This window comes from Neoarius graeffei, chromosome 16, assembly GCF_027579695.1.
Source record: "Neoarius graeffei isolate fNeoGra1 chromosome 16, fNeoGra1.pri, whole genome shotgun sequence".
NCBI lineage: Eukaryota > Metazoa > Chordata > Actinopteri > Siluriformes > Ariidae > Neoarius > Neoarius graeffei.
This window is the reverse complement of record NC_083584.1, coordinates 64,563,756-65,717,188: the sequence shown is the minus strand read 5'-3', so window position 1 is coordinate 65,717,188 and position 1,153,433 is coordinate 64,563,756. Positions and strand designations below refer to the sequence as shown.

At 42.5% G+C, this 1,153,433-nt stretch overlaps 5 protein-coding genes and 1 non-coding gene across 6 annotated transcripts; 1 reads left to right on the top strand and 5 right to left on the bottom strand.

Annotated features, from left to right (window-relative positions):
• Positions 1-138,069: 138,069 nt before the first annotated feature.
• On the bottom strand, positions 138,070-138,142 carry trnak-uuu (transfer RNA lysine (anticodon UUU)). Its single transcript has one exon. It is a non-coding gene; the product is annotated as a tRNA-Lys (tRNA).
• Positions 138,143-444,065: 305,923 nt separating this feature from the next.
• lsamp (limbic system associated membrane protein) lies at positions 444,066-994,185 on the top strand. Its single transcript, XM_060943389.1, has 7 exons — positions 444,066-444,584; positions 821,582-821,814; positions 919,814-919,939; positions 976,683-976,823; positions 984,145-984,265; positions 988,408-988,556; positions 991,072-994,185. Exons 1-7 carry the CDS (start codon positions 444,424-444,426, stop codon positions 991,167-991,169), a joined length of 1,029 nt encoding a protein of 342 aa, XP_060799372.1. The 5' UTR covers positions 444,066-444,423; the 3' UTR covers positions 991,170-994,185.
• Positions 994,186-1,003,735: 9,550 nt separating this feature from the next.
• Positions 1,003,736-1,022,854, bottom strand: gap43 (growth associated protein 43). Its single transcript, XM_060942220.1, has 3 exons — positions 1,022,818-1,022,854; positions 1,007,836-1,008,388; positions 1,003,736-1,003,896 (listed from the first exon to the last, which is right to left on the bottom strand). Exons 1-3 carry the CDS (start codon positions 1,022,845-1,022,847, stop codon positions 1,003,817-1,003,819), a joined length of 663 nt encoding a protein of 220 aa, XP_060798203.1. The 5' UTR covers positions 1,022,848-1,022,854; the 3' UTR covers positions 1,003,736-1,003,816.
• Positions 1,022,855-1,055,077: 32,223 nt separating this feature from the next.
• Positions 1,055,078-1,055,978, bottom strand: LOC132900180 (E3 SUMO-protein ligase ZBED1-like). Its single transcript, XM_060942219.1, has 2 exons — positions 1,055,861-1,055,978; positions 1,055,078-1,055,637 (listed from the first exon to the last, which is right to left on the bottom strand). Exons 1-2 carry the CDS (start codon positions 1,055,892-1,055,894, stop codon positions 1,055,246-1,055,248), a joined length of 426 nt encoding a protein of 141 aa, XP_060798202.1. The 5' UTR covers positions 1,055,895-1,055,978; the 3' UTR covers positions 1,055,078-1,055,245.
• An 89-nt stretch (positions 1,055,979-1,056,067) lies between these two features.
• LOC132900275 (E3 SUMO-protein ligase ZBED1-like) lies at positions 1,056,068-1,057,519 on the bottom strand. Its single transcript, XM_060942280.1, has one exon. The coding sequence runs from the start codon at positions 1,057,517-1,057,519 to the stop codon at positions 1,056,068-1,056,070; it is 1,452 nt and encodes a 483-aa protein (XP_060798263.1).
• Positions 1,057,520-1,091,095: 33,576 nt separating this feature from the next.
• On the bottom strand, positions 1,091,096-1,129,812 carry mpzl3 (myelin protein zero-like 3). The gene is made up of 6 exons (XM_060942218.1): positions 1,129,626-1,129,812; positions 1,108,866-1,109,038; positions 1,103,060-1,103,270; positions 1,097,771-1,097,957; positions 1,095,612-1,095,681; positions 1,091,096-1,093,879 (listed from the first exon to the last, which is right to left on the bottom strand). The coding sequence occupies exons 1-6, from the start codon at positions 1,129,798-1,129,800 to the stop codon at positions 1,093,808-1,093,810; spliced, it is 888 nt and encodes a 295-aa protein (XP_060798201.1). The 5' UTR covers positions 1,129,801-1,129,812; the 3' UTR covers positions 1,091,096-1,093,807.
• Between the last annotated feature and the right edge of the window lie 23,621 nt (positions 1,129,813-1,153,433).

Below are 1,153,433 nucleotides of genomic sequence, written 5' to 3'. Positions count from 1 at the left end.
GACAGTTCGTATGGGTGGGTGGAGCACAGAAGGACGGCAGGCCAGAACTGAGTTCACAAAACTCTTTTTTATTGTGACACTTTTCAGCATACACTCTCCCAGACACTCAGACACACGCACACACATTAGTCGTCTGGTTGGGGAGAGAGCTCCCTCTGCTCTCACTCTCTCTCCTTAAATAGGGCACGGTCACTGGGGAAGACACACAAACACATTAATTAACATCAGGTGTAGTGATTCTGCCACTTACCTTCCCTGACTCCGCCCTCCGGTCACAGACCGATGCTTGACCACGCCCCCACTGCCACATCTATCAACATTCAATGGATATGAGCAATCACATGCTCTAATTGGCTAATCTACTACTAGGCTATCAGATCATATAGGAAATAAAGGATTTTCGCAGTGCTTATTTACAAAATTTACCTTTTTACTTTTTACAAAAACTGTGGTATGTGTGTGAGAGGTATTGATAGCTAACCTGAAAGGTCTCATGAACCAAACTCAGATACAGGATTGACAAGGATAATCCAAAAGAGTGATCAGGGAATGGGAAGTGAATATTCATATCAGACAAAGAAAGGGTGGGCAACATAGTAACAAAGATATTGGCAAGACTTCACAAAGATACTGTGTTTTTATATAAATGTCCATCAGGAAGTGAACCAAGATGTGGGCAGCTGAACTAGAATCCTGAGAGTGTCATGTATAATGTATATTATTCTATCCACATTGACTGGATATGAGCAATCGTGTGCTCTGATTGGCTACTCTACTACTAGGCTATCAGCTCATATACCATGAGTAGAAAAAAACAAAATGGCGGAGCATGTTGCTGAACCAACCGAGGATGAAATAAAAACTCTACTTGAAAACAAATCCCCCAAAAGTAAAAAAAAAAAAAAAAAAAAGCAACAAAATATGGAATGAAAGTATTTGATGGTAAGAACATATCTTTTTTTATTTTTCAAGAATTATTATCATAGCATTTTTCACAAATTGCTACTTAAAAATAAAAATGTTCTGTTTCTCAAAATCCAGTGAATGTGGATAGAATAAAACAGTTATTCCACTCAATCTGATTGTACATGGCTTATAGACAACTCGGTGCTACGTGCCTTGTCGGCTATCAGCTCATGTACGACTCGATTTCATGGAATAGCTGTTTTATATATATATATATTATAATGTGTGTGTGCATCATTTATTAATTTTGATGTCTTCAGTATTTTTCTGCAATGTCCAAAATAGTCAAAATACAGGAAAAAAAAGAGATATGTATGAATGAGTAGGTGTGTCCAAAATATTGACTGGTACTGTACATCTGGCATCTTGTAATATACATTATCATCATTGGCTGAACAAGAATACATCAATGATATGTATTGTTTTTGAAGTCAGAGACAAGACTAAAACTGAAAGCGAAACAGAAACATATCATGATCTTCATCTTCATGGAGGAAATGTGACATATTCATTATAGACTTGAGGAACATTAAGAGTAGACAACATTTAGGATATTTTGTATAAAAAATGTCTAATTTTCAGTGACAAAGGTTTTCTGTAATTAGAAATCTATTGATAGAGGATACTGATGGTATGATCTGACATCCAGACCACATATTATCAGAGAGTCTTCCATCACATTCAGCTAATAAATTCCAAAATCCTAAATATTTTATTTGAATCATCTTGTACAATGTGACAAAAGACTGCCAAAAGTCTCAAACCAGCTTCAACATGATTGTAATATATTACTATAAGTCAGATTTACTAAGAGTGTTATATATTTGTCTTCAGAACGTTATGTCAGCGAGAACTTGGCAGGTCTTTTAATTCTCTAGACGGCATTGTTTTTCGTTTGTCAGAGAGCGTGATAGTAAAATGCTTTTTGTGTTGGGATGCTTTATGTGAAAAATTTCCTCTTGAATGCATAAGTATTTAATGTCACATATAAAAGCACCCTGGCAGTGTGGTTATTTTCCTGCTCTGATGTAATTTGCGCTTTGCAGTCCCAAGCAGTTTAGCAGCAGTGCTTGATGGTTTAATTAAACTTCCCACTGACTTTTTTGTACTTACTTTCTTAAATTATATACTTCAGTCCAATTTGTAGTTGTTGGACTGCAGCCAAGTAACTATAATCTCATGGAGATTCTCTGAATCTAGAATATGAGTGCATAATAATGAGTCTGTGCTCTTAATGCAGTTTGTGCTGATCAGGAAACAATATCAGCATACCAATAATTTCACATCAGTTAACTATTAGGTTTCAGTTGTCCATCATATTGTCCACATTTTCAGTGTAATAAACCCCTTACTTTTATAGAAATCGAATCAGGATCAGATTTAAGAATTGAGCAGTGCTTTTGTAGAAAAGAGCGTTAACAACTGGCACAAATGGAATCTTGAAACACATTCTCACTCTGTCTGATTCTCTTGTGTCAGTCCATTTGCAATTCATGAGTACTTATTTACACACTGCTGCCAGCTTGTGTGCAAATGGATTGGAAGGTGAAATTCACTTCTCGTGCTCACCTTGTCTCAAGTACACCAAAGCGTTGATGCTCACTTTCATGTTGCAATGATTTCCAAGCAGTTTGCATCAGGGCTTTGAACCGGAATTTTTTTCCTATTGGTTCGTTCCGAACAGAAACGGAATTTTAATGTTTCCGGTTTTGGGTTCCACCATTAAATAGACGTTCCCGAACCGGTTAGAACAAAAAAATTTCGTTCCCGGAACGGTTAATTACGTTCCCTGTCAGCTGTTTAACAAATGGCTATAAAATTATGTCTCTGTCTCATCCAGCTTAAGCCAAATGTAGGCTAATTCTATTACAACCTTCATTAAATAAGACAAGAAATAATTCAAAACTATTATTATTTCAAATGTTGGTGATTTGGATTCTCAGTGTCTTCCCATCTACACAAACAGAAAAAGTGCCAAAAATGAAAGAGAATTCGTTTAGTGTGTTACCAAAGGCTAGTCAGGCCCTATAGAGGGCTACCGCATGACGTCACCGCGCCGCGAGATTTTGTTAGGCGCCATATTGGAAGTACACATCTATGCAAGTACATACATACATAAAACAAACTACACCTGAAATGTAGCCAGGGCCGGTTCTGCCCTAATCTGGACCCGGGTGCAACATCGCGCAACCCCCACCCCCCCCAAAAAAAACACCAGTCTAAATCAGGACAACCATCACATAACTATAACTATAAACATTTTAGATCAACTATTTTAACTAAATGGGCTATAATAAATAAGCCTGCAGGCAGCCACGGCGGGCTGCCTCAGAAAAGTAACCATTCAATGACAACTGAAAGCCTGCAGCCACGGCGGGCTGCCTCAGAAAAGTAACCATTTGTCCTACCTTAAAACTCGTTTTGCATTTTCTGCCTCCTTTTTGTATTTTCGACCCTCCGTTTATTTTCTTTCCTTTTCCGAAAACCCGATTTGTGTCCAGACATTTTGTTCTGCTACCAACGAACTAACTCGTCAGGTCTCGGCTCTCGAGCCCGCGATGATTCCCGTGGGAGGGGCAACAATTGATACATTTTTACAAACAGCCAATAGGGAGGTTGCATCGTTCAGGCTCTTCTTTGCTCAGACACTCAGTAATTCACCTAGTATTCACTAGTAGTCCACCTTCCCGCTCTCTCCATTCAATCAGCGAACGTCACACAGGAAGTGAACCCCAGCGGGTCATAGAAACTTCCGCAGGAGAAGAATGACTATTTGTAGGCTACAGAAACTTTGAGGAACGAAATAAAAACCGGTATTAACCGGTTACCATTATTTTTAATAAGCGTTTCTGTTCCGGAACATAAAAAATAATAAAGTTTCTGGTTTCGTTTCTGTTCCATGTGAAATAGAAAAAGTTCCCGGTTTTCGTTTTCGTTCCTTGAACCGGTTCAAAGCCCTGGTTTGCATGCAACTGTTTGGGCGGTAGCACTGTCGCCTCACAGCAAGAAGGCTCTGGGTTTGAGCCCAGTAGCCGACAGGGGCCTTTCTGTGTGGGGTTTGTGTGTTCTCCCCATGTCTGCATGGGTTTCCTCCGGGTGCTCCGGTTTCCCCACAGTCCAAAAACATGCAGGTTAGGCTAATTGGTGGCTCTAAATTGACCATAGGTGTGAATGTGAGTGTGAATGGTTGTTTGTCTCAATGTGTCAGCCCTGTGATGATCTGGAGACTTGTCCAGGGTGTACCCCACCTCTCACCCATAGTCAGCTGGGATAGGCTCCAGCTTGCTCCTGACCTGGCACAAGATAAGCGGTTACAGATAATGGATGGATGGATGGATATTTGGGTGGTCTTTGTTTGCTCAAGAATTTGGCGAGGTATACTTTCATAGACAGTTTGTTTCACCACTGGAAGTCTTGCAAATATTTTTACTTGGGGGGGAAAAACAACACTATGGTTGGTTAACTACCAGTTCGACTACAGTGCTGTTGAATTTTCTAATCAGATTGCTCATAAGGTCTTGATTCATTTTCAATAAAGTTCTCATCTGTTCATTCTACAGTAACAGCTTATTTATTGGGACTTGAAGCTTCTCATTTACATGAAATGCTGTCTTTTACTCGGTCTCGATCTCAGACATAGAGAACTCTGGATTTCATTTCAAGACTGGTCAAGACCACAAATGTAAGGATTTCTCTAAATTGCCTCCACACTGTCTGATTTATTTGTTAAGATCGTCGCTATGATTGGATGTACATTTGGGCCCCTGTTTCAAATGTAACCAATAACGTGACTCATTGCTAACTTGAAATTTTCATTACTATTAATGGCTGTCACCCCTCCCCCGCCCCATTCACACCCACTGCTCTAGTTCTGGTCTTGACTCAGGCTACATCCACACAACAACGGCAACGAGATTTAAAAAATATATATATCGCGTCCACATGGGCAACGGATCAGTAAAATATCAGGTACATATGGCAACGCAACGCTTGCTGAAAACGATGCAATACACATGCCACACCTCTAGGTGCGCTGTAAGACGGTCCCATCGGAGACACCACAACAATAGAAGAAGTAAGGACGCATGCGCATAAACTATTATGCGCGAGACTTCATATTAGCCACAAAGTCAGAAAAATCTGTTCGTAAAATTACGTTATAATGACCAAATACAATGAAAAGTATTTTTCCAGTCTCACCTGTGAAAGGTAATCCCATGTGATCTCGTTTGGATGGCAAACCTGTTGGTACAGTTAAACGCAGCACATGAATGAGGCATCTTTATTCTCCGCTTTGCCCCATCCAATATGGCGGCGAGGATGACGTATGATTCTACGCGGAAGGCGGCGTCTTTAATGGTCTGGAATAAATTGAATGCTACACGTTGATGGATTAATTTGTTTTTCTATGCCCTTTTTGAGGAATGTATTGTAGGACTTAAACCAACATCTGAAGAGGTGAGATCGCTCCTTTTTTTCCCTATTTTTGCTGGCGGGATTGACTCTGCCCTAAGGGTTATTCTCTCTCTCTCTCTCTCTCTCTCTCTCTCTCTCTCTCTCTCACTTTGCACCATTACACAATAAATATTTTGTAAGCACGTTTCATGAACCAAGTTATAGGATTTGTTGACAACTCGCATCGAGTTCGTTACACTTCTACCCAGCGTGAAGCACATGTGGTTGTGACATCATCGTAAACAAATCCATTCTACTCATCCAGACGACTTCGCAATGGCGCCGTTGCCAGATTTTTCCACTCTGGAACGCGTTCTCAAAAGATTTCGTTTTGGGGCACCCAAAACGCCGGTGCCGTGTGGACACCAGGCCGAAACGCTAAACAATTTTATCAGATTCACCTGAATCCGTTGCCGTGTGGACAGGGCCTCAGTCTCACCCTGCCTTGGTCTCAGCCTTGACTTGATCTCGAACCCTCAAAATCTTGGTCTTGCCTTGGTCTCGATACACTCTGGTCTTGGTCATGACTTGGTCTCGGTTTAGGTGGTCTTGACTACAACACTAGTTTTATTTAATTATTAAGATTATTAACTGGTGATATTGTAATAAAACATAACAGGAACTAGTTTCAGGGACATTCTACAACCTAAACAGGAAAAATGTGTATTTAATAAATTAAAAAAACATTGCAATCCAAGGCAAATTCATGTGTTTTCAGAGGAATTAAACATCCGAATTTTTTAAAAATAATAAAATAATCAACTTTGGAGTGGTACCAGTAATTCTGTGTCATCAAACCACCCTGTTCTTGATTATTTTCTTATCACAGTTTGTGTAGTATGCCAAAAACTAGGAAGTGGTACAACTTGCCAACACCAAGGCAAAGTAAACCAAAGGAACAACATAAGATAAAACCTTGTTTTAATCACCAGTTTGTGTTTCACTCTTTTAAGTTCATGTGCAAATTCCGAGTTTTGACCTCCTAACCCTCTTAGTTCACTCTATGGGCCTGTAAATTGTTCCCGACTCTAGGCAATGATGTTTGGCCTTTTTTTATTCTAATAATGAAAAATGAGAGCCCAATTTGACATTCACCTTCATGAAAATCTCTTTGTGTCAATCCGAGTGTGCAAAAGCACCCAGTATTTGCCAAATGATTAAATTCCCTGCCCTCTAAGTCAATCTCTTCAACAAAGAGCATGTCATTAAACTCACACAAGGCATCATATCTCTCACAGAGAGAAGGAGTGAAGCAGTAATGAATAGGGATGAAGGAACGATGGGATGTACTCAAGACTAAGGGCCTCTGCATGCTCTTGCGACAAGCCTTTCACAGATAGCTTTTCGCAGACAGTTGTAATTTATCGTTGAGCGGGGAGTAATAGGCGTGCGCGATGTTATTCACCACCACAACGCAAGGGGGCACGAAGTCGCGAAATCGCTAGGAGTAGTTGGTGGGTGTGGTTAGTGGAGTGTTTATCCTCCGGTTACTTATAATGACTAGAACTGGAGTCGTATAGATGTACGTACTTCCTCACTTCCTCGATCAACCGCTCTTCGTGCTGCTCCATCTTCGCTCGTGTTTTTAAAAATGGCGGTAGTGAAAACAAACCAAACCGGGAAAGTAGGAAAGCGGAAGTGCGTGTACAGTAGATGTAGAGTGGACCAATCAGAGCCCTCTTGTCTGCGACGCTGTCTGCGAGGCTTCTGTGGTGGTCACAATTTTTGTGAGGTGCGCGCAGAGCGTCTGCGAAGGGGGGGGCTATGCAGACGCCATCTGCAATACCATCTGCGAGGACTGTGTTGTCAGCATAAATTGGCCTTAATGTCTGTAACTGCCAAAGAGCAATGCAGCCTTCCAGAATGAGGATCCAGTATTAGTTTACAAAGCACAGTGGACTCAGAGGAGCAGGGTAAACTAAAGTCAGTACACAATAAGGCAGAGCAAACTTCACAAAAGGCTAATCCAAGAACAGGCCAAGAGGACTGAGGGAATGAGTCAGGAAAAGAATATCGGCAGGCAGACGTATAGCACTCAGAACATCGCATTCACAATCGAGAAATAGGCAAGACTTTGCAAAGAAAGAATTTCTGTGTTGTTGTTTTTTAATGGAAAGTTAGCACCTTGATGTCACTTTCCTTGAAGTGTACCCGGGTACGTAAGTGTTTCTTAAATTCCACTCCCCGTGTTCTCAAAGGAGTTCCTCAGTTATTTTTGTTGTCCTTTAAAGTTAAATACAATTCTTGCACCATGGCGGTGAGTTCCACTGTGAAAGAGCCCACTGACAGCTGAGCCATGTACATCATGACCCAAAAACACTTGGCTTTCAATTTAAAGTGGTGCATACCAGACTCACTTTCTGACTGAGCTGAACATGGCAGTGCAGCTTCCAATTCATTATCATCAAGCTATAAAGAAGATGTTGATGGAGATGAGCTTCCACGTTATGTGCTCACCATTTCAGAATCAATGATTTCAGGTGTAGTGCAATATGATTGATCTTGCATATTTATTGCACTGATTTATTTCAATTTTGCCCCAATAGCTGAAGCGTAAGTTCCTACCAAGCTTCCTTGTAACTTGCTCTGCAGCGGAAAGGGTTCTCAAGGACTGATTTTATGATGCAAGTCTGAATTAGACACATAGGTGCTGTAAGTGAGCAGCAATCTAGGCATGCAGCACATTTGTTGTCTCTGGAGTCAAACTTTTAAGTGCTTGCCTTTAAGCTCTGCCAGTCAGTGCTACTAGGTGCAGTTATCTCCATCCAGCCATAGCCACTCAAGGCAGACTTCTTCTGGGTACATGAGTTTGGGATTATTGTTTTGGGAGCTCTCCAAGGCACTGAAGCGGCTAGCTCTGGTGGTGGCTTAATGCCAGTGGTACTCCAGGTGAGATGGTATCCTACAACAGATCCCAGACACATGTAGTCCTTTAACCATGATCACTTCAATTTTTTTTTTTTGTCGAGAATAGCGTTGTATATTTAGGTTTAGGGTGCAGTGAGTAAACTTTTAACACATCTAATCATGAGGAATCCTTTTATAATATGCCACCAAGTCCTTGAATAATTCAGGTTACCATCTGTTTGTCTCTATCAGGCTCACAGGAGGCCGTAGTTAGCACGGGTTCATTCAGCTAAGACATACTGACCCAAATATAAATGGAAGAAAAGATCAATTTATATACTTTTCAGAGCATAACATCCAGCCGAGTCGAGGAGCAGAGATACAGAATGTTATAGAGGAAAATAAATCAAGAAGGAGAAATATTAACTGCAGACTTGAAACCCAGGGGAATTTTCTTGCACACTGTGACAAAGTCAAGTCAAAGTTAGATGACAGTGATCAGGCGCGAGAGATTTTGTCAGCACTCCATCATTCAGTTATCACATAGGGTTTTACTATGACTGATGAGTTTGGCTCCAGACCACTTGAGAAGGTCCTGTCAATCACCCACCCTTGCATTCTGAGAAAAATATGATTATAGAAATGGTAAGTTTATAATTAGTGTTCCTCAAAGTGTCCATTTTGATATTCCCACCTTGCATTGCGTTAACATAATTGAGGGTAGGGAGGATCATTTTATAAAAAAAAAAAAGAAAGTCATTTAAGAGGTTATTAAAGCCAAATAGGAAGCAACTGTGGGTGGCATGGTGGTGTAGTGGTTAGCACTGGCGCCTCACAGCAAGAAGGTTCTGGGTTCAAGCCCAGTGGCCGACAGGGGTCTTTCTGTGTGGAGTTTGCATGTTCTCCCTGTGTCTGCATGGGTTTCCTCTGGGTGCTCCAGTTTCCCCCATAGTCCAAAGGCATGCAGGTTAGGCTAATTGGTGGCTCTAAATTGACTGTAGGTGTGAATGGTTGTGTGTCTCTATGTGTCAGCCCTGTGATGACCTGGTGACTTGTCCAGGGTGTACCCCGCCTCTCACCCATAGTCAGCTGGAATAGGCTCCAGCTTGCTTGTGACCCTGTACGGGATAAGCAGCTACAGATAATGGATTGAAGACTGATGCCCTTAGGAAGAACTGAAAACACTTTATACTATAGCACTATTAAAGATCTCAACTATAATTGCTTAGAAGGTGTTTATCCTGTGATGAATAGATCTATAGGATCATCGTGGTGGTCTTAACTGTTTGAAGGAGCCAGGACAGAATTTGAACTCAGACATCACAAATAATAAGCCTTTTCATTACACTGTGGTTCCCTGTGGAGGCCAGATGGCCTCAGTATGTATGTGTGTGTGTATAAGAGCTAGTCAAGCAGTGCAACATTTAAAACTGTTCTAAATGTTATTTCCTATACTTATATTATAGTTATGATATCATCTCATTGTTCGGCATGAAACATGGATGAGAATACAGTAGTATCGAGCATGCCCAGAGAAATATTGAAATTAAGCATAGTTCATGATCACCTGACAGAAGATGCTGCCACAATTTAGAAACCTACTACAGCACCGGATAACTAGGTTTGGTATTTCTCCATGACTCTAGCTCTGTTCTCTGCCTCAGCATCTTATCAGCTCACTGTCAGCATGTTTTGTTGTTTTGTTGAGTCATGTTCTCAATGCACTGCGATTGATTGACGACCTGTCCATGATGAACCCCATCTCTTGCCTGAAGTCAGCTGGGATTGGCTCCAGCTTCCCCCACAACCATGACAGATAAGCAGTATAGATAATGGATGGATGGATGTTCTCAATGCAGTTCAGTGGCACTACGTTTTGATTGGAAGTAGTCCTGGACGAGTTATTTGATTCATTTGATTCCTTTGATTATTCTCTGGGTTTGCTCTGTAACGTGTGCTCCACTTGGTGCACCATCTTCTGAAACTGGAAATTGAGAAGCAATGAAGTGTTTGTGGTTGTCATTTTGTTCTGACTTGTCTCTTTTTCTCTTCACAGGTAAGAGAGAGAATCTGATCCATGAGGAGCTGTGGTTCATATATCAACCACAGATTCAGGACAATATGCAGTAAGACCAGTCAGGACTCTTTGCCATGCTATTGGTTATCCAGTTTTGTGCTAAAGGGTTATTGGGTCTTTTGTTTGATTTATTGGGTTTGGTGCTAAAGTTATTGGGATTATTGAGGCTTGTGCTATGGGTTCTCAGAGCTCATCCTGTGGTTACTGAGCCTTGTGCTATGGGTTATTATGTCTTATTATAAGGATAATGGGTCTTGTTTTTGGGGTTATTGGTTCTTGTACTAGGGGTTACTGTGCTATAGGTATTGTGTATTGTGCTAGGGTTTGGTGGGTCATGTGCTATGGGTGTTGGGCCTTGTGCTTGGGGATGGTGGGTCTTGTGCTCGGGTTTGATGGGTCATGTGCTATGGGTATTGTGTATTGTGCTAGGATTTGGTGGGTCATGTCCTATAGTTATTGGGCCTTGTGTTAGGGTTTGATGAGTCATGTGCTATGGGTATTGGGCCTTGTGTTAGGGTTTGATGAGTCATGTGCTGTGGGTATCGGGCCTTGTGTTACGGTTGGATGGGTCATGTGCTATGGGTATTGTGTATTGTGCTCAGGGTTGGTGGGTCATGTGCTATGGGTATTGGGTCTTGTGCTCAGGGTTGGTGGGTCATGTGCTATGGATATTGGGTCTTGTGCTTGGGGTTGATGGGTCATGTGCTATGGGTATTGTGTATTGTGCAAGGGTTTGATGGGTCATGTGCTATGGGTATTGGGTCTTCTGTTATGGTTTTTGGTCCTGTGATAGTAGTAAAAAGTCAAGCCAACGAGACTTAACCATATCATGAACACATCACAGCACTTGCGATGTTGTTTATTAGTGTAATGTTACCCTTAGCACTAATCACAATTCTAGCTGCCACATAAAGCATTAGAAGCGATGATGGCTTAGGTCACATGTTTTATAACACATTTTATAATAGACATTACTGCACGGATCATTATTGGCTTGCTGTTCCCCATTTTTGTGCAAAGTAGTCTACAATCTGTCATTCATTTCCTATTTTGGGTCAATAAAAATGGAGTGTTGCCATGATAGCATGCTTTGATCATATCAGGAATCTTGATTTAGAGCTGTGGGTTAAGCAAAAAAACAAACAAAAAAACAAACAAACAAAAACAAACAAACAACACTTAGAGGCAGCTTCTAGTCAGTCAGAGTATGTTACAATAAGTCTTACTGTATGACAGTTTTCATTAATTACATCTTATAAAAATCCGTGATAGTGAAAAGATAATCTTGTATCACTTGACAGAAAGTGTCTTGACATGATAGAAATTTATGATTCGATGGTGTTACCGTCTGGTGGCATGGTGGTGTAGTGGTTCACACTGTTGCCTCACAGCAAGAAGGTTCTGGATTCGAGTCCAGCAGCCAACGGGGTGCTTTCTGTGCAGAGTTTGCATGTTCTCCCTGTGTCTGTGTGGGTTTCCTTTGGGTGCTCTGGTTTCCCCCACAGTCCAAAGATATCCAGGTTAGGCTAATTGGTGGCTCTAAATTATCCATAGGTGTGAGTGTGAATTGTTGAGAGGAGAAAACCTCTATAATAATCCAGTAGAAGGCAACAGGAAACCACTACTGTAATGTTCCCTAGAAACTTTGATGGCTGAAGCCATCAGACCAGCCATGTCACTGTAATGATATGCCAAAATGGATGGATGATGTTAGCTGCAACAGTTTTCTTGACAAGTTATAAGTACTATATACACTGATCAGCAATAACATTATGACCACTGAGAGGTGAAGTAAATAACACTATCTCATTACAATGGCACCCGTCAAGCAGTGGGATATAATACCTAGGTCACAACCGGACGTATGATTTTTTTGGCCGTGTGATTTTTGGCGTTTCCCAAATCGCTGCGGTTTTTTTTGTTCGTGGAGAAAGAAGCACGTTGGCCGTAAGTTTGTCTTGCAACCTGAAAAAAACATAAGCGCCCGTAGAGTTTGTTTGACATGACAAAGAACTTCTGCGGCCGGTCTGCGGCCAGTCTACGGCTCGAAAATCAGCACGTCACACGCGCGCCCTCCGTGCGTTTCACGCGCGCCCTCCGTGCATTTCTTGCGTTTTTTGCACGTAGACTGGCCGTAGGAGCACGTACGGCCGGTTGTGACCTAGGCTTTAGGCAGCAAGAGAACACTCCGTTCTTGAAGTTGATGTGTTAGAAACAGGAACTGTAGCACAAACTGCTGAAAAAGTGAATGGTGACACCTTTCTGTTTTAACCAGCATTAACTTTTTCAGCAGTTTGCGCTACAGTAGCTCTTCTGGGGGATTGGATCGTATGGGCTAGCCTTTGTGCCCCATCAATTAATGAGTCTTTGACACCCATGACCCTGTCACTGGTTCACCAGTTGTCCTTTAGATCCTTGGACCACTTTTGTTCGGTACTAACCACTGCATACCGGGAACACCCCACAAGATGTGCCATGGAGATGCTCAGACCCAGTCATCTCGCCATCACAATTTGGCTCTTGCCAAAGTCACTGTTACAAACAGATGTAGCAGTGTAACATCTATGACAAAAGTCACAGGGCTCATTTAAGTCTAGAGGTATTTTATTGTCAAATAATAACAAAACAAACCAAGGAACAACCAACAAAGAATTAAACTACATACAAAAGGGGAAACCAACCACAAAAGAGAAACAAGCAGGCATCAAATGGGTGTGGAACCAACCCCCGAGGAGAGAGAGAGTCTTTAGGCTCCCACCCTAACATTTATAGAGGAGACATCATTGGCTCCACACCAACCACCTGTAAAACAATTAAGTGCAGCAACCATACAAAAAAAGTACTGGGGGCCCCTAGTGGTAGGAGGACATAACAGTCACTCAGATCCTTACGCTTGCCCTTTTTCCTGCGTTCAACACATCAGCTTTGAGAACTGAGTGTCTGCCAAATATATCCCACCACTTGCCAGGTGCCACTGTAATGAGATAATCAATGTTGTTCACTTCACCTGTCAGTGGCCATAATTTTACAGCTGATTGGTGTGTATTCAGACTGTCCTGATTGCTTTTGTCAATTTTGTTGAAGGAGGTTCTGTTTTCACTTGTTTGTTTGTTTGTTTGTTTGTTTGTTCCAAACCTAACTCAAAAAGTAATGAACGGATTTTGATGAAATTTGGTGTACAGCTTTAGTATTATCCTACAATCAAGTGATTTCATTTTGATGTTGATAATATGTGGCTTGGTGGAGGTATGCGCTCTACCAAGTGCCCTTCTAGTAGTTTTTAATATTCCTGTAGGAATCTAGAACAGTGACTTAACACATGGATTCTCAAAGTGTTCATGCATGCATGACAGCACAAAGTAAAGTCTTGGTAAAGCTAGAAAAGAAAGAAAATGACATGGATTTCGGGTGGTGAAAAATGGGTAATAACAGCAGGGGAGAATAATGCTCAGCGCAGACAGTAATGGCATGGTTCAATTTCAAAGCCAGGCACAATACTCACAGTCTGTGGTCCATAATGCACCTGTTTCCATTTGTACTGAAGTGCTTTACATTTATAGTCAAAATTAACTAACCATTTGATGCTCAGTAAGCTTGTTTCTACTGGTGACTGTACCTGGTTCCACAGAGAGACCTGCCAATATGAATAAAAGAAGGACGAGAAGGATTCATTAGGAGCTAATGTGAAGTGAACATTGCTTAAACTGCAAGGAAAGTCCGCATCAATATTCATGAGATGAGGCAGTCAATCTGCTTGAAAACCAGCATGAATATTAATGAGGGGGATTTTTGCTTGTTACAGATGAAACCACTGGTGCTACTGATTCCCTGAAACAAATATTCATTTAGATTACTTTTGCTTTATTTATATTTAGACATGTCTTTCTTTCCATTTGGGGAACAAACATGACATTCGAAGATCAAGATGAAGATGATGGAAAATGTTACACATCCAAGCAAGTTCAAACATGCAGCTAGGACACAAAGCTTGATATTTTTGCCATCACTCGCTATTTGAATGCTGTTTATTTCCTCACACACACCTTGATGTGATCAGACTTATTGGATCGACCACATTTCACATTAAATTAAACCTGAACTCTACTATTTGGGGCCCCTGAACACCTGAATATTTCCTGAAAACTTCCAAATCCATAAGAATTCATAGTGGTGTTGAAACTTGGAGAAACTCTGTGCCTGAGAGAGAGAGAGAGAGAGAGAGAGAGAGAGCAGATCAGGCTCTTGAGTAAAATTTCTCTAGTTTTACAGCAAATCCACGCATGATGGTCACAGATATTGACTGGTTTATGATGTTCAGACTCAGTCTAAGCCAAGTGGTTCCATCAGTAGGATTATATTTTTGTATTTGTGGGTGGTGGTGGTTCTTTTTCATTGCTGCTCAAGGCTGATTGTTGAAAGTGAAGAAAACCACAAAAAATCCCCTGTGGTGCTTCTGCGAGACTGAATCTATTTTGCAGGAGCAGCTGTTCAATAAAACATGGGCGCGCGCTTGGCTTGGCTTGGCTTGGCTAGCCAAGGGCATGTGCTCTAATGCTATGCAGAAAGCAGATTCACGCCAGCTCAGATGTTAACAGAGGTGAAGAGTATGGAAGAATCACAAAATCGGATATACGCAAAAGTGATTACAAGATGGATGTACAGTTTAAAACTTGGAAATTTAGTCAATCTGAAGAAACGATGCCAAGGGCACTTGGTTGTTTAGCTGGTACAGTTCTGCCATGGAGGCCAGAATGTTGAGAGTTCACATCTCAGCAGCACTGGTGGACTATTGAGAGAGGCCCTTTGCTGGAATTGGATTTTGACTCGCTTGGAAACATCTGAAGGAGTAAACAAAGGAAAATGTAAATGAAAAATCAACAAAATTGCATTGATTTCAGCTCTCCAATGAAAGTGTGAATATTTTTTAATCAATCAATCAATCAATCAATCAATCAATCAATCAATCAATCAATCAATATCATGTCATTATCTTCAAAATACAGTGAAGTTTATCTACAGTGAAAACCAAACTGATGGCAGTAAATTGTAAGGACAGACAGCCAATAACAGTGATGGAGAACCCCATATAAGAGGATATAAGGGGAATAAAACCCTCCAGGCCATGCTGTTCCAGGACAATGATCAACTCTGGGGTGAGAACAGTAACCCCACTCCAAATCATGGTTTATTCCTTACTTAATATTCAATCCTCTTCAGTAGAAAATCAGTATTTCCAGCCGATCCACCATTTCATCTCCACAATAAAGCTGTGAGATGAATTGAGTTTGAAGTATAGCGGCTCCTCCATAGAATATCAATGACCTGAAATGTCAGCTATTTCAGCTTTAATATCAGCATTAGAGCAGTGTTAAAGCTGAAACACAGTATAATACATTGCAGGACCTTCTTTTAAGATGGTTAGGGCAAGATAAATGAAAATTTCCCAGCAAGATGTCATATCTTAATTTCTCATTCTGGCTCAGGAGCTGGGGATTGGTTTCCTTTCATGTTCCTAAAGAAAGGAAGGTGCTATGCATTGTAGCGTTGTAGCTTTGTGTGTGATCTATGGTGAATTCACATTTAAATTGTGTGAAAGGCTGCTTAGCATTCAGCCTGCTGGAGCTGCAGAAGAATAGATCACAGCCATTTGATGTCATTTCGCTTATCTAGCTGAAATCAGGCACTGCCCAGAGAAAGCCGGAGCTTTGAAGAGGAAATAAAAGATTTTCGCAGTGCTTATTAACAAAATTTACCTTTTTACTTTTTACAAAAACTGCAGTATGCGTGCATGTGAGAGGTATTGGTAGCTAATCTGAAAGGTCTCATGAGCTCAACTCAAATACAGGATTGACAAGGATAATCCAAAAGAGTGATCAGGGAACGGGAAGTGAATAATTATATCAGACAAAGAAAGGGTGGGCAACATAATAACAAAGATGTTGGCAAGACTTCACAAAGATACTGTGCTTTTATAGAAATGTCCATCAGGAAGTGAACCGAGATGTGGGCATGTATAATGCATATTCTATCCAGATTCACTGGATATGAGAAATCGTGCGCTCTGATTGGCTACTCTACTACTAGGCTATCAGCTCATATATCGTGAGTAGAGAAAAACAAAATGGCGGAGTGTGTTACTGAACCAACTGAGGACAAAATAAAAACTACTCTAAAACAAAACCTGAAAAAATACAAAAAAGCGACAAAATATGGAATTAAAGTATTTGATGGTAAGAATGTATCTTTTTTTTATTTTTCAATAATTATTATTATTATCACATTTTTCACAAATTGCTCCTGTCATTTTGCTGGTTTGTTTACATTCTAAACAGAAATTATTTTGTCGGACATTTCGTACAAAGTTTTTATTGATCGAATTTGCAAAAAATAAAAATGCTCTGTTTCTTAAAATCCAGTGAATGTGGATAGAATCAGTGGCTTATAGCCAACTCAGTGCTACGTGTCTCGTCAGCTATCAGCTCATGCATGACTCGATTTTGTGGAATAACTGTGAAATGTATAATGAAGCTGGAATAAATGTGCAATATATTCAATTCTAATATCGAATTCAATTTCGCAAATATTTTTGCGAACATAATCCTAATTTTTGCGATTAATCCACTAACTTTGATATACACCACCAGTGTGTTTTACATTCTTAACATGAGCTGACATCAATAAAACCTTTTTTTTCCCTTAATGTTTTATTTCTATTATAGCTAAGTAGCTACATTCAACTGAAAACAATATTTTCCAAAGTTGTACCAATGGCATGTGTGCTAATTATAAAGGATAAGGTTATGTGTAGATTATGGATGAAGTTAGCATTTGTAGCTTTTTGTGCTACAACTTGAAACCAAAACCATCCATTTCATTCTAATTTATGCACGTCTTTTTCAGTCTGTAATCCTGGAGGCGTTTTCAATGTTCATCTGCACGGCGCTAAGAATTTAGGAAACTTTGAGAATCCTGCGAGACAAGAAAGCCGCAACACGTTAATCAAATGTAGTGCCGTTTCCAGAAAAATCTTTGATGCTTGCTGGCTGTTTGCAAGTTTAATGACCTTATAGGAGCAGTCCATCCACATAGATGAGCACTGAGATAAAGAGCGCATGCTGAAAGCACAGAGATAAGCGAGGCATCATTGTGGGATGATCCCAGCCCCAGTGCGGCTGTATAATTTGAGCTGACTTCTCGTTTTAGCCAAAGGCCAGAGCGGAAGAGCAAACTTTAATGGGTTTAAAAGCCCAGTCTGATAATATTTGCTACTAATGAAATATATTAAAGACTTCAAGCTGGAAGCATGAACAGTACTAGTATATCTCAAAGCCTGCTGCTCTGAACAATTGCTATTTATAAATCATATCTTCTTTTTCATTCTTCCAGTGCAAATTTACACGAAAAGGACTGGATCTAGGGGTGGCACGGTGGTGTAGTGGTTAGCGCTGTCGCCTCACAGCAAGAATGTCCGGGTTCGAGCCCCGTGGCCGGCGAGGGCCTTTCTGTGCGGAGTTTGCATGTTCTCCCCGTGTCCGCGTGGGTTTCCTCCGGGTGCTCCGGTTTCCCCCACAGTCCAAAGACATGCAGGTTAGGCTAACTGGTGACTCTAATGCCGCTTTTCCACTACCAACGCGGCTGAGTTGGGCTGAGCTGTGCCGTGCTGAGTCGAACTGAGTGGGGCTGTTGGAGTTGCATTTCGACTACAACCACGCTGAACCGTGCTGGCTGGAAGTGGGTGGACACATTGGGTGGAGTTAGCGAAAGTGGGTGGACGTCAGGTGATGTCGTTAGGCGGCGCAAACAGTGACATCAGTGAACTTTTAAGCGGTAGTCTCACGACCCGGAGAGTAAACAATAAACATGGAGGACATGGAGTCGTTAGTGTTGCTGGTCTTGGTGCTGTGGCTTGTTGTCACCGACAACGCCAACAGATACTGGCAAGAGCGTATAGATGAGGCGAGGCGCATAAGGCTTCATAATTCTCGTAATTCGTAATTCTCCTTCTTCCGGGTTTACGGTGTTTACAGATCCCAGCGTGCTCGCGGGGCGTGTGTGGGCATGTGAAGACACTCCTCCTCACCAATCAGTGCACAGGGGAGTGTCTGCTCACGCCCCCAGCCTCACTCAGCTCGGTTTGGCTCGCTTCAGCCCCACTCCAAAACCGTGCAAGTTTTGGGGGCTGAGCAGGGCTGAAGCGAGTAGAGTCGTGCTGCTCTTCGGTAGTCGAAACACGAGCCGTGTCGGGCTGAAGTGAGCTGAAAAAGGGTAGTGGAAAAGGGCCATAAATTGACCGTAGGTGTGAATGTGAGTGTGAATGGTTGTCTGTGTCTATGTGTCAGCCCTGTGATGACCTGGCGACTTGTCCAGGGTGTACCCCGCCTTTCGCCCGTAGTCAGCTGGGATAGGCTCCAGCTTGCCTGCGACCCTGTAGAAGGATAAAGCGGCTAGAGATAATGAGATGAGGACTGGATCTAGCTTCCTGATGCATCGTGTATCTGTTTTGGACCAAAATCTGTCCCCGTGCTCAATTTGGTTCAAAGTCTTGTCCAGGGCAGAGCTAGAAATAATCCTGATCATTGATTGGTCAAATACAGTTGTCACAGAATTTTCCAGATTAATAACGACGAATTATGTATTCATTTGCATATTACTGCATGTTATTATTATTTAGTTCTTTTCATGTTTATTGCTTCTATAATGTAAGTAAGAACAAGAACTAACTTGTTTCACAGACATGACAGGAATCTCATCTCATCTCATCTCTAGCCGCTTTATCCTATTCTACAGGGTCGCAGGAGCCTATCCCAGCTGACTACGGGCGAAAGGCGGGGTACACCCTGGACAAGTCACCAGGTCATCACAGGCACATAGACATAGACAACCATTCACACTCACACCCACGGTCAAACTCCACACAGAAAGGCCCTCGCTGGCCACGGGGCTCGAACCCAGAACCTTCTTGCTGTGAGGCGACAGCGCTAACTACTACACCACCGTGCCACCCTTGAGTTATAACTAACCATGAGTTATTTTTAGAGCCATTATAGAGCCAGTCTAATTACGTTGTCTTTTGCTGAGGCTTGTTTGGGTAGATATACACAGGATCTACTCTCTTTCTTATCACTGATTAGGCTTCACTGGATTTTATGGGATGAGAGAAAGTTTCCGTAGAACTGCATGGTCTTTACATTAGCATTTAAGAAACTCGCTGCACAAGCTTAATTAATATGTAGCACTCATTTTTATGCTAATGCTTGAAAAGATTTATACCAGGCATTAGCGTGAGTTATAACTATGCATCCATCATCCATAACCGCTTATCCTGTGTAGGGTCGCGGGCAAGCTGGAGCCTATCCCAGCTGACTATGGGCAAGAGGCAAGGTACAAGTTGCCAGATCATCGCAGGGCTGACAGATAGAGACAAACAACCATTCACACTCACTTTAGAGCCACCAATTAGCCTAACCTACATGTCTTTGGGGGAAACCAAAGGAAACCCACACTGACACGGGGAGAACAGGCAAACTCCACACAGAAAGGCCCCCATCAGCCATTGGGCTCGAACCCAAAACCTTCTTGCTGTGAGGTGACAGTGCTAACCACTTACACCACTGTGCCACCCTTGAGTTATAACTAAACATGAGTTATTTTTAGTTTTTTATTTCTCCCTGGTGTTCCTTAGTGGTTTTTATTTGACATTTGGAAAGATCAAATCAAAGTCCTACTAGCATGCTACAATATATTGGCAGCACGTAACGGATGAAGGAGCCATTCAAACAGACAACCTTTTGGCTTCCAAAGCTGCACGTTGGTCAATAACTCCTCAACAAGGGACCTGATTTTACACAGTCATATTTTTTTTAATAATTGGCTGTGGTAAGCTTGTAGTTTAGGGTCAGCTCTGAGCAATTCATCCCCTACTGAGCTCAACAATTGGTTGGCTCTCGTCTAGTCCAGTGAACAGCAGGCCTGCTTGGAAGCAACCCATGCTGAGTATTTTTGGTTGGAATAACAACCCAAGTAGAGTCTGCACTAAGAACAGCTTTCATTCCCTTTATGGCATATCTTTGCAAAACAAAAGAAAATGGTTTATTCTTCTTATATCCAACTTTCTCCTGGAACCATATGCCATACTTTTTATCCATTCATAGTTAAGTTCAACGATAATGAATTCGACCAAATGCATTAACGTAAACTTGTGATTTCCAGCTGCATTACTGTGTGTTAGAGTTCCTGCTGTTCTAGAAAAAGCATCAACACCTTATCGTATATTTCAGATTTTTCAATATGACCATCTATTGTTTAAGACATGAAAAAACAGAAATCTGTAATGTACATAAGTATTCACCCCCTCCCAAAGTCAATACTTTGTAGAGCCACCTTTTGCTGCAATTACAGCTGCAAGTCTCTTGGGGTATGTCTCTATTAGCTGAGGACATCTAGCCACTGGGATTTTTTGCCCATTCCTCAAGGGAAAACTGCTCCAACTCCTTCAAGTTAGATGGGTTGCGTTGGTGTACAGCAATCTTCAAGTTATGCCACAGAATCTCAATTGGATTGAGGTCTGAGGGTTTTTTAGGCCATTCCAAGACATTTAAGGGTTTCCCTTTAAACCACTCCAATGTAGCTTTAGCAGTCTGTTTAGGGTCATAGTCCTGCTGGAACGTGAACCTTCATCCCAGTCTCAAACCTCTGGCTGTCTCAAACAGGTTTTCCTCCAGAATTTCCCTGTATTTAGTGCCATCCATCTTTCCTTCAGTCCTGACCAGCTTTCCTGTCCCTGCAGATGAAAAATATCCCCACAGCATGATGCTGTCACCACCATGTTTCACTATAGGAATGGTGTTCTCAGGGTGTTGGGTTTGTGCCACACATGGCGTTTCCCATGATGGCAAGAAAGTTCAATTTTAGTCTCATTTGATCAGAGAATCTTCTTCCATGTGTTTGAGGAGTCTGCCACATGCTGTTGGCCAAACTCCAAATGGGTTTTCTTAAGCAATGACTTTTTTTTTCTGCCCACTCTTCCATAAAGCCCCACTCTGTGGAGTGTACAGATTAAAGTGGTCCTATGGACAGATTCTCCCATCTCCGCTGTGGATCTTTGCAGCTCCTTCAGTGTTATCTTTGGTGTCTTTGTTGCATCTCTAATTAACGCCCTCCTTGCCCGGTCTGTGAGTTTTGGTGGGCGACCTTCTCTTGTCAGGTTTATAGTGGTGACATATTCTTTCCATTTTGCTAAAATGGATTTAATGGTGCTCTGTGGAATATTCAAAGTTTGGGATATTTTTTATAACCCAACCCTGATCTATACTTCTCCACAACTTTGTCTCTGACCTGTTTGGAGGCTCCTTGGTTTTCATGTTGCTTGCTTAGTAGTGTTGCAGAGTCAGGGTCCTTCCAGAACAGGCTGATTTATACAGACATCATGTGACAGATCATGTGACACTGATTGCACACAGGTGGATCTTAATCAACTAATTATGTGACTTATGAAGTGAATTGGTTGCAGCAGCTCTTATTTAGGGGTTTCATACGAAAGGGGGTGAATACCTATGCACACTCCAGATTTCTGTTTTTTCATCTTAATTATTGTTTGTGTCACAATAAAACAACAATGTGCACCTTTAAAGCGGTCGGCATGTTGTGTAAATCAAATGGTGCTCACCCTCCAACAATCCATTTTAATTCCAGCTTGTAATGCGACAAAAGAGGACAAACACAAAGGGGGATGAATACTTTTGCAAGACACTACCGGTATGTATTTTTGACGCACTGCAATTCTGTCACTGATCACCTTTCAAGAAACACACACATATTGCTTGTTGTGATGTATTTATTCAAAATGTCATGGCTTATATTTGGGTGTTTTTTCAGTGTCTTCAGATATCTGATATTACTTTTAGATCTCGTGCATTTTTTTCCCCCAGCTCAGGTTTAAACCGATCCATGCTTGTGCATTAATATCCCTATCAAAATGTCAGAGGAAGCAAGAAGGGGGATTTATTTTTCAATGAATGTCTGTGTTTTAGGTCAAACTCTTTCATTTTTTTCAACCCTTCTGTTGACATTTGTATGGTTTTCTTTTCTTCCCAGTTCATGCTGGTGATTTGATGTCCGGTTGCTGTGTTGACTGGTTTGCTATGACACTGATTGTTTGTTCCATGATTCCACTTTGATCTGGAGTTTTAAGTGTGTTATAGCCGTGCTTTTGATCAGCTGATCTTCTGTTACACTACAGAAGGCAATAATAGGAATGCTGGTGGATATTGGAGTCAAAATAAGAAGAAATATTTGAACACAAGGTTTTCAAATTGATTTGGGCTTGTTTCTACCAAATGTGCTGTTCTTGTACATGCTTCGCTCATAGCATTTGATCTCTGGCGCAGTTTCGGTGAATAGGATTTTAACCTGGTGAATACTGAATGCTGTGAGGTTGAATATAAAAGGCCAAAGATTTTTGGACATTTCTATACCTCGTGAGATACACAGAGATCTGAGCTGTATTCAGCGTTAACCCCTTCAGACCTGATTTTTTTTCAACTGAGCAAAACATTTTTTTCATAGCTGATTTTTACTCTTCTTCAATGTAGAAATGAAGTCTGAATATTTTTTTGCCAACTCGTATTTTTATTCTTTTTTTTTCTTCATGTCCATTACAATGGACACCAGGCCTAAATGAACATAAAATATCAAGAAACCTTCAGAATAAATTGCCATATTATTTTCGTAATCATGTCATCAAGTGATCAGGTTACATCCACACGACAAGGGCAACGAGATGTTATTTAAAAATATATCGCGTCCAAATGGGCAACAATCAGTAAAATATCAGGTCCATATGGCAACGCAACGCTTACTGAAAACGATGCAATACACATGCCACACCTCTAGGGGCGCTGTAAGACGGTCCCTTCGGAGACACCAGAACAATAGAAGAAGTAAGGACGCATGCGCATAAACTATTATGCGCGAGACTTCATATTAGCCACAAAGTCAGGAAAATCTGTTCGTAAAATTACATTATAATGACCAAATACAATGAAAAGTATTTTTCCAGTCTCACCTGTGAAAGGTAATCCCATGTGATCTCGTTTGGACGGTAAACCTGTTGGTACAGTTAAACGCAGCTAATCTTTATTCTCCGCTTTGACCTATCCAATATGGCGGCGAGGATGACGTATGATTCTACGCGGAAGGCGGCGTCTTTAATGGTCCGGAATAAATTGAATGCTACACGTTGATGGATTAATTTGTTGTTTCTCACCTGTGAAAGGTAATCCTATATGATCTCGTTTGGAGGGTAAACCTGTTGGTACAGTTAAACACAGCACATGAATCTTTATTCTCCGCTTTGACCTATCCAATATGGCGACGAGGATGACGTATGATTCTACGCGGAAGGCGGCGTCTTTAATGGTCCGGAATAAATTAAATGATACACGTTGATGGATTAATTTGCTCTTCTACGCCCTTTTTGAGGAATGTATTGTAGGACTTAAACCCACATCTGAAGAGGTGAGATCGCTCCTTTTTTTTTCCCTATTTTTGCTGGCGGGATTGACTCTGCCCTAAGGGCAGAGTCTCTCTCTCTCTTTCTCTCTCTCTCTCTCTCTCTCTCTCACTTTGCACCATTACACAATAAATATTCACAGTGAAAATATTTTGTAAGCGCGTTTCATGAACCAAGTTATAGGATTTGTTGACAACTCGCATCGAGTTCGTTACACTTCTACCCGGCGTGAAGCACTCACAGTCATGTGGTTGTGACGTCATCGTAAACAAATCCGTTCTACTCATCCAAACGACTTCACAACGGCAACGTTGCCAGATCTTTCCACTCTGGAACCCGTTCTCAAAAAGATTGCGTTTTGGGCACCCAAAACGCCAGTGCCGTGTGGACGCCAGGCCTAAACGATAAGCAATTGTATCGGAGTCACCTGAATCTGTTGCCGTGTGGACAGGGCCTCAGATATGAACTAAAGATTTTGAAAAGGATGTGTGTGTTTGTGATCATTCATGAACTCATTTTTGATGAGCTGCTTTGAAACAATTTCGGTTTGGTACAAAGCACAGGTGAATGTTGCATTTGTCACAAAAGATGTGCTTCTTTTTTTTTTTTCCCCTATACAATATAGCCTCTTGTATCTGGTAGCTTGTGTCTTGTCATCATAATTTGGCGTGTAGTCCACCATGTCAAACTGTACTTCTGGTTGGGGCCTTATCCTTGACTTGCAAGTGACGTCAAAGTAAAATAGAAACCTGGATGTCGGCCATGCTGGTGGAGATACAAATGCAGGGTCAAGCGACATTCCATACAAAGCATAGTCACGCATGCATGACTCTCTTTGTTTTTCCACTGCTTTAAGCGTTCTTTTAGCTCTGCCATATCTTTGTGCTGTATATGGTTGTGGTCACAACAGTACTCATGACCGTGGCACATTCCAATTTTTTCGAATTCCGTCTGTGATTTGGAAAGAGGGCGAGGAAACTCTGAGGCTTAGTAAGGAGAGGAGACGAGCACGGCTGAACAACATCGGCAGGGCTGATCGAACAGAGGCTAAAACCAAAACAGCTTGTGTTTGCAGTAATCATTTTATCTCAGGTGAAATTCAAAAGCTTTCTCGATAATATCATGGAAGAATTTTATTTCGTGTTGCTAGAATTTTGCTATAAAATGAGCGTTCTCTTGTTGTGGTTCACTCAGCCGTTGTTATAATCTTAACACGTGTATTACCATTTCGCTTCGAGGAGCGCCAGCAAAATTATATGATAGAAACAATCCAGACTGGACACCCACTCAGAACATGGGCTATGTTTCATCCAAGGTCGGACTTGATTCTTCAGCAGCCAAACCAGATAGAACGCGATATCTGGGTACTCAACGGTCGGTAGAAGCGTCTTATCTTCAGAAAAGTCTGACTTTTTAAAATAATATGGGTCAAAACCACACATATCTTTCTTCACTTGATTGTTCAAATAGTGGTAATACTGAGAAAATTCAGCAGTGTTTACTTACACGCTTTCAGCAGCTGCCACCCTAGTTGCTTTGTATATCCACCATCATGGCAGATGCTCATGATGTAGCACATTTTGATTACGTGGTTGCAAGTCATCTATATCCTGAGCTTGTTTTGGTTGATGGATGTGAACTGGCTCAGGAGACATGCTAGGCCTTCCGAGTTTCACCCCTAGTGGTTTTTCCACTCTCACAAGATATTTGATCACATTCATTTTGAAATGAAGGAGATCCAGGATGGTAGTGAATGGCCTACAATGCTATTTATTAGTTTCTTCCTTCCTGGTGACTGTTAGATCCTCATGCTTCTCTGTCACTACACTGTCTTCTACCTCAACCTCAACTGCTACCTCAAATTCTTCTGGCATGTGTGGAACCTCTCCATTGTCGTTGTCCCTCTCTGAAGCCAATAAGACATCCATCCATCCATCCATTATCTGTAACTGCTTATCCTGTGCAGGGTCACAGGCAAGCTGGAGCCTATCCCAGCTGACTATGGATGAAAGGCAGGGTACACCCTGGACAAGTCACCAGATCATTACAGGGCTGACACATAGAGACAAACAACCATTCACACTCACATTCACACCTACGCTCAATTTAGAGCCACCAGTTAGCCTAACCTGCATGTCTTTGGACTGTGGAGGAAACTGGAGCACCCGGAGGAAACCCACACAGACACGGGGAGAACATGCAAACTCCACACAGAAAGACCTTCATCGGCTGCTGGGCTTGAACCCAGGACCTTCTTGCTGTGAGGCAACAGTGCTACACCACCATGCTCATCTCATCTCATCTCATCTCATTATCTCTAGCCGCTTTATCCTGTTCTACAGGGTCGCAGGCGAGCTGGAGCCTATCCCAGCTGACTACGGGCGAAAGGCGGGGTACACCCTGGACAAGTCGCCAGGTCATCACAGGGCTGACACATAGACACAGACAACCATTCACACTCACATTCACACCTACGGTCAATTTAGAGTCACCAGTTAACCTAACCTGCATGTCTTTGGACTGTGGGGGAAACCGGAGCACCCGGAGGAAACCCACGCGGACACGGGGAGAACATGCAAACTCCGCACAGAAAGGCCCTCGCCAGCCACGGGGCTCGAACCCGGACCTTCTTGCTGTGAGGAGACAGCGCTAACCACTACACCACCATGCCGCCCCAATAAAACATCTTTTACTCAATTTACTACCTTACTCCTGGTCTCATCTGCCTCATTTCCTGAATCCAAGCAGTCAATATTAGATAGTTCTCCATTTATCAGAAGTTCAAGAAAGTCTGTAACTTTATACTCTAAAAGTAAAGTACATTATTAAAAAATAATAATTTGATGATGATTACCATATTGTCAAACCACATATTAGCTCTGAACTGCTTATAGAAATTCACAACCTTGTGTGCTAACACTAAATCATCAAGCACCTGCTGTTGTGTTTCAGGACCGGCTGTCGATTCCGATGGATATTTAAAAAATCCTGTGCTTTACAGCTTTGAAATATCTCATCTCATCTCATCTCATCATCTCTAGCCACTTTATCCTTCTACAGGGTCGCAGGCAAGCTGGAGCCTATCCCAGCTGACTACGGGCGAAAGGCGGGGTACACCCTGGACAAGTCGCCAGGTCATCACAGGGCTGACACATAGACACAGACAACCATTCACACTCACACCTACGGTCAATTTAGAGTCACCAGTTAACCTAACCTGCATGTCTTTGGACTGTGGGGGAAACCGGAGCACCCGGAGGAAACCCACGCGGACACGGGGAGAACATGCAAACTCCACACAGAAAGGCCCTCGCCGGCCCCAGGGCTCGAACCCAGGACCTTCTTGCTGTGAGGTGACAGCGCTAACCACTACACCACCGTGCTGCCCGCTTTGAAATATATTCAAATTAACTTTAAGTACTGTCACTTGATCAGATTAAGATTATATTTAGTGCTAGCACAGACATAAATTAATATTTGAAAAGTGAGAAAGGTGCTTGCTCCTACTCCTGTCCACATGGTGAGACATGCTTGTCTTGTGTGATGGCTGAAACTTTCTGAGAGCAAGTTACAGGTCATGACTTCTTTGTGATTGGAAAATCAGGAACCAATCGGTAACTAAGCATTATTCAAATTAGGGGGAAGAAAACATGCATTTTTATTGGTTGAAATCAAAGAAGATTTCATGACCATTCCAGTGAACGCAGGGTCTGAAGTAATGCACGTGTACTTTATCCATTTCACAGCTATTTCCTTCATTGGTCCGTATTTTCTATCCCTGATGATTTTTGTTTATTTATTTATTGGGGGGGGGGGTGTTAAAGATGAGTGCTTGTGTTTAAAGCCAGCAGTTGAGGTTATGTTGGAGACATCTACTGAAGTATCGTAACAGGCAGTGGCTAGACTTTGCTTCGGCTAGTCTAGAATGGAGAAGTACAGTGCCTCCTTCCCTCCACTAGCCTGAGGGTACACTTTGTGCAAGTGTTAGTCCATCCCTGCCCCCCTTGTGCCAGGGTAATGGCCTAGGTTTATACATCCTTTGGCGGACCTGTATCATCAACACAGCGACTTCTCCAACACCTGGCAGTTCTACTTGTCAACTTGGCAGTAGTTCTAGCAATAAGGCATTGGTATGTCATCTGGGTAATGAGGGCCTATTAGCCCAGTAAGGCAACCTCCTAGTGCTAGTGACATGAACAAAACACTACCTGGGTTGGAGAGCCCATTAGCCCTGCAAGCCTATCTCCTAGTGATGGTGTCACAAATAAAAACACCCTCTTCCAGTTTGCCCTAAGCCAGCATGGAAAAGTAGGTGGATGAAACTAATATGAAAGATGCTTAACCATAGGTTACTGAAGTAAAACTGTGATTTCCATTTCAAGGATTTTAATAACAACTGAAGCAGCTGCGTAACCTGACTCTGAGTACAAGAAACTTTCCCCCATGTAAATCCGAAGAATACATTTAATCAACCAGTCATTTCCTTTCCTATGTGTCAGCGCATACTTCCTGATGGTTTTGCCCGCTCTCCCACCTGTGTTAATATAATATGCAGGTATAAATCACCCTGCAGATTGCATTAACATAAGGCTCATTTGTTAAATAGATTGGTTTCAGCAGGACAAGTGGGCTACGTTCATTCCTCTATGGAGAAATTCAGCTGCTCCTGAGGCTGTTTAAGTGGCTCCAGTGTAGCAAAATCCATCATCATGGATTTGATGACGGAGCAAAGTAGGAAAATGGCAAAGTCTTCCAACTGTATAGAAAAGCATTTGAACATGAATGTATGTTAGCATACAACATCATATCATTACTCAATACATATATGAATAAAAATCATGATGTCAATCAGGACTTGACCTGAAGTGCATTTGACAGGTTTATATCAATTAACCTTATGTACAGTCACCGGCTACTTTATTAGGAACACCCCGCCGTCCACCTGCTGTTTGATGCAGTTCTCTAATCAGCCGATCCCTTGACAGCAGCACAATGCATCAAATCATGCAGATACAAATCAAGAGCTTCAGTTCAGGCATGTGCACACATAGGGCTTTAGGGGTGCTTGAGCCCCTGCCCTTTTTGCCTCGAATTAAATGTTGCCCTTTTAAAATAATAATCTCATCTCATCTCATTATCTCTAGCCGCTTTATCCTTCTACAGGGTCGCAGGCAAGCTGGAGCCTATCCCAGCTGACTACGGGTGAAAGGCGGGGTACACCCTGGACAAGTCGCCAGGTCATCACAGGGCTGACACATAGACACAGACAACCATTCACACTCACACCTACGCTCAATTTAGAGTCACCAGTTAACCTAACCTGCATGTCTTTGGACTGTGGGGGAAACCGGAGCACCCGGAGGAAACCCACGCGGACACGGGGAGAACATGCAAACATGCAAACTCCGCACAGAAAGGCCCTCGCCGGCCCCGGGGCTCGAACCCAGGACCTTTTTACTGTGAGGCGACAGCGCTAACCACTACACCACCGTGCCGCCCTTAAAATAATAATAATCCTAAGAATAAATAATACAGTCCTGTTAGAAGTTTAAAACAACGGCGGTACAAAAACTCCACGGCAATCTACCAATGTTCTTGTAATACGGGGTGGTTGTGTGCGTTGAGCTGCCGCTTCTCTGTCCATTGCTGCTCCGCTCGAGTGCGGCCAGAGAGAGGGGGCACGCAGACGGGAGTGAGAGGGAAGAAGCCGCTGTGCTGCCACAATGATAACAGAGGAGACGCGACAGTGAGGCAGCTTGAACATGTGAGTTATGGTCTAACAGTTCGCCCTTTCAAACTGTATGTACATGACATTTGGGCATTTGTAGGGCTACTGACATTTGTGCGAGTAATTTAAGTCTCTGTAGTTTAATAATCTGCTTGTTAACTGACGTGACCTGACCTGTTAAGGCCTCTGCATGCTCTTGCGACAAGGCTTTCGCAGATAGCTTTTCGCAGACAGTTGTAATTTATCGTTGAGCGGGGAGTAATAGGCATGCGTGATGTTATTCACCGCCACAACGCAAGGGGGCGCGAAGTCGCTAGGAGTAGTTGGTGGGTGTGGTTAGTGGAGTGTTTATCCTCCGGTTACTTATAATGACTAGAACTTTTTTTTTTTTATAATGACTAGAACTGGAGTCGTATAGATGTACGTACTTCCTCACTTCCTCAATCAACCGCTCTTCGTGCTGCTCCATCTTCGCTCGTGTTTTTAAAAATGCCGGTCGTGAAAACAAACCAAACCGGGAAAGTAGGGAAGCGGAAGTGCGTGTACGGCGGATGTAGAGTGGACCAATCAGAGCCCTCTTGTCTGCGACGCTGTCTGCGAGGCTTCTGCGGTGGTCACAATTTTTGGGAGGTGCGCGCAGAGCGTCTGCGAAGGTGGGGGGGCTACGCAGACACTGTCTGCGACGTTATCTGCGAGGACTGGATTGTCAGCATAAATTGGCCTTTACTGTTCACAATCGATTGCCTCGGCCGTGCTTCGGTGTACATGCAAGTATCATATATCGTCGGGAAGCTTACATTCTCCTCTTGTGTATATATAACTAGTCGTCGACCTCTTCCACAACGTGTTCAAATCAAATGTGGGTTATGTTTCAGAAAAATACAAAAACAAAAGCTTGTGAAAAATGTACTCAGAAGCCTATGCAAAGAAGAGAGGCTCTCTGATCTCCTTCTCCTCTCGATTGAAAAAGACATACCCATAAATCACAATGAGGTCATTAATATCTACAGGGACATGGCCCCCAGAAGGTTACTGCTTTAAGGCCCCTGGAATGTTAGGTGGTGTTTACATTAGACCGTATCAGCGAATCATCAGATTAACGTTTTTAAAACGATTAGCATGCACACAGCAACGCCAATACACGATTCGCGTGCACACAGCAACACCAATACACGGATACGCTCAGCTCCGCAGGCTCCAAATCACTCCGCCCTGAACAGCGAGTGCCCTCTGGAGGGTGCGCACTCCGGCCATACCTGTCAACCCTCCCGTTTTTCCCGGGAAATCCCTTATTTTGACTTATTTCCCGCTGTCTTCCCGTTTTTTTATTTTCCCCAAAATATCCCGTATTTTCACATTATATAAAAGTCGGTAGGTCCAGAATTCATGATGCGCCTCTGACAGGAGTTTACAGCAGGAAGTCGGGCCATGAATTCACGTCCCCGCCCTCTCCAGTACAGCAGGTGGCAGTCTAGTAATTACACATTGATTTTAATTGCATGTCTGTGAAGAAGACTGTCAGAACCATAGCGCTAGTCTGACCCAGAGATTTACATAGAAGACTAGATTCCTCACCGCGTATTCCAGAACGTCCACACAGGGCGGCCATCTTACCACAGACAAGGGGGATGAAGACTTACGCAAGCACAGCCCAGCACTCACATTATGATTTACAGGAAATCAAAGTACTGACTTTGATGACAAGCTGATGTGTGTGTCTGTTTTAACTGTAGATGTTTATATCAGTATGTTTAGTTTTATTTTAACTGCACATTGGAGCCTAGTCAAATGAAATTTCAATCTTCTGTGCTAACATATATTGACTTTGACATGATAATCAGCTTTGAATGTTCTTTTTATAAATGTAAAGATATCTTTTTATCCTTGGAAGTATAACCACATGTGATTAATTAAATGCTTTTTTTTGTCACAAACTACCGTGAGGCGCTGTCACTGTTTTATACTATTACTGACTCGGGCAGTGCATTTGTTATTATGCTATGATGTGAGTTTACATTTGTTATTATGCTATGATGTGAGTTTACATTTGTTATTATGCTATGATGTGAGTGCATTAGGTTTTTGAGGTGGATGAAGTATTTCTGAAGTTTCAGAAGTGAGTAAGCTGTTTATTTAACTTTAGCTTCCCCTACGGCCCTATCACATGTAAAAATATTTTCACTAAAAATTGGAAATAAATTGTATGGTTATTTGTCCTAAGGCCGCAGTTATCCATAAGTATGCAGTGTTAGGCTTCTGACAGCAGAGGAATTTCAGCATGCATCCTGTCTTACAGTCTGTAGTATACTGAAATATTTTCGCCAAGCTATGCGTATTTTTTTAAACCATAAAATGATTATTCATCATTAATATCATAAATACATACTTCCGTTTGTTTGTTTTATATAACAAACCAAACCGTTTGAATATCAATTGAAATTTGAGGAAGTTACGGTCATCTGAAAAGTACATATCACTACCAACACAATGTAATGGATAAGCCAGCTAGCTGTCTGAGGTAAGATGGCCGCCATGTGCGGACGTTCGACTTCGTTGACGGGCAACGGGGACGAGGCATCTAGTCTTCTATGCATATCTATGGTCTGACCAAGGTCACTGCTCGGAACTTCTCACAAAACTAAAAGATGGTCGTAATTCTTTCCTCAGGGAGCGAGTTTCAGTAGACGGCGAGACTAGAGACATGAATAAAGAAAGGAGCGAGGCAAAACCAAAAAAGGTGTATTGCCGCTACTTGCCCAAATGGCAGGACGAATTTAATTTTGTGAAGAAAAGTCAGTTCGATTACCGACTTTCTGAAATTTTCGGAAAGTTCGACTTTCCAAAATTTTCCCTTATTTTGAGTTAAAATCTGGGAAATATCCCTTTTTTCAAACCTTAAAGTTGACAGGTATGACTCCGGCCCTGCGCAGCTCACAGAGCGCGCGAGTGAAGCGCACGAGCAGTGATTCGGGACAAATAGCAGGAAGTGAAAGTCCACGCCGTTTTTCAGCAGTCGCGTCACATGACCAACGTGGCATGACCAACGCCAGCGAATCAGGAAGGTGGATGTCACAGTGACGTTGTCCAATGACGACGTCAGCTAGAGCTCAGCACAGCGTATCCTCGTTCCTCAATGTTTACACAGCACCGGGTCAGATACGTAATGGATTGAATACGTGGGCCCTGGCGGATTCAAGTTGTTCCGCCTGTGGAGTCGTTTCCCGGCATTTTAATGTGAACGGACAGTGCATCCGCGACAAAAACGGTACGGATACGGTCTAATGTAAACACCACCTTAGGCTTCTACCTTATGAGAGGAAGGACTGATTTTTATCATTTTGTCCATTAGGCTATTTACTTATTTGTTCAAAGTTCAGGTTTCACTGTTCAATGTTAAATCTTTAACAATAAAAAAGCCCAATAATGCACCAGTGTTATTGCTTTGCATGTCTTCCAAGCCTATGATAATGTGAGTGACAATTTTGCTGACACAAAAGAAATGGCAATTGCATATCACTTTCACCAACACAGGACACATAGCTAAGTACTTACCTTCCTATTAGTACATTAATTTTAATTCAACATTTCCATATTTTGGAAAGGACCGGGAAAAAAAAAATCATGCACTTGCTGCCCTTTTTCTGACTTTGAGCCCCTGCCCCTCTATAATCCTGTGCACATCCCTGCTTCAGTTAATGTTCACAATGTTTAAACATCAGAATGGGAAAAATTGTGACCTCAAAGTGTGACTTTCATTTCACTGTGCCATGGGTGTTTGTTTGAGCCAGATGGACTGGTTTGAGTATTTCAGAAACTGCTGATCTCCTGGGGTTTTCACACACAACAGTCTCTAGGGTTTACACAGAATGGTGCGAAAAACAAACAAAAAAAAACATTGAGTGAATGAGGAACAGTTCTGTGGGTAGAAACAAACGCCTTGTTGATAAGAGAGGGTCAGACGAAAATGGCCAGATTGGTTTGAGATTTTTTGCCAGGAAGGATATAGTAACTCATATAATCACTCTTTACAACCGCGGTGAACAGAAAAGCATCTCAGCATGCAACAGCAGAAGGACACATTGGGTTCCACTCCTGCAGCCAAGAACAGGGATCTTAGAATCAACAGCAAGTTCCTATTAAAGTGGCCACTGAGTGTATGTCATATTGATACAGACAGAAAAACAATCAGATCATATAATATCATTCTTATGACTCGACTTCAAATATAATTTTTAACGTTGACGGCTCAGAATTAAAGCTGCTGATCATAAAACTCCAGCATACTCTCTTTTTTTAATGTATACATGTTTCCGATTAATAAATGTTAAATATTAAAAAATAAAAATCCTGTGTTTGTCATTATAAAATTGAACAAATTAGCTGCAGAAATGTGGATGAATTCTGCTAAATTTAATAAATTTAAAGCTAGACGGCCTTTCCGTTTCATAAAATCGGTGAAATTTAGTTCCCTCTGAAATTTCATCATGATGATATATGTTTATTTCTGTAATATTTCACAAAATATCAGGCCATTCTGTGGCTGGGAAGTTATTTCATTTGAGGGAATTAAAGCAAATAATGTGCATGAAATTGCTCACTTCATGCAGTCAAGCAGACAGAGTAAGTCCGTGTGCGCATGCGCAGGTTTACCTTCTTCTTCTTTTGGGTTTTACAGCAGCTGGCATCCACAGTGTTGTCTTACTGCCATCTACAGGTTTACTTTGAGCGTGCACTGACAGTTCCATCATTCTGTCGCGAAACGAACAGCTGATCACACCGAGGTGCTCGCTGAGCGCCGATATTTATTAGTTTGGTCCTGCGTTTCCTTTCCTTCACAACATAATGTCTTTTCTTCTTGCTTTCCGTTACTGTAGTCGGTCTTTCACAGTTCATTCGCACACTCACGTCCTCCATTCTTCTCTCCTGTTTCAAATTTGTATCCCACAATGCCTTGCGCGAACGGGGAAAGCCCACCACGTGATGCATGATGTAGTATCTTGAATTGGGTCATGGTGAAGCAGGAAAAAATAATGGAGAATTTAGGGCCACGTGGAAATAAATTCATTAATTGTTTTATTTAAAAAAAAACTAATAAAATCGGAAGTCTGTGATTTGAATTCAGTAGCTTTCAGTCCAGTAAACAAAAATAATTAGGTGTCAGGAAAATTCTTTTTATGACCTACACTTGAAAAATCTGAAAGGCAGTCTACCTAAGTGCATGAAATCTTAGGAAAAGGTGCAAACACTAACCCCGCCCCTTTTATTATGTATTTTTGTAGCTATGAATAGCTAGGAATTTGCAAGAGTCAGTCACACAGTATCTTGTCACATGACTCTAAATAGATGTAGAATTGAAGTAAGCTTGGTCAGGTTGTCTTTCACATTGTAGGGTTTCTTCTTATGAGGACATATAGAATTGGCAAATATTACTATATATATATATATATATATATATATATATATATATATATATATATATTTTATAGCTATGAGTTAGCAAAAGTGCAAGAGTGAAAGCAGGGAAATCTTGTTACCTGGTTAAATTAATGTGGAAATAATACCATAAAGTCTTCTCCATTTTGTTTCTGTTACTCAATAACTGCTATTTCCCACACATACATGAAAAACATACATCACAGTATTAACCTGCCCAAAACTGACACACAATTTGTCGAATTCCGCATGAGATTTTGAACAATTGTGTCTGCTTTCAATAAAATTAAGTTGCAGTTAAAGCTTCAGCTTATGTTTCGGATTTGGGGAACCCATCCCGAGGAGGAATTCCGAGTTGAGTGTGGTGTTTTCTTTGGTTTCTCTCGGTCTGAGGTTGGAAATGATAAGCCATGACCTCACGTTGAATGTAGCACTATCACCACTAGCTCCGCCCACTCAAACTCAGCTCACCTATTTGTAACTTTTCATAAGAGTTTTCTTACGATGCAAAAAGCCCTCATGGACACACTTCTCAATTTCACATCGTCTCATTATGCATTTATATCAGCTTTACTTTCATCTTCCAAAAGTGAAGAAAAAAAAACTTTTTATCTTCTCACTTTGACAATGGCTCTCTTTTAAATAGAAAAAAAAAACCTTGATATATGAAAGACAGAAATATTTGTGATCACAGCTTCAAACAGTTCTTATGAAACTGATTACATCTTTTTCAGAAAAAAATGTTTATATTTCATTTCATCTCTCTGTAACTCTCCGAGGATAAACAGCTTTGATGTGTAAACTCCTCTGAGCAAAGTAAAGTCATTTCCCAAATTTCCAAAGCTCTGAAGGTTCAACTCCAGATCCAGGATAGACTTCGGATCCCCCACAACCCTGTCATGCATAGTCCTTTGAAAGGTCACAGTCATCCTGAGCAGAATTTGATCATTTTCGATGAATAACTTTGCACTTCCTTTCGACTTGACTTTAAAAAGAAAATTAAATGCATGCAATTTTCTGCAGAAGTTAAATTTAAGCAGTTTTTCTCGAATATTTAAACATAAATGTTTGCACAATAATCACAATGGATTGTTTACTCAGGAGCTATATTAGACGATAAGAAGCACGTTTTCAGGCAGCTAAACATAGCTAATCAACTATATTTAAATCAAGGGGAAAATTGTGTACACTTAATTTTTGGCAAATTTGTTCCATGAACTTTTCAAAGATTTTGGCCTGTTTGAATTTGTTTTTTTTAATTCATGAACATCTTCCTGTTATTATTTATCACCTCAAAAGTGGAGCTCATCTACAATGTCTTGCAAAAGTATTCATCCCCTTTGGTGTTTGTCCTATTTTATTGCATTACAATTTGGAATTAAAATGGATTTTTGGGGAGTTAGCACCATTTGATATACACAACATTCTTACCACTTTAAAGGTGAAAATTGTTGTTTTATTGTCACACAAACAATAATTAAGATGAAAAAACAGAAATCTGGAGTGTCCGTAGTAGGTGTGTAACAATTCGTTTTAACAACGATTCGATTCGAATCACAATTCGTGGTTGCCGATACGATTCAAGGACGATTTTGGTTCCTTTAGAACAATACGATCCGAAACGATTCAGTGACTTGAAATCAATTCAGTAACTTTTTAGCCAAAAATTAAACCAGTTTGACTGAAATAAATACCTGGATACTGGACAGTGCAGGTGAAGTTTTCTAGATTCCTGTTGTTTCTTGAAAGGGAATCAGGTATCATTATGGATATAAACAAACAAGTAAACAACAATTAGTGGCAAATGCATTGACGTTTTATTTGAATTAAGTGCAACCAACACTTTAGGTTGAAAAAATAATAATAATAATACTTCTAAAACTTCTGCTTTTGTTTTTCCAATACAAAAATATTACAATATTATATATATCAAAAATAAAGTGCAACCAATTTTTTTAGGTTGAACTAATAACAATAGGTTTATCTGTTGTTTTTTTAACATAGAAAAATTTCCCGCTCGCCAGCTTCTCCTCTACTATCCGCCATCATGCTATGTTTTGATTTGTGCTGCTGCTGGCACGTGACGATGATGGCAGACTGAATCGGGTAATGTTTAACGCCTTTATCATTAAAAGTGCTAAAAAAACCACATCAGTATAAAGTCTGACGTGATTAAATCCAATGCGTTATTTCCTAGTATCGATACAATCGATTGATTACCTTTTAAAATGATATTAGATCGATGTATGTCATCCGGAAGGCCAACTTGCTGAGCACAGATCGTTGTAGTTGGATCGTAGGAAAATAAATCGATTCATCGATGTAGTGGATGAATCGTTACACCCCTTGTCAGTAGGTATCCCCCCCAAGTCAATACTTTGTAGAGCCACCTTTTGCTGCAATTACAGCTGCAAGTCTCTTGGGGTATGTCTCTATTAGCTTAGCACATCTAGCCACTGGGATTTTTTGCCCATTCCTCAAGGCAAAACTGCTCCAACTCCTTCAAGTTAGATGGGTTGTGTTGGTGCACAGCAATCTTCAAGTTATGCCACAGATTCTCAATTGGATTGAGGTCTGGGCTTTGACTAGGTCATTCCAAGACATTTAAATGTTTCCCTTTAAACCACTCCAGTGTAGCTTTAGCAGTATGTTTAGGGTCATTGTCCTGCTGGAACATGAACCTTCATCCCAGTCTCAAACCTCTTGCTGACTCAAACAGGTTTTCCTCTAGAATTTCCCTGTATTTAGTGCCATCCATCTTTCCTTCAGTTCTGACCAGCTTTCCTGTCCCTGCAGATGAAAAATATCCCCACAGCATGATGTTGCCACCACCGTGCTTCATTGTAGGAATGGTGTTCTCAGGGTGTTGGGTTTGCACCATACATGGCATTTTCCATGATGAGCAAAAAGTCCAATTTTACTCTCATCTGACCAGAGAATCTTCTTCCATATATTTGGGGAGTCTGCCACATGCTGTTGGGCAAACTCCAAACGTGTTTTCTTCAGCAATCACTTTTTTCTGGCCACTCTTCCATAAAGCCCCACTCTGTGGAGTGTATGGCTTAAAGTGATCCTATGGACAGATATTCCCATCTCCGCTGTGGATCTTTGCAGTCCCTTCAGTGTTATCTTTGGTGTCTTTAATGCATCTCTGATTAATGCCCTCCTTGCCCAGTCTGTGAGTTTTGGTGGGTGGCCTTCTCTTGTCAGGTTTGTAGTGGTGCCATATTCTTTCCATTTTGCTATAATGGATTTAATGGTGCTCCCTGGGATATTCAAAGTTACAGAAGGGTGGCACGGTGGTGTAGTGGTTAGCACTGTTGCCTCACAGCAAGAAGGTTCTGGGTTCAAGCCCAATGGTTGATGAGGGCCTTTCTGTGCCGAGTTTGCGTGTTCTCCCTGTGTCTGTGTGGGTTTCCTCTGGGTGCTCCAGTTTCCCCCACAGTCCAAAGACATGCAGGTTAGGCTAATTCGTGGCTCTAAATTGACTGTAGGTGTGAATGTGAGTGCAAATTGTTGTTGGTCTCTATGTGTCAGTCCTGTGATTATCTGGCAACTTGTCCAGGGTGTACCCTGCCTCTTGCCCATAGTCAGCTGGGATAGGCTCCAGTTTGCCTGTGACCCTGCACAGGATAAGTGGTTATGGATAATGGATGGACATAATGTTTCAGATTACACTAAGAAACATTTATGCTTGCTTGAATTCTTATGAATTTGTAAAATCAGGAATGTTTCTAGTATCCTTGAATTATGTAGAATGCTAAGTAGACATCTTTATTCTAAGATTCTGATTTTAAAACTCATTACCTCCACCAGCTTTGTTTGAGGAGGTTATGTTTTCATTTGTTTGTCTGTTTGTTCCCAACGTAAGTCAAAATGTAGTGAATGGGTTTTGATGAAATTTGGAGGGAAGGTGAGCCATAAGCCAAGGAACAATTGAGTCAATTTTGATGCAAATCCCGATATGTTTACGGAGCCAGGATTTTTTTTTTGTCTGTTCCCAATGTAACTCAAAAACTAGTGTACAGATTTAGATGAAATTTGGTGGAGAGCTTTTGTATTATCCTCGGTTCAAGTGATTTGATTTTGATGTTGATAATGTGTGGCTTGGTGGAGGTTATGTGCTCTACCAAGTGCCCTTCTAGTTGACATTTGTATTTATCTACAAAGACAAACTAGTTTTAGTGTCTGGGTAAATATTTCTTTATAACCCAGCAATAGAATGTGACAAAGAGCAATAAAAACCTAGAAAATGACATACTGGAACATAGATTATACCTCATACTTAATGCTTTCAGGAATATAATCACATTTCTGTCAAGTGCATCACTGATCCTGACATGTACAGTCTTCCGAAATTGACTTTTAACAAGGTTTGTTCTAATTTATGGGATATCTTGGAGATTTGAATGAAATAGGTATCATGGCACCGGTGGAGCAGCAGCCTGTTACACACAGCGCAGTCCATTTGTTTTAATGTGTTTTTCGAGTGAGTATCTTAGCTTGTGCTCTTTTTTTATCCGTTTTACCATTTTATTGTTTAAGCGCTTTGTTTTAAGATGAAGTTTTTTTGTGCTTTTAATGCACGCTCTCCTTGCACAACTTCTCCACGTGGAGCCTACAACTCAGCCGGCTATTGTCTACCTCAGACATGAACTGCTGGCGCTAGCATCGGTGGCTAAAGTTGTGGGTACAAGACACAATATTCCAGCGGAATTACTCCAGAGGAGATGTCAGGGGATGAGAGCTGGAATTAAAAGAAACAGAAAGCAGAGGGAGACCACATGGAGGAGGACATTCAGACTTGTTCTTCCATCGATTATCATGGGAAACGTCCGTTCTCTAAATAACAAGTTTGAGGAATTGGAGTCTCTTGTCAGGAGCCAGAAAGTGTACCAGGAGTGTAGCCTTCTGTGTTTTTGTGAAACATGGCTTAAGGACTCTGTCCCGGACTCCATCAATGGCTTCAGGACTATCCGTGCAGACAGGGACATTACAGCAACCGGTAAGCGCAAAGGCAGAGGACTTGCTGTGTATATAAACAACAAATGGTGTCATCGGAATCATGTGACCATTAAGGAACAAACATGCAATAAGGACATTGAACTCCTGGCAGTAAGGTTAAGACCATACTACATGCCAAGAGAGAAGACGAAACCTTTATTTGTCACATGCACACTTCAAGCACAGTGAGATTCATCCTCTGCATTTAACCCATCTGTAGCAGTGAACACACGTGCACACACACACAGAGCAGTGGGCGGCCATACTACAGCGCCTGGGAAGCAGTCAGGGGTTAGGTACCTTGCTCAAGGGCACCTCAGCCCAAGGCTGCTCCATGTTAACCTAACTGCATGTCTTTGAACTGTGGGGGAAACCGGAGCACCCAGAGGAAACCCACGCAGACACGGGGAGAACATGCAAACTTCACACAGAAAGGCCCCCACTGGCTGTTGGGCTCGAACCCAGAACCTTCTTGCTGTGAGGTGACAGTGCTAACCACTACACCACCGTGCCACCAAAGATATCATTCCCCGACCAGGAATCGAATCCGGGCCGTGGGGGTGAGAGTGCTGAATCCTAACCACTAGACCACCAGGAGAGCTTACTACGGTTATCGCCATTGTTGTTTACATCCCTCTATCTGCCCATGCAGAGACAGCCTGTGACATGACACACACTACCATCGTGAGACTTCAAGCAAAATACCTGGACTCTTTCATGTTTTTATCAGGTGATTTTAACCACGTCTCCCTATCCAACACACTCCCTACATTTAAACAGTATGTTGACTGTACCACCAGTGAAGATAAAACATTTGATCTGTTTTATGCAAATGTTAAAGATGCTTACAATTGCTCTGCCCTGCCGCCTCTTGGACGATCAGACCATAGTCTAATCTATCTTTCCCCCACTTACACCCCTGTTGTAAAGAGAATGCCTGTCACTATCAAAACTGTGAACTGCTGGTCTGATGAATCCACCAAATCTCTGCAGTGCTGCTTAGAAACAATCAACAGGGATGGTTTCTGTTGCCCCTTTTCCACCAAATCAGTTCCAGGGCTGGTTCGGGGCCAGTGCTTAGTTTGGAACTGGGTTTTCTGTTTCCACTGACAAAAAACTGGCTCTGGGGCCAGAAAAAACAGTTCCAGGCTAGCACCAGCTCTTTGCTGGGCCAGAGGAAAGAACCGCTTACATCACCGGGGGGGCGGAGTTGTTAAGACCAACAACAATAGCAAGACTGCCAAAGCCGATATAACACTGGCTAACGTTAGCTCATAACAAAGGCTTACATAACCATCTCACATTCAGTGTAAGTAAGAGTCAAAACGTTATTAGGTTATTATCTGTCTCCTAGAACGCAATCGCCGTCCACTCAAAACCTGTCGATCAACACAAACATATTGGATCTGCCGTTTTCTAATCCCAATGAAGCACCGTAAAGCCAGAAGCAGCAGCTGTACAAATGCGAAGTCATCCATTATTATTGTTGTTGTTGCTTTGATGTTCGCGCCAAGGTTTATGCAAACACAGCGACGTAACTGACGTATACAGTGACGTAATGACGTGGCTCCCCTTAGCACCCCGAGCTATGGAAAAGCAAACTGGTTCTCAGCTGGCTCGCAAGTTGAACGAGTTGTGAACCAGCACCAGCACTGGCCCCGAACCAGCCCTGGAACTGATTTGGTGGAAAAGGGGTATGCGTGTCCTTTGGTGATGATATTGATGGACTGACTGACTGCCTTACTGAGTACATCAAGTTTTACACTGATGTCAGTTATCCCAACAATAAACCTTGGGTAACCAGCAATCTAAACACACTGCTTAACCTAAAGAAAAAGGCTTTCAGGGAAGGTAACAAGATTAAAGCTAAGGAAATAAAAAAGGATCTGAAGGTGAAAATTAAGGAGGGGAAACAGGCCTACAGTCAGTGACTGGAACTACAGCTGCAGCATGAAGGGGTGAAGCAGGTCTGGTCTGGAATGAGAAAAATCACTGGTCTCAAGCGGAAGGGGAGACTGCTGCCTGATGGAGATTGTGACCTTGCCGATGACCTAAATTTTTTTTTAACAGATTTGACTGTCCTGCTCCCTCTTTTCCCTCTCCTAACACTCCCTCCCCCTTCCTCCACTTCCCTCCTACCCCGCCATCAATTGCCCCCTCTTCCCCTTCCTCCTATCCCACCACCAGCTGCCCCCTCCTCTCCCCTCCTCTCCTCCCCTCCCACCTCACCACCAGCTGCATCCCTAATAGTCCACCCATTCCAGGTTAAGAGGAAGCTGGACAGACTGAAGCAGGGGAAAGCGGCTGGGCCTGATGGGATAAGCCCCAGACTTTTAAAATCCTGCTCCACTCAGCTGTGTGAAATCTTTGCTTACTTGTTCAACCTGAGTTTGCAGCAGCAGAGGATTCCCACCATGTGGAAGACATGTCTGGTCCCTGTTCCCAAAAATAAACATCCGACTGGCCCTGAGGACTATAGACCCATCGCTCTAACTTCTCACATCATGAAAACATTTGAGAAACTGGTTCTGTCCCACATCAGGCCCAAAGTAAAAACATTCACCGATCCCTTACAGTTCGCTTACCAACCCAGCATCGGTGTTGATGATGCCCTCATTTACTAGCCTGGGCCCGCCCATCCTAAGCGTGACGCAACACAAGGGCCTGTTGCGAGCTTAGTCTGGCCAGGCAAGCTATCTCCAGCTCTTCCAAGCTCCGGAAAAATCGGGAGCCAATCAACTTTGAGCATCTCCAACGGCCCTGGGTAGAGGCATGTTCAAGGCAGTGACATAGTAGAACTGCGACCGGAAGCCATAGATTGTTTACAGAATCATGCTGTATTGAAAGCATTCAACGGGAAGTTCTCATTGAAAACGGAGCAAAGAGCAGCCCTGGAAGTATTTATTGAAAGGAAGGACGTTTTCGCCTTGCTCCTGACCGGCTTCGGTAAGAGTTTAATCTACCAGTTAGCCCCGCTAGTAGCCAAATCAATGGGGCTCAGCGAGAATCCTATCGTCGCGTCACATATGTCAGAGGAAAGAGTGATGTGACTGGTTTAAGCTTCGTCACAGCCTTTTCTGGCTTCGACCAGTAGCAAACTGAGGCATTTCAGGGAGGCGGGTCAACCACGGGCTCTGGGAAACGGTTGGGCTGGATATCTTGGCCAGACCAATAGCTCGTAGAGCTTTGAAGTCGCGTCAGCCAGACTACTCATTTACATGCTTCAGAGGGTCTACGCTCATCTCGACATGTCAGATGCAGCTGTAAGAATAATGTTTTTTGATTTCTCAAGTGCTTTCATGCTAAATGCTATAGGAAGTCTTTCTTGCCAGCCACCATCAAGCTCTTCAATGTGCAATAAACTCCAGCACTTTAGCATTCCAGCACTTAATACCCCAGATTTTACTCTAGTGTTAATAGTTTATTTATTGTATTTATGGTTAGAATTCTTATTTTTAGCTTAATTTTTAAATTCTGTACTTTTAAATTTTAGTATTTCTATAAGTTTGTGAACTTTGTTATGTAGATAGATCTGGGGTTTTTTTAAATTATTTTTATTTATTTATTCTTGTCTAAGTATGGTTGATGAATGAATCCTGAGTATGGTGGATGCTGCTGTAACTTGTAATTTCCTACAAAGGATCATTAAAGAATCTATCTATCTATCTATCTATCTATCTATCTATCTATCTATCTATCTATCTATCTATCTATCTATCTATCTATCCAAAGAGAGAGTCACCGTTCTGAGTCCTGTAGGAGAATGTTCTGGCATGCTGGCTAGTTTGAGGAAGTTTTAATTGGTTAATTTGGGAATTGTCATGTCACTACATTGAGATCACACCGGCTTTCTCAGAGAAACACCAGGATGGAGCTTAGAAATGAGTCCACAGTTGTGGCACCATGTCGATCTTGTAACCCTGAAAAATAATTTTCATTTTTTAAAATAACTCTTTTAAAAATAAATTTTCAACATTGAAATGAATAAAATGCATTAAAAATGTCTTCTCAGTCTATCTCGGCTGAAAATCGCATTTCTTTCTTTTACAAGGTTTTTATGCTTTTTTTTTGCTCTTAAATGAATAAGAAACTACACTGAAAGTAACAGCTTCAGAGGTTTATTGCACAGAATTAGCAACTACACACACTATAATTGACTCTCATGTTTACCTCCAATCTTCTCCTTTTTGCTTAAGCATTGCTGCTACATTTCTTCTTTGACTGCTTGATTTTGTTTCACGTGCACAATCCAATCTCTCCGCCTCGTCTCCTCTTTCGGAAAAAGCCAACCCTCTGGCTTCATGCATACAATCCACTCTCTCCGCCTTGTCTCCTCTTTCGGAAAAAGCCAACCCACTCGCTCCGCCTTTTCTCCTTTTTTGGAAAAGCCAACCATATCGCTCCACCTCTTCTCCTTTTCGGAAAAAGCCAACCCTCTCGCTCTGCCTCTTCTCTTCTTTTGGAAAAAGCCAACTCACTCGCTCCACTTCTCCTTTTTCGGAAAAAGCCAATCCTCTCGCTCCGCCTCTTCTCCTCTTCTTGAAAAAGCCAATCCACTCTCTCCGCCTCTTCTCCTCTGTCGAAAAAAGGTAAAAAACTCTTCCTGAACCAGTCCTGTTGTTACAGTTCACTGCACAACAATAAGGCAAGGTTTTTCTTTGGAAATTCCCAAACGCACGTCTGCACTCAAGCCGAATGGCAATGTAAGTAAATGGAAGTGGACTCAACTCAAGCGGTTTGTTTGTCTTGAATGACGTCACACGCCGAGTGGTCACGAAAATTGCCGAACAGAAATTCGCCATGATCCGCACTAACTTATTTTAATTATTACTTATTAACAATACTTCTTGGGACCAGAAGAAAATTACAGAGGGTTTTTTAACATATAAAGTTTCAAATGTGCATAAATTGAAAACCGTTGCATTTGAGCTTTAAGAATGGGACAAAATAACACCTGAAACACTTCATCACTTGGTGTCTTCAGTCCCTAAACATCTTTTAAGTGTTGTGAGAAGGAATGGAAACATTATAAAGTGGTAAATGCTTTACTGTCCCAACTTTTGGTTGTTGTTATTGTTGTTGTTGCAAGAATCAAAAGTGAAGTAAGTGTTTATTTGGAAAAAAAAGAATAAAATTTCTGAGGTGAAAGTTGTGCTGGGCGGCACAGTGGTGTAGTGGTTAGCACTGTCACCTCACAGCAAGAAGGTCTGGGTTCGAGCCCCGGGGCCGGCGAGGGCCTTTCTGTGCGGAGTTTGCATGTTCTCCCCGTGTCTGCGTGGGTTTCCTCCGGGTGCTCCGGTTTCCCCCACAGTCCAAAGACATGCAGGTTAGGTTAACTGGTGACTCTAAATTGACCGTAGGTGTGAATGTGAGTGTGAATGGTTGTCTGTGTCTATGTGTCAGCCCTGTGATGACCTGGCGACTTGTCCAGGGTGTACCCCGCCTTTCACCCGTAGTCAGCTGGGATAGGCTCCAGCTTGCCTGCGACCCTGTAGAAGGATAAAGCGGCTAGAGATAATGAGAATGAGATGAGAGAAAGTTGTGCTTATGTGTTTAATTTAGTTGTCCAACTGAACAGAATATGGGCTTAATTCCAGGATTAAAGTAGGAACACATCACTTATTACACCATGGAGCTGGATTGTGAACTCCAGAACAGCATGCTGAATTGTCGCTACACAGCTCCTCCATTAGAGACACCCCAGAGTTCTATGGGCGTCATGATCAATTTGCTGCGGGAGCCACAGGTAGTGATTTGAAAAGAGAGAGAGTTATAAAGAGGAACAGACTTCAGCACAGTGTGGGGTGGATGGATAATGGGTTGCTATAGTTACAATGTCTGTAAAACTCCCCGTGGTACATTTCTCATCTTTAGGGAGCTCCCTGAAGATGTGGATAGCTGGAGAGGATGAGCAGACAACTGAGGAGATTTTCTGTTATAGTGGGTTTGTTCTACTGCTCTAACACTGGCTTCAGGCAAGCACCTCACATCAGAGGTTGGGGTTTTTTTTGGTTGGTTGGTTTGTTTTTTTTTACCCAAAATAAAATCTGTGGTGCAAATAAGGAAATCAGTGAATCTGTGAATCAATGAGTCAATTTAAAAACAAACAAATAAATAGTGATAGATAAATAAATGAATACATACATACATACATACATACATACATACATACAGTGGGGCAAAAAAGTATTTAGTCAGTCACCAATTGTGCAAGTTCTCCCACTTAAAAAGATGAGAGAGGCCTGTAATTTTCATCATAGGTATACCTCAACTATGAAAGACAAAATGAGAAAAAAAAAATCCAGAAAATCACATTGTCTGATTTTTAAAGAATTTATTTGCAAATTATGGTGGAAAATAAGTATTTGGTCAATAACAAAAGTTCATCTCAATACTTTGTTATATACCCTTTGTTGGCAATGACAGAGGTCAAACATTTTCTGTAAGTCTTCACAAGGTTTTCACACACTGTTGCTGGTATTTTGGCCCATTCCTCCATGCAGATCTCCTCTAGAGCAGTGATGTTTTGGGGCTGTCGCTGGGCAACATGGACTTTCAACTCCCTCCAAAGGTTTTCTATGGGGTTGAGATCTGGAGACTGGCTAGGCCACTCCAGGACCTTGAAATGCTTCTTACGAAGCCATTCCTTCGTTGCCCGGGCGGTGTGTTTGGGATCACTGTCATGCTGAAAGACCCAGCCATGTTTCATCTTCAATGCCCTTGCTGATGGAAGGAGGTTTTCACTCAAAATCTCATGATACATGGCCCCATTCATTCTTTCCTTTACACGGATCAGTTGTCCTGGTCCCTTTGCAGAAAAACAGCCCCAAAGCATGATGTTTCCACCCCCATGCTTCACAGTAGGTACGGTGTGCTTTGGATGCAACTCAGCATTCTTTCTCCTCCAAACACAAGTTGAGTTTTTACCAAAAAGTTCTATTTTGGTTTAATCTGACCATATGACATTCTCCCAATCCTCTTCTGGATCATCCAAATGCTCTCTAGCAAACTTCAGACGGGCCTGAACATGTACTGGCTTAAGCAGGGGGACACGTCTGGCACTGCAGGATTTGAGTCCCTGGCGGCGTAGTGTGTTACTGATGGTAGCCTTTGTTACTTTGGTCCCAGCTCTCTGCAGGTCATTCACTAGGTCCCCCTGTGTGGTTCTGGGATTTTTGCTCACCGTTCTTGTGATCATTTTGACCCCATGGGGTTAGATCTTGCATGAAGCCCCAGATCGAGGGAGATTATCAGTGGTCTTGTATGTCATCAATTTTCTAATAATTGCTCCCACAGTTGATTTCTTCACACCAAGCTGCTTACCTCTTGCAGATTCAGTCTTCCCAGCCTGGTGCAGGTCTACAATTTTGTTTCTGGTGTCCTTTGACAGCTCTTTGGTCTTGGTCATAGTGGAGTTTGGAGTGTGACTGTTTGAGGTTGTGGACAGGTGTCTTTTATACTGATAACGAGTTCAAACAGGTGCCATTAATACAGGTAACGAGTGGAGGACAGAGGAGCCTCTTAAAGAAGAAGTTACAGGTCTGTGAGAGCCAGAAATCTTGCTTGTTTGTAAGTGACCAAATACTTATTTTACCGAGGAATTTACCAAGTAATTCATTAAAAATCCTACAATGTGATTTCCTGGATTCTTTCCCCCATTCTGTCTCTCATAGTTGAAGTGTACCTATGATTTTCAGGCCTCTCTCATTTTTTTAAGTGGGAGAACTTGCACAATTGGTGACTGACTAAATAATTTTTTGCCCCACTGTACATACATAAAACATAATAAAGACATGACAAAAATTACAAGTATAGAAAGAAGGGAAAACAAATGTGTCAGTATCAGTGAGGGAGGTGTGACCTATGTGTTTTTCTCAGTGAAGGAGGTGTGGCCTTAGTGTGTATTTCTCAGTGAAGGAGGCATGGCGGGGCGGCACGGTGGCGTAGTGGTTAGCACTGCCGCCTCACAGCAAGAAGGTCCGGGTTCGAGCCCCGTGGCCGGCGAGGGCCTTTCTGTGCGGAGTTTGCATGTTCTCCCCGTGTCCGCGTGGGTTTCCTCCGGGTGCTCCGGTTTCCCCCACAGTCCAAAGACATGCAGGTTAGGTTAACTGGTGACTCTAAATTGACCATAGGTGTGAATGTGAATGGTTGTCTGTGTCTATGTGTCAGCCCTGTGATGACCTGGCGACTTGTCCAGGGTGTACCCCGCCTTTCGCCCGTAGTCAGCTGGGATAGGCTCCAGCTTGCCTGTGACCCTGTAGAACAGGATAAAGCGGCTAGAGATAATGAGATGAGATGAGGAGGCATGGCCTCTATATCTGTCACTGTTAGTGAAGGAGGTGTGGCCTTTGTGTCAGTATCAGAAAAGGAGGTGTAGCCTTTGTGTTTTTTCAGTGAAGGAGGTGTGGCTTTAGTGTGTGTTTCTCAGTGAAGGAGGCATGGCCTCTGTGTGTATATCTCAGTGAAGGAGGCATGACCTCTGTGTCTGTCACAGTCAGTGAACGAGGTGTGGCCTTTGTGTCAGTATCAGAAAAGGAGGTGTGGCCTTTGTGGTTTTTCAGTGAAGGAGGTGTTGCCTGTGTATGTTTTTGTCAGTGAAGGAGGCGTGACCTTTGTGTGTATTTCTCAGTGAAAGAGGTGTGGCTTCTGTGTCAGTCATTATCTGTGAAGGAGGTGTAGCTTTTGTGCCAGTATCAGAAAAGGAGGTGTGGCCTTCATGTTTTTTCAGTGAAGGAGGTGTTGCCTGTGTATGTTTTTCTAAGTGAGGGAGGCGTGGCCTCTGTGTCTGTCACCATCACTGAAGGAGGTGTGGCCTTTGTGCCAGTATCAGAAAAGGAGGTGTGGCCTTCATGTTGTTTTTTTTCAGTGAAGGAGTTGTTGCCTCTGTGTGTGTCAATATCAGTGAAGGAGGCGTGGCCTTTGTGTTTTTTTTTCAATGAAGGAGTTGTGGCCTCTGTGTGTGTCAGTATCAGTGAAGGAGGCGTGGCCTTTGTGTTTTTTTTTTCTCAGTGAAGGAGGTGTGGCTTCTGTGTTTGTCAGTATCAGTGAAGGAGGTGTGGTCTTTGTGTTTTTGTTTTTTTTTCAGTGAAGGAGTTGTGGCCTTTGTGTGTGTCAGTATGAGTGAAGGAGGTGTGGCCTTTGTGTGTTTTTTTTTCAGTGAAGGAGGTATGGCCTTTGTATGTGTCAGTATGAGTGAAGGAGGTGTGGCCTTTGTGTGTTTTTTTTTTTTTTCAGTGAAGGAGGTGTGGCCTCTGTGTCAGTATCAGTGAAGGAGGTGTGGCCTGTGAATGTTTTTCTCAGTGAAGGAGGTGTGGCTTCTGTGTTTGTCAGTATCAGTGAAGGAGGCATGGCTTTTGTGTTTTTTTTTTTCAGTGAAGGAGTTGTGGCCTCTGTGTGTGGTGTGTCAGTATGAGTGAAGGAGGTGTGGCCTTTGTGTTTTTTTTTTCAGTGAAGGAGGTGTGGTCTTTGTGTTTGTCAGTATCAGAGAAGGAGGCATGGCCTTTGTGTTTTTTCAGTGAAGAAGGTGTGGCCTCTGTGTTTGTCAGTATCAGAGAAGGATGCATGGCCTTTTGGCCCTTTTCCACTACCCTTTTCCAGCTCACTTCAGCCCGACACGGCTCGCATTTCGACTACCTCAGAGCAGCACGACTCAGCTCGCTTCAGCCCTACTCAGCACCCAAAACTCGCACGGTTTTGGAGTGGGGCTGAAGCGAGCCAAACCGAGCCGAGTGAGGCTAGGGGCGTGAGGAGACACTCCCCTGTGCACTGATTGGTGAGGAGGAGTGTCCTCACATGCCCACACACGCCCCGCGAGCACGCTGGGATCTGTAAACACCGTAAACCCAGAAGAAGAAGAATTACGAATTACGAGAATTTCTGAAGCCTTATGTGCCTCGCCTCATCTATACGCTCTTGCCAGTATCTGTTGCCGTTGTCGGTGACAACAAGCCACAGCACCAAGACCAGCAACACTAACGACTCCATGTCCTCCATGTTTATTGTTTACTATCCGGGTCGTGAGACTACCGCTTAAAAGATCACTGATGTCACTGTTTGCGCCGCCTAACGACATCACGTGACGTCCACCCACTTTCACTAACTCCACCCAATGTGTCCACCCACTTCCAGCCAGCACGGTTCAGCGCGGTTGTAGTCGAAATGCAACTCCAACAGCCCCACTCAGCTCGACTCAGCCCAACTCAGCCGCGTTGGTAGTGGAAAAGCGGCATAAGTGTGGGTTTTTTTTTTTTCAGTGAAGGAGGTGTGGCCTCTGTGTTTGTCAGTATCAGTGAAGGAGGTGTGGCCTCTGTGTTTTTTTTTTTTCAGTGAAGGAGGCATGGCCTTTGTGGGTTTTTTTTCAGTGAAGGGGTGTGGTCTCTGTGTTTGTCTGTATCACTGAATGAGGCGTGGCCTTTGTGTTTTTTCAGTGAAGGAGGTGTGGCCTCTGTATGTGTCAGTATCAGTTAAGGAGGTGTGGCCTTTGTGTTTTTTTTTTCAATGAAGGAGTTGTGGCCTCTGTGTGTGTCAGTATCAGTGAAGGAGGCGTGGCCTTTGTGTTTTTTTTTTTCTCAGTGAAGGAGGTGTGGCTTCTGTGTTTGTCAGTATCAGTGAAGGAGGTGTGGTATTTGTGTTTTTGTTTTTTTTTCAGTGAAGGAGTTGTGGCCTTTGTGTGTGTCAGTATGAGTGAAGGAGGTGTGGCCTTTGTGTGTTTTTTTTTCAGTGAAGGAGGTGTGGCCTTTGTATGTGTCAGTATGAGTGAAGGAGGTGTGGCCTTTGTGTGTTTTTTTTTCCAGTGAAGGAGGTGTGGCCTCTGTGTCAGTATCAGTGAAGGAGGTGTGGCCTGTGAATGTTTTTCTCAGTGAAGGAGGTGTGGCTTCTGTTTTTGTCAGTATCAGTGAAGGAGGCATGGCTTTTGTGTTTTTTTTTTTTTTTTTCAGTGAAGGAGTTGTGGCCTCTGTGTGTGGTGTGTCAGTATGAGTGAAGGAGGTGTGGCCTTTGTGTTTTTTTTTCAGTGAAGGAGGTGTGGTCTTTGTGTTTGTCAGTATCAGAGAAGGAGGCATGGCCTTTGTGTTTTTCAGTGAAGAAGGTGTGGCCTCTGTGTTTGTCAGTATCAGAGAAGGAGGCATGGCCTTTTGGCCCTTTTCCACTACCCTTTTCCAGCTCACTTCAGCCCGACACGGCTCGCATTTCGACTACCTCAGAACAGCATGACTCAGCTCGCTTCAGCCCTACTCAGCACCCAAAACTCGCACGGTTTTGGAGTGGGGCTGAAGCGAGCCAAACCGAGCCGAGTGAGGCTAGGGGCGTGAGGAGACACTCCCCTGTGCACTGATTGGTGAGGAGGAGTGTCCTCACATGCCCACACACGCCCCGCGAGCACGCTGGGATCTGTAAACACCGTAAACCCAGAAGAAGAAGAATTACGAATTACGAGAATTTCTGAAGCCTTATGTGCCTCGCCTCATCTATACGCTCTTGCCAGTATCTGTCCGCGTTGTCGGTGACAACAAGCCACAGCACCAAGACCAGCAACACTAACGACTCCATGTCCTCCATGTTTATTGTTTACTATCCGGGTCGTGAGACTACCGCTTAAAAGATCACTGATGTCACTGTTTGCGCCGCCTAACGACATCACGTGACGTCCACCCACTTTCACTAACTCCACCCAATGTGTCCACCCACTTCCAGCCAGCACGGTTCAGCGCGGTTGTAGTCGAAATGCAACTCCAACAGCCCCACTCAGCTCGACTCAGCCCAACTCAGCCGCGTTGGTAGTGGAAAAGCGGCATAAGTGTGGGGTTTTTTTTTTCAGTGAAGGAGGTGTGGCCTCTGTGTTTGTCAGTATCAGTGAAGGAGGTGTGGCCTCTGTGGTTTTTTTTTTTCAGTGAAGGAGGCATGGCCTTTGTGGGTTTTTTTTCAGTGAAGGGGTGTGGTCTCTGTGTTTGTCTGTATCACTGAATGAGGCGTGGCCTTTGTGTTTTTTCAGTGAAGGAGGTGTGGCCTCTGTATGTGTCAGTATCAGTTAAGGAGGTGTGGCCTCTGTGTTTGTTAGTGTCAGTGAAGGAGGTGTGGCCTTTGTGGGGTTTTTTTCAGTGAATGAGGTGTGGCCTCTGTGTTTGTTAGTATCAGTGAAGGAGGTGTGGCCTCTGTGTTTGTTAGTATCAGTGAAGGAGGTGTGGCCTCTGTGTTTGTTAGTATCAGTGAATAAGGTGTGGCCTCTGTGTTTGTTATTATCAGTGAAGGAGGTGTGGCCTCTGTGTTTGTTAGTATCAGTGAAGGAGGTGTGGCCTCTGTGTTTGTTAGTATCAGTGAATAAGGTGTGGCCTCTGTGTTTGTTATTATCAGTGAAGGAGGTGTGGCCTGTGTGTTTGTTAGTATCAGTGAAGGAGGTGTGGCCTCTGTGTTTGTTAGTATCAGTGAATAAGGTGTGGCCTCTGTGTTTGTTATTATCAGTGAAGGAGGTGTGGCCTGTGTGTTTGTTAGTATCAGTGAAGGAGGTGTGGCCTCTGTGTTTGTTAGTGTCAGTGAAGGAGGTGTGGCCTTTGTGGGGTTTTTTTCAGTGAATGAGGTGTGGCCTCTGTGTTTGTTAGTATCAGTGAAGGAGGTGTGGCCTCTGTGTTTGTTAGTATCAGTGAAGGAGGTGTGGCCTCTGTGTTTGTTAGTATCAGTGAATAAGGTGTGGCCTCTGTGTTTGTTATTATCAGTGAAGGAGGTGTGGCCTCTGTGTTTGTTAGTATCAGTGAAGGAGGTGTGGCCTCTGTGTTTGTTAGTATCAGTGAATAAGGTGTGGCCTCTGTGTTTGTTATTATCAGTGAAGGAGGTGTGGCCTGTGTGTTTGTTAGTATCAGTGAAGGAGGTGTGGCCTCTGTGTTTGTTAGTATCAGTGAATAAGGTGTGGCCTCTGTGTTTGTTATTATCAGTGAAGGAGGTGTGGCCTGTGTGTTTGTTAGTATCAGTGAAGGAGGTGTGGCCTCTGTGTTTGTTAGTGTCAGTGAAGGAGGTGTGGCCTTTGTGGGGTTTTTTTCAGTGAATGAGGTGTGGCCTCTGTGTTTGTTAGTATCAGTGAAGGAGGTGTGGCCTCTGTGTTTGTTAGTATCAGTGAAGGAGGTGTGGCCTCTGTGTTTGTTAGTATCAGTGAATAAGGTGTGGCCTCTGTGTTTGTTATTATCAGTGAAGGAGGTGTGGCCTCTGTGTTTGTTAGTATCAGTGAAGGAGGTGTGGCCTCTGTGTTTGTTAGTATCAGTGAATAAGGTGTGGCCTCTGTGTTTGTTATTATCAGTGAAGGAGGTGTGGCCTGTGTGTTTGTTAGTATCAGTGAAGGAGGTGTGGCCTCTGTGTTTGTTAGTATCAGTGAATAAGGTGTGGCCTCTGTGTTTGTTATTATCAGTGAAGGAGGTGTGGCCTGTGTGTTTGTTAGTATCAGTGAATGAGGTGTGGCCTCTGTGTTTGTTAGTATCAGTGAAGGAGGTGTGGCCTCTGTGTTTGTTAGTATCAGTGAAGGAGGTGTGGCCTCTGTGTTTGTTAGTATCAGTGAATAAGGTGTGGCCTCTGTGTTTGTTATTATCAGTGAAGGAGGTGTGGCCTCTGTGTTTGTTAGTATCAGTGAAGGAGGTGTGGCCTCTGTGTTTGTTAGTATCAGTGAATAAGGTGTGGCCTCTGTGTTTGTTATTATCAGTGAAGGAGGTGTGGCCTGTGTGTTTGTTAGTATCAGTGAAGGAGGTGTGGCCTCTGTGTTTGTTAGTATCAGTGAAGGAGGTGTAGCCTTTGTGTTTTTTTTTTTTTTTAGTGAAGAAGGCGTGGCCTCTGTGTTTTTTTTCAGTGAATGAGGTGTGGCCTCTGTTTGTTAGTATCAGTGAAGGAGGTGTGGCCTTTGTGGGTTTTTTTTTTCAGTGAAGAAGGTGTGGCCTCTGTTTTTTTCAGTGAATGAGGTATGGCTTCTGTGTTTGTCAGTATCAGTGAAGGAGGTGTGGCCTTTGTGTTTTTTCAGTGAAGGAGGCAAGGCTTTTGTGTGTATTTCTCGGTAAAGGAGGTGTGGCCTTTGTGTGTATTTCTCAGTGAAGGAGGCGTGGCATCTCTTTGTCAATCTCAGTGAAAAAGTAAATGAACTCTAAATGTTATTTTCTGTGTAAATGTGTTTTGACCTCACATTATTGATCAGTGTGTATGATTTTGCCTCAGATGGAGAAAAACCCTCAGGATAATCTTATAAAATGATAAAGAGCATTCAAAGAAGTTGTTAAATTCTCTGTCATGTGTTTCTGCCTTCATTCTTCATATTCATCTCACCAGAGCATCCTCACACTCCTTCTTTTCCTTTGTCTTCTGTCATAGTTAACAAGCAGCCCAAACCCCTCTCCTGGTGTGTCTGAGAGAGAGAGAGAGAGAATGAAAGAATGAGCTACAGTACATTGTGCTGTCAGACTCCTTCTTGACTCTCAGTCTCTTCAGTCTTTTCAGTTCTCCAGTCTAATGCAAGTTACACACTTACATTCTCATCCACGCCACCTCGTGTCTCTGTGCACGAGGGAAAGAGAAACGAACATGTGGACATGACTGGCAGAATAGCGAGGACCTAGTTGTTGATTCATACAGACCCCTTACAGCTCAGCTACACAGGAGAACACGAATATGACCTGAAGAACTGAGGGCTATTGATGGTTCTTGCATGGCAAACATATTTATTATCTATTTAAATAAATAAATAAATAAATAAATAGAAAGGCACTTTTCCCCCCTCAATCACATGCTCTCTGCCTGTGTCTCTGCCCTGCTGTATTGCTTTGTGGTTCTCTGAAAATGCATTTTCTTCATGAAGATGGATGATTTGATTTCTTTTCTTGTTGCTTGTAAAAACCAGGACTCCTCATGACCTGACATTTTAATAATAGTAATACGAAGGGTGATTGGTTACGAGCAAGTACTTTATTTCTGCTGTGTGTGCTTTTGGTCATTCGTGGAAGTGCGAAACAAAGACCTGGAAATGCTACGTCTCTGAGTTCAGTTTTTGACATGCCTTCTTTCAAATATTTTATTATGACCATAATGTGAGTATTTTCCTGTAAAATATATAGAGTTTTTGTTCAATTTCAATATTTTTCCAAGTTTTTTTTTCCTTGTAAATTTGTGACTTTTTAATTTCAGAATTTCTGAGGGTTTTTTTCCCTCGTAAATGTGTGGCTTTATTTCTCATAAATTTGTGACTTTTTAACCGCAGAATTTCTGATTTTTTCTTGTAAATTTGTGATTTTTTTTTTAAATCTCAGAATTTCAGATTTATTTCTCGTAAATTTGTAATTTTGTTTCTCACAAATTTGTGACTTTTTAATCTCAGAATTTCATATTTATTTGTCATAAATTTGTGATTTTTTTTATCTCAGAATATGTGGCTTTGTTTATCATAAATTTATGACTTTTTAATCTTGGAATTTCAGATTTATTTCTTGTAAATCTGCAACTTTTTAATCTCAGAATTTCTGACTTTTTCATGTAAATATGTGACTTTTTAACTTAGGAATTTCTGAGTTTTTTATTCTCGTAAATTTGTGACTTTGTTCCTCATAAATTTGTAACTTTTTAATCTCAGAATTTCTGTTTTTTCCTTGTAAATTTGTGCCTTTTTAATTACAGAATTTCTGAGGGTTTTTTTTCCCTCGTAAATGTATGGTTTTATTTCTCATAAATTTGTGACTTTTTAATATCAGAATTTCTGCGTTCTTTCTTGTAATTTTTTTACTTTTTAATCTCAGAATTTCAGATTTATTTCTTTTAAATCTGTGACTTTTTATTCACAGAATTTCTGAGTTTTTTTCTTGTAAATTTGTGACTTTTTAACTTAGGAATTTCTGAGTTTTTATTTCTTGTAACTTTGTGACTTTTGTTTCTCATAAATGTATGACTTTATAATCACAGAAAATACCCAAGTTTTTTTTTTTTTTTCTCGGAATGTTACCATGGATTATAGGGAATATCACCATTGTATTTTTTTTAACCTAATACACCATAAGATTGTTTCCAATCTTCCCTTCCTTTCACTTTTCATTTCTTTTCTTTCCCCCCTCACTTACATTATCTTCTGTTCTTTTCCCTTTTATTTTCATCCCTTTCATTTCTTTTTCTTTTCCACCATACCATTTACATTTATTCTCTCATCTTTTCATTTCTTTTCTTCTGTTTGTTGTTTTTCATTTTCTTCCATTCCCTTTTTCTTCCCATCCCTTTTCTTTCCTTCCTTTTGCTGTTCTTTTTTCTTTTATAATATGAGACATAAGTATGAGGAGTGTCTTCTGAACACAATGCTGAACATTTAAAGATGCCATACAATGGAAAACTGTAATTTCTTTGGCGTTGTTGAAAAAGGAGAGTTTGGTCCATGGAACTGACATACCATGAACCTCAAACACTGACTACGTTTACATGCACATCCAAATCGAGCTGCTGTCGGTAATCGAGCTGAAGGTCCCAGCAGGGTGCCAGAGAAATCCAATCCTACATGCACACAACTGAAATCGGGCTATTGTGTGAGGTGCATTGTGCACCCGAGCCACAGGTGGCGCTACACGCCCCATCGTATTGGTACACTTCCGGTTGTCTTCATGAAGAAGAGCTATTCAAGAGTGTAAACAAAGTTATCAGTTCCGTGTTCTCCATTGCGCGTTTTTCTCCCGTCCATGAATTTTAATATATTCAACTCCTTAAGCTGAATGAGCATGAACTCTGTCTCCTCATTGCTCCAGAAGTGTACGTTTCTGCTTGCCTGTGGCAGTGGGGGCGTGGTCAAGCGCCGGTCTGTGACAGGAGGGTGGAGCCAGGGAAGGTGAGTGGCAGAATAACTACACCTGACGGTAATTAACCTGTGTTTGTGTGTCTTCCCAGTAACCGCGCCCTATTTAAGGAGGCAGAGGGAGAGCAGAGGGGAGAGCTCATCCCGGGACTAGAACACAGCGCGCGCGCGCGCGCGTGTGTGTTTTTCTCTCAAGAATAAAAGTAGGCTGTTAAACTGAAAAGTCTGACAATAAAAAGTCTATTAGTACCAGAAGCTTTGTCCTGCTGTCCTCTGTGCTCCACCCACACTTCAGAGAGCTCTACATCCACATTTTCTCTTCTTCGTTTGTTCCTCCTGACCTCTTCTGCTGCTCGCTACTACTGTTGTCATGCCGACCGAGGCTGTTGTGTTTCCCACTTGTGGTCTCGTCACTCGTCACTTCCGGAAGTAGCTCGACAACTAGCTCGATAGGGTATACATGCACAAAGTAGCTCGTCAGAAATCGCATAAACTAGGTCGTGTAGCTCGATTCCGAGAAATCAAGTTCGGTTCAATTTCAGCCGAATTAAGGTGTATACATGGCATTTTGAACTTCGATTTCAGTCGAGCAACGGCAGAAATTCGATTCTCTCTATGTGCATGTAAACGTAGTGACTGTTGTCTCTGCTTTCAAATGCAAATCCTGCTGATGTAAAAGAGGGCAGTAAAACAGGCCAATTCCAAAATCCTTGATAACTGGGTTGTAACAGTTGAGACTCATTAATATTTACAGTACACACCCAAAATTTGCATAAATTAGTCCACATTCAACAGCCTGAAGGCTGTGTTACCGTGGACTTGCAGAGCTGAAACTTCAACAGTTCGGCAGCTATTTGTGAAGAATGAAACAATCATTGCACAAATACAATGAGATTAAGTGTGGTTGGTGCACCAGTCACTGCTGTCCCTACTCTTACCAGAGTCCTTTATTTGATCTGCATGGTGCACGTTCCGGTTCGTTAGCTCCACAGCCACTTCGGGAACCAGCACCCTGAGCCACCTGTCTGTAAAAATCAGCACACAGCAGTCCCTCAGAGACCTCCGTATGTTAAGCCACAGCCTTACTTCGTCCATCTTGTTAGTGAACGACTGGACATTTATGAAGAAAACACTTGCCAAAGACGGTCAGTATGGAGCACTCCATAGCCTCGACAGCACCCTCACAGGTCATCCACGCTTTTGCTTTCTCTCACGGCGCCACCTTTGTCTCCTTCTAGCCGGTGTGGTGATCCACAGAGCTGCTGGTGTGCTGTTATCTCTTTCAGGATGCTCTCGAACTTGCTAAAAATGCATTGTTCACAACTTCACCTGGCAATTAAACTAAGCATTAAATGAGCATAAAGATAAGTAAATGGTATAAATAGCATCAGCGCAGATGGAGAGCGCAGAGCCACTACGTCTGGACACACCACCGCCATCTGTCTGAACATAAACTACATTGTCAAAAGGCATGGTTGATATTCATCTTTAACAGAATCCCTGACAACATTAATTCAGAACACATAAGTAGCCATGCTGTGTAACTGTATCCACTTTTTTGACAGTTGAAGCATGAATAGCCTGTGAATAGCCTGTGCTGTCATATACACAGATCAGCCATAACATTAAAATCACTGACAGGTGAAGTGAATAACATTGATTATCTCATTACAGTGGCACCTGTCAAGGGGTGGGATAATTACACAGCAAGAGAACAGTCAGTTCTTGAAGTTGATGTATGGAGCACTTGCATGTGACGTCACAGCCGATCCAGATTGTGACAGACGCCATCTTGTCGGTCAAACGCCATATTCTGCCTTCTACTTCTACCTTTTCTTCTGGAAAACCCTACTATATACAATTCTACTACAACGGCTGCGGCTACAAGCTCTCCCTACCTGTGCACGTTTTTTTATGTTTTTTGTGTGTATTTTTGCGTGTTGTTCGTCTGTACCGGACTTCAATATCCACTACGACCGTATGGACTTACTGGACATTGGTTTCCAGCAGAAAATGACGGTTTGTAGTGATTTCCATCGCATGCACAACATTCCGGACGAGATAGCGAGACCAGCGGGGTCTCCGTGGATTGTTATCGGAAGCAAAGCGAAGGAGGCGGCGTCGGGAGCGGAAGCAAAAGCGAGGCTGCAGAGCCGGCCTGTTGACTAAGCTCAGAAAACAGCCACTCAAATCTCCACTGCTAAGCCTCTACCTCTCCAATGCCAGATCCATGGTAAACAAGACGGACGATTTGGAATTACAGCTGGAATTACTTTATTCTATTCTATAATCGGCTGGTCAGTGCTATACTAGATACTGATATAAATAGTATTAGTACTCAATACTTAAGTGACTTACCCATCCAATGAGGATTGTTATTTTCTTGTTTACAAGATGCCACATCTGAGTCGCTGACAAATCCTGAATTTCTGTAAAGATAACTGTCCAGAGATTTATAAGCACGCAGTGCTTCACCACTGAACAGCGAGGGAAAGTTGATGAGGTAATTATACACGTGTGGGTATTCCACTGGCAGTTCAATATCCACTGACACGGTCGTGAAAACTACGTCCAGTAAGCCATAAGGGTCACTAATCTGTAGATCGTTTATTTTAGACATATATCTAGTTATCTGTTCATTAGAAAAATGAGCCGTGTAGTCCGTCGGTTGAAAATGATCCATTCTGTAGACAAGTGCAGCAGTATTCAGCTGTGTTTTTTACCGACAAGATGGCGGCTGTGTACTTTCCGGTCACGTGACTGCAAGATCTCTATTGGAAGCAGGAAAAATGGGCAAGTGTAAGGATCTGAGCGACCTTGACAAGGGCCTTTTTTGTGATGGCTAGATAACTGGGTCTGAGCATCTCCAAAATGGCACATCTTGTGAAGTATTCCTGGTATGCAGTGGTTAGTACCTACTAAAAGTGGTCCAAGGATCTAAAGTACAACCGGTGAACCGATGACAGGGTCATGGGTATCAAAGGCTCATTGATTCACATGGGGCATGAAGGCTGGTCCACATGGCCCAATCCCACAGAAGAGCTACTGAAGCACAAACTGCTGAAAAAGTTAATGCTGGCTAAAACAGAAAGGTGTCAGCATTCACTTTTTCAGCAGTTTGTACTACAGAAGGTCTTCTGTAGGATTGGACCATATGTTCTAACCTTCATGCCCCATGTGAATCAACAGTGGTTTTAATTTCATGGCTGATTGGTTTATATCTACAGTGCCTTGAAAAAGTATTCATACCCCTTGAACTTTTTCACATTTTTCCACCTTACAACCACGAACTTAAAAGTTTTTTTTTATTGAGATTTTATGTGATAGACCAACACAGATTAACACATAATTGTGAAGTGAAACGAAAATGATAAATGGTCTTCAAAATTTTAAACAAATAAAAATCTGAAAAATGTAATGTGCATTAGTATTCAGCCCTGCTGCATCAGTACTTTGTAGAGCCACCTTTTGCTGCAATTACAGCTGCAAGTCTTTTGTGGTATGTCTCCCAGCTTTACACATCTAGACACTGAAATTTTTGCCCATTCTTCTTTGCAAAATAGCTCAAGCTCAGCCAGATTGGATGGAGAGCGTCTGTGAACAGCAATTTTCAAGTCTTGCCACAGATGCTCAATGGGATTTAGGTCTGGACTTTGACTGGGCCATTCTAACATATGAATATTCTTTGATCTAAACCATTCCATTGTAGCTCTGGCTGTATGTTTAGGGTCATTGTCTTGCTGGAAGGTGAATCTCCTTCCCAGTCTCAAGTCTTTTGCAGCCTCCAACAGGTTTTCTTCCAGGATTGCCCTGTATTTAGCTCCATCCATTTTCCCATCAACTCTGACCAGCTTCCCTGTCCCTGCTGAAGAAAAGCATCCCCATAGCATGATGCTGCCACCACCATGTTTTACAGTGGGGATGGTGTATGCAGGGTGATGAGCAGTGTTAGTTTTCCGCCACACATAGCGCTTTGCATTTAGGCCAAAAAGTTCAACTTTGGTCTCATCTGACCAAAGCACCTTCTTCCACATGTTTGCTGTGTCCCCTACATGACTTCTGGCAAACTGCAAACAGGACTTCTTATGCCTGTCTTTCAACAATGGGCTTCTTCTCACCACTCTTCCAAAAAGGCCAGATTTGTAGAGTGTACGACTTATAGTTGTCCTGTGCACAGATTCTCCCACCTGAGCTGTGGATTTCTGCAGCTCCTCCAGAGTGATCATGGGCCTCGTGGCTGCTTCTCTGACCAGTGCTCTCCTTGCTCGCTCTGTCAGTTTAGGTGGACGGCCATGTCTTGGTAGGTTTGCAGTTGTGCCATACTTTTTCCATTTTTGAATGATGGATTGAACAGTGCTTCTTGAGATGTTCAGAGCTTGGGATATTTTTTTATAACCTAACCCTGCTTTAAACTTCTCCAGAACTTTATCCCTGACCTGTCTGGTGAGTTCTTTGGTCTTCATGATGCTGTTTGTTCTTCAGTGTTCTCTAACAAACCACTGAGGCCTTCACAGAACAAGTGTATTTATGCTGAGAGTAAATTACACACAGTAGGACTCTATTAACTAATTAGATGACTTCTGAAGGCAATTGATTGCACTGGATTGTATTTAGAGGTATCAGAGTACAGGGGGCTGAATACTAATGCACACCACATTTTTCAGATTTTTATTTGTTTAAAATTTAGAAGACCATTTATCATTTTCGTTTCACTTCACAATTATGTGCTACTCTGTGTTGGTCTATCACATAAAATCTCAATAAAAAACTTTTAAGTTCATGGTTGTAAGGTGGAAAAATGTGAAAAAGTTCAAGGGGTATGAATACTTTTGCAAGGCACTGTACAGTCTAAGATGCATCTTTGTTGATCCCTTTGTCAAGTAAACCTCTAATTTACATTTCATCATCAACTCAGAAGCTGACTAGTTCTTTTGCTTTGAGAGATATCCATGATAACTTGCTATATCAGAAAATATCTGGCAATCTGTGCCATCTCGATGTCTGAGCCATTACGCTGCAAACCAGCCAATCAGATCAGAGCTCATCAACATATTAATGAGCCCACCGAAGAAAGGGAAGACAAAAAAGGGAACACAGTGGGTGTGTGAAACCACATTTGGGCATTTTTCACCTGAAACAAAGTCATATACGGTACCTTCTAGAAAACCATTTAAAAGTGTATAAATGCATTATTTTATTGCTTTAAGCATCTGCAACACTGAATTACTGCCAGGACGATTGGAAAGTATAAGTAAGTTGCAGGAGGAAAAAAAATCTTTCCAGTGAACTGCAATAAAAACCATAACCAGGCATCATGGAGCTTGATGCATTCACTGTGCCGATTGTCAATGCATCATCATCATCATCATCATCAGTTTGACTGTCAGAAAGAAGAGAGCGTTGCTATGATCCTGAGGTTAAACAGCAGCTCGGAACATCATTCCAGAAGGCCAAAGGTCTTGTTTTTTTTGTTTTTGTTTGTTTTTATACTCAGCGTAGGAGGTTGATTTGAGTTCCTGCATTTATTTCCTGCAGCAGGCTGTAATTCAGCTCACCAGCATTGTATCATTGATAGCCAAGAAATCGTGAGAAAACTTATGGGCATTACTATCACTCTGGCAAAGATTTTAAATTTACACTGCATCCTTTTTTCTTTTCTTTTTTTTATACAGTTTGGTCAGAAGTTTACATACACTCATTATGGGCATGAATGTCATGGTTATTTTGGGCTGTTAATGATTTCCTTTGAACTATTCTTTTTCCAGGATGGAATGATTGTACAGCATACATCTTTAATGACTTCAAAAAACAAGAATTGAATGCACAAGTTTGAATTTATTTTGGATTTTCTCTAATCCACACAGGCTCAAAATTATACATACAGGCTCAAATATATACATACACCCCACGAATATTTGGTTAAATATCCCTTAGAAAGTTGCACCTTGACCAGACACTTTGGGTAGCCATCAACAAGTTTCTGGCATAATTCTGGCTGGATATTTGACCGCTCTTCTTGGTAGAATTGGTAGAGTTCATTTAAATTGGTTGATTCCTGGCAAGGACCTGGCTTTTAAGAGTAGTCCACAAATTTTCAATAGGGTTAAGGTCGGGGCTTTGAGAAGGCCATTCCAGAAGCTTAATATTAGCCTGCTTTATCCATTCCAAAACCAGTTTTGATGTGTGTTTGGGATCATTGTTCTGTTGGAACACCCAATTGTGTCCAAATTTCAACCATCTAGCTGGTGATTTGAGGTGAAGTTGAAGAGTTTGGAGGTAGTCCTCCTTCATTATTCCATCCACTTTGTGCAATGCACCAGTACCACTGGCAGCAAAACAGCCCCAGAGCATGATGCTACCACCACCATGCTTGACAGTTGGTACAGTGTTCTTAGGTTTGAAAGCCTCAACTTTACTCCTCCAAACATACTTCTTGTCATTGTGGCCAAATAGCTCAATATTTGTCTCGTCTGACCATAAAACTTTTCTCCAGAAGGCATTTGGCTTGTCCATGTGGGCAGCTGCAAATTTCAGTCAAGCTTGAAGGTGTCAATTTTGGAGCAGGGGCTTCTTTCTTGGTTGGCACCCTCTCAGTCCATGATGATGTAAAACTTGCTTTGCTGTGGACAGTGATGCTGGTGTTCCAGCAGTTTCCAGTTCATGGCAGGGTTGAGCCTTGGTGGTTCCTGGGTTGTTCCTGAACATCTTAACCAATTTCCTCTCATCTGAGGGTGACAGTTTGGGTCTTCTTCCAGACCTTGCCAAAGTGGTGACACACCTGAATAACTTGTACTTACGTACAATTGTTTGAACTGATGATCTTGGAATCTGCAGTTGTTTAGAAATGCAGTTGTTTAGAGACCTTCCCAACTTGTGTAAATCTACAGTTCTCCTTCTTAGATCTTCACTGAGTTCCTTGGACTTTCCCATGGTTCTGAGTATTGGTCAGTCCAATGAGTGCTGTCAAACAAATCCTTTTTATGCTGGCAAAGAGAAACTACCAGTTGTAGTCAGTCATGATCACAAATGAGAAGTTAGGAGGCCTTGGCCTTGTCAAGTTAAAATCCAAAATAAATTCAAACTTGTGCACTCAATTCTTGTTTTTTGAAGTAATTAAAGATGTATTCTGTACAATCATTCCATCCATCCATCCATCCATCCATCCATCCATCCATCCATTTTCTGCCACTTATCCTCATCCGGGTTGTGGGGGTAGCAGCCTAAGCAGAGCAGCCCAGACTTCCCTCTCCCCAGCCACCTCCACCAGATCTTCTGGGGGAATACCAAGGCATTCCCAGGCCAACTGAGAGATGTAATCTCTCCAGTGTGTCCTGGGTCTGCCCTGGGGCCTCCTCCCAGTGGGGCATGCCGAGAGAACCTCCTCTGGGAAGCGTCCAGGGGGCATCTTAACAAGGTGCCCAAACCACCTCAGCTGACTCCTTTCGGTGTGGAGGAGCAGTAGTTCTACTCCTAGTCTCTCCCGAATGACCAAGCTTCTCACCCTGTCTCTAAGGGAGAGCCCAGCCACCTTGTGGAGAAAACTCATTTCTGACCGCTTGTATCCATGATCTCATTCTTTCGGTCACTATCCACAGTTAGTGACCATAGGTGAGGGTGGGAACGTAGATGGACCAATAAATTGAGAGCTTTGCCTTTTGGCTCAGCTCTCTCTTTACCACAACAGACCGGTTTAATACCTGCATCACTGCTGACACTGCCCCGATTCATCTGTCCAACTCCTGCTCCCCCCTACCCTCACTTGTGAACAAGTACCCGAGATACTTAAACTCCACCACTTGAGGTAGCAATTGCCCCTTGACCTGAAGTAGGCACTCCACCCATTTCTGACTGAGCGCCATGGCTATGGACTTGGAGGTGCTGATCCTTATCCCAGCCGCTTCACACTCGGATGCAAACTGTCCCAGCGCATGCTGTAGGTCACAGATTGATGAAGCCAACAGGACCACATCATCTGCAAAAAGCAGAGACACGATCCTGATGCCACCAAACTGGACACCCTCCACCCCTTGGCTGCACCTAGAAATTCTGTCCATAAAAGTTATGAACAGAACCGGTGACAAAGGGCAGACCTGGCAGAGTCCCACATGCACCGGGAACAAGTCCGACTTACTGCCAGCAATGCAAACCAAACTCCTGCTCCAGTCATACAGGGTCCGCAGCAGTGGGCTCTGAACCCCATACTCCTGAAGCACCCCCCACAGGGTACCCTGAGGGACATGGTTGTAAGCTTTCTCTAGGTCTACAAAACACATGTAGACTGGTTGAGCAAACTCCCATGCACCCTCCAGTACCAATGCAAGGGTAAAGAGCTGGTCCAGTGTTCCATGACCAGGATGAAAACCGCATTGTTCCTCCTGAATCTGAGGTTCAACTATTGACTGGACTCTCCTCTCCAGCACCCCAGCATAGGGTTTCCTGGGGAGGCTGAGAAGTGTGATCCCCCTATAGTTAGGACACACTCTCCGGTCCTCCTTTTTAAAAAGGAGGACCACCACCCCAGTCTGCCAATCCACTGTCCCCGACCTCCATGCAATGTTGAAGAGGTGTGTCAGCCAAGACAGCCCAACAACATCCAGCGCCTTCAGCAACTCAGGACTAATCTCATCCATGCCTGGAGCCCGGCCACCGAGGAGCTTCTTAACCACCTCGGCAACCTCAGCCCCTATGATGGGTGAGTCCTCCTAGGCACCCTCAGACTCTGCATCCTCCTAAGACAACATGAAGGTGGGATTGAGGAGAGCCTTGAAGTATTCCTTCCACCACCGGACGATGTCCCCAGTTGAGGTCAACAGCATTCCACCCTGGTAAAATTATTCCACCATGGAAAAAGAACAGTTCAAGGAAATCATTAACAGCCTAAAATTACCATGACATTCATGACCATGATTAGTGTATATAAACTTCTGACCAAAACTGTATATATATATATATATATATATATATATATATATATATATATATATATATATATGTGTGTGTGTGTGTGTGTGTGTCAGATAACGGAATCCAGGGACACATGTCCGCCCGGGGGCATTTTGAGTTATTGACAGATTCAGAAAGTACAGTTTCTAAGCTTTCCAATGATGCCTTCCATGTGGAGATCTGACAATATTTGAAGAATATGTGGCCTTTTGAAAGTGTATACCTCTTAAAACAGGACAGGGAGAAAATCGCCCTCAAAGTTTTCCATCTCAGCTACTCTGGGTGCAGGGCGGGCACATAATGGTGCTCATTTGCATGACATTAAGGAAAGCCCTACCCCCTACTAGCTAGCACGATGCTACTTTCATGTAAACAAAGATCACCACGTCAATTTTCCTTCCATGCAAAGTATGCCCAAAACAATTATGAAGTACAAAAATAAGTCCTAAAGTATACTTTAACGTTTTGTGGTTGAAAAATTACTCACACCGTCAGAAAGAAAGATAGCATGATGATAACACAACTAACACAATGCTAGTTTCATGTAACCAAACCACAACACTCTCCGTTACATGCAAAAATAACAAAATACTCACACCGTAAGAAAGAAAGATAGCACGATGACAACACAACTAACACAACGCTAGTTTCATGTACCCAAACCACAACACTCTCTGTTACATGCAAAAATAACCACACAACCTTAGATTAATAAACTTACCCCATCAGAAAGAGAAACGTCGCCTTGCACACACCAATGCCTCCGATGGAATAATGTAATCCTAGAACACTTCCTTTTGGTTGCGTTTTTTTTGCTAGAAATGGTTATCTCCGATGTAAATACTGTGTGTCTGTTTGCTTCGCGGTGTTTCAGCTCCTCTGCGCTCTGTTTAGCTTGCTCATTCCATAGTGAAATTACATGCCTGTATGCAGCTAAGTAGCCACGAGCTCAGCTCGTATCATACAGCTGATTGGCGAAAAAAAAAAAAAACCAAAAGACTTAAATCATCATGTGAATGGCCCATATGGTAATTTACCCACACCCCCCAGCAGGCTACAGTCCTGACAAAAACGAGACAATTTGCAACAAAAAATGTATGCTTTTCCAACAAAACAATCTATTATCTGAAATACTGATTGCATTCTTCAAGATCTCAACTTGCACATTATGGAAAAAAAACGAAAATCACAAATTTCGAAAAAAAATGCTTCTTTTGCGATTATCTCGGATTCGTTTCGGCCGACATGTGTCCCTGGATTCGGAGAGGCGTCATATATATATATATATATATATATATATATATATATATATATATATATATATATAAACATATATATAAACCACTGATCCCTGATCATTTGTGCTAGTCACATATTCAAAAAAATGTTCAGGTTATTCTGGACTTAAATGAATATTTAACCCTTTTTTTTTTTTAATTTACACTTGGATGCATGGTGTGTTCATGTCACCTGTTTTGGGTTTGGTTTGAGAAATTGAGGCTAGCTTCAGCTAGGAACCCAAATGTTGCGGCTTTTGTTGTTATTGTCAATGATGATAGAAAAAAAAAGAAAACAACTCATAAGAGTAGGGTTACTGTTTAATCTTAATTTTAACAAAACTGAATTTCCGTAATAAGCCCGTGCATGTTGTGAAGAGGAAGCCTCCATTTTTGGCACGTTACTCAGGTGTAGACTAAAACAAACAAGTTAATGATTTCATTTCCCATGCGCCATTCCTAATGCGCATAAATGACCTGATTGATGAACTGAGTGTGAATGTTAAACAATTAGCGCTGTTTATAAAGTAGTGCAGGGACCAAAACGAACAGAAATCTCCCCCGTGAGGTTTCTTGGAGTTAATTATAATCCATGCTCACGTTCATGCTGCGGGCTAAACATTTGCCTCACAGCCATGAGGGCTAATTAAAAAATATTCAAATGTACTTTCCCCTGATTTCACATTTCTAAAGCTAGTTGCTAGCCAAGCCCTTGACGTCATCTTCTTAGGAACTAACTTCAGAGAAAGGCTTCAGAATTGCAATTCTCAGGACCAGACTCATTAATATGGAAGAACCGATTTGTGATAATGAAGAGAAATTTCCTTTCTTTTGTGTTTTTCGAAATGTGCAAGTTTCCTGAAAGCATGCTCATGGCCAGTTTATAAGCTCACCCAAAGCTAATCTGCCTACATGAAAACTATACAGAGCTTTCTTTGAATTCATGAGAGAGAATGAGTGAAGGGGCGGCACGGTGGTGTAGTGGTTAGCGCTATCGCCTCACAGCAAGAAGGTCCTGGGTTCGAGCCCTGGGGCCGGCGAGGGCCTTTCTGTGTGGAGTTTGCATGTTGTCCCCGTGTCCGCGTGGGTTTCCTCCGGGTGCTCCGGTTTCCCCCACAGTCCAAAGACATGCAGGTTAGGTTAACTGGTGACTCTAAATTGACCGTAGGTGTGAATGTGAGTGTGAATGGTTGTCTGTGTCTATGTGTCGGCCCTGTGATGACCTGGCGACTTGTCCAGGGTGTACCCCGCCTCTCGCCCGTAGTCAGCTGGGATAGGCTCCAGCTCGCCTGCGACCCTGTAGAAGGATAAAGTGGCTAGAGATAATGAGATGAGATGAGAATGACTTAAAATGACTCACATTGGTGTATTCAGGGGTTGATTATTTTCCTGATATATATGTATATTTAGTCCTTGCCTAAAAGCAGAGCTCCTGATGGGTTTATGAGCGAAATATTTTCAAGAGCACAAAATCATCCTGAATAGAATAATAATATTATAGCACCATGAACGAACCATTGAATTGTGTCGTATTGTGTCATGCATTTCACGTCAATAAATTGCTGCATTGTCTTGTGACAGTGAGACCAATAATGAGATCCACATCGCAGTTACGATACATATTTATTCCTTTCTTTGATGCTGCATGCCATGCGCCAGAAACAACGCCATGACATTTATTATGGCGTGACTCTGCTGGGTGCCTGGTGGACAGTGTGAGTCACTCTACATCAGTACTATAGAGTTACCATCCAATATCAAACTTGATATGTCAAAGAGTTGTCTGGTTACATCTCTGACATCCACACACATTTGCACATGCAGCACCATTAGGACCAATTACCATGCACCTGTTCCTGATTAGAATGCAATTACAATCACAACTCTCAGTAACACGCAGACTTTGCAAAGTATACGCTCTGTAACTCCATGTCTGACATTACCAAGCCTTGTATTTTGTATTGATTTTCTGGTTTTGACCTTATTTGTGTTTTTGGACTGTGAGTATTGAATTCCCTCTGATATCCTGTCTGTGCCTCACTCGACTCTGCCTTTGTCTCTGTTTTGGATCTATTTGCTTGCATGCTTTCAGTAAAGCTCTTCCTGCACTTACATCCATCATGACAGAAACTGTCAACTGTCTAACAAGCGAGTGGACGAATATAACTGTTTTAACTAATTGTATATGAAACTGTCTTGAATATTTTCCATAAAAATGTGTTAGTAAATAATCCCTCATTATTTTTTAAAGAAAATTAAGAATAAGTGTTGGATAAAAAAACATCTATCTTATGGAAATAAATATATAAATGTCATTGTCCGGTGCTCAGGTGTTCATGAGAAACGTTGCCTTGCACTTACGATCAGGTTCCCTGTGGTGGTACATGTATGTCATTCTTAGAGACATCGTACAGTTGCAAAATCCATCAAAAATCAGGTTGATACATTACCATATTCTCTTACGTATGGAGCTCTGCTCCTCTACAACAGCACATCATGAAGTGTAAGTGTCTGTGCCAAGTGCAAGTGTTTTGCATCGGTGCGTGACACTTTATATTTATAGGGATATGGTTTCCTTGCTCGAAAATGAAGCACAATGGATATACTCAGGGAAATTTATCAGGGCAATGTGGCTCAAGAAAAATGAAAATCTGATGGATTTTTATTATTATTATTATTTTTTTTCTTAAAAAAAATAAATTTGCCTTGGGCTAAAATGGTTGAATAAAAGCTCTGATAGTAGTTGACAGGGTTAGGACCTGAAGAATGGAGCAATTGTGGTGATTCTCAGCAAGGGAGATTTAACAGGGCCAGAGTCTCCATTCTGCCAAAGCTGATTTGTTAATGATGCAGAAATATGAAGTTTCTTTACGGCATGAGGGAGTGAGAAGAGAATTACAGGAAGTGAGTGTGGCTCAGTGTGGAAAGGACCATGAAAAACAAAAACGATAAAAGTCAATGCAGTATTAGGAATTCTACATTCTGGATTTCCTCATGTTCAATCAATAAAGTTTGGATTTGCAGAAGAGTTGGTTGTGTAGAAATTAGCATTTTCCATTCTGATCACAGGTGGTGTAGTGGTTAGCACTGTTGCCTCACAGCAAGAAGGTTCTGGGTTTGAGCCCAGTGGCTGATGGGGGCCTTTCTGTGTCTGCATGGGTTTCCTACAGGTGCTCTGGTTTCCCTCCAAGACATGCAGGTTAGGCTAATTGGTGGCTCTAACTTGACCATAGGTGTGAATGGTTGTTTGTCTCTATTGCCGCTTTTCCACTACCAACATGGCTGAGTTGGGCTGAGCCGTGCCGTGCTGAGTCGGGCTGAGCCGTGCCGTGCTGAGTTGGGCTGAGTCGAGCTGAGTGGGGCTGTTGGAGTTGCATTTCGACTACAACCGCGCTGAACCATGCTGGCTGGAAGTGGGTGGACACATTGGGTGGAGTTAGCGAAAGTGGGTGGACGTCACGTGATGTCGTTAGGCGGCGCAAACAGTGACATCAGTGACCTTTTAAGCGGTAGTCTCACGACCCGGATAGTAAACAATAAACATGGAGGACATGGAGTCGTTAGTGTTGCTGGTCTTGGTGCTGTGGCTTGTTGTCACCGACAACGCCAACAGATACTGGCAAGAGCGTATAGATGAGGCGAGGCGCATAAGGCTTCAGAAATTCTCGTAATTCGTAATTCTTCTTCTGGGTTTACGGTGTTTACAGATCCCAGCGTGCTCGCGGGGCGTGTGTGGGCGTGTGAGGACACTTCTCCTCACCAATCAGTGCACAGGGGAGTGTCTGCTCACGCCCCCAGCCTCACTCGGCTCGGTTTGGCTCGCTTCAGCCCCACTCCAAAACCGTGCGAGTTTTGGGTGCTAAGCAGGGCTGAAGCGAGCTGAGTCGTGCTGCTCTGAGGTAGTCGAAACGCGAGCCGTGTCGGGCTGAAGTGAGCTGAAGCGAGCTGAAGTGAGCTGAAAAAGGGTAGTGGAAAAGGGCCATATGTGTCAGCCCTGTGATGACCTGACGACTTGTCCAGGGTGTACCCTGCCTCTCGCCCATAGTCAGCTGTGATAGGCTCCAGCTTGTCTGTAACCCTGTACAGGATAAGTGGCTACAGATAATGGATGGATGGATGGCATTCTGGTTACATGTTTCCTGCATCCTTTCCCGTTCTTTCAAATCTTTCAAGCAAATCTGAAGAAAGCATAGTTTTTGCCTCATAAAGGAGAAAACTATGACCAGTCACTGACCAGTCAAAGATTTTGTTACACACAGAGATCCTTGTGTCTCTGGGGATGAAGGGATCCGTAGCTAGGAAATGAGCTTCTCCACAGGAGCCAAAGGAATTCTATGGGTTTTTTGAGATAACACCATCAATCAATACATACCAACAGCTAAATTAGTTATCAAGCATGGCGGCATGGTGGTGTAGTGGTTAGCACTGTTGCCTCACAGCAAGAAGGTTCTGGGTTTGAGCCCAGTGGCTGACCGGGACCTTTCTGTGTGGAGTTTGCATGTTCTCCCCGTGTCTGCATGGGCTTCCTCCAGGTGCTCGGGTTTCCCCCACAGTCCAAAGACATGCGGTTAGGTTAACATGGGATGGCCCCGGGTGCGCCCAAAAGTGGTGGTGCGCACGTATGCAGTGGCTTTGCCCTCCTATGATGAACTAAAAATTTTGTTGTACATTTGTGCAGTGACATTAAAGGCATTCTATTCTATTCTAAGCAAAACAAAGAGAATATACCAGTACACTGGACATACTTCAACTTAAAGCGGCCATTAAAAATATCCTTTTCAATACACATGAATGAAAACAGCCATGCAGTATACTGTACGTAAGTCTGTCATGGAAAACGTTTTCTTTATTCCTTGTATTTTATAACTTGTATATTATAACTTTCCTTTTTAGAGTAGTTCCCTGAACAGTCAATCTTAAAGAAGATACGCAGAGCTTTTATTTTTAAATACATTTCTGAGTGGATAGTATCTCCATCCTTGACTATTGTATGTGGCATAAATGGGAATAAAAAAATATATATTTCTGAGAGTTAAAATCAACCGCAGGGCGTCACGGTGGTGTAGTGGTTAGCGCTGTCGCCTCACAGCAAGAAGGTCCGGGTTCGAGCCCTGTGGCCGGCGAGGGCCTTTCTGTGTGGAGTTTGCATGTTCTCCCCGTGTCCGCGTGGGTTTCCTCCGGGTGCTCCGGTTTCCCCCACAGTCCAAAGACATGCAGGTTAGGTTAACTGGTGACTCTAAATTGACCGTAGGTGTGAATGTGAGTGTGAATGGTTGTCTGTGTCTATGTGTCAGCCCTGTGATGACCTGGCGACTTGTCCAGGGTGTACCCCGCCTTTCGCCCGTAGTCAGCTGGGATAGGCTCCAGCTTGCCTGCGACCCTGTAGAAGGATAAAGCGGCTAGAGATAATGAGATGAGATGAAAATCAACCGCAAAGTTGGCATTCGAGCTGCCCCGCTGAGCCAGCCAGCCCTGAGTGCGTGACATCACAGCGGGAACCGGTTTTAAGGCCGAGGCCTTTTACAGCTATAGACCAAAGTCATATAAATAAAGATTTATGGTGAAAGTAAGAAATCCCGTTACCGACTTGCTCAACTGAGACTGATTTGACTTCACTGACTGTGGGTTGACTTTCATTAAAACAGGATAGGTGTTATAACTTATGCAACATACATGTACATGCATGCATTTTCACTGATAAAATGTAAAAGGCTAACTAAATAATCAGATGAACTGAGACAATCACATTCCGAAGCAAATTAAATAATCTTATACTGCTAACTTAAACACACAATACAAGTTACATGTATTAATCTAAATGCAGGTAAACAACGTGTTTTTTTTTATCCAAATGAGAGTCAGAGCTTATCCGTCTGTGTTCTCGCTCCTTGAAGGCCGATATTGTAGCCGATTGTTTTTGAAACAATCTGACTTTCAGTTGTTCGTTCAGTTCTCCGTTCATTCACTTCTTCCACGTAAGGGCGAAATGGCAGCAATATCCAGGTTAGAAATCAGATGGCTGCTCCACTCATTCACTTTTCTTCATACTGTGTATTCCGCCATTACTGCTGGGCTCAGGCAATTATTAAAACCTGGGACAGAACGGGATGTCACCGGTTTTAGCAACAACTGCGGGGAGGTCACTGCCTGAGTGATATGTCCCGTCCTGTTCCGTCCCGGGTTTTGGCAACAACCCTGGGCTCACTCCGGGAGGACTGGTGCAACTGAACTCACTTTCCTTTAAAAATAAATAAATAAATAAATACTTTTTCTTCTTGTTTTCTTTTCCTTTAATTGCTGGTACTGCACCCTCTTCCAATACAGGTTTATAGCCAACACTCCTCAACAGATCAGAGGTTTCGTACGAGTCTTCAGTAAAATGTGCAGAGCAGAGGAGAGACCACTTCATAGGCACCCAATGTTCCCATGAACTTCTCACAAAACACGTCCAAATCTTTGCAGTTTGAACATTCTTGGGCCATGAATGCAACATAAATCCACCTTCTGTTGTGTTGCTGTACCGGCCAGCAACACATCTACGTGGCATGGCGATAAATTAGCTCAAAATGGAGGATCAGAGTTGCAGTTAGCTCTGTGTTTTAGTATAGCAGAAATGGCGATGAGACCGATAGACTTCCTGTTACGGACGTCAAGGTCATTCACTCAGACCGCTACCTATATAAATCACTTTAATCGTAAAAATTACAATATTAGATTTATTGTTAATGCTTAAAACTATTCCTGTGCCATTCTTGAGGTCTCAAGGCATTTACAAACGAAAGTGAGGCCATGGTTCTGTGTATATGCTTTAAGGTTGTACTGTTAAAGGAATGGGGTATCACAAATTGTACTCAACAGGAAAAAATAAATAATAAACTCTGATTCATATTTTGGCTCATGGGCAGGAAGCAGATGGCTGCACATGAACATGAAGATGAGGCTGAGAATTCTCCACAGCATGGCGTAGATCAAACAGTTTTCCAACTAGTCAGAGAACGATGCGAAGACAAAGAGGTGATTCCCAAGATAGTGAATTCCAGTGCCAAAGATGTTCGAATTGGCTTCTTGCCAGTACATGTTTCGATTGTGGGAGCATGGAGTGAAACCAGAACAGATGTCGCAGCTGTAGATAAATCCTTTAGGCGTTTTGACATTTCAGCCCACATGCAGGATTGATTCTGGACTCATTTCAGGATGGGGTCTGTAACCAAAGGTTTGCTTTTGTGCTGAAGAATTCCTTCTGCAAAATGATGTCCATTTCAGTGCTCTTTGGATGCATGGCATGTCATCATGCAGGAGTATCTGGGGGAAAGGCATGGCCTAATGCTTGGAGAAGTATCTTTGGGACCAGAAGGTTGCTGATTTGATTCCCTGGACCAGGGAATCAAATGTTTGAAGTGCCCTTTTGCAAGGCACCTAACCCCCCCATGCTCTGGGTATATTATATGTCACTTTGGATAAGAGCATGTGCTCAATGCCTGGAATGTAATGTAATCTGCAGATGTTCTTGCATAAAATGATTTTGTAGGACAAGCACTTCGGCAAACATTTGCATCACAGTTGTGAGCATGTTACAAAGTCCTATGGAAGTTTGATTTTAAATCACATTAAGTGTCTAGCTCCTCTGCTGATTATAACAACCATTCCCCCACCATCACCAAACTCGAAACAGGAAATATGTAACTGACAAATTGAACTAGTCACCTTACTCAGAATGCATCACTGAGAGCAGATATATAGCATCCACACTGTATATCCAGCCCCAGATCACTGTTTTCAAGTGGACCATGGATCGGTTCTCTGGATCACCTCACCATATGTCTCAAACTCTCAGAGGAAATGGTACAGAGTCTGGAAAATATGAAACTCTTAACAGCTGTTCAGTTTTCACCCTGAAGGAACCCTGAAAGTTTAAAACGGAGAGTTTTACTATCAGGGGGTGGCATGGTGGTGTAGTGATTAGCACTGGTTGCCTCACAGCAAGAACGCTCTGGGTTCAAGCTCAGTGGCTGATGGGGGCCTTTCTGTGTGGAGTTTGCATGTTCTCCCCATATCTGCGTGGGTTTCCTCCAGGTGTTCCGGTTTCCCCCACAGTCCAAAGACATGCAGGTTAGGTTAGTTGGTGACTCTAAATTGACCGTAGGTATGCATGTGAGTGTGAATGGTTGTTTGTGTCTATGTGTCAGCCCTGCGATGATCTGGTGACTTGTCCAGGGTGTACCCCGCCTTTCGCCCATAGTCAGCTGGGATAGGCTCCAGCTTGCCCGCGACCCTGCATAAGTGGTTACGGATAATGGATGGAGGTTGCTCTGACCTTTTTTATAAGTGCTTGTTGCAGGGGGTGTGGCCATTCAAATTGTGCATAATCCTTAGTAGGTCACATGATGATACTGTGCTAGGAACTAAATCACTTACATAAAACCCAAGAAATGTTCGTGTTTATTTATGTACACGTCATCTACATACAGTATTCTGCAAATAGTTATGTGTTTTAAATTCAGGCTTGGTTTCGACTTTGGCTTCATTTCAAAGGCGATGGAAAAGAGGGAGCATTTCCTAGAGTGTCTTTCTAGTGAAAAAAAGTGCAAAACCTATTTTCCCATGGGATGTAATGCAATCATTTCCAAAATGTCAAATCAGATGAAATATATATTACTTGAGGTTTTTCGAATGGTCATTTTTTTAGAAGTTAAAATACAGTGTAATGTTTCCGGACACGGATTCGGGCATGACTCTGATCTGTTCAAAATCTGCAAAATCTGTTGTAGCATTTATAATGCCTATGAATAAAATAATGGCTTCGATTTACTCATGGTGTAATCATAGTGAACTCGTGGTTGCAGACAAAAGTTGCAAGGTAACTTGCTTAACTAGTTCAGGTATTTTATGACTCCAATAAAGCAGTAAGAGAAAATGTTGACATATGCAATGTCTAACCATGATGATGAACTTGGGTTTTTGTAGTACATTTCATGTTTCACATTTCAGGAATCACCATAATGATAGCCAAGTGGTTTTGCATCAGGGTGATTCCACCGAATCGGTACATTTTCAACGTAGGAAATTTTAAATTTAAAATCCTTTTTTTTTCACTTTTTAAAATATCAGCAGAAAGAAGACATCTTAAAGTGACAAATGACATGGGGCCATCTCAGGTTATCCATTTTATTTATTTTATGAGACATTCTCTACTTCAATTTATGATTCATTCGTCAACCCTGTTATGGACAAAATGGTTAATGTTCCAAATATTTAGAAGTAATATTGTGTAACAGTTTACACATGGGGGGCGGCACGGTGGTGTAGTGGTTAGCGCTGTCGCCTCACAGCAAGAAGGTCCGGGTTCGAGCCCCGTGGCCGGTGAGGGCCTTTCTGTGTGGAGTTTGCATGTTCTCCCCATGTCCGCGTGGGTTTCCTCCGGGTGCTCCGGTTTCCCCCACAGTCCAAAGACATGCAGGTTAGGTTAACTGGTGACTCTAAATTGAGCGTAGGTGTGAATGTGAGTGTGAATGGTTGTCTGTGAATGTGTGTCAGCCCTGTGATGACCTGGCGACTTGTCCAGGGTGTACCCCGCCTTTCGCCCGTAGTCAGCTGGGATAGGCTCCAGCTTGCCTGCGACCCTGTAGAAGGATAAAGTGGCTTGAGATAATGAGATGAGATGAGTTTACACATGAATGAGCAGTAAATCAGTCCCTCTTTTCATTGTGATTTTTTTCAGATCATAAATATATTTTTAGACATTAATGTTTATCTTTCAAATGAACATGTAAATCTAGATCGTAAAAGTAGACCTCATTTTAATATATATATATATATATATATATATATATATATATATATATATTAGTATTTTTATGAGAATGGTATTGGATAAAAAACATTTTCCAAACAGTTATCTAATGTTAATTGGAATGGTAATATCTGGGTTGCCATTCTAATTGTAGTTTTTTACATTTTCATGAAATTAATGATGGCGACAGGACTGACATATAAGTAACAGGTACTGCAATTATTGTTGTTTTATTATATTTTAATAGTAACAGAACAGTTATAGAATCATTGACTTTTCAAACTTAGAAAAATGGATCACAATGAATTTGATCAAGAAACAAAGCTTAGCGGCTGACAAAAGAGAAATGAATATGAATATGATTTTGTAAGAGCATTACTGCATTTGTTGTTTTATAATTTCACAGTAATAAAGCAGTAACAGTTATTGAAACTGTATTGTAAACAAGAAACAGAACTTAGCTGTTGACACACACGCGCACACTTTTCATACACACACTTTACTTTGTAAGATCCAGCCATATTTCTCTTTGGATTGCCACATGCTGACTAGTGATTGGTAGTGGGGCTGGGATGAAGCGGAGTACAACCCCGATTCCAAAAAAGTTGGGACAAAGTGCAAATTGTAAATAAAAACAGAATGAAATGATGTGGAAGTTTCAAAATTCCATATTTTATTCAGAATAGAACATAGATGACATATCAAATGTTTAAACTGAGAAAATGTATCATTTAAAGAGAAAAATTAGGTGATTTTAAATTTCATGACAACAACACATCTCAAAAAGGTTGGGACAAGGCCATGTTTCCCACTGTGAGACATCCCCTTTTCTCTTTACAACAGTCTGTAAACGTCTGGGGACTGAGGAGACAAGTTGCTCAAGTTTAGGGATAGGAATGTTAACCCATTCTTGTCTAATGTAGGATTCTAGTTGCTCAACTGTCTTAGGTCTTTTTTTGTCGTATCTTCCGTTTTATGATGCGCCAAATGTTTTCTATGGGTGAAAGATCTGGACTGCAGGCTGGCCAGTTCAGTACCCGGACCCTTCTTCTACGCAGCCATGATGCTGTAATTGATGCAGTATGTGGTTTGGCATTGTCATGTTGGAAAATGCAAGGTCTTCCCTGAAAGAGACGTCGTCTGGATGGGAGCATATGTTGCTCTAGAACCTGGATATACCTTTCAGCATTGATGGTGTCTTTCCAGATGTGTAAGCTGCCCATGCCACACACACTAATGTAACCCCATACCATCAGAGATTCAGGCTTCTGAACTGAGCGCTGATAACGACTTGGGTCGTCCTTCTCCTCTTTAGTCCGAATGACACGGCGTCCCTGATTTCCATAAAGAACTTCACATTTTGATTCGTCTGACCACAGAACAGTTTTCCACTTTGCCACAGTCCATTTTAAATGAGCCTTGGCCCAGAGAAGACGTCTGCGCTTCTGGATCATGTTTAGATACGGCTTCTTTTTTGAACTATAGAGTTTTAGCTGGCGATGGCGGATGGCACGGTGAATTGTGTTCACAGATAATGTTCTCTGGAAATATTCCTGAGCCCATTTTGTGATTTCCAATACAGAAGCATGCCTGTATGTGATGCAGTGCCGTCTAAGGGCCTGAAGATCACGGGCACCCAGTATGGTTTTCCGGCCTTGACCCTTACACACAGAGATTCTTCCAGATTCTCTGAATCTTTTGATGATATTATGCACTGTAGATGATGATATGTTCAAACTCTTTGCAATTTTACACTGTCGAACTCCTTTCTGATATTGCTCCACTATTTGTCGGCGCAGAATTAGGAGGATTGGTGATCCTCTTCCCATCTTTACTTCTGAGAGCCGCTGCCACTCCAAGATGCTCTTTTTATACCCAGTCATGTTAATGACCTATTGCCAATTGACCTAATGAGTTGCAATTTGGTCCTCCAGCTGTTCCTTTTTTGTATCTTTAACTTTTCCAGCCTCTTATTGCCCCTGTCCCAACTTTTTTGAGATTTGTTGCTGTCATGTCATTTTAAATGAGCCAATATTTGGCATGAAATTTCAAAATGTCTCACTTTCGATATTTGATATGTTGTTGTAGCGCGGACAATGCGTGGGTGGAGCACAGAGGACGGCAGGACAACGTTTGGAGGTAGTAACAGCGTATTTTATTCATAAACTTTTCAGTCTAAAAAGAACTCGCAGCACACAGACACACTCTCAGCCTCCACTCCCGGGTCGCGCTCCCTCTGCTCTCTCTCAGCCTCTTAAAATAGGGAGCGGTTTACTGGGAAAACACACACAAAACACAGGTTAATTACCGTCAGGTGTAGCGAATCTGCCACTCACCTTCCCCGGCTCCACCCTCCTGTCACAGACCGATGCTTGACCACGCCCCCGCTGCCACATACCCCCACCGCCCGACTCAGGCCGGGCGCCCGTCCGGCCCGCAGCCGACTCCCCCCCCCCTTGACGGGAGAGGAAGTCCGCCACGACCATCTGCGCCCCCGGCCTGTGGACCACCTTGAAGTTGAAGGGTTGGAGTGCCAGATACCAACGGGTGATCCGCGCGTTGGCATCCTTCATGCGGTGGAGCCACTGGAGGGGCGCGTGGTCCGAACAGAGGGTGAAAGAGCGCCCCAGCAGGTAGTAACGGAGGGCGAGGACCGCCCACTTGATCGCCAGGCACTCCTTCTCAATGGTGCTGTAGCGCCCCTCACGCACTGACAGCTTGCGGCTGATGTATAGGACTGGGCGGTCCTCCCCCTCCACCTGCTGGGACAAAACGGCCCCCAGCCCTCTGTCCGACGCATCCGTCTGCAACAAAAAAGGGAGAGAGAAGTCAGGGGAGTGTAAGAGTGGCCCCCCACACAGTGCAGCCTTTACCTCAGAGAAAGCCCGCTGGCACTGCTCCGTCCACTGGACCGGATCTGGTGCCCCCTTTTTAGTGAGGTCAGTCAGCGGGCTGGTGACGTCCGAATAATTAGGTATAAACCTACGATAGTAGCCAGCCAGCCCCAGGAACTGTCTCACCCCCTTTTTGGTCTTGGGCCTCGGGCAGGCCGCAATCGCTGCAGTCTTATTAATTTGGGGACGCACCTGCCCGTTGCCCAAGTGGAAGCCCAGATACCGTACTTCCACCCGCCCAATCGCACACTTCTTCGGGTTGGCAGTGAGTCCCGCCCGCCTCAGCGACCTAAGGACGGCCCTCAGGTGTTGCAGGTGCCGCTGCCAGTCATTGCTATAAATGATGATGTCGTCTAGGTACGCGGCCGCATAGGTGGCGTGCGGCCGGAGGACCCGGTCCATCAGCCGCTGAAACGTAGCGGGCGCCCCAAACAGCCCAAATGGAAGTGTGACGAACTGGTGTAAGCCGAACGGTGTGGAAAAGGCCGTTTTCTCTCGGGATAATGGAGTCAAGGGGATCTGCCAATATCCCTTCGTCAAATCCAGTGTCGAGTAAAAGCGAGCCGTGCCTAGTCGATCGAGCAGCTCATCAATACGAGGCATTGGGTATGCGTCGAATTTAGACACTGCGTTGACTTTTCTATAGTCCACACAGAACCGGACCGACCCGTCGGCCTTGGGAACCAAGACCACTGGGCTGCTCCAGTCACTGTGGGACTCCTCGACGATGCCCATTTCGAGCATGGCCTGAAGTTCTTCCCGAACCACCTTTTTTTTGTGTTCGGGTAGTCTATAAGGGCGGCTACGCACTACCACCCCCGGGGGCGTCTCTATGTGGTGTTCTATGAGGTTCGTGCGACCGGGCAGGGGCGAGAACACATCCGAAAACTCGGCCTGCAACTGGGCGACCTCCGCGAGTTGGGTCGGGGAGAGGTGGTCTCCACAGGGGACCGGAGAGGTACGTGATGCCAATGACCCTTTGGGGACCTCCGGCCCCAGCTCCGCCTTCTCCGGAACTACCGACACCAACGCCACGGGGACCTCCTCATTCCAGAGTTTCAGCAGATTGAGGTGGTAGATCTGTAGCGCCCCCTCCCTGTCCGTTCGCCTAACCTCGTAGTCGACGTCCCCGACTCGCCGTGTGACCTCAAAGGGTCCTTGCCACTTGGCGATTAATTTGGAGCTCGACGTGGGCAACAGGACGAGTACCTTCTCTCCCGGAGTGAACTCTCTAAGGCGCGTGCCCTTGTTGTACAGGCGGACTTGCCGTTCCTGGGCCTGCCGCAAATTCTCCTGAGTTAGGTGGGTGAGCGTGTGGAGTTTTGCGCGCAGATCCATAACGTACTGAATTTCGTTTTTGCTCTGTGAAGGTCCCTCCTCCCAATTTTCCCGCAGTACATCTAAGATGCCGCGCGGCTTACGCCCGTATAATAATTCAAACGGGGAAAACCCCGTGGAGGCTTGGGGGACCTCTCGCACTGCAAACAACAAGGGTTCGAGCCACTTATCCCAGTTACGTGCGTCCTCACTTACGAATTTTTTAATAATATTCTTGAGGGTGCGATTGAACCGTTCAACTAAACCGTCCGTCTGTGGGTGATAAACGCTGGTGCGGATCGGCTTAATACCTAGTAGCCCATACAGTTCGCTCAGTGTTCGTGACATAAACGAGGTGCCTTGGTCAGTCAGAATCTCTTTCGGGATTCCAACCCGGGAGATGACGTGGAAGAGGGCCTCTGCAATACTGCGTGCTGAGATATTGCGAAGAGGCACCGCTTCCGGGTATCGCGTTGCATAGTCCACCAGGACTAATATAAAGCGGTACCCTCGTGTTGACCGATCTAATGGCCCAACGAGATCCATCCCAATTCTTTCGAACGGGGTCTCGATTAATGGTAGGGGGCGCAAGGGCGCTTTTGGAATGGCCGCTGGATTTACTAACTGGCATTCGCGGCACGCCGTACACCACTTACGGACGTCGCCGCGAATCCCCGGCCAATAGAATCGGGCCATTATCCGGGCGAGTGTCTTATCCTGCCCGAGGTGTCCAGCCATGGGATTAAAGTGGGCCGCCTGGAATACCAATTCCCGGCGGCTCTTTGGAATTAATAACTGGGTGACTCGCTCTTTCGTCTGAGTGTCCTGCGTCACTCGATATAATCTATCCTTCAAAATGGAAAAATAGGGGAAGGACGGGGTGGCGTTCGGCTGGAGCGTTTGACCATCGATTACTCTCACTTGGTCAAACGCGTGTCGCAGAGTCTCGTCTCGCGATTGTTCCAGTGGGAAATCCACGAGGGATTCCCCAATAGAAAGAGGAGGGGCCGGCGGCTCCTCCCCCTGTCGCGGAGGTGACGTAGACGGCTCTGCGACCGCCGCTCCAGCCAAAGCGACACCGGGACCCTCCCCCATCAACCGGCAGGACCCACTCTTTACTAGGCGTGCCATTAAACCCCGAAATCCCGGCCAATCGGTCCCCAAGATCAAAGAGTGGGTAAGGCGAGGATTAACCGCCGCCTTCACTATAGATTTTTCCCCTCTAAAATATATGTGGACTGACACCAACGGGTAGCTGTGAATATCCCCGTGCACACACAACACCTTCACCCCTTGTGCTCCCCCCAATGCCTCGTCTTGCACCAGGCTTTGGCGGATCGAGGTCTGATTGCAGCCTGAATCCACCAACGCCTGATATGTAGCCCCTTGTACACTTACCGGTATGCGATACGCTCCGGCCCGATCGAGGGCAGCCTCTGGCGCGTCGGGGATCCGCACCACCGCCCCCACCTCCATCGCTGCACATTGTTGCTGCAGGTGGCCCGGTTCCCCGCAGCGCCAGCAAACCGGCCCGGGCCTCCCCTCTGCAACTGTGTTCTGGGGCTCACTCACCTGAGGGGGGGGAGAGACAGACACAGAAGGGAGAAACGGGAGGGCACCACGGGTGCGGCGGGCCGGCTGGGGTGGGGCCGGCCCCCGCCTCCGTGGTGGGGGAATGGGGCGAGGACGGGACACGGGAGGAGGGGGGGAAGACAGAGAGAGAGAAGAGGAGACAGAAGACGATGTCATCCGTTGTCCTGCCGCCGGTACAGCCGCCAGATGATCCTCCGCCAGTCCTACGGCCTGATCCAGCGACGCCGGGCGGTGGCACTGGACCCACTCCGCGGTTCCGGCTGGTAAGCGGGCAACGAACTGTTCCAGCGCCACCTGGTCGATGATTCCCTCGGCGTCGCAATCTTCGGCCCTCAGCCACCGCCAGCAGGCGTCCCGGAGCTGCTGGCCAAACGCGAACGGGCTGCCGGCTTCCTCCATCCGCAGCGCGCGGAAGCGCTGGCGCTGCTGCTCCGGCGTGCGCCCCACGCGCTGGAGGACGGCCCGGCGAAGGTCAGCGTAGGCCAGCCGGCGGTCGGCGGGGAGCTGTAATGCGGCCAGCTGCGCCTCTCCAGTCAGGAGGGGGAGGAGGCGCGCCGCGCGCTGCTCCATCGGCCACCCCGAGGCTTCGGCGACCTGCTCGAACAAGGTGATGAAAGCCTCGGGGTCATCCTGCGGGCCCATCTTGGTCACAGTGAGGGGAGACGGGCCCGCGGCCGGGGCGCTGGTGGACCCCGCCGACGCGAGGAGCCGCCGGAACGCCTCTCGATCTTCCTGTTGAGCCAGCACCAGGGCTTCGAAGCGGCGCTCCTGCTCCGTTCGGAGCGTGACGAGTGCCTGGTGCTGGCTCTGCTGAGCCGTGGCGAGGGCGTGGACCAAGTCCGCGAACGGGGAGGATTCCATGGAGCTGTAGCACTGGTGCTCCACCTTTTCCCGGGTTTTGGCACCACTGTAGCGCGGACAATGCGTGGGTGGAGCACAGAGGACGGCAGGACAACGTTTGGAGGTAGTAACAGCGTATTTTATTCATAAACTTTTCAGTCTAAAAAGAACTCGCAGCACACAGACACACTCTCAGCCTCCACTCCCGGGTCGCGCTCCCTCTGCTCTCTCTCAGCCTCTTAAAATAGGGAGCGGTTTACTGGGAAAACACACACAAAACACAGGTTAATTACCGTCAGGTGTAGCGAATCTGCCACTCACCTTCCCCGGCTCCACCCTCCTGTCACAGACCGATGCTTGACCACGCCCCCGCTGCCACAGTTGTCTATGTTCTATTGTGAATACAATATCAGTTTTTGAGATTTGTAAATTATTGCATTCCGTTTTTATTTACAATTTGTACTTTGTCCCAACTTTTTTGGAATCGGGGTTGTACATCATCATAGAGGTAGCAGAGGACATCGTCATGAATGGGCCAAAAGAATTTGTTTGGACCTCCGCTGTGCATACACTTGACCTGGATGTCAGTGTCATCTGTTGCAATGACAATGCCTGGGTAAATATCCTTGTCGTATCTGACGACGCACCATTTCCCAATCATGTCTGCACTGTGCCAATCAATCTCAGTAGATTTGCTCGGAGTTGGGTCAGACAGAAAGTTGAAGACCTTTGACCCAGGGCCCTTCTCTCTGGATCCTGGTCTCTGCATGCGCGATAGCGCCTTTGCTTTTCGGCTGCACTTAATGGCATACTACCATCTGTAAAGTGTCTAAAAGCATAAATATTTATCAAAACATTTACATTATTATTATAGTAAGACAGCAGGATTAATAGTCTCTTCATACAGTAAATATTAGAAGCATACTAGGAAATGAGGCTATAGTGAATGCCCACAATGCAAAATATGAGTATCAACACAATGATGCACACAACATCAATTCTTAACATTTTAAAAAAAATGATCTAAATAAACTTTTAAAAACTGTGTGTGAGGGAAAGCTAGTTAATGTCATCCCTGTTACCGTAGGATTTAAAAATTTTACTCTGGGAAAGTAACAGGAATGATAGTAACAGGGTTGATGATTTCAGGCTAATTTGCCCCTAGCTAGCTAATGTTCAAGGTCACAAGAGCAGACGTCATACAGTTTAAAAGGATATAACTTGTAAATTTGGTAAATATTAATATATAACAAATATTTTTTAAGTAATGGGTTACAAAGTGGTAACAGGAATGATGCTGTATGATGTACCCACCCCCAACAGTCTTATGAAATACCAAAATTTCACACTAAAGAAGACTGAAACTTACCTCTGTTTCACGTGGTGAAATCCTCTTCCTGTGAGTGATGTATCTTCCTGGAAATGATGTAACTACTGGAATGTACCATTATTTTACAGGGTTTTATTTATGTCAGTAACAGGGTTGAGTTGAAATCAGGGGACACTGATAAAATCAGGGCTTTGAACCAGAATTTTTTTCCTATTGGTACGTTCCGAACAGAAACGGAATTTTAACGTTTCCGGTTTTGGGTTCCACCATTAAATAGACGTTCCCGAACCGGTTAGAACAAAAAATTTTAGTTCCCGGAACGGTTAATTACGTTCCCTGTCAGCTGTTTAACAAATGGCTATAAAGTTATGTCTCTGTCTCATCCAGCTTAAGCCAAATGTAGGCTAATTCTATTACAACCTTCATTAAATAAGACAAGAAATAATTCAAAACAATTATTATTTCAAATGTTGGCGATTTGGATTCTCAGTATGTCTTCCCATCTACACAAACAGAAAAAGTGCCAAAAATGAAAGATAATTCGTTTAGTGTGTTACCAAAGGCTAGTCAGGCCCTATAGAGGGCTACCGCATGACGTCACCGCGCCGCGAGATTTTGTTAGGCGCCATATTGGAAGACCAAGTACACATCTATGCAAGTACATACATACATAAAACAAACTACACCTGAAATGTAGCCAGGGCTGGTTCTGTCCTAATCTGGACCCGGGTGCAACATCGCGCAACCCCCCCCCCCCCCCCCCCAAAAAAAAAAAAAAACACCAGTCTAAATCAGGACAACCATCACATAACTATAACTATAAACATTTTAGATCAACTATTTTAACTACCGTATTTTCTGGACTATAAGCCGCTACTTTTTTCCTAGGTTTTGAACCATGCGGCTTATACAAAGGTGCGGCTATTCTGTGGATTTTTCTTCCACCGCTAGGGGCGCTCTAACCGGAAGTAGAATCAAAAATAAGATAGACGAAAAATCAATGCAAAGAAGAATTAGCAGATCTTTAGCAGATAGAACACGCACGACAAATTACTAACTGGTAATTATTTTCAAATCCAGCGAAGATGATTAAAGTGACTTGTGGTTTCAAACACAGGAGAAATGAAGGTAAATAAATACCGGTTATTTTCTCTTGGTTCTGTTCCGTTTTAATCAGCAAAGTTGCTGCCGTGTTAAAAGGCACTGTTCGGAAAGAATCTGTTCAGGTACATACATGTACATTTACAGTACAAAATCGTTCTGTACATGCAGTAAATATCTAATTTTTCAACATAGATATCTGCGGCTTATAGCCCGGTGCGGCTTGTATATCTTTTTTTAAATTTTTTTTAAAAAATAGAGCGGATGCGGCTTATATACAGGTGCGCTCTATAGTCCAGAAAATACGGTAAATGGGCTATAATAAATAAGCCTGCAGGCAGCCACGGCGGGCTGCCTCAGAAAAGTAACCATTCAATGACACAACTGAAAGCCTGCAGCCACGGCGGGCTGCCTTAAAAAGTAACCATTTGTCCTACCTTAAAACTCGTTTTGCATTTTCTGCCTCCTTTTTGTATTTTCGACCCTCCGTTTATTTTCTTTCCTTTTCTGAAAACCCAATTTGTGTCCAGACATTTTGTTCTGCTACCAACGAACTAACTCGTCAGGTCTCGTCTCTCGAGCCCGCGATGATTCCCGTGGGAGGGGCAACAACTGATACATTTTTACAAACAGCCAATAGGGAGGTTGCATCGTTCAGGCTCTTCTTTGCTCAGACACTCAGTAATGGAGACGTGATAGTAGTCCACCTTCCCGCTCTCTCCATTCAGTCAGCGACCGTCACACAGGAAGTGAACCCCAGCGGGTCATAGAAACTTGCGCAGGAGAAGAATGGCTTTTTTATTTGTAGGCTACGGAAACTTTGAGGAACGAAATAAAAACCGGTATTAACCGGTTACCATTATTTTTAATAAGCGTTTCTGTTCCGGAACATAAAAAATAATAAAGTTTCTGGTTTCGTTTCTGTTCCATGTGAAATAGAAAAAGTTCCCGGTTTTCGTTTTCGTTCCTTGAACCGGTTCAAAGCCCTGGATAAAATTATTTAAATTTTGTACAGATTGCATGCATGCATGCTTAAAGCATTGCTTAACAGTTAAATTACTTCTAGAACAATATAGAAATGTAAATATTATATAATTTTCCCAGAAATTAACAATTTAAAAGACCCCTTGAAAGATAAGTTTTATTGTGAGGGACAGGCCAAAATTCCCACCTTGTCAACAAAAATACAAATTTAACACTAGAAAATAATAATCAATTACTTTAATTTTAAGTTCAGGCTGGTGACAAAAGATGTGTTAATGTTGAGCTTTAAAATTATGCATGTATTTTTTATTGTAATGATTTTATGGCTGGGCGGCACGGTAGTGTAGTGGTTAGCGCTGTCGCCTCACAGCAAGAAGGTCCTGGGTTTGAACCCCGGGTCCGGCGAGGGCCTTTCTGTGTGGAGTTTGCATGTTCTCCCCGTGTCCGCGTGGGTTTGCTCCGGTTTCCCCCACAGTCCAAAGACATGCAGGTTAGGTTAACTGGTGACTCTAAATTGAGCGTAGGTGTGAATGTGAGTGTGAATGGTTGTCTGTGTCGCCCTGCGATGACCTGGCGACTTGTCCAGGGTGTACCCCGCCTTTCGCCCGTAGTCAGCTGGGATAGGCTCCAGCTTGCCTGCGACCCTGTAGAACAGGATAAAGCGGCTAGAGATAATGAGATGAGATGAGATTTTATGGCTGTTTACATCTGTGATCCAGAGCGTTATGCTTTACTGCAGTACAGCTTGGTATAGCAGCCTCTCTGTCAAGGATAAAGCTAAACTCCAGCATCAAATAAAAATATGCTCTAAGATCATTGGGCAGCCCATAGCACACCTATTTCAGGAAGCTCACAATAAGAGTATGCTCAGACTGGCCACATGCATCTCCACTGATGCTACGCACATCTTACACCAAGAATATCAATTATTACCTTCAAATAGGCGCTTCAGAGTTCCCTTCTTCAACCGTAATAGACTTAAACATTCTTTTATACACCAATCAATTCTTTTACTGAATCTGCAGCATGCACCAGCGAGCGTTTAATCCAATGTATTACACATGGTGAAAATTTCCCTCATGTTATGTATGGCTGTTTTTATGTATGTCTGTATGAAGGTTTGTGTCCTCCGTCTTGCCTTTACCCCTGACTCTGGTGGTGGGTTATTGTATTGTTACTGTGATGTTATATGTGTGTGTTGTCCTCAAGCGAGTCTTGTTCAGGGATGCAAACCAAATTTCAGTGTAAACTGACAATAAAGTATTATCGTATCGTATCGTATCGTTTATTTCTCTGGGACGCAAAATGTACCGATTCGGTGGAATGACCCATCAACATCTATCTTACTAACTATTAAATATGGACTTTGTGTTGATGGGAAATTAAAAAAAGTCTGACTTTCTGCACAAATACTAGACAATGAAACTTGTTGAGTGGACTTTATGCACACACTCCTATCAATCTGAGCAGCAGCGTCTGCATATTCATGATGCGCGTAGTTACCTGAACCCATGATATTTTCTATTTCGATTTCTGAGTCATACACTTTCAGGATCTGTCATGCATGTAATTGTAAATTGTGAAGCTGGTAGACAGGGAAGGAAAAAAAAAAGCCAAGATAATTTTCTCCACATTATTTGGAAGCTGCTGAACGCTTTCTGTCTCTGATGGAATAAAACTCATCAGGCGAAGGAAATACCTGTCAGCACAAACGGAGACACCAGATGGGCTGCATGACAGATTGAATGAATGAGCTTTCCTAATGGATCCCTTTATTTTCTTCTCAGAGGAAAAGCTAAAGAGGGATTGGGGTGAAAGGTAAGGAGGACAGCGAGGTATGATGAAGTAGCTTTTCCCACCATGATGTTGATTATTTTCCGATAATAATGTCAAAGTGTTGTATTACTTTTCTTACACAGCAATTTGATGATGATTACAAGAAACGGCTTGAGAGTGGATTTGTTTCTGTATGACGCACCTCTGGGGGCGGGATGAGAGCATTTCATTGGACAGACACAACATCCTAGAAATGACGAAATATGCAATTAAAAAAAAAAAAAAATCTCCAACACAGGTACAGCCCTGAAACACAAATTTCAATCTCAGGGGCACTTTATTTTGGGATAACATTAGTAATAACTATAAAACAAAATCATATCACCACTTCTCATGTGTTATCATTAAAGCCGACAGTTAACATGTTTGTGTGAGTGGGTGGCTTCACCTCTGCCCTTAATTTATATTCTTTCATGCATTTCTCAGTTGTTGGCCTGCAGCCATACCCTTTCCTCGTTTCTCTCTTTAAAAAAAAGAAAGAATTTCAGACTGCATTTACAACGAGTGCCAGAAATGAGTGAATTATGATGATTATTAACTCTAATGCTGTTACAGAAAGATGCGGACTTCCAGCAGAAGCACTCGGTTTATCATTGTCGGATTTGTACAGCATGGTGTTGAAATATTTAAGCATTATGCCGCTTTTCCACTACAAACGCGGCTGAGCCGTGCCGTGCTGAGTCGAGCTGAGTCGGGCTGAGCGGGGCTGTTGGAGTTGCATTTCAACTACAACCGCGCTGAACCGTGCTGGCTGGAAGTGGGTGGACACATTGGGTGGAGTTAGCGAAAGTGGGTGGACGTCACGTGATGTCGTTAAGCAGCGCAAACAGTGACATCAGTGACAGTGGCGGAACAAGTCAGAGCCGGGCCGGGGGCGGGGCAAATGACCGGGCCCTTTATTAAAGCTTATCATAACATCATTTTAGGCTACAAAATGTCCGCAACTGCGGTGTTTACCAATTTCAACACTACCGGGTGCAACTATGTTATTTAGTACATCAAGTCCTTCAAACGAACATGTAACTCAGAAACAAAAAACATTAGGATACTGTACATGGCTCATAATAAAACATCAATAGCCTATACTGCGCACATTATTTGAAGGGCATACGAATGAGCGCTCAGAGGTTGCAACGGTGACAGGAAGAGTCAGAAATAAAAGGAGGGCGGTGCAAACCTCACTGAATGCACTGTGTTTACCAATTTCAACACTACCGGGTGCAACTATGTTATTTTGTACATTAAGTCCTTCAAACGAACATGTAACTCAGAAACAAAAAAACATTAGGCGACATACTGTACATGGCTCATAATAAAACATCAATAGCCTACTGCGCGCATTATTTGAAGGGCATACGACGAGCCTTGCGCTCCGCGAACTCGTCCACGATGCTCTGTATGTCACTGATTCAGTGAGCTTTTAAGCGGTAGTCTCACGACCCGAATAGTAAACAATAAACATGGAGGACATGGAGTCGTTAGTGTTGCTGGTCTTGGTGCTGTGGCTTGTTGTCACCGACAACGCGGACAGATACTGGCAAGAGCGTATAGATGAGGCGAGGCACATAAGGCTTCAGAAATTCTTGTAATTCGTAATTATTCTCCTTCCGGGTTTGCGGTGTTTACAGATCCCAGCGCGCTCGCGGGGCGTGTGTGGGCATGTGAGGACACTCCTCCTCACCAATCAGTGCACAGGGGAGTGTCTGCTCACGCCCCCAGCCCCACTCGGCTCGGTTTGGCTCGCTTCAGCCCCACTCCAAAACCGTGCGAGTTTTAGGGGCTAAGCAGGGCTGAAGCGAGCTGAGTCGTGCTGTTCTTTGATAGTCGAAACGCGAGCCGTGTCGGGCTGAAGCGAGCTGAAGCGAGCTGAAAAAGGGTAGTGGAAAAGGGCCATTATTCTAAGTTTTCTTCTCAAGCCTTTCCTGGAAAAGAACTCACACATGGCACTCCAGTAGGAATGACCCTATCTTCTCCCATCATCTTTAGTTTATCTTACCTGCAATTCAGGGCCTTAGCCAGCTTTGCTAAAAAATAAATAGAGAAATAAAGAATAATCTTGTAATCACTCAGTGAAAGAGCAAACCGAAGACAGTTTTTCTCATCTGTGATCCAAATATCAAGTTTATACACCACGTACTGTTGAAGGAGGATTTGAAAAAAAATAAAAAAGGCGCTTAATTTCTAAGGAAATATACCTAATCTTGATAATTAGTTATTATCCATATCAATTTGTTCATGCTAATTTGTGCAGCCATGTTAAGAAAGTGCCCGAAACCCAGAGTCAAGTTGATTCCAAGGTCCATGTTGGATGTAGTTCCCTATTTTACTGAGCACCCTTTTTTTTTTAGTTCTTCTGATTTTGACCTCTGCTATCTCTTGGATTATGATAACGTGTTTTCATGTGTTTCCTGCGGTGTGTGCGTGTTCACCGAGCCCAGACGTGGACTTGGGGATTTGAGCAGAGGAAGCGTGCACTTTCTGACCTCTCTAAATAACCTCCCGTTTGCATGGTTTTGAGATCAGATCGAGTCAAAGCTTTTTCGTGATTTATTTATTTTCTTGTTGGTTCTGTAAAAGATAAAACTATGATGAACGTCCAGATTACAGATGCATGGCGTATTCGGGGTTAAACCTACGATACTAACAACATGTGTGATAGTATTTACTGTTTATTCGTCAACAATAATCAATCCTGAGACAAAAAAAAAATAGGTACCCTATGAGTACGTGGCTCATCTCATCTCCTCATCTCATTATCTCTAGCCGCTTCATCTTGTTCTACAGGGTCGCAGGCAAGCTGGAGCCTATCCCAGCTGACTACGGGTGAAAGGCGGGGTACACCCTGGACAAGTCGCCAGGTCATCACAGGGCTGACACATAGACACAGACAACCATTCACACTCACATTCACACCTACGCTCAATTTAGAGTCACCAGTTAACCTAACCTGCATGTCTTTGGACTGTGGGGGAAACCGGAGCACCCGGAGGAAACCCATGCGGACACGGGGAGAACATGCAAACTCCGCACAGAAAGGCCCTCGCCGGCCACGGGGCTCGAACCCGGACCTTCTTGCTGTGAGGCGACAGCGCTAACCACTACACCACCGTGCCGCCCGAGTACGTGGCTACTGCTTATAAATAAAATAGGTTTCTGATCCCATGTCCATACAGTAAGTATTGCATATACTGTATACATGCTATCAGTTATATTCGCCTCATCTCTCGCATCACCAAGCTGTGAGCAGCATCAGGGCTTGGAGTATTTTGGTTACCAGTTTTGCTTACTGTGTTTTGTTCAAAATACAGGTAGTCGTCGACTTACGACCTATGCAACTTACGACCGATCGACTTTACGACCGTCTGGTTATGACTGGCAACTGTTTCCCAGCTGAGCTAGCTGAGCGTATGACAGTTTCCACCCCAGCTCCCAGCAGCGCCTCTCGCCATGTACAACAGTTTCCGCCCCAGCTCCAGGCACATGCGCAGTCTCTCTCGCGCTCCCTCGCGCACTCCGTCATACAGTTTCCGCCCCAGCTCCAGGCACATGCGCAGTCTCTCTCGCGCTCCCTCGCGCACTCCATCATACAGTTTCTGCCCCAGCTCCTGGTTTATGAAACGAGCAAATGCTCCCGCCAACCCAAGCGCTGCAACAGCTGATGATGATGTAGACGACCCACAGCCAAGCACCAGTGATGCCAGCGGTCACTAAGTTTTGTGTTTTGCTATGTTTTACGTTTGTATTTTGGTATGTTTCAAACTAAAATGTTTTCTATTTTTCACACCTGTGTTTCGTATTTTTTGTTTTGCACATATTAAACGAATTGTACTGTACGCAGTGTAGTATGCAGTGTTTGACTTAAACCAAATAATGAGCCAAGGTAATGAAATAAGAAAATGTTGATAAAATAAGATGATTACAATATCATTACACATCACAATATACTTACGTTCATTTAACATAGGCCGACTTACGACCAGATCGGTTTACGACCGGTCAGTTGTAACCAAACGCAGTCGTAAGTCGACGACTACCTGTAGATCTGTGAACTAGATCTATTTTTAAAATCATAAGAAAGCGCTTGTTCATGAATTGTCTTAGAAGCATTATTTAGTACTAATGAGCACATTTTGTTTCACAAGTGTAGTATAAATACTCGTCTCGTCTTCTTCCACTTTATCCGGGACCCGGTCGTGGAGGCAGCAGTCTAAGCATGGAAGCCCAAACTTCCCTTTCCCCAGACACCTCGGCCAGCTCCTCGGGAAGAACACCGAGGCGTTCCCAGGCCAGCCGAGAGACATAGTCCCTCCAGCGTGTCCTGGGTCTTCCCCGGGGCCTCCTCCCGGGGGTATAAATACTCTAAAATAAAAAAATTAAAGTGAATAGAAGAAGTTTGATATTGGCTTCTCAATCTATCTGCCAAAAAGCTAAAAAAAACCTTCCAAAACCTTTCATTTGACCTGTCAGAAGGACCAAACAAAAGCTGTGATAATCAAAAGGTAAATTTTCTTAAAATAAACACCACTTACTCAATATCGAATCAGTAGCCTTGGTGAACCACGAGGTGAATTTCGTTTATCTTTTTATCTGCCAATTATCTTCTGATACTACAAAGTTATAACGAGGTTTCTTTGGTTTCGTTTCTGGTTCTGATTGGTTCCAAAGTTCATCAAGATGCAGAACGGGTAATCGAACTTGATCAGGATAAGTGCTGATTGGTTATCTCATCTCATCTCATTATCTGTAGCCGCTTTATCCTTCTACAGGGTCGCAGGCAAGCTGGAGCCTATCCCAGCTGACTACGGGCGAAAGGCGGGGTACACCCTGGACAAGTCGCCAGGTCATCACAGGGCTGACACATAGACACAGACAACCATTCACACTCACATTCACACCTACGCTCAATTTAGAGTCACCAGTTAACCTAACCTGCATGTCTTTGGACTGTGGGGGAAACCGGAGCACCCGGAGGAAACCCATGCGGACACGGGGAGAACATGCAAACTCCGCACAGAAAGGCCCTCGCCGGCCCCGGGGCTCGAACCCAGGACCTTCTTGCTGTGAGGCGACAGTGCTAACCACTACACCACCGTGCCGCCTACCAACAAATCCAAATTACAAATTCTTTGACAAAATACTGACACTATTGCACCACAAACTGGTGTAGACTGGACCGTCCTGAAGTTCTTTCCCATGGTGTTTCAAATCTCTGACAATGGAGATTCATCTCATCTCATTATCTCTAGCCGCTTTATCCTGTTCTACAGGGTCGCAGGCAAGCTGGAGCCTATCCCAGCTGACTACGGGCGAAAGGCGGGGTACACCCTGGACAAGTCGCCAGGTCATCACAGGGCTGACACATAGACACAGACAACCATTCACACTCACATTCACACCTACGGTCAATTTAGAGTCACCAGTTAACCTAACCTGCATGTCTTTGGACTGTGGGGGAAACCGGAGCACCCGGAGGAAACCCACGCGGACACGGGGAGAACATGCAAACTCCGCACAGAAAGGCCCTCGCCGGCCACGGGGCTCAAACCCGGACCTTCTTGCTGTGAGGCGATAGCACTAACCACTACACCACCGTGCCGCCCACAATGGAGACTCCTTCTATAAATGTTATACCATAAACATCTCCTTACAACAAACCATGTCAATGATTACACATATTTGTTCATCTGTTTATGCAGTGTGTAATCTATTTAATATGTCTTTACTTATTACTTTCAATAGTCAATGATATTCAAAGCATCTTCCTGGCAAGAAATAGTTGTAAATGATGGCAAAAGTGTGGAACTTGGAATTATTAACTTTGTTGATCATTTTCTGAAAACTTACCACGGAGCAAAACGATTTCTGGAAGTCTGCAACTTAGAGGGAAGGAGGCGGAGCTCAGCTTCAGCAGGCTCTGGCCCAAATTAATCCCTAATCATAACCTTTTAGTAATAATTAAATCAAAGTCTATAATTCTCCATAGTGTTCTGGGACGTCATACTAGAATGAATTGAGCCATTGAAATAACGTGTGTGCGTTGTATTCACAAGTGTGTTGAGTGAAAATGAAAGCTTTTAATTATAGTGGTTAATGCACCCTTGTGTAGAACACGTTCCTCATCATTTCCTTGTAGGGTTACAAATCGATGAGTGATTCAGTGTACAAAGTCACAGCTATGATGACGTGTGAATTGCAGATGATTTACATGCTGAGGAGAAGTCCTGCATCTCAGGGCTCTGATTAGCCCATTAGGCTGTTTATCTGAGTCTGCAGAATTCTGTTGCTCCTAATGAGAAAGTCGGGGCGGCACGGTGGTGTAGTGGTTAGCACTGTCACCTCACAGCAAGAAGGTCCTGGGTTTGAGCCCAGCGGCCGGCGAGGGCCTTTCTTTGTGGGGTTTGCATGTTCTCCCCGTGTCCATGGGGTTTCTTCCGGGTGCTCCAGTTTCCCCCACAGTCCAAAGGCATGCAGGTTAGGTTAACTGGTGGCTCTAAACAAGGCTGAAACGCCAATGTGTGAACGAAGCATTACAACCGTGGGAGCAGAAAAGCATCTCAGCATGCAACAGCAGAAGATCACTTTGGGTTCCACTCCTGCAGCCAAGAACAGGAATCTTAGAATCAAGAATAAGTTCATATTAAAGTGGCTGATGAGTGTGTGATGGTTTGGTGTTTGTGTACTTTTTGGCCATATAGTGTGTTTATCTACTGTATGCAAAAAACGAAGAAACTGCAAGACAAACAAATTATGTTTTGTTTTTTTTTAATGGATGATTATTATTATTATTTTTTTTTTAATTGTTCTTTCATTCATTCCTAAAATGGCGACTAACTTTTGGAATTACAGGATAACTTGAATAAATAACACTCGAACACTAGAAAGGTTTAGACTTACAGTTATAGTCAGAAGTTTACATACATGACATTAATGTTGTCTTTTTGTTTTTTTTTTAACTGCTCTTTCTCCATGATGGAATGATTGCACAGCATACAACTCATCTCATCTCATCTCATTATCTCTAGCTGCTTTATCCTTCTACAGGGTTGCAGGCAAGCTGGAGCCTATCCCAGCTGACTACGGGCGAAAGGCGGGGTACACCCTGGACAAGTCGCCAGGTCATCACAGGGCTGACACATAGACACAGACAACCATTCACACTCACATTCACACCTACGGTCAATTTAGAGTCACCAGTTAACCTAACCTGCATGTCTTTGGACTGTGGGGGAAACCGGAGCACCCGGAGGAAACCCACGCGGACACGGGGAGAACATGCAAACTCCACACAGAAAGGCCCTCGCCGGCCACGGGGCTCGAACCCAGGACCTTCTTGCTGTGAGGCGACAGCGCTAACCACTACACCACCGTGCCGCCCCAGCATACAACTTTCTTAGAAAAAAAAGAATTTGGTGCACAAGTTTTCATTTACTTTGGGCTTCCTTAAATCAACACAGGGTCAGCATTGTACATACAGGGTCACAGATTTATATACACCCACTTACTTATTAATTCAGTGGTGCTGAAAGTTCCAAAATGTCTTGAAACTTGCCAAGGCCTCTTAACATTCTGTTACTGATGATGATTGACTACAGCTTTTAGTGTCTCTGTGCACAACATATAAAGGATTTGTTTGACAAAATTCATTGGCTTGACCAACACAGTATGATGGGAAAGGCCAAGGAGCTCAGTGCAGATCTGAAAAAGAGGGTCATAAAATGTGTTTGGACGATCAGGAGCATCCCAGGAACCACCAGGGCACAGGCCTGCCATGAACTGGAAGGTGCTGGAACACTATACACTCAAACACGTTGTACATTGCCATGACCTGTCCAAGAAATAAGTCCCTGCTTCAAAATCGACACCTTCAAGCTTGAATAAGTTTGCAGCTGTTCACATGGACAAAGAAAAAGCCTTCTGGAGGAATGTTTTTTGGTCAGATGAGACAAAGATTGAGTTGTTTGGCCACAATGACCAGAGGTACCGAGGAACACTGTACTAAATGTTAATTATGGTGGTAGTAGCATCATTAAGCCCTGGAGCTGTTTTGCTGCCATTGGAACTGGTACACTGTACAAAGTGGATGGAATAATGAAAACCTTCAGAATTTTTCAGCATAATCTCCATCTATCAGAATCTTGGACACAATTGGGTGCTCCAACAGGACCATGACCCCAAACACATATCAAAGCTAGTTGTGGAGGTTAAAGCAGACTAATGTTAAGCTTAAAACAAGTCCTGACCTCAACCCTATTGAAAATATGTGGACTGTGTTTAAAAGTCAGGTCTTTGCCATGAAACACACAAATATAATTGAACTCTACCAATTCTGGCAAGAAAAGCGGGCAAATATCCAACTGGAATTCTGCCAGAAGCTCGTTGATGGCACCCAAAAGCATCTGGTCAAGGTGAAACTTGTTAAGGGGCATTTATCCAAATATTAGGTGTGCTGTATGTATATTTTTGACCCTGTTTTGATTTCAGAAAACCCAGAATAAAATTGTAGGTTAAATGCATCTCATGTTTTTGACAATTCTTTTACGTGTTGAGTTTGTAGTGCAGTGTGTATGCAGTGTATTATACATGCAAAAGAAAACTGCAGCTCACACATGTACAATGTCATCTCAAGAAAATGGACAAATCTTTAGGGACTCATATAAAGATGTGATTTGAAACATTTTTATGGTGCACATTTTAAAAACACCTCAAAGACAAAAGCATCCATTTTTACGTCTCAGGCCTCAAGGCCCATCGATTTGCCATTTTTTGTTATCATTCCATGGTTCAGTGCAAAAAAAAGAGAGAATTTTATGGCTGGGGATCAAAATGCCTGAGGATATAAAATGCTGAATGGAAACTCTATCCTGCTTCAAGTCACAAAGGGGTGACAGTACAGTGGATTTGGTGCATCACTAGTCAGTACAGAGGTGTTTCACTCGGAGTGGAGTTCATCCTGTTGGTACAGAAATCACCATGATGCCCAACAACCAACATGAAAAACTGATTACAATACAAGTTAATATAGTAGAAATGCTGCCTACATGGTGCTGTCACCCTGAGAACACCATCCACACAGTCAGTACGTTTACATGCACATCCAAATCGAGCTACTGTCGGTAATCGAGCTAAGGGTCCCAGCAGGGGTGCCAGAGAAATCCAATCCTACATGCAACTGTGAAATCGAGCTATTGTGTAAGGTGCATTGTGCACCCGAGCCGCAGGTGGCGCTACATGCCCCATCGTGTTGGTACACTTCCGGTTGTCGTCATGAAGAAGAGCTATAGTGTTGCCAGATACTGCTGACGTTTTCCAGCCCAAAACATGTTCAAATCCTCCAAAATGCACTTAAAATCTGGCAACACTGGCAGTTCCGTGTTCAAGCTGTTAGGCTTGCTCTAACAGACTGTATGGCTACAAACTGTCCTGCGCAGACCACTGTTTTGTAAGACAACTTATTTTGCACAATTGTATATTTTTCTAAAGTCCATGTTTTGCTTACAATTTAACTTATGTCTTAATAAACACACAGAAAGTTCAATTGTTTTGTTTTTATTGACATTCTTCAGATGTTGGACACACACACACACACACACACACACACACACACACACACATACAATGACTTGTTTATGTACACAATTCACAGCTATGCAACAGCTGTACAGATGTATTTGGTGATACAGTAAGTGAGCTAAATTTTAACAGTGCAAACAATGCCACAAAAAGAAAAGATTCATGCCGTTGTCATGATTCGTTGTCATGCCGACCGAGGCTGTTGTGTTTCCCGCTTGTGGTCTCGTCACTCGTCACTTCCGGAAGGGGCAGTAAGTAGCTCGACTACTAGCTCGATAGGGTATACATGCACTAAGTAGCTCGGCAGAAATCGCATAATCTAGGTCGTGTAGCTCGATTACGAGAAATCTAGTTCGGTTCAATTTCAGCCGAATTAAGGTGTATACATGGCATTTTGAACTTCGATTTCAGTCGAGCAACGGCAGAAATTCGATTCTCTCTATGTGCATGTAAACGCACTGACTGACACATGGTGGTGGTAGCATCTTGTCAAGTGTTATGGAGAAGGCTAGCACTTTGTTCTGATATTCAATTTTTGTCTTTATCCATGTAAGACATATCTGAGCAGCTTTTGAGGACTGAACTGATTGAAAATGTTTTCCATTTCCTGAGTGGAAGGATTTTACTTTTTTTTTGTTGTTTTATTCTGAGATTTATGACTGTCAGGCCTGCTGAACCTGGCATGTTGATTTATTATAGCACCAGGGAAAGGGGTGTCATATTTAGAGAAGTGTTGGCAGAGAAGTGATGGCAAAACTGACAGAGTTTATATATTGTATAGTGTAATAAAACAAACAGCATCGTGAGAGGTGTCGGTAAAACTGGCTGGGGAACATGGTGCTGTCTTTCTGAGGATTTATGAGATCTCTTTTAGAATCCAAGGTCTCGCTTTGTAAAGAAAAAAATAAATTCATGTGTTGACTGGATGTAGTTATATGATGTTAAAATATCAGTGTTGGACAGGTTTTCTATTGAACGCAGCCTGGAAAACCTAATTACACACACACACACACACACACACACACACACGACAGTAAGATAGAATAAATATACAAGGGGAATTAATCCACTCTGCTGTTCTGGTGTTTACGAGAAAAATCTTTGCACAATCAGTTTTTACACTCTAATAATAGCTCCTCAGAGGACAGCATTGATGAATTGCCAATTTTGATTGGACAAAAGTTGTTGATTCATTATCTATAACAGCCAAGAAGCCTTTGTCATATGTACACTCAAGCACAGACACAGTGAAATTTAACCTCTGCATTTAACCCTTCTGAAGCATACGCAAGCAAGCAATGAGCACATATATACCCAGAGCAATGGGCCACTATGCTACAGCACCCGGGGAGTAGTTGGGGGTCAGGTGCCTTGCTCAAGGGCACTTCAGCCCAACCTCAGCCCATGGCTGCCCAATGTTAATCTAACCACATGTCTTTGGACTGTAGGGGAAACCAGAGCACCCAGAAGAACCCCACACAGACACGGGGAGAACATGCAAACTCTACACAGAAAGGCCCCCATTGGCCACTGGGCTTGAACCCAGAACCTTCTTGCTGTGAGGAGACAGTGCTAACCACTACACCACTGTGCTGCCCTTAACAGCAATTAAAAGCTTAACTAGAAGGGCACTTGATAGAGTGCATACCTCCGCCAAGCCACATATTCAGATTTGTATCAAAATCCAATCAATTGTGACTTGGCCCATGGCCCACCTTTCCTCAAAGCGTCATCAAAATCCATGCATTGCTTTTTGAGTCACTTTGGGAACAAGCAAACAAACAGAGGCGAAAATATAACCTCCTCCAACAAAGTTGGTGGAGGTAATAGCGGAGCTCTCTGCATTGGCCTGATTTTTGATGGCTTTTGTGACTGTACAACATCCGTACATTTGTACGGACAACGTATGTGTAGCACCACAGGGAACCTGATCGTGAGGCAACATTTCAAACACTTGACCACCAGGCAATGAAATGTGTATCTTTATTTACATGAGACAGACAGGTTTTTATCCAGTGCTTATTTTTAATTTGCTTTTAATTTTTCCATATAGTGGGCAACATATCTTCGCATTGTCTTTTTTTTTAACCTGAAAATGTCTTACTCTGCACACTCATGCAAACATAATTACTGTATTATAACAATTATGAGCATCTTTCTGTTAGGGCTGGTGGAGGTATGGTGAAGTTAGGATCCAGAAACAGAACGCAGACAGTAATCCAATAAGTAAGATGATTTAATACAGGGAAGAAAGGGTGTGGCAAAAGATAAACAGGACAAAAAACAAATAGCAAAAATAGTCCGGGCAAAATGAGAACAAACAACTTGACAAAAACATGACAGGCAAAGACAAAAACACTAGCACAAAAAAAACATAAACAAGAAAAAGACCCTTAGTGCAAGAAACCATGAACCAGAAATAACCCTTAGTACAAAAAAACAAGAACCAGAAAACCACTAGTGCAAAAACCATGGACAAGACAAAATAGCTAGAGAAAAAAACCATGAGGAGCAAGAGAGGCACAGAAACAGCTAGAGACGCAAACAAGACGTTCTGGCAAAACAAAGTCTGAGAACGGCCTTTAAATAAGCAGCAGTGAAAACCAGGAAGTGAGTTCAGGGGAGAAGGAATTCCTGTCCCAGGTCTGGATCGGCGCTGGCATGAGAGATCCGTAATCTCCGGAGTGGATGTCCGGGGCAGAGTGTGACACGTTCCTTATGCCGCTTTTCCACTACCAACGCGGCTGAGTTGGGCTGAGCCGTGCCGTGCTGAGTCGAGCTGAGTTGGGCTGAGTCGAGCTGAGCGGGGCTGTTGGAGTTGCATTTCGACTACAACCGTGCTGAACCGTGCTGGCTGGAAGTGGGTGGACACATTGGGTGGAGTTAGCGAAAGTGGGTGGACGTCACGTGATGTCGTTAGGCGGCGCAAACAGTGACATCAGTGATCTTTTAAGCGGTAGTCTCACGACCTGGAGAGTAAACAATAAACATGGAGTCGTTAGTGTTGCTGGTCTTGGTGCTGTGGCTTGTTGTCACTGACAACGCCAACAGATACTGGCAAGAGCATATAGATGAGGCGAGGCGCATAAGGCTTCAGAAATTCTCGTAATTCTTCTTCTTCCGGGTTTACGGTGTTTACAGATCCCAGCGTGCTCGCGGGGCGTGTGTGGGCATGTGAGGACACTCCTCCTCACCAATCAGTGCACAGGGGAGTGTCTGCTCACGCCCCCAGCCCCACTCGGCTCGGTTTGCTCGCTTCAGCCCCACTCCAAAACCGTGCGAGTTTTGGGTGCTGAGTAGGGCTGAAGCGAGCTGAGTCGTGCTGCTCTGAGGTAGTCGAAACACGAGCCGTGTCGGGCTGAAGTGAGCTGAAAAAGGGTAGTGGAAAAGGGCCATTAGTTGTAGATAATCTCAAACTACCGCAGATCGATATTGATTCATTCTTATGTTTGATAATATTCGATCGTAACTATACAGTAATAATGTAAAGTGAAAGCACCAGTTCACTGCTGTCCACCAGGTACCCAGCAGAGTCGCACCATAATAAATGCCATGGTGTTGTTTCTGGTGCATGACGTGTGGTGTCAAAGAAAGGAATAAATATGTATTCGTACCTGCGATAAGTATCTCATTATTGGTCTCACTGTCACAAGACAATGCAGCAATTTATTGACGTGAAATACACAATGCTACACAATTCCATGGTTCATTCATGATGCTCATCTCATCTCATTATCTGTAGCCGCTTTATCCTTCTACAGGGTCGCAGGCAAGCTGGAGCCTATCCCAGCTGACTACGGGTGAAAGGCGGGGTACACCCTGGACAAGTCGCCAGGTCATCACAGGGCTGACACATAGACACAGACAACCATTCACACTCACATTCACACCTACGGTCAATTTAGAGTCACCAGTTAACCTAACCTGCATGTCTTTGGACTGTGGGGGAAACCGGAGCAAACCCATGCAGACATGGGGACAACATGCAAACTCTGCACAGAAAGGCCCTCGCTGGCCACGGGGCTCAAACCCGGACCTTCTTGCTGTGAGGCGACAGCACTAACCACTACACCACTGTGCCGCCCTGGTTGATTTTGTGCTCTTGTAAATATTTTGCTCATAAAGGAGCTCCACTTTTAGACAGTGACTAAATATTTATATTAATAATGCACTTGTTTCACAGTTTTGGAAGGAGTCTCCACTGTCAGGTGTAACTTTAAGTTTTCAGCACTATGTTTTATGCTGTGTTGCTTCTTGGTCACATGACAAGCTTTTTTTGGTTGATTGGTTGGTTGTTGTTTTTTTTTCTAATTAACCTTACAGCTTCACCTCTGAGTCTTACAAAGTACTGAAACTGGAGATTCATTCCATAAATATTCATAAACCATTATTAATTCCTCACTTTACCCTAACAATTATCGATATCATTATTATTTACAGCAGATGTGCATTGGGCTACAATCCAAAGTCAGTGTCTATCCTTACAAAGTGAATACTATTAACATTAACTTTCACACCACTTTTGACTTGAAACACTTCTAATCTAATGAAGCAAAAGCTTGTAAAAGTTTGAATGATTTCCTTCTTGCCTTTTGTTTTTGTGTATTTGCAGTGAGTAATCATCAACATTAAGTAAATTGATTATAGTCCTGCTGCCTCTTTGGGATGGATGCAGATGGAAAAAGCAATATATATCGTCTGAATTTTATTGTAGCTATAAAACAACGACTGCAAAATCAAGAGATTGTGCATGAGCTAATCTATAAACAATGAAAAATTTAGAATGGTTAATGGTCGTGCAGTTTGTATGAGTTGATTCCAGGGCTTTGAACCAGAATTTTTTTCCTATTGGTTCATTCCGAACAGAAACGGAATTTTAACGTTTCCGGTTTTGGGTTCCACCATTAAATAGACGTTCCCGAACCGGTTAGAACAAAAAAATTTCGTTCCCGGAACGGTTAATTACGTTCCCTGTCAGCTGTTTAACAAATGGCTATAAAATTATGTCTCTGTCTCATCCAGCTTAAGCCAAATGTAGGCTAATTCTATTACAACCTTCATTAAATAAGACAAGAAATAATTCAAAACAATTATTATTTCAAATGTTGGCGATTTGGATTCTCAGTATGTCTTCCCATCTACACAAACAGAAAAAGTGCCAAAAATGAAAGATAATTCGTTTAGTGTGTTACCAAAGGCTAGTCAGGCCCTATAGAGGGCTACCGCATGACGTCACCGCGCCGCGAGATTTTGTTAGGCGCCATATTGGAAGACCAAGTACATATCTATGCAAGTACATACATACATAAAACAAACTACACCTGAAATGTAGCCAGGGCCGGTTCTGCCCTAATCTGGACTCTGGTGCAACATCGCGCAACCCCCCCCCCCCCCCCCCCCAAAAAAAAAAAAAAAAAAACACCAGTCTAAATCAGGACAACCATCACATAACTATAACTATAAACATTTTATATCAACTATTTTAACTAAATGGGCTATAATAAATAAGCCTGCAGGCAGCCACGGCGGGCTGCCTCAGAAAAGTAACCATTCAATGACGCAACTGAAAGCCTGCAGCCACGGCGGGCTGCCTCAGAAAAGTAACCATTTGTCCTACCTTAAAACTCGTTTTGCATTTTCAGCCTCCTTTTTTGTATTTTCAACCCTCCGTTTATTTTCTTTCCTTTTCTGAAAACCCGATTTGTGTCCAGACATTTTGTTCTGCTACCAACGATCTAACTCGTCAGGTCTCGTCTCTCGAGCCCGCGATGATTCCCGTGGGAAGGGCAACAACTGATACATTTTTACAAACAGCCAATAGGGAGGTTGCAACGTTCAGGCTCTTCTTTGCTCAGACACTCAGTAATGCACTTACTCACTTTATCACGTGGAGACGTGATAGCAGTCCACCTTCCCGCTCTCTCCATTCAGTCAGCGAATGTCACACAGGAAGTGAACCCCAGCGGGTCATAGAAACTTGCGCAGGAGAAGAATGGCTTTTTAATTTGTAGGCTACGGAAACTTTGAGGAATGAAATAAAAACCGGTATTAACCGGTTACCATTATTTTTAATAAGCGTTTCTGTTCCGGAACATAAAAAATAATAAAGTTTCTGGTTTCGTTTCTGTTCCATGTGAAATAGAAAAAGTTCCCGATTTTCGTTTTCGTTCCTTGAACCGGTTCAAAGCCCTGGTTGATTCATAATAAATTCAAGAACATCTGTTTCGCTTGTGTGAATTCCTGTAGTTTTTCCATAATTATGAAATCCATTATGTAGAAGAGCAGCTATTACCCTGACACTACAACAAGAAAGCATGTGATTGAGTCTTGAGACTTGAGACTTCGTGCTGATATGCCCTAAACTCTTCTTGAAGGTGTCGAGAAGATTCTCGGCCATCTTGAAAATCTTGTCGAAAGTCACCCCAGGACTCCTTTCTGCCTGTTTATGTATAAATCTGAGGACCAGAGGGCTACAAAGACCAGCTGCCACTGGAGCTCCTTGATACATATGTATTAGCAGATTCGGATGATGTGCTTTTGGCACTTTGAATTTTCAGAGTTACTGGAAATAGGAATTTTTGGATGGTTTGGTGATTTTATTTTTTTTAATAAGACTATCAGTCTGAGTATAGAAATGCAAATAAATGCTAAACAGTGTCTTGTAAAAGTATTCATCCCCTTTGGTGTTTGTCCTGTTTTGTTGCGATACAAGCTGGTATTAAAATGATTGATTGGAAGGTTAGCACCATTTGATTTAAACAACATGCCTACCACTTTAAAGGTGGAAATTGTTAAGATAAAAAAAACAGAAATCTGGAGTGTGCATAGGTATTCACCCCCTTTCGTATGAAACCCCTAAATAAGAGCTGGTCCAAACAATTCACTTCATAAGTCACAAAATTAGTTGATTAAGATCCACCTGTGTGCAATCAGAGTGTCACATGATGTCTGAAGAAATCAACCTGTTCTGGAAGGACCCTGACTCTGCAACACTACTAAGCAAGGAAGATAAAAACCAAGGAGCCTCCAAACAGGTCAGAGACAAAGTTGTAGAGAAGTATAGATCAGGGTTGGGTTATAAAAAAAAATAGTATCCCAAACTTTGAATATCCCACAGAGCACCATTAAATCCATTCTAGCAAAATGGAAAGAATATGGCACCACTACAAACCTGACAAGAGAAGGCCCCGCCCACCAAAACTCACAGACCGGGCAAGGAGGGCATTAATCAGAGATGCAACAAAGACACCAAAGATAACACTGAAGGAGCTGCAAAGATCCACAGCGGAGATAGGAATATTTGTTCATAGGACCACTTTAAGCCATACACTCCACAGAGTGGGTGGGGCTTTATGGAAGAGTGGCCAGGAAAAAAGCCATTACTGAAGAAAACACGTCTGGAGTTTGCCCAACAGCATGTGTCAGACTCCCCAAACACATGGAAGAAGATTCTCTGGTCAGGTGAGACTAAAGTTGATCTTTTTGGCCATCATGGGAAACGCCATGTGTGGCGCAAACCCAACACCCTGAGGATACCATTCCTACAGTGAAGCATGGTGGTGGCAGCATCATGCTGTGGGGATGTTTTTCATCTGTAGGGACAGGAAAGCTAGTCAGGACTGAGGGAAAGATGGATGGCACTAAATACAGGGCAATTCTGGAGGAAAACCTGTTTGAGTCAGCCAGAGGTTTGGGACTGGGATGAAGGTTCATGTTCCAGCAGGACATTGACCCTAAATATCCTGCTAAAGCTATACTGGAGTGGTTTAAATGTCATTGAAATGTCTTGGAATGGCCTAATCAAAGCCCAGACCTCAATCCATTTGAGAACCTGTGGCATAACTTGAAGATTGTTGTACACCAACGCAACCTATCTAACTTGAAGGAGTTGGAGCAGTTTTGCCTTGAGGAATGGGCAAAAATCCCAGTGGCTAGATGCACTAAGCTGATAGAGACATACACCAAGAGACTTGCAGTTGTAATTGCAGCAAAAGGTGGCTCTACAATGTAATGTCTTTTGGGGGGTGAATACCTATGCACACTCCAGATTTCTGTTTTTTTCTTCTTAATTATTGTTTGTGTCACAATAAAAAAAAAAAAAAACAATTTGCACCTTTAAAGTGGTAGGCATGTTGTGTAAATCAAATGTTGCTAACCCTCGAAAAATCCTTTTTAATTCCAGCCTGTAATGCGACAAAACAGGACAAACATGTCTTCATGAACATTGTTTTTAGATATCTGAGTGGAAACCATAATCAGTAGTCTGCTTATCAAGTACTTAACCTACACTGAGAAAGATTAAGTTTAATTCTGAGTCTCTATGCTTATATTGGATATTTGTAACACCTCTAATAGCTTGGAACATGGCAATGCGTCCTTTGTGCTTTGTGAATTCATATCCTGCCATGAACATGTACCTGCAGCATGGATTAATGGGTATGAGTATCATCCTCCAAGGCTGAGATGGCTCTGAAGTGCCTCTGCAAATCTTACGGCTCTTGAGTGCCCCACATCAGCACATTAATGATGGAACCAGTGACTGGAAGGATGCACTTTCAGTTGGAGAGTTTGATTTCAGTCTGTTCCACTGAGTATCTTTCAGAAATGCGATCAGTATCTCGTCATCCTCTCGACTACTGACTCAAATCCTTGCCTTTATTTTTTTCTAAGGAACTTGTATGACCTTTTATTGATTGCACAAAATTCATTAGAGATAAATCTTAACATGCATCTATTAATATTGACTTTAGCTACATTTCTGGTCCTCCCAACTGTAACACATGTAAAGCAATTTCTAACCCTTCCTCTGACATAATTAGTATTTCTCCAGAGCAGCAACAGCGGGTCGTCTTTAGCTGAATTATAATAAACCTCTCTGTGATCTACTGTTTATTCATGTGGTATCTGCATATCATTCGAGCTTGGTGAGGCCCTCGGAGCCACAATAAACACATTTGTTATTTGAGACATAAGCTCATTGTCAGTCTGATTGTTCTGTAGAGAAACTGTCAGCTGGTGTTTGTGCTTCTTTTTCAGACACACCTCAAAAGTTAGCTTGTATGAAAGGTTATGGCATTGATAGGAAATGCAACAAAATGTTTGGTTTTTTAAACACCTGAATGTGGCTTGCCTGTTCTTTTCTTGAGAATATCCATCCATCCATCCATCCATCCATCCATCCATCCATCCATCCATTATCTATGGACCCTTTTCACGTGACGTCACGACAAACGCGGCCGCCATTTTGGACGTGTACTACCAGTAGTTTACCACAGCCAGCATTGAGGAACGGCAGCAAAGAAAGTGTTTATTTTCAGCAAGACTTCCATCATGCCACTATATTGTTGTGCACCTGGATGTAGTAACCATCAACAAACAAGGCAAGGGTTATCATTTTATCGGATCCCGACGGAGAAGATGGATAGCAGCCATAAACAGATTGGCAGCCCTCGGCATACCAGCGCTTGTGCAGTGACCACTTTGTTGGAGGTAAGACGAATAAAATTAGCCAGAAAAGGCATTACATTGGTGTTAACATTCTGTGGCGGCGAGTGTGTAACCAAATAGGCTAAAATAACCCATTGTAACCTCTTTGTTCTTCTGTAGTAGCTATTAGCTAACGACATTAGCTAGCATTGTGTTCCTTTGCTGTTGGTAGACTGTAGGACAGATCAGAGGCAGTGTCCTACAAACAGCGCTTAATTTGAGGGGGAGCAAGCCGGAGCGCGCTCCGGAACCTCGGGCGTTGGCTCCGGCAGCTATTTACACTGGATCCAGTGATCCGACACCTCTCTTGACTATGTAACAAAAAAAAAAACAAAAAAAACGATTGTCTTTAGGCTTGCCATCCTTCCACTTGCGAGTGGTAAGTGATCTGCGCTGGGATCACACACACAGCGGCTCAGTCCCGAATCGTGGCTCGTGCACTTCACTCGCGCGCTGTGTGAGCTGTGCAGGGCCGGAGTGCGCACCCTCCAGAGGGCACTCGCTGTTCAGGGTGGAGTGATTTGGAGCGCAGGATGCCTGCGGAGCCGAGCGTATCCGTGTATTGGTGTTGCTGTGTGCAGACGAATCGTGTATTGGTGTTGCTGTGTGCACACTAATCGCTTTTAAAAACGTTAATCTGATGATCCGCTGATACGGTCTAATGTAAACATGGGCTAAGTGTTCAAAACAAGAGGAACATGTATTTGTCTCTTAAATCCAGGCCGTTCCCTGTAATCTCTAACAACGGTTGGAGAAAGTAATGGCAAATAGTGAGTGCACAAACCATAGAAGGTAAACTGTACACAGCGCCAGGGCAGTGTGATGGTATGTCTACTTTTAGATTGTGTTAGCTTATCAATGAACACACTCGTCACTCGACGAGTTTCACGTCTTTACGACGGATACTTAAAAGTGTGTTAGGTATTATTGTTGCAGTCTAAGCAGTCATTGTAGCAGCGAGATGAGCGAGAACCGAAAGGGTCTGTGCCATAAACCGTTATTTCTGTACGGCGTTGCTAATGTGTCGTTACTGTTGTTATTTCTCCCTCTGCTCGCCCTGTAAATGCCCTACGTCGCTGGATAGCGAAGGTGTTTTCTGCATCTCGCTCCTTTTTCTTGTATGTTCTCTGTTTGTTGCCTTCCTCGCATTCAAACCAATTCGAGCCGAAGTCCGCTACATGTCCAAAATGGTGGTCGCGTTTACGAAGGTCACGTGACTGAAAAGGGTCTATAGCACTTATCTGTCAGGGTAGTGGGGGAGCTGGAGCCTTGTGCGAGGCAAGGTCCACCCTGGGAATTGCCAATCAATTGCAGGGCTAACACAGAGACAAACACCCATTCACATTCATATTCACACCAGTGGGCAATTTAGAGTTGACCAAATCAACGTCTTTGGATTGTTGTAAGAAACCAGAGCGCCTGAAGGAAACTCAGGCCCTGTCCACACGGCAATGGATTCAGGTGAATCCGATACAATTGTTTATCGTTTCGGCCTGGCGTCCACACGGCACCGGCGTTTTGGGTGCCCCAAAACACAGTCTTTTGAGAACGGGTTCCAGAGTGGAAAGATCTGGCAACGTTGCCGTTGCGAAGTCGTCTGGATGAGTAGAACAGATTTGTTTACGATGACGTCACAACCATATGTGCTTCACGCCGGGTAGAAGTCTAACGAACTCGATGTGAGTTGTCAAGAAATCCTATAACTTGGTTCATGAAACACGCTTACAGAATATTTTCACTGTGAATATTTATTGTGTAATGGTGCAAAGTGAGAGAGAGAGAGAGAGAGAGTGAGAGAGAGAGAGAGAGAGAGAATAGCCCTTAGGCAGAGTCAATCCTGCCAGCAAAAATGGGGAAAAAAAGGAGCGATCTCACCTCTTCAGATGTTGGTTTAAGTCCTACAATACATTCCTCAAAAAGGGCGTAGAAGAACAAATTAGTCCATCAACGTGTAGAATTCAATTTATTCCGGACCATTAAAGATGCCGCCTTCTGCGTAGAATCATACGTCATCCTCGCCGCCATATTGGATACGTCAAAGCGGAGAATAAAGATGCCTCATTCATGTGCTGCGTTTAACTGTACCAACAGGTTTACCGTCCAAACGAGATCACATGGGATTACCTTTCACAGGTGAGACTGGAAAAATACTTTTCATTGTATTTGGTCATTATAATGTAATTTTACGAACAGATTTTTCTGACTTTGTGGCTAATATGAAGTCTCACGCATAATAGTTTATGCGCATGCGTCCTTACTTCTTCTATTGTTCTGGTGTCTCCGAAGGGACCGTCTTACAGCGCCCCTAGAGGTGTGGCATGTGTATTGCATCGTTTTCAGCAAGCGTTGCGTTGCCATATGGACCTGATATTTTACTGATCGTTGCCCATTTGGACGCGATATTTTTTTAAATAACATCTCGTTGCCGTTGTCGTGTGGATGTAGCCTCATACAGACACAGAGACCATGCAGACTCCATACAGAAAGGCCCCAGCTGACAAGAGGTTCAGGCGCTGTTTACACATACCCGGGTATTTTTAAAAACGCAGACCTTTGCCTTCATTTGTGCCTTTCGTTTATACACAAATGGAGTTTTTTTCTCTGAAAACGATTCTTTCTAAAAACCCCGGCAAAAGTGGAGATTTTTTGAAAACTCCGTTTTGTGTTTGTGTGTAAAGAGACCAAAACGGAGTTTTAGGCAATCTTCGCGCCACAAAAGAGCGACCATTGTACATATGACAAGCATGGAAACACTCAGAGTAGCAGCATTTCTGTTATTAAGAGCTATATTCACCTGTTTGCTTTTGAGAATAAAGCTCATAAAGCTCATTGACCAGCAGAGACGCATTAGGGCTCGGAGGGCAGCAATTGCAGAGCTTCTGGTGACCAAAAGAGCCTGACCGTACCACCGCCAGCGTCGGCGATTTTGGGTTCGACCTGGACGGACTGCTATCTGGTGGGAGAATTTCGAGACTGGCGTTGTCGTCCTGGAGGAATGGCAGGAAAATTTCAGAATGTCGCGATCCTCACTCCTGTCACTCGCAGAGTTGGTACGTCCGTACATACAGGGTGAGTGTACTCACATGCGCGCTTCTGTCGATGTCGTCAAAAAAGTTGCCTGCACACTCTGGCGTAGTTTAACAGCTCTTGACAGCGTATTAATGCGGATCAATATAAACGTAATTAAAAAAAAATGCAGCTGTGTGCACGAAGTTATTTTGGAAAATGGAGTTTAGAAAATATGCGTTTTTAAAAATACCTGGGTATGTGTAAACAGCACCTCAAACTCAGAACCTTGTTGCATTGAAGCAACAGTGCTAAGCATTGTCAGTCTGATTGTTCTGTAGAGAAACTGTCAGCTGGTGTTTGTGCTTCTTTTTCAGACACACCTCAAAAGTTAGCTTGTATGAAAGGTTATGGCATTGATAGGAAATGCAACAAAATGTTTGGTTTTTTAATCACCTGAATGTGGTGAGGAGTCTCCCGTCACCAGCCTGAATGATTACCGTCCTGTGGCCCTCACTCCGGTAATCATGAAATGCTTCGAGAGACTAGTTCTTCAGCACATCAAGGACCACCTCCCCCCAGACTTCGACCCCTACCAGTTCACATATTGTGCGAACAGATCCACAGAGGACGCCATCGCCGTAGCTCTACACTCTGTGCTGAACCACCTGGAGCAGCAGCAGAGCTACGTCCGCATACTCTTTGTGGATTACAGTTCAGCTTTCAACACAATAATCCCATGCATCCTCATCAGTAAACTGGACACTCTCAGCCTCCCCCCTCTCACATGTGCCTGGATAAAGGACTTTCTTACCAACCGGCCCCAGACTGTGAGACTTGGACCCCACTTCTCCTCCATCCACACGTTGAGCACCGGCTCTCCACAGGGCTATGTGCTGAGCCCCCTCCTGTACTGCCTCTACACCCACGACTGTAGTTCGACCCACAACAACAACAACCTCATCGTCAAGTTTGCTGATGACACCACAGTGGTTGGACTCATCTCAAAGGGAGATGAGGCAGCCTACAGAGAGGAGGTCCTGAAGTTGGCAGCCTGGTGTTCAGAGAATAACCTCGCTCTGAACACCAAGAAAACCAAAGAGCTCATTGTTGACTTCAGGAAGCACAACACCGACCTAGCCCCCCTTTACATCAACAACGAGTACGTGGAGAGGGTCCACACCTTCCGGTTTCTCGGCGTCCTCACCTCCGCCGACATCTCCTGGTCAGCAAACATTACAGCAGTCATTAAGAAGGCTCAGCAGCGGCTACATTTCCTGAGAGTCCTCAGGAAGCACAACCTTATCTCCAACCTGCTGCTGACCTTCTACCGCTCATCCATCGAGAGCCTGCTGACGTACTATATCACAGTATGGTACGGCAGCTGCACTGCTGTAGACAGGGAGAGGCTCCAGAGAGTAGTAAAGGCAGCACAGAAGATCATTGGCTGCCCTCTCCCCTCCCTGATGGACATTTACACCTCCCGCTGCCTTAGCAGAGCTAAGAACATTATCAAGGACAGCTCCCACCCTGGCTTTTTTTTTATGACTCAAATTTTTATTTTCATTATAGAACAATACAGAACACAATGCAGTGCCAGTGGGATACATGATCTTAAAAATAATATTCAAATATCTTCGACATCAAAGTTTCCAGTGGTGCCTCTGTTTTAAGATTTGTATTCGGTCCATTTTTCACATTTCTTATCAAATTTTGTTTGCTGGAGTCTCAATATACATGTGAGTCTTTCCATTTTGAGTATCTCATCGACTGTGCCCAGCCAGTTCCTCCGAGTGGGAGGGTCCTCTCTATGCCATTTCCTGGTGATTTTGCCTTCTTGGCCGCAGCCAGCAGAATTTGTACTAAATATCCATCTTCATGTTGTACGGTGTCCTTTGTCAGATTACACAGGTATAGTATCTCGCATGACTTTGGTAGCTCATATCCCAAAATTGTTTTAATGCCCACCCACACATCATTCCAATAATCAATCATTTTATTACATTCCCAAAATATATGACTGTGACCTGCATTCTGCTCCCCACACTGTCTCCAGCATGTTTGTTGTGTATTTGAAAATTTGCTCTTTGTTTTGGGAGTGATAAAGAATCTAATCACATTTTTCCAGCAAAATTCTTTCCACATCCTGGAGCTGGTGGTGGTTCACTGTACATCACATATGTTAAACCAGTCCTCTTCAGATATATTTTACTTTCTTTTATCCATCTGTCTCTTATATACAGTGTAGAAGTTTATCTGTTTTTCTGTATTCCCTGGTATAGTGTTGAAACCACTTTCACAACACTGTTTCTATAGACCCTTTTCAGTCACGTGACCTTCGTAAACGCAACCACCATTTTGAACATGTAGCGGACTTCGGCTCGAATTGGTTTGAATGCGAGGAAGGCGACAAACGGAGAACATACAAGAAAAAGGAGCGAGATGCAGAAAACACCTTCGCTATCCAGCAACGTAGGGCATTTACAGGGCGAGCAGAGGGAGAAATAACAACAGTAATGACACATTAGCAATGCCGTACAGAAATAACGGTTTATGGCACAGACCCTTTCGGTTCTCGCTCATCTATCTGCTACAATGACTGCTTAGACTGCAACAATAATACCTAACACACATTTAAGTATCCGTCGTAAAGATGTGAAACTCGTCGAGTGACGAGTGTGTTCATTGATAAGCTAACACAATCTAAAAGTAGACATACCATCACACTGCCCTGGCGCTGTGTACAGTTTACCTTCTATGGTTTGTGCACTCACTATTTGCCATTACTTTCTCCAACCGTTGCTACAGATTACAGGGAACGGCCTGGATTTAAGAGACAAATACATGTTCCTCTTGTTTTGAACACTTATTTGTAGGCAGTGCTTAATTTGTAAAGTGGGAGGTCCCGGAGCGCAGAGGATGAGCGGCTCCGGTGCGGAAAAAAGAGGGGGGAGGGGGGCGCGGCGCTGCGCTTCTGGGCATGTTTTGTAATAACACTGCAAATTAAGTTCATCTGCAGATATTTTGTGGATGTCGTTTCATGAGAGAAATCACCAACAAGACAGATATCAAAATCAGACATTAACACTAAATAAACTTGCATTTTTTTATTTAATTATTTGGGTTGGGTTTTTTTTTTTGTTACATAGTCAAAAGAGGTGTCGGATCACCGGATCCAGTGTAAATAGCTGCCAGAGCCAACGCCCGAGGTTCCGGAGCGCGCTCCGGCTTGCTCCCCCTCAAATTAAGCGCTGTTTGTAGGACACTGCCTCTGATCTGTCCTACAGTCTACCAACAGCAAAGGAACACAACGCTAGCTAATGTCGTTAGCTAATAGCTACTACAGAAGAACAAAAGAGGTTACAATGGGTTATTTTAGCCTATTTGGTTACACACTCGCCGCCACAGAATGTTAACAGCAATGTAATGCCTTTTCTGGCTAATTTTATTCGTCTTACCTCCAACAAAGTGGTCACTGCACAAGCGCTGGTATGCCGAGGGCTGCCAATCTTTCCTGTTTATGGCCGCTATCCATCTTCTCCGTCGGGATCTGATAAAATGATAACCCTTGCCTTGTTTGTTGATAGTTACTACATCCAGGTGCACAACAATATAGTGGCATGATGGAAGTCTTGCTGAAAATAAACACTTTCTTTGCTGCCGTTCCTCAATGCTGGCTGTGGTAAACTACCGGTAGTACATGTCCAAAATGGCGGCCGCGTTTGTCGTGACGTCACGTGAAAAGGGTCTATATGCCTTACACATTGTTATTGGTACTTGATTCAACTCCTGGGGAAGATCTGGCTTCATTTCCTTCTCAAAGAAGTCTCTAACTTGATAATATCTAACCTGGTCACAATCTTCCAGTCTAAATTCCTCTTCAGTTTTTGAAAGCATTTAACTTTGCCCTGATCAATTATTGTGCATATTGCTGTAATTCCCTTATTTATCCATTGTTCGTAATTGCTTTCCATTGCCCTGGTTTAAATTTAGGATCACAGGTCAACCAGCTCAGAATTTTTATTTCCCTTTCTAAATTGTATTTCCGAACCACTGTAAACCAGATTTCCAGAGTGAATCTAGTAATTGGATCAAGCATAGCCTTATATTTTTTAAACATGTCCCTGTTAGCAATCATACTCTGAATATGGTATCCCTCTCTTTTTAATTCAATATCTTTCCACCTTGCGGTATACTCAGGGTCACACCAATACACCAAAGGTCGAATCTGTGCAGCATAATAATATTCTAAAAGGTTTGGTAGAGCAAACCCACCTCTGTCCTTGGGAATCTGAAGAGTTGTAAATTTTATCCTTGGCCTTTGTCCCCCCCAAATGAAACATGAGATTTTTTATTCCATTCTTTGAATTGTGATGTGGGGATTTCTATTGGTAATGATTGAAATAAATATAAGATTCGTGGTAAGACATTCATTTTTATGATTTCTATTCTGGAACTAAAATCCAATGTTAGTGTCGACCATATATTTTTGAATTTCTTGATTTAGAGTCCCATAATTAATTTTGTACAGTTGTGTTAAGTTTCTACTAATAATTACACCTAGATATTTTATTGTTTTCGCTTTCCACTTGAATTTATATGTTTGTTGAATGGCTAGGGGTGGGGTATAGTTTATGGGTAGCACCTGTGTTTTGGTCACATTAAGTTTATAACCTGACAAGTAATGAAATGAATCCAGTCTTTCCATAAGTCTTGGAAGACAGACATCCGGTTGTTTTAGACTAATCATAACATCATCTGCAAATAGCCGATTTTATGTTCTGTACCCTTTACTTCTATCCCTGCTATATGTCTGTGAAGATTCTCAGTCATCCAGGTCAGGGTAAACTGTGAGTGGTAAAAGAGAGCAACTGGACTTGCTTGAAGATTCTTGAAGACGTTTCACCTCTCATCCGAAAGGCTTCTTCAGTTCTGTCTGACTGGTAGGGAGCGTCAGGTATTTATCCTCTCATGGATGAAAAGCTCATCTAAGGTGTCATTGATGCCCCTTTTCCACCAAAGCAGTTCCAGGGCTGGTTCGGGGCCAGTGCTTAGTTTGGAACCGGGTTTTCTGTTTCCACTGACAAAGAACTGGCTCTGGGGCCAGAAAAAAATGGTTCCAGGCTAACACCAACTCTCTGCTGGGCCAGAGGAAAGAACCACTTATGTCAGCGGGGGGGCAGAGTTGTTAAGATCAACAACAATAACAAGACCGCGAAAGATCGCCATTTTTAAGCGACGAGAAGCAGCAGCTGTACAAACGCGAAGTCATCCATTATTATTATTATTGTTGTTGTTGCTGCTGCTTCCGTGTTGTTTTTGCTTCGATATTCGCGCCAAGGTTTATGCAAACGTAGCGACGTAACTGACGTATACAGCGACGTAATGACGTATACAGCGACGTAATGACGTATACAGCGACGTAATGACGTGTCTCCTCTTAGCACCGTGAGCTATGGAAAAGCAAACTGGTTCTCAGCTGGCTCGCAAGTTGAACGAGTTGTGAACCAGCACCAGCACTGGCCCTGAACCAGCCCTGGAACTGATTTGGTGGAAAAGGGGTATGAGTCATCCTGTTGGTGTGGGTCACTGGGGGCTGGTTGTGAATGGCCTCGAGAGTCGTTAGGATGATCAATGGATTGCCCGTTAGGGTGATCAATGGAATGCTGATTCTCTCTGTCCTCCTGTGAGTCACTGAAAACAGCTGGATGTTTCCGAACCACTATAAACCAGATTAAACTAATGTGATTAATTCACATTAGACAAGACAGAAGCCTGAGCATTGAGGTCTACCGGAAACCCACACACACAGACCAGTACCTACTCTTCGACTCTCACCACCCACTGGAACACAAATTGGGGGTCATTAGGACCTTGCAACACAGTACTCAGAATATCCCTACAACGGTAGAGGGAAAAGAGAAGGAGCAGAATCGCATCAAGAAAGCACTTCAGAACTGCGGGTATCCCAACTGGTCTTTCCTCAAGAGCAGAAAAAGGAACATAACAGACAAGGAGGATAACAGGAACAAACACAAGAACATTGTCATTCCCTACATTTCTGGACTATCTGAGAAACTCAGGAGGATCTTCTGCAAACACAACATTCAGGTACATTTCAGACCCAGTAACACTCTGAAGCAGAAACTGGTCCATCCTAAGGACAGAATACCCAGACACAAACAGGACAACGTAGTGTATGCAATTCAGTGCAGTGAGGAATGCACAGACTCGTATATTGGGGAAATAAAACAACCGCTTCACAGGCGCATGGCTCAACACAGGAGAGCCAGTTCCTCAGGCCAGGACTCTGCTGTCTACCTTCATCTGAACAACAAAGGACACTCATTTCAGGATTGCAACGTACGCATTTTAGCCAGAGAGGATCGTTGGTATGAGCGAGGAGTTAAAGAAGCCATTTTTGTCAACCTGGAACGGCCATCACTGAACAGAGGTGGGGGTCTAAGACATCATTTATCAGCCACCTACAATGCAGTCCTTGGCACGCTTCCCAGACAACTGAATGCACACCAAAACCCAGCTGTTTTCAGTCACTACGTTTACATGCACATAGAGAGAATCGAATTTCTGCCGTTGCTCGACTGAAATCGAAGTTCAAAATGCCATGTATACACCTTAATTCGGCTGAAATTGAACCGAACTTGATTTCTCGGAATCGAGCTACATGACCTAGTTTATGCGATTTCTGCCGAGCTACTTTGTGCATGTATACCCTATCGAGCTAGTTGTCGAGCTACTTCCGGAAGTGACGAGACCACAAGCGGGAAACACAACAGCCTCGGTCGGCATGACAACAGTAGTAGCGAGCAGCAGAAGAGGTCAGGAGGAACAAACGAAGAAGAGAAAATGGCGATGTAGAGCTCTCTGAAGTGTGGGTGGAGCACAGAGGACGGCAGGACAAAGCTTCTGGTACTAATAGGCTTTTTATTGTCAGACTTTTCAGTTTAACAGCCTACTTTTATTCTTGAGAGAAAAAAAAAAAAACACACACATACACGCGCGCGCTGTGTTCTAGTCCCGGGATGAGCTCTCCCCTCTGCTCTCCCTCTGCCTCCTTAAATAGGGCGCGGTTACTGGGAAGACACACAAACACAGGTTAATTACCGTCAGGTGAAGTGATTCTGCCACTCACCTTCCCTGGCTCCGCCCTCCTGTCACAGACCGGCGCTTGACCATGCCCCCACTGCCACAGGCAAGCAGAAACGTGCACTTCTGGAGCAATGAGGAGACAGAGTTCATGCTCATTCAGCTTAAGGAGTTGAATATATTAAAATTCATGGACGGGAGAAAAAAAACGCGCAATGGAGAACACGGAACTGATAACTTTGTTTACACTCTTGAATAGCTCTTCTTCATGAAGACAACCGGAAGTGTACCAACACGATGGGGCGTGTTGCGCCACCTGTGGCTCGGGTGCACAATGTACCTCACACAATAGCCCGATTTCATTGTGTGCATGTAGGATTGGATTTCTCTGGCACCCTGCTGGGACCTTCAGCTCGATTACCGACAGCAGCTCGATTTGGATGTGCATGTAAACGTAGTCAGTGTCTCACAGGAGGACAGAGAGAATCAGCATTCCATTGATCATCCTAACGGGCAATCCACTGATCACCCTAACGACTCTCGAGGTCGTTCACAACCAGCCCCCAGTGACCCACACCAACAGGATGACTCAATGACACCTTAGATGAGCTTTTCATCCATGAGAGGATAAATACCTGATACTCCCTACCAGTCAGACAGAACTGAAGAAGCCTTTCGGATGAGAGGTGAAACGTCTTCAAGAATCTTCAAGCAAGTCCAGTTGCTCTCTTTTACCACTCACAATCCCTGCTATACCTTCATCTTCTCTTTATTGCCTGGGCCAAAGGCTCTATGAAAATTGCAAAGAGAGTTGGTGATAAACAACAGCCCTGTCTAGTAGATCTTTCCAATTTAAACCAGTCAGTGAGACTGCCATTTATTTTAATTCTAGCTTTTGGGTCTTGATAAAGTGTTTTAATTATGTTTACTGAGTCCGTATTGAAACCGAATCTTTCTAAACTAAGATATAAAAATTTCCAACTGACGCTATCGAAAGCTTTTTCTGCATCTAAGCTGAGCAGCAGTGCACTTTCTCCCCTTTTTGTAACTTCCTCAATTATGTGTAAAGTCCTCCTTATATTATCTTGTGTTTGGCGCCCCTTAATAAAGCCACATTGATCTTCATTAATTAGTTCTGTCATGAATGTTTCAAGTCTCTTAGCTAGGATGGTTGTATATATCTTATAGTCACAATTTAATATTGATATTGGCCTATAATTTTCACAGAATTCTTTATCTTTCCCCTCCTTGGGAAGAACCGTGATTATGGCTTCCCTCCAAGAGGGAGGAATCTTGCCTTTTTTTAAGGTTTCGTTAAATGCTGCTAATAACATTGGACCCAATTCCTTTTTAAACATTTTGTACCATTCGGCTGGGAATCCGTCACTCCCTGGGGCTTTATTTGATTTTAATTTATTAATGGATTCTTCCAGTTCCTTTGCTGTGATATATGAACTTATACATTCGTTCTGTTTCTCTCCTATTGTTGGTAGATCTAATAAACCCAAAAAGTTTCTTATTAATTCTTCGTCTGCCAAATGGGGTTGTGTATATAGCTTTTTATAATACTTTTCAAAAGCTTTTTCTATTTTTCCTGGTTCAAGTTCTAGTGAATTGGTTGTGGGATCTCTGATTTTATGGATTGTGTTCATGAGTTGCTGTTTCCTTATTCGCCTAGCTAGTAATTTTGTAGCTTTGGGGCCTGATTCATAATAAGTCTGCTTCAGAAGTCTAGATTTCTTCTCCACTTTGTCTCCAAGTATCTCATTCACTTCTGTCCTCATCTCATCTCATTATCTCTAGCCGCTTCATCCTTCTACAGGGTCGCAGGCAAGCTGGAGCCTATCCCAGCTGACTACGGGCGAAAGGCGGGGTACACCCTGGACAAGTCGCCAGGTCATCACAGACAACCATTCACACTCACATTCACACCTACGCTCAATTTAGAGTCACCACTTAACCTAACCTGCATGTCTTTGGACTGTGGGGGAAACCGAAGCACCCGGAGGAAACCCACGCAGACACGGGGAGAACATGCAAACTCCACACAGAAAGGCCCTTGCCGGCCCCAGGGCTCGAACCCCGGACCTTCTTGCTGTGAGGTGACAGCGCTAACCACTACACCACCGTGCCGCCCACTTCTGTCCTCACTTCCTTAATTCATTGAATTACACCTACGTCTTTTGAGACTTTATGTTGTTGCTCCAATTTTTTAAGTTCTTCAATCTTCATCAGATATAATTTCAGTCTAGCTTTCTTATTGTATAGACCGACTAGTGGCCTAGTGGTAGCGTGTCCGCCTCTCGATCGGGAGATCGTGAGTTCTATTCACGGTCGGGTCATACCAAAGACCATCACAAAAAATGGTACCTACTGCCATCTGGCAAGGCACGCTGCAATACAGATGTGCCTGGGGAGTTAAACTCTCGTGGTTACCAGAGGACTAGCCCCCCACTGTAACCCTAGCTATGTAATAGGCGAGAGGCCGAGGGCTATGGAAACGGAGATCGGCGCCGCCCGATGCGCCACATACAGGTTGGGCCTGGTTAGTACTTGAGTGGGAGACTGCATAGGAATACCAGGTACTGTAAGGCGTGGGAAGGACTTTGACTTTCTTATTGTATGCTGCTCGAGATATTAGTTTTCCCCGCATGACTGCTTTCATAGCATCCCAAAGAGTAGTGAAATCTACCTCCCCATTGTCGTTCTCTTCCCTGAATGTATTTATTTCTGCTTTGATCTCTTCAACAAATTCTGGACTATTTAGTACACCAACATTCATTCTCCATGCTGTATTCCTTTTCCTGCTGTTCATATTTAGTTTCAAGTGGAGAATACAATGATCCGACAAGTCTGCTACTCCGATCTTACACGCTTCTATCCTAAATTTATCTGCTATATTCATGAAGAAATAATCTATTCTAGTATAGACTGAGTGAGGAGCTGAATAGAATGTGAAGTCTCTTTCAAATGGATGTATTTCTCTCCAGACATCAATAAATCCCAGCTCTGTTAATACAGTATTTAAGTATCGAGTCACTTGGGTTTTGCTGCTTTTCTTTGCACTTGTCGTGTCCAAGTCTTGATTCAGCGTAATGTTAAAATCCCCTCCACATATCAGTATCCCTTCTATTTCTTGAACAACAACTTCAAAGAAACTCTTGAAAAAACTCTTAACACTGTCCGGGGGTGCATAGACATTGACAAGTGTAACTAATTGATTATCAATTTTCCCTTTAACCAGAATGTATCTTCCCTCTTTATCCTTCATTTCCTTTAAGGTCTCAAATTTTACTGCTTTTGAAATTAAAATCATTATCCCCCTTTTCTTCCCTTTTTTATAAGAGCTATAGTATGTATTTTTAAATCCCAATTTTTTATATTTTTCGTGCTCCTGATCCGACAAATGTGTTTCTTGTAGAAAACTAATCTGTGATCTTTCTTTTTTTAATTTTGCTATGACCTTCCCCCTTTTTATTGGATCATTTAACCCATTCACATTCAAAGACACCACTTTAAGTTGACTATGTTGCATCTCCTCCTTTCTTTAGATTTTCTCTTTCTTTCCCACTGACACCTGTAACTCGAACAACAATATGAACTCTAACTCCAGAACGTTGTTTCCGATAACACCGGGCTTCTTTAATCATGCCCGCATCCCTGTTGGAAGGAGAGGGGAAGGTTCCCCAGTAATGGTGGGGCCCCTCACTAGAGGTAGATAGAGGTCCTGCATAAAGACCCCCTTGCCTTCTAGTAGTGTCCAACATTTCTCTACATTCCTACTCCATCAATCTGATTAAAACATATGAAAAGCCTATTTGTGTGAGGCAAGCCTTAGCCTAGTATACAGACTGTGTATTTAACAATAAGTAAATGAATAAACAAATATAATCTCCTGGGGTATTCCAATGTCTTAGTCTCTTTTTTTCCCCCAAACCCTGATATTGCCCTTAAAGTATGCTACCATAAAGCCTTCCTCTGTAATTATGAACGAACATGTATACAGTGGTGCTTGAAAGTTTGTGAACCCTTTGGAATTTTCTATATTTCTGCATAAATATGGCCTAAAACATCATCAGATTTTCACATGAGTCCTAAAAGTAGATAAATAGAACCCAGTTCAACAAACGAGACAAAAATATTATACTTGGTCATTTATTTATTGAGGAAAATGATCCAATATTGCATATCTGTGAGTGGCAAAAGTATGTGAACCTTTGCTTTCAGTATCTGGTGTGACCCCCTTGTGCAGCAATAACTGCAGCTAAACGTTTCCGGTAACTGTTGATCAGTCCTGCACACCGGCTTGGAGGAATTTTAGCCCATTCCTCCATACAGAACAGCTTCAACTCTGGGATGTTGGTGGGTTTCCTCACATGAACTGCTCGCTTCAGGTCCTTCCACAACATTTCCATTGGATTAAGGTCAGAACTTTGACTTGGCCATTCCAAAACATTAACTTTATTCTTCTTTAACCATTCTTTGGTAGAACAACTTGTGTGCTTAGGGTCGTTGTCTTGCTGCATGACCCACCTTCTCTTGAGATTCAGTTCATGGACAGATGTCCTGACATTTTCCTTTAGAATTTGCTGGTGTAATTCAGAATTCATTGTTCCATCAATGATGGCAAGCCGTCCTGGCCCAGATGCAGCAAAACAGGCCCAAACCATGATACTACCACCACCATGTTTCACAGATGGGATAAGGTTCTTATGCTGGAATGCAGTGTTTTCCTTTCTCCAAACATAACGCTTCTCATTTAAACCAAAAAGTTCTATTTTGGTCTCATCCGTCCACAAAACATTTTTCCAATAGCCTTCTGGCTTGCCCACCTGATCTTTAGCAAACTGCAGATGAGCAGCAATGTTCTTTTTGGAGATCAGTGGCTTTCTCCTTGCAACCCTGCCATGCACACCATTGTTGTTCAGTGTTCTCCTGATGGTGGACTCATGAACATTAACATTAGCCAATGTGAGAGAGGCCTTCAGTTGCTCAGAAGTTACCCTGGGGTCCTTTGTGACCTCGCCAACTATTACACACCTTGCTCTTGGAGTGATCTTTGTTGGTCGACCACTCCTGGAGAGGGTAACAATGATCTTGAATTTCCTCCATTTGTACACAATCTGTCTGACTGTGGATTGGTGGAGTCCAAACTCTTTAGAGATGGTTTTGTAACCTTTTCCAGCCTGATGAGCATCAACAACGCTTTTTCTGAGGTCCTCAGAAATCTCCTTTGTTCGTGCCATGATGCACTTCCACAAACATGTGTTGTGAAGATCAGACTTTGATAGATCCCTGTTCTTTAAATAAAACAGGGTGCCCACTCACACCTGATTGTCATCCCATTGATTGAAAACACCTGACTCTAATTTCACCTTCAAATTAACTGCTAATCCTAGAGGTTCACATACTTTTGCCACTCACAGGATATGTAATATTGGATCATTTTCCTCAATAAATAAATTACCAAGTATAATATTTTTGTCTCATTTGTTTAACTGGGTTCTCTTTTTCTACTTTTAGGACTTGTGTAAAAATCTGATGATGTTTTACGTCATATTTATGCAGAAATATAGAAAATTCTAAAGGGTTCACAAACTTTCAAGCACCACTGTAAGTGAATATAAAAGCCAGCACTAAATGTAATTAAAAAAAATTAATAAAGCCTTTTCCCTCCCCTCTTCTGTTTCTTATACTTTACTATGGTCTGTTCATTAACATGTCTTACTATACATTTATACCGTGATTCATACTCATTTTAAGGTGAAACCTTATTCACGTCTGCATGTCCCCTTTCAATCAGATGTTTTCTCCATCCTCGGCACTCCGAAACCCCTGCAGCTTCCTTCTCGCGCAATGAGTTAATCCTCCGTGCGCCCGTGGTTCACCGACATGTTGCCACTGCGACGCCACCTGTATCCACTCCATCGTGCGCCCCTCGTCCGCTTCCTTCACCTGTACACCCATTCCCCGTTTCCTCATCTCTTTCGCTGCCTCTTGTGTGCTGCTGTAGAGCCGAGGTCCGTCGGTCCAGTGGATTCTGATACTGGTCAGGGGCGTTTGGAACTGGATGCCTTTAGCCTTGAGAGTCTTTTTGATCTCCATATAGGCTCTGCGCTTCTGTACCACCTTGGTCGCGTAATCGTTGTCAAAGAACAGGGGTGTGTTGCCAAGTTTAATCCACTTTTCCCAGGCTTTCTTTAATATCATCTCCTTTGTATCAAACCAGAGAAAGTTTATGATTATGGACCTCGGAGTCTCACCGGGACCGGGTCTCCTCGCTGCTGCTCGGTGCGCTCGTTGAATCAGCAGGTTAGTCCCCTCCGGCAGAGAAAGCTCTCTATGTAGTAACTCCTCAACAAAGCGGGTGACCGAGTCCCCCTCCAAGCCCTCCGGGACCCCAAATATCCGCACGTTGTTCCTCCTGGACCTTCCTTCGAGGTTGGTTAGCTTTTCTTTTAGCCTTCTCTGCTCGCGAAGGGCCATCAGCAATGCACCTTTAGCTTCCATGTTGAACATCTCAAGTTCCTCGATGTGTGTTTGTGCCTCATTAAGACTTTTCTTCTGGTCCCGTAGTTCATCACTGTTTGCCTTCACCCTACTGTTGATGTCTTCCTTAAAATTGGCAAACTTCTGTTTAAAACTCATGTCGAGGGCTGTTATGTCGTTTTTCATTTCCTCTTTAAGTTCGCGGATTTCTTTACTGATGTCAGTCAAATATTTGTATAGTGCTGGCATGTTGTCTTTGGCTAGTGCCTTGCCGCCATTACCCCCTGCTTCACTGCTTGCCTCCATTATGAATCCTTGCTTCTTTTCCTGTGTTTTCAGATTTTTTCGGCTTTTCTGACGGGTTCCCCCAGTCATCCCTGTACCATCTATTTGAATTCGGTTTGTAGTTAGTTGAGGGGGGAGAGTTAATTGTCCTCGACTGGTGGGAGCTACGAACTATGCTGCCATTCCCTGCATCGCTCAACCGGAAACCCTCCCACCCTGGCTTTGATCTGTTTGACCTGGTGCCCTCAGGGAGGCGCTACAGGTGCATCAGGACAAAAACAAATAGATTCAAAAACAGCTTCTTTCCAAAATCCATAACCGCCCTGAACTCGGATATGCTCTGACGTTATAGTCTAACCCCCCTGTGCAATACTTCATAATGTGCAATATTTTATTTTACAATGTGACTCTCTTCGTGCAATAATTTATAATGTACAATACTCTCTCTGTGCAATACTTTATAATGTGCAATACCTCACTCCATAATGTGAAACGCAACACATACACCTCAGGACTGTGCACCTTACACACAACACATACGTACACCTCAGGACTGTGCACCTTACCTTACCTTGCAATACTTCGTAATGTGTAATATTTTATAATGTGACTCTCTTCGTGCAATAATTTATAATGTGCAATACCTCACTCCATAATGTGAAACACAACACACACACCTCAGGACTGTGCACCTTACCTTACCCCCTTACAACCTTTTTTTCCCCCCTTCTCTACACGCTGTTTGCACTGTTATTGGAGTTGCTTTTAATTTCATTGTACATGTGTATAGTGACAATAAAGGCATTCTATTCTATTCTATTCTATTCTATTCTATTCTATTCTAACCAATACACCACCATTCCACCCTGGTGGGACAGCAGGTAACATTTGCTTCTCACAGCTCCTGGGTCCCCTGTTCAAGCCTTACCTCGGATTACAGTCTCGCTGTGTTGTGCATGTACTCCCAGTGGGTTTCCTCTGAGTTCTCTGGTTTCCTCCCACCTCCTAAAACCATGCTGTTAGATAGATGGGCTACCCTCAGTTGCCCTAAGATGTGAAGGAACTGGATGTGTGCATGGTACCAAACATCCAAGGTGTATTCCTGCTTCATAGCCAGTGCTCCCAAGTTGGACCCCAGATCCACCAGGATCCTAAAGATGACCGAGTCATTTAAAAGGATATTACCCAGGGCTCGACATTAGCACTTGCCCAATGGCCCGCCGGTGTTTTTTACGTCTTTCGGGCCAGTTCTCGGGTTACATATCAAATTTATCAGTTTATTCACATGATTTCTGAAGCAGCTGACTCGACATATTGTTTTGATGAATAGCCAGATGTTTCTATTAGGAAAGAGCGATGTGTGCATGTGCAATATTCCACTTGCGAAATCGGCCAATACTGCTTCGTGTATTTGAGCTGAAAAGTAAACGGTTGTTTATGATTGGTTTTAATTGAGTCATACACGTGGATTTGTTGACATTTCTGTTGGTGACATTATTCAACTGTATATTTACATTGAGTATGTGGTCATTTCCAAATCTTTGAATTGTTGTCGATAGCGTTCGTTATATAGCCGAGCGTGTGCTGGGCTTGGAATGTGCGCCTGCATGCATGTGGATTGACAGGGAGTGAGGTAGGAGTGGGGAAAGTTATCTAGGAAATACCAAGCTGTATTAATTAACTAATTAGTAATGGGAGTTTAGGAATTTGAAACAGGGCTCTATAATTTAGATATAAATTATGGATTATTTGAAATTATATTTTTTTTACCATTAAATACCATACAGGAGCCACAATGAATAATTAGACAACAGCAGTTAGTCAGTGGAGGATATATATTCAAAATTAATAATTTAAAAATGAAAATATATATAATTTTAATTTTCTGGTTTTCAATTTCTCAAAATAAATTAATGATTGATGGAGTCCAATTGATGGAGCAGAACTCAAGGGTTGATAGATGAAGATGAATAGAAACTTTATTTGTATCCATTCATCTGTGAGTCAATAGAGGTGTGGAGGTTTTCATAAGATATATTATCTTGTCATTTGATAACTAGATTTCAGTGTAGAATAATCAGTGATTTACAGTATTAATCAGTCAATTTTGTTATCAGTTGTTTTTATTTGTAGCATTGTTATTTGTTTCTCTTGTCCAAACTAGTGATCTCAAGTCATAAATTTTATGATAATATTACTTTTTGTGATATTTGTTACTGAACTGCAGAGTACTGATCTGTGTATATATAATGGTTAGTGTTTCTGGATCTCATAGTATAGTTATTTTGTTCTTAATTTTATGTTCATAATGTCTATTCTATTGGGATATATTGCTTCTGAATTTCAGCATAATAATTGGTGAATTATGGTATCAATCAGTCTGTTTTACTATATTTTTGAACTTTTGCCTCAGTATATCAAGTATTGATTACTTTTGATTCATAGATATTATGCATATGTTGTGAATTCGGAAACAAATGCTATAAAAATTGGGTTACAAATAGTTTGTGGGGGTTTTTTTTCTCAAATATTTCTTCGGACAAGTCAACTTCACATTCGGACAAGTAAATTTCCTTTCAACTTGCCCGACAGGACAAGCGGTTTCAAAAGTTAACGTAGAGCCCTGGCATTTTAGGCCAAGTTTACATTAGACCGTATCTGTCTCATTTTCTTCGCGGATGCACTGTCTGTTTACATTAAAACGCCTGGAAACGCCGGGAAACAGGAATCCGCCAGCGTCCACGTATTCAATCCAGATCGTGTCTGGTCCGGTGCTGTGTAAACATTGAGAATACGCGTATACGCTGTGCTGAGCTCTAGCTGGCGTCGTCATTGGACAACGTCACTGTGACATCCATCTTCCTGATTCGCTGGCGTTGGTCATGTGACGCAACTGCTGAAAAACGGCGCGGACTTCTGCCTTGTATCACCTTTCATTAAAGAGTATAAAGGTATGAAAATACTGCAAATACTGATGCAAATACTGCCCATTGTGTAGTTATGATTGTCTTTAGGCTTGCCATCCTTCCACTTGCAAGTGGTAAGTGACGCGCATGCCCGATATGCACTGGGATCACACACACAGCGGCTCAGTCCCGAATCACTGCTCGTGCGCTTCACTCGCGCGCTCTGTGAGCTGCGCAGGGCCGGAGTGCGCACCCTCCAGAGGGCACTCGCTGTTCAGGGCGGAGTGATTTGGAGCGCAGGATGCCTGCGGAGCCGAGCGTATCCGTGTATTGGCGTTGCTGTGTGCACGCGAATCGTGTATTGGCGTTGCTGTGTGCACACTAATCGTTTTAAAAATGTTAATCTGATGATCTGCTGATACGGTCTAATGTAAACCCCACCTGTGTGGAAGAGGAAAGCTATTGCACTAAACTATAAACCTTAAATTGACTTTATTGCTATTTCAGTGCAGTGCACATTTTCAGAAGCAAAAACATTTTATATATTTATTTCAATTCGATTTGACTGGTTTTGAGTCCATTGCTGGTAATTTGGACTGAGTTACTGTCTTTTGTCAGTATTGTTTTCAGGTACAAAATCAAAATATAAGTTGTGATAATCTTGAGAAGGCTCTTTTTAATTTTAGGGGGCGGTCATTATTTATGGGGAGGGGGGGCTATGAATTTATGGGGGGGTCATGAAAAAGTGACACTACTTTGTACGGAGATGAGGAGATTATTGCCTCCTACAATGATGTGGCTTGGGGATATTCTGCAAAAATTTTCAGCCTCGCTGCGCTCGGCAACAACATGTTCCCCTAAACTCTGCTTTTCTAGCCAAAAATCAATGACATAGTGTATTATTATGAACTGTATGAAATGTGGTGGCCTGAATGCGGGTACCGCACACATTCGGGCCACCACATTTTCCATTTGGGCCAGTAACTTTTCAATTCCACTGGCCCAATGGGCCACCAGTGGTAAATGCTTAATGTCTAGGCCTGTTACCAATCTGATCCAATGCAAAGTTTGAAGGAATCATCATTCTTTTTCTTTTCATAGAAATAAAGCTGCAACCTTTACAACTTATTTATTCCAATTTGCACTAACCAATTTGTATATCGCTTTGTACAAATCAGGTTGTGCAAATTCTTCGAAATCTGTCCTGTTTATGGCCTTAATGAGCTCTTTTTAGATGGTGTTGCCACCGAATCCTCCATCATCCCTCACATTTCACAGAGCTTATGCTGCATTCAGTACAAACAACACTACTGTTCCCTTTTTCTAACACCCAAATGCACCATACCAGCCATAAACAGTCTTCTAACAGGATAATTAGCACCATTTCCTGCTGCCCATAGAGATTCTGCTCACAAACACACATCATGTGAGCTGCGTTATTTCCAGATCTGGTCCTAGTTATTCCAGGGATCTCTGGAGACTTTACATGCCATAATTAATTCCTGACCCTGGGTAAATTTGTTGTCGTATCTGTCTGATCCTCTGACTCACTATACTGAGGAATAGAGTGGATGATCAGTTAAGATAAATCTTAACTTACTGAACAATACCTGATCCTGATTGATCTTATTAGAATGGCTTATTTGTTTATTGGTACAGTAGATTACATTACATTAATGGCATTTAACAGGCACTCTTATTCAGAGCAATGTTACAGTCGAGTCACTAAACCTCGAGTCCGAATCCAGTCTCGAGTCCCCAGTGTTTGATTCCGAGTCAAGTTCAAGTCATGAAAAAAAATTCGAGTTGAGTCCGAGTTGAGTCCACTACTGATCCAAGTTGAGTCAGACACAAGCCCCACTATGAAAAGAGCAAATAAAATGAGAGAGGGTTAACACTAGCTAGTTCATCAGTCAGCAAGCAAGCCCTTTATCAGCAGAACAATGAACATAGCATGTCACTTACTTCTCTGGGTGGAGTCTTGCCAAATGACGATTGAAGTTCAAGGTTGTCCCCATTGTCTCCTTGATAGTTCTTCTACATATGGAACACATAGCAGTGTATTTTTTCCCCACTGCATGAGAAGTCTGTATAAGCAAAGCGGACAATCCTACGGGCGTTCTCTCCAGGCATTTTAGCGCCGTTAACGTTAGTTTGTTCCTGAACATGACGTATGAACAGGTGAATAATAATAATAATAATAATAATAATACATTTCTGGGCAGCACGGTGGTGTAGTGGTTAGCGCTGTCGCCTCACAGCAAAAAGGTCCTGGGTTCGAGCCCCGGGGCCGGCGAGGGCCTTTCTGTGTGGAGTTTGCATGTTCTCCCCGTGTCCGTGTGGGTTTCCTCCGGGTGCTCCGGTTTCCCCCACAGTCCAAAGACATGCAGGTTAGGTTAACTGGTGACTCTAAATTGACCGTAGGTGTGAATGTGAGTGTGAATGGTTGTCTGTGTCTATGTGTCAGCCCTGTGATGACCTGGCGACTTGTCCAGGGTGTACCCCGCCTTTCGCCCGTAGTCAGCTGGGATAGGCTCCAGCTTGCCTGCGACCCTGTAGAAGGATAAAGCGGCTAGAGATAATGAGATGAGATATATTTCTAGAGCACATTCCATGTAAATCTCAATGCTCTTACAAAATAGAGATAATATGATATGTAAAAAATGTCATATTAAAATACATATTCACTGTATCTAAAAATATCGATCAATGTTGAATGGTTATCTTTGAATAAGCAAGTAAGTTTTTAGTTTTTTCTTAAAGGTTTCACAGGAGGGTGCGTCACGTATCTCCAATGGAATAGCATTCCACAGTCTGGGGGCACAAGTAGAAAATGCTCGTGCTCCATAGCTGTTGGTCTTGAATTGAGGACTTGACAAGTGCAGATGATCCTTGCTTAAATGCATCATTCCTCTTGGTTGGTGGAGCCTCAAGAGATCACTTAGGTACTTCGGTGCAGAGCCACTGACAGTCTTGTAAGTCACCAGAAGTACTTTGAAGATAATACGCTTGTGAATAGGGAGCCAGTGAAGATCATGGAGAACAGGAGTAATGTGGCCAGATTTCCTCGTCATGGTTAGAATACATGCAGCAAAGTTCTGGATGCATTGGAGTTTGTTGATTTGTTTGTTGGGAAGGCCACAGAGCAGACTGTTACAGTAATCAAGTTTAGAAGTTACAAATGCATGGATAAGTTTTTCAGCATTGCGCTGGTCCAAAAACTTTCTAATAGTGCCAATGCATCTAAGGGCAAATGAAGCAGACTTGCATATACTGTTTATTTGAGATACCATAATGAAGTTGTTGTCAAACATTACACCAAGATCATGCACTTCAGAAGTCATCTTGATCTTTGTTCCGTTCATCACAGTTGACTCGATTTAATGATTTTTTAGGTGATGAGAAGTGCACAACTTCTCATCTCATCTCATCATCTCTAGCCGCTTTATCCTGTTCTACAGGGTCGCAGGCAAGCTGGAGCCTATCCCAGCTGACTATGGGCGAAAGGCGGGGTACACCCTGGACAAGTCGCCAGGTCATCACAGGGCTGACACATAGACACAGACAACCATTCACACTCACACCTACGCTCAATTTAGAGTCACCAGTTAACCTAACCTGCATGTCTTTGGACTGTGGGGGAAACCGGAGCACCCGGAGGAAACCCACGCGGACACGGGGAGAACATGCAAACTCCGCACAGAAAGGCCCTCGCCGGCCATGGGGCTCGAACCCAGACCTTCTTGCTGTGAGGCGACAGCACTAACCACTACACCACCGTGCCGCCCAAGTGCACAACTTCAGTCTTAAAACTGTTACAAACTAGTTTGTTATTAAACATCCAGTTAGCGACATCCTGAATGCAACATTCCAGTTTGCCAATGCAAGGTAGATGGTTGGACCTTTTCACCACAAGATAAATTTGGGTGTCATCAGCATATAACATTGGCTGTAGACCATGTGCACAAATTATATCCTCAATAGGTGCAGCATACAAGGGAAATAGCAAAGGACCCAGAACGGAACCTTGAGGGACACCATACTCTAACACAAATAGCTCAGATTTGGAGTTATTGATCACTGTTAATTAAGAGTGCATAAGCACTCTTATGAAGTGAATTGTTTGGAGCAGCAATTATTTAGGGGTTTCATACGAAAGGGGGTGAATACCTATGCACACTCCAGATTTCTGTTTATTTTTTTTCATCTTAATTACTGTTTGTGTTACAATAAGGCAACAATTTCCACCTTTAAAGTGGTAGGCATGTTGTTTAAATCAAATGGTGCTAACCTTCCAAACAACCATTTTTATTCCATCTTGTCTTGCAACAAAACAAGAAAACACCAAGGGGGATGAATACTTTTGCAAGCCACTGTATGGCATGTTATAAAAATAAAGAAAAACAATCCGAGTCCTTGTCTCCAATTTACGAGTCCGAATGCAGCTAATGCATGAGTCCGAGTCCAAGACCGAGTCATCAGTGCTCAAGTTCAAGTCAAGTCACAAGTCCTTAAAGCAGATATGCAGAACCTTTATTTTTAAATACATTTCTGAGTGGATAGTATCTCCATCCTTGACTCTTGTATGCTGCATAAATGGGAATAAAAATAAATATATTTGAGAGTTAAAATCAACCGCAAAGTTGGCATTCGAGCTGCCCCGTTGAGCCAGCCAGCCCTGAGTGCATGACGTCACAGCAGTAACCGGTTTTAAGGCCGAGGCCTTTTACAGCTATAGACCAAAGTCATATAAATAAAAATTTATGGTGAAAGTAAGAAATACCGTTACCGACTTGCTCAACTAAGACTGATTTGACTTCATTGATTGTGGGTTGACTTTCATTAAAACAGGATAGGTGTTATAACTTATGCAACATACATGTACATGCATGCATTTTCACTGATAAAACGTAAAAGGCTAATTAAATAATCAGATGAACTGAGACAATCACATTCTGAAGCAAATTAAATAATCTTATACAGTAACTTACACTACGTTCACACTGCAGGCTGAAGTGACTCAAATCCGATCTTTTCACCCATATGTGACCTGTATCCGATCTTTTATTGACAATATGAACGACACAGATCCGATTTTTTCTAATCCGACCCAGGCCGTTTGGATATGTGGTCCTAATTCCGATTCCTATCCGATCTTTTCATATGCGACTTCAGTCTGAACCGCCAGGTCGCATTCATCCGACTTACACGTCATCAACAAGCCACAAACGTCACTATTCTGTGCTGAAGTAGGCGGCGGGTCTCTCAAAAAAAGTTACAACAACATGGCTTTGATGTTCCTTTGAACGGAGGTTGCAGTCACTACCCCGCAGAACGCCTGAGCCAGAACCCTTGCCCTCTTCCTTCTCAACCTCCTCCTTAACATCAGGCTATTGTGCATGTTCTGGCTCCGTCGCAACAACAACTGCATCATCGCCAGGTACTCCATGCTGGCTACTGTCATACACAGGAAACTTTAGGTTACTTCCGTAAACACTGGCCATGCTCACTGCGTGTGACGTCGTCGTATCCTGCAATGCGCATGCGGAACACTTTTAGGTCGCTTTTCGTTCATAGTGAGGATCACATACAAGTCGCATATATTTGTTAATGTGAACGACCTCACAAAAAAATCGGATTTCACAAAAAAATCGGAATTGAGCATTAAGCCTTGCAGTGTGAACGTAGTGTTAAACACACAATACAAGTTACATGTATTAATCTAAATGCAGGTAAACTACATGTTTTTTTTTATCCAAATGAGAGTCGGAGCTTACCCGTCTGTGTTCTCGCTTCTTGAAGGCCGATATTGTGGCCGATTGTTTTTGAAACAATCTGACTTTCAGTTGTTCGTTCAGTTCTCCGTTCATTCACTTCTTCCACGTAAGGGCGAGATGGCAGCAATATCCAGGTTAGAAATCAGATGGCTGCTCCACTCATTCACTTTTCTTCATGCTGTGTATTCTGCCATTACTGCTGGGCTCAGGCAATTACTAAAACCCAGGACGGAACGGGATGTCACTGGTTTAAGCAACAACTGCGGGGAGGTCACTGCCTGAGCGATATGTCCCATCCCATCACGGGTTTTAGCAACAACCCTGGGCTCACTCCAGGAGGACTGGTGCAACTGAACTCACTTTCCTTTTAAAAAAAATAAAATAAATAAATAAATAAATACTTTCCTTTTCTCGTAGTTTTCTTTAATTGTTGGTACTGCACCCTCTTTCAATACAGGCTTATAGCCAACGCTCCTCAACAGATCAGAGGTTTCGTCCGAGTCTTCAGTAAAATGTGCAGAGCAGAGGAGAGACCACTTCGTAGGCGCCCAATGTGCCCGTGAACTTCTCGCAAAACGCATCCAAATCTTTGCAGTTTGAACATTCTTGGGCCATGAATGCAACGCAAATCCAGCTTCTGTCATGTTGCTGCACCGGCATCTACGTGGCATGGCAATAAATTGGCTCAAAATGGAGGATCGGCATTGCAGTCAGTTCTGTGTTTTAGTATAGCAGAAATGGTGATGAGACTGATAGACTTCCTGTTGTGATGTTACGGACATCAAGGTCATTCACTCAGACCGCTACCTATATAAATCAATTTAATTGTAAAAATTACTATATTAGATTTATTGTTCAGGGTTTTTTCTAGAAAAATTTAGTATGAGGGTGCTCACCATGGTGAGGGAGCGAGGGGGGGGAGATGGTGCCGGTTGTCCCCCCCCCGCCGTGCAAAGCCTTTGAAAAATGCTCCAATGGTACATTCTGAGGCTATCTGAGAGGGAAATTGTAACAAATTGTCTGTCAACATTGAAAAAGAAAGAAGTAATCTTCTTCTGCCCCGGACAGTCTTTGGCTTTCTTCCGCTTCGTGCCGTGGGATGACATCTTTAAATGCCCAAGTGTCAACAAAAACAACTCGCGAACTACTTCTGTCAAAAGCTCCTGTGCCGGTGGGTGAAAGGTCATTCAGTCTCGAGAAATCTCGCTCTACAAGTCAGCTGACCTTGTATGTAACCCATGTCAAATCTCGCGAGAGCAGCCGCGACAAGTAAACAACTAAACAACATGGCGCCTCAGTCTGGAAAACGCCAATTCGGATTGTTTTTGCACCGTCTGGCGGTGTATCTACTATGATTGGAATATTTTTGGAGCAATTATAATGTATTTGATGATCAGACACATTGTCACGTAGTGTTGCTGGGATGTTTTCACGGAGTCGGTAAGGGGGCGCACGCCGAGAGTAAGAGGGCGCAGCGCCCCTGTTCCCCCGTTTAGACGAAAGCCTGTTGTTAATGCTTAAAACTGTGCCATTCTTGAGGTCTCAAGGCATTTATAAACGAAAGTGAGGCCATGGCTCTGTGTATATGCTTTAAAGTGCATATCCTGGACCAATTTCATTTTTTTTATATGAAAGTATGTCCCTTTACTTTACACACTCGTCCAGAAGGGTAATTTTGCACAAGGCCATCTGTCTACAGCAGAAAAAAAAATAAAATAACAAAACGCGTCTGGAAAAATCCCAAGGGAGTCTGGAGCCAGATTCGTGATGTCACCTGTGGATCTGCCAGCTGGCTGAGAGAGCTTGCACAGTTTTAGTGCACAGCCTGTGTAGACCAAGTTTAGCAGCTAGCGATTTTGCATTGAAATATGGAATTGTCACCTTCAGCTTCTAAACCCATGGTTTCATGTATCAATGCTCATCTATCTATTGTTACATAAATCATATTTTTTTCTAATTATTATTATGTATTTATATATTTCTTCATTTAGAAGAGTACTGGCTACTGTAGGATAAAGATTTCACAAGCTACACACATGGAATCGGCTAAGCAGGGTTGTAGATACATTTAATATGTGTTTGACGGGTCCCAAGATCTCAAGCCCTGACACGCAGATCCCTTGATACATGTGAAGTAAAATGTAAAGAAAATGTGACCTTGGGCGCTGTGTGAGACGGCTGCCTCTCCAGTAGCTCTGTAGTTTTTAGCTCTTTAAACCTCTTTTTTCCACCTTTTTACTTTTCTGCTCTTCTTATGAAGACATAGTGTGTCTTTCTTCATATCCCATGGATATTTTTAACTTTAACACACAACCAGGAGCCAGTTTTCACGCTTATTCGAGAGAGGAGTTGCTGGCCCTGAAAACAATGGGACGAGCCGGGATACAACACCCGATCCCGGCCGAGCTGAGGAGGAAACCCGAGGGCTGCAAAGCTAGAGCTAAGCTAAAGGCTAGGCTAGCAGACAACTGGTGGCGCTACAAACCATCCATTCCTCCGTTATCATGGAGAATATGAACTTGCTGCTGAATAAGGTCGACGAGCTATCCGCACTGAACAACCAGCGGATTTACCGGGAGAGCAGCTTATTTATTTTTAAGGAGACATGGCTAACACACCTTGTACCGGATGCTAATGTGGAGCTGCGGGGATTCACTGCTGTGAGAGCCGACAGAGACACTATAGCATGCAGGAAAGGCAAAGGTGGGGGACTCATCATTTACGTGAACAACCGCTGGTGTAACCCGGGACATTTCTCTGTAAAGACAGTCTTATGTTGCCCGGACTTGGAGCTGCTAGCATCAACATCTGTATTTACATCCCTCCGAGGGCAGACGCAGCCGCTGCATGTGAGGGGATTCACTCTGTCACAGCAAGGCTGCAGACACAGCACCCTCAGGCATTTATCATCATTTCTGGGGACTTTAAACATGCTACTTTGGACTCTACTTTGGCTGCTTTTTACCAGGCTGTGGACTGTATCTTTTTAATTTCCCTGAGGGAACCCTCCCAAAGGGATCAATAAAGTTCTATCTAATCTAATCTAAGTAAGTGTATTATCGCCAAGCGCTTTCATGTTGTTTACTTTTGTGTGTGTCAATAAATAACATTATCCGTGTACCACACAAACACAGGAACACCTAATTTAGAGTATAGTCTCTCTTATTTCTTACCCTGGCAACAGTCAACTTGTGAATCACTGATTTTGTTAGTCTTTTTCTCGGCTCTGCTTTGGTCCTCGGCTTCCGGGAGCCTCGCATGAAGCGCTCCCATTTCTCTCTCATTGTCCGGTCTTTTGGGGAACAATGAGTACTAATCCCATCAAGATTGGTGTTGCTACACCGTCCTATGATACATCTGTTAACCATTTTAATAATTACGTGATGACGTTGAAGAAATTTGCAGAAAACCACCAGGTCGTTTTCTCATAAACAAACCAGCGCTGACGTAGGATTCAGAGGGAGGAGTCCCGCACATGACATCACGAAAATCAATGTTTGCCTGGAAATCCAAATGGCAAGTTTTTTCAGGCGGACCAATTCGCCTCAAATGGCTTGATTTCGACTGAATTTTTCTGGTATTGCGCAAGGTAAAAAAATTGCACAAAATGCAAAATGTGACAGATATTTGACCAAAGTTTAATATAAAATACGAGAATTACACTGATCTTGCTCCTGAATTTACCCGTGATATGCACTTTAAAATTAGGGGATGAGGGGGGTTAGATGCCTTGCTCAAGGGCACTTCAGCCATTGCTGCTGATCCAAGGAATCAAACCTTAGGCTGCTGGGCCATAGAAGGTTCACGCTGCACGCTGCATGCTGCACGCTACACGCTACACGTTCACGTGAAGAACCGGACCCTGGGCCATTAAACTTCATGCTTGGATGTTCACGTGTTGCGTCTGTTCTACTTTGACCGAGTAACCAACAATATGGACTCTTCGGATGACGACGATTGCCTCATTCTGCTTTTACTGAGACAGAGGAAGAGAAAAAGGAACAGAATTTGGAGCCGAGAACACTTCCTTCTGAGAGAAACCCGTGGTGAATTTCACCGAACATTCTATAATCTGCTTGACAATCCCGATGAAGAACTATTTTTCAATTATACCATTCAATTATATTTTTTCTGAAGTTTTCCCCTGAAAGCATAGAGTTATCTCCCTAGACCCGTTCTGATTGGCTGGCGCGGCGGTGACCGCATGCATTGACTGGAATTTCCATCTTCACGCCTAGAAAAAAGTGTGCATGTTCATTTCACGCTTCACGCGTGAAGTGTGCAGCGTGCAGCGTGCAACGTGAACGCCGTTCTATGGCCCAGAGCAAGTCATGCTACGTTTGTCCACTTTTCTTTACACGCGTGTAGCGTGTAGTGTGCAGCATGCAGCGTGAACCTTCTATGGCCCAGCTGCCTTATGGTCTCAAAGCTTACTTCTCTTACATGCACACTTCAAACACAGTGAAATTCATCCTCTGCATTTAACCCATCTGAAGCAGTGGGCAGCCACACCAGAGCACCTGGGGAGCAGTCAGGGGTTTGGTACCTTGCTCAAGGGCACCTCAGGAACCACATCAACCTAACTACATGTCCTTGGATTGTGGGGGAAACCCATGGGGAGAACATGCAAACTCCACACAGAAAGGCCAGCCGCTAGGTTCAAACCCAGAACCTTCTTGCTGCAAGGCGACCATGCTAACCACTACACCACCGTGCCACCCTATAAGGACATATTCACCTGAACAGGGACTTGAACCCTGGACCCTCAGATTAAAAGTCTGACGCTCTACCGACTGAGCTATCCAGGCTCAGTTTAAGTATAGATATAAGTATGCAGCTAACATAGCAGAATGCAGACTGATTGGACTGGGAATTTTGGAGATTTCATTCACCAGTTACTTATTAAACAAATTTGTAATGTTAAGTAGACAATTCAAAGAGAGTACTGAGGATGTCGAGATGTGGCTTTGCCTCATGAACAGCAGCATGATATTGTCTTTGACTAGACATCTATCTTCTTGACTTTATCAGGTACACACTGTTTACTAATCAGTTGAAAAGCAATGCTGTAGTCATATACAGTGCCTTACAAAAGTATTCATACCCCTTGAACTTTTTCACATTTTTCCACCTTACAACCACGAACTTAAAAGTTTTTTATTGAGATTTTATGTGATAGACCAACACAGAGTAGCACATAATTGTGAAGTGAAACGAAAATGATAAATGGTCTTCAAAATTTTAAACAAATAAATATCTGAAAAATGTGGTGTGCATTAGTATTCAGCCCCCCTGCGTCAATACTTTGTAGAGCCACCTTTTGCTGCAATTACAGCTGCAAGTCTTTTGTGGTATGTCTCTACCAGCTTTGCACATCTAAACACTGAAATTTTTGCCCATTCTTCTTTGCAAAATAGCTCAAGCTCAGCCAGATTGGATGGAGAGCGTCTGTGAACAGCAATTTTCAAGTCTTGCCACAGATGCTCAATGGGATTTAGGTCTGGACTTTGACTGGGCCATTCTAACACATGAATATTCTTTGATCTAAACCATTCCATTGTAGCTCTGGCTGTATGTTTAGGGTCATTGTCTTGCTGGAAGGTGAATCTCCTTCCCAGTCTCAAGTCTTTTGCAGCCTCCAACAGGTTTTCTTCCAGGATTGCCCTGTATTTAGCTCCATCCATCTTCCCATCAACTCTGACCAGCTTCCCTGTCCCTGCTGAAGAAAAGCATCCCCATAGCATGATGCTGCCACCACCATGTTTCACAGTGGGGATGGTGTGTGCAGGGTGATGAGCAGTGTTAGTTTTCCGCCACACATAGCGCTTTGCATTTAGGCCAAAAAGTTCAACTTTGGTCTCATCTGACCAAAGCACCTTCTTCCACATGTTTGCTGTGTCCCCTACATGGCTTCTTATGCCTGTCTTTCAACAATGGGTTTCTTCTTGCCACTCTTCCAAAAAGGCCAGATTTGTGGAGTGTACGACTTATAGTTGTCCTGTGCACAGATTCTCCCACCTGAGCTGTGGATTTCTGCAGCTCCTCCAGAGTGATCATGGGCCTCTTGGCTGCTTCTCTGACCAGTGCGCTCCTTGCTCGCTCTGTCAGTTTAGGTGGACGGCCATGTCTTGGTAGGTTTGCAGTTGTGCCATACTTTTTCCATTTTTGAATGATGGATTGAACAGTGCTTCTTGAGATGTTCAGAGCTTGGGATATTTTTTTATAACCTAACCCTGCTTTAAACTTCTCCAGAACTTTATCCCTGACCTGTCTGGTGAGTTCTTTGGTCTTCATGATGCTGTTTGTTCTTCAGTGTTCTCTAACAAACCACTGAGGCCTTCACAGAACAAGTGTATTTATGCTGAGAGTAAATTACACACAGTAGGACTCTATTAACTAATTAGATGACTTCTGAAGGCAATTGATTGCACTGGATTGTATTTAGAGGTATCAGAGTACAGGGGGCTGAATACTAATGCACACCACATTTTTCAGATTTTTATTTGTTTAAAATTCTGAAGACCATTTATCATTTTCGTTTCACTTCAGAATTATGTGCTACTCTGTGTTGGTCTATCACAAAATCTCAATAAAAAACTTTTAAGTTCGTGGTTGTAAGGTGGAAAAATGTGAAAAAGTTCAAGGGGTATGAATACTTTTGCAAGGCACTGTACGTATTGGACTATGTATATCCATTTTTAAAGAGAATGAAGTAATGAATTAAACCTCCAACCAGCTGACCATCACACCCATCTGTGCTTGTTGAACATCTGTGCTCATTCCAGATTTATTCCCCTTTGTTGTTATAATAACCCCACTCTCTTCCTTCAACTTTGGCAGGGTTATGATGGATCCAGAATCTATCCCAGGAAAACTGGGTGGGAGGATATCAGTGCATTACATCGATATAATTCACACAGTTGGACAGTATTTAGATAACCCCTTGAGTTTATGGGTTCTCTACAGCTGCACCGTTTTCCTGTTTTGTTTAGTCTGATGAATACCTTGTTCTCTGACTCGTAATGACCTTTCAGATAGAAACACTGACATTATGTAGGCGGAATCGCATTATTAATTTCTCTAGCTTTAGGTAAATATTCTCCTCCTTGGTTGGACCGTGACCTTCTTCAACATTATCTACACTAAAACTTTAGCAAAAAACACACTTTTCTACAATTGCTTTATTTTCACATGATCTTTATTTCTTCTTCCACAATTAATTTATTTTCATGTGATTTTACATGATTCCACATTTATTTCTACATTTGATTTTTTTTACCATTATTTTCACATTATTTTTTCACATCATTCATTTATTTCCTCATATGATCTTTTTTTTAAAACAAATTAGTCATTTATTTTCATATGATTTTCCCCTTACAATTTTCAAATACTTTCAAAGTTTTTACATACCGTATAATTCAATTAAGGAGTCTTGCCTAGCTTCTGAAGGACCCGATTTAGAAGGACCTGTCCTTCTACACTGAGGCACTACCATAACATACACAATTATTTTTTTTTTTAAACAGATGACTTATTTCATTTCCAGCTGTTTGTTTTATTTCATGTTCAAGTATTATGGTCATCTGATTTTATGATTCATTTCTTTCATGCATGCTTTGTGTGTTTTATTGTATTTTATCTTATTCACGTGTGCAGTTTTCAGAGCATAACATGGTAAGATCTAAATCCAACTGTTCATCACATAACAACATATGAAGTGTACACAGTTCTTCCTGAATGGTCATTTTTAGTCTCGCTTATTAACCACTAATGCAGCTAATAAACCAAGATCTCGTTGAAGTCAGTCTGCAGACTCACTAATCATATTGTCGTGTTTGAGAGCATGAACTTGAAACATTCTGGATGATGGCTTGAGTGTGTGCTGAGAACTGCACATTCAATTTCAGGCTGATGTGTTCCAGGAAAGTGGACATTTATGTTGGCCTGCTCCATTACTGAACCCACTGGCTGAAGATACACATCATAAAAATCAGAGTTTCCATCTGCTGTAGAAAATATCCACACAGTATCATCATTCAGTGCACGATGTACCTGATGGAGGCTTCTTTTTTTTTTGTAAGCACACAAAATTTATGGAATGTATTTTACTTTAATGCAGAAGAGGCACCACAGAGTGTGCTGTTTATTATTATTATTATTATTATTATTATTATTAATTTTTATTACAGTAAAAATGGTCCTCCATCTGCTTTCACAACTATATTATGAAGTGTGTGAGTGTTTCTCTTAGTCTTGCTTATTCAGATATCTGTTTTCAGTTTTATGGACATTCTGCATGCATTTATGGAATTCAGTTTATTGCATTCGCAAAGCAATTTAAAAAAACAAAAAATTATAGCCATGGTTGATAAAATGCTGGCACAGTCAAGACTTTCACAGACATTTTTTACTTATTTATCATATCAACTAAAACAAATAATATAGTCTCTAACATTAGAAAGGGATCTTTCTTGGAAAAAGAGGGCGTTTTACTGCACTATTAGAAAATAAAATTTAATATAGCCACAAGCAGCGATGAGGGGCCCAAGCACTTCGGATTCCGCAATCTGTCACATGTGGTCATCATACAATGCACACACACCTGAGATGTGCAACAATGACCTGGGTATCTGATGTGTGCACCACCAGTGATGAGTTTTTAGGCAATGGAGTCATTACTGTCCGAGTCAAAATGGTGGCGCTATACCAGAGGGTCACTTTGGGCATGTGGATATCATCAGAATCATCATATCCTATAGCCTGTGAAGTTTGAGCCATATCAGACAATGCATGGTGAATGTACAACACACTTCCGGTTTGCGTGGAGTGACATTAATTTATTGTTTCACCATTTCAGCATCTTGAAAGATATAACAAATCCCGTCATAGTTTAAAATCAGCAACATTTCAACAACACGTATTCCAAATATGGCATGAATCCAACAAACCACCTTGGAAGAGAATGTTAAAATGTAACACGTGTCAAAATGCACAAAACCAAAAATAACACACTTCCTCTTGACAATGGCTAATACAATGTACAGTGGTGCTTGAAAGTTTGTGAACCCTTTAGAATTTTCTATATTTCTGCATAAATATGACCGAAAGCATCATCAGATTTTCACACAAGTCCTAAAAGTAGATAAAGAAAACCCAGTTAAACAAATGAGACAAAATTATTATACTTGGTCATTTATTTATTGAGAAAAATGATCCAATATTACATATCTCTGAGAGGCAAAAGTATGTGAACCTCTAGGATTAGCAGTTAATTCGAAGGTGAAATTAGAGTCAGGTGTTTTCAATCAATGGGATGACAATCAGGTGTGAGTGGGCACCCTGTTTTATTTAAAGAACAGGGATCTATCAAAGTCTGAGCTTCAGAACACACGTTTGTGGAAGTGTATCATGGCATGAACAAAGAAGATTTCTGAGGACCTCAGAAAAAGCGTTGTTGATGCTGATCAGGCTGGAAAAGGTTACAAAACCATCTCTAAAGAGTTTGGACTCCACCAATCCACAGTCAGACAGATTGTGTACAAATGGAGAAAATTCAATACCATTGTTACCCTCCCCAGGAGTGGTCGACCAACAAAGATCACTCCAAGAGCAAAGCGTGTGATAGTCAGTGAGGTCACAAAGGACCCCAGGGTAACTTCTAAGCAACTGAAGGCCTCTCTCACATTGGCTAATGCTAATGTTCATGAGTCCACCATCAGGAGAACACTGAACAACAATGGTGTGCATGACAGGGTTGCAAGGAGAAAGCCACTGCTCTCCAAAAAGAACATTGCTGCTCATCTGTAGTTTGCTAAAGATCACGTGGACAAGCCAGAAGGCTATTGGAAAAATGTTTTGTGGATGGATGAGACCAAAATAGAACTTTTTGGTTTAAATGAGAAGGGTTATGTTTGGAGAAAGGAATACACTGCATTCCAGCATAAGAACCTTATCCCATCTGTGAAACATGGTGGTGGTAGTATCATGGTTTGGGCCTGTTTTGCTGCATCTGGGCCAGGACGGCTTGCCATCATTGATGGATCGATGAATTCTCAATTATACCAGCGAATTCTAAAGGAAAATGTCAGGACATCTGTCCGTGAACTGAATCTCAAGAGAAGGTGGGTCATGCAGCAAGACAACGACCCTAAGCACACAAGTCGTTCTATCAAAGAATGGTTAAAGAAGAATAAAGTTAATGTTTTGGAATGGCCAAGTCAAAGTCCTGACCTTAATCCAACCAAAATGTTGTGGAAGGACCTGAAGCGAGCAGTTCATGTGAGGAAACCCACCAACATCCCAGAGTTGAAGCTGTTCTGTACGGAGGAACGGGCTAAAATTCCTCTAAGCCAGTGTGCAGGACTGATCAACAGTTACCGGAAACGTTTAGTTGCAGTTATTGCTGCACAAAGGGGTCACACCAGATACTGAAAGCAAAGGTTCACATACTTTTGCCACTCACAGATATGTAATATTGGATCATTTTCCTCAATAAATAAATGACCAAGTATAATATTTTTGTCTCATTTGTTTAACTGGGTTCTCTTTATCTACTTTTAGGACTTGTGTGAAAATCTGATGTTGTTTTAGGTCATATTTATGCAGAAATATAGAAAATTCTAAAGGGTTCACAAACTTTCAAGCACCACTGTACATTACAAATTTTGTTCATCCTGGGGCACCCCCCACACCTACCAAATTTGACATGGATATGTGAAACTATATACCAGGCAGAAGTCTCAATAACGTGGGGGCGTTATGGAGTCCTCCAGACACACCCGGGGCCAAGAGTCTGGCTACATCCACACGACAACGGCAACGAGATTTTTTTTTTTAAATATCGCGTCCACATGGGCAACGGATCAGTAAAATATCAGGTTCATATGGCAACGCAACGCTTGCTGAAAACGATGCAATACACATGCCACACCTCTACGTGCACTGTAAGACGGTCCCATCGGAGACACCAGAACAATAGAAGTAGACGCATGCACATAACTGTGCATGCGCACAGTGACTATCACTTTCACTGTCACACACACACACTTTCTCACTCCCTATCCTATGGATATAGTCCCTTTAAATCACGTGCTCGTTTTTTGAATGGATACACGGAAAGAGGAATGAACGGGGGTAGATGGAAGCCGGTACGCCAACATTCTGATATCCTCCAGAATTATTTAATGGTCCAGAATAAATTGAATGCTACACGTTGATGGATTACTTTGTTCTTCTACGCCCTTTTTGAGGAATGTATTGTCGTACTTAAACCAACATCTGAAGAGGTGAGATTGCTCCTTTTTTTCCCTATTTTTGCTGGCAGGATTGACTCTGCCCTAAGGGCTATTCTCTCACTCTCTCTCACTCTCTCTCTCTCACTTTGCACCCTTACACAATAAATATTCACAGTGAAAATATTTTGTAAGCGCATTTCATGAACCAAGTTATAGGATTTGTTGACAACTCGCATTGAGTTCGTTACACTTCTACCCGGCGTGAAGCACATGTGGTTGTGACGTCATCGTAAACAAATCCGTTCTACTCATCCAGACGACTTCGCAACGGCTCCATTGCCAGATTTTTTCACTCTGGAACCCGTTCTCAAAAGATTTCGTTTTGGGGCACCCAAAACGCTGGTGCCGTGTGGACGCCAGGCCAAAACGATAAAAATTTTATCAGATTCACCTGAATCCGTTGCCGTGTGGACAGGGCCTCTATCCCTGAGTAGCAGTGGCCAGGACTGATGTGTGTACCAAATTTCATGAATTTTCGCCCATGGGAACCACCTCAAAAATGGCCAAGTGTTTATGAAAAAAAATAGATGAAGAAGAATCCTTAGGAAAACAATAGGGCCTTGCACCTCCAGTGCTCAGCCCCTAATTATACTGATATACAACACTGAATACACACACACACACACTTGAGCAAAGCACCTAACCCCCAACTCTCCAGGCTGCTCTGGGTATATTGTACATTGCTGAGATTTAGCAGATGCTCTTATCCAGAGTGACATACAACATACCCAGAGCAGCCTGGGGACCAGTTGGGGCTTAAGTGCCTTGCTCAAGGGCACTTCAGCCATTCCTGTTGGTCCAGGGAATTGAACCAGTGACCTTTGGGTCCCAAAAGCTGTGTCTCTAACCATTAGGTTACCACAAAATAGGCTCAATGGTCTCATTATTGTTTTATAATCATTTCAACTGTATGGTTCTACTGGGGATTGAACCCAGGACCTTGTGCATGTACAACAGACATGATGACTACTACACTATGGAGCAATCATATATCAGAGTTTCTGTGAGAAGAAGTACTTTTTCCTCATTAAACGGGAATTGCCATAAAAGCAGACATGATGGAAATCAATCTTCTTTTTGCATGCTCACATTTTCAATTACAGCTCTGAAAAATTGAATAATTTTGTCTTATTTTTGAGGTCTAATACCATCACTTTTCTTCTGCTCCATAAATTTGAAAAATAACTTTGACTTGATGATTTCCATCCAAAAGAAATAATAACCAGCAATAAGCTGCGAAGAAGCCTAACCCTAAAGCAATGAGTGAAGATAGAACATGAACCAAGGTTATTTTAACTCTCTATAGGAAGTTGTGGCTGATAAACAGTTTGTTAAAACATTCTAACTTGATGCATCCACCATGAATAACTTCACAAATGTTACATTTCTGTCATTACTATTCACATGATGATGGTGATTGAGCTCCATCTGCAAATCTTTGACTTTCTTTCAGAAATGAATTCATACTGATATGTCTTCATGGAGAACAACTGGATTCAGAGTGTTCTTTATCATCAACTTTTCTGCATTGAGTCAATATTTCAGTTAACCTTTTGAAAAAAACCTTCAAGTTTTTCTTTACTTTTGAAATAAATAAAGAGACATCTGGACTTTGAGAAGCTCAGATTTGTGTTTTTGGGAAAGCCTTATTGGTAGAAAGTAGAATTCCTTCATGAAGCAAGAATGCAAAACTGTTTATTTTTCTGATGATGTTCTTAGTCTCTCCCACATTAGGGAGAAAAGGTTAAAATTTAGAACCCTAAAGTGTTTTTTGGTTTGTCCCATTGTGAAAATGTATAGGTTCTATATAACAAAGGTTTCATATAGAAGACATTTAGGAAGCTAGAAGAACTCCTGATGAATAATTTGTTTTCGGAGCATATACTATACTTGACAACCCCCAGAGAGTGAAAGGCAGTAGAGTGATGCACTCCTACCTTTTTAGGGCAGTCTGGGGGTATGATCACCTGGAAATTTTGAATAAAACAGTATAAAATGGTGCATTCTCCTGCATTCTGAGTGCCATATTTGGAGAAAACTGATCGAGAAATCGGACCAATGTACTTCACAAAATGCTGCTTCACACCTCACCTCGATGTTTTGATGCTGGATGATTCGACAATCAAGTTGCCTTGAACATGTTGTCATAGCTAATCTTTTTTTTTCTTTGGAGTTTTCATTGTTCGTGATCACCAGAGCATGTTTGGTTTTTACAAACACTCGTACGATTTGTTGGAACATGTGACCTCATTGTCCTTTGGCTAGAACCATAACAGAACCAATGGAATGGTGCATTGGAATGCAATTTAGATTCAACATCTTGATCGTGCCATTCCATTGGCTCTCGGCTTCACATATTATGACTATTTGACGTTACATATTTGTATCCCCTGTGCTGAAAACAGCTGAAGTGAGATCAGAAGAGCAAATCCAACACTTTTCACTGATTATTTTGTCACATGGTAGATTTTAGAACTAAAAGCAGTAGGTGGTATTCACCTGTCAAAAGTCGTAGACTACTGCATGAATTGGTACAGTTGACGAGTATGCATATACATATTGGGTATTCCATAATTATGTTAAATACACTCTTAAGAGGAAAAAGTTCAGTCTTGTCCCCTTATAGTACATAGATTTCATGGAAGCCAGTTGGTTAGTTATGGCTGGGTTCTTGCCCGAACTGATAATCACATCATCAGTTTTTCCCTGGCTAATTAGACACAAGGTACGCCACCACTCTTACAGGAGCAGTTGGGGGTTAGGCACCTTGCTCAAGGGCACTTGAGCCAGTCCAGTGATCTTTTGGTCCCAAAGCTGTTTTTCTAACCATTTGGCCATGGCTTCACCCTTGGCCATGGCCATACTGCTCTGACAATGGAAGCTAGAACATTAAAAAAAAATGTTCAGATGTTCCATAGTAACTACACTATTGCAGGGAACACTTTCGGATCCTTTGGTTTGTCCCGATTGGGAAACCCTGAAAGGTTCTATGTGGAAATGAATTCATTTAGTAAGCTTGAACACCTGAGGAAGTGTCTATTAGTAATTACACTCTTCGGAAAAGGTAAACTCTCGAACCAGGCTTGTAGTACTCGAGGCTGATTCGTGCCCTAATTTTAAGGAGTTGTGACTTGACTTGGACTTGAGCACTGATGACTCAGACTTGGACTTGGACTCAGACTCATGCATTAACTGCATTAGGATTTGTAAATTGGAGACAAAGACTGATTTTTTATTTATTTTTTGTAACAAGCCATAATAATTTGGCATAAGGTATTTATATCTACATTAATTTTTGTACTAATTTCGTGCAAGAGTGTCACACCTGCATGCCTGGACGCATGCATCAATAAACTCATAGGCATGCTCTGGACAGCGTGTATGCCAAACAGACTCTTGTGCACGCACTGTAAATGACTCGCACCAACACAGGATTAAAGTGCAATCAGCACGCCTGTATAAAAACTGTGAAAACACACTTACTTTGTGAAGTATTGAGTTGCATTGCTGACACATTACTGAGCCTTATTGCCTTGTTTGATTTCCTGATCCCTGATTTCCTGTTTCTCATCTTTGATTCTGCCGAGCCTATGATAGCCTGTTTGTGCCTTGCTCGACCTATTGCCTGTTTCACCATTTTATGAGTTTGCCTGCCATTCTGGATTGTTTACCTGTCTTCACTTGTGTTAATAAACACACCTTCTGCTCTTACATCCGTCTCCCAACCATCTCTGACAGAATACTTTGCAATCCCTGACAAAGAGAATGCATGTTCACCTGTTGATACGGCATGTTCAGGAATAAACTAATGTTAATGGCACTAAAACAGCCACGGTCAAATGGTGTGGTTGGAGTCTTGTTCTCAGACTCGACTTGGATCAATAGTGGACTCAGACTCAACTCAATTTTTTTTAAATGACTCGAACTTGAACACTGGGGACTTGAGACTGGACTCGGACTTGAGGTTTAGTGACTTGACTACGACACTGTCTAGAACCCTAAAATCTGCTTTGGTTTGTTCCTTTGGAAAACCCTTATAGGTTCAATGTCGGTTTCATGGAAGCTAAAGTTCAAGAACAAAACATCTGGGGAACTCTTTTATAAGATCAGGTTCTATCTTAAAATATAAAGTGATTGGAAAGAGCCAATCAATGACATCATGTCTGCACCCTCATACACTGTTTATAGCCAAAGATATCCCATTTGTATTAAAGATGACCCATTGTCTGTGTACTATAGTGTAAAATAAAATGGTTTAGCCTTGAATTGTCCAGCCCACCCATCTGTCATCTTTCTCTTGCAGTGAATAGATGGAGGTTCCAAGCTCTAAATGAATCTTTTGGTTAAAATAGTGAAGTGGAGAGTGCTGGAAATTCACTCACATTAGGAGAACAAGAGGTTTTGACATTCATTAATATATCCAGTAGGTTAAGCTGGTCAAGTGTGCATTAGTCCAGGGCATGGAAATCAAATAACTTCAATGGCCAGAGTTTTGTTTCCAGTGATACAATTTGGGTGAAGGTGTTAAATTGTTAGTAATTCTACTGGAATTGTATGTATTATTGATGTGACTGAAGAAACCTAGCCAGAATGGTTCGCGGGGTGTCTGGTTAAGATTAGATGTGTGTATTCAGTATTCAGACTGGAATCCTGTTGTACACAAGAAAAAAAAAGCCACATGACTTTCATGCGTGTATGACCATGCTGTCAGATATGAAACTTGCTTGGCAAGCAAAGACCATTTTCATTAACTGTGTGATGTGTTTACAGTATTCGTTCATTCGTCTTTAATTTAAATCAGCCATTTATAACGTTGGACACCTTTGCCCAAAGTTATAAGAAAGTTAGATAGTTTAGAGTCTTGCTCAAGGCAACAGTTTAGAAGGATCAGGATTCACACTCACAACCTTTTGATCAGTCCAGAACCCGAACCACTAAGCCACTGTTATTTTGGGAAATGGAACATGTTCGAAAATATCTCCAGGAGATACAAACAAAAATGATAACTGTGCATACAGGAAACATACACATCTCTATTTGAGAGCAATAATGAACTGGGATGATGTAGCTGAGTTTGAGGAACTGTTACACCATGTTGAGTTTTCTACTGCTGGGGTTTGAACACAATACAAATATTTGGAGTACTAAAGACATACAGACGTACTGTAGATGCAGATAGTGGCACTGCATTTACCCCTATAATGTACTAGTTCATATTTCAAATCGTGTCCTCTTGTTGTACTCCATCTTCCATGGCCTTCCAAAGGTGCATAAATGTAAAAAGAAAGTTGGCTGTTTTTATTCTGATGCTTATTTCTTTCTCTCTCCACAGGTAAGTGTGCAGATTTTGAGTGAGAGTCAACCTGACCCACAGCAGACAAATGGCTCATGTGTGCTTCAGCTGAAATACAGTAAGATTAACGTGGACTCTTTCTCATGTTCTTTTTTGCCCCCTGTCTATCTCTATCAGTCTTCTCATTATGCCTTGCAAGAGAGTGCAATTATCTGTAATTATGGGTTATTAGATTGAGCTCGTGAGTGGAAAATCAGCTTCAAGAATCAATTTCCATGGGAAGTAGGGTATTTAGCACGATTGAGTTTTTGCATTCTGTATATTCAGCAGTCACTCGAAGACATTCAGAGTGTATCATGTTTTATCTTGTGTACTTTTTGAGTCATAAGTCAATCAGTGGATAAGTTATACGTAGGATGGTAATGAATCGAAATCCAGCAACATCTTGCTCGAGAACCTGTATTCATTTCCCATGACATTGTGATACCTGTGAAAGTAGGAGGAGCTTGTTGGAACTTGGGCAGTAGGGACTAGTGATTGTGTGCTCTCAAAATGTACAAAACAGGTATATCGTATTTAAAATAATGTTGCTTGTCTTTCCTGCTACTTCTGAACAAGACATGGGGTGCCAAAATTTTAAAACGTAACAGAAAGACAATTATTTTTGAATGCTTTATCAAATTTTGTCAGATGATGACTATGGAAACTTGATGGCGATTTTCAGCCAAAGATTTTGAGTACATTCCAAATAAATACAGTTAACTCATATTAACTAAATGCTAATGAAGACAAATGCACACTGATTGACTTTATTTCACGTAAACAAACTCAAAACCTTCTCCAAAGCAACGCTGCAGGAAATTTATCAAGACAAAGCATTGCTAATGTGAAACGAACGGAAGGGGGCGGAGCTTCTAGGGATGTCCATTAATACCGGAGAGTTCAAAACGCCGACAAAACTGTCAATCATTCCAGATTCATCTGTTTTTATTTTTTTTTTTTTGGGGGGGGGGGGGGGGGAGCTGGTGTGTTTTTGAGTGATAAATCATAGCAGGGTACTCTGATGTTAAAATTCAGAGCTCCTATTTAAAAAAGAGTTTAATGGATGGTAGCTATGAATGTGCAATTTCTTTATATTAATAGCAGTTTTGTAGCCATATTAGTCTGCATTAGAGTTGTGCAATATTAATTTTCCACCATTAAAGAGTAGTGAAGGGTGGACCAGTGGTGCGATCATCAGGAATCATACAGTATTTTCCTAAACGTCACTGGATATCATGCCAGTGTATTATCATGTTGGAATGATAAAATTGTTTTAAGCCTCATCAGAATCTAAATATTTATTGCATCTTTAATTCATGATATAATCCACCAGCTAGGATCCATCCTTACACATGTTTCAGTCTTTTGGCTCATACCTTGATTTTTGTCTATTCCTATGACTGACTTCCATGCTCATTACTGGTGTAGAAATACAGGACATGGTATTGTGCAACGCCTCCTTTGATACACAGCAGGTTGTGTGAATTTCTTGTCAAGAAAACACAGCTGAAAGGATATGAAATAGCTTTTGGCTTGAGTGAAATGCATTATAGCAGCAGGGCTGGAAGGATATTCCAAGTGTATGCTTTATACCACATACACGTATACCATTTGGATACAAAACGCACCTGTTCTGTCAATCCATGGAGTGAATTAACAGCATGTTGAGTCTGTTAAATGGATTGGGTGATTCGACAGATGTGGTGCTACGATGTAGAAAGCTCTTCTAACTTGTAAAAAAAAATCATTTTTCATTGCGGAATCTAATTCAAGAAGAAAGTTTAAAGAAGGGCACTCGGTAGAGTGTATACCTCACCAAGCCACATATTATCAACATCAAAATCAAATCAGTTGAACCTAGGATAATACTAAAGCTGTACATCAAATTTCATCCAAATCCATTCACAACTTTTTGAGTTACATTGGGAACAGACGAAAAAAATCCTGGATCCTAGTACATATCTGGAACCTGGATCCACATACATATCCAAACTTGTGTCAAAATCTAAGCAATCATTCTTTGGTCCATGGCTCACCTTTCCACCAAATTTCATCAAAATCCATTCACTACTTTTTCAGTTACATTGGGAACAGTCAAACAAACAAATGGAGGCGAAAACATAACCTCTTCCAACACAGTTGGTGGAGGTAACAACAAGGAATCAACAATCATTTTCCAAAAACACTATCAAACAAGTGTTGCCAGGCAAAACAAACCTCGCCCGGTAGCACTTATGATGAATATGAAGGAAGATATCGCAAAAAAAAAAAAAAAGGTACCCTATGGGTACATGTGGCTACTGCTTATAAATAAAACTGTTTTCTGATACCATGTCCATACAGTAAATATAGCATATATATATTTTTGTGGCTACTGCCTCATAGAGTAAATATAGCATATATATATTTATAGACACAAAAATTAACTATTTAAAAATCACAGAAGTAAAATATACCAAGTGTCTGTACTTTATATTATTCTACTCTTACCTCTTACAGTTTTCAAAACTGAAACCTCCAAACCGAGGCTGACATACACACGCTGTCGCCATGACCAAAACTCTTATTTCCCAGAAATGGCCTGGTGCTAAAGCTCAGTGGAACACACTTTCCCTCTATAATAAGCATAAACATGTCTGAAAGCGGGCGGCACGGTGGTGTAGTGGTTAGCGCTGTCGCCTCACAGCAAGAAGGTCCTGGGTTCGAGCCCCGGGGCCGGCGAGGGCCTTTCTGTGCGGAGTTTGCATGTTCTCCCCGTGTCCGCGTGGGTTTCCTCCGGGTGCTCCGGTTTCCCCCACAGTCCAAAGACATGCAGGTTAGGTTAACTGGTGACTCTAAATTGACCGTAGGTGTGAATGGTTGTCTGTGTCTATGTGTCAGCCCTGTGATGACCTGGCGACTTGTCCAGGGTGTACCCCGCCTTTCGCCCGTAGTCAGCTGGGATAGGCTCCAGCTTGCCTGTGACCCTGTAGAACAGGATAAAGTGGCTAGAGATAATGAGATGAGATGTCTGAAAGTGATTTCTTTAGTCTATCCATCCATCCATTATCTGTAGCCATTTATCCTGTTCTACAGGGTCGTAGGCAAGCTGAAGCCTATCCCGGCTGACTATGGGCAAGAGGTGGGGTACACCCTGGACAAGTCGGCAGGTTATTGTAGGGCTAACACCTAGACACAAACAACCATTCACACTCACGGTCAATTTAGAGCCACCAATTAGCCTAATCTGCATGCCTTTGGACTGTGGGGGAAACTGGAGCGCCCAGAGGAAACCCATGCGGACACGGGGAGAGCATCCAAACTCCACACAGAAAGGACCTCGTCAGTAACTGGGCTCAAACCCAGGACCTTCTTGCTGTGAGGCGACAATGCTAACCACTACACCACTGTGCCACCCCATTTCTTTAGTCTAGTCCATTTATTTTGAATGGTGAACCGAATTGTATACACTCACTGGCCATTTTAATCATAACACGTGTATGCACATGCGTAGTGCACGACTGTTACACTCTTACATTCTTACAGCATGATGACATAGTGGCCAGCACCTGTATATGAGGCAGTAGCCACAACAAAAACGATTTTGACCTTTTTGGTGACCTTGACCGGATGACCCTCAAAATGTTGGCGGTTCTATTTGAGACCAATGCCCATCTTAAACTCCAAGATTTTTTGTTTTTCATTTCCAGTTGAGAATACACCGTGCACATTCTGGCTGCCGCTTGTCACCGGAGCTTTGTATTTTTATTTTATTTTCTCTTTTGGGTTTTTTTTTGTGTTTGTGTAATTTGATGTTTGTTTTTGTTTGAATGTCTGCCAGTTGTGGTGTAGCTCCGGACCTAGTTTTGGGTGTTAGTTCCCTCCAGGCCTTGGTTCACCATGGGTGATGCCTGTGCTCCTAGTTATGGACTGCTGTGAGCTTGTTGCTCATTTTAACATCATGGTTGTCCAGTGCTCTGTGCAGCAATGCTTTAGTGCTTGCCGTGATATTCTGAGTGATGTTGCTCGGTGGCGTCGCGGCGGATGTACAGGCAGTTTGGGACATATCAGCGCTCGGCGTGGTGGTGCGTCTGTGCTCGCTTTGTGGATCCATGGCATGGTGTTCTGGGTGGTGTTGCCTGGTGCCATCGCGGCGACTGTGCTGGAGGTGTGGGACTTGTTTTTGTGCGCCTTTTGGTGGGACTGTGGCTGGTGCACCACTGGAATGACATCTTGACCTTTACTTGGTGGACTTTTTTTTCCCTATAATTGTAAAGCGACCTTGGGTTTTGAGAAAGGCACTATATAAATTGAAATTATTATTATTATATATATATTACAGATCGCAGCAGCAAAATTTACTGGTAAAACCTGTTGTTAACCCTTTGATGCAAAACATATGCACACCCCTTCTAATGCACAACGTGGGTCAAAAATGACCCGCATTCATTTCCCAGGTTATTTCATGCTGACTGAGTTTTTCTTTGCTCTATCTTTTGAAATCAATTTATTTTATGATTGAATATTCCAAGTATTCTTTAAATATCTTGTTTTTAATTACCACAAATCATTAATTTAATTTTTTCTTTCCTACTTTATGAACAAAAATACTTTTTATATTACTACACATGGGTCATCCAAGTGTGATTTAAAATTAAATGTCTTAATACTATAATAATAATTTGTTTCAAGTAATTACTTTAGCAGTGAATGGGGCCAGTTATTTATTTATTAACTATGTAGTTAGCTAAGCCAACTACAATAAAATTAGCTAACTAAAGTAGAATATGTCAACAGCTCGGTAGCTAATAGTAATTACTTGTAACTTTCTGACAAGTAATCTACTCACTCTCAAGGTAACCGAAACTTAATCAATTTTTTTCTAAGGTAATGTTAGAACAATTGAAAAACATTACTTCCATGTATTAGATGGGCAAAGGGCGCTGTGCTGAGCTGTGAAATGTCTGACACAAGCACAATTCACAGTTCCCACCAAACGCTGGAGTAAATGCATGCGGGTCGGGTCTGACCCATGTGTGTAAACTTGATGTAGAATTACAAAAACTGTGCTTGTTCATAACTTAAGAAAGGAAAAATAAAAATGATGATTTGTGCTAAACAAAAACAAGATATTTACTGCATATTTGGAAAAGTAAATGACAAAATGAATTTATTTCAAAAGTATATCATAGAAACACTCAGCCATACATGAAATAACCTGGAAAATGAATGCAGGTCATTTTTGACCCATGTTGTGCATTAGAAGGGTAGTGATACAAAAAGGGTTTTTATTCAAAAAGTAAGAAAGGAAAAAATAAAATAAGGATGTATGATGATCAAAAACAAGTTAATTGAGGAATACCTTGAATACTGAATGATGGAATTAATTTATTGCAAAGATATAGAAGATAAAAACTCAGCCGGGTCACTTTTGACCCATGTTTTGCATCAAAGGGTTAAAACAAAGTGTGGTGAAGCAGCTTTTAGCTACTATGCAGTACAGCTATGGAACCAACTCCCTTGACCATGATTCTAGTCTCACAATTTGTCTTCGTTACTGTTTGTTCTCCGCCCTCGTCTGCAATTACATCTGTAAGTGCCTGCACCTTGAAAAGGATACTTTGCCTAAAATGAATGTAGCCGAGGAGGCGAAACAGACCGCACTGAATGCTCAGGGGCATTTTTTGGAAGAACATCAACAGATGCTTGCGGACCTCAACACATGAATGGCACAGCACAGGCCCTCCTTCCATGCCCTGAGACATCTCCCAGCTCTGTGATCCAGCTCCCTGTCCTAGAGAGATTCGCTGGTGATGCTCGCGCCTGTAAAGGTTTTCTGCTTCAGTGCTCTATGTATTTCTCCACCAGACCTAATCTCTCAGATGAACATAAAATTGCAAAGTTTCTCTCATTTCTCACTGGTAAGGCGCTACAGTATGCAAGCGCCATGTGGATCAAAACCACTCACTGCTGCAGAGAGAAATTATGATGTCAGGAACCGTGAACTATGAGCCATCAAGCTTGCTCTTGAGGACTGGAGGCACTGGCTAGAGAGAGCCACTCATCCCTTCATAATCCTCACAGACCACAAGAACCTGGAGTATCTTAAGATGGCTAAAAGATGAAACCCAATCCAAGCTAGATGGACACCCTATTTCACACATTTTAACTTCACCATCTTGTTTCATCCAGGCTCTAAGAACACAAAAGCAGATGCCCTGTCCTGCACCTTCTTCCCAGATCATCAAGATCCTGCCATCTGCTGTCATGCTCCACCCCGGACATCAGGTCCAGAGCTTGCGTGTCTCCCACGTCAATGCCGATCCGGATCCAGGACGAGAATTTCATCCTGCCTGCTTCCCTGTTCAGTGAGCGCTCACCTGAATTCAGTTCCTGGTTTTCACCGCTGCCTTTATAAACACCATTCTCAGAAAGAGACTTTGCCAGAACGTCTCATTTGTTTACTCTACCCGTTTCTGTGCCTTGTATGCTTTTCATGGTTTTTCTCTGTAGCGTTTTTCTGTTTCATGAATTTTGCACTAACATTTTTCTTGTTCATGGTTTTTTGCACTAGCGTTTTTCTTGTCCTTGCCTGCCTCATTTTTTGTCAAGTTTTTGCCTCCTTTTTTACCTGGACTATTTTTGCTATTGTTTCATCATCTAGTTTGTTTACCTTTTTGCCACTCCCTTTCCCTGGATTAAACCCACCTTATTTATTGGATTACTGTCTGTGTATGTGTTCTGCTTCTGGATCCAAACTTCACCACACCTCCAGCACCCATAACATCCACCCAGTTCTCCCCTCCAAATTCTTCTTGCAGTCCATTATGTGGGACTTAGATCAGGAAATAAGGAGGTGGACAACCCAGGACACTTCCAGTCAGTCTTCCACCAGGTCTTCTCTACATACCCAAGCATCTTCAAGGGTGACTCATCACTTGGGCACACACATCTCCCACCACAGGACATCCTGGCAGCCATTGGACTCATCAGATGCTTAGGAACAAGTACTGGTGGGAGAGCGTGCTCAGGGAGATCAACCAGTTCATCACATCATGCTCCGAGTGTGCACAAGCAAAGCTTCCACGAACTCCTCCAGCGGGTAAGCTTTGTCCACTTCCAGTAGCTCAGAGGCCTTGGTCACACATAGTAATTGAATATATCACTGACTTACCACCATCTCAGGGCAATACCACCATCATGGTAATAGTGGACAGGTTCTCCAAGGCACTGAAACTCTTCCCACTTCCAGGCATCCCCATAGCATTCCAGACAGCAGAACAATTGTTCCAACAGGTGTTGAGATACTATGGTATCCCTGAGGACATAGTCAGCAACAGAGGTCCCCAGTTTATCTCATGCTTATGTACTTGCTTCATGGAATGACTCGGTGTTTCTGTAAGTTTCATGTCAGGTTACCATCCCCAATCGAATGGCCAAATGGAATGGGCCAACCAGGAAATCAGATGCTTCTTATGGATTTTCTGTATGAGAAACCAGGGGGACTGGTCTCACTTCATCCTATGGGCCAAGTATGCACAGAACTCACTTAAGCACTCAGCAACTCAAGTAACCCTCTTTCAGTGCATATTCGGCTACCAACTACCACTGTTCCCCTGGGACGACTCACCAGTCCAAGTCCAAGCTGTGGAGGACTGGTTTTCTCGCAGCCAGGCCATCTGGGTGGAGGTTCACCAGCGTATTGAAATTGTCAATGCCAAGTACAAGGAAAACGCTGACAAGTATAGAAGTAGCAACCAAGAGTGCTCACCAGGTGACGAAGTGTGGGTTTCAACCAAGAAACTCAGAGAACCCAACACGTGCCGAAAACTGCAAGCAATGTACATTGGTCCGTTCAAGGTACTTCGATGCATAAATGAAGTTTCATACAGGTTAGAACTCCCCCCTCACAGCCGAATATCCCCTACATTTCATGTCTCCTGTCTAAAACCTGCCATTCCAGGTCCGCTTGCCAAAAACTCCCCAGTTCAAGCACATCCAGCACTAAGCCTTGAAGGTGAACCCATCTACCAAGTCAACAGGTTACTTGACTCCAGATGCAGAGGAGGTCAGGTTGAGTACCTGGTAGACTGGGAGGGCTATGGGCCTGAGGAACGAAGCTGGGTGGCAGCCAAGGACATCTTGGACCCTTTATTAAAGCAGGAATTCCATGTTCAACACCTAGACAAATCTGCACTTAGGGGGAGAGGGTGCCCAAGGAAGAATGTAGCTCCCAGAGGGAGCTCCTTGGGGGGGATTTGTCAGTATTAGTATTGAGAACAACAACGCTGAACAAACTACAAACGTGGCCGCCCAAGACTACAATGCCCATGAGCCACAGCGCCCCCTGTCACCGAAGTATTGAACACAACTGAAGTTCATCATCGATCAGCACTATGCTACTTCAACCCCTCTCTCACAAACACTCACTGCAAAGTATCGTTCTGCGTTCTCCAGTGCACACCGAGCCTTATCCTTCCGACTGCCTATTGTTATTCTGATTCTCACTATCCTTCTTTGTTTATTCTTCCTGCCTTGTCTATGTTGTCCTGTTTGGTGATTGACCAACACTCACCTGCCCTTGACCATGATTCTAGTCTCATGATTTGGCTTCGTTACTGTTTGTTCTCTGCTCTCCTCTGCAATGACATCTGTAAGTGCCTGCACCGTGATAATACTGAAATAAAATTAACACAAACAAAAGTAAGCTCTGATGGAGGAGATTTGCAGAGAGACATGAAATCAAATAATTAACCTCAAATACCAGAATGACCTTTTTAATTAGTGCCTGCTGTGTGAGACTATCCTCTAAAGAAAATTTGCCCTCATCAGAGTCTCTGACATCAAGGATTATGGCTTTGTTTCTTCACAGAGACAGCGCGTCCTGATTAAAATGTTTATCCATGGATTGTGTGTGAATCATGAGATTTAAGCACTTTTATGTTGACTTCTGAGAGGATCAAGAGTAGAAGTTGGGACTTGTGAAAGTTTTATTCACTGGTCAGAAGTATAGTGTCAGGATAGATAGATGTTCACAAAGTGTGTGTAGAAATCACAAAAATGACTCGAGCATGAAGAACAGAGTTTGTGCTGATTAATTTGCTACTTAATAATGATATGTCTAAATAACTACATAAAAAAAAGGGGGAACCATCAGGGTCTTCTCGGCGTTCAGAGAAGGCCCAAACATATCAGCATTTCAAATGCTATATTTAATTTCTTTGATCCTTTAATGGGTGGCACGGTGGTGTAGTGGTTAGCGCTGTCGCCTCACAGCAAGAAGGTTCGGGTTTGAGCCCCGTGGACGACGAGGGCCTTTCTGTGCGGAGTTTGCATGTTGTCCACGTGGGTGTGCTCCAGTTTCCCCCACAGTCCAAAGACATGCAGGTTAGGTTAACTGGTGACTCTAATACCCTGTCCACACTAGGGATTTTGTACCGATACGATACTACTTTCGTAGCGCAACACCTGTCCACACTAGCACCTATACCAGTACTGTAGCAGTATAACTGTATTGGTACGAAACCCACAAATGTATGGGTTTCGTACCGGTACAGTATCGGTACTGCAGCGCTTCGCTGTAGTGTGGACAGATGAAGCGGTTCTGTATCGATACAAATATAATGCGCATGCGCAAAGTCACACACCTCAATCGATGTCTTCGCTGAATAAAATAGTGAAGAACGGAGATTCGTTTTCTTTGTTTCTTTCTCAACTGCCTCACGCATTTTATACAATTCAACTGAATAAGTGACCACCAGAAATACAGACTGTACATTGACAACAAAAAGCACACACACGTTGTTTCATCCACCATATTCTCGGAAGGAAGTTACTCGGTAACCACAGAAACATTTCGCGCAAACATTTCTCGCTAGTGTGAACAGATGCATTAAACTGTACCGGTATACTTTGTATCGATACAGTTATACCACTATCGCACTGGTATTGAGGTATTTCACCTGACGTCACAGGGTCACGTGACGCCCCGGTGTCCGCCATTTTGGACGGCAAGCTAGCTAATGTCAACAACAGTAGCTAGTATGTTACTGTAGCAATGTTTACGTTCAGTCATTTGGATGACTGTTAAAACCTTTCAGTCTCAAGTTTTTCCTTTACTGGATTTACTAGTTTACTGAGCCAGCCAGCCCTGGAGCGCTAGCTAGCCAGCCAGCCAGCCCCAGAGCCTGCTAACCTCAATTTTTGCAAATGCCTCTCCCTCTGCTCGCCCTGTAAATGCCCTACGTCGCTGGATAGTGAAGGTGTTTTCTGCATCTCGCTCCTTTTTCTTTTATGTTTTTCGTTTGTCGCCTTCCTCGCATTCAAACTGATTCGAGCCGTGCCGTCCAAAATGGCAGCATCACATGACTTGGTCACGTGAGTGAAATACCTCAATATATGTGAACACAGCATAAATTGACCATGAGTGTGAATGGTTGTCTGTGTCTATGTGTCAGCCCTGTGATGACCTGGCGACTTGTCCAGGGTGTACCCCGCCTTTCACCCGTAGTCAGCTGGGATAGGCTCCAGCTTGCCTGCGACCCTGTAGAACAGGATAAAGCGGCTACAGATAATGAGATTCTTTAATTTATTTTATAATTTCATTATAATTATTCTCTTCTAATCCTAATTTGGCCTCATTTTCTATCAAATTTGCTTCAGAAATGAAAGGGTTACTGTCCTGAAAACATTAAAATTGAATTATCCAATTAGATTTTTTTGTTTGTTGTCTCTAGGCTGAGAAGAGTTTAGAGCTGGCTCACTCATTGGTTAGAACTTCATTGCCAGGACAGAAGGCCATGGCAGTGTGTGTTTTATGTAGGAAGTGACAGATGACTTAACCAATCAGATTTTGATTTATAGTAGGAGGGACCAAAAATGTCTCACCCTCACCCTCTCAAAGGCCAACATGAGCTTAACTGCGAGTCAGTACTGTCAGCCTTCCAGCTGGTGTAGTGTTCATCATTAGTGTTAGCGAATGCTAATCAAGCGGTCAATCCAGTGCTATCAAGAGCAAGTAGCACAGGCTAATGACCAAGAAACTAAGGTGGGGTTTACATTAGACCGTATCAGCGGATCATCAGATTAACGTTTTTAAAAACGATTAGCGTGCACACAGCAACGCCAATACACGATTCGCGTGTACACAGCAACGCCAATACACGGATACGCTAATCACATGACTAATTCGGCACGTAAGTTGAGAAATGTGTCAGTGCGGCTCATCGCTTCCTCCTCAGAGGCTGCGCTCCAAATCACTCCGCCCTGAACAGCGAGTGCCCTCTGGAGGTGCGCACTCCGGCCCTGCGCAGCTCACAGAGCGCGCGAGTGAAGCGCATGAGCAGTGATTCGGGACTGAGCCGCTGTGCGCAAGTCACTTACCACTTGCAAGTAGAAGGATGGTAAGCCTAAAGACAATCATAACTACACAATGGGCAGTATTTGCATCAGTATTTGCAGTATTTTCATACTTTTATACTCTTTAATGAAAGGTGATACAAGGCGGAAGTCCGCGCCGTTTTTCAGCAGTCGCGTCACATGACCAACACCAGCGAATCAGGAAGGTGGATGTCACAGTGACGTTGTCCAATGACGACGCCAGCTAGAGCTCAGCACAGCGTATCCGCGTATTCTCAATGTTTACACAGCACCGGACCAGACACGAACTGGACTGAATACGTGGACCCTGGCGGATTCCCGTTTCCAGGCGTTTCCAGGCGTTTTAATGTAAACGGACAGTGCATCCGCGAAGAAAACGAGACAGATACGGTCTAATGTAAACTTGGCCTAAAATTTCTGTCTCCAGACTTTTCTTCCACGCACATGAAGCAATGTCATAATTTCATATGAATAAAGTTTTGGGTTTTTTGGGAACTTCCCCAAATCCCTCTCTTGTAAAATATGTTAATTTATTGTGTTCCGTTAATGGTTCCACTATTGTTTCTGATGGGGCGTTAATTAGTGCAACACACCTGTGGATATTATGGTTCTTGGGCTGTCTGGAAAGGGGAAAGCTGGCTTTGTGAATCCTGCATGGACAATATTCATTAATACAGGTTTTTTTTTCCCCCAGGATATGATGTTTATTCTTTGATGTAAGAATGTTTTGACACACATCCGCTGTTTGTATTTGATCAAATATGTAAATTAGAGCCGTAAAATTCGGTGTGAAAAGTGGAGTGTTTATCTGAGTAGCCATTTGGCTGGGTGCTAATTAGTGTATTATGTTAAGTAGGGATGCCAGAATTCTTTCCCCATCTCCGTGTGTTGATAGCCCTGTCATTCATTGTTTTCCAGAATAAATGCTGACAGATTGACTCTTCACTGCTGAAAAACGGCGTGGACTTCCGCCTTGTATCACCTTTCATTAAAGAGTATAAAAGTATGTGATGCTCCAGAAACATTACCCACACAGGGACTTTTAGTTATTATTAGAGTCACTGACTGGTTATAGTCAGTGACACACACTCGCCCCAGTATGTTTCACTCAGCCCATGTTTACATTAGACCGTATCAGCGGATCATCAGATTAACGTTTTTAAAACGATTTGCGTGCACACAGCAACGCCAATACACGGATACGCTCGGCTCCGCAGGCATCCTGCGCTCCAAATCACTCCGCCCTGAACAGCGAGTGCCCTCTGGAGGGTGCGCACTCCCGCCCTGCGCAGCTCACACAGCGCACGAGTGAAGTGCACAAGCTGTGATTCGGGACTGAGCCGCTGTGTGTGTGATCCCAGCGCAGATCACTCACCACTTGCAAGTGGAAGGATGGCAAGCCTAAAGACAATCATAACTACACAATGGGCAGTATTTGCATCAGTATTTGCAGTATTTTCATACTTTTATACTCTTTAATGAAAGGTGATACAAGGCGGAAGTCCACGCCGTTTTTCAGCAGTCGCGTCACATGACCAACGCCAGCGAATCAGGAAGGTGGATGTCACAGTGACGTTGTCCAATGAGACGCCAGCTAGAGCTCAGCACAGCGTATCCGCGTATTCTCAATGTTTACACAGCACCGGACCAGACACGATCTGGATTGAATACGTGGACGCTGGCGGATTCCCGTTTCCCGGCGTTTCCAGGCGTTTTAATGTAAACAGACAGTGCATCCGCGAAGAAAACGAGACAGATACGGTCTAATGTAAACGTAGCCTCAGACTTAAGTATTAATTTCCCTCTGTAATTTAGTTAGCTACTTTTAAAATCAGCATCGACAGCTGCATACAATGGAACGACCTGGCACCCTGCCGCTCATCCCTTGCAAAATCCTTTGCCCTGTTGCTTTTCTGGTGTCTGGCAAAGTTTTAGCTGAGCTCAAGTCCCAGCTGTAATAGTAACTTATTTTACAAATAAGTAGATTAAAACTTGAAACACTTTAAGACAATTTCTACAGCTCTATCCTTTGCCTCAATTTTGCAGCTCACGTCAACAAATTGTGATTCACTTCCTGAAAGTGTGTCATTTCAGAATCACTTTCTCACTTGGGGAAATAAAAGCATCTTGTTCAGATGCTCCCGGAACATGGTGGGTTTATTGTATTTCACAGTTATGGAAAACATACCAGAGTGTCATCCATATGGATTAAATGCTGTACACATGTACACTACCGTTCAAAAGTTTGGGGTCACCCAGACAATTTTGTGTTTCCCATGAAAAGTCACACTTTTATTTACTACCATAAGTTGTAAAATTAATAGAAAATATAGTCAAGACATTTTTCTGGCCATTTTGAGCATTTAATCGACCCCACAAATGTGATGCTCCAGAAACTCAACCTGCTCAAAGGAAGGTCAGTTTTATAGCTTCTCTATAGCCTTCTCTAGCTATATACCTTCTGAGGCAATGAGCAAACACATTGTACCATTAGAACACTGGAACACTAGTTGCTGGAAATGGGCCTCTATACACCTATGTACAGTGGTGCTTGAAATTTTGTGAACCCTTTAGAATTTTCTATATTTCTGCATAAATATGACCTAAAACATCATCAGATTTTCACACAAGTCCTAAAAGTAGATAAAGAGAACCCAGTTAAACAAATGAGACAAAAATATTATACTTGGTCATTTATTTATTGAGGAAAATGATCCAATATTACATATCTGTGAGTGGCAAAAGTATGTGAATCTTTGCTTTCAGTATCTGGTGTGACCCCCTTGTGAGGCAATAACTGTAACTAAACGTTTGCAGTAACTGTTGATCAGTCCTGCACACCAGCTTGGAGGAATTTTAGCCCGTTCCTCCGTACAGAACAGCTTCAACTCTGGGATGTTGGTGGGTTTCCTCACTTGAACTGCTCACTTCAGGCCCTTCCACAACATTTCCATTGGATTAAGGTCAGGACTTTGACTTGGCCATTCCAAAACATTAACTTTATTCTTCTTTAACCATTCTTTGGTAGAATGACTTGTGTGCTTAGGGTCGTTGTCTTGCTGCATGACCCACCTTCTCTTGAGATTCAGTTCACGGACAGATGTCCTGACATTTTCCTTTAGAATTCGCTGGTATAATTGAGAATTCATCGATCCATCAATGATGGCAAGCCGTCCTGGCCCAGATGCAGCAAAACAGGCCCAAACCATGATACTACCGCCACCATGTTTCACAGATGGGATAAGGTTCTTATGCTGGAATGCAATGTTTTCCTTTCTCCAAACATAACACTTCTCATTTAAACCAAAAAGTTGTATTTTGGTCTCATCCGTCCACAAAACATTTTTCCAATAGCCCTCTGGCTTGTCTACATGATCTTTAGCAAACTGCAGATGAGCAGCAATGTTCTTTTTGGAGAGCAGTGGCTTTCTCCTTGCAACCCTGCCATGCACACCATTGTTGTTCAGTGTTTTCCTGATGGTGGACTCATGAGCATTAACATTAGCCAATGTGAGAGAGGCCTTCAGTTGCTTAGGTGGGGTTTACATTAGACCGTATCAGCGGATCATCAGATTAACGTTTTTAAAACGATTAGTGTGCACACAGCAACGCCAATACACGATTCGCGTGCACACAGCAACGCCAATACACGGATACGCTCGGCTCCGCAGGCATCCTGCGCTCCAAATCACTCCGCCGTGAACAGTGAGTGCCCTCTGGAGGGTGCGCACTCCGGCCCTCCGCAGCTCACAGAGCGCGCGAGTGGAGCGCACAAGCAGTGATTTGGGACTGAGCCGCTGTGTGTGTGATCTCAGTGCATATCAGGCATGTGCGTCACTTACCACTTGCAAGTGGAAGGATGGCAAGCCTAAAGACAATCATAACTACACAATGGGCAGTATTTGCATCAGTATTTGCAGTATTTTCATACTTTTATACTCTTTAATGAAAGGTGATACAAGGCGGAAGTCCGCGCCGTTTTTCAGCAGTCGCGTCAAATGACCAACGCCAGCGAATCAGGAAGGTGGATGTCACAGTGACGTTGTCCAATGACGACGCCAGCTAGAACTCAGCACATCGTATCCGCGTATTCTCAATGTTTACACAGCACCGGACCAGACACGATCTGGATTGAATACGTGGACCCTGGCGGATTCCCGTTTCCCGGCGTTTACAGGCGTTTTAATGTAAACGGACAGTGCATCCGCGAAGAAAACGAGACAGATACGGTCTAATGCAGGGGTGCCAGGGTGAAATTGGTAAGGGGGCCAGATTTTTTTCAAGTGGGACCTTGGGGGCCGAATTACACTTTTGGCCTGAAAAGACCAGACACTAACTCAACAAAAGGACATAATTTTATATGATTTTTGAAGGCCTATATGCCCAAAAGGAATTGTAAAGCTATAGCCTCAAAATGAGGCGCACAATAACATGGCAGACAAAAGCAATTTACCCTCTGAAAATGTAACAGTCTAAGCATGCAAGTAGCCTACATTTATAAAAAACAATGCTACAGAAATGGACTAAGACACAAATAACACAAGTGTAAACTGTAAATGACTTAGATCAGATTTATTGATCTTGCACATCAAAAAGATAATGCATAGGCCTAATTAGGCCAATTAAAACGATTGGCAAGTAGGCCTAAACGAGTCAAAAGAAAGAAGTGCCAGGGTAAATAATTCCACCAATAGGTCAAGTGACTAAATATCCAGTAGCATTAGTTTAAAAGAGCCAAATATGACTGAACATACCAATAAAAACAAACTACAGATGGCACATTAACTTTGCTGGTCAAGTCCCACATATATTTCCACACACCCATCCTGTTTATTCCCCCTCAAGCACACAGCACAAGGTTACATGGGGGAGAAATACCAGCTACATTTTACATGTGGAAGCCAGAAGTCTTTTACTTTTTACCAGCTTGTCGACATTGGGGGACAGACTCTGGGCAGTTGCTATTTTCATGACATCGTTGAGATGTCCATGGGTCAGACGACTACGCAGTTTCGATTTATTAATATTCATTACTGAAAATGCCTGTTCACATAAATATGTTGTCCCGAACATACAGAGTATTTTACCGGCAAAGGCCGTGATAATTGGGTACTCTGGTGGCAATGACTGATAGAAAGATTGGATTCCAACAGATGCGTATTTATCCTTGACGAATGCACCCTCCGAAAATGGCTTGGACACTTTTGCGATCTCCCACGCGATGATGTAGCTCGCCTTCACTGCCCCAACATGAAATAAAATGTACAACAAAGATATTGAGACACCCCTCTTTGAAAACAGCCGCATTTAACATTAAAGGAGAACTGAAGATGATGTATGATATTAAAACGAACCTTCATGTGTCTCTCGAGACTTTGAGAAAGCTGCTTGCTGTTTTTGAAGGTTTGAGGCAAGCTCATTTAGCTTTTCAGTCCTGCGTTGCCCGGTGAATTGGCTGTATTTGTCGGCGTGGGTCTCGTAATGTCTTTTGACATTGTATTCCTTCGGTACAGCCACTTGTTGCGAACAAATCAGACAAACAGGTTTTCCCCCTGCTTCCCAGAAAAAGTATTTCTCTCTCCATTTTTCTTGAAAGATGCGACCCTCAGAATCAACTTTTCTCTTTTTAGACTGTTGTTGCTTGTGAACGAGCAGCAACTAGCCTACTCTACATTAAATCCGGGTCATTGCACCTGCGCGTGCTGCAGCAAGCAGAGAGCAGCTAAAAACGAACCGATGGATTACACGAAAATGGAATCAAATTGAAACATTAGATTTAAAATCATTATGAAAAAAACCCCCACAACATTCGATTTTTATTAATTTATTATTTAAAAAAAAAAAGTCTCATGAACCACCGGGCCGGATGTGATGACCAATCGGGCCGTATCCGGCCCGCGGGCCATTACCATGGCACCCCAGGTCTAATGTAAACTTGGCCTTAGAAGTTACCCTGGGGTCCTTTGTGACCTCGCCGACTATTACACGCCTTGCTCTTGTGGCCCTTTTCCACTACCCTTTTTCAGCTCGCTTCAGCTCACTTCAGCCCGACACGGCTCGCGTTTCGACTACCAAAAAACAGCACAACTCACCTCGCTTCAGCCCTGCTTAGCCCCTAAAACTCGCACGGTTTTGGAGTGGGGCTGAAGCGAGCCAAAGCGAGCCGAGTGAGGCTGGGGGCGTGAGCAGACACTCCCCTGTGCACTGATTGGTGAGGAGGCGTGTCCTCAAATGCCCACACACGCCCCGCGAGCACGCTGGGATCTGTAAACACCGTAAACCCGGAAGGAGAAGAATTACGAGAATTTCTGAAGCCTTATGCGCTTCGCCTCATCTATACGCTCTTGCCAGTGTCTGTTGGCGTTGTCGGTGACAACAAGCCACAGCACCAAGACCAGCAACACTAACGACTCCATGTCCTCCATGTTTATTGTTTACTATTCGGGTCGTGAGACTACCGCTTAAAAGATCACTGATGTCACTGTTTGCGCTGCTTAAAGACATCACGTGACGTCCACCCACTTTCGCTAACTCCACCCAATGTGTCCACCCACTTCCAGCCAGCACGGTTCAGCACGGTTGTAGTCGAAATGCAACTCCAACAGCCCCGCTCAGCCCGACTCAGCACGGCACGGCTCAGCCCGACTCAGCTGCGTTTGTAGTGGAAAAGCGGCATTGGAGTGATCTTTGTTGGTCGCCCACTCCTGGGAAGGTAACAATGGTTTTGAATTGCCTCAATTTGTACACAGTCTGTCTGACTGTGGATTGGTGGAGTCCAAACTCTTTAGAGATGGTTTTGTAACCTTTTCCAGCCTGATGAGCATCAACAACGCTTTTTCTGAGGTCCTCAGAAATCTCCTTTGTTCGTGCCATGATGCACTTCCACAAACATGTGTTGTGAAGATCAGACTTTGATAGATCCCTGTTCTTTAAATAAAACAGGGTGCCCACTCACACCTGATTGCCATCCCATTGATTGAAAACACCTGACTCTAATTTCACCTTCAAATTAACTACTAATCCTAGAGGTTCACATACTTTTGCCACTCACAGATATGTAACATTGGATCATTTTCCTCAATAAATAAATGACCAAGTATAATATTTTTTTTATCTCACTTGTTTAACTGGGTTCTCTTTATCTACTTTTAGGACTTGTGTGAAAATCTGATGATGTTTTAGGTCATATTTATGCAGAAATATAGAAAATTCTAAAGGGTTCACAAACTTTCAAGCACCACTGTAGATATTGCACCAAAAACCAGACATTTGCAGCTAGAATAGTCATTTAGCACATTAGCAATGTATAGAGTGGATTTCTGATTAGTTTAAAGTGATCTTCATTGAAAAGAACAGTGCTTTTCTTTCAAAAATAAGGACATTTCAAAGTGACCCCAAACTTTTGAACAGTAGTGTAAGCACTTTTGTAAAGTGATGTCTAGAGACACATACAATACACAACTCATTCCAGGCAAAACACAAACTGACATCTCTGATCAGGATTTTCCTGCTTTTTTTCTAAAGAGGGCAGGAAATTCTCTGTAGTAACTCTGTGAAATTTTAAACATCTGATGTTGATTTCCAGCCTTTCAGGAGCAGTCAGCTCTGAAAGTGGTTCTTTGGATGGTTAATAGGTTTTGGATGGCTAGCTCTTTAAAAGGAAACTTTACTGAATTCATATTTTTGAATAGTTCTGAATTCATGAATTTTTCTCCATTGATATCTCTGTTTGGTCAGATACGCTTGTATTTTAGAACCATGGTGTGCGAGTTTCATATGATGCCATATTACAGCTATTGTAGGTCTAAAAAAATGGAGGTAATATTGCGAGGAAAAAAAAAAATCTGAGATTAAAGTCTTAAGTGTACAGTGTCTTGCAAAAGTATTCATCCCCCTTGGTGTTTGTCCTGTTTTGTTGCATTACAAGACAGAATTAAAATGGATTTTTGGAGGGTTAGCACCATTTCATTTACACGACATGCCTACAGCTTTAAAGGTGCAAATTGCTGTTTTATTGTGACACAAACAATAATTAAGATGAAAAAACGGAAATCTGGAGTGTGCATAAGTATTCACCCCCTTTCGTATGAAACCCCTCAATAAGAGCTGCTCCAACCAATTCACTTCATAAGTCACACAATTAGTTGATTAAGATCCACCTGTGTGCAATCAAAGTGTCACATGATCTGTCACATGATGTCTGTATAAATCAGCCTGTTCTGGAAGGACCCTGACTCTGCAACACTACTAAACAAACAACATGAAAACCAAGGAGCCTCCAAACAGGTCAGAGACAAAGTTGTGGAGAAGTATAGATCAGGGTTGGGTTATAAAAAATATCCCAAACTTTGAATATTCCACAGAGCACCATTAAATCCATTACAGCAAAATGGAAAGAATATGGCACCACTACAAACCTGACAAGAGAAGGCCGCCCACCAAAACTCACAGACCAGGTAAGGATGCAACAAAGACACAAAGATAACACTGAAGGAGTTGCAAAGACCTACGTACAGTGGAGATGGGAGCATCTGTCCATAGGACCACTTTAAGTTGTACAATCCACAGAGCGGGGCTTTATGGAAGATTGGTCAGAAAAAAAGGCATTGCTTTTTTCTGGCAACACCAACAACACCAAGGGGGATGAATACTTTTGCAAGACACTGTATGAGAAGAAACTCGATATTCTTTGAGATTAAAAGGTCACAAATTTGCAAGAAAAAAAAGACCTCAGAAATTACGAAATTTGAAAAGTCACTCATTTATAAGAAAAAAAAACTTGGAATCATAGTTTTTTTTTTTTTTCATCAAGGAATCACATTGCTTCACTTTGCAAGGTTGGATCAAAGTCATCACAACACAGACGCCACAGCTGAGCCAAGATTTCTAGGAAATGCAGTCTTTCCTCCAATGTGAAAGAATGAAGCACAAAGAGATTTTTCAACTACACTTTCCAGAATGCACTGCAGCCAGGAAGAATGTGCTTTTTTTCCCTTGTAAATGTATGACTTTAATCTTAGAAATTATGTTGTTGTTGTAATTGCTATTTTTCCCTGGGAATATTACCCCCTCCCATAGCTTGTTTTTTCCCCCTACAATAGCTTTAATAAGCCATTGTAATTCCATGAGTTGAGTTAAATCGAAAACATTTTTCTCCTGTAGCCCTGTGATGACCTGGCGACTTCTCCAGGGTGTACCCTGCCTCTCGCCCATAGTCAGCTGGGATAGGCTCCAGCTTGCCTGCGACCCTGTACAGGATAAGCGGCTACAGATAATGGATGGATTTATCTACTGTCTTCTGTCTCCATGTGTTCGTATTTTCTTGTCTTTTAATTTATCCATCAATGTTGAGCACCATTTCCCAACAATATAACATACCTACCTGAAGGGCTGAAACAAAACTCATAAACACCACAAGATGAAAATGAAAGATTTATCTTGACTTTGTACCAACTATTAAGGATACATTGAGTTTAAATGTTTAATTAGATTGAAAAATTCACACACACACCATATGTCTCTGCCATAATTTATTAGCCTTCCCATTGCATTTCTGATGATGATGATGATGATTTTGCGCTCATCCAAGATGAAACACGCTCATCCAAAGGTCTGCCAAGAAAGAGCACTGTGTGGTAAACGCCAACTTAGGCTAAAATTAAAAAACAAAAAATCAATTTCACGTTCTTTGTTTTATCATCAGTCGCTCGAGGCAGCTTCAGGCAAATGAGAAATTTGGCACGAAGACATGAGAAAGAAACCATTCACTTATTCATGATGGAGATGAACTGGGTGATGGTTATGAAGTTGCATCATTGTGAAGAACTGAGTATGAAATCACATCAACATTAGAAGGACATTATCAATGGAAAAAGTTGTTTATTTTTTCCCATCATGGTGAACGAGCACAGGTAGCTGTTCTGTATAAACAAAACCTTTCACTTGTGCCTGATGGAAAGTTACAGCTTTATGCTTACACTTCAAAAAAACTTGGCCATATAAACAATCTCATCTCATCTCATTATCTGTAGCCGCTTTATCCTGTTCTACAGGGTCGCAGGCAAGCTGGAGCCTATCCCAGCTGACTACGGGCGAAAGGCGGGGTACACCCTGGACAAGTCGCCAGGTCATCACAGGGCTGACACATAGGTGGGGTTTACATTAGACCGTATCAGCGGATCATCAGATTAACGTTTTTAAAACGATTAGTGTGCACACAGCAACACCAATACACGGATACGCTCGGCTCCGCAGGCATCCTGCGCTCCAAATCACTCCGCCCTGAACAGCGAGTGCCCTCTGGAGGGTGCGCACTCCGGCCCTGCGCGGCTCACAGAGCGCGCGAGTGAAGCGCACGAGCAGTGATTCGGGACTGAGCCGCTGTGTGTGTGATCTCAGTGCATGTCGGGCATGCGCGTCACTTACCACTTGCAAGTGGAAGGATGGCAAGCCTAAAGACAATCATAACTACACAATGGGCAGTATTTGCATCAGTATTTGCAGTATTTTCATACTTTTATACTCTTTAATGAAAGGTGATACAAGGCGGAAGTCCGCGCCGTTTTTCAGCAGTCGCGTCACATGACCAATGCCAGCGAATCAGGAAGGTGGATGTCACAGTGACGTTGTCCAATGACGACGCCAGCTAGAGCTCAGCACAGCGTATCCGCGTATTCTCAATGTTTACACAGCACCGGACCAGACACGATCTGGAATGAATACGTGGACCCTGGTGGATTCCCGTTTCCAGGCGTTTTAATGTAAACGGACAGTGCATCCGCGAAGAAAACAAGACAGATACGGTCTAATGTAAACTTGGCCTTAGACACAGACAACCATTCACACCTACGGTCAATTTAGAGCCATGCCCACAAGTAACACAAAAATTTCTACGAGAGACAATCCTGCAACTGGATCACAGACTCATATGAATGCAGAATAAATCGGAGAATAAGTGTAACAGCTCTGTAAATGGGTTCTACTTAAAGGCTCGCTGTATTATATATTATGAACACGCTTCACTACTATGTTGATCTACAAATCTGACCCATCAATCAGACTGCCTCCTCCAGCTCTGCTCAAATGGACGACTGGTTTAATGACCCGGATGACTGACAGTCAGAAATGACATTCTGATGCCATGCTGATTAAGACCCCATCAATCCAAAAGGAAATAAACCACTACCTATGGACTATCCCTGATTACAGCCACTTAGGTCAAGCGGCTCGGTGTCATGCTTGGCTCCTGGACAGCTTTCTTTCATCTTGAGATGATTTATTTCACTTGGTGTCGAGGTTGACAGGTGACTACCACCACAATGTGCTTTATAGACTCTGTTTTGCAGAACTGTCAGCTGCTAGTTCTTGCTCAGATCCTACACAAATAAAGTGTAAACTAGTGTTGGAGTCAAGACCACCTAAACCAAGATCAGAAACAAGACCAAGACTTTGTGGGGTTGAGATCAAGTCAAGACCATGACCAAGGCAGGGTGAGACCGAGTCAAGGCTAGAACCAGATCAGTGGGTGTGAAGGGGCGGAGGAGGGGTGATGGCCATTAACAGGATGAAAACTTTTAAGTTAGTGATGAGTAATGTTATTGGTTGCATTTGAAGCAGGAAGTTTTACATTCAATCACAGTAACGATGTTAACAAATAAACCAGGCAATGCACAAGCAATTTAGTGAAATCCCCCCAGGTGTGGTCTTCACTGGTCTTGAAATAAAATCCCGAGTCCTCTATGTCTGAGACCGAGACAAAACCGAGACCTTCAAAAAGTGGTCTTGAGACCGGTCTCCAGTACTACAACACTAGCATAAACTCCTTTGTCCTGAAGATGTCAGAAAATTTTTTTCCATCCATCCATCATCCATAACCACTTGTCCTGTGCAGGGTCATGGGCAAGCTGGAGCCTATCCCCACTGACTATGGGCAAGTCACCAGGTCATCGCAGGGCTGACACATAGAGACAAACAACCATCCACACTTACATTCACACCTACAGTGGTATGCAAAAGTTTGGGTACCCCTGGTCAAAATTGCTGTTACCATGAACAGTTAAGCAAGTTGAAGATGAAATGATCTCCAAAAGGCATAAAGTTAAAGATGACTCATTCCCTTAATATTTTAAGCAAAAACAATTTTTTTATTTTCATCTTTTACATTTTCTAAATGACAAAAAAGGAAAAGGACCTGAAGCAAAAGTTTGGGCACCCTGCATGGTTAGTACCTGGTAACACCCCCTTTGGCAAGTATCACAGCTTGTAAACACTTTTTGTAGCCAGCTAATAATCTTTCAGTTCTTACCTGGGGGATTTTCACACATCCGTCCTTGCAAAAGGCTTCCAGTTCTACAAGTTTCTTGGGCTGTCTTGCATGCACTGCTCTTTTGAGAGCTATCCACAGATTTTCAATGATGTTTAGGTCAGGGGACTGTGAGGGCCAGGGCAAAACCTTCAGCTTGTGCCTCTTGAGGTATTCCATTATAGATTTTAAGGTGTGTTTTGGATAATCATCTTATTGTAGAATAGAATATAGAATAGAATGCCTTTATTGTCACTATACACATGTACAATGAGATTAAAGCATCTCCAATAACAGTGCAAAACAGCGTGTAGAACCCATCCTCTTTTTAACTTCAACTTTTTTACAGATGGTGTGATGTTTGCTTCCAGAATTTGCTGGTATTTATTCGAATCCATGCTTCCCTCGACCAATGAAATGTGCCCTGTGCCACTGGCTGCAACACAACCCAAAGCATGATCGATCCACACCCATGCTTCAGAGTTGGAGAGGTGTTCTTTTCCTGGAATTTGGCCCCCTTTTTTCTCCAAACATACCTTTGCACATTGTGGCCAAAAAGTTCTATTTTAATTTCATCAGTCCACAGGACTTGTTTCCAAAATGCATCAGGCTTATTTAGATGTTCATTTGCAAACTTCAGATGCTGAATTTTGTGGCTAGGACGCAGGAAAGGTTTTCTTCTGATGACTCTCCCATGAAGGTCATATTTGTTCAGGTGTTGCTGCATAGTAGAACAGTGCACCACCACTCCAGGGTCTGCTCAATCTTTCTGAAGGTCTCTTGTAGTCAAACAGGGGTTTTTATTTGCCTTTCTAGCAATCCAACGAGCAGTTCTTTCAGAAAGGTTTCTTCATCTCCCAGACCTCACCTTGATCTCCACTGTTTCTGTTAACTGCCATTTCTTAGGCCAAGTTTACATTAGACCGTATCTGTCTCGTTTTCTTCGCGGATGCACTGTCCGTTTACATTAAAACGCTGGGAAACGGGAATCCGCCAGGGTCCACGTATTCAATCCAAATCGTGTCTGGTCCGGTGCTGTGTAAACATTGAGAATACGCGGATACGCTGTGCTGAGCTCTAGCTGGCGTCGTCATTGGACAACGTCACTGTGACATCCACCTTCCTGATTCGCTGGCGTTGGTAATGTGACGCGACTGCTGAAAAACGGCGCGGACTTCCGCCTTGTATCACCTTTCATTAAAGAGTATAAAAGTATGAAAATACTGCAAATACTGATGCAAATACTGCCCATTGAGTAGTTATGATTGGCTTTAGGCTTGCCATCCTTCCACTTGCAAGTGGTAAGTGACGCGCATGCCCGACATGCACTGAGATCACACACACAGCGGCTCAGTCCCAAATCACTGCTCGTGCACTTCACTCGCGCGCTCTGTGAGCTGCACAGGGCCGGAGTGCGCACCCTCCAGAGGGCACTCGCTGTTCAGGGCGGAGTGATTTGGAGCGCAGGATGCCTGCGGAGCCGAGCGTATCCGTGTATTGGCGTTGCTATGTGCACGCGAATCGTGTATTGGCGTTGCTGTGTGCACACTAATCGTTTTAAAAACGTTAATCTGATGATCCGCTGATACGGTCTAATGTAAACCCCACCTTAATAACATTACAATCTGAGGAAACGGCTACCTGAAAACACTTTGCTACGTTCTTGTAGCCTTCTCCTGCTTTGTGAGCATCGATTATTTTATTATTCAGAATGCGAGCGAGTTGCTTAGAGGAGCCCATGGCTGTTGATTTTAGGTACAAGTTTGAGGAGTCAGAGAATTTATACAGCTTTGAAATCTGCATCATCTGACCTTTCCTAACGAAGAATTTGAACAAGCCACAGCTCAATAAGCTAATTAAGGTCTGGAACCTTGGTAAAAGTTACCTGAGAACTCAAATGTATCGGGGTGCCCAAACTTTCGCATGGTGTTCCTTTTCTTTTTTCACTCTCCAATTGTACAAAACAAAAATTATACACAAATCTTGCAGAAAATTCTGAAAAGAAATGTGTCGTCTTTACCTTTATGCCTTTTGGTGATCAGTTCATCTTCTGCTCACTTAACTATTCATAGTAACAGACATTTTCAGCAAGGGCACCCAAACTATTGCATGCCACTGTACAATTAATTTATGGCCCTTTTCCACTACCCTTTTTCAGCTCACTTCAGCTCGCTTCAGCTCACTTCAGCCCGACACGGCTCGCGTTTCGACTACCAAAGAACAGCACAACTCGGCTCGCTTCAGCCTTGCTTAGCCCCCAAAACTCGCACGGTTTTGGAGTGGGGCTGAAGCGAGCCAAAGCGAGCTGAGTGAGGCTGGGGGCGTGAGCAGACACTCCCCTGTTTACTGATTGGTGAGGAGGCATGTCCTCACATGCCCACACACGCCCCGCGAGCACGCTGGGATCTGTAAACACCATAAACCCGGAAGAAGAAGAATTACGAATTACGAGAATTTCTGAAGCCTTATGCGCCTCGCCTCATCTATACGCTCTTGCCAGTATCTGTTGGCGTTGTCGGTGACAACAAGCCACAGCACCAAGACCAGCAACACTAACGACTCCATGTCCTCCATGTTTATTGTTTACTATTCGGGTCGTGAGACAACCGCTTAAAAGCTCACTGATGTCACTGTTTGCGCTGCTTAACGACATCACGTGACGTCCACCCACTTTCGCTAACTCCACCCAATGTGTCCACCCACTTCCAGCCAGCATGGTTCAGCGCGGTTGTAGTCGAAATGCAACTCCAACAGCCCCACTCAGCTCGACTCAGCACGGCACGGCTCAGCCCGACTCAGCCGCATTTGTAGTGGAAAAGCGGCATTAGAGCCGCCAGTTAACCTAATCTGCATGTCTTTGGACTGTGGGGGAAACCAGAGCACCTGGAGGAAACCCATGCAGACACGGGGAGAACATGCAAACTCCACACAGAAAGGCCCCATCAGCCACTGGGCTCAAACCCAGAACCTTCTTGCTGTGAGGCAACAGCGCTAACCATGACACCACTGTACCACTCAGAAAAGTTATTTCTTTACCTCTAAGTGTTCAAAAAGTGTTACCACTGGAGACTCCTCCCATCAATGTTAAAGTTTTTTTTAAATTGGGTTATGTGTACAAGTCAGTGTGAATGAACTGTTACTATAGAAACAATAACATATTAGTCAATATGAGCGAATCAATCAGAATCCAGAACTCAACAGCGCTGTGGTGTCGGGAGTGCATTCAATGTATTAAACATTCCAAGCAGGTTGTCAAAGGCTGAATGAAATTACAGCCCAACAAGACAATGATATAGTGTGGGCTGAAGAGTGAATAGAGCTATTTTTCAGGAATGTGTGCATTTATTTTAAATGAACATGAACACACTCTTCATTCTTCCCTCAAACCAAAATCTCCTCCTAGCACCTTCAGAGAAGGGGGGGGGGATTCTGGTTTCCAGGTGATGTAATCTCCGTAATATAGAAAACATCATGACAGATCTGGTTCGAAAGTGCAATGCCAATGACGTCAGGAGATTTCATCCCAGGATTAACATTAAAACAGCGTTCAATGTGATGTATAGTTTAATAAACGAGTGAATGGCATTCTCAGGAAGACAGATACCATCTTTCCAGCTACCTCAAGAACCTGACAGGGAACTTCTTTTCTCATTCACAAACCCAATCAGCATTCAGTTCAAACCAAATTTGATGTTCTGCATCATTGGGGTTTGTCTTTATTTGCCACAATCCTGCCCGTGCTAAATTCCCATCCACATGTTTGAAAGTCTGCTGAGTGAAGCCGAAGTGACTGACATTCCAAAGCCATTATATTTCTCCAACTGAAATTAAGAAGTGATGCAACCTAGCCCTGGAGGGTGAAGAAGAATTTTCACACAGTGAGCATAACCAAGGAGGCTTCACAGGGTATTTTACTTGACAGTGCTTTTGAATTCTTGATTCTGGTTAGTCGGAAGGTTTTGGTTCATTTCCTACAAAAGCAAGGTTTTTACTGTATATTATGATTATGCTGCACTCCTTTTACCTTGGAAGTTGAAAGTCAGAGCTGGGAATGATGTTACACTTGTACATTTCAGTATAACAAGCCAGAAAACCAATACCAGCAATTAGCAATACCGGTTGATAATAATGCATTATGGAGTATTTTGCACAAACAAACATTGTAGCAACACAGAGAAGTTGGACAGTCCTGTATGTACGACTGAGTTAATGAGACACTAATAAGCCAGAAGTGCTAATAAACAGTATCTTACTACAGCTTTCATGACTGTTGATGCGTAGAGTAGCCATCAAATGGCCCTTTTCCACTACCCTTTTTCAGCTCACTTCAGCTCACTTCAGCTCACTTCAGCCCGACACGGCTCGCGTTTCGACTACCAAAGAACAGCACGACTCGGCTCGCTTCAGCCCTGCTTAGCCCCTAAAACTCGCACCGTTTTGGAGTGGGGCTGAAGTGAGCCAAACCGAGCCGAGTGAGGCTAGGGGCGTGAGGAGACGCTCCCCTGTGCACTGATTGGTGAGGAGGAATGTCCTCACATGCCCACACACGCCCCGCGAGCACGCTGGGATCTGTAAACATCGTAAACCCGGAAGAAGAATAATTACTTATTACGAGAATTTCTGAAGCCTTATGCGCCTCACCTCATCTATACGCTCTTGCCAGTATCTGTTGGCGTTGTCGGTGACAACAAGCCACAGCACCAAGACCAGCAACACTAACGACTCCATGTTTATTGTTTACTATCCGGGTCGTGAGACTACCGCTTAAAAGATCACTGATGTCACTGTTTGCGCCGCCTAACGACATCACGTGACGTCCACCCACTTTCGCTAACTCCACCCAATGTGTCCACCCACTTCCAGCCAGCACGGTTCAGCGCGGTTGTAGTCGAAATGCAACTCCAACAGCCCCGCTCAGCTCGACTCAGCCCGACTCAGCACGGCACGGCTCAGCCCGACTCAGCCGCGTTGGTAGTGGAAAAGCGGCATTAGATTTTGAAGTTGGGGGTTGATGAGTTCGTACGACTTTCTGAGTCAGAAATTGAACTTCAGAGGGAGTTCCAGTTGACATTCCTGAGTGGGTACAAATGGAACGCACCAGTAATTCACTTATTCTAATGCAGAATAATACGTAACTGCTCATTCACAAACTTGGACTGCAAAAACATTTTGAAGAATTCGAAGAACTTGTAGAATTGATATGAAGGAAATGTTTGTTGAACATTTATGGAACATATTCCAACCTGGTTTGAATGAGTAATTATTATTATTATTATTATTATTATTATTATTATTATAATACCATTTCCACTTCAGTGAAAATGGGATCTTGAAATTGCTTAGGTTTGTGTACACGTCGTAGCAGTAGTTAGACAAGGGTCATTTCTTGCTCAGTTTTCAAGCTATCCGAATGAAACTTGGTGTGCATATAGGTAGTGATCATCTGTGATCTCCATATCATGTATGATGTCACATGATGTCATGACATCATTTTATGATGTCTTTTTTTTTTCAGGAATGGCTATGAATGGGACCACCTGGTACAGTACCAGGACAAGCTAAACAAAATTATTTCATGCCATCTTCCATGGCCCTTATACCTTCATACTTTTTTGCACTCATTTGACCTCTGACCTTGACCCTTTGCCAGAATTAGGTCAAAGGTCACTTATGCGTTAAATCGCTACTCCTCCCTCATTTTCCCATGAATTTTCACCAAATGGGGTATGGAGAACCTATTTGGGGGCTTCAAAATAGTTTGCATCGGTTAAGCAATTTGACCTTTTTTCACTGAGTGACGTGACCTTGAACTTGTCAATTAGGTGACTCTATAGCAAAAAGTCAGAATTTTGCTTATTTTTCATGGTCTTTGAGCTAGCCTCGCTCCTTTGCCATAGAAAAATATGTTTTAATGAATGTTTATAGTTTTGACCAATTGAACTTTGCCTAGGGTGACCACCTGTCCCGCATAGCGCGTGCGCGTACAGCATTTGAAGCCGAATTTATGCGTCCCGCAAATTCAGAACGTGTCCCGCATAATCGATGCTTGCTGAGGGGGATGTCGCTCTCCCCGGGCCACCCAGGCAGCCAAACGAATATTACTTGACATTTCAGCACACCACTATAGACTGTAGAACAAAACCACACACACACACCCCTCACAACTGACTGGTTGTTGTCAACTTTTTGTTGTTGCCATGACACCGCACTCACGTGCACAGACAGTGACGAGGGACGCAGGTTAAAAAAATGGAGAAAGGTACCGGGGAGATGGCAGGAGGCACCGCCACCTCCAGTTAAAAAGAGAAGGTGTATGTACAGGAAAGAGTGGGAAAATGAATATTTGTGGCTGAAGGGTTGAGGGGGATACCGAGAGGGCTTTTTGTGACCTTTGCAAAACATCTTTCTCAATCGGACATGGCGGGGAATACGATGTGAAACGACACAGGCTCGCGGAGACTCACAAGAAACGTGTGCAACAGAAAGAAACGTCTAAATCTATGGATGCTTTCCTCTGACCTAAAAACGACTCTCTAGCTGACAAAGTGACTGCGGCAGAGGTGACGAGTGTGTATCACACTGTCCAACACGCAATATCATATCGGGCAGGAGATTGTGGCACAGAGCTGTGGTTGTGAGTTAAGAGACTTTTTTTCTACTGTTTCTGTGGTGCTGAGCCACTACAATTCCTGTTAATCCACTGAAAACTAAATGGAAACTTGTCTCTATTCCTGCTGTACTGATGCACTGCAAAGCCTCAGACTCAATATTATATTATGATTGATTTAAAGTGAATAAATTGTAATGGAAAATAAATAAAATTGAGTAGCTTCAGTAAATCATGTGTGTCTGTCAAGTCATTGAATGGTCAAAATATTATGAATGTTTATTTAAAAAAAAAACACATTTGGTGGCCTGTTCATGACCATACATCACCAATAACAGCAGAATATGGTATTATTGATATACCATGTAAGGTAGTATGTGCTAGAAATGGGTAAACCACTATCTGCGAGTCTTCCAGCAGCCGGCGCGGCACAGTGGGGGCGGCGTCCCACATTGTCCCTCAAAAACATACCCCTTGTCCCCCCTTGGGCTTATGAGCAGGTGGTCACCCTAACTTTGACCTAGGTCAATATTAGGTCACATATTTTCAATGGCCTATATCTCAAAAACAGAGCAAGATAAGGCCATAGTTACTATTAATCATGAATGGGAAGCCATATAAGGGCTTTCATTTGGGAACATTGGTTTTGCCCTGGAGTGACCTTGACAGGTCAGATCAATGATCTGCATATTTTTCACTGGCCTGCATCAAGAAATTGGTGAAAGATAGGACCTTAGTTAATGTTATTTACCATGGAAGTATTATATCCTTTTCCATTTGTCATCAGATTCTAGACGTGTGGCCTCATTTCTCTCAGTTCTATGACCTTGACCTTTGTCCCAAGGCCTCAGGTGTGGAAATGGGATACCACTGTGCCCTTGGCACAGTACCTTTAGTTATTATTATTTACTTATAATTATGTATTAAAATGCAATATTTAAACAGTTTATCTACTTCTTGTATTTTTATTGAAGTATTATCTGTACTAATTAAAAAAACTGATCAAAAATAATGGAACAAATTTTTTTATTTAAATTTCTGTCAGCCTTCTTTTAGTGTATTTTTACTAGAAAAATGAGTTAATGTAATGAGAAAGGTGATGCAAACTACAGTAGAGTAGCAGATATTGTTCCAGACTGAATTCTACATGATTTTTTTTTTTAATGGAACAAATTTTCTTAAACAGTTCCTCATATTTGACTTCCCTGCTTATCTTGCCTGACTGATCTTTCTGCAAACATCATGTCCCCGTTTCAGCTCCCACTGTAAGAGGAGGAGAAATTCCTGCTAGAATCTACTGCACCACTCAGAAACCCTTCACATCAAGTGTGTTAGCCAAAGCCCCATGGACAGAGTCCTGACCCCAGCGACTCAGAGTTCCCGCCGGACATACCATCTGTTTAAATATAGAACAGAAGTGAGGGTGAGCAGTGACAGGACGTAGCACTCTGACCAGGAAGCACGAACTGTATTCTCTAGCTGTAGAGCATGTAGACCATGATCATACCTTAATTAAAATGAATATATGTGTGCATAAATTGAATTTATGAAAGTTAAGAAAGTTTCCTTATCTCTTTCAAAAAAGTGTTCCAAGTAGAAGGATGTTGAAAAGAACAAATCTTTCACTCTCCAGAGAACATTTAATGTTCCAATTTCCAAACAGAACCTCTTTTAGGAAGCTAAGAAGAACCCCTTGGTGAAAAAAGGAACCCTTTTCCAAAAAGTACATGTAGAACCCTACAACACAAGGTTTCCTTCATCAGTGAAGGTTCCAAGAAAAAAAAATTACAAGTGCAAGACCATGTAACGATCCATAGAATGATTAATAGGCTCTTTTATTACTATGAGCCCATGTAGAACCCTTAGGGGACTAGAGAATGTTCCTCGTTCCAAGAAGATCCCCTTTTAGGAAGCAAAGAATGGTTAGCTATCCAAATAACTCCTTGAAGAATCACAGATAGCCTAAGAACCTTTAATGATCTACAGAAAACCCCTGAAGGCCATGTTGTTCTCTAAGATCACCTCTAGAACCCTACAAAGGAGGTTTTCCCATTTAAGTTCCTTTGAAGAAGGTAAGAATCTGTAACTGCTAAAAAAAAAAATAAGAGAATGTTCCAAAGTTATAAGTTGATTCACTTTTAGGAAGCCAGGAACCTTTTAGGCTACGTTCGAAATGGAAGGTTGCTGCCTTGTGTCTCAGAAGGCAGGACTTGCAACTGAAGGCATCTTCTAAGGACGTTTGCTTGGAATGATCTTTTAGGATAGCATTTATGGTAACGTAGCCCTGTGATGACCTGGCGACTTGTCCAGGGTGTACCCCGCCTTTCGCCCGTAGTCAGCTGGGATAGGCTCCAGCTCGCCTGCGACGCTGTAGAACAGGATAAAGCGGCTACAGATAATGAGATGAGATGAGATTTATGGTAACGTGTCATCAGGGCCGTAGCCAGGATTTTTCAAATACCGAGGTCAAGCATGGCTGACAGCACCGAAGCCCCCCACCACCACCACACACACACACACCCCACCACCACCACCGGCACAACTTAAATAAATAAATAACAAAGCAAGGATAGATTTGGGGGTGGACACATTTATTTTAACAATTCTAAAACTGTGGCACATTAACTGTGGTGTCTTATCTGGCATAAAAGTAGAAAGGTAGTGAACTCTTGAGCTGAGTATACATACCTAAAGTACCAGTTACCTAAAGTATTGGCATTATTTACATTGCAGCATACACGTGACAGAAAGGGTGTGAACTGCTGAATTGTAAGCTTTAGTATTACACCTTATAATAATAGTGTGTGTGAGTGTGTGTGAGAGAGAGAGAGAGAGAGAGAGAGAGTAATGCCGCTTTTCCGCTACAAACGCGGCTGAGCCGTGCCGTGCTGAGTCGGGCTGAGTCGGGCTGAGTGGGGCTGTTGGAGTTGCATTTCGACTACAACCGCGCTGAACCGTGCTGGCTGGAAGTGGGTGGACACATTGGGTGGAGTTAGCGAAAGTGGGTGGACGTCACGTGATGTCGTTAAGCAGCACAAACAGTGACATCAGTGAGCTTTTAAGCGGTAGTCTCACGACCCGGATAGTAAACAATAAACATGGAGGACATGGAGTCGTTAGTGTTGCTGGTCTTGGTGCTGTGGCTTGTTGTCACCGACAACGCCAACAGATACTGGCAAGAGTGTATAGATGAGGCGAGGCGCATAAGGCTTCATAATTCTCGTAATTCTCCTTCTTCCGGGTTTACGGTGTTCACAGATCCCAGCGTGCTCGCGGGGCATGTGTGGGCATGTGAGGACACTCCTCCTCACCAATCAGTGCACAGGGGAGTGTCTCCTCACACCCCTAGCCCCACTCGGCTCGGTTTGGCTCGCTTCAGCCCCACTCCAAAACGGTGCGAGTTTTAGGGGCTAAGCAGGGCTGAAGCGAGCCGAGTCGTGCTGTTCTTTGGTAGTCGAAACGCAAGCCGTGTCGGGCTGAAGTGAGCTGAAGCGAGCTGAAGTGAGCTGAAAAAGGGTAGTGGAAAAGGGCCATTTGTGTGTTGTGTGTGGAGTTTGTGTGTTATTTGTGGGTGTCTGTATGTGTAGAGACATTCTGAGCAGTAATGTAAAGGCATCAGTCTATCTGGCTGTCTTGAATTGAGATCCATTTACATGCATTCTCTGAAACAGAGTGTTCTCACCATTGCCTGTAATGTAAGTTTGGCTCACAACACATTTACTTTAACAATTCTAAAACTGTGCCATCATAACTGTGGAGTTTTGTCTGACATAAAAGTCAAAACTGAACTGAACTGAGTGTATTGCTCAGCTACCTGAAGTATTGGCATTATTTACATTTCATTATCTTAAATTATATTAGAATGTAGAGCTATTAGTTCTGTGTGAAGACTATGTATTAGTGAGAGTGTATTATTTGTGTATATGTGTGTGTGTCTGTATTCGTGTGTCTGTGTGCGAGTGAGTGAGTGAGTGAGTGAGTGAGTAAGAGAGAGAGAGTTATGTGTGCTCTATAATGCGATGTGACTATTAGCCTACGTTAGGTTAGGTAGGCATATGTGATAGAGCGTAGACTACACCCTGCCTGTTTTATCCAAAACCCAACTTCCCCGGCCGACACTAGTATAGGCTACGTCGCGTGACGCTGCGTTAGACACGGCAACGATAGAGATAGAGGCTGAGAGATTTCAGATGACATTAGACAAATGTGAATTTTATTGGGGGGAAATACAGATGACATATGGATTTGGACACTGCGTTTTACATTGATCACTGCTCGAATTCAGCATAGACCAATTTTAAATTTCTGAAAAAAATACCGAGGACATGACCTCGGTGTCCTCAATGATAGTTACGGCCATGCATGTGATGTGAGCATGCCATGTAACTAAACCAACGAGTTAGCTAGTTGGTTAACAGATCCCGAAACAAATCATATCAACAATGTATTTAATTCTGGGGTTATAAGATAGTACATTATTATGTTTATTTCTTGGTAGTTTTTCAAAAATCTCACCAAAAAAGACCCTTTTTTGTAGATACGAAATCACTTTCCTGTGAAGTTCACACCACCATCTTTTTTTTAGTTTTCCCATTGCTTGAGGGACCTTCCATATAGATTTATGGGTAATAGACATCATCAAGGATACATTGATGTTGCCTTTAGCTGGGGGCAGTTTGAAAGCATCTTAGAAGACAGGAAATGAGAGTTCGATCAATTTCAAATGGTCCTTGATGCCTCGCTGTGTTGTTAGACATCCTCCTGAGATAGCCTTTTCCCCGTTTTGAACCCCTTGAAGAAGAGTGTAAGGAGAACCCTATGATAGAAAGTTTTTTTCTTCAAGAGGGCTATAAATGAAACCTCTTTATCTTGTTAAGAACCGTTAACATTCCAAAGAGTACTTGTAACCATTTTTTTTCTAAGAGCACCTATAGAACTGTACAATATAGGAAAATAATCAATAATGAAGCATAGCTACTGTTATCAACTGAAACTTGATTATTTTCCTCGAACAGCACTCTATAAGGAAGTGTGTTATTCCTTGACCAGTCATATTTTAATAAGTTCATAAAGAACATAGAATGGGCAGCAAGGTGGCACAGTGGTTAGCAAGAAGGTTCCGGGTTCCGGGCTGTGTGGAGTTTGCATGTTCTCCCCGTATCTGTGTGGGTTTCCTCCAGGTCCTCCAGTTTCCCCCACAGTCCAAAGATATGCAGATGAGGTAAAATACCCAGCCACTGGGGTTGTACAAGCCAGTGCATACTTAGCCTATGTTTACATTAGACCGTAATTAAGTGCGCACTATAATGACAGGTGTACTAACACCTTCTGCGCGCTTCGGCAGCACATTGATATCTGAGCTCCGTATCAATGCGCTGCCGAAGTGCGCAGAAGGTGTTAGTACGCCTGTCATTATAGTGCGCACCTTCCATAGCATAGAAAATCGCCATGTTTCAATTTGTGTAACTGAACTTGTTTCATGTCACTAGTCATATAAACCTATGTAAACAGGAAAAACGCGGAAGAGTTTGGTCGCATCTAACTACAGCCCCAAAAAATACCATTGGCCATACTGAGCCTAGCTACATTGCTAACAGGAGTGACAGCGCGTCTGACTGACTGGGAGGTCGCGCAAAGCTCGGAGAGGTACGGAGCAGCTCGTCTCAATTCAGATAAGAGCATATTTCATTATGGAAGTATGGTGGACTGTTCCTTTAAGGTCGGTCCGTATGGTGAAATACCGTGACCTCGGCCCTGAATACTGACCTCGGCCCAGAGGCCTCGGTCAGTACTTTCAAGACCTCGGTCACGATATTTCACGATACGGACCTCCCAGCTGGTCAATAACATATATGTATCTTTTCCACTGCTACGATATACAGTATATCATTTAATATATCCCTTCCTCACTGTGGCAGGTAATGCACATAGCATTTGGTTTAGATTGAAAGTACTCTCTTTAATCATTGCTTTGAGCTCTCTATCTATCTATCTATCTATCTATCTATCTATCTATCTATCTATCTATCTATCTCTCAAATCTCTCTCAAATATCTATCTATCTATCTATCTATCTATCTATCTATCTATCTATCTATCTATCTATCTATCTATCTGTCACTCTCTCTCAAATATCTATCTATCTATCTATCTATCTATCTATCTATCTATCTATCTATCTATCTATCTATCTATCTGTCACTCTCTCTCAAATATCTATCTATCTATCTATCTATCTATCTATCTATCTATCTATCTATCTATCTATCTATCTATCTATCTATCTATCTATCTATCTATCACTCTCTCTCAAATATCTATCTATCTATCTATCTATCTATCTATCTATCTATCTATCTATCTATCTATCTATCTATCTGTCACTCTCTCTCAAATATCTATCTATCTATCTATCTATCTATCTATCTATCTATCTATCTATCTATCTATCTATCTGTCTGTCTGTCTGTCTGTCTGTCTGTCTGTCTGTTAAATCTCTCTCTCTCTCTCCCTCTGTTTATTTAGTCTGTGTCTCTTGAAATGATGTATAAAATAAGCCCGTCTTTCTCCCACTGAGTGTAGAGTAAATGTGATGATGTAATTTTATCCTCAGCCATTGTTTTATACACAACAGGACATGACATGCTTTTACACACTGTCTATTTAGCGGTGGCTCAGTCTGTCTGTTTGTGTTTTGTTTTTTTAATTCTTGTTTGGGTTTTTTTCCTCTGTGGGTGTTTGTTTTTACAGATTTAATGTTTGTTACGTCCTTGTACACACATCGGTGTGACATTGCGTGAACAAGGGAGCTGTTTATTCAGTTGTCGCTGAAATTTTGAGTATTCATGGTTAGAAATATATATATATATATATAATTTTTTTTTTAATTGAAGTTCAATTGAACTTGCCCTGCCCTCACTGCATACACCAGGTTGATGCATGTTCTGGCCAGCTGCCATTTTAAAAAATTGTACTGATCCTGTCATTACAATTTCATGTTTGTTAGGAAAGCAAACATTACAAGAATTAAAAATCATTCGTGATTTGATAGAATACTAGAATAGTATTGTTGTTGTTCTTGCTGATGATATTTTTTGTGAGACATAGAAAACTGCTTTTTTTTAATAAAACAAATGACTTACAGTGCATCAATAAGCCATAAGCATGTTTATTAACTCATATTCAGTCCATAATAGCTGTTGAACAATTTTCTGAATAATTAACCGCATGGTTAAATACGTTTATATTTATATTATACTTTAAGGTTCAGTAACATGACAAGAACAAGAACTAACTTGTTCCGCAGACGTTCCACAACATTGAATGTAACTATCAAATTTTACAAATTGGCAAAATGTGCTGTAAAAGGAAATAATCAGGGTGTAAAACAAAAATGAGAGACCATTAACATTCACTCCATGCATAATTAAAAATAAAACCCTGTTATAGATATTCATAATCAGCTGAAGGTCAAAAATATTTATTGGCACACCAATAAACCACCAAGAACATTTTAATTAAGGTAGTATTAGTTGGTATTGCTCACTGCGGACTGACTGTTACAAATAAATAAGTAATACTTTGCCAAGTTGATTCATTTAAACAGAAAACATAAGCATTATTTAATTTCCATTACTCGTGGGTTAAGGCTGTGTTAATTAGTGCTGTAAATAATAATATTTTATGCCACAAAACAATGAAAGAATAAATTAGTTACAGGAATCTTTCTTTCAATAAGTTTTCCTTGTTATTTTTCCACTGCATCTGAAGTGATTAAGACTCTGCTAACATCAAGACAATGGTAAATGCAATATCAAGGTGACATCATAATGAAAAGGAATTCATGCCACAGGGATTTAACATTCAGAGGAGCTGGATTTTATTTGGAAAAAATGGAAGAAATATACATTCATTGGCCACTTTAATAGGAACTTGTTGTTGATTCTAAGATCCCTGTTCTTGGCTGTAGGAGTGGAACCCAATGCGTTGTTCTGCTGTTGCATGCTGAGATGCTTTTCTGCTCACCACGGCTGTAAAGAATGATGATATGAGTTATTATATCCTTCCTGGCAAAAAAGCTCAAACCAATCTGTCCATTTTTCTCTGACCTCTCTTATCAACAAGGTGTTTGTTTCCACCCACAGAACTGTCGCTCGCTCACTCACTTGATGTTTTTTTGTTTTTTCGCACCATTCTGTGTAAACTCTAGAGACTGTTGGGTGTGAAAACTCCAGGAGATCAGCAGTTTCTGAAATATTCAAACCAGTCCATCTGGCTCAAACCAACACCCATGCCACAGTGAAAGAAAGTCACACTTTGAGATCACAATTTTTCCCATTCTGATGTTTGAACATTGTGAACATGAACTGAAGCTCTTGATTTGTATCTGCATGATTTGATGCATCGTGCTGCTGTCAAGGGATCGGCTGATTAAGTCAAGTCAAGTTTATTTGTAAAGTGTTTTTAAGAATAGACATTGTCGCAAAGCAGCTTTACAGAATTTTAATGACTTTAAACATGAGCTAATTTTATTCCTAATCTATCCCCAATGAGCAAGCCTGTGGCAATGGTGACAAGGAAAAACTCCCTCAACCAACATGAGGAAGAAACCTCGAGAAGAACAAGACTCAAAAGGGAACCCATCCTCATTTGGGTCATAACAGATAGTGTGATAATAACATTTTTAACAAGTCTGTTTTGATGTTATAAACTGTTCATTGATGGAAATTTGAGTGCAAAACTCTTCGTGACAACTACAGTCCTAAAGTTAGCAAATCAGCTGTAGTCCTCAGGTACAGTGGTGCTTGAAAGTTTGTGAACCCTTTAGAATTTTCTATATTTCTGCATAAATATGACCTAAAACAACATCAGATTTTCACACAAGTTCTAAAAGTAGATAAAGAAAACCCAGTTAAACAAATGAGACAAAAATATTATACTTGGTCATTTATTTATTGAGGAAAATGATCCAATATTACATATCTGTCAGTGGCAAAAGTATGTGACCCTTTGCTTTCAGTATCTGGTGTGACCCCCTTGTGCAGCAATAACTACAACTAAACGTTTCCGGTAACTGTTGATCAGTCCTGCACACTGGCTTGGAGTAATTTTAGCCCGTTCCTCCATACAGAACAGCTTCAACTCTGGGGTGTTGGTGGGTTTCCTCACATGAACTGCTCGCTTCAGGTCCTTCCACAACATTTCCATTGGATTAAGATCAGGACTTTGACTTGGCCATTCCAAAACATTAACTTTATTCTTCTTTAACCATTCTTTGGTAGAACAACTTGTGTGCTTAGGGTTGTTGTCTTGCTGCATGACCCACCTTCTCTTGGGATTCAGTTCATGGACAGATGTCCTGACATTTTCCTTTAGAATTCGCTGGTATAATTCAGAATTCATTGTTCCATCAATGATGGCAAGCCGTCCTGGCCCAGATGCAGCAAAACAGGCCCAAACCATGATACTACCACCACCATGTTTCACAGATGGGATAAGGTTCTTATGCTGGAATGCAGTGTTTTCCTTTCTCCAAACATAACACTTCTCATTTAAACCAAAAAGTTCTATTTTGGTCTCATCTGTCCACAAAACATTTTTCCAATAGCCTTCTGGCTTGTCCATGTGATCTTTAGCAAACTGCAGACGAGCAGCAATGTTCTTTTTGGAGAGCAGTGGCTTTCTCCTTGCAACGCTGCCAAGCACACCATTGTTGTTCAGTGTTCTCCTGATGGTGGCCTCATGAACATTAACGTTAGCCAATGTGAGAGAGGCCTTCAGTTGCTTAGAAGTTACCCTGGGGTCCTTTGTGACCTTGCCAACTATTACACGCCTTGCTCTTGGAGTGATCTTTGTTGGTCGACCACTCCTGGGGAGGGTAACGATGGTCTTGAATTTCCTCCATTTGTACACAATCTGTCTGACTGTGGATTGGTGGAGTCCAAACTCTTTAGAGATGGTTTTGTAACCTTTTCCAGCCTGATGAGCATCAACAACGCTTTTTCTGAGGTCCTCAGAAATCTCCTTTGTTCGTGCCATGATACACTTCCACAAGCATGTGTTGTGAAGATCAGACTTTGATAGATCCCTGTTCTTTAAATAAAACAGGGTGCCCACTCACACCTGATTGTCATCCCATTGATTGAAAACACCTGACTCTAATTTCACCTTCAAATTAACCGCTAATCCTAGAGGTTCACATACTTTTGCCACTCACAAATATGTAATATTGGATCATTTTCCTCAATAAATAAATGACCAAGTATTATATTTTTGTCTCATTTGTTTAACTGGGTTCTCTTTATCTACTTTTAGGACTTGTGTGAAAATCTGATGATGTTTTAGGTCATATTTATGCAGAAATATAGAAAATTCTAAAGGGTTCACAAACTTTCAAGCACCACTGTATAAAAGCGCTACTGTAAGTATCCAGAGCGTCTTCCAAGTGCGACTGATTAGATAACTGCATCAAACAGCAGGTGGATGTAAGGGTAAGTTCCTAATAAAGTGGTCAGTGAGTGTATGTTGGAGCATTAAGAATTCCCCATTACTGGAACTATATCCACTGTACATAAAACAGCAGGTGGATGGGTGTACCTAAGTACCTAATAAAGTTGCTGGTGAATGTGTGTGTGTGTGTGTATATACACACACACACACACTTATATATCAGGCATGAGAGGATTTAGGGAGTATATGTTCAAGACGTGGTGCTGAGATGAGATTTTTCTCCTTAAAGCACAAAAATACTGGGTGGACTTTATTATGATATTAAGGAACCCTCAATAGAAGCTTTTCTTTTCAAAGAGGAGGTCGCTTTTCGAAAGTTCGAAGCCTGTAGAACTCTACAACAGCAGCTTTCCTTTTTAAAGCTGGTTCTAAGTTCCCTTTAAGGAAGCCAAGAGCTCTTAAAGATCCAAACAACTCTATTCTCAGAGTGCCTGGAGAACCCTGCAACTGAAAGTGTTCTTTTATCCCAGTAGAACCCAATAGAAATCTTTTTGAAAACCAACAACCTTTAACTATCCAAAGAACTCCTTTAGTGGCTCGTTTTTGTTCTCAGAATATCTGTAGAACCCTAAAATATACAGTTTCTTCGTTTCTTTTTCAAAGAGGGTTCCCAGTAGAACCCTATAGAAATCCAACAACCTTCAACAACCCCAAAACCCTAGAAGAACCACCTTTTTTTATAAACATGCCTGCAGAACCATACAACTGGAAGGTTCCTTTTGTCATCGAAAGCTTCAAGTAAAATCCCTTTTCGAAAGGGAAGCACATTCAACCCTTCAAATAAAACGTCAGGAACACCTTTTTCCCCCCAAGAGCATTCGGAGGATTTCTATTTCAGGCTTTCCAAGCAGGAGCCCTTTAGAAAGATACGAATACTAGGCTATTCAAACAACCATTGAAAAATCTGGTTCTGAGCATGTATAGAGAATCTTCAAATAGGGATTTTCCATTTAACAGCTTTCTAAATCTAAGGATATTGAACGATTTAAATAATGTTTAAGGACTCATCTCATCTCATTATCTCTAGCCGCTTTATCCTGTACAGGGTTGCAGGCAAGCTGGAGCCTATCCCAGCTGACTATGGGCGAAAGGCGGGGTACACCCTGGACAAGTCGCCAGGTCATCACAGGGCTGACACATAGACACAGACAACCATTCACACTCACACCTACGGTCAATTTAGAGTCACCAGTTAACCTAACCTGCATGTCTTTGGACTGTGGGGGAAACCGGAGCACCCGGAGGAAACCCACACGGACACGGGGAGAACATGCAAACTCTGCACAGAAAGGCCCTCGCCGGCCACGGGGCTCGAACCCGGACCTTCTTGCTGTGAGGCGACAGCGCTAACCACTACACCACCGTGCCGCCCTGTTTAAGGACTATTACTATTAATATTATTATGTAATGTGATGGACCAGTGGAAACCAACGTTTATTTTCCTCTCCTTGTGTTTTTTTTTAAATACATTTTTAAACACAGTAGTCTGTATGTGGTCATGGAAAGTTGTTCCACCTTGTATTTTTTTTTCAAACAGTTTAATTGTCAGAGTAGCTGGAACATGACAAGATAATTACAGCACTCTTCAGCAGTTGCCCTGGACAGTTACACCTCGTATTGTAAAAGGTCAGCCTGTCTGTGTAGGCAGTTATATATAAGGAGAGTGAAGCTTATTTTATACCAGAAGCACTAAACCTGCTGCTTGTGTAATGATGGAGGTCCATTTGTGGTATAATCTGATGTTAATCAGTGGAGCTGGACACAGGAATTATGGACAAACTAACAGTTTATTCTGTTTTTGCAATTGGCCGTGTGAGTGTCATGCCCATAGGCAAATGTCACATTTTAAAGCACCTTCACACCTTCATTTTATGACAAATAAGCCCTTACATCAGGGGCAAATATTTCATTTTATCAAAAACCAACAGTCTCAGCTAAAATTCTCTCTCTCTCTCTCTCTCTCTCTCTCGCTCTCTCAAACACACACACACACACACACACACAATATGACTGTGCATCCGTTCAGTGAAGTTGGGATTGGGTTTATTAACCAGTGGGGTGGTCTATTCACCATTGGACTGGTTTTATTATACACTGGAATAGTTTGTTAATCAGCGGCTTGGTCTGAGTAACCACTGGACGTTTTTTTTAAAGTGCCATATAATGGAAATCTGGGCGGCACGGTGGTGTAGTGGTTCGCACTGTCGCCTCACAGCAAGAAGGTCCGGGTTCGAGCCCCGGGGCCGGCAAGGGCCTTTCTGTGTGGAGTTTGCATGTTCTCCCCGTGTCCGCGTGGGTTTCCTCCGGGTGCTCCGGTTTCCCCCACAGTCCAAAGACATGCAGGTTAGGTTAACTGGCGACTCTAAATTGACCGTAGGTGTGAATGTGAGTGTGAATGGTTGTCTGTGTCTATGTGTCAGCCCTGTGATGACCTGGCGACTTGTCCAGGGTGTACCCCGCCTTTCGCCCATAGTCAGCTGGGATAGGCTCCAGCTTGCCTGCGACCCTGTAGAAGGATAAAGCGGCTAGAGATAATGAGATGAGATGAGATAATGAAAATCTCTATTTACCTTTGTATGGTTGAAAAAGAAGAATTCAGTGCATGGAACTGACAGACTGTGAACCTCAAACACTGATGTCTCCTCTTCAAATCATGCATATGCAAAAGAGGGCAGTAAAATGGACCAATTCCAAAATTCTGGAGTTTTCCATTACCATAGGACTAGTTTATTAACCAAAGTCTCGCGATTACCAGAGGACCAGCCCTCCACTGTAACCCTAGCTATGTAATAGGTGAGAGACTGAGGGCTATAGAAACGGAGATTGGTGCCACCTGATGCATCTTGTGGCATGGGAAGGACTTTGATTTTTGAGTTTGATTAACCATAGGATTGGTTTATTCGCCATTGGACTGGTTTTATTATACACTGGAATAGTTTGTTAATCGGTGGATTGGTTTGAGTAACCACTGGACTTTTTTTTTAAAGGTGCCATAGAATGGAACTCTCTATTTGCCTTGGCATATTTGAAAAAGAAAAATTAAGTGCATGGAACTGACATAATGTGAACCTCAAACCTTTTTCTCCACTTCAAAATCCTCTTCAACTCATGCATGTGCAAAAGACGGAGGAAAAATGGACCAATTCTAAAATCCTGGACTGGTTTATTCACCATTGGACTGGTCTATTAATCACTAGACTGGTTTTATTATACACTGAAATAGTTTGTTAAAAAATGAATTGGTTTTAGTAACCACTGGGCTTTTTTTAAATTTTTTTTAAGGGTGCCATAAAATGGAAATCTCTAGTTAATTTCTCATAGTTGAAAAAGAATTCAGTGCATGGAACTGACAGACTGTGAACCCCGAACACTGATGTCTCCTCATCAAATCATGCATATGCAAAACAGGGCAGTAAAACAGACCGATTCCAAAATCCTGGAGTGTTTCATAACCATTGGACTGGTTTTATTTTACATTGGATTAGTTTGTTAATCAGTGGATTGGTGTGAGTAACCGCTGGACTGTTTTTAAAGGTGCCATAGAATGGAAAACTCTATTTACCTTGGCATGGTTGTAAAAGAAGAATTCAGTGCATGGAACTGACAATGTGAACCTCAAACCCTTTTCTCCACATTGAAATCCTCTTCAAATCATTTAAATGCACAAGATGGAGGAAAAACAGACCACTTCTAAAATCCTGAAGTGTTTCGTAACGGTCCAGACTCAATATTCATGCCCCATATGTCCACTTCTGGCATCAGTTGCTGCTGAGCCAGTTGCACCATCCTAAATTTCCTTTGAGATCAATAAAGTATCTATCTATCTATCTATCTATCTATCTATCTATCTATCTATCTATCTATCTATCTATCTATCTATCTATCTATCTATCATGGACCTGCATAGCTGAAACCTCAACAGTTCTGCAGGTATAGACCCCTTCGCAGTAAACGTCATTCATACGTAAGAGGAAATTGTGTGCGCAGCCTGGACCCAAAAAAGACTCAGCGACGGTAGAGACGAGAAGAAATATTTGGAAGAAATGCCTAGTTGTTGTGTTGTCGGGTGTCAGAATCGTAGCAGTGATGGGGTTAAAATGTACAGAATTCCAGCAGGATCTCACCCATTCCAAAAAAATCACCGACGTCTATGGCTACAAGCCATCAAACGTGTAGACTGGGATGAAAGCACCATCAAAAATGCTCGGGTTTGCAGCGCCCACTTCATCACAGGTAAGATCAGGCTATTTATTAAATCTTTCTTTTTTATTCTTTCTAGTCTTTGTTTACTGATGTAGCAAAATACTTTGGTAGCGTTTGTCTGATTAGCTGGGTCATAGTTACACAGTGTAATGAATATTGTTAGCATGTTAGCTTAGCTTTGCATGCAGTTTTGTTTGTAGGAGAGCTCTCGCTTGACTCAAGCAGTCCAGATTTTGTGCCATCATTATTTGTGTATGCCGAAAATCACAATTTTAAAGCAAGGATGGAAAGGTAAAATTGTGTGCCCTCACTCTAAATGCCAACTTACGCTGACTGCTCTAACCTAGCTCCCGCCCCGTTCAGTTTCATTTCTGCTCTCTGCCTCTCGCTTTTTACGCAGCTCTGATTTCTCTTAGCTGCACTCTTTACACTATCATTCCTTTCATGCCATTACCTCCTGCAAATTGCTGTTTAGTGTTGGGATTTGCTGTTGTAGCTAAAGCCACATTGCCATCACATCACTGGCATAATTTGATTAAAACAAAATGAATATGAATGTCCCATTGTTAATCAAGTTGTAGTCTCGCTGTAACCAGAATGTTGATGGCAGGCTACTTTTGTAAATAGTTTTTTTTTTTTTGAGTTTGACATTTTTTGTAAATAGTATGACTGCCTTCAGGTATCAGAGGAAAACTTACTAACATCGTCCGTCCACTCTTTAATTAAATGCGGATCCGGTAGGCGATGTCCACTTGTTAGAGTTAACTTATTTATGTAGCATTCTCGATCTTGTAACGACAATTGTTTGGCATAATCTGACAGCTCATAATGCCGGTCTATGGGCAGCGCCATTGTTTCTGGGTCCAGGCTGCGCGCGCATCCTGGCAACGGTTGGTTTGTTTACAAACATGCGAAGGGGTCTATAGTGAAGAACCAAACAACAAGAAAATCACCGGGTGATTCTCCAGCCGTACCTCCCTGGAACAAAGCGGCAGTGGGACAGAGAGTTAATTGAAAACGAAAACTTATCAATGTGCCCATGTGCTTGTAATGTGAACGTAGCCATAATTAGCTAACAACTTTAATTTACTTTGTGGTGTTATTGAGATCAAAATCACATTACTAGTATGTGTAACACGAGCCACTTGCAAGCTCCAACAGTATGACGACCGAGCTTATGTACACAGGATCATTTCATTTTCCTACCTGTGTCCCATTTAAAGGAATTGGTTGTGTTGTTGTCATATGAATCTACTGCCATGCTTCTGAGTGGCACTTCCAGGTCATGTTTCCAGACTGCATTTCCCAGAGCACACTGCGGCCTGTGGACACGGATGATCCCTGCCCTAGTTGCAAACCAGCCAATCAGACCAGAGCTCACCAAAATATTAATGAGCCCACCAAAAAGGGGATGTAGGGCTGTAAATGTACATTTTTCACCCCGATCAGAGTCACAGACATTCTAATTAGACAGAGAACAATTTAAAATACTGAATAAATGCCTTTTATGGGGCGTAATGGTGGTGTAGTGGTTAGCGCTGTCGCCTCACAGCAAGAAGGTTCTGGGTTCAAGCCCAGCGACCGATGGGGGCTTTTCTGTGTGGAGTTTGCATGTTCTCCTTGTGGGTTTCCTCTGGGTGCTCTGGTTTCCCCCACAGTCCAAAGACATGCAGGTTAGGTTAACTGGTGACTCTAAATTGACTGTAGGGGTGAGTGTGAATGGTTGTTTGTCTCTATGTGTCAGCCTGGTGATGATCTGGCGACTTGTCCAGGGTGTACCCCACCTCTCACCTATAGTCAGCTGGGATAGGCTCCAGCTTGCTTGCGACCCTGTAGAACAGGATAAGCGGCTACAGATAATGGATTTTATTAACCAGGGGAAATGTTTATTACCCACTGGACCGAATTTATTACACAGTAAACTAGTTTTATTAACAATGGCATGGAGAGTTTTTGGAACCATTTAAAAGATAACAAGAGTGCTCTGAGAGCACAATATCCCCTGCTGGCAACTATGCCATAACTCTGGTAAAATGCGATTGCCTTGAATGAAATTGCAATATGCGTATTACCGGCATATAATAAAGAATCCTGTCAAGTTTCATGAAATTCCTTCAAAAATTGTGAGAGGAGTTGATTTCAGAAGGTGAGTACCCTTCCTGGGGCGGCACAGTGGTGGAGTGGTTAGCACTGTTGCCTCACAGCAAGAAGGTCCTGGGTTCAAGCCCAGCCTTTCTGTGTGGAGTTTGCATGTCCTCCCCGTGTCTGCATGGGTTTCCACTGGGTGCTCCGGTTTCCCCCACAGTCCAAAGACATGCAGGTTAAATTAACTGGTGTCTCGAAATTGACCGTAGGTGTGAATGTGAGTGTGAATGGTTGTTTGTCTCTGTGTCAGCCCTGTGATAATCTGCCGACTTGTCCGGGATGTACCCCGCCTCTCGCCTATAGTCAGCTGGGATAGGCTCCAGCTTGCTTGCGACCCTGTAGAACAGGATAAGCGGCTACAGATAATGGATGGATGGATGGAAGTACCCTTCCCGGGATGGATGGACAGACGGACATCGCTATGACATAATCCCCCTTCAGGCCTTCCGGTCAGCGGGGCATAAAAATTGTGAGGGAAGTTGATTTCAGAAAGCAAGCACACCTTGATGAAATTTCCAAAGTACAAGTTTGTTAATAATCAAGGGCATAACTCTGGTAAAATTTGCCCAAATTAAATGAAATTTCAATCTGCGTATAACTGTCATATAACAAAGCCTTTTACCAAGTTTGGTGAAATTCCTCCACAAATTGTGAGAGGAGTTGACTTCAGAAGAACGTACACCCTCATGAAGTTGTCAAAGTACAAGTTATTTCATCAAGGGTCAAAACTCCGTTAAAATTTTCACAAACGAAATTAAATCGCAATATGCATTTTACCATCATATAACAAGGCCTTTTGCCAAGTTTCAAGAAATTCATCCAAAAATTGTGAGACAAGTTGATTTCAGAAGGTGAACACCCTTCCTAGGATGGACAGATGGACATCGCCACGGCATAATCCGCCTTCGGGCCTTTCAGCCAGCGGGGGATAAAAACTACGTTTGCAGAAATATCCATAGATTGTACATGTGGTGGGGCTTTCGAATACAACAGAAGAGTAGATTCACTTGTCTAGCAAGCTTAACTTGGACGTTCAGAAGCGCCATCTTTTTATTTATGTCTGACCTGGCTCATTTTGCATTGGGAGCGGCACATAGAGAGAATAAACAGCTTGAAATATTTTCTTCCACTGTGTGTCAAGCTGATTAGTGCTAAGGAGTGAATGAGAGGCCCAGCAATCTTGCAGTTAGCAGGAGTTATATGTTATATGGTGACGTATTTTAAACGCTTATGGCTGAAATCGATCTGCTTTAGACATCTATTGTGCTGCATTCACACTAGGTGTTGTTTAATGTGTTGTCCTCCAGGAAGTGGCTGCTGGAATTTAAAAAGCTTGTCCAAAAGATGAAAAAATGGCAACTTTTCTTAAAAGTACAGAGTGATATCAAGATCAACCACTTTTTTTTTTCTTAAAGCGAGACGACTTTTCGATTTCATAAAATCAGTGAAATTTAGTTCCCTCTGAAATTTGGTCATTGTGATATATGTTATTTTCTGAGATATTACAGAAATAATCAGGCCATTCTGTGGCTAGGAAGTTATTTAATTTGAGGGGATTCTCGAACAAATAATATGCATGAAATCACTCGCTTCGTGCAGTCAAGCAGACAGAGGAAGTCCGTGCGCACATGTGCAGGTTTACCTTTGACCGTGCACTGACAGTTCCATCATTCTGTCGCTAAACGAAAAGTTGATCACACCAAGGTGCTCGCTGACCGCCGATATTTATGAGTTTGGTCCTGCGTTTCCTTTCCTTCGCAATATAATGTCTTTTCTTCTCGCTTTCCATTACTGAAGTCGGTCTTTCACGTTTCATTCGCACACTCACATCCTCCATTTTTCTCTCCTGTTTCAAATTTGTATCCCACAATGCTTGGCGCGAACAGGGAAAGCCCACCACGTGATGTATGATGTAGTATCTTGTATTGGGTCATGGTGAAGCAGGAAAAAATATTAAATGTTCTGTAAAAAAAAAAAAAAACTAATAAAATTGGAAGTCTGTGTTTCAAATTCAGTCGCTTTTGGTCCACTAAACAAAAATAATTGGGTGTCGGGGAAAATTCTTTTTATGACCGACACTTGAAAAATCTGAAAGGCGGTCTAGCTTTAACCAATCAGGTCTGAATTTGGTAAGCAAGTCAGAAAAACAAACATGGAAGTCAAAGTGCTGGTGAAAGATGATCTCTGAGCGAGTACGAAGAGATTTCTGACAAGAGTGGAAAATACTTCATTCACATTCCAATGTTAAAAATCTCATCTCATCTCGTTATCTGTAGCCGCTTTATCCTGTTCTACAGGGTCGCAGGCAAGCTGGAGCCTATCCCAGCTGACTACGGGCGAAAGGCGGGGTACACCCTGGACAAGTCGCCAGGTCATCACAGGGCTGACACATAGACACAGACAACCATTCACACTCACATTCACACCTACGCTCAATTTAGAGTCACCAGTTAACCTAACCTGCATGTCTTTGGACTGTGGGGGAAACCGGAGCACCCGGAGGAAACCCACGCGGACACGGGGAGAACATGCAAACTCCGCACAGAAAGGCCCTCGCCAGCCACGGGGCTCGAACCCGGACCTTCTTGCTGTGAGGCGACAGCGCTAACCACTACACCACCGTGCCACCACAATGTTAAAAATGTGCCAAGTATTTGGAGTTTTTCAGACATTTACTGGTCCACAATTTGACATCTCGCTTTTAACTGTGACTGCAGTCATTACACAAGCACCTCAAATCGTCTCTCGATTTTCTGCCTCTAAACCTACACTAAAGCCAACTAACCTCTGATAATAAATCTAACCTCAAAATTATATATTTTTTATTTTTATTTATGCCTTTTGTATTTTATTCCTGGACGTGACAACTCATCAGCAGTTCTCTCTATAAAGGAGTTTTCTCTCTTGAAGGCAGAATCTCAAGCATCATCAGTGTCATTAAGACTCAGAGGCACAGTCACTGCTGCATTCTGGGTAACGTGGTGTGTTGGTTCACTCAGTGGACTCAGTCACAGTAATGGAGAGAGTATACCGGATACATGACCGAGATGCCACAAAGTAAATAGTAACGATGAAGGAATGATGAATGACATAAACATGAGCATTGGTATATGTTCACACATATCGATCACCCATTAAATAATACCTCTCAAGCACACCACATTACAGAATCCGATCCAAGAGACCAAATATGTTTCATGTTTCCAGGCTTGTACCGCCCCCTAGTGGAGTCTTCCATTCGTGGCATCACTTTTATCTCATCCTGGAGGATTTCAAGTGTGTGTTCTACTGTATATTGCTTTTATAACTGACACAAGAATAGATCCTGATTATTATTTACATGTTTTGCAAAATTAGCTGAATCTGTTTTGATCATATTCTTTTTTAATAGTTCATGTTTTTTTAAATGTTTACATACCAAAACTTCTTATTTTGAATAATTATGAAGATATTAAAAGTTACAAAAAAAGTAAGGCCTCCGTCACACTTATTCGGAATTAGTAGGAATCAAGCAGAACCAGCCGGAATGAAAAATGTTTAAAAATTCATGCCACATTCGGGCGGGAATTTCAAACTGACCAACATTCTTACAGCTTTGTAAGAATGCCGTTCGAATACTTAGAATGTGCTTCGAATCCGCCTCAAAAGATTCTTGCACATTCCGGGTGTATTAGCTTTCGAATGGAGTTCAAATGTAGTTGGAACACAGTACGAATACCTAGAATGCTGTTAGAATGCAGTAAGAATATTAAGAATGCACTTCGAATGCCGTACGAGTGCGGTTCAATTGCTGCCTGAATACCGCCCAAAGTCTGGTTGTAAGGTGCCTTGAATGCTGTATGAATTCACCTAAAATGCAGTCAGAATGCTCCCGGAATAGCCGCCGAAGATGTTTCGAACGTCTAAGAATTCAAAGAGAATGCAGCTCGAATACTTAGAATGTACTTCGAATATCCTGGAACATACAAAGAATTTCCATTCTGACGGTATTCCGACTCATTCGAGCCACACTCGGGACATTCTGGCAGGATTTGAAGTAGCTTGCCATTTCTATTTTTCCCTCGAATGTGATCAGAATGTTTCGAATGCTGTTGGAATGCCGTAAGAATATTTAGAATGCAGTCAGAATGCAGTTAGAATACACTTCGAATGCCGTTCGATATTTGTCCTCTTCGAATGCATCTCGAATGTTTTGAGCATGAGCAAAACATTTGGGCCGGCCACAAGAATGGGCCCGAATGTTTGGAATGCACTCAGAATGCAGTCAGAATTTTTAGAATGCACTTCGAATATCCCGGAATATACGAAGAATTTTCATTCCGACGGCATTCCGGCTCATTCCGCCTCTAGCATGACTACCCTATTAAGGAATAACACAGTGACCGAAAACACACCAAAACTACTTATATACCTATTCCTAGTTGCTTGGCGTTGCGCCAGAGCGCTGTCATTGTCTGGATTCTGATTGGTCAAAAGGTGTTGATTGATTTTCTATAAATCAGAAGTTTATATTAATGCATTCAGTCAAAAACATGAAGATTTCTATAGGAAGAACTTACACAGGGTGGACGCTCCACATAAAGGGGGTAAAAAAAATGTGCATAATTGTTGTAAGTGATGTTGTGAGATTTGCTGGATGGAGATGTTTAGTTAACATTTGTGGAAGGAGCCTGAAGTGTCAGTACCTTGTAACATCTTTAGCTGTAATAATGCAAGTGAAGTACTGGAATTAACTTGTTTCACGGACATTACACAACATTAAATGGAATGATCTTTCATTCATTAAAGTTGTAATCTCATCTCATCTCATTATCTCTAGCCGCTTTATCCTGTTCTACAGGGTCGCAGGCAAGCTGGAGCCTATCCCAGCTGACTACGGGCGAAAGGCGGGGTACACCCTGGACAAGTCGCCAGGTCATCACAGGGCTGACACATAGACACAGACAACCATTCACACTCACATCTACGGTCAATTTAGAGTCGCCAGTTAACCTAACCTGCATGTCTTTGGACTGTGGGGGAAACCGGAGCACCCGGAGGAAACCCACGCGGACACGGGGAGAACATGCAAACTCCGCACAGAAAGGCCCTCGCCGGCCACGGGGCTCGAACCCAGGACCTTCTTGCTGTGAGGCGACAGCGCTAACCACTACACCACCGTGCCGCCCACACATATATATATATATATATACTGGGTGCGATTTGCTGGGGGGGATGGTGGGGATCATCTCCCCCCTCTGGTTTTTATCTCTGCTGAAAAAAATCCTCGGGTACAACCCCGTCAATAAAACAAACAAACCAAAAAAAAAAGTTGACATGACAGGCATGTTGTGACACAGTTTTCTATGGTCTACATTGCACTCACTTTCAAAATGACCCGAAGTGGCAGCTTTGATGTTCACGAACGTCCCCAGCAAATAGATACATTGTAGATAATAACAATATCTTTGTGTTCTATGCAGGGATGCAAACAGCGCGCCTTTAGGCGGATGCCGCCTTTTTCACGGCCGATTTTTTTTTTTTAGGGGGGGCGTTGGAGTGTCTGATTATAATTTCAAAGTAAATTCTGTATTAAAATTACTAAATAAGCAAATCCGTTACAGTCCATGAAACAGGAAGTATAAGGATGAGGAAAAAAAACAGCTTAAATCGGAAAGCTGCGCACAATGTGAACTGCGCCATCAGAGCAAACTGTTCATTTAGTATTCATGTATTTTAGTGATTTTCGAGTCACTGTCCATTTAATCCGGAGGGAGAGAAACATCACAGCAACGCGACAAGCAATGCGAACTTTGTTGTGTGTTAGTGTTCGTGTATTTAGTCAGAGAGATAGGAAGATGAATTTACTATCTCTGGTTTAGTGTTCATTTTCATTTAGTGTTATTCATTTGATATCATCGGATGTTATTGAGCTGTTAGCCTATTGTTACCTTAATTTTGTGATGTTTCATGATTAAAAAAAAAATCCCCCCTTCTGGTTTTTTGACAAATCGCACCCTGTATATATATATATATATATATATATATATATATATCAGGGATTCTTGAGATGAGGGACAAAACCTGTCCGGGAGATAAAACTCATTGTAATGATTAAAATGTGTTTAGAAAATATCAAATAACTTGATTAAACAATAAAACAACAACATATATATACTACAAAATGTTAATTAATGTTTTTTTACACATATATTGTATTTTAAATAGCCTAGTGTGCTGCCTGAACCTAAAAATACCCATGTCTGAAAGCACGTTTCATGACTTCACAATACTTAAATAATTGTTTAAAGTACATTAAAACAAACAAAATTGCTACTGTGATCATGTATTTTAAATGAATATTCAACCTGTGTAGGAACCAACCATTTAAAAAATATATTTATGTACTTTTTACGGGATTGAAATTGTGTCCGGACTTTCTGTCAACACCATAAGATTTTTCTAAAAACGCAAAAAATCAGGCATTATAGTGGCCAACTCACATTCTAAGGACCCCTTTTCTGCTCCCTGTGTGGTGGACATGCCATGAGGGCTCTGCTCTGGTAAGTTAATATTTCACATATTTGTCTTAAATTATCTTCTTTTACAAAACCACCTATGTCACAACCATAGAGTGTCAACACCATGGTCGATAAAATTCAAGGTTTATGTGATTTTATTCAGAAATAAAAGTTTAATCTAACTTTATTTTGGAGGCCATAAGCAGCTGGTGAAAAACAAGATGGCTCCTGCAAAGAAAACACGTTATGATGAAAAGTTGAAGATTTCGTCAACTCCGTAAGACTCCATCAGACGTCAACTCCATAAGAAAATTTGTCTTATGGAGTTGACCACTTAACTTATGGTGTTGACAAATGGGACTTGAATGTATTATTTACCCATTTAATTAAATTTTATACATTGACATTGTAGTTTTATTATTTTATATTTTAATAACATACATTCATTCAATATGAAATACACAGAAGATAATTATTTCTTTTGTAATACTGAATTCAGTCTGTATGTACTGTGTGTGCGCGCGCGTGCGTGCGTGTGTGTGTGTTCATTATGTGAGAAATAAGTAAGTTACAATACAATACACGTTATGTTTTCCATTTAAGGTGCTTAAATAACGAAGAGCTTTTGTATTATTTGAACAATCATATTTGTTGAATATGGTATAATTATTATTATGCTGATTTCAATCTGCCTATTATAAGGAAAGTAAGTCAAGTAAACACATGTATACATGTACATGTTTTGAGTCTCTCTCTCTCCCTCTCCCCCTCTCTCTCTCTATATATATATAGAGATGTTTACATTCAAAGGCTGAATTACTGAATGTTCTGAATGTTCTTTGTCCATGATCCACATATTTGATGAGATGGACTGTTCAAGAGATTAGAAAAGTCTACTGCCCAGTTACTGTTTTTAAAGTGGGTGTGAGTGCAAAAAAAATGAGTTTTTGAAGTTCAATGGTCATGGTAAATGAAGTTATACCCTGTTCTCTTCTAATCCGTCAACACCGTAAGATGTGTGTCAACTCCGTCAACAGCTCATCAACTCCATAAGATGAGTTTTCTTTTCATTTTTGTTTTTAAAAGGAGATTTTATTATATTGTCTCAGATTATCTCAATAAAAACACTGCATTTCCTAAATGAATTTGTAATTTTTATATAGCTGAATACCATTGTCTGTTTTTTAGATTAAAAACTAAATGTGAAAATGTATATTTCCCCACTAATAATAAGCGATAGCTCCATAATTTATTTATTTTAAGTAATCGTAGTAGTTTGAAAATGTGGATAGATCAGCACAGATTAAAATTATCTCTAATATTCAAAAGAACTGCAATAATTTTATTCAAAATACATATTTTCTAGGTTTCTGTGTGTCTTATGGTGTTGACAAAATTCCATGCTTGTCCAGCAATCATGACAAAAATGTTAAAAATGTTAAACCTGGGAGATTGTATTTTGACAGCATTAAAAGGCCAACATCTGGGGCAACTATGATATATAAATATATTTTGGAAAAATCAACATTTTATTTTTAGAAATTAAAAACCCATTTTATCCCTTGTCTCAAGAATCCCTGATATATAAAATGTTATTACACGGTTGCGTGAAGATATGAAGTTCATCTTCACGTGGTTAATGTACATAATTATGAGTGAGAGAAGCAAACAAGTGAAAATGTTTTCAACCCGAGAAGATAAACTTCACATCTTCATGCCACCGTGTAATGTTCTTTATATTATATGGACACATCCACAGGAAAAAAAAACCCACAGGTTAATCAAAATAATTTTAATTTTGAACCGGTTTTCCATTTTGATGACATGCATCCAGTCAGTGGGAAAACACTGGGAGTGATGTTATCTGAGTGAAATATCAGGAATTATTCCTCATACAGGCCACTTTTTCCATGGAATAAAAACATGTGTTCAATTCCCTTCCAGTGGGTTTATTGATGGCATGCAATCTTATCATATCGCTTATCATCCATGTATTACACCACTCTCCCCAGTGGAGAATGGGCATGCAATATTGTTATAATATTGCATGTTGTCAAGACAACACGACATCACACGCGAAGATCCAATGACAAAACTTTTCTGCTGTGCATGTGCACAGTCATTTCTTTGTCGGCCGGGAGAGAGAGAAGACGAGGTTAATTCAGTGCTCGGATTAAGCACTAAATAAATAAACTGAAATTAAAGACATGCTGAACACCTGAAAGGCTACCAAAACTTCATTATGTATTCTTCACGCATATTTACAAGAGAAAAACATACCAATGGACATTGAAAAACTGGAAAAGAGATACGTCGGAGATGTATTACTTCCGTGCTAGTGAGTGACTGTGACAGTTTGTACACAAACATGGCTGCGAGGTTTCTTTCGCTAAAAGCCGAAGATTTAAAGAGAAAGACGCACTGGACACCTGAAAGGCTACCAAAACTTCACTGGATATTCTTCACACATATTTACAAGAGAAAAACATACCGATGGACATTGAAAAACTGGAAAAGAGAGCAACAGTGGAAATACTGTCAAAGTTCAACTTGGAGGTGAGGAAAAGTGACAGAGACTTTTACAAGAGGACTTCACTCGTGGACTTCACTCAGCAAAGCCCTTTTGTTTTGAACAACTGCTGTGTAACAATTAACTACGAACTAAAGTAACTGTGAACTTGAACCGTCAACATGGATATCGTTTGGATATAAGTTGTGTTGTTGTTCAGGCTTTTTGGACTCGGACCATTTTTATTGTGAGAACTTTGACTTTGTACAGTACATTGGATTGACAGAACTTTGAATTACATTCGATCAGAATCAGCATTCAATATTGGTAAGTTACCCCCTGTTCTTAACTTTTTGTAAAATCTATAATTGTTCCATCGAATATGTATGTATGTATAATAATAATAATAATAATAATAATAATAATAATAATAACATTGGCTGGCTTTTTTCATGGCCTATCAGAGATATTCCATTCAGCTACTTGTCTTCGATTCGTTCAGTATGATGCTAGCTGAATGGAATATATCTGAAATACCACTCAAAGCCAGTCAATATTATTTAAATATGTTACTCAGATCCGTGATGTATTTTGTACTAAAAATGTGAGTTTTTCAACATGAGAAGATAAACTTCATATCTTCAAGCCATCGTGTGACTTTCTTTTTATTATATCGACATATGCACAAACGGAAAGTTCCCAAATTTATCAAAACAATTCATCGATTTCCTCACAAGTGACAGACAGAGATTTATGTCACCGTTTTGGTTCTCGATGTTCCTGATGTTGCGGATTTATAATCTACAGTGGTGCTTGAAAGTTTGTGAACCCTTTAGAATTTTCTATATTTCTGCATAAATAAGACATAAAACATCATCAGATTTTCACACAAGTCCTAAAAGTAGATAAAGAGAACCCAGTTAAACAAATGAGAGAAAAATATTATACTTGGACATTTATTTATTGAGGAAAATGATCCAATGTTACATATCTGTGAGTGGCAAAAGTATGTGAACCTCTAGGATTAGTAGTTAATTTGAAGGTGAAATTAGAGTCAGGTGTTTTCAATCAATGGGATGACAATCAGGTGTGAGTGGGCACCCTGTTTTATTTAAAGAACAGGGATCTATCAAAGTCTGATCTTCACAACACATGTTTGTGGAAGTGTATCATTGCACGAACAAAGGAGATTTCTGAGGACCTCAGAAAAAGCATTGTTGATGCTCATCAGGCTGGAAAAGGTTACAAAACCATCTCTAAAGAGTTTGGACACCACCAATCCACAGTCAGACAGATTGTGTACAAATGGAGGAAATTCAAGACCATTGTTACCCTCCCCAGGAGTGGTCAACCAACAAAGATCACTCCAAGAGCAAGGCGTGTAATAGTCGGTGAGGTCACAAAGGACCCCAGGGTAACTTCTAAGCAACTGAAGGCCTCTCTCACATTGGCTAATGTTAATGTTCATGAGTCCACCACCAGGAGAACACTGAACAACAATGGTGTGCGTGGCAGGGTTGCAAGGAGAAAGCCACTGATCTCCAAAAAGAACACTGCTGCTTGTCTGCAGTTTGCTAAAGATCATGTGGGCAAGCCAGAAGGCTATTGGAAAAATGTTTTCTGGACAGATGAGACCAAAATAGAACTTTTTGGTTTAAATGAGAAGTGTTATGTTTGGAGAAAGGAAAACACTGCATTCCAGCATAAGAACCTTATCCCATCTGTGAAACATGGTGGTGGTAGTATCATGGTTTGGGCCTGTTTTGCTGCATCTGGGTCAGGACGGCTTGCCATCATTGATGGAACAATGAATTCTGAATTATAGCAGTGAATTCTAAAGGAAAACGTCAGGACATCTGTCCATGAACTGAATCTCAAGAGAAGGTGGGTCATGCAGCAAGAATGACCCTAAGCACACAAGTCGTTCTACCAAAGAATGGTTAAAGAAGAATAAAGTTAATGTTTTGGAATGGCCAAGTCAAAGTCCTGACCTTAATCCAATCGAAATGTTGTGGAAGGACCTGAAGCGAGCAGTTCATGTGAGGAAACCCACCAACATCCCAGAGTTGAAGTGCTTCTGTATGGAGGAATGGGCTAAAAATTTTTCCAAGCTGGTGTGCAGGACTGATCAACAGTTACTGAAAACGTTTAGTTACAGTTATTGCTGCACAAGGGGGTCACAACAGATACTGAAAGCAAAGGTTCACATACTTTATCACTCCCAGATATGTAATATGGGATCATTTTCCTCAACAAATAAATGGCCAAGTATAACATTTTTGTCTCATTTGTTTAACTGGGTTCTCTTTATCTATTTTTAAGACTTGTGTGAAAATCTCTTTTTCCCTTCAAGCTCTGGTCCTCCACCAGAGGTCTGGGAGTTTCAGGGTTCTGTGCAGTATCTTAGCTGTTCCTAGGACTGCACTTTTCTGGACAGAGATCTTGGATGTTGTTCCTGGGAGCTGTTGGAGCCCCTCTTCTTTCAGCCCTCCATATTTGTCAAACTTCTCAAGTTCTTCTTTCCTGATGTTAGTGTCACTTGGTATTGCCAAATCTATCACCACCGCCTTGTTGTCCCATTTATCCACCACTGCCATGTCTGTTTGGTTAGCCATTACCAGCCTGTCTGTCTGTATCTGGAAGTCCCACAGGATCTTAGCTTGGTCATTCTCAACCACCTTCAGAGGTGTGTCCCACTTTGACCTTGGGACTTCCAGTACATACACGGTACAGATGTTTCAATACACTATACCAGCCACTTGGTTATGGTGTTCCATGTACCGTATGCATTCCTGCTAGCATCTTATACCCTGCTGTTATGTGCTGGATTGTCTCAGGGGCATCTTTGCATAGTCTGCACCTGGGGTCCTGCCTTGTGTGGTAGACCCTGGCCTCTATTGATCTTGTGCTTAGGGCCTGTTCCTGTGCAGCTATGATTAGTGCCTCTGTGCCATCTTCCAGTCCAGCTTTATCCAGCCACTGATAGGATTTTTCAATATCAGCCATTTCTTCTATCTGCCTGTGGTACATCCTGTGCAGTGGCTTGGCTTTCCATGATGGTTCCTCTTGCACTTCCTTCTTGGGTTTCTGCTGCCTGAGGTATTCACTAAGCATGTCATCATTCGGGGCCGTCTCCTTGATGTACTCGTGGATCTTTGTTGTTTCATCTGAATGACATCCGATGTTGTTGCTGTAGATCCTGGTGGTATGGATCAGCAAGTCAGTGTCTCACTCAGACCTGGCATACAGCTTAATGTCATCCATGTAGAGGAGGTGGCTGATGGTTGTTCCATTTCACAATCTGTATCCATAGCTACTCTTGGTGATGATCTGGCTGAGGGAGTTCAGTCCTATGCAGAACAGCAGTGGAGACAGGGCATCTCCTTGGTATATGCCGCACTTGATGGTGATCTGTGTTATTGGTTTGAAGTTGGCCTCTAGGGTTGTTTTCCACAGCCTCTTTGAGTTCTTGATGAAAGTTCTGAGAGTCCTGTTGATGTTGTACAGTTTCAAGCATTCCAGGCTCCATATGTGGGGCATCAAGTCATTAGCTTTCTTGTAGTCAATCCAGGTGGTGCACAGATTGGCATGTCTGGTTCTACAGTCTTGAGCTACTGCACTGTCTACCAGTCGCTGATGTTGTGCTCCTCTGGTGTTCCTACCAGTTCTTTTCTCGGCTTTGCTCATGTATTGAGTCATGTGCCTACTCATCATCTCCACTATGATGCCTGACAGGAGCTTCCATGTTGTGCAGAGGTAGGGTATTGGGCAGTAGTTGGATGGGACTGCTCCCTTCTGTGGGTCCTTCAGGATCAGGACTGTCCGACCTTCAGGCAGCCATCTTGGGTGAGTCCCATCCATGAGTTGCTGGTTCAGCTGTGCTGCCAAGTGCTCATATAGTGAGGTTAGCTTCTTTAGCAAGTAGGCATGAACCATATCCAGGCCTGGTGCTGTCCAGATCTTCATTTTCAAGACTCTTACGTGGATGTCTCTCAGGTCTATTAGCCACTGAGCACTGGCATTATGTGATTTTTCATTCTCCCATATCTCTTTCTATTATTGTTTGGTCTCCAGCCTTGGTGGATCTGGAACCATGCTGTTATTACCCTGCCACTGGGTGAACATACACCCTTGATGGTTGAGTGGAGAACATCCTGTTTATTCTCCTGGCTTCAGCTTTGCTTCTGTACCTCCTTAGACAGGTAGCCAGGGCTGTGAGTCTTAAAAATTTACTGGTGGATAGCTCAGTTGATAGCATCACTGACTTAATGCACTGTAGTGCAAGAGGCCATGGGCATCATGCCCCAGATGAGGCTGCTCCAGTGAGGGCCCTTAATGCTACCTGTCTACCTCATAAAAAATGAGAGACAAAAAAAAAAAAAACCCAAGAGTCATGCTGGCTTGGACGTTGCCTGGTGAAACAAGGTCAACATCAGGTGTTAAGGAACCAAGGCAGTCTGATGAGAAATGTTCTCCTGGAACAAGAACAAGAGCAAGAGGTGAGAACACTGGACTATTAGAATGCTACTATTCAAGTATCCCCAGAGAGAGGTGTTACACAAGAAGGATGTGAGACATATATACACACATACAGTGGTGCTTGAAAGTCTGTGAACCCTTTAGAATTTCCTATATTTCTGCATAAATATGACCTAAAACAACATCAGATTTTCACAAGTCCTAAAAGTAGATAAAGAGAACCCAGTTAAACAAAGGAGATAAAAATATTATACTTGGTCATTTATTTATTGAGGAAAATTATCCAATAATACATATCTGTGAGGGCGGCACGGTGGTGTAGTGGTTAGCGCTGTCACCTCACAGCAAGAAGGTCCTGGGTTCGAGCCCCATGGCCGGCAAGGGCCTTTCTGTGTGGAGTTTGCATGTTCTCCCCGTGTCCACGTGGGTTTCCTCCGGGTGCTCCGGTTTCCCCCACAGTCCAAAGACATGTAGGTTAGGCTAACTGGTGACTCTAAATTGACCGTGAGTGTGAATGGTTGTCTGTGTCTATGTGATGACCTGGCGACTTGTCCAGGGTGTACCCGCCTTTCGCCCGTAGTCAGCTGGGATAGGCTCCAGCTTGCCTGCGACCCTGTAGAACAGGATAAAGCAGCTAGAGATAATGAGAATGAGACATATCTGTGAGTGGCAAAAGTATGTGAACCTTTGCTTTCAGTATCTGGTGTGACCCCCTTGTGCAGCAATAATTGCAACTAAACATTTCCGGTAACTGTTGATCAGTCCTGCACACCAGCCTGGAGGAACTTTAGCCCATTCCTCCATACAGAACAGCTTCAACTCTGGGCTGTTGGTGGGTTTCCTCACATGAACTGCTCGCTTCAGGTCCTTTCACAACATTTCGATTGGATTAAGGTCAGGACTTTGACTTGGCCATTCCAAAACATTAACTTTATTCTTCTTTAACCATTCTTTGGTAGAACGACTTGTGTGCTTAGGGTCGTTGTATTGCTGCATGACCCACCTTCTCTTGAGATTCAGTTCATGGACAGATGTCCTGACATTTTCCTTTAGAATTTGCTGGTATAATTCAGAATTCATTGTTCCATCAATGATGGCAAGCCATCCTGGCCCAGACGCAGCAAAACAGGCCCAAACCATGATACTACCACCACCATGTTTCACAGATGGGATAAGGTTCTTATGCTGGAATGCAGTGTTTTCCTTTCTCCAAACATAACACTTCTCATTTAAACCAAAAAGTTCTATTTTGGTCTCATCCATCCACAAAACATTTTTTCAATAGCCTTCTGGCTTGTGCACATGATCTTTAGCAAACTTCAGACAAGCAGCAATGTTCTTTTTGGAGAGCAGTGGCTTTCTCCTTGCAACCCTGCCATGCACACCATTATTGTTCAGTGTTCTACTGATGGTGGACTCATGAACATTAACATTAGCCAATGTGAGAGAGGCCTTCAGTTGCTTAGAAGTTACCCTGGGATCCTTTGTGACCTTGCCAACTATTACACGCCTTGCTCTTGGAGTGATCTTTGTTGGTTGACCACTCCTGGGGAGGGTAACAATGATCTTGAATTTCCTCCATTTGTACACAATCTGTCTGACTGTGGATTGGTGGAGTCCAAACTCTTTAGAGATGGTTTTGTAACCTTTTCCAGCCTGATGAGCATCAACAATGCTTTTTCTGAGGTCCTCAGAAATCTCCTTTGTTCGTGCAATGATACACTTCCACAAACATGTGTTGTGAAGATCAGACATTGATAAATCCCTGCTCTTTAAATAAAACAGGGTGCCCACTCACACCTGATTGTCATCCCATTGACTGAAAACACCTGACTCTAATTTCACCTTCAAATTAACTACTAATCCTAGAGGTTCACATACTTTTGCCACTCACAGATATGTAACATTGGATCATTTTCCTCAATAAATAAATGTCCAAGTATAATATCTTTGTCTCATTTGTTTAACTGGGTTCTCTTTATCTACGTTTAGGACTTGTGTGAAAATCTGATGATGTTTTAGGTCATGTTTATGCAGAAATATAGAAAATTCTAAAGGGTTCACAAACTTTCAAGCACCACTGTATGTATATATATGGTTTTATTTGTAATTGTCCACACTATAGTGTTTTCCATTTTCTCCTATATTATATTTATCATCAGCTATGTTTGAGCATAAAATGTGATTTGAACCAATCACATTGTAAAACATCGCCCCCTCATGGTGATTGTTTGGACTATTTGATTTGGTGATTCAGCTTTCCATATTAATCAATATGTCACGATTCACCCAATTCACAATTTGATTTGATTCACAATATTAGGTTCATAATTCAATTTTCCCAAGAAATGTTTTGGAAAAAAAGAAAAAAAAATGTATTCCCCCAAAAAAGCAACATTTATTTTCCTATTCTTTACCAACTTAAATATTTATTACATTAAATAAAAAAAACCCTGCACATTTTGTTTCATTTTCTTAAGAACCAACAATAATTATTTACCCACATTTGTAAAGGTTGGAGAAAAATATAATAGCCTATTAACGAAAATATTTATTGTATTAAAAATGAAAAAAAGTTAAAACCAAATGCGCCTTTTCTTAATAAACACTTATAAATATTTATACTTCCTCCATTTGCTTTTCTTTTCTTTATCTTTCAGCAGTCTGTAAAAAGAGAGCCCCAATTTGTTGTTAAATCTATTTCTACACTCAATCACACAGCAGCTCTCTCATTTTAAATCTGCTGTGTGTGTGCGCGTGTTTGTTTTCTGTAGCATTTGTGCTGTGTTACTTCCACCTAGAGTGAAGTCACATGCATTCCCACTATTGTGCATTATTACAACGCAATTATAGCTCCAATTAAGAATAAACAGACATCGTCCCAACTGTCAAACCAGCTACAATGATCTTTCTTTTGTACTTACAATCCTCACCACTGTTGGAAATATGAGAGACTTGGGTTAGAACAGATTATGTTTACACTCTGCCTTGACATCTCATGTGTGCTCATTCATTTCACAGGCTACTTTTATCACATGGGTTCATAAAAAAGCCTCATCCAAAGCCACATACTCACACTGTAGACCCCACTTAAAGATGTTCCATTTGATGATCATAAAATATTAATGCGGACTACAACCTGAGCACAAGTGAAGGCTTTATGCTTTTCCAAAATGGCTTTTCTTCAGTTGGAAAGCAACAGCTGTGTCCTTTTCCAGACAAGAACAATGTTTGTTATGGGACAAGGGAAGTGTGTGTTATGTCTGCTTACCTTCAGCTGTCTTTCTTTCTTAAATGCTGTGTCAAGTGACACTAACACATTGCCGTGTCAGGTTATGATGGTGTCTTTTGTATAAAATGTAATATAATATGTGGAAAATTCAGACCCAGGGTCTCTCTCTCTCACATACACACACACACACACACACTTTGCTAGCTGACCACCACAACTGTGGCAAAACTACCAGTCATTATCTCATTATCTGTAGCCGCTTTATCCTTCTACAGGGTCGCAGGCAAGCTGGAGCCTATCCCAGCTGACTACGGGCGAAAGGCGGGGTACACCCTGGACAAGTCGCCAGGTCATCACAGGGCCGACACATAGACACAAACAACCATTCACACTCACATTCACACCTACGGTCAATTTAGAGTCACCAGTTAACCTAACCTGCATGTCTTTGGACTGTGGGGGAAACCGGAGCACCCGGAGGAAACCCACGCGGACACGGGGAGAACATGCAAACTCCACACAGAAAGGCCCTCGCCGGCCACGGGGCTCGAACCCAGGACCTTCTTGCTGTGAGGCGACAGCGCTAACCACTACACCACCGTACCGCCCCCAGTCATTATCATTTTAGAGAATTTGATTTTGAAATGCAAATCAGTTATTAATACATTGTTCTCAAATTTATGCAAATGATTGTGTGACCATGGATATGAAAGTGTGTGTGTGTGTGTGTATATTAAAGAGAGCTAAATGAACAAACAGCTGTGTGTGTGTGCGCACGTGTGTGTATGTGCGTGTGTGTGTGTGTGTGTGTGTGTGTGTGAGAGAGAGAGAGTGTAAGTGCACGTGTGTGCATTACCAACCCTCATTAACGGCAGCACTTTCAGCTGGTTGGTTGGCGAGGGCGACTGTATCCAAGCTGTCTCGCTGCGTGGCGTTGCCATAGTAACAAGCGTACCTCTATCAAAACTGCAGCGGATATAAGCAGAGAGAGAGAGGAGGAATCAGATAAAACACCAGACCATTCATATAGCCACTCTTGAATCAATTTACTCTCAATAACACAAACGCACACTCACATACTACTAATACACACTCACACACCACTTGCACAATACTAACACACTATAATTCCCAAGATTGAGCAGCCTCTCTGACACAGAACCACCTGCTCGCAAGACAGTGAACGACCACGTCACACACACACAGTATGATTTTTTTTCTCTTTGTTTATACACCACACTACTCCACAATCCTGTGTTTCATTCCATGCATATTAATTTCTCTGTGTATAATGGCACAGGAAGTCATTAATTTCGCAGGAAATAAGGCGAACCGTGTTATAAAAACATCAGACCTTAATGTAGTGGAGATCATTTCAAAAGCTGAGTTTAAATCAGTCATCAGTTGTTAAATAGAGGGACGTTTTCTTTTTCTCTGTGCTTAATAGGTCGTATAAAAGCACTAAATTATTATATTTTATCGTTATATGCACAAAATGTATTCTGCCTCATTTGGAAGTCACTTTGGATAAAAGCTTCTGCCAAATGAATAAATGTAACTGTGAAAGCAAAGCATTGTGGGTAATGACACTTCATTTGCAATCAAATGTTCGTTTATACTCCGTACTCTTCCGCTACTTATGCTGTCATGCACAAAAGAAAGCGTTCTGCTGACTGAATCTCAGCTCCTCAAGGGTGCTTTATGGTTCTGTAATTGTTTTGGTTTTGAGCTCGGAGACCTCATGAACCTATGCAGTGCAGGACTTTCCATCTGTGGCCCTGTCCAAAAGCATAATACAAATGAATTGAATATTTGCAGATCGTACGTACAAGTACACAGGTATTTATAAGCTAATAGTCAATGTTATTGTTGAGAGAAGCATTCAGGAGACTGCAAGAGCTAAATTGGCTGTGACCAGGTGAGATCGAGTCAAGATACAGTCTTTAGGATGTCAAGTCTCACACAGAAAGGCCCTCGCTGGCCACGGGGCTCGAACCCGGACCTTCTTGCTGTGAGGCGACAGCACTAACCACTATCCCACCGTGACACCCCACACTAGAAATATTAGATGAATTTAAACTTCGATTACAAACTGGGTGGCACAGTGGTGTAGTGGTTAGCGCTGTCACCTCACAGCAAGAAGGTTCTGGGTTCGAGCCTCGTGGCTGGCGAGGGCCTTTCTGTGCGGAGTTTGCATGTTGTCCACGTGGGTTTCCTCCGGGTGCTCTGGTTTCCCCCACAGTCCAAAGACATGCAGGTTAGGTTAACTGGTGACTCTAAATTGACCGTAGGTGTGAATGTGAGTGTGAATGGTTGTCTGTGTCTATTTCCGCTTTTCCACTACCAACGCGGCTGAGTCGAGCTGAGCGGGGCTGTTGGAGTTGCATTTCGACTACAACTGCGCTGAACCGTGCTGGCTGGAAGTGGGTGGACACATTGGGTGGAGTTAGCGAAAGTGGGTGGATGTCATGTGATGTCGTTAGGCGGCGCAAACAGTGACATCAGTGAGCTTTTAAGCGGTAGTCTCACGACCCGAATAGTAAACAATAAACATGGAGGACATGGAGTCGTTAGTGTTGCTGGTCTTGGTGCTGTGGCTTGTTGTCACCGACAACGCCAACAGATACTGGCAAGAGCGTATAGATGAGGCGAGGCGCATAAGGCTTCAGAAATTCTCGTAATTCGTAATTATTCTTCTTCCGGGTTTACGGTGTTTACAGATCCCAGCGTGCTCGCGGGGCGTGTGTGGGCATGTGAGGACACTCCTCCTCACCAATCAGTGCACAGGGGAGTGTCTGCTCACGCCCCCAGCCTCACTCGGCTTGGTTTGGCTCGCTTCAGCCCCACTCCAAAACGGTGCGAGTTTTAGGGGCTAAGCAGGGCTGAAGCGAGCTGAGTCGTGCTGTTTTTTGGTAGTCGAAACGCGAGCCGTGTCGGGCTGAAGTGAGCTGAAGCGAGCTGAAGTGAGCTGAAAAAGGGTAGTGGAAAAGGGCCATATGTGTCAGCCCTGTGATGACCTGGTGACTTGTCCAGGGTGTACCCCGCCTTTCGCCCGTAGTCAGCTGGGATAGGCTCCAGCTTGTCTGCGACCCTGTAGAACAGGATAAAGCAGCTAGAGATAATGAGATGAGATGAGATGAGATGAGATGAGATGAGATGAGATGAGATGAGATGAGATAACAAAGGTGTCAGAATTGTTGTCAACCCTAACAACTAAAATGAAAAAAGTAACTGTCACTTTTTTTTTTTTGGCGTGATTAGGAAATCTACAGCAGTCCATGACTTCCTGTTTCACTGTGACGTAAATTCAGATTCGTGCATCACATGGTGGAAGATTATATAACGAAAGTGTTAACCTTCATGAACCCAGCCCAAGCCAATCCAAAATCATATGGTTAATTATATGGTTAACTCTTTTTAAATGAATGAGGTGAATAGAATTGTTGCACTAAAATTCATACAGTAAGAGGAAATCTTTGAAGGAAATGTATACTAAAAGAATTTTGCATTAACCTGTCGGTCCACCAGATGGTACTGTTTTATAACATGAAAACATGTCTGCGGTTCCTCACTGCAGGCTGATTTCAGTATCTTAATGTGGACGCATGTCATCGCACACTCTCCATCTCTGTACGGGCTCGAAATCGCTCCCCATGAATAACTTGAGTCTTCCTTTATTACCTGCCCAGGGCCTCGTCATAACTCATATGCATAGATATTAAAATGGCTGTTGATGTTCACAGCAGTCTGTCCCCCCCCTCCCTTTTATTTTTATTTTTTAAATTTATTTATATATTTATTTGATACAGAGTTGCTCCAAGCAGATCCCTCGCTTGGAAGGAGGTTTCATCGCCTCGATGTGAAAGTTGATATGAAGAATAGCTTGTCACATACTTTGTCACCAGTTCTGGAGGCGGTAAGATGGCACTCGTCAATATGCCTCAGCCTTGGGTTTATACTTCATTTTCTCCTCGAGTTAAAGCCTGCTAGCTGAGAAAAAGATGGCTCGCTGTATTTATAGCCATTGATGAAACACTTCGGGTTGATTTTTTTTGCCATTCCCGACACATATATTTTTGAAGAGAGACAGATGTTTGATCGATATGCATAGCATGCTCAGAAAATTATTTTCTTGCAGAACCTGGCTTCAGCAGTACAGTATCAGATGGTGATAAAATATTCTGCTTACTCTGCATCATAATATGAAGTACACTATGCAGTTACGCGTTTTTTTCTCAAACAAATGCTGTCCAAATCACTATACTATGGTCCCTAGGAGCCATTTCATACTTGACACAGCCACATATCCTTTCATTCTGTATGGATAGTAATTAAATTACTACTACTGCTAATAATAATAATAATAATTGTATAAAATAAATATGGTCCAGGGCGGCACGGTGGTGTAGTGGTTAGCGCTGTCGCCTCACAGCAAGAAGGTCCTGGGTTCGAGCCCCGGGGCCGGCGAGGGCCTTTCTGTGTGGAGTTTGCATGTTGTCCGCGTGGGTTTCCTCCGGGTGCTCCGGTTTCCCCCACAGTCCAAAGACATGCAGGTTAGGTTAACTGGTGACTCTAAATTGGCCGTAGGTGTGAATGTGAGTGTGAATGGTTGTCTGTGTCTATGTGTCAGCCCTGTGATGACCTGGCAACTTGTCCAGGGTGTACCCCGCCTTTCACCCGTAGTCAGCTGGGATAGGCTCCAGCTCGCCTGCGACCCTGTAGAAAGATAAAGCGGCTAGAGATAATGAGATGAGATGAAATGTGGTCCAATAATTACAATTAAAAAAAATTTATTTTATTTAGAAAATATGTAAGTCCCCAGAATGCTCGACATCTGACAGTAAATTAAACTGAATTATAAAGTCTAGTCATTAATGAAAAAGCTATATAATATTGCAATAAAGATAATTAAAAATGGTCATAAAAGTTAATTAAATGTTGCTAATAAGACTTACTATCTCGTCAAAAAGCGAAACCATATTAAAGTGTCCTTAACTTGCTAATAGATTCCACCTGATGATTTACTATTATCATTTTCTCCTTTGTAGTGACTTTCTTAAGTATTCACCCCCTCATGTGCAAAGCTCATAGACATATCCCAGAAGGCTGCAGCTGTAATTGCAACTGAAGGTGGTCCTACAAAGTATGTCATGGGGGGAGGGACTTTTGAAACCAACAAATGTCTGCTTTTGTACTGTTGTTTTGTTTAACCGTTGTCTCACAATAACAAAAATGTATTAAAATGCTACAAATGTTTTGTAAATTATATGTTACATGGTAAAAAAAAAAATTTCAATTGAGTTCATTTTCAACTGCAGAAAAAGTTTAAGGGGTGAATACTTATGCACGAATGATTGAATATAAAACAATAAATCAGCATCACTTCTCTTTATCTCGGCATGTAATTGCTCTTACATTAATGTCTTCAGTAAAGGATTTTTAAGAATTAAACAGCGAACGCATGTTTTATATAACAGTTATTCCACGAAATTGAGTCGTACATGAGCTTCCATGACGAGGTGCGTAGCACCGAGTTGGCTATAAGCCATGTACTATGAAAGTGAGTGGAATAACGGTTTTATCCTATCCACATTCACTGGATTTTGAGAAAGAGAGCATTTTTATTTTTTGCAAATTCACTAAATAAAAACTTTATACAAAACATCCGACAAAATAATTTCTGCTTAGAATGTAAACAAACCAGTGAAATGACAGGAGCAATTTGTGAAAAATGCAATAATAATAATTCTTGAAAAATTAAAAAAGATATGTTATTACCAGGCGGCACGGTGGTGTAGTGGTTAGCACTGTCACCTCACAGCAAGAAGGTCCGGGTTCGAGCCCCGTGGCCGGCGAGGGCCTTTCTGTGTGGAGTTTGCATGTTCTCCCCGTGTCCGCGTGGGTTTCCTCCGGGTGCTCCGGTTTCCCCCACAGTCCAAAGACATGCAGGTTAGGTTAACTGGTGACTCTAAATTGACCGTAGGTGTGAATGTGAGTGTGAATGGTTGTCTGTGTCTATGTGTCAGCCCTGTGATGACCTGGCGACTTGTCCAGGGTGTACCCCGCCTTTCGCCCGTAGTCAGCTGGGATAGGCTCCAGCTTGCCTGCGACCCTGTAGAACAGGATAAAGCGGCTACAGATAATGAGATGAGTCTGGAGCCAGATTCGTGACGTTATCTGCGGAAGCGCCAGCAGGCTGCGCGAGCTTTGCACGGTTTCAGTCCACAGCCTGTGTAGACCAAGCGCTCCCATTTCTCTCTCATTGTCCGGTCTTTTGGAAAACGATGAGTACTAATCCCATCAAGATTGGTGTTGCTACACCCTCCTACGATACATCTGTTAACCATTTTAATAATTACACAATAACGTTGAAGAAATTTGCAGAAAACCATCAGGTCGTTTTCTCATAAACAAACCAGCGCTGACGTAGGATTCAGAAGGAGGCGTCCCACAGATGACGTCACAAAAATCAGTGTTTCCTGGGAAATCCAAATGCCAAGTTTTTTCAGAGGCGGACAAATTCGCCTCAAATGGCTTGATTTCAACTGAATTTTTCTGGTATTGCGTGAGGTAAAAAAAAATTGCAGAGAATGCAGAATGTTACAGATATTTGACCAAAGTTTAATATAAAATAGAAGAATTACATTGATCTTGCTCCTGAATTTACCCGTGATATGCACTTTAAAACTAGCCAGTTAGCTAACATAAGCTAACCCTGACAGGATTTTTAATTCCTATCCATAATTCATAATCTTCCCTGCTTCATATCCACCTAGCTCACATGAGCTAACCTGACAGGATTTTTTTTTTGCCAATATTTCTATTTATAATTCAAATTCTTCTGAGCTAAAACCAGCCAATAAGCTACTATGAACTAATATGACATGATTTTCATACCACTATACTAAATGTTCATAATTGTATCTGTTAAAACTAGCCAGTTAGTTAACATGAGCTAACCTGACTGGCTTTCTGAGAGAAAGACAGTCAGGAATATAAACAATCTTCAAAATGACTAACAAAAGCAGGTAATAAGCTAAGTTAACCCTAGGAGCAAGTGGTTAAAGTTCTACCTTGTACCATTGCATAAAAAAAAAAAAATGTCAAAATGAATACATATATGGACATATATAATGGCTGGTTACAATGTCTTTCGCATAGCTGAAGGTAAAATTGATGATTTTAACCCTGTTGTTTGCAAAATGTTGCAGTTGGTTCCATTTCGACTCTTTGGCTGTTTACGCCTTGGTGTTTACATGCTGGTGTGCAGATGCTCTGCGTGAAAATCTCTGCTTGATCATCAATTACGGTAATAAAAGACATACATGGAATGCCTCAAGTGGAAGTCACATCTCAAAATCTCAACATGGGCTGCAACCATCTGGGTGATAATTACAGTGATTACATTTGTTACTGCTTCAGTTCCATTTGCTTGCTTAATTATTATGCTGGAAACATCAAAATTTTCCATTTTTCTCTATAAGCAATTAAGGGCGGCTGATATTGCTAACAGGTACAGAATGACACATGGCACAGAATGATAGGTGAGTTGTCATGAAGGAAACATTGCTGACAGTAAGAAGTTCATACATGTCAACCTATACGGAATGTCCGTATTTTATACGGATTTGATTCAATAAACGTAGTATACGGGCGTATAAATAAAGTTATATGGATTCTTTAAAAAAAACTTCAATATTTATTTAGAGCTATAATCAATTCCCACGATGATAAAAGAACGCATAACATTTACAAACGTACTGTACACTACAGACAGCCAGTAAAGAGTCTTATGAAATCGCGCGTTATCTTGTGGTAGCGAGACTTCGTTCCACTTTTGATCATACACACACCGCATTGCGAGAATCCCGCCAACCGTGAAGTCATAGACGCCGACTTCTGCGTAGAATCATACGTCATCCTCGCCCGAGAGTAAAGATGCCTCATTCATGTGCTGCGTTTAACTGTACCAACAGGTTTACCGTCCAAACGAGATCACATGGGATTACCTTTCACAGGTGAGACTGGAAAAATACTTTTCATTGTATTTGGTCATTATAACATAATTTTACGAACAGATTTTCCTGAGTTTGTGGCTAATATGAAGTCTCGTGCATAATAGCCGCTCGGTGAAACCCGTCTCCAAACAACGAAGTATTTCCTTCGTAACTACGCTGATAACACTTTGTGTTTTTGTCAAACATTGGAGCTTTGTATTCATTCTGAAGGTTTATTGTTATTAATATTGAATAAAAAGTAACTGGGATATTCATTCATTCATTCATTCATTCATTATCTCTAGCCGCTTTATCCTTCTACAGGGTCGCAGGCAAGCTGGAGCCTATCCCAGCTGACTACGGGCGAAAGGCGGGGTACACCCTGGACAAGTCGCCAGGTCATCACAGGGCTGACACATAGACACAGACAACCATTCACACTCACATTCACACCTACGGTCAATTTAGAGTCACCAGTTAACCTAACCTGCATGTCTTTGGACTGTGGGGGAAACCGGAGCACCCGGAGGAAACCCACGCGGACACAGGGAGAACATGCAAACTCCACACAGAAAGGCCCTCACCGGCCCCGGGGCTCGAACCCAGGACCTTCTTGCTGTGAGGCGACAGCGCTAACCACTACACCACCGTGCCGCCCTAACTGGGATATATCATTGTTAATTATCATTCAAATTTTAGGTAAATTATTTTAATTTGCATCTTATACGGATTTTATAAGGGAAATACGGATTTTGGAGGTTGGTTATACAGGTTTGATTGACCAAAGGTTGACGTCTGGAAGTTTGACACTACAATTTCTAACTCCTGCTGTGAACTCTAAACATTTTTAGTCGTATTAATGTTTTAACCCTCTGGGGTCGAGAGCTTCGTCAGTGAAGCTTGGCAGGTTTAGAATGAGTAGGTCATGTATTTAGATAAATATCTTGGTGAGTTTTTTTTATCATACAAGCATGATAAACATATTGACAGAAACTTTACACTTTCCTATGTGCCCACTGCCAAATAATATTATAGTTTTTAAATTACGTAAATTAAATGAAACATAAAACTTGTCACCTTACTCAGTCACACCGGAATCGGAGCGCCGAGCGTGCACTTACACATTCATAAAAGACTATTCATATGGTAACGGCATAATAATCATTTTCACTCTTTCAGTTTTGACTGGTTACTCTTTCATGGTGGGAACACCCACCGTAAACAGGATAAAATCTGTCAGACAAAGTTCAGGCTATTTGGAGGTAAAACTTGTTGCGAGATGGCACGCGGATTTTATGCACTTCGGATGATTCAGGACAGCGATTCAGTGCATGAGTCATTTCATGATTCAGGACAATCATTCAATTTCAGGACAGTGAATCAATTCATGATTCAGTTCATGATTCAGGACAGTGATTCAATTCAATCTTGAGAACTGCGACACTGATGATGAGCGGTGCCTTTTATTTTAAATTTTTTTTTACATTTTTTTTTGTTTGTTTTACTTCGACTCGATCCAGCCAAAGATCAAATCAAGTAAGTGTAAATATTTCTTCTATTTCTGATGAACAGATCGATTCCATATTGAAAACAATTCTGTTTCTGTACTGTATTTAGTGAATATTGCATATTATACAGGCCACTTTTTCCATGGAATAAAAACGTGTATTCTATTCCCTTCTAGCAGGTTTCATTCATTTGGATTGATAGCAATATTGTTAGCATATTGCTTATCGTATGTGTATTGTCACGCTACCCAATGGAGAGTGAGTGTGCAATATTGGTACAATATTGCATGTTGTCAAGACAACACAACATCACACGTTGGAGAAGTAAGACTTCCGTGCTAGTGAGAGACAGTGAGCATTTGTAAACAAACATGGCCGCGAGGTTTGCTTCATTAAAAATGGGAGATTTTGAGAGAATTTTGGCTGCCAGGTTGTTCCATTGTGTGTAGCTGTTGATGCTGATTCTAAAAGTAACTAAGTAAATTGCATGGGGAAAATAATAATAATAATGGCTCAACTGTGCTTGCATTGGCCTTCACTAACACAATTGATGAACACTTTACCAGCTGGAAGCTAACTGGACTGCCATGCTAACAGCACTGAGTTGTGGGTAAGATAGCGTTGGCCTTTGCTAACACTACTGCTCAATGCTACACTGGCTGGAAGGTAACCGGACTGCTGCACTAACAACACCGAGTCGCGGATAAGATAGTGTTGGCCTTCAAGAATGCTGATATGAAGAAAGTGTGTGGCTTTTTTCATGGTATATCAGATATATTCCATTCAGCTACTCGTCTTCGACTCATTCAATATCATGCTAGCTGAATGGAATATATCTGATAGACCCCTCAAAGCCAACCAATATTATTTAATTATTCTATCCGCATTCACTGGATATGAGCAATTGCATGCTTTGATTGGCTACTCAAGTACTAGGCTATCAGCTCATGTACCATCTCAAAGGCGGGGTACACCCTGGACAAGTCGCCAGGTCATCACAGGGCTGACACATAGACACAGACAACCATTCACATTCACACCTACGGTCAATTTAGAGTCACCAGTTAACCTAACCTGCATGTCTTTGGACTGTGGGGGAAACCGGAGCACCCAGAGGAAACCCACACGGACACGGGGAGAACATGCAAACTCCACACAGAAAGGCCCTCGCCGGCCACGGGGCTCGAACCCAGACCTTCTTGCTGTGAGGCGACAGCACTAACCACTACACCACCGTGCCGCCCCTGGCTCCAGACTCCCTTGGAATTTTTCCAGACGAGTTTTGTTATTTTATTTTTTTCTGCTGTAGACAGATGGCCTTGTGCAAAATTACCCTTCTGGATGAGTGTGTAAAGGGACATACTTTCATATAAAAAAACAAAAACAAAATTGGTCAAGAATATGCCCTTGAACAGATACTATTATGAACATTTAGTATATGGGTCTGTCTCAGAAACTGGGTACTGTGGGGGTTCCCCACTAAATATACTCACAGTCAATAAACTATACGGTTTTGAATGGTGATGTTGGTTTTAATTTGAAATAAAATGATGAAAGAAATAATACAGATAAAACTAAATCTTTGATGTGAATACTCTATTCAGAATTTGGCAAAAATTCTGCAAATTTGTGGGAAAATGGCAGCTTGATCTGGGACATGATAAACGGTTGAATACATCGCATTCCCTTAAAAAGGTTGTAGTCACTGAAAAGTCTACAGTTATCACTAATTGTATTTTAAGTTGTAACTTTATACACCTAAGGATTGGTGCGCTCACAGAATAATCATAACTGTAATAAAACATCATGCAAAATATTTCATCACCGTTGTAACTCCATTTTCCGCAAACCCAAAACCAATACGATCGTGTGTTTTGATCTAAACGGAAAGCCTCAGGGTCGAGGTCACTACCTCACCAAAAGTAGTAACTTAAAATCACTACGCCGTATAAAAATTTAGTTATAAATCTGTGATTTTGTTTTTTAAAACGAAAGCTGAAAGTTAGGTATAGAATATGTTTCTTACAGAATATGTGACGATGGTAGCTGGTCTTGTATGAATTTCTGAGCTATAAAATGAGTTGTGGTCTATTTTTTACCGTAGCGTGTTATTTGTGTGCGGGGAAGGACACACATTAACAATTTGCATGTGTAGAATGGAATTTTCCACTCCAGCAGTTAGAAGTTGATCGTGCTTCCATTTGCGGTCTTTCTGTTACGCGGGTGATCTGTTCGGACATTATCACTGAAAAGGTGAGTTTTGACAGTTTTATTTTGTTTTAGTCTTGCAGTATAAGGCAATAGAATGCTTCTTTTTCATCTTACTTTCATATTTCGTAGTGTTTGCGTATTTTTGGCCAATATTTTGCAGCCATGGTCAATTTAGATCGAACTTTTGATGGAATCTACGGCCAGTCATTTTGCCCCGCCCCCGCCTCGTGCTCCATCCGGTGCGGTAGTGATGTCCCGTTGCTCTCACGCCGCAGCAGAGACCCGCGCGACCTTCAGCCGGTACAGTCGCTGTTCTTTTACCGCCACCGTTATTCTCATCTTTCCGGTGTGTTCTTGATTTTTCCATTGTGTCCTATTTCGCCGTATCAAATACCCAAAATGTATCAAATTATTCATATTTAAGTGAATAATCAATTCAGTCATCATAACTTGGCATTTTTAACCCAAGCAATCAAAAAGAGGAAATTTATTCAATATTTTCACTCATCTGTGAAGGAGGGGCTTTAATTCTTCATGATGGAGTTATTTTATATGGAAATCAATTTTACAAAAGCATTTTAATTGTAATCAAAAAAAAAAATTCCACAGTGGAGGCCAGATAAAGCAAGATACTATCTTTATCCTTATTAAACATGACAAAAGAAACATTGTGTGTTAGGTAAATGCAAAAAAAAGTTAAATTAGAAAATTTATTTTTTGACCATAATGTCCCAAATGAGAGACCAGTTTGTGAGACGGACCCGTATACGATGTGAAAATCCTGTCAGGTTCGCTTGCTGACTAGTCTAGGAAGATTTTGAATTATAAATAGAAATATTGGCGAAAAAAAATCTTGTCAGGTTAGCTCATGTTAGCAGATCCAATTATGAACATTTATATTAAAAAAAAAAATCCTGTCAGATATGTCTGAATATTTCTCCATCTCAGAAAGCCTGCCATGCTAGCTACCGTATTTTCCGGACTATACGTCGCTCCGGAGTTTAAGTCGCATCAGCCAAAAAATGCATTATGAAGACGAAAAAAACATATATACGTCGCACCGGACTATAAGTCGCACTTTTTTGAAGGGTTATTCTATCCATAGAATCTGTGATTGTATCTGATAAGCGGCGCGTGGTTACTGCGCGACTGCATTGTTTATTTAATAAACGAACAGCTGAGCAGTGATAACGCGCCCTTTGCCCTGTAAGTAGCCTAGTCTGATTATTTTAAATATCTACTACTATCTTTAATACTATCACTATCGTTATTACTAATAGCCTATATTATTATTATTATAACTAATATTAGTAGCCTATTACTGATGCATTAATCAGTTTGCGTTTAGAATATTTTTAATTCTAGGGCTTATTATCGCCCCATGGCTCTTTCATCTGTGTTATTAAAGCTGTAGTCATCATCGAGGAGAGTCAGTCTTCATTTTTGTCGAATTTTATTTCATCAAATCAGAGGTCAAGTAGGCTATAGGTATATCATCTCCAAAGACAGGTACGGTAGTAAAAACAACCGTCTAGTGAAAAAAAACAACAACAACCGCTTTTAAATCCCCTATTTAAATCCTTAAAATGATTCATTTAACTCATGTCTTGTGTGATCTGATCTCCAATGGTGAAATAAACCGGCTGTGATGAGTACAGTCTGTTATTTTAGAAGATAAATGTAATATATAATTTAATATATAGACTAATAAAAATTAATATTTTATAATATCACTACATATTACTGTCTGTAACTGTTTGTCACTAAAGCGTTTTCTAAGATCATAATGTCTGATATTATTATTATTATTATTATTATTATTATTATTATTATTATTTTACACACACAATAAGCGCATGTGCGTAAAGTTATAGTAAACCACCCCCCGCCTTTTTTTTTTTTTTTTTGAGTCGCCGGACCCACCCACCTCCTGCGTTCTGGGACCTCCCACTTCACAAATTAAGCACTGCCTAAAATCACTACATAACTTATTTAAATAACTATAGGCCTATCATTAATAACAAAACACAGGTCAATCAAGTTTATCAAGCTGATGATTTCACTCCAAATCAGCAAATCCATTGAATTCCTCATCCTCGGTGTCGCTTCTGAACAACTCTGCCAACTCCAGCGGCAGATGAAGCGCCGTTTCCTCCTCTTCTGCGTGGCTGTCATCAGACTCAGCATCAGCTCCAGTTATTCCGCGGTGAAAAAAAAAAAACATATATACGTCGCACCGGAGTATAAGTCGCATTGCCAGCCGAACCATGAAAAAAAGTGCGACTTATAGTCCGAAAAATACGGTAATTGGTAGCTAGTGTTAGGAGTAGAGATTATTAATTATAATTATGACTTGAAATTCCTGTGAGGAATCCTGTCAGGTTAGCTCATGTGAGCTAACTGGCTAGTTTTGACAGATACAATTATGAACATCTAGTGTATATGATGTAAAAATCCTGTCAAGTTAGTTCAGGTTAGCTTGTTGATTAGTGTTAGCTTGGAAGATTTTGGATTATAAATAGAAATCTTGGCAAAAAAATCTTGTCAGGTTAGCTCATGTTAGCTAACTGGCTACTTTTAACAGATACAATTATGAACATTAAGTATATGTGATATAAAAAGCTAACCTATAAAAAGGTTAGCTTGTTGATTCGTGTTAGCTTGGAAGATTTTGGATTATGAATAGAAATCTTGGCAAAATTTTTTTTTTTTTAAATCCTGTCAGGTTAGCTCGTGTTAGCTAGCCGGCTAATTTAAAGAGCGATGATTATGAATTATGAAGATAATAGATTAAAAGAAAGACAGAGAGATGCTTTTGATGACTAAATTTGAAAAAAAAACATCATAATGTACATTTATAAATTATATAGACGCTGTACATTGATGGTGTTTGAAAGCTTTTATGATTTCAGAACCTGTGATTGACACACAAGACAAGAGAAATTATGTAGCGCAGGAACATTATGGATGGTATAATAATTAGAATACTTAATATATTAAAATAATAATCCTCCAGGGGAACGGTAATGAGAAAATTATGCTACTCATAAAGTTTATTACAGCGGATATTAACTGTGCTAAAGGTCAGAATAACTGATGCACAACTTTGCACTGAGAAGCATATAGAACTAAATCATTTTAAAAAAAAAAGAAACGCACAGTGCCATTGACTTCCAAGGGTCAATATTTATAGATTCTCAGGATGAAGATGAAGTGGATGTTGTGAGTTGCATGGAGTTGAGAGAATAAGCGAATCATTTCATCTAATTATTGACATATTACATTTACTGTGATATTTACACGAGTCAAACATCTTGACCTTTTTTTTTTTTTCCGGTGGGGGAGTGGGGGTTGTTGGTGAGTTAGTTTGAAAGAACTTTCACTCTTCCTCAGGTAACCTACATATTCCCATACAAATATACTTAAATATACTAACAATGTACAGTTATTTACACACTTAATAACATAAAAGTGTCATAGCTATAATGAACATTCTCAAATATACAGGTATGTCTCATAAAAACTAACACTACGTTCAGACTGCAACCTGAAACGACCCATATCCGATTTGTTGTGAAATCCGATTTTTTTGTTAGGCCGTTCACATTACCAATTATATGAGACTTGTATGCGATCTCCAATATGAACGGAAAACGACCCAAAAGTGTCCCACATGCGCAAATTGACACGTAATAAGCACATCTACGTAATACGCAAACAAAAAAAAAGCGCACTCTTCATGTTTAATGATTTCTTTTTTGTTTGTTTGTTTGTTTAATTATCTGGTTAGTGTTAAAGTGTGAGGTCTCGTGTGTGTTTTTGTTTCTGAACTGAAATGAAAACGTGTAGCCTGGTAACGAGGGTTGACTCCTAAATGTCTCTCTAATTTCTATATAAGTGCACTACATGTTACTAGGAAGTAATGGATGTTTAAACTCTATATAGTGCACTCGAGCTTCAGTAGGCAGTCATTTGGGATATGGCCGCTGTATTACCAAACTCTTAATTCAGGCTTAATAATTTGCACATATTTATTTCGTCATATTAATAAACTTTTTCTACATTTTTATAAATATTTATTTAGATTGTTTATAGCCAGCTGAATTCTGCAACTTCTCTCAGCGCTGGCTCAAGGTGCAGAAACACCAGTGCAGTTTGCGATGGAGATGAGGCGAGACCTGGCGATGTGGTTTTTGTGGCGGCGGCGGAACTCACACAATAATCTGATTAATGTGGGCAGCAGACTAATGAGACCGAAGGTGTCAAATTACTGGAAATTTCCAGAACAATCTTATAATCTTGTAATACAGGATGGTTTAAGTTATAAATCAGTTATAGAAACTGTTTTATTTAATCAGGCTAACAGATCAACATCCAGGTCCCTACCAAATCCACCATTAGCTTGATCAAGTCTATAAAAGTCTATTTAAATTCTGAAAACTGTACAAATGTTGTTGTTTTCCACCAAAGAGGCGGGATTAGCCAACGCAGAATAGTGACGTTTGTCTCTTGTTGATGACGTGTAGGTGGCATGAATGCGACCTGTCCGGTCAGACTGCAGTCGCATGTGAAAATAACGGATATGCATCGGATTTAGGACCACATATCCAAGCGGCCTGGGTCGCATGTGAAAAAATCGGATCTGTGTCGTTTATAATAATAATAATTGGGGATCTTTTTCAATGGGCCCCGACTCGTTACAAGTATGAATAGGTGGGCCTTAAAGTAGAAAAGGTTGAGAACCCCTGGTGTAATGTTCGCTGGTGAATTAGGGATTTGTTAGGAATTAAAGTACATAGCTGAGAGTTGCCATATATAGTATTATTTATGAAACTTAGGGTGTATTCAGACCAGGATAGTTCGATAGTTCACTTGCTTTGGTCCGAACCAAATGTTTTTTTTATTTTTTTCATTTTGGTGCGGTTCGCTTTCACACTGTACATTTTAGTAAGCGGACCAAAATCTGTCAACAAAGCCACGCGCCCTGAGGTCGTTCAGCTATTGGTCAGAGACGACACGCGCACAAAGCGTTAAGTTCAAAAGTAGTCATGGAGGCTTTCCGTGCTGTTATTCTTTTTAATGTCATCAAAGCTATATGTTTTTTCCAGTTTTTACTGTTTTCACAATTGTGCGATTACTATGCTGTTGTACAAGTAATTTATCAACGATGACGACAAAGGGCAAGGCAGCTACGGAGGATAGCGCTGATGAGCGCACATCATGTTGTGACAGTTCTGGCTCTTCACGCAAGACGGAGGAGGTATGTGTCGGGATATTCGCCTTATCCATCGTAATAGATGAATTTCTTTTTTGCGTCGCTAGTACCGCCACTTTTTGAAAGAATGTCCCTGATTTTAATGTAGGTCTGACGGAGTTTCTTCACTTTTAGCCGACATTGTTCTGGGGAGCGCGTGAACCCCTTCTCCTTCATTTTCTCACTGAATACAGCAAACACGTCGGCATTTTTGTGTGTTCTCTCCAAAAGCTCAGATATGTGGACATCTGCCCATATATCCACAAGGGTACGCGTTTCTTCCTCGGCCCACGTTTGCCCCCTACTCATTTTTTGTACTCTGTAGTCTAGCCTACCACTGGTCTGAATGACTGAACGACTGTTGTAAGGTTCCCTTGACAACCGAAACAGTGTTTGCACTTTGCGGTGGAGTGTCAAGACTGTTTCCCATAATGCTCGACAAACGACGGAAGCTCCCGAGGTACAAAAAAGCAAAACTGTCGGATTAGGTCCGGTCTGCTTTCACACCTCCAAAAGATCCACACCAGGGTTCCTTTGGTCCGGACTGAGTCCGACCTTGCAGCTCGGTCTCGGTCCGCTTGTTTGGTCCGGACCAGAGTTCGGTGGTTTGTATTCAGACCAACCCAGAAGGTCCGGATCAAGGGAAATTTGGCTCGTTTGGTCGTTTGGTCCGGACCAAACAACGTAGGTGTGAATACGCCCTTAAATTCTGGGGGAAAAACATTTAAGGCTTTATTTCAAAATGTCCAGATGGGGAAAGTTAGGACAGTTCATGTTAGAGGGTTTTTTTTTTTTTTTTTTGTGTGTGTGTGTGTGTGTGTGTGTGTGTGTGTGTGTGTGTGTGTGTGTGTGTGTTTTTTGTGGTTTACAAATATAAAATTGTTTTAATTTTTTTGTGAAAAATGTGGGCGTGTCCCTGCATGAGGATTAACCTTATTTCATTCCTTATTGAGAACGGAACGGTTTTGTCTCGTCAGGTTTTGGGTAAACTAACATTTTCCGATCACTGCACCAGCATTGTGTGTTCATACAGTTCATATGTTACACGTTTTGATCGTAAATAATAATTAAAGACATAACCTAGGTATTTTATTTTTGTTCCATGTCTCCCAACTATGTCCCAAGTCTCCCAACATAATGTTCCATATCTCCCTTCAATGTCTCGTCTCCACGCAAAAAAAATGGCAGAAAAAGTGAAGACTGAAGGCTGAATACGTGACAAGCTGATAAACTAATGTTGTGGTAAGAGAGTATAGTAAATCCTCTCTCATGCAACATGAATGTGACACTACCTGCAAAGAATGTCACACAATTTACAAAAGCTGAAAGCTGGTCCAGGCGGCACGGTGGTGGCCGGCGAGGGCCTTTCTGTGCGGAGTTTGCATGTTCTGCCCGTGTCCGCGTGGGTTTCCTCCGGGTGCTCCGGTTTCCCCCACAGTCCAAAGACATGCAGGTTAGGTTAACTGGTGACTCTAAATTGAGCGTAGGTGTGAATGTGAGTGTGAATGGTTGTCTGTGTCTATGTGTCAGCCCTGTGATGACCTGGCGACTTGTCCAGGGTGTACCCCGCCTTTCGCCCGTAGTCAGCTGGGATAGGCTCCAGCTTGCCTGCGACCCTGTAGAACAGGATAAAGCGGCTAGAGATAATGAGATGAGATGAATGAAAGCTGGTCCCAGGTCTCATTGCTCTCTTGTAAGAATGCCATTTGTGTCTACACTAATTCACCTGGGTAGTCACTAGTGTTTAAAAATAATGAGCTTAAAAAGTAAAAATACAAGCAAATTAGCTGATTCTTTTTGTGTCCAGAGTGATAAGACTAAAGTGACTAAAGTTCATTTCGAGGCCTGGGCATCGGCGTCAGATTAACGATTTATGAACTATCCTTCGGGAAAGTCACGCCAAACTGCTGGATCCCTCTTAAGATCTATAATTCATGTGGTTTATGAGCGTCCTTGTCGTGCATGGAGATGATGGAGAGGCAAACTGGATGGATGATGAAATCCATCACCGGTTTATGTTTCCGATGTGAGGGATGAAACTATTAGATAAAGGTGAAATCGGGTACATCGGCAGTCTGATGCTGTTGTTGGCATAAAATAGTGGATTATTATCTGCCATAACTTTACATGGGTTGAATCACATTTTTTTTTCCTTCTCTGACATTTTAATGCATTTACTTTTATTTAGTCAAGTTGCACAAGGATTATGTTTAGAATTAATTACAATTTCTTGTTCTATTTTTTTCAGTCCCAATTCATGCTGCAATACTTTATTGTAATCATGACTTAACAGACATGACACACCAAAATAACTCTTTCATCCATTACCCGGAACACTACTCGGCTCACGCAAATGCTTGTTGATTATGAAAACCTGGAACTGAAATCACATGAATTCACTGACCATAAACTATTGGATACAGAAAATGACATAGACCCGGACAATAACTTTTTTTCAACCATTAAGGACAATTGCCACTATTACACAGAGGAGGATTATGAATTTAATCAGTCCACTGAGGCTGTGGGGAAATTATCAATAATACACTTCAACAGCAGAAGCATGTACACTAACTTCAAACACATCAAGAAATACTTAAGTCAGTTTACTCATCCATTCAGCATAATTGCCATATCGGAGACCTGGATTGACCTGGAGAAAGGAGTGGATTTCAAACTGGCTGGATATGAATTTAATTATATAAACAGGAAAAATAAAGGTGGAGGAGGAGTGGCGGTGTATGTGGACTGTAATTTGAATTATAAGTTAATAGATGGCATGACAACAGTGATTGATAACTTATTAGAATGTTTAACAATCGAAATTAATATTGAAAAAAGTAGAAATTTATTAATTAGCTGTATATATAGAGCGCCAGAAACTAGTATAGAGGCGTTTAAAGGGGTACAAAATATAATATATACAGTTGCTGATGTGGCAAAGTAACATATTCTTAAGTATTCTATCAAATTTATATATTAGAAAACAACGAAATATCTTGGTAATTGTAAATATAACACTTTATACGCTAAACCGCACAAGAGTCGCCATTTTTAAAAGACCGTGACGTCAGCGCTACCCACTGCACTAGCGGAACTCTCCGAAATAGAGGAGATAAGCGTGTAATCATGGCGTCGGGCGCATCAAGTGAAAGCGACAGCTCTGTCGAATCATACGAAGAGATCCTGCAAGACACACTGCAAGCAGGCTATGGCTTAGAAGGGTACCGGTTTGAACCTAGGAGAGGTACTCTCGACTCCGGTGATGAAATAAGAGAAGAAAGCTCGGATGACGGCGAGGATGAGACTGATGCTGACCATGGGCGTGGCGAGCGTGGGGCAGAGCGTCTGCGTGCAGGTGACACGGCGTGGTCCTCGTGTGGAAAATGTAACGTGGAGTTGCTCACGAGTCCAGCAGAATTTATTTGCTGTAATGAGATAGGCGCCACCCGTGGACTTGCGAAATCGTCGCAAGAGGCAGAAACAGGTATTTCACACGTGCTATTCCCAACCTGAATGAGCCAACACAACTGGGCACGTACATACGTCACGCAGAGAAAATGAACGTGCATTCTGATTGGATAAAATTAATATCATGGAGGGCTGTTCAAACTGCGGAAATAGTCTGCTCGAGCTACTTTCAAAACACTATAACTTTCCAACCTTAGAACAAAAAACTTTTGTAAGTCTTGAATAAGGTTTGTTAATATGTGTTTTATTGTTATATTTACTCTCTATATTGCCCTCTGTTCCCCTTTAAGGACTGGGTAGAAAAGACATTTACAGTAGATAATAAAGTTATCTTCATTTGTGGGGATACTAATATTGATCTGTTGAACCCTAATAAGCACAGTATGACTGAGGAATTTATTAATACCATGCACAGTATGAGTCTCCACCCAAAAATTACCAGACCCACCAGAATTACTGACCATAGTGCTACCTTAATAGATAATATATTTACCAATGATATAGATAATAACATTATAAGTGGAATATTAATCAATGATATTAGTGATCATCTACCAGTTTTTACAATTTATGACTGTAATCATAAGAGAAATGTGACCGACCATAAACTTAAGTATAGAAGAGTTAGGACTGAGGAGGCCATGTTTGCATTAAATAATGATTTATAAATACAAGACTGGGAATCAGTTTATATAGAGAATAGCATTGATAGAGCATATGATAACTTTAAGTATATTCAAATTATTATATGATAAAAATTGCCCACTGAAGCAATATAGTACAAAACAAAACTATAATGACCAACCTTGGATTACTAAGGGATTACAAAATGCCTGTAAGAAGAAAAACACTCTATATAGAGAATTTATTAAATTAAGAACCAAAGAGGCAGAAAATAAATATCTCATCTCATTATCTCTAGCCGCTTTATCCTGTTCTACAGGGTCGCAAGCAAGCTGGAGCCTATCCCAGCTGACTACGGGCGAAAGGCGGGGTACACCCTGGACAAGTCGCCAGGTCATCACAGGGCTGACACATAGACACAGACAACCATTCACACTCACATTCACACCTACGCTCAATTTAGAGTCACCAGTTAACCTAACCTGCATGTCTTTGGACTGTGGGGGAAACCGGAGCACCCGGAGGAAACCCACGCGGACACGGGGAGAACATGCAAACTCCACACAGAAAGGCCCTCGCCGGCCATGGGGCTCGAACCCAGGACCTTCTTGCTGTGAGGTGACAGTGCTAACCACTACACCACCGTGCCGCCCAGAAAATAAATATAAAAAATATAAAAACAAGTTAACAAGTATCATAAGGAGATGTAGGAAGGATTATTATGGTAAATTAATATATAATAACAAAAATAATATTAAAGGAATATGGAATATATTAAATAGTATTATTAAAGATGGTTCTGGACAAATACATTACCCTAAATACTTTAATGACAAAGGTATTGAAAATTATAACATGGATGTAGTTGCTAATAGTTTTAATAATTTTTTTGTTAATGTTGGACCAAGATTAGCTCAAAATATCTCTGATCCGGTAACAGATGATGATTGTATAGATAATATTATAAAGAGGAATTCTTGTTCTATGTTTCTTACACCAGTAGATGAGAAGGAAATTATTGATATAGTTAATAAATGTAGTAATAAAATATCCACAGATTGTAATGATATTGATATGAAACTAGTGAAAACTATTATTGGGGGGATTTCTAAACCATTAACATACATCTGTAACTTGTCATTTCAAACCGGTACATTTCCAAGCAATATGAAAATAGCAAAAGTAATTCCATTGTATAAATCTGGGGACAAACACAACTTCACAAATTACAGACCTGTTTCTTTACTTCCTCAATTCTCCAAAATTCTTGAAAAACTATTCAATAACAGATTAGATAAATTCATTGAAAAATACAAACTACTCAGTGATAGTCAATATGGATTTAGAGCAAATAGATCAACAGAGATGGCACTAATGGAATCAGTTGAAGAAATCAGTAACTCTATAGATGATAAGAAACATGTCGCTGGGATATTTATTGATCTTCAAAAAGCTTTTGATACTATTAATCATGATATATTAATTAATAAGATGGAACAATATGGGATAAGGGGAGTTGTATTAAATTGGATAAAAAGTTATTTGAGCAACACGACACAATTTGTGAAGTTGGGTGACTCTGTCTCAACTCGTTTGAATATTGATTGTGGTGTCCCTCAGGGGTCAGTATTGGGTCCTAAACTGTTTATTCTTTATATAAATGATATGTGCAATGTATCAAAGATATTTAAGATGGTATTATTTGCAGATGACACAAATATGTTTTGTTCTGGAACAAATTTACATGAGTTAGAAAACGTAATCTCTTCAGAATTGTGCAGGTTAAAAAGTTGGTTTGATCGAAATAATTTATCATTAAATCTGTCTAAAAAAAATCATGTTATTTAATAATTATAAAATAAATAGGGCAATAAATGTACAGGTAGATGGTGTTGATATTGAAAGAGTTTCTAATAATACATTTCTTGGGGTAATAATAGATGATAGAATTAATTGGAAATCACATATAAAATACATACTAATGAAACTATCAAGAAGCATATCTGTGCTGAGTAAAGCTAAGCATGTTCTGGACTATAATTCACTCCGCATTCTTTACTGTTCCCTGGTTTTACCGTACTTAAATTACTGCTCAGTGGTGTGGGGAAATACGTATAAATGTTCACTTCATGCAATAACTATACTTAAAAAAAGAGCTATAAGAATAATTCTTAGTGCTGGTTACCGAGATCATACTAATTCACTATTCTTAAATTCAAAATGTTTAAAATTCAGGGATAGTATAGAATATAAAACTGCCTTAGTAATGTACAAAGTAAGGAATTATAAAGTACCAAGGAATATCCAAATAATGTTCTCGGATAGAGAGGGGGGCTATAATTTTAGGGGGAAATTGAAATTTAAAATTCGCAGTGCTAGGACAACGTTAAAAATGTTCAGTATTTCTATTTGTGGAGTAAAGCTATGGAACAGTTTGAATGTGGAGCTCATGAAATGTACAACTATAAACCAGTTCAAAAAAAAGGTATAAGGAACAGATCTTTATGAGGTATAGGGAGGAGGAATTACAATAACATGCTATTGATAATATGTGTATATATGTGGGTATGGGTACATATGGATATATTATATAAAAAGTGAGTATTTATGTGTATATATATATATATATATATATATATATATATATATATATATATATATATATATGTGTGTGTGTGTGTATAGTGCATAATTGTATATAATATATAAGCATAATATGCATAATTATGATATGGGTGTCTGTGTACGTATGGATGTGTATAGTTATAGGTATGTGTATATGTATGTACTGTATATATGTATTGTATGTGTGTATATATGTATAGCATAAGTATTTGTACATATATGATTTGATTTGGGTGATATTGTACCATGTTGGTATGTCTTGGTATGTTGGTATTTTTTTTGTTGTTGTTGTTGATTTTGCTTTCTTTTGTATATTTAGTTAATTATGGTGGAAAGTGACGTTTGATTAACGGTGGTATAGAGGGTTAGGATTTGATAAGTTATTTACTTCTTCCTAATCCTTTCCGAACATTATTATGTTATTGCCTTGTGGCTACGCTATTCTGTTTATGATGATGTTTTGATGATTGCATTTTTTATTTTTTTGCTTTTTTTGTTTGTTTTTATATCTTCTTTACTGTTCAGAATAACGCAATCAGTCAATCAATCAGATGACGATAATAACAGTGAATAAAACCTTAACCTTGGATTAAATCAGTCTGAAAATATGAAAACCCTTACCATGAAAATGTGACTCAGAGTTTAAAGTACAGTCACTGCACGGCAGGATTCAGTTATAAAACCAGGTTTAAATACATTCCTGATTATATTAATGATACACTATTAAAGCTTGTTAGTGATACCAAGCTGTGAAAGCATGACAGACTTCCATCCATTATCTGTAACTGCTTATCCTGTGCAGGGTCACAAGCAAACTAGAGCCTATCCGCATAGAGGCACACAACCATTCACACCTACGGTCAATTTAGAGCCACCAATTAGCCTAATCTGCATGTCTCTGGGGGAAGCCAGAGTACCCGGAGGAAACCCACACACAGTGCGTTTACATGCACATCCAAATCGAGCTACTGTCGGTAATCAAGCTAAGGGTCCCAGCAGGGGTGCCAGAGAAATCCAATCCTACATGCACACAAGGAAATCGAGCTATTGTGTGAGGTACATTGTGCACCCGAGCCACAGGTGGCGCTACACGCCCCATCGTGTTGGTACACTTCCGGTTGTCGTCATGAAGAAGAGGAGTGATTTCCACTTTACATTCACACCACATGTCATTGACACCTATTGGCTACAAACTGTCCTGCGCAGACCACTGTTTTGTAAGACAACTTATTTTGCACAATTGTATATTCTTTTAAAGTCCATTTTTTTGCTTACAATTTAACTTATGTCTTAATAAACACACAAAAAGTTCAATTGTTTTTTGTCTCCTTGTTCCTCCTGACCTCTTCTGCTGCTCGCTACTACTACTGTTGTCATGCCGACCGAGGCTGTTGTGTTTCCCGCTTGTGGTCTCGTCACTCGTCACTTCCGGAAGGGAAGTAAGTAGCTCGACAGGGTTACATGCACTAAATAGCTCGGCTACAATCGCATAATCTAGGTCACGTAGCTCGATTACGAGAAATCCAGTTCGTTTCGATTTCAGCCGAGCTAAGTTGTATCCATGGCATTTAGAACTTCGATTTCAGTCGAGCTACGGCAGAAATTCGATTTTCTCTATGTGCATGTAAACGCACTCACAGACAGAACATGCAAACTCCACACAGAAAGGCCCTCATCGGCCGCTGGGCTTGAACCCAGAACCTTCTTGCTGTGAGGCAACAGTGCAAACCACTACACCACCGTGCCACCCATTACAGACTTGTAGAATATAAATTTAAATCTCTATTCAGGCTAGATAGTTGTAAGGTTGCTTCCTGAAGTCATATACTTCAGAAAGTTTCTTATTTTCTCATGTCTGGATTGAAGCTGAAGTATTTTTGCAGCTCAGCAACACACATTATACTTCCAGCTCTCTAATTAATGAGAGCGATGGTAAGCAGAATTGCCTCGGGCGTTCTAATGAGGAAGAAGTTCCTCATATTACTTCATTATGAATGGGAGCTTTTGAAACTTCAAGCAAATTGCCAAGATGGTAAGATCGCACTGTGTGGTTTCTCAGCACTGTTTGAGCAAATGTGACATTTTAAATTACTTCTGTTACAAAATGGTTACACTGCCTGACTTTCTGAATGATTTTGTAAGAGAAATACATCTTTTAGCACTATGTAAGCAAGGAAATTGAGGTTGAGAAGAATGAAAGCGAAGACTGAGTTGAACATAAAACCTCTGAGACCACCAACATCCAACCAATCCAAACAAGAAGGAGTCTCTGTTCATTTGTCAATCATGCTTCTTGTCAATTCAGAAAATTCCATTTCTTGAATTCACATTCAGGCTTAATTTTGAAGCACAGCTTTGGATGGAACACTTGAGATTGCATTATTATCATTTTAGCTAGCTTATACACAGTTGTACCTTTAAGTAGACAAATAAATATTCTAATCTCGTAAGTTAACACGGTGAGCAAAGTTTGACTGAGGAAATTGGCTAGTCTGCATGGCCAACGGTTCCTTGAGTAATGCTAGACATTGGTCGCAGTTGGCAGTCTGAGAAAACAACAAGAACAGAAATTCTTATCACCTCACCCAGGACGGAGTCCACCAGTGGGCGAGGTATTGTTTGTTTTATTGTTAACGATATTACCGGAAAACGGCTGGATCAATCTTCACGAAACTTTCCAGATAGATGGGCATTGGTCTCAAATAGAACCTCCAACATTTTGAGGGTCATCCGGTCAAGGTCACCAAAAAGGTCAATATCATTTTTGTTGTGGCTTCTGCCTCATATACAGGCGCTAGCCACTATGTCATCGTTCTGTAAGAATGTAAGAGTGTAACAGTCGCGCACTGTGCATGCGCATACACATGTTCCGATTAAAATGGCCAGTGGGTGTATACAATTCAGTTCACCATTCAAAATAAATGAACTAAAGAAATCACTTTCAGACATGTTTATACTTATTATAGAGGGAAAGTGTGTTTCACTGATCTCTAGCGCTGGGCCATTTCCAGGAAATAAGAGTTTTGGTCATGGCGACAGCGTGTGTATGTCAGCCTCGGTTCAGAGGTTTCAGTTTCAAAAGCTGTAAGAGGAAAGAGTAGAATAATATAAAGTACAGACAATCAGTATATTTTACTTCTGTGATTTTTAAATTGCTCATTTTTGGATTACGCTTCATTTTTGCGGCTACTGCCTCATAGAGTATACAATCCCGATTCCAAAAAAGTTGGGACAAAGTAAAAATTGTAAATAAAAACAAAATGCAATGATGTGGAAGTTTCAAAATTCCATATTTTATTCAGAATAGAACATAGATGACATATCAAATGTTTAAACTGAGAAAATGCATCATTTAAAGAGAAAAATGAGGTGATTTTAAATTTCATGACAACAACAACACATCTCAAAAAAGTTGGGACAAGGCCATGTTTACCACTGTGAGACATCCCCTTTTCTTTTTACAACAGTCTGTAAATGTCTGGGGACTGAGGAGACAAGTTGCTCAAGTTTAGGGATAGGAATGTTAACCCATTCTTGTCTAATGTAGGATTCTAGTTGCTCAACTGTCTTAGGTCTTTTTTGTCGTATCTTCCGTTTTATGATGCGCCAAATGTTTTCTATGGGTGAAAGATCTGGACTGCAGGCTGGCCAGTTCAGTACCCGGACCCTTCTTCTACGCAGCCATGATGCTGTAATTGATGCAGTATGTGGTTTGGCATTGTCATGTTGGAAAATGCAAGGTCTTCCCTGAAAGAGACGTCGTCTGGATGGGAGCATATGTTGCTCTAGAACCTGGATATACCTTTCAGCATTGATGGTGTCTTTCCAGATGCGTAAGCTGCCCATGCCACACGCACTAATGCAACCCCATACCATCAGAGATACAGGCTTCTGAACTGAGCACTGAAAACAACTTGGGTCGTCCTTCTCCTCTTTAGTCCAAATGACACGGCGTCCCTGATTTCCATAAAGAACTTCAAATTTTGATTCGTCTGACCACAGAACAGTTTTCCACTTTGCCACAGTCCATTTTAAATGAGCCTTGGCCCAGAGAAGACGTCTGCGCTTCTGGATCGTGTTTAGATACGGCTTCTTCTTTGAACTATAGAGTTTTAGCTGGTGACGGCGGATGGCACGGTGAATTGTGTTCACAGATAATGTTCTCTGGAAATATTCCTGAGCCCATTTTGTGATTTCCAATACAGAAGCATGCCTGTATGTGATGCAGTGCCGTCTAAGGGCCCGAAGATCACGGGCACCCAGTATGGTTTTCCGGCCTTGACCCTTACGCACAGAGATTCTTCCAGATTCTCTGAATCTTTTGATGATATTATGCACTGTAGATGATGATATGTTCAAACTCTTTGCAATTTTACACTGTTGAACTCCTTTCTGATATTGCTCCACTATTTGTCGGTGCAGAATTAGGGGGATTGGTGATCCTCTTCCCATCTTTACTTCTGAGAGCCGCTGCCACTCCAAGATGCTCTTTTTATACCCAGTCATGTTAATGACCTATTGCCAATTGACCTAATGAGTTGCAGTTTGGTCCTCCAGCTGTTCCTTTTTTGTACCTTTAACTTTTCCAGCCTCTTATTGCCCCTGTCCCAACTTTTTTGAGATGTGTTGCTGTCATGAAATTTCAAATGAGCCAATATTTGGCATGGAATTTCAAAATGTCTCACTTTCGACATTTGATATGTTGTCTATGTTCTATTGTGAATACAATATCAGTTTTTGAGATTTGTAAATTATTGCATTCCGTTTTTATTTACAATTTGTACTTTGTCCCAACTTTTTTGGAATCGGGGTTGTAAATATGTATTTATTTACTGTATGGACATGGTTTCAGAAAATAATTTTATTTATAAGCAGTAGCCACATGTACCCATAGGGTACCTATTTTTTTCATGATATCTTCCTTCATATTCATCATAAGTGCTACCGGGTGAGGTTTGTTTTGCCTGGCAACACTTCATTTTGTAACTTACGTCCACAATCTTCCCACACACACACAAAAAGGGTAAGATACCAGTTTAACTCATGCAGTGGTAAAAACAGTCAGTCTGCCTACAGATTGTCACCCACAATTGCAGATTAATGCTTTATTGGAAACAGAACCAAAATGAGAAGCAAAGTCATCGTCAACAAACAGGCAAGGGTCATGCGATATACAAAGAGACTTGGGCAGGAAAGGTATAAGCATGAAATAAAAAAGCAGAAATAAGATCAACAAGAAGTCATGGTCATCACTATCCCCCACCACGAGCATTTTATGAAGACCTCTTATGTAACACTTACGCCCTTGTTAGCCCATCGCTTTAATATTGACTTATGATGTTGTGCTATGACACCTTCATAAAACACTACCCAGCTTTTTTCAGTAGTATGAGCATGCAGTTTCATTGATGTAGCTTATGTAGTTTCTGAGAAAACTTGTCCAGATTGAGTCCACTTGTACAAAGTCCAATAATGAAAATCAAGGGCCATAACTCTGAAAATAATAATTTCTCATAAATGATTTTTGAACTCAGCTTAGAGCATGAATAGTAGTATGAGCATGCAAAGTTTCATTGATGTAGCTTATGTAATTTCTGAGAAAACTTGTCCAGGTTGAAACGGACGGACGGATGGACGGATGGACAGACTCCATTCCTATATCCCCCTGCACACTTCGTGGCGGGGGATAATAACCTGAATATCAAGACACAAGAATATAAGGAATTTTACCTAACATCAGGCAAGAATACACTGAGTATGCATCCGGGTTGCCAGTTATAGCAGTAGGTAACTCTGGTGGGGCATCCCGGTGACATCTTGTGAGAACTGTTTAATGCTTTACAGTACCCCAGCCAGCATTTAAAATTAAATAGCTAAAAAGCTTCCCATAAAAAAAGAAGACACTGTCATAAGAAGGCAGGAAGAGAAAAAGAGAGAGTGACTGAGCAAGAGATTAACCTTAAAAACCTTGGATACCCCTGACACAAAGTGATGCAAAATTTGGTGGCAAGCTTTCTCGCTAAGAGCTTTATCAGCCTTAGCTCTTGGCAACAAGAAAAATCCAGTCCAAGATTTACTCTTGTGAGTAAATCTTATGAGATTTTGCTCATTGTTGAGAGCTAAGAGAGATAAAAGGCTGCAAGGTAGATGCCGAGCTGGTCTTTTGTCTGTTAAACTCATAAGAAATACAGTATTACGCTAACTGCCTTGCTATGTGTTGTGTTGTTGCACTTGATTGATGTTTGATTGTATTAGCAAAGTTGTCAATTCACTAGCTTTTGATCAGAAGCCAAGTCAGTCCATTTCGACAGAGGTTTAGCCACGAGCTACATCTCAAGGTGATGTTAGAAAACTTGCTAGTAGTAATGCTGTAGTCAAGACCCCCTAAAACAAGATTAAGTCTTGACCAAGACCAAAGTGTATCAAGACTGAGACAAGACCAAGACTTTGAAGGGTTGAGATCATGTCAAGACCAAGACCAAGGCAGGGTGAGACTGAGTCAAGACCAGGACCAGACTAGTGTGTATGAAGGTGAGTGGGGGAGGGGTCGCAGCTGCTATCAGGAAGAAGATTTTCAAATTAGCAATGAGTCACATTATTGGTTGCATTTGAAGCAGGAAATTTTACTTCCAATCACAGTAATAAATGTTAACAAATAAGTCAGACAATGGTTGCATGGTGATGTAGTGGTTAGCACTGTTGCCTCACAACAAGAAGGTTCTGGGTTCAAGCCCAGTGGCTGACAGGGGCCTTTCTGTGGGGAGTTTCCATGTTCTCTTCGTGTCTGTGTTGGTTTCCTCCAGGTGCTCCGGTTTCCCCCACAGTCCAAAGACATGTATGTTAGGCTAATTGGTGGCTCTAAATTGACCATACAGTGGTGCTTGAAAGTTTGTGAACCCTTTAGAATTTTCTATATTTCTGCATAAATATGAACTAAAACATCATCAGATTTTCACACAAGTCTTAAAAGTAGATAAAGAGAACACAGTTAAACAAATAAGACAAAAATATTATGCTTGGTCATTTATTTATTGAGGAAAATGATCCAATATTACATATCTGTGAGTGGCAAAAGTATGTGAACCTTTGCTTTCAGTATCTGGTGTGACCCCCTTGTGCAGCAATAACTGCAACTAAACGTTTGCGGTAACTGTTGATCAGTCCTGCACACCGGCTTGGAGGAATTTTAGCCCATTCCTCCATACAGAACAGCTTCAACTCTGGGACGTTGGTGGGTTTCCTCACATGAACTGCTCGCTTCAGGTCCTTCCACAACATTTCGAATGGATTAAGGTCAGGACTTTGACTTGGCCATTCCAAAACATTAACTTTATTCTTCATTAACCATTCTTTGGTAGAATGACTTGTGTGCTTAGGGTCATAGTCTTGCTGCATGACCCACGTTCTCTTGAGATTAAGTTCATGGACAGATGTCCTGACATTTTCCTTTCCAATTGGCTGGTATAATTCATAATTCATCATTCCATCAATGATGGCAAGCTGTCCTGGACCAGATGCAGCAAAACAGGCCCAAACCATGATACTACTACCACCATGTTTCACAGGCAGGATAAGGTTCTTATGCTGGAATGCAGTGTTTTCCTTTCTCCAAACATAACGCTTCTCATTTAAACCAAAAAAATCCTATTTTTGTCTCATCCGTCCACAAAACATTTTTCCAATAGCTTTCTGGCTTGTCCACATGATCTTTAGGAAACTGCAGACGAGCAGCAACGTTCTTTTTGGAGAGCAGTGGCTTTCTCCTTGCAACCCTGCCATGCACACCACTGTTGTTCAGTGTTCTCCTGATGGTGGACTCATGAACATGAACATTAGCCAATGTGAGAGAGGCCTTCAGTTGCTTAGAAGTTATCCCGGGGTACTTTGTGACCTTGCTGACTTTTACACGCCTTGCTCTTGGGGTGATCTTTGTTGGTCGACCACTCCTGGGGAGGGTAACAATGGTCTTGAATTTCCTCCATTTGTACACAATCTGTCTGACTGTGGATTGGTGGAGTCCAAACTCTTTACAGATGGTTTTGTAACCTTTTCCAGCCTGATGAGCATCAACAACGCTTGATGAGCATCACAAACTTTCAAGCAGCACTGTAGGTGTGAATGTGAGTGTGACTTGTTGTTTGTCTCTATGTGTCAGTCCTGCAATGATTTGGCTACTTGTCCAGGGTGTATCCTGCCTCTCGCCCATAGTCAGCTGGGATAGGCTCCAGCTTGCCTGAGACTCTGCATAGGATATGCGGCTACAGATAATAGATGGATGGATGGAAATCAGACAATGCACAGGCAATTTAGTGAAATCCCCACATTTGCTGCCAGTCTTGACTGGTCATGAAATAAAATCCTGAGTCCTCTATTTCTGAGACTGAGACCATCAAAAAGTAATATTGACACTTGGGCTTGAGACCAAGATTGGTCTCAAATACTACAACACTACTTTGTAGATAACACTTGAACACCAGTCCTGGTAATAAGAGCTCTTTCAGTGGTTGGTCTCTAGCTTTGTTGGTGAGCTTGCCACCAAAGTTTGCATCATTTCAGGTGCATCCATGTTTTGTCAGCTTAATTTAATTGATTAGCTGTTCTTTGCCTGTTAGCATCCCTCAGCATTAGATATGTCAGTGTTAGTATGGTTCTGGTTATGGTAACATGTCTTAGCATTCTACTGTTCCAAGTTGTGTGCAATACTTGTGCAAATTTTGATTTGCAGTGCAGAAAAAAAAAAGTCTGAGCATGCATGTTTAATTCAAGACACAAGTAGTTATCTGTCTCACGGCTAACAGGAAAACAATGACAATCTGACAGCAGAGTGTACGTCCTTGCCAATGTTCTTTATGAAAGATTGCGATCTGCGCTCTAATGTTATTGGTGTTAGCCCTGTCTCACAGAGATTTGTATTTTTTTCCAGGTGACAAAAGTCATCGAACTTCAGCCTCATCTCAGGCTAGCATGCAAATAAATAAATTAATGTCATGTCAAAACGTTTAAGTCTTTGTCAATCTCATGTTATATAAGCCTTGAAAGCTTGCAACTTTGCAAACCTATCTCAGCTATCGTGTAATAAATTACATTGCCCAATGTATCTCATCTCATCTCATTATCTCTAGCCGCTTTATCCTTCTACAGGGTCGCAGGCAAGCTGGAGCCTATCCCAGCTGACTACGGGCGAAAGGCGGGGTACACCCTGGACAAGTCGCCAGGTCATCACAGGGTTGACACATAGACACAGACAACCATTCACACTCACATTCACACCTACGGTCAATTTAGAGTCACCAGTTAACCTTACCTGCATGTCTTTGGACTGTGGGGGAAACCGGAGCACCCGGAGGAAACCCACGCGGACACGGGGAGAACATGCAAACTCCACACAGAAAGGCCCTCGCCGGCCCCGGGGCTCGAACCCAGGACCTTCTTGCTGTGAGGCGACAGCGCTAACCACTACACCACCGTGCCGCCCCTGCCCAATGTATATTATGTGCAATATGTGCACATATCATGTTGATTACACACATACTCCAGATTCAAATGCTTAACAAACAATTTATATGGCCTGAAAATGCAAACACGGTATTTCAAGAAAACTAAAGCTTTGTTCATTTTTTCATGCTAGTGTTCATCACCGATGTCCCAAAAAATAAAACTACACAGTCACATTTGTGTAAAATGCTTGTTTTTTTTACTTCTGCTGATTCTATATCATTTGCACAAACGCCCATGAATAGCTGCATGTGAGGGGAGTTCAAAGCGCAACTTAAATTTACAACAGTAGTATAAAAGTGAAATACACTCCACAACTCTAGGGGGCAGGCCTGGAATTTCATCATTTTGGGGCAAGGCCACTTGGCCTTTTGTGCTGTCAATTTTTTGAGGGCATGAAGGCCAAAAGCCAGGGCACCAAGGCCATAAAATAAAACAATGATATTTTTTTCCAAGGGCACAAGGCCAAATTGAGAGGGCACGAGGGCCATGGCCCTCGTGGCCCTCGTGAAATTCCTGCCCTGCTAGGGGGTGTCCAAGAGCAAAAAATACCAACTCTCACTTAAAACAAAACATAATCTACTCTGTTTGCTTATTTATTTCAGACTTTTATCCAAAGCAGCTTAGATTTGAAGCAGGATACAACTGAGGAATTGAAGGTTAAGGGTCATGATCAAGGATCACAATGGCAGCTTGGCAGTGCTGGGGTTTGAACTCATGACCTGCATGGCGATTATAACTTTGTGTGATAGTGGTATTAGTTGGAACTTTTCACCATATGAAGGCTTCTCCCAGGATACCACTCTTGTATGAATGAACTAAAGCAGATTACTCTTGTAATTTTTAAAGCAACCAGTAGTAGTTTGTAATCATAGATTTTGGTGGTGCAGGACGACCACATTAATAATGATATTGATAAAAGTTGAGAGGCTATTTAGCTTGATTTATAGGCTACTATCTAGCGATTTTCGAGAATAACTGCCTTTGTTTAACTATTTGATCCAGCAGGTGTGTTCCCATGTGTGAGACAAACACAGTGGAGCTGATATCATGAACCAGGGTTGCCAGGTTTCAGCAACTACATCTGAAAATCTGAAAAATAAAAGAAAGAAAGAAGAAAAGAAAGAAAAGATGTTTTCTTCTTGGAAAAAAAAGTCTTTATACACATTTCTAATATACACTATCAACTCCATCATCTCCCTTTCCCTCTCACAATCTTTGGAATATATCTTACAATAGAAATGGTTCTATCCATCTTTCACTATGTTCAGACTGCAGGCTGAAGTGACTCAAATCCGATTTTTTCGCCCATATGTGACCTGTATCCGATCTTTTATTGACAATATGAACGACACAGATCCGATTTTTTCAAATCCGACCCAGGCCGTTTGGATATGTGGTCCTAATTCCGATTCCTATCCGCTCTTTTCATATGCGACTTCAGTCTGAACCGCCAGGTCGCATTCATCCGACTTACACGTCATCAACAAGCCACAAACGTCACTATTCTGCGCTGAAGTAGGCGGCGGGTCTCTCAAAAAAAGTTACAACAACAAAACCCTTGCCCTCTTCCTTCTCAACTTCCTCCTTAACATCAGTGCATGTTCTGGCTCCGTCGCAACAACAACTGCATCATCGCCAGGTACTCCATGCTGGCTACTGTCATACACAGGAAACTTTAGGTTACTTCCGTAAACACTGGCCATGCTCACTGCGTGTGACGTCGTCGTATCCTGCAATGCGCATGCGGAACACTTTTAGGTCGCTTTTCGTTCATACTGAGGATCACATACAAGTCACATATATTTGTTAATGTGAACGACCTCACAAAAAAATCGGATTTCACAAAAAATCGGAATTGAGCATTAAGCCTTGCAGTGTGAACGTAGTGTTAAACACACAATACAAGTTACATGTATTAATCTAAATGCAGGTAAACTACATGTTTTTTTTTATCCAAATGAGAGTTGGAGCTTACCCGTCTGTGTTCTCGCTTCTTGAAGGCCGATATTGTGGCCGATTGTTTTTGAAACAATCTGACTTTCAGTTGTTCGTTCAGTTCTCCGTTCATTCACTTCTTCCACATAAGGGCGAGATGGCAGCAATATCCAGGTTAGAAATCAGACGGCTGCTCCACTCATTCACTTTTCTTCATACTGTGTATTCCGCCATTACTGCTGGGCTCAGGCAATTACTAAAACCCAGGACGGAACGGGATGTCACCGGTTTAAGCAACAACTGCGGGGAGGTCACTGCCTGAGCGATATGTCCCATCCCATCACGGGTTTTAGCAACAACCCTGGGCTCACTCCAGGAGGACTGGTGCAACTGAACTCACTTTCCTTTTAAAAAAAATAAAATAAAATAAATAAATAAATACTTTCCTTTTCTCGTAGTTTTCTTTAATTGTTGGTACTGCACCCTCTTTCAATACGGGCTTATAGCCAACGCTCCTCAACAGATCAGAGGTTTCGTCCGAGACTTTTAGGTCGCTTTTCGTTCATACTGAGGATCACATACAAGTCGCATATATTTGTTAATGTGAATGACCTCACAAAAAAATCGGATTTCACCAGAAAATCGGAATTGAGCATTAAGCCTTGCAGTGTGAACGTAGTGATAGATACACCGCCTGCACTTTATTAGATGTAATTCTGATTATTTGCTTCATAGAGCCTGGTGGCTTTATCCTAGCACACTTCCATATGCAGCACCTCCGTTGATCATGGGGCAGCATGATGCCTGCCCCAATAAAACTCTATAGGTGCTTTCTGTAGGACCAAACAGTTCAAGAAACTTACTGAGATGAACTACCAACTGGAGAGCTCCCCTGAGAACGACCTACCTTCAAGGGCTTTTTTCTCTTTGCATTCGCACCACCAGTAGGAACGCTGAAGTGACGTACTGTAAGCTGACTCGTGGTTCTTCTTGTGCCAGGAGAGTATTTTTCCTGATGTCGGAGCTAAAAAAAAAAATCCTCAAAATGCTGTTCGAAGAACTATGATCATTTTCAGTTCCTGTAGGGTGGAGACACAAAAAAGGCGGCACTTCCTCCAACAGTTTTAAGAACTATGAAAAAGTTCCTCTGTTCCGAAAGCACCTTATTAGCGCTTGTTTACTAAAATTAATAGTAAAGTAAAAATTGTGAGTAAAATGATAGCACATCTGCAGTTTTTTTGTTTGTTTGTTTTATTTGTTTATTTGTTTGTTTGTTTTATATCAGCAGTAGGGGAGAACAGGGTTGGTTGCCACATGGGTTGATTTTCACACTCATCAAAACTCACTCACTAGAGGGCATGAGAATATTCATGCTTTTCATGTCAAAATGTAAGTATTCAACACTTGAATATTTACGTTTTTTAGGTTTTCTAGAAAATGTAAATATTTCTCTGTAAATATTTCTTTTCTAGTTTTTTACACAATGGGTTTGTAAAAAAATATTACAATTAATTAGTTTGAAGGGAGAGCTCTAGTTTTGATATGTTTTTTTTTTCTTAGCTATGCTACAACAGGTGGATGCTAGCATTAGCATTAGCAAAACAGCTCAGTTGGGGATGGTTGTTACATTCTCTTCGGGATTGGTTGTCACACGAGACAACCAGCCCCTTTGTTGGCAGAGACATGCCTAGTGTGATATATCTACTCTTTATTTTTCTTTTAGATAGAAAAATGGGTAGGAATTTTGTCAGGAAGACAAACCAGGGCCAGACTCTGCCAGATGTAATGCTAAGGACAGTCAGAGAGGTGACGCTGCAGAACCAAACCATCAAAGCCACTGCGAAGGAATTTCAGATTAATTACAGAACACTGGCAAGATACTGTCATAAAATAAGTCCATCAGAAGTTGCTGGAGATGCAATCTGCCCATCCCTCCCAGTAGGGTGTGTGAAAAATCATTTAGTTTTCAGTGAAGAGCAGGAAAGTCAGCTGGCAGAATAAATAATGACTGTTTATCTTTCCTCAGTCAAGGATATTGTGAGGTTGTTTCATTTCAATGAAATAAACATTTTTAAATTAATTTTTAATAATGACTCCGGTGGCACGGTGGTGTAGTGGTTAGCGCTGTCGCCTCACAGCAAGAAGGTCCTGGGTTCAAGCCCCGGGGCCGGCGAGGGCCTTTCTGTGTGGAGTTTGCATGTTCTCCCCGTGTCCGCGTGGGTTTCCTCCGGGTGCTCCGGTTTCCCCCACAGTCCAAAGACATGCAGGTTAGGTTAACTGGTGACTCTAAATTGACCGTAGGTGTGAATGTGAGTGTGAATGGTTGTCTGTGTCTATGTGTCAGCCCTGTGATGACCTGGCGACTTGTCCAGGGTGTACCCCGCCTTTCGCCCATAGTCAGCTGGGATAGGCTCCAGCTTGCCTGCGACCCTGTAGAAGGATAAAGCGGCTAGAGATAATGAGATGAGATGAGATAATGACTCCACTTTTTTACTTTTCCTCATGAAAGTGGTGCTTGAAAGTTTGTGAAACCTTTAGATTTTTCTATATTTCTGCGTAAATGTCCTACAACATCATCAGATTTTCACACAAGTACTAAAAGTAGATAAAGAGAACCCAGTTAAACAAATGAGACAAAAATATTATACTTGGTCATTTATTTATTGAGGAAAATGATCCAATGTTACACATCTGTGAGTGGCAAAAGTATGTGAACCTCTAGGATTAGCAGTTAATTTTAAGGTGAAATTAGAGTCAGGTGTTTTCAATCAATGGGATGACAATCAGGTGTGAGTGGGCACCCTGTTTTATTTAAAGAACAGGGATCTATCAAAGTCTGATCTTCACAACACATGTTTGTGGAAGTGTGTCATGGCACGAACAAAGGAGATTTCTGAGAACCTCAGAAAAAGTGTCGTTGATGCTCATCAGGCTGGAAAAGGTTACAAAACCATCTCTAAAGAGTTTGGACTCCACCAATCCACAGTCAAACAGATTGTGTACAAATGAAGGAAACTCAAGACCATTGTTACCCTCCCCAGGAGTGGTCGACCAACAAAGATCACTCCAAGAGCAAGGAGTGTAATAGTTGGCAAGGTCACAAAGGACCCCAGGGTAACTTCTAAGCAACTGAAGGCCTCTCTCACATTGGCTAATTTTAATGTTCATGAGTCCACCATCAGGAGAACACTGAACAACAATGGTGTGCATGGCAGGGTTGCAAGGAGAAAGCCACTGCTCTCCAAAATGAACATTGCTGCTCATCTGCAGTTTGCTAAAGATCACGTGGACAAGCCAGAAGGCTATTGGACAAATGTTTTGTGGACAGATGAGACCAAAATAGGACTTTTTGGTTTAAATGAGAAGTGTTATGTTTGGAGAAAGGAAAACACTGCATTCCAGCATTAGAACCTTATCCCATCTGTGAAACCCACTAACTGTCCCTTAGATGTCATTCCAGTCAAGTTTTTGAAGGAGGTTTTTAATTCTATTGGGTCAAGTTTGCTTGTTTTTATAAATACTTGTCTTAATTCTGGGTCTGTCCCAGCTGCCTTTAAACATGCTGTAGTTAGGCCCCTGCTTAAAAAAACACATCTTGACCCTTCTGTTCTGTCCAATTTTAGGCCTGTCTCCCATTTGCCTTTTCTTTCTAAGGTTTTAGAAAAAGTTGTTTTTATTCAATTACAGTCATTTTTAGAGAGAAATTCTGTTCTTGATAAATTCCAGCCTGGTTTCAGATCCCGACATAGCACTGAGTCAGCACTGTTAAAGGTGCACAATGGTATCGCTCTGTCTGTGGATACTGGGAATCCTGCCATGCTGGTGTTGCTTGACCTTAGAGCAGCCTTTGATACAGTTGACCATGTAGTCCTTGTATCTCGCCTAGAGCAGTATGTTGGCATTCGTGGCACTGCTCTCCAATGGTTTAGGTCATACTTGGCAAATAGGAGCTTCGCTGTGATGATTGGCGACCTCTGTTCTTCATATGCATCCCTCTCTTGTGGGGTGCCACAGGGCTCTATTCTCGACCCTATTCTGTTTTCTTTGTACATGTTACCTCTGGGATCAATTATAAAAAAAAACACAATCTGTCTTTTCATTTTTATGCTGATGATTTGCAGATATATTTGCCCATGAGACCCAATGAAAATACGACGCTTACTAAGTTACTGGATTGTATTACTGATGTAAAGCAGTAGCTGGCACGGAACTTTTTGCATTTGAACAACAGCAAAACAGAATGTATTTTATTTGGCACGTCACCCATGTCAAATGTTTTTACAACAAATTTTGGTACTCTGGCCCCCTTTTTTAAACCATTTGTACAAAACCTTGGGGTAACGTTTGACAGTGGGCTTAAATTTGATAAACAGATTAGTTCTGTTGTTAGAACGAGCTTTTTTCAACTTCGTCTCTTGGCCAAAGCGAAGCCGTTTCTCAGTCGGCAGGATCTCGAGAAGGCAATTCATACATTTATCAGTTTGAGACTGGACTATTGTAATGCCCTGTATGTTGGCCTCAGCCAGTCTTCAATTTTACGTCTTCAACTGGTACAGAACGCTGCGGCCCGATTTTTAACAAGCACGTCTAGACGTGAACACATTACTCCTGTGTTGTCGTCACTCCACTGGCTTCCAGTCCGTTTTAGAATTGATTTTAAACTTCTGTTGTTTATTTTTAATACCATCAATGGCCTGGCTCCCTCTTACTTGTCTGAGATTTTAACTCTTCGTGATCATGGTAGGGCCCTGCGTTCTTCGGGTCAGCTTCTGTTAGAAGTTCCCAGGTCGAGATATAAACAGTGGGGTGATCGTTCTTTTGCTGTCGCTGCTCCCAGACTGTGGAACAATCTGCCCCCCGACATTCGCACCACTATTGATCCCGGCCTTTTTAAATCAAAGTTGAAAACCTACTTTTTTAGATTGGCAGACAATCCTGACTAGGGGAGTCTTGTTTTTGAGGGGTGCTTCGTTTCGTCTGTTTTATTTCATGTACTTCTGAAAGGCTTTTGGTAATCTGCAGCACGGTGGCACCTTCCACAGTCAAAACCTGTGTTTTTATGTGTTTTGGTGTTCTGTTTTATGGCTTTGATGTAAAGCACTTTGGGTACCTTTTGGTTATTGTAAAGGGCTATATAAATAAAATTTGATTGATTGATTGATTGATTGATTGATTGATTGATTGATTGATTGAAACATGGTGGTGGTAGTATCATGGTTTGGGCCTGTTTTGCTGCATCTGGGCCAGGACGGCTTGCCATCATTGATGGAACAATGAATCCTGAATTATACCAGCAAATTCTAAAGGAAAATGTCAGGACATCTGTCCATGAACTGAATCTCAAGAGAAGGTGGGTCATGCAGCAAGACAACGACCCTAAGCACACAAGTTGTTCTACCAAAGAATGGTTAAAGAAGAATAAAGTGAATGTTTTGGAATGGCCAAGTCAAAGTCCTGACCTTAATCCAATCGAAATGTTGTGGAAGGACCTGAAGCGAGCAGTTCATGTGAGGAAACCCACCAACATCCCAGAGTTGAAGCTGTTCTGTATGGAGGAACGGGCTAAAATTCCTCCAAGCCGGTGTGCAGGACTGATCAACAGTTACCGCAAACGTTTAGTTGCAGTTACACAAGGGGGTCACACCAGATACTGAAAGCAAAGGTTCAGATACTTTTGCCACTCACAGATATGTAATATTGGATGGTTTTCCTCAATAAATAAATGAGCAAGTATAATATTTTTGTCTCATTTGTTTAACTGGGTTCTCTTTATCTACTTTTAAGACTTGTGTGAAAATCTGATGATGTTTTAGGTCATATTTATGTAGAAATATAGAAAATTCTAAAGGGTTCACAAACTTTCAAGCATCACTGTAGGGACAACCAGCTCCCCAGTGTGCGATTACCCACCCCACAATTTCACAAAACATATTTCACAGTACACATCTTTTAAACAGAATAAGCTGAAGGTACCGTATTTCTACCTGACACTGTATGCTTCCATTACAGATTGAAAGGGACACTATTAAGGATACAGTTTTGGAGGAGTTCAAATAAAAGTAAAAGGTGTGACTACCAACCCCGTTCTCCCCCTACACCCGAAAATATCCATTTGCAGTTAAGTATGGCAGTTAAGGGGCCTCATGTTGACGAATCATCTTAATACGCTTCCTTCCCAAATAAATCATTTAAAAGAAACTCTTCTGGAGCTTGCTGTGGATGAGGCCATGAATCAAATGCTAATTTAAAGAGAAGTTTGTCAGGGTGTATGTTTTGGCATTGGCTGCTGTAATCCCGAGATACACTCCGCTCCTGTTTTTTTTTTTTTTTTGCACTCAGCTGATCAAGCAAGGATATTATCTTGACACAGTTTTGATGAATCTTGCTCATGGTCCTGCCCTTCCCTTGTCCCTGCAAGCCAAAATGAATTATGCAGATGCTAAAAGAAATTGAGGCTCTTTATGTAAATGGTGCAATCTTAATTATTCGTCGTGGATACATGGGGATAGCTGTGGTGAGAAAAATCACTGCTGATTTGTCATTTTCATAATTCTGCATGCTAATGAAGCACTAGTAAATTATAACAGAAGCAAGGCAGGAGGACTGCAATACTTGATGATTCACTCTGATACTGTGATGATAAATAGACCTAGGAGCAAGGTTGTGATGAGCCATGTTGAAATAATCGCACTCTTATTATTATCATCAGCCAATTTATATATTTCATCATTAGCTGACTTGTTTGTGATTCTTAATATTTCTTTTCATTATTTTTCATTCCTGTTTCATGAATTTTTTTTCCTGGTCTTCTGTCTTTCTAACTCGCACTGTTGAAAATGAGGCCTTGTCCTCCGTGCGCCTTTTCCCCGACTCAGATGAAATGAAAGGAATCAAGAGTGCTACTTAACTCGCTTTACAGGCTTGCTAAGATTATTTCAAGGTGAAACTCATACATGGTAAAATGCCAGCTTCGTGAGTGCAAGAAAGGCTTTTGCACCTCCTAAGTGAGGCAGAATCCTGTCACAAAACTGGGTATTTAATGACAGTGAATATTTCAGAAAAAAATAACCAACAGAGTGTACTCCTTATCCCCAAATGCACACTCTAAAACATACATTCAGTCAAATTAGTATTCCAAATTCAAAAAAAAAATCAGGAAGGTTGATTATTTAAATTATTATAATACATTTTAGGGGCGGCACGGTGGTGTAGTGGTTAGCGCTGTCGCCTCACAGCAAGAAGGTCGGGGTTCGAGCCCCGTGGCCGGCGAGGGCCTTTCTGTGTGGAGTTTGCATGTTCTCCCCGTGTCCGCGTGGGTTTCCTCCGGGTGCTCCGGTTTCCCCCACAGTCCAAAGACATGCAGGTTAGGTTAACTGGTGACTCTAAATTGACCGTAGGTGTGAATGTGAGTGTGAATGGTTGTCTGTGTCTATTGCCGCTTTTCCACTACAAACGCGGCTGAGTCGGGCTGAGCCGTGCCGTGCCGAGTTGGGCTGAGTCGAGCTGAGCGGGGCTATTGAAGTTGCATTTCGACTACAACCGCGCTGAACCGTGCTGGCTGGAAGTGGGTGGACACATTGGGTGGAGTTAGCGAAAGCGGGTGGACGTCACGTGATGTCGTTAAGCGGCGCAAACAGTGACATCAGTGATCTTTTAAGCGATAGTCTCACAACCCGAATAGTAAACAATAAACATGGAGGACATGGAGTCGTTAGTGTTGCTGGTCTTGGTGCTGTGGCTTGTTGTCACCGACAACGCCAACAGATACTGGCAAGAGCGTATAGATGAGGCGAGGCGCATAAGGCTTCAGAAATTCTCGTAATTCTTCTTCTTCCGGGTTTACAGTGTTTACAGATCCCAGCGTGCTCGCGGGGCATGTGTGGGCATGTGAGGACACTCCTCCTCACCAATCAGTGCACAGGGGAGTGTCTGCTCACGCCCCCAGCCTCACTCGGCTCGCTTTGGCTCGCTTCAGCCCCACTCCAAAACGGTGCGAGTTTTAGGGGCTAAGCAGGGCTGAAGCGAGCTGAGTCGTGCTGTTCTTTGGTAGTCGAAACGCGAGCCATGTCGGGCTGAAGTGAGCTGAAGCGAGCTGAAGTGAGCTGAAAAAGGGTAGTGGAAAAGGGCCAAATGTGTCAGCCCTGTGATGACCTGGCGACTTGTCCAGGGTGTACCCCACGTTTCGCCTGCAGTCAGCTGGGATAGGCTCCAGCTTGCCTGCGACCCTGTAGAACAGGATAAAGCGGCTAGAGATAATGAGATGAGATAATACATTTTATTTTTATAAAATTAATGGTTGATTATTTTTCCCCATAAAACAGCACATTCAGGTTTTTTTCCCCCCTTAGACATTATTCTAGTCTAGCCATTAACTATTGATTGACCTGTGCATGAGTCCACAGCTTCCTTTTTAGATGAAGTTTTCAGTGACACTCCTTCTCACACCATAGCATGTGTGAGAGGGTGTAAACAGGAAGTAGGAAAGCAAAACGCAGTTGACCACATAACATGGTCCTTTGCTGTCAGCACTCCCACTTTTTTCTTTATTTTCTTCTCCAGGTTGGTTATTTCCTTCTCTTTCCCTCTCTTTCCGATCTTCTCATCTTTTCATGGCAGAGGTGGCTTGATTGAAGAGGCATCTCACTCTTCACACAAGGAAGAGTGAGATGCCTGTTCCTGTCAGCTGCCTCTTAAAATCCACCAGCTTCAGGAAGTGGAAGGAAATAAGGGGGGAAACAATCTGCAGCATATTATTTTTACCCCTGCATTCTTGTCATTGGGGACTGAAAGCTGATGGAGAAAATGATGGCTTGCTGTTGGTTGAGGACAAGTGGGAGTTGTTAACACTTTGGTCTTGGTCAAGGACTGGAGGATAAGATCACACAAAGAGAGCGTGAGATAATGGAGAAGGAAGGTGATGGGAATGAGAGAGAATTGACAGTGAAAGAGATGTATTTCTTGGGAGAACTATGACAAAGATGTGAACCCCATAGGTGGGTCAGAGGGTCCAGGGGCTTGGTTAGGTTGGTTAAGGTTAAGACTAACATGGTCAATCAGAAGCAGAGTTGGAGCAGGTCTTAACACAGTGCAGGTGGGGAAAATACAGTTCACAGAGGACATAAACAAGTGGTTCCAAACTTCTGCTGTTGTTGGTCACCCAAGGCTCATGCACTATGCCAACTTTCACCTGGAGAAAGCCCTGCCAAAGTGTGCCTTATCCCCAATTCCTGTGTTATCATGAAAATAATCACGACAGCTACCTATCATGTGACTTTGTCAACCCTGTGGTAGTTGTTTCTGCACTATTTTGTATAGAAACTGGAAAAAAAGAAAGAAATCCATCCATTATCTGTAACCACTTACTGTATCCTATGCAAGGTTATGGGCAAGCTGGAGCCTATCCCAGCTGACTACGGGCGAAAGGCGGGGGACACCCTGGACAAGTCGCCAGGTCATCACAGGGCTGACACATAGACACAGACAACCATTCACACCTACGGTCAATTTAGAGTCACCAGTTAACCTAACCTGCATGTCTTTGGACTGTGGGGGAAACCGGAGCACCCGGAGGAAACCCACGCGGACACGGGGAGAACATGCAAACTCCACACAGAAAGGCCCTCGCCGGCCACGGGGCTCGAACCCGGACCTTCTTGCTGTGAGGCGACAGCACTAACCACTGCACCACCGTGCCGCCCAGGGGCTATATCATGTATCATTTTAAGAGCTGCTGATTAGCGCTTGATTAAATGTAGATTGAACGCTCAAGCTGTATTCTAAGCCCAACTGTCTCTACAGACCACCAGCCCACACACATCACAGCTGAGATTCAACATTGGTCTTGCACCAAATTTATAGGGAAAAAAAAATTGTTTGTTTGTGTTTTACTCAACTATTAAAGTAACAAGAACAAGTAACAAGAAGTCATCGCCTAACATATAAACCAGAAATACGCACAAGCTGTTAATAGGGCTTGCTTTCTGTTTCTTCGCCATGCCATAGTGTTTTGCTGTGTTTTTCCTACCCCTTATGCTAATACAAACTCCTTCGATATGGCTCTCAGGGTAGTCCGAGGTGGCATCGATTCACGGGTTTCACAGCGTGACATAATGAGCCACATTACCGTCTCACCATGGGAAGAAGTGTGTTGCGCACACTGGTGCAGAGTTAATGAATTCCATAATGTCCCCTGATTTCATGAGCGATGGGATATCAGATCATCAACATGCTCAGAATTTAAAATGGAAGAGCAAATCAGATATGAGGTATCGTGCCAACTTGGTTTTTGGCAATCTCTGACGTTGGTAGCCATTTTTTCATCCTCATGTGAGCTGGAGATTTGTTTTGTTCCCACAGGATTAGTACAGCTCCATTTGATCTTCCTTCAGATGATGATGTAAGAGCAGTGCAAAAGAGAAGTGAGATTTATTAACTCGGATTAGCTAGCATCACAAAACGTTACGGTATATTTCTTCATCCAAAGATTCAGTTTGTCAAAGGGGTTTATATCAGTCTTTCACTTGTTCTTTTTCACTGGTTATGTCACAACAAATGAAAACTCCCAGGTCTGAATTAAAACCAAAAATATGTCTGCTTTTGGATTTTATTCGTGAAGGATTCTAATTTCAACCTGGATAGCAGACCAATATTGACTCAAGGCTTACACATCAATGAAACTACAGTACCAATGAAATTTTAACATTAAATTTTCATCAGGTTTGCATCCTAAAATAATGCCATTTCAACAACGAAAAACAGATACAGACAGACATCAAATCAATTGAAATGTTCTTTCAAATTATGCTCAAGGATTGAGTTAACATGCCAGAAAAACATCATGTCAGTTTTGTCTGCTTTCAGTCAAACAGCATGGAGCTGCAAGTAACATGATTTTGAACCAAAAAGTCACAAACTCAAACAAAGGAACTAAAACATCCTTGATTATGCTCAAGGATAGAGTTAACATGTGGTGTAGTGGTTAGCGCGGTCGCCTCACAGCAAGAAGGTTCCGGGTTTGAACCCAGCGGCCGGCGAGGGCCTTTCTGTGTGGAGTCTGCGTGGGTTTCCTCCGGGTGCTCCGGTTTCCCCCAGAGTCCAAAGACACGCAGTTAGGTTAACGTGGGGCGGCCTTGGGCTGAAGTGCCCTTGAGCAAGGTACCTAACCCCTGGGTGCTGTAGCGTGGCTGCCCACTGCTGTGGGTGTGTGTGCATGTGTTCACTGCTTCAGGTAGGTTAAATGCAGAGGATGAATTTCACTGTGCTTGAAGTGTGTGTGTGACAAATAAAGGTTTCTTCTTCTTCTTGATTCGGACATTAATTCACATGCAATTGTATTTATTTACAAGAACAAGAAATAGCATCATATTCAAGAAAAGCAAGATGTTATTCCATTGTGGCTTTAAAATGCAGAGAGTTTTTGGACAGGTTATGATAAATTGGATGACAATATGACTTAAAGGTGCACTATGTAGAATTTAGTGCCATCTAATGGTGAGGTGGCAGATTGCAACCAACTGAATACTCCATCCTCAGCACTCCCTTTTCCAAGCATGTATTTGACCCTAGGCGGCACGGTGGTGTAGTGGTTAGCGCTGTCGCCTCACAGCAAGAAGGTCCTGGGTTCGAGCCCCGTGGCCGGCGAGGGCCTTTCTGTGTGGAGTTTGCATATTCTCCCCGTGTCCGCGTGGGTTTCCTCCGGGTGCTCCGGTTTCCCCCACAGTCCAAAGACATGCAGGTTAGGTTAACTGGTGACTCTAAATTGAGCGTAGGTGTGAATGTGAGTGTGAATGGTTGTCTGTGTCTATGTGTCAGCCCTGTGATGACCTGGCGACTTGTCCAGGGTGTACCCCGCCTTTCGCCCGTAGTCAGCTGGGATAGGCTCCAGCTTGCCTGCGACCCTGTAGAAGGATAAAGCGGCTAGAGATAATGAGATGAGATGAGTATTTGACCCTATGGTGGCCATCAGGTGCAATAACATTTATCTGCAGAGCTGCATGCTGACACCAGCAGGTTCATCCCAGGGGCAGTACATGCGCATTATTTTTATTTATTTATTTATTTATTTATTTATTTTTTAATCTTAGCAACCATTAGGCTAATCTACATTTTGGTTGTTTTAGGTGGGCTTCCAATAAATTTGTGGTGTAGTCATGCACTACAGTGTTTCTCAACCACTGGGCCGCAGCCCATTAGTGGGCCATGAAGCGCCATCTAGTGGGCCACAATTTTTTTACAAGTTGAAGCTACTTTTTACTCATAGTAGGGTGCAATTGCTGAGTTGCATCTGACGTCACATCTGCCTCATTAAGCTACAGTCACACTATAGCTCGCGATGCTTTGCCATGGGTTATCGATAAAAATGAGGTATTTCGGCGGTGATGCTTGGTGATGTAAATGTGAGCTAAAAGTTGTGGTCACACAGCACTCTCATGCCTTTGCACACTTGAGTCTGGCGCAGTTCGAGCGGACATGCTCGCTCACAGAGCTCATTGCGCACACTCGGGACCCGGTTGTTATGGGAAACACCTGATACTGATTTGAATGCAATCAGCACATGCAGATACGGAAGCTGTTTTCACAGAGGCTTTGTGAAGTATTATCATTAACACTGTCAAATTTGTTTCTAGCCATGTTTATAATGCTGTTTAAATACTCTGCTTTATGATTCTGCTTTGCTTTCATTGGTATTTTGTTTTTGTAAATATCACACCTGCTCATAAAACACTCTTCCTGCACTTAGATCCGTCTACCGCCGTCTATCTTGTAGTTTCTTGATCCCCAGATCTTTAACCCAGCCACGTATAAAAAGTTGCACACCTCCATGCTCTTCCAGGTTTTCATCTGTGTGTCCATGTAGAACGATGTCTGCAGCACCAGGTAGCTTGAGATATCGGGGAACTCAACGGATGGATAATTTTCCAACTCATATGAAAAAAAAATCCTTTTTTGTTAGCGTGTAAGGATCTAATCCCATTGAGTGGTTTCTATATCCACTTCTTTTGAGTGTATTCCTTGGTTTTAGTAACGTGCTTGTTTTCTGGATACAAACATGGCAATAAGTTCTTGTGTTAATGGACCAGACTCCACTTTTGGATCATTAATCCCTTTTGACTTAGAATGCCCTGTATGCATGGTTTTTATATTGGCTTCTGGCACATCCATACAGTTTTAAATACAATACCGACAATTAAAAACAGTTTGTTTTTATTGCATTTATTGCATTTTTATCCCATTAATACACTTTACAATGGATTATTAGATTCTAATAGAATAAATGAGCCAAAAAAATTGAGGATCTTTTTTTTTAATGGGCTCCGACTCGTTACGAGAATGAATAGGTGGGCCTTAAAGTAGAAAAGGTTGAGAATCCCTGGTGTACTACACAGGGTGCATACTGTATGTAGTACACTTAAACAGTGGTCCATTTTTGGCTTATCTTCGTGACTGTTAGGCTAATCAACATTTCAACTGCTTTATGATAAATTTGTGACATAAAACTATGTAAAAAAAGATAAAAATATAAAAATAAAACAATGCGAGTGTCATTAAGACTTCTGAAACTAAAAGCCCGGTACGTGGTTGGTAGTTTGACTTTGAAAAGACTTAAACTGTGAACATAATATTATTTTATTGGAACCGCCAAAACAATTACACAAGCAAGAATACAACTTCATTGATATTTACGCCTTCTTTCTCCAACTTCACCTCCCTTTCTTGTTCTTTGTCTTCCTGCTGGATTTTTCCAAGCCACCACTTGTAAAAATGTGAAATGCCAAAGACGCTCTCAAGAGCCAGGGTTTGATTTGTATATTCGGGGTTACTGTAAAAACATTACAGCACAACATGATACCCGCTCCCTATATAGATATGATGGGCTCATTCTAAGCTTATGGAAACCCAACAATTCTTAGTTACAGGTGATTATACACTAAAGAAAACATCTCGTCTCATTATCTCTAGCCGCTTTATCCTGTTCTACAGGGTCGCAGGCAAGCTGGAGCCTATCCCAGCTGACTACGGGCGAAAGGCGGGGTACACCCTGGACAAGTCGCCAGGTCATCACAGGGCTGACACATAGACACAGACAACCATTCACACTCACATTCACACCTACGCTCAATTTAGAGTCACCAGTTAACCTAACCTGCATGTCTTTGGACTGTGGGAGAAACCGGAGCACCCGGAGGAAACCCACGCGGACACGGGGAGAACATGCAAACTCCACACAGAAAGGCCCTCGCCGGCCACGGGGCTCAAACCCGGACCTTCTTGCTGTGAGGCGACAGCGCTAACCACTACGCCACCGTGCCGCCCATTAAAGAAAACATAATTATGAATTTATAGTAATATATCCCCCTAAATCCTACATAGTGCACCGAAAACAATGAGATGGGAATGTTAAGTCTGAATTTATTAAAGCACAATCTGTGTAAAAGGCTCTAAAATTTGAATGTCGTAAATTTCATACAAAACTGAAGCACATAGAAACTTTTTTTTTTTACAGCTCTAATTGCCGGGAGTCTGAAAAATCATGACAATATACCATTATACCAAATGCAGCCTGCTTGCAGCCTTGAGGCTTTCCACGGACTGAAGCTACTCTCCTGAGGCCAAAGCGTGATCTTACTCCTCATTAGATACTAGCTCCTCAATGAACTCTCAGGGGTTTCCACCATGAGCAATGCTCCCAAGCCATTCAGGGGTATCATGGAGCCATTTTTGCACTGTCACAGAAAAGACAAACTCCTTTTTCTTTGCTTTCACTTCTTGGTGTAAGGCATCTAAAGAATAAAAAAACAAAAAAAATAGGAAGTTAGAACTGCGCAATGTGTATGGGGTGTTTCATCTCATCTCATCTCATTATCTGTAGCCGCTTTATCCTGTTCTACAGGGTCGCAGGCAAGCTGGAGCCTATCCCAGCTGACTACGGGCGAAAGGCGGGGTACACCCTGGACAAGTCGCCAGGTCATCACAGGGCTGACACAGAGACACAGACAACCATTCACACTCACATTCACACCTACGCTCAATTTAGAGTCACCAGTTAACCTAACCTGCATGTCTTTGGACTGTGGGGGAAACCGGAGCACCCGGAGGAAACCCACGCGGACACGGGGAGAACATGCAAACTCCGCACAGAAAGGCCCTCGCCGGCCACGGGGCTCGAACCCAGGACCTTCTTGCTATGAGGCGACAGCGCTAACCACTACACCACCGTGCCGCCCCTGGAAAAGAAACTAATCCAATAAATTGATAACAAAACATATAAATTATATAAACTCAGACAATGTAAAGTTTTCCCTGTTTGTCAAACTCAAAGTAGGGGTGGCGCATCCAAGTATTAAAATGATGCTTAATATTTATAATTATGTTAGTTCTTTAGCACGGCTCGAAATTCGTGGTGGTCCGGTCGCCCGAGGCGACTTAATTTATCATTTAGCGGGTAATTCCTGTCACTAGCCAGCCCGGCTGGCTAGTTGAAAATAAAAAATATATATGTAGCGAAGATTCAGACACACCGTCAACTAAAGCCGCCACATATTAAGCGCGTGCCGTGTCTGTGTTAATCGATGTGTTTATCGGCAGGACGGAAAATACCGAAGAATTCCGAATCATATCGTGTAGGAGTCAGGCTGTGGTTTTTTTCACTACTGCGCATGCATATAACGCATCTCGTTGAATATCGTGGTAATCACGTTATCAAATTCAATAGATGTGGCCACATTATCGCCCATTTAAACATGTGTTTTTGTTGTTGTTTACATCTACATCTGCCAAAGCTACGTTGCGATGTGGAATTTTCTGAAAGGTGTACAGAAACCGCCAGAGACGGGGACAAAGCGACCTCGGTCTGAAGAGGAGAAAAAGGCCGCCGATAAAGCGTACGAGAAGGAGAAACGACAAAGGACTTATAAGCAAACGTGGGAGCAGGGTAGGCCTTGGCTGCGATACGATTTTTATGGAATAATTAATTTTTTTCAAGTTGATTCCTAGTCAATATGAAGCTCCTAATGCTTTCTCTCTCATAAATGGTTAAATACAGAAAGCATGTTGGACATATTTTGGGTGCTATAGTCATGATAGTAAGTATATTTGTTTTCAATACTCATACACCAAGTTGCCAAGTTTTCCAATATATTATTATATTATGGTGCTCTGTGTTGTTCTCATTTATATATTTAACAACAGTATCAAAATACTCGGGTCTTGAAATAAATGTGCATTAATCATGAACAATGGTAACTACTCTCTTTTGTGTTATTTTTGACAGAAGTAAAATTCATACATGAACAAATTTTGGCTAGTTGATTTTCTGTTTGGCGAGTTACTTTGGAAGGTAACTAGTCCGGCTGGCTGGTGAAAAAATATATGAATTTCTAGGCCTGTTTAGTATGATATGTTTGAGCCTGTGAAAATGGAGAAACTACGTAGAAGAAAAAAATGACTCATCGGTTAAGGCAGTGTGTGTGTGTGTGTGTGTACACATCAATATATCCATACATATACTTCAACGTTTTTATATATATATGGCGGCACGGTGGTGTAGTGGTTAGCGCTGTCGCCTCACAGCAAGAAGGTTCTGGGTTCGAGCCCCGTGGCCGGCGAGGGCCTTTCTGTGCGGAGTTTGCATGTTCTCCCCGTGTCCGTGTGGGTTTCCTCCGGGTGCTCCGGTTTCCCCCACAGTCCAAAGACATGCAGGTTAGGTTAACTGGTGACTCTAAATTGAGCGTAGGTGTGAATGTGAGTGTGAATGGTTGTCTGTGTCTATGTGTCAGCCCTGTGATGACCTGGCGACTTGTCCAGGGTGTACCCCGCCTTTCACCCATAGTCAGCTGGGATAGGCTCCAGCTTGCCTGCGACCCTGTAGAACAGGATAAAGCGGCTAGAGATAATGAAATTATATATATATATATATATAATAATTTTCATGGTGATCCAGTCAGTAGATTTTGAGATATTGCATAGAAGCCAAAAACATCTGTTGGTGGTGCTAGAGGGAAGCATTGTGAGGTCACAAAAATTCACAGGGTTCACCTATTGAGGAGCATGCATGTGCTCGCCAGATGTCATGGAAATGCACCCAATAGATTTTGTGATATGTTGCTTTAAAGTGTTGAACAAAGGGACAGATGGGCCAACATGGCAACCTTAAGCCGCAATTGCCAGTGGGGTAATGCAGCTTCACAAAAAAAAAATCAATATTAATATTATTCAGTTCAATTTTATTTGTACGGCACTTTCAACAGTGGACGTTGTCACAAAGCAGCTTGTCAACTTTTCAAGTTATCAGCTGTTCATTGAGGGAGACTTGAGTCAAGACTGTTGACAAGACCAGTCATGGAAATTATCGTGAGGTAAGGATCACTGGTATCTCAAGAGTCGTATGTGTAGCAGTAGTAACGGGGAGTGGAGAGAGAGACACAGACTGTTAGGTATGCTCATTGTCATGTAATGATTAGGAACAGTGTATATCATGTGCTGAGTGCAAGCAGGGACTCCAGCAATAGTACCTATGACAGCCCCACTGAAACAAAGAGCCAGAAGATAACACAGACATGAGGGCCAGCCGCTCCACTGTCAATTATCAATACTTATTCAATGTTCATCTTTTCAACATCAAAAAAAGCAAAAAAAAAAAATCAGCATTGATTCAATATTATTTAGCCTTCAATATTCAGCCTGAACCAAAACAATGATTCTGATTGAATTTCACCATTGACACAATGTCACCTTGCTGACTAAGCAGTGTTTTTCCTTCAATTCTTAAAGGAGATATGTAGAGCCTTTATTTTTAAATACATTTTTGAGTGGATAGTATCTCCATCCTTGACTCTTGTATGCTGCATAAATGGGAATAAAAATATATATATATTTTTGAGAGTTAAAGTCAACTGCAAAGTTGGCATTCAAGCTGCCCCGCTGAGCCACCCATGTCTGAGTGCGTGACGTCACTGCGATAACCAGTTTAAAGGCCGAGGCCTTTTACAGCTATAGACCAAAGTCATATAATAAAAATTTATGGTGAAAGTAAGAAATACCGTTACCGACTTGCTCAACTAAGACTGATTTGACTTCACTGACTGTGGGTTGACTTTCATTAAAACAGGATAGGTGTTATAACTTATGCAACATACATGTACATGCATGCATTTTCACTGATAAAATGTAAAAGGCTCATTAAATAATCAGATGAACTGAGACAATCACATTCTGAAGCAAATTAAATAATCTTATACCGCTAACTTAAACACACAATACAAGTTACATGTATTCATCTAAATGCAGGTAAACAACGTGTTGTTGTTGTTGTTTTTTAATCCAAATGAGAGTCGTTGCTTACCCGTCTGTGTTCTCACTCCTTGAAGGTCGATTGTTTTTGAAACAATCTGACTTTCAATTGTTTGCTCAGTTCTCCGTTCTTTCACTTCTTCCACGTAAGGGCGAGATGGCAGCAATATCCAGGTTAGAAATCAGACGGCTGCTCCACTCATTCACTTTTCTTCATACTGTGTATTCCGCCATTACTGCTGGGCTCAGGCAATTACTAAAACCCAGGATGGAACGGGATATCACTGGTTTTAGCAACAACTGCAGGGAGGTCACTGCCCAAGCGATTATGTCCTGTCCTGTCCCGGGTTTTAGCAACAACCCTGGGCTCACTCCGGGAAGACTAGTGCAACTGAACTCATCTCATCTCATCTCATCTCATCTCATCTCATTATCTCTAGCCGCTTTATCCTGTTCTACAGGGTTGCAGGCAAGCTAGAGCCTATCCCAGCTGACTACGGGCGAGAGGCGGGGTACACCCTGGACAAGTCGCCAGGCCATCACAGGGCTGACACATAGACACAGACAACCATTCACACTCACATTCACACCTACGCTCAATTTAGAGTCACCAGTTAACCTAACCTGCATGTCTTTGGACTGTGGGGGAAACCGGAGCACCCGGAGGAAACCCACGCGGACACGGGGAGAACATGCAAACTCCGCACAGAAAGGCCCTCGCCGGCCACGGGGCTCGAACCCGGACCTTCTTGCTGTGAGGCGACAGTGCGAACCACTACACCACCGTGCCGCCCTGCAACTGAACTCACTTTCCTTTTCAAAAAATAAATAAATAAAATAAATAAATACTGTCCTTTTCTTGTAGTTTTCTTTTCCTTTACTTGTTGGTATGGCACCCTTTTTCAATACGGGCTTATAGCCAACGCTCCTCAACAGATCAGAGGTTTTGTCCGAGTCTTCAGTAAAATGTGCAGAGCAGAGGAGAGACCACTTCATAGCCACCCAATGTGCCCGTGAACTTCTCGCAAAACGCGTCCAAATCTTTGCAGTTTGAACATTCTTGGGCCACGAATCCACCTTCTGTCATGTTGCTGCACTGGCCAAAAACACATCTACGTGGCATGGCGATAAATTAGCTCAAAATGGAGGATCGGAGTTGCAGTTAGCTCTGTGTTTTAGTATAGCGGAAATGGCGATGAGACCGATAGACTTCCTGTTGTGACGTTACGAACATCAAGGTCCTTCACTCAGACCACTACCTATATAAATCACTTTAATCGTAAAAAAGACGATATTAGATTTATTGTTAATGCTTAAAACTATTCCTGTGCCATTCTTGAGGTCTCAAGGCATTTATAAACGAAAGTGAGGCCATGGCTCCACGTATATGCTTTAAGCTTAAAGTCCTCTATGGCAGGAAGTACAAATGTGTTCAGTGAATGAATAAACAGAGGGATAAATAGCTAAAAAGAAAGTAGGCAAAATAAATAAATTTTGTGTGAAGCATAAGCTAATTAAATCAGTTTCAGTTAATAGCATGACTGAAGGCTGTCATCACAAAGTGCTATTGATACTGTATGGAGCGGAACTAGAGACATTAGATAAATAGCTCAGTTCATATTGATAATGGCCCAAAGTGTGCTTGGCAAATTTATAACGAGCAAGTATTTCCTCTTGATAAACACATTACTTTAAATTCACCTTAAAATGAAAGCTTCTACCTCAGAATTATCAGATTTTGTACATATTAACCTCAGAATTAGTGAAGAATTACCAGTTACCAGTCATAACCATGCATATTTTACTTCCAGTTTTCATGATTTGCCTGAGAAGTACCTGAACAATAAACTCAGTATTATCAGTTACCACATAATTGCCTGATTTACCTCAGAATTACTTAAAATTTACCACAGAATTTCGTGATTGACCTCAGTATTGCCTGATTTATCTCAAAACTAGTTTAGAATTACTTTAGAATTGCCTGCTTGACCTTATGACTGCCTGTTTTACCTCAGAGTTTCCTGACTTACCTCAGGACGACATGATTTCCCCAGAATTAGGTTGTTTTCATCAGAATTAGCGAAGAATAACATCAGAATGACCTAATTTATCACAAAGTTGCCACATTTTCCTAAATATTTTATCAGAATTACATTATTTACCTTAGATTTACCTAAACATTAGTTAAGAATTACCTGATTTACCTTAGAATTACCTGATTGACTTTAGGATTGCCTGTTTTACCTCAGAATGAGCTAAGAATTACCTCAAAATTACCTCACTTCCCTCAGGACTACCTGATTTCCCCAGAATTGCTTTCTTTGCATTGCAGTTAGCTAAGAATAACATCAGAATGACATAATTTACCATAAAGTTGCCATATTTACCTACATATTCAATCAGAACTACATTATTTACCTCAGAGTTAGCAAAGAATTCATTAAGAAATAACTGATTTACCTCAGAATTACATGATTTCCCTTAAGTCGGTATCTCACTGGGTTGCGACAGCTTGCAACAAATTGCGAACGTCATTCGCGAGAGAGTTTCAAAAGTGTCTTGAAACATTCGCGGGGCTTCTCAATTTCCTCGCATGAGTCGCAAAGTGTCACTTCCTTCGTCGCTAAAATTTTGAATATGTTCAAAAAATTTGTGTGACAAAATTTCTCTCAAAATAGCCACAAATGTGTCGCTGGTGTCGCAAAGCCATCACGAACCCTTCTCAAGTCAGTTTCCATGAGGCTTCCTCTACTTCCCTGCCTGCCGAGGGAAATCCGGGCTGCAACAGCCTGCGACTAGTTGGAGACACAACAATTGCGGTAAAATATGCGAATATCAATTCAGTGTGATTCCAAGTGAAAATTGTCACTAATTCGCATATTTTATCGCAGTTGTTGTGTCTCCAACTAGTCGCGGGCTGTCGCAGCCCAGTGAGATACTACCCTTAGAATTGCCTGCTTGACCTGAGGATTGCCCTGTTTACCTCAGAATGAGCAAAGAATTACCTCAGCGTTACCTGACTTACTTCAGAACGGCCTGATTTCCCCAAAATTGCATTATTTTCATCAGAATTAGTGAAGAATAACATTAGAATAACCTAATTTACCACAAAGTTGCTAGATTTACCTACATATTTCATCAGAATTACATTATTTAGGTCAGACTTAGCTAAGAATTATCTGATTTACGTCAGGACTGCTTTATTTACAGACAGTGGCGGATTTAGGATTTAGCCCTGTTTAGGAAAAAGAAGAAAGAAGACGAGGAGAAACACACGAAAGATAAAGGTGTGCAGCTACATCATGTCTTTATATCATATTACTGTATGTGTGTATGAGTAATATTATGCATGTAATAAAATAGGCTAGTATAACACTTATGTTTGTTTGCCGATGTTGCTATGTTGCTCGCTATGCTATGACATTATTCAGTTTTCTGTCCAACTTGCTTTCATAACATTGGATATAATTTCACACAATTTCATCATGATTATATGTGTACCTGGTGTTTGCCCTGTTTTGCTGCATTACAAGCTGGAATTAAAATTGATTTTGGGGGGTTTAGCACCATTTGATTTCCAGAACATGCCTACCACTTAAGGTGCACAGTGTTTTTTATTGTGACACAAACAATAATTAAGATGAAAAAAAAAACACCCATAAATCTGGAGTGTGCATAAGTATTCACACCCTTTCGTATGAAACCCCTAAATACGAGCTGCTCCAACCAATTCACTTCATAAGTCACATAATTAGTTGATTAAGATCCACCTGTGTGCAATCAAAGTGTCACATGATCTGTCACATGATGTCTGTATAAATCAACCTGTTCTGGAAGGACCATGACTCTCCAACACTACTAAGCAAGCAACATGAAAACCAAGGAGCCTCCAAACAGGTCAGAGACAAAGTTGTGGAGAAGTATAGATCTGGGTTGGGTCATAAAAAACATCCCAAACTTTGAATATCCCAAGGAGCACCATTAAATCCATTATAGCAAAATGGAAAGAATATGGCACCACTACAAACCTGACAAGAGAAGGCCGCCCACCAAAACTCACAGACCGGGCAAGGAGGGCATTAATCAGAGATGCAACAAAGACACCAAAGATAACACTGAAGGAGCTGCAAAGATCCACAGCGGAGAAGGGGGTATCTGTCCATAGGGCCACTTTAAGCCATACACTCCAAAGACTGGGGCTTTATGGAAGAGTGCCCAGAAAAAAAGCCATTGCTTAAGAAAACATGTTTGGAGTTTGCCCAACAGTATGTGGCAGACTCCCCAAACACATGGAAGAAGATTCTCTGGTCAAATGAGACAAAAATTTAATTTGTGGGCCATCATGGGAAATGCCATGTGTGGTGTAAACCCAACAGCATGAGAACACCATTCCTAAAGTGAAGCATGGTGGTGGCAGCATCATGCTGTGGGGAAGTTTTTCATCTGCAGGGACAGGAAAGCTGGTCAGGACTGGAGGAAACATGGATAGCACTAAATAAAGGGCAATTCTGGAGGAAAACCTGTTTGGGTCAGCCAGAGGTTTGAGACTGGGACGAAGGTTCACGGTCTAGCAGGACAATGACCCGAAACATACTGCTCAAGGTACACTGGAGTGGCTTAAAAGGAAACATTTAAATGTCTTGGAATGGCCTAGTCAAAGCCCAGACCTCAATCCAATTGAGAATCTGTGGCATAACTTGAAGATTGCTGTACACCAACGCAACCCATCTAACTTGAAGGAGCTGGAGCAGTTTTGCCTTGAGGAATGGGCACAAATCCCAGTGGCTCGATGTGCGAAGCTAATAGAGACATACCCCAAGACTTGCAGCTGTAATTGTAGCAAAAGGTGGCTCTATAAAGTATTGACTTTTGGGGGGGAACACTTATGCACACTCCAGATTCCTGTTTTTTTTTCATCTTAATTCTTGTTTGTCTCACAATAAAAAGACAATGTGTACCTTTAAAGTGGCAGGAATGTTGTGTATATCAAATGGTGCTCACCCCCCAAAATCCATTTTAATTCAGGCTTGTAATGCAACAAAACAGGACAAACACCAAGGGGGATGAATCCTTTTGCAAGACACTGTAATATATATATATATATATATATATATATATATGGCGGCACGGTGGTGTAGTGGTTAGCGCTGTCGCCTCACAGCAAGAAGGTCCTGGGTTCGAACCCCGGGTCCGGCGAGGGCCTTTCTGTGTGGAGTTTGCATGTTCTCCCCGTGTCCGCGTGGGTTTCCTCCGGGTGCTCCGGTTTCCCCCACAGTCCAAAGACATGCAGGTTAGGTTAACTGGTGACTCTAAATTGACCGTAGGTGTGAATGTGAGTGTGAATGGTTGTCTGTGTCTATGTGTCAGCCCTGTGATGACCTGGCGACTTGTCCAGGGTGTACCCCGCCTTTCGCCCGTAGTCAGCTGGGATAGGCTCCAGCTTGCCTGCGACCCTGTAGAAGGATAAAGCGGCTAGAGATAATGTGATGTGATGTGTGATATATATATATATATATATATATATTTATTTATTTATTTATTAGTGCCTTGCAAACTGCAATTTTAATTCAGAAAAGTGTACACACGCTTTTCTGAATAAAAATTACAGTTAGTGCACAACAATATATTTTTTTTTTTGGGGGGGGGGTGCTTGATGGGCACTGGAGGGGGATTTCACCCAAGGCACCATACATGCGAGAACCACCACTGTTTACAGAATTCACAAAAACTCACCTCGCAGTTACCTCATTCACCACAGCAATGCCTGATTTACCTCAGTATTATCTCTGTATTTTCTGAGAAGATAAATCCGATTATATTACTAGCTATTCGTAGGACTCTGTGTAAATAAGCATACATAAACACTTTAAACCACACAGACAAGTGGATAACATAAAAATCCCTCTACCAACCTCTGCCATTGTACTGAAATTGCGGGCACACACACACATACACACACTATTTTATTACAAGGATTAATGGGGCAGAAGCGGAGAGTGCTGTAGCATATCTATGAGCTCTTAAAAAAGCAGTCATTTAATTGTTTAATCTGAATTTGGTTCTTTTATTTGCTGTATATTGCTGCTTAATGTCTTGTTTTTTGCTGTGTGGCCAAAAACACAGCTGTTATTGCAAGACAATTAATTCTAATCCTGTGGGTGTGTGATGGCAATGTATTGCCATCAAGACACTTTCTTTACAATGACCAGGTGGCCAAAGGGAGATCAGGGTTTGGGGAAAAAAAATGGCTTTCATGATTAAGCATAAAAATGATGAGCTCACTAAAAACCTCCACAGAGAAATTCAGCAATTTAGTCTGGATCTTATCAACATGGAGGTCAGTCTTCTGAACTTTTGTGCTGGATGAAATTCTTATAGCTTCTTTTCAATCCACATGATTTTCATTGCAGTTTGTGCGTATGAAGATGACAGATACAATTAAATTAAGTTTTACCTATTTTGAGATTTTAACAATAGTCTTTTCAAAGCAGCTAATCCATCTAGATGTGCAAAATACGTAGGATCACTGTAATCACTTATATGAAGAATATTATGAAAAGGCTCAAAGCCAAGATATACCTTGGACAGCTCACTCGAAGACATATGGTTCCTCCACTATGAAATCGCTCACAGCCATTTGAGCTGCAAACAGATCTTAGTTTAGAGCTACACACATGAATTTGCACATACTTTGCACATACCCTTAATTGGACACCAGTCAATCCCAGGACACTATCCATACACTCATTCACACCAAGGGTAATTAAGCATAGTCAAATTTCTGGTACTTACCAGTGTGTTTATGGGAGGTGGAAACCACATGGAAAGTCATGGACACAAACCATGGACCCTGGCACTATGAGGCTGCAACACCATACACATTAGGAACAAGATATTTAGCTTATTAGGCTTCACAGATGCTCTTTGTGTTACCAAAAGTAACAAAAAGAATTTATTTGTCTTCCACTCATGGTGGCAGAAGGTCTGTCCATGTTTATGTATCCCAAGCCACAGATTACATCTCCTCCTGGGGGATCCCCAGACATTCCCAAGCCAACTGTGATCTATATTTTCTCCAGTGGATCATGGGTCAGCCCCAGTGTCTCCATCCAGTGGGACAGGAGGCATCCTTGTTAAGGCCCAAACCACCTCCACTGACTCCTCTCAATTCAGAAGCTCTGAGGCTCTCCTGGATTATCAAGCTTCTCAGAGAGAATAAGTCCAGAAACTAGTGTTATAGTACTTGAGACCAGTCTCAAGACCACTTTTTGACCGTCTTGGAATCCATCACATTTTTACTTGGTCTTGTCTCAGGCTACGTTTACATTAGACCGTATCTGCCTCGTTTTCTTCGCGGATGCACTGTCCGTTTACATTAAACCGCCTGGAAACGCCTGGAAACGGGAATCCGCCAGCGTCCACGTATTCAATCCAGATCGTGTCAGCTCCGGTGCTGTGTAAACATTCAAAATACGCGGATACGCTGTGCTGAGCTCTAGCTGGCGTCTCATTGGACAACGTCACTGTGACATCCACCTTTCTGATTCGCTGGCGTTGGTCATGTGACGCGACTGCTGAAAAACGGCGCGGACTTCCGCCTTGTATCACCTTTCATTAAAGAGTATAAAAGTATGAAAATACTGCAAATACTGATGCAAATACTGCCCATTGTGTAGTTATGATTGTCTTTAGGCTTGCCATCCTTCCACTTGCAAGTAGTAAGTGATATGCGCTGGGATCACACACACAGCGGCTCAGTCCCGAATCGTGGCTTGTGCACTTCACTCGCGCGCTGTGTGAGCTGCGCAGGGCCGGAGTGCGCACCCTCCAGAGGGCACTCGCTGTTCAGGGCGGAGTGATTTGGAGCGCAGGATGACTGCGGAGCCGAGCGTATCCGCGTATTGGTGTTGCTGTGTGCACGGCTAACGGTTTTAGTGTAAACGCGACTCGTTTTAAGAACGTTAATCTGATGATCCGCTGATTCGACGTAATGTAAACGTAGCCTCAGTCTCAGCCATTGAGGACTTGGGTTTTTATTTCAAGACCAGTCAAGACCACAACTGTGGCAGTTTCACTAAATTGCCTGTGCATTGTCTGATTTATTTGTTAACATCGTTACTGTGATTGAATTTAAAATGCCCTGCTTCAAATGTAACCAGTAATATGACTCATTGCTAATTTGAATTTTTTTCTTCCTGTTAATGGCTGTCACCCCTCTCCCACCCCTGCACACACACTGGTCTGGTCCTGATCTTAACTCGGTTTCACCCTGCCTTGGTCTTGGTCTTAACTTGATTTCAACTCCTCAAAGTCTTGGTCTTGTTTTGGTCTCGATACATTTTGGTCTTGGTCATGACTTCATCTTGGTTTAGGTGGTCTTGACTACAACACTACCAGAAACCCTGCAGGGTAAGCCAAGATTCTCATTTCCACCCATACAATTTTTCAGCCACTATTAATACATATATGTCCACTTTTTTTTATTCGAGCTGAGTGGGGCTGTTGGAGTTGCATTTCGACTACAACCGCGCTGAACTGTGCTGGCTGGAAGTGGGTGGACACATTGGGTGGAGTTAGCGAAAGTGGGTGGACGTCACGTGATGTCGTTCGGCAGCGCAAACAGTGACATCAGTGACCTTTTAAGCGGTAGTCTCACGACCCGGATAGTAAACAATAAACATGGAGGACATGGAGTCGTTAGTGTTGCTGGTCTTGGTGCTGTGGCTTGTTGTCACCGACAACGCCAACAGATACTGGCAAGAGCGTATAGATGAGGCGAGGTGCATAATGTCGTAATTCTTCTTCTTCCGGGTTTACAGATCCCAGCGTGCTCACGGGGCGTGTGTGGGCATGTGAGGACACTCCTCCTCACCAATCAGTGCACAGGGGAGTGTCTCCTCACGCCCCTAGCCCCACTCGGCTCGGTTGGGCTCACTTCAGCCCCACTCCAAAACCATGCGAGTTTTGGGTGCTGAGTCAGGCTGAAGCGAGCTGAGTCGTGCTGCTCTGAGGTAGTCAAAATGCGAGCCGTGTTGGGTTGAAGTGAGCTGAAGCGAGCTGAAGTGAGCTGAAAAAGGGTAGTGGAAAAGGGCCAATAGAGTTCAGTGACCCAAAGTGTAAAAGCTGCACAAGCATTAGATATGGTAGCTTGCATTTGGTCCATTTTTGATTGACAATCAACATTCTGTGAAAAACCCTCAATATGGCTATTTATTATTCAGCCATTTTACACTTGCATAACTGACCCTCACATAACTTAATCCAATTATATTATTTCAGTGGACACAAGGATATAGTCAGTCTGGGTGGCACAAACTTGCAGAATAAGACCTTGAATTTTTCAAAAATTAAAATCGTCCACATTATATATAAAAGGAAATGCCATTCTGAGAGGATTAAATGAACATATGCTCAATATTTTTGTTCCTGATGATTGTATGAACATGGTTAGTGTTCTTTTGATGCTTGTGAGTGTAAATCACAGTGCTATGCCTGTGAGAAAACACTCATCTGTACAGCACTGTGCCTGGATAAAATCAACCAGGATAGAAGCTGATGGAAATGCAGTACCATTCACGGTTTCCTTTGCCGATTCAAAATGTCTCTTATTTGATCTGTATCTCTCATTTTGTCTGACTAGCTATCGCTCTCCATCTTTTACATTTTATTATTATTATTATTATTATTGTTAGAATTAAGGTGCTGCTGGGTCCAGACCATGATGAATCCTTTCACTCTACTGAAATGTATGCTTTATCCACTCCCTAGTCCCACTCCAGTTAATTTAAATGGTAGGGTATATCCTGGATGCTGCTAAAATGGATGACCATTAAGGCATAAAAAGCCATATTTGTGGTAGATATGGGAATTACCAACAAACCTCTCACTACCTCTCTTTTCCCAACTCAAATTTTCTCACTAGTTTGATATTCATCAAGAAAGGAGACATATTTAACGTATTTCAGAAAGGCCTAGAAAAACAAACACTTATGGACCTGCAACCCATCAGTAGTATGCTGTCACCTTCCATCAGTTTGATATGAATCTATTTCACTTCTTTTTTTCAGAGTGGCTTTTTACAGAAAAATCATTTCTTTTTTATTCTGCGACTGAGAGTATGGGCTGGGAGAGATTCAATACGCACTCAGATCATAGTTAGTAGCTCAATTATGATTGAAAATTACTCGTTGCCTTTCATGTGATGAGACAATACACTGAGGCTTTGATGAAAAACAATTTTGCAGGATGAAAGGGGGAAAAAAGGTTGAAAAAAAATCTAGCCAGAGCCTTAGGCATGGTGCTGTTTCTGTATTCAAAGATGGTTAATCACATTTCCTTGTAAGCCATGGTTAATTTACAATAACGTTAATAAAAGCAAAAGGAAATGGAAATTCAAAAAGTATTCAGCTGAAGGATATTTTCTTTAAAAAGGAAGTATGGTAAGATGGAATTTTCAGGGGATAGAAATTTTGGTGGAAGATGCACATCTCAATCTGTATGCTGATTAAAGATGCCAGATCTTTATTGCCCTCTTTTGAGAAGCACCTTGAGCAAATCAAACCAAATAATTATCTCGAGTCAACATATCATATTCCAAAAACGTTCTGCAATGTAATCATTTAATTGGCTCCATTTTGGCCCAAAACCAACCCTTGGGGTCATTGTACATTGCCAGTTACCCAGAATCCTTTCCCCAGTATTTGTCAGTGGTCAAAAATTTACTACCAAGAGCGAAGAACCCTTTTCCTGTTTAGGCTAGGCTGACACTTGCACGATTCCGTGGCACGCATTGGCACGACTCGAGTCGTGCCAGTGCGCAAACTAGTCGTAAACTGGCGTGAAGTGTGCGTAAACCCGTCGTGACTGCGTGCCATGTCGGGACGAGAATTTTGAAATGTTCAAAATTTTGGTCACGACAAAATTTCGCGACCGGGTCGTGAACTATGCGCAAACTTTTCGTGATCTTGTCGTGAACTCGTCGGGACGATGCGGAAGGATGTGTGCCAGTGCGTGGAAGTGCACGCCATGCCATGACTGTCACGAACTGCCACGAATAGTTCACGAACAGCTCACGTCGAGTTCACGAGTAGTTCACGACATGTTCACGAATTGGTGCGCGTCGCAGCGTGGCCGTGCCTTCCCACTGACACGGTCACGCATTGATGGCACAAGCAGTTCATGACTAGTTTACGCACTTCACGAACAGTTTGCGCATGGCACGAGCAGTTCACGACGAGTTCACGAGCAGTTCACGAGCAGTTCACGACTACTGCACGACAGTGGCGCTCGCGTCGGTGCGGGGGTATATATAGGGCTTCACGGACACTTCTCGCCATTCGCAATTTTTTTTCTTGCTTTTTTCTTTAATGTCTTTTATTTTCTATTCCTTCATGACTTTTTTTTGGGGGGGGAGTTTCGTTTCTTTTATTTCAAAAATGGAACAACTGTGGATGCAGCTCATGAAGCTACTACCATTCTTTCTTGCCAAGGGACAGCACCAGCAGGGGACATGTAGTAATGTGACAGGTAGTCTCGCTGATCCTTTGCATCCTTCTGGGTATGATGGCCGGTTAGAGGCAGCAGCCCCTGCAGGTGTCGGTCAGTCCTCCATCCACCAGGGATCAGATCATGTGTGTCCGGATCTTCGTGGTCCACTTCTGAAATTGCGTGTGGGTATCTGATGAGGATGAGGTTGTGCATGACACAGGCGTGCCCAAGTCGGCACGACACCGTCCGAATTGCGCAAACTCGTCGTGCCAATGCGGGAAGTGCGTAAACTATGCGCAAACTATGCGTGAACTCGTCGTGCCAGTTCGTGAATGTGGACGGGCACGCATTTGTGAACTAGTCGTGAACAGTGCGGGAGCCTCCCAGTTCGTGCCCCAAAATGGCACGACTTGCCACGACAAAATCGTGGCCAAAAGTCGTGCAAGTGTCAGCCTAGGGTTACTTATTTTATAAGAATGTGAGTTAAAATTGAGCCAAATAGTGCTGTGGTTTAAATAAATAAATAAATCCTCAGATGAAAACAATCTAATTACCTTTAAAATTTCTAGCATATTTTTATTCATTTAATTAAAAACAAGCAAAAAAAAAAAGGGTGATAGCTGTGATGCCACATGTGCTTCTAACATCTTGTCCAAATTCCTACTATTGTCTATGCATCGTGCGTTGTCGTTTCAGCTTTAAGGCAGGAAAACACATTTTTTGGACTTGTACAACTGAAAAATAAAGAAACTTCATTGATAGTGTAAAAGCAACTTGTCCTTTTGAACCGATCTTTAACTTGATAATGGACCTATCCAGTCCTCTCTCAGATCTCGAATAAATAACTTGAATTTCTCGAACATAACTGCAACAAGGTGATCAGATTATCCTTGTGTGTAGTATAATTGGACTTGAGGGGACCATAATCGAGCAAAGGGCCATTTCAAGACGTAATTACTCCAGAGACAGATGTCGTGAGATGTTATTCGATTGCAGGCTGTTAGGAAGGAGCTGTTACTGATAGTCTCCTACAGCAGGGTCATGCAGAGATAGGGATTCAAGTCTTACAGTTATGAATTGTGTTCCTCATTCATTGACCAGCAGCTTAATTCAGATTTCAAACTTGCAATTCAAAATCCACAGCTTATGACTTGCAGCTCTTCTCAAACTTCAAAGTTTAGGACTTATCTTGCACTTTGAGGTTTAAGACTCGTAACATGAATCAGACTTCAAAACCTGACTTGATTCAAACATCAAAACTTATGACTTGGACTTGAACTAGTAACACCTCACAGACCTCAAGCTCATAAAATTATTCCGTCTTCAAAAGCTATGATTCATAGCTTGGCATGAACTTCAGAGCTTATGATTCAAAGCTTGGCTCAGACTCTAAAACATATGACTCACAACTCATCTCAGACTGGCGAGCTTATGACTTGTAATTTGACTCAGACTTAAATGTTTATGACTCACAACTCATCTTGGACTTCAAGGTTTGTGACTCATAACTTCAATGTGACTTCAAAGCCTTTGATTTACAACTCAATTCACACAAAGTTTATGACTCACAAATTGTCTTGGGCTTCAACGCTGATGAGTCATCTCTCGTTTCTGACTTCAAAGCCCATGTTTCACAAATCGCCTCGGACTTCAAAGGTTATGACTTGAAATTTGACTCAGATGTATGACTCGCAGCTCATCTTGGACTTCAAGGTTTATGACTCAGAACTTTAACTCACAACTTGAACTTTAACTTACAAATTGTCCTGGGCTTCAAATGTCATGATACAACTTTACATAGAGTTTAAAAACATGACACCTGACTCAACTCAGTATGTCCCCAGGTCACACTGATGTATCTTATTTCAAAAACAACAAGAAAGAAGTTAACACTTTTCCATGGCATGTTCCTTTTAAAGCTTATGACCCCCCAATTTAGCTTCCGTATATAGAAATATGACTTCCAATTCAGTGACCTATGACTGTAGTAACTAAAGCTTCTTGTGAAAAAAAATCAGTTCTCATATCCTATTTATTTCTATAATTATACACTGGTAAGAAAATATGATTTTATTGAAATCATAACACTCATGTTGATAAGACTCAGGTTCCCTAGAATGAGAAAACTGGGTTGCCAGTGAGGGGGAGAAGAGGAGTATGACCTCATCATAGCTCCTTTATAAAAGCTCTCCTGTGGGGGGGAAAAAAAAAAAGTTTTTTAGTTAGGCATGTTTGAATCCCTGGTGTTTCCATTTGGATGTATTAAGGCACCGCTTTTAAACTTGGCAGCTGAATTCTGTCACACTGCACTGGGCATATAATGATATATTGTGTGATGATAAATCACCATACAAATTTATAACAATTTGAATTGATTAAACTGCAGAGGGTGCAAAAACATACAGTAGAGGGATTGCACGTGACTTCACTCAAGGTGGAAGTAGCACAGCTCTAATGCTGCGAAAAGACATACACACACACAAACAGATCTGTCATGTGAAAGACCTGCTGCATGGTTAACTAAAAAAAAATTAACAAGAAATCAGAGCTCTCTTTCAAGTTCAAGTTCAAAGTGTTTATTGTCATATGCACAGTAAGGACATGTCCTCTTGCACAATGAAATTCTTAGTTTGCTGTCCACCATGAATGCCAATTGCAAATAAATAAATAGGCAGAAGAAATAATGCAAAGTAAAGGCAATATAGTGCAAAATAAAAGCAAAAAGAAAAAAATGAAAAAGTCTCTCTTTTTACAGACTGCAGAAAGATAAAGACAAGAGAAGGAAATGGAGGAAGTACAAATGTTCATAAAAGTTTATTATGAAAAGGAATATTTGTTATTAACTTTCATTTTTAATAAAAAGGTATATTTTAGGGCAGCACGGTGGTGTAGTGGTTAGCGCTGTCGCCTCACAGCAAGAAGGTCCTGGGTTCGAGCCCCGGGGCCGGCGAGGGCCTTTCTGTGCGGAGTTTGCATGCTGTCCGCGTGGGTTTCCTCCGGGTGCTCCGGTTTCCCCCACAGTCCAAAGACATGCAGGTTAGGTTAACTGGTGACTCTAAATTGAGCGTAGGTGTGAGTGTGAATGGTTGTCTGTGTCTATGTGTCAGCCCTGTGATGACCTGGCGACTTGTCCAGGGTGTACCCCGCCTTTCGCCCGTAGTCAGCTGGGATAGGCTCCAGCTTGCTTGCGACCCTGTAGAAGGATACAGCGGCTAGAGATAATGAGATGAGGTATATTTTAGTTAATATGCTATTATATTTTATTCCAACCTTTACAAATGTGGAATATTAAGAAGGCCATACAGAATAGGAAAGTAAGTGTTGAAATTTGGGGGGGGGGATAAAATTTCCTTCTTTTTTTTTCAAAAATATCATGGGTGAACCCAATATTGTGAATTGAATCAAATCATGAATTGGGTGACTCACTGCATGACTATACTGCATTGAATTTGGTATTTTAGTGTAAATGAGAAATGTTACTTGGATTAAATAAAAATATCCAAACCATTCTCTACATAAAGTGGCTGACAGCTTCATCCTCCTGGGATTTCTCTCTTAAATGTATCTTTTCTGTCTTTTTTTTTTTTTGTATGCTGACACAACACATCAACCTAGAGTGTGAGTGAGTGCTGGAGGTAATTTGCTATCCCATAGGAGATGGAGTGATTTTGAAAATGATGGAAAACACATTTGGTAAACATGTCTCCTCTGGAGAGCTTGGCTTTAATTTCTCTCCCAATCCACAGGAAGACACAACCCAATCAGGGGATACCGATGTGTGTGTGTGTGTGTGTGTGTGTGTGTGTGTGTGTGTGTGTGTGTGTGTGTCTTAGTCAGTGAGTTGCCTTTGTGATGCATACTGTAAGTGTGTATGAGGGAGAATGTCTATGTGTGCATATTATTGTATTTTTTTTGTCAAATTAATTTGTGTGGGAATGAATGTGTGGTGAGAAAAGCAGCAAATCTTTTGTTTCCCCATGTGTATAAAATTCCAACAACAAAGCACTAAATCATACATGGATTTGCCCTTGCATAAATCCACAACCTTTCATTTCTCTCTCTCTCTGTCTCTCTCTCTCTCTCTCTCTCTTCATTGATTGGTATGATCTTCATGGGCCTTTAAAATTTCCATAAAATTCCGGATAAAACATGACGTTCTTTGACTGATTTAGCTGTCTTGGCCCTTGAAGCACCGGATTCCATCTCTGAGTGCAACTTCAAAAGCCTCCTGCTGAAATAAGATGCTGTAAAAGATTTATAGCAAAAATCACTCAAAGTTCAAAGGGCCAAAGTGCTTATTTCCTACTTCTCCACAACGTCAAGTGCAGATAATCTGGCTCTGAATTCCCAGTACCTGATCTGCTTTCTTTTATAGTACAGCAAAGGTTTTGAGTACAGAATGCAGAAGAAGCAACATGATCACACAGGAATTCGAACAAACAAGAATGGTTTTGTAAGAATGGGGCTTGTGAGAATGTAAGAATGAAGCTGTTAAAAAAAGACATGATTGTAATTGAACCTTGATTTATGAATCAGTTGTACAACCCCAATTCCAAAAAAGTTGGGACAAAGTACAAATTGTAAATAAAAATGGAATGCAATAATTTACAAATCTCAAAAACTGATATTGTATTCACAATAGAACATAGACAACATATCAAATGTTGAAAGTGAGACATTTTGAAATTTCATGCCAAATATTGGCTCATTTGAAATTTCATGACAGCAACACATCTCAAAAAAGTTGGGACAGGGGCAATAAGAGGCTGGAAAAGTTAAAGGTACAAAAAAGGAACAGCTGGAGGACCAAATTGCAACTCATTAGGTCAATTGGCAATAGGTCATTAACATGACTGGGTATAAAAAGAGCATCTTGGAGTGGCAGCGGCTCTCAGAAGTAAAGATGGGAAGAGGATCACCAATCCCCCTAATTCTGCACCGACAAATAGTGGAGCAATATCAGAAAGGAGTTCAACAGTGTAAAATTGCAAAGAGTTTGAACATATCATCATCTACAGTGCATAATATCATCAAAAGATTCAGAGAATCTGGAAGAATCTCTGTGCGTAAGGGTCAAGGCCGGAAAACCATACTGGGTGCCCGTGATCTTCGGGCCCTTAGACGGCACTGCATCACATACAGGCATGCTTCTATATTGGAAATCACAAAATGGGCTCAGGAATATTTCCAGAGAACATTATCTGTGAACACAATTCACCGTGCCATCCACCGTTGCCAGCTAAAACTCTATAGTTCAAAAAAGAAGCCGTATCTAAACACGATCCAGAAGCGCAGACGTCTTCTCTGGGCCAAGGCTCATTTAAAATGGACTGTGGCAAAGTGGAAAACTGTTCTGTGGTCAGATGAATCAAAATGTGAAGTTCTTTATGGAAATCAGGGACGCCGTGTCATTCGGACTAAAGAGGAGAAGGACGACCCGAGTTGTTATCAGCGCTCAGTTCAGAAGCCTGCATCTCTGATGGTATGGGGTTGCATTAGTGCGTGTGGCATGGGCAGCTTACACATCTGGAAAGACACCATCAATGCTGAAAGGTATATCCAGGTTCTAGAGCAACATATGCTCCCATCCAGACGACGTCTCTTTCAGGGAAGACCTTGCATTTTCCAACATGACAATGCCAAACCACATACTGCATCAATTACAGCATCATGGCTGCGTAGAAGAAGGGTCCGGGTACTGAATTGGCCAGCCTGCAGTCCAGATCTTTCACCCATAGAAAACATTTGGCGCATCATAAAACGGAAGATATGACAGAAAAGACCTAAGGCAGTTGAGCAACTAGAATCCTACATTAGACAAGAATGGGTTAACATTCCTATCCCTAAACTTGAGCAACTTGTCTCCTCAGTCCCCAGACGTTTACAGACTGTTGTAAAGAGAAAAGGGGATGTCTCACAGTGGTAAACATGGCCTTGTCCCAACTTTTTTGAGATGTGTTGTTGTCATGAAATTTAAAATCACCTAATTTTTCTCTTTAAATGATACATTTTCTCAGTTTAAACATTTGATATGTCATCTATGTTCTATTCTGAATAAAATATGGAATTTTGAAACTTTCACATCATTGCATTCCGTTTTTATTTACAATTTGTACTTTGTCCCAACTTTTTTGGAATCGGGGTTGTATATAACTAAGGGAAAAATAGAAATTCAGATAAAATGCAGCATCCAACATCCTCCATCCCAAAGACTTTCCTGTTTCAAAAAGTTGCTTGACTTTTGAAAGCAGTGACACTGGAGACTCATCCATAGGCATCTACTTCCAGAAAACATCACCATATAAACAACCCCAAATCATACAAGTGATGTCAACAGATGATTGTAATCCTGATTTAGTACAAAATCAGTATCCAGGAAAGTCTGAGTCTTTGAGGAGCAAAGATGAAGACAAAAATCTCCAGTTTGTTAAAAATGCTTAAAAAAAATATTGAAATGTTTAAAAACAATGTTCCTTAAAGAAAGATATGAAGGAATTTGGATATTTCACTCTCTATGGTGCATAATATCTTGAAACAATTCAAGAAATCTGGAGGAATTTCGGTACATAAAGGGCAAGGGCTCAAGCCTAATCTGAACACCTGTGATCTCTGATCCCTCAGGTGGCACTGCATCAAGAACCGTCATTCATCTATAGCTGATAGAATCACATGGGCTTGGGATTACTTTGGCAAATCTTTGTTAAGCTCTACAATACGGAGTTACACCTTCAAATACCAGTTAAAACTTTACTGTGCAAAAAGGAAGCCTTACGTTAACTGTGTCCAGAAACGCCGTTGACTTCTCTGGGCTCGGAGGCATCTGGGATGGACCATCACACAGTGGAAATGTATATCGTGGTCAGATGAATCAGTATTCCAGGTCTTTTTTTTTTTTTTTTTGGAAGAAATGGATCCTGTGTGCTCTGAAGACGAAAAGGGACATCCAGACTGTTGCCAGGAACAAGTCCAAAAGCCAGAGTGTGTCATGGTATGGGGTTGTGTCAGTGCCCTTGGCAAAGGTAACTTAAACTTCTGTGATGGAGCATTAATACAGAAAAGTACACTGAGATTTTGGAGCAACGTATGCTGCCTTCAAGACGACATCTTTTCCAGGGAGATTTCAACAAGACAATATGAAACCACATTCTGCTCACATTACAAAGGAATGCAGGAAGAATGGGACAAAATAACACTTGGAACACTTCATCACTTGGTGTGTTCAGTCCCTAAACATATTTTAAATGTTGTGAGAAGGAATGGAAACATTATAAAGTGGTAAATGCTTTACTGCCCCAACTTTTTCTGATTTGGGGTTTTATATAAAAATATTACACACCAGTTATATAGTTTCTTTGTTAATATTGTTTTTAATCTGTTAGACCAGGGGTGTCAAACCTGATCCATAAAGGGCCGTGTGGCTGCAGGTTTTCATTCCAGCCATGCAGCAGCACACCTGATTTGGCTTATTCAATCAACTGACACACCCACCCTTTAATCAAGGGTGGGTGTGGCTGCAAGTATTTGACTGTGTGAAGACAGTTCAGTTGATTGAATGAGCCAAGTCAGGTGTGCTGCTGCATGGCTGGAATGAAAACCTGCAGCCACACGGCCCTTTATGGATCAGGTTTGACACCCCTGTGTTAGACTATGTGGATTACGTGGCGCATCCACTGTACACATTCCTGTGACTATCCATCAACGCTGTCAGGTAAAACAAGATATTACAATTAATGAATAAGGCCTGATTAAACTGCAAGTTTTCACAATAATGTTAATCTGTTACTCAGTCTGGTTGTATTTTGCTAAAATTCCCTCCATCAGCTTTTAATTTCACCTGCAAATCAGTGACAGTGAAAAAGCCCATTTAATTGCAGTATAAGATTTTTCTATGTCATCTCTCCTCCGTTTTATGAAATGCATTATTTTCTATCCTTGGACTTACCTGATTTCTGTCTATTTGACATTTTAAAACTTTTCTTGCTCAGCAAATAATAAAACGAGACCATTAAAGACAAGCTAGGTCCTGTGATACACACACACTCTCCCTCCCTCCCTCCCTCTCTCCCTCCCTCTCTCTCCTTTATAGTCTCATTATAGCCATTGTCATTTTAATCCAGGAATTAAATGCCTTTAAGTAGCAATGGGACCGGTGTTAGCTCAGGGGTAATGACTGGACTAAGTGCACTTATTCAGTTTTCTTTATAATTATTTCTGAAAGTAAGAACGATCAAAAGATAGAAACTGTGTTAGGGGTTGTGGAGGTGTGGTGAGATAAGGATCCACAAGCAGAAGACAGACAGTAATCAAATAAATAGAGAGATTTAATCCAGGGACAGGGCGTGGCACAAGGGTAAACAAACGGGACAAAAACAAATGGCAAAAATAATCCAAATAACAAGAGACAGAGAACTAGACAAAAACACGAAATAGGTAAAGACAAAAAAATGCTAGGACAAAAAAACAAAAACCTAGTACAAAAAAAACCCATGAACTAGAATAAACCCTTAGTGCAAAAACCATGAACTAGAAAAATGAGCTTGAGCAAACAACCATGAAACATAACAGAGGCACAGAAACAGCTAGAAGCAAAGCAAGACGTTCTGGCAAAGTTCCCGTCTGAGAACGGCGTTTTTATAACAGCAGAGAAAACCAGGAAGTGAATGCAGGCATGAAGGAATTCCCGTTCCAGATTCGGATCGGCGCTGGCGTGAGAGATTTGTAATCTCCGGAGTGGAGCATGACAAACTGCGCTCACTATTCTGTCTTTTGTGTTCTGACAGCTGCGTTACTAAACCCTAGGTCACAACCGGACGTACGATTTTTTGGCCGTGCGATTTTTGGCGTTTCCCAAGCCGCTGCGTTTTTTTTGTTCGTGGAGAAAGATGCACGTTGGCCGTAAGTTTGTCTTGCAACCTGAAAAAAACGTAAGCGCTCGTAGACATCTTAAGGCCTCTGCATGCTCTTGCGACAAGGCTTTCGCAGATAGCTTTTCGCAGACAGTTGTAATTTATCGTTGAGCGGGGAGTAATAGGCGTGCGCGATGTTATTCACCGGCACAACGCAAGGGGGCGCGAAGTCGCTAGGAGTAGTTGGTGGGTGTGGTTAGTGGAGTGTTTATCCTCCGGTTACTTATAATGACTAGAACTTTTTTTTTTATAATGACTAGAACTGGAGTCGTATAGATGTACGTACTTCCTCAATCAACCGCTCTTCGTGCTGCTCCATCTTCGCTCGTGTTTTTAAAAATGCCGGTCGTGAAAACAAAACAAACCGGGAAAGTAGTGAAGCGGAAGTGCGTGTACAGTGGATGTAGAGTGGACCAATCAGAGCCCTCTTGTCTGCGGCGCTGTCTGTGAGGTTTCTGCGGTGGTCACAATTTTTGGGAGGTGCGCGCAGAGCGTCTGCGAAGCTGGGGGGGCTACGCAGACACTGTCTGCGACACCGTCTGCGAGGACTGGGTTGTCAGCATAAATTGGCCTTTAGCCAGAGAGGATCGTTCATTTTTGTCAACCTGGAACGACCATCACTGAACAGTGGTGGGTGTCTATGACATCTATCAGCCACCTGCAATGCAGCCATCAGCATTCTGATTCGGATTCTATGATGATCCATGAGAGGATAAATACTTGATACTCCCTATTAGACAGACAGAACTGAGGATGCCTTTCGGACGAGAGGCGAAACGTCTTCAAGACTTTTCAAGCAAGTCCAGTTGCTCTCTTCAACCAACCACAGATTACTATGTACCTGGATGACTGAGTATCTTCACAGATACACTCGTAGAGTTTGTTTGACATGACAAAGAACCTCTGCGGCCGGTCTACGGCCAGTCTACGGCTCGAAAATCAGCACATCACACGCGCGCCCTCCATGCGTTTCTTGCATTTTTTGCACGTAGACGGGCTGTAGGAGCACGTACGGTCGGTTGTGACCGAGGCTTATAGGATTACTTATCCCCTTTAGGTGCATTGCTGCACACATTTTTCCTCATTCAATCTGCCATTTGGAATCTTATAAAAATCCAAATATGTGTTCAATTGTTCAGTCAAAAGCTTTAAAGTATCATAATTCTGACGTCTTGTTGAAAATATACAAGGCACTTTATTTCCTTATGACTTTTAAATGTGTGTTTGGTTTCGACAGGAACTGACTGTGACCTTTGAGTCCCCCTTCCTTCACTAGGATTCAGCATCAACCGCCGAGCTGAAAACTTAATGCATTTTGAAATTCTTCTGTTTTGAATCGTATGTAGACTTTTCTGGCTTTCAACATGCGTCCCCTTGTATGTAAAAGCTATTTACTCAGTTATTGACAATAACACCTGCCAGCAGATGATTCTCAAACACTCTTTAGTATGCTAATATGGGATTTGGTGTGCTTTGCAGCTTTTGTGCACAAATCAATGTGATGGGTAAAAAGAGACAAATATTTACCACTCCTCAAAGACAAAACTCGCCATAATCTCTGGGTGAAGTTCATTTTTTTGCATTTCTATCGCGAGAACATTTCTCTCAGGACAGCACTGAAAAAGCACGCATGACTCAGTACAACTAGGTTTCACGGCATTGCGTAATGAATGAGCAAAATGTGAAATAGCAACAGCTTACTTCAGGATATCACAGAAAAAAAGGTACAAAATGCCTCTTTCTTTATTAAGAAAGACATTAGCGGGCTAATGAATATTAATCAGCATTAAGGTTGTGCTTATGAATATTCATAGGAAGTGCATGGCTCCAGTGAAAAGCAGGCTGTGATTTTACAATTTATTAAAAATATGTATACCACCGAGCTCTTGAGTATGACAGCGTATTTGCGTAGGTTAAGAAAAGAAAAAAAAAAAAAAAACAGAGCTGGGGGACGGGGTTAATATTCCAAGAAAAATTTAGATTGTGTTTTTTTTAGATTAAGCTTGAAAATTTGTGAGAAAAAAAATCAGAAATTCTGAGATTAAAAAGACAGAAATTTTGAGAATAAAGATGTCACAAATTTATCTCATCTCATTATCTCTAGCCGCTTTATCCTTCTACAGGGTCGCAGGCAAGCTGGAGCCTATCCCAGCTGACTACGGGCGAAAGGCGGGGTACACCCTGGACAAGTCGCCAGGTCATCACAGGGCTGACACATAGACACAGACAACCATTCACACTCACATTCACACCTACGCTCAATTTAGAGTCACCAGTTAACCTAACCTGCATGTCTTTGGACTGTGGAGGAAACCGGAGCACCCGGAGGAAACCCACACGGACACGGGGAGAACATGCAAACTCCACACAGAAAGGCCCTCGCCGGCCCCGGGGCTCGAACCCAGGACCTTCTTGCTGTGAGGCGACAGCGCTAACCACTACACCACCGTGCCGCCCGTCACAAATTTATGAGAAAAATAAACTCTTGTGGATCCTGACTTCCTGGCTGCAGTGCATTCTGGGAAATGTAGTTGAAAATAGCTTTGCGTATTATTCTTTCATATTGCATGATCAAAGAGGAAAGGCTGCACTTCCTATGACTCTCAGCTCAGCCGTGATATCTGTGGTGTAATAATGTTGATTCAACTTTGCGAAGTGAAGAGATCTGGCTCATTGACAAAAAACAATTTTTTTTCTCATAAATTTGTAATTTTTAAATCTCAGAATTTCTGAGATTTTTTCATAGATATGTGACTTTTTAAATCTTGAAATGAGTTTTTTTTTTCTTGTAAATTTGTGACTTTTTAAATCTCAGAATTTCTGAGGGTTTTTTTTTCTCATAAATTTGTGACTTTAAATCTCAGAATTTCTGAGGTTTGTAAATTTCTGACTTTTTAAATCTTGGAATTTCTGAGGGGCTTTTTTTCTTGTAAATTTGTGACTTTCTAAATCTCAGAATTTCTGAGGGTTTTTTTCTTGTAAATTTGTGACTTTTTAAATCTCGGAATTTCTGAGGGTTTTTTTCTTGTAAATTTGTGACTTTTTAAATCTCGGAATTTCTGAGGGTTTTTTTCTCATAAATTTGTGACTTTAAATCTTGCAATTTCTGAGGGTTTTTTTCTTGTAAATTTGTGACTTTAAATCTCGGAATTTCTGAGGGTTTTTTTCTTGTAAATTTGTAACTTTTTAAAATCTCAGAATTTCTGAGGTTCTTTTTTTGTAAATTTGTGATTTTTTTAAATCTTGAAATTTCTGAGGCTTTTTTCTCATAAATTTCTCACTTTTCAAATCTTGGAATTTCTTTTTTTTTGTATATTTGTAACTTTTTAAATCTCAGAATTTCTAAGGAGTTTTTTTTTTTCTTGTAAATATGTGACTTTAAATCTCACAATTTCTGAGGGGTTTTTTTGTCTTGTAAATTTGTGACTTTAAATCTCAGAATTTCTGAAGATTTTTTTCTCATAAATTTGTGAGTTTTTAAATCTCAGAATTTCTGAGGTTCTTTTTTTGTAAATTTGTGATTTTGTTTAAATCTTGAAATTCCTGAAGGTTTTTTTCTCATACATTTCTGACTTTTGAAATCTTGGAATTTCTTCTTTTTTTGTAAATTTGTGACTTTTTAAATCTCAGAATTTCTGTTTGTTTTTTTTCGTACAGTAAATTTGTGACTTTGAATCTCTGAACTTCTGAGGGTTTTTTCTCTTTTTTTACTTTAAATCTCTGAATTCTTGGGGGGTTCTCATAAATTTGTGACTTTTTAAACCTTAGAATTTCTGAATTTTTTCATAGATATGTGACATTTTAAATCTTGGAATTTCAGAGTATTTTTTCTTGTAAATTTGTGACTTTTTAAATCTCAGAATTTCTGAGTTTTTTTCTTGTAATTTGTCACTTTAAATCTCTGAATTTCTGAGGGTTTTTTTTTCATAGATTCTTAAATCTCGAAAACTCGAGTCTTCGAAAAATTTTGTAGACTTTCTAAATCTCTGAATTTGAGGGGGTGTTTTTCTTGTAAATTTGTGACTTTATAATCTTGGAATTTCTGAGGGTTTTTTTCTCATAAATTTGTGACTTTTTAATCTCTGAGTATTTTTCTCACAAATTTATGATTTTCTAATCTCAGAGAATATCTGATATTTTTTTCTCATTAAAATTTTCAACTTTAATCTTTCAACTTCTGAGGGTTTTTTTTTCTTAGAATATTACCCCCTCTCCATTTTTTTTCTTTTTATAAATACAAAAGGTGTTTATCTTTTGTGGTTTGTCTGTAATATGACTAAATGTTTTTGTTTGTTTGTTTGTTTGTTTGTTTGTTTGTTTGTTTGTTTGTTTGTTTGTTTGTTTGTTTGGTTGGTTGGTTGGCTTGTTTTTTTCTTAATTTCAAGACAGAGAAAAAAGAGAGACTGGACTGAGGGAATGGGGGGATGTCTGTTTATAGCTGCTATAACATACAGTAAGCGATAACACAGACAGTTTCTTAGACGTTCCATAACATTAAATGTAACTATAAATAGGTAAAAAGTATGACATGTTCTTAATAAATAAAAATGCTAAATGCAAATCACTGTGGTATTAAAGGAATGAAATGTATGCTGTTATAGGAAAATAATCACCTTCAGGATGGTGGGAGTAACTCCGCTTCATCACACCACCCTGTCCTTGATTACTTTCATACAACAGCACAGCATGGAGTGTTTTTGTCCCGATTTCAATCTGACTTTTAGAGTAGAAATTAATTGCAATGTGTTTGTTTGTTTGTTTGTTTGTTTGTTTGTTTGTTTAACACAAAACTGTTTGAAAATGATAGTAGGGTGAGGGGGCAGGGTTGGTGACTTCATTCACATGGAGTCCAACAGGATGGGGCTCGCTTGTTAGGATCCATGTTTGTTTTGCATGAGGCTGGTGTAAAAGTAGGCTAGAGGAGAAAATGCAGCTTTCAGATGCTTAGACGCATCAATCATTTGAAAATAGATTACAGCTGGCTTCAATGTCGCACTCCAACTTTGCCTTTTTCAAGGACGGCGCGCTAAAGAAAAGAGTGGAAACTTTTAAAACCCTCATGCTCATTTAACACAAATGTAAAAATCTAAAAATAGTCTCGGATGCAAGCAGATGTGATTTATTTTTACGCCTTTTTTCATTATTTTCTATTTCCCCCCATCAACAACACCACTTGATTAAATGGGTTTGTTTTTCTTCGGATGCAGAAGAAGTTCCATTTGAATAATGTGAAGGAAAAAAAAACCCAAAAGATTTCTGAACACCAACATAAAAATAGGCTCAACAAAGATAGATGGTTTTGTTTTGTTTAAAGGCACAACACAATTGATTTGGTGTGCTTGGCATTGCTTTGTCTAAAACAACACCCTGTTCACTACCTAGTGCACTATTTTGTAATCCCTCAGCATTTGAAAGCATATTAGAAATCCCACATTCTTCAGTCATACACTACGTTCACACTGCAAGGCTTAATGCTCAATTCCGATTTTTTTGTGAAATCCGATTTTTTTGTGAGGTCGTTCACATTAACAAATATATGCGACTTGTATGTGATCCTCAGTATGAACGAAAAGCGACCTAAAAGTGTTCCGCATGCGCATTGCAGGATACGACGACGTCACACGCAGTGAGCATGGCCAGTGTTTACGGAAGTAACCTAAAGTTTCCTGTGTATGACAGTAGCCAGCATGGAGTACCTGGCGATGATGCAGTTGTTGTTGCGACGGAGCCAGAACATGCACAATAGCCTGATGTTAAGGAGGAGGTTGAGAAGGAAGAGGGCAAGGGTTTTGGCTCAGGCGTTCTGCGGGGTAGTGACTGCAACCTCCGTTCAAAGGAACATCAAAGCCATGTTGTTGTAACTTTTTTTGAGAGACCCGCCGCCTACTTCAGCACAGAATGTGGCTTGTTGATGACGTGTAAGTCGGATGAATGCGGCCTGGCGGTTCAGACTGAAGTCGCATATGAAAAGATCGGATAGGAATCGGAATTAGGACCACATATCCAAACGGCCTGGGTCGGATTTGAAAAAATCGGATCTGTGTCATTCATATTGTCAATAAAAGATCAGATACAGGTCACATATGGGCGAAAAAATCGGATTTGAGTCACTTCAGCCTGCAGTGTGAACGTAGTGATAGTGTCTCGAGTATAGTGTATAGATGGCATAATTGACTGATGTTTGTGATGGTGTTTTGTGGCCTGTATAGTGAATAGGGGGCGTGGTTAGGGACACGTCCACAACAGTGGACTGATGGGGGTGATTTTGCAGGCTATATGAAAAATAGGTTGTGTGAATAAGGACATGTCTACAGTAAACTAATGAGACATCTCTGATGCTGTTTCGGCAGAATAGGCTGTGTGATTTGGGACATGTCCAAAATGGGTTGATGATGGTGAGTCATTTGATGTATGGTTTGGCACTTGTATCATGACTAGGACTTGAGGGACATAGGATTTGGGTGGTGAGGCATTTGTGATGCTGTTTGGTTTGGGACACATCCATAGTGGAATGATAGTGGCCCATTTGATGATGACTGAAATCTTTTTTTCCAGTCTGATATCAAACACAAAGCACAGCAAACAGTTTTAGGAGAAATTGCATCTCATACATTGTCAAAAAGTCAGATATCTTCATGGAGACAAAACCTAACATCTCTTCATGTTTCTTTCTCTTTTGATCTGAACATCTGGAAAACAAGTCCGTTCCTGTTCTTCTCCTTTTTGTGCATTTCAGTGATACATATTTAATGCATATTGTATGGTGTGTGTGTTTGTTTAGTCATATTTTTTATCCCATCTCTCTTCCTCTTCTTTCAGCACATTTCTTTCCACACGTGCCCCAAACAAGGAAACACTTCTTTCTTCAACTTTCTTCTCCGCTCTTTGAGTAATCCTTCTCAGCTTCTTCTGCTGCATTTTTGTCCTCCGGCCCACCTGTGCTGTCCCGATTAATTTTTACACACTCGTACATCAGAGTGATGTCTGATGAAGAGAGAGCGGTGCAAAGATAAAGGAAGAGTGTACATACTTTCCTGCTAAAAATCCGACAATGTGGATAAAATATCTGCCATGTTTGCATGAATGTTCATAAATCAGATGCAAATCTCCATCCCCATTCCCCTGATTTATATTTTAGCCACACCCACACAACTCCATAAAAGGCAAAGCTGAAAATGACCACTCAGTGACGGCTAAATCTTCCAGTCACGCATTTTGTTTCCAAGTTACAAGAAATTTGAAATCAAATTTCACTGAGATTTTTAAATATAGACAGAAATGCTCAACTAAAATTGTAAGATGAACCAAACATATAAAAAGCCATCCTATTATGTCAGCATTATGCAGCTCAGTCATTGCAGAGCACCAGTGAGAGTACTATGCGGTTTCTCCTTCCGTAGGGCGCCATTACTTTTGCAATTCTTAATTAAATGGTTCATCCTATTTGTCTTAATGGATGTATATCTTTTGGATTTGAGCAGCTGAAAGGCTCAAGTGTGTGTGTGTGTGTGTGTGTGTGTGTGTAATTGAAATAAATGATTTCAACTGGTCAGCGTAATTTGTACATACTGTAAAACCACGGTAACTCTTCAGTAACTGTACAACTTGAAGCCAATTAATCAGGGTTCACATTAAGGAGTTTCCTTACACATACATTCACAGATACTCTGAGTAAAAAATAGACAGAAAGTCTCCAGCAACGAACTCAATTTTCAGCTGGAAATGCAAGTAGAGGCGCGTTATATTTCGACAGCTGCCTTGTGTTGTGTATTTTATCATTTTGCCATGTTCCTTTTTCCCTATAGCATTTGTATGACTGGCAGATTGCTTTATAACATGTGCAACGTGTCAGCCAGCAGCATCTCAATGCTGGCCTTTAGCATTAGCCACTGAACAGACGGCTGGCCCCGGGGACTGAGCCCAGAACCGCAAAGGACGAAAGCACCGTTAGCTGTCAGGTTTAGCATGATTGATGCCGCTGCACTGCTCCAAACAATCTGTGCACTTAGAGAGATATTAAGTGATGAATAGGATGCAGCCTGGATGCTGCTAACTGTTCACCTTTCCCCATGAGAGCTAGCTAATAAGGCCTTGTTTATTTTTCATTCTGAAAAAGCAAACTCGAAAATCATCTGGACAGGCTTTTATTAAGAGGCTACCATCGCAGGCAATGGCAGATTGCTGACATTTCATTAAATTGTTTGTCACTTGGAGGTACCACATCCTTTTTGACCTTTAGCAGCGGCTAACCAAGCATAACACAACAAACCCAATGTTCTGAGGTCCGAAAAAGCTGAACGACATTGGTCATTCATTTCATTTTCCTGTGTATGGAGAGAGAGAGATCTAATAAACATATCCAAATGATACTCAGGTTAACATGTGAAGGAATCAGAATGAGCTGAAAATCTTTTGCGAAGTCAAACAGAATAATTCATTAAAACAGATCACAGAGTTCTGCTTTTTTTTGGCAAAGATCACAGCGTTCTTCTGAGCATGAATCTTCTTTTTTTTTTTTGCAGTGGATGAAGATGTTGTGTCTTATAAAGGACAAACAGTGCCAGGGATGTGCAGCGCCCATGTACATCACTTCATCTTTCTCCTGCTGACTCGATTAAAGAACAGATGGCTCGAATAGCTGATGATTCACGACGCAATCACTCTCTGTCCAATGTCCCATTAGTACCGTACACCCATAGAATGACTTGCAATCCTAATCCACTTGGATTAAAGCTACAAATGAGAAGTTATATCCAACCCCAATTCCAAAAAAGTGGGGATGCTGTGTAAACTGTAAATAAAAACAGAATGCAATAATTTGCAAATCATGGAAACCCTATATTTCATTGAAAATAGTACAAAGATGTAATAAGCCCTGATATGGGCAGAGTACTGAAGCACGCCAGGCAGGAGATGTTCACACACTTTATTTTCAAGATTGGTGCTTTTCAGCTTCACTCGCACGCTCACACATGCACACAGATTTGTTCTGGATGAGAGAACTCTCTTCTCTGCGCTTTCTCTCCCTCCTTTTCTACCCTCTGTCATCACTGCAAAAACACACACACAACATTAATTGGCAACAGGTGCATTGACTTTGCCACTCACCTTCCTTGACCCCACCTTCCATTCACAAACCAACGCTTGGCCACACCCTTGCTGCCACATACCCCCACTGCCCGACTCAGGCCGGGGATCCATCCGGCCTGCAGCCGACTGCCTCCCCTGATGGGACAGGAAGTCCACCACTACCATTTGCACCCCTGGCCTGTGGATCACTTCGAATTTAAATGGCTGGAGGGTGAGATACCAACGGGTGATCCGTTCATTGGCATCCTTCATGCGGTGGAGTCACTGGAGGGGCGCGTGGTCCGAACAGAGGGTGAAAGGGCACCCCAGCAGGCAGTATCAGAGGGTGAGGACCACCCATTTGATGGCCAGGCACTCCTTTTCAATGGTGCTGTACTTACTTTCATGCATCGAGAGCTTGCGGCTGATGTACAGCATAGGGCATTCCTTGCCCTCCACCTCCTGGTACAAAATGGCCCCCAGCCCTCTGTCCAATGCATCTGTCTGCAGAATAAAGGGGAGAGAGAAGTCAGGGGAGTGTAAAAGTGGCCCTCCACACATTGCAGCTTTTACCTTGGTGAAAGCCTGTTGGCATTGCTCCATCCACTGGACCGGATCTGGAGCTCCCTTTTTAGTGAGATCAGTCAGCAGGCTGGTGACATCCGAATAATTAGGTATGAACCTATGATAGCAGCCAGCCAGCCGCAGAAACTGTCTCACCTCCTTTTTGGTCTTGGGCCTCGGGCAGGCCGCAATCGCTGCAGTCTTATCAATTTGGGGACACACCTGCCCATGACCCAAGTGGAAATCCAGATCCCATACTTCCACCCACCCAATTGCACACTTTTTCGGGTCAGCTGTGAGACCCGCATGCCTCAGCGACTCTAGGATGGCCCTAAGGTGTTCAAGGTCCTGCAGCCAATCATTGCTATACACAATAATGTCATTGAGGTATGCTGCCACATAGGCAGTGTGGGGATGGAGGATCTTGTCCATGAGTCGCTGGAATGTAGCAGAAGCCCCAAATAACCCAAAAGGAAGTATGACAAACTGGTGTAATCCAAACAGTGTGGAAAAGGTCCTTTTCTCTTGGGTTAGAGAAGTCAAGGGGATCTGCCAATATCCCTTCATTAAGTCCAGTGTTGAATAAAAGCAAGCAGCACCTAACCGATTGAACAACTCATCAATGCAAGGCTTTGGGTATGCATCGAATTTAGACACCGCGTTGACTTTCCTGTAGTCCACACAAAACCAGACTGACCCATCGGTCTTGGGTACCAGGACCACTGGACTGCTCCAGCCACTGTGTGACTCCTTGATTATGCCCATGTCGAACATAGCCTTGAGTTCATCCCGAACCACCTTTTTTTGTGTGTTTGGGTAAGCGGTAAGGGCGGCTATGCACCACCACTCCCGGGGGTGTTTCAGTGTGGTGTTCTATGTGGTGGGTGTGGCCAGGAAGGGGCAAGAACACATCAGAAAATTATTCTTGCAACTTGGCAACCTCTGTGAGCTGGGCCGGTGAGAGGTGGTCTCCACAAGGGACCGGAGTAGTTTGAGTTGTTGTTTTTGTCATTTTTAGCTCCAGCCCCAGCTCCGCCCTCTCTGGAACTACCAACGCCAATGCCACAGGGATCCACTCATTCCATTGTTTTAATAAGTTGAGGTGGTATAATTGCAGAGCCCGACTCTTATCCGTTTGCCTCACTTCATAGTTGACATCCCTGATTTGCAGTGTGACCTCAAAGGGCCCTTGCCACTTGGTGATTAATTTGGAGCTCAACATGGGCAATAACATGAGTACTTTGTCTCCCGGAGTGAACTCCCTAATGAGCATCTCCCTGTTGTACAGCCGGGCTTGAAGTTCTTGTGCCTGCCGTAAATTCTCCTGGGTTAAGTGCGTGAGGGTGTGGAGCTTTGCATACAGGTCAAGAACATATTGAATTTCATTTTTACTCGTCGAAGGTCCCTCCTCCCAGTTTTCCTGCAGCACATCTAAAATGCTGCATGGCTTTCGCCCATATAATAATTCAAATGGGGAAAATCCCATGGAGTCTTATGGGACCTTTTGTACTATGAATAACAGGGGCTCAAGCAATTCCAATCCAAATTTCATGCATCTTCACTTACAAATTTCCGAATTAAATTTTTCAGTGTCTGATTAAAGCACTCTACTAAACCATCTGTTTGTGGGTGATAGATGGTGGTGCGGATAGATTTAATCCCCAACAACTCATACAATTCACACAGTGTGCGTGACATAAATGAAGTGCCTTGGTCCATCAGGATTTCTTTCAGAATCCCAATCCAGGAGATAACATGGAAGAGCGCTTCCGCAATACTGCTTGCAGACAGGCACAGCTTCCAGATATCGTGTTGCATAGTCCACCAGAACTAAAATAAAGTGATATCCTTGTGCTGACCGATCTAATGGCCTGACAAGACCTATACCCAGAGGTGGAAAAACTGGATTGACAAAGTAAAAGTCCTGCTTAGGTTTTCCTTCTGCCTGTGCTCTCAACACAGGTGATTTCACCAATTAGCTCATCAACCTGGCTTAGGGGATGTGGTAATTAGGATCAGCTGGTTCATTGAATTGGCTGGAGCAAAAATGTGGCAGGGTTTTTATTTTCTGCACCCGGGTTTTTCCACCTCTGCCTATACCAGTTCTCTCAAAGGGAGTCTTGATTAGGGGGAGCGAGCACAAAGGTGCTTTTGGAATGGGCACAGTATTTACTAATTGGCATTCGCTGCACGCCGCACACCACTGATGAATGTCCCCACGAATCCCTGGCCAATAGAACCGAGCCATTATTCAGGCTAGTGTTTTATTCTGCCCCAAGTGTCCGGCCATGGGATTAAAGTGAGCTGCATGGAACATGAGTTCCCTATGGTTCTTAGGGATTAACAGTTGTATTAACTGTTCACTGGTTTGAGTGTCCTGCATCACTCGATACAATCTATTCTTAATAATAGTGAAATTTGGGATGGCGGGTGCCGCATTTGGCTGGAGAGTTTAACCATTGATGACTTTCACTTGGTCAAATGCATGACACAGACTCTCATCTCATGGTTGCTCTAATGGGAAATCCTTGAGGGAATCCCTGAGAGAGGGAGGATGGGCGAGCTGCTTCTCACTCCTTGCATCGCCCTGACGTGGTGCTGAGGTAGATGGCTTTGTGACAGCTTCCCCAGTCAGTGCCACACCAGGATTTCCCCCTACTATATGCTCCATTAATCCTCTGAACCCCGGCCAATCAATCCCCAAAATCAGCAGGTGGGTAAGACATGGATTAACTGCTGCCTTTAAACTATATTTTTGTCCCTGAAATAGGATGTGGACAGACACTAAGGGATAATTGTGAACATCCCTGTTCACACACAAAACCTTCACCACTTGTGCTCTCCCCAATGCCTCACCTTACCCCACGCTTTGGTGGATTGAGGACTGATTACAGCTGGAATCCACTAACGCATGATACATATCCCCTTGGACACTCACTGGTATATGATACACTCTGGCCTGATCAGGGCCGGTCTCTGGCATGTTGGGCATCCAGACCAGGGCTCCCACCTCCATTGCGGGACACTGACCCTGGAGATGCCTGGACTCCCCACAATGCCAGCATACCAGCCCAGACTTATGATCACTCACCTGGGGGGGAGAAGACACAGACATGGAAGGGGAAGACAGGAGGACACCGCAGGTGTGGTGGGCTGGCTGTGGGGGAGCCGGCCCCTGTCTCTGTGGTGGGGAATGGGGCAGGGATGGGAAGAGGAGGGGGGGAGAAGGAGATAGAAAAAGAGAAGAGGCTACACATCTGCCTGCCACTGGAACCGCTGCTAGATGGTCCTCCACCAACTTGATGGCTTGATCCAGCAACACCGGGCAATGACACTGGACCCACTCCACCATTCCTTCTGCAAAACTCACAATGAACTGCTCCAGTGTCACCAGATCAATGATCCCCTCAGCATCGCGGTCGTCTGCCCTCAGCCACCACCAGCAGGCGTCCTGGAGCTGTTGGCCAAATGCAAATGGACAGCCGACCTCCTCCAATGTCAGTGTTCAGGAATGCTGACAATGTTGTTCTGGGGAGCACCCAACACGCTGCAGGATGGCTTGCTTCAGGTCCATGTATACAAGCTGGCTGTCGGTAGGGAGCTGCTGCGCGGCGAGCCATGCCTTGCCAGTCAGTAATGGAAGTAGGTGCACCGCGCACTGCTCGACCGGCTTGACTGTTGAGCAACTGAAATTGTATATCAGGCAAGAATGGGACAACATTCCTCTTTCAAAACTACAGCAGTTGGTCTCTTCAGTTTCCAAATGTTTACAGTTAAGTTAGTTAAAGTCCTTCCCGCGCCGTGTGGCGCATCGGGCGGCGCCGATCTCCATTTCCCTCGGCCTCTCGCCTATTCCATAGCTAGGGTTACAGTGGGGGGCTAGTCCTCTGGTAACCACAAGAGTTTAACTCCCCACTCGCATCTGTATTGCAGCGTGCCTTGCCAGATGGTAGTAGGTACCATTTTTATGATGGTCTTTGGTATGACCCGACCATGAATAGAACTCACGATCGAGAGGCGGACATGCTACCACTAGGCCACTAGCCGGTCAAATGTTTACAGAGTGTTGTTAAAAGCAGAGGTGATGCAACACAGTGGTAAACATGCCCCTGTTCCACCTTTTTTGAAATGTGTTGGTGACATCAAATTCAAAATGAGCATATATTTTTCAGAAAAATAATCAAATTTCTCAGTTTCAACATTTGATGTTGTTTTTGTACTATTTTCAATGAAATATAGGGTTTCCATAATTTGCCAATTATCGCATTCTGTTTTTATTTACAGTTTACACAGCATCCTGACTTTTTTGGAATTGGGGTTATAGTATCTTGAGATGACACCCAGTGTGGGGCAGAAGTCAAATCAGCGACGTTATGTTCCAGAAACAAGAAGGAATAAAGTGGGAATGTATTTCTGTAATGGCATGTTTTTTGGCAGTTCAGCCATTTCTTTTGTCGTTGATTTTGTTGGAGGAGGATTTTATTTTTGCCTCCTTGTGTTTGTTTCTTTGCTGTTCTCAATGTAACTCAAAAAGCAGTGAACAAATTTTGATGAAATTTGGAGGAAACATGAGCCATGGGCCAAAGAACAATTGATTATCTTTTGACACAAATCCAGATATGTCTACTGAGCCATGTTTTTTTTTTTGCCTGTTCCCAATGTAACTCAAAAAGTAGTGAACAGATTTGGATGAAATTTGGTGTATAGCTTTAGTATTATACTAGGTTCAAGTGATTTGATTTTGATGTTCATAACATGTGACTTGGCAGAGGTATGCACTCTCCTGAGTGCCTTTCTAGCTATTCTTTCTTTTTTTTACCTTTACTCACATTCTTGGTCAGATTGTTCAAGATTCATCTGCAGAAATCACTTCAAAGACAATCTTATTTGAAAGAATCCTAAATTTTAAAAGTGTATCGATCCCCTCCCCCCATGTTATGCTTTTATGTCACACTAAAATTGTGGGCGGAACCAAAAAATAGACTCATGTTTTTCACCTCCACCTCTCTGCTGAGTTGCTCAAGATGCTTCTGAGACTGATTCTGTTCATTTCTAAAGAAATATTACTCAAATAAATATGGCCTCACAGTCCTGGATTAGCTACTGTATGTTAGCTGAGTACCGTAACTTCACTAAAAACTACAATGTGTATATTTTAGTCGTATAAGATTCAGCGCCATGTTGGACACGACACCTTGTTCCATCCATTCTTGACTGTATTAAAGTTCGCATCAACAGAAGAGTTAGGCACAAGCTTATTCATAATCCCCCTGAAACTACAAAGGCTTTCGGGTTTTGGGCTTATGCCTTCGGATCTGAGATCGACTTTTGAAAGTGAGATAGCAACTCGCTCTCGGGGTCTTGATGCAAGTGAGTAATTTCCATAGTTTCTGCTATGTGTGTGTTTTTTTTTCCTTGACTCTTTTTCTTCTTTTACTCTTTTGTCCCGTAATATGAAAGAAGGCGGGTGAGAAAGCTGCAGAGAAACTCAGGCTGAGTTTTTCATCTCCTGCCAAAGCCAAAGGCCGACTGAACTTTTTCAAAGTGCTCACGATCAAAGCTCTTTTTTTTTCCCCCTTGAATTTGGATGGTCTCAGGGTGCATCACATTTTCTCTTAAGTTTTTGTCTAGGGTATAAGCAGACCTTTGGAACACGGCAGCTTTATTCACACTGAAACATTTTAATTAGCTATAGTGGCTAACAAACGACTCATGAACAACAAATCAAAGGTGAATTGGATAAGCAATGGGTGGAGCAACAATCAGGCAATGGTGTGATTTTGCTAGCAAGCTAACATCAGGTTCTTATTTGTACCTCGTGCGTTTCTACGTGTAATAATTAAACCCAGTATCCAAGGTTGGTTTTGGTTCATAACATTAAGTAAACAATTTTATTGTATTGTTAAGTTTATTCATTTATACTGAGCAACACGTTGCACCTTAGCAGCAGGAACAGATTAGTAAAGATTGCGTATTGGCTGGGGGGAGGGGTATATTTTTAATCTGACCTATTAAGGTCTCTGGAGAGAACAATATACATATTTGTACTTTGAAGTCTGTAACTGAGCATTTTTTTAGCAACTGCGAAAAATTGGCTGTGACTAATGTTTGTGAATGTTTATCCACTCAGTGGTGCTGTATTTTTTTTTAACCATCTGCTAAACCAGCAATAATTAGAATCTACATCGTAACTGATAGCTCATTGGCTACAAATTCCAGATTGTGTGACTGAGCATAATAGCCAGTCATTCTATCATTCAGTTTAAAATCTATGCTGGTTGACTGCCCCCTAGTGGTGAGGGCACAGGGTCACATGCTCAATAGCCCCAGTTGGTAACTCGTCCCTATCGACAGAGGTCTTTCACTGATGTCACAGGTTTGTGTTTACATGCAGCATCTGCCATATTGCTGGGCAAACAAAGAAACAGCTGTGACAGCCAATAATGAAAATCTAGATGACTGCAGTTAGAGCAATCTCTCTGAAATTATTAAAAAAAATATTCTATACCAGCAGATCACATTACATCCAAAAGCTGAAACATGCAGGCATCACAGATCCATATAATTTACCCATAAATGTATTTATTTATTCTGCCCACTGCATTTCTCTCTCTCTCTCTCTCTCTCTCTCTCTCTCTCTCTGTTCATTGGCTCAGATGGTTTAAATGCAGAGGAGGAATTTCGCTGTGCTTGAGTGTACAAAAATAAAGGCTTCTTCTTCTTAATTTACTCACAAATGTATTTATTCCACTTGAAAAGTGTTTGGAAAACCAGCTGCTGGAGTTGGGATATTACGAAATCCTGAGCTATTTAGTATTTGGGACTTCTAAATACAGTACACCAGAGATGCTAAAGGCTTACAAAAGTACAGATGCCTACCAATATTTCAAGGCAGCTTTCATTCCAGAATGTTATGGGAAATTCCTGATAAAGAAAAATACCTTATTATGACAAAGGGAAGCTCAAATGGGGACTTCTAACAGTAATAAACAAACCAGGGCCTAGATCTAGCATATTTTATAGTGTTTAGCCTCATCTACATTATCAGTACATACCAAACATGCTGCGAGTTGAGCCAAGCATTAGGCATTATCTAATGAGCCAAGCATTATCTAATAAAATATATCGCATTCAAAGCCCACATCCAGATCTATATTTTAATGTTGCACAGAGCTTTCACATTAACCTGATATAAAATGTTCTCCACACACATAGGAATGTTTTGTTGGCATCCAGTCTTCCTGTTTAACTGCAGCTCACCATTTTTCTCATCTTTCTGGGTTCACCGAGAAGCGGTGAAAAGTTAAACCAGGCTTATCCCCACTTGCATTATTACATCCAAAAGCACTACAGGTCTCTGCCATTGTTCTTTGAGATGTAACTTCAAAAAATGTATCTGTAGATGTACTGAATTGGGCTTACAATCACTTGCATACACTTGTGCCAATCGTTGTCAAAAACAGAGCTCACCTGGCAACATGGCCGCGTAAACAAATCCGTAGTTGTGATGACGTTACGTGAAAGTCCTCCATAAGTGAAATTTGCATGGTCAGGTTTATGATTAGCTGGTTAAATTTAACTAAATTTGCTGTCCACACTCAGCAAAACCACCCAAAAACCATTGAAATGTGAGCATAAAAATGGCCCTTAACTGACAGACAAATTCTTCCAGCGTGCGTTTCTTGCGTAGCAACTGAACCTTTGCTGCCATATGCTCAAGCGAGACTTAATTACTGCATAGTTGTGCTGGTTAAGATAGCATCTGATTTGCCTTTATGGAATGAGGTTGTGAATGTGCGTGTGCACAAGTGTGTGAGATGGCACGTTGCAAGTGTCACAGAAGAACAGCCTTTGTGACAGAGCAGTCTGTGCTCATTCACAGTGTAAAATTCAGCTGCTCACTCTGTGCAAAAATGAGAAGGTCTTTGGTGTGTGTGTGTGTGTGTGTGTGTGTGTGTGTGCATGCGTGGTCATGTCCAACTGTCTTAATGTGAGAACATGAGGAAGACACACTTGTACAAAGTGTACAATTATCTTTGAAACACTGATAAGATGTCTGATGTTCTTGAAAAAGCACTGTGCAGTATTAATTGGAGCTAGCCCGCTCGCTCGTCTCAAACAAATAATTTCCTTCTGCTCATTTTCATGCATTAAAGTTTCATTGAGCACATTAGTCAGAAATTGCTAAAGTTACAGAAAGAAAATAATATCTAATCGTTAGCAGAGTAGCAAAGCTAGCTAGCTAGCCATAAGGATGAACTTTGCTCTGATTCAGGCTCGCCCAATGGACTAATCAGTGTCAAAGCACATCTCATCTCATCTCATTATCTCTAGCCGCTTTATCCTTCTACAGGGTCGCAGACAAGCTGGAGCCTATCCCAGCTGACTACGGGCGAAAGGCGGGGTACACCCTGGACAAGTCGCCAGGTCATCACAGGGCTGACACATAGACACAGACAACCATTCACACTCACATTCACACCTACGGTCAATTTAGAGTCACCAGTTAACCTAACCTGCATGTCTTTGGACTGTGGGGGAAACCGGAGCACCCGGAGGAAACCCACGCGGACACGGGGAGAACATGCAAACTCCACACAGAAAGGCCCTCGCCAGCCCCGGGGCTTGAACCCAGGACCTTCTTGCTGTGAGGCGACAGCGCTAACCACTACACCACCGTGCCGCCCTGTCAAAGCACAATATGTTGCTATTACGAAAACATTAGCTTTGCTAATGTGTTCCGACAGCTAAACTATAAAACTCAGAGAAAACCTTTAGCATTAAGAAAACGTTCTGCTCACATGAAAATTTTTCAAGTCAAGTTTATTTGTATAGCGCTTTTAACAATAAACATTGTCGCAAAGCAGCTTTAAGGTGATGATACACAGGGCAACTTTTTGGGCAATGTTGCCGAGCAATGTTGCTGGCAACGGGCAACTAGGTGAGACACAGGGCAACTTTTCAGGGCAACTAACAATGGGCAACAACAGTTTACAGTTAGCTAAAAAAAAAAAAAAATCGATGTCTTAATTTTTGCTGTGACCATTTAATCAAGCTGTCTGTTGTTTTTTAGAGCTTTGGTGAGGTAAATTCCTCCATATAGAATATTAAAATAACTTACCGGCGTAAAAACAGATGAGGAGTCTCTCCATCTCTTCACTCCACTGACACTGAGCGGCCGCCATATTTGTTTGAAATTTCTGATCCGAACCTCACCGGAGGTCACATGACTCGATACTCGCGTTCTGATTGGCTTATCTCAAAAAGTTGCCAGAGATTATCAAAACCATTCAGAAAGAAACAATGTTGCCCAATCTCAGTAGAAAAAAGTCAAAACGCAATTGCCCAGCAACATTGCTCGGCAACATTGCCCAAAAAGTTGCCCCGTGTATCATCACCATTACAGAATTGAACAACTTAAAACATGAGCTAATTTTATCCCTAATCTATCCCCAATGAGCAAGCCTGCGGCGACGGTGGCAAGGAAAAACTCCCTCAGACGACATAAAGAAGAAACCTCGAGAGGAACCCATCCTCATTTGGACAACATGACTATAATATTAACAGTTTTAACATGAAGTCAGTTTCATTGATGTTATAAACTAACTCTTCATTGATGGAAACTTGAGTGCAAAACTGTTCGTGATAACTGCAGTCCTAAAGTTAGCAAGTCAACTGTAGTCGTCAGCCATAAAAGCATTACTGTAAGAGTCCAGAGCGTCCTCCAGGTGCGACTTTCAACTGTCCTCATGGGGCCGTCCTCCTCCACAGGAGCGATGCGATGAGACTCCAACCAGACACAGGACACCAGGATGGATCAGGCAGGTCCGAGGAGCAGAAGAGGTCAGCATCTCGATCCCAGGACCGACATGTAACTCAGAGGGACAGATTTTTTTTTTGGGGGGGGGAGAGAGAGAGAGAGAGAGAGAGAGAGAGAGAGAAGTTCATCCATTTTAGTTGGCATTTTCTTAAATTGTAAGAAGCAAAAGTACTAGTTTGTCTTGTGTTTTCTACTACTCTCTTTGTGGTTTTCTTTTCATTCATTTTTAGCCATTAAAGTATTTTTGGAAACATCTAGCAAAAACCAAGCAGCTGCTTTCCCTTCTGATCTTCATTCTTGTATTAAAGATCAAGGGTCAAGTTTGCACTCAGCACTTGTGTTGGCCTTTTCAAAGCTCTAACTTTGCACGCTAGAGTGATTTCATGCTCAAGTTAAGATTCATGCCTCTTTCACTGTGACACCGAATTCCTGAATTCTACTGGTGAGAAATGTGCCAGGGAGACCATGCGAGCTGTCTTTTAGTTGTTACTAAATATTATTTGCATTTGTTTTATTCGGGAGAAAATATATTTAAAGTCGCCTTGCAATTAATTTTTTGGATGTTTCTTGGTGCTGTAGATGACATGTATAAATTGAATTATTCATCCAATTTACATATTTATTCTTATCGAATCAAATGCTTTCGAAAACACGCTTGTTCCAGTGTGAAAACAAATGAGCTTTCAACAGGTATTCCACAGTGTTTACACTGAGCTGCCACCACAAAACAGTGTGTTCATCTATCATCTCTTTAGTCCTCTTGTAACTTACCAAGAACTGTCCACTGGAAATATTAGCCACTGGAAATGCTGCGACTGGAAATACTGGCCACTGGAAATACTGGCCACTAGAAATATTGGCCACTGGAAAAACTGTCCACTGGGAGAACTGGCCACTGAAAGAACTGGCCACTGGAAATATTGGCCACTGGAAATACTGGCCACTGGAAGTGCTACTTGCAAAGCATGCTTGGACCCCACAAATTGCTGCTTGCTGCTATTATTTGTTCTTTTTTTTAAAATAACCTTTATGCTATAGTTTCATCTTCAAAGGATTCAAAACATGACTTAATGGCTAATCATGCTAAATGGTCCTCAGTACTGATTTACACTCATAACTAACAATGCCATAATAATAAATAGTGAAGTCTGGCCACTGGAAAAAAAAAATCTCCACTGGGAAAACGCCACTGGAAGAACTGGCCACTGGAAATATTGGCCACTAGAAATACTGGCCACTGGAAATACTGGCCACTGGAAATACTGGCCACTGGAAGTGCTACTTGCAAAGCATGCTTGGACCCCACAAATTGCTGCTTGCTGCACAGCAAAATCTGGGGATTTTGCTGTGTGCTTTTGTTTGTTCTTTTTTTAATAACCTTGATGCTATAGTTTTATCTTCAAAGCATTCAAAACACAACTTAATAGCTAATCATGCTAAATGGTCCTCAGTACTGATTTACACCATGTTTGCATTAGACCGTATCAGTGGATCATCAGATTAACGTTTTTAAAACGATTTGCGTGCACACAGCAACACCAATACACGGATACGCTCGGCTCCGCAGGCATCCTGCGCTCCAAATCACTCCGCCCTGAACAGCGAGTGCCCTCTGGAGGGTGCGCACTCCGGCCCTGCGCAGCTCACAGAGCGCGCAAGTGCACGAGCAGTGATTCGGGACTGAGCCGCTGTGTGTGTGATCCCAGCGCATATCACTTACCACTTGCAAGTGGAAGGATGGCAAGCCTAAAGACAATCATAACTACACAATGGGCAGTATTTGCATCAGTATTTGCAGTATTTTCATACTTTTATACTCTTTAGTGAAAGGTGATACAAGGCGGAAGTCCGCGCCGTTTTTCAGCAGTCGCGTCACATGACCAACGCCAGCGAATCAGGAAGGTGGATGTCACAGTGACGTTGTCCAATGAGACGCCAGCTAGAGCTCAGCACAGCGTATCCGCGTATTCTGAATGTTTACACAGCACTGGACCAGACACGATCTGGATTGAATACGTGGATGCTGGCGGATTCCCGTTTCCCGGTGTTTCCAGGAGGTTTAATGTAAACGGACAGTGCATCCGCAAAGAAAACGAGACAGATACGGTCTAATGTAAACGTAGCCTTACACTCATAGCTAACAATATCATAATAATAATTAGTGAAGTCTGGCCACTGGAAAAAACTGTCCACTGGAATTACAAGCCATTTGAAGAACTGGCCTGTGGATGTACTGGCCACTGGAAGAACTGGCCACTAGAAATACTGTCCACTGGAAGAAAAGGCCATGGGAAGAACTGGCCACCAGAAGAACTGGTCCCTGGTCGTGCTATTTACAAAGAGTGCTTGGACCCCACAAATTGCTGCTTGCCGCTTTTTGTAGTTGATCTTTTTTTTATAACCTTTAAAATATTCAAAACACAATTTACTGGCAAATCATGCTAAATAGTCCTCAGTACCAGTTTCCACTCATTGCTAGCAACATCAGAATAAATAACTTAGTCACGATTTGTACATTTTAATGTGTTTCTTTTCCCTCAATTCATAACGAAGCAATTATGCAGCGCTCTTGCCTGACTATCGAACCGACTCCTACAAGCCATCTATCAGCCTGAGACACATGAGACCTGATGTCTGAACACACTCCTCCTGGGGGAAACGTCTCAAGTCAATAAGCTATCTCTGACCGGCATCGTTAGCATCCTGCTTGGCCATTTGTCTCCATCTTTTTAGCTCATCATCAGGTTGATGGGATCCCTGGCTAGCAAATTAGCACAACAATTAGAGCTACGCTAGCATGTCTCACAGTGAACCACATGACCATTAGGCAAGATTTTAGACAGGGATTTTTTTTTCTATATATGTTTCTTATTTTATAGGGAAGAAAAGTAATCATTACAAATTAGATTGTGTGAACAAAATATAGTAGAGTAGAAATCATTAATTGATTTATGATAGCTGCTGTAATATTGATAAGTAATTTGTATAGCATTTCATTTTAAATATTTCAAATAAGGGCGGCACGGTGGTGTAGTGATTAGCACTGTCGCCTCACAGTAAGAAGGTCCGGGTTCGAGCCCCGTGGCCGGCGAGGGCCTTTCCGTGCGGAGTTTGCATGTTCTCCCCGTGTCCGCGTGGGTTTCCTCCGGGTGCTCCGGTTTCCCCCACAGTCCAAAGACATGCAGGTTAGGTTAACTGGTGACTCTAAATTGACCGTAGGTGTGAATGTGAGTGTGAATGGTTGTCTGTGTCTATGTGTCAGCCCTGTGATGACCTGGCGACTTGTCCAGGGTGTACCCCGCCTTTCACCCGTAGTCAGCTGGGATAGGCTCCAGCTTGCCTGCGACCCTGTAGAAGGATAAAGCGGCTAGAGATAATGAGATGAGAATGAGATATTTCAAATATAATTTAAACATTGTGTATACTTAATGTCTTGCAAATTATATCTTGTTTTAGAAATATTTATTATGAATGAATTGTGTTAATTTGATTAATACATACAATACAGTAAAGAATACATTTAATTTTTAACTGCAGTTGCTCTTCATTTTCTCATTCTCATCTCATCTCATTATCTCTAGCCGCTTTATCCTGTTCTACAGGGTCGCAGGCAAGCTGGAGCCTATCCCAGCTGACTACGGGCGAAAGGCGGGGTACACCCCGGACAAGTCGCCAGGTCATCACAGGGCTGACACATAGATACAGACAACCATTCACACTCACATTCACACCTACGCTCAATTTAGAGTCACCAGTTAACCTAACCAGCATGTCTTTGGACTGTGGGGGAAACCGGAGCACCCGGAGGAAACCCACGCGGACACGGGGAGAACATGCAAACTCCACACAGAAAGGCCCTCGCCGGCCACGGGGCTCGAACCCAGGACCTTCTTGCTGTGAGGCGACAGCGCTAACCACTATACCACCGTGCCGCCCTCCTCATTTTCTCTGACAAGGAATTAGTTTCATAATTGTGCTTCAAATATTGAATAGTTTTACTGTCATTACATTGTAATAGAATAAGACAACTATAGATTTTCTGACCAATAAGTAAATAGTTTCATAATTCTGCTTATAAAACATTGACACATATTTATAACAATATTATTACATCTTTGCAATAGGTTACACTCACCAGCCACTTTATTAGGAACACCCCGACATCCACCTGCTGTTTGATGCAGTTCTCTAATCGGCCGATCCCTTGAGGGCAGCACGATGCATCAAATCATGCAGATACAAATCAAGAGCTTCAGTTAATGTTCACTAACATTCAAACATCAGAATGGGAAAAATTGTGATCTCAAAGTGTGACTTTCTTTCACTGTGGCATGGGTGTTGGTTTGAGCCAGATGGACTGGTTTGAGTATTTCCGAAACTGCTGATCTCCTGGGGTTTTCACACACAACAGTCTCTGGAGTTTACACAGAATGGTGTGAAAAACAAAAAATGTTGAGTGAGTGAGAAACAGTTCTGTGGGTGGAAAAAAAAATGCCTTGTTGATAAGAGAGGTCAGAGGAAAATGGCCAGATTGGTTCAAGCTTTTTTTGCCAGGAAGGATATAGTAACTCATAACAACTGTTTACAAACATGGTGAGCAGAAAAGCATCTCAGCATGCAACAGCAGAACACATTGGGTTCCACGCCTGCAGCCAAGAACAGGAATCTTAGACTCAAGAGCAAGCTCTGATTAAAGTGGTCAGTGAATGTGCATGTGCTTTGACCATATATCTTTGAGTCTTGAAAACGGTATAAAACGTTTATAAACACTTATGACAATGTTATTACATTGTAATAACCTAGTTATGGATGTTTTTGGACTTGCGAGTAAAGCGAGTGTCTTATTTCTGATTCTGTTATTTTTTTACTTATGATATCATACTGACATAGTTGTGTATTTTCTCTGATGCTAAATCAGCGCCGTCACATCCCGCTTATGTCAAGTCTCACCAAACTCTTCTTCTTCTTTTGGCTGCTCCCGATTAGGGGTCGCCACAGCGGATCTTTCGTCTCCATTGCTCCCTGTCTTCTGCATCCTTCTCTACCACACCTGCCACTTTCATGTCCTCTCTCACCACATCCATATATCTCCTCTTTGGCTTTCCTCGTTTTCGTTTGCCCGGCAGCTCCATCCTCAACATTCTCCTTCCCACATGCTCTGCATCTCTTCTCAGGATGTGCCTGTACCATCTCAGTCTCATCTCTCTTAGCTTAATTCCCAAGCTCTCCACATGTGCTCGTTCTTTATCCTGTCCAACCTCCCATCGCAAACCTTAACATCCTCAACTCCGCCACCTCCAACTTTGCCTCCTGTCTCTTTGTTAAGGGTACGGTCTCCAATCCATACATCACAGCTGGTCTCAGTACTGCCTTATACATCTTACCTTTCACTTTTGCTGGGACTTTCCGATCACAAATGACTCCCGAAATCCTTCTCCAACTGCTCCACCCTGCCTGCACTCTCTTTCACCTCACTATCGCAGCCACCATTTTCCTGCTGTTTACCTGAAACAAAATATTGTCATTATTTGCATTTGAATTTGTTTTATGTATTTATTTTTGATATAGAGATTTTGAAATGAATTCTTACCAAACACAGTTTGCTCTTGCTGCTCTACTTAAAGAATGCGTGAACTGCCTGCATCCTGAGTGCAATAGTGTGATTCAGCTGACATTTATAGAATTTTTTAAATTATTATTTTATTATTCATTCTATATTATTAATGGCTCAGAGGTTAGAAAGTTGTGTCCTGGAAAAGCAAGAGCTGCTGGAGGAAGACGTCTGCACTTGCAGGGTCATGATCATGTAAAGTTGGCTTGTAAAAAGGGGGGGGATCGTGCTGGAGAGGGATTTATGAGATGTATTCTGTCCCCACGCTCTCTGAATGGATTCCAGTTTGAGATGCAAAGTTCACTGAGTTCTACTGATATGGCCTTTTAGACATGAAACACGTTATTGTTTTTTTTTTTCTCTCGGATTTGGCAAATCAGACACTTGCTGACCGCCTGCCAGTGTCGTCTGATCTCAGGCATGGCTGTAAATAGATTGTGTTGGACATTTTCTCTCTGTCTCTCCCTGACACCTGATAGCTTGAAGTTAAAATACAAAATCAAACCTTTTTTTTTTTTTTTGGGACAGTGGCCAAGGAGTAGGGAAATGCCTTTTGGGAGCAAACAAGGATATTTTAAGCTGTACCCAGTGTCTTGGTTGCTTAATTGGCAAAGAGAGGAGCCAAAACACCACAAGGCATTTTGGGATTTAAAGAAAGAAAGAAAGGAAGGAAGGAAGGAAGGGAAAAAATGCTTAAATCTATAACACGGATACACTGGATTTTGAAAGTGATATGAGAATATTCTTCTCTGTTAGTGTATTTTTATTCCATTTTATAATTTGATAAATTGATTATTCATGAATGGACAATGAATAAATTCCAATGATCATTTCATATAAATTAATGATTATATGGTTTATATTTGCATCAATTGGTATCATTCGGTTGGAAGACGAGATGAAATTTCAAATGAAATACACCACAGCTCTGTTGAATTCCAGATGCTGATTGGTTAGAAGGTCTCTCATCTCATTATCTCTTGCCGCATTATCCTGCTCTACAGGGTCGCAGGCAAGCTGGAGCCTATCCCAGCTGACTACGGGCGAAAGGCGGGGTACACCCTGGACAAGTCGCCAGGTCATCACAGGGCTGACACACAGACAACCATTCACACTCACATTCACACCTACGGTCAATTTAGAGTCACCAGTTAACCTAACCTGCATGTCTTTGGACTGTGGGGGAAACCGGAGCACCCGGAGGAAACCCACGCGGACACGGGGAGAACATGGAAACTCCGCACGGAAAGGCCCTCGCCGGCCCCGGGGCTCGAACCCGGACCTTCTTGCTGTGAGGCGATAGCGCTAACCACTACACCACCGTGCCGCCCCTGGTCAGAAGGTGTTGATTAATTTTCCATAACAGCAGCTCGGACAATAGTGCTAAAGAACAAAATCACATGTTTATATTTACGTATAACAGATGATATGAAATATACCGTATTTTCCGGACTATACGTCGCTCCGGAGTTTAAGTCGCATCAGCCAAAAAATGCATTATGAAGACGAAAAAAACATATATACGTCGCACCGGTCTACAAGTCGCACTTTTTTGAAGGGTTATTCTATCCATAGAATCTGTGATTGTATCTGATAAGCGGCGCGTGGTTACTGCGCGACTGCATTGTTTATTTAATAACCGAACAGCTGAGCAGTGATAACGCGCCCTTTGCCCTGTAAGTAGCCTAGTCTGATTATTTTAAATATCTACTACTATCTTTAATACTATCACTATCGTTATTACTAATAGCCTATATTATTATTATAACTAATATTAGTCGCCTATTACTGATGCATTAATCAGTTTGCTTTTAGAATATTTTTACCGGTAGGGCTTATTATCGCCCCATGGCTCTTTCATCTGTGTTATTAAAGCTGTAGTCATCATCGAGGAGAGTCATTCTTCATTTTTGTCGAATTTTATTTCATCAAATCAGAGGTCAAGTAGGCTATAGGTATATCATCTCCAAAGACAGGTACGGTAGTAAAAACAACCGTCTAGTGAAAAACAACAACAACAACCGCTTTTAAATCCCCTACTTAAATCCTTAAAATGAGTCATTTAACTCATGTCTTGTGTGATCTGATCTCCAATGGTGAAATAAACCGGTTGTGATGAGTACAGTCTGTTATTTTAGAAGATAAATGTAATATATAATTTAATATATAGACTAATAAAAATAAATATTTTATAATATAATATCACGACATATTACTGTCTGTAACTGTTCGTCACTAAAGCGTTTTCTAAGATCATAATGTCTGATATTATTTTACACACACAATAAGCGCGTGTGCGTAAAGTTATAGTAAACCATCCCCCGCCTTTTTTTTTTTTTTGAGTCGCCGGACCCACCTACCTCCTGCGTTCTGGGACCTCCCACTTCACAAATTAAGCACTGCCTAAAATCACTACATAACTTATTTAAATAACTATAGGCCTATCATTAATAATAAAACACAGGTCAATCAAGTTTATCAAGCTGACGATTTCACTCCAAATCAGCAAATCCATTGAATTCCTCATCCTCGGTGTCGCTTCTGAACAACTCTGCCAACTCCAGCGGCAGACGAAGCGCCGTTTCCTCTTCTTCTGCGTGGCTGTCGTCAGACTCAGCATCAGCTCCAGTTATTCCGCGGTGAAAAAAAAAAACATATATACGTCGCACCGGAGTATAAGTTGCATGGCCAGCCGAACCATGAAAAAAAGTGCGACTTATAGTCCGAAAAATACGGTAAATATCTGAAATTGTTGATGTGATGAAGTTTTCTGTTCAGGGATGTTTATTTATTGAACATTTACGGAAGGAGTCTCCAGTGTCAGCGCTTTGTAACAGTCAGAGGTAAAGTTGTAACTAAGTTTTCTGACATCTTCAGGATGGAGGAGTTTACAGGGCTTTACGGTTTCTTGGTAACATGACAATCTGTGGGTGTTTTTTGTCTTAGTCACTTGAATCACTTCATCATAATGTTAATAGAAATGACTTAAGATGTTTTCATGTGAAAAGACTCCACGTATCCATGGCCTCCACCCAGGAAGCTTAAAAGAATCATTCATTGAGGTTAAACAGCTTCAGCAAAATGCTCTAGCAAAAATACACCCATCCACCTGCTGTCTGTTTGATGCAATTCTCTAATTAGCCAATCCCTTGGCAGCAGCACAATGCATCAGATCATGCAAATACAAATCACGAGCTTCAGTTCATCTTCACTTCAAACATCAGAATGGGAAACATTGTGATCTCAAAGTGTGACTTTCTTTCACTGTGGCATGGGTGTTGGTTTGAGCCAAATAGACTGCTTTGAGTATTCTTGGATTTCAGTCACGTGACTTTTCTTAGCGATTTCACTTCCGGTAAAACAGCTGGTGGATTAGCAAACCAAAATGGCTGCCGTAGTGCAAACAACTCGCAATGACTTATCAGAGTACACTCGTAATCTAGAAGCCACTGCTCACTTTAGATATATTCAGAAGATTGCTATGTGCAATGGAATCGACCCGTACAGTCTGGGAAAGAAGGATTTGTCATATGATCTCAAAAACTACCCTTCAGTCAAGTTCCCCGACATCTCCAACTATCTGGTGTTGCAGACGTCCTTCTACACCGCAAAACAGATGAAAGCGTGGAAGAGTATGGAGGCTTACAACTTTTTTGTATGTGGCTGGGTAAAGGACCTCGCTATCAAGTTGCTGCCGAACGAATCCTGTCTTGTTTTTGCCCGTGTAAGTTTTTTTTTTTGAAACATAGATTTTAAAACAAAGATTTTGCTCTTGGGGCAGCACGGTGGTGTAGTGGTTAGCGCTGTCGCCTCACAGCAAGAAGGTCCGGGTTCGAGCCCCGGGGCCGGCGAGGGCCTTTCTGTGTGGAGTTTGCATGTTCTCCCCGTGTCCGCGTGGGTTTCCTCCGGGTGCTCCGGTTTCCCCCACAGTCCAAAGACATGCAGGTTAGGTTAACTGGTGACTCTAAATTGAGCGTAGGTGTGAATGTGAGTGTGAATGGTTGTCTGTGTCTGTGTGTCAGCCCTGTGATGACCTGGCGACTTGTCCAGGGTGTACCCCGCCTTTCGCCCGTAGTCAGCTGGGATAGGCTCCAGCTTGCCTGCGACCCTGTAGAACAGGATAAAGCGGCTACAGATAATGAGATTTTGCTCTTACTTTGTGCTCTTTATCTTCCTCTGACTGCTGTTTGACTTTATCATGACCTAATTTCAGTGTTGGAGCCCAGTCATTGTTGTTGAAAAGACTGCTAGGACACCCTGTTAAAGAAAGTGAGACACGCGTTGTTTTCAGTATGGCAGCCATTGAGTGAGGAGTGAACAAAGAAACAGCTGGGGACTTTAGCACTTTGTGATTAAAAAAGTACCATAAAATAATGACACACAGCAAGAAAAGGACTTGGAAAACGCTAAGGACAGCTGAGAGGGAAATACAAACCTTTCACCAAGTGATCACTGCAAACTCGAGCATGCTTCGACTAGGCTCCCTTCGATTTCAGTGAGACGTTCAAAAGCCACCTTTCTCAATGCCTTTTTGTGAAATCCCGTGTTCATTCACCCTTTTTTATTAGTTTACGGGGAACCCTGAAGAAACTTTTATCGGTTTCATGGTTTGATCATTTTGAACAACCTAAAACAACGCAAGCGTAAGGCATTTTTCATGCGAGCATGAAAACGCTTCTCCATACAAACGCTTTGTCAACTGAGCTTTGGCAGACCACCAGCTAAAGTTTTGAATAACTTATGAGGCAGATGTGACGTCATATGAAACCCAAGAATTTCAAAAACTGCTGATTTCCTGGGGTTTTCACACACAACAGTCTCTAAAGTTTACACATAATGGTGCAAAAAACAAACAAACAAAAAAAAAACACTGAATGAGTGACAGTTCTGTGGGTGGAAACAAACACCTTGTTGATAAGAGTCAAGTCAAGTCAAGTTTGTTTGCATAGCGCTTTTAACAATAGACATTGTCCCAAAGCAGCTTTACAGAATCTGAATGACCCAAGACATGAGACAATTTTATCCCTCATCTATCCCCAATGAGCAAGCCCGTGGCAATGGTGGCAAGGAAAAACTCCCCCAGATGACACGAGGAAGAAACCTCAAGAGGAACCAGACTCAAAAGGGAACCCATCCTCACCTGGACAACAACAGACAGCAAGAGTATAACATTAACAGTTTTAACATGAAGTCAGTTAAAACTGTTAATGTTATAGTCATGTTGTCTGTTGTTGTCCAGGTGAGGATGGGTTCCCTTTTGGGAGGGCAGAGGAAAATAGCCAGATTGGTTCGAGCTGCCAGGAAGCAGGGGCGCAGATACATTTTTTGAACTGGGGGGACAAAAAACTGGGGGGGACAAAGCTGCCAGCAAACCAACCCCAACCCCGATATGCCTGTCAAACTTGTTGTGGGTTACCATAGCAACCAAGCTCGAGCTCGCAACCTGTGCAGCTCAACCAACCGAATATCAGTCTTTGTTTTGTTTTATGTGAGTTGTTGCAACTATGTATACACTGCTGTGCACCTCAATAAACCAAATGGTAATTAGTCTTTTGATTTTTCCGTGAGGTTTGCCTTATGCAAAGAAAGACAGCATAGACGTTTTTTCCTCCCTATAAGTGGGGGGGACCGAACGAAGTGAATTTAAATCTGGGTGGGACGAATCCCCCCCGTCCCCCCCTCTATCTGCGCCCGTGCCAGGAAGGATAAAGTAACTCATATAATCACTCTTTACAACCGTGGTGAGCAGAAAAGCATCTCCGCATGCAACAGCAGAAGAACACATTGGGTTCCACTCCTGCAGCCAAGAACAGGGATCTTTGTCGGCAAGTGTACACTGCAACCCCACCATGACGAACTCCTCGGGGGATGTCCAAATAATTTGCTATGCTGAAAAGTTTATCATACTGAAATGAAGCCACTTGTCACACCAAACACTCACAATTAGTAAAACGAGACCAACTGTGTTTAATTTATATTTATGATTAATTCACGTATATATTTACAAAGGAAAGGAAATAAGTCACTCTTTTCAATGTCATAAAAACAACATGAATATCATAAACTTTCAGTTAGTAGAAGTATGATACAATGTCCCATCATCCTGGACTGCTTTTTTTTTTTTTATGTCACGTTTTCATTTCACGATTCTAATCAGTAGAAAGCAATTTCAGGTCCCATAATGACATCTGGGCACGGTGGTGTAGTGGTTAGCGCTGTTGCCTCACAGCAAGAAGGTCCGGGTTCGAGCCCCGTGGCTGGCGAGGGCCTTTCTGTGCAGAGTTTGCATGTTCTCCCCGTGTCCGCGCGGGTTTCCTCCGGGTGCTCCGGTTTCCCCCACAGTCCAAAGACATGCAGGTTAGGTTAACTGGTGACTCTAAATTGAGCGTAGGTGTGAATGTGAGTGTGAATGGTTGTCTGTGTCTATGTGTCAGCCCTGTGATGACCTGGCGACTTGTCCAGGGTGTACCCCGCCTTTCACCCGTAGTCCGCTGGGATAGGCTCCAGCTTGCCTGCGACCCTGTAGAACAGGATAAAGCGGCTACGGATAATGAGATGAGATAATGACATCTGAAATTTAAGACACATCCTCCTTATCACAAATTTCTCTTTCCGAGTCACTGTCATAGTTCATTGACGGAGTTAAAGGATCACGAACAAAGGCGATGATTTCTTCATCTGTTATGGAACCACGCTTTAGACGGTCGATTGAGAGTATTTTACATTTATGAGTAGCCATGACAACAATGCTTACGGGGTAAAGACTCAAGTAAAACTGTGTTTAGCTCATAAAATATAGTCTTTTTAAGGTATTTTTGAACTCAATGACTGCCGTTCGTGACAATTGTCCGTGATTGACACCTGAGCGAGGCTTGCTAAGCCTTTGTTTTGTGGTGTTAACACGTATTGTTAACTTGACTGCAGACTTGATCACATATTGTTTGTCTCTGTAGGGAAGAGGAAGGCATGGTTCAGGGCATTTTTTTTTTCCAACTAACTCCAACTCATTGTTACTCAAGGCGGGGGACATGAACTTATTTTGTTATCTGCGTAGGTTTGTCATAAGAGTTTGTTATCACGGGGTTGCAGCATATAATAAATGCAATAAGTGCTTTGTTAAGTTCTCTAGCATGAGCTGAGCTGACATTTCCCAAACACAAGAATCTGTCTTACAATTTCACACCTTCAGCGTTTAAGTAAAAGCACTCTACATAATCAAATTTCACACCAAATAAAGGTCATGATCAGACATCATTATTCCACATGAGCTGGTGTGATGGTGTGATCTTGCAGAGATGGAGTGTTGGAGAAAAAGGTTGCAATGAAGAAAAACAGAGTGTCAAGCAAAAGTGGAGAACCATTTGGTGGAGATAAAACAGAGCGAAGTAATCAAACGTAAAGATGCATGGATTCAATCCTGAATGTTGAAACTGTCCAGGAACCTTACTGATTGGTATTCTGCAGTTCCTTCTCCGCATTGATTTTCTGTTGCTCTGTTCAAGCTCTGTGCTTGTTCCATAAAAAGTTTAAGTGTGGTGGCCAAAGAGGACCGGAGGTAACACTGGGGTGGGACATCGTACATCGTGTAACTTTCTGTGGGGAATATGGCAAGCTGCTTTGTGTGTGTATGTGTGTTATTTACTGTCTTATTAAGAGAAGCTGGTGAGGGAACAACTTTTTTATAGCTCCTTTAATATAAGTAATGTTCCACACATTAAATGTAACTACAAATGGATAAGAATATACAGTATGTCATTTTATTTCATAAATTAAAAAAACAATTATAAAAATTGATATCTTTGGTCAACTCTGCTTCGTCACCATCACCATCCTGTTGTTGATTATTTTTCTATCACAGCTCAACACTGTGTGTCAAAATTTATAGCGTCTTGCAAAAGTATTCATCCCACTTGGTGTTTGTCCTGTTTTGTTGCATTACAAGCTGGAATTAAGATGGATTTTTGTAGGATTAGCACCATTTGATTTACACAACATGCCTACCACTTCAAAAGTGCACATTGTTTTTTTTTTTTTTTATTGTGACACAAACAATAATTAAGATGAAAAAAAAAACAGAAATCTGGAGTGTGCATAGGTATTCACCCACCAAAGTCAATACTTTGTAAAGCCACCTTTTGTTGCAATTACAGCTGCAAGTCTCTTGGTGTATGTCTCTATTAGCTTAGCACATCTAGCCACTGGGATTTTTGCCCATTCCTCAAGGCAAAACTGCTCCAACTCCTTCAAGTTAGATGGGTTGCATTGGTGTACAGCAATCTTCAAGTTATGCCACAGATTCTCAATTGGATTGAGGTCTGGGCTTTGATTGGGTCATTCCCAGACATTTAAATGTTTTCTTTTAAACCACTCCAGTGTAGCTTTAGCAGTTTGTTGAGGGTCTGCTGGAACGTGAACCTTGGTCCCAGTCTCAAACCTCTGGCCGACTCAAACAGGTTTTCCTCCAGAATTGTCCTGTATTTAGTGCCATACAGCTTTCCTTCAGTCCTGACCAGCTTTCCTGTCTCTGCAGATTAAAAATATCCCCACAGCATGATGCTGCCACCACCATGCTTCACTGTAGGAATGGTGTTCTCCAGGTGTTGGGTTTGTGCCACACATGGCATTTCCCATGATGGACAGAAAGTTCAATTTTAGTCTCAGTTGAGCAGAGAATCTTCTTCCATATGTTCTGGGAGTCTTGCTGTTGGGCAAACTCTAAGCATGTTTTCTTGTGTTTTTCTTGAAGCAATTGCTTTTTTTCTGGCCACTCTTCCATGAAGCCCCACTCTGTGGAGTGTACAGTTTAAAGTGGTCCTATGGACAGATACTCCCATCTCCGCTGTGGATCTTTGCAGCTCCTTCAGTGTTATCTTTGGTATCTTTGTTGCATCTCTGATTAATGCCCTCCTTGCCTGGTCTGTGAGTTTTGGTAGGCGGGGCCTTCTCTTGTCAGGTTTGTAGTGGTGCCATATTCTTTCCATTTTGCTTTAATGGATTTAATGGTGCTCTGTGGGATATTCAAAGTTTGGGATTTTTTTTTTTTATAACCCAACCCTGATCTATACTTCTCCACAACTTTGTCTGACCTGTTTGGAGGCTCCTTGGTTTTCATGTTGCTTGCTTAGTAGTGTTGCAGAGTCAGGGTCCTTCCAGAACAGGTTGATTTAAACAGACATCAAGTGACAGATCATGTGACACTTTGATTGCACACAGGTGGATCTTAATCAACTAATTATGTGACTTATGAAGTGAATTGTTTGGACCAAGTCTTATTTATGGGTCTCATACGAAAGGGGGTGAATACTTATGCACACTCCAGATTTCCGTTTTTTCATCTTAATTATTGTTTGTGTCACAATAAAACAGCAATTTGCACCTTTAAAGCGGTAGGCATGTTGTGTAAATCAAATGGTGCTAACCCTCCAAAAATCCATTTTAATTTCAGCTTGTAGTCCGACAAAACAGGACAAACACCAAGGGGGGTGAATACTTTTGCAAGACACTGTATGTTATTTTTTTTTTTAAATCTGATTTCACTGCTAATTAAAACTAAAATAAAAAGGGTTGTTTTTGCATTCGTCGCTCCTGTTCCTTCAGAAGGTGGCAATGTAACCACAGTATCCCTGAATCCTGCTGTTTTTTCGACTTGTTCTTTCTGTCTCTTTGTCCTTCTGTCTTTTATCTTTGTCCTGCTGTGTTATTGATTGTTCTCACTCTCAAACAGAAGCGAGTGGACCATTGAGCCATTGGACATTCCCAAATCACCTTTCACCCACGGCTACGATCCAGCAAACACATGTAGTTAAGCATCACCGTGGCGACCGCTGCGCCTTTGCTTCACACTCCGTTCTCTGACATCAACTTTGTAAATATCGATTTTTTTAGATTTATATCTTTCACTAGAGAGGGACAGCATGTGAGATGTACTTAAAAGCGTGAGGTTGGGAATTGGAGGTGTTTTGATGTACAGAAAAGTCTAATAGTCTAGCATTCGCTGCCAAAGTCTTTTTATTCTGTCATACATCTTTTTCCATAATGCACTATTTAAAACTGAGATTTAAAATCCATTTTTTAATGTGAGAAACATCTTATATTTTACTTTTATTGAACTCAATTTGATGTCCAGCTTCCATGGTGATTATTTTCAGCACTATTAATAACTACAACACTCATCTGAAAGTCACAAATCAAGAAAAAATATATACATCTGTATATTTTATCAAGCAATCAAACCCCTTCTGAAAATAATCAAATCTTCCCTCAGCACTAGCTATGTTCAATTTGTGTAACTGAACTTTGTTTCATGTCACTGGTCATATAAACCTATGTAAACAGGAAAAACATGGAAGAGTTTGGTCGCATCTAACTACAGCCCCAAAAAATACCATTGGCCATGCTGAGCCTAGCTACATTGCTAACAGGAGTAACAGCGTGTCTGACTGACTGGGAGGTCGCAATACACCATGATGTTCAATGTACGTTAAACACTCTAAAAACGAAACAATTTTCTTGTCATCCAAGACACAAAAACTATTTTGTCACATTCGTCATCATCACGATTCACACTTATCCATATTCATCTACCCGCTTGTGCTGTACCCGAAAGTTTTTGTGACGTATGATCACGTGACAGCGGCTCTTCCGGTTGTAAAATATGCATATTGGAGCTCGAGCAGAAATGCCATATAATCATCACGAATATAACGATTTTGCTGAATTTAATAGATAATTTTGTATTTGTTGATGCAATTATTTCATATTTTTAATGGAAAGAAACTGATATAGCGTGCATTTATGTTTCATGTCCCATGTCCTTTAAGCTCACCATGAGACCTTGATTCTAAAAACGCTGACTTCGCACTGGCAATGTACAAACCCCATTTCCAGAAAAGTTGGGATACTTTCCAAAATACCATAAAACAAACATGTGATTTGTTAATTCACGTGAACCTTTCTTTAACTGACAAAAGTACAAAGAAAACATTTTCAATAGTTTATTGACCAACTTAATTGCATTTTGTAAATATAAACAAAGTAAGAATTTGATGTTTTTAACAATAGACATTGTCGCAAAGCAGCTTTACAGAAAATTAAAGGCTTTAAACTAGTGCTGTCAAAAATGTCGCGTTATTAACGCGTTAACTTGACTCAATTTTAATGGCGATAATTTTTTTATCGCGAGATTAACGCTCTGTGACATGATGCCACGCCCCGCACAGCCAGAGTCCTCTGCCCTCCCCCGAAGCGCCATGGTGCTCGGCTTAAGTTTTTCGTTTTCCCATCGGCGGCTCCAGCCCCACTTTGCAGTGGCTGTGACAAGACGTGTTATGCTCTGCAATAAAAAAAAAAAAACATTGGTACAACCAGTGTTCGAACTATGCCGATATTTTCGGGGGGTCCCTTATTTTCCCTTGGGGTGGAGGAGGGTTGCTTGCGCTTGTCTCAGAGCACGGCTCTCCATCGCACGCTCACTTTGGATATGCAAATGCTTCCCATTACACACGATTGCTATGTCAATAAACATCATTTTGCCAATATTTTAGAGACCCCCCAACATTTCCCAAATCATGTTTTCAAGGGATCTCATGTCTGTTTCAGGGGATCTCGGATCCCCCGTGTACCCCCGTAGTTCGAACGGTGAGCAAGCCCGTTCACTTTTTTATGCTGATAAGAGAATTACAATGGTTTTTCATGTGACAAAAATGTGCGATTAAATTGCGATTAATCGCGAGTTAACTATGACAGTCGCAACATTAATCGCGATTAAATATTTTAATCGCTTGACAGCACTACTTTAAACGTAAGCTAATATATCCCCAATGAGCAAGCCTGTGGCAATGGTGGCAAGGAAAATCTCCCTGAGACAACATGTGAAAGAAACCTTGAACCAGACTCATAAGGGAACCCATCCTCATCTGGGTGATAACAGATAGCATGATTATAAATAACTCGCTTCTATAACTGTGTCCTATAGAGTCACAAAGTATAACTGTGTAACCAGGAAATTCATTATAGTTTTAACATGAAGTCTGTTTTGTTGAAGTTATAAACTGTTCACTGATGGAAACTTGAGTGCAAAACCACTCATGACAACCGCAGTCCTAAAGTTAGCAAGTTAACTGTAGGCATAAATATATTCCTGTAAGTGTCCAGAGCCATCTTCCAAGTGTGACTTTTGACTGTCCATATGGGGCCGTCCTCCACGGGGGTGATGTGATGAGACTCTAGCCAGAAGTAGGGCATCAGGATGGATCAGACAGGTCTGAGGAGCAGAAGAGGTCAGCACCACTGGTGTCTCAGGATCGACATGTAACTCAGAGGGACAGACAGAGGGAAAGTTGGGGGGGGGGAGAAAGACATTATGTAAGAACCGCTGCCTAATGTGTCCAAACATGACATCTTGAGAACTTCTAACTCAACTTATAGAAAGCTGTAAGAGTAGCATATGATTGCTTGGTCAGCTTATCCTTCAAACCATGAGCTCATTTTTTTTCTTTATAGCAGATCACATAGATTTAGCAAGAACATCAGTGTTATTTTTATTCATTTATTATTAAACTTCGATTTGTGCAAAGATTATGATTTCATGACCTCAATTTTATATCTCATGAAAAATAACAGAACAGGATGTGCTGGATCAAGTGCTATTTTGTAAGTGCGAAAGCCATATTGTTGAATGAAACAAAATTAGCAGTGATTGATGTGATAATAAGCTGCCAGCTCGGAAAATGAATACAATGAAATGATTTTAAACCCTTTAATCAGTCACATATTCTGACAGCACGCCTTTCTTCTCGAGCCTTATATATTTATATAGATAATCATTTTCCTTATAGCGTCTGACTTCCTGAGTCATCACTCCATCTTCAGACACTCATCCTCCACACTGCCATGTATTATTATGACCGAGGATTTACTCACTGCAAAGAACGAAATCTGTCGAGTGGAACAGTTGTTATGAGGCTTTTCAAGTCCCTCAGCTCCTTCTTTTTACTTTTTCTCTCCCACACAAACTCTTCACTCCTCCCACATCTCATTCCTTGTCGCTCTGTGTCCACTTTCATATCTATTCTAATCTTGCACGGTTTGCTGGATTTTGTTGTGTTTACTGTAGATACAGAAACATGGCTCAGATATGAAATGCGTTGAGATGTTCACTGGAGCCACTGAAGGATGATGGAATAATGGATCAATGTGAATTCATTTTACTCTCCTTTTTTGTCTATTTTTTATTCCAGAGTTGGAAGTATGATAGTGCAAGACAGCCTGGGAATCAGTAAAGACATTTTCATTGCCTTTAGTTTTAAAGTGCAGCTATGAGGCTAATGGAAAAACAAGACAAAACTTTCCATAAATTCCATGTAAACTGTATTCCTGTCACCCCACCACCACCACCTTCCTTACAAATATATATCCATGTCCAGGGGCGCAGATAGGATTTTTGAACTGGGGGGGACTGAGCTGTCAGCAAATGATTCCATTTTGTGTATATATATATATATATATATATATATATATATATATATATATATATATATATATATACATACATACATACACAGTGGGGCAAAAAAGTATTTAGTCAGCCACCAATTGTGCAAGTTCTCCCACTTAAAAAGATGAGAGAGGCCTGTAATTTTCATCATAGGTACACTTCAACTATGAGAGACAAAATGGGGGAAAGAATCCAGGAAATCACATTGTAGGATTTTTAATGAATTAATTGGTAAATTCCTCGGTAAAATAAGTATTTGGTCACCTACAAACAAGCAAGATTTCTGGCTCTCACAGACCTGTAACTTCTTTAAGAGGCTCCTCTGTCCTCCACTCATTACCTGTATTAATGGCACCTGTTTGAACTCGTTATCAGTATAAAAGACACCTTTCCACAACCTCAAACAGTCACACTCCAAACTCCACTATGGCCAAGACCAAAGAGCTGTCAAAGGACACCAGAAACAAAACTGTAGACCTGCACCAGGCTGGGAAGACTGAATCTGCAATAGGTAAGCAGCTTGGTGTGAATAAATCAACTGTCGGAGCAATTATTAGAAAATAGAAGACATACAAGACCACTGATAATCTCCCTTGATCTGGGGCTCCACACAAGATCTCACCCCGTGGGGTCAAAATGATCACAAGAATGGTGAGCAAAAATCCCAGAACCACACAGGGGGACCTAGTGAATGACCTGCAGAGAGCTGGGACCAAAGTAACAAAGGCTACCATCAGTAACACACTACGCCGCCAGGGACTTTAATCCTGCAGTGCCAGACGTGTCCCCCTGCTTAAGCCAGTACATGTCCAGGCCCGTCTGAAGTTTGCTAGAGAGCATTTGGATGATCCAGAAGAGGATTGGGAGAATGTCATATGGTCAGATGAAACCAAAATAGAACTTTTTGGTAAAAACTCAACTTGTCGTGTTTGGAGGAGAAAGAATGCTGAGTTGCATCCAAAGAACACCATACCTACTGTGAAGCATGGGGGTGGAAACATCATGCTTTGGGGCTGTTTTTCTGCAAAGGGACCAGGACGACCGATCCGTGTAAAGGAAAGAATGAATGGGGCCATGTATCGTGAGATTTTGAGTGAAAACCTCCTTCCATCAGCAAGGGCATTGAAGATGAAACGTGGCTGGGTCTTTCAGCATGACAATGATCCCAAACACACCGCCCGGGCAACGAAGGAGTGGCTTCATAAGAAGCATTTCAAGGTCCTGGAGTGGCCTAGCCAGTCTCCAGATCTCAACCCCGTAGAAAATCTTTGGAGGGAGTTGAAAGTCCGTGTTGCCCAGCGACAGCCCCAAAACATCACTGCTCTAGAGGAGATCTGCATGGAGGAATGGGCCAAAATACCAGCAACAGTGTGTGAAAACCTTGTGAAGACTTACAGAAAATGTTTGACCTCTGTCATTGCCAACAAAGGGTAAATAACAAAGTATTGAGATGAACGTTTGTTATTGACCAAATACTTATTTTCCACCATAATTTGCAAATAAATTCTTTAAAAACCAGACAATGTGATTTTCTGGATTTTTTTTCTCATTTTGTCTCTCATAGTTGAGGTATACCTATGATGAAAATTACAGGCCTCTCTCATCTTTTTAAGTGGGAGAACTTGCACAATTGGTGACTGACTAAATACTTTTTTGCCCCACTGTGTATATATATATATATATATATATATATATATATATATATATATATATATATATATATATATATATATATATATATATATATGTGTGTATGTATAAATATATAAATAAAATGTGTGTGTGTGAGATATATAATATACACACACACACACACTACCGTTCAAAAGTTTGGGGTCACTTTGAAATGTCCTTATTTTTGAAAGAAAAGCACTGTTCTTTTCAATGAAGATCACTTTAAACTAATCAGAAATCCACTCTATACATTGCTAATGTGCTAAATGACTATTCTAGCTGCAAATGTCTGGTTTTTGGTGCAATATCTCCATAGGTGTATAGAGGCCCATTTCCAGCAACTCTCACTCCAGTGTTCTAATGGTACAATGTGTTTGCTCATTGCCTCAGAAGGCTAATGGATGATTAGAAAACCCTTGTACAATCATGTTAGCACAGCTGAAAACAGTTGAGCTCTTTAGAGAAGCTATAAAACTGACCTTCCTTTGAGCAGATTGAGTTTCTGGAGCATCACATTTGTGGGGTCGATTAAATGCTCAAAATGGCCAGAAAAATGTCTCGACTATATTTTCTATTCATTTTACAACTTATGGTGGTAAATAAAAGTGTGACTTTTCATGGAAAACACTAAATTGTCTGGGTGACCCCGAACTTTTGAACGGTAGTGTGTATACATGTTATTTCACCTCCCTCACTGCCATCACCAGGAGCTACCTGCAGGCCAGGACAATGATAACATTTTAACATAGCCTATGGAAATCCAAAGTTTACACATTATCATCACGCACAGAAATTGCAAAACTGCAAAACTAGTTTTAAAACTGCTAAGTTCCAACTGTTAAACATAGCGAGAGGCTGGGCTACGTGTGTGTGTGTAAAGTGTAAACCAGTGCATCCTGACTTTCTAACTATGCCTGTGTGTTGCGTGAGCGGCAGTCAGTCAACAACTCTTCGCAACGTTTCCTTATGAAACAATATGCTCGCTGAAATTATGGCAGGGAACGCCAGGTTAAACATTAAAACTGCCTTCTGAGCACTGTATCTACAGGCTACCACTGAAAGAAGGAGGCTACCAGAAAGGCATCTCTACTCCATACGATTTTACTTTCACTACGACATTACTTTGAACAGACTCTCAAAAAATTGCAAGGTGATATGATAAAGTAAGGCACAGTTTACTTACGGTCGTTTTTTTTTTTAAACGATGCAATCATTTTCTGCCTTTTGGCACCCTTCGTCATGCCGTGTTGGGGTCCTGAACTAGGAGGAGCTGTCCCCAATATGCCTGTCAAACTTGTTGTGGGTAACCATAGCAACCAAGCTCGAGCTCGCAACCTGTGCAGTCTGCGCAGTTGCAACTATGTATACACTGCTGTGCACCTCAATAAACCGAATGGTAATTAGTCTTTTGATTTTTCCGTGAGGTTTGCCTTATGCAAAGAAAGACAGCATAGACGTTTTTTCCTCCCTATAAGTGGGGGGGACCGAACGAGGTGAATTTAAATCTGGGTGGGACGAATCCCCCCCGTACCCCCCCTCTATCTGCGCCCGTGTCCATGTCCCAACTTGCTCTCAAAAGAGAGCAATCCATCCTGATGATTGAGATCTTTAATCCGTAGAATTTGCATGAATGAATTTAATGCTGGATGATGAGACCACCTCTCTGTCCAGCTGCTGCACTCAAACAAAACTTTATACATCTTTCTTTATTAGAGCTTCATGTATTTTTAGCTTCTCATTATCCTGCACAGAATTAATTAGCGCATCTGTATGCAACGTCGCATTGCTCAGGTGTGAATGAGTGCACAAAACCTAATGAGATTTCCAGCTGGATTGCATTCATGCCCTCAAGCTTCTCCTGAGCAATGATTTTTTTTTTCATACCCAGCAGGAAATCTTTTTTTTTTTTGTAAATGATGTAGCATATTACCATCAGCTGGTTGATGAAATTGTGATGAGTTAGCATACAAACTCTTCTTTTGGTCTTCAGGCGAAGTTTGGAACATGATGTATGTGTTATCAAGTAATAAAACTGGAAAATTATTTTCTTTTTTCCATGTGCATATTCATAATTTGCTAATCATTAAAAGTGGTCAAGGCTTTCATTTTTATTCCTTTATCCATGTTCTGTGTTGAAGATTGGTCATATATACACTCACTGGCCACTTTAATAGGAACTTGTTCTTGATTTTAAGATACGGTGACCAGACATCCCTGTTTTCCATTCCAGGGACAGTCCCCGTTTTTGGTAGCCTGTCCCCAGCTGGACCTGTTGCCGGAAATGTCCCCAGTTTTAACAATGACTGACAGATCCAGAAAAAAAAAAAGCCAGACCAAAACGTCTACCAAATTTCAGCAGACACCTCGCGTACTGTTTTGTGGATCACTTTATGACTGGCTCAGGCCGATAGCAGAGATGTTCCAGCACACCTCTGGCGATAGCCTTTCCAGTATTTTGATTGCTGGAACTGAGGAACAACTTTTTTAGCAGAGCGCTAGGATCTTTGCCTAAACTAAAGCCATTCATTCAGCTTTGACAGATCACTTTATTCACTCCTGGACAGGTAAACCAGTCTTTTCTTGTAGGCCTAAGTGACATTGATTGTCATCTCTGTTATTTAGCCTTTAAATATGTATACTACATTTTGCGATGTTGTATATGACATAACATTGCTGGTCACATTGTATTGAGATGCAGCAGTTGACCGAACAAACCGTAGCCTGCTGTGGCCAATGCTAGCAGGAGAAAGCTCAGTGCAGCGCCAGTCAGTCAGCTGAAGTTGTTGCTAGATGTAGCGTTGCTGTAACAGAAATCCAGCCGAGGGAAAATCATAACAGTTCAACGGAATAAACTAACTTACACACAAATTGGTGTGTTAGCCCGCAGAGTAGCCGGCTATGTAAAGCTGTAGGTTTACGGTAATGTTACCAAAGTGTCAGTAATTTGTATAATTTGTTGTGATGTGTAGCAGACTGCACATTTTAATTAAGGCTACTCATTTAGGCGTGGTCATCGATTCAGCTATGGCTACAATTTAGGCTATGGGAGATCAGGACTCATTTGTATCCTCAATAATAATAATAATAATATGTTACCATACCTTGAAATTGTTTGGATTGAAGGAAACTGTTTATTTAAATTGTGTTGTGTGTTTTGTATATTTTTAAATACATTGTCCATTACTCGTGGCATATATGGTCATTAATTTAATTTATTTTTTTTTCGCAGTCCAAATCCCGTGCTCTATTTGGCTGGCAAGCGAGTCTGTATCCTACGGTACGGACCCCAGTTACGGACCTCTGGCAACTCACTCGTTCACAACAACAACAAACATAGTAGCAATTTTTGTCAACATTTATCTTTTTTATAAGATTTATTTATAAGATTATCAAAAATCATAAAAATTTTTGCCAGCATTTCTCAGGAGAATAGCATTAATTTTACATCATGGATAGCGATAACGACAGTCTTCACAGCGAAAGCGAGTTTTACTACCCTGAGAAAGAAGAAATATTAGAAAACATTTCAGGAGAAAGCTAAAAACCTCTAACTGTTGCAAACGCTGAGCAAAAACATGGCTGAATCCTGAATGACTCCTATTTGTATAAATATGCGACTACACAGGTGGCCAAATTTATTTTTTTTCCTGCCATGGAAGTGCACTTGTATACCGAGGAGGAAGCCGTTTGCATTACAGCCATGAATGAGGATTCAAAATGGCGGCTCGGCTCAGTTTTCCCTTCCGGGCGCTCTTGTTTTCTGTTAGAATTTGGTAAAGAAAAAAATAAATATCTTCATAAGATGAGAAAAAATCCAAAGTGCTCAGGAATTGATGAAAATAGAGATAAAAAATAAAAATTCAAAACTTGAAGGTGCTCTTTGGTATAGGGAATACAAAAACCTTTGAAAAAAGAAGGAATCCAAGTTGGATACAAAGAGTGCCTTGGATTCCTTCTTTTTTAAAAAAAAATATTATTTACCAGCTTAAGGTTGGTCCTTGTGGTGAAATACCGTGACCTCGGCCTTGAATACTGACCTCGGCCCAGTACTTTCAAGACCTTGGTCATGGTATTTCATGACACGGACCTCCCAGCTGGTAAATAACACATATACACACATATATGTGTGTATATATATATATATATATATATATATATATATATATATATATATATATATATATATATAATATATACTTTCATGGCTCTAAAACATCTTTTTTCAGCTAGCCTACAATTTAAGAGTCTATAAATCTAAACTACTTACCCATACCAGAGATTTTCACATTGTCTTTAATGTTAACCTAATGCAGTTGCAGAATCGGCTTACAGTGTACTCAGTGAGAACCTAAGCAAGGAACCTAGTGTTAAATAAAAAATTATACCATAAACTCGTCAGCTCATTCCCATTAATGATTTATTTTTTATTTTTTAAAACCTTATTAAAAAATGGTGGACATACAGTGGTGCTTGAAAGTTTGTGAACCCTTTAGAATTTTCTATATTTCTGCATAAATATGACCTAAAACATCATCAGATTTTCACACAAGTCCTAAAAGTAGATAAAGAGAACCCAGTTAAACAAATGAGACAAAAATATTATACTTGGTCATTTATTTATTGAGGAAAATGATCCAATATTACATATCTGTGAGTGGCAAAAGTATGTGAACCTTTGCTTTCAGTATCTGGTGTGACCCCCTTGTGCAGCAATAACTGCAACTAAACGTTTCCGGAAACTGTTGATCAGTCCTGCACACTGGCTTGGAGGAATTTTAGCCCGTTCCTCCGTACAGAACAGCTTCAACTCTGGGATGTTGGTGGGTTTCCTCACATGAACTGCTCGCTTCAGGTCCTTCCACAACATTTCCATTGGATTAAGGTCAGGATTTTGACTTGGCCATTCCAAAACATTAACTTTATTCTTCTTTAACCATTCTTTGGTAGAATGACTTGTGTGCTTAGGGTTGTTGTCATGCTGCATGACCCACCTTCTCTTGAGATTCAGTTTATGGACAGATGTCCTGACATTTTCCTTTAGAATTCGCGGGTATAATTCAGAATTCATTGTTCCATCAATGATGGCAAGCCGTCCTGGCCCAGATGCAGCAAAACAGGCCCAAACCATGATACTACCACCACCATGTTTCACAGATGGGATAAGGTTCTTATGCTGGAATGCAGTGTTTTCCTTTCTCCAAACATAATGCTTCTCATTTAAACCAAAAAGTTCTATTTTGGTCTCATCCATCCACAAAACATTTGTCCAATAGGCTTCTGGCTTGTCCACGTGATCTTTAGCAAACTGCAGACGAGCAGCAATGTTCTTTTTGGAGAGCAGTGGCTTTCTCCTTGCAACCCTGCCATGCACACCATTGTTGTTCAGTGTTCTCCTGATGGTGGACTCATGAACATTAACATTAGCCAATGTGAGAGAGGCCTTCAGTTGTTTAGAAGTTACCCTGGGGTACTTTGTGACCTCGCCGACTATTACACGCCTTGCTCTTGGAGTGATCTTTGTTGGTCGACCACTCCTGGGGAGGGGAACAATGATCTTGAATTTCCTCCATTTGTACACAATCTGTCTGACTGTGGATTGGTGGAGTCCAAACTCTTTAGAGATGGTTTTGTAACCTTTTCCAGCCTGATGAGCATCAACAACGCTTTTTCTGAGGTCCTCAGAAATCTCCTTTGTTCGTGCCATGATACACTTCCACAAACATGTGTTGTGAAGATCAGACTTTGATAGATCCCTGTTCTTTAAATAAAACAGGGTGCCCACTCACACCTGATTGTCATCCCATTGATTGAAAACACCTGACTCTAATTTCACCTTCAAATTAACTGCTAATCCTAGAGGTTCACATACTTTTGCCACTCACAGATATGTAATATTGGATCATTTTCCTCAATAAATAAATGACCAAGTATAATATTTTTATCTCACTTGTTTAACTGGGTTCTCTTTATCGACTTTTAGGACTTGTGTGAAAATCTGATGATGTTGTAGGTCATATTTATGCAGAAATATAGAAAATTCTAAAGGGTTCACAAACTTTCAAGCACCACTGTATACCTCAGTATCTGCAATACAGAAAAGTCACAATTCCCAATAGCCATGTACCAAAACCATTTTTTTTTTTTTTTTGGACCAAGAGGTGTGCCGGGTGACCCCCTTAAATCTGCACCAGTCATGCGCCGCTAAAAAGTTGTTCCTCAGCTCCACCAGTCAAAATACTGGAAAGGTGATCACCAGAGGTGTTCTCATACATCTCTGCTATCGGCCTGAGCCTGTCTTAAAGTGATCCACAAAACAATATTTGCGGTGTCTGCTGAAATTTAGTAGATGTTTCGGTCTTTTTTTTTTTTTAAAGGGGTCTGTTGGTCATAGTTAAAAGGGGGGCATTTCCAGGGACTGTCCCTAGAAAACAGGGATGTCTGGTCACCCTATTATATGAATTAGTATATCCTTCCTGACAGCTCAAACCAATCTGGCCAGTTTCCTCTGGCCTCTCATCAGCAAGGCATTTCTACCCACAGAACTGTCGCTCACTCAGTGTTTTTTTTTTTTGTTTTTCGCACCATTCTGCGTAAACTCCAGAGACTGTTGTGTGTGAAAACCCCAAGAGATCAGCAGTTTCTGAAACACTCAAACCAGTCCATCTGGCTCAAACCAACACCCATGCCACAGTGAAAGAAAGTCACACTTTGAAATCTCAGTTTTTCCCGTTCTGATGTTTGAACATTGTGAACATTAACTGAAGCTCTTGATTTGTATCTGCATGATTTGATGCATTGTGCTGCTGTCAAGGGATCGGCTGATTAGAGAACTGCATTAAACAGCAGGTGGATGAGTGTTCCTAATAAAGTGGCCAATGTGTGTGTGTGTGGTAGCAATTCAAACCAACAAGGTTGATTTGGCGTGTTTATTGTTATTATTATTTATTTATTTTTTGCTATGGCCATGACAGGATTATCAAATCCTTTCTTTGAAATTTACTTCAGAGAAAGGTGTTAAATTTGATTAGCTCATCACAAACTTGACAAAATTAACATTTTAAGCACTTATTTACCTCACAGAATGTATTTAAATAAAAAAATTATACAATTTCCTTCACAGCATAATAGTTTCACGCTATGCTAACGTTTGGCAGTTAGCTAACTAGCTTAGCAAAAATCAGATTTAGCTATCCAAGAGCATCTACTTAATGCTAGCCAGGTTTGTTAGCACTACACTATTTGCTAACTGCTGTGAGGAAAGCTATTCCTGTATATTGGGTAATTAGAGTTAGCAAAGAAGAAAGAAACATGTTAGGTCAACTATTTTATTTCATTTATCAGAGTGGATAACTAGCTATGTAATATTAGCCATTTTATTTTGTCATTATGGTGGCACGGTGGTGTAGTGGTTAGCACTGTCGCCTCACAGCAAGAAGGTCCGGGTTCGAGCCCCGTGGCCGGCGAGGGCCTTTCTGTGCGGAGTTTGCATGTTCTGTCCGTGTGGGTTTCCTCCGGGTGCTCCGGTTTCCCCCACAGTCCAAAGACATGCAGGTTAGGCTAATTGGTGACTCTAAATTGACTGTGAATGTGAATGGGTGTCTATGGCTACGTTCACACTGCAGGCTGAAGTGACTCAAATCCGATCTTTTCGCCCATATATGACCTGTATCCGATCTTTTATTGGCAATATGAACGACACAGATCCTATTTTTTCAAATCTGACCCAGGCCGTTTGGATATGTGGTCCTAATTCCAATTCCTATCCGATCTTTTCATATGCGACTTCAGTCTGAACCGCCAGGTCGCATTCATCCGACTTACACGTCATCAACAAGCCACAAACGTCACTATTCTGCGCTGAAGTAGGCGGCGGGTCTCTCAAAAAAAGTTACAACAACATGGCGCATAATCACGGGCGCAGATAGAGGGGGGGACTCGTCCCACCCAGATTTAAATTCACCTCGTTCGGTCCCCCCCACTTATAGGGAGGAAAAAACGTCTATGCTGTCTTTCTTTGCATAAGGCAAACCTCACAGAAAAATCAAAAGACTAATTACCATTCGGTTTATTGAGGTGCACGGCAGTACATACATAGTTGCAACAACTCACATAAAACAAAGACTGATATTCGGTTGGTTGAGCTGCGCAGCCTGCACAGGTTGCGAGCTAGAGCTTGGTTGCTATGGTAACCCACAACAAGTTTGACAGGCATATCGGGGTTGGGGTTGGTTTGCTGGCAGCTTTGTCCCCCCCAGTTTTTTGTCCCCCCCAGTTCAAAAAACGTATCTGCGCCCCTGCGCATGACATCAATGCGAGGGACGCTTCGGGCTGTGAAGGTACTGAATCTTCTCAATGGAAGGACGCAGAGGTTAGGGAGCTGATTTCCATTTGGGGGGATACAGCTATTCAAGCTAGATTGGATGGGTCATACTGCAACCGGGCGGTTTTACTTCCGTAAACACTGGCCATGCTCACTACGTGTGACGTCGTCGTATCCTGCAATGCGCATGCGGAACACTTTTAGGTCGCTTTTCGTTCATACTGAGGATCACATACAAGTCGCATATATTTGTTAATGTGAACGACCTCACAAAAAAATCGGATTTCACAAAAAAATCGGAATTGAGCATTAAGCCTTGCAGTGTGAACGTAGCGTATGTGTCAGCCCTGTGATGACCTGGCGACTTGTCCAGGGTGTACCCCGCCTTTCGCCCGTAGTCAGCTGGGATAGGCTCCAGCTCCCTGTAGAAGGATAAAGCAGCTAGAGATAATGAGATGAGATGAGATTTTGTCATTATAACCAGTAGATATCTTTGTTAGCAAGATATGTTTGCCTAATATATTGTGTAACTGATATCAGTATTCGATTACACTGTATAAAGTTCCCAAGCAAGCTAGCAAGCATTGATTTACTGTAACTCTCGTGATAACATCACATCATATGCATATGATCAAAATGGCTATTCAAATTTACTTTCAAGTTCCAGACACATCGTACATCTGTCTCGAAGTTAAATCAGGGCATTGTGAAGAGAACAATGTTTTTTGAGACGTAGCAGTGGCAGGTGGTGATCTTCAGTATGGCTCTCGGTGGACACTAAATGTGTGGTGATGATCATTAAACAGTTCATCTGACTTCCTTGGACAGATCTGAGGGAATCTGAGCATGTTTAGTGCACAACATGCATATTTTACCAGTCCTTTATTTCTTTCCTGCCTTGATTGACAGGCAGTAAGGTTTCATTCCATTCCTCTCTGTACCTGACTCTGGCTCCAGGTTGAATTTTGGATGGTTGCTGGCTGTGCAGCTGAACTGATGCTTATCAATTTTTATACAAGTGAGCCAGTTTTTCTTCAAGGTCATCCAGTGGTGGCAAAGGGGATAATCATGATGGCAGGCATGGAAAGTGTTATTTCTGTGTCAGCTTCATGGGAATTTTCAGCAAATTCACTGGAACCATATTCTACTTTCAAATATGCTTAAATCTTTAAACACTCAGCAGTCATTGGCGGTTTCATACTTTGATTACAGTTTTTCCTCATTTACATAAACCAAATTGCTCATGAGCAGGGTCTAAATATTAGCTTAATAACCATTTTTGTGAATGATAGGACCCATGCTTGGGCTGTACTGAAATCCATGTCATGGTGTTATGTCTACAAGTCGTTATGTGCCTTTTGCTGAAACCTAGTTGATAGAAAGATTGTCGTACGTCTAGCCAATTCTCTTATTTCTAGGTAGACTCTGTGCAGGTGAATCACAATGGTCTTTGGTTTCTTGGTCATCTCCTTGATTAAATGTTCTTCCTTAATTGTTCAGTTTGGCTGGACTGTTGGTGGTTTAAATTTCCACTAAGAATGACAGGTATAATGACAGGGGAAGTAGAAATGTTTCTGTTCACTTCCCCAGGTCTGTGCCTCAAGACAATCATGCCTCAGAGGTTTCACATCCTTTCCCTTTATTATGTCTGCCAACTTTGTTGGAGGAGTTTATGTTTTCGCCTCCATTTGTTTGTCGTTTCCCACTGTAACTCAAAAAGTAGGCAACAGATTTTGATGAAATTTGGAGGAAAAATAAGCCATGGGCCAAGGAATAATTGATTTGAATTTGATGCAAATCTGGATATGTATGTGGATCCAGGATTTTTTGTCTGTTCCCAATGTAATTCAAAAAGTAGTGAATGGATTTTGATGAAACTTGGTGTACAGCTTTAGTATTATTCTAAGTTCAAGTGATTTGATGTTGATGTTGATAATATGTGGCTTGGTAGATGTATGTGCTCTACTGAGTGCCCTTCTAGTTACTTGTTTTTTGAAACAGTACTATATGGCCAAAAGTATGTGGACCCCTGACGATTACACCTGTATGTGGTTCTTCCTCAAATTCTTTCTACAAAGTTGGAAGCACATAACTGTATAGAATGGCTTTACAATTTCCCTTCACTGAAACTAAGAGGCCCAAACCTGTTCCAGCTTCACAATGCATGCCCCTGTGCACACAGCGAGCTCCATGAAGACATGGTTTGCCAAGGTTGCAGTGGAAAAGCTTGGGTGCTCTGAACAGAGCCCTGACCTCATCCCATTGAAAATCTTGGGGATGACCTGGAATGTTGACTGCACCCCAGTGCTCCTCACCCAACATCAGTGCCTGATCTCACTAGCGTTCTTGCAGGTGAATGAACAAATCCACAAAATTACCCTCCAAAATCTATTGGAAAGCCTTCCCAGAGGAGTGGAGCTTATTATAACAGCAAAGAGGGAATAAATCTAGAAAGGGATGTTCAAGAAGCATATATGAGTGCTAGGGTCAGGTTTTCACAAACTTCTGGCCATATAGTGTATGTTTAAATCATATTACTTGGGTAGATTCAGCATTTCTTCAATAAATATGCTTGGTGTTTGTGTTTCAGGAAAGTATTTTGTGATGCCTGATTAGTAGAGGACTTTTTGACCCTACTGTACTTTTTGAATACTTCTCAAAGTTAATGTTTTCCATTACACTGGACTCAACATGCTAGCAAAGAAACAATGACTTAAAAGTCAGCAATTAGCATATTCCTCATTTTCATTCCCTCTCTTTACTCAGCTTAATCACCGTGCTCTTAATGAAAATTAAATTAGTTTTAGACCGGATGGTTGTAAATGGTGCAGACAGAAACATAATAATCTCATCTGTACAGCTTGCCTTACACTTACTATGATCACAAAGCCATTTTTCAGCCTTCGGCACCCATTCAAGTCCAGAAGAATAATAATAAGAAGAAGATGTAATTGGCCAGTTTCTGGATTTATAGGATGGTTTTACATGCATCCCTGAGTGAGAGAACACAAACACACAGGATGAAGTGCTGATGGAATGAAGTGCAGATGAAGTTGTTAGTTAAGATATTCAGTGTATGGTGTGTTAATTCTGTCTCAGACAGTCTCACACTCACAATAGAAAAGCTTTCTGACACACAAGCAAGCCATATTGGTCCCATAAAGGATACTGTCTCATGGTAACCTCCAATGGGAGTAAGGATGGTGGTACACCCCCCCACTCACCCCACCCTGGGAATCATATGAAACTGTTTTATGGGTCATATTAGATGTCCATTCCAAGTTGTGACCCTTGCTGTGATTTATAAACAGTGACTTGTTACAATGGGTGCAATTATATCTTCATTTTTTAACAGGAAAACATCTCATTTGTGATCAAATAGATGGTTTGATTCCATCCTGTAAGTAAAGAAATGAGGAAATTGCCAGGAGCCATCAATGCACAGTGATTTGAGCAATGGTTTGAGCACAGGATTAGCCAAAATTTCATCATCTAGCTACCCCATTAAATCAATTTGTAAAAGTATTTAAAATGTTTCAGAAAGTGATCATTAGTAATAAAAGTGACATGCAGTGTGTAGGTTCATAACAGTAAACAAGCTGCAACCAAAAAGAGTGAATTAAATGGGAGTTTATGAGAAAATATGAAAGAGGCATGATGTAAATCTAGAAAACTTTCTCGTAAACTGACACATCTGAGTGGAGGCCTGGCTTGAGCGTTATCTGACTGAACATTATCAGTTTGTCAATGTTAATGGTGCCTTCTGTTTGATGTTCCTCAAGGCTCAGATCTAGTCCCATTGCTTTTTCCTTATGTGTTTCCCCTGGGTACAATTATTCATAAACACATTATTAGTTTCCACTGCTTATGCTGATGAGACACAGCTGTATGTTCCTGACAGCAGCTTGATAAAGTTTAGAAATGTAGATACTAGATATGAAGTAATTTCCTTCTACTTAGTTCTGAGAAGGCGTAAATACTTCTGCTAGGACTCAATGGTACAGTAGGTAGTGTGGTAGCCTCATATCTCCAGGCTGTCCGATTTGATCCTGATGTCAGGTTACGTTCTGGGTGGAGTTTGATATGTTCTGTCTAGTGTTGCCACCTGTCCCGGTTTTTCCTGATTGTCCCGGATTTTCATGGTCTGTCCCGGAAAAAAAAAATAAAAATCCGGGACACTGAATGTCCCGGTTTTTTGTACATGATGGGCAAAATGTGTATTTCAACTTGCGAGCCAGCTGAGAACCAGTTTGCTTTTCCGTAGCTCGCCGTGCTAAGCGGAGGCACGTCATTACGTCGCTGAATACGTCATTACGTCGCTGTATACGTCAGTTACGGCGCTACGTTTACATAAACCTTGGCGCGCATATCAAAGCAAAAACAACACGGAAGAAGCAGCAGCAGCAACAACAACAATAATAATAATAATGATGGATGACTTCGCGTTTGTACAGCTGCTGCTTCTCGTCGCTTAAAAATGGCGATCTTTCGCGGTCTTGTTATTGTTGTTGGTCTTAACAACTCTGCCCCCCCCCCCCCCCCCCCCCCCCCCCCGCTGACGTAAGCGGTTCTTTCCTCTATCCCAGCAGAGAGTTGGTGCTAGCCTGGAACCGTTTTTTCTGGCCCCAGAGCCAGTTCTTTGTCAGTGGAAACAGAAAACCCGGTTCCAAACTAAGCACTGGCCCCGAACCAGCCCTGGAACTGCTTTGGTGGAAAAGGGGCAATGGAGGATGCTTGGACTGATAAAAGAAACAGACTCTCTGTTGCAATGGTGAAGGCTGAGCTTCAAGTCAGGCTAAACTTTCAGTTGTCCTCAAGACATTCATTGAAAATCAGCCAGGACTCATAGCAGCAGCAAAGAAAAACACCAAATATAAATGGAAGATTAGGTAAGGTTTTGGTGAATTAAATGAAATCCAAATAGTCTTATCTGCCTACTCCTGTATGTGCCCAGTTATATCAGTTACATGTCCTCCTATGTATTTGTTTAGCCAAGAGCAGCAAGCAGCAGATGCACAGGCAAGCACAAGCAAAGCACACACCACACTCTAAGCAATCAGGTAAGCTGTTTGACACTACACCTTACATTGTTACATTCAGGTATTCTTAGATACAATGAAAAATTAGATTATTTTTATTCCACATAAGCAAATAAACAGAACTTAATTATGTATTCCCCTTTTACCTGTGCCCCCAGGTGTCCACAACCAAAAACTGTTGGAAATAAACCAAAATAATGAAGACCTGCTATATTATGTAAAGCAATTAACTAAACAAATAACTAGCAAAAGTGTCATTTTTACTAATTAGAGCAATACGATTTCAGCGTAGAAGAGTGATTTTTGTCTTGAGTTAGATGTGCGAAAGGCGCCGTTGCTTACAAGCAAAAAGGTCGATTGGATGGTCGAAATGTCCAGGATTTTTGTCAGACACAGGTGGCAACCCTAGTTCTGTCCATGTCAATGTGGATTTCTTCTGGGTTCTCTGGTCTCTTCCCACCAAGCCAGTATATGAATTGGCTATATTAAGTTGACCCTAGGTGTGAATGATGGTGTGTGCATGTGTGTATTTGGTGTCCTGCAATGGACTGGCATCTCATCCAGGCTGAATTCCCTCCACATGTCTGATCCAGTCTTCCAGGGAAACACTCTGGATTCACCACATCTTTGTGATAAGGATGGTAATGAAGCTGAATGAAAATGAATTCCCAAATCTATGTTATAGGGACATTTTTCTCTGTCTATCATTTCACCCTTGAGCTAATGACGTGTTTTCCTTGACCTCAGTTTCCCCTAAGATTATTAAATATTCTGTACTTAGTCCGTGTCCCAAATCACATATAGCTGCATTAAATCATATTCAGAGTTGTGTTTGATATAGAAAGCAACTATAGTCAATGACAAATTGCTATTTTGGATGTAATGTATCTGTACATGGTGTATTTTCACCATGACCCCTCATATTACTTATAAACAAATGTGGTATCAAGTGAAGGTTTGAAATCTCAGCTGTTGATGGTTGTACAAGTAGTTTCAAGTCTCAAAGATGCTCTTTGGCATCTGAGAGCAGGGATAGAAAAACAACTGGTGGCACTACATTGGCGCTTTGTCATGAATCATTACCCGTGTGGGATGGGGGGGGGGGGGGAGATGGGGTACAGCAGATGCAATGAGTGAGAAAAGCTGTTTCCTAATCAGGTAGAACAGCAGTGCATGCTCTTACACCACCTGCCAAACAACACAAGAACAAATAAACCATGTCTGCTGTCTTTGTAGGACCTTCATATGAGTTCTTCAGACATTTCTTCTTGCTTAAATCATCAGTACCAAGAGAGATCCCAATGATGCTTTTGACTCCAATCTTTTAGTCAAGCATCTTCATAAACAGAACTTTCAAGTTTATTTACATAATTTACAAATTACACCACCACTGCAGTCTCCAAGGGATTTTGACTGGTGCTGAGAAGTTTACGTTTGAGATGTCAGTCATGGGATCATGAGTTCATTCCTGTTTCAGTGATTCAGAAATTATGTCAGGTTCTGAAAGTGATATCAAATCAGCACCACCGAGTCCGAGACCATTGTTCTCTCGCAGAAAAGACTGGGATGTCTCTTCAGGTGCCCTTGGATGAGGTGTTTAAGTATCTTAGGATTTTATTCATGAGTGTCAGAGATGAGATTGACAAACAGCTTGGTGTTACAGTCACAGGACTTTGGTGGTGAAGCAGGAGTTCAGATTACAGACGAAGCTCTCTGTTTAGCAGTCAGTCTACGTCCTTCTCCTTGTCTATGATCCCAAGCTGTCAGTCGTGAATGAATGAATAAGGTAGAGAACATGAAAACTGGGAAGGAAATTCCATCAGATATTTGCTGGGCTTACTCTCCATGAGAGGGTGAGCAACTCAACAATCCTGGAAATCATAGGAGTAGAGCTGCTGCTCCTTCAAATCAAGAGGGCGGCACGGTGGTGTGGTGGTTGGCGTGGTCGCCTCACAGCGGGGGGGTTCTGGGTTCGAGCCCAGCGGCCGGCGAGGGTCTTTCTGTGTGGAGTTTGCATGTTCTCCCCGTGTCTGCATGGGTTTCCTCCGGGTGCTCCAGTTTCCCCCACAGTCCAAAGATATGCAGTTAGGTTGACGTGGGGCGGCCTTGGGCTGAGGTGCCCTTGAGCAAGGTACCTGACCCCTGACTGCTCCCCGGGCGCTTTGGTGTGGCTGCCCACTGCTCTGAGTGTGTGCGTGTGTTCACTCCTTCAGATGGGTTAAATGCAGATGATGAATCTCACTGTGCTTAAAGTGTGCATGTGACGAATAAAGGTTTCTTCTAAAAAAAAAAAAAGAGGAGCCAGTTGTACGTCTCACTGGATGAAGACCCCAGGATGACTTGGGAATGTCTTGAGGTTCTTCAAGAGGCACTGGAATCTGGGGATACAGAAGTTTGGATTGACCCTCACCAGGAAAAGTAAAAGGAAAATGAATGAATGAATGAATGAATGAATGAAGTCAGTAAAATTGATGAGCACTAGCTCTGACTTTTACCAGATCCTTGCAAAGTCTTTTGAGCCATGATGGACAAATCTCCATATTTGGGGAATGGCTGTCTCAAATATCCTCCAGGAAAGTGCTGCTGAGTTTTCTTCACAAGAGCAGAGGTGTGTAGTGTCCATGAGCCTCATTTATAAAACTTTCCATGGAATCTAAGAAACAGGAAATGGCATGTGCACAAAATGATCAGATTTAGGTCCCAGATGCATAAATAGCGCTCACTTGGCTGAAATTAAAAAGCAAAACAAAACAGAATCATTTCCGAAAGTAATAATCTAGACTATTAGATAAAATGAGGGAATGTTGATGCAGGCCATCTTGCATCCACTTTAGTCAAAGCCATTTGTGCATCTCATATCACTCGTACATTAATGAAGGAATAATGCTCTGAATTAAGCAAATTTGAAAAGCAAATGTATTCCCCTTTCTGCAAAGCGGGTGCAGTCGATGGCACAAAGTATTTTTGGAAAACCCACGATTGCCTTTTGATGTTGGCACATTCAGCCTGAGTGAATATTCAGACCTGGTGGATATTGGTGACATCCTAATTGCAACATGTTATGCAGCTAGAATGATGAGATTTAGATAGTGGTGAGGCAGTTCCTGTTTCCTGCTACTGAATAAAAAAATACAGGAAATTGAATTTTTCAGAACCAAAATGAGGTGTTTCACAAGCCAGGCTTTTGCTGTCTTTATAAACATAATGTGCTACTCACAATCAAGTCCACTGTCTGTTGTTCTGCATCACCTATATATTAATTTCAACATTACAGTTACTGAGTGTTGGGCTAATAATCTCTATGGCAGTACCAATTTATTTTACAACCCCAAATCAGAAAAAGTTGGAATGGTATGTTGAAATTAAAATGGAAAACAATGATTTGTAAATGATCTTTGACCTGTATTGCACTCAAAACAATACAACAGCACATTATTTGATGTTTTAACCCATGAATTTGATTCTTTTTTTTTTCAAAATAAACACATTACAATTTTGTTCCTTACAACACATTTCAAAAACGTTGGGAAAGTAAAGCATTTTGCCACTTTAGAACATTTCTATTCCTTCTCACAACACTTAAAATATGTTTATGGACTGAAAACACCAAGTGATGAAGCGTTCCAGGTGTTATTTTGTCCCATTCTTCCTGCAAACAGGTCTTAATGTGTGTAACAGTACGGGGTCGCTATTGTCATAATTTTTATTTCAAAATTCTCCACACATTCTCTATTGGGGACAGAAGGGACACACCCTCTTCTTCCACAGCCACGCCTTTGTAATGTGTGCAGAATGTGGTTTTGCATTGTCTTGTTGAAATCTCCCTGGAAAAGATGTCGTCTTGAAGGCAGCATATGTTGCTCCAAAATCTCAGTGTACTTTTCTGCATTAATGCTCCATCACAGAAGTTTAAGTTACCTTTGCCAAGGGCACTGACACAACCCCATACCATGACACACTCTGGCTTTTGGACTTGTTCCCGGTAACAGTCTGGATGTCCCTTTTTGTCTTTGGTCCGGAGCACATGGCATCCATTTCTTCCAAAAAAGACCTGGATACTGATTCATCTGACCACAATACACATTTCCACTGTGTGACGGTCCATTCCAGATGCCTCTGAGCCCAGAGAAGTCAATGGTGCTTCTGGACACAGTTAACATAAGGCTTCCTTTTTGCACAGTAAAGTTTTAAATGGCGTTTGTGGCTATAACTCTGTATTGTAGCTTGACAAAGGTTTGCCAAAGTAATCCCAAGCCCATGTGATTCTATCAGTTATAGATGAATGACCGTTCTTGATGCAGTGCCATCTGAAGGATCAGAGATCATAGGTGTTCTGATTAGGCTTGAGCCCTTGCCCTTTACACATTGAAATTCCTCCAGATTCCTTGAATCATTTAATGATATGTGCTGTATAGGGTGAATATCCAAATCCCTTCCTGTCTTTCATTGAGGAACATTTTTTATCTTCTATATCTTTGCAATAAATGAATTCCATCATTCAGTATTCAAGGTATTCCTCAATTAATTTGTTTTGATCATCATATATCCTTATTTTATTTTTTTCTTTTCTTACTTTCTGAATAAAAACCCTTTTTGTATCACTACCCTTCTAATGCACAACATAGGTCAAAAACGACCTGCATTCATTTTCCAGCTTATTTCATGTACAGCTGAATGTTTCTATGATATACTTTTGAAATAAATTCATTTTGTCATTTACTTTTCCAAATATGCAGTAAATATCTTGTTTTTGTTTAGCACAAATCATCCTTTTTATTTTTCCTTTCTTAAGTTATGAACAAGCACAGCTTTTGTAATTCTACATCAAGTTTACACACATGGGTCAGAACCGACCCGCATGCATTTACTCCAGCGTTTGGTGGGAACTGTGAATTGTGCTTGTGTCGGACATTTCACAGCTCAGCACAGCGCCCTTTGCCCATCTCATACATGTAAGTATTACAAGGCAGAGGAAAAATATAAAAATAAATGAACTAATATTATGAGGATATATAAGAAAGACTATTATAATAAATTAGTGGAGAAAAATAAAAACAATATTAAAAGGTATATGGACTGTACTAAATGGTCTTGTGAGAAATGGATCCAAAACTACAAATTACCCGGAGTACTACACTGTAAATAACAAGACCATATGGAGGATGTGGTGAATGGTTTTAACCAATTCTTGTAAATGTGGAACCAGATTTAGCGGCAAAAATACAGGAACCCGAGACAACACAATGTGGGGACATAGAAGATATGGGGGACAGAAATCCAAGTACAATTTTTCTAACTGCAACTGATGATGAAGAAATTATGCAAATTGTAAGAAAATGTAAAAACAAAACCTCTGCCGACTGGAATGACATAGACATGTCAACAGTAAAGACAGTTATTGAGGGAATTGTGAAACCACTCACCCACATCTGCAATTTATCTTTTCAATCAGGTACATTTCCAGACAAAATGAAAATTGCAAAAGTGATACCACTGTTTAAAAACGGAGATAGACACGATTTCACAAACTACAGGCCTGTTTCTTTACTCCCCCAATTCTCCAAAATACTCAAAAAACGTTTTTTCAGATAGACTGGACAAATTCATTGAAAAACACAACCTCCTTACAGACAGTCAATATGGATTCAGAATGGACAGATCAACATCGATGGCACTAATGGAACTCATCTCATCTCATTATCTCTAGCCGCTTTATCCTGTTCTACAGGGTCGCAGGCAAGCTGGAGCCTATCCCAGCCGACTACGGGCGAAAGGCGGGGTACACCCTGGACAAGTCGCCAGGTCATCACAGGGCTGACACATAGACACAGACAACCATTCACACCTACGCTCAATTTAGAGTCACCAGTTAACCTAACCTGCATGTCTTTGGACTGTGGGGGAAACCGGAGCACCCGGAGGAAACCCACGCGGACACAGGGAGAACATGCAAACTCCACACAGAAAGGCCCTCGCCGGCCACGGGGCTCGAACCCGGACCTTCTTGCTGTGAGGCGACAGCACTAACCACTACACCACCGTGCCGCCACTAATGGAACTAATAGAGGAAATCACAAAATGTATAGACCATAAAAAAATAGCAATTGGAGTATTTGTGGACCTAAAAAAAGCATTCAATACCATTAATCACAGTATATTATTAAGTAAACTAGAAAAGTGTGGTGTTAGGGGAGTTGGGTGGAGCTGGCTGTCGAGCTATCTAAGAAACAGGCAACAGTTTGTGCAGATAGGTGACCATAAATCTGATTTCATGAACATTACATGCGGGGTACCACAGGGGTCAATATTAGGTCCAAAATTATTCATATTATATATCAATGACATATGTAGAGTTTCGCAAGTACTGAAATTTGTTTTGTTTGCAGACGACACCAATATTTTTTGTTCCGGTGAGAATTTGCAGCAGACTTTGGAGACAATCACAACTGAAATAAATAAACTAAAACTATGGTTTAACAAAAATAAATTATCATTAAATCTAAGCAAAACAAAGATCATGTTGTTTGGGAGATACAAAATAGATTGTAATGAAGAATTGATAATAGACAATACTAAGATAGAAATGGTACAGGAAATTAAATTTCTTGGTGTGATTTTGGATCGTAAAGTCTGCTGGAAACCTCATGTAGGATACAGACGAGCAAAACTGGCAAAGTGCTCAGCAATACTGTGGAAAACAAAACATATTCTTGATTGCAAATCTTTGCGTACTCTATATTACTCATTATTTTTGCCATATCTGACTTACTGTGTCGAAGTCTGGGGAAACACCTACAAAACCACTCTGCAGCCGATATGTACAATACAGAAAAGAGCAATAAGGACAATAAACAAAACAGGATACAGAGAACATACAAACTCACTATTCATAATATCACACATGCTGAAATTTATGGATCTGGTCAAATTCAGAACAGCACAAATAATGTACAAAGCGAGAAATAATCTATTGCCAAAAAATATACAAGGAATGTTTAGTGAGAGAGAGAGGGGGGATATAATCTAAGGGGAGACCTAAATAAAAAAAAAAAACAAAGGTTCGAACAAATATGAAAAGCATGTGCGTATCGAGCTGTGGGGTGACTTTATGGAACAGACTGGAGACGGAAATAAAACAAAGTGTAACTATAAATCTGTTTAAAAAAAGGTACAAAAAATATTTTTAAACAATTACATGGAAGAGGAAGTATGTTAATGGAGGATGATGAGGGATAAATCTCATCTCATTATCTCTAGCCACTTTATCCTGTTCTACAGGGTCGCAGGCAAGCTGGAGCCTATCCCAGCTGACTACGGGCGAAAGGCGGGGTTCACCCTGGACAAGTCGCCAGGTCATCACAGGGCTGACACATATGCCGCTTTTCCACTACCAACGCGGCTGAGTCGGGCTGAGCCGTGCGGTGCTGAGTTGGGCTGAGTGGGGCTGTTGGAGTTGCATTTCGATGACAACCGCGCTGAACCGTGCTGGCTGGAAGTGGGTGGACACATTGGGTGGAGTTAGCGAAAGTGGGTGGACATCACGTGATGTCGTTAAGCGGCGCAAACAGTGACATCAGTGATCTTTTAAGCGGTAGTCTCACGACCCGAATAGTAAACAATAAACATGGAGGACATGGAGTCGTTAGTGTTGCTGGTCTTGGTGCTGTGGCTTGTTGTCACCGACAACGCCAACAGATACTGGCAAGAGCGTATAGATGAGGCGAGGCGCATAAGGCTTCAGAAATTCTCGTAATTCGTAATTCTTCTTCTTCCGGGTTTACGGTGTTCACAGATCCCAGCGCGCTCGCGGGGCGTGTGTGGGCATGTGAGGACACTCCTCCTCACCAATCAGTGCACAGGGGAGTGTCTGCTCACGCCCCCAGCCTCACTCAGCTCGGTTTGGCTCGCTTCAGCCCCACTTCAAAACAGTGCGAGTTTTAGGGGCTAAGCAGGGCTGAAGCGAGCCGAGTCGTGCTGTTCTTTGGTAGTCGAAACGCGAGCCGTGTCGGGCTGAAGTGAGCTGAAAAAGGGTAGTGGAAAAGGGCCAATAGACACAGACAACCATTCACACTCACATTCACACCTACGGTCAATTTAGAGTCACCAGTTAACCTAACCTGCATGTCTTTGGACTGTGGGGGAAACCGGAGCACCCGGAGGAAACCCACGCGGACACGGGCAGAACATGCAAACTCCGCACAGAAAGGCCCTCGCCGGCCACGGGGCTTGAATCCGGACCTTCTTGCTGTGAGGCGACAGCGCTAACCACTACACCACCGTGCCGCCCCTGGGATAAATCTATAAATAGAATAGGGTTGATTGTTATATTAGAACTAACTTAGTATATGGTATATATGGTATATATTTATTTATGGGGATAGTTTATATATTTATATTTATATTTACAGGGATATGTATGTACTATATATTTATTTTTGTAATTATGTATTTATATAGATATTTATGAAGTGTATATATGGTATATAGTATATATATATTTTTTGTAGTTATATATTTATATATATATTTATGAAGTGTATATATGGTATGTAGTATATATTTATTTTTGTAATTATATATTTATATAGATATTCAGGGTGGCACGGTGGTGTAGTGGTTAGCGCTGTCGCCTCACAGCAAGAAGGTCCTGGGTTCGAGCCCCGTGGCCGGCGAGGGCCTTTCTGTGCGGAGTTTGCATGTTCTCCCCGTGTCCGCGTGGGTTTCCTCCGGGTGCTCCGGTTTCCCCCACAGTCCAAAGACATGCAGGTTAGGTTAACTGGTGACTCTAAATTGAGCGTAGGTGTGAATGTGAGTGTGAATGGTTGTCTGTGTCTATGTGTCAGCCCTGTGATGACCTGGCGACTTGTCCAGGGTGTACCCCGCCTTTCGCCCGTAGTCAGCTGGGATAGGCTCCAGCTTGCCTGCGACCCTATAGAACAGGATAAAGCGGCTAGAGATAATGAGATGAGATATAGATATTCATGAAGTGTATATATGGTATATATTTATATACGTTTATTAATTTAGTTAGGATTTCGGGGTAGTTATAAAGGGGTGGGAAATTAAAAATGTATTGTACTTCTTCCCACTCCTTTTTCAAACAATGTGCAGTGTTTTGTAATATCTTAGCTCTTTATGTTATTTTTTTTATTTCTCGTTTTCTTTCTTTTGTATGTGCAAATAGTTACATACATTTTTATACATGTTCGAAATAAATAAATTCATTCAGTCATAAGTAATGTTTTTCAATTGTTCTAACATTACCTTAGAAAAAAATTGATTACCGTATGTTTAGGTTCCCTTGAGAGTGAGTAGATTACTTGTCAGAAAGTTACAAGTAATTACTATTAGCTACCGAGCTGTCGACATATTCTACTTTAGTTAGCTAATTTTATTGTAGTTGGCTTAGCTAACTACATAGTTAATAAATAAATAACTGGCCCCATTCACTGCTAAAGTAATTACTTGAAACAAATTATTATTATAGTATTAAGACATTTAATTTTAAATCACACTTGGATGACCCATGTGTAGTAATATAAAAAGTATTTTTGTTCATAAAGTAGGAAAGAAAAAATTAAATTAATGATTTGTGGTAATTAAAAACAAGATATTTAAAGAATACTTGCAATATTCAATCATAAAATAAATTGATTTCAAAAGATAGAGCAAAGAAAAACTCAGTCAGCATGAAATAACCTGGAAAATGAATGCGGGTCATTTTTGACCCATGTTGTGCATGAGAAGGGGCGTGCATATGTTTTGCATCAAAGGGTTAAACATTTCAATAATTTTCTCACACACCTGCTGACAAACTGGAGATCCTCAGCCCATCTTTACTCCTCAAAGACTACGCCTTTCCTGGATACTAATTTTGTACCAAATCATGATTACACTCACCTGTTGGCATCTCATCTCATCTCATCTCATCTCATCTCATCTCATCTCATCTCATCTCATCTCATCTCATCTCATCTCATTATGTCTAGCCGCTTTATCCTGTTCTACAGGGTCGCAGGCAAGCTGGAGCCTATCCCAGCTGACTACGGGCGAATGGCGGGGTACACCCTGGACAAGTCGCCAGGTCATCACAGGGCTGACACATAGACACAGACAACCATCACCTGTTTCAAATCACATCATTATTTAATTGTTTTACCTCATTACTTGCTCTAAATTGCCCCATCCCAACTTTTTTTGGAACGTGTTGCAGGTCTGAAATGCAGAATGGATGTATATTAACAAATGAAACGAAGTTGACCAACAAAACATGAAATATCCTGGGTTCATTCTGTCTGCAATGAAATGCAAGTCAAAGTACAGTATATTTAGAAACCACTGCTTTATTTTTTAATTTGCATTTTCCATACTGTTCCAAATTTTTTTCTGATTTGGGGTTTGTTAAGTGAAGTGAAAGTCAGAGTTTAATAATTTTATTCATATAAATATAAGCTGTACTTTTCATTGGATGTGGTCCATCTTTTCTTTTATCCCGTTTGTCTCACTTCCTAAAAGGCTCGTACCACTTCTTATATACTTTTTTCATGTTAAGTTTTAGTCTAAAAAGCCCTACTTCCAAACATTTCTTGCCATCACCCCCTAGAATGTCGATCAAAAGCACTGCCCTTATTTTAACATCAAAACTTCTGGGAACATTTTATGCGAAATGAATGCATAGTGAAGGTTTGATTTTTTTTTACTGGTCGCTGCCTACATGTGCCTGGATTGCATCTTGGATTGCATCTTTTCACACATTCACATATCTTCAGAGGCAGATTGAGTGATTTCACACCTTTTTTCTGAAGCAACATGCTCCTTCCTGGATTTTTTTTTTTTTTAAATAACATTTTGTTCTCTTTGTCACCTTTCAAAGAGTCAGTGTCCCTCTTTTGGGTTTCCTGATGAAATTAATTGCAGCAAATTTGGTTTAAACATTTCAGAGAGCTACTCTCATGTTGTTGTTGTTATTTTTTTTCCGCACGAATGATTTTGAGGGCGGCACGGTGGTGTAGTGGTTAGCGCTGTCGCCTCACAGCAAGAAGGTCCTGGGTTCGAGCCCCGGGGCCGGCGAGGGCCTTTCTGTGCGGAGTTTGCATGTTCTCCCCGTGTCCGCGTGGGTTTCCTCCGGGTGCTCCGGTTTCCCCCACAGTCCAAAGACATGCAGGTTAGGTTAACTGGTGACTCTAAATTGAGCGTAGGTGTGAATGTGAGTGTGAATGGTTGTCTGTGTCTATGTGTCAGCCCTGTGATGACCTGGTGACTTGTCCAGGGTGTACCCCGCCTTTCGCCCGTAGTCAGCTAGGATAGGCTCCAGCTTGCCTGCGACCCTGTAGAAGGATAAAGCGGCTAGAGATAATGAGATGAGATGAATGATTTTGACAGATTTCCAAACAGTGTAAATACCCCCCGTCTCTCTTGTCTTTTTTCTTCATATTCTGTTTTTTTTCTATACATCTGTCTTATTCATGCTCCTCCATTCTTATTCTTTCTCTCTCTGTTAATGTTTAAGTGTGCGAGGCTTTGCTGGGTCACGCTGAGACAGCAGTGTTGACTATTCGCTTTCTGAAAAGCCATGAAATGACTGTGATTTTTTTTTCTTTTCTATCTTTTCCTTTCTTTACATTAGGAGAGGAGATGGAATATTCCAACAGCATTTTCCTCCTGTGCACTAACGCATGCTGTTCAATTTTACATCTGCATCTATGCCACATGCAGTCTTTTTTTTTTTTTTGTAAAAGCGTACCAATTAGGCATGACAGCTAACTGAGGGCTTATCTGAGCATGACACAGTGTCGATCATTACTGTAATGATTTTGCATTGCTTTCACTCTGATATCAGATTAAAGCAAGGCCTAGAAATTGGAGCCCATGACTGAGAACTGTGTTTGTTTCAGCAGGAAAATAAATACAGACTTTTACTAGGTCAATACTATTTATCTGAGCATGCACTGTCATAAATTAAATAAAGTCCCATGTTGTAAATATAAGATAATTTATCTAATATGTATCATAATGAAGAAAATATTGATTAAAAAAAACTATTTGTAGTCATATTTAATGTTGCAGAATTCAATGAATAAAATAAAATAAAAGTCATCTGACCAATTGTAGATTGAAAACAGGCAGTTATTTTGATTTGCTGAATGACCTACTGCTCATCTATGATCACACATCATCCATGACTGTGCATAGAAACACATTACAAGGTCACATTATCTGGGTTTTTTTTTCACGTTGTTGCTTCTTTCACTCTGTTGCATCACACGTTAGGATGTTAGGAACAGGCGTCATTCATCGTTTCATTTGAAAGGGTTCCAAATAAAGTCCAGAGATCTCCAGTTAGAATGATTCCATGCCTGGGAGAAGACTCTGACCTCGTGGTTTCTGTTCCATTTTACATTTCCTTTCCTATGAACCCAGGGAGCTAGGGCCAAAGCCATCAGAGCGTGGAGGGATATAATTTCCGCCGTAAGAAGCTTACAGCCATGCTCCCTTTCGAACAAACCGAGTAGCTCTGCTAACTTGTGACAGATGGCAGGTCAGCATTCTAGATAAGACCTTGCACTTAATTGGGAGGCCTGATTTGGAGTTGTGTAATCGACATACACGAAGACGAGAGCAGCGAGCCAAAGATGGCCAATTATTTTTGACATGCCAATAAAGTAAACTTTGCAAATGGTTTTCACCAGATGATTACGAAGTCCAAAGTATAAAGTATCTGAAAATCTGAGGACATAACCAAGAACTAGAGTTATTTCATGAGTTATAAAAAGCTAATAATTTTATGTATTTATTTTGTTACACAGAGTATATTCATTTAAAAAAAAAGTGTTGCCAGGCAAAACAAACCTCACCTGGCAGCACTTATTTAATACCTATACACGGAGTGCAGAATTATTAGGCAAGTTGTATTTTTGAGGATTAGTTTTATTATTGAACAACAACTATGTTCTCAATCAAACAAAAAGACTCATAAATATCAAAGCTGAATATGTATGGAAGTTAGAGTGGGGTGTTTTTGGTTTTGGCCATTTTAGGAGAATATGTATGTGTTCAGGTAACTTTCACTGTGCAGAATTATTAGGCAACTTAATAAAAACCAAATATGTAGCCATTTCACTTATTTATTTTCACCAGGTACACTGATATGACAACTCCAGATTTGCAAATAAACATATCTGACATTCAAACACAAAACAAAAACAAATCAGTGACCAATATAGCCACCCTTCTTCATGAGGACACTCAAAAGCCTTCCATCCATAGATTCTGTCAATTTCTTTATCTGTTCACGACCAACATTGTGTGCAGCAGCAACCACGGCCTCCCAGACACTGTTCAGAGAGGTGTACTGTTTTCCCTCTTTGTAGACCTCACGTTTTATAATGGACCACAGGTTCTCTATGGAGTTTAGGTCAGGTGAACAAGGGGGCCATCTCATTATTTTTTTCACCTTTCAGACCTTTACTGGCTAGCCACGCAGTGGAGTATTTGGACGCATGAGATGGAGCGTTATCCTGCATGAAAATCATGTTCTTCTTGAAAGATGCTGACTTTTTCCTATACCACTGCTTGAAGAAGGTTTCTTCCAGGAACTGGCAGTCGGTCTGGGAGTTGAGTTTGAGTCCATCCTCAACTCGAAAAGGTCCAACAAGCTCGTCTTTGATGATACCAGCCCATAGCAGTACTCCACCTCCACCTTGCTGGCGTCTGAGTCAGAGTGGAGCTCTGTGCCCATTACTGATCCAGCCACAGGCCCATCCATCTGGCCCATCAAGAGTCACTCTCATCTCATCAGACCACAGCACCTTAGAAAAATCAGTCTTAAGATATTTCTTGGCCCAGTCTTGACGTTTTATCTTGTGTGCCTTACTCAGTGGTGGTCGTTTTTCAGCCTTCCTTACCTTGGCCATGTCCCTCAGTATTGCACACCTTGTACTCTTTGACACTCCAGGAATGTTGCAACTCTGGAATATGGCAGAACTGGATGCTAATGGCTGCTTGTTAGCTTCACGCTTGATTTTCCGCAGATCATGTGCAGTTATTTTGCGCCTTTTTTCCCCCCGCACACTTCTTTCGACCCTGTTGACTATTTGCAATGAAACGCTTGATTGTTCGGTGATCACGTTTCAACATCTTCGCAATTTCAAGAGTGCTGCATCCGTCTGCAAGACATCTCACAATTTTATACTTTTCAAAGTCTATCAGATCTCTCTTCTGACCCATTTTGCCAGAGGAAAAGAGGTTGCCTAATAATTATGCACACCTGATATAGGGTGTTGATGTCATTAGACCACACCCCCTCTCATTACACAGATGCACAGCACCTGATATACTTAATTGGTAGTAGACTTTCAAGCCTAAACAGCTTGGAGTGGGACAACATGCATTAAAAGGATGTTGTGGTCAAAATACTCACTTGCCTAATAATTCTGCACTCAGTGTATGTTGATAATGGTAATATTTCTCAATCATCAGCTGTCAGGTTATAGCCCTTTGAAAACCCACAACCTTCAGTTTGACCTTTCAAGGTCACTCAAGGTCAAAGATCATGGTGACAAATAAAAGCCCATATGGCACTTCCTATAAGTTGATAATGGTAAACATCTGTCCACCATCAACTGTTTTCAAGTTAGAGCCCTCTGAAAATCTGTGACCTTGAGTTTGACCTTTAAAGGTCACTCAAGGTTAAAGATCATGGTGACAAATGAAAGGCCATGATAGTAAATATCTGTCTATCAGCAACCGTTTCTTTTTTTTTTTAGTTATAATGGGAAATATGTTATTTTGACGAAAGGATGACCTTTCCAGTGACCTTGACCTGATTACCCCCAAAATTTAATCAGGTAATCTACAGACCATTGCCCATCTACCCTGAAAATTTTAAGTCAATCGGTGCAACCCTCTAGACGCCAGATTGTTAACAGACAAACAAACAAACCACACTAATTACAATACTTCGCCCTGCTTACTCCATCGTGGGTGAGGTAAAAGCCCAGAATATAAATGCCAGGCCAGGCAAATCCATGTTTAACCTGTTTGAGAAAGCATCGTGGGAAATACCTGAAGACGTTGTTGCGTCTTTTTGTCTTGTTTTTTGTGATGGTGCATAGTTCAATTCAAATGATATCACACCACATTATAGTCCTCATTATGTCTTATAGTTTACAACTTAAGTTCAGAAGTTGGTGTATTCAAAGTTGAATACAAGCATCAGAGATGGGGATATACAAAATCCTTGAAACATGAGCACTTGAAAACAATCAGGATGCGATGTCATGAACCCCATTTCCCACACCATACCATTCCAAGCCAGCATGGCCAAATACACAGCTACAGTATTCATTCTCTCCTTCTGCTTCCCCACATTACACTAACCTGCAGCTCAGCAAAATACAAATAACCTGGTCTTTCACTCAGACCTCGCGAAGTCTTGCCTAAGCATTCCTAGCATCCAAGTTGTGAAGCTTTTTTCTTTGATCTCATTTTTGCATATTAATTTTGTTTCTGTTGTTACTTTGCTTATTGGAATGTACGTAACTCCATTCTAAATACAATCTTGAATGAGTAACATGATATTGACTCAATTAATACGGTTGTCTATGAATTATTCCCTATCATTTCATCTGCTTTAATCAATAGTAAGACCTCGCTGTGTTGATTTTTATTCATGAAAGATATTGAACAACGAAATTTGCATTAGATTTTCTGATTTATCTGATAAAACAGAAACAGAGACTCACACATTCATACCCCAGTGTATTAAAAAAAAAGGCTGCTGATGTTGATAAAACCCAGTAATAAGCTTTTAAAGTATAACTGGCAATGTGGGATTATTAGATATTATAATAACCTCATAAGTAGGGATGTTTGCAATAGAGACAGTAATTCAATTCACCAAACAGAAGCATTTTCAGGTTAAAAAAAAAATCAAGGAATGGCCAGTAAATGTCAATTGAGGCACGATAACGATGTCTGGATGCTTGTTAAATTTCCAGGAAGCCCAGAAGAATAAAGGAGGCTGCTTGTTAGCTAGTAAAAAGGCATGTCTTGTGCTAGGATTTAGATTTATGGTGTTAAATCAAGCAGGTCTTTGCCATTTGAGATGAAGTGCATCCTGTATGTGTTCATGTTGGTGACTCGACAGAATGGATGAGTTTCTCAAGATGTTGGCCACCTTTCTCAAGGGGCTTGATTGGCTCCATTTACTGCTACTAGCTGTCAGGTTCTGTGGACCTTTTCAGCCTGCGGTTCATCTACTTGGCCACTAGATGCCACTATTCTGCATTATATTTTCTTTTGTTTTTCTTGGGTTACACTTGTCTTCATGCTATTGGCTAAGCGAATCATTGATGGCAAGTAGTTGATTGGCTGGCCTATTTATATGAGTTTGTTTTCTTTCCACTTTGCTGAGTTCTCCTGTGAGCCACTGTGTGAGTACTGGTCCTGGGTTTTTCACTATAGCTGTTTGCTCCACTGTTCTGAACTGCCTTTTGACCACTCCCTCTGTTTTCTAAGAAGAGGTTTGTTTTGCTTTTGACTGTCTCGAGTGGATATTATTTTTGAACTTTGAACTTTTGTGCCAAGTACTGTTTTGCCATTTTTGGGTTCTCTTTTTTGTGCATTTTAATTACTGACCTTTTTGGACCTGGAATATACATGCTAAAGATTTATTTTGATTTTTGATCTGGTGCTCTCAGTAAAGACTTCCTTTTTGAAAACGCTAAGTCTCTGCATCTCTGTCCTGAATCTCTGTCTCATTCCGAGGGTGGCCTGAGGTTTAAGATGTTCAATCCCCATCTCAACCAAAACCCTGACAGAAGAACTCAGCCAGCAATGGACGGAGCAGAGGATATACCACTTCCCGAGTCCGATTCTGTGCCAGTGCCTGACCCCTTGCCTGCAACTGCCCCCGCATACGACCCAGCACGCACCCTCCAGCACCTGGTAGCAGCCGTCACCAGCCGAGAGGAAACCATGCGCCATCATGAAGAGGTTTTAGCCCAGTGGGGGGCGGAAATGGGAAGACAAGCTGGCATGCTGACCAAGATCCACCAGGTCCTCCAACTTCGTCAACCTACACAACCTACCCCTTCAGCCTCTTCAGCTCCTCCAGCCCCTACAGCCACATCTTCCAATGAGCCAACTGCTTCTCTTCCTGTGCACAGCCGTGAGCCCCGCCTGCCTGCCCCAGAGAGGTACAGTGGAGACCCTAAAGGTTGCAGGGGCTTTCTAACCCAGTGCCGTCTGTCCTTCGACCTCCAGCCTGCTGCCTACCCTACCGAGCATTCCCGAGTGGCCTACGTCATCACACTCTTGACTGGAAGAGCCCTGGCCTGGGCCACAGCCCTCTATGAAAGTAACAGCCCTGTTTGCGCTTCCTTCCTGTCCTTCTCCAAGGAGATGTTGAAGGTCTTCTCCCCAGAAGTCAGCAGTCGCACCGCAGCCAACAAACTTCTCCAACTTCGCCAGGGCTGTCAGTCAGCAGCGGACTATGCCGTTCAGTTCCGCACCCTAGCAGTGGAAAGCGGCTGGGGGGAGCAGGCCTTGCTCGCTATCCTCTACAGTGGATTGGCTGACCACGTCAAGGACAGGCTATCTTCGTGGGAGGAGGCTGAAGACCTCGAGTCGTTGATCTCTCGAGTCATCCGGCTGGACAATCAGCTGCAGGAATGAAACAAAGCCCCGAAAAGCTCCGTTTACCGAGCAGTTCCAGTCCGTAGCAGCCCAGCAGTCGACTCCTCTGACGGAAGACCAGAGCCCAGGCAGCTGGGGGGAACTCTACTGTCTCAGGCAGAACTTGATAGGCGAAGGAGGGAGCGTTGCTGCATTTACTGCAGAAAGCCTGGACATTTTCGCAGCACCTGCCCAGAACGCCTGGGAAAAGGCCAAACCCCGTCCAGCCCCAGGAGATCTGTGACGGGGGTGATATCGTCTCCTGGTCTCCCGTCCACCGGCTTCTTCATTCCTGTAACTCTCTCCTGGGATCACCAGCGGCACTCTCTCCGGGCCTTCATTGACTCTGGTGCTGCCGGCAATTTCATGGACCTCTCTCTAGCACAACGTCTGGGGATTCCCACATCTGGCCTTGACCCCCCTCTGTCAGTGACTGCCTTAGATGGACGACCATTGGGTGGGGGTCTGGTAGATCGAATGACCTCTACCGTTCATGTACGGATCAACAGTCACCAGGAGGAAATGTCATTCCACGTAATCCAGTCCCCAGAATTTCCCATAATCCTTGGATTCCCCTGGCTGACTCGCCACAACCCTCATCTAGACTGGGGCTCACGCACGATCCTCCAGTGGGACCCCACCTGCCATGCCAGCTGTCTTGTCTCAAGTACCTGTCCCGAGTTGTCCCAAGCCCCTCCTGAGTTGTCCCAAGCCCCTCCCGAGTTGTCCCAAGTGCCTCCCGAGTATCATGACTTGAGAGAAGTGTTCTGCAAAGGAAAAGCAGCGGCCCTACCACCTCACAGACCCTATGATTGTGCCATTGACCTGCTGCCCGGCACCTGTCCACCTAGGGGTCATATCTTCTCACTCTCTGTGCCAGAACGCCTAGCCATGGAACAGTATATCAAGGAGTCACTGTCCTCAGGCTTCATTCGACCCTCCTCTTCTCCAGCCGGAGCTGGCTTCTTCTTTGTGGGCAAGAAGGATGGAGGCCTGAGGCCTTGCATTGATTACAGAGGACTCAACAAGATTACTATCCGTAACCATTACCCCCTGCCACTAATGTCATTAGTTTTTGAACTCCTGCAAAACGCCACCATCTTCACCAAATTGGACCTTCGCAACGCCTACCATCTGGTCCGAATTCGTGAAGGAGATGAGTGGAAGACTGCATTTAACACCCCAACTGGCCACTATGAATACCAGGTCATGCCCTTTGGGCTCACAAACACCCCTGCTGTGTTCCAGGCCCTTATTAACGATGTCCTTCGTGACATGCTGAACAGATTTGTTTTTGTTTATTTAGATGATATTTTGATTTTTTCTAAGACCCCTTCCGAGCACATTCAGCAGGTCCGACAGATTCTCAGTTGCCTCCTCAAGAACAACCTTTTTGTTAAAACTGAGAAATGTGAATTTCATGTTCCCAAGGTGTCCTTTCTCGGCTATGTCATCTCTGAGGGGAGGATTCTCATGGACCCTAAGAAGGTGAAAGCAGTACAGGATTGGCCGGTTCCCAACACAATCAAGGAGACGCAGAGATTCTTGGGCTTTGCAGATTTCTACCGGAGGTTCATCCGTAACTTCAGCTCCATTGCTGCCCCCATCTCTGCGCTCACTCGAAAATGCCACTCCCCCTTCTCATGGACTCCGGAGGCTGGCCAGGCATTCAAGGCCCTCAAACAGCGCTTCACCTCCGCTCCCATCTTCCGTCATCCTGACCCCACTCGACTATTCATTGTGGAGGTGGATGCCTCGAATGTAGGGGTTGGAGCAGTCTTATCCCAGAGATCCTCTGATGGCAAGGTCCACCCTTGTGCCTTTTTCTCTCGCAAATTGTCTGTCAGAGGAGAACTATGACATTGGCAACCGGGAACTTCTGGCAGTTAAGCTGGCATTGGAAGAGTGGAGACAGTGGCTAGAGGGGGCTCATCATCCCTTCCTAGTGTGGACTGACCATAAGAATCTGCAATATATCCAGCGGCTGAACCCTCGCCAGGCAAGATGGGCTCTCTTCTTCAACAGATTCGACTTCATGCTCTCCTACAGACCAGGCTCTAAGAACCTCAAACCTGATGCACTTTCACACCAGTTCCAGCCAGGCAGTCTAGAGAGCCCCCCCTGAGACAATCATCCCAAGTTCTCAGCTCATTGCACCAGTCCGCTGGGGCATCACATCTATAGTTCAGCAAGCACTGCGCAATGACCCTGGCCCTGATAATGTTCCTGCAGGTCTCTTGTTTGTTCCCAGGTCTATACGTGGTCAGGTTCTCCAGTGGGGTCACTCCTCCCAACTGGCAGCCCATCCTGGGTCATCTCGAACACTGGAGTTCCTTCAGCGACGCTTCTGGTGGCCAGATATGAAGGAGGATGTGCAGATCTTCGTGGCCAGCTGTCCCAACTGCGTCCAGGGAAAGGATCCACGCCAGAGGGCCCAGGGCCTGCTCCACCCCTTGCCCATTCCTCCCAGACCATGGTCGCACATCTCTCTTGACTTTATCACTGGTCTGCCTACCTCTGAAGGTAACACCACCATTCTCGTTATTATTGATAGATTCTCTAAAGCCTGTCGCTTCTTGCCTTTGCCCAAATTGCCCTCTGCCTCTGAAACTGCCAGACTAATATGCGACCATGTGTTCCGAGTCTTTGGTCTTCCCCAAGATGTCGTTTCAGACTGTGGACCCCAGTTTACCTCCTGCTTCTGGCGAGCCTTCTGCAAGCTAATCGGGGCGACTGCGAGCCTCTCATCTGGCTTCCATCCCCAGTCTAATGGGCAGACAGAGAGACTGAATCAAGACCTTGAAGCCGCCTTGAGATGCATGGTCTCGACCAATCCCACCTCCTGGTGCTCCCAACTCCCATGGGCTGAATACGCTCACAACACGCTGAAGTGCTCAGCTATAGGTATGTCGCCCTTTGAGTGTCAGTTTGGCTACCAACCGCCTTTGTTCCCTGAACAGGAGGTGGATGCAAGGGTCCCGTCTGCCCAGCAGTTTGTGCGGCAGTGTCGGCGTACGTGGGGTAGAGCCAGACGTGCCTTGCTGAGAGCTTCCCGACAGTACCAGCAGCAGTCCAATCGCCATCGGAGGGGGGTCACCTTCCGACCTGGCCAGAGGGTCTGGCTCTTGGCTCGGGATCTTCCTCTGAGGGTGGAGAACCAGAAGCTGGCACCGCGGTTCGTTGGTCCCTTCAAGGTGCTCCGCCGGGTCAACCCTGTGGCCTACACTCTACAGTTGCCCCGCTCCATGAGGGTCCACCCGACCTTCCATGTCTCCCGGCTCCGCCCAGTGGTCACCTCACCGCTGTCTCTGGCTCCTCGGCCACTGCCTCCTCCTCGGCTCATCGATGGCCAGGCCACGTACACTGTCAACCGGCTCCTGGATTCCCGCCGTGTCCATGGGTCTCTTCAGTATCTGGTGGACTGGGAGGGGTATGGGCCAGAGGAGCGCTCCTGGGTGCCGTCCAGAGACCTACTTGACCGCTCCTTGATTAGAGACTTCCATCGCTCGCATCCTAATCAGCCTGGGATCGTCAGGAGACGATCTTAGGGGGGAGGTTCTGTCAGGTTCTGTGGACCTTTTCAGCCTGCGGTTCATCTACTTGGCCACTAGATGCCACTATTCTGCATTATATTTTCTTTTGTTTTTCTTGGGTTACACTTGTCTTCATGCTATTGGCTAAGTGAATCATTGATGGCAAGTAGTTGATTGGCTGGCCTATTTATGAGTGTTTTCTTTCCACTTTGCTGAGTTCTCCTGTGAGCCACCGTGTGAGTACTGGTCCTGGGTTTTTCACTATAGCTGTTTGCTCCACTGTTCTGAACTGCCTTTTGACCACTCCCTCTGTTTTCTAAGAAGAGGTTTGTTTTGCTTTTGACTGTCTCAAGTGGATATTATTTTTGAACTTTGAACTTTTGTGCCAAGTACTGTTTTGCCATTTTTGGGTTTTCTCTTTTTTGTGCATTTTAATTACTGACCTTTTTGGACCTGGAATATACATGCTAAAGATTTATTTTGATTTTTGATCTGGTGCTCTCAGTAAAGACTTCCTTTTTGAAAACGCTAAGTCTCTGCATCTCAGTCCTGAATCTCTGTCTCATTCCGAGGGTGGCCTGAGGTTTAAGATGTTCAATCCCCATCTCAACCAAAACCCTGACACTAGCTTTACTTCTGTCTTTATATTTGGGACAAAATGGTTATTGGCACTTTCTATGTCTGAAATTTTGCTCCACACAGAGTTTGTCGTCAGAGTCCAGGGATGTTTGATTGGATCCCCGGAGCTCCAAATCCACTCAGAATTCATAGGTTCATTAGTGGGACTTCATAGATCACCATGCGAATTTTATGCAAATTCATGGGACTCCCTTTGAGATTCAAAGGGTGTATTCATGTGTATGGGAAATCATGGCATATACAGTTGTGGTCAGAAGTTTACATACAGTGACATGAATGTCATCTTGGCTAAGAATGTCATGACAATATTGGGCTTTCAATGATTTCTCTGAACTGATCGTTTTCTGTGGTGAAATGATTGTACAACATATTTTTTAATAGAAAAAAAATGTGAATTTGGTGCAGAAGTTTTAATTTTCTTTGGGTTTTCTGAAATCAACACAGGGTCAAAATTATACATACAGTGTCAAAAATGTACATACACTCACTTAGATTATCAATTCAGAGGTGCTGAGACTTCCAAGATTTCTCTTATCTTGCCAAGGACAAGGCCTCTTAACTTTCTGTTAGTGATCATGATTGACTAGAGCTGGTAGCTTCTCTGTGCCTTCATAAAAGGGGCTTATTTACAGCACTAATTGAATTGACCAACACACAGTAAAATGGGAAAGTCCAAGGAGCTCAGTGCAGATCTGAGAAAGAGGATCACACATGTACACAACACAGGAATGTATCTTAGAGCCATTTCTAAACAATTACAGATCCCAAGATCAGTTCAAACAATGGTATGTAAGTTACTGGGAGGTGTAGTCACTTTGCCAAGCCACTTTGCTTCAAGAAAACCCAAACTGTCATCCTCAGCTGAAAGGAAATTGGTTCTGATGGTCAGGAACAACCCAGGAACCACCATGTCATAGCCCTGCCGTGAACTGAAAGCTGATGGATCACTGTCAACTAGGGTGCATCAGCTGCCCTCACTTTCATAAAATCTGATGCATTTTTGTTTGGGTGTTCCTTTTCACCAATAAAGACATCCTGTAAAAATTTTTGACCATATTCAGAAGTCTAATGGTGGCACCATGAGGTTCATTTTTTGCCAAAAAACGCTTATTTTATGTTTTCGCGTAAGGTTTGAATCACAATGTTGGACTCCATTTATTGATTTCTTGTGCCCCAGAGATCATGTTAAGAACCTTTGCAAGGGATTGAGAAGCATTAATGTGAATCATAATACATTTATATTGTTTAAAAGTAGTTGAACAATGATTCAATGAACAGCTAAAACTCAAACTGTGCTTGATAATATATTTAGCAGTGGCGGGTCCTGAAAATTTTCTCAGGAGGGGCAAATTATCCAATAATGTCATAAGGTGACTCATTCAACAGGTACGTTATAGGTAGCCAGACATTATTGACTCTTTTTTTTGTTTTGTTTTCTCTCTGCATATCACAGTTCCATGCCACTTCTGTCCAGATGGCAGCGCATTACAGAAATCTTTTCCCTGTAGCTACCTGCTATAGGCTGTGGTGTAAAGTTGCAAACAACATTCACAATCGAAGAATAGCTTGACTCCACAATGACCAATTCCAATTATGCCCTATTCACTATTCACATTATTTCAATATTATATGATGTGAATGATATCTTTATAAAAGATATGTCCAACAACTAAATAAGAAAGGAAACCATATTTTTAAAAAATAATACACATTTATTTGCCAGTCTTAAAAGTACTGTTGTACAAAATGTTCTGTAAATAGATTTTGTACTTCAAACTCCAAGACCAGCAAGAATTTTACAGACTGTGCAACTTAAGGACAGCAGGAAAGTGCACTTACTGTAACAAAACATTGTAAATAGTTGGCTAACATAACAATAGCAGTTGAATAAATAGATGAGTGGATCTTTAGATCTTGCAATTACTGGTATTTACCAAGGATATTACCAAAGTGCTAACTCTCAGAGCAAAGTGTGGCAAATATAAAAATGCACATTGAAAACATCAAAAGTGAACTGATTCTGTGACTGTGTGTGTGTGTGAGTCACGAAGTCAACCAAACCCAGAAAAACACCACGGTGACTGGAGCCCTCAGTTTCGTCTTTGCCTCGTAGAGCTAACTCGAACACTCCACAAAATTTCATGCATTGGATGAGCCGGTTTAATATGTGCCTGTTCTTGCTCACCTCATTGTTGTGGCGGTGAACTGCTAGCCTGTAGCCCTCATCCAGCTGTGTAGCGATGTTCACTCTCCCAAAAGCCGAAAATTTCAGGCAGCTGCCCATGTGAATCTTTGATGACTCATGTTTTTTTATTTTCTCCGACAAATGATGCATGTCCGAAACTCCAGTGACCGTCCAAGCAGTGTTGTCCGTGGAGCCCCTCCAGGGTGGAAAAGTAAGCAGGGGGAGCAGAAAACTGCTGAGGCGTCCTTGCAGCCAGCTCGCCAGGATTTGCGCTGGGACCATGTTGAAGTAAAACCTCGAGTATATGATTTCCCCCCCTTGTCGAAATTTGTTTTATGTTTAGATTTGGTTGAGGGGGGTCCAGCTTGTTTTGTTGCCAATTTAGCTCGATTTGATCGCTGACTAAATGGAACTTCTTTTAAGGACCGCACTGAATTGCTTTCCACATCCATCTCACCTCAGAAACTGAGCGGATCGAACGCAACTTTGCCGCGCTTCGCAGTGACGTAAGCACGTTAGGGCAAGCCCCCCCGGAACCCATAGAGATTGCATTGAAGTGTCAGTTAGGAGAAAAAAATATATATATTAACATGGGACTCTATCAGTGAACTCCTAGGCGATTTTCAACGTGACTGAAATTGCCCCGAAAGGGGCGGTACGCTAGAAGCAAGACCACCCTGATTGGACAATGATACCCAGAGACAGATTAAAATGGCCGAGAGCAGCACTGGTGAAAGTTTGTTTAAAAAAAAAAAACTTTTTTTTTTTCGTTTTGGCAGTGCGTCGCCCAATCGCCCTTATGCACCACCCGCCCTTGATATTTAGAATATGTACTAAAAATGTGTATCTAAGATATTTGGTATATTCTATAAGGTGCCATAATGTTTCATGAAAAGTGATTGAAATTTTGTCATAAAAGTCATAAAATAGCAGCTTTTTCCATAACTTTGAGCTCCTGGTGCCACCATTAAACTTTTGAATTTTGTCAAAATATTTCACCCAGTGTGTTTTCTTACCAAAAGGAACATAAAAACAAAAATGCATCATGATCGGAGAAACTTTTCATTTTTAGGGGGCAACTGATGCACCCTACTGTCTAGAGTTCAGTGAGTTTTAGATCACCATGGGCTAAGAGGCTGCTATCCAAGAAATAACCCCCTGCTCCAAAATTGACACCTTCAAGCTTAACTAAAGTTTGCAACTGACCACATGAACAAAGAAAAAGCCTTCTGGAGGAAAGCTGTATGGTCACATGAGACAAAGATTGAGTTGTTTGGCCACAATGACCACCATGTACAGAGGGACACTGTACCAGCTGGTGGTGGTGGTAGGATCATCATGCTCTGGGGCTGTTTTACTGCCAGTGGAACTGGTTCATTGCACAAAGTGGATGGAATAATGAAGAAGGAGGACTACCTCAGAATTCTTCAGCATAACCTCAAACCATTGGAAACTTGAACATGATTGGGAGTCACAACAGGACAATGAACCCAAACATGCATTAGAGCTGGTTGTGGAGGATAAAGCAGGCTAACATTAAGCTTAAAACAAGCCCTGACTTCAACCCTATTGAAAATATACGGACCGTGCTTATAAGTCGAGTCCATGCCAAGAAAAAAAAATAATTGAACTCTACCAATTCTACCATGAAGAGTCATGAAATATCCAACCAGAATTCTGCCAGAAGCTTGTTCATGGTAAACAAAAAATGTTTGGTCAAGGTGAATCTTGAGAAGAGACATTTTACCCAAATATTAGGTGTGTTGCATGTTAATTTTTGACCCTGTGTTGATTTCAGAAAACCCAAAGAAAATTGTGCACCAAATTCTAGGTTTTTTTTGTTTTTTAAGATGTACGCTGTACAGTCATTCTGCCACAGAAAAGAACAGAAATAATTGAAAGCCCAAATATTGCCATGATATTCATATCCAAGATGACATTCATGTCACTGTATATAAACTTCTGACCACAACTGTTAATTAGATTGGATAAAAATTCATTTGACTGTTATCTTGGAAGATACCTAAAGTTCAGAATGTCTGTATGACTCATACCATAAAATTCCCTTTATAATCCATGAAATTCCCACAATCACCAATTCCTCAACCTATCAAATAAAGTCCATATGAGACTCATGTTGAATAGTCTGCATAACATAGTAGTATATAATAAATATTTCATATGAATGACTAACCCATTAAAATTCAATAGGAGCCACAGAAATCAGACTATATTCCAGTAGGTAGCCCTTAAAAATGCAGTTGTATTGTAAGATAAAGTGCATTGTGGCAGTACTGTGGTGCAGCAGGGAGCATTTCTGCCTTACATCTCCAAAAGTCCAGGTTTGACCCTGAGCTTGGATTATGGTCTGTGCAATGGTTCACATTTTGTTTCCATGTTCGCGTGGGTTTCTTCTGGATTCTACAGTTTCCTCCGATGCTAAACTGCCCCTATATGTGAATATGTCTTTGTGTGGGGTCATGCAATGGATGGGTGTTCATTCCAACTGGGGGGAATTCTTCAACCCTTCACCCATTGTTCCAGTAACTGGCTTCAGAGCTACTGTGACCCAAACCAGGACAAAGCCTTTACTGAAGAAAGAAAGAAAGAAAGAAAGAAAGAAAGAAAGAAAGAAAGAAAGAAAGAAAGAAAGAAAGAAAGAATAATGTACATTGGAAGGTTTACAATAGGTATCCCATTGGGTGGCACAGTGGTATAGTGGTTAGCACTGTCACCTCACAGCAAGAAGGTTCTGGGTTTATGCCCAGCAGCAGACAGGGGGCCTTTCTGTGTGGAGTTTGCATGTTCTCCCTGTGTCTGTGTGGGTTTCCCCCACAGTTCAAAGACATGCGGTTAGGTTAACATGGGGTGGCCTTGAGCAAGGCATCTAACCCCCAACTGCTCCCTGGGTGTTGCAGTATAGCTGCCTACTGCTCTGGGTATGTGCATGTGCTCATTGCTCACTTGTGTGTGTGTGCATGCGTGTGTTCGTTGCTTTAGATGGGTTAAATGCAGAGGAGTGTGTATGTGACAAAAAAACGCTTCTTTTTCCATTGGAATTTTCATTGTGAAAGTTCATTGTACAATTCAATTCTGTATGAAAATGTCTTCGTCTTGGAAATGAGCAGTCTTTTAATTCTTGCTTGCTTGTTTGTTTGCAGCACTCTGTCTCCATTTTTGGTCTATCAGCAGTTAAGCCGTGATAAACACCGTGCTCCAATTAGTTCCCAATCTGCCTGTAAAATAAAGGCAACGTGCTGAATTCTACTGAGTTCATTATCGAAGCTCCTGAGACAGGCATGATGACACATGGTGATAAGCCACTGACATTAACATAAACACTATGATCATCATAACTATCAGTTAAAAGTTATTCTTCACTTTTAGCTATTTAACAATGAATCAATTATATATTCAAAGTTCATCAGTGAATGAGTTATTATTATAATGTGCATTTTTATATGATAAATCTGTGATTTGCACTCACACGACTGTCAGAGCTGCTGTTCTAGGAAATGAATCAGTTGTTCGTCATGAATTCAGACTTTTGGATTGCACTACATATACATCTGACTCAACCCTTGGCATTATGTGTTACCTTGTGCTAATAGATACCTATCAACTGACATATGTTCAAATACAGATGCAGTAATGATCACGCCTGAGTTTGTAATTGTGTCCTTATCCACGTCTAAGTGAGTTAAGTAATGGCTGCCGATAAATCATGGCTGTCATTTCTCAATGTCAAAAACAGCCTGCTCTAACCAGTTTCATTAATGGCTGGGTAATAGATTGGACAGATATAGTGGAATTAAAGTGCTTGATAAGACACATTATTTCAAGTTCACTGATGAAGAGCAGCCTTGTAATTAAATGGTTTTATTCGGTGAACCGGTGCCATGAACAGACTGCTTGATTTGTAATGGATGGGTAAAAAGAAACTGCATCTGAATGGGGGAAATTGGATGAAATAAGAATAGCATGTGTGTTCACCCATTTAAGATGCAATTGATTTTGTTATATCTATCTTCAGAGCTGTCAGTGTGGTGCTAACTGAACTTATCAACCAACTCCTGGGCTGCATTAGTAGTATGGTAGTAGGACTATAGTATTGTGGTGCAGCAGGAATCACTGGGACCTCACAGCTTTACAGGTTTCTGAGTTTGATCCTGAGCTTGGCCTAAATTTGTAACTTCCTCTTGTCTATTTGATGCGCCTTGGAATCAATAAGATACATAAATTACTTGAAGTTTGAGAGACAGACCATGCTCTAACTTCTTCCTCACTCCCTTCTTTCAAAGGAGAACAGCTCACTTTTGCAGTCCATGTGCACATACATTTGGGCATCTGGAGTGCCTACCAACCAACTGTTACGTGCGAGGTTAGCAGCAAATGCCCAACACAAAAGTTATAGAAAAAGTTTAAATCTTTATCTCACAACCAAAATATGTTCAAAATGAAAACCCCATCACGTTACATACATATTACCCTAGGCCTAGGTCACAACACAAAGGTTTCCCTTTTAAAACCCATTGAAAATAAAAATGCAATACAATAATGAATACAGGCTAATGTGAATGATGCGTCATCTTACTGTCCTTCATGCCTCGTGGTAGGCATGTGCACATGTAAGTATGTATCATTGTCCCAAATGTCCAGCTGCCTGTGCAGCAGTCTCCACGAAAGTCCACAGAAGTCACAGTAACCATTCCAGTGGCATCCATGAGAGAAGTCCTTAAATAATTCAATGTGAATGAATAGCGCATCCAACAAATGTCCATGCATCGATGGCACCGCAAACTTTCAAACAGTGTAGAGCGCATCTGAGGCGTGTGCTACTGTAACGTCCCTGCACACCTCTCCTCCATGAGGAGTTCACGTGAATTCTCAATTAACATTGAGCCAATTACAGCATTGGACCTGAATCTCCACGTGGTGCCACACCTGTGAACTTTTCCTGAACTCATCTCATCTCATTATCTCTAGCCGCTTTATCCTGTTCTACAGGGTCGCAGGCAAGCTGGAGCCTATCCCAGCTGACTACGGGCGAAAGGCGGGGTACACCCTGGACAAGTTGCCAGGTCATCACAGGGCTGACACATAGACACAGACAACCATTCAATTTAGAGTTACCAGTTAACCTAACCTGCATGTCTTTGGGGGAAACCAGAGTACCCGGAGGAAACCCACGCGGACACGGGGAGAACATGCAAACTCCGCACAGAAAGGCCCTCGTCAGCCACAGGGCTCGAACCCGGACCTTCTTGCTGTGAAGCGACAGCGCTAACCACTACACCACCGTGCCGCACCATGTCAATTCTAGCACAAATAATTATACACATACATAAAATAATGTATGCAACCACAGTCAAACCTCAAAATGTCCCTAACATAAAATACAGGATATATTCATGTCAACACAAAATAAAATATTTGTACATCACACAAACTCTGAAATGAGACAACCCATTCTGTTTCTTTTGTTCTGCCTATTTCAGAAAACATGTCCTTCACAAGCCGTTCAGATTTGTTTCCTCTTTGTATGTCACAAGAATAAAGCTTATTAGGATTATCTGAGTATTTCCAATCATGGTTTGAGAGCTATCTTTACGAATGAATATTCATGAGGAAAGGTGCTACCTGATTGGCTGCCTGAAAAGGGAGGGTGGAGTGAGCAGTGACACTGGGAACTGTGTCAACTTGTGCCATTATTCTCCATTAATGACGCTATACTAATCATCTACTCCTACCAAAGTAGCTATCTAGTTCAAACCACCCAAAAAATTCTCCAATTTCTACCCAGTTTTCCAGTTCTGTGATTCATGTCATTTAGTTGAGGGCATGGTCTGGATGTCATGACCATCTCCAATCTCATGAATGAAAGCCAATGAGGACAGTGTTGGCACTGATCAATCAATTTGCTAAACTGGCTTGACTCTTGTTTAAACGTCTATACAGTGATGCTTGAAAGTTTGTGAACCCTTTAGAATTTTCTTTATTTCTGCATAAATATGACCTAAAACATCATCAGATTTTCACACAAGTCCTATAAGTAGATAAAGAGAACCCAGTTAAACAAATGAGACAAAAATATTATACTTGGTCATTTATTTATTGAGGAAAATGATCCAATATTACATATATACCGGTATGAGTGGCAAAAGTATGTGAACCTCTAGAATTAGCAGTTAATTTGAAGGTGAAATGAGAGTCAGGTGTTCTCAATCAATGGGATGACAATCAGGTGTGAGTGGGCACCCTGTTTTATTTAAAGAACAGGGATCTATCAAAGTCTGATCTTCACAACACATGTTTGTGGAAGTGTATCATGGCATGAGCAAAGGAGATTTCTGAGGACCTCAGAAAAAGCATTGTTGATGCTCATCAGGCTGGAAAAGGTTGCAAACCCATCTCTAAAGGGTTTGGACTCCACCAATCCACAGTCAGACAGATTGTGTACAAATGGAGGAAATTCAAGACCATTGTTACCGTCCCCAAGAGTGGTTGACCTAACAAAGATCACTCTAAGAGCAAGGCGTGTAATAGTCTGTGAGGTCGCAAAGGACCCCAGGGTAACTTCTAAGCAACTGACGGCCTCTCTCACATTGGCTAATGTTAATGTTCATGAGTCCACCATCAAGAGAACACTGAACAACAATGGTGTGCATGGCAGGGTTACAAGGAGAAAGCCACTGCTCTCCAAAAAGAACATTGCTGCTCATCTGCAGTTTGCTAAAGATCACGGGGACAAGCCAGAAGGCTATTGGAAAAATGTTTTGTGGACGGATGAGACCAAAATAGAACTTTTTGGTTTAAATGAGAAGCGTTATGTTTGGAGAAAGGAAAACACTGCATTCCAGCATAAGAACCTTATCCCATCTGTGAAACATGGTGGTGGTAGTATGATGGTTTGTGCCTGTTTTGCTGCATCTGGGCCAGGACGGCTTGCCATCATTGATGGAACAATGAATTCTGAATTATACCAGCGAATTCTAAAGGAAAATGTCAGGACATCTGTCCATGAACTGAATCTCAAGAGAAGGTGGGTCATGCAGCAAGACAACAACCCTAAGCACACAAGTCATTCTACCAAAGAATGGTTAAAGAAGAATAAAGATAATGTTTTGGAATGGCCAAGTCAAAGTCCTGACCTTAATCCAATCAAAATGTTGAGAAAGGACCTGAAGCGAGCAGTTCATGTGAGGAAACCCACCAACATCCCAGAGTTGAAGCTGTTCTGTACGGAGGAATGGGCTAAAATTCCTCCAAGCCGGTGTGCAGGACTGATCAACAGTTACCGGAAATGTTTAGTTGCAGTTATTGCTGCACAAGGGGGTCACACCAGATCCCAAAAGCAAAGGTTCACATACTTTTGCCACTCACAGATATGTAATATTGGATGATTTTCCTCAATAAATAAATGACCAAGTATAATATTTTTGTCTCATTTGTTTAACTGGGTTCTCTTTATCTACTTTTAGGACTTGTGTGAAAATCTGATGATGTTTTAGGTCATATTTATGCAGAAATATAGAAAATTCTAAAGGGTTCACAAACTTTCAAGCACCACTGTACAGAGCTTGTAGCATATCCAGATTAGCACAACATGAAGTCCTCTAGCTCTTTGGCTTTAGCAGCCAGCATATTATTGTCCATAGTCAATAATTTTAGACTGTGTGGTTTGGCAATTATTTGTAGAAGAAGATAGTTTTGGCCATTTGGTAAGCAGCTTGCGCCAGATGGTTCATGCACTTGTTTGATTTCAGCTCTTCTGGAAATTGAGTTTCTGTTTTGACACCTCTATGGTTTAGCCTTGGAGCAAGAAATAGACAGAGAAACAAAATGCTTTTTTCCAGCTTGTCAAAATCCTTTTGTTTTCGTCTGTTATCATGCTGCAAGTCTGTCCAGGGTTGTGAAAACCGGGTGTGTTAATTTTTGCTCAGAAAACATGGGGAGCTTTTCTGCATGTTAAGTGACATAGAATGTCTCTGATGCTGGATCAGATACACAGTTGACTCACAGATCCGAGAACAGAACAGTCTATTTATACACATGCTATATGTATAGTCCTGTTTAGGTTGAAGAGGACAAATACTGAAGTAGTCACATCAGTGGGGTGAGAGGAGGGGAAAAAGTGCAGTGAATGAAAACGCAAACATTTTGAACCCAATTTTATGATCACGTGGTGATAGTGTGTTTTATACATTTACATAAACACCTGGAGAATAATATAAAGAGCTGCATATTGAGTGGTAGAGAAGGTGGAATATGGGGTGAAAAATACCAAAATGGCAGTCTTCATCTTCAGTAACACTTTGTATCAGGCACAGTTAGCAAAAAAAAAAAAGTTTGAAAAATAACAAACGCAGATTTGTATGGACTGACAATGAGTTGGAACATGAAAGTATCTGGTTTGTAGCACTAGAGTGATGGATTCAGGGGCAGTACCTTTCTCAGTTTCTCAGTGACTCCAAACCATGTTTTTGTGTGAGCAAGAAACCAGAACATAAAGAAATAAAAGGAATATGTTTTCAAAGATAGTATTTGGGACAGGACCTCCAGTCGAAACTGAAGTGCATGTGGATCCACTTGTTAAGTCTAACGTCAATAGTCATTTCAGAGGCCAAACATCCCTCACTGTTGCCACCGTAGAGATTTTGTTGCTAGATTTGTTGACTTTTTTTACTCCTTTTATATGACAGTATTTAAAAAAAAGCCTAGTGACAAATGGAGCAACTTTTTTCAGCACACGTTAGCAACTGTCTTGAACTTGATATGACTCTCCAGCTCATATCACAGCTGTTCTTATTTGAGTTTAGAAAGCAGGTTTGCTCGACTCACAGTGTATAATCCATAACCCTTGACCAGTCACTGATAACCATGGTCCCGCCCACAACCAATCACTGATAACCATGGTCCCGCCCACAACCAATCACTGACAACCATGGTCCCACACGTGACGAATCTTTGATAAGCATGATCTCACCCACAACCAATCACTTGGACCCACCCACGATCAATCACTGAGAATCATGGTCCCACCCACAACCAATCACTGACTACCATGGGCCTGCCCATGATCAATCAGTGATAACCATGGACCCACCCATGATCAATCACTGAGAACCATGGTCCCGCCCACAGCCAGTCACTGATAACCATGGTCCCACCCATGACAAATCACTGATAGCCATGGTCCCACCCATAACCAATAACTGATAACCATGGACCCGCCCATGACCAATCACTGATAACCATGGTTCTGCCCACAACCAATCACTGAGAAGCATGGTCCCGCCTACGACCAATCACTGATGACCATGGTGTTGCCCATAACCAGTCACTGATAACCATGGTCCTGCCCACAACTAATCACTGATAATCATGGTCCCGCTGGAGTTCCAGTGACGTCACAAACCTAATGACTGCTTGAGAGAGCTGCTCCCTGTCCCTAAATTTAAACCACATACTTAAGTTATTGTCCCCTAAACTTCACTAAACTGATTTGTAACATCACCATGACGCATAATCCACACAGAGGAAGAATGACAAAACCACCAGAGGAAGAAAAATCTAAGTATTTTGAAGAGGAAAGCAGTGCTGCACTGACGGAGCTACCCTTAGCTGATGCTAATAAGGTGCCACCGGTTGAACAAACTCCTGACAGTGACATGAATATTACTATCATCACTGAACTTAGACAGGAGGTCAGTGAATCACTTGACAAACTCTCGGAAAAAGTGTTGAGTATAGACCAGAATGTTCGTGGACTAATTGGGCAAATCTCAGAGGTAGAAGGCCAGGTGAGCACACTAGAGGATGGACACAGTTGAGCCACACAGCTGCTCACCTTTCTTTTACACCAGGATAGACAGCTGGAGGCTAGGTGCAAGGCATTGGAGAATGCACAAAGAGGGGATAACCTGAGAATATATAGGATTAAAGAAGGGTCTGAAGGAGACACAGTCCAGTGGATTGAACAATTTCTCTGCACTATTCTAAAACTGCCTGCCGAGTTTGATTTAAGATTGGAACGTGATCACAGATCTCTTCAGCAGAAACCTAATGATCCATCTGCAAGTCCTAGATCATTCGTGCTAAAATTTCACAGTTTCAAGACCAAGCAGTTCATATTACAGAAGGCATGGCATGAGAAGAACTTGACATATAGAGGAGAGAGAATCACAATGAATCACAATTACTCGACAGAACTACAGAGGAAGAGAAGGGAGTATGCCAGCGTCAAGAAGCAGCTGAAAGCCAAACAGATTAAATTCCAGAGCCCTTATCCTGCAATGCTGAAAGTTTTCATTCACAGTCTTCAATTCTGCATGGGAGGCAGCTGACAGCCTACAAAACCTGGGCATCACCATGGCGCAATCTGAAGAGGAATGACTAGAGAAAGATTTGCATTGTTTGGGATGGACAGCAAGCAGTGTGAAGAGTAGCCGCGCACAGGTGGATTGCAACTTGTTTCGCGCTCATGGAGGGATTTCTAGGTGGACTTGGTGAGACCGTTTCAACAACAGGCTAAAGTAAAATGCAACCACCCTCTTGAGTTAACTTAATTAGTCTTTTCTTTTGGTGCACTGCGGACTTTGGGGACTTAAATATACAACCCCGATTCCAAAAAAGTTGGGACAAAGTACAAATTGTAAATAAAAACGGAATGCAATGATGTGGAAGTTTCAAAATTCCATATTTTATTCAGAATAGGACATAGATGACATATAAAATGTTTAAACTGAGAAAATGTATCATTTACAGAGAAAAATTAGGTGATTTTAAATTTCATGACAAAAACACATCTCAAAAAAGTTGGAACAAGGCCATGTTTACCACTGTGAGACATCCCCTTTTCTCTTTACAACAGTCTGTAAACGTCTGGGGACTGAGGAGACAAGTTGCTCAAGTTTAGGGATAGGAATGTTAACCTATTCTTGTCTAATGTAGGATTCTAGTTGCTCAAATGTCTTAGGTCTTTTTTGTCGTATCTTCCGTTTTATGATGCACCAAATGTTTTCTATGGGTGAAAGATCTGGACTGCAGGCTGGCCAGTTCAGTACCCGGACCCTTCTTCTACGCAGCCATGATGCTGTAATTGATGCAGTATGTGGTTTGGCATTGTCATGTTGGAAAATGCAAGGTCTTCCCTGAAAGAGACGTCGTCTGGATGGGAGCATATGTTGCTCTAGAACCTGGATATACCTTTCAGCTTTGATGGTGTCTTTCCAGATGTGTAAGCTGCCCATGCCACACACACTAATGCAACCCCATACCATCAGAGATGCAGGCTTCTGAACTGAGCGCTGATAACAACTTGGGTCGTCCTTCTCCTCTTTAGTCCAAATGACACGGCGTCCCTGATTTCCATAAAGAACTTCAAATTTTGATTCGTCTGACCACAGAACAGTTTTCCACTTTGCCACAGTCCATTTTAAATGAGCCTTGGCCCAGAGAAGACGTCTGCGCTTCTGGATCATGTTTAGATACGGCTTCTTCTTTGAACTATAGAGTTTTAGCTGGCAACAGCGGATGGCACGGTGAATTGTGTTCACAGATAATGTTCTCTGGAAATATTCCTGAGCCCATTTTGTGATTTCCAATACAGAAGCATGCCTGTATGTGATGCAGTGCCGTCTAAGGGCACGAAGATCACGGGCACCCAGTATGGTTTTCCGGCCTTGACCCTTACGCACAGAGATTCTTCCAGATTCTCTGAATCTTTTGATGATATTATGCACTCTAGATGATGATATGTTCAAACTCTTTGCAATTTTACACTGTCAAACTCCTTTCTGATATTGCTCCATTATTTGTCGGCGCAGAATTAGGGGGATTGGTGATCCTCTTCCCATCTTTACTTCTGAGAGCCGCTGCCACTCCAAGATGCTCTTTTTATACCCAGTCATGTTAATGACCTATTGCCAATTGACCTAATGAGTTGCAATTTGGTCCTCCAGCTGTTCCTTTTTTGTACCTTTAACTTTTCCAGCCTCTTATTGCCCCTGTCCCAACTTTTTTGAGATGTGTTGCTGTCATGAAATTTCAAATGAGCCAATATTTGGCATGAAATTTCAAAATGTCTCACTTTCTACATTTGATATGTTGTCTATGTTCTATCGTGAATACAATATCAGTTTTTGAGATTTGTAAATTATTGCATTCCGTTTTTATTTACAATTTGTACTTTGTCCCAACTTTTTTGGAATTGGGGTTGTATTTAACCCAGCATTTTTGGTTACACGCTTTGAGTGAGAGATAGCCTAAAGTTTTTGTTGATCTTTTGCATTATAGATATACACCTGGAAATTAGTTTCAGTTCATATGGGAATATTGGCCTACTCCTGCTTTGTGTTAAAATTCATAGTTTTTCTTTTCTCTCTTGAGCTTATTTCCTTCTCATTGCCATGACTGTGACGTCAGATTTATATGACTTGATCATTTAGGCTACAGATTATTAAACTACTGCGGGGAGCTATAACAATTTTGAACATTCTGGTTTGTTTATAATACATCTTAACTGCTTTATTATGGTATGTATGTGGCTGTAGGACAGGAGTAACTTGCCCCTCTTGATAGTGGTAAACGAAGGACATACTTACCTGTACAGGGGACAACATCTAATGCTGAAGGCCCAGGTAGTGCTTAGGCTACCTGGAAACACCTTTTCCAGGTAGCCTAAGCGGTTGGTCTTCAATTAATCAATCAGTCCCTTGACTGTGTGCAGTCGTTGGGGGACATGAGAAATGCTGCCACAGAAATTGTTCTGCACTTTGGCCGGTTATTTGCATCTGAGAAAAGACTATGCAAGTCACAACCTGTCCAAGCCTTAATGTCTTTGCTCCAGTTCTTACATGGCCTGCCACATCGCTTTCCTCCTTCAACAGTGCCCTGGAGGATCATTTTCGACAGGGTGCTGTGCCTGGTCTTAAGAAATTATATTCATTGTTGTTGTTACTATTACTACTTCACCCTTCTTTGAGGTATTCATTTGTTCTGTCTTTGAATTTGAACAGTTACAGTATGTATATGTACAGTCAGCAGACCATTTGTATTTTTTCCCTTCTCCCCTCCCATTTCACTTGCTCTCCAGCCATTTCTCAAAAGGCTCAGTGAAATTCAACACTTCTCAGGTTTTTGCTTACTTTGATGGGGGTTGAGTTAATTAGTTATAATGTAAATGGACTTCATAGTCCTGCCAAGAAAAAGAAAATTATTCGGCAATTGAAATGGCATGGCTGTGGGATAGCATTTTTGCAGGAACACATCTTTCAGATACAGAGCATGACAAATTTAGCAGAACATGGGCTGACAAAGTATATTTCTCATCTCACACATCAGGGAGAAAAAGAGGGGTAACTACACTAATGAATAGAAGTTTAAATTTCATACACATTTCCCATTATGCAGATTCAGAAGGAAGATACATATTGCTAAATGGAATAATTGATGGTATTCACATCTCCTTGTGCAATATTTATGCTCCCAATGAAGATGACCTAATATTTATTATTAAAACAAAGTATTTGGTCTCATCTTGGACAAGAGTAATGGGGTTCTCATTGCAGGTGGTGACATGAATTGTGTAATGTCTGAGCTAAAAGATAAAGCCCCGATATCAACATCCACATCAGGCATCAAAATGAGCAAAGTATTAAACCATCACTGTCAAAAAATGGGTGTAGTAGATACAGTAGTGCTTGAAAGTTTGTGAACCCTTTAGAATTTTCTATATTTCTGCATAAATATGACCTAAAACATCATCAGATTTTCACACAAGTCCTAAAAGTAGATAAAGAGAACCCAGTTAAACAAATGAGATACAACTATTATACTTGGTCATTTATTTATTGAGGGAAATGATCCAATATTACATATCTGTGAGTGGCAAAAGTATGTGAACCTTTGCTTACAGTATCTGGTGTGACCCCCTTGTGCAGCAATAACTGCAACTAAACTTTTCCGGTAACTGTTGATCAGTCCTGCACACCGGCTTGGAGGAATTTTAGCCCATTTCTCCATACAGAACAGCTTTAAGTCTGGGATGATGGTGGGTTTCCTCACATGAATTGCTCGCTTCGGGTCCTTCCACAATATTTCGATTAGATTATGGTCAGGACTTTGACTTGGCCATTCCAAAACATGAACTTTATTCTTCTTTAACCATTCTTTGGTAGAATGACTTGTGTGCTTAGGGTCATTGTCTAGCTGCATGACCCACCTTCTCTTGAGATTCAATTCATGGACAGATGTCCTGACATTTTCCTTTAGAATTCGCTGGTATAATTCAGAATTCATTGTTCCATCAATGATGGCAAGCCGTCCTGGCCCAGATGCAGCAAAACAGGTCCAAACCATTATACTACCACCACCATGTTTCACAGATGGGATAAGGTTCTTATGCTGGAATGCAGTGTTTTCCTTTCTCCAAACATAACGCTTCTCATTTAAACCAAAAAGTTCTATTTTGGTCTCATCCATCCACAAAACATTTATTCAATAGCCTTCTGACTTGTCCACATGATCTTTAGCAAACTGCAGATGAGCAGCAATGTTCTTTTTGGAGATCAGTGGCTTTCTCCTTGTAACCCTGCCATGCACACCATTGTTGTTCAGTGTTCTCCTGATAGTGGACTCATGAACATTAACATTAGCCAATTTGAGAGAGGCCTTCAGTTGCTTAGAAGTTACCCTGGGGTACTTTGTGACCTCGTTGACTATTACACACCTTGCTCTTGGAGCAAGGTGTGTTGGTTGACCACTCCTGGGGAGGGTAACAATGGTCCTAAATTTCCTCCATTTGTACACAATGTGTCTGACTGGATTGGTGGAGTCCAAACTCTTTAGAGATGGTTTTGTAACCTTTTCCAGCCTGATGAGCATCAACAATGCTTTTTCTGAGGTCCTCAGAAATCTCCTTTGTTCATGCCATGATACACTTCCACAAGCATGTGTTGTGAAGCTCAGACTTTGATAGATCCCTGTTCTTTAAATAAAACAGGGTGCCCACTCACACCTGATTGTCATCCCATTGATTGAAAACACCTGGCTCTAATTTCACCTTCAAATTAACTGCTAATCCTAGAGGTTCACCTACTTTTGCCACTCACAGATATGGAATATTGGATCATTTTCCTCAATAAATAAATGACCAAGTACAATATTTTTGTCTCATTTGTTTAACTGGGTTCTCTTTATCTACTTTTAGTACTTGTATGAAAATCTGATGATGTTTTAGGTCATGTTTATGCAGAAATATAGAAATTTCTAAAGGGTTCACAAACTTTAAAGCACCATTGTATTTGGTGATAACAGCCAAGACTTCACATTTTACTCCAAAAGGCATGTATCATATTCATGTATTGACCTCCTGTTTACACCCAGGGAAGAAACATGTAGGATAACAGCCTGTAAAATACTTCCAATCACTCTTTCAGATCACTCCCCAGTAGTAATTGAATGATACTTGGGTCAGAGAAAGTGCTCTAAAAGCTGGAGGCTTAATACATCTCTCCTCAATGACCCCACTTTAATCCAGTTTGTAAAAATGTAGCTGAACAACTATCTGGAACTTCACACTAATCCAGAAACATCTCCACTAACATTATGGGACTATGCTAAGGCTTACTTAAGAGGTCATATTATAGCTTTTTCTAGTGCTAAAAAAGAAAGAAAAAGAGTCTGAACGTAGAAGGCTAGAAAGTAAAATAGAAGCACTTGAACAACAACAACATAAGACCACACATTCTCAGGATATAATGAAGTCCTTGATAGAGACACGCAAGAGATTAGACACTTTACTTTCTGAAAAAGCAGATTTTGACAAGACTCACTTTGCTGATTTTTACAAGACTCTTTACACCAACTTGGGGGTCTCCACCTGTGAGAATGAGATTAAAAAATGTCTAGACCAAATCAATTTAGCGCAGCTACCCGATGGTGCAAAAGAAAAGCTAGACCTGCCTATTGCCCCCACTGAACTTGAAGAAGTAATTTCAAATTTTAAAAAATAATAAGACCCTGGGCCCTGATGGCTATGTTAATGAGTTTTATAAAACATTCAAAGATTTATTATCCCCTCTCTTATTACAAGCATATAACGGTATGTTAGAAATAAAGACACTTTCCTCATCGTTGTGAGATGCCATTATAGCAGTCATACACAAAGAGGGTAAAGACCCCTGTGAATGTGGTGCATATAGGCCCATCTACCTCCTTAATAGAGATCTACGCAGGCACTTACATCTATTCTGTCCCACAGGTTAAAGAAATATATCAATTAAATAATAAATCCAGATCAAACTGGGCTTATCCCAGGCCGCTACTCAGGGAACAATGTCCGCAGACTTCTGAATGTCATGACTTGTGCAGCCTCTCAGGGTTCTGAAGCTATGGTTTTGTCCTTAGATGCTGAAAAAGTGTTTGACCGTGTGTTGTGGAAATATTTATTTCAAACCTTGGTACGATTTAGATTTGGTAACTGCATCCTATACTCAGAATCTAGGGCTGCAATTAGGGTTAATGGGCAATTAGGGTGCATCAAAGCCTTTTAACCTTGAAGGAGGTACACACCAAGGCTGTCCTCTATCGCTCGCTCTTTTTGCCCTTTATATTGAGCCACTCGCTCAAATGATTAGAGACAATACAAACATCTCATCTCATTATCTCTAGCCGCTTTATCCTGTTCTACAGGGTCACAGGCAAGCTGGAGCCTATCCCAGCTGACTACGGGCGAAAGGCGGGGTACACCCTGGACAAGTTGCCAGGTCATCACAGGGCTGACACATAGGTGGTGTTTACATTAGACCGTATCCATCTCGTTTTCGTCGCGGATGCACTGTCCGTTCACATTAAAACGCCGGGAAACGACTCCACAGGCGGAACAACTTGAATCCGCCAGGGCCCACGTATTCAACCCAGTTTGTATCTGATCCGGTGCTGTGTAAACATTGAGATACGAGGAAACGCAGTGCTGAGCTCTAGCTGACGTCGTCATTGGACAACATCACTGTGACATCCACCTTCCTGATTCGCTGGCGTTGTTCATGCCACGTTGGTCATGTGACGCAACTGCTGAAAAACGGTGCGGACTTCACTTCCTGCTATTGTTTCTGCCTTGTATCACCTTTTTGTTTTTCATTAAAGAGTATAAAAGTATGAATATAACGCTTTGCTTTGTCATTCTTAATGTTGTTCATGGTAAGATGCAAATACTGCCCATTGTGTAGTTATGATTGTCTTTAGGCTTGCCATCCTTCCACTTGCAAGTGGTGAGTGACTTGCGCATGCCCGATATGCACTGGGATCACACACACAGCGGCTCAGTCCCTAATCACTGCTCGTGCGCTTCACTCGCGCGCTCTGTGAGCTGCGCAGGGCCGGAGTGCGCACCCTCCAGAGGGCACTCGCTGTTCAGGGCGGAGTGATTTGGAGCGCAGCCGCTGTGGAGGAAGCGCTGAGCCGCACTGACACATTTCAGCTTATGTGCCATCTAATTAGTCATGTGATTAGCGTATCCGTGTATTGGCGTTGCTGTGTGCACGCGAATCGTGTATTGGCGTTGCTGTGTGCACGCGAATCGTTTTAAAAACGTTAATCTGATGATCCGCTGATACGGTCTAATGTAAACACCACCATAGACACAAACAACTATTCACACTCACGGTCAATTTAGAGTCACCAGTTAACCTAACCTGCATGTCTTTGGACTGTGGGGGAAACCGGAGCACCCGGAGGAAACCCATGCAGACACGCGGAGAACATGCAAACTCCACACAGAAAGGCCCTCGCCGGTCACGGGGCTTGAACCCGGACCTTCTTGCTGTGAGGCGACAGCGCTAACCACTACACCACCGTGCCGCCCAATACAAACATAACTGGAATAATGGTAGGAGAGGAAGAGCACAAAATCTCATTGTATGCAGATGATGTACTTTTGTACTTATCAAATCCATTATGTTCTGTACCTGCTTTAATGGACAGTGTAAAACTATTTGGGTATTACTCTGGCTATAAAATACATGCTAATAAAATGGAGGCTTTGGATATTAATAGACTTATTTCAAAACAAGTTAAGGACAACAGTGAATTTCGTTAGCCAGCCGTGGGTATTAAATACCTTGGTATTTTAATAACACCTGTGTTGGATAAATTATCCAATGCAAATTATGATAAAATAATTAACAAAATCAGACAGGACTTAGCTCGATGGTCATCTCTTCCTTTGTCTCTGATGGGCTGAATAGAATCTATTTGTATGAATGTTCTTCCAAGATTACTGTACCCATTTCAGATGCTTCCTATTCCTATACAAAAATCAACATTCTGTATGTTGGATCATTTGATATCCTGATTTATATGGCAGGGTAGGAGACCCAGAATACGAGTAAAAACTCTACAGCTCTCTAAATCTGAAGGGGGGTTGCTTTACCGTGCTTAAAATTATATTTTTGGGCTGCACAACTAAAGCCCATGGTTGCTTGGATTACTAATGATACTTCAACTAGGTGGTTAGACATAGAAATGTCACAATGTGAATATGGGCTTGAACAGATACCATTCTCAAATATATCACTGAGATCCTGTCAAGTAAATATATGGACAAAAATACAGCTCAAATTTGGAGAGAAGTATGGAAAAAAAAACCTACCAAACTCCATATCAGCCTTAACTACAATTAAATCCATTCCCAATTTTACACTTCAAACATTGGGCTACATAGATATGGTCTTATTTACATCCACCACCTAGTTCAGTCAAATGGCATAAAGTCATTTTCAGAGATGAAAGAAGAGTTTGGACTTCCAAATACTGATTTCCTAAGGTTTCTACAGATTAGACATTTCCTTAACGCTCTGGGGGTTGAGAGCTTCACTGGCGAAGCTCGGCAGGTTTAGAATGGGTCGGTCATGTACAACCCTGATTCCAAAAAAGTTGGGACAAAGTACAAATTGTAAATAAAAACAGAATGCAATGATGTGGAAGTTTCAAAATTCCATATTTTATTCAGAATAGAACATAGATGACATATCAAATGTTTAAACTGAGAAAATGTATCATTTAAAGAGAAAAATTAGGTGATTTTAAATTTCATGACAACAACACATCTCAAAAACGTTGGGACAAGGCCATGTTTCCCACTGTGAGACATCCCCTTTTCTCTTTACAACAGTCTGTAAACGTCTGGGGACTGAGGAAACAAGTTGCTCAAGTTTAGGGATAGGAATGTTAACCCATTCTTGTCTAATGTAGGATTCTAGTTGCTCAACTGTCTTAGGTCTTTTTTGTCGTCTCCTCCGTTTTATGATGCGCCAAATGTTTTCTATGGGTGAAAGATCTGGACTGCAGACTGGCCAGTTCAGTACCCGGACCCTTCTTCTACACAGCCATGATGCTGTAATTGATGCAGTATGTGGTTTGGCATTGTCATGTTGGAAAATGCAAGGTCTTCCCTGAAAGAGCCGTCATCTGGATGGGAGCATATGTTGCTCTAGAACCTGGATATACCTTTCAGCATTGATGGTGTCTTTCCAGATGTGTAAGCTGCCCATGCCACACGCACTAATGCAACCCCATACCATCAGAGATGCAGGCTTCTGAACTGAGCGCTGATAACAACTTGGGTCGTCCTTCTCCTCTTTAGTCCGAATGACACGGACTTCCCTGATTTCCATAAAGAACTTCAAATTTTGATTCGTCTGACCACAGAACAGTTTTCCACTTTGCCACAGTCCATTTTAAATGAGCCTTGGCCCAGAGAAGACGTCTGCGCTTCTGGATCATGTTTAGATGCGGCTTTTTCTTTGAACTATAGAGTTTTAGCTGGCAACGGCGGATGGCACGGTGAATTGTGTTCACAGATGATGTTCTCTGGAAATATTCCTGAGCCCATTTTGTGATTTCCAATACAGAAGCATGCCTGTATGTGATGCAGTGCTGTCTAAGGGCCTGAAGATCACGGGCACCCAGTATGGTTTTCCGGCCTTGACCCTTACGCACAGAGATTCTTCCAGATTCTCTGAATCTTTTAATGATATTATGCACTGTAGATGATGATATGTTCAAACTCTTTGCAATTTTACACTGTCGAACTCCTTTCTGATATTGCTCCACTATTTGTCGGCGCAGAATTAGGGGGATTGGTGATCCTCTTCCCATCTTTACTTCTGAGAGCCGCTGCCACTCCAAGATGCTCTTTTTATACCCAGTCATGTTAATGACCTATTGCCAATTGACCTAATGAGTTGCAATTTGGTCCTCCACCTGTTCCTTTTCTGTACCTTTAACTTTTCCAGCCTCTTATTGCCCCTGTTCCAACTTTTTTGAGATGTGTTGCTGTCATGAAATTTCAAATGAGCCAATATTTGGCATGAAATTTCAAAATGTCTCACTTTCGACATTTGATATGTTGTCTATGTTCTATTGTGAATACAATATCAGTTTTTGAGATTTGTAAATTATTGCATTCCATTTTTATTTACAATTTGTAGTTTGTCCCAACTTTTTTGGAATCGGGGTTGTATTTAGATAAATATATTCATGAGTTTCTTTTATCATAAAAGCATGATAAACATATTGACAGAAACTTTATACTTTACACTTTCCTATGTGCCCACTGCCAAATAATATTATCATTTTTAAGTTACCTAAATTAGATGAAACATAAAACTTTTCACCTTACTCAGTCACACTGGAGTCGGAGCGCTGAGCTCACACTTAGGCATTCATAAAAGACTGTTCACATGGTAATGGGATGATAATCACTTTCACTCTTTTGATTTCAATTGGTTTCTCTTTCATGGTGGGAATGCCCACTGTAAACAGGATAAAGTCTCTCAGACATAGTTCAAGCTATTTGGAGGTAAAACTTGTTGTGAGATGGCATGCAGATTTTATGCACTTGGGATTATTCAGGACAGTAATTCAATTCATGATTAAGGACAGTGATTCAATTTCAGGACAGTGAATCAATTCATGATTCAGTTCATGATTCAAGACAGCTATTTGGTTCAATTTTATGAACTGATGATGAACGGTGCCTTTTTTTTAACTTTGACTTAATCCAGCCAAAGATCAACTCGAGTAAGTGTAAATATTTCTTCTATTTCTGATGAGCAGATTGGTTGATATGCATGCGCTGCAGTGCATACACAGGAAAAATGACTGAGCAATTTTTTCCGGAGTTAAAAGTATTTTCCTCAAAAATAGTTAATGTTGCGCTGTTTTGAGTTTAGAGAGTAAAATTTGGAGTTGGAGTGGGAGCAAAATTACAGCATAACTGTGTAACAGAGTAACATAGTTGGTTGTGGCTCTGAACTCAGTAAAATAGTACAAGAGTTAATTTCAAGACACACTGAATTGAGTCAAATACCAGATAAATGAAGCTGCTGTAAAAAGCAGTTTTAGAACTGTGTTGGAAAAAACATGACTTTACCCATTGGGACTTGACCTGATGGGATTAAGAGTTAATGTGATGGGATTAAGAGATGGCAATGGGAGGGGTTTTTACTCTTCTCATTGAATGAATGGACATTTTTTACACTTCTCATTGAATACCCCTCCCACTGCCAACCCTTTATCCCAAAACAATAGGACAAAAATCTTTTTGATGACCAGTTACTTGTCCAAATCAGTGGAGCAGATTTAAGTTTTTGTCCTTGATACATTCCTCAGACTGAACAGAATCACCTCAAGTGACCAAAACGGTTCGACACAATGGGTAAGGTCATGTTTTTATCACACATTCCAACACAGTTCTAAAACTGCTTTTTACAACATCTTCATTTATCTGTTATTTTTTTAAAAGTACAATCATGATGTACATACTACATAGATATTATTGTAGCTGAACTTGTACTGAATACAAAAAAGTCATATGACTTTGAAAATATTGCTTAGATTTGTTGAAATTGACAACAAAATCAGAGCATGCCAAAATCATTCGAGGGCCAGAAAATACACTCAGACCCCAGCATGAAGAAATTCAGAAAATTCACTCACCATCTGCAATAGAACAGTATTTTATTGGGGTTCAACTTGGTATTTCTGGGAGAAAGACTATTTCTAGTCTTTACATTAGTCTGTAGAGTATGGAAGCACATGATATTCTGTACATCAAAACAAAATGGGAAATAGAGCTTAAACAGGATATCTCTGGAAACCTGGGTAGAAATTTGCTCTGAGGAACACAAGGTGACTTGCTCCAATAGTTGGAGAGAATTCAAATGGAAAATGATAGTTAGATACTTCAGGACACCGCACATAACAGGAAAGTATGGCACATCAGCCACCAGTAATTGTTGGAGGAAGTGTGGAGAAACTATCTCAGACTTTGTTCATACCATTTGGTCTTGTGAGAAACTGAATAAATACTGGGATGTTATTATTTTCTCAGTGATCTCTATAAGAAATCCTGCATTCTGAGTGGCTGTTGCCGGTCTATGGAACAGTCCGTATTTTCCTATCTCTGACCTTGGTCCGAGCTCTTTTATCTTGGCTGAGGTTTTCAGCTTCGCTTTTGCAACTTTGTTGTTGCACAGTTGCTGCGAGTTTTTCAGTGTAATTTCCCAACAGTAGGACTAAAAAATGGCTTCAGACCAAGACGAACAGCACAGTGAAAGTGAATTTTACTATCCCGATGAAAATGACGAAAACACGAACATTGAAAAAGAGAAATCCCAGGAAAAAGTGAAACAACAACAAAAGTTTATGAGTGAAGTTCAGAATTTTATCAAGCAACAAAGGCCAGAAAACATGAAAAAGAAAACTGCTTAGATTAGATTAGATTAGATTAGATTAGATTAGATTAGATTAGATTAGATTAGATTAGATTAGATTAGATTAGATTAGATTAGATTAGATTAGATTAGATTAGAACTTTATTGATCCCTTTGGGAGGGTTCCCTCAGGGAAATTAAAATTCCAGCAGCATCATTATGGATAAACAGAGAATAGAAAATAAAGAAAACTTCTAGATAAATTAAATTAAATTAAATTAAGTATTTACATATCCAAATATAAAAAAGAATAAGATATGGGAAAAGAAGAAAGAAAAAAAATTCCAGCAGGAGAGGTATTGCACATTATATTGCACATTTATATTGCACATTGTCCAGTATTGCTTTTTGTCAGGCTAGGCTAGGCTACTGCTCCTTCCCATCCTCTGTCCTCCTGTTACCCCTCCTCCCCCCCATAGAGGAGTTGTACAGTCTGATGGCGTGAGGGACAGAGGAGTTTTTAAGCCTGTTAGTCCTGCACTTGGGAAGGAGCATTCTGTCATTGCACAGGCTCCTATGGTTGCTGATGACAGTGTGCAGAGGGTGACTGCCATCGTCCATGATGTTCAGTAGTTTGTCCATAGTTCTGTTCTCTGCCACCGTCACCAGAGAGTCCAGCTTCATGCCGACCACAGAGCCAGCCAGCTTGATCAGTTTGTCCAGCCTGGATATGTCCTTCTTGGATGTGCTGCCCCCCCAGCACACCATGGTGTAAAACAGGACACTGGTGACTACGGACTGATAGAACATCCACAAGAGTTTCCTGCAGATGTTAAAGGACCGCAGCTTCCTCAGGAAGTACAACCTGTTCTGTCCCTTCCTGTACAAGTGGTTGGTGTTGCAAGTCCAGTCCAGCTTGCTGTCCAGCCACAGCCCAAGGTACTTGTAGGAAACCACAGCCTCCACCTCGACTCCTTCAATCAGAACTGGTTGTGACTTTGGTCTGGACCTCCCAAAGTCAATGACCAGCTCCTTGGTCTTCGAGGTGTTGAGCTGCAAATGGTTCCTGTTGCACCAGATGGCAAAGTCCCTCACCAGGCTCCTATACTCCTCCTCTCTGTCATCCCTGATACACCCCATGATGGCTGTGTCATTGCCGAACTTATGAATGTGACACAGCTCCGAGTTGTAGCAGAAGTCTGCGGTGTACAGGGTGAAGAGAAGAGGGGCCCGCACCATGCCCTGGGGTGCTCTGGTGCTGCTAATCATGGTGTCAGACATGATGTCCTTCAGCCTGACATACTGCAGCCTGTTGGTGAAGTAGCTGGAGATCCAGGTGACCAGGCAGGGGTCCACTTGCATCCTGTTCAGCTTGTCCTGAAGCATAAGGGGCTGGATAGTGCTGAAGGCACTTGAGAAGTCCAAGAAGAGGATCCTCACTGTGCCATTTCCCTTATCCAGATGCAAGTGGGCTCGGTGTAGCAGGTAGAGGATGGCGTCTTCCACACCAACACCTGCCTGGTACACAAATTGCAGACAGTCCTGGTCGTGTTGCACCTGGGGTCTGAGGAGGCTGAGGAAGAGCTGCTCCAATGTCTTCATCAGATGTGAAGTGAGTGCCACCGGTCGGAAGTCGTTCAGCTCGCTGGGCCGGTTCTTCTTGGGAACTGGAATGATGCATGATGTCTTCCAGAGGATGGGCACTCTCCCCAGCTGCAGGCTGAGGTTGAAGATGCGTTGGAGTGGTTCATGATATATCATGGCTTATGATATAAACATGTGGAAAAGGCAGCTGCAATCATTCGGTGAGCACAGAAATACTGAAGACATACCTGGGGAAGAGCTCATCATCCTTATCTACCATTTCTTCATGGAAATAAAGAAGAAAGATGGCAGCCACTGTGAACCCACCACCCTGTCATTGCAGTCTTCAGTGCTATCATGTCTCAAAGCTTAAAGGCAAAGAGTTTTCTAAATCCAGGGAGGCTCTGTCATTGAGAAAGAGGCAGCTAGTTCATGAATTTGGAAAGGGTAATCACCCTCAAGTGGCTTGTCCATTGACTGAGGCAGAGGAAGATCTGATGTTTCAAAATGGTGAATTTGGCGGGCACAAGCCCGAGTCTCTACAGTGAACCATTTGGTGGTTCCATGTACTGCATTTTGGATTCAGAGTGAGAGATGAAAACATTAAGTTGAAACGAGGAGACGTACAACTCCAACATGATGGCAAAACCGGGAAAGAAGTGCTGGTCACCGAAAGAGGCTCAAAAGTCCGTAATGGCAAAGGTCCTGGCAGAGCTTTCAGTCCTATTGGACTGAAAGCTCTGCCAGGACCTTTGCCATTACGGACTTTTGAGCCTCTTTTGAGCCACTTGAGCACAAGCAACCAACAACAAATGGTGCCCTGTTCACTATCATAAAGCCTTTAGAGACCACCGACCACCAGAAATGAATACCAGCGATTCCCCTTTCAACTTGGCAATCAACTACAAATGAAAACCAAATGACCAAGTTTGATACAGCAAGGGCCTGCTTGGCAAAAACTCCATTGGGAAGCTCCTGTCAATAGCTGCTAAGAGAACCAGTTTGCAAGGAAATGTGACCAACCATGCAGTGCGAAAGACATCCATTGGGTGCCTTCTCAGTGCTGATATCCCAAGTAGTTATGTTGCTCAGTTGAGTGGACATAAGAATTTAAAACGTCTTGATTCTTATAAATCAGCCTCCCTTGTTCACCAGCAAAAGATGTTTCTTGTTTTGAGCCGGTCTGAAGAACATGTGCAAGACAACAACAAGTCAATCTCTACAGTCCCTGCCAGTGTGTCGAAGCCTGTTTATCACTGTAGGCACAGCACAATCTCTGCAACTACATTTCCCATAATTCCCTCAGTTCCTGCCCCAGACGATATCCGCTTCATCTTGTTTTTCACTGCACCACGTAGATCGTGACACAAGCTCGCCCATAAAATGGGGGAGCTAGTGAGCTTCATTCTCTCTTTGCCTTGTACCCTCTGACTGGTGCTCTCTGGCCTCGTTCTCTCAGTTTCCAGCTTCTCCTCTTGGACCGGCACACACAGATGCGTCTCGCACTCTCGTTTGACTTTTTGGCTCTTTTGGACTGGCCCGTTTGGATGGGACTTGCTACTCTCTCTGCCTCTCCAGTGCGTGCAGATGTGCCTCGCGCTCTCTGGTCTTGTGTTCTCTGCCTCCGGTTATTTTCTCGGACTGGCGTGTTCTCTCTGATCGACATGCCGTCAGTGTTTCAACATAGACACTGTAGCCTGCAGACAGAGGCAAAGAACAAAGGGACAAATGCATGGTTGTACAAGCCACTGGCCACTGTTAAAAAGCTTCCTCAACATCTTCAACCAACAAACTTTCGACCAAGGATCTTCTGGATCATGAGATCCCGCCTGGGAAGGACTTTTGCAACACAGAAAAGCTGATTTAAACTACATTGAAATGGCTCCGCTCTTCTAGCAGAGTACACTGAATGGAGAATCACCAATTAACTCCTTCATTGCTGCCATGTGAGAGTGGTCCCAAGTAAAGCTGACATTTTGGACAATGTTAGTCTTAGTTTGATTAGTTTATGTGAAAAGTGCTATTTAAACCTAAGATTGTTTGAAGTATGTACACAATAATCACATAGTTTTGGTTTGATCATATGTTATTGTATTTCTTAGTTTTACTCTGGTCGATAGACTTTGAATGCTTTATCTCATCTCTTTTTATTTTCCTCTCTCTAACATTTTCTTACTGCGCACACTATTATACACATTAGAACATTCAGAGTTCCACAACCTAAGAGCTGGTTAGCTCAGTTGGTTAAACTGTGGTGATTATAATGCTGAGATTGCAGATTTGAGCCCTGCATGTGTCAGAGATTATTTATGCTCTCTCTCTCTCTAGATATATATATATATATATATATATACACACATCTAAACTTATTACCTCATATCACCATTTTTGTGCCTTGATTTGTTAAACTGCTGCTAGTATGATTGAATGTACCTGATCAGTATTATTCTCATTTGATTGTGTCATTTTAATAAATTAAATATTTACAAGAAACTGTCTTGTCAGTTTTGCTGCAGTATTACTTGAAGCCTTCCTCTGTCATCAAAGAATTCACATTGTCTTTAATGATCTTGTGTATCACTAGAGTAATTCATTCTTAATTTAATCCATCCATCCATCTATTATCTATAGCTGCTTTATCCTGTTCTACAGGGTCGCAGGCAAGCTGGAGCCTATCCCAGCTGACTATGGGCGAGAGGTGGGGTGCACACTGGACAAGTTGCCAGGTTATCGCAGGGCTGACACAGAGACAAACAACCGTTCACACTCACACCTATGGTCAATTTAGAGCCACCAATTAGCCTAACCTGCATGTCTTTGGATGGTGGGGGAAACCGGAGCACCCGGAGGAAACCCATGCAGACGACATGCAAACTCCACACAGAAAGGCTCTCACTGGCCACTGGGCTCAAGCCCAGGACCTTTTTACTGTGAGGTGACAGTGCTAACCACTACACCACCGTGCCGCCCCTCATTAATTTAATAATTAATAGAAATATTGATTAGTAAAATTAATGAACTGATATTTTATGAGACTGATTGAATAACCTAATTGCACCCACATAATTTTGGTGCCTTGTTTGAGGACTGGTATTTTACCCACATAATTTTGGTGCTTCGTGTCTGGAGTGCAATTGCACCTACATAATTTTGGTGCACCATGTGAGGCATTGTACCTACAATCACCAACAGGAAGAAATGCAACGAATCCAGTCGTCCAATGTGCTTGCCACTGGTACTTTCTCTGGAGCCTCAATGGGGAAAATGGAAGGTCATTCATTTAATTTCTATTTGAGCAGCAACATGATCGAGCAAATGCAGAAGAAACAGCAACGAATTATCCTCAGTGATAACTCCGATTCTGACTAAATCACTTTGTAAACATTCTCTTGCTTCTTTAGCCCATTTGTTACGGGCTTTCTTTAAATCGAATAGTTTTTCAAAGTGATGCAAAGTGCAAAGATGTTTTTCCTTCTGTCCTATTTGCAATTTCTGAGATTCTGATTGTAAATGGTAAAACAGTTGTAGATTTAATGAAGGTTTCAAATAAAACTACAGTGTGTGGCTTTATTTGCTATTGGTTGCCAGTTGTTGGTTTTACGCATTTTTTCAGAAACACTGAAGAATCAATTATTTTGTAGTGGAGAAAATAATGAATAAGTTATTTACCAGCTGAAGGACGGTCCATATTGGGAAAAATTGTGACCTCGGCCTCAGTCAGCATTTTCCAGACCTCAGTCACAGTTTTTCCTTATACGGACCTCCCAGCTGGTAAATAACACACACACACACACACACACACACACACACACACACACATATATATATATATATATATATACACACACACAGACACACTCAGCACTGGTCGATATTTTTAGAAGAGAGATTACCCATGACCCACTGGTTGCTTTGTTGGGAATTGCCCCTCAAGGTTTTCAGCTTAGGGATGATATCTACCTTCTGTAAATCCTCCTGTCAGCCACCATTAAGGGAATCACTGTAAATTGGCTGATGCCCACTGTCCCAACATTTCAGTTGTGGTAGGAGTGGGTATGGGAAATTATAGAATGGAACACAACTCACAAGCTGAGGCTCCAGAGAGAGAAACTCTTGAAGAGATGGAACTCTGATTTGCGAATAATGTTTTGAGACAAGAGAGCAAGCCCCCTCTTTATTCTTTCCTTGTTTCCCCTTTTGTTTTGTCATGTTTTTTGTGTTTTGTTTTGTTTTGTATGTGTGAGTCTACAGTAGTGCTTGAAAGTTTGTGAACCCTTTAGAATTTTCTATATTTCTGCATAAATATGACCTAAAACATCATCAGATTTTCACACAAGTCCTAAAAGTAGATAAAGAGAACCCAGTTAAACAAATGAGACACAAATATTATACTTGGTCATTTATTTATTGAGGAAAATGATCCAGTATTACATATCTGTGAGTGGCAAAAGTATGTGAACCTTTGCTTTCAGTATCTGGTGTGACCCCCTTGTGCAGCAATAACTGCAACTAAACGCTTCCGGAAACTGTTGATCAGTCCTGCACACCGGCTTGGAGGAATTTTAGCCCGTTCCTCCGTACAGAACAGCTTCAACTCTGGGATGTTGGTGGGTTTCCTCACATGAACTGCTCGCTTCAGGTCCTTCCACAACATTTCCATTGGATTAAGGTCAGGACTTTGACTTGGCCATTCCAAAACATTCACTTTATTCTTCTTTAACCATTCTTTGGTAGAATGACTTGTGTGCTTAGGGTCATTGTCTTGCTGCATGACCCACATTCTCTTGAGATTCAGTTCATGGAAAGATGTCCTGACATTTTCCTTTAGAATTCGCTGGTATAATTCAGAATTCATTGTTCCATCAATGACCGCAAGCCATCCTAGCCCAGATGCAGCAAAACAGGCCCAAATCATGATACTACCACCACCATGTTTCACAGATAGGATAAGGTTCTTATGCTGGAATGCAGTATTTTCCTTTCTCCAAACATAACGCTTCTCATTTAAACCAAAAAGTTCTATTTTGTTCTCATCCATCCACAGAGACTTAAATCGAGACATAGCTTTTTGCACTCAGTTGAACCACTGAGTGGCAGTGCAGCGTCACAGAGGATGGCCATGCGGTCTCACCACCTCCAGACAGCACCACATAAACTCACCATCATCCCGAAGGAATCCCTTCCTTCAGGAGCGGGGGAAGCATGGCCAATTTGGTCGTGTCTCAACCGCCTTAGAACAGGCACAGGAAAATGCAAGACCTTCATGGAAAAGTGGGGTCTCAGTTCAGATGGACAAACGGCATGCGATTGCAGGCAGGAGCAGTCTATGAGACACTTTCTTGTCTGCCCCCTCCTGCCTGAACCTTGCACCAAGGAAGATCTGGTAGCTCTGACCCCTAGAGGAAGGGCGTGTGCGGAGTACTGGAGGGGGAGAGTGTAGTAGACTGAGGTGGTGACCCGAGAAGAAGAAGAAGATCCGCCCACAAAACATTTTTCCAATCGCCTTCTGACTTGTCCCTTTGATCTTTAGCAAACTGCAGACGAGCAGCAATGTTCTTTTTGGAGAGCAGTGGCTTTCTCCTTGCAACCCTACCACGCACACCATTGTTGTTCAGTGTTCTCCTGATGGTGGACTCATGAACATTAACATTAGCCAATGTGAGAGAGGCCTTCAGTTGCTTAGAAGTTACCCTGGGGTCCTTTGTGACCTCGCCGACTATTACACGCCTTGCTCTTAGAGTGAACTTTGTTAGGTCAGCCACTCTTGGGGAGGGTAACAATGGTCTTGAATTTTCTCCATTTGTACACAATCTGTCTGACTGTGGATTGGTGGAGTCCAAACTCTTTAGAGATGGTTTTGTAACCTTTTCCAGCCTGATGAGCATCAACAACGCTTTTTCTGAGGTCCTCAGAAATCTCCTTTGTTCGTGCCATGATACACTTCCACAAGCATGTGTTGTGAAGATCAGACTTTGATAGATCCCTGTTCTTGAAATAAAACAGGGTGCCCACTCACACCTGATTGTCATCCCATTGATTGAAAACACCTGACTCTAATTTCACCTTCAAATTAACTGCTAATCCTAGAGGTTCACATACTTTTGCCACTCACAGATATGTAATTTTGGATCATTTTCCTCAATAAATAAATGACCAAGTATAATATTTTTGTCTCATTTGTTTAACTGGGTTCTCTTTATCTACTTTTAGGACTTGTGTGAAAATCTGATGATGTTTTAGGTCATATTTATGCAGAAATAAAGAAAATTCTAAAGGGTTCACAAACTTTCAAGCACCACTGTATATGATGTGGATTTTTCATCTTACTGTCATTTTAGTAAGTCCAAGATCGTGCTTCTAAATGTTTGTGCTGACTGTCTATGATCAATCAACAATAAGTTCCAAAAAAAAACAAACAAAAACATGGTCCCGCCCACAATGAATCACTGATAAGCATGGTCCCGCCCATGACGATTCACTGATCCCCACTGTTTGTCCCACCCTCTCGCTTCTTTCTTCTTCATTTTAAACTTCTTTTTGGTGATATGACAGTGTATGTGCACTAAAAGCGTTTTTTGGTCTTGTGTCAATTTAAACAACAAGGGACACAACACTGCTCCATGTTGAAAACACGAGGCTTGGCCTGAGAAATATGGTTGTTATGTCGCAGCATCAGAGGGGCGGCATGGTGGTGTAGTGGTTAGTGCTGTCGCCTCACAGCAAGAAAGTCCTGGGTTCGAGCCCCGTGGCCGGCGAGGGCCTTTCTGTGTGGAGTTTGCATGTTCTCCCCGTGTCCGCGTGAGTTTCCTCCGGGTGCTCCGGTTTCCCCCACAGTCCAAAGACATGCAGGTTAGGTTAACTGATGACTCTAAATTGAGCGTAGGTGTGAATGTGAGTGTGAATGGTTGTCTGTGTCTATGTGTCAGCCCTGTGATGACCTGGCGACTTGTCCAGGGTGTACCCCGCCTTTCGCCCGTAGTCAGCTGGGATAGGCTCCAGCTTGCCTGCGACCCTGTAGAAGGATAAAGCGGCTACAGATAATGAGATGAGATGTCGCAGCATCAGGTGCTTGGAGGAAAAACTCTGCTGATTTTGTTTGTTTTAGTGATGATGTCCATGAAGATAAGATCATCTCATTATCTGTAGCCACTTTATCCTGTTCTACAGGGTCACAGGCAAGCTGGAGCCTATCCCAGCTGACTACGGGCGAAAGGCGGGGTACACCCTGGACAAGTCGCCAGGTCATCACAGGGCTGACACATAGACACCCATTCACACTCACAGTCAATTTAGAGTCACCAGTTAACCTAACCTGCATGTCTTTGGACTGTGGGGGAAACCGGAGCACCCGGAGGAAACCCACACAGACACGGGGAGAACATGCAAACTCCACACGGAAAGGCCCTCGCCATCCACGGGGCTCGAACCCAGACCTTTTTGCTGTGAGGCGACAGCGCTAACCACTACACCACCATGCCGCCCCAGATAAGATCATGTTTTCTAGAATAAAAAGAAAGAAAGAATGAATGTGTACACGTTCCTTTTTCTAGTGTCTGCATCTTAACAAAAACAGATGTGCAACAGTTTTTTTTTTGTCCCTGAAGCACCTGGTGGCTACCATAAAACCCCGGTATTCACACGAAAAGTTAATTTTAGATATATTTTTCTTCTTTGGGGAGATAATTTGCATCACATGAAGCATGCATATTTCTCAACCAAGAAAAAAAAATCCTTGGTAAAAAGCTTGAAATTAGTACCAAGGTCTCGAGAGTAAAGTCTCTTATTTGTTTTATTGTAATCTTATATTAGAAACCATGAGACACATTTGACTATATTCAAGCTATTTTCACATGCTAAGATCAGTTTTGCAGTGTATTCACAAAGTTTATCATGTGATATTATTTGAGTAAAATGTCGTCTGAGTTCTGTGCAATTGTAATTCCTTTTTTATACAGATGTTGTTGTGAGGTTGTAACAAATATTCGGCTTTTCCCCAGGAGATTGCATTTTCACCGGATCAAGGTTGTAACAGCTTTGATACTAATTACTGTTTTATTGAGCATTTGTCTGAAACAGGCATTGGGTTTGCTTCAGGGTATCTGGATGCGTATGTTGTGTTAGAAGCACAGGAAAAACAAACACTTTGAATTTCAACAGCTGACACGGCGTCTAATGGGAACTCATTCCAGCAGCGTATAAAAAATAAAATTAAAATAAAGGCAAGCAAGATGGTTAGCTCAGTGACTTTCACATCTGCAAACTGGAAATTTATAGTAGTTTATGCAGAGCTGGCTTGTGTGCACATACACACACATTTGTTGTATTTCTATCGTTGTGGGGACTCATTAACATAATGCATTCCCTCACCCCTTAACCTAACCTTAACCATCATAACTAATTGTCTGATCCCACCCCTTACCCTAACCCTAACCTAAACCTAATTCTAACCTGAACCCTCAACCAGCCTTTTGAAGAAGTGAGGACCAGCCAAAAGGTCCTCACTTTCCAAAAGGTCCTCACTTTCCAAAAACGTCCTCACTTTCCAAAAATGTCCTGACTTTCCAAAAATGTCCTCACTCTTTTGGTTAAAAACATGTTCTGGTCCTCAGTATGTAGCAAAGTACACACACACACACACACACACACACACACACACACACACACACACACACCCCTCAAGTCCCCGGTGACCTTCTGTTAGCCATTTGCAAAGAGAGTTTGCAAGGAGTGCTTGTGCTCTGGTGTGAATTTGAGTGTGTTTGTGTGGGTATGTGGATGTGTGTTTGCGCTCCATTAGCCACAGAAGGAGAGTTGTGAGTGTACTGAAGGTCACACACACACACACACACACACACACACACACACACACACACACATATATACAGAGTGAGCTCTGTAAAGGCAATGCTGAGATTGTAACATTCCAGTTCTGGTTCCTTTCACACACACCTTCCTTGTTAGTGTGTGAAAACTGAAACATACGAGAGGTAATACTATACAAGGAAAAGTACGTATGAGGCTGTTAAAAGAAAAACAATCAATCAATGTGATATGCAGCTGCACTTGTGTCCAAGCTGCTTATAGAAAACACCTTTTGACCAATCAGAATCCAGAATTCAGCAGTGCTGAGGTCTTTGTGGTCAAAGCTGTGAAGGCCAGTGCTGCTGTAGCATGAATATGAACGTGTGTGTGTGTGTGTGTTGCTTTTGATTTCTGAAGCCAATTGTAAGCCCTGGCACCAGAATTTGGGGATGGGCATTTTACTTCTGTCTGTGAGCTCAAGCGTCTGATGTTGTAAATGAAGAAAGTCATCAGTCAGCCTTTGAAAAATTCAACTACTGCGTTCCTCCTTGTGTTAAAATGATTCTGAGCCGAGTTCACTCAGACTGCTTTCACGTCTGCCGTAGGTTTTTAATCTGTTTGAACAGAACCCTGGTGTGTTCTCCATCTCAATGCGGTCCTTTAGGCGGGTCAGAACACAGCAATCGCACTCGTCTGAGCGAGGTGCCACTCAGTCCGCTCCCAAGTGAACGCGAGTGAGCAAGCGATTCGACTCCAAATCAACTCAACTGCAGGAAGTGAATCAGACATGCCATGTGTTTTGTGTTGCATATTTGCGGTGGTGTTTTTTGTTCGTGGTTTTTATTTTGGGGATGGGGGTTGTAACAATATGCTCGATGTTAGTTTCATGAACATGATTTTCATCGTTTTCTTTCACATCTACCTCAGTTCCCACAGGGTTGTGCAAACATTACTCATTTGTATCAGCCTTACTACATCATTATTTTTTTTCATATCAGTTTGTCCATAACACCCATATGAGCATGATTCAGCCTGTATTTTTCTCTCTCTCTGTCTCACACACACACACACACACACACACACACACACACACACACACACACACTGTGATTATGCACTTATTAGGCCATTAAGTCCATTTCAGAGTCATCTGCATGAAATTACTTCCAAACACTCACAGTAAATATGTGCCTGTCAGTTACAGTGAAGGAGGCGTGCCCTTTGTACTTGTCAGTTATAGTGAAGGACACATGGCCTTTGTACCTGTCAGTTATAGTGAAGGACGCATGGCCATTGTACCTGTCAGTTACAGTGAAGGAGGCGTGGCCTTTGTACCTGTCAGTTACAGTGAAGGAGGCGTGGCCTTTGTACTTGTCAGTTATAGTGAAGGACGCATGGCCTTTGTACCTGTCAGTTACAGTGAAGGAGGCGTGGCCTTTGTACCTGTCAGTTACAGTGAAGGAGGCGTGGCCTTTGTACTTGTCAGTTATAGTGAAGGACGCATGGCCTTTGTACCTGTCAGTTACAGTGAAGGAGGCGTGGCCTTTGTACCTGTCAGTTACAGTGAAGGAGGCGTGGCCTTTGTACTTGTCAGTTATAGTGAAGGACGCATGGCCTTTGTACCTGTCAGTTACAGTGAAGGAGGCGTGGCCATTGTACCTGTCAGTTACAGTTAAGGAGGCGTGGCCTTTGTACCTGTCAGTTACAGTGAAGGAGGCATGGCCTTTGTGCATGTCAGTTACATTGAAGGAGGCATGGCCTTTGTGCATGTCAGTTATAGTGAAGCGCGACGGAATTCACCCAAACCCCATGGGTGCACGTTGTAGGTGCAATTAGTTTAAGTGAGTGATCTATCTCATTAAATCTGAAGGTTAATAATTAAAATTGAATCAGTCTCATTTGAATCATTCTCATTGAATCAGACTCATTGAATCATTTTCATTGAATCGTTTTCATTGAATCAGTCTCATTGAATCGTTTTCATTGAACCAGTCTCATATTATCATTAAATCACTCATGGAATCAGTCTCATTGGATCAGTCTCATTAATTAATACCATTCATTTTGGTGCTTAATAATAAATTACCAAACAGCTAAATTATGATATATTCCAAATTATTATGATCACTTACCATATTACATAACTTTTGAATTCTTTTGAGATTGAGTGACTTCAAAAATATCGGAACACAAATAAACACACAGTTTCAATAATAAATGAATTTATTATAACAAAGATAAAATTGAATAATGGCAGTTGAAATATATACAAATATGATATATACTTGATGAGCGTGTGTGTATGAGAGAGGCCTTGTGTGTGTGGTCTACACAAAAGAATTAGCTCTGGTAGCTAACTCCACGTGTGTTTGTGGGGGGAGGATGACGACCTCGTGGTCCCTTGAGATAATACAATTAGCCCTGGATGCTAATGAAACAAAAGAATTAGCCATGTGTTTAGCTAAGGTGTGTTTGTGAGGCCTGTGGCCACGTGTGGAGACACAGATTAGCCTTGTGTCACTAGCTAAGACAAAGGGATGCTAGCTAAGGTGTGTTTGTGTGTGTGAGGCCTGATGAGCTAGCTTTGGTTGCTAATTAGACAAAAGAATTAGCCGTATGTGGCTAGCTAAGGCCCAAGGATCCTACCTCGTGGAGTTAAGACAAAAGGTGTGTATGTGAGTGTGGAGGAGGGCTGCCATGTGTTCCCCTGAGACAATACACTTAGCTTTGGATGCTAATGGGACAAAAGAATTAGCCGTAGGCTAATTTCACTAGCTTATAATAGTACTAAATCCACTGAAATCTTGATGGGGTCAAGATGTGTAATAAGGAAATTGAAGATGTTAGTAAGGAATAAAGAGAAGCATGCACAGCCTATCTATTAAACAATTGAAAGATTAAAACAAAATGATACAATCAATTCAACACGCTGCGTGTCTACAGTGTAAACAATTAAACCGTTCCTGAGTTTAAATTCACACTACTTCAATAAAAGCTAATTCCTAAAACTAGTTTTTTATGCCCAAATGCCAAGTCTTACTTCAGTATCTCACCCTTTTTGTAGAAAGCAGAGCATTCTTGGAGAGGCTGAAACTTGGAGTTTCACCGTTGTGGAGGATGTGAGGCGCAGAGCATGTCTTGGTCCGGTGCATGGTCGCTCATGATGAAAAGAAAGTCTCTGATCAGACAATGTGCACAGAGCATTAATTAGAAGGATCCGGTCGCTCCTAACTTTTAATTAAACCTGCTTTGCTGCAGTCCGTACGTACGTATAATGAATAAACAAAACCGGTTGTAACTCGAATGAGTTAAAAATCGTGCGATTCTAGATTTTTACCATGGCCAAAGGTAAGTAAAAGAAAAGCGTGAAGCTCTGATTCTTGCAAGAAAGAAAGAAAAAGATGTCTTTATCTGAGTTTTCTGGTGGAGCAAATCTCTTTGTGTCTGGATGGCTTGAAATCCAGACGAGAGAGAGAGAGAGAGAGATGGAAGCATTGTTGCGTTTCTTATGCTTTCATGGAGGATGTGACGTTGATGATCCCGCCCCGGCGTGACGCAGGTCAACGCGGAAGCTGGTGATGGGAGTTGTAGTCCTTAAAGGGACTGTGTTGTAGTTCTTAGACAGACTGTGTACCTACAACATCTACTGGCAGCAAATGTGTTATATGCTGTTCAGATTACCCCACGCAGTTCGAGAACTGATTGACTGAATGCAGCATCAGAGCTTCCTGTTTCTGGTACCTCCCCACATCCGGTACCAGCTGACATCAACAGCTCCCCCTACTGTTCCCTCCAGGAATCACCCACGTCCAAATTCCCCATCACTGTACTGATAAATCGTGTACAAACAAGACATAAAAGACGGCAACTATATGGGGTAAATCAGTCGAATTTAAAATCAGTCCCAAAACAAATTCTGTATACACCAGTGGAAAGGACCCCCTCACTTACTACTGTAAAATTAGCTTTGCTAAATGTCAGGTCACTTTCAAATAAGTCATTTTTAATTAATGACCTGATTTGTATGCACTCACTTGATTTTATGCTTTTAACTGAAATATGGCTTGATCATGCTGAGACTGTTCCTACCCTGATCGAATGTGCTCCCCCAAATTTTAATTTCATCAGCACTACCCGTGACAAGAAGAGGGAGGGTGGAATCACCACAATATTCAAAGAATCTTTTCAGTGTAAGCAGTTATTTTTTGGGGACTTCACATCCTTTGAATACCTCTGTTCACTTGCTAAGTGTTCCCCCAATATTCTACTAGGAACCATTTACAGGCCTCCAAGACAGTCAGTAAAAGTGTTTCTTGAAGAATTTTGTGAACTGCTATCAACTATTTGCTTAGAGTTTGAATCTGTTATTATCACAGAGGATTGTAATTTGCATATTGATAACTCCGAGAACACTAATACAAGGGATTTTCTCATGCTCATGGACACATTTAGTCTAACACAACATGTGCAGGGGCTAACACACTTACATGGTCATACTCTTGACCTTGTCATTACCAAAGGTCTAAATGTTTCTACAACCCTTACGAAAATTAACCATGGTTTTACTATGAAAACTAACCATGGTTTTACCATGGTTTATAGTTATTCATGGTTTTTTTGGGTAACCATGAAAACCATGGTTCATGGCTATGGTTTAACCATGATTTAACCATGGTTTCACTATGGTAAATGTTAATGTATCTGGGCTGTTAATCGAGATCCTTCTCTACAGCATTGACTGTTGGACGAAAGCATGGTAATACTACAGTTAGTGCATCCTTTTAAAAACCATACTATCCCTTTTTAAACTAATTTCATAGTTACTATGACCTATTACACATACAACTATGATGCTACCACAGCTACTGCAGTACTATGGATAAACCACAGTAATACTATGGTTGGTTCATAGTACTTAGAATCACCATGAAATACCATAGTAGAACCATGGTTACTACCATGGATAAACCATAGTAATACTATGGTTGGTTCATAGTACTTAGAATCACCATGAAATACCATAGTAGAACCATGGTTACTACCATGGATGAACCATAGTAATACTATGGTTGGTTCATAGTACTTAGAATCACCATGAGATACCATGGTAGAATCATGGTTACTACATAAAAACCATGGTAAAACCATAGTAAACCATGGTAGATTTTCTTAAGGGAAATGTTATGGACTTGGCTGTATCTGGTCATTTTTGTGTTTTCTTTGATGTGTGTATGTCCTCCCTTTTTCAGAATTGGTTTAGGACTGAAGAAAAGAGAATCATAAATGAGAATACCATTGCCCTTTTTGAGCAAGCACTTTCTCAGAATTCACCTCAAACATCAAATTCTGTAGATGACCTGATGAATAACTTCACAGTAAATATGACACAAATCATGGATGACATTGCTCCAGTAAAATTGAAAAAAGTCAACAATAAGCAAACAGCACCATGGAGACAAAATCCATTGATTAAACAAACAAGAAGGGAATGCAAGAAAACCGAGAGAAAATGGCGCAAGTCCAAATTACAAATTGACTACCAAATTCATAAAGACATGCTACGACAGTATAATTATGAAATTTGCAAGGCAAGGCAGACCTTTTTTCTGACATTATTAACAGGAATATAAATAATGCTCATGTGCTTTTTTCTACTGTCGAGAGGTTAACAAATCCCCCAACTGACATAGCACCAGAGCTTCTCTCAGTTCGCAAATGTGAAGAGTTTGCATCCTTTTTCAGTAGTAAAATTGATAAAATAAGACTGAACATAACAACACAGCTGCAAACAACTCTTGTTCTTGAACTGCTAACTACTGAAAGAGGGCCTATACACCAAATGTCAGAATTTAGTTCTATCAACTATGAAACTCTAACTAAAACTGTTCAAAATCTCAGCTCTGCTACTTCCCAACTGGACACCTTACCCAGTAGTTTTTTCAAATCTGTCCTTCATCTCATAACAGCAGATGTGCTTCAGATTATAAATACATCACTACAAACTGGCATTTTTCCTAAGTCCCTGAAAACAGCAATTGTAAAACCCCTACTCAAAAAGAATAACTTGGATCCTTCGGTACTGAGCAACTACAGACCAATATCTAATCTACCTTTTATTGGAAAGATAATTGAAAAAACTGTTTTTAACCAATTAACTGTTTTTTTTTTATCATCACATAACTATTTTGATGATTATCAATCTGGCTTTTGTGCTAATCATAGCACCGAAACAGCCCTTGTTAAGGTGATAAATGACATTCGTCTAAACACCAATGCTGGCAAAGCATCTGTTCTGGTACTATTGGACCTAAGTGCAGCATTTGATACAGTTGACCACCATATACTACTTCATCGACTGGAATACTGGGTTGGATTTTCAGGTGTTGTCATAAAGTGGTTACAATCTTACCAGCAAGACAGGAGCTACTTTGTTGCTGTAGGAAATTGCACCTCAATACCAGCATCCCTGACCTGTGGTGTTCCTCAGGGATCGATCCTAGGCCCTTTACTGTTTAAACTCTACATGCTCCCACTCGGCCAGATCATCAGGGAAAACTCAATGTGTTATCATAGCTATGCAGATGACACTCAAATTTACCTTGCTCTGTCTCCCAATGATTATGCACCCCTTGACTCTCTCTTTCAGTGTCTTGACCAAGTAAACACCTGGATGTCACAAAACTTTCTTCAGCTGAACATGGATAAAACTGAGGTCATTATATTTGGAAACAAAGAACAAAGAGTTAGGATTACTGCCCTGCTTCACACAAAAGGACTTAAGGCAAAGGATGCCGTGAGAAATCTTGGCATCATCATTGACAGTAATTTGAACTTCAACAACCATGTGAAATCAGTCACTAAATCAGCATTTTTTCACCTGAAGAATATTGCAAAATTTAGAAACCTCATGTCTGAGAGTGATTTAGAAAAACTTATTCACGCTTTTATTTCCAGCAGGATAGATTATTGCAATGCACTTTTAACTGGACTTCCTAAGAAAACTATAAAGCAACTACAAAACATACAAAATGCAGCTGCAAGGGTGTCAACCAGAACAAAAAGGAATGAAGACATTACTCCAATCCTAAGGTCCCTACACTGGCTTCCTGTTAGTTATAGAATTGATTTTAAAGCATTACTTCTTGTTTTTTAAAGCACTAAATGGCATTGGACCAAACTACATATATGACCGGTTTAGACAGCACGCCCCTACCAGATCAACGAGATCTCAAAATAAAAATCTTCTGGTTCAACCTGCTGCCAGTACTAAATGTGGTGAGTCAGCCTTTAGTGTTTATGGGGCTAGACTTTGGAATAAACTCCCAGATGAAATAAAAAATGCTCCCACAATTGCTATTTTTAAGTCCAAACTGAAGACTAATCTTTTTAGTGAAGCTTTCAATTAAATGGTTCCCTTTGTTATTTATTTATTTATTTATTTATTTATTCTATTTACTTATTTATTCTACTTTTTTATTTACTCTATTTTTACATTAATCTTTTATTTTTATCCCTTACTGAAAAAATATTTTTTTAATTATTTTGTTGCTTTGCTTTTCATTGTCTATGCATAGGTTTCCATTGTCTGTGCTTTAAATGTTTATTGTAAATGTGTGATTTTACTGGAGGTCTGTTTTTTTTCTCTGTAAAGCACATTGAAATGCCTTGATGCAAGAAATGCGCTATACAAATAAAACTGCCTTGCCTTGCCTTTGTACCTGTTAGTTACAGTGAAGGAGGTGTGGCCTTTGTACCTGTTAGTTACAGTGAAGGAGGTGTGGCCTTTGTACTTGTCAGTTACAGTGAAGGAGGCGTGGCCTTTGTACTTGTCAGTTACAGTGAAGGAGGTGTGGCCTTTGTACTTGTCAGTTACAGTGAAGGAGGTGTGGCCTTTGTACCTGTCAGTTACAGTGAAGGAGGTGTGGCCTTTGTACTTGTCAGTTACAGTGAAGGAGGTGTGGCCTTTGTACTTGTCAGTTACAGTGAAGGAGGTGTGGCCTTTGTACCTGTCAGTTACAGTGAAGGAGGTGTGGCCTTTGTACTTGTCAGTTACAGTGAAGGAGGTGTGGCCTTTGTACCTGTCAGTTACAGTGAAGGAGGTGTGGCCTTTGTACTTGTCAGTTACAGTGAAGGAGGCGTGGCCTTTGTACTTGTCAGTTACAGTGAAGGAGGTGTGGCCTTTGTACTTGTCAGTTACAGTGAAGGAGGTGTGGCCTTTGTACCTGTCAGTTACAGTGAAGGAGGTGTGGCCTTTGTACTTGTCAGTTACAGTGAAGGAGGTGTGGCCTTTGTACCTGTCAGTTACAGTGAAGGAGGTGTGGCCTTTGTACTTGTCAGTTACAGTGAAGGAGGTGTGGCCTTTGTACCTGTCAGTTACAGTGAAGGAGGTGTGGCCTTTGTACTTGTCAGTTACAGTGAAGGAGACGTGGCCTTTGTACCTGTCAGTTACAGTGAAGGAGGCGTGGCCTTTGTACCTGTCAGTTACAGTGAACGAGACGTGGCCTTTGTACCTGTCAGTTACAGTGAAGGAGACGTGGCCTTTGTACTTGTCAGTTACAGTGAAGGAGGCGTGGCCTTTGTACCTGTCAGTTACAGTGAACGAGACGTGGCCTTTGTACCTGTCAGTTACAGTGAAGGAGACGTGGCCTTTGTACTTGTCAGTTACAGTGAAGGAGGCGTGGCCTTTGTACTTGTCAGTTACAGTGAAGGAGGCGTGGCCTTTGTGCATGTCAGTTACAGTGCAGGAGGTGTGGCCTCTGTGCATGTCAGTTACAGTGAAGGAGGCATGACCTATATGAATATCAGTGACAATTAAGGAGATGTGACCTCTTTGATGATCAGTTACACTGGAGGTGTGGCCTGTATATGTATTACACTAAAGGAGGTGGGGCCGATATGTGCTTCAGTCAGAGTGAAAGAGGTGTGGCCTCTGTGCCCGCTAGTTTGTTGTGGCTTTTGTGTTTGGAACTTCCAGTAAAGTAGGTATGAAGTACGTGTGGTCACCATGTTTATCAGGCCCAGTGAAAGAGGTGTGGCCTTTGTTAGCATACAGTAGATCAGTGTGTCATTGTGATCTCATGCACGCACGCACGCACACATACGCGCGCGCGCACACACACACATACACACACAGAGCATGTTTTACTGCTTTGCTTCTGGAACCCATTTCAAATCAACACGTGATTAAAACACAACTCCAACTGGAAAAAAACTGGGGTATAAATTATTATCTACATTATCGATTTCATATGGCATCAAATTCTCCAAGCTGTTCATCCTAAACTTCAGTGCTAAGTGAAAAAAGCTCCACGTAGCTCCATTTCTGCTCGGCTAAAACAGTTTGTTGTGTTGAAATCGAGTGGCAAGATGGTGAGAAAGCAATAACGTGACCTTGGTCAGCTAAAACACTGACAAGCTTCTAAATAAAACTGGATGACTCTGGATTTTAGTGTGACACGGAGAAGCAAAGCTGCTCAGCTGTAATTCTGAACAAACAGTACTCCTGGAATCAACTCTAATAACACTTCACAAGCATATTCACTTCCATGTCACTAAATGGTAAGGTTATGGATAGGGCGGGGTTAGCGTTTAGACAACACTGATATACAGTGCATGTGTATCTAAAATAAATGACAGTATAATGCAATTACAGAAAAAGACGTACACTTTCAAATAGTGTCTTGGCATGGCATTGTTTCGTTGTGTTAATCTTTTCCTGATGCCAGGCCTAAACAAGAAACGTGTCTCATTCCGAGTTCTGTTGGATTTAGGTGACAAAAGGAGAGGGCACGAACCGTGAACTCAATCCATCCACATGCCATTTCTTACATCAACAACATGGAGATTTTAATGAACTTTGGTTATGCTTAAATGCCTTGTAAAAACTGTTGTAATTCACAAGCTGGAGTAAATAGAATAAAATTTCATCTTTGGCTCTTGTGTGTTTGCCCTGGTGTGTTATACAACTGTGTGTGTGTGTGTGTGTGTGTGTGTGTGTGTGTGTGTGTGTGTGTGTGTGTGTAAAAAGTAGTCAAGCATCTCTACAAAGTCAAAGCTGTGACTGATTCTATTCATTACAGTGGCTCATGGTCATCACACACACACTGCCACTTTATGATAAGTGGTGTGCTGAAGCTTTAAACCATCCAAGAAGCTTCATTTGGCTCTCTTGGACCACCAGACAGCGTTGATCAATCGGACGAGGAAACGGCGAACATCACTCAGCACTCTTACCCTTTTCCTCTCCCCTGAGTCGAGCTTAACGTTGATCTGATATTCGGGTGGGAGAGAGAATAAAAATGAAGCCGAGCGTTCAGCCGAATTAATGAGGCTGCCAAAAACGCCCCAGACCTCTTAAGCGATTGCCTATTCGGCGATTCCAGACGGAGATAAGCCAACACACACACACGCGCACACACACACAAACGCACAAATGAAAAGAAAAAAAGAAAAACCATTCACATTAGTGCCAACGGTTAAACAATATGAATCGACGCTGTCTGGGTGAAACGCTTAATGATGATAAAGTGCAAACTGAGGCATTAGGATCCACCCAGACAAAATCCGCCAAACTCCTCCACGCTGGCCGCCGGCAGACAACGATTCTCCGAGCTCAAAATTGGGTCTGATATCTCACGCAAATGGTTTGGCATAAAGCAAAAGTCCTCCAATGCTGCTCTTTATCATGTAGTTGATTGCGACATTATTCATAAAAAGCACGCTGGGTCATTTTCCATTCATTGTTTTCTGTGTAGAAACTTTCTTTTCAGACAGTTTCGCCTGTATCCATTAAAAATCTAATAACTCCTGCTGTTCGGAATCGGCGCAGGGTGCAACAACATGTTCTCAACTTTGCATCTTTTTCCATTTGCACTTCAAAAAATAAATACCCTGCCGCCGGCACCATTTGATGTGTGACGGAGGTGTTTATGCACCACCGTGCAGGGGTTCTGGATAGCGGCATCGGCACGGCACCTTGGCCCAAGCAAACTCCAGGTACTGCTGCTAATTGCAGAGCACAGCTCTGCTGTTCAATATCCATTCTCTCTCTCTCTCTCTCTCTCTCTCTCTCTTGCTTCCAGGTGCTTTAATACACTTCTGTCATTAGCAGTTTCCACACTGTTTGCATTCTGAGAAGGTTCTTGAAAAAGAAATCTCTAAAATATGCATTACATGTTTAGCTCCTTCAGTTTTGCGCCTTCACTGAAGCTACGAAACTGATGTAGTTCTCAGTTAATATCATGCACGCTGGATGTGAATTATTTAAAAACAAACCTATATTGCATGAAGATCAAAAGTCAAAGTCCTTCCCATGCCAGGACCTGGTCTTCCCAGGTAGTCTCCCATCCCAGTACTAACCAGCTCTGGTAACTGCAAGAGTTTGACTCCCTACTCGTATCTGTATTGTAGTGCCTCACCAGGTGGTACTAGGTACCATTTTTATCCCCCGCTGGTCGAAAGGCCTGAAGGGGGATTATGTCGTGGCAAAGTCTGTCTGTCTGTCTGTCCATTTGTCTGTCCTCCCATCCCAGAAAGGGTTCTTGCCTTCTGAAATCAACTCCTCTCACAATTTTTGGAGGAATTTCATGAAACTTGGCAAAAGGCTTTGTTATTGGACAGTAATATGCATATTGCAATTTTGTTTGCAATATATTGTAGTGGGGGATATTGTGCTCTCAGAGCACTCTTGCTACAATGGTCTTTGGTGTGACCTGACCGCAAATAGAACTCACAATCTCCCAGTCAAGAGGTACGGTAGACACGCTAACCACTAGGCTAATTCATGGCATGGTATGAAGATATCATGTTAAAAATGCAGATCAGTACCTACTATATATTAAAACTGCAAAGGTGGCCATTTTGAACACAGAATAGCTTTATGCACTATCTGTCCATTATCTAATAATAATAATAATAATAATAAAACTTTATTTGCCAGGTATGTGAACACACACGAGGAATTTGACTCCGGTTTCACTTAGCTCACTTAGTACAAACAGATAAAAAGCGTAGACAAAAACAAAAAGCCATGTACATGTAGAAGGGTAAATATATGTATAGACAGCATAGTGCAAGGATGAATTAGTAAATATAAATATAAATATACAGTGTGCACAGAATGACGGTATGAGTGTGCAGATGACGGTATGACGGTATGAGTGTACTGATATTTGAGTCTGGTTTTAGCTGTTCATCACAGAGACAGCCTGAGGGAAAAAAAAACTGTTCTTGTGTCTGGTTGTTTTTGCATACAGTGTTCTGTAGCGTCTCCCAGAGGGGAGAAGTTTAAACAATTTGTGACCAGGGTGTGATAGGTCTGCAGAGATGTTACCTGCCTGTTTCCTGACTCTGGACAGGTACAGGTCTTGGATGGAGGGCAGGCTGACACCAATAATTTTCTCTGCAGACCTTATTGTCCGTTGCAGTCTGTTCTTGTCCTGTTTGGTGACCGATCCAAACCAAACAGTGATGGAAGAGCAAAGAACAGACTGAATGATGGCAGAGTAGAATTGTGTCAGCAGCTCCTTAGACAGGTTGAGCTTCCTGAGCTGGCACAGAAAGTACAACCTCTGCTGGGCCTTTTTGATGATGGTGACTGTGTTGGTCTCCCACTTCAGGTCCTGGGAGATTGTGGAACCCAGAAACCTGAAGCTTTCAACAGCAGTCACAATGTTGTTGGTGATGGTGATGGGCAGCAGGGTGGGGGGGCTCCTCCTAAAGTCCACTGTCATCTCCACAGTTTTGAGCGTGTTCAGCTCCAGATTGTTCTGACCGCACCAACAGACCAGCCGTTCAACCTCCCATCTGTATGCAGACTCGTCACCGTCTCGGATGAGGCCGATGACCGTTGTGTCATCTGCAAATTTCAGGAGTTTAACAGACAGGTCTCTTGAGGTGCAGTCATTGGTGTAAAGGGAGAAGAGCAGTGGGGAGAGCACACACCCCTGGGGGGCACCAGTGCTGATAGTCCGGGTGCTGGATGTGATGCTCCCCAGCCTCACCTGCTGCTTCCTGTCAGTCAGGAAGTTTATAATCCACTGACAGGTGGAGGAGGGCACAGTGAGCTGGGTGAGCTTAGTGCGAAGGATATCTGGAACGATAGTGTTGAATGCCAAACTGAAGTTCACGAACAGGATCCTGGCGTACGTCCCTGCAGAGTCAAGGTGTTGCAGTATGTAGTGCAGTCCCATATTGATTGCATCATAAGCTGACCTGTTTGCCCGGTAGGCAAACTGCAGGGGGTCCAGCAGGGGGTCTGTGATGTCCTTCAGGTGTGACAACACCAGTCTCTCAAAGGACTTCATGACTACAGATGTGAGGGCTACAGGCCTGTCGTCATTCAGTCCTGTGATGGTGGTTTTCTTGGGAACCGGGATTATTGTGGAGCATTTGAAGCATGAGGGGACTTCACACAGCTCCAGGGATCTATTGAAGATCTGGGTGAAGATGGGGGCCAGCTGATCAGCACAGACCTTCAGACAGGAGGGTGACACACCGTCTGGGCCGGGTGCCTTCCTGAGCTTTTGTCTGCGAAAAAGCTGACAAACATCCTCTTCACAGATCTTGAGTGCTGGTGTGTGGTCAGAGGCAAGAGGAGGCAGAATAGCAGGGGGTGTAAATGGGTCTTTAATGTCTGAGTGGGGGAGAGGTGTGAATGTGTCAAATCTGCAGTAAAACACATTCAACTCATCAGCCAGTTGATGGTTCATTGCAGTGTTGGGGGATGGTCTCCTGTAGTTGGTGATGTTCTTCAGGCCTCTCCACAGTGACTACGTTTACATGCACATCCAAATCGAGCTGCTGTCGGTAATCGAGCTGAAGGTCCCAGCAGGGTGCCAGAGAAATCCAATCCTACATGCACACAACTGAAATCGGGCTATTGTGTGAGGTGCATTGTGCACCCGAGCCACAGGTGGCGCAACATGCCCCATCGTGTTGGTACACTTCCGGTTGTCGTCATGAAGAAGAGCTATTCAAGAGTGTAAACAAAGTTATCAGTTCCGTGTTCTCCATTGCGTGTTTTTTTCCCATCCATGAATTTTAATATATTCAACTCCTTAAGCTGAATGAGCATGAACTCTGTCTCCTCATTGCTCCAGAAGTGCACGTTTCTGCTTGCCTGTGGCAGTGGGGGCGTGGGCAAGCGACGGTCTGTGACAGGAGGGTGGAGCCAGGGAAGGTGAGTGGCAGAATAACTACACCTGATGGTAATTAACCTGTGTTTGTGTGTCTTCCCAGTAACCGCGCCCTATTTAAGGAGGCAGAGGGAGAGCAGAGGGGAGAGCTCATCCCGGGACTAGAACACAGCGCGCGCGCGTGTGTTTTTCTTTCAAGAATAAAAGTAGGCTGTTAAACTGAAAAGTCTGACAATAAAAAGCCTATTAGTACCAGAAGATTTGTCCTGCCGTCCTCTGTGCTCCACCCACACTTCAGAGAGCTCTACATCGCCATTTTCTCTTCTTCGTTTGTTCCTCCTGACCTCTTCTGCTGCTCGCTACTACTGTTGTCATGCCGACCGAGGCTGTTGTGTTTCCCGCTTGTGGTCTCGTCACTCGTCACTTCCAGAAGTAGCTCGACAGCTAGCTCGATAGGGTATACATGCACAAAGTAGCTCGGCAGAAATCGCATAAACTAGGTCGTGTAGCTCGATTCCGAGAAATCAAGTTCGGTTCAATTTCAGCCGAATTAAGGTGTATACATGGCATTTTGAATTTCGATTTCAGTCGAGCAACGGCAGAAATTCGATTCTCTCTATGTGCATGTAAACGTAGTGACTGATCATTGGCTGAAAGGCTGTTTTTGATCCTTTCAGCTTAGGCCAAGTTTACATTAGACCGTATCTGTCTCGTTTTCTTCGCGGATGCACTGTCCGTTTACATTAAAACGCCTGGAAATGCCGGGAAACGGGAATCCGCCAGGGTCCAGGTATTCAATCCAGATCGTGTCTGGTCCGGTGCTGTGTAAACATTGAGAATACACGGATACGCTGTGCTGAGCTCTAGCTGGCATCGTCATTGGACAACGTCACTGTGACATCCACCTTCCTGATTCGCTGGCGTTGGTCATGTGACGCAACTGCTGAAAAACAGCGCGGACTTCCGCCTTGTATCACCTTTCATGAAAGAGTATAAAAGTATGAAAATACTGCAAATACTGATGCAAATACTGCCCATTGTGTAGTTATGATTGTCTTTAGGCTTGCCATCCTTCCACTTACAAGTGGTAAGTGATATGCGCTGGGATCACACACACAGCAGCTCAGTCCTGAATCACTGCTTGTGCAATTCACTCGCGTGCTCTGTGAGCTGCGCAGGGCCGGAGTGCGCACCCTCCAGAGGGCACTCGCTGTTCAGGGTGGAGTGATTTGGAGCGCAGGATGCCTGCGGAGCCGAGCGTATCCGTGTATTGGCGTTGCTGTGTGCACGCGAATCGTGTATTGGTGTTGCTGTGTGCACACTAATCGTTTTAAAAATGTTAATCTGATGATCCGCTGATACGGTCTAATGTAAACCCCACCTTAGCTCCTCTTTTCTGCTTTCACCTCTTTTGTCAGTGTGTTTCTGGCCTGTTTGTACAGGGCTCTGTCCCCACTTCTGTAGGCCTCCTCCTTGGCCTGGCAAAACTGCCTGAGTTTTGCAGTGAACCAGGGTTTGTTGTTGTATGTGCGGAAGGTCTTGGTGGGCACACACATATCCTCACAAAAACTGATGTAAGATGTCACGGTATCCGTCAGTTCATGCAGGTCTGAAGCTGCAGCCTCAAAAACACTCCAATCAGTGCAGTCAAAGCAGGCTTGTAGTTCCACTTTGGCCTCATCGGACAATCTCCTCACCGTCTTTACCACAGGCTTAGTAGATTTCAGCTTGGTCGGGATAAGATGAACAATGCAGTGATCAGATATTCCCAAGGCTGCATGGGGAACAGAGTGGTATGAGTCCTTTAAAACAGTGTAACAATGGTCCAGAGTGTTAGTGTCCTTGGTGGGACACTTGATGTGCTGTTTATATTTTGGCAGTTTGTGGCTGAGGTTTGCTCTGTTAAAGTCCCCCAAAACAATGAGCAAAGAGTCTGGGTGTTTTTTCTCCATGTTGTTTATCTGGTCAGCCAGGTGTTGTAATGCCTCAGCAACACAAGCCTGAGAAGGGATGTAGACTCAAACCAGAATAAACGAGGAAAACTCTCGTGGAGCATAAAACGGTTTGCAGTTTATGAATAATGTCTCCAGATGAGGACTGCATGATTTGTTTAGAACCATGACATCAGTACACCAACCTTTGTTAATGTAAAAGCAGACTCCGCCTCCCCTCGTTTTCCCCATGAGCTCCATTTCGCGGTCCGCTCGGTGCAGGTGAAATCCAGGCAGGTGGAGAGAAGTGTCCGGGATGTGCTCACTGAGCCAGGTTTCGGTGAAGCACAAGGCAGCAGATCTGTTAAAATCCGTGTTGATTGTGTTGAGGAGCAGCAGTTCGTCCATCTTGTTGGCCAGAGAGCGAACGTTAGCCAGGTAAATAGATGGGAGTGCAGTGCGAAACCCCCACTGCCTCAGCCTGACGAGCGCGCCAGCTCGGTTCTCCCGGTGTCTCCGGCGTCCTCGGCGAAGACCATAGAGAACTGCTGCTCCTCCAACAAGTAGCTCTGGAAAACTTTCCAGATCGATGAAAACCAATGAAAAAACTTTACTGGTGGTTATTCCAATGTTTATGAGTTCTTCTCTGGAGTATGTGACCAGAGAAGAAGCCCAAAAAATACAACAAATACACAAAAACGTAGAAAGTACAAGAGCGCGAAGTACAGAGGCAACCGTCCGCGGCACCATCTTGGAACATCTGTAGCCACTTATCCTGTATAGGGTCACAGGTAAGCTGGAGCCTATCCCAGCTGACTATGGACAAGAGGCAGAGTACACCCTGGACAAGTTGCCAGGTCATCACAGGGCTAACACATAGAGACAAACAACCACTCACACCTATGGTCAATTTAGAGCCACCAAAAAGCCTAACCTGTATGTCTTTGGGGGAAACCAGAGCACTCAGACACAGGGAGAACATGCAAACTCCACACAGAAAGGCCCTTGTCAGCCGCTGGGCTCAAACCCAGGACCTTCTTGCTGTGAGGTGACAGTGCTAACCACTACACCATTGTGCCACCCCTTTAGTTACTCTTTCTTATCATTTCCATAGCAACAATTTGCATAAGGGTGCGCCGCAATAATCTAAGATTGCAGTACTAATAAAAAAATGAGCAACTGTTTATCATTGCGGTAACAAAGTTACTGCAAGATATTAAATGTAACTATAAGTAGATAAAAGCATCCAGTAAATAAACACTTGCATTCATTGGTGAGTTGAGGACATTTTGACATGGTGCTAAAATAAATTCCACTTATCAACAAGTTTGCAACAAAATTCTTCATTTGATTTTCCTCAGTTGCACCATCCTCTGGTCATAAATATTTGCCTTTGATTCTGAGGAACATCAGAATCTTCTCAAGCCAGGTTCCAGGCTCTTCAGTGACTTCATATTGGATGAGGTCTTCAAATACGCTCGGGGCTCAGTGCAGCACGTATTTCTGTATGTCCTCATCCTGAACTGTGGTGGCCATCTTGGACTGTAGATGATCCTCTCCGCTGCTGGAGCCTTGTGAAATATCAATCACAAGGTGTAGTCTGTCATTCGCTTTTTTTTGTCAAAAGACTCAATTGAGATCCATCCCAACCTTCCCCATCTTTACTCTGTCTTGCTGATGGAGGACGAAAAGTAGCTCTGCCGTGGAGCGAACGCTGCCATTTTTCACCCACTCACCTGTTTCATTGGTTTGCCCTCCCTGGGCTGAAGCTAAGCCTCATTTTTTTTTTAAATTTATTTTTATTTTTTTTTACTGTGGGTGTAATGACAAACATGCACATTAAATATTGAATAGCCATGGATTTACAGAAGCAGCTGAAGATCTGACGAGGATGGCAGCATGGCAGTACATCCCTGACATGCTGCTTTAGCTTCCAAGTCCATGACATCTTCTGAGTATTTCATTTGGTGCAGTTTTAATAGGATTAGGTCTGAGAAAGGCTGGGACTGTGCTGTTCCGTGCTGGAAACCTTCATAGAATTCAGAAAATGTGGCATGTTCTTTAGTCAAGTGAATTGAACTGGCCTTTGTGGACTTTTTATTTATTTATTTTAAGTGTCATGGATGTTTCAGGCTGACGTTCAATGCATTTGTAGTAAAACAAAGAATAGGCCCTTTGGTTTTGAGGCTGTTTTAAGTCTGTTTATGGAGTCAATGGAAGTATTTTTCATGTGTGTGAAGAAAAGGCAGGACTGAGATGACTGATAAATGATGATAGATGATGTATAAATGTAGATGTCCAAAAGCACTAATCATCGACATGGAGCCAAATAAAAATCTGCAAAATGTGGATTTATTTTATTCACAGCATAAGGTTTGCTCGTCTCCACTTCTTCATCTCCAGAACCTGCTGGGCGGTCTCAAAGACACACATACACACATAAACAGAAGTAATCAAATACCTGCAGTGTTCTTTTCCCCTCATTTGTCAGAGAGATGAGCGTCATCGAATGTATGTTGAGAAGCCTACAATTTACAGGCAAACAGTTATAATTGGCCACATTCTCCGGTTGTCAACAGTCTGCCAAAAAACAGTGCCATTTCAAGAGCTCTGCCTCCTGAACACACTGAATTTAATTCCAATCAGCATGCATTGTGAGCTTCCAAGGGTTATCAGTGCAGAGCTACATCGGAAGCCCTCGGAATTATCGTCTTCTACTCAAGTGCTCTTTCGCTTTCCATAACAAACAGGATCTGCATGTGTCGCATGCGAGAGATGCATGACAGCGAATTATACACACACCTCTTACCAGTTATTATCCTTTTCACCTGTATGGCTTGGGAGGTTTGAATCGAGCAAAGCTATAAGTGTTTCTAATCGGCACTTATTTAAAGCGAGCACCACTGAAATTGTGATTGACTGAAACATTCTATTACCTCAGGCAAAATTAAAGGTACTGTTCAGCACCTCAAAGAAAACAGCTGAGACCACCAACAAGAATTTTGTAATATACAGTTAGGTGGTGTAGTGGTTAGCACTGTCACCTCACAGCAAGAAGGTTCTGGGTTTGAACCCAGGGGCCTTTCTGTATGGAGTTTGTATGGGTCTCCTCCAGGTGCTCCAGTTTCCCTCAAAGACATACAGTTAGGTTAACTGGCTACTCTAAATTGCCCATACTGTAGGTGTGAGTGCACAGGAAGGAACTGGCCACACTTCTGCTGCAATTCTGGCCAAGTCAACCAAACATGATTCTCCTCAAGCCCAGATCAAGTTAGGCAAGCAAGCATCCAAGAAAGTCATGATATTTGCTTCAGCAAGATATCTTGGTGCCAATACATTTTTAGTAGTTGATAATTGCTGCAAGTTTGGGATCATGTGAGGGTCTGTGCTGGTTTCTTCAGTGTGATTTACTTGCTTTTTTTAAAAGGAAATTTAAAGTGTATACAAAAGCTGACTGAGCCATGAAGTAGGGAGCGTCTTCCAAGACCAACAATTTTTGCCCAACATTGCCTAACATATGTTTCCCCAGACAAATGAGTCAAGATGTTGAGTTGATGCTGAGTGATTTTGGAATGATCCTGTTGAGTTGAAGTGACGAAATTAACACAGTGGCATTTGGTTGATGGTGTCAAGTTGTAACTTTCAAGTTGCTGGTCTCTAGTTGATGGTGTCAAGTTTATGCTCTTCAAGGAATTTAAATGATGAACAACACTTGGTTTTCCTGGATGACGTATATCCTTCCAGCCATTCTTTATACTGCTGATCCATCAGGGTCACAGGGGAAACTGGAGCCAGTCCCAGCTGACTTTGGGCAAGAGTCAGGGTACACCCTGGGCAGGTCGCCAATCTATCACAGGGCTAACACTGAGGCTACATCCACACGACAACGGCAACGAGATTTTTTTTTTTAAATATCGTGTCCACATGGGCAACGGATCAGTAAAATTTCAGGTACATATGGCAACGCAATGCTTGCTGAAAATGATGCAATACACATGCCACACCACTACGTGCACTGTAAGACGGTCCCATCGGAGACACCAGAACAATAGAAGAAGTAGACGCATGCGCATAAACCCCTTCTTCTGTAGCATCAGCCACATAAAGTTTTGATTATTAATCAGTAGCGTAAAACGAAAGACGCGGAAAGAGGAATGAATGGGGGTAGATAGAAGCTGGTACGCCAACATTCTGATATCCTCCAGAATTCTTTAATGGTCCGGAATAAATTGAATGCTACACGTTGATGGATTACTTTGTTCTTCTACACCCTTTTTGAGGAATGTATTGTCGGACTTAAACCAACATCTGAAGAGGTGAGATCGCTCCTTTTTTTTTTTCCTATGTTTGCTGGCGGGATTGTTTTTGGAAAGCACACGGGCGGTGCACGGTTTGGTACTGCTTCCGCAGTGTTTGGACTAAAGACTCTGCCCTAAGGGCTATTCTCTCACTCTCTCTCTCTCTCTCTCTCTCTCTCTCTCTCTCTCTCTCACTTTGCACCATTACACAATAAATATTCACAGTGAAAATATTTTGTAAGCGCATTTCATGAACCAAGTTATAGGATTTGTTGACAACTCGCATCGAGTTCGTTATACTTCTACCCGACGTGAAGCACTGACAGTCATGTGGTTGTGACGTCATCATAAACAAATCCGTTCTACTCATCCAGACGACTTCACAATGGCGCCGTTGCCAGATTTTTTCACTCTGGAACCCATTCTCAAAAGATTTTGTTTTGGGGCACCCAAAACGCTGGTGCCGTGTGGACGCCAGGCCAAAACGATAAACAATTTTATCAGATTCACCTGAATCCATTGCCATGTGGACAGGGCCTGAGACAAACAACCATTCACATCTGTGAGCAATTTAGAGTAGCCAGTTGACCTAATATGCATGTCTTCAGACTATGGGAGGAAACCAGAGCAGGAGGAAACCCACACAGCCACAGAAAGAACCCCAGTCAGCCATGAGGCTCAAACCCAGAACCTTCTTGCTGTGAGACAACAGTGCTAACCACTGCACCACCATGCTGCCTGGAAGACATACATTCCCCAGTTAAAGTCCCAATCCAGTATTGTATGATGATGAATATCGATGCCCCTCACCTGAAAGAGCTTGCCTTAACCACACCAGGATTATATGTCACATCTTACAATACTGAATATGTGGTCAGACTCTGAAAGAGTCCAAAAGATAGCTGGTTATATCATCAATAGGCTAACAGTAGGATCAGCAGTTTCTTAATCTAGATACCAACACCATTGAGTGCTGTTTTCGCCAAATTAAAATTCTTGAGCAAGTTACCAAAATACCAAAACCAGAAAGATTTAGGTGGTAGGAATAGAGGGAGAAAAGCATGACACTGTATAGATGATTGGTGTTGAAAACCACTGGTTTAAATGACTATGTATGAGAGAGAATCATTATCTAGTAGGATGCTGTTGACAACAGTCAAACTCGGCTGAACATACAGTAGTATCATGAAGTGCTATATGTGTTAAGCTCTCCACAAGTGACTCCTGCCAGAGGAATATATCCACAGAACAAAAGCAGAGAAGCCATCATGATTGGACAGTACGTCAGTTCACTACCATGATGGTCAAATGGAATCTACTGGAAAAGAACAAAGTTGTTTATGCAAGGAACATCAAGGGTGCAACTGTCCGTCCTTGAGCAGCAAGCTCCTGCTGAAATGCACAGGAGCCACAGCAATTGAAAAGAAATTTCTTTCTATCATTGGGCTGTTGATAGCCTTGTGCTATTATCTCCCCAGGTTCATACATGATATGAATCCAGAACAGCAAGTGCTTATTTGAGTGAGAAAGAGAAAGCACCATTCCTGCAGCTCAATGTAAAAAGCCCACCATCCTGTCTCCCAGACTGGCTTTCCCTGAAACTAGTGAAATCTAGTTGACACCAAGAACACCCCTCTCCTCTTTCCCCTGAGTTTTCCTTGTTTCCAGATGTTGGCAAGTTTATTGTTCTTATTTTTCTTTTCTTCATTGCAAGGCAATGAAGAGTAAAATCTCATGGTGACACTTTGCCCTTGGGTCCTTTGGGTTTGAGACAAGACAGGTCAGCAGGGAAAAGTGGACAAATCTAGAGGCATACTGTACAATCTAATAGAAATGACTAATAGGCAAAACTTTTTTTATTTCTTATTTTACTTCTTTCTAATTTTCTACCAGAGGTAGAATCTAATGAATTGGCTCTGTTCTCATTGCAGGACTATAATGCTACTTTTTGAGTATAACTGGACCATAGTACTTTTTTTCATAACACAAATAGCATTTCAGCAAATAGCCATTGAACGAGGGCGGCACGGTGGTGTAGTGGTTAGCGCTGTCGCCTCACAGCAAGAAGGTCCGGGTTCGAGCCCCGTGGCCGGCGAGGGCCTTTCTGTGCGGAGTTTGCATGTTCTCCCTGTGCCCGCATGGGTTTCCTCTGGGTGCTCCAGTTTCCCCCACAGTCCAAAGACATGCAGGTTAGGTTAACTGGTGACTCTAAATTGACCGTAGCTGTGAATGGTTGTCTGTGTCTATGTGTCAGCCCTGCGATGACCTGGTGACTTGTCCAGGGTGTACCCCACCTTTCGCCTGTAGTCAGCTGGGATAGGCTCCAGTTTGCCTGCGACCCTGTAGAACAGGATAAAGTGGCTAGAGATAATGAGATGAGGCCATTGAACAACCCATTCCAGATTTAATCCCCTTTTACAATTATAATATTCTCCACTCTTCTGGGAAGGCTCCACTAGATTTCAGGGTGTGGCTGTGGGGATTTGTGTTCATTCACCCACAAGAGCATTCATGAGGTCAGGCACTGATGTTGGGTGAGGAGGCCCAAGGTGTAAACAGCATTCTAGTTCATCCAAAAAGTGTTCAATGGTATTGAGGTCAGGACTCTTCAGGGATCTCAGGGTCTTCACAGAGCTCATATTGTGCACAGGGGCATTATCATACTGGAGCAGGTTTGGGCCCAAATTTGTACCAAACGTTGGAGAACACCCAGATATCGGTGTGATGATCAGATGTCCAAAAACCATTTTGCCAAGAAAAGACTCAGGACAGGATAGAATCAACTGTACCAGCTGATCTGTGCACTGCTATTTTGAGAACCTAATCACAGCTCAAGCTATTGAAAATGTTGCACTTTTGAATTAGTGAACGCAATAAGAAGGGGCTGCACATCAACTTGGAATCAACTAAACTTAGTCAACTCAACACTATTAGCCCAAATAGTGTTCTCCTGCCCCAATAAGGTATCACTTCCTGTTTACATCTTGTATATCAGATCCAGACCAAGTCGGTTTTCTGGCTAGATTCAGAGGACCTGCCATAAGATGGCCAACCAACTATATTTCATATACAGCAATAAAATCCCCAAAAGCAGCATATATATATTTTTTTTTTTTGTGTGCTGCAACTTTCTAGTTCCAGTGTCCTTTGCTGGCCATGAAGGTATACAGTTATATTTTTATCTTCTTTACCAAACTAGATAGAGGTCACCATTTCAAAAGAAAAAGTTAAAAGGTGATTTGAAGGCTATGAATTTTTCAGAAAACTTACTTTGGTATTCTGTCATGAGCAGGAGGTTATGGGTCCTCATGTGGAGAGAAAGCACCTGCGCCAGAGACAATTTCCAATCTCTGGGCTTGCATCCTTGGAGTGCCCTCTCTATCAATCCCTCTCTCTAGCCTCTCTATCAGTTGCACAGAACAGTGCAGAATTGTGAGTGTAGTCAACTCAGAGGCTTTGAGAAAATGCAGACAAATGCCATCTGTTCTCACGTCCTTTTACCTCATATGCATTTTTGACACTTTGCCGCGTTTTCTCGAGACGCTGCGAATGCAAACTGTTGCAAGTGCCAGGAGTACAGATGTTTTCACAGAGCTTTAACCTTCCTCCTGTCTACACAGTCTGACTGAGGCGTAGGCCAGGCATTTCTCAATCTCGAGTTCAATTCAATTACTCAATATTTATTGCTCATATAATCTCTGTAACCTTTATGTGCAAATGCCAAGATTGAGGTAGAATAATATTTTCTTGAGCAGAATGCTTATTTCTTCTGTACACACAAGACATACCATATTTCATCATGGTTTTAAGTGCACCAAGTTATTTTTTAAAGGTTTATTCTGTCCACTGACTGCGCTTTGTACAAGGACAATGAGCTTGGGTTGGATTTCATTTGATTTTAGATATAAAATTGCAATAAAAAAACTGCACTATTTTGAATACTTTATTTAATAATAACAATTTACACATTTGCATACCATTTGAATGATTCATATGGCATTCATTTCAAAATTTCATTTCAGTCAAGGCAATTCTTAAAGCGAGACGGCCTTTCAATTTCATCAAATCAGTGAAATTTAGTTCCCTCTGAAATTTGGTCATTGTGATATATGTTTATTTCTGTAATATCTTACAAAACATCAGGCCATTCTGTGGCTGGAAATTTATTTAATTTGAGGGGATTCCCGAGCAAATAATGTGCATGAAATCGCTCTCTTCATACAGTCAAGCAGACAGAGGAAGTACATATGCACATGCACAGAACCTTCTTCTTCTTTTCCTTCTTCTTTTGGGTTTTACGTCAGCTGGCATCCTCAGTGTTGCATTACTGCCATCTACAGGTTTACCTTTGACTGTGCACTGACAGTTACATCATTCTGTCGCGAAATGAACAGCTGATCACACCGAGGTGCTTACTGACGCCGATATTTATTAGTTTGGTCCTGCATTTCCTTTCCTTTACAACATAACATCTTTTCGTCTTGCTTTACATTGCTGTAGTTGGTCTTTCACATTTCATTCACACACTCACGTCCTCCATTTTTCTCTCCTGTTTCAAATTTGTATCCCACAATGCCTTGTGCGAACAGTGAAAGCCCACCACGTGATGCATGATGTAGTATCTTGAATTGGGTCATGGTGAAGCAGGAAAAAATAGCTGAGAATTTAGGGCCACATGGTTGTAAATTAATTCATTGTTCGATTTAAAAAAATAAATAAATAAAATTGGAAGTCTGTGATTCGAATTCAGTAGCTTTCGGTCCACTAAACAAAAATAATTGGGTGTCAGGGAAAATTCTTTTTATGACCTACACTTGAAAAATCTAAAAGACAGTCTACCTTTAACTGATATATGGTAGTAGAGTGCAAAAGTTTGCATACCCTTCAGGAAAAAATGAAAAGTGCAAGGCAATGGAATTTATCACAACTGAACTTTTAGATGTTTCAGTTTCCCCAGTGTTCCATCACCATCACAATAAAAATACATTAAGGTTCACTATTTGGCTGTTAGAACTTCTTCCAGTGTTTCATAATCAGTCCTTTTTATCATCTTTTTTTTAGTTTAAAAGCTTTGCAATATCATGTATCTTTGCCAGAAAAGAATGAGAAGATTTTTATTAAACCAAACCTGAAAACCAAGAATAAACTCAAAAGGGTTGACTACAAAATTACAGCAATTTAAATGAAGTCCTTAGAATTAAAAAAATAATAATAATAAAAGAAACTTGTATTAATTCTGGGTGGCATGGTGGTGTAGTGGTTAGCACTGTCGCCTCACAATAAGAGGTCCTGGGTTTGAGTCCAATGGCTGATGAGGGTCTTTCTGTGTGGAGTTTGCATGTTCTCCCCATGTTTGCATGGGTTTCTTCTGGGTGTTTCGGTTTCCCCCCACAGTCCAAAGGCATACAGGTTAAGTTAATGGGTGGCTCTAAATTGACTGTAGGTGTGAATGGTTGTGTGTCTCTATGTGTCAGCCCTGTGATGATCTGGTGACTTGTCCAGGGTGTACCCCACCTCTCGCCCATAGTCAGCCGGGATAAGCTCCAGCTTGCCCGTGACCCTGTACAGGATAAACAGTTATGGATAATGGATGGATGTATTAATTCCACTCAGTGTCATGCTGTTATAGGATGATAATGAATTGAATGGGAGTCACTGTGACCAGGGCTGCTGACAGCTTTGGCTGGGCCCGGGACAAAATGCTCTGAATGGGCCCCCCCAACCCCCCCCGGGCCAACCCACACACACATCCTTTAACCAAACGCCATTAAATGTATTCCGTTACGCCCCAAGCCTGCATGCAACAGCCCCCGCAATGCCTTCCTAAACTCGTGGATAGTCTACTATAATCACGCGATTGGGGTGCTCTTGAAGGAGCAGCGATGGACTGGGGATTTCGGGCAGGGCTGGGGGCGAACATAGTATACTGTGCGTGCGTACTGTCCAGTGTGAAAAGCAGAGAAGAACACACCGCTCGAGAAACGGCGGGATATGATTGCGGGCTAATGTGAATATTCTTAGCTTCAATCAGATATATGAAACACAATGTTATTAAGCCGTTGTGGTTATGAAATGATTCAATGCCCTGTGCGTTTGATATGGTGTTCAGTGTGACTTGCTCTCCCCTCATTTGTAACATGAATTGCGTGCCGCGCGTGCCTTGGTTGGGGTTACTTTACGGGGCTGGAAAAAGTTGGCTGTCTTACCTGGCTCAGCTGCCCCACTACCTTTGCTAGTACCTGCTGCATCATCCGAATCTTTTTTAAAATATTTATGCAGTGAGCCCCTGAGTCTCTTGGTTTCTTCCTCTCTTTTTCTCTTTTCTTTTCTTTTCTGTGCTCCTGACTTGTGCATGTTGGCAAATGGCACGCACGCTGATTGTCGAAGCGCTATGATCGAACGATGTCGTTTTTTTCCCCTTAATCAAAGAGTCAGACCAAACCATTTTTGCATTAGGGGTGGTAGGGGGTTCTTGATGCCTTTTTCAAAGACAATAAAGGCAAAAGATCTAGAAATCATTTATTGAATGCAAATATAGCACATTTCTCCCCCAAATCAACACATTTTGAAATTAAATAAAATAATCGCAACTTCATGAGAGCCCAGTTCTGGGCCCTCCCCATTCCTGGGCCCGGGACAACATACCCGTTTGTCCCCCCCTGTCGGCGGGCCTGACTGTGACCACCCTGAAGGTGGTCATTTTTTTGTTATGGTATGTGCAAAATGTTTTTTCCCCCTTTTGTACTGCAGCGATTTGCCAACAATGGCAATATATTCTATCACTTATCCGGATCCGGGTCGAAGGGGAAGAAGCCTAAGCAGAGCAGCTCAGACTTCCCTCTCCCCGACCACCTCCACCAGCTCTTCCGGGGGAATACCGAGGCATTCCCAGGCCAGCCGAGAGATGTAATCTCTCCAGCGTGTCCTGGGTCTGCCCCAGGGTCTCCTCCCAGTGGGGCATGCCCAGAAAAATTCCCTTGGGAGGCATCCAGGGGGCATCCTAACAAGGTGCCCGAACCACCTCAACTGACTCCTTTTGATGTGGAGGAGCAGCGGTTCTACTCTGAGTCTCTCCTGAATGACCAAGCTTCTCACCCTGTCTCTAAGGGAGAGCCCAGCCACCCTGCAGAGAAAATTCATTTCTACCACTTATATCCGCTTGGCCCATCGGTATCTGTCAGCTGCCTCTGGAGATCCACAGGCTAACCAAGCCCAATAGGATTCTTTCTTCAGCTTGACAGCTCCCCTCACCACAGGTGTCCACCACTGGGTTCAGGGATTACCGCCACGACAGGCACCAACAACCTTGCAGCTGCAGCTCCACTCCACTCAGACTCAATGTCCCCATCCTCCCCCAGTATGCAGTTGTAGCTCTACTGAATGTAGCAGTTGAAGATCAGATGGATGGGAGCCTCCGCCAGACATTCCCAGCATACCCTCACTACACGTTTGGGCCTACCAGTTCGGTCCAGCCTCCTCCCCCACCATATGATCCAGCTCGCCACCAGGTAGTGATCAGTTGACAGCTCTGCTCCTCTCTTCACCCGAGTGTCCAAGACATTCGGTCGTAGATCAGGTGAAACGATGACAAAGTCAGTCATCAATCTACAGCCTAGGGTGTCCTTGTGCCACGTGCACTTATGGACACCCTTATGCTCGAACATGGTGTTTGTTATGGGCAAACTTTGCATGGCACAGAAGTCCAACAACTGAACACCACTTGGGTTCAGATCAGGCAGGCTGTTCCTCCCAATCACACCCCTCCAGGTCTCACTGTCATTGCCCATGTGAGCATTGAAGTCCCCCAGTAAAACAACGGAGTCCTCTCATGGTGCACTGTCTAGCACCCCACTCAAGGACTCCAAGAATGCCGGGTACTCTGAACTACCATTTGGCACATAAGTGCAAATGATAGCCAGAGACCTTTCCCCGACCCGAAGGCGCAGGGAAATGACCCTCTCATTCACTAGGGAGAACTCCGATGTTAGGGCGCCAAACTGGGGGGCTACCAATAGCCCCACCCCTGCCCAGTGCCACTCACCCTTGGCAACTCCAGCATAGAAGAGAGTCCAACCCCTCTCCAGGAAATTGGTTTCAGAGCCCAAGCTGTGCATTGAGGTGAGCCCAGCTATATCTAGTCAGTACCACTCAACCTCACGCACAAGCTCAGGCTCCTTTCCCACCAGAGAGGTGGCATTCCATGTCCCAAAAGCCAGTTTTATCAGACGGGGATCAGTACGCCAGGACGTCCACCTTTGGCTGCCACCCAATCCACAGTGCACCGGCACCTCCTGCGGGTGGTGGGTCCACAGGAGAGTGGTTCTGTGTTGCTCATTCAGGCTGGGCCCAGCCAGGCCCCACAGACATAGGCCCAGCCACCAGGCATTCACTGATGAGCCCCTCCCCCAGGCCTGGCTCCAGGGTGGAGCCCCACTATCCCTAGTTTGGGCAAGGGTACTCAGATACCTGTTTTTCCTTTCATAAGGTTCATTCTGAACTGCTCTTTGTCTGATCTCTCATTGAGGGCCTCTTTGCCTTGGGAGACCCTACATGAGGCACTCAAACCCCTCCACCACATTAAGGTGGCAATTCAAGGAGGGGTTTGATAAACATCAAATTCTGACTTGTATTAGAGCCTCTATAAACAAGTGCATTTCCAACAGCCTCTCTATTCTATCAACGATGATACACATTTTTAAAATGTGTTTATTATTATTATTATTATTATTATTATCATCATCATGGCAAGGGCAGCAGGGTGGTGTAGTGGTTAGCGCTGTCGCCTTGCAGCAAGAAGGTCCGGGTTCGAGCCCCATGGCCGGCGAGGGCCTTTCTGTGTGGAGTTTTCATGTTGTCCGCGTGGGTTTCCTCCGGGTGCTCTGGTTTCCCCCACAGTCCAAAGACATGCAGGTTAGGTTAACTGGTGACTCTAAATTGACCGTAGGTGTGAATGGTTGTCTGTGTCTATGTGTCAGCCCTGTGATGACCTGGCGACTTGTCCAGGGTGTACCCCACCTTTTGCCTGTAGTCAGCTGGGATAGGCTCCAGCTTGCCTGCGACCCTGTAGACCAGGATAAAGCAGCTAGAGATGATGAGATTATTAGGGCATCTTGCATACAAATGAGCAGTTACCATAGAAACGATAACGTATTAGAACAGGCGCATTAATATATATACCTGTCATTTGCAGCTGCACAACTGTCAGAGCTGTGGTTATTGACAATGCATCAACACTTTTTGACCAATCAGAATGCAGAACTCAACAGCACAAAATGAAGTGGTGCTGAAACGAAGTGGTCCTCCCTCTCCTAATCCTCCATTTAATCCCAAAACAAGAAAGTTCAGTTTTACCCCAAAATATATCCAAGATGTTGTATGTGGTAGTTTTTTTTTTTTTTTCTTTCCTTCAAACTTAAGCTACCAGGTATCCTGGTATTGTCAACAGCTTTGGATTTTATTGATGTGGCAGCTGTTGCAGTCATTATGTGACTGTGCTGAAAAAGAATCTGCCATAAAGAACAATCCGCATCAACTACTATTCCCTGAAATGACATAAGTTACTGAATAACCTTTCCCAACCTGAACTAGTTTATTTTCCTATAACAGCATATAATACGTGTTTTATTCTTCTTAGAGTGCACAACAATCAACTCAAACATGTCCAATTGAAATGGGAACTACTGTATGTTTCAGTACAGTCGTGTTTGAAAGTTTGTGAATCCTTTAGAATTTTCTATATTTCTGCATAAATATGACCTAAAACATCATCAGATTTTCACACAAGTCCTAAAAGTAGATAAAGAGAACCCAGTTAAACAAATGAGACAAAAATATATTGTACTTGGTCATTTATTTATTGAGGAAAATGATCCAATATTACATATCTGTGAGTGGCAAAAGTATGTGAACCTCTAGGATTAGCAGTTAATTTGAAGGTGAAATTAGAGTCAGGTATTTTCAATCAATGGGACGATAATCAGGTGTGAGTGGGCACCCTGTTTTATTTAAAGAACAGGGATCTATCAAAGTCTGATCTTCACAACATGTTTGTGGAAGTGTATCATGGCATGAACAAAGGAGATTTCTGAGGACCTCAGAAAAAGCGTTGTTGATGCTCATCAGGCTGGAAAAGGTTACAAAACCATCTCTAAAGAGTTTGGACTCCACCAATCCACAGTCAGACAGATTGTGCACAAATGGAGGAAATTCAAGACCATTGTTACCCTCCCCAGGAGTGGTCGACCAACAAAGATCACTCCAAGAGCAAGGTGTGTAATAGTCAGCGAGGTCACAAAGGACCCCAGGGTAACTTCTAAGCAACTGAAGGCCTCTCTCACATTGGCTAATGTTAATGTTCATGAGTCCACCATCAGGAGAACACTGAACAACAATGGTGTGCATGGCAGGGTTGCAAGGAGAAAGCCACTGCTCTCCAAAAAGAACATTGCTGCTCATCTGCAGTTTGCTAAAGATCATGTGGACAAGTCAGAAGGCTACTGGAAAAATGTTTTGTGGATGGAGGAGACCAAAATAGAACTTTTTGGTTTAAATGAGAAGCATTATGTTTGGAGAAAGGAAAATACTGCATTCCAGCATAAGAACCTTATCTCATCTGTGAAACATGGTGGTGGTAGTATCATGGTTTGGGCCTGTTTTGCTGCATCTGGACCAGGATGGCTTGCCATCATTGATGGAACAATGAATTGTGAATTATACCAGCGAATTCTAACGGAAAATGTCAGGACATCTGTCCATGAACTAAATCTCAAGAGAAGGTGGGTCATGCAGCAAGACAACGACCCTAAGCACACAAGTCGTTCTACCAAAGAATGGTTAAAGAAGAATAAAGTTAATGTTTTGGAATGGCCAAGTCAAAGTCCTGACCTTAATCCAATGGAAATGTTGTGGAAGGACCTGAAGCGAGCAGTTCATGTGAGGAAACCCACCAACATCCCAGAGTTGAAGCTGTTCTTTATGGAGGAATGAGCTAAAATTCCTCCAAGCTGGTGTGCAGGACTGATCAACAGTTACCGGAAACTTTGAGTTGCAGTTTTTTGCTGCACAAGGGGGTCACACCAGATACTGAAAGCAAAGGTTCACATACTTTTGCCACTCACAGATATGTAATATTGGATCATTTTCCTCAATAAATAAATGACCAAGTACAATATTTTTGTCTCATTTGTTTAATTGGGTTCTCTTTATCTACTTTTATGACTTGTGTGAAAATCTGATGATGATTTAGGTCATATTTATGCAGAAATATAGAAAATTCTAAAGGGTTCACAAACTTTCAAGCACCACTGTACATTGTGTTCACTATTATTTCCAGGAACTTTTCTCATTTTTTTTTTTCATTGTGAGATGAAGCAACTTCACTAAAAGGTGGATTTTTTTTCTTATCCTTTGTCACTCATCTTTACAAGGGGTGCCAATAATCATGGAGGAACTTTCAAGTTGTAATCCATGACTTCCTGATTAACTGGGGAACATATATGATGTGATACAGAAGCCAAATTCCCTTCATCATCCATCAACATGGGAAAGATAAGAGAACGCACAAACCAAATGAGGGAGAAGTGTTTTGACCTTCAAAAGTCAGGGAATGGTTATAAAAAAATAGCTACTCGCCTGAAAATGTCCATTTCTACTGTTAGGGCAAAAATAAAAAAAAAGTGGACACCAACTGGAACTGTTACAAACTCACCTGGAAGAGGAGCCAAGTTTATTTTGCCCCCAAGTACAGTGAGGAGGAGGGTAAGAGAGGCAAAAAAAAAAATCCACAAGGATCACTGTTGGTGAATTACAAGAAAAAGTAAAATCTTGGGGTTTCTGAGTCTCCAAAACCACCAACAGACTCCACCTCCATGCCAACAGATTATTTGAAAGGTTCCAGAAAAAAAGCCTTTTCTGTCAGGTAACCACAAACATAAGCACCTGAAGTTGTGAAATGCTACAACAACTTTGACTGGAACCATGTTCTCTGGTCTGATGGAACATAAATAAAGATTTTTGGCAATAAACACTCACAGTGGGATTGATGTAAAAAGAAGGATGGCTATAATGAAAAGATCTCGATCCCTACTGTAAAATATGGTGGAAGTCCTGTGATGTTTTGGGGCTGTTTTTCCTCCAAAGGCCTGGAAACCTTGTAAGGGCCCATGGCATCATGGACTCCATGAAACACCAGGACATTTTAAATCAAAATCTGGCTCATCTGGCAGGAAACTAAAACTGGATCTTCCAGCAGGATAATGGTCCAAAGCGTATGCCCAAACCAACACAAAAATGGTGCACTGAGCACAGAATCAAGCTTCTGCCCTGGCCATCTCAGTCCCCTGACCTGAACCCCAGTAAAAACCTGTGGGCTGAGCTGAAGAGGAGAGAGAGATAGAGAGCGAGAGCATGCACAAGAGAGGGTCGAGGACCCTGGATGATCTGGAGAGATTGTGTAAAGAAGAATGGGATCAGATGCCCTGCTCTGGATCTCCAACCTGATAAAATGTTCTCGGAGAGGCTCGATGCTGTTTTACTGCCAAAGGGAGGTTGTACAATAATAGTGGCACGTGATGTGTTTTTTGTTGAAAATAGACTATATTTCTTGATGAGGAATTTGTTTTTCTCTGAATACATTTATTGAAATCAAAGGTTGGATTTTTCTCATTTTTTCAGTGTAAGATGAAGTGACTTCACCAAAAGGTGGATTTTTTCTAACCCTTTTTACACATCTTTAAAAGTGGGGCCAATGATCGTGCAGGGCACTGTACTGTATATCACTTGAGCGTCCGCTGTACAAGTCCTTGTGAATGTGTTGTTATGATAGAAAGCATAACATATTCAAACGAGTACGGAACCAGAAACAGGAATTGGTCTCGATCTTAATCTTAAACTAAATCAGTACTAACATATTAAATTGTAGAAATGTATCTAGATCTAAAATCACGCGGCTAGAAACAACCAGAAAAGCAAATTCCATGAAGAAGAAAGGACGCGACAGATGTGCATTTGCGCCAAAACAAACAATAAAACATGGTGGAAAACGTCCTCTGTGTGGCTGTTTCATATATCGTCTGTGAAAATGTACTTTCACGACAGCGACGATGAACTGACAGAGCTCCGAGTGCTCCAATCTGCAGCGCATACACCATTCCCTCCTGGCCTACATGGATTTCTAATCCTGTTGATTGTTGCTCTTGTTGAAAGATCATTTGTTTAGGTACAGCAAGAGTGCTGCGAAATCATTAGACCCTGAACCAACATAATGCCCTTCTTTAATTGCTGTTTGCTTCATCGGTTTAGGATACAGCAGTAAAACCTCGGCTTGTTTCATAAATCATGATTAATTAGAGCATAAACTAGAACTTCATTTGTTTTATGAGAGCTAATGGACGAGTGTGCAGGTATACATTATTAGACGAAGGGAAAGAGTATTATTTAAAGTGTGAAGAATTTCGAGCGACGAGTTCGCTCAAGCTATTTAGCCACAGTAATAAACTGTTAGATCGAAAAAAAATTAGAGGATTATGAATCAGTGTGTGTGTTAATAAGTGGAGTTTTAAGTGGAGTTTTCTCAAGATGCAACTCTTCACGGTTGACTAACACAACACAGAACAGCCATAAACTCCAAGCACAGTGTTTTTTTTTTTTTTTTAAAGATAATCCCTAATTCCGGACGGCACGGTGGTGTAGTGGTTAGCGCTGTCGCCTCACAGCAAGAAGGTCCAGGTTCGAGCCCCGTGGCCGGCGAGGGCCTTTCTGTGTGGAGTTTGCATGTTCTCCCCGTGTCCGCGTGGGTTTCCTCCGGGTGCTCCGGTTTCCCCCACAGTCCAAAGACATGCAGATTAGGTTAACTGGTGACTCTAAATTGACCGTAGGTGTGAATGTGAGTGTGAATGGTTGTCTGTGTCTATGTGTCAGCCCTGTGATGACCTGGCGACTTGTCCAGGGTGTACCCCGCCTTTCACCCGTAGTCAGCTGGGATAATGAGATGAGATAATCCCTAATTCCTTATTAGTTATGCACTTAATGATTATACAGCGAAGCAAAAACAATACACACAAAGCAGCTCTGCAGAACAGCACTGCTTTTAATTTTTTCATATCATAAACATAATATTCTGCCATGTTATGAATTAAAGGAAAAGTAGGAAATAAAATGTAGAACATAACGTCCGTGAAGCGGTGAAATTATTCCAAGGACACACTTTTATTCGCATCTTCACACACCTGAGTGCTCATTAAGGCTTGATGCTGGACTATACTGATGAGACGTACTCCTGTTATTGATGTATCTGAGATTAATTTTTAAAATTGTATTACTTTAACAAGGAACTGTTTAACATCAGATCAAAACCAGTGGAATTTTTTGTCACAGGCTCATTATAAAGTCCCGATGGTTGTCATGGTTACAGTCCAACTTGCCTACATAGTACAAGGAGAAATGATTTTGAAATGAGATGAAATATTTGACTGGATCTCTTTAATTATTTAAGTATTAACTGTGACCGAATTCAGTATATAAAGAAGTCAATATTCTGACTGAAATATTTCACGTCTTTTTTTTTTTCCCTGACGAGTTTCTTCATGATTAATTCAGATGTCATAAATTAAAATTACAGACACAAATTATACACCAGAAAATTAAAACAGTTTGCAAAACATTTCCATTGAAATAATAAACTAATTTAATCATTACTTTGAAAACTATTTAGGTTTTTTTAAAATTAGTCATTATTAAATTAAAATTTAATAGATACAATTCAGTACGAGATCAATCTATCCATTATCTGTAGCCGCTTATCCTGTACAGGGTCGCAGGCAAGCTGGAGCCTATCCCAGCTGACTACGGGCGAAAGGCGGGGTACACCCTGGACAAGTCGCCAGGTCATCACAGGGCTGACACATAGACACAGACAACCATTCACACTCACATTCACACCTACGCTCAATTTAGAGTCACCAGTTAACCTAACCTGCATGTCTTTGGACTGTGGGGGAAACCGGAGCACCCGGAGGAAACCCACGCGGACATGGGGAGAACATGCAAACTCCACACAGAAAGGCCCCCGTTGGCCACTGGGCTCGAACCCAGAACCTTCTTGCTGGGAGGTGACAGTGCTCACCACCACCGTCTGCATAAAGCCGTGTTGTTTTTTTGTCTTCACATTTTTCATAAAGACAGGGTTTCTATTTTAGTCGTTTGCATACAGATCTACTTTTTTACTCATTTGCTGAATGGAGTGCTTCCGTCACAACATATTTGCATAAAGGTGTGTCTATTTCTTTTTTTATGCATTGCATTTGCATAAAAAAAACTGTGATTTTTTTCATTACATGCACAAAGGTGAGGTTTTGCTTGGTCATTTGCATAAAGGTGTGTTTTATTTATGTACTTAAAGGTTTGATTTTTGACACATTTACATAAAGGTGTGGTTTTCATTAGTAATTTGCATAAACGTGTGTTTATTTCCCTCATTTTTGCATAGCATTTGCATATAAAGTATGATTTAACTTGCTTAATTGCATAAAGGGTGAGGGCTTTTTTAATTTGCATAAACGAATGTTTAAATTATTTGTATAAGTGATTGATTTTCACTCGTTTGCATAAAGGCGTGGTTTTCTTTATCTGCATAAAGGTGTGTTTATTTACCTCACTTTTGCATTTTATTTGCATAAAAAGTGTCAGTTTTTTGCTTATTTGCATGAAGGTGAGGTTTAATTTGCTCAATTGCATCAAATAGTGTTTTACTTATTTACAACCCCGATTCCAAAAAAGTTGGGACAAACTACAAATTGTAAATAAAAACGGAATGCAATAATTTACAAATCTCAAAAACTGATATTGTATTCACAATAGAACATAGACAACATATCAAATGTCGAAAGTGAGACATTTTGAAATTTCATGCCAAATATTGGCTCATTTGAAATTTCATGACAGCAACACATCTCAAAAAAGTTGGGACAGGGGCAATAAGAGGCTGGAAAAGTTAAAGGTACAAAAAAGGAACAGCTGGAGGACCAAATTGCAACTCATTAGGTCAATTGGCAATAGGTCATTAACATGACTGGGTATAAAAAGAGCATCTTGGAGTGGCAGCGGCTCTCAGAAGTAAATATGGGAAGAGGATCACCAATCCCCCTAATTCTGCGCCGACAAATAGTGGAGCAATATCAGAAAGGAGTTCGACAGTGTAAAATTGCAAAGAGTTTGAACATATCATCATCTACAGTGCATAATATCATCAAAATATTCAGAGAATCTGGAAGAATCTCTGTGCGTAAGGGTCAAGGCCGGAAAACCATACTGGGTGCCCGTGATCTTCGGGCCCTTAGACGGCACTGCATCACATACAGGCATGCTTCTGTATTGGAAATCACAAAATGGGCTCAGGAATATTTCCAGAGAACATTATCTGTGAACACAATTCACCGTGCCATCCGCCGTTGCCAGCTAAAGCTCTATAGTTCAAAGAAGAAGCCGTATCTAAACATGATTCAGAAGCGCAGATGTCTTCTCTGGGCCAAGGCTCATTTAAAATGGACTGTGGCAAAGTGGAAAACTGTTCTGTGGTCAGACGAATCAAAATTTGAAGTTCTTTATGGAAATCAGGGACGCCGTGTCATTTGGACTAAAGAGGAGAAGGACGACCCAAGTTGTTATCAGCGCTCAGTTCAGAAGCCTGCATCTCTGATGGTATGGGGTTGCATTAGTGCGTGTGGCATGGGCAGCTTACACATCTGGAAAGACACCATCAATGCTGAAAGGTATATCCAGGTTCTAGAGCAACATATGCTCCCATCCAGATGACGTCTCTTTCAGGGAAGACCTTGCATTTTCCAACATGACAATGCCAAACCACATACTGCATCAATTACAGCATCATGGCTGCGTAGAAGAAGGGTCCGGGTACTGAACTGGCCAGCCTGCAGTCCAGATGTTTCACCCATAGAAAACATTTGGCGCATCATAAAACGGAAGATACGACAAAAAAAAGACCTAAGACAGTTGAGCAACTAGAATCCTACATTAGACAAGAATGGGTTAACATTCCTATCCCTAAACTTGAGCAACTTGTCTCCTCAGTCCCCAGACGTTTACAGACTGTTGTAAAGAGAAAAGGGGATGTCTCACAGTGGTAAACATGGCCTTGTCCCAACTTTGAGATGTGTTGTTGTCATGAAATTTAAAATCACCTAATTTTTCTCTTTAAATGATACATTTTCTCAGTTTAAACATTTGATATGTCATCTATGTTCTATTCTGAATAAAATATGGAATTTTGAAACTTCCACATCATTGCATTCTGTTTGTATTTACAATTTGTACTTTGTCCCAACTTTTTTGGAATTGGGGTTGTAAATAAAGGTTTGATTTTTGCTCCATTTGCATAAAGGTGTGTTTTTTCCCTCAATTTCGCATTGCATTTGCATATAAAGTGTGTGTTTTCTCACCTATTTGTATAAAGGAGGAGTTTTGTTGCTCATTTGCATCAAGGCACGTTTGAGTTATTTGTATAAAGGTTTGATTTTTCACTCGGTTTATATAAAGGCGTGGTTTTCATTAGCTCTTTGCATAAAGGTGTGTTTATTCATTTGCGTAAAAAGTGTCAGTTATGGATTATTTGATTGAAGGTGGGGTTTTGTTTGCTTATTTGCGTAAAAGTTTTTAATTATCTGCATAAAGGTGTGATTTTTCACTTATTTGCATAAAAAAGGCCTGGGTTTCATTCCTGGTTTGCATAAAGGCCGGATTTATTTGCTATTTGCATGTAGATGTAGTTTTCCATTTATTTGCATGTTTCTATGGTATTATTCATGAAATGATAAACGATTTAGATCTGTAAATTGTATGTAGTCAGAAGTTAATCATGAAATCCTGCTCATGAACTTAGAGTTTAGTATGAAAGGTTTTCTGTTCGGTGGCGTAGTGGTTAGCACTGGTGCCTCATGGCAAGAAAGTCCTGGGTTCAAACCTAGCGGCCGGCGAGGGCCTTTCTGTGTGGAATTTGCATGTTCCCCCGAAGACATGCAGGTTAGGTTAATTGGTGGCTCTAAATTGAGTGTGAATGGTTGTTTGTCTCTAAGGGTAGTATCTCACTGGGCTGTGACAGCTGAAGACAAATTGTGAATGTCATTCATGAGAGAGTTTCAAATGTGTCTTGAAACATTCGCGGGGCTTCTTAATTTTGTTGTAAAGTGTCGATCCTTCGTCGCTGAAATTTTGAACATGTTCAAAAAATTTGTGCGACAAAATTTCTCTCAAAATAGCCGCAAATGCGTCGCTGGTGTCACAAAGCCGTCGCGAACCCTTCTCAAGTCAATTTCCATGAGACAGGAAGTGCGAGTGGAGACAGGAAGTGCGAGCCAGTATCTCACAGTGCTGCGACAGCCTGCGACTAGTTGGAGACACAACAATTGCGGTAAAATATGCGAATATCAATTCAGTGTGATTCCAAGTAAAAATTGTCGCTAATTCCCATATTTTATCGCAATTATTGTGTCTCCAACTAGTCGTGGGCTGTCACAGCCCGGTGAGATACTGGCTGGCCTGTGACAGCTTGCGACAAATTGTGAACGTCATTCGCGAGAGTTTCAAAAGTGTCTTGAAACATTCGCGGGGCTTCTCAATTTCCTCGCATGAGTTGCAAAGTGTCGCTCCTTTGTCGCTGAAATTTTGAACAGTTCAAAAAATTTGTGTGACAAAATTTCTCTCAAAATAGCCGCAAATGTGTCACAAAGCCGTCGCGAACCCTTCTCAGGTCAGTTTCCGTGAGGCTTCCTCTACTTCCCTGCCTGCTGAGGGAAAGCCGGGCTGCGACAGCCTGCGACTAGTTGGAGACACAACAATTGCGGTAAAATATGCGAATATCAATTCAGTGTGATTCCAAGTGAAAATTATCGCTAATTCGCATATTTTATCGCAATTGTTGTGTCTCCAACTAGTCGAGGGCTGTCGCAGCCCGGTGAGATACTGGCTGGCCTGTGACAGCTTGCGACAAATTGTGAACGTCATTCGCGAGAGTTTCAAAAGTGTCTTGAAACATTCGCAGGGCTTCTCAATTTCCTCGCCCGAGTCGCAAAGTGTCGCTCCTTCGTCGCTGAAATTTTGAACATGTTCAAAAAATTCGTGTGACAAAATTTATCTCAAAATAGCCGCAAATGTGTCACAAAGCCATCGCGAACCCTTCTCAGGTCAGTTTCCATTAGGCTTCCTCTACTTCCCTGCCTGCTGAGGGAAAGCCGGGCCGCGACAGCCTGCGACTAGTTGGAGACACAACAATTGCGGTAAAATATGCGAATATCAATTCATTGTGATTCCAAGTGAAAATTGTCGCTAATTTGCATATTTTATCACAATTGTTATGTCTCCAACTAGTCACGGGCTGTCGCAGCCCGGTGAGATACTGGCTTAAGCCACTATCTCACTGGGCTGTGACAGCTTGCGACAAATTGCGAATGTCATTCGCAAGAGTTTCAAAAGTGTCTTGAAACATTCACAGGGCTTCTCAATTTCCTGGCACGAGTCGCTAAGTGTTGCTCCTTTGTTGCTGAAATTTTGAACATGTTCAAAAAATTCGTGCGACAAAATTTCTCTCAAAATAGCCGCAAATGTGTTGCAAACCCTTCTCAGGTCAGTTTTCGTGAGGCTTCTTCTACTTCCTTGCCTGCTGAGGGAAAGCCGGGCTGCGACAGCCTGCGACTAGTTGGAGACACAACAATTGCGATTCCAAGTGAAAATTGTTGCTAATTCGCATATTTTATAGCAATTGTTGTGTCTCCAACTAGTCTCGGGCTGTCGCAGCCCAGTGAGATACTGGCTTAAGCCAGTATCTCAATGGGCTGCGACAGCTTGCGACAAATTGCGAACATCATTCGCGAGAGTTTCAGAAGTGTCTTGAAACATTCGCAGGGCTTCTCAATTTCCTCGCATGAGTCGCAAAGTGTCACTCCTTCGTCGCTGAAATTTTGAACATGTTCAAAAAATTCGTGCGACAAAATTTCTCTCAAAATAGCCACAAATGCGTCGCTGGTGTTGCAAAGCCATCACAAACCCTTCTCAGGTCAGTTTCCATGAGGCTTCCTCTACTTCCCTGTCTGCTGAGGGAAAGCCGGGCTGCGACAGCCTGCGACTAGTTTGAGACACAACAATTGCAGTAAAATATGCAAATATCAATTCAGTGTGATTCCAAGTGAAAATTATTGCTAGTTCGCATATTTTATCGCAATTGTTGTGTCTCCAACTAGTCGAGGGCTGTCGCAGCCTGGTGAGATACTGGCTGGGCTGTGACAGCTTGCGACAAATTGCGAACGTCATTCGCAAGAGTTTCAAAAGTGTCTTGAAACATTCGCAGCGCTTCTCAATTTCCTCGCCCGAGTCGCAAAGTGTCGCTCCTTCGTCGCTGAAATTTTGAACATGCTCAAAAAATTCGTGCGACAAAATTTCTCTCAAAATAGCCACAAATGTGTCGCAAACCCTTGTCAGGTCAGTTTCCGTGAGGCTTCCTCTACTTCCCTGCCTGCCGAGGGAAAGCTGGGCTGCGACAGCCTGCGACTAGTTGGAGACACAACAATTGCGGTAAAATATGCGAATATCAATTCAGTGTGATTCCAAGTGAAAATTATCGCTAATTCGCATATTTTATCGCATTGTTGTGTCTCCAACTAGTCGAGGGCTGTCGCAGCCCGGTGAGATACTGGCTGGGTTGTGACAGCTTGCGACAAATTGCGAACGTCATTCGCGAATTTCAAAAGTGTCTTGAAACATTCGCAGGGCTTCTCAATTTCCTCGCCTGAGTCGCAAAGTGTCGCTCCTTCGTCGCTGAAATTTTGAACATGCTCAAAAAATTCGTGCGACAAAATTTCTCTCAAAATAGCCACAAATGTGTCGCAAACCCGTCTCAGTTCAGTTTCCGTGAGGCTTCCCTGCCTGCCGAGGGAAAGCCGGGCTGCGACAGCCTGCGACTAGTTGGAGACACAACAATTGTGGTAAAATATGCGAATATCAATTCAGTGTGATTCCAAGTGAAAATTATTGCTAGTTCGCATATTTTATCTCAATTGTTATGTCTCCAACTAGTCGAGGGCTGTCGCAGCCCGGTGAGATACTGGCTGGGCTGTGACAGCTTGCGACAAATTGCGAACGTCATTCGCAAGAGTTTCAAAAGTGTCTTGAAACATTCGCAGGGCTTCTCAATTTCCTCACTCGAGTCGCAAAGTGTCGCTCCTTCGTCGCTGAAATTTTGAACATGCTCAAAAAATTCGTGCGACAAAATTTCTCTCAAAATAGCCGCAAATGTGTTGCAAACCCTTCTCAGTTCAGTTTCCATTAGGCTTCCTCTACTTCCCTGCCTGCTGAGGGAAAGCCGGGCTGCGACAGCCTGCGACTAGTTGGAGACACAACAATTGCGGTAAAATATGCGAATATCAATTCAGTGTGATTCCAAGTGAAAATTATCGCTAATTCGCATATTTTATCGCAATTGTTGTGTCTCCAACTAGTCGAGGGCTGTCGCAGCCCGGTGAGATACTGGCTGGGCTGTGACAGCTTGCGACAAATTGCGAACGTCATTCGCGAGAGTTTCAAAAGTGTCTTGAAACATTCGCGGGGCTTCTCAATTTCCTCGCACGAGTTGCAAAGTGTGGCTCCTTCGTCGCTTAAATTTTGAACATGCTCAAAAAATTCGTGCGCCAAAATTTCTCTCAAAATAACCACAAATGTGTCGCAAACCCTTGTCAGGTCAGTTTCCGTGAGGCTTCTTCTACTTCCTTGCCTGCTGAGGGAAAGCTGGGCTGCGACAGCCTGCGACTAGTTGGAGACACAACAATTGCGGTAAAATATGCGAATATCAATTCAGTGTGATTCCAAGTGAAAATTATCGCTAATTCGCATATTTTATCGCAATTGTTGTGTCTCCAACTAGTCGAGGGCTGTCGCAGCCCGGTGAGATACTGGTGGGGCTGTGACAGCTTGCGACAAATTGCGAACGTCTTTCGCGAGAGTTTCAAAAGTGTCTTGAAACATTCGCAGGGCTTCTCAATTTCCTCGCCTGAGTCGCAAAGTGTTGCTCCTTCGTTGCTGAAATTTTGAACATGTTCAAAAAATTCGTGCGACAAAATTTCTCTCAAAATAGCCGCAAATGTGTCGCAAACCCTTGTCAGGTTAGTTTCCGTGAGGCTTCCTCTACTTCCCTGCCTGCCGAGGGAAAGCCGGGCTGCGACAGCCTGCGACTAGTTGGAGACACAACAATTGCGGTAAAATATGCGAATATCAATTCAGTGTGATTCCAAGTGAAAATTATCGCTAATTCGCATATTTTATCGCAATTGTTGTGTCTCCAACTAGTCGCGGGCTGTTGCAGCCCGGTGAGATACTGGCTGGGCTGTGACAGCTTGCGAAAAATTGCGAACGTCATTCGCGAGAGTTTCAAAAGTGTCTTGAAACATTCGCAGGGCTTCTCAATTTCCTCGCCCGAGTCGCAAAGTGTCGCTCCTTCGTCACTGAAATTTTGAACATGTTCAAAAAATTCGTGCGACAAAATTTCTCTCAAAATAGCCGCAAATGTGTCGCAAACCCTTGTCAGGTCAGTTTCCGTGAGGCTTCCTCTACTTCCCTGCCTGCCGAGGGAAAGCCGGGCTGCGACAGCCTGCGACTAGTTCGAGACACAACAATTGTGGTAAAATATGCGAATATCAATTCAGTGTGATTCCAAGTGAAAATTGTTGCTAATTCGCATATTTTATCGCAATTGTTGTGTCTCCAACTAGTCGAGGGCTGTCGCAGCCCGGTGAGATACTGGCTGGGCTGTGACAGCTTGCGACAAATTGCGAACGTCATTCGCGAGAGTTTCAAAAGTGTCTTGAAACATTCGCAGGGCTTCTCACTTTCCTCGCACGAGTCGCAAAGTGTCGCTCCTTCGTCGCTGAAATTTTGAACATGTTCAAAAAAATTCGTGCGACAAAATTTCTCTCAAAATAGCCACAAATGTGTCGCAAACCCTTGTCAGTTCAGTTTCCGTGAGGCTTCCTCTACTTCCCTGCCTGCCGAGGGAAAGCCGGGCTCCGACAGCCTGCGACTAGTTGGAGACACAACAATTGCGGTAAAATATGCTAATATCAATTCAGTGTGATTCCAAGTAAAAATTATCGCTAATTCGCATATTTTATCGCAATTGTTGTGTCTCCAACTAGTCGAGGGCTGTCGCAGCCCGGTGAGATACTGGCGGGGCTGTGACAGCTTGCGACAAATTGCGAACGTCATTCGCAAGAGTTTCAAATGTGTCTTGAAACATTCGCAGGGCTTCTCAATTTCCTCGCCCGAGTCGCAAAGTGTCGCTCCTTCGTCGCTGAAATTTTGAACATGTTCAAAAAATTCGTGCGACAAAATTTCTCTCAAAATAGCCGCAAATGTGTCGCAAACCCTTGTCAGGTCAGTTTCCGTGAGGCTTCTTCTACTTCCTTGCCTGCTGAGGGAAAGCCGGGCTGCGACAGCCTGCGACTAGTTGGAGACACAACAATTGCGGTAAAATATGCGAATATCAATTCAGTGTGATTCCAAGTGAAAATTATCGCTAATTCGCATATTTTATCGCAATTGTTGTGTCTCCAACTAGTCGAGGGCTGTCGCAGCCCGGTGAGATACTGGCTGGGCTGTGACAGCTTGCGACAAATTGCGAACGTCATTCGCGAGAGTTTCAAAAGTGTCTTGAAACATTCGCGGGGCTTCTCAATTTCCTCGCACGAGTTGCAAAGTGTCGCTCCTTCGTCGCTTAAATTTTGAACATGCTCAAAAAATTCGTGCACCAAAATTTCTCTCAAAATAACCACAAATGTGTCGCAAACCCTTGTCAGGTCAGTTTCCGTGAGGCTTCCTCTACTTCCCTGCCTGCCGAGGGAAAGCCGGGCTGCGACAGCCTGCGACTAGTTGGAGACACAACAATTGCGGTAAAATATGCGAATATCAATTCAGTGTGATTCCAAGTGAAAATTATCGCTAATTCGCATATTTTATCGCAATTGTTGTGTCTCCAACTAGTCGCGGGCTGTCGCAGCCCGGTGAGATACTGGCTGGGCTGTGACAGCTTGCGAAAAATTGCGAACGTCATTCGCGAGAGTTTCAAAAGTGTCTTGAAACATTCGCAGGGCTTCTCAATTTCCTCGCCCGAGTCGCAAAGTGTCGCTCCTTCGTCACTGAAATTTTGAACATGTTCAAAAAATTCGTGCGACAAAATTTCTCTCAAAATAGCCGCAAATGTGTCGCAAACCCTTGTCAGGTCAGTTTCCGTGAGGCTTCCTCTACTTCCCTGCCTGCCGAGGGAAAGCCGGGCTGCGACAGCCTGCGACTAGTTCGAGACACAACAATTGTGGTAAAATATGCGAATATCAATTCAGTGTGATTCCAAGTGAAAATTGTTGCTAATTCGCATATTTTATCGCAATTGTTGTGTCTCCAACTAGTCGAGGGCTGTCGCAGCCCGGTGAGATACTGGCTGGGCTGTGACAGCTTGCGACAAATTGCGAACGTCATTCGCGAGAGTTTCAAAAGTGTCTTGAAACATTCGCAGGGCTTCTCACTTTCCTCGCACGAGTCGCAAAGTGTCGCTCCTTCGTCGCTGAAATTTTGAACATGTTCAAAAAAATTCGTGCGACAAAATTTCTCTCAAAATAGCCACAAATGTGTCGCAAACCCTTGTCAGTTCAGTTTCCGTGAGGCTTCCTCTACTTCCCTGCCTGCCGAGGGAAAGCCGGGCTCTGACAGCCTGCGACTAGCTGGAGACACAACAATTGCGGTAAAATATGCGAATATCAATTCAGTGTGATTCCAAGTGAAAATTATCGCTAATTCGCATATTTTATCGCAATTGTTGTGCCTCCAACTAGTCGCGGGCTGTCGCAGCCCGGTGAGATACTGGCTGGGCTGTGACAGCTTGCGACAAATTGCGAACGTCATTCGCGAGAGTTTCGAAAGTTTGACAGCCTGCGACTAGTTGGAGACACGACAATTGCGATTCCAAGTGAAAATTGTCGCTAATTCGCATATTTTATCGCAATTGTTGTGTCACCAACTAGTCTCGGGCTGTCGCAGCCCAGTGAGGTACTACCCTTATGTGTAGAACAGGATACAGATGATGTTTTGTTAGCGTCGCGTTAAAGCTTGTTTGTTTGTTTGTTTTTGCATCAAGGCGGGGTTCGGGAAGGCGCGTGAGTATCCCGTTGCCGTGACGACCTGGAAAGCGTGCCAAATGCGCGCTCGGGTGGGGGGGGGGGGGGGGGGGGGGAGGAGTGGGGGGAGGTGTTTGCACCATCAGCAGCGGCGGCAGCGCGAGCAGCAGCAGTGAGGATGTATAGCGGGGCGGCGGGAGCGCGCGCGCGCTCCGAACCCACTCAGGCTGTGCCTCCTCGCGCGGCGAGCGGCGCATCATCACAGAGCGGATCTGTGCGCCTCCTCTCTTCATGCCTTCATCCCGAACTCGCGCGGCTTTGCTTTCTTTTTTTTTTTTTTTCTTTCTCAGCCTCAGTGTTTTTAATTTTTTCTGAGACCGAATCCAAGTGAGAGACGTTTTCAGGACGGGTGTAAAAATCACTCGGGCGCTTTTTTTCATCACCTTTATTTTGAGCACGCACTTCCTCCCTCCTCCTCCTCCTCCTCCTCCTCCTCCTCCCGGTCTCCTGTCCGTCTTTCTCTTGGATCTATCTCCGCGCGCGCTGTGTGTGCCGTGATGTCGGTGCGAAGGAGCGCGTGCTGCTGGTGCCACTTGCACGCGACCCTTTTCCGACTGCTGTGTGTTCTTCTGCCCGCAGGTTTTCCAGCACGGAGCGTGGACGTTCAGCGCGCCACGGACAACATCACCGTGCGCCAGGGAGACACAGCCATCATCAGGTACGGACAGAGAGAGAGAGAGAGAGAGAGTGGGTGTTCTGTCCGTGCGTGCAACTTTTGCGCTTGCGACTCCAAGCATCCTTATGGATGCGCGCGCGCTTCCGTTCCTGATTCCCGGTGTCATGTTGTGTCACTGCGTTCAGACCCGGTGCGTCCAGTGGAGATGAGTTTCTCCCTCCTTCAGCATCATCCCAGTCATGCATTCTCATATCATGAAACATCTCACAGATCCTGGGCACTCAGTAAAAAATAAAGAAGGAAAGTGAATATTGGATGGAGTTGTGAGGATTTCTGCTGCATATATATATATATTGACAGCTTCTCTTCTGGGTTAATCTGCATGCACTTCATCAGCTGTTCTCCTGCTGTGAGGAAGAAGCGGTTCACAAAGAAATATAAAAAATCACAAGAGCATGATAATACCATCTGCTATCCAAATGTCCAAATGTTATATACAGCAGGTGGTTGTTTGTGTGTTTTTTTTTTTTTTTTTAAGCCACCATCATGGAACCTCCAGGGATCTGTGAATCATAGCCAATTTTTTTTTTTTTTAATTTGATTTGATTTGAGTGACATAAACCACACCAAAGCTCGGACACCGATAAATAAAGTCATCTGGAATCTATGAAAGAGATAAAGCCGAGACGCTACAGGTAGAAATAACCATCTCGGTCGTTTGTTCAACGTTTCTGTCTCCAGATCGTGTCCTCTGTCATAGTGGCGCAATAAAGTAACACGAGTCGTTTTTGTTTCATCTCAGCCTCCACGGCACTTTTATTGAAGGAATAAGCTCCGCCTGCTTCAATCACATCACATTCCCATCGGCGCTTACAAGAGTGTGAACGCGTTAAACCGCTTTGTGTTTTTTCAACCGTTTTACTTCAAATCATTTATTTCTACACTCAACACCAAAATTCTTGGTTTTTTTTTCTTTTGAGAAATTTTAAAGTGATTCTGAAGTTTGAATGAGTGAGAACAACATTCCAGGCGATTTTTTTTTTTTTACCGAAATTGTTGGATTTATGTTATAACGTGAACGCACTGTTTTTAAAACAAAAGTTTCTTAAGTAAAGGATTAAAAGTGTTTGCTTGCTCCGGAGAGCGTTTGGATGCAGAATTAAATGATTGCGTTCTGACTTCAAAAGACAAAAAGTTTGTTTTTCTGTCTCTGCACCGTGTCCTCTGTCATAGTGGCGGTAATACTGTAAAAGTAACAATCTCAGCCACCATAGCACCTTTATTGAAGGAATAAGCTCCGCCTGCTTCAATCACATCACATTCCCATCGGCGCTTACAAGAGTGTGAACGCGTTAAACCGCTTTGTGTTTTTTTTTCAACCGTTTTACTTCAAATCATTTATTTCTACACTCAACACCAAAATTCTTGTTTTTTTTTTTTGAGAAATTTTAAAGTGATTCTGAAGTTTGAATGAGTGAGAACAACATTCCAGGCGATTTTTTTTTTTTTACCGAAATTGTTGGATTTATGTTATAACGTGAACGCACTGTTTTTAAAACAAAAGTTTCTTAAGTAAAGGATTAAAAGTGTTTGCTTGCTCCGGAGAGCGTTTGGATGCAGAATTAAATGATTATGTTCTGACTTCAAAAGACAAAAAGTTTGTTTTTCTGTCTCCGCACCGTGTCCTCTGTCATAGTGGCGTAATACTGTAAAAGTAACAATCTCAGCCACCATAGCACCTTTATTGAAGGAATAAGCTCCGCCCACTTCAATCACATCACATTCCCATCGACGCTTACAAGAGTGTGAACGCGTTAAACCGCTTTGTGTTTTTTTTCAACCGTTTTACTTCAAATCATTTATTTCTACACTCAACACCAAAATTCTTGTTTTTTTTTTTTTTTGAGAAATTTTAAAGTGATTCTGAAGTTTGAATGAGTGAGAACAACATTCCAGGCGATTTTTTTTTTTTTTTACCGAAATTGTTGGATTTATGTTATAACGTGAATGCACTGTTTTTAAAACAAAAGTTTCTTAAGTAAAGGATTAAAAGTGTTTGCTTGCTCCGGAGAGCGTTTGGATGCAGAATTAAATGATTGCGTTCTGACTTCAAAAGACAAAAAGTTTGTTTTTCTGTCTCCACACTGTGTCCTCTGTCATAGTGGCGGTAATACTGTAAAAGTAACAATCTCAGCCACCATAGCACCTTTATTGAAGGAATAAGCTCCGCCCACTTCAATCACATCACATTCCCATCGGCGCTTACAAGAGTGTGAACACATTAAACCGCTTTGTGTTTTTTTCAACCGTTTTACTTCAAATCATTTATTTCTACACTCAACACCAAAATTCTTGGGGTTTTTTGTGTTTTTTTGAGAAATTTTAAAGTGATTCTGAAGTTCGAATGAGTGAGAACAACATTCCAGGCGATTTTTTTTACCAAAATTGTTGGATTTATGTTATAACATGAACGCACTCTTTTTAAAACAAAAGTTTCTTAAGTAAAGAATCAAGTGTTTGCTTGCTCTGGAGAGCGTTTGGATGCAGAATTAAATGATTACATTCTGACTTAAAAGACAAAAAGTTTGTTGGTTCTATTAAATATGCAAATGTATACATATTTAATTACACCAAGACTCATTTGCATACATACATAAAAAAAAAAACATCAGGAAGCCACTGACAAAGACTCATTACAATATCTTTTTTTGTTGTGTTGTTTTGAAAAATTGCTCAGTACATCTGTCGTGTTCTGCTTTAAAATGTCTTTGACTCATAAATCGTTAGAATTCCCCTGTACATGTTGAAATAATGTGCCGATGTTTTTAATAGCTGGTTTGTTTTTGCATAAATTATTACTGAGCATGTTTGAGAAATGTTTTAAAGAAGAACAAGTTGTGCTCCTCGATGTAAATTTCGAATCGCATATTTTCAAATTTTGAAATTTAAGTTCAGAAGCACAAATTTAGAATTGCAAATCACACGCCCAATCACAAATCGCACTCACGAATTAGACTTGCGGTTTACAGTTGTGCGTGTTAAAGTTAAAATTTTGTGAACTTCGATCAAATCTTATTGTGATAAGCTAGTTTGAATAATTACACGACGCCCACAACATCACCCTCTCTGGAAAATTGGAAAATTTCGTCTTTTTTTCACAAACAAGTTTAGCTACGTAAAACATAAAGACTAAAACAAACTATTTCCTGCCCTCAGCGACCACACTGAACAAACATATGAGCAAACACTGGTCACTCCACCCCTTTTTTTATTTATTTATTTACTTTTTTTTTTACTTTAGTGATATTTGTTACCATTAGGAGGCATAACATTTTGGCTTTGTTCAGTTTATTATTAGCTACTGTTAGCTATTGCTATTGAATTTGTTACTCTATAAATGTCGGCTAATCTTATTTTAACTGTGATTTTTGCTTGTGATATGAAAAACTAAAGTTAATTAGCTGTGTGATTTTTCTGTCCAGTGAGGATCATATTCAGACCAAAGACACCACATCATGTTATTTTTTTGCCCCGCCCTTGATGGCTAGTCCAGTTATGTCATTGGGTCTAACCAGGAGATGGTTAAAGGGGCTGGCTCACTCGTCCCATAATCCTGCTCATTGTTTTTGCTTGGAAAGCATGTGACCACTACCTGCTAGCTCTCCGCAGCAAATCCTCGGCAAATTCACGGTTAGTGAAGCTTTGAATAGAATTTTCCTGATTCTGCCAGTTTCTTTACTTTGTGGCGAGAAGGTTGAGGTTGGTTCAGGTCCATTACAATGGAATAACCATCGGAAAATGGAATGGGTTGGTGGACAGAATGTCCAGTGAGGATACTTTGACATATTATCTTCAATTTCACATTACAATTTATGATTATTTGCCAAGGATTATGATTTTGCTGCATTGTTGCAGATAGTTTTTGGAATATCGGCAACATCGGAAATGGCAACTCACTACTTGGCGCAGAGGATTCTGGGAAGAGTGAGCCAGCCCATTTAAGTCATGGTGAGTGCTGTGTACGGTAACCCAAATCATGAGAATTTTGCTTGAATTATAACAAGCAGGACTGAGTTTCATTTCATTAGGATTGAAGACATGTACAGACTTGAACTCTACCCTGAACCGTAACTGTTTCATCCAGCACAAGTTATTTAGTATAAAACTCAGCGGTTCGTGACGGCTAACACATCAGATACAGATCATGAAGAAGTTGGTAGCAGTCATTAAAGCAAGATGAGGCAAGTTAAGAGCTGTAAAACACTTAAATCTCCAACCGAGGATTGGAGATAAGACTGGATTGTACGGTAGATAACAAGAAGATATTCATTTAAGGAACTTCTTTATGAGGAATATGATAATTTTTTTCATCAGGTTTACCCAATTCCTTTAGGACAAGATAAAGAAGAAATCCATTTATAGCATCACGTGTTGGTTGGGTTCCTTCATTATTGCTAGGAACAAAAACTGGTTCAGGGTACTTGTTACATTATAGACAGTTAGCAGATGCTCTTATCCAGAGCAGCATACCCAGAACAGCAGTTGGGGGTTAGGTACCTTACTTAAGGGCATTTCAGCCATTTCTGATGGTCCAGGGAATCAATCCAGTGACCTTTTGGCCCCAAAGCTGCTTCTCTAACCATTAGGCTATGACCTCCCATGGCCTATGCTGGTGGTGATTTCAATGTCCTTGTGGGTTTCTTCTGAGTTCTTCAGTTTCCTCCCACCTTGGAAAAACAAGGACTTGGCTGATTCCCATCCAGCAAGTGCTTCTGATTACTCCCAGGCCTCATATTGCGCTCCACATTCTTACTATTTCTTCTTTACATAACAGTTCGAACTCTGCCAGATGATGTTGCATGCTGCCTTCAGTAAATCAGGCCTGGAGATGGACAGGTCCACAACAAAAATCTGGTTTTTATTATGATATTGTTTTGTTCCAATTTTAGTTATTTTCAAACTGTTTTTTCTTTTAACTGGCTGTCCTTCTCCAGGATACACCCCGCATTTCAGTCTTCTTTTAGATTTTACTTTTTAAAATGTAAAAAATAAATTAACTTTATTTTCCTTTCTCTCTGTAAAACCTCTGTAGCTTTGTTTTTGTAACCATTTTGAGTGTTTTGTTCAACAAAAACCTTATTTTTTAATCCAAATAGGCTATAATATACTGAATAACTAGCATCTCCAGTTTATAATTTACAAGCGTGAGATGAAATGTACAGTTTATTAAAGGGAAAAGCTTTAAAAAGCTTTCTTTAGGTTTTAATCCTCTGGGGTCAAGAGCTTCGCTGGCGAAGCTTGGCAGGTTTAGAATGAGTAGGTCATGTATTTAGATACAAGTTTTTAATCATACAAGCATGATAAACATATTGACAGAAACTTTATACGTTACACTTTCCTATGTGCCCACTGCCAAATAATATTATAATTTTTAAATTACCTAAATTAGATGGAGCGTAAAACTTGTCACCTTACTCAGTCACACCGGACTCAGAGCGCTGAGCTCACAATTACACATTCATAAAAGACTGTTCACATGGTAACAGCATGATAATCACTTTCACTCTTTTGGTTTTGATTTGTTTCTCTTTCACGGTGGGAACGCCCACCGTAAATGGGATAAAATCTGTCAGACATAGTTTAGGCTGTTTGGCGGTAAAACTCGTTGTGACACGGCACAGCAATTTTATGGGCAGGAGGCGCTTCGGATGATTCAGGACAGTGATTTAATTCATGACTCAATTCATGCTTCAGGACAGCAATTCAATTTCAGGACAGTGATTCAATTCAATCCTGAGAACTGCAACACTGATGATGAGCGGTGCCTTTTTTTTACTTTGACTCGATCCAGCCGAAGATCAGCTCAACTAAGTGTAAATATGTCTAATACGCATATGAGCAGATCAGTTGATATGCGTGCGCTGTAGTGCATAAACAGGAAAAATGACTGAGAAAATGTTCCAGAGTTAAAGTATTTTCCTCAAAAATAGTTAATTTTGCTCTATTTTCAGTTTAGAGAGTAAAATGTGGAGTTGGACTGGGAGCAAAATTACAGAGTAATTGAGTAACAGAGTAACAGAGTTGATTATGGCTCTGAACTGAGTAAAATAGTACAAGAGATAATTTCAAGACACACTGAATAGAGTCAAATACCAAAATAAAGTCAAATGCCAGATAAATGAAGGTGATGTAAAAAGTGGTTTTAGAACTGTGTTGGAATGTGTAATAAAACATGACCTTACCCATTGTGACTTGACCTGATGGGATTAAGAGCTAATCTGATGCATACATGTCAACCTTTGGTCAATCAAACCTGTATAACCAACCTCCAAAATCCGTATTTCCCTTATAAAATCCATATAAGATGCAAATTAAAATAATTTACCTAAAATTTGAATGATTATTAACAATGATATATCCCAGTTACTTTTTATTCAATATTAATAACAATAACCCTTCAGAATGAATACAAAGCTCCAATGTTTGACAAAAACACAAAGTGTTATCAGCGTCGTTACGAAGGAAATACTTCAGTGTTTGGAGACAGGTTTCACCGAGCGGCTATTATGCGCGAGACTTCATATTAGCCACAAAGTCAGGAAAATCTGTTCGTAAAATTACGTTATAATGACCAAATACAATGAAAAGTATTTTTCCAGTCTCACCTGTGAAAGGTAATCCCATGTGATCTCGTTTGGACGGTAAACCTGTTGGTACAGTTAAACGCAGCACATGAATGAGGCATCTTTATTCTCGGCTACTGTCTAGACGCTATACGCTAGACGCTGAAGAATCTCCACTTTGCCACATCCAATATGGCGGCGAGGATGACATATGATTCTACGCAGAAGGCGGCGTCTATGTTTATATGTCTATGACTTCACGGTTAGCGGGATTCTCGCAATGTGGTGTGCGCATGATCAGAAGTGGAACAAAGTCTCGCTACCACAAGATAACGTGCGATTTCATAAGACTCTTTACTGGCTGTCTGTGGTGTACAGTACGTTTGTAAATGTTATGCACTCTTTTATCATCGTGGGAATTGATTATAGCTCTAAATAAATATTGAAGTTTTTTTAAAGAATCCGTATAACTTTGTTTATACACCCGTATACTACGTTTATTGAATCAAATCCGTATAAAATACGGACATTCCGTATAGGTTGACATGTATGCTGATGGGATTAAGGGTTGGCAGTGGGACGTGTTTTCACTCTTCTCATTGAATGGAATGGAATTTTTTACTCTTCTCATTGAATACCCCTCCCACTGCCAACCCTTTATCCCAAAACAATTGGACATAAATGTTTTGATGGCCAGTTAATTCTCCAAATCAACGGAGCAGACTTAAGTTTTTGTGCTTGATCCATTCCTAAGACCGAACAGAATCACCTCAAGTGACGGTTCGACACAGTGGGTAAGGTCATGTTTTTTTCACACATTCCAACATAGTTCTAAAACTGCTTTTTACAACATCTTCATTTATCTGTTATTTTTTTAAATACAATCATGACATACAGACTACAGAGATATTATTGTAGCTGAACTTGTGCTGAATACAAGAAAGTCATATGACTTTGAAAATACTGCTAGGATTTGTTAAAACAGACAACAGAATCAGCGCATGCCAAAATCATTAGAGAGCCAGAAAATACCTTCAGACCCCAGAGGGATAAATGATGGATTACATAAATGGTATATTCTTGCATTGGAGAAAGTCAATATATTGTTAATTTTTTAAGAAATATGGAAGTAAACTGCTGAAAAAAAATTGTTGGAAGCTGAAATCAACAAGTCACAGGTCTGAAATATTTAACTAATGGAAGGATAAATTAAAAGACAAAAAATAGCCCTTTGGTTTAATATATATTTAGCATTGTGATATCAAGCGGACCTAGCCTAAACCGGGGAAGGGTGTGCTAACTTTTGCACAGTAAACTGTTGAACAGCCAGTGACTTGCCTCTTGAGGCACATGCCTTGGCTCATGAAAATACATTCTAACCTACAGTATCATGTGCAGCTGAAATGACAGTAGATTATTAACTTGAAGTGATTAGTCTCCATTTATAATTAGTTTTATTCTATATAAGTGTCTCACTAAACGGTTTTCAGGTGTCCTCACGAGCGTGTGCAGGTTTGTGTGTGGAATGAAGTGTGAGCTTTCGTGACTTTGATTTCTCATAAATCTCCGACTTGCTGTCAGCGTTCAGCTGCTCATTCGCTTCTCAACGAAATTTCATCTGTTCATCATCTGCGAGAAGCCTTTTTATGCGAAACAGCCACTCAACTGGAATCCTGCTTTCATTCATCGCTTTCATCTATTTTTGCTTGTTCAGGCTGTAATTACACGACTGTCTAATGACATTTCCAATTCAGCTGTAAACGTTATCTCAGGATGGTGTGAAGATTGGTGTAGTCATGATTGTTTTTACTTTGCTTTAGAAATCATAACCCATTGTTATCAGCATTTTTATACTGACTACAGTGGAGCGCCGTTATAACACAGAAGTTGGGATCCAAAGAATCCGCCTGTGCTATAATATGGAAAATGTGGCTTGGCTCGAATATAAAATATTCTGTGAGCATTATTTTTGAGATAAACCAGTTCCCTGAAGATATCCAATGGAGAAATTGCAGCAACTACAATCGTTTTTACTATGCTGATAATTCTTTTTTTTTTTTTTTTTAAAGGTAGACTGCCTTTCAGATTTTTCAAGTGTAGGTCATAAAAATAATTTTCCCTGATGCTCAATTATTTTTGTTCAGTGGACCGAAAACTACTGAATTCAAATCACAGACTTCCAATTTTATTATTATTATTCTCATCTCATCTCATTATCTCTAGCCGCTTTATCCTGTTCTACAGGGTCGCAGGCAAGCTGGAGCCTATCCCAGCTGGCTACGGGCGAAAGGCGGGGTACACCCTGGACAAGTCGCCAGGTCATCACAGGGCTGACACATAGACACAGACAACCATTCACACTCACATTCACACCTACGCTCAATTTAGAGTCACCAGTTAACCTAACCTGCATGTCTTTGGACTGTGGGGGAAACTGGAGCACCCGGAGGAAACCCACGCGGACACGGGGAGAACATGCAAACTCCACACAGAAAGGCCCTCGCCGGCCACGGGGCTCGAACCCAGGACCTTCTTGCTGTGAGGCGACAGCGCTAACCACTACACCACCGTGCCGCCTCTATTATTACTACTATTATTATTATTTAATAGAACAGTTGATGATTTTAAAGCCATGTGGCCCTAAATTCTCCACTATTTTTTCCTGCTTCACCATGACCCAATTCAAGATACTATATCATGCATGACATGGTGGGCTTTCCCCATTCACGCAAGGCATTGTAGGATACAAATTTGAAACAGGAGAGAAAAATAGAGGATGTGAGTGTGCAAATGAAATGTGAAAGACCAACTACAGTAACGGAAAGCGAGAAGAAAAGATGTTATGTTGCGAAGGAAAGGAAATGCAGGACCAAACTAATAAATATCGGCGGTCAGCAAGCACCTCGGTGTGATCAGCTGTTCATTTAGCAACAGATTGATGGAACTGTCAGTGCGCAGTCAAAGGTAAACCTGCGTATGCGCACATGGACTTCCTCTGTCTCCACGAAGCAAGTGATTGCATGCACATTATTTGTTTTAATCCCTTCAAATTAAATAACTTCCCAGCCACAGAATGGCCTGATATTTTGTGAGATATTACAGAAATAAACATATATCACAATGACCACATTTCAGAGGGAATTAAATTTCACAGATTTTATGAAATCGAAAGGTCGTCTATCTATGTAAGAAAATGTTTTGCTACCTGTGATATCATCGTGCCTGCACGCTTTGAACTCTCATTCGCACTCTGAGCAGCACGCACCTCAAAGACTGATTACATGTCCCAGATTAGAGCAATGGATATTTATGTCAAAAGTCAAAGTCCCTCCCATGCCAGGACCTGGTCTTCCCAGGCAGTTTCCCATCCCAGTACTAACCAGGTCCTTAACTCTTTACCCCTTAAAGCAGTTGCTACAGCCACCCTTGGTGGCAAGTATATACTGTTCACCCTTAAAACATATTTCATCTCATTATCTCTAGCCGCTTTATCCTTCTACAGGGTCGCAGGCAAGCTGGAGCCTATCCCAGCTGACTACGGGCGAAAGGCGGGGTACACCCTGGACAAGTCGCCAGGTCATCACAGGGCTGACACATAGACACACAACCATTCACACTCACATTCACACCTACGCTCAATTTAGAGTCACCAGTTAACCTAACCTGCACGTCTTTGGACTGTGGGGGAAACCGGAGCACCCGGAGGAAACCCACGCGGACACGGGGAGAACATGCAGACTCCACACAGAAAGGCCCTCGCCGGCCCCGGGGCTCGAACCCAGGACCTTCTTGCTGTGAGGCGACAGCGCTAACCACTACACCACCGTGCCGCCCCTAGAACATATTTACAAGAAAAAAACTCTAAAGACAAGGCGTCATATGTGGTCATTATGGGATATACATGGGGTCGTCATTAACGGGTAAAGAGTTAAGGGGCATCGGGTGGCATTGATCTCCATTGGGTAGTCCTCAGCCTCTCGCCTATTATACAGCTTGGGTTACAGTGGGGGTGGTCCTTTGGTAACTGCACGAGTTTGACTCCCTATTCGCATCTGTATTGCAGCATGCCTTGCGAGATTGCAGTAGGTATCATTTTTATGATGGTCTTTGGTATGACCCAACCGCGAGTAGAACTCACGATCTCCCGGTCGAGAGGCGGACACACTAACCACTAGGCCAGCTCACGGTAGATGCTCATGTATGCTATTTAAATACATTTTATTTTCATGTATATGCATTATAAAATAAATGTATTCTTTCCAAAACTTGCTTTTTCTCTCACGACATCCTATGTTTGCATTGCAGGGTATTAAAAATCCAAGCTTTGGCCTGCTCTGAACAACTGCAAGCATAACTCCATACAGCATAGTCAGCTGTAATTAATTACAAATCATTATAAAATGACAAGAGCAGTGAGAAGAATATGGACAATCATGTAATAATTAACTGCACGGAATAACAAGTAAACAAGAAGGGTTCAAAGAATAGAACAATGGAAATCGTGCAACAAGCACAATTACATGCTATGCCAGAACACAGCACATTTTAGTCCTTTCATTTGTTGAAATCTCGTGCAGGCCTGTAGTTGGATGTAATGAAGCATGTCTCGTAGATGCGTGACATTCGTCGCAGAAGTATCACTGCATTCAAACCATCTTAACGGATGTTCAGGTAACTCTTCCTCCGAGTCTGAGACTGTTGAGTTCTCGAATGCAGCTGTATAAATTAAAATTTTCAGAGCCAGACTGTGTTGCAACAGTTTTCGTGTAATAGCGAAACGTATTATAACAGCACTCCACTGTATTATGCATGTAATGATATATTGTGCGATGATAAATCATGCAAAAAATTTATGACTAGTTCAATCGATGAAATAATTATTATCTGGCTGTGTAATCTCAGTTTTTCCTCGATGTAATTGTGTTGTTTAGGTGCAACAATGTACAATCACAGGAATACACATGACTTCATTGTAGGTGGAAGTAACACAGCTCTATCAAATGTTGTGAATGCACACAAAAATAAACAGATCTAAAATGGGAAAGCGCTCCAGTGAGGTTGACTACAAATAGATTTAACGAGAAATCAGAGATCTCTTGTTCTCTCTCTTTTTACAGGCTGCTAAAAGATAAAGAAAAGAGAAACAAATGGAGGAAGTACAGATGTTCATAAAATTTTATTTTGAAAAGGCCGATTTTTTTTCATTTTTAATAAAATGAATGTTTTAGTTTATAGACTATTATATTTTACTCCATCCTTTGCAAATGTGGGTCAATAATTATTGTTGGTTATAAAGAAAATGAAACAGATTTAAAAAAAAAATATTTAACAAAAGGAATATTTACGTTGACAAAAGAATAGGAAAATACATGTTTCTTTTGTTGAGAATGAAATTTTATTTATTTATTTATTTATTTATTTATTTATGTCTAAAATATAATGGGATAGTTGAATTGTGAACCCAATCATGATATCGTGAACCGAATCGAATCATGAATTGAGTGAATTATTACAGGTCACAAACAGTTCAGTTCTTACAGTAGATATTAACCTGTTTGTTTGCTTAGCTGAATTGAAATGGGTTTAATCTAAAAAACCTCAAAAAGTAAAAACAAACAGGCAAACAAAGAGTCAGACTATAAATAATGTCACCATGTGTTCTGTTGGCAGAAAGTTCAGGAATAAAAAGCTCTATGGTTACGTCACAGATATCCAAAATTATTGTACGTATTCAAATAAAACGTTCCTATTAGTCTGTGGAATATATTTTAAAGTTAAAGGCAACCCTGGCTGCAAAAAAAAAAAAAAAAGCACCGAAAAGTTTTGCCTTGAGCACCTTTAAAGGGTTTGTTTGTAGAAAATATCCAATAAAGTGTTTGTTTATATTTAAAAAAAGTAAAGGTGGAAAGAATACAGCACAGGGCGGCACGGTGGTGTAGTGGTTAGCGCTGTCGCCTCACAGCAAGAAGGTCCTGGGTTCGAGCCCCGGGGCTGGCGAGGGCCTTTCTGTGCGGAGTTTGCATGTTCTCCCCGTGTCCGCGTGGGTTTCCTCCGGGTGCTCCGGTTTCCCCCACAGTCCAAAGACATGCAGGTTAGGTTAACTGGTGACTCTAAATTGAGCGTAGGTGTGAATGTGAGTGTGAATGGTTGTCTGTGTCTATGTGTCAGCCCTGTGATGACCTGGCGACTTGTCCAGGGTGTACCCCGCCTTTCGCCCGCAGTCAGCTGGGATAGGCTCCAGCTTGCCTGCGACCCGGTAGAAGGATAAAGCGGCTAGAGATAATGAGAATGAGAATACAGCACAAAAGCAAGTCTGTCACCAAAAGTTAATGACTATGTAACGAGGCTAAGGATGACTCTTAGTATGATGCTCCCACCACCATGCTTCACTGTAGGGATGGTTTCTGAACAATAACATATTAATATGAGCACAGTAATCATTTCTTTCTTTCTTTTTTTTTTTTAATTTCCTGCGTCACACAAACCAAAAGGGGGAAAGTTTTGGAAAATATTTATTTAAACTTATCAGATAAAGAAAAAAAAGAAAACTCAAGTCCAGTGAGTTGTTTTTAGCTAGCTCTAGCTACTTTTTCATGCAAATTCATCAAAGTACAAAGAATTTCATTGTTCCTCGTCTGACTAACGTAGCTTATTATGGACAACAAAGTGAATTAGCGTGATTCAGCAAGTTTAGAAAGTTAGCTTATCCCGCATTGAAATTCAACAGTCCGGCTGATGAGAATGTTTGTACCTAATTTATCATCTGCTCTACAAAGCACAAACAACTTGAACACCTCAGCAAGTGTGAATTAGTAGTCTGTGTATCAGAGTTCTCAGGCACTACTTGTGGAAGATTAGCCTTTGCCATTGTGGTGTGAATAAAACCTGTTAGGTTGGTGCTAGAGACAGGTTCAAGGTGTTTCAGTATCCTCTCTCTCTCTCTCTCTCTCTGAAAGGTTTCGACATTCCTCCACGTAGCGAATTGTAATTCTCCAGACCTTTCGAGGTTTTGTTCAACTCGATTTGGAGGCCCCGCACAGCCTTGAGGCGCGTTTCTGTATTCATGAGAAGCATCGGTGATGATTAAAATGAGCGATGAGAGTAGGTGTGAGGTTGGGTTGTTGTGTACAGTGGCCTGGAGGAGTTCCATCAGCCTCTGGCTACGATGGAAATCTCACACTGTCTCTGGTGTCTGCTTTGGTTTCATGAACAGTGCTAGAAGATGTGCAGAAAGATGTGTACTGTGTATTAAAATCGAAAAGTCTATTTTCTGAATACTGAGGTACTGCACATGTTGGGCATTTCCAAGAGTGTAGGGGGAAAAAAAGAAGTGAAATTAGCAGTCAGGAATTTGTGAGTGTGTGTTAAGCTAAAAAAAACCAAAAACATTCCTGAGTCATAATTTCAGGTCATTATTATTATTATTATTATTATTATTATTATTATTATTATTATTATATTTACCTATTCAGATTCCTTTTTTCTTAACACAATTTCATATTTTATATAGCTTTATACAGCCAAATTTTAGATGATTAATGTACCTATGTATAAGATATTAATAAAATAAATATTTATTATTGTTATTATTTTTTTAAATAAAAAACAATGGAATTCCCTTACCATCTAAATTTAATCATTCAATTAGCTAATTACATTTTTTTTTAATTTTCAAAGCTGTTATTTGGATTTATTTTTAAGACTCAAGCAGATATGCAATGTTTCTGTTCAGAACAAACCAAAATGATAGATAAAATCATTTCTAATTCCAGATAAAAATTGCTCTCTTCTGTATCATATCAGTAGCTTAGCATGACAGTGGTTTGCATCGCACCGAGAGGAGCTACTCCTGGCATTCCACAAGGCTCAGTGCTCAGTCCTCTTTACTTTTCCATCTATAATCACTGATAGAGAAATAAGTTTATTTATTTATTTTTTCCACTTGAAAGAGATTCAATATCAACTCTACTGTCCATTATTATTATTATTATTATAACACTGTTTGATACTTTCTGCCAAGCAGGTTGAAGCCAATTAGCAATCACTGGACATATCCTGAATTCCACTAAAGCAGCGTCTGGTTTACCGTCTCACTGACAAATAAGAAAGTCAAAAATAACAAGATATCAAGATCTTAACTAGAAGTCTAACCAATCCTGAAACAATGAGATAATAATTTTAAATAATCATAATTTCAAGCGATGAATCTGTTCAGGCAAAATAATGACATTAAGTCAGAATAATGGCACAATATCTTGAAAATAATGAAATAATGCCTCGAATTAACATTCTGAAATAACGAGACGATACATCGAAATCATGACGTAATGTTTTTTTTTTTTTTTAAATGAGATAATACCTCACAGTAATGACATTTACTCCAAATAACAGTATGATATTTATTAAATAATAAGATAATACCTTGACGCAATGTGAGGATAATGTTAAGTAACAAGATAAGACCTCAACATCATGACGTACTATTTTGAAACAAGACACAGTAGTACCTCAAAATAACAAGATAATACCATTGAAATAGCTTCATTTCTTGAAATAATGCTAATACCTGGAAATAACGATGTAATATTTTGAAATAGCAATTTAATGTATCGAAAATTATGGCGTTTTATATACAGTTAGGTCCATAAATATTTGGACAGAGACAACATTTTTCTAATTTTGGTTCTGTACATTACCACAATGAATTTTGAACAAAACAATTCAGATGCAGTTGAAGTTCAGACTTTCAGCTTTAATTCAGTGGGTTGAACAAAATGATTGCATAAAAATGTGAGGAACTAAAGCATTTTTTAAACACAATCCCTTCATTTCAGGGGCTCAAAAGTAATTGGACAAATTAAATAACTGTAAATAAAATGTTCATTTCTAATACTTGGTGTTGGCAATGACTGCCTGAAGTCTTGAATTAATGGACATCACCAGACGCTGTGTTTCCTCCTTTTTAATGCTCTGCCAGGCCTTTACTGCAGCGGTTTTCAGTTGCTGTTTGTTTGTGGGCCTTTCTGTCTGAAGTTTAGTCTTTAACAAGTGAAATGCTGCTCAATTGGGTTGAGATCAGGTGACTGACTTGGCCATTCAAGAATATTCCACTTCTTTGCTTTAATAAACTCCTGGGTTGCTTTGGCTTTATGTTTTGGGTCATTGTCCATCTGTATTATGAAACGCCGACCAATCAGTTTGGCTGGATTTGAGCACACAGTATGTCTCTGAATACCTCAGAATTCATCCGGCTGCTTCTGTCCCGTGTCACATCATCAATAAACACTAGTGACCCAGTGCCACTGGCAGCCATGCATGCCCAAGCCATCACACTGCCTCCGCCGTGTTTTACAGATGATGTGGTATGCTTTGGATCATGAGCTGTACCACGCCTTCGCCATATTTTTTTCTTTCCATCATTCTGGTCGAGGTTGATCTTGGTTTCATCTGTCCAAAGAATGTTCTTCCAGAACCATGCTGGCTTTTTTTAGATGCTTTTTAGCAAAGTCCAATCTAGCCTTTTTATGCTTGAGGCTTATGAGTGGCTTGCACCGTGCAGTGAACCCTCTGTATTTACTTTCATGCAGTCTTCTCTTTATGGTAGATTTGGATATTGATACGCCTACCTCCTGGAGAGTGTTGTTCACTTGGTTGGCTGTTGTGAAGGGGTTTCTCTTCACCATGGAAATTATTCTGCGATCATCCACCACTGTTGTCTTCTGTGGGCGTCCAGGTCTTTTTGCATTGATGAGTTCACCAGTGCTTTCTTTCTTTCTCAGGATGTACCAAACTGTAGATTTTGCCACTCCTAATATTGTAGCAATTTCTCAGATGGGTTTTTTCTGTTTTTGCAGCTTAAGGATGGCTTGTTTCACCTGCATGGAGAGCTCCTTTGACCGCATGTTTTCTTCACAGCAAAATCTTCTAAATGCAAGCACCACACCTCAAATCAACTCCAGGCCTTTTATCTGCTTAATTGAGAATGACTGACATAACGAGGGAATTGCCCACACCTGCCCATGAAATAGCCTTTGAGTCAATTGTCCAATTACTTTTGGTCCCTTTAAAAACGGGGTGGCACAGGTTAAGGAGCTGAAACTCCTAAACCCTTCATCCAATTTTAATGTGGATCCCCTCAAATGAAAGCTGAAAGTCTGGACTTTATGTCCTTGTCCATTATATAACTATAACTTGAATATGTTTCAGTAAACAGGTAAAAAACAAAATTTGTGTCAGTGTCCAAATATATATGGACCTAACTGTATATATAATGATAGCATATATCTCAACTCACAAGATAACATAGAGAGGCTATTACACAGTGGCACACAATTATGAACGTTATCTTTGAGTGGTGAACATGAGCAAAGTGAAATATTTTCAACATGAGAAGATAAACTTCATATCTTTGCACCACTGTGTCCACATCCACAAAAAAATAATATGCAAGTTAATCAGAAGAATTTTAAGTTTGAACCGGTTCGCCATTTTGACAACGTGTGTCTAATCAGCAGGAAAACACCGACTGACATCATCAGAGTGAAATATCGGGAATTATTATACATACAGGGCACTTGTCCATGGAATAAGAACACGTGTTCTATTCCCTTCTAGCGGGTTTCATTCATTTGGTTTGACAGCATGCAATATTGTTAGCGTATCCCTTATCCTACGTGTATTACATCATTCTACCCAATGGAGAATGAGTGTTGAATATGGTTTACGATATTGCATGGTTGTCAAGACAACATGACATCACACGTCAGAGCTGATGTGAATATTCAGTGGGAGAGTTTTCTGCTGCGCATGCACAGAACCATTTCTTTGCTCATCAGGAAAGAGAAAGATGTGTTGAACACCCGAAAGGCTACCAAAACTTCATTAGATATTCTTCACAAGAGAAAAACATACCAACAGACATTGAAAAACTGGAAAAGAGAGTCTCATCTCATTATCTCTAGCCGCTTTATCCTTCTACAGGGTCGCAGGCAAGCTGGAGCCTATCCCAGCTGACTACGGGCGAAAGGCAGGGTACACCCTGGACAAGTCGCCAGGTCATCACAGGGCTGACACATAGACACAGACAACCATTCACACTCACATTCACACCTACAGTCAATTTAGAGTCACCAGTTAACCTAACCTGCATGTCTTTGGACTGTGGGGGAAACCGGCGCACCCGGAGGAAACCCACGCGGACACGGGGAGAACATGCAAACTCCACACAGAAAGACCCTTGCCGGCCCCGGGGCTCGAACCCAGGACCTTCTTGCTGTGAGGCGACAGCGCTAACCACTACACCACCGTGCCGCCCGGAAAAGAGAGTGTGTATGTATAATAATAATAATAATATTGACTGGCTTTTTTTCTTGGTCTATCACATATATTCCATTCAGCTACTTGTCTTTGACTTGTTCAGTATCATGCTAGCTGAATGGAATATGTCTGATAAACCACTCAAAGCCAGCCAATATTATTTAAATATGTCACTCAGATCCGCAATGTATTTTGGATGAAAAATGCAAGTTTTTGAACACGAAAAGATAAACTTCATATCTTCAAGCCAACTTGTGATGTTCTTTGAATTATATCGACACATTCACAAACAAAAAGTCCCCAAATTTATCAAAACAATTCCTCAATTTCTTCACGAGTGACATATAGGGATTTATGTAATGGTTTTGGTTCTCCATGTCCCGGATGGAGCTCATATGAAAAATCCGAGTGGCGTATTTCTCACTAAAACACTCGTGTCTTTGTAATATATCAAAATAACATCATCATATGGCTGAGGGAAATAATCATTTGTGTGGTGCATCACAAGAAAGAAGGAGATTATTAAAACCTCAATCCTCAAAAACACTGAAAATCTTTGTTCTTTTTTTTTTTTCAATTCAGCTGATTCAAGAAGACATGTTTATGTTCAAAATGCCAGAGTGGGAGAAGCGTTGTTGGAGAAGGCAAGTACTGAGTAACACTCACAGCAAGACGTCAAAGCAACACTTTCTCTTTTTTTAAAGCTGACATTTGGGAACGCTAGGTTTTATGAAGCAGACGGTTAAAATGGCTTGCGAAGACCTTTGCAATTTGCAAGACCTGTTACATCAAGATTAAAGACTTTTCCACTCAGCTCGCATTAATAGGAAAGTTGTATCAAAGTTGGCTTTACAAAATAGTAATTGCAAAAAAGCATTGGCTTGAATCAGAATCGAATCAAATTGCAATGCCATTATCTGGATCTGTTTATTGCGCAAAATGCTCGTATCTGTATACATACAGTGGTATGCAAATGTTTGGGCACCCCTAGTCAAAACTGCTGTTAAGCAAGTTGAAGATGAAATGATCTCCAGAAGGCATAAAGTTAAAGATGACTCATTCTCTTTATATTTTAAGCAAAAAAAAAAAAAATCATCTTTTACATTTTCAAAATGACAAAAAAGGAAAAGGACCCGAAGCAAAAGTTTGGGCACCCTGCATGGTTAGTACCTAGTAACACCCCCTTTGGCAAGTATCACAGGTTATAAACACTTTTTGTAGCCAGCTAATAATCTTTCAGTTCTTACCTGGGGGATTTTCACACATTCGTCCTTGCAAAAGGCTTCCAGTTCTACAAGTTTCTTGGGCTGTCTTGCATGCACTGCTCTTTTGCGATCTATCCACAGATTTTCAATGATGTTTAGGTCAGGGGACTGTGAGGGCCAGGGCTAAACCTTCAGCTTGTGCCTCTTGAGGTATCTTATTGTAGGACCCATCCTCTTTTTAACTTCAAATTTTTTACAGATGGTGTGATGTTTGCTTCCAGAATTTGCTGGTATTTATTCGAATCCATGCTTCCCTCGACCAGTGAAATGTGCCCTGTGCCACTGGCTGCAACACAACCCCAAAGCATGATCGATCCACACCCATGCTTCAGAGTTGGAGAGGTGTTCTTTTCCTGGAATTTGGCCCCCTTTTTTCTCCAAACATACCTTTGCACATTGTGGCCAAAAAGTTCTATTTTGATTTCATCAGTCCACAGGACTTGTTTCCAAAATGCATCAGGCTTATTTAGATGTTCATTTGCAAACTTCAGATGCTGAATTTTGTGGCTAGGACGCAGGAAAGGTTTTCTTCTGATGACTCTCCCATGAAGGTCATATTTGTTCAGGTGTTACTGCATAGTAGAACAGTGCCCCACCACTCCAGGGTCTGCTAAATCTTTCTGAAGGTCTTTTGCAGTCAACCAGGGTTTTTTATTTGCCTTTCTAGCAATCCAACGAGCAGTTCTTTCAGAAAGTTTTCTTCATCTCCCAGACCTCACCTTGATCTCCACTGTTTCTGTTAACTGCCATTTCTTAACATTACAATCTGAGGAAACAGCTACCTGAAAACACTTTGCTACGTTCTTGTAGCTTCTCCTGCTTTGTGAGCATCAATTATTTTATTATTCAGAATGCGAGCGAGTTGCTTAGAGGAGCCCATGGCTGTTGATTTTAGGGACGAGTTTGAGGAGTCAGAGAATTTATACAGCTTTGAAATCTGCATCATCTGACCTTTCCTAACGAAGAATTTGAACAAGCCACAGCTCAATAAGCTAATTAAGGTCTGGAACCTTGGTACCTGAGAACTCAAATGTATTGGGGTGCACAAACTTTCACTTGGTGTTCCTTTTCTTTTTTCACTCTCCAATTGTCTCATCTCATTATCTCATTATCTCTAGCCGCTTTATCCTTCTACAGGGTCGCAGGCAAGCTGGAGCCTATCCCAGCTGACTATGGGCGAAAGGCGGGGTACACCCTGGACAAGTCGCCAGGTCATCACAGGGCTGACACATAGACACAGACAACCATTCACACTCACATTCACACCTACGGTCAATTTAGAGTCACCAGTTAACCTAACCTGCATGTCTTTGGACTGTGGGGGAAACCGGAGCACCCGGAGGAAACCCACGCGGACACGGGGAGAACATGCAAACTCCACACAGAAAGGCCCTCGCCGGCCCCGGGGCTCGAACCCAGGACCTTCTTGCTGTGAGGCGACAGCGCTAACCACTACACCACCGTGCCGCCCTCTCCAATTGTACAAAACAAAAATAATACACAAATCTTGCAGAAAACACTGAAAAGAAATGTGTCTTCTTTACCTTTATGCCTTTTGGTGATCAGTTCATCTTCTGCTCACTTAACTATTCACAGTAACAGACATTTTCAGTAAGGGTGCCCAAAATTTTGCATGCCACTGTATTTATAATTAAACCTGAAGTGGTTGTTGTTTTTTTGTTTGTTTATTTGTTTGTTTGTTTGTTTTGCTTGGAATGGAAATTTTAACAAATTTTAAGATTAAATGTAGTACATTTACTTCAAAAAAAAACCCAAAAAATGAAAGTACTGTTTGAACTTACATTTATTAAAGCGAGACGGCCTTTCGATTTCATAAAATCGGTGAAATTTAGTTCCCTCTGAAATGTGGTCATTGTGATAGATGTTTATTTCTGTAATATCTCACAAAATGTCATGCCATTCTGTGGCTGGGAAGTTATTTAATTTGAGGGGATTCCTGAGCAAATAATGTGCATGAAATCGCTAGCTTCGCACAGTCAAGCAGACAGAGGAAGTCTGTATGTGCATATGCACATGTTTACCTTCTTCTTCTTCTTTTCCTTCTTCTTTTGGGTTTTACGGCAGCTGGCATCCCCAGTGTTGCATTACTGCCATCTACAGGTTTCCCTTTGAGCGTGCACTGACAGTTCCATCATTCTGTCACTAAACGAACAGCTGATCACACCGAGGTGCTCGCTGAGCGCCAATATTTATTAGTTTGGTCCTGCATTTCCTTTCCTTCGCAATATAACGTCTTTTCTTCTCGCTTTCTGTTACTGTAGTCAGTCTTTCATGTTTCATTCGCACACTCATGTCCTCCATTTTTCTCTCCTGTTTCAAATTTGTATCCCACAATACCTTGTGCGAACAGGGAAAGCCCACCATGTGATGCATGATGTAGTATCTTGAATTGGGTCATGGTGAAGCAGGAAAAAATAGCAGAGAATTTAGGGCCATGTGGCTCTAAATTCATTGTTATATTTAAAAAAAAAAGAATAAAATCGGAAGTCTGTGATTTGAATTTGGTAGTTTTTGATCCACCAAACAAAAATAATCAGGTGTCAGGGAAAATTCTTTTTATGACCTACACTTGAAAAATCTGAAAGGCAGTGTAACTTTAAATGAAAAAAAAAAACTAATTTCATAAAATAATTTTGACAATAACGTTTGAGAAACGTGACAGATATAGAGACACATGACATGAGACAAAAAGTATTTTCAGCTGTTCCAGGGCTGGATGATATGATGAAAAATATCATATCATGATAGCGTTATTAAACAAATCTGAAAATTATTTTGTCTACGTTTGTTAACAAAATTAAATAATTTTGCACTGAAAAGGTGAAATCATTTTTCGCAATTTGCAAATTCAATTTCTTTTTGGAATAACACACCAAGCTTAAAAAAAATATTTATTTTATTACGAGCGATATCCCAATATGTCAAAATGAATTGTGATATAACTGATCGTGATATTGACCTCGTTGTGATCATCCAGTCGTGAAATATAGTTTCGTTTCTGATGGCTGAAACTTTGATTTGTTTGACATTTTCAGTCATGTACCCCCCGGTCCAAAAAAAAAAGGTTTCATACATGGCTACTTGGAATTGTGGCTTGATTGTATTACAGAGACTGAGATACGCCCACCATTTTCCATTAGTAAGATTTTTTTTTTTTAAAGAAAGAAAGAAAATGAATCATTATGTGGGATTGAGCTGAAGAGTTTATGGTATAAATGTATACTTAATAGTAGGTTCCTAGCTTAGTTTTTTTTTTTTCGTGACACAAATGCAGTGAAAAGCAAGCTGGGTGTGTCTTGTTGGATTTTAACAGAGCGCGAGAACTTCGTGCATTGACATAATAACATCCTGTATTCCTGGACTGCACTGTAGACTACATGTAAAGGGCGTCTGCCATCCTTTTATGTTTATGGTGTTATTAACACACATGGTCACAAGCCAAAATGATAAGATGTTGCGGCAGGCTTACTGCATACACATACGTGTCGGCTGCCCGGCTACTGCTCCTATTCATTAATAGGGTATCCCTGTACTCACTATACCCTGTGTATGTACGTGGTACACGTTAGAGCCCTGCACTCCCGCGGGAGTCCCGCGGGACCCGACGCAAAGCAGTGCGGCGCGGGACAAATTTTGAAAGCTCATTGCAGGCGCGGGCGGGAGGGGGCGTGCACAAGGCGGGAGCGGGCGGGAGAGGTGATAAGCTGCAGTCCCGCTAACTAAAAACGTGTTTAAAATAAAATTTATAAATTATGAATTTTTGTCTATCATATATAATTTGTGCTGGATATTTTATTTGGCATTAATAAAAGCATTTTCATCTCATCATCTCTAGTCGCTTTATCCTTCTGCAGGGTCGCAGGCAAGCTGGAGCCTATCCCAGCTGACTACGGGCGAAAGGCGGGGTACACCCTGGACAAGTCACCAGGTCATCACAGGGCCGACACATAGACACAGACAACCATTCACACTCACATTCACACCTACGGTCAATTTAGAGTCACCAGTTAACCTAACCTGCATGTCTTTGGACTGTGGGGGAAACCGGAGCACCCGGAGGAAACCCACGCGGACACGAGGAGAACATGCAAACTCCGCACAGAAAGGCCCTCGCCGCCCCCGGGGCTCGAACCCAGGACCTTCTTGCTGTGAGGCGACAGCGCTAACCACTACACCACCGTGCTGCCCTAAAAGCATTTTAAGATGCCTAAATTTGCGGATGTGGTCTAATCTCGCGTACGTTTCCGATTTCTTTCTGCTCTTCCGTGTTTGAGATCTCCAATCATGGTAGAAGTGCAGAGCTCCTCTAGTGAAGCTCACAGTGCTTCAGAAGTAAGTGCTGCTTTAAAAAGAAAGTGGGAGTGCGAGTGCGCAAAGCGAGAGCTGTCAATCATGAGCGCATGCAGCGCTCAACTTGGAATGTGTCAGCAGAATGTCAGAGTCTAAACAATAAACTTCCAATAAACCTAACAATGCCACCTATAAATACACAACATGTAGATCTACATAACGTTATCTGTGCCATCTCACAGCAGTTTGCTTAGCTATTTTTAATCAGGGCAAATAGCCTTATAGCCAAAACTAGTATATGATGCTTTAATTTATGGAGATGCCTTTTGTTTACACGTGATTTCCAAATGAGGGGTATTGCAATTTTATATTAGTCTAAATGAACATCTACACCAAGTTGCAAGCATCAGGGGAAGATTATGGACGCACCAAATTTGGCTTAACAGTCATTTAATGGTGAAATGCCGCTCGCACTGTCAGCCAACTTCGGGTTGTTTCTCTGAATTCCGACAATAAACGAGACCATCCGAACACATCTGAAAACATCGTGGTTTGAACTGTGTTGGTTCAAATCAACTTGGTTCAGACCAAGTTGGTACTACAGCTTTGGGAAACAGTCGTTTTTTGGATGTTAATTAGTTCAAACTTGCATCGTACAATATTGGTTTAATGCTAACTTGGTTGGTTGTTTGGGAAACGCACCCCTGAACGTGAGCTGTAGATATTTATGCTCAAATCCACTCAAAGTAGGGGGCGGGGCACCATCACGCTGTGTCTTTGAATTATATTAATTTCTTATAGGCCTACTTGTATTTCCTAGAATGTAAATGTGAGGAGTGACATATATAAGCTACAGTGGTGCTTGAAAGTTTGTGGACCCTTTAGAATTTTCTATATTTCTGCATAAATATGACCTAAAACATCATCAGATTTTCACACAAGTCCTAAAAGTAGATAAAGAGAACCCAGTTAAACAAATGAGACAAAAATATTATACTTGGTCATTTATTTATTGAGGAAAATGATCCAATATTACATATCTGTGAGTGGCAAAAGTATGTGAACCTCTAGGATTAGCATTTAATTTGAAGGTGAAATTAGAGTCAGTTGTTTTCAATCAATGGGATGACAATCAGGTATGAGTGGGCACCCTGTTTTATTTAAAGAACAGGGATCTATCAAAGTCTGATCTTCAGAACACATGTTTGTGGAAGTGTATCATGGCACGAACAAAGGAGATTTCTGAGGACCTCAGAAAAAGTGTTGTTGATGCTCATCAGGATGGAAAAGGTTACAAAACCATCTCTAAAGAGTTTGGACTCCACCAATCCACAGTCAGACAGATTGTGTACAAATGGAGGAAATTCAAGACCATTGTTACCCTCCCCAGGAGTGGTCGACCAACAAAGATCACTCCAAGAGCAAGGCGTGTAATAGTCCGCGAGGTCACAAAGGACCCCAGGGTAACTTCTAAGCAACCGAAGACCTCTCTCTCATTGGTTAATGTTAATGTTCATGAGTCCACCATCAGGAGAACACTGAACAACAATGGTGTGCATGGCAGGGTTGCAAGGAGAAAGCCACTGCTCTCCAAAAAGAACATTGCTGCTCATCTGCAGTTTGCTAAAGATCACGTGGACAAGCCAGAAGGCTATTGGAAAAATGTTTTGTGGACGGATGAGACCAAAATAGAACTTTTTGGTTTAAATGAGAAGCGTTATGTTTGGAGAAAGGAAAACACTGCATTCCAGCATAAGAACCTTATCCCATCTGTGAAACATGGTGGTGGTGGTATCATGGTTTGGGCCTGTTTTGCTGCATCTGGGCCAGGACGGCTTGCCATCATTGATGGAACAATAAATTCTGAATTATACCAGTGAATTCTAAAGGAAAATGTCAGGACATCTGTCCATGAACTGAATCTCAAGAGAAGGTGGGTCATGCAGCAAGACAACGACCCTAAGCACACAAGTCGTTCTACCAAAGAATGGTTAAAGAAGAATAAAGTTAATGTTTTGGAATGGCCAAGTCAAAGTCCTGACCTTAATCCAATCGAAAAGTTGTGGAAGGACCTGAAGCGAGCAGTTCATGTGAGGGAACCCACCAACATCCCAGAGTTGAAGCTGTTCTGTACGGAGGAATGGACTAAAATTCCTCCAAGACGGTGTGCAGGACTGATCAACAGTTACTGGAAATGTTTAGTTGCAGTTATTGCTGCACAAAGGGGTCACACCAGATACTGAAAGCAAAGGTTCACATACTTTTGCCACTCACAGATATGTAATATTGGATCATTTTCCTCAATAAATAAATGACCAAGTATAATATTTTTGTCTCATTTGTTTAACTGGGTTCTCTTTATCTACTTTTAGGACTTGTGTGAAAATGTGATGATGTTTTAGGCCATATTTATGCAGAAATATAGAAAATTCTCAAGGGTTCACAAACTTTCAAGCACCACTGTATGTGCAATGTACAATATTCTTAATATCCACTGTAGATTTTGGTAGGTGTGTTGGGTATCTCTGTAAAGCCTCAGCTGCGCATGCCGCCTGGCAATGCGCACCCTCGCTACGTGCGCTAAGTGAAGGATCGGTCAGTGGAGAGCTCAGCTAAGCTCAGCATGTTTAGTTCCCCAAGCCAGTGACAAGAACTTTTGTGAGAAATAGCGCGAACGTCTGCATCATGCGGGATTTGCGGGCGGGAGCGGGACAAAATATGGCAGGCGTGGGCGGGAGCGGGACTGAAAATCATAATTCTTTGCGGGAGCGGGCGGGAGCGGGACTGCACAATGTGGGAGCGGGCGGGAGCGGGACTGAAAATTCTGTCCCATGCAGAGCTCTAGTACACGTGCCATTTTGGGGGTGAGCCTCACTTTGATTTTTACGACAGCAGCTGGTTTTTGCAACGGCTCTGTATAAAATCTGCTTGAAATCCACTGAGTTTTGGGAACTAAGAAATTATTATTATTGGACTTGTTCACATGCAACTCACACAATCATTGTATCATTATCTCAGTCTATTAGACTCAGGAGCTCAGATTGCAGTTACTGACTTTGTATTATAGACATACAGCTCTTGCAGTCTTTATTTATAGTTATCTCAGTATTAAGCTCTGTCTTAAGTGGCCACTTCCATTCCGTCAGTTTACCCGCAGTATATTCACTGTCTTATATGTACATTGAATTTCCTGAGCAGGAGCTTAGATTGCAGTTGCTGAAACAGCAATAATTTATTGATGCAAGGTGTTTTGTGGTCAGTGTACTACGCTGTAGTGTGTCATGTGGTAATGCATGATATGACAATGCAGCTTTCATAAATATTACCATATATCAGTTGTAATTAGGTTCTACACATATACCTGCACGTCTGACAATATCATTTTCAGTGACGAATAAAATGGTTTTGAACGTTTCTACTTTTAAAACATTTGTTTGATATGGTAATTTTCTTTAAGAGATTTCATTTAGAACATGTCTCTGACAGCTCAAAATGCATCTCCGGGCATTTAAAAACTGCAGAGGCTCCCGGACCCCCTGGCCTTACTAAGTTGACACCCCTCCCCCCCTTCCCATTTTCCTGGATCCACCCCTGAAGCGGACGACATCGCAGTCGTAACCAGGGAAGACAGGGTTTAACCGTTTGCCTTTGATTTCCTTCCGTTGTAGTCACCGATCTGAATGTGACAAATTTTCTCAATTTTCAGACCAGGAAATGACAAATCATCCAAAACAGCAACATGTATTCAGCACCCAAAGCCTATTTCCATAACAAATGACATGCAAGCCAGATGAAATAGAGGAGCGAACGCGAGCTGTCGGAATTATAGACATCTGGAAGAGAGCAGTTTTTCCCTCCTCATGCCAAGAAAGCTTTCCATCACGTTCCTTTTCTTTCTCAGCTACAAAACTCCAACACTGGAACTGACACAGATTTGTCTGATGCGTAACATACAACGTCTTTATTACGTAAGAAATAGAGAAAACACACAACGAGGTGCGTTGATATGGGAAAATAATCAACAGCGGAATTACTGTTCCAACTCTGATGCTGAGTTTTTTTATCTATTCTTATAATATTGCAATTTGGTAGCACACGAAGATCAAGTTTTATCCGTTAACAGTTAAATGTACTGTGCCTTGCATAAGTTTTCACCCCCATTAACTTCACCTCAGTTTGAAATACACAAATCTACACTAAAATAACCCGTAATATTGAAGTGCGTGTTCACTTGCATGAGTATCCACCCCCTACATTAGATCTAGTGCAAATAGTTGGCCTCAGAAGTCAGACACTTTATTAGGAACACCCCGACATCCACCTGCTGTTTGATGCAGTTCTCTAATCAGCTGATCCATTGACAGCAGCACGATGCATCAAATCATGCAGATACAATCCAAGAGCTTCAGTTAATGTTCACTAACATTCAAACATCAGAATGGGAAAAATTGTGATCTCAAAGTGTGACTTGCTTTCACTGTGGCATGGGTGTTGGTTTGAGCCAGATGGACTGGTTGGAGTATTTCAGAAACTGCTGATCTCCTGGGGTTTTCACACACAGCAGTCTCTAGAGTTTACACAGAATGGTGCAAAAAACAAAAAACATCGAGTAAGTGAGCGACAGTTCTGTGGGTGGAAACAAACGCCTTGTTGATAAGAGAGGTCAGAGGAAAATGGCCAGATTGGATTTGAGCTTTTTTGCCAGGAAGGATATACTAATGCCGCTTTTCCACTACAAACGCGGCTGAGTCGGGCTGAGTCGTGCCGTGCTGAGTTGGGCTGAGTCGGGCTGAGTGGGACTGTTGGAGTTGCATTTCGACTACAACCGCGCTGAACCGTGCTGGCTGGAAGTGGGTGGACACATTGGGTGGAGTTAGCGAAAGTGGGTGGACGTCAGGTGATGTCGTTAAGCAGCGCAAACAGTGACATCAGTGACCTTTTAAGCGGTAGTCTCACGACCCGGATAGTAAACAATAAACATGGAGGACATGGAGTCGTTAGTGTTGCTGGTCTTGGTGCTGTGGCTTGTTGTCACCGACAACGCGGACAGATACTGGCAAGAGCGTATAGATGAGGCGAGGCGCATAAGGCTTCAGAAATTCTCGTAATTCGTAATTCTTCTCCTTCCGGGTTTACGGTGTTTACAGATCCCAGCGCGCTCGCGGGGCGTGTGTGGGCATGTGAGGACACTCCTCCTCACCAATCAGTGCACAGGGGAGTGTCTGCTCACGCCCCCAGCCTCACTCGGCTCGCTTTGGCTCGCTTCAGCCCCACTCCAAAACCGTGCGAGTTTTAGGGGCTAAGCAGGGCTGAAACGAGCCGAGTCGTGCTGGTTTTTGGTAGTCGAAACGCGAGCCGTGTCGGGCTGAAGTGAGCTGAAGCGAGCTGAAGTGAGCTGAAAAAGGGTAGTGGAAAAGGGCCATAACTCATATAATCACTCGTCACAGCCGTGGTGAGCAGAAAAGCATCTCAGCGGAAAAGCAACAGCAGAAGAACACACTGCAGCCAAGAACAGGGACCTTAGAATCAACAAGTTCCTATGAAAGTGGCCACTGAGCGTATACTACACTTAGGTGAACAGAGTCTATAATTAAAGTGTCACATGATCTCAATATATCGAAACCGGTTCATGAGATTGTTCAAGAAAATACTGAAACACATCACATTATGAAGACTAAGAAGCTATCCAAACACAGTTCTGGAAAAGTATCAGTTATGGGGAAAATATTTGTGCATTCGGACCAAAGGAGCTTTTACATAGTTCTTCAAACTGTTGGAGGAAGTTCCTCTTTCTGTGTGTCCGCACAAAAGGAGCTAAGAATGATCATAGTTCTTCGAATGCTGTTTTGAGGGACTTTTTTAGCTCCGAATTCAGGGTAGGTCCTCTCCCAGCACAAGAGGAACCATGCATAACCATATAAGTGTACAGTGATAGGTCCAGACATACGTGTATGTTGATTGGCCAAACATGAACCAGTGCAGCATCGTAAATCACTGTTTTTATAAATCTGTGTAAATCTTTCGCCATATCAACAACAGCTCTTAATGTTAGCACTAAAAATGGAGAATAAACAGAAACAAATGGACCAACAATGAAGCCAGGCTTTATTGAGTGTACATGTGATGCAGGAAATACAGCTCAATTTTGATGCTAGCATTTCCTACTAACATCACGTTTGCAAGCCGGCTCATGTCACTTCAGCGTTTCTATTGACGACATGAATGCAAATAGAAAAAAAGCCCTTGAAGGTACGTTGTTCTCGGAAGAGCTCCCCAGTTGGTCCAAAAGCACCCGATATTGCAAACTTTAAACCACGTACAAAGTGGCATTAAATTAAGTAGAAAGACTATATCTGGGGTCGCATGGTGGTGTAGTGGTTAGCGCTGTCGCCTCACAGCAAGAAGGTCCGGGTTTGAGCCCCGTGGCCGGCGAGGGCCTTTCTGTGCGGAGTTTGCATGTTCTCCCCGTGTCCGCGTGGGTTTCCTCCGGGTGCTCCGGTTTCCCCCACAGTCCAAAGACATGCAGGTTAGGTTAACTGGTGACTCTAAATTGAGCGTAGGTGTGAATGTGAGTGTGAATGGTTGTCTGTGTCTATGTGTCAGCCCTGTGATGACCTGGCGACTTGTCCAGGGTGTACCCCGCCTTTCACCCGTAGTCAGCTGGGATAGGCTCCAGCTTGCCTGCGACCCTGTAGAACAGGATAAAGCGGCGAGAGATAATGAGATGAGATAAGAAAGACTATATCTAGTCCTTGGTATTACTTTAAACTGCAGCAGGGCACTTTTCAGTGCATTGTGACAGATGAACCTAACAGAGTCAATGGCACACCACCAGATGGCATGCGAGAGAGCCACTCAAATGGCCAATGGATGGCGTCACTCAGCAAGTCAGTTGTCACTGCAGGGCAACTTACATACCCTTCAGGTCTGTGGCACTTTTGTGCACCACTTGGCATCAGGTCTGGAGGCATGATGGGGGCACAACATCGTTTGTCTTACCTTACTGTGCAAGGTGCTTTGTTAGGAGAGGAGAATAGTATGTGAGAGCTCACAAGGACAAAGAGTCCATGGTGGCTCAGCCAGGCCATTCATGCCGCTGCTGCGGGAGATTCTGTTGCTCTGGTGCAGGCCTCACGGCCCATCTGCGTTTCTGCACATCCTAATGAAGCAGTCATCATCGCAAGCGATGGACAGCCGCTGACGATGAGAAAGAATATGGAAGAACTACAGCTCTGGCTACAGGAGTCAAAGTCCCTTCCACACCAGGATCTGGCCTTCCCAGGCAGTCTCCTGTCCCAGTACTAACCATCTCTTTGAGGCACATGGGTGTGGCGCCGATCTCCATTTCCGTAGCCCTCGGCCTCTTGCCTGGACAGCTAGGATTACAGTGGGGGGGGCGGGTCCTCTGGTAACTGTGAGAGTTTGACTTCCCTACTCGCATCTGTATTGCAGTGTGCCTTTCCAGATGGCAGTAGGTATGATTTTTATGATGGTTTTTGGTATGACCCGACTGCGAGTAGAACTCACGATCTTCCGGTTGAGAGGCGGACACGCTAACCACTAGGCCAGCTCATGGTCACGCTCTGGCTACAGGAGGCCACTAAAATAAGTCAGTGACCAGATAAATAGGGGATTATTCAGGATTATTCAGAGAAGCAAACGAGGCCCAATATGAATACGATGCTCCCACCATCATGCTTCACTGTGGTCAGGATGTACTGAGTGCATTAATGTCAACCTGTCATTTGCAGCTGCAACCAATCAGAATTTGGAATCCGAAACAGCTCTGTGATGTAAGCTACAGTCTGGAGTTTCATTTAGCTTGGATGAAGAGGAGTCTAGTGAGTCCTTGATGATTTTAGAACACTTTACATGCCTTTCGAAATCATTGATCATGAGAGCTGTTTCTGTTGTGTTTCGGAGACAATGAGACCCACTGTGCACTTTGTTCGAGTCCATTTGAGCCACATGTTCAGGTAGTATCTCAGGAATCGCACTCTAGTTTTAGGACCTGAGGATTTTAGGAGACCTCACAAGTGTCTGGCCATTCAATCGGAGCAGCAACGTCAGCAGTAGTATCAGTGGCAGTGGCAGCGACAGCTTCAATAGGCTTTATAGGGCTTTTCCCCCCACACTTCAGTAGTTTTAATTGCTTTCTAACACATGGTGGGTGCCGTGGCAGCACAGAGAGAGAGAGGGAGAGAGGGAAAGTGCAGGAAAAATGACAACAGTTTATTAAAACATTAATGGCATGTCAACAGTTCTGCCCCGGGTCAATTCCCCTGCTCATTCTTTACACTTTTTTTTCCTCATGTTAACTATTTTTAAGGGAAAGACAAACGCTTTGTAAGTGACAGGAAAACTGTGTGCATGTGTGGGAGTGACTTTGCTCTAAGCCGACATGTCAATACCTCATCAAACACTGGCTAAGTTTGAGCACTAGCAAAGCAAGACTTTATTTCCTCCTCCACGTTTTTTTTTTTCCCCACACAAACCATTTTCAGAGTTAAGGCAAGGTCTCATGTTTTCATCTCAGCGCCCGTCAAGAACAAGCTGCCCTGGCTTTGTGGGAATGCTCGGGTACTCGTGTGTTCCGCCTTAGAGAAGGTTAATCCGCAGGTTTCAACCACAGTATTAATAGTTTTGTGTTTGAAGCTGGATCCTTCGAGTCAGGGACAGGTTTATAGCTTTTGGGGCACTTCAGCGCTGTCTCACTAACAGAGACGATGTCTGGATAGATAATAAATTATTTTATTTTTGTTGTTGTTGTTTGTTTGCCAGATATGAGTTTCATAAAATTTTCAAAAGTCGCTTCATCTGGGAATCATTGTGTGCAATGTACTTTTGTAGCCTCAGTTACTTGTACTGCAGATGTTCTACATAAACAGATGAAAAAAGTGATGATCATCCCTTGATCTGGTGAAGTTTTCTATCGAGTAAGGAGATGTTTATGTCACATTTATGGAAGGAGTCTCCAGTGTCAGTGTTTTGTAATGCTAATGTCACACCTCGCTGGTTGATCCGTGAGAACTGTGGCTGGGGCTACCGTGGCCATTCTGGCAGATTTTGGAGGTCATCTGTTGCATACATTTGGGCGGAGTAAATCTGCAAATGAAGCCATGGTAGCCGCAACCAAAGATGCCGGTAAAACCAATGGCGACAGAAATGTATGGCCTTACAGCAATGACAACATTGTGTACGATTTTCACGATGGCAGTACGGCATAGCCATGGCGAGACGAAACAAGCCACGCCCCCTAGGCAAACTTTTCACTTTCTGCAGAATGTTGTTCTGTGAACATTTTGAGCTCGATCGTTGTGACGGAGTGCGACAGTAACCCCTGGTAGCCCATGTAAGCCTCATGTATGCTTCAAAGATGCTCATGTATGCCTTCATGGTTACTAGGGATGAATTCATCGGGCCCTTGCACCACGGTAATTTTCAACACAATCAAACTTTCCGGAAATGGAAGCCACGCCCTCCCGGCTGTCAAGGTAGCTCCACGGCTCTCACGTATTCCGATGGAAGGGCCCAGAACAGGTGCCAGTTGAGCCCCGGAAGGCCTAAAACCATCTACTGGCATCTACTCTGAAGTGATTCCGAATATGTGGGACCTTAGCACAACAGTCAGAGGTCAGGCTGTAAGTTGACGCTTTGTGTGGTTTCTCGCTCAAGTTATATTTGTCACAGTAGAAGCTAACTTGTTTTGTGAGTGTTTCACAGCATTACATGCAACTAAAATAAAATATGCTAGATTGCTGTGGTATTATAAAATTATAATAATAATAACAATAATCAAATCCGGCGGCACGGTGGTGTAGTGGTTAGCGCTGTCGCCTCACAGCAAGAAGGTCCTGGGTTCGAGCCCCGGGGCCGGCGAGGGCCTTTCTGTGCGGAGTTTGCATGTTCTCCCCGTGTCCGCGTGGGTTTCCTCCGGGTGCTCCGGTTTCCCCCACAGTCCAAAGACATGCAGGTTAGGTTAACTGGTGACTCTAAATTGACCGTAGGTGTGAATGTGAGTGTGAATGGTTGTCTGTGTCTATGTGTCAGCCCTGTGATGACCTGGCGACTTGTCCAGGGTGTACCCCGCCTTTCGCCCGTAGTCAGCTGGGATAGGCTCCAGCTTGCCTGCGACCCTGTAGAAGGATAAAGCGGCTAGAGATAATGAGATGAGATGAGACACAGAGTGTTTTGAATATTTCATGCAGCTTTGGACTTTTTTTCGACTTGTAAATAAGTAAGTAAAAACTGTTGGGGTGTAAACAATACATGCATCAAAGGCAGGATTTTTTTTTTCTGAGGTTTTCTGTGTGTGTGTGTGAGAGGGAGAGAGAGAGAGAGTGGCAATATTGATATTTTCCAAGTTAAAATTGAATTCGAACTCCGACCTTGTTCATTTGTTTTGTTTCCCCCACAGAGCTCAAATAAAATTAAGCTCTACATCGTTACGTTAAATTAAATACAGGTACAGATTGGATTTTCCTCTCCACTTAATTCTGATAGGGGTGTGTGTGTGTGTGTGTGTGTGGTTTCAGCCAGGAGTCTTAAAAAACATGTTGAAATACCATATTGCAGTTTTTGGCCAAACCGAAACCATATTATGACTTGCGCTGTATACAACCCGCCGGTCACGTCGTGAACTCAAGCGTAACGTGTCACTCGCAGGACGTCACACAACTCCAACAAACAAACTACAGCTTGTGAACGCGCAATCAACAACACAAAGCACTGACTATAACATCCATCCATTATCTCTAGCCGCTTTATCCTGTTCTACAGGGTCGCAGGCAAGCTGGAGCCTATCCCAGCTGACTACGGGTGAAAGGCGGGGTACACCCTGGACAAGTCGCCAGGTCATCACAGGGCTGACACATAGACACAGACAACCATTCACACTCACATTCACACCTACGGCCAATTTAGAGTCACCAGTTATTCCTAACCTGCATGTCTTTGGACTGTGGGGGAAACCGGAGCACCCGGAGGAAACCCACGCGGACACGGGGAGAACATGCAAACTCCGCACAGAAAGGCCCTCGCCGGCCTTGAACCCAGGCCCTTCTTGCTGTGAGGCAACAGTGCTAACCACTACACCACCGTGCCGCCCCTCTAACTATAACATTCCTTTGTAATAATAATAATTATTATTTTAGAAATCATCATCATGTTCCAGCACTTTCCTTCTCCAACTGCCTGCTGCTTCTGTACCAGATTCCACATTATACACTTCAGTTTCTTTCTTGATTTTTTTTTTTTGGCAAACATGTACAATGATTTATCACTGATTTTAATAAATACATTTTTTTCTGTTTTTCTCATTTTATTATAACAGTTTTGTCATGTTATAATAACATTCTTTTTATATGAAATACTGTAGTTTTGTTCCATTTTGGTGCACAGTTTATAACAGAACTTTATAATATAATTTAATACCATATAATTTGTTGTATTTCGCGATTGGACTGTTCTACAATTTTATTTTTAATGATTTTTTTTGTTTGTTTGTTTAGAGTTGCATTTTAAATTTGAAATGCATTAAAAATATATTATTATTATTATCATCTCAGGGCAGCACGGTGGTGTAGTGGTTAGCGCTGTCGCCTCACAACAAGAAGGTCCGGGTTCGAGCCCCGGGGCCGGCGAGGGCCTTTCTGTGTGGAGTTTGCATGTTGTCCCCGTGTCCGCGTGGGTTTCCTCCGGGTGCTCCGGTTTCCCCCACAGTCCAAAGACATGCAGGTTAGGTTAACTGGTGATTCTAAATTGAGCGTAGGTGTGAATGTGAGTGTGAATGGTTGTCTGTGTCTGTGTGTCAGCCCTGTGATGACCTGGCGACTTGTCCAGGGTGTACCCCGCCTTTCGCCCGTAGTCAGCTGGGATAGGCTCCAGCTTGCCTGCGACCCTGTAGAACAGGATAAAGCGGCTAGAGATAATGAGATGAGATGAGATTATTACCTCGCCCGTGACGGATTCCACGAGGGGGCGAGATATTGTTTTCGGTCAGGTTTCTTTGTTTTTTTGTTAACGATATTATGGGAAAATGGCTGGACCAATCTTCTGAAACTTTCCAGATAGATGGGCATTGGTCTCAAATGGAACCTCCAACATTTTGAGGGTCATCCGGTCAAGGTCACCAAAAAGGTCAAAATCGTTTTTGTTGTGGCTTCTGCCTTATATAGAGGCGCTAGCCACTATGTCATCCCTTACAGAAAAAACACATGAATTTCCCATGTATTTCACATGTGATCACATGTTACCACACGTGGTAACGTGTGGAATACATGGTATCAGATTTTGTAACATGTGTTACCATGTAGAGCACATGTGGAAAACATTCCCACATGCGATTCACATAAAATTGGGCCAAAACCACATGTTTCCCATGTGCAAAACACATTTTCCACATATTTCACATGTGAGAAATCACATGTGAAGTTCATGTGGTTTTTCTGTAAGGGATCGTGCTGTAAGAATGTAAGAGTGTAACAGTCGTGCACTGCGCATGCGCATACACGTTACGATTAAAATGGCCTGTGAGTGAATACAATTCGGTTCACCATTAGAAATAAATGAACTAAAGAAATCGCTTTCAGACATGTTTTTGCTTATTACAGAGGGAAAGTGCGTTCCACTGAGCTCTAGCGCCGGGCCATTTCTGGGAAATAAGAGTTTGGGTCATGGCGACAGTGTGTGTATGTCAGCCTCAGTTCTGAGGTTTCAGTTTTGAAAACTGTAAGAGTAGAATAATATAAAGGACAGACACTTAGTATATTTTACTTCTGTGATTTTTAAATTGTTCATTTTTGGATTACGCTTCATTTTTGTGGCTACTGCCTCTTAGAGTAAATATATTATATTTACTGTATGGACGTGGGATCAGAAAACTATTGTATTTATAAGCAGTAGCCACAAGGACCCATAGGGTACTTATTTTTTTTTCTCATCTCATCTCATTATCTGTAGCCGCTTTATCCTTCTACAGGGTCGCAGGCAAGCTGGAGCCTATCCCAGCTGACTATGGGCGAAAGGCGGGGTACACCCTGGACAAGTCACCAGGTCATCACAGGGCTGACACATAGACACAGACAACCATTCACACTCACATTCACACCTACGCTCAATTTAGAGTCACCAGTTAACCTAACCTGCATGTCTTTGGACTGTGCGGGAAACCGGAGCACCCGGAGGAAACCCACGCGGACACGGGGAGAACATGCAAACTCCGCACAGAAAGGCCCTCGCCGGCCTTGAACCCAGGCCCTTCTTGCTGTGAGGCAACAGTGCTAACCACTACACCACCGTGCCGCCCCTCTAACTATAACATTCCTTTGTAATAATAATAATTATTATTTTAGAAATCATCATCATGTTCCAGCACTTTCCTTCTCCAACTGCCTGCTGCTTCTGTACCAGATTCCACATTATACACTTCAGTTTCTTTCTTGATTTTTTTTTTTTGGCAAACATGTACAATGATTTATCACTGATTTTAATAAATACATTTTTTTCTGTTTTTCTCATTTTATTATAACAGTTTTGTCATGTTATAATAACATTCTTTTTATATGAAATACTGTAGTTTTGTTCCATTTTGGTGCACAGTTTATAACAGAACTTTATAATATAATTTAATACCATATAATTTGTTGTATTTCGCGATTGGACTGTTCTACAATTTTATTTTTAATGATTTTTTTTGTTTGTTTGTTTAGAGTTGCATTTTAAATTTGAAATGCATTAAAAATATATTATTATTATTATCATCTCAGGGCAGCACGGTGGTGTAGTGGTTAGCGCTGTCGCCTCACAACAAGAAGGTCCGGGTTCGAGCCCCGGGGCCGGCGAGGGCCTTTCTGTGTGGAGTTTGCATGTTGTCCCCGTGTCCGCGTGGGTTTCCTCCGGGTGCTCCGGTTTCCCCCACAGTCCAAAGACATGCAGGTTAGGTTAACTGGTGATTCTAAATTGAGCGTAGGTGTGAATGTGAGTGTGAATGGTTGTCTGTGTCTGTGTGTCAGCCCTGTGATGACCTGGCGACTTGTCCAGGGTGTACCCCGCCTTTCGCCCGTAGTCAGCTGGGATAGGCTCCAGCTTGCCTGCGACCCTGTAGAACAGGATAAAGCGGCTAGAGATAATGAGATGAGATGAGATTATTACCTCGCCCGTGACGGATTCCACGAGGGGGCGAGATATTGTTTTCGGTCAGGTTTCTTTGTTTTTTTGTTAACGATATTATGGGAAAATGGCTGGACCAATCTTCTGAAACTTTCCAGATAGATGGGCATTGGTCTCAAATGGAACCTCCAACATTTTGAGGGTCATCCGGTCAAGGTCACCAAAAAGGTCAAAATCGTTTTTGTTGTGGCTTCTGCCTTATATAGAGGCGCTAGCCACTATGTCATCCCTTACAGAAAAAACACATGAATTTCCCATGTATTTCACATGTGATCACATGTTACCACACGTGGTAACGTGTGGAATACATGGTATCAGATTTTGTAACATGTGTTACCATGTAGAGCACATGTGGAAAACATTCCCACATGCGATTCACATAAAATTGGGCCAAAACCACATGTTTCCCATGTGCAAAACACATTTTCCACATATTTCACATGTGAGAAATCACATGTGAAGTTCATGTGGTTTTTCTGTAAGGGATCGTGCTGTAAGAATGTAAGAGTGTAACAGTCGTGCACTGCGCATGCGCATACACGTTACGATTAAAATGGCCTGTGAGTGAATACAATTCGGTTCACCATTAGAAATAAATGAACTAAAGAAATCGCTTTCAGACATGTTTTTGCTTATTACAGAGGGAAAGTGCGTTCCACTGAGCTCTAGCGCCGGGCCATTTCTGGGAAATAAGAGTTTGGGTCATGGCGACAGTGTGTGTATGTCAGCCTCAGTTCTGAGGTTTCAGTTTTGAAAACTGTAAGAGTAGAATAATATAAAGGACAGACACTTAGTATATTTTACTTCTGTGATTTTTAAATTGTTCATTTTTGGATTACGCTTCATTTTTGTGGCTACTGCCTCTTAGAGTAAATATATTATATTTACTGTATGGACGTGGGATCAGAAAACTATTGTATTTATAAGCAGTAGCCACAAGGACCCATAGGGTACTTATTTTTTTTTCTCATCTCATCTCATTATCTGTAGCCGCTTTATCCTTCTACAGGGTCGCAGGCAAGCTGGAGCCTATCCCAGCTGACTATGGGCGAAAGGCGGGGTACACCCTGGACAAGTCACCAGGTCATCACAGGGCTGACACATAGACACAGACAACCATTCACACTCACATTCACACCTACGCTCAATTTAGAGTCACCAGTTAACCTAACCTGCATGTCTTTGGACTGTGCGGGAAACCGGAGCACCCGGAGGAAACCCACGCGGACACGGGGAGAACATGCAAACTCCGCACAGAAAGGCCCTCGCCGGCCACGGGGCTCGAACCCGGACCTTCTTTCTGTGAGGCGACAGCGCTAACCACTACACCACCGTGCCGCCCATTATTATTATTATTATTATTATTATTATTATTATTATTAAAAACAGATGAAATGTCTTAAAGCACCTGTTGGTCAGAAAGCTTTCCCATGATAGAAGAAACCCTGATATACTTCAGGCTCATTTGCGTATTGTGCTTTAAAGGTGAACATGCCGATAACCGTGAACAATCTCCAAGCACATGTGAGTAAGAACAGTAGGAGGTTTCTGGAGGTGTGTTAATTTCCAGCCTTTCTCAGATCCACTCTGTGATAAAGGCTACTTTAGGACGATGAATAACTCATTCATGTCTTTCTCTTTGGGATTTGAAATGACGGCTGCCAAGAAGGCCAGAGTTGAGGAATCTCTCTCGGCTGAGTGCTAATGGAAGGAGGCGCGCATTACTCACTTCCTGATCTGTGCTCGGCTTCGATTAGACAGAAACGATTTCGCATGTTTTATGAATGAAATCAGCTCGACCGCTCAAGCAATTAAAGGACAGAACAACCCTGTTTTATGGAAGTAGAAATAACACTGAGTGTTTTTCGCTGGGCGTAATGTCCAGGTAATGCGAATCAAATGCTGTCTCAAGTGCTGGGATTTATTCCGTCATGTAAATTACTAAAACACTTCTGAAATCATACAATTTCTTTGAGTTCAGGTGTGAATCCATTGAACAGCTTATTCCTGAGACATCCCTTTCCAGGGGCAGCACGGTGGTGTAGTGGTTAGCGCTGTCGCCTCACAGCAAGAAGGTCCTGGGTTCGAGCCCCGGGGCCGGCGAGGGCCTTTCTGTGTGGAGTTTGCATGTTCTCCCCGTGTCCGCGTGGGTTTCCTCCGGGTGCTCCGGTTTCCCCCACAGTCCAAAGACATGCAGGTTAGGTTAACTGGTGACTCTAAATTGAGCGTAGGTGTGAATGTGAGTGTGAATGGTTGTCTGTGTCTATGTGTCAGCCCTGTGATGACCTGGCGACTTGTCCAGGGTGTACCCCGCCTTTCGCCCGTAGTCAGCTGGGATAGGCTCCAGCTCACCTGCGACCCTGTAGAACAGGATAAAGCGGCTACAGATAATGAGATGAGATGAGATGAGATCCCTTTCTAGAAGTCGTCCATTCTTCATTATGAAATATGAACATTCAGGATTCACAGATTTCCTGGAGATCACGGGAAGAAGAACAATAAGTCATTCGGATTCTGTTGTTCGTTTGATACCGACTGATGAGTTCACTGAAATAAAAGTACATCATTTTACGTAAATAATCCGAATGTCCTTCTGTCATCATATTGTGTGTTACTAAAAAGATTTCGTTTAACATGACCACTGTGCCTCATTTTTATCACGTTGTGTATGAACAAATTTCTTCGGAAATCTTTCACAAGAGCATTTGGGGTGGCATGGTAGTGTAGTGGTATAGTGGTTAGCACTGTTGCCTCACAGCAAGAAGGTTCTGGGTTCGAGCCCAGTTGCCGAAGGGGGCCTTTCTGTGCGGAGTTTGCATGTTCTCCCCGTGTCCGCGTGGGTTTCCTCCGGGTGCTCCGGTTTCCCCCACAGTCCAAAGACATGCAGGTTAGGTTAACATGGGGCAGCCTTGGGCTGAGGTGCCCTTTAGTAAGGCACCTAACCCACAACTGCTCCCCGGGTGCTGTAGCATAGCTGCCCACTGCTCTGGGTATGTGTGTGTGCGCTCATTGCTCACATGTGTGTGTTCACTGCTTCAGATGGGTTAAATGCAGAGAGGAATTTCAAAAGTATATGTGTGATGAATCAATTTGTTCTTCTTCTTCTTCCACAAGAAACGTGATTCTCATGAAAATCTGACATTTCGCTCCTGAGTGCGTTTGAATTTCCACATAAGATGACACATTACAGTGCGAACCTCAATCAATCGTATAACCGCCGATGAGTTACCGGTACCGCGACTTTTTACACGGTTTCACTGTCGAGTTTAAATCTCTTCATTATTTCAGTTCCACACCATTGTAACGAACATTTTGTCCAACCCAAGCATTTCATATTAATGACTCGATCCGAAACAAGCCCATAATTTAAGACGTATATGACTAGCAGTGAAAGTGGGACAAAAATAATGGCGCCCTATCAAGGCAGAAGGAGATATTGCACGACTTATTCTATAACTGGAAGTCTTAGCATGTGCCATGCTTAGGAGCGGCTTTTTTTTTTTTCACTTTTTTCGCTTTTTGTTGTTGTTGTTGTTTTCAGTTTGTGTTTTGCGTTATGTGGCTTGAAAATTGTATGACTGATTTGCATTTATCAACAAGTTGAATGGAAATTAGGGACTTTTGTGAGATTTTTGTAAGTCTCATAACAAATCAACTTTTTTTTTTTTTTGGCCCGGTTTGAATTTTCGCACAACTTTTGTAAAAGTATGATTAAAAAAGGAGAACAAAAATGAGATCTTGGCGCCCGAGATGGATGAAGACACTTTTTAAAAGACTGCAAAGGCACCGCAATCGTGGAATCACCCATTTAACGTTCAGCATGTTTTCCTTTCTCTGGGGGATGTCTCTGAGATTGCGTCACTCGTATGAAATTCTGGCTCAGGTTTGCTTCTGGTGCACTTTCTTTTTTTGTCTTTTCCGTCTCCTCTCCTAAAGCATCCGGCTGTGACTGGAGTTCTTTAAATAAAGATCCGAACACTGGGACTTTCCTTGGTGCTGGGACTTTCCTTGGTGCCGCTGTTTGTCTTTTTTTTTTTTTAAAAAAAGACTGTTCTGCCATTAACGCTCCCATCTCTCAGATCTCATCTCTCCTGAGTCTCTCGCTTTCATTTTCTGGACGTCGTGTTGAGGTGGTGATTGAGATGAAGCCCAGCGCAGCTCTTTATTGTATTGTAGTACAAGCCAAGGCACACAAGTTTATTTCCTCTAATTTTGTGCAAATGTTATTGCCCCCCTGCTGCATGCTGTATTCTAAACAGGCGGCCTCCTGCTGCTGCCTGGTGAGGCAGCGATGATTAATTTGCTTTGTGCTGCAGCAAATGTTGCGGGCTCAAGTTTGGCTCAACGCGATTAATTTTACATGCCAAGGGCTTGTTGTAATGCATCAACCAAAGAGATCTATGTAGCATGGGGAAGCCGCTATCAGCTTGTTCGTTACACCGAAAACACTCAGAGATCGTTGTTGATACAGTTGATGTTTTCCGATATTATTCGACTTCATGAGAAAAAATGGAGCAACCCCAAAATCAGGCATGCTGAGAATCTGAAAAGACAGATGGAGCGTATTTTCTAGTGATGAGCATGAAAGACGATCGTGGCAAAGTGGATATTGACCCGAATCCTTTAAATGCGGTGTGTTTGTATAAGCTGACAAAAATGTTGAACTTATTTAATGCCGTACTTTTAATATGTATTAGACAGCACTAGAGGTTAAAACTGCATCTGATTATAAAAGAGATTTATTTGCGTCACACCATGGCAGGATAGAAAATTCACCCATATGCCTTCGTTGATGGTGGCGGTGATGAGACGCTGAGATCGTACACACTTTATCTAATTTACGACATGGCCTTGACTGCATCTTGATACCGCCTTCGAAAGTCACCATATGGCACAACTATCACTTTCACTTTTTTTATTTATTTATTTATTTATTTATTTTTTTAAAGTCACACATCACAAAAAAAGCAGTGTGGAAAAAAAAGTGGTGCAGAGAATGAGGAAAGTAATAACCTGGGCCTGATTCCAAAAAGATCAGGGGGAAAAAAAAACACTTTCATTCAGGGTAATCTACTTGGTGTGAAAACGAGTATGGCGTTTTCATTTTGAAATGATGCAGCTTCCTGTAGTTCCACATAATGGTTTTCAGTTTAACACCTTGTTTCCAAGGTCAGGGCAAGATCGTTACATAGAAACTGAATTCAGAAGGTGCATTCGGTATTCAGTGTGGCATTCAGTATTGGCTGAATGTTCAGGAAGTCTCCAATTAGAAGCAGAGTTATTCTAGTATTAAAATTTTCATTAGTTTTTTTTTTATTTACATCTTTCAGCTTAGTTTTATTTTACAACCCCATGTTTCAGAAAAGTTGGGACAGGGCCACCAAAAGACTGAAAAAGTTGTGTGGTGCTAAAAAACAAACAAACCTAATTTGGTTAATTGACAACAGGTCAGTAACATGATTGGGTATAAAAAGAGCATCCCAGAGAGGCAGAGTTTCTCAGAAGTAAAGATGGGGCGGGGTTCACCGCTCTGTGAAAGACTGCGTGGGCAAACAGTGCAACAATTTAAGAATAACGTTCCTCAATGTAAAACTGCAGAGAATTTGGGGATCACATCATCTACAGTACATATCATTAAAAGATTCAGAGAATCTGGAGAAATCTCTGTGTGCAAGAGACAAGGCTGAAAACTGACATTGGGTGCCTGTGATCTTCAGGCCCTCAGGAGACACTGCATTAAAAGCAGACACGTATCTGTAGTGGAAATCACTGTATGGGCTCAGGAACACTTCAGAAAACCATCGTCTGTGAAAACAGTTCATTACTGCATCCACAAATGCAAATTAAAACCAGATATAAACAATATTCAGAAACACCGCCACCTTCTCTGGGCCCGAGCTCTTTTACGATGGACTGAGGCGAACTGTTAAACTGTCCCAAGGTCTGACGAATCAAAAGTAGAAATTCTTTTTAGAAATCATAGACACCACGTCCTCCAGGCTAAAGAGGAGAGGGACCATCCGGCTTGTTATCAGTGCACAGTTCAAAAGCAGCATCTGTGATGGTATGAGGGTGAATTAGTGCACATGACATGGGTAGCTTGTACATCTGGGAGGCATCATTAATGCTGAATGATATATACATGCTTCAGAGCAATATGCTGCCATCCAGACAAAATCTTTTTCAGGGAAGGGCTTCCTTCTTTCAGCAAGACAATGCCAAATCGCTTTCTGGACATATTCAAATTGCATGGCTCCATAGTAAAAGAGTCGGGGTGCTCAACTGGCCTGTCTGCAGTCCAGACCTGTCTCCCATTTAAAACATCTCGTGCATTATGAAGCACAAAATATGACAAAGGAGACTCCGAACTGTTGAGCATCTGAAACTGTATATCAGGCAAGAATGGGACAACATTTCTCTTTCAAAACTACAGCAACTGGTCTCCTCAGTTCCTGAACGTTTACAGTGTGTTGTTAAAAGTAGAGGTGATGCAACACAGTGGTAAACACGCCCCTGTCCCAACTTTTTTGAAACGTGTTGCTGACATCAAATTCAAAATGAGCATATATTTTTCAAAAAACATTAAAATTTCTCAGTTTCAACATTTGACATGTTGTCTTTGAACTATTTTCAATGAAGTATAGGGTTTCCATGATTTGCAAATGATCTCATTCTGTTTTTTTATTTGCATTTTGCACAGCTAAAACTAAGACTGAGCTGAAAGACAAACTGAAATAAAAACTAATTAAAAATTTGAAACTAGAATAACTCTGCTTCTAATCGGAGACCTCCTGAACATGAAGCCAATACTGAATGCCACACTGAATACTAAATGCACCTTCTGAATTCAGTTTCTATGTAACGATCTTGCCCTGACCTTGGAAACAAGGTGTTAAACTGAAAACCATGATGTGGAACTACAGGAAGCTGCATCATTTCAAAATGAAAATGCCACACTCGTGTTTTTATTTACAGTTTACATAGTGTCCCAACATTTTTGGAATTGGGGTTGTATTTGGAGGAATTGACAAGTTTTAGTATTACTTTTATTTTGTTAGTCTTAGTTTTTCAGGTATTGCACAGCAAGCAGCTTTTTCTTTGGAGTTTTACTGCAGCCGGGATTTCATTACCGCCAAGTACTGGAACTAGTCCGTTACTGTCTGGAGGGGGAAAATGAAACGGGAATGAAAACGAAGCTGATTAGATTTCGTTGTAGATTGCATACTTGCCAACCCTCCCGATTTCGGCGGGAGGCTCACGATTTTAGCCTCTGTCTCCCGTCTCCCGATCGTATTTGTTAAAAACTGGATAATCTCCCGGTTTGGGAAATCCCTACCGCCAAGTTAAAAATACTCCCGATTATGTCCAATCAGAATCGTATGAGAAACACTACTGACGTCAACTGATTTTTAACCAAATCAACGAACAGAATGACAGTCACTTCCGTAATGCAGGATTCACCCAGGCTGTCCGACATTTTTTACAAGCAGTCATTCATCATGGCCACTAAACCCAATACCACACGGCAAAAATATGAATGCAAATACCAGGTTGCATGGGAGAATGAATTTCCATGGATAAGCAAAGGTTCGACCAGCCAGTTACACATTTTAAGGTAAAGATACCTTAAATCAGAATATAATGGACATTTGAGTGTGAAATTAAACTCGTCTTCCGTACCATTTCAGAAACAAACTGTACAACTTCTAAAGTGTTTAGTGAAATTTTGCAGGACAGAGGATTTGTTTGGTGAGTGTATTTGAATAGTCTGGTCGTGTCTTAGTGCTATTTTGAATTATGTTTGAAAGTTTTAAGTGAAAGTTTACAAGTGAATTATTTGTAAAGTGATTGATTTTGATAGCGTTTTGAGGTTTTAAGTGAAAGATTACTCGTGAGTGTATTTTGGTTGTACTAAAATGTTTGCATTCGAGTGAATTTCTTTGTGGAGTATATTTTGATAGTATGGTAGTATTTATAGTGCCATTTTTACATTTTGTTTGAAAACTTTCAGTCAAAGTTTGCAAATGAGCAAATTTCTTTGATGCATTCCGATAGGATTTTGATAGGATTTCTAGTGCTTTTAAAAAATTCTGTCGGAAAGTGTTTAGTGAGAGAGATGCATTTTAGTAGTACTAATTAAGACAGTGCAGTATTTATTTAATTGAGTTGTTACTATTTTGGTTAAATCTTATTCAAATTTTATTTATATGAGTGATTCCACGCTTATGGGTACTGAAATGGGGACATGAACTTATTCACCTAAAACCATTTCTTTTTTTACCATCAGGTCACAAAACATGTAATCTTTAATGAATGATATGTTAAAAGATAACTTTAATTTTCTGAGATGTAATAAAAACATATTTATATGCCAAAGTCAAGCCTATGAGTTCCAAAATGATGTCTGTTACATTACTTCTGTTACGATTGTCCATCTCGCGTCTGTTACAAATTAATTACAATCTAGCTATATACCATGTTAATCTTATTGAAAGAATGTGTATGTTTATTCTACTACACATGTTTATTAATTATATTTGCTAAAACATCACCTTCCTATGTTTCAAAAAGTAATTCTACATTGTTAAAATTGAGAATATATATGTCCACAACACTTCTGTTACGTTCTGACTTTGGCATATAAATATGTTTTTATTACATCTCAGAAAATTAAAGTTATCTTTTAACATATCATTCATTAAAGATTACATGTTTTGTGACCTGATGGTAAAAAAAAAAAAAAAAAGAAATGGTTTTAGGTGAATTTTTAAAAATAAGTTCATGTCCCCATTTCAGTACCCATAAGCGTGGAATCACTCACATATGATATGATAGTTCTTTGTATTTTTACATGAGCTTACAGACGGAAAACACATTTGATGCAATCCAATAATACTTTCATTCACTGTGACTATTTTAAGAAATGATAAACATTCTTCTAAAGCATCACTTGTGTTATTTTCTGTGGGTCTCTGTATGTCTACAATATTCAGGCATGAGATTTTTCAGCTAAAAATCTGATTTAAGACTTCCCTTTCATTGTTATTATATTAAAATTCAAGACGAGTATTATTTCAGATTTTTCACTCTGAGCTCTCTCATGACTGATACATGAATCCCATAACCTATAGTAACTGATAGAACAATATCAACAATTCAAAAACTCTTTAATTGTATAAATTTCAAATGCTTTGCAATTAATTGGGATTCACTGTTTTTATCATTTCAACCGCGCATCATACCCTCGTCCAATTGAAAATGTCGTTCCCGCACTTCTCTCCCCCATGATAATTTTGAAAAGTTGGCAAGTATGAGTTTGTGTTGAATTGTTTGTTGTAGGTTTTTTTTTAAACTGACATTTTTATTTTTATTTCAGTTAGCATAATTATTTTCAGCTTTAGTTTTAGATTTAGTCATCATTTCTGTTAACTGAGTAGAAGTGAATTAAAGTTCAATCTGGAACCGTTCAGAAGCTGACGTCAGGTTTTCTTTTGAAGCATTTGGCTTTGGAAATTGCGAGAAATTTAAACATTCTGATTCCGATCGGATGTTGATGTTTGATTTGGTAACGTACGAACCTAATTTCAAGTTTCTCAGCTGTAGGTAGAGAAGGGAAGGAGGTCGGGGGTTCAAGCAATGCCAGATTTCCATTCGAGTGTAAGCTGTGAAGTCAGACACTTTCCAATTTTTGATTTTTTTTTCACATTTCCAGGTTCTTTCGTAATCTTTTAAATGCGTTCTACGACGAACTAGTTTTCACAACCACGCCCTCTTATTCCATTTTCTTGCTCACGTAATGATGGACTGATTAACTGACTAATCACCATCAGCATTATCAGCATTATCAGGACATTCTTATAATTGGTTGGATTGAACACATAACCCAGTCGTGAAACCCCACCTCAGATGCTTCTGCTCAGGAAACATCTGGAAGCCTCGGATCCTGTGAAGTACACGCAAGTAGTTTTAATCATCTATACGAGGAGCTTTTGTTACAGAATCAACTTTGTTGCATAACTCAACTCTGAAGACGCGAAACTTTCCGTGCAACTGTATCAAAGACTCATCTCATCTCATCTCATTATCTGTAGCCGCTTTATCCTGTTCTACAGGGTCGCAGGCAAGCTGGAGCCTATCCCAGCTGACTACGGGCGAAAGGCGGGGTACACCCTGGACAAGTCGCCAGGTCATCACAGGGCTGACACATAGACACAGACAACCATTCACACTCACATTCACACCTACGGTCAATTTAGAGCCACCAGTTAACCTAACCTGCATGTCTTTGGACTGTGGGGGAAACCGGAGCACCCGGAGGAAACCCACGCGGACACGGGGAGAACATGCAAACTCCACACAGAAAGGCCCTCGCCGGCCCCGGGGCTCGAACCCAGGACCTTCTTGCTGTGAGGCGACAGCGCTAACCACTACACCACCGTGCCACCCCTATCAAAGACTCATGAGCGAAAATCAGGATGTCTATTAAAAGCCAAAATGATTCCGATTTCAAGAATTTTGCATAATGTTCAGTCAGGTTCAGTATTGAAAATGTGTCGATGCTTTTTTCAATAAAGACAGCTGTAGTACAAGTCTGAAATTTTTTTGGGGATTGTTTGAAAAGTTGCAGCTTCGTGTGTGTTTTTGGTGTTGGTGCTTATCGGAAGTGTGTGTTGCTGCGGCTGCTTAAATTCACAACGATTCCTGACTGGATCCTCAATTCAGTGGATTTAGCATTCAGCCTGGGTGTTACACTTAGCTACAGAGGACGCTTGTCCTTCCAGCACTCTGAGCCATCTGTGGTCGTGTGTGTGTGTGTGTGTGAGTGAGAGAGAGAGAGCGAGAGAGAGAGAGAGACAGAAAAGAGTGAGCTTGCCAGCCTGTTAGCATTTCCAGTCTTATCCATCGCTTCAGGGCTGGGCTAGTGAGTGACCTGATTCAAACTCTGTAAGAGACACAAGCACAAATCTCTCGCGCACACACACACACACACACACACCACAGCATGGTAATCCTCTCCTGGTCTGCCGTAAGCACAGGCAAGACTTTTAAATCAATTTCAATTCTCTCAAAACGCACTCCAAAGCAGAAAATAAATAAATAAATAAACCCAAGGCTGTGCCCATCTCACTACTCCGTCTTTACAACCTTTCAGACGAGCTGCTTTTGCTTGAAAATGAATAATTAACCAAGTAATAAAGCGAAGGTAATATAAGCCTAACAGCATTTTAGCATCACATGCATTTTTAGCACATTTGCCTTCACATTCTTGGAAGCAAGTTTCCTTTCAGAACTCTGTCCGAACTTCAGCGTAGCTTCTCGGCACAGTCCTAGAGGACCGACGTTCACATTTTTAATTCTGTTCCAGCTACAAACACAGCGGCCGGTGAAGGCTGTAGGATACTAATGATCAGGCTCAGGTGCATCAGGGAGAAAAAACGTGCAACTTTTGGGCTTAGCATTGAAAGTCAAGAACATTCAGCGAACAACAAGTACAACGATCTTTATTATTATTAACTATTTTTAAAAATATTCCTCTATACATGCATGTTGTAGGTGTACATTTGTCAGCGAAAAGCTTTTCTGCTTACGTGCAAACTTCTGAGCTAAAAGCCAAAATGACTGAATTGAGGAAAAAAAAAAGAAAGAAACACGGATGGTCATCTGATAATTGTTTAAATTTTTTTATCATAAATAACAAACGCAACATAGGGGCGGCACGGTGGTGTAGTGGTTAGCACTGTCGCCTCACAGCAAGAAGGTCCGGGTTCGAGCCCCGTGGCCGGCGAGGGCCTTTCTGTGTGGAGTTTGCATGTTCTCCCCGTGTCCGCGTGGGTTTCCTCCGGGTGCTCCGGTTTCCCCCACAGTCCAAAGACATGCAGGTTAGGTTAACTGGTGACTCTAAATTGACCGTAGGTGTGAATGTGAGTGTGAATGGTTGTCTGTGTCTATGTGTCAGCCCTGTGATGACCTGGCGCCTTGTCCAGGGTGTACCCCGCCTTTCGCCCGTAGTCAGCTGGGATAGGCTCCAGCTTGCCTGCGACCCTGTAGAACAGGATAAAGCGGCTACAGATAATGAGATGAGATGAGACAAACGCAACATTTCCAAGCGACGTCTTTATTTATGAAATCGGAAATGAAGTCAAACGAATTCATTGTGATGATTGTGACAAAGTGAAAAGGAGTTTTACTGAGGAACGTTCGGAGCTGAAATTTTGTGCCAAAAGTCTTTTAAATCAACTTTATGCACATTTTTGAAGCACAACAGGGTTTTTTTTTAAGATTACAATCCCAAAGGCGTAGCTCAAGCTAGTACACTCACCGGCCACTTTATTAGGAACACCTCCTACATCCACCCACTGTTTGGTGCAGTTCTCTAATCAGTCGATCCCTTGACAGCAGCACAATGCATCAAATCATGCAGATACAAATCAAGAGCTTCAGTTCATGTTCACGTCAAACATCATCACACACAACAGTCTGGAGAGTTTACACAGAATGGTGCGGAAAACAAAAAACATTGAGTGAGCAATGACAGTCCTGTGGGTGGAAACAAACGCCATGTTGATAAGAGAGGTCAGAGGAAAATGGACAGATTGGTTTGAGCTGCCAGGAAGGATATAGTAGCTCATATAATCACTCTTTACAACCGTGGTGAGCAGAAAAGTATCTCAGCATGCAACAGCAGAAGAACACATTGGGTTCCACTCCTGCAGCCAAGAACAGGAATCTTAGAATCAACAACAAGTTCCTTTTAAAGTGGCCAGTGAGGATATACTGGCTGTTTTAGACCTAATAGACTTTTTTTTCCCTGTTTTTAATTCATTTTTTCCAGTTTTATTCTTTGCTTTCGAATTTATCTGCAAATTAAAATGACTTGAAAAAGGACAGCTTTTTTTACTTCACTGCCTGCGTTTTTAACAGGTTTTAAATTCTCTCAGCAAAATTTCACCCAAATGTCATTATTGAAATTGAAAGAATAACAAAAATAGAAGATTAAAATCACCCAGCATTGGTAGCAATGATAAAAGCCACCTTATGCAAATAACTGCACAAGAAATAAAGGTTTAATAAAAAAAAAAACCACTTCACTGAGGTCAACTCTCATCCAGGTTCTGCTTTAAAATGATATTTTGATCCTCAACTAACCTCAGAATTATTTTAAACAGACTCAAATCACTTAAAATCATAAACAGGGCTGTTTTTTTAGCAACAACTGAAAAAGGAATCAGTGCAACAATCATAGTGATTCACCGGCGCGGGAACCGGGGGTGCGGGGGGTGAGGCAGCACCCCCTGGTGGTCGACCCTCAAAACTGACATGAACATAAAACAAAACTTACGTGAAAATATATTTGTTTATTTATTTGTTTTCATCTGGCTCTGCTGATTTTATATGTCATGTTTTAGATGTAGGATGATGAGGGCTACATTTTAGTTATTTAAAAAAGGATTTAATTAAAACTTATAACTTAATATGTAGCCTAGTGGACCATCAGAATTTTTTTTGTCGTGACGTTGACGTTCAGCTTTTCAGCGCGCGAAATTACAACAGGAAGCGAGTACGAGTCGACCGTCTGTAGAGAAGAGTAAGAGTTAGTTAGTTAGTTAGTTAGTTAGTTAGTTAGTTGATACTTAATAGTTACTATGTCTCAGAAGAGAACCGTGTGGATTTAAGTGGAATAATTGCGAGTAGTCATATGATCAAGACAGCGTTTTAAGGTAAGGCCATTTGGTTATTAATTTTGCCCGCTGTGTCGTGTTCACTTGAGCCTATTTGGTATGCCTTGAACAAGTGCAGGTGTTGCTAGCATCGTGCTTGGAAGTTGACTCAGATGTAACTACAGTCTTAAAAAATGTTCGTTTAAAATGGTGTGTCCATGCTCATCATGTTTTACTTTTACTTTTCTTAATGGAGAGTGTGAAATACCGCTGCATCACTTTTATGAGTGATTTTTGCAATAGAACACTAAGTTAGTGTCACTAACCCATAGTAGTAGGATGAGTGGGTTCATGGATTTCGGTCTGTTGATTGAGAGAACCATGGTGTTTGTGTTGTTCCAGTGAGAGTATTGTTCTGTTTCGTGTGTGTGTGTGTGTGTGTGTGTGTGTGTGTGTGTGTGCATGCGTGCGACTAACTACTGTATTTGAAATGCACACTCGCTTGACTGGATCTGGGTATGTAAGGCTGTAATCGGGTGGAATCCGCGTCTCCTTCAGTTTATCTAGAGCAGATGTAAAACCTGCGACTGTTAAACCACAGCTGTGCGCTTCTGCTTCTAAAATAACCTGTCCTTCGTAATCGTGTTAACTGAGAATTGTCATTGACAGACAGGCTTCAGATTCTTCCGTCATCACTCAAAAAAAAAAAAAAGTCGTTTTTACGGATTAGGCCTATAAGTAGTAGGCAGTTTAACGAAATATTGCAATTGCAAGCTTAAAAGGATTTCGGACGCCTGATTGGTTAAAATGCAGGAAATTGCATCTAAGAAATACAAAATTTTCTGGGGGAGGACCCCCAGACCCCCCTTCAAAAAAATGTCCCAGGTCACGTCACAGCACCCCCTGCCGACAATGTCTTCCCGCGCCGCTGTAGTGATTGATTAAAAGTCGAACAAATAAAAAAAAAAAAAAGATTAACAAAACGATTTATAATTTGACACGCTAACAAGGTGATTTTTCCATGTCATTATTAGTGACGTATTACGGAAGAGGAAATGAATCGTATTGTATTTTAATATATTAGACTCAGATATTGAATCGTTGATTCGTGAATCAAATTTGTAGTAGATTAATTTGCATGGCATCGTCAAATAGCAGAATATATATCGTATCATTTTGTCGCAGAGACAGAGATACTGTCAGAAATCAACACCTCAAGTTGAAACGCACTGTATAATGTCTTAACTTCAAATTAGAATCAAATGGTGCAAGAAGGAGTCACAAAAGGGGAAAAAACAAAGAAACAAAAAAAAAGCGCCTGCCAAAATCAGACCTCTTTTAAAAGTGTACGTTCCGGGTGAATACCTGCTCCGATACTGATCAGATATTATGCAGTCTGTTATATCGCAGGTGATTACGCACTGATTGTAGGAGGCTTGGCTGGTGCATTGTGGGTAATTGGCGCCTGGGTAGGTGTAATTAAGCTTTAATCCCATTTTGGTTTAACGTGATGTAACGGGGTAATGGTGCGCATTAGGCAGCAAGCAAGAGACTCCGAAGAGGGAAGAGGGAAGGATGAGCTGAGATGAGAACCATGTCTCAGGGGAAAGAGGGACTAGGAATGAATGGATTCCCTATGAAGAGGCACTGCGGGAGAGGGATCGGAGGAAAATGAAGAGAAGAAAGGAAAGGTAGAATATAGATCGAGAATGAAATGTTGGATGAAACAGGATGAAGAGGATGAATGGACTCCCTATGAAGAGGCACTGGGGGAGAGGGATCGGAGGAAAATGAAGAGAAGAAAGGAAAGGTAGAATATAGATCGAGAATGAAATGTTGGATGAAACAGGATGAAGAGGATGAATGGACTCCCTATGAAGAGGCACTGGGGGAGAGGGATTGGAGGAAAATGAAGAGAGAGAAGAGAAGAAAGGAAAGGTAGAATATAGATCGAGAATGAAATGCTGGATGAAACAGGATGAAGAGGATGAATGGATTCCCTATGAAGAGGCACTGGGGGAGAGGGATCGGAGGAAAATGGAGAGAGAGAGAGAGAGAGAGAGAAGAGAAGAAAGGAAGGGGAGAATAAAGATCGAGAATGAAATGTTGGATGAAACAGGATGAAGAGGAGAGAATGATGTCAAGGAAAGAAAAGATGAAGTGAGAGGAGGAGAAGGGAAGAGGAAATGTGAGAGAAGACGATGTGAAGAACGGAATTAGGACAGGGCAGATGGTAGGAAAACTAGTCCAAAGCATAGGCTAATTAGTTATTAGCATTGATTAGCATGACAATTAGCATTTTGAAATGAAATAGAAGTGGAGTAGAAATGATGGACTGAGCATGACAGAAGGAGGTGGTGGGAAGTAAAAGATTGGAGAAAAGACAGAACGGAGAAGGAGGCAGAAAGGGAGAAATTATTACAATGAGGTAGGAGGAAATGAGAAAAAGATGGCAAGTGGAGAAAAAAGAAGACGTAAGGAAAGAAAATGGAGGTGAGATGATGGAGAGAACAGCAGAAGGGAAAATAAAAGAGAGGTAAAGGATAGAATGAGGAAATGAGGGAGGATTGAGAAGGAAGAAGAAATAAGGAAAAGGCAAAGGGTGTAGAGAAAATGGAGAAGGAAAGGAAGATAGACTGGAAAAGAAATAGACCAAGACAGAAGAGATGAGAGGAAAAAAGTGAAGTAGACAAGAGGTATGGGACAAGAAAGACAGCATGCCGGACGAGAGATAAAGTGGAGATGAGAGCAATATCTCACGGGAAAAGATGGCGAGTGAAATGGATTTTTTGTCATGAAGAACCTTAGAACAAAATCTGTGTTTCTTTCAAGTTTGAGTGAAACGCTTCAGATTTGATTTGTCGGGAAGGTTAGCGAGAAAACAACAACAACAACAACAACATTTTGATCTTTCAGCGGTGCGGAACAGGACACTGAAAAATTCTTGCTCAGTTTGTTACACAATTTGCTCAATTACACAAAGAGCTGTTGTGTAATTGACTCTACAAATAGATTTAACAAGAAATTAGGACGGGGCGGCACGGTGGTGTAGTGGTTAGCACTGTCGCCTCACAGCAAGAAGGTCCGGGTTCGAGCCCCGGGGCCGGCGAGGGCCTTTCTGTGTGGAGTTTGCATGTTCTCCCCGTGTCCGCGTGGGTTTCCTCCGGGTGCTCCGGTTTCCCCCAAAGACATGCAGGTTAGACTAATTGGTGACTCTAAGCCCATGTTTACATTAGACCGTATCAGCGGATCATCAGATTAACGTTTTTAAAATGATTAGCGTGCACACAGCAACACCAATACACGGATACGCTCGGCTCCGCAGGCATCCTGCGCTCCAAATCACTCCGCCGTGAACAGCGAGTGCCCTCTGGAGGGTGCGCACTCCGGCCCTGCGCAGCTCACAGAGCGCGCGAGTGAAGCGCACGAGCAGTGATTCGGGACTGAGCCGCTGTGTGTGTGATCCCAGTGCATATCACTTACCACTTGCAAGTGGAAGGATGGCAAGCCTAAAGACCATCATAACTACACAATGGGCAGTATTTGCATCAGTATTTGCAGTATTTTCATACTTTTATACTCTTTAATGAAAGGTGATACAAGGCGGAAGTCCGCGCCGTTTTTCAGCAGTCGCGTCACATGACCAACGCCAGCGAATCAGGAAGGTGGATGTCACAGTGACGTTGTCCAATGAGGACGCCAGCTAGAGCTCAGCACAGCGTATCCGCGTATTCTCAATGTTTACACAGCACCGGAGCTGACACGATCTGGATTGAATACGTGGACGCTGGCGGATTCCCGTTTCCCGGCGTTTCCAGGCGGTTTAATGTAAACGGACAGTGCATCCGCGAAGAAAATGAGACAGATACGGTCTAATGTAAACTTGGCCTAAATTGAGCGTAGGTGTGAATGTGAGTGTGAATGGTTGTCTGTGTCTATGTGTCAGCCCTGTGATGACCTGGCGACTTGTCCAGGGTGAACCCCGCCTTTTGCCCGTAGTCAGCTGGGATAGGCTCCAGCTCGCCTGCGACCCTGTAGAACAGGATAAAGTGGCTACAGATGATGGATGGATGGATGGAAGAAATCAGAGCTCTCTGTCTTTCTGAAAGATCAAGAAAAGAGAAGCAAATGGAGGCAGAACAAATGTTCATAAAAGTTTATTAAGAAAAGGCCTATTTGTTATTAACTTTCTCATTTTTAGTAAAAGGAATATTTTATTATTTATATTTTACTCCAACCTTTACAAATGTGGGTAAATGATTACTGCTGGTTTTAGCAAAATGAATATTTAAGTTGATAAAGAATAAGAAAATAAATGGTGCTTTTTTTTGGTAATACAATTTATCAGTTTTTTTTTTTCAAAAACATCATGGATAAATCGAAATCATGAACCCAGTATCAAGAATCAAATCAACTCATGAAATGAGTGAATTGTTACATGCCGAGTATTTACAGACACTTCGTTTTACATGGTTTGCCTGAAGAACCTTTGCTGACATCGGGCAGTATTCTGATAACAGTTGTTTGTTAGCTATGACAGACCAGGCAACATTTATACAATTTGAGGAGGAACTTCACATTTTAACATCCATAATCTGACACCCTGGAAGCCCCACCCCCTTCCCCTAATCTCACATTGTCTTGCTAACATTAGAAATATACACCGATCAGACATAAAATTAAAAACACTGACAGATGAAGCAAATTACACTGATGATGTTGTTACAGTGGCACCTGTCAAGGGGTGGGATATATTAGGCAGCAAGAAGAGAACAGTCAGTTCTTGAAGTTGATGTGTTGGAAGCAGAAAAAATGGGCAAGCGTAAGCATCTGAGCGACTTTGACAAGGGCCAAATTGTGATGGCTAGATGTCTGAGTCTGAGCATCCCCAAAATAGTACATCTTGTAGGGTGTTCCTGATATGCAGTGGTTAGTACCAAACAAAAGTGGTCCAAGGAAGGACAAACTGCTGAAATAGTGAATGCTAACACGTTTCTGGTTTAGCCAGCATTAACTTTTTCAGTAGTTTGTGCTACAGTAGCTCTTCTGTGGGATTGGACCATATGGACCAGCCTTCGTACTGCATACGAATCAATGAGCCTTCTACACCCATGACCCTGTCGCCGGTTCACCAGTTGTCCTTTAGATCCTTGGACCACTTTTGTTTGGTACTAACCACTGCATACTGGGACCACCCCACAAGATGTACTATTTCGTTCGATGCTCAGACCCAGTCATCTCGCCATCACAATTTGGCCCTTGTCAAAGTCTCTCAGATCCTTACACTTGCCCATTTTTCCTGCTTATATATATCTCATCTCATCTCATTATCTCTAGCCGCTTTATCCTTCTACAGGGTCGCAGGCAAGCTGGAGCCTATCCCAGCTGACTACGGGCAAAAGGCGGGGTACACCCTGGACAAGTCGCCAGGTCATCACAGGGCTGACACATAGACACAGACAACCATTCACACTCACACCTACGGTCAATTTAGAGTCACCAGTTAACCTAACCTGCATGTCTTTGGACTGTGGGGGAAACCGGAGCACCCGGAGGAAACCCACGCGGACACGGGGAGAACATGCAAACTCCACACAGAAAGGCCCTCGCCGGCCCCGGGGCTCGAACCCAGGACCTTCTTGCTGTGAGGCGACAGCGCTAACCACTACACCACCGTGCCGCCCGCATATATATATATATATACTGGTATATATATAGGTTTGTGGTATATATATATATATATATATATATACCGGTGTGTATATATATATAGGTTTGTGGGTTTTTGGGGGGTTTGCTATTTGTACATTCTTCTATGAATTCCTGGTGCACCAGTATGCTGAAAGAGAGCAAGATAACTTCATCAAAAATGCCTGCGTAACAGACACAGCTGTTATTGATGTATCTGTTTTCACAACACAGCCAAAGGTAAAATCATTGTTTGCTGTGATATTTATAAAAGGAATGCATTCAGGTTTTCAAATTCCAGATAAAAGCAGGTGGGTAGGAACCCCGCTTGAGCAGTTTTGCACATGGAGCATCGGTGGCCAGGGATCAGGTGGTCTTCGCCCTCATTTGGGTTGCTTCAAGTTGATTGAAAGGAATTGATACTGGCAGGATGAAACCTCTCTCTCTCTCACACACACACACACACACACACACACACACATTTCCACTGCCATGGCTACACGTTTTCGACAGTTTTTCCCCCTGTCAGCATTGCTTGTCTGGGCATCTCATTCCTTCCCAAATGCTTGGGTAGTTATTCATCAAATCAATATTTTTAGAAGTGCACATTTGAAAACTGGATTCGCTTTGGATTAAGGACCTATTTTCGGTTTAATCATGGCTCACAAGTTGAAGGCAGGTGCTGTAATTGCGGCCGGGTAATCGGGAGCCACTGCCGTGTCGGTGTAATTATAACATCCCTCTGATGGATCTGTTCTGTTCTGTCTTTTCTTTCTGTGTGTGCATGTGTGCGCATGCGTGTGCTTCTGGCTTGTACCCTTGTCTGTTCTTTGATTAAAGAGGGAAATTTAGCCTGGATGTGGGTCAAGAAGTGGGTTGCCCCAGTTTCCTCTTTGCTCAGAGAGTGTTGAGAAGGTCTGCGCTCAAAGATCGCTTTTCTTCCACATTAGGGCCTTGATAGCAAGCACAAGGTAATTCAAGCGCACATTATGCTAGGTGAGAGGAGCTTCCACAACTGCATGCTTGGGTTCGAAGATTGGGAAACAAGGCTTGAAGTGTGAACCCATACCCTGTCTTACTGATCTGCCTGAGAGTTATAAGATATAAACGCTCAATTTTGTCAGCCATTATACTAGATTTCATGCTTTATTACACTTCTGTCCACGCTGACATTCTGACCTACCCTTCTTAATTGGCGAGATTCAAGGGTCTTCTTTGTAGCCATATTCATTTATTTCCTTCCTCTTCCATTCTGTTCCATTCCTCCATGAAGATGCTGAAACTGTCCAAAGTGGAAGCAGCTTCTCGAGTTTATTTGTATGTGGTGTACCGAGGACTGCTGTCAATAACCGGCACCATCAGAGAACCGCAGCTGTGAGTTAATGGTTTTGATCACAGCTGTCTCGAGTTCCATCCTGACATCTGGATCCACTGCAGTTTATCTTTGGGTTTGAACAGAGCGTATCCGATTGGTCACGCTCACCAGGTGTGGTGGAAGCAGTTCTGTCAGAGCTCAATGGCTATTTGATTCACTAGAAGTCAGTGATTCGCTTGTATTTGGAACAAGTTTCTATAAAATGGGCTGACTAGCATGATCTTCAGGAAGGGTGTACTATAATGATGTAATGAGAACTGGCTGTTTTTTTCTTGAGCAGGAGTCATCAACTGGCAGAACCGTTCATGACTAAAAGGTAACTGATGTCTCCAGTCACACTAGTCACTTATTCAGACCTTTGTAAGCAAGAAATTCTGTGTAACTGGATGGATAAAAATATTAGTTGAATAATGCTGATCTATGGCATGGGCAGAAAGAGTAAATAACTCTCCAAAATGTTGACCAATCAAAAAGCAGACAACTGGACCTATGGATGCTGATCAGTTCTCGTCCTGCTTTGTCTTGCTCCTTGATCTTAACACTAAAATTCTGTTCAAATACAATACCGGTAGTTCAGTCAAAATAAAAGTCAAAGGCTTTCAGAAGAAAAGTTGTTTATGCCCAGAAGGCAGGACAAAGTTACAAACAGATTTCTAAAGGCTTTTGTCTAGACAGTGTACTCAGAAGAAATCTCAGTCTACCCAAAGCACTCAGATCTTGCATAGTTGTGTTATGCTTCGGTCAGGACATCATATTTCAGTGGGTTTGAGGTCACGATTCTGACCTGGTCTTCCTAAACTATTTAAGATTTTATGTTTGGGACATAGGCAGACAACTTACAAATTGAAATAACTTTTACAAGTGTCAAATTCTCTGTTATTCTTCCTCGGAGTATACAACAAAAATTAATGAGTGCAAAGACAATGCAGACAAATGCAGCAGAATCCTCATCCTTCAACTAATGATGAACCCTGGGATAAAATCTAGGAATCTGCAAAAATCTCATGTATTTGATACTATCTTTTCAGAAGTCAGTACTGATCAGGAATAAACCTCCAGTGTCCTCACTGGGTGTGGGAGTGGGATTGTAGAGTTGTGTTATTGGTTGCGCAGGCAAGGTTGCTTGTAGTTATCACAGGATATTTTTGTGAGATTTTGAAACAAATATCTTGCAAATGAACATATAGAGTACTTAGCATCAAACAATCAAACAGGGAAAACTAGGTTTTCTCAAATCCATAGAGTCTTTTCTGTGTCAATGGCTGACCAATTAAATCAACTACAACATGGCACTCCTGGAGCAGAGAGGGTAAACCTTTGCTTCAAGGCCAATTTATGCTGACAACGCAGTCCTTGCAGATAGTGTCGCAGATGGCGTCTGCGTAGCCCCCCCCCTTCGCAGACGCTCTGCGCGCACCTCCCAAAAATTGTGACCACCGCAGAAGCCTCGCAGACAGCGTCGCAGACAAGAGGGCTCTGATTGGTCCACTCTACATCCGCTGTACACGCACTTCTGCTTCCCTACTTTCCCGGTTTGGTTTGTTTTCACGACCGCCATTTTTAAAAACACGAGCGAAGATGGAGCAGCACAAAGAGCGGTTGATCGAGGAAGTGAGGAAGTAGTCGAGGAAGTCCGGTTCTAGTCATTATAAGTAACCGGAGGATAAACACTCCACTAACCACACCCACCAACTACTCCTAGCGATTTCGCGACTTCGTGCCCCCTTGCATTGTGGCGGTGAATAACATCGCGCACGCCTATTACTCCCCGCTCAACGATAAATTACAACTGTCTGCAAAAAGCTATCTGTGAAAGCCTTGTCGCAAGAGCATGCAGAGGCCCTAAGGGCCCAGCAGCAGCAGCTTGCCCAAGCCAGATCTTGAACATTGACCTTCTGAGTAGTATCCCAGAGCCTAATGTCTGGAAAGAATTGTTGAACAGAAGAAAACAATGGGCATAGTTGTTTATTGCTATGAAAGAAACTAGTCTCCAAAAAAGCTTGGCACAAGCCAAAATTCTTTTTCTTATTTTTTTATACATATTTTAGGCTGGCCAAGTCAGAATCCTCACTTCAATCCCTTTGGAATGCGCTGGAGTGATTCTCCAACATGTTATCACAAAAATCAGTGGTGAACTGTTACAATAAGAGCTGAGATTTCAGTTCAGCCAAAACTTTGCCAGACACATCAAAAAAAGCAACAGGACAAAGGATTTTGCAAGGGATTAGCAGCAGGCTGCCAGGTCACTCCATTGTGTGTAGCTGTCGATGTTGATTTTAAAAGTAACTAAGTAAATTGCACAGGGAAATTAATACTTAAGTCTGAATGAAAAATACCGTGGAGAGCGTGCAGCATGGAAGAAGAGTCTGGAGACAGAAATCTTAGTTTCTTGGTCGTTAGCCTGTGCTACTTGCTCTTGATAGCACTGGCTTGACTGCTTTATTAGCATTTGCTAACACTACTGATGAATGCTGCACCGGCTGGAAGGCGACTTCACTGCTGTGCTGACAGTGCCGACTTGCGGTTAAGCTCGTGTTGGCCTTCAAGAAGGCTGAGGATTATAAATTTTTGGTCCCTCCCACTATAAATCAAAATCTGATTGGTTAATTCATCTGTCATTTCCGACATAAACATACACTGCCATGGCCTTCTGTCCTGGCAATGAAGTCCGAACCAATGAGTGAGCCAGCTCTAAACTCTTTTCAGCCTAGAGATAACAAACAAACAAAAATCTCATTGGATAACTTGATTTTAATGTTTTCAGGACAGTAACCCTTTCATTTCTGAAGCAAATTTGATAGAAAATGAGGTCAAATTAGAATCAGAAGAGAATAATTATAATGAAAGTATGAAAGAAATTAAAGAATGAAAGAAATTAAATATAACATTTGAAATGCTGATATGTTTGGGCCTTCTCTGAAGGCCTAGAAGGCCCTGACGGTTCCCCTCTGACAAAAATATGCATGAGCTGAAAGATTCAACGAATGGAAAACCTGAATATCCTGGCCACTTTATTTGATAATCACCAGTTATGGAATGTTTTTAGTCAACATTAACCAATAACGAGGTTCCCCTAATGACTAAACACAAATTTTCACATTTCTCTTTACTTACCTTGAGTCTACCATTTCAATGAATGCAGTACATGGTATATTTGTAGCAAAACTAGATGGTATGAGCTTGTGGAAGCCACTCATCCAGGTTACCAAACTCGTCACAGGTATCAGCACACCTATTACACTCTTAGACAAAGAGGTCAAATCTAGAACCTTCAAGGGTTCTTCAGTTGTCCCTCTGGTGGAACTATAAAAGAAGGCTTATCAGAAACGCCTTTCTGGTAGGAGGCTAAGAATGTGCCGCCTGTGATCAACAGTTATAGGAAAGTGTTTGGTCAGTGTCTCATTCTCATTCATCTCATTATCTCTAGCCGCTTTATCCTGTTCTACAGGGTCGCAGGCAAGCTGGAGCCTATCCCAGCTGACTACGGGCGAAAGGCGGGGTACACCCTGGACAAGTCACCAGGTCATCACAGGGCTGACACATAGACACAGACAACCATTCACACTCACATTCACGCCTACGGTCAATTTAGAGCCACCAGTTAACCTAACCTGCATGTCTTTGGACTGTGGGGGAAACCGGAGCACCCGGAGGAAACCCACGCGGACACGGGGAGAACATGCAAACTCCACACAGAAAGGCCCTCGCCGGCCACGGGGCTCGAACCCGGACCTTCTTGCTGTGAGGCGACAGCGCTAACCACTACACCACCGTGCCACCCACGTTTGGTCAGTGTTATTACCAATAATGAGGCTCCACTAGTTATTAAGTGCAAAGGTTTACATGCTTTTCATAACTGACCTTGGTTTTACCATTCGTTCTACTATTTGTTAAAAGTCAGAGCAAAATCCAACAAGGTTGCCAAACTTTAATTGCAGACATCACTCCCTTTCCACTTTCACAAATCATGGTTAAAATCTTTTAGCATTCTTTAGTTGTTCATCTAGGGGAATCCTTTAGTCGGGACAAAGCAGAACCTGATTCCATTTGTTTAATTGGATCATCTTGGTCTCCAATCAAATATCAATTGTGCATCTTATTTTGCCTAAACAAAAGCCCTTTGTAGACAAGACCAAAGTCCCCTTCCTTATATGTTCCATGACGAATCCTATAAGAAAATGTTTCCTTAACAGAAATACTTCCAAAAAGAAGCCAGTTAGGTAGCTATGAACCATTAATTATCCAAAGAAGAATCCACGAAGAACCTTTCTTTCCCCCAGAGTATAGTGTAAGGAACAATTGTTTAGTTCTTTCCTTGCACTACAACATCTGATTCATCTCACTTGTTAATTAGCAAGTTTAGTCTGGCATGCTAGAGTAGGTGATTCCCTCTGGGATACAAATTAGAAAACATTCATTTAACACCAGCTATATAAATTCATCTTCTCTCAACACATTTTCCACGTGCCTGAGTTAGCATTATTACACTGGCTGTGCATCCAGTGTTCTTGTGAAAAATGTGGAAACCTGGCAAAATCCTCCTCAACAGCTAGAGAGAGTATCAACATTAACACCTTTATCAAAATGACGAAATGGTTGATTCCACATTTTGAACTACAGAATGTCTCCAGAAATGTATCTTGTTTCACACAGGTATATATTATGGCTTCATTGCAGAGGTCACCAATCCTCAATTCTGAACCTCCACCAGAAAGTCCAATTTGGTTCCCACCCATCTAAACCTAACATGCTTCAACCATCTAATCTGGTTCTTCTGATTCCACTTACATTCTGAACAACTGTTTAGCAAAACCTCCTGGACCTTAGGTTAGCACCTCCCCTCATAGCGATTTCTGGAGCTCTTGGTTTGGCTCTTTTACTGCTCCAGAAATCTAAGTTGCACTTAATTCCTAATCATGGAGATGTGAGTTGGCCTCATCTCGTATTTATTAAGATCTGAGTTATCTTCCACTCTCAATGTTCATAGTTTAGCTCCATTTCTACTCCTGGAGATCTGAGATCAGCTCCTCTTATACTCCTGGAAATTGGAGTTTAGCTTCACTTCTACTCATTGAGCTCTACATTCCACTCTTCTTCTTCTTCTTCTTCTCCTAGAGATCTGAATTTAGCTTATTAACTAAGCCTGGAACTCTGAGTTCAGATCATCTTATCATACTGCTGGAGATTGAAGTTTAGCTCATCCAAGATGGCGCCACGGATGGTTGCCTGGGTACTTCACTCTCTTGTACTTTCTATGTTTTTGTGTATTTGTTGTGTTTTTTGCGCTCCTTCGCTGGTCACATACTCCAGAGAAGAACTTATAAACATTGGAATAACCACCAGTAAAGTTTTTTCATCGGTTTTCATTGATCCCAAAAGTTTTCCAGAGCTACTTGTTGGAGGAGCAGCAGCTCTCTATGGATTATGCCAAGGATGCCGGAGACACCGGGGGAAGCGAGCCGGCATGTTTGTCAGACTGAGGCAGCGGGGGTTTTGCACTGCACTCCTGTCTATTCACCTGGCTAACGTCCGCTCTCTGGCCAATAAGATGGATGAACTGCTGCTCCTCAACTCAATTAACACGGATTTTAACAGATCTGCTGCCTTGTGCTTCACCGAAACTTGGCTTGGTGAGCACATCCGAGACTCTTCTCTCCATCTGCTTGGATTTCACCTGCACCGAGCAGACCGCAAAACAGAGCTCATGGGGAAAACGAGGGGAGGCGGAGTCTGCTTTTATATTAACGAAGGTTGGTGTATTGATGTCACAGTTCTAAACAAATAGTGCAGTCCTTATCTGGAGTCATTATTCATAAACTGCAAACTGTTTTATGCTCCACGAGAGTTTTCCTCGTTTATTCTGGTTGGAGTTTACATCCCCCCTCAGGCGTGTATTAATGAGGCATTACAACACCTGGCTGACCAGATAAACAATGTGGAGAAAAAACACCCGGACCTTTGCTCATTGTTTTGGGGGACTTTAACAGAGCAAACCTCAGCCCTGAACTGCCAAAATATAAACAGCACATTAAGTGTCCCACCGGGGACTCTAACACTCTGGACCATTGTTACACTGTTTTAAAGGACTCATACCACTCTGTCCCCCATGCAGCCTTGGGACTATCTGATCACTGTATGGTTCATCTTATCCCGTCCTACAGGCAGAAGCTGAAATCTGCTAAGCCTGTAGTTAAGACGGTGAGGAGATGGTCTGATGAGGCCAAAGTGGAACTACAAGCCTGCTTTGACTGCACTGATTGGAGTATTTTTGAGGCTGCAGCCTCAGACCTGCATGAACTGACTGATACTGTGACATCTTACATCAGTTTTTGTGAGAATATGTGTGTGCCTACCAAAGCCTTCTGCATATACAACAACAATAAACCCTGGTTCACTGCAAAACTCAGGCAACTTCGTCAGAACAAAGTAGAGGTCTACAAAAGTGGAGACAGACGTCTGTATAATCAGACCAGAAACACACTGACAATGGAGGTGAAAGCAGCTAAGAGGAGCTATGCTGATAAGATTAAAAACAGCCTTTCAGCAAACGATCCGACGTCAGTGTGGAGAGGCCTGCAGAACATTACTAACTATTGAGGTATTTCACCTGACGTCACAGGGTCACGTGACGCCCCGGTGTCCGCCATTTTGGACTGCAAGCTAGCTAATGTCAACAACAGTAGCTAGTATGTTACTGTAGCAATGTTTACGTTCAGTCATTTGGATGACTGTTAAAACCTTTCAGTCTCAAGTTTTTCCTTTACTGGATTTACTAGTTTACTGAGCCAGCGAGCCCCGGAGCACTAGCTAGCCGGCCAACGAGCCCCGGAGCGCTAGCTAGCCGGCCAGCCAGCCCCGGAGCGCTAGCTAGCCGGCCAGCCAGCCCCGGAGCGCTAGCTAGCCGGCCAGCCAGCCCCGGAGCGCTAGCTAGCCGGCCAGCCAGCCCCGGAGCGCTAGCTAGCCGGCCAGCGAGCCCCGGAGCGCTAGCTAGCCGGCCAGCGAGCCCCGGAGCGCTAGCTAGCCGGCCAGAGAGCCCCGGAGCGCTAGCTAGCAGCGCTAGCTAGCTAGCGCCAGCCAGCCCCGGAGCGCACTCAGTAAACTAGTAAATACAGTAAAGGAAAAACTTATAACGGGCCATGTCTCAACAAACTAAGAAGTTATTTCAATGACATTTAATAACATTTTGTTTATCCTGAGGACCGAAAGTAAATGAAAATGTGAACAAATCTTAGCTGTCAGTGAACAATCCTGGTGGAAGCAGGTAAATGTCATTCTCTAAGCCTGCTAACCTCAATTTTTGCAAATGCCTCTCCCTCTGCTTGCCCTGTAAATGCCCTACGTTGCTGGATAGTGAAGGTGTTTTCTGCATCTCACTCCTTTTTCTTTTATGTTTTTCGTTTGTCGCCTTCCTTGCATTCAAACTGATTCGAGCCGTGCCGTCCAAAATGGCAGCATCACATGACTTGGTCACGTGAGTGAAATACCTCAATAGGAGACCATCCACCAACACTGCAGTGAACCATCAACTGGCTGATGAGCTGAATGTATTTTACTGCAGATTTGACACATTCACACCTCTCCCCCCTTCAGTCATTAAAGACCCATTTATGCCCCCTGCCATTCTGCCACCCCCTGCCTCTGACCCCCCACCAGCACTCAAGATCTGTGAAGAGGATGTCTGTCAGCTTTTCCACAGACAGAAGATCAGGAAGGCACCTGGCCCAGATGGTGTGTCACCCTCTTGTCTGAAGGTCTGTGTTGATCAGCTGGCTCCCATCTTCACCCAGATCTTTAATAGATCCCTGGAGCTGTGTGAAGTCCCCTCATGCTTCAAATGCTCCACAATAATCCCGGTTCCCAAGAAAACCAATATCACAGGACTGAATGACTACAGGCCTGTTGCCCTCACATCTGTAGTCATGAAGTCCTTCGAGAGACTGGTGTTGTCATACCTGAAGGACATCACAGACCCCCTGCTGGACCCCCTGCAGTTTGCCTACCGGGCAAACAGGTCAGTGGGTGATGCAATAAATATGGGTTTACACTACATCCTGCAACACCTTGACACTGCAGGGACGTATGTCAGGATCCTGTTCGTGGACTTCAGTTTGGCATTCAACACCATTGTTCCAGACATCCTCCACACCAAGCTCACCCAGCTCACTGTGCCCTCCTCCACCTGTCAGTGGATTACAAACTTCCTGACTGACAGGAAGCAGCAGGTGAGGATGGGGAGCATCATATCCAGCACTCGGACTATCAGCACTGGCACCCCCCAAGGGTGTGTGCTCTCCCCACTGCTCTTCTCCCTTTATACCAACGACTGCACCTCAAGAGACCCGTCTGTTAAACTCCTGAAATTTGCGGACAATACAACAGTCATCGGCCTCATCCGAGATGGTGACGAGTCTGCATACAGATGGGAGGTTGAACGGCTGGTCTGGTGGTGCGGTCAGGACAATCTGGAACTGAACACACTCAAAACTGTGGAGATGACAGTGGACTTTAGGAGGAGCCCCCCACTCTGCTGCCCATCACCATCACCAACAACACTGTGACTGCTGTTGAAAGCTTCAGGTTTCTGGGTTCCACAATCTCTCGGGACTTGAAGTGGGAGACCAACACAGTCACTATCATCAAAAAGGCCCAGCAGAGGTTGTACTTTCTGTGCCAGCTCAGGAAGCTCAACCTGTCTAAGGAGCTGCTGACACAATTCTACTCTCCCATCATTCAGTCTGTTCTTTGCTCTTCCATCACTGTTTGGTTTGGATCGGTCACCAAACAGGAGAAGGACAGACTGCAATGGACAATAAGGTGTGCAGAGAAAATTATTGGTGTCAACCTGCCCTCCATCCAAGACCTATACTTGTCCAGAGTCAGGAAATGGGCAGGTAACATCTCTGCGGACCCATCACACCCTGGTCACAATTTGTTTAATCTTCTCCCCTCAGGGAGGCGATATAGATCACTGTATGCAAAAACAACCAGACACAAGAATAGTTTTTTTTTTTTCCCCTCAGGCTGTCTCTGTGATGAACAGCTAAAATCCAGATTCATATATCAGTAATATCACTTGCAAAATGCGTATCTGCACACTCATACTGTCATTCTGTGCTCACTGTTACTTATATTTATCTCATCTCATCTCATTATCTCTAGCTGCTTTATCCTGTTCTACAGGGTCGCAGGCAAGCTGGAGCCTATCCCAGCTGACTACGGGCGAAAGGCGGGGTACACCCTGGACAAGTCGCCAGGTCATCACAGGGCTGACACATAGACACAGACAACCATTCACACTCACATTCACACCTACGGTCAATTTAGAGTCACTAGTTAACCTAACCTGCATGTCTTTGGACTGTGGGGGAAACCGGAGCACCCGGAGGAAACCCACGTGGACACGGGGAGAACATGCAAACTCCGCACAGAAAGGCCCTCGCCGGCCACGGGGCTCGAACCCAGACCTTCTTGCTGTGAGGCGACAGCGCTAACCACTACACCACCGTACCGCCCTGTATACTTTATATTTATCTATTTCATACTTGACTTACTTGGATTACTTTGCACTATGCACCTATTGCACCATTTTATTTATTTATTTTTATTTTTTGTTTGTTTTGTATATATGCTTTTTATCTGTTTTGTACGATGAGAGCTAAGTGAAACTGGAGTCAAATTCCTCGTGTGTGTCCACATACCTGACAATAAAAGTGATTCTGATTCTGAATCTGATCTTCTGTTCCTGGAAACTTCTGACTTTAGCTTCACGTATACTGTAGAATATCTGAGCTTAAAACATTTTGTAATCATGGAGATCTTAATTTAATTCCTCTTCTAGTCTTCAAAATAAAGGTTGAACATTCTTTTTCCAGTCCTGGAGGTCTGAGTTCATATCATCTTCTCCAACTGAAGATCTGACGTTCGCCTTTTATTTATTTATTTATTTATTTATTTGCTTGGAATCACAGAGCTCTGAGTTGAGATCCATTTCTACTCCTGGAGATCTGAGTTCTCTCTGAGTTCCACTTATCTTCTAATCCTGGAGAATCTGTTCTCCTTAAGAGTATGAATCTGGTCCAAAATCAAACACGACTAATCTTGTTAATTAGGATTTTATGATTCCAGGCTTCATCAAGTGTCCTCTTCAGGATCATGGTTTATTTCCAGCCAGATTTTTTTTTTTTGACCTGTAGATTCATTGGTCTAATAAAAACAGTGGTGGTGCGGATGAAGAACATTGAGTTGCTCTTGACCATTTAGCTTTAACTGTGAAAAAAAATGACCAGAAGTGGCCTGGAATTAGTGATGTGTGTGACTCATGGAAGCAGAGCTGAGACTTTTCGCTTGGTTCCATCAGGGTTAAGTGGATTATAAAGCCCTGTGGTTATCCTGTCAGCTGTGACTGACTACGCCAAAGAGGATTTCAAAGCTTTCATTCGCTCAATGCCACGTGCACACGTTGCATTTCTGCCCCATCAAGACAATAAATTATTACTATGTATGCGTTGTCAAATAGTATAATCTGTGTGATCATAATTTTGATTGCGACTGCCAAATCTAAAGATATTAATGATGCTGAATTGGATTATGGTGACAATATTTTATTTCTTTCGACACCTGAGCCATTTTATAAGTTTCAGGTTTTAATCATAGAAAACAGCTTTTCATAAACCTGGCCTGCAGTGCTAACATTTTAAATTGCGCTATAATGATAGCAATTGTGCCACTGTGCGTCTCGGCTATAAAAAGGCATAAGCGGAAATGACTTCACTAAGCACGCAAATTCAACTGGGGCTTCAAAAGGATGCTTTCTCACTCTTGCTTATTGGCCACATATGGTGTGATAACCAGTTAAACAGTATGTCCATGGACTATTTCATCCTAAGCCTTTAGTTAGATGTAACAGAGATATTTTTGTAAGTCAGTTCATCCTCTGTAAAGCAAATAAAGCTGGATTGTTGACGTTTCCAAAGGGTTTAAAAGAAAATATCATGTTCACATCATGTTCAGCTATGAGTTTGGTATTATTTGCAAATAAAGCCCAATCTGCGAACTGCGTCATCCTCGTGACTGAGTGCTGACAGAGTCACTATCGAACCTGATCAACTGCGAAAAGCTGATAAAAATACCTACCGTTATCGCACTCTGCCTAGCTGGAAAGCATCACTTTCATGGGGAAATCCGTCGATTTTGTGAACATGACAGCGACGCAAACGTTCAACTCCGTACAGCTCAATTAGACACGTACACAAAATGGTGTTAATGAAAATGATGCGATTAGGAGCACTTTAATCTTAGTGAAGCATTTTGGAACGATTAGTGCAGGCTATTGGGGAAAGGCAATGACAGGAAAGGAGGAGGGATTATATATATATATATATATATATATATATATATAGAGAGAGAGAGAGAGAGAGAGAGTGTCTGTGTGCAGGGGTGCAGGGTTCTTTTCTTTCACTCTCACATCTGGAGCTCAGATTATCTCTAATCTGTAGCTCTTTCATTCGACCCAATCCGAGGTCAGGGCTGCGGTCCTAGGGATGCTTTCACATATGAATGTACAGTTTGCTTAAATGGAACCCTGGTGTGTTTTCCCCCTCTGTGCAAGCTCGGTTCACTTTGAAAGTGATTTGACTTTGAACTGAATCGACTGACCTGAAAGACAACATGATGTGAGGTGGGTTTTTTTTTTTTTTGTATTTTTGTGAGCTGCTGAATTGTGCCACAGCACAATGTGTCTGGAGTGTTCTCCATGCTTTTTTTGTGAAGAAAAAAAAACCACTATGGTGTTTTCTGAGCAGTGAATGAAAGAGTCAGTCAAAGCCTTTTTGCTTTTTAGTTCATTTAATTATGTGAACAAAGCCCACCTCACATCAGTTGCTTCTGATTCAAAGCAACTGGCTGAAACACCAATCATAAGCAAAGGAATTGCATTAGCAAGGTTACTTATGAAAGAGACTGAGAGGAGAGGAATATGCATGTTGTACTCAGACTGAAGTCATGTCGTCCCAAGAACATAATTTCAACTCTATCTGTATATATTGGTCACTAATTCATTCTTATATAAAGATGTTTTTATATTGTGTACATAGTCATCGTTTCATGATCTCTTGTGGGCACAGGGCGACTTGAATGACGTCATTGGAAATGTATTTCAATGTTTTTAATTCTTTTTGCAGTAATTCACTTTTGACTGCAACAGAATCCGTGTGAATCAAATAGACAGAGAGAGAGAGAGAGAGAAAGAGAAAGTGCTTGAAGCATTTACAGCCGGATCAGTCAGCTGTAAACCCCAGATTTTCCGAATTTACGTAATGTTCTGGCTCAGCAGAGGCCTAAATGGAGCTCCTGCAGTCCTCTCACAGAGGAGGTATGAGTTGCATTGCTGCATGCACATCAGCAAGCCGATTTCCAGAAATTACTTGGCTAGCTAGCTAACACTGCTTGCTAATTGGTTTGTATGACAAGTTGCATAAATGTCAAGCTAGCACATGCATAGACTCCGCTAACAGCGGCATGATGGTGTAGTGGTTAGCACTATCGCCTCATAGCAAGAAGGTTCTGGGTTTGAGCCCAGTGGCCGACAAGGGCCTTTCTGTGTGGAGTTTGCATGTTTTCCCCGTGTCTGCATGGGTTTCCTCCAGGTGCTCTGGTTTCCCCCACAGTCCAAAGACATGCAGGTTAGGTCTAAATTGACCGTGAGTGTGAATGGTTGTTTGTCTCTAACGCTACGTTCACACTGCAAGGCTTAATGCTCAATTCCGATTTTTTTGTGAAATCCGATTTTTTTGTGAGGTCGTTCACATTAACAAATATATGCGACTTGTATGTGATCCTCAGTATGAACGAAAAGCGACCTAAAAGTGTTCCGCATGCGCATTGCAGGATACGACGACGTCACACGCAGTGAGCATGGCCAGTGTTTACGGAAGTAAAACCGCCCGGTTGCGGTATGACCCATCCAATCTAGCTTGAATAGCTGCATCCCCCCAAATGGAAATCAGCTCCCTAACCTCTGCGTCCTTCCATTGAGAAGATTCAGAACCTTCACAGCCCGAAGCGTCCCTCGCATTGATGTCATGCGCGGGGCGCAGATACATTTTTTGAACTGGGAGGGACAAAAAACTGGGGGGGGGGGGGGGGGGGGGACAAAGCTGCCAGCAAACCAACCCCAACCCCGATATGCCTGTCAAACTTGTTGTTAGTAACCATAGCAACCAAGCTCGAGCTCGCAACCTGTGCAGTCTGCGCAGCTCAACCAACCGAATATCAGTCTTTGTTTTATGTGAGTTGTTGCAACTATGTATACACTGCTGTGCACCTCAATAAACCGAATGGTAATTAGTCTTTTGATTTTTCCGTGAGGTTTGCCTTATGCAAAGAAAGAGAGCATAGACGTTTTTTCCTCCCTATAAGTGGGGGGGACCGAACGAGGTGAATTTAAATCTGGGTGGGACGAGTCCCCCCCTCTATCTGTGCCCGTGATTATGCGCCATGTTGTTGTAACTTTTTTTGAGAGACCCGCCGCCTACTTCAGCGCAGAATAGTGACGTTTGTGGCTTGTTGATGACGTGTAAGTCGGATGAATGCGACCTGGCGGTTCAGACTGAAGTCGCATATGAAAAGAGCGGATAGGGATCGGAATTAGGACCACATATCCAAACGGCCTGGGTCGGATTTGAAAAAATCGGATCTGTGACATTCATATTGTCAATAAAAGATCGGATACAGGTCACATATGGGCGAAAAGATCGGATTTGAGTCACTTCAGCCTGCAGTGTGAACGTAGCCTATGTGTCAGCCCTGCGATTACCTGGTGGCTTGTCCAGGGTGTACCCTGACTCTTGCCCATAGTCATAGTCAGCTGGGATAGGCTCCAGCTTTCCCATGACCCTGCACAAGATAAGCAGTTACAAATAATGGATGGATGGATGGAACAGATCCTCTCTGATGGAAGAGGAACATTTACACGGTACTATACCTAGTATATTTCAGAAACCATACTGTTCGAGTTGTTTTCTGTGTGTTATCGAACGTATTCTAAGTGTGTCTAATAGACTGTAGTGGTTCAAAAGCCTCTAGCGCCTCCGTGTCCGGGTGTAATCCCCTGGTGGTTCGGCTGTTGATTTATCCATAGAGTTCTCACTGTGTCTGCATAGGTTTCCTCAAGGTGATCTGGTTTCCTCCATGTTCCTCTACTGTTTATAGACCAACCAGTACTGTCTGCTATTCCCTTATTTCCTGTCATTTCTCTATACCTTTCTGTGAGCTCTGAATAGGAAATAATGAATAACCTTGGAAAGAAGTATACACGTTTGCAATATGGTGAATAAACAAACAAACTCAGTCACCATGGATATCTTATGTGCTGTAAATCCCAAGATATCACAGAAATAGCTCCCATCTTCTGTGCTCGCTCTCTCCTCCCCTTTCTTGCTCCTCCATGGCCTTTCAGTCTGACTACACCCCTGCGGTTCTCTAATTGAGTCCTATTGTCACCCTCTCTCATCCCACTCTCGAGTTGGCAGAGCTCCTTCCACCTGCGACCGAGAGGATTATAAGAGGTTTAACAACGCTGGCTCCCAAAGGTACTTTTCCAGTAAAGTTGACCAACAGCCATGTTAGGATTTTTACAGCCTCTTTTTGGAGGTTCTGCTGAAAGTCATGAGATGGTCCACCATGCTGAATCTGTTGGCATCTCATTTTAAACTTCATTTTTATTGTCACTCCACTTATCCACATGTATCAAGTCTCAAAATCTGAGGGTAGTACACAAAATGATTCAAGGTCATCTTTTGACCTTCTAGCAGCTAGAAGCCCTCAGATGAAGATGAAGGAGAACATTTTTCTTCTCTCAAGTACAACCTTGTAAATGTAACTGTAAATGGATAAAAAGTTTGACATGGATTTCATTAAGAAATGAATCAAATAAACTTTTATGTACCTTACCCAAACAAGAACTTGCCGTAGGCTGATTCCTGTTTTGGTTCCACTTTGGCTTGTTGCTTTTACACCCAGTGCACCTGCTAGGAACCAGATCCCAAATGTTGGTTCTGAATATCGGCCATGTTGGCTCCTAGCTCATACCTCAATCTGCTGGTTTTCAGATGAAAAGCTCATCACAATCAATCACACTGGAGTGAACATGCCTCCCTCCTGCTGTCAAGCTGCATACTTTTGCTAATTAAGCACTTTCAGCATTCAGAGAAGCTCAGAGGCAGATCAATCTTAGGCTCAGTAGCAGATGCCCCACCTACAGGCCACAGACCGACAGCTATATAGGGCAGCGATAGCTCATTGGTTAAGCTGTTGGGTTATTAAAGAAAAGGTCATGGGTTCAAGCTCCAGCACTGCCACTGTTGGGCCCCTGGGTAAGGTCCTTAACCTTCTCTGCTCCAGGGGCACCATAACATGGATGACCCTGTACTCTGAACCCCACTTCCCAATGAGATGCCATATGCAGGGAAATCTTATTCACTTTTCTGGCCACAACTGCGAGCTGGCCTAATGGTTAGCATGTCCGCCTCTCGACTGGGAGGTCATGAGTTCTACTAGCGGTCGGGTCATACCAAAGGCCATCATAAAAATGGTATCTACTGCCATCTGGTGAGGCAGATGGAGGAGTCAAACTCTTGTGGTTATCAGAGGACCAACCCCCCCCAATCCTAGCTATGTAATGGGCCAAGGGCTATAGGCCTGAAGGGTCTGGTTAGTACTGCGATGGGAGACTGCCTGGGAATACTTGGTCCTGGCATGGGAGGGACCCTTTTTTCTGGCCACAACCTTCAGGACCTTGAAGGTTTCAATATGAAAGACGATTCACATTTCTTTTAACCTTTGAATCTATTCTATTATTGCTGGGCTGAAAAAGGTCACAGGATCATGTCTTTGAAGAAAATCTGCAGGTCACCATTCAAAAAAATGTAGTAACGTAGCACAGACAACGATTCTGAGTGTTGCAAAGTATTCATAGGGGTGAATGCAGGATCACTCAAATGAGTTTCTTCTCTGAAAGAAGGTGGTTCTTGGCCATGTTTAGTGATGAAATGCACCAGATTTCTTAACAACAAAAACAACAAAATAGAAGTCTGCTGTGCAAGATGAAATCCTTCCCAACCCCAAAGTGGGAGGACGATATCGCAGATCTCAACCCTTAATCACATGGAATGAGGGATCTATCCTATCCAAGGAGATCGCAGCCACTGATCATACACCATGATGAATATTACTCTCCAAAGTCAAGAATATCAGATGAAAAACTTTTCCCCGTCCTGTCCTCTAATGTCCTTGTAAGCTGTTTATCAGTTTCTCGATTAATTTAATCTTTGCACATCCCCATCATTTTTCCATGATGCATTACAATCTATGTTCATGCCATACAGTTTGGGAAATATATCTAATATATTTGTAGGAGCATTCCAATTAAAATGGTAATTTAAAAAAGAAGGGGAAAGTGCATTGAGGTGCGCGAGCATTCACAAACCCGAATGGTATTTCAGTGTGATGAAACATATGTGGATAAAAGCCCCCCACCACACACACACACACACACACACACACACAGAGTAAAATGGTGTTCATTCAGTCATGGCCATCTCTAACACACAGCCCCAGCTCTGTAGTCACGCTAATGAAAAGCTGAGACAGGCTGAACTCTCTGGAGGCTAAATGCAGTTTAAGAGAAGAGTAATTTTGCAAGGTGATCATTATTACAGACCTGGAAATGAGAGTGAACAGTTTCCCTTTTAGCTTTTAAAAGCAAAAGAGCTGCTTTTCTCGCTCACTATTTTCCAGCGATGTTTAACATCAAATTAATGAGAAATCCAATTCAAAAGTAACAAATGCTAGACTCAAAGTACTAGCGATACGACAGTAAGTGACAGCAAAGGCTTGGCTTGTTAGCAATCGATGAGGTGATAAGCATAATGATGCCGACGGCGCTTTCAGGATGAAAGTTGCTTTGGATGCTGATCTGTTTGAGCAGAGGTGAGAAAACTGGACAGACTTAAAGATTAAAGTGCTGCTGCATCACTCTTTTTAGGTGCAGATGAAACCCCACTGCACCAGTGGAAGTGCATCAGCATGAAAAATGGCATTGTGGGTATTTATAAACATGGATATGCAAGTTATTTAAGGTGGAGTTTTGCTTTTATTAAGCAAGTGTGTGGTACAAACAAATTGTACCACACAGACTCAAGCACAGTGAAATTCCTCCTCTGCACTTAACCCATCTGAGGCACTGAACACACAAGTGAGCAATGACCACACACACATGTACCTGGAGCAGTGGGCAGCTATTCTACAGCTCCCAGGGAGCAATTGGGGGTTAGGTACCTTGCTCAAGGATACTTCAGCCATGATACAGAGGGAGGGGAAAGTGCTGTTCATTCACTCAATTCCATTCACATTTTTCCTGCCGGTCCCGGGAATCAAACCAGCAACCCTTTGGGCCCAAGGCTGCTTGTTTAACCAATAGGCCCATCTGTCAGATTGTGAGCACGTTTCCTGTGCACAGCTTTGGGTTATTAAAAAACCTGGTCCTTGGAGCTAGTCATGATTCACTGCACCTTGTTTAAAAGGTGGCCCAGTTCTGGCTGAAAAAAAGCAGGTCCGAAGCACGATGCTGCCACCACCATGCTTCACCACCCTTTAGGCCCAAGGCTGCTTCTCTAACCTTCAGGTCATGACTGCCCCCAAGAACCATCAGTACCTACTAAATACCAACTAAATAAAACACCAGCTAAATAAAAATTTAGTTGGTACTGATGGTACTTGGGGGCAGCCATGACCTGAAGGTTAGAGAAGCAGCCTTGGGCCTAAAGCGTGGTGAAGCATGGTGGTGGCAGCATCGTGCTTCAGACCTGCTTTTTTCCCCTACACTGCATGCACCTTTCCAGATAAAACAGATACACTAAAGGTACAAAAAGGATATGCATGATGGTACCACTCAAGTGTCAAGTGTAGTACCATCCAGTACCTTATTTTCTGAGAGTGTTTCATACTATGCCATGAAAGTCCTCAACTCTGGAGAAGACAGCAGAATTAGACGATTATGGCGTGATGTGGTTCTCCTGCTGATGGTATGATTATCTGGGAGTTAATGACCCATCGTCTTCCCGATTAACTCCACACTCGTTCTCAAAACAGCAGTTTTACTGATCCTTCAAAAGCAGCTCATTTACGCCGTTGTTTTTTTTTTCCCCCCCCTCCGGATGCTGCAGGGGTAACAGAGTATGTCATGTGTTTTCTCGGCGTGTAATCAATACGACAAACAGACAATTAATCTCCGTTTTACAGACTCGTAATACTTTATAGACTCAGGTTGAAACTGTATTATCATCAGTGGGGCCTGTACTTGCACCCGTTCAGACAAGGGCATTCTGGGAAATGTTTACGAAGCCTTATCCAGAAGTAGAATGGAGGAAGAAGAGAGTGAATTTTGTAATAGATACACAGAGAAAGATAAAGAAATAGAGATAGCAAGAGAGAGATAGGATGAAGCGAGGAAAGCTTCTGACATTATTCATCATGACAGTATTTATTTCTTTACTGTTTATCTTTTTTGGAGAAGCATGTTGTTTAGATGCTCGAAGCGGAAATTAATCTCTGTTTACATTGGAGAGATGCCCAGGACATTCAGGGTGTGTGTTTGTGCTAATGTCGTTACCGAAACTCGGTAAAGCAACAATTTGAGCTTCACCTCCAAACAGATTTGAGGGACCAATTATGTGCATGTCTGATTGCCTCGCTCAGTGAAGGAAGAAACATTTCTGTGCCTTCAAATTAGACTCGCAAAATGCTTACTTGCATTAGTGTTTTATGCAAAAATGCACGGCTGCTGGGGGGGGTGATAGGTAATTTCATGGCAGTTTATTGCAAAATGAGAATACTCTTCGGTTAGGCAAGGTATCCGTCCAAAATCGGATAAAACCAGTGCTGGCTGCAGAGGTCTGACTTTTATGAACAGCTTTTAGTCACCGATGCGAGTTTTACTGCACACACACACCCTTGTTGTACTATCCAGGAGTCATCACAGAAATCTGATTCTAGGTTTAAACCTTTCGAGTCGCAGAGTCTCTTCCCACCCCTGAGCTGAGCCGCCAGCCCACGGGCTTTCCGCCATCATCACTTCCACCTGTTCCTCATTAAGGTCTCATTTCAGAAATGAATAAATACTCACCTTCAGCAGACGAACTTTGTGAAGCCTTGCCAGTTATTCTCAAACATGCTGTATTTAGGCCTGTAATAATTACGCAATTTTGTCTGACAGTTAATTAGAATATGCTACAATGTTGTTGATGCTGATCAATGCGGTCAACAATTATTGGCATCCTTTTAAAAAGATGAGTAAAAAATCCACCTTTTGGTGAAGTCGCTTCATCTCACACTGAAAAAAAAAGAGAAAAACCAAACCTTTAATTGAAATAAATTTATTCAGAGAAAAACAAAACCCTCATCAAAAAAAGCCATTTTCAACAAAAACATGTGCAACTATTAATGGCACTCCTGCATTTAATACTTTGTACAACTTCCCTTTGCCAGTAAAACAGGACTGAGTCTTTCCGAGAACATTTTATAAGGTCAGAGATCCAGAGCAGGGCATCTGAGATCATTCCTCTTTACACAATCTCTCCATATCATCCAGGGTCCTTGACCATCTCATGCTGTCTCCTCTTCAGCTCAGCCCACAGGTTTTCACTGGGGTTCAGGTCAGGGGACTGAGATGGCCAGGGCAGAAGCTTGATTCTGTGGTCAGTGAACTTTTTGTGTTGATTTGGACATATGCATCAGCTCATTGTCCTGCTGGAAGATCCAGTGACGACCCAGTTTTAGTTTCCTGACAGAGGAGCCAGATTTTGATTTAAAATGTCCTGGTATTTCATGGAGTCTATTGCCGCTTTTCCACTACAAACGCGGCTGAGTCGGGCTGAGTCGGGCTGAGTGGGGCTGTTGGAGTTGCATTTCGACTACAACCGCGCTGAACCGTGCTGGCTGGAAGTGGGTGGACACATTGGGTGGAGTTAGTGAAAGTGGGTGGACGTCACGTGATGTCGTTAAGCGGCACAAACAGTGACACCAGTGAGCTTTTAAACGGTAGTCTCACGACCCGGAGAGTAAACAATAAACATGGAGGACATGGAGTCGTTAGTGTTGCTGGTCTTGGTGCTGAGGCTTGTTGTCACCGACAACGCCAACAGATACTGGCAAGAGCGTATAGATGAGGCGAGGCGCATAAGGCTTCAGAAATTCTCGTAATTCTTCTTCTTCTTCCGGGTTTGCGGTGTTTACAGATCCCAGCGTGCTCGCGGGGCATGTGTGGGCATGTGAGGACACTCCTCCTCACCAATCAGTGCACAGGGGAGTGTCTGCTCACGCCCCCAGCCTCACTCAGCTCGGTTTGGCTCGCTTCAGCCCCACTCCAAAACCGTGCGAGTTTTGGGTGCTAAGCAGGGCTGAAGCGAGCCGAGTCGTGCTGTTCTGAGATAGTCGAAACGCGAGCCGTATCGGGCTGAAGTGAGCTGAAGCGAGCTGAAGTGAGGTGAAAAAGGGTAGTGGAAAAGGGCCATATCATGCCATGGACCCTAACAAGGCTTCCAGCGCTTGTGGAGGAAAAACAGCCCCAAAACATCACAGAACCTCCACCATATTTTACAGTTGGGATCGGGTTCTTTTCCTTATAGCCATCCTTCTTTTTATACCAAACCCACTGCGAGTGTTTATTGCCAAAAAGCTCAATTTTTGTTCCATCAGACCAGAGAACACGGTTCCAGTCAACGTTGTAGTAGCATTCCACAACTCCAGGTGTTTACGTTTGTGGTGAACTGACAATTTTTTTTTTTTTTGGCACCTTCCAAATAATCTGTTGGCATGGAGGTGGAGTCTGATGGTGGTTTTGGAGACTCAGAAACCCCAAGATTTTACTTTTTCTTGTAATTCACCAACAGTGATCCTTATGGATTTTTTTTTTTTTTTGCCTCTTATACCCTCCTCCTCACTGTATGTGGGGGCAAAATAAATTTGGCTCCTCTTCCAGGTGACTGTATAACAGCTCCAATTGGTGTCCACTTTTTTTTATTTTATTTTTGCCCTAACAGTAGAAATGGACATTTTCCTGTGAGTAGCTTTGTTTTTATAACCGTTCCTTGACTTATGAAGGTCAACACACTTCTTCTCCCTCATTTGGTTTGTGTGTCTCTTATCTTTCCCATATTGATGGATGACTAAGGGAAGTTGGCCTCTGTCTCACCTCATATTTGTCCCCCAGTTAATCAGGAAGTCATGGATTACAGCTTGAAAGTTCCTACACATGCCAATCAACTCAAAAATACTGTACCACTTATTGTAAATGGGAAACATGCTTCAGTTACATTGTGTTCACTATCATTTCCAGGGTGGCAATAATTGTGAGACGTGTTTTTGTTGAAAATAATTCGTTTTTGATGAGGGATTTTTTTTTTAAGTTCTGAGTAAATTTAAGATGGAACTATAGAACCAATAATGCATGAGAATCAAGGCAGCATTATAACCTTGAGGTTTGCCTTGCAGACAGAACTACTGTCCAAGCCGTGCTTGTTTTGACAGCACTGTGGTAACAAAGGGAATAAAATCCAATCAAAACATTGCATGAACTTACTCTTAGAATATCTCTATGTTCGAATTGTACTTTTCTATTGGACAGTGCAGATGATGTTGCGTGATTCAGAGGGTTAAATATTTCCTTCCCATGGTTATGGTGCAGCTTATTGCTAGGAGGATTTAATGTCCCAGTGTAGTCAGTGTAGAAGTCTGATCTCAGCCTCAAACCACTAATCCATCATGCTTTTATTTATTACTGCTGTTATCCAGAGTAATCCGGATCTCCCTGTTTGGGGCCCTCCCTTCCCGAGTTGTCCCATTCTAACAAGGCTTGGCAGTATGGGGAAGATTATTATGCCCTTAAGGCAGAATAATGCGGTAAGGATACCGCTAACATTATGGTATATGGGCACAAATAATGACCAAAATGGTGCAAAAGTGCTGCATTGCTTGTATTATATTACAGTATTTCTTTAAAAAAAAAAGGCACTATATGAGCAAAAGTATCTGGACATCATACTCATATGTGGTTCTGGTTCTTTCACATATGTTTGAAGCACACAGTTGTATAGAAGTTCTTGTTATGTTGAAGCACAAAGCGAGCTCCATGAAGACAGTTGGAGTGGAAGAACTCGAATGTCCTGCACATATCCCCAACCCCAACCCCTCTGAACATGCTTGGGATGAACTGGAATGCTAAGTGCCTTCCCAGAAGAGTGAAGGTGGTTATAAGAGTGAAGGATTAAATCTGGAATGGGATGTTCATCAGGTACTTATAATTGTGGATTGTGATGGTTATGTGTCCACATACTTTTGGCCATTGAGTATATGTAATGTTTTCATGATTCTCGCAGTTGCCCTGGGAAAAATAAGTTCACATGAGCCGATGCCGTGATTTTGGTTTGGACGGTCATCATCTGATGCTTTTTCACCCCTCATTGTCGGAATAACTGATTGTCCCCAATATGAATTGGTGTCTGGGATGGAATTGAGCTGTTTTCTGCACATCTAGGTCGGAAGTCTGGGACACGTACAGCCGAAGGGAGGAGGGGACAGAAATGCACAGCCTGGGGCATCTGATTGAATGTGGCCATGGATTGGATCAGATCAATCCCAATAAGCCTTGCGCCATGTCTCATATGCGACTGTGAGAAGCAGGAGTGCAGAGATGAGCGCCGCCAGGCCCAAATCTGATTTACTGAAAAGCGGGAGCAGCATAATGCTATTAGACAGCTCCGAATGAATGACAGAGCAAGGAGGGAAGAAAATGGAGAAAAAGGGAGGTGAAAGAAAGGGCAGAGCAGAAGAGAGGGATAAGGAGCAGTAGATTAAGAAAAGGAGTGAATAAAGTGCAGTGAAAGACAGAGATTTGGAGTGAGGAAAAGATCCAATCAAAAGTAAATTTCAAAGACGTCTTTGCGATGACAATCCCTGAATTCATCCCAAAATTATCTTGCAAACTTATCGAAAATATTGTGCCCAAACACAAAGCGAATCAGTCCCTCAACCCCAAAAATGTGCATCAAAAATCCTTAAATTAAATCAAATCAAATCAGAATCAGAAACAAGGCCTGGAATGAGGTCCAAACACAACCTGAAATCAGACACAAACACAGAACGGAATCAAACCCAAACACCTGAAATCAGACACAAACACAGAACAGAATCAAACCCAAACACCTGAAATCAAACGCAAACACAGAATGGAATCAAACCCAAACACCTGAAATCAAACGCAAACACAGAACGGAATCAAACCCAAACACCTGAAATCAAACCTGAACACCTGAAATCAAATGGAAACACAGAACAGAATCAAACCCAAACACCTGAAATCAGATGCAAAAACAGAATGGAATCAAACCCGAACACCTGAAATAAAACACAAACACAGAATGGAATCAAACCCAAACACCTGAAATCAGATGCAAACACAGAACGGAATCAAACCCAAACACCTGAAATCAAACCTGAACACCTGAAATCAAATGGAAACACAGAACAGAATCAAACCCAAACACCTGAAATCAGATGCAAAGACAGAACGGAATCAAACCTGAACACCTGAAATCAAACCCGAACACCTGAAATCAGACACAAACACAGAACTGAATCAAACCCAAACACCTGAAATCAGACGCAAACACAGAACGGAATCAAACCCAAACACATGAAATCAAACGCAAACACAGAACGGAATCAAACCGAAACACCTGAAATCAGATGCAAAGACAGAACGGAATCAAACCTGAACACCTGAAATCAAACACAAACCCAGAACGGAATCAAACCCAAACACCTGAAATCAAATGCAAACCCAGAACGGAATCAAACCCAAACACCTGAAATCAAATGCAAACCCAGAACAGAATCAAACCCAAACACCTGAAATCAAACACAAACCCAGAACGGAATCAAACCCAAACACCTGAAATCAAATGCAAACCCAGAACGGAATCAAACCCAAACACCTGAAATCAAACCCAAACACTTGAAATCAGACACAAACACAACGGAATCAAACCCAAACACCTGAAATCAGATGCAAACACAGAACGGAATCAAACCCAAACACCTGAAATCAGATGCAAACACAGAACAGAATCAAACCCAAACACCTGAAATCAAATGCAAACACAGAACGGAATCAAACCCAAACACCTGAAATCAGACGCAAACACAGAATGGAATCAAACCCAACACCTGAAATCAGACGTAAACACAGAACAGAATCAAACCCAAACACCTGAAATCAAACCCGAACACCTGAAATCAGACACAAACACAGAACGGAATCAAACCGAAACACCTGGAATCAGACACAAACACAGAACGGAATCAAACCCAAACACCTGAAATCAGACACAAACACAGAACAGAATCAAACCCAAACACCTGAAATCAAACGCAAACACAGAATGGAATCAAACCCAAACACCTGAAATCAAACGCAAACACAGAACGGAATCAAACCCAAACACCTGAAATCAAACCTGAACACCTGAAATCAAATGGAAACACAGAACAGAATCAAACCCAAACACCTGAAATCAGATGCAAAAACAGAATGGAATCAAACCCGAACACCTGAAATAAAACACAAACACAGAATGGAATCAAACCCAAACACCTGAAATCAGATGCAAACACAGAACGGAATCAAACCCAAACACCTGAAATCAAACCTGAACACCTGAAATCAAATGGAAACACAGAACAGAATCAAACCCAAACACCTGAAATCAGATGCAAAGACAGAACGGAATCAAACCTGAACACCTGAAATCAAACCCGAACACCTGAAATCAGACACAAACACAGAACTGAATCAAACCCAAACACCTGAAATCAAACGCAAACACAGAACGGAATCAAACCCAAACACCTGAAATCAAACCTGAACACCTGAAATCAAATGGAAACACAGAACAGAATCAAACCCAAACACCTGAAATCAGATGCAAAAACAGAATGGAATCAAACCCGAACACCTGAAATAAAACACAAACACAGAATGGAATCAAACCCAAACACCTGAAATCAGATGCAAACACAGAACGGAATCAAACCCAAACACCTGAAATCAAACCTGAACACCTGAAATCAAATGGAAACACAGAACAGAATCAAACCCAAACACCTGAAATCAGATGCAAAGACAGAACGGAATCAAACCTGAACACCTGAAATCAAACCCGAACACCTGAAATCAGACACAAACACAGAACTGAATCAAACCCAAACACCTGAAATCAGACGCAAACACAGAACGGAATCAAACCCAAACACATGAAATCAAACGCAAACACAGAACGGAATCAAACCGAAACACCTGAAATCAGATGCAAAGACAGAACGGAATCAAACCTGAACACCTGAAATCAAACACAAACCCAGAACGGAATCAAACCCAAACACCTGAAATCAAATGCAAACCCAGAACGGAATCAAACCCAAACACCTGAAATCAAATGCAAACCCAGAACAGAATCAAACCCAAACACCTGAAATCAAACACAAACCCAGAACGGAATCAAACCCAAACACCTGAAATCAAATGCAAACCCAGAACGGAATCAAACCCAAACACCTGAAATCAAACCCAAACACTTGAAATCAGACACAAACACAACGGAATCAAACCCAAACACCTGAAATCAGATGCAAACACAGAACGAAATCAAACCCGAACACCTGAAATCAAACCCAAACACTTGAAATCAGACACAAACACAACGGAATCAAACCCAAACACCTGAAATCAGATGCAAACACAGAACGGAATCAAACCCAAACACCTGAAATCAGATGCAAACACAGAACAGAATCAAACCCAAACACCTGAAATCAAATGCAAACACAGAACGGAATCAAACCCAAACACCTGAAATCAGACGCAAACACAGAATGGAATCAAACCCAACACCTGAAATCAGACGTAAACACAGAACAGAATCAAACCCAAACACCTGAAATCAAACCCGAACACCTGAAATCAGACACAAACACAGAACGGAATCAAACCGAAACACCTGGAATCAGACGCAAACACAGAACGGAATCAAACCCAAGCACCTGAAATCAAACCCAAACACTTGAAATCAGACACAAACACAACGGAATCAAACCCAAACACCTGAAATCAGATGCAAACACAGAACGAAATCAAACCCGAACACCTGAAATCAAACCCAAACACTTGAAATCAGACACAAACACAACGGAATCAAACCCAAACACCTGAAATCAAACGCAAACACAGAACGGAATCAAACCCAAACACCTGAAATCAGACGCAAACTCAGAATGGAATCAAACCCAAACACCTGAAATCAGACACAAACACAGAATGGAATCAACCCCAAACACCTGAAACGAGATCTAAACACTGCATGAAATCAAAATCAAACACCACCTGATATTAAACACAGCCTGAAATCAGATCCAAACACAGAATGAAATCAGACCTGAACACAGCTCGATGTCAGACCCAGTCATAACCTAAAATCAAACACAAAAACAGCACAAAATCAAACCCAAACAGAGCCTGAAATCAGACTCCAGCATTTCATCAGGTGATCAGATCCAGGTTGCGCCAAACTAACTCCAACATTAGACCCAAACACACCCTGAAATGATCTTCAAACTCATCCAGGTCTAAATATCTTCTGGAAATCCCATCCCATTCAACTGAATCCCAACTCAAAAACTCAGCCCAGAATCATTCTGTAAATTGACTCGAAATTCAAATGCACACAACATTCAGGTGTATCGCTCACCCAGAGATCAGATCCAAACTCACCACACAGCCAGTTTAGAAATGCAACCCAAAATCAGAATCTCATCTGGCAGTAAACCTGTAACCTCTCGCTGAAATCCACAGCTTCTTAAGTTACAAACCGCATGAGCAGAAATACATTTGTTGTAAATGGTTTTGCTGTTGAAGCCAAATGAAAAAAGAAAAAAATAATCATTAAAAAAAGAGTTTCAAGGCTACAGTTAGAGGCTAATGAGTCCAACTACCACACTAGTTACCACAGTAATGCTCATTCAGTCAACAGGAGAAACCTGCAGACACAGTATTTTATTTTTATTTATTCTTTTTTTTGTGTGTGTGTGTGTATGCATGTGCTCTTAATACAGCAGGTTAAGTGCAGCACAAGGTAGCACTCCACAAATGAGTGCTTTAATCCTCCACTATCAAACACGTGTGTTTACACTGTATGATACAGAGGCCTGTGTGTGTGTGTGTGTGTGTGTGTGTGTTGTGACCTATTCATGCTGCCATCCCCACAGAGATTATGCTGACCTACATGGTAACTGTATTGAATTAATCTGCCATGACCCAGGGCTCCGTTTACTTTATTGGGTTTTGTGTGTGTGTGTGTGTGTGTGTGTGTGTGTGTGTGTGTGTGTGTGTGTGTGAAATAGATCAGTACTTCTGATCTGCTTTGAATGGAGTTAGTTTTCTGTTAATGAACTTCTCAGAAACTGCCAAAATTACTGCTGCAGATGACACACACACAGACTAACCTTCACCTCATCAATCATAATGCCACAAATGCTAGCCCTAAACTTAACTACAACCTAAATTAACTATAACCCTACTAACCTGAACCTTGTTAACTTTAAGCTCACTAACCACAACCTAAACTCAATAACTATAACTTCACTAACCATAACCCTAACCTCATGAACCCAAACAAACTAAATAACACTACCCTCAGTAACATTAACCACACCCTCACTAACCATAACCTTATGCACACTAACCACACCCTCACTAACCATAACCTTATGCACACTAACCACACCCTCACTAACCATAACCTTATGCACACTAACCACACCCTCACTAACCATAACCTTATGCACACTAACCACACCCTCACTAACCATAATCTTATGCTCACTAACCACAACCATACCTTCACTAACCATAACCTTACCCTGACTTATAATAACCATACCCTCACTAACCATAACCTTACCCTGACTTATAATAACCATACCCTCACTAACCATAACTTTACCCTGACTTATAATAACCATACCCTCACTAACCATAACCTTACCCTGACTTATAATAACCATGCCCTCACTAACCATAACCTTACCCTGACTTATAATAACCATACCCTCACTAACCATAACCTTACTCTGACTTATAATAACCATGCCCTCACTAACCATAACTTTACCCTGACTTATAATAACCATACCCTCACTAACCATAACCTTACCCTGACTTATAATAACCATGCCCTCACTAACCATAACTTTACCCTGACTTATAATAACCATACCCTCACTAACCATAACCTTACCCTGACTTATAATAACCATACCCTCACTAACCATAACCTTACCCTGACTTATAATAACCATGCCCTCACTAACCATAACCTTACCCTGACTTATAATAACCATGCCCTCACTAACCATAACCTTACCCTGACTTATAATAACCATACCCTCACTAACCATAACCTTACCCTGACTTATAATAACCATGCCCTCACTAACCATAACCTTACCCTGACTTATAATAACCATGCCCTCACTAACCATAACCTTACCCTGACTTATAATAACCATGCCCTCACTAACCATAACCTTACTCTGACTTATAATAACCATACCCTCACTAACCATAACCTTACCCTGACTTATAATAACCATACCCTCACTAACCATAACCTTACTCTGACTTATAATAACCATACCCTCACTAACCATAACCTTACTCTGACTTATAATAACCATACCCTCACTAACCATAACCTTACTCTGACTTATAATAACCATACCCTCACTAACCATAATCTTATTCTGACTTATAATAACCATACCCTCACTAACCATAACCTTATGCTCACTAACCACAACCATACCCTGACTTACCATAATCATACCCTCACTACCATTAACCTTACCCTGATTTATCATAACCATACCCTCACTAGACATAACTATACCCTCACTAGCCACAATCTTACCCTGACTTATCATAACTCTACCCTCACTAACCATAACCATACCCTCACTAACATTAACCTTACCCTCATCAGCCATAACCATACCCTCATTCACCACAACCTTACCCTCACTATCATTAACCTTACCCTCACTAAACATAACCATTCCCTCACTAATCACAACCTTACCCTGGCTTATCATAACCATACCCTCACTAGCCATAACCATACCCTCACTAACATTAACCTTACCCTCATCAGCCATAACCATACCCTCATTAACCACAACCTTATCCTCACTATCATTAACCTTACCCTCACTAAACATAACCATACCCCAGGGGTGATTTCTCAGAGACAACAAGGGAAGCCGAGCTTCCCCTAAAATTCTCTCCCCAAACTGCGGCATCTATGACGTTGAATTCTCATTAAAACAATAACTTGCATAACATAATATATGCCCAAGATTGTATTTACGTTCATAACTATCCTGTAACTTATTTGAGTGATGTCTGACGAACTTGCAGTTCGCTACGAGAATCACCTTTGCTGCCAGGCTGTAACCAGCGTTGCCAGATACTGCTGACGTTTTCCAGCCAAAATATGTTCAAAACCCGCTAAAATGCACTTAAAACAGCCCAATCTGGCAACACGCTGTAACCTTTCTTATTTCAATGGGCTGTATGCGCTGGCAGCCAGATTTCCGTTGCAGTCTATGAGAGGGCTCGGAACAGCCAATTTCGGCTAGTTGTTATTGGTTAAAATCGACAAAATCGTCACTTCCAGGGAAGCCGGGCTTCTCTGGGACTAAACGAGACAGTGGGAGGGACAAGAAGCCGGGCTGATGAAGGATTATTGGAGGTAGTGTTTGAAAGACATGAGGAGGGTGGGCTATGTACTTTGGCGTCAGTGAGGAACACGGAAGTATGATCAGTCAGTCCCCAGCGGATGTTGAGAAAGTGTAGTTGTGTGCCAAAGTGCTGTCCGAATTTCTTTTCATATAAACGTTTCTTCTCATTGATGTCTCTGTACATTACTCTGTAAATAAATGTAAATATTACTCGTTGTGCTCTGTTAACTTTCATCCATTCTATCAGTTTGATCATTCGTGAATTCACTCGTTTATTTCATTTGTAGTTCAATCTGGTTGTAGGCTAGCTTGAGCCTTATTGGGATCTGTAGTGCTAGCTGCTAACAGAAATTGGTGAAGTCTCTGGAAAGCATAACCAGCTAGTATGACAGGGTCACAGACCATTTTCTGGAAAAGGAGCGGAGGGCAGAATTTGTGTATAAATAGTGTGCATCATATGATGTTCATGAATCTGAAGTGTGTATATTGTTCAGTAATGTTAAGAGAATGGTGGGCTCTGTGTTATAGGTTATACCTGGGTATAATATTCAAGGTTCTGTGTGTTGCATAGCCTACCTGGTTATGAATTTCCAGACTGTGTTGCAGAAGATGTTCAGGGATGTGTTGCACAGCTGGGTGTTGTGTTAAAGACTCTGTGTTGCATATCAGGGTATGATGTTCAAGGCTCTTCGTTGAATAGCCAGTGATTTTTGGATGTTTGATATTTTTGATTAAGGATATGAGGCACTAGCCTGGCAAGCCAGACTATAACATGAAATGTACAAGCAAAAATACTTTCTGCCACTAGGTAGGGTTGTCTAGTTCACTATGCTAATGGGGCACACCTTTCTATGCTTTGATATCCGGCCTACAGGTTTTACGATGAATATGTAAAATGGGCTTCCCCTGTTTTAAAAACCAGCAGCTGCCACTGCCATACCCTCATTAACCACAACCTTACCCTCACTATCATTAACCTTACCCTCACTAAACATAACCATACCCTCACTAATCACAACCTTACCCTGGCTTATCATAACCATACCCTCACTAACATTAACCTTACCCTCATCAGCCATAACCATACCCTCATTAACCCCAACCTTACCCTCACTAACATTAACCTTACCCTCACTAACATTAACCTTACCCTCATCAGCCATAACCATACCCTCATTAACCCCAACCTTACCCTCACTAACATTAACCTTACCCTCACTAACATTAACCTTACCCTCATCAGCCATAACCATACCCTCATTAACCCCAACCTTACCCTCACTAACATTAACCTTACCCTCACTAACATTAACCTTACCCTCATCAGCCATAACCATACCCTCATTAACCCCAACCTTACCCTCACTAACATTAACCTTACCCTCACTAACATTAACCTTACCCTCATCAGCCATAACCATACCCTCATTAACCCCAACCTTACCCTCACTAACATTAACCTTACCCTCACTAACATTAACCTTACCCTCATCAGCCATAACCATACCCTCATTAACCCCAACCTTACCCTCACTAACATTAACCTTACCCTCACTAACATTAACCTTACCCTCATCAGCCATAACCATACCCTCATTAACCCCAACCTTACCCTCACTAACATTAACCTTACCCTCACCAGCCATAACCATACCCTCATTAACCCCAACCTTACCCTCACTAACATTAACCTTACCCTCACTAACATTAACCTTACCCTCATCAGCCATAACCATACCCTCATTAACCCCAACCTTACCCTCACTAACATTAACCTTACCCTCATCAGCCATAACCATACCCTCATTAACCCCAACCTTACCCTCACTAACATTAACCTTACCCTCACTAAACATAACCATACCCTCACTAGCCACAATCTTACCCTGACTTATCATAACTCTATCCTCACTAACCATAACCATACCCTCACTAAGCATAACCTTACGCTCACTAACCACAACCATACCCTGACTTACCATAACCATACCCTCACCAGCCATAACCATACCCTCACCAGCCATAACCATACCCTCACCAGCCATAACCATACCCTCATTAACCACAACCTTACCCTTGTAAATCATAACCTTACCAACACTCACCATAACATTACCCTCACTAACTATAAACATACCCTCACTACCCATAACTTTCCCCACACTCACCATAACCTTACTGTCACTAACACTCACATTAATAACTATAACCTCATGCCACTCCCTCTAAAACTGGCAACCAGTACAGTGTCTCTCTCTCTCTCTCTCTCTCTCTCTCTCTCTCTCTCTCTCTCTGCCTCTGCCTGTCTTTCTCAATTGAAATACAACAACAAGTTTATTGACATGAATTGTAGCTCAGAACTGTTGCTAAAGCATTAACTCGTGGAAACAAAAAAAAACATTGTGCAAACTAAATCAGTTGGTAGCTGTGTAGGTAAATAAAAGCAAACAAATAAGCAAACAGACAAAGAAATGAACGTAGTGCACATACGGTACATATGAGAGCTATGTACACTTCTGTTAAGGTTCTGTGACAGACTGTATTTACCCGAATGTGAACAAAACCTTTGGGTTTTACTTTTTTCTTCTCTGTCAGGTCATGGCAGTTATTTTGCTGACACTTTACAGTGTTAATATGGATACTTCTGGGTGTTTTGTTTGTTTGTTTGTTTGTTTGCTTTACTTCAACCAGATTGATAGCTAGAGTGTAGTGTCTGTTTAATCATCTGTAACATTCTAGTTTCGTGATCGTGGACATGTCGTTTGTTCGGCTGTTTACGCGTTTGCTTCAGCGTGTGCTCGATCGGTTGGAGTTGTGGAGTGGCGTTTCCAGAGGCCAGTTGGAGATTTGAGTTTTCTTTCACATTTCACATTTGACGTAAGTGTGGCGGTGGTAGGATTGTGGCTGGAACAGTGAGAGTGAGTGTGGAATGTGAGAGCTTTTAACAGCATGAGCACCAGAGGGACGACTGACTTTCTCTCTCTCTCTCTCCCCCTCCCTTTTTGTATTGTGGCATTTCCAATCCTCACTAAATATGGACAGAGAGACAGAAAATAGATAGCTGACACAGGAAAGACAGGCTGATAGAAATACACCGATATGAAGAGGGAAAAAATGGCGGATGCTAAGCTGCCTGTTCATCAGTTATTACTTATTTACTGTACATTTATTAATTTTTCACTTTCTGTCTCTCTGTAGGATAAGTAACCAGTGTGCTCTCTCTCTCTCTCTCGGTATTTATAACCCTCACTAATGGACATATCTAAGTGCTGATGTGCATTTCTCTTACACACATCGCATCACCACAGATTGTAAGTAATTCCAGCTCATACTCTGTCTCGTGTTGTATTCCTGGCTCATGCCCTGGTTTTGTAACGAAATGGTCGTAGTTTTATACAGTTAACCCAGTTTGCTCACTTGGCCTCGACTCATTGGGAATGAATTGTTGATGTAATTGACAATCATGTGTCTGTGTACACCGTGTACTCTGGACATCCAATATATTATGTACAGTACTGTGCAAAAGTCTTAGGCATAAAGAAATGCTGTCGACCAAAAATGGTTTAAAATAATGAAAGGAAATGTTTCAACATTAAAAAAATACTATAAACAGTAATCAGTAAGCCATAATAAATGAAACAAAGGCAATATTTAGTGTGAGACGGCCCTTTGATTTAAAAAATAAATTAATAAATAGCAGTCTCAGGTCCAGTGAGTGCAGTTTGATGTGGAAATGAGCTGTAGGTTTTACTGAGCGTCTTACAGAACCAGCCACAGTTCTTCTGGACACTTTGACTGTCACACTCGCTTCTTCATTTTGCACCAAAACCCAGCAGCCTTCATGATGTTTTCTTTTTTTAATCTGAAAAGTGGGCTCTTATGGAATATGCTGCTCAGATACAAACATTTTTTTCTTCTGTTACATTTAATTTTGTGCTGGAAAACGAACGTTCGGACTCTAAAATGTTTTTGTACTGACTCGATAATGTAGAAGTCATAAAATAAAAATCTATAACAAAGTTTGTATGTAAAGTTAAAATAATAGGGCGCCTAAGACTTTTGCACAGTACTGTGTATATTTAACAGTTGTTCCACGAAATCAAGTCGTACATGAGCTGATAGCCGACAAAGCGCGTAGCACCGAGTTGGCTATAAGCCATGTACAACGAGATTGAGTGGAATAATTGTTTGATTATATCCACATTCACTGGGTTTTGAGAAACAGAGCATTTTTATTTTTTGCAAATTCAATCATCTCATTCATCTCATCTCATTATCTGTAGCCGCTTTATCCTTCTACAGGGTCGCAGGCAAGCTGGAGCCTATCCCAGCTGACTACGGGTGAAAGGCGGGGTACACCCTGGACAAGTCGCCAGGTCATCACAGGGCTGACACATAGACACAGACAACCATTCACACTCACATTCACACCTACGCTCAATTTAGAGTCACCAGTTAACCTAACCTGCATGTCTTTGGACTGTGGGGGAAACCGGAGCACCCGGAGGAAACCCACGCGGACACGGGGACACAGGGAGAACATGCAAACTCCGCACAGAAAGGCCCTCGCCGGCCCCAGGGCTCGAACCCAGGACCTTCTTGCTGTGAGGTGACAGCGCTAACCACTACACCATTGTGCCGCCCAAATTCAATCAATAAAAACTTAATACAAAACGTCCAACAAAATCATTTCCACTTAGAATGTAAAGAAACCGGCGAAATGACAGGAGCAATTTGTGAAAAATGCGATAATAATAATTCTTGGAAAATAAAAAAAAGATATGGTCTTACCATCAAATACTTTAATTTCATATTTTGTTGCTTTTTTGTATTTTTTAGGGTTTTGTTTTCGAGTAGAGTTTTTATTTCATCCTCGGTTGGTTCAGCAACACGCTTCGCCATTTTCTTTTCTTCTTTTTTTGACAGTTTTGTGCCACTGTCTGGGCCGGAGTGTGGAACAGGAGATATAGGGGAGCAAATAAATATTCTTTTTTAAATATTTAGCAAAATAAATACTTTTATTTAGCTATTTCTGTTTCTTTTAAATACCTGATAACAAAATAATCTATCTGACTTGACTTGCCATTTTGTTTTTCTCTACTCACAGTGTATGAGCTGATATCCTAGTAGTAGAGGAGCCAATCAGAGCACACGATTGCTCATATCCAGTGAATGTGGACAGAATATGTTTCAAACGACATTCAGAAAATGTTTTTTCCCCCCTCTGGGAGAAGGAGAAGAAGCATTATCAGTTCATTTTGTAAGGAATGTGACTTGCTAATTGTTTATTCATGAACTTTTCCAGCTCAGTCTTTGATGTTTGTTTTTAAAACGTGAATAAAATATGAACAGAATGGAAAAGCCTGGAAAAAAGTAAATATTTTAAAACAATCCAGAAATTTATGTAAGGTTTTTTGTTTGTTTTTTGTTTGTTGTTGTTTTTGTTTACAATCCTCAGAAATAGTGAACTCAAACCCAAATATACATTTTTATGGCTTTTTTGTTGTTTTTATGCAAATCTAAATGGAAGCACCAAATATTCAAAAATATCAGAACACCACTTTTATTATTATTATTATTATTATTATTATTATTATTATTCCCTGCAGTCCATGGCTTCCTAACCAAGGTGTATTGGATCAAATGTTGACAAAAGGTCTTGTCAAATACGCTATGCAACCAAGCCTGTAACTGCAATGAATCCATACACTCTACAGCCAAAAGTATGTCCACCCCACCCATCACCATCTAGTATGCAATTGTGTAGAATGTCTTTGTATGCTGTAGAATTACAGTCCCGGCATACACAACGTGAGCTCCGTGAACACATGGTGTGTGAAGGTGGAAGTGGAAGAATTCCAGTGTCCTTCACTTCGACCCCACTCAATATCTTTGGGATGAACTGCACCCCAGGCCTCCTCACTCACACGGATAATGTCATGGTCAGGTGTCCACATACTTTTGGCATGACATATAGCGTACATTGCAAACCCTGCATTGGTTTTGCTAGCATGCTAACCCGATTGTTCTCAAAGCCCACTTTATTTAATGGTCTCTTGTATCTCCTGCGTCTTGTTTCCTGTTCTCAAAATAAGCATTTCTTCCTTCTTTTCCTTGTATTCTGTCATCTGTGTATGTACTTCCAGCAACTCGCAATCATTTATGCTGTCTGAACTTTGCAGCAGGCAATCTAATTCCTGTAGACTTGGAAAGGGTCATGAAATTTTAATAGCGCCACCTGGAGTACTGAAGCACTCGTTCATGAAACAAACAATGAAGAGTGTGAGATCTTGGAAGCTCACGTGGGTGAGGTCAACATCATCTCCATGTTAGGAATGTCAAGGCCTTTGTACTGAATATAGAAAGGATCAGGTATATAGAAAGGTCTCCAGGTGAATGAGGACCTGCAGAGTTTTGCTCATTATCTTCATAATAAAGGGTAATGTAAGTATTCAACAGAGCACAGGTTGATGGAAACTTGATAAAATCCATAAAAGCATTCCAATGGAAAAGTACCTGTCTGCCCTGCATGTTTAATCTCTTTTAATTAGCAATCTTCTTCATTGTTTTTTTTTTTCATATATTTTGCTTGGTACGGCTCATACATGCCCATGCCAACTCGATCATTTTTCCCCGGAGGAAGTGAAGGGAGTTGACAAAATGAGTGAAGTTCATTTAAGGCCTGACAGAAAAAAGACCTCTTTGTCTTTTTTCTGATGGCACGAAAATTCAGCTTGATTTTCTGTGGAGGATTTGCATCAGCTCTGTTCGCTGTCATAACAGGGAGAGAAAACGAGATCCCAATTAGCCGATGCTAATAACATGACAAGGTCAGTGTTGCTGCACTCGGTGTTCCAATTATAATGAAACTCTCAGGGGGAAGGGTCTTATGCTAGTCGTTAACTGGAATCAAGAAGTTTTCCAGACTGGAATCAAGAAATTATAGGTTTTGTAATGAATCGTAAAATCATGCTTCACCTGGATAGATATCCTAGATAGATAAAATCTTTATGTTAAATTCGAGTTCATCCTTTGCTGCATAAACTGCTAGCGTGTCCGGAGTGTGAGAGGAACTTTCGCAAAAGGCTGGGTGAAAAAACAACATGACCAGGGTGCTGTAAATTAATCAACAGTGGTGTGGCGTGATGAAGCAGGATTTTGTATTCCAGTTGACAGCAATGAACAAACAAACAAATACATGTGACAAGTCCGTATTTTCTATCCCTCAGTTTTTTCAGGATTTAAAGGTTTTTTTCTTTTTGTTTATTTTCGTTTTTTTTTTTACATTTCACAGAGCTCTAAATAAGCAAACTCTCAAAATAACCAATGAAGCACATACAGATCATTTTAATAACCAACTTGAGCCAGGTCTAAATACAGTATGAAGAACTTTTTAGAACGTAAATATTGATGTCTATTTTTAATTTAAGTTCGACTCCAAATATTAAAACAATCAACTAACTGAAGGTGTTTTTTTTTTTTTTCCTTCATTAGATGTTTAAATATTTTGGTAATATTGATTACAAACTGTTTAAACTTCTAGATTCGGCACAAAACGTCTGATCAAATAATAAGTCACAGATTTAATAATTAAATAATAAGTTACGTATTATCTGATCTCAGAAATGTGATGCTGAAATGATTAATGGCAGTTTCTGAGTATATAGAGCAACTACATTCCTTTTTTTATTTAATATGAGCTAAAGGTGGACTGCCTTTCAGATTTTTCAAGTGTCGGTCATAAAAAGAATTTTCCTGACACCCAGTTATTTTTGTTTAGTGGCCCAAAAGCGACTGAATTTGAATCACAGACTTCCAATTCTACTATTAATTAATTAATTAATTAATTAATTAATTAATTACTAGAACAATTAATGAATTTAAGGCCATATGGCCCTAAATTCTCTGCTATTTTTTCCTGCTTCACCATGACCCAATTCAAGATACTATATCATGCATCCCGTGGTGGGCTTTCCCCGTTCGCGCAAGGCATTGTGGAATACAAATTTGAAACAGGAGAGAAAAATGGAGGACGTGAGTGTGCGAATGAAACGTGGAAGACCGACTACAGTAACGGAAAGTGAGAAGAAAAGATGTTATGTTGCGAAGGAAAGGAAACGCAGGACCAAACTAATAAATATCGGTGCTCAGCGAGCACCTCGGTGTGATCAGCTGTTCGTTTAGCGACAGAATGATGGAACTGTCAGTGCACGCTCAAAGTAAACCTGTAGATGGCAGTAAGACAACACTGTGGATGCCAGCTGCTGTAAAACCCAAAAGAAGAAGAAGGTAAACCTGTGCATGCGCACACAGACTTCCTCTGTCTGCTTGACTGTACGAAGCGAGCAATTTCATGCACATTATTTGCTCAGGAATCCCCTCAAATTAAATAACTTTCCAGCCATGGAATGGCCTGATTTATATATATGACAGAAATAAACATATATCACAATGACCACATTTCAGAGGGAACTAAATTTCACTGATTTTATGAAACTGAAAGGCCGTCGAGCTTTAAGACTTGCTTTTGATGACTGGTTTATTTTGGAGCAGGGCAACAAAGGACCTCTGTTAGTCCCAGCCAGTTATGTGCAGCAAGCAATATTAGCTAGCGTTGGTGATATTAGCCTACTAGAGAGATGAGCGTATGTGTATTTTTAGTTAAAGTCTTTCCCGCGCCATGTGGCGGCCCCAATCTCCGTTTCTGCAGCCCTCGGCCTCTCACCTATTACATAGCTAGGGTTACGGTGGGGGGCTAGTCCTCTGGTAACCACGAGAGTTTAACTCCCCACTCGCATCTGTATTGCAGCGTGCCTTGCCAGATGGTAGTAGGTACCATTTTTATGATGGTCTTTGGTACGACCCGACCGTGAATAGAACTCCCGATCTCCCGATTGAGAAGCGGACACACTACCACTAGGCCACGTGTATTTTTAAGAGTAATATTATAGAGATGATCCAAGGCTGTCTTTTGTTGTTTCTTTGGTACTGAAAATAATGTCTGACTTTTACATTCTGTCAACTCCGAAAAATATTGAACACTGAATCGCCACAGCAGGTGAAATCCTGGAACTTAACCTTTTTTCACAGTTGTAGGTGGTGTGTGTGTGTGTGCAAAAGAGAGAGGGATCTATAAGTCTTTTTGGCATTCTAAAAGTCAGTTGTTGGGGATGAAAGATGAATCATTTACTAAACAGCCTTTTCATCACTGATGGATCGCAGAAGGCCACAATATGTAAATGAGCTCTCAAAAGAATCGGTAATTGACTTTGCGTGTGTGTGTGTGTACGTACGTGTGTGCGTGGGTGGGTATGATCATCCTGAACAGTTTCAGACACTCGGGATGTGTATGTGTTTGATGAATCATGGCTGTCACAGAATCAAAGAAACACGGCTCATTTTAGTCCCATTTGGTTTTACATCATATATTGTTTGTTACTGGACTGTTGGTATTACAACCCCGATTCCAAAAAAGTTGGGACAAAGTACAAATTGTAAATAAAAACGGAATGCAATGATGTGGAAGTTTCAAAATTCCATATTTTATTCAGAATAGAACATAGATGACATATCAAATGTTTAAACTGAGAAAATGTATCATTTAAAGAGAACAATGTGATTTTAAATTTCATGACAACAACACATCTCAAAAAAGTTGGGACAAGGCCATGTTTCCCACTGTGAGACATCCCCTTTTCTCTTTACAACAGTCTGTAAACGTCTGGGGACTGAGGAGACAAGTTGCTCAAGTTTAGGGATAGGAATGTTAACCCATTCTTGTCTAATGTAGGATTCTAGTTGCTCAACTGTCTTAGGTCTTTTTTGTCGTATCGTCCATTTTATGATGCGCCAAATGTTTTCTATGGGTGAAAGATCTGGACTGCAGGCTGGCCAGTTCAGTACCCGGACCCTTCTTCTACGCAGCCATGATGCTGTAATTGATGCAGTATGTGGTTTGGCATTGTCATGTTGGAAAATGCAAGGTCTTCCCTGAAAGAGACGTCGTCTGGATGGGAGCATATGTTGCTCTAGAACCTGGATATACCTTTCAGCATTCATGGTGTCTTTCCAGATGTGTAAGCTGCCCATGCCACACGCACTAATGCAACCCCATACCATCAGAGATGCAGGCTTCTGAACTGAGCGCTGATAACAACTCGGGTCATCCTTCTCCTGTTTAGTCCGAATGACACGGCGTCCCTGATTTCCATAAAGAACTTCAAATTTTGATTCGTCTGACCACAGAACAGTTTTCCACTTTGCCACAGTCCATTTTAAATGAACCTTGGCCCAGAGAAGACGTCTGCGCTTCTGGATCATGTTTAGATACGGCTTCTTCTTTGAACTATAGAGTTTTAGCTGGCAACGGCGGATGGCACGGTGAATTGTGTTCACAGATAATGTTCTCTGGAAATATTCCTGAGCCCATTTTGTGATTTCCAATACAGAAGCATGCCTGTATGTGATGCAGTGCCGTCTAAGGGCCCGAAGATCACGGGCACCCAGTATGGTTTTCCGGCCTTGACCCTTACGCACAGAGATTCTTCCAGATTCTCTGAATCTTTTGATGATATTATGCACTGTAGATGATGATATGTTCAAACTCTTTGCAATTTTACACTGTCGAACTCCTTTCTGATATTGCTCCACTATTTGTCGGTGCAGAATTAGGGGGATTGGTGATCCTCTTCCCATCTTTACTTCTGAGAGCCGCTGCCACTCCAAGATGCTCTTTTTATACCCAGTCATGTTAATGACCTATTGCCAATTGACCTAATGAGTTGCAATTTGGCCCTCCAGCTGTTCCTTTTTTGTACCTTTAACTTTTCCAGCCTCTTATTGCCCCTGTCCCAACTTTTTTGAGATGTGTTGCTGTCATGAAATTTCAAATGAGCCAATATTTGGCATGAAATTTCAAAATGTCTCACTTTCAACATTTGATATAATGTCTATGTTCTATTGTGAATACAATATCAGTTTTTGAGATTTGTAAATTATTGCATTCCGTTTTTATTTACAATTTGTACTTTGTCCCAATTTTTTTGGAATTGGGGTTGTATGATCAATTGTGTATTGTGGTATTGCTGTGATATGAAATATTATATATACTATTGTATTGTGTGTATATATGTATTGTGTGTGTATATATATATATATATATATATATATATATATATATATATATATATATATATATATATATATATATATATATATATATTACACTCAAGTGAAGTACAGTGGTGCTTGAAAGTTTGTGAACCCTTTAGAATTTTCTATATTTCTGCATAAATATGACCTAAAACATCAGCAGATGTTTTTAAACATATTCTCACTTTGATACTGTTTGAAATCTGACATTTTGGGATAAATAATGTAAAATATTTGGCTCTCCATTCCTCATCATCATTTGTACTGAAAGACAGGAAAGTGAAGCAAGGCAGTACACTGAGTGGGTAAGAGACAGAAAAAGGGAATGAGTGAAACAGAGAGGGGTAAACAAGGTTAATCTTTTCAGTCTGTTTGCTCGACAGAGCATTCCGATCTTCTTGTCCTCGTCTGGGTTGGAATTCCCAGTTCTATACTTAGTAAGACAGCTGTGTGTGTGTGTGTGTGTATTGCTCTTTTCAAGAAATCTGACATACAGTTGTGCTTGAAAGTTTGTGAACCCTTTAGAGTTTTCTATATTTCTGCATAAATATGACCTAAAACATCATCAGATTTTCACACAAGTCCTAAAAGTAGATCAAGAGAACCCAGTTAAACAAATGAGACAAAAATATTACACTTGGTCATTTATTTATTGAGGAAAATGATCCAATGTTACATATCTGTGAGTGGCAAAAGTATGTGAACCTCTAGGATTAGCAGTTGATTTGAAGGTGAAATTAGAGTCAGGTGTTTTCAATCAATGGGATGACAATCAGGTGTGAGTGGGCACCCTGTTTTATTTAAAGAACAGGGATCTATCAAAGTCTGATCTTCACAACACATGTTTGTGGAAGTGTATCATGGCACGAAGAAAGGAGATTTCTGAGGACCTCAGAAAAAGCGTTGTTGATGCTCATCAGGCTGGAAAAGGTTACAAAACCATCTCTAAAGAGTTTGGACTCCACCAATCCACAGTCAGACAGATTGTGTACAAATGGAGGAAATTCAAGATCATCTGTCCATGAACTAAATCTCAAGAGAAGGTGGGTCATGCAGCAAGACTATGACCCTAAGCACACAAGTCGTTCTACCAAAGAATGGTTAAAGAAGAATTAAGTTAATGTTTTGGAATGGCCAAGTCAAAGTCTTGACCTTAATCCAATGGAAATGTTGTGGAAGGACCTGAAGTGAGCAGTTCATGTGAGGAAACCCACCAACATCCCAGAGTTGAAGCTGTTCTGTACGGAGGAACGGGCTAAAATTCCTCCAAGCCGGTGTCCAGGACTGATCAACAGTTACCGGAAACTTTGAGTTGCAGTTTTTTGCTGCACAAGGGGGTCACACCAGATACTGAAAGCAAAGGTTCACATACTTTTGCCACTCACAGATATGTAATATTGGATCATTTTCCTCGATAAATAAATGACCAAGTATAATATTTTTGTGTCTACTCTTTGGACTTGTGTGAAAACCTGATGATGTAGAATTGTGAAATTCTAAAGGGTTCACAAACTTTCAAGCATCACTGTAGCGTACACGAAATAGTCCAGCAAAAATAACTTTGGTTAAATTCATACAAACAAAATCCTCCTGCAGACAAAACAATGAATCCAGTCAAAATACACAAATACTCAGGTGAAACCAAATAAATACAAAATATTTAGGTGTAAATAATGACTATAGACAAAATACAGTGCCCTGCATGATTATTTGACCCCGTTGTAAAGGTTAGTAAAAAAGAAAGGGTGAGAAAAATCCACCTTTTGGTGAAGTCGCTTCATCTCACACTGAAACAATGTGAAAAACCAAACTTTTAATTGAAATAAATTTATTCAGAGAAAAACAAATCTCTCAGCAAGAAATAATTACTTTCAACAAAAACACATCACATGTGCCACTATTATTGTACAACTTCCCTTTGCCAGTAAAACAGCCTCCATCTCTCTCCGAGAACATTGTATAAGGTCGGAGATACAGAGCAGGGCATCTGAGCCCATTTTTCTTTACACAATCTCTCCACGTCATCCAGGATCTTCAGCCCTCTCTTGTGCTCTCTCTCTCTCTCTCTCTCTCTCCTCTTCAGCTCAACCCACAGGTTTTCACAGGGGTTCAGCTCAGGGGACTGAGATGGCCAGGGCAGAAGATGATTCTGTGCTCAGTGAACCGTTTTTCTGTTGATTTGGACATATGCATCAAGAAGAAGAAGAACAACAACAACAACTTTATTCATCACACGCTTGTGAAATTCCTCTTTGCATTTAACCCATCTGAAGCAGTGAACACACACACACACACACACACACATGTGAGCAATGAGCACATACACATACCCAGAGCAGTGGGCAGACATGCTAACAGCGCCCAGGGAGCAGTTGGGAGTTCGGTGCCGCACTCAAGGGCACCTCAGCCCAAGGCCGTCCCATATTAACCTAACTGCATGTCTTTGGACTGTAGGGGAAACCGGAGCACCCGGAGGAAACCCACGCGGACACGGGGAGAACATGCAAACTCCACACAGAAAGGCCCTCGCCGGCCACGGGGCTCAAACCCAGAATCTTCTTGCTGTGAGGCGACCATGCTAACCACTTACACCACCGTGCCGCCCAGATCATCAGATCAATTTCCTAATGGATGATCCAATGGCTACTCAGTTTTAGTTTCTTCACAGAGGAGCCAGATTCAGCTTTAAAATGTCCTGGTATTTCATGGAGTCCATAATGCCATGGACCCTAACAAGGTTTCCAGGCCTTTGGAGGAAAAACAGCCCCAAAACATCCCAGAATTTCCACCATATTTTACAGTTGGGATCGGGTTCTTTTCCTTATAGCCGTCCTTCTTTTTACATCAAATCCACCACGAGTGTTTATTGCCAAAAAGATCCATTTTTGTTCCATCGGACCAGAGAACACAGTTCCAGTCAAAGCTGTAGTAGAGTTTCGCAAACTTCAGGTGCTTACGTTTGTGGTTAACTAACAGAAAAGGCTTTGTTTTTCTGGAACTTTCCAAATAACCTCTTGGCATGGAGGTGGAATCTGATGGCGGTTTTGGAGACTCGGAAACCCCAAGATTTTACTTTACATTCCATCATTGCCTTATTTTTGTATTATACTGCCTATTTTGCACTACATTACCTTTATTTTGTACTATACTGGTGTTATTATTATTATTATTATTTATTTTTTTTTGCTTTTACTTTGCACTATATTGCCTTTACTTTGTATTGTTTCTTCCACCTATTTATTGTTGTAATTTGGCATTCATGGTGGCTGGCAAACTAAGAATTTCATTGTGCAAGAGGACATGTTCCTTACTGTACATATGACAGTAAACACTTTGAAACTTGAAAGTTTTCAAGCAAGTAGCTATTTTTATAACCATTCCCTGACTTACTGTTTGTGTGTTCTCGTATCTTTCCCATGTTGATGTTGAGGGAATTTGGCCTTTGTGTCGCCTCGTATTTGTTCCCCAGTTAATCAGGAAGTCATGGATTACAGCTTGGAAGTTCCTACACACTCCAGTCAACTCAAAAATACTGTACAACTTAAATGGGAAACCTGCTTCAGTAACATTATGTTCACGATAATTTCCTGGAATTTTTCTATTTTTTTCAGTGTGAGATGAAGCAACTTCACCAAAAGAGGGATGTTTTCTAACCCTTTTCAGTAATTTTTACAAGGAGTGCCAATAAGTGTGGAGGGTACTGTACTTGTGCAAATAATGACTATAGATGAAATACTCAGGTGGGAAGGAAGGGTATTTTATATGTATGCATGTAAATATTTATGGGGTTTATTATGGGACCATTCCAATGACAGCATGTTATGCGAGAATCGCCAACAAGCTGCCTTTAGAGAAGAACCACAGAAGGAAAAATCACCATCAGAGAAGAAAATGTGTGGTTTTCAGGAACCAGATTGGTATTTTCAAGGAGAACTCGAGCAACACCTCTTCACTGTGACACTGTGATTTCATTTCAGTTCAGTCTGAAGCCACTGCCAAACAAAAAAAATCACTCGTTTCCAGATTCAAAAGGAAATCTATGAATGTTAATGCCCCTCACTCCACATCCTCACCTTAACCATGCAAGTTTCTGACTTTCAATATTCCAGAGAGCGCCACAGTGCTGTCTGTAAATCACAACAGACAGATATTTTTCTTGCACAAAAATAAGTAAAAAAAAAACAGATGCAGACAAAATAGTCAGGCAAAAAGACAATAAATATCAAAAAAATATATATCAAATAAATGAAATACTCAGTAAAAAAAAGCATAAACTACTCATGCAAAAAAAGTAATAAGTACAGAAACAATACTGCATGGGCGGCACGGTGGTGTAGTGGTTAGCGCTGTCTCCTCACAGCAAGAAGGTCCGGGTTCGAGTCCCGTGGCCGGCGAGGGCCTTTCTATGCGGAGTTTGCATGTTCTCCCCGTGTCCGCGTGGGTTTCCTCCGGGTGCTCCGGTTTCCCCCACAGTCCAAAGACATGCAGGTTAGGTTAACTGGTGACTCTAAATTGACTGTAGGTGTGAATGTGAGTGTGAATGGTTGTCTGTGTCTATGTGTCAGCCCTGTGATGACCTGGCGACTTGTCCAGGGTGTACCCCGCCTTTCGCCCATAGTCAGCTGGGATAGGCTCCAGCTTGCCTGCGACCCTGTAGAACAGGATAAAGCGGCTACAGATAATGAGATGAGATGAGACAATACTGCATACAGACAAAATATGCAAGCAATAAAGAAAGAAATACAGAGAAATAAACAAAAACATACAAAAGGCCAAATGTAGTAAATATAGACAAGATACTCAGGCAACAATAAAACATTCAGACAAAATAATCAGGCAAAACTAACGACACTAACAGACACTCAGACAAAAATATTGTATACAGACAAAATACTCAGGAAAAAGATCATAAACACAGAGGAAACCCTCCAGTCACGTGACACATCCAGACAAAATACAGGCAAAGTAGTTATAAATACAGAAAAATAAAAATACAAATAAATGGAAATAAGACAGTCAGGCAAAATGTATTAAGTACAGACAAAATACTCAGGCAAAACTACTGCATACAGACAAAAGTCAGGGAAATGAAATGCAGAAAAAAAATCAGGCAAAAGATAATAAATACTGAGTAAATACTCAGGTCACACGACAGAGGGACAAAATACAGACAAACAAGTAATAAATCCAGAGAAATAATAAGTACAGATAAAGTGGATACTCAAACGTATAAAACAGAGAAAAATAATAGTCAGGCTAAAATAATAAAATTCTCAGGCACAAGGTGATAAATAAGAGAAATACAAGTAGAGAAATGTGTGTGTGTGTGTGTGTGTGTGTGTGTGTGTAAAATAATCAGGCACGAGGTGATAAATAAAAGCGGAAAAACATAAATGGAAATAATAAATGCAGATAATATCAGGCAAAAATATTTATTTATTTATTTGTTGGTTTATTTGAGGGTGGCATGGTGGTGTAGGTAGTGGTTAGCACTGTCTCCTCACAGCAAGAAGGTCCGGGTTTGAGCCCCGTGGCCGGCGAGGGCCTTTCTGTGCGGAGTTTGCATGTTCTCCTCGTGTCTGTGTGGGTTTCCTCTGGGTGCTCCGGTTTCCCCCACAGTCCAAAGACATGCAGGTTGGGCTAATTGGTGGCTCTAAATTGACCGTAGGTGTGAATGTGAGTGTGAATGGTTGTTTGTCTCTATGTGTCAGCCCTGTGATGATCTGGTGACCTGTCCAGGGTGTACCCCGCCTTTCGCCCGTAGTCAGCTGGGATAGGCTCCAGCTTGCCTGTGACCCTGTAGAACAGGCTACATATAATGGATGGGTGGATGGATGGTGTAGTGGTTAGCGCTGTCACCTCACAGCAAGAAGCTTCTGGGTTCGAGCCCAGTGGCTGACGAGGGCCTTTCTGTGTGGAGTTTGCATGTTCTCCCCATGTCCGCGTGGGTTTCCTCCGGGTGCTCCGGTTTCCCCCACAGTCTAAAGACATGCAGGTTAGGTTAACTGGTGGCTCTAATGCCACTTTTCCACTACCAACGCGACTGAGTCGGGCTGAGCCGTGCCGTGCTGAGTTGGGCTGAGTCGAGCTGAGTGGGGCTGTTGGAGTTGCATTTCGACTACAACCGCGCTGAACCGTGCTGGCTGGAAGTGGGTGGACACATTGGGTGGATTTAGTGAAAGTGGGTGGACGTCAGGTGATGTCGTTAAGCGGCACAAACAGTGACATCAGTGAGCTTTTAAGCGGTAGTCTCACGACCCGAATAGTAAACAATAAACATGGAGGACATGGAGTCGTTAGTGTTGCTGGTCTTGGTGCTGTGGCTTGTTGTCACCGACAACGCCAACAGATACTGGCAAGAGCGTATAGATGAGGCGAGGCGCATAAGGCTTCAGAAATTCTCGTAATTCGTAATTATTATTCTTCCGGGTTTGCGGTGTTTACAGATCCCAGCGTGCTCGCGGGGCGTGTGTGGGCATGTGAGGACACTCCTCCTCACCAATCAGTGCACAGGGGAGTGTCTGCTCACGCCCCCAGCCTCACTCGGCTCGCTTTGGCTCACTTCAGCCCCACTCCAAAACGGTGCGAGTTTTAGGGGCTAAGCAGGGCTGAAGCGAGCCGAGTCGTGCTGTTCTTTGGTAGTCGAAACGCGAGCCGTGTCGGGCTGAAGTGAGCTGAAGCGAGCTGAAGTGAGCTGAAAAAGGGTAGTGGAAAAGGGCCATATATTGAGCGTAGGTGTGAATGTGAGTGTGAATGGTTGTCTGTGTCTATGTGTCAGCCCTGTGATGATCTTGTCCAGGGTGTACCCCGCCTCTCGCCCATAGTTAGCTGGGATAGGCTCCAGCTTGCCTGCCTGCAAAATGAAACATAATGACAAAAACTAATGCAGTACATTTATGCACGTGTGAATGAATGCTAAATAGAGGACAGGATACATGGTGAGGGATTTGGTTGCCATGTGGGATGATGATGATGATGATGACACACTGCTGCTGAAGACTGCGATGGAGTTGATGTGCTCATGTCACAAGGTGACCTAAGTGTTAATCCCAAAGTGAACTGCACGCTGAGACGTGTGACACAACACAGCCTCGGCACATGAAAAGCCAAACAACACTGCTGATTTCATTTCATGAGAAACAGAGAGAGGTGAAAAGACATAAAGGGTGGGTGATGTGGTGATATGTAAATATGTTTCCAAAATGTGTCATGATATTCAGCTCATCAGGGTCACGTAAATGCCAATCTCACTGAAGCGCCACGTAAAAAGGAAGAAAGTTGCAGGTTTTTTTGAACTGGATGTTGACAGAAATCAACTATTTCACATGAAACCATTCGGATTGGTCAGTCTTGAAGCAATTAACCCTATAAATGATTAGTCTCCTGTAACATCGTAATACTGAAGTGTTATATTCCTTTTATTCCACATCGATTTGCCAACAGTTTGATTTTTTTTTTATTGCAACCCCAATTCCAAAAAAGTTGGGACACTGTGTAAACTGTACATAAAAACAGAATGTGAAGATTTGTAAATCATGGAAACCCTACATTTCATTGAAAATAGTACAAGAACAACATATCAAATGTTGAAACTGAGAAAACTGAGGAACGTTATTCTTAAATTGTTGCACTGTTTGCCCATGCAGTCCTTCACAGAGTGGTGAACCCTTCCCCGTCTTTGCTTCTGAGAGACTCCACCTCTCTGGGATGCTCTATTTATACCCAATCATGTTACTGACCTGTTGCCAATTAACCAAATTAGGGGGTTTTTTTTAGCATTACACAACTTTTTCAGTCATCTGTTGCCCCTGTCCCAGCTTTTCTGAAACATGTTGCTGACATCAAATTCAAAATGAGCATATCAAAAAACAATGAAATTTCTCAGTTTCAACATGTGAAATGTTGTCTTTGTACTATGTTCAATGAAAAATAGGGTTTCCATGTTTTGCAAATTATCGCATTCTGACTTTATCTACAGTTTACACAGCGTCCCAACTTTTTTGGAATTGGGGTTGTAAATAAAAAAAAAAACACATTGTACTGGGCGGCACGGTGGTGTAGTGGTTAGCACTGTCGCCTCACAGCAAGAAGGTCCTGGGTTCGAGCCCCGTGGCCGGCAAGGGCCTTTCTGTGTGGAGTTTGCATGTTCTCCCTGTGTCCACGTGGGTTTCCTCCGGGTGCTCCGGTTTCCCCCACAGTCCAAAGACATGCAGGTTAGGTTAACTGGTGACTCTAAATTGACCGTAGGTGTGAATGTGAGTGTGAATGGTTGTCTATGTGTCAGCCCTGTGATGACCTGGCGACTTGTCCAGGGTGTACCCCGCCTTTCGCCCGTAGTCAGCTGGGATAGGCTCCAGCTTGCCTGCGACCCTGTAGAAGGATAAAGCGGCTAGAGATAATGAGATGAGACACATTGTACTTTTTATCCATTTGTAGTTACATTATTGTTGTGGATATCTGAGAAACAAGTTCGATCTGATTATGTTGCTTTCTGATTGGCCAGAAGGTTGTTGATGAATTTCTTGAGAACAGCAGATCTGACAGTCATCATTGTTTCCTTCTGTCTCGAAAGACAATAGACTGCACCTGAATTGTCGGTTTGTTGTAGAGCAGCGTCAGCTGTGACTGTAAAGTCCAATTCTGGAGTGGCAGTCTCTGTTGCAGTTGCTGTGTATAAACCCTGATGGTAGTGAGGATGCAGGAGCTGCTCTCTCTCGTTGTCATTCCCTTCTGCCAAGCCACTGCTGTTCCCTTTTCACCTCAGCTCTCTTGACACCTGTCTTGATGACATGTGGCCAGTTGCTGCGGTCAGTTGCAGCTGCTTCCCACGAGTCTGGGTTGATGTTGGCAGACTTCGTGTCCCTCTTACATACGTCTTTGTAATGCAGTATTGTGCAGCCAGCTTGTCTGGAGCCTGAGGTGAGTTCGCCATACAGAACGTCCTTTGGGAGGCGTCCATCCTCCATATGACGAACATGACCGAGCCATCGCAGGCATCCCTGGGACAGGGCCACAAACATACTGAGAGTGTTTGCCCACTTGAGGACATCCTTATTGGGAACTCTGTCATGCCACGATATGCCCAAGATGCGGTGCATGCAACGCAGGTGGAAGGTGTTGAGGCGTTGCTCCTGTCGTGCATAAGCTGTACATGTTTCGCTGCCGTAGTGCAGAGTGCCCAATATGCAGGCATTGTACACTGCAGTCTTTGTTTTTGTTGTCAAGTTGTCATTCTCCCACCCTCTTTTGGACAGTCGTGACATGGCAGATGCTGCTTTGCCGATGCACTTGTTGATCTCGCCATCAAAGGTTAGACTGTTGGAGATTGTGGAGCCAAGGTACGTGAAGTCCTTGACCACTTCCAGAGTGTAATCCCCAATGCAGATGTTGGGTGTGTCACTGACATCCTGTCCCATCACATTTATCCGGCGAGGGCCTTTCTGTGTGGAGTTTGCACGTTCTCCCTGTGTCTGCGTGGGTTTCCTCCGGGTGCTCCGCTTTCCCCCACAATCCAAAGACATGCAGTTAGGTTGACGTGGGGCGGCCTTGGGCTGAGGTGCCCTTGAGCAAGGTACCTGACTCCGACTGCTCCCCGGGCGCTCTGGTATGGCTGCTCTGGGTGTGTGTGCGTGTGTGTTCACTGCTTCAGATGGGTTAAATGCAGAGGATGAATTTCACTGTGCTTGAAGTGTGCATGTGACAAATAAAGGTTTCTTCTTTCTTCTTTAGACTGATGGTGAGGTCAAATTCTTTGCAGGCATGAGCCAGGCAATTGATGAGCCTGTGAAGTCATTCCTGTGTGTGGGAAGCCAGGGCAGTATTGTCAGTGAAGAGCATCTCTCTGAGTATAAGCTGGCAGACCTTTGTCTTGGTTTGCAAGTGGGAAAGTTTGAACAGCTTGCTATCTGATCATGTGTGGAGAAACACCCCATCTTCTGATGAGCTGAAGGTGTATGATAGCAGCAGTGAAAAGAAGGTGCTCAAGAGAGTGGGAGCAAGGGCACAGCCTTGCTTCACTCCACTGCTGATGGGGAAGGGAGTGGATGATGACCTGTTGAACTGCACTGTACCCTTCATCTCCTCGTGGAATGACGATATCACATTCAGCAGGTTTTGTGGGCATCCTGTCTTCTTGAGGAGCTTGAAGAGACCCTTTCTGCTTATGTGGTCAAATGCCTTAGTCAGATCTATTGTTGTTTTTGCTGCTTACAGCAACACTGAAGTGACCTCTCCGGGGCGCAGAACTTGGCAGGTTGTATGGAGACTCAGGGCTGCCCAGACACCAGAATCCCTCTCTGTGCCTTGCCGGTGTGGTCCAAAGGAAAGCAAAGCAGTACCTTTGGCACCAGGTTGGTGGCAGGAGCTGCTGGAAGGAAGTCAAGATTGACGATCCTACCACCTTAGGGGCTCCACTCCAGATTTTTCCTCAAGGTTTACTCCTGAAGCCTTTTCCATGGCTGGATATGGCCACAAGGCAGTGGAGGTTTGTGATTAGAGTTTCCTTCTCCTAGATAGACTGCCTTCCCAGGCTGACGAGCTCTACCTACCCAAAGCAACTGGTTTTAAGGCGCCAGAGATCCGCCTTCGCCCCTTCTCCTATCAGTACAAGCAGGTCTGCTGGACTAAAAGGCCAAGCCACATGGGCAGGCTAGGAGTTGGACTTGGTTGTCAGAGGCTATTTGAGACGCACACCATATGGGAGCACTTTATAGGCAATGGGAGCTTATCCCCACTGCCACCCCCGGTTATGACAACCTGACAGTAATGCAGCTGCAAATCACAGGTTTCTGTTAATGTGCTCAATCTGATAAGTTTGCATTTCTAACATAACAAGGTACATATTTATGGAAGGAGTCTCCAGTGGCAGTTCTTTGTAATGGCTTCTCAGTAATCTATGTTAGCTTTGTTATTATTGAGTTAATTAATTTAAAAAAAAATCATTGGCTAGGTATGTAACGATTCACCCAATTCACGATTCAATTCATGATATTTTTGAAAAAAAAAATGAAGAAAATTGTATTCCCACAAAAACGCAACATTTATTTGTCTATTATTTGTCAACTTAAATATTCCTTTTTTTAAAAAAAAACAACAACTTTTATTTCATTTTCTTAATAACCAACCATAGTTATTTACCCACATTTGTAAAGGTTGAAGTAAAATATACAGTGTCTTACAAAAGGATTCCTCCCGCTTGTGGTTTGTCCTGTTTTGTCGCATTACAAGCTGGAATTAAAATGGATTGTTGGAGGGTTAGCACCATTTGATTTACACAACATGCCTACCACTTTAAAGGTGCAAATTGTTGTTTTATTGTGACACAAACAATAAATAAGATTTGCAAGACACTGTAAATCTCATCTCTCATCTCATTATCTGTAGCCGCTTTATCCTGTTCTACAGGGTCGCAGGCAAGCTGGAGCCTATCCCAGCTGACTACGAGCGAAAGGCGGGGTACACCCTGGACAAGTCGCCAGGTCATCACAGGGCTGACACATAGACACAGACAACCATTCACACTCACACCTACGGTCAATTTAGAGTCACCAGTTAACCTAACCTGCATGTCTTTGGACTGTGGGGGAAACCGGAGCACCCGGAGGAAACCCACGCGGACACGGGGAGAACATGCAAACTCCGCACAGAAAGGCCCTCGCCGGCCCCGGGGCTCAAACCCAGGACCTTCTTGCTGTGAGGTGACAGTGCTAACCACTACACCACCGTGCCGCCCACACTGTAAATACTCATTTTATTAAAAATGAAAACTTAATAACGAATCAGCTTTTTCTTAATAAACTTTTATGAACATTTGTTCTACCTCCATTTGCTTTTCTTCTTGATCTTTCAGCAGGCTATATAAAGAGAGAGAGCTCGAGCTCTGATTTCTTGTTAAATTTGTTTGTAAAATCACACAACAGCTCTTTCCCATTTTAGATCTGTTTATTTGTGTTTTCATGACATTCATGCAGTGTTACTTCCGCCTATGATGAAGTCATGTGCAATCTTGCTGCCATACATTACTGCACCATCTGCTGTCCAAACAACGCAATTACATCTCAGAAAAATTAAGAGATTACACAGCCTAATCATAACAATGATTCTTTTTTTTTCACTGATTCAAATCATCATAAATTTGTTTCATAATTTGTCATCGCTCAATATATCATCACATGCTTAGTGTTGGCAAGTTGCTGTAGTATAAGGGGAATAGAGCATGTTTTAAAAATATGGAAGACATATGGTATATTGCACAGCCCTGAGAAGAAGTTTGAGAAAGCTGTGCAGGTGAGGTTGTAAGCGTGATGGACAGATGGAAAATGGACTGACGTGAAGGATGTTGAAGTAGACGATACGTTGGCTTCACTCGTTTTTCATCCGTCTGTCAGGCGCTCCATCAGCCGTCAGTGTAACACACGCTTCCAGTTCGGAGTTTGATAACATCATTTCTCCTCACTGGAGTGATTCACAATGTCAGTGTGTGTGTGTGGCACCGGAATGATGTGCAGCATGTGTTTGTTTGCATGCGGTGTGTTTGGATGGCATGTGCATGAAACGCATCATTCATCGAGTGCACCTGTCTTCCATAAGAGCCATCGTTCTGCTGAGGTTCTCCAAACCATCCATCAGCTGAGATACCCTATCATCAGAGGCTTCCTGCTGTGTGCGTGTGAGAGAGAGAGAGAGAGAGAGAGAGAGAGAGAGAGAGAGAGAGAGAGCAGTGCCTCATAAAAAATCAGGTTTTAAATCAGTGCAGACACTGGCACTGTTCTGCTGAGAATTCTAACAAGAAGTTAGAGTGTGTGTGTGTGTGTGTCTGTGTGTGTGTGTGTGTGTGTGTGTCTGTGTGTGTGTGTTGCCAGCTATTAGATGACCCACTGAAAGCTCAGACAAGCTGAAGTGCCATTAAATGTGGCACACTGATAGATTCTTTCCCCTGCTACACCTTCGCATCCATGATTTTCCAGAAACCTGAGTGCTCGCAGTTCGGCTGCGTTTCATTTCACATCCCTTTTGAGGGTTACTCGGAAAAGGGTGCTGGAGTAAAAACTGAGACACATGCAAAAGTGTAATGCTTTTAAAAAGGAAAAAAAAGTTCTGTTCTGGAAAAACTTGCAACCACCACGTCCTTTCATGTTTCTGGTTTCCCGGCTGTGTCCCAAATCGTGTGTGATGGGTTTGTTTGAGATCTGTTTCACTCACCAGTGTCCTGGGCACCTTTTAGGCACAACTGTAGTGTATAGTAATTGGCCCAATACCATTGTTAACCCTTTAAATTCCTAGAGTCTGTTTGAATAATGGATCATAAACAAACAAATAAATGTCGAATTAACTTGGCTTAAACTCACACTGGAGAAACTATGGGCTGTATTCCTTGCTATGAGTTACTGTAGCCAGCGGCGCGGGAAGACATTGTCGGCAGGGGGTGCTGTGACGTGACCTGGGACATTTTTTTGAAGGGGGGTCTGGGGGTCCTCCCCCAGAAAATTTTGTATTTCTTAGATGCAATTTCCTGCATTTTAACCAATCAGGCGTCCGAAATCCTTTTAAGCTTGCAATTGCAATATTTCGTTAAACTGCCTACTACTTATAGGCCTGATCGTGAGGGCTAGTATCAATCCTCAGGTGTTTGGGAGGGGGGGGATTGAAAAAAGGATGTAATTCTCTTCTGAGACATAGTAACTATTAAGTATCAACTAACTAACTAACTAACTCTTACTCTTCTCTACAGACGGTCGACTCGTACTCGCTTCCTGTTGTAATTTCGCGCGCTGAAAAGCTGAACGTCAACGTCACAACAAAAAAAATTCTGATGGTCCACTAGTCTACATATTAAGTTATAAGTTTTAATTAAATCCTTTTTTAAATAACTAAAATGTAGCCCTCATCATCCTACATCTAAAACATGACATATAAAATCAGCAGAGCCAAATGAAAACAAATAAATAAACAAATATATTTTCACGTAAGTTTTGTTTTATGTTCATGTCAGTTTTGAGGGTCGACCACCAGGGGGTGCTGCCGCACCCCCCGCACCCCCGGTTCCCGCGCCGGTGACTGTAGCAACATTCAAGTTCAAAACTTGCACTTAGGCCCAATCCCAATTCTAATTTCTACCCCTCCCCCTCCCCCTTCCCCTTCCCCTTGGCCCTTCCCCTTGAAACTGAGCTACAAGGGATAGGGCTTGAAATTCAACCCCTACGTATTGGGATAGCCCTTCAACGATCGCATACGTCATCGCGTACCTCCGTCAGCGTTTACGTTAGCAAAACGCGACCAAATGCGTCATTGGCTGCGACCAGCCACTACAGTCAGAGCCAGAAATCTCTGCTGGCAGGGTGTGATTTGTTAACTAACACCACTGAATGGGATATCTTTGGCGCTTCGTGCACCACATCCGACAGAATGAGGTGTCAGAACACTCATGTAAACAATAAAAGCGAGAATAACAGAACAAAACGTACGCAGTCAAGCAACCGAAAACAATACTCACTCCCAAAGCTTTTTAGCAGCAGCTTGGATTTCAGAAATCGCTGCTCATTCTCAGCTCGAAAGCGAATCAAGCGGCGTGTTTCCTCTGGATAACAACTTAAAACACGTAAATAATGGAGAAAATACATTTATGACAATCTTTCGCCGCGGGAACCGCCATCTTTCTGAAATCCGCATGAAATCTCGCTGAAATCCGCATGGCATTGTGGGAAATCACTCAAACCCCTTCGTTCGGAGTCAGCTCCAGGAAAATCTCCGTTTGGAGGGGTACATAAGCCCTACCCCTTCCCCTACCCCTCCGCGTTAACTGGGATTGGGATACCCCTACCCCTTCACGTGAACGCGCAAAATGGAGGGGAAGGGCCAAGGGGTTGGTCCAAGGGGTGAAATGGGATTCGGCCTTATATTTCCAGTAGACAGAAAAAAGTTTACACACCCCTGAAAAGTCTCATATAGAAATGTATTTTGTGATGTGAAAAAAAGGATAAAAATAATAATAACTGATGTCAGATCCTTTTCCGCCGATGATATGAACTTGCACTCAATAAAGTGAAAAACAATCAGAAACATTTTAGGGAGAGAGAAAAAAAAAAAGAAAGTATACATACCCACCCCGAATCTCATACTTTGTTCTTGCACCGTTTGTTTTTATTACAGCACTCAGTCTTTGTGTGTGTGTGTAACAGTTTCTCTGCTTTCTGCTTGGCAATACTTTCCCAGACTTCCTTGCAAAAATGTCCTAGAAAAGGATTGTGAGCAATGAGCACACACACATACCCAGAGCAGTGGACAGCTATGCTACAGCACCCAGGGAGCAGTTGGAGGTTCAGTGCCTTGCTCAAGGGCACCTCAGCCATGATACAGAGAGAGGGAAAAGTGCTGTTCATTCACTTACCACCCCTCACATTTGTCCTGCCAGCCCAGGAATCAAACCTGCAGTCTTTTGGGCCCAAGGCTGCTTGTCTAACCAACAGGCCACTTGTCTAACCAACAAGCCCATCTGTCAGATTGTGAGAACATTTCCTGTGCACAGCTTTAGGTCATTAAAAAAACTGATCTTTGGAGCTAGTCATGATTCACTCCACCTTGTTTAAAGGGATCCCCAGTTCTGGCTGAAAAAAGCAGGACTGAAGCACGATGCTGCCACCACCATGCTTCACCACCATGCTGGGCATGGTGTTCTTTTGGATGATGATGAGTGTGTGTGTTCAACCTTAGTCTCATCTGATTACAACACATGGTTTGAGTGATTGTATGGTTTGCTTTCCACCTAGCCACCCCATAGCCCAGACAACCAGGTCATTGCAAGTTATATCTTTTTGTACTGAAACAAAAATTTTATTCTTTTTAAACTTGAATTTTGCCAGTTCCTGTTACACATTAAAAGTGGAAAAAAAATGTCTGACATGATTTATCTTGAGTTGTTTTTTTAAACATATTCTCACTTTGATACTGTTTGAAATCTGACATTTTGGGATAAATAATGTAAAATATTTGGCTCTCCATTCCTCATCATCATTTGTACTGAAAGACAGGAAAGTGAAGCAAGGCAGTACACTGAGTGGGTAAGAGACAGAAAAAGGGAATGAGTGAAACAGAGAGGGGTAAACAAGGTTAATCTTTTCAGTCTGTTTGCTCGACAGAGCATTCCGATCTTCTTGTCCTCGTCTGGGTTGGAATTCCCAGTTCTATACTTAGTAAGACAGCTGTGTGTGTGTGTGTGTGTGTATTGCTCTTTTCAAGAAATCTGACATACAGTGGTGCTTGAATGTTTGTGAACCCTTTAGAATCGTCTATATTTCTGCATAAATATGACCTAAAACATCATCAGATTTTCACACAAGTCCTAAAAGTAGATAAAGAGAACCCAGTTAAACAAATGAGACAAAAATATTATACTTGGTCATTTATTTATTGAGGAAAATGATCCAATGTTACATATCTGTGAGTGGCAAAAGTATGTGAACCTCTAGGATTAGCAGTTAATTTGAAGGTGAAATTAGAGTCAGGTGTTTTCAATCAATGGGATGACAATCAGGTGTGAGTGGGCACCCTGTTTTATTTAAAGAACAGGGATCTATCAAAGTCTGAGCTGCACAACACGTTTGTGGAAGTGTATCATGGCATGAACAAAGGAGATTTCTGAGGACCTCAGAAAAAGCGTTGTTGATGCTCATCAGGCTGGAAAAGGTTACAAAACCATCTCTAAAGAGTTTGGACTCCACCAATCCACAGTCAGACAGATTGTGTACAAATGGAGGAAATTCAAGACCATTGTTACCCTCCCCAGGAGTGGTTGACCAACAAAGATCACTCCAAGAGCAAGGCGTGTAATAGTCAACGAGGTCACAAAGAACCCCAGGGTAACTTTTAAGCAACTGAAGGCCTCTCTCACATTGGCTAATGTTAATGTTCATGAGTCCACCATCAGGAGAACACTGAACAACAATGGTGTGCATGGCAGGGTTGCAAGGAGAAAGCCACTGCTCTCCAAAAAGAACATTGCTGCTCATCTGCAGTTTGCTAAAGATCACGTGGACAAGCCAGAAGGCTATTGGAAAAATGTTTTGTGGGTCAAAATGTCAGGACATCTGTCCATGAACTGAATCTCAAGAGAAGGTGGGTCATGCAGCAAGACAACGACCCTAAGCACACAAGTCGTTCTACCAAAGAATGGTTAAAGAAGAATAAAGTTAATGTTTTGGAATGGCCAACTCAAAGTCCTGACCTTAATCCAATGGAAATGTTGTGGAAGGACCTGAAGCGAGCAGTTCATGTGAGGAAACCCACCAACATCCCAGAGTTGAAGCTGTTCTGTACGGAGGAACGGGCTAAAATTCCTCCAAGCCGGTGTGCAGGACTGATCAACAGTTACCGCAAACGTTTAGTTGCAGTTATTGCTGCACAAGGGGGTCACACCAGATACTGAAAGCAAAGGTTCATATACTTTCGCCACTCACAGATATGTACCGGTAATATTGGATCATTTTCCTCAATAAATAAATGAGCAAGAATAATATTTTTGTCTCATTTGTTTAACTGGGTTCTCTTTATCTACTTTTAGGACTTGTGTGAAAATCTGATGATGTTTTAGGTCATATTTATGCAGAAATATAGAAAATTCTAAAGGGTTCACAAACTTTCAAGCACCACTGTACTCTCAAGAAAGCATTCTCAAGAACAGATATCTGGGTAGGTTTGTGCTCCATGCATATGCCTAATGTGTGTGTGTTCAACTCATGCCACACTTTCTTCATAGCAAAGTATAAACATTCTCCAAAGCCACAGTGGTCATAACAGAAACCCATATGAACTTCAGATGTGAATAATCCCGTGATTCACGTTGTTTTTAGATGTCACGTTTACTAGTGGTTTTTATTTCTAGATTTGTTTTTTCATGTGGTTTACTTCTTTCACATGCTGTCCGTTCACGATTCATTCATGTTGATGTGCGATCCCATATTGTTCACATGATGTCACTCACACACACTCACACAGGCCTTCAAACATGTTTGGGAAGCTGAGCTCAGATCAGCAGAGTCCTCACTGCGCAGAAGCACTTAGTACTGGATTTGTCTCAAATATCACTGAGGATGAAGAAAAGCGATCTCAAGCTGTGTGATACCGCAACCCCTCGACCCTGGTCCTCACTTTGCACTAATTGACTGGAGTGTGTGCCTCTGTGTGTGTGTATATGTGTGCCTGAAACAAAATCTGACTTTTTCCCCCTCACATGATTCACCAAGCTCCTCTTTTATTGTCCAGTGTTTTTTTGTAACATTCATAAACCTGATGAGTGCGATGGAAGGAATCGTGTCGTATTTTTAACATAAATAAATCGTTCGATTACGATGAGCTGTCATGTGGAAACAAGGGTCCCATTTAATCTAACGCCTGATCGCATCCGATACATCTTCCTCTAAACTGATATAAATGGTGCTGTTATGTTCATGTGTTAATATAAAGATCATTACAGAAATTCTGTGTTTATAATAAATAAAGAGCAAATTAAAATCGACTTGGTTTTCATTACAAGCATGTTGAGTCAGAATACTTTATTCATGACCATAATTCATTTATGGATTTGTTTATTCATAGTATAGATCTTCACATCAATTATTTTCATCTTTATTTTGTTTATAGGAAAATGTAAGAAGTAAATCACTAATTTGTTGTTCTCAATCTTTATTCATTTCTACATAAAATTAAAAAAAAGTCCTAAAAGTAGACAAAGAGAACCCAGTTAAACAAATGAGACAAAAATATTATACTTGGTCGTTTATTTATTGAGGGAAATGATCCAGTATTACATATCTGTGAGTGGCAAAAGTATATGAACCTTTGCTTTCAGTATCTGGTGTGACCCCCCTTGTGCAGCAATAACTGCAACTAAACGTTTGCGGTAACTGTTGATCAGTCCTGGACACCGGCTTGGAGGAATTTTAGCCCGTTCCTCCGTACAGAACAGCTTCAACTCTGGGATGTTGGTGGGTTTCCTCACATGAACTGCTCGCTTCAGGTCCTTCCACAACATTTCCATTGGATTAAGGTCAGGACTTTGACTTGGCCATATATACAGTACTTAGAATATAGAAAATTCTCAAGGGTTCACAAACTTTCAAGCACCACTGTAGCTGTATAGACAAGAGGCCGAGGGTTATGGAAGAGAAGATCGGCGCCGCACACATATGCCTTAAAGAGCTGGTTAGTACTGGGACAGGAGACTGCCTGGGAAGACCAGATCCTGGTGTGGAAGGGACTTTTAAGTTATGTTCAGACAGAATCAAAATTCTTTGATAATATCATGCAAAGCAGAAAAAAAAGATAATATCATAGCATCCATGTTGAAAGGGTTAACTCAGTCAAAGCTATCTGAGGATGGACATCATCTTCCTACAATACAAATTATAAAAACATCTTCACAGGGGGCGGCACGGTGGTGTAGTGGTTAGCGCTGTCGCCTCACAGCAAGAAGGTCCTGGGTTCAAGCCCCGGGGCCGGCGAGGGCCTTTCTGTGCGGAGTTTGCATGTTCTCCCCGTGTCCGCGTGGGTTTCCTCCGGGTGCTTAGGTTTCCCCCACAGTCCAAAGACATGCAGGTTAGGTTAACTGGTGACTCTAAATTGAGCGTAGGTGTGAATGTGAGTGTGAATGGTTGTCTGTGTCTATGTGTCAGCCCTGTGATGACCTGGCGACTTGTCCAGGGTGTACCCCGCCTTTCGCCCGTAGTCAGCTGGGATAGGCTCCAGCTTGCCTGCGACCCTGTATTAGGATAAAGCGGCTAGAGATAATGAGATGAAATGAGATCTTCACGGGGTTTAAACAATATGTTTAAAGAGTGTGAACATGGCCAACCTGAGCACACAAAACAGTATCACTGAGTGTGATCACGAAAAACGTGAGCGAAAGGTCCCATGAATTGAGTCCACAGAGGAACTCATGACAAATTGTAGTGTATGAAAGCAGTTCACTTCAGCGAGCACTGAGTACTGACCATCAATTCATGGCACATCGTGCTAATTTTTAATGATTATGCTAGCGGATACTGTTCTGTGCACTCAAGTCAGTTGTTGTCATGCTTGATTAAATGCACTGTTTAAATGCCAAAACATAACATCGTAAACATTGCTAGGTAAATAAAATTATCCATAACATCCCTTGTTGATTAATACTAAGTTGGTTACTCATTTCATTATCGGTGTCTCCGAGTACCAAGAAAACTAACTTCGGGCGTACACCCTGGACAGGTTGCCACTATATTACAGGACCAGGAGGCATATCGAGGGGTCCAATTCAAACAAGGGAAATGATAGAAAGCAAGCAGAGGTGATTGCACAATATGACGATTTACTTCCAGAGCATTTTCAGTCTTCATCTGTGTTTACTGTCATGTTTAAAATTATCCAAAGTGATTTGATTTCAGCAGTAGTCAACTCAAATAAAAGCAAAATCAATCAGGAATTAGATCCAGCTCCCTTCTTTTCTTGGTGGACTGATGAAACCAGAGATATAAGTTTTCGTTCATGGATTTCAGTCATCATCAGATATGTAGATCAACAGGGCACGATTCAGGAAAGTTTTCTGTTTTTTTTTTTTTTGTCTTGAGTGGGCGAGATGCACAGTCGTTGTTTGATTTTGTGCAGGCCGAGATATCAGGGTACAATTTCGCAGAAAAACTCATTGCACAAACTTATGTTGCAGTGTTGACCTCAGATCTTACTGGCTTGCAGGCTAAAATAAGAAAAAATAAGTGGCTCAGAGTACAACATTTGTTCACTGCTATGCCCATCACCTAAATTGGGTCCTGAGTCAGGGCATCAAGTTCATCGCCTAGGCAAGTCTTTTTCACTGCTCTGGGTTGTTTCATGCCTTTTTTTTTTTTTTTAATCCAGCAAGAGAGTGGCAATGCTTGAGGAATTTGTTTGTGCAAAAATGCCTGGGAATGCTTCAATGCGTTGAAATTTCTGAATACAGTTGCCTCCATGGCGGCACGGTGGTGTAGTGGTTAGCGCTGTCGCCTCACAGCAAGAAGGTCCTGGGTTCGAGCCCCGGGGCCGGCGAGGGCCTTTCTGTGCGGAGTTTGCATGTTGTCCCCGTGTCCGCGTGGGTTTCCTCCGGGTGCTCTGGTTTCCCCCACAGTCCAAAGACATGCAGGTTAGGTTAACTGGTGACTCTAAATTGACCGTAGGTGTGAATGTGAGTGTGAATGGTTGTCTGTGTCTATGTGTCAGCCCTGTGATGACCTGGCGACTTGTCCAGGGTGTACCCCGCCTTTCGCCCGTAGTCAGCTGGGATAGGCTCCAGCTTGCCTGCGACCCTGTAGAAGGATAAAGCGGCTAGAGATAATGAGATGAGATGAGTTGCCTCCATTTCTGACAAATTGATAGGGGCATTCACTCACATTGTTGAACATCTGTCTGCAGATAATGAGTCCTCTTGAGTCCCATGAGTCATTTGGCTCATGGATTGAGAGCAAAATTAGAGGACTTTGATTTCATGTTTTCACTTTTTAATTCCAAGGAACTGTTTTCACACACTGATGTTGTATTTGATATCTTGCAACCCAAAACAGTGGATGTTTCCTTTTGCCAAAGGTGCACAGAAAATCTCATGCAAGTGCTTGAAGAGCTTTAGTTAAGGAGGGCCTTTGACAAGACATACGTCACTGAGGCTGTCACACTGACGGAGGATCCAGAATTAGCTCACAGGAGAAAAAGAAGGCAAAATCTGAAGGATCAACGTTAGAACTTCAAACTCTTTGGAAACTACTGTTTTCATTCATGACAGCATCACAGCCCCAAGTCACTCAGTGCTTCCAACATCCTAACCACTTGTATTTAGTGGAGCTTTTAGATTTTGTAAAATTGGAGTCTTACAAGACAGAATTCCCAGATCAGACACCGGCCAACTTGTCAGAGACATGTGGCCTTCTCTTTGATGAGGTGGGACTGCATGTGGGACTTCTTTTTTTTTTTTTTGTGATTCAGAGATCCTGAAAAATATGTGTTGCTATTTTCTTCATGAAATCCAGTGGTCTTGATGAAGTCAGGCCTGAGCTATTCACACTAATGTGTCAGATTGTTACTATCTGTGTCACTTCTGCAGGGAGTTAAAGAAGTTTTTCATGCCTGCAATGGCATTCCAGAAACACCACAGGACAGGACAGGCTGAAAATTTAGCCATCAATTCAATTGAAAAGAGGATTCTCAGGTTGCTTCAATGAAATCCTCATTGATTTGACCAGGTCATAGATACAGTATCTTTGCTACCCAGACAGCCAGGAGAGTCAACTTCTTTTTCAAATGAATGCCCATGTACTCTCAGAAATTTGGTTAAACATGCCACACCCTGTTCACTCAAAGACCATAGATTATCAGTTTCAATCAGTATAACAATCAGGTTTTATCCATCTGTTATCTATATGTTATCTGTCAAGGTCACAGGGCAAGCTGGAGCCAATCCCAGATGACTTCGGGCAAGAAGCAGGGTAAACCTTGGGCAGGTTGCCAGTCTATCACAGGGCTAACACAACCATTCACACATATGGGCAATTTAGATTAGCCAGTTGACTTGCATGTCTTTGGACTGTAGGAGGAAATTGGAGCACCCAAAGGAAACCCATGCAAGCATGAGGAGAACATGCAAACTCCATACAGAAAGGCCCCATGAGGTTCAAACTCAGAACCTTCTTGCAGTACAATCAGGTTTTAGCCATTCATTATCTTCAGTATACTACTTTTCTGTCAAGGACACAGGGGAAGTTGGAGCCAATCCCAGCTGATTTTGGGCAAGAAGCAGGGTAAACTGTGGGCAGGTCACCAGTCTATTGCAGGACTAAAACAACATTTCACACCTATGGGCAATTTAGAGTAGCCTGTGTGTCTTTGGACTGTAGGAGGAAACCAAAGCACCCAGAAAAAACCCACACAAGAATAAGAACATGCAACATCTCAAGTATATTTTTATTGGCAACTAGTTTTGGTGTCATCTTCATCCGAACTAATCCACAATTACAACCCCAATTCCAAAAAAGTTGGGACAAAGTACAAATTGTAAATAAAAACGGAATGCAATGATGTGGAAGTTTCAAAATTCCATATTTTATTCAGAATAGAACATAGATGACATATCAAATGTTTAAACTGAGAAAATGTATCATTTAAAGAGAAAAATTAGGTGATTTTAAATTTCATGACAATGACACATCTCAAAAAAGTTGGGACAAGGCCATGTTTACCACTGTGAGACATCCCCTTTTCTCTTTACAACAGTCTGTAAACGTCTGGGGACTGAGGAGACAAGTTGCTCAAATTTAGGGATAGGAATGTTAACCCATTCTTGTCTAATGTAGGATTCTAGTTGCTCAACTGTCTTAGGTCTTTTTGTCGTATCTTCTGTTTTATGATGCACCAAATGTTTCCTATGAGTGAAAGATCTGGATTGCAGGCTGGCCAGTTCAGTACCCGGACCCTTCTTCTACGCAGCCATGATGCTGTAATTGATGCAGTATGTGGTTTGGCATTGTCATGTTGGAAAATGCAAGGTCTTCCCTGAAAGAGACGTCGTCTGGATGGGAGCATATGTTGCTCTACAACCTGGATATACTTTTCAGCATTGATGGTGTCTTTCCAGATGTGTAAGCTGCCCATGCCACACGCACTAATGCAACCCCATACCATCAGAGATGCAGGCTTCTGAACTGAGCGCTGATAACAACTTGGGTCGTCCTTCTCTTTAGTGCGAATGACACGGCGTCCCTGATTTCCATAAAGAACTTCAAATTTTGATTCGTCTGAACACAGAACAGTTTTCCACTTTGCCACAGTCCATTTTAAATGAGCCTTGGCCCAGAGAAGACGTCTGCACTTCTGGATCATGTTTAGATACGGCTTCTTCTTTGAAATATAGAGCTTTAGCTGGCAACGGTGGATGGCACAGTGAATTGTGTTCACAGATAATGTTCTCTGGAAATATTCCTGAGCCCATTTTGTGATTTCCAATACAGAAGCATGCCTGTATGTGATGCAGTGCCATCTAAGGGCCCGAAGATCACGGGCACCCAGTATGGTTTTCCGGCCTTGACCCTTACGCACAGAGATTCTTCCAGATTCTCTGAATCTTTTGATGATATTATGCACTGTAGATGATGATATGTTCAAACTCTTTGCAATTTTACACTGTCGAACTCCTTTCTGATATTGCTCCACTATTTGTCGGCGCAGAATTAGGGGGATTGGTGATCCTCTTCCCATCTTTACTTCTAAGAGCTGCTGCCACTCCAAGATGCTCTTTTTATACCCAGTCATGTTAATGACCTATTGCCAATTGACCTAATGAGTTGCAATTTGGTCCTCCAGCTGTTCCTTTTTTGTACCTTTAACTTTTCCAGCCTCTTATTGCCCCTGTCCCAACTTTTTTGAGATGTGTTGCTGTCATGAAATTTCAAATGAGCCAATATTTGGCATGAAATTTCAAAATGTCTCACTTTCGACATTTGATATATTGTCTATGTTCTATTGTGAATACAATATCAGTTTTTGAGATTTGTAAATTATTGCATTCCGTTTTTATTTACAGTTTGTACTTTGTCCCAACTTTTTTGGAATCGGGGTTGTATATCCCCAAAGGCAGCACAGTGGTGTAGTGGTTAGCACTGTTGTCTCACAGCAAGGAGGTTCTGGGTTTGAGGCCAGTGGCCAACGGGGGCCTTTCTGTGCGGAGTTTGCATGTTCTCCCCGTGTCTGTGTGGGTTTCCTCCAGGTGCTCCAGTTTCTCTCACAGTCCAAAGACATGCAGGTTAGGTTAATTGGTGGCTCAAAATTGTCCATAGGTGTGAGTGTGAATGGTTGAGAGGAGAAAACCTCTATAATAATCCAGTAGAAGGCAATGGGAAACCACTACTGTAATGTTCCCTAGATACTTTGATGGCTGAAGCTGTCAGAACAACCACATCACTGTAGTGATATGCCAAAATGGATGGATAGTCCCAAAAGTGCTTACTGTACTGTTGTTCTTTTTGGCATGTTTTCAGGTAGTTAGCTCACTAGTTTTAGACCAGAATTCTTTACTGCTGCTTTAAATCTATCCGGGCTTTACATGCTCGCATATACCCTCACCACCAGCACTACCACCACCACCAACAAACTCAACTTCACCAAGCGCACCTTCCTTCCTCCTTTACTTTTACAACCACCAGCTGCCACTGATGTTTATTTCATAAGTTAGTTAGTTAATTCATCATAGTTAAGTGTAAATTTTCAATAATTTACAAGCATTCCACAATGCTTGAGCTGCATTTTTGCTTCTGCTGAAATATAAAATAATCTGATCAGAGGTCCTTAAGGGTCTTGAGGTGGAGATTGAAATAAACAGCAAGCAAAGCAGGAAGTGAAGCTGAAAGTCGAATAATCTGATTGGTCAGAAGGTGTTGATTAAATTGTTATATATCTCATCTCATCTCATCTCATTATCTCTAGCCGCTTTATCCTGTTCTACAGGGTCGCAGGCAAGCTGGAGCCTATCCCAGCTGACTACGGGCGAGAGGCGGGGTACACCCTGGACAAGTCGCCAGGTCATCACAGGGCTATTGTTATATATACATATATACCCCGCCTCTCACCCATAGTCAGCTGGGATAGGCTCCAGCTTGCATGCGACCCTGTAGAACAGGATAAGTGGCTACAGATAATGGATGGATGGATATTTTTTGCAATCATTTTCACACTTGTCTCAATACCATGTCCATTTTTTCAAAACTCTTCACACAGTGTGCTTTACAAACATACACCTGAGCACATCAATTAACTTTTGGTGCAAAATGCACTGAAACCACGAAAACAATTCATACTGAACCCAAAAGTGACTCATGGTGCCATAACTATAGCACATGCTCGCTCCTATAAGACTACGTTGTTCCTCAAAGTGCAATGAAGGAAAAAAACACACAACTTGAAGCACTGCAAAATGCATTTATTTGTTTGTTTGTTGCTGTATCCTATATTTTTATCTAGGGTTGTATTGCAAAATAAAAGAAAAAAGTATGACACCTCTTACAGCAAGTATTGTAACACCAAATACAGTAAATCTGAAATTCAGCTGTATGTGCAATATACTGTAAAAGAAACACATTCCAATCGATTACTGAAAATACATTACATTCAATGCGAAAAATGCCAAATAGCAAGCTTTCAGTGTATACAGTAATGTGCACATACATTGTCCATCAGTGTCTCAGAGGTATATTGTTGGCCTGGCCTAATCCATCCTGTCCTCTGCATTTTGCCATAAATTTTCATCAACATCACACGGATTGCTTTCTCCTGCCATAAAAAATCTCTTAGAGTGCCTTATCCAAGCCCTGCGATGACCTGGCGACTTGTCCAGGGTGTACCCCACCTCTCGCCCATAGTCAGCTGGGATAGGCTCCAGCTTGCCTGCGACCCTGAACAAGATAAGTGGTTACAGATAATGGATGGATCGATGGATGCCTTATCCAACCCTGGATGTCCTCCACTGTTATGTCAATGTAAACAACCAGCACCTGTTGCACCTAAAAAGGACATCTGGTCATGTGGGCAGTGGTCATAAACCTTCCATCTCCATGCAGACAAAAAAAAAATCTTCAGTGGGGCTGATGAAAGGAGAGTATGGTGCACGCTTGTAGTACTTGAGTCTGACTCATGCCCCAAGTTTAAGGACTTGTGACTTGACTTGAACTCGAACACTGATGACTTGGACTCGTACATTAACTGCATTCGGACTCTTAAATTGGAGACGAGGACTTGGATTTTTTCTTTACTTTTTGTAACATGCCATGATAATTTGGCATAAGATATTTATATCTACATACATTTTTTTATACTAATTTCGTGCAAGAGAATGCACATTCACCTGTTCGTACATCATGTTCAGGAACAAACTAACATTAATGGCGCTAAAATGCCTGGAGAGAACGCCCCTAGGACTGTCCGCTTTGTTTATACAGACTTCTCATGCAGTGGGAAAAAATGCACAGCTATGTGTTCCATATGTAGAATAACTATCAAGCAGGGGCGCAGATACGTTTTTTGAACTGGGGGGGACAAAGCTGCCAGCAAACCAACCCCAACCCCACCCCCACCCCGTGTTGTCAACATGTGTTGACTTTCTAACTATGCCTGTGTGTTGCATGAGTGGCAGTCAGTCAACAACTCTTCGCAAAGTTTCCTTATGAAACAATATGCTCGCTGAAATTATGGCAGGGAACGCCAGATTAAACATTAAAACTGCCTTCTGAGCACTGTATCTACAGGCTACCACCGAAAGAAGGAGGCTACCAGAAAGGCATCTCTACTCCGTACGATTTTACTTTCACTACGACATTACTTTGAACAGACTATCAAAAAATTGCAAGGTGATATGATAAAGTAAGGCACAGTTTACTTACAGTCGTTGTTTTTTGAAAAAACGATGCAATCGTTTTCTGCCTTTTCGGTTTGGCACCCTTCATCATGCCATGTTGGGGTCCTGAACTAGGAGCTGTCCCCGATATGCCTGTCAAACTTGTTGTGGGCAACCATAGCAACCAAGCTCAAGCTCGCAACCTGTGCAGTCTGCGCAGCTCAACCAACCGAATATCAGTCTTTGTTTTGTTTTATGTGAGTTGTTGCAACTATGTATGTACTGCTGTGCACCTCAATAAACCAAATGGTAATTAGTCTTTTGATTTTTCCGTGAGGTTTGCCTTATGCAAAGAAAGACAGCATAGACGTTTTTTCCACCCTATAAGTGGGGGGGAACGAACGAGGTGAATTTAAATCTGGGTGGGACGAATCCCACCCGTCCCACCCTCTATCTGCGCCCGTGCTATCAATGAGATGATGGGAACAACCTTGAACTTCAATCGTCATTTGGCGAGACTCCACCCAGAGAAGGAAGTGACATGCTATGTTCATTGCTCTGTTGATAGCAGGGCTTGCTTGCTGAGCGATGAACTAGCTAGTGTTAACCCTCTCTCATGTTATTTGCCTTGTTGATAGTGGGCAGGGCTTGGTGAGCGATGAACAAGCTTTTTATCTGTAGCCTATTAACTAAAATGGGACAGTCAAGCAGTCCAACAGAGTAGCAGAGATGCTTTCATATAAAGGCAGCAACAGCCACCATCAAATGGTACAGTTGGAGGCCTGTTCTCGGACTCGACTCGGATCAATAGTAGACTCGACTCGGACATGACTCGAAATTTTCTTTCATGACTTTGACTTGACTCAGACTTGAACACTGGGGACTTGAGACTGGACTGAGACTCGAGGTTTAGTGACTCGACTACAACACTGGTATGGTGGCAGGAATAATGACATCATCCTGGGATGGGCTGTAAACCACTCTGTGGCTTGGCGGGAGTGATGAAAGGCCACATTGTCCCATACCATCACAAATACTGGTAAATTCTGCCTCTCTGCTGAAAGTCTTTCATACAGTTCATCAACTATTGCGTCCTCCTGTTGAGGCGTAACTATTCTCCCCTTCCCCCTGTGAGAGGTAATTGCTGTGTCCTACAGTAGTGAGCCAACAACACTATGTCAAATCACAGTACTACTACTGGATATGTATACACACATCAACCAGATGCTTTCAGTCAGAATACTGTAGAGCACCTGTTGGTTTGCCTGAAAATCCTCACTACTGATGCCACTGTGGATCTAGGTAAGTTTGCTTGAACCCTCAGACCTGTATCCTTCAAGGACAGACCATGATTTACCACATGGTCAATTATTGTGGCTCTGATTTCATCAGAAACAATGATTCTAGCTCTTCTGCATTGCCGTCTTCTTCCTCTGCATCTTGCTACATCCATTTTACTCACATATACTACTGTGTAAGGAAAGCAAATGTGACGCCTCACCAAATCCAGGGACGCATGTCGGCCGAAACGAATCCGAGATAATCGCAAAAGAAGCATTTTTTTTTTAAATTTGTGATTTTCGTTTTTTTCCATCATGTGCAAGTTGAGATCTTGAAGAATGCAATCAGTATTTCAGATAATAGATTGTTTTGTTGGAAAAGCATACATTTTTTGTTGCAAATTGTCTCGTTTTTGTCAGGACTGTAGCCTGCTGGGGAGTGTGGGTAAATTACCATATGGGCCATTCACATGATGATTTAAGTCTTTTGTTTTTTTTTTCGCGAATCAGCTGTATGATACGAGCTGAGCTCGTGGCTACTTAAGCTGCATACAGGCATGTAATTTCACTATGGAATGAGGAAGCTAAACAGAGCGCAGAGGAGCTGAAACACCGCGAAGCAAACAGACACACGGTATTTACATCGGAGATAACCATTTCTAGCAAAAAAAACGCAACCAAAAGGAAGCTAGGATTACATTCCATCGGAGGCATTGCCCCTGGGCAGACGTGTCCCTGGATTCTGGATTTGGGCACAAATGTCAATCTAAAGATGGCTTCTTTTGTATATGTGGTAATGGAGCACAAACAGAAATACCTGGATAGGTATTTTGCTGGAACAGCTTGTCTATCCACTGACTTTTGAGTAAAATTTTATGCATTTCACATGCAAATAAAAAATGTACTGTAAGCATCACCACTTTTGTACAGATGGTAACAAGGCTACTAATAAAGGGAATTAACTTTCAGCTAGCATCAGAATAATCTGACAGTAATTCATGCTTTTACAGTAATTAATTTGCACTAGCAGCACTGGTGCAAATTGTTCCTCTCACTCACGAGCTTTCTACTTTATTATTATTATTATTATCCATCCATCCATTATCTGTAGCCGCTTATCCTGTTCTACAGGGTCGCAGGCAAGCTGGAGCCTATCCCAGCTGACTATGGGCGAGAGGCGGGGTAAACCCTGGACAAGTCGCTAGGTTATCGCAGGGCTGACACACAGAGACAAACAACCATTCACACTCACATTCACACCTACGGTCAGTTTAGAGCCACCAGTTAACCTAACCTGCATGTCTTTGGACTGTGGGGGAAACCAGAGCACCTGGAGGAAACCCATGCAAACATGGGGAGAACATGCAAACTCCACATAGAAAGGCCCTCGCCGGCCTTGAACCCAGGCCTTCTTGCTGTGAGGCAACAGTGCTAACCACTACACCACCGTGCTGCCGATTATTATTATTATTATTATTACAATGATGCTATTTCTCCCTCAGTTTTCAACCAATCATCACTAAATTTCACATAAAAAATACCTCTGGTCTGAATTACTTTGCTACGACTATTGGTGCTGATCTGGATCACTGATCTGGAATGATCCATGAAAAACGTGTTTGTTTTTTTCAATCACTTATAACTCTGTCAATTTTCAGGATTTTTACAATCAGTTTTATATATATATATCTCATCTCATTATCTCTAGCCGCTTTATCCTTCTACAGGGTCGCTGACTATGGGCGAAAGGCGGGGTACACCCTGGACAAGTCGCCAGGTCATCACAGGGCTGACACATAGACACAGACAACCATTCACACTCACATTCACACCTACGCTCAATTTAGAGTCACCAGTTAACCTAACCTGCATGTCTTTGGACTGTGGGGGAAACCGGAGCACCCGGAGGAAACCCACGCGGACACGGGGAGAACATGCAAACTCCGCACAGAAAGGCCCTCACCGGCCACGGGGCTCGAACCCAGAACCTTCTTGCTGTGAAGCGACAGCGCTAACCACTACACCACCGTGCCGCCCCATATATATATATATATATATATATATATATATATATATATGAGTGATTCCACGCTTATGGGTTCTGAAATGGGGACATGAACTTATTCACCTTAAACCATTTCTTTTTTTACCATCAGGTCACAAAACATGTAATCTTTAATGAATGATATGTTAAAAGATAACTTTAATTTTCTGAGATGTAATAAAAACATATTTATATGCCAAAGTCAAGCCTATGAGTTCCAAAATGATGTCTGTTACATTACTTCTGTTACGATTGTCCATCTCGCGTCTGTTACAAATTAATTACAATCTAGCTATATACCATGTTAATCTTATTGAAAGAATGTGTATGTTTATTCTACTACACATGTTTATTAATTATCTTTGCTAAAACATCACCTTCCTATGTTTCAAAAAGTAATTCTACATTGTTAAAATTGAGAATATATATGTCCACAACACTTCTGTTACGTTCTGACTTTGGCATATAAATATGTTTTTATTACATCTCAGAAAATTAAAGTTATCTTTTAACATATCATTCATTAAAGATTACATGTTTTGTGACCTGATGGTAAAAAAAGAAATGGTTTTAGGTGAATTTTTAAAAATAAGTTCATGTCCCCATTTCAGTACCCTTAAGCATGGAATCACTCATATATATATATATATATATATATATATATATATATATATATATATATATATATATATATATATATCTTGTTCAGGGCAGCAGGGCGCAACTTTTCCTCACCAAGTGTCAATCTTTATCTCTTACCATTCCAGATCTATAGAGTACTGTCACACCCGCGTGTGTTAACGAGCTCTGGACGGCGCGCTCTGCGAACTGATTCATATGCACACACTGCTGATGACTCAAACCGCCACTGGATTAATGCGCAATCAGTGCTCATATATAAGGACGCCAAAGACTAACTCAAGTTGCGAAGTACTGTGTTGCTTAGACACATTACCGAGCCGTGTATTGTTTTGATTTCCTGGTTTCCGAATTCCTAGTTCCTGTTTCTAGTCCTTTGATTCTGCCTTTGTCTGTGCCAAGGATTTTCTGTTTGTGCCTCTCCCGACCTGCTGCTTGTTTATCATTTCTGATTAATGCCTGCTGATTTGGACTGTTTGCCTGATTGCACTTTTTGTAATAAATATCTTCTGCACATACATTCATCTCCACCCATCACTGACAGGTATGGTGACCAGATGTCTTGCTTTGTAACAGCTAACTTTAGTCATAGTATCTATCGAGTTTCATTTGTTGAAATGCAGCATATTTCCATCGCAAGTGATTTAAATTTTGTTAGCTTTTGAACTGAAAGTTAACTGTTTAGAACAGAGTATCTAAATGTCTGCAACAGTTGTTTAGCAGAATTTTTGCTGGTGGTGAATATTGACTGAGAGATATTTATGAATTTTGGGAGAAGTTGTCATTGAATGCATTTTGTAGGAAAGCAATGCAGAAATATTTAGCTCACATAGTCGACGGAAATGGTGAATGTGTTAATTGTTTTGAAAAAGTGAACACAGTATTGAGACAAATGTGAAAATGATTGTAAAAAACTTTAATGCATTTGTTCTAATACAGTGGTGCTTGAAAGTTTGTGAACCCTTTAGAATTTTCTACAAACCCGATTCCAAAAAAGTTGGGACAAAGTACAAATTGTAAATAAAAATGGAATGCAGTAATTTACAAATCTCAAAAACTGATATTGTATTCACAATAGAACATAGACAACATATCAAATGTCAAAAGTGAGACATTTTGAAATTTTATGCCAAATATTGGCTCATTTGAAATTTCATGACAGCAACACATCTCAAAAAAGTTGGGACAGGGGCAATAAGAGGCTGGAAAAATTAAAGGTACAAAAAAGGAACAGCTGGAGGACCAAATTGCAACTCATTAGGTCAATTGGCAATAGGTCATTAACATGACTGGGTATAAAAAGAGCATCTTGGAGTGGCAGCGGCTCTCAGAAGTAAAGATGGGAAGAGGATCACCAATCCCCCTAATTCTGCGCCGACAAATAGTGGAGCAATATCAGAAAGGAGTTCGACGGTGCAAAATTGCAAAGAGTTTGAACATATCATCATCTACAGTGCATAATATCATTAAAAGATTCAGAGAATCTGGAAGAATCTCTGTGCGTAAGGGTCAAGGCCGGAAAACCATACTGGGTGCCCGTGATCTTCGGGCCCTTAGACGGCACTGCATCACATACAGGCATGCTTCTGTATTGGAAATCACAAAATGGGCTCAGGAATATTTCCAGAGAACATTATCTGTGAACGCAATTCACCGTGCCATCTGCCGTTGCCAGCTAAAACTCTATAGTTCAAAGAAGAAGCCGCATCTAAACATGATCCAGAAGCGCAGACATCTTCTCTGGGCCAAGGCTCATTTAAAATGGACTGTGGCAAAGTGGAAAACTGTTCTGTGGTCAGACGAATCAAAATTTGAAGTTCTTTATGGAAATCAGGGATGCCGTGTCATTCGGACTAAAGAGGAGAAGGACGACCCAAGTTGTTATCAGCGCTCAGTTCAGAAGCCTGCAGCTCTGATGGTATGGGGTTGCATTAGTGCGTGTGGCATGGGCAGCTTACACATCTGGAAAGACACCATCAATGCTGAAAGGTATATCCAGGTTCTAGAGCAACATATGCTCCCATCCAGACGACGTCTCTTTCAGGGAAGACCTTGCATTTTCCAACATGACAATGCCAAACTGCATACTGCATCAATTACAGCATCATGGCTGCGTAGAAGAAGGGTCCGGGTACTGAACTGGCCAGCCTGCAGTCCAGATCTTTCACCCATAGAAAACATTTGGCGCATCATAAAACGGAAGATACGCCAAAAAAGACCTAAGACAGTTGAGCAACTAGAATCCTACATTAGACAAGAATGGGTTAACATTCCTATCCCTAAACTTGAGCAACTTGTCTCCTCAGTCCCCAGACGTTTACAGACTGTTGTAAAGAGAAAAGGGGATGTCTCACAGTGGTAAACATGGCCTTGTCCCAACTTTTTTGAGATGTGTTGTTGTCATGAAGTTTAAAATCACCTAATTTTTCTCTTTAAATGATACATTGTCTCAGTTTAAACGTTTGATATGTCATCTATGTTCTATTCTGAATAAAATATGGAATTTTGAAACTCCCACATCATTGCATTCCGTTTTTATTTACAATTTGTACTTTGTCCCAACTTTTTTGGAATCGGGATTGTATATTTCTGCATAAATATGACCTAAAACATCATCAGATTTTCACCCAAGTCCTAAAAGTAGACAAAGAGAACCCAGTTAAACAAATGAGACAGAAATATTATACTTGGTCATTTATTTATTGAGGAAAATGACCCAATATTACATACCAGTGAGTGGCAAAAGTATGTGAACCTTTGCTTTCAGTATCTGGTGTGACCCCCTTGTGCAGCAATAACTGCAACTAAACGTTTCCGGTAACTGTTGATCAGTCCTGCACACCGGCTTGGAGGAATTTTAGCCCATTCCTCCATACAGAACAGCTTCAACTCTGGGATGTTGGTGGGTTTCCTCACATGAACTGCTCATTTCAGGTCCTTCCAGAACATTTCGATTGGATTAAGGTCAGGACTTTGACTTGGCCATTCCAAAACATTAACTTTATTCTCCTTTAACCATTCCTTGGTAGAACGACTTGTGTGCTTAGGGTCGTTGTCTTGCTGCATGACCCACCTTCTCTTGAGATTCAGTTCATGGACAGATGTCCTGACATTTTCCTTTAGAATTCGCTGGTATAATTCAGAATTCATTGTTCCATCAATGATGGCAAGCCGTCCTGGCCCAGATGCAGCAAAACAGGCCCAAACCATGATACTACCACCACCATGTTTCACAGATGGGATAAGGTTCTTATGCTGGAATGCAGTGTTTTCTTTCCTCCAAACATAACGCTTCTCATTTAAACCAAAAAGTTCTATTTTGGTCTCATGCATCCACAAAACATTTTTTCCAATAGCTTTCTGGCTTGTCCACATGATCTTTAGCAAACTGCAAACGAGCAGCAATGTTCTTTTTGGAGAGCAGTGGCTTTCTCCTTGCAACTCTGCCATGCACACCATTGTTGTTCAGTGTTCTCCTGATGGTGGACTCATGAACATTAACATTAGCCAATGTGAGAGAAGCCTTCGGTTGCTTAGAAGTTACCCTGGGGTCCTTTGTGACCCCGCTGACTATTACACGCCTTGCTCTTGGAGTGATCTTTGTTGGTCGACCACTCCTGGGGAGGGTAACAATGGTCTTGAATTTCCTCCATTTGTACACAATCTGTCTGACTGTGGATTGGTGGAGTCCAAACTCTTTAGAGATGGTTTTGTAACCTTTTCCAGCCTGATGAGCATCAACAACGCTTTTTCTGAGGTCCTCAGAAATCTCCTTTGTTTGTGCCATGATACACTTCCACAAACATGTGTTGTGAAGATCAGACTTTGATAGATCCCTGTTCTTTAAAGGTCCCATGGCATGGTGGTTTGTTGATGCTTTAAACAGGCTCATGGAGGCTTCTGGGTGTTATATCCGCAGCCTTTCTCGAAATGAACCCTCAGCACGTAAATATAGCCTCCTGGGAGAAAGCCCCATTTCAGCGCTTTTCCCAGTGCGTCGTTTTGCTAATGAGAAGCAGGAGGTGGGGAAGGGTAGAGGGTGGGGGTGGGCCATGGGGGGAGGGAGAGGGGCTTGACCAAGCTGCGCACACACATACTCGCTGCTATCAGCGCCTGTAGCCACACTGCTAAGACAAAACCCCGTTCTCCCTCTGACTCCTTTCGTAAACTCAACGTGACACAGAGAACAGAGAGTGAGAGTGTTCGGAGTGGTAGTTTACGAACGTATAATACCCTAGGCTTGAACACGCACTCCATAACCAAAGAGGATAGAAGCAGCAACTACAGCAACATATCGCTTATCCAACAGAAGAGATGCATTGCGGAGCAATAGTCAAACATAAGCTCATAAGTTACAGTCAATTTCCAGACTAAACTCAGTTTAACAGAGCATGCTGCATGCTCTTTAGTTTTGTAGCGCAGATTACCTGGCTAACTGCAGGAAGCGGTTAGCTGCACAGCTAATGTAGCCATTGCTAGGCTAACGCACCGATTTTAAAACACGGCAAAACAACCAGTTATACACTTACTTGTTCGGTGTTTGTGGCTGATGCGGCAGGGATGCTTGGTACGGACCCAGGCTTCAGTGACAGTTGATGTGCAAAACCTGCCCTGTACTGTCCCAAGTTGTGGAAACATTCCTCAGGAAAATGCTTCCGACAAACATACACCGTCTTAGGTAGACTCGACGGCGTATTATTGGAGTAAATAAAATTAAGCCACTGCGTCTTCAGGGGCTCTCCCGTCGGCAGTAAAAACAGACTCTTTTCTGTGTTGTCACATCCATGTACAGCGCAATTTCCATGTTTCGCTCGCTTAGGTGATGCCATGTTGTTGTGTCCTCTATGGTCTCCTCACTACAACTGGGCGGGGCAATCCATACAGTGGGTGGGAATCCAGAGGGGGGGCGTGGGGATCATCTCCCTTGCTGACGTAGTAAAGGGAAGAGCTTATCAACGCGCCGTTTTGACGCGCCATTCTCAAATATTGGGCATTGTTTAGTTTACACGTTATGACATTTCTAGCCACTGGGGTGACTTAAGAAGGTCATAGGAACTCATTTTAACGTTAAAAAACCTCAAAGTGAAAATTTCATGCCATGGGACCTTTAAATAAAACAGGGTGCCCACTCACACCTGATTGTCGTCCCATTGATTGAAAACACCTGACTCTAATTTCACCTTCAAATTAACTGCTAATCCTAGAGGTTCACATACTTTTGCCACTCACAGATATGTAATATTGGATCATTTTCCTCAATAAATAAATGACCAAGTATAATATTTTTGTCTCATTTGTTTAACTGGGTTCTCTTTATCTACTTTTAGGACTTGTGTGAAAATCTGATGATGTTTTAGGTCATATTTATGCAGAAATATAGAAAATTCTAAAGGGCTCACAAACTTTCAAGCACCACTGTACATGATGGTTATCTGTTTCTCGCTGCTGTAGTGCAAGTGAGAACCAGAACTAACTTGTTTCACAGATGTTCAGTGTAACTATATATGGATAAAAGGTACAGTACCATGTGCTGGTTTTTTAAATAAATAAAATTGTCATAAATTCATCTTCAAGATAGTAACAGTGAGTCTGCGTCATCTCACCACACACCTTTCACTGATTATTTTCTTACAACTGCACGACCTTGCTCGTGTTGTCTTTCTTTACAAGCATTTTTTATTATAATTTTTTTTTTATAATGCTTTGATTATGGAAGATGTGTTTCAGTTAATGCTGAACTTTGGTTTGAAAGCAGACTCCATTCCACATCTCACACACACACACACACACACACACACACACACACACACACACACACACACACACTTTCATTTGTACTTTTCTCTTGGTGCAGAGCTGCTGCATTTTCACTCACAGCATCGAGCAAACCCTGTAAACTTGATGAATATATGGGATAAAAATAAAGCTATATAAAAGTTTTGAGTCAAGAAAGTCAGTAGTGTGTGTGTGTGTGTGTGTGTGTGTGTTGTAGACTCGCAGATGATAATTTGGCTCCTTCTTGCCATTGAGGAAAGACTGCTTGTGTGTGTGTGTGTGTGTGTGTGTGTGTGTGTGTGTGTAGGGACCTTAATGTGCTGTAGTCTGCTGACTTACTGTAATTGAAATGTCACATTTGGATCAATAGCCTGTATTACTGCGACGTTCTTATGGTAATGCGGATCATGATTCAGGTCCCAGTGCTGATCCAAACGCAAGCATTAGGGTGTGTGCGCGCGCGCGCGCGCGTGTGTGTGTGTGTGTGTGTGTCTGGGTGTATGTGTGTGTGGGGGGGTCTGAAGAAACACAGGATCATTTATTCAGCAGATGCTCTTACTGTATGCAAAGTGCCTGATACCTGAGGTGTGATCAGATTGAAACATAAAGCTCAGACTCTTAACCACGGCACTGCTGTGTGTCTGTGAGGAATAAAACACTCGGTGCACTGCTGTGGGAGGAAAATAATCAGCCACAGCGTGGTGAGATGAAGCAGAGCGACTGATGCCACACGTATGTTGATTATTTTCCTATTAAAGCACGGCACGGAGCGTTTTATACCTCCTATACCACAGCAGGTTGTCAACAGCTATTGTAGTTTGTTTATTAAGAACAACATGTCTTAGGTGGTGTTTACATTAGACCGCATCCGTACCGTTTTCGTTGCGGATGCACTGTCCGTGCACATTAAAACGCCGGGAAACGACTCCACAGGCGGAACAATTTGAATCCGCCAGGGCCCACGTATTCAACCCAGTACGTATCTGATCCGGTGCTGTGTAAACATTGAGGAACGAGGATACGCAGTGCTGAGCTCTAGCTGACGTCGTCATTGGACAACGTCACTGTGACATCCACCTTCCTGATTCGCTGGTGTGACATCCACCTTCCTGATTCGCTGGTGTGACATCCACCTTCCTGATTCGCTGGCGTTGGTCATGCCACGTTGGTCATGTGACGCGACTGCTGAAAAACGGCGCGGACTTCACTTCCTGCTATTTGTGTGTGTACGCGAATCATTTTAAAAACGTTAATCTGATGATCCGCTGATTCGAAATAATGTAAACAGGGCCTTACTTTTTACCCCTCTCTCTCACTGTCTTTCTCTAAGTCTGTCTCACTATGTTTGTCTCTCTCACGCTGTCTGTCTCTCTCATCATGTCTGTCTCTCTTTCCATCCATCCATCCATCCATCTCTCTCTCTCTCTCTCTCTGTGGCTCCCTCACACTGTTTGCCTATCTCTGTGTATCTCTCTCTCTCACATGGTTTCTCTCTCTTTCCATCTCTCTGTATCTCTCACTGTCACACCTTCTGTCTCTCTCACTCTCTTTCCATCTGTCTGTCTCTCTCTCACACACTGTCTGTCACAATTTCTGTCTCTCTCACTCTCTCTCTTTCCATCTGTCTGTCTCTCTCATATTGTCTGTCACACTTAATGTCTCTCTCACTCTCTCTTTCCATCTGTCTCTCTCTCTCTCACACTGTCTGTCACACTTTCTCTCACTCTCTCTCTTTCCATCTGTCTGTCTCTCTCATACTGTCTGTCACACTTAATGTCTCTCTCTCTCTCTTTCCATCTGTCTGTCTCTCTCATATTGTCTGTCACATTTAATGTCTCTCTCACTCTCTCTTTCCATCTGTCTCTCTCTCTCTCACACTGTCTGTCACACTTTCTGTCTCTCTCACTCTCTCTCTCTCTTTCCATCTGTCTGTCTCTCTCATACTGTCTGTCACACTTAATGTCTCTCTCTCTCTCTTTCCATCTGTCTGTCTCTCTCACACTGTCTGTCACACTTTCTGTCTCTCTCTCTCTCTCTCTCTCTCTTTCCATCCGTATATCTCTCTCACACTGTCACACTTTCTGTCTCTCTCACACTCTCTCTCTTTCCATCTGTCCGTCTCTCTCATAGTCTGTCACACTTTCTGTCTCTCTGTCTCTCTCTCTTTCCATCTGTCTGTTTCTCTCACAGTCTGTCACACTGTCTGTCACACTTTCTGTCTCTCTCACTGTCTCTCTCACACTGTCACACTTTCTGTCTCTCTCACTCTCTTTCCATCTGTCTGTCTCTCTCATACTGTCTGTCACACTTTCTGTCTCTCTCTCTCTGATGATGATGATAAATCTGTGTTGTGTTGAATTCTGATCAGTCTTTCTCTCAGTGATGGTCACTGGCTCCATCAAGCATGTTCTTGCCACAGCCACTGCCTCGACCAATCACGCTCCTCTCCCTGCCGGGTTATTACAGGATCCGCAGGCTGCAATTGGCCGAGGCGTCCATCCTTGTTCATTAAAGCCTCGTTAAGTGGAGGAGGAACATGCTGCTCACCTGGAATTTACTGACTTTAAAGAATTAGGTTCATTAAAGTTTCGGCTGCTTAAACACAAACATAATGGACCCATAGTGTGTGTGTGTGTGTGTGTGTGTGTGTGTGTGAGCTCTAATTTTTATGGAACAGGAACCCAGAAATATAGCTTAATAACCACTGAGTGTCCATTTAATATTCCTAGCATGCACATGTTTGTGTGTGTGTGTGTGTGTCATTGAGTGAGCACATGTCCAAACACCAATGAAATTATGTTCCATCCCCTCAGAGACTCTGCAGAGGAAATGCGCTCTGTAACCCAATCGAGTTTTATTGTGACAGAAGGATAACACACTTTATTGACTCAGGCGTTTACTAGCCTCATATGTTAGCATGATTAGCTAATGGCGATGGGAAAAAAAAGCTCTCGAGAGCAGATAAATCATTTTATTTCTCTTTGCACTGATGTAATAGGTGGGCTAGTCTTAATAGCGCACTAGTAGAAGAGAGACCATGACATGAGTCAGGTGGGATTCATTAACGCATCCCTGTGTGGTTACTTTAGATACATGGGCACAGCCTGTAGATCAGGGTTCCGGTTCCCAAATGAAGGGTCATGACCCCATATAAGGTCTCCTGATTTACAAATGGGTTCATGAGAGAAATTAAAGAAACTCCTTTTTGTTTCATTCAGCTATTTTACAAATTAATATTATTCCACGAAAATGGTCAAAAAGATTTCTAAGTTTAAAGTCATAAGTTTATGAGAAAAATCTCAGATATGCTCTGAGATTTTAAGGTCGTACATTTATGAGAAAAAAAGTCCCAAATTTATGAGAAAAGTCACAAATCTATGAAAAACTTACAAATTCACAAGAAAAAAGTCGCAAATTTATGAGAAGTCACAAATTTACAAGAAAAGGGTCACAAATTGAGAAGAAAAAAGTCGCAAACTTACGAGAAAAGTCACAAATCTATGAAAAAAGATGCAAATGTATGAGAAAACACAAATTTACAAGAAAAGGATCACAAATTTAGAAGAAAAAAGTTGCAAATTTACGAGAAGTCACAAATCTATGAAAAAAGTTGCAAATGTACAAGAAAAATGCTGCAAATTTATGAGAAAAAAGTCACAAATTTACAAGAAAAGGGTCATAAATTGAGAAGAAAAAAGTCGCAAATTTACGAGAAGTCACAAATCTATGATAAAGTTGCAAATGTATGTGAAAACACAAATTTACAAGAAAAGGGTCATACATTTACAAGGAAAGTCACAAATCTATGAAAAAAGTTGCAAATTGAGAAGCAAAAAGTCACAAATTTACAAGAAACAAACCTCAGAAAAATAGTGGGTTTTTTTGTCAAGGAAGCACATCGACTATAAAGACTGCATTTCCTATAATCTCAGGAATTCTGAGTTTTTTTTCTTGGAATGTTATCCTCGTTCCACAACTCAATATTTTTTAACCAACAATACCCCTAATTTATGGTCGTACAGAAAAGCCACTTTTAAATTAAAAGGATATTTATTTATCTTAGTCTTTTTTCATGACCCTGACATAATGCACCATTCACAATAAAATGGACACATTTCTGGGCCGGCATGGTGGTGTAGTGGTTAGCGCTGTCGCCTCACAGCAAGAAGGTCCGGGTTCGAGCCCCGTGGCTGGCAAGGGCCTTTCTGTGTGGAGTTTGCATGTTGTGTCCGTGTGGGTTTCCTCCGGTTTCCCCCACAGTCCAAAGACATGCAGGTTAGGTTAACTGGTGACTCTAATGGCCCTTTTCCACTACCCTTTTTCAGCTCACTTCAGCCCGACACGGCTCGCGTTTCGACTACCAAAGAACAGCACGACTCGGCTCGCTTCAGCCCTGCTTTTCCCTAAAACTCGCACCGTTTTGGAGTGGGGCTGAAGCGAGCCAAAGCGAGCCGAGTGAGGCTGGGGGCGTGAGCAGACACTCCCCTGTGCACTGATTGGTGAGGAGGAGTGTCCTCACATGCCCACACACGCCCCGCGAGCACGCTGGGATCTGTAAACACCGTAAACCCGGAAGAATAATAATTACGAATTACGAGAATTTCTGAAGCCTTATGCACCTCGCCTCATCTATACGCTCTTGCCAGTATCTGTTGGCGTTGTCGGTGACAACAAGCCACAGCACCAAGACCAGCAACACTAACGACTCCATGTCCTCCATGTTTATTGTTTACTATCCGGGTCGTGAGACTACCGCTTAAAAGCTCACTGATGTCACTGTTTGCGCTGCTTAACGACATCACGTGACGTCCACCCACTTTCGCTAACTCCACCCAATGTGTCCACCCACTTCCAGCCAACACGGTTCAGCGCGGTTGTAGTCGAAATGCAACTTCAATAGCCCCGCTCAGCTCGACTCAGCCCAACTCAGCACGGCACGGCTCAGCCCGACTCAGCCGCGTTTGTAGTGGAAAAGCGGCATAAATTGACCGTAGGTGTGAATGTGAGTGTGAATGGTTGTCAGCCCTGTGATGACCTGGCAACTTGTCCAGGGTGTACCCCGCCTTTCGCCTGTAGTCAGCTGGGATAGGCTCCAGCTTGCCTGCGACCCTGTAGAACAGGATAAAGCGGCTAGAGATGGACACATTTCCCCATCCATCCCTGTTTCTCAGATCTCCTACTTGTGTTTTATTCTAGACTGTTATTGAGTACATTATTGAGTAAGACTGACAATTTTTTTCCAATCCATTTATGCTTGAATAAAAAAAAAAAAAAGGATTGTGTCGCCTTCAAACCGATCATATCAGTGTAAATCTTCTGGATTTTCTGGATGAGTAAATACTTCTGAATGTGATGTGAGAGGTTCCAGCCTGCTCATGACAACCTTCACGATGACAGCAGAAGTGTGTTTAACTTTAAACAGTTAGACTCGATAACATGAGGGACTGTGGTCAGGGATAATCGATCATGAAAAGTGAAACTTGTTGATGTGGTTCTTCAGTTTTGTTTAACGACTCGTCCTGTACATATAAAATATTTGAGTTATACTTGATATAAAATGGTATTTTCTTACCTTTGTACCACTATGAGTGTCATTTAAAAAAAAGAAAGAAAGAAATGCGGCAGGGAGCAGTGCTTAGAAGAATGTGGATCCATTTTTAAATTGATACCGTATGTCAACAATATGGAACTAAATCAGCTTCACAATCTGGTTTTTTTTTAACCTAAAGAAAATGTGAAAACTTTTTTGAATAAACTCCATATAGGATACAAAAATGAACCATATTCATACATATGTTTTAACAAACTATTTGGACATGCTGTTTAGTTTGGTACGATGTGGTGTGGGATCATCATTCATCATCACTGCTTCTTGACGTGAGCATGGTGGTCCAAATGAAGTTTATTCAGGTGTCCACCCAAGGAGACCATCCCAGTTTGAGAGTCTCAGCAGCCTTTCATCTGACATGTTTCTCTTCCTCAGACTTCCACCTGCTGCTTTCAGAGGTCTTCACACCATCACAAACGGTTTTCCTCCATGTCAATCTAGTTAGTGGTGCTGTAGCCCAGTTAACAATCTCACAATTTCTGAAGGTCCTTTTGAGGACATCCTTGAATCTCCAGCACTTCTGGTTCCTCTAGATAGCTGACTGAAAAGAAGTAATTTAGGTAGCTTCTAACCAAATGTCCATCCCACTGTAATCTATTCTGCTGTAACATATCAGTTACAGCAGAATAGATTATACTGGGTTTATACAATAGGTCCAAAAAGAAGTCAAAAATTGCATAATTAGGGCATGTACAGTAGTGCTTGAAAGTTTGTGAACCCTTTAGAATTTTCAATATTTCTGCATAAATATGACCTAAAACATCATTAGATTTTCACACAAGTCCTGAAAGTAGATAAAGAGAACCGAGTTAAACAAATGAAACAAAAATATTATACTTTGTCTTTATTTATTGAGGAAAATGACCCAGTATTACATATCTGTGAGTGGCAAAAGTATGTGAACCTTTGCTTTCAGTATCTGGTGTGACCCCCTTGTGCAGCAATAACTGCAACTAAACGTTTCCAGTAACTGTTGATCAGTCCTGCACACCGGCTTGGAGGAATTTTAGCCCATTCCTCCGTACAGAACAGCTTCAACTCTGGGATGTTGGTGGGTTTCCTCACATGAACTGCTCGCTTCAGGTCCTTCCACAACATTTCGATTGGATTAAGGTCAGGACTTTGACTTGGCCATTCCAAAACATTCACTTTATTGTTCTTTAACCATTCTTTGGTAGAACGACTTGTGTGCTTAGGGTCGTTGTCTTGCTGCATGACCCACCTTCTCTTGAGATTCAGTTCATGGACAGATGTCCTGACATTTTCCTTTAGAATTCGCTGGTATAATTCAGAATTCATTGTTCCATCAATGATGGCAAGCCGTCCTGGCCCAGATGCAGCAAAACAGGCCCAAACCATGATACTACCACCACCATGTTTCACAGATGGGATAAGGTTCTTATGCTGGAATGCAGTGTTTTCTTTCCTCCAAACATAACGCTTCTCATTTAAACCAAAAAGTTCTATTTTGGTCTCATGCATCCACAAAACATTTTTCCAATAGCCTTCTGACTTGTCCACGTGATCTTTAGCAAACTGCAGACGAGCAGCAATGTTCTTTTTGGAGAGCAGTGGCTTTCTCCTTGCAACTCTGCCATGCACACCATTGTTGTTCAGTGTTCTCCTGATGGTGGACTCATGAACATTAACATTAGCCAATATGAGAGAGGCCTTCAGTTGCTTAAAAGTTACCCTGGGGTCCTTTGTGACCTCGCCGACTATTACACACCTTGCTCTTGGAGTGATCTTTGTTGGTTGACCACTCCTGGGGAGGGTCTTGAATTTCTTCCATTTGAACACAATCTGTCTGACTGTTGATTGGTGGAGTCCAAACTCTTTAGAGATGGTTTTGTAACCTTTTCCAGCCTGATGAGCATCAGCAATGCTTTTTCTGAGGTCCTCAGAAATCTCCTTTGTTCGTGCCATGATACACTTCCACAAACATGTGTTGCAAAGATCAGACTTTGATAGATCCCTGTTCTTTAAATAAAACAGGGTGCCCACTCACACCTGATTGTCATCCCATTGATTGAAAACACCTGACTCTAATTTCACCTTCACATTAACTGCTAATCCTAGAGGTTCACATACTTTTGCCACTCACAGATATGTAATATTGGATCATTTTCCTCAATAAATAAATGACCAAGTATAATATTTTTGTCTGATTTGTTTAACTGGGTTCTCTTTGTCTACTTTTAGGACTTGTGTGAAAATCTGATGATGTTTATGCAGAAATCTAGAAAATTCTAAAGGGTTCACAAACTTTCAAGCACCACTGTACATGATGGTTATACATTTCTAGCTGCTGTAGTGTAAGTGAGAACCAGAACTAACTTGTTTCACAGATGTTCAGTGATGTTATAAAATATATATAAAATATAACAACACCAAAAAGGAGAAAAGAAAAAGAATCATCCTGAAGAAGAAACAGGAGGAACCTGAATCATAGGTCCTATGACTTTCCAGAAAAGGTCTTGAAGTTTGAGTTTTTCCAAGTCATCAAAAAAAAGAAAAAGAAAAAAGGTTCATGCCTGTCGGATTCTATAGAGCCGCACCATGTTTACTATCTAGAGCACTTTTCTGCTTGATCGTGTTGAGCACGTTCATTGAAAGCACCAACTTGCTTGCGGAAGGTTGAAGTGTGCGTTTGCTCATCTCAGCAGGAACGGTGAGGTCGGGCCACGTTCGCTTGCTCTCTTTCTTTTTACATTAACCTCCAAACCTCCAAGAAGATTCATTTTCGTATTGAATGACCTTAATCCACCGGCGAGTGCCGCATTGCTCGTGGCACTTCGACCTTTCAAAACTTAGCGCCGAGTGTTTGTTTTGATTTGCTATTTCTATTATTATATGTGCATGAAAACCAATTACCGTTGCAAAGACATGACAAGTCAGCTGCATCATGGGCTTTAAATCAAACTTCGGAGATATCCCAGCTAATTTTTTCAAAGGTAGCTGTATTTTCTGTTTCCCCTGTAGCTTGACCCGTTGACCTTGCTTCCGTCTCCATGCAATCTGGGATGTTTTCTCAGCCGTGTTAATTGCTTCTGGCTTCCTCTCCGTTGTCTTTTAATAACTCCTCCATTGGCCCTGCTATCTCTTATGGTCGTTTGGTATTTGGTGGAGTCTTAAATGAATGCCTTGGTCTGATAAACGTCACTGTTCTCTCTTTCTCTCTCAGTGCAATTACACTGACCAGGCTTTTCTTCACACCAAGCGCTAATCCTCCTCCTGCTTAATCGGCCGTAATGCAGAGCAGAATGAAGGGCATGGCCGGGCTATGATTAGGAAGGCGGGACTGTGTCGGAAACGGTTAAAGTAAAAGTGGTGGACTTGTTTAAGCCTTTTAAAAAGGAGTTGTCAATGCGGTGGGTGTATTTTCTGATAATCTTCCTTCTTCGTTCTAGTCACTAGATTGGAAAGCCTGGAGATTCTTACAGCTTCTGTGAAGATGGGCACAAGAACAAGATTTGAAATTTGTAATTTAGTGAATGCCAGGTTGTAGTATCATGATGTACAAAGGATTTTGCAGAGGAGAGGTTTCAAAATGACAGCATGACAAAATGAAAAGGTGTAAATGCAATACAGAATGATGACAAATCAAATAATCTTCAGCTAATAATGAAGAAATACAAACACTCCATGTTGTACTGCTCGAGAAAAACAATCGACAATGGAGTTGATTATTGGAGTTAAACTGGAGTTACTCTTACCACCCCAAAGTTGATTATTTTCCTCTAACAGCATGTCTCAAAGTGTTTTATTCCTCTGATACTACACCTCTGACTGTTACAAAGTGCCAACACTGGAGACTCTTTCCATAAACCTCATAAAGTCATAAAAGTCAGAAGGCATTATTATTATTATTATTATTATTATTATTATTATTATTATTATTATTATTATCTCATCTGGATGACAGGCAATGAGCTTATGACATCTGTTGTCTGTCCAGCGTCCACATTTCATAAAAATCGCTTCTTCTCTCTCAATACTTCACCGATTTTTATTCTTTTTGGCAGGAAGGTAGGTCTGCCTGGGGTGCATATACTGTAGCTTCTACCCAAATTTGCATAATTGCAATTAATAATGAAGATATGGAGTAAGCCCTAATGAGCAGTTTCCACACAAATCACTTCTTCTCTCTCAATTCTTCACCGATTTTGATTGTTTCTGGCATGAAGGTAGGGGTACCTAGGGTGCATAACTTCTACCCTGATTTGCTTAATTACAATTACAGTGGTGCTTAAAAGTTTGTGAACCCTTTAGAATTTTCTATATTTCTGCATAAATATGACCTAAAACATCATCAGATTTTCACACAAGTCCTAAAAGTAGATAAAGAGAACCCAGTTAAACAAATGAGACAAAAATATTATACTTGGTCATTTATTTATTGAGGGAAATGATCCAATATTACATATCTGTGAGTGGCAAAAGTATGTGAACCTCTAGGATTAGCAGTTAATTTGAAGGTGAAATTAAGGTGTTTTCAATCAATGGGATGACAATCAGGTGTGAGTGGGCACCCTGTTTTATTTAAAGAACAGGGATCTATCAAAGTCTGATCTTCACAACACATGTTTGTGGAAGTGTATCATGGCACAAACAAAGGAGATTTCTGAGGACCTCAGAAAAAGCGTTGTTGATGCTCATCAGGCTGGAAAAGGTTACAAAACCATCTCTAAAGAGTTTGGACTCCACCAATCCACAGTCAGACAGATTGTGTACAAATGGAGGAAATTCAAGACCATTGTTACCCTCCCCAGGAGTGGTCGACCAACAAAGATCACTCCAAGAGCAAGGTGTATAATCGTCGGCGAGGCCACAAAGGACCCCAGGGTAACTTCTAAGCAACTGAAGGCCTCTCTCACATTGGCTAATGTTAATGTTCATGAATCCACGATCAGGAGAACACTGAACAACAATGGTGTGCATGGCAGGGTTGCAAGGAGAAAGCTACTGCTCTCCAAAAAGAACATTGCTGCTCATCTGCAGTTTGCTAAAGATCACATGGACAATCCAGAAGGCTATTAGAAAAATGTTTTGTGGATGGATGAGACCAAAATAGAACTTTTTGGTTTAAATGAGAAGCTTTATGTTTGGAGAAAGGAAAACACTACATTCCAGCATAAGAACCTTATCCCATCTGTGAAACATGGTGGTGGTAGTATCATGGTTTGGGCCTGTTTTGCTGCATCTGGGCCAGGACGGCTTGCCATCATTGATGGAACAATGAATTCTGAATTATACCAGCGAATTCTAAAGGAAAATGTCAGGACATCTGTCCATGAACTGAATCTCAAGAGAAGGTGGGTCATGCAGCAAGACAGTGACCCTAAGCACACAAGTCGTTCTAGCAAAGAATGGTTAAAAAATAATAAAGTTCATATTTTGGAATGGCCAAATCAAAGTCCTGACCTTAATCCAATCAAAATGTTGTGGAAGGACCTGAAGCGAGCAGTTCATGTGAGGAAACCCACCAACATCCCAGAGTTGAAGCTGTTCTGTATGGAGGAACGGGCTAAAATTGCTCCATGCTGGTGTGCAGGACTGATCAACAGTTACCGGAAGTGTTTAGTTGTAGTTATTGCTGCACAAGGGGGTCACACCAGATACTGAAAGCAAAGGTTCACATACTTTTGCCACTTATAGATATGTAATATTGGATCATTTTCCTCAATAAATAAATGACCAAGTATAATATTTTTGTCTCATTTGTTTAACTGGGTTCTCTTTATCTACTTTTAGGGCTTGTGTGAAAATCTGATGATGTTTTAGGTCGTATTTATGCAGAAATATAGAAAATTCTAAAAGGTTCACAAACTTTCAAGCACCACTGTATTAATGAAGTTATGGACTGATTCAGCCTTAATGAGCAGTTCAACAAAAGTTGTTTCTTCTCTGTCAATTCCTCGCCATTTTGGATTTTTTTCTGGCAAATAGGTCGGTATTCCTAGGGTGGATATTGCTTCTATACTGTATATAGCTTGTATAGAGTGTACGGTATATAGCTTGCAACATTTATTGCACAAGGTGGCCTACTTTAGATTGTTCCTTCTGGACTAGACGGGGCTGGAGTGAGTTATGCTGTCATTGACGGTCTCAGTCATTATTATTATTATTATTATTATTATTATTATCTCATTCATCTCATTATCTCTAGCCGCTTTATCCTGTTCTACAGGGTCGCAGGCAAGCTGGAACCTATCCCAGCTGACTACGGGCGAAAGGCGGGGTACACCCTGGACAAGTCGCCAGGTCATCACAGGGCTATTATTATTATTATTATTATTATTATTATTATTATTATTATAGGTTGATTATATTAGATTATCAATAAAACTCTCATGGAACATTTTCTCACATTCATACTTTAAGAATATATTATTCTAGATCATAGGTGGCCAACCCGCGGCTCGCGAGCCGCATGCGGCTCTTTGCCTGGTGTCATGCGGCTCTCACCTTCACGTCCAAGTTGGTGTTTGTTTGTGGTTTTATGTGCGTTTTCGCTTCACTGAAGTTAATTACGGTTATTTTATTAAAGGTGCTTCGCTTGGTTTCATTACGGTATTTTCACATCCTGACAAATGCGCAGGTGCGTGAGATGATATGCTAAATTTCAGATCTCAAAATGGCAGGGAAAAAATGCACTTCAAAAAGAAAATATGAAGATGAAAACAGGACGTTTTTAACAGAGTGGGAGGATTTATATTTTTTCGTTGAACGTTATGGCAAGCCATTCTGCCTTCTATGTCAGTCGTCATTGTCGCATTTCAAGGCTTCAAATCTTCAGCGTCACTTCAGCTCACTACATACTAAAATCGACCAGGACTTTCCGAAAGGGAGTGAACTTCGTAAACACAAGTTAATCACGTTAAAAAGTCAATCACAAAAGCAGGTACAGCTCTTCAAAAAATTTACAAAACAATCAGAGACAGTAACACATACTGTTTGAGGAAATTAAATTAGCACTTTGTAATTTCCATTTTCTGGCTGACTGTATTTATTTGAATACTTATTTATTTGAATGCAGGTCTTGTGCAGGTCATGCAATTGAGAATTCAAGCTGAATCAAAATGGCTTTTGCATTTTCGATGTTAAACAGGTAACTCAAAAATGCACTAGAATACAGGAAATTGTATCTAAGAAATCCAAAATTTTTCGGGGGAGGCCCCCCGGAACCCCCCCAATGGGGGGAATCCCCACATGTAAACAATGTCTGCCTTTGTGCCCCACCTACAATTTTCTTCACCAGTCACCACTGTTGAAAATGACTGGCCTGTGGTCTTGGTACTGCAGTAAATGTATCATTATCATGTTGGTGTGGGGCATTGGTTAAGTTGGAGTGTGACATCAATGTGGCTGTGTGTGTGTGTCCGCGCGCGCAGAAGGAAGGGTAATATTTGTGTGCCCATGTGCCAATGTGGCTCTTTGCCGTAACACAGTAAGAATTGTGGCTCTTGGGCTCCGACTGGTTGGCCACCCCTGTTCTAGATATTATTATGACACCTTATTCTGTTATCTAAAACCATGATGTTTTTTTTCCTCCTAAAACAATGATGGACTTTTTTAATAGTTCCTTCAAGCAGATTCAGAATTAAATCATTTGAGAGCTGACTAACATTTTGGGTCCAAACAAACGATCAGAGCTTATAGGTCAATGTTCCTGTTCATTGCAATTTAAAATAGCTTATTTATAATAGCAGAAAGAAAGAAATGTCATGTATCTCAGGAGTGAATGCTTTTGTACAACAGGGTCTCACTGTTCTGACTGCTGAACTTGCATTATACAAAATAATGCACTGTTTACGCTACTCATTATCATTGCAGAACAGTTATGGAAATCTTCCTTCAAAAAGGACAGGAGTTTTTTATAGTGAAGAATGATAAACTTGTGTTGGAAAAATTTAGCTCAGTACAATCATATTAGTTTATTAGACAAATATGTCTTGGCAGTGTTTATTTTGGTAGAGAGGTTCAATTAAAAAAAAAATTAGTTACCTAGTTCACTAACCTAGACTCATTATATTCCAGGCATTTAGCAGATGCTTTTATCCAGAGCAGCGTACAATAAGAGAGTACATGACACAGTGCTCCTGGAGCAGAAAGGGTTAAGGGCCTTGCTCAAGGACCCAACAGTGGCAGCTTGTCAGTGCTGGGGTTTGAACCCATGACCTTCAGATCAGTAAGCCAGAGCCTTAAAGGAGCTACACAGAACCACCTTTTGTTTATAAATGCCTTGAGACCTCAAGAATGGCACAGGAAGAGTTTTAAGCATTGACATCCATCCATCATTCCATCTATCCATTATCTGTAGCCGCTTATCCTATTCTACAGGGTCGCAGGCAAGCTGGAGCCTATCCCAGCTGACTATGGGCGAGAAGCGGGATACACCCTGGACAAGTCGCCAGGTTATCGCAGGGCTGACACATAGAGACAAACAACCATTCACACTCACAATCACACCTACAGTCAATTTAGAGCCACCAATTAACTTAACCTGCACGTCTTTGGACTGTGGGGGAAACCGGAGCACCCGGAGGAAACTAAGTATTAACAATAAATCTAATATAGTAATTTTTACGATTAAAATGATTCATATAGGTCATGGTCTGAGTGAATGACCTTGACATCTGTGACATCATGGCAGGAAGGCTATCGGTCTCATCACCATTTTGGTTATACTAAAACACAGAGCTGACTGCAACTCTGATCCTCCATTTTGAGCTAATTTATCGCCATGCCATGTAGATGTGTTGCTGGTGGGTGCAGCAACACAACAGAAGGTGGATTTAAATTGCATTCATGGCTCAAGAATGTTCAAACTGCAAAGATTTGGGTGCATTTTGCGAGAAGTTCACGGGCACATTGGGTGCCTACGAAGTGGTCTCTCCTCTGCTCTGCACATTTTACTGAAGACTCATACGAGACCTCTGATCTGTTAAGGAGTGTTGGCTATAAGCCCGTATTGAAAGAGGGTGCAGTACCAACAATTAAAGGAAAAGAAAACTACAAGAAAAGGAAAGTAAGTTCAGTTGCACCAGTTCTCCTGGAGTGTGAGCCAAGGGTTGTTGCTAAAACCTGGGATGGAACGGGATGGGACAGGACAGGACATATTACTCCGGCAGTGACCTCCCTACAGTTGTTGCTAAAACCGGTGACGTCCCATCCCATCCTGGGTTTAATAATTACCTGAGCCGAGCAGTAATGGTGGAGTACTCAGTATGGAGAAAACGGAGAATGAGTGGACCAGCCGTCTGATTTCTCCGCTGGATACACTCGCCTCAGCAGCAATATCTCGCCCTTACGTGGAAGAAGCAAATGAACGGAGAACTGAACGAACAACTGAAAGTCAGATTGTTTCAAAACAATCGGCCATAAGGTCGGCCTTCAAGAAGCAAAAACACAGACGGGTAAGATGAGACTCTCATTTGGATACAAAACAACAAAAACACTTGTTGTTTACGTGCATTTAGATGAATACATGTAACTTGTGTTGTGTGTTTAAGTTACCGGTATAAGATTATTTAATTTGCTTCAGAATGTGATCGTCTCAGTTCATCTGATTATTTAATGAGCCTTTTACGTTTTATCAGTGAAAATGCATGCATGTACATGTATGTTGCATAAGTTATAACACCTATCCTGTTTTATGAGAGTCAACCCACAATCAATGAAGTCAAATCAGTCTTACTTGAGCGAGTCGGTAACGGGATTTCTTACTTTCACCATAAATTTTCATTTATATGACTTTGGTCTATAGCTGTAAAAGGCCTCGGCCTTAAAACCGGTTGCTGCTGTGATGTCATGCACTCAGGGCTGGCTGGCTCAACGGGGCAACTCCACTGCTGACTTTGCGGTTGATTTTAACTCTCTCTTAAAATATATATATATATATATATATATATATATATATATATATATATATATATATATATATATATATATATAAATTCCAGCATACAAGACTCAAAGATGGAGATACTATCTACTCAGAAATGTATTTAAAAATAAAGGTTCTGCATATCTCCTTTAAGTGTTGAGCCACCACTGCCCTTGTACAATAAGTGCAGGGCTAATAAGTTTGCTCATAAGGTTTTTACTGTAAATTCGCCTGAGACACCTGACAGAAATGAAAATCGATTTTTATTTCTAACAAATAATACATTTTATCTTCAAAAATGTTACTGTCAAGGAAAAGGTTGGTGATGATACCAAAACTGTTACTGTAGGACTATGAGCATGTTTCAGTAACCACAAAGCTTTAATGCTAACATACACTGACAGAGACAGGTCCGGAGTGTGTCGAGGACTGCACATGGCTGGGTGGACAGCAAGCAATGTGCACTGCATCTCAATTAATTCCCTTGTACAATAATGCCTTTGCAAAGTGAATGCACAAAGATGAGGTCTTAATTTGTCTGATTGACCATTAATGACATTTTATGTTTGTATTTATTGAGGAAAATATTCCATTCCTCCATCATTTTCAATACAAAAGGTAATCATTTTGTTTTCATCACGTCTCATTTTTCATCTTTGTCAACAAAATTAACACTCCCTCTTGGTTACAGACATCATAATGAAACTCATCACCAATGTGATGAGGGATAATGGAGTTCAATGGTGATGACAGATAAAAGAAATGTCCCTGTTCAGGTCCTTTACAGCAGAGGCCAAGTGCAGTCTTGCTGTCTGTGTGAGTGGCCATGAAGCAAGTCATTAAACCTCCACCGCACCAGAACAATGAAATGTGCCATTTATTGATGATGGGTAATTTAGCCCAGCCATGCCCCACCCCCTACTTTAATCCCTGAGACGACTCCGACTTCGGTACAAATGATCAGTGCTGAGCTGGTGCTATTTACACCTTGTGCTGAACGTGGCAAGGTTTATAGCCCATAAATTGAAATGGTCTGAGAGGTCCTTTGAGGAACTGCGTGTTGAATTCACAGAGGGCGACATGCGGAGGTCATATATTTCAAAGTGCTGTATCAGGATGGTGACTAAAATGCTAAGTGTCCTTTTCCTGAATAGAATGTCTCTTGAATGGGTCAGTGCCCCAGACATGGCATTTAAAGGACATATGGTACGGTGCAAACATTTATGATCATTACTGGGAAGACAACTTTTATTGTCTTATTTATCAAGATCCAATGCAAATTCTAAATCTGTTTTTCATTTTAGGAATATAAAATTGTCCTCTGACAGATCTTCTGAAACAACTAAATGCATTAATTTGCTGTTTTTAACTTTTGTTATTATGACATTTAATTGAAATAATATACAGTCTTCCCACACACTCCTACTAGTATTGTTTTCAGCATGTAATAAAGTTGTGTGTAAATGTTTATACACACATACTAACTGTTCTTCATTTTATAGGGCACTCTTTTGTCCTTGTTGAACAGTTCGTGTTATTCATCTTAATATATGGATTTCTTTTGGATGGTCATATTTTTTTCCATTGTTACTTCCACCAACTTTGTTGGAGGAGGTTATGTGTTGACCTATGTTTGGTTGGTTGGTTGGTTGGTTGTTCCCAAAGTAACTCAAAAAGTTGTGAACGTATTTTGATGAAATTTTGTATACAGCTTTAGTATTATCGTCAGTTCAAGCGATTTGATTTTGATGTTGATAATATGTGGCTTGGTGGAGGTATACACTCTACTTCTAGTTTAAATATGAATAATTAAGTGTAATGTATGTTTTAAACAATGAATGGTGCTAATAATTGCCCAACAGACTGTATAACAGTTATTTGTCATGTAAAGGTGGGCAATGTGAATTTTAATGATGACGAACTTTCCCTTCTAGTTTAAATAATGGATTTAATGGTGCTTTGTGGGATGTTCACACTAACTAGGGTAAATACTTCTGAAATTACAACTTTTACAATTTTTATTTATTGAAAATTTTGCAAACTATTTTAATTGCTCTCCCTAATTCAGTATTACAGCATATTTAGTGTAGGATCATGATGTGTAATCTTACAAATCCATTTCACTTGTGCAACCTGGCAAAGTGGTGGCACAGTGATGTAATGGTCAGCACTGTCACCTCACAGCAAGAAGGCTCTGGGTTTGAAAACAGTGTCTGATGGGAGCCTTTCTGGGTGGAATTTGCTTGTTCTTCCTGTGTCTGTGTGGGTTTCCTCTGGGTGCTCCGATTTCCCCCACAGTCCAAAGACATGCAGGTTAGGCTAATTGTTGGCTCTAAATTGACCGTAGGTGTGAATGGTTGTTTGTCTCTATGTGTCAGCCCTGCAATGATCTGGTGACTTGTCCAGGGTATGCCCCACCTTTTGCCCATAGTCAGCTGGGATAGGCTTCAGCTTTCCTGTGATCCTGCACAGGATAAGCAGATACAGATAATGAATGGAACTTGGCAAAGTTCGCCCAAAAAAGTGGTGAATACTTTTGCAAGCCACTGTATATTTGAAAGTAAGCAAGCATGTTGTGAAGAATCTATACATCATCTCTGCTCAACTGTGAAAGTAGTCAACAGGGTTAACGTTATCCAGTTTACTGTACATTACCCTTCCTATCGCTTTCAGTCAATGTGAAGTGTGTTGGTGGGGAAGAATGATGGAACATTAAAGTTGTGAAAAGATTATTACTTAATTATTCAAAATGAATGTTTATTGGATCAAAAATGAGAAGATTCACCATTTCTCCTGATGTGTACCCATGGTAGTTCCATTTTCACCAAAATGGCAGGAACAATTCAGTAACCATCAGAATAATGTAACTCTTGCAATATAGGATTAGGCTTTGATACTCATTGATATTGATACAGATGCCAAGTTCTGGATCAAGTTTTTCCATTGAAGTGGTACTTTCAATGGATCAGATTGAACAGAAATGATACTCTGAATAAATCCACCATTTTTCCAGTCATCAGTAAAACCACCCTGCTATTTATCCATTGATAAGGTCCGAATAATTCAAGGCACTACTGTTTCAAAGACTGTTTCCCCAAGCCTTAGAGTGGCATGAATTCAAAGAGCTAAAGTAAAAAAAAAAAAGGTCAATAAAATGGCAACATGACAAGAGTGGGTGACAAGGGAGAATGCCAGTCTTTTTTTTTCTTTCTTAAGCTTCTTTGAAGGTTGAGTGATTCATTGTCCTCTTTTTGTGGTGGAATGGTACCAATACAGCCATTCTGTCTGTCTGAAATAAGCACAGGGTGAGAAATGGTCATTACTGGCCTTGAAATTATCTGAGACTAAATTTTTTTCGATGGATTTTACTGAATTGCATACAAAATCCTTTTGTTTGGTGTTGTGCCTTCTTGGTTCTTTTCCCCCCTGTAGATGACTATATCACTGATAGGCATAATGATAATATGAATCTCTTTTTTCTTCACTAATATTTGTCTGGCTTGCCTTCCTTTTACTAATTCTTACAACCTCAAGCCAACACACAGTAACTTGTATAAATATTGACCCCTTTAAACTTTTGCTGTGCAAATGAGATGGACTTAAATGGAAATCATACTTCATGAATTGACACAAAATAAGCCATACTATTACAAAATGATTTCCAAATAAAAGCCTAAAATTTGTGATTGCATAAGTATTCAGCCCCCATTGCAATGAAACTCCTAAATTAGTTCTGGGGCAACCAGTGGCTATCAAGTGTCACATAAGTAGCTAAATGGTATCGACCTGTGTGCAATGAAAGTCTCGCATGATCGCAGTATATATATACCTGCTCCTGGAAGAAACTAGAGTTTGTTACCTAAACAAAAAGCATTCCCAAAGTCAAGGACCTATCAAAACAAGTTCAAGACAAAGTTATAGAAAAGAGTCATTCTGGGTTTGGGTATGAAAAAAAAATCATAAACTTTTAACATCCCACAGAGCAACATTAAATCCATTTTAAGGATACGGTACAATCATGACTGTGCCTACACGAGGTCATCCACCAAAAATCAGTGAGTGGTTAAAAAAAAAAAAGATTCATCAGAGAAGCAACCAAATATTCAGCTATGCAGTTTCTGAAGGTACATGGGTGCACCAGAACTAACTTAAGGTTTTGACAGCAACAGGGGTGAATGAGAATACTTACGCAATCACAACAAAAATCATTTCAATATTATGAGTCAGTTCCAAGTTGTAGCACTTCCAAATGGTGAAAAACTTAACGGGGGTGAATACTTATGTAAGGCACCATAGGAGGAAAAGAGATGGCAGAATTTAGTTCACTTACAATTTGGCTGATCAAAATATCATGTTGCATTGCTCTCCTAAATTGTGAGCTTCGCTTTTGCCCTTGGAAGGCCACCCGTTTTTTTGTGCAAAAATATTACTGTTTTTCTTTGACATGACCAGGGTTACGAGGAAAAATAATTAATCTGCCATTAAGGAAATCAGAGGTGAATCTGTCTTTTGGAAATGAACTTGGGGATGGGCTCATTGAGTTGAAGCCCTTTCTGTGGAAGAAACCTCTAAAACAAACAACAAAAAAAACAATTATCATGAAATATTCAAAAAATTAATTAGTTGCATCATGTGTTCGGCTTTAGACTTGAAGAATGGAAGGGAGTTGTTAATGATTTCTTCCTAATGCTTAAGGCAGACTTCATAATCATGTTAGAAGAAGAAGAGAAGAAACCTTTATTTGTCACATGCACACTTCAAGCACAGTGAAATTCATCCTCTGCATTTAACCCATCTGAAGCAGTGAACACACACACACACACACACACACACACCCAGAGCAGTGGGCAGCCTCACACAGTGCCCGGGGAGCAGTCAGGGGTCAGGTACCTTGCTCAAGGGCACCTTAGCCCAAGGCCGCCCCACGTCAATCTAACGTTAGTCAGAAGGTCTAACGTAACTGGAAATATTAAAATGGGGATAAGCCGATAACTTTTTATTCCAAGCATACAAAGCTATATGCCTTTAGAAACAGATTTATAGAGAATACTTTGGTCATGGCCACACATTGAAACTTTTAACATGATCAGACATTTATAAATAAATGGTTTCTATAAGGTCTTGTTGTTCTATTCATTGTCTTTACTCTGAAATGCAGTTCAGCTGGGATTTCAGCTAGAGCCGAGAATTCTAATAAGGTCAAATATATCAAGAACTTGTCTCCTAGGATGTCTTTCAGATGCTGTATGTGGTTCTGAAAGGCTCTATGGTTTTATTGATAGAGGCTGCTTTTACTGATGCCAGTCGATGTTCCTTACTTCCCTTTTGTTGTGGTGATTGTGATGGCTTCTGTCGCAACGTCAGTGAAGCCTCCGGGGTTTAGATAAAATCTATATGTTACATATATTGCAGCATGGACTGTATAACAATGAGGCTTTGCATTACTGATCTACAGCTAGTCCTACATTCCAGAGAGTTACCAGTTCTCAGGACAAAGGTTGTCCTTTGTAGAGGAAAAAAAACAGAATGGAAATTTCAGTTTCATAGCTTTTATGAGGTTCTGGAGATGGATTTGGTTGGTCTGATGTTTCAGACCTTAGAACCGAATGGCATTTTTTCTTAAAAAAAAAACTCCCACAGAAAGTCAGTTACCTCAAAACGATATATTCTAATAAAATTTCGGTCATTTATGTCAGTTGTCCTTTTAGGGGAAAAAAAGAACTCTACAACAAAGAGTTTCCCCTATCAGAAATGGTTCCAATGGAATTAGGGAAAATTATACTATGTTGGATGTATGAAAGCTTATGTATGAAAGCTTATGTATGATGTATGAAAGCTTATACTATGTTGGATGTATGGGTTCTCCGGACACAGGTTGACCTTGGTAGAGTAAAAATAAAGCCTTGGACTGGAATTTTTGTTTCAGGACTTTTTGATGTTCTGGATCTGGATGTTGACTGATTTTGAAATCTTTAGACCATGTTACTGTTTGTTTTTGGTTAAATGTTCCATGAGTAATTCAAACAAAATGTTTAATTATTATAAAGTGTTCCAAGTAGAACCTTTCTAGGACTCGATTTTCCAATGAACCTTGTAGAATCTCTCAAGAAACCATTTTTTGAAGAGTCCACCAAGTATGAGGTACCAAGAAGCTAAATGTTAATTGCCTGACAGTTCCTTTTTTTTTTAAGAAGAAATAAAACCCCAATAACTTGGAGTTTGTACTGAACATTTACCCTGTTAATATACATTCACCAGCCACTTTAATAGGATCTTGTTCTTGATTCTAAGATTGCTGTTCTTGGCTGCAGGAGTGGAACCCAATGTGGTCTTCTCCTGTTGCATGCTGAGCTGCTTTGCTGCTCACCATGGTTGTAAAGAGTTGCTATGAGTTACTGTATCCTTCCTGGCAGCTGGACCCAATGTGGCCATTTTCTTCTGACCTTGCTTATCAACAAGGCGTTTGTTTCCACCCACAGAACTGTCACTCATTCAATGTTTTTTGTTTTTCACACCATTCTGTGTAAACTCTAGAGATTGTTATTTGTGAAAACCCCAGGAGATCAGCAGTTTCTGAAATACTCAAACCAGTCCATCTGGCTCAAACCAACACCCATCCATCCTATAGACCCTTTTCAGTCACGTGACCTTCGTAAACGCGACCACCATTTTGGACATGTAGCGGACTTCGGCTCGAATTGGTTTGAATGCGAAGAAGGCGACAAACGGAGAACATACAAGAAAAAGGAGCGAGATGCAGAAAATACCTTCGCTATCCAGCGACGTAGGGCATTTACAGGGCGAGCAGAGGGAGAAATAACAACAGTAACGACACATTAGCAATGCCGTACAGAAATAACGGTTTATGGCACAGACCCTTTCGGTTCTCGCTCATCTAGCTGCTACAATGACTGCTTAGACTGCAACAATAATACCTAACACACATTTAAGTATCCGTCGTAAAGACATGAAACTCGTCGAGTGACGAGTGTGTTCATTGATAAGCTAACACAATCTAAAAGTAGACATACCATCACACTGCCCTGGCGCTGTGTACAGTTTACCTTCTATGGTTTGTGCACTCACTATTTGCCATTACTTTCTCCAACCCAGTGTTACAGATTACAGGGAACGGCCTGGATTTAAGAGACAAATACATGTTCCTCTTGTTTTGAACACTTATTTGTAGGCAGTGCTTTAATTTGTAAAGTGGGAGGTCCTGGAGCGCAGAGGATGAGCGGCTCCGGAGCGGAAAAAAAGGGGGCGGGGCGCTGCGCTGCGCTTCTGGTCATGTTTTGTAATAACACTGCAAATTAAGTTCATCTGCAGATATTTTGTGGATGTCGTTTCATGAGAGAAATCACCAACAAGGCAGATATCAAAATCAGACATTAACACTAAATAAACTTGCATTTTTTTATTTAATTATTTGGGTTTTTTTTTTTTTTTTGTTACATAGTCAAGAGAGGTGTCGGATCATCGGATCCAGTGTAAATAGCTGCCGGAGCCAACACCCGAGGTTCTGGAGCGCGCTCCGGCTTGCTCCCCCTCAAATTAAGCGCTGTTTGTAGGACACTGCCTCTGATCTATCCTACAGTCTACCAACAGCAAAGGAACACAACGCTAGCTAATGTCGTTAGCTAATAGCTACTACAGAAGAACAAAGAGGTTACAATGGGTTATTTTAGCCTATTTGGTTACACACTCGCCGCCACAGAATGTTAACAGCAATGTAATGCCTTTTCTGGCTAATTTTATTCATCTTACCTCCAACAAAGTGGTCACTACACAAGCGCTGGTATGCCGAGGGCTGCCAATCTGTTAATGGCCGCTATCCATCTTCTCCGTCGGGATCCGATAAAATGATAACCCTTGCCTTGTTTGTTGATGGTTACTATATCCAGGTGCACAACAATATAGTGGCATGATGGAAGTCTTGCTGAAAATAAACACTTTTTTTGCTGCCGTTCCTCAATGTTGGCTGTGGTAAACTACTGGTAGTACATGTCCAAAATGGCGGCTGCATTTGTCGTGACGTCACGTGAAAAGGGTCCATACAGGGTCATGGGCAAGCTGAAGCCTATCCCTCTTATGGGTGGTGAGATGTGGTGAGTAGGATCCAAGAGCAGAACACAGACCAGTAAATCCAATAATAAAAACGATTTAATAGGAGTAAAAAAAACAAAAATAATCCAGAAAAAACTAGGGACAGGGGCGGCATGGTGGTGTCGTGGTTAGCGCTGTCACCTCACAGCACGAAGGTCCGGGTTCGAGCCCCGTGGCCGGCGAGGGCCTTTCTGTACAGAGTTTGCATGTTCTCCTGGGATAGGCTCCAGCTTGCCTGCGACCCTGTAGAACAGGATAAAGCGGCTAGAGATAATAAGATGAGAAACTAGGGACAAAAAACGAGGCAGGCAAGGACAAAAACGCTAGCATAAAAAAATAGTCCAGACAAAAAACTAGAGACAAAAACGTAGCACAACAAACATGAAAAAAAGACAAAAATGTAGCGCAAAAGACTGTGACAAGAATAGGCAAAACCAAGAGCAAAAATCCAAGAAGCAATAATGGTACAGAGACGACGTGAAAAACCAACAAGACGTTCTGGCAAGGTCCCCTTCTGAGAACGGCCTTTTTATACACAGCAGAGCAAACCAGGACGTGAATGCCGGCAAGATGAAAGTCCCGTCCCGGATCCGTATAGTGCTGAGCTGGGAGATAATAAATCTCTGGAGTGAAAGTCCGGGGTGGAGCATGACAATCCCAGCTGACTATGGGCGAGAGGTGGGGTACACCTTGGACAAGTCGCCAAATCATCGCAGAACTGACATATAGAGACAACCATTCACACACACATTCACACCTACGGTCAGTTTAGAGCCACCAATTAACATAAACTGCATGGCTTTTTGACTGTGGGGGAAACCAGAGCACCCAGAGGAAAACCACGCAGACACAAGAAGAACATGCAAACTCCACACTGAAAGGCCCCCGTCGGCCACTGGGCTCAAACCCAGAACCTTCTTGCTGTGAGGTGACCGTGCTAACCACTACACCACCGTGCCGCCCATCAACCCCCATGCCGCAGTGAAAGTCACACTTTGAGATCTCAATGTTTCCCATTCTGATGTTTGAAGTGAACATTAACTGAAGCTCTTGATTTGTATCTGCATGATTTGATGCATTGTGCTTCTCTCAACAGACTGGCTGATTAGAGAACTGCATCAAACAGCAGGTGCATGGGTATTCCCAATAAAGTGGCTAGTGAGTGTGTATCGGCTTCTTTAAGGTTTCACTGCATAATCAAGGATTTTTAGCTTCTAAAATGGGGTTATACTGTACATCAACCCTTAAAGAGTTCTCCCATAAGGTTCAAATTTTTTCAAGTGTGTCGCTGTTAGGACTGTGGAATGCACTTAGGCGCCTTATACCACAGCACTGCTAAATTCTGGATTGAAGTTGTTTAATTTTCTATAACAGCAGCTCTGTCAGTAGTGTCGCTGCAAATCTTAGTGTTGCGAATGTTATTGTTTCTATAGTAACAGCTCATTCACAGGTACTTGTATGCTAGAAGCTCATTCACAGGTACTTGTATGCTAGAATGTTGTAACACCCTTGTGGTTCAGGGGAAATGAAGAAACTGGAGGTAGGCTTACAACAACTCAAAGGTAAATTATGTTGTAACACAACATAATTTACATTAGGCTAACTTCTGCTTTTCAGTGATTGTATTGCACTCTAGGTACATACACAACACAAATGAACACAAATGACACACATAAGTAAATTGCCAGTGATTAAACACAGATGAACCTCATCGCACATTACTTGGCAGCTGGACCTGACTCCTCTCTGTCCACAGCTGATGCTCGACCATGCCCCTATGCCACATATGTGTAAACATTGAAACGGTGAAGTTTTCTGGAAGGAGACTTTTAGTTAAAAATTGTACGGTAATAGTTGGGAGATTGTTGTGGTATAAGAGGAATAAAACATGCCAGGATGTTCTGTTATAGGAAAATAAACAAATTCTGCATTGTAAGGCCACTTCATCAAACTGCCCTGCTGTTGATCTTTTTTTTCTAGCAGCATAACAGCTTACTTAAATAAGTCCTGGAATTGTGGCATTTTGGATCAGAAACAGAGATTGATTTTAAATCATCTCGAAATCTGGGGTATGTGTTATGTAAAACTGGCAAGGTAAGTTCACTTCAGATTTTAGTGATATTTAATTGGAAAAAGAATCAATATTTAATTGCACATTGACCGTGCAGCCTGATATCGACCAACTCGTCTTGAACTTTAAGACCATAATATGTGTTAGAGTGAGCACTCAAAGTGATACTTGTTGCTAGTGATCATTGTGTAATTGGCAGTGTAGGTAATTTTCTTCCAGATGGCTCTTCCATGAGGACAACTGAAGCTTGTACACCATGAAAGCCCAGATGTCTTATAGTGAATGCTAATCTTTCCCACAAACAGCTACAACAAAAGACTAACATGAACTTTTAAGTGTTTTCATTTTTTAATGCAACATTATTGCTTGGAAAGACTTTCAATGAAGGAAAAGAAAGTGTTGCAAGGAAAACATGTTTTTATTCTTCCTACATGGAGCTGTCAATCACAGCCATGGCTGCTGATTTTTTTTTTTTTTCGCTCCTGACCCATTCTTTTGCAACACAAAACACCAGTCATTTCAGCTCCTCGGTATAGCCGCTTCCTTGTTTTGTTCTGCGATGAATGCAGCTCCCATCAGAGCCTTTTATATCAGAGAACCACTGGATTCCCATCTGCAGTGTGTTCAGCAACTTCAGGCTGCAGGAACGACCCTAATCGTGACCCCAATCAGCTGGTGACTGTGCAGGTCTAGCCACTGGCTGAAGACAGATCTGGATGAGGAAAGTGAGCTTAAGAAAAGAAAGAAAGAAAATTCAATCAGTTGGTGATCAGAGGTGTTGATATGGAAGAATCACAGAGCATTAAAATTGTGAAGAAACTAAGAAATTATTCAAGTGTAAACGTACCTTTCAATAAAGCCCAATATTTATTTCATCAAAAGAAAATCTAAAATCCTCCACCATTTCTCCTATTGTGTTTCCATGGAGCAGTTCAGTTTTTACCAAGATGCCAGTATGTTGACTTAGAAAGTACCATTTGGACCATCCAGATCCAGAAATCAGTGCTTGCAATGTAGGATTAGGATTCATAAGAGGCCAGTTTCCCATCAGAGGTATGTAAAGTTGTGATGATACCAGAATTTTGACATCAATACTAATACCAAGTTTCGGATCACAATTGTCCATGAACATTGGTCATCATCTGGACATCCAGTGTTTTTTAGATCGAACACAAAAAAATACAATACAAAACGTTTCATCTCATCGTCTCCTTTTGTCTTGAAAGACAATAGACAGTGCCCGGATTGTCAGTTCGTTGTAGAGCAGCATCAGCTGTGACTGTAAAGTCCAATTCTGGAGTGGCAGTCTTTGTCGCAGTTGCTGCATATGAACCCTGATGGTAGTGAGGGTGCAGAAGCTGCTCCCTCTAGTCATCGTTCCCTTCTGCCAAGCCACCGCTGTTCCCTTTTCGCCTCAGCTCTCTTGACACCTGTCTTGATGACATGTGGCCAACTCCTGCGATCAGTTGCAGCTGCTTCCCACGAGTCTGGGTTGATGTCGGCAGACTTCATGTCCCTCTTACATACGTCCTTGTAATGCAGTATTGGGTGGCCAACTTGTCTGGAGCCTGAGGTGAGTTTGCCATACAGAACATCCTTTGGGAGGCGTCCAGCCTCCATATGATGAACGTGGTTGAGCCATCGCAGGCATCTCTGGGACAGGATTGCAAACATGCTGAGAGTGTTTGCCCACTTGAGGACATCCTCATAAGGTGCATAAGCTGTCCATGTTTCACTGCCATAGAGCAGAGTGCCCAATATGCAGGCATTGTACACTGCAGTCTTCGTCTTTGTTGTCAACTTGTCATTCTCCCACACTCTTTTGGACAGTCGTGACATGGCAGATGCTGCTTTGCCAATGCACTTGTTGATCTCGGCATCAAAGGTCAGACTGTTGGAGATCGTAGAGCCAAGGTATGTGAAGTCTTTGACAACTTCCAGAGTGTAATCCTCAATGCAGATGTTGGGTGTGTTGTTGACATCCTGTCCTATCACGTTCGTCTTCTTTAGCCTAATAGTGAGGCCAAACTCTTTGCAGGCATGAGCCAGGCAGTTAATGAGCCTCTGAAGTGTGTGGGAAGCCAGGGCAGTGTCATCAGCAAAGATCATCTCTCTGAGTATAAGCTGGCAGACCTTCGTCTTGGCTTGCAAGCAGGAAAGGTTGAACAGCTTGCCATCTGATCGTGTGTGGAGAAACACCCCATCTTCTGATGAGCTGAAGGCGTATGATAGCAGCAGCGAAAAGAAGATGCTGAAGAGAGTGGGAGCAAGGACACAGCCTTGCTTCACTCCACTGCTGATGGGAAAGGGAGTGGATGATGAGCTGTTGAACTGCACTGTACCCTTCATGTCCTCGTGGAATGACAATATCACATTGAGCCGTTTTTGTGGGCATCCTGTCTTCTCGAGGAGCTTGAAGAGACCCTTTCTGCTTATGAGGTCAAATGCCTTAGTCAGATGTATGATGGCAATGTGCAGGGGCTGCTTTGTTCCCGGCACTTCTCCTGCAGCTGTCTTAGAGTGAAAATCAGTTTTTGCTGCTTACAACAACACCGAAATGACCTCTCCGGGGTGCAGAACTGGGCAAGGTGTATGGAGAGTCAGGGCTGCCCAGACACCAGAATCCCCCTTTCTGCCTTGCCAGTGTGGTCCAAAGGAATGCAAAGCGTACATTTGGCACCAGGTTGGCCGCAGGAGCTGCTGGAAGGAAGTCAAGATTGACGATCCTACTGCCGTAGGGGCTCCACTCCAGATTTTTCCTTGAGGTTTACTCCTGAAGCCTTTTCCATGGCTGGATATGGCCACAAGGCAGTGGAGGTTTGAGATCAGAGTTTCCTTCTCCGAGATAGACTGCCTTCCCGGGCTGATGAGCTCTACCTACCCAAAGCAACTGGTTTTAAGGCACCAGAGATCCACCTTCGCCCCTTCTCCTATCAGTACAAGCAGGTCCACTGGGCTTAAAGGCCAAGCCACATGAGTAAGCTAGGAGTTGGACTTGGTTGTCAGAGGCTATTTGAGATGTGTGCCATATGGGAACACTTTATAGACAGTGGGAGCTTATCCCCACTGCCATCCCCACCTATGACAAAGTTTCATATGTTAAAATAAAATGAAGAAGAATGTATTTGCCAATGAATTGGAGTTGCATACCTTGCTTACCAATGAATTAATACATACCTTCTTTCTCAAGGGTTCTTCACAGGTTCACTGGATAATTAAAGGTTGTTAGCTTCCAAAAAAGTGTTCTACATTAAAACCTTAATGGTTCTGCCAGAGTGGTTTGCATTTTGTATGAGCTGCAGCTAAATTAGGAGCAAACAACTTATGAATTAAGAATAAGAATAATGGCGAGGCTTTGCATTACTGTTATTTATTAACGGAAATCCTACCAATCGTACACTGGAGGAGACCACTCCCATCTGAAATGTTTCATCATAAGAATAAGGTGATCAAGCAGAAGAATGTTGTTAGTGAATTGTATTTACTCTTCACTCTAAGTGTTCCCTACAACTATGAAGTAATAGTACTCTGTCAGGAGATAGGAAGCTGGAGAGCCTCAAAGTATCTCACCATGCGTTGTGGATCTTTGTAATTTGTTCAGGGACAGAAAAATCTTGAATTTTTAGAAATAAAATCCTTTTAGCATCAACAAGAAACTGTCTGGAGTATCAACATAACAAGAAGTGCATAAATGGAAAAGCAAATGCCATCCCAGGGGTTCTTTTGTATGCATATTAACATTAAGACAGATGTTTCTCCTTTGTAATCTTGTAAATAGTTATTTATTAATAACAGGAGGGGTGTGTGTCAAGAGTGTGCCATGGTTGGTGCACCACAGACAGGGTTCCTAATTACCCATTGTGCTGTTTGGCTTAAAACCCAGCAGAGTTGAAGAGGCGTAGAGGATTATCATTTTTCTATCTTTGTTTTCAATTTTGCAATTATTTAATGTTTTCTTAAATAATGGCCTTGCGTAAGAGTAAGGGCAAAGCAAACAGTGTACTTTGGTAACAGCTTAACACTTTTATACACGTAAGGAGCATTGAGGACTTTAGTAGCACTATGGTTAAGGTTCTGTACCTAATTCTACCACCGACTAGTGGCCTAGTGGTAGCATGTCCGCCTCTCGATCGGGAGATCGTGAGTTCTATTCACGGTCGGGTCATACCAAAGACCATCATAAAAACGGTACCTACTACCATCTGGCAAGGCACGCTGCAATACAGATGTGCATGGGGAGTTAAACTCTCGTGGTTACCAGAGGACTAGCCCCCCACTGTAACCCTAGCTATGTAATAAACGAGAGGCCGAGGGCTATGGAAACGGAGATCGGCGCCGCCTGATGCGCCACCATACAGAGTTGGCCTGGTTAGTACTTGAGTGGGAGACTGCCTAGGAATACCAGGTACTGTAAGGCGTGGGAAGGACTTTGACTTTTTTTTTTTTACCTAATTCTACCAGAGAAGTGAGCATCACCTGAACAACTTCCATTCTGCCTCGCTCATAAATTACCTGGGAAAGTGTCTAAGGCAGTACACCTTTAAAGTTCTCCAGTTGGCCATCTGGTGGAACCCTCAGAGTTTCTAGAAGCACACAACAATGTTTTATACTCTGATACAGTCAGAAGTGTGCAGTTTTTACTGTCATGTAGGAGGAAGCGGGCAGTTTTTACTGTCATGTAGGAGGGAGCAGGCGGTTTTTACTCATGTAGGAGGGAATGGTTGGTTTTTACCATCATGCAGGAGGGAATGGGTGGTTTTTACTCGTAGGAGGGAGTGGGCAGTTTTTACTGTCTTGTAGGCAGCAGCGGGCGGTTTTTACTGTCATGTTGTAGGGAGCAGGCGGTATTTACTCATGTAGGAGGGAATGGGCGGTTTTTACTCATGCAGGAGGGAGTGGGCGGTTTTTACCGTCATGTAGGAGGGAATGGGCGGTTTTTACTCATGCAGGAGGGAGTGGGCGTTTTTTACCATCATGCAGGAGGGAATGGGCGGTTTTTAATCATGCAGGAGGGAGCGGGCGATTTTCTGTCATGTAGGAGTGAGTGGGCGGTTTTTACTCATGTAGGAGCGAGTGGGCGGTTTTTACTCATGTAGGAGCGAGTGGGCGGTTTTTACTCATGTAGGAGCGAGTGGGCGGTTTTTACTCATGTAGGAGCGAGTGGGCGGTTTTTACTCATGTAGGAGCGAGTGGGCGGTTTTTACTCATGTAGGAACGAGTGGGCGGTTTTTACTCATGTAGGAGCGAGTGGGCGGTTTTTACTCATGCAGGAGGGAGTGTTTTTTTTTTTTTTACTGTCTTGTAGGCAGCAGCGGGCGGTTTTTACTGTCATGTAGTAGGGAGCAGGCAGTATTTACTCATGCAGGAGGGAATGGGCATTTTTTACCATCATGCAGGAGGGAATGGGCGGTTTTTACCATCATGCAGGAGGGAGTGGGCGATTTTACTGTCATGTAGGAGCGAGTGGCGGTTTTTACTCATGTAGGAGCGAGTGGGCAGTTTTTACTCATGCAGGAGGGAGTGTTTTTTTTTTTTTTTACTGTCATGTAGGCAGCAGCGGGCGGTTTTTACTGTCATGTAGTAGGGAGCAGGCGGTATTTACTCATGCAGGAGGGAATGGCTGGTTTTTACCGTCATGCAGGAGGGAGTGGGCGGTTTTTACCCTCATGCAGGAGGGAATGGGCGGTTTTTACCCTCATGCAGGAGGGAATGGGCGGTTTTTACTCATGTAGGAGGGAGCGGGCGGTTTTTACTCATGTAGGAGGGAGCGGGCGGTTTTTACTCATGTAGGAGGGAGTGGGCGGTTTTTACTCATGTAGGAGGGAGCGGGCGGTTTTTTGTGGCTCCTGCCTCACATAGAGGCTGTAGCCACTATGTCATCGTGTTGTAAAAATGTAAGAATGAGTGTAACAATCACACACTGCGCATGCGCGCGCATATACGTGTTCTGATTAAAATGGCCAGTGGGTGTATACAATTCGGTTAACCATTCGAAATAAATCGACTAGAGTAATCACTTTCAGACACGTTTATGCTTATTACTGAGGGAAAGTGCATTCCTATTTTAAAATATATTCCAGGTTGTCCCCCTTTCCTCACCTTCATCGGCCAGTGGTCCCATGTGTGATGTAGATGTGACACACTTCCGAGTCGTTACGGGAAGTTGTCAAAAAGAGGATTGAGACCACTGAGCTCTAGTGCCAGGCCTTTTCCAGGAAATAAGAGTTTTGGTCATGGCGACAGCATAAGTATTTCAGCCTCGGTTCAGAGATTTCAGTTTCGAAATCTGTAAGAGGTAAGAGTAGAATAATATAAAGTACAGACACTTGGTATATTTTACTTCTGTGATTTTTAAATTAATCATTTTTGTGGCTACTGCCTCATAAGGTCAATATATATGCTGTATTTACTGTAGGGACATGATTTTAGAAAATAATTTTATTTATGAGCAGTAGCCACATGTATCCATAGGGTACCTATTTTTACTGTCATGAAGAAGGGAGTGTGCAGTTTTTACTCATGTAGGTGGAAGTGGGCGGTTTTTACTTATGCAGATGGGAGTGGGCGGTTTTTATTCTTATGTACCGTAGGCAGCTGTGGGTGGTTTTTACTGTCATGTAGATGGCATGTGTGATTTTTACTGTCATTCCCCCCCATTTCCAGTTGAGGGGGCGGCACGGTAGTGTAGTGGTTAGCGCTATCCCCTCACAGCAAGAAGGTCCGGGTTCGAGCCCAGCAGCCGGCGAGGGCCTTTCTGTGCGGAGTTTGCATTTTCTCCCCGTGTCTGCATGGGTTTCCTCCGGGTGCTCCGGTTTCCCCCACAGTCCAAAGACATGCAGGTTAGGTTAACTGGTGACTCTAAATTGAGCGTAGGTGTGAATGTGAGTGTGAATGGTTGTCTGTGTCTATGTGCCAGCGTTATGATGACCTGGCGACTTGTCCAGGGTGTACCCCGCCTTTCGCCCGTAGTAAGCTGGGATAGGCTCCAGCTTGCCTGCAACCCTGTAGAACAGGAAAAGTGGCTACAGATAATGGATGGCATTTCTGGTTGAGAATACGCCATGTGCATTCTGGCTGCTGCTTCTCACCGGAACTTTTTATATTATTTTCTCTTTTGTTTTTCTTTTTTGTGTAGTTTGATGTTTGTTTTTTGTTTTTGTTTGAGTGTTTTGTCCGCCATTTTTGTGTAGCTCCGGACCCAGTTTTGGGCGTCGGTTCCCTCCAGGCCTTAGTTTGCCGTGGGTGATACCTGCGCCCCTCGCTATGGACTGCACTGAGCTTGTTGCTCATTTTAACATTGGGGTTGTCCAGTGCTCTGTGCAACGGTGCTTTTGTGCTTGTCGCTGTGTTCTGAGCGATGTTGCTTGGTGGTGTCGCGGTGGCTGTGCAGGCAGTTTGGGACATACCAGTGCTCTGCGTGGAGGTGCTTCTGTGCTCACTTTGTGGATCAATGGCATGGTGTTCCGGGCAGTGTTGCCCGGCGGTGGCGCAGCAGCTGTCCAGGCAGTGTGGGACTTGTTTTCATGCACCTTTTGGTGGGACTGTGGCTGCTACACCAGTGGAATGACATCCTGACCTTTATTTGGTGGACTTTTTTCCCCCATTCCTTTCCTTATAATTGTAATGCGACCTTGGGTATGGAGAAAGGCTCTATTATTATTATTATTATTATTATTATTATTATTATTATTATTATTATGCAGGCAGCTGTGGGCAGTTTTACTGTCATGGAGACAGCTGTGTGTGTTTTTTATTGTCATGAAGGACCAAGTGGGCAGTTTTTATTCTCATGGAGGCAGGAGTGGGCGGTTTTTACTGTCATGTCGGAGGGAGTGGACGGTTTTAACTCATGCTGGAGAGAGTGGGCGGTTCTTACTGTCATGTAGGTGAGAGAGGGCGTTTTTTTTTCTGTCATCTAGGAGTGAGGGGTGGTTTTTACTGTCATGTAGGAGGGAGTGGGTGGATTTGAAAGTCATGAGGTGTTAATCGGTGGCTTTTATTGTCATGTAGGAGAAAGTGGGCACTTTTTACTCATGTAGGAGGGAATTGGTGAATTTTACTGTCATGTAGGCGGGAGTGAGCGGTTTTTACTGTCATGTAGGCGGGAGTGAGCGGTTTTTACTGTCATGTAGGTGGCAGTGAGGGGTTTTTACTGTCATGTAGGTGGGAGTGGGCGGTTTTTACTGTCAGGTAGACGGGAGTTAACGGTTTTTACTGTCATGTAGGTGGGAGTGAGCAGTTTTTACTGTCATGTAGGCGGGAGTGAGCGGTTTTTACTGTCGTAGGCGGGAGTGAGCGGTTTTTATTCTCATGTAGGCGGGAGTGGGCAGTTTTTATTCTCCTGTAGGCGGGAGTGAGCGTTTTTTACTGTCATTTAGGCGGGAGTGGGCGGTTTTTACTGTCATGTAGGTGGGAGTGGGCGGTTTTTACTGTCATGTTGGTGGGAGTGAGCGGTTTTTACTGTCATGTAGGCGGGAGTGATTTGTTTTTACTGTCATGTTGGTGGGAGTGGGCAGTTTTTACTGTCATGTTGGTGGGAGTGAGCGGTTTTTACTGTCATGTAGGCGGGAGTGATTTGTTTTTACTGTCATGTTGGTGGGAGTGGGCAGTTTTTATTCTCATGTAGGCGGAAGTTAGCGTTTTTTACTGTCATGTAGGCGGGAGTGGGCGGTTTTTACTGTCATGTAGGTGGGAGTGAGCGGTTTTTACTGTCATGTAGGTGGGAGTGAGCGGTTTTTACTGTCATGTAGGCGGGAGTGAGCGGTTTTTACTGTCATGTAGGCGGGAGTGGGCGGTTTTTACTGTCATGTAGGTGGGAGTGAGCGGTTTTTACTGTCATGTAGGCGGGAGTGGGCGGTTTTTACTGTCATGTAGGCGGGAGTGGGCGGTTTTTACTGTCATGTAGGTAGGAGTGAGCGGTTTTTACTGTCATGTAGGCGGGAGTGAGCGTTTTTTCCTGTCATGTTGGCGGGAGTGAGCGGTTTTTACTGTCATGTAGGTGGGAGTGAGCGGATTTTATTGTCATGTAGGCGGGAGTGAGCGGTTTTTCCTGTCATGTAGGCGGGAATGAGCGGTTTTTATTCCCATGTAGGTGGGAGTGAACGTTTTTTACTGTCATGTAGGCGGGAGTGAGCGGTTTTTACTGTCATGTAGGCGGGAATGAGCGGTTTTTATTCTCATGTAGGCGGGAGTGAGCGTTTTTTACTGTCATGTAGGCGGGAGTGAGCGTTGTTTACTGTCATGTAGGCGGGAGTGAGCGGTTTTTACTGTCATGTAGGCGGGAATGAGCGGTTTTTATTCTCATGTAGGTGGGAGTGAACGTTTTTTACTGTCATGTAGGCGGGAGTGAGCGGTTTTTACTGTCATGTAGGTGGGAGTGAGGGGTTTTTACTGTCATGTAGGTGGGAGTGGGCGGTTTTTACTGTCAGGTAGACGGGAGTTAACGGTTTTTACTGTCATGTAGGCGGGAGTGAGCAGTTTTTACTGTCATGTAGGCGGGAGTGAGCGGTTTTTACTGTCGTAGGCGGGAGTGAGCGGTTTTTATTCTCATGTAGGCGGGAGTGAGCGTTTTTTATTCTCATGTAGGTGGGAGTGAGCGGTTTTTCCTGTCATGTTGGCGGGAGTGAGCGGTTTTTATTCTCATGTAGGCGGGAGTGAGCGTTTTTTATTCTCATGTAGGTGGGAGTGAGCGGTTTTTACTGTCATGTAGGCGGGAGTGAGCGTTTTTTACTGTCATGTAGGCGGGAGTGAGCGTTTTTTACTGTCATGTAGGTGGGAGTGAGCGGTTTTTACTGTCATGTAGGTGGGAGTGAGCAGTTTTTACTGCCATGTAGGTGGGAGTGGGCGGTTTTTACTGTCATGTAGGTGGGAGTGAGCGGTTTTTACTGTCATGTTGGTGGGAGTGAGCGGTTTTTACTGTCATGTAGGCGGGAGTGATTTGTTTTTACTGTCATGTTGGTGGGAGTGGGCAGTTTTTATTCTCCTGTAGGCGGAAGTGAGCGTTTTTTACTGTCATTTAGGCGGGAGTGGGCGGTTTTTACTGTCATGTAGGTGGGAGTGGGCGGTTTTTACTGTCATGTTGGTGGGAGTGAGCGGTTTTTACTGTCATGTAGGCGGGAGTGATTTGTTTTTACTGTCATGTTGGTGGGAGTGGGCAGTTTTTATTCTCATGTAGGCGGAAGTTAGCGTTTTTTACTGTCATGTAGGCGGGAGTGGGCGGTTTTTACTGTCATGTAGGTGGGAGTGAGCGGTTTTTACTGTCATGTAGGTGGGAGTGAGCGGTTTTTACTGTCATGTAGGCGGGAGTGAGCGGTTTTTACTGTCATGTAGGCGGGAGTGGGCGGTTTTTACTGTCATGTAGGTGGGAGTGAGCGGTTTTTACTGTCATGTAGGCGGGAGTGGGCGGTTTTTACTGTCATGTAGGCGGGAGTGGGCGGTTTTTACTGTCATGTAGGTAGGAGTGAGCGGTTTTTACTGTCATGTAGGCGGGAGTGAGCGTTTTTTCCTGTCATGTTGGCGGGAGTGAGCGGTTTTTACTGTCATGTAGGTGGGAGTGAGCGGATTTTATTGTCATGTAGGCGGGAGTGAGCGGTTTTTCCTGTCATGTAGGCGGGAATGAACGGTTTTTATTCTCATGTAGGTGGGAGTGAACGTTTTTTACTGTCATGTAGGCGGGAGTGAGCGGTTTTTACTGTCATGTAGGCGGGAATGAGCGGTTTTTATTCTCATGTAGGCGGGAGTGAGCGTTTTTTACTGTCATGTAGGCGGGAGTGAGCGTTGTTTACTGTCATGTAGGCGGGAGTGAGCGGTTTTTACTGTCATGTAGGCGGGAATGAGCGGTTTTTATTCTCATGTAGGTGGGAGTGAACGTTTTTTACTGTCATGTAGGCGGGAGTGAGCGGTTTTTACTGTCATGTAGGCGGGAATGAGCGGTTTTTATTCTCATGTAGGCGGGAGTGAGCGTTTTTTACTGTCATGTAGGCGGGAGTGAGTGGTTTTTACTGTCATGTGGGCGGGAATGAGCGGTTTTTATTCTCATGTAGGCGGGAGTGAGCGGTTTTTACTGTCATGTAGGCGGGAGTGAGCGGTTTTTACTGTCATGTAGGCGGGAATGAGCGGTTTTTATTCTCATGTAGGTGGGAGTGAACGTTTTTTACTGTCGTAGGCAGGAGTGAGCGGTTTTTACTGTCATGTAGGCGGGAATGAGCGGTTTTTATTCTCATGTAGGCGGGAGTGAGCGTTTTTTACTGTCATGTAGGCGGGAATGAGCGGTTTTTATTCTCATGTAGGCGGGAGTGAGCGGTTTTTACTGTCATGTAGGCGGGAATGAGCGGTTTTTATTCTCATGTAGGCGGGAGTGAGCGGTTTTTACTGTCATGTAGGTGGGAGTGAGCGTTTTTTATTGTCATGTAGGCGGGAATGAGCGGTTTTTATTGTCATGTAGGCGGGAATGAGCGGTTTTTATTCTCATTTAGGCGGGAGTGAGCGGTTTTTACTGTCATGTAGGTGGGAATGAGCGGTGTTTATTCTCATGTAGGCGGGAGTGAGCGGTTTTTACTGTCATGTAGGTGGGAGTGAGTGGTTTTTACTGTCATGTGGGCGGGAATGAGCGGTTTTTATTCTCATGTAGGCGGGAGTGAGCGGTTTTTACTGTCATGTAGGCGGGAGTGAGCGGTTTTTACTGTCATGTAGGCGGGAATGAGCGGTTTTTATTCTCATGTAGGCGGGAGTGAGCGTTTTTTACTGTCATGTAGGCGGGAGTGAGCGGTTTTTACTGTCATGTAGGCGGGAATGAGCGGTTTTTATTCTCATGTAGGCGGGAGTGAGCGTTTTTTACTGTCATGTAGGCGGGAGTGAGCGTTTTTTACTTTCATGTAGGCGGGAGTGAGCGGTTTTTATTGTCATGTAGGTGGGAGTGAACGTTTTTTACTGTCATGTAGGCGGGAGTGAGCGGTTTTTACTGTCATGTAGGCGGGAATGAGCGGTTTTTATTCTCATGTAGGCGGGAGTGAGCGTTTTTTACTGTCATGTAGGCGGGAGTGAGCGTTTTTTACTTTCATGTAGGCGGGAGTGAGCGGTTTTTATTGTCATGTAGGCGGGAATGAGCGGTTTTTATTCTCATGTAGGCGGGAGTGAGTGGTTTTTACTGTCATGTAGGCGGGAATGAGCGGTTTTTATTCTCATGTAGGTGGGAGTGAGCGGTTTTTATTCTCATGTAGGCGGGAATGAGCAGTTTTTATTCTCATGTAGGTTGGAGTGAACGTTTTTTACTGTCATGTAGGCGGGAGTGAGCGGTTTTTACTGTCATGTAGGCGGGAATGAGCGGTTTTTATTCTCATGCAGGCGGGAGTGAGCGTTTTTTACTGTCATGTAGGCGGGAGTGAGCGGTTTTTACTGTCATGTAGGCGGGAATGAGCAGTTTTTATTCTCATGTAGGTTGGAGTGAACGTTTTTTACTGTCATGTAGGCGGGAGTGAGCGGTTTTTACTGTCATGTAGGCGGGAATGAGCGGTTTTTATTCTCATGCAGGCGGGAGTGAGCGTTTTTTACTGTCATGTAGGCGGGAGTGAGCGGTTTTTACTGTCATGTAGGCGGGAGTGAGCGTTTTTTACTTTCATGTAGGCGGGAGTGAGCAGTTTTTATTGTCATGTAGGCGGGAATGAGCGGTTTTTATTCTCATGTAGGCGGGAGTGAGTGGTTTTTACTGTCATGTAGGCGGGAATGAGTGGTTTTTATTCTCATGTAGGCGGGAGTGAGTGGTTTTTATTGTCATGTAGGCGGGAATGAGCGGTTTTTATTCTCATGTAGGCGGGAGTGAGTGGTTTTTATTGTCATGTAGGTGGGAGTGAGCGGTTTTTATTCTCATGTTGGTGGGAGTGAGCGGTTTTTACTGTCATGTAGGTGGGAGTGAGCGGTTTTTATTCTCATGTAGGCGGGAATGAGCGTTTTTTATTCTCATGTAGGCGGGAGTGAGTGGTTTTTACTGTCATGTAGGTGGGAGTGAGCGGTTTTTATTCTCATGTAGGTGGGAGTGAGCGGTTTTTACTGTCATGTAGGTGGGAGTGAGCGGTTTTTATTCTCATGTAGGCGGGAATGAGCGGTTTTTATTCTCATGTAGGCGGGAGTGAGTGGTTTTTACCGTCATGTAGGTGGGAGTGAGCGGTTTTTATTCTCATGTAGGTGGGAGTGAGCGGTTTTTACTGTCATGTAGGTGGGAGTGAGCGGTTTTTACTGTCATGTGGGCGGGAATGAGCGGTTTTTATTCTCATGTAGGCGGGAGTGAGCGGTTTTTATTCTCATGTAGGTGGGAGTGAGCGGTTTTTACTGTCATGTAGTTGGGAGTGAGCGGTTTTTACTGTCATGTGGGCGGGAATGAGCGGTTTATATTCTCATGTAGGCGGGAGTGAGCGGTTTTTACTGTCATGTGGGTGGGAGTGAGCGGTTTTTACTGTCATGTAGGCGGTACTGAGCGGTTTTTACTGTCATGTAGGTGGGAGTGAGCGGTTTTTACTGTCATGTAGGTGGGAGTGGGCGTTTTTTACTGTCATGTAGGCGGGACTGAGCGGTTTTTCCTGTCATGTAGGTGGGAGTGAGCGTTTTTTCCTGTCATGTAGGTGGGAGTGGGCGGTTTTTACTGTCATGTAGGTGGGAGTGAGCGGTTTTTACTGTCATGTAGGCGGGAGTGAGCGTTTTTTCCTGTCATGTTGGCGGGAGTGAGCGGTTTTTACTGTCATGTAGGTGGGAGTGAGCGGATTTTATTGTCATGTAGGCGGGAGTGAGCGGTTTTTCCTGTCATGTAGGCGGGAGTGAGCGGTTTTTACTGTCATGTAGGTGGGAGTGAGCGGTTTTTATTCTCATGTAGGTGGGAGTTGAGCGGTTTTTACTGTCATGTAGGCGGGAGTGAGCGGTTTTTACTGTCATGTAGGCAGGAGTGAGCGGTTTTTACTGTCATGTAGGCGGGAGTGAGCGGTTTTTACTGTCATGTAGGCAGGAGTGAGCGGTTTTTACTGTCATGTAGGCGGGAGTGAGCGTTTTTTCCTGTCATGTTGGCGGGAGTGAGCGGTTTTTACTGTCATGTAGGTGGGAGTGAGCGGTTTTTACTGTCATGTAGGCGGGAGTGAGCGGTTTTTACTGTCATGTAGGCGGGAGTGAGCGGTTTTTACTGTCATGTAGGTGGGAGTGAGCGGATTTTATTGTCATGTAGGCGGGAGTGAGCAGTTTTTCCTGTCATGTAGGCGGGAGTGAGCGGTTTTTACTGTCATGTAGGCGGGAGTGAGCGGTTTTTACTGTCATGTAGGTGGGAGTGAGCGGTTTTTACTGTCATGTAGGCGGGAATGAGCGTTTTTTACTGTCATGTAGGCAGGAGTGAGCGGTTTTTACTGTCATGTAGGTGGGAGTGAGCGGTTTTTACTGTCATGTAGGCGGGAGTGAGCGGTTTTTACTGTCATGTAGGTGGGAGTGAGCGGTTTTTATTCTCATGTAGGCGGGAGTGAGCAGTTTTTCCTGTCATGTAGGCGGGAGTGAGCGGTTTTTACTGTCATGTAGGTGGGAGTGAGCGGTTTTTATTCTCATGTAGGTGGGAGTGAGCGGTTTTTACTGTCATGTAGGCGGGAATGAGCGGTTTTTACTGTCATGTAGGCAGGAGTGAGCGGTTTTTACTGTCATGTAGGCAGGAGTGAGCGGTTTTTACTGTCATGTAGGCGGGAGTGAGCGGCTTTTACTGTCATGTAGGAGGGAGTGAGCGGTTTTTACTGTCATGTAGGCGGGAATGAGCGGTTTTTATTATCATGTAGGCGGGAGTGAACGTTTTTTACTGTCATGTAGGCGGGAGTGAGCGGTTTTTACTGTCATGTAGGCGGGAGTGAACGTTTTTTACTGTCATGTAGGCGGGAGTGAGCGGTTTTTACTGTCATGTAGGCGGGAATGAGCGGTTTTTATTATCATGTAGGCGGGAGTGAGCGTTTTTTACTGTCATGTAGGCGGGAGTGAGCGTTTTTTACTGTCATGTAGGCGGAAGTGAGCGTTTTTTACTGTCATGTAGGTGGGAGTGAGCGGTTTTTACTCTCATGTAGGCGGGAGTGAGCGGTTTTTACTGTCATGTAGGCAGGAGTGAGTGGTTTTTACTGTCATGTTGGCGGGAGTGAGCGGTTTTTACTGTCATGTAGGCAGGAGTGAGCGGTTTTTACTGTCATGTAGGCGGGAGTGAGCGGTTTTTACTGTCATGTAGGCAGGAGTGAGTGGTTTTTACTGTCATGTTGGCGGGAGTGAGCGGTTTTTACTGTCATGTAGGCGGGAGTGAGCGTTTTTTCCTGTCATGTTGGCGGGAGTGAGCGGTTTTTACTGTCATGTAGGTGGGAGTGAGCGGATTTTATTGTCATGTAGACGGGAGTGAGCGGTTTTTCCTGTCATGTAGGCGGGAGTGAGCGGTTTTTACTGTCATGTAGGTGGGAGTGAGCGGTTTTTATTCTCATGTAGGTGGGAGTGAGCGGTTTTTACTGTCATGTAGGTGGGAGTGAGCGGTTTTTACTGTCATGTGGGCGGGAATGAGCGGTTTTTATTCTCATGTAGGCGGGAGTGAGCGGTTTTTACTGTCATGTGGGTGGGAGTGAGCCGTTTTTACTGTCATGTAGGCGGGACTGAGCGGTTTTTACTGTCATGTAGGTGGGAGTGAGCGTTTTTTCCTGTCATGTAGGTGGGAGTGGGCGGTTTTTACTGTCATGTAGGTGGGAGTGGGCGTTTTTTACTGTCATGTAGGCGGGACTGAGCGGTTTTTCCTGTCATGTAGGTGGGAGTGAGCGTTTTTTCCTGTCATGTAGGTGGGAGTGGGCGGTTTTTACTGTCATGTAGGTGGGAGTGAGCGGTTTTTACTGTCATGTAGGCAGGAGTGAGCGTTTTTTCCTGTCATGTTGGCGGGAGTGAGCGGTTTTTACTGTCATGTAGGTGGGAGTGAGCGGATTTTATTGTCATGTAGGCGGGAGTGAGCGGTTTTTCCTGTCATGTAGGCGGGAGTGAGCGGTTTTTACTGTCATGTAGGTGGGAGTGAGCGGTTTTTACTGTCATGTAGGCGGGAATGAGCGGTTTTTATTGTCATGTAGGCGGGAGTGAGCGTTTTTTTACTGTCATGTAGGCGGGAGTGAGCGTTTTTTCCTGTCATGTAGGTGGGAGTGGGCGGTTTTTACTGTCATGTAGGTCGGAGTGAGCGTTTTTTCCTGTCATGTTGGTGGGAGTGAGCGGTTTTTACTGTCATGTAGGCGGGAGTGAGCGGTTTTTACTGTCATGTAGGCGGGAGTGAGCGGTTTTTACTGTCATGTAGGCGGGAGTGAGCGTTTTTTACTGTCATGTAGGTGGGAGTGAGCGGTTTTTATTCTCATGTAGGTGGGAGTGAGCGTTTTTTACTGTCATGTAGGCGGGAGTGAGCGGTTTTTATTGTCATGTAGGCAGGAGTGAGCGGTTTTTACTGTCATGTAGGCGGGAGTGAGCGGTTTTTCCTCTCATGTAGGTGGGAGTGAGCGGTTTTTCCTGTCATGTAGGTGGGAGTGAGCGGTTTTTATTCTCATGTAGGCGGGAGTGAGTGTTTTTTACTGTCATGTAGGTGGGAGTGGGCGGTTTTAATGTCATGTAGGCGGGACTGACCGGTTTTTACTGTCATGTAGGCGGGAGTGGGCGGTTTTTACTGTCATGTAGGCGGGACTGACCGGTTTTTACTGTCATGTAGGCAGGAGTGAGCGGTTTTTACTCTCATTTAGGTGGGAGTGAGCGTTTTTTACTGTCATGTAGGAAGGAGTGAGCGGTTTTTACTGTCATGTAGGTCGGATTGAGCGGTTTTTCCTGTCATGTAGGCGGGAGTGAGCGGTTTTTACTCTCATGTAGGTGGGAGTGAGCGTTTTTTCCTGTCATGTAGGCGGGAGTGAGCGTTTTTTACTGTCATGTAGGTGGGAGTGAGCGGTTTTTATTCTCATGTAGGTGGGAGTGAGCGGTTTTTACTGTCATGTAGGCGGGAGTGAGCGGTTTTTACTGTCATGTAGGCGGGAGTGAGCGGTTTTTACTGTCATGTAGGTGGGAGTGAGCGGTTTTTCCTCTCATGTAGGTGGGAGTGAGCGGTTTTCACTGTCATGTAGGTGGGAGTGTGTGGTTTTTCCTGTCATGTAGGTGGGAGTGAGCGTTTTTTCCTGTCATGTAGGTGGGAGTGGGCGGTTTTTCCTGTCATGTTGGCGGGAGTGAGCGGTTTTTACTGTCATGTAGGTGGGAGTGAGCGGATTTTATTGTCATGTTGGCGGGAGTGAGCGGTTTTTACTGTCATGTAGGTGGGAGTGAGCGGTTTTTATTCTCATGTAGGTGGGAGTGAGCGGTTTTTACTGTCATGTAGGCGGGAGTGAGCGGTTTATACTGTCATGTAGGTGGGAGTGAGCGGTTTTTACTGTCATGTAGGTCGGAGTGAGCGGTTTTTCCTGTCATGTAGGTGGGAGTGTGCGGTTTTTACTCTCATGTAGGCGGGAGTGAGCGTTTTTTATTGTCATGTTGTTGGGGGTGAGCGGTTTTTACTGTCATGTAGGTCGGAGTGAGCTGTTTTGACTGTCATGTAGGTGGGAGTGAGCGGTTTTTACTGTCATGTAGGCGGGAGTGAGCGTTTTTTACTGTCATGTAGGTGGGAGTGAGCGGTTTTTACTGTCATGTAGGTCGGAGTGAGTGGTTTTTCCTGTCATGTAGGTGGGAGTGGGCGGTTTTTACTGTCATGTAGGTGGGAGTGAGCGGTGTTTACTCTCATGTAGGTGGGTGTGAGCGTTTTTTACTGTCATGTAGGCAGGAGTGAGCGGTTTTTACTGTCATGTAGGTCGGAGTGAGCGGTTTTTCCTGTCATGTAGGTGGGAGTGAGCCGTTTTTACTCTCATGTAGGCGGGAGTGAGCGTTTTTTACTGTCATGTAGGTGGGAGTGAGCGGTTTTTCCTGTCATGTAGGTGGGAGTGAGCGGTTTTTCCTGTCATGTAGGTGGGAGTGAGCGGTTTTTACTTTCATGTAGGTGGGAGTGAGCGGTTTTTACTCTCATGTAGGTGGGAGTGAGCGTTTTTTACTGTCATGTAGGCGGGAGTGAGCGGTTTTTATTGTCATGTAGGCAGGAGTGAGCGGTTTTTACTGTCATGTAGGCGGGAGTGAGCGGTTTTTCCTCTCATGTAGGTGGGAGTGAGCGGTTTTTCCTGTCATGTAGGTGGGAGTGAGCGGTTTTTATTCTCATGTAGGCGGGAGTGAGTGTTTTTTACTGTCATGTAGGTGGGAGTGGGCGGTTTTAATGTCATGTAGGCGGGACTGACCGGTTTTTACTGTCATGTAGGCGGGAGTGGGCGGTTTTTACTGTCATGTAGGCGGGACTGACCGGTTTTTACTGTCATGTAGGCAGGAGTGAGCGGTTTTTACTCTCATTTAGGTGGGAGTGAGCGTTTTTTACTGTCATGTAGGAAGGAGTGAGCGGTTTTTACTGTCATGTAGGTCGGATTGAGCGGTTTTTCCTGTCATGTAGGCGGGAGTGAGCGGTTTTTACTCTCATGTAGGTGGGAGTGAGCGTTTTTTACTGTCATGTAGGCAGGTGTGAGCGGTTTTTACTGTCATGTAGGTCGGAGTGAGCGGTTTTTCCTGTCATGTAAGTGGGAGTGAGCGGTTTTTACTCTCATGTAGGCGGGAGTGAGCGTTTTTTACTGTCATGTAGGTGGGAGTGAGCGGTTTTTATTGTCATGTAGGTCGGAGTGAGCGGTTTTTCCTGTCATGTAGGTGGGAGTGAGCGGTTTTTACTCTCATGTAGGCGGGAGTGAGTGTTTTTTACTGTCATGTAGGCAGGAGTGAGCGGTTTTTACTGTCATGTAGGCGGGAGTGAGCGGTTTTTGCTCTCATGTAGGTGGGAGTGAGCGGTTTTTCCTGTCATGTAGGTGGGAGTTAGCGTTTTTTCCTGTCATGTAGGTGGGAGTGAGTTGTTTTTACTGTCATGTAGGCGGGAGTGATTTGTTTTTCCTGTCATGTTGTTGGGAGTGGGCGGTTTTTATTCTCATGTAGGCGGAAGTTAGCGTTTTTTACTGTCATGTAGGTGGGAGTGAGCGGTTTTTACTGTCATGTAGGCGGGAGTGAGCGGTTTTTTTTCTCTCATGTAGGTGGGAGTGAGCGGTTTTTCATGTCATGTAGGTGGGCGTTAGCGTTTTTTCCTGTCATGTAGGTGGGAGTGAGTTGTTTTTACTGTCATGTAGGTGGGAGTGAGCGGTTTTTCCTGTCATGTAGGTGGGAGTTAGCGTTTTTTCCTGTCATGTAGGTGGGAGTGAGTTGTTTTTACTGTCATGTAGGCGGGAGTGATTTGTTTTTCCTGTCATGTTGTTGGGAGTGGGCGGTTTTTATTCTCATGTAGGCGGAAGTTAGCGTTTTTTACTGTCATGTAGGCAGGAGTGAGCGGTTTTTACTGTCATGTAGGCGGGAGTGAGCGGTTTTTTTTCTCTCATGTAGGTGGGAGTGAGCGGTTTTTCATGTCATGTAGGTGGGCGTTAGCGTTTTTTCCTGTCATGTAGGTGGGAGTGAGTTGTTTTTACTGTCATGTAGGTGGGAGTGAGCGTTTTTTACTGTCATGTAGGTGGGAGTGAGCGGTTTTTACTGTCATGTAGGCGGGAGTGAGCGGTTTTTACTGTCATGTAGGCGAGAATGAGCGCTTTTTACTGTCATGTAGGCGGGAGTGAGCGGTTTTTACTGTCATGTAGGTCAGAGTGAGCGGTTTTTACTGTCATGTAGGCGGGAGTGAGCAGTTTTTATTCTCCTGTAGGCGGAAGTGAGCGTTTTTTATTGTCATGTTGTTGGGAGTGGGCGGTTTTTACTGTCATGTAGGCGGGAGTGAGCGGTTTTTACTGTCATGTAGGCGAGAATGAGCGGTTTTTACTGTCATGTAGGCGGGAGTGAGCGGTTTATACTGTCATGTAGGTGGGAGTGGGCGGTTTTTACTGTCATGTAGGCGGGAGTGAGCGGTTTTTACTGTCATGTAGGCGAGAATGAGCGGTTTATACTGTCATGTAGGTGGGAGTGAGCGGTTTTTACTGTCATGTAGGTCGGAGTGAGCGGTTTTTCCTGTCATGTAGGTGGGAGTGTGCGGTTTTTACTCTCATGTAGGCGGGAGTGAGCGTTTTTTATTGTCACGTTGTTGGGAGTGTGCGGTTTTTACTGTCATGTAGGTGGGAGTGAGCATTTTTTCCTGTCATGTAGGTGGGAGTGGGCGTTTTTTCCTTTCATGTAGGCGGGAGTGAGTGGTTTTTACTGTCATGTAGGTGGGAGTGGGCGGTTTTTACTATCATGTAGGTGGGAGTGAGCGGTTTTTACTGTCATGTAGGTGGGAGTGGGCGGTTTTTACTGTCATGTAGGTGGGAGTGAGCGGTTTTTACTTTCATGTAGGTGGGAGTGGGCGGGTTTTACTGTCATGTAGGCGGGAGTGGGCGGTTTTTACTGTCATGTAGGTGGGAGTGAGTGGTTTTTACTGTCATGTAGGTGGGAGTGGGCCGTTTTTACTGTCATGTAGGTGGGAGTGAGTGCTTTTTACTGTCATGTAGGCGGGAGTGGGCGGTTTTTACTGTCATGTAGGCCGGAGTGAGTGGTTTTTACTGTCATGTAGGTGGGAGTCGGCGGTTTTTACTGTCATGTAGGTGGGAGTGAGCGGTTTTTACTGTCATGTAGGTGGGAGTGGGCGGTTTTTACTGTCATGTAGGTGGGAGTGAGCGGTTTTTACTGTCATGTAGGTGGGAGTGAGCGGTTTTTACTGTCATGTAGGCGGGAGTGGGCGGTTTTTACTGTCATGTAGGTGGGAGTGAGTGGTTTTTACTGTCATGTAGGTGGGAATGGGCGGTTTTTACTGTCATGTAGGCGGGAATGAGCGGTTTTTATTCTCATGTAGGCGGGAGTGGGCGGTTTTTACTCTCATGTAGGTGGGAGTGAGCGGTTTTTACTGTCATGGCGGGAGTGAGCGGTTTTTACGCTCATGTAGGTGGGAGTGGGCGGTTTTTACTGTCATGTAGGCGGGAGTGAGCGGTTTTTACTGTCATGTAGGTGGGAGTGAGCGTTTTTTCCTGTCATGTAGGCAGGAGTGAGCGGTTTTTACTGTCATGTAGGTGGGAGTGAGCGGTTTTTACGCTCATGTAGGTGGAAGTGAGCGGTTTTTACTGTCATGTAGGTGGGAGTGAGCGGTTTTTACTCTCATGTAGGTGGGAGTGAGCGTTTTTTACTCTCATGTAGGTGGGAGTGAGCGTTTTTTACTGTCATGTAGGCAGGAGTGAGCGTTTTTTACTGTCATGTAGGTGGGAGTGAGCGGTTTTTACGCTCATGTTGGTGGGAGTGAGCGGTTTTTACTTTCATGTAGGTGGGAGTGAGCGGTTTTTCCTGTCATGTAGGTGGGAGTGAGCGTTTTTTACTGTCATGTAGGCGGGAGTGAGCGGTTTTTACTGTCATGTAGGTCGGAGTGAGCGGTTTTTCCTGTCATGTAGGTGGGAGTGAGCGGTTTTTACTGTCATGTAGGCGGGAGTGAGCGTTTTTTTACTGTCATGTAGGTGGGAGTGAGCGGTTTTTACTGTCATGTAGGTCGGAGTGAGTGGTTTTTCCTGTCATGTAGGTGGGAGTGGGCGGTTTTTACTGTCATGTAGGTGGGAGTGAGCTGTTTTTACTCTCATGTAGGTGGGAGTGAGCGTTTTTTACTGTCATGTAGGCAGGAGTGAGCGGTTTTTACTGTCATGTTGGTGGGAGTGAGCGGTTTTTACTGTCATGTAGGCGGGAATGAGCGTTTTTTATTCTCATGTAGGCGGGAGTGGGCGGTTTTTACTCTCATGTAGGTGGGAGTGAGCGGTTTTTACTGTCATGGCGGGAGTGAGCGGTTTTTACGCTCATGTAGGTGGGAGTGGGCGGTTTTTACTGTCATGTAGGCGGGAGTGAGCGGTTTTTACTGTCATATAGGTGGGAGTGAGCGTTTTTTCCTGTCATGTAGGCAGGAGTGAGCGGTTTTTACTGTCATGTAGGTGGGAGTGAGCGGTTTTTACGCTCATGTAGGTGGAAGTGAGCGGTTTTTACTGTCATGTAGGTGCGAGTGAGCGGTTTTTACTCTCATGTAGGTGGGGGTGAGCGTTTTTTACTCTCATGTAGGTGGGAGTGAGCGTTTTTTACTGTCATGTAGGCAGGAGTGAGCGGTTTTTACTGTCATGTAGGTGGGAGTGAGCGGTTTTTACGCTCATGTTGGTGGGAGTGAGCGGTTTTTACTTTCATGTAGGTGGGAGTGAGCGGTTTTTCCTGTCATGTAGGTGGGAGTGAGCGTTTTTTACTGTCATGTAGGCGGGAGTGAGCGGTTTTTACTGTCATGTAGGTCGGAGTGAGCGGTTTTTCCTGTCATGTAGGTGGGAGTGAGCGGTTTTTACTGTCATGTAGGCGGGAGTGAGCGTTTTTTTACTGTCATGTAGGTGGGAGTGAGCGGTTTTTACTGTCATGTAGGTCGGAGTGAGTGGTTTTTCCTGTCATGTAGGTGGGAGTGGGCGTTTTTTACTGTCATGTAGGTGGGAGTGAGCTGTTTTTACTCTCATGTAGGTGGGAGTGAGCGTTTTTTACTGTCATGTAGGCAGGAGTGAGCGGTTTTTACTGTCATGTAGGTCGGAGTGAGCGGTTTTTCCTGTCATGTAGGCGGGAGTGAGCGGTTTTTACTCTCATGTAGGCGGGAGTGAGCGTTTTTTACTGTCATGTAGGTGGGAGTGAGCGGTTTTTACTGTCATGTAGGTCTGATTGAGCGGTTTTTCCTGTCATGTATGTGGGAGTGAGCGGTTTTTACTGTCATGTAGGTGGGAGTGAGCGGTTTTTACTCTCATGTAGGTGGGACTGAGCGTTTTTTACTGTCATGTAGGCAGGAGTGAGCGGTTTTTATTGTCATGTAGGCAGGAGTGAGCGGTTTTTACTGTCATGTAGGTGGGAGTGAGCGGTTTTTATTGTCATGTAGGCAGGAGTGAGCGGTTTTTACTGTCATGTAGGCGGGAGTGAGCGGTTTTTACTCTCATGTAGGTGGGAGTGAGCGGTTTTTCCTGTCATGTAGGTGGGAGTTAGCGTTTTTTCCTGTCATGTAGGTGGGAGTGAGTTGTTTTTACTGTCATGTAGGCGGGAGTGAGCAGTTTTTACTGTCATGTAGGCTGGAGTGAGCAGTTTTTACTGTCATGTAGGTGGGAGTGAGCGGTTTTTCCTGCCATGTAGGTGGGAGTGCGCTGTTTTTACTGTCATGTAGGCGGGAGTGAGCGGTTTTTACTGTCATGTAGGTGGGAGTGAGCAGTTTTTACTCTCATGTAGGTGGGAGTGAGCAGTTTTTACTGCCATGTAGGTGGGAGTGGGCGGTTTTTACTGTCATGTAGGTGGGCGTGGGCCGTTTTTACTGTCATGTAGGTGGGAGTGAGTGGTTTTTACTGTCATGTAGGCGGGAGTGGGCGGTTTTTACTGTCATGTAGGCAGGAGTGAGTGGTTTTTACTGTCATGTAGGTGGGAGTGAGCGGTTTTTACTGTCATGTAGGTGGGAGTCAGCGGTTTTTACTGTCATGTAGGTGGGAGTGGGCGGTTTTTACTGTCATGTAGGTGGGAGTGAGCGGTTTTTAATGTCATGTAGGTGGGAATGGGCGGTTTTTACTGTCATGTAGGCGGGAATGAGCGGTTTTTATTCTCATGTAGGCGGGAGTGGGCGGTTTTTACTCTCATGTAGGCGGGAGTCAGCGGTTTTTACTGTCATGTAGGTGGGAGTGAGCGGTTTTTACTGTCATGGCGGGAGTGAGCGGTTTTTACGCTCATGTAGGTGGGAGTGGGCGGTTTTTACTGTCATGTAGGCGGGAGTGAGCGGTTTTTACTGTCATGTAGGTGGGAGTGAGCGTTTTTTCCTGTCATGTAGGCTGGAGTGAGCGGTTTTTACTGTCATGTAGGTGGGAGTGAGCGGTTTTTACGCTCATGTAGGTGGAAGTGAGCGGTTTTTACTGTCATGTAGGTGGGAGTGAGCGGTTTTTACTCTCATGTAGGTGGGAGTGAGCGTTTTTTACTCTCATGTAGGTGGGAGTGAGCGTTTTTGACTGTCATGTAGGCAGGAGTGAGCGGTTTTTACTGTCATGTAGGTGGGAGTGAGCGGTTTTTACGCTCATGTTGGTCGGAGTGAGCGGTTTTTACTTTCATGTAGGTGGGAGTGAGCGGTTTTTCCTGTCATGTAGGTGGGAGTGAGCGTTTTTTACTGTCATGTAGGCGGGAGTGAGCGGTTTTTACTGTCATGTAGGTCGGAGTGAGTGGTTTTTCCTGTCATGTAGGTGGGAGTGAGCGTTTTTTACTGTCATGTAGGCGGGAGTGAGCGGTTTTTACTGTCATGTAGGTCGGAGTGAGCGGTTTTTCCTGTCATGTAGGTGGGAGTGAGCGGTTTCTACTGTCATGTAGGTGGGAGTGAGCGGTTTTTACTGTCATGTAGGTGGGAGTGGGCGGTTTTTACTGTCATGTAGGTGGGAGTGAGCGGTTTTTACTGTCATGTAGGTGGGAGTGGGCGGGTTTTACTGTCATGTAGGCGGGAATGAGCGGTTTTTATTCTCATGTAGGCGGGAGTGGGCGGTTTTTACTCTCATGTAGGTGGGAGTGAGCGGTTTTTACTGTCATGGCGGGAGTGAGCGGTTTTTACGCTCATGTAGGTGGGAGTGGGCGGTTTTTACTGTCATGTAGGCGGGAGTGAGCGGTTTTTACTGTCATGTAGGTGGGAGTGAGCGTTTTTTCCTGTCATGTAGGCAGGAGTGAGCGGTTTTTACTGTCATGTAGGTGGGAGTGAGCGGTTTTTACGCTCATGTAGGTGGAAGTGAGCGGTTTTTACTGTCATGTAGGTGGGAGTGAGCGGTTTTTACTCTCATGTAGGTGGGAGTGAGCGTTTTTTACTCTCATGTAGGTGGGATTGAGCGTTTTTTACTGTCATGTAGGCAGGAGTGAGCGTTTTTTACTGTCATGTAGGTGGGAGTGAGCGGTTTTTACGCTCATGTTGGTGGGAGTGAGCGGTTTTTACTTTCATGTAGGTGGGAGTGAGCGGTTTTTCCTGTCATGTAGGTGGGAGTGAGCGTTTTTTACTGTCATGTAGGCGGGAGTGAGCGGTTTTTACTGTCATGTAGGTCGGAGTGAGCGGTTTTTCCTGTCATGTAGGTGGGAGTGAGCGGTTTTTACTGTCATGTAGGCGGGAGTGAGCGTTTTTTTACTGTCATGTAGGTGGGAGTGAGCGGTTTTTACTGTCATGTAGGTCGGAGTGAGTGGTTTTTCCTGTCATGTAGGTGGGAGTGGGCGGTTTTTACTGTCATGTAGGTGGGAGTGAGCTGTTTTTACTCTCATGTAGGTGGGAGTGAGCGTTTTTTACTGTCATGTAGGCAGGAGTGAGCGGTTTTTACTGTCATGTTGGTGGGAGTGAGCGGTTTTTACTGTCATGTAGGCGGGAATGAGCGTTTTTTATTCTCATGTAGGCGGGAGTGGGCGGTTTTTACTCTCATGTAGGTGGGAGTGAGCGGTTTTTACTGTCATGGCGGGAGTGAGCGGTTTTTACGCTCATGTAGGTGGGAGTGGGCGGTTTTTACTGTCATGTAGGCGGGAGTGAGCGGTTTTTACTGTCATATAGGTGGGAGTGAGCGTTTTTTCCTGTCATGTAGGCAGGAGTGAGCGGTTTTTACTGTCATGTAGGTGGGAGTGAGCGGTTTTTACGCTCATGTAGGTGGAAGTGAGCGGTTTTTACTGTCATGTAGGTGCGAGTGAGCGGTTTTTACTCTCATGTAGGTGGGGGTGAGCGTTTTTTACTCTCATGTAGGTGGGAGTGAGCGTTTTTTACTGTCATGTAGGCAGGAGTGAGCGGTTTTTACTGTCATGTAGGTGGGAGTGAGCGGTTTTTACGCTCATGTTGGTGGGAGTGAGCGGTTTTTACTTTCATGTAGGTCGGAGTGAGTGGTTTTTCCTGTCATGTAGGTGGGAGTGGGCGGTTTTTACTGTCATGTAGGTGGGAGTGAGCTGTTTTTACTCTCATGTAGGTGGGAGTGAGCGTTTTTTACTGTCATGTAGGCAGGAGTGAGCGGTTTTTACTGTCATGTTGGTGGGAGTGAGCGGTTTTTACTGTCATGTAGGCGGGAATGAGCGTTTTTTATTCTCATGTAGGCGGGAGTGGGCGGTTTTTACTCTCATGTAGGTGGGAGTGAGCGGTTTTTACTGTCATGGCGGGAGTGAGCGGTTTTTACGCTCATGTAAGTGGGAGTGGGCGGTTTTTACTCTCATGTAGGTGGGAGTGAGCGGTTTTTACTGTCATGGCGGGAGTGAGCGGTTTTTACGCTCATGTAGGTGGGAGTGGGCGGTTTTTACTGTCATGTAGGCGGGAGTGAGCGGTTTTTACTGTCATATAGGTGGGAGTGAGCGTTTTTTCCTGTCATGTAGGCAGGAGTGAGCGGTTTTTACTGTCATGTAGGTGGGAGTGAGCGGTTTTTACGCTCATGTAGGTGGAAGTGAGCGGTTTTTACTGTCATGTAGGTGGGAGTGAGCGGTTTTTACTCTCATGTAGGTGGGAGTGAGCGTTTTTTACTCTCATGTAGGTGGGAGTGAGCGTTTTTTACTGTCATGTAGGCAGGAGTGAGCGGTTTTTACTGTCATGTAGGTGGGAGTGAGCGGTTTTTACGCTCATGTTGGTGGGAGTGAGCGGTTTTTACTTTCATGTAGGTGGGAGTGAGCGGTTTTTCCTGTCATGTAGGTGGGAGTGAGCGTTTTTTACTGTCATGTAGGCGGGAGTGAGCGGTTTTTACTGTCATGTAGGTCGGAGTGAGCGGTTTTTCCTGTCATGTAGGTGGGAGTGAGCGGTTTTTACTGTCATGTAGGCGGGAGTGAGCGTTTTTTTACTGTCATGTAGGTGGGAGTGAGCGGTTTTTACTGTCATGTAGGTCGGAGTGAGTGGTTTTTCCTGTCATGTAGGTGGGAGTGGGCGTTTTTTACTGTCATGTAGGTGGGAGTGAGCTGTTTTTACTCTCATGTAGGTGGGAGTGAGCGTTTTTTACTGTCATGTAGGCAGGAGTGAGCGGTTTTTACTGTCATGTAGGTCGGAGTGAGCGGTTTTTCCTGTCATGTAGGCGGGAGTGAGCGGTTTTTACTCTCATGTAGGCGGGAGTGAGCGTTTTTTACTGTCATGTAGGTGGGAGTGAGCGGTTTTTACTGTCATGTAGGTCGGATTGAGCGGTTTTTCCTGTCATGTAGGTGGGAGTGAGCGGTTTTTACTGTCATGTAGGTGGGAGTGAGCGGTTTTTACTCTCATGTAGGTGGGACTGAGCGTTTTTTACTGTCATGTAGGCAGGAGTGAGCGGTTTTTATTGTCATGTAGGCAGGAGTGAGCGGTTTTTACTGTCATGTAGGTGGGAGTGAGCGGTTTTTATTGTCATGTAGGCAGGAGTGAGCGGTTTTTACTGTCATGTAGGCGGGAGTGAGCGGTTTTTACTCTCATGTAGGTGGGAGTGAGCAGTTTTTACTGTCATGTAGGTGGGAGTTAGCGTTTTTTCCTGTCATGTAGGTGGGAGTGAGTTGTTTTTACTGTCATGTAGGCGGGAGTGAGCAGTTTTTACTGTCATGTAGGCTGGAGTGAGCAGTTTTTACTGTCATGTAGGTGGGAGTGAGCGGTTTTTCCTGCCATGTAGGTGGGAGTGCGCTGTTTTTACTGTCATGTAGGCGGGAGTGAGCGGTTTTTACTGTCATGTAGGTGGGAGTGAGCAGTTTTTACTCTCATGTAGGTGGGAGTGAGCAGTTTTTACTGCCATGTAGGTGGGAGTGGGCGGTTTTTACTGTCATGTAGGTGGGCGTGGGCCGTTTTTACTGTCATGTAGGTGGGAGTGAGTGGTTTTTACTGTCATGTAGGCGGGAGTGGGCGGTTTTTACTGTCATGTAGGCAGGAGTGAGTGGTTTTTACTGTCATGTAGGTGGGAGTGAGCGGTTTTTACTGTCATGTAGGTGGGAGTCAGCGGTTTTTACTGTCATGTAGGTGGGAGTGGGCGGTTTTTACTGTCATGTAGGTGGGAGTGAGCGGTTTTTACTGTCATGTAGGTGGGAATGGGCGGTTTTTACTGTCATGTAGGCGGGAATGAGCGGTTTTTATTCTCATGTAGGCGGGAGTGGGCGGTTTTTACTCTCATGTAGGCGGGAGTCAGCGGTTTTTACTGTCATGTAGGTGGGAGTGAGCGGTTTTTACTGTCATGGCGGGAGTGAGCGGTTTTTACGCTCATGTAGGTGGGAGTGGGCGGTTTTTACTGTCATGTAGGCGGGAGTGAGCGGTTTTTACTGTCATGTAGGTGGGAGTGAGCGTTTTTTCCTGTCATGTAGGCAGGAGTGAGCGGTTTTTACTGTCATGTAGGTGGGAGTGAGCGGTTTTTACGCTCATGTAGGTGGAAGTGAGCGGTTTTTACTGTCATGTAGGTGGGAGTGAGCGGTTTTTACTCTCATGTAGGTGGGAGTGAGCGTTTTTTACTCTCATGTAGGTGGGAGTGAGCGTTTTTTACTGTCATGTAGGCAGGAGTGAGCGGTTTTTACTGTCATGTAGGTGGGAGTGAGCGGTTTTTACGCTCATGTTGGTCGGAGTGAGCGGTTTTTACTTTCATGTAGGTGGGAGTGAGCGGTTTTTCCTGTCATGTAGGTGGGAGTGAGCGTTTTTTACTGTCATGTAGGCGGGAGTGAGCGGTTTTTACTGTCATGTAGGTCGGAGTGAGCGGTTTTTCCTGTCATGTAGGTGGGAGTGAGCGTTTTTTACTGTCATGTAGGCGGGAGTGAGCGGTTTTTACTGTCATGTAGGTCGGAGTGAGCGGTTTTTCCTGTCATGTAGGTGGGAGTGAGCGGTTTCTACTGTCATGTAGGTGGGAGTGAGCGGTTTTTACTGTCATGTAGGTGGGAGTGGGCGGTTTTTACTGTCATGTAGGTGGGAGTGAGCGGTTTTTACTGTCATGTAGGTGAGAGTGGGCGGGTTTTACTGTCATGTAGGCGGGAGTGGGCGGTTTTTACTGTCATGTAGGTGTGAGTGAGTGGTTTTTACTGTCATGTAGGTGGGAGTGGGCCGTTTTTACTGTCATGTAGGTGGGAGTGAGTGCTTTTTACTGTCATGTAGGCGGGAGTGGGCGGTTTTTACTGTCATGTAGGCGGGAGTGAGTGGTTTTTACTGTCATGTAGGTGGGAGTGGGCTGTTTTTACTGTCATGTAGGTGGGAGTGAGCGGTTTTTACTGTCATGTAGGTGGGAGTGGGCGGTTTTTACTGTCATGTAGGTGGGAGTGAGCGGTTTTTACTGTCATGTAGGTGGGAGTCAGCGGTTTTTACTGTCATGTAGGCGGGAGTGGGCGGTTTTTACTGTCATGTAGGTGGGAGTGAGTGGTTTTTACTGTCATGTAGGTGGGAATGGGCGGTTTTTACTGTCATGTAGGCGGGAATGAGCGGTTTTTATTCTCATGTAGGCGGGAGTGGGCGGTTTTTACTCTCATGTAGGTGGGAGTGAGCGGTTTTTACTGTCATGGCGGGAGTGAGCGGTTTTTACGCTCATGTAGGTGGGAGTGGGCGGTTTTTACTGTCATGTAGGCGGGAGTGAGCGGTTTTTACTGTCATGTAGGTGGGAGTGAGCGTTTTTTCCTGTCATGTAGGCAGGAGTGAGCGGTTTTTACTGTCATGTAGGTGGGAGTGAGCGGTTTTTACGCTCATGTAGGTGGAAGTGAGCGGTTTTTACTGTCATGTAGGTGGGAGTGAGCGGTTTTTACTCTCATGTAGGTGGGAGTGAGCGTTTTTTACTCTCATGTAGGTGGGAGTGAGCGTTTTTTACTGTCATGTAGGCAGGAGTGAGCGTTTTTTACTGTCATGTAGGTGGGAGTGAGCGGTTTTTACGCTCATGTTGGTGGGAGTGAGCGGTTTTTACTTTCATGTAGGTGGGAGTGAGCGGTTTTTCCTGTCATGTAGGTGGGAGTGAGCGTTTTTTACTGTCATGTAGGCGGGAGTGAGCGGTTTTTACTGTCATGTAGGTCGGAGTGAGCGGTTTTTCCTGTCATGTAGGTGGGAGTGAGCGGTTTTTACTGTCATGTAGGCGGGAGTGAGCGTTTTTTTACTGTCATGTAGGTGGGAGTGAGCGGTTTTTACTGTCATGTAGGTCGGAGTGAGTGGTTTTTCCTGTCATGTAGGTGGGAGTGGGCGGTTTTTACTGTCATGTAGGTGGGAGTGAGCTGTTTTTACTCTCATGTAGGTGGGAGTGAGCGTTTTTTACTGTCATGTAGGCAGGAGTGAGCGGTTTTTACTGTCATGTTGGTGGGAGTGAGCGGTTTTTACTGTCATGTAGGCGGGAATGAGCGTTTTTTATTCTCATGTTGGCGGGAGTGGGCGGTTTTTACTCTCATGTAGGTGGGAGTGAGCGGTTTTTACTGTCATGGCGGGAGTGAGCGGTTTTTACGCTCATGTAGGTGGGAGTGGGCGGTTTTTACTGTCATGTAGGCGGGAGTCAGCGGTTTTTACTGTCATGTAGGTGGGAGTGAGCGTTTTTTCCTGTCATTTAGGCAGGAGTGAGCGGTTTTTACTGTCATGTAGGCGGGAGTGAGCGGTTTTTACTGTCATGTAGGTGGGAGTGAGCAGTTTTTACTCTCATGTAGGTGGGAGTGAGCAGTTTTTACTGCCATGTAGGTGGGAGTGGGCGGTTTTTACTGTCATGTAGGTGGGCGTGGGCCGTTTTTACTGTCATGTAGGTGGGAGTGAGTGGTTTTTACTGTCATGTAGGCGGGAGTGGGCGGTTTTTACTGTCATGTAGGCAGGAGTGAGTGGTTTTTACTGTCATGTAGGTGGGAGTGAGCGGTTTTTACTGTCATGTAGGTGGGAGTCAGCGGTTTTTACTGTCATGTAGGTGGGAGTGGGCGGTTTTTACTGTCATGTAGGTGGGAGTGAGCGGTTTTTACTGTCATGTAGGTGGGAATGGGCGGTTTTTACTGTCATGTAGGCGGGAATGAGCGGTTTTTATTCTCATGTAGGCGGGAGTGGGCGGTTTTTACTCTCATGTAGGCGGGAGTCAGCGGTTTTTACTGTCATGTAGGTGGGAGTGAGCGGTTTTTACTGTCATGGCGGGAGTGAGCGGTTTTTACGCTCATGTAGGTGGGAGTGGGCGGTTTTTACTGTCATGTAGGCGGGAGTGAGCGGTTTTTACTGTCATGTAGGTGGGAGTGAGCGTTTTTTCCTGTCATGTAGGCAGGAGTGAGCGGTTTTTACTGTCATGTAGGTGGGAGTGAGCGGTTTTTACGCTCATGTAGGTGGAAGTGAGCGGTTTTTACTGTCATGTAGGTGGGAGTGAGCGGTTTTTACTCTCATGTAGGTGGGAGTGAGCGTTTTTTACTCTCATGTAGGTGGGAGTGAGCGTTTTTTACTGTCATGTAGGCAGGAGTGAGCGGTTTTTACTGTCATGTAGGTGGGAGTGAGCGGTTTTTACGCTCATGTTGGTCGGAGTGAGCGGTTTTTACTTTCATGTAGGTGGGAGTGAGCGGTTTTTCCTGTCATGTAGGTGGGAGTGAGCGTTTTTTACTGTCATGTAGGCGGGAGTGAGCGGTTTTTACTGTCATGTAGGTCGGAGTGAGCGGTTTTTCCTGTCATGTAGGTGGGAGTGAGCGTTTTTTACTGTCATGTAGGCGGGAGTGAGCGGTTTTTACTGTCATGTAGGTCGGAGTGAGCGGTTTTTCCTGTCATGTAGGTGGGAGTGAGCGGTTTCTACTGTCATGTAGGTGGGAGTGAGCGGTTTTTACTGTCATGTAGGTGGGAGTGGGCGGTTTTTACTGTCATGTAGGTGGGAGTGAGCGGTTTTTACTGTCATGTAGGTGGGAGTGGGCGGGTTTTACTGTCATGTAGGCGGGAGTGGGCGGTTTTTACTGTCATGTAGGTGTGAGTGAGTGGTTTTTACTGTCATGTAGGTGGGAGTGGGCCGTTTTTACTGTCATGTAGGTGGGAGTGAGTGCTTTTTACTGTCATGTAGGCGGGAGTGGGCGGTTTTTACTGTCATGTAGGCGGGAGTGAGTGGTTTTTACTGTCATGTAGGTGGGAGTGGGCGGTTTTTACTGTCATGTAGGTGGGAGTGAGCGGTTTTTACTGTCATGTAGGTGGGAGTGGGCGGTTTTTACTGTCATGTAGGTGGGAGTGAGCGGTTTTTACTGTCATGTAGGTGGGAGTGAGCGGTTTTTACTGTCATGTAGGCGGGAGTGGGCGGTTTTTACTGTCATGTAGGTGGGAGTGAGTGGTTTTTACTGTCATGTTGGTGGGAATGGGCGGTTTTTACTGTCATGTAGGCGGGAATGAGCGGTTTTTATTCTCATGTAGGCGGGAGTGGGCGGTTTTTACTCTCATGTAGGTGGGAGTGAGCGGTTTTTACTGTCATGGCGGGAGTGAGCGGTTTTTACGCTCATGTAGGTGGGAGTGGGCGGTTTTTACTGTCATGTAGGCGGGAGTGAGCGGTTTTTACTGTCATGTAGGTGGGAGTGAGCGTTTTTTCCTGACATGTAGGCAGGAGTGAGCGGTTTTTACTGTCATGTAGGTGGGAGTGAGCGGTTTTTACGCTCATGTAGGTGGAAGTGAGCGGTTTTTACTGTCATGTAGGTGGGAGTGAGCGGTTTTTACTCTCATGTAGGTGGGAGTGAGCGTTTTTTTACTCTCATGTAGGTGGGAGTGAGCGTTTTTTACTGTCATGTAGGCAGGAGTGAGCGGTTTTTACTGTCATGTAGGTGGGAGTGAGCGGTTTTTACGCTCATGTTGGTGGGAGTGAGCGGTTTTTACTTTCATGTAGGTGGGAGTGAGCGGTTTTTCCTGTCATGTAGGTGGGAGTGAGCGTTTTTTACTGTCATGTAGGCGGGAGTGAGCGGTTTTTACTGTCATGTAGGTCGGAGTGAGCGGTTTTTCCTGTCATGTAGGTGGGAGTGAGCGGTTTTTACTGTCATGTAGGCGGGAGTGAGCGTTTTTTTACTGTCATGTAGGTGGGAGTGAGCGGTTTTTACTGTCATGTAGGTCGGAGTGAGTGGTTTTTCCTGTCATGTAGGTGGGAGTGGGCGGTTTTTACTGTCATGTAGGTGGGAGTGAGCTGTTTTTACTCTCATGTAGGTGGGAGTGAGCGTTTTTTACTGTCATGTAGGCAGGAGTGAGCGGTTTTTACTGTCATGTTGGTGGGAGTGAGCGGTTTTTACTGTCATGTAGGCGGGAATGAGCGTTTTTTATTCTCATGTAGGCGGGAGTGGGCGGTTTTTACTCTCATGTAGGTGGGAGTGAGCGGTTTTTACTGTCATGGCGGGAGTGAGCGGTTTTTACGCTCATGTAGGTGGGAGTGGGCGGTTTTTACTGTCATGTAGGCGGGAGTCAGCGGTTTTTACTGTCATGTAGGTGGGAGTGAGCGTTTTTTCCTGTCATGTAGGCAGGAGTGAGCGGTTTTTACTGTCATGTAGGTGGGAGTGAGCGGTTTTTACGCTCATGTAGGTGGAAGTGAGCGGTTTTTACTGTCATGTAGGTGGGAGTGAGCGGTTTTTACTCTCATGTAGGTGGGAGTGAGCGTTTTTTACTCTCATGTAGGTGGGAGTGAGCGTTTTTTACTGTCATGTAGGCAGGAGTGAGCGGTTTTTACTGTCATGTAGGTGGGAGTGAGCGGTTTTTACGCTCATGTTGGTGGGAGTGAGCGGTTTTTACTTTCATGTAGGTGGGAGTGAGCGGTTTTTCCTGTCATGTAGGTGGGAGTGAGCGTTTTTTACTGTCATGTAGCCGGGAGTGAGCGGTTTTTACTGTCATGTAGGTCGGAGTGAGCGGTTTTTCCTGTCATGTAGGTGGGAGTGAGCGGTTTTTACTGTCATGTAGGCGGGAGTGAGCGTTTTTTTTACTGTCATGTAGGTGGGAGTGAGCGGTTTTTACTGTCATGTAGGTCGGAGTGAGTGGTTTTTCCTGTCATGTAGGTGGGAGTGGGCGTTTTTTACTGTCATGTAGGTGGGAGTGAGCTGTTTTTACTCTCATGTAGGTGGGAGTGAGCGTTTTTTACTGTCATGTAGGCAGGAGTGAGCGGTTTTTACTGTCATGTAGGTCGGAGTGAGCGGTTTTTCCTGTCATGTAGGTGGGAGTTAGCGTTTTTTCCTGTCATGTAGGTGGGAGTGAGTTGTTTTTACTGTCATGTAGGCGGGAGTGAGCAGTTTTTACTGTCATGTAGGCTGGAGTGAGCAGTTTTTACTGTCATGTAGGTGGGAGTGAGCGGTTTTTCCTGCCATGTAGGTGGGAGTGCGCTGTTTTTACTGTCATGTAGGCGGGAGTGAGCGGTTTTTACTGTCATGTAGGTGGGAGTGAGCAGTTTTTACTCTCATGTAGGTGGGAGTGAGCAGTTTTTACTGCCATGTAGGTGGGAGTGGGCGGTTTTTACTGTCATGTAGGTGGGCGTGGGCCGTTTTTACTGTCATGTAGGTGGGAGTGAGTGGTTTTTACTGTCATGTAGGCGGGAGTGGGCGGTTTTTACTGTCATGTAGGCAGGAGTGAGTGGTTTTTACTGTCATGTAGGTGGGAGTGAGCGGTTTTTACTGTCATGTAGGTGGGAGTCAGCGGTTTTTACTGTCATGTAGGTGGGAGTGGGCGGTTTTTACTGTCATGTAGGTGGGAGTGAGCGGTTTTTACTGTCATGTAGGTGGGAATGGGCGGTTTTTACTGTCATGTAGGCGGGAATGAGCGGTTTTTATTCTCATGTAGGCGGGAGTGGGCGGTTTTTACTCTCATTTAGGCGGGAGTCAGCGGTTTTTACTGTCATGTAGGTGGGAGTGAGCGGTTTTTACTGTCATGGCGGGAGTGAGCGGTTTTTACGCTCATGTAGGTGGGAGTGGGCGGTTTTTACTGTCATGTAGGCGGGAGTCAGCGGTTTTTACTGTCATGTAGGTGGGAGTGAGCGTTTTTTCCTGTCATGTAGGCAGGAGTGAGCGGTTTTTACTGTCATGTAGGTGGGAGTGAGCGGTTTTTACGCTCATGTAGGTGGAAGTGAGCGGTTTTTACTGTCATGTAGGTGGGAGTGAGCGGTTTTTACTCTCATGTAGGTGGGAGTGAGCGTTTTTTACTCTCATGTAGGTGGGAGTGAGCGTTTTTTACTGTCATGTAGGCAGGAGTGAGCGGTTTTTACTGTCATGTAGGTGGGAGTGAGCGGTTTTTACGCTCATGTTGGTCGGAGTGAGCGGTTTTTACTTTCATGTAGGTGGGAGTGAGCGGTTTTTCCTGTCATGTAGGTGGGAGTGAGCGTTTTTTACTGTCATGTAGGCGGGAGTGAGCGGTTTTTACTGTCATGTAGGTCGGAGTGAGCGGTTTTTCCTGTCATGTAGGTGGGAGTGAGCGGTTTCTACTGTCATGTAGGTGGGAGTGAGCGGTTTTTACTGTCATGTAGGCGGGAGTGAGCGTTTTTTTACTGTCATGTAGGTGGGAGTGAGCGGTTTTTACTGTCATGTAGGTCGGAGTGAGCGGTTTTTACTGTCATGTAGGTCGGAGTGAGTGGTTTTTCCTGTCATGTAGGTGGGAGTGGGCGGTTTTTACTGTCATGTAGGTGGGAGTGAGCTGTTTTTACTCTCATGTAGGTGGGAGTGAGCGTTTTTTACTGTCATGTAGGCAGGAGTGAGCGGTTTTTACTGTCATGTAGGTCGGAGTGAGCGGTTTTTCCTGTCATGTAGGTGGGAGTGAGCGGTTTTTACTCTCATGTAGGCGGGAGTGAGCGTTTTTTACTGTCATGTAGGTGGGAGTGAGCGGTTTTTACTGTCATGTAGGTCGGAGTAAGCGGTTTTTCCTGTCATGTAGGTGGGAGTGAGCGGTTTTTACTGTCATGTAGGTGGGAGTGAGCGGTTTTTACTCTCATGTAGGTGGGAGTGAGCGTTTTTTACTGTCTTGTAGGCAGGAGTGAGCGGTTTTTATTGTCATGTAGGCAGGAGTGAGCGGTTTTTACTGTCATGTAGGTGGGAGTGAGCGGTTTTTATTGTCATGTAGGCAGGAGTGAGCGGTTTTTACTGTCATGTAGGCGGGAGTGAGCGGTTTTTACTCTCATGTAGGTGGGAGTGAGCGGTTTTTCCTGTCATGTAGGTGGGAGTTAGCGTTTTTTCCTGTCATGTAGGTGGGAGTGACTTGTTTTTACTGTCATGTAGGCGGGAGTGAGCAGTTTTTACTGTCATGTAGGCTGGAGTGAGCAGTTTTTACTGTCATGTAGGTGGGAGTGAGCGGTTTTTCCTGCCATGTAGGTGGGAGTGGGCTGTTTTTACTGTCATGTAGGCGGGAGTGAGCGGTTTTTACTGTCATGTAGGTGGGAGTGAGTTGTTTTTACTGTCATGTAGGCGGGAGTGAGCGGTTTTTACTGTCATGTAGGTGGGAGTGAGCAGTTTTTACTCTCATGTAGGTGGGAGTGAGCAGTTTTTACTGCCATGTAGGTGGGAGTGGGCGGTTTTTACTGTCATGTAGGCGGGAGTGGGCGGTTTTTACTGTCATGTAGGTGGGAGTGGGCGGTTTTTACTGTCATGTAGGTGGGAGTGAGCGGTTTTTACTGTCATGTAGGCGAGAGTGATTTGTTTTTACTGTCATGTTGGTGGGAGTGGGCGGTTTTTATTCTCATGTAGGCAGAAGTTAGCGTTTTTTACTGTCATGTAGGTGGGAGTGAGCGGTTTTTACTGTCATGTACGTGGGAGTGAGCTGTTTTTACTGTCATGTAGGTGGGAGTGGGCGGTTTTTACTGTCATCTCTGCGGGAGTGAGCGGTTTTTACTGTCATCTAGGCGGGACTGAGCGTTTTTTACTGTCATGTAGGTGGGAGTGAGCGGTTTTTACTGTCATGTAGGTGGGAGTGGGCGGTTTTTACTGTCATGTAGGTGGGCGTGAGCAGTTTTTACTGCCATGTACGTGGGATTGGGCGGTTTTTACTGTCATGTAGGCGGGAGTGAGCGGTTTTTACTGTCATGTAGGTGGTAGTGAGCAGTTCTATTTCATGCCTCCTGACCGCCAGAGGCGGCACAGCCTGTGGATGATATCCTTCGCGTAGCGCAAGTCGAGACTTATTCCAACAAAGAAGTCGCGATGACGTACCTCATGCATAAGAGGCACTGCAGCACGTCATTCGTCCTCTTATTCTTCTCGCGCTTGATTCGAGCATCCCAAGTTAATTACCGGATTACCGGAATCCTGTACGGCGGTTCCCCCGTGAAGGAATTTATATTCTAAAGAAAAAAAATAAAAAGAAGGAAAGGAACAAGAAAGGTAAGCACACGGAGGCTTTTCCCGTGATCAGAAGTGCACGGTGGTTCACCCCGTGTTCACCCCCGCACACACACACTCACATCCCCGCGGTGGTTTTCCCCGTTTTGTTGACAAGTGTGGTGTATTCCCTAGTTAGCACGGTGGCTCTCCCCGTGACTGACTAGCTAGCTAGCCAACTCGTTAGCCCTGTCACTCGTATTAGCATTGTGTATTCGGTGTTTGATCTACATTATTGTTATTGCGTCGTGTGTTAGTTTGGGTTCGCGTTAGTTGCGCTATGATGGATGTCCTTTCCCTCACATGCAAAACGTGCTTTGCACCACTTGCATCTGAGGACGGTCATTTAGAATGCCCGTCTTGTCTAGGCACCGCTCACCTTCGTTCAGCTTTGACGAACCCTTGCCCAAGCTGTGCCGTCCTACCGCTCACGGTAAGAGAGGCCAGACTTACCGAGTTATTGGCCAAAAGTGACGCGCTGCTCTCGACAACCGAGCATATTGCCGCAGGTGCCCACAAAGCCGTAAAACGCGGCAGCACAGGCCTTCAGGCTGCGCAGCCAGCCAAGAAGAAGGCGAAATCGCACTCCACTTCTGTGCTCAACAAACGGGTGGACGATCTCTCCTCGGCTGTAAGCCGAATAGAGACGTTACTGCTTCAGTTCCAACCCCCTCAGGCAAACATGCAGACCATGCCACCAGCAGGTGGTACCCTGGCTACTGCTCCCACCCTGCCTACCCGAGAGGAGCCAGACATGGAGGACGATACACTCTCCACTGCCGCCACTGACTCTCTCTTTAATCCAGTGGAAGACGATTCCCTTGAGCTGCCTGGCTCTCCTCGCTCGGGCATTTCCTCTGACGATGCCCCCTCCAGCGTTTTTTCCGACAAAAATGGGGATGGCAGGACTCTCGGCCCCCAATCCTTGCTGGCCGCAATTACTGCGGCGCTAGTACAACGTGGGCTACAGCCGCTGCAATCTAACGCTGGTGTGAGCGCCTACTTCAGGCAGCCCTAGGTGGACGCCTCCTCCATCATCCCAAAATGTGACGCCTTTGTGGACGAGTTCCAGACGGCGTTTAAAACTGCAGCTGCACGTTCCCACCCCACCTCTGTGGCACGCACTATGAGTAACATGGCTGATGCAGGCCTGTTTGGATTGGATACAATGCCAGCAGTGGATCCCTGTGTGGCGTCTCTGGTGGTCTCCCCAGACGAGGCAGTACGTCCCCAGGTACGCTGTCCAAGCAAGGCCTGTAGGCGCACAGACGATGATCTTGTTCGAGCCTACAATCATGCGGCGCGCATCGGAAGGATCGACAATACGATTTCTCACCTTCTTCTGGCCGTGCAGTCTTCCCTGCTGAAGGCAGACTCAGATCCGGCTGTACGTGAGGCAATTGAAGCCACCCTACAGGGCGTGGGCTTCATGACCCAGGAGTTAGGGCGTCTGATGGCGGTATTAGTGCGCGCTCGCCGCCAGGTCTGGCTTTCGCAAACGCCGCTCCCGGACGCGTGCAGAGCCACCCTACGGGAGCTGCCCCTCATACCTGGCCAACTGTTCGGGCCAGCCGCTAAGGACGCTCTGGAACGCCGCGCCCTAGTTTCGGAAACACGGAAACAGCAGGTGGGCTTATCACAGGTGACTCGCTTCCGAGCACCGCAGCCCCCAGCACTACGGCGGGAATTCTCATCCCCCCAGCGCGCGGCATCTCAACGGCAAAGGGAGAACAGACATGCCCCCAGGGGCTCTGCACCCTTTCGCCGCCAGGCATATCCCATGCCCCGCTCCACCCCCACTAACAGTGGAGCGAAGCCCAATCGCACTCCCCGCTGAAGGCCCCGGGCCGACGGTTGGACTGTACACAGAGACTCAACTGGCCGCATGGGCCAGAATCGTTCGCGACCCATGGGTTCTAAAAACAGTGTCAGAGGGTTACAGACTGCAGTTCAGACGTCGGCCCCCTCCAAAGGCCCGTCTCAGGCCCACAATTGTAAAAAGTTCAACAAGATCTCTGGTTCTCCAGTCGGAGATAACCGTTCTTCTGCAGAAAGGGGCCATAGAGGAAGTAGAGTGTTCTCCTACTTTCAACGGCTTCTGTTCAGTTTATTTTGTCGTTCCAAAAAAAGACGGCGGTTTCTGCCCAATTCTAGACCTTCGGGGCTTAAACAAGTACCTAAAGAAAATGCCATTCAAGATGCTGCACACAGCAGACGTTCTGAAGGTAATCTCCCCAGCGGAATGGTTTACTACCCTGGATTTGAAAGACGCCTACTTTCATATCCCGGTGGCACCAGCACATCGTCGGTTCCTCCGCTTTGCCTTCCAGGGCCGTCTGTTCCAATTCAGGGTACTCCCGTTCGGCCTCGCTCTGTCACCCAGAGTCTTCTCGAGATGCATACAGGCAGTACTGTCCCCCCTCATGGAGTCAGGTATGAGGATTCTACCATACCTGGACGACTGGTTAGTCTGTTCCCCGACGAGGGAACGCAGCCTAGCAGATATAGCAACACTGCAGAGCCATGTCTCAGAACTGGGACTGACAATCAATTTAGAAAAGAGCACACTTATCCCGAGCCAATCGGCTCAATTCATTGGCATGATCCTAGACTCACAGACAATGTCCGCGTCCTTGACCAGCCGGCGTGTAGCGGACATCACTTCACTACTGTCACGAGTACGGGTGGGACGAAGACTACGTTTCAGAATACTACTGCAGCTCCAGGGTATGCTCACAGCAGCAGCCCAGATCCTCCCCTTGGGTCTACTGGAACTCCGGCCTCTGCAAATATGGCTGATTGGCCTCGGCCTCGACGTGACCCGTCACAGGAAGACACCCGTTCTTATTACAGAACATTGCATGTCTGCCCTCAGCCCATGGCGGAAGGAGACCTTTTTAACATCAGGTGTTCCTCTTGGTGCAGCACCCACACACAGGGAGATTGTGACTACAGACGCCTCTCTTACAGGGTGGGGCGCAGTATGGCAACACAGAGCAGTCAGTGGGTTGTGGAGCAAAGAAGAGATGGGCGAACACGTCAATCTCCTCGAAATCAGAGCAGTACACCTGGCTCTAAAACACCTTATGCCATACCTACAGGGGCGCCACGTACTTGTCAGATCAGACAATGTGACGACGGTGTACAACATCAACCACCAGGGGGGAACACGATCCCCCACTGCTTTTCGCTTAACTCAATCTCTACTGAAGTGGGCCTTCCCCAGGCTGGCATCCCTCAGGGCAGTCCACTTGCCAGGGAAACTGAATGCGGTGGCAGACTCCCTGTCGAGACAACGCCTCGACCCGGGGGAGTGGCGCCTGAGCCCACAGGTGGTACAGCAGGTTTGGGATCGCTTTGGCACAGCAGCGGTGGACCTGTTTGCCAGCAAAGAGTCCACACACTGCCAAAAGTGGTTCTCTCGCACGCAGGAGGACGAAGCACTGGGCTTGGACGCCATGGCACACGAGTGGCCGGACGAACTGCTGTATGCCTTTCCACCGATTCCCCTCCTTCTGGAGGTGCTACTTCGGATACGCCAGTGCTGTCACCGTGTTCTGCTGGTGGCTCCGCGATGGCCAGCGAGACCGTGGTTTGCTGTGCTTCATTCCCTGCTGACCGGAACTCCGTGGCAACTACCGCTCAGAAGGGACCTACTGTCTCAGATGGAGGGCAAAGTTTGGCACTCCTGCCCGGAACGTCTCCAGCTGTGGGTGTGGCCCTTGGGCCCGACAACCCCCTGTTAGAGTTTGACCCAGCGGTCATCAATACCTTAGAGAACGCGAGGGCCCCCTCAACTAGGTCGTTGTATGACAACCGCTGGAAATTGTTCAAGACGTGATGTGAGACCGTAAGCGTTTCTCCCACGGGTTGTCCTATACCCGTACTGCTCAAGTTTCTACAGAAACTGCTTGATGAGGGTAAATCCCCATCTACCGTGAAAGTCTATGTAGCAGCTATCTCTGCGAGGCATGATAAAGTGGAGGGTGCGACTATTGGTGCACATAGTCTCATCCGCAACTTTCTTAGGGGCGCTAGACGCCTCCACCCCTACAGAGCCCCTCGCAGCCCTCAGTGGGATTTGCATCGCGTACTAGACTCTCTGTGCCAGGCCCCTTTCGAACCATTGGCTGAAGCGGACATGAGATGGGTTTCCTTGAAGACCGTTTTTCTCTTAGCTATGGTCTCGGCAAAACGTGTGAGTGAGTTACACGCACTCTCAGTCAGCCCAGATTGTATGAGATGGGGACCAAATCTATCTGGCGTTACGCTATGGCCAAACCCAGCCTTTCTGCCGAAGGTTCTATCTCCATCCTTTATTAACCAATCCATTGAACTTGCTTCTTATGAGGACCGTCTAGACCTATGCCCTGTGCGAGCCTTGAGGCACTATGTGTCTCGGACCGAAGCCACGAGACGGTCAGACCAACTGTTTGTCACTTATGGAGGTGGTGCAATTGGCTCGCCTGTATCTAAACAGCGCCTCTCACATTGGGTTTGCGAGGTGATTTCCCTTGCACACAAGTCAGCTGATTCCCTACCAGTGGGCAGTGTAATGTGCCACAACACCAGGAGCTTGGCTACCTCATGGGCAGCTCTGAGGGGAACCCCGCTATCTGACATCTGTGCAGCAGCAACATGGTCTGGCCCTTCAACATTCACCAGGTTTTATAGGGTAAATGTGGCATCACCTACAAGCCTTGGGCCTGCCATTCTTTCAATTATGGATTGACATACTCGTCCTCATGACAGTGCTGGTATTAGTCATCCACAGGCTGTGCCGCCTCTGGCGGTCAGGAGGCATGAAATAGAACGCTAGTTACGAATGTAACTGTGGTTCTATGAATGCCGGATGACCGCCAGAGTTCCCAGTCACTCGGACATCGCAACCGCGAGAAGTTTTCCGAGGACGAATGACGTGCTGCAGTGCCTCTTATGCATGAGGTACGTTATCGCGACTTCTTTGTTGGTATAAGTCTCGACTTGCGCTACGCGAAGGATATCATCCACAGGCTGTGCCGCCTCTGGCGGTCATCCGGCATTCATAGAACCACAGTTACATTCGTAACTAGCGTTTTTACTGTCATGTAGGTGGGAGTGAGCGGTTTTTATTCTCATGTAGGTGGGAGTGAGCGTTTTTTTTTTCTCATGTGTGGTGGGAGTGAGCAGTTTTTACTGTCATGTAGGTGGGAGTGAGCGGTTTTTCCTGTCATGTAGGTGGGAGTGAGCGGTTTTTCCTGTCATGTAGGTGGGAGTGAGCGTTTTTTCCTGTCATGTTGGCGGGAGTGAGCGGTTTTTATTGTCATGTAGGCGGGAGTGAGCGGTTTTTATTGTCATGTAGGCGGGAGTGAGCGGTTTTTACTGTCATATAGGCGGGAGTGAGCGTTTTTTACTGTCATGTAGGTGGGAGTGAGCGTTTTTTACTGTCATGTAGGCAGGAGTGAGCGGTTTTTACTGTCATGTAGGTCGGAGTGAGCGGTTTTTCCTGTCATGTAGGTGGGAGTGAGCGGTTTTTACTCTCATGTAGGCGGGAGTGAGCGTTTTTACTATCATGTAGGCGGGAGTGAGCGGTTTCTACTGTCATGTAGGTGGGAGTGAGCATTTTTTTTACTGTCATGTAGGTGGGAGTGAGCGGTTTTTACTCTCATGTAGGCGGGAGTGAGCGTTTTTTACTATCATGTAGGCGGGAGTGAGCGGTTTCTACTGTCATGTAGGTGGGAGTGAGCATTTTTTTTACTGTCATGTAGGTGGGAGTGAGCGGTTTTTACTGTCATGTAGGCGGGTGTGAGCGGTTTTTACTGTCATGTAGGCGGGAGTGCGCGGTTTTTACTGTCATGTAGGCGGGAGTGAGCGGTTTTTACTGTCATGTTGGTGGGAGTGAGCGGTTTTTACTGTCATGTTGGTGGGAGTGAGCGGTTTTTACTGTCATGTAGGTGGGAGTGGGCGGTTTTTACTGTCATGTCGGCGGGTGTGAGCGGATTTTACTCTCAATTAGGTGGGAGTGAGCGGTTTTTATTCTCATGTAGGCGGGAGTGGGCAGTTTTTACTCTCGTAGGCGGGAGTGAGCGGTTTTTACTGTCATGTAGGCAGGAGTGAGCGGTTTTTACTGTCATGTAGGTGGGAGTGAGCGGTTTTTCCTGTCATGTAGGTGGGAGTGAGCAGTTTTTCCTGTCATGTAGGTGGGAGTGAGCGGTTTTTACTGTCATGTAGGTGGGAGTGAGCGTTTTTTCCTGTCATGTAGGTGGGAGTGGGCAGTTTTTACTGTCATGTTGGCGGGAGTGAGCGGTTTTTACTGTCATGTAGGTGGGAGTGAGCGGTTTTTATTCTCATGTAGGTGGGAGTGAGTGTTTTTTTTTTCTCATGTGTGGTGGGAGTGAGCAGTTTTTACTGTCATGTAGGTGGGAGTGAGCGTTTTTTCCTGTCATGTAGGTGGGAGTGAGCGTTTTTTCCTGTCATGTAGGCGGGAGTGAGCGGTTTTTATTGTCATGTAGGCGGGAGTGAGCGGTTTTTATTGTCATGTAGGTGGGAGTGAGCGGTTTTTACTGTCATATAGGCGGGAGTGAGCGGTTTTTACTGTCATGTAGGCGGGAGTGAGCGTTTTTTACTGTCATGTAGGCAGGAGTGAGCGGTTTTTACTGTCATGTAGGTCGGAGTGAGCGGTTTTTACTCTCATGTAGGCGGGAGTGAGCGGTTTTTACTCTCATGTAGGCGGGAGTGAGCGTTTTTTACTGTCATGTTGGCGGGAGTGAGCGGTTTCTACTGTCATGTAGGTGGGAGTGAGCATTTTTTTTACTGTCATGTAGGTGGGAGTGAGCAGTTTTTACTGTCATGTAGGCGGGTGTGAGCGGTTTTTACTGTCATGTAGGCGGGAGTGCGCGGTTTTTACTGTCATGTAGGCGGGAGTGAGCGGTTTTTACTGTCATGTTGGTGGGAGTGAGCGGTTTTTACTGTCATGTAGGTGGGAGTGGGCGGTTTTTCCTGTCATGTCGGCGGGTGTGAGCGGATTTTACTCTCAATTAGGTGGGAGTGAGCGGTTTTTATTCTCATGTAGGCGGGAGTGGGCAGTTTTTACTCTCGTAGGTGGGAGTGAGCGGTTTTTACTGTCATGTAGGCAGGAGTGAGCGGTTTTTCTTGTCATGTAGGTGGGAGTGAGCGGTTTTTCCTGTTATGTAGGTGGGAGTGAGCGGTTTTTACTGTCATGTAGGTGGGAGTGAGCGTTTTTTCCTGTCATGTAGGTGGTTGTGGGCAGTTTTTACTGTCATGTTGGGGGGAGTGAGCGGTTTTTATGCTCATGTAGGTGGGAGTGAGCGGGGTTTTTTTCTCATGTAGGTGGGAGTGAGCAGTTTTTCCTGTCATGTAGGTGGGAGTGAGCGGTTTTTACTGTCATGTAGGTGGGAGTGAGCGTTTTTTCCTGTCATATAGGTGGGAGTGAGCGTTTTTTCCTGTCATGTTGGCGGGAGTGAGCGGTTTTTATTGTCATGTAGGCGGGAGTGAGCAGTTTTTATTGTCATGTAGGTGGGAGTGAGCGTTTTTTCCTGTCATGTAGGTGGGAGTGAGCGTTTTTTCCTGTCATGTAGGTGGGAGTGAGCGTTTTTTCCTGTCATGTAGGTGGGAGTGAGCGTTTTTTCCTGTCATGTAGGTGGGAGTGAGCGTTTTTTCCTGTCATGTAGGTGGGAGTGAGCGTTTTTTCCTGTCATGTTGGCGGGAGTGAGCGGTTTTTATTGTCATGTAGGCGGGAGTGAGCGGTTTTTATTGTCATGTAGGCGGAAGTGAGCGGTTTTTACTGTCATATAGGAGGGAGTGAGCGGTTTTTACTGTCATGTAGGCGGGAGTGAGCGTTTTTTACTGTCATGTAGGCAGGAGTGAGCGGTTTTTACTGTCATGTAGGCAGGAGTGAGCGGTTTTTACTGTCATGTAGGTCGGAGTGAGCGGTTTTTACTCTCATGTAGGCGGGAGTGAGCGGTTTTTACTCTCATGTAGGCGGGAGTGAGCGTTTTTTACTGTCATGTTGGCGGGAGTGAGCGGTTTCTACTGTCATGTAGGTGGGAGTGAGCATTTTTTTTACTGTCATGTAGGTGGGAGTGAGCAGTTTTTACTGTCATGTAGGCGGGTGTGAGCGGTTTTTACTGTCATGTAGGCGGGAGTGCGCGGTTTTTACTGTCATGTAGGCGGGAGTGAGCGGTTTTTACTGTCATGTTGGTGGGAGTGAGCGGTTTTTACTGTCATGTAGGTGGGAGTGGGCGGTTTTTCCTGTCATGTCGGCGGGTGTGAGCGGATTTTACTCTCAATTAGGTGGGAGTGAGCGGTTTTTATTCTCATGTAGGCGGGAGTGGGCAGTTTTTACTCTCGTAGGTGGGAGTGAGCGGTTTTTACTGTCATGTAGGCAGGAGTGAGCGGTTTTTCTTGTCATGTAGGTGGGAGTGAGCGGTTTTTCCTGTTATGTAGGTGGGAGTGAGCGGTTTTTACTGTCATGTAGGTGGGAGTGAGCGTTTTTTCCTGTCATGTAGGTGGTTGTGGGCAGTTTTTACTGTCATGTTGGGGGGAGTGAGCGGTTTTTATGCTCATGTAGGTGGGAGTGAGCGGGGTTTTTTTCTCATGTAGGTGGGAGTGAGCAGTTTTTCCTGTCATGTAGGTGGGAGTGAGCGGTTTTTACTGTCATGTAGGTGGGAGTGAGCGTTTTTTCCTGTCATATAGGTGGGAGTGAGCGTTTTTTCCTGTCATGTTGGCGGGAGTGAGCGGTTTTTATTGTCATGTAGGCGGGAGTGAGCAGTTTTTATTCTCATGTAGGTGGGAGTGAGCGTTTTTTCCTGTCATGTAGGTGGGAGTGAGCGTTTTTTCCTGTCATGTAGGTGGGAGTGAGCGTTTTTTCCTGTCATGTAGGTGGGAGTGAGCGTTTTTTCCTGTCATGTAGGTGGGAGTGAGCGTTTTTTCCTGTCATGTAGGTGGGAGTGAGCGTTTTTTCCTGTCATGTTGGCGGGAGTGAGCGGTTTTTATTGTCATGTAGGCGGGAGTGAGCGGTTTTTATTGTCATGTAGGCGGAAGTGAGCGGTTTTTACTGTCATATAGGAGGGAGTGAGCGGTTTTTACTGTCATGTAGGCGGGAGTGAGCGTTTTTTACTGTCATGTAGGCAGGAGTGAGCGGTTTTTACTGTCATGTAGGTCGGAGTGAGCGGTTTTTCCTGTCATGTAGGTGGGAGTGAGCGGTTTTTACTCTCATGTAGGCGGGAGTGAGCATTTTTTACTGTCATGTTGGCGGGAGTGAGCGGTTTCTACTGTCATGTAGGTGGGAGTGAGCATTTTTTTTACTGTCATGTAGGTGGGAGTGAGCAGTTTTTACTGTCATGTAGGCAGGTGTGAGCGGTTTTTACTGTCATGTAGGCGGGAGTGCGCGGTTTTTACTGTCATGTAGGCGGGAGTGAGCGTTTTTTACTGTCATGTAGGCAGGAGTGAGCGGTTTTTACTGTCATGTAGGTCGGAGTGAGCGGTTTTTCCTGTCATGTAGGTGGGAGTGAGCGGTTTTTACTCTCATGTAGGCGGGAGTGAGCGTTTTTTACTGTCATGTTGACGGGAGTGAGCGGTTTCTACTGTCATGTAGGTGGGAGTGAGCATTTTTTTTACTGTCATGTAGGTGGGAGTGAGCGGTTTTTACTGTCATGTAGGTGGGAGTGGGCGGTTTTTCCTGTCATGTCGGCGGGTGTGAGCGGATTTTACTCTCAATTAGGTGGGAGTGAGCGGTTTTTATTCTCATGTAGGCGGGAGTGGGCAGTTTTTACTCTCGTAGGTGGGAGTGAGCGGTTTTTACTGTCATGTAGGTGGGAGTGAGCGGTTTTTCCTGTCATGTAGGTGGGAGTTAGCGGTTTTTCCTGTCATGTAGGTGGGAGTGAGCGGTTTTTACTGTCATGTTGGCGGGAGTGAGCGGTTTTTACTGTCATGTAGGTGGGAGTGAGTGTTTTTTACTGTCATGTAGGCAGGAGTGAGCGTTTTTTCCTGTCATGTAGGTGGGAGTGAGCGTTTTTTCCTGTCATGTAGGTGGGAGTGAGCGGTTTTTCCTGTCATGTAGGTGGGAGTTAGCGGTTTTTCCTGTCATGTAGGTGGGAGTGAGCGGTTTTTACTGTCATGTTGGCGGGAGTGAGCGGTTTTTACTGTCATGTAGGTGGGAGTGAGCGTTTTTTACTGTCATGTAGGTGGGAGTGAGCGTTTTTTCCTGTCATGTAGGTGGGAGTGAGCGTTTTTTCCTGTCATGTAGGTGGGAGTGAGCGTTTTTTCCTGTCATGTAGGTGGGAGTGAGCGTTTTTTCCTGTCATGTAGGAGGGAGTGAGCGTTTTTTCCTGTCATGTAGGCGGGAGTGAGCATTTTTTACTGTCATGTAGGCAGGAGTGAGCGGTTTTTACTGTCATGTAGGTCGGAGTGAGCGGTTTTTCCTGTCATGTTGGCGGGAGTGAGCGGTTTCTACTGTCATGTAGGTGGGAGTGAGCGGATTTTATTGTCATGTAGGCGGGTGCGAGCGGTTTTTACTGTCATGTTGGTGGGAGTGAGCGGTTTTTATTGTCATGTAGGCGGGAGTGAGCGGTTTTTATTGTCATGTAGGCGGGAGTGAGCGGTTTTTACTGTCATATAGGCGGGAGTGAGCGGTTTTTACTGTCATGTAGGTGGGAGTGAGCGTTTTTTACTGTCATGTAGGCAGGAGTGAGCGGTTTTTACTGTCATGTAGGTCGGAGTGAGCGGTTTTTCCTGTCATGTAGGTGGGAGTGAGCGGTTTTTACTCTCATGTAGGCGGGAGTGAGCGTTTTTTACTGTCATGTTGGCGGGAATGAGCGGTTTCTACTGTCATGTAGGTGGGAGTGAGCGGTTTTTAGTGTCATGTAGGTGGAAGTGGGCGGTTTTTCCTGTCATGTCGGCGGGTGTGAGCGGATTTTACTCTCAATTAGGTGGGAGTGAGCGGTTTTTATTCTCATGTAGGCGGGAGTGGGCAGTTTTTACTCTCGTAGGTGGGAGTGAGCGGTTTTTACTGTCATGTAGGCAGGAGTGAGCGGTTTTTACTGTCATGTAGGTGGGAGTTAGCGGTTTTTCCTGTCATGTAGGTGGGAGTGAGCGATTTTTACTGTCATGTTGGCGGGAGTGAGCGGTTTTTACTGTCATGTAGGTGGGAGTGAGCGGTTTTTACTGTCATGTAGGCAGGAGTGAGCGGTTTTTACTGTCATGTAGGTCGGAGTGAGCGGTTTTTCCTGTCATGTAGGTGGGAGTGAGCAGTTTTTACTCTCATGTAGGCGGGAGTGAGCGTTTTTTACTGTCATGTAGGCGGGAGTGAGCGTTTTTTACTGTCATGTAGGCAGGAATGAGCGGTTTTTACTGTCATGTAGGTCGGAGTGAGCGTTTTTTACTGTCATGTAGGCAGGAGTGAGCGGTTTCTACTGTCATGTAGGTGGGAGTGAGCGGATTTTATTGTCATGTAGGCGGGTGCGAGCGGTTTTTACTGTCATGTTGGTGGGAGTGAGCGGTTTTTACTGTCATGGAGGTGGGAGTGGGCGGTTTTTACTGTCATGTAGGCGGGAGTGCGCGGTTTTTACTGTCATGTAGGCGGGAGTGAGCGGTTTTTACTGTCATGTTGGTGGGAGTGAGCGGTTTTTACTGTCATGGAGGTGGGAGTGGGCGGTTTTTACTGTCATGTCGGCGGGTGTGAGCGGATTTTACTCTCAAGTAGGTGGGAGTGAGCGGTTTTTATTCTCATGTAGGCGGGAGTGGGCAGTTTTTACTCTCGTAGGCGGGAGTGAGCGGTTTTTACTGTCATGTAGGCAGGAGTGAGCGTTTTTTACTGTCATGTAGTCCGGAGTGAGCAGTTTTTACTCTCATGTAGGTGGGAGTGAGCGTTTTTTTTTTCTCATGTGTGGTGGGAGTGAGCAGTTTTTACTGTCATGTAGGTGGGAGTGAGCGGTTTTTCCTGTCATGTAGGAGGGAGTGAGCGTTTTTTCCTGTCATGTTGGTGGGAGTGAGCGGTTTTTATTGTCATGTAGGCGGGAGTGAGCGGTTTTTATTGTCATGTAGGCGGGAGTGAGCGGTTTTTACTGTCATGTAGGCGGGAGTGCGCGGTTTTTACTGTCATGTAGGCGGGAGTGAGCGGTTTTTACTGTCATGTTGGTGGGAGTGAGCGGTTTTTACTGTCATGGAGGTGGGAGTGGGTGGTTTTTACTGTCATGTCGGCGGGTGTGAGCGGATTTTACTCTCAAGTAGGTGGGAGTGAGCGGTTTTTATTCTCATGTAGGCGGGAGTGGGCAGTTTTTACTCTCGTAGGCGGGAGTGAGCGGTTTTTACTGTCATGTAGGCAGGAGTGAGCGTTTTTTACTGTCATGTAGTCCGGAGTGAGCAGTTTTTACTCTCATGTAGGTGGGAGTGAGCGGTTTTTCCTGTCATGTAGGTGGGAGTGAGCGGTTTTTACTCTCATGTAGGCGGGAGTGAGCGTTTTTTACTGTCATGTTGGCAGGAATGAGCGGTTTCTACTGTCATGTAGGTGGGAGTGAGCATTTTTTTTACTGTCATGTAGGTGGGAGTGAGCGGTTTTTACTGTCATGTAGGTGGAAGTGGGCGGTTTTTCCTGTCATGTCGGCGGGTGTGAGCGGATTTTACTCTCAATTAGGTGGGAGTGAGCGGTTTTTATTCTCATGTAGGCGGGAGTGGGCAGTTTTTACTCTCGTAGGTGGGAGTGAGCGGTTTTTACTGTCATGTAGGCAGGAGTGAGCGGTTTTTACTGTCATGTAGGTGGGAGTTAGCGGTTTTTCCTGTCATGTAGGTGGGAGTGAGCGGTTTTTACTGTCATGTTGGCGGGAGTGAGCGGTTTTTACTGTCATGTAGGTGGGAGTGAGCGGTTTTTACTGTCATGTAGGCAGGAGTGAGCGGTTTTTACTGTCATGTAGGTCGGAGTGAGCGGTTTTTCCTGTCATGTAGGTGGGAGTGAGCAGTTTTTACTCTCATGTAGGTGGTTCTGGGCAGTTTTTACTGTCATGTTGGGGGGAGTGAGCGTTTTTTCCTGTCATGGTGGCGGGAGTGAGCGGTTTTTATTGTCATGTAGGCGGGAGTGAGCGGTTTTTACTGTCATGTAGGTGGGAGTGAGCGTTTTTTACTGTCATGTAGGCAGGAGTGAGCGGTTTTTACTGTCATGTAGGTCGGAGTGAGCGGTTTTTCCTGTCATGTAGGTGGGAGTGAGCAGTTTTTACTCTCATGTAGGCGGGAGTGAGCGTTTTTTACTGTCATGTTGGCGGGAGTGAGCGGTTTCTACTGTCATGTAGGTGGGAGTGAGCATTTTTTTTACTGTCATGTAGGTGGGAGTGAGCAGTTTTTACTGTCATGTAGGCGGGTGTGAGCGTTTTTTACTGTCATGTAGGCAGGAGTGAGCGGTTTTTACTGTCATGTAGGTCGGAGTGAGCGTTTTTTCCTGTCATGTAGGTGGTTCTGGGCAGTTTTTACTGTCATGTTGGGGGGAGTGAGCGTTTTTTCCTGTCATGTTGGCGGGAGTGAGCGGTTTTTATTGTCATGTAGGCGGGAGTGAGCGGTTTTTATTGTCATGTAGGCGGGAGTGAGCGGTTTTTACTGTCATATAGGCGGGAGTGAGCGTTTTTTACTGTCATGTAGGCAGGAGTGAGCGGTTTTTACTGTCATGTAGGTCGGAGTGAGCGGTTTTTCCTGTCATGTATGTGGGAGTGAGCGGTTTTTACTCTCATGTAGGCGGGAGTGAGCGGATTTTATTGTCATGTAGGTGGGAGTGAGCAGTTTTTACTGTCATGTTGGCGGGAGTGAGCGGTTTCTACTGTCATGTAGGTGGGAGTGGGCAGTTTTTACTGTCATGTTGGCGGGAGTGAGCATTTTTTTTACTGTCATGTAGGTGGGAGTGAGCAGTTTTTACTGTCATGTAGGCGGGTGTGAGCGGTTTTTACTGTCATGTAGGCGGGAGTGCGCGGTTTTTACTGTCATGTAGGCGGGAGTGAGCGGTTTTTACTGTCATGTTGGTGGGAGTGAGTGGTTTTTACTGTCATGTAGGTGGGAGTGGGCGGTTTTTCCTGTCATGTCGGCGGGTGTGAGCGGATTTTACTCTCAATTAGGTGGGAGTGAGCGGTTTTTATTCTCATCTAGGCGGGAGTGGGCAGTTTTTACTCTCGTAGGTGGGAGTGAGCGGTTTTTACTGTCATGTAGGCAGGAGTGAGCGGTTTTTACTGTCATGTAGGTGGGAGTGAGCGGTTTTTACTGTCATGTAGGTGGGAGTTAGCGGTTTTTCCTGTCATGTAGGTGGGAGTGAGCGGTTTTTACTGTCATGTTGGCGGGAGTGAGCGGTTTTTCCTGTCATGTAGGTGGGAGTGAGCGGTTTTTACTGTCATGTAGGTGGGAGTGAGCGATTTTTCCTGTCATGTAGGTGGGAGTGGGCAGTTTTTACTGTCATGTTGGCGGGAGTGAGCGGTTTTTACTGTCACGTAGGTGGGAGTGAGCGGTTTTTATTCTCATGTAGGTGGGAGTGAGCCGTTTTTACTGTCATGTAGGTGGGAGTGAGCATTTTTTCCTGTCATGTCGGCGGGAGTGAGCATTTTTTCCTGTCATGTAGGTGGGAGTGAGCGTTTTTTCCTGTCATGTAGGTGGGAGTGAGCGGTTTTTCCTGTCATGTAGGCGGGAGTGAGCGGTTTTTATTGTCATGTAGGCGGGAGTGAGCGGTTTTTATTGTCATGTAGGCGGGAGTGAGCGGTTTTTACTGTCATATAGGCGGGAGTGAGCGGTTTTTACTGTCATGTAGGCGGGAGTGAGCGTTTTTTACTGTCATGTAGGCAGGAGTGAGCGGTTTTTACTGTCATGTCGGTCGGAGTGAGCGGTTTTTCCTGTCATGTAGGTGGGAGTGAGCGGTTTTTACTCTCATGTAGGAGGGAGTGAGCGTTTTTTACTGTCATGTAGGCGGGAGTGAGCGTTTTTTACTGTCATGTAGGTCGGAGTGAGCGGTTTTTCCTGTCATGTTGGCGGGAGTGAGCGGTTTCTACTGTCATGTAGGCAGGAGTGAGCGGATTTTACTGTCTTGTAGGCGGGTGTGAGCGGTTTTTACTGTCATGTAGGCGGGAGTGCGCGGTTTTTACTGTCATGTAGGCGGGAGTGAGCGGTTTTTACTGTCATGTTGGTGGGAGTGAGCGGTTTTTACTGTCATGTAGGTGGGAGTGGGCGGTTTTTACTGTCATGTCGGCGGTTGTGAGCGGATTTTACTCTCAAGTAGGTGGGAGTGAGCGGTTTTTATTCTCATGTAGGCGGGAGTGGGCAGTTTTTACTCTCATGTAGGTGGGAGTGAGCGGTTTTTACTGTCATGTAGGTGGGAGTGAGCGGTTTTTACTGTCATGTTGGTGGGAGTGAGCGGTTTTTACTGTCATGTAGGTGGGAGTGAGCGGTTTTTACTGTCATGTAGTTGGGAGTGAGCGGTTTTTACTTTCATGTAGGTGGGAGTGGGCGGTTTTTACTGTCATGTAGGCGGGAGTGAGCGGTTTTTACTGTCATGTTGGTGGGAGTGAGCGGTTTTTACTGTCATGTAGGTGGGAGTGGGCGGTTTTTACTGTCATGTCGGCGGGTGTGAGCGGATTTTACTCTCAAGTATGCGGGAGTGAGCGGTTTTTATTCTCATGTAGGCGGGAGTGGGCGGTTTTTACTCTCATGTAGGCGGGAGTGAGCGGTTTTTACTGTCATGTAGGCCGGAGTGAGCGGTTTTTACTGTCATGTAGGTGGGAGTGAGTGGTTTTTACTCTCATGTAGGTGGGAGTGAGCGGTTTTTCCTGTCATGTAGGTGGGAGTGAGCGTTTTTTCCTGTCATGTAGGTGGGAGTGAGCGGTTTTTACTGTCATGTAGGCGGGAGTGAGCGTTTTTTCCTGTCATGTAGGTTGGAGTGAGCGGTTTTTCCTGTCATGTGGGCGGGAATGAGCGGTTTTTATTCTCATGTAGGCGGGAGTGAGACGTTTTTACTGTCATGTTGGTGGGAGTGAGCGGTTTTTACTGTCATGTGGGCGGGAATGAGCGGTTTTTATTCTCATGTAGGCCGGAGTGAGCGTTTTTTACTGTCATGTAGGTGGGAGTGAGCGTTTTTTACTGTCATGTAGGCGGGAGTGAGCGTTTTTTCCTGTCATGTAGGTGGGAGTGAGCGTTTTTTCCTGTCATGTAGGTGGGAGTGAGCGGTTTTTACTGTCATGTTGGCGGGAGTGAGCGGTTTTTACTGTCATGTAGGTGGGAGCGAGCGGATTTTATTGTCATGTAGGTGGGAGTGGGCGGATTTTATTGTCATGTAGGTGGGAGTGAGCGGTTTTTCCTGTCATGTAGGTGGGAGTGAGCGGTTTTTACTCTCATGTAGGCGGGAGTGAGCGTTTTTTACTGTCATGTTGGCGGGAGTGAGCGGTTTTTACTGTCATGTAGGTGGGAGTGAGCATTTTTTTTACTGTCATGTAGGCGGGTGTGAGCGGTTTTTCCTGTCATGTGGGCGGGAATGAGCGGTTTTTATTCTCATGTAGGCGGGAGTGAGCCGTTTTTACTGTCATGTTGGTGGGAGTGAGCGGTTTTTACTGTCATGTGGGCGGGAATGAGCGGTTTTTATTCTCATGTAGGCCGGAGTGAGCATTTTTTACTGTCATGTAGGTGGGAGTGAGCGGTTTTTACTGTCATGTAGGCGGGAGTGAGCGTTTTTTCCTGTCATGTAGGTGGGAGTGAGCGTTTTTTCCTGTCATGTAGGTGGGAGTGAGCGGTTTTTACTGTCATGTTGGCGGGAGTGAGCGGTTTTTACTGTCATGTAGGTGGGAGCGAGCGGATTTTATTGTCATGTAGGTGGGAGTGGGCGGATTTTATTGTCATGTAGGTGGGAGTGAGCGGTTTTTCCTGTCATGTAGGTGGGAGTGAGCGGTTTTTACTCTTATGTAGGCGGGAGTGAGCGTTTTTTACTGTCATGTTGGCGGGAGTGAGCGGTTTTTACTGTCATGTAGGTGGGAGTGAGCATTTTTTTTACTGTCATGTAGGCGGGTGTGAGCGGTTTTTACTGTCATGTTGGCGGGTGTGAGCGGTTTTTACTGTCATGTAGGCGGGTGTGAGCGGTTTTTACTGTCATGTTGGTGGGAGTGCACGGTTTTTACTGTCATGTAGGCGGGAGTGAGCGGTTTTTCCTGTCATGTTGGTGGGAGTGAGCGGTTTTTACTGTCATGTAGGTGGGAGTGAGCGGTTTTTACTGTCATGTTGGTGGGAGTGAGCGGTTTTTACTGTCATGTAGGTGGGAGTGTGCGGTTTTTACTGTCATGTCGGCGGGTGTGAGCGGATTTTACTCTCAAGTAGGCGGGAGTGAGCGGTTTTTATTCTCATGTAGGCGGGAGTGGGCGGTTTTTACTCTCATGTAGGTGGGAGTGAGCGGTTTTTACTGTCATGTAGGTGGGTGTGAGCGGTTTTTACTGTCATGTAGGCGGGAGTGAGCGGTTTTTACTGTCATGTTGGTGGGAGTGAGCGGTTTTTACTGTCATGTAGGTGGGAGTGGGCGGTTTTTACTGTCATGTCGGCGGGTGTGAGCGGATTTTACTCTCAAGTATGCGGGAGTGAGCGGTTTTTATTCTCATGTAGGCGGGAGTGGGCGGTTTTTACTCTCATATAGGCGGGAGTGAGCGGTTTTTACTGTCATGTAGGCCGGAGTGAGCGGTTTTTACTTTCATGTAGGTGGGAGTGAGTGGTTTTTACTCTCATGTAGGTGGGAGTGAGCGGTTTTTCCTGTCATGTAGGTGGGAGTGAGCGTTTTTTCCTGTCATGTAGGTTGGAGTGAGCGGTTTTTCCTGTCATGTGGGCGGGAATGAGCGGTTTTTATTCTCATGTAGGCGGGAGTGAGCCGTTTTTACTGTCATGTTGGTGGGAGTGAGCGGTTTTTACTGTCATGTGGGCGGGAATGAGCGGTTCTTATTCTCATGTAGGCCGGAGTGAGCTTTTTTTACTGTCATGTAGGTGGGAGTGAGCGGTTTTTACTGTCATGTAGGCGGGAGTGAGCGTTTTTTCCTGTCATGTAGGTGGGAGTGAGCGTTTTTTCCTGTCATGTAGGTGGGAGTGAGCGGTTTTTACTGTCATGTTGGCGGGAGTGAGCGGTTTTTACTGTCATGTAGGTGGGAGCGAGCGGATTTTATTGTCATGTAGGTGGGAGTGGGCGGATTTTATTGTCATGTAGGTGGGAGTGAGCGGTTTTTCCTGTCATGTAGGTGGGAGTGAGCGGTTTTTACTCTCATGTAGGCGGGAGTGAGCGTTTTTTACTGTCATGTTGGCGGGAGTGAGCGGTTTTTACTGTCATGTTGGTGGGAGTGAGCATTTTTTTTACTGTCATGTAGGCGGGTGTGAGCGGTTTTTACTGTCATGTTGGCGGGTGTGAGCGGTTTTTACTGTCATGTAGGCGGGTGTGAGCGGTTTTTACTGTCATGTTGGTGGGAGTGCACGGTTTTTACTGTCATGTAGGCGGGAGTGAGCGGTTTTTCCTGTCATGTTGGTGGGAGTGAGCGGTTTTTACTGTCATGTAGGTGGGAGTGAGTGGTTTTTACTGTCATGTTGGTGGGAGTGAGCGGTTTTTACTGTCATGTAGGTGGGAGTGGGCGGTTTTTACTGTCATGTCGGCGGGTGTGAGCGGATTTTACTCTCAAGTAGGCGGGAGTGAGCGGTTTTTATTCTCATGTAGGCGGGAGTGGGCGGTTTTTACTCTCATGTAGGCGGGAGTGAGCGGTTTTTACTGTCATGTAGGCCGGAGTGAGCGGTTTTTACTGTCATGTCGGTGGGTGTGAGCGGTTTTTACTCTCATGTAGGTGGGAGTGAGCGGTTTTTCCTGTCATGTAGGTGGGAGTGAGCGGTTTTTACTGTCATGTAGGCGGGAGTGGGCGGTTTTTACTGTCATGTAGGTGGGAGTGAGCGGTTTTTCCTGTCATGTTGGCAGGAGTGAGCGGTTTTTACTGTCATGTAGGTGGGAGTGAGCGGATTTTATTGTCATGTTGGCGGGAGTGAGCGGTTTTTACTGTTGTAGGTGGGAGTGAGCGGATTTTATTGTCATGTTGGCGGGAGTGAGCGGTTTTTACTGTCATGTAGGTGGGAGTGGGCGGTTTTTACTGTCATGTAGGCGGGAGTGAGTGGTTTTTACTGTCATGTAGGTGGGAGTGAGCGGTTTTTACTGTCATGTAGGCGGGAGTGAGTGGTTTTTACTGTCATGTAGGTGGGAGTGAGCGGTTTTTACTGTCATGTTGGCGGGAGTGAGCGGTTTTTACTGTCATGTAGGTGGGAGTGGGCGGTTTTTACTGTCATGTAGGTGGGAGTGAGCGGTTTTTACTGTCATGTAGGTGGGAGTGAGTAGTTTTTACTGTCATGTAGGTGGGAGTGAGCGGTTTTTACTGTCATGTAGGTGGGAGTGAGCGGTTTTTACTGTCATGTAAGCGGGAGTGAGTAGTTTTTACTGTCATGTAGGTGGTCTGGATGGTCTGTTCAGCAGGACTGGTCAGTTTTTAATCTCATTTATGTCTTCACTACAACAATTTATCGTTCATCTTTGCGATTGCTGCTAAATCAGGCTTAGCCAAGCTAATTCAGAAACTGTTGAGAGGAGTGTGTCCACGTTCAGTTTCTGAAGTCTGTCCATGGTCACGTACTCTACATCTACCCCCACCCCAACCTACGCATACACACAGAGGCAAAATAAACAGGCTGTTATTTGAGTTTGGCTTAAACTCAGCCAGTCATGTAATTTTCATTAGTTTGACCCCCGCAAGTATCAAACGCCCCTTATCGATCGGACCTCATCACAGCTTCCTGTAGAACAGGAAGTGCTTAATGAAGGGACACATTAGTGCAGTGACCTCTTGACCAATACAGCTCGAGAGCAACTGATGAGATTCACGCTTATATTCTACTTATAATTAAATATGCTGAGAGGGCACGGACACAAGTAAGTGTGTGTGTGTGTGTGTGTGTGTGTGTGTGTGTGTGTGTGTGTGTGTGTGTCTGAATGTGTGTTTGAGTGTTTTGCTTGCTTGTGTGTTTGTTTCTGCTTATGTCTGGTTGTCTAGTGTGTGTGGTTGTGATGACTCAGAACTCTGAGGTGCAGGGAATCAGACTCTCTCTCTCTCTCTCTCTCTCTCTCTCTCTCTCACACACACACACACACACTTCACTTCAAACAGTGATAGAGATGCACCATCAAGAACACAGAAAGAAATGTGTGTGTGTTTTACATGGGAAAGCAGCATGTTCAGCACTGACCTCTTGACCTGAACATTTATTGAAGCCATACTCATAACCTGTGCATGTGTTTTACATAAAAGTCAGCTATTTCCTTTCAGCTAATCAAGGGGTGGCATTAACTGAAGCTTCACATCACTGTCGACATACTGTGTGAACCGAGGCTCTTCTGTGTGTGTGTGTGTGTGTGTGTGTGTGTGTGTGTGTGTGTGTGCGCGCGGACAGGAAGTATCAGAGGTGAACATAGCCTGGAGCAATGAAGTGTATGAAATGAAGAGGGTGAATGAGCAAGTGGGAGTGATTGTGTGTGTGTGTGTGTGTGTGTGTCCCTTCATCAAGCATGCAAGCTCACACTCCAGCCTGTGATATGATTTTCAGTGCAGTGCCTATCGATTATGGCTCAGCACCTCCTTCCTGAGAGACCTGCATTGTGTGTGTGTGTGTGTGTGTGTGTGTGTGTGTGTGTGTGTGTGTGTGTGTGTGTGTAGCCCCCCAGCGTGTGTTGTGTTCCTCTGTGAAATTTCAATTAGAAAGAACTTTATCACCCATTGCCCCCCGGAGACAACAACACATCGAGGCTATCAATAACAGCAGACTTGCATGTCAGAGCCTGGAGAACTAACACACACACACACACACATGCACACACCTTTCCCTTACTGTTTCATATTTATAGTATGGAAGTTTTTGAGTTCATCAGATTCTCTCCTCGTCAGCAGACTTTCAAGCTGTAAATCTTCCAATCGATGTGTTTTCTTTATCCATCGTGAGACGGATCTAAACGTCTTCCCCTGTGGTATTTACAGGTTTGGAGACTAATAGATTCCAGAAAGGTCGACTCGGCTAGTTTGTGTAAGCTTTTGAATCATCAAACGCTTCCAGTCAGATCCAGCTGTAGGGAAGAGCATTTTCCGCCACAGTGCTGTTGCATTCTCGAATCCGATTGGTCAGAAGGTCTACATTATATTTATATGAGCACACGACTCAGACAGTAGTTCCAGCTTGAGCATTAGCAATACGTTTATATTCGCATGCTTGTTTGAAGATGTTTGCATTTCTATAGTAACAGCTGGTTCACAGGGACTTGTACAACAGACGGGCCGTGTAAAAATAATAATAATAAAAAAAAAAACCATTGATGTAGCAAAGATGTTTGTTTAACATTTGTGGGAGTCTCTAGTGCCAGAGCTGGACCTGTAACTTTACATTTACACTTTTAAATGATTTTTTTTTTTTTGATAGCTGCTATAACGTCACTAAGAACAAGAACTCAATTGTAAATATAACTATAAAAATAAAAATTTACTTCTTTTTCTTTAATAAATAGAAAATTGTAATCGTTGGCAAATTTCTGTGCTGTAAGAGCAACACAGCACTTCAGGGCGCAGAGGCATAGGGATTCCGGGACTCTGAAAAGACTCTGAAATCGGATCATTTGGCTCAGCTCACCGATAAGAGCCGACTCTTTCGACTCCCGAACGATTCTTTTCTCTCTGAAAGCAGATGTATTTACAATGTTTTGACCACTGATTGTTCATACTTGCCTCCTCATCGCATTGACTGTTTAATGAAATCACACTCTTCCTTATAATGAATAAAAGGGCATTATTTTAAACAGCAGTGTGTTGTATGTGCTTTCATCTCATCTCATCTCATTATCTCTAGCCGCTTTATCCTTCTACAGGGTCACAGGCAAGCTGGAGCCTATCCCAGCTGACTACGGGCGAAAAGCGGGGTACACCCTGGACAAGTCGCCAGGCCATCACAGGGCTGACACATAGACACAGACAACCATTCACACTCACATTCACACTTACGGTCAATTTAGAGTCACCAGTTAACCTAACCTGCATGTCTTTGGACTGTGGGGGAAACCGGAGCACCCGGAGGAAACCCACGCGGACACGGGGAGAACATGCAAACTCCGCACAGAAAGGCCCTCGTCGGCCACGGGGCTCAAACCCGGACCTTCTTGCTGTGAGGCGACAGCGCTAACCACTACACCACTGTGCCACCCTGTGTGTGTGTGTGTGTGTGTATATACACTGTAGATCATTTTAAACTTCCAGCTACGTTAATAAAAGCAAAAAGAAAAGAAAGCCTCTCATAAGGGAGTCGGCTCTCAACGTTCAGCAAAAACAGCCAATTCGTTCACAAACGACTCATCACTCAGCCGTGCTAGGGTGTGCCAAGAGAGTGCTAGCTCTCAGGTTTATAGGATCGCATGCTGTAGGCAACACTTGTACAACCAAAGTGTGAGCTGTATCCGAATTGTCTGCACAAAGTCAAACTTGTTCCCAGTGCCTGTTGGACTCCACCCCTTGCCGCCGATCCTGTTTGTGATATCCAATGATGGGATCTCAAGGTGCAGCTGGGGTGAGGAGGGTGAGGAAGGTGTCCAGTTTGGGAACCTCAGAATTGCATCTCTGCTTTTGGCAGATGATGTGGTTCTGTTGGTTTCTTCAGAGCATGACCTTCAGCAAGCACTGGGATGGTTTGCTGCCAAGAGTGAAGTGGCTGGGATGAGAGTCAGCACCTCCAAGTCTGAGGCCAGGGTTCTCTGCCGGAAAATGGTGGAGTGCTCCCTTTGGGTTGGGAGTGACTTACTGCCCCAAGTGAAAGAGTTCAAGTATCTTGGGGTCTTGTTCACAAGTGATGGTAAAATGGAGTGTGAGATGGCCAGGCGGCTTGGGGCCACATCAGCAGTAACGCGGGCGTTGTACCGATCCATCATGGTGAAGAGGGAGCTGAGCCAGTAGGCAAAGCTTTTGATTTACCAGTCAATCTACGTTCCAACGCTCACCTATGGTCATGAGCTTTGGGTAGTTACCAAAAGGATGAGATCGCGGATACAAGCGGCTAAATTAATTTGCTCCATTGGGTGGCTGGGCTCACCCTTAGAGATAGGGTGAGGAGCTCAGACATCCAGAGGGATTTCGGAGTCGAGCAGCTGCTCCTTCATGTCGAAAGAAGTCAGCTGAGGTGGTTTGGGCATCTGATGAGGATGCCTCCAGAGTGTCTTCCTTTGGAGGTTTTTTGGGCAGGTCCAACTGGGAGGAGACCTCGGGGTAGATCCAGAACATGCTGGAGAGATTATATATCTCATCTAGCCTGGGAGTGCCTTGGGATTCCCCAGGAGGAACTGGAAAGCACTGCTGGGGAGAGGGACACCTGGAATACCCTGCTGAGCCTCCTGCCACCTGAACCCGACTTTGGAAAAGCGGAGGAAAATGGATAGATGGATGGATGCTGTAGGCATTGCTTAATGCTGCTCCCGTTAGGGGTCATCACAGCTGATTTGGTGCTGTAGGATGCCTTTCTTGATGCAACCCTCCACAGTCTGTCCAGACCTGGGACCGCCACTAAGTATGCTCTGGCTTGTGCAACCCCAATGGCTGGGTATTTTACCTCATCTGGGAAGAAACCCACACAGACTCCACACAGAAAGGCCGCCATCAGTTGTGAGGTTCAAACCCAGAACCTGCTTCCTGTGAGGTGACAGAGCTAACCACTACACCATCATGCTGCCTTTTGATGTAGTAGGCATTGTTTAGTGTATTAGCTGCATTTCAGAATCAGAAACACCTGGCCTGTTGTGGTTATGATCGCTTAGTATCCAACTCAGAGTAGCCTAATACGTAGCAAAAAGTATTTCTATTGTTACTGGGAAAGTGAGTGTGATGATTGAAGATTAGCTTGGCTAGTTTTAGCTTTGTGGCTAAAAATATGTAGGCTAACTGTTGTAGTAAGCAGGTAGCCAAGTTTTTTTTTTTTTTTTTGATTAAGCCATAATTTATTTCCAAAGCATATATTCTAGGTAAAGATTTCAATCTAAGTCATGACTGCAGATTTAGGCTAAAACAGGTATTCTAAATAATTCCTTGAGCCACAATGAATCAATGAATTAATGAATGAACTCAACGAACGCCAGGAGAAGGATCTTTAGGAAGATGGGAAAATGATTTGCTGTTGTCTTTCAGAAGTTTATTTCTGCATTCCGGGGTTTAATACAACCCCGATTCCAAAAAAGTTGGGACAAAGTACAAATTGTAAATAAAAACAGAATGCAATGATGTGGAAGTTTCAAAATTCCATATTTTATTCAGAATAGAACATAGATGACATATCAAATGTTTAAACTGAGAAAATGTATCATTTAAAGAGAAAAATTAGGTGATTTTAAATTTCATGACAACAACACATCTCAAAAAAGTTGGGACAAGGCCATGTTTACCACTGTGAGACATCCCCTTTTCTCTTTACAACAGTCTGTAAACGTCTGGGGACTGAGGAGACAAGTTGCTCAAGTTTAGGGATAGGAATGTTAACCCATTCTTGTCTAATGTAGGATTCTAGTTGCTCAACTGTCTTAGGTCTTTTTTGTCATATCTTCCGTTTTATGATGCACCAAATGTTTCCTATGGGTGAAAGATCTGGACTGCAGGCTGGCCAGTTCAGTACCCGGACCCTTCTTCTACGCAGCCATGATGCTGTAATTGATGCAGTATGTGGTTTGGCATTGTCATGTTGGAAAATGCAAGGTCTTCCCTGAAAGAGACGTCGTCTGGATGGGAGCATATGTTGCTCTAGAACCTGGATATACTTTTCAGCATTGATGGTGTCTTTCCAGATGTGTAAGCTGCCCATGCCACACGCACTAATGCAACCCCATACCATCAGAGATGCAGGCTTCTGAACTGAGCGCTGATAATGACTTGGGTCGTCCTTCTCTTTAGTCTGAATGACACGGCGTCCCTGATTTCCATAAAGAACTTCAAATTTTGATTCGTTTGACCACAGAACAGTTTTCCACTTTGCCACAGTCAATTTTAAATGAGCCCATTTTCCAAATATTCCTGAGCCCATTTTGTGATTTCCAATACAGAAGCATGCCTGTATGTGATGCAGTGCCGTCTAAGGGCCCGAAGATCACGGGCACCCAGTATGGTTTTCCGGCCTTGACCCTTATGCACAGAGATTCTTCCAGATTCTCTGAATCTTTTGATGATATTATGCACTGTAGATGATGATATGTTCAAACTCTTTGCAATTTTACACTGTCGAACTCCTTTCTGATATTGCTCCACTATTTGTCGGCGCAGAATTAGGGGGATTGGTGATCCTCTTCCCATCTTTACTTCTGAGAGCCGCTGCCACTCCAAGATGCTCTTTTTATACCCAGTCATGTTAATGACCTATTGCCAATTGACCTAATGAGTTGCAATTTGGTCCTCCAGCTGTTCCTTTTTTGTACCTTTAACTTTTCCAGCCTCTTATTGCCCCTGTCCCAACTTTTTTGAGATGTGTTGCTGTCATGAAATTTCAAATGAGCCAATATTTGGCATGAAACTTCAAAATGTCTCACTTTCGACATTTGATATGTTGTCTATGTTCTATTGTGAATACAATATCAGTTTTTGAGATTTGTAAATTATTGCATTCTGTTTTTATTTACAATTTGTACTTTGTCCCAACTTTTTTGGAATCAGGGTTGTAATTGTCTACCATCTTGACAATACACTCTTTCTTACTAGCTAGTTGTTTGAACTCCACATTTTCTTGTTAAAAGGCCACCGTATGGTTTGTCAACCGAGGCACCTCTATTCTCCATGAACGACTCTGCCCACCACCCACCCACAAAATGTCACACTCTTTCCTACGCCACTGTGAGGATGGAAAATAATCAACGTTGCATTGACAACAGTAACTTTTTCGCATCACCTCGTTGCTGAATCTTGCTTCACATTCCAAAAGTGGTGCAAAAAAGAAATGTTTAATGTGTGAATACATTGGTGCAAAAGTATTCCCCCCCACCCAATAAGATTGATATTTTGGGCTGTGGCATCTTAAAAGACTGACCCTCAAAATTAATTGTTAATAATTCTTCATAAAAAATAAAATACTGACTGGAATGATGTGTGAGAGAATTGTATATTTGTTTACCCAAGCTCAATAAACATATGGAATTTCATCCTGGTCTGAGACAGTGATGAAACGTAACTCAGTTTGTACAGCCGCTGTTTCCTCATGAACATCAGTGCAGTGTGCCTGAACGTCTTGCGACTCTTTGCTTCACACCAAGCAGATTGATCAAAGTTGATTGCTGAAGAGACACAGGTTCTGTTCTAAAAGATCTATTTGTGCTATTTTTCTAACTGGGTCAAGCAGATGGAGGACATTTTCCCTCACTGGCTATCAGGTGTGGAGAAAAACAAATAAAAAGCTGACCCACTGACCATGCCGCGGGCCAAAACTTTTTCATGAGAGACTGGCAGACTTCCCGGAAGTCAGGATGAATCATTGTGTCTTTTTTTCTTGTCAGTCCCATTAACTACTGTTCGGCTGAATGATGGTGCTTTTATATTTATTTATTTATTTATTTATTTTTATCACCGTAACCATAGTAACCAGCATCAGCTAAGTAACTCTTCAAATATCAAGTCTGAGATCACAGGTTTATATTAATGCACTCATTCTCATATGTTATTGTTTCTATCGTAACAGCTCATTCAGAGGGACGTGTACGGTGGATGTTTTAATAATCAAATTAAAAATATGTGTAATTGTTGAATCGTTTTCTGTAAGATGTTTATTTAACATTTATGAAAGGAGTCTCCAGGTTCAGCGCTGGATATCATCCCTTATGAAGTTTTCTGAAATCTTTAGGAAATATAACAAGCTGTGTTTCTGTTTTTTTTTTCCTTTTCTTCATGTTATTACCTTTAACCAGAAAAAAAGACAGGCTGATGAGTATAAACGGCCATTTATCGCTGCTATAACTAACTTGAGAGCAGTTTCACAGATGTTCCCATCTCATCTCATCTCATCTCATTATCTGTAGCCGCTTTATCCTGTTCTACAGGGTCGCAGGCGAGCTGGAGCCTATCCCAGCTGACTACGGGCGAAAGGCGGGGTACACCCTGGACAAGTCGCCAGGTCATCACAGGACTGACACATAGGCCAAGTTTACATTAGACCATATCTGTCTCGTTTTCTTCACGGATGCACTGTCCGTTTACATTAAAACGCCTGGAAACGCCGGGGAACGGGAATCCACCAGGGTCCACGTATTCAATCCAGATCGTGTCTGGTCCGGTGCTGTGTAAACATTGAGAATACGCGGATACGCTGTGCTGAGCTCTAGCTGGCGTCGTCATTGGACAACGTCACTGTGACATCCACCTTCCTGATTCGCTGGCGTTGGTCATGTGACGCGACTGCTGAAAAACGGCGCGGACTTCCGCCTTGTATCACCTTTCATTAAAGAGTATAAAAGTATGAAAATACTGCAAATACTGATGCAAATACTGCCCATTGTGTAGTTATGATTGTCTTTAGGCTTGCCATCCTTCCACTTGCAAGTGGTAAGTGATATGCGCTGGGATCACACACACAGCAGCTCAGTCCCGAATCACTGCTCGTGCGCTTCACTCGCGCGCTCTGTGAGCTGCGCAGGGCCGGAGTGCGCACCCTCCAGAGGGCGCTCGCTGTTCAGGGCGGAGTGATTTGGAGCGCAGGATGCCTGCGGAGCCGAGCGTATCCGTGTATTGGCGTTGCTGTGTGCACGCTAATCATTTTAAAAATGTTAATCTGATGATCCGCTGATACGGTCTAATGTAAACCCCACCATAGACACAGACAACCATTCACACTCACATTCACACCTACGCTCAATTTAGAGTCACCAGTTAACCTAACCTGCATGTCTTTGGACTGTGGGGGAAACCGGAGCACCCGGAGGAAACCCACGCGGACACGGGGAGAACATGCAAACTCCACACAGAAAGGCCCTCGCCGGCCACGGGGCTCAAACCCGGACCTTCTTGCTGTGAGGCGACAGCGCTAACCACTACACCACCGTGCCACCTACAGATGTTCCATGAAGTTAAATATAACTAGAAATGGATAAAAAAAAATTATTTAAAATTACTTGCTGTTTTGAAATAAGTTGGAATTGTATTTGCTGGAAAAGCACTCTGATTTAAGAGAAGTAAGCAAGCTGTAATTGGAAAGTAATCAACTTCCTGGAGAAAACAGGAAGTCCATTTCATTGCACCATTGTTGTGATTGATTATTTTCCTATCACATCATGACGCAGAGGGGTTGCTTCTTTACTATAAAGAGAAAAATATCCCTCTGATCCAGCCAAAAGTGTCTGGAGGTGATAAAACATGGCAGATCTTTCCACACTTCATCCACGGCAGAACATCAGAGTGGGCGGCCTCTGATTCCCATCATGCCGCAGGGGTCCGACGTTAATCTGAGAGGAGGAAGCTCTGGGAGAAACAGAGAACGACAGAGAAACACCGCAGGGTCTCAGCCTACATCTGTCCCTCCTTTCCACTCTCTCTCTCTCACTCACACACACACACACATACACACACACACACACTCTCAGAGTATGTGTGGGTTGGCTTGTAAGATAAGCAAATCCTTTCATTTGATATAAGTATGCGTGAGGCAGCTGATTAGGAGAGCCTGCGGAGAAGAAGAGTGATGGAGACCGGTATGAAGAGAGAGAGAGGGAATTGAATTTGAATGGGTGTGGAATAGAAACCGCGAGGCAAAATAAATGGAGAATCATGAAGGGAGAGAAAGAATAAAACAAACACAAGGACACTAGTGGAAGAGGCAATATTGTGGGGAGAGAGAGAGCGAGAGAGAGAAGGAAAGAAAATGGAGGAATGAAAGAGACTGAAAAAGGGAGATGAATTCAGTGAATGGGAGAAATGGAGGGGAAGAGAGGGAAATAAAGCACCGAGATCAGGCTGCTAGTTTAAAGGCAAGGATGCACGCGTGTACACACACACACACACACACACACGCCGTCTACGAAATGCTAAACTAAGCCTTCCCTCTCTTCAATAAAACACCAGGCTTTGTCAATCAATAAAGCTCCACGCAGCCGCTCGGAGAAAGGCAGGAGCGTCTGTCTGCTCATCGCTCATCCATTTCTGCCCATACATCGCAGTTCGCTTCTTCCACTTCTTTCTTTCTCCATGCCCTTTGTAGATGAGACGAGAAAGAACATTGAAAGGATGTGCCAGATATGGAGCAAATAATATTTTTACCGCTGGCTGTGGAAAAGTTAGCTGCACAAACACAGCTATTTGGAAAAACACTGGAGATGAAGACACCACATTTCTCCTATTAGGCTGTTCACATGTGCTCATTTTTCTTTTCTTTCTTTTCTCGCACACCCATCAGCGCACGTTTTACACGCAATCCTTACCACATCAGGTCACAAGTTCAAGACCAAGTGAAAAAAGTAAAAAAAAAAAAAAAATGTTGCTGAATGAAATCTTTCATCGCCAGTGTATGCAGCGTTGTGCTGTTAGAGGAAAATAATCAACAAGGCGTGGGTGGTGTGATGAAGCCGAGTGACTGCTAGAACCTGGAAGATGATTAGTTTCCTACAAACAAACATCCTGAAGTGTTTTATTTATTCCTCTACAATTTTTATTTATGAAAAGAATGTCATAGCTTTTATCCATTTCTAGTTACACTTCATCAAATCAAAATCAAGTTTATTTGTATAGCGCTTTTAACAATAAACATTGTCGCAAAGCAGCTTTACAGAATTTGAACGACTTAAAACATGAGCTAATTTTATCCCTAATCTATCCCCAATGAGCAAGCCTGTGGCGACGGTGGCAAGGAAAAACTCCCTCAGACGACATGAGGAAGAAACCTCGAGAGGAACCAGACTCAAAAGGGAACCCATCCTCATTTGGGCAACAACAGACAGCATGACTATAACATTAACAGTTTTAACAGGTATAACCCTCATGTCCATGAAAAAAGTTAGTTCTACATTTCGAAGCTCGAAACAGTCGTTCCTTCCCCAGTCTCTCTTTTTCTTTCTCTTGAAAACAAGCTTATCATGGTACTGACACTGGAGACTCCTTCCATAAATGTTAAGCCTCACTCACAACCCACCGTACGTGCTGCTACGGGCGGTCTACGGTAAAAAAAAATTGGCAAAACCGTGCTTGAGACTCGCGCAAGACTTGCGTGTGTTCAGCGCCGTAGAAGGTCGCAGAGTGCCCGTGGAGACTTTTGGTCCTGCACATGCAAATTCTACAGGTCTTGTGACAAATCAAGAACGCATACACTACGTACGGGACCCGTACTCCTTTTGTACGCCTGAACCAAGTCAGCAGCGCGACTAGTAGGGGCTTTTTGCGATGACAGTAAGGCGCATGAGTGACGCACGGTCATTGTATGAGTGACGTGCCTCAGAAATACTACACAAGTATTCCACACTTACTATTTGTGCGGCGCGCAAGACAGAAGTACATCTCACTTTCTACCCCTATGTGTGGTGCGCACGCAGCGCACACGACATGCACGCAGCGCACGCGACCTGCACGCAGCGCACGTGACCTACACGTGACACGAGGGGCAAGACTCTGGGTATACAGTATATATTGGGGAGAAACCAAGGAACCGATCATGTAGCGTGTAGCATTGTAGAAGGGAAGAAGACCACCTCATTTGCTGTTTTTATTTGAGTATATGTTAATTTACCATGCAAATGTCAAATAATAAAACATGAGTATAATGGAATAATGCATTTTATTACACTGTAAAAAATCCCAACTAAATAGCCCAACAGTTTGAGCACTGAAACACACTTTGACTCCGAGCTGCTGTCCTGCTCCTGCTCCTGCTGAGTGGTGGGACGGGGTGTCGGGATGTCCTTGTCTTTATCCCTGAGCATGGCACAATGGCCTGACAGCGATGATGGGATTGCGATGTCCTCACTTCTGGGCGTCGTTAGCGGAAACATACATGAAAATCAGCGTATATAATATTAATGACATAAGCATATAGATACTGAAATGAATGTTTAAAGCGTGTGTATTTACCTGTGAAAATCCCTCTGGCGGGGTGCTGTGTGCCTTCTGCCGGCTTGAAGGCAAACTTCTCCCTGTCCGTGCAGGGCTCGCCGGTGCTGCTACCATCATCATCACATTCTTCCTCCTCCCCGTCTGCTGTTTCAGGCTGGGTTACTTCACTTTTGCTCGCTTCTTCTTGGGTCCCATTTTCTAAACTTTAAACTGAAAAATTTTCCCACAAAATATCCAATGTTCTTCAGCCGAAAGACCGATGCAGAATGCTGCAGATACGCTGGTTTTATACCCACTCCTGGCTTGCGTCACACGCAAGTTATGGGTGATTGCAACATGCTAATCACATGCATCACACACGCTTCGCAAGTGCGGCCCGAACTCGTAGCGCAGGAAACTGGTAAAATGCAAGTCTCACACACTCACTGACCACACACTGATCACGTGCGTCAGATATACGCTTTCCACGGGCGAACGGCGCAATTTCTCCCACGCCTCGAGGAAGTCAGGTGTGCAGCCTGTACTTGACAAGTACTTTGCCCGTACTCCTCCCCCAAACTTTCCCCCGGGTTCACCGCAACCCTGTGGTACGGCTGCAAGCTACCAAACCGTGCAACCCGTGTGTGTCCAAAACACTTATGGCGGGTTGTGAGTGAGGCTTTAAATAAGCACCTTAGAAAAAATTCACCTTCATCTCATCTCATCATCTCTAGCTGCTTTATCCTTCTACAGGGTCGCAGGCAAGCTGGAGCCTATCCCAGCTGACTACGGGCGAAAGGCGGGGTACACCCTGGACAAGTCGCCAGGTCATCACAGGGCTGACACATAGACACAGACAACCATTCACACTCACATTCACACCTACGCTCAATTTAGAGTCACCAGTTAACCTAACCTGCATGTCTTTGGACTGTGGGGGAAACCGGAGCACCCGGAGGAAACCCACGCTGACACGGGGAGAACATGCAAACTCCGCACAGAAAGGCCCTCGCCGGCCACGGGGCTCGAACCCGGACCTTCTTGCTGTGAGGCGACAGCGCTAACCGCTACACCACCGTGCCGCCCAAAATTCACCTTTTAGTTTTTTTTTTTTTAATTCCGTGTCTTCCATACAAGTCCCTGTGAACGAGCTGTTCCTATGGAAACGATAACATGCAATAGAAAGTTAACCAACGCTTTCTGACCAATGAGAATCCAGAATTCAACAGCCAGCGCTGTGGTGTAAACCCAAATAACACCCTGTAAGACTGAGGTGTTTGGGTTAAAATGCACTGTTTGGGTTTGTTTGAGAATTATTATGTTTGGCGTTTGGATTGTTGTTGTTTCTTTAACCCTTACAAGCCAAACGTTGCATCGATGCAGCACAGACACATGTTCTACAAAACCTTAAACAACGTTTGAGACATTTATGATAGAGATGAGTTTTAAATTCTGTCCGAGTCGTGAGATTCTTCGCTTTCCGATGCAACTTGAATGGTGTTTTTACGATAACCAGGGCTGGTTTACAGAGCATACAGTGTCATGGTATGGGAGCAGAAGCTTACCCAAGGGGAAGTTCCCACACACTATCACGTTTGGAGGAACGTGCTATGTTTAGCGCTAAAGTTCACATATTGGCCAACCGTACCGATTCACGCAGTCTGCCAAGTTTGACAGGCGGATCTCGCCTACTGCTTTCAGTTCTAAAACTACTGCTTTACAAAATAATCAGTGAAAAATACTGGATTTGCTTTTCTGATCTCATTTCAACTGTTTTCAGCACAGGGGATACACGTATACAGCATCAAATAGTCATATTAAGTGAAGCCAAGAGCCAATGGAATGGCGTGATAATGATGTTGAATCTAAATTGTATCGCTCTATCGTGCCGTTCCATTGGTTCTCATTATAGTTTTAGCCAATCGACAATGAGGTCACATATTCTAACAAATCACGGCAGTATTTATTTGTAAAAACCAAACAGTTAAAACTCAGAACAAAAAAAAAGATTCGCAATCACAAGTTCAAGGCGACTTGGCCATCAGATCATCCAGCATCAAAGCATCAAGGCGAGGCATTTTGTGAAGTACATCAGTCCGATTTCCCGATCAGTTTTCTTCAGATATGGCACTCAGAATGCAGAACACATCATTTTACACTTTTTTTTAAAATTTCAATAGAAATTGCCCCCAGACCTCCCTAGAAGGTTGCGACTGTGCAATGAAATCTGATCTACTGCTTTTAATTCGCCTCCTAGTGTTAAAATTGAGAAGTTGCTGAGCTGCAGCTCACTAAGAAAGAAGTTTCTTTGCACCAAACTTCACATGGCGCTCCAACTCTTTACATTGAAAAAAAAAACTTTGGTTGACTCTCGAGTCTTTTTTTTTCCCCTAGGTGTTATTTTTAATGTTAAATGTTGAATGCTCATGGGGGTGCAGTGGTTAGCGTTGTTACTTCAAAGCAAGAAGGTTCTGGGTTCAAGCCCAGTGACTGATGAGGGCCTCTCTGTGTGGAGCTTGCGTGTTCTCCTCATGCTTGTGTGGGTTTCCGCCAGGTGCTCCAGTTTCCCCCGCGGTCCAAAGACATGCAGGTTAGGCTAACGGGTGGGTCTAAATTGACTGTAGGTGTGAATGGTTGTTTGTCTCTGTGTCAGCCCTGCGATGACCTGGCGACTTGTTGAACATCTTCCATTCTTCATCACTAAATTGAAGTATCCATCCATTATCTGTAGCCACTTAGCCTGTTCAGACGGCATAGTGGTGTAGTGGTTAGCGCTGTCGCCTCACAGCAAGAAGGTCCGGGTTCAAGCCCCGTGGCCGGCGAGGGCCTTTCTGTGTGGAGTTTGCATGTTGTCTGCGTGGGTTTCCTCCGGGTGCTCCGGTTTCCCCCACAGTCCAAAGACATGCAGGTTAGGTTAACTGGTGACTCTAAATTGAGCGTAGGTGTGAATGTGAGTGTGAATGGTTGTCTGTGTCTATGTGTCAGCCCTGTGATGACCTGGCGACTTGTCCAGGGTGTACCCCGCCTTTCACCCGTAGTCAGCTGGGATAGGCTCCAGCTTGCCTGCGACCCTGTAGAACAGGATAAAGCGGCTAGAGATAATGAGATGAGATGAGACTTATCCTGTACAGGGTTGCGGGCAAGCTGGAGCCTATCCCAGCTGACTATGGGTGAGAGGTGGGGTACACCCTGGACAAGTCACTAGATCATCACAGGGCTGAGACATAGACACAAACAACCACTCACATTCACACCTACGGTCAATTTAGAGCCATCAATTGTCCTAACCTGCATGTCTTTGGACTGTGGGGGAAACCGGAGCACCCGCAGGAAACCCACACAGACATGGGGAAAACATGCAAACTCCACACAGAAAGGCCCCCATTGGCCACTGGGCTCGAACCCAGAACCTTCTTGCTGTGTGGTGACAGTGCTAACCACGACACCACCCCTTGAATTGAACTAAGTTTGATCATAATTTTACCTTCTGAGACACCAATAAGTCATTTATGAGAGCTTTTAGAATTAAGTATCACAACAAATTATATAAATATTGATTGGTGGCCAGGTAGTGTAGTGGTTAACACTGTTTCCTCACTGCAAGAAGGTTCTGAATTCAAGCCCAGTGGCAGACAGGGGCCTTTCTGTGTGGAGTTTGCATGTTCTCCCCGTGTCCGCGTGGGTTTCCTCCGGGTGCTCCATTTTCCCCCACAGTCCAAAGACATGCAGGTTAGGTTAACTGGTGACTCTTGACTGTAGGTGTGAATGTGAGTGTGAATGGTTGTTTGTCTCTATATGCCAGCCCTGTGATGACCTGGTGACTTGTCCAGGGTGTACCCCGCCTCTCGCCCATAGTCAGCTGGGATAGGCTCAGGATCCTGCACAGGATAAGCGATTATGGATGATGGATGGATGGCTGGCAGCCATATTTGCGTGACTATGAACATCTGACCATAGATGTGTGCTGTGTTTCTGTAAGTAAATACAGAATGAAAAGTAAAATTTAAAAAAAAAACATGGAAATAGATGTCCTTTCTTTATTTTAGGACATTTATTTTCATGTTTTTATTATCTACTGTAGTTTCTTTGTTTAAAAAAAACACAGAAAGACAGCTTAGGGAGGCAGCACGGTGGTGTAGTGGTTAGTGCTGTCGCCTCACACCAAGAAGGTCCAGGTTCGAGCCCCGTGGCCGGTGAGGGCCTTTCTGTGCAGAGTTTGCATGTTCTCCCTGTGTCCGTGTGGGTTTCCTCCGGGTGCTCCGGTTTCCCCCACAGTCCAAAGACATGCAGGTTAGGTTAACTGGTGACTCTAAATTGAGCGTAGGTGTGAATGTGAGTGTGAATGGTTGTCTGTGTCTATGTGTCAGCCCTGTGATGACCTGGCGACTTGTCCAGGGTGTACCCCGCCTTTCGCCCGTAGTCAGCTGGGATAGGCTCCAGTTTGCCTGCAACCCTGTAGAACAGGATAAAGCGGCTACAGATAATGAGATGAGGTGAGACTTATCCTGTACAGGGTTGCGGGCAAGCTGGAGCCTATCCTAGATGACTATGGGTGAGAGGCGGGGTACACCCTGGACAAGTCACTAGATCATCACAGGGCTGAGACATAGACACAAACAACCACTCACATTCACACCTACGGTCAATTTAGAGCCATCAATTGTCCTAACCTGCATGTCTTTGGACTGTGGGGGAAACCGGAGCACCCGGAGGAAACCCACACAGACACGGGGAAAACATGCAAACTCCACACAGAAAGGCCCCCATTGGCCACTGGGCTCGAACCCAGAACCTTCTTGCTGTGTGGTGACAGTGCTAACCACGACACCACCCCTTGAATTGAACTAAGTTTGATCATAATTTTACCTTCTGAGACACCAATAAGTCATTTATGAGAGCTTTTAGAATTAAGTATCACAACAAATTATATAAATATTGATTGGTGGCCAGGTAGTGTAGTGGTTAACACTGTTTCCTCACTGCAAGAAGGTTCTGAATTCAAGCCCAGTGGCAGACAGGGGCCTTTCTGTGTGGAGTTTGCATGTTCTCCCCGTGTCCGCGTGGGTTTCCTCCGGGTGCTCCGTTTTCCCCCACAGTCCAAAGACATGCAGGTTAGGTTAACTGGTGACTCTTGACTGTAGGTGTGAATGTGAGTGTGAATGGTTGTTTGTCTCTATATGCCAGCCCTGTGATGACCTGGTGACTTGTCCAGGGTGTACCCCGCCTTTCACCCGTAGTCAGCTGGGATAGGCTCCAGCTTGCCTGCGACCCTGTAGAAGGATAAAGTGGCTAGAGATAATGAGATGAGATGAGACAGCTTAGGGAGGCAGCACGGTGGTGTAGTGGTTAGTGCTGTCGCCTCACACCAAGAAGGTCCAGGTTCGAGCCCCGTGGCCGGTGAGGGCCTTTCTGTGCAGAGTTTGCATGTTCTCCCTGTGTCCGTGTGGGTTTCCTCCGGGTGCTCCGGTTTCCCCCACAGTCTAAAGACATGCAGGTTAGGTTAACTGGTGACTCTAAATTGACCGTAGGTGTGAATGTGAGTGTGAATGGTTGTCTGTGTCTATGTGTCAGCCCTGTGATGACCTGGTGACTTGTCCAGGGTGTACCCCGCCTTTCACCCGTAGTCAGCTGGGATAGGCTCCAGCTTGCCTGCGACCCTGTAGAAGGATAAAGCGGCTAGAGATAATGAGATGAGATGAGACAGCTTAGGGAGGCAGCACGGTGGTGTAGTGGTTAGTGCTGTCGCCTCACACCAAGAAGGTCCAGGTTCGAGCCCCGTGGCCGGCGAGGGCCTTTCTGTGCAGAGTTTGCATGTTCTCCCCGTGTCCGCGTGGGTTTCCTCCAGGTGCTCCGTTTTCCCCCACAGTCCAAAGACATGCAGGTTAGGTTAACTGGTGACTCTAAATTGACCGTAGGTGTGAATGTGAGTGTGAATGGTTGTCTGTGTCTATGTGTCAGCCCTGTGATGACCTGGCGACTTGTCCAGGGTGTACCCCGCCTTTCGCCCGTAGTCAGCTGGGATAGGCTCCAGCTTGCCTGCGACCCTGTAGAACAGGATAAGCGGCTAGAGATAATGAGAGAGAGATGAGACAGTTTAGGCTCCCAGTGATCAGACTGAAAAAAGCCAAAAGAAAGCCAGGGGATGGACTGGCTAAAGCTTAGGTCTCATTGTGATTATAATTTATTTACAATTGTATACTTTTATTTTTCAAAATCTGATCAAAAACTTCAAGTTCAAACTTTCCTTGAAAAAAAGCTCTGTTGTCTTTCAATCTAGAATGATCAATCATAGACAGATATTAGATCAACTTTATTCACCTTCAAACATGGGGCTAAACCACTTGAAGATGGGGCTAATACACTGGGGGCTAAACCACCTGGGGGCAAACCCACTGGATACCTAATATACTCCATCCATCCATTTTGGCATATCACTACAGTGACGTGGCTGTTCTGTCAGCTTCAGCTATCAAAGTTTCTAGGGAACATTACAGTAGTGGTTTCCCATTGCCTTCTACTGGATTATTATAGAGATGTCCTCCTCTCAATCATTCACAACTATGAACAATTTAGAGCCACCAGTTATCCTAACCTGCATGTCTTTGGACTGTGGGGGGAACCGGAGCACCCAGAGGAAACCCACACAGACACAGGGAGAACATGCAAACTCCACACAGAAAGGGCCCCATCGGCCACTGGGCTTGAACCCAGAACCTTTTTGCTGTGAGGCGACAGCGCTAACCACTACAGCACCGTGCCGCCTACCTAATATACTACACGGTGTTAGCTGTTAGCGATAGTAGCTATATCACTAGCTAGTATTTGGATTCCAGTAAAATGCTAAGGCTAGGTAAACAAAGTGAAAGGAATGCAATATTCTAGGTAGCTTTAAAAATAGCAAATCAGATGAAAAAAAACTCATAAATTTCTCAATCTTTATGAGACCAAGACACATACAAAAGGGCACACCATCTATCTAATTCAGTGTTTTTTGTTTATTTTTATTAATTAAAAGCCACTTCATGTCTTAAAGTAATGATGGATGTTGTTTCTCTTTACTTAGTTGAGCGGTTCGTGACATATGGATTACTACAGTTGTGGTGTGGAACAGTATTTCATTTGCGCTAGCAGCGCTGGTGCAAATTATTACTCTCACTCAGGATCTTTCTACTTAATTTCTTCTTCTTCTTCTTCTTCTTCTTCTCATTATTATTATCCTAACTTTTTTTTAAGACGCTATTTCTCCCTCAGTTTTCAACCAGTCATCACCAAATTTCACGTTCAGAATGCTAATGGGCTGAATTACGTTGCTATGACTTTTGGTGGTGATCTGGATCGCCAAACCAGAATGATCCATGAAAAACAGGCTTTTTTCCTCACTAAGCATCATTCTCTATCTCTTACCATTCCGGATCTATAGGATACGGTGACCAGACGTCCCAGTTTGTAAGAGCTAGCACAAATCACTGTGACTTTAGTCACAGTCTCTATCTAGTTATTATTTACTGTATGGTTATTATGTACTGTTTGAACTCAAACGCATTAAGAAGGCAAGAAACTCATCCACTAATGAACTTTTGATGAGGCACCTGTTAATTGAACAGCATTCCAGGTGACTACCTCATGAAGTTGGTTAAGATAATGCCGATAGTGTGCGAAGCGTCATCAAGGTAAACACTGGATACTCTGAAGAATCTAAAATATCCAACATATTTTGTTTTTAACACTTTGAAAAAAAAAAGTTCCCAAGTTTGGTTGTCTTCAGTATTGTTCTACAACCCCGATTCCAAAAAAAATTGGGACAAAGTACAAATTGTAAATAAAAACGGAATGCAATAATTTACAAATCTCAAAAACTGATATTGTATTCACAATAGAACATAGACAACATATCAAATGTTGAAAGTGAGACATTTTGAAATTTCATGCCAAATATTGGCTCATTTGAAATTTCATGACAGCAACACATCTCAAAAAAGTTGGGACAGGGGCAATAAGAGGCTGGAAAAGTTAAAGGTACAAAAAAGGAACAGCTGGAGGACCAAACTGCAACTCATTAGGTCAACTGGCAATAGGTCATTAACATGACTGGGTATAAAAAGAGCATCTTGGAGTGGCAGCGGCTCTCAGAAGTAAAGATGGGAAGAGGATCACCAATCCCCCTAATTCTGCGCCAACAAATAGTGGAGCAATATCAGAAAGGAGTTCGACAGTGTAAAATTGCAAAGAGTTTGAACATATCATCATCTACAGTGTATAATATCATCAAAAGATTCAGAGAATCTGGAAGAATCTCTGTGTGTAAGGGTCAAGGCCAGAAAACCATACTGGGTACCCGTGATCTTCGGGCCCTTAGGCGGCACTGCATCACATACAGGCATGCTTCTGTATTGGAAATCACAAAATGGGCTCAGGAATATTTCCAGAGAACATTATCTGGGAACACAATTCACCGTGCCATCCACCGTTGCCAGCTAAAACTCTATAGTTCAAAGAAGAAGCCGTATCTAAACATGATCCAGAAGCGCAGACGTCTTCTCTGGGCCAAGGCTCATTTAAAATGGACTGTGGCAAAGTGGAAAACTGTTCTGTGGTCAGACGAATCAAAATTTGAAGTTCTTTATGGAAATCAGGGACGCCGTGTCATTCGGACTAAAGAGGAGAAGGACGACCCAAGTTGTTATCAGCGCTCAGTTCAGAAGCCTGCATCTCTGATGGTATGGGGTTGCATTAGTGCGTGTGGCATGGGCAGCTTACACATCTGGAAAGACACCATCAATGCTGAAAGGTATATCCAGGTTCTAGAGCAACATATGCTCCCATCCAGACGACGTCTCTTTCAGGGAAGACCTTGCATTTTCCAACATGACAATGCCAAACCACATACTGCATCAATTACAGCATCATGGCTGCGTAGAAGAAGGGTCCGGGTACTGAACTGGCCAGCCTGCAGTCCAGATCTTTCACACATAGAAAACATTTGGCGCATCATAAAACGGAAGATACGACAAAAAAGACCCAAGTCAGTTGAGCAACTAGAATCCTACATTAGACAAGAATGGGTTAACATTCCTATCCCTAAACTTGAGCAACTTGTCTCCTCAGTCCCCAGACGTTTACAGACTGTTGTAAAGAGAAAAGGGGATGTCTCACAGTGGGAAACATGGCCTTGTCCCAACTTTTTTGAGATGTGTTGTTGTCATGAAATTTAAAATCACCTAATTTTTCTCTTTAAATGATACATTTTCTCAGTTTAAACATTTGATATGTCATCTATGTTCTATTCTGAATAAAATATGGAATTTTGAAACTTCCACATCATTGCATTCCGTTTTTATTTACAATTTGTACTTTGTCCCAATTTTTTTGGAATCGGGGTTGTACAATGTAGAAAAGAGATATATATGAATGAGTAGAATAGGGGTGTACAAACTGTTGACTGGTACTGTATATGAAATAAAGATAAAATTAAACTATGTACAGTTCTTTACTAAGCTTTAAATTATGACAGTAAAGCACTATTTGATAACTATATAGTTTATCAGCACCAAAAATGAAAGCCACTGACGTTTTATGCTCATGCTTTCGACAGATTTGATTGCTGTAGTGCTTTATTGTGATGCAATGTCTTGCAAAATTGTCAGAAAAGAATGACATGATTTCATCACGCTACATTTTGAGTGTTTGATGTTTGGAAATTTGGCACCAAGCCTGAACTGTTTGTTGAGCTTTCAGCGTGATGTCAGTTAAAGGAATTACATCACGTAACATCGCATGAATGTTGCCGAGGTATTTGTTTGACAAAAGTCCAGCACTTTTCTCTTCCATCGAATCCATGCAAGACTAAATCCATTCACCGTGTCGTTTCAGGAAACAAATGTGACTCGAAGCTATTTTAGGATCCAAATCGATACATGGATTTCTTTTGGCACGCTTTAATGCAATAGTCTGCCGCTCAGCCAGTTTGATTGAGTCGGCTCTTGACACGCAGACAGTGTTGAGCTTTCAGGCCTCGTTTCGATTCTTCATCCATCCATCCATCCATCCATTCTCTGAGCTTGATATTTTTTTCTATTGGCATGTCAAAACATAAAATGTCTCACTGGGCAATGGATATGCACTTTCAGAACAAAAAGCATGTTTCATTTATAAGTGCAGATTTTTTTTCATGTTTTTTGAGTGGAGATAATGCTGTAGTTTTCCTTTTGCAGTACTGCAGGGGGATTGCTGGCCTTGAATGATGTATAGTGGGAGTTTGTGCACAAGCAAGTGCGAGAGGTTTATTTTTATTTTATTTCACCGCAATGTGTCAGTGACAGCGAGGACTTCTCCGTCTTGGAAGCGAAGCAGTTCCCAGTGGAGCCAATTTACTCCGCTTCAACTATTATCAACTTCCAAACATCTTTTTCTTCTTCTTCTTTTATAACTTTTTATTTCTGGACAAAATACAGGCCTTCTCATGTTGTTCATCACAGTCATATAGAAGTGTAACGTACTTGCAGGCGTTTCATGTAGAAGATCCTCCCACCTTTGAGTTATCGTTCAAAAGAAATGCTAGGAAAGCCAGTTGTTGTAAGAATCCAGAATGATCGACAGGCGCATCGGTGTTTTGAAGTCATCGATATTAACTGATACTTTCTGGAAGCCCCGCCCCCTTCAGACCATCTCACTTACACAGCATTCTCTTTTTGTCACAGTAAACAGAGTGAAATAAAATATATTAATCTACGGTATTTTCAACTTGGCTAACTTTAGACACATATACAGTATCAGGCCCATTTCAAGCTATTTGGGGGCCCTAGGCAAAGGGGGTTCTGGGGCCCATAATTATCTCCCCCCTCGACGAAAGGTCTTATGGCCGCCTATCCACTGAAGACTTAATAAATAAACATCACACATATTGTAATCATTCTTACGATTTTTACTTAATAAATGAACTCTTTTACATTATTATAAATAATTATCAAACCCAATTAAACACAAGAATAGACAAAATATACACACACGCACACACACACACACACACATATATATATATATATATATATATATATATATATATATATATATATATATATATATATATATATAATCAAATATGAAAATAAGACAAAGTAATATAAAATGTGCAAATAACACAACACTAAATATTTACAGTATATACACAAGTAGAAATAACTTCAAATGGTGATTAAATGATTAGAAACATGAATAAGAATCTTAATAAGAACCAGCACACACATAAAAGTGCAAAAGGTATAGAAAAACACATAAAAATTTAAGAATACACAACTAGAATCATGGGCAAAATGTCTAAAACTGCTGCTTTCTCATCCCTTTTTCACTGAAAACGTGATGATATACATAAAAGTAATGGACTGCAAATAATATTTGGCTCTACTACCTTACATTCTGGGGTAACAAAGACTGTGCAGATCCGGACAAAACTGAGTTTAAGTCCCATTGAAAGAAGTACCGTTTTCTCGCTTATCATGTCCAAAATCTGACTTGAGCTGCGGCGATATTACACCAATATGCCCCATTCCCAACGTTATAGTCCCAAACTAACTCTGACTATGACATTTTGATAAACACAATAAGTTAATCTGGGAGAAGTTGACAGTCTTTCACCTATTTGTGTGGCACATATTAGAATTTTTAGCCAGTCCTTGCAAGTTTGTAAGCCTGTTGTTGTGCATGACAACGTTTACATCACTGTTATAAACACTGTCTACAAGATAACTACCATTAACGTAAGCTAGCTACCAAATTTGCTTGTCGACCCGCTTGGTATTAATGAGTGTGTACATTCTCACTTACCAGTGTCTTGTTTTTTTCTCTCTTCCTCCTCCCTTTTCTTCTTTCTCTTCTGGCTCCCTGAGGGGTAATTTCGCTTCATATTTGATTTTGGGTTTTTTTTTGCCGCGGAGCTCTGCAACCACTTGACTGGACGGAGATGGGCATTGAGGGGTTGACAACAGACTGTCATTGCACTTTTCGGCCAAAGCATGTAGGGAGGCGCTGTTGTGCATTATGGGGCCCCCCTTGGAACTAGGGTATTTCAACAAGTGTCATTAGGTGCTGCGCTGCCGCGCTCAAAAAGTTGTCATTGCTATTGAATACATAACTAGTCGTTCGGCAGCGAGGGCCCTTCGAGGGCTGGGGCCCTAGGCAATTGCCAAGTCTGCCTACCTTGTTGCAACGGGTCTGTACAGTATCATTTATAACATGGGTTAGCTAGATTTATTAGCGATGCCACTGAAAAAATCATTTCACTTGGTAGCTGTCATGTGATTGGACATTGGAGAGAGCTAGCTAGTGGGTGGGGTTTGGAAAATGACCAAATTGGATGAAAAAAACAAAACAACGCAAAAAATACTGTTTGTTTTCCTCAAACAATTCGAATGGACGTGTTTTGCTTGATATTGTTCACTGTATTTTAGCTCCTCCCCCTTCCCAGGACTCCTCATTCTGAACAATGTTGAATTTCAGCACTCGATACAGAAATTTCTGTGGTTTTTAACTGCCTGGTTCACAAATGAATTGACCACCATGCCCTCGAGATCAGTTTTCCGCATGACCCAAGACCTTTGATTCGAGAATTATACGCCACATCTGGATTAACTTTTCCTGTTGCACTTGCTGGTTCATTAAAGGTCAGGTGCACAGACTTTTTTTTTTTTTCCTTTTCTACCTTCAGCTCATTAACCTTAAAAGAATCGATACATTTGCTTGGAGTAACTGATCCCAATCCAGTCTCAATCATCTTTTATGAGCGTGTGAACCTATTTTCTTGCATGAAGTTCAGGACCATCACTGATGAAGTTGTGCTGAACGCTGAAGTCTATTCACCCTGGTGAGAGAGCGAGAGAGAGAGAGAGAAAGAAAATGAGAAACACACTGGAAGCTAAACCAGCATGAATTGCATGTCAGATGAAGTGATATTAAAGGTGGCGGAGCGCATCATGGAAAATAAGCTGTTTAGCGCCACTTTCGTCTGTCTACCGATGTTTTTATTTACCCGTTTGTGAGGCCACACTTGCTTGTCCAACGCCTGTCTGCTCTCATTCACGCTTCCTGAGTGTGTCCCCAGATGTGTTTTTCTTAAGGATCTGGCGAGTTACTCAAGGACTCTGAGTTTGAGTCTCATTAGCAAGAAAAGCAAACCATGCCAAACTGTAATAAGGTACACAAAAGGAAATATGATCATGTTGGATGTGGATTTGTGATGTGAATCAAAATCCTGGCACTAATTTGTTATCACTACTCAGAGAAAAGAAGTCTAGTGATGTCAGATATAACAGTTATGAGTTATTATCTTTTCTTACCATTTTCCAGCAAAATCCGACATCATATTCATCCAATATATAAATAACCAAGACATTAAAGCTAGACTGCCTTTTAGAGTTTTCAAGTGTAGGTCATAAAAAGAATTTTCCCAACACTCAGTTATTTTTGTTTAGTGGACTGAAAGTTACTGAATTTGAATCACAGACTTCCGATTTCATTATTTATTTATTTTTTTTAAAATAGAACAATTCATGAATTATGGCCACATGGCCCTAAATTCTCATCTCATTATCTGTAGCCGCTTTATCCTGTTCTACAGGGTTGCAGGCAAGCTGGAGCCTATCCCAGCTGACTACGGGCGAAAGGCGGGGTACACCCTGGACAAGTCACCAGGTCATCACAGGGCTGACACATAGACACAGACAACCATTCACACTCACATTCACACCTACGGTCAATTTAGAGTCACCAGTTAACCTAACTTGCATGTCTTTGGACTGTGGGGGAAACCGGAGCACCCGGAGGAAACCCACACGGACACGGGGAGAACATTCAAACTCCGCACAGAAAGGCCCTCGCCGGCCCCGGGGCTCGAACCCGGACCTTCTTGCTGTGAGACGACAGCACTAACCCCTACACCACTGTGCCACCCTGCCCTAAGTTCTCTGCTATTTTTTCCTGCTTCACCATGACCCAATACAAGATACTACATCATGCATCACATGGTGGGTTTTCCTCATTCGCGCAAGGCATTGTGGGATACAAATTTGAAACAGGAGAGAAAAACGGAGGATGTGAGTGTGCGAATGAAACGTGAAAGACCGACTACAGTAACGGAAAGAAAGCGAGAAGAAAAGACGTTGTGTTATATACGAAGGAAAGGAAACGCAGGACCAAACTAAGAAATATCGGCGGTCAGCGAGCACCTCGGTGTGATCAACTGTTCGTTTAGTGACAGAATGATGGAACTGTCAGTGCGCAGTCAAAGGTAAACCTGTGCATGAGCACACACACGGACTTCCCCTGTCTGCTTGACTGCGCGAAGCGAGTGATTTCATGCGCATTATTTGCTCGGGAATCCCCTCAAATTAAATAACTTCCCAGCCACAGAATGGCCTGATATTTTGTGAGATATTACAGAAATAAACATATATCACAATGACCACATTTCAGAGGGAACTAAATTTCACCGATTTTATGAAATAGAAAGGCCGTCTCGCTTTAAAGCAAACTCTCGACTAAAAGTTCCAGCTTTAAGACACTGAGTGATAGTAAAGACTTGGCTTGTCCGTTTGAGAATAGCGTACACAGGCTGTACACTATAGAGCTGAACAAACTAAAAGACTAAAGCACCGCTGCATCGGTCCCTTTCCATAGACATGAAGCAAAGGCTAAATCCTACGTCAGCACCATCAGCTGGTAGAACTGCATTGTGGGTAAGTAATCTCGGGGACCGTGAAAGACCTCTAACACATTTGGACACCATTGACGATGGTTCCAGGTGGATTTTTCATTTAACTTTGTTAACTTCCTTTTGTACATTTAAAATGCAGCACTTGAGCACTAGGATGAATAAATGAATGAATGCAGAACAAAAAAGGTGAGGTTAATGGAGCAGAATCTAACATCATGTACTTGAAAAGACTTTTTAGAAGCAAAGGATTGTCACGTTGATCGCATGATTTATCTTCCTGGTTGCCGAGGGAATGCTTTGTCTTATCATGTTAGCGCTCTGTTCTAGCAGGGTTTTTTTTGGTTCTTTTTTTTCAGTCTGAGCAACTCGATCTCCCCCCAGCCCCTTCGGCGACGGCTCTCATTCGATTATCTCCCGACGGAGGCGCGGAAAGAAACGACTCGGCATAAGACATGATTCATGGCTTTCCAGCAGATCTTATAACTATGTATTAGCATCACTGTCACAGCGCATACGCCGTCTCCACCTGTTTCATTTTCCGCCCTCTTGTCCGTGGGATTGTTTCCAGGAAAAAAAAAAATGAAATTGCATGCATAATTGGTTGAGTGGCCACAAGTAAAAACAAAACCAAATCTGAATCTGGACTTCTTCTTCTTCTTTTCTCTCTTTCTTTCTGCTTCCTGCCGCATTCAACCCCTGACTCTGTTGTGTTCTGCTGCCTGATGCAACTCCAGGTAAGAAAATATCCCAGTTTATTCACATGTCAAGCTTCAGTTTATGTGCATTATTTAGTACAGTTCAGTCTCATTGATCAGACTGGCTCTTCAGACTTTATAGCAATTATAGCAACTGTGATGTTTATTCAAAAAACATCCAAACTGTCTTCATTTGGTTTCAGGTGTAAGTGATATAAACAACGCTGTTGGAAATCGAATGCTTCAAAACCCATTCAACCCTTTCCCTTCCTTCACCTCTGTTCCTTCACTGCTATCTGTACAGAGTTGAATGATGTCTGAGATGGAAATATGCTAAAAAAAAATGCATGAAGAAAAAAGTGCATCATCTGAGGCTGATAATTAATACATAAATATAAATACAGTATGCATGAATTAATGGTGTCATCACAATGATAGATCATATATTTGGGGGAAAAAATGCAGCGGGGAAAAAAAGTCGACAGTCCGCATTTTCTATCCCTGAATTTTTCAGGTTTAAAGGCAAGCACTTGTTATTGAATGTTCAGGCGCTTTGACGCAAGAAATAATCTGGCAACCTCGGAGAGCCGGCCGACATGCCAAGATTTTTGAGGACATTTTTATGATGTATAGTGTGATGGTTATCACAAAATGCATAAATCTCTGTATGTCACTCGTGAGGAAATCAATGAATCGTTTTGATAAATTTGGGGACTTTTTGTTTGTGAATGTGTCGATATAATAAAAAGAAAGTCACACGATGGCTTGAAGATATGAAGTTTATCTTCTCATGTTGAAAAACTCACATTTTTCATCTGAAATACATCGCAGATCTGAGTGACATATTTAAATAATATTGGCTGGCTTTTTTTATGGTACAGTGGTGCTTGAAAGTTTGTGAACCCTTTAGAATTTTCTATATTTCTGCATAAATATGGCCTAAAACATCATCAGATTTCCACACAAGTCCTAAAAGTAGATAAAGAGAACCCAGTTAAGCAAATGAGACCAAAATATTATACTTGGTCATTTATTTATTGAGGAAAATGATCCAATATTACATATCTGTGAGTGGCAAAAGTATGTGACCCTTTGCTTTCAGTATCTGGTGTGACCCCCTTGTGCAGCAATAACTGCAACTAAACGTTTGCGGTAACTGTTGATCAGTCCTGCACACCGGCTTGGAGGAATTTTAGCCCGTTCCTCCGTACAGAACAGCTTCAACTCTGGGATGTTGGTGGGTTTCCTCACATGAACTGCTCGCTTCAGGTCCTTCCACAACATTTCCATTGGATTAAGGTCAGGACTTTGACTTGGCCATTCCAAAACATTAACTTTATTCTTCTTTAACCATTCTTTGGTAGAACGACTTGTGTACTTAGGGTCGTTGTCTTGCTGCATGACCCACCTTCTCTTGAGATTCAGTTCATGGACAGATGTCCTGACATTTTCCTTTAGAATTTACTGGTATAATTCAGAATTCATTGTTCCATCAATGATGGCAAGCCGTCCTGGCCCAGATGCAGCAAAACAGGCCCAAACCATGATACTACCACCACCATGTTTCACAGATGGGATAAGGTTCTTATGCTGGAATGCAATGTTTTCCTTTCTCCAAACATAACACTTCTCATTTAAACCAGAAAGTTCTATTTTGGTCTCATCCATCCACAAAACATTTTTCCAGTAGCCTTCTGACTTGTCCTCATGATCTTTAGCAAACTGCAGATGAGCAGCAATGTTCTTTTTGGAGAGCAGTGGCTTTCTCCTTGCAACCCTGCCATGCACACCATTGTTGTTCAGTGTTCTCCTGATGGTGGACTCATGAACATTAACATTAGCTAATGTGAGAGAGGCCTTCAGTTGCTTAGAAGTTACCCTGGGGTCCTTTGTGACCTCGCCGACTATTACACACCTTGCTCTTGGAGTGATCTTTGTTGGTCGACCACTCCTGGGTTGGGTAACAATGGTCTTGAGTTTCCTCTATTTGTACACAATCTGTCTGACTGTGGATTGGTGGAGTCCAAACTCTTTACAGATGGTTTTGTAACCTTTTCCAGCCTGATGAGCATCAACAACGTTTTTTCTGAGGTCCTCAGGAATCTCCTTTGTTCGTGCCATGATACACTTCCACAAATGTGTGTTGTGAAGATCAGACTTTGATAGATCCCTGTTCTTTAAATAAAACCGGGTGCCCACTCACACCTGATTGTCATCCCATTGATTGAAAACACCTGACTCTAATTTCACCTTCAAATTAACTGCTAATCCTAGAGGTTCACATACTTTTGAACCTCATAGATATGTAATATTGGATCATTTTCCTCAATAAATTAATGACCAAGTGTAATATGTTTGTCTCATTTGTTTAACTGGGTTCTCTTTATCTACTTTTAGGACTTGTATGAAAATCTGATGATGTTTTAGGTCATATTTATGCAGAAATATAGAAAATTCCTAAAGGTTCACAAACTTTCAAGCACCACTGTCTATCAGATATATTCCATTCAGCTAGCATGATACTGAACAAGTCGAAGACGAGTAGCTGAATGGAATATATTTGATAGACCACGAAAAAAAGTCAGCCATTACTGCTATTATTATTATTATTATTATTATTATTATTATTATTATTATACTGACATTCCTTTCGGGTGTTCAGTGCAGCTGTCTCTTTCAAAATTCTCTCAAAATCTTCTGTATTTAACAAAGCAAACCTGGCGGCCATGTTTGTTTACAAATTGTCCTATTCGCTCACTAGCATGGGAGTTTTATGTCTCCGATGTTGGACATCATGTCGTCTTGACAACCATGCAATATCGTAAACCATATTCAGTGCTCATTCTCCATTGGGTAGAGTGACGTACCGTAATACACGTAGAATAAGCGATATGCTAACAATATTGCATGCTATCAAACCAAATGAATGAAACCCATTAGAAGGGAATAGAACACATGTTTGTATTCCATGGAAAAACTGTCCTGTATGTATAACCATAATAATTCCCAATAATATTTTTATTATTATTATTATTATTATTATTATTATTATTATTATTAAATCATTAATTTAAAATAATTTAATTTAAATATCTGTGATATCTGAGAAAACTTCATCATGAGTCATCACTGATCTTATATCATCATGCTGCCCAGCATTAATTGGAGGCGTTAATCTGAGTTAATCTGAGGAGTGCGTAACCCAATTCTGAATATGAGGAACTTTCCCTGGATAAATACTGACATCGTATTTAGACTGAAGACTGACTGATTAGCTGTGTCACTGTAACAAGTACCAGATCTATACCTCGCCGTACTATGGTACCGGTTTCCTCCAGGACCTTTGATGGATTCTTCCATCGATGGTATTTTTAAACAAAACTATATAACGTTGATTTAGAGAGAAGGGCGGCACAGTGGTGTAGTGGTTAGTGCTGTCGCCTCACAGCAAGAAGGTCCTGGGTTCGAGCCCAGCGGCCAACAAGGGCCTTTCTGTGCGGAGTTTGCATGTTCTCCCTGTGTCCATGTGGGTTTCCTCCGGGTGCTCCGGTTTCCCCCACAGTCCAAAGACATGCAGGTGACTCTAAATTGAGCGTAGGTGTGAATGTGAGTGTGAATGGTTGTCTGTGTCTATGTGTCAGCCCTGTGATGACCTGGCGACTTGTCCAGGATGTACCTCGCCTCTTGCCCAAAGTCAGCTGGGATAGGCTCCAGCTTCCCTGCGACCCTGTAGGACAGGATAAGCAGCTACAGATAATAGATGGATGGATTTAGAGAGAAGCATGTAATGTGATGGTGTACAGACATGAGCACAGAAGGAGCGATGACATCACTCGTGCTCGTACAGTGGTGTGTTTCATTTTTAATTCAGTGTAGTTTGATTATAGATATATGATTATTATTGAAAATCCTATTGTTAAAGCTTCTTCTTACGGAGTATTTCCACTGGCGTGAGAACGCTGAAAGATGTCATGAAAGAAAAAATCAGAATAAGAACCTGGAGATTAAGAAACAAACGTCAGACTTGTCTTAATTCAAAATCAAGTCAAACTACGCAGTTAAGTTCATGCGTATGGATCCCAGAAAAATTCAAATCTGAGGGAAAGTGTACAGAAAGCCGGACCTACTTTTCCGGACATTTGTTCAAATTTCAACAGCTTTCCAAAACCATCCTATTCCTCATCCTCATCTTCATCCTCACATGTGTAAAGGTTCTAGTTTTAATTACATCACCCATGACAGAGTAAGCAGAGTGAGGTATTATAATCAGTGTAGTTTGTTTGTTTGTTTGTTTGTGTGTCTGTTACCTCTTTTCCACCAAATCAGTTCCAGGGCTGGTTCGGAGCCAGTGCTGGTTCACAACTCGTTCAACTTGCAAACCAGCTGAGAACCAGTTTGCTTTTCCATAGCTCGGGGTGCTAAGGGGAGCCACGTCATTACGTCACTGTATACGTCAGTTACGTCGCTGCGTTTGCATAAACCTTGGCGCGAACATCGAAGCAACAACAACACGGAGAAGAAGAAGCAGCAACAACAATAATAATGGATGACTGCTGCTTTATTGCATCCATGATATCTCGTCGCTTATTTAAAAATGGCGCCCTCTCGCGGTCTTGCTATTGTTGTTGGTCTTAACAACTCCGCCCCCCCCCGACATAAGCGGTTCTTTCCTCTGGCCCAGCAAAGAGCTGGTGCTACCCTGGAACTGGTTTTTCTGGCCCAGAGCCAGTTCTTTGTCAGTGGAAACAGAAAACCCGATTCCAAACTAAGCACTGGCCCCGAACCAGCCCTGGAACTGATTTGGTGGAAAAGGGGTATGTCTGTTAACAATCTAGCGTCTAGATGGTTGAACCGATTGACTTCAAATTTTCATTGTAGGTGGGTAATGGTCCATAGATTACCTGATTAATTTTTGGGGGTAATCGGGTCAAGGTGAAGGTCAAGATCACCGGAAAGGTCAACCTTTCAGTCAAAATAAAATTTTTCATTATAACTCAAAAACGGTTGCTGATAGACAAATGTTTACTATTATGAGCATATAGGAACTCCCATATGGCCTTTCATTTGGCACCATGATCTTTGACCTTGAAAGGTCAAACTCAAGGTCATGGATTTTCAGAGGGCTGTAACTTGAAAACAGTTGATGGTAGACAGATCTCATCTCATTATCTCTAGCCGCTTTATCCTTCTACAGGGTCGCAGGCAAGCTGGAGCCTATCCCAGCTGACTATGGGCGAAAGGCGGGGTACACCCTGGACAAGTTGCCAGGTCATCACAGGGCTGAAACATAGACAACCATTCACACTTACGGTCAATTTAGAGTCACCAGTTAACCTAACCTGCATGTCTTTGGACTGTGGGGGAAACCGGAGCACCCGGAGGAAACCCACGCGGACACGGGGAGAACATGCAAACTCCACACAGAAAGGCCCTCGCCGGCCCCGGGGCTCGAACCCAGGACCTTCTTGCTGTGAGGCGACAGCGCTAACCACTACACCACCGTGCCGCCCTGGTAGACAGATATTTACCATAATCAACTTATAGGGAGTGCCATATGGGCTTTCATTTGGCACCATGGCCTTTGACCTTGAATGACTTTGAAATGTCAAACTCAGGATCATGGATTTTCATCGGACTATAACCTGACAGCTGTCTCATCTCGTCTTCTTCCGCTTTATCCGGGGCCGGGTCGCGGAGGCAGCAGTCTAAGCATGGAAGCCCAAACTTCCCTTTCCCCAGACACCTCGGCCAGCTCCTCGGGAAGAACACCGAGGCGTTCCCAGGCCAGCCGAGAGACATAGTCCCTCCAGCGTGTCCTGGGTCTTCCCCGGGGCCTCCTCCCGGGGGGACATGCCTGGAACACCTCCCCAGGGAGGCGTCCAGGAGGCATCCGAAAAAGATGCCCGAGCCACCTCAGCTGATTCCTCTCGATGTGGAGGAGCAGCGGCTCTACTCCGAGCTCCTCCCGAGTGACTGTGCTTCTCACCCTATCTCTAAGGGAGCGCCCAGCCACCCTGCGAAGGAAACTCATTTCGTCCGCTTGTATCAGTGCGGATCGGTGCAGCCTCCGCAGTGATACGGTCGCTTTACCGGTCCGTCGTGGTGAAGAAGGAGCTGAGCCAAAAGGCGAAGCTCTCAATTTACCGGTCGATCTACGTTCCGACTCTCACCTATGGTCATGAGCTTTGGGTAAAGAACAAGATCGCGGATACAAGCGACCTGACAGCTGATGATTGAGAAATGTTACCATTATGAACATATAGGTATAAAATAAGTGCTGCCGGGTGAGGTTTGTTTTGCCCGGCAACACTTGTTTGCTGTTGTATTATGTGTATGTTGTTAGACTTTCACAGCCCTCAGACTTCCCTCATGAGCGAACGTGAAGTGGAAACTCTTTCCAGTCTGCATTGAAAATTGTGTTCATGATCAACGCACAATTAGGAAATTTTAGGACTTGCAGCTCCTCCGTGTCCGCTCAAAACGACAAGGTTTGTGAACTCACAGGATTTCGATCACCATGAATGGAAATGAACATCTGTTGAAGAGCAATTCCATTTTTCCGTTTGGAAAATTCCAAGCTGTGTTAAAGGAACACCAACGCTGCATCCAAAATCACTCACTACTCACTATATAGTGGACTATACAGTGAGTTCACTATTTTGTAGTGCTGTCCGAATGTATAGTGAGAATCATTACACCCTATATAGTGCACTCATAGTATCCCACAATGCATCGTGAAAAGTTGTGTACAACCAATGGCCACTAACCAAGCAATATATCCCATCATGCATTGCGGTCGCACTGAAGGAAAAAAAAGTGTGTTGGGGTGAATAGACGGAGGAAGAAACACATTATAAACGGACATTCAAGTACAATTAAAAATAGTAAGAGAATAGAAAATAAGCTAAAAGACCGATAAAAGACAAGAATAAAAGTTAGAGTGCAGAGCGAGGAATTAATCAAAAGCCTCAATTTAATAAAATACAGCGGCGAAGAAGAAAGTATTCAGCCTTGATTTAAAAGAACTGAAAGATGCAGCAGACACAAAGCACTTTGTATTGATTAATGTGGGAAATGCGCTCAGTATAATATGGATTTATCACAAAAACACACGCGTGTATTTATTATTTTGAAAACCCACTAGCCGACTGACCTGGCATGTTTTAATTGTGTGACATTAATGACGTAAATAACGGTGCGGTGGAGAAGTGTCCGAAAGTGTTATTTTTTTATTTTATTTTATTTTTTAACCAATTATTACATTATATAGTCCTTTATATAGAATTCCATAGATAGTGAGTAGGGAGTAGTGAATGAGTGAGTGAACACAGCTCATGCCTCTTTTATGGAAAAGCTGTTTCTTCTTCTTCTACTTCTTCTTCTTCTTCTTCTTATCTCGTACCTTTCTCCTCCTTTGAGTCAACTGTAATTGCTTGAAAAGGCAAAAATGTTTCCTACATTCGCCACAATGCTGATCGTGGTGCATCAGGATGCAGCGGCGCTTTAGTCTTTGACCCTGTCCAGCTCTATCTGTACACTTTGCTCAAGCATTCTCAACTTTTATGCCAATACCACCATCAGTGCCAACAATGCCAACCAACAAATCTGCTCACTTCATACTTCCGTGCTCAGTTGGTGTCTGCTGGGTTCGAAATATATTTGTGCTCATGACGTGTGCACTTGAAAACCACTGATTTTTATCTGCAATTCCAGACAAATTTGTTGTCTGCTAGTGTCCTAATAGATTTCTGTACGTTGGTCTTCGCTTTGGATATTTTTCCAACAAAATTGCAAAATTACCATAACAAAAAAACAAAAAACAAATTCAGTCATAGCTGTTTATTAGTTTTGTTTTGAAATGTTCAGTCTGAACAGATTTGTTTTCTGCTAGTCTGCGAATGCAAACGGATTTGTACTCAAAGGCTACGTTCACACTGCAGGCTGAAGTGACTCAAATCCGATCTTTTCGCCCATATGTGACCTGTATCCGATCTTTTATTGACAATATGAACGACACAGATCCGATTTTTTCAAATCCGACCCAGGCCGTTTGGATATGTGGTCCTAATTCCGATCCCTATCCGCTCTTTTCATATGCGACTTCAGTCTGAACCGCCAGGTCACATTCATCCGACTTACACGTCATCAACAAGCCACAAACGTCACTATTCTGTGCTGAAGTAGGCGGCGGGTCTCTCAAAAAAGTTACAACAACATGGCGCATAATCACGGGCGCAGATAGAGGGTGGGACTCGTCCCACCCAGATTTAAATTCACCTCGTTCGGTCCCCCCCACTTATAGGGAGGAAAAAACGTCTATGCTGTCTTTCTTTGCATAAGGCAAACCTCACGGAAAAATCAAAAGACTAATTACCATTCGGTTTATTGAGGTGCACGGCAGTACATACATAGTTGCAACAACTCACATAAAACAAAACAAAGACTGATATTCGGTTGGTTGAGCTGCGCAGACTGCACAGGTTGCGAGCTCGAGCTTGGTTGCTATGGTAACCCACAAGAAGTTTGACAGGCATATCGGGGTTGGGGTTGGTTTGTTGGCAGCTTTGCCCCCCCCCAGTTCAAAAACCGTATCTGCGCCCCTGCGCATGACATCAATGCGAGGGACGCTTCGGGCTGTGAAGGTTCTGAATCTTCTCAATGGAAGGACGCAGAGGTTAGGGAGCTGATTTCCATTTGGGGGGATACAGCTATTCAAGCTAGATTGGATGGGTCATACCGCAACCGGGCGGTTTTACTTCCGTAAACACTGGCCATGCTCACTGTGTGTGACGTCGTCGTATCCTGCAACGCGCATGCGGAACACTTTTAGGTCGCTTTTCGTTCATACTGAGGATCACATACAAGTCGCATATATTTGTTAATGTGAACGACCTCACAAAAAAATCGGATTTCACAAAAAAATCGGAATTGAGCATTAAGCCTTGCAGTGTGAACGTAGCGAAAGTTTGCACTTACTTACAGTCTGGGCAAATCTGGTCACTTGCTTATCAGTAAAATGTTCAATTTTATTTTTGTTTTCTTGTGTGTGTGTGTGTGTGTGTGTGTGTGTGTGTGTGTGTGTGTGTGTGTGTGTGTGTGTGTGATTCCAGACTAAAGTGTCATCTGCTAGTCTGAAAATGTATTTGAAGTGCACTTAGATGGCATTTCATTTACTTCCTATGTCTGCTTTTGTGTGTGCGTGTGTGTGTGTGTGTGTGTGTGTGTGTGTAGAAGCTGTGGTAAAAATGGATGTCATACGAGGAGCTGTTCGTTTAAGATAAGGCCCGGCTTAAGTGAGGCATGAAAAGGCTCGACGCTGTATCTCTTGGCCTCGTTTCTTTTTCTTTCACTCTCTCGATGCGTTTTCCAAGGAAATTTCTCTGTAACCATGTTTGTCAACATCACAGGTGCGAACTGAGCTGTAGGCGTTCTGGCCAAGGAGAAGTCCAGCGACTGGGTTTAGACGTAGCAGACAGGTCTTATGGGGTGTGTGATCCGAGTGCATGTTTACGTGGATGTGCCAAGATGCCTCAAGGCAAAACTATCAATATTTTTTGGTGTGTGTAGGTGTGTGTGTGTGTGTGTGTGTGTGTGTGTGTGCGTACGGCTGAGCTCACAGCCTCGGGTCATTTCCAAAGCGGCTCATTTTCCTCCACAATCTGTTTGTTAGTACTTCTTTGAACACTAACACGTTCTGACACCCGATTCAGGTGTGTATTGTGTCTAGAAGGTGAGTGATCATGCATGAAATCAGGCTACACACACACACACACACACACACACACACTCTGTCTCTTTCTCTCGCTTTCTCTCTCTCAGGTACCATTCCGCTCCCTGTAATGAAACCAAATCGATCATTAATTGACAATGTTAAAGGACACAAGATGGACAAATTAGATTACAGCTAGTGCCATGGAGGGCGTCGTTAGGATTAAACGATAGCATCGGACGAGAGCAGCTCACCTCACGACAAGGTTGATTTTTTATTTTATTTTTTCTTCTCCTCTCAGGCATATAGAGATAGTGTGATTTTTTTCTACAACAAGGAATTGTCTTCCATCATATCCATCCCATTGCGATATTTGTTCCATTTCGTTAAATCTAAAACATTTTCCGGAATGATCTCGAGCAGGCGTACGTCATTTTTGTAGCAGCTGGTGAAGGAACGAAAGTTTATTACTGTTGCGAAATTACGACGTGACATTATAAATGTTAATAAATAAAAATTTGTAGTCATTGTTCAATTCCTGTGGGATCAGCGGAATAAAATGCTTCAGCGTGAAAAACAGTCATGGTCACGAGGAAACGCAAAGTACAGTAAGTACCGTGATATTTAGCCGATCCGTGCTCGTGCTTTGCCATGTTAAACCCGAAAAACAGCTCTTATTAGGCTTGACAGTGCGCCATTGCACTGATGAACCTCCCATACGTTTGTACAGGAGAACAGCATGTTTTCGATTGGCCTTTAAAGACATTGTGTTGATTCAAGAATAAATAACATTTCTGGAATCTCATCTCATCTCATTATCTGTAGCCGCTTTATCCTTCTACAGGGTCGCAGGGCAAGCTGGAGCCTATCCCAGCTGACTACGGGCGAAAGGCGGGGTACACCCTGGACAAGTCGCCAGGTCATCACAGGGCTGACACATAGACACAGACAACCATTCACACTCACATTCACACCTACGCTCAATTTAGAGTCACCAGTTAACCTAACCTGCATGTCTTTGGACTGTGGGGGAAACGGAGCACCCGGAGGAAACCCACGCGGACACGGGGGAGAACATGCAAACTCCGCACAGAAAGGCCCTCGCCGGCCCCGGGGCTCGAACCCAGGACCTTCTTGCTGTGAGGCGACAGCGCTAACCACTACACCACCGTGCCGCCCCATTTCCGGAATATATTGGTAATTTTGTACGGTGTTGTGATGAGCTTTTACTTTAAGCATTTTTTAACGTTGTGTGATGCAATACACCAAACTCACGGGCGCCGCCATCTTGGGTTTTTTAGTGATATTCACCGGTCACCAGTCCGTGTGTTGTTTTTGTCGCTTCCAGCTCACTCGCTCACTGTTGGTTCAATCAGCTTGAAACTCACCTAGTGGTCGAATCTCTCATGTTGACTTGTTTTTCCAATAAAATCGGCGGAACACTGCCTGCGAAAGATCGGCTCACCGAGGAAAATTTTGTATCCTTCCTAGCAGTCAATGGTTTTCTGAATACTTTTTCATGGAGAAAAAAATGAGAAGGTGTATAAATAAGACTTTGTCATTGTAGTTATACAATGAAACTTAGTTTGGTAGCACTCACAGAAAAACAGCAGCGATACAAAGAATATAAATAAAATACAAGATAAAGTAAGTGGGGGAATTGCAGTGTAGGCAGATATTGCACAAGTGTAATAGGTGTATTCACATTCCTATGTGTAAAGTGATCGTCAGTAAAATAAAGTTGCAGCGTGAGCAGATATTGCACAGATTGTAATAATTATATTTACAGTCCTGAATGTAACATGATCAGTGTGTTAGCAGCAACTTGGGTGTGTGCTTGGGGGGGGGGGGGGGGGGGGGGGGGGGGGTAATGGAGGCTATGGCTCTGGGGTATGTCGAAGCTGTTCCTCAGTCTACTTGTGCATGTTGTGATGGTCCTGTACTGTATCTTTTGCCCGATGTGAGCGGGACAATCAGTTAATGACCTGGGTGTGCTGAGTCCTTGATAATGTTGTTAGCCCTCTTACATAAATGGTTAGCATAAACCATGTCCCAGATTTGGCAACTTAGTCTCCACAATCCTCTGTGCAGTCTTAACTCTCCGTTCCAAATTTCTCCGGGTCTCTGCAGTACAGCTGGTGTACCAAACTGTGACACAGTAACAGAGCAAGCTCTCTGTTGTGCTCCTATAGAAGTTTACTAAGAGCTGAGACGGGAGTTTGGCTTGAAGTCATTTTTAAACTTGCTTTATTTCTTAATTAACGTGTTATTCGATTACGTTTTCGGTTTTAGTAACCTTATATCGTGACTCGTATTGGCATATTATATTACACTTATCGGCCTATTCGGTTTTTTAGCCATGTCGAATGTAGTTCGTTTGGTCCACGGCAGGCGTCGCGTATCCGCGTGATCCCAGTGGCCGACAAGAGCCTTTCTGTGTGGAGTTTGCATGTTCTCCCCGTGTCCGCGTGGGTTTCCTCCGGGTGCTCCGGTTTCCCCCACAGTCCAAAGACATGCAGGTTAGGTTAACTGGTGACTCTAAATTGACCGTAGGTGTGAATGTGAGTGTGAATGGTTGTCTGTGTCTATGTGTCAGCCCTGTGATGACCTGGCGACTTGTCCAGGGTGTACCCCGCCTTTCGCCCGTAGTCAGCTGGGATAGGCTCCAGCTTGCCTGTGACCCTGTAGAAGGATAAAGTGGCTAGAGATAATGAGATGAGATGAATAATAATAAAAATGTAAAAACAATTGAACACTTCCAGAAGGCAGAAGCAGTCTCTAATGTGAATGTGTTTTGTAGCTTGGCATGTAGGATGTTCTTTGTGTCTGTTGATTGTGGGAAATGATGCATCTGTGTGCGAATGATGAAACAGCATCATACAAGTCAGGTTTTACTCACAAAAGTCAGTTTGAGGAGCCTGCTGTTTTAAATAGCTTTGCTTTTTGAGTAATGGACCTTCACAGAACTTTGACAATGCCATTTCATGAGATGTAGTATGTAGAGATGTGGGTGCGCACTCCGGCCCTGCGCAGCTCACAGAGCGCGCGAGTGAAGCGCACGAGCAGTGATTCGGGACTGAGCCGCTGTGTGTGTGATCCCAGCGCATATCGGGCATGCGCGTCACTTACCACTTGCAAGTGGAAGGATGGCAAGCCTAAAGACAATCATAACTACACAATGGGCAGTATTTGCATCAGTATTTGCAGTATTTTCATACTTTTATACTCTTTAATGAAAGGTGATACAAGGCGGAAGTCCGCGCCGTTTTTCAGCAGTCGCGTCACATGACCAACGCCAGCGAATCAGGAAGGTGGATGTCACAGTGACGTTGTCCAATGACGACGCCAGCTAGAGCTCAGCACAGCGTATCCGCGTATCTCAATGTTTACACAGCACCGGACCAGACACGATCTGGATTGAATACGTGGACCCTGGCGGATTCCCGTTTCCCGGCGTTTCCAGGCGTTTTAATGTAAACGGACAGTGCATCCGCGAAGAAAACGAGACAGATACGGTCTAATGTAAACTTGGCCTCTATGTGTCAGCCCTGGAGATTTGTTCAGGGTGTACCTGGCCTCTCGCCCATAGTCAGCTGGGATAGGCTCCTGCAACCCTGTACAGGATAAGCAGCTACAGATAATGGGTGGATGGACGGATGGATCTTCACGCTCTTTAATTCGATACATTACATAACACTATGACAACTACTTTAAAAAATGGCCTGGCATTGCTAATCTTACTTGGGAAGATTAAGATGTCAGAGTACATTGACTCAGCCTGTGCTCGTGTGACAAGCTAAACCAAGAGTTTAACCTGTGAATTGAATGGTTTGCTGTTTGTTTGCAGATAAAAGAAAAACGCATTATTCCTAAATGGCTTATTTTCAGAGCAGTATCTTTGGCTATATTTTGGTGAACTCTCACTCTTTATCCCTTTCCAAGGCGACAGATTCTTATTCAGATCAAGCCATGCTGCCTTGAAAGCTAAAGAAGGATCATAATGTAATACCCAAAGATTAAACAGGGGATTTACTTTGCTATCTCAAGTTCTGGAGCTTTGCTTCTCCGCAAGGCAAGTTTATAAATAAGAACAAATACGCTGTAAATCAGCTGTGTTTTATTCATTCAAGCGGCTGACTCGTGGGTTTTTATGTGTCGAGAATAGCATTAGATTAAGTCTTATTAAAGAGGGGAACATAAACTTCACTGGGTTCAGCGTGCTTAATTAAAAGCTCTCAGCTGGAGCTGCCTCCTCGCTGGCTCACCTCTCCAGGGCGTCGCTCGTCTTCCGAGTCGAATTTCAAGCGTGCTCGAAAAAACTGCGCGGGATTGGGAAACAGATGGAATTAATTAATGCTGAACTTGCAGACGAAGCCTTGTGGAAAAAAAAAATTGCAAATTATTTCCAAGACACAGGGTTTTTTCACTGTCCTCCTTCATGCCATAACAAGATGAAATTTTGGCCAATAAAAACAGAAATTTGAGTCTTTTGAAAAAAAATCTGCGTAAGATTTTTTTTTGAGATGTTACCTAATAGATTTTGATGTCAACAAAGTCTATAGAAACTGAACATGATTTTTTCTACAAGTAGATAGATAAAGTTGTTCTCACTTACATTATAGCAGCTATAACAGTTGCTCCGGCATTAGCTTCTCTTATTTCTTTCAAGTTAACAAGACCCAAGTTTTTTTTTTTCACATTAAAAAAAGAAAAGAAAGCACAAGTTCTGGAAAATTTCAGTGTCAAGATTTATTTATTTTTTTTGTCATTTCAACACGGCGGCACTGTGGTGTAGTGGTTAGCGCTGTCGCCTCACAGCAAGAAGGTCCGGGTTCGAGCCCCGTGGCTGGCGAGGGCCTTTCTGTGCGGAGTTTGCATGTTCTCCCCGTGTCCGCGTGGGTTTCCTCCGGGTGCTCCGGTTTCCCCCACAGTCCAAAGACATGCAGGTTAGGTTAACTGGTGACTCTAAATTGACCGTAGGTGTGAATGTGAGTGTGAATGGTTGTCTGTGTCTATGTGTCAGCCCTGTGATGACCTGGCGACTTGTCCAGGGTGTACCCCGCCTTTCACCCGTAGTCAGCTGGGATAGGCTCCAGCTTGCCTGCGACCCTGTAGAACAGGATAAAGCGGCTAGAGATAATGAGATGAGATGAGATTTCAACACTGCAGACAATAAACGACACAAACAGCATAAAGTGCAGAGTTGAGTGTGTATACTGAGGTTGTAGCCTATATGAAAAGGGAATAGATAAATGTAAACCTTGTGTGTGTGAAAGACATTGTAACATTGTAAGAAGTAGTACATTATTGTCCACCGTGCAAATACTGCAGTGTGAGTGGTGTGTTCAACAGTCCGTGAGAATCAGTCCAATACCTCAGAGTGGAGGAGTCTGATGGCATGTGGGAAGAAACTGTTACAGAGTCTGGCTGTGAAGGCCCGAATGCTTCAGTACCTTTTTCCAGATGGCAGGAGGGTGAAAAGATTGTGTGTGGGGTCAGCCACAATGCTGGTGGCTTTCCGGATGCAGCGAGTGGTGTAAATGTCCGTGATGGAGGAAAGAAAGACTCTGATGATCTACTCAGCTGTTCTCACTATCCACTGTAGGGTCTTGCAATCCGAGACAGTGCAATTCCCAAACCAGACTGCTCTCAATAATCCCTCTGTAGAATATAGTGAGGATGGGTGATGGGTTTTCAACAGCCTCCATAGGAAGTAGAGACGCTGCTGGGCTTTCTTGACTATGGAGCTGGTGTTGAGGGACCAGGTGAGGCTCTCTGTCAGATGAACACCAAGGAACTTGGTGCTCTTGACATTCTCCATGAGTGAGTCGTCAACGTACAATGGAGAGTGATCACTCCATGTTCTTCTGAAGTCAACAACCATCTCTTTTGTTTCACATTACAACTTACCACTAACTGCTACAAAACACTGGTACTGGAGACTCCTTCCACCTAAATGTTAAATAAACGTCTCTTTAAAGAACTTCCAAAAAAATCCACCCTCTCTGCTTTTTAGTTCTCTCCATGCACTTTTGTTTCTGTTCTCGTCCTGTCTTCACCCCAGTTCTGTCATTGGTGGGTTACCTGATTGTGGTCACCTGTTCTATGTTAATGTGGTCTGCTTAAACTCAAGCTGTTGTGAAGTCTTACCATTCCTTTTGTGTCGTTAATGCCAAGCTGTGTTTTCCTTGTATTTCTAATTATGACGATGCAACTCAGCAGTTGTTCTGATGCCACATGGTTTCATGAAATGATCTCCACCTTAAGAAACATACCTATATGACATTACATTACATTACATGGCATTTAGCAGCCGCTCTTATCCAGAGCGACGTACAATGAGTGCAAAAGTCAGGTACATGAAGTGCTGAGCTTCTAGACAAGAACGTTATAGTGCCAACTGAACAAATGACAGCAATACCTAGTGTAATATGCTGTTGAAATACCAATACTCAAATAGCCAAAGAAACAAACCAACTATATAAAGTATAACTAAATAGAACTCAAATGGCTAACCCCAGGCTAGACGGTACACAGCCTGGTTTGGTCTAGACCAAAATGCAGTTACACAGTGGCCAGGGAAGAAAAGGAGAGGTGCAGCGTGAAGAGGTGACTCTTCAGTCTGTGTTTGAAGGTGGTCAGGGAGTCAAGCTGTTATGAAGCTTGACAACAGCAAGGGGTTCTGACCTCAATGGGAAGGTCATTCCACCAATGGAGAACCAGGACAGACAGTAGTCTTGAGTGGGCTGGGCAGGAGCGGAGAGGAGGACTGTCCAGGTGACCAGTAGCAGAGGAACATAGGGATCTGGCTGGGGTGTAGGGGCAGATCAGACTCTGGAGGTATGCTGGCCCTAACCCCTTGAGAGCCCAGTAAGCTAGTACCAATGTCTTAAATTTGATGCAAGCTGCAGTAGGTAGCCAGTGCAGGTCAGCCAGCAGAGGGTAGCCTGGGCCCGCCCATCCTAAGCATGACGCAACACGAGGGCCTGTTGCGAGCTTAGTCTGGCCAGGCAAGCTATCTACAGCTCTTCCAAGCTCCCAAAAAATCGGGAACCAATCAACTTTGAGCATCTCCAACGGCCCTGGGTAGAGGCGTGTTCAAGGCACTGACATAGTAGAACTGCGACCGGAAGCCATAGATTGTTTACAGAATCTATGCCGGAAGCGCTTCATTCACGAATGCTGTATTGAAAGCATTCAACGGGAAGTTCTCATTGAAAACGGAGCAAAGAGCAGCCCTGGAGGTATTTATTGAAAGGAAGGACGTTTTCGCCTTGCTCCCGACCGGCTTCGGTAAGAGTTTAATAATAGGATGTCTATGGTTTCATCTACCAGTTAGCCCCGTCGCGTCACATACGTCAGAAGAAAGAGTGATGTGATTGGTTTAAGCTTCATCACAGCCTTTTCTGGCTTTGACCAGTAGCAAACTGAGGCATTTCAGGGAGGCGGGTCAACCACGGGCTCTGGGAAACGGTTGGGCTTAATATCTTGGCCAGACCAATAGCTCGTAGAGCTTTGCAGTCGCGTTAGCCAGACTAAGCAGAGGGGTGACATGGGAAGAATGAGGGCGGTTGTAGACCAGACAAGCTGCAGCATTCTGGATGAGCTGCAGGGGTCTGATGGCAGAAGCTGGAAGGCCAGCAAGGAGAAAGTTACAGTAGTCTAAGTGGGACAGGATCAGCGCTTGGACCAGGAGCTGAGGAGAGTAGGTGGTAAGAAAAGGGCAGATACTTTGGATTTTGTAGAGGAGGAATCTACATGTCCAGGTCACTGCAGCGATGTTCACCGAGGAGGACAGTTTGTCATCAAACACGACCCCTAGGTACTTTGCACTGGGTGAAGGTGACCTAGAGATGTCCCCCATGGAAAGGACAATGTCCAGGGCTGGAGAGGATGGAGCAGGAATGTAGATTACCTCTGTCTTGCCTGGGTTGAGCTTCAGGTGATGGTTGTCCATCCAGCTTTGTATGTCACACAGGCAAGCAGAGATATTAAAACTAGCCATGCATGACTCAATTAAAAAACATCCATGCAGGAGCTGCTGATGTACTCAGGGTTTGCCTGGACCTACTTTTAAACCATTTTATTCCCCAAGCCACTTGAATCAGGTCAGATCGAGAACAGTTAGAGAACATTCATTATCTGTCTGAAGTGTGTTGTGAGCCTCGAACAAGAAAAAAAAGATCTTCGGAAAGGAACCTTTCCTTTTTTTTTTTCCACATTGTCATGGAAATGCTTACGTTTTGATGAGAATCTCAGCTCAGGTTGGAATAGCATCCTTGCATAAGCATCAGTCTGGTTCAAGTGAAGACCTGCAGGAAATAATGAGGACATTCATAGACGAATAGGAAGACAGCGAAAAAAAAGAAAGACAGCCTAGACAGCATTAGACATCTTGTGCCAAGGACTGCAACTGTCCCTGATCTCCACACATTTGGAAAGCTATAGCTAAGCTTGAGCAATTGAGTGCTGTTTTCTAAACTAAGCTCCAAAAGCTGCTCCATCTGGATGAACATATTATAGCTGAACCACAGGGGAGAACTTTTTTCTCGTGTTCTTCCACTGATTTTTGTCAGACTTCAGATAAAGGTGCACACTGCAATCTCAAGTAAATCCATTCTTATTAACCAAATAACATGAAGAGCACCAGACGATGACTTGCAATACAAAAGGTTCCCTCTGACCTTCGTTGGAATGGTGACGTACTAGATTCCTAAAAGGGTTCTACTTCTAAAAGGTATGTCTAGATCTTGGAAAGGTTCTTCTAGGTGGACAAACTGAAGAAGCCTCTAGGGAGCCAGTTTTATTTTAAGAGAAAAGAAACTAGAGCAGATTACACAACTGGGATGATGATGATACAATGGTACAGTAAGCAGTGGTACAATGGTCTGCAGCAAAATCACAGAGCAGACGAGTAAGGAAATGGACACGATGGGCCATGTTGTAATAGGAAAATAATCAAGACTGGGCTGTGGTGTAATGTAGCACAGATGGTACTCCAAGGCAAAGTTGATTCTTTCTAAATAACCTATTTGTTTTGCACTAGCTCCATATGTACATTCACAAGAGGCACTAATGATCTCTACAACATCCTTTCAAGATTTCTCTTCAAAATGTCTCTGATACGCAGCTCTTCTATGACAAGATACGATGAAAACATGCTTCTTTCAGTGTTGTGCATCATGAGGTGATTTCTAACCAAACAGTTCTTTCTAGGGGCTCACTGAGAGGAACAATCCCACTGACGAGCTCCCCTGAGAACTACATACAATATCTACATACAAGATTTTCCCATGTTTATTTTTATTTTTTAAATTTCTTTAAGGGGGCACGGTGGTGTAGTGGTTAGCACTGTCACCTCACAGCAAGAAGGTCCGGGTTCGAGCCCCGTGGCCGGCGAGGGCCTTTCTGTGTGGAGTTTGCATGTTCTCCCCGTGTCCGCGTGGGTTTCCTCCGGGTGCTCCGGTTTCCCCACAGTCCAAAGACATGCAGGTTAGGTTAACTGGTGACTCTAAATTGAGCGTAGGTGTGAATGCGAGTGTGAATGGTTGTCTGTGTCTATGTGTCAGCCCTGTGATGACCTGGCGACTTGTCCAGGGTGTACCCCGCCTTTCGCCCGTAGTCAGCTGGGATAGGCTCCAGCTTGCCTGTGACCCTGTAGAACAGGATAAAGTGGCTAGAGATAATGAGATGAGATTAATTTATTTAATGCTTACATTAAGAGCTGTTATTTACATGGCTACCATTTTGCATGGCTTTTGAAAAATGGTGGTTACATCTGGACCAATTGCTGTATTCTTGCATACACTCTTGCCTGTTTACAAAATATGGATGAGTCACGGAATATGGATTCATGGAAAATAAAAAATATAGTACAAAGCATGGATCTTTTATATAAATAGTTAAAATTAAATTGTAAATTAATAAAGTAAACATACAAATGCAGGCAAAATATTTTTATTACTAACGTCATCAGTCCAAACATTTAATTATTCTAGACTTCTTAATTTTTTTTTTTTTTACAGAGTTTACAATTCTGGCATCTCAGATGGAAACTATTTCCTGCATTTTGTACAATTAACATAAATCCATATTCTGGCATCCTACATGTGCAGTAAAGTTTTATGATGTTCCCCATCTCTTATGGAAAGACTCGTTGGCCAGTTAGTTAGTATTGGCTCGACTTTATCTGGCACTTCTACTTCCATCATGTAGATCATTGACAGATAACATCACCGTGGAGACAATCTTTGTGATGTTCATATCATTGTTCCGTAGACTTGTAGCAACATTCATAAAATTAACCATCTGTAATACATCATCCATATGAAATCCATAACCAATCCGTAACATACTTAAAGCATATACGCAGAACCATGGCTTCACTTTTTGTTTATAAATGCCTTGAGACCTCAAAAATGGCACAGGAATACTTTTAAGCATTAACAATAAATCTAATATAGTAATTTTTATGATTAAAGTGATTCATATAGGTAGCTGTCTGAGTGAATGACCTTGACGTCCGTGATGTTACAGCAGGAAGTCTATCGGTCTCATTGCCATTTCCACTATACTAAAACACAGAGCTGACTGCAACTCCGATCCTCCATTTTGAGCTAATTTATTGCCATGCCACGTAGATGTGTTGCTGGCGGGTGCAGCAACACGACATAAGGTGGATTTACATTGCATTCATGGCCCAAGAATGTTCAAAACTGCAAATATTTGGATGCGTTTTGCGAGAAGTTCACGGGCACATTGGGCACCTACGAAGTGGTCTCTCCTCTGCTCTGCACATTTTACTGAAGACTTGTACGAGACCTCTGATCTGTTGAGGAGCGTTGGCTATAAGCCCGTATTGAAAGAGGGTGCAGTACCAACAATTAAAGGAAAAGAAAACTACAAGAAAAGGAAAGTGAGTTCAGTTGCACCAGTTCTCCCAGAGCGTGAGCCGAGGGTTGTTGCTAAAACCCGGGACGGAATGGAATATGACATATTGTCGCTCAAGCAGTGATCTCCCCGCGGTTGTTGCTAAAACCGGTGATGTCCCGTCCTGGGTTTTAGTAATTGCCTGAGCTGAGCAGTAATGGCGGAGTACTCAGTATGGAGAAAATGGAGAATGAGTGGACCAGCCATCTGATTTCTCTGCTGGATACGCTTGCCTCAGCAGCAATATCTTGCCATTATGTGGAAGAAGCAAATGAACGGAGAACTGAACGAACAACTGAAAGTCAGATTGTTTCAAAACAAATCGGCCACAAGATCGGCCTTCAAGAAGCGAGAACACAGACGGGTAAGATGCAATTCTCATTTGGATACAAAAGAACAAAAACGACAACCCTTGTTGTTTACGTGCATTTAGATGAATACATGTAACTTGTATTGTGTGTTTAAGTTACCGGTATAAGATTATTTAATTTGCTTCAGAATGTGATTCTCAGTTCATCTGATTATTTAATTAGCCTTTTACGTTTTATCAGTGAAAATGCATGCATGTACATGTATGTTGCGTAAGTTATAACACCTATCCTGTTTTATGAGCATCAACCCACAATCAATGAAGTCAAATCAGTCTTAGTTGAGCAAGTAGGTAACGGGATTTCTTACTTTCACCGTAAATCTTTATTTATATGACTTTGGTCTATAGCTGTAAAAGGCCTCGGCCTTAAAACCGGTTCCTGCTGTGACGTCACACACTCAGGGCTGGCTGGCTCAGCGGGGCAACTCCAATGCCAACTTCACAGTCGATTTTAACTCTCAAAAAAAAAAAATATATATATATATATATATATATATATATATATATATATATATATGAGTGATTCCACGCTTATGGGTACTGAAATGGGGACATGAACTTATTTTTAAAAATTCACCTAAAACCATTTCTTTTTTTACCATCAGGTCACAAAACATGTAATCTTTAATGAATGATATGTTAAAAGATAACTTTAATTTTCTGAGATGTAATAAAAACATTTATATGCCAAAGTCAGAACGTAACAGAAGTGTTGTGGACATATATATTCTCAATTTTAACAATGTAGAATTACTTTTTGAAACATAGGAAGGTGATGTTTTAGCAAATATAATTAATAAACATGTGTAGTAGAATAAACATACACATTCTTTCAATAAGATTAACATGGTATATAGCTAGATTGTAATTAATTTGTAACAGACGCGAGATGGACAATCGTAACAGAAGTAATGTAACAGCCATCATTTTGGAACTCATAGGCTTGACTTTGGCATATAAATATGTTTTTATTACATCTCAGAAAATTAAAGTTATCTTTTAACATATCATTCATTAAAGATTACATGTTCTGTGACCTGATGGTAAAAAAAGAAATGGTTTTAGGTGAATTTTTAAAAATAAGTTCATGTCCCCATTTCAGTACCCATAAGCGTGGAATCACTCATATATATATATATTTTTTTTAATTCCCATTTATGCAGCATACAAGAGTCAAGGATGGAGATACTATCCACTCAGAAATTTATTTAAAAATAAAGGTTCTGTGTATCTCCTTTAAACATCCGTGACCAGTCCGTGAACTACTAGCATCCATGACGCATCCGTGTTAAAATCCATAACCACTCCATATTTTGTATCCTTTTTTTTTATATATATATATTTACGTGAATCCGTAGTCTGTGACTCATCTGTATTTTGTCAACCACCTATACTCTTGGGAGAGTACCTACCCTGAAGTAGGAGCTAAAAACTGTGTTCTAAGGACTATGATCGTTCTGAGTTCCTACGGTGCAACGCACAAAAAGGGGGAACTTTTTCTCACAGTTCTAAGAACTATGAAAAAGTTCTTCCAGTCCAAAAGCACTTAAACAGTCAATTGCAATTGCAAGCAGGAAATAATAATAATAATAATAATAATAATAATAATTTCAACTTGCATAGCACCGTTCTCACACCCAAAGTCGCTTTACAATTACAAAACAAAAAGTCCACCAAAAGAGGGTCAGGATGTAATTCCAGTGGCATTGCTGCCCACAGTCCCACCAAAAGGCATACAAGGGTATGCCCCACACCGCCTGCACAGCCGCCGTGATGTCACCAGACAACATCGCTCAGAACAACGTGCCATGGATCCACAAAGTGAGCACAGAAGCACCACCTCATAGAGTGCTGGTATGTTCCAAACTTCCTGCACAGCCACCACAACGCCACCGGGCAACGTCACTCGGAACACTGCACCAAGCACAGAAGCACCGCTGCACAGAGCGCTGGACAACCACGATGTTAAAAGAGCAACAAGCTTACTCAGTCCATAGCGAGGAGTACAGGCATCACTCATGGCGGACCAAGGCCTGAAGAGAATCGACACCCAAAACTGGGTCCGGAGCCACACCACAACCGGCGGACAAAACACTCAAACAAAGAATATTCAAACAAAGAACAAATCACAAAAGGAAAAACAAAGGAATAAAGTTGTTTGTGGAGAACTCAAGAAAAGAAAAGTCACCCACCGAATTCCAACGTTGCTTTGTCACTTGCTCGTGTTAATGAAGAGCACAATTAGCAGCTAGACACTGGATTGGACAAGAAAATGGTTTCAGATCAAAGTTGGTAATTAGAACACTGAGCCAAGCATGAATTTGGAAAGAAGAAAGGAAGGAAGTAGCAGCAGCTGGATAACTTTCTTCTTAGTTCCAGGCTGCTGTGACTTTTTTTTTTTTCATTTTGTGATGAAAGTCTCTGTGGTCCCTGTAATGACTTCCCTTCCTGTCCCTCAGTCCAAATGCCATGAAGGAAGGAAGAGCTTATTTCACAGACCATTAGCTACGGTGAGGGCGAATGTTCAAGCTTAGCCATTTGCTGTTAATTAAATGCTTCAGAGATGCTGCTGTACTTCCATACATACATATACATACACATGCACACACACACACACCCACACATATATATGAATAATACTGAAGACTACTTGCTGGTACACCACATTATGTGCTTGTAAAAGCCTGTACACCTCACTATCGATGTAATTTTGTTCAGAAGTTCTCGCCCATCTTCAGAGGACTTTAAGATCTAATTGATCCTCAGTAGTGACAAGAGCTTCAGCGTCAAGTCTGAAAGGTCCTCTGTCTCCATTCTGTCTGGGAAGATCTAAAGATTTATACCAAGCTCTAGATTCAAGAGTTCTTTGAATGATAAATTCTTCAAGCATGATATCATGGGATGTACAGTACCAGTCAAAAGTTTAGACACATCTACTCCTTCGTAGGTTTTTCTGTATTTTTGACTCTTTTCTACATTGTAGGAAAAAAAAATAGATGCTTCAAAGCTGCCATTCTTCAACTTTTTACCTTGATGACGCTTTGCAAACTATTAGCATTATCTCAACCATGAGGTCGTCACCTGGAATGCTTTCCAATTAAAAGGTGTGCCTCGTCAAAAGTTAATTAGTGGATGAGTTTCTTGCCTTCTTAATGCATTTGAAATCAAAACGGCGAATAGTAAATACTATTCCACACCACAACTGTAGTCACCCATTGTCAGTAAACCTGCCAAAGACACACAAACTACAAACATGGACACTCAGAACTACAAGCCCCAAGATCAACAGCGCCCTCTGTCACCAGCGTATTAATCACAGTTGACACTCATCTCCCTAATTAGCTTTTCCCCTTCTTAAACCACTCTCAAATACCACTCTAATGCGAAGTATTGCTCTGTTTTATCCAGTCCATACCAAGCCTTGTATTTTTCCTATCTGTCTCTCGATTTTCTGACCTTTGCTAGCCCTATTTCATTTACACTCTTTGTCTCATCTATTCTATGTTGTTTGCCGATTGCCCGACCCCCGCTTGCTTCCTGACCTTGTTTCTAGTCTATCATTTTGGCATTGTTGACAGTCTGCTTCCCCACTCTCCTCTGCATTTACATCCATAAGTCCCTGCACTCTGACACCCATATTACGTTATGTCACGAACCGCTCAACTAAGTAAAGAGAAAAGACGTCCATCATTACTTTAAGACACATGACTTTTAATTAGGTGGCACGGTGGTGTAGTAGTTAGTACTGTCACCTCACAGCAAGAAGGTCCGGGTTCGAGCCCCGTAGCCAGCGAGGGCCTTTCTGTGCGGAGTTTGCATGTTCTCCCCGTGTCCGCATGGGTTTCCTCCGGGTGCTCCGGTTTCCCCCACAGTCCAAAGACATGCAGGTTAGGTTAACTGGTGACTCTAAATTGAGCGTAGGTGTGAATGTGAGTGTGAATGGTTGTCTGTGTCTATGTGTCAGCCCTGTGATGACCTGGCGACTTGTCCAGGGTGTACCCCGCCTTTCGCCCATAGTCAGCTGGGATAGGCTCCAGCTTGCCTGCGACCCTGTAGAACAGGATAAAGCGGCTACAGATAATAAGATGAGATGAGACTTTTAGTTCATAAAAATAAAGAAAAACATTGAATTAGATAGGTGTGTCCAAACTTTTGACTGATACTATATGTTTTATGTTAAAACCAAATGTAGCCGAATGTAAATTTTAGATTAAATGTTTTTTGTTTGTTTTTTTATTCCACTTATTTATCACCAATGCGCCATGTAAAAGAAGGCTAGCCATTGTTTTTTTTTTTTTTTACTCACAGCTCATGCTGGTTAAATATATGAGCCATTGCACTGGGATGTGCTTAAACAAACACATTAATTTATCCTCTTTTCCTCAAGGGTTTCTGAGCTAACAGTATAAAAATGAGTTTAGCATTTTTAGTGTTGTAATGAATAAATTCAGACAGTGGTTAAGTAACACGACATCAAAACCCTGCCTGAGAGGACTAATGGAGTATTTGGAGGTGGAAGGGAAATTATTGAAAGAGTGTTAAAAAAAAGCTACATTTTCTAAAATTATGAAGTTCATTTCGGAATGGTAAAATAAACATTATTTATTAAAGAGACATTCGGTAGGTCTGGGAAAACCGATGTGTACAAAATGGCATTGCGAATGTAGAAACCGTCAGAGTTCAATTCAACTTGAAACCTCAGCACGTAGTTTGGTGGCACCCATCATCAGACTAAAGTAGGGGGCGTGGCCTAAAGTCTGAAGGATGAACTGTGAAGATTGCACTGAGCAAAACTTGGATCTATGACTTTTCTCTTACTTGTTATAATCATGAGTGAGTTCGAAATCTGATGATGCCATAGCCATTCATGGCCAGAAGTCTCATCTCATCTCATTATCTCTAGCCGCTTTATCCTTCTACAGGGTCGCAGGCGAGCTGGAGCCTATCCCAGCTGACTACGGGCGAAAGGCGGGGTACACCCTGGACAAGTCGCCAGGTCATCACAGGGCTGACACATAGACACAGACAACCATTCACACCCACATTCACACCTACGGTCAATTTAGAGTCACCAGTTAACCTAACCTGCATGTCTTTGGACTGTGGGGGAAACCGGAGCACCCGGAGGAAACCCACGCGGACACGGGGAGAACATGCAAACTCCACACAGAAAGGCCCTCGCTGGCCACGGGGCTCGAACCCAGACCTTCTTGCTGTGAGGCGACAGCGCTAACCACTACACCACCGTGCCACCCCTGGCCAGAAGTCCAAGAAAGCAAAATTGGATGTGCTGTCTCAGTGGGAGGGGCATACTCCTCCCTATCTCTCTATCTCTCTCTCTCTCCTGGCATTCATATCGACATGAGTCAATCGTGGGCATCTATGAGCTCATGTATGTGGAAGACAGCGGATAGCACGTTCCTCCAAGTAGGTTATACAGCTTGTGGCACGTGTTAGCCCTCACCTCTTTGTTATACTGCCCCCTGGTGGCTTGGGGGCTGTATGTGACTGCATAAACTCTACTTTATGGACCTCGAAACAGCTGTGTATAAATTTAAACACCATTGTTTTCCTTTGATGTGGAAAAGAAGACATATAGACATGAGAGAGAGGAAAGCAGTCCTTTGTGAGCTCTTTAGAGCAGCATGTTCACAGCTGACCCTTTTACCTGTGCACTTCAGATGGAATTGAGGAATCCATACTTGCTCTGTGTGTGTGTGTGTGTGTGTGTGTGTGTGTGCGCGCGCGCTCACACACACATAATGGTACTCTGAGGATAGTAGATGGAATGTGAATATCCCATGAACCAGATGCACGATGAATCACAGAGCCTTTTCTGGCTTCTGTTGTTGCCTTGATGCTAAGGAACACACACACACAAAATAACAATTCCATAGGCCTAAATTTACCACCTAGGCTTTCGGGGAATGTTTTTAGTTCCAGCTCCAAACTTATTACCTGTTGCTGCTACATGGACTGAGAACTGTTGGGGGCGTGGCTTGCCATAGAAAACACTGCTGATTGGTTAATCTTCACAGAATGACTAACTTGGAATCCCTCACTCAGAGTATTTATGGGCATCTTTAATTCTTCAAAGAGCTCCTTTAATCTTGTTACATAAAAGATTCCATGCCTTTGTAGTTCTTCTTCTTCAAAAAAAAAAAAGTTCTGGAACTCTAGTTTCACAAAAGATTCCTGAACACTTTAGTCACCAAAGAGTGACATAATTCCAGGATTATTTAGGTCTTTAGAGTTCCATAACTCTTCAAAAGATTTTAGAACGCTTTACTTCTTCAAAAGGTTCCAGAACTCTGGTTTGACAAAGAATTTCAGAACCCTAGTTCCATTCCCCCGTTGTGGAACTCCATAAAAATATTGCAGAACTTTTCATTATTTAAAAAGTTCTAGAACTCTAGTTTCAGAAAGGCCCTTCAAAGATTTTCAGAACTCTCCATTCTATAAAAAATAAAACTAGAAGAATTTTTCTTCACAGGCCTCTGTAATTGTAGATCCCACCACTCTTTCATTCTCCAGAGAGTTCTAGATTCATCCATCCTTCCATCCTTCATCCATAACCAATTATCCTGTGCAGGGTTGCGGGCAAGCTGGAACCTATCCCAGCTGACTATGAGCGAGAGGCGGGGTACACCCTGGACAACCATTCACACACACATTCACACCTACGGTCAATTTAGAGTCACCAGTTAACCTAACCTGCATGTCTTTGGACTGTGGGGGAAACCGGAGCACCCGGAGGAAACCCACACAGACACAGGGAGAACATGCAAACTCCACACAGAAAGGCCCTCGTCAGCCAAACCCAGGACCTTCCTGCTGTGGGACGACAGTGCCAACCACTACACCACCGTGCCGCCAGTTCTAGATTCACTGTTACACAAAATATCATCGCTCTTTATTTGTTCAAAGAGGTCCGGAAGTCTGTTTCACAAATGGTTCCAGATACCTTTAGTTCTCCAGACAGTTCCAGAACTGTAGTTTGGAAAGGATTCTAGAAATCTTCAAAGAACAAAACAATTAGATTGTAGAATGACTCTAGCGTTGGAGGAATACTAAAGTGTGGACAGGTGGAGAATGGGGTCAACACAGGCTTTATTTTTGTACATTCCTTACTGCTTTTCAGCACTTACTTTCACGCATTCTCACTCACTGCTCACACACATACAGGTGCTCCGGTCGGAACAGCTCCCCCGCTTCACTCTCTCCCTCATTTTCTTTCCTCCATCACTGCAACACACACACACACACACACACACACACACACACACACACACACACATCGACAACAGGTGTAATGACTTTGCCACTCACCTTCCCTGGCCCCACCCTCCATTCACAAACCGATGCTTGGCCACGCCCCCACTGCCACATAGAGTTCTTCAAAAGATTCTCGAACTCTTTAGTTCTTCAAAAATTCCCCAGAACTCAAGTTGAACAAAAGAGTTCAGGATTCCAGTGTCAGTTTCTGAATCTGAGTTCCACAAAAACAAAACTTCTACAAGTCTTAAAGCGAGACGGCCTTTCGATTTCATAAAATCGGTGTAATTTAGTTCTCTCTGAAATGTGGTCATTGTGATATATATTTTTATTTCTGTAATATCTAAAAAAAATCAGGCCATTCTGTGGCTGGGAAGTTATTTAATTTGAGGGGATTCAAGCAAATAATCTGCATGAAATCGCTCGCTTCGTGCAGTCAAGCAGACAGAGGAAGTCCGTGTGTGTGTGTGCATATGCAGGTTTACCTTTGAGCGTGCACTGACTGTTGCATCATTCTGTCGCTAAACGAGCAGCTGATCACACCGAGGTGCTCGCTGAGCACCGATATTTATTAGTTTGGTCCTGCGTTTCCTTTCCTTCGTATATAACATAACGTCTTTTCTTCTCGTTTTCCATTACTGTAGTTGGTCTTTCATGTTTCATTTGCACACTCACGTCCTCCATTTTTCTCTCCTGTTTCAAATTTATATCCCACAATGCCTTGCGCGAACAGGGAAAGCCCACCACGTGATGCATGATGTAGTATCTTGTATTGGGTCATGGTGAAGCAGGAAAAAATAGGGGAGAATTTAGGGCCACGTGGCTCTAAATTCATTCATTGTTCTATTTAAAAAAACTAATAAAATTGGAAGTCAGTGATTCAAATTCAGTAGCTTTCGGTCCACTAAACAAAAATAACTAGGTGTCAGGGAAAATTCTTTTTATAAACTACACTTGAAAATTGTGAAAGGCAGTCTACCATGAATGTGAATTATTTTCAAGCATAATTTGTAATTAACATGACATCCAATATTTGTTTTGTAATGAAATTCTGACATGTTGTGTATTTTCACTTCACTTTCATTTTTCTCTCCTGTTTCAAATTTGTATCCCACAGTGATTTGTGCGAACGGGGAAAGCCCACCACGTGATGCATGATGTACAGTAGTATCTTGAATTGGGGTCATGGTTTAGCTGGAAAAAATAGCAGAGAATTTAGGGCCACGTGGCTCTGAATTCAGTAATTGTTCTATTAATAATAATAAGAAGAAGAAGAAGAAGAAAAATTTGAAGTCTGTGATTTGAATTCAGTAGCTTTCGGTCCACTAAACATTTCCATAAATCTAGTTCCACCTAAAGATTCAGTAAGAGTTTTGTTCTTCAAAGAGCTCCATAATTGAAAGATGCCAGAATTATGTAGTTCTTCATAGACGTTCATCACTCTAATTCTACAATAAAAGTCTTTATTGTGTCACAGAACTCATCTCATCTCATCATCTCTAACCGCTTTATCCTTCTACAGGGTCGCAGGCAAGCTGGAGTCTATCCCAGCTGACTACGGGTGAAAGGCGGGGTACACCCTGGACAAGTCACCAGGTCATCACAGGGCTGACACATAGACACAGACAACCATTCACACTCACATTCACACCTACGGTCAATTTAGAGTCACCAGTTAACCTAACCTGCATGTCTTTGGACTGTGGGGGAAACCGGAGCACCCGGAGGAAACCCACGCGGACACAGGGAGAACATGCAAACTCCGCACAGAAAGGCCCTTGCCGGCCACGGGGCACCTTCTTGCTGTGAGGCGACAGCGCTAACCACTACACCACCGTGCCGCCCGTCACAGAACTCCATAACTTTAATTTCACCTCAAGATACTACAACTCTTTGACTCTTCAATGAGTTCCAGAATTCATTCCTTCAAGAATTCCTCAAAGTCTTTAGTTCTGCATAGAGGGCCATAACTCTAGTTCCACAACAGTTTCCTGAACTCTTTAGTTCCTTGAAGGTTCTTGAAACTTTATAGAGCTAGCAGACACACCCACTCTCTCTCTCTCTCTCTCTCTCTCTCTCTGTCTGTCATCCTAGCTGGCTGTGTTAGGAATGTTGTGCGCACTGTATTAAATCTCGTGCAACAGTTCACCTTGTAGTGTCATTGTACACATCCAAAATACAAACACACACACACACACCTTGAGTTATTTCTTTAGCTGTCTCTCACCCCACAATCTACCTCAGGAACAGGATGTGAATCTCGGTAAATCTACTGTTCATGCGCACACACAGACACACACACACATTCTGATCTAAATTTCACTCTGTCTTGCCTTAGGAACACCCAGTGCAACTTGGCCCATTTTTTGGTGCTATCCATCTCTTTATTTCTCACACACACACACACACACACACACACACACACACACACACACACACACACACACACACACACTTCAGAATGAGTCTCCAGTGTCACTCGACGTCCGTCAGCAGAAAAGAACCTCTGCACGTGAAAGGAATAGGAAGCTCTGACAATGGCTTCACTGTTATCTTTTCTTTACATATCCATGATGGAATGAATCCATCAGCACTTTTTTTTTCCTGTCTGGATTTGGAGCAAATTTTTAACTCACTAGTTTTAGACATTTGAAATGGTGCATTATTATAACCAAATCCAAATACTGAACATTCAAAACCCTAAAACCCATGGTTGTCCTCAAAAAATTGTCATGCTCTACACAATAAATGGTTTTGCAAGTATTTCCATGGCACTTGCAGTAACTTAACTTTCTGCTCTCGACCCAATAAGGCCCATATGCCGTAGGATGAAATCAAAACCATCCAGAACCTTCCATTCTGCAACATCTGAGACATAGTTTGATGTGCACATGACCTAGACAAATATAAGCAAGCTAACTTGAATGAAAGGGCAATGTATCATCCATCATCTGTCAAGAAAAGCAGCATGTGAGGATACAGCAGCATGAATGGATAATGGGGTATAGCCCAGTATTGTGCTTTATTGGTGTGATAAAGTGCTCATGTGTATCATTTTCCCTTAGGAATAGCCATGGGCCAGAGTTTTATTCTTGTCCTAAGCCTCGTTTTTTTTAAGGTTTTAGAAACAGTTTTGCAATAAACTCTCAAACAGTCATATTTCTGGTCAACAGTGAAGACAATGGGGTTCTGAGGTGAGCAGGATGTGGAAATGATGTACAACCCTGATTCCAAAAAAGTTGGGACAAAGTACAAATTGTAAATAAAAACGGAATGCAATGATGTGGAAGTTTCAAAATTCCATATTTTATTCAGAATAGAACATAGATGACATATCAAATGTTTAAACTGAGAAAATGTATCATTTAAAGAGAAAAATTAGGTGATTTTAAATTTCATGACAACAACATCTCAAAAAAGTTGGGACAAGGCCATGTTTCCCACTGTGAGACATCCCCTTTTCTCTTTACAACAGTCTGTAAACGTCTGGGGACTGAGGAGACAAGTTGCTCAAGTTTAGGGATAGGAATGTTAACCCATTCTTGTCTAATGTAGGATTCTAGTTGCTCCAACTGTCTTAGGTCTTTTTTGTCGTATCTTCCGTTTTATGATGCGCCAAATGTTTTCTATGGGTGAAAGATCTGGACTGCAGGCTGGCCAGTTCAGTACCCGGACCCTTCTTCTACGCAGCCATGAGGCTGTAATTGATGCAGTATGTGGTTTGGCATTCTCATGTTGGAAAATGCAAGGTCTTCCCTGAAAGAGACGTCGTCTGGATGGGAGCATATGTTGCTCTAGAACCTGGATATACCTTTCAGCATTGATGGTGTCTTTCCAGATGTGTAAGCTGCCCATGCCACACGCACTAATGCAACCCCATACCATCAGAGATGCAGGCTTCTGAACTGAGCGCTGAGAACAACTTGGGTCGTCCTTCTCCTCTTTAGTCCGAATGACACGGTGTCCCTGATTTCCATAAAGAACTTCAAATTTTGATTCATCTGACCACAGAACAGTTTTCCACTTTGCCACAGTCCATTTTAAATGAGCCTTGGCCCAGAGAAGACGTCTGGGCTTCTGGATCATGTTTAGATACGGCTTCTTCTTTGAACTATAGAGTTTTAGCTGGCAACTGCGGATGGCACGGTGAATTGTGTTCACAGATAATGTTCTCTGGAAATATTCCTGAGCCCATTTTGTGATTTCCAATACAGAAGCATGCCTGTATGTGATGCAGTACCGTCTAAGGGCCCGAAGATCACGGCCACCCAGTGTGGTTTTCCGGCCTTGACCCTTACGCACAGAGATTCTTCCAGATTCTCTGAATCTTTTGATGATATTATGCACTGTAGATGATGATATGTTCAAACTCTTTGAAATTTTACACTGTGGAACTCCTTTCTGATATTGCTCCACTATTTGTCGGCACAGAATTAGGGGGATTGGTGATCCTCTTCCCATCTTTACTTCTGAGAGCCGCTGCCACTCCAAGATGCTCTTTTTATACCCAGTCATGTTAATGACCTATTGCCAATTGACGTAATGAGTTGCAATTTGGTCCTCCAGCTGTTCCTTTTTTGTGCCTTTAACTTTTCCAGCCTCTTATTGCCCCTGTCCCAACTTTTTTGAGATGTGTTGCTGTCATGAAATTTCAAATGAGCCAATATTTGGCATGAAATTTCAAAATGTCTCACTTTCGACATTTGATATGTTGTCTATGTTCTATTGTGAATACAATATCAGTTTTTGAGATTTGTAAATTATTGCATTCCGTTTTTATTTACAATTTGTCCCAACTTTTTTGGAATTCGGGTGGTATGCTGTTTGTCATCATCAGCCTCCCATCATGATCACCCACTGTCAGGGCATATGTACTTACTCAAAACGTTGCAACCTAATACACCAGGTCATTTTCAAAATAGTTTATCAGCTGACCATCAGATGAACAAGAAAGAAAATTCTTGCATTTCCTGCCTTACTTGTTAGCCCTCATGAAATGCTCTATTCCGCTGGTCAGTAGCTGCATACCTGCGGACCTACGGTCCTACAAAGGTTTGTTCCAACTCTATCCTATTCATGTCCACCTGCTCCAAGTAAGTTTTTGGTACCATGCAGACCTGATCCATTTGGCAGGTTTTGTTGTGTTGGCAGGCAGAGATGGGGCCAAAAAAGGGACAGTAGACAGCTTTAAGGCTTCCCAACTACTAAAAAGATGAGCACATCTTCTTCTGGCTCCATCTCAAATTGACAAAGTTTCAAAAACTCATTCCTGGAGACCTACTTACCTACAAATTTTGTTCCAACCATATTTACTGACTACTGCTCCAAGTAATCAAAGGGCTTTTAACCAGGCAGCCCAGACAGGTTTGGTGGTTAGAGAAGTACGATTTTGAAAGCTTTTGTGATTTGGGATGGAGCCAAAAGAGATACAGTTGGTAGCAAGATTTTCACACTACTACACTGGTCAGTAATGTTTCTTTTGGCTTCATCCCAAGTTTACAAAGCTTCACCCCATTCCTGGAAACCTGCCAACTTACAAAGTCTTTTCTAACCCTATGTACCTACATATGTTGGGATGGAGCCAAAAGGGGTATTTTTAAGCACTCTGGAATGGTCTGGAAGTCTTAAAGCTGTCAAATGGGTCTTCAGTAGAGGTCCTTATCTGGATATCTAGATTATCTAGAGGCGTGCTTTCCGGTCTACACAGAACACACATACTAATGCAAGCACAAAAAAGCCAAGGTCTAAGAATATCATCAAGCTAAATCCCTGTTCGAGAGGAGTTAAGAGTAAATTCCCTTTAATTTGGCTGGCAAGTAAAGAAGTTGTTTTTTCATCTTCGTGTGAAAACATCTATTTGGGGAGTCAAGGGAAGTTCTTTCCACAACATTGGTGCCAGTCTTAATGTATGTCTTCCTTGTCTCTTGAGGCTTAACAGAGTCGAGCTTGTGCTTCAAGGAGAATGTGGTACAGCGCAGGTTTAATTGGTGTTGTCAGGTAGTTGGGACCTGCTCTGTTTTTTTGGTGAGCATCAGTGTTTTAAATCTGATAGGAGCGGCTATACGGAGCCAGTGGAGGGAACACTGCAATGGGGTGATGTGGGAGAAATTGGGAGATTGGAAACAAGGTACACAGCTGAATTCTAAATCAGTGGCAGTGGTCCAATGGTGCACAAGGGAAGACCTGTCCAGAGTGAGTAGCAGTAGTCTAATCAAGCTGACAAATGACTGAACAAACACCTGATTGGCCACTATGGAGAGAAATGACCAGACAAACCATGTTGAGAGACTATATAGTGTGGGATAGACAGAATACCCATGAGGCAGCATATTGAGGGATCTTCTAATAGGGCAGCGCTCTATTACAAGAATGAGTTGTCCATCTACTCTGCCTATTCTAAAGGCATTAACTGGGAATTGTAATTTCTAAACAGGATTAGATTCATTGAACAATGTGGCATAGGAAGGAAATCCTGCAGGGAAAAAATGAAATTATTGCTCATCTTCAGTAGATAACATTCACTGTACATGGAAGATCCGAACGTCAGCTCATTCAGGGTTTGAGTAATTAATTAGGTTTTGAATCGAGAAGAAATGAGATGGATATGTCCTTTCATAAAATATATCATCAGGAAAAGAAATATATATGCATATGCCCGTCTGTAGAATGATTTGATCAGGAAATGACTAACCTGTCAATCCTCAGCATGTTAGGTTGGTTTGATGTATTTAAAAATATACAGTATATTTGTGATGGGAAAGAGAGTTGAAATTTTATTTGAAATCATATATTTACATATATTGTTTTAATGTGACTTGAATATACAGTTACAGTTATGAACAGGTCAGCAATGTCGGAAGTCATTTTTTATTTGGCCGAATGATGACCTTTTCATTGTGTGTTTTTTTTTGAGCAAAGTATCCCACAGTAACAAAGGTCACATTGATTTTGTTTGAAATGTACTAGAAAGAATATTTCACTTGTGTATGATTGAGATAGTTAGATTCCACACACTCCACTCAGCCGGTTCCTTGCAAACGAGCGCCAGAAACACACACCATCATCAGGTAATCACTTGCAAGCTTCAAATGCTTATTCAACTGTACCTCAAGTATAGAGCGCTTGGCTATCCTGTGAGATGTGAGTCCTTGCAAGCACTTTCTTGGGAGTTGGCGTTAGTTTGTGAAATGTTTGTGAAAGTGTGTCAGAAATGAATCATGCCCTTTGTAACACGATGATATGTTATACATGCTGTGGATGTGCACACACACAATACATACATGCTAACAATCTATACAAGGACATACTGGCAGTTTATATGACTGGCACACACACACACACACACACACACACACACATGCCCTGATGACCCTAAACATATTTTAATGACCCGGTTCCTGCCCTAGCTACTTGACATGGGCTTGGTGAATACATTACTGTCCTCGGTTCATCTCTGATTCCATTATGCAGCTGTCTCCATCTTTCTAACCTCATTTAGCCTCGGGCGATTTCATTAAGTCTCAGAACAATGCTGTGCCATGCCGCAGATCTTCTGGAATGGAATGAGATTGTTTTAAGCAGGAAAAAGGTCCACCTGAGGTAACCTGATATTTCAGTTTGAGTGAACAGAGCCACCATCTGCCAGTATTTTGGAGTGTTACTATTGTTAAAATTAATTTTACATCGTGTATGCAAAGTAAACCTTGTTTTATTAAAAAAAATTTAGATTAAAGGAACAATTTGACCGATTTGCATGCTAATTTTGCTAATCATGAGCAGCCTCTGAGAGCATGGCAATAGCATTATGCAAATTACATTACATGTTAATCGGTGGCAACTTCGCTTTACTGCTTATTAACATTTTTGTTTAAAGATTACTCCATCACATTTGGAATTATTCTGTCTCTTGAAGACAATACCGTATGTCTCCCAGATAGCACACCTACATCAGCCCAATGTTGGCCCACCATCGGCTGCACTGACGGTCCATCAGAGGTATGACCAGTGGGCCTTCGTCGGGCTGACGTCGGCAAGCCAATAAAGGGAAAAAAAACGAGATCTCATTACTCTCGCGTGTCCTGCCACCTGCGAGCCGCTGGTCGTCCGATAATGGACCACCAGATGTGTTTGTCGCTAATGGGCTGCCGGATTCTGAAAATATTCTGCAGATTCTGAAAATAAAAAGTTACAATACTACCCTGCTGTTATAATTGAATAATTTAGAATTTAAAAAATATATGAGACCAGTTAAAGTGAATATCTGCATCCTTTTTTTTTCTTTATTGGCTTGCTGACATCAGCCCGACGAAGGCCCACTGGTCATACCTCTGATGGACCATCAGTGCAGTAGGTGTGCTATCTGAGCTAGTGTTAACTGGTTCTCTGTCTCACCACCATTATCTTTTTGTTGGACTGTCCATGACATTTCTGCTATATTTTATTTTCTTTTTTATTAATACACCCCAATTTAAATGTCATATTCTTTTTAATCAGTTGTTTACACGGGGAAAATTAGAAGGAAGCTTCAACTTTATGCTAATCATTACGTAGTATGCCATGTGCACATGATGGAAATAATATTAGGAGTCAGAATTGAGACATGTTAAGAAGCAACAAAGGGATATGGGTGGGATTGGTTTTGTTCGAGGAAAAAGGTGGTGCTTACGACAAAGTCAGTGAACCCAATCCTTGAAGAAACTGCAATGTGGCCCATCTAGTTACAAGCATTTTCATTTTCATGCACAATTTGCATGCATATATTTTTCATTCTTTAACCGCATGTTTATGTTGGCTAGCAATCTCATCTCATCTCATTATCTCTAGCTGCTTTATCCTGTTCTACAGGGTCGCAGGCAAGCTGGAGCCTATCCCAGCTGACTACGGGCGAAAGGCGGGGTACACCCTGGACAAGTCGCCAGGTCATCACAGGGCTGACACATAGACACAGACAACCATTCACACTCACATTCACACCTACGGTCAATTTAGAGTCACCAGTTAACCTAACCTGCATGTCTTTGGACTGTGGGGGAAACCGGAGCACCCGGAGGAAACCCACGCGGACACGGGGAGAACATGCAAACTCCGCACAAAAAGGCCCTCGCCGGCCACGGGGCTCGAACCCAGGACCTTCTTGCTGTGAGGCGACAGCGCTAACCACTACACCACCGTGCCGCCCTGGCTAGCAATCACTTCTGTTCATTAACAAGCATTGAGGTGTTAACATCTACAACTGGAGCATTTCTGATTTTGACGCCTTGCTAGAGTGATACAGGAGACTAGGGCTGGAGATGAGACCTCTGTTGTCAAGTCCAAGACCAGGATTAATCAAAACTGAGTCAAGAACTAGTCTTAAGGCAGTCAATGCCAAGTCAAGATCAAGTCCAAAAGAAAGCAAAACAGTCAAGATTGACCAAAACCCATCAAATCCTTTCCAAGGCTTTATGTAAACATGGCTTAATTCATGCATTGTGTCATGACAAGTCCAACTTGCCATAAATACCAGTAAGTCGAAGACAAATACAGGTCAGTACACAAAATGTCTCAAGACGTTCCAAGACCAGACTTGAGTCCTCCAGCCCTTCAAGAGACATTTGAAAACAGACATCCAGTTTTTGCATGATTTAAATTCACTTAATTGGTAACAATGCTCTGTGTGAAAAGACACGTGTCTAGGTGAAGTTTTACCTGAACTCTCAAGTCTCAGTCTTATGAGCCAAAAGAAAACAAGAAAATGGGACCCCTAAAGCCAGCTTTAAACTCTTTGTCATGAGTTGAGAATGCATAACATAATGCTCATCAGTCACTTGACTTTATGCCACTATGATTAAAGACAGCCGATGCTCTTGTTCTGGCAGTGTGAGAAGTTTCTGATTAAAATATTGGAGTCTGAGGGCTGCTATGATGCTTATATGTATAGTATGTATTATGGGCAAAGTTGGTGGTGAGCTCAGTTAAAGATCTTTCCTAGTGACTGGAAGGCTGGTGTTCAACTCTCACTACTAACCATAAAACAGTTAGATATAAGCAATGTCTGGAACCATCACCTGGCATCTTTACACTAGCATTGAATTCTGGATTATTGATTCAGTAGTTGGATGCAAATCAAGTCTGCTTTATTACCTTTGATGAAAGACAGAGTGTTTAATCACAGCCAACATTAATGCATTAATAACATAGTCATGCATTATTTAAAGACAATGAACCCTGAATAAAATCAGTACAGGTATCAGGACTGGCTAAATGTGCAGTGGCTTGGGAAAAACCCTTATATGGTGAAGTTTTAAAATGTTCTTATAACCCCTTCCGACACAAGGAAAAATGCTATGGAACTTCATGTGTACAACCCCAATTCCAAAAAAGTTGGGACAAAGTACAAATTGTAAATAAAAACGGAATGCAATAATTTACAAATCTCAAAAACTGATATTGTATTCACAATAGAACATAGACAACATATCAAATGTCGAAAGTGAGACATTTTGAAATTTCATGCCAAATATTGGCTCATTTGAAATTTCATGACAGCAACACATCTCAAAAAAGTTGGGACAGGGGCAATAAGAGGCTGGAAAAGTTAAAGGTACAAAAAAAGGAGCAGCTGGAGGACCAAATTGCAACTCATTAGGTCAATTGGCAATAGGTCATTAACATGACTGGGTATAAAAAGAGCATCTTGGAGTGGCAGCGGCTCTCAGAAGTAAAGATGGGAAGAGGATCACCAATCCCCCTAATTCTGCACCGACAAATAGTGGAGCAATATCAGAAAGGAGTTCGACAGTGTAAAATTGCAAAGAGTTTGAACATATCATCATCTACAGTGCATAATATCATCAAAAGGTTCAGAGAATCTGGAAGAATCTCTGTGTGTAAGGGTCGAGGCCGGAAAACCATACTGGGTGGCTGTGATCTTCGGGCCCTTAGACGGCACTGCATCACATACAGGCATGCTTCTGTATTGGAAATCACAAAATGGGCTCAGGAATATTTCCAGAGAACATTATCTGTGAACACAATTCACCGTGCCATCCGCCGTTGCCAGCTAAAACTCTATAGTTCAAAGAAGAAGCCGTATCTAAACATGATCCAGAAGCGCAGACGTCTTCTCTGGGCCAAGGCTCATTTAAAATGGACTGTGGCAAAGTGGAAAACTGTTCTGTGGTCAGATGAATCAAAATTTGAAGTTCTTTATGGAAATCAGGGACGCCGTGTCATTCGGACTAAAGAGGAGAAGGACGACCCAAGTTGTTATCAGCGCTCAGTTCAGAAGCCTGCATCTCTGATGGTATGGGGTTGCATTAGTGCATGTGGCATGGGCAGCTTACACATCTGGAAAGACACCATCAATGCTGAAAGGTATATCCAGGTTCTAGAGCAACATATGCTCCCATCCAGACGACGTCTCTTTCAGGGAAGACCTTGCATTTTCCAACATGACAATGCCAAACCACATACTGCATCAATTACAGCATCATGGCTGCGTAGAAGAAGGGTCCGGGTACTGAACTGGCCAGCCTGCAGTCCAGATCTTTCACCCATAGAAAACATTTGGCGCATCATAAAACGGAAGATACGACCAAGAAGACCTAAGACAGTTGAGCAACTAGAATCCTACATTAGACAAGAATGGGTTAACATTCCTATCCCTAAACTTGAGCAACTTGTCTCCTCAGTCCCCAGATGTTTACAGACTGTTGTAAAGAGAAAAGGGGATGTCTCACAGTGGTAAACATGGCCTTGTCCCAACTTTTTTGAGATGTGTTGTTGTCATGAAATTTAAAATCACCTAATTTTTCTCTTTAAATGATACATTTTCTCAGTTTAAACATTTGATATGTCATCTATGTTCTATTCTGAATAAAATATGGAATTTTGAAACTTCCACATCATTGCATTCCATTTTTATTTACAGTTTGTACTTTGTCCCAACTTTTTTGGAATCGGGGTTGTACAATTGTACACATTATGTCTGAAGGGGTTATATAAAGATCTCATTTGCATGCATCTCAACCAAAAGTAAAGTTTTAGCATTGTAAAGACTTTACTACACAGTTGAAGACTGGAAAAAGACCAAGTGATTTTTCCCCCCTAATCTTCAACTTTCTAGTATGGCTGAGTCTATGTTCATGAAAGGCTCAGGTACCGTATCTGTTCTTGGCTGATGGGAGTGTAACCCAGTGTGGTCTTCTTCTGTTGTAGCACATCCACCAGAAGGTTCAATGTTTTGTGCGTGCTGAGATGCTTTTCTGCTCAACACTGTGGTAAAGAGTTGCTGTGAGTTACTATATCCTTCCTGGCAGCTCAAACTAATCTGGCCATTTTCCTCTGACCTCTCTTATCAACAAGGTGTTTGTTTCCACCCACAGAACTGTCACTCACTTAATATATTTTTCCCCCGCACCATTCTATGTATACTCTCGAGACTGTTTTTTCTGTGTGAATCTCAGGAGACAGGGCTGCCAACTTTTCAAAATTCCTTGGAGTGAGTTTTTTTTTTTTTTTTGGGGGGGGGGGGGGGGGGGTCGACGGCAATATTTTTCCGCACACCACGCAGTAAGTGGGAATTTTGTATTCAGTTTGATATTCACTTGTCCCCCTGCATTCTGGTGTTTTGTTTGTGGGTCGTCCAGCTGGAGATGGACAATGGGGGGGGGGGGGGGGTTGAGATTTTGGATTTAGTAGATGTTCCTGCATTCTGGTGAATTTTTGGAGTGGCCTGCTGTGCCATACCTACATTCTTACACACCCTGACTTGCCAGGCCGTCAGCTTGTGGCCAACAAAAGCACCAAGTTTTGGCTTAAAAGCCCCCACACTAGAAAACTACAGATAACTGCCAATGTTCCTGTAGCCCTATAGACCTGTGTTTCAGATTTAAAGGCAAGTTCATGTTTGAAAATATTTCATCAGCTAAGCCTAAACACCTTCTGAATTGAAACTAAATATTAAGTTTTTAATAACTGTTGCAAAAATAAGATTGTCCCTCACTGACTATTCATTATGCATTTAAGGGCTTTCCCCACCACTGGGTTCAGCAGAAGATTGGCATGGGGAAAAATATCAACAGCAAAAGAACAAATAAAATGCTTAAACAGTAAGCAAAATGTGCATGTGCTACAAGAAACATTAAAATGATTAAGTTTGAACAGTATTGAAACACAAAAAGCTGAACCTTGGCCATTGGTGGGAATGTGCACACAAAGTTGGGCTTAAAAATTTTGGTCATACTTAAATAAGCTATATTAATATATTTCTTATTAATTTATTTCTTATCTATGTTTCTTATTAGTAATAGAGCATTCGTCAGGGCCTGTTATCTGACAAATATTCTCTACCTGTCTTGCCCTCTTTGAAACCCTGTCTCCTCAGTATATTGTTCTCTGTCTTTTTTTTAATTATTTACAACAAGTTCAAGTTCTTTGATATTACAGGTGACCATGCTTTATTTACTTTAACTGAGCAATTACATACATCATAAATAATTAAAAATAAATACCCTGTAAATAAACAATAGGTATGGTGGCTAATGGCTCTTCTTGCATTTGTAATATTATCTCTTACTTATTTTACAACATTTCCAGTATGGCTTCAAATAAAGTCATAAAGTATGATAACATACAGTAAACAAACTAAAAATGCGCCTTAATAAACGTGTGCTAAGGAGGTGCTCTCCCGTGCTGCTTGTTGAGGAAGATAGAAGCTGTGGCACGGCAGTAGGCCTATAATGATTTAGCATGCCTAGTACACAGCTCTCGATATGGCATTAAATATTCTCACAACACTTATAGGCTAAAACAATTAAGAAACTTTATATAAGTTCATAATTACGCCAGTAACGCCACACATTGGCATGCATATGTACAAACCTGTCTGAGACACTCGTCTTCAACTCGGATACCTTCTTCTCCCTCCTCTTCCTCTAAATTGATGGTAGGCAATTATCCTACCGGCAACTTCCGGCGAGTGCAGCATCATTAGATGCGCCACCTACCATAGGGGAGTGTGTACAGAAGGGAACACCTCTCTGCCTGTTTAGCCGTGCGTAAGACATAATTGATCGATCGCAAGTGGTTGGCGCGACGCAATGGGTAGCCTAGATGAGATAGATAAACTAGATTTTTTTCTAGCGTGAGAAATCGGAGGTATGGCGTGTGAGCATGTGAAGACAGTCAAATGCGTGTGTCTCATGCTCATTGCGTGAGAGTTGGCAGCCCAGCAGGAGATCAGCAATTTCTGAAATACTCAAACCAGTCCATCTGGCACCAACACCCATACTGTGATCAAATTCACAAAGTAATAATGTGATAGTGATAACGCTTTGGTAGATGTTGGCTAAGTTTAACTGTGGTACTAGCCAAGAACTACAGGAAATATGTATGACTGTATCTCAGATAGTGATCAATTCCTACCTGAAGCTCACATTGAAGAATGTTTGGGTTGATGCAAACCCATTTTGGGCATGAGCTAATTTCTGGCTCATGCTGATTGATGACTTGAGCAAAGCTTAGTCTGTTTCTTTAATCACAACTTTATCATTAAAGGATCTGTCCATCCATCTGTTATCTGTACCTCTTATCTTTCAGAGTCACAAGGGAAGCTAGAGCCAATACCAGCTGATTTCGGGCGAGAGGGAGGGTACACCCTGGGAGGGTTGCCAATCTATCACAGCCAGTTGATCCTAATCCGCATGTCTTTGGACTTTTTTTCTGGGGCACCCAGAGGAAACCCACAGACACACAGGGAGAACATGCAAACATTGCACAGAAAGCCCTCAATCAGCCACAAGGTTCAAACCCAGAACCTTCTTGCTGTGAGGTAACAGCAAGAAGGTTCACAGCAACCAGTGCACCATCGTGTCCCCATTCAAGGATCATAGAGTAATAATGATTAGTCTTGAAAATTGGACCACTCTGTTCTAACCCAATTATTTTCCCCTTTCTGCTGAAGTTCCCATCACACAGTGCAGTGCTGCCAAGGAGGAAAGACAAACTGTTAATAGTATTGTCTTCTTTCTCCCTGTCTTCTCTCTGTCTTTTTTTCTCTCCCCCTGGCAGTTGGGAGTGCCAGCAGGCACTGATAATTGAAACACTTGTCCTTTTTTTGGAGGGGAATCGTGGTTGGTGGAGCTTGACATATGGTTTTTGTCTTTGATGGGCATTAGTGATCTTCCTCCAAGGAACAACAAGAGCTTTTTCACAGAGAAGCCTTCAGACTTGCCTCTCTCACTCTTGGGCTTCTTCTTCACATGCATGAGTAGTGACGTTGGTACAAAATAGACACTACATTTAAGTCCAATACAACACCATACACACAGAGGCCTGTCGAGAGAATATCTGGAAACCTCTTAGGTATTATTTATTGGCAAGTTTTGATTATCCTTGTTTGAGGATGTTCTGTTGTTTCAAGAGCTGAAAGGGTGAGTAAAAACTGCCTGAGATGACATGAGAAAGAAACCTTAAGAAGAACCAGAGTCAAAAGGGAACCTGTTGTCGTCTTGGTGACAGGGGGAATATAAATCATTACTCTTGCACAGCTGTATACTATAAAGCCAAACAGTAATAAATATACTGAAAGGTTGCTTACTATGAGCTTCATAGTCTGTGTGCTTACAGCAGGAGTTCTTAACGATGACTCTACAATATCCAAGTCAGATTTTCCACTGAAGCAATGGTGAGATTTGGCTGTTAACTGGTTTTGGAGACAATATTTAAGATATACACATGGAGCCTTTGAAAGCAGCAGAAAGTCACAAGAGTCACAAGAGCAGAAAGCCCCAAGCAGAAGAAGAGTATCAGGTTGAATCGGGCAGATCCGGAGGGTGAGATAAGCCGCAGCAGTAGAAAAAGGCATTGGGAATACATGTAGAGCTCAGCATCGAAAAAGAGAGAACAGATTATTAGGTAGGTTCTTTGAGTTAAAAATCCAACTCCCTATGCCCTGAAAGTTTTGAGAAACATTGTAATTACTTCTTAGGAGTGCAGAAATTTTTTTTTTTTAAGTTTTACTTAGAGCAGCAAAGTACTGTCTCTAAAACACTGACACAGTATAGCAGAAATAAAAAAGTTAGCATGTTCTGTGAAATTACAAGCAGAGATGTTGGTAATAATACTGTATAAGGAGGCCAGGTTTAGCAAAAAGACCCCCCCGTTATGATAAGCTCCACTTTTCTGGGAAGGTTTTCCACTGATTTTTGGAACGTTGTTGTAGTTCCTGTTGAATTTGTCCTTTCAGGTGCAAGAGAATTAGTATGGTCAGGCACTGATGTTGGGCGAAGAGGCCTGGAGTGCAATCGGTGTTCCAGTTCATCTCAAAGGTGTCCAGTGTGGTTGAGGTCAAGGCTCTGTGCAGGACACTCAAGTTCTACTCAAAACTTGGCAAACCATGTCTTCGTGGAGTTTGCTTTGTGCACAGGGACATTGTCATGGTTATTAAAAATGAGCTGTACCCCAGCCAAGATGGATGACCTTTGAGTAGCTGCAATGTTCAAAAGTTGTGAAAAATGTCTCGTCTGGTCTTCTTCCGCTTATCCGGGACCGGGTCACGGAGGCAGCAGTCTAAGCACGGAAGCCCAAACTTCCCTTTCCCCAGACACCTCGGCCAGCTCCTCGGGAAGAACACCGAGGCGTTCCCAGGCCAGCCGAGAGACATAGTCCCTCCAGCGTGTCCTGGGTCTTCCCCGGGGCCTCCTCCCGGGGGGACATGCCTGGAACACCTCCCCAGGGAGGCGTCCAGGAGGCATCCGAAAAAGATGCCCAAGCCACCTCAGCTGGTTCCTCTCAATGTGGAGGAGCAGCGGCTCTACTCCAAGCTCCTCCCGAGTGACTGTGCTTCTCACCCTATCTCTAAGGGAGCGCCCAGCCACCCTGCGAAGGAAACTCATTTCGGCCGCTTGTATCCGCGATCTTGTTCTTTCTGTCATTACCCAAAGCTCATGACCATAGGTGAGAGTCGGAACGTAGATCGACCGGTAAATTGAGAGCTTCGCCTTTTGGCTCAGCTCCTTCTTCACCACGACGGACCGGTAAAGCGACCGCATCACTGCGGAGGCTGCACCGATCTGCCTGTCGATCTCACGCTCCATCCTTCCCTCACTCGTGAACAAGATCCCGAGATACTTAAACTCCTCCACTTGAGGCAGGACTTCTCCACCAACCCAGAAAGGGCAAGCCACCCTTTTCCGGTCGAGAACCATGGCCTCGGACGTGGAGGTGCTGATTCTCATCCCAGCCGCTTCACACTCGACTGCAAACCGCCCCAGTGCATGCTGAAGGTCCTGGTTTGAAGAAGCCAACAGGACAACATCATCCGCAAAAAGCAGAGATGAAATCCTGTGGTTCCCAAACAGGATTCCTTCCGGCCCCTGGCTGCGCCTAGAAATTCTGTCCATAAAAATTATGAACAGAACCGGTGACAAAGGGCAGCCCTGCCGGAGTCCAACATGCACTGGGAACAGGTCTGACTTACTGCTGGCAATGCGAACCAGACTCCTGCTCCATTCGTACAGGGACCAGACAGCCCTTAGCAAAGAACCCCGAACCCCATACTCCCGAAGCACCCCCCACAGAATACCACGGGGGACACGGTCGAATGCCTTCTCCAGATCCACAAAGCACATGTGGACTGGTTGGGCAAACTCCCATGAACCCTCGAGCACCCTATGAAGGGTATAGAGCTGGTCCAGTGTTCCGCGACCAGGACGAAAACCGCATTGTTCCTTCTGGATCCAAGGTTCGACTATTGGTCGAATTCTCCTCTCCAATACCCTGGAGTAAACTTTCCCTGGGAGGCTGAGAAGTGTGATTCCCCTATAATTGGAGCACACTCTCCGGTCCCCTTTCTTAAAAAGAGGGACCACCACCCCAGTCTGCCACTCCAGAGGCACTGTCCCTGACCGCCACACGATGTTGCAGAGGCGTGTCAACCAAGACAGCCCCACAACATCCAGAGACTTGAGATACTCAGGGCGGATCTCATCCACCCCCGGTGCCTTGCCACCGAGGAGCTTGCAAACCACCTCAGTGACTTTGGCTTGGGTAATGGACGAGTCCACCTCTGAGTCATCAGCCTCAGTCTCCTCAGTGGAAGACATGATGGTGGGATTGAGGAGATCCTCAAAGTATTCCTTCCACCGCCCGACAATGTCCCCAGTCGAGGTCAACAGCTCCCCACCCGCACTGTAAACAGTGTTGGCAGAGTACTGCTTCCCCCTCCTGAGGCGCCGGATGGTTTGCCAGAATTTCTTCGAGGCCGACCGATAGTCCTTCTCCATGGCCTCCCCGAACTCCTCCCAGTTCCGAGTTTTTGCCTTCGCAACTGCCCGAGCTGCAGCACGCCTGGCCTGCCGATACCTGCCAGCTGCCTCAGGAGTCCCGGAGGTCAACATGGCCTGATAGGACTCCTTCTTCAGCTTGACGGCATCCCTTACTTCCGGTGTCCACCACCGGGTTCAGGGATTGCCGCCACGACAGGCACTGGAGACCTTGCAGCCACAGCTCTGAACAGCTGCGTCCACAATGGAGGTAGAGAACATGGTCCACTCAGACTCAATGTCCCCCGCCTCCCTCAGAAGCTGGGAAAAGCTCTCCCGGAGGTGGGAGTTAAAGACCTCCCCAACAGTGCTCGGCCAGACGTTCCCAGCAGACCCTCACCATACGTTTGGGCCTGCCAGGTCTGTCCAGCTTCCTCCTCCGCCAGCGGATCCAACTCACCACCAGGTGGTGATCAGTTGACAGCTCAGCCCCTCTCTTCACCCGAGTGTCCAAGACATAGGGCCGGAGATCAGATGAAACGACTACAAAGTCGATCATCGACCTCCGACCTAAGGTGTCCTGGTGCCACGTGCACTTATGGACACCCCTATGCTCGAACATGGTGTTCGTTATGGACAAACCGTGACTAGCACAGAAGTCCAATAACAAAACACCACTCGGGTTCAGATCGGGGAGGCCGTTCCTCCCAACCACGCCCCTCCAGGTGTCACTGTCGTCGCCCACGTGAGCATTGAAGTCCCCCAGTAGCACAATGGAGTCCCCAGTCTGAGCACCCCTCAGTACCTCTCCCAGGGACTCCAAGAAGGCCGGATACTCTATACTGCTATTTGGCCCGTAGGCACAAACAACAGCAAGAGCCCTCTCCCCAATCCGAAGGCGCAGAGAGGCGACCCTCTCGTTCACTGGGGTAAACTCCAACACATGGCGGCTGAGCTGGGGAGCTATAAGCAAGCCCACACCAGCCCGCCGCCGCTCACCACGGGCGACTCCAGAGAAGTGGAAAGTCCAGCCCCTCTCGAGGAGCTGGGTTCCAGAGCCCAAGCTGTGCGTGGAGCAGAGATGGGAGTAAGTCCCATACATGCAAGTCTCAAGTAAGTCACAAGTCTTAGCCCTCAAGTCTCAAGTAAGTCCAAGTCATCTCTATAGGAGGATCAAGTAAGTCAAGTCCAAGCAGAGCTTAAGTCAAGCAAGTCAAGTCGAGTCACGAGTCAAGTCATTAGTTTTTCAAATGTCTGTATTCACCAAACCAAAACCATCTTTTTTATGCACACTAATGAGTTAATGAATCAGCTGAAAATGAATGAATCTAAAACAGATTTTTATTACTTACACCACATGAAATAATCTCATTACTGTATGTGAAATTAAACAATGTATGATAATACATTAATAATAATATGAAAATCTGTTATCCTGAGTCAGAAGACAACAGTTGTTTTTCCCTCTGTGTGTGTGTGTGTGTGTGTGAATGAGTGAAGCACTGTAGCTAAATGTGCACACACTGAAATACTGGATTGCTCATTTTGTGATCGGGTATCTGTGGCAATTATCACATACTGTATATAAAAAGAAACATAGGAACAGTTGAAGAACAATGTGCTTAATTCAACAAGTGTGTGTGTGTGTGTGTGTGTGTGTGTGTGAGAGAGTGTGTGTGTGTGAGATAGAGAGAGAGAGAGAGAGCAATGTGAAAAACAATGTGAGCCTACAGTAACAAAGCATCAGAATATCTTGAGTTGTGAGCCATTACCAGTGGCCATTACACTTGCAAAAAACCAAACTAGTTAAAACCCTTGCACTGAGTTGCGACCGATGGGGTCTCATGATCACACCACCATGGCTAAACACACGTTCAACCGGGGCACTGGATGCAGGGATATGCAACAGTCTTACCACAACCTTGAAGAGAGAAGGAAGGGTGTGCCTGTTCAGTGCCCAGAAGTGGAGACAGTCCTGTCCACTACAAATGTCCAGGAAGTGTGTGAGCTGCATATGAGGTGTTGACGCAGAGTCCTTCTTTTGTCTCTTGTTCTGGTAGGATGCAAAGAGGCTTGACTGCGGCTCTGTCGCCTGGGCCTCTTCTTCCTCTTCTATGCGTGGGTTCGTTGGAGTGACTTTCACTGCTTCTTCCAGAATCAAGTCTTGAGCAAAAGCAAAAACAATATCACTCAATCACCAAGTAATATGATAATGTATATACCACAATATTTTTATATATGGATTAACTTGATATGTATTTACAATAAAGCTGTAACATACCTTTGATCATCTTTGACACCTCCTCCTTAGTGTTGTCAGGGACCAAAACATCATGTATGACCCACATGCTGCCAAATTCCTCACATATTCTTTCCCCTGTATGGGAACTGCTGAACCTATTACAAGCCAGCAAAGCAGATTTCAGGACTAGTCCACCTTCTCCAATATCCAACCAGTGAGCAGTAACTCCTAGGAAGCCCCGCATTTTCCGATCTGACCATATGTCAACTGTGACTGACAGATTTTCAGCATTTGCAAGACTGTTCTTTAGTTTTGTCTGCTTTTCCAGCACTACATCATCCAGTTTTGAAGTAAGAGTTCTTCGGCTTACAGGGTTGTACCTTGTGTCAACAATAGACATGAAGCGCCGGAAACTTGGGTGTTCTATGATGGACAATGGTAAGTTGCAATCAATAACCAGGTCTGAAAGTATTGAACGTGTGATGGCGTTCTGCTGGGGATGGCTAGAAGTGTAGTGTTGCTTGTTACTTGTGATGAACTGGGAGATTGGTGGCTGACTTGAGTCTGTCGTTGGAGCTGCTTTTGAGCGAAGGTACTCTTCATATCTAAACATTTTGTCAGGATGGAACATAGGAACATAACACATTGCAGTTCCAATTTACTTAACATCATTAGTTACTGAAGTACCATACAGTCGTTACTCGTTACATTTGAGCAGTGTGTGAAATCCTCTGGGTTTGCTGATAAAACGAAATCATTTGTCTGAACAAGAAGTGCGCAACTGCGTGCTGGGCTGGTTTTTTTTTTTTTCACCCTGAAAGAGCTCGCAGGTTTCCAACTGGAGAAATGTAAGCGCGCATGTGCACGCCAGTGCTCCCTGTGCAAAGGACTACATTCATGACTAGCCAGTTTTGATGTTTAAGCTCAGGGATGCAAATCAAAGTCCAACCGTCTCTGTGCAAATGCATCGTTCAAATTTTGTTTGCAGTTGTTTTTCTTCCCCTCTTGTCCTTACGTTATGTTAAATTTAATCTCGTGCCTCAACTAGCTCTTTCTTTGACCATACGTGTTTACATTAATGAGCTTAATCACCAAACTGCCAAATTTTAATATTAGCTAAAAAACACAAAGTAGTAGACTAAATAGTTGCAAACAGCGCTAACGTTAGTGCTAACTAAGTTAGCTGTAACACCAGAACATTGTTTTCAGACGCTGCTAGCACTAACCGTTAGTCATAACGTTAGCACTGCTTGCAGCTATTTCGCATTCTACGGTATGTTTTGTTTTTTTTAGCTAATATTAAAATATTAACGTATCAAGCCACTATAGCCTAGTAGTCTCTGTTGTAGAAGTCTCAGATGTTAGCAGCCAAGCAGCAAAAGTCACATCGTTACTCACCTTTCTCTATGAGCTGTCCTGAAATGTCTGATGAAATTTGATGTAGTGCTTGCAGTATCAGAAACTTTAGCATCGCAGATGTTGCATGTCGCTCCTCTTTTATTTTGTGTTGTCCAATAGTCTTTGAATCCATAATGTATAATTTTCGGGATGGTGTTGGTCGAAGAGCTCGCCATCTCTCCATCTGATCGCTCATGCCTGCATGTTGCGTTGGGAGGAAGTGGGGTTGCCAGGTTTGCTGATATGCAGCAGGCCAGGAACACCCGCGCACAATTAAGCAATATCGATCTAATAATTTATTTATTTATTTATTTTTAACAAGGCATGTTTTAACCAGACAGGTTTTTGTAATGTGACTTGTCAAGTCACATGACTCAAGTCAAGTCAAGTCGCAGGTCAGGAAAAGCAAGTCAAAGTCAAGTCAAGTCTTTTCTTAATATTGATCAAGTAAGTCACAAGTCACAAATCTGGCGACTCGAGTCGGACTCGAGTCAAGTCATGGACTCGAGTCCCCCCATCTCTGGCGTGGAGGTGAGCCCGATTATCTCTAGCCGGTACCTCTCAACCTCCCGCACAAGCTCAGGCTCTTTCCCCCCCAGCGAAGTGACATTCCATGTCCCAACAGCCAGCCGCTGTGTCTGGGGATCAGGTCATCGAGGCCCCTGCCTTCGACTGCCACCCAATCCACACTGCACCAAACCCCTACTGCTACCTCTGTGGGTGGTGAACCCACAGGAGGTCGGGCCCACGTCACCTCTTCGGGCTGAGCCCGGCCGGGCCCCATGGGCAAAGGCCCGGCCACCAAGCGCTCGCATACGAGCCCCAACCCCGGGCCTGGCTCCAGGGTGGGGCCCCGGCTGCGTCCTACCGGGCGACGTCACGGTCCTGAATTTTTTCTCCATAGGGGGTTTTTGGTGAACTGCTCTTGGTCTGGCCTGTCACCTAGGACCTGTCTGCCTTGGGAAACCCTAACAGGGGCATAATGCCCCCGACAACATAGCTCCTAGGATCATTCAAGCACACAAACCCCTCCACCACAATAAGGTGGCAGTTCTAGGAGGGGAAAAAAAAACGTCATGAAATGTTAATAATACCATCTGTGATACCAGAGCACTCATATGCAAAACCACACAGAGTGCGAGAGCTTAGTTTTGTCTTCAAGCAACCCTCACAGATGTCCTCTTCACATTAAGTATCATGAGGCTTTGATGCTTTGTTTGTGGATTATGAATGTTCTATCAGTGCTTTACTAACTTCAAGTGCAATTCATGGTATAAGTTTGTGCTTGACCAATTGCTAGGATGAAAAATTGTTTCTGTAGCATTTCTTCAAGGCCTTCTCCATCTACAGACTTCCTTTTTCATGCAAGTGAGGAATAAATGGTCACTGGTACTTAGCAATACACACCAACATGCCATGTAGCTACGAAGAATCTATTAGCATTAAAGCAGAAATATGGCTGTGCTCATCATGATTAGCCTTCATCATGATTTGAGTCATTGATGTTTTGCCATCAAACATGGATGGAAAGACAACTCTTTCCCATTCTATTCAAATTTTTAGAAATTGTAATAATCTGAAAATATGATGGTTGATTGTGATGTTGTGTTGATGTTGGTAACACGTTTCCCCCAAGTATATGAAGATACCACATATTTCAAAGTGCTGCTCATGAAACAATACAGAGCAAGTGAACTTGCTTGGACTTGGAGGAAAGCACTAAAGGCCATGTGCAGAATCTGTAATTTAAATTCAAAAGTTACGCCAATATTTATGCAACAAAAATTTCCTCATATTCAGAGTCAGGTATGTAGTGAGAAGAAGCTGTCCAAGAGAAACGTCTGGGTTGAGGTTTTTCAACTTCATCAAGAGCACCACACAACAAAATCACTTACCTTCAGTCCTAGTCATAATGATCACATGAATCACTGCAGATGTTTAGTTTCATAGTATCGCTTCAACACTTATTATTCAGCTACTTATAAAATAGCACTTGATCCAGCACATCTTAATACAATATTTTTAATTTTGCATGCCAACAGTTACAGTGGTATGCAAAAGTTTGGGCACCCCTGGTCAATATTGCTGTTACTGTGAACAGTTAAGCAAGTTGAAGATGAAATGATCTCCAAAAGGCATAAGTTTAAGATGACTCATTCCCTTTATGTTTTAAGCAAAAACAATTTTTTATTTTCATGTTTTACATTTTCAAAATGACAAAAAAGGAAAAGGGCCCGAAGCAAAAGTTTGGGCACCCTGCATGGTTAGTACCTAGTAGCACCCCCTTTGGCAAGTATCACAGCTTGTAAACACTTTTTGTAGCCAGCTAATAATCTTTCAGTTCTTACCTGGGGGATTTTCACACATCCATCCTTGCAAAAGGCTTCCAGTTCTACAAGTTTCTTGGGCTGTCTTGCGTGCACTGCTCTTTTGAGATCTATCCACAGATTTTCAATGATGCTTAGGTCAGGGGACTGTGAGGGTCAGAGCAAAACCTTCAGCTTGGGCCTCTTGAGGTATTCCATTGAAGATTTTGAGGTGTGTTTTGGATCATCGTCTTATTGTAGGTCCTCTTTTTAACTTCAATTTTTTTTTACAGATGGTGTGATGTTTGTTTCCAGAATTTGCTGGTATTTATTTGAATCCATGCTTCCCTCGACCAATGAAATGTGCCCTGTGCCACTGGCTGCAACACAACTCCAAAGCATGATGGATCCATACCCATGCTTCAGAGTTGGAGAAGTGTTCTTTTCCTGGAATTTGGCACCCTTTTTTCTCCAAACATACCTTTGCATATTGTGGCTAAAAAGTTCTATTTTGATTTCATCAGTCCACAGGACTTGTTTCCAAAATGCATCAGGCTTATTTAGATGTTCATTTGCAAATTTCAGATGCTGAATTTTTGTGGCTAGGATGCAGGAACAGTTTTCTTCTGATGACTCTTGCATGAAGGTCATATTTGTTCAGGTTCACTGCATAGTAGAACAGTGCACCACCACCCCAGGGTCTGCTAAATCTTTCTGAAGGCCTTTTGCAGTCAAACAGGGGTTTTTATTTGCCTTTCTAGCAATCCAATGAGCAGTTCTTTCAGAAAGTTTTCTTCATCTTCCAGACCTCACCTTGATCTCCACTGTTTCTGTTAACTGCCATTTCTTAATAACATTACAATCTGAGGAAACAGCGACCTGAAAACACTTTACTACATTCTTGTAGCCTTCTCCTGCTTTGTGAGCATCAATTATTTTATTATTCAGAATGCGAGGGAGTTGCTTAGAGGAGCCCATGGCTGTTGATTTTAGGGACAAGTTTGAGGAGTCAGAGAATTTATACAGCTTTGAAATCTGCATCATCTGACCTTTCCTAATGAAGAATTTGAACAAGCCATGGCTCAATAAGCAAATTAAGGTCTGGAACCTTGGTAAAAGTTACTTGAGAACTCAAATGTATTGGGGTGCCCAAACTTTCACCTGGTGTTCCTTTTCTTTTTTCACTCTCCAATTGTACAAAACAAAAATAATACACAAATCTTGCAGAAAATGCTGAAAAGAAATGTCATCTTTACCTTTATGCCTTTTGGTGATCAGTTCATCTTCTGCTCACTTAATTATTCACAGTAACAGACATTTTCAGTAAGGGTGCCCAAACTTTTGCATGCCACTGTATGCCTGCACACAACTTAATGAAACCACAAGATACTAAATTGTACTGTGTGCATGAGAGGTAGGATATTTTGAGTTGTCATGTTAAGAAAATAATGGCAATGTTTTGGTTAGTTAACTCTACTGTAAAGAAAATGTTCCCACAATTTGAAGGATAAGTTTTAACTGTTGTACCAATTGCAATCCCATGGGTTTAGCTAAACTCCAAGTGCTCTCAAGGCAGAGATGTGGAAAGTATATTGTTTATTAAAGCACTCCAGGGACAGGGTTTGCTTCTGTAGTGATGTACAGTGGCATGCAAAAGTTTGGGCACCCTTGCTGAAAATGTCTGTTACTGTGAATAGTTAAGTGAGCAGAAGATGAACTGATCACCAAAAGGCATAAAGTTAAAGACAAGATGTTTCTTTTCAGTGTTTTCTGCAAGATTTGTGTATTATTTTTGTTTTGTACAATTGGAGAGTGAAAAAAGAAAAGGAACACCAGGCGGAAGTTTGGGCACCCCAATACATTTGAGTTCTCAGGTAACTTTTACCAAGGTTCCAGACCTTAATTAGCTTATTGAGCCGTGGCTTGTTCAAATTCTTCGTTAGGAAAGGTCAGATGATGCAGATTTCAAAGCTGTATAAATTCTCTGACTCCTCAAACTTGTACCTAAAATCAACAGCCATGGGCTCCTCTAAGCAACTCCCTCACATTCTGAATAATAAAATAATTGATGCTCAAAAAGCATGGGAAGGCTACAAGAATGTAGCAAAGTGTTTTCAGGTAGCTGTTTCCTCAGATTGTAATGTTATTAAGAAATGGCAGTTAACAGAAACAATGGAGATCAAGGTGAGGTCTGGAAGATGAAGAAAACTTTCTGAAAGAAGTATTCATTGGATTGCTAGAAAGGCAAATAAAAACCCCTTTTTGACTGCAAAAGACCTTCAGAAAGATTTAGCAGGCCCTGGAGTGGTGGTGCACTGTTTTATTATGCAGCGACACCTGAACAAATATGACCTTCATGCAAGAGTCAACAGAAGAAAACCTTTCCTGTGTCCAAGCCACAAAATTCAGCATCTGAAGTTTGCAAATGAACATCTAAGCAAGCCTGATGCATTTTGGAAACAAGTCCTGTGGACTGATGAAATCAAAATAGAACTTTTTAGCCACAATGTGCAAAGATATGTTTGGAGAAAAAAGGGTGCCAAATTCCAGGAAAAGAACACCTCTCCAACTCTGAAGCATGGGTGTGGATCGATCGTGCTTTGGGGTTGTGTTGCAGCCAGTGGCACAGGGCACATTTCATTGGTCGAAGGAAGCATGGATTCAAATAAATACCAGCAAATTCTGGAAGCAAACATAAGGCCATCTGTAAAAAAAAAGTTGAAGTTAAAAAGAGGATGGGTCCTACAATAAGATGATGACCCAAAACACACCTCAAAATCTTCAATGGAATACCTCAAGAGGCACAAGCTGAAGGTTTAGCCCTGGCCCTCACAGTCCCCTGACCTAAACATCATTGAAAATCTGTGGATAGATCTCAAAAGAGCAGTGCACGCAAGACAGCCCAAGAAACTTGTAGAACTGGAAGCCTTTTGCAAGGACGAATGTGTGAAAATCCCCCAGGTAAGAACTGAAAGATTATTAGCTGGCTACAAAAAGTGTTTACAAGCTGTGATACTTGCCAAAGGGGGTGTTACTAAGTACTGACCATGTCAGGTGCCCAAACTTTTGCTTCAGGTCCTTTTCATTTTTTGGCATTTTACCCTTGTAAAATATGGAAATATGGAAATAAAAATGTAATCTTGCAGAAAATATTAAAGAAATTTGTCATCTTTACCCTTACACCTTTTGGTGATTAGTTAAGTGAGCAGAAAATGAACTTTTCACGGTAACAGACATTTTCAGCAAGGGTGCCCAAACTTTTGCATGCCACTGTATTTCTGACAAGCATGGTTTAAATAATATGATTGAAAGTGGTAATGGAAGCCCATTTAAGTGCAGCACATCTTTGGGCCCTTCACACTGAGTAAATAAAAACAAACAAGTGATGAAGTGTTTTTTTAACTATGGTACAAATACCAGAAGGTAGATTTTGTTTACATGCAGCTCTCCAGAGCATGAAACCGAGAAGGTTGGCGGCACTTACAAACAGAGCACATTCTCCTGGGAACTGCAAGATTTTCACGCAAATGCATTGAACTTGAGAAGGAAACAGGATTTTTGTTTTCAGCTTCTCAAAAACAAATAAATAAATAATGTAGATAGTGCATGATGTGTTTGGCACATGAATGTGGAATGCGAGTTTAAAGAAATTAACTGGTTGAAGTGACCTTTTTCTCTTAATCTGGAATGAAAAAGTATATCTGCAATTCAAGTGAAAATATCTGAATATACAGTGGGGCAAAAAAGTATTTAGTCAGTCACCAATTGTGCAAGTTCTCCCACTTAAAAAGATGAGAGAGGCCTGTAATTTCATCATAGGTACACTTCAACTATGAGAGACAAAATGAGAAAAAAAAATCCAGAAAATCACATTGTCTGATTTTTAAAGAATTTATTTGCAAATTATGGTGGAAAATAAGTATTTGGTCAATAACAAAAGTTCATCTCAATACTTTGTTATATACCCTTTGTTGGCAATGACAGAGGTCAAACGTTTTCTGCAAGTCTTCACAAGGTTTTCACACACTGTTGCTGGTATTTTGGCCCATTCCTCCATGCAGATCTCCTCTAGAGCAGTGATGTTTTGGGGCTGTCGCTGGGCAACACGGACTTTCAACTCCCTCCAAAGATTTTCTATGGGGTTGAGATCTGGAGACTGGCTAGGCCACTCCAGGACCTTGAAATGCTTCTTACGAAGCCACTCCTTCGTTGCCCGGGCGGTGTGTTTGGGATCATTGTCATGCTGAAAGACCCAGCCACGTTTCATCTTCAATGCCCTTGCTGATGGAAGGAGGTTTTCACTCAAAGTCTCATGATACATGGCCCCATTCATTCTTTCCTTTACACGGATCAGTCGTCCTGGTCCCTTTGCAGAAAAAACAGCCCCAAAGCATGATGTTTCCACCTCCATGCTTCACAGTAGGTACGGTGTTCTTTGGATGCAACTCAGCATTCTTTCTCCTCCAAACACGACAAGTTGAGTTTTTACCAAAATGTTCTATTTTGGTTTCATCTGACCATATGACATTCTCCCAATCCTCTTCTGGATCATCCAAATGCTCTCTAGCAAACTTCAGATGGGTCTGGACATGTACTGGCTTAAGCAGGGGGACACGTCTGGCACTGAAGGATTTGAGTCCCTGGCGGCGTAGTGTGTTACTGATGGTAGCCTTTGTTACTTTGGTCCCAGCTCTCTGCAGGTCATTCACTAGGTCCCCCCATGTGGTTTGGGGATTTTTGCTCACCGTTCTTGTGATCATTTTGACCCCACGGGGTGAGATCTTGCATGGAGCCCCAGATCGAGGGAGATTATCAGTGGTCTTGTATGTCTTCCATTTTCTAATAATCACTCCCACAGTTGATTTCTTCACACCAAGCTGCTTACCTATTGCAGATTCAGTCTTCCCAGCCTGGTGCAGGCCTACAGTTTTGTTTCTGGTGTCCTTTGACAGCTCTTTGGTCTTGGCCATAGTGGAGATTGGAGTGTGACTGTTTGAGGTTGTGGACAGGTGTCTTTCATACTGATAACGAGTTCAAACAGGTGCCATTAATACAGGGAACAAGTGGAGGACAGAGGAGCCTCTTAAAGAAGAAGTTACAGGTCTGTGAGAGCCAGAAATCTTGCTTGTTTGTAGGTGACCAAATACTTATTTTACTGAGGAATTTACCAATTAATTCATTAAAAATCCTACAATGTGATTTCCTGGATTCTTTCCCCCCATTCTGTCTCTCATAGTTGAAGTGTACCTATGATGAAAATTACAGGCCTCTCTCATCTTTTTAAGTGGGAGAACTTGCACAATTGGTGGCTGACTAAATACTTTTTTGTCCCACTGTACATACATCAGGCAGATCTGTCTAATGTTTTTCATTATACTGTAAGCTTCAAAAGGAATGTAATGTTACTTCTTTATAGAAAGAAATGGCCATAATTCATAATTAGTCAAATGTCTGTCTTTTTCTTTTACAGTGCTTTATAATGATATTTGCTGCCATTATTCGAGATATTTTCGAAGTCAGATTGGCTTTGTTAGCTTCACTGCTGCTGTGTTAATCTGTTGCCATGTGCTATCAGTGATCTGGTTGACCATGATGTCCTACTAAAAAAGCTGGAGGTGTACGGATTCTCGGCTGCATCAGTGCATTGGTTTAAGTCGTACTTAGAGGGCCGATGACAGAAAGTCTGTGTTCAAGGCAAGCTATTAAGTTCTTTGCCAGTAACATTGGGTGTACCCCAGGGGTCAATACTAGGACCACTTCTGTTCATAGTTTTCATCAACGATCTTCCGCTACATGCGATGACGACCAGTATGTACATCTATGCTGATGATACCACACAGTTCGCAGCAGGTCGCAGTGTCGATGAAATCAAATAATCCCTGGAAGGAGATCTTGCTCTTGTCAAGAAATGGGCAGATAACAACAAAATGGCGTTAAACGCGGATAAGACCAAGAGTATGCTAGTTTGCAGCGGGCCAAAACACCAAAAACTGGATAGTAACAATATTTCCCTACAAGTTTCAATTGCCGGTAGTCCAATTGAAACTGTCAAAAGCACTAAGCTACTTGGCCTTCACCTCGACGATGCATTATCATGGTCCATACATGTCGAAAAGACAAGCGCTAAAGTTTCAAAGTGACTGGGCTTGCTGATGAGGACTAAAGTTTTTGACAAGGCAAGCACGACTAGCATACTTCAATGCAGTTATACAACTGGTATTGGACTATGGGGCAACCGTTTGGGGAGATTCATCAGCAGCAAATGTAAACATCGTTACTCTTGCAGAAACATGCGGCTCGTGTTATAATGGATACCAATTGGGATGCGCACTCGAAAGAGCTATTTAAGAAACTGAACATTATTCCTTTTCAGGAGAGAGTAAAACGAGCGAAAGCAAAGCTGGTGTTTAAAGCTTTAAATGGGCAGTGTCCATCTTACATAAGAGATAAATTTAAGCTCTTTTACCAAATTCATGCAAAGGAAACCCGAAATTCGGCACTCAATTTGATTCTTCCAAAGTTTAAACAAGGATTTGATCAGCGAACTTTTGCATTTAGCTCTGCTAAAACCTGGAACAGTCTTCCCCATAATCTTAAATTATGCAAATTGTTTGATACGTTTTGCAGAAGATTAACTAGTTTTAGTATTTCAGAAAATTAGTATTTTATAACTCTACTTATATTTATACTCTAGTTAGGTTTTTTGTACTTTTCTTTTAGTTTGTTTGGTTTATTTAGATTTTGATGAGGGCCGTGTGTAGATTATCTTTAGATATTAAGTGTTAACCTCAATAAATAAAAAAAAAAAACTAAACAAAAAAACCCCTCCTAAACTCTGAAAACTACATTACTACCGATGCTCTCTTTTCATTCTGAATGTTTTAGGAGGATCTGGCAGATTTATTTTTTATCCTGTTTGTGATACAGTATGCCGCGGTGCCTGTGAAACCTTGAAATACACCAACGCTGTGTCCGAAATCACTCACTATATAGTGGACTATATAGTGAGTTTGGCGTTTTGTAGTCCTGTCCGAATGTATAATGAGAATTATTACACCCAATACAGTGCACTCATAGTATCCCACAATGCACCGTGAAAAGTACTGTACAACCGATGGTCACTAACTAAGCAATATCATCCATCATGCATTGTGGTCGCGCTGAAAAAAAAAAACATGTGTTGGGGTGAATGGACGGAGGAAGAAACGCATTATTAACGGACATTCAAGTACAATTAAAAATAGTACGAGAATAGAAAATAAGCTAAAATAGAATAAGACCGATAAAATACAAGAATAAAAGTTAGAGTGCAGAGCGAGGAATTAATCAAAAGCCTCAAATTGGATTTAATAAAAGGCAGCGACGAAGAAGAAAGTGTTCAGTCTTGATTTAAAAGAATTGAAACATGCAGCAGACACAAAGCACTTTGTATTTATTAATGTGGGAAATACGCTCAGTATAATATGGATTTATCACAAAAATACACGCATATATTTGTTATTTTCAAAACCCACCAGCCGACTGATCTGGCATGTTTTTATTGTGTGACAGTAATGATGTAAATAACGGCATGGCAGAGTAGTGTCCGAAAGTGTGTTTGGGTTTTGTCCCCCCCCCCCATTTTATCAATAAGCTCACTATATAGTCTCATCTCATCTCATTATCTCTAGCCGCTTTATCCTTCTACAGGGTCGCAGGCAAGCTGGAGCCTATCCCAGCTGACTACGGGCGAAAGGTGGGGTACACCCTGGACAAGTCGCCAGGGCTGACGCATAGACACAGACAACCATTCACACTAACATTCACACCTACGCTCAATTTAGAGTCACCAGTTAACCTAACCTGCATGTCTTTGGACTGTGGGGGAAACCGGAGCACCCGGAGGAAACCCACATGGACACGGGGAGAACATGCAAACTCCACACAGAAAGGCCCTTGCCGGCCCCAGGGCTCGAACCCAGGACCTTCTTGCTGTGAGGCGACAGCGCTAACCACTACACCACCGTGCCGCCACTATAAAGCCCTCTATATAGAATTCCCTAGATAGTGAATAGGGAGTAGTGAATGAGTGAGTGATTTTGGACACAGCCCATGACTTTGAGGAGCAAGTTTGGGTGCCATATTGAAAGCACCGTGTAGCCTGATTAGCCCAGTTTTTCTGCTAATCTTCAGTACATAATGTAGAAAACAGTAAGAAGTAGCTTTTCAGGAGGTAGACAGATTCATTTTTACTCCATGGAAATATTTACCACTTAGATATAAGATTCTTTTTTTGAATCAGGAGCACACAGGAGTGAGGAAACATGGACAAAACTGACAAAGTCCTGAGGAAAGTAGTCAAGTTACAAGCTAGCAAAATGGAAACATATCTAGAGGGGGGGGAAGGAATATTTGCGAGATTTGCATAATAGCTTTTACGAACACAACATCAGAACTCGTATCCAAAAAACAAGCACAGATATTTTTTTAACATGCTACGTTAGAAACTTTGCTCAGAGAGGATAGCTTCTACTTTCACAGCTAGCTTTTACTTGCTAGTTAATAAACCTGTAGGTTTCTCACTGACAGGAAATAAATGTGGTGCATCTGTGCAGCTTTTAAAGTTTATTAGTACGAGTTCCTAATGAGCAAGCACACTGTTTTTAAAAGCTTTTCTGTGCCAGTATTTTAGCATTAGCACAAGTTAGCATCAGTTAAGCTAACTCGTGCTAATCTGCCCCCAAGGAACCGCGAGATCAAGGCATGCGTAATGTTTAGCCATCCCTCCTGTGCCCTCAGCAGTGAAAGAGAAGTGTCTGGAGGTCACGCTCATGCGTGAGGTCCAGACGAGTCCAATTTGTCAGTCAAGGCAGTTAAATCGACCCTGCGCTCTCGCCATGGACCCCACATCAGTTTGCATTTGTTCTGCTACGATGAGCACAGTGAAGATTCGAGTAGGAGGAAACCATCCTGATTCAGCAGGAAAGGTGCTGATTGTACCAAGAGGAGGAGAAGAGGTGTTAAATTGAACAGATGTTCCCATATTCCAGCTGTCTTCCTGCCCACTATATAACATCATTCCAGTTTGTGGAGCCAAGAACCAAGTAGTGAAGACCCTTATAGCCTATTAGAGAGATGATGCTTCAGAGGAATTATAAACCATCCTGTTGTTGATATTAAATCGACTGTGGGGGGGGAAACTGAAATGTGAGAAATTTAGTTGAGATTTATGATGAAGCAAACTATGTTGATGAATCTGAGTCTTTTGTTTTCATGTAGTGTTTACATCAGAGTTATCTGATGAAGATATGGAGCGCTGATTCTGTCATGTTTTCCTTCACCAGTGTGCTGAGTGGTGGGCAGATTTAAAGGAAACACTATCAGGAAGCAGCTTGCTAATGGAGGTGAGATTAGGTTAATAGCATCGGCTTTTATTTCATCAAACAGGATGCTTGAGAGAAAGAGAGAGAGCGAGCAGTTTTTCACTTGGGTTAGAGTATACACATGGTGGTGGTGGTGGTTAGCTTTTCCCTGTTAAAGCTTTTATCACATTACAGCAAATGGTGGGGTGTGTGTAGTGAAGCTGAACATATGTTTGATTTTTTTTAATGGGAAGCCATGGCCTAAAGGTTAGAGAAGCAGCTTTGGGCCCAAAAGGTCGCAAAGATTCCCTGGACCAGCAATAATAGCTGAAATGCCCTTCAGCAAAGCACCTAACCCCCAACTGCTCCCCAGGCTGCTCTGGGTATGCTGCAGGTCGCTCTAGATAAGTGTCTGCTAAATGCCTTAAACTTACTGTATAAGTTTGAGTGAGCTATAGAATTTTGGATTTTGCACGACTTTTTTTTTCTAAAGCAAAAGCATTCCATGGTGTTTGATATTTTCTATCAGGTATTTTGATCGTGACTAACAAAGCACCACTAGCATTCAGAGCCATGTGAGAAAGTTCTGCGTATTCTGTCTCAGGTTACATAGCCACCTAGGTTCATTTCAGTTAAATTCACATTTGAATTCAAAGCAGCAATCGTCTCATGAAGGAATCATGTTTCTACACCTTTATACACCGTCTTGCAAAAGTATTCATCCCCCTTGGTGTTTGTCCTGTTTTGTCGCATTACAAGCCGGAATTAAAATTGATTTTTGGAGGGTTAGCACCATTTGATTTACACGACATGCCTACCACTTTAAAGGTGCAACTTGTTTTATTGTGACACAAACAATAATTAAGATGAAAAAAACAGAAATCTGGAGTGTGCATAGGTATTCACCCCCTTTCATATGGAACCCCTAAATAAGAGCTGCTCCAACCAATTCACTTCATCTCATCTCATCTCATTATCTCTAGCCGCTTTATCCTTCTACAGGGTCGCAGGCAAGCTGGAGCCTATCCCAGCTGACTACGGGCGAAAGGCGGGGTACACCCTGGACAAGTCGCCAGGTCATCACAGGGCTGACACATAGACACAGACAACCATTCACACTCACATTCACACCTACGGTCAATTTAGAGTCACCAGTTAACCTAACCTGCATGTCTTTGGACTGTGGGGGAAACCGGAGCACCCGGAGGAAACCCACGCGGACACGGGGAGAACATGCAAACTCCGCACAGAAAGGCCCTCGCCGGCCATGGGGCTCGAACCCAGGACCTTCTTGCTGTGAGGCGACAGCGCTAACCACTACACCACCGTGCCGCCCCAATTCACTTCATAAGTCACATAATTAGTTAATTTAAGATCCACCTGTGTGCAATCAGTGTCACATGATCTGTCACATGACGTCTGTATAAATCAGCCTGTTCTGGAAGGACCCTGACTCTGCAACACTACTAAGCAAACAACATGAAAACCAAGGAGCCTCCAAACAGGTCAGAGACAAAGTTGTGGAGAAGTATAGATCAGGGTTGGGTTATAAAAGATATCCCAAACTTTGAATATCCCAGGGAGCTCCATTAAATCCATTATAGCAAAATGGAAAGAATATGTCACCACTATAAACCTGACAAGAGAAGGCCCCGCCCACCAAAACTCCCAGACCGGGCAAGGAGGGCATTAATCAGAGATGCAACAAAGACACCAAAGATAACACTGAAGGAGCTGCAAAGATCCACAGTGGAGATGGGAGTATCTGTCCATAGGACCACTTTAAGCCGTACACTCCACAGAGCGGGGCTTTATGGAAGAGTGGCCAGAAAAAGTCATTGCTTAAGAAAACACGCTTGGAGTTTGCCCAGCAGCATGTAGCAGATTCCTCAAATGCATGGAAGAAGATTCTCTGGTCAAATGAAACTAAAACTGATCTTTTTGGCCATCGTGGGAAACGCCATGTGTGGTGCAAACCCAACACCCTGCGAACACCATTCCTACAGTGAAGCATGGTGGTGGCAGCATCATGCTGTTGGGATATTTTTATCTTCAGGGACGGGAAAGCTGGTCAGGACCGAAGGAAAGATGGATGGCACTAAATACAGGGCAATTCTGGAGGAAAACCTGTTTGAGTCAGCCAGAGGTTTGAGACTGGGATGAAGGTTCACATTCCAGCAGGACAATGACCCTAAACATACAGCTAAAGCTACACTGGAGTGGTTTAAAGGGAAACATTTAAATGTCTTGGAATGGCCTAGTCAAAGCCCAGACCTCAATCCAATTGAGAATCTGTGGCATAACTTGAAGATTGCTGTACACTAAAGCAACCCATCTAACTTGAAGGAGTTGGAGCAGTTTTGCCTTGAGGAATGGACAAAAATCCCAGTGGCTAGATGCGCTAAGCTAACAGAGACATACCCCAAGAGACTTGCAGCTCCAATAGACCCCTTGTGCATGGCATCACGCATCAGACACCATCTTTCGTGTAAGCAAGGCTTAATGTGTCTCCAGTATGGTTTATTTTTGCGCTGTTTTTGGTTGTTCAAATTGAGAAAAAGATAGAAGGTATCACCGTCTCCCCGCTATCAAGAAAAACATTAATAAAGAGAAGCAAATGCTTCAAGAACAAGGCAGAAACAAATGATTTAAGAGAATATGATGAGCAGAGCTAAGCCTGAAAACTCCAGAGAAATTCACGATTGTATTTAAAATGTGTTTTTTAAAAATAGAAAGTCGGAAGTGAGTATGGAAGAGTTTGCTTAAGAATCTTGTTTTATTTTTTTCTCTGCTCGCATTCGAGTTAGCTTCTTCATGAAAGTGTTTGATTATCTTACAGGTGAAGCAGCTTCCTTATTCAACACGGAAAACCCAGACTGGTTTCAAACAACTCGGACACAACTCAGTAAAAACCCACCAAAGAGCGATATGCGCAATATATTCTGAAAGAACAGACCGGATTAAGAGAGCACTGAAGCTTTGTTTCTGTTATCAAAAGAACCCAGTCCTGTGCAAAATATCACCATGGAGCCAGAGTGTAGTAATGAACCTACAGTTCGAGAGAGTTCTACACAAACACACTGAACTTTACAACAGCTGCATGCATGTGAAATGGAAATAAATCAAGTAAGGCAGGAAAAACTATTCCGGATAAAATTGTTATTGTCCGTTACACACTGAAAAACCTGTGTGACTTAGTTGTGCCTTTTGAATAGAGAATAAATGAAGAGGGAACTGAACATTAACCATTTACTGAAATTATTATTACAAGAGTGATTGGTTATTATATGACTAGCTACAACTGGAATGTGCTGATTCTGTTAGTGTTTGTAATTATTGTACGATCCACTATTAGATAAAATTAAAATAAAATCTTACAATATTCTTTGAAAGTCTAGAGCAAAATATTTTATTTTACAAATAACACTTCAGATATTGTTTTAACAATAATAAGCATCAATGTATAAATGATAGAGTTCAGATAGCTGTGTAACTTGACATCCTTGGGGTTGCTGAGACATGGAGGGGTGGGGATACCATCTAGCCCACAGTTCAGGTAGGAGTCCTTTGAGAATAAATGCTTTGACTTCCGCAACATTCTGTTCCCAAAAGCTGATGTTGGGGAAAAAAGTCTTTTCACAAAGGTTTTCTTTTTTTGTGTGGCCAAGTGCTAGGCCACAAATCTGCATCATCACTCCAGTAGTTTTGAAGAAGTTTGCACAGGTCATAACCACTAATAAACTCTAATTTCCACATATCTATCCTTCACTTCTTTCTGACTAAGAGTATCCAAGTAATCTGGTAGTAGAGCTTTTTTTTAGCTTTAGTTTTCTTCAGACAACAGACGCCGGACATCTTCACTTGGCTTCAGTATGTGAACAGTATGTAAACAAAGTTTGCTTGTCCCCCAGGACAAGGGTAGCGATGATTGCTAAGGTAAATGTGACATCAGTGCAAGGGGTCGATTGCAGCTAAAGGTGGCTCGACAAAGTATTGACTTTGGGGGAGGGGGAATACCTACAGTGGTGTTTGAAAGTTTGTGAACCCTTTAGAGTTTTCTATATTTCTGCATAAATAGGACCTAAAACGTCATCAGATTTTCACATAAGTCCAAAAAGTAGATAAAGAGAACCCAGTTAAACAAATGAGATAAAAATTATTATACTTGGTCATTTATTTATTGAGGAAAATGATCCAATATTACATATCTGTGAGTGGCAAAAGTATGTGAACCTTTGCTTTCAGTATCTGGTGTGACTCCCTTGTGCAGCAATAACTGCAACTAAACGTTTGTGGTAACTGTTGATCAGTCCTGCACACCGGCTTGGAGGAATTTTAGCCCGTTCCTCCGTACAGAACAGCTTCAACTCTGGGATGTTGGTGGGTTTCCTCACATGAACTGCTCGCTTCAGGTCCTTCCACAACATTTCCATTGGATTAAGGTCAGGACTTTGACTTGGTCATTCCAAAACATTAACTTTATTCTTCTTTAATCATTCTTTGGTAGAATGACTTGTGTGCTTAGGGTCGTTGTCTTGCTGCATGACCCACCTTGTCTTGAGATTCAGTTCATGGACAGATGTCCTGACATTTTCCTTTAGAATTTGCTGGTATAATTCAGAATTCATTGTTCCATCAATGATGGCAAGCCGTCCTGGCCCAGATGTAGCAAAACAGGCCCAAACCATGATACTACCACCACCATGTTTCACAGATGGGATAAGGTTCTTATGCTGGAATGCAGTGTTTTCCTTTCTCCAAACATAACGCTTCTCATTTAAACCAAAAAGTTCTATTTTGGTCTCATCCATCCACAAAACATTTTTCCAATAGCCTTCTGGCTTGTCCAGGTGAGTTTTAGCAAACTGCAGACGAGCAGCAATGTTCTTTTTGGAGATCAGTGGCTTTCTCCTTGCAACCCTGCCATGCACACCATTGTTGTTCAGTGTTCTCCTGATGGTGGACTCATGAACATTAACATTAGCCAATGTGAGAGAGGCCTTCAGTTGCTTAGAAGTTGCACTGGGGTCCTTTGCAACTTTGCCAACTATTGCATGCCTTGCTCTTGGAATAATCTTTGTTGGTCGACCACTCCTGGGGAGGGTAATGATGGTCTTGAATTTCCTCCATTTGTACACAATCTGTCTGACTGTGGATTGGTGGAGTCCAAACTCTTTAGAGATGGTTTTGTAACCTTTTCCAGCCTGATGAGCATCAACAACGCTTTTTCTGAGCTCCTCAGAAATCTCCTTTGTTCGTGCCATGATACACTTCCACAAACATGTGTTGTGAAGATCAGACTTTGATAGATCCCTGTTCTTTAAATAAAACAGGGTGCCCACTCACACCTGATTGTCATCCCATTGATTGAAAACACCTGACTCTAATTTCACCTTCAAATTAACTGCTAATCCTAGAGGTTCACATACTTTTGCCACTCACAGATATGTAATATTGGATCATTTTCATCAATAAATAAATGACCAAGTATAATATTTTTGTCTTATTTGCTTAACTGGGTTATCTTTATCTACTTTTAGGACTTGTGTGAAAATCTGATGATGTTTGAGGTCATATTTATGCAGAAATATAGAAAACTCTAAAGGGTTCACAAACTTTCAAGCACCACTGTATGCACACTCCGGATTTCTGTTTTTTCATCTTATTGTTTGTGTCACAATAAAACAACAATTTTCATCTTTAAAGTGGTAGGCATGTTGTGTAAATCAAATGGTGCTAACCCTCCGAAAATACATTTGAATTCCAGCTTGCAATGTAACAAAACAGGACAAACACCAAGGGGGATGAATACTTTTGCAAGACACTGTGCAGTAAAAGGAAAAAGAAAAGGAAGATCATAGCCCCTAGTTAGCAAATGCAATTTGCAAAACAATAATTATTTGCCCCTGGGTTTGGCTGGTTATTAGCTACATTAGCATGTAAATGTGATTCTGGTTACAACCCTGAACACTAGATGAATGTGACGATACAGAGCCAAAAGGCACTCTATGAAATGGGGCTAGATAAGAAGTACTTGTGAAGATAGCTCACATACACTGAGAGAGTTCACGCCTCTGGAGATTCTCTGTTAAAAAAAAAAAAATCAAGAGGGGGGACTCGGTGGCACATTCGCAACAATGACAGCAACAACAGTTAACAGCCTTTCCATGGCTATTTTACAATCTCAGCCAGAGATGTTAGCACTTACTGGTTATCAAGAGGAACATGTGGGCAGATTGCTATGCTAATTTGCAGTCGTGCTGGCCGCTCGCTGCCCGAGGACATGCCCAGACAGGTCTCGAAATGGCACAACCGCTGTTGTCCTGGATCCTGATAATGCTCCAAGAGCAGCATGTCTCATACCAGTTCCCCTGTTTTTTTTTTTGTCTTTGTATTTTTGTAGCATTCTCCCCATCTCTCTCTTTTATTAGTGTGCTTTGAGTGTTCTGTTCTATTCCGCTTCCTCACATTATGCTAATTTTACAGTCCTCCCGCTTTCCATTTTTTTGTCAGTGAATGTCTGTTTCAGTGTGTCCGTCTCTCTTTCTCCATCTGTCCGTCGTCTCTGTGATGCTGCTTCCTGCAGAGAAATGGGCATTTTAGTGGTTTTAGCCCCAAAGAGGAAAGGTTTTCGCGTCACTTTGATAAAATGAAAGACATTCCACATGTCGAGAGCCTGAAAATCATTTGTCCATAAGGAATATACACTCCACAGGGGTACAGGGCACATTAAGGGTGGTACAGACTTGTGGATGAACACACCACTGTGAAGATGTTGGGTGTAATTTCACTGGCACTAGATGCTCCCAAGAAAATGTTGCCTGAGTTTTATAGATTGTTTTGTCTATGTCAAACTGTATGGTGAGGATCATCGAAGACTAAATAGACAAAGGCCCAGCATAAACAAAAGTGCATAGAGAACTAATAATAAGCATCATTTAGAAATATTGTTGTCGACAAGTAAAAATTAAGTCATGAAATCCCTAGTGGACACACAATACTTTGTAAAGGTATCGCTATATGTGTGAGGACTTTCTTAACCTGAATACTGTTTCCTCTGGTAAGTGGGAAAGTCATCAGAAGACCTGTGAGGTTTTTCTTCATATTTTACTGTACTTTTGAGGACATTTTCTCCACACGAATTCACCGCGAGCACACATGCAGAACGTGCAATGTATTTGCTATTAATATGGTAATCTCCCTGAAGAACAAAAGGAAAGGGTTACTGTAGTCTTCCAGGCGAGAGCATTTGAAACTCAGCAAGCCGCATGATTAAAACAGCAAGACTCCAAAGACCCGCGGGAACATAAAAAATAAAAACTTCCAAAAAGAGATTCATGCGTTATTCATAGCCGCATCTGAGTAATAAAAGATCCAGCTTGTGCTTGTCTGGACTTCTACCGAGTTCAACGCTAACTTTAACACCAGCATGACTTCCTGAGCTGAAGAGTTTCACAAGTGTACTTAGCAAAGGAAACATCCATCCGACTGAATCAGGCCAGCTCTTGAGATTGTTTTTAGATATATACACTCACCAGACACTTTAATAGGAACTTGTTGTTGATTGTAAGATCCCTGTTCTTGGCTGCAGGAGTGGAACCCAATGTGGTCCTCTGCTGTTGCATGCTGAGATGCTTTTCAGCTGACCACGGTTGTAAAGAGTGATTATATAAGTTACTATATCCTTCTTTCCTGGCAGCTCAAACCAATCTGTCCATTTCCCTCTGACCCTCTCTTATCAACAAGGTGTTTGTTTCCACCCACAGAACTGTCGCTCACTCACTCGATGTGTTTTGTTTTTCCGCACCATTCTGTGTAAACTCTAGAGACTGCCGTGTGTGAAAACCCCAGGAGATCAGCAGTTTCTGAAATACTCAAACCAGTCCATCTGGCTCAAACCAACACCCATGCCACAGTGAAAGAAAGTCACACTTTGAGATCACAGTTTTTCCCATTCTGATGTTTGAACGTTAGTGAACATGAACTGAAGCTCTTGATTTGTATCTGCATGATTTGATGCATTGTGCTGCTGTCAATCCATAGAATTCACTTGGGTGTTTAAAATCCACCAGAGGAACCCAAACCCTCATCTGGCTTCACACCACCAGCTTGATGGGTTTTTTTTCTCAGGGTTGTCTGCTCTAAATCCACTGGGTTCTGCCAAACCAGGGGCAGCGCGTGGAACCACGCCGGACGGTCTTCGACATGTGCTAGGCTAGGTGGTGGGGCTGCTTGAAGCTAGAAACTTCAACTCAGGAAGGAATACAGGCCCTATTTTGCGCTTCACATGATGCTGGATATGGGGAGACCAGTCTGGGACGCCTAGTTGTTATAAGGCCGACCAGTAAAGGTACTACTCCTCCAGTGATCCTTTTCCCTAATGGGATGGATGACATTCAAGACTAGATGGGCCTGACCGGTGCCACGTGCTCTGCCTTGGCATGGGACAGGCAGGGTTGGAGGAGTGCGTGTGTTTCTCCTAGGATCGTCGACCCTCAAACATGAGGATGGCCATAGAGAGAGAAAGCTGCTGTCAAAGGATTGGCTGATTAGAAAACTGTATAAAACAGCAGGTGGATGGAGGGCTGTTCCTAATAAAGTGGCTGGTGAGTGTATGCATTCAGGTGCATCTCATTAGATATATATCTCTTTACAGGTCTATATATGGAATAACGCTAACAAAAACAGTCACTTTTTAAGTCCTCACTTGTAATTTCATATGGAAAAAAATCATTTCCAGAAGATAATTTTGAGTAGCATGTCTCACAAATTAGATCTCATAATAAATAAAAATAAAATGCCAGAGACTGTTCTGCAGAGGGAGGAAAAAAAGCCATGCAGGGGAAATGGAAGGTGACAAGTGAGAAATTGCAATTTGTCCAGAATGGTTGTGTGGGAAAAGGGAATGATGGTGGAGGAGAAAAAAAGTGATGCGATATTTCCACAGTTTTGCACATTTGCTACGTTTTAGCAAAGAGCACAGGAAGACCCGGGTTTAATTGTTGAAAGAAACTTTTGAGGATACTAGAAATGGTCGAGTTTAGAAAATTAACTTATCCTTCACATTGTGGTCGCATTTTCTTTCGAGGTGAGTTGATAGAATGAACCAAATCCTGTGCTGGATCAAGTGCTATTTTATTCGGTGAGTAATGAGTGGAAGCCAGATTGTTAAATTAAACCAAACTTGTAGTGATTCAAGTTATAATTCCAACTAGGACTATTCAGGTGACTAGTGCATTAGCTAGTTGCCATTCACAGGTTGTGCACTGACTGAGTAGCTGGTGATTGCAGTGCATATACTATATTAACATCATATTTATTACAACAAAAGAGGATTTTAGGAATTATAATTACTTCTCGGGCGGCACAGTGGTGTAGTGGTTAGCGCTGTCGCCTCACAGCAAGAAGGTCCTGGGTTCGAGCCCCGGGGCCGGCGAGGGCCTTTCTGTGCGGAGTTTGCATGTTTTCCCCGTGTCCGCGTGGGTTTCCTCCGGGTGCTCCGGTTTCCCCCACAGTCCAAAGACATGCAGGTTAGGTTAACTGGTGACTCTAAATTGACCGTAGGTGTGAATGTGAGTGTGAATGGTTGTCTGTGTCTATGTGTCAGCCCTGTGATGACCTGGCGACTTGTCCAGGGTGTACCCCGCCTTTCGCCCGTAGTCAGCTGGGATAGGCTCCAGCTTGCCTGCGACCCTGTAGAACAGGATAAAGCGGCTACAGATAATGAGATGAGATAATTACTTCTCAGTTAACCACACTGGCTGTGTGTTGAGAAAATCCAGGCAGGTTTTGCTCTCTGTCTCTCTGAAGGCAAAGCTAATATCCACATTTCACCTGCACTGGATTATTTGGCAGACAAATGGGTGTCGACGACAGCCTAGTACAACAGACTTCTATCATATAATATATAGTACAAAAGTAGGCATATCAGTTGAAAATTCAATTCAAATTGCTTTGAATTCAGAATTGAATGTAGAACAATATACTTTTTACAGACTTAAATTCTGTTTATCCGTTCTTGAGATATTACAAATCAAAGATTGAAAAAATGGCTTAATTTTTAGAAAACTGCCATAATATTCTGTATGAGGATCACATGGTCCAAAATGGGCCTCACGCATGAGCTCAAATGTTTTTTCTTAATAATATTTTTATTTTTCAAAATATTTACATGGAAATTGGCAGGCAGATAGATGATTGTATACTGAATACAAAGTTTGAAAAATTAGTAAAAGCAAAATATGCAAATTGGTATTAATTATGCTAATTAGGTAAATGTTAACTCGGTAAACTCAATTAAAGTAATAAAAGATTATTTCTAACACACTCTTTGTGCTCAGTAGGCTTTTGTATTTCTCAAAAGTAGGGCCTACTAGTGTTTTATATGAACAAATATAAATGATGATATTCACAGCTTTCAATTCAAAAAAACTGTGTGAGCCACATCCAATAAACAATTCATATTAATTGAACTGAAATTGACACTCGCGTTTCTGACTTGCAGTTTTTGAAAATATCATTCTGACAACTAAGACCTCAATTTTTCATCAAAACAACTACAGTTATACAACCCCGATGCCAAAAATGTGGGACAAAGTACAAATTGTAAATAAAAACGGAATGCAATGATGTGGAAGTTTCAAAATTCCATATTTTATTCAGAATAGAACATAGATGAGGCGGCACGGTGGTGTAGTGGTTAGCGCTGTCGCCTCACAGCAAGAAGGTCCTGGGTTCGAGCCCCGGGGCCGGCGAGGGCCTTTCTGTGTGGAGTTTGCATGTTCTCCCCGTGTCCGCGTGGGTTTCCTCCGGGTGCTCCGGTTTCCCCCACAGTCCAGAGACATGCAGGTTAGGTTAACTGGTGACTCTAAATTGACCGTAGGTGTGAATGTGAGTGTGAATGGTTGTCTGTGTCTATGTGTCAGCCCTGTGATGACCTGGCGACTTGTCCAGGGTGTACCCCGCCTTTCGCCCGTAGTCAGCTGGGATAGGCTCCAGCTTGCCTGCGACCCTGTAGAAGGATAAAGCGGCTAGAGATAATGAGATGAGATGAGAACATAGATGACATATCAAATGTTTAAACTGAGAAAATGTATCATTTAAAGAGAAAAATTAGGTGATTTTAAATTTCATGACAACAACACATCTCAAAAAAGTTGGGACAAGGCCATGTTTACCACTGTGAGACATCCCCTTTTCTCTTTACAACAGTCTGTAAACGTCTGGGGACTGAGGAGACAAGTTGCTCAAGTTTAGGGATAGGAATGTTAACCCATTCTTGTCTAATGTAGGATTCTAGTTGCTCAACTGTCTTAGGTCTTTTTTGTCGTATCTTCTGTTTTATGATGCGCCAAATGTTTTCTATGGGTGAAAGATCTGGACTGCAGGCTGGCCAGTTCAGTACCCGGACCCTTCTTCTACGCAGCCATGATGCTGTAATTGATGCAGTGTGTGGTTTGGCATTGTCATGTTGGAAAATGCAAGGTCTTCCCTGAAAGAGACGTCGTCTGGATGGGAGCATATGTTGCTCTAGAACCTGGATATACCTTTCAGCATTGATGGTGTCTTTCCAGATGTGTAAGCTGCCCATGCCACACGCACTAATGCAACCCCATACCATCAGAGATGCAGGCTTCTGAACTGAGCGCTGATAACAACTTGGGTCGTCCTTCTGCTCTTTAGTCCGAATGATACGGCGTCCCTGATTTCCATAAAGAACTTCAAATTTTGATTCGTCTGACCACAGAACAGTTTTCCACTTTGCCACAGTCCATTTTAAATGAGCCTTGGCCCAGAGAAGACATCTGGGCTTCTGGATCATGTTTAGATACGGCTTCTTCTTTGAACTATAGAGTTTTAGCTGGTGACGGCGGATGGCACGGTGAATTGTGTTCACAGATAATGTTCTCTGGAAGTATTCCTGAGCCCATTTTGTGATTTCCAATACAGAAGCATGCCTGTATGTGATGCAGTGCCGTCTAAGGGCCCGAAGATCACGGGTACCCAGTATGGTTTTCCGGCCTTGACCTTTACGCACAGAGATTCTTCCAGATTCTCTGAATCTTTTGATGATATTATGCACTGTTGATGATGATCAAACTCTTTGCAATTTTACATTGTCGAACTCCTTTCTGATATTGCTCCACTATTTGTCGGCGCAGAATTAAGGCCAATTTATGCTGACAACCCAGTCCTCGCAGACGGCGCCGCAGATAGCGTCTGCATAGCCCCCCCACCTTCGCAGACGCTCTGCGCGCACCTCCCAAAAATTGTGACCACCGCAGAAGCCTCGCAGACAGCGTCGCAGACAAGAGGGCTCTGATTGGTCCACTCTACATCCGCTGTACACGCACTTCCGCTTCCCTACTTTCCCGGTTTGTTTTGTTTTCACTACCGCCATTTTTAAAAACACGAGCGAAGATGGAGCAGCACGAAGAGCGGTTGATTGAGGAAGTGAGGAAGTACGTACATCTATACGACTCCAGTTCTAGTCATTATAAGTAACCGGAGGATAAACACTCCACTAACCACACCCACCAACTACTCCTAGCGATTTCGCGACTTCGCGCCCCCTTGCGTTGTAGCGGTGAATAACATCGCGCACACCTGTTACTCCCCGCTCAACAATAAATTACAACTGTCTGCAAAAAGCTGTCTGCGAAAGCCTTGTCGCAAGAGCATGCAGAGGCCTTTAGGGGGATTGGTGATCCTCTTCCCATCTTTACTTCTGAGAGCCGCTGCCACTCCAAGATGCTCTTTTTATACCCAGTCATGTTAATGACCTATTGCCAGTTGACCTAATGAGTTGCGATTTGGTCCTCCAGCTGTTCCTTTTTTGTACCTTTAACTTTTCCAGCCTCTTATTGCCCCTGTCCCAACTTTTTTGAGATGTGTTGCTGTCATGAAATTTTAAATGAGCCAATATTTGGCATGAAATTTCAAAATGTCTCACTTTTGAAATTTGATATGTTGTCTATGTTCTATTGTGAATACAATATCAGTTTTTGAGATTTGTAAATTATTGCATTCCATTTTTATTTACAATTTATACTTTGTCCCAACTTTTTTGGAATCAGGGTTGTATTTTTAAATGGTTATTTATTTACATGAACCAGTTTGATTTGAAAAAATAAGTAGGTAAAGCTATGAAAACTCACTTCAAAGTCTCCCGCGAATCATAACATCAAAACTAGTTGACAGAAAATTTTGCTGAATCCTTCATCGGAAACAGTGAGAGCGAGAGAGCATCCCTATAAAAGTTATCTGATTGATATTCATGAGTAATCCAGTCAAAAACTGATCAGAAGAGAGAGAGAGAAAGAGAGAGAGAGAGAGAGAGAGAGAGAGCGCTTTCCCGTGACTCAAAAAGAAAAGCACCGGCAGTTTCTCGACATCACGCGAGCAGAGTTTTTACTCTGTTGTACCCACTTCAACCTGCCGTTACTCCCAAAGTACTGAACAGATCTTAACGAGATACATTTCTTTGGAAAGCAGAAATTATAAGCTTTTTAATGATAATATTCGTGTTAGAAAATATTTAAAAGTTAAGTAATGACAGGTTTGTAAACTTAGGTGAACGTCTGCATGCACAATTTTCACGGCATGGACAGTGAGCGTCTGATACGCCTAACAAAAGCATGAACTGCACCAATCCCTGTCTCTATTTTACTCTCTCTATCCTTGTATTCTGGCATCTTTGTATAATGGGATTTTCGCTTGGGTAATACAATTTCTAATTAAAGTATTGTGTAGGATTTCTATATGTACCTTTGTGATAGAAATATAGTGTAACAAGGCTGTATTGTGAGAAGAACATAAAGAAGAATGGAAAGACTGAAGCCTTCCTATGTAGCAGTTGATGGGAAAAAAAAAATATATATATATAAGTGCATCTCAAAATATATATATATATATATATATATATATATATATATATATACGTATATATATATATTTATTTATTTTAACTCTTGCTTTTGATTGCCAGCAATAGATGGACTGCCTCCTTCTCCTGAAGTGTGTCTGGGTGTGTATTTGTGTGCTTGAACACATCACCGCACGAAAGGAGAGGAAGAAGTGTGTTTTCTGCAGGACAAAAATACAGACCTGAAACCAGCATGTTTTTTTAAGTCTTCTCGCAGTCTTTTCTCAATTTCTTGTACTCCATCGAAGGAGGAAGTATCCCACTGAGCCATATCCAGAATCAGGACAAACCAAGAAAATATGCTTCTTGAGGACCGTAAAATTATTTCTCATGAACACAACCATATCTGGCACTTATGTTTAGATGAGTCATATGACTACTTGCTGGTACACCTCACTATCTGAGGCTTCAAAAGGTTCTACACCTCACTATCTATGTACTATTGTTCAGACATACTCACCCAACTCTAGAGGACTCGAAGATCTAAGTGACCCTCAGTGGTGAAAAGAGTTTCCAGGTTCTGGTCTGAAATAGCCTGGGCCCGCCCATCCTAAGCGCCATGCAACACGAGGGCCTGTTGCGAGCTTAGTCTGGCCAGGCAAGCTATCTACAGCTCTTCCAAGCTCCTGAAAAATCGGGAACCAATCAACTTTGAGCATCTCCAACGGCCCTGGGTAGAGGCGTGTTCAAGGCACTGACGTAGTAGAACTGCGACCGGAAGCCATAGATTGTTTACAGAATCTACGCCGGAAGCGCTTCGTTCACGCTTCTGCATCTATTACGCATAGATGCTGTATTGAAAGCATTCAACGGGAAGTTCTCATTGAAAACGGAGCAAAGAGCAGCCCTGGAGGTATTTATTGAAAGGAAGGACGTTTTCACCTTGCTCCCGACCGGCTTCGGTAAGAGTTTAATCTACCAGTTAGCCCCGTCGCGTCGCATACGTCAGAGGAAAGAGTGATGTGATTGGTTTAAGCTTCGTCACAGCCTTTTCTGGCTTCGACCAGTAGCAAACTGAGGCATTTCAGGGAGGCGGGTCAACCACGCGCTTTGGGAAACGGTTGGGCTTAATATCTTGGCCAGACCAAATGCTCGGAGAGCTTTGAAGTCGCGTTAGCCAGGCTAGGTCTGAAAGGCCCTCTGTCTCGATTCTTTCCTGGGAGGTCTAAAGATCTATAACAAGCTCTAGACTCAAGTTCTTTGAATGATAAATTGTTCAAGCATTATATAACAGGATATAATTTTTTAGAACCTTTTATGACAGGAAATCCTCAGCTCTAGGGTTCTACATAGAAGCTTTAAGAGTTTAAGAGATGGATGGAACCAAAGGAGACTTTTTTGTATTGTTCTATACTGACAATTATTCTTTACATGCCAACTTAGTTAATCGCTCACAAGTCCATGACTGAGGAATACGGTAAATCCTGAGATGAAGATCACGACAGTTTGCCCACACCTGCAGGATTAATTCTATCCAGCTACCATAGAGACTCCTCTGGAGTACAGAGAGCTCAGGTGGATAAGGTGCCATACCATAAATCCAGGGACCCGGGTTCGATTCCGACCCGAGGTCATTTCCCGATTCCTCCCTGTCTCTCTCTCCTGCTCATTTCCTGTCTCTACACTGTCCTATCCAATGAAGGTGAAAAAAGCCCAAAAAATATCTTTAAAAAAAAGGAATGTTGACCTTGATCACCAACCAAGGAGGAGGAGTATTGACCCAAAATTGAGTGTCACCTTACAAAATATTGTTTCTGAGGTTTCCGTCACTCAAATCCTAGCTTAAGACCAAAAGTCTGCACAGCATTTCAGAGGATCATGTGACCATCTTGCAGCTCCAGGGTCCCTTGTGTGATCCTGAACTTGGGGTATGTGGAGTTTGATGTTTTTCCTGGGGCGGTGTAGTGGTTAGCACTATCACCTCACAGCAAGAAGGTCCTGGGTTTGAGCCCAGCGGCCAACAAGGGCCTTTCTCTGTGGAGTTTATATGTTCTCTGTGGGTTTCCTCTGGGTGCTCTGGTTTCCCCCACAGTCCAAAGACATGCAGGTTAGGCTAATTGGTGGCTCTAAATTGACTGCGAGTGTGAATGGTTGTTTGTGTCAGCCCTGCTATGACCTGGCAACTTGTCCAGGGTGTACCCTGCCTCTTGCCCATAGTCAGCTGGGATAGGCTCCAGCTTGCCTGTGACCCTGTACAGGATAAGAGACTACAGAAAAGGTCCATATGGGTATCCCTTGGGTTCTCTTTTTCCCCACCTCCCCAAAACTTGCTTTCTAATCAATTAGATAGAAATATGTTGATAGATGGGTGCATATACCACTGACATGCACCCTTGACCCCCAGTTGCCCTATGAGTGCCAAAAAGCTGACCATCTGTACTTTCCTGCATTAGGATACTGTATGTGCAGGAAAAAAAAATCCCACAAAGTAAAGAGTCTGAATTTGGGTGGTGAAGCCTACTGAGGTAAGCAGATGTTGTTCCACTTCAGAAGTTAATGGAAACACAATGATTTTACATTTTCTTTTGACAGCTTCTCAGAAATCCACTTCAAATTGGTGAAACATTTTGTATGGGAACAATCCTACTGTGGAATATCTCTTTCTGCCATTATTACCTTCATGCATACTGATGTGCACTTGGTTTGTTTCCAAAACTTTCTAAAGGCCTTAAATAGAACAGACTGCAATTCTTCATTGCTGCAGTCTTCCACATCAGAGCCTTTAGTTTGTCCCTGTGGGGAAAGCCTTAAAGGTTCTATGGAGATGCCTAAAAGAGAGTGTTTCTCTTTTAGAGATGGTTTGAAATGGATCTCTTTCAGAAGCAGTTTTAAAGAACAGAGAAGAATCAATATCATGTCAAGTTTTAACTTCAATTTTGGCATCTTTGTTATAATTTTGATTCTGTTTAGCATTGTTTGTGTTGATCCCAGGTTTTATAACCTTGCTTCATAATGGTTTGGATATTTTCAGCCTTACAAATGGAAAGGCCCAACCACTGGACCACCAATGCCTGAAGATTATTAGTGCTCATCACTGATTTTCTGACCACAGGAATGCTGTAACTTGGACATTGTTGATTGCTGGACTGTTTCTCAACCAAATGGTGATGAGGAGGGATTTAACAATTTTGAAATTTACTTAGCCAAATTGACCATCAATTAAGATACAACTGAGGGCCATGCTCAAGGACACAACATGGGCAGATTGATGATGTCAGGATTCAAACTCATGATCTTGTGTTCAGCAGCCCAATGCCTTAAACGCTGACCTACCATTGTCCAACATTCCTGCCCTTGCCCCTGCCCCTTGTCAACCACCCAGATAAAATAAAAGGGGTTTTCAAGCATTAAGGGCTGCAGTGACAGCTATGGTGATTAATAATCAATCTGCATAACGTTATAATCTAAGTTACTAAGCAATAGTTCAAACCTGATAGAGGAATGCACTGTTGAGTTAATTCATGTCAAATGCATAATCCACTCTTCTGGGAAGGCTTTCCACTAGATTTTGGAGTGTGGCTGTGGGGATTTGTTCATTCAGCCACAAGAGCATTAGTGAGATCAGGTACTGATGTTGGATGAGGATGCCTGGGGTGCAGTCAGCATTCCAGTTCATCTCAAATGTGTTCAGTGGGGTTGAGGTCAGGGCTCTGTGAGGGACACTTGAGTTCTTCCATTCCAACCTTCACAAACAGTGTCTTCATGGAGCTCACACTGTGCAAAGGGCAATGTCATGCTGGAACAGGTTTGCTTAGTTCCAATGAAGGGAAAATGTCATGCTAAATACATAAAATACATTCTGTACAAGTTTGTGTTTCAGGCATTGGGTCTCTTGGCCATATAATGCAAGTCCCATCCTTCAGTAAAAACAACCTTTTGGTTGTACCAGAAAACACCTGTCAGTAATAACATTGAAAACCTGAGTTTGCAGCAGCCTCCAAACATGGCTGCTCCAGACTACACTTCCCAAGCACCACAGCACCCCTCATCTCCCGCATTCTAGGAAGTGCACCTGTTTCCCATTTCCCCAGGAATTACCTCTGTATATAAGCCTAGCACTCACAAACGTTCACTGTAAAGTATCGTTCTATGTCCATGTACCTGATCATACCGAACCTTGCATTCCCGTTCTGACTTTCTGTGACTTTGACCTCTTTGCATACTTTCTTCGACTTTGAGCCTGTTCTCTGACATGATGTTCGTTCATTGATCAACCTCTTCCTGTCCCTGACTACGCCTTCAGATTGCTGATTTGGATTTGGTTACCAGGTTGCGACACACCCGCTCTCCCCTGCATTTGCATCCATAAGTGCCTGCACCCTGACAGCACCTTGACTGAGTGCTTCGTTATCAGTTATAGAGCAACCTAAAAAGATGGTTTTGTTATTTGTTCCAGTGACTGCATGATATTTACACCAAGTATGACTTTGTTTCCCCATTTTTCTCCCCAGTTTGGTCACTTGCCAATTCCCACCCAGCATCCATATCCAGATGCTCTTATCCAGAGCAACGTACAAAATACCCAGAGCAGCCTGGGGAACAGTTGGGAGTTAGGTGCCTTGCTCAAGGGTACTTCAGCCATTCCTGCTGGTCCAGGGAATCAAATCAGCAACCTTTTAGCCCCAAAGCTATCCATTAGGCCATGGCTTCTCCATGTTACATGATGGCTACTAACTGGGGAGGATGAGGGCTAATACATACTTCCTCTGATACCCATGAAGCCACCCAATTGCATCTTTTCAAGTTGATACTTATGCCATAACACATAGCAACATATACTTAGAAGAAAGCACTATCTACCCTCTTCTGCATACATAAGCTCACTGATGCCAGTGACTGGTTAGTGTCACTGCAATTGGAAGGGAAGAGAAAGTATGCCTTTTCCACGCAGAAACCATGGTCAATTTTGCACTTTTGGCACCCGGCTATGGATGAATGTTGCATGGTTGGGATTCAAACCCCTGATCTGCCAAAAAAAAAAATTTAACAGTGATTTCAAATCCAGCTTGTTGATCAGTATCGAATTTCTGGGTCTATCCCCATTCAGGTAGAAATGAGCCTTGTCATTTCTGAAAATAACTGCCCGGGAGCATTGCCAAGATGATCACCGAATAGACAGACTTTTCTACAGCGGCAGGATGCACAAAATAGATCAGGTTTATTTGTGAACATTATAGCTGTGGCCACAGCTGTTGATTCTTAAAGTCCCTAATACCTGTTCAGCACTGGTCCCTTGGTGGTACCGTTCCTGTTGTGAACAAGGTAATGGGGGTCGAATACTTGACTGAGCATGACAACAGTCAGTAATTGCACAATGATAAAACTTTGTAAAAACTTTTACACATGATTTTCTGAATAATGATGAAATAACTTGCTTTAGAACTCTCTCTCTCTCTCTCTCTCTCTCTCTCTCGCTCATTAAAACCTTCAATCAAAGCAAGACTCAAAACTATATGAAAATGCTCTTCCTCACCACCTTTATCTCTCGCTGTCAGATGGAAGTGTGTGTGTGTGTGTGTGTGTGTGTGTGTGTGTGTGTGTGTGTGTGTGTGTGTGTGTGTGTGTGTGGCATTAATAATGCAGTGATGGGGAACTGACAGTGAGCTGGAGCTCCTCATACACACTGCGACAGAAAGAGAATGCCAATACACTGCAACGGCATAAAGTTAGCATTATAAGAATATAACATGAGTGACAGCTGCATTTTCATCTTACTCTATACTTCAGGAACGTCTCCCATTATTAGCATGAAAGGAAATGTTAAAACACCTTTAATTCCTGTGTGGAAAATATCGGGGGGTTTTTTTGTTTTGTTTTTTCTTTAGAGAATATCACTCCATGTCGAAATGCCTACTTTGTGTTAATTGTATGTGAAAATGAATTTATCCAAAGGTCAAGGGAAGCACCCTGGTTATAACTACCTTATCTTCTGGTAGTTACACGGTACATCATCAGAGGTCTAACATGAGCCATGGTCTTCAGAAAGGATTACTGAAACAAAAATTGAACAAATCCGGGATGATTTTTTTCCTACTGCATTTAAGCCTTTTTTATTTCTTTATTATGAATCTTCAAGACTTGACTTAAGCAACAGCGTTGTCATTTTGCAGATAATTAAGCTGCTAGTTCACAGGCAGAACAGAGCCACCTTCTTGATTTCTCGATACTGATTGGTCAGAAGAATTTTATGTAACAGCAGCTCCAATAGGAGCATGGCTGCAAATCACAGCTCCTTCTAATACTGTACATTATCATTTTTATTGTAACAACTTGTTCATAGGGATTTGTACAACGGATGCGCCACATAAACGAATTAAAAATGTGTGTAATCGTTGATGTGGTTCCATTTTCAGGAAGGAGGTGTTGCTTCAATATTTAAGGAAGGAGTCTGCGGAAAAGTCAGCGTTTCGTAAAAGCATGAAGTGTGAAGTTATAACTTTTAAAGTGGTATGTTTTTCCGACATCTTTAGGACAGGGGCATTTGCGCTTTGTGGTTTCTCACTAACATGCTAAGCTGCATTTTGTTTTATTACGTTGTAGTAAGTGATAACAAGGAATATAGTAGAGCTGTTAAGGCCCTATAAACATAAGAATTGTGCACAACATGATAAAAGCATGAAACTTTCAGGGTTTGTTCTCCAGGGCATAACAATTAATTTAAGATCTGGAGGTGCTCTCAGTTTGACCTTGGAGGTCATTTAGAGGTCATCGACCCTTGTTATGTGCAATTTCAATGGACAGGATTAAAAATTGGGGCATTTTATCATATAAATGTGACAAAAATTGTAATTACATGTGGATTTCCATTTTTCGAGGTCATGAGGGTCCATTTATAGTGATATTACACTTAGAAGTCAAGGTTAAGATGAAGGTCACTCTAAAATACATGATGTGTTATGTCAAGGTCAATTTCAATTTATTGTTGTTGGTCTTAATAACTCTGCCCCCCCCCCGTTAACGTAAGCGGTTCTTTCCACTGGCCCAGCAAAGAGCGGGTGCTAGTCTGGAACCGGTTTTTCTGGCCCCAGAGCCAGTTCTTTGTCAGTGGAAACAGAAAACCCGGTTCCAAACTAAGCACTGGCCCCGAACCAGCCCTGGAACTGCTTTGGTGGAAAAGGGGCATGTGAGGCCTCAGGTAGTGTTGTCCAAAGTGGCTGCCATCCATCGTCACTGTTAACCCATCCCCAGTCTGAAGGACTTGGCAACTGGGGCCTAATAACCAAGGCAAGGTTCCATACATGAGCCTGATACATGGCTCGTTTGATGTGTTGTCTCAAAGCAGCTTGTGTAGGGGGATGTTTTCCAACGATCTTGACTTTCGTGTGAAAAGATGTTTCCGTGCCTCATTGACACCTACACATGCACTTGTTCTGTCATAAATGAGAACAACAAAGCGTTCCAGCTGTGACAAAGACAGGTCACTCAGTTCTTGTGGCATTTGCAACATTTCGTGAAAAGCCTCCGTGACTTCTGGGTACACAAGCCACGTGTCCCAAGCAGTCTTTTTACCACGGCCACAGAATGCTGATGTTGTATCACAGCCAGTGAAAGAATGAAATGCGAGCAAAGCATCGCTAGTGGAAGGACCAAGAGCAGCAACCACCTTGTGGATGCCAATATAGCAGAAAGTGCTACCAGTTCCAAAGGCTATCCACATTTCTTCAAGGTCAACTTTCTGAAATACAGCTACTGCCAAGACGACCACATCTGAATCCACTGTTCTAACTAACACATTCCTAAGTCCCTTTTTAGCAGCATCTGCCACATGACGGAATAGCCTTGTGTCTGCCTCCTCTTGAGTGCATGGAACCGAATTACTTACATCGCAGTCAACAGGAGAGCTGAGGACATTTTTTTCGTTTGTGGCATATACTTCTTTGCCAGGAGCTAATGCCATGGCAGCAATTTGAACAGAAAGAAAGTGGAACAATTTGTTTTCACTAACAGATAAGAAATCCTTCCAGTTTAATGATTAAATTTATGTAGTTTACCTGGGTATCTATCAGTTACAGTTCATCTGCCATTTCCCAATTTTACGTTATTATCATTATGTTTTTTGTTTATTTCATTCATTTACCTCTATGGGTGTATATCTATTTATGTTGATTTACTTGATTATGCCTTAATACATGCATATTTATACTTACTGTACATTTTTAGCAAAATTGCTCCCAAAAACACACCCATTTCAGCTCTCATGCATAGAAACGTCCTATTGATGACCTCAATGACCTCTAATTGACCTCCAAGGTCAAACTGAGAGCGCCTCCAGATCTTAAATTAATTGTTATGCCCTCAAGAACAAACCCTGAAAGTTTCATGCTTTTATCATCTTGTGCACGATTCATCTGCTTATCTGCTCTACTAATAGGGAAGTTTCCTAGAATGTTCCACAACATTAAGTACAGCTATACACAGATAAAAAAAAAAAGTATTGCATTGTTCATTAATAAATAAACCATTGTTAATGTTGCCTGTGGTACAAGTGGGTTGGTCAAGGTAACTCAGCTTCATCGCAACACCTGATTCTTCTTCTTCTTTTGGCTGCTCCCGATTAGGGGTTGCTACAGCAATCTTTTGTCTCCATTGCTCCCTGTCTTCCACATCCTTCTCTACCACACCTGCCACTTTCATGTCCTCTCTCACCACATCCATGTATCTCCTCTTTGGCCTTCCTCATTTTTGTGTGCCTGGCAGCTCTATCCTCAACATTCTCCTTCCACCATGCTCTGCATCTCTTCTCAGGATGTGTCCATACCATCTCAGTCTCATCTCTCTTAGCTGAATTCCCAAGCTCTCCACATGTGCTGTCCCTCTGATGTGCTCATTCCTTATCCTGTCCAACCTTGTCACTCCCATCACAAACCTTAACATCCTCAACTCCGCCACCTCCAACTTTGCCTCCTGTCTCTTCGTTAAGGGTACAGTCTCCAATCCATACATCACAGCTGGTCTCACTACTGTCTTATACATCTATAGTATGACAGAGTGTTTTATTCCTTTTTTACATAATAATTAAAAAAAGGTCCAGCTTCAGATAATATAATCCAAGTATGTATTATCCCCTTTAAGAGCATTGCACTTGATCAAGAATCAAGAAGCCCTGGAGGCTAGTGGAGCTTTCTAGAACCATCCATCCATCTTCTACCACTTATCCGGATCTGGGCCGTGGGGGTAGCAGCCTAAGCAGAGCAGCCCAGACTTCCCTCTCCCTGGCCACCTCCACCAGCTCTTCCAGGGGAATACTGAGGCATTCCCAGGCCAGCCGAGAGATGTAATCTCTCCAGCATGTCCTGGTTCTTCCCTGGGGTCTCCTCCCAGTGGGGCATGCCCAGAAAACCTCCCCTGGGGGGCATCCAGGGGGCATCCTAACAAGGTGCCCAGACCACCTCAACTGACTCCTGTCGATGTGGAGGAGCAGCGGTTTTACTCAGAGTCCCTCCCGAATGACCAAGCTTCTCACCCTGTCTCTAAGGGAGAGCCCAGCCACCCTGCAGAGAAAACTCATTTCTACCGCTTGTATCCGCGATCTCATTCTTTCAGTCACTACTCCCAAAAGCCAGTTTTGTCAGCTGGGGATCAGTATGCCAGCGCCCCCACCTTTGGCTGCCACCCAATCCACAGTGAACCGGACCCTTACAGCACATCCTGCGGGTGGTGGGTCCACAGGAGAGTGGTTCCATGTTGCTCATTTAGGCTGGGCCCGGCCAGGCCCCACGGACATAGGCCTGGCCACCAGGCATTCGCCGATGAGCTCCTCCCCCAGGCCTGGCTCCAGGGTGGGGCCCTGGTATCCTTGGTCTGGGTAAGGATACTCAGATACTTGTTTTTCCTTTCATAAGGGTCCTTTTGAACCGCTCTTTTACCCCTTTTCCACCAAATCAGTTCCAGGGCTGGTTCGGGGCCAGTGCTGGTGCTGGTTCACAACTCGTTCAACTTGCAAACCAGCTGAGAACCAGTTTGCTTTTCCATAGCTCGGGGTGCTAAGGGGAGCCACGTCATTACGTCACTGTATATGTCAGTTACGTCGCTGCATTTGCATAAACCTTGGCGCGAACATCGAAGCAACAACAACATGGAGAAGAAGAAGAAGGAGCAACAACAACAACAATAATGGATGACTGCTGCTTTACTGCAGCCATGATATCTCATCGCTTATTTAAAAATGGTGCCCTCTCGCGGTCTTGCTATTGTTGTTGGTTTTAACAACTCTGCCCCCCCGCTGACATAAGCAGTTCTTTCCTCAAGCCCAGCAAAGAGCTGGTGCTACCCTGGAACTGTTTTTTCTGGCCCAGAGCCAGTTCTTTGTCAGTGGAAACAGAAAACCCGGTTTGAAACTAAGCACTGGCCCCGAACCAGCCCTGGAACTGATTTGGTGGAAAAGGGGTATTTGTCTGACCAGCCTAGGACCTGTTTGCCTTGGGAGACCCTACCAGGGGCAAATGCCCCAACAACATAGTTCCTAGAATCCCTGAGGCACTCAAACCCTTCCACCACGTTAAGGTGGCGATTCAAGGAGGGGGCTTTCTAGAACATTCTACAAAATCCATTTCTTTGTACAAACTTGATGCCCACATCCCCGAGACCCTTGTGAACCCAACAAACCAACAGCACATACCGGTAAATGCTTAATGTCATCCTCAATTTTTTTTTAAATGCATCAAATGCATCATCTCTCACAAAAGCATGTCAAAGTTCCAGCTCTATATTTGTCAAAACAGTGTGTGAGAGTGAGCAGGAATAAGTGCGAGGCAGTAAATGAGGGATGCTGTCACTCACTTAACTTCTTCTTCTGTAATTATCTCTCCCTTGCTTCAGCTCCTGTCACCATGGGATGTATGTAAATAGTTAAATTCATAGGTACATGAGGTAGTGAGAGTCCTGGGAGAGTTCAGTGGCTGCTAATTGAAGGGAAGAGGAGTATCATCACAGTGTGTGTGTGTGTGTATGTGTTAGTTTCTGTTCTCAGTCACATTAACCATGAGATAAACATTCTTTCCTACACCAGCCTCTGTTTTTCCTCTCTTGAAGTTAATAAGACCAAAAAAAACCAGCTTCTGTTACAAAGCACCTACACTAGAGATGATTTTATAATTATAGATAAGCTGATATCAGATTAACTGTAAGTTTATTAATGGATAGCATTGAAAAACACTCAGCAATTCACACTTATATTTCCCATATAATTATATTATATTTGTAGATACCCTAGTGTACTGATTTATGTGTCAAATTCATCTCATCTCATTATCTCTAGCCGCTTTATCCTTCTACAGGGTCGCAGGCAAGCTGGAGCCTATCCCAGCTGACTATGGGCAAAAGGCGGGGTACACCCTGGACAAGTCGCCAGGTCATCACAGGGCTGACACATAGACACAGACAACCATTCACACTCACATTCACACCTACGGTCAATTTAGAGTCACCAGTTAACCTAACCTGCATGTCTTTGGACTGTGGGGGAAACCGGAGCACCCGGAGGAAACCCACGCAGACACGGGGAGAACATGCAAACTCCGCACAGAAAGGCCCTCGCCGGCCACGGGGCTCGAACCCGGACCTTCTTGCTGTGAGGCGACAGCGCTAACCACTACACCACCGTGCCGCCCCATGTGTCAAATTATTTTAAAAAAAAATTAAATAAATATATCAACACAACTACATATTAAAGCCATGCTTAACCAATTTTAATGCAAGTTTTTTTTTATTATTTCAAGCACTACAGTTTTTGAATGGAACATTACTGAAAGGGAACGACTCAGTTATTATTTACAACATTTCCTCCTTTTTTGGTGCAGGGCGGAGAGAGAGAGAGAGGGAGAGAGAGACCTTTTTGAAAACACTAAAAGTCTAGACGTATTCATTTACCCCGTTCGTGTTCTTTCAGCATTTTCAAGCCGTATTGCATTTACTGCCATTCTGCTATTTATTAAATGAGTAAACACACTCTAAAACAGCTCCATTGATAAAAACAGATAAAAAAACAACACTTTGGCACCATCCATGTGGAAATGTCAGGGAGCATTAAGATCATGTTCAAAGTGAAAATGGACTGAAATGGAGTCGTTCAGCCAGCAATCACTGAAAAGGAAAGAAGTATACATCATGGCTGTTTTTTTTTCTGACCAAATAGTGTGTCGACATCAATTTTGGAGCAAACAAGAACACGCAAAATTGGAAGTGTCACTCCGAACGCTATTGCTTTGTTTTTCTCTCAGCTCAGTCTATAAGTCAAATCCACACGTATCAGACTACTACAGACAATATCAGCTACCTTTAATGTAATATACAATTTTGGTCAGAAGTTTACATACATGGACGTGAATGTCATGGTAATGTTGGGCTTTCAGGGATTCCTTTGAACTGTGCAACGTACATCATTAATAGAAAAAAAAAACAAGAAGAATTTGGTGCACACGTTTTAGTTTATTCTGGGTTTTCTGAAATATAATATCAGAAAAAATATAAATCGAGCACACCTGATCATTAGTTAAATATCCTTTAACAAGTTTCACCTTGGGCGGCACGGTGGTGTAGTGGTTAACGCTGTCGCCTCGCAGCAAGGAGGTCCGGGTTCGAGCCCCGTGGCCGGCGAGGGCCTTTCTGTGTGGAGTTTGCATGTTCTCCCCGTGTCCGCGTGGGTTTCCTCCGGGTGCTCCGGTTTCCCCCACAGTCCAAAGATATGCAGGTTAGGTTAACTGGTGACTCTAAATTGACCGTAGGTGTGAATGTGAGTGTGAATGGTTGTCTGTGCCTATGTGTCAGCCCTGTGATGACCTGGTGACTTGTCCAGGGTGTACCCCGCCTTTCGCCCGTAGTCAGCTGGGATAGGCTCCAGCTTGCCTGCGACCCTGTAGAACAGGATAAAGCGGCTAGAGATAATGAGATGAGATGAGAAGTTTCACCTTGACCGGATGCTTTTGGTCGGCATCAACAAGCTTCTGGCAGAATTCTGGTTGAAAATTTGCCAACTCTCCCAGGCAGAATTGGTAGAGTTCAATTAAATTTTTGTGTTTTATGGCACGGACCTGATTTTTAAACATAGTCCACATATATTCAGTAGGGTTAAGGTCAAGCTTAACGTTAGCCTGCTTTATCCTCCACAACCAGCTTTGATGTATACTATGAGTTCACTGTCCTGTTGGAACGTCCAATTGTGTCCATGTTTCTGATGATTTGAGGTTATGCTGAAGAATTCTGAGGTTCTTTGTTATTCCATTCACTTTGTACAGTGCACCAGTTCCACTGGCAGCAAAACAGCCCCAGAGCTTGATGATGCTACCACCACCATACTTAACATTTAGTACAGTGTTCCTTTGTACCTCTGGTAATTGTGACCAAACAGCTCAATCTTTGTCTCATCTGACCAAAAAACTTTCCTCCAGAAGGCTTTTTCTTTGTCCATGTCCTTTGTCCAGCTGCAAACTTTAGTCAAGCTTAAAGGTGTTGGTTTTGGAGCAGAGGCTTCTTTCTTGGACATCAGCCTCTCAGTCCATGGCGATGTACAACATGCTTGAGTGTAGACAGTGTTACAGCAGTTTCCAGTTTATGGCAGGCCTGTGGCTTGGTGGTTCCTGTGTTGCTCCTGACCATCTAAACCAATTTCCTCTCAGCTGAGGGGGACAGTTTGGGTCTCCTTCCAGCAAAGTGGCTCGGCAAAATGGCTCCACCTCCCAGTAACTTGTACTAATGTATAGTTATTTGAACTGATGATCTTGGAATCTGTAGTTTTTTAGAAACGGAGACTGAGTGTGTAAATCTATGACCCTATTTCTCAGATCTGCACCGAGCTCCTTGGACTTTCCCATTGTACTGTGTGTTGGTCAATCCAATGAGTGCTGTCAAACAAACCCTTTTCATGTTGTGCACAGAGAAACTGGGCACTGTCACCTCACAGCAAGAAGGTTCCTGGCTCGAACCTCATGGCTGACAGGAGCCTTTCTGTGTGGAGTTTGCATGTTCTCTCTGTGTCTGCGTGGGTTTCCTCTGGGTGCTCCGGTTTCCCCTACAGTCCAAAGACCTGCAGTTAGGTTCACTGGCTACTCGAAATTGCAAAGTTGTTTCTCTGGCGAAGCTGCAACAGGCCAAGCAAGCTGGCGATAGATGAAGTGTGCTCAAGATAAGGCGAATTGGCCTATAGGGTGTCCAAAGAAACAACAACAGAGAGGCTACCAACTGTAGTCACTCATGATCAGTAACAGGAAATTAAGAGGCCTGGGCCTTGGCAAGTTTAAAGACATTGTGGAACTTTCAGCACCACTGAATTAAAAATCTAAGTGGGTGTGTACATTTATTTTCTTAATCTGACAAATCAAAGTAATAATTTACAAGTGTCATAAAATCACATACATCCTTAACAGGATGTTCTGGATCAAATTCTATTCTAATGAGTGTGGAGCCATTTTGCTAAATTAAACCAATGTGAAAATTACATCAAGGACTATTTATGCTAGCCTGGCAAGCCAGACTAAATGTGAATATTTAGTCTGGCCTCGATCCGTAGACATTTCCGATGGGGGTAGGAGGAACAAACCGCTGTCTTTCAAACTGTCTCTGTGCGTATAGGCCAACGCTCTGACCAATCAGCGCAACAGTGACTGTGACGTAGTCAGAGCGACAGAAAGCAGTGGGGGAGGCCTTGAAATAAATAATTTTTCAAAATGCGTATTCATTAATAAACAGGTTCTAGATATTAAGAAGTTTGGAGATAATGACCACAAGTTTGGAGTCTGTACCACATACACTCATTTTTTTTCCAAGTGTTTTTCAAGGGTTTGCTTAAACTGTTTTTGAGAGTTTTTATTTAGTGGTGTTTGGTGAAATAATTTCCCTTAAATTTAAAATAATGGGAAAATAAGAAACAATCAAAAAGTAATGTTTCAAAGCTGTTTATTAATTCTTCGTACTGCACAAACTAACCCCATCCTTTTGGCTACCAGCGGAGCCAGCTGGTAGATCAGACTTTTGCTATAGCCGGTCGGCAAAACAGCGAAAACGTCCTTCTTGAAAAGGAATGAGCGGAGAGCCTCTTCCTGCTCATGTTTCAACGAAAACTCCAAGTCTAATTCTTCTAAAACTGATTCCAAAGCGGAGTCAAACGCGCGCTGTTCACTAGCCATAGCCATCTTTCCTGTTGTGCTTTTTCCAGCGTCGCGCAGCTTTGTCGTCACTCCTGCAAAAGCCCGCCCAAAGAATCCAAACAAAAACCTTGCATTGTGATTGGCGGGCACGATTTGATGCCCGGGGTGTTTTTGTTTATATGGTGCGAGGCTAGACCCACTCGCTAGGCAAAAATATTTTTGGCCGCTAGGCGGCTGGGTCTAGTTTACTAGGCTATATTTATGCAGCAATCTACTGGCAATATACAAGACTCCTATTAGATTTATTTCATTGCTCGCCATCATCTCATTCATATCAGAGTATTCTTGTTATTTATTTTTCATTTTTTCAATTGTCTCTTGCTTTGATATTCCATTTGACGGTGGAGGAAAAGGACAATATTTCCTTCTTCTGTCCTTAGTTTCTATCCCTGTAAAGACAAGGGTTTAGTCTTGGTGCTGTTGAAAAATAAACTTTGCCTCAGATCCTTCTACCTAAGAAAAATCCAGCAATCTCAGGAGTGCAAAAATATTTTAATAATTTGAAATCGAAAGCTTGAGTATGTCTGTAACTCAACTGAATATCAGGAACTTCCCCAAGTCAATACTGATGTAACATCTAAATGTAGCTACAATTCCTAGCTAAGCTAGAAAATTACTCGAAATCACCACCACCACCACCACACACACACACAAAGCATGCAGATGTATGGAAAGGAATAGATTGTAAACATCTTGACAAATAAATATGATCTCCTCAGAGAATCTTCCAGAAGATCAAAAGACAAATTAACCCACAATTTGCATAATAATGAGCTATAATTGTTTGTGTGATATTTCATGTGATAATATGGATATTACAAACACTGAACTGAGCAGACAGGGAGAGAGACGGAGAACAACAGAGACAGAGGAATAGACGGAGAGAGAGAACAGGCAGATAGAGTGAGAGAGAGAGTGACAGAGTGAGATGGGGAGTCAGAGACAGAAAAAAGAGAGGCATGTGGGGGGGATACAGACAGAGATACAGACAGAGAGAAAGAGGCAGAAATGCAGACAGAGATATGCAATGTCTTGCAAAAGTATTTATCCCCCTTGGTGTTTGTCCTGTTTTGATGCATTACAGGATGAAATTAAAATGGATTGTTGGAGGATTAGCACCATTTGATTTACACAACATGCCTACCACTTTAAAGGTGCACATTGCGATTTTATTGTGACACAAACAACAAGATGAAAAAAATGAAACCTGGAGTGTGCATAGGTATTCAACCCCCCCCCCCCCCAAAAAAAAAAAAAGTCAATACTTTGTAGAACCACCTTTTGCTGCAATTACAGCTGCAATTCTCTTGGGGTATGTCTCTATTAGCTTAGCTTAGTATTCACCCCCTTTCGGATGAAACCCCTACATAAGAGCTGGTCCAAACAATTCACTTCATAAGTCCCATAATTAGTTGATTAAGATCCACCTGTGTGCAATCAGAGTGTCACATGATATGTCATATGGTGTCTGTATAAATCACCCTGTTCTGGAAGGACCCTGACTCTGCAACACGACAAAGCAAACAACATGAAAACCAAGGAGCCTCCAAACAGGTCAGAGACAAAGTTGTGGAGAAGTATAGATCAGGGTTGGGTTATAAAAAATATCCCAAACTTTGAATATCCCGGAGAGCACCATTAAATCCATTATAGCAAAATGGAAAGAATATGTCACCACTACAAACCTGACAAGAGAAGGCCACCCACCAAAACTCAGAGACCGGGCAAGGAGGGCGTTAATCAGAGATGCAACAAAGACACCAATGATAACACTGAAGGAGCTGCAAAGATCTACAGCAGAGATGGGAGTATCTGTCCATAGGGCCACTTTAAGCCGTACACTCTGCAGAGCGGGGCTTTATGGAAGAGTGGCCAGAAAAAAGTCATTGCTTTAGAAAACACGTTTGGAGTTTGCCCAACAGCAGGTGGCAGACTCCCCAAACACATGGAAGAAGATTCTCTGGTCAAATGAGACTAAAATTGATTTTTTTGGCCATCATGGGAAATGCTGTGTGTGGCGCAAACCCAACACCCTGAGAACACCATTCCTACAGTGAAGCATGGTGGTGGCAGCATCATGCTGTGGGGATGTTTTTCATCTGCAGGAACAGGAAAGCTGATCAGGACTGAAGGAAAGATGGATGGCACTAAATACAGGGCAATTCTGGAGGAAAACCTGTTTGAGTCGGCCAGAGGTTTGAGACTAGGATGAAGGTTTACATTCTAGCAGGACAATAACCCAAAAGATACTGCTAAAGCTACACTGGAGTGGTTTAAAGGGAAACATTTAAACATCTTGGAATGGCCTAATCAAAGCCCAGACCTCAATCCAATTGAGAATCTGTGGCATAACTTGAAGATTGCTGTACACCAACACAACCCATCTAACTTGAAGGAGTTGGAGCAATTTTGCCTTGAGGAATGGGCAACAATCCCAGTGGCTAGATGTGCTAAGCTAATAGAGACATACACCAAGAGACTTGCAGCTGTAATTGCAGCAAAAAGTGGCTCTAAGAAGTATTGACTTGGGGGGGAATACCTATGCACACTCCAGATTTCTGTTTTTTCTATCTTAATTATTGTTTGTGTCACAATAAAACAACAATTTTCACCTTTAAAGTTGTAGGCATGTTATGTAAATCAAATGGTGCTAACCCTCCAAAAATCCATTTTAATTTCAGCTTGTAATCCGACAAAACAGGACGGACAAACAAAAGGGGATGAGTACTTTTGCAAGACACTGTACAGACAGATACACAGACAGAGATAAAGATACAGACAGATATAGAAAGATACAAACAGAGAGAGAGGTCTTGGTAGAAATTTGCAGTCGCTTTCATTCATTTGATGCAAATCTTCTGAACATTAAGCGAACCATCAGCCACACTTTGCAAAGCATTGTGGGTAATGAAGCAGTTATGAGGATCCTCTGTATGATTCCAGCTTTTCACTCCAATTCTGCTTTATATGTGACGATCATCATCGTTAAAACACAAAGCAGCTTTCCAAAAATCTGAACAGCTGGAATCATACAGCAAATCCTCATCACTGCATCATTACCCACAAGGCCTTGCAGTGTACGGGGGATATGTCGGCTATTTTATCATGGATTGAATTTACTGTTTTGAGGTGAAACCATTTTACAGAGCGGTTTGTAAAATGATGGACAAAATGGTGGACTGGCTGCTGGGTGTTTTTTTTTTTTTTCCAGCATGTTTAAATGCATCGGTACCTCTTGTTGGCATTTGAAGACTGGGATATTATGTGGAAATCTTTTCTTTTTCAGGCTGATAACGACTAAATGCACTAGACTTTATCCTCCATGTTGCAAAACACACACACAATAAAGAACATGTCTTCGATCTAGTTACTGCACCAGGAGTCGAGGAAAAAAAAAGAAGAAATATTATTTTATTATTCCTGGATTTTTCAATCATCACTCTGTCCATTTAAGAATGCGAAGGAAAAGGTTATGAAGAAACACGATTTCAATACATCAACTGCTGCTTGTTTTTTTTTTTTTTAATGTCATCCGTAATCGACCTCACTACCCTGTAACCATGACAATGGTGAGTCAAGATGGTTAAGGTTAAGATCAAACCCAAGGAAAAACTGAAATAACTAACTAAATAAATAAATAACAGATGAAAAAAAGAGTTGGAAGAAACCTAAATGAATAATTCAACATCAAAATCTCCAAAGACGTCCTGATGTTTATAACGAGGCAATCAGGACAGAGAATAAATGGAAGCAACCCAAGATTTAAATATTCAATCACCGACTGCCTTTTAAATTCGACCACAGAGAATAATTACATTTCTGTTGGATCTCCATCCAAGTGCGAGACTTTGTAGCTTGGCTTTTTTTTCTTTTATTCATTTATTATTGATCAGTTTTTGCTTCAAGACCTGAGAAAGATCTGACAGTTTCTTAACTGCTGGACACGAGTCATGATCTGAGAAAGACAGTGATGGCTGGTGATAAAAAGTTTTGACAGGACGCAGTTCAGGTTCAAATGCCAAATGGTGTGTGTGTGTGTATATATATAAGTAACACGGTCATATCATTGCTGGAGTTCAGAGTCATGTCCGACACAAACTACAGTTCTGCCTCTCATACTAATCACCTAATCCCATATTAATCACACACACCTGGACTCGATCAATACACAATCACACTGACTGCGTTTAAGCTCAGTCCAATTATTACTTCCTGCTTGTTTTTCAGAGCTTCTGGACACATCGAGTTCTGCTCAAAATGCGACAACTTCTTAAACTATTGTAAATCTTACAGTAAATAGAAAAAAAAAACATAAATAGATTAATGCTAATGTCGTAGCCTTGATCTAACTTCAGAATTTCCATGCATTTTCCCCTTGAATTTTCAAATTATTTCTGACATTACATTCCCCCCTAAAATAAAATCCCATCATTTTAATTTCCATCTTTCCTCAAAATTTCCATATTTTAAAAAATCCCCATATTTTTCTGACTTTCCATACTTTTGTGAAATCTCCATTTTTTTCTCAATATCCAAAATTTTTCTACATTTCTACACCTTTTCTAAATGTTCAATCTTCCCCAATTTTCCATATGTTTTCTAAATTTCCAGAATGGTAACATCCTCAGAACTTCCATTTTTTTCTGAATTTCATACCTTTTCTAAATATCCACATCTTTTTTTCTAATTTTCCGTACTTTTCCATTTTCTAAAATTCCATACTTTTTTCTGAATTTCCTTTTTTTTCCCCAAAAAATGTCCTCATTTTACCTCTTCAGAATTTCCATGCATTTTCCCCTAAATTTCCAAATTATTTCTGATGTTCCATTTCTCCCCTAAATTTCCATCATTTTAACCTGTTCAGAATTTCCATACTTTTAAAATTAATTTCCATCTTTCCATTTTGTTTCTCATAATTTCCATACTTTCTAAAATCTCCATATCCTTCTGACTTTCCATACTTTGGCCAAATCTCCATCTTTTTCTAAATGTCCATCATTTTTCTACATTTGCATACCTTTTCTAAATTTCCATAATGGTAACCTCCCTGGAAATTCCTTTTTTTTCTGAATTCCATACTTTTTTCTATATTTCCATACTTTTCCTTAATTGCCTTTTTTTCCAGAGTTTCCAGAGTTTTTCTAAATTTACATATTTTTATTCATATACGTTTTCCATACATCTCCTTAATTCTGTACTTTTTTCTGAGATTCTGTACATTTTTGCACATTTTACCTTTTTTTTTTTTTTCCAAGCCTGGGAATGAATGGCCCCTAAATTCTGGACTTCCCAGACCTGTACAAGCGCTGCTTTAGTCTGAGTTTTGGAGCAAGTAGAAACTGATCTTTAGAAACAGGCATTATTTTTTTTTCCTCCAGAGGAAACACAACCTCGACTTCTATTTTCAACCCAAACAAGTTGAAGTAAAATACCAAGCTTTGCTAAGATGATATTGATCCTCAATGAAACTGAAGGATTTTTTTTTTAATATAAGATCGGTCTGATTTTCGATCTGATCTTCCTTCAGAAACAATCGCACTGTGAACAGGAAATGATGTGTGAGTTAATGCCAGGGGAACTAGGTTTCGTATTTTGTGCTCTTCGGTCTAATAGTGCCTTCATATTACATTAAAATGATAGTAATTATGTGGTCAGGAATGAGTCTTTCCTGTTGTGTTCACCGCTATGAAACAGAACAGGCAGCGAAATCATATAAACAGTTTAAAGATACAAGCTGCATCTTACATGCTGAAAAATGTTGCTGTTTCATACAGTTGAGAGTCATGAGAAAGTGATGTGTGGTCAGTGTACAGTACAGGGAGTTAAACACAGGGTTTTGAGGGGATACAAATCAAGCAGATACAAATCAAGAGCTTCAGTTAATGTTCACAATGTTCAAACATCAGAATGGGAAAAATTGTGATCTCAAAGTGCGACCTTCTTTCACTGTGCCATGGGTGTTGGTTTGAGCCAGATGAGTGTTTTTGTTTGGAGTATTTCAGAAACTGCTGATCTCTTGGGGTTTTCACACATAACAGTCTCTAGAGTTTACACAGAATGGTGCGAAAAACAAAAAACATTTTTGAGTGAGTGAGTGAGTGAGTGGGTGGCAGTTCTGTGGGTGGAAACAAACGCCTTGTTGATAAGAGAGCTCAGAGGAAAATGGCCAGATTGGTTCGAGCTGCCAAGAAGGATATAGTAACTCATATAATCACTCTTTACAACCATGGTGAGCAGAAAAGTATCTCAGTATGCAACAGGAGAAAGAAGACCACATTGGGTTCCACTCTGACAGCCAAGAACAGGAATCTTAGAATCAACAACAAGTTCCTATTTAAGTGTATTCTGTATATTTGGGATTCGGGACTGTTCCACTGATCCTCCAATCCTTTGGAAGTCCCTTTCTATTTATGATGGATGGAATGATGATGGGGTGCCAATACATTATACAGAGCAACACATTGCTTGCAGTCAGAGATTTGACTCTTACAGACTGACACAGAAGGTAGATTGTGTTGATAAACTGGCTAATGAGTGAATAGTAGCTGGATCTAGCACTTCTTTAAATAAAGAGAGAAAACAAAACAGAAAAAAAAGCCGAATAAAGAGTTAACATGGAACCTTTTTGAATCACAAATCCTTTGGGTACCTTTTCCATGCTGATTTCCTGTGGTGACTTAGGCAGTTTATTTGTTGTTTGTCCAATTTCCATTGGAAATTCCACCCATTACAATGATAAAGTTCTTCAATTGTGTGCAGAGCGGCAGAAAAAAATGACATTACGCACAGCATAGCACGGTTTCTCAACTGCTCCTTATGTGTGATCAAAGAGATGCTCACCAACCCTTCACCTCCATTAACACTTCATTTGTTTGAAGAGAAAAACAGCCAAGGGGGGAGAGCAAGCAAGTGAGCAAGAGAGAGAGAGAAGAGTCAACCAATTAATCATTCAGCCGTGATACACAAGCTTGCAAAAATATCATAAATCTACTTTCTGCTGTGACTCAGAAGATACACATGAGGCTCTTCATATTATAAAACAGAGAGCTGTTAAACTCTCAATTCTGATACCACGTTCATTCTCATACTTTATTGTTTCTATAGTAACAGCTCATTCATAGGGACGTGTATGGCGAACACTCCACTGATGATAAGTCTTCTGAAAGGTGTTTGTTTGTTTGTTTGTTTGTTTGTTTGTTTGTTTGTTTGTTTGTTTGTTTGTGGAACATTTCTGGAACAGTCATTGATTAGTTTCCTATGACAGCACAACATGGAATGTTTTATTTCTTGCAGTGGTACTTGAAAGTTGGTGAACACTTTAGAATTTTCTATATTTCTGCATAAATATGACCTAAAACATCAGATTTTCACACAAGTCCTAAAAGTAGATAAAGAGAACCCAGTTAAACAAATGAGACAAAAATATTATACTTGCTCATTTATTTATTGAGGAAAATGATCCAATATTACATATCTGTGAGTGGCAAAAGTATGTGAACCTCTAGGATTAGCAGTTAATTTGAAGGTGAAATTAGAGTCAGGTGTTTTCAATCAATGGGATGACAATCAGGTGTGAGTGGGCACTCTGTTTTATTTAAAGAACAGGGATCTATCAAAGTCTGATCTTCACAACACATGTTTGTGGAAGTGTATCATGGCACGAACAAAGGAGATTTCTGAGGACCTCAGAAAAAGCATTGTTGATGCTCATCAGGCTGGAAAAGGTTACAAAACCGTCTCTAAAGAGTTTGGACTCCACCAATCCACAGTCAGACAGATTGTGTACAAATGGAGGAAATTCAAGACCATTGTTACCCTCCCCAGGAGTGGTCGACCAACAATGATCACTCCAAGAGCAAGGCGTGGAATAGTCGGCAGGGTCACAAAGGACCCCAGGGTAACTTCTAAGCAACTGAAGGCCTCTCTCACATTGGCTAATGTTCATGAGTCCACCAGGAGAACACTGAACAACAATGGTGTGCATGGCAGGGTTGCAAGGAGAAAGCCACTGCTCTCCAAAAAGAACATTGCTTCTCTTCTGAAGTTTGCTAAAGATCATGTGGACAAGCCAGAAGACTATTGGAAAAATGTTTTGTGGATGGATGAGACCAAAATAAAACATTTTGGTTTAAATGAGAAGTGTTATGTTTGGAGAAAGGTAAACACTGCATTCCCGCATAAGAACCTTATCCCATCTGTGAAACATGGTGGTGGTAGTATCATGGTTTGGGCCTGTTTTGCTGCATCTGGGCCAGGACGGCTTGCAATCACTGATGGAACAATGAATTCTGAATTATACCAGTGAGTTCTAAAGGAAAATGACAGGACATCTGTACATGAACTGAATCTCAAGAGAAGGTGAGTCATGCAGCAAGACAACGACACTAAGCACGCAAGTCATTCTACCAAAGAATGGTTAAAGAAGAATAAAGTTAATGTTTTGGAATGGCCAGGTCAAAGTCCTGACCTTAATCCAATGGAAATGTTGTGGAAGGACCTGAAGCGAGCAGTTCATGTGAGGAAACCCACCAACATCCCAGAGTTGAAGCTGTTCTGTACGGAGGAACGGGCTAAAATTCCTCCAAGCCGGTGTGCAGGACTGATCAACGGTTATCGGAGACGTTTAGTTGCAGTTATTGCTGCACAAGGGGGTCACACCAGATACTGAAAGCAAAGGTTCACATACTTTTGCCACTCACAGATATGTGTAACCAAGGGTTGCAGAATGTGTAGAATAAGTAACCAATACATTTCCGGTTCATTGTTGTTTTAATAATAAATTAAGCAGATTTAAAATGGATACAGACAAATATTTACAGAACAGTATATGCATAAAACATTTACATAAATAGACTTAAAATACTTACCTTTTCTAAGCTAGAAATGGACAAAAATTATGTTGGAGCGCCCACTACAGGGTACATGTAGAGAGGAAGTGTAAAAACGAAACTTAAGGAGAGCTTTAGGAGACGAAAAAAAGAAATCCACGAGTAAACCGCTGGTGAATTCTGTGAAAGAAAGATTGGTAAACGAAAGTTTAGAAAGATATCTGTGATACAATTTTGAGTTGTAGACATTTGGAAACGTTTTTTTTCAACCGTAAGCTGAATTTATTTTGGAAAAGAAGACTTTTGCCGTTGTGTGAGTGCTGTTCCTAGGCTGTACAGCCAGCCTCTCCAGTGTGTCGTATCGAACCTAGTTAGATTACTTGAATTGTTTGAAGAACGGAGATTTCCGAACAAGGAGTAAGAAAGTATAAAATATTTTGAGAACTGTATGTTTCAAAGTGGGGCGGCACAGTGGTGTAGTGGTTAGCGCTGTCGCCTCACAGCAAGAAGGTCCGGGTTCGAGCCCCGTGGCCGGCGAGGGCCTTTCTGTGCGGAGTTTGCATGTTCTCCCCGTGTCCGCGTGGGTTTCCTCCGGGTGCTCCGGTTTCCCCCACAGTCCAAAGACATGCAGGTTAGGTTAACTGGTGACTCTAAATTGAGCGTAGGTGTGGATGTGAGTGTGAATGGTTGTCTGTGTCTATGTGTCAGCCCTGTGATGACCTGGCGACTTGTCCAGGGTGTACCCCGCCTTTCGCCCGTAGTCAGCTGGGATAGGCTCCAGCTTGCCTGCGACCCTGTAGAACAGGATAAAGCGGCTACAGATAATGAGATGAGATGTTTCAAAGTCTCTTCTGATCGGCCCAAATTGAGACACAGGTTACATATGTAATATTGGATCATTTTCCTCAATAAATAAACGACCAAGTATAATATTTTTGTCTCATTTGTTTAACTGGGTTCTCTTTGTCTACTTTTAGGACTTGTGTGAAAATCTGACGATGTTTTAGGTCATATTTATGCAGAAATATAGAAAATAATAAAGGGTTCACAAACTTTCAAGCACCACTGTACTTCCTGAATATTAGCAGTGATAACATGTTAAAAAATAGGTACCCTATGGGTACATGTGGCTACTGCTTATAAATAACATTGTTTTTTGATCCCATGTCCATGCAGTAAATACTGCATATATACACGTTATCAGTGATACTCGCCTCATCTCTTGCAAGCATCACCAAGCTGTGAGCAGCATCAGGGCTCGGAGTATTTTGGTTACTGATTTTGTTTACTGTCTTTTGTTCAAAATACAGCACTGTGAACTAGATCTATTTTCAAAATGGTAAGAAAGCACTTGTTGATGATTTGTCTTTGAAACATTATTTAGTACTAATGAGCACATTTTGTTTCACAAGTGTCGTGTAAAGACTCTAAAATAAATAATTCCCCGAAGGAGCTGATTTATTTCGACAGTGGACTTTTGTAATTGCAAACTGAGCGGATCGCTCAAAAGATTCCAACATTGTTTTCGCTGCCTTCTCGAGTTTTTGTTGAATGGCTGGAATTCTTGATGTAAATATCTGCCAGAAGGCTCAAAAAACCTTTCATTTGACCTTTCAGAAGGACCAAACAAAAGCTGTGATAATCAAAAGGTCAGTTTTCTTAAAATAAACACCACTTACTCAGCCAATCAGTAGCTTTGGTGAACCACGAGGTGAATTTCATTTATCTTTTTATCTGCCAATTATCTTCCGATACTACGAAGTTATAACGAGGTTTCTCTTATTTCGTTTCTGGTTCTGATTGGTTCCGAAGTTTATCAAGAAGTAGAACGGGTAATCAAACTTGATCTGGATAAGTGCTGATTGGTTACGAAGGTTTGCTATTGTTCCACTCTGTTCGGACTGGGACTGTTTTGGCCTCTAGAGGCCGCTGTTATTTCCATCTTGTCATGTTTGTTTTGGCCTCTAGAGGCCGCCACTGTGTTTTTGTGTTTGTCTTCATTGCCTGTTTCCTGCCCCGCCCTGTTCCTTAATTAGTGTGTGTATAAATACCCCTCTGTTTGTTCCCTTGTCATGGAGTCTTTTTCCTATGCTATGCCTGTTAGTGCTAGTTCTCTCTGTTCCATGGGCCTTGCCTGTGTCTTTGTGGTTTTTGTACTTTGCTTTCTTTTTGGACCTTTTTTGAATTGTTTTTACCATTTTTGAGATCTTCTGAGCGTTTGCATTTTTGCCTTTTCTTACTTTTGGACTTTGAACTTTTGGATATTTTTTATTTTCCCTTTATCTTCTGAGCTTTTGGATTACTTTTGTTTTTTGCCGTGGATTGTACATTTTGGAAATAAACTTTTTGATACTTTTCTACTTCCGCCTCACACCTCTGCACTTGAGTCATCCCCCTGATGGCCTAGTGGGGGTTTGCTGGATTATCACACCAGCTAACCAGGTTTGAATCCCAGCAAAACCCTAACACACTCATTCTTGCATTCTTATACTTGTTCTTGTGTCCCTTTGATAACGCAAGATCAGCTGTTCGTATCATGAGATCACGATTCGCTGTTCTAGTGATTGTGTAATGCACATGCGCAGTGCGCTATTGTTCCACTCATTCTTACATTCTTAGTGGCTCTGCCTCTATGAGGCAGTAGCCACAAAAAAGAAAGGAGTGAAAGTGGGTGTGGTTATGGTTTTCGACTCAAACCGAAGCTGCTGATTGGTCAGCTGCATCAAGACATCAATTAGTCAGAATGCGAATTCTTGAACTTTCCGTTTGAGCACTTTAATTAAAAAAGCATCTCACACTTTCATCTCGGTTAGTTTGGAAATTAATGATGCTTGTAATTAACAAAACAAAACAAAACGTAGCTCACCTCTGGCTAAACGTAATCTTCAAAACACTGGAGATAATGAGAAGAACGAGTGAGAGGAATGCCCCTCCATGTTCGGCTAATTGTCTGCCTCATACCCATGTGTGGCTGACTATAAATTAATTACTGGATAGGGTTTTTTTCTTTTTTGAGATTTAGTTTACACTTAATTATAGCTTGTATTTAATCACCTTTTTTAATTAGCAGCTAATTCCCAGGAGGATTCACAGCTCTGTAGTTTGGTGAACGTCTGAAGGAAATGGAATAAATTATCGGACGCTGATTTGGGATGGAGACGGTGTTTCGTGTTTGTCGGATAGTCTGACTCCTAGGAGAGATGACACCTTGATCCCCGGTGGTATTTCAGTGCGTTCCTGACTCACTGCCAAACACAGTCTGTTCACTTTATTCCTTTGTAAAAACATTCATTAATATATACTCACCAGCCACTTTATTAGAAACACCCCGAGATCCACCTGCTGTCTGTTTGACGCAGTTCTCTAATCAGCCAATCCCTTGACAGCAGCACAATGCATCAGATCATGCAGATACAAATCAAGAGCTTCAGTTAATGTTCAAACATCAGAACGGGAAAAATTGTGATCTCACAATGAAGTGTGACTTTGTTTCGCTGTGGAATGGGTGTTGGTTTGAGTATTTCAGAAACTGCTGATCTCCTTCCTGGGGTTTTCACAAATGACAGTCTCTAGACTTTACACAGAATGGTGCGAAAAACAAAACGTTTTTTGAGTGAGTGAGTGAGTGAGCGACAGTTCTGTGGGTGGAAACGAACGCCTTGTTGATAAGAGAGCTCCGAGAGAAATGGCAGATTGGTTTGAGCTTTTTTCTTTGCCAGGAAGGATATAGCAACTCTTTACAACTGTGGTGAACAGAAAAGCATCTCAGCATGCAACAGAACACATTGGGTTCCAGTCCTGCAGCCAAATACAGGGATCTCAGAATCAAGAACAAGTTCCTATTAAAGTGGCCGGTGTGTGTATATTTCCATCAAATCAACTCATTTCTGTGATCGCACCCATCTCATCATCTCTAGCCGCTTTATCCTTCTACAGGGTCGCAGGCAAGCTGGAGCCCATCCCAGCTGACCACGGGCGAAAGGCGGGGTACACCCTGGACAAGTCGCCAGGTCATCACAGGGCTGACACATAGACACAGACAACCATTCACACTCACATTCACACCTACGCTCAATTTAGAGTCACCAGTTAACCTAACCTGCATGTCTTTGGACTGTGGGGGAAACCGGAGCACCCGGAGGAAACCCACGCGGACACGGGGAGAACATGCAAACTCCACACAGAAAGGCCCTCGCCGGCCCCAGGGCTCGAACCCAGGACCTTCTTGCTGTGAGGCGACAGCGCTAACCACTACACCACCATGCCGCCCGTGATCGCACTCATTTTAGCATTTTGGTATTCGTGACTTGTCTTCTGTTACATTTGTATCATAGATTTTCTTCCTCTTGATCATAATAAGACAAAAGAAATGACTAAAACTTAATTTTTTTTTCTCTTACAAAAACAAATATACCTACCCTGAATACTCTACCTATTCCTTATATGGTCAAAACTTCCTGTCATCATTAACCATGACTCTTTCTGCTGATTAGCGGCACCTGTTACCTTATACCACTTTCCATATTTGGTCACCGCTTCTGCGTCTGACTAACACTCCCTTCTGTGACTGGTTCCATCTCGTCATTGCTTTTAAAGCCTGTGGAATATTCCGGTCCCTTCTACGGCTAGTTGGAGGAGCGCCATGCAATCTGGGCACCAAAAAAAATCGATATGTGGGTGGGTTGTTTTTTGTTTTTTAAATTCCCTTCCCAGCACCAGCAGCTTGGAGAGGTCTGGTATTTGTGCGAGAGAGCGAGAAAGAGAGAGAAGTAGCTGTAACAGATCAGTAATTAAAGAGCTATTTCACTCGCCTGTATTTAAAAAAAAAAACTCATCTCCGTTTCTCGCTCTCATCTAACGAAAGGGTGAGAGATAACGACGACGATGAAGAGGAGGAGGATTCAAAAGCGAATTATATGCTCTCAGTGTAGTAAATGGGCTTTCGAGCATTAATTACTTTTGGGTGGAGAGAGAGCGGACAAGTGGGGATCGTAAAGAGACGTTAAGAGAAAGAGGGCAGGAGTGGAGAAGATAATGGAGTCTCTGGCTGCAATAAGTCTCATGTAAAACATACAGTGATAGAAAGAGCTGGTCTGCTCTATTTACTGCTTTTGCAAGCTCACATCTTCAAAACACACACACGCTGTAATTCCTCTCACTGACACAATTTCGCTGTCTCTTCTTTCTCACACTTCCTCCCTCTTTTTCTCTCAAGTTCTCACAAGCCCACATCCATCCATCCTCCAGAACACACACGTGTGTGTGTGTATATGTGTGTGTGTGTGTATATATATATATATATATATATATATATATATATATATATATATATATATATATATAGGCGAGGGCCTTTCTGTGTGGAGTTTGCATGTTCTCCCCGTGTCCGCGTGGGTTTCCTCCGGGTGCTCCGGTTTCCCCCACAGTCCAAAGACATGCAGGTTAGGTTAACTGGTGACTCTAAATTGAGCGTAGGTGTGAATGTGAGTGTGAATGGTTGTGTGTGTCTATGTGTCAGCCCTGTGATGACCTGGCGACTTGTCCAGGGTGTACCCCGCCTTTCGCCCGTAGTCAGCTGGGATAGGCTCCAGCTTGCCTGCGACCCTGTAGAACAGGATAAAGCGGCTACAGATAATGAGATCAGATGAGATATTCATTCCTTATATTCTAAGATATCTTCTCAAAACTGTATGTTTTGTCATGTTTTGTTTTTCACGGCTCTAACAGGAGACATTAAAACCTCTTGACCCTGTGTTCAATGCACATTAATTCTCAACTGAGTTCACAATAGTGATGATGCTATAAAGCAACAAACCCAGACAACTGTCTCGAATAATTCCTCAGTGGGTGCGGTGCGACGTTTTTTTCAGTTTCCCACTCGCGGCTGTTTGGAAGAAAAACGTCCGAAAATCATAGTTTCATCGCCTCGTGTTATATATGAGCTCTTATTAAATGTCTGTCATCACAGTACAAAGAAAACTAAAGCTTGGAAAGAAGTAGCAGAGATCGTTGTGCGTGTACGTAGCTTGGACAGTTTGTGAATCTGTGCCAAGAACAAAGCTAACGCAAAACTGAACAAGTAACATAAAGATAAATAAAAAAAAAAAGTTTTCACTTGGGTTAGTTCAGGAATTCAGTTTGCGTTTAGAAATTACAAATATGTGCTTAGTTCATCATAAATAAATAAAAAACGCCCACAAGCAACAATAGTAACAGTCACGACGCACAAGATGCTAGCGTGTGTATTTTTGAAAGCTTCAAAGCAAAATCTTTTATTCTTCCGAAAGCTTTTGTCCTGAGCATTTAAAAAAAAAAAATCAGCTTGTAGAGACAATCCTCATTAGTCGGCACACACCAGTTGCCACTTGTACACAGGCGCGCATGCACACACACACACACACACACACACTCTCAAACCAGGGCTTTAACAAACACCATTATCCACTAATCCACCAAAGCAGGAGTCGTCATTATGCTAGCTGAACACGGTTTGTGTAGCATTTTCAAATGCATGGACGTGCTCATTAGGGTCACATTAGTGATCTGTCTGCAAGAAGAACACTCCAATCCATCACACACATACACACACAAAGAGAGAGAGAGCTTCTGAAGGTTCAACACATGGTGTGCTTCTGGAAGATTTATTAGCAATGCAAAACAAAACAAACAGTCATTTCTGATGAAGTGAATGTTAATGAAAGGTTGCTTTTTGTGTGTGTACAAATGTGTGCGTACACTGGGAATCTGTGAGATTATCACAATTTAAACATCAAATCAACACTGAAACACCAGCCGAACTCACTGAGGTGGTGTTTACATTAGACCGTATCCGTATCGTTTTCGTTGCAGATGCACTGTCCGTGCACATTAAAACGCCGGAAAACGACTCCACAGACGGAACAATTTGAATCTGCCAGGGCCCACGTATTCAACCCAGTACGTATCTGATCCGGTGCTGTGTAAACATTGAGGAACGAGGATACGCAGTGCTGAGCTCTAGCTGACGTCGTCATTGGACAACGTCACTGTGACATCCACCTTCCTGATTCGCTGGCGTTGGTCATGCCACGTTGGTCATGTGAATGAGCAATACAGGAAGTGTGTTGAGGAAGTCATTAAGTGAATGAGCAATACAGGAAGTGTGTTGGTTACCGTAGCACTAAATAGTCTTGTTGTAATCACAAAAAACGGCCGTTCTGCGAGGTGAAGAGTGTACCGAACACTGTTAGATCCTTCTAGCATAAACACGAAGGCCATACATGGTGTAAAAAAGGCGTCATTGTAGTACCAGTACCGCCGATAACAGACTGGCATACTTCATTTTTTACAACGACATCCTTCCACTTGCAAGTGGTGAGTGACTTGCGCATGCCCGATATGCACTGGGATCATGTGACGTGACGTGTAATTAGTCATGTGATTAGCGTATCCGTGTATTGGCGTTGCTGTGTGCACGGGGAACGGTTTTGTTGCGGGCACAGAAATTTTGTGTGTGTACGCGAATCGTTTTAAAAACGTTAATCTGATGATCCGCTGATTCGAAATAATGTAAACAGGGCCTGAGAGTTGTCCTAATGGGTGTGGCTTAATATGTTCATGTGCTCAGATGACTGACAGCAACAGGGAGCAAAAAGAATTATGTATAGAGCGGCGACTACAATTATCGACACCTTAACGATCTTTTGGCCGTTGCAAAAGTAGAAAAGAGTTTCAATATGTAAATTGTGCATGAATAATTACTCAGCCTTCCACTGGAAAAAATGAGTTGATTCCCGATTACTTAGTGTATCAGATCACGTGACACCGTTCCACAATTATCGACACCCAGATGATTATTTATAATAAAGAAGAAGAAGAATCAGTATGTGGTATTAAGTGAACAAAACATAGTTTTTATTTAAAATTTGTTTTACATAGACTTATATTTAGTACAAAATATATTTAATATAAATATATGGATGTCGGTGTTTACGTAAATGAGGAAGCAATTCTAATGTGTGTAAACAAATTAACTGATAATGTTTAACCTGCGTCAGAAAATCTTTCTGTTCCACTTTCGAAGTATTTTCATAGATCACTTTTTGTTCATCATTCGTTGTTTGTATTCATTTCTAGTTTTGTCGTTTACTAATAAATGTCAACAGGTGATTGACATTGTAACCGCATGAAAATCCAGGTCAAAGATCGCATGTCACAACTCAAACCAAAATATAAAATGTCTACTGATATTGTAATATGTGGTAGATATTTACAACAAATTGCCAAAAAAAAAATCTGAATGGAATAGAAAAATCTGAATATTTCAAGCGTGTAGTTTTTTTATATGCTAGGAATTTAATTCTGCTCTAATTCTATTTATTACAATCGGATTCCAAATACTCTCTAAACATTCCGTTCTGTTATGAATCAGAAAAAATTATTATAAATCACAGCACTTGTATTTTTTTAAAGTTCTTCATCGACTTCAGCAATGTTACACACGGATCGATCCGTAACAGTTCTAAATGTCCCTTAAAGGTCCCATGGCATGAAATTTTCACTTTCTGAGGTTTTTTAACGTTAAAATGAGTTCCTCTGACCTTCTTAAGTCACCCCAGTGGCTAGAAATTTCATAATGTGTAAACCAAACAATGCCCAACATTTGAGAATGGCGCGTCAAAACGGCGCGTTGATAAACTCTTCCCTTTACTACGTCAGCAAGGGAGATGATCCCCACGCCCCCCCCCTCTGGATTCCCACCCACTGTATGGATTGCCCCACCCAGTTGTAGTGAGGAGACCATAGAGGACACAACAACATGGCATCACCTAAGCGAGCGAAACATGGAAATTGCGCTGTACATGGATGTGACAACACAGAAAAGAGTCTGTTTTTACTGCCGACGGGAGAGCCCCTGAAGACGCAGTGGCTTAATTTTATTTACTTCAATAATACGCCGTCGAGTCTACCTAAGACGGTGTATGTTTGTCGGAAGCATTTTCCTGAGGAATGTTTCCACAACTTGGGACAGTACAGGGCAGGTTTTGCACATCAACTGTCACTGAAGCCTGGGTCCGTACCAAGCATCCCTGCCGCATCAGCAACAAACACCGAACAAGTAAGTGTATAACTGGTTGTTTTGCCGTGTTTTAAAATCGGTGCGTTAGCCTAGCAATGGCTACATTAGCTGTGCAGCTAACCGCTTCCTGCAGTTAGCCAGGTACTCTGCGCTACAAAACTAAAGAGCATGCAGCATGCTTTGTTAAACTGAGTTTAGTCTGGAAATTGACTGTAACTTATGAGCTTATGTTTGACTATTGCTCCGCAATGCATGTCTTCTGTTGGATAAGCGCTATGTTGCTGTAGTTGCTGCTTCTGTCCTCTTTGGTTATGGAGTGCATGTTCAAGCCTAGGGTATTATACGTTCGTAAACTACCACTCCGAACACTCTCACTCTCTGTTCTCTGTGTCACGTTGAGTTTACGAAAGGAGTCCGAGGGAGAACGGGGTTTTGTCTTAGCAGCGTGGCTACAGGCGCTGATAGCAGCGAGTATGTGTGTGCGCAGCTTGGTCAAACCCCTCCCCCTCCCCCCATGGCCCGCCCCCACCCTCTACCCTTCCCCGCCTCCTGCTTCTCATTAGCAAAACGACGCACTGGGAAAAGCACTGAAATGGGGCTTTCTCCCAGGAGGCTATATTTACATGCCGAGGGTTCATTTCGAGAAAGGCTGCGGATATAACATCCGGAAGCCTCCACGAGCCCGTTTAAAGCATCAACAAACCACCATGCCATGGGACCTTTAATTCCACAGGGTGTCGATAATGGTGGACACCGGTGAAAGTGATCACTATTATCGACACCTCACGCACGTGACTTCTCAAACGCGCGTTTAGATACAAAATGGCGACTGTCAAATGAAAGAGTAAGAAACAAAGTAGCTTTCGATGAGGAGATCATGAAATATCGTTGAATTTGATCAGTAAAAACATGTCCATGATCTTTCCACCATGCTTACTTGTGATGATAACGTCTGGGTTTTCCTCAAATTGCTGATCGTGATGAAAAAATTCCGTCTCAGGTAACGAGCTGCGTCATCAGATGACGAGATCAAAGGGCAAGGCGGATCTTCCGGTTGATTAATTAACCAATAATAACTGTTGGAACTGAAACTCACCTTTGTAAACTTGTGTTTTATTGGCAAATCTGAAAAGGTGTCTAATTATGGACCGTCGATAATTGTAGCCACTGGTCTAGTTGAAATATTTCAATACATACAGAGCAGAGCATAAAAGTCTGACCTGGAGCACCAGAGAAATGTTCCAGCCCATAAAATCTAACTGGATGGTGATGTCATATCAACTCCCATTAAAATTCCTTCCACCTGTTGAATTCTGGATCCTGATTGGTTTCACTACTGACTTAATTATGGAAGGAGTTTTCCATGTCAGAGATAAAGGCATAACTTTTCCAACATCTTCAGGACAGGAGAGTTTATGAATATTTTATAGCTCCATCTGCAGTCCTGGAGCACTCATATGTGACGAGCAAACATGATTCTGCTGAGAGTACGCAAGCCTGACTTTGTCTTCAGCATTAAGTAGTATGCCGAAACCTTTTTAATGCATCAGGATGAATCAGGCTGCAGAGGGTGAGAGGAGCCACAGCAGGAGAAGTGTGTCAGGACATCTTAACATCTTGACAAGATGATTAGGTATGCTCTTAAACCACCTACAGTGGTTTAAAATGGTGTACACTATGATTAGAGTCTGAGCAGGGGCTCGGGCACGTCTCACAATGACAGAAACGGAGAGCTGGAAAGTAACACAGGTAGGGGCTGTAAAGTATCCTGTCAATCCACCATCAACAAACCTGACTGATCACTCTCTATACCTCCCCATACACACACACACACACACACACACACACACAGAGCTACACTTTTACGAGGAAAGCTATTTCACAGAATGCCAGAGTAAACAAATAAGTATCCGACCTAGACTTAAAGATTGTGTGTCTGAGTCCTGAACACTCACAGAAAGGCTGCTTCATAGCTGGAGTGATTTGTTGGAAAACATTCTGCCTCCCTGGTGCAGTCTTCCTTATTCTAGGTACTAATAAACAACCTGTCGCTGTTGATCAAAGCAGGCACCGTGGATCATAATAGACCTGTGGGGTGAGACTTTTTAGTGCTTGATTTTATTTTTATTCAAAAGCAGACAGAGCTTGAGAGATTTTGCATTTTAATTCATTTTACTTTCATATCTTGTCACACTACCTTGTCATATTGCTATAATTGTATGCTTTATGCACGCTGAAGCTCCACACTGATGAGTTTTCAGACCTGCCTATCTCAATCATTAAGAATAAACTTTGCTAATTAGATATCTGCCACGTCCTGGGTTCCATCTATTAAAAGCCCACAGGTCTATTAAACCTATTAAAAGCCTACTGGTAGAGCCGTAATGTTCATGATTAAAGGTCGGGCTGCGTTATGTGACCCAATCCAACAAGGGCATTTCATTTATTGCGTTGTGTGAATATGATTCATAAAAAACTGGATTGAATTCACAGAGTCAGTCTTACCCCTTTTCGACCAACAGGATTGGGTTCTTGAACCAGTTCCATTCAGGATTCTTTGAACCATGGTGCTTGCTAGCGAACCGACCCACATTTTCACCAGTTTTGAGCAGAACTGTTGTAATTTAAAGGACGCATCATGAACAGAGGGTGTTGCACAATTCACAATGGGAGACAACAGTCATAGCAAGATGGCAGTGTACATTGATTTGCTGCAAGCTTTTGTTCTGTTATTGCAGAGATTTGTTTTCAGTCTATTTTTTCGTGTCCTTTTCCATTGCATTCTCCATTGCTGCATTCCACTTCCTTTCCAAAATAATAACACACCCAATGATGTCATTATGATTCTTACTGGAAAAACTAGCTACAGTATATTTCAGTTCCTGCTGGGAACCAACTTTTGAGCTTCCAAACCAATTTGTTTTTGGTTCAAATGCTCTGAACAATTCAAAATTTGCTGCGCGAATCAGAACAGAACCCGATCCCTGTTGGTTGAAAATGTGTCTATTATTCTTGGAATTTGTTTCTTATTGCCCTGCTGATTTTCACCTGTTCCTCATTTCCTGTCTTGCTTTTAGAACAGCTAGTCATGATGAACAGCGCTGCTGTATACAGTGGTGCTTGAAAGTTTGTGAACCCTTTATTATTTTCTATATTTCTGCATAAATATGACCTAAAACAACATCAGATTTTCACACAAGTCCTAAAAGTATATGAAGAGAACCCAGTTAAACAAATGAGATACAAATATTATACGTGGTCATTTATTTATTGAGGAAAATGATCCAATATTACATATCTGTGAGTGGCAAAAGTATGTGAACCTTTGCTTTCAGTATCTGGTGTGACCCCCTTGTGCAGCAATAACTGCAACTAAATGTTTCCGGTAACTGTTGATCAGTCCTGCACACCGGCTTGGAGGAATTTTAGCCCATTCCTCCGTACAGAACAGCTTCAACTCTGGGATGTTGGTGGGTTTCCTCACATGAGCTGCTCGCTTCAGGTCCTTCCACAACATTTCCATTGGATTAAGGTCAGGACTTTGACTTGGCCATTCCAAAACATTCACTTTATTCTTCTTTAACCATTCTTTGGTAGAACGACTTGTGCACTTAGGGTTGTTGTCTTGCTGCATGACTCACCTTCTCTTGAGAGTCAGTTCATGGACAGATGTCCTGACATTTTCCTTTAGAATTCGCTGGTATAATTCAGAATTCATTGTTCCATCAATGATGGCAAGCCGTCCTGGCCCAGATGCAGCAAAACAGGCCCAAACCATGATACTATCACCACCATGTTTCACAGATGGGATAAGGTTCTTATGCTGGAATGCAGTGTTTTCCTTTCTCCAAACATAACGCTTCTCATTTAAACCAAAAAGTTCTATTTTGGTCTCATCCATCCCAAAACATTTTTCCTATAGCCTTCTGGCTTGTCCATGTGATCTTTAGCAAACTGCAGACGAACAGCAATGGGTTTTTTTGGAGAGCAGTAGCTTTCTCCTTGCAACCCTGTCATGCACACCATTGTTGTTCAGTGTTCTCCTGATGGTGGACTCATGAACATTAACATTAGCCAATGTGAGAGAGGCCTTCAGTTGCTTAGAAGTTACCCTGGGGTCCTTTGTGACCTCGCCGACTATTACACACCTTGCTCTTGGAGTGATCTTTGTTGGTCATCCACTCCTGGGGAGGGTAACAATGGTCTTGAATTTCCTCCATTTGTACACAATCTGTATGACTGTGGATTGGTGGAGTCCAAACTCTTTAGAGATGGTTTTGTAACCTTTTCCAGCCTGATGAGCATCAACAATGCTTTTTCTGAGGTCCTCAGAAATCTCCTTTGTTGGTGCCATGATACACTTCCACAAACATGTGTTGTGAAGATCAGACTTTGATAGATCCCTGTTTTTTTAATAAAACAGGGTGCCCACTCACACCTGATTGTCATCCCATTGATTGAAAACACCTGACTCTAATTAACCCCGCCGACAGTAGTCGGAGGGGTTATTATTTTCACCTGCGTCAGTCTGTGTGTGTGTGTGTGTATCTGTCTGTCTGTCTGTCTGTCTGTGTGTCTGCAAGATATCTCAAGAACCAATGGATCGATTTGGACCAAATTTTGTACATGTGTTGCCAATCACCCAGGAAGGAAACCATTAAATTTTGGAGGTCAAAGGTCAAAGGTCAAGGTCATGGCAGAACTTCGAAATTTTCACCCAATGTATTTTAATAGGGAAAAGGCGGGGTTTGCACTCGTTAGAGTGTCCCTGTCTAGTTTCACCTTCAAATTAACTGCTAATCCTAGAGGTTCACATACTTTTGCCACTCACAGATAGGTAATATTGGATCATTTTTCCTCAATCAATAAAAGACCAGGTATAATATTTTTTGTCTCATTTGTTTAACTGGGTTCTCTTTATCTACTTTTAGGACTTGTGTGAAAATCTGATGATGTTTTAGGTCATATTTATGCAGAAATATAGAAAATTCTAAAGGGTTCACAAACTTTCAAGCACCACTGTAGGTACTGAATCTTTCAAAACAACTATGTATTTCCCAAAACAAGAAACTGTACTTTATAGTTGACAAAAATAGCCACTTAATAACATTTGATGAGACTTTTATCATTATGAGGTTAATCGCTCTCTTAAAGGGGTACCAAATATAATATATACAGTTGCTGATGTGACAAAGTAACGTATTCTTAAGTATTCTATCAAATTTATATACTAGAAAACAACGAAATATCTTGGTAATTGTAAATATAATACTTTATACGCTAAACCGCACAAGAGTCGCCATTTTTAAAAGACCGTGACGTCAGCGCTACCCACTGCACTAGCGGAACTCTCCGAAATAGAGGAGATAAGCGTGTAATCATGGCGTCGGGCGCATCAAGTGAAAGCGACAGCTCTGTCGAATCATACGAAGAGATCTCGCAAGACACACTGCAAGCAGGCTATGGCTTAGAAGGGTACCAGTTTGAACCTAGGAGAGGTACTCTGTAGTGGAAGTTCATTATGTCGAACTATTAAAGCTATTTTAAGTTCGTTTCTTAAGACAAGGATTTTTAAGATGTTACCTTGTTGACAGTTTCGGTGAGAATCTTCCGCCTTCTTCAAAACAGTCACCAGATGTCGAGTGGTGACGTGCCTTATCAGCTGATGTTACGCTACGGAGGCGTGAACGTCCCGCCCAATTTGACAGGTAGTTCACGCCTCCTGCTGTCAGGTCGCTCCCCCAGGACACATCTGGTGACTGTTTTGAAGAAGGCGGAAGATTCTCGCCGAAACTGTCAACAAGGTAACAGCTTAAAAAAATCCTTGTCTTAAGAAACCAACTTAAAATAGCTAGGAGAGGTACTCGCGACTCCGGTGATGAAATAAGAGAAGAAAGCTCGGATGACGGCGAGGATGAGACTGATGCTGACCATGGGCATGGCGAGCGTGGGGCAGAGCGTCTGCGTGCAGGTGACACGGCGTGGTGCTCGTGCGGAAAATGTAAAGTGGAGTTGCTCACGAGTCCAGCAAAATTTATTTGCTGCAATGAGATAGGCGCCACCCGTGGACTTGCGAAATCGTCGCAAAAGGCAGAAACAGGTATTTCACACGTGCTATTCCCAACCTCAATGAGCCAACACAACTGGGCACATACATACGTCATGAGTGTTACGCAGAGAAAATGAACGTGCATTCTGATTGGATAAAATTAATATCATGGCGGGCTGTTCAAACTGCGGAAATAGTTTGCTCGAGCTACTTTCAAAACACTATAACTTTCCAACCTTAGAACAAAAAACTTTTGTAAGTCTTGAATAAAGTTCGTTAATGTGTGTTTTATTGTTATACAACCCCGATTCCAAAAAAGTTGGGACAAAGTACAAATTGTAAATAAAAACGTAATGCAATAATGTGGAAGTTTCAAAATTCCATGTTTTATTCAGAATAGAACATAGATGACATATCAAATGTTTAAACTGAGAAAATGTATCATTTAAAGAGAAAAATTAGGTGATTTTAAATTTCATGACAACAACACATCTCAAAAAAGTTGGGACAAGGCCATGTTTCCCACTGTGAGACATCCCCTTTTCTCTTTACAACAGTCTGTAAACGTCTGGGGACTGAGGAGACAAGTTGCTCAAGTTTAGGGATAGGAATGTTAACCCATTCTTGTCTAATGTAGGATTCTAGTTGCTCAACTGTCTTAGGTCTTTTTTGTCGTCTCTTCCGTTTTATGATGCGCCAAATGTTTTCTATGGGTGAAAGATCTGGACTGCAGGCTGGCCAGTTCAGTACCCGGACCCTTCTTCTACGCAGCCATGATGCTGTAATTGATGCAGTATGTGGTTTGGCATTGTCATGTTGGAAAATGCAAGGTCTTCCCTGAAAGAGACGTCGTCTGGATGGGAGCATATGTTGCTCTAGAACCTGGATATACCTTTCAGCGTTGATGGTGTCTTTCCAGATGTGTAAGCTGCCCATGCCACACGCACTAATGCAACCCCATACCATCAGAGATGCAGGCTTCTGAACTGAGCGCCGATAACAACTTGGGTCGTCCTTCTCCTCTTTAGTCCGAATGACACGGCGTCCCTGATTTCCATAAAGAACTTCAAATTTTGATTCGTCTGACCACAGAACAGTTTTCCACTTTGCCACAGTCCATTTTAAATGAGCCTTGGCCCAGAGAAGACGTCTGCGCTTCTGGATCACGTTTAGATACGGCTTCTTCTTTGAACTATAGAGTTTTAGCTGGCAACGGCGGATGGCACGGTGAATTGTGTTCACAGATAATGTTCTCTGGAAATATTCCTGAGCCCATTTTGTGATTTCCAATACAGAAGCATGCCTGTATGTGATGCAGTGCCGTCTAAGGGCCCGAAGATCACGGGCACACAGTATGGTTTTCCGGCCTTGACCCTTACGCACAGAGATTCTTCCAGATTCTCTGAATCTTTTGATGATATTATGCACTGTAGATGATGATATGTTAAAACTCTGCAATTTTACACTGTCGAACTCCTTTCTGATATTGCTCCACTATTTGTCGGCGCAGAATTAGGGGGATTGGTGATCCTCTTCCCATCTTTACTTCTGAGAGCCGCTGCCACTCCAAGATGCTCTTTTTATACCCAGTCATGTTAATGACCTATTGCCAATTGACCTAATGAGTTGCAATTTGGTCCTCCAGCTGTTCCTTTTTTGTACCTTTAACTTTTCCAGCCTCTTATTGCCCCTGTCCCAACTTTTTTGAGATGTGTTGCTGTCATGAAATTTCAAATGAGCCAATATTTGGCATGAAATTTCAAAATGTCTCACTTTCGACATTTGATATGTTGTCTATGTTCTATTGTGAATACAATATCAGTTTTTGAGATTTGTAAATTATTGCATTCCATTTTTATTTACAATTTGTACTTTGTTCCAACTTTTTTGGAATCGGGGTTGTATTTACTCTATATATTGCCCTCTGTTCCCCTTTAAAAGACCTCCTCCAACTCAAGATCTGAAATGGGTAAACACAAATCCAAAATGGTGGTCGCTAATAGCTCTACTAGTATGGCCAGTGATGCAATTTGGACAAAAAACCTTGATATAATGACAAGTGTCCACAGTTACTATCATCTTTCAGAGTGTGGTAAATGAAGATTTCAATGCTACAACACACACCACTACCAAACAAATGTGGGTTCGTTTGTAAATTTAATAATTTCTTACCTCCTAAAGTCTTTTATCACTCAGAAAAGAATGAAATTATAGACTGCTATCAGTGGAATTGTTACGGCAGCCATAATCTGAGCAATAATGTACCGTTTTGAGCGATATCTCAGACTTTGTAATTCATGAATATGGATAATCCATCCAAACACAAGAGGCGTGTAGGCGTTTGTTTACCCGTTTCAAACCACATGACCACAGCACTCCAATGGAGCCGAGGAGGTCTATTTCAGAAAGATTGCTGGAGACGCTATCAGAATCTACTACAAAGTCAAAACGGAGTCATTTAAGTGCCGTTACATTATAATACCTCTATGATTTTCCAATTTAATTTAATTATTATTTTTTGGAGACGCCAGCAGAGAGATGCTGGTCTGTGCACAGTGTGTATGGGGTACATGGGCTGTATGGATCAGCAGTGCAATAATTAAGTTATTCCACGAAATCGAGTTGGACATGAACTGATAGCCAATGAGGCGTGTTGCACCAAGTTGGCTTTCAGCCAGGTATGATGAGATTGATGGATTGGAATAACTGCTTTATTCTATCCACATTCACTGGGTTTTGAGAAACAGAGCATTTTTATTTTTTTTGCAAATTTGATAAATAAAAACTATCTCCAAAACGTCCAACAAAATAATTTCTGATTAGAATGCAAACAAACCGGCACAATGACAGTAGCAATTTGTGAAAAATGCTATAATAATGATTATTGAAAAAATAAAAAGATACGTCCTTGCTCTCAAATATTTTTATTCCATATTTTGTTGCTTTTTTTTTTGTATTTTTTGGAGTTTTGTTTTCGAGGAGAGTTTTTATTTCATCCTCAGTTGGTTCAGCAACACACTCCGCCATTTTGTTTTCCTCTACTCATGGTATATAAGCTGATATCCTAGTAGTAGAGTAGCCAATCAGAGTGCACAACTGCTCATAGCCAGTGAATGTGGATAGAATAACAAAAGTTACACAACAGTTAATTCCAATCCAGTAATTTGATTGGTCGAGCGGCGTTCCGAGAGTGCTGATATTTCGTGATAGCACCGGGGCAATTTATTGTGTGTATCCCTTTCTACTTCGGACATAACAAGTGACACTTTTCAGGAATATACCTTTTGACTTAAAATATTAAACCAGTCAGAAGAAGATGAAAAGGAAAAAGGGACAGATGGCAATTTTACCGGAAGCACCTTTAACGAGAATGTACAAATCAATATGCACTAGCCTGCTATCCGACGTGCTATTAAAGCGAATGTGGCTTCGTCAGGATGTATTTCTGCTTGCAGAGCAAAAAAAATGGAACATTGTGTCTAACTAAACTAATATTGTAGAAATCGAAGCCACAAGGCCAGTGTTGCTTGCTGATGCAGAACAATACTCAAATGTATAGTAGAACAGACGTAAATTCGGCTTAATAGACTTTTTCTTCAGCCAAAATGTAATTTTACATACTTTTTGTGTCTTCAAAATGCTTAAATGGAAGTCATCAATCTATTTACAGACTCTTGAGTGCATTGCATCTAAATTTATATCTCAAGGGTTGAGAGACTAGGTTATTTATTTTTTTACAATATTAAACGGTTTATTGTGTCACAGCCATCAAAACCAATGAAACTATACCTTAGTCAAAACAGGCTTTGAAAGAATTCTCATTTTGTTGCCGTCTGAGAAGATTTTCATTGTTTCACAGAGAGCGTGAAGCTCTGGAAAGTGTTATTAAGGCAAAAAGTGAGTTTCATATGGCACGCCAACCAAATTTAAAATAAAACAGTCAGAACTTGGGCTTTGGAAATACCTGAAACTGTTCAAAAAGATGCCTGAATGTCCCTGTCAAGAGTCTTCCAGCTTGAAAAAGAACATTTTGTAATCTTTCAGATGTCCTTCAGAGTGAAAGTGGACACGCAAATGAAAAGAATTCTCGCCTTGTTTCTGGCAGTCAGCAGTAAAGTTTGGGCCGTTGTGCACCGCAGAGTGTTGGATCAGCAAAACAAATGGCTGCTGAAAAATGCATTAAGGTTAAATAAACAATAGGCCTTCCCCAAGACTCCTGGTGGAACGTAGTTTAATAAGAGGCACCGTTGTTGGCTCGTTCGAGAGCGATCTAAATCAGTCCACTGTCCCTGTGTGCACATGATTACATAATAATTTTCCACTGAATAATTTAGCACCAGTGGAAGAGCCTTGTAAAATTTATGTCCTGGCATTTTTTTTTTTAAGTCGAGAGACTGACAGAGTCCAGAGATAGAGAGACCAACAATTTGTGAAGTAAAAAAAAAAAAAAATTACAGATAGTTTAGGTCAAGATGAGGGGCTGTGTTTATAGCTAATCATAGCTTTTCTTGACATTCATTTACAGAATCTAAAGAAATCCATGACAAAAAATGATGTCCTATTTTTCCATTTGGAGAAATCCATCCATCCATTATCCGTATCCGCTTATCCTGTTCTACAGGGTCACAGGCAAGCTGGAGCCTATCCCAGCTGACTATGGGCGAGAGGCGGGGTACACCCTGGACAAGTCGCCGGGTCATCGCAGGGCTGACAACATTTGGAGAAAGTGATTTTTTTTTTTTAATGATTTGAAATGGTGAGGAAGTCTATAAACTCTGAGAATGAAGGTACCTCTTTTCCTAACCTGAAAAGGTATGCTTCATCATGTTAAATACAAACCAATTAAAGTTCGACGGCCTTTCGATTTCATAAAATCTGTGAAATTTAGTTCTCTCTGAAATTTGGTCACTGTGATATATGTTTATTTCTGTAATATCTAAAAAAATATCAGGCCATTCTGTGGCTGGGAAGTTATTTAATTTGAGCGGCTTCCCGAGCAAATAATGCGCATGAAATAGCTTGCTTTGTGCAGTCAAGCAGACAGAGGAAGTCCATGTGCTCATGCGCAGGTTTTCCTTTGACCGCGCACTGACAGTTCCATCATTCTGTCACTAAACGAACAGCTGATCACACCGAGGTGCTCGCTGACTGCTGATATTTATTAGTTTGGTCCTGCGTTTCCTTTGCTTTGTATTTTACATAACGTCTTTTCTTCTTGCTTTCCGTTACTGTAGTCGGTCTTTCACGTTTCATTCGCACACTCACATCCTCCATTTTTCTCTCCTATTTCAAATTTGTATCCCACAATGCCTTGTGCGAATGGGGAAAGCCCACCACGTCATGCATGATGTAGTATCTTGTATTGGGTCATGGTGAAGCAGGAAAAAATAGCAGAGAATTAGGGCCATGTGGCTTTAAATTCATTAATTGTTCTATTTTAAAAAACTAATAAAATTGGAAGTCAATGATTCAAATTCAGTAGCTTTCAGTCCACTAAACAAAAATAACTAGGTGTCGGGGGAAATTCTTTTGATGAACTACACTTGAAAAATTTGAAAGGCAGTCTACCATGAATGTGAATTATTTTCAAGCATAATTTGTAATTAACATGACATCCAAGATTTGTTTTGTAATGAAATTCTGACATGTGTATTTTCACTTCACTTAACGGTTTCCTACATTATCCACAATGTCGTAGTGGAATTTAGGACTCACTGTAGCGGCGCTTTAATCCTTTATTTGAAAGCTTCAATTTTTTGACATTGACTTTTAGGCTAAGGGCTCATTTATGGTCCGTTCACATATGAAAATAAATACATTCCTCACTGCCCACATACTTCCAAGCGTCCTTTATGTTCCCGCGGATGTTCAGCAATGTATCCACTAGAGGGCAGCATAGAGTCATGTTCCTAAACAACAAACATGGTGACAGTTACGAAATTGGAAAAAGCAGAGGCAAAGTTGTAGATGCTGTAATCATACAGATGTTTAAAATGTCTTACTAAATCGCATAACTGTCCCTCAAAATGTTCCACCATTTTTAACGTCTTTATCGAACTCTTGGCTACACTGCCAACATGATTTCCAGTGGTGCAGCTCAAAAAACAGGGACAAATACAGAAGAAATGAGTGCAGAGTATGGATAGGAGGCTTTATCCGTGTCCATATACAGTGCCTTGAAAAAGTATTCATACCCCTTGGACTTTTTCACATTTTTCCACCTTACAACCACAAACTTCAAAGTTTTTTTATTGAGATTTTATGTGATAGACCAACACAGAGTAGCACATAATTGTGAAGTGAAACGAAAATGATAAATGGTCTTCAAAATTTTAAACAAATAAAAATCTGAAAAATGTGGTGTGCATTAGTATTCAGCCCCCTGTACTCTGATACCTCTAAATACAATCCAGTGCAATCAATTGCCTTCAGAAGTCATCTAATTAGTTAATAGAGTCCTACTGTGTGTAATTTACTCTCAGCATAAATACACTTGTTCTGTGAAGGCCTCAGTGGTTTGTTAGAGAACACTGCAGAACAAACAGCATCATGAAGACCAAAGAACTCACCAGACAGGTCAGGGATAAAGTTCTGGAGAAGTTTAAAGCAGGGTTAGGTTATAAAAAAATATCCCAAGCTCTGAACATCTCAAGAAGCACTGTTCAATCCATCATTCAAAAATGGAAAAAGTATGGTACAACAGCAAACCTACCAAGACATGGCCATCCACCTAAACTGACAGAGCGAGCAAGGAGAGCACTGGTCAGAGAAGCAGCCAAGAGGCCCATGATCACTCTGGAGGAGCTGCAGAAATCCACAGCTCAGGTGGGAGAATCTGTGCACAGGACAACTATAAGTTGTACACTCCACAAATCTGGCCTTTTTGGAAGAGTGGCAAGAAGAAAGCCATTGTTGAAAGACAGGCATAAGAAGCCATGTAGGGGACACAGCAAACATGTGGAAGAAGGTGCTTTGGTCAGATGAGACCAAAGTTGAGCTTTTTGGCCTAAAGGCAAAGTGCTATGTGTGGTGGAAAACTAACACTGCTCATCACCCTGCACACACCATCCCCACTGTAAAACATGGTGGTGGCAGCATCATGCTATGGGGATGCTTTTCTTCAGCAGGAACAGGGAAGCTGGTCAGAGTTGATGGGAAGATGGATGGAGCTAAATACAGGGCAATCCTGGAAGAAAACCTGTTGGAGGCTGCAAAAGACTTGTGACTGGGAAGGAGATTCACCTTCCAGCAAGACAATGACCCTAAACATACAGCCAGAGCTACAATGGAATGGTTTAGATCAAAGAATATTCATGTGTTAGAATGGCCCAGTCAAAGTCCAGACCTAAATCCCATTGAGCATCTGTGGCAAGACTTGAAAATTGCTGTTCACAGATGCTCTCCATCCAATCTGGCTGAGCTTGAGCTATTTTGCAAAGAAGAATGGGCAAAAATTTCAGTGTCTAGATGTGCAAAGCTGGTAGAGACATACCACAAAAGACTTGCAGCTGTAATTGCAGCAAAAGGTGGCTCTAGAAAGTACTGACGCAGGGGGGCTGAATGCTAATGCACATCATCTCATCTCATCATCTCTAGCCGCTTTATCCTTCTACAGGGTCGCAGGCAAGCTAGAGCCTATCCCAACTGACTACGGGTGAAAGGCAGGGTACACCCTGGACAAGTCGCCAGGTCATCACAGGGCTGACACATAGACACAGACAACCATTCACACCTACGGTCAATTTAGAGTCACCAGTTAACCTAACCTGCATGTCTTTGGACTGTGGGGGAAACCAGAGCACCCAGAGGAAACCCACGCGGACACGGGGAGAACATGCAAACTCCGCACAGAAAGGCCCTCGCCGGCCCCGAACCCAGGACCTTCTTGCTGTGAGGCGACAGCGCTAACCACTACACCACCGTGCCGCCCTAATGCACATCACATTTGTCAGATTTTTATTTGTTTAAAATTTTGAAGACCATTTATCATTTTCATTTCACTTCACAATTATGCGCTACTCTGTGTTGGTCTATCACATAAAATCTCAATAAAAAACTTTTAAGTTCGTGGTTGTAAGGTGGAAAAATGTGAAAAAGTTCAAGGGGTATGAATACTTTTTCAAGGCACTGTACGTATCTTACGTTCAGCATAACACTGATGAGCCTTAACACTGCAGTCAATACCATCATCTCGTAGATCCCCGAGCTAGCTGTGTGGACACACTGCTGTCATATAGGTAGAACTTTGAGTCCAGTTTTGCTTTAACTTTTTATATGAATTCTTGAGAGTATGTAAAGGTAGTATTCTTGTTGTGTCTGTGTAAAAGGTTGTTTCATGTGTTGTATAAAAAGTGTATGTGTTATCATGGTTGTACCGTAGGTGTGTGAGTGTGATATATAGGGGATCTTCATAGCAATCTGATGTTTAAAATGTGTGTGTGTGTGTGTGTATCTGAGGGATGAAGGAGCGTGTGATGTATAGTTGATATGAAGAGTGTGAGTGGGCTCTCTGATCACAGAGAAGTGCTGAGGGAGCAAGATGAAGCACAGAGGAGGTGAGCGAACCATCCTCTTTCTTCTCCTTATACTGCAATTTGTTTCTTCCTCCCCCACAATCTCTCTCTCTCTCTCTCTCTCTCTTTTTCTTGACTCCCTCTCGGGTGAGTGATGGCATAGAGATTTCAATATAACTGCAAAGTAGGACTCTGGTCTCCGATGGTAAAACATCAGTGCAAAAAAAAATCACAGTCAAGCTGTTTCACAGTTTGCACATCTGCCACTCAATCTCAGAAGCAGCAGTCAAAAGGTTCAACAAACAAAGCTTGCCTGGCATGCTGTACTGAGTGAAATATTAACTCAAAGTTGAGTTCCGTGTATGTCGTGAGGAGTTAATACTGAAATTGTGCACAGACTGCAGATGAAGCTACATTCGGAGAGTTATGTGCAGGACATGAGGTGCGTCTCAGTTGCACACGATTCTGACTTTTAACTTCAACACTTTTTTCTTGTGTCCTATCGGCTCAAGTAAGGAGCGACACCACGATCTGACAGTGTGATGGAACCACAATATGAGACCGAACATACTCAACTTGTTCTTCATACCAAGGCTCACACACTGAACGTGCAAACTCCACACAGAAAGGCCCCCATCGGCCACTGGACTTGAACCCAGAACCTTCTTACTGTGAGGCAACAGTGCTCACCACTACACCACTGTGCCACCCATGTTTTTCTTTATTTTTATTAATTGAGTCACTTCATGTCTTAAAGTAATGTCATTTCTCTTTACTGAGTCAAGCAGTTTGAGACATAATATGGATTACTACAGTTGTGGTGTGGATAGTATTTACTATTTACTGTATTTTTATTATTTACTACAACCCCGATTCCAAAAAAGTTGGGACAAAGTACAAATTGTAAATAAAAACGGAATGCAATGATGTGGAAGTTTCAAAATTCCATATTTTATTCAGACTAGAACATAGATGACATATAAAATGTTTAAACTGAGAAAATGTATCATTTAAAGAGAAAAATTAGGTGATTTTAAATTTCATGACAACAACGCATCTCAAAAAAGTTGGGACAAGGCCATGTTTCCCACTGTGAGACATCCCCTTTTCTCTTTACAACAGTCTGTAAACATCTGGGGACTGAGGAGACAAGCTGCTCAAGTTTAGGGATAGGAATGTTAACCCATTCTTGTCTAATGTAGGATTCTAGTTGCTCAACTGTCTTAGGTCTTTTTTGTCATATCTTCCGTTTTATGATGCACCAAATGTTTTCTATGGGTGAAAGATCTGGACTGCAGGCTGGCCAGTTCAGTACCCGGACCCTTCTTCTACGCAGCCATGATGCTGTAATTGATGCAGTATGTGGTTTGGCATTGTCATGTTGGAAAATGCAAGGTCTTCCCTGAAAGAGACGTCGTCTGGATGGGAGCATATGTTGCTCTAGAACCTGGATATACCTTTCAGCATTGATGATGTCTTTCCAGATGTGTAAGCTGCCCATGCCACACTCACTAATGCAACCCCATACCATCAGAGATGCAGGCTTCTGAACTGAGCGCTGATAACAACTTGGGTCATCCTTCTCCTCTTTAGTCCGAATGACACGGCGTCCCTGAGTTCCATAAAGAACTTCAAATTTTGATTCGTCTGACCACAGAACAGTTTTCCACTTTGCCACAGTCCATTTTAAATGAGCCTTGGCCCAGAGAAGACGTCTGCGCTTCTGGATCATGTTTAGATACGGCTTCTTCTTTGAACTATAGAGTTTTAGCTGGCAACAGCAGATGGCACAGTGAATTGTGTTCACAGATAATGTTCTCTGGAAATATTCCTGAGCCCATTTTGTGATTTCCAATACAGAATCATGCCTGTATGTGATCCAGTGCCGTCTAAGGGCCCGAGGATCACGAGGACCCAGTATGGTTTTCCAGCCTTGACCCTTACGCACAGAGATTCTTCCAGATTCTCTGAATCTTTTGATGATATTATTTACTGTAGATGATGATATGTTCAAACTCTTTGAAATTTTACACTGTCGAACTCCTTTCTGATATTGCTCCACTATTTGTCGGTGCAGAATTAGGGGGATTGGTGATCCTCTTCCCATCTTTACTTCTGAGAGCCGCTGCCACTCCAAGATGCTCTTTTTATACCCAGTCATGTTAATGACCTATTGCCAGTTGATCTAATGAGTTGCAATTTGGTCCTCCAGCTGTTCCTTTTTTGTACCTTTAACTTTTCCAGCCTCTTATTGCCCCTGTCCCAACTTTTTTGAGATGTGTTGCTGTCATGAAATTTCAAATGAGCCAATATTTGGCATGAAATTTCAAAATGTCTCACTTTCGACATTTGATATGTTGTCTATGTTCTATTGTGAATACAATATCAGTTTTTGAGATTTGTAAATTATTGCATTCTGTTTTTATTTACAATTTGTACTTTGTCCCAACTTTTTTGGAATTGGGGTTGTATTTACTGTTTGATGTCAAACACATTAAGAAGGCAAGAAACTCGTCCACTAATTAACTTTTGACGAGGCATAGCTGTTAATTGAAAAGCATTCCAGGTGAATACCTCATGAAGCTGGTTAAGATAACACCAATAGTGTGCAAAGCGGCAAGGTAAATGGTGGCTATGCTGAAGAATCTAAAATTTGAAACATTGTTTTTAACACTTTTTTTATTTACCACATAATGACATATATGTTCTATGTGTTATTTCATAGTTTTGATGTCTCCAGTATTGTTCTCCAATGGAGAAAACAGTCACAATACACTGTAAAATATAATAAGTTGACTTTACTTAAAAAAAATATGCAAAGTCGTTGCCTCAAAAAAAGTCATTTATGTTGATTTAGATAAATTAGATTGGGTTAACTTATTTTTTGTGAGTTTGCAGTACTCAAATTAACTTAGATTAGTTTGATTACATTAACTTATTTATTTTGAGTTTGCAGTACTCACATAAACTTATATTAATTTGATTACATTAACTTATTTATTGTGAGTTTGCAGTACTCATCTTATATAATTTTGATTACATTAACTTGTACTGTAAACTTAAAATAAATAAGTTAATGTAATCAAACTAATCTAAGTTAATTTGAGTACTGCAAACTCACAAAAAATAAGTTAACCCAATCTAATTTATCTAAATCAACATAAATGACTTTTTTTGAGGCAACGACTTTGCATATTTTTTTTAAGTAAAGTCAACTTATTATATTTTACAGTGTACAGAAAAACCTATGAATGAGTAGGGGTGTACAAACTTTTGACAAAAGTCTTAGGCACATGTAAAGAAATGCTGGAGACCAAAAACGGCTTAAAAATAATGAAATTAAATGTTTCCACATTTAAAACAAATACTATAATCAGTAAGCCATAAAAAAAAGAAACAAAGTCAATATTTGGTGTGAGACGACCCTTTGCTTTAAAAAAAAAAAAAAGGAAAGAAAAATAGCAGTCTCAGGTCCAATGAATGCAATTTTATGTGGAAATGAGCTGTAAGTTTTACTGAGCATCTTACAGAACCGGCCACAGTTCTTCTGGACACTTTGACTGTCACACTCGCTTCTTCATTTTGCACCAAAACCCAGAAGTGTAATATGCTTGTGTAATATGCTGCTCAGATACAAACACTTTTTTCTTCTGTTACATTTAATTTTGCACTGGAAAAATTAATGTTTGAACTCTAAAATGTTTTTGTACTAACTCGATAATGTAGAAGTCATAAAATAGAAATCTATAACAAAGTTGTGAAAATATATATATATACAGTGCTCAGCATAAATGAGTCCACCCCCTTTGAAAAGTAACATTTTAAACAATATCTCAATGAACACAAACAATTTCCAAAATGTTGACAAGACAAAGTTTAATATAACATCTGTTTAACTTATAACGTGAAAGTAAGGTTAATAATATAACTTAGATTACACATTTTTCAGTTTTACTCAAATTAGGGTGGTGCAAAAATGAGTACACCCCACAACAAAAACTACTACATCTAGTACTTTGTACGGTATAGCCTCCATGATTTTTAATGACAGCACCAAGTCTTCTAGGCATGGAATGAACAAGTTGGCGACATTTTGCAACATCAATCTTTTTCCATTCTTCAACAATGACCTCTTTTAGAGACTGGATGGAGAGTGATGCTCAACTTGTCTCTTCAGAATTCCTCAAAGAAAATAATTTCTTTACACCACAAAGGTGAAGGCTACAAGAAGATCAGCAAAGCTTTACTTATCAGTCAGAATACTGTAGCAAAAGTGGTACAAAAATTTAAGAAACTGGGACAGCAGCCATCTCACAGAGACGTCCAGGTCGTCCACGGAAGTTAACACCTCGACAGGAACGTCTTCTGTCAAAGGGGGTGTACTCATTTACACTGAGCACTGTATATATATGGAATATTACATATTTTTACTACTTCTGTTATTTTATAGACTTAACACATTTGTCACTACAGACCAAACACTCTTCCTTCTACCTTATGCCAACAAGATAGCAGCAGAACTATGATTTATAATTATAATTTCCCTGGATGGTGATGCACCATGATAAGTGCATAATCTGTTCTTTTATCTCCAGCAATCGCCTTCCTTTCAGTCTGTAGCGATAATTCAGAGCGTCTTTGGCTGTGTCTTAGGACTATTAACGATTGGAACATGAGAGTGTGCATCCATAATTTTGGAAATTGTGCATGCTTGGACAGTTTTTTCACATTTCCCACAGGAGAATAGCAGCAGCAACAGCAGGAAGGATGCCATCTTGGGTTTGTTTGACACTGCTTCCAGAAAGATGATTATGCATGCACATGCTGATTCTGTTCTCCGTGGCATTTTTTTGTTTGTTTGCTTGTTTAATAAAGATCTTAATTGATGTTATACATATTTGGTTAGATAGTCATGACTTTGTAGTAATAAGTCTAATTTGGACTGGAGCCACACTCTCCATTCTTAGTCATGGCATGGCATGGTATAGCATTGCACAGTTTCCTGTTTCAGTTCAAGGTTATATGGTGTGTTAATTGTAATATGTTTTGTGACATCTCTGTCTGCCAGGATGTGCTGTTAGTACTGATTTACTGGCAGTAAATACAGGAATAACAATGTCAAAGATGCCCGTCTATAATGAATATTACTGCTCAGAAGAGTCTGGCTGTTGAGTTCAATGTCTCCCAGGGTTGTAAATTTGATAGTCCTTGAATTACGCTAAGGTAGTTTCCAGTTGCATAAACTCAACCCGTTGGGTTTTGTGTGTAGCTTATTAGAGTTAACAGAAGTGCAATCCCTGTGCTCATGTTCGGCAACTTTTTTGAGAAGAGTACAGCTCATCTTTCAAAGTACAGCCTTGGGAGATGCATCCTTATCTGAGATACTCCCTTATTGGTGCCATCTCCGGAATGGAGCCAAGAAAACAGTAAGGGGAATAAAGTTGCACCCTTTTCTCTCACACAGCAATAAGCCTGTTGCATCTGTGCATCAAATCTGCACCTTTTTGACCATGACAGCTTCTGGGTTTTATTGGTTTGTTTGTTGTTTTGGTTTTTGTCTTTTTTGTCATGATTACTCTTTCAGTTCATCGCCTCACTAGCAGGCCTTTTTGAAATTTCATGCAGATGTGTTAAAGCACTTATTGGAGTGGTAGGGGCTGGGTTTTGAGGGGTCTGTGGGCAATTTTGGGTCAGGCAATGAGCAGACTTGGGGGTTAGTGGCTGGATCTGGAGTGATGGATGGGCAGAATTTAGAAGAAGGATCTTTTTTACATCCCCATCTTCTGCAGTTCCTCTGTTTTTCAGTTCCTCACTCATTAGTAGCCTTTCTCTCGATTTAATCCAGGTGTGTTAAAGGACTTAGAGCCATATACAGTTGGCTCTAATATTAGGTTATGGGGTTCAAAGGAACTGAGTCACATTAAAAATATTTTTTTATTAGGTCTGGAGGGGTGAGTGGGCATGTTTGGAGTAGACAGTGGGCAGTTTGTGGTGGTAGTTGTTGGGTTTGGACCAGGGACTGGGCAGTTTGGTGGTAGTTGCTAGGTTTGGAGGGGTAGGTGGACAGGTTTGGAGCAGGAACTGGGTAGATTAGGGTGGTAATGGCAAAGTTTGGAAGGGTGGGGGGTCAGGTTTGGAGCAGGCAGAAGGCAGCTTGTGGTGGTAATCGCTGAGTTCAGATGGGTGGGTGGACAGGTTTGGAGTAGGGACTGAGCAGATTGGGATGGTAGTGGCTGGGTTTGGAGGGGTGTGCAGGTTGGAGCAGAGAATGGATAGATTTGAGTGGTAACAGCTGGGTTTAGAGGAGGGCAGGTTTGAAGCTGGCTGGGATTGGAGCAGAAGCTGGCATTTTCGGAGCAGACAATGAGCAGTTTGGGATAGTAGTATCTGGGTTTGTAGGGGTGGGTGGGCAAATTTGGGCCAGAGAATAAACAGATTGGGGAAGTAGTGTCTGCGTTTGGAGGGGTGGGTAGGTAGGACTGGAGCAGGAAATTGGCACATTGGGATGGTACTGGCTGGGTTTGGCACAGTTGGTGTTTAGAGTGGGTGTGGAGCTTGGCTTGAATCGGGCAAGTTCTTAGCTGCACTCTTGAAGGCTGTGTTTTCTCAGTCAATAAAGCAACTAGGACAAGATGGGGGGTTTGGTTGTGGCGGGTATGGGGTACAACCTCCCTGGGGTTCAAGCCCATGAGATGACAACTTCCACTGACCATTTCTTTCAGTCAGCAGTTTCTTCTTCTTCTTCTACTCATTAGTGCAGTTCCTATTTTCCTCCTCCTCTCACAAGTCCAACTCTCCATCTGTCTTTCTCTGTCTCCCTCTTGCTCAGCATCTCTCTCTGTTTATCTCTCTCTGCTGTCTCTGCCTCCCCTTCTGTCTTTCTCTCTCTCTTTCCCCCAGGCGAGGCCTCTGGCATGCAGCACACACATCCGTCACTGCACCAAGCTAGCTGTCAGACAGAGAGAGAAAGATTGGTTAGTTGTTGTTTAGAGCTAATGTCGATCGTGCAGACAGGCCCTGGTGAAAAGCCCTCGTTAGTCAGCAGCAAAGCGATGGGAGAATGGCAGTCAGAGCAATGGAGAGTAAAGAGAGAGAGAGAGAGTGAGGAAGATGGCCAGACCTCAGAACATTGACAGCATCAGGTATGTGGCCAGCCACAAACTTGATGAAGCTCAGGTTCATTCAATTGGATTTCCACCTTTGAGCAGCGTGTAGTAATCAGAGTGTCCTACTACAGAGATCATCTAAATTTTATAGGAAATGTTGCTTTCCCTGATATATTGTGAGGGTTTTCATACACTCTCCCTCTTTCTCTGTCTGCTTCTTTCCCTTTTCCTGTCAGGTTGGTCTTTGCAGCAACATTTTTTTGTAAAAATTGATACAGAAGAGCTGAAAATATGTCATATTAGGAACTTGCTTGTCTACTTCATGTCAGTTTGTCCTGTATATGACATTTGTGTCATGTCCAGCAATTTTATATTATTTAATCTTCTCTACCTGTCAAGGATCATGAGTTGTACATCTTCTGAAGGACAGTACAGTATAAGACTTTGTCAATTTATTTCACCATTCATAATGGTACATCATGGGAGACCAAAATATATTGTGTATTATGTATTGTTTCCTTTGTTGCTATGACTGAAAATACCACTTTCAAAAAATTACCAAACAGATTCTGACACTCCAACGTTGTATCCCATGCACTTCCTGTCATTGTTACTATGCAATCTGTTACAGTAAAATCCCATGTCTGTCTTTCTCTGTCCAGGTGTTATGTAGATGACAAGGTGTCCAAAGTGGCCTGGCTTAACCGCTCCAACATCATCTTTGCCAGTGAGGACAAGTGGTCCCTGGACCCCCGCGTGGACCTGGTGACAAAGGGTCAGATTGAGTACAGTCTGCGCATTCAAAAGGTGGATGTATATGATGAAGGGCCCTATACCTGCTCGATCCAGACCAAGCAACAGTCCAAGACCTCCCAGGTTTACCTTATTGTACAAGGTGAGCTCAGATCACAGGCTAGGGATTTGGATGATTGACAGCCTGTCAGTTCGCTGACAGCCCAGAGGTACTTGTCATTGCACTACTGTGGTCTTAATACCTCAAAACCAACCACCTTGGGCAAGGACTTGCCTTCCAGTCATCAAGGAGTCTGTATTCCAGCCTGTCAAACAGTCAGAGATTTAAATATGTGTTCCAGAAGGATGGGCTGAGTGGCAAAGTTTATGACTTGGGTCCTGGTTAGTTGATTCTGTGATCTGATGACAGAGGACTAGCATTTTTTACACTACTGCATTATGGCCATGAAATATGTAAATAAATTCAGTGTTAGTCACCTTGTGAGATGAGGAAAAAATATTCAAATATATATTATTGAAGGTGTCAAAAGTGATGGCTGTGGAATTAAATGGTTTGCACTGAGAAAAATGGAGCAAATACATGTAATTTGTTGGGCAATTTATCTAGCATTCGCTTATTTCATTATTCTATTCTATAATTATCCTAGTGCTGGAGGGCAACACTGATTGAGCTTATTAGCCACTCTGTCCTTAACCTCACCCTTTTCTGCAGGTTTATCATCAGTATGAACATGTAGCATTGGTAAGAAAAGTAACCTTAAAGGCTTGATGATAATCGTCTTCCAATTTGGTCTTTCATTAAGACTTATACCAATCAGTCATAAAATTAAAACTACTGACAGGTGAAGTGAATAACACTGATGATGTTGTTACAATGGCACCTGTCAAGCAGTGGGATATATTAGACAGCAAGAAGAGAACAGTCAGTTCTCAAAGTTGATGTGTTGGAAGCAGGAAAAAATGGGCAAGCATAAGGATCTGAGCGACTTTGATAAGGGCCAAATTGTGATGGCTAGATGATTGGGTCTGAGCATCTCCAAAATGGCACAGCTTGTGGGGTGGTCCCGGTATGCAGTGGTTAGTACTGAACAAAAGTGGTCCAAGGATCTAAAGGACAACTGGTGAACTGGCAACAGGGTCATGGGAGTCAAAGACTCGCTGATTCGCATGGGGCACAAAGGCTAGCCCATATGGTCCAATTCCACAGAAGAGCTACTGTAGCACAAACTGCTGAAAAAAGTTAATGCTGGATAAAACAGAAATGTGTCAGCATTAACTTTTTTCAGCAGTTTATACTACAGTAGCTCTTCTGTGGGATTGGACCATATGGGGTATCCTTCTTGCTCCCCGTGCTAATCAGTGAACCTTCGACACCCATGACCCATGCATGACATGGGTTGCTGTGGCCATGACCACAGTAGCTCTTCTGTGGGATTGGACCATATGGGGTATCCTTCTTGCTCCCCGTGCTAATCAGTGAACCTTCGACACCCATGACCCTGTTGCTGGTTCACCAGTTGTCCTTCCTTGGACAACTTTTGGTAGGTACTAACCACTGCATACCGGGAACACCCCATAAGATGTGCCATTTTGGAGATGCTCAGACCCAGTCATCTAGCCATCACAATTTGGCCCTTGTCAAAGTTGCTCAGATCCTTACTACTTCCAGCATGTCAACTTCAAGAACTGACTGTTGTCTTGCTGTCTAATATATCCCACCACTTGACAGGTGCCACTGTAACAACATAATCGATATAATTCACTTCACCTGTCAGTGTTTTTAATTTTATGGCTGATCGGTGCATATTCAGCAGAACAGTTTTTTTCAGAAGAAGTATTGCAAAAATATCAACATATCAGTACTATTTGGATGCAAGCTTGCTAATTCTGGCTTAATGCTATAATGCATCGTTATAATAAATAATTAAATTAAATGGGGAGGTGGGATGATGTAATTATTACCAGAGGATTTCTTTGATTTTAGTTCCATCCAATTATTATTATTTTTTTTGTATGGACTATGCATTCAAGATTACACTATATAACTTTCTATAAAATGAGTAATGGAGATAACTCCAGATAATACATATTCTATCTGAATTTGTATGCTTGTCTTTTTCTTGAGTGAAAAGAGGTTTTAAAAAGAGGAATGAGCGAGTACTCCAGTTTACTCTACATTTACATTATGTCACATGCCCATGTTAAACTACTCCAATCCGTTTTGAGTTGTGTGCAATAAGCTAAAGTCTGCTATCTCACACATCTACCCTTTAACAAACCACTAATAGGCTGTCTCTCTTACTGATGCTGATACTGCTAAGCAGCACAAAGAATCTATAAGGACAATTTGTGCAGTCCTCAAATCCATAGAGTCAGCGCTAATGCTTTAACCATTCATCCGTATTGTTTTTAAATGCTCTCAGACTTTTGCTTTTGGATTCACATTCATTTTGCATTGATAAGACCCAGTTTTTAACACACTTTGAAGTTGATTTATTTTTTCATCATCATTGTGAAAGAAACAACGGTCATGCTCTGAATTTGGGCAACAATAGAAGAGAAATGTTGGAATAGTTACAGATATGTGAAAGATTTTTAAAAGTAATTTATTTATTTATTTATTTATTTATTGGGGGAGGGGGTTTTGCAATATTTGTTTAGACATTTGGGGTCCTGCTTCAGCCCCAAGTTGTTGGTGTGTGTGTGTGTGTGTGTGTGTGTGTGTGTGTGTGTGTGTGTGTTGTTGTTTTTTTTTCCAAAGTTGCGACAAAAGTTGCTTTGGAAGCCTTTAGTGTATTTGCCCTTGGTATGCATTGTTTTTGTTCTCGGGTGCCTGGGCAGGTTGAAATTTTTTTGGCAAAGCTCTGAAGAGATTTATGCCTACTACCTCTAGGGAGGCTGAAAAGTGACCGATCTTATTTCCTAAGCAGGAACGTGTTCATTATCCCTTTTGTCTTGTATCGTATAGCATTTTGTTCCTCAAAACTATAACTCCTTGTGCAATTAAGAGCAATTCTGTTGCACTTGCAAATTTCCCTGGCAACACAGCATAAAATAAATTAACGTATGACAATGTAAAAAATAAAAGAAGGCGCCTGACAAAACAAAGAGCATGTGAGTGCCATTCATCTTCGGCAACAAACTAATCATGAGTTCAGTGTTATTCTGTCGCTGTGCCATTTATTGTGGAAATTGAGTAAAGGCTATTTTTCACCAGAGGGGAATTTCAGATTTCTTGTCCCTAGAGAAGCATTTCAGCATACTCTCAGCTGGTTTGGACTGTAAGATGGAGTTTTTCAAGACAGTGGGTGTCTTAATATATGAATCACTGTGATGTCAGTAAGGCAGACCTCAAATCTATTTTTCCACTGGCCAAAGTTACAGATTTCTGCCAGCACCGTATGGGTTCTCTACAGGCTTTTTTAAAACCATCGAGTACAGCACGACGTGGTTTCTTCTGTGCCTCAAAGTCACTGCCTACCAAGCTGGAGGGTGTCTAGCTCACCCACTGTTCTGCCTTATGGCAAAGTGTGTATTCTTCCTGTGATGGCATAATCAGATCTAATCTGAGGGTGTGACTGGCCTCATCAAGCAGCACTGGTTAAAATAATTGATGGAAACAAATGAAAAAAGATTAGTTGAGACATACAAGGTTAAGGTTGAGCACTTCTACCTCTTGAAATTTTAAGTATAGCTTCAAGGAGGCATGAAAAAAGCAAAAATTGTAGTATTAAAAGTTTATACAGAGGTTATGTGTGGATGTATCATTTATTTGTTGAATTTTTCATCATGGATTTTCATGGATAATAAAGCAAGAGTGTACAAAGCAAAACAAAAACACTGCTGTGGTAGGTGTAATCAAATCTACTGCCAGAATACGTTCCTGATTCCGGATGTGATGTGACCTCATGCACATACTATGTTTCATCTTTCAGAAGTTGTAGAACTTCAGTCCTTTACAACATAGATCCAAATTCAGTACACCCTCTGCAACCACGGAAGATGCCAATTCATGTTCACACCCTGGGCAGTATTGCAATGGGGTCATCACTCATGAGATTATCTCCAAATGTATTGATGCTAGTGCCAGACAAACTGAAGTGACATCCCTTGTTACCTCATTATTGAAGACCCTAATTACCCTACTAAACAACAGACATAAATTCCCACCTGGTATTTTGAATATAATGAGGTTTTCAGTAAAGCATGTACTGCCCCTTGTAATAGACCCTATTACTGTACCATTGATCTGTTATCTATCACACATTTATTCCTTATCCCATGCTGAGAACATGGAAGAGACCCTTGGAAGAGTGTAGCTAAATGCCTTCAACAAAACTATACCAGGCTATCTACATCATGTCTGGCAGATCTCATCTTTGTCCAGAAAAAGGATGGAGGCCTATGGCTATGTAATGACTATCAGATCCCTCGGATATCGTTATGCATTATACTTTATTCCTTCTGCGTTTGAACAACTAAAATCAGCTTTCATACTCTTATCTAGCAAGATTTGAATCTGAAAAGGGAATTTTGAATCTGAATAGAGCAGAGGTGGGCAAACTACGGCCCGCGGGCCACATCCGGCCCGTTGGCGTTTTTAATCCGGCCCGCGGAAGACAATCATATAAACACGATTGAGCAGATCTATAAACTATAAGCATCAGTGTTATCACGTAGACAGGTGTTCTAGAGATCCGTCTTTCCAGTCAGTCGTATTCACGCGAGATTACATTTGCAGAGTGGTGCAGCATGTGCCATGGAAATCATTCTGGCGCCCGTGCCACTGATGATCTCGAGAACACAGGATAAAACTTTACAATGAGTGGTCCTAAAAAAAGAAAAGTGGACAGTGAGTGCAGGGTGTTCAATAAAGAATGGACAACTAAATATTTTTTTGCTGAAGTCCGATCAAAGGCTGTATGCCTTATTTGCAAAGAAACCATTGCAGTTTTAAAGGAATATAACATCAAATGGCACTTTTCCTCCAAGCATGCTAATTATGCTAACAACCAGTCAGCGCAAGAACGGACGAATACAGCTCAGCGGTTGCTGAGTGAATGTGAGTATTAACACTTTCGCTTTTTAAAACTATGTTGGAGCTGTAATAAGATGGTAGTCACATGTTTACAGACATAATAATATAAAAAGTATAACTCTCTTAGTAATTTTGGTTGTCGTGGGTGGCTGCTGTAGTGCTGGTGTTTGTGTATATATTTTTTTTATGTGCCAATCTATTGAACTGCAAACATTTTTCTGCTCTGCCTTTGTTGACCTGAGAACTAAAATAAATATCAATCTGATCTGCATTTGGGTCTCTGTCAGTGAAAGGCCTTACAATAACACTAAAGCTTTTCCGGTTTATGTTCGATATGTATGAATTTGGTGCTGGCCCGGCCCGCCTGGCAAATTTCAAAAGTCAATGTGGCCCCTGAGCCAAAAAGTTTGCCCACCCCTGGAATAGAGGAATGCCACAATGACATCAGGTCACTATGAATGTTTAGTAATGCTGTATGGCCTGGTCAGCATCCCTTCCATTGATGTCCACTGTATGGCCAAAGGTATGTCAACACATGACCAATCACACTCATATGTGCTTTTTGCACATCCTGTTCCAGATTTAGTCGCCTCTGTTGCTGTTATAATAATGTCCACTCTTCTGGGACAGCTTCCCACTAGATGTTGGAGCATAGCTGTGGGGATTTATGTTCATTCAGTCACAAGAGCATTAGTGAGATCAGGCACTGATGTTGAGTGAGGAGGTCTGGAGTGCAGTCAGCATTCCAGTTAATCCCAAAGGTGTTCAGTGGGGTTGAGGTCAGGGCTCAGCGCAAGACACAAGTTCTTCCACTCCAACCTTGGCAAACTGTTTTCATGGAGCTTGCTTTGTAAATGTCATGCTGGAACAGGGTTGGGCCTCTGAGGTCCAGTGTCAAGTGAAGGAAAGTCATAATCCTACAACATAACTCCAGATCTTCCAACATGGCAGTAACAGTTTGGGGAAGCCTCGCGCATGGCTGTGATGGTCAGGTATCTTTAGTTGTGGTCAGAAGTTTACATACAGTGATATGAACGTCATCTTGGATATGAATGTCCTGGCAATTTCAGTAATTTCTTTGAACTTTTCTTTTTCTGTGGCAGATTGTACAGCATACATATTTAATTTAAAAAACACTAGAATTTGGTGCACAAGTTTTAATTTTCTTTGGGTTTTCTGAAATCAACACAGGTCAAAAGTATACATACAATTATACATACACGCCTAATATTTGGGTAAAATGTCTCTTCGCAAGATTCACCTTGACCAAACATTTTTGTTGACCATGAACAAGCTTCTGGGAGAATTCTGGTTGGATATTTCATGACTCTTCATGGTAGAATTGGTAAAGTTCAATTTTTTTTTCTTGGCGTAGACTCGACTTATAAGCACAGCCCATATATTTTCAATAGGATTGAAGTCAGAACTTGTTTTAAGCTTAATGTTGGCCTGCTTTAGCCTCCACAACCAGCTCTGATGTGTGTTTGGGTTCATTGTCCTGTTGTAACTCCCAAGTCCCAAGTTGTGTTCAAGTTTCTGATGGTTTATGCTGAAGAATTCTGAGGTAGTCCTCCTTCTTCATTATTCCATCCACTTTGTGCAATGAACCAGTTCCACTGGCAGCAAAACAGACCCAGAGCATGATGATCCTACCACCAGCAGCAGCTGGTACAGTGTCCCTCTGTACATGGTGTTCGTTGTGGCCAAACAACTCAATCTTTGTCTCATCTGACTATACAGCTATCCTCCAGAAGGCTTTTTTTCTTTGTCCATGTGGTCAGCTTCAAACTTTAGTTAAGCTTGAAGGTGTCAATTTTGGAGCAGGGGGTTATTTCTTGGATAGCAGCCTCTGATCCATGGTGATCTGAACTGTAGACAGTGATCCATCAGCTTCCAGTTCATGGCAGGGCTGTGCCATGGTGGTTCCCAGGTTGTTGCTGACCATCCAAACCAATTTCCTTTCAGCTGAGGGTAACAGTTTGGGTTTTCTTGAAGCAAAGTGGCTTGGCAAAGTGAATACACATCACAATAACTTGGATGCAATTGTTTGAACTGATCTTGGAATTTGAGTTGTTTAGAAATAGCTCCAAGTGACATTCTGGAGTTGTGTATGTCTGTGATCCTCTTTCTCAGATCTGCACTGAGCTCCTTGGACTTTCCCATTTTACTGTGTGTTGGTCAATCCAGTGAGTGCTGTAAACAAACCCTTTTTATGAAGGCACAGAGAAGCAACCAGCTGTAGTCAATCATAATCACTAACAGGAAGTTAAGAGACCTCGGTCTTGGCAAGATAAGAGACATTTTGGAAGTTTCAGCACCTCTGAATTAATAATCTAAGTAAGCGTATGTAAATTTTTGAGCATGTATGTATAATTTTGACCCTGTGTTGATTTCAGAAAACCCAAAGAAAATTAAAACTTGTGCACCAAATTCTAGTGTTTTATTATTATTATTATTATTATTATTAAAGATGTATGCTGTCCAATCATTCTGCCACAGAAAAAGGACAGTTCAAAGAAATGACTGAAAACCCAAATATTGCCACGGCATTCAGATCCAAGATGAGATTTGTCACTGTATGTAAACTTCTGACCACAACTGTATATACATGGTCATAAAGTGTACTGAGAACTTCTCTTTCCAGTTCCACAATACCCTTGGTCCCATCTAAGTCTATAACACTTCCAGCCCTGGCCACAGCATTTGAAACCCCTGACCTGTCACTGCAAAATTTTGGCATACCTGCTCCCAAAACTTATATATGTTGCACTTCCAGAAAAACTTTTCACAGAAGCAAAGTCTCACTCCAGCACTCATGCTTGTGACTTTACTGAGCTCTTGTTTGCATTTCTGTTTGTCTGGTTTCAATTCAAGCTTTGTTACATGTTGGTCTTACTTAGCTCCTACCCACTGGAGGGTTTAAATCAAAATGTAAGCAAATTTTACTCATCTATCCATTATCCGTAACTGTTTATCCCGTGCAGGGTCATGGGCAAGCTGGAGCCTATCCCAGCTGACTATGGGCAAGGTACACCCTGGATAAGTCACCAGATCATTGCAGGGCTGACACACAGAGACAAACAACCATTCACACCTATGGTCAATTTAGAGCCATCGATTAACCTAACCTGCATGTCTTTGGACTGTGAGGGAAACCGGAGCACCTGGAGGAAACCCACAAAGACATGGGGAGAACATGCAAACTCCACACAGAAAGGCCCTTGTCAACCACTGGGCTCGAACCCAGAACCTTCTTGCTGTGAAGCAACAGTGCTAACCACTATGCCATCGTGCCGCCCAGTTTTACTCATGTAAAGTACAGATCTTTTACAATTATACATAAGCAGAATAATGCAATACAAATACTATTTTTAAAAAATTATAGATCTAAACATATGGACCAGAAGCTTGTGAGAAGTTTAATCTTAAAGCCAATGAGTACCTGTAGTGTCATAAATAATAAAATGCTCAATTCTTTTCCTGTAAGTCACTTTGGATCAAATTGTCTGCCAGATTTTTGAAGACAATAAAGTAAGATAACTAACTGGTGTGGATGGAGTTCCTCAGGACCATATCATATATTCATGATATTACTGGTATCCATAGAAATGTTCTATCAGCAATGGCATTTATGTAGCATGGTTGTGGACCAATCATTGAATGTTACAGTACTCAGTTTTGCTCAGCCATTTGCTATATGATTTTAAGTCTGGAGCCTTAAACACACCTACACTGTATAAGTATGTATTTCTTCCAGATACACTTTCCCTTAGTTTTAATACACAGTCTGTTTCTCTTTTCTAGATCTCCTTTGTATACATGATGCACACAGATGATCATTTTTCATTCCAATGTAATTAGAAGCACCCAGCATGGAGCTGGATAATTAATACGCCAATGATGACCACTGTGACAATTTTGCTGTACATTCATTTCCTTTGCATCCCTTTTTAGAAACATTTTGAAGAATAACTGTCTGCTGAATCAAAATGAAGCATTTCTGCTCTTCACAGTGCAAATTATCATGCTCACAAACCATCTAAAATTGCACACTGTGAACAGAGAGACCAATCAAAGTTAAGTGGTTCTGAGAGTTTGGATTAATCACCAGAGTCCCCAAGTGTCATAGAGACAGATCTTTCAGGTTTTGGTTGTAAATTGTGTATAACTATCTTTTAAAAAGTTTGCAAGAAATGCCTGATTCATGGCTGGGAATATCATGCTGTTCATCTGGAACCAAGAAGCAGTAACAGGGAGTTTGGAGGCTGCATAATTTAATCACATGGTGGCTTCGGGTGCTGCGGTTTCCCCCAAAGACATGCAGTTAGGCTAATTAGTGGCTCTAAATTGAACATTAAAATATTTCATTGCCTCTCATTCTATAGATATGAAGCCAAAATACATCTACCATGTTGTCAAATTTGGCGCCAGGGTCCGTGCAGTAGGGACAAGAATTAAGGTCAGGTATCCCTAATCTATTTGTAGCCCCGCCCCATTCTCCCAATGTACAGTGGTAGAAATGAACAGATGAATATAGGCACATCCTCAAATTATTTTTATTACATCTATCCAGAGAGATTAAATGGATTCAGGTGGAGATATTTCATTAATAAATATATGTGTCTAAGAAGGACATTTATCACATGAACAGGAATTTCACTCACATTGATATGATTAACGGTTCCTATTCATCATGTCAGTGACTTAATAACTCATTACTGGGGATAGATTGCTACAGTGTCTTGCAAAAGTATTCATCCCCCTTGGTGTTTGTCCTGTTTTGTTGCATTACATGCTGGAATTAAAATGGATGTTTGGGGGGTTAGCACCATTTGATTTATACCACATGCCTACCACTTTAAAGGTGCAAATTGTTGTTTTATTGTGACACAAACAATAATTAAGATGCAAAAACAGAAACCTGGCGTGTGCATAGGTATTCACCCCTTTTTGTATGAAACCCCTAAATAAGAGCAATCAAAGTGTTACATGATGTCTGTATAAATCACCCTGTTCTGGAAGGGCCCTGACTCTGCAACACTACAAAGCAAACAACATGAAAACCAAAGAGCCTCCAAACAGGTCAGAGACAAAGTTGTGGAGAAGTATAGATCAGGGTCGGGTAATAAAAAATATCCCAAGCTTTGAATATCCCACTGAGCACCATTAAATCCATTATAGCAAAATGGAAAGAATATGGCACCACTACAAACCTGATAAGAGAAGGCCCCGCCCACCAAAACTCACAGACCGGGCAAGGAAGGCATTAATCAGAGATGCAACAAAGACACCAAAGATAACACTGAAGGAGCTGCGGATCCACAGCAGAGATGGGAGTATCTGTCTATAGGACCACTTTAAGCCATACACTCCACAGAGTGGGGCTTTATGGAAGAGTGGCCAGAAAGAATTAATTTCTTAAGAAAACACATTTGGAGTTTGCCCAACAGCATGCGGCAGACTCCCCAAACACATGGAAGAAAATTCTCTGGTCAGATAAGACTAAAACTGATCTTTTTGGCCATCATGGGAAATGCCATCTGTGGTGCAAACCCAACACCCTGAGAACACCATTCCTACAGTGAAGCATGGTGGTGGCAGCATCATGCTGTGGGGATATTTTTCATCTGCAGGGACAGGAAAGCTGGTCAGGACTGAAGAAAAGATGGATGGCACTAAATACAGGGCAATTCTAGAGGAAAACCTGTTTGAGTCGGCCAGAGGTTTGAGACTAGGATGAAGGTTTACATTCTAGCAGGACAATAACCCAAAAGATACTGCTAAAGCTACACTGGAGTGGTTTAAGGGGGGGGAGGGTTTGAATACCTATGAACACTCCAGATGTTTGTTTTTTCATCTTAATTATTGTTTGTCACGATAAAACAATAATTTACACATTTAAAGTGGTAGGCGTGTTGTGTAATTCAAATGGTGCTAACCCTCCAAAAATCCATTTTAATTCCAGCTTGTAATGCAACAAAACAGGACAACCACCAAGGGGGATGAATACTTTTGCAAGACACTGTATTCTCGTACTGTAAACTAACTAGCCTACTTATAAAATCCATACTATTGTTATTGGTTGTATATGTATTCACTGACAAATGAATGGTTTTTGCACAAATGTCCATAGCTGGCTAGTTGAATGTCGTTAATATTCAAATAATATAGGTATCAAGGTGGCTAAATGGCTAGGTAGCTAGCACAATTAAATTGGCATATTCTTATTAAACCTGTCAATGTTTCAAATCTTTTTAATAGAAAATGGCTAACAGTTTGTATTAGTTCCCAAAAAGTTCAAATAAGTAGCTTGGTGTCTTCCAACCAAGGCTGTCAATCACTTCATTCCAAAGAGTATCCACGCCTTCTTACGATATAATATGATAACGCTAAAATTAAAATATTTCTGGGGGAAAATTAAAAATACACAGATCAGCATAGGGAAAAGTAGCTGTTTGAATCAGACACTATAGCTGGAAAGACAGATTAGATGAGATAAAGTGGCATGGGGGGGGAAAATATTTTTTTTTTGTCATTGAAACACATGGGGATGGACAGAGCTAAAAACTGTACTACAGCCAGCCAGCAGGGGCACTAGACCTGTGGTTGTGTCACTTTGTAGAGATGAGATGCTGTAGTTTTTCATCTGATTTTGTGAAACGTCCACCATACAAATCACTTTATAAGTCGTTACTATAGAAACAGTAGTATGTTAGTAAACACTACTGTATGTTGTAGAAAATTAATCAGCACTTTCTAACCAGTCAGAATCTTGGTTCTAACTTGTTGGTTGTATGTGCGTATATAGGGATGTAATGGCATCATTAAATAATCAAGTTTACAGTTTCTGCTAGCATTTTGTCTCAAATGTAATTTCCTGACTACAGTGTGGAGGCAAAGGAAATGTTCTTATAATTACATGTGATCTCGTACATTTCATCCCCCCTCCGTGATTACAAAGGTGCAGGATTAGACATAATCTAATAATAATAAGGTGCTTTCACTGTCTGAATCATTCAACCTTTTTTCAACAAATTGCAACTCGTTCATGAAGGATCACGGTGTGTTTTGACATCTGAAAAGAGCATAAAGTAAGTGATTGCAGCCGTGCAACATTCTGCCACATTTTGCCTCTTTGGTTTGTGTTTCTGATCCAGAAATGTTTTTTTTTCCTTATAACAAATCCAATGTCATTTCATTATAATAATATTATGTACGCTTCGGAGTGTGACCTTTATATATCGGGGCCTATGGGGATAGGTCGAGATTTCTGTATGTTTGTTATAGCTGGCATACTGAAACGGAAATGAAAATATGCAAAGCGTGCATGTGTGAGAGGTCAGTGAGTCATGTGGCAGTAGCGACAGTGGGATGGACACACTCGATGGCTTTGTCTCATTACTGGTTTCTGAAGCATTGCAACATGCAATTACTCTGTCTCTTCCTCTCTTGCTCACTCCCTCCCTCCCTCCCTCCCTCGCTCGCTCTCACTCTCTCAGACTGTGAAGTCCTTTCATGAAGCCACACAGTGGGTTATTAAATATTTATGGCTTCTGTATTTATCCCCAAAGCACAATGTGCTGTTATTTAGCAGGGAAGCATGAATAACTGTGCAGGAGAAGTGTGTTTGGGTGTCTTTGTGCCCAAAAAAAAAAAGTGAAGTAAAGGTAAAGACCAAATTGCCTTGACCTTTCCAAATTATCCCAGGACAGATGCAACATTTTGGCCCTGGCGTAACTGAATGAAGAAGAGAGAGAGAGAGACAGCTCAGAAAGAATCTTGGGGAAAAGCAAAATCAGACCTGGAAAAAGATATCAAAGAGGTTATCCAGCACTCTGGATGAATGGTGCCACCACCAGTCTTGCCTGGTTTAAGCATTCCCTCCGGATTGCATCATTAGTACCAATGGTACCTGCTGTGATGAGGAAAACATCGCTCTCATCAAACCTCTGGCTCTAACTTCCTGCTTCAGTAATGCTACCGGAATTGTCTGCTTCCTTTGAAGCCAGTACCCCTGTAGAATCCCTTGATGTTTTAATGATAGAAATAATCTAGCATTCTGTTTTCTCCTCAGGCCGACCAGGACGAAAACGTGGCGAAAAAGAGACTCTTCTTTTCATCTTTTTTATGCTCTGCCAACATGAACCTCATGCATTTAAATGGTGCAATCCTGTAGCGCTTCCAGGTATGGACAGACAGTACATTGGAGAAGAGCCCATCAGTCCAAGGGCAAAAGTATTGCAGTGTCCTAACAGCCTTGATGTACTGCAAGAACATTGACTTTGAAGAATGATCTAGTGTCTGACAGCAAGCATTCAAATGTCTCGAAGCTGGGATTTTCAAGAAGCTTGGACACAGGGTTTCAGTAAACTGAAATAGGAATGTTCAGACATTTTACAGCCATTGCATTCATGATTATAGTCTGTTCTCATGGATGACAAGAATATCAAAGCCTTTGATTTAAAACCATGTTTGCATGTATCTAGTTTTAAACTGTGGTCTTTTAAGATTGTTATTTTTGAGATCCCAATAAAATCTTGTTAGAATGCTGTGCCAGAAGAGTTTGTCCGTCAGATGAGATGATCCTCTTATCGAAGATCTGCTAACGATAGACCTGTGATTCAGAAGTTACTGTACTATGTTATGATTAGTCAGCCCTGCAATGACCTGGCAACTTGTCCAGGGTGTACCCTGCCTCTCGCCCATAGTCAGCTGGGATAGGCTCCAGCTTGCCCGTGACCCTGCACAGGATAAGCGATTACAGATAATGGATGGATGGATGGATGGATGTTATGATTACATTGTGATCAATCAGCACAATCCAGACTCATGCAGAAAACAGTCTTGCATGAAACAAAATCTTTTAAGTGAGCTTCAGGTAATTTAATTGTCCATTATCATGCTCCATCACCACTACCATATTTGTAGCTGACCAATGAGTCCAACTGATCTCAACTCACGACCAAAAAATTCTTCAACAATGTGCATTTTTTGACAGTACCAAAAATCATGCAATGCAATGCCAGCTTTATTCATCTGCATTTTAGCTGAAGGCACATACTCCAGATGGAATGCACGTCATCCATTTGAGCATGCTTTCAGAGTAATATAGCTAATTAACTAGCAAATAAGTTTCATATGTTGCCTGTCAACCTGCCCAGGGTGTACCCCACATCTTACCCAATGTCACCTGAGATTGATAAACATAGAAACGGAATGAATTAATGAATGAATGCTTCATGTCAGATCATTTTAAGTAAACTAGCTAAATTTAACCATGGAAATCAGAAACCACAAGGACAGAAACCATCTGTCCTTTAACAAATACAAAATCCGTAAGATGTTGCAATGACTAGATTCCCTGAAATAGTCAAAACTGATTAAAAATTGGGTTTTGAGTTTTTCTGCCAATAATATACTTTGGCATCTTATAAAAAAAAACATAAATCAGAACAAGAATCAGACATTATTTCCCCAACGATGTTCGCATGAACAGAGATCAATAGCGTGAAGAGACGATGATGACAGCCCAACCCCAAACAGAAAAAGTGGAGACAGTATGTTGAAATTGAAATTAAAACTGAAAACAATGATTTGCGAATCATCTTTGACCTGTATTGCACTCAAATCAACACAACAGCACATTATTTGATGTTTTACCTCATGAATTTTAATGGTTTTCCAAACTAAACACATTACAATTTTGATTCCTTGCAACGCATTTGAAAAACGTTGGGACAGTAAAGCATTTACCACTTTATTGTGCTGTCATTCGTTCCCACAACACTTAAAAGATGTTTAGGGACTGAAGACACAAACTCATGGAGTGTTTCAGCTGTCATTTTGTCCCATTCTTCCTGCAAAACAGGTCTTAAGGTGTGCAACAGTATGGGGTTGTTGTGGTCATATTTTTTACCCCCACAATTTGCCACACATTCTCTGTTGGGGATGGGGGGACACCCTCTTCTTCCATAGCCACACCTTTGTAATGTGTGCAGAATGTGGTTTTGCATTGTCTTGTTGAAATCGCCCTGGAAAAGATGTCGTCTTGAAGGCAGCATATGTTACTCCAAAATCTCAGTGTACTTTTTTGCATTAATGCTCCATCACAGAAGTGCAAGTTACCTTTGCCAAGGGCACTGACACAATCCTATACCATGACACACCCTGGCTTTTGTACTTGTTCCTGGTAATAGTCTGGATGGTCCTTTTCATCTTTGTGCAGAGCACACGGCATCCATTTCTTACAAAAAAGCCCTGGATACTGATTCATCTGACCACAATACACGTTTCCACTGTGTAGTGGTCCATCCCAGATGCCTCCAAGCCCAGAGAAGTCAATGGCACTTCTGGACACAGTTAATATAAGGCTTCCTTTTTGCACAGTAAAGTTTTAACTGGTATTGGTAGATGTAACTCTGTACTGTAGAGCTTTGGTTTGCCAAAGTAATCCCGATCCCATGTGGTTCTATCAGCTATAGATGAATGACGGTTCTTGATGCAGTGCCGTCTGAGGGATCAGAGATCATGGGTGTTCAGATTAGGCTTGTGCCCTTGCCCTTTACGCACCGAAAGTCCTCCAGATTCCTTGAATTGTTTAATGATATTATGCACCATAGAGGGTGAAATATCCAAATCCCTTCTGATCTTTCTTTGAGGAACATCGTTTTTAAACCTGGATACTGATTTTGTACCAAATCATGATTACAATCCCCTGTTGACATCACCTGTTTTGAATCACATCATTATTTAATTGTTTTACCCCATTACTATCTCTACCCCATCCCAACTTTTTTTTGACCATTCAAAACATGAAATATCTGCAATTAAATACAAGTCAAATTTAGAAATCATTGCTTTCTTTTTTGCATTTGCATTTTCCACACTGTCCCAACTTTTTTCTGATTTGGGGTTGGATTTAAATGCCACGAGTGATTTACCTCAGGTGGTGAGATGTGGATGTTGCTGATAATCAAAGTGAGAACTCATTTCACATTGTAAAATTATAATTCTTTAAAATCTAGCAGTGATGTTTTTCCATTTGTAGATTAGTTTATGAATGTAGAGGAAAATATCATGTTCTTTAGTTGAATTAGAATGGAACCTTTGAATGTATTTTCTCCATTTTTCAGATTTTAAAATGTTAGAACTTAACCTCTGGTTGAGATACACGTAAAAGAGAAATTGTAGTTGAAATTTTACCAGAATTTGACCATGTGAATGGGTTTCACCAAGCCTCCACACCTCAAGTTCAAAGTTCAAAGTGTTTATTGTCATATGCACAGTAAGGACATGTCCACTTGCACAAGGAAATTCTTAATTTGCTGTCCACCATGAATGCCAATTACAAATAAATAAATAGGTGGAAGAAGTAATACAAAGTAAAGGCAATATAGTGCAAAAATAAAAGCAAAAGCAACAAAAACAAAAACGCCCAGTATAGTACAAAATAAAGGTAAATGTAGTGCAAAACAGGTAGTGTAATACAAAAATAAGGCAATGATCAGACATAGCAGCAGAAGGGCAGTAATGTGCGAATGTGCAAACAATGTAACCAGAAGTAAACAGTCAAGGAACAGCAGCAAAAAGGGCAGTAGTGTGCAAACAAATGTAAACAGTCAAGGACAGTTTACAGGGAGGTAATCCATGGTTATAGACTCCTGTCAGCTGTTCAGGAGTCTGATGGCGGTGGGAAAGAAAGAGTTCTTTAGTCTGACAGTCTTACATTTCACACTTCTGTACCTCCAGCCTGAGGGTAAGAGTGTGAACAGTCCATGCTGGGGGTGGGTGGGGTCTTTGAGGATGGAGGCAGCTCTCCTGTGGACTCTGCGGTGGTAGATGCTCTGCAGAGAGGGCAGTGGAGTTTTGGTGATCCTCTCAGCAGTCTTCACCACCATCTGCAGGCATTTGTGGTCCATTGCTGTAGTGCTGCCGTACCACACAATGATGCAGTTGGTCAGGATGCTCTCAATCACGCAGCTGTAGAAGTTGCTGAGGATCTTGGGTGACATACCAAACTTCCTCAGCCTCCTCAGAAAGTACAGTCACTGTTGAGCATTCCTAACCAGCTGTGTGGTGTTAGATGTCCACATGAGATCCTCACTGATGTGAACACCCAGGTACAACCCCGATTCCAAAAAAGTTGGGACAAAGTACAAATTGTAAATAAAAATGGAATGCAATGATGTGGAAGTTTCAAAATTCCATATTTTATTCAGAATAGAACATAGATGACATATCAAATGTTTAAACTGAGAAAATGTATCATTTAAAGATAAAAATTAGGTGATTTCAAATTTCATGACAACAGCACATCTCAAAAAAGTTGGGACAAGGCCATGTTTACCACTGTGAGACATCCCCTTTTCTCTTTACAACAGTCTGTAAACATCTGGGGACTGAGGAGACAAGTTGCTCAAGTTTAGGGATAGGAATGTTAACCCATTCTTGTCTAATGTAGGATTCTAGTTGCTCAGCTGTCTTGCGTCTTTTTTGTCGTATCTTCCATTTTATGATGTGCCAAATGTTCTCGATGGGTGAAAGATCTGGACTGCAGGCTGGCCAGTTCAGTACCCGGACCCTTCTTCTACGCAGCCATGATGCTGTAATTGATGCAGTATGTGGTTTGGCATTGTCATGTTGGAAAATGCAAGGTCTTCCCTGAAAGAGACGTCGTCTGGATGGGAGCATATGTTGCTCTAGAACCTGGATATACCTTTCAGCATTGATGGTGTCTTTCCAGATGTGTAAGCTGCCCATGCCACACGCACTAATGCAACCCCATACCATCAGAGATGCAGGCTTCTGAACTGAGTGCTGATAACAACTTGTGTCATCCTTCTCCTCTTTAGTCCGAATGACACGGCGTCCCTGATTTCCATAAAGAACTTCAAATTTTGATTCGTCTGACCACAGAACAGTTTTCCACTTTGCCACAGTCCATTTTAAATGAGCCTTGGCCCAGAGAAGACGTCTGCGCTTCTGGATCATGTTTAGATACGGATTCTTCTTTGAACTATAGAGTTTTAGCTGGCAGCGACGGATGGCACAGTGAATTGTGTTCACAGATAATGTTCTCTGGAAATATTCCTGAGCCCATTTTGTGATTTCCAATACAGAAGCATGCCTGTATGTGATGCAGTGCTAAGGGCCCGAAGAGCACGGGCACCCAGTATGGTTTTCCGGCCTTGACCCTTACGCACAGAGATTCTTCCAGATTCTCTGAATCTTTTGATGATATTATGCACTGTAGATGATGATATGTTCAAACTCTTTGCAATTTTACACTGTCGAACTCCTTTCTGATATTGCGCCACTATTTGTCGGCGCAGAATTAGGGGGATTGGTGATCCTCTTCCCATCTTTACTTTTGAGAGACGCTGCCACTCCAAGATGCTCTTTTTATACCTAGTCATGTTAATGACCTATTGCCAATTGACCTAATGAGTTACAATTTGTCCTCCAGCTGTTCCTTTTTTGTACCTTTAACTTTTCCAGTCTCTTATTGCCCCGTCCCAACTTTTTTGAGATGTGTTGCTGTGATGAAATTTCAAATGAGCCAATATTTGGCATGAAATTTCAAAATGTCTCACTTTCGACATTTGATATGTTGTTTATGTTCTATTGTGAATACAATATCAGTTTTTGAGATTTGTAAATTATTGCATTCCGTTTTTATTTACAATTTGTACTTTGTCCCAACTTTTTTGGAATCGGGGTTGTATTTGAAGCTGCTCACCCTCTCCACCTCAAGCTCCCGGATGAACAGTGGCCAATGAGGTCTCCTCTCCTTCCTCATGTCCACTATCATCTCCTTCATCTTGTCCGTGTTGAGGGTGAGGTTGTTGTCCTCACACCATGACACCAGACTGGCCACCTCCCTCCTGTAGGCCATTTCATCACTGCCAGTGATGCATCCTATCACTGCAGTGTCATCCACGAACTTCAGGATGATGTCGTCCTTGTGGGAGGTGACACAGTCATGGGTGAACAGAGTGTAGAGGATGGGGTCGAGGATGCATCCCTGTGGGGTGCCAATGTTTGTGATGATGCTGGATGAAGTCCTATAGAGATCTTGCATGTGACGTCACAGCCGATCCAGATTGTGACAGACGCCATCGTGTCGGTCAAACGCCATATTCCGCCTTCTACTTCTACTTCTGGTTCTACTTCTGCTTTTACTTCTACCTTTTCTTCTGGAAAACCCTACTATATACAATTCTACTACAACGGCTGCGGCTGCAAGCTCTCCCTACCTGTGCACGGTTTTTATGTTTTTTGTGTGTATTTTTGCGTGTTGTTCGTCTGTACCGGACTTCAATATCCACTACAACCGTATGGACTTACTGGACATTGGTTTCCAGCAGAAAATGACAGTTTGTAGCGATTTCCATCGCATGCACAACATTCCAGACGAGAAAAAAAAAAAAAACATTCCGGACGAGACCAGATTGCGAGACCAGCGGGGTCTCCGTGGATTGTTATCGGAAGCAAAGCGAAGGAGGCAGCGCCGGGAGCCAAAGCAAAAGCGAGGCTACAGGCAGAGCCGGCCTGTTGACTAAGCTCAGAAAACAGCTACTCAAGCCTCTACCTCTCCAACGCCAGATCCATGTAAACACCACGGACGATTTGGAATTACCTTATTCTATAATCGGCTGGTCAGTGCTATACTCAATACTTAAGCGACTTACCCATCCAGTGAGGATCATTTTCTTGCTTACAAGATGCCACATCTGAGTCGCTGACAAATCCTGAATTTCTGTAAAGAAAACTGTCCAGAGATTTATAAGCGCGCAGTGCTTCACCACTGAACAGCGAGGGAAAGTTGATGAGGTAATCATACACGTCCGGGTATTCCACTGGCAGTTCAAAATCCGGTCGTGAAAACTCCATCTGGAAAGCCATAAGGGTCACAAATCTGTAGATCGTTTATTTTAGACATATATCTAGTTATCTGTTCATTAGAAAAATGAGCCGTGTAGTCCGTCGGTTGAAATTGATCCATTTTGTACACGAGTGCAGCAGTATTCAGCGGTGTTTTTGACCGACACGATAGCGGTTGTGTACTTTCCGGTCACGTGACTGCAAGATCTCTATTACCAATCCTGACAGTCTGGGGCCTGCCAGTCAGGAAGTCAATGAGCCAGTCAGAGAGGGTGGGGTGCAAACCAAGTGTGGACAGTTTATGGATGAGTTTGTGGGGGATGACTGTGTTGAAGGCAGAGCTGTAGTCAACAAAGAGCATCCTGATGTAAGAGTCTTTGTTTTCCAGGTGTGAGAGGACATAATGGAGGGCAGCAGTGATGGCATCTGAGGTGGACCTGTTGGGCCTGTAGGCATACTGCAGGGGTCCAGGGTCTCCGGTATGCTGTTCTGAATGTGGGCCAGTACCACTCTCTCAAAGCACTTTGAGATGATTGGAGTGAGTGCTATTGGCCTGTAATCATTCAGGCAGGTGGGTGGGCTCTTCTTGGGAAAAGGGACAATGGTTGTGGTCTTGAAGCAGGAGGGAATGGTACTCTGGCTGAGGGAAAGGTTGAAGATGGTGGTGAAAATATCAGCCAGCTCATTTGGCACATACTCTGAGGGCCCGCCCAGGGATGTTGTCTGGTCCTGCTGCCTTCCTGGGGTTGAATGTCTGTTAAGCAAAGCAGAAAGGAAATGTTATGCATGAGATGGAACATATTCCTCAATTAGAGCAGTCAGAATGACAGTTATGAACTTTTCATGAAGATCTCGTCAAATGAATAGACCCACAGGATTCCCATGGGATTATTGAGAATCATAGATGCATTCAATTTGGTCAAAATAAGGAAACTTGGTACTGTAGATGGCTGTCCTTATGCTTCCCTTAATGGCCCCTGACATGTACTACTTTAGCATTTGAGCATGCTTGTTAGGGAAGATCTTGCTGCTTCAGTGTCCTGGCTTCTGGTGAAATGAGCGATCACTGTCAGTCTGAAAAGCCCCTCAGACTGTCTCTAACTACCTCACACAAAATCTATTGGTTTTTGATGAACAGGATTTGGGAGCTGGGTGAGTATTCATATGCATGATGTTTATTCATAAAATTCAGAACACAATCCAACTCTCAATGCCAACACATTAGCAATGGAGAAACCCAGGAAGACACTAATAACCAGACTAAGGCCAAACCCCCAAAGAGTATTCAAGGCAAGGCACAAAACACAGGAATGCAATCACAGTATACAAAGCTTGGAACTTCCACTGACCCAAAGTTTGGCAAGACTTTGCAATGAGGCCATGTTTTGCATTGAATTAGGAAAGGGTCTAAATGGAATTCAGGGGAGGGAGAACTCTGCTGATGGGGATATGTAACATCTGGAGCTAATCTGGCCTTGTGTTGATTTTCTTTGCATAACTTTTTGTTTTTCCTGTCTTTGTAGTTTGTCACAGATTTGAATTTTGTTGTTCTTGGTACAAGGGGTGGCATGGTGGTGTAGTGGTTAGCACTGTCACCTCACAGCAAGAAGGTTCTGGGTTCGAGCCCAGTGGCTGACAGGGGCCTTTCTGTGTGGAGTTTGTATGTTCTCCCCATGTCTGTGTGGGTTTCCTCTGGGTGCTCCAGTTTCCCCCACAGTCCAAAGACATGCAGTTTATGTTAATTGGTGGCTCTAAATTGACCATGAGTGTGAATGGTTGTTTGTCTCTCTGTGTCAACCCTGTGATGATCTGGTGACTTGTCCAGGGTGTACCCCACCTCTCGCCGATAGTCAGCTGAGACAGGCTCCAGCTTGCCCACAACCCTGCACAGGATAAGCTGTTATGGATGTTGTTGGTACAGAGCACAAATGTCTGTGATGCTTGTACAAAGCAGTCTTTCAGGTGATAAATGATTGTTAGATACTTTGTATTACTGCACCTTCAGCTCTTTTAGCATTTTGTAAGTTGTTCTGAATAAGTGTCTGCCAGAAGACAAAATGTAAATGTAAGTGAAGGGGACAGCCCTTATCTAGGGCATGCAAATGCCACCCCAAAATACTGCCTACTTATACAGCTGCGTTCTAAATGAAATAAAGTGGCTGTCATAATATTTTGAGTTGTCCAGAATAACAGTATCGTGTGTTGCCTGTTTTATCGCTAATTATTGCCTCTGGACAAGGCAATGTTTTTACAAGTTTGAACATAAGAGAAGCTGTTTTTTTTTTTTTTAAGGTTTGGAAATTCTGTAATGGAGGGAAGTAGACACCAGGATAGATTCAACTCGATCATTTGGCTGAACAAAGGATTATCATTCACTGAAATGGAGAGAATTTCAGAGAGGTGGATTGGTGTTGCAGAGATATCTTCCCAATCTTATCAAATAATCCATATTGTTTGTTGCCAAATCTCTGTTATCCATGATTCTGACCTTCACATTAAGCCCATTTTTCTTGTCTTATATTGGCTTGACCAAGAAGCAGTATTAATAAATCCAGTGCCACTGTCTCAGTGTCACATCCACCATGAACAATTCCTCTCAAGACTCATAGAGGTCACCATCACACATGTTCTGATCTTCTTTCTTTGTTCTTCAGCTCACTTCCTGTGTTTGAGCATACCTGCTTGTGTTTAGTTTTCCTAGCCTTGCCTTTTCTTATCTTGCTTTTGTTGAGCATTTTGTCATTGGTGTGTCTGCCAAGAAGGTTATGTTTTCAGTGTGGTTTGTTTGCCTGTCTGTTTATCTGACTGTAAGCAAGATTGCGCAAAACCTACCAATCTGATTTCCATGAAACTTGGTGGAAGTGTGTAGCATGGGCCAAGGAAGAACTACATTTTGGATTGGATCCAAGTCACAGGGTGGATCCATGGCTTTATTTTCTCTTTCACTAATGTTGCAAGATACACCATTTGGCCTTGATGGAAGTCTGCACTCAAAAATGCTATACATCTTAGAATCCAGTAAGGTTCAATAGTGGTAAACATAGCCAATATAGAAACACGATGACTCCATATCACAATCCACAGTCATGGGTACCAGTAATCATCTGGGATACACATGTAGTCATATAATTCTAATAATTTTAGAAATATATCCAGACATATAAACATGGCTGCAGTTGTAGATTTGCACATCATGCAAAAGTCGACTTTTGGCCTTGGCAGAGGTCAGTGCTGTCTGAGTGGCCGTCTGGTTTTGCTGCTTTCCTTGCCAGTGTTTGTTCACTTACTGAGTTACTTAATATTTTCTGCATTTCCATCATCCTCCTGAGGAAATCATTAGATAGTTTGGCGTAAGTGCAATATGTCAGTCTGAAATTTACATTTTGGCTGTAAATACACTCAAATTGTGGAGCACATGGACAACATCAGAAGAGATGTATCTTAATCAGAGACATGGCTCATCTCAAAGATTGAATAATTTATGGAAAAAAAACCAAAATGATTAATGAACATAAAGTGAACTGTAAGTGGAGCAGATGAGTGCTCAGACAGCTTATCCTACAAATCCATAGGCATGTTTTCTTTACAGGTAGAGCACTCCAAATCAGGGCCGCTGACAGCTTTGGCTGGGCCCGGGACAAAATGCTCTGAATGGGCCCCCCCTGGGCCAACCCACACACACACACACCTCTCTTATCCCAGTCTCTATTCACTCCAACCCTTAAATGACAGGTATTCAAAAACCATTCAACCGGTCAACAACCATTTCATTTTAGCATTTCAACATTTCTACAGTTTTAACATTTTAACAAAAAAAAAAGCCCAAAACCAGCAACCTCACACACATTGTGATCCTGTGAAGTAATCCCCAATTTCACTGAATCTTTCCCCCCTGTACTGTAACGGAATAAGCGGTTACTGTTATTTTGTATCCTTTAACCGAACGCCATTAAATGTATTCCGTTACGCCCCAAGCCTGCATGCGACAGCAATGCCCCGCAATGCCTTCCTAAACTCATGGATAGTCTACTATAATCACGTGATTGGGGTGCTCTTGAAGGAGCAGCGATGGACGGGGGATTTCGGGCAGGGCTGGGGGCGAACATAGTATACTGTGCGTGCGTACTGTCCAGTGTGAAAAGCAGAGAAAAACACACCGCTCGAGAAACGGCGGGATATGATTGCGGGCTAATGTGAATATTCTTAGCTTCAATCAGATATATGAAACACAATGTTATTAAGCCGTTGTGGTTATGAAATGATTCAATGCCCTGTGCATTTGATATGGTGTTCAGTGTGACTTGCTCTCCCCTCATTTGTAACATGAATTGCATGTCGCGCGCGCCTTGGTTGGGGTTACTTTACGGGGCTGGAAAAAGTTGCCTGTGTCTTACCTGGCTCAGCTGCCCCACTGCCTTTGCTAGTACCTGCTGCATCATCCGAATTGTTTTTAAAATATTTATGCAGTGAGCCCCTGAGTCTCTTGGTTTCTTCCTCTCTTTTTCTCTTTTCTTTTCTTTTCTGTGCTCCTGACTTGTGCATGTTGGCAAATGGCACGCACGCTGATTGTCGAAGCGCTATGATCGAACGATGTCGTTTTTTTCCCCTTAATCAAAGAGTCAGACCAAACCATTTTTGCATTAGGGGTGGTAGGGGGTTCTTGATGCCTTTTTCAAAGACAATAAAGGCAAAAGATCTAGAAATCATTTATTGAATGCAAATATAGCACATTTCTCCCCCAAATCAACACATTTTGAAATGAAATAAAATAATTTAATCGCAACTTCATGAGAGCCCAGTTCTGGGCCCTCCCCATTCCTGGGCCCGGGACAACATACCCGTTTGTTCCCCCCTGTCGGCGGGCCTGCTCCAAATTATTGACATTATTTTATTTGTCAGAGAAATAAAAATAGAGAATTTAAAATGTGATAAAGTAGCCAACATTCCATGCACAAACTGTAATTTCAGGGCTTAGATTTAGTATCTCATGACTCCATTAATTTGTGCATATAAGTAACTGTCAATGCAGAACATCAAAAGAGCGATTTTTAATAATCCCCCAGACAGTATTAGGCATATGCATAACCAGACTCTGAATACATAAAACTTTCCTCACATTAATACTGATGTAACCTTTGGACTTAAGTCACAGACTCTGAAAGTACCCTGTGTGTACACTTGAATGCGATGATCCATGGATACCCTGGCATGTCGATATTGCACTCAGTGTGTATAAACATTACCAGAGCTGATCTCTCTGTAGCCAGGCCTCAGTGGTAAACATCCACCACTGATTTGGATCCACCGGTGAGCTTTAACATGCAGTATTCATTACCCACCATGCCCGCTTGCTCACTAAAGTGAAGAGATAATGTCCCTGATGGCTGCAGAGCAAACCGAGCATTAGTCTCTTTTGATGTTTAGCCCTCATCATGGATAAATATTTATGCCAGTACTTCCCGCCCAAAATGACCTTGCGAACATGGACACATCATTTCCATTCATTATGATAGCAGCGTAGTGAAGCAGATCATCAGTGTAATGTGATATTTCTGACACCCCTACTGTTGTAAACAGCCTTGCTGTGCTGAGAGATGATTGCTGAATGTTAAGAGGTGAGTGGTGTTATTTTATGTGGGGAAATGGATTGCGATGTATTCCCAGTCCCCTTCCTCCTTGGCCATGCTTACAAATGAGGATATATTAAGTGACTAGTCAAAGTTAAGTCGGTGACTTCAAAGTGAAGGGACCTAAAAGAAACTATTCAAGTCATCCAGGTTTATTTCCAAGATTACCTCACACCAGTCCAACTTTCAAAACTGATTTCTCTGCTACACTGTTGGACCTTGGGATCACCATTGGCACACGATGTCATAAGGCCAACTTTAGATGATAGTCAACCAGGCTTGAACCAGCAATCACTGCTAAATATGCAGATATTGATGCCTTTTTAACTCTTACATAGCTCCTGTCATAGAATGTAAGGCTGTGCCTGAGATGCTGACACTAAATGATACAGTACAAAATAGTGTCCCTTGGCAAGTAGCGTCTGGTTTCCAATGAGATAGCAATACTGACATGGTCACAGGAGGTACACTATTGCTTTCTGCCAGATCTCTCACTGAGTTGATGAATAGTACTGCGCAATGGCAAAACTGTCGCCGAGTTGACCGAACAGATCCACCGTTGGGTGCGCTGACCTCAGCCATATCCCCAGCGAAGGAGGCCAGGGTGTACTATCACTTGCCCAAGGTGAACACCTAGACTAGTGGAGGCAAGGAGGTACCTTCCTTCTTCTTCTAGACTAGCACGAAGCAGAGTCTAGCCACTAGCATACTAATTGACAGTGACTTGGACTGGGAAAGTCAGGATCAGCAGTTGAGGCTCTGGGCATTTGACAACTTACAAACTGACACTGTTGTTCCATTTTGAAAAAAAAAATTCTTTCACATTGAAAGAAGCATCTCTTTTACAATCAAGCACTGTCCAAGAAGGCAGCACAATCATAACCACAACAGAATGCAAACCTTGATTATGGGGTTAGACGAAGGGTCATCAGCTGGTGACCCTTGGTCCATTCAATTATTTCTGCATATAGAACCACATACTTGGAAAAAAAATGTTGTAGCAGGACCAATCAACACATGAAAATGACTGGCCATAATTTAGTGACTAATTTGAACTAGCTTGTCTTATGATGAAGGAATAGCTTGTTTAAAAAAAAGTTTATGATGAAATCAGGATGGTTTGTAAAAGGGATAGAGATATGTATGTTTATTGCCCCTGCTTTAAAATTCAAAACAGGTGTTACATCAGTTCTGTTATAAGTGGTAACATGAAACGCCAATGTGAAATGAAACACAAAACAAACACTTTGAATAGGCCATTTGCAGGAATTGGTCACGTGTCGATTTTCCCCACAGCAACAAGCCCATGGTGGGCAAGCTAACTTGACATTCCTTGACAACCATAAGAGTTTGACTGGCGATGCAAAGCGATCCATTTCTATAGTAGCTGTTTTTACCTTTTCTACTGTCTTTTTAGACCTGAATTTTCGTGTGTACTTGGAAAAAGTTTGTGGTTTTAACTTCTGCTGTAAGTTAAAGCAAATCATTGGCCATAAAAGAGAGTTTTTTGGACTCAAGTTGGTCGCCGCTGAAAGAAATTCACGTGCGAAATGGCTGATTTCTCAGGTATGTTTATAACTTATAATTTCTCCTTTTCTACCTTTATCATTCGCTTAAAATGTGTGAAGATTCTTGAAAATAAATACAGATATATCTGTAGATGTGTTTTTAGCTGATAAGAAGCAGATTTATTCCCCAATGATTTGCTTTAACTTACGACAGAAGTTAAAACCACAAACTTTTTCCAAGTACACATGAAAATTCAGGTCAGAAAAGACAGTAGAAAAGGTAAAAACAGCTATTATAGAAATGGATTGCTTCACATTGCCAGTCAAACTCTTATGGTTGTCAAGGAATGTCAAGTTAGCTTGCTTGTTGCTATGAGGAAAATTGACACATGACCAATTCCTGCAAATGGCCTATTGTCTTATTTATAGCCATAAAGCTATCATTAATTTTTAATAAATAACTAATTAGTCAGTTAAGAAGGCTACAAATCATACCCTTTGGGTTGACAAAGAGTTATGAGTGTAGTGTAATGTCTAGTGTCAAGACCACCTAAACCGAGACCAAGGCCAAAGTGTATTGAGACCGAGACAAGACCAAGACTTTGAGGGGTTGAGATCAAGTCAAGACCAAGGCAGGGCGAGACCAAGTCAAGACCAGGACCAGACCAGTGTGTGTGAAGGGGGGCAGAGAAGGGTGACCGCCATTAACAGGAAGAAAAAAATTCTAATTATAATTCAAATGAGTCACGTTACTGGTCATATTTGAAATAAGAAGTTTTACGTCCAATCACATTAACGATGTTAACAAATAAATCAGACAGTGCACAGGTAATTTTGTGAAATCCCCACAGTTATGGTCTTGATTGGTCTTGAAATAAAATTCCGAGTCCTCTGTGTCTGAGACTGAAACAAGACCGAGTAAAAATGCTGAGACGAGACCAAGACCTTCAAAACGTGGTCTTGAGTCCTACAACACTAGTAATACCATTTAAATTTTGTGATGCCACATATTTTATATGTATAGTTTCTCATAAATAATTTGAGAATAAATATCAGAAGAGTTTTAGATCATAATGAAAAAGTTTGTTAGCACTCTGGTTCTGTAGGAGAACATGGTCTTTTACTGTGACATGGTGGGACGGTTGTGGAGGACATGTGTGTGTTCTGGTTCACACGAGACTGTTATTGAACCCAACACTTTTTCCCCTATTTGATCAAATCTATCCATTCAAGGGCATGAAGAGACTAATTAAAGCCAGAACTCAGATAGAGGATAGCCATAATCGATGTCTGGGTGCTCATCAGATTGGAGGGGAGAAAAAGATGGGGAGGGAGGGAGACTGAGGGAGAAAGAGATTATGCCAATAAATCCTGAGCCCACGTTTGTTGGTTTGTACCGATTGTCCTTCCTGAGATTTATCTCTGTCGAAGATGGCATTAAACAAATTAAATTGCACACTAATCAGTGTGAAAATTGGTTGTTTGAGTTACCTGTTACGTGCTTGGCTTTGGACTAGTTTCATTCTCTGATTAGCAGTGCAAGCTAACTGTGCTAGGTCCCGACACTCTCGGCGAACTCTGCTTCTTCTTTCCAAGCTTTAATTTTCTTCATAATGTCTCGATATACATTTAATGAGAGGTTGTATATGACAGGATAAGATGAAAGCACGGTTATTGGTGATGTATTGAAGTGCATGTCAAATAGCAGGATCTAAAGCTGTGAGTGGGGAACTGAAGAAATGTCACACCATGTGCACCATGTTGCAGCTCTGTGTCACGAACATAAATAGAAAATGATTGGTGACTTGTTGCTCGCGTGAACATATCAAGCATGCTACGATGCACTAAATGTGTACTTATGGAGAACCCTGACTTCCAGCATAGACTGAGCGCAAAACACACCATACGCACACACAATCAGCAGGCCTGAAGAGCTCACAGCGTGGCGTATTAATTGTTGAGTGTGTATGTGGTGGCAGTGTGCGATGTCATGCCCTGCACCAGCCCTTTCCTGCTGGAACATCTGTTACACAGCATGGCGTCCTGACAACACAACCTGACATCGAACAGCATGATGCTGTGTTGGTGTGCTCTGGGAAAAGCCTGTGTGTGTGTTGTCAGGCTGAGAGAGGCACAGCCAAATAGAGAAACAATTAGGCTTCTCGTGAAAAAGGGCCTTGGGGTAGATGGGTAAAGAGCTCCGAGTCGTCGCGGCTCCAGGTCAACTGTTTGTTTCAATCTTTACTGCACACGAGGGGACTTAAGAGCGGACCTAATGCATAATGCATCGCTAATGCACTGCTCGAAACAGAGAGAGAGAGAGAGACATGAAGTACACTCAGTAATGACTTCTACCTCAAATGTTCTCAGCTGATATTGCTCCAGAGTGCAGCAGATGAAACAAAATGATGAAACGTAACACGACCGCTCAGTGTTCCCACAATACACTCGGCAATCCTCAATATATACTGTATATTGGTCTGAAATTCCTATAATAGCAGCTCTTACAGTAGTACACAGGTTTACAGTATATCAATGTTCTCGTTCTAATGTTATTGTAGTATATTGCATTGAATACCCAACCCCATGAGAATGTGCATATAACCTACATGATATATCTGACATTTTAACTAATGTCTTATTCTGATGATATAACATTTGTATGTTATTGAAGATGAAGTATGTGCTATAATTAAGTACACTACGACTATATGATTTTATTACTGCCTTCCATATAGGGACCGGGGGAAGTCAGTGGTATGAAAATATTGCAGTTATACACGTTTTATCTTTATGACTACTGTTATTCAGTTGTTTTTATGTCTGCCATCAACTTGTAATTGCTTTGGCAATACTTCGGCAATAAAGTAGTCATGCCAGTAATACCCAGTGGATTAAAATGAACTGAGAGACAGAGATGAAAATCGGGTCAACGGAGGCAACGCTAAAATGAAAAATCCACCTGAAACTACTTGAATATCAGTCTCTAATTAATATCTGGTCTTCACTGGCCTTGAATAAAATAAAATTTTGTAATAAAATTCTGAGTGTGACTCTAAATTGACCGTAGGTGTGAATGTGAGTGTGAATGGTTGTCTGTGTCTATGTGTCAGCCCTGTGATGACCTGGCGACTTGTCCAGGGTGTACCCCGCCTTTCGCCCGTAGTCAGCTGGGATAGGCTCCAGCTTGCCTGCAACCCTGTAGAACAGGATAAAGTGGCTAGAGATAATGAGATGAGATGGATTCTGAGTGTTTCGAAAGTTGCTCAATGTTTACTTTGGTTCACAGTTTTCTACATTACCCACAATGCTGATAATGGTACAGTGCAGCACTTTAGTCCTTTACCTTGTCCACGATTTGAAAGTTTCAGCTTTCAGACTAATACCACCCTCTCCGCCATCACACTCATCATCTTCTAGATCGCTAGCTAGCTGTAACTCAACCTAACTGTGCTGAAATAGTCTTAGAGTCCAGTGTTTGGCTTAATGCCTCAACCATTTCTCTGCTAGGTTAATATGATGATGATGGTGAATATCGCTGGAAAATAATGAGCCAGAAATATAATGAGAGAATAATGACAATACAGCAACAACCATCATATTAGCACTACCATCTTGAAACACATCAGGACAAGTGTTGCCAGGTAAAACAAACCTTGCCCAGCAGCACTTATTTTATACCTATATGTTGATAATGGTAATGTTTCTCAATCATCAGCTGTCAGGTTATAGTCCTATGAAAATCCATGACCTTGATTTTGACATTTTAAAGTCATTCAAGGTCAAAGGTCATGGTGGCAACTGAAAGCTCATATGGGACTTCTTGTATGTTGATAATGGTAAACATCTGGCTATCATTTATATGTATGGGTGCTGTGTGAGACAGCTGCCTCTTCAGTAGCTCTGTAGTTTTTAGCTCTTTAAACCTCTTTTTTTTCCACCTTTTTTACTTTTTTGCTCTTCTTACGAAGACAGTGTGTTTTACTTATATCACATGGATATTTTTAACTTTAACATGCAACCAGGAGCCAGTTTTCTCACTTATTCGAGAGAGGAGCTGCTGGCCCTGAAAACAATGGGACGAGCCAGGATACAACACTCCATCCCGGCCGAGTTGAGGAGGAAACCCAGGGACTGCAAAGCTGGAGCTAAGCTAAAGGCTAGGCTAGCAGACAACCGGCGGTGCTACAAACCATCCATTCCCTCCATTATCATGGGGAATGTGAATTCGCTGCCGAATAAAGTCGATGAGCTTTCCACTCTGAACAAGCAGCGGATTTATCGGGAGAGCAGCTTATTTATCTTTATGGAGACATGGCTAACACACCTTGTACCGTATGCTAATGTGGATCTGCAGGGATTCACTGCTGTGAGAGCCAACAGAGACACTAATACATGCGGGAAAAGCAAAGGTGGGGGACTCATCATTTATGTTAACAACCGCTGATGTAACCCGGGACATATCTCCGTAAAGACAGTTTTATGTTGCCCGGACTTGGAGCTGCTAGCCATTAGCCTGTGGCCATATTATCTGCCGAGGGAGTTCAGTCACGTGATCACCATCTGTGTTTACATCCCTCCAAAGTCAGATGCAGCCGCTGCATGTGAGAGGATTCACTCTGTCACAGCAAGGCTGCAGACACAGCACCCTGAGGCATTTATGATCATTTCTGGGGACTTTAATCACGCTACTTTGGACTCTACTTTGGCTGCTTTTTACCAGGCTGTGGATTGTCCAACAAGGAACAACAGGACAATTGACTTGCTGTATGCAAATGTGAGGAAGATGCCCTCAGAGACTGCTATGACATCACGGACTGGGATGTGCTGCTTAGCCCACACTGTGAGGACATAGAGGGGCTGACACACTGTCTGACGGATTACCTCAACTTCTGTCCAGACGTGGTCTCCCCCGCTAAGACTGTACGGTGTTACCCTAATAACAAGCCATGGGTAACACAGGAAGTCAAAGCTGTCCTCAACTGGAAGAAGGCCGCCTTCAGGAGCAGGGATAGGGAGGCGATGAAAGCAGCACAGCAGGAGGTGAAACACTGCATGAGGGAAGCTAAGGACAGCTACAGGAGAAAGGTGGAACTGAAGGAGAACAGCATGAGGGAGGTCTGGGAAGGTGTGAAAACCATCACAGGCCACAATACAAAGACCAGAGTCGTTGAGGGGACAGTGAAGAGGGCGAACGAGTTGAATGACTTCTTCAATCGGTTCAACCAGCCCACGTCCCCCCCACCTTTTCCCTCACTGCAGCCATCACTCCTTCTTCCCTCAACACACCTCTCCCCAGTCATCACAGCAGCCCCCTCCTCCCCCTCCTCCCCCACCTCAACACAGACTCCTCCATGCATTACTGCAGAGCAGGTCAGAGGTCAACTGAGGAAGCTTCACCCCAGGAAAGCAGCAGGCCTGGACAAGGTGTGTCCCCTACTACTGAAGACCTGTGCTGCTGAACTGGGTGAACCACTCCAACGCATCTTCAACCTCAGCCTGCAGCTGGGGAGAGTGCCCACCCTCTGGAAGACATCATGTATTGTTCCAATTCCCAAAAAGAATCGGCCCAGCAAGCTGAACGACTTCCAACCGGTGGCACTCACTTCACATCTGATGAAGACATTGGAGCGGCTCTTCTTCAGCCTCCTCAGACCCCAGGTACAACATGCCCAGGACTGTCTGCAGTTTGCGTACTGGGCAGGTGTTGGTGTGGAAGACACCAACCCCTACCTGTTACACCGAGCCCACTCGCATCTGGATAAGGGAAATGGCACAGTGAGGATCCTCTTCTTGGACTTCTTGAGTGCCTTCAACACCATCCAGCCCCTATTGCTTCAGGACAAACTGAACAGGATGCGAGTGGACCCCTGCCTGGTCACCTGGATCTCCAGCTACTTCACTGACAGGCCGCAGTACGTCAGGCTGAAGGACATCACGTCTGACACTGTGATTAGCAGCACCGGAGCACCCCAGGGCACGGTGCTGACCCCTCTTCTCTTCACCCTGTACACCACAGACTTCTGCTACAACTTGGAGCTGTGTCACATTCAGAAGTTTGCCAATGACACAGCCATTGTTGGGTGTATCAGTGACGACAGAGAGGAGGAGTATAAGAGCCTGGTGAGGGACTTTGCTGTGTGGTGCAACAGGAACCATCTACAGCTCAACACCGCGAAGACCAAGGAGCTGGTTATTGACTTTGGGAGGTCCAGACCAAGGTCACGACCAGTTCTGATCGAGGGAGTCGAGGTGGAGGCTGTGGATTCCTACAAGTACCTCGGGCCATGGGCGCAGATAGAGGGTGGGACGGGTGGGATTCGTCCCACCCAGATTTAAATTCACCTCGTTCAGTCCCCCCCACTTATAGGGAGGAAAAAATGTCTATGCTGTCTTTCTTTGCATAAGGCAAACCTCACGGAAAAATCAAAAGACTAATTACCATTCGGTTTATTGAGGTGCACAGCAGTACATACATAGTTGCAACAACTCACATAAAACAAAACAAAGACTGATATTCGGTTGGTTGAGCTGCGCAGACTGCACAGGTTGCGAGCTCGAGCTTGGTTGCTATGGTTACCCACAACAAGTTTGACAGGCATATTGGGGACAGCTCCTAGTTCAGGACCCCAACACGGCATGATGAAGGGTGCCAAACCAAAAAGGCAGAAAACGATTGCATCGTTTTTTCAAAAAACAACAACTGTAAGCAAACTGTGCCTTACTTTATCATATCACCTTGCAATTTTTTGATAGTCTGTTCAAAGTAATGTCGTAGTGAAAGTAAAATCGTACGGAGTAGAGATGCCTTTCTGGTAGCCTCCTTCTTTCGGTGGCAGCCTGTAGATACAGTGCTCAGAAGGCAGTTTTAATGTTTAATCTGGCGTTCCCTGCCATAATTTCAGTGAGCATATTGTTTCATAAGGAAACTTTGCGAAGAGTTGTTGACTGACTGCCGCTCACGCAACACACAGGCATAGTTAGAAAGTCAGGATGCACTGGTTTACACTTTACACACACACACATGTAGCCCAGCCTCTCGCTATGTTTAACATAATAATAATAATAATAATAATAATAAGTTCAATTTATATAGCGCCTTTCACAAACCCAAGGACGCTTTACAAAAGAGTTACCACCAAAAAAAAAAATTAGGAAGAATAGTGTGAGGTAAAGAGAAAAGTTTTCAAGTTGGCTTTGAAGGAAGAGTGTGGAACAGTCATGAAGCGATTGTGGTAACGAATTCCAAAGTTTAGGAGCAGCAACACTCGATGATCTGCCACCCATAGATGCCAATTTAAAACGAGGAACAGTCAGAAGTCCACAGACAGAAGATCTGAGGGAGCGGGAGGGACAGTACAAATGAATTAACTCACAGAGATAGGAAGGAGCGAAACCATGAAGAGCTTTATAGGTTAACAGCAAAATTTTGTATTTGATCCGGGAGATAACTGGCAACCAATGCAGTTGCTGTAAAACAGGAGTGATGTGAGCAGTGCGCTTGGTGAGTGTGAGGATTCTTGCTGCTGAGTTTTGAATGTACTGCAGGCGATTGAGCAATGTGGCAGGGAGACCATAAAAGAGAGAATTGCAATAGTCAAGACGAGAAAAAATAAATGCATTGACCAACATATTGGCATCAGTTTCCAAAAGAAAAGGGCGGAGATGATTGCAGAGGTGAAAGAAAGCATTCTTAGTAATTAGTTTAAGATGGGGTTCAAACGTAAGGGTGGAGTCAAAGATAACTCCAAGGTTTTTTATAACTTGGGAAGGATGAATAGACACACCATCTACATCAATAGTAAAACTGGAGAAATTCTGAACCTGTCTTTTGGTACCTACTAATAGAACTAATAGAGTTTTGTCAGCATTAAGTTTAAGGCAGTTCTTATACAGCCATTGCTTAAGGTCAGTGATGTAAGACCTTAGCAGCTGAACAGAGGCTATGGAAGGGGTGATAGTGATGTAGATTTGAATATCATCAGCATAACAATGAAAGTTAAGGCCATGGTTACGAATAATCTGGCCTATAGGAGAAACATATAATATAAAAAGAAGGGGACCAAGGACAGAACCCTGAGGCACACCTTGAGCAACAGTAGCAGTGGATGATTTATGAACACCAATAGAAATAAACTGTTGCCTGTTTGCTAGATATGACTGAAACCAGGATAAAGCTAAGCCAGTAATACCAAAAGAAGATAGTCTGGAAATGAGTCTCTCATGATGTACGGTGTCAAAGGCAGCTGTGAGGTCCAAGAGAACAAGGACATTGAGATGACCAGCATCAGTTGAGAGCAGGAGGTCATTAACAACTCTCAAGAGAGCAGATTCAGTGCTATGCATATTACGAAAGCCTGACTGAAAGGGTTCATAAAGATCATTTTGAGCAAGGAAAGTATGAAGCTGAGAGGCTACAACTCTCTCCATTACTTTAGCTAGAAAAGGGAGATTTGAAATGGGTCTGTAATTGGACAGTGAAAGAGAATCTAGACCAGGTTTCTTTAGTATTGGTGTAACAGAAGCAATTTTGAGGGAGATGGGAACAGTGCCTAAAGCAAAACACTGATTAATCAAATGACCAATATAAGGGGAGATAGCAGATACACAGGATTTAAGAAGTGCAGTGGGTGCAGGGTCCAACAAACATGAGGAGGAGGAGGACTTAGTTATAATTTCCGATACTTTAAAAGAATCAACAGGAGAGAAAGCAGAGAGACAGCAGTCAGTTTTATGAGAAAGAGCTACTAGCGGGACAGAAGAATGAATTTCAGAATGAAAGTGTTGGTAAATACTGGCAATTTTATCATTGAAAAAATCCAAAAAAGCCTGACACTGAGCAGGAGAACTGGGAGTGGTTTAGGAAGGAGGCTGAAGAAGTTTATTTATTGTATTAAACAAAGTTTTGGGTCTGTGATTGCCACTCTTAATGATATTAGCATAGTAGGAGGATCGAGCAGCATTAAGAGCATCCTTATACTTTGCGATGTGTTCAGAGAAGAGTGAAAGATGAATAGTAAGGCCAGTTTTCTTATAAAGGCGCTCTAGCCGCCTTCCCTTGGCCTTCAAGGCCCTAAGCTCAGAGGTGAACCAAGGAGAGGCGCGATTTGCGGAGACCTGTCTAGTTTAAAGGGGAGCGAAAGTGTTAAGTGCGTTAGATATCGTATTATTGTAAATAGCGACTGTATCATCAGGAGAGGAAACCTCAGCACATTTACAAAAAGAAGAAAGGAGAGAGGCAGAGAAAGAATGCACATCAATAGAAGAAAGATTATGGAAAGAGACAGTAGAACGCAGAGGAAATTTAGAAGAAGGCACACTGAGACAACACTCAATCAACCTGTGGTCAGTAAAACCTACATCAGAACCTGATACAGCTACAATTTTTGTACCAGTAGAGCAAAGCAAGTCAAGTATATGTCCATGATTATGTGTGGGAAAGTCAACATGCTGAGTTAAACCAAAACATTCAAAGACAGTCAAGAGCTCCTCAGTAAGGGAGCAACTAATATCAACATGAATGTTAAAGTCACCCAGAAGAATGACAGTAGTACAGACAGATGAGGCTACAGTTAGCAGTTCATTCAGTTCAGACAGAAAGAGAGATGGCGATGATTTGGGAGGTCGATAGATTAAGAGCAGCAACATCGGTGTGGGCGTGGAGGTTTTCAAAGCCAGATATTCACAAGATGTAACATCATGAAAAACAATCTCTTTAAGTTTCAAACCACATCTGAAGACTGCAGCTAGACCTCCATCCTTCCCTGTGAGATGGGGCTTTGAAAAATATGTGTATCCAGATGGAGAAGACATATTTAAATGTAAATAGTCCTCAGCCTGTTGCCATGTTTCCACCAGCAGAAGTATGTCCAGGGTCTTTTGGATAATCAGGTCATTAATGAGTGACGCTTTGTTGGTGATGGAGCGGGAGTTTAAAAGGCCAATCTTCGCAGGAAACACAGGTGACAATCCAGAGACAGCAGACCCTTGCAGTTTCCCAAGTGAGCGAAGAACACCGTGATTAACTCCATGAGCGTTCTTTTTGACCTTGGCAATCCGATTGTGAGTCCATATGATGGGTATGGAAGACTCCGTAGCATAATGAGCAGTCGGAGAGCGTGGAGAGCGGTGAATATACCGAGGGCGGTGCGCGATTCCAATAGAGCGGCACAGATTAAATGCCGCGGAATCCAAGCGGTGCCGCGCACTAAGGCTTTTTAATTCCTCTGGCGAGTAGGTGTAAAACATGTGGGTAAAAGCCGGGCCACAAAACCAATACCCAGACTCACAGTCACGATCCAAAAACAGATGGACAGACACAGTCCAATGTAAGGTGCAAAGCCACCTAAGCCTAACACCGCTCATAAACGTAGCCAACACCAGCGGTTCCACACCCAGAGTACAGTGCAGGGAAGCAATTTGACTAACCAGCACATAAAACAGACAACAGCGTGGTGAAAGGTGGAAACTCACTCACCACAGCTGAAGTCAAGCGGGTGGAAAGAAAGCGGGGGCTCACAGGCGGGTTAGCAACAGGTGATTGCAAAAAGATGGTGTCAAAACCAAGCAAGAAGAGTCCAAAATTAACCAAAAAGAGAAAAAAATGGATAATACGTTGCCAAAAAATCAGAAGCACAGATTAAAGAGAAAAAAAAGAAGAAAGAAAAACACCGGGGAGAAGAGGCAGCAAACTCGCACACTACATACTCTCAACCGGAAACACGCAACCGGAAAAAAAAATAAATAAAAGACTGGAACTTAGCGGTTTTAAAACTAGTTTTGCAATTTCTGTGCGTGATGATAATGTGTAAACTTTGGATTTCCATAGGCTATGTTAAAATGTTGGGGGTGGGGGTGGGGTTGGGGTTGGTTTGCTGGCAGCTTTATCCCCCCCAGTTCAAAAAACGTATCTGCGCCCCTGCCTCGGGCTGTGGCTGGACAGCAAACTGGACTGGACTTGCAACACCAATCGCTTATACAGGAAGGGACAGAGCAGGCTATACTTCCTTAGCAGACTGTGGTCCTTTAACATCTGCAGGAAACTCCTGTGGATGTTCTATCAGTCTGTGGTCGCCAGTGTCCTGTTTTACACCGTGGTGTGCTGGGGGGCAGCACATCCAAGAAGGACACATCCAGGCTGGACAAACTGATCAGGAGGGCCGGCTCTGTAGTCGGCATGAATCTGGACTCTCTGGTGACGGTGGCAGAGAAGACGTCTATGGACAAACTTTTGAACATCATGGACGATGCCAGTCACCCTCTGCACACCGTCATCAGTAACCAGAGGAGCCTGTTCAGTGACAGAATGCTCCTTTCCAAGTACAGGACAAGCAGACTCAAAAACTCCTTTGTCCCTCACGCCATCAGACTGTACAACTCCTCTCTGGGGGGGAGGAGGGGTAACAGGAGGACAGAGGACGGGAAGGAGCAGTAGCCTAGCCTAGCAATAAGCAATACTGGACAATGTGCAATATAATGTGCAATATCTCTCCTGCTGCCCCCCTTCTCCCCTTTTCCCCCCTCCTCTCTCCTCTCTTCCCCATATCTTATTCTTTTTATATTTGTATATGTAAATACTTAATTTATTTTAATTTATCTAGAAGTTTTTTCTCTATTTCTTTTCTCTGTTTATCTGTAATGATGCTGCTGGAATCTTAATTTCCCTGAGGGAACCCTCCCAAAGGGATCAATAAAGTTTTATCTAATCTAATCTAATCTAATCTAATCTAATCTAATCATGAACCATTTTAAAGCTAAAGGCCTTTGAAAACCTATGACCTTCAGTTTGACCGTTCAAGATCACACAAGGTCAAAGACCATGGTGCCAAATGAAAGCTTATATGGCACTTCCTATAAGTTGAAAATGGTAAATATCTGTCCACCATCAACCGTTTTCAAGTTACAGCCCTCTGAAAATCCATAACCTTGAGTTTGACTTTTCAAGGTCACACAAGGTCAAAGATCATGGTGCCAAATGAAAGCTCATATGGGAGTTTCTATATACTCATAATAAACATCTGTCTATCGGCAATCGTTTTTGAATTATAATGGAAAATGTTATTTTGACCGAAAGGTTGACTTTTCCGGTGACCTGGACCTTCACCTTGACCCGATTACCCCAAAAATTTAATCAGTTAATCTACAGACCATTGCCCACCTACAGTACCCTGAAAATTTGAAGTCAATTGATGCAACCGTCTAGACACTAGATTGTTAAGACAGACACACACACAAACAAACAAACAAACAAACCTCATTGATTACAATAATTTGCCCTGCTTACTCCATCGCGGGTGAGGTAAATATTTAAATATTAGCATGCATAATGTCTGGAGTATGAAGTTCGATTTGATAATCAATTATTAACTCAAGCTTAGGACATCACGCTATAACAGTTTTCCAGAGGGTTATTCACGCGTAGGTTTTAATTACATTATCACATAGCTTACTTATTGCTTGCGAGCTCGCCCAGCAAACTTTGACATCAGACAGTAAGTAATCAAAATCAGGAAGTGCGTGAGTAGAAGAGAAAGTGTATGTCCTCAAGAAAAGTATGAGAGACATATGATTTTTAAAAAAAAATCCAGAATGTTCAGCTTGCTAGCAAGCCAATATTGTAAATTATTATACATACAGGACACTTTTTCCAAACATGTGTTCTATTCCCTTCTCGCGGGTTTCATTCATTTGGTTCGATGGCATGCAATATTGTTAGCATATCGCTTATCCTACGTGTATTACATCACTCTACCCAGTGGAGAATGAGTGTAGAATATGGTTTATGATATTGCATGGTTGTCAAGACAACATGACGTCACACGTCAGAGCTGTAAAACTTCCATATTAGTGAGTGACTGTGGCAATTTGTAAACAAACATGGCCACCAGGTTTGGTTTGTTAAATACGGAAGATTTTGTGAGAATTTTGAAAGAGAAAGATGCATTGAACACCCGAAAGGAGTGTGTATGTATAATCAGGCCTGCCGACAGGGGGGGACAAACGGGTATGTTGTCCCAGGCCCAGGAATGGGGAGGGCCCAGAACTGGGCTCTCATGAAGTTGCGATTAAATTATTTTATTTCATTTCAAAATGTGTTGATTTGGGGGAGAAATGTGCTATATTTGCATTCAGTAAATGATTTCTAGATCTTTTGCCTTTATTGTCTTTGAAAAAGGCGTCAAGAACCCCCTACCACCCCTAATGCAAAAATGGTTTGGTCTGACTCTTTGATTAAGGGGAAAAAAACGACATCGTTCGATCATAGCGCTTCGACAATCAGCGTGCGTGCCATTTGCCAACATGCACAAGTCAGGAGCACAGAAAAGAGAAAAAGAGAGGAAGAAACCAAGAGACTCAGGGGCTCACTGCATAAATATTTTAAAAAAGATTGGGATGATGCAGCAGGTACTAGCAAAGGCAGTGGGGCAGCTGAGCCAGGTAAGACACAGCCAACTTTTTCCAGCCCCGTAAAGTAACCCCAACCAAGGCGCGCGCGGCACGCAATTCATGTTACAAACGAGGGGAGAGCAAGTCACACTGAACACCATATCAAACGCACAGGGCACTGAATCATTTCATAACCACAACGGCTTAATAACATTGTGTTTCATATATCTGATTGAAGCTAAGAATATTCACATTAGCCCGCAATCATATCCTGCCATTTCTCGAGCGGTGTGTTCTTCTCTGCTTTTCACACTGGACAGTACGCACACACAGTATACTATGTTCACCCCCAGCCCTGCCCGAAATCCCCCGTCCATCACTGCTCCTTCAAGAGCACCCCAATCGCGTGATTATAGTAGACTATCCACGAGTTTAGGAAGGCATTGCGGGGCATTGCTGTCGCATGCAGGCTTGGGGCGTAACGGAATACATTTAATGGCGTTCGGTTAAAGGATACAAAATAACAGTAACCGCTTATTCCGTTACAGTACAGGGGGAAAGATTCAGTGAAATTGGGGATTACTTCACAGGATCACAATGTGTGTGAGGTTGCTGGTTTTGGGCTTTTTTTTGTTAAAATGTTAAAACTGTAAAAATGTTGAAATGCTAAAATGAAATGGTTGTTGACCGGTTGAATGGTTTTTGAATACCTGTCATTTAAGGGTTGGAGTGAGTAGAGACTGGGATAAGAGAGGTGGGTGTGTGTGTGGGTTGGCCCTGGGGGGGGCCCATTCAGAGCATTTTGTCCCGGGCCCAGCCAAAGCTGTCAGCGGCCCTGTGTATAATAATAATAATAATAATAATGGCTTTGAGTGGTATATCAGATATATTCCATTTAGCTATGATGCTAGCTGAATGAAATATATCCAATATACCATGAAAAAAAGCCAGCCAATATTATTTAATTAAGACATGCCCTCAGGGGACGGGCCATTTCATTTGGACAAATCTACAACTAGTACAGGATGAGACATCGAATGATTTTCTTTTCCCAGAAGTGAATTCAAGCAAACTGTCCATTTTCTTCCTAATTTTCAGTTGTGACAGAAATCAGAAAATGGGATGAAAATAGGCCAACAAAAAAAATCCTGTCATGTGCACCCAGCTTTACAGAGCTCGCCAGTTTCCATCTCCATCTTCTGATTATTCCTGTCTGTGTTATTAACTCCTCAATCACCCAAGCCCCCTGGATGTAAATTGAATCTCTTCTGCTTCTCCGAGGGCCAACAAAAATCAAATACTTCCCTTTCTGCAGAGTGGCCTGTAGTTTTGGGGAAATTTCCATGAATGAATTAGTGCCATTTCCTGAAGAGACCCATATGTCATGTGATGAGAATTTGAGCTGTTGTGGCAGAAGAAGAGTCATATATTTTGCATTATGTTGATAGTTGTGCACATTGTCTCAATTTTATCTCTCTTTTTTTGCTCACTGAATTCCAGGCCATGACTTGTTTGTTCAGAAAATACAAAAGGAAAGGTGAGATGTTTGTGCATAAAGAGACACAAATGGAGGGAAAAGCATAAATATCCACCAAGAAGTGTTAAAATTGGCATATGGGTAAAGAGGAAATGCTATGCCAAGATCTTCATGGCTGTATGAGTTTGGCTGATGCCCAGTCACAAATTCGCATAAAATCTGTGAAGGACTTGGATGGAAACTTTATGACAACTGAGTCATCTCTATATATGCAGCGTCAAAAAGATCTCCTCTTTTATATAACTGGAGCAAAAATGGAGCAAACTGGCCTTTGAATTTGTTTTAGTCAATTCTGTGTATGGAAATTTCTCAGTTCTAAATTTTTGGGGTGTTTTCCTTCTATAGTTTATCTTGTGTGACTCTGATAAAGCACGGTGCAGTTTTTTTATGCAGATATCCCTATTAAACACTTCCTGAATCAACAAATCAAGATCATAACATCATTATTCGAATGACAGCTAAAGGTACTAAACCACTTTATACGGTGGCCGACAAGGGTCAAATGGACGGCAATGGCCCAATACGTCTCAGTTCGAGAAAACAGCTTCAAGTACAGAAACGATGAAAAATCACAAACTCAAACACAAGTCTAAATGAGGTCTAAATGAAAAAACGTGCTGCAAAAAACAAAGACAAATGCATCATCATCAAACATGATGCAAATAGAGAAACGATCTGCAAGCGAAAAACGCTGCATTACCTGTCACTACAAACGGAGATGCTCCAAGCCTGCAGGGGGCGCTCTCAGCATAACAGCTCAATAGAGAGACACACGGGATGAAGAGAGACAGAACAGCTGACTGAACCACAACGGTGCATGAAAATACAGCGGGAACGGTAATGTGGCTTTTACTTGATTATATAGATATTTATTATGTTTATATCGCTGTACAACGCTGCACATTATGTGACATTTATTTTATTGTATTTTACACCAGATGTTACAAGGCTGCACATTTGCATGTAGATTAGCCTGCTTAGTAAGACAAGATGATTAGAGATTGATATAAAACACCCGTTTTAATACTACATTAAAAGGCCTTCTTATCACAGTCTCCCATACCATACAACGCTGCACATTACGTGTTACAGTATGCTTGTTAATGACAGCAGTTAACTTGTAACCAGTTATGAATTATCTCCATTGTGTGTCAAGAGGTAGTGAAGAGTATTAATACTCACCTCAATAACGTTACTTAGGCTATCACGTGGCGGCACGGTGGTGTAGTGGTTAGCGCTGTCGCCTCACAGCAAGAAGGTCCTGGGTTCGAGCCCCGGGGCCGGCGAGGGCCTTTCTGTGTGGAGTTTGCATGTTCTCCCCGTGTCTGCGTGGGTTTCCTCCGGGTGCTCCGGTTTCCCCCACAGTCCAAAGACATGCAGGTTAGGTTAACTGGTGACTCTAAATTGACCGTAGGTGTGAGTGTGAATGGTTGTCTGTGTCTATGTGTCAGCCCTGTGATGACCTGGCGACTTGTCCAGGGTGTACCCCGCCTTTCGCCCGTAGTCAGCTGGGATAGGCTCCAGCTTGCCTGCGACCCTGTAGAAGGATAAAGCGGCTAGAGATAATGTGATGTGTGTGTGTGTGAGGCTATCACGTTTCTCATTTTTAGTTTTCTAGATTATACTGATCTATCTTCTTTTTTCCAGGCTATGTTTTGCCCTTACTGTGGACAAGCTCTGGGAACAATTTACATGTTCTGTGGCTCATGTGTCTCTAATGTGCAATTTTTGGCAGAATATGCAGACCACAGTAAGTGGACTCATATCCAGTTTGTTAATAGCATTGATGTAGTTCACACCACGTCTTTGTTTCATCTCATCTCATTATCTCTAGCCGCTTTATCCTGTTCTACAGGGTCGCAGGCGAGCTGGAGCCTATCCCAGCTGACTACGGGAGAGAGGCGGGGTACACCCTGGACAAGTCGCCAGGTCATCACAGGGCTGACACATAGACACAGACAACCATTCACACTCACATTCACACCTACGGTCAATTTAGAGTCACCAGTTAACCTAACCTGCATGTCTTTGGACTGTGGGGGAAACCGGAGCACCTGGAGGAAACCCACGCGGACACGGGGAGAACATGCAAACTCTGCACAGAAAGGCCCTCGTCGGCCATGGGGCTCGAACCCGGACCTTCTTGCTGTGAGGCGACAGCGCTAACCACTACACCACCGTACCGCCCACGTCTTTATGTAAAATGCATTATATTTGACTTTTAACAGCTTCTGTTGTGTAATAAAGTTACAGTGCAAGCTAACCAAATCTTGAGCTGTGTGTCATTGAGGTGCAGATAGTGAGTTTCACTGCCATACGGGTAGAAAATTAACGTTTATGCAGGTTCTGATGTTAAAGGACCTCCACCGTCCATCAGAGGCAAAGTGTTATAATTCTAATAAAATTCAATCTCTGCCTTTATCCCACTTTATGTTTGGCAGGATCAGCATCAGATATCCCCACAAAAGAGGATCTAATACAAGGATATTTTAATCACGGCTACAGCAATGCAGAAATTTTGGATTTTTTGGCTTCAAAACACAATGTTCATATGAGCCTTCGCTCCCTGAAGAGGAAGCTGAAAAGTTTGTCTTTATCCAGGCAAAAAGACTACTCTCCTCTTGCCGCCATTCGTGCTGCCATACAGGAAGAGTTAAGGCCAATTTATGCTGACAACCCAGTCCTCGCAGATAGCGTCGCAGACAGTGTCTGCGTAGCCCCCCCCACCTTCGCAGACGCTCTGCGCGCACCTCCCAAAAATTGTGACCACCGCAGAAGCCTCACAGACAGCGTCACAGACAAGAGGGCTCTGATTGGTCCACTCTACATCCGCTGTACACGCACTTCCGCTTCCCTACTTTCCCGGTTTGGTTTGTTTTCACGACCGGCATTTTTAAAAACACGAGCGAAGATGGAGCAGCATGAAGAGCGGTTGATTGAGGAAGTACGTACATCTATACGACTCCAGTTCTAGTAATTATAAAAAAAAAAGTTCTAGTCATTATAAGTAACCGGAGGATAAACACTCCACTAACCACACCCACCAACTACTCCTAGCGACTTCGTGCCCCCTTGCATTGTGCCGGTGAATAACATCGCGCACGCCTATTACTCCCCGCTCAACGATAAATTACAACTGTCTGCGAAAAGCTATCTGCGAAAGCCTTGTCACAAGAGCATGCAGAGGCCTTTAAAGGGTCCAGGTCAACACTATGGCTACCGTTCAATGTGGCAGACACTGCGCCTAAAGTACTCTCTGACTGTTAAGAGGGATGATATTATGGCCCTGATGAGAGAACTTGATCCACAAGGAATTCAACTTCGTGCAAGCAGAAAATTTGTAAAAAGAGTTTACAGTTCTGATGGACCAAACCATGTCTGGCATGTGGACAGATATGATAAGTTAAAGCCGTATGGTTTCGGAATAAGTGGCTGCATAGATGGATACTCTCGAAAAGTACTGTGGTTGAGATGTGGAGCAAGCAACAATGACCCAGTGGTTATTGCCCAGAATTATCTGAACTGTCTGTCAGAATGTGGAATCATTCCAATGCGACTTCGCACTGATTGTGGTACTGAAAATGGCAGAATGGCAGCAATTCATTGTACCTTAAGATCATCTCACACTGATGACTATGCTGGGGCTGCCAGTCATTTGTACGGCTCTTCAACGGCAAACCAAAGAATTGAAATTGAATTATACGTATTTTTCATAGACTGACAGATAGTACAGTGGTAATGCTCACTGACTACGACGTGGGAGATTGGGGTTCAAATCTTGGTCGGGGCAAAACATCATCCAGTAAGGGCCCTTAGGCAAGACCCCTCATGATATATCAGCCTACCTCAGGAATGAGTGAAGACATAACTGATAGAGTCATACTGGCTCAGATGTCGCCCGGGTCAACAAGGTCTGCGTCAGTTGCTAGGGAACCAGGGCAAACTGATGAGAAATGGGCTACTGGAACAAGACATCGATGGACGAGGACAGAAAATACGGATTTGCTGGAATGCTACTATACAAGCAATGTATATCCAAGCGAATGTGGGACCATTGGATACTTCGAAACCCACAATCAAGGCTAACAAAGAAACAGCTATTAGCCCAGTGTTCCAACATCCGTAATCGAAATCTACTATCACAACTAGAGATTAATGAAATACAACAACGATGCTATGGCAAGGGGGAGCCAGGAAGACAGGTCAGCGGGGAGATGTCATCATCATCCCCACAACCAGAGATTGGGTACCAAGCCCCGACAGCTAACAGCCTCAACACAAGAGCTGCTGATCTGAGAAGGAAGCTCGTGACCCAACTGGAAACCTGGAGCCCCCGACGAATACCGAAGCTGAGTTGCCAAGTACCTTCAGAAGATCTACTAGTAGATGTGAATGCTGCTCTGAAGACAATCTCCACAAGAACCATCACTGAGACCAACAAGCTGATACACAGTACAGCAACAGTAATCATGGAGATGCTTGGACACAAGGTGGGCTTGGGACATAACAAACAGTATCCACCATGGAAGAGACGATTAGAGGCCAAGATAAAGGCAGCACGGAAAGAAGTTAGCCAGCTAGCTGAACTACAGAAAGGGAACATGGTGAATAAAGGGGCACCCAGGAAGTACAACTCACTCTCCATACCAGAGGCACTCGAAACTGCCAAACAACGACTAACAGCTCTGGCCACCCAGTTGAAGAGATACACCAAGGAGGGAGAGGCCAGGAGAATAAACAAGCTGTTCTCCACTGAACCAGCCAAGGTGTACTCTCAGTGGCAGGGGAACAACAACCGGTCAGACCCACCAAGAGCTGAGGTGGAAAATACTGGAAAGACATATGGGAAAGAAAGGCATCACACAACACCGATGCCCAATGGTTAGTGGACCTAAGAGCTGACCACAGCAACCTCCCAGAACAAGGACCAGTAACCATCTCAATGGCAGACATCCAAGAAAGAGTGTCAAAGATGAAGAGCTGGACAGCACCAGGCCCCGATATGATCCATACGTACTGGCTGAAGAAACTAACTGCACTCCATGAATGCCTAGCAGCACAGATGAACCAGCTGCTGAGGGATGGGACCCACCCAGAATGGCTAACCCAAGGCAGGATAGTCCTAATCATGAAGGACCCCCAGAAGGGACCCATCCCATCCAACTACCGGCCAATTACCTGTCTCTGCACAACATGGAAGGCCCTGTCAGGCATCATTGCGGCAAAAATGAGTAAGCATGTGGCTCAATACATGAGCGAGGCACAGAAAGGAATTGGCAGTAACACCAGAGGAGCCAAGCACCAGCTACTGGTCGATAGAACAGTCGCCCGAGACTGTAAGAAGAGACAGACCAACCTGTGCACTGCCTGGATTGACTACAAGAAAGCCTACGACTCAATGCCACACACATGGATACTGGAATGTCTGGAACTGTATAAGATCAACAGGAACCTAAGGACCTTCATCCAGAACTCAATGGAAATGTGGAAGACAACCCTAGAGGCCAACTCAAAACCCATTGCCCAAGTCAACATCAAGTGCGGCATATACCAAGGAGATGCGCTATCACCACTGCTGTTCTGCATAGGCCTGAACCCCCTCAGTCAGATCATCACGAAGAGTGGCTACGGGTACCGATTCCGTAGTGGGGCAACAATCAGCCACCTGCTCTACATGGATGACATCAAGCTGTATGCCAAGAACGAGCGAGAAATAGACTCGCTGATCCACACCACCCGGATCTACAGCGATGACATAGGGATGTCATTCGGATTGGACAAGTGTGGCCGGATGGTCTCAAAGAGAGGCAAGATGATCCGGACTGAGGGGATTGACCTACCAGAGGGCAACATAGGTGATATCCAAGACAACTACAAGTACCTTGGCATCCCACAGGCTAATGGAAACCATGAAGAGGCCACAAGGAAGTCAACCACAGCCAAATACCTCCAGAGAGTAAGGCAGGTCCTGAAAAGTCAGCTGAATGGTAAGAACAAGGTCTGAGCCATCAACATGTATGCACTACCAGTCATCAGATACCCCGCTGGTATCATAAACTGGCCAAAGGAGGAGATAGAAGCCACAGATATCAAGACTAGAAAGCTCCTCACCATGCATGGAGGGTTCCACCCCAAGTCCAGCACCCTGAGACTATACACTAAGCGGAAAGAGGGAGGCCGAGGGCTAGTGAGCATCAAGACCACGGTCCAGGATGAAACATCGAAAATCCGAGAATACATCAGAAAGATGGCCCCAAAGGATGAACTGCTAAGTGAATGTCTCAGGCAGCAGAACCCTGATGAGAGTGCAGAGGAGGAGGAGGAACAGACAACCTGGAGGGACAAACCCCTACATGGCATGTACCACCGTCAGATAGAGGAAGTGGCTGATATCAAGAAATCCTACCAGTGGCTGGATAATGCAGGACTGACAGACAGCACAGAGGCACTAATCATGGCAGCACAAGAACAGGCCATAAGCACAAGAGCCATAGAGGCCAGGATCTACCAGAGTAGATCAGACCCAAGATGCAGACTGTGCAAAGAAGCCCCTGAAACAGTCCAGCACATAGTAGCAGAGTGTAAGATGCTAGCTGGATCAGCGTACATGGAGAGGCACAACCAAGTGGCTGGGATAGTATACAGGAACATCTGAAACCAGTATGGAATAGAAGTACCCAAGTCCCAATGGGCCATACCACAGAAGATGGCTGAGAACAACAGGGCCAAGGTTCTGTGGGACTTCAGCTTCCAGACTGACAAACAGATCCTGGCTAACCAACCAGACATAGTGGTGGTGGACAAAGAGCAGAAGAGGGTGGTGGTTATAGATGTGGCGATCCCAGCTGACGCCAACATCAGGAAGAAGGAACATGAGAAACTTGAGAAGTATCAAGGGTTGAAAGAGCAGCTGGAACGGATGTGGAAGGTCAAGGGTTGCGTGGTCCCCATGGTAGTGGGGGCACTTGGGGCAGTAACCCCCAAACTGGGAGAGTGGCTCCAGCAAATCCCAGGAACAACATCTGAAGCCTCAGTCCAGAAGAGCGCAGTCCTAGGAACATCGAAGATACTGCGCAGAACCCTCAAACTCCCAGGCCTCTGGTAGAGGACCCGAGCTTGAGAATGACATGGATACTACCCCCCCGCCGGGGGTGAGAAGGATATATATATATATATATATATATATATATATATATAAAATCATGTAAAAGTCACATTACCGTTCCCGCTGTATTTTCATGCACCGTTGTGGTTCAGTCAGCTGTTCTGTCTCTCTCCATCCCGTGTGTCTCTCTATTGAGCTGTTACGCTGAGAGCACCCCTTGCAGGTTTGGAGCATCTCTGTTTGTAGTGACAGGTAATGCAGCGTTTTTTGTTTGCAGATTGTTTCTCTATTTGCATCGCGTTTGATGATGATGCATTTGTCTTTGTTTTTTGCAGCACGTTTTTTCATTTGCACCACGTTCCTCGTTTTGTACCTCATTTAGACTTGTTTGTGTTTGTGATTTTTCATCGTTTCTGTACTTGAAGCTGTTTTCTCGAACTGAGATGTATTGGGCCGTTGCCGTCCGTTTGACCCTTGTCAGCCACCGTAACTTTATACACACACATTCAAACTATTTCATTTTCTCATTTCAGTTGTATCACTGTTAGGTCCTAACATGTCTCGTAATATTGTCCGTAAATGCTTGTGAAATAAAAATATAACCACATGTGATGCAAACATCTGGGTTCAAACGTTGGGAATCCAAACTGGAAACTTGTTCATCTTGTGTTCATTTAAATGCTGTTCAAATGTGAAAGTTTTATCTACGACGGGGTATTAGGGTCATTGTAGGTTACAAACTAGAGGGCATATACTAGAGGAGTGCATATCTCCACCAAGCCACATATTATCAACATCAAAATCAAATCACTGGAACCTCGGATAATACTAAAGCTGTACACCAAATTTCATCCAAATCCGTTCACGAGTTTTTGAGTTATGTTAGGAACAGGTCCACATCCATATCCAGATTTGCATCAAAATCTAACCTATTGTTCCTTGGCCTGTGGCTCACCTTTCCTCCCGATTCCATCAAAATCTGACAAACAAACCAACGGAGGAGAAAACATAACCTCCTCCAAAAAAGTTGGCAGGGGTAAAAAAAAAAAAACAGAGCTGAGGTGGGGGGGATATACCAAGGGAAAAAAATAAACCTCAGAATTTCTGATATCAACATCATACACATACAGGAAAAAAAAACCCGGATATTTCCGGAGATTATAAAGTCATAAGTTTGTGTGGGGAAAAAAGCACCAAAATTCAGAGATTTAAAAGTAAAAATATTCCAAGATTTCAAACTCACAAATTTATGAGAAAAAAGCTCATGCTTCCCAGCTTTCTGCCTGCAGTGCATTCTGAGAAATGTAGTTAAACATCTCGTCACACTTTGTTTTTATATTTCATGTTCGAGGAGGAAAGACTGCATTTTGTATCCTTAAAAAAAAGCTACTATTTTTCCGAGGTGTTTTTTTTGTCTCTTTTTAATCTCTGAATTTCTGAGTTTTCTTTTCATAAATCTGTGACTTTATAGTGTTAAAGAATATCTGAGTTTTTACTTGTAAGTTTCTGACCTTAATCTCAGAAATTCTCTGAGGTTTTTTTTTTTCTCGGAATATTACCCCTCCATCATTTCCTTTTTGTAACATACAGTAGCCCTAATATATAAAGGTGAGATAAACATCAAAGATGCTTTGCTGCAAGCCTGAAGCTACTAGGATGATGGTGCTGGAGAATAACAGGAAAATCCCTATGTTGGGACTCCTAAGTAAGAGGATGGTCTGTGCTTCCACAATGTTGAGAACCCTTCTGCATCATCAGCAGGTGTCTCAGGTTCACTAGCATTTCGCCCCTTAACCTGTACGCTTCATCTGAGTGGGGCAGCAAAGGGTGGTTAGCCTTCACCTGCAGAAGGGTTCCAACTGTGGGCTCTCTTAAACCACAGCCATCTTGAACTGGTCTCAGCTGCCAGGCCTATTTCCCTGATGGCTTTCTTCAAGTGCCTCGGTTCCAGGCCAAGCCTTTGCAAGAAGTAGCACACCAGTGTTTCTGGGAAACCTCGACAGCCTACTTTGATGGGAAAAGTGTTTGCATGCCATCCTTTGATAACAGCCTCATCAATCAAATCCTGGTATTTTGCTTTTTTCTGTTGGTGTGAGATGGCTAGCCTGTCTTCCCAAGGTACGGTAAGTTCAGCTAGTATGATGGTCTTGGTGCTCTTGGATATCAGTACCATGTCAGGACAGAGTGAGGTCACTGCTACCTCTTATGGAAAGATAAGTTTCCTTCTCAAGTCCACTTGCAACTCCCAGTCGGCTGCATGCTGTAAAATGGAAGGTGAGTTCATGGCTATCATCTTTGCCCTGGGAGCCTGGTCACCTTGAAGGTGAAAATTGGTGACTACAGGAGGAGGTGCCTGGTTCTTGTTGGCTCTAACTTTCTGGAACTCCACCCATTTGGTGATTCCTGTTAGTACCTTGTCATGCCTCCACCTGTATTGTCCCTCTCCCAGTGCTTTTGGACATCCTGTCAAGATATGATTCAGTGTGCACGGGGCTGCACCACATAATGTACATGATGAGCTTTCCTCCTTCCCCCAAATCTTTAAATTACTTGGAGTTGGCAAGAGATCAGCCACGGCACACAATAAGAATGTCAGCTTGCCTTGATTAGTGTTCCATAGCTCCTTCCAGGACAGCGGTTGATCAAGTGCTTGGTCCCACTGCATCCATTGACCCTGGGAGGCAAGCCCCACTGCTTTCACCCGCTGGTCTTCTTCTGCTGCCTCTCGGACCCTCTGCACCAACAACTCTCTCCTACCTTCAGCATTGGCCTTGCTCCACTGCCTTGTGTTGTAATTTCCAAGGCCCAAGCGACCCTGGCAAATGATGCTGACGATCTCTTGGTGCTTCCAGTAGGACTCTGCTTCAACTGAGTCTTGTGGCTTCCACTTCCTGCTGCATCTGATGGACTTGTTGGCATATCGGACTTTCCTGTCTTTAGACAGGAGCAGTGTACTGACTGCTCTTGCCTTGGTAGCTTTGAATTCCTCAGCCACTGATGAAACTGGTAAGTGGACCTTTGACGTCTTGCTATACAGGTTCACAGAGCTGAAGGAAGGAGGAATGCCCAGCCACTTTTGCAGAAACTTGCTGCACAGCTTCTCCATTACTTCCACTTGTGACATGGGGAAGTCATACAGTAGGAACGGCCACTGCAGTCTGGGTATGATGCCAAACTGAAAGCACCAAACCTTGAATCGACCAAACAGCTGGCTGTTGTCAGTTGCCTTGAGCAAGGCACTTAATTGAGTTTTGATATCTCTAAGGTTGGCTGTATTCTTCAGGGAACTATCATAGTTCTTACCGAGACATCGGATCCCTTGATCTTGAATTATGGGGATCTCTGACCCTTGAATGCTGAAGGTGTTTCTTATCAGTTTCCCTTTCAGGATGCAAAGGCTCCTGGATTTCTCTGGTTTGAACTGCATTCGTGCCCATGTTGCCATCTTCTCCAGTGCACTCAGGATCCACTGTGTTCCCTGGATTGATGGAGTCATCATGGTCACATCGTCCATGAATGCTCAGCAGGCTGGATGTCTTGTGCTGTTGTCTGCTTTAGGACCTCTACACTACACCCCTCCTGCCTCTAGCAGTAGGTTCATTGCAGCCACAAACAGGACCACGGAAATAGTGCATCCTACCATGATGCCCTTCTCAAGCCTTTGCCATTTGGTGGTAAAGTTTCCCACAGTGAACCTCATCTTCAGCATATCCACATGTGACATCACTAGCTGCACTACCTCTGATGGTACTAGGTAATATTCCAAAGCTTTTTGGACCAGCTGATGAGGTACACTCGGGTAGGCTTTTGCTAGCTCTAGCCATACAACTGAGAGAGTGCTGTTTCCACTTTTTGCTTCCTTGATAATCTGACTGATGGCTGATGTATGTTCTAAGCATCCAGAGTACCCTGGGACTCCTCCTTTTTGGACACTGGGGTCAATGTACTCATTGCTGAGCAAATATGATGTCAGCCTCTTGGCAACTATGGACCAGAATATTTTGCCTTCAACATCCAGCAGTGAGATTTCACGAAACTCTTCTAGCACAGCAGAGTTCTGCCCTTTAGGTACAAAGCAACCCTCAACAAGTGTCCAGAGCTTGGGTTCCTGCATCTTTTTCCAAAGCGTCCATAAGAGCTTAGATAACTTTTTCAGCAGCTGAGGACAGTTTTTGTAGATCTTATATGAGGTGCCTGATGGACCCGGAGCAGATCCTGCTCGGGCTTTTTCCACAACTGATCTCACTTCACCCATAGTAAAATCTGTCATGTTAAACAGAATGTTTGGCTTTAGCCTTGGCAGCTGGTAAGGCCATTCCCCCAGTGAAATGTTTCTGAAAGGGTCACCATGTACTACTGCCACACTTTCCTCCACTTCTTCTTTAGAACACTTCAGTCTTCCACTCTTGGACTTTCCAAGGAGCTCTGCTGTAAACTGGAAAGGGTTGTTGAAAAATGCCTTCCTCTTACGATGCTTCTCACTCTGCTTTTTCCGTATTACCTCTGCTCTACGGAGACAAATTAGGTTCTTCCGCACCTCTCCCCATATCTGATTTAGAGCTGTTCTTTCCTCATCACTTGCCTTCCTCCACCTTTTCTTGAGTGTCCTTAGGTCTTCCTGTGCCTCATTGATCTGGTACTGCCTCCTGCTAGGACCTGCTGTTGGTTTGACAGTGTTGCCTACCTTCACACTGAAGGTGTCATGACATACCTGGTAAACTACCTCCACCATAGTCCTAATTTTCCTAATAGCATCTCCTTTCAAGGAACTGTCAAGGATGATTCCCAGGTCTTTATCCAACTGTACCCATCTGCAGTCTGTTGCTGGTGGTAGATTCAAGTGTGGTTTCCTCTCAAAATCCTTCCAACCTTCAGTTTCACTCCCTCTATTTGTGCTCCAAGCAAAGTGAGCAGAGAGGTCCGGAGCACTGTGGTGTGCCTCCTGGCTCTGGTCCTCCACCAACTGACAAGCAGAACTGATATACTTAGAGATTACCCTCTGAGACATATCAGGTGCTTTGAGTTGCTGCAGTTGCTCTTTGCACTTGGTCTTTCCTTGGTGAATTCTGACATCACGCTCATTCTTAAATCTTCTGCCACAGCTGGAGCATCTTCTTTCGTCCTCACCCACTTTTCTTACCGCATCCACTCTCGTAGTCCTTATGCCGCTGTCTGGGTCTTTGGCCATATGATCCGTCCTTGCTGGCAGATTATCCTCCCCCCCCCTTTTCGGTCTGCCTGGGGGTATTCTCTTTGTTTAGTACTTGTAGCTTATTTGTGCAGTGCTTCAGGATGCTAGCCCTAACACTATTGCATGCCGTCTTTCCAAGCTGTCATCCGTTCTTCCACGGACGTCCGTGAGTCTTCCCCCACCGTCAATGGGCCTTTCCCCATGGTCACAAGAATAAAGGTGAGATAAACATCAAAGATGCTTTGCTACAAGCCTGAAGCTACTAGGATGATGGTGCTGGAGAATAACAGGAAAATCCCTATGTTGGTACTCCTAAATAAGCATAAATATCCACCAAGAAGTGTTAAAACTGGCATATGGGTAAAGAGGAAATGCTATGCCAAGATCTTCATGGCTGTATGAGTTTGGCTGATGCCCGGTCACAAATTTGCATAAAATCTGTGAAGGACTTGGATGGAAACTTTATGACAACTGAGTTATCTCTATATATGTAGCATCCAAAAGATCTCCTCTTTTTATATAACTGGAGCAAAAATGGAGCAAGCTGGCCTTTGAATTTGTTTGTCAATTCTGTGTATGGAAATTTCTCACTTCTAAATTTTTGGGGTGTTTTCCTTCTATAGTTTATCTTGTGCGACTCTGATGAAGCATAGTGCAGTTTTTTAGGCAGATATCCCTATTAAACACTTCCTGAATCAACAAATCAAGATCATAACATCATTATTCGAATGACAGCTAAAGGTACTAAACCACTTTATATACACACATTCAAACTATTTCATTTTCTCATTTCAGTTGTATCACTGTTAGGTCCTAACATGTCTCGTAATATTGTCCGTAAATGCTTGTGAAATAAAAATATAACCACATGTGATGCAAACATCTGGGTTCAAACATTGGGAATCCAAACTGGAAACTTGTTCATCTTGTGTTCATTTAAATGCTGTTCAAATGTGAAAGTTTTATCTACGACGGCGTATTAGGGTCATTGTAGGTTACAAACTAGAGGGCATATACTAGATGAGTGCATACCTCCACCAAGCCACGTATTATCAACATCAAAATCAAATCACTGGAACCTTGGATAATACTAAAGCTGTACACCAAATTTCATCCAAATCCGTTCACGAGTTTTTGAATTATGTTAGGAACAGGTCCACATCCATATCCAGATTTGCATCAAAATCTAACCTATTGTTCCTTGGCCTGTGGCTCACCTTTCCTCCCGATTCCATCAAAATCTGACAAACAAACCAACGGAGGAGAAAACATAACCTCCTCCAAAAAAGTTGGCAGAGGTAAAAAAAAAAAAACAGAGCTGAGGTGGGGGTGATATACCAAGGGGAAAAAAAAAACCTCAGAATTTCCGATATTGACATCATACATATACAGGAAAAAAAAAACCCAGATATTTCCAGAGATTATAAAGTCATAAGTTTGTGAGGGGGAAAAAACACCAAAATTCAGAGATTTAAAAGTAAAAATATTCCAAGATTTCAAACTCACAAATTTATGAGAAAAAAGCTCATGCTTCCCAGCTTTCTGCCTGCAGTGCATTCTGAGAAATGTAGTTAAACATCTCTTCACACTTTGTTTTTATATTTCATGATCGAGGAGGAAAGACTGCATTTCGTATCCTTGAAAAAAAAAAGCTACTATTTTTCAGAGATTTTTTTTGTCTCTTTTTAATCTCGGAATTTCTGAGTTTTCTTTTCATAAATCTATGACTTTATAGTGTTAAAGAATATCTGAGTTTTTACTTGTAAATTTCTGACCTTAATCTCAGAAATTCTCTGAGGTTTTTTTTTTTTTCTCGGAATATTACCCCTCCATCATTTCCTTTTTTTAACGTACAGTGGCCCTAATATATCATTGTATTAAGCTCAAAGGAAAAATGTAAAAGACATAAAAATTTTATTATAGAGAAAATTATCCTGTCTGAACAGGGCTATAGAGTGTGGGAGCAGAAGCTGGTGCTAAAATGGTGGAAAGTTTATTAAAATTTCAATGAATTAAAATAATGGACAAATGAAATTGGGCCTAAACTGGAGCCTTGCCTCACACCATCCTCCTGAGAAAAGAGATTTGTTTGTTTGTTGCTCACAACATATTTGAAGAAGAAGAATAAGAACAACAACAACAACAACAACTTTATTTATCACATCTACACTTAAGCACAGTGAAATTCCTCCTCTGCATTTAACCTATCTGAAGCAGTGAACACACACATGCAGACACATGAGCAATGAGCGCGCACACACACATTCCCAGAGCAGTGGGCAGCTATGCTATAGCACCCGGAGAGCAGTTGGGGGTTAGGTGCCTTAATCAAGGGCACTTCAACCCAAGGCCACCCCATGTTAACCTAACCGCATGTCTTTGGACTGTGGGGGAAACCGGAGCACCCGGAGGAAACCCACACAGACACAGGGAGAACATGCAAACTCCACACAGAAAGGTCCCCATCAGCCACTGGGCTTGAACCCAGAACCTCCATTTGCTATGCATTTTAAGCCCTACACTATTTTCAAGAACCCGTCAAAGTTTGAGACATACTCCAGATATTGATTAAATCCTCGAATTCATAATGGAACAAAGAACCTTCTGATTAACTTTCACACTGATTTCTGATTGAAATGAATATTTGCACACAGCTGTTACAAGAATATTTCTTCAGGAACATAACATGCACTCACCAAATAGTTTGCAAACGGCTGATTGGAGTCGTTTATTTATGTACTCAATCATTTCATCGAAGATTCACCCATCTTTCAGTTTAATAAGTCATGATTTTAGCCTTGAGGGGATATTATTTATTGCTGAGAAAAGAGACTGACTTATTGTCATTCGATCTATTTGGCAGTTTCTCAGTTAAGGGAACATTCATTATACGGAGTAGAAATGAATCCTATTAATTTCAAATCACCAGTTCCTCTGAGCCTGATTAATTTTTGAAGGAATTGACTTTTAAATGTGCCTTGCACCTTTTTTTTTTTTTTTAATTGAGTCTCTAGGTTATCTTCCTCTGGCACTCCTCATTGTTTCTCGTCAGCAGTAATTCTTGAAACACTGGCTGGATCCTGACAGCGCAAGAACCGTTTGCGTTCTACATACAGGACTCATCAAAGTTCTGTTTAAATCTATACCCTATTCACTATGTAGTGCACTACTTCTCTGGATCTGCCATTTTCTAGTGGTGAAATCATAGTAGAGAAAATTCAGTGTACTCTTTTATTCCCATATTGCACTGGGAGAGATAGTGTACAAATGATGTAACTTAACAGCCATGAAATTCCCACAATGCACTGCATTGTTTGGCTTGATTGCATTGTTTGCTTTGATTTATGCTCATCCTCACCCCCTCTAATGAATACAGCTAGTTACTATAGCAACATTCCTTCACACTTCTCAGACTTTTTTTTAACAAATCAAAGGATGAATCATTTTGTGAAGTCAACTCTGGCTTTAGGTTTGATACAGGTTAATACTTGTGTGGGTAGAGAGTTAGATAATGTTCATGAGACGTCTGTGGCAGAGTGATGATCAAACATGTACTCTGAAGTTAGGGAATTACAGGTCATAATCTCAAGGGGTATAGAAACAGAAAACCTAGATTAAGAATAGGGTTTCAGAATGTGTAAAATCAGAATGTATTCATAATGTATAGATTTAGAATTAAATTTATAGAATTAAAGCCGCAAGCGGCCTTGACGGGCCCTCGCGCCAGCGGCCAGGGGGGGCGGGGGCATGCGTCCCCGCGAAATACCGTAAAGAGTCTGCTTGCCAAGTTTGACCAATCAGAAGCTGCAATATCATTTGTGCCATAACCAGCACCCCCAGGGGTGAAAGTGCACAAAATTTGGCGGATATGTCAGGAGAGCTATGAAGAGTTTGCGTATGAAGTTTGATGACAATTGAGTAAATAGAAGATGAGAGATAGATTTTTGAAGAATAAATTTTTTGGTTTTTCCCATGTCAGAAGGTGGCGCTATGCTGTACATGAGCGATTATGAGTTGGAGAAATAAGTGTCTACAACAGCAACGCACTATCACAAGGTAGTGGTGTGAAGGAAAAGCATTATGGAATTATTTACCAAAAACCCGTTTTGGAGAAATTGCGTCGGCCAAAAACAGCGCCCCCCATGGACGAAAATTCCCAAAATGTGGTATACATGACATGGGCGGTAGTAAGAGGGTGGCCGTGAAGTTTGACCAAATTTGAGGAAAGATTGGATTGTTTGCCCAAAAATAGCGCCCCCAGTGGCGAAATATCACAGAAAATGGGGAACATGTCAGAAGCCCAATGAGGGATTTGCGTGTGAAGTATGAGCAGTTTTGAGCAATTAGAAGATTTGTTATGAATTTTTAAGCATGTAAAATTTTGCATTAAAAATTGATTGACGTATAACTTCTGAGCGGTTCAAGCTACGTGAAACTTATTTAGTAACTTTTGTCAGCCATGTCTGTAGATGATGTGTATCAATTTTGGTGACATTCCTATGAACAGTCTAGGAGGAGTTGCGCCGTCTTCGTGGCCATGCATTTCGCACAAAAGTGAAATTACCTCACTTCCTGTTGGGCGTGGCTAATGCATTGGCATTACATTTTTGTCCGGCTTAGTGAGATACATATGCGTACCAAATGGCACGCCACTCCTACAAACTACATGGCAACCAGGCACCTTAAAGCGGGAGGCCAAAATCACAACGAGTTAGGGGGCGCTATAGAGGCCCTGAGGCCCGGCTGGATCTGGGCTTTTGGTTCTCAGTAGCGGTGGCAGTCTAAGAAAAAGGAGCCAAATTTCGTGCGTTGTCGACCATGGCAAGCGCCCCAATAAGGGTCTTGAAAAGAGTTTGCTTGCCAAGTTTGACAAATCAGAAGCTGCAATATCATTTCCGCCATAACCAGCACCCCCAGGGGCGAAAGTGCACAAAATTTGGCGGACATGTCAGGTGAGCTATGAAGAGTTTGCGTATGAAGTTTGATGACAATTGAGTAAATAGAAGATGAGATATAGATTTTTGAAGAATAAATTTTTTGGTTTTTCCCATGTCAGAAGGTGGCGCTATGCTGTACATGAGCGATTATGAGTTGGAAAAATAAGTGTCCACAACAGGAACGCACTATCACAAGGTAGTGGTGTGAAGGAAAAGCATTATGGAATTATTTACCAAAAACCCGTTTTGGAGCAATTGCGTCGGCCAAAAACAGCGCCCCCCATGGACGAAAATTCCCAAAATGCGGTATACATGACATGGGAGGTAGTAAGAGGGTGGCCGTGAAGTTTGACCAAATTTGAGGAAAGATTGGATTTTTTGCCCAAAAATAGCGCCCCCAGTGGCGAAATATCACAGAAATTGGGTAACATGTCAGAAGCCCAATGAGTGATTTGCGTGTGAAGTATGAGCAGTTTTGAGCAATTAGAAGATTTGTTATGAATTTTTTAGCATGTAAAATTTTGAAGTGAAAATTGATCGACGTATAACTTCTGAACGTTTTATCCTACGTGAAACGTATTTAGTAACTTTTGTCAGCCATGTCTGTAGATGATGTGTATCAATTTTGGGGACATTCCCATGAACGGTCTAGGAGGAGTTGCGCCGTCTTCGTGGCCATGCATTTCGCACAAAAGTAAAATTACCTCACTTCCTGTTGGGCGTGGCTATGCATTCATAGAACGTTTTTTGTTCGTCTCAGTAAGATACATATGTGAACCAAATTTCGTTCCTCTACGACAAACTATATGGCAACCAGGAGCCTTCGAAAAAAGGCAAAATTTTCAAGGCGTTAGGGGGCGCTATAGAGGCCCAGAGCCCCGCCCAGATCTGGGGTTTTGGATCTGAGTAGCGTAGGGGATGCCGATAAAATGATCCAAAATATGCGCGTTTTCGTCCACAGGAAGTGCCCCAAAAAAGGCCGAACAGCGACCGCGACTAAGGAATAATAATAATAATAATAATAATAATTAAAGCCGCAAGCGGCCTTGACGGGCCCTCGCGCCAGCGGCCAGGGGGGGCGGGGGCATGCGTCCCCGCGAAATACCGTAAAGAGTCTGCTTGCCAAGTTTGACCAATCAGAAGCTGCAATATCATTTGTGCCATAACCAGCACCCCCAGGGGTGAAAGTGCACAAAATTTGGCGGATATGTCAGGAGAGCTATGAAGAGTTGGCGTATGAAGCTTGATGACAATTGAGTAAATAGAAGATGAGAGATAGATTTTTGAAGAATAAATTTTTTGGTTTTTCCCATGTCAGAAGGTGGCGCTATGCTGTACATGAGCGATTATGAGATGGAGAAATAAGTGTCTACAACAGCAACGCACTATCACAAGGTAGTGGTGTGAAGGAAAAGCATTATGGAATTATTTACCAAAAACCCGTTTTGGAGAAATTGCGTCGGCCAAAAACAGCGCCCCCCATGGACGAAAATTCCCAAAATGTGGTATACATGACATGGGCGGTAGTAAGAGGGTGGCCGTGAAGTTTGAGCAAATTTGAGGAAAGATTGGATTGTTTGCCCAAAAATTGCGCCCCCAGTGGCGAAATATCACAGAAAATGGGGAACATGTCAGAAGCCCAATGAGGGATTTGCGTGTGAAGTATGAGCAGTTTTGAGCAATTAGAAGATTTGTTATGAATTTTTAAGCATGTAAAATTTTGCATTAAAAATTGATTGACGTATAACTTCTGAGCGGTTTAAGCTACGTGAAACTTATTTAGTAACTTTTGTCAGCCATGTCTGTAGATGATGTGTATCAATTTTGGTGACATTCCTATGAACAGTCTAGGAGGAGTTGCGCCGTCTTCGTGGCCATGCATTTCGCACAAAAGTGAAATTACCTCACTTCCTGTTGGGCGTGGCTAATGCATTGGCATTACATTTTTGTCCGGCTTAGTGAGATACATATGCGTACCAAATGGCACGCCACTCCTACAAACTACATGGCAACCAGGCACCTTAAAGCGGGAGGCCAAAATCACAACGAGTTAGGGGGCGCTATAGAGGCCCTGAGGCCCGGCTGGATCTGGGCTTTTGGTTCTCAGTAGCGGTGGCAGTCTAAGAAAAAGGAGCCAAATTTCGTGCGTTGTCGACCATGGCAAGCGCCCCAATAAGGGTCTTGAAAAGAGTTTGCTTGCCAAGTTTGACAAATCAGAAGCTGCAATATCATTTCCGCCATAACCAGCACCCCCAGGGGCGAAAGTGCACAAAATTTGGCGGACATGTCAGGTGAGCTATGAAGAGTTTGCGTATGAAGTTTGATGACAATTGAGTAAATAGAAGATGAGATATAGATTTTTGAAGAATAAATTTTTTGGTTTTTCCCATGTCAGAAGGTGGCGCTATGCTGTACATGAGCGATTATGAGTTGGAAAAATAAGTGTCCACAACAGGAACGCACTATCACAAGGTAGTGGTGTGAAGGAAAAGCATTATGGAATTATTTACCAAAAACCCGTTTTGGAGCAATTGCGTCGGCCAAAAACAGCGCCCCCCATGGACGAAAATTCCCAAAATGCGGTATACATGACATGGGAGGTAGTAAGCGGGTGGCCGTGAAGTTTGACCAAATTTGAGGAAAGATTGGATTTTTTGCCCAAAAATAGCGCCCCCAGTGGCGAAATATCACAGAAATTGGGTAACATGTCAGAAGCCCAATGAGTGATTTGCGTGTGAAGTATGAGCAGTTTTGAGCAATTAGAAGATTTGTTATGAATTTTTTAGCATGTAAAATTTTGAAGTGAAAATTGATTGACGTATAACTTCTGAACGTTTTATCCTACGTGAAACGTATTTAGTAACTTTTGTCAGCCATGTCTGTAGATGATGTGTATCAATTTTGGTGACATTCCCATGAACGGTCTAGGAGGAGTTGCGCCGTCTTCGTGGCCATGCATTTCGCACAAAAGTAAAATTACCTCACTTCCTGTTGGGCGTGGCTATGCATTCATAGAACGTTTTTTGTTCGTCTCAGTAAGATACATATGTGAACCAAATTTCGTTCCTCCACGACAAACTATATGGCAACCAGGAGCCTTCGGAAAAAGGCAAAATTTTCAAGGCGTTAGGGGGCGCTATAGAGGCCCAGAGCCCCGCCCAGATCTGGGGTTTTGGATCTGAGTAGCGTAGGGGATGCCGATAAAATGATCCAAAATATGCGCGTTTTCGTCCACAGGAAGTGCCCCAAAAAAGGCCGAACAGCGACCGCGACTAAGGAATAATAATAATAATAATAATAATAATAAGAATAATAATAATAATAATAATAATAAAAAACCGAACAAGATCAATAGGGCCTTCGCCCTATAGGGCTCGGGCCCTAATAAGAATAATAATAATTAAAGCCGCAAGCGGCCTTGACGGGCCCTCGCGCCAGCGGCCAGGGGGGGCGGGGGCATGCGTCCCCGCGAAATACCGTAAAGAGTCTGCTTGCCAAGTTTGACCAATCAGAAGCTGCAATATCATTTGTGCCATAACCAGCACCCCCAGGGGTGAAAGTGCACAAAATTTGGCGGATATGTCAGGAGAGCTATGAAGAGTTTGCGTATGAAGTTTGATGACAATTGAGTAAATAGAAGATGAGAGATAGATTTTTGAAGAATAAATTTTTTGGTTTTTCCCATGTCAGAAGGTGGCGCTATGCTGTACATGAGCGATTATGAGTTGGAGAAATAAGTGTCTACAACAGCAACGCACTATCACAAGGTAGTGGTGTGAAGGAAAAGCATTATGGAGTTATTTACCAAAAACCCGTTTTGGAGAAATTGCGTCGGCCAAAAACAGCGCCCCCCATGGACGAAAATTCCCAAAATGTGGTATACATGACATGGGCGGTAGTAAGAGGGTGGCCGTGAAGTTTGACCAAATTTGAGGAAAGATTGGATTGTTTGCCCAAAAATAGCGCCCCCAGTGGCGAAATATCACAGAAAATGGGGAACATGTCAGAAGCCCAATGAGGGATTTGCGTGTGAAGTATGAGCAGTTTTGAGCAATTAGAAGATTTGTTATGAATTTTTAAGCATGTAAAATTTTGCATTAAAAATTGATTGACGTATAACTTCTGAGCGGTTTAAGCTACGTGAAACTTATTTAGTAACTTTTGTCAGCCATGTCTGTAGATGATGTGTATCAATTTTGGTGACATTCCTATGAACAGTCTAGGAGGAGTTGCGCCGTCTTCGTGGCCATGCATTTCGCACAAAAGTGAAATTACCTCACTTCCTGATGGGCGTGGCTAATGCATTGGCATTACATTTTTGTCCGGCTTAGTGAGATACATATGCGTACCAAATGGCATGCCACTCCTACAAACTACATGGCAACCAGGCACCTTAAAGCGGGAGGCCAATATCACAACGAGTTAGGGGGCGCTATAGAGGCCCTGAGGCCCGGCTGGATCTGGGCTTTTGGTTCTCAGTAGCGGTGGCAGTCTAAGAAAAAGGAGCCAAATTTCGTGCGTTGTCGACCATGGCAAGCGCCCCAATAAGGGTCTTGAAAAGAGTTTGCTTGCCAAGTTTGACAAATCAGAAGCTGCAAAATCATTTCCGCCATAACCAGCACCCCCAGGGGCGAAAGTGCACAAAATTTGGCGGACATGTCAGGTGAGCTATGAAGAGTTTGCGTATGAAGTTTGATGACAAGTGAGTAAATAGAAGATGAGATATAGATTTTTGAAGAATAAATTTTTTGGTTTTTCCCATGTCAGAAGGTGGCGCTATGCTGTACATGAGCGATTATGAGTTGGAAAAATAAGTGTCTACAACAGGACCGCACTATCACAAGGTAGTGGTGTGAAGGAAAAGCATTATGGAATTATTTACCAAAAACCCGTTTTGGAGCAATTGCGTCGGCCAAAAACAGCGCCCCCCATGGACGAAAATTCCCAAAATGCGGTATACATGACATGGGAGGTAGTAAGAGGGTGGCCGTGAAGTTTGACCAAATTTGAGGAAAGATTGGATTTTTTGCCCAAAAATAGCGCCCCCAGTGGCGAAATATCACAGAAAGTGGGTAACATGTCAGAAGCCCAGTGAGTGATTTGCGTGTGAAGTATGAGCAGTTTTGAGCAATTAGAAGATTTGTTATGAATTTTTTAGCATGTAAAATTTTGAAGTGAAAATTGATTGACGTATAACTTCTGAACGTTTTATCCTACGTGAAACGTATTTAGTAACTTTTGTCAGCCATGTCTGTAGATGATGTGTATCAATTTTGGTGACATTCCCATGAACGGTCTAGGAGGAGTTGCGCCGTCTTCGTGGCCATGCATTTCGCACAAAAGTAAAATTACCTCACTTCCTGTTGGGCGTGGCTATGCATTCATAGAACTTTTTTTGTTCGTGTCAGTAAGATACATATGTGAACCAAATTTCGTTCCTCTACGACAAACTATATGGCAACCAGGAGCCTTCGAAAAAAGGCAAAATTTTCAAGGCGTTAGGGGGCGCTATAGAGGCCCAGAGCCCCGCCCAGATCTGGGGTTTTGGATCTGAGTAGCGTAGGGGATGCCGATAAAATGATCCAAAATATGCGCGTTTTCGTCCACAGGAAGTGCCCCAAAAAAGGCCGAACAGCGACCGCGACTAAGGAATAATAATAATAATAATAATAATAATAATAATAAGAATAATAATAATAAAAAACCGAACAAGATCAATAGGGCCTTCGCCCTATAGGGCTCGGGCCCTAATAATAATAATAAGAATAATAATAATAATAATAATAATAAAAAACCGAACAAGATCAATACGGCCTTGACGGGCCCTCGCGCCAGCGGCCAGGGGGGGCGGGGGCATGCGTCCCCGCGAAATACCGTAAAGAGTCTGCTTGCCAAGTTTGACCAATCAGAAGCTGCAATATCATTTGTGCCATAACCAGCACCCCCAGGGGTGAAAGTGCACAAAATTTGGCGGATATGTCAGGAGAGCTATGAAGAGTTTGCGTATGAAGTTTGATGACAATTGAGTAAATAGAAGATGAGAGATAGATTTTTGAAGAATAAATTTTTTGGTTTTTCCCATGTCAGAAGGTGGCGCTATGCTGTACATGAGCGATTATGAGTTGGAGAAATAAGTGTCTACAACAGCAACGCACTATCACAAGGTAGTGGTGTGAAGGAAAAGCATTATGGAATTATTTACCAAAAACCCGTTTTGGAGAAATTGCGTCGGCCAAAAACAGCGCCCCCCATGGACGAAAATTCCCAAAATGTGGTATACATGACATAGGCGGTAGTAAGAGGGTGGCCGTGAAGTTTGACCAAATTTGAGGAAAGATTGGATTGTTTGCCCAAAAATAGCGCCCCCAGTGGCGAAATATCACAGAAAATGGGGAACATGTCAGAAGCCCAATGAGGGATTTGCGTGTGAAGTATGAGCAGTTTTGAGCAATTAGAAGATTTGTTATGAATTTTTAAGCATGTAAAATTTTGCATTAAAAATTGATTGACGTATAACTTCTGAGCGGTTTAAGCTACGTGAAACTTATTTAGTAACTTTTGTCAGCCATGTCTGTAGATGATGTGTATCAATTTTGGTGACATTCCTATGAACAGTCTAGGAGGAGTTGCGCCGTCTTCGTGGCCATGCATTTCGCACAAAAGTGAAATTACCTCACTTCCTGTTGGGCGTGGCTAATGCATTGGCATTACATTTTTGTCCGGCTTAGTGAGATACATATGCGTACCAAATGGCATGCCACTCCTACAAACTACATGGCAACCAGGCACCTTAAAGCGGGAGGCCAAAATCACAACGAGTTAGGGGGCGCTATAGAGGCCCTGAGGCCCGGCTGGATCTGGGCTTTTGGTTCTCAGTAGCGGTGGCAGTCTACGAAAAAGGAGCCAAATTTCGTGCGTTGTCGACCATGGCAAGCGCCCCAATAAGGGTCTTGAAAAGAGTTTGCTTGCCAAGTTTGACAAATCAGAAGCTGCAATATCATTTCCGCCATAACCAGCACCCCCAGGGGCGAAAGTGCACAAAATTTGGCGGACATGTCAGGTGAGCTATGAAGAGTTTGCGTATGAAGTTTGATGACAATTGAGTAAATAGAAGATGAGATATAGATTTTTGAAGAATAAATTTTTTGGTTTTTCCCATGTCAGAAGGTGGCGCTATGCTGTACATGAGCGATTATGAGTTGGAAAAATAAGTGTCTACAACAGGAACGCACTATCACAAGGTAGTGGTGTGAAGGAAAAGCATTATGGAATTATTTACCAAAAACCCGTTTTGGAGCAATTGCGTCGGCCAAAAACAGCGCCCCCCATGGACGAAAATTCCCAAAATGCGGTATACATGACATGGGAGGTAGTAAGAGGGTGGCCGTGAAGTTTGACCAAATTTGAGGAAAGATTGTATTTTTTGCCCAAAAATAGCGCCCCCAGTGGCGAAATATCACAGAAATTGGGTAACATGTCAGAAGCCCAATGAGTGATTTGCGTGTGAAGTATGAGCAGTTTTGAGCAATTAGAAGATTTGTTATGAATTTTTTAGCATGTAAAATTTTGAAGTGAAAATTGATTGACGTATAACTTCTGAACGTTTTATCCTACGTGAAACGTATTTAGTAACTTTTGTCAGCCATGTCTGTAGATGATGTGTATCAATTTTGGTGACATTCCCATGAACGGTCTAGGAGGAGTTGCGCCGTCTTCGTGGCCATGCATTTCGCACAAAAGTAAAATTACCTCACTTCCTGTTGGGCGTGGCTATGCATTCATAGAACTTTTTTTGTTCGTCTCAGTAAGATACATATGTGAACCAAATTTCGTTCCTCTACGACAAACTATATGGCAACCAGGAGCCTTCGAAAAAAGGCAAAATTTTCAAGGCGTTAGGGGGCGCTATAGAGGCCCAGAGCCCCGCCCAGATCTGGGGTTTTGGATCTGAGTAGCGTAGGGGATGCCGATAAAATGATCCAAAATATGCGCGTTTTCGTCCACAGGAAGTGCCCCAAAAAAGGCCGAACAGCGACCGCGACTAAGGAATAATAATAATAATAATAATAATAAGAATAATAATAATAATAATAATAATAATAAAAAACCGAACAAGATCAATAGGGCCTTCGCCCTATAGGGCTCGGGCCCTAATAATAATAATAATAATAATAAAAAACCGAACAAGATCAATAGGGCCTTCGCCCTATAGGGCTCGGGCCCTAATTACCCAAGGGCGGCACGGTGGTGTAGTGGTTAGTGCTGTCGCCTCACAGCAAGAAGGTCCGGGTTCGAGCTCCGTGGCCGCCGAGGGCCTTTCTGTGCGGAGTTTGCATGTTGTCCGCGTGGGTTTCCCCCACAGTCCAAAGACATGCAGGTTAGGTTAACTGGTGACTCTAAATTGACCATAGGTGTGAGTGTGAATGGTTGTTTGTGTCTATGTGTCAGCCCTGTGATGACCTGGCGACTTGTCCAGGGTGTACCCTGCCTTTCGCCCATAGTCAGCTGGGATAGGCTCCAGCTTGCCTGCGACCCTGTAGAAGGATAAAGCGGCTAGAGATAATAAGATGAGAATTACCCAAAACCCTGAGGGATAAGCGGCATCAATAGACCATACATTATGAATCTATAGATTCTGATTGTACGCATTTTACACTCCCATTCTATACATTCACATTCTTTTCATTTAGATTCCTTCCATCCATCCATGGATCCTGCTCATACTCTTTCTCTCTGTGTGTTTATCCATGTCTTCCTTCTCTTGTTGTCCTCCACACTCCCTCAGTTTCTCTTTATACTTTAATCAGTTTCTTCATCTTCTGTTATTCATTCTCTTGCTTTTACCCCTTCTTTATTCTTTTTATTATCTCTGTCATTCTTTTTCATTGCCTCTCTTTATTCTCAGTCTCCCCTGTATTTGTTTTCTGTCTTTCTCCCTCTCTTTATCCTTGGATTTAATGGATGGATAGATGGATCCATGGATGAATGGTTATATGGATGGATGGATGGATGGATGGATGGATGGGTGGGTGGATGGATGATTGGATGGGTAGATGGATAGATGGATCCATGGATGGATGGGCCAATGGAAGGATGGGTAGGTGGATGGATGGATGGATGGATGGATGGATGGATGGATGGATGGAAGGGGTGGATGAATGGGTCAATGCAAGGATGGATAGGTGGGTGGATGGATGGATCCATGGATGGATGGAAGGATCAATGGATAGGTGGATGGATGGATGGATCCATGGATGGATGGATGGATCAATGCAAGGATGGATAGGTGGGTGGGTGGATGGATGGAGCTATGGAAGGATGGATCAATGCAAGGATGGATAGGTGGGTGGATGGATGGATGGATGGATGGATGGATCCATGTAAGCTGGATGGATGGATGGATGGATGGATGGATGGATGGATGGATGGATGGATGGATGGATGGCTCCATGGAAGGATGTATGGGTGGCTGGATTTATGGATGAATGGATGGCTCCATGGAAGGGTGGGTGGATGGATGGATCCATGGATGGATGGCTCCATGGAAGCATGGATAGGTAGGTGGGTGGATGGATCCATGGAAGGATATATGGGTGGCTGGATTTATGGATGGATGGCTCCATGGAAGGGTGGGTGGATGGATGGCTCCATGGAAGGATGGATAGGTAGGTGGTGGGTGGATAGATGGATGGATGGATCCATGGAAGGATGTATGGGTGGCTGGATTTATGGATGGATGGATGGATGGATCCATGGAAGGGTGGGTGGATGGATGGATCCATGGATGGATGGCTCCATGGAAGGATGGATAGGTAGGTGGGTGGGTGGGTGGATGGATCCATGGAAGGATGGATGGGTGGGTAGATGGATGGATCCATGGATGGATGGCTCCATGAAAGGATGGATAGTTTGGGGGTAAGTGGGTAGATTGATGGATCCATGAATGGATGGATGGATGGAATCTGAATGAAAAATGTGAATGTATTGAATGGGAGTGTAAAATGCATACAATCAGAATGTATACAACCAAAATATAGATTCTGAATCAGACTGGATAGGACCACAGTGTCTATAATCACAATACTAAGTATCAAAAATGTATAGAATCAGAATGCATAGATTCGTAATATAGGGTTTCAGAATAAAGAGAATCAGGATCTGCAGTTTTAGAATGCTGAAAATGAGAATGTATAGAATCAGGCATGCCTAGATTAAGAATGCAAAGTACCCCGAATGAATAAGAGTAAAATGTATGTACAGTATGTAAGGGACAATGTACAGTGTGCTGGTCATTATTGCAAAATAAACCCCGGCAGGATGATGCAGGATCCCGACACGACACGGATGGGTTTATTTCACTGTAGTGACCAGCTCACTGTACCTTCTCCCCCTTATTACATGGCTACTTACTCAATAAATCAGTGACAAACTATTAGTTTAAAAATAATTTTATTGCTTCTGCTAATGACATGGTCCATAGAAGAAATAACGGACAGCAGAATGCTGCAATTGACCAATCAGAAGTGAGTATTCAAATGACCTGTGTATTAAAGAATCATAATGTGTAACTCAGAATGTATAGGATTGGAAGGTGCTGGAACCTCTGAGCTCTGGAATGGTTGTGCGTCATTTCTGTAGGTGTGGCCTCCGTGTGTGTGTGTGTAGGAGGAACCAATGTCCGATGTGGCAGCCGTGTGAGTGTACACAGACTTGGTGACCCCATGTGACCCTGCTCTGATGACATCGCTCTCCATCACACCTCTGCTGTCACTCCGCTTGTCTGCCTGTTTTATTCCTCAGGGGTCAGAGTGGGGGGTCCAGGGAGAGGAAATGCTCCTCCTGTCCTTTGTTCCTTCTTTCACTCTCTCTTTACCTCCATGTCTCTCTCTCTTACCATCAGTGTCTCATTCTATCCTGCTCTCCTACTCTTTCTCTCTGTGTGTCTATCCATGTCTTCCTTCTCTTGCTGTCCCGCTATACTCCCTTAGTTTCTCTTTATACTTTAATCAGTTTCTTCATCATCCGTTATTCATTCTCTCGCTTTTTACCCCTTCTTTATTCTTTTTATTATCTCTCCTATTCTTTTTTCATTACCTCCCTTAATTCTCAGTCTTCCCCTGTATTTATTTTCCATCTTCCTCCCTTTCTTTATTCTTCAAATAATATATGTATCTATAGCCCCTTCTCTCTCTCTTTGTCTTTCCTCATTCTCTCTGGAGAATTTATCTATTTCATTTTTTCCTTCTCTTTCTGTCTTTTTCTTTCTTCTCTCCAAAAAAGGATCTCTCTCTCTCTCTCTCTCTCTGTCTGTCTGTTCCCTCTTACATCATTCCATTATTCTCCCTCCCTGTCTTACTTTCTACTCTCTCCATTTCCCAGAGCCACTCAGGGCTGTGACCTCATTGCACCGATTAGTTTCATGTTGGCACTAATTAGCAGCAACTCTTTAAACATTTACGCTTAGGGGGCTTTCTTGGGGTCAAAGGTCAAAGCCAGAAGGGTGATGGCAGACGTGATGGGACGCGAGACCTGATCAAACATGCATAAGACACTTAAATGCTGGCAATACTAATTACCTTTAATCCATGTGGTGCATTTAATTATACTGTAATAAAGGTTGCTTTCTAACTCTGGACCATTAGATACAGTGTACAGAATTCAGGGTTTGTTTGTACTATTTATCCATTTATTGTTACATTTAATAGGCATATCAGACACTCGCTGGCCGTGGTGTGAAAATTGTGCATGCAGACGCTCATCTAAGTTTCCAAATCTGTCATTGGTTAACTCTTGAATATTTTCTATCATAATTACTATCATAGGGGCGGCACGGTGGTGTAGTGGTTAGCGCTGTCGCCTCACAGCAAGAAGGTCCTGGGTTCGAGCCCCGGGGCCGGCGAGGGCCTTTCTGTGTGGAGTTTGCATGTTGTCTGCGTGGGTTTCCTCCGGGTGCTCCGGTTTCCCCCACAGTCCAAAGACATGCAGGTTAGGTTAACTGGTGACTCTAAATTGAGCGTAGGTGTGAATGTGAGTGTGAATGGTTGTCTGTGTCTATGTGTCAGCCCTGTGATGACCTGGCGACTTGTCCAGGGTGTACCCCGCCTTTCGCCCGTAGTCAGCTGGGATAGGCTCCAGCTTGCCTGCGACCCTGTAGAAGGATAAAGCGGCTTGAGATAATGAGATGAGATGAGATTACTATCATAGGGGCGGCACGGTGGTGTAGTGGTTAGCGCTGTCGCCTCACAGCAAGAAGGTCCTGGGTTCGAGCCCCGTGGCTGGCGAGGGCCTTTCTGTGCAGAGTTTGCATGTTCTCCCCGTGTCCGCGTGGGTTTCCTCCGGGTGCTCCGGTTTCCCCCACAGTCCAAAGACATGCAGGTTAGGTTAACTGGTGACTCTAAATTGAGCGTAGGTGTGAATGTGAGTGTGAATGGTTGTCTGTGTCTATGTGTCAGCCCTGTGATGACCTGGCGACTTGTCCAGGGTGTACCCCTTTTTTCGCCCGTAGTCAGCTGGGATAGGCTCCAGCTTGCCTGCGACCCTGTAGAACAGGATAAAGCGGCTACAGATAATGAGATGAGATGAGATTACTATCATTAAAAAGTTTATAATTTCTGCTTTCCAAAGAAATGTATCTGGTTAAGATCTGTTCGGTACTTTGGGAGTAACGGCAGGTTGAAGTCGGTACAACAGAGTAAAAACTCGGCTCGCAGGACGTCGGGAAACTGCCGGTGCTTTCCTTTTTGAATCACGGAAAATCGGTCAGGCGCTCTCTCTCTCTCTCTCTCTCTCTCCTGATCGGTTTCTGACTGCATTACTCGTGAATATCAACCAGATAACTTTTATAGGGATGTTCTCTCGCTCTCACTGTTTCTGATGAAGGATTCAGCAAAATTGTCCATCTGCTAGTTTTGATGTTACGATTCACAGGAGACTTTGAAGTGAGTTTTCATAGCTTTACCTACTTATTTTTTCAAATCAAACCGATTAATGTAAATAAATAACTATTTTAGAATATAACTGGAGTTGTTCTGATGAAAAATATTGAGATCTTAGTGGTCGGAGTGAGATTTAAAAAACGAAAGTCAGAAACGCGAGTGTCAATTTCAGTTCAGTTAAAGGTCCCATGGCATGAAATTTTCACTTTCTGAGGTTTTTTAACGTTAAAATGAGTTCCTCTGACCTTCTTAAGTCACCCCAGTGGCTAGAAATTTCATAATGTATAAACCAAACTATGCCCAACATTTGAGAATGGCGCATCAAAACGGCGCATTGATAAACTCTTCCCTTGCCTACATCAGCAAGGGAGATGATCCCCACGCCCCCCCCTCTGGATTCCCACCCACTGTATGGATTGCCCACCCAACTCAAAAGTTACTGTTTGTCCTACCAAGCCTACTGTGCATGCGCGAAGCCTACTGCGCATGCGCAGAACACATGACTACATTTTGTAGTGAGGAGCCCATAGAAGACACAACATGGAAATTGCGCTGTACATGGATGTGACAACACAGAAAGGAGTCTGTTTTTACTGCCGACGGGAGAGCCCCTGAAGACGCAGTGGCTTAATTTTATTTACTTCAATAATACGCCGTCGAGTCTACCTAAGACGGTGTATGTTTGTCGGAAGCATTTTCCTGAGGAATGTTTCCACAACTTGGGACAGTACAGGGCAGGTTTTGCACATCAACTGTCACTGAAGCCTGGGTCCGTACCAAGCATCCCTGCCGCATCAGCCACAAACACCGAACAAGTAAGTGTATAACTGGTCGCTTTGCCGTGTTTTAAAATCGGTGCGTTAGCCTAGCAATGGCTACATTAGCTGTGCAGCTAACCGCTTCCTGCAGTTAGCCAGGTACATGGGCTCGAGTTGTACCATTTTTTTAGACAGGGCGGACGGACCAGGGCATTCGCCCGCCTGGCCGTGCCCGACGAGGAGCGCTCTCGGCCGTCTTGGGAGGCAGACGGCAGCCCCTCCCCCTACCCCCATGGCACGCCCCCACCGTCTACCCTTCCCCGCCTCCTGCTTCTCATTAGCAAAACGACGCACTGGGAAAAGTGCTGAAATGGGGCTTTCTCCCAGGAGGCTATATCTACGTACCGAGGGTTCATTTCGAGAAAGGCTGCGGATATAACATCCAGAAGCCTCCACGAGCCCGTTTAAAGCATCAACAAACCACCATGCCATGGACCCTTTAATGTGAATTGTTTATTGGATGTGGCTCAACAGTTTTTTCGAGGTTCACCTTGAAAGCTGTGAATATCATCATTTATATTCTTTAATATAAACACTAGTAGGCCCTACTTAGAAATACAAAGGTCTACAGAGCACAAAGAGTGGATTAGAAATAATATTTTCTTACTTTTTTATTGAGTTTACAGAGTTAACGTTTTAACCTAATTAGCATAATTAATACTAATCAAATACTAATTTGCATAATTTGTGCTTACTAATTTTTCTAATTTTGTATTCAGTCTACAACCATCTATGTTTCTGCCAATTCCCATGCAAATATCTTGAAAAATAAAAACGTTATTAAGAAAAAACATTTAATCTCATTGGTTAATGAGGCCCATTTTGGACCATGTAAGCCTCATACAGAATATTACAGCAGTTTTCTAAAAATTAAGCCCTTTTTTTTCTATCTTTGATTTGTAATCTGTCAGGAATGGATAAGCATCTTTTAATTCTGTTTGGCATTCAATTCTGCATTCAGTGAGAGCAGTTTCAAGCAATTTGGATTGAATTTGAATTTTCACCTGATATGCCAACATTTAATGTTGTGGGACATCCATTAAACAAGTTACTTCCTGATGTCACTTCTGTTACAGCAGCGAAAGAGAAATATTCTGTTGTAGTGTTGTGCCCCAATGCAGGAGTGTCTTGTTCCACTTTATCCAATCACATGCATTTATGCAAATGATAATACTAGCTCATCCAAACAGAGACTAGCTACCTACTAGCTACCTACGTAACAGTTCATATCCAGCCAGAAAGGGGAAGTTTTAACGAAAACAGTATTTTTAAAAACAAACGGACCACAAAGTGGACAGACTTCAAACAGATGTCTAATCTATGCATCAGGAAAAAAACATTGTGAAAGTGGGCAGGTCTGATTTTTACTATAATGTTGTGCATTTTGCCATAGATTTATTTTCTCAGTATTATACCACCTTAAAATATTTTACCTTTGATGTTTGGCCTCATTGTTTTCAGCAGAACCTCAGCTTTTAGAATTTGTCGGGTTTTTTGTGTATATTTTTAGATTTTGAATGCTGTATTGATGTAACACAGAATTTGAAATACGGAATTTTGTGATATGGAAGTGAATCCAGATAAAAAGAAAGCAGAAAGTAACAAACAAGCAAACGTTATAAAGCAAATCATGTTTAAAATTGCCCGTTCGGACACTCTGCTAAGGAAAAATTATTATTTTTATTGTCCAGCAGATGCCAGTATATATCTCGGCATATTGTTTTTGCTTTCAATGAGTCACAAAATTCATTCCGTGAGTTTAGCAGGACTGATTCGTTGAAAGAATCAGGTGACTAAAATGATTGGTCAAGAGGGTATGATGTTCTGAAGAAATACGTCGATGAGTTCATGTTACAGAATGTAGAGTATTCCATCCATCCATTATCTGTATCCGCTTATCCTGTTCTACAGGGTCGCAGGCAAGCTGGAGCCTATCTCTGCTGACTATGGGCAAGAGGCGGGATACACCCTGGACAGGTCATCGCAGGGCTGACACATAGAGACAAACAACCATTCACACCTACGGTCAATTTAGAGTCACCAGTTAACCTAACCTGCATGTCTTTGGACTGTGGGGGAAACCGGAGCACCCGGAGGAAACCCACGCGGACACGGGGAGAACATGCAAACTCCACACAGAAAGGCCCTCGCCGGCCACGGGGCTCGAACCCGGACCTTCTTGCTGTGAGGCGACAGTGCTAACCACTACACCAGCGTGCTGCCAGAATGGAAAGTAATTTGTGAGAATACGATGCGAGTGTGGGATGTAGAAAGGCCACGTAGAAAGGATGTAGAAAGGCCACGTTGATGAACTTTAAAAACGTACAGGTTCCTCAGACATTTAATGCATTTATTTGTCTTCAGTCTTAACTGCTTTATCCTGTAAAGTCAAAAATAATAGACATGATTGGTCAAACATACACAGTCTATATGGGTCGTACCTGGTAACATGAAGAAGCAGTGCAAAACAAAATAGGAGCATGATGAGCCATTATTAATGATTTTAGCATTAAAAGTTAACAGTTGTAGCTAAGCCACTTCACTTCTCCTTTGTGAGGAAGAAGTTTTATGTAATTGGATCTTGACATATTTTAGATGACTACCCCTGTACTGTAAGAAGTTTCCTTTTGGGGATCGTTAACTTTCTTTCCCTGCTACTTTCACAAAAAAATGTTTCCTCAAGAAACGTTTGGATGGTTGATTAATTTCCTGGAAGGGAATTCATTTGTTGAGATGTTGAGTGTTTCAGGGTATCAGTACCCTCCTCTATGCCGTATTTACTCATTACTGGTTTTGGTGATGGGCGGCACAGTGGTGTAGTGGTTAGCACTGTCACCTCACAGCAAGAAGGTTCTGGGTTCGAGCCCAGCAGCTGGCGAGGGCCTGTCTGTGTGGAGTTTGCATGTTCTCCCCGTGTCTGTGTGGGTTTTCTCCGGGTGCTCCAGTTTCCCCCACAGTCCAAAGACATGCAGGTTAGGATAATTGGTGGCTCTAAGGCCCTGTCCACACGGCAACGGATTCAGGTGAATCTGATAAAATTGTTTATCGTTTCGGCCTGGCGTCCACACGGCACCGGCGTTTTGGGTGCCCCAAAACGATATTTTTTGAGAACGGGTTCCAGAGTGAAAAAATCTGGCAACGACGCCGTTGCGAAGTCGTCTGGATGAGTAGAACGGATTTGTTTACAATGACATCACAACCACATGACTAGAACAAGCAGCACTCTCGCTGTTTTGTATGAACCACTGCATTGCATTCACTTTTGTATACAGCTTTTCTTTTAAATAAACAAGTAACTGAACCATTTCTTGAATTTCTTTTTTTATTGGATAAGACTGCTTTTCAAAATGTTCACACACAATATAAAAAGTTATATAAATTATATAAAAATGCTTTTCAAAATGTTCACACACAATAAGAAAATTAAGTTATGTAAAACTATGCACACTAATAAAACTAATTTGTACACACAGAAGGTACGATTTCCTCGCGTAGTCGCAGCCATCTTCTTCTTGTTGTGTGTTTGTTCCTGTGAGTGCTTCACGCCGGGTAGAAGAAGGGGTTTATGCGCATGCGTCTACTTCTTCTATTGTTCTGGTGTCTCCGATGGGACCGTCTTACAGCGCCCCTAGAGGTGTGGCATGTGTATTGCATCGTTTTCAGCAAGCGTTGCGTTGCCATATGTACCTGATATTTTACTGATCCGTTGCCCATGTGGACGCGATATTTTTTTAAATAAAATCTCGTTGCCATTGTTGTGTGGATGTAGCCTAAATTGACCGTAGGTGTGAATGTGAGTGTGAATGGTTGTTTGTCTCTATGTGTCAGCCCTGCGATGATCTGGCTACTTGTCCAGGGTGTACACCGCCTCTCGCCCATAGTCAGCTGGGATAGGCTGCAGCTTGCCTGCGACTCTGCACAGGACAAGTGGCTACAGATAATGGATGGATGGTTTTGGTGACTTATATACTCTCACTGGCCACTTTAAAAGGAACTTGTTGATTCTAAGATCCCTGTTCTTGGCTGCAGGAGTGGAACCCAATGTGTTCTTCTGCTGTTGCATGCTGAGATACTTTTCTGCTCACCACGGTTGTAAAAAGTGATTATATGAGTTACTATATCCTTCCTGGCAGCTTGAACCAATCTGTTCATTTTCCTCTGACCTCTCTTATCAACAAGGTGTTTGTTTCCACCCACAGAACTGTCGCTCACTTGATGTTTTTTTTGTTTTCCGCACCATTCTATATAAACTCTAGAGACTGCTGTGTGTGAAAACCCCAGGAGATCAACAGTTTCTGAAATACTCAAATCAGTCCATCTGGCTCAAACCAACGCCCATGCCACAGTGAAAGAAAGTCACACTTTGAGATCACGTTTCCCATTCTGATGTTTGAACATTGTGAACATTAACTGAAGCTCTTGATTTGTATCTGCATGATTTGATGCATTGTGCTGCTGTCAAGGGATCGGCTGATTAGAGAACTGCACCAAACAGCAAGTGGATGGGTGTTTCTAATAAAGTGACCAGTGAGTGTAGATTACTTGTATTTATTTCATATTAGTTAGTGTGAAAAATACCAACCCTAAACTGAAATTGTTATTAGTGTTATAACTTTCTGCCTCTCTGTTTTTGGGAAGTTTTTTATTACGCTGTGGGATTGAACATTTTGCTGATGGAGCTGCTTTTCGGAGATCTGAAGCAGTTCTAATCCAGTTTCTCTTGCCATTGTAGCGAGATCAGACCCAATACATCATCAGTGCTGGTATCCAGCTGCTGATATAAGCAGCTGGTTTTGAGACAGCAATGTAAATTTGTTTTTGTTTTTTTTCATCAAATTAAATAAAAAGCAGCTTACGTCAGTAAAAAGCGGAATAAACTCTGTCTTTTTCTTTGTACACTCTGAGGAAAAAGGAGATTTTATTTCAGACTCCTTTCTGAAGGTTGTGCAGTTTGTCCCAGAAGCCTTGAGAAACTTTCTGAAGGCTCAAACCATTAAATGTCCAAAGAATCATCTTTTTTCTACTTTGCTATCATTTTTTTCTTCATGTTTCCCTTTATCTCTCTCACTCTCTTGCTCTGTCTTGCTCTTTCTTCACCCTTTCTCCTTTGTTATTCCATGATTCTGTCTCTCTCTCTGCGGGTTAACCCCAGAGTTTACACTGAATTCAAATCTGAACATCTGCTCACATTTCTTGTCTTTTTTTTTTGCCTCAGTATAATCCTGATGAGCTAAAACACAAGACGATGTTAGCATTAGCTACAGTGTCTTGCAAAAGTATTCATCCCCCTGGGTGTTTGTCCTGTTTTGTCACATTACAAGCTGGAATTAAAATGGATTTTTGGAGGATTCCCACCATTTGATTTACACAACATGCCGACCACTTTAAAGGTGCAAAGTGGGTTTTTTTTGTTTTTGTTTTTTTTTACTGTGAAACAAACAATAATTAAGATGAAAAAACAGAAATCTGGAGTGTGCATAGGTATTCACCCCCCAAAGTCAATACTTTGTAGAACCACCTTTTGCTGCAATTACAGCTGCAAGTCTCTTGGGGTATGTCTCTATTAGCTTAGCACATCTAGCCACTGGAATTTTTGCCCATTCCTCAAGGCAATACTGCTCCAACTCCTTCAAGTTAGATGGGTTGTGTTGGTGTACAGCAATCTTCAAGTTATGCCACAGATTCTCAATTGGATTGAGGTCTGGGCTTTGATTAGGCCATTCCAAGACATTTAAATGTTTCCCTTTAAACCACTCCAGTGTAGCTTTAGCAGTATGTTTAGGGTCGTTGTCCTGCTGGAATGTGAACCTTCGTCCCAGTCTCAAACCTCTGGCCGACTTAAACAGGTTTTCCTCCAGAATTGCCCTGTATTTAGTGCCATCCATCTTTCCTTCAGTCCTGACCAGCTTTCCCATCCCTGCAGATGAAAAATATCCCCACAGCATGATGCTGCCACCACCATGCTTCACTGTAGGAATTTTATTCTCAGGGTGTTGGGTTTGCGCCACACAGGGCATTTCCCATGATGGCCAAAAAGATAAATTGTAGTCTAATTTGACCAGAGAATCTTCTTCCATGTGTTTGGGGAGTCTGCCACATGCTGTTGGGCAAACTCCAAGCATGTTTGCTTAAGCAATGGCTTTTTTTCTGGCCACTCTTCCATAAAGCCCCACTCTGTGGAGTGTACAGCTTAAAGTGGTCCTATAGACAGATGCTCCCATCTCCGCTGTGGATCTTTGCAGCTCCTTCAGTGTTATCTTTGTGTCTTTGTTGCATCTCTGATTAATGCCTTCCTTGCCCGGTCTGTGAGTTTTGGTGGGCGGTCTTCTCTTGTCAGGTTTGTAGTGGTGCCATATTCTTTCCATTTTGCTATAATGGATTTAATGGTGCTCCCTGGGATATTCAAAGTTTGGGATATTTTTTATAACCCAACCCTGATCTATACTTCTCCGCAACTTTGTCTCTGACCTGTTTGGAGGCTCCTTGGTTTTCATGTTGCTTGCTTAGTAGTGTTGCAGAGTCAGGGTCCTTCCACAACAGGCTGATTTATACAGACATCATGTGACAGATCATGTGACACTTTGATTGCACACAGGTGAATCTTAATCAACTAATTATGGGACTTATGAAGTGAATTGGTTGGAGCAGCTCTTATTTAGGGGTTTCATATGAAAGGGGGTGAATACTTACGCACACTCCAGATTTCTATTTTTTCATATTAATTATTGTTTGTGTCACAATAAAATAGCAATTTTCACCTTTAAAGTGGTAGGCATGTTGTGTAAATCAAATGGTGCTAACCCTCCAAAAATCAATTTTAATTCCAGCTCATAATGCGACAAAACAGGACAAACACCAAGGGGGACGAATACTTTTGCAAGACACTGGAACTAACTAGTTACTTAGCTAACGTTAGCATCCCTCCAGCAGTAGTGATCTGACTCGGCTAAGCTCTGGTGGAAACAGACACGGAGCAGTTGATTCATTATTATCCAGCATGTTGAGATAACGATAACAGCAAGGTGACAAGATGGGGTTGGGGGAGGGGCAGAGTTGTCAAGGATGTGTAAAAACAGAGTTGGGAAGAGAAAAAGTGAAAGAATGCAAGGACATGCAAGGACTCAGTGCTTGCAAATATGAACAAGTGTGGGGGGGTGAGAGAGAGCATATAGCCTACATGCTATAACTGACATTTTAACAAACGTCTTCATTTGAGAGGAATAAAGACAGAAAGAGAGTGCAAGACAGGGTCAGACAAGGAAATGAGAGAAACAGACAGAGAGACAAAGCAAGAGAAAGACAGATAGAGTGAGAGAGACAGAGAGATAGACGGAAAAGAATACAGGAACGGAGACAGAGAGTGATACAGATAGATAGCTAGAGAGACAGATAAAGTGCAAAAGAGTGAGACAGAGTGAGAGAGGAAGAACAGAGAGAGAGAAAGAGTGAGTGAGACAGACAGAGAGCAAAAACAGTCACAATCTGCCACTTTAATAATAATAATAATAATAATAATAATAATAGGGCGGCATGGTGGTGTAGTGGTTAGCGTTGTCGCCTCACAGCAAGAAGGTCCGGGTTCGAGCCCCGTGGCCGGCGAGGGCCTTTCTGTGTGGAGTTTGCATGTTCTCCCCGTGTCCGCGTGGGTTTCCTCCGGGTGCTCCGGTTTCCCCCACAGTCCAAAGACATGCAGGTTAGGTTAACTGGTGACTCTAAATTGAGCGTAGGTGTGAATGTGAGTGTGAATGGTTGTCTGTGTCTATGTGTCAGCCCTGTGATGACCTGGCGACTTGTCCAGGGTGTACCCCGCCTTTCGCCCGTAGTCAGCTGGGATAGGCTCCAGCTCGCCTGCGACCCTGTAGAAGGATAAAGCGGCTAGAGATAATGAGATGAGATGAGATAATAATAATAATAATAATGACTCAATAAGATCATCAGGAAGGCCGGCCATGTTGTAGGCGTGGAACTGGACTCTCTGACAGTGGTGTGGGAGAAGAGGACACTGTCCAAAATAAAAACAATCTTAGACTGTCCTTCCCACCCTCTACATGAGGAGCTGATCAGCCACAGGAGCACGTTCAGTAAACGGCTGATTCTTCCACGCTGCACAACTGAGAGACCCAAGAAATCATTCGTACCTGTTGCTGTCAAGCTGTACAATGCCACTGTATAACTGCGGTACACTGTCTTACCCTGTATCCTTAACTCAGGTGCAATATGTGTATATAGGAATCATTGTATATAAAATCACTTCATTTTGCTTTTACTTAAGTTATTGAACTTATTTAAATTTATTTTATTTTTATTTATTTATTTTTTAAAGACTATTTTATCTGCTATTTTTAGACATGTTTTCTTCTTCTTTGATTCAGGAGCTTGGTTGCAAATTTGAATTTCCCTCCAGGGATTAATAAAGTAATTCTGATTCTGATTCTGAATAATAATAGGTGTTAATTTTAAGTTTATTATAATAATTATAATAATAAAATGTATAATTAACACTTATTATTATTATTATTATTATTATTATTATTATTATTATTATTATAACATAATAATAATAATAATAATAATAATAATAGGTGTTAATTATACATATTATTGTAATAAACTTATAATCAACACCTCTTTATACTAATAATATTAATAATAATGTTAGTTATACATTTATTATTATTGTAATAAACTCATAATTAACACCTATTATATTATCTCATCTCATCATCTCTCACCGCTTTATCCTGTTCTACAGGGTCGCAGGCAAGCTGGAGCCTATCCCAGCTGACTACGGGCGAAAGGCGGGGTACACCCTGGACAAGTCGCCAGGTCATCACAGGGCTGACACATAGACACAGACAACCATTCACACTCACATTCACACCTACGGTCAGTTTAGAGTCACCAGTTAACCTAACCTGCATGTCTTTGGACTGTGGGGGAAACCGGAGCACCCGGAGGAAACCCACGCGGACACGGGGAGAACATGCAAACTCCACACAGAAAGGCCCTCGCCGGCCACGGGGCTCGAACCCAGGACCTTCTTGCTGTGAGGCGACAGCGCTAACCACTACACCATTGTGCTGCCCCTATTATTATTATTATTATTATTATTATTATTATATAATCAGAGGAGAAGAAGAATAGTAGGGAGGCTTAATAATCATATTCAGTAATACATGCTGCAAAAATGCAGTACAGGGGACGGGGACACACACACACACAATTCTCAATGACACTGTTCTGTGTGAGTTGTGATCAATCACACAGTCATGTGTCATTAAATGTGATATGCTGCTAACTATGTACTGTAATATATGAGCTAAGATCAAATTTATTATAAAGGAAGCTAAATATAGGTGGTTTATTTCCAACGACACTTTTTTCAATAACATCTGCTCAAAGCTCAGAGCTTTACTGCCTGTAAACTTATAAAACTCAAAATTATACCAATAAATTACCAAGCAATAGCATCATGTCAAGAACAAAGGCACAGAGTTTTCAGCTGTAAGTTGTGTTGAGAAACTAGAATGAGGAGAAAGATGTTCAGTGATTTTTGTTCTTTTTGATCGTTTTAAAATATTTACGAGAAGAAGGTTTATCTTGGTTGAAATTGGTTTTAATCATGTTCCATAAAATAATTAGATTGTATTTTATTAAAAATTCATAAGAAATATAAATATATTCATATATTTATTAGATACAACTTATTTCTTTGCTTCTTTCTTTTGTTTCTTTGTATCTATCTTTCCAGCTTTCTTTCAGCTTCCAGAAGGTCAAATGTAGTGGCATAAAATGTTTGGGTTTTTTTTTTAACTCCATATTTATTTGTTTCCTCTCCCTCTCTTGGGCTGATTCTAATAATTCAGAAAACTATATATATATATATATATATATATATATATATATATATATATATATTTTTTTTTTTTTTTCTCTCTCTCTTAAGTGTGGGGAGCATTTCAAAGGTTGTGTCAAAACAAACAACAAGAGAGGGTTTTTTTTTTTCCTGAAGAAGCAATGGGTAGAAACGATTTTGAAGGACAGAAGAGTAAAATATTCCGAGAGTCCCTGGGGATCGCGCTCGTGTCCTGCAGCCTGAATGCTAATGAGACACAGTGGATTAAGTTAAAGGAAGCTGCGGTGGAGAAAAGTGACATTTCATGAAATAACATGATGGAAATCATTGTTTCAAGTCGAGTTTTTTTTTTTTAACAACTCAGACATCAAGACGTGAGGCGTGAAGATTTGGCACGAATCTTATTTGCTTTGTTGAGTGTTTAAGTGCTAAAGAATGCATTAAACACACACACACACACACACACGTGCGAGCTGTCAGCTGATATCACCAGTCATCACTTGCGTCAAACTTCTTTTCTGCGTTCACTTCCAAGAAAGATCCGTATCGTGTTTATGCCACATCACGCCTCTCGCTTCTCACTGACGCTCTTCATCATGGAGCCGAGTGCTGGCACGCTGTGATGTATTAAACGCCCACAGCGTCTGATTGATCACACCTAAACTGCTGACCGGTGTAGAAACTCTACCCTTCTCCCATCAAATATGCAACTCATGCCTTCCTTCGTCACACGTTTGATTTGTTAAATCTCACCTTCAGCTGATAAATACCTGCTGAAAGGGAAAAAAAATAAATAAAAGTAGCTGAGAGCAGCATGACCAGCCAAACGCATAGCTAGCGCTAGTTTTATCTTCTTTTACAGAACTAGATTGAGATAAGTAGTAGTAGTAATAATAATAATAATAATAATTATTATTATTGGCGGCACGGTGGTGTAGTGGTTAGCGCTGTTGCCTCACAGCAAGAAGGTCCGGGTTCGAGCCCCGGGGCCGGCGAGGGCCTTTCTGTGTGGAGTTTGCATGTTCTCCCCGTGTCCGCGTGGGTTTCCTCCGGGTGCTCCGGTTTCCCCCACAGTCCAAAGACATGCAGGTTAGGTTAACTGGTGATTCTAAATTGACCGTAGGTGTGAGTGTGAATGGTTGTCTGTGTCTATGGGTCAGCCCTGTGATGACCTGGCGACTTGTCCAGGGTGTACCCCGCCTTTCGCCCGTAGTCAGCTGGGATAGGCTCCAGCTCGCCTGCGACCCTGTAGAAGGATAAAGCGGCTAGAGATAATGAGATGAGATTATTATTATTATTATTATTATTATTATTATTATTTCTTCATGTTGTTGAAATCTGGACCCTGATTGGTCAGAAGATGTTGATCAACCTGTGTTCTAGAAAGATAATGTTAACGCACTTGTTAATGTTTCTATAGTAACTGCTGATTCACATGGGCTTCAGCATCAGACACATAACTAGATTAAAAAGGTTGAAATGGTGAAATTTTTTTGTAAGAAGGTGTTTATTTAAAGCTTCTGACTGCAAAGTTGAATTCTGGGCAAAATGTTCGATTTCTATTGCTGTTGGAGTTTCGAGATGTTTCGCTGCTGCATACACACTCTGTGTATCCTGTGTGTAAATGTTTTGTCGAGATAAAAACTGTCCCGCATTTTACGATTCCGGAGATTGCCAAAGCACGTGCGCAACTATATCACGTGACCACTGTGGGGCGTGTCTGACCTACTTTGATTCAAAACAAGTTATTGTGGGCAAACATGGAGGATTCGGCTCTCCCTGGATCGGAAAAGAAAAGGAAAGCCTGCCTAGTGAGTGCAACTGCAAGACAGAGCAAGGTTTGATCACATGTCATTTTTCTGGACAGATAACCAAATCATTCTAGCTAGCGCTTAGCTGTCTTATCATTAGAGTGCATGTGCTCGACTCCATGGTAGCGAGTATGCTTCGCAAACACACCTAATGTTCTGATCTTACAGAGAAAGAAACGAGAACACAAAAGCAGGAACAGAGAAAAGATATATTGATCTTTTGTTTCATGGATCTATTTGCGAATGTCAACCACAAATTACATCCCTGCGACTCAAAACTCTCCGAGGTCGATGCAGAGTCACGATGTTTTCCATGTGTCACCATCTTGGTGTGACACAGTTCTATAGTTATGCTAATCAGCTCAAGCTCCTCGCGCTCAGCTGTTTCTGTAGGGCCATACTGTTTACCTCAAGAGGTTGGAAAACAGTCCCAAAATGGAGAAAAGCGACCCTCAGGATATCAAAATGATCACATCTCGTCCATTGTTCTTGTGGGACACAGGATTATACCATGCACAATTAAAAAAAATTTTTAAAAATTCAGATGACTTTGTAGTCAGCACCTTTAACATTAATGGAAGGAGTCTCCAGCGTCAGATGTAAAGCCTCTAAGTTTTCCAACATTTCAAAAACATTTCACGGTTTCTCAAGCTACATGTGATTCAATTGTTAGGATATATTTTTGCAGGGTAACGTATTTTTTGCTTTGGTGTTAAACTGGCTGCGTTTGAAACAGAAGGTTGCTTAGACAGGAGTCTCATAAGGCTTGGACGTTGATTTGGAATGACCTTTTAGTATAGTATTTACGGTAACATGTAACATCAGTATATCATGTAACTGAATAAACCAGAGAGTTAGCTATTTGGCTAACAGATGCCTTGCAAATCATATCAAACAATATACAGTATTTGGTGAGGTTCCGGTCACACTACAGTTCATGATGGGTTTAATTTGCAAATACTTAGCGATGAAAAATCTGTAGTGTCACCACCGAATGTTCTCTGAGCTTCACGAGTTGTTTTTGGGTGTATCTGCGCCTTGTGATTGGCCAAAAATGTCATGCATGCAGTGAAATTTGGTGGCAATGTTTTATTGGCAAACTATGTGGTGAATACACACAGATGGGTTTGGGAATACTTCCTGAGGCTCGGGGAAACATCGCCACCAAATGCCTCATTTTCATCAAAAACTCATCACAAAGCATCATGATGTAGTGCGACCGTAGCCTTACAGTCACAGAGTTATACAATGGTACAATGTTTATTTCTTGGTAACTTTTCAAAAGTCTCAGTGAAAAAAGCCCCAAAACGTCTGTTTATACACAAAATCACTTCCTCTGAAGTTTAGTCCACCATTTTTTTTTTCATTTCCCATTGCTTGAGGGAGCTGCCACAAAGATCGAACATTGAGGACACCAGAGGTGGAAAGAGTACTAAAATATTATACTCAAGTACAAGTACTGTTACTCTGATGAAATTTTACTTAAGTACAAGTAAAGTTACCAGACAAAAAATCTACTCAAGTAAAAGTAAAAAGTAGATCATTTAAAATGTACTTTGAGTAAAAGTAAAACGGTACTTTTAACAATGGGTGTTTTCTGCCTCCATTGTGTTGTGCAAAAATGAAAAAGAAGAGGAAACAAGGATATATGTACATCTCAACCCAGATGTTTTATTTAAAGGAAGTGTATCAAATTGAATGCTTAGGATAATGCTGCATTAAAACTGAGACAAACAAAAAAGGTCAATACACACAGTCATGTCGTTTACATCGCCCTGACCACACACAAAGCATTGTACACGAAATATGAAAGTGAAATGTTGCACCGAAATCTCGTAGCTTGCCTGTGTGCACTGTGTGTTATTGAACAATTCAATTCAAACATTATTTGTTTTGCTTAGTATTCCTTTCTGGCCTGTTGGATGTAGAATGGTAGGAGGACTGATCACGTCAGGTTGGCGAGCTAACTTGCTTGCATGATTAGCCAACCGAATAACAGACTAGTTACCGTTATGTTACAGTACCAACAGGTTGCTACTTCAACATTAGCAATGCCATCCACTATTTTTGGAATATAACCAGCCTATTGTCGGTTTTACTAGGGAAAGGAAACATTATGATCAGGGGCGCAGATACGTTTTTTGAACTGGGGGGGACAAAAAACTGGGGGGGACAAAGCTGCCAGCAAACCAACCCCAACCCCGATATGCCTGTCAAACTTGTTGTGGGTAACCATAGCAACCAAGCTCGAGCTCGCAACCTGTGCAGTCTGCGCAGCTCAACCAACCGAATATCAGTCTTTGTTTTGTTTTATGTGAGTTGTTGCAACTATGTATACACTGCTGTGCACCTCAATAAACCGAATGGTAATTAGTCTTTTGATTTTTCCGTGAGGTTTGCCTTATGCAAAGAAAGACAGCATAGACGTTTTTTCCTCCCTATAAGTGGGGGGGACCGAACGAGGTGAATTTAAATCTGGGTGGGACGAATCCCACCCGTCCCACCCTCTATCTGCGCCCGTGATTATGATGCCAATGACAATACTTACCTCAACATGCTTGCGCAGATTAGACGTCGAATTTTTGTATGCCGCAATGGTTGTCTTCTTGGGCACACATAATCTGCATTGCATAATGAAACTGTCACCCCTTTTCTCTACGAAGCTGAAGTGATCACGTATGTAGGGCCAGGGGTGCACTTCATTGCTGGAAGAAATTGCGTTTTCTGCAGGGTCGTCCACCACAGGTTCCTCGGTCTCCTCCATGTCCGCAGGGGCGCTTTATCAACACCCGTGGCCCAGGGGCTAGGCCCCTCATAGGCTACCTGTCAACCCTACCCTTACCGTTGGCCAGGAAAACACTCTTATTTTATTTGCAATACGTGTCAAGCATTTACAGTGTAAGCGCGTAATTAGCCTAGAAGCCTACGATAGGTTACGTTTGGCTCAGTGTAGCTGCGCAAGGCCCACGCTCACATCGCTCAACACATCTGACCACAGAGGGAGAGAAGAACGCGCGCATTATCATTACAGAGCCGGTTCTTATTATTACCACGGACAGGACAGTGATACTGCGTAACTTTCACGCAGGGGCATGGCCAGAGATAACCACACAAGCGTGTGTGCGCTAATGTAGACCTATGTGTTGTAAACATAAAACACACACACCTACAGACAAGTCCTTTTAAAAAATAAAATACATAAAAATAGCTTGGCGGCATGAAAACAAACATTCACTGCAAGACAAGGTGCCCTAGAATAGCCATCAGTTTTAAATATCTATATGGACTTTGTTGTCAGGATTGCACAGCATGAGATATCAAAACTGTACCCAGATACAGGCTTGAAGTTCAGATATTGCATTCCAAATGAGGTATCCACAAGAGAAATGCGTACGAAAGCACGAGCATCAGGAGAGGGTTGCATAACAGAGATTCTATACGCAGATGATCAGGCCATACTCGCTGGATCCATCGAGGAGCTTCAGAATATTCTTCAGTTGTATGATAAGACCTACACCCGCTTTGGGTTACAAATATCATATGTCAAAACAGAAACAATGGCTTTTAACGTCAATGAGGATATCAAATGTAAACCAAGTATCATTTCCCTTGGCGGCACTAATATTAAAAACGTCCGCACCTTTAAATATCTTGGTTATAATGTCAGCAACTGTGATGAATCCTCACACTTCCTGCATGCTAGGATAAGTGCTGCATTCATGAAATGGAATGAACTGAAACACGTTCTAACTGACCACCGAATACTACTAAAAACCCATATAAAGTTCCTAGTGGCATGCGTTCGATCTCGTCTCCTGTACAGCACACAGGCATGGCAACTATCATCCAGTGAAATTCACAAAATTGAGGTAGTGTGGCACGGCTTCCTAAGGAAAATGATTAAAAGTGGATATAAACGAAAGAATGCCCCTGACCAAAAGAACACTACAAATGAAGATATAAACTGGAGCTACAAGATGTCCAATGCTGACCTCCGGAAACTGACAGGAACCCAGGATATAAAACTATCCTGCTACGTACAACAACTAAAATATATTGCTCACGTTTGCCAGATGGGCAATAACCAAGTGCAAAAGCAGCTCCTGTTTGACAAAAATGGTTACAAATGGACGAAATGGGAAAATCTGCTGGGCACAGACACCCAACAGATAAGACGTATGATGATGGACAAATCAAACTTTGAGCAACTGCTGCAACTGCTACAGCAGAAGCACCCCTAGAGAGTTTAACTTTTGACAGGGGAACATGATGATGATGATGAAGGTACTTGGCTCGGCGGCCACATGAAACGTAAACACCATGGACAGCGGCCAAACTCATAACTCTACAGACCGAAATACACGAAACCAAGTCCTACTAGGGTCTGTTTTACCAATCTATGTTCAAGCATCATGCAAGTCTTCCTTCTCCTTGAATAAGACCGTGCATTCAACTGCCTTTTTGACATGACTGCATCGAAATACCACTTGCAACAATATTTCACGCACTCCATCAAGAAAAAAGTTAAACATGATGAACACGGGCATACTGTTTTGAGCATACGATTTTTAAAAAAGAAACTAGCTACATCAAAGTCCTTCAATAAACCCATCCTTTAGCGCAAATGAGCTTAACCTAGTTCAAAGCATGACGCTAGCAGTAGCTGCATAAGGCAAAATCATGTGGGCCTTTCGTCAACAACAAGCCACGGCAGGCAAACATTAATAATCAAGCGTCCTTACCTTAAAACGCTGTCTTGACCACAGAACTTCTCAAATATTTCACTTAAATCCACACGGGTTAACAACACACCCAACACAGCTAGCGAGAAATGTGGATCTGCGCTAGCTTTGTATTGCTATTCCCCTCAGTATGCTTACTCTGTCTGCTGCCCGAACTGTGAACATTATAGCCTACAATCTTTTCATCAATTTCTTCAGTAGATGCCGTTTTAGACATTTTATTATCCCCATCGAAATATGCTATTATACTAACAGGATTATAACTCAAATCACACGACACGTATTCAAATCACAACTGATTTATTTTACTGTTGGACAGATCATAGCATATCTAGCCTAGCTGCACATAGCCTAGCTGCTGGTAGGCTGATAACTGATAAGTAGCTGATATTCTGAACAGATTGGTGATCCTTACCTTAAAAAAGTCTGTGACTTTAGGCAACGATTCTATCATTACCTGCATCTCTCTCTTTTTTTCCTTTTATGCACCCCGCTAACATGTGAACGCTTCATCATTCAAAGCCTCTAAATTTGTGTCTCATTAGTCTGCAGTCTTTGGCGCGCTTTCGTGCGTGACGTTACATTTTGTTACATTCTGGTACAGTTGTGGGTGTTCGTTTCGTGAACCACATCCACCATGTCTCTTACAGCAGGCTACTGTGCGCTCATTTATTTCTAACCTTATTTCTATCCGTACATTAATGTAGGCCCACGATTCCGACAGTTTATTATTTTATTAATATTACAAGGCCCCTGATTGGCTGTGGCCCAGGGGCTTGAGCCCCCCCGAAGCCCCCCCCCCTTTAAGGGCCGGTGCATGTCCGCCATCGTCTGTGTGAGACTCGTGCGCGCGACAACTGTCCTTCCCGTGATTCATTTCCAGAACGCATTTCCCCTTCTCCATTTTAGCCTTTTTTTATTTTTTATTTATTTATTTTTTTTACTCAGTAACGGTTGTGATGTAAAATGTACCGAAGTACACTACTTAAAAGAAAACATACTTAAGTAAAAGTAAAAGTACACTCTTTAAAAATTACTTGAAAAAGTATAAGTACACAAAAAAGCTACTCAAGTACAGTAACGCGAGTAATGTAATTCGTTACTTTCCACCTCTGGAGGACACATTGATACATCAGTGTTGCCTTCAAGTGTAGGCACTTTTACAGGCATCTTAGAAGACGGGAAATGAGAATTTGATCAGTTTTAAATGGTCCTTGATGCCTTGGTGTCTTGTTAGACATCCACCCATTGAGTTCGCATGACCAGCCTTGATGCTAGTTGCTGTTATATTAGTTAGGCAGCAAAGTCAAGCTAGCATGATTAGCATTAGAATTCAATATCGTTATGATCGAGACAATGTAAAACATTAGCAGTGGTTTCGTCAAGGTAGTGTGATTTGGCAAATGTGCTCGCAGGTTCCCGGAAATGGTAGCTAGTGAGGACATGATGAAGGGGAGTGAATTACTCCTCCTCCTCTTATTACTACTACGAATAATAATAATAGTACTTTTCAGTGTTGTTGTCAAGTCACTAAACCTCGAGCCCGAGTCCAGTCTCAAGTCCCCAGTGTTCAAGTCCGAGTCAAGTCCATGTCATTAAAAAAAAATTTAAGTCGAGTCCGAGAACAAGACTCCAACCGCACCATGTGACGTGGCTGTTTTAGCGCCTTCAACATTAGTTTGTACCTGAACATGACATATGAACAGGTGAATATGCTTTTCTTTATCAGGGAGTGTGAAGCATTCTGTCAGAGATAGTTGGGAGATGGATGTAAGTGCAGAAGGTGTGTTTATTAATACAAGTGAAGAGGGTAAACAATCCAGAACGGCAGGCAAAATCGTAAAATGGCAAAACAGGCAATAGGTTGAGCGAGGCACAAACAGGCTATCGTAGACTCGGCAGAATCAAAGACGAGAAACAGGAAATCAGGGATCAGGAAACCAAATAAGGAAATAAGGCTTGGTAATATGTCAGCAACACAACTCAATACTTCGCAAAGTAAGTGTGTTTTCACTGTTTTTATACAGGCGTGCTGATTGTGCCTTAATCCTGTGCAGGTGCGAGTCGTTTACAGCGTGCACAAGAGTTTGCTTGGTGCACGCGCTGTCCGGAGCGCGCCCGAGATTCTATTTAATGCATGCGCTAAGGCGCGCAGGTGTGACACTCCTGCATAAAATTAGTACAAAAATTAATGTAGATATAAATATCTTATGGCAAATTATTATGGCATGTTGCAAAAAATAAAGAAAAAATCAGAGTCCTCGTCTCCAATTTACGAGTCCAAATGCAGTTAATGCATGAGTCTGAGTCATCAGTGCTCAAGTCCAGGTCAAATCGCGAGTCTTTAAAATTAGGACACGGGTCAGACTCGAGTGCTACAAGCCTGATAATTTTACATGTATGTATATACACGTGTCTAGAGTTTTTATCACGAAGAATAACTAAAGTAAACTGAAATGGAAACAATTTGGAACACTACACCATTTTAGTGGAGTTTATTGTATCACAACAAACCTATATAAATAAAAAAAAACGTATATGTGTATGTTACAATCCTGTTTTCCTGAACAGAAAATCTTAGTGTTTGCCAAAAACAAAGATCAAATCCCATTTGTTGGAAATTAGCAGCGATTTTATGGAATAATCAACCTGGTTTGGTGCCAGAAGATTCCAATTAGGATCTTATTGACTTCTTTAACTCGGCATTAAGTGCTTAATCACTTTTCCTCGCCCTCGTCATGAGTCTACATGTCCCTGTGAAGCTCTCGTAAATAACAAGATAGCATCTTAATTAGATTGCAAATTAATTAGAATATGAATGTGAAGGTCTTGGAGTAGGCAAGCAAAGTGACTGGAATCTCCAGGATCTTCGACGTGATGTCATGGAAGCACGTCTGGAGGTGTGAAGTTGGTGTGTAAAGAGCTTAGAATGCCATTAGTATTATCATACTAATAAGCCTGGGCCCTTTGTTTAGAAATGGTTATGGGATGTTTCGTGCATGCTTATAGTACCAATAGTTACTCTATGCGCAACATGGATACTTGACAGATTTCCCAGAAATAGAATTGTACCATCGAAGGAGTGCTGCTGTAATCGTAAACATGGTTCTGTGGTTATTCAAAGACTGTGGTCTGATTCACAGCATGGTCCTTGAGAGTCTGGTTCCTCTTCATGTCTTTATTTCAGGGATTTTTCATCGCCTCTGTCGCCTCTGCTTTGCTCATTAGGGATCTAAATCTGTGGAGATCCGGATTTCTCTAAAGCTGCTTTGTATTGTGACAGCAATTATTGTTAAACGTGCTACACAGTTAAAATGAATTGAATTGGTCGTGCCTGGCTCGGGCAATATTGGCACACTATGGATTGCACGCGAAATCACCCATTTAACCGCAGTTCAAATGGTTATCTGCTAATAATGAGACGTCTTGCCTGTTTCAACCACAAATCAGATTTGTGGCTGCAAAAAAAAAAAAGTCAATTCTTGAAGGAAATTGCTCGTGAATAAATTTGTTTTCATGCACTGCAAGTGAAAGCAAATCAGCTCGTCATCACCAGAGGTGTTAAAACCACTCTTTCCATCTTTAACCTTCAGAACAGTGCCACTATTGTCCTCTAAAGGTCTTTATGAGGCACCTGAGGAACCAGATGAGTCATAGTGTAGTCGTCAGCCTGCTCTGGACTTGTTGTATCACATTTTCAGTATCTTTTGGACATACAAGTTTTTACCTGAATAAGCCTCAAGGTCAGACAGGAATTTAATGTTTACTGAGAATCCTCCAGAGTTTTTCAGACCCTTCAGGCACGGAACATACCAATGTTGCCCGTGCATTCTGGGGTTTGAGGTAACAAGAAGTTTTCAGGCCTTGTCTGAGATATCTGAGTCAACTTTCTTGACTTTGCCTTGAAATCTTCACCGAGCATCGAAATGTGAAGAAAATATCAAGTTGTACTCGGCTACAATGGTGCTCTTCAATGATGAAACAAGATCGATAAGAGAGATGTGTGTCCAAAAGAATAAACATATTTTATTTACCGTGTGTACAGATGAAGCTGTAAATTCACCGATCACCACTCCACTCCATAACATGATGGTTCAATTTATTTCTGGATCATCCATACCAGGAATAAATCTCAGCTTCACTCAGAAATTCAGTGAATTTTTTTTTTCCAAACCCAAACCCAGATTTAATAACCGTACTTATTCACATGCATGTATATAGCCAAACAATACGTACCATATACAGTGGTGCTTTAAAGTTTGTGAACCCTTTAGAATGTTCTAGATTTCTGCATAAATATGACCTAAAACATCATCAAATTTTCACACAAGTTCTAAAAGTAGATAAAGAGAACCCAGTTAAACAAATGAGACAAAAATATTATACTTGGTCATTTATTTATTGAGGAAAATGATCCAATATTACATATCTGTGAGTGGCAAAAGTATGTGAACCTCTAGGATTAGCAGTTCATTTGAAGGTGAAATTAGAGTCAGGTGTTTTCCATCAATGGGACGACAATCAGGTGTGAGTGGGCACCCTGTTTTATTTAAAGAACAGGGATCTATCAAAGTCTGATCTTCACAAGACATGTTTGTGGAAGTGTATCATGGCACGAACAAAGGAGATTTCTGAGGACCTCAGAAAAAGCGTTGTTGATGCTCATCAGGCTGGAAAAGGTTACAAAACCATCTCTAAAGAGTTTGGATTCCACCAATCCACAGTCAGACAGATTGTGTACAAATGGAGGAAATTCAAGACCATTGTTACCCTCCCCAGGAGTGGTCGACCAACAAAGATCACTCCAAGAGCAAGGCATGGAATAGTCGGCAGGGTCACAAAGGACCCCAGGGTAACTTCTAAGCAACTGAAGGCCTCTCTCACATTGGCTAATGTTAATGTTCATGAGTCCACCATCAGGAGAACATTGAACAACAATGGTGTGCATGGCAGGGTTGCAAGGAGAAAGCCACTGTTTTCCAAAAAGAACATTGCTGCTTGTCTGCAGTTTGCTAAAGATCACGTGGGCAAGCCAGAAGGCTGTTGGAAAAAATGTTTTGTGGACAGATGAGACCAAAATAGAACTTTTTGCTTTAAATGAGAAGTGTTATGTTTGAAGAAAGGAAAACACTGCATTCCAGCATAAGAACCTTATCCCATCTGTGAAACATGGTGGTGGTAGTATTATGGTTTGGGCCTGTTTTGCTGCATCTGGGCCAGGACGGCTTGCCATAATTGATGGAACAATGAATTCAGAATTATACCAGCAAATTGTAAAGGAAAATGTCAGGACATCTGTCCATGAACTGAATCTCAAGAGAAGGTGGGTCATGCAGCAAGACAACGACCCTAAGCACACAAGTTGTTCTACCAAAGAATGGTTAAAGAAGAATAAAGTTAATGTTTTGGAATGGCCAAGTCAAAGTTCTGACCTTAATCCAATGGAAATGTTGTGGAAGGACCTGAAGTGAGCAGTTCATGTGAGGAAACCCACCAACATCCCAGAGTTGAAGCTGTTCTGTATGGAGGAATGGGCTAAAATTCCTCCAAGTCGGTGTGCAGGACTGATCAACAGTTACCGGAAACGTTTAGTTGCAGTTATTGCTGCACAAGGGAGTCACACCAGATACTGAAAGCAAAGGTTCACATACTTTTGCTACTCACAGATATGTAATATTGGATCATTTTCCTCAATAAATAAATGACCAAGTATAATATTTTTGCCTCATTTGTTTAACTGGGTTCTCTTTATCTACTTTTAGGACTTGTGTGAAAATCTGATGATGTTTTAGGTCATATTTATGCAGAAATATAGAAAATTCTAAAGGGTTCACAAACTTTCAGACACCACTGTACTGTTTATGGCCTTTCTTTCTCATTGTTGCTAATTATAATCCTTTATTAGCGTTCATTGTTGCTGTCACTATATAATAATAAGACAAGGAACCTGAATTTTTATGTATTTTACATGGATGTACTGTTTAATGCAGGTCAAATAGCTTCACAAAAATAAAAAAAATAATTATCAAAAAAGGTATGTTGATGTGAGCATAATAACTAGGTATAATAATAATAATAATAATAATAATAATGTGTGGCACAGTGGTGTAGTGGTTAGCACTGTCGCCTCACAGCAAGAAGGTCCGGGTTCGAGCCCCGGGGCTGACGAGGGCCTTTCTGTGCGGAGTTTGCATGTTCTCGCCGTGTCCGCGTGGGTTTCCTCCGGGTGCTCCGGTTTCCCCCACAGTCCAAAGACATGCAGGTTAGGTTAACTGGTGACTCTAAATTGAGCGTAGGTGTGAATGTGAGTGTGAATGGTTGTCTGTGTCTATGTGTCAGCCCTGTGATGACCTGGTGACTTGTCCAGGGTGTACCCCGCCTTTCGCCCGTAGTCAGCTGGGATAGGCTCCAGCTTGCCTGCGACCCTGTAGAACAGGATAAAGCAGCTAGAGATAATGAGATGAGATGAGATAATGGGTGGCACAGTGGTGTAGTGGTTAGCACTGTCACTTCACAGCAAGAAGGTTCTGGGTTCGAGCCCAGCGGCTGACGAGGGCCTTTCTGTGTGGAGTTTGCATGTTCTCCCCGTGTCCGCGTGGGTTTCCTCCGGGTGCTCCGGTTTCCCCCACAGTCCAAAGACATGCAGGTTAGGACAATTGGTGGCTCTAAATTGAGCGTAGGTGTGAATGTGAGTGTGAATGGTTGTCTGTGTATGTGTCAGCCCTGCAATGATCTGGCGACTTGTCCAGGGTGTACCCTGCCTCTAGCCCGTAGTCAGCTGGGATAGGCTCCAGCTTGCCTGCAAACATATACAGGATTAGCAGTTGTGGATAATGGATGGATAATAATAATACATTATTGACAAAATTATTAAAACAGCTAAAAATGGACAAAAGTTTTTTTTTTTTTTTTGCAGGTGCATTAAACACCAGCAGCAGAGCTTTCAAATAATTCCTGAAAGAGTCATGAAGGCAGTGTATATTTTGTACCTCTTAATACCCAGGCTCCGTCATGTTGAACAAGCTTCAGCTTTTTTCAGTCTTTTGTTAACTGACTGTACAAGTTCCAGTAATCAAGCCCCAAGGAAAGAAAATCATGTGCTTTAATGTTATGAAAAGTGATGCATGATTCTAATCTGAGGATGAGGAATGTTTCTCAGGTGAAAGAAAGCTGATGAGTCCCAAAATCCACCCAACAAAAAGAATCTGAACTTCATTTATTCATTTAAGGACATTTCTGTTTGTCCACGTGAGAAACCATGAGAGTCATAATGTTTCAGAGGAATAGTGATCGATCTTGTTTCACAGATTGTGTCGAAAGAAGAGAATGTGACCGAGAATGGATCATTGAAGAATACCTTTACTAAGGAAGGTCTTTTTTTGTGTGTGTGGAACATGGCCACCAAAATAGAAATCAAAATCGAAAACACTCGTCTCACAAGAACGAATTAAGGCCAAAAGTTTGTGGACACCTGATGAACACTGTGGTTAGTATGTGGTTCTTCAAACTGTTCCCACAATATTAGAAAAATGTATTTGCATTCTGTAGGAACGATCTGCTCTAATGCAACACAGATTGAAATTCCTCTTGGTTTTCCTGTCATGTTTGTACAAAACAGTTCCATCCATCAATATCGAGATAAAATCTTGAGGCGTTGCACCTTCAGATGTTCAGACCTGTTCAGGCAAGGAATGTTTCTGCTTTTTCTGAGTGTATAGTAAATCCTGCATTGTTGCACGGCCCCTGGGATAGGGTGGTCAAAATGTATACGCGTAATTATGGCACATACGGTTCTGTGCAAAAGTCTTAGGGACATGTAAAGAGACTAAAAATGGCTGGAAAAAATAATGAAATATTTCAGTATTTTAAAAAATAATATAAACAGTAAGCAGTAAGCCATAATAAATGAAAAAAGTCGATATTTGGTGTGAGACGACCCTTTGCTTTAAAAAAAAAAGTAGTAGTCTGAGGTCCAGTGAGTGCAGTTTTATGTGGAAATGAGCTGTAGGTTTTACTGAGCATCTTACAGAACCAGCCACAGTTCTTCTGGACACTTTAACTGTTACACTCGCTTCTTGATTTTGCACCAAAACCCAGTAGCCTTCGTTATGTTTTCTTTTTTAATCTGAAAAGTGCTCTCTTATGGAATATGCTGCTCAGATACAAACAATTTTTTTTCTGTAACATTTAATGTGGGTGGCACGGTGGTGTAGTGGTTAGCGCTGTCGCCTCACAGCAAGAAGGTCCGGGTTCGAGCCTTGCGGCCGACGAGGGCCTTTCTGTGCGGCGTTTGCATGTTCTCCCCGTGTCCGCACGGGTTTCCTCTGGGTGCTCCGGTTTCCCCCACAGTCCAAAGACATGCAGGTTAGGTTAACTGGTGACTCTAAATTGAGCGTAGGTGTGAATGTGAGTGTGAATGGTTGTCTGTGTCTATGTGTCAGCCCTGTGATGACCTGGCGACTTGTCCAGGGTGTACCCCGCCTTTCGCCCGTAGTCAGCTGGGATAGGCTCCAGCTTGCCTGCGACCCTGTAGAACAGGATAAAGCGGCTAGAGATAATGAGATGAGATGAGATTTAATGTTGTGCTGGAAAAAATATTAACATCTGGAAGTCTAAAATGTTTTTGTACTGACTCGATAATGTAGAAGTCATAAAATAGAAATCTATAGGGTGAATAAGACTTTTGCACAGTACTGTATATTTAATTAAACACTCAATTCCATTCAAATTCCATTCTAACTCGGACATTTTATTTTTTCCTTTTCAGTTCCTGCCTACATTTACAGAGTCTCAGAGGACATCACAGTGAACGAAGGCAGTAACGTCACCCTGAGCTGTCTTGCTAATGGTCGGCCTGATCCGGCCATCACCTGGAGGCTGCTCAATCCATCGGGTGAGTTACGAAGCCAATCAGACGTGACTTAATGAATTAATGGGAGCCAAAAGTTGGTTATTTGCCTATAACAGCATTTCCTGGAAGTGTTTTATTCTGTTTGTACCATAGCAGTTTATCAATTACATGTCTCAAGAAATCAATGATGACATGAATGATGTTTTTTTAAGAAAAAAAATACAAACAAAAAACTACCTAGAAGGGCACTCAGTAGAGCACATACTTCCGACAAGGCACATAATATCAACATCAAAATCAAATCACTTGAAGCTCGGAAAATACTAAACCTGTCCACCAAATGTCATCCAAATTTGTTCACTACTTTTTGAGTTACATTGGGAACAGCCAAAAAAAATCTTGGATTTGCATACATATCTGGATCCACATCCTTATCCAGATTTGCATCAAAATCTAATCAATTGTTCCTTGGCCCATGGTTCACCTTTCCACCAAATTTAATCAAAATCCGTTCACTACTTTTTGAGTTACATTGGGAAGGAACGAGCAAACAAACATGCGAAAAGTTTTAGAAATATCATATTTTTAAAAAATTATTTGCATTTATGACAGAGCAATGGCAGCATAGGTAGTTGTCAAATTATAACCATCATGCTTGATCTATAGTTTTATCTATTCATCAGAGCATGTAGCTCCGCCCACAAAATCACCTCATTTTGCATGTCGCGTCCTTGATTTGTTCTTTTATTTCAGGTTCTAACACGAAAACATTTGTCCCAGACTCAGACAGCTTTTTTTTCCCCCAAAGTGAGCAGATGAATCACATTTGATCCAACTGTAATCAATTATCTCAAAGAGTTTCGAAGACGGAGATCATCACGTACCATCAGATTAATCTTCCCTAGTGCTGTTTCAGAAGAACTGGGGTCCTTTGAAGAGTTTCAGAGTTGAAGGAGATCTATTGCACGCATGCTTGAGAGATCAGGAAGACTGGCAGATAGTCTTTTTTTTCTTTCGCTTTGCTGTTTTTATGAACACTTCTGAACTTTTCATTTTTGTGAAATATTCAGGGTTTAAACATAAGCTGCTGCAGATCTGCAGGACTGTGACAGATTATAGGATCTGTGATGTTATCAGCAGTTGACGGAGCTGCGTTTGATTTATTAATGAACCTGTTGATGTTAATTGACTTGAGACATAGAATTGAACTTAATGACAGATTGAGATCGTTGGACATCAATAAACAGTCATTTTACATGTTATTTAATAAAGATGATGTGTAATTGATATGGTGATTATGGTGAAGCTTTCTGTAAGAAGGTTTATTTAGAATTTATGGATAGAGACACAGGATGTTTTTATGGTTTTGCACTTTGCGGTTACTTGTAACATGACAAGCTTTATTTTATCTCAGACTGATGTTTATAGTGAAGGAACTTGTCTCACTGATGTCCCACAACATTACACCAATCAGCCATAATGTTAACCATAATGACTGGGTCTGAGCATCTCCAAAATGGCACATCTTGCGGGGTGTTCCCAGTGTGCAGTGGTTAGTACTGAACAAAAGTGGTCCAAGGATCTAAAGGACAACCGGTGAACCAGCGACAGGGTCATAGGTGTCGAAGGCTCATTGATTCGCATGGGGCATGAAGGCTGGTCCATATGGTCCAATCCCACAGAAGAGCTATTATAGCACAAACTGCTGAAAAAGTTAATGCTGGCTTAAAGAAAAAGGTGTCAGCATTCATTTTTTCAGCAGTTTGTCCTTCCTTGGACCACTTTTCTTTGGTACTAACTAGGGCTTTGAACCGGTTCAAGGAACAAAAACGAAAACCGGGAACTTTTTCTATTTCACATGGAACAGAAACAAAACCAGAAACTTTATTATTTTTTATGTTCCGGAACAGAAACACTTATTAAAAATAATGGTAACCGGTTAATACTGGTTTTTATTTCATTCCTCAAAGTTTCCGTAGCCTACAGATAAAGTCATTCTTCTCCTGCGCAAGTTTCTATGACCCACTGGGGTTCACTTCCTGTGTGACGTTCGCTGACTGAATGTAGAGAGTGGGAGGGTGGACTACTATCACGTCTCCACATCTTAAATAAGAGGTAAATATTGCAGTCTATCATTATTCAAAAACGTCAATTTCAAACATGATATCAATATGTTTGTCCACGTTAATGAGAGGCTCGCGAACATTAAATGACATTAACCTCTGTTAGCCTATCAATGCATAGGGCCTGACTAGCCTTTGGTAACACACTAAACGAATTATCTTTCATTTTTGGCACTTTTTCTGTTTGTGTAGATGGGAAGACGTACTGAGAATCCAAATCGCCAACATTTGAAATAATAATTGTTTTGAATTATTTCTTGTCTTATTTAGTGAAGGTTGAAATAGAATTAGCCTACATTTGGCTTAAGCTGGATGAGACAGAGACATAATTTTATAGCCATTTGTTAAACAGCTGACAGGGAACGTAATTAACCGTTCCGGGAACGAAATTTTTTTGTTCTAACCGGTTCGGGAACGTCTATTTAATGGTGGAACCCAAAACCGGAAACGTTAAAATTCCGTTTCTGTTTGGAACGAACCAATAGGAAAAAAATTCTGGTTCAAAGCCCTGGTACTAACCACTGCATATCGGGAACACCCCATAAGACCTGCCATTTTGGAGATGCTCAGACCCAGTCATCTGGCCATCACAATTTGGCCCTTGTCAAAGTTGCTCCTTACACTTGGCTATTTTTCCTGCTTCCAACACATCAACTTCAAAAACTGACTGTTCTCTTGCTGTTTAATATATCCCACCCCTTGACAGGTGCCATTGTAATGAGATAATCAATGTTATTCACTTTATCTGTCAGTGTTTTTAATGTTCTGGCTGTTTGGTGTAAATGTAGCTATAAATGGACAAAAATGGCCACAAGTAGTTGTTTATACATGAGTGTGGTATAAAAGGAATACACAGGACTCTGTGAAGTGGTAATTGTTAATTATTTAGGGTTAAAGTGCATATCGCGGGTAAATTCAGGAGCAAGATCAATGTAATTCTCCTATTTTATATTAAACTTTGGTCAAATATCTGTCACGCTGTGCATTTTGTGCAATTTTTTTACCTTGCGCAATACCAGAAAAATTCAGTTGAAATCAAGCCATTTGAGGCGAATTGGTCCGCCTCTGAAAAAACTTGGCATTTGGATTTCCCAGCAAACATTGATTTTTGTGACGTCACGTGCGGGACGCCGCCTTCTGAATCTTACGTCAGCGCTGGTTTGTTTATGAGAAAACAACCTGGTGGTTTTCTGCAAATGTCTTCAATGTTATCACATAATTATTAAAATGATTAACAGATGTATTGTAGGAGGGTGTAGCAACACCAATCTTGATGGGATTAGTACTCATCGTTTCCCAAAAGACCGGACAATGAGAGAGAAATGGGAGCGCTTGGTCTACACAGGCTGTGCACTGAAACCGTGCAAAGCTCGCACAGCCTGCTGGTGCTTCCGCAGGTAACGTCACGAATCTGGCTCCAGACTCTCTTGGGATTTTTCCAGACACGTTTTATTATTTTATCTTTTTCTGCTGTAGACAGATGGCCTTGTGCAAAATTACCCTTCTGGATGAGTGTGTAAAGGGACGTACTTTCATCTCATCTCATCTCATTATCTGTAGCCGCTTTATCCTGTTCTACAGGGTCACAGCGCAAGCTGGAGCCTATCCCAGCTGACTACGGGCGAAAGGCGGGGTACACCCTGGACAAGTCGCCAGGTCATCACAGGGCTGACACATAGACACAGACAACCATTCACACTCACATTCACACCTACGGTCAATTTAGAGTCACCAGTTAACCTAACCTGCATGTCTTTGGACTGTGGGGGAAACCGGAGCACCCGGAGGAAACCCACGCGGACACGGGGAGAACATGCAAACTTCGCACAGAAAGGCCCTCGCCGGCCACGGGGCTCGAACCCGGACCTTCTTGCTGTGGGGCGACAGCACTAACCACTACACCACTGTGCCGCCCATACTTTCATATTTAAAAAAAAAATGAAATTGGTCCAGAATATGCACTTTAACACTGCGTTAAGGTTTATTCCTTATATAAGCTTCAGAGAACATGGAATTTGTTTACGGCGGTGTAATACCTCTGTGTGTGTGTGTGTGTGTGTGTGTGTGTGTGTGTGTGTGTGTGTGGTTTGCGGATCAATGCTCTGTGGGTGTGTGTGTGTGGGAGGACACACGGCTTGTTATTTATTGTCGGGTCACTAAAGGTCACGAGCGGCCTTGACTCTGAATCAGCGCTCGAAAGTTTACAGGCACCAAACAGCCCTCAGGTTAAGGATGATCTAGTGGCCTTTTATGTTCAAGAAATGCAATTTCTTTTCAAAAATGTATGTGTTTGATAAAATGTATATACCGTATATATGAAATAACATGCCCGGCGGTGAACTTTTGGACCCAATTATATAAAACTAAACCAACAATGCAGCCACTTTTGGATGGAGTGAACAAAAAAAACTGACATCATTGACATGTCATTGACAACAAATTGCAAAATGGATGGCATTTTTAAAAAAATCAAATTTAGCAAGCGTGCAGCTGAAATGTTGGCATGATTAGATTAATGGTTGGACAAGAAAAAACAAAGTAATCAGTACAAAAGTTTTGGGGTTTTTTTGTGGCTGTGGATTTATATCTGCCGAGTATATTCAGCTAACATGTCACTTTTTTCCAAAGCAGAATAAGCGATGCTCACTTTGTGATTATTAGTTTAAAACGAAGAAGCTAGCATGATTAGGTTATGTGATACAAATCTAGCACTATGCAACTGTGTGGCTAACACAGAGTATTGTATCACTTAAATTGTGCTAATAACATCAAATGTAGATGTAATTGGAGTGTAATTAGCATCTTCTAAATGACCTGATTAAATTAAATGCATCTTATTTGGATATAATGACCTTCCCAGACCTTCCTTTCAGTTTCCAGAACATTCAGACAAAATAATGGGATTTTTTTTTTCCTCAGGTGAATGTAGAAATGTGTGTAATGATAATGTTCTTTGTCTGTGCCTAGGAGGTGAAAGCAGCAAGGTAGAGTGGTTAAATGGAATCATTTAAGCGCCATTATCCATACTTGTGCACAATCAGACACTCTGTGGCAGTGTTGTAGTTGAGTCACTAAACCTCGAGCCCGAGTCCAGTCTCGAGTCCCCAGTGTTCAAGTCCAAGTCATTAAAAAAATTTCAAGCTGAGTCTGAGAACAAGACTCCAACCATACCATTTGACAGTAGCTGTTTTAGTGCCATTAACATTAGTTTGTTCCTGAACATGCCGTATGAACAGGTGAATGTGCTTCTCTTTGTCAAGGAGTATGAAGTATTCTGTCAGAGATGGTTGGGAGAGGGATGAAAGTGCAGAAGGTGTGTTTATTAATACAAGTAATACAGGTAAACAATCCAGAATGGCAGGCAAAAACATAAAACAGTGAAACAGTGAGTTTCAAAGAGTGAGGTGCAAAGAGACTATCGTAGACTCAGCAGTATCAAAGATGAGAAACAGGAAATGAGGGATCAGGAAACCAAACAAGGAAATAAGGCTTGGTAATGTGTTAGCAGTGCAACCAGTGTTGGGCAGTAGCGTCATTAGTAACTTAACTACATTTCTCAGTAGCTTGGCAGTAACGTTACTATTTCCTGAATTAAATAGCTTTTCAGTAGCTGAACTCTTTTATTGATCAAGTAGCAGTAACAAGCTACTTTTTTATTGGGTATTTCCATGCTAAACACAGCAGAGCAGCTGCCTGCAGTCTAAAAAATATCCCTGCGACACAAGCACTCAGTATTGTATGGGAGAGCGAAACGTGCACACAGCTGTGTACGTCACCAGCGGAAGCAGTCTGTGGCCCTTTCCGAAACTAACTACTTCGCCCTCCTCCTACTCACTTCCACTCGATTGATGCATTATAAGGCTATGGGCAAAGTGAGTGGAAGTGGGTACGGGGAGGACGAAGTAGCTAGTTTAGAAAAGCCCCGACTTCGACATGACGTGGAAGTCCAATCGGATTGTTGTGAGCATATATATATATATATATATATATATATATATATATATATATATATATATATATATACACACACACATCCTCATCTCCAGATGGCAGTAATGTAACAAATCATGCAGAATCATTGAAAAAACTGAATGAAGAAAAGAAGACGAAAGATCTGCATGGTTGAACAGGAATGACACTAGCTTAATTAATGGAAGGATGGCAGAAGGAGATGGAGGAGAGAAATCATGTACCCAGTCGCCTTGGCCATATCTCGAAAAATATGAGCTTGTGCAAGACCACAGACAAAAGTTACTGATTTAGGTGCCTGCTTTGCAACCCCAAGAAGAAGCTTCTTTCAAATGTCCAAGACCTCGAATACAAATTTGAGAATCCAAAGTCCAAAGACATGCAGGTTAGGTTAACTGGTGACTCTAAATTGACCGTAGGTGTGACTATGAGTGTGAATGGTTGTCTGTGTCTATGTGTCAGCCCTGTGATGACCTGGCGACTTGTCCAGGGTGTACCCTGCCTTTCGCCCATAGTCAGCTTGGATAGGCTCCAGCTTGCCTGCGACCCTGTAGAACAGGATAAAGCAGCTAGAGATAATGAGATGAGCTTCCTTTTTATCTATCTATCTATCTATCTATCTATCTATCTATCTATCTATCTATCTATCTATCATTCGTTCGTTCGTTCATTCATTTACTCACACACACATGCATTATGGTTGGGGAGAGAGCTCTCTTCCTCTGCTCTCTCTCTCTCCTTTTATGCTCCATCCCTGTAACAAACAGTGACACACACACACACACACACACACACACACAAATTGACAGCAGGTGGGATGACTTAGCCACTTACCTTCCCCAACCCCGCCCTCCATTCACAGACTGCTGCTTGGCCACGCCCCCTCTGCCACATACCCCCACCGCCCAACTCAGGCCGGGGAGCCATCCGGCCTGAAGCTGACTCCCCCCCCGATGGGACAGGAAGTCCGCCACCACCATCTGCACCCCCGGCCTGTGGATCACCTCGAACTTAAATGGCTGGAGGGCGAGATACCAACGGGTGGTCCGCGCATTGGCATCCTTCATGCGGTGGAGCCACTGGAGGGGTGCGTGGTCTGAACAGAGAGTGAAAGGGTGCCCCAGCAGGTAGTATCGAAGGGCGAGGACCGCCCACTTGATGGCGAGACACTCCTTCTCGATTGTGCTGTACCTGCTTTCACGCATCAAGAGTTTCCGGCTGATGTGCAGCATGGGGCATTCCTCACCCTCCACCTCCTGGGACAAAACGGCCCCCAGCCCTCTGTCCGATGCATCAGTCTGCAAAATAAATGGGAGAGAGAAGTCAGGGGAGTGTAAAAGTGGCCCCCCACACAGTGCAGCTTTTACCTCCAAGAAGGCCTGTTGGCACTGCTCCGTCCACTGGACCGGATCTGGAGCCCCCTTTTTAGTGAGATCGGTTAGCGGGCTGGTGACGTCCGAATAATTAGGTAGAAACCTACGATAATAGCCAGCCAGCCCCAAGAACCATCTCACCTTCTTTTTGGTCTTGGGCCTCGGGCAGACCGCAATTTCTGCGGTCTTGTTAATTTGGGGACGCACCTGCCCATGGCCCAAATGGAACCCCAGATACCCTACTTCCACCCGCCCAATCACACACTTTTTTGGGTTAGCTGTGAGGCCCGCTCGCCTCAGCGACTTTAGGACAGCCCTCAGGTGTTCCAAGTACCATGGCCAATCATTACTGTAGATTACAATGTCATCTAGGTAGGCGGCTACGTAGGCAGCGTGAGGGCGGAGGACCCTGTCCATAAGCCGCTGGAACGTAGCAGGTGCCCCAAACAACCCAAAAAGGAGCGTGACAAATTGGTGTAATCCAAACGGTTTGGAAAAGGCCATTTTTTTCTTGGGATAGAAGAGTCAAGGGGATCCCTTTGTTAGATCCAGTGTCGAATAAAAGCGAGCAGCACCTAACCGATCAAGCAACTCATGAATGCAAGGCATTGGGTATGCATCAATTTTAGACACCATGTTGACCTTTCTACAGTCCACACAGAACCAGACCCACCCATTGGTCTTGGGAACCAGGACCACTGGGCTGCTCCAGTCACTGTGGGACTCCTCAACTATGCCCATTTCGAGCATGGCCTTGAGTTCGTCCTAAACCACCTTTTTCTTGTGTTTGGGCAAGCGGTAAGGGCGGCTACGCACTACCACCCCCGGGGTCGTTTTGATGTGGTGTTCTATGAGGTGGGTACAACCAGGAAGGGGTGAGAACACGTCAGAAAATTCCTTCTGCAACTTTGCTACCTCTGTGAGTTGGGCCGGTGAGACGTGGTCTCCACAAGGAACCGGAGTGGTCCGAGATGTTATCTTTTTTACCTCCGGCCCCAGCTCTGCCTTCTCTGGGACTACCAATGCCAACGCCATGGGGACCCCCTCATTCCAGCATTTTAAAAAGTTGAGGTGGTAGATTTGCCATGCCCCACCCCTATCCATTCGCTTCACCTCATAGTCGACGTACCCGACTCGCCATGTGACCTCAAAGGGCCCTTGCCACTTGGCGACTAATTTAGAACTCAACGTGGGCAATAATAAGAGCACTTTATCTTCCGGCGTGAACTCTCTAAGGCACGTGCCCCTGTCATACAGCCGGCTTTGATGTTTTTGTGCCTGCCGTAAATTCTCCTGGGTTAGGTGCTTGAGGGTGTGGAGTTTTGTGCGTGGGTCAAGAATGTACTGGATTTCATTTTTACTTGGTGAAGGTCCCTCCTCCCAATTTTCCTGTAGCACGTCCAGAATGCCATGCGGCTTACGCCCATATAATAATTCGAAGGGAGAAAACCCCATGGAGGCTTGCGGGACCTCTCGTACTGCGAACAACAGGGGCTTGAGCCACTTATCCCAATTACGCGCATCTTCACTTATGAATTTACGGATTATGTTTTTGAGTGTCTGGTTAAATCGCTCTACTAAGCCATCCGTTTGCGGGTGATAAACACTGGTGCGGATAGACTTGATCCCCAGTAACCCATACAGCTCGTGCAGTGTGCGTGACATAAACAAAGTGCCTTGGTCTGTCAGGATTTCTTTCGGAATCCCGACCCGGGAGATAAAGCAGAAGAGCGCTTCTGCAATACTGTGTGCTGAGATATTGCGGAGAGGCACTGCTTCCGGATATTGCATTGCATAGTCCACTAGAACTAAACTAAAATAATATCCCCGTGCTGACCAATCTAATGGCCCAACGAGATCCATCCCAATTTGCTCAAACGGGGTCTCGGTTAGAGGAAGAGGGAGCAAAGGCTCTTTTGGAGTGGCCGTGGGATTTACTAATTGGCATTCACGGCATGCCGCACACCACCGACGGACATCCCCGCGAATCCCTGGTCAATAGAATCGGGCCATTATTCGGGCTAGTGTTTTATCTTGCCACAAGTGTCCAGCCATGGGATTAAAGTGAGCTGCATGGAACACGAGTTCCCTACAGCTCTTTGGGATTAACAACTGGGTTATTTGTTCCTTGGTTTGAGTGTCCTGCGTCACTCGGTACAATTTATCTTTAATAATGGCAAAATAGGGGAAGGTCGGTGCTGCTCTTGGCTGAAGAGTTTGACCATCGATTACTCTCACTTGGTCAAACGCATGCCGCAGAGTCTCGTCTCGTGACTGCTCTAACGGGAAATCCCCAAGGGAATCCCTGAGAGAGGGAGGAGGAGCGGGCTGCTCCTCACTCTGTCGCGGTGTTGATGTAGATGGCTCTGCGACAGCTTCTCCAGTCAACACCACACCAGAACCTTCCCGCAACCTACTAGTGCAGGACCCACTGCATGTTAAATATTCCATTAGGTTTTTAAATCCCAGCCAATCAGTACCCAAAATCAACGAGTGGGTGAGACGGGAACTAACTGCTGCCTTTATTCTATGCATTTGGCCCCGGAATAGAATTTGGACAGACACTAGAGGGTAATGGTGAACATCCCCATGCACACACAATACTTTCACCACTTGTGCTTCCCCCAATGCCTCACCTTGCACCAAGCATTGGTGAATTGAGGTCTGATTGCAACCGGAATCCACCAAAGTGTGATATGTAGCCCCTTGGATACTCACCGGTATGCGATACATTCCGGCCCGATCGGGGGCGGTTTCTGGCGTGTTGGGCATCCGGATTACAGCACCCACCTCCCTTGCGGAGCTCTGGCCTCGGAGATGCTCTGATTCCCTGCCGTGCAAGCACACCGGCCCAGGCTTTCCGTCTGCACTGGTGTTATGGGTGTCACTCACGTGAGGGGGAGACAACACAGACACAGGAGAGGGAGAGGGGAGGACACCACGGGTGCGATAGGCCGGCTGGGGAGGGGCCAGCCTCCGCCTCCGTGGCAGGGGAACAGGGTGGGGAGGAGGACGAGAGACAAGGGAAGAAAAGAGAGAAGAGAAGCGAGGGGAGACACCTCGTCTGCCTGCCGTCAGAGCCGCCTCCAGATGGTCCTCCGCCAGCTCAATGGCTCGCTCCAGCGATGCCGGGTGATGACACTGGACCCATTCCGCCATTCCTTCCGGAAGTCGAACGACAAACTGCTGCAGTGCCACCAGATCGATGATTCCGTCGGCGTCGCGGTTTTCCGGCAGGCATCCCGGAGTTGCTGGCCGAATGCAAATGGCCGGCCAACTTCCTCCAATGCCAGCGTCCAGAAGCGCTGGCGATGTTGCTCCGGGGAGCGGCCGAGCCGCTGCAAGATGGCTTTTGTCAGGTCAGCATAGACCAGCCGGCTGTCAGCAGGGAGCTGCTGCACTGCGAGCTGCGCCTCGCCAATCAAGAGTGGGAGAAGGCGCGCCACGCACTGCTCCTGCGGCCACCCCCATGCCTCAGCTGCCTGCTCGAAAAGAGCGAGGAACGCTTCCGGATCGTCCTGCGGTCCCATCTTTGTGAGGGTGGCAGCAGCGGTGGTTGACGCCCCTGCTGACTTGAGCCGGTGCCGGAACGCCTGGTGATCTTCCTGCTGGGCCAGCATCAAGGCTCCGAAGCATTGCTCCTGCTCCTTTCGGAGGGCGATCAGTGCTTGATGCTGGTTCTGCTGGGCAGTAGCGAGGGCAAGGATGAGCTCTTCGAATGGCGGGGACTCCATGGGGTGGTTCTCTTCTGTGCTCCCGGGTTTCAGCACCACTGTAACACTTCCTGATGTGGGTGGAGCACAGAAGCACGGCAGGCGAGAGTTGATGTTTATCCAAACTTTATTGAGCTTTTCAGCTTCCTTTTTTATCTATCTATCTATCTATCTATCTATCTATCTATCTATCTATCTATCTATCTATCTATCTATCTATCTATCATTCATTCATTCATTCATTCACTCACTCACACATGCATTGTGGTTGGGGAGAGAGCTCTCTTCCTCTGCTCTCTCTCTCCTTTTATGCTCCATCCCTGTAACAAACAGTGACACACACACACACACACACACAAATTGACAGCAGGTGGGATGACTTAGCCACTTACCTTCCCTGACCCCGCCCTCCATTCACAGACTGCTGCTTGGCCACGTCCCCTCTGCCACAGGTGGCTCTACAGAGTATTGACTTTGGGGGTGAATACCTATGCACACTCCAGATTTCTGGGTTTTTTTCATCTTAATTATTGTTTGTGTCACAATAAAACGACAATTTGCACCTTTAAAATGTTAGGCATGTTGTGTAAATCAAATGGTGCTAACCCCCCAAAAATCAATTTTAATTCCAGCTTGTAATGCAAAAACACAGGACAAACACGAAGGGGGATGAATACGTTTTCAAGACACTGTATAAGAACGATGAAGGAGCAAAGGAAAAATTGAAACAAAGATAACTTACATATCACATTTGTAGTTTTTTAGGATCAGCCCACAGTTTATAAAATCAAAGTAGATTCAATATTCAAAGATTTTTGTCAATTCACTATATATCCAGGACATACAGGAGAATCGAAATGCCGTTTCTTTCTCACCTTACTTGTAAAATCAAATAAAAATATAAAAAATATAGATAATATTGGTAAAAATACACTCTAAAATCAAACAATGTACAAAATAGCAGTAGTGCAAATACAGTACAATAATTGTAATTGAGAAGGTGCTTAGAAGAGCAGCTTATGAAGTGTACATGAACAGTAGTGCAAATGATCAATAGCAGCAGGTACAACAGTAATGCAAATGATTGTGGTGTGATGTGCAAACGGATGAGAGAGAGTTCTTGTGTAAATTAATGTGTTACAGACCAGGGGCAGGGGTTAGGTGGTGGACAGAGTTCAGCATCCTGACAGCCTGGTGGATGAAGCTGTTTAGCAGTCTTGTGGAGCAGGCCTGGAGGCTCTGGTACCTTTTCCCTGAGGGCAGGAGGCTGAAGAGTGAGTGTGAAGGGTGGGAGGTGTCACTAGCAATGCTGATGGCGCTGCGGGTGAGACAGGAGTGGTAGATGTTCATAAGGGAGGGCTGAGGGGTACCAATGATCTTGCTGGCTGTGTTCACTATGCGTTGCAGAGTCTTCCAGCAGAAGGCATTGCAGCCTCCATACCACGCAGTGATGCAGCCATTGAGGACACTCTCAATGGTGCCCCTGTAGAATGAGCGCATGATGGGGGTTGGGACTCGTGCACTCCTCAGTTTGCGGAGGAAGTAGAGGTGATTTTGAGCCTTCTTGGCCAGTGATGCGGTTTTGTTGGACCAGGAGAGGTCCTCAGCATTGTGCACCCCCAGGAATTTGGTGCTGCTCACCCTTTCCACTGCAGCACCATCAATGGGCAGAGGGGGATGCTGTGAGTGACCTCTTCTGAAGTCGACCACAATCTCTTTGGTCTTCCCCACGTTCAGGAAGAGATTGTTGTCTTTGCGCCACTGGACCAGTTGGCTCACCTCATTCCTGTAGTTGGCTTCATCATTTTTAGTGATGAGGCCCACCACAGTCGTGTCATCCGCAAACTTGATGATGTGGTTGGTGCTTTAGGTTGGTACACAGTCATGGGTCAGCAGGGTGAAAAACAGTGGACTGAGCACACACCCTTGTGGGGCCTCTGTGCTCAGCATGATGGTCCTGGAGGTGTTACTGCTGACCCGCATGTTCTGTGGCCTCCCTGTAAGAAAGTCCAGCACCCAGTTACAAAGTGAGGTGTTGAGTCCCAAATGTCTGAGTTTTTGTATTAGCTGCTGGGGAATGATTGTGTTGAATGCTGAACTGTAATCCAAGAACAGTATTCGCATATAGGTGTTCTTTGAGTCCAGGTGAGTGAGGGCTGGGTGTAGAGCAACAGAGATCACGTCCTCTGTGGACCTGTTTGACCTATATGCAAACTGGAATGGGTCATGAGAGGGAGGGAGGATGGACTTGATGTTCTGCATGAGCAGCCACTCAAAGCACTTCATGACTATAAAAGTCAGTGCTACGGGCTGATAGTCATTATAGCTGGATGGGAGGGGCTTCTTTGGCACTGGTATTATGGTTGTGACTTTGAAACACATGGGGACAACAGCTTGGTTCAGGGAGATATTAAAGATGTTAGCGAGGACATCCCTGAGCTCCATGGCACAGTCCTTCAAAACACAACCAGGTATGTTGTGTGGTCCAGCTGCCTTACGTGGATTGATCCTGGAGAGGGTCCTCTCCATGCTGGCTGGAGCCAGACATATGGCCTGCTTGTCTGGGGGAGGAGTGGTCTTCTGTGCTGTGTTTCAAAGCATCCAAAAAAGTCATTGAGGCAGCTTAGCAATGTGTTGTCGCTCTCACAGGTCCATGGTGGGGGTTTTGTAGTTTGTGAGGGTTTGAATGCCACGCCAGAGAGACTGTGCATCTCTGGTGTTGCTGAAGTGTCCAGATATTTTCTTGCTGTACTGACATTTTGCCTCCCTGATGCCGTGGGACAGGTTGGCTCTGGCTGTTGCTAGTCCTGCAGTGTCACCGGCCCTAAAGGCTGTGTCCCAAGACCTCAGGAGCCTGTGAACCTCTCCTGTCAGCCAAGGCTTCTGGTTAGCACGAACAGTGATGGTTTTGCAGTGAGTGACATCAGTGCATTTTGCGATGTATTCTGCAGAGATGCCTACTAGTACGGATTGGCCGTATTTTGTACGGAAAAGTTACATAAATACGATGTTATGGCAAACAGTGTTATTCTGTACAGAATTATTATAAAGTCTTAAAAAATTCCAGTGAGTTGTTTTTAAATGTCCAAGCGACTTTTTCAATCCATGCGTGATTCACGGGCATTTATTTTTATGACAACCACACATGCCGTGTGTGACATGCGCAGATACCGCACATTTGTTCGCACTATTTTTGCTCGGCATCACACACGCATGGTGCTGCTTCTCAATAGTGGAAATGAAACGCTCAGTATCGGGACAAGTGAAGCACAGGTCTCAGGTGTTCCTTCCACGATATACGGTAGAATGGCCGTGCATTACACCCAGTCAAAAGGGCAATGGATACGCGCACTGCAAATTGTGTAGAACTGACATTAACATGATGGTCACGATGACTGCAGGTGGCATGTCAGCTACAAAAAACATGTGGAATATGCTGAAATGGCGAGTCAGACGGAAAGTAAATCTGGGGGTATCCAGCAGTTTTTTATGAAATCTGTGGATGAAAAGACACGGAACGTGACACGTGCTGAATCGGTGATGGTTGACCTATGCTTGGAGTTGAACTTGCCAATTAGTGCCATGAAATGTGAGTTAAACTTATTCAGTTTCTTTTTACATGTATGATTTTTATTCACTGAAATATCAAACACTGGCTGCACTTCTTTAATTCAAAGTCTTTTCAGTGTTGCAAGTACAAATGTACATGTAGTATGATCAAAAACAGAATTTTATGATTAGTGTTGTTGGGATTGTGGCAAAAAAATTGATCATTCCACTGTTTTAAATACAATTATAAATGTCATTTTATTCAATGTCTCTTCTGAAGCATTATGCTGAAGTATTTATATATTGGGACATTAAGATAATGTCGGACTCTCTTTGGCATGAAATAAGAAATTTTTTTTAAATTTTATTAGAATCCGTTAACAGGTAGAACATTTTGCCAAGAAATATAATATAATACTTTTGAGGAATTACATTCAATACTAATGATGGTAGTCAACCGTAATGTCTGCAAACAGGGAACACTATTGTATTTAGAAAAATGTGATATATTGTATGCTCTAGAAATTTGTTGAGTGGAAATTCAATTGAGATGGCTGCTCGTGTTTTGTTTATTCAATTCACACAAAACAGTACTTTTTAATAATTTAAATGTTAAACATATTGGTATATACACCTCTTTATAATGGAAATGCGCATAAATTAATGTTACTGAAAGTCATTCCAAAATACTGAAAAATGTTTTCAAGAATACTGAAATTCAAAATTTGGGGTAGGCATCTCTGATTCTGTGACAGCCTCGGTGTATTCCTCTTTGTCTATGTGGTCATTGTAAGTGGCTGCTTCTTTGAAAATGTCCCGGAGTGTAGTGCTAAAACAGTCCTTCAAAGCATAGGAGGCCCCCTCTGGCCACACACGTACCTGCTTTTGTGTTGGTCTGATGGCTCTCACTCTGAGTCTGTATGCAGGTCTCAGCATGATGGTTATGTGATCAGAGAGACCCAGGTGGGGGAGGGGGGAGGCCTTGTAAGCTCCTTTGTGGGTTGTGTACACCAAGTCCAGTAAGTTGTCACCTCTTGTTGGAAAGTCCATATGTTGATGTAGTTTGGGCAGTAAAACCTTTAAATCTGTGTGATTGACGTCTCCTGCTGTGATGAGGAATCCATCTGGGTGCGCTGTCTGTTGTTCACTGATGGCCTGGTAGAGTTCATTGAGTGCCTCGCTCCTAACATTGGCGTTAGCGGTGGGAGGGATGTAAACAGCAACGAGCAGAACCGATGTAAGCTCCCTCAGTAGGTAGAAGGGTCGGCACTTGATGATAAACTCTGCCAGTGGAGAGCAGTGTTTGTGCACAACAGTAGCATTTCGGCACCAAGCATCACTGATGTAAACACACACTCCCCCACCACGGGTCTTGCCTCTTTCCGTAAAGGCTCGGTTGGCATGGTAGCATGTTAGCCCAGCTAGCTGGATAGCGGAGTCTGGGATGTTGTTATTCAGCCAGGATTCCGTAAAGATGAAAACACAGCAGTCCCCCATATCACATAGCGCAGATCTCATGAGTTCTATGTGATCTATTTTGTTGTCGAGTGAGCATACATTGGCCAGAATGAGGGATGGTATCATGGGTATGTGTGAGCTAGCAGCTAGCCTAGCCCAGATGCCTCCGCGCTTGCCACGCTTCAGGGGCGATTCTAGCATCTGATCTTTGGGGGTGCTTAGCCCCCAGAGCTGACAGAGGCACCTGGCTTGAACGACAGTGTTTCCACGTTTATTCCGCATTTAGACTAGACTTAACTAGACAAGAAGACTAGACTAGACAAGACTAGACTTATGCAATGTTTTAACAGAAGCTGACCCAATAAACTATTATATCTACACATTTACAATATTTACGTTATAGTTTAACTAAACAAGACCTACTACTGCATTTGTAATGTTGGAGCTATTCATTTTGAACAGTGGTAATTGTTAATTGCTTAACTCCAGTCCGTACCTTCACATCTCGCTATGCCAGTAATACTCAGGTGCTACTTCGAGTTCCTCATCGGCGTGGAATCCAGTTAAAAAAAACACCATGTCGTAGCAAGCACTCGCGCGGACAGGCAACCCAATCAGAGGGGACGCAAGGAGGAGAGGTATTTTACTGCTCATAGAACTATCATGTAACAGGTGAATTCAAGAACACACACACGCCCGCGCACACATTCATTGCGCAGTGCGCAAGGGCACTTATTTCTGAAAATTACATCCAAAAGCAGTGTTTTTGAGAGTGCTGAGCTAGGGGGTGCTGAGCTCGTTTTTGGGGGTGCTTGAGCACCCCCAAAAATAGGCTAAACACGCCCCTGCCACGCTTCTGTTTCCTCTCACACTGCTTCCGGCGCCTCCTCTCTGGGTGAGACACAGCAGGCGAGTCTGGTGATGTAGTAGTCCAGCGGAGAAGACCCAGGCCTTGAAGTTCCTCTATGACTTTCTGGTTCAAGACGAGATGTTTGGTCATGTTTCCTGTAGCCAGAAGGCAGTAGCGACGATATCTTGTGAGCGACATCATCTGTGCACTACTCACACACATGCATAGATATAAAGCACACAGACATACACTAGAACACACACTTTTAGACACTAAATGCAGAAAGAGAGGGGCCGCTGCGTCCGTTCGCGCCGCCACTATTTTCTTCTCTTCAAAGTATGGTGGCCAGACAAAATTATTTTTCGGATAGGTAGCCTATTAGGGGCGGCATGGTGGTGTAGTGGTTAGCGCTGTCGCCTCACAGCAAGAAGGTCCGGGTTCGAGCCCCGTGGCCAGTGAGGGCCTTTCTGTGCGGAGTCTGCATGTTCTCCTGGTGTCCGTGTGGGTTTGCTCCGGTTTCCCCCAAAGACATGCAGGTTAGGTTAACTGGTGACTCTAAATTGACCGTAGGTGTGAATGTGAGTGTGGATGGTTGTCTGTGTGTCGGCCCTGTGATGACCTGGCAACTTGTCCGGGGTGTACCCCGCTTTTTGCCCGTGGTCAGTTGGGATGGGCTCCAGCTTGCCTGTGACCCTGTAGAAGGATAAAGTGGCTAGAGATAATGAGATGAGATGAGGTAGCCTATTAGAGAAAGGGCCTAAAATTCCTTTCACATTGCAACCAATTAGGCTATGTTTACTAGCAGCCACATGAATCAATATTATTTATTCTCTAGAGAATGCATCCAGCCACTATGGCCTCCTTGGAAAAAGAATGGGAGCATGCCAAAAAGAGGAGTGCACAAGATGAGGAGGAACACCTTGCCCCCTGCATGCATGGCAGTGTATCACAATATTTCAGTGGTGGAACTCATACCCCTACCATAACCCAAGAGCGATTTGACAAGTTGATCCTGAAGTTCATAATTCAAGGATTGCATCCACTTCACACTGTGGAGAGACCAGAGTTTGTGGATTTATTCAGAGAGATTTTACCCTCTCGGCATTTGATGTCAAGGAGGACATCAAACTGGATACTTCCCATCACTGAGAACAACAGAGCAGAATGAAGTGGACATCTACTTGCAGTCAGGCGAAACCAGCCTCATCAGTGCATTCCGAAAGCTGCCATTGATGAAGAAAATATTTCTGAAATACAATACAGGATTCCTTGCTAGTGCAGCCTGTGAGCGTCTCTTTAGTGTAGGGCAAGGTATTTTCCAACCAAAGAGAAACCGCCTCTCAGATGCGAACTTTGAGAAACTTCTCTTGTGTAGGGTAAATATAAACACATCTTGTGAGATGAGTTAGCCCACATACCGGTACTGCCCTCACTCCCTCACACATACAAAATGTTATTTAGAAGACTTTTTTCAATTTTACTGTTTGTATTAATTTAGTAACTGGTTACTTTGTTAACCAAATATGTTTTATGTTCCTTTTTTCTTTCAAGATGAGTTTTTATGTCATAGTATAGTAACTGGTTAATTTGTAAATCAAGTCAATATTTTGAAAAATGAGGTAAGCCTTTTTATTTTAAGAGGAGCTTTATTTCACAGTGAAATTATTTTTGATATAATGGATGGCTTGACCTCTCCAGTTGTGTTTATAGTTAGCCTACATTATTACTCCAGGCATTGTTTGACCTTCTTGGAAAATGTTTCTTTGTTAAGGGCAGTCCTAATAAAGAAATTAAATGCATTACAACAGTCTTTTGTCTTGGATTTACCGTATTTTCTGGACTATAGAGTGCACCTGTATATAAGCCGCATCCGCTCTATTTTAAAAAAAAAATTTAAAAAAAGATATACAAGCCGCACCGGGCTATAAGCCGCAGATATCTATGTTGAAAAATTAGATATTTACTGCATGTACAGAACGATTTTGTACTGTAAATGTACATGTATGTACCTGAACAGATTCTTTCCGAACAGTGCCTTTTAACACGGCAGCAACTTTGCTGATTAAAACGGAACAGAACCAAGAGAAAATAACTGGTATTTATTTACCTTCATTTCTCCTGTGTTTGAAACCACAAGTCACTTTAATCATCTTCGCTGGATTTGAAAATAATTACCAGTTAGTAATTTGTCGTGCGTGTTCTATCTGCTAAAGATCTGCTAATTCTTCTTTGCATTGATTTTTCGTCTATCTTATTTTTGATTCTACTTCTGGTTAGAGCACCCCTAGCGGTGGAAGAAAAATCCACAGAATAGCCGCACCTTTGTATAAGCCGTATGGTTCAAAAGTTAGGAAAAAAGTAGCAGCTTATAGTCCAGAAAATACGGTAATTAAAGTGGGAGGTATATTGATAACCACAATAAAATTGACTAGGCTTAAAGTTGGTTCAACTTAAAGTAGCTTCTCATGTAGTGAACTACTTTTGCTGTGTTTGTATAACTTAGCTTACTACATTTTTCTGGGTGCTAGCTTCTGTGTAGCGAAGCTTCATTTATTGCAGAGTAACTGGTAGCTTAGCTCACTACATTTTCCATATAGCTTGCCCAACACAGAACACAACTCAATACTTTGCAAACTAAGTATGTTTTCGGGCGGCACGGTGGTGTAGTGGTTAGCGCTGTCGCCTCACAGCAAGAAGGTCCTGGGTTCGAGCCCCGGGGCCAGCGAGGGCTTTTCTGTGTGGAGTTTGCATGTTCTCCCTGTGTCCGCGTGGGTTTCCTCCGGGTGCTCCGGTTTCCCCCACAGTCCAAAGACATGCAGGTTAGGTTAACTGGTGACTCTAAATTGACCGTAGGTGTGAGTGTGAATGGTTGTCTGTGTCTATGTGTCAGCCCTGTGATGACCTGGCGACTTGTCCAGGGTGTACTCCGCCTTTCGCCCGTAGTCAGCTGGGATAGGCTCCAGCTTGCCTGCGACCCTGTAGAAGGATAAAGCGGCTAGAGATAATGAGATGAGATGAGAAGTATGTTTTCACAGTTTTTATGTCAGCGCACTGATTGCACCTTAATCCTGTGCAGGTGCGAGTCGTTTATGGTATGTGCAAGAGTCCGCTTGGCACATGCGTGCTGTCCGGAGCATGCCCGAGAGTTTATCTGATGCATGCATCAAGGCGCGTAGGTGTGACACTCTTGCAAAAAAATTAGTACAAAAATTAATGTACAGTGGTGCTTGAAAGTTTGTGAACCCTATAGAATTTTCTAGATTTCTGCATAAATATGACCTAAAACATCTGATTTTCACACAAGTCCTAAAAGTAGATAAAGAGAACCCAGTTAAACAAATGAAAAAAAAATATTATACGTGGTCATTTATTTATTGAGGAAAATGATCCAATATTACATATCTGTGAGTGGCAAAAGTATGTGAACCTTTGCTTTCAGTATCTGGTGTGACCCCCTTGTGCAGCAATAAGTGCAACTAAACGTTTGCGGTAACTGTTGATCAGTCCTGCACACTGGCTTGGAGGAATTTTAGCCCATTCCTCCATACAGAACAGCTTCAACTCTGGGATGTTGGTGGGTTTCCTCACATGAACTGCTCGCTTCAGGTCCTTCCACAACATTTCCATTGGATTAAGGTCAGGACTTTGACTTGGCCATTCCAAAACAGTAACTTTATGCTTCTTTAACCATTCTTTGGTAGAACGACTTGTGTGCTTAGGGTCGTTGTCTTGCTGCATGACCCACCTTCTCTTGAGATTCAGTTCATGAACAAATGTCCTGACATTTTCCTTTAGAATTCGCTGGTAATATATAGATTTAGGCACTGCCTAAAAGCGGAGCTCCCATCTGTTTCTGGGTTGTAGAATTTTCTTATATCATTGCCAGTCTCTTTTGTTTTATTTCTTTACTGGCTAACACTGGCCACGAGGCGGTGTGTATGACTGGTAATTACTAACACTGGCCACTAGGCGGTGTGTATGACTGGTAAATACTAACACTGGCCACTAGGCGGCGTGTATGACTGGTAATTACTAACACTGGCCACTAGGCAGTGTGTATGACTGGTAATTAATAACACTGGCCACTAGGCGGTGTGTATGACTGGTAATTACTAACACTGGCCACTAGGCGGTGTGTATGACTGGTAATTACTAACACTGGCCACGAGGCGGTGTGTACGACTGTAATTACTAACACTGGCCACTAGGCAGTGTGTATGACTGCAATTACTAACACTGGCCACTAGGCAGTGTGTACAACTGGTAATTACTAACACTGGCCACTAGGTGGTGTGTATGAGTGGTAATTACTAACACTGGCCACTAGGTGGTGTGCATGACTGGTAATTACTAACACTGGCCACTAGGCGGTGTGCATGACTGGTAATTACCAACACTGGCCACTAGGCGGTGTGTATGACTGGTAATTACTAACAGTGGCCACTAGGCAGTGTGTAGAGTGGTAATTACTACCACTGGCCACTAGGCGGTGTGTGTGACTGGTAATTACTAACACTGGCCACTAGGCGGTGTGTATGACTGGTAATTACTAACACTGGCCACTAGGCGGTGTGCATGACTGGTAATTACTAACACTGGCCACTAGGCAGTGTGCAAGACTGTTAATTACTAACACTGGCGACTAGGCGGTGTGTATGACTGGTAATTACTACCACTGGCCACTAGGTGGTGTGTATGACTGGTAATTACTAACACTGGCCACGAGGCGGTGTTTATGACTAGTAATTACTAACACTGGCCACTAGGCGGTGTGTATGACTGGTGGTATACGGTACATACATGGACAAACCACAAAAAATCGACTCGATGGGTTTACCATTTTTTCTTAGGTATGGTGCTCCACTCGGGAGCTCCGCTATAATTCAGAATTCATTCTTCCATCAATGATGGCAAGCCATCCTGGCCCAGATGCAGCAAAACAGGTCCAAACCATGATACTACCGCCACCATGTTTCACAGATTGGATAAGGTTCTTATGCTGGAATGCAGTGTCTTTATGTTCCTTTCAAACATAACACTTCTCAATTAAACCAAAAAGTTCTATTTTACGTTTTCCAGCCTGATGAGCATCAACAACTCTTTTTCTGAGGTCCTCAGAAATCTCCTTTGTTCGTGCAGGGTGCCCACTCACACCTGATTGTCATCCCATTGATTGAAAACACCTGACTCTAATTTCACCTTCAAATGAACTGCTAATCCTAGAGGTTCACATACCTTTGCCACTCACAGATATGTAATATTGGATCTCATCTCATCTCATTATCTCTAGCCGCTTTATCCTTCTACAGGGTCGCAGGCAAGCTGGAGCCTATCTCATATCTGGTCATCTCATATCATCTCAGCCTATCTCATATCAGCCTATCCCAGCTGACTACGGGCGAAAGGCGGGGTACACCCTGGACAAGTCGCCAGGTCATCACAGGGCTGACACATAGACACAGACAACCATTCACACTCACATTCACACCTACGGTCAATTTAGAGTCACCAGTTAACCTAACCTGCATGTCTTTGGACTGTGGGGGAAACCGGAGCACCCGGAGGAAACCCACGCGGACACGGGGAGAACATGCAAACTCCACACAGAAAGGCCCTCGCCGGCCCCGGGGCTCGAACCCAGGACCTTCTTGCTGTGAGCCGACAGCGCTAACCACTACACCACCGTGCCGCCCGTAATATTGGATCATTTTCCTCAATATATAAATGACCAAGTATAATATTTTTGTCTCATTTGTTTAACTGGGTTCTCTTTATCTACTTTTAGGACTTGTGTGAAAATCTGATGATGTTTTAGGTCATATTTATGCAGAAATCTAGAAAATTCTAAAGGGTTCACAAACTTTCAAGTAGATATGAGTCAAATCTGAATATAGATATAAGAATGGTTCTGCAGCCATCTGTACCTTAGTGAGACGATAACGATTTGGTGAGAACGTGGTCATGTTTTGGCATGCAGCCTGGCATCTGATCCACAGGTCAGGTGACTACACTGCCTTTGAAGTCAGCCACTTAATCATCCCTTAATTAGGACACGAAAAAGGCACTGGAGAGTAATTAAGGCCGAATGCAAACACCAGGGCTCCAGAGGGCCATAGAATGAGAACACACACACGCACACACACACAGAAAGAGAGGAGGAAAATGAGCAGGGAACAGTCTGGGTTAGAAAGACAGAAGAAAAGAAACAGTTGTTGGTTGGTTTTCACTTTAAGCCTAACACATTTCTCCCGCTGTTAGATTGTGTTTAATTTGTGCGTGTTTTTAATAATAGCACCTCTATTAAGCCCTTCATTTACATGCTAATTATTATTAAATATATCACAGCACTAGGAATTTGTCAGAAGCTGCTGATTCATTTTCTTAATCGTATTATACTATTTTAGGACACTACTTCTTCAAATACACTCATACAGATGCCCTGGAGGTCGTCCTGCTGAAACTGAGAGTGCACAGCATGGAAGCTCATGTCCATCAAAACTGATGTTTTCTTGGCTTGAGGATGCAGCAGTGTCTGGGAGGTTCCCCCCGCCTCCGTCATGTTCAACTCTGGTTTGAGGAGTGTCTGAACTCCTCAACTCATGTTTGAGGAGTGTCTGAAAACTAGTACGCCTTCGATCAGCCTCTGTGAGCGAGCATACATCACTAAACTAGCTGACGAGAATTGAAGAACAATGCGTAACCTGTCACTCTGAATACATTCTTTTGAGACAGTGGCAGCATTCGCAATTCGCACCACAATGCAAGGAGTTTATTTATTTGTATTTTATTGTATGCATGGCATTTAGCAGACGCTCTTATCCAGAGCGACATACAACAAGTGCAAAAGTCAGGTACATGAAGTGCTGACCTTCTAGACAAGAAAGTTCTAGTGCCAGCTGAACAAGTGACAGCAATACTAAGTGTAATATGCTGTTGAAATACCAATACTCAAACAGCCAAGGAAACAAACCAACCATATAAAGTATAACTAAATAGAACTCAAATGGCTAACCCCAGGCTAGACGGTACACAGCCTGGTTTGGTCTAGACCGAAACGCAGTTACACAGTGGGCAGGGAAGAAGGGGAGAGGTGCAGCCTGAAGAGGTGTCTTCAGTCTGTGTTTGAAGGTGGTCAGGGAGTCAACAGTTCTGACCTCAATGGGAAGGTCATTCCATTAACGGCAGACCAGGACAGACAGCAGTCTTGAGCGGGCTGGGCAGGAGCAGAGAGAAGGCAACCAGTAGTAGCAGAGTGTAGGGATCTGGCTGGGGTGTAGGGGTGGATCAGACTCTGGAGGTATGCTGTCCCTCACCCCTTGAAAGCCTGGTAAGCTAGCACCAATGAGAACTCAGCAATGAGAATAGAATAGAATAGAATAGAATAGAATAGAATAGAATACCTTTATTGTCACTATACACATGTACAATGAGATTAAAGCATCTCCAATAACAGTGCAAACAGCGTGTTGAGAGAGAGAGAGAGAGAGAGAGAGAGAGAAAGGAGGGGGTGTAAGGGGGTAAGGTGCACAGTCTGAGGTGTATGTGTTGTGTTACACATTATGGAGTGAGGTATTGCACATATAAAGTATTGCACAGAGACAGTCACATTATAAATTATTGCACTAGAGAGTCACATTATAAGATAAAATATTACACATTATGAAGTATTGCAAAGTAAGGTAAGGTGCACAGTCCTGAGGTGTATGTGTTGTGTGTAAGGTGCACAGTCCTGAGGTGTATGTGTTGTGTGTAAGGTGCACAGTCCTGAGGTGAATGTGTTGCGTTTCACATTATGGAGTGAGGTATTCTCATCTCATTATCTCTAGCCGCTTTATCCTGTTCTACAGGGTCGCAGGCAAACTGGAGCCTATCCCAGCTGACTACGGGTGAAAGGCGGGTACACCCTGGACAAGTCGCCAGGTCATCACAGGGCTGACACATAGACACAGACAACCATTCACACTCACATTCATACCTACGGTCAATTTAGAGTCACCAGTTAACCTAACCTGCATGTCTTTGGACTGTGGGGGAAACCGGAGCACCCGGAGGAAACCCACGCGGACACGGGGAGAACATGCAAACTCCGCACAGAAAGGCCCTCGCCGGCCATGGGGCTCGAACCCGGACCTTATTGTGAGGCGACAGCGCTAACCACTACACCACCGTGCCGCCCTGGAGTGAGGTATTGCACATTATAAAAGTATTGTATAGAGAGAGTCACCTTATAAAGTACTGCACATTATAAATTAGTAAATAGTAAAATAAATAGACTATAAAGTCAGAGCATATCCGAGTTCAGGGCGGTTATGGCTTTTGGAAAGAAGCTGTTTTTTAATCGATTTGTCTTTGTCCTGATGCACCTGTAGCGCCTCACTGAGGGCAACAGGTCGAACAGATCAAAGCCAGGGTGGGAGCTGTCCTTGATAATATTCTTAGCTCTGCTAAGGCAGCGGGAGGTGTAAATGTCCATCAGGGAGGCGAGAGGGCAGCCAATGACCTTCTGTGCTGCCTTAACTACCCTCTGGAGCCTCTCCCTGTCTACAGCAGTGCAGCTGCCATACCATACTGTAATACAGTACGTCAGCAGGCTCTCGATGGATGAGCGGTAGAAGGTCAGCAGCAGGTTGGAGTTTAGGTTGTACTTCCTGAGGACTCTCAGGAAATGTAGCCGCTGCTGAGCCTTCTTAATGACTGCTGTAATGTTTGCTGACCAGGAGATGTCGGCGGAGATGAGGACGCCAAGAAACCGGAAGATGTGGACCCTCTCCACATACACGTTGTTGATGTAGAGGGGGGCTAGGTCGGTGCTGTGCTTCCTGAAGTCAATAATGAGCTCTTTGGTTTTCTTGGTGTTCAGAGCGAGGTTATTTTCTGAACACGAGGCTGCCAACTTCAGGACCTCCTCTCTGTAGGCTGCCTCGTCTCCCTTTGAGATGAGTCCGACCACTGTGGTGTCATCAGCAAACTTGACAATAAGGTTGTTGTTGTTGTGGGTCAGACTACAGTCGTGGGTGTAGAGGCAGTACAGGAGGGGGCTCAGCACACAGCCCTGTGGAGAGACAGTGCTCAACGTGCGGGTGGAGGAGAAGTGGGGGCCAAGTCTCACAGTCTGGGGCCGGTTAGTTAGAAAGTCCTTTATCCAGGCACATGTGAGGGGGGGGGGCCGAGAGTGTCCAGTTTACTGATAAGGATGTCCGGGATTATTGTGTTGAAAGCTGAACTGTAATCCACAAAGAGTATGCGGACGTAGCTCTGCTGCTGCTCCAGGTGGTTCAGTACAAAGTGTAGAGCTACGGCAATGGCGTCCTCTGTGGATCTGTTCGCACGATATGCGAACTGGTAGGGGTCGAAGTCTGGGGGGAGGTGGTCCTTGATGTGCTGAAGAACTAGTCTCTCGAAGCACTTCATGATTACCGGAGTGAGGGCCACAGGACGGTAGTCATTCAGGCTGGTGACGGGAGACTTCTTCAGCACCGGGATTATTATAGCTGAGGGATAAGGAACTAGTAGCGGGATAGGTCAGCAGGGGCCTTGGATTTTCTCCACTTCCTCTCTACTGTACGGAGACCGATTCTGGAGGAGTGAAGTGTTTTGGACATCCAGGGACTAGGAGGGGCGTACTGTGCAAAAGTCTTAGGCACAGGTAAAGAAATGCTGTCGACCAAAAACGGCTTAAAAATAATTAAATTAAATGTTTCTACATTTAAAAAATACTATGAGCAGTAATCAGTAAGCCATAATAAATGAAACAAAGTCAATATTTATTTGGTGTGAGACGACCCTTTGCTTTAAAACAAAAAATAGCAGTCTCAGGTCCAGTGAGTGCAGTTTTATGTGGAAATGAGCTGTAGGTTTTACTGAGCATCTTCCAGAACCAGCCACAGTTCTTCTGGACACTTTGACTGTCACACTCACTTCTTCATTTTGCACCAAAACCCAGCAGCCTTCATGAAAAGAAAGTGCTCTCTTATGGAATATGCTGCCCAAATACAAACTTTTTTTTTTTCTGCAACATTTAATTTTGTGCTGGAAAAAATACGAATGTTTGGGACTCGAAAATGTTTTTGTAATGTGTTGACTCAATTTAGAAGTCATAAAATAGAAATCTTTCACAAAGTTTGGATGAAAAAAAATAGGGTGCCGAAGAATGTTGCAAAGTACTGTGTGTGTGTTCTGTTAAAGCAAAAGGAATTTATTTTCCCCCAGTGGAGTCTGACACAATGTGAAGTTGACGGTAGATAGAATTGGATCATTTAGCATGTTTTAGCTGACTTGCAAATGCAAGACTGCAGCCCGTAACACATCTGCTTTACCTCACGCTCTTGTATACACACAGTGATCAAACACCCTTATATGGCTGAGCAGCTGCTTCATCCTCTTCTCTTCATGTATTTCATACCTGAAGTGCTGAGAGTTGGGATTTGGTCCGCAGTACAGAGAGGATTGTGTGTGTGAAGTCGGCCGTATTCCTCCACAGCTCAGGAGTAAATACAAAAAGCCCATCAAAAGGACCTCAGGGATGTTTTAGGCCTTTATCAGAGAGGTGAAGAGTACAGAGGTTCAGAACACCAGCACACAGAATGGTTCACTTTGGGACACAGCAGTTAGCTGTTATAATTTTATAATTTCAGGGCACGTCTTGGGTTAGGAACATATCGCAAGGCTGGGGAAGAATTCTGATCTGATGGACAAAATCTGAAGTTCTTAATACTGCCAAGATGAGGTGAGCGTGCAGCGTCCCTAAGGATTCGTCCTTGAACACAACACAAAAATGTATCTCTTTACAGACATGTCATCGAGAGTATTCCATAAAAAATATCGCCATCATCACCGATTCGGACAAGGCTAAACTCCCAGCTAGATACTTAGTTAATAAAACTAATCCAGTCCCAATAAGACTTCAAACATGTGCCATGTCTCGTGCTGTTAGGCCATTTTCTTACTGTATCAGTTAACTTTAATTTCAGTCAACACACATGAAAATGCGTGAATAATAAATAACTCGAAGCTGAATGCTAGCAAACAAGCCTCTTTTTGTTTAATGACTCGAGCAAATCCCTTCAGTTCTTTTCACTGTTTATTTGAGGAGGAAAGTGTGAGAAGGGAACGAGGCTTTTGTGTGAAGTGCGCTAAAAGAAGAACTGAATTTATTTCTGAAACAGCAGCTGTGCCACGCGGGATTAGATGAAGACAAAAGTAACTAAAACGCTGCTTTGAGGCTGCGGAGACTCGTTTCCCCTGAATGAATTAATATTCACGTCGACAAAAATAAAGAGAGATTATTATGACGCGACAGTTAGAAAATTAAGCTTGTGAATAAAACATGGCTGCTTCTTCAGTTTTTGTTCTCTTGCCTGTTCTCAAATGCTTCTTAACTCCCTCATGAGTGATTTTTCTAAAATAAATGAAAGCAGCCAGTGAGAACAATTGGCAAGTGTGTGTGTGTGTGTTGCTGCCGGAATCTATCAAACACATTCCCCTCACACACACATGTGTACGTGCACACACACACCAACCACCTGTTGTTCATGTTGCCAGCTGTCTCAAATCATATATTTGTGGACTATACTAGTACAGAAGCATGGTATACACTGTGGATCAAAAAGGGTGGAGCTTGTAGCAGAAATTCAACATGGTGCTGTTGCTTATACTGTACATGTTTTGAATTAGTGGGATAGTTTCATTTTATATATATACACACACGGTGGAGCTTGAAAGTTTGTGAGCCCTTTAGAATTTTCTATATTTCTGCATAAATATGACCTAAAACATCAGATTTTCACACAAGCCCTAAAAGTAGATCAAGAGAACCCAGTTAAACAAATGAGACAAAAATATTATACTTGGTCATTTATTTATTGAGGAAAATGATCCAATATTACATATCTGTGAGTGGCAAAAGTATGTGAACCTCTAGGATTAGCAGTTCATTTGAAGGTGAAATTAGAGTCAGGTGTTTTCAATCAATGGGATGACAATCAGGTGTGAGTGGGCACCCTGTTTTATTTAAAGAACAGGGATCTATCAAAGTCTGAGCTTCACAACACATGTTTGTGGAAGTGTATCATGGCACGAACAAAGGAGATTTCTGAGGACCTCAGAAAAAGCGTTGCTGATGCTCATCAGACTGGAAAAGGTTACAAAACCATCTCTAAAGAGTTTGGACTCCACCAATCCACAGTCAGACAGATTGTGTACAAATGGAGGAAATTCAAGACCATTGTTACCCTCCGCAGGAGTGGTCGACCAACAAAGATCACTCCAAGAGCAAGTCGTGGAATAGTCGGCAGGGTCACAAAGGACCCCAGGGTAACTTCTAAGCAACTGAAGGCCTCTCTTACATTGGCTAATGTTAATGTTCATGAGTCCACCATCAGGAGAACACTGAACAACAATGGTGTACATGGCAGGGTTGCAAGGAGAAAGCCACTGCTCTCCAAAAAGAACATTGCTGCTCATCTGCAGTTTGCTAAAGATCATGTGGACAAGCCAGAAGGCTATTGGAAAAATGTTTTGTGGACGGATGAGACCAAAATAGAACTTTTTGGTTTAAATGAGAAGCGTTATGTTTGGAGAAAGGAAAACACTGCATTCCAGCATAAGAACCTTATCCCATCTGTGAAACATGGTGGTGGTAGTATCATGGTTTGGGCCTGTTTTGCTGCATCTGGGCCAGGACAGCTTGCCATCATTGATGGATTAATGAATTCAGAATTGTACCAGCGAATTCTAAAGGAAAATGTCAGGACATCTGTCCATGAACTGAATCTCAAGAGAAGGTGGGTCATGCAGCAAGACAACGACCCTAAGCACACAAGTCGTTCTACCAAAGAATGGTTAAAGAAGAATAAAGTTAATGTTTTGGAATGGCCAAGTCAAAGTCCTGACCTTAATCCAATCGAAATGTTGTGGAAGGACCTGAAGCGAGCAGTTTATGTGAGGAAACCCACCAACATCCCAGAGTTGAAGCTGTTCTGTATGGAGGAATGGGCTAAAATTCCTCCAAGCCGGTGTGCAGGACTGATCAACAGTTACCGGAAATGTTTAGTTGCAGTTATTGCTGCACAAGGGGGTCACACCAGATACTGAAAGCAAAGGTTCACATACTTTTGCCACTCACAAATATATAATATTGGATCATTTTCCTTAATAAATAAATGAGCAAGTATAATATTTTTGTCTCATTTGTTTAACTGGGTTCTCTTTATCTACTTTTAGGACTTGTGTGAAAATCTGATGATGTTTTAGGTCATATTTATGCAGAAATATAGAAAATTCTAAAGGGTTCACAAACTTTCAGACACCATTGTGTGTGTGTGTGTGTGCTTATATATATATATATATATATATATATATATATATATATATATATATATATATATATAAAATTAGGGCTGTAACGATATGCGTATCGAAATCGCGATACGCAGAGCCAGGATCCGTATCGCGATACAAGAAGGCAGAATCGCGGTACACCCTTTCAAACTTCTCCTCAGCCCAAAAACAGAGGTGCTTCCAAACTTCAATTTATGAATACTTTACTTTTTATTTAAATTACATTTTAAACTTACTTAAATTACTTTTATTTATTATATCTATTAGTAAGTCGTTTCTTCGCCGACCTGCGACAATCTTCTGCGAGTCACGCATCGTCCACACTCGCCACTGGCAGAGCATTCATTTCTTTTAAGCGGTCGCCATTCTGGTTGCGACGCGGGGAGCGAATCTGTAAACAAGCAGCTCATTGGCTGGCTTGGTGTGCCACAAGCCAATCACAATCACTTGACTGGAAAGGCATGCAGTGTTGCCAGATTGGGCAGGTTTAGGTGCTTTTTGGCTGGTTTTGAACATATTTTGGGGTGGAAAACGTTAGCAATATCTGGCAACACTGAAGGCATGTCTGCTTGGGCGGAAGCCTTCTGCGGCAGTTACATTTTGACACGCGAGCAATGTTTCACCATAAAAATTCCGTAATTTCCATTTGTTTTCCGCGATCACAGAAAATCATTGGCCCTATGAGAGTGAGACAGTGAGAGAGCCACCCCCCCCCCCCAAAAAAAAATCTTAACGGATTTACACGATTTGGAAAAATGACTTTTTCAGAACCGAAAAAAACAGAGCTTCCGGCTCAACAGTATTATTTTGAGAAATAAAACAGTCTTTGGATATACATTTGTTCATTTTTGCATACATATTACTCATTCTCTGCAGTGGTCTGAATTATCTTTTATTAAATAGTTAATGTAAGTAAGTAAATGTTAATAAGTCAAATTTACTACTTTAAAAAGACATTTAAAAAAATCGTGGACGTATCGAATCGTGGGTCAAAAATCGCGATACGAATCGAATCGTGAGTTGGGTGTATCGTTACAGCCCTAATATATAATGTGTGTATATATATATATATATATATATATATATATATATATATATATATATATAAATAATATATATATATAATGTATATAAAATAAGTTCAATTTATATAGCACCTTTCACAAACCCAAGGACACTTTACACAGGAGTTACCAAAAAAAAAAGCCACACTAGGAAGAGTAGTGTGAGGTAAAGAGAAAAGCTTTCAAGTTAGCTTTGAAGGAAGAGAGAGTAGAACAGTTACAAAGCGATTGTGGTAACGAGTTCCAAAGTTTAGGAGCAGCAACACTGAAAGATCTGCCACCCATAGATGCCAGTTTAAAACGTGGAACAGTCAGAAGTCCACAGACAGAAGATCTGAGGGAGCGAGAGGGACAGTACAAATGAATCAGCTCACAGAGATAGGAAGGGGCGAATCCATGAAGATATATATACACAGTACCAGTCAAAAGTTTGGAAACACCTTCAAATTCGATGTTTTTTCTTTATTTTAATTAACTAAAAGACACTTTTTGTTTTAAAGTAATGACTGACTGTTATTTCTCTTTACTTAGTTGAGTGGTTCTTGACATAATATGGATTACTATAGTTGTCGAACAGGGCTATTTACTGTATTTTTATTATTTACTCTTTACTGGTTGATGGTGTCAAATGCATTAAGAAGGCAAGAAATTCCATTTTTGACAAGACACACCTGTTAATTGAGAAGCATTCCAGGCGACTACCTCATGAAGCTCATCTCATCTCATTATCTCTAGCCGCTTTGTCCTGTTCTACAGGGTCGCAGGCAAGCTGGAGCCTATCCCAGCTGACTACGGGCGAAAGGCGGGGTACACCCTGGACAAGTCACCAGGTCATCACAGGGCTGACACATAGACACAGACAACCATTCACACTCACATTCACACCTACGCTCAATTTATGGCCCTTTTCCACTACCCTTTTTCAGCTTGCTTCAGCTCACTTCAGCCCAACACGGCTCGCGTTTCGACTACCAAAAACCAGCACGACTCAGCTCGCTTCAGCCCTGCTTAGCCCCTAAAACTCGCACCATTTTGGAGTAGGGCTGAAGCGAGCCAAAGTGAGCCGAGTGAGGTTGGGGGCGTGAGCAGACACTCCCCTGTGCACTGATTGGTGAGGAGGAGTGTCCTCACATGCCCACACACGCCCCGCGAGCGCGCTGGGATCTGTAAACACCGTAAACCCGGAAGGAGAAGAATTACGAATTACGAGAATTTCTGAAGCCTTATGCGCCTCGCCTCATCTATACGCTCTTGCCAGTATCTGTCCACGTTGTCGGTGACAACAAGCCACAGCACCAAGACCAGCAACACTAACGACTCCATGTCCCCCATGTTTATTGTTTACTATTCGGGTCGTGAGACTACTGCTTAAAAGATCACTGATGTCACTGTTTGCGCTGCTTAACGACATCACCTGACGTCCACCCACTTTCGCTAACTCCACCCAATGTGTCCACCCACTTCCAGCCAGCACGGTTCAGCGCGGTTGTAGTCGAAATGCAACTCCAACAGCCCCGCTCAACCCCGACTCAGCACGGCACGGCTCAGCCCGACTCAGCCGCGTTTGTAGTGGAAAAGCGGCATTAGAGTCACCAGTTAACCTAACCTGCATGTCTTTGGACTGTGGGGGAAACCGGAGCACCCAGAGGAAACCCACGCGGACACGGGGAGAACATGCAAACTCCACACTTAAAGGCCCTCGCCAGCCACGGGGCTCGAACCTGGCCCTTCTTGCTGTGAGGCGACAGCGCTAACCACTACACCACTGTGCCACCCACAAACACACCTCATTTTACTTAATGAGGTACTGATGAGGTGATCACCTGAACTAAATCTTATTTGATGAGAAAAAGTATAAAAACCACTGCTGTGGTCATCACTATCCTCTTGCTATAGGATCAGTTTGGATGGCAAAAACAGTGCTCGTAGGACCTTAAATTTAATTGGAATACAAAAATATCCATTCATCATGCCAAAAGGGTTAAAAAGAAAAGTTTTGAGTGAGAAAATGAAGGTTTCAATTCTGTCTTTACGGGCAGAGGGATACAATGAGCATCTGGTTAATTCCATCCTCAAAATCTCAAAGACGGCAGTTCATAAGAACAAGGTCACGCAGCAGACATTGGGGACAACAAAGTTACAGATTGGCAGAGGGTGAAAACGACATTCCACTTACTGGGATGATCATCTATGCTTTCAAATGTTACTCAACAACCATAGCATGACATCAAGTAACCTACAAACAGAATAGCAAATGGAAGTTGGGGTTAAGTGCACGGCCAGGACAGTTCGAAACAGGCTCCTCCGGGTGGGGTTGAAGTCATGCAAAGCTAGAAAAAAAAAGCCCTTCATCAATGAGAAGTAAAGAAGAGCCAGGCTGAGGTTTGCTAAAGACCATAAGGATTGGACCATAGAGGACTGGAGTAAGGTCATCATCTCTGTGGAATCCAATTTTCAGCTTTTCCCATAACCTGGTCATCTATTGGTTAGATGAAGACTTGGAGAGGCCGACAAGCCACCGTGTCTCGCAAAATTTGGTGGAGGATCGGTGATGATCTGGAGGTGCTTCATCAAGGCTGGAACGGGACAGATTTTTGTTTGTGAAGGACACATGAATCAAGCCATGTACAAGGTTATCCTGGAAGAAAACTTGCTTCCATCTGCTCTGACAACATTCCCTAACTCTGAGGATTGGGTTTTCCAGCAGGACAATGCTCCATGTCACACAGCCAGGTCAATCAGGGTGTGGATGGACGACCACAAGATCAAGACCCTGTCATGGCCAGCCCAATCTCCAGACCTGAACCCTATTGAAAACCTCTGGAATGTGATTAAGATGAAGATGGATGGTCACAGGCCATCAAAGAAAGCTGAGCTAATTGAATTTTTGCACCAGGAGTGGCATAAAGTCACCCAAGAACAACATGAAGGACTGGTGGAGAGCATGCCAAGACTCATAAAAGCTGTGATTAAATGTCAGGGTTATTCCACCAAATATCGATTTCTGAACTCATCCTAAGTTCAAACATTAGGTTTGTGTTTCAAATTGAATATGATCTTGATTTCTATGCATTATATTGTGTGTGTGTGTGTGTGTGTGTGTGTGTGTGTGTGTGTGTGTGAGAGAGAGAGAGAAAGTGTAATCATTAATATGCTGAAGTTTCCAGTAAGGAGATGTTTATTCAACCTTAATAGAAGGAGTGTCCAGTGTCAGCTTTACGGTATCTTCAGGTACTGGTGACCCCAGAGGTGTGAATTGCACCTGGGTGATTTTCACTTTTCTCTCCATTATCATCTCTCCCCAATCTATTCAGACTTGTACTGTATTTGTGGTGATTTCCATTTCTGGTATAAATTCGTTTTCCTGCTTGTTTTTGCCGGTACACTCACAGGCAGGAAGGTGGGAAGTGATGCGCCTCCTCTCTGAGCTTTTTCCACTGAAGATGAATGTGTGTTTAAATCACACACACACCTATCAGGATGTGCTGTTACACTGCACTGCTTCATAGGTTTGCGCTGCTCTAAGCTCCTTTGTGGTAATTTATGAATGTGTTTATGTGTCACAGTGATGCATTGCACACAAGCACATACACAAACGTTTCATCATCCACATTCAGGTGAGGCGTTTGTTCCACAGCACAGAAATATCCTGACTGCGCCAGAGAGTTGTGTTCCCGGTTCTGTGTGCCTGCCGGATTAGACAGGAAGAAGTACAGATAAGAAATAAAAGGCAGAGGCGTGAACTAACATGGTTAATATTCTTAAACAACAATTTGTGATGAAATATTCAGAAAGGTTTCATTTTCATATAAAAGTCAAAAACACAGAGTTGTCTCAGGTGTAAATAATATAATAAATAAAGAGATAAATAAATAAATAAATAAATAATGATTCAAAATTGTGTTGTCTGGAAAGTGATCAATCAAAATATTTTTAAAAAGGCATTTAGATTGATACAAATTATTATTTTTGTATAATTTTATGACAAAATAAATTTATATATTAAATAAATGTTATTGTTTATATAGCAATTTTTTGTGTATTTTACATTTAGTCAAGTCACTTTCAGATTTTTTTTTAATGCTGGTAGTTTTTAAAGATAAATTTAACAAAAAAAAGACAAAAACATACTTTTGCATTGTTCCATTCAGATATGTTCAAGTCACTTCTTGCATTTATTTACTAACTGACTTCTTTCACAATTGTTATTTTATGATGATTAATTTTTTTATTATTTATATAAGGTATTTTCTAATTAATTTGTTTGTTTATAAATTATATATACATGCTATTTTTCCTGGCTATTTATTTATATCTATTTCTATATTTATTAATACAAATCAATTTAGGGTTTTTTTTTTTCAAATTTCCTTGTTTATTTCCTTTTGTGTATGAGATTGTCTGCCATACTTGCCAACTTTTCAAAATTCTCATGAATGAACCCTTTATTGTCACTAGTCACAAGTACCAGCGAAATTGGCCATCAACCCGTCCGTACATATACACATACATACAATTGACAGAGGGGGAGTAGACAGGACAGGAAGACAGGGATGGAAAGAAAAATACAGAGTAACATGAGGAGAGGGGAGGAGAAAAAGCAACCCCCACACTATGCTCCTGTGGGGAGTACAGTGTGGGAACATAAAAAAAAACCACCTCAGCACATAAGCACAAAATAAGTACACTTTACAACATGAAAACTCGGGACTTGAGGGGGGCGATCAGGGGTGGGGGGGGGGGGGGAGGGGGGGTAACCCAGTGCAAGCAAGCGGCTGTCTGTTCCTGCAGCCATGACGGTGCTGGTCGTGCACCCGCTTGTCACACTGGGGGTAAAAAGCGGCGACCGTGGGAAGTGGGGGAAGGAATGCAAGAGCGTCTCACTGCAGTGATCTTCAGGGGGAGTTGTTGTTCCAGCAACAGCCTTGACCGAGGCCAGTGCTGTCTGAGGGGGCCGAAAGCAGATAAGATTGGGATTGTTTGGTCTTGGGGCGAGTAGACGCATTCTTTTACACGACTACATTGTTTGTCCATTCTGGTCTCCGAATCGATCCATTTTCCTTTGCAAAGCCAAAAGCTTCTCCATGATGTTATCCATGTTGCGGTTCAAGTTCTGAATAGCCACAGTCCAAGTGCTGACAGCTCTGCCCACCGCTTCAATCATGTCAGGCAGCTTTATGGGGCTTTGGACAGCTGTCACCGTTGTCTGATTTCCTCGATAAACCAGGGCAATGCCTAATCCAATGTCTTCAATGTCCTCCACAGAAAGAACCGCCAGGCACACGACCCGCCACTTCTCCCACGCGTCCATCGTGTAGCCAGCTGCGAATGTTCCGGCAGGACAGGCCGGTTCCCCCGAACCCAGGCTCCTCGTCGAGAAAATTGTGTCAATTGCACTGAGAGACCAATTTATCAATTCCATGATTTTTAGTTTGGAGAGCAGTGCGGAGAGAGTCTCTCAAAAGTACAGTATAGACAGTAAACAGACGAGACGAGAGGAGCAAAGCAGGGAAGATAAGGGAGAGGAGAGGGAGAGAAATGCGACTGCCTTCCATAAGAGCATGGAGAGAAGTGCGTGAACGACATTTTCAATTGGACGAGGGTCTGATGCGCGGTTGAAATGATAAAAACAGTGAATCCCAATTAATTGCAAACCATTTGAAATTTATACAATGAAAGAGTTTTTGAATTGTTGATATTGTTCTATCAATTACTATAGGTTATGGGATTCATGTATCAGTCATGAGAGAGCTCAGAGTGAAAAATCTGAAATAATACTCGTCTTGAATTTTAATATAATAACAATGAAAGGGAAGTCTTAAATCAGATTTTTAGCTGAAAAATCTCATGCCTGAATATTGTAGACATACAGAGACCCACAGAAAATAACACAAGTGATGCTTTAGAAGAATGTTTATAATTTCTTAAAATAGTCACAGTGAACGAAAGTATTATTGGATTGCATCAAATGTGTTTTCCGTCTGTAAGCTCATGTAAAAATACAGAGAACTATAATATCATATAAATAAAATTTTAATAAGATTTAACCAAAATAGTAAGAACTCAATTAAATAAATACTGCACTGTCTTAGTACGACTAAAATGCATCTCTCTCACTAAACACTTTCCAACAGAATTTTTTAAAAGCACTAGAAATCCTATCAAAATCCTATCGGAATGCAGCAAAGGAATTTGCTCATTTGCAAACTTTGAAACTTTTCAAACAAAATGTAAAAATGGCACTATAAATACGACCATACTATCAAAATATACTCCGCAAGGAAATTCACTCGAATGCAAAAATTTTGTATTACCAAAATACACTCACTAGTAATCTTTCACTTAAAACCTCAAAACTCGATCAAAATCAATCACTTTCCAGATAATTCACTTGTAAACTTTCACTTAAAACTTTCAAACATAAATTCAAAATAGCACTAAGACACGACCAGACTATTCAAATACACTCACCAAACAAATCCTCTGTCCTGCAAAATTTCACTAAACACTTTAGAAGTTGTACAGTTTGTTTCTGAAATGGTACGGAAGACTAGTTTAATTTCACACTCAAATGTCCATTATATTCTGATTTAAGGTATCTTTACCTTAAAATGTGTAACTGGCTGGTCGAACCTTTGCTTATCCATGGAAATTCATTCTCCCATGCAACCTGGTATTTGCATTCATATTTTTGCCGTTTGGTATTGGGTTTAATGGCCATGATGAATGACTGCTTGTAAAAAATGTCGGACAGCCTGGGTGAATCCTACATTATGGTAGTGACTGTCATTCTGTTTGTTGATTGGTTAAAAACCAGTTGACGTCAGTAGTGTTTCTCATACGATTCTGATTGGACATAATCGGGAGTATTTTTAACTTGGCAGTAGGGATTTCCCCAAACCGGGAGATTATCCAGTTTTTAACAAATACGATTGGGAGACGGGAGACAGAGGCTAAAATTGGGAGGGTTGGCAAGTATGGTCTGCTGGCTGTCACACCCTCATGTTCACGCTTGATGAGATCACACCCTGCATCACTCACATTTAACTCGGCAACATCTGTAAGAATTAATCTGATAAATAAATCCACCATTTTTCCTCCAGATGTTAAAATATAATAGATACATAACACAGTGCCGACTTCCCACGCTCCGAGAAATGAAAAGCGTCATGGCTGTGGACAGGAACTCCATGTTGAACTGAAGAAAATGTTGTGTTTGTGTCTATGATAATGCGAGGCATTAGCTATCATCTTGGCAGTGACTCAAAGTAATGTAAGAACATTGTTAGTTTAGTTTGGATTTTATTTTATTTTCGAGAGATTGGATATGTATTCAGAGTCTAAAGTGGGAAAAGTGACCTATTTTAGTGCAGGGAAAGTTCCTCATATTCAGAGTTGGGTTCCGTACAGACTTAAGTTGATTTTCTGAGCTTCGCGTTCGGATTATTCACATCACCCATGTGTCGTTCACGCTTCTGAGGTTTCTGGATCTTTCTCGAGTTGAAGCATCTGAGAGGTCTTGACCACTGCCTTTAAGCACAAGTACACTGCGGAAAAGTGGAGGGATAGAAAATGCTGACTTAAGAAGCAGGTTTATTTTCTTCACTGGCAAATATAATATGTTGCAACATAAAATAATTTAAGAAAATACAAATGAAAGGAGAGAAAGTTATTGGATGCCTGGAAGAAGCCTTCGCTGTCCAGCGATGATAAATATTTTAAGAGTGTTTTCATGTTTTTCTCGTTACTTTCACCTTATGCAGGCAATAATTCAGAAAATAAATCACAAAATATTTTTTTGATGCCATGAACCATAGAGATGTTAATGAGTGGAGAAGAAGGATGTTGGAGCTGAAAGGAGGTTGTGAAGGACAACATTGGCAGAATTTCTATCGTATATAGAAAGCGTTATATATAAAATGCATATTTGCAGTTCTGTAAATTCAGCTCTAAGGCTGAAGAGTGGGTGGTGGGTGGAATGTACCGTGTGTGTTTGTGTGTGTGTGTGTGGGGGGGGGGGGGGGGTCTTTGCCCTTTATGAGGATCAATCAATGAGTTCTGAGATTCAGTCGGTCCCCAAGATGCAAAAATAACTATGATTAATTGGTTTCAGTAATATACAAGTCAATGAGAGAGCTCACAAATGTGTGTGTGTGTGTGTGTGTGTGTGTGTGTGTGTGTGTGTGTGTGTGTGTGTGTGTACCCGTAGATTGTCACATATTCTTTTCCTCTTTGCAGATTCTTTTCTCCTGTACGTGACAATAAGAGGTGATTACCGAGATTGAAAAGAAAATGAATTTGGCACTCCATTTTCTCCCTCTTGGCTCCGCCACATTAGTCCTCACTCCTCACTTCACTCTGCACGCTTACACACACACACACACACACACACACACACACACACACACACACACACACACGGTGATGGCGCTCACGCTCTGCATTAGCATGATGTTAAATGAATATGAGATGTGATTCTGAGCAGCTCCAATCACACAGACACACACAAAGAGAGAGAGAGAGAGAGAGAGAAGCTGGTTCCCAAAGAAAGTCTCTTCATATATGGGATAATAAAAAAAAAAGACAAAATAGTCCAGGTGTTCTTTCATTTCATTTAATTTCATGCTGTCTGTCTCTCTCTCTCTCTCTCTGTCTGTCTCTTTGTCTATCTCTGTCTCTCTCTGTGTCTCTCTCTCTGTCTCTTTGTCTCTCTCTGTGTCTCTGTCTGTCTCTTTGTCTATCGCTGTCTGTCTTTGTCTGTCTGTCTCTCTCTGTTTGTCTCTTTGTCTGTCTTTGTCTATCTCTGTCTCTCGCTGTCTGTCTCTTTGTCTCTGTCTCTTTGTCTACTTCTGTCTTTGTCTCTGTCTCTCTCTGTCTCTGTCTGTCGCTTTGTCTCTGTCTCTATTTCTGTCTGTCTCTCGCTGTTTCTCTTCATCTGTCTCTCTCTCTCTGTCTGTCTTTGTCTATCTCTGTCTGTCTCTCTCTCTGTCTGTCTCTCTGTCTGTGTCTATCTCTCTCTGTCTCTGTCTATTTCTGTCTGTGTCTCTGTCTCTTTCTCTGTTTGTCTATCTCTCTCTCTGTCTCTCTCTCTCCATCTGTCTCTCTGTATGTGTGTCTGTCTCTCTCTGTCTGTTTGTCTCTCTCTGTCTGTCTCTTTAGTCTGGATCTCGTTTATAAGCCGCATTAAAAAAAAACACAACATGATGTACTCATGCTTTTATTTGAACTCTTTCATGCATGAAGAATTATAAAACATATCAAGATTTGTCGATAGTTTTATTCATCAAAAATGCTGTGCAAATTCTAATACATATTAAAGAGGTCCTGCAGATTTAAATCTGTTTTTTTTTTTCAAGCTGTAAACTAAATGAGATGACGGCACTGTGATTACACACAGCAATGCTGGTATTAATATTGACAAAATGACCTTTTTTTTTTTAAATCTGCATTTTATGGGTTGGAAACGACTCAAAACGCCGTCTACTGGTTAAAATAATACTGAACCTTTCAAAGTCGATGCTGACATAGAGTCGACAGTTTGGTACTTCTTTACATCATGAATTCTTTACTTAGAAAAAAGAAAAAAGAATGTTAACACCATCTAATCAGAGATGGGCGGCCCACCTGGTCCAGAACCTGCCCTTGGGTGGAAGTCTATGAAACCACACTCATTTTCAAATATATTTTATACATCCATCCATTATCTGTAGCTGCTTATCCTCTTCTACAGGTTTGTGGGCAAGCTGGAGCCTATCCCAGCTGACTACGGGCGAAAGGCGGGGTACACCCTGGACAAGTCGCCAGGTCATCACAGGGCTGACACATAGACACAGACAACCATTCACACTCACATTCACACCTACGCTCAATTTAGAGTCACCAGTTAACCTAACCTGCATGTCTTTGGACTGTGGGGGAAACCGGAGCACCCGGAGGAAACCCACGCGGACACAGGGAGAACATGCAAACTCCACACAGAAAGGCCCTCGCCGGCCCCGGGGCTCGAACCCGGACCTTCTTGCTGTGAGGCGACAGTGCTAACCACTACACCACCGTGCCACCCATATTTTATCGAATGTAATTTTAAAAACACTAATAATGTTCATTTTAAGCTGTTATTTATTTATTTGTTCAGATGTTTTTGTGTAGAAAGTTTGACACGGTTGCTGTCAGTCATGTTGGATTGGAAGAGAGGAATAAAAATCAGAATAACCGTGGATACGGGAAGTTTGGGTGTTTTGGGATGTGATTTATATATATGTATGAATTTTATGAACAGCATTCTAAGATTGTGGAAAAACTTTCTTAGGAAATGAGACAAAACGCAGCTCATCGTTTTTTTACGATGAAACTCCTCTGATCTGAAACTTTTCAATTTCAGAAACTTAGTTACAGGTTTACATTTTACAAAGTGCTGAAACTGGAGACTCCTTCCAGGGTCAGTGACATTTTTTATTTTATTTATGTGGATCATTCAACATCCAAGTCCCTGTGAATGAGCTGTTACTGTAGAAATGATAAAGTATTTGAATGAGTGCAGTCATTTCGACGAATGAATGAATTCAGCAGGTCCAACGTTTTAAATGTAAACATACAGTTAAACTCCCTTACATCTTTTGTTAGGTAAGACTCATTATATCATCTCCAAATTACACTTTTCTCTTCCATAAACTAAACACTCACCTCACCAGTCAGCGTCCACCTCCGGGTACCCACAATGCCTTTGGTGAGATGGAGGGAATGAGGGTTCTGTAATGTGGCATGCTAATTAAGACAAGCAGTCACACACCTACACACAGACTAGCGAGGGCAGGAACAGCCAGAGAAGATGCTTTCAGATTTGCCAGGTCATCCCACACATACTTTCAAAGTGTGTGTGAGACGTTTCTAGGTCGAGCACATCTCTCATTAGATTTTGGCATGCATATTTAGAAGCCTAATTATCAGCTCATACCTGCTCTTTGGCCTCCTTCCACCAAAACATTTTCGAGCCTGTGCTTCTGAAAAGTTAGCTGAAAGTATAAAATGAAGTATTTTATTTGTGTCAGGATATTACTGAATTAGGGTGACCAGACGTCCCGGTTTGGGGTTGTGTGTCCCGAGTCCCGACAAAAGTCTGTCGGGACATGGATATGTCCCGGTTTTCGCCACTCAAGACGTTTGCGACTGAGCAGCGTGGGAATCATTAGCGGAGAAATGTCTGCATTTACTATTTTGATGAATTGACAGGAATCGCAAACTTTCCTGGTTACTGCCCCCTGGCCCTGTGGCATGGGTGTTTATTTAGCCACATTATTCCAGACAACAGAACGGGTTGCCATGCAACAAGAAAATAAACATTAACTGACGCGAATGTTCTTTGTCTAGCAGCTAGCAGCAGTAACGCCGCAGCAATTATGCCGAAAAGAAAATGTACCTTTTCCAAAGATTTACAGGGCACCTACCCCTTCCTCCGAGAGGTGCAGAACAATGCGCACGAAGCCGACTGCACACACTGTAAGTGTTTTGTTCTTGTACTGAGTTGGGTAGCCTATGCTGCAAATGCTATGCGCGCCTGTGGGGGCTTTCCTCGGGCTGTCGCCCCTCTCCTCCTTTATTGCTGTTTTGTTTGAGTGTATATTTACGGAAGCCGAGAGAGGCCCTTCATATAATCTTTTTTTATTCACCTTGTTATCCTGAGATAACGACATAATTAATTCAGGATCTCGAGAAAACAACACAACTAATTCGAGATCTCGAGAAAACAAAACCGTTATTCCGAGATCTCGAGAAAACAAAACAATTATTTCATGATCTCAGCTGGATCACTGTATCTCCGTCGGTAGAGACGAAGCCGGGCCAGTCTTCTGCGGAGGTGCCGCGGACTAATTTTGAAATGATCCCTTATTAAAAGGCTTAATGCAATCTCTCCCTGTGTCAACCCCTGATCAAAATATTGCCTTATTAGGTGATCGATTATTCCAGACATTCTAATGACCAAAGTTGCATCTATACAGAATGAGAAATAGCCCCAAAGTCAGCATATCACAAGTCTTTTGGCGCACCTGAATGAACCATTTCTCAGCTGTTTACTCGAGATCTCGGAATAACGGTTTTGTTTTCTCAAGATCTCGAAATAACGGTTTTGTTTTCTCGAGATCTCGAATTAGTTGTGTTGTTTTCTCGAGATCCTGAATTAATTATGTCGTTATCTCGGGATAACAAGGTGAATAAAAAAAAGGATTATATGAAGGGCCTCTCTCGGCTTCCGTAGTATATATTCTCAAATCACTTGTCTCTTTTTTGTTTCTGTTTAACATAACATTCTGACAGCAATATGACAACTGTGTTGAACAGCTTGTTGCACCTTCCATTAAAGTGTTCACTTTTGTACACATCTTCTTGCTTTATTCATTCAGTTGTGGGGAATGGTTAGTAAGGTTGATTCTGACCTAGGCTACATTTTTAAGTTCATGCTATAGTGCATACAATTTTAGAGATATAGCCTACATGTGCATATGCATTCTTCTTGGTGTTCTCACAAACAGGTGAAATAAATCAGTTTAAATTTGGCCTATGGACATAGCCTGGCCTATTCTCAGCCATTACAACATCTGTTGTCTGACCATAATTTAACTGATCTGTATACCACTATGCTACTAGATAACAAAATGCCTGTTTGTTTTATTTCATGTGAGATGTTGATAAATGTGAGCTTCAACAAAATGATAAGAGCACCTCTCTGAGTGTCACGTTTACGTAAAAAAAAGGTGTGCGTGCACGAGCATGGTCGCGCGCAAAAGTGTCCCGGTTTCAGACTAGGGAAATCTGGTCACCCTATACTGAATGCACAGGTGTTATCTTCAGTCTGAAGTCTAGAGTGGCTTCAGATAGGAGCTGCAAACTCATTAGCGCATTAATAACTCAGTTAGCACTGTGTTAGCTCGCAAAACATCATGTCAGTCCACAAGCAAAAATATGAAGGATCATCAGCAATGCTATCTGCGACAATTAATGATATCATCGCTGTTATTATTTACTTTTACATTCACCAGCCCTGATGTAAATAATCCCAAATGCTAACTGTAACGATATTGAACACTAGTTAGCTTGCTAGCTTGGATTTTTTTTTTTTTTTTTTGCTAAAAGCAAACAATAAACCTAATTGACTTTAACAGTTTTAAGTGTAACCATATCGAATGCTCATTCAAGCTAACTTGACTTTTTGTTACAAAGCTAACTAAAAAAAAAAACTTGTTGCCTTTTGAGCTGTTTGAAGTGTAACCTTATTTAATGCTAATTAGTTAGCTAGCATGGAATTTTTTTTTTTGGGGGGGGGGCTACAAAGCTAACTAAAAAAGAAAAAACTTGTTGGCTTTTTATGAGTTTTAAGTGTACCCTTGGGGTGGTGTAGTGGTAAGCACTGTCACCTCACAGCAAGAAGGTTCTGGGTTCGAGCCCAGTGATCGACGGGGGCCTTTCTATGTGGAGTTTGCATATTCTCCCCGTGTCTGTGTGGGTTTCCTCCACAGACATGCAGATTAGTTTAAATGGTGGCTCTAAATTGATCCTGAGTGTGAATGGTTGTGTGTCTCTATGTGTCAACCCCTGCGATGATCTGGCGACTTGTTCAGGGTGTACCCCGCCTTTCGCCCGTAGTCAGCTGGGATAGGCTCCAGCTTGCCCACGACCCTGTAGAACAGGATAAGCGGTTATGGATAATGGGTGGAATTGTAATCTTATTTAATGCTAGCTAGCATGTTTTTGTTTTGGCTACAAAGCTAACTAAAAAAGAAAAAATTGTTGCATTTTCAGCAGTTTTAAATGAAACCTTATTGAATGCCAGTTAGCTAGCTGGCTAAGTTTTTTTTTTTTTTTGCTACAAAGCTAACTAAAAAAAACTTGTTGCCTTTTTAACTGTTTGAAGTGTAACTTTATTGAACACTAGCTTGGATTTTTTTTTTGCTCCAAAGCTAGCTAAAATAAACTTGTTGCCATTTTAGCAGTTTTGTATTACTGAAACTACTGTAGTACTGAATGCGAGTTAGCTAGCTAGCTAGCTAGGTTGGATTTTTTTTTCTACAAAGCTAACTAAAAAAAACTTGTTGCCTTTTTAGCAGTTTTAAGTGCAACCTTATTGAACACTAGGTAGCTAGCTAGCTTGGATTTTTTTTTTTTTTTTTTGCCAAAAGTAAACAATAAACACAAATGACTTTTTAACAGTTTTAAGTGTAACCCATACTGAATGCTAGTTAGCTAGCTAGCTTGGATTTTTTTTTTTTCTGCTACAAAGCTGACTAAAAAAACTTTTCGCCTTTTAGCAGTTTTAAGTGCAACCATATCGAATACCAGTTAGCGAGCTGGCTTGGATTTTTTTTTTTTTTTGCTACAAAGTTAACTAAAAAACTTGTTGCCTTTTTAGCTGTTTGAAATGTAACCATATTGAGCATTAGTTAGCTAGCTAGCTTGGATTTATTTATTTTTTGCTCCAAATCTAACTAAAATAAATTTGTTGCCTTTGTAGCAGTCTGAAGTGTAACCTTATGGCCCTTTTCCACTACCCTTTTTCAGCTCACTTCAGCTCGCTTCAGCCTGACACGGCTCGCATTTCGACTACCAAAAACCAGCACGACTCAGCTCGCTTCAGCCCTGCTTAGCCCCTAAAACTCGCACCGTTTGGGAGTGGGGCTGAAGCGAGCCAAACCGTGCCGAGTGAGGCTGGGGGCGTGAGCAGACACTCCCCTGTGCACTGATTGGTGAGGAGGAGTGTCCTCACATGCTCACACACGCCCCGCGAGCACGCTGGGATCTGTAAACACCGCAAACCCGGAAGAAGAATAATTACGAATTACAAGAATTTCTGAAGCCTTATGCGCCTCGCCTCATCTATACGCTCTTGCCAGTATCTGTCCGCGTTGTCGGTGACAACAAGCCACAGAACCAAGACCAGCAACACTAACGACTCCATGTCCTCCATGTTTATTGTTTACTATTCGGGTCGTGAGACTACCGCTTAAAAGCTCACTGATGTCACTGTTTGCGCTGCTTAACGACATCACCTGACGTCCACCCACTTTCGCTAACTCCACCCAATGTGTCCACCCACTTCCAGCCAGCACGGTTCAGCGCGGTTGTAGTCGAAATGCAACTCCAACAGCCCCGCTCAGCTCGACTCAGCACGGCACGGCTCAGCCCGACTCAGCCGCGTTGGTAGTGGAAAAGCGGCATTATTGAACATTAGTTAGCTAGCTAGCTTGGGTATTTTGCCAAAAGCAAACAACAAACCTAATTGACTTTTCAACAGTTTTAATTGTAACCATACTGAATGCTAGTTAGTTAGCTAGCTTATTTTTTTTTTTTTTGCTACAAAGCTGATTAAAAAGACATGTTGCCTTTTAGCAATTTTAAGTGTAACCTTATTGAAGGCTAGTTAGCTAGCTAGCTTGGATATTTTTGCTACAGAGCTAACTAAAAAAAAACTTGTTGCCTTTTTGGCAGTTTTAAGTGTAACCTTAGGCCACCCATTTTTTATCTTTAGGTTCACGGATTTTTTCAACATATTTTTGATGATGTCGGTCGAAATAAAAATTAAAGTGTCCTTGTCCAATTTTTTTTTTTTTGCATGGCAAAATTTCAATGTCGGATTAAGATGATAAAATAATTTAAATTCAAGAGACACACTTTACATACATACATACATACACACACACACACACACACACACACACACACACACACACACACATATATATATATATATATATATATATATATATATATATAGTTTAAATGCAAGACATTGACTTCAGTTATATACTTGTCACAAACATTTAAAATATAAAAAAGACTTCTTCCACTTCCATCTTTTAATACTGATTTCATATACAGTATTTCAAATTTTAAAACGTACTCAGAAATCATTTATTTGGTTACTTTGACTACAGACATATTTTTTAAAAGAATACTGACAGCAGTCACCCTATTAAATGCAATTGAAAATACCAGAACAGAGAGAAAGGTTATATAATAATCAGTAAGAATAATTTCAAGAAATGTAAGGTTCTATAATGATACTGGAATACATGAATGTTCAAGATTTTTAATCATATTAATTTACATAAAAACGAATACTACATAAAAAATATACAAGAATGCAAAGTTATGATATAACCTCTTTACATAGTGTGAGAAATTTTGAGTTTTACAACCCCCCCAAAAAATGTTTTATATATATATATATATATATATATATATATATATATATATATATATATATATATATATGTGTGTGTGTGTATAGATATATATATGTATAGATATAATTTTGTGTATATATATATGGTGAATAAAGGGGCACCCAGGAAGTACAACTCACTCTCCATACCAGAGGCACTCGAAACTGCCAAACAGCGACTAACAGCTCTGGCCACCCGGTTGAAGAGATACACCAAGGAGGGAGAGGCCAGGAGAATAAACAAGCTGTTCTCCACTGAACCAGCCAAGGTGTACTCTCAGTGGCAGGGGAACAACAACCGGTCAGACCCACCAAGAGCTGAGGTGGAAAAATACTGGAAAGACATATGGGAAAGAAAGGCATCACACAACACCGATGCCCAATGGTTAGTGGACCTAAGAGCTGACCACAGCAACCTCCCAGAACAAGAACCAGTAACCATCTCAATGGCAGATGTCCAAGAAAGAGTGTCAAAGATGAAGAGCTGGACAGCACCAGGCCCCGATATGATCCATACGTACTGGCTGAAGAAGCTAACTGCACTCCATGAACACCTAGCAGCACAGATGAACCAGCTGCTGAGGGATGGAACCCACCCAGAATGGCTAACCCAAGGCAGGACAGTCCTAATCATGAAGGACCCCCAGAAGGGACCCATCCCATCCAACTACCGGCCAATTACCTGTCTCTGCACAACATGGAAGGCCCTGTCAGGCATCACTGCGGCAAAAATGAGTAAGCATGTGGCTCAATACATGAGCGAGGCACAGAAAGGAATTGGCAGTAACACCAGAGGAGCCAAGCACCAGCTACTGGTTGATAGAACAGTTGCCCGAGACTGTAAGAAGAGACAGACCAACCTGTGCACTGCCTGGATTGACTACAAGAAAGCCTACGACTCAATGCCACACACATGGATACTGGAATGTCTGGAACTGTATAAGATCAACAGGAACCTAAGGACCTTCATCCAGAACTCAATGGAAATGTGGAAGACAACCCTAGAGGCCAACTCAAGTCAACATCAAGTGCGGCATATACCAAGGAGATGCGCTATCACCACTGCTGTTCTGCATAGGCCTGAACCCCCTCAGTCGGATCATCACGAAGAGCGGCTACGGGTACCGATTCCGTAGTGGGGCAACAATCAGCCACCTGCTCTACATGGATGACATCAAGCTGTATGCCAGGAACGAGCGAGAAATAGACTCGCTGATCCACACCACCCGGATCTACAGCGATGACATAGGGATGTCATTCGGATTGGACAAGTGTGGCCGGATGGTCTCAAAGAGAGGCAAGATGATCCGGACTGAGGGGATTGACCTACCAGAGGGCAACATAGGTGATATCCAAGACAGCTACATGTACCTTGGCATCCCACAGGCTAATGGAAACCATGAAGAGGCCACAAGGAAGTCAACCACAGCCAAATACCTCCAGAGAGTAAGGCAGGTCCTGAAAAGTCAGCTGAATGGTAAGAACAAGGTCCGAGCCATCAACATGTACGCACTACCAGTCATCAGATACCCCGCTGGTATCATAAACTGGCCAAAGGAGGAGATAGAAGCCACAGATATCAAGACTAGAAAGCTCCTCACCATGCATGGAGGGTTCCACCCCAAGTCCAGCACCCTGAGACTATATACACTAAGCGGAAAGAGGGAGGCCGAGGGCTAGTGAGCATCAAGACCACGGTCCAGGATGAAACATCGAAAATCCGAGAATACATCAGAAAGATGGCCCCAAAGGATGAACTGCTAAGTGAATGTCTCAGGCAGCAGAACCCTGATGAGAGTGCAGAGGAGGAGGAGGAACAGACAACCTGGAGAGACAAACCCCTACATGGCATGTACCACCGTCAGATAGAGGAAGTGGCTGATATCAAGAAATCCTACCAGTGGCTGGATAATGCAGGACTGACAGACAGCACAGAGGCACTAATCATGGCAGCACAAGAACAGGCCATAAGCACAAGAGCCATAGAGGCCAGGATCTACCAGAGTAGATCAGACCCAAGATGCAGACTGTGCAAAGAAGCCCCTGAAACAGTCCAGCACATAGTAGCAGGGTGTAAGATGCTAGCTGGATCAGCATACATGGAGAGGCACAACCAAGTGGCTGGGATAGTATACAGGAACATCTGCAACCAGTATGGAATAGAAGTACCCAAGTCCCAATGGGCCATACCACAGAAGGTGGCTGAGAACAACAGGGCCAAGATTCTGTGGGACTTCAGCTTCCAGACTGACAAACAGATCCTGGCTAACCAACTGGACATAGTGGTGGTGGACAAAGAGCAGAAGAGGGTGGTGGTGATAGATGTGGCGATCCCAGCTGACGCCAACATCAGGAAGAAGGAACATGAGAAACTTGAGAAGTATCAAGGGTTGAAAGAGCAGCTGGAACGGATGTGGAAGGTCAAGGGTTGCGTGGTCCCCGTGGTAGTGGGGGCACTTGGGGCAGTAACCCCCAAACTGGGAGAGTGGCTCCAGCAAATCCCAGGAACAACATCTGAAGCCTCAGTCCAGAAGAGCGCAGTCCTAGGAACATCGAAGATACTGCGCAGAACCCTCAAACTCCCAGGCCTCTGGTAGAGGACCCGAGCTTGAGGATGACATGGATACCACCCCCCACCCCCCACCCCCACCCCCGCCAGGGGTGAGAAGGAGATTTTATTATATATATATATATATATATATATATATATATATATATATATATATATATATATATATACACACACACATACACACACACACACACATATATAGTGTGTGTGTTCTTGTGTAAAAGTTTATAACCCGGACTAGCATTCCAGTACTTACTTTTCTGAAGGTATGTGGTCATATGACCGTTGAGCTCTCATGAGCACATCGAAGGCTGATCCGTTCGTGCTACTTGATTCGATAGGACTCTCTGCGGCACCATCCTCTTCTAATTCCACACTCAGATACTTGCAGCCAAAATCGCGAACTAACGTTATGGCAGGCATATTCGGCATCGTGCTCGTTACATCACCGCCTTCTTTCTGAGAACCAAAGATCGTTTTGATCTTTTCATTGTTTACTTTCAACGCTTGAGAGACGAAATCGCCCACGTTTTGGTTAGTGAGACAGTGAAAAGACTTTTCTTTACCACACTTTATGCTTACGTACAGTTGAGGCGATAGCTCGGAATCCATGCTGTCAGCGTCAGCCACGGTCAGCACGAGGCTGACACTGTCATAAAGCGCTCGTAAATACCATAAAAACATTCAAGTGAATACTCAATGTCATAAATAGTTTCGTTTTCGGACTCGGCTGAAGTGGACACAACACACATTGTTGTTTGTATTTGTGATTCTAATACTTTTTACTTAAAGAAATATGACCAGGGATACAGTGCTGTTACAAGAAAAATATGTGACTATTTTTTTTTACTTTCTTTTTGTACGTTTCGGCGGTTAAAATAAAAATATGCACAGACTTTTTATTTTTCTAGCGGTAGTATTTAACTGCCGTCGGCGGATCCGTGATCCAAAAAATCTAAAATGAGTCGCCTTATTGAACACTAGGTAGCTAGCTAGCTTGGATTTTTTTTTTTCTAAAAGCAAACAATAAACCTAATTGACTCTTTAACAGTTTTAAGTGTAACCATATTTAATGCTAGTTAGCTAGGTTGGATTTTTTTTTTTTGTGCTACAAAGATGACTAAAAGAACTTGTTGCCTTTTTAGCAGTTTTAAGTGCAAACTTATTGAACACTACGTAGCTAGCATGGATTTGTTTTTTTTCTAAAAGCAAACAATAAACCTAATTGACTCTTTAACAGTTTTAGGTATAACCATATTAAATGCTAGTTAGCTAGCTAGCTAGGTTGGATTTTTTTTTCTCCAAATCCAGCTAAAATAAACTTGTTTCCTTTTTAGCACTTTTAAGTGTAACCTTACTGAATGCTAGTTAGCTTGGATTTTTTTTTCTGCAAAAGTAGCTGAAAAAAACTTGTTGCTTTTTTAGCAGTTTTAAGTGTAACCTTATTAAACACTAGTTTAACGTGACCAGACATCCCGGTTTGACCGGGACAGTCCCGATTTTGAGTTGCGTGTCCCCAGTCCCGACAAAGGTCTGTCGGGATGCTGAAATGTCCCGGTTTACACCAAACACTAACAAACTGTTCCAGTTACAGTGATCATATATAGCCAACGAGATGTCAATAAAGCTTCTAGCAATTCAGCATCAATGTGCGTGTGTGCGCAGTCAACCTTACAATGTATCTATTTGTACAATGTTGCAATATAGAGGCCACATTATAACGTTTTTTTTTTTTTTCGCTAGCGGCTGTCAACTACTACGCGACAATGCCAAAGAGAAAATGTTCATTTTCAAAAGATTTTCAGGTTGCTTGCCCCTTTCTCCGAGAAGTCCAGGGTGCTGAACATGAAGCTTACTGCACACACTGTAAGTGCTCCTTCTCCATCGCTCATGGTGGTAGTGCTGATGTTAAAGACCACCTCAAAACAGCGAAGCACAAGCGGTGGGTAGAGGCAGGGGCTAGCAGTGTGGCCACTTACTTCAGTAAAGTTAGCGCTGGCAGTGCTGAACTCAAACGGGCTGCTGAGGAGGGTACTTTTGCCTATCATTTGGTGAACCACAATCAAAGTTTCAGGTCCATGGGCTGCACCGTGGGCCTGATAAGGAAGTTTTACGACGAACACTTCACTTGTGCATGAACCAAGGCCAAAGCGATCGTGACGAGTGTCATCTCACCCCATGCCATGGATCTGTTAAAGGCAGACCTAGGAGTGGTTCATCACGTCTCGGTGGCTATCGATGCATCCAATCATAAAGCGGTGAAGCTTATTCCCATCGTGATCTGCTACTTCAAGGATACAGAGGGGGTGCAGGTGAAAATCCTGGAATTCACATCAGTTCCAGGTGAGACATCCGACATTCTTGTTGGGGAGGTCAGTCGCAGTCTCCGAGCTTTTAACCTGCTTGACAAAGTTGTTGGGTTCTGTGCTGACAACACCAACACCAACTTTGGTGGGAGAGCTAGGGCTGGCATGAACAACGTTCTTTTCAAATTAAACGAGGCCTCCACCAATGAGTTAGTGGGAGTGGGCTGTGCTGCACACATTGCTCACAATGCTCTCCAAACTGCTGCAGATACCCTTCCCTGTGACATCGAGAGCTTTATTGTGAAAGTTTTCGGACATTTCCACATCTTTACTGTCTGAACTGAGCAATTAAAAGAGTTCTGCAACTTAATCGAGCTCGAGTACGCAACAATCCTTGGGACAAGTAAGACGTGGTGGCTGTCCCTAGGTCCGGCTGTCGAAAGAGTGCTGAAGCTTTATCCAGCGCTGCAGTCCTACTTCGCCTCTCAAGACAGACCACCTGTGGCGATCGCTGAATTCTTACAGAACCCGCTTAATGAGGCCTGGATGTGGTTTCTGCACAATCAGCTGTCATTGTTCAACGATACCGTCAAGGCGCTGGAAAGGCAGAAAAACACAGCCGCGCACTCAGTCCATCACCCGCGCAACCTGCAAGGCAAACTGCAGGAGAGAAAGTTGGCTGTGTTCACAGGTCTCAAGGTAAGCGTGAAAGCCCAAAGACATCTACCCCCCCTGCAGGAAAATATAATTTAAAAATAGGCCTACACTATACCATCTTTGTACACAATACAATAATGAAATCAAATTGAAGGCTGAGCAGTTAAAATAAAAGAGGAAAATGATCAGGGAGTAAAGGCTAAGGAAAAAAAAGTTAAGTTTTTAGACAGTAAGTGAAATATTTCTAGCCATGAGCCTATTTGTGCTAATTTTGATATGGCTTACAGCTAAAGAAAATCCCAAATTCAGCATCTCACAAAATTAGAATATTGTAATTTAACCAGGTATTAGGCTACTTTTGGCAGTGTGGGCAGGTGCCAAGTCCTGCTGGATGAATGAAATCAGCATCTCCATAAAGCATAATTCTTCCTACTTTGCCCTAACATTAGGCTTAGGTTATACATAGTGTGTGGAAATAAACATGAAACATTAGCCAATAAAGTGATTTGAAACGTATTTATTTGTTAATAATTTGGAAAATTGGGAAATTATTCGCTTTTATAAGTGAAGAATCTTCTGAGCGCCCTTGATGATCCACAAAAGGCAGCAGAATTTCGCAACACTGTCTGCGCCTTTTACGAGTGTTGCATTTCATACTTGAAGGAATGGGGAGCTCCGTTTAAGAGATAGAGGTCCTCTCCTGGACTCTCCTCAACACTGTCCTTCAATGGGATGAGGTTGAATCGTCCCTCCAGTACGTGTCATCAAAATTGTATCAATGTCACATTGACGCGACCCAGCTGTTTGACAAGATGTCATCTGTGCGGCTATATACCACTGAGAAGGTGGCTTAGTGGAGCACTGATGGCAAGCCAATGGATGAGCTCTGGGCAGAGATATTCGCGCACTTCAAGAGTAGGGAGATTCCTTATAGCAATGTCAGCCAGCTTTGCCAGTTTGCCATGTGCCTACCTGGCACCAATGCTCCAGTTGAGCGAATATTTTCACTCATGAGCAACACCTGGACTGACGAGAGGAATCGCATGACCGCGCCTACTCTCAAAGCCTTGCTCATTACCCGGGCCAATTTCGACGATACTTGCTCGCAGTTTCACAGCAGGCTCTCAGGCAATAAAGCTCTACTGGAGCAAATTCACTCATCATGTAAATATATGCAATAAAATGGCATCTTCTTTAGGGTGGGTGGGTTGGGTGGCTGTGTTTCTGAAACATTTTTTGTTGTCTTTCATCTGTTTCATCTGTCTTTAATCTGTATCACAGATTGTCTTGACTTGTTTGATGCTGTTATCAACTCAGGGTTCATGTTTTCAAAACAGTTAATAGCCGACACTGGTTAAGATTAAACAGAGGCATTTTGGGTAAAGGTTCGGAGGTGACAACGATTAGGCTCATGCACTCATTCCTGTTACAATGCATAGCCTATTGTTTAAAAAAAAAGTTCATTGCATAAAATGTTGATGTTAATATGCAAGCAATGCATTTTCTTGGCGTTTTCACAAAGGTGAAATAAATCAGTTGAAATGTAGGCTATTGGCCTATTCCCTATCATCACATCTGTTGTCTGATTTTCTTACTTTAACCGAATTGTGATAGAAGTACATGTAGAGAACAAGAAAATACTTGATTATTCTCTGAAATGTTGATAAAAGTGAGCTTCTACAAAATGATAAAAGCACCTGTCTGAGCCATGGTTTGAGCCGGCACATGTTTACATCAAAACGTGTGTGCGTGCATGAGTATCACGGTCGCACAAAGTGTCCCGGTTTTAGACTCGGGAAACCCTACACTAGTTAGTTAGCATGGATTTTTTTTTTTTTTGCTACAGAGCTAGCTAAAAACCCTCGTTGCCTTTTTAGCTTTTTCAAGTGTAACCTCATTGAATGCTACTTACAGTAGCTAGCTAGCTTGGATTTTTTTTTTTTTTTTTGCTCCAAAGCTAGCTCAAATAAACTCATTGCCTTTTTAGCAGTTTTAAGTGTAACCTTATTGAATGCTGGCTAGCTAGCAAGCATGGAGTTTTACTAAAAGCAAACAATAAACCTAGTTGACTTTTTAACATTTAAGGATAACTTTATTGAATACTAGTTAGCTAGCTAGCATGGATTTTTGCTACAAAGCTAACTAAAAAGGCTTTGTAGCTGAATTTTACTGAGAAAACTCACATTTGTTAAGTTTTCACAGTCTGAAGGACAATATCATCCGACATTTTAAATAATTAACAGAGTGTGTGTGTGTGTAAGGATTAAGCAGATTAGCATTAATCAGTCATGGGCATCAGGGAATATTTAATTTCACTCTGTTTATATTTATAGTTTAAATTGTGGTGATGAAAAGGCGCACAGGAACCGCAATAGTTCATGTTCAAAGACTGCTAGACTTATTCTTTATAATGTTAATGAATTGGTTTCAAATGAAGTGTATTAACTGGCTTCATCAGTTATCTTGGATCGAGTAGGGTTCCAAACACAGAGCTGGTTTTGTTTCACTTCAGAAAATTCATTCTGCACAGCTGCAAGCAGGCTTTTGTTTTCACTGCGTCTGAGTCCCTTGATGCCAGTAATACTTATTTTCACTCACCTAGTGCTGTCTGGAGACACGTTTTTTTTTCTCGCCTAGCCCTACAACTTTTGTTTTCAATGTGTGCTGCTACCTGTGAACCCCTCAAGCTCATATGAGGATGTTTTATCAGGTCATTTGTGTTGTAGGTAGATGCTGAAGATATTTTCACAGAGCAGAGCTTGCAGTCTGCTTTACTTTGTCATCATCGATCATGAAATATGGCCAGATCAGTGTCATTTTGTGTCATTTAGTGCAACAATGTCATATACGGTACACTCATCGACCACTTTAACAGGAACTTGTTGTTGATTCGAAGATCCCTGTTCTTGGCTGCAGGAGTGGAACCCAATGTGTTGTTCTGCTGTTGCATGCTGAGATGCTTTTCTGCTCACCACGGTTGTAAAGAGTGATGATATGAGTTACTATATCCTTCCTGGCAAAAAAGTTCAAACCGATCTCTCCATTTTCCTCTGACCCTCTCTTATCAACAAGGCATTTGTTTCCACCCACAGAAATGTCACTCGCTCACTCAGTGTTTGTTTTTTTGCACCATTCTGTGTAAACTCTAGAGACTGCTGTGTGTGAAAACCCCAGGAGATCAGCAGTTTCTCAAATACTCAAATCAGTCCATTTGGCTCAAACCAACACCCATGCCACAGTGAAAGAAAGTCACACTTTGAGATCACAAATTTTCCCATTCTGATGTTTGAACATTGTGAACGTTAACTGAAGCTCTTGATTTGTATCTGTATGGTTTTATACATTGTGCTGCTGCCAAGGGCTCAGCTGATTTAGACAACTGCATCAAACAGCAGGTGTCCCTTTATTAGGATGTTCCTAATAAAGTGGCCTGTGAGTGTATATGTTGGTATAAGAGCATTTGTTTTGTTTTGTTTTTTACCACTATGAGTAAATTAGCATGGTATCAGACCAGTACCTGATACCAGTAGATGTTTTCTGATGATGATGATGTTGATGATGATGATGATGACACTGATGCTAATTTTGATTCTGTTTAAGTCTCAACAGCGGAGACTTTGGATGTGGGCGAGTATCTGGAAATTTCCAGCATCATGCGCACTCAGGCTGGCCGCTACGAGTGTAAGGCGAGCAACGATGTCTCTACACCCGACGTCAGCTACATCAATGTGGTCGTCAACTGTAAGTACCTGAGTGCAAAGATGAAAAAATGAAAACTTATGAATACTTAAACTTCACTGCTTCACAGTAATTTTATATTAAGACATTTGAAGGTTTTTATTTGCAGAAAAATGACTTCCTGTTTTTATTACCTCACATTTTAATTGACAGAAATAATCAGAACTTAGCTGCATTTCATTAGGAATGCTTATTTATTCATAGATTTCCTAGTCACTTGCCAGCTTCTGATATTAGCTGAGAACACAGCAAAGCTTTGACGGCATAGTTAGCAATACGGCAAAGCTAGCTAGCAAACTTGTATAGTTTGTTTCAAGAGTGTTTCCATATGAGCAGATGAACGAATAATACAAATAAGATGAAGAATAACAGTGGTGCAAAGCTTTTAAGTCCATCATCTACCAATTAGTGCTGTGCTATGTTGGATAAGTAACAGCTATGATGAGAACAACTACCAGTCATGTCAGTCTATGACCAGATATCGCATCTCAACATCTGTAGCCACTTTATCCTTCTACAGGGTCGCAGGCAAGCTGGAGCCTATCCCAGCTGACTACGGGCGAAAGGCGGGGTACACCCTGGACAAGTCGCCAGGTCATCACAGGGCTGACACATAGACACAGACAACCATTCACACTCACATTCACACCTACGCTCAATTTAGAGTCACCAGTTAACCTAACCTGCATGTCTTTGGACTGTGGGGGAAACCGGAGCACCCGGAGGAAACCCACGCGGACAACATGCAAACTTCGCACAGAAAGGCCCTCGTCGGCCACGGGGCTCGAACCCGGACCTTCTTGCTGTGAGGCGACAGCGCTAACCACTACACCACCGTGCTGCCCCAAGCTGGAGCCTATCAATAATAATAATAATAATAAAAGGGTGGCACGGTGGCATAGTGGTTAGCACTGTTGCCTCACAGCAAGAAGGTCCTGGGTTCAATGCCAGCGAGGGCCTTTCTGTGTGGAGTTTGCGTGTTCTCCCCGTGTCCGCGTGGGTTTCCTCCGGGTGCCCCGGTTTCCCCCAAAGACATGCAGGTTAGGTTAACTGGTGACTCTAAATTGAGCGTAGGTGTGAATGTGAGTGTGAATGGTTGTCTGTGTCTGTGTCAGCCCTGTGATGACCTGGCGACTTGTCCAGGGTGTACCCCGCCTTTCGCCCGTAGTCAGCTGGGATAGGCTCCAGCTTGCCTGCGACCCTCTAGAACAGGATAAGCGGCTACAGATAATGGATGGATGGATGCATAATAATATAAACCAATACAGAAATACTTTTTGTGGGTTGTTTTTTTTTTTCATATTAAGCCTGTGGCAATATCATCATCTCAAACCTTCAGACATGAATTAGCATTCTGCATGTTTTAAAAATATATTAGAACCATCAAAAAGCTTTTAACTCATGTAGGAGTTTTGTTTCTTCTTTTTCCTGTTGATATTTGCTCTAAATGTCAGGGCTGATATCGAAAACTGACCTTATTTGTCTGCACCGGGTCGACTCGTGTTTCATTTCATCTCTTTAGCCCTGCTGCTCACTGCGACTCATTCCTCATGACTTTCCTTTGCACCTGAGTGGCATATTACAAAACACACCTTGAAAGCATGTCGCTGCCAATCAATCCGACCTGCTGTTCAGGAAGAAAGGGGTTTACAATGCCACAGACCAGGTTTTTTAATGTATTGAACAGTTTTGGGTTTTTTTGTCCAAGCTGGTAGGTTTTGTCTCCTTGTAGGGTACGCTAGGTGTTTTGCTTTAGTTTTGTTTGCTGTTTTTAATTTATTAAATCAACTGATTCGTTTGCAGCAAATCAAGCCAAATTGCTATGACAGACTTAAAGGCCAAGAGAAATGCTTTTTTTTGGTGCTAAAACAGAACAGCAGTTAAATTTGGCGAGGTTTATTGAATCCTTGGACAGAGGCAACTATTCACTAAACCGCACGGTAGCGGATATATTCTGCAGGCAAAAGCCAAGTAAATTTAGCCCATTCAGAACCGCTTGGAAGTAGCAGACGGGAGCCACATGACGTCACAGGTGTGTGTCAGCCACGAACAACAACATGAGCCACCAAAGCCAGCAGGAATTTAGTGAGGGAGAAAATTCAAGTTTTAGTAGTTTTTTGTCAGTTCAAGTTGATGCTGATGTACTGACAGAAGAAGAAGAAGTGGCCAGCGATAGGGAAGAAGAGAGAGGTATCGAACCGTACTGATTCAAGCCAGAATTGTCCGATGAGAGCGGAGTCAGTGACGGTGACAATGATGAACCTTAAGTTTCGATTTGATCCATGGCTTCAGCCGGCTTTAAACACTCATAACTCGGCCACCGGAGGCCCCAGCAAAGCCAAATTTTGCAGGCACCTCCCTCTACACGATCCCCTACAAACCAGCATGGGCACGGCCCAGTAGGACTGTGCCTCGGGACGTTATTCACGCCGGCGCAAGCTGTACTCCGTGCTTTGAGTTTCCATATGATTCACTGATCAAGGCAGAGTTTAAAAATTCATAACTCAGCCAGGGAAGCTCACAGCGAGGCAAGATTTCGCATGCACCTCCATGCCCCATAGTCCTAGCAAACCAGCATGGGCATAGGCCACTAGGACCGTGCCTCAGGAAGTTATTCGCCCTGGTGTGAGCTCACCTCCAGGCCTTAAGGGGTTTGGATGACTGGAAGTTGAAGATGCATTCCTCAAGTTAGTAGTATTAAAGTATCTTGGAAACAAAATCCTTTGCAGTTCATTGTAGCAAAGTCTTGACTAATTAGTGATTACCTTTATCTTTCGGGAAAGGGAACAGGGCCACTCCCTCCATGGCATTTGTGTTCCTGCACCCGGCAGAGATACATCGCTTTCCAGGCACTTTCCCTTTTTTTTCTCTCCCCCCTTCTTCTCCATAACAGTCGTAGATTGTAGTTTAACGATTTGTCTCTCTTTCTACATCGTGTTCTGTCGCAAGTTTCCGTCAAAATGAATGTAATCTAGCAGAGAGTCGGACAGAAGCTACACTGTGTGGACGTCAGTGGAAAAACCGCAGGTAAAACCACTCACACTCGTGACGTCATGTGAAAGCCAGCTAATAATGGCAACCTTGGTACCAGGATTCCCTTGGCAGGAAATTTAAATTCGACAAATTCTGAATATTCCCGACATTTACGACGTGGGTTTCTATTATAAGTTTTCATTGTCGGGACTTGTACTATTATTATCCAAGGAGGAAGGGGATACATTTCTCTAGGCCTTTAATAATCATAAAAGTATAATCACACAAGCTCACAAAATGTTTATATATAAATAAAATATGGACACAAGTGTTTTACTGGAAAATACACCACTTGTATTTCTCTTACAAGCTCCATCTGGAACATGGAGAACTAAAACCGTGATATAACTCTCTATATGTCACTCATGAGGAAATCAATGAATTGTTTTGATAAATTTGGGTACTTTTTGTATGTGAATGTTCATATCTTCAAGCTAACGATATGCCAAGCCAATGTTCATATCTTCAAGCCAACATGTGATTTTCTTTTTATTATCTCGACATATAATAAAAAGAAAATCACATGTTGGCTTGAAGATATGAAGTTTATCTTCTCATGTTGAAAAACTAGCATGATATTGAACAAGTTGAAGATGAATAGCTGAATGGAATATATCTGATATACCATGAAAAAAGCCAGCCAATATTATTATTATTATTATTATTATTATTATTATACACTCTTTTCCAGTAAAAAGTGTCCTGGATGTATAATAATTCCCGATATTTCACTCCGATGATGTCATAAGAAGATTAACTTCATATCTTCGTGCTACCATGTAATGTTCTTTATATTATATGGACACATCCACCAAAAAAATGCGCAAGTTAATCAAAAGAATTTTAATTTTGAACCGGTTGACCATTTTGACAACACGTGGGAAAACACTGGGAGTGACGTCATCAGAGTGAAATATTGGGAATTATTATACATACGGGCCACTTTTTCCATGGAATAAAAACATGTGTTCTATTCCCTTCTAATGGGTTTATTGACGGCATGCAATATTGTTATCATACTGCTTATCCTCCATGTACAACCCCGATTCCAAAAACGTTGGGACAAAGTACAAATTGTAAATAAAAAACAGAATGCAATAATTTACAAATCTCCAAAACTGATATTGTATTCACAATAGAACATAGACAACATATCAAATGTCAAAAGTGAGACATTTTTAAATTTCATGCCAAATATTGGCTCATTTGAAATTTCATGACAGCAACACATCTCAAAAAACTTGGGACAGGGGCAATAAGAGGCTGGAAAAGTTAAAGGTACAAAAAAGGACCAGCTGGAGGACCAAATTGCAACTCATTAGGTCAATTGGCAATAGGTCATTAACATGACTGGGTATAAAAAGAGCATCTTGGAGTGGCAGCAGCTCTCAGAAGTAAAGATGGGAAGAGGATCACCAATCCCCCTAATTCTGCGTTGACAAATAGTGGAGCAATATCAGAAAGGAGTTCGACAGTGTAAAATTGCAAAGAGTTTGAACATATCATCATCTACAGTGCATAATATCATCAAAAGATTCAGAGAATCTGGAAGAATCTCTGTGCGTAAGGGTCAAGGCTGGAAAACCATACTGGGTGCCCGTGATCTTCGGGCCCTTAGACGGCACTGCATCACATACAGACATGCTTCTGTATTGGAAATCACAAAATGGGCTCAGGAATATTTCCAGAGAACATTATGTGTGAACACAATTCACCGTGCCATCCGCCGTTGCCAGCTAAAACTCTATAGTTCAAAGAAGAAGCCGTATCTAAACATGATCCAGAAGCGCAGACGTCTTCTCTGGGCCAAGGCTCATTTTAAATGGACTGTGGCAAAGTGGAAAACTGTTCTGTGGTCAGACGAATCAAAATTTGAAGTTCTTTATGGAAATCAGGGACGCCGTGTCATTAGGACTAAAGAGGAGAAGGACGACCCAAGTTGTTATCAGCGCTCAGTTCAGAAGCCTGCATCTCTGATGGTATGGGGTTGCATTAGTGTGTGTGGCATGGGCAGCTTACACATCTGGAAAGACACCATCAATGCTGAAAGGTATATCCAGGTTCTAGAGCAACATATGCTCCCATCCAGACGAAGTCTCTTTCAGGGAAGACCTTTCATTTTCCAACATGACAATGCCAAACCACATACTGCATCAATTACAGCATCATGGCTGCGTAGAAGAAGGGTCTGGGTACTGAACTGGCCAGCCTGCAGTCCAGATCTTTCACCCATAGAAAACATTTGGCGCATCATAAAATGGAAGATATGACCAAGAAGACCTAAGACAGTTGATCAACTAGAATCCTACATTAGACAAGAATGGGTTAACATTCCTATCCCTAAACTTGAGCAACTTGTCTCCTCAGTCCCCAGACGTTTACAGACTGTTGTAAAGAGAAAAGGGGATGTCTCACAGTGGGAAACAAGGCCTTGTCCCAACTTTTTTGAGATGTGTTGTTGTCATGAAATTTAAAATCACCTAATTTTTCTCTTTAAATGATACATTTCCTCAGTTTAAACATTTGATATGTCATCTATGTTCTATTCTGAATAAAATATGGAATTTTGAAACTTCCACATCATTGCATTCCGTTTTTATTTACAATTTGTACTTTGTCCCAACTTTTTTGGAATCGGGGTTGTATTACACCACTAAGCACTAAATAAATAAACTGAAACTGAACACCTGAAAGTCTACCAAAACTTCATTATATATTCTTCACGCATATTTACAAGAGAAAAACATATCAACGGACATCGAAAAACTGGAAAAGAGACATGTTGGAGATGTAAAACTTCAGCACTAGTGAGCGACTGTGACAGTTTGTAAACAAACATGGCTGCCAGGTTTGCTTCATTAAATACAGAAGATTTTGAGAGAATTTTGGCTGCCAGGTCGCTCCGTTGTGTGTAGCTGCCGATGTTGATTTTAAAAGTAACTAAGAAAATTACATCTGGAAATAAATACTTAAGTCTGAGTGAAAAATGCTGTGGCGAGTATGCGTGGAAGAAGAGTCTTGGGACAGAAATCTTAGTTTCTCGGTTGTTAGCCCATGCTACTGATGAATGCTACACCGGGTGGAAGGTGACTTCACTGCTGCGCTAATAGTGCCAACTTGGGGGTAAGCTAGCGTTGGCCTTCTAGAATGCTGATATGAAGAGTGTGTATGAATAATAATAATAATAATGGCTATTTTTTTGTGCTCTATCAGGTATATTCCATTCAGCTACTTGTCTTTGACTCATTCAGTATCATGCTAGTTGAATGAAATACATCTAATAAACCACTCAACACCAGTCAATATTATTTAATTATGTCACTCAGATCCATGATGTATTTCAGATGAAAAATGTGAGGTGTTCAACCCGAGAAGATACGGTAAACTTCATATCTTCAAGCCAGCATGTGATTTTCTTTATTATATCGACACATTCGTAAACAAAAAGTACCCAAATTTATCAAAACAATTCATCGATTTCCTCACAAGTGACATATAGAGATTTTTGTCACAGTTTTGGTTCTCCATGTCCCATATGGAGCTCAGATGAAAAATACAAGTGGTGTATTTCCCACTAAAACACTCATGTCTATGTAATGCATCACCATATCGCACTACATCACTGATTCTGAATTAGTTTACTGTAGAAACGATAAGTGAATTCAAACAAACCTGTGACTTGCAGCTGCACTGCAGTCCGAGTTGCTGCTATAAACACTGAAAGAAACTATACGTTCTGACTAATCACAATCCAGAATTCAACAGCATTGTGGTATAAATCTCATTATATGCTTACGACAAAGCAAATTTAAGTCAATTCAGCCTTCTTTATAGATTTCTTTAAAGTTGCTTTGTGATGATATCTGTTGTTAGAATTGCTTTATAAGAATGTAATTAAATTGAATTTAAAGTCATCCTGAGAGACAACAGGAGCGTATTTATGATGAGTGTGTGTATACAGTCTCCACCCAAACACACACTGAATATATTACACTGTTTAATATGCAGCAGTGATGTGTTTATTGGTAAAGTTTCCAGTCTCAGCGCTGAGGAAGATAAATAAAGTAATATAATATACAAGGATCATAATCTATAACTGTGCTAGAGCCGCTGTGTGTTTATTTACCATCTCTCAGGCTGTGACTGAGTGTAATATATTTTACAACAATGGCTGCAGTGTGTCTCTCTCCTCAGTCCTTCATCTTCTTTTATCTCTGGGAAATTTAGCCTTTTGTTTTCTATTGTGTAGAAGATGAAGGTTTTGTTTTTGTTGTAACTCTCTTTCGTGTAGATCCGCCTTTTATTGAAGGGGCTAAGAGCTCGGAGACACAGGTGGGACGTCCGGGAGTTCTGCGGTGCGACGCTTCGGCTAAGCCGAAGCCAGAGTTTGAGTGGTACCGAGACGACAAGAGGTACAATCTTTGCCAGTATATACACTTATTACACTTAGCATAGAGGGACTGTCACTTAGCGGAGAGGAACTGATACTGACTGTGTGTTAATACACTTCGCAGTGGGGGACTAATTCTGCTAGTGAAGTCAATTACAGACAGGAACAAATCCCACCACTTAGCAAAGAGAAATAGGAGTAGGAAGTACACTTAGCATAGAGGGAGTAATCCTCCTAGTACATTTCCTTAGCCTATAGGGACTAACACCACTATTAATTTTGGTAAGAATATAAAAACTAATCCCACAAGGAAGTTTGCTAAGTATACAGAAACTAATGCCACTACTAAATTTGCTTTGCATTAAAAAAAAAAACTAATTCGGAAATAATCCCACTAGCAAATGTGTTTTGGATGCAGAGACAAATCTCACAAATAAATGTGCTTAGCATGCAGGGACTAATCCAGTTTGTTAAATTATCGACTAATTCCACTAATTAATTTGTTTAGAATGTTAAGACTAATCCCACGACTAAATTTGCATCGTATATCAAAACTAAACATACTATTATATTTACTTTGCATGTAAAAGTACATTTCCGTCACCTATATGGACTAATGCCACCATTACATTTGGTATGAATGTAAACCTAATCCCAATAGTAAATTTGTGTAGCATGTAGAAAATAATACCACTTGTATGTTTACCAAGTACACCGAAGCTAATACTGCTTCTAAATTTGCTTTGTATTAAAAAGAAACCCTTCAACTCACTAGTTAAATTGGAAATAATCCCACTAGAAAATGTGCTTAGCATGCAGAAACTAGTGAAATTTAGGGATTAGAGAAAAATCTCATTTGTTAAATTATTGACTAATTCCACGAATAAACTTGCTTAGAGTGTAAAAACTAATCCCACTAATAAATTTCCTGAGTATGTAAAAATGCATTTCCTTCGCCTATAGGGACCAATCCTGCTATTACTTTCGATATGAATACAAAAACTAATCCCACTAGTAAATTTGCGTAGCATGTATAAACTAATCCCACTCGTACATTTACTAAGTATGCAGAAACTAATGCCACTACTAAATTTGTTTAGCATTGAAGAAAACCCTTAAACCACTAGTTAATTGAGAAATAATCCCACGAGCAAATGTGTTTGGGATGCAGAAACTAATCCCTATGAGTAAATGTGCTTTGCATGCAAAGACTAGTCCCATTAGTTAAATTATCAATTAAGTCCACTAATACATTTGCTTAAAATGTAAAAACTAATCCCACTACTAAATTTGCTTTGCATAACAAAACTAAACATATGAGTAAATTTACTTAATATATAAAAGTGAATCCCATGACTTAATTAGGAACTAATCCACTTAGTAAAAGTGCTTAGCATGTAGAGACAAATCCCACTAGAAAATGTGCTTTGCATACAAAGACTAATCCCACGAGCAAAACTGCTTTGCATTCATACATGAATACTACAAATTAATTTGCTTTTGATGGGGCTCCAAAAACAAGTAGTAACATTGTTTAGCATACAGCGACTAATTACACTACTAAATTTGCTAACCTTTTACACTACTACAATCAAAGAGGGACTAACCCCATGAGTAAAATTCCTTAGTATGCAAAGGCCAATCTCAATAGTCCAATAGTTGTGCATGTAATGCATCAACTAATCCCATCAATAAATCTGCTTAGAGTGTGTAGCCTAATCCCACAAATATGCTTGTTTAACTTGCAGAGACTAATCCCACCAGTAAAATTTATTATTGTATCATTAAATTAATGTCGTGAGTAAATTTACTGAACATACAGAGACTAATCCCTCAAGTAAAGTCAAAAGGAGACTAATCTTGTTATAAATTTATATATGGAAATTATATATATATATATATATATATATATATATATATATATATATATATATATATATTGTTTTTGGGGTTTTTTTTGCATAGAAAGATTAATCCCATTAAAAACTGGTTAGCATGTAAAACTATTCACGAGTTGTTGTTTTCAGTTGTCACCAGTAAAAATTTGTAACATGATACAGACTAATCCCAGTATTTTGCTTTGCAGACAGGAACGACTCAGGAATGCATAGATGAATCCCGATAGTATATTTGCTTAGCATAATAAGGACAAAACCCGCCATGAGAATTCTTAGCATGCAGGGACTAATCCTGTAATCATGAAACAGAAAAAATGGATCATTCTAGTGGACTCACCACACTTACCACAGAGATATCACACATGCTAATAAATAGACTGAACAATGAGGGACTACTCATGCTATTAAACACACTTAGCCCAGAGGACCCACTCGAACCTGACTGCACTTAGCATGTTTGCTTCGACTTCTATAAAATATCGTAAAATGTTCTCCAGTGTTTTCCTCCTGCTTGCATGCTAATATTGTAGCCTGTGGGTTGAATATTTTTAAATTGTATGAAATGATCTACTGATAGCAGAGCACCGATGAAGGGCTCTTTTTAAGGCTATAAGGAGCATGAATGTTTTAATTACATGCATTTTCCTCTCTGTTATTGGCAATGTTTATACAGTGTCTTGCAAAAGTATTCATCCCCCTTGGTGTTTGTTCTGTTTTGTTGCATTACAAGCTGAAATTAAAATGGATTTTTGTAGGATTAGCACCATTTGATTTACACAACATGCCTACCACTTTAAAGGTGGAAATTGTTGTTTTATTGTGACACAAACAATAATTAAGATGAAAAAACTAATCTAGAGTGTGCATACAGTAGGTATTCACCCCCCAAAGTCAATACTTTGTAGAGCCACCTTTTGTGACAATTACAGCTACAAGTCTCTTGGGCTATGTCTCTATTAGCTTAGCACATCTAGCCACTGGGATTTATGCCCATTCCTCAATGCAAAACTGCTCCAACTCCTTCAAGTTAGAAGGGTTGTGTTGGTGTACAGCAATCTTCAAGTTATGCCACACATTCTCAATTGGATTGAGATCTGGGCTTTCCACGACATTTGAATATTTCCCTTTAAACCACTCCAGTGTAGCTTTAGCAGTATGTTTAGGGTCGTTGTCCTGCTGGAACGTGAACCTTTGTCTCAGTCTCAAACCTCTGGCTGACTCAAACAGTTTTTCCTCCAGAATTGCCCTGTATTTAGTGCCATCCATCTTTCCTTCAACCCTGACCAGCTTTCCTGTCCCTGTAGATGAAAAATATCCCCACAGCATGATGCTGCCACCACCATGCTTCACTGTAGGAATGGTGTTCTCAGGATGTTGGGTTTATGCCATACATGGCATTTCCCATGATGGCCAAAAAGATCAATTTTAGTCTCATTTGACCAGAGAATCTTCTTCCATGTGTTTGGGGAGTCTGCCACATGCTGTTGGGCAAACTCCAAACACATTTTCTTTTTTTTTCTTTAAGCAATGTATTTTTTCTGGCCACTCTTCCTTAATGCCACTTAATTCAATTAACGCCTTCCTTGCCCGGTCTGCGAGTTTTGGTGGGTGACCTTCTCTTGTCAGGTTTGTAGTGGTGCCATATTCTTTCCATTTTGCTATAATGGATTTAATGGTGCTCCCTGGGATATTCAAAGTTTGGGATATTTTTTATAACCCAACCCTGATCTATACTTCTCCACAACTTTGTCTCTGACCTGTTTGGAGGCTCCTTGGTTTTCATGTTGCTTGCTTAGTAGTGTTGCAGAGTCAGGGTCCTTCCAGAACAGGGTGATTTATACAGACATCATGTGACAGATCATGTGACACTTTGATTGCACACAGGTGGATCTTAATCAACTAATTATGTGACTTATGAAGTGAATTGGTTGCAGCAGCTCTTATTTAGGGGTTTCATATGAAAGGGGGTGAATACTTATGCACACTCCAGATTTCTATTTTTTCATCTTAATTATTGTTTATGTCACAATAAAACAGCAATTTTCACCTTTAAAGCGGTAGGCATGTTGTGTAAATCAAATGGTGCTAACCCTCCAAAAATCCATTTTAATTCCAGCTCATAATGCGACAAAACAGGACAAACACCAAGGGGGATAAATACTTTTGCAAGACACTATATCTTCTAAAGTTGTTCTGTGCAGTGTAGTGCAGTTCATTTCATTATAAATCTCTCTCTCTCTCTCTCTCTCTCTCTCTCTCTCTCCAGGCTGACAAACATGCAGGGGATTAGTATCCACATCGCTGGCTCTCGCACTGAGCTCACTGTTGCCAACGTCACGGAGGACGATTACGGGAACTACACCTGTGTGGCCACCAACGAGCTGGGCATACACAACGCTAGTGTGTTTCTCTTCAGTGAGTACACACTTCACACACACACACAAAATACACACTTTGTCTCACACACACACACACACATTCGGCTAAGATTTACAAGTGGATTTTGGTTATTGGCTGTTTTATATATATATATATATATATATATAATGTGTATGTGTGTGTGTGTGTGTGTGTGTGTGTGTGTTTAAAAAAGCAGTAAATTTGGCTAGGATGCAGAGACTAAGCCCACTAGTAAAACATTCCAAGGCTAATTCCACGAACAAATTTGTTTAGCATCCAGAGAGGAATCCTTCATCCTCTAAACTACTTACCATGCAAACAGTAATTGCACTCATAAATGTGCTGAGACTAATTACAGGAAAGTTACTTAGCATTCAGGGATAATACAATTACTTAGCATCCAAAGACTAATCCCACGAGGAAATTTATTTCTCGTATTAAGCTTTACGACAATATCTGTTGTTAAAAGTGATATACAAATATATTGACTCATCCCACGAGATTATTTTACATTTGAATACTAACCCCACCAGAGAACAGTGTTTCACATGCAGCGACTAATCATGTTAATAAATTTGCTCATTCGAGACAGACTAATCCCACGAATTAATATGCTTATCCCAGAGTGCCTATTTTATTTCTTTTTCATTGATAAAATGTAAGGAATGTATATCATTAATCAATAAACAATGATGCTGAGAATTTCAAGATTTCATTTGTGGCATGGTCTAGATTTTTTTTTAAACTTGAATTTGTCTTAGAAACAACTTTTTTCTGTATAAAATCTAACTTTTTTTATATCAAACTGTGTTAACCAGGGAAAATCAAAGTCACTATAACGTGCTTATCATAAGAACAACAGCTCACAAAAAAAAAATTCATTCCAGTCACACCATGATAATCATCAAATCAGAGTAATTATACAGTACAAACCTGACAGAGTTTTCATTTCAATCAGACTATTTACACACTTCAACCGAACCACAGGATAATCCATTTTATTTATCTTCATAGAAAATAATCTAATAGTGTCAGGAGAAAATTCTCAGGCTGCAATTCATATTATGGCCACCAGATGGAAGACTTTGCACAGTTTTGTCATTATTTACTGTGTCTATATTTTGTAAAGCATCTTCCGGGTTCAGAAGGGCACTCTAATTGATAATAATAATAATTTATTATTATTATTATTATTATTATTGCCGCCGGGGCGGCACGGTGGTGTAGTGGTTAGCGCTGTCGCCTCACAGCAAGAAGGTCCTGGGTTCGAGCCCCGGGGCCGGCGAGGGCCTTTCTGTGCGGAGTTTGCATGTTCTCCCCGTGTCCGCGTGGGTTTCCTCCGGGTGCTCCGGTTTCCCCCACAGTCCAAAGACATGCAGGTTAGGTTAACTGGTGACTCTAAATTGAGCGTAGGTGTGAATGTGAGTGTGAATGGTTGTCTGTGTCTATGTGTCAGCCCTGTGATGACCTGGCGACTTGTCCAGGGTGTACCCCGCCTTTCGCCCGTAGTCAGCTGGGATAGGCTCCAGCTTGCCTGCGACCCTGTAGAACAGGATAAAGCGGCTACAGATAATGAGATGAGATGAGATGAGATTATTATTGCCATTAAATATCTTTAAATTCTCAGGATGCATTTCTCACTTTGTCCAGCAGATGGCACACTGCACCTATGAGTGGCTTGTCAATGGCTGATTATTTTTAAAGGAATGTTTGTCATTTTATATAATCAGCCATAAAATTAAAAACACTGAGGTGAAGTAAATAACATTGATGATCTCATTAAAATGTCACCTGTCAAGTGGTGGGATATAGTAGGCAGCAAGAAGTGCACAGCCAGTTCTCGAAGTTGATGTGTTGGAAGCAGGAAAAATGGGCCAGCATAAAGATCTGAAAGACTTTGACAAGGGCCAAATTGTGATTGCTAGATGACTGGGTCTGAGCATCTCCAAAATGACACATCTGGTGGGGTGGTCCCAGTATGCAGTGGTTAGTACCAAACAAAAGTGGTCCAAGGATCTAAAGGACAACCGGTGAATCGGCGACAGGGTCATGGGTGTCGAAGGCTCATTGATTCGCACGGGGCACAAAGGCTAGTCCATACGGTCCAATCCCACAGAAGAGCTACTGTAGCACAAACTGCTGAAAAAGTTAATGCTGGATAACACAGAAAGGTGTCAAAGTCGCTCGGATCCTTACGCTTGCCCATTTTTCCTGCTTCCAACACGTCAACTTCAAGAGCTGTCTGTTCTCTTGCTGCCTCATGTATCCCACCCTTTGTCAGGTGCCATTGTAATGAGATAATCAATGTCGTTCACTTCTTCACCTGTCAGTGGTTTTAATGTTATGGCTGATCGGTGTATATTTGAAACTTAAAGACTATACTTATGAGCTTTTTTTTTTAAGGATGTCAATAATTTGAGTTGTCTGTATATTATACAAATGAATATGTTTCATTAGAATTTGTATCATTTCACTTTTCAGCATCTCATATTCCTTTTTTTTCTCCTCTCTCTCTCTCTGTGTATTCGAGGACCTGGAACCGGGAGGGACATTAATGGCTCCGCCTCTGTGTGTCAGTCAGTGTGGCTCCTCCTCCTGCCCCTCCTCCTGCCTCTACTCAAGTGTTAATGCTCAACGCTGCACTCCTTCACCACCACACTCTTTATCCCTCTCTTCTTCATTCTTCCTCTCACTCTAACTTCTGCCTTCTCCTCTCTCCGTCAGACTGTTTGCATTTCCATTCAGTATAAACCGTGCCTCTTTGCACGCAAAATTAGGTACACTTCCAATTACAAAAGCTGAACAGAACGGGCTAGTCGTGCGCTTTAGTGTCGAAACTTTTGAAAAAAAAAAAAAAACTTGAGGATTACCAGAGCTGAAAGGAAGCAGCAAGACGCTCTTTCTATGACAAATTGTTATTTACTTGATTTTAGTTTGTCACATTCTCAGAAGCGAGAACTGTATCATGCTAACTACAATGAAATTAACCAATTTGGTAAAGATTTGAATACACTTACAAAAATCTGCAAATTCCCTTCAGTGCGTGTCGAATGTGTACCGTGAATATCTAGCATTAGAAAAAGGAAATGAAGCTACACCTAGGTGATGTAGCAACTAGCGCTTAGCATCATTGTCTGGAAAGTAGCCAGTCAGTAACTTTCTGAACCTTTTGAATCTTTGCTAAATATTATAAGAAGCACTTGAACTTCTCCTGAACTTTATTAGCACTTCATTCGATTTGGGCTAATTAGCTAGCAGAGAATATATATGTTTATATATATATATATATATATGTGTGTGTGTGTGTAATGCCTGACTCTATAGCGCTGAAAGGCAAACTGTAAGCTATCAGTGTGGCAAAACTTGTGACAAAAATCTCAAGAAGCTGTCAGGAATCTTTGCATACAACAGGCCAGCAAAAAAACCAATAATAATAATACTAAAAAACCTTCAAATAACAAAGAGTAAATGTAGTGATGCCTCACTTCACTACGAGCAAACTCAAAGCTAGTGATGGAGCTTCGCTAGCTGCTGTGTCATCGAAGCGGTTGAATTTGAAATGGATTTGGATTGTGACAGTGAGAGATTCCCATGACTGCAGATTCCTGCATTCCTGAATTCTCGTGAGGCAACTGTGAAAAACGAAATGTGACAAAAGAAACAAAGATTAGCCGTTCGCAAGCGAGGGGTCTGAGGTCAATTCTTTTCATACGAAACGGCTCTTGCTAGAATTCCCACAGGCGAGAGTTTGAATTAAAAGGGAATCTCTTGTTGCACTACTTGAACAACAGAATTTAAAAAAAAAAAAATGAGGGCACGTGCCGAGAGATGATTATTGTTCTTCTTCTTCTTCTTTTTTTTTTTCGGTTGCTGTTTTCCTCCACAAGTTGTGGCATGTTGGGCGTCACTTTAACGAAATCTCATCTAACCATTTTTCAGGGGGAAGAAAAAAAAAACGTTTTTTCACCTTCCTGTGTCCATTTGTGGGAAATGTACCATACTGCTAATCTGTGCGTGACTTTTTTGGACTGAACTGTACGACACCAATGAATGCTCTGTTTATTATTATTATTATTATTATTATTATAAAATAATTCTCCTTTCTTTTGTGAATTTTTTTTGAATGGAAGCTCACAAAGCTGTCCTTTTTCTTTTTTGCAAGATTTCAATTAACGTTGTATATATGTACTTGAATCCATTGTCCTTATATATATAAATATATATATATAAATATATTATTAAAAAAATAACATTAATATATTATGTCCATGTTTCTTAATAGGCTAGTGGATTTGTCAAGGATTAACTTGTAGTGTTGCATCTCGGTGCACCCTGTAAGTAAAACTGATAAGGAGACAAAAACGCGTTACTGTAACCTCTCCGATGAAAGTTAGAGCAACTGTATCTTTGCGCTGATCATCTTATTTTTTTTTTTATATATATATAGAAAGTAATGATGATTCCAGGACAAAAATGAGAACAGCTATGCGCTTGTTGCCAAATAAATAAATAAATAAATTAGAGGACGCTATTGTGCTGTTTAAGATGAATTATAACATTTGTAATTCTTCATAATTTCATTTGGGGTGTTTATGTTAACTAGGCTACATTTTGCGTTTTGTTTAAATCTGACATAATTAAATGTTTCTTCATTGTATCTATCCACCCTGTATATTCATTTAAAAGTCTTTGTAAAGTTACGAAGGATGCTCGATTATTTTTTTCGTTGTTCTGATGTGCTTACACTGTAAGGCCCGCCCATATTGTGATTGACAGCGCTATCAGCCAATGAGCTGGGTTGATGCATTGTTAAATTGACAAACACGTCTCTGTCCCAAATGCTAGAATTCATGGTTAGCTCATAGCAAACTGCCCCAAAATCCAAAACAAGTCTTAATATTTTTAACAATGATCCATAAAGCATTATAAATGTATAAGGTTCCATGTTAGCTCCATTTCATGTTATCTGTATTTAGAAGTCGTATTTATTTAGCGTCCTATTTTTTCAAGTGTTTAGGTCATAAACGCTTGAAAAAATAGGACGCTAATTAAATAAAGCGCTAACTCATGAGTTACTAAGCTAAAATGCGATTAGTTAGCTATTGCTATTAACACGTGAGAACAGTTCTAGCATTTGGGATCCAGCCATAGAACTTCTTCACAGTTTAGAGTAGGTAAAAGTAATCACGAAGGGCTAGCGATTCCCTTTTCAGCAAAATTTTCCTTCCGCAAAATATTCAAAGAATTGTTTGATCCGAATAGTTCCATGTTGTTCTCCTACTCTAAAATGTGACTGTTTTGCGTTGCCTTGAATGCTGATGTGCAAATGTGTGTATATGTTTGAGTTTTATGTGAATGCACTTACAAGCTACCAGGTTCAGCGAGCAAACAGCTGCCTCGTGTATTCGCCTTTCCCGCCCACATAACTTTGTTTTCCAGGACGTTTTTTGTTTGTTTGTTTTTTGTTTTGTTTATTTTTTTTCCATATGGATCTGTGAAATTTCCACCCTCATTTCATCACAGCTGACATTTTGTAACAGCTTTGTTTTGTTCTAAGGTTACTGCAATCAATTTCTTAAAAATCGTACGTACTGTAAAGTACCGATGAAACGTTCAGAAGCGAAATAAAGTCATTTGAATTTGACATGGTGCAATTAAACTACTGACTTTTCCTTTTTGTTTGTTTGTGGTGTGTGACATGGTGTGAATTATTTTTTTATCATATAAGGTACAAATAAACTAACAACTCAGACATAACTTCTTGGTCAAACTGGTCCTTAAGAGTCTATTATTATTATTATTATTATTATTATTATTATTATTATTATTATTATTAAACCCTATAGTTTTCTTATTAGTAAATAATCAGTTCAACAGCATAAAATATATATGCATGCATGCACAACCCTGCTATAAGGAACTCCTTGGGGGATATATACTGAAAGTTCATAATACTGAAATGAACCCACTTGTCACACCAAACACTCATATATATATATAATATGTGTGTGTACAACCCCGATTCCAAAAAAGTTGGGACAAAGTACAAATTGTAAATAAAAACGGAATGCAATGATGTGGAAGTTTCAAAATTCCATATTTTATTCAGAATAGAACATAGATGACATATCAAATGTTTAAACTGAGAAAATGTATCATTTAAAGAGAAAAATTAGGTGATTTTAAATTTCATGACAACAACACATCTCAAAAAAGTTGGGACAAGGCCATGTTTCCCACTGTGAGACAGCCCCTTTTCTCTTTACAACAGCCTGTAAACGTCTGGGGACTGAGGAGACAAGTTGCTCAAGTTTAGGGATAGGAATGTTAACCCATTCTTGTCTAATGTAGGATTCTAGTTGCTCAACTGTCTTAGGTCTTTTTTGTCGTATCTTCCATTTTATGATGCGCCAAATGTTTTCTATGGGTGAAAGATCTGGACTGCAGGCTGGCCAGTTCAGTACCCGGACCCTTCTTCTACGCAGCCATGATGCTGTAATTGATGCAGTATGTGGTTTGGCATTGTCATGTTGGAAAATGCAAGGTCTTCCCTGAAAGAGACGTCGTCTGGATGGGAGCATATGTTGCTCTAGAACCTGGATATACCTTTCAGCATTGATAGTGTCTTTCCAAATGTGTAAGCTGCCCAAGCCACACGCACTAATGCAACCCCATACCATCAGAGATGCAGGCTTGTGAACTGAGCGCTGATAACAACTTGGGTCGTCCTTCTCCTCTTTAGTCCTAATGACACGGCGTCCCTGATTTCCATAAAGAACTTCAAATTTTGATTCGTCTGACCACAGAACAGTTTTCCACTTTGCCACAGTCCATTTTAAATGAGCCTTGGCCCAGAGAAGACGTCTGCACTTCTGGATCATGTTTAGATACGGCTTCTTCTTTGAACTATAGAGTTTTAGCTGGCAACGGCGGATGGCACGGTGAATTGTGTTCACAGATAATGTTCTCTGGAAATATTCCTGAGCCCATTTTGTGATTTCCAATACAGAAGCATGCCTGTATGTGATGCAGTGCCGTCTAAGGGCCCGAAGATCACGGGCACCCAATATGGTTTTCCGGCCTTGACCCTTACACACAGAGATTCTTCCAGATTCTCTGAATCTTTTGATGATATTATGCACTCTAGATGATGATATGTTCAAACTCTTTGCAATTTTACACTGTCGAACTCCTTTCTGATATTGCTCCACTATTTGTCGGCGCAGAATTAGGGGGATTGGTGACCCTCTTCCCATCTTTACTTCTGAGAGCTGCTGCCACTCCAAGATGCTCTTTTTATACCCAGTCATGTTAATGACCTATTGCCAATTGACCTAATGAGTTGCAATTTGGTCCTCCAGCTGTTCCTTTTTTGTACCTTTAACTTTTCCAGCCTCTTATTGCCCCTGTCCCAACTTTTTTGAGATGTGTTGCTGTCATGAAATTTCAAGTGAGCCAATATTTGGCATGAAATTTCAAAATGTCTCACTTTCGACATTTGATATGTTGTCTATGTTCTATTGTGAATACAATATCAGTTTTTGAGATTTGTAAATTATTGCATTCCGTTTTTATTTACAATTTGTACTTTGTCCCAACTTTTTTGGAATTGGGGTTTTATATATATATATATATATATATATATATATATATATATATATATATATATATGTGTGTGTATGTAATTGTAGGCACATTCTCCTTATCACGAATTTCTCCACCTGTGTCAGTATCGCAATTCACGGACTGAGTTAAAGGATCACAAACAGAGGCGGTGACTTTTTCATCTGTTGTAGAAATTACAGAGGTTACCAATGTATCGTTATCAGTATCCACCCACTGACTCACTATGTTTTTTAAATCTTCACCATTCAGTTCATTCATGTGTTCCAAATCACCGATGATGTCATTTATGTTGTGCTGCGGAGCGTATAAAAACACCGCTTAACACCATTAAGTTTCGCGGAATTAGTCATCATTTTGTCCTTTTATCAATCCTTTGATCACTGTTCTTGATAACTGTTAGTGATCGACACCTAAGTGAGGCTTGTCAAGCCTTTGTTTCATGGCGTTAACACGTATCGTCAACTTGACTGCGGACTTGATTACTTATTGTTTGTCTCTGGTGGGAAGAGGAATGCATGGCTCAGTGTCTCAAGAGTGGTTATTTACAAACAGGCAGGCAAACAGATAAAAAAATTCATAAGACAAAGAAAGGCAGGGTCGTGAAACAGGCAACGGTCACACGAAGCAGAATAGTGGAGGCAAAGACGAAATGCAGAGTCCAAATACACAAAATCAAAATCAGAAAGGCAAAGCACAGATATAAGGCTTGGTAATGTGAGACACTCGGTGCAGTGCGTATACTTCAAGTGTGTGTGTTTAGAGAGTCCTTATAAGCACATGCTGTGATTGTGCTCTAATCCAGAACAGGTGCGTAGTCCTAATGGCACTCAGAACGTGCACACATGGATGTGACACAGTGATGTTTTATTTATTTATTTATTTATTTATTTAATTTTTTTAAGACTCCGACTCAATGTCATTAAATGGAGGGGACACTTTTGCTTTTAATTCTGTCTTTCTCTAAATTTAGAAAATAAAAAAGTAGCTGGTTTTGAAAATGTTAAAACTTCTTAGAATGTAGCAGTGCGTTTAATCTCGGACGTGTGTCCTGCTTTTATCTCCAGTTTGTTCTTTTTTCTTTTTCTTTTTTTTTAGACATTCATAGGACAGTATCATATTTACATGAATTGAGTTAGTTTCCCAGTTTAGAGTGAATTGGGGGCGGCACGGTGGTGTAGTGGTTAGCGCTGTTGTCTCACAGCAAGAAGGTCCGGGTTCGAGCCCCGTGGCCGGCGAGGGCCTTTCTGTGTGGAGTTTGCATGTTCTCCCCGTGTCCGCATGGGTTTCCTCCGGGTGCTCTGGTTTCCCCCACAGTCCAAAGACATGCAGGTTAGGTTAACTGGTGACTCTAAATTGACCGTAGGTGTGAATGTGAGTGTGAATTGTTGTCTGTGTCTATGTGTCAGCCCTGTGATGACCTGGCGACTTGTCCAGGGTGTACCCCGCCTTTCACCCGTAGTCAGCTGGGATAGGCTTGTCTGCGACCCTGTAGAACAGAATAAAGCGGCTAGAGATGAGATGAGATGAGAGAGTGAATTGTGTGCTGTGGCTCTGGAGGTTTCGTGAATCCTGCAGCAGCAGTTTTCTAAAGTTGACTCTAGGTGGCAGAAAACACTGTGAAACCGAGCTGTCTGCAGGTTTCCTGTTTGTGGAGCAACCATTAGTGTGTATTTTAGGAGGAAATGATTTATCTGTACAGTCCTACAGTGATCCCTGCAGGGACGACGAGGAGAGCTTATTTATTTTAAAGGAGGAAGAAGAAACCTTTATTTGTCACATATGCATTACAACGCAGTGCAGTTCTTTTCTGGGGTACAGGACCAGTTATGATACACACCTTGGGAGCAGACAGGGTCACACACCTGATTCAACAACCCAGCAGTGTCAGCATGGTGGTGCTGGGGCTTCAACCCTTGACCTTCTGATCAGAAACCTAGAGCCTTAACCTTTGAGCCTCTATTGCCTTAAATTGTGGTTTAGGTTTTATTCAAGTTGAGTCCTGAGTCTTAAGTTTGGCAAAATGAATTGAGTACCAGGCGGCATGGTGGTGCAGCTGGTTAGCACTGTCACCTCACAACAAGAAGGTCCTGGGTCCGAGCCCAGTAGCTGGCAAGGGCCTTTCTGTGCGGAGTTTGCATGTTCTCCCCGTGGGTTTCCTCCGGGTGCTCCGGTTTCCCCCACAGTCCAAAGACATGCAGGTTAGGTTAATTGGTGGCTCTAAATTGACTGTAGGTGTGAATGTGAATGGTTGTTTGTCTCTGTGTCAGCCCTGCGATAACCTGGCGACTTGTCCAGGGTGTACCCTGCCTCTCACCCATAGTCAGGTGGGATAGGCTCCAGCTTACCTGTGACCCTGTAGAACAGGATAAGCGGCTATAGATGATGGATGGAACTGATTACCAACCAGGATACCCAGAATAACCAGAATGGATGGAATAAAACACATCAGGGTGTGTGGTTAGAGAAAAATCATCAATCAAGCGAACTCATGCTGTACTTGTTTAACATTGTAGAATGTCCATGAAACTTACAGTACCAGTCAAAAGTTTGTACACCCCTACTCTACTCATTCACAGGGTTTTCTGTCTTTTGACTCTTTTCTATAAAAAGAAAAAAGTGTATTTGATATTTTAGATTCTTCAAAGTAGCCAGCGTTTACCTTGATGATACTTTGCACACTATTGGCGTTATCTTAACCAGCTTCATGACGTATTCACCTGGAATGCTTTTCAATTAACAGGTGTGTCTTGTCAAAAGTTAATTAGCGGATGAGTTTCTTGCCTTCTTAATGCGTTTGAGATCAAATAGTAAATACTATTCAACACCACAACTGTAGTAATCCATATTATGTCAAGAACCGCTCACCTAAGTAAAGAGAAACAACATTCATCATTACTTTAAGACATGAAGTGACTTTTAATTAATAAAAATAAAGAAAAAACATTGAATTAGATAGGTGTGTCCAAATGTTTGACCAGTACTATATGTTATAGTGGTTGGCACGGTGGTGTAGTGGTTAGCACTGTTGCTTCACAGCAAGAAGGTTCTGGGTTCGAGCCCAGTGGCCGACAGGGGCCTTTCTGTGTGGAGTTTGCATGTTCTCCCTGTGTCTGTGTGGGTTTCCTCCGGGTGCTCCGGTTTCCCCCACAGTCCAAAGATATGCAGGTTAGGCTAATTGGTGGCTCTAAATTGACCGTAGGTGTGAATGTGAGTGTGAATGGTTGTTTGTCTCTACAGTGGTGCTTGAAAGTTTGTGAACCCTTTAGAATTTTCTATATTTCTGCATAAATATGACCCAAAACATCATCAGATTTTCACACAAGTCCTAAAAGTAGATAAAGAGAACCCAGTTAAACAAATTAGACAAAAATATTATACTTGGTCATTTATTTATTGAGGAAAATGATCCAATATTACATATCTGTGAGTGGCAAAAGTATGTGAACCTCTAGGATTAGCAGTTAATTTGAAGGTGAAATTAGAGTCCGGTGTTTTCAATCAATTGGATGACAAATCAGGTGTGAGTGGGCACCCTGTTTTATTTAAAGAACAGGGATCTATCAAAGTCTGATCTTCACAACACATGTTTGTGCAAGTGTATCATGGCACGAACAAAGGAGATTTCTGAGGACCTCAGAAAAAGCGTTGTTGATGCTCATCAGGCTGGAAAAGGTTACAAAACCATCTCTAAAGAGTTTGGACTCCACCAATCCACTGTCAGACAGATTGTGTACAAATGGAGGAAATTCAAGACCATTGATACCCTCCCCAGGAGTGGTCAACCAACAAAGATCACTCCAAGAGCAAGGCGTGTAATAGTTGGCGAGGTCACAAAGGACCCCAGGGTAACTTCTAAGCAACTGAAGGCCTCTCTCACATTGGCTAATGTTAATGTTCATGAGTCCACCATCAGGAAAACACTGAACAATAATGGTGTGCATGACAGGGTTGCAAGGAGAAAGCCACTGCTCTCCAAAAAACTTGCTGCTTGTCTGCAGTTTGCTAAAGATCACATGGACAAGCCAGAAGGCTATTGGAAAAATGTTTTGTGGACGGCTGAGGCCAAAATAGAACAATTTGGTTTAAATGAGAAGCGTTAAGTTTGGAGAAAGGAAAACACTGCATTCCAGCATAACAACCTTATCCCATCTGTGAAACATGGTGGTGGTAGTATCGTGTTTTGGGCCTGTTTTGCTGCATCTGGGCCAGGACGGCTTGCCATCATTGATGGAGCAATGAATTCTGAATTATACAAGGGAATTCTAAAGGAAAATGTCAGGACATCTTTCCACGAACTGAATTTCAAGAGAAGGTGGGTCATGCAGCAAGACAACGACCCTAAGCACACAAGTCGTTCTACCAAAGAATGGTTAAAGAAGAATAAAGTTAATGTTTTGGAATGGCCAAGTCAAAGTCCTGACCTTAATCCAATCAAAATGTTGTGGAAGGACCTGAAGCGAGCAGTTCATGTGAGGAAACCCACCAACATCCCAGACTTGAAGCTGTTCTGTATGGAGGAACGGGCTAAAATTCCTCCAAGCTGGTGTGCAGGACTGGTCAACAGTAACCGGAAACATTTACTTGCAGTTATTGCTGCACAAGGGGGTCACACCAGATACTGAAAGCCAAGGGTCACATACTTTTGCCATTCACAGATATGTAATATTGGATCATTTTCCTCAATAAATAAATGACCAAGTATCATATTTTTGTTTCATTTGTTTAACTGGGTTCTGTTTATCTACTTTTAGGCCTTGTGTGAAGATCTGATGATGTTTTGGGTAATATTTTTGCAGAAATATAGAAAATTCTAAAGGGTTCACAAACTTTTAAGCACCACTGTATGTGTCAACCTTGTGATGATCTGGCTACTTGTCCAGGGTGTACCCCGCCTCTCACCCATAGTCAGCAGGGAGAGGCTCCAGCTTGCCAACGACTCTGCACAGGATACGCGGTTACGGATAATGGATGGATGGATGTTAGAGCAGCTCTAAACTGGGCATTCAGTAGAGTGCAGACCTCCATGCCAAGTCACATATTATGCATCAACATCAAATTCAAATCACTTGAACTTAGGATAATACTAAAACTGTCCACCAAATTTCATCCAAATCCGTTCACTACTTTTTGAGTTACATTGGGAACAAACAACCAATCGGAGACAAAAACATTACCTCCTCCAACAAAGTTGACTGAGGTAATAAACATTCCCTCGCTGACCTCTCATTTTTCTCTCTCTCTTGAAATTAACAAGTCAAAAAGCACACAGTTTATCATGTTACCGAAAACAAAATGCAAACCACAAACTCCTTTGTCCTGAAGATGTCAGACATTAAGAACGTTACAGTTTTCCCTGGGACTGTTCTAAAGTGCTGACACTGGAGACTCCTTCCAAAAACGTTAAACATATTTCTCCTTACAGAAAACTTCACTATAATAATAAACTAATTATTCATTTATGCAGCATGTCCACAGTACGAGTCTCTATGAATGAGCTGTTATTATAGAAACAAGTGCATTAATATCAACCTGTTATTTGTACTACTGGGCTACTGTCAGAACCTTCTGACCAATCAGAATCCAGAAATCAGCAGCACTCTGGTGTAATTATAACTTCTACTATGTACGTATATAAAGGATTAATGGAAAAAAAAGAAAGCTAATAATTTAATATGATGCTGGGTTTTTTTTTAGAGGTTGTAAAAATAGCAGTGTCTTCCACAAAGGGAGAGAAAAATGCTTTTGAGTGAGAAATCAATAGATTCATGGTTTCTTTTTTTGTTGTTTATTTTTCTTCAGAATCGGAAGCTGTGTGAACTGAAATCGGGTCAAGATCATTTTTTTGGTAATTGTTTGAAAATTATGGATGTAGAACTGATAGTTTCTTGACTGTTCTAGTATCTGTGCATGTTAAAAGTATCATTTATACTCACCAGCCACTTTATTAGGAACACCCCTACATCCACCTGCTGTGTGTTTTGTGCAGTTCTCTAATCGGCCGATCCCTTGACAGCAGCACAATGCATCAAATCATACAGATACAAATCAAGAGCTTCAGTTAACGTTCACAATGTTCAAACATCAGAACGGGAAAAATTGTGATCTCAAAGTGCGACTTTCTTTCACTGTGGCATGGGTGTTGGTTTGAGCCAGATGGACTGGTTTGAGTATTTCAGAAACTGCTGATCTCCTGGGGTTTTCACACACAGCAGTCTCTAGAGTTTACACAGAATGGTGCGGAAAACAAAAAAACATCAAGTGAGCGACAGTTCTGTGGGTGGAAACAAACACCTTGTTGATAAGAGAGGTCAGAAGAAAATGGCCAGATTGGTTCAAGCTGCCAGGAAGGAAGGATATAGTAACTCATATCATCACTCTTTACAACTGTGGTGAGCAGAAAAGCATCTCAGCATGCAACAGCAGAAGAACACACTGGGCTCCACTCCTGCAGCCAAGAACAGGGATCTTAGAATCAACAAGTTCCTGTTAAAGTGGCCGGTGAGTGGATAGATCACAGAAAGATGCAGAATTTGCAAAGTGAAAGAATCTCATTGCTAACAAGGAAATGAAATGTCATGTAACTGTTTTCTGATGTTCCATTTAATTTTTTTTTATCCCACAAAGATCATACACACATAAAAACACACCCATCTTGTGATGATAATTGGCACATTTCTTTATTTTGAAAACAGACATTGAAACTTTTTTAAATTTTCTTTTATTTTTTTCACAATTGAACTCCTTTTAGATTCAAACTGGACATTGCACTCTCACGTGAACATAGGAAAAAAAAAGGCTGATTTTATTTTTTTATTGTTTTGTTCGATTTTTCTCTTTCATTTTCAACAATCAGCGCAGGAATAATTTCCAGTCGATATCATCAAACCGCCATTAACAACACCGAGGACATCGAGAAAGAAGCCACAACGTTTTGGTTACTCGTGACTGCGAGGAGGTGTTTTGTTTTTTTTGTTTTTTGTTGTTTTATTTTTTTTAAGCTCTCAGGAGGAAAATTTCCATGCAAATGAGTCGAATGGGTTCAAGCTATCCATGAAACGCTGGCCAAAACAATGCATCGGCAGAAAACACTGAAAGGGAATCATATAATACTTCTCCCTAATAAATAGCAGTGCACTATTACTACGGTAAATGGAAAAAGGCAAATATACACACATATATATATATATATATATATATATATATATATATATATATATGTGTGTGTGTGTGTGTGTGTGTGCCCGCGCGCACGTGTCTGTGTGTGTGTGTGTGTGGGAGTAGCTAGAAATGCAAACCAGGGTTTAACGGGTTCGAGTCGAGTATGAAATTGCGTCTCTTGTCCCTTTTTGGTGACGTGGATGAACGTACAGTGTTGGTTTCTCGCACGTTGAAGAAGCAGCCACGTTCTCACACGTTCACTGCTAGCTTGAGCCGCAAAGTTGCGTATGGAAACTCCCCCTCCCCCTCCTCCAAACAAACCCCTCCCCCAAGATGTAAGAAAATCATTTTGCCACACGAAAGAAAATATATAGGACCAAACAAATTAAAACTGACTGTCTCCACAATCAGAGGGCAAAGAGCAACCATTTAATGATCTGGTATCATATCATATCATATCATATCGTATCATGTCGCCACGGCGGTTCTCTTTAAGCACTCTCGGCCTTGTCGTCCTCTTTCGCCGCCTCTGAAACACCACCTTCTGCCTGCTCAGAGTCTTCTGCAGCATCTGTTTTGACAAAATATCACACGAAAGCACTTATTTTGAAAAGTTGATGTTTATATCAGCTTGATTATTTTCCTTTCACAGTGTTTATTCTTCCTGTACTCTTCGACCAATTTGCAAATAATTACAATTTTGATTTATTCAAATATGTTATTTCTATCCATTTAGAGTTCTATTTAATGTTGTTGAATGTCTGTGAAGCAAGTTCATTTCTGTTATCACTTCACTTGAAATGAATCTGGATTGTTACAAAGCACTGGCACTGGAGACTCCTCCCATAAATGTTAAATAAACGTTTCCAGACGGAACACTTTCGCATATCAAAGATCTCATACATTTTTAATCAGTTTAGCAATAATGCAATGTACTTTCTGAACAGCCATCTTTCCATGAACTTGTATTTCACGCCTCAAAACAATAGCCAAATTGGTTAAAAAAATGTAAACAAAAAACAACAAGACTTAAGTCAAGCTCACTGAGAGCTTCTTAGAGCTCACTGGAAATAATTTTGTGAAAAATACAAATTATACTGCTTCAAATTGTGTACAAGATCAAATGGATTGATAATAATAATTCTCCACTTTTATGATTTTAATGATTCTACATTGCAGAATTCCCAAAAAAAAAACCAACAACAATATGGATTTGAATTTACAAATGGTTAAAGTTAGGGTGAGGGGCAGAATTTAAACTAATTCACCACTATCTTCCTGGCTTACAATATCATCAAATTTCTCCTGAGATTGGATCGATAACGATGTGCAAGAACCAAAAAAAAAAAATCAATTGTCGATGGATGACGTTAATCATAGCTGTATTTATTATAAAATAAGTACAGTAGTATGACAATTTATTTGCTCTTGCTTTTGTTATCTACAGAAAATTGTCTCATCTCATCTCATTATCTGTAGCCGCTTTATCCTTCTACAGGGTCGCAGGCAAGCTGGAGCCTGTCCCAGCTGACTATGGGCGAAAGGCGGGGTACACCCTGGACAAGTCGCCAGGTCATCACAGGGCTGACACATAGACACAGACAACCATTCACACTCACATTCACACCTACGGTCAATTTAGAGTCACCAGTTAACCTAACCAGCATGTCTTTGGACTGTGGGGGAAACCAGAGCACCCAGAGGAAACCCACGCGGACAACATGCAAACTCCACACAGAAAGGCCCTCGCCGGCCCCGGGGATTGAACCCAGGACCTTCTTGCTGTGAGGCGACAGCGCCAACCACTACACCACCGTGCCGCCACAGAAAATTGTGTCACTGGAATTTAGATTTTGTATGAAATCTTATAAAATTATTTCCTTATTCAAAATCTTCTGAATTTTGGATGAGATCAGGTGTAAAGCTTTAAATTGTTCATCTTCGAGACACTAGCAAAATGCTCATAGCTTTCCATTTATTCCTTAAAAAAGGAAATTCATCAAAAACTAAATGAAATTCCTGTCATTTGTGAAGACGGCAATAAATTCTGACAGAAACGATGGGCTGTAGGATTATAAACAGGTGTTCCAGCAGTTTGAGACTAGCTTTGCTTTCAGAACAGGGTGTCATTCTACAGTAAACATGATGCTTCATGGCTGCAGAATCCGAAGAACAGCATCTATAAAGCCTAATTGTGGTCAAGTCATGCACTTAGATTTAGCTGAGTAGCCACAGTGCGATAGATCTCCGGCTGAAACCACTGAAGGCTTCAAGCACAAATTAGAACATGTAGTGGGAAGAAATCGATTGCATAATTCTGTTACACTGAGACTCATCCCATTTTCCGTTCACAAATCACTGACATGCAATCACATCTCTTTGTGAAGCATCACTCATGTTTGCTTAATTATCTCCATGCTGAGATTCTACACTGCTTGAACATCTGTGACAAATGTTCTGAATGTTTGGTCCATGATACCCTTCTAAGTTGTATATCCTTTTCCAGCATGATAAAAAAAAATGAGAACAAATCTACTCATCATGTCTTGTTTGTCAGATGATATTTTGGATAAGGCTGCTACTATCTGATTTGTTCTGATGTTAGGATGTGTTAATGAAAAGCTCATCACACAATTCACACACTGCCATTTTTAGACGTCTTCAAGATCAAAATGCCTTCAAGCTGTCAAAAACATCCTCAGTTGATTTGGTAAGTCTGGTCTTGTGACATTGTTAATAAATTAAAATCAGAGTATCAAAAGTGACTCTTACTGATTTTTCAAACTTTTCTGGAACATTTGTATTGAGGGGGCGGCACGGTGGTGTAGTGGTTAGCGCTGTCGCCTCACAGCAAGAAGGTCCTGGGTTCGAGCCCCGGGGCCGGCGAGGGCCTTTCTGTGTGGAGTTTGCATGTTCTCCCCGTGTCCATGTGGGTTTCCTCCGGGTGCTCCGGTTTCCCCCACAGTCCAAAGACATGCAGGTTAGGTTAACTGGTGACTCTAAATTGACCGTAGGTGTGAGTGTGAATGGTTGTCTGTGTCTATGTGTCGGCCCTGTGATGACCTGGCGACTTGTCCAGGGTGTACCCCGCCTTTCGCCCGTAGTCAGCTGGGATAGGCTCCAGCTTGCCTGCGACCCTGTAGAAGGATAAAGCGGCTAGAGATAATGAGATGAGATGAGATGAGATTTGTATTGAGTTTTATTATTATTATTATTATTATTATTAAAAGAGATTTACAAGTGAAGCAGACAATTCAGGTACAGCTATCGGTAAGTGGATAGGGCCCAACAATTAAAGTGCCCATGGCCAAGGATCCAACGATGAGGCTTGGGGATCATTTAAGGGGCTCAAGACCTAGCAATTGAAGGTTTAGGGCCTTGCTCAAAAGCTCAACAATTGCCTTACCTTAAAGGTGCAACAACTGAAGGCTTGCAGCCTCACTTAGGGACCCAACAATTAATGGCTTGGGGCCTCACTCAAGCACCCAATGATTGAGGACTAGTGGCCTGTTCAAGGGCTCAACATTTGAGGGGTAGTGACCTTGCTCAAGGTTCTAACAACTGAAGCAACTGAAGGCTCGTGGCTTTGCTTATGGGCTCCATGATTGTGAACTAGGGGCCTTGATTGTTGGTATTGCAGCCATATTCAGGGACTCAACAATTAAGTATTGGGGCCTTGTTCCAGGGCACACAAATTGAGGGTAGTGACCTCATTTATTCGGGCCAAAATTTGAAGGCCAGTGGCCTTGCTCAAGAGTGCAGTTTTTGAGGACTTGAAGTATCAAACAAGGATGCCAACAATTGAAGGTTTGGGGTCTCGCTCAGGATCTCAAAAATTGACATATTGTGCCCTTGCTCAAGGACACTATAATTTACATTTAGTGACTTTGTACAAGGGCTTCATGATTGTGGACTATGGCCCATGTTCACTTTAACCTTTCATAACTTTACATAAGAGTTGGTTCGTATGAATTCTGATAACCATGCTGGCTACATTAGTTTCTAAAGGTGGTTTATAACAAACTCCTTTTGTTACAATGTTTAGTTAGGCCTTTCTGTGTGGAGTTTGCATGTTCTCCCTGTGTCTGCGTGAGTTTCCTCCGGGTGCTCCGGTTTCCCCCACAATCCAAAGACATGCAGTTAGGTTGACGTGGGGCGGCCTTGGGCTGAGGTGCCCTTGAGCAAGGTACCTGACCTCTGACTGCTCCCCGGGCGCTTTGGTGTGGCTGCCCACTGCTCTGAGTGTGTGCATGTGTTCACTGCTTCAGATGGGTTAAATGCAGAGGATGAATTTCACTGTGCTTGAAGTTTGCATGTGACGAATAAAGTTTTTTTCTTATTATTATTATGTCAGAAGCAGATGTGAGGGCTCAGTTAAATCCAAATAATATTGGGAAGTCAGATCTCCAAGAATGACACAAAATGCTACACTAACTATGCCCCAAAACTTCACTTGTTCAGGTCCAGTTGGTATCTCATCTGAGTCCTTTAATGTCTTGATGTAACTTACCTGGTTTGTCTTGTGTTTGGTTCACGTCGGCTTCACAATCAGCTGTCTCACTAGCCGTGGCAGGCACATCGGCTTGTTTGGCTTCTGCCTTCTCCTCCTCCTTTTCCTCCTCTTTCTTCTCTGAAGCTACATTCTCTGAGGTCTTCGCAGCCTCAGCTTCGGCACTTCCTGCTTCTTTAGGCTTCTCTGCTTCCTTTGGTTCCTCCTTCACATCCTGTTTAGGTTCTGAAGGGGAGGTGGCAGGAGCTTCAGCCTTGCTTTCCTCTGCTGCTGGAGAGTTAGTGGTAGCCTTTTCCTCCTCCTTGGCAGCTTCATCTTGTTTCTCTGCAGTAGGAGAAGCAGCTTTCTCTTCCTCTTTCTTTTCCTCCTCATTTTCCTCAGCCTTGGCCTCAGCAGCAGGATTGTCCTCATCCTTGTCATCATCCTTCATTTTTTTCCGGATTATGTGTCCGCGGAAGCTCGCCTGGATCTTGGTGGCAGCCTTGTGGGCTTTGTCTTCTGGTTTGGTGCCATCTTGCTTGATCTCCTGGTCAGCATCTTCGGTCTTCTCCACCTGAGGAACAGGAACAGCATTAGGAGAGATCACAAGCATTTTTAGATGACTCGTCCCCCTTTCAAATCTTGCCAATCAATGGCCTGAATGGCTAATCTGACTTGAAATAGCAGCCAGAATATAAAGCCACTGGTTTTTAGTTGAATTCCAATGCCAGATCTGGCAGAGACTGGTGGACACTTGACCAAAGCTCACCTCAACAATTTCTGGAGTCTGGCAAGCTGCAGTGATTAAAAGTGTCAAATAAACTTGACAAATTACCAAAATGCAAACTGTTCAGTGTTTGCCATTCACAAAAGGATCAGTCACTAAGGACCCACCCATACACAGATCAATAGTTTCTATGATAAGAACAGTGAAATGTAGAGAAATCCACTGAGTTGCAATGCATTGATTTAGTATAATTTCCATGCTACGGGAGTAAGGTTCCTCAAAATTTGACAATCAATAAATGAGATTTCAGATGATGGTAACTTGCTATCCTTCACCCAGTAACCTCTTTGCAATATCATGATCTTGGTTCTGGCATCAGTGGGAACTTCTCATCTCATCTCATCTCATCTCATCTCATCTCATCTCATCTCATCTCATTATCTCTAACCGCTTTATCCTGTTCTACAGGGTCACAGGCAAGCTGGAGCCTATCCCAGCTGACTACGGGCGAAAGGCGGGGTACACCCTGGACAAGTCGCCAGGTCATCACAGGGCTGACACATAGACACAGACAACCATTCACACCCACGGTCAATTTAGAGTCACCAGTTAACCTAACCTGCATGTCTTTGGACTGTGGGGGAAACCGGAGCACCCGGAGGAAACCCACGCGGACATGCGGAGAACATGCAAACTCCGCACAGAAAGGCCCTCACTGGCCACAGGGCTCGAACCCGGACCTTCTTGCTGTGAGGTGACAGCGCTAACCACTACACCACTGTGCCGCTCCAGTAGGAAGTTGGAAACAAAAAATTGCTTTCAATTATTCATTCATCTTCATTTCATCTTCATCTGGGAAGTCTGACTGCATGTCAGGAATACTCCCTGGGCATTATATCAAGCACATCAAGGATTCTGATTAGAATTAAGTTTTAATTCTTCATTATCCATCAAATATACAAAAACTAAAGAACACAGAATACCACCGAAACCTATTGTTGACCCTTTTCCAAATATAATGATGTACAAGATGCTGTTTCTTAATTTATCAAATTTGCATGAGGCAAATATATACAGGTGACTGAAGTGTCTTGAGGGAATATGCTGCCTACGAGGTGATAATCTAGGTTGTTTCGTCATTTGGTGATTGCTAGAGTGGCACAGCCAAAAGGTAATTTTTCAAAGGCATGAACACAATCCAGCAGCTCCAGCGAATTTGGCATGCTGCACTTTAATCACTGTTCCAGAGCCATGCACTCAACAGGAGGCCATGTTCACCTGGCAGATTTCGAGCAGGCAGGAAACCTGCAGTTGTTCCCTGACCAATTAGCAGGCCATACACCAACACTATGCCTTTAGTATTGTTTTTGTTGAAGGTTATACTCAATAATGTGATTCACAACCGCTAATGGTGCTCTAGTAAAGTTTCAGAAGGTGGAAAAAATTTTAATTGGATCCAAATAATGATTAAAATGATTGTGAAGTCTTGCTTCATAATTCAGATTACTGAGTTTGAAGACTGTGACGTGAAAGATACCAAAAGATTCGAAAATATGATATTACAAAAAAAATTTGTGTCTGCACCAGAAATCACTGGATCCAACAATCTGACAATAAACTAAATGTTACTTTAGCAGCATGCAAGAAGCAAGCTCACAGGGCTGTAATCACTGTGGGAAATATTGCATTTGTTAGTAAAAAATAAACTCTTATTTTGAAGTGGCTGTGACATTGAGTAAGTTCTGACTCGAGCTTTGATACAGATGACTGAATATGTGGAATAAGTTAAAAAAAAAAAAAGCTCCATCTAACTAATAACCATGGGATATCAAGGCACCAACATCAGAGACTCCAGGGGGACACCCAGTCATGCAGAATTGAAAACGTTAGACATATTTTGATGGCGTGTCAAAGGAATCCAATCAGATGACTGCGGCTAATGGACACAGATCTTTGATAAATGCTTTGTCTATCTCCAAGAGGACATCTGGGCTGGTTTCCTCATTAGTTCACTCCATTAGTTTTCTTATGGGCCACCAGGAAAGATAAGGTCTGAACTCTGTGTTTAATGTGCGAACAAGATGCTCTGCTCTCTTGTTACACACTTGCATGGCTCCTTGCCCAAGATTTCCAAGGATCTATTAACTAAGTGCACTGGCATCATACACCCTCAGAATTGACCACAATCCATCAATTCTAAAGAATACACTTCAGGGTTTAGTACTGATTGATGACTCGTGTAACAACTTTCCTGAAAATTTTTTACACTTTTCAGAAGTGGGGAGCAAAGTCAACAAGATTAATGAGAGAGGACACTTTCATACATCATTTAGTCTGTTTGAATAGGTGTGGCATGTTTTCTCCTGTGATTCAGTTAATTATGCAGGTGGGAGCACAGCAATCACACACAGGTCAAGTCAAGTTTATTTTTATAGAGCTTTTAACAATAGACATTGTCACAAAGCAGCTTTACAGAAAATTAAAGACTTTAAACTTGAGCTAATTTTATCCCTAATTTATCCCCAATTAACAAGCCTGTGGCAGTAGTGGCAATGAAAAACTCCCTGAGACGACATGAGGAAGAAACTTTGAGAGGAACCAGACTCAAAAGGGAACCCATCCTCATTTGGGTGATAACAGATAGCGTGATTATAAATAACTTGCTTCTATAACAGTGTCCTACAGAGTCACAAAGTATAACTATAACCAGGAAATTCATTATAGTTTTAACATGAAGTCTGCTTTGTTAAAGTTATAAACTCTTTCACTGATGGAAACTTGAGTGCAAAACTGTTCATGACAACTGCAGTCCTAAAGTTAGCAAGTTAACTGTAGTCCTCAGCCATAGATGTATTACTGTAAGTGTCCAGAGCCATCTTCCAAGTGTGACTTTTGACTGTCCATACGGGGCCGTCCTCCACAAGAGCAATGACATGAGACTCCAGCCAGATGTAGGGCATCAGGATGGATGTTGTCTGAGGGAGTTTTTACTTGCCACGCAGGTCCATGAATGTCTGAGCGAGGTGGTCTCGATCCGCTTTCACGTAAACTCTCACGTTTCAATTTGACTCTAAATCTACCCGAAGTGAGCAGGATGTGAATCAAATAGGCTGTGTTTTTTTTTAGTTTGCAACTTTTTTGTGTAGATGTGAGTTACTAACTGTGCCATGAGACACCAAGGACAGAGCTGTGGCACTGCATAAATATGAAGTGTTCTGGAGATTTTGACTGACCAGTCAAGTCAAGTCAAAGTCCCTTCCACGCCAGGATCTGGTCTTCCCAGGCAGTCTCCTATCCCAGTACTAACCAACTCTTTTGAGGTGTATGGGTGCAGCACCGATCTCCATAGCCCTCAGCCTCTCGCCTATACAGCTAGGGTTACAGTGGGGGGTTGGTCCTCAGGTAACTGTGAGAATTTGATTCCCCACTCACATCTGTATTTGCAGCGTGCCTTGCCAGATGACAGTAGGTTCCATTTTTATGATGGTCTTTGGTATGACCTGACCGCAAGTAGAACTCACAATCTTCCGGTCAAGAGGTGGACATGCTAACCATTAGGCCAACTCGTGGTCTTTGACTGACAAACAAAAAGAGAAAATAAACACACGTCCCTCAGCTAAACTTTTTTTTTTGGTTTTTGAAACCAAACCGCACAAAATAGCAAACTAATCAAACGTATTACTTGCACTCTGATTTGAAAAATGACTGATTAACAGATGTCTAATAAAGTGTAGATCTTTTGAGAATATCTACCAATTAGGAAACATCTTCCAAATCTAGAATCCACAATGTTGCTGAAGATGACACGGTCTGCATAAAGAGTTTCAGATCTGTGGAGTACATAAAACTTCATAAGCTCCGCAGTCACATGCTTCTTGGTGATTGATGCAAGTGGATGAGAGTGGGTTTGGACAGTCCATCAGTTCCAAGCATTCACACCTCTCCTTCTGTCCTTCTCTCATGGCTGCCAGGAACCACAGAGAAGCCAAATGGCAGCAGTGGAACTGATCCGTTATTGCTGCTGATTGAAAATGTTTCAAATGTGACATGGTGGAATGATGTACAGCGTTTGTGCCTACTGTGCCTACTCTTCTCAATTTGTAGCAAATGAAGACGAAAAGGAAACGACGGCTGCTGGTTTTAAAACTCCATATTTCAAGCAGAGAGTTTACTGCTTGAGAGAGGCCAAATGTAATAAAGCGAGGTTTACAGCCTGTAAAGGTGAGTGGCTGGATAAATGACAGGGGCAATAGGGGATGGTTGAGGAGTGGCACCAATTGTCAGTATTAAAGGTTAAGGAGTGGCATGAATTTTTCTAATGGTTCCTTAGCAATCTTACACAGCCGGATATTAAAAAAAAATAATAACTGGGGCAACTGTTACGATACTTGAGAAAATAAATATATCTTCTAAACTTACCTGTCATTCAAAGCTTAATTAGAGTAATACGTTGCCATGACTTAGTAAGGCATGAGAACTAGATCCTAATGCACAGGCAAGATTTAGTAAAGCTGTGGGAATGAGATAATTAGGATAATTAAGGGTAAGAGCGCTACTTTGTTGTTCTTTAATCTGAAACCAGTTCAGTGTGACAATTCAAGATGTCTTCAGATGATAAATTAACTTTCCAGTGTACGTCATAATACAAGTAGAATAATAATCAGCTCTGTTTATTTGAGATATCAGGATGCGAACGTGCACTTTGTTCCACTTAACATGCTAATTTGTAACACCTACAAACAATCCAAATGAGTAACCTTTTGATTGATGGAGTTTTTTTTTTTTTTACATTCGTGTAAAGTGCAAAGATGCAAGTGATGCCTTCACTGGTTTACCTTTTCACACCAGGATCCTCGGCTGAATTTCCCCACTAAAAGGTTATTATTTTAATACTCACATGTCTCTAATGAAAGAAAAGTTTAACAAAATAAATAAAACATAACTGAAATCATTTAAATGAAAAATGATTAAATATAACTGATGAGTAACATGATATCTGGAAATGAAATGCAGTGCAAAATGAAAAGCAAGGACACAAAAATGAGGCAAATCGGAATAAAGTTAGAATACATTACAGGTGAAACTGCTGAAAGTGTAGAAGCAATTTACACTCACCAGCCACCAGCCACTATAGGAACACCCCTACATCCACCTGCTGTTTAATGCAGTTCTCTAATCAGCCGATCCCTTGACAGCAGCACAATGCATCAAATCATGCAGATACAAATCAAGAGCTTCAGTTAATGTTCACGTCAAACATCAGAATGGGAAAAATTGCGATCTCAAAGTGTGACTTTCTTTCACTGTGGCATGGGTGTTGGTTTGAGCCAGATGGACTGGTTTGAGTGTTTCAGAAACTGCTGATCTCCTGGGGTTTTCACACACGGCAGTCTCTAGAGTTTACACAGAATGGTGCGAAAAACAAAAAAACATCGAGTGAGTGAGCGAGTGACAGTTCTGTGGGTGGAAACAAACACCTTGTTGATAAGAGGTCAGAGGAAAATGGCCAGATTGGTTCGAGCTGACAGGAAAGCTATAGTAACTCATATAATCACTCTTTACAACCGTGGTGAGCAGAAAAGCATCTCAGCATGCAACAGCAGAACAACACATTGGGTTCCACTCCTGCAGCCAAGAACAGGGATCTTAGAATCAACAACAAGTTCCTGTTTAAGTGGCTGGAGAGTGTAATATATATATATATATATATATATATATATATATATATATATATATATATATATATATATATATATATATATACACACATTGAAAAATATAGCTCATGATTTATTAATGAGAAGACTGCTGGATTATGCTCCATCAGGGATTGGGACCTAATGTGGAAAGAACTGAACTGTCGATAATTTGACTTATTTGAATGAATTATAATAATTCAAATAAAACAGGCCACTTCCATCCAAATTGGAACCAAGACCTCACACCCCGTCTTGACCCCAGTTAGTTCTGCGTTTTGTCCACATACATTCACACTTGCTCCTTATTAAGTGTTATTGGTTCATGTTGGAAGCATCAGGCAGCACAGAATGCACACTCAGGTCCTGAAACGTGTCCAGATTCTCCTGTTGCTCCGTCCTTTATTGGATTCTTCACACTAATGGGCTGCACAAGCCACATTCGGTGACTGGACATTGGCATCTTGTAAAGGAAATGAGAAGATAAATGAGCTAGCCTCACCATCAATGCTAATCCTTAATCACATTGAAGGAAACATTTCCAAAGATATCTATAAGGCCATAAGGTGCTTTAACTCAATAAGTAATTGATATGATCATCTGATTGGGTTAGGCTGTATCACTCTTTAATCATCTCCTGGGTTTTTGACTATATACTATTATTATAATATACGATATACTATCCAAACTAGATACTATTACACTTGGATAGTAGGTAAGCACCACTTATTGTCTTCAGAGATGGAATTTTTGAACCAAAGATGTCTCACACTTTTCAAATTAGCCATAATTATGCATCTAAAAACCAACCAAATAGGAATTTGGAATGAGTGGCAGATTTTTAGCCCTTTGTAAGACTTCGTGCATGATTTATACAGGTTTGTCATATTAAACGAATTAAGATGAAATGAATCGGATTATATAGTTCTGAAAAAGGATCTACTGCCTTTAAATGGTGACTTTCGTCTACGGTTTGTTTGTTTTTTTAAAACATACTGTAGTTCCGACTGAAACTCAACAAAACAAAAAATTCAACAAAAAAAAATGGGAATGAATCGGTTTTCCCATCAGGTAAAAATCTGGAGCCTGACGAAAATGTGATTATGGAGACTACAATACCCAGAGGGCACGGCTGCTTTTCTCCTGTGTATGGAAAGAAAATGTCCAAATGTTTGATATTCATTTGTTCACTTTTGATATTTTTAATCACTGTTGCTTTCTTTCGTGAATTAATTTGAGAAAATGTTTCTTCATCTTGCTAAACAGCACAAGTGACATGTTTATGCATGGTTATATTTAGATATATCGAGATAAAGTGCTAAGATGTGATCCTGACATTGTAATTCATTTGAAAAACACATTTACATCACTCATCATTATTGCTGCAGTGGTGCTTGAAAGTTTGTGAACCCTTTAGAATTTTCTATATTTCTGCATAAATATGACCTAAAACATCATCAGATTTCCACACAAGTCCTAAAAATAGATAAAGAGAACCCAGTTAAACAAATGAGACAAAAATATTATACTTGGTCATTTATTTATTGAGGAAAATGATCCAATATTACATATCTGTGAGTGGCAAAAGTATGTGACCCTTTGCTTTCAGTATCTGGTGTGACCCCCTTGTGCAGCAATAACTGCAACTAAACGTTTGCGGTAACTGTTGATCAGTCCTGCACACCGGCTTGGAGGAATTTTAGCCCGTTCCTCCGTACAGAACAGCTTCAACTTTGGGATGTTGGTGGGTTTCCTCACATGAACTGCTCACTTCAGGTCCTTCCACAACATTTCGATTGGATTAAGGTCAGGACTTTGACTTGGCCATTCCAAAACATTAACTTTATTCTTCTTTAACTATTCTTTGGTAGAACGACTTGTGTGCTTAGGATTGTTGTCTTGCTCCATAACCCACCTTCTCTTGAGATTCAGTTCATGGACAGATGTCCTGACATTTTCCTTTAGAATTCGCTGGTATAATTCAGAATTCATTGTTCCATCAATGATGGCAAGCTGTCCTGGCCCAGATGCAGCAAAAAAGGCCCAAACCATCATACTATCACCACCATGTTTCACAGATGGGATAAGGTTCTTATGCTGGAATGCAGTGTTTTCCTTTCTCCAAACATAACACTTCTCATTTAAACCAAAATGTTCTATTTCGGTCTCATCCATCCACAAAACATTTTTCCAATAGCCTTCTGGCTTATCCACGTGATCTTTAGCAAACTGCAGATGAGCAGCAATGTTCTTTTTGGAGAGCAGTGGCTTTCTCCTTGCGACCCTGCCATGCACACCATTGTTGTTCAGTGTTCTCCTGATGGTGGACTCATGAACATTAACATTAGCCAATGTGAGCGAGGCCTTCATTTGCTTAGAAGTTACCTTGGGGTCCTTTGTGACCTCGCTGACTATTACACGCCTTGCTCTTGGAGTGATCTTTGTTGGTCGACCACTCCTGGGGAGGGTAGCAATGATCTTGAATTTCCTCCGTTTGTACACAGTCTCTCTGACTGTGGATTGGTGGAGTGCAGATGATTTTGTAACCTTTTCCAGCCTGATGAGCATCAACAACGCTTTTTCTGAGGTCCTCAGAAATCTCCTTTGCTCATGCCATGATACACTTCTACAAACATGTGTTGTGAAGATCAGACTTTGATAGATCCCTGTTCTTTAAATAAAACAAGGTGCTCACTCACACTTGATTGTCATCCCATTGATTGAAAACACCTGACTCTAATTTCACCTTCAAATTAACTGCTGATCCTAGAGCAGGGATATCCAAACTGATCCATAAAGGGCCGTGTGGCTGCAGGTTTTCATTCCAGCCATGCAGCAGCACACCTGATTTGGCTTATTCAATCAACTGACACACCCACCCTTTAATCAAGCGTGGGTGTGGCTGCAAGTATTTGACTGTCTGAAGACAGTTCAGGTGATTGAATGAGCCAAGTCAGGTGTGCTGCTGCATGGCTGGAATGAAAACCTGCAGCCACACGGCCCTTTATGGATCAGTTTGGACACCCCTGTCCTAGAGGTTCACATACTTTTGCCACTCACAGATATGTAATATTGGATCATTTTCCTCAATAAATAAATGACCAAGTGTAATATTTGTGTCTCATTTGTTTAACTGGGTTCTCTTTATCTACTTTTAGGACTTGTGTGAAAATCTGATGATGTTTTAGGTCATATTTATGCAGAAATATCGAAAATTCTAAAGGGTTCACAAACTTTCAAGCACCACTGTACACCAACTTGCATCTGTAGAAATTTTTTTTTATTTTCAGATGTTCTTTCAAATTTCTGGTATATTTCAAATTTTCAAAATTCACATAAGACCTAGATGGAAAAACCACCTTCCACAAAATGTCTCTTTACCCATGACTGCATGTACATTATTCTTAATTGTACTCATTAAGAATTTTCTTTTCTGAAGTTGCTACCGTCATTGAAATGTCAATTATAGCTTGATACTGAACTGATATTTGTCGAAGTTTGTCCCCACAAACGACATGATAGAAATGGACCTACTTCATGCCATTTTGTTATGAGTAATTCTCATATCTCAGGCTAGATTTGCTCCAGAAATTAATCCATTTAATCCTTTTTTTCCCCCAATGATACCAATCCAGCATTGTGTGGATTCCCACAGTGAAGCATGGTGGTGGTAGGATCATAGTCCCTGTTGAAAAACTAATAATGGAAACCATTACAACTAGCTGTGCTAGTTTTGGCCATGGTATTTGTTCATTTTAAGCAACCGTTTTATCCTGGTCAGAGTCACAGTGGATCCGAAGCATATCCCAGCAAGTCTCCTGGGAACAAACCCTAGAATCCAAGAAACCTAATTTTGGATCTTTGATTGAGCATTGATCTTGAATCAACAATCTTGATTCAAGGTGTTTTATGGTTTTCTAATGGGTTTTTATGGTACCCTACAGCTGCATTTGTTGGTGGTGTAATGGTTATTCAATAGGCCTGATTGACTTCAGTGATTTTACATCAGTAATAATTCCATAACGATCACATTGCCGACAGGGAAATCTGAAGAGAGCGGGCAACTTCCCATTAAATATGCAATGTTTTGGTTACTTATAATCCACACTGTTTTATCTGGAACTGAAATATGGACGAATGGATTCTTAGAAATCACAAAGTTGTTAAATGGAAACCTTTTTCCATTTCAAAGTGAAACAAGATTATTTTTTTTTCTGTAATTTACAGCAGGAAAATTAATGTTTGATGTTCAAGCTTTGGAAAAACATGTCTGCGTCTTTTATAAATGGCGAAATCCAACAGTGGGTTAAAATTGCATTCCTCCATAAAGTAGGTACATTTCAATAAATTGATCGTATAAGTCACAAAATGAGATTAGAGCCCATGCAGCGAGCAGAAGCACTGAAACCTGTTGCTTGCATTGTGTATCACGCATGGTATTACTGAGGCGCTCTGGTAATAGGTGATGTCTTGTAGCTGCCGCTGCAGAATGACTCATTTCTCATGAGTCACTCTCATCATTATAGACCCCCGAGATCACTCAAGAGTATGACATCATCCGCCGATTTACACCACCCAAGCCCTGAACGCCATTAAGGCTTTTGTTCTACAGTGGATTACAATTTTTAAAAAATTGATCAATTTGTCATGTGAAGAAAGCAGGATTGGATAAAGCGTAGATCTGGTAATAAAACATTCCAGTAAACTGAGCTGAACTCGAATTCAGAATAAGGCTTGAGATGAGCGGCGTGGTATCTGCTGCCTTGTGATTTTAAACGGTTGATCTGAAATTTGACACTAATGTGATTCATAGCAGCCATGAGTAACACAGAGATGTATGAAATCATCTCCATTAGCCAGACAGGAGATAAAGAAGCCAAGCAAGAGCAAAAACACATATCACATAATATGGTTATGCAGCTTGCTTTTGAATCATTTCAAGGAAATGTAGCCTTTTGAGTCAAATGTAGATGGTCCGGTCTTGATATATCATGCAGGCCGTTCTCCTTCGTCTTTCTCTGTCAGGAGATAATGCCCTTTGTTCTGCCTCACACAAGTCAGATTTATTACCATGTTGCCTTGTACGCTGATGATTTCTTCACACTTCTCCTTAACTATCCCACTGCCTTTTCTTCAGGGCAGCTCGACAAGCACGAATTTTAAATTTGAAATCAATGAGCAATTTTCCCTAATAGGCACACTGGCATCAAATCAATCACCCAAGGCTTTTTATAAAAACTTGACATGAGCTCAGATCACTCCGCCATTGTCGGAGGAAGCGTATCCAATCAAAATGATTGACGTAGAACACACCACGTGAGGTGACTTCACTGTCAGGGCAAACATAATTCATTCATGTTACAAGAGAGATTTCGTAGAGCTGCTTAACGAGACGCGAGGGCTCGTATAAGTGTCACGATGGCCTTGATTTGCCAATGACAAGTGACTCCTTTTATAAACTGCATTATCAACAAAGCCTATAAGTTAGTGGTCAATTAGTGGTCAGTGCTATTTCTGGATTTTCAGTGACTTTCCAGGCCCTGAAAAAGAACTGAAAATGTACTGACTCTACAAGTATTAAATCACAACCCTGGAGATGTCTTTATTTCTTCTAGGTTGCTACGTACCAAGCTAATAAAGCTTTTTTGAAGTTATACACCGAGCTGCCAGTTGGTCCATTCTCAGGAAAACAGTTCAGCAAACTAAACAGATTCTTATTGGCCTTTTACACCAGGTACATAATTAGGCCACTCTGAGATTTGCACTGGATGTACCTCTGGGAAATCAATGGAAAAACCAACAAGTAAGGTGGTGGACCAATGCAAGCCTGCAAACAGCTTGGAATCGATTCGACAAGTCTCTGGAACTGCATGAGTGCAATGAACACCGTTCTTCCAAACGAATATTCCCTCAGTCGGTGTTTCCTCACCAACCGGCTTGAGTCGAAAGGACACAGCATCATTGGTCATGATTTACAGCATTTTGAAACCCACCGTACCCTGTTGATGTGGGTGGGGGAAGGGGGGTGGTCGTCCTGGAAGAGCCCACGCCCATAATTCATGAGAGAAACGTTTCATCATGGAATAAGGGTGACACGGGGACACATGGAGTAGTAAAATCAAATCGCCACAAAAATAATAGCATCGCAGAGACACTGTCGAGTTTTTACTTTAATTTGTCTACAGATTTATAATAATCTGGCAACTCGAATCAGCATGCACACGTCTCTGTTCTTCTCCAAACGCTACCAAAGGCGACCCAAATCAGATCATCCACAGAACTAGCTGCTGATTTCTAAATCCAGAGACCTGAGAAAGAAAATTTTACATTTCTCTTCAAATATCATCATCATCTGACAAACAGCACATGCACATGGACCTGACTGGATGGAAATGTGAATGCACTGTGATGATGGATGCGTGAGATATATATTAATGAAATGAATCTCATGCATAAAGGTTGCTTCATTACAATAAAAGAGGGGTAAAAAGAAGTCAGTTGAATCAGAGTGCTTTATGGCGCGCGGATGTGTGAACCACGCCCCGGTCCGAGGGTTTAAATGCCCTCCCCTCCCCCACACCTAAACACCACTGGGGATTTCAGGCCTGGGATGACGGGAGTGCACAAGTGAAGAAGAAGACTGAGAGACGATCCGAATTACCGGTCAAGTGTGAAGAAGAAAAAAATCTGCACGCTCTCTGTGTTGCTTTTTCACGCGCATGAATATTCAAGGTTTCCTGCTCAAGATGCACGAGTGTGAAAGCATGCACATGCACTGAGGAAGCACCTGCGTGTGCAATCGCTCTTGCAACGCTGTTCCATCAGCTGCGATGGCATGCAGGAGGTCTGATTTGCACGCTCGTGCACTACCGGTTATACAACCCTGGATCATTGCGTGCATATTAATACCGTTGCACGAGGACAGAAAAAAATATATATATATGTGCATCTATATATGCAACACGTCAACGTTGCTATGCATGGGTGATATAGAGGTAGATGGATTATAATCAGTTTGCAATTTTGCACAAGACATTGCACAGTATATCTACCTTTTTTTTTAATGTTATCTTCGTTTATTTTCATTCTACTTTTATATTTGGTTGCAAAATAAGAATTTCATAAACCGCTGTGTCTGTTATTGTGCATATGACAAATAAGCATCTTGAATCTTGAATGGGCGAGCTTTTATGAGAAATTATTTGGGTTTGTATAGGTTCTCTGCCACCACCATCCACCCACCCACCCACCCTCTTCTCCTTCCCTCCCTCCCTTCTTCCTTCCTTCCTCCATCCATGGTTTTGGAATTTAATGCAAATACACTAATTTTGGGCGTATTTAAAAATTCGAATAAAAAAAACCCCCACATATCTCTGGTATCTTGTCTACTCGCTCGCGCGCGCAGCAGCAGCAGCATCAGCACCAGCAGCGCCGCCACGCCCTTTTTATTCCCTTTCATCCTCCCGACGACTCCGCGGGAGCGCGCGGATGCACGTGGCTCCAAAATCAGCTCGTGCACGTGATTCTTCTTAAACAGAAGAATAGCCACCGGGTCACATCCAGTGCACTTTAAAAAAAAAAAAAGGTATCATTTCACGCTTTAACTAGTGCACTTGGACAGGGAGGAGGGAGTCGTTTGAGATGCGACGCGAGATGTGACAAGTCCCGGGTGCACCTCGTGACCTCGCTGTTCTACTTTTCAGTCTCACGGCCGCCTCCTGTTTTTTTTTTTTTAAAGAGGATTTAAAACAAAACAAAAAAATGCACGGAAGAAGGTTTGTGCATTGCAAATTCGCTCTTATTTGCGCTTGTGCATTTGCAAGACGCGCTCGGACCCGCCCTGCTCGGACAAAGGACCTGACTAGCCACCGAACAGGTGCGGACGTGTGACAAAATCGCATCCCATATCGCGTCGCATCCCATTTGCAGTGCATGATCCTGAAAAACAGCAATCACGGTGAAATTCCTAATCCCGCGCGTGCACGAATCCCCCCATTCAACCCACGAGTTCGATGCACCCCACCCTTTTTTTCATCCCCCTCTCTCTATCCATCCATCCATCCATCTCTCCCTCCATCTTCAACTTCTGCACACCGGCATCTAAATGCGCACAAATAGCATCCAGCGCCTTTATCATGTGCACTCATCGTTCCTCCAGCATCCAAAAGAACGTTTTCTGACATCCTGCAGGAACTTATATGCAGAGCATTTATAATTCATGCAGTGCATGCTATTAATTAAAATAAAACTGAATCCACTGAGGAATCGACCACTAGCACCTGAATCACAGGTGGGAGCCTGGACTGCATCAAAAAAAAAAAAAAAACATGAAGAAGAAGAAAATCTAACTCCATCCATCCAGCTCTCATCAGAACAATGAATCACATCGGAGCATCAGTTCCATGAACATGAAGTCTCCAGGCATGCTCAGATGTTAATTACATTAGCAAGGCGTGTCAGTTTGAGGCTAGCTGACAGCACTGTGATTAAGAGTCTTCTTTCGTTTAAAGACCAAAAAAAATCCCATATTTACACTGACACAGAAATTAGACGCAATAAAAAGCAAACAAACAAAATTACCGGCTTTGTTCTTCTTATACAGCACAGCATGCTTGTGGTATCCTTCCTTTTTTTGCCGCCTTCTTTCCTTCTTTCCTTCTTTGCACTTCTCTCACACTCCCTTACTCACTTGCACACTCTCCCTCTGTCACTCTCTCTCTCCCTCTCTCTCTCTCTCTGGCACACACACTCTTGGGCTGTATCAACAGCTGAGGCGTCTGATGCTTTTAGTCATTACAGTCAGGCCCAAGCGCACACACACTACGGCTGGTCGCTCGCTCTGAGGCAACAATGAGTGCACCCTCTAAAGCCCTCCTCTCTCTCTCTCTCTCTCTCTCTTTCACACCCCTCCATCCTTCTGAACCCACCCATTGTGCAGGCGGTAACCCCACCCTTTCCTGGAGCTCCTATGAATGACTGAACATCTCCAATTTGTCCAATTCCCACCTCTATACTACACTACACACAAACACACACTTTGCCCCTTCTTTCGGCCTGGGCGGTGCCCCTGCAGGTCCTCAGCGTGACCTTTTTACAGGTTGTGTGATCACTAATATCAGGACGTGCAGTGTGTTTGGTGTCAATATTAACGCAATAGAAAGCCTCTCTGGTGTTTTTCCAAGTGCTGTTCACATGGTAACGGAGCCGACTTGATGGCCATGCAAAAGCCCCAGGGTGCGGAAGTGTTTCTGGCATCTCTATACAATCACAGACACACACAAGCACACACACTGATGGCTGGAGTGACCAGGATCTCCCTCCACCACCCCCTCTCAGCAGCTGCCAATTTTATAATAAAAGGTCAAGTCCAGGAGTAAAGCCTCATGCACTGGGTATGATATTTTATTACACACATAAATCCACTTCATAGAAGTAAAGCCTCAGTTTCACACCTACAAAATGTAATTCCACACATACTACAAGTCCGAATCTGAAATTAAGTCATAAAAGATATATAACATGCTTCAAAACCTTCTTAGTGCAGAGCGTACAGTGGGAGGGTACCACTATATATCCAGTATGGAGGGACGTGGGATTTGGGATTCCATATTCTTCCATTAGGGAAAAATCCAACGTGTGTGAAGGTGCATTTCAGCATGTTATACCCTGAAACTGTGCATAAGTAATAATTTGTGACATCACGTGAACAGTACAGCATTGCATCTTGAAAACAATCACCTGCAAACATAAAAACATACAGTATAGAAACGAATCCTGCAAGATAACCTCATGGGAAAACTTGAACTGGAAATGAATGTGGCATGTGAAAATAAAAACAGACACTATTAGTGCATCTCAAAATATTGGAATATCATTATTTTTTTTCATATGGATTTTTTTCCATAATTTAATTCAAAAAGGTAAACTTTCACATACAATGTCTTGCAAAAGTATTCATCCCTCTTGGTGTTGGTCCTGTTTTGTCACAATACAAGCTGGAATTAAAATGGATTTTTGGGGGGGTTAGCACCATTTGATTTACACAACATGCCGACCACTTTAAAGGTGAAAATTGTTGTTTTATTGTGACACAAACAATAATTAAGATTAAAAAAACCCAGAAATCTGGAGTGTGCATAGGTATTCACCCCCTTTCATATGAAACCCCTAAATAAGAGCTGGCCCAACTAATTCACTTCATAAGTCCCATAATTAGTTTATTAAGATCTACCTGTGTGCAATCAGTGTCACATGATGTCTGTATAAATCAACCTGTTCTGGAAGGACCCTGACTCTGCAACATGACTAAGCAAGCAACATGAAACCCAAGGAGCCTCCAAACAAGTCAGAGACAAAGTTGTGGAAAAGTATAGATCAGGGTTGGGTTATAAAAAATATCCCAAACTTTAAATATTCCACAGAGCACCATTAAATCCATTATAGCAAAATGGAAAGAATATGGCACCACTACAAACCTGACAAGAGAAGGCCGCCCACCAAAACTCACAGACCAGGCAAGGAGGGCATTAATCAGAGATGCAACAAAGACACCAAAGATAACACTGAAAGAGCTGCAAAGATCCACAGTGGAGATGGGAGTATCTGTCCATAGGACCACTTTGAGCCATACACTCCACAGACCAGGGCTTTATGGAAGAGTGGCCAGAAAAAAGTAATTGCTTCAGAAAAAAACATTTGGAGTTTGGCCAAAAGCATGTGTCAGACTCCCAAACACATGGAAGAAGATTCTCTGATCAGATGAGACTAACACTGATCTTTTTGGCCATCATGGGAAATGCCATGTGTGGCGTAAACCCAACACCCTGAGAACACCATTCCTACAGTGAAGCATTGTGGTGGCAGCATCATGCTGTGGGGATATTTTTCATCTGCAGGGACAGGAAAGCTGGTCAGGACTGAAGGAAAGATGGATGGCACTAAATACAGGGCAATTCTGGAGGAAAACCTGTTTGAGTTGGCCAGAGGTTTGAGACTGGGATGAAGGTTCACATTCCAGCAGGACAATGACCCTAAACATACTGCTAAAGCTACACTGGAGTGGTTTAAAGGGAAACATTTAAATGTCTTGGAATGGCCTAATTAAAGCCCAGATCTCAATCCAATAGAGAATCTGTGGCATAACTTGAAGATTGCTGTACACCAACGCAACCCCTCTAACTTGAAGGAGTTGGAGCAGTTTTGCCTTGAGGAATGGGCAAAAATCCCAGTGGCTCGATGTGCTAAGCTAATAGTGACATACCCCAAGAGACTTGCAGCTGTAATTGCAGCAAAAAGTGGCTCTACAAAGTATTGACTTGGGGGTGTGAATACTTACACACACTCCAGATTTCTGTCATTTTTTCATCTTAATTATTGTTTGTGTCACAATAAAACAACAATTTTCACCTTTAACATGGTAGGCATGTTGTGTAAATCAAATGGTGTAAATCAAAAAGCCTCCAACAATCCATTTTAATTCCAGCTTGTAATGCGAGAAAACAGGTCAAACACCAAGGGGGATGAATACTTTTGCAAGACCCTATTCTATATTCATTATATGTAAAGTGAAATATTTCAAGGCTTTTTTGTTTTAATTTTGATGATTATGTTTTATAGCGAGCGGCATGGTGGTGTAGTGGTTAGCGCTGTCGCGTCACAGCAAGAAGGTCCGGGTTCAAGCCCCGTGGCCGACGAGGGCCTTTCTGTGCAGAGGTTGCATGTTCTCCCCGTGTCTGCGTGGGTTTCCTCCGGGTGCTCCGGTTTCCCCCACAGTCCAAAGACATGCAGGTTAGGTTAACTGGTGACTCTAAAATTGAGTGTGAATGGTCGTCTGTGTCTATGTGTCAGCCCTGTGATGACCTGGTGACTTGTCCAGGGTGTACCCCGCCTTTCGCCCATAGTCAGCTGGGATAGGCTCCAGCTTGCCTGCAACCCTGTAGGACAGGATAAAGTGGCTAGAGATGATGAGACGTTTTATAGTTCATGAAAATCAGAAATCCAATACCTCAAATTATTAGAATATTTAATTTTGAGTGTAAATACTGTGTATCTCTCAGTCTATTTCAGTACATGCAACCACAATCATGGGGAAGACTGCGGACTTGACACTTGTCCAGAAGATGATCATCTAAGGAGGGTAAGCCACAGAAGATCATTGCTGAAAAGGCTGGCTGGAAAAGGTGCACAAGCAACAGGGATGACCGCAATCTTGAGAGGATTCTCAAGAAAAGTCGATTCAGGAACTTGGAAGAGCTTCACAAGGGGCAGACTGAGGCTGGTGTCAGTGCATCAAGAGCCACCATACACAGATGTCTTCAGGAAAGGGGCTACAACTGTTGCATTCCTAAAATCAAGTCACTCCTGAACCAGAGACAACTTCAGAAGAGTCTTACCTGGGCTAAGGAGAGAAAGAACTGGACTGTTACTCAATGGACTTGATAAAACACAGTGGACCAACACTAATAGATGACACGGGACCCCCCCCAAATCATCACAGACTGTGGAAACTTCGCACTGGACTTCAAATACCTTGCATTCTGTGCCTCTCCACTCTTCATTCAGACTCTAGGACCTTGATTTCCAAATGAAATATAAAATTTACTTTCATCTGAAAAGAGGACTTTGGACTACTGAGCAACAGTCCAGTTCTGAATCCACGAGTTCAGTGCACCCACCCTTTTTTCCTCTCTCTGTCTCTGCATCTCTATCTCTACAGTATTTATACTGTTTTACTGAAACACAAAATGAAATATTCTCATAAGTTGAAATACTGGATTTCTGATTTTCATGAGCTATAAGCCATAATTGTCAGGATGCAGGCACTTAAGGATGTATGTGCAGGGGAGAGCGGGGAATGCAGACTGGCAGACAAATCCAAAATGCTAGACAAAATCAAAGTTGAGGGACAGGCAGGGGTTGATCAATCAGCAGACAGAGTAATAAGGGTTAGACTAAAGAGTAACAAGAACAAGACAATAACGAGGGTTGAGAACACGATAAGGCAGGCAGAATAACAAGGCTTGGTATGACAGGTAAGACACTGAACGATACTTTGCATCAAATGAGTGTAGGAGAGGTGTTTATATAGCATGGGCTGATTAACCGGGAAATGAGTGACAGGTATAATTAATAGATAGGTGATAGAGGGCACTGTGGTTCTTGGGTGTTGTAGTTAAGATCGGCCATGTTTGTAGTCTGACTGGAAGTGACGGTCTCTATTGCGTTCCTGACAAAACACCCCCCCACCCCCACCAACCCCCAAGGTACTCCCTCCAGGAGCTACATTCTTCCTAGGATGCCCCCTCCTTCTGGGTGCAGGCTTGTCGGGGTGTTGGTTGTGAAATTCTTGAGTAAGGAGAGGGTCTAGGATGTCCTTAGCTTCCACCCAGCTTTGTTCCTCTGGTCCATAGTCCTCCCAATCTACCAGGTACTTTACTTTTTACTTTTTTTTTTTACCAGGTACTCTAGCTGACCTCTTCTACGTTTAGAATCTAGGATCTGGTTTACCTCGTAGATGGGCTCTCCTTCTTGGCCAGGAGATGGGTGGTCAGGGGTGGGCACATTCTCAGACAAGGGACCCTGGATGGAGGATTTGAGGCAGGAGACATGGAAGGTGGGTGACAGACGACTGTGAGGTGGGAGCTCAAGTCTATAGGAAACCTCGTTGATGCGCTGGAGCACCTTGTACAGTCCGATGTAGCGTGCCTATAATTTTTGGCATGTGTTAGGGAGCCTAAGGTTGGGTATGGGTGGACACCCATACCCGATCACCAGGAGAGTACTCTGAGTTGTTGCTCCAGTGCTTATCAGCATATTCCTTGTACTTGGCATTAACTGACGTCATGCATTGGTGAACTTCCTCCCAAATCATCTGGCTATGGGTGAACCACTCTGCCATGGCCTGTACCTGTGCTGGAGAGTTGTCCCAAGGAAACAGGGGAGGTTGGCAGCCGAGCATACACCGGAAGAGCATAAGTTGTGTGGCTGAGTGCTCGAGAGAGTTTTGCACGTATTCGGCCCAAGGGATGAATTGGGCCCAGTCCCCTTGGTTTCGCATGCAGAAGATTCTGAGGAAACATCCTATTTCTTGGTTGGCTCTCTCTACCTGGCCATTTGACTGGGATAATATCCCAAAGTGAGGCTCACCAAGACTACTAGCTGCTCCATGAAGCTGGCCCACAGACAAGAGATGAATTGAGGGCCACGGTCACTGACTATGTCTTCTGGGATGCTGAAGTATTGGAACACAGGCTGGAACAATAATTTGGCAGTTTGAAATGCTGTGGGTAGGCCAGATAATGGGATGAGTCTCAGCACCTTGGAGAAGTCGTCAATGATGACCAAAACTATGGAGTTGTCTTGGGATGGTGGCAGGTTGGTGATGAAGTCAATTGCCAGGTGGGGCCATGGTCTCTGAGGCACAGGAAGAGGGCATAGTTTGCCAGCCAGAAGAGTTTGGGGACTTTGGCTTGAGCACACTCAGTACATGAAGAGATGAAACTAATGATCTCAGTCAGCATGTTCTCCCACCAGTACTTATTTCACAGCAGTTGGTGGGTGCGATAGCTGCTGGGATGACCAGTGGCAGAAGTGTGTGCCCATGTGATGAGTCTGCTCCTGAGATGATTAGGGACATACAGGCATCATGGTGGGCAGTTGACTGGAGGATTCTGTGGTTGTGAGTCCTTTATCTCCTTGTTGAGGCCCCAAGTGATCGCCTGGATGAAGCATTCAGGTGTCAGAATGGGATGAGGTTCCTGGTCATGAAGAGATGGGCTGAAGATACAGTGGGGCAAAAAAGTATTTAGTCAGTCACCAATTGTGCAAGTTCTCCCACTTAAAAAGATGAGAGAGGCCTGTAATTTTCATCATAGGTATACCTTAACTATGAGAGACAAAATGAGAAAAAAAATCCAGAAAATCACATTGTCTGATTTTTAAAGAATTTATTTGCAAATTATGGTGGAAAATAAGTATTTGGTCAATAACAAAAGTTCATCTCAATACTTTGTTATATACCCTTTGTTGGCAATGACAGAGGTCAAGCGTTTTCTGTAAGTCTTCACAAGGTTTTCACACACTGTTGCTGGTATTTTGGCCCATTCCTCCATGCAGGTCTCCTCTAGAGCAGTGATGTTTTGGGGCTGTCACTGGGCAACATGGACTTTCAACTCCCTCCAAAGATTTTCTATGGGGTTGAGATCTGGAGACTGGCTAGGCCATTCCAGGACCTTGAAATGCTTCTTACGAAGCCACTTTTTCATTGCTCGGGTGGTGTGTTTGGGATCATTGTCATGCTGAAAGACCCATCCACGTTTCATCTTCAATGCCCTTGCTGATGGAAGGAGGTTTTCACTCAAAATCTCATGATACATGGCCCCATTCATTCTTTCCTTTACACGGATCAGTCATCCTGGTCCCTTTGCAGAAAAACAGCCCAAAAGCATGATGTTTCCACCCCCATGCTTCACAGTAGGTATGATGTTCTTTGGATGCAACTCAGCATTCTTTCTCCTCCAAACACAAGAAGTTGAGTTTTTACCAAAAAGTTCTATTTTGGTTTCATCTGACCATATGACAGTCTCCCAATCCTCTTCTGGATCATCCAAATGCTCTTTAGCAAACTTCAGATGGGCCTGGACATGTACTGGCTTAAGGAGGGGGACATGTCTGGCACTGCAGGATTTGAGTCCCTGGCAGCGTAGTGTGTTACTGATGGTAGCCTTTGTTACTTTGGTCCCAGCCCTCTGCAGGTCATTCACTAGGTCCCCCCATGTGGTTCTGGGATTTTTGCTCACCGTTCTTGTGATCATTTTGACTCCACAGGGTGAGATCTTGCGTGGAGCCCCAGATCGAGGGAGATTATCAGTGGTCTTGTATGTCTTCCATTTTCTAATAATTGCTCCCACAGTTGATTTCTTCACACCAAGCTGCTTACCTATTGCAGATCCAGTCTTCCCAGCCTGGTGCAGGTCTACAATTTTGTTTCTGGTGTCCTTTGACAGCTCTTTGGTCTTGGCCATAGTGGAGTTTGGAGTGTGACTGTTTGAGGTTGTGGACAGGTGTCTTTTATACTGATAACGAGTTCAAACAGGTGCCATTAATACAGGTAACGAGTGGAGGACAGAGGAGCCTCTTAAAGAAGAAGTTACAGGTCTGTGAGAGCCAGAAATCTTGCTTGTTTGTAGGTGACCAAATACTTATTTTACCAAGGAATTTACCAATTAATTCATTAAAAATCCTACAATGTGATTTCCTGGATTCTTTCCCCCCATTCTCTCTCATAGTTGAAGTGTACCTATGATGAAAATTACAGGCCTCTCTCATCTTTTTAAGTGGGAGAACTTGCACAATTGGTGGCTGACTAAATACTTTTTTGCCCCACTGTATGTGACAGGGCATCAGCCTTGGTGTTTTTGGTGCCAGGATGATAGGACATTGTGAAGCTGAAACGGGTGAACAACATGCCAAGCCCATCGGGCTTGGCATGGGTTCAGTTTCTTTGCCTTCTTGAGATACTCAAAGGTTTTTAGGATCAGTAAAAATGACAAATGAGTGTGTGGCCCCCTCCAACCAGTGCCTCCATTCCTCTAAGGCAAGCTTGATGGCCAGTAGCTCTCAGTTCTCGATGTCATAGTTTCCCTCTGCTGGAGTGAGCTTTTTGGAGAAGAATGCTACTGGGTGGAGCTTGGGCCTTTTGCCGAAGCACTGGGAGAGAACCCCTCCTACACCAGTCTTGGAGGCATCCACTTCAATCGTGAAAGGTCAGGTCGGGTCCAGATGCTGAAAGATAGGGGCTGTGGTGAAAGCCATTTTGAACCTGTTGAAGGCCTCTTCGGCTGTGGGATTCCAGTGGAGATGTTTGGGTCCTTTCTTCAGGAGGGAAGTCAGGGGCACCGCAAGGGTGCTGAACCCTCTAATGAAATGACAATAAAAGTTTGTGAAGCCTAGGAAACATTGGAGCTCCTTCGCCGAGGTGGGTATGACCCAGGATGTGACTGCAGTTACCTTGGAGGGGTCCATGCTGACCCCCTCAGCACTGATGATGTAGCCCAGGTAGGAGCTCTTACGCTTCTCAGCCTTGACATAGAGATGGTTCTTAGACAGGCACTTGAGTACTGATCGAACATGATTAAGATGACTCTCTTCATCAGGGGAGTAGATCAGGATGTCATCAATGTAAGCTATGACATACCTCTCCAACATGTCTCGCAGCACATCATTAATGAGGCACTGGAACATGCTTGCCACTGAAGAGAGGCCATAAGGCATGACCCGGTACTCAAAATGGCCGGTGCTGGTACTGAAGGCGGTCTTCCACTCGTCACCTTCACGGATGCGGACCTGGTTGTAGGCACTACAGAGGTCAAGCTTGAAGATGATCGTGGTGCTGCAGAGCTGTTCCAACGCGGAGGGCACAAGTGGAAGTGGATACGGGTATTTCACTGATATCTGATTGAGTCGTCAAAAGTCTATACACAGATGAAGTCTGCTCCCTCTCTTCTCCAAGAAAAAGAATCCCACTGATACTGGTGAAGTGGACGGGCATATGTACCCCTGCTTGAGGGCCTCCTGTATGTACTCTTCCATAGCAGTTTATTCATTTTGGGACAGAGGGTAAATGTGGCTTAATGGGGGGAGAAGTACCAGGCAGGAAGTAGATGGTACAATCGTATGGACAATGTAGGGGTAGGCCACATGCTTTGCCCTTGCTGAAGACCTCCCCTAGGTCCAGGTAGCACACAGGGATCCCTCCCAGGGATTCAGGGTGAGGACTCTCTACGGAGGTGGAGGAAAGATTTAACTGAGGACATCGGAGGCACTTCTGGAAATATGTTGGGGACCACTGGAGAATCTCCTTGTTCTGCCAGGAGATGAACGGGTCATGAAGCTGTAGCCACGGATAGCCCAGGATGATGTCTTGATGCTTGGTAGCTGTGATGAGGAGTGAGATTTGTTCAGAGTGAAGAGCTCCCACCTGAATATGCATGGGAGCAGTCCTGGAGGTGACGAGACCCTTCCCTATAGGGCCTCCATCGATCGACCGGAGGCTGAGTGGGCTCTGCAGAGTTTTTGTGGGCAGACTGAACCTCTGGACAACTGAGCTGGCAATGAAGTTTCCATCTGCCCCTGAGTCAATAAACGCAGACAGCACATGGGTAGAGGAAGACAGTCTCAGTAATGCTGGAAGCTTGAAAGATCAAACTCTTAGTGATCTCATGGGACTCACTGAATCAGCCTTGGTCTCCTGGGAGCTGGTGCATGGCGGGCAGACTGGACACTGGATGATAGGGTGACTGGAGCTCCTGCAATAGAAGCACAAGCACTCCTTCTTTTGGCGATCTCGTTCAGAGTGTTTCAGGTGAGCATGAGAAACTTCCATTGGAGAGGGAGAATCAGAAGTCATGGCAGGCTTGGCTTCCTCCCAGAGGCATGGGCGGCTGGATAGCAGATGGTCTAGCTGAATGGCGAGATCAATGAGAGCATCCAGAGTGAGATGTTCATTGTGGCATGCTAGTTCACTCAATACTGAGGGGTGAAGTCCTTGGCGAAACACCGCCTTTAATGCTGGCTTATTCCATCTGCTGGCAGCTGCAGGTGTCTGGAAATCTAGGGCATAATTGGCAACTTTCCTTGAACCTTGGGGGATGGTGAGTAGGTTCTCGCCGACTTCAAGTCCCTCCGGTTCATGATCGAACACACACTTGAATAACTCCAGAAAGCTGTCATAGGAGGTGGTGTGTTCGCCTCCGCTCCTCCACACTGCGCTGGCCCATTGTAGCGCTTTGCCGGTTAAAAGCGAAAGAAATCCGGCCATCTTGCATTCATCCGAGATGTGTGGGAGCAAGGAGAAGTACATGGAGTACTGAAGCAGAAACCCCTTGCAGCTGAACGCATCCCCGGCATACTTCTCCGTGCGTAGAAGTGGGAGTGCGGGACTCAGGGGAGCTTCGGGGCACATTAGGAGGGCTTGTGGCATCATAGCAGTGAGCTGAGCCATCTTGGTGTTGAGATCGGTGAGCATCTGCTGATTTTCTTCTAAGAGGCACCCTTGAGCGATCAAAGCAGTCTGCTGCGCCTCCTCTGCTGCATCCATATGCGCCGAAGTATCCTGTCAGGATGCAGGCACTTACAGATATATGTGCAGGGGAGAGCAGGGAATGCAGACTGGAAAACAAATCAAAACGCTAGACAAAATCGAAGTCGAGGGACAGGCAAGGGTCGATCAACTGGCAGACAGAGTAATAAGGGCTAGACTAAAGAGTAACGAGCATGAGACAATAATGAGGGCCGAGAACACGATAAGGCAGGCAGAATAACAAGGCTTGGTATGACAGGTAAGACACTGAACAATACTTTGCATCGAGTGAGCATGGGATTTATATAGCGTGTTTATATAGCGTGGGCTGATTAACCAGGAAATGAATGACAGGTATAATTAATAGACAGAGGGTACTGTGGTTCTTGGGTGTTGTAGTTCAGATTGGCCATGTTTGTAGTCTGACTGGAAATGGCGCTCTCCATTGCGTTACTGACAATAATCATCAAAATAAAAACAAAAAACCTTGAAATATTCCACTTTACATATAATGAATATAGACTATATGAAAGTATACCTTTTTGAATTAAATTATGGAAAAAAATGAACTTTTTCAGGGTATTTCAATATTTTGAGATACACTCATTAGTACACTATGTGAAAACTTCACTTGTGTAAGTAAATTGATAATGTGCACAAGCAGGGCCGTCGACAGGGGGGGACAACCGGGTATTTTGTCCCAGGCCCAGGCATGAGGGGGGGCCCAGAACTGGTCCCTCATGAAGATGCCATTAATCATTCTGTTTCATTTCAAAATGTGTTGATTTGGGGGAGAAAAATGTGCTATATTTGCATTCAATGAATGATTTCTGGTTCTTTTGCCTTTATTGTCTTCGAAAATAGATTCAAGAACCCACCTACCACCCCTAATGCAGAAATGGTTTGGTCTTTGATTAAGGCGCCAAATAACACGGCACTATTCCATCATAACGCTTCGACAATAAGCGTGCGAGCCCGTTTGCCAACATGCACAAGTCAGGAGCAAAGAAAAGAAAAGAGAAAAAGAAATGAAGAAGCCAAGAGCCTCAGGGGCTCACTGCATAGATATTTTAGAAAAGATTCAGATGATGCAGCAGGTGGTGAAGGCAGTGGGGCAGCTGAGCCAGGTAAGACACAGATAACTTTTTTCCAGCCCCGTAATGTAACCCCAGCACGCGCGACGCGCCATTCATAATTATAAAGTAGGGGATAGCAGGGTACACTGAGTGAACACTGAAATGCACAGGGCATTGAATTATTTCATAAACATATCGGTTTAATAACACTGTGTTGCATATATCTCAATGAAGCAAAGAATAGCACATTGGCCCGCAATCATATCCAAATGTTTTAGGCACGCTTGCTGAGCTGCGCTGAGCTGGACTCTGGTTAGCTGAAAGCCCGTGGAACACTGCCTCTTGTTAATTAAACCTTATTTTGTTGGAAATTATCCCGTGTAGATACGACGGCATGTGAAATTGCCAGCTAGATAGAGTTTAATGTAACGAATGGGCTATAAATGGGGTGTTTTGAGGTTAGTCTGTTGCAAAACATTAAACTTTCGCTTAGACTGGATACTCTTCAAACAATTCCCTTGCTCAAGTGAAAAATGATAGGCCTGTATGAAAAGCGCAATTAATGAAAGTAGCCTAATAAGCCCTAAATGAATAAAACAACCTCTGTTTTATTGTTGTTGCTTACACGTTAAGATTTTGAAATCTTCTCGGTCCAGTTCTATATCCAGGGAACGTTGTAATCCTTTTGGTTTATCCGTAATAAATGTGTCAGCCCCCAGGTCAGATAGGCTAATGTTACGTGGTTGGGAGGGTGTCAATTTTTTTTGTAACATTCTAAATCGAGTACGGAAAGGACGTTTATGAAAAACAAGACAAAAAATACACTGAAAAAACTCACTGTACACATCACTAGTGGTGATGCTTCTATGTTCAGATTTTGGGAAAGCCATAACTCCGTTCTCATTGAGGCCCAGTTCCATCCCGTAAACAATCATTTTGGTTTATCACCTACCTGCGCTCAAACATGTCACAGGAGAGGCTCAATGGGCTGGCTATGCTCTCTATAGAGCGCAAACTTGCAAAGAAGCTGGACTTCAATGACCTTATTGATGACTTTGCCACAGCAAAAGTCCGGCGCATTGCATTTCGCACCTGAATAGTTGCAGACTAAGGAAATGTTCAAACTGTAAATATGTTGAAATGTTGAAATAAAATGGTTGACTGTTATAATGGGCTTGGAATACCTGTTATTTAAGGGTTGGAGTGAATGGAGACTGTGAAAAGAGGGGTTGGGTGTGGGTGGTTGCTGTGTGGCGATGTGCGTGCGCGCGTATGTGTGTGTGTGTGGGGGGGGGGCCACTCAGATTATTTTGTCCCGGGCCCAGCCAAAGCTGTCAACGGCCCTGTGCACAAGCACACATGAAAATATAAGAATTGTGTGAATATCACGTGAACACAAGCCAACCATGGGAACAATCATGCGTGGTTAAAATGAATCATATGAATCATATGAAAAACTCGCATGAGAAATTAAATGAATCATGAAAAAAGTAACACGTGGGGATGTGCTGTTATCGGAAAAAAAATACAAGGATGTTTTAGTCTTTAATCTCTTTGATGTTGGAATATAAATCCTGTTCTTCACATGAGGGAAACAAAACATAAAAAAAAAGAAAAAAAAAAACCTTCGCAAAGCTGATACAGGAAACACTAGCAGTGTTGGTGCTACGGTTAGATTGTATCATTATCTTAACATCACAAAGCCTGAACAGCGCATTACAACTCCTCATACAAGAGATTAATCCAATTAGAATCATTGTAATAGATTTGTAATGGGAACAATCCCTGCCAGCACTTTAAATATTATAATTATTCCAGGTTCATTCTACGCTAAAAGGTTTTATTAGAAGTCATTGTGTGAAGCCGTAAAACTGGCGATATGTTTCAGTTATTCTCCTCTAACACAGACCTTCTCGTTGGAGCTAAATTACAAACATAAAAAAAACATCCAGAAGGAAAAGGCCTCAGTGGGAATATGTTTATCTTATAGCATGGCCTTGTGCTGATGTTACAGGACATAATCATGTGCTACATGTGTAACTGAACTGCTCTTTATTGGACATGGAGTGCACTGTATAGGCTGTAAAAACTATTATTTCAAATCAATGTAGTACACTTAGACTACATTTAGAGCCCAAATCACTCCCTAAAGTACACTAGATAGGGTGTAGTATCTATTATTTTATAGCCTGTAGTGTACACATGGAGTAGGGCGCACTGTCACTGAATTTGAAATCACACCCTTGTCCACCACACCACTATCCATGCTAGAAAGGTTTTTTTTTTTGTTTGGTTGGTTTTTTTTGGGGGGAGGGTGGTATAAGTATACTACAGGTGGCACGGTGGTGTACTGTAGTGGTTAGCACTGTTCCCTCACAGCAAGAAGGTTCTGTGTTTGAGCCCAGTGGTCAAGGGGGCCTTTCTGTGCAAAGTTTTCATGTTCTCCCCATGTCTGTGTGGGTTTCCTCCGGGTGCCCCGGTTTCCCCCACAGTCCGAAGACATGCAGGTTAGGGTAAGTGGTGACTCTAAATTGACCGTAGATGTGAATGTGAGTGTGAATGGTCATTTGTCTCTGTGTGTCAGCCCTGTGATGACCTGGCCACTTGTCTAGGGTGTACCCCGCCTCTCGCCCATGGTCAGCTGGGATAGGCTCCAGCTTGCCCGTGACCGTGTACAGGATATGCTGGTTATGGATAATGGATGAATGGATGTGTCATCCCTGTGATAACCTGGCAACTTGTCCAGGGTGTACCCCACCTTTCGCCTATAGTCAGCTGGGATAGGCTCCAGCTTGCCTGTGACCCTGTAGAACAGGATAAAGCGACTAGAGATAATGAAATGAGATGAGATGCTAATTTTGCATTTGATGTCAGCAACACATTTCAGAAAAGCTGGGACGGGGCGACAAAAGACTGAAAAAGTTGTGTAATGCTAAAGAAAAAACCTAATTTGGCTAATTGACAACAGGTCAGTAACATGATTGGGTATAAAAAGAGCATCCCAGAGAGGCGGAGTATCTCAGAAATAAAGATGTGGAGGGGTTCACCACTCTGTGAAAGACTGCATGGGCAAACAGTGCAACAAATTAAGAATAACATTCCTCGATGTAAAATTGCAAAGAATTTGGGGATCACATCATCTATGGTCCATAATATCATTAAAAGATTCAGAGAATCTGGAGAAATCTCTGTATGAAAGAGACAAGGCTGAAAACTGGCACTGGATGCCTGTGATCTTCAGGCCGTCAGGTGACACTGCGTTAAAAACAGGTGTGTCTGTAGTGGAAATCACTGTATGGGCTCAGGAACACTTTAGAAAACTATTGTCTGTGAAAACAGTTCATTACTGCATCCACAAATGCAAGATAAAACAAGATATAAACAATATCCAGAAACACCTCCACCTTCTCTGGGCCTGAGCTCTTTTACAATGGACTGAGACGAAGTGGAAAACTGTCCCAAGGTATGATGAATCAAAAGTAGAAATTCCATCCATCTATCCATAGCCGCTTATCCTGTTCTACAGGGTCACAGGCAAGCTGGAGCCTATTCCAGCTGACTATGGGCAAAAGGCAGGGTACACCCTGGACAAGCCACCAGGTTATCACAGGGCTGACACAGAGACAAACAACCATTCACACCTATGGTCAATTTAGAGTCACCAGTTAACCTAACCTGCATGTCTTTGGACTGTGGGGGAAACCGGAGCACCCAGGCATACACAGGGAGAACATGCAAACAGGGAGAACACAGAAAGGCCTTTGCCAGCCACTGGGCTCAAACCCAGGACCTTCTTGCTGTGAGGCAACAGTGCTAACCACTACACCACCATGCCACCTAAGTAGAAATTCTTTTTCGAAATTATGGACACCACGTCCTCCAGGCTAAAGAGGAGAGGGACCATCCGGCTTGTTATCAGTGCACAGTTCAAAAGCCAGCATCTGCGATGGTATGAGGATCCATTAGTGCACATGACATAGGTAGCTTGTACATCTGGGAAGGCATCATTAATGCTGAATGATATATACACATTTCAGAGCAATATGCTGCCATCCAGACAAAATCTTTTTCGAAGAAGGCCTTCCTTCTTTCAGCAAAACAATGCCAAACCACTTTCTGCACATATTAAAACTGCATGGCTTCATAGTAAAAGAGTCGGGGTGATAAACTGGCCTGCCTGCAGTCCAGACCTGTCTCCCATTTAAAACATCTGGTGCATCATGAAGCACAAAATATGACAAAGGATACCCCGAACTGTTGAGCATCTGAAATTGTACACTACCGTTCAAAAGTTTGGGGTCACTTTGAAATGTCCTTATTTTTGAAAGAAAAGCACTGTTCTTTTCAATGAAGATCACTTTACACTAATCAGAAATCCACTCTATACATTGCTAATGTGGTAAATGACTATTCTAGCTGCAAATGTCTGGTTTTTGGTGCAATCTCTACATAGGTGTATAGAGGCCCATTTCCAGCAACTCTCACTCCAGTGTTCTAATGGTACAATGTGTTTGCTCATTGCCTCAGAAGGCTAATGGATGATTAGAAAGCCCTTGTACAATCATGTTAGCACAGCTGAAAACAGTTGAGCTCTTTAGAGAAGCTATAAAACTGACCTTCCTTTGAGCAGATTGAGTTTCTGGAGCATCACATTTGCGGGGTCGATTAAATGCTCAAAATGGCCAGAAAAATGTCTTGACTATATTTTCTATTCATTTTGCAACTTATGGTGGGAAATAAAAGTGTGACTTTTCATGGAAAACACAAAATTGTGTGGGTGACCCCAAACTTTTGAACAGTAGTGTATATCAGGCAAGAATGGGACAACATTTCTCTTTCAAAACTACAGCAATTGGTCTCCTCAGTTCACAAATGTTTACAGAGTGTTGTTAAACATAGAGGTGATGCAACACAGTGGTAAACATGCCCCTGTCCCAACTTTTTAGAAATGTGTTGCTGATATCAAATTCAAAATTAGCATATATTTTTCAAAAACAATAAAATTTCTTAGTTTTAGCATATGTTGTCTTTGTAGTATTTTCAATGAAATATCGGGGTTCCGTGATTTGCAAATAATCACATTCTGTTTTTATTTACAGTTAACACAACATCCCAATTTTTTTGGAATTGGGGTTGTACATATAGTGCACTACATATGTTGTAAACCCCATGATTTCATAGCCTATCTACTGTACATACAGGGATTATAGGGATGTATCCTAAATCACTTCATATTGGACTAGAAAGTGCCCTAAATAGGGTGCAGTATCATTATTTTATAGGCTGTATAGTGCACTATGTAGTAAACAGGTTCCTATGGTAGTGCTCCATGTATAAGTGCTATAGTGTGGCTGTATGGCTATGAAATAATTTATTCTACACCCTATGTAGTGCACTTTATAGTCCAATAGGGAGTGGTGTGGGATCTAGTTGTAATCCCTGTATAACCTCGATTCCAAAAAAGTTGGGACGCTGTGTGAAACGTAAACTAAAAACAAAACCGGTAACTTGCACATCTGTGAAAGCTCCATTAATGTTGAAAGGTACATACAGGTTTTGGAGCATCACACGCTGCCATCCAGATGACATTTTTTTCAGGGGCATCCCTGTTTATTCCAGTAAGGCAATGCCAAGCCACATCCTGCACGTGTTACAACAGCATGGCTTTGTAATAAAAGAGTGTGGGTGCTAAACTGGCCTGCCTGCCTCCCATTGAAAATGTGTGATGCATTGTGTAATTGTGTATTGGTCTTAACCAGCCCAGGCTGTGTACTGTCTAACCTTGTCATGATGACTCAGTGATAACCATTAGGGTTTTATTTTTGTCTATTTAGTTGAACTTTGTCTTTTTGCTCATTTGTATGGTTGAATTGTTTCCTTGGCTGTTTGGTTATTGCTGTTACTTCAACAGAATGTTACACTAGGTGTTATTCTGTCACTTGTTCAGTTGGCACTAGAATTTTCTTGTCTAGAAGTTCAGCACTTTTTGTACCTGACTTTTGCACTTGTTGTATGTCTCTCTGGATAAAAGCATATGCTAAATGCCTGTAATGTACAGTAATGTAATTATGAAGCACAAAATACAACAACGGAGACCCTGTGAGTAACTGAAGTTGCTCTAACCTTTTGGTCATGGGCAGCCATGGCCTAAAAGTTGGAGAAGCAGCCTTGGCCCCAAAGGGTTGCTGGTTCAGTTCCCTGGATCAGCAGGAAAATCCATGGCTGAAGTGCCCTTGAGTAAGGCACCTAACCCCCAATTACTCCCCAGGTGCTGGGTATGTGTGTGCATGATGTACATTGCTCTGGATAAGAGTGTCTGCTAAATGCCTCTAATGTAATGTAATTAAGTAATATATGAAGCAAGAATGGGAACTAATTTCATGTTTAAAACTTCAGAGATTAGTGTCCTCAGTTCCCAAACACTTACTGAGTGTTGTTAAAAGAAGAAGTGATGCAACACAGTGGTAAATATGCCCCTGTCTCAACTTCTTTTGTAATGTGTTGCTGACATCAAATTCAGAATGAGTGTACAGTATATTTACAAAAATATATATTAATAAAGTTTATCAGGTTGAACATTAAATATCATTGTATTCAATCGAATATGGCTCAAAAAGGATTTTCAATTCATTGCATTCTTTTTTTATTTACGTTTTATACAGAGTCCCAACTTTTCAGGATTCCAATTATACAAATAAGTGCACTGCAGAAGTTATGAAATAATAGTGTGTACATAGTGTACTTTTCTAGATCCCTACTCCATGTACAAATGCTCATCATACAAGCCATAAAATAATCTATACTACACCCTATCTAGTGTCAAGTCAAGTTTATTTGTATAGCACTTTTAACACCAGACATTGCCCCAAAGCAGCTTTACAGAAAATTAAAGGCTTTAAACATAAGCTAATTTTATCCCTAATTTATCCCCTAATTTATTCCCATTAAGCAAGCCTGTGGTGATGATGGCAAGGAAAAACTCCCTCAGATGACACGAGGAAGAAACCATGAGAGGAACCAGACTCTAAAGGGAACCCATCCTCATCTGGGTGATAAAAGATAGCGTGATAATTCGCTTCTATAACTGTGAGTCACAAGAGTCACAAAGTACAACTGTGTAACCAGGAAATTGATGATTGTTTTAGCATGAAGTCTGTTTTGTTGAAGTTATCAACTGTTCATTGATGAACAATCTTGCCCTCAAATTTCCATGACAACTGCAGTCCTAGAGTTATCATTCAACTGTTGTCCTCAGCCATAAAAGCAAAACTGGTAGTGCCCAAAGCCATCTTCCAAGTGCTACTTTCAACTGTCCATATGGGGCCATCCTCCACAGGAGCAAAGTGATGAAACTCCAGCTAGACATAAGGCATCGGGATGGATCAGGCAGGTCCGAGGAGCAGAAAAGGTCAGCATTACTGGTGTCTCTGGATTGACATGTAACTCGACAGAGAAAGACAGACAGAGGGAAGAGACGGGGGGCAGGTTGTTAGGTATGCCCAATGTCACCTAATGGTTAAGAACAGTATACATTTTGCATTGAGTGCAAGCAGTGACTCTGGCAAGACTAACTATCACAGCATAACTAAAAGGGAGAGCCAGAAGGCAACACAGACATGAGGGCACCCTGGGACATAAAGCGGCCATCCACTACACCGTCAACAAACTCAAGTGAACGTGAGAGAATGGGGGGGGTGATAGCATCCATACATCCCAGTTTACCAAAATACTCTATGCCTGAGGACCCTCCAGATCTACTCCTTTACCTAATAAAAGCTACTAACAAAAGGCTTGACTAAACAGATATGTTTTCAGCCTAGACTTAAACACTGAGACTGTGTCTGAGTCCCGAACCTTGGAGCCTTGGAAGGCTGTTCTATAACTGTGAGGCTTTATAAGAAAAGGCTCTGCCCCCTGATGTAGCCTTCACTACATGAGGTACCAGCAGATAGCCTGCACTTTTTGGTCTAAGTAGGCATAGTGGGTCATAAAAGACCAGAAGTTTGCTCAGGTATTGTGGTGAAAGACCATTCAGTGCTTTAATGGCCCATAGTAGTATTTTATAATCAATGCAACATTTGATTAGAAAATTGATTGATCTAGTGCACTTTATAGTGCAATAGGCATGTAGCCTAAATGATAACCTAAATGATAAATTGATTAAATACACTCAACTCCAAACATTTTATGAGAATATAATATAGAAGAAACTAGGAAAAAGAACATTGTAACTGTGTACTAGCCTTAGCTAGCTAACAGTGGTAACCATCTGACCCTTAGCTTTATGCTACAGAATAAGTAGCTAGCATTGTCTTTTTTTTCATGACACAATTATCTGAAGGGTAGATTTGATAACTAGATAACTGGATGCTAACTCGCAAAATTAGTCACAAAGTTTTTGTTTGTTTGTTTGTTTTTACAGCTCCTTGGTTGATAATTTACACCATTTCATGGCTTTTTAACCACAATTTGCACCTCACTGGAGTGACCAGACGTTCCCGTTTTCCAGGGACAGGCCCCGTTTTTAGTGGCCTGTCCCCAGCTGGAGCTGTCCCCAGAAATGTCCCCATTTTTAACAATAACCAACAGATCTGGAAAAAAAACAGAAGAAAAAAAAAGACTGAAACATCTACCAGATTTCAGCAAACGCCTCACATATTGTTTTGTGGATCACTTTAAGACGGGCTCAGGCCGATAGCAGAGATGTTCTAGAACAGTGTTTCTCAACCAGTGGACCATGAAGTGCCATCTAGTGGGCCGCATTTTTTTTTCCAAGTTTGAAGCCAAAGTCATAGTGTCCCAATTCTGGTAGCTGGTTTGCTGAACACTTTTCAAGTGAAATAAATACATCTGTGGGTAACTTAAGAACAACAAGCCTTTATTTTTGTCACATTCCTCCTCGACATTTAACCCACACATGCACAGAGAGAGAGAGAGAGAACAGTGGTCAGAATAAATAAATAAGTTTGTGGGTAAGTTATATGGATCTGTGATGCCTGCTGGAAGAGAAGAGCAGGGCAGATTGAGAATCAAGCAGCTGTGGTGTGTTTACACCAGGTACTAAAACTTGTAGTGTCCTAGCAACCATCAGAAAGACATGTACAAAAAGCCCAGAAATTCCTCCTTACCCGGGCAAAAACGATACAGGATTTATTTTGTAGTGTCCTGATCCCCAGATCTTTAACGAGCCACATATAAAAAGTTGTACGGCTCCATGCTCTTCCAGGTTTTCATCTGTTTGTCCATGTAGAACGATATCTGCAGCACCAGGGAGTTTGAGATGTAGGGGTACTCTACGGATGGGTAATTTTCCAACTCATAATGAATGAATAACTTTATTTAAAAGACGATAAGTTGATCAGCAGAGCTGGTGGGGTCGTTCATGTACAGATACAAATAATTACAAATACAAAAGACTAAAAACATACACAATCTCATCTCCTCTAGCCACTTTATCCTGCTCTACAGGATCGCAGGCAAGCTGGAGCCTATCCCAGCTGACTACAGGAAAAAGGCAGGGTACACCCTGGACAAGTCACCAGGTCATCACAGGGCTGACACATAGACAACCATTCACACTCACAGTCAATTTAGAGTCACCAGTTAACCTAACCTGCATGTCTTTGGACTGTGGGGGAAACTGGAGCACCCAGAGGAAACCCACGCAGACACCATGCAAACTCCGCACAGAAAGGCCCTTGCCAGCCATGGGGCTTGAACCCGGACCTTCTTGCTGTGAGGTGACAGCGCTAACCACTACACCACCGTGCCACCCAACATACACAACATTTAAAAAAAAAACCTTAGTCTGTTGATTATATGTTAATTATCTCCACATTAAGTTAATTAATAGCATGCATAACTATTGTTTTTTGTATTTAGTTCTGACTATAATAGGATCTAAATTTATTCTACTAATGTCAAATTTAACTAGTAAATTTTTCTTTCATAGGAAAAATCCTTCTTTGTCAGCGTGTAAGGATCTAATCCAATTGAGTGGTTTCTGTATCCACTTCTTTTGAGTGCTGTACACAAACAAGGCAATAAGTTCTTGTGTTATTCAACCAGACTCCACTTTTGGATCATTAATCCCTTTTGACTGAGAATGCCCTGCATGTGCCCTGTTTTATGTTGGCTTCTGGCACATCCATACAGTTTTAAATACAATATCTACAATCAAAAACAGTTTGTTTTTATTGCATTTATTTAATTCCTGGGCTCCCATCTGTAACAGGGAGTGATACTGCATCCCATTAATACCCTTTACAGTAGATTATTAGATTCTAATAGAATAGATAAGCAAAATAATTGGGATCTTTTTTAATGGGCCTCGATTCATTAGAAGTATGAATAGGTGAGCCTTAAAGCAGAAAAGGTTGAGAACTCCTGTTCTAGAACACCTCTGGCGAGAGCCTTTCCAGTATTTTGATTGGTGGAGCTGAGCACTCCTGGACAGGTGAACTGTAGTCTTTTCTTGTAGGCCTAAGTGACATCGTTTGTCATCTCTGTTATTTAGCCTTTAAATGTGTAGGCTACATTTTGCGATGTTGTATATGACATAACATTGCTTGTCACACTGTATTGAGATGGAGCGGTTGACCAAATAAACTAGCCGACTGCGGCCAATGCAAACAGGAGAAAGCTCAGTGCAGCGCCAGTCAGTCAGCTGAAGTTGTTGCTAGATGTAGCGTTGCTGTAACAGAAATCCAGCTGAGGTAAAATTGCAACAGTTCAACGGAATAAGCTAACTTACACACAAATTGGTGTGTTATCCCACAGAGTATCTGGCTATGTAAAGCTGTAGGCTTATGGTAACATTACCAAAGTGTCAGTAATTTGTATAATTTGTTGTGATGTGTAGCAGATACACATTTTGATTAAGGCCTGTCCTCATTTAGCCGTGGTCATCAATTCAGCTATGGCTACAATTTAGGCTATGGGAGATCGGGAATCATTTGTATCCTCAAGAATAATAAAAATAACAAATGTTGCCAGGAAAAACAAACCTCACCCGGTAGCACTTATTTTAGTGTTATAACAACTGATTCAATCTCACAAGTGCGGTCTCTATTCTTTCAAGGTCAATAATACTAATGAGAACATTTTGTTTCATAAGTGTTGTGTAAAGAGCTTAAAAAAACTTACAAAACTTTTTATTTGACTTTTCAGAAGGACCATACGAAAGCTGTGATAAACAAAAGGTAAATTTTCTTAAAATAATCACCACTTACTTGATATCGAATCAGTAGCCTTGGCAAACCACGAGGTGAATTTCATTTATCTTTTTATCTGTTGATTATCTTCCGATACTACGAAGTTATAACGAGGTTTCTCTTATTTCGTTTCTAATTCTGATTGGTTCCAAAGTTTAGCAAGAAATTGAACGGGTAATCAAACTTGATCAGGATAAATGCTGATTGGTTACAAACTCTGTGTCCTAAATCACTCACTCATCCACTATGCCCTACTCACTATAGGGAATTACTACATAGAGGACTATATAGTGAGCTCACTGATTAAATGATAACTACTTCTTTGCCGCGGCACTACTTTTCGTGATGCATTGTGAGATACTTTGAGTGCACTATATAGGATGTAATAATGCTCACTATTCATTCAGACAGCACTACAAAATGGCAACCTGACTATATAGTCCACTATGTAGTGAGTAGGGAGTGATTCGAGACACATTGGGGACATTGGGACACCATTTGCACCAAAATCAATTTTGACCTTTTTGGTGACCTTGACCTTGATCAGATGACCCTCAAAATGTTGGAGGTTCTATTTGAGACTAATGCCCATCTATCCTGAAAGTTTGATGAAGATTGGTCCAGCCCTTTTCCTGTAATGTTGCTAACAAAAAAACAAAGAAACCCCACATAAAACAATACCTCGCCCCCTGGTGGACTCCGTCCCAGGTGAGGTAACAATAATAATAATAACAACGTTACCATACCTTGAAATTGCTTGGATTGAAGTAAACTCATCTCATTATCTCTAGCCGCTTTATCCTGTTCTACAGGGTCACAGGCAAGCTGGAGCCTATCCCAGCTGACTACGGGCGAAAGGCGGGGTACACCCTGGACAAGTCGCCAGGTCATCACAGGGCTGACACATAGACACAGACAACCATTCACACTCACATTCACACCTACGCTCAATTTAGAGTCACCAGTTAACCTAACCTGCATGTCTTTGGACTGTGGGGGAAACCGGAGCACCCGGAGGAAACCCACGCGGACACAGCGAGAACATGCAAACTCCGCACAGAAGGGCCCTCGCTGGCCACGGGGCTCGAACCTGGACCTTCTTGCTGTGAGGCGACAGCGCTAACCACTACACCACCCATTATATGGTAATTAATTTAATATATTTATTTACTTTGATACGTCTAAAACATCTATTTCAGCTAACCTACAATTTACGGTAAGAGTCTGTAAAACTATGTACCCATGCCAGAGATTTTCACGTTATCTTTAATTAACGTTCACCTAAAGCAGTTGCAGAATTGGCCTACAGTGCACTCAGTGAGGAAACTCCCACTTTTTCTGCAATGCATGATCAAAATACATGAAAACCAGAAATGTCCCCCTTTTTATTACAAAGATGAAAACATTAGATGTTTTAATGATATTTTCACTGCCGAACCGAAAATGTCCCTGGTTTTCTTCTCAGAAATCTGGCCACCTTACACCTCATAGCAGCATATCTGACGATTGCTGAATGTGTGCTGCACCTCGTTTATGTACTCATACATCTGACAGAATTGTTGTTGTTTTTTTTCTGAGGGAATTTGTATGAGAATGAACACAGATTAGCAGAGGACTAGCAAAAACAGTTAGCATGAGCAAACAGGATTTAGTCTGTGGAAGATCAGATTTCAGAGCTTTATGCTAAGCTAAACCGTTTGTCACATTTCTTTGATTTGTGTTCTCAGAGGCTGATCTAGGAGCAGTGTTTAGTCTTTTGATATATTTTGTATTTTGTTCTCAGAGCACTGACCTGGGATCAGACGGCTAATCAACTCCACGGAGTTAAAAAGTGAAACAGATTGAAATGCTCTCTGGGCTTGTGCTTTATAGCTTCATATGTAAGTATAGAAAAGCATAAAACACACTACACACTGTGTGTGTGTGTGTGTGTGTGTGTGTGTGTGTGTTACTCTTTAAAATGTAGTCTTTAAGTGCTCCATTGAGGCACAGTAGAGCTTAGACATCGATCAGCAGAAGGCTGTGGTTGTGTCTGTCAAAGCCTGTTAGTGTTCACACACCCATCCACACCTAGACACACACACACAGTCTTGCACGAAGGATAACATGGCAGTGCTGTCTGTGTGTGTGTGTTAGATTCCCTTCCAGGTGACAGGACAGTCTTCTCATGTTCAAAAGGTTACATGGACGTGTTCCAATCACGCATCCCGAGGCATGTCCGATCTCCTCATAGAACCCACATGCTGACCAATCCTGCGTGTTCAGATGTGAGAAATTGGAATCTGAAATTTAGAAGAAGCCTTTATTTGTCACATGCACACTCAAGCACAGTGAAATTCATCCTCTGCATTTAACCCATCTGAAGCAGTGAACACACGCATACACACACACACAGATCAGTGAGCATGCTACAGCACCTACAGCGCCCAGGGAGCAGTTGGGGGTTAGGCGCCTTGCTTCAGCCCAAGGCTGTCCCATGTTAACCTAACTGCATGTCTTTGGACTGTGGGGGAAACCGAAGCACCCAGAGGAAACCCAAGCAGACACAGGGAGAACATGCAAACTTCACACAGAAAGGCCCCCGTTGGCTGCCAGGCTCGAACTCAGAACCTTTCGCTTTGATTGAAGCAATAGATCTATTTTGGCCTCTCCTCTTTTATAACCTCACTTGTTTTTTTATTTTGTTTGTTTGTTTTTTGCTGAAACATGACCTTGGGTATAAGAAACGCACTAGATACGTCAATGGAATTGTAGAATGCAGACATCATTGTTATGCATTTGCATCCTTAATGGTGCTTCACAGGATATGGAGTACACTTTATAGGGATCCAGATCCTACATTTGGACATGTAGTGCACTATATAGGGCTCTAGACCCTAAATTTAGATGTTTGGTGGCCTAAATAGAGATCTAGATCCTAAATTTGGACATGCATTGCATTGTATAGGTTATAAAAGACCTGTCTAGGGACAGGGAGTAGAGCACACTATGGTAGGGTATACAAATATAGAATCAGAAACCATAATGAATCCCAAACTGGATATATAATGCACTAGATAGAGTGTAGAAGGGTTTCATGGATTATTTAGTGGACAGGTACGAGCGTGCATACCCTATGCTATTTATATCGTTATATAAGTAAAAGAGTAATCCAGCCACTGGAGGTGCATAAGTGTACTCTTGGTGCAGGTCCGAAGTCTGGATAAATTGGAGAGGGTTGCGTCAGGAAGGGCATCCGGCGTAAAACTGTGCCAAATCTAACATGCGGATTGAAAAGAGAAATACCATACCGGATCGGTCGGGGCCCAGGTTAACAACGACCGCCTCTGGTACTGTTGGTCAACAGGTGTGCTACTGTTGCGCCAAAACGGAGAAGGAGAGAGGGGGGAGGCATGTTAGGAGAGAGCATGAAAGATGAAAGGGAAGGAGCTTAGAATTGAGGGTAGGAACATTGTATATGGGAACACTGACTGGCAGATCGAGAGAGTTAGCAGGTATGATGGAAAGAAGGAAGTTGGACATTTTGTGTGTGCAGGAGACGAAGTGGAAAGGAAGCAAGGCCAGGGGCATATCAAGCTTTCCAAAAGTGGGGGTGTTCTGGAATGGGGAAGCCATATCATTAGAAATCGGTTTATGGCTATATACATGCCCGGCGTGTACACCGTGATGTACTGTCAATGACCGATATGGAACTTTTTCATACCCATGGTCCATGGATGCAAATGAAAGGGAGGACAGCAGAAAGCCTATAAATCCAGTTGACTCCAGCCAAGTTCTGCATTTCATGCAGAGATCTATCATGTTGGGTTTTGGTGTTGTTACTGCCAGGGCTATGTAATTATTCAGTAAGTGAAGGCAAAAAGTATTGAGTGATAATTCTAGGTAACAGGATACTGTTCTATAACAGAGATGTCAGTATTGCTGCCTACACTGGTATACACGGATATAAACAAAACCAAAAACTTCACATAGCCCAAGAAGTCATACACAGTGTATAGATCATACACCATCATGCATAACAGTTTGGACTGGGATCGCTTTGTGTGAGCAGGAGGCATGGCTAATCAGTTCATGTTGGAGAAGTGCAGCATCCTGGAAGGACCTCTTTAGTATAGCATTCAAATAAGACAGGGCAGTTCCTGCTTTTAATGTCTTTAATTATTCAAACTTGTGTACAAAACTTGTTTGCATCATGCATTACATGCATGGCACCTGGGACAACCGTTTGAACGACGGCATCGCAAGCGCTTTGATAAGGGTCTGTGTGCAGAGCCGCAGAGCCAGGCACAGTAAGCACCGCATGCGACGTCAAACCTGGAACGGTGAATCAGGAGCGGTAAAACTGGTGTTGGCTCTGCAGACAGATACTGTATTATTGAGCGCTTTCGGCACGCTATGCAAACTGGCTATTATATTCACGCAACTGCTGATTGGTTGGGTGAGAAAAACTGTTTTGAGTCCGTTGCGTGGCTGTTTTTTGTCTAATGTTATGGCAAAAGTTTACTTCCTTGTTACACATTTTATAGTAGCTGTATAATTTTCATAATGATGTCATTTTAATCTGACAAAAGTGCGGGGGATGAAATTGTGTTTCAACAAAAGTGGGGGGGATGAAACGTACGCATCCCCCTCGGGTGATACGCCCCTGAGCAAGGCCAAGAACATTGGAGGTGGATGTAAGTTGTTTTATTATGGAGTGGATGGAAAGAGAAATGGTGTTGGTATTGTTTTGAGGGGAGAGTTGGTCAACAGTGTGATTGATGTGAAGAGGGTGTCAAATAGAGTGATAGGCATGAAGTTGGAGATTCAAGGAGTGGTAATCAATGTTGTGTGTGCCCCACAGGTTGGATGTGAGAATGAAGAGAAAGCGTCTTTCTGGGAAAAGATGGATGAAGTGGAAGAAAGTATACCGAGGGAGGAGAGCGTGCTGATAGGAGCAGATTTCAACGGACATGTTGGCAAGGGAAACAGAGGAGATGAGGACGTGATGGGCAGATATGGTGTAAGAGAGAGAAATGTGGAAGGGCAAATGGTGGTTGATTTTTCAAAGAGGATGAATTTGGTGATCATCAATACTGTACATACTTCGAGATGAAAGAGCAGCACAGGGTGACATTTAAGAGTGGAGGAAGATCTACACAGGTGGACTACATACTCTGCAGAAGGGGTAACCTGAAGGAGATTGGAGACTGTAAAGTGACGGCAGGGAAGAGTGTAGCTAGACAACATCGAGTGGTCGTGTGTAGGACGAGCTTGAAAGTGAAAAAGAGGAAGCATGAAATAGTGGAGCCGAAGATTAAGTGGTGGAAACTAAAAGAGGTTGATCATCAGAAGGAGTTTAGGGAAGAAATGAGACGAGCATTGAGTGGTAATGGAAGTCTGCCAGAAGATTGGGATACTGCTGCTATACTAGTAAGAGAGACAGCAAGGAACGTGCTAGGGTGGTCATCGGGAAGGAGGAAGAAAGACAAGGAGACATGGTGGTGGAACAAAGAAGTACAGGAAATTATAAAAGAGAAGAGGCTAGCAAAGAAGAATTGGGACAATCAGAGAGATGAGGAAAGCAGGTGGTTATATAGAGAGATGAGACAAAAGGCAAAAAGAGCGGTAGCGAAGGTGAAAGCAGATGCATACCAGGAGTTGTACGAAAGATTGGAGACCAAAGAAGGAGAGAAAGACCTGTACAGACTAGCTAGGCAGAGAAACAGGGAAGTGAGGGATGTACAGCAGGTAAGAGTGATGAAAGATGGAAATGTGCTGACAAACAAAGAGAGTGTATTAAGAAGGTGGAAAGAGTACTTTGAGGATTTATTAAATGAGGAGAATCCAAGAGAGAAAAGGTCAGATTCGTTGGAGACAGCAAATCAGGAAGCAGAGTCGGTTAGTAAGGATGAGGTGAGGGCAGCCATGAAAAGAATGAAGACTGGGAAAGTAGTCAGACCACATGGTATCCCGACTGAGGCTTGGAGATGTTTGGGTGAGATGGCTGTGGAGTTCCTGACAAGATTGTTTAATAAGATCCTAGAGAATGAGAAAATGTCAAATGAATGGAGAAAGAGTGTGCTAGTCCCAATATACAAGAATAAGGGAGATGTACAGAGCTGCAGTAATTACAGAGGGATAAAACTGATGAGCCACACCATGAAGTTATGGGAAAGGGTACTGGAGGCGAGATTGAGAAGAGAGGTAGCAATCTGTGAACAGCAGTACGGGTTTATGCCAAGGAAGAGCACGTCGGATGCAATTTTTGCTTTAAGAATGTTAATGGAGAAGTACAGGGAAGGCCAGAGAAAGCTACATTGTGTGTTTGTAGACCTGGAGAAGGCATACGATAGAGTGCCGAGAGATGAGATATAATACCAGAACTCATCTCTCGGCACTCTATTGTATGAGAAAGTGTGGAGTGAATGAGAAGTATATCAGAGTGGTGCAAGACATGTATGAGAACAGTGAAACAGCAATGAGGTGTGCAGTTGGAACAACTGAATGGTTCAAGATGAAGGTGGGACTTCATCAAGGATCTGCTTTGAGTTCTTTCTTGTTTGCCATAGTGATGGATAGCTTGACGGACAAAGTAAGGCAAGAGTCACCATGGAACATGATGTTCGTGGATGATATTGTGATACGTGGTGAAAGTAGAAAGGAGGTTGAGTTGGGTTTGGAGAGATGGAAGTATGCATTGGAACGAAGAGGAATGAATGAATCAAGGATCTGCTTTGAGTTCTTTCTTGTTTGCCATAGTGATGGATAGCTTGACGGACAAAGTAAGGCAAGAGTCACCATGGAACATGATGTTCGTGGATGATATTGTGATACGTGGTGAAAGTAGAAAGGAGGTTGAGTTGGGTTTGGAGAGATGGAAGTATGCATTGGAACGAAGAGGAATGAAGGTGAGCAGTAGCAAAACAGAATACATGTGCATCAGTGAGAATGGGGACGAGAGTGTAGTGAAGATCCAAGGAGTAGACGTAAAGAAAGTTGGTGAATTCAAGTACCTGGGGTCAAGTGTGCAGGAAAATGGGGGCTGCGATAGTGAGGTGAGAAAGAGAGTGCAGGCAGGGTGGAGCAGTTGGAGAAGGATTTCGGGAGTCATTTGTGATAGGAAAGTCCCAGCAAAAGTGAAAGGTAAGATGTATAAGATGGTAGTGAGACCAGCTATGATGTATGGATTGGAGAATGTACCCTTAACGAAGAGACAGGAGGCAAAGTTGGAGGTATTAGAGTTGAGGATGTTAAGGTTTGCAATGGGAGTGACAAGGTTGGACAGGATAAGGAATGAGCCCATCAGAGGGACAGCACATGTGGAGAGCTTGGGAATTCAGCTAAGAGAGATGAGACTGAGATGGTATGGGCACATCCTGAGAAGAGATGCAGAGCATGTTAGAAGGAGAACATTGAGGATGGAGCTGCCAGGCACACAAAAATGAGGAAGGCCAAAGAGGAGATACATGGATGTGGTGAGAGAGGACATGAAAGTGGCAGGTGTGGTAGAGAAGGATGCGGAAGACAGGGAGCAACGGAGACGAAAGATCCACTGTGGCGACCCCTAATCAGGAGCAGCCAAAAGAAGAAGAAGATATAAGTAAAGGAGCGTGGGTGCTAAACTGGTCTTCCTGCCTCCCACTGAAAATGTGTGATGCATTATGTATTGACGTATTGATCTTGACCAGCCCAGACTGTGTACTGTCTAGCCTGGTCATGATGACTGAGTGTTAGCTGTTGGAGTTTTGTTTTTCTCTATTTAGTTGTACTTTGTCAGCTAATTTGTGTGGTTGGCTTGTTTTCTTGGCTGTTTGCAGAGAGCTGAGAGCTGATTAAATACATACATACAGTGGTGCTTGAAAGTTTGTGAACCCTTTAGAATTTTCTATATTTCTGCATAAATATGGCCTAAAACATCATCAGATTTTCACACAAGTCCTAAAAGTAGATAAAGAGAACCCAGTTAAACAAATGAGACAGGAATATTATACTTGGTCATTTATTTATTGAGGAAAATGATCCAATATTATATATTTGTGAGTGGCAAAAGTATGTGACCCTTTGCTTTCAGTATCTGGTGTGACCCCCTTGTACAGCAATAACTGCAACTAAATGTTTCCAGTAACTGTTGATCAGTCGTGCACACTGGCTTGGAGGAATTTTAGCCCATTCCTCTGTACAGAACAGCTTCAACTCTGGGATGTTGGTGGGTTTCCTCACATGAACTGCTCGCTTCAGCTCCTTCCACAACATTTCCATTGGATTAAGGTCAGGACTTTGACTTGGCCATTCCAAAACATTAACTTTATTCTTCTTTAACCATTCTTTGGTAGAACGACTTGTGTGCTTAGGATTGTTGTCTTGCTGCATGACCCACCTTCTCTTGAGATTTAGTTCATGGACTGATGTTCTGACATTTTCCTTTAGAATTCACTGGTATAATTCAGAATTCATTGTTCCATCAATGATGGCAAGCCGTCCTGGCCCAGATGCAGCAAAACAGGCCCAAACCATGATACTACCACCACCATGCTTCACAGATGGGATAAGGTTTTTATGCTGGAATGCAGTGTTTTCCTTTCTCCAAACATAATGCTTCTCATTTAAACCAAAAAGTTCTATTTTGGTCTCATCCATCCACAAAACATTTTTCCAATAGCCTGGCTTGTCTATGTGATCTTTAGCAAACTCCTGACAAACAGCAATGTTCTTTTTGGAGGGCAGTGGCTTTCTCCTTGCAACCCTGCCATGCACACCATTGTTGTTCAGTGTTCTCCTGATGGTGGACTCATGAACATGAACATTAGCCAATGTGAGAGAGGCCTTCAGTTGCTTAGAAGTTACCCTGGGGTCCCTCGCTGACTATTACATGCCTTGCTCTTGGAGTGATCTTTGTTCATCGACCACTCCTAGGGAGGGTAACAATGGACTTGAATTTCCTTCATTTGTACACAATGTGTCTGACTGTGGATTGTAGGGGTGTAAATCACTGCCATCATGACGATTCGATTCAGTATCGATTTCTTAAGGCAACGATTCGATTATTTTCGATACTTAAGAATGCCCCACGATTCGATTCGATTAATTGGTTCGATTTTTTTTTTACTTTACGGGCTAGGCTATATTTCAAATTTTAAATAAATCAACAGAAGCTGTAATATCAAATATTTTATTTGAGAAAGAATAGCAAATAACAAAAGTAACAAAGTAGTGCTCCACCTAGGCCTACTGTACACCTCATTCACCAAAAAAAATTGCACCTGTCTTAGCTATAGATACTGAAGGGCCTTTCTTAAGCCTTACATGAAAAAAGTATTTCACAAAATCAGTGCAATGACCGCAAAAGTGCACTACCAGAGAAATGTAACAAAAACATAGGTCTATACTTGCACTTACACTGTAAAATAAAAATACTCCACAAAATCAGTGCAATAACAACAAAAGTGCATCAGCAGCAAAAAAGCAACAAAAAATAAAACCTAGGCCTATCCTTCATTCACTATAAAATAAAAATACTCCACAGTCAGTGCAATGAGCCAGAATGTGCACTAGCAGCAAAAAAGTAGGCCTATACTTCATTCAATAATAGTAATGCATCTGTTCTAGATACTGAAGGGATGTAACGAAGAGAACAGCTAGTAAACAAAAGTACAGCTCTGTTACACTTCCATACCTGCTTCAATGGTGCTTCTTGACAGATTTTTCTTTAAAAAAATCAGTTGGTCCACATGCTCAGAAGACAAAACACTACGCTCTGAACGCACGATGTCCCCTGCTGTGCTAAATACCCGTTCGGAGGGTACACTTGTACCAGGTATGCACAAGTAGGTCTTGGCCAGGTCGGCCAGGAGAGGAAACTCAGCCTGGTGAGCTTTCCACCAATCTAACACCTTACCACCCAGGCTCAGAGATGCAACATCTCTGTACTTTCTAATTTCATCATCAGCTAGCTCTTTGGCTGTTTTCTTCCTGACACTTGGGTCCTCAGTGCAGAAGCAGTCGCCAAACAGGTCCTCGAATACTTTTGATTTCTTGGCACTTGGGGGTGTTTCTAAATTAAACAAAAAATAAGACAAAATAAAGAGTAGAGTAAGTAAAAAATATAGTATAGTTAGTATAGCAGTGGTCATATAGTATAGTTTAGTATAATACAGTTAAAAAAAAAAAAAAAAAAGAGTACAGCATATTAAAAAAGCATGTGATATCATTAGGTTAGAGTATAATCTGTATGATATATTTGAAGTACTGTATGTCTAGAATGTATGAACAGATACCTTCAATAGTCTCTGTGCCTTGCACATCACACATCTGGGCATGGGTTGGTGTTTCCTCAGGCTGGGCCTCTGATTCATTCTGTAACAGACGCGCACACACACAACAAAATAAGCACCCAACAGTTCCAACAGTTCATTACTGTAAAAGCACTACAACATTACTACTACTACAAAAAGTAAAACAACATTAACAAACGCTATACTGTATTAAAAAGTAGATGATGAGAAACAACCTACCCTCCGTTCCTTCAGCTGTGCAGCTTCTTCAGCAATCCTGTTAAAGGTTTCATGTCTTCTGTTATCACACAGGAAAGGAAGCTTCTTAAACCTGGGATCCAACGCAGCTGCTCGGAGTAAGAATGGTTCCTCATCCACGTAGCGTTCTCTCAGATCCTCAGCCATAACTCGTTTCATTTCTTTTATCAACGGGATGTCATCTGGAGAGCATTCAAAATGCGCCAGCAATTTGGTTCGGAGTGGTGCGATTGAGGACACCGTGGGCTGCTTTTCTTCGCACATGACCGTTGTGGCAGCCTTCAGCGGGGCTAGCAGGGCTACCATTTGTTCCGCAGCCAAGAGGTCACTTTCAGATAGAGTGTGGATGTCACCTGCACCTTTCCTTAGTTTCTTGTCGAGTAGGGTTGCCGTCACAGCTGCTTGTTGTTCTAGAAATCTCTCCAACATTTCGAAAGAGCTGTTCCACCGAGTTTTCACGTCAGCTTTCAGCTTGTGGCATGGGAGGTCCAGCAGTGTTTGTTTTTCTTTGAGAAGTGCGGTGGCAACTGCGCTACGGTGGAAAAACCCCACGATTCTTCTCACACGCCCCAAAAGCCTGTCTGTGGCAGGGATCTTAAGGCCATCTTGCGTGGAAAGGTTGAGTGTGTGCGCGAAACACATTATGTGAGGTGTCATCCCTGCCTCTTCCCCGGCCCTCTTCATATTGGACGCGTTGTCCGTGACGAGAGCTGGTGCTTTAGTCGTGAGGCCCCACTCTTCGCACGCAGCCCTGAGGACTTGTCCAATGTTTACCCCTGAATGGGTCTCCTCCAGTACACGCGTCTGTAACACGTTGTTGTGCATCTGCCATTCGTTGTCAATGAAATGGCACGTTACCGTGATGTACGACTCAGTTGTGCACGACGTCCAGCCGTCGGATGTAAGCGCTACCCTCTGTGCCTCCTTCAATTCGTTAATGACGTCCTCACGAACTTTGGCGTACATATTAGCAATGTATGACTGGCTGAAGTACTGCCGCGAGGGAACGTTGTACCTCGGCTCCAATATTTCCAGCAGGTATCTAAAGCCCTCGTTCTCCACGACGGAATACGGTCTTGCGTCTTTACATATGAAGAATGCAATTGCCTTCGATATATTTTTGGCCCTTTTAGAACTGCTTGATAACCTTTGCGGGAAAAGTGTGGTCAGTCGAACAGAGGGCTGTGCTTTTTCTGAACAGTCGCCTTCAACGACACCATGCCGTCTTCTCAAGTGCGCCGACAAATTAGACGTGTTTCCACAGTATCTAAGTTCACATCGACAGTCTTTACATATAACCACATCCCTTACCAATTGTCCCTTCTCTTTGCGGAAACCGAAATACTTCCATACGAACGACTTAAAACTTTGAGGAGTGTGTAAGTCAGTTTTTTTCTCCGCCATAACAAAATGTCTGCCCCGACTGTTTGTGAGTGTGTGTGCCCGCTGAAAGAGGGTAGGGAAGCGAAGTAGGAGGTGGAGACAAAGTAAGGTTAGCGCCACCCGCAGCGCGGGAGTCAGAATTACGCCTTAGAGCAGATGACTAAAAATAGACAGGAGGTAAAATACATACAAGGATCGATTCTCTTGCGGACGTGTCGATGCATTGGATTGTCAACTGTAGGATCGATGCATCGATATGTATCGATTATTATTTACACCACTAGTGGATTGGTGGAGTCCAAACTCTTTAGAGATGGTTTTGTAACCTTTTCCAGTCTGATGAGCATCAACAACGCTTTTTCTGAGGTCCTCAGAAATCTCTTTTGTTCGTGCCATGTTTCACTTCCACAAACATGTGTTCTGAAGATCAGACTTTGATAGATCCCTGTTCTTTAAATAAAACAGGGTGCCCACTCACACCTGATTGTCATCCTATTGATTGAAAACAACTGACTCTAATTTCACTTTCAAATTAACTGCTAATCCTAGAGGTTCACATACTTCTGCCACTCACAGATATGCAATATTGGATAATTTTCCTCAATAAATAAATGACCAAGTATAATATTTTTGTCTCATTTGTTTAACTGGGTTCTCTTTATCTACTTTTAGGACGTGTGTGAAATCTGATGATGTTTTAGGTCATATTTATGCAGGAATATAGAAAATTCTAAAGGGTTCACAAACTTTCAAGCACCACTGCATTTAAAAAATATATAATAATAATAATAATAATAAAGTTAAATTTATATAGCGCCTTTCAAGAAACCCAAGGACGCTTTAAAACAGGAGACAAAGAAAGAAAAATAAATAAATAAATAAATAAATAAATAAAAAGTAAAAAGTCCACCAAGTGGGGGTCAGGATGTAATTCCCGTGGTGTAGCAGCCACAGTCCCACCAAAAGGTGCACGAAAACAAGTCCCACATCTCCAGCACTGCCGCCGCGATGCCGTCAGCAACATCGCTCAGAACATCACACCATGGATCCACAAAGCGAGCAGAGAAGCTCCGCCACGCAAAGCGCTGGTGTGTCCCAAACCGCCTGCATAGCCGCCGCGACACCACCAAGCAACATCGCTCGGAACATCATGCCAAGCATTAAAGCGCAGAGCACTGGACAACCATGATGTAAAATGAGCAACGAGCTCACTGCAGTCCACAGCTTGGAGCACAGGCATCGCCCACGGCGAACGAAGGCCTGGAGGGAACCGACGCCCAAAACTAGGTCCGGAGCTACACCACCACCGGTGGAGAAAACACTCAAACAAACATCAAACTACACACAAACACAGAAAAAAAAATAGAAAAAGAAATAAAATAAAACAAAGATCCAGTGAGAAGCAGCAGTCAGAACGCGCACGATGTACTCTCAACTGGAAATGGAAACAAAAAAAAAATTTGACTATATACACACACACACACACATTTTATATATATACACATATATATACATACACACACACACTATATATATATATATATATATATATATATCAGCTGGATAGTACAGTGGTAATGCTCACTGACTACGACGCAGGAGATCGGGGTTCGAATCCCGGTCGGGGCAAAACATCATCCAGTAAGGGTCCTTAGGCAAAAACCCCTCATGATATATCAGCCTACCTCAGGAATGAGTGAAAACATAACTGATAGAGTCATACCGGCTCAGACGTCGCCCGGGTCAACAAGGTCTGCGTCAGTTGCTAGGGAACCAGGGCAAACTGATGAGAAATGGGCTACTGGAACAAGACATCAATGGACGAGGACAGAAAATACGGATTTGCTGGAATGCTACTATACAAGCAGTCCCAGAGAGAGGGGATACATGCAGAGAATGTGGGACCATTGGATACTTCGAAACCCACAATCAAGGCTAACAAAGAAACAGCTATTAGCCCAGTGTTCCAACATCCATAATCGAAATCTGCTATCACAACTAGAGATTAATGAATACAACAACGATGCTACGGCAAGGGGGAGCCAGGAAGACAGGTCAGTGGGGAGATGTCATCATCCCCACAACCAGAGATTGGGTACCAAGCCCCAACAGCTAACAGCCTCAACACAAGAGCTGCTGACCTGAGAAGGAAGATCGTGACCCAACTGGAAACCTGGAGCCCCCGACGAATACCGAAGCTGAGTTGCCAAGTACCTTCAGAAGATCTACTAGTAGATGTGAATGCTGCTCTGAAGACAATCTCCACAAGAACCATCACTGAGACCAACAAGCTGATACACAGTACAGCAACAGTAATCATGGAGATGCTTGGACACAAGGTGGGCTCAGGACATAAACAGTATCCACCATGGAAGAGACGATTAGAGGTCTCTTCCATGGTGGATACTGGCAGCAAGATAAAGGCAGCAAGGAGAGAAGTTAGCCAGCTAGCTGAACTACAGAAAGGGAACATGGTGAATAAAGGGGCGCCCAGGAAGTACAACTCACTCTCCATACCAGAGGCACTCGAAACTGCCAAACAGCGACTAACAGCTCTGGCCACCCAGTTGAGGAGATACACCAAGGAAGGAGAGGCCAGGAGAATAAACATTCTCCACTGAACCAGCCAAGGTGTACTCTCAATGGCAGGGGAACAACAACCGGTCAGACCCACCAAGAGCTGAGGTGGAAAAATACTGGAAAGACATATGGGAAAGAAAGGCATCACACAACACTGATGCCCAATGGTTAGTGGACCTAAGAGCTGACCACAGCAACCTCCCAGAACAAGAACCAGTAACCATCTCAATGGCAGACGTCCAAGAAAGAGTGTCAAAGATGAAGAGCTGGACAGCACCAGGCCCCGATATGATCCATACGTACTGGCTGAAGAAGCTAACTGCACTCCATGAACGCCTAGCAGCACAGATGAACCAGCTGCTGAGGGATGGAACCCACCCAGAATGGCTAACCCAAGGCAGGACAGTCCTAATCATGAAGGACCCCCAGAAGGGACCCATCCCATCCAACTACCGGCCAATTACCTGTCTCTGCACAACATGGAAGGCCCTGTCAGGCATCATTGCGGCAAAAATGAGTAAGCATGTGGCTCAATACATGAGCGAGGCACAGAAAGGAATTGGCAGTAACACCAGAGGAGCCAAGCACCAGCTACTGGCCGATAGAACAGTCGCCCGAGACTGTAAGAAGAGACAGACCAACCTGTGCACTGCCTGGATTGACTACAAGAAAGCCTACGACTCAATGCCACACACATGGATACTGGAATGTCTGGAACTGTATAAGATCAACAGGAACCTAAGGACCTTCATACAGAACTCAATGGAAATGTGGAAGACAACTCTAGAGGCCAACTCAAAACCCATTGCCCAAGTCAACATCAAGTGCGGCATATACCAAGGAGATGCGCTATCACCACTGCTGTTCTGCATAGGCCTGAACCCCCTCAGTCAGATCATCACGAAGAGCGGCTACGGGTACCGATTCCGTAGTGGGGCAACAATCAGCCACCTGCTCTACATGGATGACATCAAGCTGTATGCCAGGAACGAGCGAGAAATAGACTCGCTGATCCACACCACCCGGATCTACAGCGATGACATAGGGATGTCATTCGGATTGGACAAGTGTGGCCGGATGGTCTCAAAGAGAGGCAAGATGATCCGGACTGAAGGGATTGACCTACCAGAGGGCAACATAGGTGATATCCAAGACAGCTACAAGTACCTTGGCATCCCACAGGCTAATGGAAACCATGAAGAGGCCACAAGGAAGTCAACCACAGCCAAATACCTCCAGAGAGTAAGGCAGGTCCTGAAAAGTCAGCTGAATGGTAAAAACAAGGTCCAAGCCATCAACATGTACGCACTACCAGTCATCAGATACCCCGCTGGTATCATAAACTGGCCAAAGGAGGAGATAGAAGCCACAGATATCAAGACTAGAAAGCTCCTCACCATGCATGGAGGGTTCCACCCCAAGTCCAGCACCCTGAGACTATACACTAAGCGGAAAGAGGGAGGCCGAGGGCTAGTGAGCGTCAAGACCACGGTCCAGGATGAAACATCAAAAATCCGAGAATACATCAGAAAGATGGCCCCAAAGGATGAACTGCTAAGTGAATGTCTCAGGCAGCAGAACCCTGATGAGAGTGCAGAGGAGGAGGAGGAACAGACAACCTGGAGGGACAAACCCCTACATGGCATGTACCACCGTCAGATAGAGGAAGTGGCTGATATCAAGAAATCCTACCAGTGGCTGGATAATGCAGGACTGACAGACAGCACAGAGGCACTAATCATGGCAGCACAAGAACAGGCCATAAGCACAAGAGCCATAGAGGCCAGGATCTACCAGAGTAGATCAGACCCAAGATGCAGACTGTGCAAAGAAGCCCCTGAAACAGTCCAGCACATAGTAGCAGGGTGTAAGATGCTAGCTGGATCAGCGTACATGGAGAGGCACAACCAAGTGGCTGGGATAGTATACAGGAACATCTGCAACCAGTATGGAATAGAAATACCCAAGTCCCAATGGGCCATACCACAGAAGGTGGCTGAGAACAACAGGGCCAAGATTCTGTGGGACTTCAGCTTCCAGACTGACAAACAGATCCTGGCTAACCAACCGGACATAGTGGTGGTGGACAAAGAGCAGAAGAGGGTGGTGGTGATAGATGTGGCGATCCCAGCTGACGCCAACATCAGGACAGGCATGCAAACTGGTCAGGGGTGAAAAAGGTGAGAAGGATGCACAGGGACACGGCACGCGCGCAAAAGTACATTTCGTAGTCTACGTTACAAAAAAAATTGCAACCAGTGACATCTTGAATTTAATACAGTACAAAATAACTTTCCATAAACATGTCTTAATAAGTTACTGTTGAGTGGCCGGTAAATTGTACCATTTATTTGTCAGTGGCCGGTAAAGTTTGATATTTTGTGAAGTTAATTTTCACCCCTGTGTACAACACAGTGGGCTATTTACAAAAAGGTATATATTACTGCCTGTGCTATCTAACAGACCTACCCCAGAGGACACACCTGGCCAATCCCTGTCTGTCAATTTTCTTAAAGACATCACCTATGTGAAATCAGGGGCGGATCTAGAAAAATATTTATGGGGTGGCAAGAGGGGGGCAGGAATTTTTGAGGGGTGGCAACGTATTACAGACATGTATATATACTGAATTTAATCACAGTTTGACGACAAATAGTATGTACACACTACAAAAGGGCACAGACTGCCATTTACAAACTCATACAGATAAACTTAATCTCATGCCTTTATTGTTCACGAAGAACACACATTCTCAGATGAGGTCTATACCGTTTCTGGACAGTTTTATACTGTATATGCAAAAGAACAGACACTAAAAAACAACAATAACAACACTGCTTCAAGTTCAGCATGATTTAAACCATTTACACCAGTGTCACATTTTATAGTTTTTTTTCCTCACGCTTTGTAAAGGCTCACCAGTGAGCATAACATGAACTTGTCATGCCTACAACAGCTGAATGCTGCGATTTCCATGTTGCTCAGCAAAACGCTTCACAAATTTATCAAGATCTAATGCTTTTGTGCGCTTTGATTCAATGCTGAGTACAGCCAAACTTGATAGTCTCTTTTCTGTCATAGTCAACCGCAAATAAGTCTTTATGAGCCTGAGAGATGAAAAACTTCGTTCACAGGATGCACTGCTCACAGGCAAGACAACCGCTATTTTACACAACCTGAACAACTCAAAAAAAAAACAACATCATCTTGGTATGGGTCCAAAAACAGTGAACTCCATGAGAGTGGTAGGGCTCTCCTGTTCCCCCTTTTTTCTGTCTAGTACTCTCCTCGTCTGATGTAACTCATGTTTAAGATCCTCAATATTTGAATCATAAGCTTCAGCCAATAGCAATGTTTTCCTTGACAGACGGTGAATCAATATTAACTTTTGTGGCCGACTTTACACAAAACTAATGTCAGACCTAGCTAACATTAGGCCAAAAAAAAAAAAAAAAAGTGTTTCAGGTAACATGAAATACTAAAATAAGGTCGGTAGGTAGGAAATTTTTTTTTCTTAATTTGTTTTATTTTGTTCGAAAAAATTAACACAAGTAAACATCTTACAAAATAGTATTTTGGCACAGAATCCTTTATACCACACATCATAATAAAATAAGTGTTTTAAATCTTTAAACGAATAAAAAAAATATCGCAAGAGTTCGAGTTATGATCTGCGGAAGCGTATTGCTGCCACACTCAAAAAAAAAAAAAAATTGGCTTAGACTCAAGTAATTACGTGAAAAGATATTGTTAACAGAGTTATCACGTTTTTACAATATATTTATCATGTAATAACATAACACGTAATTTCATGATATTTTCATGTGATAATGTGAAAACACCTTATCAAGAAATAACGTGAAAATATGGTTTAACGTCCTAGGCTAGGCTACTTCCATTAAAAGCAGACGGCCTCGCCTAGCCTACTGTAGAACTTGGGTCGAGCAAAAACACGGAGCAAAAACATGGCTGAATCCTGAATGACTCCTATTTGTATAAATAGGGGACTACATAGGCGGCAAAATGTAGTGTTTTTCCCTGCCATGGAAGTGCACTTGTATACTGAAGAGGAAGCAATTTGCATTACAGCCAGGAAGGCTGATAGAAGTGGCAAAACATTTTACTTTTTATCGTTTCTTTCACAACTTGAATGCGTTGAAACAAAAAAAAATTATGACAAACTAACGCTGCTTACACTAAAATATCGAGGGAAATTTGTAATAAAAACTTTACGGTCGGCAATTTCGACGCGGAAATTCTCGATCGGTCGGGTTACCGGAAACACACTTTTTTTTTGCCTTACATGTATAGTTAGCTAAATAACCTTCTCCAACCTGATTTTTATCCTCTCAAAATCAGCATCGCAACTATACTAGCACTGTTCATTCATTATAATTTCATTTCTTGATAGATAGTTCATCAGCTTTTACCCCTTTCCTCCCGTGTCTCCTTTCCTCGCGACTCCTGGCTCCCTCGCTTCGCGCCTCTCAATTTTTAATGCTTTTTGTGTCATCCTCGGCGATATGTACATGTATGTTTTTATCATATATATTTATATTGCCAAATAAAATAAAATCAAATCAAAGCTGCCAACTGGGGTAGCAGCAGGGGTGGCAAGGCTCTCTTTTAGAGTGGCATATGCCACCCCGGTAGATCCGCCCATGGTTATTCACCCCCGAGCGCGCTGGAAACTGTTCCATTGGTATTCACATTCAGTCGCGAGATGAGGTTGCCAGATCTCTCTATAAAAAGGTGACTTTGCGGTCTGAATCTGTGGAATATTCGTAAGCGAGGACTGGCAACCAGCAGTGGGTTGTGCACCAGCTGATCGGAACTCCAATGGAAAAGAAGCGTGTTAGTAACTGTTTATCTTGATTGGCTGTAACCTTGTAAGTGAAATGTCTGGCAACAATAGCGTTGTAGCCTGCCTACCCCCCCCAAAAAAAATCTCTTCGGATCTACACGATTCACACAAGTGACCTATTTTGGGACCAAAACGGCGAATTTCGCCGAAAGGTGAGGAGTTTGCATGTGTGTCAGGAAGAAGGAACATGAGAAACTTGAGAAGTATCAAGGGTTGAAAGAGCAGCTGGAACGGATGTGGAAGGTCAAGGGTTGCGTGGTCCCCGTGGTAGTGGGGGCACTTGGGGCAGTAACCCCCAAACTGGGAGAGTGGCTCCAGCAAATCCCAGGAACAACATCTGAAGCCTCAGTCCAGAAGAGCGCAGTCCTAGGAACATCGAAGATACTGCGCAGAACCCTCAAACTCCCAGGCCTCTGGTAGAGGACCCGAGCTTGAGGATGACATGGATACCACCCCCCCGCCGGGGGTGAGAAGGAGATTTTATATATATATATATATATATATATATATATATATACACAAATATTATATATTATATATATATATACACACACACACACATACATACACACACAACCCCAGAGTTTGCATGTTCTCCCCGTGTCCACGTGGGTTTCCTCCGGGTGCTCCGGTTTCCCCCACAGTCCAAAGACATGCAGGTTAGGTTAACTGGTGACTCTAAATTGACCGTAGGTGTGAATGTGAGTGTGAATGGTTGTCTGTGTCTATGTGTCAGCCCTGTGATGACCTGGCGACTTGTCCAGGGTGTACCCCGCCTTTCGCCCGTAGTCAGCTGGGATAGGCTCCAGCTTGCCTGCGACCCTGTAGAAGGATAAAGCGGCTAGAGATAATGAGATGAGATGAGATGAGATATATATATATATATATACACAAATATTATATATTATATATATATATACACACACACACACATACATACACACACAACCCCAGAGTTTGCATGTTCTCCCCGTGTCCACGTGGGTTTCCTCCGGGTGCTCCGGTTTCCCCCACAGTCCAAAGACATGCAGGTTAGGTTAACTGGTGACTCTAAATTGACCGTAGGTGTGAATGTGAGTGTGAATGGTTGTCTGTGTCTATGTGTCAGCCCTGTGATGACCTGGCGACTTGTCCAGGGTGTACCCCGCCTTTCGCCCGTAGTCAGCTGGGATAGGCTCCAGCTTGCCTGCGACCCTGTAGAAGGATAAAGCGGCTAGAGATAATGAGATGAGACACACAACCCCGATTCCAAAAAAGTTGGGACAAAGTACAAATTGTAAATAAAAACGGAATGCAATGATGTGGAAGTTTCAAAATTCCATATTTTATTCAGAATAGAACATAGATGACATATCAAATGTTTAAACTGAGAAAATGTATCATTTAAAGAGAAAAATTAGGTGATTTTAAATTTCATGACAACACCACATCTCAAAAAAGTTGGGACAAGGCCATGTTTCCCACTGTGAGACATCCCCTTTTCTCTTTACAACAGTATGTAAACGTCTGGGGACTAAGGAGACAAGTTGCTCAAGTTTAGGGATAGCAATGTTAACCCATTCTTGCCTAATGTAGGATTCTAGTTGCTCAACTGTCTTAGGTCTTTTTTCTCGTATCTTCCATTTTATGATGCGCCAAATGTTTTCTATGGGTGAAAGATCTGGACTACAGGCTGGCCAGTTCAGTACCCGGACCCTTCTTCTATGCAGCCATGATGCTGTAATTGATACAGTATGTGGTTTGGCATTGTCATGTTGGAAAATGCAAGGTCTTCCCTGAAAGAGACGTCGTCTGGATGGGAGCATATGTTGCTCTAGAACCTGGATATACAGTGCCACCTAGTATGGTAGTATTGGCACCCTTGAAGTTTATGTACTTAAAGTTAAGCATCTCTTGAACAAAAGTGATGTAGTGATGCAGAATTTTTCTACAGATAGCTCGTGGTTAATATAAAAGAGCAAAGTATCAACAAAATAAAAAAAAACAATTAGAGTGAAAAAAATGAAAAAAGGTAAATCTTGCTGTATCACTAGTATTGGCACCCTTTGCTGTTAGTCCTAAAACCTAACCTAACTAAACCTAATTTGACTCACCTATGGTAAATTACAAATGGAAATCACCTGTGAAGACCTGTCTGTGCCCATGTGACATGAAATGGCCAATGAATGATGAGATTTGTGTTTTGAAAAACCAACTGTTTCACTCAGTCCCTTTTTCACAATGGTGAAGACAAAAGAGCTGTCTGAAGAAACAAGAAATGCAGTTGTTGACAAACACAAGAGCTCCAAAGGATATAAAGCCATCTCCAAAGAGCTTGGTATCCCTGTGTCAACAGTGTGTAATGTTAAGAAATATTTGAAGCATGGAACTGTCAAGAACCTCCCTGGGTGTGGGGGTAAGAGAAAAATCAATGATAGAAGTCGTAGAAGGTTGGTGCGATTGGTGGCAGAATCACCTCAGTTAACATCTACGGACCTGCAGGCCCACCTGGAACAGTCTGGGGTAACTGTTTCAAGAAGCACCATAAGGCATACACTCAACACAGCAGGGCTACATGGGCGGAGGCCAAGGAAGACCCCATTATTGAAAAAAAGACACAAAAAGGAACGTCTGGAGTTTGCGAAAGAGAACCTGGACAAGCCACAGTCCTTCTGGGAAAATGTCCTGTGGACAGATGAGACAAAAGTAGAGCTTTTTGGGAATTCTCACAGGCAGTATGTTTACAGGTGCTGCAATGAAGCATTCAAAGAAAAGAACACCCTACCAACAGTCAAGCATGGTGGAGGATCAATAATGCTGTGGGGCTGCTTTGCTGCATCTGGGACTGGAGGCCTTACCCGTGTCATAGGTATTATGAAATCTGAAGATTATCAACAGATTTTGGAGCAAAATGTCCTGCCCAGTGTAAGAAAGCTCGGTTTGAGGCGAAGATCTTCGGTACTCCAGCAGGACAAAGACCCCAAACACACATCTAAAAGCACACAAAAATGGTTAGAAAAGAAAAAATGGACTGTTTTGAAATGGCCAGCAATGAGTCCTGACCTCAATCTAATTGAGAATCTTTGGGGGGAGTTGAAATCTGCCATTGGCAGAAGGAATCCTTCAAATATCCAAGACCTAGAGTGCATAGCGAAGGAAGAGTGGGAGAAAATACCACAAGACAAATGCAAGAAGCTCATTGATGGCTACAGGAAACGTTTGGAGGCAGTCATCGCTGCCAAAGGGTGTGCAACCAAATACTAAGGAGGGGTGCCAATATTCCTGCACCTGCTGTATTTCTGTTTTTTGTTGTCTTAGAAATTAAAATGCCTATTTTGAATGAAAACAACTTTTCAGTTCCTTTGGACCTTCAATTAAAAGATCTTGGTATTGCAAATTGTGTCCATTTCCATTTATTTCTGGAGATATTACAAAAGTTGTGAATAAAATTAAGGGGTGCCAATACTGCTAGAAACACTCAATGTTTCTTTTGTCATATTTAATAAGAATAAAGATAAAGCAAGATACTATCTTTATTCTTATTAAACATGACAAAAGAAACATTGAGTGTTAGGTAAATGCAAAAAAAATAGTAAAAATAGAACATTTATTTTTTGACCATAATGTCCCAAATGAGAGACCAGTTTCTATATTTCGCCTCACAGCAAGAAGGTCCGGGTTCGAGCCCCGTGGCCGGCGAGGGCCTTTCTGTGCGGAGTTTGCATGTTCTCCCCGTGTCTGCGTGGGTTTCCTCCGGGTGCTCCGGTTTCCCCCACAGTCCAAAGACATGCAGGTTAGGTTAACTGGTGACTCTAAATTGAGCGTAGGTGTGAATGTGAGTGTGAATGGTTGTCTGTGTCTATGTGTCAGCCCTGTGATGACCTGGCGGCTTGTCCAGGGTGTACCCCGCCTTTCGCCCGTAGTCAGCTGGGATAGGCTCCAGCTTGCCTGCGACCCTGTAGAACAGGATAAAGCGGCTACAGATAATGAGATGAGATTTTATTTATATATATATGTGTATGTATGTATGTATGTATGTGCGTGCGTGCGTGCGTATATATGTGTGTAGAAGATAAAGTTTAGAATAATGTAAACCCAAAAACAGCAGAGAAATTTGAACAACATTTTTCTGAATCTCTCTCAATTCAACCGAGTTGCAGGCTGTAGAAAAGCCACCACACCTTCATGGGTCAATAGTCAGGGCACAAGATCATGAGGTCACTGTGCCAATATCACAGTCATGAATTAAACATGTGAAGGAGACATTTATCTTGAGGACACACATCTTCCATGTGCATAAAAAGGAATAAATCCAAAATGTGCCTTGAGGGAGACTGATCTAGAGAGCCTTAAAAAACGTGCAAGGACAGACATGAAGTCATCAGGAGAAATGAATTTCTTTCTTAAATATGCGATAAATTATTTACAGCACCTCAGCTCTAATGAGAATGCCACCATGGCTGCTTCTACTTAATGAATATTCATGATCACCTGGAAGCTGTCCAGTGCTTCAGGTAAACAAACGCGTGTCCTAGCACTGTTAAAGAAGTAAATGTCCACATCTCATGTATGATAGGGTCGAAACTGAGGCTATTTTGAAATAAGCTGCAGTGAAAAGACTCTAATTGCTGTTAGCATGAATACACTGTCTTGCAAAAGTATTCATCCCCCTTGGTGTTTGTCTTGTTTTATTGCATTATAAGCTGGAATTAAAATGGATTTTTGGAGGTTGAGCACCATTTGATTTACACAGCATGCCTACCACTTTAAAGGTGCTTTTTTTTTTTATTGTGACACAAACAATAAGATGAAACAACAGAAATCTGGAGTGTGCATAGGTATTCAACCCCTTTCATATGAAAACCCTAAATAAGAGCTGCTCCAACCAATTCACTTCATAAGTCACATAATTAGTTGATTAAGCTCCACCTGTGTGCAATCAAAGTGTCACATGATCTGTCACATGATGTCTGTATAAATCAACCTGTTCTGGAAGGACCCTGACTCTGCAACACTACTAAACAAGCAACATGAAAACCAAGGAACCTCCAAACAGGTCAGAGACAAAGTTGTGGAGAAGTATAGCTCAGGGTTGGGTTATAAAAAATATCCCAAACTTTGAATATCCCAGGGAGCACCATTAAATCCATTACAGCAAAATGGAAAGAATATGGCACCACTACAAATCTGACAAGAGAAGGCCACCCACCAAAACCCACAGACCAGGTAAGGAGGGCATTAATCAGAGATGCAACAAAGACACCAAAGATAACACTGAAGGAGCTGCAAAGACTCCCATCTCTGCTGTGGATATCTGTCCATAGGACCACTTTAAGCCGTACACTCCACAGAGTGGGGCTTTATGGAAGAGTGGCCAGAAAAAAAGCCTAAAGAAAAAATAAGAAAATACATTTGGAGTTTGCCCAACAGTATGTGACAGACTCCCCAAATACATGTGTGGCAGTGGGGGCGTGGTCAAGCATCGGTCTGTGACCGGAGGGCGGAGTCATGGAAGGTAAGTGGCAGAATCACTGCACCTGAGGTTGATTAATGTGTTTGTGTGTCTTCCCCAGTGACCGTGCCCTATTTAAGGAGGAGAGCGAGAGCAGAGCGGGCTCTCTCCCGACCAGAACACGTGTGTGTGGCGTCTGTGTGTATATAGTTATATATGAATAAACGTGTAGAAGCTGAAAAGCTGTCAATAAAAAGAGTGATTGAGAACTCAGTACTGGCCTGCCATGCTTCTGTGCGCCACCCACCTAGAACGCTTGTTACAGTGGTGCTGAAACCCGGGACGGAGTGCAGGAGAGAACAGCCCCATGGAGTCCTCCCCCTTCAAGGACCTGGTCCATGCCCTCGCCACAGCCCAACAGAGCCAGCACCAGGTGCTGGACGCCCTCCAGGAAGAACAGGAGCGAAGGTTCGAGGCCCTGGTGCTAGCACAGCAGGAAGATCGCCGGGCGTTCCGGCACCTACTCGCATCGGCAAGGCCCACCACCTCCACGGGCCCTTCCCACCTCACCCTGAAGAAGATGGGCCCGCACGATGACCCCGAGGCCTTCCTCGTTCTCTTTGAGCAGGCAGCAGAGGCGTGGAGTTGGCCGGTGGAACAGCGCGCGGCGCACCTCCTCCCCCTCCTCACGGGCGAGGCGCAGCTGGCCGTGCTACAGCTTCCCGCCGACAGCCGACTAGTCTACGCGGACCTCCGCAGGGCCGTCCTCCAGCACGTGGGTCGCACTCCGGAGCAGCAGCGGCAGCGCTTCCACGTGCTGCGCCTGGAGGAGGTCGGCCGGCCATTCGTGTTTAGCCAGCAACTCCGGGACGCCTGCCGCCAGTGACTGAGGGCCGACAACCGCGACGCTGAGGAGATCATCAATCTGGTGGCGCTGGAGCAGTTTGTCGCTCGACTTCCAGAGGGAACCGCGGAGTGGGTCCAGTGCCATCACCCGGCGTCGCTGGATCAGGCCATTGAGCTGGTGGAGGACCATATGGCGGCCGTTCCAATGGCAGGACAGCGTGTCTCCCCTTCTCCCCTCCCCTCTCTCTCTCTCTCTCTCTCTCCTTCTGTTCCTCTCCCTCGCCCCATTCCCCCACCGCGGAGGCGGGGGCCGGCTTCACCCCAGCCGGCCTGCCGCACCCGCGGTGTCCTATCTTCTCCTACTTCCGTGTCTGTGTCATCCCCCCCCTCAGATGAGTGATATCTGGAACACCGGTGCAGAGAGCGAGCCCGGGCTGGTGTCCTGGCACTGCGGGGAGCCGGGGCACCTCCAGCATCAGTGCTCGGCAATGGAGGTGGGCACGGTGGTCCAGATCCCCGATGCGCCAGGCGCCGCCCTCAATCGGGCCGGAGCGTATCACATACCGGTGAGTATCCAAGGGGATACGTATCAGGCTTTGGTGGATTCCGGCTGTAATCAGACCTCAGTCCACCAAAACCTGGTGCAAGACGAGGCATTGGGGGGAACCACAATTGGTGAAGGTGATGTGTGTGCACGGGGATGTTCACAGCTACGCTTTAGTGTCAGTTCACATTCTGTTTCGAGGGGAGAAATTTATAGTAAAGGCGGCGGTTAATCCTCGCCTCACCCACTCTATAATTTTGGGGACTGATTGGGCGGGATTTCGGGATTTAATGAGTCATCTAGTGAAGAGTGGGTCCTGCCGTAGTTTAATAAGGGGAGGTCCCGTTGTTGCGTTGGCGGGAGCAGCTGTCACAGAGCCGTCTACGTCAGCTCCGCATCAGAGTGAGGAGCCGCCGGCTCCTCCTCTCTCTCTTGGGGAATCCCTCGCGGATTTCCCATTAGAGCAGTCGCGAGACGAGACTCTGCAGCATGCATTTGACCAAGTGAGAGTAATCGATGGTCAAACGCTCCAGCCAAACGCCACCCCGTCCTTCCCCTACTTCGCGATTATGAAGGATAGATTATACTGAGTGACGCAGGACACTCAAACTAAAGAGCAAATCACGCAGCTTTTGATTCCGAAGAGCCACCGGGAATTGGTATTTCAGGCGGCTCACTTTAATCCCATGGCTGGACACTTAGGGCAGGATAAAACACTAGCCTGAATAATGGCCCGGTTCTATTGGCCAGGGATTCGTGGCGATGTCTGTAGGTGGTGTATGGCGTGCCGCAAATGCCAGGTAGTAAATCCAGCGGCCATTCCAAAGGCGCCTTTGCGCCCTCTACCATTAATCGAGACCCCGTTCGAAAGAATTGGGATGGATCTCGTCGGGCCATTAGATCGGTCAGCACGAGGGTACCGCTTTATATTAGTTCTAGTGGACTATGCAACGCGATACCTGGAAGCAGTGCCTCTTTGCAATATCTCAGCACGCAGTATTGCGGAGGCACTCTTCTGCATTATCTCCAGAGTTGGAATCCCAAAAGAGATTCTGACTGACCAAGGCACCGCGTTTATGTCACGTACACTAAAGGAACTGTACAAGTTGTTAGGGATTAAGCTGATCCGCACCAGCGTGTATCACCCACAAATGGACGGTTTAGTTGAACGGTTCAATCGCACCCTCAAAAATATAATTAAAAAATTCGTAAGTGAGGACGCACGTAATTGGGATAAGTGGCTCGAACCCTTGTTGTTTTCAGTGCGAGAGGTCCCCCAAGCCTCCACGGGGTTCTCCCCATTTGAATTGTTATACGGGCGTAAGCCGCGCGGCATTCTAGATGTGCTGCGGGAAAATTGGGAGGAGGGACCTTCACAAAGTAAAATTGAAATCCAATACGTTATTGACCTGCGCGCAAAACTCCACACACTCGCCCACCTAACCCAGGAGAATTTGCAGCAAGCCCAAGAATGACAAACCCGCCTGTACAACAAGGGTACGCGCCTCAGGGAGTTCGCACCAGGAGATAAAGTACTCGTACTGTTGCCCACATCGAGCTCTAAATTAATCGCCAGGTGGCAAAGACCCTTTGAGGTCACACGGCAAGTCGAGGACGTCGACTATGAGGTGAGGCGAACGGACAGGGGTGGGGCATTACACGTATTCCACCTCAATCTGTTAAAACGGTGGAGCGAGGAGGTCCCCGTGGCGCTGGTGTCGGTGGTTCCTGAGAAGGCAGAGCTGGGGCTGGAGGTTCAAAAGGGAAAACTGGCATCACCCACCGCTCCGGTCCCCTGTGGAGCCCACCTCTCACCGACCCAGCTCTCGGAGGTCGCCTGGTTGCAAACACAATTTTCTGACGTGTTCTCGCCCCTGCCCGGCTGTACCCACCTCATAGAACACCACATTGAGACACCCCTGGGGGCGGTAGTGCGTAGCTGCCCTTACAGACTGCCCGAACACAAGAAAAAGGTGGTTCGGGAAGAACTTGAGACCATGCTCGAAATGGGCATTGTCGAGGAGTCCCACAGTGACTGGAGCAGTCCGGTGGTCTTGGTACCCAAGGCCGACGGGTTGGTCCGGTTCTGTGTAGACTATAGAAAAGTCAACACAGTGTCTAAATTCGACGCATACCCAATGCCTCGTATTGATGAGTTGCTCGATCGACTAGGCACGGCTCGCTTTTACTCGACACTGGATTTGACAAAGGGTTATTGGCAGATCCCCTTGACTCCATTATCCCGAGAAAAAACGGCCTTTTCCACACCGTTCGGCTTACACCAGTTTGTCACACTTCCTTTTGGGCTGTTTGGGGTGCCCGCTACGTTTCAGCGGCTGATGGATAGGGTCCTCCGCCCCCACGCCACCTATGCTGCCACGTACCTTGATGACATCATTTGTAGTAATGACTGGCCGCGGCACCTACAACACCTGAGGGCCGTCCTTAGGTCGCTGAGGCGGGCGGGTCTCACAGCCAACCCGAAGAAGTGTGCGATTGGGCGGGTGGAAGTACAGTATCTCGTCTTCCACTTGGGCAATGGGCAGGTGCGTCCCCAAATTAACAAGACTGCAGCGATTGCGGCCTGCCCGAGGCCCAAGACCAAAAAGGGGGTGAGACAGTTCCTGGGGCTGGCTGGCTATTATCGGAGGTTTATACCTAATTATTCGGACATCACCAGCCCGCTGACTGAGCTCACTAAAAAGGGGGCACCAGATCCGGTCCAGTGGACGGAGCAATGCCAGCAGGCTTTTTCTGAGGTAAAGGCTGCACTGTGTGGGGGGCCACTGTTACAATCCCCTGACTTTTCTCTCCCTTTTATATTGCAGACGGACCCGTCGGACAGCGGGCTGGGGGCTGTTTTGTCCCAGGAGGTGGAGGGGGAGGATCGCCCAGTGCTGTACATAAGTCGTAAGCTGTCAGTGCATGAGGGGCGCTACAGCACCATAGAGAAGGAGTGCCTGGCCATCAAGTGGGTGGTCCTCACCCTCTGTTACTACCTGCTGGGATGCCCTTTCACCCTCTGTTCAGACCACACGCCCCTCCAGTGGTTCCACCGCATGAAGGATGCCAACGCGCGGATCACCCGTTGGTACCTGGCACTCCAACCTTTAACTTCAAGGTGGTCCACAGGCCGGGGGCGCAGATGGTCGTGGCGGACTTCCTCTCCCGTCGGGGGGGGGGGGGGGGGGAGTCAGCTGCAGGCCGGACGGCTGCCCGGCCTGAGTCGGGCAGTGGGGGTATGTGGCAGTGGGGGCGCGGTCAAGCGTCGGTCTGTGACCGGAGGGCGGAGTCAGGGAAGGTAAGTGGCAGAATCACTGCACCTGAGGTTGATTGTGTTTGTGTGTCTTCCCCAGTGACCGCACCCTATTTAAGGAGGAGAGCGAGAGCAGAGCGGGCTCTCTCCCGACCAGAACACGTGTGTGGCGCGCGCGTGCGTGTGTGTGTGTGTGTGTGTGTGTGTATAGTTATATATGAATAAACATGTAGAAGCTGAAAAGCTGTCAATAAAAGAGTGATTAAGAACTCAGTACTGGCCTGCCGTGCTTCTGTGCTCCACCCACCTAGAACGCTTGTTACAACATGGAAGAAGATTCTCTGGTCAGATGAGACTAAAACTGATCTTTTGGGCCATCATGGGAAATCTCATGTATGGCACAAACCCAACACCCTGAGAACACGATTTCTACAGTAAAGCATGGTGGTGGCAGCATCATGCTGTGGGGATATTTTCCATCTGCAGGGACAGGAAAGCTGGTCAGGACTGAAGGAAAGATGGATGGCACTAAATACAGGGCAATTCTGGAGGAAAACCTGTTTGAGTTGGCCAGAGGTTTGAGACTGGGATGAAGGTTCACATTCCAGCAGGACAATGACCCTAAACATACTGCTAAAGCTACACTGGAGTGGTTTAAAGGGAAACATTTAAATGTCTTGGAATGGCCTAATTAAAGCCCAGACCTCAATCCAATTGAGAATCTGTGGCATAATTTGAAGATTGCTGTACACCAATACAACCCATCTAACTTGAAGGAGTTGGAGCAGTTTTGCCTTGAGGAATGGGCAACAATCCCAGTGGCTAGATGTGCTAAGCTAATAGAGACATACTCCAAGAGACTTGCAGCTGTAATTGTAGCAAAAGGCGGCTCTACAAAGTATTGATATTGGGTGTGAATACCTATGCACAATCCAGATTTCTGTGGGTTTTTTTCTCATCTTAATTATTGTTTGTGTCACAATTAAAAAAAAAAAAAATCAAAATTCACCTTTAAAGTGGTAGGCATGCTGTGTAAATCAAATGGTGCTAACCCCCCCAAAACTCCATTTTAATTCCAGCTTGTAATGCAACAAAACAGGACAAACACCAAGGGGGATGAATACTTTTGCAAGACACTATAACTGTTATTGACAAACTGATTACATTGCCTGGTTGAAGTGTCTGATGCAACACAGCAGCTCATTCGCAAATTAATACTTTTTCACTGCAGCAATGCCACTTCAAGGAGTGAACACACTAACACAAATCATGTGAACATGCTACCCTTTTTGTCAGCTGATAAATAAAAGATAAAGAAAACCCATTAACAATCTGTCCAAGATGATGAAAAAAGCATCAATGGTACAAGAGTAAAGAAAATGCAAAGGCACCCAAAGTCTCACTAAATATCCAAAACACACTGTACATCAAGTTAAATATCCATAATGTGGTAGCCCACTGGCATACCAAGTAAATCTCCAATACCAGAGAAAATAGAAACTTTGTACCAACTTGCTAAATTTGTCCAGTCTCCAAAAAACGTCGAAATATACTCTCAAATCAACTAAATGTCTGAGAAAACTCATGGCTATAACTCATGGATAACTAGGTAAAAGCCCAATGGCTATGAAAATGGAAAACTAATAGTTAGTTTGTTAAACGTCTGATTAAATGTCCATGAATATGGGAAGAAAAACACTGTGCCAACTGATACTTGTCTGTCTAACTAACTAACTAACCAACCAATTATCTATTGGCAATCTGTTGAATATCCAGTGTCTGAGAAAAACAAAAATCTATTGCTGTCCAATATCCAAGAAATTGAGGAAAATGTCCAAGGTTGGAGAAAATGAAAAATCAGCATCCAAACAGTTAAATTCAGAATGTTCATAAAGGTGAAATAAAACAACAACAAAAAGCTAAAAGTTTAAGAACCTGGAAGTCCAATGTCCAAGAGAATGGAAAAGCAATAGCAACTAGCTAAATGACCCGCTTTCTTGAACATCGGAAACAAACCCGCTAAATATCTGTTTGAGAAAGATATCAGTGACTCATGAGCTAAATATCCAATGTCTTATAAACTGGGGGGGAGGGGGGGGATGTGTCCAACCAGATAAATGGAGGGCAAATAGACAAATAGCTGCATGTGTATGTCTACTGTCAAAACAGCTAAATGTCCAATGATTCAGAAAATGGAAAAACAATAATTAACTAGCTAAATGCCTAATATCCATGAAAATGATAAACAACCAAGTAAAGTCCAAAAAAGTCAAAGCCGACTGTCCAACCTGATAAACTCCAATGTCAAAAAAAACAGCAGGCCAGAACTGAGTTCACAAAACCCGTTTATTACAGTTTTTCAGCCTTAATTATACTTATACACACACACACACTACTCCAGTCATCTGGTTGGGGAGCGAACCTTTTCTGCTCTCGCTCTCTTCCTTAAATAGGGCGTGGTCACTGGGGAAGACACACAAACACATTAAATCAACCTCAGGTGTAGTGATTCTGCCACTTACCTTCCCTGACTCTGCCCTCCAGTCACAGACCGACGCTTGGCCACGCCCCCACCGCCCGACTCAGGCCGGGCAGCCGTCCGGCCCGCAGCCGACTCCCCCTTCCCCCCCTTGACGGGAGAGGAAGTCCGCCACGACCATTTGCGCCCCCGGCCTGTGGGCCACCTTGAAGTTAAAGGGTTGGAGTGCCAGATATCAACGGGTGATCCGCGCATTGGCATCCTTCCTGCAACTGGGCAACCTCCGCGAGTTGGGTTGGGGAGAGGTGGTCTCCACAGGGGACTGGAGAGGTACGCAATGCCAATGTTCCCTTTTGAACCTCCGGCCCCAGCTCTGCCTTCTCCAGAACCACCGACACCAACGCCATGGGGACCTCCTCGTTCCAGAGTTTGAGCAGATTGAGGTGATAAACTTGTAACGCCCCACCCCTGTCCGTTCGCCTCACCTCAGTCAACGTCCCCGACTTGCCGTGTGACCTCAAAGGGTCCTTGCCACTTGGCGACTAATTTGGAGCTCGATGTGGGCAACAGTACGAGTACTTTATCTCCCGGTGTGAACTCCCTGAGGTGCGTACCTTGTCGTACAGGAGGGTTTGTCGTTCTTGGGCCTGCCGCAAATTCTCCTGGGTTAGGTGGGTGAGTGTGTGGAGTTTTGCGCACAGGTCAATAACGTATTAGATTTCATTTTTACTTGAAGGTCCCTCCTCCCAATTTTCCCGCAGCACATCTAGAATGCCACGCGGCTTACGCCCATATAACAATTCAAATGGGGAGAACCCCGTGGAGGCTTGGGGGACCTCTCGCACTGAAAACAACAAGGGTTCGAGCCACTTATCCCAATTACATGCGTCCTCATTTACGAATTTTTTAATTATATTCTTGAGGGTGCGATTGAACCGTTCAACTAAACCGTCCGTTTGTGGGTGATAAACGCTGGTGCGGATCGGCTTAATCCCCAACAACCTATACAGTTCCTTTAGTGTACGTGACAAACGCGGTGCCTTGGTCAGTCAGAATCTCTTTCGGGATTCCAACTCAGGAGATAACGTGGAAGAGCGCCTCCGCAATACTGCGTGCTGAGATATTGCGAAGAGGCACCGCTTCCGGGTATCACGTTGCATAGTCCACCAGAACTAATATAAAGCGGTACCCTCATGTTGACCGATCTAATGGCCCGACGAGATCCATCCCAATTCTTTCAAACGGGGTCTCGATTAATGGGAGAGGGCGCAAAGGCACTTTTGGAATGGCCGCTGGATTTACTAACTGGCATTCGCGGCACGCCATACACCACCTACGGACATGGCCGCGAATCCCTGGCCAATAGAACCGGGCCATTATTCGGGCTAGTGTTTTATCCTGCCCTAAGTGTCCAGCCATGGGATTAAAGTGAGCCGCCTGGAATACCAATTCCCGGTGGCTCTTCGGAATCAAAAGCTGCGTGACTTGCTCTTTAGTTTGAGTGTCCTGCGTCACTCGGTATAATCTATCCTTCATAATCGCGAAGTAGGGGAAGGATGGGGTGGCGTTTGGCTGGAGCATTTGACCATCGATTACTCTCACTTGGTCAAATGCATGCTGCAGAGTCTCGTCTCGCGACTGCTCTAATGGGATATCTGCGAGGGATTCCCCAAGAGAGAGAGGAGGAGCCGGCGGCTCCTCACTCTGACGCGGAGCTGACGTAGACGACTCTGTGACAGCTGCTCCCACCAAAGCGACACCGGGACCTCCCCTTATTAAACTACGGCAGGACCCACTCTTCACTAGGTGACTCATTAATTCCCCAAATCCCGGCCAATCCGTCCCCAAAATTATCGAGTGAGTAAGGCGAGGGTTAACCGCCGCCTTCACTATAAATTTTTCCCCTCGAAAAAAAACGTGGACCGACACTAAAGGGTAGTTGTGAACATCCCTGTGCACACACAACACCTTCACCAATTGTGCTCCCCCCAGTGCCTAGTCTTGCACCAGGTTTTGGTGGATTGAGGTCTGATTACAACCCGAATCCACCAACGCCTGATGTGTATCCCCTTGGATACTCACCGGTATGCGATACGCTCCGGCCCGATCGAGGGCGGCTCCTGGCGCGTCGGGGATCAGAACCACCACGCCCACCTCCATTACCGAGCACTGCTGTTGGAGGTGGCCCGGCTCCCCGCAGCGCCAGCAAACCGGCCCGGGCTTCCTCTCTGCGGCTCACTCACCTGAGGGGGGGGGGGGGGGGGGGGGGGGAGAGAGACAGACACAGATGGGAGAAACGGGAGGGGCACCGCAGGTGCGGCGGGCCAGCTGGGGTGGGGCCGGCCCCCGCCTCCACGGTGGGGGAACGGGGCAAGGACGAGACACAGGAGGAGAGGGGGAGAGAGAGAGGAGAGGGGAGAAGAGGTTGTCTGCTGTCCTGCTGTCGGGACAGCCGCCAAATGGTCCTCCGCCAGCTCGATTGCCGGATCCAGCGACGCCAGGCGGTGGTACTGGACCCACTCTGCAGCTCCGGCTGGTAGACGCGCAATGAACTGCTCCAGCGCCACCTGGTCGATGATCCCCTCAGCGTCGCGGTTGTCGGCCCTCAACCACCACCCGCAGGCGTCCCGGAATTGCTGGCCAAACGCGAATGGCCGGCCGACTTCCTCCAAGCGCAAAGTGCGGAATCGCTGTCGTTGCTGCTCAGGGGTGCGCCCCACACGCTGGAGGACAGCCCGGCGAAGGTCCACGTAGGCCAGCCGGCGGTAGGTGGGGAGCTGTAGCGCAGCCAGCTGCGCCTCTCCCGTTAGCAGGGGGGAGGAGGTGCGCCGCGCGCTATTCCATCAGCCACCCTGAGGTCTCTGCTACCTGCTCAAAGAGCATGAGGAAAGCCTCGGGGTCGTCCTGCGAGCCCATCTTCGTCAGGGTGAAGGGGGACGGTCCCGTGGCGGTGGACCCCGCCGACGCGAGGAGGTGCCAGAACAACTTTCGCTCTTCCTGCTGAGCCAGCACCAGGGCCTCGAACCGCTGTTCCTGTTCCTTCCGGAGGGCGACTAGTGCCTGGTGCTGGCTTTGCTGGGCCGTGGCGAGGGCGTGGGCCAGCTCGGCGAAAGGGGAGGACTCCATGGGGCTGTTCTGCTTCTGTGCTCCAAGTCCCGGGTTTCAGCACCACTGTAGCAATTCGGATGGGTGGGTGGAGCACAGAAGGACGGCGGGCCAGAACTGAGTTCACAAAACCCCTTTATTACAGCTTTTCAGCCTTAACTATACTTATATACACACACACACACACACACACTCCAGTCGTCTGGTTGGGGAGCAAACCCTTTCTGCTCTCGCTCTCTTCCTTAAATAGGGCGCGGTCACTGGGGAAGACACACAAACACATTAATCAACCTCAGGTGCAGTGATTCTGCCACTTACCTTCCCTGACTCCGCCCTCCGGTCACAGACCAACGCTTGGCCACGCCCCCACTGCCACAGTCCTGTTTTGTCACAAGTTGGAATTCAAATGGAATTTGGAGGGTTAGCAGCATTTGATTTACACAACATGCCTACCACTTTAAAGGTGAAAATTGTTGTTTTATTGCGACACAATAATTAAGGTGAAAAAACAGAAATCTGGGGTGTGCATAGGTATTCACACCCCCAAGTCAATACTTTGTAGAACCACCTTTTGCTGCAATTACAGCTGCAAGTCTCTTGGGGTATGTCTCTATTAGCTTAGCACATCTAGCCACTGGGATTTTTGCCCATTCCTCAAGGCAAAACTGCTCCAACTCCTTCAAGTTAGATGGGTTGCGTTGGTGTACAGCAATCTTCAAGCTATGCCACAGATTCTCAATTGGATTGAGGTCTGGGCGTTGATTAGGCCATTCCAAAACTTTTAAATGCTTCCCTTTAAACCACTCCAGTGTAGCTTTAGCAATATGTTTAGGGTTATTGTCCTGCTGGAATATGAACCTTCATCCCAGTCTCAAACCTCTGGCCAACTCAAACAGGTTTTCCTCCAGAATTGCCCTGTATTTAGTGCCATCCATCTTTCCTTCAGTCCTGACCAGCTTTCCTGTCCCTGCAGATGAAAAATATCACCACAGCATGATGATGCCACCACCATGCTTCACTGTAGGAATGGTGTTCTCACTATGATGGGCTTGCACCACACATGGCATTTCCCATGATGGCCAAGAAGTTCAGTTTTACTCTCATTTGACCAGAGAATCTTCTTCCATGTTTGGGGAGTCTGTCGCATGCTGTTTGCCAAACTCCAAATGTGTTTTCTTAAGCAATGACTTTTTTTTCTGGTCATTCTTCCATAAAGCCCCACTCTGTGGAGTGTACGGCTTAAAGTGGTCCTATGGACAGATGCTCCCATCTCCACTGTGGATCTTTGTTGTATCTCTGATTAATGCCCTCCTTGCCCGGTCTGTGAGTTTTGGTGGGTGGCCTTCTCTTGTCAGGTTTGTTGTGGTGCCATATTCTTTCCATTTTGCTATAATGGATTTAATGGTGCTTTGTGGGATATTCAAAGTTTGGGATATTTTTTATAACCCAACCCTGATCTATACTTCACAACTTTGTCTCTGACCTGTTTGAAGTGCTTCTTGGTTTTCATTTCACTTGCTTATTAGTGTAGCAGAGTCAGGGTCCTTCCAGAACTGGTTGATTTATACAGAGATCATGTGATAGATCATGTGACACTTTGATTGCACACAGGTGGATCTTAATCAACTAATTATGTGACTTATGAAGTGAATTGGTTGGCCCAGCTCTTATTTAGGGGTTTCATATGAAAGGGGGTGAATACCTATGCACATTATTGTTTATGTCACAATTTACAAAAAAAACCCACTAACAACAATGTGCACCTTTAAAGTTGTAGGCATGTTGTGTAAATCAAATGGTGCTCACCCCCCAAAAAATCCATTTTAATTCCATCTTGTAATGCAACACAACAGGACAAACACCAATGGGGATGAATACTTTTGCAATACATTGTATGTACCTTTTTTGGCCCCAAGAAGGTACACACAGTTAACTTGAGGTCCAATGATGAGCCCTATGGGGTACATTAGTGTAGACTGTACCTTGGGGGACAGAAATGGACTCCTCATGTACCCCTATTTCTGACACTGTATCTAAAAGGTCCAGTGTCACTGGAAGTGGAATAAAACTTGTCCCACTTCAGCTAAATATCCAAAGTCAGGAAAAAATTAACAATGGCTAACTAGGTAAATGTATAATGTTTAAGGTCTACTAGCTAATTATTCACTGTCCAACCAGCTAAAATGGCCACTGTCATAGAAAAAGAAAAATCAATTACTAACTAGCTTGATAATCCATAATGTGATAAAAAGAAACAGTTGCCCACCAATTACGTCCAAGAAAATGGAAACTCTGTGTCTAGATACAATAGCCAAATATTCAATTTAAATATAACTTAAAATAAGAGGGGGAGGGAGGCATCTTGCTTCAACTATCTCTCTAGCCGCTTTATCCTGTTCTACAGGGTCGCAGGCAAGCTGGAGCCTATCCCAGCTGACTAAGGGGCAAGAGGCAGGGTACACCCTGGACAAGTCGCCAGGTCATCACAGGGCTGACACATAGACACAGACAACCATTCACACACACCCCTACGGTCAATTTAGAGTCACTAGTTAACCTAACCTGCATGTCTTTGGACTGTGGGGGAAACCGGAGCACCCGGAGGAAACCCACGCGGACACGGGAAGAACATGCAAACGCCGCACAGAAAGGCCCTCGCTGGCCACGGGGCTCGAACCCGGACCTTCTTGCTGTGAGGCGACAGCGCTAACCACTACACCACTGTGCCACCCATATTTTGCTTCAAATAAATATCAGTAAACAACTATCAAACTAGCAACGTCAAATAAGTTGAAGAAAAAAAAAAAAAAAACACTCCCAACCAACGTCCATGACTTTCCAACTGTTTAAATGTGGAATGTCTGAAAAACAGAAAACTAAAATGGTTAACTAGCTAAAAGTCCAACATTTGTAAAGATTCGCCCAATCACCTGGTCTGAAAAGTAAGAGATAAGATTTATGTGAGGGGGTGGAGTTAGTGCTCACATCCTAACAGATCACGTCCACAGATGAGACTCGTCACATTTGATGCTATAATGCTACAAGTGACCCGCCTGCTGCTGGAAATAGACCCTGTTCTCAGCGTGAAGCCTTGTAACAATGTTCTCAGCATGATCATGCAGATCTGCTGCTGCGTTTCAGCTGATTAACATCACACACACAAGAAATGAAGATACAGTAACAAGTCCATTCAGATTTTTATATTAAAAAAATAAAACGCACACACAAACACGTTACAATAAATATGTATGAGATATGTGTGATATTCAGAATATAGATCTAACCAAAGTAGACATGTGCTGATTCAACCCTTTCACAGACATCGTGCGTGTGTGTTCGTGTTCTCCAAGCAGATGCCTCCAGCCTCCATCATTCACCCCTATAAGGAGCGGCTTCTTCCACAGCAACGGTTACTGCGGCAACCACAGCCCAAGACAGGCGGCATCCTCCTCCGATGACTCCGGCTAACTGTAAGCACTCCTCCCCCTCTCTTCATCCCCCCCCCCCCACACACACACACACACACTTGCTCACAGGACCCCAACGGACGCCACAAATCCATGACGATGCTCCCTTCTCCATGGCAACAGGCCAGAGAGAGAGAGAGAGAGAGAGAGAGAGAGAGAGAGAGAGAGAGAGAAACACACTAATATGTAGTGCAATCGGGAATTTTGGTACTCAGCTCATTATACACATTGGATATGATCTCTTTTTTTTTTTTAAGACCATACATACGGCACTTGACATCCAATAGGGAGAAATTTGGGATTCAGATCAGAACTAGCTTTCCTAATACTAGCCTTCAGGAAATGTGAAGGTACATTTCCACCAGAGGAACCAGAGGATTCCTGTTTCTTGGTACTTTACTGTAGAAGTGGACCTAAACCCATTGAATATACAAAAGTACTCATACGAAGCAGACCTGCCAACCTCAAAGAGGATTTTTTAGAAGTACATTTTCAATACAGTGCCTGTATATGTTTAGTTCTCCGAGTATCAATATCTGTATTCGAATTCAAACCTTAACTGGGCGTGGCCTACAGCGGAAGTTTGTTTTCAAATATGAACTGTACTGTTGTGCCCCCGGCATGTGAATTCAAGAAATGCGAGAGTAATCCTGCTTGAAAAGGCTTGTACCCGTCTGCACCATTTTCAAATTGAATTAAACTGAATAAACACAGCAGTGCTCAAACTATTCATTTCTGCATTTGTATTGCTTTAGGACACATAATTTCTTCAATACACAAAATGCATTTCATATTCAGTTACATGCGTAATCTGCATCCCTAATACACTCACAGGCCACTTTATTAGGAACACCTATCCATCTGTTTTTATGCAGTTCTCTAATCAGCCGATCCCTTGACAGCAGCACGATGCATCAAATCATGCAGATACAAATCAAGAGCTTCAGTTAATGTTCACAATGTTCAAACATCAGAATGGGAAAAACTGTGATCTCAAAGTGCGACTTTCTTTCACTGTGGCATGGGTGTTGGTATGAGCCAGATGGACTGGTTGGAGTATTTCAGAAACTGCTGATCTCCTGGGGTTTTCACACACAACGGTCTCTACACAGAATGGTGCGAAAAAAAACCCCATTGAGTTGAATGAGTGACAGTTGTGTCGATGGAAATTAATACCTTGTTGACTCGGAGGAAAATGAGGTGGTTCGAGCTGCCAGGAAGGACATAGTAACTCATCGCAACTCTTTACAACCATGGTGAGCAGAAAAGCATCTCGGCATGCAACAGAACACCACCACATTGGGTTCCACTCCTGCAGCCAAGAACAGGGATCTTAGAATCAAGAACAAGTTCCTATTAAAGCGGCCACTGAGTGTACAGTCAAGCCGGAAAGTCTGCACACCCCTTTCACTTTTTCCATGTTTTATTACATTACAGACTTATTCTACAATAGATTGAGTTCATTTTTTTTTTGTCACAAAATAGCCCATAATGACTAAGTGAAAACAGGTTTTTAGACATTTATGCTAATTTGTTAAAAATCAAAATGTAAAATATGTACACAAGTGTGCACACCCTTTGATATGACACCCAAAAGTGAGCCGAGGTGCATTTTGTTTCCACTGATACTGCTTGAGATGTTTCTACAACTTAATTGGAGTCCATCTGTGGTAAATTCAATTGATTGGACATGATTGGGGATTGCCAACACCTGCCTATATAAGGTCCCACAGTTGACAGTGCATGTCAGAGTAAACTCCAAGCCATGGGGTCAAAGGAATTATCTGCAGACCTCAGAAACAGGATTGTGTCAAGGCATAGATCTGAAGAAGGGTACGGAAAAATTGCTGCAGCTTTACAGGTCCCAAAGAGCACAGTGGCCACCATCATTCGTAAATGAAAGAAGTTTGGAACCACCAAGAATCTTCCTAGACCTGGCCACCCAGCCAAACTGAGCAATCGGGGAAGGCGGGCCTTGGCCAGGGAGGTGAGCAGGAACCCAAGGGTCACTCTGATAGTGCTCCAGCATATCCTTGTGGAGATGGGAGAACCTTTCAGAAGATCAACCATCCAGGCAGCACTCCACAAATCAGGCCTTTATGGTAGAGTGGCCAGACGGAAGCCACTCCTTAGAAAAAGGCACATGACAGCCTGCTTGGAGTTTGCCAAAAGGCACCTAGAGGACTCTCAAACCATGAGAAATAAGATTCTCTGGTCTAATGAAACCAAAATTGAACATTTTGGCTGAATACCAAGTGTCACATCTGGAGGAAACCAGGCACCGTTCATCACCTGGCTAATACCATCTCTACAGTGAAGCATGGTGGTGGCATTATCATGATGTGGGGATTTTTTTTTTTAGCAGCAGGAATGGGGCGACTAGTCCTGATAGAGGGAAAGATGAATGCAGCCAAGTACACCAAGATCCTTGAAGAAAACCTGCTCCAGCGCACTCTGGACCTCAGACTGGGGCGAAGGTTTACCTTCCAACATGACAACGACCCAGAGCACACAGCCAAGAGAACAAAGGAGTGGCTTTGGAGAAAAAGTCTGTGAATGTCCTTGAGTGGCCCAGCCAGAGCCCAGACCTGAATCCAATCAAACACCTGTGGAAGTAGCTGAAAATGGCTGTGTACTGATGCTCCCCATCCAATCGGACAGAGCTTGCAAGGATAGTCCAAGAGGAATGGGCAAAAATGTCCAGAAACAAGTGTGCCAAGCTCGTAGCTTTTTTCCCAAGACGCCTTGAAGCTGTACAGTAATTGCTGCCAAAAGGTGCATCAACCAAATATGTAACCCCTAAATAACCTATTTTTGTCAGTAAAATAAAATTACATATTTTCTAAAAACCTGCTTTCACTTTGTCATTATGGGCTATTTTGTGTAGAATGTTGTGACAAAAAAGGAACTCAATCTATTGTAGAACAAGTCTGTAACATAATAAAACGCAGAGAAGGTGAAAGGGGTGTGCAGACTTTCTGGCTTGACTGTGTATCATACTGAACTGATGTTAACTATAGCTTGTTTATTGGCATTTATATTTCGCATTAATGAACTCAAACCATTCTCCATTTACTGTAATAGGAAGTGACTGCGCAATTTTCAAGCCAAGGCGAGAGATTACTAATGTGAGATTGAGGGGAAGGAGGCAGGGCTCTGGAGCGGGGCCAGCTAATATCAGAAGTTTCACATCTTTGCAGCTGCAAATCATTCCAGACTCATACTTGAATTTGGTCATCTGTCATTTTTATTGGGAAAAAAAAACAACAAAACAACCAATCATCATTTTTGCATGATAACTTGTGACTGTATACTCAGCAGGTCTGTATTTTCAAAACTCCACATTCATCCTCCAAGAGATTACTGAAGTGTGTTTTATACCACAGGCAACACAGTAGGACACCCAACATATTCCCATCATGCTTTTGAATCAAAAAACGTCTCAGACATTGTGTTCCCAAGTTACAGCACCAAAAAAAAAAAAAAAAAAGGCCAGCAAGCTTGTTTTTTTGACTGACTGATCCTTGAGGCCGCGCAACGTTTCAATTAAATGCATCTTCGCGGCATCGGGAAGGTGAGCGTATCCGTGTGGTGCTAATTAGTGAAAACGCATCACCACATTGTTCATGCTGAGAACATTATGGAAGTTCTGTATGATTTAGCTCCCTATGTCCTATACAGTTTGCAAGCAAGAGAACACCGTTCTAGGAAAATAATCAGTGATGGTCTGGTGTGATGAAGTGAACTGAAATGTTACTACCCTAGCCAACTGATTATTTTCCTAGAACAGCACAACATTGAGTATTTTATTCTATGAATATTACAGCAAGCTGATGATCATAATTTTTTTATTTACTTAAGAATGAAACGTTTGTTTATACATATGATACTGTAGTCATTTTCATTCTATAGAATTAATATTCAGTAACAGGAACAGTGTTGTGTGTAAATGGCCTACCCCTTGAAAGGACTCGAGGACAATCCATCGATGACTAACGCACCGCTTGATAGGATTTCATAAGAGCTACTATATTCTAAGCGTCGAGTCGTGATTATGACAAAACGGACAAGTCATTCTGTGAACTCTCTGCAGGAAACAAACGTTGACATCAGAGTCGTTGTGATTTCCATGCAACGACGGAGCTGTGAGGAATCAAGCCGTCGGCGAGTTAAACAGCATGTTAGTCCTGTACTACTAAATAATAATACAGCAATCACAGCTTTGAAGACAATTTTATATTATATATATATATATATATATATATATATATATATATATATATATATATATATATATATTTATTTTTTTTTTCTACATACTGTATATTTAAAGCCAACTAAAGTGCCGTATAAATGTGATGCACATCAATTAACACCAAACCCACACAGCTCTAAAAGTGGAACAGTCAAGAGAAACTGTGTGGAGGAAGTTGGAGCTAAACACAACAAGTACACAGCAAACAGACTAATAATCCTGTTCAAATGAATTTTCAGAACTGGGAGCTGATAGTGAGGGGGGGGGGAAGCTAATTGAAAGCTTATAACAGTTTCTACACCCAATATAGGGCACTTTTTTTAAATTAAAAAAAAAAAAAAAAAAAAAAAAAAAAAAAGACATGGTTGGAAATCTACAGCTTTACCTTGGACTATTAAAAACACTGAGATGTCTCCTTAAAGGAAACGTTACCATATGAATAATAATTACACGTTTACTTGTTTGGAGCGTCCACCATACAAGCCTGAGCTGTTACTATAGAAACGATAATGCCTGCGTGAACACAAACCTGTGATTTGCATCTGCATGACTGTCAGAGCTGCTGTTATAGAAAATGAATCAACACTTTCTGCTAAAATCATATTTAACTGTAATTAAGACTGATTAGCATTAGAAATCCAAATAGGAATTGGGCAAGGTCCTTGAGATGGTCATTTATAGTCAAAATGTATATATTATCTGATTAATATCAGAATCTCAGACACTTAAAGACAGCATGCGTAGAGTAAACGCCTGCGTGTACAATTTAAAGCCAACTTCCTCCTGCGGTACCTGTGGTTTACTTCCATCTGCTGCCATTTTGCTCTTTACCATAGTAAGAGAGCCATTAGGGAGGAAGAAAAAAAAAAAAAAAAAACCACAGCGCCTGGAGAGGAGGCACAACTTGCTTCCCCTGAAGAGGAAAAAAGCCAATTTACACTAGAGACAGCTCTAACCACAGGGAAAGAGCTGATACAGTCACCATTCTACTGTGGATATAGTACTATAGTATTATAGTGTAAAACATTAGAACTGTGATTTCATCATATCCTCTCACGTACGCCCTCTCATTAAAACTATAGAGACATTACAAAGTAAAGTAAAGCTTGGAAGGAAGTAGAAGAGATCTTGAATGTCACTGATGAGGGAATACAGGTTGTTGTTTTTTTCCCCCGAATAATTGTTTGCCAGTCAGACAACAAAGCAGGGATGGAAACAAAAACGGTCCATTTTTATCCTGTTGAGGTGGTTACTTTATTTGCATTTAACTGTTTAGTTTTAGAAGCTATATATAGCTAATGTTTTTCATCAGAACTTCAAAAATGCCGGACAGGCCACAACATCTGCAAAACATACACTCGCTGTCCACTTTAACAGGAACTTGTTGATTCTAAAGATCCCTGTTCTTGGCTGCAGGAGTGGAACCCAATGCATTTTTCTGCTGTTGCATGCTGAGATGCTTTTCTGCTCACCACGGTTGTAAAGAGTGATTATACGGAGTTACTGTATCCTTCCTGGCAGCTCAGACTGTTCAATCTGTCCATTTTCCTCTGACCTCTCTTATCAACAAGACGTTTGTTTCCTCCCACAGAACTGTCACTCACTCAGTGTTTTTCGCACCGTTCTGTGTAAACTCGAGACTGCTGTGTGTGAGAAAACCCCAGGAGATCAGATCAGCAGTTTCTGAAATACTCAAACCAAAACACCCATGCCACAGTGAAAGTCTACCACATAAAACAGCAGCTGGATGGGTGTCCCTAATAAAATGGCAGGTCCATTTACATACAGCAGCGATAAACAAAACCGCAGAAGCAGAAACCTGCAAATGTCAGAATCCCTTTACAAAGCGCTGACACTGGGGACTCCTTCTGTAAATGTTAAATGAATATTATTAGTGGAGTATCCACCGTCCAATCAGCAAATGCATTCATTTCTACACAAAAGATTTTTTTTTTTTTGGGACAAAATTAAGACAGATGTGCACAGGGCTGCGTTAACCCTTGCCGAGGCCCCACCCCCACCTGTTGTCAACTGCGCTCAGCAAATTTCACCCCCTCAGACGTGCCTGTCTAACTAGACACAGAAACTTAAATAATGACAGTGGCACAATTAGAAATACTATTGAACGATAAAACTTTATATCCATCAACACCTATTTAATCGAGAAAAAGCAAATGGTGAAATAGGCAATTGCATGGTGAAAAAAATCCATCAGACATCACGGTTAACAAGTCTGGTTAACTAAAAAGTTTAGCCCAGGGGTGGGCAAACTTTTTGGCTCAGGGGCCACACTGACTTTTGAAATTTGCCAGGCGGGCCGGGCCAGCACCAAATTCATACATATCGAACATAAACCGGAAAAGCTTTAGTGTTATTGTAAGGCCTTCACTGACAGAGACCCAAATGCAGATCAGATTGACATTTATTTTAGTTCTCAGTCAACAAAGGCAGAGCAGAAAAATGTTTGCAGTTCAATAGATTGGCACATAAAAAAATATATACACAAACACCAGCACTACAGCAGCCACCCACGACAACCAAAATTACTAAGAGAGTTATACTTTTTATATTATGTCTGTAAGGCAAGGCAAGTTTATTTATATAGCACATTTCATACACAATGGCAGTTCAATGTGCTTTACAGAAGCAAAAACAAACAGTAAACAATAGAGAAATAAAATTACATAAAATAATTTTATTTTTAATCTAAAACAATTAAAAGAATTAAAAGAAAATAAGAATTAAACAGTAGAAATAAAATAATAAAATGCCAAAAAAGAAAAAAGGAGAAAAAGAAACCAGCGGAATAAAATAGAATAAAATTAAAGTAAATTTAAAACATGCAGAGAAAGTAAAGATTATAAAAAATGTAAAAATATTAATTATTTAACAGAAAGCGTCTGTAAACATGTGACTACCATCTTATTACAGCTCCAACATAGTTTTAAAAAGAGAAAGTGTTAATACTCACATTCACTCCGCAACCGCTGAGCTGTATTCATCTGTTCTTGCGCTGACTGGTTGTTAGCATAACTAGCATGCTTGGAGGAAAAGTGCCGTTTGATGTTATATTCCTTTAAAACTGCAACGGTTTCTTTGCAAATAAGGCATACAGCCTTTGATTGGACTTCAGCAAAAAAATATTTAGTTGTCCATTCTTTATTGAACACCCTGCACTCACTGTCCACTTTTCTTTTTTTAGGACCACTCATTGTAAAGTTTTATCCTGTGTTCTCGAGATCATCAGTGGCACGGGCGCCAGAATGACTTCCATGGCACGCGCTGCACCACTCTGCAAATGTAATCTCACGTGAATACGACTGACTGGAAAGACGGATCTCTAGAACACCTGTCTACGTGATAACACTGATGCTTATAGTTTATAGATCTGCTCAATCGTGTTTATATGATTGTCTTCCGCAGGCTGGATTAAAAACGCCAACGGGCCGGATGTGGCCCGCGGGCCGTAGTTTGCCCACCTCTGGTTTAGCCTCAAGAAGCCTTTGAATGAGTGAGTCAATGAACAACATGTCAAGAACATAACCGAGGCCTACAACAGTTTCTTTAGTATTCAGAACAAGAACATTCATTTGGTATATAACCGTTCATTTTCATTTTGGAATCCAGGCGACTTTTAACTTGTGAAAACAGAGCGACAACAAAGAAAGAAAAATATCTTGCTTCTCAGAAATAAATCTCAAAATGTTAGGCTGTGAGAAACATTTCATCCTTTCACACACGTAATGTCCCAAACAGCAGTGGCACACAGCTTTGCGCATTCAGTTTGACAGCCATGGGTCAACTTACAAGGGCACTTTCCTGGAAAGCGAAGTCATTAATTAAATCATTGAACTCAAGCTGGCGTAGCGCGTGAAGACATGGTGGACAGTGATCATATTGACAATGACGGGTGATTTATGCGACGGGACAAGGTGGGCTCCCTTACGGGTGGCGAAATGCATCAAAAACGTTATCAATATGATCAAAACTTCTGAAAATATCGTTTCATATTTTTCGATCTCGCTACCTCCGAGGCCCCCGGGCAGCTGCCCATGAAGCCCATTAGGATAACGCGTCCTTGGATGTGCAGTGAGCTTAGAAAAATAACTCTTTTCCCTTTCACTGAACACAACATGTTCAACATGGATGATGTTTGATGCTTTAATCAATCAATGCTTTCATACTCGATGTAAAACAAGACCTCAGAACTATATACACATTTTATTTATTAACTTAACTGGCACTTTTTTAAATTCAACAATATACTCTCAATATTACACCTCTTCAAATAAAATACACAATAAGCCTGGTCTGTTGCTTATAACAGCTGTATAACTGCATTTTGTAAAAAGATCCTTGCAGAAATGTGTACATTTCCAGATGATCATTTAACAAAACAATTAAAGCAATCTGATTTTCGTTAGCAAACAAGCGAGCGTGTGCAGAGAGCTGGATCCATTTCCCATTTTCCTGAAAATGCAAAATTGTCAAAAAAAAAAAAAAGAAAAAAAAAGCAGCAGCCTGAAGTTCTTGTAATTTAGAACAGAAGTGAGCAATAATGTAAATAAGCTTAACACAAAAATAAAAATATTACACCAGTATAGCTGAAATCCATCGGTTTCTAAACATGGAACTCTCGTTTAGAAGTGTATTAATATTAAATTGTCCGTTTTTAACATGACATTGCCATAACTCCAGTCCAGAAAAGGAAATCCTGCATGCTTTAACTGTATTCTAGAAAATTCTGAATGATAAAACTGCTAATACAGCAAGGGCCAAGTTAGTAAATGCAAATATGACATGCTAGCAAGCACTACTTTATTACTAAACGAAGCCTAGCATCCTCTACAGCTTAGTTCAAAACCTATTCATTTTCTATAAACCTTGAAAGATGGCCACTAGCCTGCATTTGCTATCACTAGTGTAGCCAATAACACCGTTAATAAATACTTCATGGCGATATTGCTAATGAAACAGTAGCACACAGCCTGAATGAGCATGGCTCAGATCATTTTAGGCTTAATAAAGTTGCTCAGATTAACGTCAGCATAAATTTCAAAAGTCTGTTTTTCAGACAATAAATATTGGATGCTAACCATGCAGAGAATGTAAACTGATTTTTAGCACAAGAAGATTGTAAATTAGGAACAGTTCTGGTTCTATTTCTACTTGCTAGACTCAAATGCTAACATCGTTAGCCTCGTGGCTAGTCTTACTGCGTTTTACTGGCTGGTGTTGGTGTGCAGTTGAAGCAACAGTGGCTAGCTTTCTAGAGCATTCTGAACTCAGGCTATTTTACAGCTAACAGGAAGAAACATAGCGCTAAATCAACAAGCTAGCAAGAATCCAATAGACCAAAGGCTGAATGGACTCAGGTAAAACTGAGTTTAGATCAGAGCAGCTGTAAAACATTTGTTTTTGTACAAAATTATCATGAAGCTCTTTTGCCTGTTTTTCCAACCGAGCGTCGTGTTACAGGAATCTAACACTGCGACTCGGCGTCCATTTGTAACTGATGCTTCTCGATATATCTGTAGTATTCTTCATCCGAGTCCTGAAACAAAACACAAAAGAGAGGTTAAAAAGATACAACGGCACATTCACTGGTTAGCTTTAGAAACTATATGTAGCTACTACTATTTCATCGAAACGAAAACAAGTAAACAAACAAAAACAAGAGAGTGCTCGGAGAGCACAATATCCCCCGCTGGCAACTATATCTATGCTGTAAGTGCTTAATACACCCTCATGAAATTGTCAAAGTACAAGTTGGGTAACCAAGGGCCATAATTCTGGTAAAATGCAACTGAATTGAACGAAACTGCAATATGTGTATTACCGACATACAACAAAGAATCCTGTCAAGTTTCGTGAAGTTCCTCCAAAAATCGAGAGAGGAGTTGATTTTCAGAAAAGCCCTTCCCGGGACGGACGGACGGACGGACATTGCCACGACACAATCCCCCTTCGGGCCTTTCGGCCAGCAGGGGATACAAAACCCCACGGACAGGCAGCCACACCTACAAGTGACAAGCTGCAAGTGATAGTGAACATGGGGTCATTTGAAGAACGTCGAGAGGCCCACCGTTGTGTTGTGCTAGCTATAGCCTAAGTCACAACCGGACGTACGATTTTTTTGGCCGTGCGATTTTTGGCATTTCCCAAATCGCTGCGTTTTTTTTGCTCATGGAGAAAGACTCACGTTGGCCGCAAGTTTGTCTTGCAACCTGAAAAAACGTAAGCGCCCGTAGAGTTTGTTTGGCATGACAAAGAACCTCTGCGGCTGGTCTGCGGCCAGTCTACGGCTCAAAAATCAGCACGTCACACGCGCGCCCTCCGTGCGTTTCTTGCACGTAGACCAGCCGTAGGAGCACGTACGGCCGGTTGTGACCGAGGCATATCTCGGTTAAGTAGGTAGTGTGTAGTGACTGCGGAAACGACTCATTAACTCTAATAACACACACTTGACTACGGTAGGTGTTTAGCTTTGCTATTCATGTTTAGTTGCTAATGACAGCTTCAGCTAGCTATAGCTCATACCCACTGACAGTAAAAAGAATGGATGGGTTTGAATGGAGAGTAGTGAAGCCAGACTGGGGCTACTTCCTGGTGAGCACTTGCAGACTATTTATTGACCGCGCAGGGAAAAGCTCAATTTTGAGAATGTAAAGCAACAAATGCCTTACTGTTCTCCCCAAGTAGCTGCACTCCAAAAATTCTTCTGTCTCCTTTCTCCAAGTTTGCAGATCATTTTGACGACTTTCCCCCCCCCCCCCCCCCCCCTCCCTCCCTAAATGTAGCCAATTTTGGTAAGATTAACTAAACTCTTTATTTGATAGGTTGCTCAGATTTCCCAAGAGCTTCTTATCCAAATAATACGGTTGTGCAACTAGATGTCGCAAGTTTGTGACGTCATTTTTAGCATGGTTGGAGAAAAATGGTTATTAGGCGGCCATAGAGCAAGTTATGAGATTATGGAGCTGGTTGTACAGCGTTGTGTTTCTCTAGAACATGGCAACAGTTATATAAATGATTCAAAAATAGTTATTTGATGTTTATAAAAAAAAAATAATCAGTGGAAGGCTTATACTAAGCTGAGCCTCTCACATTCTTATGAGAGATACGCATTCGGAAAGCTCGATTACCCCTTTGACGATACCATATTTAACAAAGATGACCATTTCTGTTTCACTAACACGCACAAATGACTTGTGGATATTTTCCTAATTTTCTGATGATTACTTCATATCCATTTCTTTACTCATATTTATATACGAGATACCAACCTTCAGATACATTTCGCAGCACATGGCAGGCTTATGCTTTGACGAAGGGTGATGGTATCCGTACTCCTTACTGCAGAGAATCAAAAACACACGCTATAAACAGTGTCTTTTCTTTTTACATTCTCATATTACAACCACGAACCAAATTGGTATTATGCACCGTACAGTTACCTACACATAACTGCCTTCAATATCCAAGAAACATTTTTGAATTATATGCAAAGAAGACATAAAAACTCAGTATCCACTTTATTAGGAATGCCTGTACACCTGCTCGTTCAACGTGTTGTGCGTTCGGAGATGCTTTTCTGCTCAGCACAGATGTAGAGGGGTGATTTGAGTTACTGCAACCTTCCGGACAGGTTGAAGCAGTTGGTCAGGCCATTGTCCTCTTGTCTCTCTCATCAACAAACCATTTACACCTGCAGAACCGCCGCGTGTTAGATGTGTGTGGAAAAATCCCAGGAGCATACCTGTCAACCCTCCCGTTTTTCCCGGGAAATCCCTTATTTTGACTTATTTCCCGCTGTCTTCCCGTTTTTTTATTTTCCCGAAAATATCCCATATTTTCACATTATATTAAAGTCCCGTATTTTCACAATATAAAAAAGTCGGTAGGTCCAGAATTCATGACGCGCCTCGGACAGGAGTTTACAGCAGGAAGTCGGGCCATGAATTCACGTCCCCGCCCTCTCAGCCATCAGTAATTACAGAACTCCGTCCGGAGGCGAGGCTGAACAAGAGATTAGGTCAAGTGTTGCCAGATTGGGCGGTTTCAAGTGCATTTTGGCGGGTTTTGAACATATTTTGGGCTGGAAAACGTCAGCAGTATCTGGCAACACTGATTAGGTCTGAGGTGAAGATGGCGATGCTAATAGCTAAGAAAAACATTAGCCTCTCTTTCTTTGATGATTTCAACAAGTGCGTGGCTGGAATGTTCCCAGACTCTTCCCTCGCAAAGAAATTTTCCATGGGGAAAACGAAAGCCTCCCAAATAATCAAAGGTAAGCTACACATGTTTACATTAAGTATATCCTGGCTAAGACCTCATAAATAGCCTAGTGTAAACTAATTGGTGTATTAACTGTTTTATCCACTCATTGTCCATTTTATTTTCTATCTGAAACTTACCCATTTTAAATCACTCTTGGTTTAATATTTTATATCTCTCTATCTATCTCTCTATCTATCGTTCCGAGGCCATGACTATGGTAAAACCATAATAAATTGCAATGGAATTGAATTTATTGACTGGTTATATAATGACCTTTCTTATTTTAACATAAGATACGTATTTTAGCCCTTAATTTGGGAAATAACTGGTACCACTGAAAGCAAATAAAAATAAATGTATAGCTATAAACCATAAGCATATTGAGTTTGGGTCTTGGCTATCACCAACATGCACCAGAGTACAGGAAATCACAAATACTAGATAGAAAATTGCCCCCCATTCAACTACACACCCACTTTTGGTGAAGGGTATGACTTTCTGAAATTTTCCCTTATTTTGAGTTAAAAATCTGGGAAATATCCCTTTTTTTCAAACCTCAAAGTTGACAGGTATGCCCAGGAGATTTCCAGAATACTCAAACCTCATGTCCCCCCCAAGGACATTCTGATGTCTGAACATCCAGCTCACACTTGGTTATTGGCTTAGCCCATTACACCTCATCTCTTCCGCTCTCACACTCTTCTGTCTCTTCTCCGTTTTCATCATGTGACCTATTTTTGCACATTCCAGACATACTGTACAGCTTGCTCTCCAACAACTCATGCGCTCACCCCTTAAATGTGTCCACTTTTCAATTTTGCACATTTCATATTCTTCTATGTACGTTGCTACTTTTTGTCTTTGCTAAATTCAAAAATCTTAACTGTTCAAGCACCAAACCACATTCCCTGTATGTGAGAAGGTACTCGGCAATAAACCTGATTCTGATGAACTGAAGCTCTTGACCTCAACATGATTTTATTACAAGTTGTGTCACATGACTGGCCGATTGGAGTCGTACACCAATGAGCAGGTGTACAGGTGTTCCTATTATAGTATAAACACTGTATTAAAATAAACCAAAAGCAGGCCTTTTGTTTGAACCGTTAAGATAGATATTCTGTATGTTGCTGCATAACGACCAGGATATAATCTGATCCGAGACCTGTATATGAGCATTTCTTCCCCATCAGTGACCTCTATGGGCGAGTGATGGCTGGGATGCGAGCTCTTGACCCATGGAGAGCAACACGGACAGAACATTCTCGCTAACAACACCAAAGCTATCAGCGATGACGGCAGGAGGATGAAGAACAGCAGCATGGCAATGTCCGAAAAGTGCAGTCTTGCTTCTGAGAAATAAACAGAAGATGAAGATATTTGAAATTGTTAATTTTAGCAACTGATCTGGATCGAGTTCTCACTTTTGAGAAAAGCACAGAAGTCTAGATTTAGCTGGTGACAAACTACAGAAGTTTAAAAGTCACTGAAATGGAACATTTGTGGTTAATGGAAACATTTTTCTAGTGAATTTCCCCAACGTCTCATGTTTTAATTCCTTCTTAACAGGAACACGAGAACACTGTACATTTACAATTGCACATTTCCATTACGGACTCATGAAAGATTTCCTCTGTTGTGTGTTAGCTTCTTAATGAATGTTCTGGAGTGGATGAAATTATCATATGGCTACGAGTCTCTAACATAGTTACTCTTTTATAAGACAGGAGACATTTAAAAAAAAAAACCACTTATGCTGCATTCACAAAGAGAAATTAAGTGCACTGATTTTAGTGAGTGTCCTCAGGTATACTAGGTTAGGGTTAGTTACACTTGTTAGTATAACAGTATAAAGGGGTCCGGCGACAACTTAGGTGAGTGTAAAACATTTTATATATGCATGTTATATTTACAAAAGTTCTAATACATGTCGTTTTTGAAACATTTGATTTTGTAATGTTTTGAGTAGGTTGGATTTTTATTTAGTTACCATTTTGTTTCCTTCAACAAAGTAAACACTGCTTTCAAATACCCTGTAATCCCACTATTACAAACTCTGACTATGAACTTTCGCACATAGCACACTAAGTCGGGGGGGGGGGGGGGGGGGGGGGACACCCCCCCCCCCGTCATCACCATGTCCCAACACACGTTGGCACTCTGAGCGTGCAGCGCCATTGGGACCAAATACAGTGCTATGCACCTGTTCCAGAGGAGAGCACAATCACAGCATGGGTTTATAAGGACTCTATAGAACACACACACTTGAAGTATACGCACTGTACCGAGTGTCACATTACCAAGCCTTATATGTGCGCTTTGCCTTTCTGGTTTCAACTTTTTGTGCATTTGGACTCTGCATTTCGTCTTTGCCTCCACTATTCTGTTTGTTCCTCATGTAACCATTACCTGTTTCACGACCCTGCCTTTGTCTTATGTTTTTGACCTGTTTGCCTGCCGGTTTGTAAATAAACACTCTTCCTGCAATTATACCCATCGTTCACCTGCTCACATGACACACTGAGCTATGTGTTCCTCTTCCCACCAGAGACAACAATAAGTAATCAACTCCGCAGTCAAGTTAACAATACGTGTTAACACCATAAAACAAAGGCTTGACTTTAAAAATATGATTTAGATGTCAATCACTAACAATTTTCAAGAACGGTGATCAAAGAATCAATAAAAAGGACAAAATGATTGCTGATACTGCTAAACTTAACACCTAGTTAAAGCGCACTGGCGAGGTTTTTAAATAAGCTCCGCCCTGCAACCTAAATGACATCATCAGTGATTTGTAACACATGAATGAACTGAATGGTGAAGATTTAGAAAACATAGTGAGTCAGTGGGTGGACACTGATAATGATACACCAGTAATCTCCATCGTTTCTAGAACAGATGAAGAAATCATCGCCTCCATTCATGATCCTTTAACTCAGTGAAGTGCGATAGTGACTCAGGAAGAGAAATCTCTGATAAGGAGAAATGTGCCTACAATTCTGCATAGAACATGAGTGTTTGGTGCGACAAGTGTTCAGTATTACGAACTTTTAGGTATAATTAACTATATGGACGTCCCCCGAGGAGTTAGTTATCGTGGGGTTGCAACAGTGTTGTCTTAAAACCATCAACCAGTGGGAAATACAAATTGACATTTTATAGTATTTATATATTTCATTGTGATTTACCATATGTTTATAGTAAATAGAGAGAGAAGAGAAGCCTTTATTTTGTCACATGGACACTCAAGCACAGTGAAATTCATCCTCTGCATTTAACCCATCTGAAGCAGTGAACACATGCACGCACGCACACACGAGCAATGTGCACACACACATACAGGGCCGCTGACAGCTTTGGCTGGGCCTGGGACAAAATGCTCTGAATGGGCCCCCCCCCCGGGCCAACCCACACACACACACACCCACCTCTCTTATCCCAGTCTCTACTCACTCCAACCCTTAAATGACAGGTATTCAAAAACCATTCAACCGGTCAACAACCATTTCATTTTAGCATTTCAACATTTTTACAGTTTTAACAAAAAAAAAAAGCAGCCCAAAACCAGCAACCTCACACACATTGTGATCCTGTGAAGTAATCCCCAATTTCACTGAATCTTTCCCCCCTGTACTGTAACGGAATAAGCGGTTACTGTTTTGTATCCTTTAACCGAACGCCATTAAATGTATTCTGTTACGCCCCAAGCCTGCATGCGTCAGCCCCCGCAATGCCTTCCTAAACTCGTGGATAGTCTACTATAATCACGCGATTGGGGTGCTCTTGAAGGAGCAGCGATGGACGGGGGATTTCGGGCAGGGCTGGGGGCGAACATAGTATACTGTGCGTGCGTACTGTCCAGTGTGAAAAGCAGAGAAGAACACACCGCTCGAGAAACGGCGGGATATGATTGCGGGCTAATGTGAATATTCTTAGCTTCAATCAGATATATGAAACGCAAATGTTATTAAGCCGTTGTGGTTATGAAATGATTCAGTGCCCTGTGCGTTTGATATGGTATCAGTGTGACTTGCTCTCCCCTCGTTTGTAACATGAATTGCGTGCCGCGCGTGCCTTGGTTGGGGTTACTTTACGGGGCTGGAAAAAGTTGGCTGTGTCTTACCTGGCTCAGCTGCCCCACTGCCTTTGCTAGTACCTGCTGCATCATCCCAATCTTTTTTAAAATATTTATGCAGTGAGCCCCTGAGTCTCTTGGTTTCTTCCTCTCTTTTTCTCTTTTCTTTTCTTTTCTGTGCTCCTGACTTGTGCATGTTGGCAAATGGCACGCACGCTGATTGTCGAAGCGCTATGATCGAACGATGTCGTTTTTTTCCCCTTAATCAAAGAGTCAGACCAAACCATTGTTGCATTAGGGGTGGTAGGGGGTTCTTGACGCCTTTTTCAAAGACAATAAAGGCAAAAGATCGAGAAATCATTTATTGAATGCAAATATAGCACATTTCTCCCCCAAATCAACACATTTTGAAATGAAATAAAATAATTTAATCGCAACTTCATGAGAGCCCAGTTCTGGGCCCTCCCCATTCCTGGGCCCGGGACAACATACCCGTTTGTCCCCCCCTGTCGGCGGGCCTGCACACATATACCCAGAGCAGTGGCAGCTATGCTACAGCGCCCAGGAAACAGTTGGAGGTTAGGTGCCTTGCTCAAGGGCACTTCAGCCCAAGGCTGCCCCACGTTAACCCTCTGGGGTCTGAGAGTATTTTCTGGCACTCTAATGATTTTGTTGTCAATTTCAACAAATCTTAGCAGTATTTTCAAAGTCATATGACTTTTTTTTGTATTCAGCACAAGTTCAGCTACGATAACATCTCTGTAGTCTTTATGTCGTCAGGATTGTACTTAAAAAAAAAAAAAAAGAAAAATGAAGATGTTGTTAAAAGCAGTTTTAGAACGGTGTTGGAATGTGTGTAAAAACATGACCTTACCCATTGTGATCACTTGAGGTGATTCTGTTCAGTCTTAGGAATGGATCAAGCACAAAAACTTTAATCTGCTCCATTGATTTGGACAATTAACTGGCCATCAAAACATTTATGTCCTATTGTTTTGGGATAAAGGGTTGCCAGTTGGAGGAGTATTCAATGAGAAGAGTAAAAAATTCCATTCCATTCAATGAGAAGAGTGAAAACCCCTCCCATTACCATCTCTTAATCCCATCAGATTAAATCTTAATCTCAGGCCAAGTGATCAACAGTTCGTCCCAATGGGTAAGGTCATGGTTTTTTTCGCACATTCCAACACAGTTCTAAAACTGCTTTTTACAACATCTTCATTTATCTGGTATGTGGCTTTATTTTGGTATTTGACTCGATTCAGTGCGTCTTGAAATTAACTCTTGTACCATTTTACTCAGTTCAGAGCCACAACCGACTCTGCTACACAACTACTCTGTAAACTCCAAATTTTACTCTCTAAACTCAAAATCAACTATTTTTGAGGGAAATACTTTTAACTCTGGAAAAATTGCTCAGTCATTTTTCCTGTGTGTGCACTACAGCGCACGCATAATCAACTGATCTGCTCATAATAAACAGAAGAAATATTTACACTTACTTGAGCTAATCTTCATCTGGATCGGGTCAAAGTAAAAAAAAAAAAAAAAAATTCCATAAATTAATTTAAAAAAAAAAAAAGCACGACTCACCATCAGTGTCGGGGTTCTCAAGATTGAATTGAATCGCTGTCCTGAATCATGTGAAGCACATAAAATCCGCGTGCCATCTCGAAACAAGTTTTACCTCCAAACAGCCTGAACTATGTCCAACATTTTATCCTGTTTACGGTGGGCGTTCCCACAGCAAAACAGAAAACAATCGAAACCAAGAGTGAAAGTGATCATGCCGTTACCATGTGAATATTCTTTTATGAATGTGTAAGTGCACGCTCAGCGCTCTGACTCCGGTGTGACTGAGTAAGGTGACAAGTTTTATGTTTCATCTAATTTAGGCAATTTAAAAAATATATTATTTGGCAGTGGGCACATAGGAAAAGTGTAAATTTGTCAATATGTTTATCATGCTTGTATGATGATAACTTGAAGATATTTATCCAAAATACATTCTAAACCTGTCGAGCTTCGCTGGCGAAGCTCTCGACCCCAGAGGGTTAACCTAACCGCATGTCTTTGGACTGTGGGGGAAACCGGAGCACCCGGAGGAAACCCACACAGACACGGGGAGAACATGCAAACTCCCCACAGAAAGGCCCCCCATCAGCCACTGGGCTCGAACCCAGAACCTTCTTGCTGTGAGGCAACAGTGCTAACCACTACACCACCCAAATAAATAGTACAATTCTAAACATTTGACCACTTGTGTATAAACCAGCAAAACTACAGGTGTGCAGCCCACACAGCCCAAAAGTAAAAATGACTTCTGAAACTTGTTCAACAGAATAGTTATAAAACATCTCTCAAAGCATTTCTTACTCTTGAGGCTGACGGTGAGGATGGTGTTTGAGGGAGAACCCTGGAAGTCGGGTGGGTTGCGAACGGCGCAGCTGTAAGTGCCATTATCGCTTAGTGATGCGTTCAGGAGCTGGATTGATGCATCACCTTGCGCCGGGTTACCATACCACTGTACACGCCCTTTGAGGTGCCCTTCCTGCAGTGGGTACGCCACTAAATAGAAGTGGAAGATCTGGGAGGAAAAAAGTGAAAAAAAAAAAATTATATAGCTGTACACACACATACACATTGCAGCTTTATGGTGAAGGTTTCATTTACTTTTGAGCCTTGGCATTTTGCCATTTTAAAAACAGGCAGAGAACAGTGACGAGAAGAGATGATGAGGCACGTGTTCAAACCCGGCAAGTGACTTTTACCTCGGTGCCAAGACAGTGCCATCAAAGCAAGTTCCTGAGTCGTTCTTTACATTGCAGCAGTGATTTCCCCCCCGCCATCAGTACATTAGGTTAGAAATGTAAAGGAAGCACATCTTTTAGTGGCAATAGAATTCAGTCTTCACGATGTGATTTTCTTTCACTTCCTCCCGAAAGTGACAACGAGGTGGTGATTCTGATGAGGTCATCACAGTGATGCAGGGAAATCTAGGAAACTCCAGAGCTTATTGGAAGTGGAGTAACAAAATCCAATTCAATTATTTTTCAGTTCTGGAATTGACTTTTTTTTTTGATAAATGACAAATCTTTCAAGGTGTTAATATGCATTTAGCTAATTAGAGCTGTGTTTCTGGTTTATCTTTATGTGGTGAAATTTTAATATCTTCAACCACATGTAAAAAGTTTTTCCTACACCAGAACATTTTTTTTTTAATTTCCTTTCCCTTCGTCATCATGGTTTGAGCTGGGAATGAAAACGCAGCAGAGAGAGACAAGTGAAGCGTCCAATAATTGCTCAATGACATATGAGAGAAAAAAAAAAAAAAAAAAAACCAGACGAACTGAGAGCAGGAGATGGCCGTGTACACGCTTATCCGATAATCAGAGCACGAATAGGTGTCAGAGTTGAGCATCTTTACCTCGCGCTTCCTGTCCTGAGCAGCAGTGGGCGCTATACAATAGTGTTTGCATGTGTCAGAAAATTTAGGTAAAAGGAGGAGTCTCCAGTGTCAGTGCTTTGTAATGTTTCCGACATCTTAAGGACAGACGAGTTCACACTTTTCAGTTTATCCCCCTCTCCCTTGTTAACTTCAAGAGGCTGGTGAGAGAACAGCTGTTTACAGCTGCTATAACCACAAGTCAGAACAGGAACCCACAACATTAAACGCAACTCTATCCAGATAAAACGTATGACGTGTTGTTCTTTACTAAAGGAAAGGTACAGGAACAGGAAGAGTAAGTGCTGGCACTGAGCGAAACGCTTCCTCCTGAAAGTGACGACGATGATGTCATCACAAGGACGACGAGAAATCTGGGAAGCCTCAGAGCTTATTGGAAGTGGAGAAGTAACAGAATCCAATTCAATCGTTTCCAGTTATGGAACTGACCTTTTTTTTTTTTTTGGTAATGAGAAAAATCTCTCAGCGTGTTAATATGCAGGAGTTAATTAAAGCCGTGTTTGTCAGAGGCGTGTCTCATTTACATAATAATCTATTAGACACTGACAGAACCAAAACGCAGATGATTTAATAAATAGACTAATGAAGTAGAGTGAGCAAATTCTACAGACGTGACATCAGGGTTACGACAGAGAAAGAAAATCCACTGAAAGGCAGCGTGAGACACAGACAGAGCAATTTTTCCTTTTAATACGGTAATGACATCATCGCTCCTCTGAGAGCCAATTAGGTAGAGTGGCTGTTTGAGCGAGTGCCTTTAATTCACTTTTCACTCACACACACACACACCAAGTGTTATGTTAAATATTTGGAAGAGGGGCGACGACATTATAAAATGTTGGCTAAACTAACTCTCTCACACACACACACACACACACACACACACACACACACACACACATTCTTGTTTTAAAATCCCTTTCAAGTCTGTGTGTTCTTGCATACATTAGCTCTTAGACACACACTTCGCCTTGAGCCTCTGTTTAATATTTCATGAAATTCACATTATCTAGCTATTCATTTTCAGATGTCTCTCTTTCTCCCTCTCTCTCTCTCTCTCACACACACACACACCTTTAAATGCTGTGCCATTGAGTTCAGTCACTCCCACCTCACAGCCTTTACTCTCGGTCAATAAAATCAGATGAATACTGAAAGTCTCAGCGTATTTAAAGCACATTTATGCGACTTGGGCTCCGACTGAAAGGACTCCAGTACGAGGGCGAAGAGCAAGTTTGTCTCAATTCACCTTTTAAAAAGAATCTCTCATCGCCATGGACGTTTTTCAGATATTTAACGTACTCTCTAGGAGTCATATTCAGAACTGCAAGCACATAATGAGGAGGCGATACTGAGATTGTGCACGTTGGTGTTCAAGGTTTAATTACAGACCATTCGGAAGGTATGCGAGCGTTACGCAAGTAGGGCGGCGTTTGTATCAAACAACGGTAGGATTCTTTACTATGGAACACCATTCGGGGCCAAGTATTAAATACAGGAATACACGATACAGTTTTATTAACAGTATCTAGGGCTGAGGAATATGATCATATCAATATCGATATCATGATACATTTTTCTTAGCATTTAAATGATTACAAATTGATTAGATGTGAACATTTTGGACTGAATCTTTAAAATTGGAAGAAAAAAAAAAAAGTTATAACACTCTGATGTGACCTTTAATATTCCCTTATTTTTCAGTGCTTGTCTTACTGACAACTCGGAGGTAGTGAATACCAGAATACAGTGAATACCATTCACACTGAATTTTAGTATGAATGTTATTTTTCTAAAATTAACATAAATCTATAACAAAAAAAAAAAAAAAAACACACACACACACACACACACACACACGACTAAAGAGGGCTACTTCAGCACAGAATTCCATCATGGAGAAGTGAGTCACTAAGTGAAATGAATCCTCACATGGGTTCATATGGTGTCAAATAGATTTGATGAATCATTCATATGAGGTAAGTGATGCGTGTTCTGTATTTTTCCCAGCAGGCTTTTGGCAGCGATTGTGTGCGCGCGCGTACGTGCGTGCACACAGCAGCAGCATCTATTTTTTGCATCTCACATCAGCAAGCTCACAGCAAAGTCTCTGGACTCAACAGACATCTTTGCCTTTAACTTTCCTTCTGAATATTTATCATGAAATAAGTTTTGAACAAATAAACAGCTTGCAAATGTGGATGAGCTAGTTCAAGAGTTAGCCAAGCTCACCAAGTTGATGGACTTCTCCATTAAATGGATTGAATATAACAATCACTAATTATTTATCCTTTTCAGTATTACCCGAGTACAAGAGTTGACATGAAGATTCCAGTGAGGATACTTCAGTAATGACTGTGAATGTAGTAAAAGTGAAGTGCAAGAAGTTTCTAGAAAAACAGGACATTTTGGACTTCAGCTGCTATTTAAAGGTAGACTGCCTTTCAGATTTTAAGTGTACAGTGGTGCTTGAAAGTTTGTGAACCCTTTAGAATTTTCTATATATTTCTGCATAAATATGACCTAAAACATCACCAGATTTTCACACAAGTCCTAAAAGTAGATAAAGAGAACCCAGTTAAACAAACGAGACAAAAATATTATACTTGCTCATTTATTTATTGAGGAAAATGATCCAATATTACATATCTGTGAATGGCAAAAGTATATGACCCTTTGCTTTCAGTATCTGGTGTGACCCCCTTGTGCAGCAATAACTGCAACTAAACGTTTGCGGTAACTGTTGATCAGTGCTGCACGCCGGCTTGGAGGAATTTTAGCTCATTCCTCCGTACAGAACAGCTTCAACTCTGGGATGTTGGTGGGTTTCCTCTCATGAACTGCTCACTTCAGGTCCTTCCACAACATTTCCATTGGATTAAGGTCAGGACTTTGACTTGGCCATTCCAAAACATTAACTTTATTCTTCTTTAACCATTCTTTGGTAGAATGACTTGTGTGCTTAGGGTCGTTGTCTTGCTGCATGACCCACCTTCTCTTGAGATTCAGTTCATGGACAGATGTCCTGACATTTTCCTTTAGAATTTGCTGGTATAATTCAGAATTCATTGTTCCATCAATGATAGCAAGCCGTCCTGGCCCAGATGCAGCAAAACAGGCCCAAACCATGATACCACCACCACCACCATGTTTCACAGATGGAATACGGTTCTTATGCTGGAATGAAGTGTCTTCCTTTCTCCAAACATAACACTTCTCACTTAAACCAAAAAGTTCTATTTTGGTCTCATTCGTCCACAAAACATTTTTCCAATAGCCTTCTGGCTTATCCACGTGATCTTTAGCAAACTGCAGACGAGCAGCAATGTTCTTTTTGGAGAGCAGTGGCTTTCTCCTTGCAACCCTGCCATGCACACCATTGTTGTTCAGTGTTCTGCTGATGGTGGACTCATGAACATTAACCAATGTGAGAGAGGCCTTCAGTTGCTTAGAAGTTACCATGGGGTCCTTTGTGACCTTGCTGATTATTACACGCCTTGCTCTTGGAGTGATCTTTGTTGGTCGACCACTCCTGGGGAGGGAAACAATGGTCTTGAATTTCCTCCATTTGTACACAATCTGTCTGACTGTGGATTGGTGGAGTCCAAACTCTTTAGAGATGGTTTTGTAACCTTTTCCAGCCTGATGAGCATCAACAACGCTTTTTCTGAGGTCCTCAGAAATCTCCTTTGTTCGTGCCATGATACACTTCCACAAACATGTGTTGTGAAGATCAGACTTTGATAGATCCCTGTTCTTTAAATAAAACAGGGTGCCCACTCACACCTGATTGTTGTCCCATTGATTGAAAACACCCGACTCTAATTTCACCTTCAAATTAACTGCTAATCCTAGAGGTTCACATACTTTTGCCACTCATGCATACGTAATATTGGATCATTCCAATATGGATTTGCTCAAGAAGAAAAAAAAAGTAGCTAAAAATAAAATATTAAGCACATAATACTAAAAGGCTTGAAACATTTGATAAATCTTCATGGAACTGAAGCTATTAGCCACTAATTCTCACCACCAAATATTAACTGTGGGGATGTCAGTTATTTTAACACTACTGTTTTGCTGCAGATAGCAAATATATACATTTATTACACACACACACACACACACACACACACACACACACGGCGGCACGGTGGTGTAGTGGTTAGCGCTGTCGCCTCACAGCAAGAAGGTCCGGGTTCGAGCCCCGTGGCCGGCGAGGGCCTTTCTGTGCGGAGTTTGCATGTTCTCCCCGTGTCCGCGTGGGTTTCCTCCGGGTGCTCCGGTTTCCCCCACAGTCCAAAGACATGCAGGTTAGGTTAACTGGTGACTCTAAATTGAGCGTAGGTGTGAATGTGAGTGTGAATGGTTGTCTGTGTCTATGTGTCAGCCCTGTGATGACCTGGCGACTTGTCCAGGGTGTACCCCGCCTTTCGCCCATAGTCAGCTGGGATAGGCTCCAGCTTGCCTGCGACCCTGTACAGGATAAAGCGGCTAGAGATAATGAGATGAGACTATTTAAGAATATTTGTGCTTAAAAAGAAAAAAAAATAAATAAATAAATAAATAAATAAATAAAATCACTGCGTGTTAAAATAACCCCACAAAGTGCAAAATATCACTCTGGAGGGTACCAATAATTCTGGAGTTAACTAATTACTAAAGCTAGTTAAAGATGTTTTATTAATAGTGCATGTAATCATTAAAGGAACTTACGACTCGGGAAGGGCCTCCATTCTGAGGTCTGAAGGACCAGTCGATGGATACTTGGCTCGTCGTGCGATGAGACGAGGTGAACTGGCAGGACAGAGTTACCGTCTCACCCAGTACTGCGTGTATCTCTTCTGGAGCGGTCACCTTTATACAAGACACCGATCCGAACCACAAAACTGAACAGAGAAAAGAAGGAAAATACAAAATGGAATTGAAAAAAAATGTATTATTTCACACCAAATCTCACTCATTGCATTAACCTCACTAAAAACTTGTGCTATCGGAATAGAACCTAATCAAAAGGTGAGGAAACCGTGCTCCTCTTACACCACATGATTATTTTCCAATAACACCACATCCAGAAGCGTTTGTTTCTCCTCCCCCACAGCAACATGTCAACGATTACAGTTCACGCACTGCATTTCACTTTTATCAGTGCGATGCAGATGTACCACACTGAAAAGCACTCGCAGCTCTATGCTGTGACCCTGCCTCTGGTCACAATCCGAGAAAAAGCATCGTTTTCCAGAGCAAGGAACGTCACTTTTAGCCTCACTGATTTTCCAGTGAAACTTAACTGCCGCTTTAAAAATCACTGATCTTTTCTGAATTATTACTAAAACCTGATGAAAAAGCAGGACAGGCGAGTTACGCCATTAAATTCACTCGTCAAAACCCTGTGGTGCATTTCAAGGTTTTTTTGCACCGCCCTCTTCTCCCTAATTTCCATCTCTTAAAAAGACTAAAACCCTTGTAGCAGATTTCTGACAACTCCTCACGCCCATAAATACCGCTCCTGCATGACGACATCATCATCATCATCATCATCTATACCAGGAAATTAAGGCTGTACCTATTCCTATTCATGTTACACCGTGACCGCTCTAATGAACACAATTCGACATGTTCCATAACATTCAAGGATTTATTCCCTGCCATATGGACATGGGGGGGGGGGGGGGGGGGGGGGGAATACTAGGAAAAATCCCCAGGCCTCTTCCACTGATTATTCCCACAAGAGTTCCGGTTCAGAAACCATGCGTTACCTGATATTGTTTGAAGGGTTCCACCCCCCTTCCTGTGATATAGTAAACTGGGTGTAATGTCATCTGCCTGCACGTTCCTATAAATAATCATGCGCATTTTATTTTTGTAAAGTGTGGAAGTGCAAATTAGTCGGTCTGTCAGCCAGTCTATGGATCTGCCTTGTTCGCCTGTCACACTACAGGTGTATTTGTCTGATTATTGGCCTGTCTGTCTATCAATCCATCAGTCTGTTACCCCTTTTCCACCAAATCAGTTCCAGAACTGGTTCAGAGCCAGTGCTTAGTTTGGAATCGGGTTTTCTGTTTCCACTGACAAAGAACTGGCTCTGGGGCCAGAAAAACCAGTTCCAGGGTAGCACCAGCTCTTTGCTGGGCTAGAGGAAAGAACCGCTTACATCAGCGGGGGGGCGGAGTTGTTAAGACCAACAACAATAGCAAGACTGCGAGAGGGCGCCATTTTTAAATAAGCGACAAGATATCATGGATGCAATAAAGCAGCAGTCATCCATTATTATTGTTGTTGTTCCTTCTTCTTCTTCTCCGTGTTGTTGTTGCTTCGATGTTCGCGCCAAGGTTTATGCAAACGCAGCGACATAACTGACGTATACAGTGACGTAATGATGTGGCTCCCCTTAGCACCCCGAGCTATGGAAAAGCAAACTGGTTCTCAGCTGGCTCGCAAGTTGAACGAGTTGTGAACCAGCACCGGCCCTGAACCAGCCCTGGAACTGATTTGGTGGAAAAGGGTAGGGCTGCACGATTATGGAAAAAATGATAATCACGATTATCTTGATCAAAATTGTAATCACGATTATTAATCACGATTATTCTTGATGTTAGGGAAATCACTTAAATTTTCTCACTATATTCAAACAAACAATATGAACAGCTTTCAGTGCAGAATGAAATTTCAAACAGAAGTTCTGATTTCCAAATGACAAATAAATGAAATTTATCCAAGAAATTACCAAAGGATGAAGGAACTGAAAACTCAATTGCAACAATTACATAGCATTATACTGAGGCCTACAAGTTTTTAGCTAGAAAGACCAGCCTATCAACATGCTCTGGCTTTAAACATGAGCGAAGGCAGGTCACAACATTGCCTCCAGTGCTAAATAGTCTGTTGTTCCGACATAGTTAGCTTCTCTCTCTCACCTCAATCTGTTACCTACTCTCACGCCATTAGGGGGCGAACCGACGCATGTAAGGCTTCATTACTCCGCCTAAATAAGCAAGCAAGCCAAGTCACTTGGCTTGCTTGCTTATTTAGGCGGAGTAATGAAACCTTACATGCGTCGGTTTGCCCCCTAATGGTTTGGCGGAGTACTGGTCAAAAAGTGCTTTATCAGATATGCAGCAGAGCTCGCATTTTAAATGGAAATAAATCACGATTTTCATTTAATTTAATCGTGGCAGCCAAAATCGTGATTTTCGATTAAATTCGATTAATTGTGCAGCCCTAGAAAAGGGGTAAGAAATGGCCTCTCTGTGTATCTGCTGATAATGCTGTCTGTCTGTGCGCGTGTGTGACAGCCTATGGACCCGTTCATCTCTGTGTGGGTCTGTATACCTTTTGCACCGTCTATTTTCATATTCCACCTTTCCGTCTGTCTGTCTGTCTGCCTGCCAGCTGATCTACAGGTCTATCTGCCTGTCTGGCAGTTGGTCTAAACAGTGTTGTACAGCTGTACCCAGAACCTTTGCACGTTCCCCCAGAGGGACGACAGAAGAACTCGGTTTTATCCCCCCCCCCCAATCCATGATCAAGCATGTAATCAATGCTCTACGCATTAGTGTTCTGTGCATCTCTGTTTGTCTGTATAATATGATTATATCTGCGTATTATCTTTCTCTACCCATAGATCCACCATGTGTTATTGACTTTTCCACACATTTGAATGTAAAAAGTGTTTGCTGGAGCATCTCCTGTGTGTACTTATGTGTAATAGGGATTTGAGAGAGAGAGGCCAAGAAGAACTCCAAACAGCCAGCAAGCTGTCATTTATTGCACAAATATCTGATAAAATTACAAAAAGGATTTACACTTAGTGCTGATTGTTTGCTAGAAAATAAGCTCAAGGTGGCTGCAGAGAATTTGGCATAAGCTAATCATTAACTGCCCTGTCTGCTGCTTCTCCCCGAGTATGGGGGCCCCAAGGGACTGTGCTTGCGAGAAGCACTTCCCATTTTTGACCACTAGGTGCAATAATAACCATCCTTGACTTGCAAGTAGCGTCAGAGCAAAATAGAAACCCGGATGTCGGCCATGTCGCTTGACCCCGCATTTGTATCTCCACTGACATTCCGTACAAAACAGTCACGCGTGCGTGATTCTCTTTGTTTTTCCACTGCTTTAAGCGTTCTTTTAGCTCGGCCATACATCTTTGTGCTGTATACAGTTGTGCTCACAACAGGACTCGTGACTGTGGCACGTTCCGATTTTTTCGAATTCTGTCCGTGATTCGGAAAGAGGGCGAGGAAACTCTGAGGCTTAGTACGGAGAGGAGACGAGCACGGCTGAACAACATCGGCAGGGCTGATCGAACAGAGGCTAAAACCAAAAAACAGCTCGTGTTTGCAGTAAGCTTTTTAATCTCACCTGAGATAACACGATTTCTCGATAAGATCATGGAAGAATTTTATTACGTGCTGCTAGAATTCTGCTATAAAAGTGAGCGTTCCCTCGCCGTGGTTATAATTTTAACACGTATATTACCATTTCACTTCGAGGGGTGCCAGCAAAATTATACGGACAGAAATAATCCAGACTGGACACCCGCTCAGAAAATGGGCTACGTTTTGTCCGATTCGGACCTGATTCTTTGGCAGCCGAGCGACATGAAAGAGCTCAAAGGAGGAGGAAGACAACTGAATTTGCGGAAGCTGCATGTGGTAGCTCACTCGTGGAGTTCCAAGACACCACAGTTGAAGCTGAGAAATTAATACCAGGTCAAAGTAATATTTCAGAACTTCCATAAATGTAAGATTTCCAAACTGATCTGCGTACTGACTTTATTAAATACTAGAAAAGCACTGAGAGCGCAGACCTCCGCCAAGAATCCTTTAAAAAAATTTCGAGATCCAGAAGGTGATCCGGATCACCGCCAAAATTTAATGGATTATTACTTGTGCCCAGTCACACCTCTGGAAAAAAATTTCAGAGCAATCCGTTCATAACTTTTTCCGTAATGTTGCTAACAGACAAACCAACAAACAAACCAACCAGCGCTACCGAAAACATAACCTCCTTGGCGGAGGTAAATATGGATCCACACATATCTATCTTCTCTTTGTATTGAATCTTCACTCGACCGTTCAAATCATGGTCAGGCTTTCGTCTAAACGGGGGAACAGGGGCGCTGCGCCCTCTTACTCTCGGCGTGCGCCCCCTTACCGACTCCGTGAAAACATCCCAGCAACACCACGTGACAATGTGTCTGATCATCAAATACGTTATAATTGCTCCAAAACTATTCCAATCATAGTAGATACACCGCCAGACGGTGCAAAAACAATCCGAATTGGCGTTTTCCAGACTGAGGCGCCATGTTGTTTAGTTGTCGCGGCTGCTCTCGCGAGATTTGACATGGGTTCCATACAAGGTCAGCTGACTTGTAGAGCGAGATTTCTCGAGACTGAATGACCTTTCACCCACCGGCGCGGGAGCTTTTGACAGAAGTAGTTCGCGAGTTGTTTTTGTTGACGCTTGGGCATTTAAAGATGTCATCCCGCGGCACGAAGCGGAAGAAAGCCAAAGACTGTCCGGGGCAGAAGAAGATTACTTCTTTTTCAATGCTGACAGACAATTTGTTACAATTTCCCTCTCAGATAGCCTCAGAATGTCCCATTGGAGCATTTTTCAAAGGCTTTGCACGGTGGGGGCGGGGGGGGCCTCATACTAAATTTTTCTAAAAAAAACCCTGATGGTAATACTGAGAAAATTCCGCATTATTTACAGACACGCTTTCAGTGGCTGCCATCCTAGTTGCTTTGTAAATCCACCGTCATGGCGGACGCTCATGCCCTAGCACATTTAGATCACGCGGTTGCAAGTCATCTATGAAGCTACATGAGGCAGTGAGCATGATGATGAACAAATCAAAGGAACTTCAGCATACAACCTGTCAAATAACAGTTTTAAACCAGTTCATCACTTACAAGAGGTAATTAGCATTTCAACTGAATTTACGGTGTATGGAGTTTTGGACAAGATTATCATTTGTCACGTGGCCTGTCACTACATCCCTTTTCGCATGATTAAGAGCACTGCTAATAAAATCTCCTGACAGCACATTTTCATCTAATTGCACTTCGGGGAGGAGCCCGGCTTCTTGATGGTCACGTCTGTAAGAGGTGTAACTCGGTCGTATAACTCTGTTTTAATCTCCGATTAAAATTGTGCATTGTTCGGTCACTGTCATTCTGCAGTAACGATCGTACTACAGAGCACTGGGAGTAAACATGACCCAGCCGTTGCTCTGGTGACAGAAAGATCCTGGTGAAAAGGATCTCAAGGATGTCGAGTTTTCGTTCAGTTATTTACTTTGCAGCCTTTCTGCCTGTGTGGAACCTTGATTAAATCTCTCACTGGGGACTTTCATGCATTCAACTCAAATTCAAGGTTTCTCTGGGGGTGGTTTGTTTTTTATATATATCTGAAAGTATCCAAAATGAAAGACAACAACAAACCTGATCATTTTGTCAGCACTTTTGCCAATGGCTTTAATCAACTAGTTATCGAATATTAGCGAAGCTCAACCAATTAGCCGACCTGAACACTAAACCCATGTAAGACTCTGCTCAACACCGCCACAATACGCGGGCTCAGTGTTAAATCCTGTGTGTGATCCATGACCAGGGGCGCTGCACCAAATTCTGGGCCCTATGCACAAGCAGTGGCCATGGGCCCCCCAAAAAAAAGCTCACCAGTTAACAATGCTGAAAGTATCTAACAACAAGGGCGTACTTCCAGTCCAGTCAGTTACTGTACGTAGCCACACATTAATCTAACAACTCTTAAATGAATAAAAACCCCTAAGGCCAAGAAAAAATAATTGTTTCCGGTTACCCGACCGACCGTTTAAAAAAAATGCCCCGACCCTAGACTTTTTTGTTCGATGTTTTAAAAAAAAAAAAAAAAAAAAAATTTTCGCCGACCAACAAATTTTGAAAAAAAAAAAAATCTGCATTACGATTTGCATAATATTGTCGATCTGACAAGTGACTAATTCTAAAACGCATACATCGGACAAGAAACACTCATTGATTTCTCACGGCCTCAATCTGACGTCATGACCTCTTTCCGGGAAACTCCGGCTTGTGTTGTACACAACGCTAGGCATCATGGCGGCCAACGAAGTGTTCTCGATTACCGTGATCGGTTGCGACCACACAGAAGATTGTAAGACAATAAGTTCATTTTATAAGTTTTCAACTGTAAAAGAACTCTACGAACATTATCATCCTCCGCTGGACGAGTCATGCAAACAGTATACACACAGCGCCCAGGCTAATGGCGGTATCGATATCACGATGGAAGTCACGTTGGAAAGCCTGCTCAGCAATTTTGGCTTGCGGGCACTGACATTTGAATGTAAACGGAAGCCGGAGTTTCAAAAAATGTTAGCTATCAAAACAAAAATACTAAAAGTACACGAGGACGCAAAAGTAGAGGCAACAAAGGTGACAAATAATGCCACACCTAAAATTTATTTAAAAAAAACTATCTACCCGGTATTTTGTGTGATAAAAAAAATAAATAAAAAGACCTACCTACCCTATTTTTTTTCAAGATGTAATAGGAAACAAAATTATTTTTTCTTGGCCTAATCACACAATACGTCACTGAATCTTTGTTTTATTTGCAGAATGATTAAAAGTTGTAACAGTAAATGCCACTAAAAGTCACCAAACATAATAGGCCTGCATGAAAATTGAGCACCTTTGCATTGGGCTGAAGAGAACAGATTTTTATCGAGTAGCTTTATTACATAAAAGAAATGCCATTTCCAGATTTCTACATTAACAAAATACTTCCTTTAGAATGAAAGGTAAACAAAACTTGACTCTCGTCATTTTTCATTTTAAAAAGGGCAAAAAGAAAACAGGCTTCCACAAAGTGCTAAACACTGGAATTTATACCCCAGCTATTAGCCTAATTATGTTATGGCCCAATATAATTTAATTTTCGATTAGTATACTATTGCAATGCAGAGAAAAAAAGGCATCATGTTATTTCTAATTTTGTGCTGTGCAGTTTTTAGCACTGACAATCGCGGTGGTATTGAAGCATTTATAACCGCGGGTGTTCATTTACTGTAGGCTATTTGCTTTCACACTTGGGCTCACCTTTCTTGGGAAAGAAGTTTGTGAGCAGTTGCTTTCCCTCATTTCTTTTCTTGTCTCTTTCCTGCCTCTCTTTTCGTTTCTGAAAACCGGATTTTGTTTTCTTGTGCATCATCTTCCATAGCACAGATAGCCTACCATGCGCAGTGCTGCTTCAGCAGAATGAACGCTACGTTAAATGCGCTTAGTTAAAAAGCCCGGTGAAAGCGGACTAAACCATATCGTGCAAAGGGTGGGGGGGCCTGTCCCCAGACACTATATGTAGGCTTGGACAAACAATTCAATCCATTAATCAAACGATATATTTACTCAAAACATTACATTTACATTAGTTAGCAACATATATTGTGATCTTTAAATGGTATTGATATTTTAAAGGAAAATAAAAAATTACAGACTGCTCAAGGGCCCTCCCCCCACTTGGGGCCCTGGTAACTCAGGTGGGGTTTACATTAGACCGTATCAGCGGATCATCAGATTAACGTTTTTAAAAATGATTAGCATGCATACAGCAACACCAATACATGGATACGCTAATCACATGACTAATTCGGCACGTAAGTTGAAATGTGTCAGTGCGGCTCATCGCTTCCTCCTCAGCGGCTGCGCTCCAAATCACTCCGCCCTTAACAGCGAGTGCCCTCTGGAGGGTGCGCACTCCGGCCCTGCGCAGCTCACAGAGCGCGCGCGAGTGAAGCGCACGAGCAGTGATTCGGGACTGAGCCGCTGTGCGCAAGTCACTTACCACTTGCAAGTGGAAGGATGGCAAGCCTAAAGACCATCATAACTACACAATGGGCAGTATTTGCATCAGTATTTGCAGTATTTTCATACTTTTATACTCTTTAATGAAAGGTGATACAAGGCGGAAGTCCGCGCCGTTTTTCAGCAGTCGCGTCACATGACCAACGCCAGCGAATCAGGAAGGTGGATGTCACAGTGACGTTGTCCAATGACGACGCCAGCTACAGCTCAGCACAGCGTATCCGCGTATTCTCAATGTTTACACAGCACCGGAGCTGACACGATCTGGATTGAATACGTGGACCCTGGCGGATTCCCGTTTCCCGGCGTTTTAATGTAAACGGACAGTGCATCCGCGAAGAAAACGAGACAGATACGGTCTAATGTAAACTTGGCCTCTATGTGTCAGCCCTGGAGATTTGTTCAGGGTGTACCTGGCCTCTCGCCCATAGTCAGCTGGGATAGGCTCCTGCAACCCTGTACAGGATAAGCAGCTACAGATAATGGGTGGATGGACGGATGGATCTTCACGCTCTTTAATTCGATACATTACATAACACTTATGACAACTACTTTAAAAAACGGACAGTGCATCCGCGAAGAAAATGAGACAGATACGGTCTAATGTAAACTTGGCCTCAGTCCCCCCCACTACGACGCCCCTGGCCATGACTCAGGTCTATGTGCAATAATTGTCCTGCATGTGCGACATGTGCTTTGGTTATTCTTTTGCACTTTTTTTAAACTTTTGTACTTGCATTATAGTTTGTCATTTTCATGCTCAAGTATGTGTGTCTAATTTTTTTTTCCAGAGACGGAATTCTGCTGCGTGAAATTTAATGACATTTTGAATATGCAGGGGAAAAAAAAAATCTATAAAAATAATAAAATATGAAGAATGAATTGACACAGTAATGCTTTTATGGCTGACGACTACAGTTGACTTGCTAACTTTAGGACTGCAGTTCTCATGAACAGTTTTGCACTCAAGTTTCTATCAACAAAACTGACTTCATGTTAAAACTGTTAATGTTATAGTCACGCTATCTGTTATGACCCGAATGAGGATGGGTTCCCTTTTGAGTCTGGTTCCTTCCTCGTGTTGTCTGAGGAAGTTTTTCCCTTGCCACCGTCGCCACAGGCTTGCTCATTGGGGATAAAATTAGCTCATGTTTAAGGTCATTCAAATTCTGTAAAGCTGCTTTGCGACAGTGTTTATTGTTAAAAGCACAATAGAAATAAACTTGACTTGTATGGGGGTTTAAAAAAAAAAAAAAAAAGAGGCGGGATGCACTAGATCTTAAATCACATATGGGGAGAAAAAATGTGAACAAGTTAAAGGTAGACTGCCTTTCAGATTTTTCAAGTGTAGGTTATAAAAAGAATTTTCCCTGACATGCAATTATTTTTGTTTAGTGGACCGAAAGCTACTGAATTCGAATCAGACTTCCAATTTATTATTATTTTTTTTAATGGAGCAATTAATGAATGTAGAGCCACATGGCCCTAAATCCTCTGCTATTTTTTCCTGCTTCACCATGACCCAATGAAAGATACGATGTCATGCATGATGTGGTGGGCTTTCCCTGTTCGCACAAGGCATTGTGGGATACAAATTTGAAACAGAAGAAAAAAAAGAAAAGAAAAAAAAAAAAAGGCGGACGCGAGTGTGCGAATGAAACGTGAAAAGACCGACTACAGTAACGGAAAGAGAGAAGACGTTACGTTATATAGAAGGAAAGGAAACGCAGGACCAAACTAAAATATCGGCGGTCAGCGAGCACCTCGGTGTGATCAGCTGTTTGTTTAGTGACAGAATGATGGAACTGTCAGTGCACGCTCAAAGGGAAACCTGTAGATGGCAGTAATGCAACACTGGATGCCAGCTGCCGTAAAACCCAAAAGAAGGTAAACCTGCGCATGCACACACAGACTTCCTCTGTCTGCTTGACTGTGCGAAGCGAGCAATTTCATGCACATTATTTGCTTTAATCCCCTCAAATTAAATAACTTCCCAGCCACAGAATGGCCTGATATTTTGAGATATTACAGAAATAAAAAAAAAACACTTTTTTTCGCAGTCCGGTTTCCATCAAATCCTGCGCTCCAACTGGCTGGCAAGCGGGTCCATATCCTACGATACGGACCCCAGTAAGGACCTCTGGCAACTCGCTTGTTCACAACAAACATAGTAGCAATTTGTGTCAACATTTATCTTTTTTTTTTAATAAGATTTATTTATAAGATCATCAAAAATCTTATAAATTTTTGCCAGCATTTCTCAGGAGAATAGCATTAATTTTACAGCATGGATAGCGATAACGACAGTGTTCACAGCGAAAGCGAGTTTTACTACCCTGAGGAAGTAGTAAAAGAAAACATTTCAGGAGAAAGCTAAACACCTCTAACTGTTGCTAACGCCGAGCAAAAACATGGCTGAATCCTGAATGACTCAATTTGTATAAAATAGGGGCACTGACTACATAGGCGGCAAAATGTAGTTTTTTTTTCCCTGCCATGGAAGTGCACTTGCATACCGAGGAGGAAGCAATTTGCATTACAGCCGTGAATGAGGATTCAAAATGGCGGCTCGGCTCGGTTTTCCCTTCGGGTGCTCTCGTTTTCTGTTAGAATTTGGTAAAGAAAAAAAAATATTTTATATACAAGTCGGCCTTGAATACTGACCTCAACCCAGAGGGCCTCGGTCAGTACTTTCAAGACCTCGGTCACGGTATTTCACGACACGGACCTCCCAGCTAGTAAATGACATCACAATGACCACATTTCAGAGGGAACTAAATTTCACTGATTTTATGAAACCAAAATGCTGCCTCACTTTAAACGGTAATAAAAAAGTCATTAAAACAAAAAGCAAAAAAGTCAAATTAATTGTTGGGGGAGGGGGAACCCCCACACTAGTTGTTTGTCCTTTTTCAATAACAATATATTCCTGAATGATTTCTATCACTGCCTTTTAAACGAACCAAATTGTCTGATAAATCACAGCCGTAATAAATGGCGTAAACGTCCTTGTTCACCTATCTGCTCATGCTCAGTATAAACGTTGTTCCAGCGCTCGTGGAAAAACTTTATTAAAAAAAATTAACAAAAAGGAACAGAAACACACCAGCCTCGACAAAATAAATGGTTTGCTTTTTAAAACCAGCATACATATTAGCGTGGTCAAATCCTCGTAAAACTTATGATAAAACAGGAAGTGTTGCGTTAAAAGGCATTTCATGTTCTCATTTTTGAAAGTGAGAAAGTGTAAGCAGATACAATAATGGAGTGAAACGCATGACATGGCGCTGTCCGGCTGTCCTGAGCTGAACTTCCACACTGCGACATCCACAGAAGGTGTGAACAATTAATATCTCTCGGTAATAACTTATATTCACACAGGAAACGTACACGACGCAGCAGCAAGCTGTATATTAAAGATAGACAGACCAACCAACCCGTCTACAATTATTAGCACCCCTTGTAAATATTAATTTCAAAAAGATTGGGGGGGAATCCACCTTTTGGTGAGGTCACGTCCTCTCACACCAAGGGGGGGGGGGGATACCTATTCAAGAAATAATTATTTTGTCAACAAAAACATGTGCCACGATTACTGGCATGCCCACATTCAATACTTTGTACAGCCTCCTTTTGCCAGTAAAACAGCACAGAGTCTCCTATAACGTTTTATAAGGTCGGAGATCCAGAGCAGAGCATCTGAGATCATTCCTCGACACAATATCTCCACATCATCCAGGGTCCTCAACCCTCTCTTGTGCTCTCTCTCTCTCCAGCTCAGCCCACAGGTTTTCAGGTCAGGGGACTGAGATGGCCAGGGCAGAAGAGGATTCTGTGTTCAGTGAACCGTTTTCCCTGTTGATTTGGACATATGCTTCAGATCATTGTCCTGCTGGAAGATCCAACGACAGCACGGTTTTAGTTTCCTGCCAGAGGAGCCAGATGGTGATTTAAAATGTCCTGGTATTTCATGGAGTCCGTGGACCCTAACAAGGTTTCCAGGCCTTTGGAGGAAAAACAGCCCCAAAACATCACAGAACTTCCACCATATTTTACAGTAGGGATCTGGATCTTTTCATTATAGCCGTCCTTCTTTTTACACCAAACCCACTGCGAGTGTTTATTGCCAAAAACCTCCATTTTTGTTCCATCGGACCAGAGAACAGTTCCAGTCAAAGCCATAGTAGAGTTTCACAAACTTCAGGTGCTTATTTTTGTGGTTAACTGACAGAAAAGGCTTTTTTTTTTCCCCCCTCCTCTTTTCTTCCCCCGGCACCTTCCAAATAATATATTGGCATGGAGGTGGAGTCCGATGGTGGTTTTGGAGACTCAGGAACCCCATTATTTTACTTTTTTTTTTTTGTAAATTCACTAACAGGGATCCTGGGGGGGGGTTGCCCCTCTTACCCTCCTCCTCTCTGTACATGGTAGCAAAATAAACTCAGGTCCTCTTCCAGGCAAGTTTGTAACAGTTCCAGTTGGTGTCCATCTCATCCCATTATCTCTAGCCGCTTTATCCTGTTCTAGAGGGTCGCAGGCAAGCTGGAGCCTATCCCAGTTGACTACGGGTGAAAGGCGGGGTACACCCTGGACAAGTCGCCAGGTCATCACAGGGCTGACACAGACAACCATTCACACTCACACCTACGCTCAATTTAGAGTCACCAGTTAACCTAACCTGCATGTCTTTGGACTGTGGGGGAAACCGGAGCACCCGGAGGAAACCCACGCGGACACGGGGAGAACATGCAAACTCCACACAGAAAGGCCCTCACCGGCCATGGGGCTCGAACCCGGGCCTTCTTGCTGTGAGGCGACAGCACTAACCACTACACCACCATGCCACCCCCAGTTGGTGTCCATTTTTTTTTAATTATTATTATTGCCCTAACAATAGAAATGGACATTTTTCAGGCGAGTAGCTACACAACTCCATATGCAGGAAGCTGCAATGCACTGTGTTCTCGGACACCTTTCTATCAGAGCCAGCGTTAAAAGTTATTTCAGCAATCTGCACTTCAGTAGCTCTTCTGTTGGATTGGACCAGATGGACTAGCCTCCACTCCCCACACACATCAGTGACCCTTGGGCACCTATAACTTGTCACCGGTTGTCCTTCCTTGAACCACTTTTGTTCAGTATTAACCACTGTATATCAGGAACAACCCACAAGATGTGCCATTTTGGAGATGCTCAGACCCAGTTATCCAGCAATCACAATTTGGCCCTTGTCAAAAGGTCATTCAGATCCTTCTGCTTGCCCATTTTTCCTGCTTCCAACACATCAACTTCAAGGACTGATTGTTCATTTTCTGCTTAAAGATATCCCACCCCTTGACAGGTGCCATTGTAATGAGATAAAATTGTTATTTACGTTACCCATAAGTGGTTTTAAATGTTATGGTTGAAAGTTTTTGTAAGAGCTCACAAAACGTACAGACTTTTTTCCTCCATGTCCCTTCCAGGGTTCCCATTCCACCATAAGAGAACAGCTTCAACTCTGGGATGTTGGTGGGTTTCCTCACATGAACTGCTCGCTTCAGGTCCTTCCACAACATTTCGATTGGATTAAGGTCAGGACTTTGACTTGGCCATTCCAAAACATGAACTTTATTCTTCTTTAACCATTCTTTGGTAGAACGACTTGTGTGCTTAGGGCCGTTGTCTTGCTGCATGATCCACCTTCTCTTGAGATTCAGTTCATGGACAGATGTCCTGACATTTTCCTTTAGAATTCACTGGTATAATTCAGAATTCATTGTTCCATCAGTGATGGCAAGCCATCCTGGCCCAGATGCAGCAAAACAGGCCCAAACCACAATACTACCACCACCATGTTTCACAGATGGGATAAGGTTCTTATATCAGAAAGCAACATTTCCCTTTCTCCAAACATAACACTTCTCATTTAAAGCAAAAAGTTTTATTTTGGTCTCATCCATCCACAAAACATTTTTCTAATAGCTTTCTGGCTTGTCCACATGATCTTTAGCAAACCGTAATCAGGCAGCAATGTTCTTTTTGGAGAGCAGTGGCTCTCTCTTTGCAACCCTGCCATGCATACCATCGTTGCTCAGTGTTCTCCTGATGGTGACTCAACATTTGCCAACGTGAGAGAGGACTTGAGCTGCTTTGAAGTTACTCAGAGTTCCTTCATGATCTTGTGGACTATTATGCTTCTTGCTCTCGGAATTATCTTTGTTGGTTGTCCACTACTGGGGAGGGTAACAGTGATGTTAAATTTCCTCCATCTATCTGACTGTGGATTGGTGGAGTCCAAACTCTTTAGAGAGGATTTTATAACCTTTTCCAGCCTGATGAGCATCAACAACTCTCTTTCTGAGGTCCTCAGAAATCTGTGTTTGTGCAATGATACACTTCTACAAACGTGTGTTGTGATCAGACTCTGATAGATCCCAGTTTGTGGAGATTCTCAGTCATCCAGGTCAAACTGTGGGTAGTAAAAGAGAGCAACTGGACTTGCTTGAAGACGTTTCACCTCTCATCCAAAAGGCTTCTTCAGTTCTGTCTGACTAATAGGGAGTATCAGGTATTTATCCTCTCATGGATGAAAAGCAATCCTAAAGTGTCATTGAGTTATCCTGTTGGTGTGGGTCACTGGGGGCTGGGTGTGAACAGCCTAGATAGTAGTTGGGGTGATCAATGGATTGTTGGTTCTCTCTGTCCTCCTGTCAGTCACTGAAAACAGCTGGGTTTTGGTGTGCATTCAGTTGTCTGGGAAGTGTGCCAAGGACTGCATTGTAGGTGGCTGATAAATGATGTCTTAGACCACCACCTCTGTTCAGTGATGGCCGTTCCAGGTTGACAAAAATGGCTTCCTTAACTCCTTGCTCATACCAACGATCCTCTCTGGCTAAAATGCGTACGTTGCAATCCTGAAACGAGTGTCCTTTGTTGTTAAGATGAAGATAGACAGCAGAGTCCTGGCCTGAGGAACTGGCGCTCCTGTGTTGAGCCATGCGCCTGTGAAGCGGTTGTTTTATTTCCCCAATATACGAGTCTGTGCATTCCTCACTGCACTGAATTGCATACACTACATTGTCCTGTTTGTGTCTGGCTATTCTGTCCTTAGGATGGACCAGTTTCTGCTTCAGAGTGTTACTGGGTCTGAAATGTACTGGAATGTTGTGTTTGCAGAAGATCCTCCTGAGTTTCTCAGATAGGCCAGAAATGTAGGGAATGACAATGTTCTTGCGTTTGTTCCTGTTATCCTCCTTCTCCGTTATGTTCCTTTTTCTGCACTTGAAGAAAGCCCAGCTGGGATACCCGCAGTTCTGAAGTGCTTTCTTGATGTGATTTTGCTCCTTCTCTTTTCCCCCTCTACCATTGTAAGAACATTCTGAGCCCCGTGTTGCAAGGTCCTAATGACCCCCAATGTGTGTGTTCCAGTGGGTGGTGCGAGTCGAAGAGTAGGTACTGGTCTGTGCGTGTGGGTTTCCGATAGAAACCACTGGGCTTTCCCTGTTCCAGCGCTCGAAACTAATGGTGTCCCGATGTCCCGGGGACCATAAAAAATGTCATCGGGACACAAAATTATCATATCTGGGACAATCCCAGGACAATGGAAAAAAAATAGATCTAGAAAAAAAGTTCTACATTAAAGGTGCAGTACAAGATTTTGGAATAACGGTTCCCGCAAGCCATATTTTGAAAAGAAACACTCCCACCCCCCCGCGTCTCCACCCCCCCCCTCCCCCTTATAAAGCCTGAGAAAATCAGGCTTTATAATGGGTGTCTATTGCGTTACACACCAGTGGAGCTCGTTAAGTTAGAGTGTAGAGAGCTTGGAAAAATAGCTCAAACTTTCTCATTTAAACTGTGTTTTCAGCCCCAATTTTCACTCCACACACAATTTTCTCAAAAGTAGTAGCCACACTTGTCCTGATTCACACAATGTGTCTACCTGAGCGATAGGATTTACAGTTTTTGAATGAGAAGCCTGAAAGTAACGAGAGCACAGCCGCGCAGCCTCATAGACTCCCATTATAAACGTGGCAGAAAAGTCACTCGTTTTTAACTCGCTCTAGTGACCTCGTTTTTTACACTACAGACAAAAAAAAATTACATCCGTGTGTTCAGGAGAGCCTTGTGGTGCTCACTGTGAAAGAATTTTGTGAATATCTCCTTCCGTTTTCGTGTAAATCCCCGTTGTTTGGAGGGAGCGCACTGAGAGAATCCTGCGCTCTGTGTGACACTCTGCTCGCTCTCACACACACACAGAAGGGCCGGGCTGGTCGCGGGCTTCAGTCTGATTGACGTGTCAGTATCCAATCATTTTGAGGTGGTACCTCGATATGATTGGATGGCGTTTTTCCTTTATTTTACACTGTAGACTGGATTAAAATATTTCGTTTTTTGGGTTAAACCTTCTATTGTACTGCTTGCAACATGGGTGTGCATTTCATCCATTGATGGTATGGCTGATGGCTTTCAAAACATCTCTGAATGGGGCAACAGGTATATTACATAAAAATGGATAACAGTAATGGTGAAAATGCTAAGTTGGCCTTATATATGCCAACAGATATTTAAGGTATAAGTAGATGAAACAAACATAAAAGGGGTCTTATTTTCAGCTAAAGTGTACTGCAGATGTAGTGAGTTGAAACATTTTCTGAATGAGCTAGTTGGCCCCTTTAAATAAATGGGTATCTATTCATACAGTGAGATCGCCAAAGTTTAATAAACTGAAAATGCAATAACTGTAATTTTGAAGTAGATGATGTATTGGACATGTGTCACTTGTGTTTTGTGACTTATTGTAAAAATGATATAAAGGGTTCAAAATCGTATAGTTACAAATATAATAGTAACTTCATATGATAATATTAACCACTGGTTATTTCAGAGAGGAAAAAAATGGGGACACTATTGCTTCCATTCGGGACAATACAACACAGAATTCGGGACCACTGGGGGACACAAAGAAAAAAAGTTAATTTCGAGCCCTGCCCTGTTCTTTAAATAAAAGATGGCAAACACTCACAGCTGATTTTCACCCAATGGGATGACAACACCCAACTCTAAATTCAGCTTCAAATTCTATTCAAATTCAAATTCTAGAGGTTCACATACTTTTGCCACCCACAGAAATGTAATATTGGATCATTTTCCTCAATAAATAAACAACCAAGTATAATATGTCTCTCATTTGTTTAATTTAATTCTCTACTTCCAGAACTTGTGTGAAAATCTGATGTTAAGATATAGGTTATTCAGAAATCTAGAAAAATTCTAAAGGGTTCAAAAACATTTTGATTAAAATGGCTTCAAAATTCGCATGTCAGAATTATCATTGTCCTGTGCAGCTGTACACATTTACATTGAACTCAAGCACATAATTTTAGCTTGTTTAGGATATAGAAAATTGTTTGGTCAGTGCTGCATCGATAGCTTGTTTAATGCCACAACACACTGGGCTGAAGAAAGTATAAAACCGAACAAGTGAAATACTTTATCCAGGCTGCAGTAAAACCTCAAAGACTTTCTGACAGGAAGAGGATCCTAGAGCATTGAACATCCGTGACAGAGAGACAAACAGAAACCATATCGATCAGATTTAGCTCATTTTTACATCATCATTAGCTCTTTCTACCATCAAGTCAGCATTACACTAACGAGGAGCTGTGTGCCATGTTACAGACACACACTGTGGGGAAGAAAAGTATTACCGACATTGAAAGGCTCGTTAAGAAGAAATCTGTCAATTTCAGTGTGGCCCATAACACTGTATTAGAAGTTTAAAGGAGATATCGCCATTCCTCAATTAAAACTTTGGACTATGCCATTAAATAGTACCACAGATTACAATTTTTTTTTTTACCTCCACTACTTTTGTTGGAGGAGGTTATGTTTTCACCTCCGTTTGTTTGTTCCCAATGTAACTCAAAAAGTAGTGAACAGATGTTGATGAAATTTGGTGGATAGGTGGGCCAGGGAACAACTGACTCAATTTTGATGCAAATCTGGATATGAATGTGGATCCAGATATCTATTCATGATTTTTTTTTTTGTCTGTTCCCAATGTAACTCAAAAAGTAGTGAACAGATTTGGATAAAATTTGGTGGACAGCTTTATCATCCTAGGTTCAGGTGATTTGATTTTGATGTTGATATGTGGCTTGGTGGAGGTATACACTCTACTGAGTGCCCTTCTAGTTTTGTCTGTGCGCCTATTGGAGAACTGTTTCTAGTAGAAGGATTTTTGAAAATCAACCATGAGATTTAAAAAAAAAAAAAAAAAAAAAAAACCATGAAAGCCATTTCTGATTTTTCAGAGATAATGTATGAAAATAGAGGTAATCTGAATGACAATAACCTGCAACTGGTAGGTCCAACATATCCTAGTGCTAGATTTGTTTTCTCAGACACTGATGGTGTCACTCACCAATCAGATGCTTATACGATAGATAGACAGACAGACAGACAGACAGACAGACAGACATGGTTGCATGAAGATACGAAGCTCGTCTTCAACTGGTGAACATATTTCAAGTGAGTGAAGCAAACAAGTGATGCATTTTTCAACATGAGAAGATAAACTTCATATCTTTGTGCAACCGTGTAATGTTATACAGACAAAGCCACAAAAAAAAAGCAAGTTAATCAAAAGAACTTTAATTTTGAACCAGTTCACCATTTTGACAACGCACGTCTAGTCAGAGAGAAAACACTGGGGAGTGACTTCATCGGAGTGAAATACTGGGAAATGTGTCGCTCAGATCTGCGATGTATTTTGTATGAAAAATGTGAGTTTTCCCAACACATGAAGATAAACTTCATATCTTCAAGTCAACATGTGATTTTCGTTGTTTTATACAGACACAAAAAGCACCCAAACTTAAAACAATTCATTTCCTCAACAATTCATTTCCTCACAAGTGACAGATAGTGGACTGCAGGGGCTTTGTAGCCAGTTCCACTACACAGCTCCAAAAGGAAGTTGGCATTAGAGAGCAGGCCCAGCGGAAGGCAATTAACGAACTTGCCACTGTCGCCGAAAAAGGAAGTCACTGGCTGTGGCTGAAACAAAAGGAGACAGTATGGGCTGCCAAATGACCACTTAGTCACCATGTAACACATACACACACCCAGGTCTGATCATCCTGTGGTGGGCCTCCCTCTGCTGAGGGTGTCTTGTGGTAAAAGGCCGAAACACCCCATACGGCCTGGGTATACGACCGTGTTGTACAGACTGAAACATCACTAAGTGGTCATCATCAATGTCGCCCCACCGAAGGAAACATCTCCAACCTCACTCAAGGCAAGTGCTGTGCTGAATTGTCAAGGATTGTAACACCTTGTCCTACTAAACAAACCATCACGGTTTTGGTTCTCCATGTCCTGGATGTAGACCATGTGAAAAATACGAGTGGCATATTTCCCAGTAAAACACTCATGTCCACACACACAAATGGAACATATATAAATGGAAAGTGTGTGTGTGTCTGTCTGTCTCTCTCTGTCTCATATATATTATATAAAAATAATATGAGAGAGAGAGAGAGAGAGAGAGAGAGAGAGAGAGAGAGAGAGAGCAACCTGCAGCAGACCGTGCGGCTCACGCATCGGCCTATACAGTCATACTAGGCGCTGCAACTCGATAAACGATGGATGACCCCTGGCGCAGATCACCATGATCTTTTGAGATCGAAGGAGCCAACAACACACACGTGTATAATCATCTCATTATCTATTCTCTAGCCACTTTATTCTGTTCTACAGGGTCATGTGGTGTAGTGGTTAGCGCTGTCGCCTCACAGCAAGAAGGTCCGGGTTCGAGCCCCGGGGCCGGCGAGGGCCTTTCTGTGCGGAGTTTGCATGTTCTCCCCGTGTCCGCGTGGGTTTCCTCCGGGTGCTCCGGTTTCCCCCACAGTCCAAAGACATGCAGGTTAGGTTAACTGGTGACTCTAAATTGAGCGTAGGTGTGAATGTGAGTGTGAATGGTTGTCTGTGTCTATGTGTCAGCCCTGTGATGACCTGGCGACTTGTCCAGGGTGTACCCCGCCTTTCGCCCGTAGTCAGCTGGGATAGGCTCCAGCTTGCCTGCGACCCTGTAGAAGGATAAAGCGGCTACAGATAATGATATATATAGATATAAAATTTCACATGACACCTTCCATATTTGTGTGTGATATATATTTTTTTTGAGCAGTATTTTCTGTGATAATTTTTCCCCCTGTGAATTTCTTTTGTCATTTGTTTATGCAAATATTAACCAGCACTTTCTTTTAGTCTTATTTTCACTTCCTGCCTCGAGCTTTATGATCCCCATCCGCTGAATACTTCCGGTCCAGGTGCGCAGGTGTAATATTAAATAATGCCCACTGCACTCTACTCTACTCTCACAGCCATTTGGAATCGAGCCTCGGTCACTTCCGCCTAAAAAACAAACAAAATGTTATTCGCGTAAACAAATAACGTTTTATGACCCATAAAACTTGTGTTTATCCACAGTGTAAACACACATTCTGCCATGAAACACTCGAGGCTCGTGATTTATTTATCAGTTCCCTAAAAACGCCATTTTGTGAAGCCACCAGCAGCGCTTCCTGTTTATACAAAACACTTTAAAAACACTTACCGAAGCTGACAAATAAAACAAAACACACTCCACTTCCTGAAAAAGTCCTCTGCCGGAGTGCTAAATCCATTTTAGTAAGAAATTTAAGTTTAAAAGTATGGTTTGAAATTAGGTACAGAAAGGACTTTCGGATTAAAGTTTCAAATCGTCCATGTTTAGCCAAGACACTGCGCATGCGCAGAGCTTTCTACCTGTTCAACAGGTGTTCAGGCTTGAGTATTGAGCAACGACACGTCACGTGATGATGATGATGATCTCATCTCACATCTCATTATCTGTAGCCGCTTTATCCTTCTACAGGGTCGCAGGCAAGCTGGAGCCTATCCCAGCTGACTACGGGCGAAAGGCGGGGTACACCCTGGACAAGTCGCCAGGTCATCACAGGGCTGACACATAGACACAGACAACCATTCACACTCACATTCACACCTACGGTCAATTTAGAGTCACCAGTTAACCTAACCTGCATGTCTTTGGACTGTGGGGGAAACCGGAGCACCCGGAGGAAACCCACGCGGACACGGGGAGAACATGCAAACTCCGCACAGAAAGGCCCTCGCCGGCCCCGGGGCTCGAACCCAGGACCTTCTTGCTGTGAGGCGACAGCGCTAACCACTACACCACCGTGCCGCCCGATGATGATGATGATTATTATTAATCTTCAATATTCATATAATCTGGCCATGGATCCAGAGGGTGTCTCTGGAAAACTGGGTGTCAATGCACCTGGAATGGGACGCACACACACACACCATCCTTGTGAAGACCTTCCATTGACAATTATTATTGCAGTTAATTTTAGAAGAAGAAACATTAATTCGTCACATGCACACTGAAATTCATCCTCTGCATTTAACCCATTTGAAGCAGTGAACACATGCACACACACCCAGAGCAGTGGGCAGCCCAGGAGTAGTCAGGGGTTCGGTACCTTGCTCAAGGGCACTTCAGCCCAAGGCCGCCCCATGTCAACCTAACTGCATGTCTTTGAATTGTGGGGGAAACCAGAGCACCCGGAGGAAACCCATGCAGACACAGGGAGAACATGCAAACTCCACACAGAAAGGCCCTCGCCGGCCGCTGGGTTCGAACCTGGAACCTTCTTGCTGTGAGGCGACCGTGCTAACCACCGTGCCGCCCCAATTAATACCGTACCTGCACCTAAACTTAACTCTAAGCTTAACCTCAGTAATGAAAAGGAAACTTTATGGCTCTTTTTTTTTTTCAATTTTTGTTTAAAAAAAAAGGAAAAAAACACAGCAATTTCCTTGTGGGGACCATCCGAATGTCCCCACAAGGTCAAAATTGTCAGATTTTACTATGCTTGTGGGGACATTTGGTCCTCATCAGGATATAAGCACACACTTACTTGTTTTCCTCCCTTGAAGGGTCCAAAAGGTTTTGCCCAATTGTGGGGTCCACCCTTTCCAGAGGTTCTACAACTCTGTAAAAAAATCAGGCAAGATTTAAAAAAAAAGAAAAAAATCACTAATCATAAATATTACTTCAATTTAACAGAATTCAAAACTTTTTTCCTCCACACCAGTTTTTTGGTCACTTGTGGGGCCGTTTCTAGCATTTAGAACTTGTGAGGTCCACTTTCACACACTTACACACAACAGGGAACGAACAAACATTCACGGTGTCCATTATTTGTCCAAACACACTGCAGGACTGCATCAGGAATTTACATTCTACTTTACATCCTCTACATCCTGCATCTCCTCTCTTATCTCTCTACACCAACCAATTCAACTGCAATTACATGAACAACTGCAACTTGTTCATGACATGAAGCTTTATTCCAATGTAAATTGGCAATTAACTGACTACAAAATAAAACAAAGACAACATAGCATACATTTTTGTCTTGCTTTATTCTATGAAAGTTAACAGAACACAAAAAAAGGAAGTATTGTGATGTATTGCAATACTGATTTTTTTTAAACCACCCCTACTGTGGTCCATCTTAACAAAAGATCAACAAAAAACCTTGAACAGGATAAAACAAGGAAAACTAGAATTACCGTCACATGGTTACTGTATATGCCTCTTGGACTGGGAAGAACTGGTTTCCACATACAGCTGGCTAGCTAGTGTTAACTATCTGGCAGGTACAGACCGAATAAAGTAGAATCTACATCGCTCATATATTGTAGCCAGTCACTCTACTTTTCTTCTCATGGCAGAAATTCGATTTTTGATGAAATATTTAACTGCTTTCTAGTCTCGGTTTCCCAGGGCTTTAGGTTCTGCAGTAATGCAGCACTAACAGTCCATTTTCCCTGGAACTTGGCTCCTCATTATGAATTTCCTTAAATGCCTTTCAACTGCAGCAGATTCCTTTGGTGTCCAGCTTTTTTTGACAGCAGTTTGTTTACCTGTGTAGGCATAAAAAGAACACATTGCAGGTTTAAAAACTAAATTAATTGGAACTGAAACACTATTGGGAACTATAGGGCAGCACAGTGGTGTAATGGTTAACACTGTCACCTCAGAGCAAGAAGGTTCTGGGTTTGAGCCCAGCGGCTGGTGGGGGCCTTTCTGTGTGGAGTTTACGTGTTCTCTCCATGTCTGCGTGGGTTCCCTCCAGGTGCTCCGGTTTCCCCTACAGTCCAAAGACATGCAGTTAGATTAACATGGGGCGGCCTTGGGCTGAAGTGCCCTTGAGCAAGGTACTGAACCCCTGACTGCTCCCCGGGTGCTGTAGTATGGCTTCACACTACTCTGGGTGTATGTGCATGTGTTCACTGCTTCAGATGGGTTCATCATCATCATATCTTGTCACGATAGTGCTTTATCCAGGAGATGGTGGTGTTGGTGACTTCTCTTAGGTCCACATCAGAGCAGTAAGGACCTAGTGGACAGTCCCATAAGATGTGGTCCATCTGTTCTTCGCCGCAGGGACACCTTGCATCTGTCGCAATACCCCAACCTGCCAGGTTCTTCTTTGTTTTACCCACTTTACTCCTTGCCCGATTCAATGTCACCCAGTCCTTGCGACTGAGAGAGCTTCCTGTTGGCAACTGCTCTTGATGTTCGGGAAGCGCTGCATTGAGATCGGCGGCGTCTAGGTCAGACCTGGGCATTTTACGGCCCGCGGGCCGCATCCGGCCCGTTGGTTCATTCTGACCAGCCCGCGTAAGGTTAATTGGAAATTACAAAATAAACGTATTTTTCTAATTTTACCTCATGCATGGACTGAATATGCATTGCTTTTATTTTGAAGTTGTGTTCAACAAAAACGCAATGCGTGTGACATGAACATGACATTTTTTTTTTACTACTTCCGTAATTTGTCCAGACCAACCACAAACTTGTACGTGATCCTTCAAACGGTCCATCCAATCACATAGTGTGACGTCACCAGCAGGCGCCTGAGCCTATCTGTAGATCTGATACCGACACCGAATCGACGTTGTTGCAAGCAGGTCACAAGAAGACTTTAGCCCCCAAAATGTCTGCAAAAAGAAGAAAGGTATGGTAGATGCCGAATGCAGGGCTTTCAACAAAACATGGACTGCTAAGTATTGGCTCTACCTACATATGTGAACAAACATTTTCAGTGATGAAGTTTAACAAATCCAGGTATAGATTCTCTCTCACCAATGATCATCTGTCAGCTGTGCTTCGCATCTCCACCTCAGACATTCAACCTGACTTTGATGCACTTGTTAAAGCCCAATAGAGACTACATTTCTCTCACTGAACAAATAAAAAACTGAAAAACACTAAATGAAGTGATTAGACTACAAATGTGGGCATCATTATTATAATATGATGTATCTTATTTGATATTTGGAGTAGAAAGACAATATTGTGATGTCTTTATTGTGTTTTGGGGTGCATGTGACTGAAAAAAACATGGTACAAACGTTCACATTTTGTTAACCATTGTTTTGGGAAATTTGATTGAACAAATGACATTTTTTTTGTTAGGCAACCTCGTTTTTTCCATACTCTTACCAGTCTTAGCAGCTTGTAAAAACAATGTTATTTACTGCTTTATATAAATAAATACAATTAATATTATGCAGAATTTAGTTCAGCCTTTTGGTCCGGCCCTCCACAAAGTTTTCTGTTTCTCATGTGGCCCCATGGAAAAAATAATTGCCCACCCCTGGTCTAGGTCTTTCCATCTTTCAAGACGGAAATTTGATGTCTGAGCAGGGTCGAGAGGTTCAATGGTGACGACGCTCTTGCGCGAGGCAAGACGGTGAGGTACTTCCTGGTGCTGGTGAAGTGGATGGCGCTCATCGTTGGCCTGCTTGAACCGCTCTGCACGAGACAGAGCTTCTCATTGTACGTTGGGCGGTGCAATGCCCGACAGCCTATACAAGCTTGGCAGTGGGGTCGCACGCATGGTTCCTGTTATAATGCGGCATGCACTATTCAGTGAGGGATCTACTTTGTTGGCGTGTGCAGACCTAGCCCAAACGGGAGCACAGTATTCAGCAACTGAATAGCACAGTGCTAAAGCTGTTGTTCGGATGGTGTTGGTGTCAGCTCCCCAATTAGAGTTTCCCAGTTTGGCCAGCAAGTTGTTTCTGCTGGAGATCTTCTTCTCTAACTTAAGGATGTGTTCCTTGAACGACAGTGTCCTGTCCAAGGTCACTCCTAAGTAAAAGGGGTGCTTGGTGTTCTTAAGCAGCTTGCTGTTCCATCTGATATCCAGGGTGGTCTTGGATTCCTTGTTATTCAGGTGGAAAGTGCAAACTTGAGTCTTTCCTGGGTTTGCATTCAGGGACCATTTTGTATAGTATTTGGTCAGTGCCTCAAGTGCTTCGGTTAGCCTTTGTTGGATAGTCTTGAAACTATCAGATTGTGTCACTAGACACAAATCGTCAGCATACAGAAATCTTCTGACATTGCTGAAGGCTGGCTGATTGTTCGTGTAAATATTAAATAATATCGGGGATAAGACAGAGCCCTGTGGTAGGCCGTTCTTTTGGCTCCTCCAGCGGCTCTTCCTTCCATCCATTTCGACAAAGAATCTTCTGTTTGTCAACAAAGACTCTACTGAATGATTCGGACAGTTGGGATATTGCTTACTGTCTTGGCTAACTTCATGAGCAATGACCTATGGTTCACCATGTCGTAAGCTGCGGACAGGTCCACAAACACAGCGCCAGTGATGTTCTTAGCCTCGAAGCCATCTTCGATGTACTGCGTGAGATTTAGAACCTGCCCGCAGCACGATTTACCTTGTCGAAACCCTGCTTGTTCGGGGATTAGTTGATCTTCAACCGAGGGTGCTATTCGCTCCAATAACAATCTCTCGTATACTTTATAGAGTACACACAAGAGTGAGATTGGGCAATAACTCTTAGGATCTTCGGGCTCTTTCTCTGGTTTCAGAAGAGCAACAACCCTCGATTTTCGCCATATCTTGGGAATGGTGTAGGATGTCACACACAAGTTGAAGAAGCTTACAAGCCAGTTCCTGGTTTGTCCCCCGAAGTGCTGAACAGTCTCCGGAGGGATTCCATCAAGTCCTGCAGCTTTTCCTGGCTTTAGTTGTTTTATAGCTGCATTTACTTCTTCAATCGTGAATGGTTCGAATTGGTTGTCACAGGTGTTCATGACGGGGCGGCACGGTGGTGTAGTGGTTAGCGCTGTCGCCTCACAGCAAGAAGGTCCGGGTTCGAGCCCCGTGGCCAGCGAGGGCCTTTCTGTGCGGAGTTTGCATGTTCTCCCCGTGTCCGCGTGGGTTTCCTCCGGGTGCTCCGGTTTCCCCCACAGTCCAAAGACATGCAGGTTAGGTTAACTGGTGACTCTAAATTGACCATAGGTGTGAATGTGAGTGTGAATGGTTGTCTGTGTCTATGTGTCAGCCCTGTGATGACCTGGCGACTTGTCCAGGGTGTACCCCGCCTTTCGCCCGTAGTCAGCTGGGATAGGCTCCAGCTTGCCTGCGACCCTGTAGAACAGGATAAAGCGGCTAGAGATAATGAGATGAGATGAGGTGTTCATGACGCGTGCCATTTCATTTTCAGATGGGTTAAATACAGAGGATGACTCTCACTGTGCTTGAAGGGTGCATGTGACAAATAAAGGTTTCTTCATCACATAGGTCATCCATTGTGGTACTGACTTGGTTCAGAAACCACAAAGCACCATCCCACAGTCACTGAGAAATACACATAGTTTTATTATCCACAACAGTTTACCTCTCTTTGTTGCTGACTTCCTCTGGTTTTGGGCATGTGATGTGGAGGTACATTCGTGCAGGGATGTCACGCTGTCCTCATCTTCTGACTCCTGTGCGTGTGGCATGCTGGCATCTTGGTACATAAAAAAATGTATTCATATGTACACAAGACACAATATATTGACTTAAAATATGAAGTACCTGTCAATAAAGCTGGCTGGATTAGTATCTAAAACTTTTCAGAGTGGTGTGTCTATGATATGATATTCATATCCAATGAAAGATAATTCATAGCCAGTTTAAAAAAAAAACAGCCATACCTTCCATATCCTCTTGTAAACTCATATCCTATGTCAACAGTCTTTAAAAGGGTAAATGATAGAATATGAATGAGCGGGAAATCTGAAACTGTTGTGATCAATTTGACAAGAGTGAACAAATGTACTACATAAACAGCGGGACTGATATAAATAGTGTGACTACAACTGTGTAGTTATACCGTAGTCAAACTATAACCCCTATAAAACTTGTCCTTCTCGTTAGTATATTAAGGCCAAATACTTATATTCTTGAAGAGTAGGATTTATAGATTGAAAATGTTGTTCACTTTTTTCTTACATTAAAATATACTAAGACTTAATACCGTTCACATCAAGGTGAATTTCATCGAGACTCTTCCCTTTGTATTCTCCTAGCCATCCCTGTTCCAGTGCCAGGAGAACTTTACTTATCTTAGCTAGCTGGAGGGTGCCCTCTGGAAGGCAGTAGTGCTTTCTGTGGACCTCAATGTTATGCCCAAGGAAATCTGCCAGCTGGTCAAGTTCTGTAGTCTTGAGATTCGGAACAGTTGAAAGGGTAGCAATGCGTTTCCTCAGTTTTGTAGAGGTAAGCACTTTGGGAGTTTTGAGGTCATCACAATCATTCACAAATTGCCTTATGCAGTCAGAACCCCTGAGGTAATGGACAGAATGTGGCAATGCAAACAAGTATCCATTTTCATTCAACACCCCACATTCTTCTCGCATCTCAATCAGAGTATGAAGCGATTCTCTCATGAGCGGAGTGAGGAGAACAGGAACTTTCCTTCCTCTCTTTCCTACTATGGTTATCCGGGCAAAATGTTTGCAAAGCTTCTACTCGAGTGCTGTAAGGGCCAAGTTAACATCTTCATGCGTTTCTGATGTGTCCCTTAAGAAGTATGCAGACAAGGGCATTCTGGATACCTCTCCTGCTCTCCAGCAGTCGAGGAGGATAACTTGCACCAGGATCACTTTAGCAAGGTTTTTCCAGTTTGAGGGCGAAGGCTCTTCTTTCATGGCATTCAAGTGTTGTTGCTGTTTCTCAGACAAAAGGCACTGAAGATTTGGGACATCCTGTGTGAATGGGAGGAGCTGAGGAGAATTCCACTTGGCCTGGTCAAGTTGAGTTAATGCTTGGCTTGCGATGTCAAATTTCTATCTTTCTTGGTATAGCTGTGCAAATTCCTCAGCATCTTGAGCAGTTTGTTTATCTTTCGTCTTCAATCCTTCAGATTTAATATACATAGCCAAAGAATGCAAGCTGTGTCCAACTTTGTGAGCAAGAGATGGACGTTGATATTTGCCAGTTCCATCACTGAATCCAGCTAGGCATCTTGCAGCACTGACAACAAGACTGTACTTTTCAGGTTTTGTGAGTTCTTTGATAGTCTTCACAGGTGCAACTTTTTTTGCTTCCAGTACCAGTCTGCAAAGCTCTCTCAGTTTTTGTCACAACCATTGTGTTGGCTTTTCATTCTTGTTGAACAGCCTGTAGCCATACTCTAGAAGGCAGCAATCTTCCTTAATAGTAACTGCAACCTTGACTTGATTCATATCACTTAAGAATTTCCAGTATGCATCACTAAATCCAATTGGCGTAGGGTCAGCAAAAGCATATAATGCCTGGACTCTTGTTTTACCTTGTTGTGATGTGTTCTCCTAAGGCCTGAATCTGCAGACCTGAAAATGTCACCACAACACTCTTTTTGTGAACAATCCATAGCAGTAATGGATAAATTAACATCCTTCAGTTTTCTCCTTCGGTTGCTTCCATGGCGGCACGGTGGTGTAGTGGTTAGCGCTGTCGCCTCACAGCAAGAAGGTCCTGGGTTCGAGGCAAGGGCCTTTCTGTGCGGAGTTTGCATGTTCTCCCCGTGTCCGCATGGGTTTCCTCCGGGTGCTCCGGTTTCCCCCACAGTCCAAAGATGTGCAGGTTAGGTTAACTGGTGACTCTAAATTGACCTTAGGTGTGAGTGTGAATGGTTGTCTGTGTCAATGTGTCAGCCCTGTGATGACCTGGCGACTTGTCCAGGGTGTACCCCGCCTTTCGCCCATAGTCAGCTGGGATAGGCTCCAGCTTGCCTGCGACCCTGTAGAAGGATAAAGCGGCTAGAGATAATGAGATGAGATGAGGTTGCTTGCATGGGATGAGTTTACCTTTATTGCTCTCCAACACTTCAATGCTGTGCTCAAATTTCCCCTTATTTTGGATATAATCTAATTGCAGTCGTCTTTCTTTTGAATTCTTTGGCAAAGTCAACACTTCTGCAGCATCAACCTGATTGCTGTGTTTACGCAACAAGTGTCTTGACATTTTATAACTACTCATCCACAATATAAGCAGTGATGTTTCTTGTTATATCTTCTTGAACCATCCTCCTTTTTCAAAACTGGATTAACAAAGACAGACTGCTGCTCTTCAAGGGACAGTGAAACACTTGCCTCCTCATTAGTATATGTTTACATTATTTTCTCTTCATTCACATCAGCTTTGCCACCAGAAAATCTTTGTGTTGGGTCATGCCTTGTTTCAAATCTCCTCTGACTGGAAGGTTTGCTTTGACTGGAAGGCTTGCCCCTGCTCTGACAAGTAGATGCAATTGTTTTGATTTTATTACCCAGGGATAGATCAATGGTGCAGTCACTGTCTGTGCTTTCCTCACTGGGATTTGGAATGTACTCATCTTCACTCTCTACACTCAAGTCATCTGATCCTACAAGACTTCTGAATCTTTCAAAGAAAAGAAAACAAGAGTGCTCTGAGAGTACAATATCCCCCACTGGCAATTATGCCACAACTCTGGTAAAATGCAACTGAATTGAATGAAATTGCAATATGCATATTACCAACATATAACAAAGAATCCTGCCAAGTTTCATGAAATTCCTCCAAAAATTGTGAGAGGAGTTGATTTCAGAATGTGAGTACCCTTCCCGGGATGGACGGATGGACAGACAGACATTGCCATGACATAATCCCCCTTAGGGCATTTTGGCCAGCGGGGGATAAAAACTGAAGTTAATAACTCAACCTCCAAATTGTGTCAAGTATGCCAGATTGACTACACTCTTAACTGTCTACTGCATTTTAGGATGAAGTACATTCTATAGGATGGCTGAGTGAAATTCAAAGTACTATCAGTCCAAGTAAAGCATGTTTGGCACTCCAATTAGTGAATGTGGTATTAACTTTGGTTGGCACTACCCTTTAAGTGATAACATGAAGGAGCATTTATAAAAAAAAGGGGGGGGGGGCTTACAGGATGCCAACAGACTCTTCTGGACCTTTGTAAAGCCATTTCAGACTTCGAAATGGAAGGGCCCTCTGTGCTATCATCACTTGAATTGTAAAGAGCATCAGAAAAATCTGGTATTCTATTATCCATCTGAAAAAGAGAGTTATCAGTCCAAGTAAAGCATGTCTGGCACTCCAATTAGTGAACGTGGTATTAACTTTGGTTGGCACTGCCCTTTAAGTGATAACATGAAGGAGTATTTAAAAACGGGGGGGGGGCTTACAGGATGCCAACAGCCTCTTCTGGACCTTTGTAAAGCCATTTCAGACTTTGAAATGGAAGGGCCCTCTGTGCTATCATCACTTGAATCGTAAAGAGCATCAGAAAAATCTGGTATTCTATTATCCATCTGAAAAAAGAGAGTTATGTAAAAGTATTATTATCCATTTTATTCACATTCTATTAAAATCTATTATGTGGAAAGATTTTGTAGGAAATAGCCTATAAACCAGTTATTGGTATTCAGTGTCAGAGGTATACCAAAATGCTTTTTGTTCGTCTCAACTTTGGAACAACTTCATGGTCTGATTGCACACTGGAACAGTATGTTGTAGAATCTTCATCAGTGTCGTCCATTTTGTTGCAAGAAACTGAGTACCAATAAAGAAACAATATGAGAATGAACAATATAAAATGATCAGAGTCAAACTCTATAAAATAAACCTAACTGTTGTTCACATCAGGAAGAAATTCTTGCATTGGTAGCTGTATGCAGTTTTATTCTGCTTGTAGCTTGTTGTGGACGCCAATTAGCGGCCAAAAGCACCTGAAGACATGCACACACCCTTCCCGAAGCAGGTAAATGTCTCATTTGATTGGCTGAGATGATACACACTTCCGGACATGTGTATCTGCGGCAATACCTTATACCCAGCTCCAGGGGTGCTAGAGAGCAAAAATTTCATACACACACGGGTACACATGTACCCATATTTATCACCTTGTGGGGAAAGTGAAAAAAAAAAGCAAGAAGGATATCAGGTGAGGCACCTGAGCTAGATTAAATTGAAATTGGTGTGAGGCCCATGGTTTTGGACTGCACAAGGTTGTTGTGCTCCATACTGTTGGTGTGGTCCCGGTCATTGGGCTCAACAAAGTAATCCAGTCCTCTCTTTGAAGTACTCTCATGTCCCTTGTCTTGTTTCTCCATTTCTATCAAGACATTATTCAGGATTTCTTTAACTTCATCATCACTATGATCCATCTCGATCTCATCCAGTACATCCTCTGCTTTCCTGATGAGCAGCCTCTGGGGCACAGTGCCGGGCTCTCTACTGTCCAGGACTTCACATTTCAGGGACCTGCAAACATTCATGAGAGGTTCTTCCCTCAGCTGCCATAGAGCTGCACTCATTTGGTCTCGCAGAAGCTGAATTTCCTCCATTCCACAGAAGATTAATAAAGGTTCGTCTCTTGGGTAAAGGGGGGGGGGTGATGGTCTTGAAGTCCACCTACACCACCTCCTGGCTGGCTCACCAAAACATGTTACACTTATAAGAATGACGCTGTGGCCGATCCTTTGTGTAGCACATTAAATTGTATTCCTGTAGGAAAAGTAACAAAAACACATTAATATCAGTCCTTAGCATCTGTGCTGCTCTGCATTACTTGTACTGTCTGATGTCTCACTCTACTAGTGGCTGGCATCAGCTATTGACACCTTATGCACACAGTGCCCTCTGCTGACCAGGTGCTCCAACCATGTAAAACACCACCAGACCTGCTAGGAAAATCAATTAAATCACACTGAAAATATCAATACAATATTTTTAACATGTTTTAAGTCCTTAGCTATTTTTAATGAGTCCACGTTTTAAATGGGGGGCAAGATATTTTTAATCAAGCCTTTTTAATGTTAATGTCTTTGAAAATATACAGTGTCGCACTCTCCCCCAAGATTTTTAATGTCTCCTGACATTACAAACAAAGTTCTACCAAGGTTGCCATAAGTGTCTCTGCTCATTATACTGAGTCTCTTTCACTTCACATTGTCTTGTGATCAATGATGGCTGCCCTAGTGTCGCCTAGGTCAATATGACAGGTGGCTGTCTGAATCTGTGTGGGTGTGCTCTTGCCATTTGAGATTGTTCTTCTCCTAGCTCACCATTCTCAGGAACCACAGAAGCAGCTGGATCCAGTTCATGTTGCTCAGCCAGTTGTGACACATCAACAACCTCTTCACTCTGTAGCGGCACATCCTCTTCTGAAGGTGGGGAACCCTGTTGAGGTTGAAAAGGTTCTGCCTCAGGATTCAGTGATGCTTGATTCTGCTGGTGCTCTCTGCCAATGCCACTGGTAGGTGCTGCCGCCATCGTCATCTTCTGAGCTGCTGTCTGATGCTGGCTGCTGCTGGTGATTGTGACGTGGTGTCTTCTTCCTCCTTGCGGGTCTCTGGACATTCCTCTGCTGCAGCAGAGTCTGTGCTGATGGCAGCTCAAGGGGTAGGTGGTCACATGGCAGTAACAGGTTTCTATGGATCACTCTGTCCCTCCCAATACCATTCTCTGGGCTGATCTGATAAACTGGGCTGTCATCACCATTTCTTTCTTTCACTCTGAAGACCTGGTCCTCCCAGTAGGACTCGATCTTTCCTGTACCTCCCCTTGGGGTGAGATTTCGGATGAGGACCCGATCACTTGGTTGGAGGTCTCTGCCTAGCACTTTCTTGTCACAGTTGGCTTTTCCACGGGCTGCTCCTTTATCTGTATTTCTGGCAGTGATCCAGTAGGCCTCCTGCATTCTCTCTTTCCAGCAACTCACATAGTCCTTATAACTTCCATGGGCATTGTCTCTTACAATGTTGAACAGCAGGTCAATTAGCAAGCGTGGAGAATGTCCAAAGATGAGGTAATAAGGGGTGTAGCCCATGCTCTCATTCTTTCTGCAGTTGTATGCATAGATGATCTTAGCCAATGGCTTCTTTTCCTCTTCCTCCGGGTTGCACAGCATGGAGAGCAGAGTTCAGTTGAATCTCTCCACCTGTCCATTACCCTGAGGGTGATATGGTGTTGTGTGTGAGGCCTGGATGCCAGAGAGTTCTTTCAGTCTTGCCATCAGTCTGTTCTCAAACTCTCCTCCCATATCATGGTGCAGCTTGCTGGGGAAACTGAACTTCAGAACAAAATTGTTGAAGAGTTTATCAGCCACAGTCTTCACTGATTTATTCTTTGTAGCATAGGCCTGTGCAAACCTTGTGAAGTGATCCATAACCACTAATATGTAGTCATGGCCATGTTTGGACTTGCCCAAATGGAGAAAGTTGATTGAAACTAGCTCATATGGATATGTGGTCTGGATTGGAGTCAGGGGTACATGGCTCTGCCTACTTGGTTTCTTCTTTACACGCTCACAGACTTTGGTCACAAAATGTTCTACATCCTAGTGCATTTGTGGCCAGTAGAACCTCTCTCAGACTAGATCAAGTGTCCTTTCAACCCCCAAGTGGCCCAGGTCTTGGTGCAGTTCTTTGAAGATCAGTGGGTGGTAGAACTTGGGGGCCACTAACTGCTTTTGTTGGAAGGTCCTGAGGTGCAGGACACCATTTTCATCCAAGCTGATTTTTAGCCACTCTTTTAGCAATGTACTGACTGCTGGCTGTTCTGCTTTGATTTCAGTTCTATTTGATCTGTGTTTTGTGGTCTTGTACCAGATGACTCATGACAGTACTTCATCCTCTTCCTGGGCCTTATGGATCTATGATGGGGTTAGAAGCTGGCCAGTACTGTTGCTACAGTCTCTTATAAGGCCCAAAGCACAGGTCTGGATGACTCCAACACCCTGGCATGGGTCTCTCTTTTCAACTTTCAAATTCTCCATGAATGTACTGACAGTCTCTCCACTGACCTCTCTTGTACAGCTGTTCATATAGTCCTCAATGCTGAGCGGCATCCGAGACAGTCCATCGGCATCATTGTTGTTCTTTCCTGGGTGATAGTGTATTGTGACATGATAGTTGGCCAGCTCTGCCACCCATCTTTGTCCTGCAGCATTGAGTTTTGCAGTTGTGCATACATACATCAATGGGTTATTGTCCGTATAAACCACAAATGACTTGGCGTGGTACAGGTAATCCCAGAAATGTTCACAGATGGCCCACTTCAATGCTAAAAACTCCAGCTTCCCTGAGTGGTACCTTTTCTCCTACTGGCTGAGGCTGCAGGAGCCATATGCTATCGCGCTCATCTTCCCCTGTTGCTGTTGGTTCAGCACAGCACCCAATCCATCCTGGGAGGCATCACGGTGAAGTGCGAAAGGCTGGTCGAAGTCAGGGTACCCAAGGATAGGGGGTTTGGTGAGGGCCTTGATCAGATGATTCAGCACTTCCTGGTGCTCTGTGGTCCACTGTATCAGTGTGCAAGAGGGTAAGTGACCTCTCTTTGTCTTCCTCAGTTTCTTTTGTTTTTCAGCTAGCGGTTCTGGGTCATGTTGTTTGGACTTGGGTGGGACAAGGAGGTTGTACAATGGCTTGGCTTTGTTGGAGAAGTTGGGGATGAAGGAGTGATAATAGGACAGGAAACCTAGCATCTGGCATAGGTCCTCCACTGTTGCAGGCGTTCTCTCTTTCAGAGCCATCACAGATGCAATCTCTGCAGAGTCCATTGTGTAGCCTTCTCCTGTTACCATCTTTCCCAGGAACCTCACTTTTTGTTTGAACAGTTCACATTTCTTTGGTGTCAACTTTGCACCATGTTCTTTGTAACGCTGGAGAACAAGGTGGACATGTTCCAGATTGTTAGATTTAAAGCCATGATTTAAGTTAGTTTTATAGCTACACGTGATTTAGGATTGTTAGACTTTATGATTTTAATATTTTAGAGCTTTTAAGATCCTCTATTATTTTAGACTAACCTGACCTTCCTCTTTGCTAGACATAAATATGGTGTCTTGTTTAAAATTGTTGTGAAAATATCTTGCACGCTTTGACGTGCATAAATGCTGAAATTGCTGAATCGCTGATATGAATATTATTTTGCTTATGATTGAAGGTTTCATTCACACACACATATTGTAAGGTTTTATTCCTTTGTAAGGATAAATAATTGTAAATATTTATTCTTGACCAAGAAGGCAGTAATTCTTAATACTTAATACTTATTCTTAATATTGTAGTTAGAATGCCAGTTAGAAGGCATTGAATTCTGTGTAACTTAAGATGTGTTTTGCTGACTTAGCACAAGATACACACACACACACACACACACACACACACACACACATCTTACACCCACCCCTCTCTGAGGTTACACACAAACACACACACACACATTTTACACACATCCTTTTCATACACACACACACACACACACACACACACACACACACACACACACACACACATATTTGACAGACACAATAGGCCGTTTAGAGAGATTATAATTTGTTATAAAAGGTTGTTTGTAAAATTTCATCTTTGGCGAGAAAACTGTGAATAAACAGCAGTGAAACCGATCTCTGGTTCTCTGTTTTTTCGCGGTGTTTTTTCACCCCAGAATTCTGCAGGTGGCACGAGGGCATTGGTCTCGAGAAGTTGACCGTTCCAGCTGGGGGAACCCTTTCACAGATGTTCATCAAAACTGCCACTGTCTACCAAGTTATCATCCATGTATGGCAGGCAAATAGTGTCTCTCAGGCCAGCTAAACAGTGTTCCATGCTACATTGGAACTCAGCAGGTGCAGAGCTCAGACCAAAGGGGATGCGTACCCATTTGTAGAGCCCCCAGGGTGTGATGAAGGCTGTTAAGGGACAGCTGTTTTCATCCAGGAAGCCCTGGCGGTATGCTTTACCCTGGTCCAGTACAGAAAAATACAAGCTCCCACCAAGTGTGTCCAGCATGTCCTGTATTCTTGGTATTGGATGGCGATCAGGCACTGATTTGCAGTTCAGTTCTCTGTAATCACAACAGAGGTGTAGGCTGCCATCTTTCTTGTGGACACATACCACAGGTGATGAGTAAGGGGATTGTGAAGGTGTTATCCAGCCCCTGTTCAACAAATCCTGCAGGTACACCTTCACTTCTTTATGAAGGGGTCTTGGGACTGACATGTAAGTCTTTTGTACTGGACGAGTGTCATGAAGTGTAATGTGCATCTTTAAAGATGGAATACAGCCTAAAATCATCACCATCATACGCAAAGGCTTCACATTCCTCTCTCAACATTCAGGAAGATGGCTGAGGTCAACTTGTGGGTCCCATACCTTTGGCCTCTCAGCTTTGGTGCCCTCTGGTTGTGCTTCACTCAGTGTCTCTTTTTGTTTGTTTTCATTGGGCTGAAATCCTGCTGAATACACTGTCTTTACTGTCTCTAAATGTCCAATAACTTTATATTGATACAGATAAATGGTGTGGTCAGTGGTGTTGGTAATGGGGACTGGTATATATGTAACTTTTCTTTCAGGGATATGCACCATTACTTCACTGAGGGATACACCTTCAAGTTCAAGGTGAAGTTCAAGACCGTCTCTTTAGGCTCTTGGGGTAGATTAATGAGTTGGTGGTAAAGGTCTGTGGAGCTATCGACCTTATAGTGACCTCTCAGGATGGTGATGAGCGCTGAGAGTGTCAACCCATGCTTTACCTCCAACATGTCTCTCAATGGCAGTCCTAGGCTCACAGCCCTAATCACTACTTCAGTTATCTCAGGCTCTGTGTGACCTTTTTCTGCTCCAATCTCAATTTGTCTGACTAGGCTGAGGTATGACAACTTATCCTTCTGCCCACTTTCTCCTATTTGTCCACAGATTTTAAACTCCCTCCTCAGTGTGACCTCAGGCAGCGCGTATGTTGGACTTTTCAGTGGAGGTTCTGGGCTCTTCAGGAGAGAGTGATGCAGTGGTGAGCACATCCCCTCTGTTCCTGCCTTTACAGCTGACTGTGGGCAACATGACAGAAAGGACTTCTCCTCCAGTCCTCTCTTTGAAGTAGTCTCATGTCGCTTGTCTTGTTTCTCCATTTCTATCAAGTCGTTGTTCAGGATTCCTTTAACTTCATCATCACTATGATCCATCTCGATCTCATCCAGTACATCCTCTACTTTCCTGATAAGCAGCCTCTGGGGCACAGTGCCAGGCTCTCTACTGTCCAGGACTTCACATTTCAGGGACCTGCAGACATTCATGAGAGGTTCTTCCCTCAGCTGCCATAAAGCTGCACTCATTCAGTCTCGCAGAACCTGAATTTCCTCCATTCCATGGAAGATTAATAAAGGTTCATCTCTTGGGTAAGGGGGGGGGTGATGGTCTTGAAGTCCACCTATGCCAATTCCTGGCTGGCTCACCAAAATATGTTATACTTATCAGGGGGTTTTCTAGAAAAATTTAGTATGAAGGCGCTCACCATGGCGAGGGAGCAAACCGACCGGGGGGGGATGGTGCCGGTTGTCCATCCCCCCCGCCATGTGAAGCCTTTGAAAAATTGAGGCTACAATGGGACATTCTGAGGCTATCTGACAGGGAAATTGTAACAAATTGTCAACATTGAAAAAGAAAAGTAATCATCTTCTGCCCCGGACAGTCTTTGGCTTTCTTCTGTTTCGTGCCGTGGGATGACATCTTTAAATGCCCAAGTGTCAACAAAAACAACTTGCGAACTACTTCTGTCAAACTCCCTCGCCGGTGGGTGAAAGGTCATTCAGTCTCGAGAAATCTCGCTCTACAAGTCAGCTGACCTTGTATGTAACCCATGTCAAATCTTGTGAGAGCAGCCGCGACAAGTAAACAACAGGGCGCCTCAGTCTGGAAAACACCAATTCGGATTGTTTTTGCACTGTCTGGCGGTGTATCTACTATGATTGGAATATTTTTGGAGTAATTATAACGTATTTGATGATCAGACACATTGTCACGGTGGTGTAGTGGTTAGCGCTGTCGCCTCACAGCAAGAAGGTCCTGGGTTCGAGCCCCGGGGCCGGCGAGGGCCTTTCTGTGTGGAGTTTGCATGTTCTCCCCGTGTCTGCGTGGGTTTCCTCCGGGTGCTCCGGTTTCCCCCACAGTCCAAAGACATGCAGGTTAGGTTAACTGGTGACTCTAAATTGACCGTAGGTGTGAATGTGAGTGTGAATGGTTGTCTGTGTCTATGTGTCAGCCCTGTGATGACCTGGCAACTTGTCCAGGGTGTACCCCGCCTTTCGCCCGTAGTCAGCTGGGATAGGCTCCAGCTTGCCTGCGACCCTGTGGGACAGGATAAAGCGGCTAGAGATAATGAGATGAGATGAGATGACACATTGTCACATGGTGTTGCTGGGATGTTTTCATGGAGAAAAGATCGTTTTGAGAAAGATTGCATGTTGTGCAGTAGCATATAAGTGTATGGCCTAAGTGTGACTTGGGGTTCAATCGGCATTTCGGTAAGAGGGCGCAGCACCCCTGTTCCCCGGTTTAGACGAAAGCCTGCTTATAAAAATGACGCTGTGGCCGATCCTTTGTGTAGCATATTACATTTTATTCCTGTAGGAACAGTAACAAAAACACATTAATATCAGTCCTTAGCATCTGTGCTGCTCTGCATTACTCGTACTGTATGGCATCTCACTCTACTAGTGGCTGGTGTCAGCTATTGACACCTTATGCACACAGCACCCTCTGCTGACCAGGTGCTCCAATCATGTAAAACATAACCAGACCTGCTCGGAAAATCAATGAAATCACACAGAAAATATCAATACAGTAATATTAACATGTTTTAAGTCCTTAGCTATTTTTAATGAGTCCAAGTTTTAAATGGGGGGCAATATATTTTAATCAAGTCTTTTTAATGTTAATGTTTCTGAAAACACTCTTAATGTCTCTGAAAACACACAGTGCCACACCTACTCACATGTTTTTGAAAGGTGTAAGGAAATCAGAGAACCACCTATTAGTATTCAAAAGGTAAATTGATTCATTTTCTTAAAGTGATAAATAATTTGATATATAATAATTATAATCCAGGTGACTCAGGTTAATGACATTTAAATAATTTTAAATGGGTGGGATAATAAACACCAAAAAAAGATTATTTAGACTTTCTGATAACTTGGTCCATATTCTGACGACACCCTGAGCAGTTTTTGTTCTCAGGAGGCTGTCAGATGGAAGCAAGAGGAGCCATTGTGATTTGAAATCCTACGTATTTTCTGTGAATGATTTTGCTTCCTTTTATTCCTCTGTCACTAGGGATCTTTGTTCAGGGGTGTGGTGTCATGTTAATTTTTCTCGATCACCCCTCTTCCTCTCCTTTCTTCCTTCCATCCTCTCTCTTTCCCGTGAGAACAGACAATCACCCAATGTCATCCCGGTTGCCATGCCAACAGAGAGTATGATCAACAGATTCTGGTTACAGAGAGAGAACCACAAAGAGAGAGAGAGAGGCGGAGAGGGAAGAAGAAGGAGGGATTATAATGTTCTCTTTTCTTCAACGAAGGGCTCTGAAAACTCTGTCTCTAGATCTCAAATACATGCATTCATTGTGTCAAGTTAGAAGTAAATCACCTTGTTTCAAATAGATAGATAGATAGATAGATAGATAGATAGATAGATAGATAGATAGATAGATAGATAGATAGATAGATAGATAGATTGATTAACAAGGTATCAGTGTGTAGTTTGTAAGGGACAGCACACTCAGCATCATGCTCTTATACAAAAATAATTAACAATGAGATTAAGATGAAGCAGAGTTACAGTTACCACCTTGAAGTTGATTATTTTCCAAAAATAGCACATCCCAAAGTGTATTATTGGTCTTATACAACAGCAATTTACAAACTATTACAATTTTTGATTCATAAATGAATATCATGTTATATTTTTATCCATTTATAGTTACATATAACATTGTAGAATGTCTACAAATTAGTTGCTGTTTTCACTTACATTATAACAGCTATAAACAGTCGTTCCCTCGCCAGCCTGTCTTTCTTTTTCATCTCTTCAAGATAATAAGATACTTTGTTGTGTAATTAGGAAACCACAAAGCGCAAACTCCCCTGTCCTGAAGATGTTGAAAAAGGTTTGACCTTTACCTCTGACTGTTACAAAGCACTAACACTGGATACTCCTTCCCTAAATGTTAAATAAACGTCTCCTTAAAGGGGTACAAAATATAATATATACGGTTGCTGATGTGACAAAGTAACGTATTCTTAAGTATTCTATCAAATTTATATACTAGAAAACAACTAAATATCTTGGTAATTGTAAATATAATACTTTATACGCTAAACCGCACAAGAGTCGCCATTTTTAAAAGACAGTGACGTCAGCGCTACCCACTGCACTAGCGGAACTCTCCGAAATAGAGGAGATAAGCGTGTAATCATGGTGTCGGGCGCATCAAGTGAAAGCGACAGCTCTGTCGAATCATACGAAGAGATCCCGCAAGACATACTGCAAGCAGGCTATGGCTTAGAAGGGTACCAGTTTGAACCTAGGAGAGGTACTCTCGACTCCGGTGATGAAATAAGAGAAGAAAGCTCGGATGACGGCGAGGATGAGACTGATGCTGACCATGGGCATGGCGAGCGTGGGGCAGAGTGTCTGCGTGCAGGTGACACGACGTGGTGCTCGTGCGGAAAATGTAACGTGGAGTTGCTCACGAGTCCAGCAGAATTTATTTGCTGCAATGAGATAGGCGCCACCCGTGGACTTGCGAAATCGTCGCAAGAGGCAGAAACAGGTATTTCACACGTGCTATTCCCAACCTCAATGAGCCAACACAACTGGGCACATACATACGTCATGAGTGTTACGCAGAGAAAATGAACGTGCATTCTGATTGGATAAAATTAATATCATGGCGGGCTGTTCAAACTGCGGAAATAGTTTGCTCGAGCTACTTTCAAAACACTATAACTTTCCAACCTTAGAACAAAAAACTTTTGTAAGTCTTGAATAAGGTTCATCAATGTGTGTTTTATTGTTATATTTACTCTATATATTGCCCTCTGTTCCCCTTAAAAAAAAACTTTAACATAGCAATGATTCTAAGTTTTTTTTTTAATTTGTTCATCTGCCATACAAGTTCCTGTGAATCAGTTCTAAGGATAGAAACTATAAGGTATTAAAATGACTGCATTAACACACACACACACACACACACACACACACACCTGTGATTTGCAAAGCTGCTGTTATAGAAAATTAATCAACACCTTCTGACCAATCAGAGTTAATAGTGCTATAAGTGTTACACAGCATTTAAAAACCCCATTAATGCTGCTGAAGCTGATTCACAAATACTACACATGCAAGTCAATCAAAGTCAAAGTCCCTCTCACACCAGAATCTGGTCTTCCCAGGCAGTCTCCTGTCCCAGTACTAACCAACTCTTTAAGGCATATGGGTGCAGTGCTGATCTCTATTTTGATAGCCCTCAGCCTCTCGCCGATACAGCTAGGGCTACAGTGGGGGGCGTGTCCTCTGGTAACCACGAGAGTTTGACTTTCTCACTTGCATCTGTATTGCAGCGTGCCTTGCCAGACGATAGTAGGTACCATTTTTATGATGGTCTTTGGTATGACCCGACCGTGAGCAGAACTTGCGATCTCCTGGTCAAGAGGCAGACACACTAACCACTAGGCTAACTCGCGGTCTACTACACACCCAATAGTTGTAAATATCTTTTAATTGACCTAATGCTAATTAGACAGACTGCACCTGCATAGCATTGAAGTTATGGAAAAAATACTTTTGGTAAGAATTGTAAAATGGGAATATTTTAGGCCAAACAGAACAAAAAGGAAAAAATTAGGTGTGTGTGTGTGTGTGTGTGTGTGTGTGTGAGCTGAGTAACAATTCTTAGTGAAAGGGTTAGAGTAAGCTGGTGTCAAATTTCCGATTACACTGAATAATTACTTGCTATTGGGGCACGGTGGTGTAGTGGTTAGCACTGTCGCCTCACAGCAAGAAGGTCCTGGGTTCAAGCCCCGGGGCCGGCGAGGGCCTTTCTGTGTGGAGTTTGCATGTTCTCCCCGTGTCCGCGTGGGTTTCCTCCGGGTGCTCCGGTTTCCCCCACAGTCCAAAGACATGCAGGTTAGGTTAACTGGTGACTCTAAATTGACCGTAGGTGTGAATGTGAGTGTGAATGGTTGTCTGTGTCTATGTGTCAGCCCTGTGATGACCTGGTGACTTGTCCAGGGTGTACCCCGCCTTTCGCCCGTAGTCAACTGGGATAGGCTCCAGCTTGCCTGTGACCCTGTAGAAGGATAAAGCGGCTAGAGATAATGAGATGAGATGAGAATTACTTGCTATTGAAGTACAGTCTCTCTATCTCTCTCTCTCTCTCTCTCTCATACACACACACACATACACACACACATGGGTAGCCTCACACCCTGTTATTGAGCAACTAAGTGGGTAAGGAAAGCACAGATGTGAGTAGACTTTGATCACTGCTCGCTCATGCATGCGCGCACGCACACACACATTTTTATGATAAACTCTGATTATACGACACTACACTATTCAAATACTCTGCTACACTGATAGTATACTACACTGCTACACTATGATTATATGAGAGGGGAACCATCAGGGCCTTCTAGGCCTTTAAAGAAGCCCAAACATATCAGCATTTCAAATGTTATATTTAATTTCTTTCATAGTTTCATTATAATTATTCTCTTCTAATTTGGCCTCATTTTCTATCAGATTTGCTTTAGAAATGAAAGGGTTACTGTCCATCCACCCATCCATTATCTGTTGCCGCTTATTCTGTATATGGTCGCAGGCAAGCTGGAGCCTATCACAGCTGACTATGGGTGAGAGGCGGGGTACACCCTGGACAAGTAGCCAGGTCATCGCAGGGCTGACACATAGAGACAAACAACCATTCACATTCACACCTACAGTCAATTTAGAGCCACCAATTAGCCTAACCTGCATGTCTTTGGATTGTGGGGGAAACCACAGAGTACCTGGAGGAAATCCACACAGACACGGAGAGAACATGCAAACGCCACACAGAAAGGCCTCCATCGGCTGCTTGCTGTGAAGTGACAGTGCTAACCACTACACTATCATGCCAGCTATAAATCAAAATCTGATTGGTTAATTCATCTATCACTTCCTACATAAACAGGGAGTGTTTGCATGTTCTCCCCATGTCTGTGTGGGTTTCCTCCAGGTGCTCCAGTTTCCCTCACAGTCCAAAGACATGCAGGTTAGGCTAATTGGTGGCTCTAAATTGACCGTAGGTGTGAATGTGAGTGTGAATGGTTGTTTGTCTCTATGTGTCAGCCCTGTGATTATCTGGAGACTTGTCCAGGGTGTACCCCACCTCTTACCCATAGTCAGCTGGGACAGGCTCCAGCTTGCCCATGACCCTGCACAGGATAAGCGGTTACGAATAATTGATGGATTTTGATTTATAGTGGGAGGGATCAAAAATTTATCACCCTCGGCCTTATTGAAGGCCAACGCAAGCTTAACCACAAGTCGGTGCCATCAGCACAGCAGTGAAGTCACCTTTCAGCCGGTGTAGCGTTCATCAGTACAGTAGTGTTTGTGAATGCTAATAAAACAGTCAAGCCAGTGCTATCGAGAGCAGGTAGCACAGGCTAATGACTGCAAAACTAAGATTTCTGTCTCCAGACTCTTCTTCCATGCACATGTAGCAATGTCATAATTTCATATGAATAAAGTTTTGGGTTTTTTGTGAACTTCCCCAAATCCCTCTATTGTAAAATATGTTAATTTATTGTGTTCTGTTAATGGTTCCACTATTGTTTTTGATGGCGCGTCAATTTGTGTAACAATCAAATCAAAGTCCTCTGGTAACCACAAGAGTTTGACTCCCCACTTGCATCTGTATTACAGCATGCCTTGCCAGACGGAGGTAGGTACCATTTTTATGATGGTCTTTGGTATGACCCTACCGTGAGTAGAACTCATGATCGAGAAGCGGAGACGCTAACCACTAGGCCAACTCGCGGTAGCGTAACACGCCTGTAGACATTATCATGCTTGGGATGTCTGGAAAGGAGTACGCTGGCTTCGTGAATCCTGCATGGACAATATTCATTAATACAGTATATATTTTTTAATTTTTCCCAAGATATTATGTTTATTTTTGATGTAAGAATGTTT

Coding starts and splice junctions, on each gene's coding strand:
- mpzl3 (XM_060942218.1), bottom strand. CDS start 1,129,800: ATGCGCAGTGTCTTGGCTAAACATGGACGATTTGAAACTTTAATCCGA. Junction 1,109,039..1,129,625: donor TGTTTTATTTGTCAGCTTCG/GTAAGTGTTTTT, acceptor TTCTCTGTTCAG/TTTTGTGGTTCGGATCGGTG. Junction 1,095,682..1,097,770: donor GAAGAAATGCTCATATACAG/GTCTCGGATCAG, acceptor GATTCTCTGCAG/TAAGGAGTACGGATACCATC.
- LOC132900180 (XM_060942219.1), bottom strand. CDS start 1,055,894: ATGTGTGATGTGCAAGGCACAGAGACTATTGAAG. Junction 1,055,638..1,055,860: donor AGGCACAGAGACTATTGAAG/GTATCTGTTCAT, acceptor TGTTTAATTTAG/AAACACCCCCAAGTGCCAAG.
- gap43 (XM_060942220.1), bottom strand. CDS start 1,022,847: ATGCTGTGCTGTATAAGAAGAACAAAGCCG. Junction 1,008,389..1,022,817: donor GTATAAGAAGAACAAAGCCG/GTAATTTTGTTT, acceptor CCTGTTCCTCAG/GTGGAGAAGACCGAAGATGC. Junction 1,003,897..1,007,835: donor CCAAACACAAGACAAACCAG/GTAAGTTACATC, acceptor TTGTCAAAACAG/ATGCTGCAGAAGACTCTGAG.
- lsamp (XM_060943389.1), top strand. CDS start 444,424: ATGTCGGTGCGAAGGAGCGCGTGCTGCTGGTGCCACTTGCACGCGACC. Junction 444,585..821,581: donor GGAGACACAGCCATCATCAG/GTACGGACAGAG, acceptor TTCTCTGTCCAG/GTGTTATGTAGATGACAAGG. Junction 976,824..984,144: donor CATCAATGTGGTCGTCAACT/GTAAGTACCTGA, acceptor TCTTTCGTGTAG/ATCCGCCTTTTATTGAAGGG.
- LOC132900275 (XM_060942280.1), bottom strand. CDS start 1,057,519: ATGGCGGAGAAAAAAACTGACTTACACACTCCTCAAAGTTTTAAGTCG.